The sequence below is a fragment of the Botrytis byssoidea genome (assembly GCF_014898295.1).
Source record: "Botrytis byssoidea strain MUCL 94 chromosome Unknown BBYS_014, whole genome shotgun sequence".
Classification (NCBI taxonomy): domain Eukaryota; kingdom Fungi; phylum Ascomycota; class Leotiomycetes; order Helotiales; family Sclerotiniaceae; genus Botrytis; species Botrytis byssoidea.
The window spans coordinates 1-1,107,253 of NW_024065855.1; the positions used below are offsets into that span (position 1 = coordinate 1).

Genomic DNA, 1,107,253 nt, shown 5'->3' on the forward strand with positions numbered 1-1,107,253 from the left:
GGGTGTGGGTGTGGGTGTGGGTGTGGTGTGTGAGAGGATGGTATGTGGGAAAGATGAAGTAGGTCCACGGGTACAAATAACAAGTAGAATTGAAGGAAAGAAGGAAAATAAGCGGCTAACGCGAGTACAGTAGAAGTAGAGTATAGGTAAAACACGAAACAGGCGGATTGGAAATTGGAAAAATTATCGAATGATCCCCTCCAAGTGAATCAGGATATTTGAATGATTATGAAATGAAATGAAATGAAATGAAATGAAATGAAGTGAAATGAAGTGAGATTCCAATAATCAATACGGTAGAGTAGGTAAGAAGGGCAGAAAAGAAAATCAATGTACAGTACATACCTTTTCCAATGATTCTATTGATCGATGCAATCTTGTCGAAAGGATGAAAGATGGATGGAGGGAGGGAGGAAGGGAGTTGAATGGTTTTGAAGTGGCAGTGATAGTAGTAGTAGTAGTAGTAGTAGTAGTAGTAGTAGTAGTAGTAGTAGTAGTCGTAGTAGTATTATTATTAGTGGTAGTAGTGGTGATGGCGGTGGTGAAAGGTTAAAAGAAAAAGAAAAAAAGGTGAAAGGGTCTCGATGTTTTAAGTTTTACTGACTGTAATAATGGTAATAATAGTCATAAAAGTAGCTGGAGTTATAGATACCCGTGGACGGACCTAGAGGTAGTAAGTAGTAGATACAAACAAACTACAAAGTGATAATAATAAAAATGGTAGGATGAATTCGTGGCCTTGTTTGGGTGGCTCGGAACGGAAGGGCGTATGATATGGATGAATTCTTACTTTCTTACTTTCTTACTTTCTTACCTTGTTGCTTTCTCGATTTCTTGATTTTCTTGATTTCTAATTTTCCTGTTTTGCGTTCATATTTACTTTCTCCTTGCCTTCCTACTCCTACTGCCTCCTACTGCCTCCTACCTAATCAACTCCCATCCAAACAATCAACCCAAACCCAAACCCAAACCCACTTACATAATCACCCATCCATCAATAATCACCATCTATCAACCACCAAACCTCCCCTCACCTCACCTCTACCTAACCCTCCACTCCCCCCCCCCCCCCCCCCAAAAAAACCTCATCACCTGATACCATAAATAGTTTAGCCCCAAGACATTTTCGAGTCAAAGAGATATTTCACATAACTACGTAACCCAATCCAGGAAAGATCCGTAACCGGTATTTCGAGCATCGAGTAACATCCTTGACCGTGCGTGGTGATAGGCTGGAAGATATTTCCCAGATGGATCGAGGGAGTCCACCCAAGTATCAGAAATGGAACAATGCTTGACTTTTGCACCGTCAATTTCAATGCAACGACAACGCAATTGAATCGCTTGGTGATGGTCGCATACGTGAAACTGGAAAGCTCTGCATGCGATGGGCTGATGGGAGGGTTGATGAAAAGGGTTAAATTGGAAGGGAATGAGGATTGTGTGTGATGGAGTACGAAGTATATGAGCAGAGAATTATATCGTGAATACATGAATACCAAACAATTCAGAGAAGTCACAATTACAATGGTACACATCCAGATCTAGATCAATGACGCTCCGCTGGGCCACTGCCGTGGAGGCTTTTTCGCTTCGCTCGACTGGTACGATAGGTTGTATATATTATATATATATATATATATATATATAACGTGGTTTATCATTGAGTAAATTATATCATTAAATAAACCACTTAATTTATATACAAAATTCATTTATGTGTAACTGTGTATTTTCTTTATTTATTGATAAAAAAGAAATTAAAAATTGAATATATAAAATTTAATTATAAATAAATTATAAAAATCTAATTTCTTTTTTAAAACCTCAAATTAATATAAGAATTATTATAGAGATAGTTTTTTGGTAATGAAAATCGTAACATTTTCAATCTTTTATTAAATATAATAGAAATATTTATATGAAAACTATATTTCCAAAAAACTGAATTTTTATTATTTTTTTATATTCTTTTATTTTTCAAAATTTATAATTATTTATTAAAATAAGAATATTTAAAAAAACCCCCAATTTTGGTGTATTTTCAAATGATCTATTCGATGATATGATTCATTTGATGATAAATCACGTTATATATAATATTAACATATGTATTCATGAATATGCTTTCAGTATTCAGTAAAAGTAATAGAAAGAAATCAAGTAAGCAAGTTATCTTTACCTTGTCTAGATCCGTATTCCTTTATTTACCAAGCTCATCAAGCAAATAAGCCTCAATCTTCAAACTCCAAGCTCAAGATCAAAGTCAACACAAAAGATCAAGATCAAGATCAAGATCACCTCAACTCAAGCCAACCCAAAGATCAAAGATCAAAGTCAATTAAACGACATAATACATGCAAACCATTCAAACCATCCAAACCATCCAAACAACAAAGCCATACCTGTATTTCCACCACACATATATATACATATATACCTTAACATCACATTCCCATCCATCCATCCATCCAGCACCTCCAATATCAAGCGTCCGTGTTGTCACTCACAAATTACAATTGATCTTCTCCCCACGGACAAAGCCTCACTCAGACAGACTCTCACACACAGATCAACAAAGTGTCTAGGTTATCTACCGTATCTATCTATCTATCTATCATGAAAAGAGTAGAGCATCGATATCATTACTCTGCAAATCTGGGATTACTAGATAATTAATTAATTCCCGAGAGTAAGTAAGTACCTACCTAGTAGGTTATGAATTGTAATCTTAATACGGTACTTGTGAGTGGTACTTGTACGTGGTACTCAATATATATATCCCCTAAGGTGCCAACAAATAGCGCCAATTGTGGCCTGTGCATTGAGGAAGAATATTAATAACTTTGTAAATAATATTAATAATACGGAAATCAATAAATACATTATATATAATAATTCCATTAATATATTTCTAAATAATATATAATTTGATTCTATTAATATAGAAATATTATATCCAAATATCCCTTTTATTTCAAAAACAGGAATTTATTTCAAATCTATAGATTATATGAATTTTAATTAAGAATTTATTTTATAAGCTAATACTTAAGATTGTAATATATTTATTTTATTTTATTTTCATTTTTCTATTAAAATAATAGAATCGATTATAGAATAAACAAATTCATATATACAAATACTAAAAGATAAAGAACTTTTGAATTTGTAAATATTTTTATAATATTTTATAATAATAAACAAGATTTATTTATATTTAGATATATATATATATATATTCATTCATTTTGAATATAAAATTAAAATTTATTGGGAATATAATAAAGATATTATTATATATTCTTTTATATATTTTATATCAAGGAATAGATTCTAAAAGCTTTATATATAATATTATATTATATCTTTTAGAATAAAAAATATTTATAAAAGAATAAAATATCAACTTTTCTATTTAAAATTAATATATTAATATGATTCTTTATAGGTAGATCCTTTATCAAATCATATTCAAAAGATTAATCTCTCAATTTAGCAATTTCAAAGTTGAATTACAATAAATGAATATATTATATATTATATTAATTAATTAATATATATTACAACTATTAAAAATAAATCTATATCTATTAGCTTTAAAATATAAATTATTATAAATCAAGGGTTTTTTATAGTATAAAATTAATATAAATCAAAGAAAAAAAATAATCTTATAGAAATCTCAATTTCCCTCTTTTTAGAATTAATAAATAAAGAGAAATCTTTAAATAAAATATAAATAATAATTATATATTTAATATAAAATCTATTTAAAACTTTATATTATATTTATTTTAATAATTTATTTATTTTTTGTAATTTATTAGAATATATATATTATTTAAAATATATTGTAATAAGAATATATAAAACAAATTCAGGAATTTATTAAAATCTAATTGATTTAAAAATTCGAGATACAAAAAAGAATAATATATTATAGGAAACAGTATTTTCTAAGGTTTCCCCTTCAAATAATATATATTAAATAATATAAAAAGATTATATACTAATTTTAATATAATCTATAATATATAATAATAAAGATTTTATTCGAAAACTATATAAACAATTACAATCTATTTCTTCAAAAACTAAAATAGTTAGAGTACTATTCAGAAATGAATAAGAAAAGATATTATTTATTCCAGAATTCTATAATAATTATAATTTCAATATAAATTCTATTGATATAAAAAATTAACTATATTTATTAATATCAGAATATTAATACTGTTAAAAGGAATAGAAGTTACCAGTGCTAAGCACATGTAGTGATTAGTAATATAATTATCTAAATAGGCTAGATTAAACGAACTATAGACAAGCATATTGATCCCCTTATATAATATTATGAGAGAATTAATATACTTATACATATAGTAATATAGTCAATACAGAAGCCTCTTCCACCCAATCTTTTAATAGGTTATAAGATCTGATTAATATAACCTCTAAATATTATTAATACAATCATTATTATAATCCAACTCATAGAATTGAAGAGTACACAGCATTATTCTATAAGTAATATATAATACTGTAATCACTATTATCATCAACTCATAAAGTTGAAAGAGTATGCGATGTTATTTATAAATAAATATATATATGGTATAATAAAAAGCATATAATATTAATTATATCTATATTTACAATTTATATAAATCTATTTATATAAAAAAAAGGGAAGAAAAACCTTATAAATTCTTTATATAAATATCAAAATGAACAAAATCAAAGAGTAAACAAAAAGCATTCTGAATCTTATTTAAGAAATCTATAATCAATAATTTTGACAAATGAAAATATAATTAAAAGAAAAGGATTAGTTCTATATAATTGAGTTTATATTATAAGAATATACTAAGATTAAAAGAATTGGAATGAAAGTTAATAATATCAAAGTTTTTCCAATTCTTAAAGAAAACAAAATCATAAATATTAAACTCAATTTAAATAAAAAGGCTAAATATTTAAAAGATAAAGCTAATATACTATCATATATATATAAATTATTTAATAATAATAATAAAGTGCTTATTAATAAGTATAATATAGTATAAATATTATAGAATTATTTGAAATCAAAATATTCAAAAACTAATAATATTATAGCTAATTTGTATTTAATAATAATCCAAATATTTATTTTTAAGCCTATTAGTTATTTAGAGATAATTATTATTAAAGCCTAGAATAAATTAAAAGAATACTAATGTAAGCTTAATGCTACTAACCCTGTATTTAAGGATTTGTATAAAGATAAAGTTTTATTTTTAGTTTTGATTAGAAATCTTTCAAGCAAATATCAAACAATAATCAATACTATAAGTATTCAAAGTATACTAATAATAAAAGACAAGATTAAATATCTTATTATTAAAAAGTTTAGTATTTAAAAAACAGAATAAGTTTATATTACTAATAAAAAGTATATAATCCTAAATCAATAAAGAAATAATAAAGAATTAAATTTATTAATATAATAAAACCAAAGGGAAATAACTAATGTTTATATTTGCTATTTTTATAAATAAGAGAATTACTTTTTATATAATTATAAAGATCTTATATTTATATAAATTTTAATTTATAAATACTATAGAGTTTAATAATAAAAAATAATATTTAAAAAGATAATCAAAATATTATTTTTTAAGAAAAAAAGTAATTAAGCTTATCTTATAAATAATAAAAGTTTTTTAATTAATCTTGATTTATTAGAAAGTAAAAAAGAATTTGATAACAAAGAATACTATGTTTTTAAAAAACTTATTTATAAGATTACCCCTTTTTATTAGTATATAAATATTAGTATTTCCTTATATATATCTGATTAATTTTTTCTTTTTAGAAATATTAAGAAAATAAAAAGAAAAATAATAAAAGTTGATGGGGAAGTTATGTATTATGATTGGATAGATATTATTATAATAAAATTAGAAAATAGTGATATAATTTTATTTTCAAAAATATTATATATACCAAAATTAGAAGTCAATCTTTTCTCTAATAAAAAGATTTGTGAGATTAGATTCAAGAGCAAATTCAATTTAAATCATATATACTTTTAAAAAAATGAAATAAATATTATTAAAATAAAAATGGATAAAGGAATTTATATAATCTCAAATATTGTGAAAGGATATAAAGATATTGCTCTATAAAGTATAAAGATTATTAATAATATTAAGTTAAATAAAATTACTCCAAATATTTCCTTAAATAAGATTAAAAAGGATCTAAAAACTTATCTATTATAACATAAACAATTTAATTATCTTAATCCAAAAAAAATATAAAATCTCTATAAAATTATAATATTAAAAAAGTTAATTAAAGTTCTATTTAAGATTCCTATATATAAAATATATATATTTATCAAAATAAAGAATTTAATTCCAAAATAATTTAGTTTCTATAAAATAAGAAGATTAAATCTTATTTATTTCAATATTATTAATTTATTCCCAAAATCCTTATAAAGAAATCACTACTTTCTATTGATTATAAATAGCTAAACAAAAGTGAATTGGATTTTAATCTTAAAAACAAAAAACAAAGTTATATTAAGATTAAAGAAATAGAAAACTGAATTAGAATTTAATATTAATAATAAAATAATAATCATTCGAACTAATAATATATTAAAGTTAATTTAAATTATTAAAAAATAAAACTCTAGAATCCAATTAGAACTAACTACTATAGCATTATCTTATTAGAATGAAACTACCAAGAGAAATATTGGCATTATTAAAACCAATATAAAAACTATGCTAAAAGAGACTAAATTACTATTGGAATTCTAGAACAAAGCTATTAAATATAATATATATTACAGAAATAGAATGAATATTAAACCAATTATTGATAATAGTATTATTAGTTCGATCAAAGTATTTACAAAATCAACCCTGAATATTAGTTATTATAGAATATAAAGAAATAAATGTTATATATATATTAATTCAAAAATAATTCTAAAGGATTAATGATATAATAAATTATAAGATATAATCCAAGTAAACATTTTTATAGAATATTCACATATAATCAATAAATATATCAGAATATACTCATTAAAACTAAACTATATTATATAAATAAACCAAATAATTATAAACAAATCCAAAAAAGGGAAAAACTTAGATTTGAGAATAAGAAATTCTATATCAGAATTTCAAGATATAGAGAATATTATTTCTAATAAAAGATCTAAAGATAAACCTCATAAAATATAAGAAATATAAGAATTCTTATTTGAGTTTTTATAAAATACTATTATTTCTAAATCCCCAAAAATTATAATCTCTAATATACTCAAAATCAATAATATTTAAAAATTTAATAAAAATAACAAAAAGAATATTATAAAAATCAATTTATCTATAAAATCAATTCTATTTCTAAAAACAAAAAAGATAAAGATACTAAATATAATATCTAAAATCAATAAATTTTTAATAAAAATCCCAATTATATTTATAAATATAAATCCCTTTGAAAAATATTTTTTTTGAAAATATAAGCGAAATAATAATAAATCAAATAAATATATTCAAAAATTAATAAAAGTAATAATAACAATATTCTTAATAGATTTAAATAAAAATACTATTGAATATATCATAATCTCTATATCCCTTATATTAAGGATTGATCTAAGTATTAAAATAAAAGTATTCAAAAGTTTTTAAATAATCTTAGGGAGCTTTACAAATAAGAATATAGCCTTCTCTATAGAATAAATTCTAGAAATTCCTATTTCTATTATATATAATTAGATAATCTCAAACCCTAAATATAATAAAAAATAAAAACAAATTATCCAAAAGAAGATTAGTTTATTAATTAAAAATGATATTTGGAAAGAGTATATTCTATTAAAAGAAAGGAATCTTGTTTTAACAAAATAGATATTTATAATAAAAACAAAAGATAATAAGATTGAGAAATTTAAAATATAATTAATAATAAAAGATTTTAGTTAAATTCTTGAAAAAGATTATAATAAAATCTTTACTTCTATAATACAATTTGATATACTTTACTTATTTTTAGTAATCATTATAAAGGAAAACTTGAAATACTAATATTTCGATATAAAGAATATTTTTATAAAATCCTATTTTAAGGAAAAGATATATCTTATATTACTTTAGGGAGTTAATATATTAGATAAATATGTCTTATATGTACTACAGAGTTTGTATAATCTCAAACAAACTAAATAAAATTGGAGTCAATTTTTAAAATCTGAATTGATTAATTGGGGCTTTATTCAAAATCTTGTCAATTTGTGTTTATATATATACACTATTTAATAATTCAATTTATTAGTTTATATTGATAATATAATTGCCTCCTCAATTTTAAAAGATTAATTCAATTGATTTTTTATAATATTCTCCTTATATTTTAATATCAAAAATCTGGGGGAAATTAATAAGATTTTAGATATTAGAGTTATAAGAGATTAATTAAATAAATTATTTATATTAAATCAAAAAGAATATTTGAAAATTATACTTACAAAATTCGGAATCTTATATACTTAGCATTATACTAAGAAGATACCTGTTATTGATTATTCATATCTATAATCAATTATAGAAGATAATAAACTAATCAATATTATTGAATATTAATAAGCTATAAATAGTTTTATTTATTTAATAATATATATAAGATCAGATATCTCCTTTATATTAAACTAATTATTATAATATATAACAAAACCAGCAAAATATTATAGAATAGAAATAAAGAACTTAATACAATACCTAAGGGCTATAATTACTCAGAAACTCAAATATAAACCTAAAAGAATATAATACTAAATCACAAAGGAGTATAATCTATTAGTAGATATTATAAAAGTCTTTATTAACACAGATTAGACAAATAATCAATATAATTAAAAAAATATTTCTAAAGGAATTACTATATTTTATAAAAAACTAATATTATAAACTAATAAAAAATAGAATTTAATAATAATATTGAATACTAAATCCAAATATATATTAATAGCAATATTCTCTAAATAAAAGAAATAATTAATCTAAATATTCAAAGATCTTAGAAAGATAGAATATATATTTATATACAAAAATATTATTTAATTATTAAATAATAATTAAGGAATAATAACTTTAATCAAGAATCTGTATTTATATGAATAATTAAAACATATTGATATATACTATTATTTTATTAGAGATCTTACTAAAAAGTAAAAGATAATAATTAATTACATTAATACATTGGATATAATAATAGATAGAATAATTAAATCTTTAATAAAAATAGTATTCAAAAGATTTAAGAATATATTAGAATTGAGATTATAGAAGTGTAAAAAATTAAGAAGATTAAAGATAATAACTTCTATAGGAGAATATTAAAAGAAATAGAAGTTATTAATACTAAATATGTATAGTAATTAATAATATAATTATCTAAATGGGCTAGATTAGATAAACTATAGATAGGTATATTAATCCTCTTATATAATACTATAAAAGGATTAATATGCTTATATGCGTAGTAATATAGTCAATACAGAGGCCTCTTCCACCCAATCTTTTAATAAATACTAATATTACAAAAGTTATTAAGTAATAGAATAATAACTATTAGTTATTGTTTTAATCAATTACTACTTGATTTATAAGGAAATTACTTTAAAGCATAATATAATAAAATCTTTTAAATATAATGATTTTCGAAAATTAATTTCTTAAGAATTAATTATTAAATTTGAATCTAAATATTAATATAGAAATCTAAAATGTAATCTAGAGATTCTAATTAAGAGTTTTAATTTATTAAAAGATTGTTATTTAATAAATTTGAAAAAGAAAAGAGATTGTTATATATATAAAAATTGATTTTTTGATATAAAAAGGATTATATTAAAAGAGATATTTAATAATTTTAGATTAAAAGGCAATAGGTATAAAAGTAAATAGGGATATCAAAAATATAATATTTATTTATATAATAATAATAAGTGTTTTAATAGTTATTATAAAATAAGATCCTAAAATATTGAGATTTCGAGAAATCTCAATGTTCTGATTGGTCAGTATTGACCAATTAAGCGATGGCGCCATTTGTTGGCACCTTAGGGGATACGAGTACACCTACCTGGATTCATATCAATTTCATCTTCATCATTCTTCTACTGGTACAAATAATACATTTTATCTTCATTTTCATCTTCATAGAATATATAATACTTCATACAATACCAATACACCGATCCTCTGATTACTAGGTATTAATCTCATTATCCCTTCGCATCATCATCAAATGATACCTAGCTCCCTCCATACTATCTATCTATATATATATATATATCTCCCATCTCCTCAATCTCCCAAGGAATACCCTCCTCCGCCTCCGCTCCGCCTAGATATGATATGATATGATATCAATCAACAGATACTACCCAGGCCCAGGTACCTACCTAAACACAACACAACACAACCCCCCAGATCCAAATCCAAATCCACCACCGCTACCTAATCAAATCTTGCAATCCATTATTGAATATCCATATATCCCATTTCCTCCATTCTAGATACCCATCTATTCGCGGTTTCTCTTCTCATCTCCTCATCTCTTCATCTCCTTATCTCCTCATCTCCTCATCTCCTCATCTCCTCATCTCCTCATCTCCTCATCTCCTCATCTCCTCATCTTCAGATCCCACCCCATCCCATCCCATCCCTCCACCAAAGATCTGATAGTCCAAAGCCCAACCAACCGACCACTTCCAAAGAAAGAATGCCTAAAAGAGGGGCATCAATATCTATTCACCTACCCACCTAGTATCTACCTTGTCTTTTCTCCGTAAAAAGCTGCGTACTCTGTAAAAGTGATTTCGGTAATACCTATAACTATACCTACCTACCTACCTATTTACGTATCTCGAGTCTATGTAGGTATGTAAAAGAGTTAAATATCTATTAATCATTATTCAATTATCCCCATAACCAAGAATTACGCAATCCATCAATCAACCAATCAATCAATCCATCAATCGAAAAAAGCCTCATCTTGAATCGAAAATCAGGACTAGAGATTTGAAAGGAGTCCTGGCGTTGATATCATCTGCTTCTGATTCTATTAGGTATTATAGAATACTAAATAGTATAATAGTATATACGTTAGATACAATATATCTCAATCTAAATTTATACCTTTTTAATAGATATAGTAACGTGGTTTATCATCGAGTAGGCTATATCATCGAGTGGGCTACTTTTCCCTTAATTCACATCTTCAAATCTATATTATTCAACAATTATTAAATCAATTAATTGAAACTATTAAGATTCTAATAATTTAGGATTTATTATATTATTTTAATAAATTCTTATATTATATTCAGTCTTTTCATATTTACTATAATATTAACTAGAAAATACTTTTTCATTAAAATTCCGTTTTTTTTGACATTTATTATATTAAATTTGAATATCAATCTCTTATTGAAATAATATATTAGAAACCTTTTATTCAATAAGTATTTTCTTTTAATATAATTGAGTTTTTTTTGTAACGTGGTTTATCATCGAGTAGGCCATATCATCGAGTGGGCCATCATTTTTATATACAAAATTCGTTTATGTATAATTATACACTTTCTTTATTTATAGATAGAATTCTCTAAAAATTGAAATTAGAAAATTTAATTATATAAATAATATGAAAATCTAATTATTTATTGAAAATTCAAATTATTATAATAGTTATTATAGAAATATTTTTTTTGTAATAAAAATCATAACAATTTCTACTTTTTTTTAGAAAATATAAGAAATTTTTATATCAAAACTAAATTTATAAAAAGCTAAATTCTCATTATTATTTTATAATAATTTTCTTTTAAAAAATAATAATTGATTATTAAAATACAAATATTAAAAAAGCATTAATTTTGATGTATTTTGAAGTGGCCCACTCGATGATATGGCCCACTCGATGATAAACCACGTTATATATACATACAAACAAACTAACTAATCAACCACTTAAAGAACCAACTAAGCCACCGATATCGACATACTCGAATATCAGATTTCCCAATCCATACACCGAGAGAGATCAAGAAAGTGTTCACTCATTCACTCACTTAGCCTTCTTCCTTTCGTCTGGCTGACTGACCGTTTAACTGATTTTCTTGGCATCAATAGGTACTTGCTAATGAAAAGAAGGCTTTCTTACCTACCTACCTGACCTGTATCTACTCTTTTGCCACAGATCACAGAGCACAGATTACAAATCACAAATCACAGAGTACAGCTGAAGATGGATGGATATTATATCTATGTTTGTATTTGTATTTAGGTGCGTTTTGTATACTAGGTATAGATGTCACAAGATCAATAACGTTATATCGGTCTAGAATGGGTGGGCTGAGGGAGGCTGAAGAGCCTGATATTGATATTGATATGTAGTAGGTATCTGTACCTACTAGGTAGTGATAGTAGGGCTAGATTGATTGATTGTTAGTTTGCCTCACTTGGGATGAATGAATAGTTTGCTGAATGGATGAATGAATGGCTTCTGGATATCTATATATATACACATACATATATCGTATGTATTATATCACATGTACCTACCTACCTACCTACCTACGCCCTTCCATCCATCCATCAATCAATCAAGTAATCAAACTACGAATCAAACCACGAATCAATCATCAATCATCAACAACCATTCATTCCACCCAAGTCTAAGTATTCAGCAAGCCAATGATTCATTTCTCATGCATCCATCACTTCTACATACCTAGCACCTACTTACCCACCTATCTATTTACAAAATCAACATCCCTCCTCCTCTTTTATCACCCCCCTCTCTATCAATCTCATTTCTCATCACAAAATATCAATTACCCTCAACACAATCACAAAAATACCAAGACAAAAAAACCAAGATCAAGAATAAAACTAGTTGTAGATAAGAAAGATTCGAACCCCTCATTTATAAATAACTTCTTGTTGATTGATTGATTAATATAGATATAAATATAGATGTAGATATAGATATATTCTTCATGAAATATACTGTATCATATTGTATTGTGTTACATTATACCTACATATCATCCCCCTCTATCTACTAGAACAGAATCTCGAATTGGAATTCCCTTTTCACGAAGCATACCGGTATATGTTTGGAATCAGATCATAGCTAGGATTGGTGTTCCGCTTTTTGATTTCATTTTAAGAAATGGAGATAGAGAGATAGGTGAAGAGATGAAGATGGAGAGATCTACCGGCAGATGTAATAGTTGACTAGACTGGCTGACTAGACTTGCTGACTAGATGGTTGGATGATCGTTTTGGTTCGGTGGGGCGGATTCGTTCCTAAGATATGTTGAATGCTAGATTGGTAGGTAGATATGAGATAGGTAACAAGTACTCGATAAAATGAGAACTTCTTCTCCAGCTCTTCTACAGTACATTTTGAGAGAAATTACTAGGACTAGGTACTAGGTAATAAACCAACAGATAGTTGTAGTATAGATGTATATAATACCGTTATTAATAAATCAATATATCTATAGTTAGCAATACTCCATCACCGATCTTGAATAATACAATATCTATGATAAATTGATCTCATAACGGTATTGATAGAAATCTCATACAAGGGCTAGCTAATTCAACAATCTATTTCGGATAATATACCACCTACCTAGTTCTAGATAGTACTCGAGGATCTAGTTAGTATACAAAGTAACCAACCAATTCAAGTCCGATTCAAACCCAAACCCAAATCCAACTTCCTCAATCACCCATTCATTCATCAAACATATCACATCACTCACCATCGCCCCCTCATCAACCCTCCCCCCGCCCCAAAAACCCAAGAAGGCGAGAGATAAAAAATCCTCCTCTTCAGCTAACCCCAATCCTGACCTCCAGAATCTAGCCTAGCCTCCAGAATCCATTCTACGCCATACATACTCCTCTTCCTCAAATTCATATCTAGGTACACAATACATTACACAAAAGTCCCTCTGTCCGCCACCCAAATCCTAGTCTGGGCTCTCTCTCTCTCTCTCCTTTTTCCAATTCCAGTTCCGTTGCATTAGTATCACCATCCAAGGGTCAAGGACTAACGCCTCATCCAACGCCTCATTCGTCACCTTTGTCTTCATTTCATCTCACCGACTGTGTAATAAACTAAAATAAAGAATAAAGAATAAAATTGGATGGAATTGAATTGAAGTAAAGCTGAGTTCGAGAGGCCTAGATAGATTCGGGGAGAAATTAACAATTTATTTAAGGATAAGATAAGATTGGAAGGAAGATCAGGAGAGGAGAAGTATTTGGTATTTGATACTTGGTAGATGTGTTATAAATAAATAGATAAATAAATAGATAAATGAATAGATAAATAGATAAACATCTATTCTACTCTACAATAATATTACCATCAAATATATATATGAATATAAATACATATAAATTACAAATAAATATATACATCCTCTAATTCTCTGACTATTTTATTATTTTATCATTTCTTCTTCTCTTCTCTTCGCCTCTTCTTTCTCATGTTACACAATGTATGAGAATTTCATCACCCGTACCTGATATATTCCTTCCTTTCTTTCCTTCCTCTCTTCCTCAATTATGATTGTGATTTTACCGAGAGCAAGAGGAACAGAGAGAAGTGACATATTCCTGCCTGTCCTGGGGAAATATCATAAGGTGAGAGGGAGTTTGGAGTCAGAACTTTGATGGAAATTCTATCTTGAGTAGAAGAGGGGGTGGTAGGAATGATTGTTTTGATGGAAATTCGGTATTCTTATAACATGGTTTATTAGCATATGAGCCATATCAGTATATAGGCCATTTTGAAAATATATTAAAATCAAGAATTTCTTAATATTTATATTTTAATAAGTAATTATTATTTTTAAAAGAAAAAATCATAAAAAATCATAATAAAAATGGAATATTTATAATATTGAGGTTTTTTTTTAATAATTTATTTTAGTCCAAAATCGTTACACTTTGTGTTACAAAATCTCTTTTTTTTTGATAATTTGAATACAAATTAGAATTTTGAAAAAGAAATTAGATTTTTGAAATATTTAAAAAATCAGGTTTTATATAATAGATTTTTAAAGAATTCTATTAATTAATAAAGAAAATGCACGATTATATACAAACGAATTTTATATGCAAAATAAAATAGCCCATATACTGATATAGCCCATATGCTGATAAACCATATTATCTATAAATATATATACGTATGTAGAGTAGATACTAAATAACAAACAGATCTTCAACTCCACCACACTAAACTACTAGTCTCGTTTCTCAATGTACCCAATCAGTATAGGTACATGTATCAGATATCACGATATAATGACATCTTCTCGAGGGGCACCAGATCCTCAACCGAATATATACAATTACAGCATTTATATGTTAAATATCACATATAACTCTCTATACATACATAACAAAGAGTACACGAATATGAGCTGTAAGTCTCGACCTCAGCTCTGATTTGCAGCGTGTGATGAGGGAGTGTAGATAGGAGATCTGGATGGATGGATGGATGGATGGATGGATGGAGATAATGTGACACGTTGATATAATAGCTGGATTATAAAGAAGAAGAAGAAGTAGAAGAAGAAGAAGACATGAGAGGAAGAGGTAACATATCTAATAGAATCAACAGATGAATATACATTCAACGACGAAATAAAATAAAATCCATCACATCACATTCAATTCAATCAGATTTATACAACTCGAGAAAAGAAACAGAGATATCCCCATCCACCCATCCATCTATCTAAACTTTAAAGTAAAAAACGTATAAATGAATAGATTTCAATCTCTTTATCATTCCTATCTTCTTCTTGAATCTTTACAATCAATACTTCAAACTCAGAGTATCTATCGGATTCCTCTATTCTTCTATTTCTATCCTTATAGAAAAGACGGAGCATTTTCTATAAATAATAAAAGTATACGAGATATATATTTTATATTTATATACACAAACAGTATAGACAATAGTATACTATAGTGAAACTGTAGCGCGTATTAGCATATTGATATTACAGCTAGTATGTTTAGAAAGGAGATTATACTACTCTCGTAAATATTCATATAACGTAATTTATCAGCATATGGGCTATATCAGCATATGGGCCACTTCGAAAATACGCCAAAATCGAGGTTTTTTTAATATTTATATTTTAATAATTACTTATTATTTTTAAAAGAAAAAATTATAAAAAATTATAATAAAAATAGAATATTTATAATATTTAGGTTTTTTTTTAACAATTTATTTTAGTTCAAAATTATTATACTTTGTATTATAAAATCTCTTTTTTTTTAATAACTTTAATACAAATTAGAATTTTAAAAAAGAAATTAGATTTTTAAAATATTTGAAAAATTAAGTTTTATATAATAGATTTTTAAAGAATTCTATTGATTAATAAAAAAAGTGTATAGTTATATATAAACAAATTTTATATATAAAATAAAGTAACTCATATACTAATATAACCCACATGCTGATAAATTACGTTATATAAGGAATATTAGTAATATACTGAAATACAGGAATTCATTATAATATTTTTATTCCTATTCAAATTGGGTTAGAAACAAGGGATTTCATTTCAATTTGAAATAAGAAATAGAGTTTCATTACCTAATTTAGATAGCAATAAAAATATTATAATAAATTCCTGTATTTCAGTATATTACTGATAGTATTGAATAAGTAAACGATATTGAACATCTTCAGTGGTATTGAATTCTATACTATATACATATGTATTTCGAAAAAAAATCGATACGCACCACTAAACTAACCCGTATACGGATTACGGGAGATACTATTGCCTACACTGTACACAAACCCTTATTCCACTACTCGCGAAACACTTCTAGCGAACCTCCTTTCTTTTCTTTTTCGATCTTCGGGATTCGAAGAGGATATCCGTGTATGCGAAGAAACTTTCATGTCTTCCTGCCTTTCCTTACTTGTCTTACTCTTATTCTCCTTTTTTGATATTTTTATTGAATATCTCTGCAGGTTGGTTCTTTATCCTTTTTTCTCTCTTCATGTCCTGCTAAATCATATTCCCATATCACATCCTCACATCCCTCTCCCATCTCCTCCCCTCCACTACAGTCCCTCACAACAGCCGTTCATCCATCCCTCTCCCACTCCACTAATACCAAAAGGCATAGCCATCTTCCCATCTTCCCATCGAATCCCCGCTTCCCATTCCCCTCCTCCCCACACAACATACCTCCCCTTACTCACACACTCCCATCTACCCCACCCCACACGTCCGAATACACACCTCCTCGGACAAAAAGTCCACATCCCCATAACCTCACGTACACGGTACACCTCCCTCCTCCCTCCCCCCCTTCCCCAATTTCCCACATTCTTCATTTCCCCAATCTTAAATCAAACACCTATCCACAACCACACTCCTTATTATCCATCCATCCATCACCTACTCATCCATTCAAAATCAACCACCCAAAACTGCCCATCAATCCGAAACCACCCTCCCCCTCCGCATCCCCTTCCCCTTCCCCTCCTCTACCCACATTCTCCATCAACTAAATTTATAGGACCCAGTTGATTCGAAAGATTGCCATACATACTATATGATCTAACTCCGATATTTCACACCAACATACCATTCATTATTTATAAATACATAGATACACACATATACACATACACATCCGAAAAATCACAAGACCTTCATCTCACAGTTCAAAGATAAAAACCTTCCTCTATCTAGACTTCGATTTGCACTCGAATGAGGAACGAGTTATTACTACATGCTACACACTACGCAGTACATATCACATCTCACACGCAATAAATGTATAATCACCAAGAAAACAAACAAACGAAATTTCAGTTAAGTCCACAATATCAAAGTTACAAAACAAAACACAGTGCACACAAGTAAAAATTCTTCATCAATTCTTCGATTCTCGCTAATATCTCATCTGCATCCCCTATCTTTACTCTCCCTTCCCACCCCCATCTCATTATCCACTCATCTACTCCCACTAATCCACCCACACTCTCCCTCGCAACTCTCGCACCCTCACCTCAAAAATAAAGTGTTATAGTACATTATCCTCATCATCATTGCTACCCACCTTTCAATCCCAATTCAATTCAGTTCAATTCCAATCCCAAATCCCAAATTCACAAACGATTAAAAAAAAAAACAATTTTCTTAATAACAACAACCAGCAGCAGTAATATGAGTTTAGTAATAGAATCACTAGTACTGTCCATAAACCACTCCTATTGCACCCCCACATTAACCGCACCAACCAACTCAATCCCAAACAATCGTTTTTTCTCAAAGACAATGCATCTCTCATCTCCCTACTCTCAACAAAACGCATGACTACCTCTCCACAACATTCCCATCACCCATCAGATCTTCTCTGATGAGATCTAAAGAATCCCACCAACTCGCTTAAGAAAAAATCATGCAGTGCAATGCCATATGCAATCCAACAAAGTCCCATCATATGATAAAGAATTTGACTCATGAGACAATGCCCCGCAACGCCATTAGAAAGAGAAGAAGCAGAAAACGAAGAAAAGTTACAAAACACATAGAAAGTCAGAAAGCAATGCGAATGTGATATTTTTCCTTCACTATTCCTCCATGTCCATCAAAACAACCCCACCAAGCAAGCAAATAAATTATATGCAAGAAGCAACAGTGTATAAATTGCCAAATAAACAGTAATAAAGAAGAACGAAGAAAGAAGGTAGCCGGACCACCAAAACACACAATTTGCTTTAATATCTTCCTCTCCATTCGGTATCTTTATCTTAATCCCTATCCTCATAAATTCATTAAAATGTGGTGGCCATCCCGAATTCTGTCCATGTATGTATATAATTCGATACCCAGCTCAAAATCCCTTCCCCAATGTAAGGAAGCAATCAATCTAAACCAATTAAACAAATATCTTTATCCGAAATCCCAATCCCCAATGTTATTACTACCAAATTAAAGTACGTTGACTTGGTTCGAAGTTCATGCACCAGCATTAGAATCCTTTCTACCGCCAGTAGGACTCAATATTCTCTCCGAACCAGTCAAGCTTCCCTTTCTTGATTTAGCTTCTTGCTCTTCGGCATCTAATCGTTTTCTCCAATCTGCAAGACTACCACTGAGTTGAGGACCAGTGTCGGCATCAGATTTGCTGGTAGTAGGCCGTTCCTCGAAATCACCGAAACCACTAAGTCTATAGTTCTTGTTTGTCGTTTCCCATTGCGTTCGTAGCGTTTCTAATTCCGAGGCAAGACTATCTAAGGCCATGCTATTGCGGTTGTCATTCGCACCACCATACATGGAAGAGTCAGAAACTGATTCGTGACCAATTGAGTTTCGCTGGTTTGTAGAAGGAGCTGTGGCTCCAACCATACTATCGAGATTACGTGATTGACGACGGTAATTATCAACTGACGACTCGACTTGATCAAGTAGCAATGAAACCTTTTCCTCAGCGTCTTGAGCACGCTTTTCCAACTGAGCATTTTCTTCTTGCAATTGATCAAGCTCATGACGTGCTTGTTCACTGCTAGAAGCCAATTGCTTTTCTAAGGCTTCATACTTCTGCTTCAGTTCAGAGTTACTAGTTTGGGTGTCTTGTAATTCCTTTCGAACATCCGTCAATTGCTTCTCCATCTGCGTAGTCGATGTATTAATCTCAGACTGGAGGGTCTCGATTTGACCAACTAAGCCTGCACGTTCACTTTCCCAGTTCGTAGGCGATTTCGTTGCTGTAGATCGTTCCTCGGCAGCCGTGAGCTGTTCCTTCAATCGTGTATTATCTTGCTTGTATCGCGACAATTCGTCCTTCATTCGTTTGAGCATTTTTTCGGTACCCTTCACGTAATGGACCGCAGATTGATAGTCATTCTCTAGTTGACTCAACTTCTCGCGATAAGCACTCTCGGCTTCTTGCTCTCGGCTCTCAAAGGCTTCCTTGGTTTCTTGGTGTGAATGCATACTAGCTGCAAGTTGTTGTTCAAGTTCACGGAGACGTGCCATGTCTGGTGTATTGGAACCTGATTGGGGACTAGACAATCCTCGAGTTCTTGATGCACTGACAGGACTGATACCGCGCTCACCAAGAATATCCTTCAAAGTATTGTGCTGTACGTTGACTGCATTTGTCTCCAACTGTTGATTAGCAAGCTGATGTTTCATATCCGAGTTAGCAGCTTGGAGTGATTGTGTTTCACGCATATAGGCTTGAAGTTGCTTTCGAATAGACATGCCTTCCCGACTTGCCTGCTCTTGATAAGCCTCCAACCCAGCAATGCGTTCTTCGGCACTTCGCAGCTTGTCTGAAGCGGTATTCGCTGCGGCTTGATATTTACGAACCAAGGCATTAGAAGCTTGAACTTGTGCCTCGAGGGCTGAAGCGCGGTCATCTCTGGCGGAATCCTTTGGCGCTAAATTTTTACTACTCGTGACTTTATCGAGGCCAGATAGTACTGCTTCTTTGTGAGTTCGAGCTTCAATTGCATGTTGCTCAGCAATTTCTTCGGCATCTCTCAGACGACGGGTGACAGATTCTAACTCAGAAGTACGATTTTCGTGCTCAGCTCGAAGCGCAGAGAGTTTTTCTTCGACTGTTTCGCGTAAAGCACGTTCCTCATCAAGTTTTCGTTGCAATAGGTTCTTCATATCGGCGGACGACGTTATGGCTTCCCGGAGCGACTCGAATGTCTCGCTATGATCCTGCGCAGTGCCCAATATTTCTTTGTGTCGTGCTTCTAACTCATCTTTTTCAGCTTGAATAAGTTGTGCGGCTGCGACGGCTTCTTGACAAACAATCGCCTCTTCCCTGGCTGCGACTTCTAATTCGTGCAACTCTGCTTTGAGAAGTTCAACCTCGGAAGAGTTCTGTTGTTTATATGTTTGTAATTCAGCCATTCGTGATTGTGTGATATTGGCAGTATCCTCAGCAAGTTGTCTTCCACGTTTTTCAGCTTCGAGCTCAGCGGTAAGACTATCCACCCTGTTCTTGAGATCTCGTTGTGATGCCAGAGCGGCAGCCAATTTCCTACTGATATCTGAAGATCGATCATTTGTCATGGCTTCAATGTCTCTGTTCTCACTGTCGGGCTGTGGCGTGCTACTTTGACTTCCAGCGTGAGCTGCAAGTTTTGCTTTATGATACACCGCTTCATTGATGGCTGCATCTCGTTGCTTTTCGACCTCGGCAATTTGTTTTGCTGCAAGAACCGCTTGTTTATCGATTGAGCCCTGGACATTCGCTAGTTCTGCTTTCATTGCCAAAAGTGCTTCAATGAGTGGCTTGTCATCGTCATCGAAAGACTCTGCTGCTTTTTGATCTAGCATAGGACTGGTCGAAGGGTTGGGTGTATATCCAGCTTTCCGTGCAAGTTCGAGTTCCGAAGCATACCAGGCATTTCTATTTCTAGCCGCATCTAACTCCTTTAGCAACGTCACAGTTTGAGAACCTCTGGCCGAAGTCCTTCGACTGAGAGGATTACTTGGTTGTCTTGTAGGTGGGGGAGGCGACACTTGACGACTCATCACATCTCTCAAAGAAATATCTGTATTACTATCCACTGAACTTTGACCATGAGGCTGTCTTTGTTTCGACGAGGCTCTCGAGTTCGTGCCACTCGGTTGCTGAGCGTGAGAATCTTGCCTACTTATGGACTTTGGCGTTTGCTGAGGTTGCCGGGCATCGGAATCTTGCCTTGCTATGGACTTGGCAATTTGTTGAGGTTGCGATTGTGGCGGTGGTTGTGAGGGTGGATGTGATGGTGGTTGTGATGGAGGCGGAACTCCAGCTTGCATCTGAGGAGGAATTTGGTTATGTGATGATTGGTGTTCCTGCTGTAAAACACTTTGAAGTGGAGGACGCGGGCCATTGGTGATTGGACTCTCTCGAGCCTGGGGACCTTCTTCCTGTGCAGGCGAGAGTGCTCGTTGAGCTAGAGGAACATTCTCCAGCTTGGGGTTTCGCATAGAGGTATCGATAGCAGGACCAAATTGATTGTTGGGTCTCCCTTGCCCTGGAGGAGGACTCTGAGAACTCTGGGGACCTTGAGGACCTTGTGGACCTTGAGAGCCTTGTGGGCCCTGTGAGCCTTGTGGACCTTGTGGACCTTGGGGACCTCTGGGGCCTCTACCATTAGGACCAGCATTGGGACCTCGAGGATTTGGTACTTGTTGTTGTGGTGGTGGGCCAGGCTGTCCCATTGATGCCCTAGGTAGTTTCGAACCAGGTTGTGGGCCCTGGGGTTGAGCTGAACCAGGAGCGACGCCGTTGGAATCGTTGCCGTTCACATTTGGTTGCCCTCCATTTCGGCTATTGGCGCCCTCTCTAGGTGGACCGTTATTTTTCTTTGGCTCTGGTAATGCGGAATTTTCCCTAGAGCCCATGTTTCGGGGCATCAATCCGCTCTTCTCACCTGCACTTGGCCGTCTACCTCCAGGCACACGTTCATTAACAGCACCTTGTTGAGACTGTTGGGATGATTGCTGATCGTTGGGATATCGAATTTTGCTTGTGTCGAGGACGTAAACGGTTGCGAGATCTTGAGCTTCACGAGTTGCTGTGCTTGGTTCCCCGGCAAGAACAATAATTTGTTTGCCATACGCCGTCATACTATGTCCAGAACGTGGGGAAGGTGACGGTCCCATGTTTTGAAAGGTATACCAACGCCTGGACGAGATTCTGAATGCTGCTAAATCGCCTAAATCTGCACCTTCTTCAGTTCGACCACCGAAAATATACATTACATCGTCGACAATTGCAGCGGCGTGGCCCTCTCGGGGAGCTGGAATATATCCAATACAATCCAGTTGAGTCCATGCATTAGTGATCGGATCGTAGCACCAAACATCATTAAACCATTGAAAGCCATTAGTTCCTCCAAATCTAAAAGAATCAGTAGTCGTTCGGGCTATCGGCTCTTTCGTTGTTATAGACTTACAAGAAAAGCTTCTCATTGAAAGTGACCACAGAGTGGTTTGTCCTGGCTGGGGGTATCTGTCCGACAGGAGGCCCACCTTCATCACTATTCTTTATAAGCATTTCCCATCTATTTGTCGGAATTTGCAATTGATTCAAGTCAAACGCAACCAAATCATTCATAAAATATCCCTCGACTTGACCACCAAAGACATAGATTTTTGAGCCCAGAATGTTCAGTGAGTGCCCATATCTCCCGGCCGGTCTCGGTCCTGCTGGAACAGCTCTCGACCATTGTCTCGTAGCTAATGATTCTTTAGCATGCTTCCCATATGTGGCCGGGCTGACTTACAAGTATTCAAGAGGTATAGAGTTTCATCTAGAACATCAGAATCCTCCATCTTGGTATCTCCTCCATATACAATAAAGGCATTTCCCACCAATAAACTTGCATGGCCGACTCTTGGACCTGGACCTTCAGATGTAGTACCCAATGGGTAGCATGCCATATTTGCACCCGCTTCCACCATCCATAGATCACCCTTTACTGTTGAGCTGTTGATGAGACCTCCCATGAGGTATATCTCACCCTCTTTCGAGGCCATGGAATTGACAGCGGCGCCATATCGAGGAAAAGGAGGAGGATGATTAGTTGTATATGTTATTCTTCGCTGCGACCATGGGTATAATGAGGAATTAGGATTTGAATTCATTGACTGTGTTGGCGGCGGCGCGCCGTTTCGTAACTATACGCAGACATCATCAATCAGTATTTGAATCCAATCTCAATATAGCAATTGCGATCTGCGAAATTCAGAAAAATGTTGCCAATCACTTACCGCGAGATCCTGCGCTTGCTCTGGGTTTGGTCCTCGTCGTCCGTTTAATTGTTCGGGACTTGGCGTCGCTGGATTGCCCCCTTGCAGCGACGTAATGGAATTATTGACACTACTCGAAGGGGTCGTCGTCCTCTCAGCTTGTTGCGGCATCCGACCTTTCTCGCTCTGGAGGGATGATTGTGAACCAGGAGCCCCATTGCCGCCATCTCTCAAGGCTTGAGCCTTATCTGCGTTCTTTTTACTCTTGAAGAGGAATGCCATCGTGCCATTCGAGGCCAACCACTTTCACTTCTTCCCAGTGCCGGCAGCGCAAGTGGATAAATGTTTTCTTTTCGACGAGATAGCGAATTCGTTTAATACAAACGATTGTTGTTTATGTTTGAGAAATTCGAGATTATTATTAAACTTGGTTTGGAAAGTCTCAGGAAAAGGGATTAAGTCTGAGCCAATGTCCAGGGTTCTTGCTGTTTAGAAATGGCTGGGATTTAGAAGTGTTGGTGGTTATTTTTATTTTATGGGAATTCATTCAAAGTTTCTATCAAGTAAACCATATGAATATGAATATAAATATGACTGTGAAGATGAATATGAGTATGAAGAGTAAACAATCGAATAATGTATTGGATGATTCGACGCGCAAAAACGGTATTAATGGAGAAGAAAAAGAAAAGACAGTAAAAAGCTCCGAATATTATTAAAGTATTGTGGTGGTGATGATGAAAATGGGGAAGATTGGGAGATTGATGATGGCATGGAATGGAATGAATGGGATGAGATGGGATGGGATGAGATGGATGGGACGAGATGGGACAGGATAGGATAGGACAGGATGGGATACGATGTGATGTGATAGTTTCTCTATTCCAAGACAAACTCTGTTGGAGGAGGGTCAATTGGGAGTATGTATGTATGAGTGAGTGAATGAGGGTGAGTTGGGTTGGGTTGAATTGAGTTGAGTTGAGTTGAGATGAATCTCCTGTTCGTATCTACTCCGTACAAGTAAATTTTATCGCTTGACCTGATCTTGGAAGGCCTGCCCTGCCTGCCTTGCCCTGCCTCGACGGAAGTACCTAGAAGAATATGTGCCAGTGTGCAGCGACCTAGGAGGATACAAGTTCAACCACCAACTCCAAAGTATAAAATATTACTACCTTGCAACTTATTGCCTCATCCGCCGTGCAGCATGGTAATACGCCTTGTTTTATCTTTCAGGTACCAAAGAACCACAATTTTGGAATGAGATATACCAGGGGTTGAGATCCAATCCTGACAATACCCTGACAATGAATACATTCGTCAAATGGTGTGCAAATAAAGGCTTCATATTGACGTGGAAGAAAGTGTATTGTGATAATGTCCCTACCCAGTCCCTACCTAGTACTTACCTACCTCCCTAGCTATTGTGGTAAGAACGATGGGAAAGGGAAAAGGAAAGGGAAAAGGAAAGGGGGAAACGGTTAACGTTGAGATTACCCTTGAGATTACCCTTTTCCCCCTTCCCTAGAGCCATATCAATTTGGCTTGTCTTATAGGAAAAGCATGAGAATCATATTGGTGGAAAAGAGACTGAGTCAAAAATTCCCAACTTCTGCAGCCTCCGCGTCTGTACATCCATATCGTATTCATATTCACACGCACACACACACACACACACATATATGTATATATATATATGTACGGAGTACGAAACTAACGCATCTAGTATGTGCCTTTCTGCGATATATACCCATTACCTAGAGCTAGTCCCTAGTAGAGTCTTTTTCTTCTTGTCCTGCTGAACGTTTCTCACAATTCCCTAAAGTTGATATGATATGATTTGTATGTACGATGTACGATGTAGGATTTCTAATAGTTCATCGTTCACGTCCAGCCATTGTCATGTACCCCTGACTCTGGACCATTTCCCCTTCATTTCTGTTCCACTCATCGTCTTCTCATTCATGCGCACTTTACTCAATTCGATCGACGGTTAGAAGTTTCATTTCATACCCAAGTAATTTATGGGTAGGGCTATCAAATTAAGTATCGACATTTGAGGCCCTTGCTTCTACTGCTATGCATTTGGACTACCGTGAAATTAGAGATAAATCTTTCATGTTTCCTTTTACTTGAATTACTAAGTAGCTAAATTTTACTCGTCATCTTTTCTCCAGATATCGTAGAATTCTGTTCAATCCTTCTCGAACGATTCATGGAATCTCTGAGGGGGTCCATGATGAAGGGGGTTGAATCGTAGCTACAAAATATGTCGGCACCCGCTTGATTAGTATGCAGCAATGCCTCCCTTTCGACTTATCCAGCCAACCAGATATCTCATACGAAGGCGATCATCTATTCATGATCCCGGATTAGCAGTGCGTCGGTTTCCATTGTTGCAGTAATTAGGTAGGCAGAAGATTTGTCGGTCAAATACATTTGCTTTCCTATAGGTCCAATCATGGCTGGGCGTTTGATCTTGAACTATCCAGCTGCATGCTGTCATATTTCTTACATCCTCATTCAACAAATGAGAAGAGATAAAGATCTGGGCGATGCAGTGGCGATGTATCCACGAGATCGATAAATAAACCCTTTGACCATCCTACGCTTCTGCTTCTCTATGCAGTGCAGTACCATTTTGAGATCTTTTCAAGCTGAGGAGGATCCGAGGCAACGGTGACACCATCCTCATGAAAACCAAATTCCTCTATGTTCGTCTAATACTTACTTTGGAGAAGAAACAGAACATGTAACATATGATTGGGAGGTGTGATGTTTGGGGGTTCAGACTTCTGGCGGCTAAAATCCTTTGCAATTGTTTGACAGATGACCTACCTACATATTGCGTACAATTGAAGCAATCCATGGTAGAGGGTGGTCCCCAAGGGCATCAAAGATTTTTTCTGGAACAAGGTAATGAATATATAGGTGTTGAATGGTACAACGATTCCTATGTTTCTTCCTTGGTAAACCGAAACACTGGGTGGTAGGTAACAATCAGATCTCCTTTGCGCACCGACAAGATTCCGGTCACAATAACTTGCATCGTGCATGAAATATGCGAAACCCACGACCAGAATCAATGTAGCGATTGGTAGTAGTTTGGTGGAATGGAAAGCTGGAGAATTGAGTAAATTGAGAATGCAGTACAACATTGTATCAGGTCAATCTTCCGATGGATTGAGAAGGGAAGAAATGGGGGGTCACGTAAAGTCGAGAGCTTTGCTTGATAAACTTTGGAAACCCTTATTAATAGTAAGTCATCATATATATGATATATGTGATTCAGCGATTCTTTCAGTCTGCTCAGGTATACCCCATCCCCATCTCTGTATAGGTAGGTAGTATCACCATCTCCTGCATCTTCGCATCTTATCAATTTTGAGCCACAACGACAAGGGCGCCATGCTTAGTCAGCCATCCATGCCGGCCAAAATAATCCACATCAGCCACGTTATATTGTGGCGTCGGTACATATAGCGGGATCTCGGTTCCAAGGTTGTGCTAAGTCCAATTTGTAAGGCGGTCATTCTATTGCATTCAAATATTTCCAGCTCGTGACATCTAATTTCAAGGTATGATAGTGATAAAGATCCTGCTACTTTCACAACTCACAGGTACATAGGTACTCCAGCGCTCTCCGCATATTCATAGATATTATTTCGATTCACCCAAATATATATACAATTTCTGCCTCCAGTCGAAATTGTTTTTTCAACCTCGTGGTAGTATATAATTCACCAATTGTACGTCATTTAGTAATCGTCGTGGAACTGTTGGTTCTCTTGATCCACGCGTCTGATTGTCTTTTGATGTAAATTCCCACCTAACAGTCATTGAGATTCAGATATAGATTATCTTTCTAGAGGACCTTCAACCAACTCATCGCGAAGCCTTGCCGAGACCTCGACCGCCCTCTCGACCGCCTCAGTTTATTCATTTCTCGACTTTCAAGTATCCAATGAGCAATTAGTGTTTGAAGAATGGTAATTTTTTCCATTTAAGATCATGACAGCAGTTGCCGTTCAGCATGGAGCTCCCCGCCAACAACACAATCTACACCGATCAAATCCCACTCCAAATTTAAATTCACCTTCAGGTCAACAACCTCAACCTCAAGACCATACATTTGCCACTGTGCCGACCTCACAACAACTGCCACATTCGAGTCCGGCAATAAATGGTATGAATGGCACGTTAGGAACCATGAATTCGAGGCATACTGTTAGCAATGATCCAATACAGCCTGTCAACGGCGTAGAAGCTGGATCTGCATATGCGCCGGCGAACTTGGATCGCATCAATGGTACATCGCAGAATGAATCAAGCACACGGCCAACAACTTCGACTGGAGCTACTGCAGAATCATCACAAGACGATTCGGAGCCAGATAAAATACGGCGCAGACCAGCTGCACTACTTCAAAGATCCAAGAGTGATTATGGACCGAGAGGTGAAGATGCAAATGTAGATATGGAAGAAGATATACAAGATTGGGGAGAAAGGCATGGATTTGGAACTAATTATGCGTCTGAAGAGTATGTTTCGCAACTAGCAAATGTAAGTTGTTCTTTCCTTTAATGATAGTATCTCGGCCCGGCATCAGTCTACCAAACCTTTGAATATGCCGCTGTTTCAACCCGTCAGCCCCTGGACCTAAGCAAACTATTATCTTATATATCTCATAACATCCTTTTCTTTCTGAAGCATGGATGATTATTTTGATGTTTGGAGTTTAAGTTACTCTTTTGTTGAAAGCTTCGATTTCTTCTCGCCCGTAGCGAACAAAGATTGGGAAGGCGCAGACTATTTCTGTGAGAAGCGCGAATGTGTGATTGCAGTTTCAGACAATGGCTCAGCGTTCCGTCGAGCGCAACATCACCGCCTTCAATCTCCATTGGACTGGGCGCTTGGAGTTGACCATGTGGACGTAGGCTTAGAAACAAGTACTGACATTGTACAACAGAACTGGTATATGTACTTTACGGATAAACGACACGAGACGACGGGCAACCCTAAATCACTAGGATACGAACTTCAGGATTGGCGGATGAAGGATCGTCTAAAGACCGTATCTGCCGCATTAGCAATATGTCTAAACATTGGAGTCGAGCCACCCGATCAATTGAAGACCACACCTGGTGCAAAGTTGGAGGCCTGGCAGGATCCTTCACATCCTCCTGTACAAAAGGCTCTGGAGACGATTGGAAAATCTTTACAAGCCCAGTACGAGACATTGGCTATTCGAACAAGATATAAGCAATATTTGGATCCATCCGTCGAAGAGACGAAGAAATTCTGCATATCACTCCGTCGGAATGCTAAAGAAGAACGAGTTCTCTTCCATTACAATGGTCATGGCGTTCCAAAGCCTACTTCATCTGGTGAAATTTGGGTCTTTAACAAGAACTACACACAGTATATTCCGGTATCATTGTATGATCTACAAACATGGCTACAAGCACCCACGTTCTTCGTTTGGGACTGTTCAGATTCGGGCAACATCTTGAATAACTTTCATCGCTTTGTTGACAAGCATGAACAAGAAGAGCTTGAAAACTCGAAAAAGGACCCAAATTATGTAGTTACAAACTATAAGCCTTACATTCACCTGGCAGCATGTGGAATTAAGGAAAACTTACCCACAAATCCTCTACTACCTGCTGATGTCTTTACAGCATGCCTGACTACCCCTATTGAAATGGCCTTGTGGTTTTTCGTTCTACAAAACCCTCTCCCATCACAAGTTTCACCAGAGCGAGCCAAGAAGCTTCCTGGTAGACTGCAAGAAAGGCGCACTCCTCTGGGAGAGCTGAACTGGATCTTTACAGCCATTACGGATACCATAGCTTGGACCACCCTCCCTAGACCCTTGTTTAGGAAGTTCTTCAGACAAGATTTGATGGTGGCAGCTTTATTCAGAAACTTTCTGTTAGCGCAGAGAATCATGTCAGCTTATGGATGCCACCCACAATCATACCCGCAGCTTCCAGACACCCATCAACATTCTCTTTGGGAAAGTTGGGATTTGGCTGTGGAAATGGCTTTGGCTCAATTGCCGTCGTTGGAGATGAAGGAGTCTGGACAACTTCCAGATTATGAATTCCAGAACTCCAGTTTCTTCACGGAACAACTCACAGCATTTGAGGTTTATCTGACACAGGGTGCTGTAACTCACAAAGCTCCCGATCAGCTTCCAGTTGTTCTTCAGGTTCTCCTCAGTCAGCAGCATCGAGTACGAGCTTTGATACTGTTAGGGAAGTTTCTTGATATGGGTCCTTGGGCCGTAAACCTTGCTCTGAGCATAGGTATCTTTCCATACGTTTTAAAATTGTTACAATCAGCCGCGGCAGAATTGAAGCCCGTGATGGTGTTTATCTGGACTCGTGTTCTGGCTGTTGATCTCACATGTCAGCAAGATTTGTTGAAAGATAGTGGTTACAACTACTTCTCAAGTATATTGAAACCCAATGAAGGTCTTCCAGTAGTGGATAGCCTTGAACACAAAGCTATGTGTGCGTTCATTCTAGCCATGCTCTGCAATGGATACAAGCAAGGTCAAAATGTCTGCAACCAAACAGATATCATGACTTACTGTTTGACACACTTGCAGAATGCAGACAACCCACTTTTACGACAATGGGCGTGTCTATGTATCAGTCAGCTTTGGAATGATCTCCCTGAAGCGAAATGGCGGGGTATCAGGGAGAATGCACCTGCAAAGTTATCCGGTCTGGTTCGTGATGTATGCTGCGAAGTCAGAGCTGCCATGTTATACGCCATGACAACTTTTCTGGGAATCCCGGACTTGACAGATGAGGTTGCTCGAAATGAGGAGTCAATATCGTGGACCGTCATAGAACTAGCAAATGATGGAAACGCCATGGTCCGCAAAGAACTGCTGGTATATTTCTCTAAGTTTATACATCGATATGAGAGTAAGTTTTGGGTAGTGGCATTCGAACAGCTACAGGAGGAACGGGAGTATAGACAATCTCCCCCTCTCGACGATGGGAATGACCACAAAATGGGATTGCACTATGCTCGTATGGATAACAGAAATAAGGATGGTACCATCAAAGCCACAGCTCAGGGCTTGTCTCACAACTCCATCTTTGCTGTGGTTTGGAAACACGTTCTAATAATGGCAATCGATCCACATCCGGAAGTTCAGCGTAATGCAACCATTATTGTGGATGCTCTCCATGTATCACTCCTTCGCTCACCAGTTGGGGCCGCAGCCCGTAAACTATTTGATGACATAAATCGAATTTCAGCAAAGCCAAAGGCATCGAAGTCGCATACGTCGGAGACAAGACCCAGTACACCAACGCGACAAGATACCTTGTCAAGCACACAGTCGAGCCAGCAGGGCTTACTCAAAAGAACAGCTAGTTACTTGTTTACCCTGCCTTTCGGTGGTTCTACTGGCGAAGTGACACCACCTGACTCAACCGGAAGATCTGGTTTGAAGTCACCTGGCCTAAATCGGAATTCTTTGCCAGCGCGATCACGTCTCCCGCCAGACTTTAATTCCCCACCAGAGCAGAATGATATCGCATCGACCCCAGGCACATATCATGCAGCAAATGAGCCAACATCAGGGGGATTTCAACCTCGAAACCTGTCGGAACCATGTACTATACCATTGGAGAGTACTTTCCTAGAATGGTCAATTGAATATTTCCGCGAACCCCAGATGAAACCGAACGAAGCTGAGGAGCCCGGAAGTACTGACTATAACGAACGACTTTGGAGACGATCGAGGAACGAAGCAATTCTTCGCGATACTCAACCCCAGAAAGAAATTGCCGGCAATGGCAAATGGACGCACGCTACTGGATTTTTCAACAATTCTAGTCAACCGACAAAAATGACACTCCATCAATTTGAAGATCATCTCGCTGTGTCTGATGATCGCGACACGATTTGTGTTTGGGATTGGAAGAAGCAAGATCGCCTTAGTAGATTTTCAAATGGTAATCCAGAAGGTTCCAGGATTAGTGATCTCCAGTTTATCAATGAGGACGATCAAGCCTTCTTGTTGACGGGGTCTTCAGATGGTGTTATTCGTATTTATAGGAATTATGACTCCGACAAAAAGATTGAGGTTGCTTCAGCATGGAGGGCTTTGACGCATCTTGTCCCAAGTAACGTCAATTCTGGTATGGTATTTGACTGGCAACAAGTTACTGGAAAACTCTTGGTAGCCGGTGATGTAAAGGTGATCAGAGTGTGGGCTGCGGCGCCAGAGCTTTGTGTCGTGGATATCAATGCTCGGTCCGGTTCTTGTGTCACGTCTTTGACTTCTGATCAAATGACAGGTAATGTTTTCGTGGCAGGTTTTGGTGATGGAGCCATACGAGTATTTGACGCTAGAAACAAGCCACAAGAAGCTATGGTTAAGAAATGGAAAGATGAATCTGACAGGGTATGGATCAAGAGTGTGCATATGCAACGAGGTGGTCAAAGAGAGCTTCTCTCCGCCAGTCGCAATGGTAAAGTTAAACTTTGGGACATTCGAATGGACAAACCATTACGAGTTATTCAGGCTACAAAGGATACTCTACGTACTGCAAGCACTCATGAACATCTTCCAGTATTTGCTGTGTAAGTCTGCTTCCTTTGTCTCACCTTGAAAATTACTAATTCTATCTGTAGTGGCACTGGAAATCATACAGTCAAGGTTTTCAATTTCGATGGCAGAGAACTCTCAAGAGTGGAGCCATACTCGAGCTTCCTACATCAAGCTCGTCAATCACCCATTTCAGCTACGGCTTTCCATCCGCATCGTATGATGTTAGCTTGTGCTGCGAGAGGCGATAATCATATAAATCTGTTCTCATGTGCGGAGCGAAAAGTGCCATCAACGGAGTATTGATCTGATGGTCGAGGTAGGGCATGTTCTTTCAAGATTCGCTTAATGAATTGCTTAGCTAGAGCGAGTCTTGATCAATTATCACATTGTACGGTGTATTGGGAGTTGGGGTATATAACTTATATGCATAATAGCGTTGCATAAATTCACTGGGCAAGTAGAATTTTGAGGGTGTCATACTTCCAACTGACGCTTTGAGGGCTAATTGATATTTTCCCGGGCGTTTGGAGTCACATCATGGATTGGTTTGAACTTAATTGGCATGCATGTCCCCGCATGATTTGGATTTTTGGCTTGGGTTTGGTATTCACTTGCATTTACCTAGCTAGATTCTGATACTGGCTAGATTGGAGATATGGAGAAAGTGCAATGAAAGAAGGCAAGGATAGAATTATTCTGGCCTTGACTTCTTTTTGATGATGCCTGTGGTAATGATTAATAGTGGACGTTTGCTGTTTGTATGTACGCATGTATGTATGTAGAACTTTGGGGCTTGTTTTCAATTTACATATTATGTCAACTTTCTTTTGGCTGAGACTTTGAGAGGGGTTGAACGGAAGGTGCGATGTGTGATTTGATGTAATCTGAGGAAATTTTTGGTGTGATGAGAGTATTGTGCTTCCTATCTGAGTTTATCTTGAGGTATTAAAATGATTGGAAATTGCATAGTTGGTGATTGATGCTAGAGACTGATGCTAGATGGAATCTTTGACTTTGTTTGTGAAGATGTTGAGATTGTGAGATATTGTATTTTGGTAAGGGATAGACCGTGGGAGGTAGGGAGGGGAGAGGAGGATGTCTTAGATATACGGTGGGGCTGGGAGAGGGGGTGGATGAAGCGGTACATGTGTATAGGGGCAGGAATTTGAAATTAAAAAAGTGAAAAAGTGAGTGGTTTGTTGTTAGTATGAGGGTTTGGTGTTGATTGTGGGGTGGGTGGGTGGAGTGAAATAAATGATGGGTGAAGTGAGGATGACATCAGATGAGTTAGACTGGGAATTGTGTTTGCAGAGAAGAGGAAAGGGAAGAAAGAGCTTGCAGATGAAGCGAATATGTTAGATTGGATGAGGGTCTGAATATTTTTGTAAATCCAATCCTAAATTCATTTTTTACCCTTTAGATACAGTTGTCTGATAAATAATTTGATTTTTGATGGACTATTTCACTAATTTCATAATATTTGATTCAGTATTCTTAAAGCCATTTATAGATAAAATTGTCTGGTTTATGTTCATGTCGTATAAATTTACTTCACAGTAGATGGGAAAGACTGGCTATAGGCTGAATACCATACAACCGTGTGATATTCTTGATTGTTAGATATCTACCCATTTGCTTGTTGTTTGAACGTTACCCAGGTAGTGAATGATCCTAGGTCACGGGTCATTTAGGTATTGTAGTGGTCTAGCGAGAGCGCTGGTCTCTTACTAAGATGCATTTAAGTATTGCTTGACTCCTTAGATAGAACACAGTATCGCGTTTGCAATGCACACGGAGCCTGAAACTTGGAGAGTCCGCTCCGCACTTCGCGCACTCCTCCTCGCAAGCATTTCTCCGATTTCATGACTTTCAATCATAAGACCCATGATTCTGCAATCAAAGCTTTACTCAATCATAATCACTATAGTGCATAATCAATTTGCTTAATCGTGGATCGTTTCACATGATTCTGGGCCCGATCAAATTAGCGATGGTTATAAACCGTGCCCTGAACCCTTTTCACTGCGACTTTTATGGTACTTCTTTCGTACTAACACAGCGTCAGATATATTGGTAATCGATAACCACAGAGGGGGGCTTACGTCGTCTTTCATCTACTTTGGTTATATAAACGGTTCTCATTTCTTGATGTTGTGGTCTGGTTAGACTTTCTCAGGATGCAGCTGGTATGCTTAGGTAGGTATCTAATGCCTCCTCTCTCGCTAAACTGGAGTGGGTTGGCCGAAGTACCTATCTATACACGGTGAATATTGGGATTAGAAATAGGTAGTTGCCTAGACTGCGGGAGATTCACTTTTCTAGCTTTGAGATTATATTTGGATTCTACTCGACCGTATCAATATAATAAGTCACTTCTAGGGGTGAATACGGTCTTCACCATAGATAATGCTTCTCGGTAGAGTATTGACTTGTTTATAAGCATGCTATCGTTCGCGATATTGAGCGAAATAAGAAACATCAAGTAGTTGATACGGTCCTGACCGTAGCAAAGATATCCTACTGAAATAACTGTGCTGATATAAGCATATGGATCGCGACTTTGAGAAACATCATAGCCAATACGGTCCTCACCGTAGCATAGATGCTCTACTGAGAACACTGATATAAGCCTGCTATCGCTCCCACCCTTGAGAGGAAGAAAAGGTCACAATTTGTTGATACAATCTTCACTGCAGCAAAGATATTGCACCGAAAATACTTTGCTAATAAACGCACCTTACCGTACCAACGCCGTAGGCACATACACACGCGGGGATTTGATAAGCAAATCATACGCTAGCACCTATTGTTCTTGGCCTCTTTTTACATATTAAGGCCTTGCCCCGCTGTCGAAAAGCTGCTATCTCATTCATTCGCTTCTTGTCAAAACTCACTCTCAAATCACAAAGCTTCTTCATCGGCCAAACTCTCGATATCAACATACACTTAAAAATTCTTCAAGAACAACTTCAAACAAACACTCAAACCTTCCATCGACGTTTTTGAACATGGCCAGCAACAACATGGATCTGCGCGGTTGGATAGCAAAATGGGGGCAAGCTGGTAGAACTAGCAATGTTGGACACGATATTGAACAGACTCTTGAACATAAAAAGAGCAGGGAGCAACATATTGCGCAACTCCTCGCTTCGAAGCAAATCGAAACTCCTCAAAAAGTCAAAGCATCAAGACGAGATGACATCCTACAACTCAAATCTCTATTACCACTTCATCGCAACCCAGCTCAACACTTCGAACGTCTTTTGGTGGTCTTCATGTTCCGCACTCCTTTCTCCAGGCTAACTCGCAGGCAACAAAGTGACTACGGCTGGGGATTGGAAAGTGTGCCCCTGCTTGAAATGTTCGGAAGAGAATTTCTGAAGAAAAGCTGTGAGCTGTATGGAGTCGAGCTTGGCAGATTACAACTAATCGTCAATGAATTGTGGTTGGAAAAGATGTTCTCGCCATCATTGAGCTTGATGAGTGAGCTTCGAAAATTCACAGACATGGATCTGGTGAGCGATTTGTTCAGAACGGCTATTGGGTTACCACCTCTCAACAAGGACGGTCTGGTCTCTGCAAGTCAAAGCAGCCCTTCGGATCTACTCAGTACTAAAGAGCGCATCCATGAGCCACGGGAAAACCCAAGACAATCTTTCAACGCCTTGGCTCAGAAGCCAAAGTCATCGAACATCGCGCAACCCACAGCTGGCAGTCGTACACCACGTCCCACGAAAAGTGTGTACATGACCATGATTTCTTCCACTCCCAAACATGGAGGAAAGAAAAATATTTACAACCCATCGGATCTCCGTCGACCAAAGGGCTCAACTGCTCCTGTTCAAAACTACAGGGCTGCGCAACCAACATACGTCGATTCGAAATATTATTCTATACCACCATCTAAGGATGTGAGTATCAGCAGAGACAGTGCCCCCAGCCGTTGTTTCTCCACATTCGAAGTATCTCGAAATGAAGAATGGGACAGCTCTTGCCGATCTCAATCCACACAGCTCAAGCCTCGGTCGAGATCATTTTCTGAGGGTCCTGATAATTCACGACATAGCGCCCCAGATACTTCCTTCTCTGTGCCTGTTATTCATCAATACGCACCATCTGGAAATCTCTCCACGCCTCAAGCCGAACAAAATAGCCCGGATATTTGGCTTGAAGCCAGAATTGAATCAGCTAGCATTCAAACCGCAAATCATATGCTTGGCAGTTCTTCAGCTATTAGTTCTGGCCCAGGTTACGATGAGGATCCCATGGAAATCGATGATGCAGTATTCCTAATCGTGGCAAACACTTCACTTGCCTCGAGTCAAACCCCAACAGGATATGCCAATACCACTCCTGATTACTATGACGATGGAGACGCAATGGATCTCGATGATGCCATGGATCTCGATATATCATTTCCCGAACGCCAACGAAGACCCTCTCTGACTCGCTATCAAACTTTGTTGAAATCAACACACGCTGCATCCGAGGCTGGGTCTGCAGCTGGAGCTACATCTCGTAGCAATAGCAGACGAAGCTCTATCTGTAATCCCTCGCCGACTGCTTCTACTATTATGAATGCAATGAAAATCAATCATTCAAGAGTAGTAAGGAGCTTACGCAAATTTCGTCGGTCGTCTCCATCTCTACGAGATATTGTGACTCGGTTGGAGGATTTGGATACTCGCCCATTTTAGGATGCTTGTATCTTGCTTGAAGCTTTCGGACCGAGATTCGATAGCTTTGAGGGGGCAGAATTGGAACTGGAGGAGAATTAATAGTCGGAGAGGGCAATGGGAAGAATGAGAAGGGCCGAGAAGAGGGATCAGGGAGAGTGTTCTCCAGGAAAAGGGCAAATATGCTCTGAGAATTCCTGCTGCTGAGATTGAATAAATATGGCTGGGAAATGGTGTAGGAATATTTTTCAATTTCTTTTTGTAAAAGAAAGTTGAGTTGGAAAAAGGAGGGTTGGATATGCGAGAGTATTGGGTCATGGAAACACGAAATGGTGTAGAGATTTTGAGAACGTCTGATTATGCAAAGACTAGTAGATAGCATTTTAAATTCATACTTACATAACTTGTTGCATAAAGATACATCATTGATGCCTCCGTGCCGTGTGCATGTACTTCTATCGGTACTTAATGAATGTAGTTCTTATTTGTAATGAATTGATTTTGATTCCAGAATTCGTGTAGTATTAGAACGTGTAGCGAATCTGCCCCATGTGACGTAGAAATCTCCAATTAATTGACAATGTTGCTCTGTGAACCATGCATTAAGTCGCTGCAACACGGGCCACAAACGGAAGCAGGTCCTCCTAAGAATAAGCATTGATCGGCATTGACAAAATGGAATTGTCTCAGATGGCCATCGATCTTTCCCAAGTAGCATGTATTTCCCCATGAATTGGCGTGATTGGAATGCCTAATAAGGACATGTTCTTCAACAACAGGCTGAAACACTATGCAGCATCGAAGTGTTCGTCATGTTTCCCTGTAATTTTTTGATTTTTTATAAGTGATGGAACATTCGATTTGGCAAAATCATCACTTACATGGTTCGAGGACACCGCTGCTATTGAAAAAAGGAGCCCCTGAAGTGAAATTGATCAAAGTATAAAGACGGCGTTTACATCAAATGCGTATGAATTTAGCATTCCCAGATCCTAAATTGGCTTCAATTGTCTTAAAAGATTGTTGCTGTTGCAAGGGCAACGCCCCTAGAGAAAGTAGTTTCGTTCTGGCGGTGTCTGTTAGGCGTTGATAACTCAGCTTTTCTGATGTATTCGCCATGCATCTAATGTCTTCAAATTGAATGAATGCAGTCCCAACAACTGAACGGTTTGAACAATCTGCGGCTGAGATGCCAGGAACATTGGCAGAACTTATGAAGTAGATCGAAAGAGGCGGCACTTTGATTTCTCAGAGAACTTGACTTACAATTGCTACTTTTTTTTCTTCAACTAGTCACAGTGGTTTTCTCATTGGCTATTGAAAAATCCGTTAGAATTGAGAAGAAGATTCATCTTTATGAATGTTAATGGCCATATCCAAAACTTTCAGGATTGAATGATGTGCAGAGTTCAAGGTACTATGCCACTAGTAAAATGTCCCGTGGTGAGACATGTGTGTTTTTCAGTACGAGCTGTATGATCTGAAACATACATCTCAGATTTTGCGTAGCCAATATCTAAGATTTAGTGTACCCAGTAGGTCTAAAGTCTAGTGCGGCACAAATACGTAAAGGGTCTCTCCCTTAGAATTGATTGCCATGAGATTTTACAAAACCCAACCCACGAAAATTCTGCGTGCTTCAGACTCAAATTCCTGGGGAAATCAACCGATTACTCTCAACTATGTCGGATTTAAGTACCAGCATTTGCAGAGAGCCACAAAAACCTGCAGAACAATTATTGAATAACACCATATACCAACATATTGCTCATATAGAACAATTTCCACATATACTTGGTTTTAACGACCCATTCTTCGTTGCAGATATAGAAGTGATTCGACGTCAACATGATCTTTGGGTATCTCATCTGCCTTTCGTCCGGCCATTTTACGGTAAGTGAAAGCTTAGCCGCGTTTTTATTTCATGGAACTGATGTGCAAAATAGCCGTTAAATGCAATACTGACAACGTCATGCTGAGAGTACTCATGCAACTCGGCGTTGGATTTGATTGTGCTTCCGTGGAGGAAATGCATACCGTTCTATCATTGGGTGCTCATCCTGGCAGTATTATCTTTGCAAATCCATGCAAGGCACCCGAAGCACTTGCTTTTGCCTATAATGCGGGCATCAGAAAAACGACCTTTGATAATATCGATGAGCTGGATAGCATAAACAAATACATGCCTAACGCACAACTGATGCTTAGAATTTTCGCGAATGATAACAGCGCTCTTGTTGCCCTAGGGGATAAATACGGTGCCCCACTGGAATCGGCTCAAGCACTTCTTGTACGCGCGAAAAAACTGGGTATGGACGTCGTTGGAACTAGTTTTCATATTGGTAGAGAGCCCTCTCATAATGATTATGTATTCCAGAGTTAACTTTATGTCAAGGGTCGGGCGCTTCAGATCCTGCAGTGATTCGAAAAGCCGTTCAACATTCAAGATTGGTCTGGGATATTGCAGAATCCTTAGGATTCTCCTTGAGAATTGTCGATATTGGCGGTGGGTTTCAGTCCACAGAATCTGCATTTGGAGATATGGCCGAAGCTGTATCTAATGCCATATCTGAAGCGGGATTTCCAGAGCAAACAACTTTCATTGCAGAGCCCGGACGTTTCTATGCGCGCAGTGCATTTACACTTGTTTGCAAAATTATAGCACGCCGGGTGTCAACAACGACAGGACCTTCCAAAACTCTGGAAATGTTGTATCAAAACGATGGTGTATACGGAAACTTTATGAATGGGCTCATCGAAAAGGAAGAGTTTATGCCAACGTTGATCAAAGGCAAATTAAATACGACGATGGCACGCAAGACTGGAAACCACACCTACAAGATTTGGGGGCCAACATGTGATAGTACAGATTGTGTGAGTCGGAGCACCACTTTCGGCTGCGAAGTTAAAATTGGTGATTTTTTGGTGTACAGAAACATGGGAGGTGAGAACTAAGACCGGACCACTCTTCCTGATGCTTGACTGATTATGATTACAGCTTATACTTCAGCTACAGCGACGCGTTTCAACGGATTCTCCAATCAAACGGGTACTATCTATATCTGTAGCAACCTCCAAGATTATACCCAGATCGAGGACTCTAGCAGTGAAGAGGGCAATTGCTCACCAATGAGCACGGCGATCAAAATTCCTACCAGTGAATTGTAATGTTCTGACACATTACTCAGATAGTGTTTTTCGTTTCGTCAAAAGTACCAATTGGTTTATAAAGTTGCTTGATGTTCTCTTTGGGATCGGGATTCGGGAAAAGTTAATGGTGAATGGGATGGTTATGTCAAAGATCTGGAAAACAGGGCATATCTAAATGCACAAAATCACAGGTGTCAGCCAAAACATTCCCAAATGGAATTGCTCGAGAACTATAGTCAAATTTAGGGAAGGAATTGTCGTTTCTTTATAAGATTGTACATGTTTGGCCGAAAAATGTTTGCTGAACTTTTCTCGTGAGCTCATAGCGTCTGACTTCAGATTGCAGTGATCAATCTGGGAGAAGTCCTTGACTTGAGAAGTGAACCACATGGTCCAGGAAGAGCTCCCATCTTAGAAGATGTTCTTAACACAGTGCAGGCAGTGCATTTGAGAGATATAATTGGTTGAAGAAAAATAAACGAATTAGCAGTGTATTGCATAAATCAGGGAAAGTGGTTGTCCTAGCAAACACACTTAGCCTACAACGAACGATAGACTCCTGAGAAGCAAACAATCTAGAAGCAGTATTAAACTCGAGAGACATACTACTCAAACAATTGAAGGTACTCAGCTCAGGAGAGGTGAGGATTCATCACAATAGGTCGGGCAAAGATGGCAGTTGAAGTGGTTGGTATGTGTGTATTGTGACGAAAACTTTTACCTATGGATTGGACGAATGGTTATATAGAATTGTCTCTGTAGCCAGATTACCTATGTTATATTCAAAAGAAGAATACAAATAAAAATCTCCACGATGACATCTGATTATATGACCCCTGTCCGAAAAAAAGCTTTGACCTTGGCGCTTAAATTCTTGCCGCATTACTCATAACATGACCATAACTTTATACAAAAGTACCCCTCCATTAATTTTTACTCTATTTGTAAACGTGAAAGTTATCATTCAACACCACCCAATCTTACAGCCGATTTCTTCACAATCGTAAAGATGGCGGAACCAAGTAAAGAAATTCCAACTGACCCCGCTATCGCAGCTGGAGGCGCCCCACCTACCGGTGAAGACCCCGCACAACCCTCTAAGAAAGGAGCCAAAAAAGCAGAAGCCAAAGCCAAGAAAGAAGCAGAAAAGGCACGTAAAGCCGCTGAGCAAGCTGCCAAACAAGCTGCCGCTGGATCTGCTGCTGCTGAGGATCTTGCGAAAGATAATTACGGACAAATCAAACACACCACTAAGATCGAAGCCGAAAGTGTACATCTGAGGGAGATTGGAGAACAACATATTGGCAAGACAATCAAGGTTCGTGCATGGATTCAAAATGCAAGAATGCAAGGAGCGAAGATGGCGTTTGTGGAGTTAAGAGAGGAGGGTAACTGGACAGTCCAAGGTGTTGTGAGTGCCAGCGCGGAGGGCAAGCCAGTCAGCAAACAAATGGTCAAATGGATTGGAGGATTAAAGTTGGAGAGTTTCGTTGCCGTTGAGGCTGTTGTGCAGAAGCCATTGGAGCCTGTTAAGAGCACAAAGGTTTCGAACTTCGAATTACATCTTGGAAAAGTTTACTTGGTAGCTACTGCGCCCGAGATGTTGGGGTTGGGATTGGGACCAGCGAGCAGAGCTGTAGGCAAGTTGGATGAGGAAGAAGATCTTAGTGAAGCTGCTGCCGGTAAATCAATATCTTACAATTATCTCTACCAATGAGCTAACACTTGCTTACATAGGTCTCAGTGTCACAGAAGGCACCCCAACAGCCAGTCTGGCTTCTCACCTTAACAACCCCGCCATGCACAAACGAGCACCTGTCAGCCAAGCTATCGCCGATATTCGAATCGCTGTCGAGGATTACTTTTGCGACTATCTGAGACGCCATCGATTTAAGAAATTCCATCCTCCTTGTCTGATCGGAGCTGCTTCCGAAGGCGGTGCAAACGTTTTCAGAATGCCATACTTCGACAAAGAAGCTTATCTCGCCCAGTCCCCACAATTCTACAAACAATTTGAAATCGCTGGAGGCCGAAAGAGAGTCTACTGTGTTGGACCTGTTTTCCGTGCAGAGAATTCAAATACTCCAAGGCACATGACTGAGGTAACAAAACCCGCTCTGCGAAGATGATGTAATACTAATTTATTCCTAGTTTATTGGTCTCGATTTGGAGATGGAAATTGATGAACATTATCACGAAGTCTTGCACATGCTCGAAGGTGTTCTTCTCTTCATTTTCCGCAACCTTGCCGAGAACTACCGTGAAGAAATTGAGCTTATCCGCTCCATTTACCCATCCGAAGAGTTCCTTCTTCCCGAACCTGGCAAGGAAGTCCGTCTTACTTTTGCCGAAGGTCAAAAGCTCCTTCGTGAAGAAGGGCCCGAAGAATTCAGAAACGTCACCGACACTGAAGATATGAGCACACCTCAAGAAAAGGCTCTCGGAGCTCTCGTTCGTAAGAAGTTTAATACTGATTTCTATGTCCTTGACAAATTCCCAGTCGATGCTCGTCCCTTCTACGCGATGCCAGATCCCGAAAACCCTGCCGTCACTAACGCATATGATTTCATGATGCGTGGACAAGAAATTTTGAGTGGTGGTCAACGATTACATTTACCAGAGCAATTGGAGGAGGTGATCAGATCGAAGGGTTTGGACCCCAACCAACCTGGCATCAAAGAATATGTAGATGTGTTTAAGAGTGTCGGTGTGCCTCCTCACGGTGGTGGAGGAATTGGTCTGGATAGAGTTGTGGCTTGGTATTTGAATTTGCCGAGTGTGCATTTGGTTTGCGATTACCCAAGAACACCAAAGAGATTAAGTCCTTAGACTTCTCCTTTCAAGAATATAAGATTCGAGAATGACATTTTTTTTGAAGACACAAGGAGTTCATCGAACTTAGAATAGGGTTATGTGCTTCCCGTTGCCAATGCGTGACGATAACTTTGAAACAGCAACTGAATAATTTTTGGCATGGAACCACATTAATAAACAGAACACAGCTAGAAACATCAAGATCGCAGTCATTCTAGAGTAAAGGAGAGATTAATGAACAGCCTAAAAAATTCCGCTAGACACATTGGGCCTTGAATGCAGACGATTTATCCTGAAAGGAATTTGGAAAGCGCCCTCGTGTTTATTCGAGATTTCAATGTCATAATGCACTCTGAAGACCCAAGGTGATATCAATATTATTGAAGAAATTCACGGATCGTGATTTTATATTGCATTCAACCTTCTGTTTTTACCGATGCAGTTGCAAATTGATGATCACACTATTTTTCAAAATTAAAGTGGAGAAAGCCCAATACACCTCGCTTAACGTCTACTTTGCAATCTTAAACAGATTTGAACCTGCAAAAATTATGAAGTAGCAAGGTGCCCTAAAATTTGGCTATAATTGACTGTTTAAATGATTGGGCAATCTGACTTTGTTGAATGATTGTTCAGCTTGAAAACAAGTCAGTGGGTAGGACTAATGATAATCCTTCCCCATTAAGAGCAAGTTGAGGTTTCGTAGTCTTTGCTTCGCAGAAACATTGTCTTTGCGACATTATTTTGGATATTTCTCTTCCTGTTCGATTAATACTGAGAGATTTTTCTCATTTCTGCTGCATTTAAGGTTGTGTAGCTATCGATGGCTGGTATCTTTTGCCCTTTCTGATTGCCCAGAGGTCCTGTCTGAAAGTAAAGTAAATTCTCATTCAATAGTGTAGATTTTGTTGAATGGAAAAAGAAAAGAATCACTGATATACCCGTCACTTGACAGTTGTTGATCAATCGTAATACTTAGATGCACCTGTGTATCTTCTCGTGAGTTTCCCATAGCGAAACTACTTGAAAGGGAAGACACCCTCAGATACACGGGAATAATAACACGCCTAAAATTGAGATTGCAAAGAAGTTTTATTATTTTGCTATACGTAGATTATACGCCACCTCATGTAAGCTCCCGCAGCTATTATTCTAATATACTTTGGGATAAAGACATTGAAGTTCTTCCTTAAAATTCACAAGAATGTGTTAGTTGATTCATTTGTTCTCCCCAAGAATGCCCATCTTTATCTCAACTCAAATTTCTGCTCTAGACTGAACATGATCTCATTTGATTATTCTAGAGTCACATCTGTCTACTCTCACTATCTGTAAATAATTGGAATGAGTCTTCAGATATCAATTCTTCCCAATCGTGCCTCAGCGACGCTTCAAATGACCTGTCAAAATCAAGGCTATATTCACAGTTGAGTATTGAACCATTCTTGGATCAATCCCTCACCCCATCGTCCTAGAATGTTCATATACGTGTGATTGATGTCTGACCGAAAGCATGACGAGTTCCCTAATATCGACCAGGGACTCACGTGAAGTTCCATCCTTTAAAACCCAACTATGTACTCTGTTCATCCAACTTCCTTTTCCTCCCTCCTTTGAGCTTGTCTAAAACCTGCGACTGAATGTCCCAAACATTATCCATGACTCTTTTCATCGTAGCCAGATATTTGTATCTCCTTGAGCCTCGCAGTACCAATTTTCTCTCCCGTCTCTCTTTCGTAAGTTTGCTTATTAGACTCTTTATAAAATTATCCTGAACATTTATTCTATGAAGCTCAGGTAGTTTCGCAGGAAAGTGAATGCTGCGACCCCCAATTTCCTCATCTGAACTCACATCTGATGATAGAGAAGGAATAGTTCGAAGTGAGTCTCGAGGTATATTCATATCTGTCTCCATGTTTGGAAGACAGGAAGAAGATGAAGTAGCTTTTGCACGTGAACTCCAACGGCTTTTGTGGTTTATCTCTGGCTTCGTTGCTGTGTTGGGTCCCATGAAAATCTCTAATTTTGGCAAATATTCTCTGATTTTGATAGACACTTCGGGAGCAGCACGATTTTGACCAGGATGATATCTTCTTCGAAGGACGGCTGCATCAATTGAATTTTGAGGTTTTATTCTTGAGCTTGATGATCTCGTTTTTCTAAATGTTGCGAGAGATGGAGTGATGGAGAAAAGTGACCTCCTAAGAATCGTGCTTCGGTCTTTCCTTTTTGACTTCTGTAATTTGTGTGGCTGGTGATAGCGCATGTTTGAATCTTAAAATGGATGAGTGAATAAAAATGATATGCTCATAGATTTGATGTGATTGTGATTTTTGAGTTGGGGAAGGCGTGAATATCAATTGATGAGGATCGAGAAAAAGATTGACCGTAATGAAATCTTGGGATGTCAGCACCGAACCACGAAAACACATTGCATACCAGGTTAAATTTTTGCATAAGTGATCGAATTAGAAAGTTTCCCATTTTTCAATTTGTTTTTGCAGCACATAGTAGACTGTGACGTGCTTAGAACCTTCAAAGAGTTCTCCGCTTCTCATCATCCCACATGATATTACCTCCTTCATCTTAATGGTCGTCACATACAACACTCCATCATACATCTACCGGCGCCGTGTAATGAGCCAAGAAGCTCTTCATCCTCGCACATAGCTGCTTCCCCACCTTCATTTTGACACATAAATGATTCTAACTCTTCAGCAGAATATCCCCAGTCATTATCACCGATATTCTGGTATTCATCCTCCTGTTCAACACGCTCAAATTCTCTCAAATCATTGTTGTGGTCATCATTCCCACAGTCGACACAGCTGCTACTCCCGAGACCACCTGGTGACATACAGGAAGGTGTCGAGGAAGAGGAAAGTACTTATTTATTGTCACTTAGAAGAAAGATTCATCCTTAAACCAATAATGAAGAAGCAAGCACGTGTAAAATATGTTTAAGGGCCTTTATATCAAACATCAAACGTCTCTTTAATTCAATTTCTGACAAATTTCATACTGGTATTGGATACCTATATAAAGCAATAAAAGATGCGATGCTTCCAGTCACCTAAAGAAACCTTATGGCATAATTACAGAAAGGAATATAAGGGCTTGTTAAGAATCTGCTGTGAATTCTACTTGACGATGATTTCGAGAACAAGAGACTGATACGGTATGAAGTGTAATGCTAAGGTAATCCGCCACGAAAGCAACTAGATGTTCAAAATTATCGTCTATGGAAGAAGATCTACGTATTGTAGAAGATCCTCTTTAGTAAAAATACATCCCTCAGAATCACAGCGTCTTTTGTTGCTCCTGTTATCTCACCCCTATCTCTTGAATTGCAGGAATCCCAACATTCGTAGTCCATTGCTTATTATTCCAAGTTATCATTTGCGGGAAGACATCATTTTTTATGTTGCGATATCTTCTGGAATGTTGAGCCAGGAGCGATTGAATCATGAGTAGTCCGAAATCCAGCATTCATAATGAGGTATACTAATGTAAATAAAACTCCATTGCATTTTTGCTAATCTATAGAACACTGCCTTCGAATGATTTTTCGCTCGATGGAAAGAGATCTTCAATAAATGAATTTCTGGATACATTAAGACAATGTTGATGTTCATTTACAGTGGTCCTCCATCATCCTACTCAAGCCAACCACAATCCTCGATCTGACACAAATGAAATTACCTGTAAAACATTGCTATTATTTCGTCAAGAACTTCCCTGAATTGAGAAAGCAACCAGTTTCTCTCACTATTATGCTGATGATTTGATGTTTCAGTATCCTCATCATCATCCGAAATCTGCTCGTTTTGTCCTTTAATAACAGGAGAAAGACCAGAGGGTAGACACCTCATGGTTTGATACATGCTCCAAACCCTCTCTATCGATCGATAAATGCTCTGTGTCTCAGTATCAATAACAGAAACGGGCAGGCGACGGGGGCCTACGTTTCTGTTAATTATAATATGCTAAGCCACGTAGCATATTTACGACTCATTTGGATAACTTCGAGTATAGTTCCATTGCTTCAGAATAAGACACCTCAATACGTGAAGCAGATTCGCCATTCTTTGAGATTTGAAGGCTGGATTTCATCATCAGATCGATTTCTAGTTCTTCGTCAAGCAAGGAAAAACGTTGAGGTAGCGTTTGGATCTGTAGCCTAGCGTGAAAAATCGAGTTAGTTCACAGCACTGGTAGATCCTTCTTCAAGGGGCGAGGAGGAATAAGCTAATGGTAAAAAGTCTGCGAAATAAACCATTATATGTTAAGGAATAACTTACAGTGTTTCTGAAATCATGAACAATTTTTCCTGTGCCGAGCGTAGTAAAACTGCTCGTGTGTCTCCTAAAGCTCTCGCCAAAATTATGCTATCTTTGCACATACTATTGATTGCTCCAATAGGAACGCCTGATTTCGTTAGCCACTGCTCTGTCATAATATCAAAAGTGCATCCGATCGACTCACCATCTTTCCGATGCACAACTAAGTCTCTCACTGTTTCCAAGCGACCCAGAAAGAAAAGCAGATATTCAAGAGCAAAGCTAGAGCCAAGTTTGAGCCGGATATCAGCAGCGTTCATGTGTATATGCGAGCTCCAGCTACTGAGCTTAATAGGCTTGGAGCAAGTTTTGAAGTTCAAAACTAGGTCGGCAGGAAAGTGTTCGGATGCGAAGCTGAATAGAGATTTCTCGAAGAGAATTTGGAGTGTCGTGAGGAGAGAATGTTGGAGAAGGAAGGGAAGCGCTGTGCTGCACTCATAATCATCTTCGTAGGGACCAAGGTCAGGTTTGGAAGGACCAGATACTGGAGGACATTCAATCATATTATCGCGATTAAAATTGAGTTGGTCAGGATCCATGCGTGGCAAAGGACATGGACGTGTTGAAAGCAACTTTCTAATCCTGAAAGATGGGGTGATACGCGGCTTATAATGTGACTGCTGGTTCGACAGCCAGATATTAGTTTCCAATACCTCGCCTAATATTGGGACATTGATAAGTCTTCGAAAAGCGGGATCTTGCTGTCGCTCACAGGAAGAGCCCTTGAAAAGCTTGTTCAAGTCAGATCCAGCAAGGAAGTGTTTCGCGGCCCATAGATCTTGGACTAAATCACACATGCATTTGAATGAAATTCCATGTAAATTCTGTTCAAGGTATTGAGGAGCGAACGAATTCAAGAATGCGTCTCTGGTATTCTTCTTGCCATAGCGAACGCGGTCGACGTCGGATAGCGTTAAGAAGCTTTGGCGAAAGGCAAGGAAAACAATAAGACTTTCGGTATAGATTCGAGGGATTGGGTGGAATCGGGGAACGCGAAACACAGAATGCTTCTTGTTGACGGAATCTAAAGGGGATTGACAGGTCAGAATTTCAATATACATGATGAGTTTAAATGATAACATACCACTTAGATGGGGTGAGCGATGAGATAAATCCATCGTTGCACGTAATACTGCAAGTCTGGGGAGAACGTGGAATAGAGAAGGAGAGGAAGGTAGATTGAGATGGAAAGTAGTTTTAAAGGGAGAAGAACTGAAGCTTCTAGATAAAAAGCGACTTGAAGATATCAAAGACTGAAAAGTCGCCCTGGAAATATTTTTCTGGATTTACCAGGAATTTCTCAGCCGTCGAAGAATTGGGCCAGCTACAGAAAACAGATAGCAAGGAAAATCACAAATCTTATCTAAAGATTGTTTTTCGTAAGTGAATCATTCACCAAATTCTCATCATCCACGCCAGCCACTAGCACGTGGTCATGTAGTAATTGGTAAAGTCGAGGTAGAACCACCTGAGTAGAAATGGCAATCTTCAGGTCAATCAATAGAACCAAAGATCTTTTTTATAGGATTAACTGATGAATTAGACTACCTGCGATTTCCACATTAATATCTAATTCTCCTTAGAGTAACTAGTTATGAACCTTCCTGACTCTAAATTTGCGAAAGAGCTCGTTTGACCTCGATCCCACAACCCTAATAGCGGCATATATTTCAGAACTTCGAATAAATAGAAACGAGTTGCTTTTTACCCATTATCTGTCATCCATGTATCCATTCGCAATATTCGTATCCATCATCAATCACCACCTGCTCAGAACAATTCGCCACTTAAATCATTGAATCCCAATCTCAATCTTGATCTCTCAGAATATCTTCTGTACTTAGCATTCATTGAGTTGTCTTGTCCGAAGCTGTGAATATCATGGTTAGCCTTGTAACTATAGACGCTGCTATAGGTAGCTTGAATAAAACGGTCTTGATCATATCCTGTAGCTGTGACGCCGTGATCGAAAACATTCAATTGATGACTTGCAGGAATGGGAGGAGAAGTACCAGTTGCAGACTTTGTAGCAGTCGAGATCTCTTTAGCTAACTTCTGAGCAGCAAGAAGACGAGTAGCTTCTTCAACCGAGATGACCTCCACATTCGACTCATCAAATGGAGCACCCTTAGCACGACGAAGATTGTCTTCCTTGATCGCGATACGAAGAGGACCTTCGTCGCAAGCGTTAGCACGATCCTGAGGGTAATTCTGCCAGACAGCCACGGGAATCTCACCGTGATTGATAAAGGCAATGTCACTTGGCACTGCGGTGGACATCTTGAACTCGTCCGCAAATTTCTTAAGTTCATTGAACTTAGTGGCCATATCTTGTTTAAGCTTTTCATGCTGACCGACTTTGAATTGCCGAGCTTCCTTCGATGCGCGACTGTAGAACTTTGATGGACTATTGCGGATAGATTTGTCATTTCCGAGAGAAACACGAGAAGATTCTACAGGCTTTGTTTGACCACCTTTCTCCCAGAAGGGATAAGTAGCTAACTTGGTATCCTGTTCTTGGCGTTTCAATTCAACTTGGTTCTTGCTTTCCTGTTCCGTTGTTAACAATTCCGGTTTATGTCCTGAAGCTTCAAGGTCATGATCATTTTTTGAACTAGTTTTTAAGACAGTCTCAGCTTGCATAGCAGCCTGTTCTTGCAACAGTTGGTTTCTCCTCTTTCTTTGCTGCTCCAGGTACATTTCTTTCGCGGCTAGCATGCAATATTCTTGAGGGGCACATCCAACGTTTGAAACGCCGCGTTGCACCGGAGCCCCGTCCGAAGTAGTGAACAAAGCCTCTTGAGCTTGGATACCTTGAGGCTTTTTGGTAGCCGTCTGATGCTTCTCATCCACAGAACTGAGAAGCTCGCTCAACTTTGGGAGTGAGGACAGTTGCGAATGCTGATTTTCCAAAGTATTGATCAAGGTATCAAAATACCCACCGCGTCGTTGAGCACGTGGTTGAGCTACTCGACTACCTCGAGTCATTGAACGCTTTCTGTTTCCTCTCTTCGAACTAGAGGTATGAGGTGGGATAACTGGGACATTATTGTCATTTTCATCACCCGAAGCCAGTACAACCTCCATCGCAGAAGTAGCATGAGCTGCAGAAGTTGCCCAAAGACGATCCTGACGATCGCGAATGTTTTCGGTCAATGGACCATTGTCTGCAGTGGTTGGTTCATCATTCTCTGACTCTGCAAAGGAGAGGGAATCAGATGGAACGATACTATTCTCCTGTCCGCGAAGATTTCCTGGTATGTCTGTCACCAATGCAGCGAAGGATACACGCTTCGTTAATCTCAATGGCGAACTCCAATTGTCAGATTGAGTGGGAGCCCAATCAGAATCATCGTCATCCCCCAGGTCTGAATTGCAATATCCGTCATCTGCCACAATGCTCGATGGCGGCTTACGTTCATACCCCATTCTTCTTTCATAATCTGCACCATGGTTCGATGGTGATTCGAATCCATGTCTACCTCGACTACTGTAAATATTATGGGTTCTAAGGTTTCGATGATTAACAAGACTTTCCTGGATGTAAGGGCTAACTTTTGAGATTGATGCAGTGGTATCAAGCTCCGGAGGCAAACTATCGTATGCACGTTCAGTAGAACGCTCGGAGGTTTTCGTGTGAACAGGGTACCAATCATTGCCTGATTTCGATAAAGTACGCTTTGCATCTTCCTCTAAAATGTGTTTACGAACAAACTCTGCACGTTGATCCGCCGTCATGCCTTGAAGCTTGTCGTCCGAAGGCAAGCTGAAGAAGAAAGCTTCTGGATCACGAGAATTCATGAAGTTTATTGTCCGACCAGCGAGGTAGTCCAAACACTGGCTGTATGTCCACGGTTGTTGCAAGGACAAAGCGGAATCGTTTGGCTCGATTTTCATACCTCCATACTTTGGAGGATCCGGGCAATGGAGAGGCGGGTCATGCGAGAAGTATGAAAAATCAGTACGCGAAGTGACCTTAGATGGAGGGTTATTGACATGGTGCTCAGAGGGGCGGATGTAGACGATTGTCTCAAGTTTCAAGATGTCCTCAGCGGTCCAGTGTTTTACACCACGGGTCAACTGGTACGAATATTAGTTTATTTCTTGGACAAATACGAAGAGAAAAATGCTCACAATATCTTCACAGCTCTTTCCTGAAATGGTTGCTATGTTTGGCGTATCGGTGTTCCTACTTGCTTCTAGTGCGGCCTTAAAAACGGCTCGCTGCAGAGCGAAAGAGGTAAGATTGAGGCAGCGACTGATCATTGAGGTGAGCATATATCCGTTTCGGCTGAAGTTTGCATAATGTTTGAGGCTGAGGAACGGTTGACCGGCCTGAATACTCTGCTGTGCTTCTACCAGCGCTTGAATCGATTGCGGGTGGCGCATACCTCGTCGAAGAAGCTCCACTTGCTGGAAGAGCTTTTTGCGTTCCGCTAGTTCCATGTGATAATATGATTTCTGGTACAGCTGGAGGAAGATCTCAAACTCAGCCATACTTGGAAATCCTGAATTTTCCATGATCAATAAATCCAAGTACGTCAATCGTGGAGGTGGTACGAAAACATCTTCTTGGCCTTGTCCATGGCTGCAGGACGCAGCATTAATAGATGGATAAACATGGCCCAAGGAGGGTGTTTGTTGATCAGCAGACTTTTGAGGAGGAGGAACAGACTGAGGAACAGACTGAGGAACAGATTGGGGAACAGATTGGGTAGTAGGAATCGGCAAAGGGTTGGTCGATTGGCCAGGAGCGTCGATACATTGATCGGAAGGTTGGCGCGTCATTTTGAAGTAAATAATGCAGTACGTCCTTATAGGTTCCTGCAAGTCAGATCGATCAGCTGGAGATTCAACTTTCCACGTCAAGGGCTCGAAGTTGGAGACTTGTGGAAACTTGCGAAAGGATGTGGATTTTGTACAATATCAAAGAAGGTTTAGTCCAAAAACTACAGTTATTGTGACAAGCACAACAACAATAGATTTGCAAACTTGTTGAGAAAAAAGTTGTTTGCTAGAAGTTTCAAGTAAGAGGTTTGCAGATCAAAGTTGAGAGTTGATGAGAAGGGGAGGGTTTATTATGATTCAAGACTGTTATGGGGTCCGTGCAGGTTCGAGTCATAGGCAACAGGAAGGTCAGTCAGGTGTCACAAGTGTCATAATTTGAATTCACTAGATCCTCGGGTTCTTCAGGGATTACAAGGTCCGAGATGACTTCTATGTGAATAATTCTGGGCAATAGAAAAACAGAGACATGAATGCTACTGATGATTAAACAGTTCACATAATTCGAGCTTGGTTTTTAGACAAACTGGTTGGACTGCATTGATATGAACAATACTTTGAGAGAGAAGGGAAGAGAGAGAGAGGTATATGACTACCTAGGTAAATGGAGGTCTTTGATATCCTTGAGCGCAAAATCGTTGATATTAGCACTTGCAACTTGAATACAGTCATACTATGTGATAGAGAAACATGAAGGACAGTGAAGACAAGCCAAACATGCTTTAACAGTTCACTAGACTTGAAATTGCAAGACTACCAATCTAGTATCAAAGCAACGTGTGAATCGTTGATTGCTACCAATCAGTACAAACTCAAAGCAATTCACAACTTTGAAAACAAACCTTTGGAGACAAAAGTTTCATACTACGCCCCTATACTCGGACAATAATGGGAAGGGAAAAATACAATACAACTAATTAGGCATGTAATATCCCCGCTCGAGGCTATTCACTCAACATCTCCCATACTCACTCATGCCATGAAAATTTGCTCGAAACGATTGGTTTGGAGGTCCAACCCAAGATATTGTCGGTAAACTCAAACCTGCATGATAGGTCACAGTGCAAAATCTTCCTTTATAGGACACCAGATGATTTCATTGTCTCCTAATTTACACATCGTCCTTCACGGGAACGAACGCCCCGTTCAACCGATCTATCATAGGTTCGATCTATGCAAGTTCTCAGTCATCATGCCCCCTATCACACGTTTCTCCCATTTAGTGTTTGTCGGCTGGCTTTGGGGTCTTTGCGTTTGGGTTTCTAGGATCGTTCTTGAACTCCTCGCCTGTAATAGCCAGTCTTGTCAGTATCCCCTCATAAGCATATATTTACAGTCCACATGCGAAGACAAACAATGGAATAGACGTACTGTTGGCCATTGCGGTAGCAGCAGAGTTGATTCCGTACATAATGACGGCACCTAATTTCCCAAGTAATATTAGCCATAGTTCAGGCTCTAGCCTTGCCATTCCTCCCCAGTTCCAAGTGCTTTTGACCTTCGCACTCCGTGATATACTTGCGATGAATGGCGCTCAAAGTAACATACCGGCAACGAAGAAAGGAGCCATTGGCTTTGCTAAATACACAATTTTATCAGTAAACATTACTTGGACGTCGGAAAAGTGCGGAACGAAAGCTTTTCACAGCTCGCAATTGAATGGCTTCACATACCGACAGGCACAGGGAACTTCTTTCCTAACCAAGACATTGTGAATTTGTGCTGTGGGATACGACTGAAAATGTACCGGCGGGTTGATTGGAGGTTAGACGGTGGTGATTCCGATAATAGTAGTGAGGTCAACTATGGGAAGGGCCGCAACAAAGTAAGGCTAGAATGTATTGAGCTTAGTGACATATCACGTTTTCCAGAAATGTGTAATGCCTTGTTCATGAGGCCAGAAAATCACACTTTCCTCTTTCAGTTTAGTCTACGATCATTGGCCTATCTTCACGTGCTTCCACATCTTCAGCTTCATTTCCCCATACAAATGTAACGGACACAAGATAGAATCTGAATTTTGATTGGTCTCCACAAGAAACTCCAAGCCCGTAAGCCCGCAAACCCTCACATTCATCCGAAATGGAGCCACCACATCCTTGCTTTACTCCTCACTTTCGTCACTGTCCAGCTGCAGCTTGGTTGTCCTCTTTTCCCCTTTCAGTTCATTCACCAATTCCTCTCTTTCTCTCACATTACACCTCCAAAGTATTGTAACCATACGAACCTTTGAACCAATCTATTTCTGCCCATACAATTTTGACCCTTTCCCGCTCGAGCTATTCACTACTTGATAGTGCTTTTTACAGTTTAAGACGGACAAAACAGTCAAAAAGTGCGGGGTATTTGACAAGCTTGCCATTGTTGGATTCCATTTTAGCCAATTATATGGTTTATTGTGCTACGAACTTATTAAACCTAAACCAAACCTACTTTGCAGCTTCCATCTTCCTTTGTTTCTGTTGATTGCATCTCCGAAAAAGAGAGGAGGAAACAACGACAACTCTCTAAAAGAATATTGAATTCTATTTCTGCTTTGCATTCGAAAAACCAGCGAGACGAGACGAGACGAGACGGGGTATATCAACCACGGCAACGACATCATACCGGCGCTTCGGAAAGTACGACGATACAACACAACCCATTATACGATAATCGGATGACAATTGGAGAATAAAACCTCAATTGTCCAATTAACCAAGCGAAAGTCTTTCCTTCACCTCTCTGAGATTGTGGAACTTTTAATTACGAAAACGGATTCATCCTTCAACCAATCTCCAACAATTCCAATAATCGTTACAACTCTTGACCACACCAATAATCAAGCAACAACTCCAAAATGTTTACACGACGAATCCCACGCAGCTCCATCACGAGTCATCCTCTTAGAGCCTTCACCACTACATCTACCTCTCTCTCTCGTACACCAGCCCTATCAAATATCACCCCTCAAGGTGTGGCCTCATTCGATGCAAAGCAGAAAGAATTCAGAGAAAGAATCGCAGAACAACATCGCAAGAAAGAAGCTGCAAGTGAGTCCAAACTATCCTCCCAAGCTCAAATATCTGCTTCGGCAGACCATACACTAAATGGAGTAGAGCACACAAACGGAAATGGTGAGAAGAAAGGAAAATTAAGTAGTTTAATATATGGGACTCCAGAAGGTCGTGAGATGGAAAAGGAGATTGAACAGAGTTTCAGTCAGGTTTTGGCTAGAGGCAAATATGTACACTCGATCGTGTTTCATGAGGTCAAGCCAGACAAGGTTGATGAGTATGTCCAATTGGTTGGGGAGTGGTATCCGAAGATGGCGGGAATGGAGCAGAATAAAGTACACTTAGTTGGAAGTTGGAGAACAGAGGTTGGAGATTGTGATACTTTTGGTACGTTCCAATTCTCGTCGACTTTCGAATTTAGTTTACCTACAAACGCTGACAGATGAATGATTACAGTCCATATTTGGGAATACCAAAGATATCACGGTTACCATGACTCCCTGCATAGTATCGCATCACATCCTGGCTTCCAAGAATTCGACAAGAAACTCAAGTCTCTCATTACAAAGAAGAACGTTTCTCTCATGCAAGAATTCTCCTTCTGGCCTACCACTGCACCCCGTCAACTTGGTGGTCTCTTTGAATTACGCTCGTACACATTGCACCCCGGAAACCTCTTAGAATGGGAGACTCATTGGCGCCGCGGTCTAAAGGCTCGTAGAGAAGTCATGGAAGGCGTTGGAGCATGGTTTGTACAAATCGGAGAACTGAACACCGTGCACCATTTGTGGCAATTTGCTGATTTAGAGGAGAGAAAAAAGAGAAGAGAGCAAAGCTGGGAGATTGAGGGCTGGGGAGATACAGTTCATAAGACTGTGCCATTGATTCAAAATATGAAGAGTCGAGTGTTGATTCCAATGCCGTGGAGCCCAGTTGCTTGATCTGATATCTGCGTGGATATAATACCAGAATCGGCGGGAGGATTGAAGTTATGCATTGAACGTAAGCGTTGCGGATACCAGGACAGATTTAGTCAATGAAGTGTGATATTGAAGCGAGGAAAGTTGAATGGGCGATACCCAGCTCTGAACTTAAGGGACAAGATCAGCACGCTGCTACATGTATTAAGAAATTGATAAAAACCAAAGGAAGCTTGTAAGGAATTCAAATGCAAACACTTTAACACAGTGGATGGGTGAAGTCAAGCTTGATTTCACCAGTTTATATTGTGAGATTGAATGGAAAAGTATCAAACAAGGTTTCTGCTAGCGTTCCCGCCGGTCTCGGCTCGTGCCGAGATGACAATATTATTGCACTCCGTTGCTCTGTATTCACATACACGACATTTCATAGGCCATATAACTAGGTAGCTTCGAAAGATCTCTTCAGCTCTACAAACGCGGCGGTGTTTGCTCAACGTAAGTTAAGGCGCAGCGCCGGTTCACAGCAAACATTCTTGTATTTGGGCCCCCACGGGGGGGGAGGGGAAGGGCCGATGTTGAGTTACTTGATAAAAGTCCCGGTACGCGATAAGTGTCTGTTACCAGAATTTTTGATTTGTTATACTATCTGTGCTCAATAGCTTGGTTGTCTTTGTACCTGCATCTCCAATTTGCTGCTTACCTATCCCAATAAGAATTGTGGCATAGTGGGTTGTTAAAACAAACATGAGGTTCGCTGTGCGACATTGTATTGCACGATTTATTTTCTCGCATGTATTATTATTTGAATCTTCCACAAATGTCAAAGTGAAGCTTGAACTACTCGCAGGCTTTGTCTTCGATACTGATAGTCTATTTTTCTGTCGACTCCTATTCATTGTCAATCTCAAAACCATACAATGAGCAGTAACTTTCCGTACAACGGCGTTCTCCCATTTACATACCAAGCATATGGGATTCTCTTTGCAGATTGGATAAATCTATTAACACTCTGTCTTGCACCCCTCATTGTTCATATCGTTGCCGGAGTTCCATCGCCCGTCTATCTCTCTAGCCCACGACCTCGTTGGCACGAGAGGCTCGGCCACTATAATCCTACTTCGATACTATGGCATTACTTCTCAATCATCGATCGACGAGCGCGATCCCGTGCATGGAATTCTGCGGACATGGCAGCTAGTAATGCACACTTTTGGACGTCAAGTGGTTGGGATGGCTCGGAAAATATGATGCGGAAAAGTCGACGCTTTTGCACTCGCATTCCTAGTTCTCCGCATGCTGTTTGGGTTTCGAAAACCTCAGCTGAAACAGTAGCCACTGTATTACAAGGGCTGCAAGCTGCTTGGCAATTGGTTGGAGGCTTGAACGGAGGTGGCTATTCTAATACTATCTCTTTGGGATCAGTTTTTGCGCCGCTGGCTATATGCGGATTGATAAGATTACCGGCGGCAGTCTGGATATCTGATGACTACTCTTACGTGGATGTAGATATTGATGGTGATAGTGACCCAGAACTCGAAATTTGTGACGGGTACAGCCTGACAGACACTTTAAAACCTCGCAAATCACCAACATGTCGTACCCTTCTCAGCTTAGGACTTCTCGAACCATTTGCAGTCCACTCACTTGACCTCCTCTCTCCTCGTAGCTGGCGCGGTATAATAGTACGGATCCTCTTTCTCCTTCCACTACTTTCTCTCCTGGTCCTAGCGCTCCTCTATCTAATACCTTATGAAACTTCATCCGATCCTTCAAATACCTTCTTCACACTTACGCAATTTCTCGTCGCCATATTTTTCACCATCTTCCTCGTCTGTTCAATCCCCATCTATACATTCTATTTCCTGACCAACAATTCCACCACCACCATCATCCCATGTATTACAAGTCTCTGGTACAAGATCTACACAGCCCTGTTATTTGCCTGCATTCTTGGCCTCGTCTGTATCGCGGGCCTTGAAACTCGCGCCACTCCTTGTGGTCTCTATACCACCACACCGCCTGGCTTTTTCGACATGGTGGTTTGTGGAGGTTTGAGTGTTGCTCGGGATGGGGCTGTGGAGGGGATAGCTTCTGATCTTCCGCTTGGAATTGCGTGGTGGAATGGGACGAGTGAGGAGATGGGGAGTGGAGTGTTTTATATGCGGGAATTTGATGGGTGGTGTAAGATTGGGATGGAGGGTGATGTGATTGAAGCTTTCTTGCCTGCTAATTTTTCGAGCTTTGATGCGTGAGATATCCAAGAGAAGGGCGTGGAGACGAAAGATATAATCTATATGCAGGATCGCTGGAAGTCATAGTACGTACTTCTAAGGTTTGAGTGGAGATAAGTTGTTCCTGGGAACGCATTAGGTGTTCCAGTCATTATTACAGATGATCTCATTGGGGGATATAGCTAAGGATTTCAAGAGTTCTAAAACGCATGACTGATGGTTTACTCTCACTGGCAAGCTATTCAAAGGAACGCTGGTGTGACTTTTCCAGACAGCAGCCAAGATGATACCATCTGTAAGCTGTTATCTCGAATAACTGAATAGTGAGGTAGAAATTTAATTGGTAAGCTCAGTCAATGTAAGGTTGCCTCTTCACCAAGACATGGAAAATTATGTCCTCGAATCCCTCTTATCAACGCCATATGCTGCATATAACCTATCTACTGAAACAAAATCGACGTGCCACATTGAATCTTCTCACGTTTATATCCCATTGTCCACATCTCTCAAATTTGGTAGAACTGATTGTGGCTCATAATTCTCCCGCCAGCAGAATCAGCGTCCGGTCGTTTCATTTACTTGGGCGAATCATCCGCAACCGCATCGTCAAGTTAATAATCACAAGCGCTACCACAAATAAACGAACCCTGAGCATCCGGAACCTCTGTTACATCCACTCTCTTTATTCCTTCCACCTCCCCCTCGTCAACCCTTTCACATAACCCCTTCAACTTCTCCCCTACCCACTCGAAATCTCTCAATTCAAGATATATCTGCGCGCTCAACCTGACCCAGAGTACATTCGCATGCCATCCAATTTGCAGATAGGTGTCGAATTCCTTGACTGCGGTTTTGTTGAGCCATACTTTGATCTTTTCTGCATCGGCAGGTTTGAATGCTGTTGTCTCGGATGTTGAATAGGACTTCTCATTGTTTTTACGCAAAAAGGGTATTGGTAGCTTGATGTTAGTGAAACAAGTTTCTCTTCCGGGTAAGATGGGAAGAGTATGTGTATTCAGGGTTGAAGCGCATAGGTTACCGCCTGTTTTAGCGAGGTCAAAACAATATTGACGAATTGACGCTTCGCCGCCGCAAACGGTATTCCGGAAGGATATTGCGGCGGGGATGCATAGGTAGGGCGTGTAGTCAATCGTTGCTACAAAGTTGAACATTGAGACGAAATAGTTATTGATATCTTCCAGAGTGTCATTCTCGGAACTTTTGCGGTAGCCGTGAGATGTAGGAAGGGAGGTGCGAATGAGATGTTGGTTGCGGAGGGGTACATAAAAGACAGCACACGAGCGAGGGGTATAGAGCCATCTGCCGTAGGTTAGAATAGAACTTCTATGAGAAAAAGATATCATACTTATGACAGTTACTGACGAAAAAGTCAGGACTGACTGAACCAAGGTGTGTAAGATCGATGTGTCCGATACCGTGAGCACCATCAATCAAACTCAAGACACCTAGTTCTTTACATATCCGTACCAGCTTCTCCCAAGGCATTCGCACACCGGGGAATGTCAGGACCTGTCATCAAAATTGTAAGAAAATTGAGATTATCAATCAAAGTCAATTGATATGCACTTAAAGCGATATATGAGAGACGATGTCAGAACTACTGACAATTTAAAGTGACTCAATTTGTAGGATCAAGATAACCTTACCGTATCAAATATGGCCAACTTAACTTTTGTGCCCATCGCTTTTACCAACTCTACAAACTCTCTGAATTCTCCTAACTCATTCTCCTCATTAATCGGAAACTCCAATACCTGACAATGTGTCGCTACTTCTACTCCTAACATCTCTCTTACACTTTCGACTGTCTTCTCACAGGCATCATAAATCGTGCTAAAATAAACAATCATATCTCCCTCCTCCCATTTCAGATTCCTCAACACAATATTCACCCCTGTCGTTGCATTCGGGATTAGAACCACTTCCTTAGGATTAGCACCTAGAAGAGGTGCAACGGCTTCTCGTGATTTATCAACGAGTTTTGGAAGATCATAGACGTAGAATGTGCTGGGTCTTTCATTACACTGCTTCTGAAATGCATCCTGAGCTTGTTGGATAGGACGTGGGTACGCGCCAAAGGAACCGTGGTTTAGAGGTGTGTAGCTGGAAGAGAATTGGAAATGGGTGTCACGCATGCGATGGCCGAATGGGGGCCGAATTGTCATTGTGATGAATGAGAGAGTTATGATATTGTTTGATTTCAATTGTTTCAGTTATAATATTTCCAGGAAGGTTACCGTTGATGATGGTTTGATCATTAACTCGTTGATCGTTGCCAAATCGGAATCCAGAGTGAAGTGTGGCTGGGGTCCCACGTGATACTCGTTTCATCTACTTTATCAGCTACCAGGCGAGCAGGCTACATATCGTTTGCAATTGCCTGTACTGTTCTCAAAATCTTTGTCTTTTTATAATCCTTCCTGTTGCGCAGATCAATCAATTGCTGGATGGGTGTATTTCTTTGATTGCGAATGATGTTGTAAAACATCTCGAGAGGTCAGATAGTACATGCTATATATGCTTACGTCGGATAGCGTTTGGTGATATGAAATTCCAACTGTTGGTTTGGCTCCAGTATTGCTGGTGCCGTCATTGCCGGCAGTCAGATAATTATCTACATCTGAAGACTACCTTGCTATATCATGGCAAACAAAATAGAAGCCAAGGAATCTCCTCAGAAGTTTATCCATCGCAATTTGACTGTCGAGCTTCAGAGACTGCAAACAGTTAAGTACAAGGAGTTGCTTGTTAATTACTACAAGCTCGCTAACCATGACTTCTCGAAAATGGAAAGTTGAGCTCGTTCCCAACATCGTTGACCATCTAGCTGAAATTGATTCAGAGGCTTTGTATGCAGAGTATCCAGTTTCTACTTCGACATACGATCATGGCTACCGCAAGATCACATATGGTGATTATGCAAGCGCCATTAACTGTCTGGCTTGGTGGATGCACGAAACCTTGGGTCCTACTAAAGACTTTGAGGTTCTAGCCTATATCGGACCCAATGATCTGAGATATCCAGCACTGATCTTGGGTGCCATAAAAGCTGGCTATTTGGTGACAATTCTCCCTATGTTGTTTCTCTGCATAGACCTCAGACCGCCCCCATTCGTTCAAATATCTCTCTGTATTTATCGAATTCAGATAATTATTTCGTCATGATCATACAGTGCTAAGGTCTAAAAGATATTTCTCACCTCCCCAAGAAACAGCGTTGCAGCTCAAACAAATTTGCTTGACCGCCTGGAATGCAGAACTGTTCTATCGCCGACTCCTTGCCCTCCTCAAATCACCGAGATCCTCGAAGCTAATTCCCATCTTCGCGTCGTTGAGGTTCCAAGCGTTGGAGATATTCTAAAAAATAAGGGGAGACGTTTTCCGTTTGATAAAACTTCTCTAAAGCGAATCAGGAGCCCTTCGTTGTTGTGTAAGTTGAGTGAACCCATAATCATGCTATATCAGAAGCTAATCTAACTACGAAAGGTATACTTCTGGTTCAACTGGATTTCCAAAGCCTATGATCTGGACTCTTGAAACTGCCTAAAGGAATATTGCATTGATGGCGCTGGACCCACCAGCTGGCTACGAGAGCCAACATCGAATGTATGAGGGAAAAAGAGGTTTTTTAACCTTCCCACCCTTCCACGTAAGTTCCAAATTGTTTTGATCACGCCATTGTTTCTGATGCAATATTGTTTAGGGTGCATACCTCTGCTGTCATTTATTCAATGCTGTACCATTTGGAACGGTGATAATTAGCCCTACTTCCGGAGCAATCCCTTCCGCGAAAGGACTTGTGGATGGATTGAAGAAAACACCAGCAGATATCGCATTCATAGTACCGTCTATTGTCAATGAGTTGAGCCAAAGCCCAATCTCCTCGATGATTGCGCGGAGCATCTGGAAATGATAATCTACTGTGGAGGAGACTTGCCACAAGCCATCGGTGATATAGTTGCATCTAAGATCAGACTGGTGAATCAATTTGGAGCTACGGAACTTGGCTTGTCAAACCTGATCCATAGAAACTGCGCATTCGATCGAGGAGACTGGAAATATGTCGAGTTTCATCCAGACACAGGCGCCGAACTCAGACCAGTAATAGACAATACCCACGAGCTGACTATGCTTTCCGATCCCGAATTGTCAAAGCAGCAACCTACCTTCACGATGTTCCCCCAAGCAACGGAATATGCCAGTCGCGATCTCTTTACCCCTCATCCTATCAAGCCAAACCTATGGAAATGGCTTGCAAGAGCTGACGATGTTATTGTATTCTTAAATGGCGAGAAGACTAATCCTATATCAATGGAGCAGCACATCGTAGCTCGCAATCGAGAAGTTCAAGCGGCTTTGGTGATGGGCGCACAACGTTTTCAAGCATCACTTTTGATAGACCCTATTAATGGAGATATCAATACCTCAACAACAGAGCGTGCAGCGCTGCTAGAAAAGATTTGGCCCTCGGTGGAAGAAGCCAACCAAAAATGCCCAGTGAGTAGACATTTCAATCTCTAAGAAGAATAGTTGAAAGACGACATGTCCTTTTGATCTATCCTCCATCTTTGAACGACGGCTAGGTACTAATTTAACCGATAGGCTCATGCGAAGGTTGCCAAGACACACATTTTCTTCACAAATCCGATCAAACGTATATTGATTGCGGGGAAAGGCACGGTTCAGCGAGCAGGGACTTTACAGCTTTACCGGGAAGAACTCGACGCTTTGTATGCTGATGCAGATAGCATGACAGCAGAGAAAGATGGCGAAATCTCTTCGAACATCGACATTGGTGATTTATCGGCGGTTTCCGAGTTCATGAGAGAAGCTGTGGTCAACATTACTTCTTGGTCTAATTTAGATGTGAATGAGGACTTCTTCGCTCGTGGAATGGACTCACTACAGGCTCTCACAGTTGTAAGAAAGCTTCGTCATGGCCTTAGAATTACATCAATTGCTTCAAGTACGCTTTATACCGATCCATCAATTACTCAATTAGCAAGCGCTGTCGTGAAATTTTCGAAAGACGAGGTTTCTATACATGGTCAAAAGACGGCAAGTCAGTTGAGAGACAGTATGCTCAAGGAGTTTCGAAGTCGTATTGATTTGCTTATTCTATCTCCGCCAACTTCGCATAGGAAAGTTGACACGAATCATGAAATCGTCGTCTTGACCGGGTCTACAGGTACGCTTGGTTCCCATATTCTGGGGAGTCTTCTCTTGAATCCACGAGTCGCTCATATATACTGCTTAAACCGCTCACCATCGGGTAAAAGTCTTCGAGAGTCTCGGAGTCAATTCGCAGACACTGCAGATACTCGAGTCACATTTCTCACGACAGATCTCTCGAAGCCACAGCTTGGGCTCCGTTCAAAAAACTATTCCAACTTACTGCGAGCAACTCGCATCATTCACAATGCCTGGCCTGTCAATTTTAATCTATCATTGTCTTCTTTCCGTCCGAGCATTGAAGGTCTGATCAATCTTATCACGCTCGCAGTATCGAGCGCAGGTGGAAGGTTGTTTTTCGTCTCCTCGATTAGTTCCGTCATGGGATACAGAAGTTCATCTGGTACTACACCCGAGGATATAATCCACCCATCGACCGATATAATTGAATCTATCGTAGCACCAAATGGCTACGCGGAAAGCAAATATATCTCGGAACTTCTTATCTCTTACGCATCAGAGCAATTATCATCTTATGGGTATGAATTCTCACTCGCAAGAGTCGACCAGATAGCGGGCCCGGTAAGAGCTAAAGGGATGTGGAACAAGACTGAATGGTTTCCAAGTCTCATTCTCAGTTCTATACATGTAGGTTGTATTCCCAGCTCTCTAGGTTCGAGCCTTGGAGGAATCGAATGGGTACCGGTAGATCTACTTGCAGATATGATCGCAGATTTGGCTTTGGCCGATAACGTCCAAAATGAGGGAAGACCGGTTCAGGTTTTCCGTCCTTTGAATCCCAATCCCAAGACCTGGGAAGATATCAGAGAGGAGCTGGTAATAGATTTAAGTTCTATTTCTGGCAAATCGATCAGAATCGTTCCACTCGATGTTTGGATCGCGAAAGTTAGGCATGATGTAGAGCTGAAAGCAGGACCCGGGGCTACATTGAAGGAAGGAGAACTAGATGAGATCTTGGAAAATAATTCCGCAGTCAAACTGTTAGAGTTCTACGAAGATGTGCTTGGATATGGAAGAGACCAGGAAGGCAAGTAAAGCTTTGAAAGATTTGGAGGGCGTTAAAAGGGAGTGGATTGCTAAGTGGATTTCTGAGTGGGTAGGTGTTTGAAAAGAATAGTGTTTGAACTTTTTTACGAACAACTTTGCTTATAATTTTCGCTTGCAATTCTTGAATAATTGAAGTATCTCCCTAGACTTCTCGGGTGAAATGGTTTTGGTCTAAGTATTTCGCAATGAATGTCATATTATTCGTCTTTTCAAAGTATCCAAGATGGCCAAAACGGCAGGAGTGAACTCGACTTTCGGCGGACGAATACTTGCTACTACTTCAAAGGCGAATGAGCAAGATGCGACGGCGAGCCTAGTAATGTTTAAAGCACAAGTTCTATAAGCAGGCTAAGTATACACGTCAAGATTGACGACTATAAGTGGAAAGGCATTCATGTGAGCAGGGGCGGCCCTGACGATAGCCATAATTTCTGTACCTTTTTCAACCGAGCTGCGGTATTGAGTTTGGAATTCAGAGGAAGGTTCACTGCAATGCCGCTGAAGATTCCGAGGGCTACCATTATACCACTATGATGATGCTCTATTTCCAATACAAATTTAAACATAAGATTACATTCCAAATAAATCCATACATACTCCGGAGAAGCATGTGCAAAGCCAGATGTTATTACTGATTGAAATACATTCCAATCGATAAGTTGGATAAAAACGAAAATATAAAACCTAGAACCGCAGAACAATATGGTATCATCGCAGGACCTAAATTTAACTCCTAATGTAGCTGCACTTCATCCAGCTGGAAGAACTTCCACAGTAATCTTGTCTACTTTCGACTCAGCTGGCAAGCGTGCCAATTGAACCCCTTGAGTGTTACATCCAAAAACGTTGGGCCAGACTTTGGCAATGCCATGAAGAATCATAATCTGCTATTGGGCAGATTGTGGTGGCTGATACTCTTTAAAAGTAGCTCCAACACACCACTAGTCTTCAGCCTCCAGGCTATCGCCGCCCATAACAATCTTTAAACCGGCTCTCGCCCCTTCAACTGTATGCTCTAGGGCCGCCACTTTAGCCAAAACACTCATTAATCTTGGATCCGCACTCTCGACCCTAACTTTTTCCTTAACCCTGACCTCTTCCCCTTTGAACATGAAGACCTCATCCATCTCATCATGCTCCAATCTTCTCTGAGCTCCTATCGCAAAAGCTATCCTGCTCCCAAAGTTGACTTGTTGTGCTACAGGTTCAAGAACTCGTATGGTGAGCAATAATGAGCCATCGGAGATTGCGAGATCGAGAGAGAGATTGGATGGTAAGGCTGGGGCGAAAGTATCAGGATCAACAGGGTTATGCGCCCAATTCAAAGATGCGGGGGTTTGTGTGGGAGATTCGAGGAGAGAGGGGCCTTTGAGGACGAGCTTGGCCTCGGTAAGGATACTATGGAGAAGATGCAATTGGGAGGATATAAAAGGCGCAGAATGGCGATCACCGGTCCAGCGAGTTATGTCTACACAATCAAGACTTTGATTTAGGAGTGTGCGGAGTTGAGTGAGCGGTTCGAGGAGAAGGGGCAACGTTGGTGACAGTGAAAACGAGGACGGTGGAAGAGATTTGAGGCGCAGGTGAAGAGTCTGGGAGGGACTGTTAGCGATCGCTGAAAGAGCTTGGATTTATAGTTTAGGGTTTGGATCGTGAAAGGAAAGTTAAAGATATGAAGACTCAGGAAAAGGGGGAAGACAAACTCCTTTGACAACCTGAGTACCAACACGTGTAATATGGCCCTTCAAATACTCGGAACGAGGCGATGACATAACAAGTGTAGACCCTGGTTCAACGGGCGCGAGAAGCGCATAACAATCTTCTAGGCCCGTTTTAAGTGAAGCCAATGTTTCCTGTAGTGATTCTAGAAGCCATGATAGTTCGCGTTCCTGGACTGACAATTAGTTTCCGCTTGTTACGTAGATGAGATTGTATAGGTAAAGCAAGTTGATATATACCGTAGAATCGTCCTCTTCTTTCCTCAACTCATGGATAGGTAAAGACGGCCAGACGGAAGTAGACATATCGATATATCGTTGATGAGAAATTAAGTGTTCTGCGGGATGATATAGATTGCTGCACTTTGGTGGAGCTATCTATCTATAGCCTATGACGTTAGTGTAGAATGGGTTCTGCCGGGCGGTGAGCGTCTCGATTTAGAACTTTGCTGTATCAATTTAATGTATCGAAATCGCAATTACAGGCCCTCTCTATACTGCTTCCTTACTCTACATCTAATTTTTGATACCTTGTTTATCAATTTATACATCGTAAACATTTCTCATACTTCTTCACATTCCTGCGCACAAATTGTGAATAAGCAATCGCAATCGCAACCAAAATCAAAACCAGAGCCGCATCGTGGCTGGCACAGAAATGGCTCGCACACTACCTTCACTTTCCTCTAAGGACGACAAGAAACCTAAACTGCCAAGGATAGGAAAAAGTAAGAATTTCTTGATTTCCTCCATTTTGATAGATGTTAATTTGTGTGCGCAGACCAAAGAATTCAAAAGCGACCCCTTCTGCACCCCGCAATCGCGTCACCCCGCTCTTCTTCTGAGAAAGTCGTCTACGTCTCTGACAAATCGCAATTCATCGCCATCGTGAAACGAGTCCGTAAATATCTAGATGGCGCAGAGTTTCGTGCCGGACCTACAGTTCTGCCTAGTACAGACAGGGAGTTAATGAGAGAAATCGAAGAAGGCATTAAAATAAGTAGGATGGAAAGGAAATCAGGGAGTGGTACTGGCGAAGAAGTCGTAATGAAAGGAACGGGGAAGGCAATTGAGAAAACCTTGATGTTGGCGCATTGGTGGCAGCAACAAGAAGGCGTGAGAGTGGTAGTCAGGACAAAGAGTGTAGCGACTGTTGATGATGTCGTGGGAATTGACAGCAAGGATGACGATATGGAGGAAAGTGAGAGTAGGGTCAGGAGGGTTAGTGTGCTGGAAGTTGCCGTTTCTTACATTTGAATGGTGGATTGGATTTGGATGAATGCACATATTCGGTCCAACAGGATGAATCCTGCAGCCGAACCGAATGCTGTTGGGTTATTTTGGGTTTGGAGTTTAAGTGTGGAGTTATGGCACATTACAAACAGGCGCAAAGATACGGAATACTCGAATGGACTGGCGCTAGATACCAAAAGAAATGTCCATGATTAAAGCTTGGAATGCAATGTACGAATGAGCATAAAACTGTAGACTCAAGGGGCTCTGTTCCTCCACTTCGATAGATTTGTGTCAAAGTTGTGATTTTGCAAAAAGGGTTGGATCATCCTACCCCGGCTCTGTTCCAGTTCTTGTTTGGCTTATAATCCTTCCTTACCGATCCGGGGCTTGCTAGTAGCATGTCTTCTTCTCGATGGATTGTAGCAATCAAGCGTGGTCTCGCCCCATTACTCCTTTTAAGGAGGAGAACTGAAATCACGCTGCTCAACATGTGCGAATAAAATGAAGCCAGCAGTAGCGTGCATCGTTTGAACAGCAATGTATAATTAAATTTCTGCAAGATTACTTTCAGTCAACTATGTGAAGGTCACATGGAAGAATATAATTTTTCTAATCATGGTAACGTGAGGGGATCAAGTACAAACGAGAGCAGAAATTTCGCTTCATTCACCATACTTGATACCATTTATTGATTTTATATTCCAAGGCGCTATTTCCCCATTTTCCTTGCACCCATGCAACGATTACGATAGCCTTTCTTCCTGCTTGTCAACAAACATCCTAAGGACAACCTTTAGTTTGCAAGCATGTCTAGCCTCTTGATTGCTCTCTAGTTTAGAGCCCAAAGACACCATGGCCATGATCAAAGCCAGTATTGTAAGCTGGCTGCATCCTCCAATGCTTCTCGAATGTTAGAATATTCTCCATCGCGAACAGCATCATATGCGTGGTGAATGCTCATAACCGTCTGCCTATCCTCCTCCCAAAGTTCAGAGATTGTTTTAAACCACTCCACTGTCAAAAGCACATTAGCTATCGCCGAAAGCTTAAACTGAGGGTTACGAGGGGCTCACATACCCATTTCGGCAGTAGTGATCTTTGTTCTTGGCTCTTCTTCCACTGAGGGATCTGAAGAACTATTATTGTTTTCCCTCAATTCTGCATCCTCCCCGTCTGCTAATTCTCTAGCATGCAAAGCAATCTCGAATTTTATGCCTCGCTCATCTCGTTCGCGTATCAAAGATTCGACTAGCTTGATCAAAGCATGTGTCTCATGCATAAGCCCCGGATTTTCGCGCAGGTTTGTTGTTTGCCAAACGTACTCATTGAGTCGTTGGTTGACTTTCTTCACCTGTTCCTGCCACTCGCGATGCTCTAGATACAGCTCGGCGAAGTCATACGAGTGACCTCCGATAGCTGCATCTCGATTTATTTGGTATCTTTCGAGACCTGGTCGATCTGTTTGAAGGCTGTCTGATTCGTCGAGAATTATGTGCCTCTCATCTCTGGCGTATATTGAGAAGTTTGTAGTTCCGGGTGCGAGTGTTTCGATCAGTAGTTGGTTTCCTACGTTTCCATGGTTAGTCCGACTTTCTCTTTCCATGGAGTTTGTAGTTGTAGAGCACTAACCAATGTCTCGAATTGGAGCTGCTTGTTTCATTCTACTACCAATTTAGTTTAAGGCCATGATATAAACCACCAGTCGTCTGCCGTATGATCTTTGGAGACTTACCTGGAGTGATATATTGATTACTCTGTGGGAAACCTTTGATTATATGGCTCAAGCAGCGTTCTTCACGAAATGAAATCTTACCATTAAGGAAATTCTGCTTGCTCTTGTAGTGTTAGGTAAGCTTTATTCTATGAGATGTATATATATCATTATAATACAGCTTGGTATGATAGAGGTTCTTCTAAGCGTATTTGTGCAGCTGTATTGTATCAAGACCGTACTATGGCGAGAGTGATTGTCCTCAAACATCATAGAGTTGCCGGGAACACTCTCTGGTTTTCATATGTACGGTACAAGTCAGGTGCAAGTCTGGAATACCATTACTAGATTGGATTATGATGGTTTATAGGCTAGATATAGAGCCACTTCAAAGTCAGTCTAATTGGATCTTTTTTATCTCTACGGCGAGTATTTGTCAAATTTAATTTTGTTCGGGAGATTTTCGTCTTCAGATAGATACTACTGGTTTCCACCCCTGAATCTACGCGAATGGCGCGTGCTTTATTTCGTTTTCAACGACAAGTTTTAGATGCAACAGTTTCAAAATTCTACCAAGTTCCATTTAAATTTTAAATACAACAAGCACAGTGGAAACCTACTCATTTTCTTTATAGATATGAAGCTTTGACCGGTACTCACGAGTCGTTGCCTAAGCTTACAAAATTTGTATTGAAACTCCTAATTTTGTGACGTTAATTTTCACCACCAAGATCATATCCAACCAGAGCATCTGAGGATAAGAATCAGGAAGTAAATAAGATAAGGAACTATGGTACCACTCAAGCTAAGACATTCAGAGAAGTTATGTGAATTGAAGTCAAACAATAAAGGTAGATTTACATTGGCTCAGATTTTGCCCATTTAAATCCAACCATATTGCTGCATGATTCACTAGAACTAAACCACTAACTATCATGAAAATAGTAGATACTACCTCCTCAAACTCCTACTTGTCCCTCTTGAACACGAATAATCTCATCATACTTCAACCTCAAGCCTTTGAACTTTTTTGCAAATCTTTCTACCAACTCTATGCTCTCAGTCGTAGCAGCAGATTTTTCGGATTGTGGTCTCTCAGCAATTGCCATGTCAATGTCTTTATGTATAAGATCGAAAGTTTCATGCAATTCCAGTTTGAATTTATTGAATTCATAGTCGATCAAGGTGACTGCTTCTTGACGCGTTTTGGCAGAAATGTTGGGGAAGATTGTGCCGCCATTGACTTGTTTCGCAATAATCGATATTTGTCGTGCCTTCATACCTTTGCCTGATTTTGAGTTACTACGGAAGGGATCAGTTGTTTAAATAGTGATGATGGCTTACCTCCTTCACCGCTGGCTTTACGATAAGCTGAAATCATTTCCGCAACAACAAAGGACGAAGCATTTGGTTCCTCAACGTGTTGTCGAATTGTTCTGTAAGAAAGTTATGAAAACTGATAAAGAAGTATGGGAACGATGCAATACCTCAATCTTCTCTCAAATTCCTGTTGAATGAGACCGAAATTGTATTCTAAGTCTTGTATACGAAAGTCAATCCCATACTGCATTGGGGCTGATCTGCCTTGCCCTATTTCAGCGCTGTTAGCTTTGTGTGACGTTCATGGCATTTGAAACCAATGGTATATTGAGGTATCCTACCCTCGATATGAGTCTCCAAATTTTGAAGTTGATATTTGACCTCTTGTAGGAGGCTCTCCACATCTATTGAGATCTTCTCTTCTAGAAAGTCCCATCTTGTTTCAAGCTCCACTCTCGTTCTTTCGAGAATTTCCGCGTTCCAATTTCTATAACCCCGTGCAACAGTGACATGCTCTCCACTGTTTCTACACCACGCATTGTATGATTCTATTGAACTCAAAACACATTAGTTTTCTTGTCGAGTGGGGTCCAAAATCTAAGAGATCATACGGTGATGCCACTATCCTTCGTTAGAATGTTTTCAAAAGAGCACTCAATCGCTTACTTCTGCCCATTCCTCCGCTCTCTCTTTTGCAGTAGCTTCCCACTGTACACTTTCCCTATCTTTTTTTGAATTCTCTTTAGTATAGCAATCAAACCAACAGGGAAACAATAACCCACTGAAGAAACGAATTACGTCATTTTGTAAGGCATTTCGGAATTCCCTATGATATTTCGTGATTGACGCAGTCGCCTACTGATAATTAGAGAAATGGCACATACAAGATTTTTTGTGCCATTTTTATCACTTACTTCTTTTCTGGAACGCTCATAACAGTCCAATACCAACGTCCCTGTATCATCATTCTGTCCTTGAGAGACAGCTTGAACGGAATCCAACCATAGCGTAATAGAATTCAATAGACTTGGTAGCTTTGATCGCATGAAATGCAGTGCCTGCAGAAGTTGGGCACTAGCAGTTATCTTCCGACAAAAGCGACGAAGTTCCGGAATACCGCTCTTTTGAATCATTTCATTGTCCCCTCTCTCTACATAGTCTTCATATGTTGTGTTTGAGATACAAAAAACATCTAGATGCCCGTTGATAGTCTTTTGTCGATACGCGGCTTGAAGTCCCTTGGTAACATGCCGGTTCCGAGCTTCGATAAAGAGCCACAACTTTCTATCGATTGTTAGAGATAAGTACCATCTTCGAAGGGGAAGATCAGGCCTTACTTTCGCTCCAGGCGTTCTTTCAGGCTTTTATCACCCCTGCGCTTCGCGTTCTCGATATCTTTGTCAATCGAGTTCATGTCAATCAAAGATATCTCTTTTCCATTACCCACGAAAGTCCTCTTTGCTGTTTTTGAATTGATATCCTATGGAGAATATGTTACAATAAGAATTTCCCAGCTCCACATAAGTACATACCTCTGATCTTGTGCATATGACAGCTAATTTGAAATTGATGTTGGTACCTCCCGATTCCTCCCATGCAAGCGGGACATGGCGTTTTAGCTCACTATATAATGCTGACTTTAGGGTTGTATCTGTAATTGCTCTGGAAATTTTGGTTGCGATGAAGACATGATCACAATTTTGCAAGTACTTCTGTGTTGCTCGAACACGCGCTAAATTTGTATCTTGTAAACCTATAGGGATGCGTCAGCCAGTAGCAGCAAACAGTAACACTAGTTATACCTGGCAGATCGGCGAGGACAACGCCTGTTTTCAGCACTTCAGCATCAAGATAGACGCGGATAATCTTGGTGAATGGCCAAAGCTTATCCTCCATGAAGACACTGGTTAGTTCTTGACATTCATCAGACGTATGCGCCCTAGCTGTCCATAAACCAGACTCATCATCTGCAGGAAACGCTATTTTCTGCATCCATTCTAACAATTGGCCCTTGATCCTTTCAAATGCACCTTTCGAATTATCGCTCACGAAATTGACATTGAACTCTTCTTGTTGGCTAAACAATACCTCAAGAGCCGACCATGCCACTGCAGATTCTCTTTCAATCCGTTCCTGTTCATCAGAGTCAAGCGCATTGCCTTCATTATCTGAATCTGGTAAAAGTAGCTGTCGATAACTCCACAACAATTCTTCTACCATCTCTTGACGCTCTGGCTTGGAAAGATACTCTACCTCGATTGAGAACGGCTCGAGGGTACTAACTTTCCTTTGCCTGTACTCTGTGACCACGGAAGTGCAAGCAGAACCTCCATCGCTCTGAAAAATACATCAATATTTACTTAACATAAGTGGTTCGAAGGAAACTCACAGTTCTAGCCAGCTCTGTCACATGTAGAAGCGAGTTTATTAGACTACTCTTTCCTGTAAGGAAATCAGCGCTTGATCCATCATGATACGGATCAGAAGAAATTTCTCGGCTTACCCTCTCCCGATGCACCTAATATAGCAATGTTTCTAGTACTCGATATATCGCCCTTGCTCAGTCCTTTTGAATCATTCAACAGTCTTCGAAAATTTACATCTTCTCCAAAAACTTTCTCTAGTTTTTCCAGTTCGTCGGCCACTTGAATCGCAATATCATAGCTTCTTCCAAGAATGGACTGAAATTCTTTGGTGAAATAGTGTTCGATTGGTGCCTCTTCGTCTTCAACCGCGTATTTTGCGTCTTCGTTTGATGATTCGCTTTCAGCAAATGAACCTTCGGACGATCTTCGGGAGTGGCTAATATGGGGGCTGGTACTATCCCGCACTTCAATGCCATCAGAGGAAAATGTATTGTGAGAATCTTCTACGACTTCAGGGAGATTCTCTGAGGGATCGCTGATTGTGATTTTTTCTTCTGTTTCGAGTGTGTGTAGAGGCTGAGGCAATTCATGGTCTGGTGTCACAAGCGGCTTTAACTCTGCGTTTTGAGTTGGTTTATCTTGGCTTTGTTTTCTCTCCAAAGTTTGGGGAGTTACGGCGTTATCTGCACGAACTCTTGATACAAATAGAGTAGTGACAGATACGGGATCAACTTGCGATTTTGGGCTGTCGCTCTTTTCAATCTGATGGTCTGCAGCTGTGGACTCGTTTTTTGAAAACTCTGGTGTTGCAGCATGTTCGTCCGCCTCACCACTAAGAGAAGATCTAGGGCCCGAACTTTGCCTGCTTTTTGACGTTTGTCTGTTTCGTGATCTACGGGGAAGAGGTAAAATTTTTCGTGGAGAGAGGGTATTCGGTGAATTTGAAGACGTCATTGTTGCTTCCAAACATAAGGATAATAATGAGAGAAAAAAGATGAAGAACACCAGGCGGAAGCAGCAACCTCATATGGTTAAAAATAATTGAAGATACACAGCATGCGCCCCGTTCTGCATTAGTTTTAAGAGTGCAGCTTTGGAATATTCTGGCGAATGAAAATCAATGAACTCTCGCCTATCCCTCCCATGAACGAGGCAGATCGTCGTTGAATGCTACAATACAGGGGCCTATAATTAGAACAAACTGTTGGTACTTGGGGCCACTTGTATTGTTGAGAAATCATTTGCCAGACCATAGTGTTCTGATACTTAAGATGAGGCAATATGAACCTTCACCATGCCGGAAATCCCCACAATCACTGAGGCCTTTTCAATTTATCTTCAATCTATCAGCAGAACATGAAACAAGGGTACCTATACATGATATTCGTTGAAAAGTTTCGCTTGAACTCGGAATTTCTCTGGAGCTCAATATTGAGCGGTCTTAGGCATAGGCCAAACATGACTATCCGCCTTTGTATGCAGCCTTACAAACGCTAGTTTGCTTAATGACACCTTCCAATCTGGTGCTGATCACCATTTTTAGTAATGGGCCATACGCATTGAAAATTGAAGTCAATTTCAGAGAATCGTTCAGCTGTTTTGGATCTACTAGATAACTTCATTGCCGCGCGCCTAAAGGACTAGGTAATCTTACATTTCAAAAGAGAATTTATTACACCGAAAGAAACAATTCCCAGTGATATTTCTTTTCCCTCCGCTTATATACAAAGAGTTTGACCATGAAGAGAAAATCATCCAAAACCTCACAATCTTTTCGCACATAATTATGAGCGCAATCTTGCGGCTTCTATATTTTCCGTGAAATGTTTTCCGATTCTGAAATTTGCTTTTCTTCTCCAGACTGCTCCTTCATTCAAAGCTTTGAAGTTGCGATTGATGTTTGATTCGTTTCATAGTATTTATTGGTATTTGGAATCCCTTCGCTGGAAATTCTTTTTTTGTGGAACGGGGGTGAAGAGAGAAAAGACTTGGAGTCGATACCAGAGGTTACAATTGACTGTTAGATCGCAGGCAGTAACAAATGTCAATCAATTCCGAGTCATCCCATGAAAGTTTTGAGCTTTATGGAGACCTTTCTCTTCAACTTAGGAATCAGACAAGGCAATCACACCAAGACGTAAATTATTAATCTTTCCTATTCTTAGTCGGTAGCTTCAGGGTCACCTCGGTTATCGGAAGAACCGTAGACTGGCCAAGGAACAGGTATATACGCTTGAGACCGGCTGGCACCTAATTCGTGCTTGTCACCAAGAATGCAGTAGCCCGGCTCGCCAAACTCAGTCCGTTCGAGTTTCTATGGTTCATCGATGAGCCTGAAGCACTAGAATGCCTATAGTTACACATTCGGAACCCAGAACAGCGTCCATGAAGCGAAAGGTATTGTGCTTCTTGACTTGCGTGTGATCTTGCGTGATAAGGGATCAGAACCTTGAGGCTCGCGTTCGCTTTCCATGCCATTTTCAAGAAGTGCGTATCTCTGTTTCAGATTTGCCATTTTGTTAACGCAAGAAAATTGTCGTCATGGTTGAAAATTACTGGTGGTATCTAGGGAGTAAGGGGTATTGACAGAAATCATAGTCAGCTCGCGGATGGATATCTCAAGCCGAAGATAATGTCTCCAGTCATGAACGAATCACTTGTCAGCCGCTGAGCAATCGGCCGGACAAAAGTATGAAGATTGGATTCTTAAACGAGACTCGCATACTGGATTTCGGCACCAATAGCGAGATAGCATTCGGAAAACTTCTTCGCCAAATTTAATGTTGGGTATAGAGGCCACTGGCGCTGAGAACTATTCAGAATTGTTCCGCCTTATCACACTTTCATCATGGGATATATGACGCATAATTATAGTATACTTTGATAAGGAACAAATATCCGGTAAAAATCTTTCCAGCTAGTTTATATTGACAGTATCGTACCTCATCACCTGCCATTTCTGTGCTCCTCCAATTTTACATTGCAGCAGGCAACTGTGCTGGGGGCTTTATCGCGCCGCACGACGGCAGGCAAGTTATTGAACCATGAGTATTGATCTTGAAAATGGTTTCCATGATTTCGTTTATGTTGGTAGATGTTAGTTTATATATACACTTTCCTGTTTGGAGGTACAATCAAGCATTAAGACTAACTCTAAGGAATGTCTGCATATACAACTACGTGAATGTTGCTCTGTGGCATTATCGCACCTATCAAAAGCTCTGAAGCATCCAAGATTGTTTCTCTCTTTGCTCCTTGGACTTTTCCTCTCCATGATTCGTTTCTTTCTCTCTTATAGTATTTGCCCACCCCTCAGATTTGGTAGCCCAAACATCACATTCCTGTTTAAAACTACCATGAACGATGTGGAGTCTCATCAATATAACATTATGGATGGTAGGGCTTGCAGCTTCGAGGTTAAGCATACGGGCAATATATCGTCGCTTTCCCTACAGTCACCGTGCACTTCTATTAACCGAAACTCCACAAAACGCGTTTTTTCACGCATTACACTCCTACAATCACATTTTATTATTTTAATTATACTTTCAATTTATAGTACACAATATATTAAAGATATGCAAAATGATTTTTATAAATATCTTATTTTATATATATGTGATAAAATAATTAGTAAGATAGAGAAAGGTTTCAGTTTTTATTAAATTGCGAAGAACCTTAGACTTTTTTGTGGAATTATATGATATATTCTTTTATAAGATTTAATATATAATAATAATATATATTTATTATATGCTAATTAGTCTAAATTATATATTGAACAAAATAAATAAATACTATTACAATATATATAATTATTTTTGAAAGCTATATATAAATAGATTATTCAAGAGGTTAGGTTTGATTATAATATTAAAACTATTAAGAGGATTTTGATTAAATATAATATAATTAATTGAAGGTGTAAGAAGAGATTAGAACTTATATTAGTATATATTATTAAATGGTTTAAATAATATCTAGTTTATAAGAAATTAATAAATAAAGAATAAAATCTAATTATATAATTAGATAAATATTCTATAAAATAGGGAAAAGGAAAAAGATCAGAATAATACTTTTATACTAACTTTTAGAAATAGAACTCAGAAATAGTTAAAAATATATAATATAAATAAGAATATAAAAATTATATGTTAAAAAAGTTTTTGAAATATTAGAAAAAGCAATCTATATATAATAAATAGGGATTTTGAGAATACAAAATATGAATATAATACTAAGTTTTATTTCAAGATTTTTAAAACTGAAATAAACTCTATTTTCGAAAAACTTAATTCAGAATATAAATTTATATAGAATAATACTTCTATTTATTGTATTTATAAAATATAAGATTAATTTTAAAAAAAGGAGATCCTTTTATTAAAAAATTAGTTTCCTTATTCCCCTGATTTTAATTCTATAGAGTATATATAATAAACCCTAAAGATAAAAATATATAAGATATTTCCTAATATCACTATTAATAAAAGCAAATCAGAATATACTTATTAAAAACTAAAGAATTATTTATAAATAGCTTGAGATATATTAAATAAAGAATTATTTAATAATTTGGAAGTTAATATATCTTCTAAAATTAAGGCTTATATTGTAGTGAATAATTAGTATACTAAATATTAATAGATTAAAAGTTAATAATAAAATAATTTTTATATATATCAATAATATAAGAATATATTATTCATTTGTTCAAATTTGATAATTTTATAATTCTTGATTGATTTAATATTTAATATTGAAAAAGGGTGGTGCAATATGTGACACCATAAAATAAGCGGGGGGGCGGATATAAGTGGCCTAGTACTGTATCGTAATGCAATGCTGGCGAATGGATGCTCTACTCCTAAGAAATATGCTCATGAAGATCCTTTTTTCGGCATCCACATGTTTGTAGCATGGGCGAAGGCCATGAAAAGTGGAAGCATGCTTGTGACAGTTGCAGGGCTCTTCACTGCAAATTTCAAGATATTTTAGTCGAACTCTTGGGGAACAACAGTTATTGACACCATGGATTCCTTGGTGACCCAAACAGTTCTAGCTAACAGCTCGGAGAAGTTTGGCGTCGCACCGTCCCGGATACTGGTAGTAGAACCTTTGATGCAAGACGGTAGGTATTTTCACTGCGGACGGACAATCGTAGGCCTATCAAAGAAGCATTGCTAAGCAACTATTTTCTGGGGTCAGATTTTCCGTCATCCCATCACTTGAGAAACAAGTGAATCGTTTGCTGGAATTGATACCCCGAGATGGTTCAACAATTGATCTACAACCACTTTTGAAAAGAGTGGTAAGCATTAATGTTTGTATGCGAAGGGTGACTTGTTGAAACAATGATTTATGATGCAGTTTTTAGACAGAACAACTGCCTTACTCTTCGGGGTATCACAAGACTCCCTTCTTGCTGGCACAAAGGATGATTCTACGGAAGATTTTATCTCGATATTTGATAAATTTCTGATAGGCCTACACACTCGTATGTTTCTTGGCAGATTGGTTTTCATTTATGGGCGTAATACATAATTGAGGAAAGACATATCTTATGTCCATACTTTAATTGACAGATACGTCGACATGGCTATCGGCAGGCAGCAGGTATCGGCGAAACCTGTTAAAAAAAGTCTCGCCAGCCAACTATGTGTATCTGGATCAGCTCATCAAGAAAACAAAGAATAAAACGGAACTTCAAAACCAAATGTTGAATTTATTTCTTCCAGCTCGTCACTCTACTTCTAGTGCAAATGGCTTCATATTCTTTCATTTAGTCCGTCACCCGGATGTCTATATAAATTTGCGCGAGGAAGTTATCAGTATAGGTGATGCAGCCATAAGATTCGACCTGCCAAAGTCGATAAAGTATCTTAAGTTCGTAGTCAATGAAAGTTAGTATAGTATACCCTTTACACTCATAACAATACACTGATAATCCAGGTCTTGCTCCAGCAGGTCTCAGTATACGAACATGTGTTGAAGATTTTGTACTTCCAAGAGGAGGTGGACCAGATGGTAAAAGCCCCATCCTGGTTCGTCCAGGTACGGAAATTGGAATAGTTTTTCATGCACTAATAAAGATCGAAACATCTAGAGAGAAGATGCGATGGAGTTTCGTCCTGAGAGGTGGGAAAACTTACGAACAACATGGGAATATTTACCTTTTCTCGGGGGTGGTGGAATTTGTCCAGCGCAGCAGATGGCCTTGACCGAAGTTTCTTATTTGGTGGTTTGACTCATGCAAGAATTCAAAGTCATATAGAACAGAGATCCGGAGAACGAGTTTGTTGCAGGTATCAAGTTATGTATGGAGATTTAAATTGGTGTGAAAGAAGGGTTTGAGGTAGCATGACATAACTGTTTTTAGAGATTATTGAACTTTTTGGCCTACAAATTGTTGTGGGATACTCAGAAGTGCCGCAGTTGCGGCTCAAATAAAAAGAGGCACTGACTTCTTTAATGTTGTGATACATTCATGACTTGGATTTGTGTCCGAAATCCCTTAGGGGGGAGGGTGAATTCAGTAGTTTATTGATGCTATACATCCAGATAATATAGTATACGTCAGTAGATAAAGAGTAAGAAATTTCCATTTGGCACTTGAGAGAGAGTTCAGCACTACTTTTAAGTTTCAAGAGCAGATCACTATTTAATTCCGGATGACTTAAATTAGGAAAACGTGAAAGAAGGCTGACATGCAGTGTAAGACTTTGGATTATGATTACTAGAAATACTAGTCGTAGTCTCTTCGATTCATTGGAAATGAGCTTGTTTCCACAAGTGAAAGACTATCCCTTCCTGCAGCCTTGCGAATGGTAGTATCTGAGTAAGATTGTACAGGCAGATGTTCCCGCAAATCCACGTTGCAATAGCTTCCAGCTGACCTCACTTTGATTCTCTTTGCACGATACCTCCCTTGACAACACTTCCCTTATAGCACGCCTTTCAAAAATCAGGAGCTACTTGCAGGAGGCTTGATGCCAAGTGCACGATACATATTCTCTTTCTTCTTGAGAGTATTCGTAGACTTCTGAGACGTAGCAGCATGTATGTTATCATCTGTCGGTTGTCCTGACTCTTCTCCAACGCCTTGGACGGCTTGCTCAATAGCATCCACCCTCGTCAAGATCCCTTCGATATTCTTGATTTTCTGCTCCATCTTGTCAAGGCGAAGATTGAGATCATTAATGTTGGCTTCTTGATTTTTGATGATAATAGAGAGATCTTCAGTTGGTATGGTGTTCTTTGCGGTAGCACGCTTGGAGACAGTAGGACGATTCGAAATGGAGAATCTGTTTGTGCCAGATTTTCTACTGTGATAGGTAAGTTAGCGCAAGCTTCCTTCGGAGAAAAAGATGAGAAACCAACCCGACCCCTCTGTCAGACATGATAAACTTTTGTGGTAGATTGATATGATTATCCAGGTTTATGGTAGTTTGTCAGTTGAGGACTTTTTGAAGAACTCTTTTCATGTGGAAAGAGACGATGGCCTGGTCAAAGGCAGGCTTCTTATTTTTATGTCAAATCTCGTAACAAACGATGTTGGTAGGAAGAAATTCGAATCAACATTCTTGGAAACATTGTGATTAAATACACCGTACCGTAGAAAGCTGAATCAATTCACCATCTTTGTTCCCGCACGTATGAAAATGATTTCTCGCAGAGACAGAGATTGTTGTGAATACATAATTTACGATACAGAAAAAGCGCTCTCGAGTACTTTATCTTCTAATCAGTAATATTTTAAATAGTTGGCATAGCTTTGCGTGTTTAGGTAGGTAGGGTAACACGCCAAATAGAGACATTCAATGTGTCGACGTCAACTTGTTCGAACCTTCACTTTTACCCGGCGTTGAAGACCGATGCGCCCTCTGCTTAAAATCTTCTCTTATAGAGCCAGAGTCAGTCTAATAATTTTTGGGTTGACATCATACGTAACAGATTTGCCCTCCTCTAGATTGTGATTTGATCCATAATTATTGTTTAAGACGTTTATACAGTGTTTCAATGTTCCGGGCTCATTTGACCTTAACAGCGGAATTCACTGACTTATGAGATGGAAAGCTTGCCAGCTTTGTCAGAATAGAAGTTTCAAAGCAAAGATCATTTAATCTAACCCGTCTGTTCTTTGGCCAGAGCATGATATGCGCTCGAAATGATTATCATCATCCATTCAGAACTCTTCGAGGTTCCAACCCAACAGAGGGAACCTGTCAAAATTATGGGTCTCATCAATTAAGCGAGTCAATACGGAAATAACGACTGAAAAAGTGAAAAATAGGTAGCCAAAAATATTGGTGAAGAAGAGCGTTCAACGAATGCTTAGAATAATGGGAAAGGATGAGAGGATCCATGGATGGCGATGTCGAGAGTCAATGCTCTTGTGTAACTTCGGGTATCCAGTCGATTGTGGAGAAATATTAGTGAAGAATGATTTTGAAAATATATTGAATAAGTAAACAAATGTAGAAGGAGTAGTTGGTGCTTGGTATAGTGAGGAAGAGGATGTCTTTCAAGAAAACCGAAGGCCTGAGGTATGGCTAACCCGTGAGCGGGCGACGGAAGGACAGCAAAGTAATTTCCTTAAGGTGTCTTTTTGACTCGATGATATGCGAACAACTTTCCAATTCGGCTAGGTGTCCGGTTTCGTTTTGGTGTGGGAACTAGCGGCTAATTTCAATACGTATACCTATTAAGCGACTATCTTATGGCAGATTTTCACATTTTTATAAAAGATTCAATCATCATTATCTAATACTTTTGATATTGATACATGTCTTCATTGCTCGAATCACTTAATCTCGCGGCTGACACGTACAGCAAAAAAGGGATAAGTTGGCTAACAAGAAGGAGCCAGAAGATCACCAGGTTATAAGACTATGAGCTTGTTGTCTATTATTTTAGTGTACTTATATTATGATCTAATCTCGTGCTTAACCTTTCTTGCAGATTGGACTGCTACGAAATCTCATGCTTGCGCAACGTACACCTTCGGACCATTCACCATAAAAGTTCGTGTATCAAATGACTATCTGGGGCATTATTTAATATACTTATTCCACTACTTGATGTCGATGTTCGTCAATAGTCCAGAATATATATAATCATAAAATAGAATATCATTCTAAAATCGAAAAAAAAAACATCCAGTACACACATGCAGTTACCAAGCCAGCATTAGAAAGTCGGAATGTTTCGCTTCAAGTTAGTAAGGTATACTATTGTGGCCTGGTAGTGTCGTGAAGGCATTTTAGTATTTCCATTTAATCTCATAAACGATGAGATAATAAGTCAGCTTTTTTTCATACATTCAAAATTCTTTGCGCTTTGCTGATGGGAACCATCGAAGGTAGTCTCCTATTATCTAAACTCCGTCTATACAGCGAAAGTATTATCTAACCTTATGACAGATTATATTAGGAGAACAGCTGAATCGACGGAACTCGTTACTCTCTCCTCTCTCCTTTCCCAGCGAATTTATCGTCTGAGATTGGAGGTTAAGTTTGCAGTAATTAGCAAAGATATACATTCGAACTACGGTCCCATATCTTGGGTACATGATGAGCATATTTTACCTGTCCGCTCCGTCAAATCATCATTAAAGTGATGTCTTCTAAATTTTGCGGTAAATGCCTGGATATTAACTGGTGCAAAGCCGCATTTGAAGGACTTGGAAAGGCTCGGGGATGGTTGTGCATATATTGATAACTGACATGCTAGGTGTATTCTTTGAGACACTTATTACATACTGATGAAGTTTTCAAGTGATTCATAAGTCTAGTGTATACATCGACCCACTTCTGAACCTTTCGCTCTTTTGATTAACTGATATACATAAGGTCCTCCCAAAGGATCTAGTCGGCTGTTTTCTAAATCGCATATAATAACCATCATTAAAATATTATACATATATCAACTTTATAATTACTAAAGCTATAAGTGATTTGATATGTGATTTCGAATCCATAGGTCGAAGTAATTCAGATCTATCTTTTGATTTATTCTTTAGTCCTCCTGTAGCACTAAATAGCAATAGTATCAATTTGAAATATGACTTTTGTAAATAAAATATATATATTATATAAACAACTCAAACTTTTTCAATTGCATTTGTATTAACAAAATTTGGAATTTCGAAATAGAAAAACTTGTATTAAATAGACAATCAATCAAAGTTTTATTTTATATCATTTGTAATTTATTATTATAAGATTGAATAATTGATTATTACAATAAACTATTAAAAAAGGGTTGATATTTACACCGACCAAGCGCGATTTAGAAAATGGCCATCCAAACCCTCCTAGCAGAGCTATTAAAAATCATGTGACCAAACGCCTCGAGGGTTAATGCACACGCTAGACTAGTGAATCATACGAGGCTATCGAAATTATCAATATCCCAAAAGAAGCTTTGTTTTTTGTGGCACTCTTATTCACTGTCGAACCTTCGAACGAACGCGTCGACACGTTTCAGTAGCGTTGATGTAGGAATCACGCAGATCAAAGTTCGTGATGTCAAATTTCATGATATTATTGAGATCGCTGTTTCATGTCCCAGGAATATTCTTTTTGGCCCATCACAAACCCTCATTGATAAAGACCTGACATTGAAATGTCCACAACAGATGAACGCCCAGAATGGCTAAAGTTAGATACCACTTTCCAGCGCGACCGTCTCAGAGTATTTATGGCATTTGGCGGCTTGATAATTGAGATAACAAACCATATAAGTCGATACGAAACATTAAGGTCAAGATTGTGACTGACTTTGAGGCGCGTGGACCTTTGCTAGCTGGATTAACCTCAAGCACAATCTTACAAAGTCTTATGGAAATGATAGAGGATGGATGGATGGTAGCGGATTCACAAGCCCGCAAAGACTTGGGAAAGCTTTTTCCCGTATCCTAGGCCTGAGGACGCAGAAGTTAGCGACATGGAGTTTGAAGCACCTGAGCTTCCAGATTCCACGGTCATGAACGCCTCATTTGTCGGTAGACAGAAGAAATGCCATGATTCGCTGTTTCCTGACCGTAGGGATTCGCTACATAATAGAGACTTGGGAATGTACGCAAAAGCGAACAGAAGAAGAAGAGATAGAAAAGGTAATTAGTTGTGATAGCTCTATTAGAGTCATCTGTCCTTTGGTTACCCTTTTGCTTACCATTACTCCGTTCAAAGTTAGGGAGTGCAGGCCTAGAATAAGAATTTCAGGAACAAGAAAATACGATCTTGGGCAATACGATGTCCCGATCTCCGATCGGACACATTTACCTGTGAAACTGCAGTTCTATGTACTGATGGACACCCAACTGCTCCTCGAAGCAGCATGTTTTAAATGGCTAAAGCAACATCATCCCGGTATTCTAGCATCCTGCCATTGGACGCACGAGCTTGATACAGAATTGCACCTCTTCCACAGACAATTGAACGGCCATAAGATTAAAGAAAACACGTTGAGACTTACTGCCAATCAACGAACGAATAATTTTCTCGGCTTACTAGACAAAGTAGACCAGATCCGCCACAGCGCCGTACACCGCACATGACGACTTGCCATCGAAATTCTTGATAAGATGTTGGAGGATTCTATCAAGCTCGCCAAAATGATGAAGGATGATGAAGCAGTGGTGAATCTGAGAGATATCCGTGAATTTGTGTCAACATGCGCGAAGAATATTCATGGAGGACTGAACATCAGAGAAGATGGTCGAAGCTTCCATCAACACATCGAGAGTCTCAAAAACAAAAATAATAGCATGATTGCTGTGTGAGATAACTCTCAGGAGACTGCAATGGTAGAGAATCAGGAGTGTACGAGAGAGCTTGATAGAAGATATTTTCCCAAAAGCACAGCTGTGAGATAGATAGCGTGTGAGCTCGAAATGGGATATTTCACTCACTGGGCTAGGTTGGAATGGCAAAGTAGAAGGGCTCATAGAATTTTGTAATGACTGATTGATGAAGGGACAAAATGACTAGCACTAGAGGCCTAACTTAGTAATTACACATGATAAACACTAAATGCTCTTCGCCACAGTGGTAAATGCTTTGGGTGAGGGGACTTGAGGCAGTTTTTCCTTTAATTTATCCTCACAGATACGACTGTACAATGTCGAATGTACTCTGAGGCTCTTGGAACACAATAACTTCTACTAACTTCTTGTTTATTGGTTGAATCAATCCAAAAAATGAGTTGCCGTCTGTTGGCTGAATTAAGATGGGATATAACCCAAACCATGCCTTCCAAGATAACGATGAATGTTCTAAAATTATTGACACATAAATAGTCAGGTGAGATTTTGGCTGCTCATCAAAGCCGGATTAAGCTAAACTCACAGTCTTAGTGTGATAGAAGGTCGGGTATCACTCATTCGATGGCATGATTTTCGATTGTTATTCTGTACAGACAATCATTTGAAAGAGCCGTTGGAGGATGGGAATGATTGATGCATTTATTTATGTAGTTTTACATGATATATTTTTATTCTTTTGGAGACATAAACTTTGGGTCAAGTATTACATGTAGCATCAGCAACGTCCCGTCCCATATCGAAAACTCCATTGACAATCCAAAGGTCTAATAAGGACCCTTTCAGATGCCTATCTACACCATCTAACCTCTGATTCAATATGAAAAGAGGGTTTGACTTTCAATTCTGTTCAAATCAACTCTTGCTATTTACCAACATTGATTTTTTTCATCTGGCCGCTTACAGCACATCGACGTCTCCCAAATAACACCACAAATTCGGTGGACATTCCTCAAGAATTCGAAGTCAAATATCGGCAAAACAAAAAATTACCATCATAGAGCGGAAGTATGAAGATGATGTAAAAATAATTGATAGAAAATGGCGCGAAAATGAAAGGACAAACACATGGTCAAAGAAGGACATAAGACTTGACATTTTCCAGAGCGAGAGAGTGATTATCAAAGAGTCTATTCGGGCTGTGGAATGAGAAGATAGATGGAGCGTTATGAGAGCCGGTTCGAGCGATAGGTACCGCCGGTTATCAATCGACAAGATTCTGGGTGCTTTTAAAATAAGTACTGGACGAATCATTGTCAGAGCAAGAAAAACTCACAGTTCATCTGAACAAATGGCATTGGGAGGAACTCTCTTGTTTAGATTCGAAGCTGTATATAAATCGCTTCATTGTGTTTTGATCTCAAGTTGTCTATTATCGCAAACCTACAAGACACGAATGTGAGAAGCTAAAAAAATTTCTCTTTACGATCGACCTACCAAGAGGAGTTTCAATCTTCAAAAACACCACCTTGATAGTCATGAAAGATAAATTCGTTTGCTTGTCGGGGTTGATGACGAGAATGGTTTACTTGATTCAATTTTGCTAAGCTATCAATATAAAGGGCTGCAATTCGCTCTTCAGAGAGAACAAATTATAATGTGACTAACATAATCCCAATGCTGGCTAAATCTGCGCACAAGCGTAGACTATGGGAAGGAATTGCTCTAGTGTATCATTTTTCTAGCTATCACCTTGGGTTATCAACATCTGATGACTATCTTCTTGGATGTAAAATGACCAGTCAAATGTGTCATCATTGTCACTGAACTTATCCCTATTAGGGTATGCTATAGCAAATAGGTTAGTTTATTATGAATATACGAAGACAGCAATTACATCATAGAATAGTTGTTACCGGGAGAGAGAGCCTGATGAAAATGCGACGCTTACCTCGTATTACTAGGCAATCATACGATACATCGAAATAGTCAGGTGGCAGTTTATATACTGAAACAAAAGTTGTTCATTCGTGCGCCATTACGGGTCTGTCACCGAGGCTTAACGGTCGTGCTGACATCGACAAATCCTCCGGTACCTCGTCGACGAGATCACCGTCGAAGGTCTCTTCTTCCCCTCTGAATTATATCTTACTCTTCTTCTTCACCACTCTTTTACCATTTTATTTTTGGTGCATTTTTCTATGCTCAAAAGATGCGTTATATACCTACCTATGGCTGAGAATTTTCCTCTTTTTTTCCCCCTGGGTTAGGTAATCAACAGGTGTAGTGAATTGGATGGACCTAGAAACGTTTCAATTTGAGAGAAATGTACGCAGAGAAATGGCTGACACTCATGATAGACCAGTGACTATAAAGTTACATTAACCCAGTACTAATTCTGATCAGCCTCGACCGAACAGGTCCAGAGGACGCGCAAGTCCTCTAAAACCTACGTTAGATGTCGTTGAAGAAACAATTATTAGTCAGAAACTCGCTATGTCGGCTAATACTCGAATTGGGGCTCTAATAGTGGGTCTTAGTGCCATAGCGATATTAGACGATTCGGTAAATTTGATTTCATTTGACTTCATTCAAATGATTCTTCAACATCTCGATGCAGCATAATCCAAAGGAGAAAAGATTTGGGGAAATGGTTTGAAGTCGCTGGCTCGTGGGACGGTACAGGCTAATACTTATCTGCGTCAGAAAACACGAAGATAATGGATGCAGGGTTACAATAAGTATAGTGCGTGTTCTAATTAAATGTATATACCGTATTGATTGGATTAGAATGAAATATTTGGTTATTAGTCATACTGAATTAATGGACTATGTTCTCATCTAACCAAGAATCTTTTTTTTGGATTATAACAGAATATTTAAATAGACTTTATACCCTATATTTATAAGCTAAAAAGTCTATAATATTTCAAATTATAAAACATTAATTGGTTTATAAGACGAGCTTCAACCTTATACTTAAACAGATTTTTTGCTTATAAGATAATATCACCTAATCCAATTAATACGGTTCAATGAGCTTGACTAGGTATATCAATTACTTTGATTACCTAACACACCTGATTCTCTTAAAATACTTTCTGAATCGAGTGCGTTATTCGGGTTGTTTCACCTCCAAAGAACCTTTTTTGCCATTACCCCATCCTTCCCTAGCTACCAAAGCAGGATGATGTTTTCGTAACCAAGAAATGCATGAACTTGTAAGGATATTTTCAGTCTCCGTAAGTATAAATTGTTCCAAGCTAAGATTATCCATGGGAGTTTTATCATTGACAGGTATGTTGTAGTCGCGGAGGTTGCAATTCTTAATCTGGGGGGGAGGGTATGGAGCATCGGAATCCCATTCGGAAGTGGAAATCCAGTCGGAATTAGATTCATCTTTGTCTAGTTAGCCAAATTTTATCAGTGCGGCATGAGAATCATGATCAAGGTGGATTGCATACTTGCTGCATCTTGCTCTGCGCCTTCGCGACCCGCAGGTTCCCAAAATCCAAACGTACGCTGGACTCCATACATTCTTCGATCGCGATTGTAAAATCCTTGACGATGCTTTCGTTCTATCTTTTTCTTGGCTGGTTTTACCTTCAGTCAGGGTTTTTTCCTTTGGTTCTTCACCCATCATTACTGACGGTCCAGACGATGCTTGGTCGGGTTTGGTGTCTTCGACTTGACTGCCATCAGGTTGTGGCTCCTTGTGTGAAGATGAGCCCCTACCGTTGAAAGACATCTTGAATGTTTGGTAGAGTGAAATGTGTGTAGGGTTAGGAGAGAAACAGTGTTTGTGGTGGGATTATCGAGGGTTATAAATAGGAGCTCATGACATGTACGCTACGGCAGCTGGAGCTCGGCCTTTTGCTTGAGTCTTCGGTTTTGTTGAACTCTGGTCAGTGAATACGAGAAGGCGGTATAGCTTCAGAAGGATCTTCTAAGAGACCATAGGGACTACCCCGCTCTAATGAATACCTTCCAATTAATACCTGAAATTTCCACTTTGTCGTTCCCCAGGCAAAAGCTTCAAAGTTGATCTACCGTTCTTTACTAAAGTTCTGCAACGACGACAAAATCATGACACTCCTCTATGTTCAACTAAATGTCTACGATGGCGGGACAGGTATAAATCCAGCTTTCCTTGATCACAATATCTCCACCCCTTCACTCGGCAATTACAACTCTTGAATACTATATGAAAAGCTATTAGTTCCCTAGCAAGAACGCACGAAACATCAAATCAGAAAGTTAAAGTAAGGGTATAATTTTCTTTTCATAACATCTATATTTTATCACCTGCTCGCTTCTCTCCCTCTTCCACCAATTTTCGCTTCACTAGCACTACCTACTACACCCTTAGAATGGGCCTAAAAAAGCCCGTCCTCTCTTCCCTTCTCTCCTTTCAGTCATCAACCTCAGCGTTACTCTCGCGCTACATATGGTCTTTCAGTCATCTCGTCTTCTCTCAGTATGCCATTGTGCCACCCGTTCGGCTCCACGACCTCACAACTTCTTCTGCATGGCGCCCTTGTTCCCTTGCACGTTCACTCTAAGACGCACAATCCCAATTCACGTGTACCCAAAGGCCGCCTGAAAGAAGAGAAAGTTCCGGGAGACTTTTCCGGAAGATCGTATTCGCTCAGAGAACACGACCACAAATCCTCCCCAAATCAAGCCCATCTCTCGAATCAGACCCACTTTGCATCGAAAAAGAAGTCTGAAAAAAGGAAGCAAAATAGAAGAGACATTATATTCATACAAGCCACAAATAAACCATAGTCAACGAAAGAGTTTTCGAAAAAGGATATTCGATTCTATGTACAAATTTCTCGTTGCCCATCCACACTATCTCCGCATTTTGGGTATCCATAAAAGCAGAGCATTTACTAATCGCTACAGTTGATATACAAAACTTCGTTACCTTCCTTCTAACCCCATACCCGGTCATCTCCCCGAGTCGGCTTTGTACTTTGAACTTGATCGAACGACCAGCTAAGCACAATTATTTTGAGACTGTGTTCTTTTGACCCACTGTTCCATTACCCAAATCTACTTTGAATTCCACCAAATTAACAGTATTACCGCCTCCCATCGAAACATTCATTGCAGATAAGTTCTCGGAGCTTTGTTGATTAAAGAACTTTTGTAATTCTCCTTGTGCGGATACTGCATTATCCAAGTTTTCTTGCTGCAAAACAAAAAGGACAGTGACTCTTGCAAAGTCTAGCACCTCCTCAGTAATAGTGAAGACGGCTGTTGGGTCAACAGTGGAGGTTGTCAAAGTTACAGATGCAGTTCCTGTTGTGGTTGGAGAGGAAGTTGTAGAAGGTGAGGCAACAGAGGTCGATGCTGCTGAGAAAGTTTGAGTGGCCTGAGACTGAGAGGAAGTAGGTGTTGCTTGATTAGTGGAAGAGTCTACTGAGATGATATTTGTTGAGATAAATGTTGAGTCTGGACTTGCAATTACTCGAATCTCAACATCTGTGGGGACCTGCTGCACGTCCTTCTTCACCTTCTTGTCCGTGGTAGACGTCACTTCAGCACTTGCATCTCCCATTCTTTCATCACTTCCATCAAAAGTGACTAGGGAATTTTCCGACGCACAACTCAAATTTCCTTTGTTAAATCTTGCTAGAATTGTGTTCTCAAACAAGGGGATCGAAAAGTTGGTTTGAGCGGCTGAAATGAGTCGGGGTATCGAGTCGCCAATGGTAGTGTTTGCAGCAGTGCTTGATGACGTTGTTGTGCAACCCGAAGATCCCGAGACTGCGCATGTGCTACCTGTAAATCCATTTATGCATAAACAAGTACAGATACTATTGTCGACGAAAGAGGTTCCGCCATTCTTACAGGCAGTCGAAGCGTTTGCAGTGCAGCTTTGTACAGTAGTTGCGGTTGCAGTGGTACTTGTGGAGGGTTTGTCAATTACGAGAAATTTAAGAGGTACGACGACGGCGGCCGCAATTATTATGAGTAGAATTATTAAAACGACAATGAAACCCCAGCAAGGTAGACCACAGCACTTTCTTTGCTTTTTTCCAGTTGCGACAGATTTTGGATCATTTGGATCGTATTCTGGCCACATTGATAAAGGTCGTGGAGCATCGCGGGCAGGCGTCTCACGACCGGGAGGTGGAAAAGCTGATAACATTCCGGAGAGAGTAGAACCTCGTCTGTCATAGTTGGGAGAAACTGAGACATGTTAGAGCTTGTATTATAATAGAGAAAAGACTACCACTTACGTTCAATTTCTTTCTCACTGGGAAAGTCTCTGTCACTTGGAAAATCATCAAGACCCATTCGGCTTCCTGGTCTTTTACCGCGATCCATCATTGAAGCTAGTCTTGTTGCTCTCCTAATTAGATCCGGTAAACTTGTCAAACTACCTCTTGCCTCTGCCTCCCTTACGGCATCAATATTGAGACGTGGTGGTCGACGGATTGCTGATAGCCTGCTAAAAGGTCCTCCTTCGTTTGCAAAGGGCGACTTGGTTCTAATCGAGTCACCAGGTAGTGCACTTGCTGCTTGATATGCTCCGAGCATAGCGCTTGCACCCGGGCTCTTCGTTCCATCTCGTGAGGGTGGATCGGTCGTTACGGCCATAGCGACGGTCGGAACTGATTCGTCAGAGCTTGATGGGGTAGGGTCAATGAGACCAGTACCACCAGCTAAAGGTGAATTTGGATTTCCTGGCATTGGCCATTGTGTTGATCTTTGAGCTTCTGCGGGACTGAGCGTTGATTTCTGTAATGGTGCTGGGCCCAGTCTCTTGTTGTCGGATGGCGGCATGGGCATTGCAGCAAGTCGTGCCGGGTCGATCTGACTTGAGGATCGGGTCACGATCATGGACGGTCTCGCTCGCTTGCCAATACTAGCACTTCTAATCAATCCTCGATCGTCATTGTCATCCGATCCTCGAGACTCCCGACCTTCTGATACTGCATCGAACCTTCTATCATCTTCATAATCATCATCATCCTCATCCGATCGATAATAACCAGGCGATTCTGGTCCCCAACTCGAGGGTATAGCTGCACTTGATGCATATGAACTATGTGAGCCTGGGAGTGTTCGTGGACTGAGGCCCATGCCCTCTGATACCTCTGGGATTGGGGAGACAAAGGAAGCTTGGGAATAATATGACGAGGCACCTCTTCGGGAGGTTGGCGGTGGTCCTAGATTAGCACTTCTCCTTGCCGATGGTGGGATGGCTGGTACGGGAACAGGAAAGTCGGGTATTGTACCAACTGATGAAACAGTCGAAGGACGTGATGATGACAAAGGCGATTGTAGTGATTGGTAGTTTTGATCAAATTCATCGTCTCGATTTCGTGGCGAGCCACGGGTTGGTGGTGGTGGTGGTGGGTATAAATCTTTTGGTTGTGGAGGTGGTTGTGGTTGATATTGAAAGGTTGGGGTGATATCTTGTATTCTGGACGAATCAAGGATTGAAGGTACATGACTAGGTCTTGGCGGTCTCTGAGGAGGGGGGCCGCGATTAGGAGGAGGTTGATACTGCTGAGAATCTGGACCAGGATTTGTTCCCTTTAATGGCCATTGTGGTACTTGAGTAGGTCGAGAAATCGCCAGACCAACTGCGCTTTGACCACCATTCTTGGACGTTCCTGGTGGATTTTGAAATTTTGCTCTTGGTGGACTTGGAATATTGCTCGGTGATGAAGGATCATAAGGTCTTGGTGCAGGTATCGATTCGGTAGGCCTACCTGCTGCCGCTCTTTCTCTTGCCCTCTTCACCGATCCACCCCTTGTCGGCGCATCCCATTGTTGTTGACTCATCTGATAGAGATATTAAACCGTTCGTACTACCAATAGTGAAATGATATCGAGGTATCCGCAAATTCGGACCAATATCCAATCGCTCGGATTCTTCCGTGTATTTATTTCGTTCGTATCTGCATGAAGCCGTTCCGTTGAGATTATTATTTTCGCACTTGAATAGGTTTCTTTTTCCACCACCTTGTAAATGACCAATAGCTTTTCCTAGGATATGCCGCGCCACAATGAAACTTTCAGCCGGTGATTGAACTTGCGTACCGAATTCTTTTCTTTCCTTTTTGAAAGATGTTGAGGGCGAACCTTGATGTTAGAAGAATATAGACTTGCTAAAGAGCGTAATTTCGGTTCACTGGGAACCGTTAATGAAGATAAAGAAGGATTGAATATCTATTGGACCGATGTATACTTTCGCATATCAAAGCTCAAAGGTGATTCGTATGTAGTGAATGAAAAAGCCAATCAAGTCAATCTGCAAAGATGAATGTGCACTGTGGCAATTTTAGAGAGTGTAAACTACTCAAGCACAATCAATTAGCAACTATCGCCAGCGACAAATGACCTGCGCGTAATGAAAGCAAGAAAACACAATAGAACCAGGGGCAAAAGATTGACTGGAGACGAAGAGGGGCCATAGGGCAAGATACAAGATGGTCTCGGTATCAACTCTCGAGGGCTTTTGGCTAAAAAGAAACTTCAAGTAGATAGTGTGCCTTAGTGATCAATTGTGAAAAGTCATAACAGTATGAGATATGAGAATGATCCCATGCAACGAGGTCGTCACAACTAAACCAAAAGCCCGAAAATTCCTCACCAGGCACACTACGGGTAATCATCGAGTATGTTGAAATCGTTCACATACATTTGGTGTTTCGCAAGCCTGCGTGGATCCTTGAATTGGTATGAAGCCTTCCCTGAACTATTCTTTCTTCTCTCCCAATATTCCCGATAGCTTCCTGAAGTCGAAGAGAGAATGTATAAATCCCTTCGTCGACCTCAAACGTTCTGATCTTCAAACTTTCTTATTGTGGGAGAAGCCAGTCTCTCTGGGTACAAGTTAAAAGATTGGGTGCCAGTATTTATTTTGACGAGGGAATCTGACTGTATGTAGAAGAAAGCTTTCAAAGCTTGTATGTAGGTAGGTATTCTTTGGTTGTTTCAGAATCGAGATCCTATCGCCAGCCTATTGTATCCAAAAAAAGAGCTTCGAGCCCGTCGGTCGATCAAGCAATGCTGCAGCGCAAGGCTTGTGTTATGAATTTAAAGAAAGTTATCGACAATGAAATGAAGCCACAGGAAATCGAATTGATTCGAGTTCGAGTTCGAGTTCGAAATCGAGAAAGGCGTTGAGAAAGGAAGTGGTGACTTGGGAACCGCTTCGACAAATAGGAAGGAAGGATCTACGATTCTTCTCGAATCACCCCAATTTGTTCGCACCGGTCAGCAAAGAGAATGAATGGTCTGATCAATATCTACTCCCCTGGTGAGAACCTGGCAATTAACAAATTTGGGGGGCTCTTCCTAAGGGTACATGCTCTATTTCTTCGTATAAATGAGGGGAATGGGGGCACGCAGTACATAGAAGAAGTACTTGGTGTGGACAGCAGCGCAGAGAAAACAGTGCCGTGCAGGGTAGACACTCAAAGTACTCTATTCGACCCTTCAATGTGATAATTTGACTGGCTGACGGGCATGAATCTTGCAGAAAGGCCTTCAATCTGGACAAAGTTTCTATACCTTGTTCCCCGAATTATCCATGACCCATACCATTTGACCCATGGATAAGGGCTATGTCTCTCGCCATACAAAATCTGTCCCCTGCTTATGCAAGGTGATGAAAAAGACATTGGAGAGGAAATAACAATACTCTGTACGATTGAAAAAGGAAAGGTTCCAGTTGCAAGGGACCGTGGTTATTGATTGATCAGACCTGAATTCTTGGAGAGGTTTTTTTTTGTTTACAGGTCGTCAAAGAGGTCTCGAGAGTTTTCTGCGGGTCACCACATTAGCAGGGACTAAAAGAAATGTCGTAGATTTAGTTTTTGTATCTCGATTTCATTGGTGGGTTGAAAGCTAAGTCGACGCCATGCCTCAGTACAATTTGAGGTCTAATTAGGTGATTTAGATGGGTTAAGTTGGTTTAGTTGATCAGTTGTTCTAGAAGAGTATGAAATATCAAAGCAGCAGGATTTCTTTTGATACATTAGGGTGCTCGCGTCGAACAAACGACCAATGGAATACCTGATAGAGCGTGATATTCATGGCCGCTTTTATCATTCTTATTACACAGTTACACCTTCCTTATCATGATGCATTATCTTAGTTACCAACCTATTTCGATACCAAACACCAAAGCACTCCAGCTCCTGCCATCTCCTTTTAGCCTGTGAGTAACGGCCGCACGGGAAACGGGCGAATCCAGGAACAAGCAAGGAGCGTGGAAATAGCATCACGACACAGCACAACACCACACAACAGAGACAAATGCAAACAGACTAATCAACTCTTGGGGACAGCTACTGACTACCTACTGGTACTCATATACACTCACACTATACATACTCAAAAAGCTTCAAGCAATTACCACGCATGCGAGTCACACGCTATAATCCTTCACTACTCTGTATCAGCGAAACTCCTGAAGCTTTTCAATAAATTCGGTAACTTCAAATTAGACATCTTCATTCCACTCTTCCACTTTCTACATAGTAACCTCGTAGGTAATGGTCCTTCCTATTCTATCTCACACAATCACAATCATAATCCCTGCTACCCTCGTGGTTTCCTATCCAAGACTCTAGTCCGAGCAATCTCATTCCATCGTTTCAGATTAAATAGATTCTCTATTCGCTTCGCTAGAGGATCAAGGATTACGTTACAAGGGCCAAAAACCTGTTGAAACCCATCTTTGATTATTTTCGCAGAGGTCAAGAACAAATCAAATGTGTTCATTTTGCTTCAAGAGACTCTGAATTCCGCCCCAGTCTAAAGAGGTATTTACTTTGTGCGAAAGAATCCTTCCTTCTTGTTGCTTCATGTTCGATCTTTTTCTCTTCGCACTTTTCGTATTCGCCGTATGCCCATTTTCATCTCATGTATCATCAGCTCAGGAGGTTGGGAATCTTATGTCAGCTCGAGTCTCGAGATCTTGCCTTGCATTGGCGAATTGCGTGCATCAAAGACAGTTAGATAAATCTGCAGGTACACACATCTTGCATCTTACTCAAACTCGAGGGGGGAAAAGAAAAGGTACAGTACACAGGAAGCATGTGCAAGCAAGATAATCGGATTTTCATCACACCGTCTTTCCGTAGGTGACAAGTAACAAACTACTGAGACGTGAGGTGAGGTAATACGAGAACGTGTTCCTTCCTCCTATTTCTCACAAAAAAAATCTCCGCGCTCGCCGCCCTCAGATTTTATCACAGTCGTATTTCAACGTTCTTTTTCAACTTGCGCAACGATCATCCTAATTATAACGCAAACGCAGATCCTCCATCTACTCACGCGCAATATACCAAGAGGTTTAATATGGCGTTAGTGTCGATGTCAAGCGCCCCTAAGAGTCTAAGACATTTCCTGGCGATAAGCGGAAATGAACTATGGGGTCTTTATACTATATTTACTTTGGCCTTCAATTTACGGACTATACATATTAAAGTTCAATATTGTTTACGCGGTTTTCAATTTATTGAATAAACGGCCCAGATTCAACTAATCGAGTCTGATATCGTCATGGTGGAGTTGTATGTACGCAAGGCGGGTGCGAACCGATGGAGGAGAGGAACGGAGAAAACTTCACTAGTTTTGTGGAACTTGTGAATTGCATATTTTTCATCTTTTATCCTGGGTTCGAGAGTGGATACGCATTCGGATTCGTTTTCTTCAATTTGCTGTTCAATGTTCATCCTTCTCAAGAATATTTCCACGAAAACCTCTGCCCATACTTTCCGAAATTGCATGCCAGCATGTCAGTCCTGAAAATTTGCAAAGTCGCACTTCTCCGCATTCGCTCCAGAGGTTCCCTTTCCTTCTAGCCCTCTCATCCTTTCAAGAAAGAGATTAACACTATGCCGGCTTGACGATCCCGGGTGTCGTGACTCCAAAGATTCGTATTTCTTTCTTACACAGTGGAACGTGGTTGCCAGCGCAGTGAACGAACGAGTGCTTCCCCAATTTCGGCAGTGGTTCAAAATTCATGCTGCAGAATATTACCGGTGTCCTACGAAGTACAGACCACGCTGTCGTGAAACTCAGGACATGATCCTTTGAGGCTTTCAACGCAGGTACCGTGTTCATCCTAACATTCCCGCCGGCATATATGTATGTCTTGTCTTAACTCGTATTTCTGTGACACTCGCATTTTGAGCCTCTCAATTGTCATTGCAGTGAGACTTCTGATGATACAAATCATGCTCGCCGTAGTATCTAAGTGTTACGATTGTCAAATTGTCAAATTGTCTTCTGTCACCCATCACACGTGGAATAACGGCTGCCCAGACATTGGAAATTGTACAGACCTTGTGGTTCTCGTGATATTCTCTGCTCTGCGATCTGGGGGCTGGATATAATATGATACTCAAATCGATGGTTGACTGTACAATGCTAACTCACAATTGCTGTATGAATATCGTATGACTGAAGACAAATATCATCTGATCTTTAAAGTTCGAATGAAATCTACCATGTGATTCAAGAACCTGTAGGTATACCTACCTAGTATCAAATCATATGTTAGTATTGATATAACGAAGTAATAATCGAAATCTACCACTCTATACTATCGTCATCATTTCCTACTCTATTTATACATCCAGAATCACGACGAGCTCAAGAAAATTTCAAGCACCGTTACTCGTTGTTCTACCGCAAACCCTCTTTTCTCGGCCTCAATAGCTTACAGATCACCATCAAATCACCTCTTAAGACACCAGCGGAAGAGGAACATCCCATCTTGACTTTCCACCTTAGTCACCCATCCAATCCCAATCTTTTATAACCAAAAAAGCTGAAAGTTATGGATGTCCAATTACGATAGCGAGGTCAACGGGGTTATCACCATCTACTGGTGAATACTTTGAGTATCTATTAAATAAACTTTCGAGCATTATGATCCTAGTCTAGATCAGAGAAATATTTTCAAAGAAGCTCATAAAGGCACTTAACTTTCAAAAGGATGTCGAAACCAGTATCTTTTCCTTGTCCTCGATTGAGAACACCTAATGCCCCAGAGAATTGTGTTGGTGAGGGTACAGGTCTTTCAAGGTTTGGAGATGAAGAATCGTGGGGTGAAATTGGTATATTTAGCTCCCCTTGAAGGGAAAGGGCATGGATGATCTGATGACAATATTCTTCAACAATATCTTATCAGTAAAGACATTGCAAATAAACTTCTTCCAAGGAAGAAAAATATCTCCCATCGCTCACAATCCCACAAACTGAAATCTCCTCTCCAGTCGCCAAATTGAGGCAACAAGCGGAGAGAATTTTACACACTCGAAGTCGTTTCACATATCGTTTTATCAAACCAAAATTGCCCAGGAGAATCGCTCTTATTCCTGAAAAAGTATCGCGTAATTCTTGCTTTATGGCGGCCAAATCAAAAGTAGTCCTGCATGAACAGGTGCACTGGACCGCCTCTTTCGTGTGCGAAATCTTAGTGGCTGTCAAAACTGTCATCAAAATGGCTTCGCAGTGACTTTCTCTTGTGTGGCAGCTTATGTGCTTGAAATGATTAGGTAGGTGTAATTTGACGCTGACTGCTTGACTTTCTGGCTCGCAAATATCTTATTTTATCTTCGTCAATTACTGTACTTTTCGCAGCACTTTGGTAGTACAAAGCAATAGATTCTTCATCGCCATAGGAGTGGACTTTTTAGATCTAACAAATTAACTTCACACATTAGTGCATTATGTTTTCTCTACACTCGAGATGTCAAGCCGGCGGGCATGGAGATGGGCACTGTACTTGACTGAACGCATAACTTTCAAATGAGAAATTGGAAGTTAAATAGAATGCTCAAGGATCGAGGTAGTGGTCAGAAATGAAAGCTTAGAGAAAATCACGCCCAAGGACTTACGATTAGGCAAAGTTTGTAAACTCAATCTGGAGAAATTTCCTTTTTGGCATTTAGAAGATGGGGAGACTTAGCAGAGACTGAAGGGCCAAGAAAAGCCACTCTTGCGCAGGATGAAGTGGTTATCTAGACGAAGGGACACCGAACGAATGATTGGTAACTCGAGAAACATGACAGCACAGGTTGAGAGCGAAATGCATAGATACAACGCTGGTCTAAATACATTCGCACGATGTATCGACGCGTAACTAATGGCTTTAGTCAGATAATCCGAAATATAGATACTACAGCCCGATCTATCAACAACAGTAATGGCTCGGTGAAAGGTGCTACCGAGATCGGTAAATCAAAATATTTACGCTTCCGTGTCTCGAAATCTACAAAACTTGCAAATAAAAAATCAATGCTGGTGTTTTTTGAGTTCACATCGATTCAAGCTTGAGGCTGATATATCTAGCTAAGGTTCAGCAAAGGAAACAAGATAGTGAAAGGAGGTGAAACCTAGATATGAAGAAGGTGGGAGTATTCAGGATTTAAACGTTACTTATGCAGACAAGGAAAGATAGAAATCGCATATTAGATGCGATTTACGGGATCAGAACTCTGACATTGAATAATAGCTTTCAGGAGAGACATCTTTAAATGGTTCAAGAATGGTCAATATTGTTTGCGCTACTCCAAGAAGATATCTACCTGACCTCACAATGTCAGGAATTAAGATTTCCTTTGGTCTTAATTGGGAAGAGATGCAGTTCTTGTGGAAGGGGGCGCTCCATGATTAAGAGGTCAGAACGAATGCCGGCCTAGCATTCATTACTAGAGGATCAGGTTTCCTTGAAACAAGAAGAATCTGAATATGGATATTCCGGAACAAGATTTTTTGATGGACAATCTTATCGGGTTCTTTGGGGGTATGGGGTTTGGGAACACGACTGAGAATAAGTCATCAACCGAAGAAGTCATCGGCAGTCAGAGTGACTGCGCTGATGAGCATAATAGCCTAGTGATTGCACTCGCAAGATTCCAACCTCATACACATGTTCCCGCTTGGTGTTGATGCTATGAATATGAGATTCAGAATGTCCTTTCCGGGTGCAAAGTGTCTAGGTAAATTAAGAGTCGGCCACGGTGGTCAAATGATTACGTGCGTCGTAGAGTGAAAGATGTGTGCACCAATTTTGAACATAAGAAATACTATTTGAAGGTAAGACCATTTTGGCATTAACCTCAAGTCTTTTTGTCGCAGCTTATGGAAAGCATACCTAGTACTTGGCCGCTTAGCGAGAATAGGCAACAACATCTTGTAGCGTCAAATCCAAGGACAAGAAAGTAGAATGGTGATAGAATTCTACTCATTGCTCAATTGCATTCCGCGGAAAATACCTCATGATCTCAAAATATTTCACTAAAATGCTTTTTCCAACAATTTTAGGTGTCGGGTGAGACTCATATTCTTTTCACTTGGCATACCACTGACATAAGCTTAGCGCAGGGATTTATGTACTCCTTTTCCTAGCAAACTTCTTCGGCATTACTCCCATGGTTGTCGAAAAAGTTAATAGCACCTTCCAATCTTCTTTTCCAGCTCGTGAATCTCGTCTAGTAGACTCAATACTTGAAGCGGCCTCCCGCATGGCAGCGGAACGTCGTCTACTAAATCCCGCCTTCAATTACACCATGCGATCTATATTCAGCACTATCAGTTGTACGGTTTATAGCTATCCCTCTACCGGTGGTATATTCATCAAAGACAATGCCAATATTGTGGATATGAATTTCCTATCTCTGACTCGTCTTTACCCAACTCAAAGATCACATGATCCTGTTGAAGAGGATGAATTTTGCGTCTTGATGCGAAAAGTTGGGGCAATCTGGTGGAGTAGCGAACGTCATCACGCGATCAAATGGACTTCTCTAGATGATGATTACCAAGAAGCAGGTGTGCCGCCCTCAATGCTTGCTAATGCACAGAAAAGAAACTTAATCTTTGGATGGCCAAAAAACGGAGGTGTTTGGGTATTGAGGTATGATACGCATGAAGGCATGAAGAATTATTTGCCGAGAGATCTCGGGAGAATTAATTTGGCAGTGGATATGGATGAGAGGGTGCAGATCATGCGGGAATATGATGCTACTTTCTATCAAAACGAGCGGGACGTAGAAGAACTTGGTGATGGATATTGGAGAGCAGAGGCCGATGAGTGCGAGTGATGATATGGTCAAATTTTTAACTGATTGTTCCATCCCCTTGAGTTACAGGCTGATGAGCTATTCGTTTTATTCGATAGTAAGGCGTCATAGTTGATATCCGGGAAGCTTGCTCGGAGCCTCGTATTGCATTGTTCGAATTTTGAGAAGGGATTCTTGGAAATTGGAGTCATAAGGCCCAAGGAAAAGTGAAAGCAGTCCGGTTTCAAACTCTCAGTGTCTATATTTCTTGAGTTGATTAGGAAATGCTCAGCCAGGAATCGAAGCAGTCGCAAATTGCATATATTATAACGATGGCCTTTGGAAGGCTCCGTTTGTGGAGTCGCGGATTGGTGTCATCTGAAACCGGAAACACCGCCTGGAAGTTGGAGCAAGAAGTTTAGGTATCCAGAAAGGCTTTTTTATGATACCCTTAAGATTCTGGTAGCCTGTTTGACCTGAAAGATCGAGATTTCACATCTTTCGAAACGAATAGGCTTCTTCTGCCGTTCTCACAAGCAGATTGTCGACCCACAATGCTATTTCTTACCCCGTAAATGGGTTGTTTTTTCACATGAATGCTGTGAGAAAGTTATAAACAGAAGATAGTAAGACGTTCAGGCTACGAGCGAATCGAGTTCCCCATCCGATAAAAGCCCATATGTCTCAAACCTTTTCACGTACTTCGGGACATGAAATTTCCTGCTCTCGGAAATTGATAGAAGCATGATGAAAGTCAATGGAATCGGAACTCTTTTTCAGAAGACATTGAAATTCATGATAACAAATGTCACAGCTGGATCAAGTTTGCAATATCAGATTGCATTTCTAGGTTCGTATATTAGTGAAGGGAGAGGGATGATGTTCGCTAAGGTTCACCAAGAAAGTGGAGCAAGGGGGCGGCGACGAGCCGGTACTTATATTTTCAGTACATTCTTATGCCAAAAATAAGTTTGCACGCTCTTAAGACATTGCAAATTAGAATGTGACTATTGTCCAGTACTCCATATTAGAGAAAGCTTTTGATGTCTTTATTTACCGAATTCAGTGCCTCGCGAACATCGTGATCGAGTTTTGCGCGACGACCAGTCTACGAAAGAAGGGGAGGATGACCACAAACGATGAATAGCAACATCACAACCCCACAACCTCGCCGGCCCAATAAGAGCCTAGCGCAAGGCTGACCCGAGTTTGTCATGTCCCCTCCTTATCTCCATCGATAGATATCCTCTCTCAAAAATGCACCATGTCTTTTCGATTCCCCTCTCTCGAACTCCGTCTCTCTTCCACACTCAAATTCTTTCCCTTTCCTCTAGGTCCATAGTTTTGCCACGTTTCCGTAGATTTTGCTCAGATACGCAAAGTATGTCTACAAATGGCACGACACCCGCGGAGGGGTCTGGACTAAGAAAACTTAAGATTTTGATGTTGCATGGTGTGTAGTTTTCTCCTCCTTTTATGTATTCGCCCTCTTCATTCGAATCGCTAATTTTATACAGGCTACACTCAATCCGGGCCGTCCTTCAATTCCAAGACCAAGGCCCTAACCAAACTCCTCGCTCGCCAATTCCATCTGTCTCATCCCGTTTACCCCGGCGGCATCCAGCTCCTATATCCCACCGCTCCAATTCCCCTTCTACCAGCCGATATCCCCGGATATACGCCCTCCTCCGACCCGTCCTTAGCACCAACCGACGCATACGGATGGTGGAAACGCGAGACCGGCGGAGCTAGATATGCTGGCATTGAAAAAGGCCTCGATACAATCGCAACGACAATCCGCGAAGCAGGAGGAATTGATGGAGTTATTGGATTTTCCCAAGGTGCATGCGCCGCATATTTTGTAGCCAGTTTATTGGAGGCGAATCGCGAAAGTGCTTTTGCGCTCCAATGCGTTAAAAACCCATCCGAAGCAATCCCCTACCCCTCCTCCTTTACTGTCCTGAAACAACAACTCCACCACCCTCCCCTCAAATTCTGCATTTCTTATTCCGGCTTCTACGCACCTTATGATGGATACGCCGCATTTTATACACCCCCTCTAAAAACACGTATTCTGCATGTCATTGGAAGTTTAGATACGGTCGTGGAAGAACATAGGAGTATGGCTTTGGTAGAGGCGAGCGAGGAGGGAAGCAGGGAGGTGTGCTATCATCCAGGGGGTCATTTTGTCCCAATGGGAAAGGAATTTGGTAATGTGGCTGTGGGTTTTATGGTTAAGTGTTTGGATGAAAAGAAGCCAGTGGCTGAAGAGAGCGTCGAGGATATGGATCTTCCTTTCTAAGCTGGAGAAGAGCTTTAATCAATGGATTGAGTATACATAGGATCAATGGAATCACAGAGCTAGAATTAGATAGATAGGCATGGGCAAGAGATTCATGTCATTTAGAATCTAGAATAATTGTACAAAGAGGTAGGTATCATTAATGGTAGATTAGGAAAGATCATTATGCCTTGACCTTTCCGGTTTTTGAGCCCTTTGATGACTTGTTTGGTTGGATTCTAGCCATCATTTCCTCCTTGGTGATCAAATGATCAATTCTCTCGAGCAATCCTAACAAACTCTTCATATTTCCGCTCCATTCATTAAGGACATCATCCGCATCTCTTGGCTTAGCAAAGTTGACGATACGAGCAGGTCTGTCAATCTTGGCAAAAACAGTTTTGGCAGTGACCAACTCGCTGATGTATTTCTCCGTCTCATCTTCCGTCAGATCGAGAAGTTGTGTTAATCGGGGCATTTGAATTCGAGTATAGTATTTGGCAACAACTCGAACGTTGTGTTCGATCACACGCTTGCGTAGATCCTCCCAACGCTTATTTGCTTTGGGGTCTGCAGATTGACCTTGTGAAACATCAAAAACATCGGTTCCACAGAGGTGTGGGCCAAATATCTTCGAGACCTCGGGCCATCTCATGAGTTCGGGGACTGTGAATAGCTTGAGGAGTTGGGCATCGAGAGATACTTGGCTGTTGCGAGTGTCTTTGTGGACGCGGTGGAGAAGATCGGATTGTTCGTTATCGTAAGGGGCTAAGATGACGTAGTAGATGATTCTTTGCAAAACCTGTGCTTATTAGTTCTATTCTCGAGAGAAGTGAAAGTTCAAAACTTACGGATTGAAGCTTCTGGGGATCCTCTTCAACAGCTTCTGTATCAAGAACTTGTCTGTAATGCTTGCAAGCATCAAGGTATTTGTCATCATGCTTCGCCAAAGTGATTTGGTGTTCGTAGTATTTCAACTTGAGATCAGTCACATCGTCCTCCTTTGGCTCTGGAACATCCTCTCCCTTCTTTCTTCTCTTCTCTCGATCCTCTGCCTCCTTCACTAACTGCTCTGGAGTCTTCTTTGGCTTTCTTGACAGATATTTGGTACTGATCTTCCGGCTCAAGATTCCAGCTTGTGTCCAATCGTTGTTCTCTATACATAATGCAACCTGTGCCAAGATAAATTCCGTCTTTTCTCTCCTCTCCATAGATCCAAATGTCTCTACTTGCAGCTCGCACAAAATGTCCGTTGCAGATTTGAGATCACCCTGTTCCTTCTTGATATCGGAGAGAATTCTAGTAACGCGGGCACGCTCAACTTCGACGAAAATCTTTCCCTCCGTAACTGTACGCAATGTTTCAATTACTGTAAGCTTCGTCTCGAGGTTTGGTGTCGAATCCAGGAACTCCATAACAACCTGTACCATCTTTGTTGTAGCTTGTTTAAGTTGCCCATGTTTCTTTGATAATAGCAGAACTTGTTCGTTCAATAAACTCCAATCGTTGGCGTTCTTGCAAATAGTGACAATTCCAACAAGAATTCGGGATGTTGATGCAAGATCTGATGCCTGTTGGAAATGTTAATGGCTTGCGCATATGTGTAAAGTCTCCCAGTCTGACCTGTCTTGTTTGTTTTTCCAACACTGTAAGCTTCTCGATGGCACCTTGCACGTTTGTCTAATGAAGTAAAATATGTCAGAAAATCTCGTAGACGATTTCAATCACAAAAGAGCTATACCTGTGCAAGCTGTTCAGCTTCTGGAAGCTGTGTGTCAACCTCTTTGGAGAAGTCCTTATCAGGCTTACGAATAGTTTCGTCAGACATTATGGCAAAAGATAAATTGATTTAGTTTTGGGGTATCGAATCAAAGAACAATTACAAGAAAGACGGTAAATCCGTTGTGGTGATATGTAGAAGGAGTTGTTTGAGAGTTCTAGGTTGTCAACCTTGACGCGGCAACTATTGAGCTTAGCTTCGCACTTGGTTCGTTCGGTCACCGGAGTTTGAGGGACCGCTCGACAGCCTCATCATGCTTACTCATCAATCAGGCGCCTCTGGATGCCAGAACTACATCGACAAAAGGCATCAATGCTTTATTCACTGAGCGTTCAGAAATTCTTGCATGATACAAAGAGTTTCCATCATTGCTTACAAATATTTGCATATATTGAGGCTTTCTCAGATACTGTAGGAAAATTGTCCACCCTTTTCACATTCAGCGTTGATCTCGGAGTCTCTCAGGTATACCAACAGTTTACGGCTTCCACTTGTCACTTGCCACTAAATGCCTCCATATTACATCGTCCAGTGACGATTATAGTCCCCTATCGAAATCGATTCGGGTCCTGATGGTTCGATCTTTCAACTTTCTCAGCAGAATGTCGAATTAAGGCGTCAGATCATTTACTGCCTGCCATCTTTTGACGTGGAACGCAATCGACATTGGATTTCACACTCAAGCCGTCCTGGCGTCGAAATTCGATGTATGCGATCATATGTTCATTTCAGAAAAGTTAATAATGCCAGGCTTTTATTGGTCCTTTCGAAAGATGCATGTCCGTTTGCTGCAACGATCTAAACCGATGATGTTAACACAGTCACAGCTGATGGAGGAATCTTGCGAACCACTTCTAGTCCTCGCCATGTAGTGTGTCTATTAGTACGCCGGGCCAAGCATAATAAGAAGACTATATGCCAGCGACATTAGTATTCTACCCATCAGCTGTAACAGGCATTTATCTCCTGGAATCTTGAGGGGGAAAACTCAATATGCAACAGACTTGGAGTTCTGAGATCGCATCTCGCTAATAACCCCCACCTTCCTAGGAGGAATCGTCATTCTACTAGGCAGAAATCATCGCTGTGTGAATATATCGCAGACGTTCAAATCCCAGTCCAAAAGTCAAACACTACTCCCATCCTCCCCCCGAAGAAAATCTACCCTAGTGTACTCAAGCGAATAAGCTGAACCCTACACTGGCTTTACGAAAACTTCCCTGCATCTCCGTACCTTCACTTGTTTTTAATCATGCTGACTCCAGGCATCTGACAGTTTGGTTTGACTGTCGCATCTAACGATCAATGAGACGAATTATACAGCTACAGAGAGACGCTGACCGCATCTCCTCAGGCAATGTTTCAAGACATAATATCAAGTCACACAGCTCCAAGATATCTACAGCACAAGTCAAAAGACGGTTCTAGACATTTGCCAGCCTAAATCCTAGATGTATAGGCTTGCGAATAATGTATCTTCTTGTACCTGAACACTACTATGGTTGCAGCTGGCTTGACTTTGTTTTATGGCAGAATCAAGTGAAGCCAAGATTGTAAAACAGGGGATCAGTGCCGAACTTTCCGGCAGTATGTATTTCACGAAAAATATTGTTCATAGCACTCAATCTTAGTCAAGTTCATAAAAACCTTGAGCACAGCATCGAAAAGAGGAGGCATTGTTCCGCTTTCGCCGTTCGCCCCTTTCTTGGAGAGCAGAATGTGAAAGGTTCGTTATTACCAAGAATTAGGCGGAGGGAAGAACGGCCCATCACTCTTGGCATATCATTGAAAAAGTAAATGTTCAGATTCAGATTGAGAGGATAAATGAATAGTAGGAGCTGGTATTTCAAGGGGGAAAGAAGTGATGATGTTATATTGCCCTTCTATTGTATAGTCATTTAAAGTATTTCCTCGACATGAATCAAGGCAGTCTAAATATTATGTGCTTTTTCATATGTTTTCTTTCTGGTTAAAGTAGTCCTCTGCCCCAAACCTTTGATATTCCTAGGCCAGGAAGGAAACGAATGATCTAGATACCACTATTAGATGGAGGAGAAAAGAGGTCCATTCTTCAACCACAAGGAGGAAGAAAGAGAAGAGGAATGATGGGAGAGAGCTCAGAAGGGGAAAATTGAAACATCGAGAAAGACTGCGGTTCTCTGACAACCAGCATTGAAACGATGCGTCAAGAGGCCGGAATTGGATTTGCAATTTTTGATCCTCGAGATCATCCAGCTTTTAGCGAGATCCCGGCCAGGATGTTTGCAAGAGAGACACGGAAAGGGAATACCAACTTTATCACTCACCAAGAGTATAACAAATCTTCACTACAAGTTAACACCCTTGAACATGATGTTATCGTTCACAGACATTTGTATGATATGACCGAAAGATTAATTGGGCGTAACCGGAATCTTACAACCAAGTTATACTGCAGCTTATCTGTGATGAAGTAAGACAAGAAGTGTGTGAATACCGCATGGAGCGGATTGGAATTTAATAGGATTATAACAGCCCATACACCATCAGCCATATTTTTGTTGAATAGGGGTAGGTGTAATATACTTCGGATTCCGGGTCATTGCCGGTTTTGTCTTCGGGTGGGGGCCCATGTAATCCCGAATTAAAATAGGCTATGATTCCACACTTCCACGTTGATCTGGCACAGCCCAAGCCAACATTGGCCAATACCAACACCAATGACGATTCCAGAAGAATGGATGGAATCATCCCCACTGACCCATCCTCCCAATACCATGGCTATGGGCGCGTTGCAAATTCCGTGCATCGATTAATAGTGGAAACATGCGGTGAGAGTTCAATCCTTGCCTTCTGCACATTTTGTTTTTCTGCAAAGCAAACATCTTGACTCCGAGTGGAAGGATGAAGATTTCTATCACTAAATTAAAGTTAAATTTCTTACGAGACTCGGGGCTTGAGTACCAGTCTGGTTACTTTGCATGTATGCCGAGATTATGGCGTTGGTCACTAGCAGTCACTACATCGGCCATGAGCGAGTCTAAGGGCCTCGGGATATAAATATTTAGATTTCCAAAATCATGATCATAAGACAATTGTGCCTTACTCAATAATTGCCAATTTAAGAGCAAAATGGCTGTTCAAGTGGTCTCGGAACCTTCAAAGTTCGATCAATCGCGCTTTCTCAACGATATTCAAATCCTCTCAGCTGCAATCAACGCGCCATATTCCGAGTCCACAACCAAAAAAATTCTCTCTGTCTTCTCTGACTCGTTTCATGACGGTGTTGTTCTATGGCGCGCAACAGACCGTCTGGGTGATGCTCTAAATTATCGCTTTTATTCTCGAAGACCTATAGATACTGTAAATATTGCCTTATCCGCCGGTCTTTTGTCTCCAGATATTGCCAGTACCCTGGGAAATTTGGTTACATCTTGGAGCTCGTTGTATGATGGCTTACCAGAAGAATCGTGTGATTTCGACGCAGAGAAGGGTTTGGTAAAGGCATGGGTATACATGAGAGGCATGAGACCACTCGGTGATATTTTGAGTGCCAAAGGCGTGCCAGAGAGCTTGACCAAACATGAGGAGAGATTCAAGGCGCTGGAGTTGGAGAAGGTTCGTCATGCGGCGGTCGACTACCAAAAGGGAACTGTGAATTTATATTTTCGGGCTCAGGGGCCTATTTCTCTACAACAAGCTACTTCTTTCAACGCATTAGCTGGTGCAGAACCACCGAGTCAAGCTCAATTCTCTGAAATGCAGGAATTCCTCAACGCAGTGGGGTATACATTCGCGGTCACAATCAAGGTTGATAGCGGAGAAATCGAGAGGGTGGGCTATTATGCATTGAAATTGCCAGATAGAGCGGCGAAGAATTGGCCGGTGATCAATGCGCAGTTGGAAAAGTTTGTGCAATTTGCACCTAGTTATGATAGGGAAGAAATGAATGCCGTGGCGTGGAGTTTTGGAGGGACAAAGAGGTATGTCAAGTTCGAGAGGAGCTATTGTGGGGAATTGGTGCCCCTTATTAGAGGATGGGGGACTACTTTGAGTTCATAATTAGTCTTTTTTATATAGGTGGAATAGTTCTATTTTAATCACTTTAGATGTCATATAAGATTTCGGTTCTGAATAGACAATCATTATTATGATCAACCATGTAACTGATTTCAAGTCACGCTAAGAGGTCAAATTGTAATCAACGCACAGACCACTGTGTCCTATTGTGCATCCTCGTATTGCAGGAATGAAATGGTGAACTTTCAATCCGAAACACTACGACCTCCCTTCCCGGCTTAGAGCTATTGATCACCCATTTCTTGTTGTCCCTTCTTTCATTTGTTTCAATGATTCTCTTGCATCTTCCCAGCGGCAGCCAATTCGTATCTCCTGGCCAAACCCATTTGCATTTGCGCAAATTTCTGGGCAGGCCCTGTTGCGTACTCGAAATTTTGTACGGAAGAGGCTATCATGAATATCGTCTTGCCTAACCTCGAATCCAGAATTCCATGGTCTGATCGACCTTGAATTGACGCACAAGCAATGATAGATACCCAATATAATATGCCTAACACGTCCCCCCAAGTTTCGTCAACGTCCGTTCTTTCTATGGCGCAAATCATTGCCGATGTGAGGTACTCGTCGCATGAAGGAAGAGGGGTGCAAGTTTTTATGGCTTGAAATATTATAAGGGTAGCAAGTCTACAGGATTCGAAAATCCAGTACTGGGATGTCAGATTGGAAGGACCCATTTTGACAGTACCCGGCTGTAGAAAGTACAAAGCTACAGATAAGCGGCTTTGGTGATTGGCATTATCGACCGTTTGCTCGTATCCCCCAGTAATGAGGTCGATCAAATCCTTGGCGATATATAGAACCTGGATCAGGGAGTCGTCGAATCCTTTCAACTGTCTGACAGATTCGAATGAACCCGATGGACAATATAACGGGGAAGTGAATCGCCAACATTGAGGTTCATTCTCTTTCAATCGAATCGATGAATTGCTGAAGCTCAGAGGAAGCTCTTCGGCACTAATAGCCTTCACAAAGATGTGACGCCTTACATCTGCATTAATCACAAAATTGGTATTCGCATTGGGGCAGGTTGCTTACATCACCAGGTACTTCCGTATTGTTTGTCCAAATGGATAAACTCCAAAGCTCTCCAATCCTCGTCTCTTTACCAACAATTCTACGCCAGTCATATGTGCTTCAACTTCCTCTGCATTGCGCTCAATTGCCTGAAATACAATCATTAGCCGTCCGATATTCCATCGCCAATACCCCTCACCCACCCAAATACCTGTTGAGAAATAGGCGATTGACGCTATTGTAGCATCGGACCATAATGTCCCTTCTTGAGCTAGTTTCTGACCAATTTGTGCAATGGCTGCATCTCTCAGTCCTGTAGCCAATTCATCGTTTATCATTCCTCGAACCGAGCATAAATAGGCATATATCATATAAACGATGCTTGTCGATAAGGCTTGTCCGGCAGCTTTTGGAAAATCAACTAATATCTCGGGCCCTGGCGAACAAAATATCAAAGCTAAATCAATCTTTAGCTCTCGGCACACATTTATGATCATAGGCATCACATCAACCTTGGGAATTCATGACGCGACGCACCAAGTTGTTTAGTTGTACTCACCTCTCGGGAGTATTTGAGAATTACATCAGGTGATGGATGGCGTCCAGAACTTGAAGGGTCAGGTTGAGCGGGCGCAAAAGCGAATAATGATGGCAGTCCCACTTGTGTGACTTCAAGTGAAGTGTCATGACCGGATCCGTATTGCTGGTTCTTGGTACAAGTGTCAGGAATTTGATCGAGTGAATTTCATGCGAATGATCTTACGTGCGATGAGCTTGATGAACCAAGACTAGACTTTGAAAACTCGCAGGAGCGTTCAACTGCCATAAGTTTACGCGCGGAAATTTTTCGTTTAGCTTTCTGCTGTCGCTGCTTACTTCGAAAAGCAGACATCGCATGTGATCGTATCAATCTTTGGGTTATTTCATCCTTTGCCCGACCAGAGACGAACTGTATAGCCATAGGTTCCTCTTCTGACGTTAAATCTTGCACAGACATACTGGACGATTCTGGTATATCTTTCATACTGTCAAGGTAGTTTCTGGCGTATGGGTCATGATTTATAAATTCTTTTGATTTGAAACTCCTGCTGCCAACAGCTCCGCTATTTCAGGTTCAACGCAAGTTGCGATGTGTTCTGAGAGATTTTGGCGGTATTTCAGCTCGAGATTGCCCCATCGACATCGGGCGAAAACGAAGATCAAGCATGGGATGATTATGGGGAAGTTTGGAAGATACATTCCCTTTCCATATGAATAGCTGAACGTTGTTTCTTGTTTACCCCTCTTTTCTTTGAGATTAGGCAATTTTAGTCTTATCTTAAATTCCAGTGCATGGATGGGGTATCATTCACTCTCGCTGAGAGCATGAGATTGGGGACTGTCGGACTTCAAGCTTTTACCTTCCATATTCAACAATTGACGGGTAGCTCGGATTACTACTAGCGAGTGACATTGTTACTCTTTGTACGCCGCTATCTCTGACATGATTATGTCAGTTGGCAGCTACTCTGCTGTCCTTTTTGGTGATTGTACACTGAATATTTCAACCTTGTTCAAATTTATGCTAAGAGTGATAGTCAATAACGTAGGATGCGCCAACATTTAGGTTTGTTATCCCCACATCGGTAATTGGTTCCGTCAATCGATGTTAATATCTCTTGAGCAATATTTGGAACCTGTCGAGCACATTCGTTGTATCTGTCTATAAAAATTGGCGTGCTTTGACGTCATGTGCGTTGCATTCGATTGCAAGATCCTTATGCTGCCAAAGATAGAGATTATACCGTCACAATTAATCGGCAGATGCGGAGGATTTAGCGGTTCCTAGCGAGAAGGATCGCGCCCCTGAAAATCCTACAGACGCTATATTTAGCAATATATTACCACCCGAACTATCGATTAGCAAGATGAATTGGGACTTTTGAATCCAGTGGACTATCGTTGTTAGTCAAGTTCACCCAGACGAGAACATTGAATGCTAGATATGAGCATGTCCTTGGTAGAAACCAAATTTTGCGGCATCCTATGATGTTGCTACTTTGTTTACGGATAGACCGACCTTCAGGATTGCGGATCGGACCGTTCGTATCAGGTAGTTTCTTCAATACTGTCTGGCAGGTTTCTTTCTGGTCGATGAGGAGATTGTAGCATTCAAACACTGCAGCCATCATTTCAACTCTCCCCACTGCGTGTTTTTTATTTCGCACTTGTTTAATAGTATAATCATACACAGTTTCAGATAACCATAGCGTGCCATATCATTACCTACTGATTGGATCGGGGCGATAGCTTTTCATTCAATAAAAATTTGGGTATACAGAATTCACGCAAAAACGTTTTGACACCATTGTATCATCAGATCCGATCTTAAATTGGATATCATCGAACCTGCCGCCATATCATAGCAATCTCTAAAAAAGCGAGAGCGATTATCCTTTCAGACCTCAATAATTAATCTATCTTCAATCCTCAATCCTCTCCATTTATTCGAAGCCTCGACGATTTCATGGCAGCCCTTTAATAAGAAGCCCCATTTCTTTGCAAACCCCTCTGTGATTTCCCATCCACTTGCATGCCACGGATCATTCCAGACCAGCATCCCCTTCTCATCTAAATCATTACAATCTTCAAATATACCTCCACACAGATCCCTGCACAAATCATCTTCATCTATTTCATGGAAAGTAAGCATGGCATTGTTTCGCATTTTCGGACACGGAAGTACATCTATCCATTGGGGGTGAGGAGTGCTGAGTTGCAATGGAGTCGGAGAGAGAGACGGTGGAATGGTGGAAGGGGCTGGGAACATGGGGGCGCTGAGCATACTGCGGCACTCAGTGGCAGTGGTGTGGGGTAGCTTTAGAATGGTCGAGTTCGTCATGCAAGCGCGGAGAACGTTGTATTGAATAAGTGTAAGAAGGTGATCCAGAGGCAGTGGGAATGTTAAACCTGATACCTCTAAACTTTGATTTATGTTTGCGAGCCGTTGCTCTAAAGGCTTTGCTTTGAATGCAGAGTTCTGAGCTGAAGTATCAGGCTGGGACTGTGGCTTCCATATAATAAATTGGTCTTTCGGAGAGGATTTTGCCTCAAGTGCCTTGCGTCTTCCTGTGACCAAGTCAGCTACGTTACTGCCGAGTCCAAATGTCCAGAATTCTAAGAGACTCTTGAAATAGAGTTCAGAAATAGCTCATCTGAGAACCGCCATGTATCTGCAGTGGTGAAGGCTAACCACACTTGTTCTCCAATAAAATTGGAAGATTTTTCGAAGTAGAAGATGGTCAGAGAGGAATGATCTGAAATTTTTGCAATTATGGAAATCTTTTGATGTTTCACGCGTGTAAGCCACAAAATTTTGCTAATAAGTTACATACTGAAAGCCCTGATATTTAAACGGTTTTGTCGCTTTCTCCTTTCCTTTGCATCTGTTGTACCCGTCCAATCATCCTCGTCTTTTTTAGCCTTCAAGTTGAAATCAGCATTCTCGAAATTCATGTGGAAATGAAAAGGGATAGTACCTACCTCGGCCAGATGATACATTGGCTCTACTCTAAAAGAAGGGTTCTGCGTGATATTCATGGTGTCTGGCTTATGTGATTTCCAAACAATTGAAGCATGCCAAGCAAAAGATAAGCAGTTGGGGTATTAAGAGTGAATTTCTGCAATCTGCTTACAGTTTTTGGATCGAAAGAGCGAACTTTTATATTAACAATTCCACCATCTTTGAAGAAGACTGAAAGACGTTTCGGATGAGGGAGGAAGCGTCGTCCCGAGGCGGGTTGGCGGGTGGATAATAAGCTCTTGATTGGTTGATGCACCTTGCTTACACAAATTCACCCAAATACAGCTTAGCCTTCATCCACACGAGCCACCAAACGAGCCACTGCATTTCATGGATTCTCATCCTTTCACAACCTTCGCTTCGGAAACGATATGTTTATCTAGATTCTGACATAAAACAGCTTTTCTTCTCAGCAAGGTGACCCAATGGCACCCATGTGTGAGCCAGAGTTGGCCACTTGATTATTGTCTACTAGTATTGCTTGGGAAATTACCTTGTAAGCTGATAGCAGTGGCAATGCCTTACTCAGGTCTTCATAGTTGAGGTTCACGTATATTAATATCGATCCTTTTCTCAAATACAGAATCAGTAATGCCTCACTTAGTTCAATTGCAGTCGTCTATCTGTACAACAATCTTTAACTTTTTCGTGCAAGTTGCCCCAAGAACCCACTTCAGCCAATTCCAAGTCTTCACCCCTTTTATTTTACATTTATTGTTACTACTATAACTTTTACCTGCTTTATCTTTTGCTCAAGTTGCCGGTATGGGCGGCATTAAAGATATTAATTTTAGGCCGGAGAGGGATATACCCACTTTGAAGGACAAAGTTATCTTGGTCACTGGAGGTGAAGACCCCAAAAGTCCCCCCTGGCGTGATTGTTCACAAATGCTAATGGTACCTAATCAAAGGAACAGCAGGACTTGGAAGCAATACAATCAGAGTTCTTGTGAAACACAATCCATCACACATTTACTTCACGGGACGTAATAATAACGCGGCGTCAGCTCTCATCGAATCTATCAAGAAGGATGTCCCATCAGCGGGCCTGACCTTCCTTCCCATTGATCTGTCTTCACTCTCATCAATCGCTACCGGTATCAAAATGTTCAAGCATGATCGTCTTGATATCTTCATGGGCAATGCAGGTATCATGGCTGTGCCTGCTGCTCTCAGCAAAGACGGATACGAAATACAGTTCGCAACAAATCATCTCGGCAATGCTGCCGTTCTCCATCATTTACTACCAATCATGCTGAAGACTGCTGAGATGCCCTCCTCCGATGTACGAATTGTCTTGAATACTTCCTTGGGGTGGAAGTTTCATCCGAGTCAAGGCATTGTCTTCGACAAATTGAAAACAACCCAAGAGGATCTGACCTTTGGGACGTGGAGCCGCTATGGACAAAGCAAGATAGCCAGCATACTCTATGCAGCAGAGCTTGCCCGTCGTTATCCGCAGATAACGTCTGTAGCGGTTCATCCAGGAGTTATCAACACGGGGCTGGTCTCGAACTTATCCTTTTGGCATAAATGGTTTGTCTATTTTACTAGTGTAAGCCAAACAATAACGGTTGAGCAAGGCATTATGAATCAGACGTGGGCCGCCGCGGGAGCAAAAAAAAAAGAGTTGGCCAATGGCGCATATTACATGCCGGTGGGTGTTGAGAGCAATTCAACGTTGGACACAACGGCTGAGGATTCAACTTTGGCAAAGCAATTGTGGGAATGGACCGCAAGGGCTTTGGGGAATTGACTGTAATTTCTTTGGCATAATTAAAGCTGCATTTCAGACATTTAGTAATCATGTTAAGTATTGATTTTACCGAGGATGGCGCATATACCATTTCTTCTATTCCTGAAGTCGAGAGGTCTTAATTCATCTATTCGCTATAGTAATATACAGTAAAGGTATCTTCTATGTACCCTTCTATTTCGTAAGGCCATCCCCCACTTAATCATTCAAATATCCATCCATTCGTCCAAAAAGGTGGTTCCTCCGTTCAAACCATGCACCCACTCATCTACTCATGGAAACTTTTATTTTGTACGCCCCTTATGTCCGTATATCCGTACATCGTATTCCATTCGCCGTGGAACTGTGTTGAAGGTTTTTGTGCCTCATTAAATTTTTGTGGCATCCATCTCGTCACTCATCATCACACTTTCGACACACTGCTAATTCCTTAAGACCTCCGAATCATCATCAGCTATCCACTTTACTTCTTGTGTCTATCAGCCTGTGCCTTTTCGTAGTTGGAAATGAGCTCTTTTCTAAAAGACGTATTAGCATGAGGTATATTAAAATGAGGGTGAGAATCCAAGAAACCACTTACTGTAACTGTCCTGGCGCAGGAGCGTAATGACTGAATTCCATACCAAACTCTCCCTTTCCTTGCGTAGCTGCTCTCAATTGCGAACTAAATCCGAACATAGCATTCAAACTACAATCCGCAATAAGAGTAAAATCTTCTGGTCCAATCTCCGTATCACTAATGATAGCGTTTCTCTTATTTAACAAACCAACAATGTTACCCTGGAACTCATTGGGTGCTGTAATGGTAGTTTTCATGAGAGGTTCAAGAACTTGTGGTTTGCCTTCTTTGAAAGCTTTTCTGAAAGCCTGTTGAGTGGCATTCTTGAAAGCCATTTCAGAAGAATCTGTCATGTGGGTTGCACCATCGTTGACAACCATGTGGGTACCGAGAACGGGGTGACCGAGAAGGGGTCCCTTTTCACAAGAGGCGAGGAATCCTTTTTCGCAAGCGAACAAGAATTTATCAGAAATAGAACCTCCAGTGACTTCTTCTTTGAAAGTTGATGGAGCATATCCATTTGGACCAGGCTCAATAGGTTCCAAGAAACCAACGACACGAGCGTAATCACCAGCACCTCCAGTTTGTTTCTTGAGAGTATGGTCGAATGCCACATGTTCAGTGATGGTCTCTCTGTAAGCGACTTGAGGTTTACCGGTTTCAACTTCGACCTTGTACTCTCTTCGCATTCTCTCGACGTAAATATCAAGATGCAATTCTCCCATACCAGAAATAATGGTTTCCTGACTTTCGGCATCGACATGTACACGGAATGTTGGATCCTCACGTTGGAATCTGTTCATAGCCTTACTGAAGTTGGATCCATCTTTGGTTGTCTTTGGTTTGATAGACAAGGAAATGACAGGATCCGGTACGAACATAGAAGACATAGAGTATGGTAAACCACCGTCGGTGAATGTGTCTCCAGAAGCACAATCAACTCCGAAAACAGCACAAATTTCTCCGGCTCCAATCTCAGGAACTTCCTCCATCTCATTGGAATGCATGCGCACAATTCTAGGGATTTTGACTCTCTTATCAGTTCTAGCATTGAACACGTTCATGCCCTTTCTCAAAGATCCTTGGTAAACTCGAATATAGGTCAATTGACCATAATTACTTTCCTCAAGCTTGAAGGCCAAGCCAACGAATGGTAGCTCATTATAAGAGACAAGCTTCACGGGGGCTTCAGCTCTTCGCTTGTCAAGCGCCAAATTCTCGACCTCTGCAGGATTTGGTAGGTAATCGCAGACTGCATCAAGCATAGGCTGCACTGACTTGTCAGCCAAAGCACTTCCCATCAAGACAGGGGTGAATTTCAAATTGATGGTTGCCCGTCGGATAGCAGCCTTCATTTGCTCGATAGATGGAGTTTTCTCATCCAAGAAAATCTCAGCAATTTCGTCGTCGACATCGGCCAATGTTTCGATCAACAGAGCTCTCTTCTCTTCGCACAACTTCTTGAGTTCTTCAGGGATCTCATCAGTCTCTCTAATGATTTCCCCCTTGGGCCCATCGTTGTAAATAGCCTTCATCCTAATCAAATCAACGACACCGTTGAAGCTGTCTTCCGAACCAATGGGGACTTGAAGTGCTGCTGCTGGGATTCGTAGTTTTTGATTGATTTGCTCGACAGCCTTGAAAGGATTGGCACCCATTCTGTCCATCTTGTTAATGAAACTGATACGAGGAACATTGTATCTCCGCATTTGTCTGTCCACAGTAATTGTCTGACTTTGAACGCCACTGACAGCGCAAAGAATCATGACAGCTCCATCTAGTACTCGCAAAGCTCTCTCGACCTCAATTGTGAAATCAATATGTCCAGGGGTATCGATCAAATTTATGTGATATTTCTCCTCCTTCCCATTCTCAACCTTCAACCAATCGCAGAAAGTAGCAGCAGACTGAATTGTAATACCTTTCTCTCTCTCTAATTCCATAGAATCCATCTTTGCGCCGACGGCATCCTTTCCTCGGACTTCGTGAATAGCATTAATTCGTCCAGTGTAAAAGAGAACTCGTTCTGTGGCGGTCGTTTTGCCACTGTCAATGTGTGCTGCGATACCAATGTTTCTGACCCTCCTCAATCGATCCCTCTCTGCGGCATTCAGGTTGTCGACAATAGCTTCTTGGGTGAGAGCTGATGGATCTGCGGCAGCCTTTTCTAAGACTGCCTGGGCAACACCAGCTCTGATAATTGGCGATTGAGAGAAATGTCTCTTTCCTCCCAACCTGGCACCGAGTATCGCATTTCTTGCTCCAAGCCCTTGAACAGGCGAATTCAAGCATAAAAATCTTGCTCTGGGGACACTCCCACGTAGCGCCCCAGCGCAAGCTTCCGTTGAAGCCACAGCGCGGACTACTCTATGCATACTCATGGTTGCTACTGGATTGTGGTATCATTCATCCATTCGATAACATGCGTAACTTTTTTTTATCGATTAAATATATCGGAGTAAGTTTAGCCGAGCCCGTTCACAATCATTTGACGATGAACTTGCTTTTTGAAAGCTGCTATAGACTTTAGAAACTTTAAAATTTCACAATGTTTAACGTATACAAAACTAGTACTCCTTAAAAGACGATCTAAAATCATGAACCTCTGCATATCATTTCATTGGAGGTTTTTCTTAAGGAAGTGATATTCTGAGTCGCTTACATAATAGCTATCTGTATTGAAAGCATGACAGCGCGTCAAACAATTATGCCTTTCGCGTTTCTTACAGTCGCCACGAGTCGAGCATGGACATCGAGACATGGCATCGGAAACAACTCCAGAAAGGGACGAGAATGTGCATAAGTCTCTCAAGTATTCTCTACTAGGCCCGTCTCTTACAAAATCTGGACAAGATTCTGTAGACCAGTCAAAGGTACGTGGCGACCGAAATGTGTTTGTGGTCTCTCTAACTTTATCACCAGGTTTCCGAGATCATCTACAATGCTTCGAAGGGATCTAAATATTTCAATCATGAGGAGGAAAGAGACAAGACCCTAACAGTAAAGATTGAACGAATCTTAGGGAAGAAGGCTGAATTGGAGAAGCTTGATTTAGCTCACGACCGTCGACGAGCAGACACTGCGATTGCAGAGCTCGAACTCACAAGAGATCTGACTCAAACAATCGTCCATATTGATTGCGACGCATTTTACGCTGCAGTAGAGGAGCTCGATCGTCCTGAATTGAAAGATGTTCCATTTTCTGTTGGGAAAGGAGTTGTCACAACATGCAATTATCACGCACGGCGATTTGGGGTCAGAAGTGCGATGGCGGGGTTCATAGCAAAGAAGTTGTGCCCGCAATTAATTCAGGTTCCTCTGAATTTCGATAAATATACCGCGAAGGCACAAGAAGTCCGGGAAATTTTGGTAGACTATGATCCACGGTTCGAGAGCGCTAGTATTGATGAGGCATATCTTAACATCACGGAGTACTGTCAAAGGAATGATATCGACCCGGAGGCTGCTGTTGAACAGCTGAGGAGAGAGGTTCATGAGAAAACGAAAGTAACCATATCTGCTGGAATTGCAGCCAATGCTAAGATAGTGAGTACATTCTGCAAGTTTAGAAGTCAGCGGTATGGCGGGCGAGGCGGGACGCTATTATCATCAACCCGTTGCTGTAGAATTTGATAATGAGTTTGGGTTTCAATATACTGACTGAATATGATTAGGCTAAAATTTGTTCGAATTACAATAAGCCTAATGGTCAATATCGTGTTGCGAATAATCGAATTGAGATTATGAAATTTATGCGAGACCTTCCAACTCGGAGAGTTAACGGAATCGGACGGGTATTCGAAAGGGAACTAGGCGCCATAGGCGTTAATACATGCGGAGATATCTACAATGTGCGACACTATCTACCCAAATTGTTTGGAGAAAAGGCGTTCATTTTTCTAATGCAATGCTATCTTGGACTCGGAAGAACAGACGTCAAACCGGCCGAGGAGTATACCCGCAAGAGTGTCGGCACAGAAAGTACATTCAATGAAATGAATGATGCTACAGAACTTCGAAGCAAACTTCGACGTACAGCTGAGGAGCTGGAAAAAGATATGCAACGAACCCAGTTCAAAGGGCGAACTCTAGTTCTTAAAGTGAAACTAAAAACCTACGAGGTGCTTACAAGACAGGCGGCCCCACCAAAGGCAGTATTCTCAGCTGACGATTTGTACAAATATTCTCTTCCCATGCTTGAGAAACTGGAGGCGGAGATGCCAGGTTTGACATTACGACTAATGGGGCTCCGGTGTACAAATTTAATCAGCATGAAAAAGCCCGATACCATGGCCTTTTTCGGATTCAGAAAACAAGACTCACGGGAGAATGATGTTGGCGAAAATGAACGCAAATCTTCCTCTGTAGCGAAACGAAAAGCATCTGATCTCCGAGAAGATGACTCTGAGGAGCGATGGGAAGTTTGGCCCGAAGAACTTCTCTTCGAAGATGCCGAGCGTCAAGAACGAGAAGAGGAATTCAAGGAAATGGAAAGTTTAAGTCAACTCGAAGAAAACGATCCACGGCGACATCACGGAAAAGAAATTGTGCCGAATCCCAAACCGAAGGACGGTGCTGTGGTAGAAGAGGAATGGTGGGACTGTCCCGTTTGTCAGCGGCCGCAAGCGACAAATGAAAAGGAATTCAACGAGCACATTGATATTTGTCTTTCGAGACAGACAATCAGAGACGTAGTTCAAGAGACGTCCGGGGTACCTCGATCACCGTCTGCATCCGGAAGTGGCTACAAATCTCAAATTGGTAGCTCAAGGAAAACCAAGGCAGGAGAGAAATCAAAGGATAAAGGAAATACTCCCAGTGATCCTAAACAGCGAAAATTGTGCTTCTGAAACGGGGTACCAGAATCAAGCAATGATGCGTTTGGATGGGATTTGGCATTCGGGGGAGTTCATTTGATGGGCTTTTTGGATGGGCAGTGCATATGTTCTTTTGCATAAATTTCAGATACCCAATAACATGTCGCGGTGCATCGGTGGCTTTTCAATAATAGTTCTATCTTCAGTAGTACAATCTACATACAACTAAATTCACGTATCAATGACATCATAACAGCTCACCCTCTTCTCGCTAGCTGATGATATGAAAGTCAAATCTGTGATAGAAGCTAGCGAAGGTGATGATATATCGCTATACTTTTAGCTCGACTAAAAATTCCAGACCGGCAAAGAAAAGTCAAGAGCATCAAGATGGGGGATCTCTATATTGTAATCTCAGACATGCATCAAAACTTAGTCCATGGTTTAGCTTTGGATCCTCAGACTAGCAACCAGCTCCCAAACAAGTGCTCTGTGGGATATGTAGAAGCGAATGTTATATCGTTGGAATTAGACCACAATGCAGACCAACTCACTAGTATAGAGTATAGGCCCTTCCATGAACAATGTAGAGCACTCGCCCGAAGATACAAAACAAGGCAATCATGTGTGAGAATTGTGGTATAATTCATTGTTTACTAGAAAATCGCAGCAACTAGTCGCGCGTTTCAACCCATCCCTATTCGCACTCCGATTCCGATTCCCATTTTCACATTCATTGTTTGTACTCCTTTTTTCTCGTCGTTGCAATCATATCGGACGCATACATGCTAAATGACAAGTCCCTCGCACTTGAAAATCAAAAACTCCCATCAGCCCAATCACAATAGATTGCCGTAAATCTAGGCACCTCCTTCTCTCTTAGCATATTCCTCCTCAATAGCTTCCTCGTATCTCTTCTCGGCACTCTCATTACTGCCTTCAATCGGACTCGTAGGATCCTCCTTCAAAACACCCTTACTGACCAATTCTTCCGGTTGCGGACGATGACTTAATTTTTCGTTCAAACTATCCGCACGCATGTGTTTCTCCAATTCTTTTTGTTGTGCTTGGATACCTGGAGCGGCGGTTGTGGAGGAGAGGATATTGCCTGATTTTCAGTATTAGCTTTTATTCCGATCGAAATGAAGTGTGAAAATTGTGATGGAAGGAAATACATACGTTCAACCAAATCCTCTTTGGTAGGACGGTGTTCCAAATTCTTCTTCAAACTATCCGAAATTCTTTGTTGTTCGAGTGCATGTTGAGCACTTTGAATGCCACTATTTTGTTTACCCCGCAATTAGTACTTTGACGAACAAACTGCCAGAACACGATAGCAGACTGGGAAACTATGGGGATGGGAATAGTATTGAGTCGGATCGTAGAGAAAGAGAAAAACGTACGGTGCAGCATCTGTATCTAATAAAATATGTCTCTCCTTCAATTCGTGAGCCGTAGGTCTATCGGCATACAACTTCTCTAAACTCTTTTGACGTTCGTGTTGTGCTGGTCTTACAACGGAACTTGTATCGACGAGGGGTTCTTGAGTTTGCTCCGACATTTTTTGCGAATATAGTAAATGAGCTTGTGAGTTTGTGGTAAGGAGACAGGAAGGATTCGAGTCTATTGTTTCTATAGAGGTGTGGATGTTTGGTAGAAGGATGTTTGGTAGAAGGATGTGTTTCGAGGTAGAATATAATGGTAAATTTCGTTTGTCAGACTGGTTGCTCCAGCAAAACGAAAAGAAGAAAAGAAAGAAACAAAAAGCTCGAAAGGCGTCTTAGTTTAAATACCTACCTACCTAGCTGAACCGCGTGATGGTGAATTGTCTAGAGTAGAGCCTTGTTTATTTGTAGGTAGCTTGGTACCTACCTACCTAGGCATTATACCTGTCGGATACCCCAGCAACCAATGACGAAATTTACGGTGGATGCGGGGCTCAGCCGCTAATGAAGAAGTGTGGCACTACTCAGTTGGTCCCTGATTAATCTTCTGCCCCTCCACGTGCCCTCCTGAGTCTTGAATCCTGAGAAAAGAGAAAATCTTATCAACTTTCGCATTCTCCAAGTCTCACATTTATTAACTTGTTATATTCGAGGACTATCATATTTCATTATATATGAATCAATCAAAGACCCCTTATATAAATATATACTACTTCGAGATTATATACAATTTATACAAACAAAGCGCTTACAGACCGAAATATAGCCAACCTTATGCCTTTATTAATTAGAGACGACTTGAAACGACGATGCTTTGTCGCCCTAGAAATCAAGACAAACGGTCTTAATACCACTTTCCAAAGTTCGATCAAGCTCATCGACATAGTCATATGCAGCGGACCCTTCAATAGCTAGCCTCTCATAGCAATCCGCATCACCCAACCGCCATTCTGGTAACGTCTCTGTACAATCTTTGTACTTGAAAACATACTCATATGCTGTCACTTTTCCTTGCTTATCGACTTTCTCCTGGCGTTTGTACTCGTCGCCTTTAAGGCCGATAGGTCTGTATTTCAAATCTTCCCAGTTCTTGTGATTCCTGTGATCTTTCTGTATCCTCGCTTCTTCTGCTTTCTTATTCAGCTGTTGAACTCTGAATCCCGTAGTTGGGTGAATATATTCATGTGTTTCGCCCAGTTTATTGCCTTTCTTATCAAGAGCATAGCGACCTGGTGTGCGTGGCTTCGATCCGTTGGCTTTATACATGGTGGTGAAACTATCATTCAGATCTCCAAGGCCCCACGCGTGTCGTCGGTTCTCATAGTGAATGTTCTTGGAAGCTGCCCATTTGCCATTTCGCCACATCCACTGACCCCAACCCTCCTTCTCGCGCTCCTTTTCTCTGTCTAGGTGGACTTGGCGCTCGTTGTTCAGTTGCGCGAATTTTCCCTGGCGATCATAACCGTCTTCCTTTATGACTTCCCGGTCAATCGACACATATTTTTCAATCTGGTCTAGCATCCATGCTAACGTAATGTTGGACATTTCTTCCATATTGTCCTTGTTCAATAGCGTATCACTTGATCCACCACCAATGTGTATGTGGTAACCAGGAAACCAGACTTGTTCCAGTACCTTCTCACCAGTGCCTAGTGCTTTCTTCATCTTATTGTTTTCTTCCATCTTAACGACCTTTTCGGTAGCTTCATCTCGGATTTTGGCCAGATCTCTCATTTTTTCGGAACTAGGGTGGGGAGTAAAACACATATCATACCACTCTGCATGTGCATTATCAGAAATAGTCCGTTGCGCCTCTATTTCAGCGTCTGTAAAATCCTCTGGCTTTTTGATGTAGCAAAGAGTAGGTGTGAATGCTTGACGGTGCTCATCAAGGGCCAGCGCTTGAAATGCATGCTTGATGTCTGGGATGTGAATTAGCTTTCTGGTTAATGCAGCTCTATCAGCACAAGGACTTACTGGCTGAAAGTTCAACATTGTGCCATTCAGGCTTATCACCAACAGTCGTCCATTTGGGCAATTCCATCCCAAAGACTTCTGGCAACCCTAAAGCTCCGACGGTATCAAAGACTCCCACCACCTCTACTTCCATTGATTCTTCGGGAGCCCATTCACCATGAGCCTTTATATCCCAAACTAAACCCCCATCAGGTCGATCCCCCGGATTTGGTTGCGGGTCAGCAACTCTCCCTTCTCGCCGATCATAGTACAGAGCACTGCCATAGAATCTTTTCTGGTCTCATCGTCCCCGGATCTTTTCTGCTTATACAACTTCCACAAATCAGGAAATTGCTGAAGTTGCCTCTTCGAACAAATCCCAATATCCGAAATCAAACCCGCAATCGTCCTCGCCGTGTATGCACCCCGAGAGAATCCAAAACACATTATCTTATCTCCCGGATTCCAATTCAGTACACAGAAACTGTACGCCTCAATAACATTCCCTTCCAATCCCTGACCAATGGCTCCCTCAAGTCCAGGTCCTAGACCCGTGGATGTGATTCCAACTCCAGAATCGTACCAAACGACCTGCTGCCAATTTTCGCCATCATCTGGATCTTGAGCGACGCTGTTGATGGCGCGACAGAGACGTGTTACGTTAGATGGTCAATTCTCTTTTCCAGAGACGGCGGATTGCCAGGTTCCATCGCAGCAGATTATGATGCGTTTTCGGGCGGGCTTGATTCGGCAATCTGGAATGATACTTTCACTTATGAACGACATGTTTGAACAGACAATCGATGCAGAACCATCATCAACATTGAAGAGGATGGCAATCTCCTATTTAACTCCATTCCCATCCATCGTGTCCTATTCCCACCCTCTACAGTAACCACAAAGCCACCTCATTTCCAACTCAGCCAGCTGCACGCCGCCACCAAAGTGACCAAACCACACAATTGAAATAAATCCCCGTATCTTCCCCTCTGCACAAATCTATAGCGTTCTAGCCCCATCCGTACTCCCAAACCGAAATTCTTGCACGCGCGCACGCTACCGTTCAGCTGCTCTTCTTTTAGCTGGACCCACTCTGCACTTCTCCATCCCGCGGTCTAGCCCTTTTCACCAGTCTCCGTACCGTAGCGAGCGTAGGTAGATTTTAGCACTAAGCGTCGCATCGCCGGTGTCGCCGGTAATTAGATGCAGACAGATACTGATATCTGATATCTGGAATCTACTAGGTAGGTATTATAATGCGGGGAAGCCGAAAGTGGAAATAAGCATATACAGAAAGGGAAGGGGAGGGTAGGGTAGGGTTCTAGATTCGATAGCGCTACGCTACTTATTTGCGGGTATAGTATTGGATGTTGGATACGAGTAGATAAGTATCATACGTCTGTTGTGCTATCATGATAAGGAGGTAGGTAGATATTTTGAGGTATAATTTTACGATTGTGCGAAATATATCTAGATATGTATGGTCTCGCATAAGAGAAAGTGGAGTGAGGTGTGATTCGAAAGATGTAAATTTCGTATACGATAGATCAAATAATCCAAATACCTTGAAGAATTCCATATGTAAGACATCAGACTACGTACGTACGCCTGTTGGCAGGCAAACGAGAGTTTTTTTTTTTTCGAGATTGTAACAGTAAGAGAAATCTGGATTGGGACTTTGAAATGGTTTGTTTAGCTTATATCAGTAGGGAGTTTTGAATCGTCCTATTCAATCTTGATGCGTGATTCACTCTGACATTGTGTGCCGCGTATGAATGAAGACGCATGCTTTTCAATACCATTCTTTCCTTGGTATAGATCTTAGGTATTCGACGAGGATTAAAGGTCTTTGTAGGTCTATAGGCGAATCACTCCATGTCTTTTTCTCCTCCCACTCCACCATAGTATACACCTGATCTGTCTAAGTCTTCGATATCTAATCGAATCTAATCTCCCCTCTTCTCTATTTTTCGAAACTCCCCAAATCGCAAACTATTTTTCTGCATCATCCTCGCAATATTTCCTCACAACATCAATGATTCTTCTCCTTGTAGCCTTCTTGTCAAAGACTTGCGCGTGATCCAATGTTCCAAACCACAAAACTTCTGTTCCTACTCCCTTCCACTCTCTATACTTCCACTCATCCTCATCTTCTATATCCACGCCATCTTGTTGTATACTATCTACCTCTACGGGTCTTTCTACTTCTCTAGCTCCCGGCTCATCAATATCTATCAAAGGCGCGACAGCCACATTCGAGATACTCTTGACTGTTCCATTCGGATTTCCATTCGTAACCTTCAAACTTGGAGTCGATTGGCCAGATAAATTTCCACAACTCAAGTACCTTCCCACAGCCTCTGTGTCCACAATTAAATCTCTTCCCGCCAAACTTGCCGTAACTTTCCTCCCCTCGAAATCCTCCTTCCATAGCACATTCTCATTCCAGAAGAATTTCCTTCCCAGTGTATGACTAACTCCCGGATCCATGCTTGCGAAATAGTACAATTGATATTCATTCGCATCTTTCGGGATTCGACGAGTGAAATTAAACGCGACAGAAGGTAAATGTAGGCAGATAGAGACAGGATCGATGAGAACAATTGGTCCGATGCGCGGGGATAAAATGGGAGATTGCAGAAGGTGCGTGGTCACCACCGTGCCGTACGAGTGAGAAATCAGGACGAATTTCTGATTTGGCCCGAAATGTTGACTGATTATTTGGGAAATTTCGAGAGCGGTTTCCTCGCGCGAGAGGGCAGAATGAGTGAGACGAAAACTGATGTTCATTATTTCGAGAGCAAGAATGCCAATATGATCATCGGGTGTGCCGGTGGAGGCATTGAGCTCGCTAAGGAATTGGGTATAGGGATAGAGACCAATGCCGATGCCATGAATGAAAACGACTGGGAGTTTGGTTTTCGAAGTGTGCGGTTGGTGCCAATACGATATGTGCTGAGCGGGCGAATGATACGTAGTCAATAGACTGTGCGGGCGAACAGGAATGATGCTGAGGGACTGTTTGAGATTCGTGCGGTAAAAGTTGAAGCCATGGTAACGCAAGGAACAGAATGTTAGAAAGTCAACAAAGCCGACACACTATGGTGATTAACATTAGCATCTTATATTATCAGCACATGGACAATACGAATACTTACACAATACCAAATCAAACTCCTATGCGACATAACAACCTCATCCAATGTCAACCTCAAACACTTCGCATTGCCTCTTCCCTCCGGAATCTCCCTTCCCAGCTGCCTCTCCAGAATTGCAATATAATCTTCCAACTCCTCATCATCATCCCCAGGCAGTCCACCACGATTAAAGAAAGCCCAAAGAAAGAACTCCTTTACATTCTCCTTCCTAATATCCCTAATATCCGCACCCAAAAACCATTTCTGCAAATACGCCTCCGGATCCGTGATATTGTCTGAACACCTCTGATACAAGATCGTTCTCTCTTCTCGCGACGGTGGTGGCGGATGTATAGCTTCTTGTTGAAGCCAAATGCGATACGGCAGGAAACAAAAGAGGAAGAAGAAAGATTCGGCCAGGAACACGACTTCCAAAGCGCGCGAGACTCTGTAAAATTCATAATCTGTAAAGAAAGTAGTAAATGCGAGACTGAAACAATATGCTAAACTAATAAGTGGTATACTCTGCAGGGCAAAAATACAAATGCGGATAAAGACATACTCAGCCCATGAATTGTTAATCATGGTGGATGTGGAGTATCAAACACTTGGTGGAATCCCAGTATCGAAAGAGAATATTGAAGGTTCGACTGGGAGGTCATGGAGGATTTCCTAAGGGCAACTCAACAAAATATGTCGAGGAGGATTGAACAGCTCAGAATTATGGATATTGTCCAAGCTGTGCCGTTGGATGGTCCTTGTGTTGGGACATTTGACGATTCCTGCCTAGGTATTTTTATTCTTTGGCTCACATGTCAATAGAACCTTGCAGCTGGAGGTGCAGGTGCCCAGAGCAACGATGAATGTGAAGTGTGGCGCTTGTGGCGCTTGTGGCGCATTACGCATTTGTGTACCCGTGGACCTACTGGACAGTTTTTTCACTATTCACATGCCAATAGTTCTTGCGAAAGAAGAATGGTAGAGAGATAGGTACATTCATCGATAATAGTCTCATAAGGTTGGAACCTTACACTTATTGACACACAACTCACAACTCCACATACGCAATCAGTAAGGAATGCAATCGAAGAGACCAAAGCCCAACAATACCATCCAAGTCTCAACAGTACGGATAATAAATCCCCGTCTCCAATAAACTTTCTTATTCCTCGTCTTGACAACACCAATTGAGAGGTCGAGTGAACGGAGCTTAATATACGAGCAAGCGGGATGAACGGGCAACGGCCATAAACTGTAACCGCTCGAGCCCTTCTCCGTCCCATTTCATTCTATTTCCGCTCGCGCCCTCGTAAAGCATATTACAAGTAGATGCTTTGATGTGGTGTCCTGGTTCTCCTTTTCGGTGCTAAGGGCTACTTTGCTGATACTTTGGAGCAGGCTATCTGGGTGCTTGATTTCTAATTATGTATATAGATAGCTTCATGGGAAGTTGGCTACTTTCAGAGTGTCAGATATCTGCCGTCTGCGATCATGATAACGAATGTCTAGGAACCATGAAGATATACCTAGTCAACAAGTGTGTCTGTTAGTAGGAAGGCTGGCAACCCTGTTTTGGGGAGGAGAGCGGGAAGATAGAATGATAGGCAGAGAAGGGTAAGACGAGTTAAGATGTCTTGATAAAGCGAAAAATGAGGAATAAAAGAGATGGGCATTTTAAGGTTGAAGTTTTCGATTGTAGATCAAAAGCCGAAGACTAAAAAATATGGTTGCTGTCTTCGTATGATGTCATTTCAAATGTAGAAAGAGGTTTCAAGTTGTCGAGGAACCATTTTGCATTATTATCTAGATGCTAATGTATTACGATATCTATCCGTGACATTCGTATGTATTTCTGATCATCATGTCGGTAGACTTGATATACAAGCGCAAATACACTACTGACATTAAAATCCTAACTTTTCACGTTCGTTATTTCATTATATCATTGCCTCAATGCAACCCCCTCATCTTCAACGGCGCACTAACCCCCGTGAAATTTCCCGTCTGCGTCGTGTAGTCACCGACCACACTCAAATTGGCAATTCTCCCCAACAAGAACTCCAAATGTCTATATCCTGCTCCAGGAGTATATTGAGGAACCTCGTGACCCGCCAAGTTGACCGTCGAGAACGTAAGTCCTCGTTCCGTGTGCCAAGTTCCCTGGTATCCCGCACCTGCAGTGTCATATTGTGGAGGTGCGTTGGGGATGGCATCATTCACAATGGAGAGAATGGTACCAAGGGATTCATGGTATGGAACGTAGAAGTTTTGCGTCGAAGAGGGAGCCTCTTGGAATCCTTGAAGACCGTGCCAAGTCATGTTTTGGATGGTGATTAGAGAACCATTGGCGAAAAGGAGGAAATCGAGAAGTCCGTGGCCGATGAGAACATTGTTTGTGCGTTCGATGACAGAGGGGAGAGGACCGAGAGCAGAATCAATGGATTTGTCTCCATGTGGGAATAAGTTGGGTCCACCAGAGCAGATGAAGTAATCAACATCGACTGGCGCATGGAGAGCTTCCTTGACATCTGTACGGTTGAAGTAGTTGTTGGGACCTCCACCGAGAGATGGGAATCCGAGTTCATCCCATAAGAATGGGCAGTAATCTGTGAGATGGTAGATATTGAAACATGGATTGACGTAGTAGACTGCGTTGTAAATGTCATCGTAAAGGTCACAACCATATTCACTTGAACTTGGAGCTGTTGGGATTGGTCCTGCGGGAGGGAATACTGATGCATATTCGAGGAAGTCAGTGTAACCACAAGACTTTGCTCGTGCAGTAATGTTTGCAATGTAAGTATCGTTGAGGTTGAGGACGTTTTGATAGTACAGAGCTGCAGCTGTAACAGGGGCCGAACTCATTGTATCGTAACCGTTGATCGATGGATCATTGATCTAGCATCTGGTTAGCACACAACATTGGCATTGATTCATTTGCATGGCTACACACCTGAATACCCTTCAAATTGTAGTATGTGGTATCGTTGCGGTCCAAGAAGTTACTAGCAATGTATGGAATATATTGCCCAGCATAACTCTCACCAGTGATGTAAATCTTGTAGCCTTGCATGCTAAAGGTATCAATGAAGTTCTTCCAGAATGCGGCAAATTGGTTTCCAACATCGATCTCATCGTCAACAAGGATATCTCCAGGCGAGTATCCAGTGCTGACGGGTTGATCGATCCAGATCATGTTGGTCAAGTTGGTCCATGAGTATGGATTTGGAATTGGTGCATATGTGCCAGATTGCCAACTGAAAGGTCCATTTTCTTGAAACAATCCGTCAAGAGATGAACACCCTGGCTACAAACATATTTAGCAATGTCTTTTGAGATAGGAGATGAAGATCTTGGGTATATAAACTTACACCGCCATTTAACCATATTGTGATCTCCTTCTCCGCCAAAGGGTTTTCGGATGGGAAAAACCAAAACCACAATCGATTTGTATCGCTAGCATTAGTGCTAATGGGTAAAGTTCCGGCGTATGATTCACCAAGATCAAAGTCGATTTCGGGTAGTCCAGTTCCATTGACGGCAAATGCTAGAATTAAAATCAATACATATTCTGGTCATGCACCCTTCTAGAGTAATGTGTGGCAGGGAATGGAAATTGGCTTACAAGCTGTTGAATTTGTCAAATACTTCGAGATCGATCTTGGCCTCACTGCAGGTTGCCTGGGGAGAACTTTCCTTGGCTGTGCTCTTTTTGCATATTTCGCATGTGCTTCGTGATGTGGCAAAATAGCTACCACTGAAGTAACAGAGGCAGCGAGCAAAACTGCTAGGGAATTCAGGCCACGCATCTTGTCGATATCAATGGAAAATGCACAAGAACTTGAGAGTCACACAACAGGAGATCATAAGAGAAATGGGAGATGACATATTTATATCTTTGACAATGCACAGTACAGGTGCCGAGGGTACCTTCAGCAGCAGAGATAGCTTGTTGATCAACACGAGAATTTTTCTTCGCCATTGGCAATTGTCATTCAGATCATGTATGTCATCATCCATTATACCTTGATAGTACACTGATACCCCAAAATGGCAGATAGCTACCCATAGAAGAAAAGAGTGATTGGCCTCCTCGTCCGATTAATGTCTCTACTATATCAATTTACCTAAAGAATTATCAATTCTCTGGCAATAGATTTTCACGCCTTCTTAACTAAGTAAGTGCTGATTCGAGGTACTGAGGGGTGAATCAGTGGGGGACCTGACTTAAGCTCGAAAAGGAAGCTAGAAAAAGGCTCGCGTGCCACTACGCTCAAACCTTCCAAGTTCCCGCAGAGATAAGCGAACCTTGGCTCTAGAACCAACCACTCGGCAAGGATATATCGCATGGACCTGTCATTAGGCATACCGGGAGAACCCAACCAAGCTTTTATCAATGGTCAGAGTACATCTGCTTCCTTGCTAGCTAGTGTCTAAATATGAATCGTCATTATTGAGTATGCCTTCTTGATCACAATCAACGATAAGATGTCTAAAACTAGACAGGAATGCAAAGCGATGAAAATCCTTGCTAGCCTCTAGAGGTATTGCAGAACTGGAACAAAAGACAAAAACCAAACTTCATGTATTATTCGTGACTGATCGCTAGAAAGCGATAAAAACCTAAAACCTATTTATATTTTACATCAACTCTACATTTTAACCGTCGTATTATATGATGGATATGAATAGTACGTATCGGAACCTTTCAAGACGGCTAGGCTCAGATTTGTATTATCGAACTCCGGGCCAGAATTCTTTCATGCATAACATCAAAAAAGACGACGAACAGCCTCTATGGCTGCACTAGTCGCCTCGCCTTCGGCAGCATGTTCTTCTGGTGGATTGGCTGAATGGCAAGTTAGCTCAACCGCAATATGTTTTTGTGACCGCGGAGATTTCCACGATTGAATATTTCACTTACGATAAAAGAAAGCGGCCACTGCGATAATGATGTAAACAATCACGCAGAGAGCCCCTTCTAGATAATTACTCTTTTGGTCCCGTAAGAAATTTCCTACGACCAAAATGGCTAGGATCAGGACAACGATATCAAACATCTCAAAGTTGAGATCCAATCCCTTATTCAAACCCCAGGAAATGATGACAACCAAAGGACCGTTAAACAATGCTGTTTGAATCGTTGCGCCAAGAACATGGGATAACGCGAAGTTCATCTGATTGTCGTAAGCCTCATCTACCGCAGAAAGATGCTCGGCAGCTTTTTCAACCAGAGGAACAAGGATAAGGCCCATAAATGCATCAGAGATATTATGTTCTTTTACAATTGTTGGTATCTGTTCGACCAAACTGATGGCAATGAGAGTCACTAGAGCGATTGAGATTGCAAGAGCAATAACACACTCAGTCAAGGTAAGCTTGTCTTTTTGCAAATCTCTATGGCGATCCTCGTCCTTTTGTTCATCTGCTTCCAGAATAGCATCGTATATGCTGTGATGAGTTCGCATCTGGAAAAAGACGTACGTAGCATAAGCAATTATGAGAAGTACAGATGTGATGCGAGATATGTTGAGGACTTTTTCTGTGATAACCTCAGGGGTGAGTTCCGCAGAGGTTTTCAATGACAGGGCCGTTGCGAATGCCGAGGGTATAATGAGGCCAAGTCCACTGTTGTAAAGTCAGCGATACGTAAGTTGTCTATAAGAAAGTCTCTTACGCCGTCAACAACAGTCCACTTCCAACTTCACTAACAGCTTCGTCGAATACCTGCTCTAAAATGTATTTTAGCAACAAACACCAAAGAATACGAGGAATTGAGCCTACCATCTCGTGTTAGACCACCAACAAAGAAGCACATCCCTAAACATAATAGTAAGGTAGCTAGCATTGAGCCTAAAATCGCAGCTTGAATGACCCCGTATTCATCTCTGTTTGAGCGGGTTAGTGATTGTAAACATAAAATAAGATGACACTCCCTGACCTTGTTAGAAGGACTATAAAAAGAATCATCTCCACAAGACTTCCAAGTGTGGTTTCCAACAATATGCCAAACACCTTTGGTAATTTTCTCGCCAGCTCCTGTCCGGCGAAGCCAATCAAATTCGCACAGGGCACCATCGCGATGTAATTGAGGATAAAAACCACCAGATGGAGGTCGCCCCTGGCATATCGAACAGCGAGTGCTGCAGGCACAACAGGCCAGAGAATGTTGACGAGTCGAGAAGCATCACTGGTCGAAGTCCAGCAAATCTTGAAGAAATGGAAAGGGTGTATACCGCGTCTACCACTTTCTCCGTCAGGCTGAATACCCTTTGTAACTTTGTAACCCTTATGATTGACTCTATGTGTAGGTAGCATGTGGTGCAGAGTTTCTGATAAGTTATGATGTGCGGTCGTCGAACGTCCAGTACTAGTTTCGACTGAAACCTCCGCAACGTGGCCGTGGCCACGGCCGTGAACTTGCGGTGGTGAAGACATTTCGATATCTTCCTTTGGCGCCGTCGAATGACTGGTTGTATGGTGTTTGCGTCTATGAGCTGGTCGCTCTGTTCGAGGCATGATGGGAGATTTGGATGTGGAGAGTGGAAGGTGGACGTAATGACTTCGAAATTGCAGGTCGTCGTTGCCGTTTTTCGTTCTCTGTAAGAAGAGGTTGTTATGATTGTCTTGATTGTTCGTTCGTTCCTGCGAAATTAATTGGGTCCAGACCTCAAAAGACACGATGTGCTATTCACTATTCAAGAAAAAAAACACGATTCTGGCGGTGAAATCGAAGTAAAATAAGATTGCAGCGTGAATAATCCCTCAAAAATTAGGAGAGACAATTCAAGGCATTTTTGACACCACAGCTGCCAAGCACCCAGCCGACAAGCTTGGCGACAGCAATTTGAACAAACCGGCTTTTGAGAAAAATTCTCAAAAGATGAGTTATTACTTCTGCTAAGATACAATCAGACCTTTTAACCGCTGAAACACGGCGCAGCCGAAATGGAGATGAGTGAGCCGGCAATGATTCTCTCAGCCATCGGGCTACTCGTCCAAGCAATTTGCTGTCATTCTCCAACACCAATTGAAGAAATGGCGATGTGCGCCGAGCTATACACTGTAACCATGACAGCCCAAAGCAGTGACCACGAGTATAAATACCTTAGAGCTGAGGTGATGAGAATAAATAACTCCAACCATTTATTACCAACCTTGAAAATGAAGGAAATACCTAGGTATAGACAGTGAGTATAGCATAAAATGGTCGAAATCGAGTGTGAAACGGTGGTGATTTTTTAAAAGAGGAATTGGGTGGAAAAGTGTAGATAGATGGAGGGGATGACATTTATTTATATGTTCTTGGGTGAAGTAAAGGGACCTTTCGCTTGGCTATGCTTAACTATCATGCTTGACATCTTTTTCGGACCCTTCTTTTCTTCATTTCTTGACATCCATCATTCCAAGAGACTTATACTTATTAGTAAATATCCGTAAATAGTCGAGTTAGATTCGAATTGTCCAACAGTCCAAGAGATAATGGTGTCTCCGCCCCTCGAGTAATTGCCAAATATTATCAATTGGTTTCAACTGAGTGGACTGATGACTTCCGGTTTATCCGATCTTACTATCTCTGTAGGGCTTAATTAGATGGCGAGGATAGGTACATACTAGGTATCCAGAAGGATCTATCGAATTTCCAAGCATTGACACAATAATTTGGGCATGTTGGTGAGCAAGGTGATGTCGATTCGATAGATTCGAGAAGATGTATGTAGATGGATTATTGTATGTACAGTATGATACAGTATTCTTATAATTATTATTGTGGTGTGTATGATTGTGGTGCGTATGATTGATCAATTCGAATAACTCCTGAATGGTATAAAAACAATATATTACTCCTTGGATATCCTCATCTCAGAATGAATCGTCGAAGAGATCCCCTTCACCCTATTCCCTTCAACCTTGAACGCCAAACCCTCCTAGATATATCCACTCCCAAGGTATCATCACCAATCATCACCGGCATTTCCCCCTATAATACCCCTTCTTATGGAGCATATTTCGCTGGGTCATGTTTTGAGATAACATACCAGGCATCTATGAAATTCATAAGTATATCGACAAATACACAGCACAAGACATGGACGTGAACGTGAACGTGAACGTGAACTTACGGATAACACCTGGAATCCAACCAAGGATGGTCAAGCAGATATTGATAAGAAAGTCAACTCCACATGCAGTCTTCAAGAAGACGGCCAAAGGGGGAATGAAGATTGCAACAATGTATGCAAATACGTCCGCCTATGAAAATCAAAATCGTTAGAAAGATGTCTACAATTCCAATGTGATATGAGAGAAAGTATACTTACAGAAGATGAAGCAGCCATTATGTCTTTAGTGTTGGAATTGAGTCGGATTAATTGATATTTGAGCGGGTATTGGAGATGATGTTTTGATTGATCAATGTACGAAAGTGTTCGATGTAGTTAATTCTTATAATTAAGAGTATTAATATCCATGAAGTCAATGAAAGTGGCTTCGTTATATACTTTTTCTCTCCCTCCCAACAAAGACAATACTTCAAATCTTGGCAAGACCAGTCGCATGGATGATGAACTAAACTCTATAAATTGGAGTCGAGATGACGTAGATTTGCTATGGCTGAGTGTGGCTAAGGTAATGCTGCTTTTTGTAAAACTCCAGGATAATTCTCATAACACTCCAATTAAGTTCCCAAACTCAACATCGAACTGTTATAACAGCAGCAATATACGCACAGTCACAGCCACAAATATGGAGAGAGCTTCGGCATTGACTTCCGAACTCTCTACTTTAGGAGAACTCATGATGTTCAAAAACACCAGGATTCTATTCATATCACATCACATCACATAACACCCTATCGTATGAAAAATCAAGGTTACAACAATGCCGGAAGACCAAGCCGTATATACGGATACGAATAGGGAAGATCCAGATTCAGTTCCTGAGAAGCATACTTCCAACATCAACACCCAAGACTCCACGATCTCATCTGCAAACTTAAGCTCGCCGTCTACTTCCCCGTCGCCACATAGCAAGCCCTGTACTATATGCCACACACCTCGCGATGTACTGATACGATGCCAAATTGACGATACGAAAAAATGGCATTTCGTATGTACAGGTAAATGTTGGAAGGATGTCAGTGGAGGGAAAGTAGATGGCGATGGCAAACATCCAGAGTATAGATATGGAGGGATGTGGAAGAACAAACATGAGGCGGTTAGTGCAAAGATTAAGGGCAAAGCAAAGGATAGAAATAGGAGGAAGAATGCTGGGAAGTCGGAGGGCAATGCGACGAATGGAGAAGCGGGAAATGAAGTTTGAACTTGGGAGGAACAGATGATTTTTGAAAGGAACCATCAATCATATCCGGGAGGATCCATTGTGCGAAGACTCCGCAAGTGCAAGATGTTTGAGACAACCTATTATGGCGAGAGAAATATGATCAATAAGGAAGAACTCGCCGTTCGCGCGATTTGAAGAGTCATTGCAATATGCAGCGAGAAACTCCACAACAAATAAACGTGTAAACTGATGTCTCCCAGGTAGACATTAATTTGCGGTACATCAGCCATCATCAACTTAGAGAAAAAATACAAGGCTAGGCTAAAGAAGCGCATACGGAAGTTCATGTAAAAGTCCTTGAGATCACCAGCGACAAAATCCAGCTATATCAACTTCCACAATTCTATAAAACATCACAAAGCCTTTCAGCTTAAGAAGTCCATCGCATAAACCTACACCTACAATACAAGCGAAACCACTTCCAGCTCGTCAATATATATCCCACTACGCGACCAACCAACAAGCACCCACACGTCTCGATGGCGCAGCGGTAGAATTCATCATTCTCGAGAATGTCGTCCGCCTTTCTACTTAGCATTGTCAGGGCTTTGATCGGACAGTGACATGATCGAATATATAAATTATCAAAAGGATAACATATTCGATTGTGGGTCATTGGGGTTAAAGAGCGTCGCGCTCTGAAGCTTTTGCTGTTTTGATGGGTGGAAAGAAGTATGGGTAGGTATTTCTTTGAGTGGCTTTTTTTTGCTTAGGGAGAATCTTTGGGGGGTATTGGGGTGTGTGATGTTTTTGGAGGAGGGGTTTTGAATTTTAAGTGGAGCTTTGTGGATGAAGTAATGAGTTGAGGTGAGAGTTGAGATGAGAGTTGAGGGAGCAAATGAATTGAGAGTGAAGTTTGAGTTGGCTGGTGGGTCGTTGCTTGGTGGTGATGGTTGTTATTCACCTCCTGTGCTATTGCATTCGTAACCAGATACTGAACCGAGAACTCTTACCTTTATACCTTCCCTTTTTTCCAATCACGTATTCAAATTTCTCATACAAGTTTTCCATACGTCTTTCAATTTCTCAGCCGGTTCTTCCCTTCAAAGATGGCCTGTTCAACTTTGTAGGTTCACACCTGTACTGTGTATCATATTTCTCTTCATCACAAGTCAGCGACTGCCCGCCTCGAAAATAGACTAGTCTCATGTTTTTGTTTCGATTGCATGCTTCTGCAGTGATCTTAACCGTAGTTAATTTGCCAAAGTCAACATGAACATGGTTATACAGTTCACTGGTTTCTCCCCTCCTTAGCTTGGAATCTTCATCTTTATCTTCATTACTATTCTTCCCCAAATGCCGTTAACTAATCACTACTTTCCCCACTACCTTATCACTTCAGCGCTCCCCTTTTTTCACTCACTCACGCATTATCCTCCTTTACCGCCTCGTCATTTCCCCCCCTCTCCCCACCTTTCACATTGTCTCCCTTTCCCTTTTCCTCTCACTCTCCTCCCCTATTTCCCTCTATTTCCCAATCTCCACACCCCCCTTACGAGCCTCCCTCGCCGCTTTCTCCCTCACCTTCTTCTCCCCCATCTTTTTCTTCTCCACCCTACACTAGTCTTCTCAGCTTTTCGCATACGAGAATTCAAAGGAGGATTTGTCTCAGATGGAGATGCTAATGGCGATATACAGTCTCCTTTGCGACCTATTCTCGTTGCGATCGGGAGTCTGAAGGTTGGTTTTTTCATTTTGCTTGGTGTGGTGTATATTTTATATATTTGTAATGGATGTGATAGAAGGAATGAAATAGAGGGATGGGTTTTAGAAAGCTGTGTATTGAGGGTGGAACTTGGAGATATATAAGCATGATATTACTTGGAGCTAGAAGCTCTGCGAATTCAATGTCTGCATTTGGTACAGACTACTGACTTCGATTCGAATCTACGTTTCTACCTCCTTTGTTATGTTTGTTACGGACAGAAACTTACAATCTTTATCCTAAGTTTCAAATTCCCAAGATATCCCAAACATGGCGTTGGGGAAAAACCACTGCCTCGCCCGTGTCACCATAGAGAATTGCTTGGTCTTTGATAGAAAATGTTTCATAAATTTTTGTGCGTCTTCCAAACTTCTATGTTCAAAATGATAAACATCTCACTAACTGAAAAACAACCAATCGCTAGTCAATCACTGCTCCATCCTCACAATTAGTAGATGGTATAGTTTAACGTCAATTCCGGACTTCAGTAGCAACCCCATGACTAATAACATCCAGCGCTATGTCAAGTGCACATTTTCAAGTTTTCCCATGGTAACTTATCCAACAACTTGGTATCTTCCGCTGAAGCAATGATTAAAAATGCTTTTGTCCCATGTCATAAATCCTCCTCAGACATCCATCAACAACCCAATGTCTCACCCTCTTTCATACTCTCCACTCCTATCATTCCCCCAATCTACCACTCAAACATAGCACTCTCCCACGCCTCAACCTCATTCCCTGGATACGGTTCTGGCTCAAAGTAGGTCGTTCTGTCAATTGGCTTCTCCGCCTGTCTTCTCAGATCATTCTCATATTCCCATCTCTTAGACGCGAAACTCCCTGGAGGACATCCTGGACAATCACAAAAAAATCCATAGTTTTGATATAAATTAGTGGGTACATTCGCATAGGAAATTGTGATTTCTTGACCCTTTGTTATATCACTGAGGGTTGTGAATACCATCTTGTTGATCTCTTTACGAAAACCATAAGTGCAATTGCAGAAACCAGGACAGGCGTGATTAAAACGAGAAGAATTCAGGAAAATCCCAGATTTGCCGCCTGGTACATGAAAACTATGGACAAGGTGGGTCAGTGATGCAATTATCTCACACGCTTTGAGCCGCCCTATAACAGTTCATCAGTTGAAGCGGATACACATACCGATTAGTCTGAAAAATTGCAAGAACCTTGTGAGCAGCAAGACCATGCCAATAATGCAACTTCAGATAAGCAGCTTGTTTTTCCGCTGTCAGTTGTTCAAAGTTGTAGTAGATTTGCACCATTGAAGATAAGAATAAAGGTTCCTCGGAATGAATCATAGTTCCAGACTCAATATCCACCTTTGCAAAACAGCCTAGACCGCCCTTTAGGGAAGTTCTGACTTCGTAGAACTCATTCTCGAATATTGGCGCTTTCTCTGGAGGAGGAGAGGGAGGGGTAAGTATACGTGGTGATGATTTGGAACAAGCAGGGAGATCGGCTGCCTTTGATGAAGTAGATTTTGAATCAATTCCTGATTTTGAATCGGGCAATGTAACTAACACTGGTGGCGTCAGGCACAGTGGGGCCAACAACGATGATTCAGGAACAGGAAAGACCAGAGAAGATGTGATCGAGCTTTTTCGGGTCGACACTGGAAATTCCAAGAAAGATGGGGACTTTGGCTTTGAGGGAGAAGCTGGCGGTGTTAAGATTCCTGCCAGCTCTCTCTTGCTCTCATCGAACTTTTTTTCTTTGGCTGGGGATACACATCTGTAACTCTGCAATAATAGCGCTGGTTAATGGAGGTTGTGGTACAAGGCAAGCTAAAGGTTCCTTACCTTTCCAGTTTTCCACATCATAGCTATTCTAAACCATTCTTCAAAATGACTGGCCTCTGCCAGTGGGAGTGTGTGAGGAGCCGTGGCATCCATTGATGAGCAACGTTAGATGAGTTGGATATGTGTGTTTCTATCCGTGGAGAAGAGCGGTTGAGTAGCTTTCAAATGTGAAATGGAAAGAAAGTAGACAGTATAGAGTTTTATAAGAAATAAATATTGATTAATGTGATGGCTGATCGAATGTCCAATTCAAGGTGGAGAAATGAGGGAGGAGAAACGGTGAATATTTGAAAATTTATTTCTGTTGTAATTTTGGAACAGGAGGGACTCCTGTGCTTAACCAAAAGTGAAATTAGGGGCGCTTTAAAAGTTCGAGCTAATAAGCATTTTTTTCTGTACTTGCGTTGGGAATTCAATATTCGGAAGTTACTCTTCTTGTCAACTTCATCAGTTGCTTCTCATGAAACTGCAGGAGAAATGAGCTTATATGCACGTCCACGGACAGCAGTAATTTCTCGTCGCTGAAAATTCTAGATACAAGAGCGTATCTGCCCTAGTTTGGGATAGGACACTTTCTCTCTTTATGAAGGAAAGTATAGCTGCAAAATCATGTCCTGTCGAAGATAATTATTATTAGGTAGACATGTTTGACAGCAAACACACGCAAGAAAAAGTAAAAGCAAAAACGAAACGGCAGCAAATAAGAAGCACCATTGACAACCGCATGGAAAGCACCTTTGAAGAGTACCTAGATAAAGTTAAAATACACCTGCAAAGCAGCAAGTGACACAAATAAATTACAGGAGTCTCCCATGCTGGAAATACGGGAAGTTTGCCGTTTGTTGTTGCAGGAGAAGAAAGTTTTCTGCCGGAAGCCGAACTTTATGTAGCTCGTTGAAACGCTAGTAAACAGGCAACTATATAGTCAATTGATTCATTTGCATCAAAATCACTCACGTCAAGAATTAAATTCTCAAATGTCTCAACTACTGAGATGAGTAGGCGATGAAAGAGTGTTTGTAAGCAGGCAGCGCATCCAGAAGTCATGTTCTCAGGTGTGACAGTTAGGTTGATCATACAGAATGAGAGCTTGAGTGCCGAAATTTCAAGGAGCACATTTTCAATAGAGCATCTCTTGATCGGGTCAGAGCCTAATTAAGATAGAAGATCACAGATACATCCACACTTTCAAAAGTTGAAGCAATAATAATTGGTTCTTCAGATCTCTTAATTCGCTCTAATAAGTGCATAGAACTACCTCTGCTATTGCAAGTACATGACAAATGTGAATGACCTAACCACTACTATATGGGCAACTGAATTCACTTATTTTGCCATTTTTTGGAGATTCCACTTTGAACGGCAGGTCGCTAATGTTGTTAGCAAGAGTCATCGTTCGAATGGGCATTACTAACCTCAGCAATTCTATCAATCCACTTCAATAGATGCGGGAATGCATTCATGTCTTCCTTGGTGAATGCACCAGAGAACTCCCATGCACTTAACCATGCTGAAATTCATTGTCAACGAAGGCACCATACAGATTGTCGAGACAACTTACGCCAAGTTCCAATATCTGCAACGGAATATTTTCCTTTTCCATTGCCAGCCAAGTAATCACGAGGCTCACCAGTATATTTGCCCGACAAGCGAATTTCGAGCACCCCAAATACGCGCAGGGTCTCGTTCTTGAATCTCTCTAAAGCTTCTATGTATCCACCGATCTTAGTTGAATGCTGTGCATGAAGTTAAATGGCTACTAACCTGGACTCTTCCCCTTCATAACCTTGGAAAAGTAGTTCGTTTGGCCTTGGTACTACAAATTGAGGTCATTAGCAATGCTAAAACATCATGAATTTAGATGGAATTTCTAGAGAATGCGGAGAGTTCAGAAACCCTCCATAAAACAACAATGGTATAGATAATATCTCCATGCGCGGACTTACCGGGGCACCCTATCAAACAGTTAGCCGGGAAGTATTTTCAGGGCGACGAACACCTTACACTACCATGCCAGAAGAACAGCCATTGAAGGCATTCGTTTCTCTCCAACTCGTCCTTGAATCCAAAAAGATCCTTGTTATCGAACTCTTTTAAGAGATAAAGCAATTCTGCACTGGTCTCCATAACAGGAAATGGAGGTGTCTTGGTGTTATCGATCAGAATAGGAATTCGACCTGCAAGATATATACTAAGCATCGACCTCCCACACAGCTTTCTATGATAACATACCATTCGGATTCAACTTCAAGAACCAGTCTTTCTTTTGCTCATTAGTTGAGATATTAATAAGAGTGTGGGTGTCTGATTTTTTTCTTAGCAAGGACTCTATACACTTCATTACAGATGGCCGCTCATTACATTCGGTTCCATATGCCGCCTTCAACTCCTCGAGCATAATCTGAACTTTTTTGCCATTGGGCGTTGACATTGTTACAAGATGAAGTCCCTTCATTATCTCAGTCAGCTGTATAGTTTGGTACGCAACTCGATAGCAACTAACCTTCGCATTTTTGACTTCATCTGGGGTGCCTTCGAGATAGAAATCGGAAGACATGATGGGTTTATCCTTGATAATGCTCGAAACAATTGAAATGGACTGGAGATCTTTGAAATTTGAGATTTGAAATGTTCACTTTGATAGAGAATGGAGAGGTGAAGTGAAGTGAAGAATACGAACAAAGCATGAGTAGTGGGGATGCGTCGATGCGGGGATATCTCACCAACGTCATTGACTTTTAGTCTACTGGTAGAACGACAAATGTTTATTACTTCATCATGGTTGCACAACTGGACTAAATGCGTGATTCTGACAAATGCTATGATTTACTCACCTACCTAGGTACCTACCTACTCAGCTACCTACCTACCTACCTACCTACCTATCTAGGGTAAAAGTCCATCGACAAGCGACTTGGTTTGACGGTCAGATGAACATAGGTAACCTGGGGAGGGAAATGAGCCGGCGAGGCGGCAAGAAAGGGAAAATTCGACTCGAGCGGAATGGCCCAAGAATATTAACGTGAACCTTTAGGCCAGTGTATCATTTCGTGTACATCTGTGAATATGGTGAAGATTCCGGATCGATACAGTGTAAAACAACGGTGAGCTCAAGATAAGGTTATTCATGGATCCTACAAACCCCCACTTTCTGTCATCCTTGATTAGCCGTTGCTATGGTTATAGTATGTTGGAGTTGTCGCGCATCGATCAAATAGCAATAAAATGAAGGCCCCGATATAAGTTTCCAGTTCCAGGTTGTAATAGAGGATCGATCAACTTGTTTGTGTGGCCCATCAATAGTATCATGAGACTTCCTCTTCGGCATTGACAGACTTTTTTCACCGATTTCCTTGGCTACACAATCAACCAAAAGAGATCATTCTCATCCTTATACAACAACATAGTATCATACAGATGAACCAACCAATTGACTCATTCCAATACAAGGAATTGAAACATGGCCTAGATGAGATCCGGTTACTGCGACTCCTTCCCTCAATTTCGAAAGACGACGTTATATGTTGTCGGCTTATCCACACAGCTTTGCACAGAGCTCCTAATTATCGAGCACTTTCGTATACTTGGGGTGCCAAAATTTCCCCAGAGTCAGTGATTGTTAATGGAAAACGCCTTTCCGCGTCCAATAATCTCATTGGAGCTTTGAGGAGATTACGGTCTCAAGGAGAAAATGACGAAAGCTTTCTGTGGGTTGATGCCATCTGTATTGACCAGAACAATATACCAGAGCGGAATAATCAAATAGCTAAGATGAGAACCATTTTTCAAAACGCACAATCTGTACCTGTTTGGATTGGTTCCGAGAAGGACAATAGCTCTCTAGCCATCCGATTGGCCAAAAAAATGAACAAGGCCACAAGGAATCAAGTGATAAAAATGCTCCATGACCCGCCAACACAGGATCAGTTGATGGCTTTAATAACACTTTTTCGTCGGCAGTATTGGTGGAGGATATGGGTCGTTCAAGAAGTTGCCTGTGCCAAAGAAGCAATTGTACTCTGCGGAGACGAGAGTATACCCATAATGGAGCTTTGTAACACCTGCGATATATTAAAAAGAGAAGAACACTTACTGTTGTCGATATACCTGAAATCACCATCATTTGTACGAACTCTCACCACTGGGGGGCCAAAGAGCTTGCAAGTATCAAGAGATCAGGCCCCTGATGCGGTCACCTCTCCTCTCTTTGAGCTTTTGCTTTCTCACAAGAGTAAGAAGTCGTCAGACCCAAAAGATAAAGTGTACGCATTGGTAGGGATATCAAAATCACGGGAGTCTTTTGGTAAAATTGATTGTTCATTGTCAATACGACGTGTATATACACACACTGCGAGACATATAATTCAGGATTCTCGAAGACTGGATGTTATATGTGTCAATCAAAGAAATCAAACGGCGCCCGACAATGACGGTCTTCCTTCATGGGTACCGAACTGGACAAGACCTCCCCAAAGCCGCCAGCCCACAATAATTGGACTTCAACATAGCAAACCTCAGTTTATGGCTTCCGGTGACAGTTATGCCAATGTGCAATTTCTTCAAGATGGATATGTCTTGAGAACTACTGGTGTCATCTTAGGGAGAGTCCAAAAGACAGGCTTGTCCTTCAGAAGAGAATTAAACTCTAGAGATAACAATGGTAGGGGTCTGAAGGTTCTACAAGAATGGTGGAGTATCGTTGTCTCTAAGAGAAGACCCTCCCTAGGAGAGCAAGGAGCATTCTGTAGAACGATCTCTTGTGGCAATTGGACCTTCAACGATCACACCGAATACGCCATTCGAATGAAGGCCCTTGCAACAATATTGTCGGAACAACTACCCAAGCTCAGTTTTCCATTATCTTCTGTCTCAACGAATGAGGAAACTCTCGATGAGAAGGAACGCTTAGCACTTCTTATCTCCGCTTGTTGGACAATGAACAGACGCCGCTTCATCATTTCCGACACAGGAATCATTGGACTTGGACCATGGAACTGCTCCAAAAATGATTTGATCTGCATTCTTCCAGGTTGTAGATTTCCTGTCATATTGAGCAAGACTGATAATCGCTACATTCTCGTGGGAGAGGCATATATCGATGGCTTCATGTATGGAGAAGGGATTCGAGCAGTTAAAAACGGACTATATGAGCTGGAAACATTCGAAATTCATTGATGGGAATTGGGTATTCCAAATCAATGTTAATGAGTCATGTGAATATCAATGAAAAGTCAATGGCAGGAGGTCGAATATCTTACGAAACACTCAGACCCGCCGATCTGAAGGGATGAATGCCCAACCGCCAAACATACGACGAACTACCCATCATATAATATTACTTCCATCAAACATGCACTCTATTATCCCCCATAATACATAGATGATGGCCAAGCATCTGAGTCGTGAACTCGATATATTGTGGTGGCTGGGTAACATTTGAAGTTTGAGGTCGTCAATGCCGTTCAACCCTTACTAACAAACTCTATTTTCCCCCTCCTACGATTTCATCTCTACCTCACGATCTCCTATCACCATGCCCTTCTTTCAGATGTTCCAGAAGGACTCCGCACTGACGTAGTGCACTCGGCGAGAAGATTAGACGACGTTGAAAAGTGCTTCATGCACTGAAAATTAAGCCCTATACTCGCGGCTCATATTATTGACATGAATGCATTTACCGTGGCTACCCCTGAAATAAGGCTGTGTCTTTTCCTCTCACGCGAGGGATGTGCTGGCACTTGGGCTCGCTTGAGGGGTTTCACTCCCTAAAAATTATGGGATGATTTGCTGGTTCTATGGGCATGAATGAAATTGCGAGCATGTTCCTTGCAAGGAGAAATTCATTAATCGTAGTAACTTCACGATGACTTCAGAATATGGGGTTGAGGGAGATCACAACAATCAATAAATAATGGCCCGGCAATGCTTTGAAAAAATTTAATCAAGAAAAAAATCTCTTTTCCTGGTACCGCGCGTTCTTCAAGAATCAAGAAGTATAGATATAAGTGATCTGCTCTTGCCTTTTCCGAAGCTCTACATATAACTCGACTCAACTCACTCAACATCAATCTTCCTTATCCAACTTACAATTTACAACTTCAACCTTACCAACTATTCACGAAAAGAAATACAATACCATCATCAATTACTATCAATTCACTTTGTCAAATCTCCTCATACAACTCCCTGGTCAACAAACATACACTTTCTTACTCCCATCATCAACCTCGACTTCGACTTCGAGTATCAACCATACTCTACAACAAAACACATATAAATCTACTACTCAAATCACAAACAGTACCCCTTAAAATACAAATCCTACATCAATAAAAATGTTCTCCAACCTCGCCTATCTCCTCAGCTCTAAATCCATCACCCTCTATATCCTCTACACCTTCCACGTCATGCTAGGAACTTCTCTTGTTTTCACCGCTCTCTATACCTATGGTGTGCAGACGAGCAAAGCCATGGCAAGGGCCGCTGCACTCGAAGCTTCCGTCAACAGCGGAAATGGCATTGCTGGATTTTCCGTAGGCAAGGCGTTGAATGGAAGTGCCGTTGAATTTGAAGACGATATGGAGATTGAAATGGACGGCATGGATATCGCGATGGGTGGCTTGAACCGAATCAAGGGAATGAGAAAGGTTAAAAGTATGATTGGATTGAGCAGTGCGAAAGCGGGACGGGAGAATGCAAGCACGGGATTTGAGTGTGCGGATGGGAATGGGGAGGAGGGAATTAAGTTTCGAGAGATTTGTTATTCTTCTGGGGGAAAGGAGGGGGTTGCAATGAATGGGCTTGGTGTGGCGGGAAAGGGAATGGCTCTTGAGATTTCTTGAGGGCGAGAAGGTATCAGAGTTGGAGGGTTATGTCTTTTGTGTTTGTCTTTGGGGAGAGATGCGAGCTAGGAAAGCGGGTATGTGGGCAATGATTGATGAACAAATAATGATGGGAGGCTTTGGTTTGACAGCAGGGAATCGACGAGGAAGATGAAGGAAAGAGAGACGATAATGACAATGAGGGATGGAGGAATTGCGATGTTTGTTTGCTTATGACTATGATTATGCTTTAGATATATGTTTATACCCAATGGAGAATACAAAGATTAGGAAAGAATTTCAATATTGATACGGATGCATGGTGTGTTCTCTTCTCTTGCTGATGAATGTATGACTCTGTGTACGTGAATAAACGATGTTGAGATGAGTTTATTAGTTATGAGTTGTTCATAGTTAGCGTTTTTGTTGACCTGTTCAGAGTGTAACCCGACAATTTAATGTAAAGCTTTCAAATACCTGAATCAATTAGGTGATCCGATCACTTTGGATGATGATTTCAATTTGAATGTTCTCATGATTTCAATCCTCCACTTGCTTTAGAAAATTTGCATCTTTGCATTTAATTTAAACATTGTTTTGCGCCCAAACATTGAGAGTTTACAATCAGTCTACTAGTCGGGATCATTGGGAACCATGTTTATTAGTGGTCTGGACTGCAGTCTAATGAGTAGCTCACCTCGCCATGAAATCAAAATGCGCTTTGAAACACTATAACGGTGCACTAAGTAAGAACAATGTTCTCATTCATTACAATATTGTGTTAATTTGAAACTTTTCTTGAATCATCATAATTTCTATTCATTACTGGGTATTTATCACTTAAGATATTCCCTAATGTATCCTCCCAGTTTTTGCAGACCTTCTTTCAAGACCTCCGTCTCGCACACAAATCCAATTCTTACATACCCTTTAAATTCCTCGCCAAAACATTTAGAACCTGGCAAGAACATAACCTTGGTCTTCTCGATAACATCCACACAGAATTGTACATCATCCACTGGCTCCCTTCTGTTTTCCACTTTGATAAAGGCTGTAGTGCCACCATTTGGCTTAACCCAAGACAGGTTTTCGCTATGTTCGTTGACAAAAGCATCTACAAGTGCCACATTGGTTTTGGCAAGTTTGATGTTCCTGCCAAGGAGTGCGTGGATGACAGATTGATTCATGGCATAAGAGGCAACTTGATCGTCCAGCTGCGAAACAGAAATAGTGGTGTAATCTCGAGCTTCTGCGAGAGCTTCGATGATAGCTTTGTCCTTGCATGCGACCCAACCAATGCGAATACCAGCCAGCGAGTAAGCTTTTGACATGGAGCCAGTGACTATGATTTTCTCGTAAGGCATGGATACCATCGATGGAGGGAATTCTGCATCAGCTACTGATATTCCGTGAAACAATGGTCGATAAACTTCGTCGCTCAAAATAATGATTCCTTTTTCTCTCGCAAGCTCCGTCAAGCCTTGTAAAACGGACTTTGGAATTGTAGCGCCTGTGGGGTTGTTTGGATTATTGATAATAATCATCTTGGTATTATCTTTGACTAATTGCTTCAGCTCCTCTAGATCAGGAATGAACTTCTTTCCCTTGCGTAACTTCCATAGCGAGACCTCCGCACCGAGACTTTGTGGAACAGAGTATAGTTGTTGATAAGTTGGATGCACACAAACTACATGATCTCCAGGGCCAATCAACGTATATAATGTGAGGAAATTCGCTTCAATGGCACCGCGCGTGAGAAGTATACTCTCTGTTGATAGAGGCGAGCTAGTTCTAGCGGAATAAAGAGACGCTAGACGTTCCCGAAGAGCGGGCGATCCACGGATATGTCCGTATGTGAGTTTGGTCGAGGTTGATATTGGATGAGGCAGATTTGGATCTTCGGATAGCTTTACGAGATCGTCAATGGAGATGGAAGCTGCACATGTCTCGGCAATATTGAGAACCCCAGGTGTGACCTCATATTTGTCCATCCACTGGAGTTAGAATGTTAGAGATATTTCAGTTTTGGTGGAGAATGGAGGGGTAATACTTGTTCTACGGCGAAAGGCTCAATCTTGACCATGTTTGAGATGGTATATTGTATATGGGTTGGAGAGTATTGTCTAGAAGAGAGGACTAAGAGATGTTGGCATTTGAATTGGACATCTTCGCTTTATATATATTCAACAAACCTACATTTTCAATATTGCAATAGTAATAAGTTGTCATATGGAGTATATCTGAAGGGCGTGGATGACATTGCATTGTGGAGATTGTTAAACCTCGGCCATCCCCAGGAAAGAGTGAGGAATCAGAACCAATAGGATGTTGGAGATTTTGTGAAGCTTAGACACAACGTTTGCCCTGACATACTCTACTTTACGTAGGTACTGTGCTGATTGAGTACATCCATTGTACATTGATATACCTAGGTAAGATAGAGAAACTTTGGAAAGTCTTGTTAACATGTATGTATACATGAGGATTGATAGAAGCTTTCGACTTGAAAGATGGTCGAATGGATCTTCATGAAGCTTTCCATGTCCATCCACCACTTTGAGATATGAACGGTACATGAACAAACATATACATCTAAATCTATGTAATCGTAATTTCTAATCCATTCTCAAACCACCCAGCTTATCTTTTTATCTTTTGGTTCCTGACAGCTGCCTCGCCTTTGCTCCAGGTTTTATCAATCCCCGCTTATTCTTGTTAGGGCGGACAGGACAGGAGACGGACAAGCTAAAACTCTCTCCGATGAACGCGAATATGAATGATATGACATCTACCTAAGCTGTTCAATCAACTCTTCTTCACTACTTGATGACAAGCTTCATTTTGTTTATTATTAATTTTGTTATTCTCTCATTCAGCATCTTATTGAGTTACCACGCAGGCATTTCTCTTTAGTTCCTCTCTTTGAAATTCACTACTATTTGTTCGTTCCAAGTATTATTCGGATCCTCTACGTAATCTACTTTACATGGCATCAAGAGTCGTCGCTTCACCGCAGCATTAAGCTGGTTCCATTAGCAAGCTCCCACTTTCAACAATCGCGATTTTCGCAAACATTCACGAACGATGAAACGACTTCAACTAGGGACTGTAGTCCTCGCCACTCTGTCTCTATCATGGAACGCGCACGCTTTCGCGAATTATTCGTCGATAGACTCGATGAAAGCCCAATTAGCTCTCATGGACGACCGACCTGACGATTGTCCTCCTTGGTATTGCGCCTCTTCTTCTAGGCCAGAATCTCTTGCTGACTGAATACAGTTTTAATTGTTTACTGCCCGCATTTACTTGCGGACAATATTCTGACTGCAATCAATATAATGGCAAATGCTCTTGTCCACCAGGATTCGGTGGCGATGACTGTCTCCAGCCAGGTTAGCCAAACTTGCTTCAAACACTGGAAAACATTTTACTGACTCTTAATAGTTTGTGGCTCTTTGGCAGATGGAAAGGATCGACCTATGCGAACGACAGATTCATGCGCTTGCGAAGATGGCTGGACAGGAATCAACTGCAATGTCTGCACGAACAACAAGGCATGCAATGCTCTAATGCCAGAAAAAGAAGGAGGCGTCTGTTATCAAAATGGCGAGGTTGTAAAGGAAAACTACCAGATGTGCGACGTCACAAACAGGAAGATTCTGGATATCTTGGATGGCAAGAAGCCCCAGGTTACTTTCACCTGCAACGCTGAAGTAGAGACCTGCGACTTCCAGTTCTGGGTCGACGAGAGAGAGTCGTTTTATTGTTCCTTGGATACTTGTACATCGGGCGCGCAAAACGATTATGACCGCAACTCGACCAGCGCAAAATGTGAAAACATTGCTTGCAAGTGTGTTCCGGACCGAATGCTTTGCGGTGAAAACGGATCGGTTGACATTTCGGACTTCCTCGACCAAGAAATTAGAGGCCCTGCAACCTTCAACTGTGAGCAGAAGGATGGTAGCAACGAATGTACTTTCAAGGAGCCTCAAATGGACTTGCTTATTCAACAAATGTTTGGAGATAGCAGCATTTTTATCAATTGTCAGGCGGGAGAATGTCTTTACGAAACTGAGATTCCAGGATACGAACGCCCTATCAAAAGAATCAACACGCCTTTGATCGCAGGTGTCATTGCTGTTGCATCTCTGTTTGTCGTTGGAGTTATTCTTTTAGTTTGGTACTTGTCTCGAAGGCAATTCAAATACGGCCCTATCCATCTAGACGATTCCGATGACGAGAGCATCAAGCTAATGACCGATCACAAGCCCGCCTCCCTATACTTCGAGAATGTTTCGTACAATATAAATGGAAAGCAGATCTTGACTGGTGTTCAAGGTGTAGCTCATCCTGGCGAGATTATGGCCATCATGGGTGCATCTGGAGCTGGTAAAACCACCTTTCTTGACATTCTTGCTCGTAAAAATAAGCGAGGTGTTGTTCAAGGAAATTTCTATGTCAATGGCGAAAAGGTCACAGATAACGAATACAGAAGCGTCATTGGGTTTGTTGATCAAGAAGATGCTATGTTACCTACTCTTACCGTTCACGAAACGATCATGACTAGCGCTCTTTTGAGATTGCCAAGAGACATGGGAAGATCAGCCAAGGAGCAGAGAGTCTTTGAAGTTGAGCGACAGCTTGGTATCTCTCATATCAAGGATTCCTTGATTGGTTCTGAGGATGGCAAAGGTCGCGGTATTTCTGGTGGTGAAAAACGTCGAGTTGGAATCGCTTGTGAATTGGTTACCAGTCCAAGCATACTGTTCCTCGATGAGCCAACTAGTGGTCTCGATGCATACAACGCATTCAACGTCATCGAATGTCTCGTCAACCTGGCTAAGGACTATAAAAGAACGGTTATATTTACCATTCATCAACCAAGATCCAACATTGTGGCTTTGTTCGATAGATTACTCCTTCTTGCAAAAGGGAGAACGGTCTATTCTGGTGAGTTCAATCTTTGTCAAGAATACTTCGATCATATTGGTTACGCCTGCCCACCTGGATTCAACATTGCCGACTACTTGGTTGATTTGACAATGCATGTTGGTACACCTCGTACCCCGATTGATGATACTACATCCGATTTCAGACACGGTGTTACACCAAGCGTTGGAGCAAGCAGCACTAGAGCGGTTAAGTCAATTGCAAGCATCTCTGGCGGTAGCATTGAGGAGCCTGTTGTTGGTAGCCCAAGCGAGTCCTTGTTAAGACCTAAGGGCAAACGTCGTGACTCTGTAAGGGCAAAGCAAGAACGTGAACTTTTCACTCGTAAGAAGAGTGGAGTCGAGACTCCTACTTCTCAACCTGATGAGGCACCTGTAGACCCAGAGGCGAATCAGCATTGGCTTAGGATGTCAAGACAACATTCATCGATTGCCGAAGATCCAGATAATTTACCACCTGATGCACCTGGATCTGGTTCAGATTTGGATGTTCTGGTATCTTCTTATGCACAATCTCCAATCGCCAGAGATCTTCAGGATGACCTCAAAAATGCTGTTTTCGCCGCTCAAAATGCCAATGGAACCACGAATGGACATGTACAGGATAACAGCGCAATGGCCACAACTACGATGGGCAGAGGATATGCAAGAGTTGGATACCTTCGACAATTTGTTATTCTTTCACAACGTACCTGGCGCAATCTTTACCGAAATCCGATGTTGATGTTGACACACTACGCAATCGCAATATTGTTGGCTGTACTCTCTGGATTCTTGTTTTATGGCCTGACAGACGACATTCCGGGATTCCAAAATCGCTTGGGACTTTTCTTCTTCATTCTGGCGCTTTTCGGTTTCAGTACCCTCTCCAGTCTGAACGTCTTTGCTACCGAGCGAATGGTTTTTGTCAGAGAAAGAGCAAATGGCTACTACTCTCCTGTCACGTATTTTTTCGCCAAAGTTCTCTTCGATATCGTACCACTCCGAATTATTCCTCCTCTCATTATGGGCTCTATTTTATACCCTATGACTGGACTTGTAGCTGAAGCTCCCAATTTCTTCAAATTTCTTCTCATCCTCGTCCTCTTCAATCTTGCAGCGGCCGCAATCTGTCTCTTCCTTGGTATTGTCTTCAAAGATAACGGCGTTGCAAGTCTCATCGGAAGTCTTGTCATGCTATTTAGTCTCCTCTTTGCCGGTCTTCTACTCAACCATGATGCTATCCCCAAATCCGCTCTTTGGCTACAATCCTTATCGATTTTCCACTACGGCTTCGAATCCTTGATTGTCAATGAAGTCACATATTTGACACTCGTGGATCAGAAATACAAACTCGACATCACCGTTCCCGGCGCTGTAATCTTGAGCAGTTTCGGATTCAACACACAGGCATTCTGGCCAGATGCAATCAATCTCGCTATTTTCGCTGGTGCCTTTATCTTCTTAGCATATGTGGCGATGCATTTCTTGTTGGTAGAGAGACGGTAAATGAGGTTGGTCGACCGATGGTTGATACACGGTGTGGATGGATTGATTGATGCTGAGTTCGGTCGAGAGGAATAGATACTGCATGTAGAATGTATGATTGGTATGATATGGATATGGTAAATGGGTTGTGGTACATATAATGAATTAGCGTAGTATACACTGTTGTCTTTCTTCATGTTGTCTTTTTGACACCTTAGCATTATCTAATTGGTTTAGGCATCAGGCGTAAGGAGTTTAGAAATGTATATTTGAAAACAACACAATGGATATCACCATTTGGAAGTGGAACTCTGAGCTTTTGGTGTATTTGATATCGATCTCATGTGTACGTAGGTACTTTATCCGTGTTTCGAAACTCTACCCATCTAGTTATATTGCTCTGTGGTGCTCAATTGAAGTTAAATGTGGAATGGCGGATACTTAAATCTTTACTTAGAGGTCATATGATATGAACCCCTCATCTTATACTCGTGAAATCACCACCTTCAAATAATAGGATCACAGCGGGGCAGATGGATGTTTTGATGCAATTGTATTGAGCACCGATGAGCTACTCTATCCGCTTAGAACATCCACATAGCTGCCGATTATTGAAACTGCACATGAATACTCATTCATCCCCAATTAGATTTACATACTTGAATTCATCACACCCGGACATGTATAGATAGGTCCGACGTGAGCTTTTCGCTTCTAATGGTTCCGCCAGATATTTTTCAGTAATCTCATTCCGCTCATCATTTAAAACAGTAAATGTTATTTGAATTATCTCTCTATCTATCCAATTCAAAGATTGAAGATTTCACATACCAAACACCTAGTTCATGCTCCGACGCCTGGATTTCACCTATGGCTTCAAGATTCGTTATACATTAGAACACGCTTCTCTCATCGTTGTGAAAGCTGGCTATATACTGTTGCACCGCCCAAAGCTAGTAATATGCCCATGGAATCTTTGATGGTGAGGACTCGACCTTCGCTCATGAAACCGTAGGTGAGGATTATGATTGTTTTGACACTAGACGAACGGGTTAGCACATGACGTTTGGATGTAAGATAATAGGAAAGGGGTTCATACTTGGAAGCAACATTGAATGTCAATGCTGACATCCTTCCAATAATCAAGAATTGACTCAAATTCAACAATGCAGCCGCCAATCCACTCAAACCCAATGCAATAAGTGTATCCCTCGGTATAACCGACACATCTGGTTTTGTATCGAAGAACGGTGCCAAAAACGCCAGAATCAAAACGGATATCGGGGCTTGATTAAGTAAAAGTTGTGGAGAAGAGACTTTGAAATCGGTGAGTTTCTTGCCAATCCAGACTTGATAGAATGCAGTTACTACAAATGCAGCAATAGCAATGGATGCGCCAAATGTGGTAGTTCCTGAGGCTCCAGTATTAGTTAGACCTACACCCACGCAGACGCTGGCGAGGGCGAGAATGGTTTGCGCGGAGACGGCTTTGGAGAGGAAGACGTATTGGAGAAGGGCCACGCAGGGTGTGGTCATTATTTTGGCGAGTCTGGTTTGAAGATGATAATTAGTGGAATGTTGGAAGAACGGAGAGAATAACTGACTGATAGAAGCCCACAGAGTTGAATGCTAAACTCAAATTTCCAAGTATGAGAAAGCCCGCGAAGAAGCAGCATAATGGAAGCATTTGAAGAAATGGCAGTCGTATAGGGACAAAAAGCTTGAAGGAAGAACGACTAGCTATCCATAACACAATGGTTGTGCATGTAAAATGCCACATCGCAAAGGATATTTGCATATTTCGCAGCTGAGGGTCTTTGAAGATCCTACGTTGTCATTAGATCTTTTGTTTTGGCATCAAGGATAGAGTTTACACAAACCATTTATTGAGAAAAACAAGAACTACTGTGCTGATGATATTCAACCCAATGCAAGCAATATCGATGATTTTACTCGCCAGACCCTTCTTTCTTTTCCCCTCATTGCCCTCATATCTATCGTTGTGTGCCTCTTCCCCAATCATCGGTTTCGACTCTGCCTGTTCCACATCTTTCTCCAAAGGTTCCATGTCGGCGGCCATTACTGAAATTCACGAGTTGCGATTGAGAGAATGATATATCCACAAGCCCTGTTTTGATAAGCTCAAATGAGGTAACGCTCGAGTGTATATATTGCAATTGTATGTCGATCGAATTGGATTGCAGTTGGCGATGGCTCAGCGTGCGGCAAGCTGGAATTCACAGACAGGCGCTATGTGATATGGTCATGGACAATGCGGTTAGGTTGGCGGTAAGAGTTAAAGATAAGAAGCCATGAAACCTAGAATGCGGAGGAAGATAGTGTTATCATGACAATCTTCGAGTGTTATGAGTCGTGGCATAACAATGTACTTATATTATAACCCATGAAATTGTCGTATACCGGGTGATGAGCGGGATATTTTAGCATTGCTCAGCCTCGTCCGTTTAACAGATTTCATCGCCTCCTTTTTGACATATTTCTTACCTTGATCTAATTGGTTGATCTGCAAGATGTGCATTGCACCGAACCAAAGAGAATCTGGGGTTGGTTGTCAATATTATCAAAAAGAGAGCCTCGAGAGCTCCGATGTAAGGGGTGGAAAAGATGTATATGTAGGTATGTAGGTATAAAGGTATAAAGGTATGTATATATGACCGGTTGGAGGCTAACAAGTTGTCCGAACTGCTTTCTTTCTGTTCTTCTCATCAACATCCTCGACAGCATGTAGGTACAGTACGGACTCTGTACCAGCCAGCACATTTGGTACATCACATTACCTTACGATGATGATCTTCGTACATGGAAGTTTTTCCTATTCCAAGATAAACTTTCAAATCCCCTTGAATGCATCAAAGTATGAAAGTCACTAGTCCTTAAACTCCAAAGCGTCCTTTTTACTGCACAGATTGGGCGGTGACAGTACAGATTACCCCATTCACGTCCCAATAAATAATACCCTGAAATTTGCTGGCAGATACATTTCACCAATTCACCCAGTTCACCCAATTTATCTATTATTTATTTTTTGAAATTGGATTGATACCTCCATCTTCTTATCTTGTGACTTTCTCAAGATACATTCATTCAATTCTAATTTCAATAGACGGACTCGGTTCAACAATTGACTACCGTGGCCGTTCATAATTCCCATATACAATCGAGCACATCAACTCGCAGAGAAACGAAAATCCACAACAACTTAGTTCAACTCTTACACATATTCCGCGTATTCAGAAACTTTGATAATCCATTTGTCAAGTCATCTTTACTTCATTCATCATGGGTCTCGTCAAAAATCTCCTTTACTTTTCTGTTCATCCAAATCAGTTGAGAGCAATCTTACAATGGTATATATTCTCAACTCGTACATCTCCTCAACTGCCATCACTAACACACGAACCAGGAAGCTATGGCACGACCCAGTCCATATCAGAGATCCATCCAAGGAACCTCAATCCCTCAAAGATTGCTTCAAATACCTCGAGATGACCAGTCGAAGTTTTAGTTCGGTCATCCAAGAATTGAACCCCGAATTGCTTGTGCCAGTCGCCCTTTTCTACTTGATTCTACGAGGCTTGGATACTGTTGAAGATGATATGACAATACCATTAGGGAAGAAGGAACCGCTGTTGAGAGCTTTTGACGACATCATTGAGAAGGATGGATGGACATTCAACGAGAACGGACCAAATGAAAAGGATCGAGAACTCTTGGTTCACTTTGACTGTGTCATCACTGAATTTAAGAAGTGCAAGCCAGCATACCAGAGCATTATCAAGGACATTACTAAACAGATGGGTAATGGAATGGCCGATTACGCGAACAATGCAGAGCACAACATCAATGGCGTCAACACTATCAAGGATTATGAATTATACTGTCATTATGTAGCCGGTCTCGTAGGAGATGGCTTGACAAGATTGTTTGTCGAGGCCAAGTTGGCAAACCCAGCTTTACTCGGCAAGCCAGAATTGTCTGAATCCATGGGTCAATTCCTCCAAAAGACAAATATCATTCGTGATATTCGGGAAGATTTTGATGACAAGCGACGCTTCTGGCCCAAGGAGATCTGGTCGAAGCACGTCGACAAGTTTGACGATCTTTTCGACCCCAAAAATAGGCAAATTGCTTTGAATTGTAGTTCAGAAATGGTTTTGAATTCTCTTCGCCATGCCGATGAATGTTTGTTTTACATGGCAGGCATTAAAGACCAGAGTGTCTTCAATTTTGTTGCTATTCCACAAGCCATGGCAATCGCAACCTTAGAGCTTGTTTTCCAGAATCCTAATATCTTTGAAAAGAATGTCAAGATCACAAAGGGTGATGCTTGCCAATTGATGATGGAATCATCACAGAATTTGCGTACGGTTTGTGATATCTTTAAGAGATATGCAAGACGGATAAATAAAAAGAATTCGCCCAAGGACCCCAACTTCCTCAAGATCAGCATTGCATGCGGAAAGGTTTGTGATTTGATTCTATTACACAAACATACAAAACTAACTCCCTTTAGATCGAACAATTCATTGAATCTATATTCCCATCTCAAAATCCTGAGGCGATTGCTTTACGACAAGCTGGTGAAACATCTGTCGCAGAGAAAAAATCGGCGGCTGAGGAAGCAGAAGCCAAGAAAGATGTCTTCTACCTCATGTTGGCAGTATTCGGAACCCTGATAGTCGTTTCTGGACTTATGGTATGTTTTTCCCCCTAGACCCATGAAAGCTCCACTAACACTTATCTAGATTGGAGCAGCATGGCTTGCAGGAGCTCGATTCGACGTCGCTTTGAACGAAATCAGACAAGGAAACTTCGCACCGAAAGATAAAGGTATCCCAGAAGTGCAAAATACTGCACCTGCATTTGATCATGCGGAACTCTAATTCTTTACTTTTTTGTGATACCTCTTTTTAACTCACGAGTTGGCTAAGCGCGGCGCGGCGCTAATGAACTCTTATACAAATTCTTCTTTTTCCTTGTACCTGAGATTTGTTAATTGATGTACCATAACTTAGGGGCACGATGTTGATGGAAATAATGGGATGTGTATTAATGACTATTTCATCTGAGCGTTTGATGTGTGATATGATGTGAAAGAATGGGGTTTCTACTCGAATAAGATGTTCAATAACTCTATTGATTGGATGCAGGTTTCCACGTATGTTTGAATGCATTGCAGTATCGCATCCTCAACAAGTGTGCCACTTCACAATTGGAAACAGGATATGGTTGCCAACTCGTTTACGAAATGGGGATATCGGGCTGCAGTTGTTGGCATTCATGTAAGCAATATAACATATAATAAGAATAAAATCCTATACACCCTCGGGGAAGGAATTTCACTGGGGTGTTTACAATCATTCCTTTCCTTTCTTTACACCTATTTTACGTAGCTTTGTTGAATAGCCAAATTTAAATCGACAATCTCAACAAGAACGAATATTGAAATCCCATATATAATTTGAAAGTCTAGCATTCTCATTCCTTTCCATTCCCTATGCAAAATAACCACAATGGCATACACATGGCATCTACTTACTACGCTCCCACGCTCAAATCCACAGATCGTGCTCTTGGCACACTGCAACCCTAATCAAGACGTTTGATCTTTGATTAACGCAATGATAGGAAGTCCCTTCGCTAGGTATAATATACTACCACTGAAAGTCCGCCCCTCTCCTACCTCCCATTTGACCCGATTTGTTTAATCTCTCCACCTAATCCTAGGCTTTAGGTACGTTAGGTAAGTCATCCGCGGCGGCTTGCGCATCCGAGTGTGAGTGATGATGATGATGACCATGTTCTTTCTTATCCTTTCCCTTTTTCTTGCTCTCTTTCTTTGCAGCTGCCTCGGCGACTAATTGTTCGAAAGCCATGTAATCGCCTTCTTCTTCTGGGTTACGTTGAGCCTAAAGTTTTGTTAGTTGTAGCTCGAATATTGTGGACACAGGGAATGGGAAAGATATACCTTGGAGTATATTTCACCGGAAATAACGAGAGCTTGAGCACGCTCAAGTCTTTTCGCCATGGGAACTTTCTTGTCATTGAGAATCTCATCACAGACATCCCTGAGAACACCTTGAATCTCAAATTTACTTCCACGCCATGCGGCTGTGAGGATCTTTCCTGTGACGCGACGCTCATATTCGACTTTCTTCTCGTCAGTCCAGTCCTCGCCACCCCTTTCTTCCATCTTGGCCATTTCCTCCATGGTCATTTGCGCATCGATAGCACTAGAGATCGTGTTCCAGGTCTCCTTTGCGATAGTTCCCTTGTCCTTTAATCTGGAGAAGAAACCGCCAATGCCTAAGAATTTCTGGGATTTGAGCAGTCCGGTAGCCTTTTGAAGATAAGTTTGACCAATCGCATGGAGAATATCCAGACCGAAAGATTCCATCTTGAGATTCTCTACTTCGAGGCGTGTCTTCTCTTGGAAAGCCTTGGTGACATCAGGTCCCTTATCTGTCTCTGTCCATATGCTGATACGATCGATCAGCTTCTTTGCCAATGTGTCGACTCGCTCTTTACGAGCTGCAGTACGTTCTCTCTCATACGCTGCAAGTTCGTCACGTTGGGCCTTGGAAAGACCACCCTTCTTCTTCTCTTTCTTCCTCAACTCTTTCTCCTCTTCTGTGATACCTGCGGCAGCCATTTGGGCCTCTTCTTCAGTTTGGTTCATGATAGCTGGTCGGAGAGGAATCTGTGTGGTACGCCTTGGAGTTGATGTTCCCGATGCGGCAGGGCTGGGGACAGCTGGTGGCTTCTCCGAGTATGCGGGCGAAGGGCTGTCTGGAGTCTCAGACACAGATGCGGAGGGTACATGGGTAGTTTTGCCATCTGTTTCTGTCGCCGGTGGTCCAGCCTTCTCACTTCCTGCAGCCATACTCTCCTGTTTCGCGGCCTCAGTTCCTGGGAATCTATCATCGCATTAGTCAAACCCTCCAAATAATTACATGGCATCGCGATGTCCCTCAGGTTCGCTAGCCATGCCCCGCAGTCTTGATAGAACCAAACTCACTCTTCTTCCTCTTCGGCGCCTTCTTGCATAGTAATATCCATAGTCTTCGTCAAGTCCTTCATCAAAGTAATCTCTCCAATAAGATCCACGAAAGCTTCCCCTCCAAAAATCGTTCCAAAGAACTCTGCCGGGTCCGCAAATCCCTCCCCAGGCTGCGCAGAATCCTTTCCGAATTTATCATATCGTTTGCGCAACTCTTCGTCGCTGAGGACTTGGTATGCTTCGCCAATAGCTTGGAATTTCTCGTGAGCGGTGTCATCGCCGGGGTTCTTATCTGCAGTTACATCAATATCGCACGTCTTGAGAGAATCGCTCAGAAGTACCTACCCGGATGAGTGATAATAGCTAGTTTTCTGTATGCTTTCTTGATTTCTAATTCTGAAGCGTCGGGTTTGACACCGAGGGCCTCATAATATGTGGTGTCAACAACCATCTTCGAGGTCGCTAAGGGGTACTCTAGGGAATGAGGTTATTTGAGCACAACGGTTAGTTGTAATAGGTAGATAGATAGAGTAAGAGAGAAAATAGGATATTCCGCGACCTTAATGATAAGAAAAGTCGGGATGGGATGAATATACAGTGGCTCGTTAGGTTTTTGGTGTAAGGCTGAAATTATTTTCTCGCAATTCAAGAATGGAATGCCGAGATTGTGATAGTATGACGCGAGGCTTTATTGACTGTCAACGAAGCGAAGGCGAGGGTGGCTTATGAGCTTGTGCTGGAGATATTTACAATCACGATTACGAACGATGTCGACGTCTGTCTCTTTTTTCTCTTCTTTTCTCTTCTTACTCTTTTTGAATAATTCTTTAAATAATAATTTGTGTGTTGAGGTACACATTAGCTAGATCTGATGAAGACTTTGTTATTGTTTTCTTTTTATATCAAATTTCCTTATTATCAGGTCATTTGCTGTCAAGTTTCAACCAAGTACCTACCTAAATACCATACCTAGTGTTGTCTCAGTTCCTTTGCATGAAATTTTCGTTCATGGAGGGGCAGCCAAGGATCCATAAAATACAGTATGAAAATACTTAAGATTAAGATTTCATCAATGCACCCACCGAATTAACTTGGGGAAGAAGGAAACGTCATAAAAGAAAGAGGAAATAGGAAATACCGGGTGAATATCATCGCAAAGCATGGATTGGTTGCTCAATATAAAGTTGTGAACATGTTCATCTGTTCCAATGGCATGTATGCGCAACAATTAAGCTGGAGAATCCATGCGGGCGTATGTAGAACCGTTGTGTGAACATGTTTATCTGTTCCAATGGCACGTATTCACAACACTCATGCTGGAGAACCCATACTGGCGTGTATAGCACCGTTGTGTATCATCTTAGCCCCTCTGACAATAATGTCAAAGTGGTTCGTCAGTGATTGTAGCCATATTTTCATATTCTCATCGCATCACAAGCATATATTCGAGGAATCCTAGAAGGTTTGGACAATAATAATAATAAGTATATTTATTTGAAATATAGCGTGGAGATATTGAACCACGTCTTAGAGTAAAGATATACTTCAGATGATGAGACACAGAATCACAATCTCTGCATGTGCCCGCCCACGTTACATGTTACATGTGAGCCCCATCTATTTGGTACCAGCAGCAGCCATTCTCTGGAAACACCCCTTGTACGCCTCGTGAATTTCTGGGACCTCATACCCATACTCGCCCAACTTCTTGACCAATTTAGTAGTATCCAACTTGCAATTACTTCGTCCCGCCTTGATGACCTTGGATTGTTCCTCCAATGTGAAGTTCTTCCATGTGAAATCTGGTCTCACATATTCCTTGAAGAGGGCCAAGACCTCGTTGTGAGAAATGGCTCCTGGGTTGGTAAAGTTGTAGATACCGGTATCTTTGTGCTCGGCCATGAGGATGGAAGCAGGGAGAAGATCGTGAAGAATGGTATTCGAGTTGGGGATATCGACTACACGGTCATATTTGGCAATTTTGGTAACGAAGTTTCGGGGGTGAAGGTCATCACTGACGGGCATTCGAAGTCGGAGGATAAGGGTGTTATTGTATGTCTTCATAACCTGCGCAGTGATTGTTAGCATCTTTTTCCGAAATCTTTGAAGGAATTGCACCAACCTCCTCGACGTGGGCTTTAGTTTCTGAGTAGAATGAGCCAGCAAAGTTGGCTGGATCAGTCTCCAAGAATCCAGGTCCGCCAATCGGATGCTCATCGTTATAGGTATAGATACATCCTGTAGCAAAGACGGTAATATGAATACCCTTCAAGTAGCAAACATCGGTCAAGTTCAACGTTCCGATAACATTGCTTCGAATCGTCTCCTCCTTGTTATCCTCGCACCAATCGACATTGGGGCGTCCAGTGCAGCCAGCACAGTTAAGGACATGTGTTGGCTTGATTTTTTCAATTTCTGCAATGACAGATTCGCGATTTTGCATGCGAACAGTGGTGGTGTAAACTTCCTTTCCCTGACTTTCGAGGAGAGTCTTGAGATGTCCTGGGGAAACTGGGTTAGCACGGTTCAGAAGCTCTTGAATTGGAGTGGGGTGTTAAACATACCAGCAACCCAACCTTCTCCTCCCCAGATCAAAAAGCGGTTTGATGATGACATGTTGAAATTGTTTGAGTTAATTCTAAACAATATTTGTTGAGCAATAATGAAGTAAAGGCGTGGGCAAAGAAGATATAAGGACGGTGAGTGAAAGTAATATGCTACATAAGCATCAAAGGATTAAGGAGGAGGCGTTGAGGCTGGATCTCATGCAAGGAGGGCTCAAAAAGCAACGTGATTGATTGATTGAAATGAATTGATACGAGGATATGAGCTGTAAGGGAGCTGCTTACGAAGTATGTGCCTCCTTATTATCCCTGAACGGTGAGAGTTAGTCTCTAATTGTATCAGATGTGGCAATGAGGGGTCCCTTAGGACAAGTTCGTATAATTAATATCGATGCCATTGTAACTCATGTGTCGTTGAAACGTCCTATTTCCCTAGGCGGAATCTTCCCAAATCCATCGCTTTACTTTCTAGAGTACATATATACATGTGTACATTCAGTTTCACACAATGCATGCAGCAGTAAATAGGGTTCGCTATTGGGCAACTAATTCAACGTTGTGCTGTATGAATTATTTCCAAGAGTTCGTTTTAGATACTATGCAGCCCCTGTGGGCCCCTAATCCATACTTCAATAGCATTAGCCTATCACGTAGACAGCTCCCCACTTACACACATCCCTAGCCTATATTTTATTTCATACCCTGAGTCTGGGCCATTAGGGCAGCGTTGTGTGTTTGGATGGCATAGCAGAGCAGCTATTACATTGTTGCTCACACACAATTTGTTAATATCTTTCGTATTGATCTTGGGTATTGATAACTTTATATGAGTTGGCATGCTTGTCTCCATAACTACTAAGTACAGATTCTTAAACACTGGGCTATCTTTGAGAAATGAATGACCCCCACCAACACGCTTTTAGATGTGCTAGCCTTTATTTTCACCACTAGATCTTGGCTTCATGCCGAAACTAGTCCTTGGTGTCGACCTTAAACGACGAACGCCGGTCTCCCTTCGCCTTTGCGCGAGATACTTCCCAAATTCCCATTTACCAATGAAGGTCGATGCGGTCGAGGGAAACTTGGTTGGTTTTTCAAGGCTCGTCTGCTGTTCTTGATTTTCAAGGCCGGTATCAACCTTTTCTGGTTTATTTGAGGCTGGCGTACATTTCCCAATCTCCCTTGGCGGCGGTGGAGATATTGATCTTTCACGCGAGGATTTTGATATACGTTCTTGCGGTCTGCGCTCTCTCGAGAAGCCCATTTCACGCACGGCACGTGGAGCCTCTCGTTGCACTGGGCTTGCCAACTCACGAGCGTTTATTTGTACTGATGATGGGCCATCCGAAGTCTTTCGCAAACTCCGTGGTGATGCCAGATTTCGGAGAGGCGAGGAACTATTATGAGGAGACGATCCCATATCTGATGAGAATAACAATTGACTTGGGGTTTCAAAAAACCTTCCTGGGGCTTTTCTAGGCTCTTTTGAAGCCCTTGATAGCGCCGCATATGTCACTGGCTGTTTAGATGAAGTTGATTGTGATTTTGACTCTTTAGATGGCAGTAAAAAGTCTTCTGGGGTTCTGTTCCTCAAAATTGTTGTTTCCGAATAAGTCCGCTTCTTCTTTTGCCTCGTTGGCGTGAGTTCTGTATTTCCTGATGATGGCGATCGATCCGAACTTCTCGAGGATTTTCGTGAGGCAAGGTTTTCAAGATGAGTGGAGGCTCTTGACGGTAAAGGGGTATCGGCATTTGCAAAACTAATGAACTCACTCGATTGTTGCCTAACAGAGTCTGCTCTGATGCTCCCGGGACTAATTAACGGCTGCGACGTAGTGCTTCCGTATTTTTCACGCAAGTCTTCAATAATACTATAATCTGGGGATTCGGGCGATAATGCAGCATTGAGGCTTTCTGTGGTGATTATTGGTCCTGTTGTTTTGTCGAAGTGAGTAAAATAGGGATCAGAAATCCCCAATTCATTGTAGAATCTAATTCCGCTCAATCTGTTCCTACTGTTGAGGACATGGTCCATGTACAGAGTATAGAACCAAACAAAATCATCCCATAGTGATTTCCGAGGTTGTCTTGTGGGGGTCCCAAGCCACTCCAGATATACAAGTGCACATATGAACTGTTTCTTATTGCCCTTATAGCGTGGGTAAGTATTAGAATACTTCTCAAAAAGCGAAGTAGGCCGCTGCTTCGACTGGTGGGCATGCCCCGAGCTCAGCCGAGTTCTTTCGGATACAATCGAAGCTCTGGTCATGTTACGACCGCCGAGAGGTGGAGATGATTGACCTAGGGGCAAGTTTTGGTAAGATGTGGAGGTCTGATCAGAGATTACTGTATCATGTAAATCTGTCTCAAATCCATGGTGACTCGTTTGGGAATCTTCTGGAAATGCCACAATTTTTGTTCCTTCGGTATTGTTGCCCATTAAACCAGGATCTACTGTTGGTGATCGCCTTTGTAGAACCTCTCGTATCTCACGCCTGTTCGCTCTTACCATTTCGTTTCTGTCTTTACAAGGGGTTTCCTCTTGACTGAAACCTAGAGCCTGCTGTAGAGCTAGAGGATCCGTAATTTTCTGCCGCTTGAAAGGACGTTCCCCATCGTGTCCTTGCTCTGGAGAACTTCGACTTAATGGTAGAAAGCTTATGGAAGGGCTCGCACTGGGAGAGTGCAAAGCTTCAGAAGTAGCCCCATCAAGATTGGGAATTGGCATAGATTGGCAATACAAAGTCCTTGGTATGGTCGGATAAACTATATGATCATTGGACTTTGATGATATTTGCTGTTCACGAGATTGTTGAACTTTAGAGCTCTTTGGCTCTTTTTTGTCTCGAGGCGTCTCACCGATTGTGTCAAACACCTGAGGAGTTACTTTCGGTAATTGGAGTAACTGAAATCGCCCGGATTCAGGGATAAGTAAACTATCTTCGACCGCTTCGTTTTGTGGGCTATCATAAGTCCCAGGAATCACAGAGTCTGATGTCAATTCTGCGTTCGCCCGTTTGTTGTGATTTGGAGTCTTTTCGACCTGTACTTCGGACTTACGCTGCGCGGTTTCGAGCTGACGCTGTGGAAATCGTGGGTGATCATCTTCAGGTGATTTACGACTCTGGATTCCGTTTACTGCGTCAGCAGAAACAGGTGAGTTTTCACCCTGAATTTCGTCGCCCAGGACATGCGGAATATCCAATTCCAACTCCTCGTCATCCGAAACGCTATTAGCTGGGTATTGGACCGATACTGTAGATGCTTTGTCCTTGATAACACAAGTCACCTTGCTTTCTGTGACATTTGGTGAAGATTGCGGGATGGCCTCTTGACAAGCCTCTGAGAGTGGCACATCAGAACTATCGGAACTATGCGTTCCATCACCACTCTCAAAAGTTGGAGAATTCTCTGGGCCTGCAACTTGCTCGACGTTATCGTCTTGCCCAACCACTTGTCTAGGCTTTGAGCTGTGTTCTGAACTAGGGCAACTAACTTCCATTGCATCACTCAACTTGCTTTCTGTGCTGTCTGGATCCTCGTCTTCGCCATATGTTATTGGTGAGTGTGTACGATCTCGATTTAAACTTTGATGGGAGGTGTGATTTTCCTCCATCGCCTGTCTGGGTCTTGAGTTTCGTTCTGGACTAGGACAACTAACTTCCGTCATATCACTTGAGTCGCTATCCGACTGATGACCCTCATCACTATCAAACACAGTTTTAGACTGCGGATCTTCAGGGCTATATTCAAGTTCTTCAGTTCCTTTCGAGCGGTGAAGGGCAGCGGGACTATCCTTACAATGGTCCCTATCTTCTGTCTCAATAGTGACCTGGCTCGAGTCTGCTTTGGAGGCCTGACTGCTCTGTACCACATTATTAGGAGTAGCTGAAACTCGTGCAGCGAGTAATTCCTCGTAAAAAGCTAGTTGAGATTTTAGGATAGCTGGGGGTAGGTTTGGTGCGGATCTATGATCATCCGGTATTGAGACAATCGAGTCCGGACGCTTGCACCAATCGTTCTGTTCTCTTGAAATACGACCATAAGGATGTGGGATACATGGCAGACTTTTCTGTAATTGTAAAGGCTCATTAATTAGAGAATTATTATGAAATTTCCCGCTGGAAGATTCCATAGCCTCAAGCGTCGCATTGTTTGCGTTGGGCCTCCCATCTCTTAGCATCATATTATTACCAGTTCTTTGTTCATCTATGGAAGGCGTGGAAGTCTGTTGAACCTGTAAATTGTTTATGTGTCTCGTTTCATCACCTCTTTCCAGATTGGTGGAAACAAGACTTGATTTAGGGGAAAGTGGTTGTGCTGACCCCGAAACATCAGCCGAGTCAAGTGGTTGTCCTGATTCACCGACATGAGGACTATCAGCTGTGATTTGGATGGCCGTAGGTTTCTGAAGAATTGCTAGGAGATCATTATTCGAAGCGCACAGCTTTGGTCGATGCAGATCAGAAAGAATACTCTTTTCTCTTCTGGATTCTGAAATGCTTGCGGGATCCTGTGTCGCAAGCATAGCAGACTGTGAAGGTGTTGAGGTATTTTGGGATTCGAGGTCGAAATTTTGTTGAACAGTGTACCCACGATTCTCAACATCCAGGAACTCTTTTATTGCATCCAATTTATTATCAATAATTTCCCCAATGTCTACAGCACGTGCTGAGCCAGAAACATCTTGTGGCCCTTTGGGCTTAAATCTTGGGATTTCCAGGTATAACCTGATTGGTGGCTCTACTGTAATATTAAAGTCACACACCCGAAGTTGAAGTTAGTACTCCTAGGAACTTGTCATAGACTGGCGAGGTCATCATACCAATTGCAACTTCTCCGCTGCTAAAGTTTCTCCAATAAACTCCTCCAGTGTCCATTTGTGCTTCTCCAAATAGCGATCCAGGAAGTCTTGTTGGAATATTGCTGTGATCTTGGTGGTACCATCAGATACGATCATAGACTGCGTTGAATCCTTCGCCTTGCTGTTCTATAGATGTGTCAATAGACAGAACTATTGAAAAAAGGTTCAAACGAATGACCCACACTAATCAAATGAATCAACCCGGGCTTTTCGAGCTTGATGAAGAGTCTTTCCTGCTCGTAAGAGAATTGTTCGTGAGACTTGCTCGCATTTTCATGTTCAACACGTGTTAATTTCAGCCAAATCAGTGCTTCTTTCAAAGATTGTTCGATATTTTGGGCAAGCCAGCTTCGTAGGAGAGTCATGACGAAGTTGATTGCTGTAGATTAGTTGAGATCTCCAGTGTTATAATATCCCATTCGCATATGAATTTGTGAGTCTTAATTTATAATCTTACAAACTCATAGACACAAAGACTCAGTAGTATCATAACATGTTGTTGAATTACCCAGGTAGACTTTCTGGAAATTGGAAATGAACGTTATGGTAGCGACGATAGTACAAGTGCGCAGTCAATGTTCATAGCATTGAGATTGTTTAATGTGGTAAATGGTCTGAGTAGGGTCGAGTTGAGTCGAGTTGACCTAATATAATAATCTGGAAGACGCGTTCGCGATATCAATTTACGATAGTGTGGAGTACTAGGCTAGCTCGAGGCTAGGCAAGAAGGAGCATAATGTGGCGTTGGAAGGGTGCGTGGAGTGTGTGGCTGATGATGATCGGAACGCCAATGTTCCGTCACAGAACCTTATCTAATAGCATGATGATGATGATGATATCTACCCTCCTGTACGACGTAGAGCAGAAAACCGGGACATTTGGAAATACACTTTTCTTAATAATATTCGATATCAATTCATGCAATCATTATTTTGGTTCAAAAATCAAATAAACACATCCATAACCCTCTTAATTACGATCATAATGTATATATTTGTATTGCTGTAAGATATCTACTCGGTATCAAGGTGAGAGTATCCATGTCCAATGCATGATTATGATTTTATTTGAGTGTTTGAGCGATTTTGTGGACCGCTTTTTCTCGATCATATGAAGCTGCCCGTGCTACCCTACCATCTATTAGGTGTGAGCTGCTTGTATGAGGGGAAATTCCAGTACTGGTATCCTCATAACGCTTTTCAAATAATGTACATTCGTTTCTATCGATCCTTCCCAAAATGCAGCTTACTCTTCGACTCATAAAGCGAAAACAAATCCTGCTGTAGATTATTCAATAATACAAGTAAATGGTTATTGTCATAAGAAATGCTGCCACCACTTTCCAGTTAGTGATTCTATCAAGGGCGTTCATCTCATCTGGCTGACCATTCATCCATCCAGCCAAAGAGCAATCTGCACATTTCGTTCCGCAAGACAACCTATCTAAATTTACAAATCAACTTCATGACATGATTACGCAAACTCAAAGCGGTCTAAGCTGTCGCACAACTTTGGTTTATCGAGCACAATATATGATCCGCTCTTGACAGGAGGGCATCGGTTTGCTAAGAACCAAGAGCTCTGAGTTCGCCCTCAAAGTTTCAACAGGCTAAAATAAGAGGTTACTAGCGTGTGTACGGAAAGAAGATGTCATCTCATGGATCCCCGAAACCTTCTGTGATGGCGCCGCTATTGATTCCACTAGGAGCGCGATCTCGTCGAGGATCGTTGGTATCACTTCCTGGGGCCACCACCGTCGATAAGGAACAGCTGGCACAAGCTCTTGATAAAATACATAGTACTGCCTGTCAGTCGGAGACTCTTACCACATTCAACGAGTTTGCTGCTCCGCCTCCATCCTCCTCGAACCCTGAAAGTAAAGGCCTAGCTGGGGATATTATGCAAAATGGTTTGAGTGGTCTATACAGTCGGTTCAAAGGCGCAGTTGGAGTAGGAAAGGATAGAGCAGGAAGTATCTCCGTGAAAGGTGACAATGAGAGCTTCGACACGATTTCAATCAAGAGTCAGAATGCTTCGAACATTACTCCGGGTTCAAAAGGGTCTGCCGGTCTTGCGCGTGAGGATTCGGGCATTACTGCTTCACCCATCCAACTTTCAACGACATCTTCACAACTTCAGTCCCCGTCTGTATCTTCCTTCATGGGGAATTCGTCTGAGATGCAGTCACATGCTATCAAACCGCCAAAGGCCTCGCTCTCGTCAGCACCCTTAACCTCAAAATCGTCAGCCAGGCCTCCTCTCAATCCAATGGTCAAGAACGCATCATCTTCAGCTATTGTCCCTACCGTTGCACCTGTCAACGCGGTTGCATTCAAAGAGGGGGAGAAGGATCGGCTGGGAAGTTCGGACGGAAATGTTACAGATAAAGTAAATAAAAAAGGTGCTGCAGACAGATCCGAACCAGCTTCAGCGTCAGATTACACTCACCCTAACACGTTTGGGTCAGCTAGCGCATCCGAAAGTAGACGTTTTCCAGGCCATCCTTCGGGCTTAGACGATTCAGAGTCTTTTGATTTTGAGCCCTCGAAAAGCGAATCCGCTGGACGAATGTCGCTAGGCAATTTAGATTCCAAAAAGGATTCCCAGGAGATAAACTTTCGTGCTAGTGATGGCAGCGCCACAGGAAGAGCCAAGTCTTTGAGTAACCCTAAAACAGCTTCGTCTGCACTTTCTTCCATAAAGACTTCAGATCCAAGACCGAATGTAACACCGCGTCTCTTCATCCCAGAAACTGCCAGGCGAAGTCCTGCTGTCGAACGTATAACTCAGTCACATCTTCCTGGCTATCAAGCATCACGTGCCTCTTCGACAGACCGCAGTACCGCGGAAGCTAGCCCTGTCCATACGTCTGCACATAACCATGTACGGCATGATTCTTTTGGTACAGATGAGCGTTCTTCGCGTACTTACTCTGGTAGAGCTCGCATACCCGGCACTACTACAAATGGAGGCAATGCAGAAGTAGTCAGCGCTCGCTTAGAACAAATGAGAAAGCAAGTTCTCAGTAAGGAATTTTGGATGGCTGATGACATCTGCAAAGAATGTTTCTTATGCGGCGATCCTTTCACTGCCTTTCGCAGAAAGCATCATTGCCGAACTTGCGGCTGTATCTTTGACTCAAAATGCACACAGACTATTTCAGGTCAAAGATTTGGTGTTCAGGGTTCACTTCGGATGTGTACAACTTGCCTCGATATCATAAACAGGCGCCACGATAGTAGCGGCTCTGACGACTCGGATGACGAATCAGGCTTGCCGACTTTCTTCCATTCTCAACAGGCCAAGTTTGACTCCTCTACATCAACTAAAATAGATCTGCCGGAGAGTTCAAGTGATTCAGTGAAGATAGGAGACGAATCTAGACCTCTTGCAACCCCAATGATGGCCATACCTGCCACACGACGAATTGGAGATTCTTCTAACAGGCGCTCCGCCATTCTAGAGATAGATGCACCGCAACTGAGTCGCCCAAGCTCATCCAGATCATTGAAAGCCTTGTCTACTGCTGCGAGACCTTCATCTTCTAGCCATAGGCGGCATCAGTCAAAACACAATTTTCTTGGTCGTTTCAAAACTCCTGCCGGAGATAGAGCACCATTTCATCGTGGACTAACCGATGATATTGGAAAAGGGACACGTCTACCAGCCTTCCATGACGATAATATTATTGATCCAGATTTGGCACCATATATGTCGGATGAAGGCTCAAGCGCCGATGAACAGATGAGTATTTTTGCTACTTTGAATAATGGTAACACTACAACTTCTCCTTTCGAAAATGACAGAGTGGGTTTTGGCTCTTTGCTGAACGCTACCAAAAGACATAGGGCTAGAACTGGCGATAAAAGTGTCAGTGGAATCAGTTTTACAAGTCGAGGCTTAGAAGATGCTAGTGCAACTGTGGGAGCTTTCACACGTCCGAATCGTCGTCGTAATCTAAGCGTTGCTAGTAATACTTTACACCATACTCGGCCCTCGCCAAGACAGATGAAACCGACAGGCTTAGCGAAGGGGTATGGGAATGTGAATGAAGATGTTGCTACACCGGAACACTTATCAGATGTGCCCACACCGGCAGGCATGTCTTCAAAAATGACTCGAAGTGCATCAATGCGAGATGCTAAAGCTCCTGCTATAGAGCTAAATAATGCTAGTTTACATCATGTCCGGCGGCTACTACATCAATTACTAGAAGACGCAGACGTTCCAAACGTTGCTTCTTGGGAGAAGGCCCTGATACCTATTCTTCTTCAGTGCACGGATGATGTAAATCCAGACGTTCGGCGCGGTGATGATATAGATATTCGTCATTATGTCAAATTAAAGAAGATTCCTGGTGGGAAACCAGGCGACACTTCATATGTATCCGGCGTCGTATTTACCAAGAACCTGGCCTTGAAAAGTATGCCTAGAAGTATTTCGAATCCCCGCATTGTTATTGTATCATTTCCAATTGAATATCAACGCCACCAATCGTCTTTCATGAGTCTGGAGCCTGTTATCGCGCAAGAGAAAGAATTTTTGAGAAACATGGTGAATCGAATCGCATCTCTGCGTCCCCAGCTTCTTCTGGTTCAGAAGCATATTTCCGGGCTTGCTTTGCAATATCTCGCCGAGGCAAACATCGCCGTTATCTACAATGTTAAACCCTCGGTAATAGAAGCGGTTTCAAGATGTGCTCAGACAGAGGTCATTTCGTCTATCGATATGGTAGCTCTGAAGCCAGTACACATAGGCAAGAGTTCTGGTTTTGATGTGAAAACTTACGTCCATGGAGATATTCCGGGAAGAAAGAAGACTTACATATACTTATCTGGGTGCCCAAAAGAGCTAGGATGTACCATCGCTCTCCGGGGTGCTAGCATGCCTGTACTTGCCAAAATGAAGCAGATCACTGAATTTATGGTATACGTGGTTTACAATTTGAAGCTTGAAACATGCCTAATGAGGGATGAATTTGTCTTGATCCCGTCGGTAGCAGAAACTGGCAATCTCTCCCCTGCAAGACAAAACGGACAAACTTCGAAATCCATAGGATTGGATGCTATGCCTCAACAAGACACAGTTGTGGCCGCGAGCAATGTATTGCAGGCTGCTACTGAGTCGAACAAAATCAAAGGCCCTTCTCAAGATGCGCTCGGCAACAATGAAGGCATACCCACTAATAAAGTTCTCATTAACCCTGAATCTACTACTGAGGCTCAGACGGCCACATTGGCTGAACAAAAGCCGGAAGTGTCGAGAATGATTTCTGCACATGAGTCACATGCTCACTCTTCCCATGACGATCACCTGCCAGAAGATGTACCTATGCCAACCTTTTATAGCGATATGGTAGCCAAGCACCAAACTAAAATTCTATCTGCCTCTCCGTTTGTGAAGTTTATGCAACCGTATCTATTGGTTAGAGCGAGAGAGCAGGAGCGAAGACTTGTTTATTTGAAAAGACTTCGTGACCAAGACATGTTTGAAGAGCAGACCGAAACAGAAAAATCGAAGCCGCAGAAGTTCCAGCTCATAAAGCCCGACATGGTTCACGAGAGTATTAAAAATGCACCTAGGCAAATCATGGAGGTCCTGCATGCTGTACATGATGCCGAGTATGATAAGGCTTTGCACAATTACCAGACACAGACTCGGCAATGGGAGAATTACATTCAAGGGAATCTCAACCTGTTTGATCCGTATGAACACCAAAATATCACTGTGCTATACACAGTCGTCTGCACGGAAACTTCAATCCCTTGTGCTGGACCCGATCTTCTTACACTCGCATTCTATACTGAGCACGAAATATCAGCAGAAATCGATCCCGATTGTACACTGGGCCAGTATGTAGAGGATCTGTGCTTGACGATCAACACCACCTGTACGTTTAATGGCTGCGATCGTAAGATGTCGGAGCACCATCGAACTTATGTTCATGGCGAAGCACGCATAACTGTGTTTGTTGAAAGATCGCCTTGTAAGATCAAAGGACTTCAGGATTCCATTTTGATGTGGAGCTATTGCAAAAAATGTCAGAAGGAAACTCAGGTTATGCCCATGTCTGAGAGTACATGGAAATACTCTTTCGGCAAGTATTTAGAACTGTCTTTTTGGAGCAGCGACTTGCATCTCAGGGCAGGGTTCTGTCCTCATGATTTGCATCGTGATCATTTGCGATATTTTGGCTTCCGCAACGTAGCCATTAGAATCCACTACGATCCCATCGACCTTCTTGAAATTGTTGTACCTCGAACAAGAATTACCTGGAAAGTAGACAATGATTTGAGGTTGAAAAACGAACTTTTTACAAAAATAGAAGAGCGGTGGAACAGGTTCATGACATCGGTAGTTTCGAGGATCAAAGGAATTAACATTGATAGCGTGGCACCCGAAAAGGCGGAAGCATGTAAAGCCGAAATAGAGCGCTTAACGAAACGTGCGCAAGAAGAACACACTGCGTTGCTACGTAAGTTACAGGATAAATACATGGAATCGAAATACTATGAAATCATCCCACTAAATAGAGCTGTAAGAGCTATGCAAGAGAAGGTTGCGGAGTGGGACGACGCCTTCCAGGATTTTGATGGAAACTTCTTTCCCTCAGAAAAGGACATTCGCCGCCTTGCTGCGATACAACTCAAGAGGATGTTTATGGATCGTGACGAATCTCAAACTTCATTAGCGTCTGTAGAGACGAATGAACCATTGTCTGATGTCGAAGAGAAATCCGTAATTCAAGCACCCACGGAAACCGCAACCGATCCAAGTCAGGATACAGAAGAATTGCCGGAGGATCAGCTAACAAGAGTCGAAGACACTTCAGTTCCAGATCTGGTAGCGGGTGATTCGCAACCTTTCGATGGAACCCAACTGTCTACATCAGAAGATCCAATTCAAACGCCTCGGGATGAGGGAGTCGAACATCTTGATCTCGCTATTCCAGAAACCGTAGATCAACAACTTGCTTCGGACATTTTGACACCGACAGATACATCTGACTTCCTCACATCTAGTCCATCTGAAATGGAGAGTTCCCCGGATGTAGAAATACCCACAACACCTTTAGAAGCGACTTTATCCGAGAAAATTGAGAGACTACGAAGGGCAAACCAATCACATTCTGGCGAGCAGGGGCAATTACAAACAGAGACTTCGGGAATCCCAAGACCAACGGAACGTACAACCTCGCGCCGCAGCGGTGCTTCGCCTCCTCTTAATCGTACTCAGTCCCAGCCTGCAAATACCTTACGTCGCATGCAGCCAATTTCTAGTAAGGCATATCATCGTCTAGGAGATGCGCGCAAGTCTAGTGATACTCAGATCCCATTGCTTGAACCTTTGAAGCCATCTACCACAGAGCCGGTAAGACCCACCGACAAAAGACTTTCGGAAAGATTGGGCTTGGGATCACTCAAACAGAATCGCAAGGCGGGACACTCCCTAATTCCAAGGTCTGTGCAAGGTAAACGAAAGGAATCCAAAGTTACAACGCTAGCAAAGCACTTTGAGCAGTTAAGTAGAGAGTTTGAGAAAGAACGTCTACGCGACAGGAGACGAATGGCAGCGAAAGTCACTCAATCAAGAGCTTTCCCCAAGGCATCTTCTAAGCCGATAGTCGAAATTTACAAGGATATCAACGAAGCTGTCGAGGAGCGCGGACCCCCCGACGAGATTTCTCTAGACGCCGAACCCTCGCGAGTCAGTACAGAATCTACTGGCATGACTGAAGGGCTCGCCGATCTTAATATGGAGCCTCCTAGTAGCGAGACTCAGCCAAATTCGCCGAATGACACTTCTGCCGCCACTGAAGGCGCTGTTGCCGATATTGAAGCGGATGACAGTCATCAAAACTTTAGTCAGACTGGTTCAGATGACGAAGGAGCTGTTAGCGATGCAGACCATTCCTTGATTGGTGACCTTTTGCAAGGTGCGGAGGAGTTAGCTGAATCGCTTCGTGGGGGCAAGCCAAATGTCGACCTTCCGCTGGAGATACCAAAGCATGAGAAGTCTAGTCTCATGAAAATGTTAACTAATTTCTGGGCGGAGAGATCTGCCAGTGGTTGGACCCAGCTTGAGTATCCCATTAATGCTGGCGAGCATATATTTGTCGATTCTGATGTTATCATTAGAGAGGATGAACCGAGCTCGTTGATAGCTTTTACGTTGTCATCGGAACATTATCTAGCTAAGTTAGATGATCTTCGACAACAAGGTCCAGTATGCGCAAAAGCCCAAGAACATGATTCTATACCTTTAGACGGTACGCCAGACATATGCGAAGATGGTATCAATCAAGCAGAAGTCGAAACTTCATTATTGCGTGCCACTGGTACTCATCTTGCGTACTCGTTCGTCGATTCCTCGGCAAGAATGCAATGCAAAATTTTCTTTGCGGAACAATTTGATGCTGTGCGAAGAAAGTGCGGAGTAGCAGATCGAATTGTAGAATCTTTATCTCGGTGCTTGAAATGGGATTCTAAAGGAGGAAAGACTAAATCCGTATTCTTGAAAACACTCGATGACAGGCTGGTCTTGAAACAGCTATCCCCCATTGAAACTCAGGCATTCCTCAAATTTGCGCCAGCTTATTTCAATATCATTTCCGAGGCGCTGTTTCATGAATTACCTACGGCCATTGCGAAAATGCTTGGTTTCTTTCAGATTGTTATCAAGAATCCAGCTACGGGCACGGAAATCAAGTGGGATGTGTTGGTAATGGAAAATCTTTTCTATGACCGTTCGCCTACACGTATTTTTGATTTGAAGGGATCCATGCGAAACAGAAAGATTCAGTCTACAGGGGAGCAGAATGAGGTGCTTCTGGATGAGAACATGGTTGAATTTATTTACGAGTCTCCTTTATTTGCACGTGAAGTAAGTAAAGTAAGAGCAATGCAAAGTCCATGTCACTGATTTGTGTAAAGCATTCTAAGAAGCTTCTTCGATCTGCCATCTTCAATGACACTCTCTTCCTTCAACGAAACGATGTAATGGATTACTCGCTGATGGTAGCTGTGGATGAGGTGAGTGTTACCAAGCAAATACGGATTTAACATACACTTACATGATAAAGGCACGAAAAGAACTTGTCGTCGGGATCATTGACGTGGTCCGTACTTACACCTGGGATAAGAAGTTAGAATCGTGGATCAAAGGTACTGTTTCATCCAAACATAAACCTTGTCATTTCATGCTAACGAATACGTCCAGACCGTGGTTTCGCGGGTGGTGGCCGTAATCGACCTACCGTCACGTCGCCTAAGGTCCGTTCAATTCTCCTTTCCAATTATAAGTTACGTAGTCTTAACAAGCAAGCAGGAATATAAAAGCCGTTTCAGAGAAGCAATGAACAGATACATCCTCCAAGGTACCAATATTTCCCTCCCCTGGCGATCTTATGTTTGCTAATGAGAAAAAATAGCCCCCAATAGTTGGCACCAGCCTCTGGATGGAAGACCGAGAAGAGACTCAAGGCAGATGGGGCAAGAAGCAAGAACACCAGTCCTGTGACATGCGATGGGGACGATGCAAGTGAAATAGATGCTTGGCATAACATAAAGCAGAGCTTGCGTTGGGAGATGTAACATACTGAACTGGGCATTGGGCAATTAAACGGGGGACTACGAAGAACCAGTCCCATTACATGTTAGATTGGGGAGGCGAAGACTTGAGATGTGGCTATGTATCTTATGCTAACTATAGATAAGAATATAATACAAGAAATCCCATTGAATCAAGATTCAAATTCGGTCTTCAATTATGCAACAGAAATCCAACGGGAATCCTTGTAAGAAGTGCTGAACGTTGGTAATTGATTTTGAAACGAGGAATAACTGTCTTGAGGTGATTGTCTAAGAAGGCCTTTGGCCGATAATATATGTTCAATTTCAGCGGTTTTTGTATTGAAAGGCATGCCAAGGCTATGTGTGATTGAGACATCAAAATAATCATGGGGGTATCATTGGCATTAACATTAATATATTTTTACTAAATAAGCTTCTTAAGTCTTTTGACCTTTCTTCCTAGATGGCTGTTTCCGCCTCGGGGGATTTGTATCTTTTGAAAGTTGTTTGCTAAGTTGCTCATTGACAGCTTCGGCGTCATCTTCTTCCCCGGCAGGTTCGTCAGCATCATCAGCTTCGCTTTCCTCGTCAGACTCTATGCCAAAAGCTTTATCGATTGTTTCAGCATCAGCGACATCATCCAGCGCGGCACCACCCTCTTCATTATCACTATCAAAGCCTTCGAATCTACAAGAAATGTTAGCGTAAAATATGATGTATTATGTTTCCTGAACTTACGAATCATCTTCATTGTCGGCTTCGGCTATTGAAGCGATATCTCCAATAGATGTGTCAGCTACTGATTCTCCAGCTTCATCACGCTTTCTCTTCCGTGGCATTTCGCCTAATCTACCTTCTCGTCCTTCTACTCCGGTTTCTTCTGGACCTTCGAGCTTTGGAGGTGGAGTAAACCATGGAATTTTGCCCCTCAAAAAGTCATTGAGAACCATCTTGGCTACTCCATTAACATCGGGTTCACCTCCATGTAATAATCTTCCTCCCTTTCGTGCAAGAAGCTCTAAGAATTCAATATGGTTTTTGTATCCCTTGAGAGCATATGTTCTTTCAATGTGTTGGGGTTTAGTTTTACTCAAAACTGCGGGAATATATTGTTCTGGATGTTCAACATTCTCAACTCTGACTACACCTCGCAGTAGAATATCTTGAGGTGTATCGGTAGTACTAGGAGGAACTACTCCAGGACAATCAATGAGATAAATGCGTTTCATGAGAGTAATGTACTGCCAAACTTTTGTTTCACCAGGTATTGGAGCAACTGTGCAAACCTTCTTCTTTCTCAACGTGTTAATGATTGATGATTTGCCAGTGTTTGGGTATCCAATGAATCCGACTGATATTTGTTTGCGGTCGGCATGTAGGGAAGAGAATTGACGGAGGAGTTGAATGAGGGATCCCTTTCCGAATGAATTTGTTATCGAGGCGTGGAATGCAAGAGTTGGATAATCTTTGGAGAGCGATCGCACCCAAGCGGCCTGCAGTATATTAGCATATGACATTAAATACATTGCATGTGAAATAATATTATTGTGTGCACTGGTGAAATGTATGAATCATTACTAAGAAAACCACCACAAGCCACTAGCTAAAGAGGAAGTGGACTTCAACTCAAACGAAACATTATCGAACTCTTTGCGACAGACTCCCCAAGACGGTGAGCTGCCTACTCAAGACCCGAGAGTCAAGAGCGGCGAGAATGAACTCGATCTACCAAAGTTGTAACAGACTGCCTTCCATTGTGAGGAGCACATAGTGCAGAAGATGCCTTGACTTAACGATGGAATACAAACGGGAGCAATAGATGGGTGGAAACGGTTAACATGTGGAAGGATTGTCAAACTTACAGCAACTCCAGTGGGTACAAGATCGCACTTGTTGAGTACGAATATCAAGTGCTTATGCGGTGCTTCATCCTTGATGTACTTTTCCACGGTCCGGCAGCGAGTTCCTAGAGGATCTCTAGCGTCTAAAACATGTATGACCACATCTGAGGAATCAATAACTTTGTAAAGCTCGTTCCATATGCGTTTGCTTTGACCCTTGCTAAAAATCGCCTCTCGAGCACTAGTAATGTGACCATCATCAATAGCAGCAGCTTCACCAACAGCTTCGGGATCGTTCGAAGTTCCACTCAGAAGCTTTGCTTGTTCGAGTCGATCCAGATATGTATCGTGGCTCTTAACACTATCGTCGGCAAGATCTTCCAATGAACTGACACCGAGCTTTACTCTCTTTCGTTGTGCTTTGGGACCGAAGGTATCACTGAATGGAGACGCCTCGACTGCCATCTTGGCTTGATGCTGCTTCAATCCATTTTTTCCTTGTCCGTCGCGAATCAGTGACATTGGCAATTTGTTAGTCTTTAGCAATACCGAGTAAGGATCACTCGCGCGTTCAGCCATGGCTTCTCGGAAAGAGGTCAACGCATCTTGGCCAATGACTCTTGAGTTTGTAAACCATTTTCTGTTGGGCTCAATTCGTGCGGGTTTTGTTTCCCTACTTTGGAAGGTAGCGGCTTGAGTAACTTTTCCTGCGGCATTGTGACGAGCTTTGCCTTCATTGAACATATTCAAGGTCTTGGCTTGCTTCGCTGTGCTGTGAATTGATTAGTTTTCAGTCCATCAACGTTTGTAATGGCGGGAACGTACCGATAGAAATTCTCGCCCTTGGTCTTAACATTTGCCATGCCATCTCCTACTTTCCCTTGCTTGACCTTTCTGGCCGCTTCTTTCTTACCGGTACCCATTTTGATGATTGATGCGCGATGCGCTGTGAAAATTTGAGGTTGTGAAAAAAAAAGTATGAAGAAAGGAAATCGAAGCTCAGGAAAAAAAGTTTTAGAGATTTTGGGGGGTTGTGGCTGATGTGCATCACGCTAAGGTGTGGCTGGGTTAGTTAGTTTCTAAAATATATCCACTAACCAAAGATATTTTATCAACTTCGATTGTAAGGTAAGGAAGGAGTGCCTTTATCAGAATGACCTCGGAATACTGAATCCTATACTCTGACAACCTACATCTCTCTTCCGTCTGACCCATAATATACTCCTTTTGCCTGATCATTCGAATACAATGTCATCAAGTATGTCGAAGAGTTCTTTGAGCATCATTGGGCGATGTAGGCCCAGTCAATCAACCGCGGTCTCATCTCGAACTTTCTCCACCACTACTTCATGTAGCGCTATTGGACCTGAAAATCCTCGATTCATTGAAATACCCACCACTCAACAGCCAGACGCTCGGGGGCATAGAGATATTAAAGGAACTCTACCTTCCCCACGAAATCTTTTCCCCAACCGCGGCCCCGACAAGATCTCGAAAAAATATCTAGATTCTGTGACTCGTGAGCCATCGAAACCTCCAAAGAACCCAAACGATTATGTTGCGTGGAAGCATCGGCTAGCAACTCAGCGACGTGAGAGCTTGAAAGAAGCGTTGGTACATCTTCATAAGAGGAAATTGACCCAGGAGCGCATAGTTGCACACAAGAGCTACTCGAAACGAATGGCCAATGAAAAGAGACTAAAGGCTCCCCAACGAGAGGATGAAAGGCTGATGAACCCCACAATTACGGAAGCCATGTCAAAACTGCAAGTAGGCTTTGTTCCAGATCCGAATAGAGAGAGTGAACTGGCACAGAAGGCATTGAGGGTACAAATTAGGGCGGCTGAAAGGGAGGAACAGAGGAAGAACGCATTGCATACGCTGTACATGAAGGCTCGGTCATTCATCACGACGGAGGAGCAATTGAACGCTAAGATTGATGAGATCTTCACGAATCCTTTCGACAAAAATGCACCTTACAAGAGAAATATCTGGGAGGTGCACGAGAAACCACCCACTGTCCAGGATATGCTTTCAGGCGTCAACAATTCCCACAAGACTGCTGTAGGAAAATATTCGCATCCTGCTGTAATTACTGGAACCAGAATGCAGCACATCGCAGAAGAATTAACAGGTGGGAAGATGGACTAGTAGGCTTGCATCATATCAGGTTTTTCGGATGCTTCAATAATGCTTGCTTGTACAGTATCTAGACATTCAATGATTTGTTACGCTTCTTACGCCAATTGTATGTCAATTCTTCATGTTTGAAGTGCATTCATGGATTGGTGCGTTGTTGTGATCTCAATGCCTATCAATTTGTCGTTCATTATGGTGTAGGGCTTTCTTGCGTATTGCGAAAGGCCTGACAGGGTGCTTTAAAGGAGATGCATTAGATAAAATCCAATAGGGACTTCTAGATTTTTCACGGCAATCTCAATGTGTTTGTGAACGAGGAATCGCCCAATTCTCTTTTGGGAATCAAACCTCGAAGCTTAAAATTGCAATGCTTAAGATTGCTCAACAGCTTCAACAATAGAGTTTATATCACTTTTCTAAACTGTTTATCACAGTTTCATTTTCAAATATCACACTCCCGCATCTCCCGTCCAATGCTCAGACGTTCATGGATGACGTCTCATCCCCACCCGTCTTTCTTGCCGCTTAGGTGAAACTGTTCCCCAGAATCTTTCACTCATTACCGTGGCCGCACATTGATGCGATTTCAGAATACCCCCAGTGTCATCACCGCACAACCTTCATGAAATGAAATGCGGTGCCTAGCCATAAAGCCGTTACCCCACAATTTCGGAACCATCTTCGACATCCCTGTACTCGTAACGCTATACCTAAACAAACCTCTCGGTGACGTGACCATTGACGTTCGTGGTTCACTCCCCCGCGGCCAATGATTGAAAGCGCAGTCGGTATGAAGTGCCAAAGCCATTTGCGCAGATGATAGTGTCTATTGGTGTGGAGGGTGAGGTAGAATTTGCTAGTTTGTCCATCTTTGGCCCCTTGCTTGCGGCTAAATGTGCATCGATATTGGGCTGCTGAATAGCTTTCATGAGATAGTTTGCGGGAGTGACACGGCGATAACCGAGACCGAAGGGGGCACAAATCAATTATCGCGATAATCAACTTTCGAATGCATGCCGTACCTATGTTGGCCGAGAAGTCGATAATGTATCTATTTGGATTGAGTCGACGTCAGGTGTACATTTATCCAGGTTATCTCTTAGGCATAATAAGTTTCCATCATAGCAGACATCAAATTTGCTCCTCGTCGAAGAAGCAATTGTTTGACGACTAGGAATGCAGTCAAGATAATGATTTCAAATAAATCATCTAGACCAAATTTGACACTCTCGATCTTGACTATGCTTGAGTAAAAGCGTAAGGCAACAGCAATATCTACCGATATAATGAAAGTCGCAAAGTTGTGTTCACTAGGTACGCTCTGAATGACTGCGCTCTTACCTAGGTCGGGAGACAGCCCTGACTGAATAAGTCGAGAATCCCCAACATCATGCTATGCAGCTTCAGAGACTTATGTGATTTCCCCAGAGCAACCAGTCTCTTGGTGCTGGCCCTATTCTGCTAGTTGCAGAATTAATACGATACGAATATGGTACTAATGCATATCAGATATGCTGTTGGAATGATGTTGGAGATAAAACGCGTAGTCCCTGTTAACACGGTGGATTGATATACATGTGGATGGAAACTGGTTGGTGGCGTCAACGAGATGTCGATTTTATTTGTCTTGTCCTTGAGTTTCCATATAAGAGGAACAAGGAACGTTGAATACTGGGTTTTCTCTATTGTTAGGGCATTGAGCCTTCCACTTTCCATTGCTTCTCGAAATACAGGCCATCCCCTGAGAACTTCTGTGCGGAACTTCTGTGCTGAAACTTCTTGGTATTTTTCTTTAGTATTACTCCTCACAAATGTAGCTAGCCATATGAGCTATAATTCCTCGTCTCACTCAAGTTTCAAATTTTAGACAACTCTGTACTCAAAATTACATTCAAAAGAGTTTGTTTACCCAGTGTTCGAGCATTATGGCCTCAATCATTTTCGAAGAAGGCACACTGGCCCCTCATCGCCAGAGAAAGCTTTTGACTCGTATTGTTGATGGAATGGCTAAGCACCGCCCAAATTCGTTGTATGCTGAGATTCCTAAATCTCTAACTAGCTATGAAGATGGCTTCCAAAAAGTCACCTATGCCAATCTTGCTAATGTCATCAACGGATTAGCACATTGGATTTATCATACACTAGGTCCTGGAGAAAACTTTCAGACATTGGCGTACATCGGCATGAACGATATACCACATTCCAAGTCTAGAAGACTTGCTTGAGAAGATATATGAGCACTTTCCTTATCAAAAAACGTTTGCTCAGACAAGGGCAGAACCATTGGCTGTCGTACATACATCTGGAACTACCGGCTTACCGAAACCAATTATCTGAACGCATGATTTTGCAGCCAGTTGGAACGAGTGGCTAGCTATGGAGGCTCCCGAGGGTTATGCTAACCAGAGCAATCTTTAGACATCGTACGTATCCTATCCGGATAAGATTCATTGAACAAAGCGCTTACAAATCGGAATTGGAACCAGGCTCTTTAACACGCTTCCCCCATTTCATGTGAGTTTTGTCATTTCATTGGGAGCTGGATTACTTCGATGTTGATGATTATTTTTTTCCCTTACCATGAATGTTCCTAGAACGCTGCAAAGTTGCAATTGCCACTTTTTTATCATATGATTTTTCCTTTACTTTATATGCAGTAACGTTCTGCAAAGAGAATGTCCCAGAGAAAATGCAGCTGATCAATGTGGACTGATTTTTCCCGTCAGTATGTGAGTACTTTGCTGACAGTCACAGGGGGGTGGTCTTTTCGCCTCATTATTAGGTGCACTTCACAACCAGAGCTTGGTAATATACCCTCTAGTTGGTGTTCCTCCATTCGCAAAGCTTGTGGTGGATGGATTGCGGTATACCAAAGCTGACTGTGTTCTTCTTGCACCGCCGTTCGTTGAAGAGGTCGGAAAGAATTACGAGCTACTCAATTTCCTTGCGAAAAGCGTGGATTATTTAATGTACGCAGGTGGTGATGTGTCGCAAGTTGCTGGAGATAAGATCTCAGAGCGCGTAAAGCTCTTCATGGTTATAGGCTCTACTGAGAGTGGAGTGATTCCGAATATACGACCTGCAAGGCAATGGCCAACGAAAGACTGGAAATATTTTTATTTCAACCCTCATGCAGGCATTGATTTTAGACACCAATCCGACAATCAATACGAAGCTGTGATTATTCGAGATCCAGTACTCGAGAAGAGGCAGCCAGTGTTTTCTGTGTTTCCTGAATTAGATGAATGGGGTACGCACGATTTATATAGTCCCCATCCGTCAATTCCTGATATTTGGGCTTACTCTGGCCGAAGTGATGATATCATAGTCCTCCTGACAGGAGAGAAGACCAATCCTACCACTATGGAACAGACCATCTCGCACCATCCTGAAGTCCAAGCAGCATTAGTTGCGGGTACAGCTCGTTTTCAGACAGCGTTGCTTATTGAATTAGTGCCTTCGCAAAATGCCAAAAAACTTTCCACGGTAGAAAGAGCCCATGCTATTGAGAGAATCTGGTCCAAGATTGAAGAGGCCAATCGGGATTGCCCGCAGCACGCCAAAGTTACGAAAACTCATATATTGTTTACGACCCCGGAAAAGCCAATGGAAAGACTGGCAAGGGGACCATCCAAAGAAAGCCAACTTTAGATTTTTATTCTGAGGAACTAGGTAAATTGTACGCAGATGCCGATAAAATGTCGACTTCGGCACCAGTAGACATCTCTCTTCCACAGGACGGGGTCGACCTGACCGATAGCAACTCGATTGCTCTGTTCATTCACAATATCATCGCACAGCTCACAGGCAACGAAAATTTCCAAGACGGTGATGATCTATTTGCCCATGGTATGATGGAGTCTTTGCAAGCACTCCGTTTGACGCGAGTATTGAAACAGACTTTCGGATTCCCGGATTTCGATATCAGTACTGTGTACTCCAGTCCATCAGTCAACTCGCTCACAGATGCAACCGTCTAACTATTCTCATCGCATAGAACAAAGAATTATCCAGCGAAAAATCGAGACAACATACAATAAGCCAGGTTCTTCATGAATACAAATTGTGTATTGATGAATTCAAAACTCGACGTGTTTCACCCCTCGAAAGATTCGACGCTCTGAACAGCGGGTTGTTGCCCTTACCGGTTCCACCGGTTCGATTGGGTGTTATATTCTGCAAACTCTTCTGCACTCAGAGTCTGTATCGCATGTGTTCTGTTTGAATAGAACTGATTTGCAGTTCCTTCAAGTTGGAAGGAGTAAGGGGCATGGTCTTGAAACAGAATTTCCCACAGATCGTGTTACATTCCTAGCAGTTGATCTCTCTAAGAAGAACTTGGGTCTTGACTTCAAGATCTACAAAGAGTCGCAAGAATCAGTGACTGACATAATTCATAACGCTTGGACTGTCAATTTCAATCTACCACTTACAGCCTTTCGGCCAAATATCGAAGGTGTCATCAACCCTGCATCTTTCGCTGTTTCTGCAGCTCAATTACCATCTTTGATGTTTCTTTCATCTGTGAGCTCTATCGCGCGGTTTCAAAGACTGCCGACCACTCCCGAATCCATCATTGACGATGTTTCGGCGTCGCTTGCCATGGGTTACGCTGAGAGTAAATATATCACAGAGCATTTGCTTGACTACACGGCCAAAAAATATCCAGCACTTTTGATACAGATAGCAAGGATCGGGCAAGTGGCGGGGCCCGTCAGCACACGTGGTTCGTGGAACAGGCAAGAGTGGCTCCCTCGTCTGGTCCTGACTTCAGTGCAATTGGGCATCATTCCCGAATCTCTTGATGCAACGAAAGAAGCTGAAGTCGATTGGATACCACTTGATATACTTGCCAGCGTGCTTGTAGAATCTTGTCTGTGTGACTCTGACTCTAGCTCTACCTCTGGCTCTGATTCTGGCTCTGGCTCTGGCTCTGGCTCTGTTGAAGATGCTGGTGCAAAAGTCTTTCATCCTACAAATCCAGTGCTCACATTTTGGAAATCATTGATCTCTGCAATTGAAAGAAGCCAGGACAAATCTATCAAGCCGATCCCATTCACTTTATGGATTGAGCAAGTCAAAAGAGAAGCGGAAAAACCAGCCGATGCGACTAAGCTTGAAGACCAATTGGTTGATATTCCAGCTTTGAAGGTGATGCCATTCTATGAAGGTTTGGCCAAAGGAAAGGGAGCGCCGCGTTTAGACAATGATAGAGCAATGAAATGAGTAGGCAGCTGAGAGAATTGGTAGGAATTAAGCCAGAATGGATGGAAGAATGGGTCAAAAGTTGGCTGGAAGCACGTGTAGGTAAGTAGTGAACCATCTGGGAAGAATTGGTGGCCCCTGAATGCGGAATACATGTATGTAAGGTTTATTGGCTAGGCTGTGAGTCTTTAGTGAGATTTCAAAAGTATACGATTGTGCAGAAAAAACATACTTTGGCGATCCGAATAAACGATGCTTGCATAATGTATTACTATAGATTGGCACCACCGTTGGGTACTTAGCGTACAAATATGCTCCCTATAGACTGCAATTGGTTGATTCTCTCATCGTAAGGTTTGAAGTGACTGCCCAGGTGCTTTTGGGTACCAATAAATGTGTGCACTGAAAATTGAGGTTGTCAACTCAGAGGCAAGAGTGGCTTATATCCCCGTAATCGCAACTATAAGGAGCAATAATTCCAAGTAACAGTTAAGAAAATAAGATTCAATGGAAGAGGCTTACCTAAGAAGCTCCCTCTTAGATATTGGGGACAACGTCTAATTGTCTTTTCCAAAGGTCGTACTGAAGTTGACCATTTGGGATCAGATTGAAGTTACTTAGGTAATGACATACTGCGTGCGAGTAGGTTGGAATTCATGAGTCAATTGTTAGCCAGAGGCACGTGAGAATTTAAGTGGCTTCATGGGTCTGATTGGTCTGATTGGTCTCGTGTATCAAAATGCTTATCTAAGTAGCATTAAATAAGTTGGCCGACGCTCGCTCCATTTGCATCTCCATTTGCATCTCTATATCCCTCCATCTCCATCGCCATCATCATCGCCGTCTCTACATCTCTTCATACGAACGCGGTTTCTCTGTCTTCATCGCTGTATCCTTCCATTGCACAGCATCGACTACGAATATACAAGCATTTTCTCAGAAAAAATCGCCACTATATCGTGTTGCGTACAAGAGTTGTATTCTAAAGTATTTACTGTTTAGAACAGCCCTGGCGGTGGTTATGTCCTTCGGCATCTACTGTTTAGAACAGCCCTGGCAGTGGTTACGTCCTTCAGCATCTGCTGTTTAGAACAACCCTGGCGGTGGTTACGTCCTTCGGTACCTGCTGTTTAGAACAACCCTGACGGTGGTTATGTCCTTCAGTATCTACTATTTAGAGCAATTCCAACACAATTTAAATTAATATAGTAGCCTTTATCGATCACTTTTGTGCCTCAATTGTTCGAAGAGTCAAGGCTGCTCTATAGCCTGGGTGGGTGGGAATCACACGTAGAGTGTGGGCTAGCATTCTTTTAATGTAATCAGTCTTCACTATGTCTTATTGCTAATTTAATCATAGAGGTCAACAATGTCGGTCCCGATTGAGAAGCTCCAGCTAGAAAAGCTCCTTGACGAGAGAGTATTTGTAAAATGGATCGATCAATCAGGCACAACTTTGACGCTAGGCTCTTGCTTGTATGGTAACAAGCAGAATCCCAAGTTTTTTATGGCTGCATACCTGGATATAGAAGGTCATGTTCATATTCACTTCAAGCTTCAAGTATCCATCAAGCTCGCTGGCAAGAAGCAACAAATGGATATGCTGTTGGTTGTTCCTCCAGACGCCGACTTTGCAAATGCCTCTACACCTCGTCCGATATCGAGTATTGATGATTTATCTCACGACGCTTCTGCCATTCACGAAGCTGGCTTAAGCGATTCACAACATGTCTTCCTCATAAAATTCAGACTGACTACGAAGGGATTTGTCATTGCGAAGAAGAAGACTGCTCCGATCATTAGGCCGAGCACTACAACTGCAGAAAAGCTGGTTCATAGCCTTGAATCTTTGTCCAATACATCCATCTTCAGCGTATACATCAGGCCAAGCACTTACGCGGAAGTGAATCTGCAAAAACTTCGCACGCATCTAGTCAACACTTGTGCTACTATTGATACATGGAAACCCAGCACAAAGGAGATGTACATTCAGCAGGGGGCTATGTTGGTGGAATGGAATAGATTCTTATCTGAGGATCGACAACACGTACTACCGCCACCATATACTCTAGAGTCCCCGGAAGTGCAGGTCCCTCGGTCACCAGTAATTTTCGAGAAGGAACCACCATCAATCAATATTATCGAAGAGGCAATTGCCGAAACACCGAATCGCACTCCAGTCAGCCCCAACCTTCCGCCGGTGCTGCATGGCATTTTCTCTCCTAGCGTCGAAGATTCTTTGAATGACAGAATGAGCTCTGATGATATCGAAAAGGACTTGAGATGTGCGGAAGAGGATTCGAGGTATATCGAAATGGACTTTGATGTGGATTCAGATGAGGAACGTCTCGCTAACTTGAAGTCTCGAGAACTAAGTCAGCAACTCAATCAAGATTTAGAAGTTTCAAAGGTACTTGAGTCAAAGTTTGTTGGGTGGATACAAGCAGCAATGCGAATAAATTCGAATGTGTACGCACACAAACGTTTAACCACCAAACTGTCAATTCTAGGTAACTGCGTTCGTACGTCTAATGCTGGTGTATTTGACGCTACTATACCCTGGTGCTCTGCGCTACTTTTCTATGACCCTTTCGATTCTGACAATTCTCCTGTGTTATGGGAGGAGAGGAATTCATGGATGATTTCAGATATGGCCAAACTGATTAGATGGGCTAATGAGTTTCACTATGGCGCCGAGATGAATCCCTTGTTGGTAACTGATTTTATGAAGCTAGGCAATATTGCTCGTACTGTTGCTCTACACTCCGGATATAATAAGGACGAGTACGGCCTCCAGAAAAGTGCTTGTGTTGCTCATGTTTTTATGGAATTTACCAAGCCGGCGACTGATATTAGTGGAGAGAACAGCAAGTCTCTTTCTCGAAAAAGCTCAGAAGCTGGTAGCAATACATCTAAGCGAGTAAAGATATAGATTTGTACAATATGAGCTTACCAAAAACATGTATAGTATTGGTCAATGATATGAATAGCGAGGAAGCAGCAAGACACATCCATCTTGAATATGTATATAATGTAGAATATGCAGGATACAACACTAGTATATCTTTTGAAATGCAAACGTAGTACCGTGGGGTTTGAGTGTATACTGATAAGTACCTACCTAGGTGTTCCATGTAAAAAAAATAAGAAAGGTTTGTTCTACTCGTACTAATTAATATCATTGATCGTACGAGTTAGCCAAAATCGGAGGCTGACAAAAAACCGTTGCTTACCTAGTAGGTATCTCGTATCTTACGACTTAGACCAAATACTAGTTGATTCCTCTAGCGAACCCTTTACGATGTTGTGAAGTATCTAAACAACAACAACGACAATAATGTCTATCTACAATGAACAAATCTATCTGAAACAAGGGAAGAAAGGGGAAGACAAGTCTCGAGATAATAGGTAATATTATACATGTAGGTATCATATAAACAGCGAAGGGTTCACAAATGAGCATGAGAATATGGAAGCGGAAAAAACAAACTACCTAGGTACCCAAGATACGATACTAGCAAAATTAATACCATATTCCTTTATAATTAGAAAAGGGATCTAGCTAATAACAATGTGAAAGGTTCCACTATTGTCACTTGTAACTAGGTAATCTATCATTATCATTATAAATATACGCAGTGGCGCTCAACAAGGGTATTGTGAACAGTTAGAAAGTAGTTCATCCAATGAAATCCGCATTCATGGAGCTTTCGGATGAAAGAAGAGACGAGACGCCCTCACTTCTAATAAACTTCTTACTTGCAACTTCTTTCCGACCACATTCACCAACCCATCAATCTTGTATATACCAACCGTTCAGTCATGTACTCAAAGTGATATTCTTGAGAGATTCACTCCCAATCCAGCATTCAATCTATCATACCCGTACCATCAAACAACTCAACAGCAATCTAATATCAAAGTATCGGAGAAATTGAGGCCCTCATTCTAATCAACCTTGTCAGCGCGATTAAAAACACGCAATTGCCGCCCGCATCCTCAGCCCAGCCTACCGATATCTACCTACAAGTAAAAAAAGGTCATCAAATGTCAGCTTAGACGTCGATGAGGTGACCAATCTTTCACAAGAGCTCTGGTATTGCGCCTGGAAGACACATTACGTTCCATTGCTTCTATTGTTCCACGATGCTCCCTGTCCGCAGACTGTCGAGGCGACAGGATGGCCCGCCTAGCAATGGTCTTTCATCCACCACAGAACCTAATAATTCCTCTACAGAGACAACGGCCACTTCATCCGGGCAGCCTCAATCTGATGCTAGTACTAGGCCAACTTATATTATTGTATGTGCCTCGCATATATAACTTATGAACCAATTAAATTTCTAAGATGTCTGCTAATAATGATCTTTACAGGCAATCACAATAACTATAGTTGGGCTTATAGTGTTGCTCCTTGCACTTTACATCATACGTCGAACCCGTATCAAGCACAAGAATCCAAAATACATACCGACGGTATTTTTGAAAAAGGCTTGGAAAGGTTGGGACCCAGAAGCTCATCGATATCGTCTGCCAGACCAGAATGATCCCCATGAATACACAGGAGCCGCCGGCGTATCTGGTGTCGGCAGAAGTTTATCGAGTCGTCCACCTCCATCGTTCAATGCTGCCGCTCGAACCACCGTCGAAAATGCCACAAACAACGACGCGACAGGAGTCGATAGGAATACTTCAGTCCGCTCGGTAATGACGCTACCAGCTTACAATATGACACCGGGACAGAATGAGCAGGTATTGGGAAGAGAGGGTGACCGAGGGGGCATTGACGTTGTGTTAGAATTCCCAGAAACTATCGACGAAGAAGAGTCACAGCGAGAGGCAGAGATGGAGGCTTTATACCAGGTTCGACTTGCGAGACGACGTGAGAACGAAGAACGAGAAGAGCGAAGACGATTAAGGAGAGAGGCTAGAGAACGAGGCGATCATGTTGCATTGAGAGAACTTCAATCTCGACCTGCAAATACCAGTACTGGACCAACCGTCGAAGAGCTCAGAGCAGAACATGACAGAATTAAGAAAGAACGTCAACGTGCTGTTTCATCAGTCGCATATGGTGATCTGGGGGTTGCGAGACATGACGGTACACGATTACGCGCAAATAGCGATGAGAGCGAACGACAAGGATTACTTGGCGATGCAGCAAGTATGGCCGCGAGTAGTCGTTATCATCGGAGAGATCGAAGCGCAAGTTCAGTGTTAAGTATTGACACAGTGAACTCGGACTTACCTTCTCCGGGATTTACCAGGTCTCGCGCTGATTCCCGACCGGATAGCCCGCTTCGTCGATCTATAGGCGCTGGGGACTCGAATGATAATCATGAAGATAGGGCTGGAAGCAGTCCCGAGATGATAGATCATGATGATGTCCCATTGAGCAGTCCTCCTGGATATGAAAATGTATCGTTAGACACACCACACGCGGAAGCTTCAGGTCTACCACATCACATGACGGAGCCCCCTCCTGATTATACCAGTCCAATATATGGGAGAGGAGAGGGGCCAAGTTTAGAAAGCACGGGGTCTCGAAGATCACAGAATCTAGACGGAGTAATGACGGAGAGAAGGACAAGCACCCACAGTACAAATTCGGGCCTTTACCCTCGGGACGAGAGACGTACATCTACAAGATCAAGTCGAGGTGTTGGTGGCATTCCGCAATTACCCAGTTTACGATTAGGATCTCTGCCCTCTATTCACGTCGATCCAGGCAGCCCGATGACAATGGGAACTACAGAGGAGGAAGGTCATAGCCCACATAGCCAACCCCACTTCGGTTAAGCTCTTTGAAAAAACAGTCAAGATCTTTGACACGATTAATGAATCTTGAATAATCAGGTTGAGCCTTCGAATTTTTGATACACGTATAATCTTTTTCCAACGCAAATTTTGCCTTTTCTGCATCAAGCAATCCCTACTTTTCTATACCCGTTTTCGTAATAATTGTTATATACTTCTGAATTTGAGCATGGCGCTTTTGGGGGGGTGTTTGGAGCTGGATACTTGCTTTATTGATCCATCTCCAGCTTGAGCCTTTGTTTGGTGTTGAATGCAATTTAATGCAAGACTTCTTGTATATAAAAGCAAGCAAGTGGCGAACAAGTGGAATGGTGTGAACGGAGTAATTTTAATTGGAGTGGGGGAGTTTATCAATGGGCTGGATTGGAAATTTTTCCAGATATTGGATAGGGTGGGATCGATGGGAAAGACGGAAGAGTAGGTATGACTTGGTCACAGATTACTATACTCGGCTGTTGAAGATTCACTCGATCGGTTGGTTCTAGTGTCAATATATATATGTTGTTGATTCTTTGATTGGGTTATCTTTCCTATCTCATCTCTGTATCGGTCATAATGTGACATGGATGTATTTCATGTTTTTAGAGAAGATTCTTCCTAGAACAGAACGTGGCCGACTCATGGGTAGAAATTTAGCCCAGCAATCTGTCTTAAAACGCGATCAGCTGCGTTTCTCTTTTCGATATCCCGCACCTCTTTCTCTCCCCTCCGCATCTCTCCATTCTCACTCCTGTCAATAACCATGAGTTCCATCTCCTTTGGATTAGATTGACGTCTTTGTGGAAGAGCGTCATCCCTTCAAACAACTTTCTTCATGTCTTCTTGAATCTCGGTTCCAATTCTTTCCCTCCCTCTTTCTCCCTTCCCTTCATTTCACATTCTCTTCTTTCTTCTTGAAGAAAATTCCTTCTTAATCTCTTCTCTTACTCATCTTCTACTCCGCCTACAACTCTTCTTCCATTCCTTTTCATCTCCCTCTTGCCCTTCCTCTTTCTCTCGAACTATTGTCCTCGATCCCAAAGACCCCACCGACGACCTCGCTTTCTTATTTGACGACGTTATAAATCTCAATCGTCAATCACGAGGAACTCACACTCTACCGACTAGCGAAGAAGGATGGCAACCATAATTTCGCACGAGCTGCTCACTGCTGGAGATATTTATTTATCCATTTACCCAAAAATATGTATTAGTACATTGAATACTGCGTAAGAGATATCAGGTCACCAAGAGATACACAGATAGAAATAGTCAAGATGGTCTCTATCTACACTACAAAACACCATCACAAAATATACATCTCAATTCTCTCATGCTCTGATTTTCTGGCTACCAAAATAATTCGTGAATGACATGCACTTAATACGAGTCATAGTGGGACACCCATCTAATTGCTTTAATAATACAGTGATTCAGAAGCGTAAATTTCCGAAACCATTAATTACCGAAACCAGTTTACATTTCATTTTGCCGGACGAGTATGGATAAATAATGCTGGACTTTCCTATCTCAACCAACACAGCACTGCACATTGTAGATATCTATCATTGCTATGCACATATCTTCACAAACATCAAGACCCATCGGGACTCGGGAGTATTACCTCTCAATTATCGCACGTATATGGAACAATAAGACTCCCTCAAAGACCCTGCAACGTTCTCACCTCGCCTCCTTGGCCACCAGCAGGCAACACTGCGAGAAACAAATTTACCGATTTTTGCATTTTTTTTTCATTTCCCAAATTGATATCTCTGTATTCAGCGCTGTGAAAAACCGACCATCCATTTCCCTAAACATCTGCATAATAAAGCCGAAGCTACTACATACATTGCAACGAATGCAAACACCTCCTGATGCATGAAATTCCCGTAACTAGGTATCAAGCAATGCATACAATTCTCCCAACACTCCTCCGTAACTGATCTACAAACCACTTACCATTGCTCGACCCAGCGTAAACACAACAGCACAGCCTATACATGACTTCAGCTCATTCTCGTCGGCTAAGTCCCTGTCATAAATTATATCCACATTGAACCTTCCTGATTCAAAGAATCAAAGAATCCCTTTACTCGGAATTGTTCAAAGCAGCCATCATCTCCGCGTTGATTCTGGCAATCTCTGCTCTAGCAGCGGCATCCTCGGGGTCCTCATCATCTTCTGGGTTGGCTGCAACTTGGACATCAACCTTGGACGGTTCATCAGATGAAGGCGCGCTTTGGATTTGTTCAGTTTCGGCTTCAATTTCATTAGATGGTGTGCTTGGCTGCTCGGCAACATTTATTTCCGAAGATGGGGCTGCTTCGTCAACTGCGGGCTCTGAGACCTCAACTTCCTCCTTTGGCTCAGGGACAATGGGGGCTTCAACTTCCTTCTTTGGTTCTTCAGCTTCAGCAACAGCAACCTCTGTTTGAGCGACAGGGGCTTCAATTTTCTCCTCCTCAACTACTGTAGTCTCAGCAGCCTTTTCTTCGACCACTGTCTCTTCAACTACAGGTTGAACAATGGTCTCCTCAACAGTTTCAGTTGTTTCATCTGCAGCTGATGATGGAACATCTGATCCCACAGGAGCAGCCTCTACTTTTGGTGACTTTGCTTCCTTAGTTTGTTGTTTGACTTCCTGCTTGGGTAGATCTGTCGACTTCTTCTTTGGCACTGTTTTGGCACCCGGTTTGGTGACGGGGGCCGTGGACTTTGAAACAGCCGCCTTAGTTGTGGTAGGCTTGATCGCCTTCTGAATTGCTTGAGAAGCAGTCTTAGTATCACGAACCTTGGAGTGACCGAGACTGCTGGATGGTCGCTTTACAGATAGCGACCGCTTCGGTGGAGGAGATTTATCAGTCGACTTGGACGCAGAAGAAGCGGTAGGCCTCATCATACGCGACAGAAATCCATCATCGGCCAATGGTGCTGAAGCAGGCGGTAAACTCCCTGCTGAACTCTTTCTTTGTAAGGTTGAAGATGGCCCTAGCGATGGTCTAGTAGTTCCTTTCTTCACTTGCGAAGCACTTCGTGAGACTGGTGGGTGCGATGACTTTGCTGTGGTAGCGGATGACCTGGGTGCACTTCCAGCACGGCTTTGAGAACGTGGTGCAGTTTCGTTCTTGATAGCCCCAGATGCACGGCTTTGGGTTTGTCTGGCAGGTGGCGCTGAGGTAGCACCTTTCGAGCCAGAAGAAGCTGTTGGGGCAAGAAGCGAAGCTGGGAGTTGCACTGGCCTTGTAGGTGACCTAGGCTTGGGTTTGCCTAATCCACTCTGTGGAGGCGATGGCGGGTTCCTGCTCTTGACAGCCGGTCGACTAGCCGATCTTGGCTTACTTGAAGCTCGCGCGCCGCTTGAGGTGGCCAACGAAGTGCTGCTGGTCTTCTTGGCCGGTTTCTTATCGGGAGTCTTTGATGAAACCACTGGTTTTTTCTCCGGTGTTTTGCTCTTCTGCAGCTTTCCATCCTTTCCAGAACCCGTAGGTGTTGTTGGTGTCCTTGGAGCTGTTCTGGAAGATTTTGGAGGGGATGATACTCTTGGAGAAATTTTTGGTGTTGTGGATGATTTAGCTGTAGATATAGGTGCAGGGCGCGTAGCAGACTTGGTTCTTGTAGCTTTGTCTGAGACTTTTGGAGTTGCATTGGTCTTCGAAGGGCCTGTTTTCGATGTCGGGCTTTTGGTTGCTCTTGTCGCAGGAGGGCTTGTATTCAGCGCTTTTGACTCCTCCTCGGATTTCTTTGGATTCTCCTTGATCTCTGCTGGCTTCGCTAATTCCCGACCACGTTCAGGTGTTGTTTGTTTGGTAGGTTCCGGGTCCCCGATTTGTTTGCTGACTTCGAAAGCAGGAGTTTCCGCCAAGGCAGATTCGGGAATGAGTTCATCAACCATGATACTGGCCTTTCTTGCCTCGAACTCTTCTGATATTGACTTCTTTCTCTCTGCAGTTTCCTTCGGATGAGATTGTTCATCTAGACTGAAACTCGTCCTCCTTCTTGCCATACTGCCACCGCTCGCCATGTTGGGTTCACTATTGCTATCTTGCCTCTTGAGACCAAGTTGTATTGCCTGACCGGCTTGTTGTGCGCCTCGTTCAACAGTTACAAAGCTCGTTCTGACTTTCGATAGCGGCCTCGGGGGTGTTGTGCTACTTCCTGGTGAGAATACTAAATAAATATCAGTACGTAAAGCTGCCCAATGTATGACGAAGCACTTACATGTATATTCTCCTGAAGAACGACCTCTGTCTGGTGGTGATGCTGAAGTCTCCTTGTTGTTTTGTTCGAACATGGCACGAAGGTTTTTTATGTTAGACATGTTGACGGGTTTTTATAGAGCCGATGGCTCTTGAAATTGTGCTTGAAAATTAAATCGATATAACCAAGGCGGAAGGAGCTACAACCCAAGCTCCAGTATGAAGTAATTGCCACAAACTAGTTGCAGTGATCTGCTAACTATGCGGAAGAAGGAAGGTGTATCCAATTGCGTCTCCCCAAGTATTTTAAATTAGGAAGAGGTACTAGTTTTTATGAGTATTGAATCTCAGCTGGTCAAGTGGTGAATCGAATAAGGCATTGAGGGCCAGCTGTTGCTATATTACATCTGCCGTGCACTGGGACTTGTCTTGTACTTATTCAAGGATTGGATTGAATCGAGTAAGTTAAAGAAGCCACCGTACCACACGCGATGTACGGTTTCGCAGTTTGGCCGTATCGTGGTACTTATGGGTGGGTGGTTGAAAGTAAACAGACGCAAAATGCAATATTATTAGAAAAGGGTTAGGAGGTAGAAGTTAGAAGTTAGATGAACCAGTCTGTTCCCAAAATATGGAGAGAAGCAAGAAGGGGTTTTGAATGAACGGTCGTACACTCTATGTCTCGAATAAATATCACCAGGTCTTGATATGGCAGGGGTGGATATGGGACTTCTTCTTCTTTTCAATATTTCAATGGCCTGCAAATTATAATTTCGACGATGGGGGGGGAGGAAATAGGGGTGTTCTTGATAGGACTAGGATATTATTTTGTGTACAAGGGACAAAAAAGGCACAAAAAGGCACAAAGTTCATATCAAGGCTGTCTTGTGTCTATCCATTCATTTATTTAATTTAACCTTCGGACAATCGGTCATAGTATCAGAACCAGTCGTGCGCCAGTAGGAGCCAGGACGTGAATGAGGATAGTTAACGGTACTCTTTTACTCAATTAGCTTGGACCTCTGTTTGATTGGGTTTTGAAGCGAAGTGAAACATTCCATGAATGATTCGAAATGGTTCGAGAAAAGAGAATTATTGCAATATACATGGGGGCTCGGTAGGTGATGGAGGTGATGATATGGGTTGTGCATTCGTGCATTCAGTATTTGAAACTTTGAATAGACACTAAAGAGTATGAGGGAAATATATAACGATATACACCACACCGTATATACATACATCATACATACCTGCAGGTGAGGAGTACTACGTATCTGGCTGCTAACCAGGACACATCTAGATTCGGAGAAATATCTATAGAGTAGGGAGGTAGATGTGTTGGCGGGTACTCACAAGTAGGTGTAGATGTGTACTATTGATGAAGATAGACTGGGTGAAGATAGACTTGACGATATAGTCCCACCTAGTCGGATAGAGACAAGAGAGTGTAGAGAATGTCTGAAAAGGTATCTATCTATCATCTACCATCTACCATCCATGGATCTACTAGATGTTCATCTATCTACCCTAGTGTGCATCTAGCTAGACACGAGGGGGAGGGGGTTTCGGGAAAAAAGGTGTGTGTGAATAATTGAAAGGGGAATGAATCTTTGTGTGTATTTTACAGCGACAGGTGTGACAATAGACAAGACATACTTAATTCAAGTGTGTGAATAGCCGAGAGGATGATCCGAGGGTCGGGTCAAAAGATTCACTGGAGACCGATCTCGCAAGTTAGTGTCAACTTTTGGGGAATCCCACCCACTACCCACCACCACCACAATCAATTCCAAAGTTTGGTCAAAGCAAACCAAGAAGTCAACAAAGTCAAAAATCATGGCTTCCAGAACTTTGAGGATAGGTAAGAAGGAATTCAAATATGTTTATTTTTTTTTACTTTTGCATCAATTGAGATTTTGAAACAAAAACTAACGTTTCACTGGTTCATTAAGGTCTCATTCCTGGTGATGGAATTGGCAAAGAAGTCATTCCAGCAGGGAGAAGAATTCTTGAAGCCTTACCAGCTTCCCTCAAATTAAAATTTGAGTTTGTTGACTTGAAAGCTGGATTTCAAACCTTCGAAGAAACCGGGGCTGCTCTGCCAGATAAGACCGTCGAAATTCTTAAAACTGAATGTGATGGAGCTTTGTTTGGTGCGGTCAGTTCTCCTTCAAAAGCTGTCAAGGGCTATTCCTCCCCAATCGTCGCACTCCGCAAGCGTCTCGACCTTTACGCAAATGTCAGACCCGTCAAAAGTGTTATGACAGCTGCCAACCCAATTGATATGGTCATTGTGAGAGAGAACACCGAGGATCTTTATGTCAAGGAAGAGAGAACATATGATGCTGTTGATGGGAGTGGAAAGGTCGCGGAAGCAATCAAGAGAATTTCCGAGAGAGCTTCGTCCAGAATTGCTACAATGGCGGGAGACATCGCATTACGCAGGCAGAAGCTTAGAGATAGTGGAGTTGCAAGCATTCATAAGTCACCATTGGTCACTATTACACACAAATCGAATGTTCTGAGTCAAACGGATGGTCTTTTCCGATCTACTGCTAGAGAGGCATTGGCCCTCTCGAAATTCTCGAGCGTTGGTGTAGAGGAGCAAATCGTCGATTCTATGGTTTACAAACTGTTCCGTCAACCCGAGACCTACGACGTTATCGTCGCACCAAATCTTTATGGAGATATCTTGTCCGATGGAGCTGCCGCTCTCGTTGGCTCCTTAGGTCTCGTTCCAAGTGCCAATGTTGGTGAAGGATTTGCTATTGGTGAGCCATGTCATGGTAGTGCTCCTGATATCATGGGACAAAACATCGCAAACCCAATTGCCACTTTGCGAAGTGTTGCTCTTATGTTGGAGTTCCTTGAGGAGGAGGCCGCTGCCGCTAAGATCTATGCTGCTGTTGACGGCAATCTGGAGGAAGGCAAGTTGCTAAGCCCTGACCTTGGTGGCAAAGCTACGACAACAGAGGTTGTTGAGGACATTCTTAGACGCTTGTAAAATGGTTTCCATTTTCCTTTAGAGTTGTTTCTCCTCGAACGGCCTAAGGCTGTCTACTGGAAATGAAGTCCCCCTCTGAGAAGGTATTTGAAATCCTCTTCTGAGGAGGTATCTGGTTAGACAAATCCTGAACTAGGAGCTATGAGCTAAAATGATATCCCCAATCGCCTACATGATCACCGTATTACAACCACCCCTTTACGTATTCTGCCTTCCACGATGAACATGCATTCTCTTCATTTCAGTCTTCTTGACGAAAGTCTTATGCTCCTCTCCCCCGTGTCCTTGCCCACTTGCTTCGGGGTTTCCTTCTTTCCTCCTACATGTTTGCTTGGCTTGCGTTGCTACAAACTCATGGGTTTTTGGGTGACTCTTTACGTGCTTCAATTTCTTCAACCCGATTCTCGGCCAAGTGCAGCTCCAAGTCTTCCGCGAAGTTCTGCAAGGATGACGACGTATTCCTCTTGATAGAACGACTCCCTCGATTTCTTCTCGCCCGAGTGGACGACTAATGATATGGAACAGGGGGCGACCCGTTCTTGCTTGATGCGAGTATTCCCATTTTGATGCTTCAATGCTGGAGGGCTCAACGGAGGTGTCAAGGGGACAGAGCGTGGAGTAGACCTCGAGATGTTATATAGGCGCTCGGGTCGTTTTCTGTTGCCCAAAAGAAGTCGATTCTTCATAATTTTTGTACTGTTTGAGAGTGGGATGAACATATTCCACTCAGCCAGCTTGGTCTTGTATGCCGATATTCTGTGATACTGTTAGCTTTTGTTCGCATACGTCAACGATAGTCCAACTCACGAGGCGTTGAAGTCGTATTTCTTCCTCATGATTTCTTGAATTGCAGACATAGTCAAATGTTCCGAGAAGAACAGATGCTTGATTTCAGTTTTATGATGTTCGAATGTGTTCTGCATGGTTGCGGATGATATTTGATGAAGCACAATTCCTGTATCTTTGATATTCTTAGAATTTTTGTATTTATTCGAAAGAGAAAATGGGGAGATATATATTTCTTCTGCTCACCCTGCGACGAAAAACTATTGGCTCATAGTGTATCTGATAATGATGTGATATTGTTTTATTGATAGGTACAATTGGCATAGTGGGGAAGCGCGCTCAATGGTTTCTACGAGTGTCATACATGACGTGCATGAAAGCATGGCAATTGAAGATTACTGGAGTTCGTTACTGGGAACCTAGAGGGGTAACCGCCTCCACTCAGCGGTTAACATTTCTACAATTAACACACTCCAGTAAACAATGGCAACGATAAAAAAGATTCGTCCAATTGTGCAAGATGCATACTGGATAACGAACACATTCCTATGCGCTGAATTGTAAATTGGCGCTCAATTTGGAAAAGTGGGAGTTTGGTGATAGTGAATAATGAATTTTTTATGGGGTTTGTGAACACGGAGTGCTGCCCCCACGAGATAAGAACGTTGCTTGCAATCTATTCACTTCACTGGCGAAGGAATCATGCATTCCTTCAGAAAAGATCGCATCACATGTTTATAAGGTTGAACTCACCGGCACTTGTGCGGCGTAGTGGTGCTCTAGTGCCAAAATCTTCAATATAACAGTGAACCGTCCCTTCGGCATCGCGCTCTTGGGTAAAATTCCAGAGATCAGCGCGTTGTAAGCCAATATTCAGTTCTAGCTATCTCAGACAATAAAGTCGCCGGCTACTACTTCAACCACCACTTTTGGCGCCTTCGAGGTTAAATCGTGTTTTTAGTTGTACAGCTCATCACCCCATCATTCGCCCTCTGTACCGCTTTGAGATCAAAGTCATTCATCGGTCGTTGATCCGTTCATTCAGCAATTGGCAGTGATTCTTCAAACCTAGAGGTCTGTCGCTTTTCTTCAGCGGCTTCCGGATCCATGAAAATGAAACTTCAAGAGGTCGAGGAAGTTTCTTCATGAGAAATGCTTCAAGCGTTGCGCTCTAGGAAAGACTGATTGATTTGTTATGAGGCGCTTGCTATGTTTTATTAATATTTTCTATTCGACAAATCATTTCAGAGAGGGGGTTTAATTCAAAACAGGGTAAGCGCTGAGAGAGCACTAAGTTCCAGCGCTAAGGATTAATAGAGTTACCCCGCCATGCCCACCTTCTGGCATTTGATCTGAATGAATGTATTGCAAATGGAATCATTTCTCCTTCTATGCGCTTGATAATATTAAATTTCGAAGCTGAATACACAAGCGGCCGAGAGGTTCGGCCTTCTATCCATCATCGTAATCGCTCCGGTGCTCCGTTGAATTTCGATTCATCCTGGTCACTCGGTCTCCTGGCACAGCAGCCAATTGACAAGGATTGAAAACAAGCCACACCGAACCCCGTTCGGTAAATTCTGTGTTGTGGCTGGCACGAATACGATCCCCAATCATGTCATTCATGTGCCTGTTCGCATTTCAAGTATGCATGCTAAGGTTGCATGAACAGTTCGGATTTCTGCCACTTTTCGACTGGCCCAGTGTATGGTGGGGGTTCAGCCACACCATTTAAACAAGGGTTTATGAGAGTTTGTCCGTCGCTGTACAGTCGAGGGATCAACTACTTGGTACAGTGCGATTTCAGTTGTTTTGTGTTCCAGGATAATAAATAATCTGACCAATTGATCAACATATGTTACAATACGACAAACGTGGCGCGGTTGTACCTGCGCTTTGAGAATTGGGCGCAGCGTAATTCAGTGAAGAAGAGATCTGAAGTTTTGTATGATCACAAAAAGCATGACAGTCCGGTTGATATCACATGATCTTGCCGCAAATTTGGATGTCAGGAGATGCGTTGTTGCTACCATTACTATGTCTGTCTATCATCACATCTACACTATCTATCATACTATGTTTCATAAGAACGTCCCAATCCTGAATCGTTGGACGTTCAAACTCTAAGAGAACTAGCCCGTCTGGTATCTCCCCTGTTGCCCGGATCCCAACTTTTGCCTCTTCAAGATTTAAACCAATTCTGCTCGATTGCAACACCCCGATCAAAAGTTCCATCTTTCATCAAGTGGTAGGCGGTAATGATCCTTGCATTGTGTCCGTCTCCAAATGAGAGACCGAAGCAAAGTATCGTGGAACATCGTACGAAGAGACTTGGAATTGAGCTCCGGTACCATACAGCTCATTGCTCGAACCCATCACATCTTGGTCCTTGTTATCGTACTCATGACTTATTTCGGACCATGTACAATCATCTTCTGTGGGCTGTATAGTGTGTGAGGCTGTGCTCGCGGGGGCGAGATATTGAGTCGAGTATCCGTGGAATAGCGAATGAGCTTGTGTGGAGATCGGATTCGGAGTGTATAATTGGCTTTGGGAGTTACATGAATTGTCGGCAGTGAAATACTGCTGAGGACTGCTCTCTATCCCATCACTTTCGGCGTGATATCCGCCAATTTCATTTCGATAAAGATCAAATGGGACGTCGACACCAAGGGAATTGAATCCATTCTGGAGGGTCCGGATCTTGTTTTGTAATATAACGTGCGTATGATATGGATTTCGGGATAGCTGGGCTTGTTGAATAGTGTGGTGATTGACGTTCTCATGGCTCAAAAGTTGTGGATGGACTTGAGTGTTTGGGGCAGTTGTGTGTACATTGTGTGATGTTTGACGAACATTGTCGATTGGGGAATGGTCGATTGATTGAAACGATGCGTGTTGTTGCTTGACCCCATGAGTGCTGCAGTTCTAGTTAGACTAAAAGTTGTGAAGTGTGCCGAGGTCATGTAACAAATATTTGATAAGATACATACCTTGCTTGGTATCGGCAAAGATCACTTCTGTTTCCCGAGTCCTTTGGGGCCATTTCTGAGAAAATGACAACTTCAATTTGTTTGAACAGAAATCGCTACTGAGATTCTCGATTGCGAGAAGCTTTCTTCGCATTGAAAGCGCAATGTTATTGAATACAGAATTAACATCTTGTGGATTTGAGCACTACTTAATGCCATTCAACATACGATTCCGTTTTGCACTTTGCAAATGTGAAATAGTTCGCATTTTTGAAAGTGCAATCCGCAAAAAGGGCAACGCTTCAATTTGCCTACTGAATCGTCACTCGCCACGACATTCGGATTCAATGTTTCTGTGATAAATAACTCGAAGGATCTCTTGGCTAATTCAGACGGAGAATAGTTATCTAACAAACCCGTGGAGAGCAGCAAAAACTCAACCTCACACTCCGAACTTCAGAGTAAAATCAATAAACATCATGAGATTATCTGGTGATTGGTGCTCACAATCAGAACTTGGGGAAAACGGATCGCGGATGACTGCGATAATTATGATCTTCAATCCTGACAGAGAGCAAGGAAGGTAAACGAACCAATAATACACTCTTTCTTGTACGATTCGCATGCACAAGCATACACAAAAAGCTTGTGTTCTCGAAAGTGCAATTGCACTTTCGTGGATATCTAGCACTTTCTAGAATCTTCCTTCTGTGAAGTAGCGGAAAACTGCCTAACATCAGCACTGTACTAGGACGTAATACAACAAATACTTCACACCGTGGTGGCGAGGTCAAAAGGTGTCCGCTTATATCATCATCGGAAACAGGGAGGCAGCGAGACGACTTGGCGGACTGCGCAACAAACGGAACGCGTCAACAGTAACAGACAGCGATGAATGAATGACACAGGAACGATTCGCCACGCCACTCACTCGAGACGAGGCTGCGGCTCCTTTTCCCTATCTGATGTTCCTCTCAATCATTATTATTATTATTATTATGAGCGGTTTGGCCCTTTCAATATCTGAAAAATCCAGCAAAATGGAAACTCGAATCGAATCGATTCTACAACATCAAAGGCCTATACGTATCAAATGAATAAACCGCGGCAATGCCAAAGGACTGGGCAAGCATAAAGGAAGAGCTGGAGCAGCTCTATGTGACAGAAGGACAAACGTTGGAGCAAGTTAGGGAAACTTTAATATCGACTCGCGGATTTGGTGCAAGGTGAGTTGAACAACAATTCTCTCCTCCGAAGTGTCTTTTCGAATGCTAAACATTTATTTCCAGTATTCGTATGTACCGAATGATGCTTCGCGAATGGGGAATAAAAAAGTACAAATCAAATAACAAATGTGGCACCCGATGTACCCGAGATTCACAATCGAATTCCTCTGTTGAACCGGAACTTACTGAAGACGATCTGAAAGATGCCGATTTCTTTCTATTGATGAATGATAACCAATCGAGCCAATTCCACCCGCATAGCTTTGCGGATATACTCATGAATGAATATCCTACTCAATCTTGTATATGGAACGATTCAGCACATAACACTAATCTGTTATCATCATCATCCGATCCTCAAAGCTCTTCCGAGAAACCTCAATATGGCTACTGTAACCCTTCAATGCCCTGCAGTCCCACGAGAGGACGGGCTCCAGAACTATCCATTCCTTCACGGCCCATGAGACTTTCGGAGCTACTTCCCTTGATAAATACTCTATACCCTGCCGAACATGCCTTCGAACCTTTGTTACAGAAATGGCAATCCGATGGGGAGTATATGGCCTGTGCCATTTCATGGTTGGATAATCCTAGCCATTGCAAAAACCTACTCGGCTCCTCTCTCACTGGCGGTAATTACTTCAAATCTATCGACGAAAACGTCCCTTTCCCAGAGCGCATCACTTTGACCAAAGCATTTCTTAAAGCTTCTATTCTACACAACGTATCGCCATCACAGAGTATCTGGAGTGTAATTTGGGGATCTACTAGATACGTGGATCAATGGCAAACGGTGAAAGACAATCTTCTGGACGCGTCATCTGGATTTATCGCGGAACCAGGCTCGGTTTTCCATCTCTGTGCTCTTGCGGTTATGGGCGAAGACCTACTTCAGGACTATAAGAATCGACTCGAATCATTGAAGCCACTCACTATCGACAGAATTGATGATGTAAAATGTTTACGTAAACAATACTTTGATATTCTGAAGGATTTTCGCAATCAAGAAGTCGATGTTGATATATCCTTCTACAAGTACTCGCTGGAAATACTTGAATGGAATGAGGTTCTAGCGGATCAGGAGAAAAGTAGGATTGATCGATTACTGGTGAAATATAGAAGGTTGGTGGGCTTCTGGACAGGGAATTCACCATCCTGGATCGATGGTAGCGTCGACAGAATGATAGAGAATGCTGAGCGCAGATGCTTTTCTGGAAATGCTATGTCATCGCCCGGGCCATCGTTCGCACCGGAAATTGTTTAGTGGATTCCATGAATTGGAAAAGTATCCAGTATGTTGTGAGGATCAATCAGTTATCATTATGCATCAATGGGCTGCAAGCAAATGGCAAGATAAATCAATATCAATTTACATATATTAGATGACAATTGATGGAATCTCCGTCGAGCATTGCATATTGTATTATTATTTTTTGAATAGAAGAAGCCAAAAGCTTCGAAAGAATTTTCGATTTCAAGGAGGGGCTTATAGTCGCGCTAGTGGGCATTCCTTCCTGTCTGGAAACAGAACAACAGAATAGACAGCATCGTTACTACTTCTCTTCTTGCCAGACAGAAATATCTGTGAATTAGATATTCCTACTATTATAATATGATGAGAATCGACGATATCTATTTTCAACTCGTTGATGGACAAACCTGATTAACTACACCATCCTCACCCAAGGAACGGTCTTTCGTTCCAGAAGCTAGGTTCACAGCATCTCCGTAGGTTCAATTCGCCGTCCGTATCCATGAACTTCCACTGCCTTTGGTGTTGTACTATCTGCTTCCACTATATCTACATGCCTCGGTTTCCTTCTGGGGTCGAAGGAACCTGGCTTGGTTTCTGTAGCTGAAAGTTCAGGCAATCTGCTCCTGGGGTGCTTTCGCTTCCACAATAATAATGCGAATAAGGTCATTAGCACAATGAAGGCCCCAGCACCTGCTCCTATCCCGGCCTTTGCGCCTGTTGATAAAGACTGGGCTGTATATGAGGAAGAGATCGTCGGAGTTGATGACGGTAAGGGTTGGTATACTGTTGAGATTAAGACTGATGCCTGGACGGTGCTTGTTTGGACTATAGCTGATAGCATCCCAGAAGTGGTGGACGACATAAGCTTCGAAGATTGTATGCTGATTGGCGTTGAAGATATAGCTGTAGTCTGGGAAGTTTGAGAGCTCAAAGAATCCCCCACTGCTGTATCCGAGACTTGGTTATTAACTATGAATTTTCCTTCGTTCGCGCTGCAACAATCGGCTGCATTCTTCCCGCAGCAAAAACTACCATTTGGACATGCCGTGACCTCAGTATCGTTTGCTACATACCAGACTCATCAGCTACAATTCCTTGTTACAGTGTATATTATGCATCAGAGAGTCCATACCTCCAACACACAATCGCAAACACTGCGGAGACTGCCATGTCTTATCCGTACACGATTCTCTCCAGAGCTGCGTCCCACTTATACCACAAAGACCGTACGTAGATCCAGAGCCACATTCATCTCCTCCGTTGTCGCTGTTTCCCAGATGACAGCACATACTGACGGGTGCTGAACCATTACATGGCCTATATGTCGGATCCCTCTCAACTCCCTCATAACTATAGCATTGTCCCGCCACCAATCCTACGAGCCAGCCAATTAAAACGAGAGTAATAATTCGAAGCATTAGTAACGATTGTGATGTGTCACGCAAAATCGGAAAAAGTTCACCAGCAATCAATTGATCGTATTCTTTGATTGTCGCTGCAAAATCAAAAATTTCGAAGGCAGAAAAGTCAAAGACAGTCAGGCTGTTTAACGCGGAAACACGAAATAGCTATTTGTATTCTAGATAACTGCTTGAAGTAAAGGATTGATGTCAAAAATACCTACCCGGCACGAACAGTACAAATAATTTCCTTATGGCGGTTACAGAACCGATGCATGGCTTATAATTAGTTGATTGATTTGCTACTACGAAGAAGGGGGTAGAGTACCGCTGTGAATTATATGGGTGGTTACCGCTGAAGGATCGTTTTGAAGTACTGGGGAAATTTTCTGATGTCAGATTTTCAGCCTCTGACAGCCCCCACCTTATTTGGGGTCCGAAGAGATACGATGAAAATATATCACTAGATGTTTACTTTTCCATAACTCAGGTAGGGACAACTTTTAAATTCTTGTATTATAGACTTTGACTTCATTCAACGCCATATATACTGATGGAGTATCACAAGTGTATCAAGCCCCAAAAGTTGCTAGTGCAGTTTTTTGTTTTTATAATACTCTCTACAATTTTATTACCACGTTCTTCAGATGGGCCTCAAGAAGTATTGCTTACAGCAATGAAAAAAACCCTTTGGAAATTTTATTACAATCTCATTGCCAAGTATTGATGCTAATGCAATGCTCATAATATGTGCTTCCAAAGTTAGAGGACAATTGACGAGTACCTGCACTCAATCTCCTATCTGTCTCAGAGAATTGTGTTTTCCTTGATAAGTACTCTCTTCAACACCGCTAACGACCTTTGTCCATATGTATCTCATATCCATGCTCGGCTCCGTAGTCTCCCTTAGGGTCCCAGCCCTCCCTGAGATCCAGCATTGCAAATGCGTTGCAGAGCCAGATCCAATCCTGCTTTTCTTGGCATAGGCCAGACGTTCAAATTCAAAGTTGAGTGCACCGATCTCGCGAGCACAAAAGACCAAACACTCACCACATAGCTGAAAGATTATAGGAGAGTTGGTTGAAGACCTAGAATTTGATTCCAGAAGGGTTGCTAGAGGCACCTTTGACATCTTGCTCATCGCTTATCTAAATAGTGGTTAGCGACAGCAAAAGACGTGAAAAGGAAAGAACCCTACTAAAGGCGTCGTTCCTTAAGTTCATCTGCTAATATAAAGATCAGAAAGCTAAGATATCAGAGATCGTCACTTCCATCCCTCCAACCAGAAAATCGAGCTAACATCGCCGCACCGTAAAAGTAGGGGGTATTAGCCGGTTGAAATGAAAGGAAAGTCGACATGGGGATCTGGCTGAGCGTTGACCATTTCTGCTATTCCTCCGAGCTTTCTTGAGCTCTCGGATGGGTAATGTGATGCCTAAGCCAAGATCTACGGGTATTGTGTAAAACATTGTTTTCGACTCAGTCTTCGGGTTTCTGTATGTTTCTTTGAGTTGTGGATGTAGTAGGAATGATTGTAGAAAGTCGAAAAGCAGGGAGATATTCTGACTTTATATGTTGGTATGTCAAGATTGTCTTTGTCCTGAAAGATTGTTTCAGAACCGTGCCATCAACCACATGCATACAGTATGCATGCGAAGTAGTTTCAATTTTTTTGAAAGAAAGCCACAGATACAACGAGAGGTGGAAGTTGACGGATCCAACAAGAAGGAAATTAACTTTCCATACTGTAGGGTCAATGTACTTAGCTCCGCATAGGGCAGTGAGCTACACGTATAATTTCTTTTGATATCTATTGGAGCGAATCTACTAGACTCTGGAATTGTGAATTGTTTCGAAATTGGAATTGCTGGCTGTGTGCCGTAAGGCTGCGTGCATGAATGCATGTGTGTTCTTTTGATTCGAATAGCTTGGATCATAATACTTCGCGAGATTGGAGATTACCCTTGGTAAAATACTCAACATGTTAGTTGTTGGACAAGTAACTACCGATGCTCACTTCTCGATAGCTTACAGACGAATAGATATGTGGAAATTATGTAAGATGTGAGGTGAGACGACGTGTGAGATGTGAGATTTGATTGTTTGGTATTCCATTGTTTGTTTGTTGGCATTTGTTTTGATAGTGGAGGGTTCAGCTTCCAAATTATTGATCGTTGGCAAAAATGTGTACTTGCGCTCTTGATGTAGACAACACAAGCATTGCAGACAATCTTATGCACCAACGGTTGGTAAAAGTCCCAGAAAGTTTACCTGCTGGTTCTAACTCTCATCCACCCCAACTAATTGAAATGTTTCATTACTATTAATCTCGAGAAATCAGATGAGATGTCAGATTTATCACCACTAGTCTCAAACGCTAAGAAGTTGTCAACTAGTAAGACTTAGAGTCAGTTGCCTGAAGACTGTTGACTTACACATTAATGTCCACTGATGGCAATACGGCTCGGAAGTATTGATCCATTCATGTCTCTGTCTGAGATAGAAGCGACATCGAACGAGGGAAATGAGAGGGAATGATTCAATCATTAGTACATCTAACCACTTTGATGGTGGCCTTCATACTATGAAATAGAAGAAAATATGGCCAGGTGATCCAGTAAGTGTGAGTTCGGGTAGTGAACTCATTAGTGACCTGTTGTCCAAAAGACCCTTGGCTAACATACCAACCACTTAAAGGCTTCAAGGTCTTGATATTAGTTGTCATTTCAGCCTTACGATTAGCATTTTCAAATGATGCCTAGCTCAAACACTAGTCTTCACACCAGTAAATTAGCGTGGAAACAAGAGCATGATGTCATCGTCGTTGGTCTAGTGGGAAGCGATACTAGGCTTTGTGATTAAAGACTTACAGGTATGCCCGTTGTAATAGTGATGTTGTTGAGAATTATGAGCCCAAACCTCTTCTCAAACTATTCTCAACCCGTGCTTGAGCGCTAATAATTCTTCTTGCAAAGAATGAGCTATCTTGGACATATTCAATTGCTCACTCCTTGTCTACCACCCTGAATGTTCAGAGAAATCTGAACGCCGATGTCCTGCTCTCAGTACTTTGCAAAAAAAGGAAAAAAAAGGATAATACTCTCATCCATCCTTCTCTTCAAACCAGAACAGAGGATGTCACTTACGCCAATTCAACTACATGCGTCTAATTACACTAGCGGACAACAATATGTTGGAAGGACCTGTAAGCCCACTACGATATCCAACTGTTGTGAATATTGTCGTTAATGAAGATCAGGAAATGGGCAGTTCTGTCGGGAAGTTTTGTCTATGTTATTTTCGAACTCTCGGAAGGGAGTCCATTAATAAAGGAATCTCCGTAGTTGAAGTTGCGGGTCTGGTATCGTTAGTCATGGTCATTTGGAGGTCGATTTATGATAATGAGAAGATGGGTTAGAGAGTATTGTTTGTTGGAGTTTTCTGCCTTATTTGGGAATATATAGTAGAGTATGCATGGCTTGCGTGCGGGTGATTGAAATAAAGAATTGCTTCCAGGATCATTGATTGCTTGTTCGGGATTTACAAACACCTTGACGCATGTTGAAATGGCCATGAGCACTTGAAGTGAGGATGTGCGAATATGGAACACATACATGGCAACGTACATAGTAGAAAAAGTGCTGCAAATCCAGGTGAATATGTATGATCAATATCTGCAACCCCCTTATTCAAATTTACTAGAAATGAATCTTCAGCTCATCAAATTCACGGGTTCTCCAACGGATACTTCATACTTAGGTATGTATTATTCCAGTTTTAGCAACGCAAATATAATGGGAATTATCCCACTTGCGAGAAAAGTACAACAAACTATGTCTCCATCTTGGACCCAATGCCTCATACGTCTATTGTATGGAAAGCGAAAGTCCCGCTCCCATTAAACTCCTGAAAATTGACTTCGTAGCTAAGGTAATTGCAACAAAGACTTTGAGTTCATCAACTAGATAAAGTTTGACGCACGTGAATACAGAAGTGCTACCGAAAATTAAGAGTGGTGGAGAGGATGGGTACGATCCAATGAATCATATATTCCGCCACTCACCCATGGAGAATAAACCCCATTGTGATGGGAAAGAACCAGGAATAAGAAGTAGGGGATGACACTCAGGTTTCATCACGCGCGGCTCTTGATCGGCTTCAGCAGCGAGAGTATTGGGTTTTGCGGTTGAATTCATCATCATACGATTTGAGAACTATCCAAACAAAACCAGACCGACCGTAGAACGGACACTCAAGCCAAGATACGTTAGTCCAACTCGTCCAGATTTGAATCTATTCGTCTCCTCAAATACCACCGTCAAGGCAGTAGAGAGAAAATAGAGGTCACTATACATTACGCCCATATATATTGCCATATATGATCAGTTTGGCCAGACATATGCTGATGCAACAAATCCTGCCAATTCAGAGCCAACACTTTCGCTCTCGACAACAAACGAAATATCGAGATAGGAATTTTGCAAATATGAAGAGAGTGCAGGAGCTGCATAGAAAGCGACCCAAAATACGCCTGTTACTCATAAGCAATATTGGCCACCCGCCCTTAAAAACCAAGGTAGAGTTCGACAGCGACCACGTATCATCTCTCCCTATCGAATTTGCAATCATCACTTCTCAACATCATCACTACTGACATATCGCCATTACACCCCACCCCAAATTCCAATTCGCCAGAACATACTGAAACATGAGAGACCACTGCCATCATTCATCTCAGGTCCTCTTTCGAGCCCAAACCAAATACATGCCTTGAAAATCTTGATATCGTTCTATTCCTACTCAATCGATCACCCGGAAAATATTTTCACCTCCCCATTCCCAATCCAAACATCAAGACCAAAAACACAGAAGAACGTATCATTCCAAACACCCCTACCTAACTATCCCCTCATCCTCCTCTCCACCTCCCTCCCAACAAAAAACAAAACCAAAAAAAAAAGCATCAATCCTCTCAACCAGAATTCTTTGCCCCCTCCCCCCTCAAGAATATATCGACACCTATCTATCACAACAGACTACCATCCATCTTCGAGATACCACCACCACCATATATATCCATCAAATTCCCGCTAGCAGCTATTCAAAATTTCGGACCGATGAAGAATCAATCCACTTAGATTGAACAACAGTGATAAAATAAAGAAAAAAGTTAGATATGTTTGAGGCTTGTGTAATGGTGTTGCAGTGGAGGGAAACGAAAAAGAAAAGGGGATGGTAAAAGAATGTCCCAGACGAGTGTATGTTTACTGGCTGCTCCTCGGGTAATACGTTTACTTTCATTGTGAGGAGTTGAGTGCGGGTTACAGGAAAGGACGTGATGAGTTGGAGATATCTATATTCCCACTCACTTGTGCTTTGGAACGAGTGCCTAGACTCTTGAGGTGAGATTGGAATTATGTAAAGATTATATTAGAAAGTTATCATTCACTCACTCAAGACATGAAGAGGGACAATGTTTTAGGTATAAGAAGGGTATCGTTCATTCATCTATCAATGTTGCAGAGTAATGCAAATAACTATCCTTTTCGAACCTTTCCGTTCTGCCTTTCCTATTCCTCCAGGATATCCACCCTTCGATCCATACCAAACCGAATTACACAAGACGTCATAAAAGTAACCTGAACGCCCGACGCTAAATGCAACAAGTATTTTGTCTCATTCATCTCTTCCTTAAATCCTCCTATTGGTCCAATGACCATTTTTCATCCGTAGACATCCACCACTTAGATAGCACCGTGAGAATAAGGCTCATAAGCACCAGTGCGCGTTGGTTGATGATGTTGTTGCTGATGGTAGATACCGTGTTGTTGACCACCATATGCAGTTTCTGGCCCATCAATCTTCTGATAAGCCATAGTTTGTGGGATCAACTTCTCTTGATCATTGACGCTGCGTCTGTTCTTCTTGCTGCTGTTGTGCTCAGATGCGCAACAACAGATAGTGAAGACCCAGAAGAAACTGCTTGCGATGCTGAAGGCAACAGCGAGCCATGTAACGGCGAGGAAATGGGTATCGATAGAAGCTTCGATTCCATATGCTTTGGCGGCTGTTTTGATGGAACCGACTGTGACGGAAGAGAGGACGGTAGCCAAGATAGATGCGGCAATGACAGCGGCGGTGCTGAAACCAGAGATCATGTATGTAACGCATGAGGCGGCTCTAGAACACATGGCGAAGATACCAAGGAAGAGTTCCAATGCTGTGGCGATCAAGGCGATGATGTATACTACTTGTGTCCATTTTGATATTGCGGTAAAGGTCTTCAAAGCATGTCTGACATCGCTTGGGAGAGTGGCATTGACACCTGTCGCAGAAGCAAGAGTGTCGATGGTACTAGTGTTGAGAGAAGTGGCGGCCCAGTTGAATTTCGCCTTGGTGCATGTGGTGTTCTTGCCAGTGATAGCGCAATAACCCCAAAGACTAACCTTGTAACTATCCGCCAAATCCAAGTCTGCGGCCGTGATGTTGGTTGCTGAATTAGTTCCGGTGATTGAAGCAATAGCAGATTCGACAGTGTTCTTCTCAGAGGTAGTAGAAGGAGTCAAGGCGGCGACGGTGAGATCTGCAAGACCACGTTTGCGGAAAGAGTTCTCGAGGCTGAGGAGTTTCGAGGAGGAAATAGAGAGGTTGGTTGTGTTGACGACGAAGATATCGAGAGACTTGTCTGTAACGCCAGCGAGGGATGCGATCAGAAGACAAACTAAACTGGCGAGGGTTAAGCCAAATGGCACACCGACGCAAAGAAATCGACCGAAACCCATGATTTTGAGATAGTGTAACGATTGTTGGTGTTGGTGTTGGTGTTGGTGTTGGTGTTGGTGTTGGTGTTGGTGTTGGTGGTGGTGTGATTATTCTCTCAACTTATTCTATCGTTGATGATGTGGATATCGTAAAATCAAATACCAAGAGAAAGAACGAATGTGATTCTTCTAAGATGGATAGATTGACAGATTGATCGATAGAAGAAATCAAATCAAATGAAGAAAAACAACGAAGGATCGATGTAACTTTGTAACTTGATGGTATGAGATGGCAAGAGAAATAATGTGGAAGGGCAGGATTGATATTTATGATTATGTAGTAGCTGTAAAGTAAGGGTAGTAAGGGTAAGTAAGGGTACCCGACTGGTACTGTGGTAGGCGGTGCAGGAGAGCAACGCAGTCTGTATGGGGCTGTGAACTGTGAACTGTGAACTGTGAACTGTGAACTGTGTGAATGACGAAAAAACACAGACTTTTCTATGGGGAAATCCTGGTTGATTGTCGAAAGATTTGAAACATTACGGGATCTTCGATGATGTTTAACATGAAGTTGAGGTTTTTTGATGTTTTCGTAGAAGGAAAGGAAGGAATGAATTCAATCGATTCAATCTGATATACAGTTCACAATCATTTACTATCATCCGATACCAACAACATAGGTACTGTGTATCTGATAACCCCTTCCAAGGGTCCTCTCTTCCTTCTTGCCTTCCTTACTCATCTCATTCCACCAGTGTTCCTGTATTCAGCCCTGACCTGGTCGAAGGAATCCCTATCTTATTTCGTATCAATAAGATATCAATATATCACAAACTCACATCTTAATTTCTCACAGGACTATCACTGTCGAACTTGTATCATCACCACCCGACACTCTTTGTTTGCTGCGTATTCGCACTCACCCACCACTTTAGGATTTATATCACCGTGTGGCTGGATCCTCTGATTACCTTGCTGCGCTAAGCCTCTATAGCAATAGTTTTGTCAAAGATTCGTACCTGATTCATCGCCCTACCGTGGGTCAACCAGTGAAAAAAGCTGGACTGACTGAAAAAGTCTATTTATATCTCCTCTTCTTCGCCATTGTCTTTTTTACTCGACCCTACCGATAACCACTTTAGGCTTAGTGGCGTGCTTGGTGGTCTCAAACACATCGCCAGCTAACTTGGGAAAACGAACTGTGGAACAAGAATTTTAGAACAGAGCAGTATTTAATGATGTATCAGTAATATCAAGTTTCCTACACGAGGCTTCATCTTGCGTCGGAGAAGAGTATCATTTTCAAAACATCACACGATAACTCGCAACCTTCATTTAGTACGTAAGAAGCACGGTAACTCTCCGAGAACCTCAATTAATTCTCATCAACAATCCATCCATAGATATGGATATCCATCCCTATCACTGTCAATCACTGTCAATCACTGTCAATCCATCAATCAAAAGTATGGAGAAACCTCGCAGTCATACTACGGTAGTCCGCGTGAACGGCTCGAGTGGTGGGTAGGTGGGTAGATAACAAAAAATCTTACATACATACTTGCTCAAGCCCACCAGTGGGTGTACGGACTCACGGGACAGTACAAAAATGAACTTGTAAATATCTTTTGATATATTGAACCATTTATTTTAAGATTTGTTATATTTCTTGAATAAAGATAAAATAATCAAAATACAAATTCTGATATCAAACAATTGAAGAATGGATTTATTGAAAATATTGAAAATTGGGAAGTGTCCCGTCAGTCCATGCACCCACTGGTGGCCCTCCCAGCCTGGCGTGTCAAAACAAAACTTCACACCAGAGATATGGATCCCGCCATATCATATCATATCAAGCCCATAAGTTCCTACGCGTCTTTTAGAGTTGCCAAGACCTTCAAAGTGTCAAGCCGTGCCGTGTCAACGTAATTCTGGACGTGGCTGAGAACTTTACAGAGAGAATCCATATTCCACCACATCTAATGATGGGGAAGAATAAGTACTTGCAGAGAGTAGATATGTATTTATATATTAACATAACTGGATTTGATCTGAAAAGTTCAGATCGTAGGTTCTCAATTACTTTCGAATCTGCAGAAGCCTTGGTGAGCAGAAAGGATCTAAATGGTTACATGAGTTCAGGCACCGCGCGCGGGGGTTAACATCGTTTCAGTGCCCTGTTACTGTGTGCTATGGCCCTGTGTTGGTTGGAAAGGGCATAGACCCCCCTGCTTGCCATTCAGTGTAAAATTTCGTGGTTTGGCAATACGATATATATTTCTTTCGTGCGGGGACACCGACATTTAAGTTTTGATGGGAAATTTGTTTCGCGTGGGGAACGCACTCATCGTCGGGTGTCACCTTATGTATCCCGGTATATGAGGAAGCTTATCTCGCACTATGCCTAGGTGTTAGTAGGGTGCTTTTTACGAGATATCATCTCAATGTGAGTATGTCTTGTCAGTGGGAGATTCAATGCAAAGGCTATTTAATTCTAGATTTTGAGATGCGGACTTGGAAAGTGTATCTTAAACTTGGAATAGGATATGAAAAGGAGTATTATGAGTTCTATTCGCTGATATGTATTGGGTGGCTATACTAATAATCGCTGGTCTAGATGAAGGCAAGGTACTGTGCTGTAGTCAGGTACAAGGGATGGGTCTGCTTTTAGATAATGTTACCATTCAAAATAGTATCAATTCTTTTCGTGCTGTCCATCACGATTGGAGAGGGAGGTTAAACTGAATGATTCAAAAAGCGAAACCAAGAAGGAAGCAATTGTTAGCGCTACTACTATTACCAAACAGTTCAATATCCTAAAGAACTCCTGAACTGGGTGGACACGTTGAAGCATGTTGCTTTCTCTTTCTACATAACTTTGAATTCCTCGAGCGTAGCGTACAAGTTCTCCCTCAGAGGTGGGACGCCGAGCATGTTCGGAGTTTGTCACGAAGACCATCAAAAGATCTAGGGCTGCCAGTCGATTCAGGCGCCGCATAGTCAACGGCGATAAACGGTTGCTACTGTCTTTGAGGATATTGCTGTCTTTGCGTACTACCAGGCAGAGCCTTCGTATCTTGTCCCGGGTTTCAGTAAAGTTTAGGAGCCTCAGTGAACTTTCGGAAACAATGAAAAAATCAATATCGAAATTCATGAGAGCCTCGACTGCAAAACATGGGAATTAGTGGGAACATTGTAGCAATATAAATTGTCCAAAGAGGGGCTAGACATTGGGGTGTACGACAAAGAAGAATGGACGTTACATACCCTTGGAGATTTCTCCTTGCATATATTCTATGGATTGTGACGAGCGAGCAAGACGTTCATCAAACTCTGGACCCGCCATGCAGACAAACGTAGCTGTACCATTCACAGGCCTCGAACCATGAAGAGCGAAGAAGCAAGGACCACCGGCTACTTCTCGAGTGTCCATGCTCCATGTATCAATTATGCCAGCCTTTTTGGGAATGCGAGTGCTTGTGCGAGAAAGAAAAAGCTCCTCGATGGGCAAATCGATAATAATTGCGGCGTCATCAATGGCAGCAACAATGGCAGTAACTATACGCCCTTGAAGAAAATTCCATATCCATTTGTGATGTCGAAAGTCAAAATCAAGCGCTCTAAAGTTCGAAGGCAAAGTGTACCCGCGATAGTGCCTAGTCGTACTCATCGCCTGAATTTTCATCACAATTGATTCATGACTGCCTTCGTTCCCACTGTTCTCCCGAGACCCAATTATATCGAGTGAATGAACCGACTTCCTCGTATTGTCCTGCTCTTGATTTGTCTGCTCTATCACCTCCTGACCAGCATGAACCGACTCACTTGTATTGTCCTGCTCTTGATTTGTCTGCTCTATCACCTCCTGACCAGTATGGGCCGACTCGCTCCTATTGTTCTGCTCTTGATTTATTTGCTCTATCACCTTTCGACCAGTATGAGCTGACTCGCTTCTATTGTTCTGTTTTTGATTTGTTTGTTCTATCACTTCCTGATTAGTATGGGCTGATTCGCTCTTATTGTCCTGCTCTTGATTTGCCTGCTGAATCACTTCCTTACTAGTATGAACCGACTCACTCCTATTGTTCTGCTTTTGATCTGTCTGCTGGACCACCTGATCAGATTTATAACCAAGCTTATATCTTCTACCCCCAGTCTTGTTCAATCGCTGGTAGACCTTTCGAATCACTTCTAGAATTTCCTGATCGCATTCATGATCGAGCTCACACTCAGTGCTCCGATGATGAATCCCTTGAGGATCCATTGTTTAACCGTAATGTGGTCCTATAAGAATGCCTTTGATAAAAATCCAGGTGGACATATTATTGCGATTCTCCAAAATTATGCATGAAGTTGGAAAAGGTCAAACAAACAAATCGGAAGAGGAGGAAATTAAAGGGAGTGGAACGAACGTAAGTGTAAGTAAGAATGGAAATTACACGTTTAAGTGATAATGACAACCGCAACTGGAATATACTTTCGCATGTACCAGATGATGGAAAGAGCACACAAGAGACTCAAGGTTGCTATAGCACCCTTCCCCATAAATACCTATGCTATTGAGAAACGAGGAAAATGATAGACAGAGAAATGAAGAAGACTGGAAGTCCATCCCCGAAATAACCACATGGATTCTCGAATACTTGCACGACACCAATTCTTGCTACTTAGCAACGCGGAAAGGTTGATGCCTTTGAGATCAATCGATTTGGACATGTACCAATTCCATGGTTCGCATTTTCTTACATGGAACAATATCAAGTCTATGCTGAAGTACCTTTCTCTGACCAAGGTGTTTGATTTGAGTCATTGAGCACTATCAGCAATGTGGATATCCACTCCAGTCTTCAGTCTTTTCTTCAGCTTAGCCTTCTCTTCGTATGAAGGTATCAGATGGTGAATCGGATGATGCATCTGCTCTTCTGCCTACACCTTTGAAGGCCGTTAAAGATATCAAGAAAATGATCTGTGGCTGTGTCTTGCCTCTTCAGACGTCTCTAATACTGTTCTTGCCACTTGTGACTATCACCTCAACGACAGCGTATTGAATATTCCAACTGCTCCCCTACCGCCGTCTCGGTATTCCCATGGTCACTCAAAATCAACATCTTGTACTCCGTACCCAGGGCGATATGGTTCTAGAATAATCTAGAATGTAGATGGCTCGGAATGGAATGGACATGGAACGGATATGGAGATCTAATAGGTTTACCTATCTGGACAATCAATACTGAGTACATATTGTTTAACCTCGGAGGATATAAGTAGGTGAGATATTTGATCAAAATCCATCATAATACGATAAAATATCGAGGGCTCCGAATCGGTGAATTTACCAAAAGTAGGTCAAACCAAGATAATACGATAGAATCAGTCAGTACCTAGTTGAAGTGATACTTTTTTAGTCGTCCTAAAAGATCTTTACTAATTTTGACTTCACTTGAACTTCACTCTCTTTCTTGACTTTTCTAAACCTTCCGAGCCTTCTTAACTTTCTTTCCTCTCTTCCCTCGTCATCAAAATATGTAGTGCGATCGCCAAGCATTTTTTCTTCACAGCAACCAATCATTGTATGGAAGAACGAAAGACCATCCATCATCTTTTTTGGCCTTTGGGTCTTTTTTTGGTCCCGGTTCCCGATAGCCCAAAATCAAAACTAATAAACCAACAACCCCATTCAAAGGAACGAATTGGAAGAAAACAAACAACCAACGAATCCCTTTACATAACGGAGCCTTTTTGATAAATTCAATTTATCTTTCATCATCAGTTATCGACTATTGATTAACTTTTCTAGTTCTCCGTTGAGTCCTAGATTCCGAAGGAATTTATTTGTAATTCGTCCACACCCTCTGGTACCATCTACCCACCTTACACACATCCATCGTCTTTGAGGCAAACCTACCGGTCTTTCAGGAAGCTAGAACGCATACGTTCTGGGACGAGCCGCTTCCGTCCCCCCACGGTTTCTGCTCGATATAACTTTTGTAATACATCGAAAGTCGCTTTCGCCAATATACCTAGGCACTTGGGGCGGTCTTCTCGATAATCGCAGTGCTAACGGAACGGATCTCCATCTCGACGAAGACTTTAGCTTCAGCAAGATCGACTCAGCCTCAACGCTAGGAATTGCTTAATCTTCAGTAAAGGTACGTACCAATCCTCATGCCCATGATATTCCTTAACCTCTCCCTTCACTGCTTGAATGTACAAAGGTGACTTGCTTCATCCCGCTCAAAACATCACACAGCTTTATGAAGGAGATAGTGCAGCCGAACTCATGCTTACAACCAGATAGACAGCATATCATAGTTTACTACTTCTCCGAGACAAAGTCTTCCTCAAAAGCCATACAAATTTGCTCGCACGATTGCACACAACTCGAACTGTCATTAGAACCATACAGCTCGTCTACTTCGGCAATATCACCTTACGGTTAGGCATTCGGATAAAGTACACGATATTTCCCCAAGACGATCTAGGCGGTGTTCGGTGATATATCACAATTCCTCCTCAACGCAAGAAGGCAATCTCTCACCTCTTTGGCTCATATTGACAGCTGAACGGTAGCGACATCTCTGAGTCATCCCGAATTACACGGAGTTAGTACTCGATAAAGATCTGCTGGGCTCACACATTTAAACTTGGAACGATGGGAAATCAACCCTCTAAAGGTTCGGGGTCTGCAACCCCGCGGAGAAGTGCATCTCAAACGTCTCTTGATAGAGGATCGGATAATTTATCATCTTATCCTTCATTCAGCAAAGCAGATACCAAGGAATCCAACAAATCGTTCAGAGGCGCCCTTCGATCAAAAATACCAGGCTCCAAGGACAGCCCCAGAAACTCGATTGCTGGAATAGGTAGCCTTATAGACTCAAACGACAAGTCCGATGCTGCTTCAATGAAATCCGGGAAAAGCGCTATATCAGGCAGGGCATCATCTGTGCCAGGCTCACCAACATCACCTCAAGATTCTTCGGAAGATATCCCCTCACCAACCGATGATCTCAAACCTCCTCCATCGCCCGTTCAATCCGCTTCGGTGAAGTCTGGACATCATGATGTCAGTGCTGCACAACGTAGTGGTGAGGTAGATCATGTCTCCGACCAACCCCCTTCCGGCACAGTCAATCCTTACGCAGTTGGCGGTCGCGCTGGGCAATCTATACTGGTCAGGAGAGCAAATGAGATTAATCCTGTTGACACAGCTACCTTGCTAGCTGCTCCAATGAATGGATCGAATGAAACCGCACTCTCAACCTCAAACTCCGCACAAATTTCTATGGGTAGCTTGAAAGATAAAGATCTTGACGACTACATTTCGCGACTCTTGGATGCAGGATACCAGGGCAAAAGCACAAAGGGAGTCTGTCTTAAAAGTGCGGAAATTAACTCAATTTGTCTTCGAGCGAGAGAGATTCTATTAGAGCAACCGCCGCTGATTGAATTGGAAGCCCCAGTTAAGGTTGTAGGTGATATACATGGGCAATACTCGGACCTCATACGCATGTTCGAAATGTGTGGATTCCCTCCCTCGTCAAACTTCTTATTCTTGGGTGACTATGTCGATCGAGGAAAGCAGTCCCTTGAGACAATTCTATTGCTCTTGTGCTACAAAATCAAATATCCCGAGAACTTCTTTTTGCTAAGAGGCAATCACGAATGCGCAAACGTTACTAGAGTCTATGGATTCTATGATGAGTGTAAACGAAGAGCTAATGTCAAAGTGTGGAAGACGTTTGTAGATGTCTTTAATTGTGTATGTAGCCACCTTTTGATCTAGTATATATGCTTTTTGGATTTTCGACTAACTTTGTGGCCAGCTACCTATCGCCGCAATTGTCGCAGGTAAAATCTTTTGTGTTCATGGCGGCTTATCTCCCGCTCTTAGCCATATGGATGATATCAGAAATATCGCTCGACCAACAGACGTCCCTGACTATGGATTACTTAATGATCTTTTGTGGTCTGATCCTGCAGACCAGGAAGCAGATTGGGAGCAGAGCGAGAGAGGCGTTAGTTACTCGTTTGGTAAGAAGGTCATCCAGGAGTTTCTGTTGAGACATGATTTCGATTTGGTCTGTCGGGCACATATGGTTGTTGAAGATGGTTACGAGTTTTTCGAAGGTCGAGTCCTTGTTACGGTGTTCTCTGCGCCCAATTATTGTGGCGAATTTGACAATTATGGCGCCGTTATGAGTGTTTCGACAGAATTACTTTGTAGCTTTGAACTATTGAAGCCATTGGACTCGAGCGCGTTGAAGAGCCAGATGAAAAAGAGCCGCAACAAACGAAACAGTATGGTCAACAGTCCTCCGCCGACCGGAACCTTTGCTCCGCAGAGCGTATAATGAACTGTCGGATAATTTTCAAACAAATATAGACGAAAAATTTGCTCTGGATGGAAGACCCTATACATTCGAAGAAGAAAACCCAAAACAAGATGCGATGTCAATGATAACGGAGCATGCCATGATTTACGCGCTTACAGAGGTCATGTAAGAGTGGCCAAGTACATACAAGACTAAAAGGTGGCCTAGAAGAGATTTCAGTCACTATAAAACGTCTAAAAGGTCAAGGCTCGTATTTCACGGCATCGAGAAGGTCAAGATAGATAGTGGAGGCTGGAGGCTGCCCGTAGATGTTATATGCACACATTTGATTTATTTTCCTTTCCTGCGGATAGTTTCTTGTCCGCGATATTAACAGGCTCTCCCCTTTCTCGAAAGTACGACACGGAAACGGATACATTTTATATTGGCGTTATTTGTTTTGGCACGTCTGGAATGGGGGTCAGAAGATCACAAACATAAACTCTACTTTTTCTTCGCCTCTGTAGAGTACTCAATCGCTGTTTATGAACATACAGACGGGTAGGTGGGTGATGGATGGTAGGTATGTATGCTAGGTTAATGGTGTATCTGGCATTCATAACATGTGGGGTAGAGGTCAGAGTAGAACCCAGCGGCATCGCTGGAGTGGGGGGTTGTTGGGAGGGGGCGACATGGCATAGAAACATGGTAGCTCTTGAGCATGGTGTTGATTGAGTCGATTTATCGACTGATGCAATCGATAGATGACGAAACGATATGAGATTATAAGCGTTCTTCCAATTCCCGATCTTTATACATGCGTGCCCATTGGAGTGATGTGAGTGAAAGTTTTGTCTCTTTCATTTCTATGTCTAAATTCGTATTTCTCTGGATGAAAATTAGAGACGACCAGGCAGGTCCTTCAATGCGAAAGTCCAAAAATCGACATCTCGTCTTGTAGTGATTGGGAAGTCTCAGACGAAATGCCTACTGTAAGCATCTATGTACTTAACCTTACAGAAGCTTCCAAACCTCTTTTGTTCTCGTCTCAACTTGCTTCAAATAGCAAATCTATAAGCTTTTAGTTACTATAGGAAGACTCCCCAAGGACTTTTGAAAAGTCCCCTACTTGAGGGAATTTTGTCTAGCCTCCATTTATATACTCGCAGGTGCGAATTTGTTTAACAGTTTGATTACGAAATTTGGATTTTGACAGTGGTTTTATGCTGCTGATGGTCATATCCTAGTGTTCATTTGAGATGTGACGAGATGTCCAGGGGGATGGGTGGATGTTTCGTGAATTCCGATTTATCCATTCTTTGGGAATGAGTTGTAGTCCCAAGGAGTACTCTAGATATCTATACTCTAGTTGTTAGAATAGGCTGTAAAGGTACTCGCTAAGCGAGATGTTGGATATGGGGAGCGAGCTTAGATTTTGGGGGATGAAGAGAGGTAAGTGAAGTAGTCTGTGGAAGGATTTGGGTAGTGCAGGTTGATGGGATAGAGATTTATGTGGAAGCGTGGGAATACTTGGAATTGTAAAGATGCATTTGGAAGATTGGATGGTAGAGAAATGAGGTCTAGGATTTTGTTGTCGATTTTGTCAACTAGCTACCTAAATGGAATAGAAGGAGAATGAATCAGAGTTTTATGATTCGTGTATTTCTGAGTATTAAAGTTTTCTATATAGTCTTAGGGATATTTGTTAGATATGCAGTTCCTAAGAATAAGATTCTGTGGATTGTGCGGCTGGAGACGAAGCGTGTAGAAATGGCTATCTGAGCAGTCATGGTTTATCTCGGGCTCTAAGAATATTTAGAACTGTAATGAAAATTAGGCGCACAGCAAAATAGGAATACCTATCTAATCTACGGCTAGATGATATCAAGAAGGCATGGCTTTGCAAACTTGTCCCGACTTTTTGAGGCTGGATCCACCGAGAAAAGATCATGACCAACAGTCGACCTCTTCAATCTTCAACCAACATATCAATGACTTAAGCTTCCAGAAAATCTCCAAGTCTCCCAATGCCCTTTTGATCAAGATCAGGCTCGTAAACAAACTTCCGGGGCTTGGGTTCAATCTTTACTGGCAGATGGCAATCTCTCTTCACTCTCAGCCTCCCGAGTTTCAACCAACCCGTACGAAATGGATTGGGATCTCTGATGAATAGAAGGAAACCATGAGAGCATCCGTTCCAGTGCCGATGGAGCAATTGATTTCTCGGATCTTGAGAGCTCGCCATCTTCAGTGTACTCATTGGAGATTCGAAGGAGCCGGCTAAACGAAGTGACGTTCTCTGGGGATGTATCCTTAAAATAATTATAACAGCCAGTCGAGATTATGACCACCAATCCACCCATTATCTTCCACGCCGTAAAACCCGATGATCGTAATGCTGGAAACATGACATATTGAGTTGCCGCAATCGTGAGCAGACTGATCGAAGTTCCAACCAATTTTGTAAGATTGTCTTTTTTCCGCAGCATAGCAGCAACGATTAAGCCGACACCAGATGTTAGACACGAAAAATAGATAGCAATCGTTGCAGTAGATGTTACCGAGAGATTCGAATTCGTCCCCCGATCAGTCGTCATCCAAGTAGCGATGGGGTATGAGACGATGGAAAAGAACACTCCCCAAAGGTAGAGCCATAGTTGAGATTCCCAAAACGATCCGGTCTTGGTAAGAGACTCACTAGCAATGCTCGCGATTGCAGAAAATACCGCTATCACCAATCCTGCCACAGGAGCCACGAGCCAACCCTTTGTATCATCGCCCGAGGGGATATTGAAGAGAAAGAGCCCGAAGCAGAGGAATCCAAGAGATATCCATGATCGAGCGTTTCCTTGCTTCCTAACCCAGAAATGATGCAGGATCGCCGTCGCGGGAATTTTCGCCAGCATACATACTTGGAGAAGACTCGGCGATGTGGATGGCAGAATCGTGAAATATATCAGGTTATTTATGAGGTAAAAGGCTGCTGGAACACCGTATTGTAGAACATCCTTGAAGCCGTTCCTATTGAACTTTTTTCTTATGGAAGAAAGACCTTCCTCAGAGTGATTGATAATTATGGCTGCGATAGCAAGCTTGAGAGTTTCAGAAAGAAGTGCAATTAACGATGGAGTTATCTGGGGAGCCGTATGAAAGGCAAAGTACGCGTAGTTTGCGCGTATGGTTTCTCCGACGATATAGATTGGGAGGAGGTTGTCGGTGAAAGAACTCATGATTCAATGATATGAGGAAAACTAATTCGGAAGGTCGAATACAGAAATGAAAGAACACATCTTACAGTAGAAAGCCTTGGCTATCCTTACTTATTTATCAGTGTTCTAGAAGCAAGTAAGGGGCACAAGAGAAACGGAGAATTTGTCTCATTATTTGTTGTTTTGATCTATTTTCATCAGCTGGCTTTTCCATACCAAATATGATCGTTCGTAATAGAAAGATGGAATTTGAACAGAATGCATACAGGTAATTGTTTTCTTCATAAATATTGACCTACATGTACATTTCACGAGAAGGAGATGGAGGAGATGGATAAATTATGTGTGAACGACTATGTGCATATGTGCAACGGGCAAATGAGGAACGAACAATACCACGAATAAAACCTTTTCATCTCTGATACTTACTTGAATAAGTGAGTGCTCAACGAGATCTCATGAGATCAATAGATGTTGAAAATTATCTACGGACTCGAGATCTACACAGCGATCGACGGACAAGTGAGTACAGAGGGGTTGTGCTTATGTAAGATATCACCTAACAACTGTATCTCAAAAATTGATTATGAGGGGTAGAAAAGGACACTAGCAATAATTACAAGCAATATTGATTGAGATCGCGTCTTCCAAAGGTGTATTTTTTATTTCCAAGAGCAGAACAAAAGAAGAACATGTCAAAAAATGCAAAAGAGTAACTTTGGGGCGTTGCCCGGGATTGAACCGGGGACCTCTTACATGGAGAATTAATCGCGAAGACTAATAAGTCCCTAAGCAAGAATTATACCACTAAACCACAACACCTGATTGATTGGTAGATGTGATTAAAAAAACGTTATATACTATGTTAATTACTACTCCCACCATTATATCTCGTAAATAACCTCACTTTATTACATTTTACTACATTTGAACTCCGAGCTTTCAATTACACAATTGAGTACTCGAATTGTTCATTTTGTTGGGTAAAGCATTCGTACTACTCGAGTACTCGTGTCTAAGCAAATGCATGGACTGGTGGACCCAACCACATTTCAACATCATCTATGTTCACCAGTGGGTGTATGGATTAACGGACACTTCCCAACTATTGATATTTTTAACAAATTTATGCTTCAATTGTTTGTTATCAAAAACTTTACTTTGGTTATTTAATTTCAAATAAATAGTTGCCACAATTGCTAAACTATGAAAGTTGATGCATCAAAATGAATGTGCAAGTCCATTTTTGCACTATCCCGTCAGTTCGTACACCCGCTAGTGGTCCTCTTCATACATCGGACATATTTTCTCAATTCAATTTGAGGTAAATATAAGGTTTCTAATGATTCTCTACACCTCCTACGATTGTACCAACCCCAGCGTATTCAGATTGAGCCATCCTGAGTTTCTTAAGTATCTTTACCGTTGCGCCGTCATCTAAGATCGATCCATCTTCTTGACCTCATTCCAAGATAGCATTTAATGAGAAGTCAAATAAAACACATACAAAATTGATTGATTTTTGATTCTCATCATTACTGATCAGTACAGCAGCTGTTAAGGTAAGTGATTTGCCACTCACTCACTGACATGTAGGTTTTATAGTAGAAGATCCATTGGCGTTGATTACAAAAAATTGGCATGGCATATATTCGACGAGACCGACGTTATGGAAAGCTACATCTGCTTCTGATTTTAACTAGATGAGCATTGTTATAGGTGCCGAATGGTGTCACCTTTACCCATCATGTCATACAAGGTTGTTTCAGCAGGATTGTAACCTTCTCAGCGGGCCAGTGTTTGCAGAAGATATAAGAAATTTGAATTGATAATGAAAGCTTGGAAACTATATTAAGTGCTGCATAACAAGATTATTAACCCTGAAACCAGCCTCTCATCACATCATAAACAGGAATTTTCCTCTCCATCCCCTCATCCACCTGACATAATCATACCTGGGACCGACCGTTACGGGTACTATGAAAGCGTTGAATCATAAGTGGAGACTCAATTGATACGTTGTGGCTTCTCAGTGGAGTTGCGCGACTGCAAATGTAAATTTATGTCTCTCGATTTCTCATCAGATTGATGTGCCGCATCTGGAGGATTTAATAGCGAAGTGATCGAAATTAGCTTCGTGTCAAGAGCCCTTGGCCCGCTGGACGGACCGGCAGTAACAGCTTGTGATACGATGGAGGAACCTGCTTCAACAACTTTCGACTCAGCGTATGGTTCAATGGAAACGATCTTTGCCTCGATTGATTGATTGGCAGCGAAAGTCCTTGAATCAACAACATCCCATTTGAAAGGGTCAAGCGCAGCATTGAGAATTCGGTTAGCTACGACGTCAGCCTCAAGCTGAACTGATAGCTCCATGATGCCCTGACTCCTCAGATGGGACATTGCATCACCGAATTCTGCACCTTTTAGATATTTGGTATTCTCCCATCTATACTGTTAGTATGCTGAACTTGAAAGCGGAATGGGTGTTGACTTACACAGCGTCTGATATATGAGGAAGCAAAAACAACGCGCCTTTGTCAAGAGCCATACAAATTTTGTTGTATCTCGACCCAGTAGCAGCCCAAAGTTGCAGGTTCGCTTTAATAACAGTTTCCTCGTCAGTGATCTTCTCGCACTGTGCGAGGGCCTTGACCAATCGTTGATAGCGATTGTTGTGTAAGTCAGCCAGTGCCAACCTTTTACCCTGCCCTAACAACAATGCCAGCTGGTAAAAGAAGCTAGCGTGGAGCCTCCAAAGGATGGTATCGTGCACTTGTCGCTGACGGAGCCTTCGGACTGCAAGGTATGCTTCGACTGCGATGAACTCGACTGATTGATTGGCATGCGAAATTCCAACGGGATGCCAGAATCGCGAAGGATTCTCCTTCCACAACCAATAGTGATCTTGTATAGTGGGCGGTAGAGCAATATTTTGGATCTCAATGACTGCTGATAATGCTGGGCTTTTCGTCTTCTTTTTCTCGCGTTGGTTGGTCTTGGTGAGCATCTCTCGGGCTGTGCTTTGGAATTCTGAAGGTAGAGATATGAAGATGCTACGAAGAAGGCTAGCGAACTGTGGACAGAGTTAGATTTATCTTCCTTGACTAGAAGCGGCAAACGACATTACGTACCTCTTCATCATGCAACAAAGATTCAATACTCTGGTTTGCATCGTAATTTTTCAGCTGTTGCAAAAAACTGCCAACGGTATGCTTGTTATACGACATGCTTAATTGAGGGAGGAGCCTTGTAAATGCCAAAGAATCAGGGAAAGCGACTGTCTACAGGGCATTAATAGACAATAGAGGATTGTGATTGAAAGAAACCAAAATGGAGTAAATGAAGATAGCTCTTTTGAGGTTTAAGCAAGAAAATTATATGAGGATATCGAAGCAGCGATTGAGATTTTATGGAAGAGATGAAATGCTGAGATTAGAAGAACTTCTAATCTACAGGAAAACAATCATGAGCTGACAACGGGATTGGCTAATCTTCCGAGCTTCTGCGCTTAGCTAAATTCACCCAGTATTCCAGTAGTTTGCAAAAAGGGTTTAGCGACAGTGACAACGCACTGTTCAGGGCCTTGCTGGTAGGTAAATTATTTTCGCTTAGAATCCCAGATGAGTTACAAAAGGAGGTTATCGCATGCATAATTTCTCTTTCAGCTCCTAGGTCACCAAATTATGTTCATTTCTAATCCTAGACGTCTATGAAAAGAATTCGTAGGGGACTGAAGACAGGCTCGAGACAGGACCACGGCAGTCGGTTCTTGCATATTTCCTGGTATGCAATATTCACGAATCAACCTGATTGGTTTCGGTAAAGCAAATTTAGCGCCCGAATTTTCTATCGCCTTTAAATCCTCTGGCTGCATTGGTTCATGTGCTCGCCCCAGGCATGAGAGATGTTTTTGTTCGTGGTGTATGGTAAGAATCAATCTTGGACCGATTTGCCGTTACGTACCAAATGTCATTGGTTATCTGTGATATTTAATGATTGATACCTGTCATCTTCAAATGACCGATATTTATTCCTTAATATATAGTGAGATAAATTGTCCTTAGCGAAAGAATGTGCTTGATAAACTTCGGTTGATGCACGGTAGCCTGAATTCTCAATTAACTTAAGAATCAAATGCCACGGTCCCTTTCTGTACTATTTACTCTAGCATAATACTTATATCTATTCTATATACTTTGAAATAATCATCGGAGTGACCACCATTTTCGACAACGACAAGTCAATAGAGATCTCGAGCAATAGCCCAAATTCAAACCTAGTTTCGTGTGGGTGAAGTCGAATAGCATTAAATGTTACTATGCATATATCTTGGTACGGGGAGCCAAATGATATCTGAAATTTGAGACCAGAGGTACGCAGAGAGAACAAACATACCTACCGCCAGCGAAGAGGGGCGAAAAGTTGTTGAAGCATCTCATCATCCAAGTTCAATCCCGTAGGAATTCTATCACCATCAGGTTTCAAACCTCGAGGGACTAAAACCTCGATTCGAAGTCTCTTTTCTTCGGAAACAGGCATTTGATCCGTAATTAAAAGGCTGATACCTCGTTGCATTCTTGTGTTGCGCAAGGATAAAGAATGGAAGAAGACATTGCTGTCTTCTTTTGAGAAGATCCCGCTTTGCGAACGTCGGCGGGTGTAGATGTGCATGTCGTTGTAAGCACGTCAACGACATTGACAATGTGGGGCTGGCAAATGAAAATCGAGATGGAAGGGGCAGATGAGATAACAGGTAGCGAGGACTGGCTGCAGGTCTGCGAGGAAACCATAATTGCTTATAGGCAAGTTTAAATCTTTTTTTAGATTACAAAGGTGAACAGCTAGGACATACAAACCAAAAACTTTTGGGGGTACCAGAACGCAATGAAATATAACTCTTTCATGAGGCAACACGCCCCTTTCAAGGTAAGATTCGCTTCCAATAAGTCATGATACGCCATCCATAACTTCCTCTCGCATGATGCAGACTGGTTTAAACGTATTCATGGCAACGCACTTGCGCGACTCATAATGCTCCAGGTGTGTTGGACTGAAGTGCACTTCTAACTAGAGCTATTATACTTGTAAAAGCAAAGGATCAGCTGCATCTCAATATTTTAATGGTATTAAGTAGGATTCCAAAAATATCATTGATCTTGATCTTGTTCGTCCACTTTGTAGACTAGTGCTGAGTGGATCAATGCACGATGAGAGACGCTCAGCGATCGACGAGATGTAACAATGGGGCGTCAACAAATTTGAAGGGTGCAGTGGGGAACGGACGAAGCTGTTTGAAATTGTAAGGCTTGGAAGGAAGAGGGAGGGCAAGCTTGTTCTTCTCGGAGCAAAAGGATTAAATAATGTCCGAAGCTATGTTTTTCGCTACGATCGTCCGCAAGTTTGCGTTTGTGATGGGCATCTAAGGCCTCATGCTTCAATTGCGCGCAAAACTCCGAGATAGCACTATATCAAACAACTGTAAAGGTGGTTGTTGAAATCCATAACGACCAGAAGGTCGTCGTGGGCGAATGAAGTCCATTTTGGAATTGAAACCAACGCGTGATGGAGATATTTCAAATGGTTGGTTGCATGCATCCCCCAAGCGGTTTCTGGTCAATAGATGAACTTTCAATAAATTGATTGGCGGTCGTCTTCATCTCGAATGACGAGGGAAGTACATAGTCGGCATCAAAATAAGTCACACAAACAAGAACACTGCGATGTTTTGTAGACATATCGTTCAAAACACAAAATACTTTCCCCGCCAAAGAAGGTCTAGTACGTTGAAGTGGTTTAGTGGGGCGACTTTGAAAGTGGGGCACAATAGTGGTGTAGCACGTGTAGGGAGCTATCATTTTTCTTCGACATGGGGACGGAATAATTATATCGTACTCTGTACCTGCACCTGCCTATTTGGGTAGGAGGTAATTTATCGCATATAATATAAATTATACCAATTATTCACGCGCCCTATTGTTCTATTCTTTCGATTCTATGACAAAAGTGTAATTATGACAAACGGACCGACCATTAGGATTTTGGCTTCTCCGGCTAAAATGAAATGGTTAGCGCCATTAAAATCTCTTTCCTCTGTCGTGATTTGTACCGTGGACTAATTGAACATCGTAGTGGCACCAGTGGGTATTCTCGGGAATATAAAGGCGGCACAGTACGGAGTACTAAATGTCTTGCTAGGTACGGTGTGACTAGTATCACTTCTATCTTCACTTGCTTCCTTCTTCCCAAACCCATTCGTAGGTAATATTTAGTCAAGCACTAAATAACCAGTGACAACATGGTTCACAATGGGGAAGACAATAAGAGTGTCATAATTGAAGCAAGAGACGATGCTCAATTGGTCAGTAATCGCTTTAATACCTCAATCAATCCCGATGATGGTTGACATTCAAACTAATCTTATCTATTCGATCAGGAAACTCTTGGCTACAAACCCGTACGTCAAACCTTTTATCCAAAATGCATCGAACGACTCAAAGACTCACAAAATTGATATAGGTGCTACACCGAACATACACTCTCTTTGAGAACTTCTCAACATCCTTCGCTGCCTTGTATTTCGTTGGAGGTGTAAGAGTTACTTACACCACTGGAATCGCCTCCGGAGGTCCTTTAGCTTATTGGTTAGTTGCGCACCTGAATCTAGAACTCCTCACATGACTTCTAACACGTTTGACTGTATAGGACGAGCTATCTTGTAACATGCTTTTTTACCTTCATTACTGCAGCTGTTATAGCAGAAGTCTGTTCTGCGTCACCCTCAGCTGGTTCCATCTATCTTTGGGCAGCTGAAGCTGGAGGAGCCAAATATGGTCGACTTTTAGGATTTGTTGTTGCCTGGTGGAGTACTACTGCCTGGATGACATTTTGTGCAAGTAAGCTCAACTCTCATTCATTATTCCCCGAAGTTTATTCTAATTACTTGCAGGCAATACCCAAGGAGCTGTCAATTACATGCTTTCGGTAAGTCAACGTTCACGTGATATTCCCACAGCTCGACGAGCGAGTTTTGAATGTTGTCTAACATCTATCAGGAAATCGTTGTCTTCAACGTTGATTTCCCAACGGATACCAGTGATATCAAATTCCGAGCAGTCCAATGGATTTGTACTGAGGTTCTCCTTGCACTAGCCGCAATCGTGAATTTTCTACCACGTGAGTTGTCATACTTAATTGGAACAAATATTGAATATTGACATATGAATCAGCTCGTCTTTTTAAGTATGTCTTCTGGGTATCGAGCTTTTTAGTCATGCTTGATTTCCTTCTTAACCTCATCTGGTTACCAATAGGAGCTGCCCGAACCATCGGTTTCCGAACTGCAGAGGAGGCGTTTATGACAACTTACAATGGAACTGGTGCACCTGCTGGATGGAATTGGTGTTTGTCTTATCTTGCTACTGCTGGTATCCTGATTGGATTTGACGCTTCTGGACACGTTGCCGAAGAAACCAAAAACGCTTCGATCACAGCCGCCAGAGGCATATTCTGGAGTGTGATTGTAAGTGGAGTAGGAGGGTTTGCCACCATCATTCTATTTCTGTTCTGCACACCTGATCCGGATACTTTATTCTCTTACGGCTCGCCTCAACCATTTGTACCTCTCTATGCCGTTGTCTTAGGACAAGGTGGACATGTCTTCATGAACATCATTGCAGTGGTTGCACTTTGGTTCAATACTGCAATTGCTATTGTCGCTGCATCTCGACTTGTCTTTGCAGTGGCTCGTGATGGCGTTCTTCCATTCTCAGGCTGGGTATCACGTGTTTCATCTGAAGGTCAACCCCGGAACGCTGTCCTTGTCATTTGGGGTTGTGCCTCGCTTGTGACTTGCACCATCTTACCTTCTGCAGTTGCATTCACGTCCCTCATATCCGCTGCTGGTGTTCCATCGGCAGCCGCGTATGGACTTATTGCTTTTGGAAGATTTTTCTTGACACCACATACATTTCCAAAGCCAAGATGGAGTTTAGGTAAATGGAGTAGGCCATTTCAATTCATCTCAATCTTTTGGAATGGTTGGGTTGTGGCAATCCTTTTCAGTCCTTACGAATTTCCTGTCACTGCATCTACATTGAATTGTAAGTACCCCTCCATTGTTTCTACAGCTGCTCGTCTCTCCGCCATATACTGATACAACACAGATGCGCCAATAATAATGGCAGGTGTAACAATCTTAGCACTGATTTCCTGGTGGTTCACACCAGTAGGAGCATGGCTTCCCCGAGAACGTATATCACATTTCGTGGAAAGTGAAGGAGCGCCTGCAGAAGGTCTCCGACAAGAACCGGATGAACAACTTCAGGCGCCTGAGGTAGAAGGGGATGCCGTCCCGGCTACCTATTCTGAGAAGTGAGATACTCGATGATCGCTTTGATTTTTTCTTTTTAAGAATTAAGATACTGATCTTCTTTCTGTGTTCTAAAGTGGAGGGCTTTTAGATGGGACCGCGCAGGAGCAAAGAAATCCTTGAAAACATTGATGGGAGAGTATATAGATTGAAAGAACGGCAATCGTTGCAGCATATATCCGAGAATGGTATGATACACATAGAATAATAATACCTAGATCTTTCGACGCCGAATAAGACATGGATTTACGAGATCACTGCCGCTTCACTGATCAAGATTGCAATTCACAATGTGTAATTATTAGCTTTTGAGTCGTTGATGAGATATGGTACACTGAACTGTTGTGAGGTGAAATCTCGCCTTACCGCAACGGGTTTTTAGTCTTTATGTTGCCTGTTGTAATCGGCAACCGCTACCTAGGTTGTAGCTGCACCGCAACGTTCTTTCACAACTTTGTCCAAACAACTCGACCCCGAAGAATGAACCAAGCCTTCCTCACAGCCCACCGCACTTTCCAAATGCACATCCAACCCTAGGGCTGTGTGGGAACAGCAGGACCTGTCCATCCCAACTCCCACGGCTTTACACCAACACGCACACCATTCTCATCAACATTGACGCATCGAGAGCACTTCTCATGTTCGCATTCGCTATTGACTATGAGAATTTTCTGCTCTTTTCCCTGAACGACGCCGATTTTCTGTTCTTCTCTGCCACAAGTTGGCGAGTGAGATGTATGCTGACACTATATGTATTCTTTAGTTTATGCAGATCGCAGGGAAATGCGGAATGTAACGAAAAAATGGGTAAAAAGGAGAAGAGGACACTAACCTGGCAACAGCGGAAGAAAGAAGCAGTAGTGGATTTTTCATCGACGGTTTCATTCTGGGCGCTTGAGTCTTCTGAGGATTTTTCGACAGACTGTTGACGGATGTCGGATGCGCCATCGGATGCGCCATCGAGGAGAATGGTTGTGTCGATGTGGGATTGTCTCTTCTCGGATGCGCGGGCAAATAATCTGGACTCGGAAGCTTCATCGTTGGGCTTTGATTACGTTAGCTATGATTTTGGAAAAAGTGAGAAGAGAAGGTATCGCGCGATGGGTTCTTCCTTCTTTCTTAGGTACTCAAAGTAGATCGACAGAAGTTCGGAGTGACAATGAGAGGACATCCTTAGAATTGTGGATACCAATGAGAGAACATACCATGGTATTGAGTAAATTCAAGATCGAAGGATTGAAAGCACTGGTGGGATTGTTGCTCTCGTAGAGAATCGCTCGATTGCGCATGATGATTGCCGTTACGCTATTCTCAGCAGAGACACCAGTAGCATTGCGAACAGCGGGGACAGAAAATGACGACATGTTGGCAGATTAATTATCGAGGAATACAGTAATGACAAAGATTAGCACCAAAAAACCCTTGTACAGAGATTAATTGATGGAAGAGTGATTGTTCAAAAACAACCTGTGATGGAAAAATGGTGGTTGTGTTTTGAAGAAAGGGGATTTTCGGCTCGAGGTCCTGCTCTTTTATTGGCTGGAATTTTGCTGAGGAAGCTTCAACCGTATTGTTTTATACAATGGTTTTTTTTTGATCTGCTCTTGACTATTTTATTGAACTGGTACAGTGGCAAAGATTAACTGATGATTTCAACAATTCACTATTTGAGCTGAAGGCCTGGTGATTAAAATCATTGAGGCTTTGCACAATCAAAACAGTGGCCATACAAAGGTGTAAATCTCTACTATTTGAATGGCTTGAAGAAAGGATCTGACCTGCAGCATGAAAATCTTCTAACACATTCAGAAACTAGATGCTACCATCTCATTTTTAATTGTTGAATCCTTGGTGAGCTGTCTCTTAGAAGCAGGAATAAGACAATGAAGTAGCCAGCATATTCGACAAGTTGTTTTGATTTTACCATATTTTCTCTTCAACTCGTTTCTATCTTCCAATGAGAGAACTTATAAGCACTGATGTATTTAACTAGATTTTAAACTTCATAGTACTTTGCCCCAAATTCTAATTTTTCCTCTTATCATGAGCTAATAGCTATCACACCCCTGTATTATGTTACAAGGTGAGAGGCTATTTTGCAGTTTGAACAGCATGCTCCTCAGAGAACCGTGAACTTCCATTTAAAAGCGAACTTGAAGATTCTACAGATATTTACTAATATTTCTCAAGATGTTGTAATGGCAAATGGATATCATAATTGCTTAAGATGAGGTCTCGAGGTAAATACTCATGTTATCACATCTGGATTTTAACGAACGCAATGAAGTATTTATAGTGATGATTATCTTGCTATGAATAGCAACAGTCTCTAATTTCACATGAGACTCATACAAAGTCTGAGTATTGTCAGAGGGATCAAGCTGATGTTCATAACGACACCAAGCTTTTCCAAGAAAAAAATACCTGATTGAAGACTTAAGGGATGGAAGAGCTCACTGGACAAGAGAGGTAGATAAATTAATGCACTACAAAGTCAAGAGCATGAAGACTAAAACGGTTTACTCACGGTTGTGGATACCGGATAGATACCTCTTGTATAATGGCACAAAGAGAAGCTTCATTCTAAATGGAACATGTTTTCCATTTACTACCGGTCCAAAACCCATCCAATACCCTTCCAACACCCCTTCCCATCCTCCTTAATGGTTTCATCATTGAGAAGATTCAATAGCGCCAATTTGATCTCTCAAGAGGCACTCTGAGTCAACTCCCATCTCCTGTATTTTCTTTATGTATCTGGATTGCTACCGTTGCTGGCTTCTTTAGCCTGTTTGTTGGAAATGGTGATGCTTTTTGTTTGTGCATCTAACCATTTTGCTTCTGCCTTTATCTTCCGGGTTTCTGCATTGATTTTTCTAATTGATGCTCTCTTCCTCTGAAGTTTAAGATCTAGAAGTTTATCGGCATGTTGTTTCTGTGGTGGCATCTTAGACATCGTGAAGAGTATGTGATGTGGTACTTGTGATTCGAAGTTAGGTTTCCAATGCTTGTTGCTGTCGTGGTGTAATGAAGAAACTGATCTGAATTCTGGTACTGATTTGAACCCATTTTTGACACTCACGTACAGGATAATATACAATAAGCTTCTGCCTTTGTGAGTTATGATATGAAACGCCCAAAGCAAAATAGGAATAATGCAGAACCAGGCAGTATCTCCTAGCAACAAGATATCAGACAATGAAAGAAAATTCTGGAACTGCAATAAGAAAACTTTTGGTTCAATAGGATACCTGCAAAACATCATGCGTGGACTGCTGTAGATGGATGTCAAAGAACTTGATGAAAAAAGATCAAATTTTGCAAGAATGCCCGATTTCTTGGAAGGTCTGGGAACATCCATAGAGCAGGTGCAAATAAGCTCTTGGGCTGTCAATTTACGAGCTGATGATACAGTTCTACTAAAATATGGAGGCTTCAAGATCTTTGGGGCAAGTCCCTGTGTCTAGTTAGATCTGGATATTTATGTCATGACATCCCACAAAGCCTCTGAAAAGCCACAGACCATTCTCACTAAGCATAGCTATTTCCATTGAAGGTAAATATGAAATACGGTCAGAAAAATAACCGCAAGTTGATCGGATTTTCAAACCTTATACATTTCGGGGAGAAACCCGAAGTCCTACTTCCCAACTCTCCGCTTTGAGCTCCAATTTATCTTCTCCGTAATCTATGTAATAATACTCTCATGATGATTGTGAGAGATGAAAAAACTTATGACATACGTGTACCGTAATAATTTAGCTTCATTCGATCTCTTAGTGAAGAAGTTCGCCTCGCACTAGAGTTCGCTTAGTCAAGCAGCTTAGGGAGTCCACCATACTTAGCTTCATTCACACTCACTTTTACCGTGTTCCATCATCGATATTAAGTACACTTTAAAATCTGCGTCATTCATATCTTACGGTACGGATATATATTCTCATATAACTCGCGTCAATTACATTCGATATATCACCATTTCTATTTTCTCATAACGACGCCATACTGAAGCAGAAAATCCGGTGCATCTCGAAATATCCTCTTCCAGAATCTTTAAGAACACATTTGTCCCGCATCATTATTGTACATTAATTTCGAAATCTCGAAACATCAAAACATTGAACACAAACAAAATATCTCCAATGTATCGTTCACAGAAAACTTCCAGGCTTGAGTCGAAGATGGCGCCTCGACCTAGTCCCCTATCTGCCTCATTCTCAGACTCGGAAGGTGACCCCCCACAACGTCAGAAACGCGAAGATATTTCTCCGGAGCTCATAAAAAGTCTCAAGCAAGCTTGTCAGAGCCTCGAGAGACACATGATTGAGGAAGAAGAGAAGAGAATGTGGGCAGCGGTCACAGCAGGAAATTCAATTAACGCGACGAAGCGATGGAGAGGAAGAAGTCCTGCAGGAAGCGAAAGCTCAGAGAAAAGAAGAAAACTTTGAGCCAGTAATTATTTTCACTCATTTTTGTGACATCGAGGATGCGGTTGGCTATATCATATTATCCTACTTCAGGTACCGATATTGTGAACTTTTAGACTACATCTAGGAGGGTGAACCGTTGGAAAAGTCATGAGGATGAGGGACATCTCGCTGTTCTAGTACTCCCAAGAAGTCCAGCATACCATGTCAATTTGCACCTGATTGATCCAATGTAAAAAATTTCCTATGATTTTCAAGGTGCCCAGTGATTTTCATGTACCGGACGACTAGTAAAAGCTTTTATTTAGTTTAGATTACTGGTCATACTATTTAGTAATGACATATGAGTCCGTCTATCACTAAATGTTAGGGTTAAGCTAGAAGGCCAGTAAATTTCTATCCAAACTAAAAATTCCCGTATAAATCTTTTAAATTTCCCCTCTCTCATAATTATCATCGAAAATATTAATTATCTATCCCTTCAATTTCATTATACGACCATATAGCTATCTTTCAATTATCTCACTATTTACAATATCTTATTATCTCATAATTACCTAGCTATATTAGCACCTATCACTGAATCGTTGGAAACAAACGCCTAAAAATGACTTCATATCTCAAAGATTTAAACATTCTTCAAACAGGAAGCTGCAAAAGCACAGAAGTTCATTGCCAGTCATGCCGGGAGGATAAAGTCATCCAAACACTTCAACAGTATTTTGGTTTTCCCTCCGAAGTGGCGTCACAACTACCAAAATGCAGTTGCGAACCCTTTCGAGCTGACAGCCTCAATGCTTTTAAACACTGCATAATTGTATCAATGGACCTCGAGATGAGCAAAGATCAAACTCAGCTCAATGGAATCGGTATCTGTACACTGGATACAAGAGACCTTCAAGATTTTAAGCAAAAGCCGACGTCTGACACGCGTAAACTCCTATCGACATACAGATTTGGATTTCACCGTTAAAAAGCAATCAGCAAAAGATTCCGATATAGCGAAGCCGAATACATGAAAGAAAATAAAGTCAATGATTTGCTTCAGCGGGTCTTACGAACTGGAAGCCCTTTCCCGCAGTCAACAGAAACCCGTCAAGTGATCCTGATAGCTAATGGAATTTTCCATGATTTGTTCAATTTGAAAAAGATGGGATTGCTGTCGGATCTAGGTGACTTCGCAAACATCATCGTAGTTGATACATGTGATATATTTAGGCGTCTTATCAAGGAAGAGACGAGAGCACATCTCTGGGTGATCCTAAAATACTTCCGTATCCCATATTGTTATGATTCTCTTCATCATGGTGGCAATGACGCAAATTTGACTCTAAAAGCTCTTATCATGCTCACTCTAGAGAGCTGCAAGAACTTTAATTGGAATCCGGAGCAAAACCAGAACAGGGCGTTGTTATTGCCTGTTGCTCGTGAGGCAGCTCCCTTTGCCGAATGGCAGTTGCGAAAAACGACGAAGGAAGCAACTATCGCTCAAAAGAAAGCGTTTCGTGAAACGAGATTCAAAATGTGGGCGGACAACGATGATAAAGACGATGACTGTTCCGGATTCCTACTTGAACTCTAGTACATAAATGATCTTGGAGCAATTGTTCGGCAATTTTTACAGTTCACCGCCTGAACTACAACTCATCACTTATGAATTGTGTAGATACATCAAATAATATAGACGATTTGAACCGTTTAAGCAAATATTATGCCCCGAACGTATTGGAAGTTTTTGCAGCTCCATTGTTCTAAACGTCCGTCGAAGAAGGAAGGAGCATACTGGACCCGCAAGCAGCCCCATGCAAGTCACTCTCTACGCGACCAAATATTGTTACGATGTGGATTAGCACTTTCGAATATAGCTTCTTATTCTGAAGTGTCAAGAATTTTGAAAAAAATTGATTGGATGGCACGTGAGGGATTCGAACCCACGAATCTTTTTACAGACCACTGCCCTTCGGTATTGGGAGGAGCTTTGACCGCTTGCTTAACGTGCCTGCTTGTGTTTGTCCTGTTTGATGAATGTATACAGTATATTACACCATATATCAAACAGGTTCCTGCGAAGATGTATACGGATGTCGGAGATTGCTTGTCTCTCAGCTTTGGATGATGGAGGAAGGTACGAGAAGTTCGCTTGCCACATGTGAAGATGATCTCAAAAGAAGGTAGACTTCGGTTGTTAAATCGGAGCTCTATCTCTTATGTCTTTCCCTGAAAGTTAGAAGCATGACTTCTTAGATGGCTCACGCATCAGAGAAAGATGCTGATCTAGTTCGCAATGATACGTTCATGGTGGCCAATGAAAGACAAAATGAAACATTACAATTAATGAAGGAAACTAGTCACTGAGCTCCTCGCCAATGCTCCGGTTTCAGCACAAGAACATGGGATCCGTGGAAGCCATCATATACTGGGCTGGCTTGTGACACAGATGATGTGTACAATATCAAATGTTTCCCAAATTTCGCTTGAAGACAATATATTATTCAGATTCTAAAAATGAGCTTCGGTCTCAACTTCCGGAAGAAATCTCACATGAATATGCCTGTTGGTTTACGTGATGCCTTATGAGATTACAAGCACGATGATTGACATGTATGTCCACTATAACCACAGATCAAAATTTCCCTTGAGTGCTAGTTCTATATGTGTTAGAGAAAATACTGTAGTGCAAATTGTAGGGATCATGTCGCCACGCGACTATGTAGATGACTTCTCCTCCGGCAGAGCGTGACAATTGAATTGTCCAAACAGCTTCAACACCACCGACAGTTACTATCTGGTGTTCAAAATCAATCCACCGAGTCGAAAACTTGGCTGAGATATATGATCATATGTATTCCACAATGATAATTGTAGAGGTGACAGCGATTCCGGAAGAATTAATGGCTTTTATCATGCGAGCATATGGCGAGCCATCCGAGTCTGCTGATATGCCGAAGCTGAACGCTTTCAAGTATATAGGGAAGCCCATGCCAATAGGGGCATCATGGGCATACCTAAAATGTCTATTCCCTATGAGCCATTCAAGTTACTGTTGTGATTCAGGGATAAAATATGTCCGCGATGTGAGATGGTATCGCTCAGAGTTTAACATGGATCTGTGCATACGCCCACAGAATAAATTATTCAAGAATGACGCAGGTTGAGTAAAATATGTACAGAGTATCCCATAAAAGTGAAAAGATCAAGTTTGAATTTGAAATACCTCTCATCTACTTTTTCAATGCCGTCGATGGAGCATATACGCTGCACGTGTACGGCATGAGTAAAAGTCTTTGACACGTCCGCTTCGAGAGAGTGAAGCATTACAATCTCTAGACTTTATATTCCTGGGCTGTGATGATATTCAAACTGGAGTAATACTAGACTCCGAGCACTTTGAAACTAATCAACCATTATGAAATTCGCTTGTTCGACGAGTTTATCACTGACAAGACTTGCACACCCTTACGCCAGAAATGATATCGGTGCAAACAACATTCCACTATGAAAGATAAAACATGAAACACAGGAATAAGCTTACCTGTTCACTGCAGTACGTGCTCGGGACTACACGAAGTGGCCTGTGGAGCCTTGTTCATCTCTCTATAACGCTGCCATGGGCTCGATAGTAATTCGATCTCAAAAGAGTAGAGAGGATTGTGAGAGTATCTGGACGTAAGCTCGTGTATTGAACTGATTAATGCTCTAGCCCGGAGATTTGGGTGACTCTCGCGATTGCGAAACCAAATTTCAGTGTATGAATGTTACTTATCACCGAGTAAAGGTTGCTTTGATACGTATATACGTATGGTTGCAAGACGTAAGAAAAGATAACTGACATGTGAGTATATGAAGCTGGGGAATTCCATCTCTGAGCTCCATAAGAGCTAGGGGATATGTATTCTAGCAGCCCTGTTGCAATATTGTCGTTTCTCGATATGTAGCAATTTATAGTTATGTTTATTGATCCTTCGCGTCTGATCTGTGAAGATACACGCTTGCCGATGATTGACAAAAGCCTAGTGATCGGCGGAACGGCAAGCAAGGGTCGTCACTGGAAGCACAAGGCAGGCTCACACACGTATGTAGTATGGCACCAAACATGCATATGCACATAAAGAGCGCTTGTAACTCGAACTAGTTCATCTACCGAACTCGGGACATGCGTATTATATGGCATCCGAATTGGGAGGATATAGAGCGACCTCTCTTGTGAACGACAGTAGTCCGGATTTTATCCCACTGTTACGTTCTATCCCGCTGCTGCTTACTTGGAGATAACCAGTGAGTTTTCGAGCATCTCGCCTTTGAATACTCTGTTCGATTTGCCAATGGGTGTCAGCAACAACAGCACAGCTCGTATATGGATTCAGGCTGTTTTGTCAGATGAAAATACATACGCTTGATTTTAATTGTTTTCTTAGTGACATTGTTGAATTTTCTCCGCCAGCTGTCTGTTGCAACGGTTGCGACCGAGTATATACACATAGGTACAACTAGTATATACTCAGTCACGGAGTATATAAGTGAAGAAGTCTCATGGTTGAGATTCCGAGTATTAAACGCACAAGTCTGCCAAGTTGTTGGAGTTGGATAAGTATGTAGTATCTGTGTAATGTGATCTTAATCCTGTTTTACCGAATTGTATTGAAGAGGCGAGGGGGGAAGATTTGTGATGCTCAGGCGTTTTTATCGCTACGAGCCTTACCACATTCCAGGGTTCCTAGCGTGTAACCTTATTCACAAATGCTCCAAGCATCTACCACCTCACAAGCCTTCCCAAGCCATCAAATTCATTTCAAAAGTTCATAAAACTGTAATCATTTGCGGATACATTAATACAATCGAAGAAATATTTCCTATTGAAGATAGTATAGCTCTTACTTGATAAAGCTCTTGGCGCATCGATCTCCTTTTAACATCCAAGATGGATTATTCATATTACACTCCGAATGCTCAGCCGTTCTTCCCTCTTCTTCCTCCTACTCCAACTCACACAAACGCATCAACTACCGATGAATTCAGCAACTCTCCGCCTGTATGTGGCCCATCTCCTGTGAGCAGAATGTTCCTGCTAACATCAAACAGCAGGATGTCTTCGATCAATTCCAACCCTATGATTATGCCAATCATTACGACTCACGCATTCCCAAAGTCACAACCCCGCTTTCACAGCACAAACCATCGATCTCCCATCCCATGTACACCGACATGCCTACCGATTCAATCGACGATGCGATGCGACGAGATAGCGATGAGGAGGAGAATTTGACACCGGCACAATCCCGGCGCAAAGCCCAAAATCGCCAAGCGTAAGATCATTTCTTTGAGCTCACTCGTTTTGAAGCTTTACTTTGTACCATAGTATACTAAGACCTGAGAAATCAGACAACGGGCCTTCCGCGAACGCAAAGAGCGACATGTAAAAGAGTTAGAAGCCAAACTTGCAGAGTTCGAAAAAAGTACCGGAGATCTGGCTCAAGAAAACGAGCGATTGAAGCTACAGCTTACAAAAGCTGCGACCGAAAATGAAATATTGAAAGCGACGTCCAGGCATTCGAACCATGGAGGTTCGCAACCTATATCGAATGTAGGGCCCATGAAATATACCCCTACGGACTTCTACAGTGAGGTTCTACATGCGCACGACAATAAATTTCCCAGCCATCGAATTGTAACGAGTGATAAAGGGGAAAGGTTGTTGGCGGCGGGTGCGACGTGGGACTATATCATCAAACATCCGCTGTACAAGCAAGGTCTGGTGGATGTAGGAATTGTTAGTGAAAGGCTGAAGAACGCTGCGAAGTGCGATGGGCAAGGACCAGTTTTCGAGGAGAGCGCAATACTGGATGCAATCGAGAACAGTGTCGCAAGTGGCAGTGATGAATTACTATGATTTATGAGATGGCTTGGAAGAATTTCAAAGGTGTTAAGGTTGATTGTTGGACATATGGGACGAGGTAGACTGCTCAAGACGAGTGAAGGACATCAAGGAGTTCTTATTTGCGTTCCTCTTTGGAGTTTTAGGTGGTAGTAAGTCTTTATGAAATAATTAGAGCGTTTAGTGAACGCTATACAATTTATCTCTCATTCTTAAAGTCGTTCCGCTTTTGGTATTTCTCGGATAGTCACATTTGAATCTTCGAAATGCTCTTCGAATGTTCAGTTTGCATGCCAGATTGACCGATGAAAGACTAGGTTTTTCGCTACTTTATTCTTGTCATATGAGAGTCTCCATATAAGCCAGATCCACGGAGTAATGGAACTAGTCGGCCGCTCACGAAAGCCGAATATTAATGACATGCCCTAAACCTGCATAGAGTTTCCATAATTTGCTTTCATTGTAATAGAAAACCTTCAAGATTCCATGACCCATCATTGAACTGATTCTTTGTTATTGATCAGCAATGGGATTCAATAAAAAGTGATTAAGCGAGTTTATGCAGGAAACTACTAAGTAGTATTCTGTATTAAAGTATTGCCCTCTACAGGGTATAATGAGAAGCATAGACTATAATGAGGGCATTCGGAGGTTGAAGATTGATTGCATTGAGGTGTAATAGCTACGAGGTGAAGAGCTCTGATGCAGGACAGGGCTCTTACTAGTACTAATTGAGGCTAGCTTTACATGAACCATACCTACGTACAATTTTAATTTGGCAAACAGTAAATTCATTAACTCCCAATTCCAAAAAGAACAAAAAATGCCCCGACTCCCTTCTCTTGTATACCCATTTCAACTAGGCTGGTACTCCCTGATATGCTTTATTTACCCCTTTGATTCCTCCGACCCCCCTTCGTACTCGGCCTCTCCCTTGGTGTTACTTGAGGAGCAGGTGCATTACGCTCTTGTTCGACATTTCCATGAATCTCGTTATATTTTTTCTCCTTCTTTTCAATGTCATGTTTCTTGAATTCAATAGGTCCTCTCTTACGCTTGATGTCCACCTTTACCTCTTCCAACTCCAGCACTATTTTTTCCATGTCCCTATAAGTGATACTTTCACGTCTATGTCCTTTAAATCTGTGATAATCTTCGCTCGAAGAGAAGAACATGTCACACTTAAACAGTAAATCGCGTGCCTTATTCTCTAACTTGCTTATACTATTTTCGTTTTGAATCTTTTCAATACGAGCTTTGAGAATATCAAGAGACTGTTCATAAGTGAAATCTCACAATTAATCCCTTGAGTCCACTTGGGTTCCAACGTGTAGCCAACGTTTTGATCGAATTTGACCCAGCAGAATCAACATATGTCCCGAAAATTCTCTTTCCTTGGTCAAATGATCTGGAATCAATCTCTGCCCTTCTACCTTCCTTGAAAGAAAATATCTCAGCAGTTGCATTTTGGCGGAGACTGACTTCCTTGTCACTTTCTCCTAGATACCAATAGATCGTGACTCGTTCCATGTTTGTCTGTCGCGATGATGATGACATTATGATAGAGATGAGTTTTTTATTGTAGACAGCGAGTTGGATTGATGATATGTGTGTACAATGTCGAAATTGTTTGTTGAATATTGAATCACAACAGAGATATAATGAGCTTTATATAGATTTCAAGCGAGATAGTATTCTGGCTATCTACAACTAATGGGTCTTACGTACATCGGAGCGCGAGTGGTCCCGAATTGTCAGTCCCCAGAGCCGACCAAGCAGCAGGCCATGGTCTAGAAAAGAGCTCAAAGAAGATATATTACACGATGCAGCGATAAAATAAGACATGCAGGATTTGTATGAAGGTCATTCATCCTCGGATTCTCATTGTGAACTCCTTAGGGGTCTCGAAAGAGTGACATCCCAGACACATCGTCGCTCAAGGAGAAGTTGTACGAACATTCGTCTAATTCGAGTTTCTCATCTCATCAAACCTTTGCAATTGATTAATTCATTTTATATCACTATTATTTGCATAAAGAGAAAAGTTTGAAGGTATTTTAAAACATATACTCAGTCACTTGTCTTCTTAGAAACTCATATCTGACTTATTTAACCAACCAGAAAATATCAATCAAAAATGCTTCACGGACCACTTGAGGTAACCTTTGACGGGCCTGGGGGAATAGGTTGGGGTTTGTGCTACGTTAAAGAGGCCAATAACCTCTGTTTTCCGACCGCTTCTATTCTGGGCCACTCCTCTACACTAATAACAGCCTTTTCGACTTATTAATAGATTCGCGAAATCAAACCAGACCAAGTTGTACTTCATCGCGTAAAATTCATCTATCTCTATAATAACATCATCTTCATTTTTGTGGGCTCACAACATCTCACTCGTACTGGCACGACTAGCTAGATTCTCAATCACATAAGATAATTATTCTTGAAAGACCATTCGAAATCTCATGGAGGCGATATCCATGGGTTCAACGGGAGCTCGACAATGTATATGCAGCTTTTTATTTTTTTCCATCTAAATGACTGTACACGATCACGAAGTGATGCAATTAATCAAAGGTACATTTTGTTCATTGGATGTACTTAAGCAGTATATATTTCTCATTTCATACAGTTCATCCGTCGTTCACCAAGCTCTTATCCCAAAATTCTCATCAATACATCTCCCCTGGGTCCATATAGAGAATCCACACAGGCTTCATCACTCTCGTAAATTTAAGCACGACCCGTACAAGTAAACCCTGACGTCCCAACCACATTTGTACATTTATACCCTACACCCGCCGTCTTATTCGCATCTACGACGTTGATATTTTCCATGGTGATGTCTGTGCAAGGGACGACAGCGCTACATTGGAAGCTGGTTATGGGATTCGTCATACTGCCGGATATGTTGTACATATTTAGATCGCTTATTTGAACTATAGGGCATTAGTCTGGGGGTATCTGGTAACACGTTTCATAGGAAAATGTGTTGAGAAACTTGAACTAATAGGATTGGGAAAGGAGAAGAGGGAAAGAATGAGGACTGAAGTGCTTACACGCTGACGAAGAGCAATTCCCCACAGTACCAGAGAATGTTGTACATTGTGAAATGGAAAACGGTGGTCCCCTCAATGAATGGAAAGAGAAATTTTCAAAAGTTATGTTTTTTGCAACTGTGCTCATGTTAGAAATATTCTCAAGATCTCCATCGAAAATAATCAAAAATACTTACATCCTAGCCCCCCACCTCCACCATTGGGTGGATATCCCACTTGTTCCCCAGTCCACGTTTTCACATATCCTCCATGCAACGTCTTATAGAATAAAATTCCTGTCGCAGTTACATTCTCAATATTTTCGTATACTCCTTTGTACTGTCCAATGCTGCCTATTGCCACTCCCAACCCGTTGTAGAATGTGGAGTTCGTGATTAATATGTTGGTACTGTTAGCTTTCATAGATATGCTATCGTCACCATTAACAACTGTCCAGCGATCAAAGTGGATATCGTCACTGTAGATCGTATCTGCACCGTCTGTATTGCGCGAGGGGCTACCAGAAGAGGAAGTACTGTTCACGTAGATATCCTGGAGGAGAATTGAGGATGATTTGAAGACTGTCATGGTCCTATTTGATTCGTTAAGTCTTTGAACCGTCATAAAAAAAACGACTGGAATACAACATACCACATCTGACTCTGCACGAATCGTAACCCTTTAAATACGGAATTTGTCGCACTCCATATCGTAAGCGCGTGAGGTCTGTTCGGATAGTTCGAAATTCCTTTCACGAAATCATACCAAGCTTGTCCATTGCCATCCAAAGTCCCGTATCCATATCCGTTGACATTGATGTTATCGCCCCCAAGCCACCATGCTGAAGTTTGGTTTTGATAGCCGAAGGCCATGGAGTGGTTAAGCCAGTAGGTTATATTTGTGGACCACTTCACATGGCAGTTTAGTTGACGTGATAGATATACGGGAAGCATTGAATACATACTAATAGTGTTCCATGGATATCTATATTGCAATTCGAGAGTCCCGTGGTATTCATGATACTGTTGATGGTATATGTGTGATTGAGAAAGACGACAGTTCCATCCTTGCCGCATGTTTTGAATGCAGATAGAATAGCGGGCGCATCGTCCGTACCGTTTAGACTGGGTTGGACAGTACAAGTAGCTCGAGGAATAAGAGCTGACGGATTTCCATTCGTACTACTGGAGAAGAACGAAACAGCCAAAATCGCAAGATGATGAAGCGACCTCATTTTGAGTGATAAATAGCTATCTCAAAGTACAGAAAAAATAATTCATATATGGATCTTGATACAGAGACAATATACCAACTTAAATAGACTAAAAAAATTGGTAAAACGTAATTGTGCATCTTCCCCATCTCCCCATCTCCATTGCATTGTGCGGAGTTGGGGCAACACCATGCAGATTTTGCAAAATAAACTGGGAAATGCAGGCTCAGATTGAACTTCGGATTAAGCTTAACCCAACTGACTTCCTTCGGAGATTTATATAACCTCCGAATTAAGAATGCAGAATAGATTGAATTTAACTATGGCGGATCGAAAGAAGATCGACCTGGGTATTCATCGTCACTACGACCCTAGAATACTGATCTCGCGGTTTCGGCTTCACATGGACCGAGATTTTTAATCCTTTTAGCAGTACTGAATAATTAGCTGTCTAGAAACGGTGACATATTGATATCGAGTCGCTGCTTCTGGTCCTCCGAACTGCGAAGATTAATTTGACAATGCCCGTTGAACGGCAAATTTTTTGGAAGGCGGCATAAGAAACAGTTCAACGGAAAAACTATTTCACGCGAGGGGGGAAACGAAATGCGAGAATGACATGGGTAATTAGGTAGATATTCTGAAGCGAGCCTCGCCTGGCATCTCAGATCGAATTTTAAAATTCGGCACAACTCTGCAGCCACTAGAAAACTTATCTTGGCTAGCCTTTTTCTCAATCTTGATATCAGGATCACGTTGAATTGAGTTTTAATTCTCGGCAGCACAACCGAGTTGGAGAATTGCAGAGGTAAATGGATTAGTTTGTTTAACTCGCTATAGATGGCATATATACAGACCGGATATCATACCCATACGAATACCAACTCAGCCATCCCAACCCTGAACCAGCTCCGACCTGCTAAAACCCCCTACCGTCATGTTCGCATTACATTCGTCGTAAATAGGTATTCTAATTGGCTTTCTTTGCCTCTTCTTCCTCGTTCCATGGATGTTTAATAGTCAGACACCAGATGTCTAAGTAATCGCAAATTGTAACAATCACATCAACCTTACGGTGTTAGCAGATGACAAGAGAGAATTGAGGAACTATTACTCACCACAAAGCTTCCATAAACTCCAATCGCAACACCAAGCATGCAGAAGAGATATGCGACCTGGTATACACCACCACCAAGAGCACTTGGCCATCCAAATCCAAAATTCTCCTTCAAAAATGGTCCTCCAGAGTCAAAGACGCCATAAGCAAGCGGTAGGTTCAATACATTCGTGTAAGGGAACGGCAGTTTGACCAAATGGGCAGTGATCATCTGGCCCACTGAGTAAGCATTGACAAGCCCGGCGAAGAAAACGAAAGGAACAAGATGATTGTAAAGAATTTCAGGGTTAAGATAAAGGTAGGCTGGAATGAGCGACCACGTGAAGAAAAAGGGAACGAGCCCCAAAAGTGCGCCTCGAGACCTGTCCCCACGAGCTCTGCGAGCTTTGATCACATTTATGGAGCTGGAGGGGTCGTTAGCTGTGAGACATTTTAACAAGGGTCAAGGAGGGGTATATTTACCTTTGTACAGTGTTGAGAACCAGCACAATTCCACCTTGAACCATGTACCACTCATTGAATGGCAATTCATAAATGTATTCAGGGATAAACGCGTAATGTGGAATGCCAACAGTCCTGAACATCGATTGAGTCCAGAAGCTCGCCCCACCTTTAATTGCAGTGAATGCGTAGACTGTGATGAGGATGACGATTCCTTCTACAGGTCCAGAGATCAAGCCCAATGTCAAAGTCTTTGTATGATATTCGTCCCAGGTTTGTACGTAGAATGTGAGGAGAGCTATCAATCGTTAGCATATATTGGCAAAAGGTCACAAATTGAGTTCGCACAAGCAAATAAGACCATGACTGTCTTCCAGCCCATTCCCAAGTTCTGCGAAGCCGCAAAAATCAAACATTCGAGGGAAGTATTGACCGCGTCAACACCATGATCGAAGAGCTCTCCAAGGGGTCCGCTCTGATGCGTTCGTCGTCTGTGTTTCCGACGCGCCAGGTCAGCATTTCTCCTTTCGTATCAATTGGAAAAGAATGCAAACATACGCCTGAGTCCCATCGACCGCGTCAAAGGTTTGATACAAGAATAATCCCACAGCCCAACTGGCATACACCCAAGGCGGGCAATCCACATCAAGCGTTGGATTATACCACAACAAAGTCAGGATATTGATAACGACGAAGCTGAAACCCGTAAGAGTAATCAGATTCGGTGCCATGCTCATCGGGAAACATTTTATCACGAAATTCGTGTAAAATGGCTTGAGAACATATCGCGATAAGAGGGAATGGTCGACACCGGAATATTTGTACTGCTTAAGGCCTGGAAGTTTTTCTTGTCGTACGTACACCATTGTGACGAGACCTTGGGTTATTTAGGAGAAGCTTTGAGTAAGGACAAAGTTCATGAGAGAGGTATGAAATACCAGAACGATGTTCTTTTGTTCTTTGTGGTATGTGAAGGAAAATTGAGGCACCTCAAATCAAGAATTCTAAATTCTAGAAAAACGTGCCAAGCCACAAGTTATGCAACGTCATATCAGTACCGAGCTTTTCAGGCACTCTGATAGGGGCAATCAGTAAAGGAACCCGGGGCCACAGAACTAACACGTTGTGCAATGAATTGCAGAATTTTCTTTCAAAATACTAATAATGCAAGGTGAATGTTTAAGTGAATCATGTTGATTCAAATTACAGATTTGATTGCAGATTAACTCAGATGAGAGCAATAATACCGCACAATTGAACATTAGACTAGGTACCTCTCCACCGGTTCATCTGGAGAACCACAAGAACTATGAAAACACGAACATGTCAAATTTTATTAATTGTGATACATTTCATATTTTTGACTCGATGATTCATGCTGTATCCTTCATCTTCCATGAGATGAAGCCAATCCATTTTTCCACAGCGTCTTATACCCATTATCTAAACAACAATCATCAAATGCACCCAACTTTCAACTCCATGAAATCGCTAACCCCTAAGCAACAGACCCAATAACCAAAGCTGCAATCCCCTCTTCCTCACCACGAACCACAATTTTACTTGTGACTCCTGACTTACTTGAATAAGCCATCCGGATATTAGCCACAACTCTTCCACCTGTAACTGTTTTACCAAATAGTTTGAGTGTGTGGGTAGTTGTATTGATTGGCACATCAGTGCCATCAAGGGGTTGTAGTGAAAGTGTTTTGGTAAGTTGTTCAGTAGCATCTGTAAAATCATTAGCTTTTCAGTCAAACTTATTCTCCGGAAAGAAAACACACCTGCTATGCTCTTGACACCACTCAATTGAAGCGTCTCTTCAGCTTCCTCGCCGGAAGCACCCACTTGCTCCCAAATATGATTGAAGTTACCGGCAAAAGCAGGGACAACATAGTCACTACCAGTAAGTTCCAGATCCTCGACTTGATACTCATCATCGTAACCAGTGTCTTCAGGCTCACCAGTTGTTGGGTCGATTTCTTTCGTGGTGAACTTCAGAACGTTTGTGAAGGTGCTTGAAGGGAAAGCAGCTTCGCCACTGATTTTCTTGAAAGATACATAAATAGTACCTGGCTCATCAGTTACAAGCTTGGTGGCAGGAATGATGAAATCTTCCTCGAGCTCTTCTTCATCAGATGGGCTAGCAACCACGGATACTTCTTCAAGAACCGTATCTGGCAGGGTATTCTTAACCTCATACTGAAGAACAATATGTTCCTTGAAAATATGCTTGACGACAGTAACAACGTATTCGGTTTCCGATTCTGTTAATTCAACAATAGCAGACGATTTCAATACAGCACCGTATGGCTTGAATTCTGGAATCTTGAGTAACTCCTGGGCATACTTCTGAGCAGCTGCAGAAGCGGAAGCAACAGCTTCGGCGCCAGATTGCGAAGTCTTGCTGGGACCAGATTTTGGAGCCTTGATGGTTGGTGTGACTGTTGTGAGCTTCTTGGTTCGCTCCTCTGCGTCTGCTTGCTCCTTGGTAACCACTGGAACCGAAGCAATATCGAAGGGGTTATCGAAGGTTGATTTGTCATCAGCTGTGACGTACATAACAAGTTGATGCTCGAGGTACGGCAAGGCGAAAGTGTTTTCTGTATATGGTTAGAGCGGTGCAGGGGAAGTAATAATTATCAAAACCTACCATTTTTGATGAAACGATCCGCTGTATCGTCAGACTCCGACATTAATCTCAAGTTCAATGCAGCACGGTCACGAACTTCATCGTCGACATCATCCAAGCATCTCGTCAGGAGGACGGTAACACTGCGCTTAACTTCTGGATCTTTCTGTGCCACACCGAATTTTGCCAGTGCTGTGACTGCGGCAGCTCGTACAATAGCATTTTCAAGAACCACTCGATTGTAGATATATCTGATGTACTTGGTAGGTTGAGATGTTTTTGGACCTTCCAATCCGAGAAGATGAAGGATGCGCACAGCCAACTTAGTGAACTCACAATCCTCAATGAACTCACATAGATGTGCCAACGCATCTTCCTTTGAATCAGGAACAAACTTGATTAAGTCAAACATGCTCTCAACTACAGCGCGCTTAAACTCATATCCTCCCTCATCGCGAAGTATACCACTGAGGAATGCTAACATGCCAGCCTGCTTGTTGGGAAACTTTAGACAGAGGGTACGGATGGCTTCCACAATGGTGATCTTGAACTCGTCTGTAATGTCAGCCATGAATCCTGAAATTTGCTTCATCAATCGATCAACACTGGCTTCGTTGCCGGTCTTCAAAAGGGTGGTGATAGCAAAGGTAGCAATTGATCTATTGGAGTTCGAGATGAGAAGTTCGATATCTGGGTTGCAAGGATGAACAGCTTGGGGCTTGAAGGAGGCGAAGTTGTGAAGTATGCGAATCGCAGCAAACTTAGTAACAGCTCTTGGCGAGGTAAGGAAAAGTTGCAAAACGTGAATGGCTTGAGTAACTTCAGCATCGGTGACGTCTCGCATGTCGCAAATGGCTTTGGCAGCCTCGAAGTTCACCATTTCACTCTTGTGTCGGAGCCAGCCATCCAAGAGCTGCATCATTGGTTTTCGGAGTTGTTGATCTTCTTCTGCCAGTTGTGCTGCTAGGCGGACGAGCATGACAGTTGCAGCCGGACTCTTAACAGCACCTGCGGCCCCAAATTGTTGAACCATCTTAACTAATGCCATTCTATCGTGCATCCTCATTTGATACAGAAGACCAATCGCATGGTATTGTGTCATTGTTGAGTTGTTGACTGGCATTTGGCTGCTGGATGTCGAGAAACCAAGGGAGAAGCCACCCGACGATTTTGTAGCTGTTGCAGCTTCTTGTGTTTCGCTTTGCCATCTTCGAACAACGTCGCGAGCTATAGGTAATAAGTGGTAAGAGGATATTAAAGCGGCAGATGATACGGAAGGGTTCTTGTCGACAATTGCGGTCTTCATTACTCGTTCAATACTCTGGACTGTGGAGGCCTGGCTGTGTCAATGATATCCCTTGAAATAATCCGGCGCACTCACATCAATGATACGGCACAACGCCCGAATGGCGTTTGGTCTGTAGATTGCATCTGTTCCACCACCAGTATCCTTCATTATTGTACTTGTGACCATAATAATATCCTCGGCGGAATGCGCCAATTCCTTAATGATAAGGTGAACCATCTGGCGCAGGCTGGCATCTTTGTTTTGGAACAGCTTCGAGATACCAAAGAAAAGGGTAGTGGCTTCGTTGGTAGGAAATTTCTCGCCGGTGTATAATAAAAGCGCAATCTTTGTAAGGAGAACACGACATCTTCGAGGTTGTATAGGGGAAGAGTTGAACAATCGAGCTTTGAATGTTAGCTTAGCTGGCCTGTTATTGGGAATGTTCACCGACCTTCTTGGAAAACAGAGGTTCTATCCACACGCATGATGGCCATTTCGCCATCTTCATCTTTCTTACTGTAACTCATGATGTGCAAGGTATGCTCCCCAGCGTCATGAATTGAGAATCAAAAGAAAGTCGAGTATTGCTGCAATTGTGGTCTTTGAGGTTGCGATACGTCGCCAAATCCACTATGTGTTGGCGTGAAGGAAATAATTTGATAGGGGTGAGTATAGACGTTTCATCGGTGTAAAAGGAACGGCGTTTGCCGAGAATGTCACTTTCTTGGATAATTCCGCCCCGCTCGCTACTCTACCGCGGGCTGGATTCTGTTACGCAGAGGAAGCTCAAGGGAATCTTGGTAGTAAATGTCATGAAGAGAAACCCAAAAACAGAATATCAAGAAACGAATTGCTTTCGAATAACGGGGAACCATCATCTCTGAAGTGTTTTTCTCATCATTCCTGGAAGAAGGTCTCAATCCTCGAACTTGGGAACTCTCAAGCACTGAATTGCAAAGCAAGATATCACTACACGTTCAACCAAGGCAACATCAACAGTACCAAAACAACGAAAATTAAAGAATATCCCAATCAGTGAATATCAATTAGTCTGTAAGGAATGAAACAGGCAGGAGAAAAAAGTGAAGCTCAATACGGGTAAGTTACCCTTCTCATATTCATGGGAGTTTGAAGGCTCGGCCTTGTGACATTATATGGGCGACTTCCCCAAAAGTGCTTCGCAAGTGAGAAGCATCGGTCAAACTCCTAATACTCAATCGAGTGAATGAAGCAAAGACTTGTCTTCCCCAGACTTATCAGATAAAAAAATCTGTGTTGGTGTGAGTCTCGATTGAAAGCCTGCAAAGCCACGGCATTTTGACCCTGATTTTCACCCTTTTTTTTGGTAGTTCTATGCCACAACATTGAACTTCCTCCGTCATGAGAGAAGATCACAAATGATAGTTTGACATTGTGAGTTCACTTGTGCATCATACATGTCACTTTTTAACTTTTTAATTGTTGAAATGTCAATTAATTCTGTCTTCAGACGAGTATCATTTTCCGGGTAGCTGAACAATGTCCCTGGTGAGCTACCAGTTGAATTTCCCTTGATTTCCCCAACTATATATCCACAAATATTTTAGCCTACGTTCAAGCACTCTAAGTCCTATTATTAAATCGATCTTTGTACATTACTTTACGGTATTGTTTCGGCTCATTTCTTTCACATATATGTCACTGCATTCCATTCATGACCCGCACATGGCGCAAGAGAGCTCAGCACTATGAATTCAATGGAGATTGCAAATTTCGATTATTTTGACTGGCGGCGAACTCACGCATTACACATTGAACACATCTAAAGGTTCTGCCTTGAATTTTGGGAGTAGAGTTGGAGAGTACATATAGATTCAGAAAGGAGTTGGCAAGAAGGGGAGCGAATACAATCGAGAGGTGGGGTCTGCTTCATGGACGCGGTATTACTCTGCAAGTTTCGCCTAGTTAGAGCGGTAGCTTGCACTTGCACAAAATACGAAGATATCCATAATGGTAACGAATTTTCTTGCTTTTGAATTCTTTATATATTCATCTATCTCATCTATGTAAAGTGAGGTGGCTGGCTATTGCCAGTCCTTATTGGTATCTCATCCATCGCCTTCAAATGATGGTTTTGCACATCATACAAAGCAAAATGCAACCGAAACTCCTCCCGCAATGCATGTTTGTTTTTGGAATGTTCGCTCGCTTTTCAATGCTAAAACAGAACCCATCCGTCCCCATGTCTCAAAGAAGATATGCCGAGCCCACAACAATGCAAAATGAGCAACTAGCAGAAACGAAATGATTACAAGGCTGAATGCCAACCTTCCTGCTCTAAAGCCCATTTAACAGCTTCATAGACATCCCCGACGATTGCCTTTGGCTTGTGGGCAGGAACTGTACCACTTCTATAGACACCGGTCTTGACCAGAACGGAGGTCCAGTCTGTGCCGTGAGAGGATTCAAATTCGTTGGCACCACGAATATCCGATTCTGGATTATCACCGACCATGAATACACGCTTCAGTTGTGGGACCTTTCGCTTGGATTCGCCACTGCCACCGAGCATGTGTGTAGGATATTTGTGGAGTACACGCTCAGCATACTTGTATGTCGCTGGATGTGGTTTACCAATGACAGTGCGTTCTAACTTCGCTCCACTGGTAGTAGCATTCCAAACGCCTTCGAGGGATGCCTGGAAACCACCTTGGCCAAGACGAGGCATGTGATGATTGGTTGCCCAGAAAAGATCTGGATTTGAGAAGAACAGTTTTGGTTGTTCATCTTGTTGCCAACCGCTGTTGGGTAGTGAAGCGTCGCCGTTCTTAGAAGAATAAGTACCAAGAATACCCTTTTCGGACAAGAGAAGATCAAGTACGACTTGAGTATCTAAGGCCCAGTCACGAGGATCGTTGAAGATCATAATAGCATCAAACTTGAGAGATTCGGAAAGGTTGTGTAGATCAACTGGTCTGGGAAGAGGGCGTGTAGCCTTGCTATAATACTCGCTAAAGATTTGGTTGAAGGGCCAGATAGTAGGATAAGCCATAAGGATGTCGCCAGGTGTGACGACCTTGGTAAAGCCATACCTGTGTATTCAGGGTTAGCTTCGTCTCCTGGAGATATTTGGTTTTACATCAGGTTCGATGTCTCAAACTCAGATGAATTACACATGTGAGATTATCTTGTGAAACAAAACAGCCTACTGAGGGGAAGGAAAAAAAAGAGGGACTAACATTTCTGCAACCTTGCGACATTTATCTCCATCTCCACCAGTGACAAGAACTGTCTTATCCCTAAGACTCTCAGTTGTACCCGACTCCTCAACAAGTTGTTTGAATGGTGTGTGTGATTGAACAAAGTTCTCTTCAGTAAGAGGAACATTGAGCTTTTTGCTCAACTCTGCGACACGAGCACTTTCATGTTTGCCTCCTCCATTGGTCAATAAGATGAAAGGGATGTTGTTTGAATGAAGTAAATTCAAAGCTTCGGATGCTCCAGGGATTGGCGAAGAAGATCGAAGCAAGACACCATCAATGCTAAAACCAGTTAGATTGAGAACTAATTGTATGATAATGGTTAAAATACATACTCAAAAGCAAAAGCAAATCCTGGTAAGAGGTTTGCAGTTACAGGAGTTGCAGTGCTGGACCGACGTTGGTGAGTAACAGGAGCCATTGCAGCTTTTGTCGATCGTTTGGGGGAGCAAGAAGTGGCAGAAAAAGAGAAAGAAGTCGATGGCAATCGAGAAAAATATATAGATCTTTGTTGGGTATAAGCTGGCTTAGCAGGGTTCGAGATAAAGCTGGTTATCCTATTCACAGACTTCCCTCTTTTCAACATTATCGGATTCAACAACTGGTAGCGCCGGGAGTTCACGGAAACCTTGTGGGATACCTGGGCGATAAGGGACATTTTTAGTATTTGTATGTGGGTGCTACAGTTCAACGAATCTTTGGATGAGAGTGAGGCACATGTGAAGGGTGTGAAGAGTAAAGGGTGAAGCGCGTACGAAGTGAATGAGTTGGAGTGTGGAGATATATTTTTTGGTGTTTATCTCTAAGTGGTCAAAGCTTCATTTTCAGGGGTCCCCGCCGAGCATCCTTACCAATTCTTGAAATTCTAGCTAGCCTGCTCTCGTCGAACAATTTGGTAGGTACGATTATTTACCTACCTGGTACTCTATGTAAAGTATTGATCATTCATTTCTGGAATGATATGCAATACTGAAAAGAAAGGGTTCCTAATTTTTGGAACATATGACACATGTGGAACTACTGGTTATATTCAGAAGATAGAACTATTCGAAATACTCGAAAGCTTCATGCAAAGAGGTCTCGACCAATCCTTGCGCCTACAAAAGCTGTACTATTTACCTGGTAATCTAGCTGTCCAGCATGGCCGGTTAGGCCAAAAATAAGACCAAGATTTCCAACGTTACCCTTCCCTCGGATCTACTAATTTACCCTATCTCTGGTAGGGTTGATACTACTGTGTGACGCACACACAAGTAGGGCAGGTAGCTTTCTCCCCAGTCACACATCGTCTGACGTGCTGGTGCCAACACATATCATTTCGAGATCTCCAGATCCATCACATTTCCGAGGACAGCCCTTGAAGAAGACTGTTTAGGGGATTAGACTGGGGAAGATATGTACCCCAGCTCAAGGTTGGGATCCATGGATGAGAGGACTATCGAGGCATCTGATGAAAGGTTAAAGGGATCGGAATGAGCCGTACCATATCTCTGAGTCTGATTCCATTATCTCACATATCTTTTGAGTTGGTTACTCGTTGGATACTCTATCTTCAGGATCCACTCCTTCATGGCTGTGTATGCCTATGCGTATCTACAACATGAGGCTGAATCCCGCTTAATTCGAATAATCTCTCCTTACCAAATATGATATTGGATACATTTCTAACACTTTACTACAGAGGATTTGAATTTTGTTTGACATACGTACTTAAGAAGGGAATCAATTATCGTTTCAACAAAAGCACTCGCCTGAGCTACTGTGAAGCGCGGACTACCTACATTCCCTCCTTCATCACTTCCATTGCTTATGTAATCACAAAACCACTAAACGCGATAATTCGCGGTCGATCGCACTTCCCAACCGGTTTCATGAATGGATTCAATTGAATAGAATACCAAATCCCTGAAAGTCATTTTGCATGAGCCCCTCTTTCATTTCACAAAACCGTTGCACAATTCTCAACCTCTCATTCCTGATCAAGATCAATTGTCGTCATCATCGTATCAGTTGCTCTTGTGTTTCTTTCATCAATATTCATCTCATTGTAGAACATTCATTTAACGACCGTCACTTCAAAAATTAAGTTCGGATACCTCTGTGCTTTGTCCTCAATTTTGATACCGTAACTCCTTTCGACTTATCACAACAAACTCAATACCATCTTACTGTTTACTGGACCTCAACCTCATTAAACGGGGAAACATCGACCTAATACTCAACTTCTCATACCATCTCATCCATCAATAATAATATCATCATGTCCACTCGCCAAGCCAAACGCCCCTACGCCGGCTCTCAATCTCAAATTACCTCCTATTTCACTCCCGGCACTACATCTCTTCCTGTGCCTCCTACTCCCTCTCAATATCAACCACCTACTCTCCCAAATCCAATCCAATCCTCCCTCTTATCCGTCGGCATGCGTATTCGCAAATCCGTTCCCGAAGGATACAAAACCGGTTCTTATTCCGCCTTCAACCTATTCTCAGACACCACACCTGCCACAAAATCAAACTTCGCATCAGTACCCCCCTCTTCAACACCCGCAGCACCGAAACACAAAGGAACAAGACCTCGTGCTGGAATTAGGGAATTGACGCCGTTCTGCGGTTTGATGAAGGTTGGGGGAATGAGCGTACAAGGATACAATGAATCCGGAGAAGCAATCGAAGATGAAGATGAGGAGGACTACGAAGGAAGAATTTGGGATAGCAGTCAAGAGAGCATGCTGAGTAATGACAGTGTCGGAAGCTACGGGGGTGGTAATGGCGCCAAGAGGCGATTTGTTGACGAAGAAGAGGGCGGAAATGTATTTGGACAGGGCGGAAATGGAGAAAGAGCTTTGATGGATGTTGGAGATAGAAGAATTGCGATGCCCAGGTCCAGGAAGAGTGAGAAGGGTAGAGGAAGTGACATGAGGAGGTTTGGTGGAGATGAGAATGCGGATGTGGATTTTGAAGAAGCGGACTTTTTGGATTATGATTTAGCCGACGAAGTTCAAATGGGCGGTGTTTAAGAGGTGCCAATAAATGATGTATGATCAGTGGCTTCGGGCAATCTTTGTATGTTATGGGAGGTGGGATCTGTATTATGGGTATCAATGGTTCGGAATGAGCTGTGTGTCGATTGCATACATTTGGACGGCGTTTTTGGAGAAATTATTTGAGCATGATTGCATAGCCTGGACGCCGCAATATCTGGAAAGGCTGCTAGCATTCCATGGGGTTTTGTATATCATACAAAACTTCCTGTATTCACATTTATTTCTACATAATTAATTAGTGATCACATGAATCATTGGTTGTATGGAACGCATGAATGTGAAAATAATAATGGAATTATATTGAGCTCATGAGAAGCAAGCTGATTCGCCTCATCTGCATCTAAAGAAATATTACTTGCCGCAAAACCTACTACAAAGATACTTACAGCCATGCATGACACTTCAGACTAAAGTGAGAGAATAATGCAATTATTAAGCTCTACTTGTCTGCAACACCTAGTGAAACGAGTTTGACGCATTTCTGCTAAATAGTTTTTTGACTCCCAAATGATTCAAATGTTGTTATCAGGCAGCTCGAGGGAGTCCTACTCACCCCATACTTCCCTAAACTCCAGCAGATCTCTCTGTCCGTACATCTCACCTGCAATCGTGATAATCATGTCAACTGTCGCTCTGGTATTCCAATCAGGTGGTTGCTCTGGTGTGAGCGCCGACGCTTCAGTTGTGGAATTGGAAGGTTCTTCTGCTTCGAGAGGCTGAGAATCTGCGATTGCTGTGGGACCAACATGCAGATTTGAAGCGATATTAGCGAGTAAGCGGGCTTTGAGCGCTTCTAGTTCATGGGCATCTGGCGTTGCTCCCAAAGTGTCTTCTTCCGGACTAGTAGGCTTTGTTGTTGTCGTTGATAGGATGGATTTGTCCGTCGAGTCTAATATCAGCGAGGCATTACTGCTGTTCTGTGTTACCTGAAGCTCCACTTCCGGCTGGTTTTCAATCCTCTCTGTGTTCCGATCTTTGGAGCTAGTGGCATTTTCATCATCCGCACTTTCGATCTCATTATCGGCCTCGAATACCTTCTCCACCTCATCCAAGCCCTCTTTCAAGTCACTACCCGCCTTTAATCCAACACCGAGCATCACAGCTTTTTTCCCTAGTTCCCTTACAACTCCTATCTCATCACTACTCAATTCGCCTCTTACCGGTAGCCTAGCTAGCAATGCCCAGATCCACATACTGACCTTCAAATTGATATCAGAGCCACTTTGCAACAACGTGCCAGTCAACAGGAGCCTCAGTAGTCTCAAAACTGTTTCCTTATCCATAATTGCTATCTGCACAGGCAGCGGGTCAACCGTCTTCATTTTCCATCTCCACCACCTGCAGAGCTTGGTGTTCAATACTTTTAAATATGTGGGATGATCTGCGTCTAGATTTTTCACTAGGTCTGTTGGAGGAACTTGGTGAAGTTTGTCTCGTAGAGTTTCGAATCGCGTCAAGATAGAGTTGAAATACGCCGATCGAGGATCTTGGCCTTTATGTTCCTCATCCTCTGTTTCGTCTTCAACTTCGGCCGTTGCATAATAAGCACCATCCGCATAATATCCTCTGAAATCGCCCACGCCACTCTCATATATCGATCGATCGTACTCGCCGTTGTTGTTAGAGCTCGCAGTCTCTGCGGGGGCGTAAAATATTGGTGGGAGGTCTTCTGCTTCGGCTCTGGACTTGCAATCAGCAATAATTCCAACTAAATATAATACATGATACAACACCATCGCATGTTCGTGCATGCAAAAGTTGAAATTGATAAGCAGTGTACTCACCTAACAGATCTCAAATAATTCAGAGCATCTATACCGTCCTCGTCTAAGCTGAGAGAATCATCATCTGCTGGAAGCGCACTTCGCTGTCCATAGATTGGATCTACGCGCGCTTCTATCACGGAATTTGATTTCTTGTTCGAGTAGAGGTAAGAACTTGGAGGTGAAGGTGAACGAGCGCGCTTCGTACTGGCCATGGTCTCCAGCAGTTGTCTCTCTCAATTCCGTCTCGCAAGTACGCGCCTGACCCAGATCTCTTCAATCGTCCTTCCAAAATCCGCGAGGAGGGACGCTTCAGTCTCCAGATCATGAAGTCTCCCTGTTTCCGAAATATGCACTTGAACGAATGGTGGTTCTCTTGCAGATTCGAAGCTCGATATGTTTCGTTCCTATATCAATATATAAAGGTAAGCAAATTATGGTTGGAGCAACACAGACAAATTATTGAGCCTCGGGGTCCAAGCTTCTTCGACGGCCAGGAGCCAGTAGGTGCATGGATTGACGGGACACGTCCTCGAGACTTCCCAACTTTCGATTTTTTTAATAAATTTATCATTCAATTGTTTGATATTAGAATTCACGTTTCGATTGTTCTATCTTTAGTCAACATTGTAAAAATTACTAGAATAAGCGATTTTTTTGATCTGTCAAGAGATATTTTCAAGTCCATTTTTGCAGTGCCCTGTCAATCTGTATATCTACTGGTGGATTTTGCCGTCTCGAGTATAGCATAACCCAAAGGGAAGATAGCACTTCTTGTCGCTAAACTGTTTCCTTTTCGTATTGCCGGATTCGTACAGCTGTACTCGAGTAGAGACTGGAGGATACGTGATATTTTTTCCATAATAAATCTCATAAGTCTACAATGGAACTTTGGTAACGTCTGCTATTACAGACATTAGTGCAGCTAGCTTCGCTTCTTGAAGATCTTTCCCGTGTCTTTTATCACTGGCATTCAAAAAGGAGACTTTCCCAAGTACAACTATGAGATTGAGATGTTCATCCATAGGGTTGGTGTTGGAAATTCGAGTTTGATATCAGATGACGTTATTGTCGTCAAATTACCCTCAAGCGATAAGGCTGACTAATCCTCCGAAATAAAGCCTTCCATCTTGTGGCGAGGCTATCTTCAAATCAGAACCTTGGAAGCATCAATATACCATCATGTACATTACGAATTCTTTTTCTTGCTTCCATTACAATGAGTCCTCTCTGGTTCATTGATAGATTGGCAAATTCTTTCTTCGAGCCGTGAATATTCTCAGAACAAAAATAGCACTGTATGATTAAAAGGCCGGACAACTGAGGAACCATTGAAGCATTTTCGACATCGAACACTACATAATGGCTCTCGACGCACAGAGTAATTGGAACGTGGAGATGTCACAGCCTCTTAAGTTGTCCATTAGGTCACAAAACCCAGAGCCTATGCCGGCTTCCAAATCAATGGCAGAGCTTTATCGTAAAGCTCCCGCGCAAGAGATCCTTCTCCCGATGGAGATCATTTCTCAGATCCTCTCGTATATTCCCAATCGCGTGGACACCCAATACACTTTCTACTCCTGCGCATTGGTGTCTAGGCTCTGGTATTCGGCATCCATCTCTATTCTGTATGAGCGACCATATCTTAGTGGCTCAAACTTCAATAGCTTTGTTGCCACTGTTTGCCCCTCTAAAAATGCACATATACGGCAATCCGCGCTTGCACCTCTGGTTCGCCGGCTTGATATGGGAGGACTGGTGCACAATAGTTCCAGGAGCTTGACTGCACGACTACTAGGCCGATTAAAGGGGAATCTTGTTGAATTTGTGGCACCACAAGCCTCTTTCGCTATCAATTCCTTCCCCGCTCTCAGCAAATGTACCCACCTACGATACCTGGATCTCTCCTTGATCTCCGCTTCGATATCGACCCGCTTACTTTTTCAGACTCTGAAGACACTGCAAGAACTCGAAACATTACTTTTCCCGCGGACTTCCAACAGTGACCAAGACAGAATTGACGAGGTACATGAGTGGCCACCGAAGCTACAAGGTCTCCATTTAGCAGGGGGAGTCGATGACCACTTTCTTCGGACTCATCTTCGCCATGTCCCACCGACACTTTCACGTTTCAGTATTCAACACTGCAGTATGGTATATGGACCTGCACTTCTTGAGACTCTGGAGCACCTGGGACCTCAACTGCAGCATCTGACAATCCGACACCCGATGAATCGCATGGGTGTTGGGGCCTTGGACTACGTCCTTTTGATGTGCTCCTCCTTAACTGCTTTCCGAATATCTGCCGATTTCATTACAGATGCATTGTTTGAGAATATATCCGTCGGCCACCCCTTGCGAATTTTGGATCTAGATTGTAGCGGCACAGCAGGCACAGAGGTTGACATTACTGCAGGGGCAGTTTATGATGCAGTGGAAGAGGCGAGATTGCCATTTTTGAGAAGCGTAAGGGTGAGCTCCAGGCTCGCTTGGAATGCAACGCAGAGTGGAAGGCAGGACATAATCGATTGTAAGTCCCCATTTACTTTTAATTTGTAACTTCGTATGGAGGCCAGCACTAATACGCCTTGCAGTGGTAGAAACAATGGAGGATCTCGAAAACGAGACTCCACTTGGAATAGAGCCAATAGGTGTTTGGTTCTCAACGGATTGATGGGCTAGGTGGTAATTTTCATCGGCCCATATTCGAACCTGGTACAGGCAGTCAAGCACCACAATAAGGTATTTCGTCGTACCTAGGACACGACTTCCAATATCTTAAACCAGTCTAGCAAGTTGCTTACAAAAGGTTTTGGATCGTAACATTTCATTGAATACTTTCTGTGTCTCCTGGATACCTTGTATCATAAGTGTGTCACAAAATGTTAAACCATGCTCGACTGAGTTATGTGGCTTACAATAGATGTGGTATATGATGCCCCTTAAAACTTCCATCGACTTACTCCTTATTTGGATGATACGATTGAAAGTATTGTTTTCCCGAGGAACAAATGGCCAATATTTCTACCCTCTGAATTTGGGGTGCATGCTACAATCAAGAAAATGTATGTATAGTATTTTGCACTTGGACGCCACTCTCAAGTGATGTTCAGATACTATAACAGCGAGCGATAGCAATCTTTGGGGCAACTTGGGGTATTGACAGAGTTTTCACAAGGTATAGTCTAGCGAGATGGCCGTTGAGACAAAACACGAGCTATATTCTGCAAAGCTATATTCTGGTCATATATCTTGTCATGTCAATTCATTTCCCTCGTATCCCTTTTCAGCCTGTCAAACTCACCCACATCAATATTCATTTACAAATAGAACATCCCGCATATTATTCCCAAATTTTCGTGTGATGACCTCCCGTCTCGTTGCAGGAGCCAAATAAAGTCATGGTGCATTCATATCATCACAGGACATTGAATGTTTCAGTATCCCACAAGTTTCTTCTTCGCGGCGCGCAATATAGCTACACTCTGATCCCAAACATTATCTGGTCCAGGAGCTTCTGTGTACTCTGTATCTGCAACACGTTCAAGTTCGACCTCCCACATTCGCTTTTGGTAGGCCTCGAGAATCCTGTTTCAGTATTAGCAAAATTGCGTTTAGTCAATTGAATGAATTTACAAACGTACTCCTTCTCGAGAGCTTCTTCTCTGACTCCTAGTACGAAATATGGATCCTCGACGTACACCTCTTCAGTGTCTTGTCCCTTTGAAGGCACGTTTGAAAGTGGTTGTTGAAGAGCGACAACACTATGGATAAAGCCACCCTTCTCGATCTCTTGCAGGGGTGCATCTGCCGACACTGCACCAAATGGGACTTGCGAAATCGAAAATGAGTTGAGGTTGGCTATATTGGAAGAATCCAAGACCCCGATGCTCTGCTGCATGTTCTGCTCCAGTGGTTGCTTTCGGCTGACAGACAAGCCTTGATTATGTAGATATGAAGACAGGGAATTATTGAGATCTGTGCCTGCATTGTTACATTGGGAGTTAGCAGCCTCAATTATACCGAAAACTGGAGATCGTCCTCGAGGTCTGATTGGTGTGCGTGGCGGCGATTGTCTTTGTTGTCGCAATGGGCTTCTAGATCGACCACGTACTTGACGAACTGGGGAGACCTGTCTCTGAGTCCTGAACCGTCTTTTCATTGATGACGGCGATTTTTGACGGATTGGTGAACGAGATCTACCACGCTTTGCTTGCTCTCGCCCAGGAGATCTGTTTGAATCAATGAGTCTGTCTTGGCGATTCACGACAACTACTCACCTGGATCTACGGCGAGTCATTCTCTCTGCCAAAGGTCTGCCTCTTGCTTCTTCGCGTCGGAAATGATGCTCTACGCAACCTTTGTAGATACAATAATCATCAATGTAAATATTGCAGCTTGGGGAAGCCTTCAATGCGTTAAGAACTTTTGTCCTAGAAGGGAGCAACGTCAAAGATATTCTTAGATGATGAATGTAATTGTCAATTGTGTACTCACCGAAGCGTAACATCAGTGCTCAAGCCATGATAATCACACCATTGACGAGTCCCTGGTAGTGCTTGATCGCGAGGCCATCTTGTGCGACGACGTGGACAATAGCGCTCTATGTGGTTGTAATCATTACAACGCCAGCATTGCCTCGGAGCATCACGGCAGTATCCGTAATGGAAACGGCGACAATTTTGACAGGGCGCCGGCACCTGAAATTGAAACTTGAACATCTTATCTTTTGGCTGATGATCTCCAGACAAATGTTCGATGTTGTGCAGAACGAAAAGTTGAAAGCTGCTCGCGGAAAGTAAGAAAGGAATTATACTCGCGTCTGACAGCAGTGATACTGATCATTTCTGGATGAGCAGATTGTCGTTTACAATAGTTAAATCCAATGACCTGAAGAAATATAGAGGTTATCGACTACTTATGTAGTTGCCAAAGTTAAAGAGTCTATTATACCCAGCAGGTAAACTGAAATTTCTCAATGACAGGGTAAAGTAGGGAAGGGGCAACAACAAGGGAAGGAGCAATCAATGGCAAGACACGTGATTTACCCCCTCGACGTCTGATCCTTAAGCAGTGGCAGTCTAGGAAGCCATTCTAGCACATCCCAATTTTACATTTCCCTACACACTCGTTTGAAGTCCTCTTTCGATGTTCCTAATGGCTAGAAATATCACACGGCATTTTCATTGAGATGAGATTGCGCAATACCCCTTCAGAGTCGTCCTTTGTAGCAGTGCAACTGCTATTATTCGAATCATTCAACGATAAAAGATAGCTCTACTATCTTTGGCCTACATGTTCGCATGTTTGTCGAAAGCTGAAACTTGTTTCTACTCTACAAACTCACTTTCGCTCAAATCGCTTGCTCAGCTGCTGCTGCTACCACGAACATTACAAGATTCACACTTCCTAGTACACCGCAATCGTTGAAACTCTCATATGATCTCAGACGAGTAACAATCTAAAATTCACAGTTTTTCGCCATATAATTACAATATCATATGCTTATCATTTGGGACCAAGTATCTTTATATCGTATCCTGGTTTAACACGGCTTCACTTGAAGTCCCAGACGGCTATTGGTATAGGGGATACATGATGACACCCCTCGATCGGGTTGCAGATTTTAGTTCTGAGTTCAAAATTACTGAAAACTACCAGATGTATTGCTCAAGAGACTTGAAGAAACAGGGCCAGATATTGGGAGATGTTCTACCGAGTGACCAGGGTCTATGTGACCGCAAGACTACACTTGCAGGGGATGATCGTATATTCATCGATCTCACTCGAATCTTTGAACATGATTCTGAGGTTCCAGGAGAGAAACTCCTCGAAGGTTCAATCTCTATAGTACACGGTGCTCAAGGATATCATCGTTCGCCTTTAGCAGACATTACTCATCACATAGTATCAATCAATTTAGTGGTTTTACCAACTTACGAAGATTTGATTGCGTCTTTTCCTCCAGTCTCCCCATTTAAAATCTTTGAAGACCTCTGTGAGGCACAGTTGTGGGAGGCAAGAGGCAAAGACTTGGGAACTACGCTGGACCTTAGCAGTTCTGCAGGTAAATCCATAAGTATTGATGCAATCGATTTGAGTCATGACCCAGAAGACGAAACGAGTAAGAAGTCATCCGTTTTGTCGAAAAGCGTTTGTTCAAGCCCATCGGGAAGCTTCCGAGATCGGTTATTCGCATCTCATAAAATCACCAGTTCTTGCAATGCTAGATCTGCCGCAGCCGTCGTGCATCTAGCTGATAAACCAGACCAAGATTCACCGGGCAACAAGCTGGAATGCCGAGAAAGAAAGCGCATTATTGTTTCTTCGACTCGCAGGCCTCCTCAAGTTAAAAAGTCCATGCAGGTATGGTTAGAATCAATCAATCGTCTGCTCGATCCATTCAGAGAAGACGACGAATGCTGGTTTCACCCCGCGCCACCGCCTCCCCGCATCACTCCCATCGGTACGTGGCGTGCTTGCGGCAATATACAGAAAGCTTTCAGCTGGCAAGATCACAATGGGAAACACAGTCTTGTCTTAAATTTTGGTATAGTCTCCAAAATTCTCTTTCACACAATGACAAAACGACAGAAAGATGGATTTGTCAACAGGAAGTGGCACCTCAGCCATCTTTGTGGGAATTGGACATGTTTGAATCCTAACCATACGACTGTTGAACCCGGCAATGTTAACATTAGCCGAAACAGTTGCTTTTCCCATAGAGGCGGCTGCTCACATGAGCCCAAATGTATGAAGGAAAAGAAAGCCAACTTGAGTGCCAAAGGCATCCCCATTTATCATAATGACGAGATCATGCAAGATGCTGATACCCGTCCTAGTAGTGTAGAAGTTCAGGACTGGGGCATGAAAAGTTTTGATCTTGACCACAATTTGTCTGAGCATGAAATGTTGCTCGTCAATTAATTTCGAAAGAGATTCATAATCTCGGGAATTTACAGGGCGTGGAACTGGCTGCAGGCAAAGAACAAAGACTTGCTTCCAACAAATATATGGTACATCATTCGATACTGCCATCGTATCTACTGTTATATCCGAAACATACATCTTAGCATCTAGGCACTTTCCTATTATTTAAGTTCATTCATTCTCTAGATTATCACAGATCACTATCTAGAATCTCAATCTTTAGTTCTTCATTTTTATTTTTATTACTATTATTTCAATCTATTGAATCAGATGGTGGTATGTAATTATGATTTTAGATTTCATGTTCTTATCTTGTATGTGAATAGCTGCTAGCATCGCCCGTCCTCTGGTCACATATATCGTACCACTTCTGTTTATACATATGACATCTAATTCCAGGGTCTAACTATTTGACAGGCAGTGCATCAATAGCAGAATAACAATCATCCAGAGAAGTTCTGTCTCAACTTGAAGAACCAAACCGTTAAATGTTTTTAGCGTGCCAAGTAAGGCAGATTCGCTAAGAATAAATTCGGCCTATTGAACTTTCTAGAAACCTATGAATCAGATACCTTAGATCAATTGAGTTGCATAACATATCAGACTATACACAAGGAAACTTCTGAATCTAGTAAAGAAGCTATTGAATCGTTTGTATTGTTTATAATCCTTGCTACATACCAACTAAAACATGCTTATAGTAACATGGCTCCTCGCCAAAATTGGATAGCATAATCCAGAAGTTATAAAAGGGCCTAGCATCATCCCTTCCACACTCTTATTTAGATCTTTTGCTCTTTTGTATTCATTCGTCCAGGTGTTCTTCATCTTCTCGGCAGTCTTGGATCATCAATATCACTAATGATGTCGTCAAATTTGCAAGCACAACATATCCTTTCTAAGAAGAGGAGCAGAAGCAAGACGGTATCAAAAGGCAAAGACAAAAGGATCCAGGATTTATACAGATCTTTAGGATTTTACCCTGTTGCTGACTCGGAGTTAAAGAAGAAGATCAATATCTTCGCGAAATCTCTTAACATTACACCATTAAAAGTGATGTCTAAAGAGAATCCGGAGGCGCAAGAATTGGCAAAATTATTTTGCGCAGACAAGGAAACAGTTCAGTTTCTATGGCCAGAGGTTGGAACGGGCAATCATCGCCGACTTAGTTGGGAGAATGATATGATAAAGTGAGCGTCTTGCGATTTCTTCAGTATGGCAACAACGACTAAACGATTTATGGCTAGAATTTTGAAGTTACTTGCCCACATTTTTGCATTGAAGATGCACTACTTTTTCAGGAATCATCGGCGAAAAGTTTGTGCAACCAGTGTAGAATTTCGTTGCTCATCTATTGTATGACTAACGCCTCGACAGGAAGCACCAAAAAATGCTCTGGGCGGTGGACAAGACCTAGATTCTGACGACGAACTCTTGGTCACTCTGGGACATCAAGATCTATCAATACGAGATCAACACCTAAAGGATGGCCAAGAATGTTCAAAAGCTGGAAAAATTTCTAATAATATCGCTGAATCTCCAGCAATGAGATCGAACAGGCGAAACATTGACGAGAGTAAATTGAGAGGACTAAAGTATGTCAAAGGGTGACTCTGCAATCTCCAAGTTGAATCTTGAAGTATCTTTGAGCTAATCGTTGTTGCAAACAAGGAATACCAGCCATCAGGAAAAATGCAGCACTCATATACGGTACATAAAGCCAATAGACGACAAGAAGATGATGGCTGAATTCATCTCGCCACAATGGTTGGAAGATGAGGAATTCACCTGGGTGGCCCAAGGAGGCCTTGAGCCTGATTCATATATTCTCAGGTTTATGCATGGATTCTTGTATTACAATGCAGATCAGAACATGAGTCTGATGAATTTTGTTCGCCTCTTCAAGGACGAGCCAGTAATTGCAAACAAGATACATTTCAAGACATTGAAAGGTCTTCTTCAAACCCGGGTAGGAGAGTTAGCTGATGCATTACTTGTTGAAAGATTATTATTCCGCAATCGCAGTAGCAACGAAATATCACGAACACGGGAATTGGACGCAGCATGGAATCAGAGATTGACCATTTGGAACCAGCCTTCCGAGGAAGTCAGGGACGAACTCGAGTCATCAAGCACACAATGTCGAGATGTTTACGACATGTCTGTGTCTCCAGATCGCGATGAGGTTACAGCCAAATCCCGACAACGCTCGTCAAACCCTAAAGGTCCAATGAATCTATCACGAAAACGAACTTTTCAATCAACATCACTAAGTGGTGATGTGGATGAAGAAATTACCACAACAAAGCGTCGAAGTCTTTCAATATTCAATCGAGATCAATCTCCCATCATGAAGGAAAAAGACAAAGCGGAAGATGGAGGTAAAAGTAACTCGAACGAGATATATCAACATGAAATAGACCTCGTGCAGCGCTATGGCTCATATCAGTTTGGGAGAACTTCCCAATTTCTTGAAGTAAGATATCGATTCATTAGCCTAGTGAACCATTCTAATCGATTTGAACTTCAGGACGATTTGGCACATGCGACGGCAACAAAAACTCCCACCACCATGTGCAATCCTGAGATTAGCAACTTCAAGTTGAATTTGACGGAACCAATCAGTACTACAGCTATAGTAAGTGGAGCTGCAATCAAACCAGATCCAAATCCAGCTTCCAATCCGCGCAGCGGATTCTTGTCATCCCACTCAGCATTTTTCAATTATTTTTTTGTGCAATCTCAACCAGGTTCCACAGAACCTAAGCCCTCTCCGCTATTCACCGCACCACTTCGACCCATAACTTATATGGCAGGCGAGCCAGCATCCGAGGATAATCTTCCACTTGCTACTTTCTCGAACGACATAAACTTCATTTTTCTGTCGAAGCAAAACTTTGATTACGAGAATCCCCTGAAAGTCAACATCAAGAATCTTGAGGATTTTTCGCTATCATCCTTTATTTCACTTTTTGCCCTGAGATCGGGTGTCAATATACATAAAGTTGACAGTTTGAAATTTACAATCTTACTAGGTGATGATCGGCTGGAGACAGTGATGAAGGGAGATGAGAGGAAGTGGGAGAACATAGTAGAGATCATGAGAGATCTGTGGAAGTATAGTAAGATACAATGGCTTAATGGTACGAAGTTGAAGAGCAGGGTCTGTAGGATATTGACTGAGAGGATACACACTCGAGCATTGTGATGCTGACTTGGATGGGAAACGTGTTTTCGTGCAGTCTTTATCAAGAAGAGATTTCTTCATGGAATGAATATGTTTAATAAACTTACATTCTACCATGAGAAGCTCCAGTTCATACGCCAAAATCTACATATAGTATTTTGAAAATCAATAGAGCGATCTGAAAACAGAATTGCAGGACCTCGGAGTCTCAGTTGTTCTTTTCCCCTCTTATTTGTCTGCCTTCCCGGCCATTCATCATGGATTATCGTCATATTGTCCTATCAAGGAAAGAGAAAGCCTAGCAGATTACTTAGGCGTAGAGGAGTATCTTCCAACTCAAACATGTGCGTACTAGCTGAAAGAGTAGAGGAAATCTGGAAGTAGAAGATTGCCATTCTATTCTGATTCGAGGATAGAATCAAAGAAAAAAAGAATCTTGAACACGTGTTAGTCCTGATTGAGGCAACTCATTCTTCCTCTGAGCACCTTGCCAGGCTATTAAGCGGCATTCTAGTGAAGTGATACGTTACATACCAAGCAGTTCACTAGAACTCAGGCCAATTCTGCAGTTTGAGAAAAGCGGCGGTAGTATCGTCTCATAACATTAAATATTCCCTCATTGTCGGTGGCGATTTCCACTGTGTGGGTTCGATCGATTATCTCTGGAATCGAATCTTTCTATTGTAGCTATCACATGTGAAATTTCCTGGGAGTGAACTCTACTCATCTAGGTATACTGCGTGAAGATTAACCATACTTTATCTCAACAGCAGCAGGTCTAACCCGCAACCGTAGAGTCAATGCATAGCCGAAAAAGTTCAAATTATCCTAAGCCAATCTGACCATTAATATCATTATCTTGACAATCCTCAACTGGAAGAATCTTAAAAAATAGGTATGCTCAAGTATTATATGACTGAGTCATGCATCTTGCCAAGTTAGAATGAGATGTTCTCCCCTGTAATCTTCATGAATACCGACATATTGTCAATTCGTATTCGCCTCTTTCCCCTGGCAGACATACGCACACACAATTTCATCCAAACAGATGTAACCTTGCACACACCTCAATCCAATCACTCAAGTTACCAATCTTGGTAGTTTCTTGGATTCGTCTGAAATGTGCATAAAAATCTCTTCCGCTCATAACTATCTGTTTTCTTCGCTCTGCATGTGAAATCCAACAGTTGGTTGGTAAAATGATTATGCGAACCAGGAATCGTGCATATACATATATTAGTCCTGTACGTGTTACACTCCATTTCCGGATGAGGTTGCCTTTACGCGTATTGTTGGTTAGGCAGACGATGGATTTGTCATATATTTCTACGCTGCTCGGCATCAACTGTCATTTTCATGTACGCTAAGATCTTGAAGAGGCGCAGAATATTAAATCACCAACATTTTAATTTATTTGCTAATCCTTCGATGTGACGGCATAACATAATACCGGAGTTCGGCTAGCGGCTATTGACCCCGTTACATCAACGTTTATCCGCTAAAATGCATTTCGGATGCAAGTCTTACCCTTCGGCGTTTTTTCAAAACATCGACCTCGGGATGGCTGCCGGAGGCGCAAAATTGCTGACTTTGGCTTGGATATGACGTACAGTGAGTGTGATTTAGAGGTGATGGGCAAAATTCAAAAAGTGGGAGATTTCATAGGTATGCTCATATCAAACTATCCACACTCAGATATGATTAAGATAACCTTGACAATATCATCATATATCTGACGGTATGCAATCAGTGAAACACTCGTGCTGGAATAGAGAATTCATCCTCACTAAATACTATCTCGTATAATTCATTCAATGAAAGACTTCAGAACAGAAAATTGAGACACTATCGGCATTGGAAGAATGTAGTTACAGGTTTTATAATCAGTATTTACATTTATCTAATAATGAGGCAATTAACCGAGTTTGAAAATCCGGCCAACTATCTATGCACACCTCCCAATCAAAATGTTGACCTCCCAAAATTCCTCATCTTCATCGTCTCCATTTTGTTTAGCAGATTTAACATCTCTGTCCCAATTCCTCCATATTCTCTTTCGCGCTCGCTTCCATTCTCCATCCCCCATGTTCTTTCCAATCACGAATTGTTGATACTCTCCAAACATGCATCGGAAGGTAAGATCGTCTAATCTCTCTAAAGGTATACCGGAGCGTTGAGAGAAAAAGGCGAACAAATTCGATAAGGAGAGTGATTCCATGTATTGATATGAGAAAGATATACTAGTGTCAATTAAGGAGCTGGAGCGTTGGAGATAGAAATCAAGTTTCGGTCCCGCGCCTTGCGGTGTGGTCGGTGTTTGTTGTGGCGTGGCTAGAGATTGAGCAGGATGCGAGTATTGAGAGGCAGTGTCGATTTTAGGTGTAGAGTTTGTAGCAGGTGGTTGCGGTCGTGGAGAATATGTCGCTGGATGATAATGATGAGAAGTGCCATTAATCTTGGGAGTGGGTACAATGGCCGAGGTTTGTTGTCGCAGAGGGTTTCCAGACATAGATTGGGTACTAGCTGGGAATTTCGACATGGAATCTGACCCAGTAGCAGGAACGATAGCTGGTGTTGGCGGCGTGGGTGGAAGCTTAGGGTTTAGTATAGCAGACATCGTAGTTGCTAATGAGGGTTGAGATACAGGGACCTGGATTGTTGGGGACTGCATTGGAGATGCACTGACTAAATCTATCACAGTTCGAGGACTCGCGCCATTCAATCTGCTTTGTGTATGATCATGAGGATTCTGCTCACTGTAAACTTGCTTCTGTGGGTGCGTCGTAGCAATTTGTGGCTCAGCTGGCTGTGGCCGCTTTGGATACTGGTATTGTGAAATCGCTCTCTGTTGCCCAGTATACTCTGTATTGTAAGAGCCTGGAGCTATAGAAGCTTGCTGTGTTGGAGGCGGGCCAGTATATTGATTCCGGGGAAACGACGCCTGTACAGGGGAGAATTGCGTAGAGGGGCGATTGACAAATTGATTTTGTGTCACTGGACTTTGAATGATAGCGGGCTGAGCGGGGTGCTGATTGAGAGGTTGACGGTGAAAGTTAGAAGTTTGTGTATTGGAAAGCTGACTGGCCGCGTTGTTATTGTATTGACTTTTCGAAGATGTGAGAGGCCGATTTAAAGGTTGAGTTACAGGCTGATGAGACTGATTGGTTGGTGACGGTGTGCTTTCGCTCGACAACTTACCCGGAGCTTGCTTTGAGAATTCGGTTTGAGAAGGCGAGGGTCGAACACCAAATTGCGATTGCGCACCTTGACCAGATGGAGTAAACTGCTGAAATTGTGACGACTGTGTCGAATGTTCATTGACAGAATGGCTTTGCGGCGGTGAATGTTCTGTATTAGGTGGCTTTGTTAAATGGTGCTTGGCGCGCTGGCTGTCTGGTATTTGGTGAAATACTTTGGAGGCTTGACTTCCTGTGGAATGCGGGCGTTCTGTTGCTTGGGGTACAACTTGTCTCATATCAGGTAGAGTTTCTCGACTTCCCATTTGGACCTGTGACGCACCTGATACTTTTGAGACTGGAGTGGTGTTGCTCATCGTGCGGTTGTGTAAAATATTAGTTTGCGGGACGTATCTTGATGGCTGTTTGGGAATGGTGGAGATATTATAATCAGTAGCTAACGAGTTCCACCATGGGTCCTGTGATCGATACAGTTCGGAAGAGGAAGAATTGGCTTGGATCTGGCTGTGAGTCTTTGGCTCTTGTGGCTGCTGGTTAGAATGCTGGTTGGTTTGTGCTGGGGTCGACTGTTGGACATTATTATAAACCCTATCTTGCGTCCCCGATAGGTCCTTGAGATATTGCGATGTCTTAGGACTTGACATTGAGGGGCTTTTGGAAATCTTACGGCCCGTTCCATTGTTAATAGGAGCCCCATGCATTGTTTCCGTCTCGCGCAAACGCACTGATTCAGACTGAACCATATTTAAAGACTCGGACCGCTGATTCTGAGTTTCAACGTCAGCTCTGGTTTGAACGTTCTCCTTAAACTGCACTTGATTCCGAGTCTTAATCGTCCCAGGATTGATTTTGATTTGTATGTCAAGTTTAGGAAGGTTGGACAATTCCTGCTTGCCATTCTGAGAATCAAGTTTATTTTCCCCAGCATTTGGAAATCTTCTATTTTGTTGCATACCGTGCTGAAACCTCTCTTGTTCCATGCGAGAGATTTGTATATTTTCGGGGATTGACGGTCGTTTTTGCGACATGCTGGAAGTTCGCTGAGATTGTGCTGGAGACCCGACAGGAGTTGCATGATGCATTCCCACAGGACTCTTTGTATTACCCCAATCCTCTGACGATCGCTTTCGCTCTGAATGGATCTGTTCTTGCAAGACCAAGGGATTCAAGACATTATGCTCTTGCCTGGCATCGTAGTTGGTTGTGGAATTTTGATCTAGATTCCGACCATGCTTATTCGGCTGCTGGTTTGGGATTATCGGAGAGCTAATTATCTTGATATGGTGTTGATAAGATGCTGCGGAATTCGTACCCATCTTTTCGTCCATGATTCTCAGATGACTGATGAGTTCTGGATGCGGAGGCTTGGGAGAGCGCGCTTGGTCAAATTCAGGCTGTCGCGAAGATTGTGTTTGCATCGCATAAGGTGTCATGTTTTGGGTTGCGGGAGCTGATGGCGCCAGCGGATATTGAACAGTACCAGAAACTGTAGTCGGCTTTTCGCATGGCATTGACTTCTTTCTTGACTTTGTTTTCCGAGGCTTGGTATCCGTTCGCTCCAACTGCCTTTTTCGGGAGGTTTCTTGCATCCACACGTCGTTCTTTGATGCTGTCGGTTTACTGACAAAAGCCATGGGATAGACACCATTCTGAGAGTTCACCGGATATGAGTTGAGATGGACGTTCCTGGTGCAGGATGGCTCTGATGATCTGCCAGGTTCCCGCACAGCATTTTGCGAGAACATGGTTTCACTCTGTTTTGGTACCTCTTTTGTCTGCTCGCTGTGTCGTTGATCTCGATGTTCTTGTGGTTCAATCGATGACTTGTATACACTGGGGGGACTATGAGATATGGGAGCGGAAGGAGATTGCGAAGAAAGACTAGATACCGGTCTATTTATAGGCTGGAAACCTGAAACAAATGAATCACGGAAGGCTGGTTGAGTTTCTTGGACAGGACTCTGAGGTGGTATTTGAGATGACACATTTGGCTTGGGGTGTTCAGATGTTGTCGTTGTAGCTTGTCCAATAATAGGCGATAGAGTTGATGTTTCCTGACTGATCTCAGACGTCAATGGACCTGACGGCAAGGGGGTTCGTATCAAACTAGAATCATTCTTCTCAAACGATTTCTGGCTTCTGTCTACAACATCTAACAGGGAAATAGGAACAGAATGACCTGGTTGAAGTTTGGCAGTCTTTGGACTTTGTGCCAAAGTACTCAATCCCTCCATGGGTGCTTTATTAGCTGTAGGTGACTCGCCCTGATTTGGGATTTTTTCAGGACCTTCTTTTGGAGCAAGTTCAACCGATGACGACGCTCGTGGCAACACATGCTTCGGGGTTGCGTTTGTCTGGAAGGAATTCTTCTCCATTTCATGTGTATGCGCATCAGCGATTGATGTTGGTGAAACGCTAGAATTACCACGCTGTCGGTGGGTATCTGTGGTTCGGGAGCCATTGGACGAGAAAAGCTGGTTCAAAATCTTGATGTCATTGAAAGGACCATATTTTCTTGGATTTTCTGATGGCTGAATCTCTGGTGGGGTCATAGAAATAGAGACATTGTGATTCCCATTGTCAGTTAAAATTTGATGGTTCGGTGCGACGGGTCGTCGAGGCTCAACAACGGAATCTTTTAACTGCTTTGAAGTCGACGCTTTTGTAAAGTCTTTCTCGTCAAGATCGATCGGCTGAGTGCTTACTTCGACACGAAATTTTAGATCTCCTTTGACTTTTGGAGATGAAGGTGCATTCGTATTCTGTAAAGGTTGACTCGAATGCTCGACCTGGGTTGATAATTGACGAGAGTCAATTACTTCTGCTTGAGCATCAAATGTTTCGTCAATCAGAGGACCATCTGCAATTATTTTCGACGATTGGTTTGGCATGACAATGGCTTCTAGCACTTCAAACTGTGGTGAGAGATTTCGACCTTCTGGCGTATTGCTTGATTGATGTGAAAGAATTGACTTGGCTTCGGGCCCTGTCATGCTGTCTTGCACGTGTTGAGGCGTTGTCTCAAGTGCCCTTGTGTCATCCGGATTTGGCGATGGGGATTTGATGACTGACCCTTGAGTAGGTACTGATAGTTTTGTTGCTTCGCTGGATCGCTCATCGTCCAATACTTCGATGACTGTCGTCCCTAGCTGTGATACCTCTACAGTGGATTCATCTTCCATCTTGATGAATACATCAGCTTTGTTAGATACAACTTTGTAGGGTGAAGGTATTTCGACGGAAACTTTTGTATTTCGTACCGTATGCTAAACATGATTAGTGATGGTAATGAAAACTGAAACGGAATTTGCGATGATGTAAATCATACCTCAGACCCTTCATGTACTTCACACTTTTGGAACCTTTCTTCATCACTGTCTTCTTCGTTGACCCTGGCCCGAGGTGTCACCATCACGGTCACGGGATCAACATTAGAGCTTTTTCTCGATATTAGATTCGGGAAAGTCATGTCCGCGGGAGGTGGAATTGTCTTGCGTCGCCATGCATTCTCGGTCCAAGGTTTTCTCTTTGATCTACTACTATCCAGCGTATTGTCTTCAGATTTCTTTGAAAGTTTTCGTCTCTTGCGATGGGTTTCTGGGGGCGTTTCTTCTTCAACACTCCGTCTTCGATTACTGACGCGGGGAGTAGGTGTGTCATACTTGAGGGTTGTCCATATTGCGCGAAACCTTGCAGTCATCTGAGGAACACCGTCGGCTTGTAATTCTACAAACTGATGATTGATGAATGTCTCTGTCCAATGTCTCACTCTATCGATAATTCGACTTCTGAATTCTCGAAGTTGTGCGCCGTCGAGCTCCGCACTTGTTCCCTCTTTCTTCCTCAAGAGAGTCACGAGACTTTGAATTCCATCATCTGTGCCATTCTCTAAATCATTTGTGTAATAAAACAACCATCTATGCATAAAGTACTGAATTTCCTTATCAACTGCACTGGGCCATTGTACACTCTTCTAAGCCCAAGTTAGCTTCCATGAAAATTTGGTATCTGAGAGAACAACCTGTGACAACCAATCCTTCCCCAATCGAACGGGTGGGTCTGGAAGGTTTTTGGGGTCAATACGCTCTGCCCACGGCATAGCCACGTTACGGTCAAATCTTTTTGGCGGATCTAACCATGGTGTAAGGCATAATTCTGGCTTGATGGTCATTAAAGACGAACTATAAGTAAATTGTGGCTCTTCGTCTTCCAAGTAAGTTTCCTGTACGCCCAATTAGTATCTGGAATTGAAGGCTAAATTGTTACAGAAAGAAATACTTCAGGTGCACTCAACGCCGAGGGTTTGTTGCTATTATGTTCATTGTTAACATTTGATGGTGGGGAGGTAGCATTGTGTTTTTGGCTCCTCCGTTTCGCATGCTGCATGATTGTGGCGTTAGCTCCCACACGGGAAATTAACATGCTCGCAAATCATCAGAAATGAAGCGAGACCATCCATCAGATGTGCCATATTTCATAAAACAAAATTAAACAAGAGTAGTACATACCAATTTGCTATAGTTGGATCTTGCGTGGATGAGAAATAGGTCGGCTACATGATCGATGATACTAGAAACCAAAATTCTCAGAATACAGCGGCATAGAAGAAGCAAAACGAATCTTCTCTCACATTTCTTTATCGCGAGCTTGTTCGTAAACCAAGCTTCCATCTGATGCTGGCGGCCAGAACCTCTCCCCTCTACCTTCTTCTTCCAGAAAATTTACAGCACACAGTCGACTTCCAATAGACTCGGCCTTTCTACCATAAACCTTGTTCCCACGAGCTTCGTAATCGGCCAAAAATGCAGAAGTAGATTTTAACAGATTCCGACGATCCTTCGTAGGGTTATCTTTTTCATATCCAAGAAAGGAACATATGTCGTCCCTTTTAACCATTGTCGTTGTCTTTGATAAAATCGTTCATCAAGTGGTGAAATGATGATCAAAATGAGAAACGATGTTCGGTGACATGCCATGAACTTTATTTAAAAGACTAGGAATAGAGTCCATTGTGCAGGTGCAGTGTGCGAGTATTTGTTAATTGCTCAAATTCTATGGTGTGGCTCCAGGGTGGGGCATAAACATAATATGTATGCAGCAAGGATTTCTGACAAGAATTCCGGACAACTGCAGGAGAGGAAACTGCGGAAAGGCGTAGAAGTAGAGAAGATATGAAAGTACATAACTGGTCCAGATAATTTGAGTGCAACGTGAGTATAGTCTGCATAATTGAGTTCGTAGCGCAGATGCGGCAGCATGATAAACGTCTACCCCCCGGCACAATGTTCCGGTGACCGAAATCTCAATTTGATCTTGTTCTTCATTTCCGCAGTTGGACAATTGTCCGATGGTGAATTCAGGAATATAATTGGTTGAAATTGTACGAGACACACAACTGTACAGTCGTAAGCTTTTGAGAAACAGACATGTGAAGCTTCTCTCCAGAAACATGTAGCCGCTATGTAGTAGTTTATTTTGCCAATTGTCCACTCGCTCTTTAGTTCACGAATTTCTTGCCATAAAAACGATTCCCACTTGTGAAATGCATATGACAATGGATAAAATAATAATTTGCAAGGCCACTTTTCTATCATTGGATGAAGATGTCATCGCCTAGAACTAGGAAGGTGTGATTTTCGTCTAGGGGTGGCTAGCTAGTCTTGGAGCCAGCCATGCTGGCATGCAGAATGTCTTTACAGCCGAGCTTCCTGGGGTATTTCTCCCGAAGACCAAACGTTCCGAGCGAGACTCGGAAGAGGGAATACACACAGGTAGTATATATGTAAACTGATCATATCCAAGATTATTTGCCTGATTATACGTGCACTTGCAGTAATAATTCATTCCTTGGAGAAATTTTCCCAGCACTGTATTCATCAGGACTGAATCACCCTTGAATAGTAAGTAAGCAGACTGCAGATTGATTGATCGGTTCTAGAATAGATACAAACCTATTTCGTTGGTAGTTTTGTTGGTATCGTGATATGTATTCACCAGCCCCCACAAAAAGGCACTCCACTAAAATCCGGATCTAATGGCGTGCATAATAGGCTAACCTTATAGATATCTACCCCAACGAATTTACCTAGGTAATGTAATGTCCAAATGTCTAAACTATGTTGGTAAGAACAAGCAAGTGTCTAAGATATCGTTCATATCTTTTGAATCCACTTTGAAAGTAAGTATTGACGCAAATGACAAGAAGCTAACGAGACATGATGGTGGAGACTGCAAGCTGCTTGCTGGTACGGTTTGAAAGTTTTGGTGTTCCGCTGATACCATCCATTAATGTTGGATTCTCGTTGGAATATCTCTTGGAAGTTGGAACATTGCATTGCGAGAAGAGAATATGCAAGGACTTGCTTGCCATATAGATAGATCTACCTAGATGATAATGTCAGTCAAAAACTGGACAGCCATAAGAACTCGGAAAATATACAAACAGAGTATACAACCAAGAAGGTGCTTCATACTCACAGGTATACTTACACATTCTATAGGTACATCAACGCCATGGAAGTCTGGGCTGGGAAGTCCATTAGGATCTCTTGCTCGGCCACCAATTATTCGCTATGTAATGCTGAAGCTCTCGCATATGTTTTTTGTACCAATGAAACGGCGGTAAGTTTGCTAATCGGCAGATGTGTAGACATCCTAGAGGCGTCGGCCAATATATATGGAACATAGCAAACGGCCAAAAGAAGAAAAATGCTGTGAGTTCTCATGAACGGGTACGTGCTGCCGTGCGGAGCATTTTGTCTTCATCTTGCATATGCCCTTATGTTCCTAACCATGTATCGTGTATACTAGGCACCTTTCTTCAAGTCCCTGCTGCAAATTGACAAGCGTTGAGCCAACCAACTAGAAACTAATAAGATTCATCGCCACTCCCCTACCTGAGCCTACATAGGTCGCTTTCTCTCAAATCACGTGGCAGATGAAACTAGGTTGGGGCTCGTTTATCTCATCCTCAGACCACACGGTGATTACATAATTTTTGGCCTTGATTTCGAGGCAGAGGCCTCCCGAAGGTTTATCACCGTAGGGATAAACGTTCCCCCCGATCCCTGATTGGCCGAAAAAAATTCGATCATTAATAAGCCACAACACCACCATGAAAAGGATCAAGATATTATTTAGAATTCTAATTAAAAACGTTTTATCGACGAAGAGATTCTGAATATTGAGATAAGGGCTCGTGCTCATCATGCACTTGATTTACTTTTCATCACCACTTGATATTATACATAAAACTTCTAAGAAGTCTTCAATCGGTCTTTTTTCCAAATGTCTTTTATCGTCCCAATCGAAAGTGGCGTGGAACCAAGATCTTCAATAGTTCTCTCATTAGTGGAGCACTCCTGCTTCCCTACATACTCAAATGGACTTTGGTTACATTGATTAGCAGAACTTCGACATCCGGAAGACGACGTGGATGCATTCTGCTACGTAGGTCTACAGAATTAATCAATAGCTTGTCTATCTAGCGGAATAGTTGCCACTAATTCCTTTAGATCGCTAGGGGTGGCAATGTTTTCGAGTAGCAAGATCAATATTTGTAACGATCAGTGCTGCGACAATACTAGGGGTGATTTTTAATTTAGCTTGATGTTTTTGGAGAATTCCATGACGAGAACAAGGAAATCATTGCTATTAATTGGTTCCTAGAGATGTTTTCTTTGTGAAGCTAGTGCTTTTACTACAGAATCCTATCCAGTATGAGCTGGTTGCGGCGGACCGCTGGGTCGTGAATGCGGGTTCCCGCAATGCATCATTTGCTCATATACGTATGCAATTAATCTTTACTTTTTGGGGGGATGTCTGTCGATTTTAGCTTGCAAACGAGTGCGCTGGTTCTAATCGGTCAATGTTAGTGCTGCTGCCGCTTTGAGTTATAATACGTAAAGTTTCTGAATCAAATTCTCCAATTATGGCGCCTGAGAAATTGAAGCTCAAAAGGCAAGCATCAGTCTGTATCAAATCCAAGCTCTAAGATACATTTTCGAAAGCCTTACCTCAATGTATCTCCTTGGAATTTTTCTTCAAGTGAAAAAACGCCAGGAATTAAAAAAAGATAGGCAACTTACACCCTGGTTGCGAATCTTCATCGAAAGAGATACCATTCTCAAACCATAGATGAAGACTTTACCCATAAAAATCAGCGGGGGTGTCGAAGCCGCGGAAATCACTTAGATTTGGAATACTGCAATCTTGAAGGACTAACATATGTAACGTGTCTAAATTCGAGTTACATTCTGTATCAACTCTTTTAATTGATTGTAGCAAGAAAATCAATTTTCAACATAACAAGAATCAAAGATAGGAGACAAAATCAAACATTCTAGCTTTATTAAGCATTGGATTCAATGTAATCATCAACAAGACATATACATACAGGCTATGAATGAAAATTCATTGTGTTTGACTGGTAGTTTGCCACTCGTCGATCTGTATAGTGTTATCCAAACCTTTTGGAGGTTCTAATGTATTTACTCAAAATTGAAATTGCTAATATCAAAGTTGGCATAATGCGTTTCAGGACTTTATCTCAACTTCTAGAGTATGTGCAAGTTGTGCATTTTAGGAAAGCGACAAATCATGATCATTTGAACCAAGAACAAAAGATAAAGTACGAGGTTTATATCTAGACGATAAAGAATCTCTTGACCGAATTTTTCCTCAGACATTCGGAATCCATCCATCAGTTTTCATCTCCCCAAATATCTTCTCCATCTCCTTAATAGTATCAACCTTCTTCGTCCACCCCGCCTTGCTTGCTTTATCCATATTAACCACACTTCCCCACTCCCCAGTGTCCATGGCACGAACGAACGCGTCCCATGTAACAATCCCCAATGCATCGTTCCTTACTCCATACTTTTTTGCAATTTCCGGCCATTCTTTCTCCATCTCTTTCACTTCACTCATCAAATCATATTTCCGTTCCATCTTCGTCTCAACTCCAAAATATCTTCCAATTCCCTCCCAAACATCTCGAAACGTAGTAATCGTATCATCGACAATATTGAACTTCTGATTCTTTACTGTCGGCTCTTCATTTACCGCCAACCATTCTGTGAATTCTGCAATCACCCAACTCGTACTGAAGTGTTGGCCCCTGTCCCATTTCCCATAGTACTCATCCTCTCCACCGGGGAAAATCGCGGGCTTGTTGAGAGCTTGACAGAGACTAAAGTAAATGGCTGCGGATGTAACCCAGCTGTTTCCGGATTTCCCTACATACCCTGATATCCAGAACGGCATTGTAATATTCCAACTCCAAGAACGTTCTTCGGAGAGTGACCATAGAAAATCCTCTTGATGGTAATAAAAGTTCGGGACTATGATGAGAAGTTAGTAACTCATTAGCGAGGTTATATCAAGACTTGAAATAAATATGAGAGTCGATGGGATGCAAGTGTATTCGGAATAAGTGCGCGCTTAGATTCGGGAAAGGGTAGAGATGGGGTGTCATAGCTTACGAGAACGAGGATCGGTCACCCGGTGAGCATCTTCGGTTAGGGGCTCTGAGGCGGGTGGAGAGGTAAGTAAGCCGTAGTTCTTTCCTCCGGTTTGGAGAATCACACGTTGCACTATAATGGGAAAGTCAGCCTTTGAGTGCCAGGATTGATGTGAAAGAGCTGTCGGATGAAATGGAAATAGTGTAAAAATCTCAAACAAATCCAATGTTTGGACGGGATAGCCAGATTAAACGGGGGTTCAACTTACAACTATCACGAGAAGTGACATCGATAGCAGTGAGAGTATCGGTGAAGAGAGGTACATTGTTCTTGGTCATCTCTTCTAGGTGATTGGGATGGTCATAGTCGGTATGAATGTAGGCGTAATGGAAGAAATGCGTAACATTTGTAAGTCCTTTAGCACGCAAAGCCTCGGCAATCTCACCAGCAGTAGCTGTGAGATCGAGAGAATGGAATTCGACGCGGGGATCGGAAGGGAGATTGGAGGGTGGGGAGCGTGAAAGAGCAATGATACGAGACCTAGTATCAAGAGAAGATTTTAGTTGGAAGTCCGATGTCAGGCCAGAGGAGAAGGAGAGTTTGAAGGTATTGTACTTGTTTCGAGGTTGAAAGATACCTCCTGATTGGATACTTACCAAATCGGATTCTTAGAAAGTTGCCTCAACAAAGCGGATCCTGAGATTCCATTTGTTCCTGTAATAAGTGCAACCTTAGGTGTTTCAAGCGAAGTCATGATGATGATCTCAGTTTGGTATATTTCTTCGTTTTCGTGACGCTTTCGGTGCTTAAATTTGAGCCGTAAGCGAAACTATGAAAAAGATCCCGAAGAAGAAAGTTACTAAATATCATAGTTTATTCCACGAAAAACAATTTATTTGCAATGTTGTTCGGAAATGGTTACAACCATTTTCTTGCTTTCATGTTATATAGTTTTAAAATCATTGTATGCAAGTTCTTGGCATCATCATTAACAATCATACATACAACCGAGGAGTATTCTCCCGCTAATTGTTCTAATTCAACTAAAACAATCAAAGGCTCAAATAGTATGATAGCTGAACACTATAAAATCGCATAAACTCATTTATCGCAGATTTGTCATGAAATTTCTCAGATGATCAATTCTGCCCTCTTTTTGCTTCTACGTATAGACTACTTATGAAGGACATTAGGCTCGGCTGCAGAAATATGAACCATATCTATTCAATCCTATGGGAAGCGAGGAATATGATATCATCTGCGCAGGTGGACAAAAAGAGATCTGTTATGCACAAAAAGCGGGGTGTGCATATGCAGGTAATCGGAATTGGAGGGGTATGGTGAGGGGCATGATAAAGTTTCTGTCGTGTTTGTGTCATGTTAGCACGAATTTCCTGAGAGGAATTCGTAGTATAGGGTAGCGCAAAGGTGGGATGATTCTGACTCTTGTGTTTCTATAAATAGGTAATGATGCTGATCGTGTCTTATATATCCTTTGATTACTCCTCGGTAAAAGATTCTTGCTTGCTGGTTACATTCCCCCTGCACAATCAGCAGTATGTAACTCAAAATGATCATGCGATGATCGCTCCATTCAAAATTAATCCTCCCAGCACGAAGATACTGAGAACTCTGAAATCCACATTCCTTAACATCGATACAGCGTTACTAGACTTGCCAGTCGCTGCAGCTTTTGCCGCGTCAGAAGGAGAACTCGAAGTCTTGCTAGCGGTACTCATAGGGTTAGGTTCCGCCGAGCTCGTTACACTAACGCCAGTTAAAGCCGGGATTGCTTTTCCCGCTTTCAACTCCACGATATACTCGTTTCTATCTCCATCGCTTGCCGCATCATTTTCCTTGAAGTTGGCCTGCGCGAGTCCAATCTGATTGTTATCCAAATCATAAACCACATATGCACTTCTCAAAAAGGTATCCCCAAGCAAATGATAGTCCGCATAAGTCGCTTGTATGCCAAACGCACATGCTTCGCCGGTAAATGGCAAATCTGGGAGAGTATCCTCGGGATACAATGCGTAAGTCGGATTTGTAAGTGGAAATACAAGTTTTGATATGGGAACCCTAATCATAGCAGAAGCAGAAGATGAGGAGAATAGATAGTCGATTGTTAAAGAGGATGAAATATTGAGAACTGAACAAGGGAGGTAGACATTTCCAGTGGAGTCTGTGTCATCGTAAGCGTTGAATCTCCTGAATATGACCTTTGTAACCTCAGTTGGTAATATGGTAAGCGTGGTTCCAGAGTCCAGAAGTAAAACTTGAGGAGAAGTTGTCACGTTTGCAGAATTGCCTTCTTGATCTGTGATGCCCACTGCAGCAAGCTCAATTGGCAATGATGAGTAGAGAACCGAGCCATTCCAGAACGGTTGCGGTACTATATCTAAGTTCACGAGTTCACCGACAAATTTGGTGGTATCGACTGCACCAAAAAGAAGGGATCCAGTAGCTGAGTCTTGCGAATCTAAATAGAGACTATAAGCTCTGGTACTGACGAGATTTTGGGAGACTAGCTCGTCAATGATACTTGGATATATGGTATCAGAGGCCTCGTTGATAGGATAACCAAGTCCCAGTATTCCAAGTTGGAAATTTGTGTCGTTGGCGAGACCCATCTGGAGAGACTTAATGGTGGCATTACCGAGAACAAAAGTGTCGGCTATATAAGGTCCTTTAGCTATATAAGGTCCTTTAGCTATATAAGGTCCTTTAGCTATATAAGGTCCTTTAGCTATACCTCCATCCAGATACTCAATATTAAATCTATCGGTAGTGATGTTCAATTCGACAGTCGCAGAAGCGTTTTGGTTGTCTATAATACATCAGCAAAACTTCAACATTTCCTTCCATGCTCTCAAGGACAGGTCTTGGCTATAAAAATTGACGGAGTTCCCTGAGCGGCTAAGAAACCATTTAGTGATGGAAATACTTACATGGTGTCTCGCACAGGACTGGAGCAGATCCATTCTTCTCTGGTAATCGAACACCAGTACATGAAGCAGTAGTATTGGCAACTATCCAAGTGTCGCTGCTTCCTGTATCGATAGTCAACTCAATATGCTGAGGCGGAGTTCCCACTTTGACTGAGATCACATAACTTGCTTGTGTCAAGTCGTTGACAAGAGATGCAGAAACGGAGTCGCGGGTAGAGAGACCGCGATTGAGAGCAGGATGTGGAGCATGAAGCTTTCTTGTGATAGGAATGCGAACTTGAGCGAGCGTAAACATGATCAAAAGTAGGAAGATTACCGCGTGGTAGACTAAGGTAGCCATTTTGAAGATTCGTGATATGTATGGTGTGAAATGTAGGTAGTGTATAAGTATTGACATAGCAAGTTATATAGAAATGAGCATGAAAAAGTAATGCGAATACAGCAAATACACTGCCGACTCGCTGCCCTAAATATAGCATGAGATACCAGCAGTGAGTCCCATCCCAGATCAAAGTTATCTGGATGTTCAAAAGAAATGGCAAACGTGCCATTCACGTCAACCACAAGATGACGCAGCCAACTTGACTTTTTAACTCTCATATTCGAATTATAAGGATAGTAAAAGCATAGCGAAGAAAGCAGTGAACAAGTTGAGGAACATATTCCCACTGCTTCCTTGAGATACAGCAAACAAAAAGACTGAATAATACACCTAGTATAGACAGTGTAGGCAATAGTATACTATAGTGAAACTATAACGCGTATTAGCATATTGATATTACAGCTAGTATATATAGAAAGAAGACTATACTATTCTTATATATATTTATATATTTAAAGAATATTAATAATATACTGAAATATTGGAATTTAATATAAAATATATATTCCTATTCAAATTAAATAATAAAATTCTATTCCTTATTTCAAATTGAATAGGAATCCCTTATTTCTAGTTTAATTTGAATAGGAATATATATTTTATATTGAATTCCAGTATTTCAGTATATTACTAATAATATTAAATAACTAAATGATATTGAATACTTTTAGTAATATTGAATTCTATACTATATATATATATATATTTCGAAAAAACTCGATATACACCATTAAACTAACCCGTATACGAAATACGGGAAATACTATTGCCTACACTGAGTATAGATACTAGGTGTACGACTGCAATTTGGCTCCTTACATTCGGTTTGCAATGGAGCTAAATCGCCACTGGCAGCAAGACTCTTATCCAATGACCACAGAATTCACCTTGCTATCCTATCCTGTCTTGCTCTGCCCTGCCCTGCCCCAAATTCCCCATCGAAAAGGCGCAGACGAAACTGCGTAGCTTAGCGAGTAATTATGCAAAAAGCCGAGTTCCCAATCTGACGCAGCGAGTCAATATTGATCTTCGGGAAAAAATGCAACTTTCGAGAAGAAAGATAGCTTTTAATCTTCTTCAATACTGTCATAAACTCGGAAGCTTACCCCGTCCGTCATGCTTGCCTTTCCTTCTCCCAAAGATACAAAGCGAGATAAGTAATATGATGAATCACCCAAGCATTAGTATCACATAGACAGATATTTGCAAACACAATGCCACATCCTCGAGAATGTATGATTGTAACTGTTGAATTGTGTTTGCATCGGAAACCCAAGCACCCCGCCAAAACTCACCTCCATTCATCTCACCCCCATCCCTATCCCCATCAACCTCATATCACAAACTTAAACACATCCACGCCTCACCTCATAATTCATCATCAATAGCTCTTTTCCTCCCATCCTCTCCTTCCCAATCACGCCCGCCTCCAAATACCACAACCAACTAGAAAACACCACACCACACCACACCACACCACATCATCTCCCCTCCTCCCCTCCTCTCCTCTCCCTCCATCTCTCTTCCATTAAGTTTCCACATCCTAAACACAAATCTCACTTCAAGTTAATATATACGAATCTAACCAATCCATGCACGCATATATACATACACACATAAACAAAAATATGCACACCAACGAAAATAAACACAAACCCCTGCTCCCCCTCTAATCCAGGAGTATCATAGCGACTAGCCATTAAAATATCCCAGAAGAAGATAAAGAGCAATATCCATTCATGACTTTCTAGTAGAGGTATCAGATCATGCAGATACATATACAGAGCTGCGTTCGCTTTTTCATTATTCCCTACACTCGTGGCTAAATATTCATACCTATACACGGCCTCTAAAGCCCAACCATCTAATAGTAACACAATTCTCCCCATCATTCCATTCCTACATAGAACCAACTTACTACCTCACCTCACCACGCCACACCTCACCTCTTCCAATCCCCCACATGTTCCTGAATAATCCTCGCCGCCTGCTCCGGACTATGCTGTCTGCCAATCGCCTCTACAAAATCCCCCTCTGGATCCATCAAGTAAAAATAAATACTATGATCGACCAAATAATCCTGGCCCTTCTGCACGCCCTCGGGCGTCGAAAAGTAAACCCGATATTTCTTACAGATATCCTTAATCTGTTCCCACGTGCCTGTGAGCCCGATGATGCTAGGATGGAACTCCGCAAGATACGTGGCGAGCACGGCGGGGGTATCGCGTGCGGGGTCGCAGGTGATGAAGATAGGGAGGAGAGCGGGGGTAGAGGAGGTGCGCGTGGGAGAATTGTTGATGAGATCGATCATTTGAGCCATTTTGTCGAGTTCCTCGGGACAGATATCTGGGCAGTGGGTAAAGCCGAAGTAGACCTATTCGAATTCATTATATCAGCATTGTTCTCCTTCTATCCCGTACTTCATTTGCGTGCCTCCAATTGCGCAGTACAAAGATTTAAACCTACCAAACTATATTTTCCCTTCATATCCTCGCTACTAAATTTGCCTCCCTTATGATCGAGCAATTCAAACGGTCCGCCAACCTTTGGTCTCCCTACACCCTTTGCAGCTTCCGCTATCCTCTTCCTCTCCATCCTCGCTTTTTCATATCGAAAATAGAAGATCAGCCCCGCGCCGGCTCCAAGAAAGAGGACTCCTGCTGTCCACGAAAAAGGCTGTTCCAGGTATAATACGTTAGCGATCATTCTTCCTCAAGAACACATTCTGAATAGGATTCAATAGAAGCATCATTGTTCTTATGCAGAAGCAGTCTCAGGCCTCTATTCACACCCTTTCTAAAATCCCATCCAGCCAGCCAGCCAGCCAGCCAGAAAAAACGAAACAAATTCCCTACCCCAGATTTATATCTCGACCTCTGTTCCTGCACCGTCTTATACCCCCTCCTCCCGGCACTCTCCTCACCCAATCCCATGCTCTTCATCCCCACACTCGCAGACCTATTGAATCCCTTCACTCCGCTCAAACAAGCTTTATTGTGTACGCCCCTCGGAAGTCTCGAAGCGCAAATTGTAGATAATCGTTGGCATTGAAGCCCGAAAGTTTGCGCATTCTTCGAACCCGTCCTCGAGATCGTAGAGAGCATGTTGCGACTCGTGGGTAATATAGCGTTTGACATGATTGCTGTAGTTACAATGTAGAAAGCTTCGGGGAGAAGGGAAGCGAATATGAACTGATGATGCTTGCTTGAAATTTGGAGCTTCAGATCAATTAGCCCACCTTTGGGACGCCGCTTTAGTCTGATCCCGATCTCCACCAAGATGAATTATTTTGGTCAAAGCGGCGTCATTTAGATTAAATTCCTCAGATCAACCCCCCTCGCTACAAGCATCAGATCACATTTCAACGGATTTTAGTCACATTATTAAGTTTTCTTTCAATATTAACTATCTCTACTGCTCTTGCAACTCCTAGTAAATACTATATGCAGCTTCTTCCTCTATCTTACAGAGGTACATTAAAAGGGCCCTCCCTTTCTCTTGCTTGATGCGTCGATTCGAATATGCTCCTTCTTCGCTCAAATTAATGTACCAAAACTCCTTTGCAACGCCAGTTCCATGCATATGCATTTCCCAGGGAACTAATCCATTCTGTTCTTTCCTGGGATATTCTATTAGATAGGAATGTGAACAGAAATAAATCAAAAATAGGACGCCATTCCCACGAAGTAAGTACCCCTACGGAGTACCCTTTCTAGGGATTTTATTATCTCAATGAACCGATTCATCTCGTGCAGATAAATCCAAAAACGAAAAATCCAGCAAATCGAACCAACGATGATGTGATGACAAATATTCGGTGGAGACCCACTGAAAAATCATAATGATATGGTCATTATACATCGTCTATTCGCGTCGGCTGACTTGGCTAGCACTAGTACGGCTTCTCTCATCTTCTTCCAAAACATCACTGAGACGAGTTGGATGATGATGACGAGGAAAGGACTCCCAGCCTGCACCTGAGCCACCTGCACCATATCCTGATCCTGTGTAATCGACTGAGGCAGCGGGGGCAGAAGTTGGATTACCGGCTGTGCTGCTTGTGGGACCTTGTCCGTACTCAACGCCAGCCATTGGGATTGGGGGTCCAGTAACTGGAGCACGACCTTGGCGGTGTTGGCGAGGACTGTGCTCATACTCAGCCGTATCATCATCAGAATCGTCATTTGAGTATGGAATTCTGTTCCCAGCAGCGTCAAGAACGTATCTTCCTTGCTCATCAACCTCATATTCCTCATCACTGTTCGATCCATCATACTGTCCTTCGGTCCTGCCGGCCTGAGTACTTGGACGACCTTCAGGTTGTTGGTAGTAAGCACTTGGGGAGGCAGGTTGTACGGCTGGTGCTTGAGATGACGATGGGGCGGATGTTGTAGCAGCTCCTCGACGTTGACGAACATTGTCAATGAATGGATCAGCTGGTTCTGCACGTTGAGAGCGCTGATATTGTTGGTAAGCTTCATTCGATCCAGCTGGGCTCTCAGGATCTGCGAATCGACCTCCTGTGCGCGCACTTCCGCTCCCGCTTCCAGAATCAGAAGGACCTCCTTGTCTTGTTGGAGGAAGATCTCGAGCAGCTGTGCTTCCATGACGACTTGGTACACCCTGGATCATTGGAACAACCTGGACTCCACCCAACAAGGTTGGCTGACCTTCTCGCAAAGAGATTGTTCGTTCGCGTTCCTCCGTCTCACGACGACCAAGTTCGTCCCATGCTCTACGAGCCTCACTTCTAGCAATCTCCAACTCTCTCTTCAACTCAGATATTACTTTATCAGAATGATCTTTGCGCCTGGATGCCTCAACGGCGTCCTGAATAGCTTGAGCTCTGGAATTACGCTCATCCTCCAATTGTTTTGCCATAACTGCCAAGTTCTCTGTCGCACGTTCCTCCTGTTCTCTTGTCTCAAAAAACCACCTCTGAAATTTGCGCTCAGAGGAAGCTCGTAAACGTTGTAATTCGACAACAGCATGGAAGAGATTTGCGCCAGCAGCTGATAAATCAGTGTTTTGTCGGGACAACTGCTGTGACAATGGATCGCGATTAATTTCCGAGGAATTTTCTTCAAGTCTGCGCAGCCAGAAACTTGTGAGTCCCTCCCAATGTGCAGAGAGAGTCTCCCAGCGCTCGAATGCATGCGGAAACGATGATCGAGTTGGGCCATCACGGCTTGGAACGGTCAAAGGCGGTGGTTGAGCTGGACCGGCTCCAGTAGCTAAATTTGGTTGACTTGCACCAGTCTCGGCGGGTTTTGGTTGCGCCATTGGTAATCTGAGTGGTGCAATTTCAGGACCTGTAGGAGTTCTTGATGTTGTTCCACGTCTTTGCATTGGTTGATCGACTGGTCTGATACTTTCTCCGCCACTTGTTGCTCGATCTGCGGCTCTTCGATCTATTCTTTGGGAATTACTCGAAATTCGTGGTTGTCCTTGCTCTTCGAGTCTTTGTGCTGCAGCGCCAGCAGCTGCTCTTCTCTCAGCTTGACGCATTAATTCTTCCTCATTTCTTTTTTGTTCGGCGACTCGGGCTTTTTGTTCCGACGCTTCAGATGCTTTTCGAGCTTCGCGAGCTTGTCTATCTCTCATAATATCTCTTGGACCACGAATGTGGGGCGAACCAGAGGCTACAGGTCTAGCGCCATTGCTAGCCGAGCTCGTGGCTCCTCCTAACATATCTGACATTGAAGCGTTTTCTTCAATATAATCTGGAGTGAATTGATTGGGTTGGCGTAACGCTTCTTCAAGGGTGTAAAGGATGGCACTCGCAGTGTGCTTATCGATACGTGGAGGATAGGCGGGACTTTTTTCCGCTTCCGGAGAGGGACTTAATGGGTGAGGTTCAGTATGGGGATCGTCTGCGATGTCATGAGTGAAGTCGCCTTCACTTGATTGTCGATGGGCGAATTTGATTCGAGGCAAGGGAGAGATTCCAGCTGAAGCTGCTTCAATGTGAGTTCTTCGCAGTGTTCTTCGCTGCTGGCGCTGTTCGGGGTTTGGTGTGTTAAGTTCGTGGGTATCGTGACGGTCGTTAGATATGGGGATGGGTGGGAGCGTCAGCTCTGCTGGATTTCTTGAATTTGGGTGAGAGGAAAACAAGGTGAACGCTGTTCAATAGAATGCCCGAAATGGGATAAAGTAGAGAAACGTTGCTTGTGTGTAAAAATAAAGAGAAGCTAATAAGATTAGAGAATAGAAGGAGAAAGTGTGAGGACTGATGCTAAATTTATTGATGATGTTGTTTTTGTTGTAAGTTGTTGGTTGTTGAGGTTGTCGTTTGGAAAGAAGCTCGAGTTGGGGATGGAGACAAAGTACCTCCCGGGATTTGAAGGCGACGACCAAAAGTGAAAGACAGAAAAGTGAATTTCAAGAGTCGAAAGACGATAGAAGGTGGTTTTTCGGTGTGAATAAGATATTAAGAGGTTGGACAAATGGTGGGCTATTTTTAAACGAGAGAGGTTAAAAAGAGGAAGGCTGGGCACGTTGAATCAAAGCACTTCAACAACCAAGCCAAAACAATAGAGCTAATAAGAATACAAGAAACCAGATCCTTTGGTTTGTTCTGAAATGCAAAGAATTGGTCTTCTTTACTTGTCGATGTTGATATCGAGAGTGAATTTGGAAAGCTGGACAGCTTATTACGTAGTAGGTAGGTAGGTAGGTATTCGCACACAGATCCCCAAGATTATAATAAGCTTGATTGCAAGGATATTTTCTCCCTCGGTATTTTGAGGATGAGAGCTCTTGAAGCGCAAAATGAATTATGAGTTCTGGACAATGAAGGAATTGATGGAAATTGGCGAGAAAAGAGAGGAGAAGTCAGAGAATGTATCGATGGACTTGAAGATATCATGCTCGCACAATGATTGACTCAATTGCAAATTTCGTTTCGAGGGCGGTTAAAGGAAGTACCGTTCCCGTAGGTGAGTGAGTAGTGAAGAATCGAGTACTTTGTACTGGTACACATGTATGGAGAAGATGTGGGTATCCGTCAATGCGCAACGCAACGCAACGCAACTCGATGATTTGGTGGAATACTGGTTTGGGTTGGGTTGGTTTGGTTTGGTTGAAAGGACTGAAAATGTGATGTGATATGTATATCAATCACATTTGAAGGAGACGGTGTATGTGATGTTGTTGCTGTGTGATTCAATTGATGTAGTCAATCTCAATTACCAATTAGGATATCGGATATCATTGATACAGTCGGATCTGATCTGAGGCACTAGATATCAATCATGACATAGAGCTCTGTAACTCGATTCGATACTTCAAAGTAATAAGCTCTGAATCATAACATCATTCTGTCAAACCAAGACATTCAGAAGCAAGACAGGATAGATTCTCCCTTGACGTCCAGAAGGGAAATCGTCGTTTTATTTTGAAACTAGACCTTTTTTTTCGGATAATGAAAGGTATCGGCAATTCCGGATGAAAATCTAGGCGTGATTCAAGGAGGTTGGAAAAGAAATATATATATATGATGGCGTTGAAGAACTTTAGAGGAAAAATTATGGAATTCTGTCGCAAAAAGAAAGGAAAAAGCTTACTTTACTCGACGTGAAAGGTCCTCCCATGAAACTTGGTTTTGGGACGGGAGCTTTTAGTGCTGTGCTGGCATTGTAGCATAGCATGAGCTGCATGGTTCAAGGGGTTTAGGGATTGGTTCCGCTGTCCCCACCCACTCTGATAAAAAGTGGGTCTTGGGGGTACGATGTAGATGTAGATGTAGATGTAGATGTAGATTTGATATTGATACTCATCTATGTCATATAATACTCAATATCATGTAAAGAACCTGTCTCTGCTTGAAGAGAAGGCTATATATACTACCAGATATGATATCAGCATCGCTACACGCATCCACTCTACGACAACCTTGCAGTAACTACCTATCAAGACAATATAGAAACAATAGAATAATGTTCCATACCACTGGAGCATCAGATACAAATCCAACCCAACATCCTAAACTACCTTCCTATTTCATCCAGAAATCCTATAATTCCCTCTTCCCTCCTCTCCATCTATAAACATAACACCTCTACCCAGATCAAACCCCGGATAACTACCTTAGATCCCATCAGATTACCAGATCAATTTCTCCCTCTTCCACACACTTTGTGAGACATATTCAGGTACCCGTTCTCCCACAGACTAGTCTAACCACATAAAAAACAATCATATCACATCTCATCACATCAAAGTGTACAACCAAATATTCCAATCAATTTTGACATCAAATTTGATATGTCCATGTATTTCCATATGTTTCCGTTTCCGCTCTCTACTGTCTGTATTTTCCTTTTCCCTCCTCCCGACCCCCTCCTAATCCTCCCCGTAACTAGCCTAGCTACCAACAACAACGATAAAAGATTTGATATCTAACAACGAACCGCTAAATCTTCACAATATGTTATTCCCGATCCCAAAAATGTAATAAAAAGTCACAAGAGATTAAAGAAACGCTATAGCAGATATGCCAGTCCTCTGATGCCCTTCTCCATATGCTCTCCTGGTACTTCTCCATATATGCCCAAACACCAATGATGTACAACCACCATGACTCAGCCTCCCAAACATATGAAAATGAACCCCAAAAAAGAAAATACACAACAGAGATATCTGTGTGAAGTGTTGTACTGAGTAGAGCTTTTACGCTGTAGATATGGTATAACACGCTATTTGGCATACACCATTTGCCTCCCTGTTCGTCTAGATCCTTGACCGTCCACCCATCTGCCAGAGCCCTAAGCCGCACTAGCTGAAGTCTCCTGCTCCTGAGGTTGTACCCTCTTCGACTTGTCCCTCTTCTTGCCCACCACATCTTTCAAAACCAATAACTTTTCCTCCGTAATCCTAATTGCATCTTCTACCTCTGTCTCATCCATCCTTTCGCTCCTCAACCTGTCCTCTATATCCAACCTCTCCATGGGCATTCTCCCAACTTCTCGTAATCTATCCATTCCCGCCCTTTCCTCTAACCACAACCAAAGTTCGCTTTCCTCTCTTCTCCAAATCTCTTCATATGCTGCGATTCTCTCCGGAGTACCTAGATAGCTCATTCCCACATCTCTATTCCCGCCACCCCCAATAGGCAATCCGAAACGGAACCAACTTGCTACTAGAAGTCCGACGAGAAGTCCATAGAGTATATTCCCTGTCATCAATGGTTTGACGATATCGAGAATAGGCTCGAATATACCACGAACGGGCTCAAGGAGACCCCAGTTAGTTGCTTCTGGTTTAGTCTCAGAAGCGCCATCGGTAACTTTGCTAAGATTGTTTGCCCTCGAGCCTTTGCGACCCTTCTTTTTGCCTTTACCAGGAGCGCCTGGTGCTCCAGAGCGTTTGGTACTGACAGCCGCTTTGAGTGCAGCTATGACATCTTTTGTGTATTGCACTTGACCATCATTCGCGCCCTTTTCAATTGGGGCTGTTTTCAAATCAGTATGACAATACAATATGTGGGAAGATAGCATTGTACTTACTTTTCAGCCAACTCTTACCCGTCCACTCAATTGCACAGTTGACTTGCAATCGAGTACCGTTGCCTTCTGACCATGAAAGACAATACCTAGTCTTGGTGCTGAAAACGTTTCCGCTAGGTACATCTGGAGTTACTGTCGATACCGTTACGGAAACTGCCTTCTCAAGATCCATAGCGTCCAGAGTCTCTGTAGAGACACATTTGGTTTGCTTCGGACCAATCGCGCCATTCAAAGGCTTGATATAGGTGTAATTTCGAATCTTGTTCTCCAGAGACAAGGGGATTTTAGCGTTCTCTTCGTAAGTGAGCTCGAGACATTTTTGTTCATTAGTGAGCCAATCTCGCATCCAAGTTATGGATGCGGGTCCAAACATGAGACTATAAACCTTCCCTAGAGGAGCAGGAATGACTTCATCTGCGAGTATCTTCGCATAATGTGTGTCACCATCGGAACAAGTTGTTGGGGCATGTGTAGTTGGACCAGGAAAGTCCACTGCGGCTGTTGGACTAGTTTGTTTACCTCCTTCGACCCCAGCCCCATTGGTCACAACAGCAGCGGACGCCTTTCTACTGACAACCTTCTCACCGGCTTCACTACCCACGACGCTACCATCTGCTTGCGTGAAGCTCATACCGTCTTCGTCGTCTTCATCTTCATCGTAAACTTCCCCGCTACCTTCGCTGTCATCCGAGGACTGTGAGATACTACCTGGACGAGAAATAGGAACAGTGCCATCATCCTTTACAGTCTTATCCCCGCCGGTGCCTTCAAGTGTAACTCCATTCAACGAGCTTCTTAAATTTGGGTGGCCGATCTTCCAAATGCCGACTATGAGATCATACGTCGAATCACGACTTGTAAAACTAGCGAAAACATTCTTCGCATGTAGTGTTGAAATCATCAAACCGTTTTTGAATAGCAGTGCTGTGCTTCTCTTTTCCACTGAAATGATCTCGTCGAAGCTCATAACCAATGTTGTTACCCAACCAAAGATATTGCTACTGAAACACAAGTGACCTTCGGAGACGTATAATCGACCATGGGCAAGAATCTCTCTTTGCAAAGCGCAGCTATAATCTTCGATAAGATAGTCATCATCGGGTACGCTTCTGAAAAGCGCGTGAAAATCCTTGTTTCTCTTCTTGCTTGCCACTGCAAAACCTGTGATTTTGGGGGCCGCGGAACCTGGGCTTCCGATGGATGAATTAGCTGCAGCAATTGCTGCTCCGATTGTTGTACCAGTTGCTGCGGAGCTGCCCCTTTTCCTGTGATTAATGCCGCTTCGGATACTGCCGCTACGTTGGATACCAGATTTCCCTTCAAAAACACTTCCATTTGGAGGAGTTCGATCTCCATTCGCGCTTGGTTCGTAGACAGAGCGTGGACGTGCAAGAGTATGTAAGTCGTCAAGTTGAGGTGCAGCGACCGTTTCGAGATTTTCTCCAGTCAACATGTTTGGGGCAGTGGCAGAACGATTCGCGAAAAAGTGATCATCCCTAGCGGGATCAGACCTTCCGCGAACCTCGTCTGGATACTTCGGCATTGTTGGAGTACTTCCTTCTTCTGAAATACCGAATTGGCTCAGACTAAGATCTCCCATGCCCAATGTCTTAACGGCTGGCTCCTTTTCTTCCATAAGATTTTCTGTATCTGTCTTCTCTCCCAATGCTTCGACTTCCGGACTCTCAATCTCCTGTATACCTGGTATTGCGTGCGCACCACTCTTACTTCTCGTCCCTCCTGGGACAGACGTGTTTGTGATACTGTTGCTCAATGTATTTGCAGCGTTCTGAGCAGCAGAAAAAACCGTGGAGAAAAATCCAGTTTGACTTTGTGCTGGTGTAATTGCTCCGTTCTCTGGTGTGGGTGTCAGCGGCGCAGATTGGATGTTCGATAATTTACTTGGGACTCCCGAAGCAGAACCTGATCGGATTCGTCGATGTGATATCATATTTCCCGAAGGAGAGACTAAAACATTTGCAGCGAACCTGGTAGGGGACTCTGGGCTAGTGACAGAAGTAAATTGCGGTGATCTTGTGTCTGTAGGTGTTGGAGGTGTATTAACAATAACAGGGGCCGGCCTGTTCGCAGATGGTGGAGTCTGAGGACGTGGGGTTGTATCGATGGTGGTGAGTTTGCCCTTTTCGATTTGTGGCCTTTCAGGAGATGATGTTGTAGATCGAGACTTACCGGGGGGGAACTGTTTATCAGAAAAGATTGAACCAACTTTCACATTTATGAGACTCCCCCGCCTGGAATCAGCCCCACCGTCCTTAGTATTCAGTGATTGATCAGCCCCGCCCCCTCCAGTCTTGCGTTCTGGACTTGTGTTTGTGCTTGACCCGCGTCTTGGTTTGAAAACGTCTTTGAGTCTGCCAACTGGTGATGATGACCGCCTTTGAGATCCGTCGGTGGGAGCCCGAAGGTTTTGGGTAAGGCTTTTGGAAGCTGACTCGGAGGTAGCCAGACTGTCTGTAGAATCTGCGAATGGTTCTCCTTCTGAGTGAGAAAGTAAGGGTCCGATTTGTGGAATTGTTGAAGTATGTATGAGTGGGGACGAAGAAGTGAGATACCCAGTGTGCGAAGGGTGCGTAGTCAATGGTGGAGGTGTTTCGGTGGCCCTATCAAAGCAGCAATTTGAATTAGAAACTTAATTTCTCAAAGCTAAGATCAGTTCTCCACATGTCAAAGCAAAGATGGATGCTATAAATAGGTGAATGTAGTGCGAGATGGGTCAAATTGGGATAGAAATCGCAAATCAAGCGACTCGGTGGCAATGCGATGTCGATGTTGTGATTTTAGAGTACAACTGTGCTGTATGCAAGATTGACGATGATAATGGGCAATAAGCCTGCAATGTTGTGGTTGTGACGCCTGAGATACCCCTAATGGGTCCCCCAAACTTTTTTCGCTTTTTAAACCATGTCTCATTGTAATCCCCAAACCTTGAAATAACCGCGCGGAATTGACAGACAATTGTCGGTGAGGGGAGAATAGGGAAATGAAATAATAAAAGAAAAAGGAGAGCAAGCAAGCAATCAATCAAATCCGAACACCTATGGAAGGAGTGGGCACTTACGATTCCGTTTCCGAATCATATGTTAACAAACTACTTCCACCAGAAGGGTTTCTGTTGATGGGATTTCTGATATCATTCTCCAGAGTCCCTCGCTCAGCAATATATTTCCCGCGAGCTACTTCTTCTGCCAAACGTTGTTCTGCCTCCTCTCGTTGCAATCGCTTCTTTCTCTTTTCGAATCCTTTTGGCACGAATTTCTTGAGGCTATTCGACGCATGGCTTTCCTCCTCGGAATCCGAATCTTTCTTGATTTTATCTATCACTTGCTCTAATGAGGCGCGGAAGCCATGCGACGCATCACTTGCGCCGCTCCTTACTGAATGTGACGTTGAATTTCTATGCCTCCTTCCATTTCGCGATTTCGAAAAGATGCCCGTCGATTTGGACGATTCGGAGGCAGTTGGCGATGTGGGAATGTCGTCCATGGCGGGGGTATCGTCCAGAAATCTGTAAGATGGAGTAATTGGGATCTCCCATGTACGAAGGAAGGGATCGCGGTCGAAAGACAACCTTCTCGAGACGGAGATATTGATATGCAATGTAAGGTCTATTGTGCGATATGCGAATATTAGGTACGGAGTAAGTGGTACGGTAGATTCGGAGGTTGGAATATGTGAGTAGATTCAAAGTTCTAGGTCCATGAAGCGGATCCAAGATAAGAAGGTATGATGAGGAGTGAAGTCACAACCGGCTCGACTGGAATGAGACTTGATTGTAGGATGAAGTAAAGATCGTTCATAAAAGTAGGTATTGGTATTGTACTTCTCAATTCGAAAAACCTGACGATATGACGCGTCTATAGGTATAATGCTTGATTTGAATTGAAGTTCATACGGTATGGAATAGTACAATTGTCTAAATGCACGCAAACCAAACAAAAGAGGTTAAATTCCAACAAACTTTCAAAGACTGTGTGATTCTCATCATCATTCCTTCCTACCTACCCACAGTACTTGATTGATGGAGTTACATCCAGAAAGTTCATTAATCTACCTAACTTGGTAACTACCTTGCTTGCCCCTGCCTACCCAGGTACTTACTTACTCAACACGAGCTTTCCTTGTGAATTCAGTCTCTTTCTCACGTCATTGGTAGCCGAGAATGCAAGTTATGCAAGAGAAAGAAAGTTACGGCCGCCCGGTTGGAGATTTGAGGCTAATTCGATTGACCATCAAGGCTATTTGGACCTCAAATTCACCATAAAGTATCTCCCAGGCTCGCCAGGTAGGTAAATCTCAGTCGCTGCAGACTTTGCATGAATAGGTGCAGGTGGTATCTAGCACGTACCGTTCTACAAGATGCTTTGAATCCCTCTGTCCTTTAGGTACCCAATAATAGGCATCGAACACCTGAAAATGGCCACTACGAGCTCATTACTTCTATCTAACTATCTGCATATCTACCTGCCTGACTACACGAGCTTCTTGAGTAGACGAATGTTTCGCCACATCTGTAAATGATCTAGAGTTTACATCTACATTTTCAATAGGGGAGAGTGTTCGAGGTCTGCAGTAGTATTTCCTGTCTACGGAGAACTAGCCGAGTCATGTTGAAAGATAAGCAATGCCGACTACCCCAGACAGCCTAATCTATCCCTATCCGACAATAGCATCCGGCCTTATCCCTTCTCATTCTCCAAACGTCCATATACACACAAACAATATTTGAATCTATCTTGACTTGATCACGATCTCTTGAATAGGAATTTCCTATATCACTTACACAAATTTGAATCCTTGATAACTATGGAGGCTTCCTCATTGGCGTTGGTATAGATATTTCCATCTTACGTCCACAACGTCATGATCACCTCTGACTGATAGCCAATATAGGCCCATGATCATGCTCGCGCTGCAGTACTCGCGACGCATAGTTCAGATACAACTGTCGCAATAAATGAACATGCTTTAGCTGCGGGAGAATTTGCAAAGGCTGCATCTGGGACAGGAAGCGCAGAAGCTTCGAGGACTTTGAGACTTTTAGAACAACATCATCAGCGACTCTCAGAACTCCTTCGATACCCCACTGAACACCCCGTAACTCCGATCCCGAACGCGAACGAAGCAGAAGTAAAAGCTGCCACGGAGAAACCAGTATCGACATCTGCGGCAGTAGCAGAATTACGCTCTTCTAAATCAGACCTTGACCCTCGCACACGAAATACCTCAGGCTCGCAAACTCCCAGGCGCCTCCCTCCGCGTGAATTATCTTCGTCAATCGCCAGTAATCTAGCTTCTGCAAGAGGCATACGCTCAAGTCATAGTCGTCAGCTACTCTCACCAAGTATATCAGCTTTACAGGCGCCAGGTACTCTTGACGGACGTCGAGAAGGCAGTAAAAAGCCAAATGTTGCATCCATTCCAGAGCATGCCACATTGAAGCCGAGTTGGGTACCCCCTCAACATACTCAAACGAAAGCAGATGCTCAAACTTCTACATCAAGAACATCTGCGGTCGCTGAGCCAAAATCATCTCCTGCAACTGCCCAAGATGACGGATTCTCGAAGTTCTACAGTGCCTTCAATAGTGTTGTTTATAAGTTATCAGCCCCATTAGCCTTTGCTGGCCTGCCTCTATTCTCAGAGCCTGAACCGTCTGCAAAGTCACCAGAAACATCACCTACAATCACTCGCAAAATCAGACCCCGAAGCAGAGAAAGATTACCCACGGAGGAGCCTGATCTCACCAAATACATATCCAAGGCCGCTCTTCGTGCATCTGCTCGTGATGGTCATCCGGGCAATGATTCCTTCTACGTAGTTCCCACCACAGGCGGCATGGTATCATACGCGCAAATTCTCTCCTTTGAAAAGAAAGAACAACGTCGTTTGGCAGCGTCCATGCATGGAATAGATCCGCAACTTTTCCCCGACCCAAACGATGAGGATGATTTTGTCGATGCTCGCGAAACGCCCATGCCTAATTCACCCAGCAAGTCGAAAACAAATCGTCGTATAGCGGGTAAGGAAACAGATATTCGAATCGAAGAACTAGATCTCGAAAACAAAAGTCTTAAAAAATGTATCGACAAACTCAGCCAACGACTTCATGCTTTCGAAATGTCAGCGCAGAATAATGGTATGGCATTGCAAGAAAGTATTCGACTAATGCGACCTGACGATAGGAGTCCTGGCGGCAAATCAAACGATGAAATGGCTAGGAAAGTAATGGAGCTTGAAGAGCAAGTGAAGGTCATCAATAAAGAAAATCAAAGACTATTCCGCGATAATCAGAGGTGTCGAGAGACGCTTTTGAGGTATAGGGAAAAGTTCGATGCATTGAAGGCTGGGGCAAGGGGTAGAAGGGATAAGGAATTGAGTGTGAAAGATGTAGAATCGAAGGATGGAAGTGTGAAAGCAGGAAATGGCGCAAATAAACCGGTAGGAAAGGATACGAGGGAAGCAGGCGGAGGAAGATTCATGGCGGGATAGGTGGCGAAACGCATTTTAACAACATGCTGCAATATACTCTGGACCTGCTTTGATTCAATATCAAGCGTTGAAGATCGTAAAGTGCCACCAGCTATCCCGACTTGAGAGGTAAACTGGTAAAAAGGTAGAAGGGAAACGGTGAAAGGTGTGTCTTTCAAGATCTCTAGCATCAATTCATCTCATCATCTATCATACACCATCTACGCAGACACAGACGAGTTTATCCTATTCAATCATATCTCAAACCATATCCTGTATCTGACACCTGTGTGCACTGGAGATCTCACCGTGATTCAGAATTTCAAATCTAATATTCACGTTCCATTCCACAATTTCTCTTGTGCGTGTCGTTGTATGAGTGGTGCGTGGTGGTACGTACGAGTACGATTGATGATTGATAAACGATGAAAGAGGAATGATGAGTGAGAAAATTAGATTGAGACTCGTGAGACGGAGACTGTGTGTAGAACTTGACTCGATCTCGGATAAATTGGTAATAATGCACATACTAACATACATACATTCACACAACACAACACAACACAACACATACCTGAAAAAACCTCTAATCCATTTTCTTCTTCTTCTGATTGACTTCGTTCAACGAGGTATCCAGCGGCGAGCGCATCAATTTATGTATGTATGCCAACCTATCGAAGATCGAGATCGTGTTGAAACATCCTCTTCCATCTCTCGCGCAAGAGTGTATGAGATTGATTCTGATTTGATTCCCGCGCCGCTGTATGTTCTTTGGACTCTGCTACCAATCTACAAAGATGCTATCTATCCCAAACCCCCGATGAATTTCCACAACCCAAGAATCCATCCACAATGACCTATTCGGTTCTACTGACTTCCCTCGTCAAAGCCTTCAGCTCATCCCCAATATCCTTTACTCCTGCCTCTCCGCCTTCATCAAAACTCATCCTTCTTCCCCAACCCTCTGGTTTCCTCTTCAAAAATGCACCCACACTCCCAAGATATCCTTCATGTCTCAGAAACATCGCCTTCTTCTCCCCGTTACTCCAGAATTTAATTGCATAACTCAATGTATTAATCGTTTGTCTATGCCCCCTAATAAAACTACCTCCGAAATATATCGTCGACAAAGAATGTTTTTCCGATTGCAGATATGCAATTTGTCCTATATTGTTGGAAATTGCATACAAGAGGGACCGGGATATATCCCCATGGGAAAATGACGGTTCCTCGGCGGAATGGGAAGAGCTAGATGGTTCTTCGCTGTTGTTTTGTCCTCCCGAGTCTTCGGCTAATCGTTCGGCTTCTCGTTTCATGCGGAAAACTTTCCCGAAGGAACTTGCGATGGCGCTACTCTTGAGCCCGATCTTGCCATAATCTGTGCCGTAGATATCGCCAACTAACATGTCGACTTTGGCATTGTCACCTCTTTCGGCCATTCCGAGCATGTCGTCGAATGTTCGAGCACCAGTCAAGAGAGATAGTAATCCCCAGAGTGTGCCACCGCCCAGAGAGGTTCCGCCAACTCTTTGATATTCTCGTGGTCCGGATACCTTTATCATGGACACACCGCTTCCGATGTTGACGAGTAGGTATGGATAAATATCTGGACTGGGCGAGGTGAAATGCATTGGTTCCCTTTCGCTGTATGTGAATACTTCCCGGGGAATCTCGGTAATGAAGAAATCGAGACCTGTTGTTTATTTCCCGTTAGTATTGCATAATATCAATAGAGTGCGTGCCATTAGGGAGGAGAAAGTACCAATGATCAAACATTCCATCTCATCCTCTCGTATAACATCAACACCCAAAGCTTCCTTGATCTTATCATAGTACTTATATGCCCCTCCACCAGTTGCCATTACGCATAAGTCCCCAGGTCTTGATCCATTGAGTTTCTGTTGCTTGATCTGCAGCTGTTTCATAAACTCCACACAATCATCTATGCGATCAGTCTCGAAATTCATAAAATTGAGACGACCGCCTGGCTCGCGCGAATGCGCCTCCCTCGAGAAATATACAAGCTTAGCTAAAGAACCTCCGATCTTAGGAACATGTCAGTACATCAATCACCAATCCACAGCCATGAATCGAGAAAATAAACTCATACATCTACAGCAATATGGCTGACCACCGCCGTATGGTTCGGCAGCCGAATATCCTGGGTATCATAATTCCTCTCATTTGTATTCAATTCCTTCGGTGAAGCAGAATCCTGATCGACTATGAATGCGCCTGTCACATTAATCTTCACGCTTCCTGGATGGATGATCGTACTATCAATTTCCGCCGTGTTTGTTCTCGCGCGCAAATGTCCACCGACCGAAGCTTGCGAGGAGGGGTTGGTGGGGTTTTCATTAATGGAGTTCGAGGTGGAGGGGATGAGATTCTCCTCAGTCCGCGGGATATCCGCAGACATGACGGATTATTGCTGGCCGGAATGCCAGGAAATTGAAGTGATTATAAAGACATAAATATAAGATGTTGGAAGAAGAATCTGACATTGATTGACCGGAGTTTGATTGATTGCTCTTTTGGAAGAGTCATTGCCGAGCCGAAATACGAAAAGGTCGTTAGTTCAGGGGTCTCTCTTATCGATAAGCAATCAAGTGCCGCCGTCAATTTATTCAGTTTTCGGCACTCAAGTGCTTGTCTTCCCCCTTTTATCTCTCTCGAATTGTTGTTGGCAGTAGGCGACGTTTGACTTGGCTTTGTACTCCTCACTTATCCAAAATGATCAAGGTGATCATGCAAACATATTCGCGTTGTCCGATTTCTGCATGAAAAATAGGAAAAAGACAAACTCCATTGTTTGATTTCAGTTTGCATAATCATCATCAAACAACCTACGCAGCAGTGATCTCGCATTCAATTTTGCCATTGGATTGCTTTTTGATCACGATGTACTCCGTAGCATATTGAGTACAAGCATTGAGAATATGTTATTTGTAATTCTTGTAGCATCTTCTGTATTATTTGTTCCTTATTTTCTTTATATCTAGCATACGTCTTCTTGCGAGTGCAATCATTGAATGTTATGCTCAAATTCAATGAATCATATAATGTTGATTTATCTTTGGACAATATCTCTGCGCGTGAAGCACATGTCGAGAATGTCGTAGATACCGATTCGTTTAAAATGTATCTCGGATATCGGTAGTGGGAATTAAGATAATTCCAAGGCTGACTAGTTTGTCTCTGCTTGTCCTTCGTATGAATCCGATCAGGAAACATTGTGCCAACTTCCTAGCAAAACGTATCATAGCAATCGAATAGGTAGATTTGACGATCAGCTTATGGCCCACATAGATGAGAGGGGAAAGGAGGTTAGCGGATATTACCATATCATCGGAGAGTCCTCCACCAACAAAATCCTTCATTCATTTTGATAGAGAAGCTTTTGAAGTGTCTCTCGTTGTGAAAGGAATGAATGAATGAACGTGGCGCAGACTGTTTCGAATGCCGGTGCACATATCATTTCTTTGCGAAACTCACGGTGAGATACAAATACTTAGGAGCTGGGATGCTTCATGCCGAACGGTGCGGGAATGTGGCAGCGGCATTACTGATTTCACTAGGAGCTCGTCAGATATCTGGCAAACCTACTGATGGCTAGAACTCTGGCCCGAGTCGATAGGAACTCGTTGTCAGATCACTATTCTGAATGTAAATTCACCTCGCTTTGTTTGGTCAGATAGTTCTCAATTTAACAAGAGAGATGCTTTTTTTCGGAAACACTCGGGAAAGAAGAAAGATGAGAAATGATCCAAGATTAACAGACGCAAAGAAACTCTACAAGAGCCCGAAATTCTTTTTAAATGGCGGAATTTGTATTTAGTCACTTTATTATTAAATTCGCATACTAGCTGTCAAATCATAACCCTAGCCTAACGAACTTCGCGATCTATACTACATCATTAAGCTTAAATAGCTCCGGAACACTTGATTAATTGTACCTCCCGTAGACTTCATTGCGATTCCAAAATATCCGACAAGCTATCTGGCCATTATTTTGCATGTAAATCAAGAACTTTGAAGAGCGTTTGAGCTTCAATCGATCGTCTTGTTATCCATCAATGCAATGCTCTCATGACATCTCACCAAAACCTCAAAGAGACAACGATCATTCATCGTTTCAAACGAAAATAGCTCAAATCGGTCGAAATATGAAAACCAGCTAGTAGCTTCGAAGAGAACCCAAAATCTCTCAAGTAAAAGTCTTGAAAGAAGAGCTCTCGGAGCTCTCAACACTACCCAATCGAAGCTTCTCAACTTTCCCCTGTCACTATCAAAAAATTATCAAGCCTCCTCATGAACCGCAATTATGTGTTCAGCTGCCTGTGACAAATCATCTATTTTTAAACATTCGTTTCTCGAAAAATGTCTCTCATTCTTCTAAACCCGGCCTCCGAAGAATGTCATCTGCATTCACCCCGTCAACTTTCCATCTCATTTCTATTTTCTACACAAAGGACCCCACTGTGAAAATTCTCCAGCCACACACATACACGCATCAGTATAAAACTAATATCCAATTGCGGCACTTTTGCAATTGCCATGTGGAATTCCCTGTTCCGGCGTCGCCAATCCTGATACCAGCATTCATACATACCCGCATGTCTGAAATCCCGCCATTGCGGGATTATGTGGGACAATTGTACATTCTTCTTTCCAACATACTTTTCTGGCAGGGCAACATTGATAGGCTTTTCATCCTCGAAAAGGAATGAATAGATGAAAATGATGGACGAAATTGAAAAGACAGAAAATAATGTGAATTATTGTTACAAGAACAATCAAATCGCACACCCTCCTCGAATGATCCCTCCATCCTAAGGAATGAAGCTCGTTGCCACACATCAACCCTCGCCATTGAAAGGAATGATGTATACCTTCGGAAGCAACTCTTTGTCTGCACGCTCCCTATATAAATCCAGCATTTACCCCTCTTCCATTTTCTTTTGTTCTCTATTGTTCTCATCTACAATTCACTTCCCATCAATTCGTTTCAACCTCAACTTCAATTCCTAAATCCCATCTGTATAATCTTCTTCTTTAAAGTTTCAACTACAAAACCAACCTCATTATGAAGTTCTCACTCGTTGTTTTGGCCATTACTGTCACTCTTGCCTCTGCGGCCGAGTTTCCAGGTCAGCCAGCTTGCGCTGTAGGTATTCCATAGTAGCTTTCTCAATCGCTTAACTAACAACCCATATAGAGCGCCTGTATCACACAAGCCGTTGCAGAAGGCACCAACTGCGACATTGAAGACACAGCTTGCCAATGTCAAGCCTCCAATCTCGCCGGCATCTCCAGCGCCATCGTTCCCTGTATCCTCGGCGCCTGTACCGCAGCGGGAGAAATCCAACAAGCCCAGAATGCCCCAAATAGATGCACCATAGCACCCGCGGAGACAACCGTCTCCGAAAACACCAGCACCGCAGAGACTACTTCGGAAAGCTCCACCTCATCCGCATCTCCAGGCTCATCTTCTTCTTCTTCGGGCCCAGCTTCAACTTCTGAGGTAGGATCTTTAACCACTGCGCCTGCTACGACTTCAAGACCTGGGAATGGAACGGTTACTACCGCAGGTCCTACTGCTACTTCTAGTGCAGCCGGAGAGGTCACCGCGAATGCAGGACACTCTGTTGGTCTTGCCGGTGTTGGCGGTATGGTTGGTCTTCTTGCGGCCGTGGTCGCTGCTTTGTAGATGGTCTTGTCTTCTAGACTTGGAATACCATAGCACAGTACAGCATGCGATGTTTTTGTATTACCGCAGTGTTTATTGGAAAGGAAAATGGAGGAGGATGTAATAATTATTGGATATTTGGATTCTTCTAATCGCGTTTTCAAAGAGAATTGAGGGAAAATCCGGATGGGAATGGCCAATTTCATGGGAACGATCCTAGGCACGGCGAGACTTGGTAAACTTACGACATTCCTTAATGGCAAAATTCTCATTTTTTCTATTATGTAGCTAGTAAAGTTCAATAAAATCAATTCACATCTACACGATCGTACCCAGTATCTCATCTGGTCATCTATGTCCCTCGGTAGGTTGGTGAGACAATGGTTTCTTGACGCCAATGCCCATACCGACTTTCTTTCCTAGCTCTCTTCAATTCGACTAGAAATAAAGAAATGTCATCCACTAGTAACCGGAGCTTGCTGCATATTCGTATAATCGCCACTTAGACCAAAGGTCGAAGGACAAAAAGCGTCTCATCGCCAGATAAAAAAGAAACAACGCGGATCCAGGGCGAAGGAGTTCACACCTAACATCTTGTTGCATCCCAGCCGGGCTATTCTTCAAACTTGAATCCTTTCCCCCTCTTCTATTCAATCTCCATACACCAGCTTTCAATCAGTCTTTTCAGTCTTTTCAGTCTTTCACATAGAGTCACAGATGAACGCCGAAGTAGTCACGTGAACGACGGCCCCGATAAAACATGCAAGGATAGTCATCCATCAAGTCTGTTCGGAAATAGGTCCGACTCTCCTAACCCTTTCCAGCGCGCTATGGCGAGCTGAATACATCAAAATCTAGCCGCATACTTGCGGGCGATGTCAGATCCAATGACTCGGTACAAGATATAACCATCATTGAACTTCTAGCGGGCAAATCAAACATAAGCAGCCACATCTATAGATGTGACTCTTCAATTGTCCCAGATCCAATCATTCGATACATCACCCTGTGAAGATATAAATGTGAAGTGAAATTTTTCCCGCGGCTTTTGCCATGCATAACCGATCGATCAAACTAATGCAGCCACATCTACAAACGTTATTGCGCTGGTAATTAGCGGGTACACAAAAGCCACATTGAATCTTTTGACTTCAAATTGAACCTATGAAAGCTTTTCAGGCATTTGTATTGCTAAGGAACATGCGGGGTGGTAGATGAGACAATCAAGGTTCCCAAAATGAGATACGCGAGCTCGAGGCGAGATACTCAATCTATAGATTATAGATGACAGTATTGGGCTAGAAGATTCTCCGCCAAATATCCAATAGAACGATCATGTTATCCTTTAAAATCCTAAATGAAGCGGCATACTAGCACTAGGTTACTTGCCTAGACTTGAATGCCAGGTGTCATGAGCATTGAGTAGAGAAGATACGTGGGAAAATGAAATCCGAGATAACAAATCACTTGATTCGGCTCGAGGACTTTCAGGGCAACATCCATCTGGACTGATTTCATTATAGCCACGGAGTCTAGATGCAGCGGCGAAATCTCAAGCAGAGACTCGTCTATAGTCTTTATTGGGTTGTTGAGGGAAGAAAAGATTACGTTTCACCTCCCTTCACCAGATACAATCAGATCTGCATCCCTACCATGTGGGCATCGCTGAAGTTTGCATGTATAGACTCCTCATGTCTTGAGAAAACTCCTCTTCCGTCTCTCTCTCCACCTTAATATGCTCACATGAAGCACTTCACTCTCGAATTCAAGGATTCTGTGCGTGAAATTATCGTCAGGCTACCAACATTGGCACCGCTACTATTGAAAGAGTCGCTAAGAATTTCCCATAGAGGTAATCCATGCAGATATTTTCTCCCGCGTCGCTCAGCTGCTCAATAATTACTTTCAGGGCCAATAGAGATTCAAACACAATTGTCCCCAGTCATTGAAACCTAGTCAAGCTAAACCTTAGAGATGCATACCAGAGGAGATAATGTGAAAAAAGCAGAGTCAGAGAAAGATATAAAGAGACGAGCACCTCTGCTCCAGAATCAACTCAGCACTTCCTTCTTCTGAAGATCATCAACGCCAAGGATAATATAAGTCTTAAGTCTCATCTTATCTCAAATCCAACAACATGTTCTTCACAAAGCCATCGGTTATTTTTCCACTCTTCTTGGGTGCATCTCTGGCTTCAGCGATTCCAACTTCTGAATTGGTAGCCAGAACTTCTGGAGAAGTTCTTAACGACGTGTGTCCAAACTACCATTTTCCTCAAAAATTATTTTCGCTAACAATATAAAAGTATGAAAGCATTCCTCTCGGTGGCATCCCAGGTGTCATGAGTGCTGCACCTATCACCACTCTCTACAATCAGCTCTCCTATTCTAATTTCTATGCGGTACGACAGACGGGTCTATCGACTCTCCTTATCAAGCCTAATGGCAATCAAGCTGCAGTTGGAAACAATGCTTCCACTCTGACATCAGTATATGCTGGGTCTCCAGTCGTTTCTTTCAAGCCTAACTCCGCATACTTCGGATGCGTTTTGAACAGCGATTCTGCCGTGTCTCCAGCTGTATCCTGTACCGTGGAAGTTACAGCTTATAGACCCGATGGTACACCATATGCTGATAAAGCGGGATGCTCTTTTGATGGCGGAAACACTCGTAAGTATACACGATTGCCAATGTGTTTCGGGACGTATTGTGGAAACACTTCCAAGTCCTAAGCACTAGCAAACGCTAACTATTTGGTTAATGATAGTTGATCAATGCACGTTCCCTACTGCCTGGACCACGGTTGGGAAGCTTTCATACCAAGTCATCGCATCTCAGATTTTGACAACCGTGGGCCCCACTCTTGGTAGTCTGCTTGGAAGCTTGTCCGCCGCGCTTGGCACCGTTCTTTTCTATTTCGACGACTTCAATGCAGTTTATACATGTATTCCTGGAAAGACTAATGCTGTGGTTGGTGGTCTTTGTGGCTGAAGGCACTAGAATTGGTATCTAGTGGACGGGGACTTGCCGGAGAGTTGTCAAAACGGACTTAGACAAGTGGATGATGCGTGTTTGGAAAAGGATGAATTGCTGCGTTTGTTGCTTTCGTTGATATTTTACTTTTTGCTTTTATCCTGTCGCTAGAATCTCTTGATATGCTACCTAGTCTGATATCAGGAATCTGTCTTTCTTTAGTTTAGCCCTTCTATCTGAATATTGATCTTTTGAGGCCATTCCAAGAACTCTCATATGATAAGTGTGTCAATCTTATATGATATAGCTCTGCCTATTGAAATAGGAGACAGTGGTATGCTGAAATACCAGAAGGTAGATAAGGCATGAATCTTCCTTCCCTCCATCAACTAGATGCTAGAAAGCTTTGCTGGAGGGGGTTGATTGAGAGAAATGACCACAGAGTACAAACTGGCGTCTCGGTCTGGATTATGTAGCGTGACGTTCATCAGATAAATACTATTCCGCGATTATGAAGCTTTAGGGAGAAGCTTCTTGAACGATATGGCAGGAGAAGGAAAAAAGACAGCCTTACTTAAAGACACAAGAACTTAGTTGGTAAGCCTACCTGGACTGAAAGTTGAATGGAGTTACGGCTCGTAAGATGAAATGCCTGTGGTCATTGACGTGACAATAGAAAAAGCGAGTGCCATGTTGGATTTCTAGGGTTTCGAAACTCGAAGAACTGTTGTTGCATTTGCAGAACATGGAAAAACCACTTATTGATTCGGAAATGTGATGGAGTCGACAGGTTTGTTCAGTAGTAACAGGATATCAAGAAAAGGAAAATCAATGGTGACAAGAGTGATAAGAGCTTATCGCCAAATTCTGCGACCCCGCACTAAGAACAAAAGCCAATCACAACTCGCATAGATTAGATAAGCATCCATCACCACTGAATTTTTGAATATTTACGGAAGGAATCATTACAATCCGAGTAATCGAAAATTATTTCACGATCGAGATGTTTCGCGACACCGAATTTCCACTATCTTCCGGTACCTTTATCATGCCACCGTCTGAACCTATCACTCATAACGATGACTTTGACGATGTCTTCGGATCTGAACCAGGTTCTCCCACATTTGACGGCAGAGATATGCGCGACGGAGATTTGTTTGGAGTTGGAAATACAGAGATTTCGGATATACCAAGATTAAAGGAGAAGCACGAAACAGAAGGTTATAGAGATGGTGTTACAAAGGGAAAATCTGAGAGTGTTCAAAAGGGATTTGACGAAGGTTATGGATTAGGTGCTGTTTTGGGACTACGAATAGGAAAGATTATTGGAATTCTTGAAGGGATTTTTGGGGCAGTTTCCGTGACCGCGAGCAAGTTCGAAGATGCAGAATGGAGAAAAGAGAAGAGTCGATTAGAGGAATTGTCCAACAATGCAAAGAGTGAACTAAAGACAGAGAAGGTTTTTGCTAGAGAGTGGTGGGGTGAGGATGGAATATGGAAATTCGAAGTTCCAGGGGAGAGGGAAGGAAAGGATGTCGTATTTCCCGATGTTGCTGCAGCACATCCTTTACTTAAGAAATGGGAAGGGATTGTGGAAGAGGAGATACAAAATTGGTCGTTGGACATGAATTTGATGGAGGGAAATGAAGAGGACGTTGTGCTTGTGGGACAGCACATGAAAGCTGATGCTGTGGAGCAGAGGATTGGTGCGGCAAAAACGGATCTGAACTGGTGAAAGAGCATTGACAACACAGAATTCAAATGATCATATCTGGAGGCGAATCCGACTTTCCACGGCATATACGAGATTTGGCCAGCAGATGCCACCTTGGGATTACCAACCTCTCTAACCAAAATAAATGATCAAGCACCGTATTCACACGTTGAAGGAAATTGACGGTTTGGAGGCGGACAGAAACCCAATGGGTAAATCTCCGTTTGCTCGGGGCAACCTATAACATGCATCCTTTGCTCATTCTGTTTACATCTTGATGCAAGCAGGTCTAAGGATCAGATTAATCGGTCCCAGCATCGACGCCTCGTGGACATAGCCAGCCCTCTATGGAGCGGATGTGACCTCGGGATCACAAGTTCAGAGCAAAGGCCACCCTTTTTTCGGAAGTTTGAAGAGACACATGCATTTTCAAGGACCCAAGCGTACGCCAACATCAACATTCATCGCTAAAATTAAGCTAGAAGTAACGAGAACCATTTTGGGGTCCCTCCAACCCACCGTGGGCGTCTGTCTCATTTGAAATGTTTATGCATATGCATCAATTCACATTTTAAGGTTGAAAAAGTGTGTGGAATCAATTAACCATTGGATGGAGATTCTGTAGCCAGCTGTTGCCATGGGGCATTCGAATTATAATAATAGACATACCCATTAATACAGTGTGCTATCTTGACATCTATGTGCCTATAGATCTTTGACCTATCCTGTACTCCATTTATTTAAATCAAGATACGAGAAACTAACCGGATATCCAACTTTGAGCGCTTAAGGAGACCGAATTGCTGGGGGAAGGGGTTTTCATATGCAGAGTACCACCCTGTGTGCTGCGGTCAATGCACACAGGTAGGCTGGTAGGTTCGTAGCCAGCCTTTCCAACTTCTGGTAGTATCTGTCATGAAACACACCATTGAAAGTACCTAGTAAAGAAAGAAGCTTAAAATCGCCGAACCAGTTAAATCTTACAACGGGAAAGATCGACAAGGGTAATTTAATGATCTACGATCACCCCCGCCAATGATATGTCATGGAAGCTAAGGTTGCCGGCGCTCATGTAAAAAGTACCTCACCAAGAGATGGATAAGCAACGACTAGAATATGTCACTCTCGCATCCGATAATAGCTTAATGAGTAAGGCAAATTCCTCCGAGTGGGTGATTTGCGAATGGACCGCGGGTTGTTGAGCACCATAAGGCCTAGTAGGAGTGGGAGGATCCAGTTGAAAGACTATTGTTAACTTCTGAGTAGTTAGTTGGGAGGTGAGGTAGGTCAAAGAGCCGGCAACAACGGCCCTGCTACATTGGACGAAAAGAAGCATTTTTTCCATTTTCCATTTTCCGACTCAAGCTCACAGACATTGGTCCCTGAGTATTTTCCTATTTCCCTTGAGGTATCTTTAGCTGAGGTACAAACCTGGTACTTACACAGACGCTTCTTTCCTCCCTGACTCTCCTCCGCGACTACCACCATATATGAAAGAAAATATAGCCGATGCCACAATTTTAGTCGGGACTGATATCCGTACCTATACAAATCAGATCAGATCAAATCAAGAAGGGAAAGAGGTACTGAGTACTTAGTACTTTGTTATGTAAGTGGGGACCTATTTAGTCCTATCATCTCATCTCATCTCATCTCATCTCATCTCTTTTCCTCTTTCTACCTTTCGACTTTCTTTTACCTTCTCCCCTCCTCTGCCTTATCCGTAATAATTACCTACCACCCCTCCATCTTCAACCTCAACCTCAACATTCACCTCTCTTCTCTCTCCTCTGACCTCTCGTCTTCACTCCTAGCAAGCCCTCACATTCTTTTTTTCCCTATTAATTCCCTATTTCAAAGATTCAATCTTTATGTGGGCTTGCTGTTCACTCCTTTCAAGATTGTCTATATCTCTATTATCGAATCCTAGATTTCTCATCGTTTTGAATTAATTCATCGGGTCGAAAAAACAACAACAAGCACCTTCAGACGAGCAATCGCATTTGCTTGCTTTTTTTGTGTCTAATTAATCACCCTATCATACGAGGTGAGTTGTCATATATGTCTCATTTCACACTTCATACTTCAGCCTTCCCACTTGATATACTTCAAATTCTATCACTTGCATCGCCAATCGGCGCAGGAAATTGCGGTCGCCTAGTGAATGGGTAAATGACTTTTGTTGATCTACACAGCCTTCACCTCCAATGCGACAAGGCAAGGCTGGGAGTTATATAATACTTCACACAATACTTCCAAAATCTTAAAACCCACATCTTCCTTTCTTTCTATTTTCCATTTTATTCAAGCTACACTTTACTCACTTGTCGTTACTTGTCAATACCTTCTCGCACTGAGTTTGACGCACCCAATACTGATCTTCTTCAAGTGATCCTTAGCAGCCATGAAGGCTACCTTCATTTCCTTGGGCCTTATTGCCTCTGCCTCCGCCAATATTGTCTTCAATCATGTCCCATTAAGCTGTGACATTCGAAGCACTAATTTATACTATGGTTGTCTTGAAGGTCAAAATTGTACAGATGATGGCACCAACGAGTAAGTTACCTTGGACAAGTACAACAGAAGCATATGACTGATTCCCCCAGATGTTATGTCCCAAACACTCCAATGCCATCTCGCTATTACCCGGTCCCAGTCGAAGATCGAAAAATTGAGCCAAGACAAGCTGTCTACTCAAAAGATGGTAGCTGTGGTCCTGCCAACGGCAACACTCTCTGCGATCCAAACAGTACAGTGTACAAAGGATCATGCTGCTCGGTAGGTTACTCCAACAATTCATGGAGGATCAATCACTGATTTTAATAATAGTCATACGGCTGGTGTGGAAATGATGAAGCGTGAGTACACTAGCAATCAGTATTATTCATAAATTGTTGCTAATATCTTATAGTCATTGCGGAGCCGGATGTTTATCAGGATGCACTAGCGGCACTACAACTCCAAGTGGTACCTCTCCTTGAACTGATGGTCGATGTGGAAGTGTGAGTATTCATGTGTTCAGTTGTGGTTGTGTTATACTGACTTTGTTAGGCTTTCGGTGGTGCTACCTGCGATGCAAACGGTGCATTTGGTGGTTGTTGCTCTGCGTATGGGTGAGTCATGCTTTGCTCACATTCAATTTGAGCTTTCATATCACCAAAATAATTCCCTGTCATGATCGGATGCTAATCTTACCATTTTCAGTTATTGTGGCTCTACAACTGATCACTGTTTGGCTTCGAATGGTTGCCAGAATGGATGCACAGGCTCACAGTCTACATCAGCCGCCAAGACTACTACTAAAGCTGCAGCAGGCAGCTCACCTTCTTCATCTACAACTCAAGAACCAGTTATTGCTCCGGTTACTTCTACACTTACACCTGCCGCAGCCAGCAATGCACCAGTAACTACTGATGGATCATGCGGTACTGCTAACGGAGGTACGGTTTGTGGCAATTGGGCAAATGGAAATTGTTGTTCCATGTACGGCTTTTGGTATGTGTAATCATTCACTCGTGAAACTATAACTAGTCTAATACAAGGTAGTGGTAGTACTAACGCACATTGTGGTGCTGGATGCCAATCGGGAGATTGTTTGAATGCGCCTGTGGTTGCAGCCCCTGGTGCGAGTCCTGCCCCAGCCGCCCCAGAGGGAGGTGCCTTTAACATTGTCGGGTCATCTGGAGTTCCAGCTATGCACGCCGCACTTATGCCAAACGGCCGAGTCATGTTCCTCGACAAATTGGAGAACTACACCCAGTTGAAATTGCCAAACGGATACTACGCAATGTCTTCGGAATACGACCCAGAAACCAACGCAGTTGCCACTCCGTTAGCTTACAAGACAAATGCATTTTGTTCCGGAGGTACTTTCCTTGCTGATGGACGTGTTGTTTCCCTCGGAGGTAACGCGCCCTTAGACTGGCTCGACCCAAATATTGGGGATGGATTCGACGCTATTAGATACCTTGAACGATCTTCTACCGATGCGAGCCTTACTGGAAAAGATTGGAGTGAACCAGGTAACAAGCTCGCAAGTGCTCGTTGGTATGCTACTGCTCAAACCATGGGCGATGGAACCATCTTTGTTGCTTCTGGAAGTTTGAACGGCCTCGATCCGACTGTCAAAACGAACAACAATCCTACATATGAGATCCTTAGTCCTGCCGCTGTGTCACAAGGTAAGAACATCGACATGGAAATTCTGGAGAAAAACCAGCCGTATTATATGTATCCTTTTGTCCATCTCCTTAATGATGGAAACTTGTTCGTCTTTGTTTCAAAGTCTTCCCAAGTATTCAATGTCGGTACCAACACTATCGTCAAGGAACTGCCAGAGCTCGCTGGAGATTATCGCACTTATCCCAACACTGGTGGAAGTGTTTTACTTCCTTTGTCAAGCGCAAACAACTGGAACCCTGATATTATCATCTGCGGTGGAGGTGCATACCAAGATATTACCAGTCCAACAGAGCCAAGTTGTGGAAGAATTCAGCCATTGAGTGCAAACCCCACATGGGAGCTGGATGCTATGCCGGAAGGTCGTGGTATGGTTGAAGGAACCTTACTTCCTGATGGAACAGTTGTTTGGCTTAATGGAGGTAATTTGGGTGCTCAAGGATTTGGACTTGCAAAAAACCCAACATTGGAAGCACTTCTTTACGATCCTACGAAAGCTAAAGGCCAAAGATTCTCAACTCTTGCCACCTCAACTATCCCACGTCTCTACCATTCTGTCTCTCTTCTTCTTCTCGACGGTACACTAATGGTCGCTGGCTCAAATCCTGTCGAGATGCCAAAGCTTAAACCAGATGCAGCCGATCCATATGTTACAGAGTTCCGAGTTGAGAATTACGTTCCTCCTTATCTCTCAGGCGATAATGCAAAGAAGCGTCCTACCAATGTAAAATTGGCATCGGGTAGCTTTAAAGCTGATGGAACCACACTCGATGTCACCTTTGATTGCCCAGCTGGCGCGAAAGCAGTCACTGTGACTTTGTACCACGGCGGATTCGTTACTCATTCGGTACACATGGGTCATCGCATGCTGCATTTAGATAACACGGGCTTCGTCGCTGGTGCTACACAACAGAAGTTGACTGTTACTCGACCACCAAACAACAATGTTGCACCTCCTGGTCCATATGTTGTTTACATTCTTGTAGACGGCATTCCTGCAATGGGACAATTTGTTACGGTTTGAGGGTTTGTATTTTAATGAAGTTCAACGCAATTTTGCTGCATAGCTTTGGTTTGGGAGGAAATATGGTGTGATATCCGGATGACCAAAATTGTACGCAGGGCTAGGAGTTAAGACTCAATAGCGAATAATGATAATAATTCTTCAATTTTGTATCAAGGTTCCTTTTGATTATGACGAGTGAAGTCGATCAAATTTAGAATGTTCATATGTGATCTACATCGTATTGAGAGGCTGAAATTCTCCATGCCAATGCCCCAAGCCTATATTTTTAGGGGGCCCACTTATCGTAATAATTCCGTGTCGAGCGTGCCTAGACTTTTGATGCATTTGCCGCGGAAGAAGCGATGTCCAAAACTTTTCATCATCGAATCAGTAAGTACTCATCATTTCCTCGTACAATTGGGGGCAGATACCAATGCAGCTAAGTGGTCATACATGCATACATCACAAAATGTAGCCTGTAATATGCTGACAACATGGAGCGAGACTAAAATTGTGTGAGGGGACGGGATTTCCCACTGATCCTATGAGCGCCCACAGTTTAAGAGTAGGATAATGGAGCCCTCAGAAGCATGATCCAGAAGGACCCAATAAAGAGGGGGAGCTGAAAAGATTGGTGGGAGTGTATGATTTTGTACACGGTGTTGTATTTGTGTTCTTGTTTTTTTTGTTTCGAACGCGAAGCTAATGGTAAGTTTAAAGAGAGGTAAAGGTCGTCATTCTTGAATGATTCAAAGGAAGGTTAATAGAGTTTTTGAGATCTAAGGAATTCAGTGTTGTGGTGAAAAAAACTTTTGATCACAAGAGCTTCGTTTCGAATAGATTAAACGGCAGAACTTTGTTTAGCACCTCGGGACTTCAGCTCAGGAACTGGGTGAATTTAAGGAGGGGTTAAGGCATATATATACTCAAAGCCGAGGAGATTGCGGAATAGTTACGACACACAGGACAACTACACAAATCACAGCTTCATATCTCATCTGGTCTTACTCGCTGATTTGCAAGCTCGCAAGCTTTCTACCTTTCGATAAGGCCGGCACGATAAACAAGCTCGAAATGTCACTCGATCCGCGAGATTCACAAAGGAGGGGTAGGTCTACGAGCCCCGGACGCGAAAGATCTCATTCAGGATCCGGATATGAAGTGGAAGGATACACTGGCAGATTCAGAAATGCAAGTGCGAACCCCGCAACAGGGTTTGGTGCTTCAAGATATGGAGAGGTAGATAGTGCTGGTATACCTGATACATTAAAGATCGATGAGGTGAAATATACAGAGAGGGATAGGGTTAATGAGAGACTGCATACTCCTGCTCAGTATGACGCTTTGGCATATGGAGAGGGATATGAACCTGGTACTCCGGCGAAGATCAATGTTTATGGATCCCGCGATCCATCACCAGCAGCTGTTCCTCGAAGTGCTGGATATGGGAAGGATCTCCATACTCCTACCTATAGTACCTTTAGTACTCACAGTGACCGGCTAGCTTCCCCCCGCGACCATGAATATGAGAGAGATTCAAACAAATATATTGAAGATAGTCATGGTCGTCACAGATCGGCGAGCTTCAAGGTCTCGGCCGGGGTGGGCAGTCATCATGGGGCTCTCTCCGCTGGCTTGAGCATGGGTCATGATCAACATCATGTCCAGTCTCCAGCTGGCTCGCAATTCTCAGGGTATAGCAAGAGAGATGAGGAACATAGATATGCAGAGTCCCCTCAGTACAAATATTCGCATACGGGTGAAAAAATTACTTTTTCAAGTACCACAAGGAAAACAGTTATCGGTGGGGAACACCCTGAAGAGAGAAGTCCTCCACTTCCAGCTCGACCCCACGGCCGTAGAGATTCTTCACCGCATAGACATCATAGACATGAGAGTTCATCAGCTCGAAGCAGTAGCTCTCGCTTGGTCTCCGAACAAGTCGTTACTGTTGACCCTGGTGCACGTCGTCGCGATGCCTCACCAAACCCCGCTAGACTGAGCGATCGACTCAACACACTGAGCATCAATACCGGTGGTCATCACTCGTCACACGGCTCTCTAAGCTTATCTCCTGGCGGCCATTCCCATTCAGGCTCTCTCAGCTTGGCAAATGCACCTAACTCTCCTCTCCTCGAAGCATACAAGGGAACATATCAATCTATATCCCCCATGCCTTCTCCAATGCTAGTCGTCACATCACATTCTGACATCTCTGAGAGTTTCTCTCCCTTGTCTCCCTCTGGTGGAGATTCTTTTCGTCGCACAGCCCGCTTCCATGATTCTCAAGATGAAGCTGAGATTCTTCGTGATGCACTCAAGGGTGAAAATCGTGCTCCGGATGTCCAGCCTCTTATCACCATTCTTCCGGGTCTGACACATGAACAAATCCTTGATCTTCGCGACGAGTATAAAAAGATTGTCAAGACGGGTCATGAAAGAAAGGGTGTTAATATCGCTAAACATATCAAGCTCCGTCTCAAGGATGAAGATCCAAGTTTGATGAAAGCTTGCTATGCAGTTGCTTTGGGACGATGGGAGAGTGAAGCCTACTGGGCCAACTTCTGGTATCAAGGAGAGAAATCTCGTAGAGAACTACTCATTGAAAGTTTAATGGGACGATCGAATCGCGAAATCGAGAAGATCAAAGATGGATTTAGTGATAAGAAGTATAGAGATTCGTTGAGACAATGCATGGAAAAGGAACTCAAGGAAGATAAGTTCAAGAAAGCAGTACTACTTGTTCTGGAAGAAAAGAAGATGGAAGAGAGTAGACGCATCGATGGAGATTTGCTCAGAGAGGATATCAGACAGTTAGAAAAATGCGTCACGAGTGAGCGGGGTGGTGAGACGAGAATGATTGAGATTATTTGTACGAGGAGTGATACGCACTTGAGAGAGGTATTGAGGGGGTATGAGGAGAGGTTCGGAAAGAATTTCGCAAGGGAGATGTTGGCGAAGAGTACGAATCTTGTGGTAAGTTTTTTTCTTTCTATATTTTTCTATAATCATGTTTTCTTGGTAATTAAACTAACACCTTCTCCCAGGGTGAACTCCTCGCCCATATCCTCAACGGAATCATCAATAAGCCAGTCCGTGATGCGCTATTGGTACATCATGCATTGACGCTCTCGACGAGAGATCCGCTCAAGACGGAATTGCTGATTAGTCGATTGGTGAGGTATCATTGGGATCGTAAACATTTGGAGGAGGTGAAGAGGGAGTATAGGGATCGCTATGGCATTGATATGCAAGATGCGGTTAGAGAGGGGGTCAGGGGGGATTTGGGGAGGTTTTTGGAGGGGTTGTGCATGTGGAGGGAGAGGGATAGGGTTAGGGAGGTTTAGGTGGTGGATGATTGATGGATTTATGGATATTTGATGAATACTTGATGGATATATGATGGATGAAAGAATGATATGATATGACATGGAATGATAAACGGCCGGTTAGGTTAAAGGAATGGAATTTATTTTTCGCATTAAGGTTCATTGTGTTGTATGTTTGTGATGTGGAATGAGAGGTGCCATGCTCCAAGATTATTTTTCCTTGACCTTGATTTCAAGTTCTTGAAGCAGCTGCGTATTAGTCTTTTTGTTCGAGTTCGATGCATCTGGAGTCAAGGAATCAAAGAATGGTTGTTCTTTATATCCTGAGTAGTTCTCTGCAAATCTTCATCATGAAACAATGGGAATCTCATAGTGTATGCGTTCAACGATATAAGGGGTTTCATGACTGACGGCTTGCTAAAAGACTGGAATCTTGAAGTGGGGTCGGGTGAGTGTGCAATGTATGTATGTATGCAGAAGTCTATGCAATCACAAAGAGAATATGTGGCAACTTATTAGATATATTCATGATTCTCATTTGAAATCATGACATTCTTTGCAAATAAAAGACCAGGCTATTTTATTGAAAGAAAATAGTTGATTAAGTGAGCAAAAAGTCAGGTGAGCACTAGATCGAACGATTATCCCTCTCTTTCTCCATCACTCCTTCCTCAGCAACAATCTCAACTCCATCCATCTGTAATGAATCACTCCACCCCCGAGAATTGAACTTCAGCTCAATATCCACTTACAAACAAACATGTTGCCCCATAGATAGTCAGTCAAGTGACTCAAACCCTTCCATCCTTCCCATACTTTTCCTCATTACATCAGCTAAGCTACCATCTCCCTCCTTCTCATCTCAACTTTACAAACTCACAGCAGCAAGCAAACAAACAAACAAGCAAACCAGTCATTCCCTCCTTCCTCCTTTCTTACTCATATATATCAGAACACCCATCAAATGTTCATAATATGCATCAAACCCCTCGCGGTGGTGCAGTGGTAGAAAGCTTGGTTGAGGTAGTGGTTAACCTGTCTGCCTCCCAGATGAACAATATTGTCCAAGTGCGCAGGAAACGGGGATTCGAATTCCCCACCAAGCATGATGTATTCTTTTTTTGTTCACTCGACTTCGAGTTGGAAGATTTTGATTGTGTTTTTCTGTTCTGTTCTCTTCTTTCCTTTTTCGTTTGTTTTGGTTTTGGTTTTCTGCTTTTTGATGGGCTTGGGGGGTTTGTTCGGATCGGGATAGGTTGGTGAAGGTATTCACTTATTCAGTTTCTTTGGAAGCTTCGAGCTCCTTTTTTTCTTGATGGATATCATACAGAAATTTGTTGAATATCAATACTCGTCAGTGGTCAGTGATTCACTCGAAGACCGTATCATTTTCTGAGTATCTACGAGTAAGTCTGTTTAATGATCATTCTTTCAAGCTTCGATAATCAAATGAACATCATACATCAATTCACATCACCCTTACAGCAAGCCTTTTCCCTCTTGAACGCAAGAATCGATCAACGATTGGTGAAAATACTATGACTTTGTTTCGATACGTTCCACGTTTGATCCACATATTCTAGGTAATGCATACAAGCGGCGTAGCACGTGAAATATAATATATTGCCTACTTCCTTTCACTTCGATCTTTTTTACCTTCTTATGATCGATTTTTTTTTGCTTTGCTTAATCACTTCTCTCGATATTATATACGATTGATGCGATCCTCTATACCTATGACTTGAGGGAGACTGCAGGTTTTCGAAACGTTCAATATTTTGGAGGAGTTTTCTCCTAACAATATGTGTGATATCTGTGATTATTTTTAGGGAGGTAACACTAACTCCTTTCTGTTTCAATTTACGTGATTCAGAACGACGGGAAATTACGGATGAAATGAACATTCAAGAAGTTGGGTAAAGAAGATGTTCAGTTTCCTCAAAGTGACGACTTTGAGACCGAGCCATAGACTTTTTCTCGGATATTGAAAGATCGAATTTACTTTGCAGAATGAAGTCTTTGTGGAGAAAAGAGGGGTTTCTCGGGATACTCGACGAACACGATGGTGTAGTTTGGTAACATCACTGTCGGATTAGAACTCTGTCGTTCTTGTTTACTCGAACTACCTGGGTGGTCAAGAATTAAAATATACTAGCTGGATAAGGACTCACGCTTTCGCCATTTTGGCAAATGAAACTGCAGATAGAACATCTGGGAATGTTGAACACTAAAGTGAATCTAAACGAACCAACAAGACTCTTCAATTCCAATCACCACTACTTTCCACATTTCATCTCTAAGAGTAGCGCACCAAGCCTGCCTGAGGATGAAATCAACCATCCATGAGTCAAATTTACACCAGTATGACTTGAATCCACGCATACTGGATTAGCATATATTGCTTTTGTGCTCATGTTAGTCACCAACGGATTTCTTGTAGGCTTGATCGCTCAAGCAAGGCACGAAAGTGGTCCTGAATTTTGGCAGTCGTCTCAAGTTGCTTCTCTATGGCACGGACTAGACTACTGAGAAACAAGGCAGCGAGCTTGTGACAGGTAGTGATATGCATAAAATAGCAAACGAGATTACTTTGCAGGTTGATGAGACAAGACACAATTGCTGATTTCTACAAGGTGGATCGATCAATAGATCATGAGTTTAAACTTTGCTTTAGAACTCGAATCGTTCTCTTACAAAGGACAGGCATTTAGCTGGCGATAGCTGGAGTATTGAAGTAAGAAAACCAAAATATAATGGCAAGTCATATTAATTATTGATTTCTATCTATTATATAATCATTATGATATTCCTATCGAGCCTCCACCTCTCGAGTTTACCAGGTCATTCGATCTAATCCCAAAAGCTCCAATTCCTTTCCTCTCATCTCTCCTCTCAAGAAATCTCGTCAATAACGCTGTCAAAGCAGTCGCCGCTCCAAAAGTCGCTGCAGCAATCCAACCCGGACGAAACTCAGGCGCTTCTTCCGTTCTCCATACCGCATCCGAGTACCATATCTGCATAATATATCCAAACATATTACTTGTTGCGATCAGAAATCCCCTCATCTCATGATCATGAGACATCAGATCTGGATACCAAGAAAACCAAATTCCCGGCACACCGGCTGAGAAATATGCAATATAAAATGCAACGAACTTCAGCTTGATGGGTACAGTCCAGATAGCTAGCACGACTGTGCTGAAGAATGTTCCAAGTTGCATTACTAGTATTGGTGGCCAACGTTTTCCGTGCAAGAGGTTAGAATCTGAGATCGTGGCGGCTACAACTTGAACAATTACACCGATGCCAGCTTGAGCTGTTGGGAGGACATCTCTATCATAGACTGAGTTGCCTTTAGCTTTCAACCATAAGGCAAATGCAGGTTGTTGGGACGGAAGACTCGCTTGGATGAAGAAATAACCGAATGGTAGGACCCAAAACTGCCATTGCTCCATCATTCGAAAAAGCTTTTTCTTGTCCCACGCTGATGATCCTAGTGTATTGTAACCATCGCGAACAAGTCTTTCTTTGGCTAATTTGATCTCAGCTTTCGTCAGATAGAAAGCTCGAGTGGTTTCAGGGAAATCGGGATTGAAAAAATATCCAATGACGCCGACCGGAAGACTGATGGTACCACATATGATGAATAGCCATTGCCATCCAGCATGGCCCAGATGCCCGCTTAAATTGTCATAAGCTGCTTCTTGAAGATAGCCACTGAACATCGTGGCTAGAGTTGCGGTACAGTAAAATAATGTTACACGCTTCGCTCGCTCTTGTTTCGTATACCACGAACCAATCACATAAATGATGCAAGGAAAGAAAGCCCCCTCACAAAGTCCGATGAGAAATCGCAGCGCGTACAATTGCGATACATTAGTAACGGCCGCACTACAGAATGTAAAGATAGACCAGAGAACCTCAAGTGTAGGAATCAAAATCGACGGTCGAACATGCGTAACTAGGATGACGGCAGGGATTTGACTTATGACATAGCCAGCAGTAAAGACATTTCCCATATATGTCAGTTGACTACCTTTCATATTGATCGCTTCTTGCATGCCCGAAACATAGGCATTGTTCAGATTGGCTTGATCGAGGTTCTTGCAGAAGTATCCAAGACAGCCGTAGGTAAGGAGGAAGAAATCGAGTTTGAGGAGGAACCGTTTTTCGATGGCTGGTTTGTCTGGATCGTCCCAGACGTAACCTTGAATACTCCTCAAGAAATGACGGAAAGAAACTTTGAGTCCGGGCTTCTCCCATGATCTGAGCGGAACTTCGACATTGGCGTTTCGATGTGAAGATGGGGATGTTATCGAGCCATCTGTTGAGGTGACATCTGTAGGTAAGATATCTGACCCGAGACCCTTCTCGTGGACTTCGGACATGATTATTCTCGATTGATCGGGAAATAATCTCTAGTCCTAGTTTAACGTGGATGGTATTGCTTAAAAGTCTCGATTGGTTTTTACATATATATGTGCCCCTAACACTTCGCCATCTCAAACCCATTCTCGACCATTTGGATTTGTAGATCTAGAAACTACGCTCGTTCAATATTCTTGATATTGCGACATCAATGAACATCATTCGTTTTTTGATATTTTCGCATTCGCTCCAATTAAAGAAGTCATTCTTATCTGATCCCAAAGTCTCGTAAGACTTGAAAGTAACCTTTCTATGGATACATTGCTATCTAAAACTCATGCATTGCGAGTGGATGAATAGTTATCCCACTTTTTAGATACATGTGGTATCTTAGTTTACTTGACGTGACATTTGGGAGAATTGTCGTTGTGTTACATTATGAACCCCTCGATTAGACGATCCCACAATTACCCCGGTTTTCTATCCGGACAGGAGAATTTTAGGATATCAACACGCCAATGATGCTCTTTAATACCATGGATTGATAAGCGTACGCAACAATGGTACAAATCAATCTACTACTTGCCGCAATCATGGGGGTTGAGCGCTCGATTTGGTGATGGTGTCATGCGGGGAGCAGATGACGAAATTTTGGAGATATCTCATAATCACAAACGAGAGATACAAGATGCTGTGCCGGATTGCCGGAAATAGAGAGATGGATGATACTTAAGAGCTCGATTAATTATAAGTCATTGTCGCGAATTGATCGAAATCATATTCATCATTCATTGAAAGATTTCATATATCATGTCTACTACCACAACCGAAACAGTCGTAACATCGGCTCCAGAGGTCACTCAAAATCTTCAAGATCCAGCACAATATGACTTTGATCACCTTCCAAAGTACACGCATCCACCTGAGACCAAAGAAGATCTTCCCTGGGCCGAACTCGTGACGCTAGACCTTTCAGATTTCAACGATGAAGGTGGAAAAGAACCTCTCGCCAAGCAACTTGAACACGCTGTCCACCATGTCGGTTTCTTCTATGTGAAGAACTTTGGTCTTTCTCAAGATCAAGTCGATCGTCAATTTACACTCGCCAAGAACTTCTTTACTCTCCCTGTGGACGAAAAAGCCAAGTACGAAGTTGATTATGCAAATGCTGATTATAATGGCTGGAGACGAAACAATCATCATCAAGTTGGAAAAGTTAAAGACAATATCGAGATCTATAACATTCCCAAATTCACCAAAGATTTTGAAGGCAAATATGCTCAGCCTCCTCTCATCCAAGCCCACCTTCCCGAAATCGAAGTCTTTTCCAAAGCTCTCCATTCCAATGTTGTTCTTCCCCTCCTCCGTCTCTTCGCCATCATTCTCCAACTCCCAGACGAAGAATATCTCGTCAACCAACACACCTACGACAAGAAGAGCGAAGACCATTTTCGCTACATGATCTACCACAAGCGCACCCCGGAAGAACACGAAGCCAGCGGCTACGGGCAAACAACCGGGCACACTGATCTCGGAACCGTCACCCTCCTCTTCCGTCAACCCGTCGCCGGACTGCAAATCCTCGGCGACGACGGAAAATGGACGTGGGTATCCGCACAACGCGGCACCATTACCGTCAACCTCGCAGACACCATCTCGCATCTCACCGGCGGCTGGCTCAAATCGTCGATTCATCGAGTCGTTGCGCCACCCAGGGATCAGTGGGAGTATGAACGTACCGGACTTTTGTATTTTGCGAGACCGCATAATGATACGGTTTTGAAGCCAATTTTGGATTCGCCGGTGTTGAAGGAGGCGGGTGTGAAGCCAAGATTTGAAAAGGAAATCACGATGGAGGAGTGGGTTAGAGCGAAGCAGAGATTGCAGTTGAATCCGGATCTTGCAAAGGGATTGTATGAGGATGCGGAGGATGGGACGAGGACGGTGGAGGTTATTGGGGGGTTTAAGGATAGGACTTATAAATGAAGGGATTGTTGGTTGATTTAACAAATATATGAATTATGATTATGAGCAAATTGGGATGTTTTTTACTGGAGTGAAATGGTGAAGTGATTGATTAGAACTCTGGTGTTTGACTCGATGAAAATTTGCGGGCTTTCATATCTGCATTAATGAAAGTGAAGTAAGCTTCAATACTCGGTAATATTTTGTATCAGCAATGTCTCAATCTCTATGGTATCTGCATGAGTATATAATTGCCTAATTCCCTCTTTTGAACTTGACAACGCCTTCTAGTAAAGATAGTTGATCATTCTGCACGTTCAATTGTTCTAGTCTGAAGACTGACGATCTTTGTCGCTAAGATCAAGTTAGATCTTGAGGTAGAGAAGCTTTCTATGTAAGCTGTAGACACCAAAGGATAGTGAAATCATCACCAAAAGTATTGATAGATTGATAGCTATGAACGACAACAATTATTAAACAACCACGATAACCTAACGATGCTTTCAAATTGATATGCCCGAGAAGATAGTGCCCTGTCTGTCCCTCTACAGTAAAAGCTCTGATCGATAAGTGAACTTTAATTCTTACTAAATTTCCATCCACGTCTTCTCAAAAGCGAGCCTGAAGGTAGGATTCTGCTATACCTATCTTAGAACTGGAGATTTAAAGCGAGGGACATCCTTGGCTTATTTATCCTTCTCTATCCACTGAACTTCGAAACATGATGAGGGACCTAACTGTGGCGTAGGACAGTTCAAAGGCATAACCAAGAACCTCCTACTTTGATATCTTGCACATAAACATCTAAGATGGAGCTGTTATGGACTTCTATTTCTAGCTGTACTAAGAAACTATCGACTATTTGGTCATTAGAATTACTATCTGAATGTAAATTTGGAAATCTGTGATTTCTTTCTTGGAGGCTGCATGAGCTCTATCACATACATTCAACTTCAAGAAAACGTCGGCTCCTTTTTAAAATTCATACCTTTGATAGTGATAAGCGAGAGTATTGTTGTTGTCAAACTCCCTCTTTATCATCATCATCGTCGTCATCATCGTCATGATACCCCGTTCCGAGGAGCCTCTCACTCACTTGACCGTATTGCAAAAACAACACCACTTCGAACTTATTGCAATATCAAAGCTCAAAAAACTCTAGATACGCTAATTCAAGCAGTTTATATGAATGGAGAGTGCCAGATCATAATCGTTGTATCTACGATTGAAGCTAAAAGAGAGACTAGGATTTTGCATTTTTGCTACCTACGACTTCGCCATGAGGCCTAGTATTCAATTTACAAAACTAGTTTTAGATCTAGCACTCATACATACATTAAAATATTGATTTAGTAGTAAGAAAGTTGTATATACACACGCGAATTTATTGAGGAAGTCACGCGTATATAAACTCATCGAAAATCGCTATCGTTACTCAAACAAGGTGTAAAACTCTATAACGAGTGTACTAAATCACTTAATAAGATCTTATTAATAGAGTATGTATCGATCACCAGGGGGTGCACAGACTCACGGGACAACGTGACAGGAAAGCACAATTTCACACTCAAATTTATCAACTTCAAAACTCAATCAAAATTCCAAATTCCATTTAATATCATTCAAATCAAGATATATGATTTATAAATATAAAATTCATATAATATATAGAGATTGAATCTTAAAAATTAATATTGGATTTAAAAATCAAATAATACATTTTCCCACTAAATTTTTTGTTAGAATATCATATAATCGATTGTATAAGCTTGAATATTTTTTTTTTTTGAAATAAAACTTTTCTTATATAAAATTCTTATACTTGAGAATGATAATTCTTAATTTCAAAGTCAAATATCAATTTTTTGAATTTTAATTGAATTATCAAAACAGCTCTTTTTGATGTGAAATTGTGCTTTTTCTCTTAAGTATCCCATAAGTCTGTACATCCACTAACGTGGTTTAACACCGAGTGCACTATATCACTGAATGCACCACTTCAAAATACACCAAAATTAGCCTTTTTTTAATATTCATATTTTAATAATTAATCAATATTTTTTTAAAAACAAAAAAGATTTATTAATAAGAAAATATTTTTTATAAAAATATTAAGTTTTTATATAAAAATTTCTATTATATTTTATAAAAAGTAGAGATTGTTACGATTTTCGTTATAAAAAAACTATTTCTATAATAATTATTATATTAATTCAAATTTTTAATAAATAATTAAATTTTTATAATATTTATATAATTAAATATTACAATTTCAAATTTTGAAAAATTATATTATTAAATAAAGAAAGTGTATGGTTATATACAGATGTATTTTGTATATAAAATTTGTGGTGCATTCGGTGATATAGTACACTCGGTGTTAAACCACGTTAGTGGATTGATCATATAACGTGGTTTATCACCGGGTCGCTAATATCACCGAGTCGTCATTTTTTTTTACATACAAAATTCGTCTGTGCGCAACCGTGCACTTTCTTTATTTATAGATATAATTTGAAAAACTTTTCCAAAAATTATTATTTTTTAAATAAATAATACAAATTTCTAATTGTTTATTAGAAAATCGATTTTATATAAGAATTATTATAAAAATAGTGTTTTTGTAATGCAAATCGTGACAATTTCGACTGTTTTTGGAATATAATATAATTTTTTATAATTTTTGAATATCTAAGTTTTTATTATTATTAAGTGTCTTTTTCTTTTTAAGAAATAATGATTAATTATTAAAATATGAATATCAAGAAAAGACTAATTTTGGTATATAATAGTAAATGACGACTCGGTGATATTAGCGACCCGGTGATAAACCACGTTACTTATAATGATATATTGTAAAATTATATTATAGTAACTCTTATATCAAATTGTTTTTAACAGAATAGAATAGAATAGAATTATATAATGTGGTTTATTATCGAGTAGCTCATATCATCAAATAGCCCACTTTCACCTCAATTTACACTTTTAAACTCATATTATTCAATAATAATTGAATCAATTAATTAAAACTATTAGTAATCTAATAATCTAGAATTTATTATATTATTTTAATAGATTCTTATATTATATTCTGTTTTTTTATATTTATTATAATATCAATTAAAAGATATTTTTTTATTAGAATTCCTCTTTTTTTGATATTTATTATATTAAATCTAAATATCAATTTTTTATTAAAATAATATATTAAAAGTCTTTTATTTAGTAAATATTTCTTCTTAATATAATTAAGTTTTTTTTATATATTAATATTTATTTAATATTTTATTTGCTATTTGAAATATATAAATCTCTATATTTAAAAATATATTTTTATAAGCTAATCTCTTTATATTTTTAATTAGAGTTAATATAATCTTGAATATAAATATAAGGGAGCTTATTTGATAATAAGTTATTTGAGATTTAATTAATATTAATTGAGAAAAAGCTTTAATTGAGTTATAAGGGATTTGAGAGATTTATTAATTTAAATCGAAAAAAGGAGGAGTAAATATACGAATTCGAATATTTAATTTTGAGAATATAATTTCAGAATTAAATAGAATTAAATCTGTTTTTTGAAATTCTGATTTTATATTCTGAGATATAATTGATTTTTTGTATATAACTTTAAAAGCTATAAAGAATTCAATTTTTGAAATATAATTAATATATATCTTAATAAATCCATTAATTTGATTATTATATAAATATTTTAGATTACTAAAATAACTAATATCAAATAATTAAATTAAATAATTTAAATATAATAATAAATATAAATATATAATATTGTTTTCTTTATAATATATTTAAAAAGCTATTGATTTATGATTTTTATATTTATTTAGTATTAATATTTAATATTTGCTTTTTCTTCGATTCTTAATATATTTATTGAAATATTTCAATTATTTTAAACTTGTTTTATTATTTATCTACCTATTAAATATAGATTTAATAATTTATTTTATAAAAAGATTTATTTTAATATATTAATTGAAGAAATGAATTTATTCTTGAATTATTAGAAATAAAAGAATAGTTTTATTCTTTTTATTTCCATATATTATTATTATAATTCATTCTTGATTATTTGATTATATTATTTTGCTTTTGCTATTTCATTTAATATTAGTTATTATTATTACTATATATATAATTCTTATTATAAAGCCTATTTTATCGAAATTATAGAAATCTTTATTCAAAATACTATATTTTATTCATATATTTGCAATTAATTGAAACTACTTTTCAAAAAGCTTAGAATCTTTATAAAAAGCTTTTTGAAAATTATAAATACAATTAAAACACATTTTTAATTTGATTCAACACTTTATAAATTAATATACTCAAAGCTTCTCAATACATTTTATACCCCTTAATTTAAGAATATTATTTATTATATCTTCTATATTCTTTAATTTAAATAGAAATCCTTTTAAATCTATATTAAATATATATTATGTTAGAAGGAATAGAAGTTACCAGTACTAAGCATGTGTAGTGATTAGTAATATGGTTACCTAAATGGGCTAGATTAAACGAATTATAGATAAGCATATTGATTCCTTTATATAATATTATGAGAAAATCAATATGCTTATATATGTAGTAATATAGTTAATATAGAGGTCTTTTCTACCTAATCTTTTAATAGATTATAAAACCCAGTTAACATGACCTCTGAATATTATTAATATAATTATTATTATAATCTAATTTGTGAAATTGAAAAGTGTATAGTATTATTTTATAAGCAATATATAATACTGTAATCACTACTATTATTAATTTGTAAAATTGAAAGAGTATATAATATTATTTACAAATAAATATATATATAATATAATAAAAAGTATATAATACTAATTATATTTATATTTATAATCTATATAAATTTATTTATATAGAAAAAGGGAAAAAAAAACCTTATAAATTTTTTATATAAATATCAAAATAAATAAAATCAAAGAGTAAATAAAAAATATCCTGAATTTTATTCAAGAGATTTATAATCAATAATTTCAATAAATAAAAATACAATTAAAAGAAAAGGATTGATTTTATATAATTGAGTTTATATTACAAGAGCATACTAAGATTAAAGGAGTTGGGATAAAAATCAATAATATCAAAGTTTTTTTAATCCTTAAAGAAAGTAAAGTTATGAATATTAAACTCAATTTAGATAAAAAGGCTAAATATTTAAAAAATAAAGCTAATATATTATTATATATATATAAATCATTTAATAATAATAATAAAACATTTATTAACAAGTATAATACAATATAAATATTATGGAACTATCTGAAATCAAAGTACTCAAAAATTAGTAATATCACAGCCAATTCGTATTTAATAATAATCTAAATATTCATTTTCAAGTCTATTAGCCATTCAGAGATAATTGTTATTAAAGTCTAAAATAAATTGAAAAAATACTAATACAAGTTTAATGCTGCCAACCCTGTATTCAAGGACTTATATAGAAATGAAGCTCTATTTTTAATTCTAATTAGAAATCTTTCAAGCGAATATCAAATGACAATCAATGCTATAAGTATTTAAAGTATATTAGTAATAGAAAATAAGATTAAGTATCTTATTACTAAAGAACTCAATATTCAAGAGATAAAACAAATCTATATTATTAATGAAAAGTATGTAATCCCAAATTGATAAAAAAATAATAAAGAATTAAATCTATTAATATAATAAGATTGAAGGGAAACAGCTAATATTTATACTTATTATTTTTATAAACAAGAGGATCACTTTCTATATAATTATAAAGATCTTGTATTTATATAAACTTTGATTCACAAATACTATAGAATCTAATAATAAAAAATAACATTTAAAAAGATAATCAAAATATTATTTTCTAAAAGAAAAAGTAATCAAGCTCATTTTATAGATAATAAGAATCTTTTAATTGATTTTAATTTATTAAAAAACAAAGAAGAGTTTAATAACAAAGAGTATTATATTTCTAAAGAATTTATTTATAAAATTATTCTTTTTTATTAATATATAGATATTAGTATTTCTTTATATATATCTAATTAACTTTCCTTTTTTAGAGATATTAAAAAAATAAAAAGAAAAATAATAAAAGTTGATAAAAGAGTTATGTATTATGATTGAATAGATATTATTATAATGAAATTAGAAAATAATGATATAATTTTATTTTCAAAAATATTATATATATTGGGATTAGGAGTCAATCTCCTTTTTAATAGAAAGATTTGTAAGGCCGAATTTAAGGGCAGATTCAATTCAGATTATATGTATTTTTGAAAGAATAAAATAAATATTATTAAAATAAAAATGAATAGAGGAATTTATATAATTTCAGATATTACAAAAGAATATGAAAATGTTGTTTTACAAAGTATAGAGATTATTAATAATATTAAGCTAAATAAGATTATTTCAGATATTTTTTTAAACAAGATTAAAAAGGATCTAGAAACTTATTTATTATAATATAAACAATTTAACTATCTTAGCCCAAAGAAAATATAGAATCTCTATAAAGTTATAATATTAGGAAAGTTAATTAAAGTTCTATTTAAGATTTTTGTATATAAAGTATGTATATTCATTAAGATAAAGAATCTAATCCTAAAATAATTCAGTTTTTATAAGATAAGAAGATTAGATTTCATTTATTTTGATATTATTGATTTATTTCCAAAATCCTTATAAAAAAACTATTACTTTCTATTAATTATAAATAGCTGAATAAGAATGAATTGAATTTTGATCTTAAAAATAAAAGATAAAGTTATATTAAAATTAAAAAAATGGAAAACTGAATTAGAATTTGGTATTGGTAATAAGATAATAGTTGCTTAAATTGATAATATATCAAAATTAATTTAAACTATTAAAGAATAAAACTCTAGGATCTAATTAAAACTGATTACTATAATATCATCTTATCAAAATGAAATTGCTGAGAGAAATATCAGCATTATTGAAGCTAATATAAAAACTATATTAAAAAAGACTGGATTATTATTGGAATTCTAAAATAAAGTTATTGAATATGATATATATTATAGGAATAGAATAAATATTAGACCAATTATTAATAATAGTATTATTAGTTTGATTAAAGTATTTATAAAATCAATCCCGGATATCAATTATTATAGAATATAGGGAAGCAAATGCTATATATATATTAATCTAAAGATAATCCCAAAAAATCAATAATATAATGAATTATAAGATATAGTCCAAATAGGTATTTTTATAGGATATTTATACATAATCAATAGGTATGTTAGAGTATATTTGCTAAAGTTAGGTTATATTGTATAAATAAACTAAATAATTATAAACAAATTCAAAAAAGGGGGAGACTTAGATTTGAGAATAAGAAATTTTGTATCAAAATCTTAAGGCATAAAGAACATTATTTCTAATAAAAGATCTAAAAATAGATTTTATAAAATACAAAAAGTATAAAAATCCCTATTTGAATTCTTATAAAATACTATTATTTCTGAATTCCTGAAAATTATAATTTTTAATATATTCAAAATTAATAATATTTAAAAATTCAATAAAGATAATAAAAGAAATATTATAGAAATTAATTTATCTATAGAATTAATTTTATTTCTAGAAATGAAAGAAATAGAGATATTAAATACAACATCTAAAATCAATAAATCTTTAATAAAAACCCTAATTATATCTATGAATATAAACTTTCTTAAAAGATATTCTTTTTAAAAATATAAGTGAGATAATAGTGAATTAAATAAGTATATTCAAAAACTAATAAGAATAATAATAATAATATTCTTAATAGATTTAGATAAAAATACTATTAAATATACTATAATCTTTATACCCCTTATACTAAGGATCAATTTGAATATTAAAATAAAAGTTTTTGAAAATCTTTAAATAATCTTAGGGAGCTTTATAGATAAGGATATAGTCTTTTTTATAAAATAGATTTTAGAAATCCCTATTTCTATTATAGATAATTAGATAGTCTCAAATCTTAAATATAATAAAAAATAAAAGCAAGTTGTTCAAAAGGAAATCAGTTTATTAATTGAAAATAATATTTGAAAAAAATATATTTTACTAAAAGAAGGGAATTTTGTTTCAATAAAATAAATATTTATAATAAAGATAAAAAACAATAAGATTAAGAAATTCAAAGTATAATTAATAGCAAGAGATTTTAATCAAGTTTTTGAAAAAGACTATAATAAAACCTTTGTTTCTATAATACAACTTAATATATTTTGCTTATTCTTAGCAATTATTACAAAGGAAAACTTGGAATACTAGCATTTTGATATAAAAAATATTTTTATAAAATTCTATTTTAAAAAGAAAATATATCTTGTATTATTTTAGGGAATTAATATATTAGATGAATATGTTTTATATATATTATAGAGTTTATATAACCTTAAATAAATTGAATAAGATTGGAATTAACTTTTAAAATCTAAATTAATTAATTAGGACTTTATTCAAAATCTTGTTAATTTATGTTTATATATATATGTTACTCGATAATTTAATTTATTAGTTTATATTAATAATATAATCGCTTTTTCGATCTTAAAAAATCAATTCAATTCGTTTTCTATAATATTTTTCTTATACTTTAATATCAAAAACCTAGGGGAGATTAATAAGATTCTAGATATTAGAATTATAAGAAATCAAGCAAATAAATTATTTATATTAAATTAAAAAGAATATCTGAAAGTTATATTTATAAAATTCGGAATTTTATATATTTAGTATTATATTAAAAAGATATTTATTACTAATTATTTATATTTATAATTAGCTATAAAAAACAATAAACTAATTAATATTATCAAATATTAATAAGTTATAGATAGCTTTATTTATCTAATAATATATACAAGATCAAATATCTTCTTTGTACTAGGCCGATTGTTATAGTATATAGCAAAGCTAATGAAATACCATGGAATAAAAATAAAGAACTTAATACAATACCTAAGGGCTATAATCACTTAAAAACTCAAATACAGGCTTAAGGGAGTATAATATTAAATTATAAAGAAATATAATTTATTAATAGATATTATAAAAGTTTTTATTAATATAGATTGGGCAAGTAATTGATATAATCGGAAAAGTATTTCTAGGGGAGTTACTATATTCTATAAAGAATCAATATTATAAACTAATAAAAAATAGAATTTAGTAGTAATATTAAATACTGAATTTAAATATATATTAATAGTGATGTTCTCCAAGCAAAAAAAATAATTAGCCCAAATATTTAAAGATTTTGGAAAGATAGAATATATATTTGTATATGGAGATATTATTCAATTATTAAATAACAATTAAGAAGCAATAGCTCTAATCAAGAATCTGTATTTACATAAACAATTAAAATATATTAATATATACTATTATTTTATTAAGAATCTTATTAAAAAACAAAAGGTAGTAATTAATTATATTAATATATTAAATATAATAATAAATAAAATAACTAAATTTTTGGTAAGAGTAATATTCAAAAGATTCAAGAATATACTAGAATTAAGATTATAGAAATATAAAAGATTAAGGAGATTAAAGATGATAACTCCTATAAAGAAATATTAAAAGAAATAGAAGTTATTAATACTAAATATGTATAGTAATTAATAATATGATTATTTAAATGGGCTAGATTAGATAAACTATAAACAGGCATATTAATCCCTTTATATAATATTATAAGAGAATTAATATGCTTATATATGTAGTAATATAGTCAATACAGAGGCCTCTTCCACCCAATCTTTTAATATATTAAATAATTACCTTTTCTTCTAATTCTATAATCTTATAACAATTCATTCGAATTTCTATACAAAAAGATAAATCTTCTATTTTATATCCAAGAATTATACAAAAAATATTATAAAGTATAACAACCTTTTGAATACTTAATTTTTTATCTTTATAAATAGTTTTGATAATAAGAAGTATATAAGCTTTTTGATTATTCGAATTTATTATAGATTATTAATAAAATATATATTGAAAAAGATAGATGTAAATTGAGGTAAAAATAGGCTACTCAATGATATGAGCTATTCGATAATAAACCACGTTAGAAGATTATTAGTAAATAAATTGAATTGATTCGTTGTATATACTTTCTATAACGTAGTTTAACACCGAGTAGGCCATATCACCAAGTGGGCCATTATAAATACATACAAAATTCGTTTGTGTATAACTGTGTACTTTCTTTATTTAATAATATAATTTTACAAATTTTAAAATTATAAAATCTAATTATATAAATATTATAAAAATCTAATTTATTTTTCAAAATTCTAATTAATATAGGAGTTATTATTAATATAATATTTTTGTAATGAAAATCGTAACAATTTCTGATTTTTATAGAATATAATTTAAATTTTTATATAAAAACTAAATATTTATATAAGAAATCTTTTCTTATTAATAAATCTTTTTTTTTCTAAAAAATATTAATTAATTATTAAAATGTAAATATTAGAAAAAGGCTAATTTTGGTGTATTTTGAAGTGGCCCACTCGATGATATAGCCCACTCGGTGTTAAACTACGTTAGTATAGAATGATTCTATAAGATTCGATTGAAATCGATTTTATTTACAATATAGAAACCACTAAAATTTTATTATAAACTATATAAACCTAGAATATTTTTGGAAAGAAATATGGAAAAAGCAAGCAAACTCAAACGAACTCGATTCATATTTATCATTTGACTTCAATTTAACTCTTATATCGTATATATTCTTCCTAAGCTTGTAGTGACTAAGTCTTCTACTAATATTATAATAATATAAAAGCTAATCTCTGAGAGATTATAAGTCTGGCTAGTCTGTACTAGCTTAAATGAGAATTAGCTTGATTTGAGACTGTATAGTATATGAATACACTTATTGAGCTATCGAATATCAAAACTTCGAATCAATTCAAACAAAGTTATATCGAAGCCGCCTACAAATAGACCCTGTGGCCTGCGTTCCTGAAAGTAAACCCAATCAGTCTTATTGAATTACGTCTCTAGACGATATATCTATACTATAAGCTACTTGAAGTGAGTAATATATCAATGTTCTTCATACCAAGATGTTCTAGCTTATTTAGTCTTTGTTTGTATAGAATCAAGTAAAGAGCTGATTTAAGAAGTAGCCGGTCTATTCGATTCTTGGACTTGAAAGTCGACTACATATCGATTATAGTATTATATCCATTCATATATTACTACTAGTATCGATATATACTAGTATCAATATATACAAGTCTGTAAAACCAATTAGTCTATCATAAAGAACCTAAAATGGATTCTGAAATCTCTTTTATACCTGAAGCTTTAAAAGGTAGATCTAATTATATGGAATGGAAATACAGATCGGAAATTTACCTCGGAATTAATGGTTTTATGACTTATATTGATGGTACAGAAGCACCACCAAATAAAGCTCTCTATACAAATTCAAAAGGTGAATTTCTTTCACGCGAATTGGCAATTACATATAATGATAACCTCTCTGAATATCACCGAGATGAGAGAAAGGCATTAGGAGCTGTTCAATCTATAACTAGCTCCGATTTAGTCGGAAGATTCATGGACAAAAAGACGGCTAAAGACCTTTGGGACTCCATTAACAAGGTTTATGGAGAGTCGTTTACAAAGTAAGGAAAAACGACGCATTCTGATCATAAGGAAAAGCACCTCGTTGTACTTCAGTCTGATTTTTAGTCATTTTCTGCTTTGAAAGATTTTCATCTAGATAGTCGAAACATGGGAATATAGAAGGGTTTTTTGTTGTTGTCACGGTCGTCTTATTCATACTTATTCGTGAAATATAGGAAGATATATAGAGATGTGACAAAAAATATTCAAATCATTATCACAACAGTACCAGTAAAAAACAACTCAGAGAATCAAATGCTTGTAAAGCCTTCAGCAATTATCAACAGCAACCCAGCCTCCCTGTCTCTCCCAACAAGATTCCATCTCTTAATCAAAATCCCTCAACAGCACTGAGGGCCCGTTTGGATCAAGTTCTTTTTGACATTAGACCCGATATGTTAGTCAAATATGTTGTTTACCGAACGCGTGATTGGACTCAATGAGAATGATTTCTCCAGTTTGTGACCATCTAGCTGGTATATCTGGTCAAGAAATCATATTTGAAATGTCATGTAATGTATCGGTACTCACTCATCATCCATATTGACGCTCATTACTCTACGTGACTTTGCACCTACCTGGTGGATATTTCGTTATACACACCAATACTTGTTACTTGTACCATTCATTCGCACAAGACACTTTTCTTCTCATCATATGATTTTTCAAGATACTTGCAAAAGTTGTATATAATTCCAGTAATCGTGAGCAGTGAAGAAGCAAAGAAAACAGAAGTCACGGCACTCAAACTCGCTTAAGAATCGCAAGGTGAGAAACGGACGAGATTTTTGGGGTGGGAAATTGGATGAGAAGTCTATAGATATATATACTACTTTACTCTAATCAGTTTAGTATCATCTCTTCAATTGTGAGAATTGTAAGAATTGTGAGAAAGCGAGATCAAGTACAAGTATAACTACGCTCAAATGTTATGCTTGATGAAATACGATATTCAAAATACAATGAAATATTCACACTGTCACTTTCCACTTCCATTATCGACGCCCGTCGATTTTCCCAACTTTTGCTACCAAGCCAAATTCCCTAATATCTCATCACACACCGATCCATTCATCTCCACTTCCCATCTCAATAAAACCAGATGCAAACGATATAAAGCCAAATCTCTAGTCACCTAAAGCCTCGCCTCAAGCTTTTGGTTGGGAACAGATATCAATGTTCTCCGATTTAGATAACTTGTAGGGGTTTTATAGGGAGGGAACTTCCACTTCGCCTAATTTTTGACCTTTATTTGTGTCAAAACTCTACCTCAAGTATATTGGATACTCTTCCTAATCCCAGCATTCACTTCTCATCCCTTCGTTTTCTCTATCCATTTCTTCAATTCAAGACTCGAGCGCCCCGGCTATTACAACGCCTGCATAAAGACAAATACTCAAATACTCAGATCATCAGTTTAACAAAACCACACACAAAGTCTTCAATTTCAAGATACCTAATATCTCGAGAATAACTTATTTACCTCCCACAAGCTGATAAACAAGCCGGAATCCCATTGAAAAGTAAACAAACTATTCCAACAGATTATCCATCTCCTACTGATTCATATGACTATCTACACACATATATACTCATAGAATCTACTAGACAATATATATTATATTTATAACAAGAACCATAATTTACAACAAGACTTACTTTCTCATCATCTCTATCTTGTATTATTATTATTATTATTATCATATCATAAATACACCTCTCTATCCCCTTAGGAACTCCCAAATAGCTAATCTCACCCATGTATAAATGGATACTCACCTCCATCTTCACCTCCATCCCTATCCCTAAGTTCATATTCATCCTCCCACAAACCATAAAAATCCTACAGCACATACAAGTAAATTCCCCTTCACTCCTCCTTACTCCGCATCACTCCCCCACCTTCCAATTCATCAAAAATCTTCTCATAGATCAAAGCCTTCGATATCTACCTACTTATACTCATCATATCCCTCTATCTACAAAGCAAACTCTCCATCCCCTCCAACTCACCCCCTCCAACTCATTCCCTCCAATCCAACTTCCCCACCCTCAACTCTCTAAAAATCACTAAAAATACTCAGATTCATCCCTATCCCCATCCCCATTTCTCCCTCCTCCCTCCTCCCTCCTCTCTCTCATCCCCTCCCAAAAAGAAAGCCAAAAAGAAAACGAGAAAACGAACCCCCGATTTCCCTCCCTTCCCTCCCTTCCCTCCCTATGCCATCTCTATGCCACCCATTTCCCTTTCTTTACCTTTCTTCCTTTCTTCCTCTCCCCTTCTCTTCCCATTTTCTTCCCCCTTTCTTCCCCTGCCTATCCATTCAAAAATCCCCAATCCCCATTAATTCGCCCAAGACTTATATTATAATTCAACAATTTGCAAGTCCTCCTATCAAATTAAGATGTATTATATCGTATCGTACCATGTCATATTTGTATTATATCTCCTACTTATATATTCTATCCCATCTCATATCCCATCTCATATCCCATCTCACATTTCCCACTGATTATCACGGTGCAAGGGATAGGTACTAGGTAAGATGCACGATATTCTACAAGGAGTGAAGAAGGAGGCCGAGAGGCGCCGACTATATGGAGGGTAGATGCCTAAGGCATCTACATAACTACGTATTGAACCCGTAACACTGATTCTCTAAACCTCTCTCCCTATCCCATACTTGCTATCTCATCTCATATTTGCCATACAATCTAATCTTACTATTCTATCATCTTTATTTTATTTTTTAGCTCATCTATTCATTCCATTTTATTCTATTCAATATCTCTATCCCATCTCATTCTATTCTATTTCATCTTCCTTCCTCCTCTATACATATCCCATCCCATTCTACTATCTTATCTTCTTTTTATCTCCTTACCTATTTATACTTTCTCTCACCCCTCTCCCTCTCCCTCTCCCTCTCCCTCTCCCTCTCCCTCTCCCTCTCCCTCTCCTCCCTCCCCTCCCTAATCCATCTCCATTCAAGTTTCAAATTTCAAGATCGATAACTTTGGAATACAGCTATTCATCTAAACTCGGCTAAACCAGAATCTATCTTTCCTCCAAACAAGAAATCTCTTGTCCCCTAGATGGTACTCATATATCTCACTTGATCGAATCCAATCACTCACTAAAAGAATCACAGCTTACACTTACACCTACCCATACACCTGCACTTCCTCACACACCATCAAATCCAAATACACAAGAATTTCTTCACATTTAATATTGTATGTCCATATACCTATGTTTCGCTGGATCATCCCAGGAACCGTATTCCTATTCATCTACACCCATACCAAGCAACTCATTAACAAGCCAGAAGCTTTCCGAGATGAATTAATTTTCAATCCCAAATGTATGTACAATCCACCGTTTGCTTTTTAACCTATTTCCTCTCACCTCCACTAAGCACATGTATGCATCTTAATAACAAGTTCAAAGAATAGAAGACATCTCTTTTGAGCATCTCATCCAACAATTGAACCAGGCGATCGCTTGTGCGTGTAAAATCTATGAATACAGTTTGAAATGAAAAATGAAAAGGTTTGCCGAAACAAGCCACACCAAGGATTGTTGTAGTCATATGACGAATTACCATTATTAATTTGGTAAGTGTTGAATATGATACGTATTCCAAGTGCTGTTTTTTTTTATGAATGAGCCCCAAATCTTTCAATTAAACTCTGGCTGTCTTCGGGAAGGGTATTATCCGAGATGATTCGCTGAAAACTCCAACGTTCACCTAAATTGCGGTGAAAACGTTCAAATCCTGTATGTTTCTGAAGGTGGAAAAAGAAGGTTCGTAATATCGTGTGGCGAAAAGAGAGAGGATATAATTATTGTTAATCGGGATCAGGGTTGACAGCTCGAAGTACTGGTCCTTGATGAACGCGCCTCGAGTAATCGTGATCATCTCGAATCGTATTGATACTCTCCCGACTCCTATTCTCTCCACGTTGATAAGGAGCCGCAAAAGGATCCAATCTTGGATCCACAGGCATCAATTGACTCCTCCTGGACCCAGGTGTATGTAATTCGGGTTCCCATGTTTCGACAACGCGTTTTCCATCGGTGCCGAGAACAAATCGTGAATTTTCGCTCATGGTTCTCGATGGTATGGGTCCACCCACACCGGCGACACCGGCTAGGCTTTCCCTTCGACTATTAACGGCTGCGTATCGTTCGGCTTTTTCTTGTCGTCTCTTCCGTATACAGAAGTATGCAATACCAGCGATAATTGCGATTAAAGCTACGAGACCAATCGTGAGACCCACAGCAGCTCCGGTTGTCAAACCTCCATCTCCTTTCGAACCCGACGAGTCGCTGCTTGAATTTGGTGGTGCAGTTGGAGTAACAGTAACCGTTCGAACTTGACCGGTGATAGTTTCGAGGGATATGACGGGAGTGGGTGTCCATGTAGAACTTGTCGAGCCAGATGTAGACGAAGACGACTTCTGGGCAGCGACTGTAGTGGGTGGTATTGTTGAAGTAGTGGATGCTTCCGTGGGGCTAGTTGATGAAGTTGTTTTCTGATGGGAAAAGTTAGCTTGGCGACTTGACAAATTGTTTATTTTAAATTAAATAGAAATTGAAATCAATTTGAAATCAAAAAAAAAAAAAAAAAAAAAAAAAAAAAAAGAAAGTCGCGTACGGGTTGAACGATAGTCGAAGAAGAAGTGGCTTCAACAGTTGAAGAAGAAGTTGTCACTGGTTCAGGACTCGAAGCCGAAGTAGTTACCTAACATTGAAAAGACGTCAAATGGGTTGCCAGTCAAGGCACACGAGAGAGCATGGAGATGGTGGCTCAGATTGAGAGAGGAAAGGAGAAGGGATTGTATCCAAGTACTAACCTTCTCAGATGAAGTCGAAGTCGGAGTCGAAGATGTAGTAGCCGCTCCTTTGGTTCCTGATGGAGCTAATGTCAAAGACATGTATCCGTATAAGCTATCTCCACCACACGTATCATCTGGATAACCTGGGCATGGGGTATCGCAATTGCTCGTCGAAGAGGTAGTCCCAGGCACATAATTTGAGCACCAACATTGTGATCCTTGTACCACCGCAAAAGCATATTCATCCAAGCAGAAGTCGTAACATAGACCATCGGATTGATAGATAGAGGAATCTACACACAGGTCAGGATCAGCCATTGTCAAACACCAATTGATTCATGAAGGTTGACTTACTGGCACTGCCAGAGCCCGTATTCAAGGTTGAGCAATACTCCATCGAAATTCCCTGAACATGTTTGAGAAAGGCGACGAGGCAAATCGCGACGACCCCAAGCCGATAAGAATCTTGCAGTGAATAAAACATGATCAATTACTTTTGAGGAGGAAGTATCTCCGTGCTGACTTTATTGAATTTGAATTTTTTCCAATCGCGAGGTTATCGATGAAGTTATCGATGATTATATATGTCTTAGCTGTTGCCGGAAAAAACAGTCAATGGAATGTCGGGGAAGGTGGAATGCGGGATTGCACACGAACGGGATTAGAAGATGAGATATCAATCAAGGTATCCCATTGAATGAAATCGATCAATCAACCAGTTAATTAATCAAATCAATCCGTCATAGAGTGATGACAATGATAGCCATTTCACCAAGGTTGAAAATTACCAAGAGATTTGGTATAATCCTTTCCCCTCTTCAAAAAGTGAAAGTAATAAGAACGAATGTAAAGTTGAGGTTTTGTGGTGATGTAAGAAAAACACCAGAGAGAGGACGAGAAGGGTTTGGCTGTAGGAGGAGGCGGAAGAGGAAGCAGACGAAAAAGGAAAATTGGGGAAGTAGTAGGAGATTAATTTAATGTGGAGTTTAAGGGTCGTAGTACAGATTGTAATTGGAGGAAGAGGTGAGGGAGGAGGAGGAGGAGGAGGAGGAGGAGGAGGAGGAGGAGGAGGAGGAGAGAAGTATGGATGGAAATGGAAAGAGAGGAAGAGGAGGAGAGAGGAAGAGAGAGAGAGAGAGAGAGAGAGAGCGAGGAGCGAGGAGAGAGGAGAGAGAAAGCGCGATGAATAGAGAGGTGGATGGATGGATGGATGGATGGATGGATGGATGGATAGATGGATGGATGGATGGATAGTGTAGATAGATAGCTAGGGAAAGGTAGTACTGTAGTAAAATAAAATCAAAGTAGAAAAATGGAACGATAATAGATCCAGAAAAATCCGTTCCAAGTATGATTTGATTGATTTGATTGATTGATTGAATGATTGAATGAGGACATAGGACATAAGGAAAGAACCTAGGAAGAAAGAAAAGAGCAAGTAAGTGTCCCTAGTATCTATCCAGTATCTACTACCTACTACCTACTATCTCCTCCCTAGTTCACTTCTTATTAGTCTATTTGTCAAGTACTGGGTTACGAAAAGTACTGGTGATTCGTAAAGGTCTTTATTTAGTGTTGCTCGTGAACCCAAAAAGCGTCGTGGATGCCCAAATGAAAATGGAAATTGAAAGCGGCAAGTAACCTTTTCTGGGTGGACCGATATACCCCATGTGAAGTTTAGGTTTTATTAATAAATATGTCTCATGTCGATACGTGATTGGTCAATGGTGAGGGTGATCTTACTTTTTTTTTTCTTTTTTTTTTCCCTTTCCTGCTTAGCGTTTCATAAAATGGTCTCGTCCCGTTGCGAAGCTATTAGTATTGGGAAGATGCTAGCTAGTATGGTTAGTAGTTGGTAGTTGGTAGTTAGTAGTTAGTATTGCTATGCTAGTCTTGCTATGCTAGTCTTGCTATGCTAGTCTTGCTATGCTAGTATACCTATGCTAGTATACCTATGCTAGTATACCTATGCTAGTATACCTATGCTAGTATACCTATGCTAGTATACCTATGCTAGTATACCTAGTGTGGCTATTGCTATTGCTATTGCTATTGCTATTGTGTATGAGGCTGAATTAGCTTTACAATAGTTTCAATTAGAGTACTTGACCCAGCTACCGAGGACCTCCAGGAGATGAATCGAGGGAAATGTCTTGAACCTCTTAAACTCAAAACCCGTCGTGGTGTCAGTGTCAGTCGAGAGTAGTCGGTCGGTATTAATGATGGGATGGTGCAGAGTGGAAGAGAAGGAAGATGAAGGAGGTAAGGGAATTGATGGTGGTCAAGAGGTGGAAGAACTTCTGTTATGCTATTGGTACGTACTCCATTCCCTCTCTTTTCCAATCCAATCATATCTATCAAACCATTCCCTCTCTTTTCCAGTCCAATCATATCTATCAAACCATCCCCATCCTCATCCTCACTCGCCCAGCCACCTCACAGTCTCCAATCTACATGCCATGGCGTGGTGGCACTCGTATCGGACAAGTGCCTTTTGAACCGTTGGAAAGTGTCTTGGAAAAACGCCTTCGTTTGCTTGATTGATGATTGACTAGTCACTAGTGATACCTACCGCATGAGATGGAAAAAGTAACTTTTGGCTTTCTTGGTCAGTCAACACTGACATTACATGATTTCTTATTATTTTTGGTGTTGTGTACCGTGTACCGTGTACCGTGTACTGTGTACTGTGTACCATGTGAACTCCTGATCAATTCGAAACCAAATTGCTATTTATTGTACGGGCTGGACTGGTTAGAGTTATACATGCTAGGTAGGTAGGTATATAAGTATATAAGAGTAGAAATGCTTTTTCTCGAGATGTCCTGTTTTGGGAATTCATGAGTAGAGTACCGCGAGTACCTAGGTAAGCAGACACTCCTTCTAGATCTAATCATGACTTGCTTTTGCCATGTACTCCATCCCAAGCCTAGTGGATATGTAAATCTACTAATACAGTCTACTATGTACTTCGTACAGAGGACTAGATATGCATCTAATAAATGCATCTAACAAATGCATCCAAGTTCCAACAGCATCGAACTATTCCAACCGTCTCCCACTGCATCTAAATATGCATCCAAATGTGCAACACAAAAGCAGCATGATATCTTTAACCCATAATCATCATAATCATCATCATCTTCCCCTCTTTCACACTAAACTACCTTGCCGTTCCCGTCTTGTCAATTCTCTTACGCCTACACGAGTCCTTCACAACCATTCATCGTTCACACTTCACCACCAGTTCCTCACGACTGTGCACATCCAGGTACCAAAGGTATCTCTGACCATTCGATCGTCAATTCTCAACGTCAATTAAGCAAAGGATATGCGAGATGCATTTTTCAGTTATACAACAGGCAAACTCAACCATTTCCCCCCTGGTACAGCTGAAATGGAAGTGGAAAACATCACACGCCCGAAACGCCCGAAATATCGATATCAATTGAAATTCTCGATTTGATTTGATTTGATTTGATTTGATTTGATTTCTATTTCCATCTTTATTTCACATTTTGCCTTTCCGTAGAGTACCTCCTTCTTCCATGATCCACCCAAAACTTTCCTTTCTCTTTTCTATCAATCCTGCCGTCCGTGTCTTTCATTTCTCTTCATCTCATTCGTCGATGGAGTGAAAATCACTGCTGTCAATAATCAACACTGCCGAGCACAACTAACCTCCAAGTATCAAAAGTCTCTTGATAGTCAGGGACTAGTTGCAGCCATTCCACCATCCACTCCGATCCCATCCAAGCGAGAAGATGCATCATGACAAGAGAGGATCATGGCATCTCAAAAGGGTTCGGCATGGCCGCATGTAAGTTTATCTTGCCGTTCGCTCGATCTAAACGATTCCGGAGTCCGTATTTCAATTCATATACATATAAAGCATATCTTCTCTACGATACATAGTTATATAACTCCTCTCCGATACATAATTATCTCGACACGAATTCCCCAGAACGGACCACGGAAATCATATCAATATCAACACGATCAATAAGAAAATGGATCCAAATGCCCATCTTTTCTTTCCTTCCCTGACTTCTTCCCTTATCCACTTCTATTTGAAACCTTTTCGTCGTCATTGACATGCTTTAGTGCTGCAAGTGTTGTCGATGGTAATTTTCCTAGACCCACTCCAATCAATTCTCATGTTAGGATTGTGTGATGCATGGATGATGAGAATTGAATTGACAATAGACTTTTCTTGTGAGGAGTTCATGAATTTATATGAAGTTATACATCAAATATTGGTCAAGAGAGTATCTAGAGAGTATCCAAAGTATCCAGAGAGTATAAACAAACAAACACAAACACAAACACAAATACAAACACAGAAATAAAAAGTAAGAAATCAAAAATCAATTGAACTTAATCCACCCATGGAACTTATTTGGGTCTTTTACTTGGGTATCGATCACCCTATAGCCTATCTAGTACCATCCATAGTATCATTAGCTTTCCCTTTCCTTCCTCATCAATCACACGCAGTCCACGGCTATTCTCACATCTTCCTTCCCGAAACCACCCATTATCATACCCGTGCTCGATCGACATCACACACTCATCCACAACATCCACACATACATCCATCCATCCACACATTTCGAAAGATAACTAAAATAACTCCCGAGAAAATGCGTATTACATACGAATCATATTAATATAATATGAACCCCTTCTTTTCTACTCTCCATTCCATTCTCCGCTCTACTCTGCTTTTCGATTGCTATTTCTGTGTCTGTGTCTATTTACGATGTGATATGATATAATACGATTTGATATTTATTATTTAGATATATAGTATGTAGTATGTAGTTTATTTTATATTTAATAGAAAAAAGTCTTTATTTTATATTTTTTCCATTTCAATTTAGCTTTCCGCTTTTATCAATCTTTTGTAGATCTCTTTCTGATCCGGTTATTCCTTTAGAATAAAGCTTCTTTTCATATTCTTTATTTATAATCTGTTTTCGAATTATTCGTATGATTGTTTTCGAAAGCTTATAAGCGGTAATCATATGATTTGGTTATGTAATTCGCTACTAGTAGATTACATGAATATAGAATTATAATATTTATATTCAAAAGGATGTATTTATTATATTATTTTTTAATCAAAAATAATAATTAATTTAATTATTGTTAAATAATATGAGTTTGAAAGTGTACAGTGGTTATATGGATAAGTCGTGTAAAACGCTAATTGACCCACATTTAGCTGGGATATCGAAATACATAGATTCAATTAGTTCATTCTATCTGTTTTGATATTGCTTTTAAAAACCTATTTTGAATCAATTCTAGAAAGTACTTTTAGAAATTGTTATAAGAAATATCGTTTTTAATATTTTCTTATAATGAATATGCTGAAAAAGAATAATATTCGAATTGATTAAAATAAAAGAAGTCAATCTATTATTATTTAATTTATTATTGATATTCTCAAATACTAAATCTTTATTATTGTTTATTATATCACTATTACCTTATATATCTGAATATCAAAAAATAACTAAAGATTAACAAATCGAAATATACATTTTATATTACACTAATATAAAATTTAAAAAAATTCAATCTTTTTTTTTTAAAGAAAAAATAAATCTAATATATAAATAGATTTATTATATTATTAAAATATAAGCAATTCCTTAGAAACATTCTGATTAACCCCTTATTTTGATTATTAATTAAATCAATTAATTTATTCAATTTATAAACAAATCAAAAACAAATAAGTATATACTATATTAGAAAATTACTTTTATACTATTTTGAAAAGAAATAAGGGAGTTTACTATTCGATTTGCTTTATATAAAACAGAATATAAATATTATATTACTCTTCGAAAATCTCTTATATTAAAAAATAATCAACAAATCCGATTACAATTTATACTAGATTATATTCATTAGACTAAAAAACAATAGAATATTATTTTATAATCAAATAAAATATAAATAATTATAGGATTATATAGAAAAACATATATTATATATCAAAAGAATAAAGCTCTTAATCCTATATACATATTAAAAAGAAAACATAGAAAAACTGAATAAATATTTTGGAACTGTTTTTCAGGCAAATCAGACAAAGGATTAGATATATTTTGGGAAAAGGATTAGAGTTCTATTAATACTAAATCTTATTAAATATATATAATACTCATTATATATAATTGAATAAGATTGAATCCGGATTATATATTTATATAAAATAATACACTAGGTTATTCTACAGAAACTACTATTCAAGCTCTTTTTGAAAGAGAAATTGAAAAGATGAATTAGCCTCCCTTTTTTTCTAATCTCAATCTTATTAAAAATATATAGAATTGAATAAAAGAATAGATATAGAATCATTATTCTATTAATAAAATAAATTATAATATATTTAAAAAGATTATAAAAGAAGTTTGGGAAACAATATTAGAAAATTATTTGATAAAATTATTTAAAATTATAAAAAAATATTGTGAAATAATAATTATAATAAATAAAATATATACAAGATTTTAATATAATTTAATATATTTAGATATTTCTTTACAATACTTCAATATATTAGAGTTTGTTATATTAATTTTTAAAGAATATAATATTTTGATTGATTAAAGTCTTTATATAGAGAGAAAAGTACGGCCGCTTTTTGGTGTGTTTTACAATACTTACCCTTACAACCATTGTAAATTGAGATGAAAGTGGGTTACTCAATGATATAAGCTATTTGATATTAAACTACGTTATTCATTATAAATAAATCCCTACTATGAATATTATATTATATCGACAATTCCCTATGTGAAAGAGAGAAAAAAAGAACAGGGTTGGAATCTAGAAGTGTCGTTTGATATACGATGGTTGAATGAATAAGTATTATAAAACACACCAAAAAGCGGCCGTGCTTTTCCTTATATATAAAAGCTCTAATAAATAAAAACATTATACTCTTTTAAAATTAATATAGTGAACTTTAGTATACTAAAGTATTGTAAAGAAATATCTGAGTACATTCAGTTATATTAAATCTTATATATATTCCATTTATTACAATTATTGTTTTATAATATTCTCTTATAGATCTTAATAATTCCTTTAAATAGTTTTCTAGAATTGTCTTCTATACTTCTTTTATAGCCTTTCTTAATATTTTATAACTCAATTTATCTATAGAATAGTAATTCCAAATCCATTTTTTTATTTAATTTCATATATTTTCAATAGGGTTGAGATTAGAAGAAAAGAGAGGTTAATATTATATTTTTTTAGTATATTCATTTTGAAGAAAATATAAAAAACGAGCTTTCTTATAATAATTCCTAAAGGTACTTTTTAGAACTAATTCGAAACAGGTTTTTAAAAGCAATATCAAAACAGACTAAATCAACCAATTAAATCTATTTATTTTGATATCCCAGCTATATATGAGGTCAATTAGCGTTTTACACGACTTACTCATTCAACCATCGTACATACTCTATATTTAGAGAATTCTCCCTCTACTAATTATATTATATAACTATATTGTATTACTTTATATGTATATATATATATATATACATATATGTATGCGTATCGTAAGTAGTAATGAATAGAGAAATTCCTCTGTATTTTATTCATTTTTTCTTCTCTTCTTTTTGGGGAGGGAGGGAGAGGTTTAATACAACTGCTTTGCTTTCTTTCTTGTAAGGGATTGAATGAATTAATAAGGTTTTTAATCTTTTTGTTTTTTGAGGGTTTGATGCGACTTTGGTTTTGATAGGTTTCTTTTTTGTATAACGTGGTTTATTAGTGAGCAGGTTATATTAGTAAACGAGTCATTTCGAAAATTATTTAAATCAAGCTTTTTAAAATATTAGTATTTTAATAATCAATCATTATTTTTTTAAATAAAAGATCTTAAAAAATAATTAAAATCTAGATTTTCTATTAATTTAATTTTTATAAAATAATTTATTATTTTTTTTTTAAAAAAAAGAAAATTATTATGATTTTTATTATAAAAAAACTATTTTTATAATAACAACTTTATAAATTCGAATTTCTTAAAACTAATTAGATTTTTAAATTTTCTATATATTTAATATTTTATATCAAATTTTCAGAAAATTATGTTTATAAATAAAGAGAACATATAATTATATATAAATGAATTTTTTATATAAAATAAGTGATCTATTTATTGATATAATTTACTTATTGATAAACCACGTTAGTTATATAGTTGTATGGGTTGTTTATCTATGGTTTTATGATTATCTGTACGATATAGTTGTCGCTTTTATTTTTTATTTTTTGAGGGAGACTAGGCTTTGACTACTGGTTGGTTGGATTGAATAGAGTAGATTGAATTGGTGAAGTTGATTCATCTTGGGCTCACTTGGGGTTACATTGAGTATATATTATATGTACAAGTATAAGTATAAGTATACTAATGCTCATATAAAATGCTATTTTTGGAGTGTTCGTGTTTGTCTTGGTGTGGTGTGGGTGTTCGTGTTCTAGGTGCTTGCTAGATGTGTGGTGTGTGATTTTCTGTATGTATGTATGGTGGGTGGGTGGTGTGCATGAGATGGAGTTTCATGACTGACTGATTGTACTGAAGTATGGCATGTGTCATGTACTTACAATGGGGGTTTGAGGTTATTATGGATCGGATTGGTGAGTGAGTGACTGACTAACCTCGTGTAAGTACTTATTCGGGTATATCAAATCGAATCACATCAGATTGATAAATTGATTGGTTGTTCATCCATCAGCTTTCTCTCTCCAGTGTCCTTGAGACTAGGTAGGTACTACGTACCTTACCTATACGGATACGATATGATGTGAAGATGGGATGTGATGAGAATTGGATACGAGGATTTTGATTTGAGAGTGGGTGTGTATGAGATTCGTATACTGTATATTGTATGAAATTAGTTTGTTATATATTTGCGAAATGGAATAATGATTGTGAGAATAAAGATAAAGATGAATAATCATTTCGACCAGTACATCGCATCACATCTCATTATATTGTAGTCCAATATATATTTTATTATAAACCTCGTAGTTTGTTTGTGTTTCTCTATCCTGCTGTTTGCTCTGTATTCTTGGTATTCTCAGGATTGTGAAACCTGAAATATGAAGACTAAGTACTCTGGAGTTTATATACTCTATGTGTTATATGCTATACTCGATTTGCTTTTATATTTTGTATCTTGTATGCTCTCTATATATGTCCTTTGATCTATCTATTCTATTCTGCTCTGCTCTGTATACTCTCGGTGCTTTTAGTGTTTTGAGTGTTCCTAGGATTCTCAAAATTATAAAATATGAAGGATGGAGTATGGAGAACGTATACTCTGTATACTCTATCTACTGCCTGCTCTACTCTACTCTGTTTTACTAAATCAATCTTATGTTTAATAAAGCCATCCAGCTAAAGATCATGATAATCGGTAAGTCAGTCTGTAGGATGGTGTTTTCTTCTTGCTTGCTTGTTTGTGTGGTGGGAAGAGATGATGATGTACTATGGAAGTGTGAAGTGATGAGTATGTCTCAACATATCTAGTTTGAATGGGGGGAGGAAGGGGTCTATAGGGAAGAGAGAGTAGAGTGGGTAAAATGAGAAGAGTGTGCTATTTATCTCTCTTTCTTATAGTTCAGAGTGAAAGAGTTACATTTGGACGTGTGGAGATGTTGAGAGGGAGAGGAAGAGGAAGGACTGATAGGGCTGGTACTATCATCGGTATTTGGTGTTAGTAATAGTGAGACCTGAGAATTCTAACAGGAATTGAATCGTGATAGCGATGATGATATCTGTTGATATATATAGCTATAATATTGATGTTTGGGACCTACAATAGTAAGTACTACACCATCTGTATCTTTCTCAGATTGATAGGAGTTGTATGGAGGTTAATGGTGATAGTATCAGTTGCGATTCTGAGAAGGAACTGCTATATCGAGTATACGGATTGATATCGCAACAGGAGAGGATAAAATTAAGGAATATAAAAGACTGTAGCTGTTTGAGAATACATCTGTTGAAAGGAGATGGTGATGATGGATAAGTATCTTTTATTTCGAAAGAGCGCGGTATTTAGATAATTAACTCGGTATTCTCTGTCTTGTTCGTGGTCTTCATTCGCTCATTTTTGTTATTTCTATACAAGAGAGTTCTTCGCATAAATCCTATTAGAATGTATCAAACAGGAAAGCAAGGAGTCCTCAAGAAGAAGAAAAAGGATTATAACCCCTATTCGCTTCGAATAAGCTATTTCGCCTCCGCACCCGAGACTTGAAGAAATGAACTTGTCATCAAACCATATATATATATACTAAACACTCTTCCAACTTTTTGAAAATTTAATTCTAGTGCCTTTGTTTCATAGTCTAGCTATATACGAGGCCCCGAGTTTAAAAGATATCGATGGAATGGCGTAACTAGAGTTTTTCAGACTGAATCATATCGAGATACTAGTCCGACTTGTTAGAATAGAAGATGGAGTTTTTCGGGCAGAAATATGTTGTTGGAAATGAACGGTTGTTGATGGATCCTTTTTATTTGCTAAAGGAGCGGGACTAAAGGAGGAGAGGTGAAGGGGGTTGTCGTCAAGTATTTGAATGTGGAGAGATGGTTTGGGGTTGCAGGAGAGGCAGCCACTATTGCTTGAGGATGAATGGATTTAGAATCTTTGGTCTGTGGAGTGGGCAATGATATATGGCCTCCGTATCTAAGGATAGGGATTCAGTCTGTGGATGATGTTATCTTCATAAAGCGATGAGATAGATGGCTTTTGCAGTGTCAAGATATGTGGATCTATCGCGAGTGAATCTTTTGCTGGTATGTCCTATATCAGTTGTATATGTTACAATCATCTCTCGAATAGCATTGAATATTTGGTCATTAGAGCTCTTTTGAAATATCTTCTTTCGTGAACTCATAACTCTTTAAGTCTCCGAGTGGAGCAGGCAATTAGCAATTTTGATTGAAAATATGTCGATGAATCGATTCTTCTATCATATGCATAACTTGTACTTATTGTTTTCAAAGAAGCATATGGTGCGTGCATTACCGAAACTCATAACCTTTTGAAACTTAATTGTATTGTTTAAAGTCAAGAAAGCCGAATCCATAAACTATTTATTCCCCCTCGAAGAAGTAAACCATGATATCTAAAAAATTTCGACCTCTAACTCTAGAGAGACGCTCTATTCAACTTGCTAATCATCACCCAGCTACACACTAACCCTTAATACTTTCCCGCAACCTCCAAAATAATCTTCACCAACTCATCCGTCATCGTCAACGTGGGCGAGTGTCCCGTCTCCAACTCCCAAACCCTGACTTCCTTTCCCTCTTTCTTAACTGCCTCCAGCATACTCACTTGAAAATCCAAAAACACAGTCATATCCATTTTTGTAATCACATAACTCGTCTCAATAACTCTCCACGCCGCTCTATCTTTCAAAGGCTGATACATCGCATTTCCATTCCATCGACTCAAATTCGAGATATATTCTTCGATTTCTGCTTCTGTGACTTTATCATCTGGATTTGATCCAATGAGAAGAGTGCGAGGGTCACTATGCACGTGGGTTCCATCTTCTGCGATGGTGAAGACGACGGGGATGAGTTCTTCGTGTCCGAATAAGCGAACTTTATCCATCATAGACTCGCCTTCTAACATCATGAATGCGCTGATGTAGAGGAGATGGACAACGCCGCCAGATAAACCTTGGGATTTTCGAGTGGAAACGGCAAATTCGGTAAGGGCGTTGGTGCCGACTTGGCCGCCGTAGGAATGCATCAGTACAATGATGTGTTTTCCTTGAGAAACGAGATCGGAGATGTAGGAACGGACGAAGTCTGTGTCGGTGTAGAGGTCGGCGGTGGGTGGTTGGGCGCCGTTCATGCTGGGGAGGGAGGGGATGAGGAGGTCGTAGGAGTAGGTGGAGAGTGCTGAAACGAGTTTTAGGTAGTTTTGGGGGTTGTGCCAACTTCCTGAGAGGAGGATGAGGGTGGGTTTAGTTTCAGAGGTAGACATTTTGGTTGTTGGATGTGTGTTGTGGTGTTCTTGACTATGAGAATGATCAGGAGAGTAGAGATTGGAAATTGGTACTCGAATTATCAAGACTTGACAATCGTAGAACTTTCTTTCTTCCCGGGGAGGTCAAGGAAGTGTTAATGTCAGGTATGAAGGACACTTCAATTAGATCTTATCTTAATAGAGTACTTGTGGAGACAACGAAGCAGCGATCTTGGATCCAACATTTGGAAATATCAATACTCATAAGAAACTGTTGCGATCTTACTAGCCAAGAAGCATGATCTTACATGTGATCGTTTGCATTTGGAGATGTCCCGAGATATATTTACGATTCAATGGAAGCTCTATTTAAAAAAGGAGAATGTCGAGGTATTTACGCAGTGAATAGGAAATTCGGTGGGAGATGGGATATCGAAGGGCTCTGATTATTGATTGCTTACTGTACTACAGTCTCTCCCGTGATTACTTTACATCTAAACCAATTTTCATGTAGATGCAAAGCCTTCTTTCTCAATTCAGAATATCTGGTTCTAGCTATCTTTGTATCTACTGCTATATAAGTCGCTTCCATAATTCAGAACGACGATCTCTTTTTGGCTTATAAGATTAAGAGTTGTATGACCTTCTTCTCCTTAAAATCTAGAAATGTCACAATCTTCTTTAGAAATCCAAGCTTGGAAAAGTAAGCGGGGGGCTCGGCGGGATGAATTTACCCCGCCGTTAGTAACGCGACTAACCACTGGCGGACACCCCTCAACAATTCAATCGTTTCCCACCACTTCATATTAATAAATCGTTTCTTGAATACTGATCTGAGCAAAGACAGACTGAGATTTGCATTCGTAAGTTTAAGTCGAATTGTTCTATTTGTGGTGAATTATTGCAATAACTATTGAAGTAGTCAAATCTGGTTTGAAAGGCCTATCAAGTACCTATCAACATTCCTAAAAGTATCCAATAAATACACCTGTAGACTTTGGGCAATAGAATCTATAGATTAGATGTCAGATTATCGATTGAAATGAATTTCTCCGTACGATGAGATATTCAGGAATTAATCACAAGGCAGAATTGCTGTCAACCTGTTAAATGCAGGATGTTCCTTCCACACGATACTGCGTAAATGTTCTAAGCCACTGGATCATTCGCTTCGCCACATTCTGAGAGGGATTTGATTATTGGGGGGCTCGGGGGTATATATGTAAGTACTTGAGAATGAATAAAATCCTAATTACATGTTTGATTTTTGCTACGCTACGCGCTTTGGAATTTTTGATATCGATATTCGGTTCTAGTGGCGTTTGGAGTTTATATATTTTTACTTCTCGTTCACTTGACGCTCCAAAGAAAAAGGAGAAAAATGACTTTTTCAATTTTCAAAAGGAGAGAAAGTCACGATCATGATCACGATCACGAACAATCGGCAAAACCAGACCCAAACCCAAGCACATCTTCACTCCCTCGTTACTCGACCAATAATTCGCTTTCTCAACCTCCTCCCCCGTATTCCCCCACTCCACACACAACCATACCATCCGAAACCCATTCATCTCCCGCCCATCTCTCCGAATTGACCATCGACTACATCCCTGGAACACTCTTCAATGCATTCAAAAACACTCTCCTGATTTACGATTCTCCTCGCTATCCAAATACCAAACCATTACCTATTTTCAAAATGACGATTGAAGGCATGAAGAGAATTACGAGCATGTATATATACAGCGGAAGTATCAAGAACGAGGATAGTAAAGAGGAAGTGATGTTAGGAGGTGCACAGTTTGATAAACTTAATCGTAAGATAGAGGTACAGCAACTGGGGATAGAAGGGGTGCAGAGAGAGTCGGAATCGGGGGTAGAGCATTTTGGGGGAGGGAGGGGGAGGGAAAATGAGGGGAGGTATGAGTGGAGGTTTCATGAAGGTCATGATGAGGGGAAGGGAAATGGAAAGGAAGAGGGCAAAGAGAGGGTTCTGGTTTGGCAACAAAAAATACCATCGGCGACGCAAAAACTCTCATTCTCGAATCCGAATGCGGAGTTGAGGGACAAGAAGTCGGGGGATTTGTATGCAGTGATGATGTATGATGTTTTTGCGGGGAAAGATATGATGGGAATACAGTACAGGGGGGGTATTAGTGGTGGGGAAAAGGAGAAACGGGGGTTTCAAATGGGAGTTCTAATCACGGGGTGTGTGGTTGTGGAGAGGGAAAGACAGAGGATTGGAAGAAGGGGAACGATTGGGATGGGTTTGGGAATTGGAATAGCTTCGGGGTGATGAGAAGAGGGTTACTCTAGGTCGTGTGTTGTTCAAGAAGCTTTAGAGATGGTCCATCTATTAATATATGTAAAGAGATGACGTTTTTGATAAATTTTTATAAGTCAACTACCCCACTTTCCGACCACCCCCTGTTTCCGATCACCTAAAAAAATCATATTATCTACACTTAAAACTTTAATAACTCAATAATTATTAAACTTCAATAAAATCGCTTGTAGAATCACTTTCTATAGTACTAGAGTTATTATCTCCCTTAATTTCATAATCTCCTGTTTCAATTTGTGTATATCTTATAGCTCTAATCCTTGTGAACTTCGAATTTGAAGATATTATAATCTTTCACTTTTTTCTAGATAATATTTTATTTAATTAATATTTTAGCTTTTTAATTTTATTCTTTATTTCTAAAAGTTTATAATCCTTAATATTAAATTCTTTTATAATCTTATAAAATAATAATCTTTGTATTAATAAATCAATTTTCTTTTCTTAAATTATTATATCTCTATATTTTTTAATATTAGCTTTTTTTTAAAGGGTTTTTTATTAAATAAATAATAAATATATATTTTATTGAAAAATAGGATTATTATTAGATTCAAAATTAAATAATAAAATCTTTTTATTACTATTTTCAAGCAAAAGTTAATTTATAAGAGATTTAGCTATATTTTTGGGCTAAAGATTACTAGTTTGCTATTTAGATTTAATATTTTGAATAATTAAATCTTCTATTTTAGTTTTTTAATAATAAAAAAGGAAATTATACTTTTCAATTAATAAGAAATTGGATAATAAACTTAATTTATTAAGTTTAATTCGATATATACTTTTTAGAAATAAGAATATAAATAAATCGAATAATTATAATATATATAATATATATAATAAAAGAAATAAAAGATATATATTATTATTAAAATATTCTAATATAAATATTATAATTTTTAATTTCTATATCTATTTAAAATAAGAAGTTTTGAATTTTCTAATTAAATAAAAATAATTTGAAGAATATAGATCTTTTTTAATTATTTTAAAACTATAATATTTATAATTCATTTTTTCTATAATAATAAAATTCCAATCCTTAAATAAAATCAAATTAATTAGAAATTATTATTAAACTAATTTTCTCTTATATATTACAAAAGGAATAATACTTTTTTTATTAATTAAAATATATCTATAAAAAAGATCCAAATTCGAGATCCAGATTGTTTTTTTTGAATAAATCTTTAATCAATGTTTCTTATTATTAGTCTATTAAAACCCTAATTCTCCATTATATCTACTTTATTTATATTCTATTTATTGATTAATTTAATAGTCTTGATTTCAGGGATTATAAGATTCCAGAATTATTTTTAATAATATTAGATATATACCTGAAACTTATATAGAATTGATTTAATATTACTTTTTAATTTCCAATATTAAAATATTTTCAAAAAAAACTATATATTCATTTCTTTTCAAATAAGGGATTCTCTTTTTATATAATAAGAAAATACTCTACTATCTCTTAATTTAATAATATATAAAACTAATATAAAAGCTTTCTATACTAATATTTATTCTATTAATCAATTCTTCTGAATTGAAAATAATTTTTAAAGTATTTAGATATTTTTTTGATATAAATTTACTATATATTTGATTATAAAATATGATATATAAAATACTATAATCCAAATTAAAACTTTTTATATATTATTTTATTTATAATTACTTTAAAAACCTTTATAATATCTTTTTAATATATTTATTCTTTATATTATAATTATAATAATATCAAATTTCAAATTAATTGATTAAAGTATTATTGAGTTATTCAAAATATAAATTTTATAATTACTCAAAGTAATATGATTTTGAGGTGGTTGAAAAGAGGGGGTGGTTGGAAAGTGGGGTAGTTGACTTATCAGTAGGTCAATCCTAAGTCCAAAATCTACTACCTCAATAGCTTAATGCCACAATTTTAACATGATGATAGACTCATTCAGCGACAGCAATTATCTTTTGCTTCTTGCAATACGGCATTCCATTCATGTGAATCGTGCCCTTAGCATCCAAAACCATATATTGTCGCTGGGTCGATTCTCAAATCAACACCATCCATACACATAAGACTCAAGATCAAGTAAATTCAAGACACCACAAAGTCAAAAGTCAAGCTCCAACTACAAAGTTATGATAAGAATGGTCTAATTCGACACCTGTTCTCGCTTCCTTCAGGGAGAGCCAGCAATCTTCAAATTTTTGTCGAATATATGAGCGTGACCATGCTTGGGAAGCTTGAAAATAAAAGCTTTAGGGATCGACTGTAAATGAAAGAAAACACACTGGCGGCAGAAGTCAACACTGAGAAAATGATGATCAATCAGAATTGCATGCTTTCGCCCGGCCTAGATTCTTTTGAACTCAGTTCAAAGCATGGTGTCCTCGCCTAATTTTCAATCTTCAGTCTTTGCTCTATCAAATTGTTTTCATTGGTAGTTTTCAAAACAAGTATTCTCCGGTATTGGATAATATAATTAATTCTCTAATCTATATAGTAAATGTGTGTCAACGGGTGAAAAGAAAAGAAAAGAAAAGACACAAGTTTATCTACTACTGTCCTCCTGCCATCTCAATTAGCAACGTGAAAGACGTATCACATCGTAATTGACTGAGAGATTTCTTTCTCTCGAAAGAAGTCGGTTCAAATTAAAATATCGTTATAATATCGAGGTCTATCCAAAGGGGGATTTTAGCTCCGGCCCATTCTATGATTGGGCGCAGCTGCTCATCATCTTTGTAGAAACATGTAGGCGTGAAACTCAGAACACTCACTCGCTCAAATTCCATGCTACCCGTAAAAATAGATCTTAGTATGAGGCACTCAACATACCTCCCCAAAACTTTCGATGCAATCGGAATTAAACATAATCTTGAATCCTCAGATTCCTGTATTTTGATATCAAGGAACGAGACAACGCCGATATTAGTGGTTCTGCCTGGGTAAAAGAGACCTCCATAATAATCATAATCTTTAGAACGCCATTCATAGATATCTTTGGATCCGACAGGATAGATTTTACCCTTTAACCGAATATGGCCAGCGAAGTATTCAGTGTGAGCGCGACCTGGTGGGCTGGAGACCTTGGCCTCAAGAACTTCCACAAGCGCTCAAACGTCGGTTTGCGGAAATTGAATCTCAGCAGAATAACAGAGGTCCAGTGACGCCCATGACCAAGTGGGGCCTGAAGATTGGTTAGAGTAACCGATTAGAACAGGTTCAGGCATGTAATGCACAACTCACAGCGATAAGTATTTGGTCTTGAACAAAATTGAGAGCTCCTATGTATCTTCCAAAGCAAATTCAGAGGTAGCTCTTTCTTCCATAGTCCCGCAAAATAGACATCATCTAGCTCTTTCCCGTATTCTCGGGCTATGGCACCAAGAGCTACCAGTTGATCGGATAGATATGTGAGAGAGGATTTCAGATATCGATATAGAGTATCTTCCCAAAAATTGTATCCATCTTCTTGTAAACTCGATTTCCAATCTTTCGAAAAATCAGCATCGCGGTAGCCATTCCGGCTTATTAAGGATAGACCCATAGGAAAGGATTCGGAGGCCCTTTTCTCTCTGCATTCCCAGATCAACTGTTTAGAAAAGTGTATTTTTCGAGGACTCAAAAGACGTTCTTGGAGAACCCAAGCTCTCCCATAGATTGCATATTCAGAATCATCGATAATGTGATTAGATTTGAGAGATATCCCATAGAGCCCTTGGTACTCCTTGTCCGTACTAAACTTATACATAACTGACATAGCGAATATATCATCTGGAGTGCGAGTGTAGAAGAGTCCTGTATTGAGACTACTCTCATTAGAAGCATAAGATGCAGCAATGTTACAGAGAGACTGGGCATATACTTTGTACATAAGTGCTGCCTCGGTTCTCCAATCTTCTGGAGAATCCTGCATAATACACAAGGAATCTATCCAAATGTATGAGATTTTCATTTCCTTAGTATATTGAATAGCGTCTTGAAAAGTGGCAGGCATTTGATCTATTGGGATACTTTTCATCCACGCTAGTTTGTTGGTGCTTGAGAGTCGACTTGAATGATCGGGGGTAGCGGCCCATCTATGACTCAACGCAAAATATGGTGCATACTGGTTTTTTGAGAGTTCCTTTGTCTCCATAAGTCTTGTTCCGCCACCATCAAGCCCAACGTTAACGAGCCGCGTTGGTAGCCATGAGCTCTTATCAATGCGGCATTTCTTGTGATTTTGCATGCAGTTACTGATCCATTGTGAGGCGAGTGTGCGACCTGAAGCGGATGAGGTCTTTTCAGACATATTGTGACGTGAGGCTTTTACATCTGTATCTCTTTATACATCAAAGGAGCTCTCCTGAAGTCGTAAAATTGGCTAGGGGCGAAGACATACCAGAGATATTCAATATTATGAAGGTAGAAGAATGTAGCTTTGCTGAAGGATCTTGAGGCCACACAGAAAAATCCAATTTACCAGCAAATTTTGAAACTGACTTGGAATCGCATCGCACTTTTGGGGTAATAAAATACTTATATTCCATCCCAAGTTGCCATAATGAAGATTCGTTCATTTCGCGAAATGGGCTTCGACGTGTCATCTCCCACCAAAGTCCTGCGCACCAGTCACAGTGACCTTGAGCCGATGCCTAAAGCTCACTACCTTGTAAATTGGCCCTGTTCATCATAATGTCATAACGACGCCAAAAATTGATTTTCCTACATGTGAGAAAAGGCTCAACATGAGAAGTTGTATCAGCAGGTGAATATTTCAACAGCAAGCTGCCAGGTTCGTCGATATTTCGTTGAGGCATCATAGATCAAGAACTTCTGCAAGAATATCTCGGATTTGATCCATTTGTGTGTTCTACAAGAGAATCAACTTATATGGAGATCGACGACATATGAGATGAGGGGTACCGAGGTAATGTAAGTTGTGGCTGAGTAAAATGACAAGGAGTTCCAAGCAACAGCCTTAGCTGGCTTATCTCCACGAATGACTTCCTTTTGCCAAATTGTATTATAACACACCACTCATCATGGAGAATGAGAGCGTGCAATGCGCAACCCCATCCAATACTATGTTCCCCGAATTCTTTAGAAAATCATTCAGCCAGGTGTTCAGGCTGCGTTGAGAAGCGACAAAGAAGTCCCTTGTATCGAGATCCGAGTTTTGGCATCGGTATATACCTCTTTGACTGTGGCATTATTGTTGAAATCTATTCCCAGAGCCTCAATATTTGTCGAAATACCAAACAGGGGATAGATATTGTCTCTTGGATCTATTGCGTTAAAGTCCAAGCCTTGAAACAAAGCAGACTCTAGAGTAACAGAACTACCCTTCTCTAAGTTCTCCTATTTGGTAAAGGATTGTAGATGTACCCAAGCGATCTGGAAATGATTCATCTTGAATAAGCAAAAGCAGTCTATCTAGGTCCATCCCTATTATCATACTTGCCACAAATCCAAGGGCTCACCGCAAACCTCGGTGAAGATCTATATATCAAAAAGACAATACCTATAATACAAACTAACCTATATAAAGCTTTACAATTCGACTTTGTAAAGAGACGAGGAAACCTCAAAGTGCTATATCTCAGTCGATCTTGTCCTTTCATCAACCACTTGCAATTTGCCGCCTTTCAAAAGATGATTGTGCGAAAACTTATCCGTATTTCACCATATATTCCAATACTCCTTTCTGCCAAGACAAGGCATACTCTCTTCCTAACATTACACATGTTTATCACGTGATCTTCTGAGCAAGGAGCACCACTCGACGCTTTCCCTCAATAATATTACATCCAAATACAGGGTCTTTGAAACACTATTTCCATTGTTTATTATCTGACAGAACTTCAGAGGTACCTTGCTCCTAGTATGAAATTGACCATTCAGAGTACTAAATTTCTGCATTCAAACTTCACACTCCAAAACATCCATCATTTAAATCTCAGTCTCTAAGATATCAACTCATCACCATTCCACCTGTTCGATCTCAAGACTTACTATCTCCAATTCTCTCCATCAACGGTCACCATGATCGTCGCACAAACATACCCTGACTCCTTAGAAACTCAAGATGTCAATTGTCTCGGGTATACTAATTCCTCACCTGAAACTCACTCGAGCCTTATCAAATATCAGTATTTGTAAAGTTTTAAGAGAGCAGTTGAAGAAACTACTACCGAAAAAATTGGAATCCATGTGCTAAGATTGAATCAATATTTTCGAAAATTATTAGATATACTAGTCTGTCTATGCACCACCACGAATGATTTTTTCCGGTTCCCTCGTAACACCCAGGTGAAACCAATCACCATAAATTTTCCGCATCCAGTTCAGTCAGCAGCGGAAATACGACAATCAAGCGTGAACACTCCTGCCCCGTCCCTCCTCAACCCCCAACCCCCAGAAATCTAAAAATCCTCCTCCTCCTCCGGCTGCCCCATCAAACTCCACTGCTCCACCGCATGAATCTCCGCCGGCCACCGATTCACCAACCTCCTCGCATTTTTTTCCTCCCTCGAAATGCAATGTTCATAAATACCCGTGACATCCTCACGATCCAGATTCGTTCTCTTCTTAATACACTTCTTGGAGCCCTTGAACTTTTTCATCCCCAACACCAGGATCTCCACCGCGGGGGGTTCCCACACCTCGTCATGCGCGGCGCGGTACTCCTGTAGGGATTTCTCTAGCATATCTTTCATTTCCGAGGGTTTGTGATTGAGCAGCTGCGAAACCGGTACGTCGAGCGGTTCGTGGTAGACGATGGAGGTATTGCGCAAACCGAGCCACTGATCAAACGGTTCGATGAGCAGCGTAACGGATTCTAGCGCGGGGAATTTATACAGCCAATCGAGAAGCCAGCGCTCGGGGAGAGGCTCGAGATAGAGACCTTGCGCCAGCCAGATGTTGAGGGGTAGAGCGATATGCTGCACGACGGGCACAATCCCGTCGTTGCGATACGAAGCAGGAACTTTTTCTTTGAAGAGATATTTTTCCATGGTGCCGCTGGTCCAGGATGCAGAGGGGGGAAAGTAGATAGTATCGGTGTTGGGATTCCAGTAGAAATCGGATTCTTCAGTGTTGGGACCGAGACCATTGCGAAGGATACTTAGAGCCACGCATCGAGATTCAGAATTGACATGACAGATGGAGGGAATAGCCGAGAAATTTCCCTGCAGGGAAGCTCGCGTATCGTCGTAGGCGTCGACTTTTACCTTGAGCGTTCGGCCGCTTGGAAGTGCATGTCTCCAGATGTGTAGACGGAGCTCTGGTGGAAGATTGCGAAATTGTGGGAAGAGCGGTCCCTCATCTGATTCCACAAACTTGGAGTGGTGGTCAAGTGACATAATTGCAAGTAAGTATCCCTTCGGAGAATTTTTAGAAATAATGTTGGGGTATCTCGGCAACGCAACAAAATGTAACTCTAAAATACGGTCCGAAAGTCACTTAATGCTAATTTAATATCAAACACGGCTTAATTATTAATCCACGATTCAATGGAAATACAGAGATTTATCAAGGATATGAATAGTGGCGGTGTAATAATCTACGCGCGCGATAGGATCTCGGTCTGTTGGAAGCGGTCGACAATCCCTCGACATCTGGACCAGCCGCGGTCACATGAACTTTGGACAGTTCAACTACAACGATAATATATGGAGAAAATAAGCGCACGCGCTTTGATAAACTTTCCGGGTCGTCTGGCCGGGTGGGAAGTTGACCACGGTAGAGAAACATTGAATTTTGAAGATTGTTGGTTGATGTTTCAGAATCGAAACCACAATTTTGGGAATTGAGCCACGGTCATGAGAAACTGGCCATGCAACCATGCTTTTGAAGTAGAAATAAATAGACCTTTTGATGGCCCAGAGGCAAAGAGAGATACTCTGTTGACCGACATGTTCTTTAGCTGTAGGCTTCAAACTCTGGCGCCTGTAAAAGAATGATCTGGACGATGGTGTACAGTATAAATGCTACGTATACTGGTTATTACCTTACGCCACCATTATTGTAATATTAAACAGATAATGCTGATTAAAATTGACGAGAGGATATGAATGGTGTCGTGATAGCTTGAGGCAACAGCAGGTTATTGACGGATTCATGCTTCCAAAAAGAGAAATCGCTGAACCACAAGTCCGCAATGTATCATGCAGTGAGGCACATATTAATCTTCTTGAATCATAAAAAACAGGACACTTGCCCGATTCCCAATTCCAATATGAACCTGAAAGCTCAACAAGGATGTGCAACAACCAACTTTGATAATAGAAATCTAATATACATTACTACATCTCTGTCAATTTCTAAATGAGACGCAGCTAAATGCCATTAAAACGTGAAATCTTCAATTCTTTCTCCCATGTCTCGCTGAAACTTCTCTTTCGACCATATAGTCTATATGTATATACATCCACCCAACCGTAATTCTTTATCCACATATCCCCATAGTCACTTCAATCATGTTCCCTTTCAAGTCCCCATCTACCACTTTTCCCAATCATCATCTTTCTTTGCCCCAACGCTACTTCCATTTCCACCTCCACCATTCCTCTTGACGGCCGCAGTTCCAATTGATGCACTTGGTGCATGTTGTCTCTTGGTTCCAGCATCAGCAAAACTATCCCAGAAATCCTTCTTGCTCTCATCAATGGGTACATTCCTAGAAGGACCACCTCCACTGCCTTCAACAAAACGGTTGAATCCATCTGCGGCGCTTTTGGCTCCAGTTTGCGCATTTCGGGCAACTTGAGCGGCGGTAATTTGTGCTTGTTTCGCTACCTCGGACTCGGCGATCTGAAAAGAACAGTTGTCAGTTGATGTTCATTATGCGGACATGAGAAAGCCACAATTGATATGTGGTGTCAGGGAAGCAAGATTACCTTCGCAGCAGTAGGTTGTATATATCCTTCATTAACAGTCTTTGCCGTCCTTCCCACAGTAGTTGTGAACCATCCAAAGCCCTTGGTAAGTGCCGCGACAGGATCTCTCTGTAAATCTTCGAGGCCTGGCAGTTTTGCGTTATTATCTTCTCTCTCAATTGGTTGACTTCCAAAACCTCCGTATTTGCCACCTTGTGAAGGTGGTAAATCCTCGGATCGATTTGCGTTCGCAGCTCCAAGTCCAGCAAAATATCTATCGTCAACCTTCACTTTGCCATTAGAAGGACTGGCGTTTCTTGTTCCAAGAGGAGTTTGTGATTGGGAGTTGCTAGAACTATGGTTGGAGAAAGATGTGGCAGCAGTTGTAGATTTTGAAGCCGAGGCTTTTGGTACAGGGACGTATTCGCGTTTCTCGACTTTGGCAGTGAGTCGTTCTTTGTATTCCTCTCCAACTTCGCCAGAGTATCGCTCAGCAATAGTTGCATCATCCCAACTGCGAATGTGTCAGTTATGTGTCACTGCCCACCGCCCTCCGCCCAGCGCAATAATTGTGTCGCAAATATAGTCCACTTACGTGATACCACTCATGACGTTTCTATCATCCTGATCGAAGAATTCCCTCCAAGTCTTATTTCCTCCTTCTCTCATTCGTTCGATTTCTTGCGCCTTGAAAGCATCCATTGTGATGCTTCTTACAAAACTAATGTGGACTCCTAATCCGCGGTGAACTCCAGCGCAAGATAGACAGATGAAAACGCCGAATTTTGGTGAAGCCCATTGGGGAGAAGGTGCGCCGCAGTCGATACATCGGTCATTTCCATTGGTTTTGGAAATATCAAGGAGCTGAGTTCAAGATGTGTTTAGTATGAGTTCTGTAGAAACGAGACAATGGATATCTGCGCTCATGGATGGGCGCCCCGTAAAGAGGAGATTACCTTTGACCTTGTCTCTGGATCAACCTCCCACATAGCCTTTGAAGTCATTTCTACTATTGGCGTTGGATCAATTGCTGACTGTGTGTTTTCTGTCCCTCTAATCTCTCCAGGTCCCGTTGTCGATAAAATTGCCTACTCAGGCTTCTTTGCGCTCCAAGTTTCAATTGCTCAGTGACGTATTCTCAGATGTTAAGTGTCTTGCGCGAGCGTCGAGAATTTAGTGAGAGTAATTGAATTATTGATTGGTATGTACGGGTATGAATGGCTATAGATGTTTATCGTCGTATGTACGAGTAGATCGCTTCTAGTATTGATGTGGTGGGGCTTTACAAAGGGGAATTGAGGTTCTAAATTTGGGAGTGTTCGCGCAATGGAGGTCAAACCACGCTAAATGAGATCTAGACCAATTAATATCCAAGGTTAAATTAAATGCCTACCTAGGTATCGTGATTGTAAGGATTTGGTTTGGGTCTTGAGAAAAAAGGGGCAACCGATTTAAGGGTAGGTGCTCAACGATTGAAATGGGGAAGCAGGTTTTATTAAGAAATTGAGAGACAGTGGGTTATCAAAGTTTTAGCTAGAAGCACATCTGGTCACGTCATCAATTTTCATGTCACTTGAGAAAAATATCATTCTGCTGGTAAAATCGTTCACGTTATTATCATTGATCTGATAATGATAGGGTTGTCATCAATCATTAATCAATAATTTTTCCATGCCCACCCATCCCATATGGAAGCACGTCAGAAAAAAATCTAGTGTACACCCACAGAATGCCAGCAAAATTGTAATAAGACATAGTTTTTGAAAAAGAGTCATGAAGAACTATGAATCCATACTCGGGAATGAAAAAGTCAAGTCTGTCGGAAAGAAAGAGCGTAGAAGCCCAAATATCTATTTAGACGCCATTAACAAATCCACCGAGTTAGTATTCATATGTCCACCTAAAAGAAAATCGTGAAAAAGATGATCGATCCATTGAATAAATCAAAGGAGCAAATCCATCCTTTCCTATGAGAGCTTCCACAACGCGTTGACAATGGTCCAAAAGCAACGCATAGCAATGCATTAGTCTATCATCTGCAGGTTTGTAGAAGACTCCTCTCATTCACATCATACAACGTTTCCTGCTTAAGCAGAAACGGTTTCAGCACCGGCTGGTGGGGCAGCGGCAGTCTCGGCGCTGGCATCAGCAGAGCCAGCGTTGACATCATCATCGGTCTTGTCTGGGCTGTCGATGGCGACCTTGACGGCGATCTCACGTCCTTCGATTTCCTTTCCGTTCATCTCAGCAACGGCCTTTTGTTGTTGTTCCTCGCTAGATAAAGTAACGAAGCCGAAGCCACGACCCTTGCGGGGTTCACCTCGGGCTTGGAGCTTCTTAACCATGAAACGGGGAATTGGGCGAAGGGCGATCTTGGCAGAAGTTGGCTCGTAGACGGCAAAAAGTTCCTTGAGCTACAATTTTGTTAGTATATCATACGAAAGAGGCTGTTTTGGAACATACCTTATCCTCGTGGAGATCATATGGAAGGTTAGCAACCATGACCTTGTTCTTGGATGGAATTCCATCAGCTGGTGGGCCACGCTCGCGACGCTCACGGGGTGGGCGAGTAGTTTGTGGCTTAGCCTCCTTGGACTCAGTAGTAGCTTGGTTGGTAGTTTCGGTCAAAGGAAGAACCTCAGTGGTAGCAGGTGTCTCGGTAGCACCCTCCTCAGTACGGGTCTGTAGTCATATCAGTAAATTGTTCTCCTGGGAAATGTAACCTTCAAAAAACTTACAGCGTTGTTGCGGCGTCCTCCACGTCCACGGGCACGTCCACGTCCACGGCCAGATTGTCTGCGGCGTCCACCTTCACCGCCAGATTGACCCTCTCCTCCGCTTGCAGCAGTCTCAGTCTTGTCGTTTGTCTCTGGCTTGCGAGCAAGTTGAACAGAGACCTTGCGATCCAAGATCTCCTTTCCAGAGAGCTCAGAAATAGCACGCTCGGCCTCAGTTGGGGTAGAGAGGTCGACGAAAGCATATCCGACTGGACGCTCAGTACGTGGGTTCTTTGGGATAGAGGTGGATTCACTGTATCAAAGTATTAGCTCGTGTAGTAAAAATGGTACAAATCAAACATATTCGGAAAGTGCAGAGATACTCGCAACTTCCCAAAATCTGCTGATTTTAGGTAGCATACGAATTTTGATAGAAAATTGAAGACGACGTTGAAGATGACGTGTGAAAGTGAGTAGAGGTAATCCTTACATTAAGTATCCCTTGAAAAAGGCTTGCAACTCCCCCTCGGTGGTCGCATATGCGAGGTTACCGATGTAAAGTCTTCTTCCCTCTGCAGCACTGGCCAAAACAGCTTCCTTGTCGGTAGTAGTGTTGGCAGCCTTCTCACCAGTGGTGGTCTCGGCGGGCTTGTCAGAGATGGATGTGTTGCTAAGAGCGGCAGTAACGTCGGTGACGGCGTCAGAAACTTTCTCCACGATGCTAGACATGATGATAATTGATTTGATGGTGTGTGGTAGTTAAGACTGAGTAGAAGCTTGAATTGAATTGAAAATTGATCGACGTTTGCTGGGAGTGTGTTTTAATACTCTCTGAACAAATTGGGGGAGTTGGAAAAGGGTAGCTAGGTGCCCTAGTGGTCTGGTTTTGGGGAAGTTGGTTGAGGTTTTGTTGTGATTGACACTTGATGGAATTCTTGAAGTTGAGGTGTTCAAAAGGAAAGGGAGAAAGAAGTCGGGATTGCGCAGTGGGCAGAATATATCAAATTCCAATGGAATCGCTGGGGCAGCCGCATCTTAGCGAGTGGCACTTACCGTAATTGGATTAAAGCCAGTGGCTGAACAGGGCTGGGAATGGGGATTCTATTCGATTAGAGAATTTTTAGATTAGACAGAAGGTTCGACGCAACGCAGAAATCCACTGTGAGAAGGAAGACGGTCGTGATTAATTGGCCAGCGAAGGGCAGAATCATTGATAAGGTGGCAGGCTATTGGCAGTTGGCAGGTGGCACAGGTGGTACGGTGAGAAGGAGGTTTGATATTGAATGAACATGGGGAAATGGATGATAAGATAGGAGGTAGAGAGGAATGAATGGATTTAGTCTATCTGTAGTTACTAGAATATATATGATCTATGTTCTGTATTCTGTATTCTGTATTCTTCATGCTACTCATCGTTGAGCCTATGGATGTAGCGAGACAGGAGATACCCAGGTAAGGAGGAATCATGGCGTAAAACGATTAGATATTGAAATGTATGGTATTATCTGCTGGCTAGGTATTCAACACCAAAGATACAACCCCCAGGGTAAGTGAATCTGCAGTAGGGTTATCCAGTTGAGAAAAGCCACCATACGGTGTGAGATTCGATGCTGTTCTCGAATGCCACATAACATGGGGAAATGGCGAAAGAGGCAAGGTCAGGTAAGGAGTCATATCATAAAAGGGGGAGGATGAATGACTTGGCGATTGGGCGATTGTTTACTTGCCTACCTAGATATGGTCAAGAGCATTATTTGTGAAAGACGTACCTTGTACCTACCTGGTACCTACTTCTACTTGCCTATGTATGGATCAATAGAATTTCCCGTCAATGAATGCTGTCACCGAATGCTTGATATGGTATCATGTGATATAAATACAGGACAATATATATCAATTGATGAAATGATACTGTACACAGTCTCGAGACAGTGCAAGAATATCAAGAAAATGTCAAGAAATTATTAGGGCATTTTTTGATAGATTTGATAGCTAGATGATTCACACCTAAATATGTCATTGTTTTTTTATGACATCAAATTAGGTTCTAGGACCACTTAAATACTCGAGTAATAAAGTATGTAGATCGATCCATTACTACGGAGTACAAGTATCAATATCTACTCTATGTGTCTATCAAAAATCAAGATGCATCACCAATATTCCCCAATATATAATCAAATATAAAATACCCCAATCAATTTTGATAATTCTGATTAATAAAACATCTTTTAGTATCATCTTATTTATATAGTCCTATATAGTCCTATATAGTCCTACCTATGTTATCTAGATATCTCAATCATATCTAACATCCACTCATTTGTACCAAAATCCTCATCCCCCATCTTCCCAACACTAAATTTCCATGTTCCCACTCTTTGTATGTGGTGTTGTCATTATGTACTTACTCATAATCATAAGTATGCCTGCATTGCAGCTTGCTTATTAGTTGGAAACAAACGTTTTCCTTCTATCGCTTTCTGTTGCTAACCGTTCTTTGTCTTGTCTTGTTCTGTATGCATGAAGCACAATACAATACAAAGACTTTGTATCCTTCTCGAAACTACAAGACAGGTTGTACGATAATCACATGATACACACACAACCACAAACCACAATACCGCACTCCATGGATTTACCTTGAAACTTACCTAGTCCTCTTGTTAATAATTGCTCATGCTGTAAGCAGTATTGGTGAATGAAATGGGAATTTGAACAGTCAACAAACCAATATCTCGTGACTTGCATGCAGCTCTTCTTTGATAATGGTGACCAGAAATTATTTTTCTTATCAACTGGGCGACTGTGAATTTAGTATTATCGAGTCATACATTGATAATTGCCATTGCCACAAACAATCATCAATCAGTTAATTGTCCCAAATGTCTGATATACTCAATGGCCAACGGCATGATAGGAGCGCACTTATCCTTTATGGAACGGAAACTGGTAACTCTCAAGATGTGGCCGAAGAATTGGGACGCATTACAGAAAGACTTCATTTCATGACAAGGGTGTGTGAGATGGATGAGGTTGACATTGTATGTAATTTCTTCCCCAAATTTAACCAGATTATACTTATTTGTATACAACAGGGAGAATTATCAACGTACACCTTTGTTATATTTACATTGTCAACTACAGGTCAAGGAGAATTTCCAAAGAATGCAAGGAAATTTTGGAATAGTCTTTTGAGAAAGCGTTTGCCTCCCAATTGCTTGAGTCACGTGAACTTTACCACTTTTGGTCTTGGTGATAGTTCCTATGCAAAGTAGGTACAAACTGGGATAAAAGTCAAGTAGAGTGCAAGGGGGGAAAGAAAGGTACTTGCCAAATAGAATGATATACTAACAACTTTTCAGATTCAATTTTGCCTCTCGTAAACTACATAAAAGACTGGAACAGCTTGGTGGGAATGAAATATATCCCAGAGGTGAAGCAGATGAACAACATGATGAAGGGTAAGTGAAATTTCTATCTCTCTGGGAAGCGTTTTTTTATTTATATTAGAGAGTGTTTGCGTATATAATCTATGGTAGAAGTTGCTCTATGTCTTTCATCCAATCTTTGTACCTGCCTGACTTACTAACATAAATAGTATTGATGGGACTTTCCTCTCTTGGTATATTGACCTTAGGAAGAAACTCCTCGAATCATATCCATTGTCAGATGGCTTAGGTCCAATTCCTGATGATGTCCTTCTACCCCCAAAATACTGGCTAGAGTTGGCAAACGATTCTTCTACAGGTATTGGGAAATCAAGTTTATCGCTCGAAAATCCAGATGACAATGGTCAAACTAAATTTGATACATTAAATAGCAAGCTTGCTCTTGCCAAAGATTTGGAAGCTTCCAGCTTATCTGAAGACTCTACTGATCCAGATACACTTGGAGACTCCGATATTCAAGCTCATCAATCTTCCGTCCCAAACACAGCGATAATGGCAGATAAATTTGGCTTGGAATCTGGGATAAGATTTGATAATGGTTTTGACGCACCAGGACCACCATCGAATCGATTGACCGATTTCGACAAAGAGCAACCAGAAGATGACAATGTATTACCCCCACCGGCGCTTTTGAAAGGGATTAAAAAGAATCGTTCACCACTTATTGTCACTATGGAAGCCAACAAGCGCGTCACTCCTTCAGGCCACTGGCAGGATGTTCGCGAGATCACATTCAAGCTTAGAGGCAAAGATTTCATGTTGAATCCTGGGGATACCATATCAATATATCCCAAAAACTTTCCTGAAGATGTCCAAACCCTCATTGATCTGATGGGATGGAACGATGTTGCGGATCTGAAGTTGCACTTTAAACCAAAATCACCGGATTGGTTTGGCGCGAAAAATTTGATAATGGCCCCAGATGGTCTCAATAAGATTGGAGACGAACAAACACTCAGAGAGTTACTGATTCATAGTCTTGATTTTCACGCCATTCCCAAACGCCATTTCTTCGAGCTTATGGCCGGTTATACAAATGATCCAACACACAAAGAACGCCTCCTTGAGTTTCGAGATCCTCTCTATACCGACGAACTTTACGATTACACCACTCGTCCTCGTCGCAGCATTCTTGAATGTCTTCAGGATTTCCCAAGCGTCAAGCTTCCTTGGAAACATGCCATCACCATTTTCCCTGTGATCAGAGGTCGTGAATTTAGTGTCTGTTCCGGCGGCGACTTTCACAAACCCAGCGTAGTCCCAGACGAATACTCCCAAAAGTCTAAAGAATTGAACAATTACGGAAACTTCGATGATGCTAGGCCCTTCCAAGATTATCAATTTCAAATTCTAGTCGCCATTGTCAAATACCGCACCGTTCTTCGAAAGGTTCGCAATGGTCTCTGTTCCCGTTACCTAGCCACTCTTCCCAAGGGAACAAATCTCACGATCCAGTACAATGCGAACCCTTCTTTCTATAAAGTACCCCCGCTTGTGCCAAAACTTCCCCTCATCTTAGTCGGTGCAGGTACGGGAATCGCACCTCTACGATCATTGATCTTACAACGCTTGAAAGAAATTAAACAATCAAGGGAGGGCATGATACAGTTCGGAAAAGTCCATCTTATATATGGTGGACGTAATCGCAACGCTGATTACTTCTTTGCTAATGAGTGGGAATCGACTCAAGTAAAAGATCATGTACATACAAGTCCGGTTTTCTCGCGAGATCAGAAACAGAAAATTTACGTACAAGATGAAATTAGAGCACAAGGAAAGGAACTTGCAGATTTTCTTACGAATCAAACAGCAATGATTTATGTTTGTGGTAGCTCGGGCGGTATGCCCAAGGCTGTGAGATGTGCTTTCTTGAGCGTCTTGCAAATTCATGCGGGCATGAGTATGGAGGAAGCGGAGGATTTCATCGCGAACCTGGAGAGGTTAAAGAGATATATACAAGAGACGTGGTAGAGTATCTTGTAGGTGGCAGATGGAGAGGGATTGGAGTTTCATTAATTGATGTGGGGTAATCATTGTGGAATACATCAAATTGCGTGGAGATTCTATCCCCACACTAGATGGATAAACTGACGGCTGCTAGAATGGCTTGGGCTTATGAGAAAACATGTATAAATTCTCCGGTTCTTTCATCGCAATTGTACTCGCAATTTTACTGGCGACGCTAAAAACTGTATCATACAATTGAACACATCACTACCCTGATACATGGAGCTTTATCATAAACCTCCTAGATTGCCGGATACTTAATAACCATCCATAATTTTATCCCTCCTCTTCTTCATCTAGATACATGTGCCAATGTCGTATCACCACCCAGTCCTTAAAGCCGTAAATCCCCACCCCACAAACACGAAAAGTCTACTGTACAGCAGTACTTCACACCAGAATCCCAATATCAACTACTACCCCCTCATCATCTCCATCCCCCTCCCCTTCATCGTCAAAGACGCCCATATCCCCACACTCCCCCCTCTCTTTCGCCCTCGTACTCCCAGAACTAGAACTAGAACTAGGACTGGAACGCATATTCAATATAGAAGGTAAATCAATCGAAACCATGTATCCGCGCGCGTGAGGTAGATAATCGACTTTTGTATGGTGGGGAAGGAGATGGGTGAGTGGGAGGTGGGAGATGGAGAGGGTGGAGAGTTTGGGGGAGGGGGTGGGGGAGGAGGGGGAAGATATGTATAGAGCGAGGATTCCGGTGCCTTTTAGGTGGATGTGGAGATTGAGGGTAGGGGCGGGGTCGGGGGTTTGGATGGGGGGTGTGGAGGAGATTGAGGAGGAGGGTGAGGAGGATGATGGGTCTGAGGCTGAAGTTGAAGCAGGGATAGATGAAGTAGATGTAGAAAATGAATATGAATATGAAAATGAATGCTTGAGAATTGCAGCCGCGCCGACGAATTTGTGGAGGAGACCGAGGATGGCGAGGGTGATTGGCGGGGTGGTGGTGGTGGGTTGGGGGGTTTGCTGTGCGGGATTGGAAAGAGAAGTTGGTGGAAGAGGGAGAGGAATAGTATATACCGGACACGCGGTGAGGATTTCCCATCCGGATTCGGTTAAGGTGATTAAGCATTTACTCGCGTTTGTTCCCCGGGCTGTGAGTGAAATAGGTGGAGAGAGAATACTGTTCGAGGAGCTGTGTAGGATGTATTGGTTTTTGTTTTCTTGGGCTCTTTGATTTTCTTCGGTGGTATCTTTTTTATTTTTGTGGAAAGATGAAGAATGCGAGAGGGGGAAAAATTCCTCAAGTCCGATGGTCTCGGTGATGGACCCGGAAGAAAGAGTGTTGAATAATCCGAGGACTTTTACGTTGGTTTTGAGGGTTGAGGTGTGCAGTTTTAGTATGCGGTGGGAGTGCGAGCTGGGGTATACGGATGTGGATTTTGCGGGGTGGGTGCGGAGAATGAGAGGGGGGGATGGAGTTGAAGAGGGAGATGCAGATGGAGATGATTGGAAGGGGGTGCAGGAAAGTCGGGAAAGGAGAGAAGGATCGTGGTGAGAGGGCGTATCGGTTATGGATAGGAGACCGCCAGAGAGAGCGCGCGCGGCGGCGTGGTAGGATGAGTAGCGGGGGACTTGGGAGGAGGTTTGAAACATGTCCCAATCTGGGATGATGTTTTCGAGATGCGTGGTTAGGTGTGCGGTGTGTGAGTTGGTGTGGATGTGCCTATAGTTCCGAGTTAGTAATTGTTTGAGATGATGAATACAAAGTATAATAAGGAGATGGAAATTTACCAAGCATGAGTAACAGGATCGTTGGGCCAAAAATCGTCGGAATTGCGCATGGCGATTTTACTTGTGGGATGGGTTGACGAAGAGAGTAATATTTGAGGAGAGAAAATATTAGCGGGATATTGGGACATGCATGATATTACTCTGTCTTCGAAATGAGAAAGTAGTGATGCGTGGATTGCGTTTTGATAAGCTGGTATTAATTCTCTTCTGTCTTTGGCGTTTTTCAGATCGTCTAATAATCCTTGAGTGTCCAGTTTGACCGCATCTATACCACAGCTGACGAGAAATCTGTGGAAGCGTTAGCAAGTTGGTAAGATGAAGAATGATATGTAGCTGGGGAAAATACATACGAATAAAAGTCGTCATAGAATCTTCTCACATCGCAAGCATCGACAACCCACATTCCACTGCGTCGCGAATTATTGATCTCTACCCGTCGCAACTTGTACTTCATCCCAATATCACTCTCAGGTTCAATACCTCCCCAATAGCCAAAAATACCGTGCCAAACCCCAATATTCTTGATCCATGGGTAAGATTTTCTAATCTGTAGCGAGAGATTGGTAAGACCCTCTGGGAAGGATGTTGATGAAGCTTCGAATCTTGACCAACGATTTTGATTTGGGAAAGTTTCGGAGCCGAAAGGAGTTATGAATTGCCATCCATCGTCTATTATTATCGTAGATGGGTAGATTGAGGATGCGTCCAGATCGTCAAGCGCGGCGAAAAGAGTAGTAGATGTTAAGGTGGGCCCGAGCGAATTCCATGTACAATATACCAGCTCGTCGTGGAAACTTTTCCTGACTTTAAGATCTAGAGATTTTTCGACCCTTCCACTCGTAATGGGCTCTTTGTTTAAGCTTGCCTGAACAACTCTTTTTGTATGGCCCATTGCAGCCGCGATACCCTCCTCTACAGTTCTGCCCACGGCACAGATAACAATCCCGTCTCTTGCCTCTTCATTCTCATTCTTTCCTATAGAGGCAATACTCCCATTCTTACCAGATGTCAGCGTCGTTACAACACCATTCATACTCAACGCAAGCATCACAAGATTCATCCCATCACTTCTTAGGAAGGATATCAGAATTGCTTTTGGCTCCGCATCCTCTGTATAGAATTGACAATCATCTTCACCCAAGTCAAATTTAGATCCGCCATGACGTGGCACTAGCCAGAAATTCATCCGTTTGACAAGTGCAAAATATTGAACTACATCTTTTGGGAATCCAATGGTAGTTCGTTGAACACTTGGCTCAGTGACGGAAGTGACAGAAGCAGGTATCGAACACGTCAAAGTCCATACGGGCGAATCGGATTCTTCATGCTGTCCATGATACGTGACGCGAAAATCACCTGACAAGTTGGAAATATATTTCTCAATTGAAGACAACTGTAAGGTAGTTGGTGATTTCTGGAAAATAATCTCTGCATCACCAACGGAATTGGGATCATCATTCACCCATTTCCAGGTTGAGTCTCCGCTTCTTCGATATTTGACGGTATAATAAATTTGTTGTCCGTTCAATGATTGCCGTTGCAGGGTGTTTGAAAACCCCAAAACTGAGGTTTCAGGGTCTGCAGAAAGCTTTGCCTTTTGTCAGTTGCATTCAAAATCACGAGGGTAGAGAATCAGATATCCTTACAATTGGTATATCATCATCACTCCGGGTGAGATCAAGCTGTTTCCAGCTTATATCCTTCGAGCCGTACCATACTGCTACTTCCCAGTTTGTTTGACCATCGTCATGCGGTAACAATGCAACTGTGACGTTAACCTACGCATATGTCAGTTGAATAATTTGCCTTTGACACAGGAACTACGTCATGTGATCTTACCTGGCTCTCAGCAATCACTGTGGTCTGACCCAGAAGCGGATTGCAAATAACTTGAGCAGTCATTTTGCTTGATGATATTACTATGGCAGTTACTTTCCGAACCCGAGTTTTGTGGAAGACCTGGGGAATTGGTGGTGTTCAACATTAAGTTACGCGCCACAGCAGCATAACCCCACAACCGTGCGCCCCCTGACAATCTATAAATTAGCGATGTGGGCCTTACCTCCTTATGTTTAACAGGGTTGCGGCGGACATCATCACCGTTTCAGGAGTGTAACCGCTCTGTTGCCTTTGAAGGAATCAGTTTCCAAGAAAAGTAAGGATCAATTCATTACCAGCCGGTGTGAAGATTGGGTTTGAAAATCTCTCCAATACCTCTGGCTCTAGGATTGCAAGTGTGAATGCCTTCGGAAGCACACTTCTAATTTTAAGGTTAATTTATTCGAGAATGAGGAATCCTTCTTGAGTCTGGGGAGGAAGATTGCGATATGGCTATAGCCATGTATGGGACAGATGAAGGACTGAGCAGTTCCACTCAATATCTCAATCTTTATCGATATTTAAAAGGTCACTCCAAAGGCCTCTTGATTTTTCCCTGAGCAGTATCTTCAGAAATCGCTTTCAACAATCACTATGGGTACCAATTCACTGAAAATATTAGTGGCTCTTTTGCTCACAGCAGCATCCATGGAATCAGCTCATGCTATACCAGCTGTAGATCCCAATGTTGATACGCCCACCAAAGCTCACGAGCTTGTCTCCCGTGCCGCTCCCTCAGAGCCCATTCTAACAAACACCGCTGTTGCTACCAGTGCTGAAGCTTACACGAATTGCTGTCAGTGGGATGAAATTGAAGATGGCCGTCTAAGGTTCACTTTGAATCTCGCCGGTGTAAGTACATGCATACATTCGTTCCCCTTCTCAATATTATATTTGCGCCAAAGATATCGAATAATATATGCGACCAACTTTACATATCTTAAAACTTACATTCGAATAGTGGGGAAACAAAAATCATCAAAAGAATCACACAATTTCCGACGACAAGAACTGCGCTCTTGAACTGTTTGATGAAATATCCTCCTTCAGTAAGAATCTTTCCCCATTTCTTCTCGTGACTGCCTTGCTGAATCAGCGGGTCATCTAGCCGACTATGTTCAAAAAATAGAGGATTGGATGTGTGTTCCCTCTTACGGTGCTCTCAGAGACACCTTTGTGACTTTCAATCTCAACATTTTGACACCTAGTCCTGTGCTTTGGGCTTTAAACACAGTAGATCCAATCCCTGAAGAATGGAAATGCATTATGCCGGTGAAGAAGGAAGAACATACCTGGTATTGTAAACCGCAACAGTTGAATATTTGATTATCTATTTTGATCAAGAGATCGGATGTCGCTACTACTTTGGTTGCGTTACGGAGCTAGATCTGAAGAAAAGGGCGTGTCGGAGAAGACGAGGATGTGTAAACTCAACGAGAACGCTTCAACTATCATTCTTTGGGGGCAGAAATAGGAGGGGACCATGTATTTCTGATCACTTTATATTCTAGTATTGTTGTAATTTAGGCGGGAAATAAAGATGACTTTGGTTTTTGTTATAATTTTGATATCGTTTCGGAATAGAGATTGTTAAATTTTGACATTTGTATTATGCAAATGGATAACTACACTGTCTGGATGGCCAAGTACTTTTCTGAACCAAAGCCTTTCTCCTATGAGTGGTCATCATATAAAGCATTTTACTCTAGATTAGGCAGTCTCTTTTTGTGGTCGTCAACCTTCCCTAGCACGACTCCTTCTTCCTATCTTTACAAGCCCATCATTTCCCTCCATTCAGAGAAGAAATCAAATAATTCCTGTTCGAGCCAATCTTCACAGCCTTTCCAAACAGTGTGGTCTCTCCAGTATAATGCCCATCCCCTCTGCTGCGCGTGATTGTATCTGTCCCTTAAGATTGTCTCTTTTGATTCAAGGAACCAAGCTCGAGGTTCCATTTGGCGAGGATTTGGCAGAGCAAGCCTTGTTAAACGTAGAGATTCTCGGTACGACCTTGTATGTAAATCATAGGAATCGCCATGCAGAGGTACATGGAGAAAGTGGTCTCTATATCTATGTTGAAGAGCCAGCTTTGCCTTACAATTCCCATTACTGGGATTGTAGGCAGATATCAAAAGATACCTTGGAAGAAAGAATGTATGAGGGCATCTCCCGATATCCAAGAAAGTCTTCCGATAATGACGGAGTCCCTGCCAGCTTTCGATCAAGTCGGCCAAGTGCTTTCCATGACCAGGATACCACTCCTTACAGATGGTTTGAATGGTTGATTCTCGATACCGATCTCTAACTTTGCTATACATGGGAGTGAAAGTGGCTTTGTCGGAAAACTGACGACAGGCCAATGAATAGCAAAAGTCTACGGATGGATCTTGATTGTAATTTTGATCAACATATGAAGCTAAGCTGAAGGGCTTCGGGTGATAAATCTTGCAAGAAGCATAGAAGCGGCGACAAGTAAGCCCTAAACAGACAACCATACATGAATTAAGTTCGTCGAATATGTTCATGAGAATATCGTGTGAAAGATCGTTGATGGTAACTTGGCGAGTCTTTGTCTCGATAGCGTCGCTTACACAATAGTCGGAGTTAGACACATCATGCTGGCGCTCAACTATGATTTGTATACCGAGAGTTTGAATGTCTGACTTTAGGATTTGTTCGCTGCCGTTAACTTGGTCTGAGTTTTCAGCTGACTCCATGATCTCGGAATTCAAATTTAGCTTTCGGTAACGAATCTTTCGCTTCGTTCAGTTTCGGTCGTCGTCAGTACTTCTCGGCCCTTTGGAGGCTGATATTTCATGTGGTGCAGGCTATGATGATTTTTAGTTTGTGCTTTTCGGGGTTCGATAGACTTTTAGAACTCCTCGTGTGATATATATAATGTTATCACCGATGAGGTAGATTGTTCTCTTACGTAACTAAGATCTGTACGGTACTGGTATCTAATCATCGGGAGCGTAGCAAGATGCTTTTTGGATTCGCGTTAGTTTGATTGGATTCAATCACTCAGCTTTCCAAGGTTCTTCGCGAGATACCTAGTACGGCTATTCCATTCACTTCGAAAGTTGTTTTATATTCACTAGAGTATGGATGGAAAGAATCGTAGACTTAAGACGGTCATACGGCAGTGATTAATCTGGTACTGGCGCGTCAGTTTACTGTACAGTACCAAAGTCAATATTCTGGTGTGGGGTTGTGGATTATATATCAACTTCGTCTCCTGGACTCTCTCACATACACAAACTCTCAATAAGTTATTTCGGCCAAATCGTCATCTTCCGAGAACAAATTCCAGTTATACTATCTTCGACAACATATTTTTTGATAAATCACGTCAAAACACCTCCTACATCGCCAACATGAACAGCTCTGACAAATACACTGTAAATTATCTGCAATATAAACTAGTCGATGAGGAGGATGAAACTCAAATCCTTGATATGGATTTCGATCTCAAAGAAAGGTCTTCTGAGCAGATAGCTAGTAAGTTTACTGTATCCTTATTTTTGATTGTACTTATCAGTTCTTCTAGGTCCTGCATCCATGCGAGATCAGGACGAACCATGCCTCATCAACAAGATGCCTGCGGAGATAATTGCAGCTATCGTGAGTGAACTCACACCCTGCAGGCGCACCTGTCTCGGAGTCACTTGTAAGGATATTTATCAGTACTTCAAATACTTAAGCCCAAAGCTAATCGATTTATCTGAAAGGGCAGGCTCGAAATTCCAAAATAAACCTCTCCATATGCTTCTCAAGACTTGGATCGGCCCCCAGTATCGCCGTGGAGTCTTGATACCCCACCATTATCTGCTTAAATCCATGTATGGAGAATCTCAAGGATTACCAGATAGTGGGAAGAAACTTGAATTGGCGCATAGATACATCGATTATCGTCGATCTAGTAAGCCTAGGGTCATGGAAGATAGAAAGATGCGCATCCATCCATTTTTACTGTCAAATCCATGCAACAAAGGGGACAGCTGGAACGAGGAAGCTCTTGAAGTTATGAGGGAAGACCTTAAATCACGCCTCGATGATCATACGCAATGGTTTCATTACTGGAATTTCTTTCATGTGTTTGGATTGGATGAATATCGGCATTATAAATATCTTCTTCTCCGGCGAAAGCAGCGGATGTCAGATATCGCTTGGTGCATTATGCTGAGTGGAGGGATGCAATAGGATTTTGATCATTCTTCTACTTCATAAGATGTGTTTGATAGTATGGTTTTGTATCTGTGATATCCAAGATGGAATTTTAGTACCACAATAAACCGGCTTTTCCATCCAGCAGATACAGGGAAAACCACTCACAAACTTGGAAATGCACCGAAGAGTGAGCATTAAATTTCAGAGGTCAAGATAATTTAGGAATCAATTCATAGCGGCTTGCTTTGATAGGAGGTCAATATAATACACCAGAAATCTGACAATTGTTGCTGTGAGTTGAGTGACTTGACTTGACTCGAATTGCACTATGCTTGATGGCAGTCACTAGGTGGCTTGTATAGACTTGTTGATGAAAAAGACACTCTACTTGCCGGTTGTTAGAAAAGTTCTGCTGGCCACCATAGGCGGTCATTAGCATCAACTCTGACTTGGTTGGCCATATCATGAATAGTTGATAAGTAGGACGTGATGTGTGCTTTGCACCAAATGGATATTGAAAAATCTAATAAAGTAGGCCATAAATTTTTGGAGGAAACTACACTCCGTGGCACAAGTTAACCGCCCAACCAGGGCACGTCTTGTTATGCAAAACTATTCATTCTGAACCTTTATGTAAGCGAATATTAAATCTTGACCCTCGTGCCAGTTACAAAGTGTTGCTCAAAGTTTCAGGCCACAACCTTCTTGAGTTCTGCGGTAGCATCATCCAAAAGACCGTTCAAGTACCCCTATCTTGATCTCCGAGCACGATTATCGAATCGGCCTGTACATTTAAATCATTGACCTGTGCTACATGAAGGAGATAATATACAGTCCATCGGCTGATGCATATATCGTTCATCATGCCTTGAACTTTGAAGGCATGTGTAAGGTCCGCTGGTCATATGTCACAGAAACTTCAAGTTTAGGCTTTGTATATGAGCTTAGTTAAGTATGAGGACTTCGACAGAGAATAGTTACTGAGGCGCTCCTTGTACTCCATATTGCAGTTCTAATGAATTCTTCCAGTACTTATCAAGTACGTCTTTTGATAATTTAGCTTCCTGAGACACCATTCATGCCGCAATGATTGGTGTCTGGCTTACTTGTGCAGCTTATCTCCTTCACTATTAAGTTTATGTGAACACAATGTGGACGAGCGGAGCTAGATTCTGGAGACCTGTTGAGATAGGCGATGAAGGAAGTGCTGTGAGTTGTGTAAGAGACACCTTTTGCCAGGAGAATGAAATTAATTTTAATCAAGATCCAGTACAGATGATCAAGTAAGGTTGATCATCTAAAGCGATTACAGTAAAAGACTCACATTGAGATGCACACACTGCAAGAATGAAGCCAATCAAGAAGCCAGCTTAGTTTTCATTTAATATTAATACTGCCTGGTATCTATGAACTCAGGGAATGCATGCGTTCAACATCGGGTAGGATCAGAATATTAAATCCAAAGATGTTGTACCGGTATGCAAAATGCCAAGCTCAAATTCAATAACCTCTCTTATTAAACTCCCATTCCAGTTTCCATGCCCTGATTCGAAGATCCCATACATAAACCATCATATAATTATCTCATCGTGAACTCAATTAAATGTTGCAATGCAACTAGAAGAAACCAAAGACAACAGCCATTCCACCAAGCATAAGACTTCCAAGACTCCAAGATGCTCCATTCATCGACAAAGCACCCGCAGCGGAGCCCGATGCAGAGGCGCTCGCGCTCGAACTTGCACTTGTCGCAGCTCCACTCTTGCTGGAACTTTTGGTGGCTCCAGGTACCTCAGTGACAGCGGTAGCGGTAGATGTGCCGGCACTGGAGACAGAGGCAGTTGCGGTAGAAATAATTGTGGAGTTAGAATAGACGCCTGGCTTTCCGGAGACAATGGAACTGGAAACGGAACCGGATGAGTATACTGATCCAGATAGTTTGTGGGAGGAGATGAAGTTTATGGAGTAGGAAGTGAAGGAGGATTCATACGCTGACAAAGTACTGCTTTCCGGAACGGAGGTAACAGAGGTTATTGGGACCAGGGCAGACAATGATGTGCTGGTAGCATCCACACTGGCAGTGGTCGAGCTGATGCTGATATCTTCGCTGTCTCCGGTTTGGAGAATGGTAGGAGAAGCATAGGTGATTGTAGCTGCAGAACCACCAGCAGCTAGAACTGATGCGGAGTTGGCCAGAGCCAAGGTAACGGCGAAAGCGACAGTTGAGGAACGCATAATGAAATTGAGATTATTTTTTAATAGGAAATCTAAACGCTGGAAAGATTGTATGTTTGAAGAATGAAGAATGAGGAGGGAACGACTGGTAATGGCATGATGGACTTATAAGTAACACTTTCTCACGGTAACCAACACACAGCCGCAATTTAATACCTAGCCACTTTTCGTGTTACATGTACGAATCCTATAACCAACGACTAACATTTAACCCCAGCCCTACTACGCCCACCCATGGTAGTGGCTAGCTTAAGGCTGTCAATATTCACTAGATTATTACTCCATATGTGGCATGATTGATCGAAAACGATTGTGATTGGGGAGATCAGTACGAAAGGAACTTTCCTCATTATTCGTATCATAGGAAGCAAAAATTTCAGTTGATGCAAGAAATCACGGGATGCTCTTTCTTGTTTGTTTGGGGATATCTATGGGCCTAGATGGAATCTCAACCCTGTAAGTCGTCATTTAGTGGAGTTCGTCCCCAGTCAGTGTAGGTTTTCACGGCCCCCTGAGCTTACGACCCTGAGAATAACTTGACAGGGGGGCTTGGCATCCGATCTATTTTAGCAAACAGAAGGCTTCGTATAACTGGTACGTACAAGTTGAACTCGTATTGTGAAAATTCTTTAAGTCTCAGAATCTCAGTGAATCCAATAATTCGTAGCTGAAGCGGGCCAACGATGATCTCAAGGATTCGACCGACTGGACAGTTACACAACATGTGGAGATTTACAAGTACCTCGTACAGCCCGCGCCCCCCTTTGATGATCTCTGCCTTCTAGACTGCTTCGACTACTCCATCCGCCCTGGAAGCGTTGTCTTATGGCATTCATCAACATTGTATTTCTATTTGTCTTGAACAAAAATAGGCTTAACTAGCCTCCCTCGTAAGATCATCATGAATAAGCAAACTCCTGAAAATTCTTATTAATCGAAAAGTTGTTTGGTTGGTGGGCTATGTGTAGGTACTTGGTAACTACACGAACTGATAGGTTATGTTACGGTCACCGTGTAAATTCATTCATGCAACTTTAGACCAATTTCCCGTTTGTTTTCTGCTCACCGACAAGAAGGTAGAGTAGAACTGAGATTACAGTCTTCATCTCCGACCTTGAATGTCAACACGGAACCCCTTGCATGACGGGAAGGTTAATTGATGCTTCACTTGTGTGCTATTACTTCAGTTCCGTTGTGTAGTTTTTCTTATTCTTATGGCAAATAAACACGCTCCAGAACAACAGGTAAGAAGATCTATCCCAAATTTCGAGTTGATATCTTCGATCAATTGCAAAGAAAAGTAATAATTGAATCCCGTTATACTAATTCAATCTGATTATTGGAAGTTCAATGAACTATACTGGATTGGTGATTGAAAGTTCGATATACTAATCAACATTCATAATTGAGATCGCTCGGAAAACAATTGTTCTGTGGAGTTGTCAGGACTCTCCCCAGGCTAGCTCGGTTAGATTAATATCATGATTTGGTGACACGACTTTTCAAATTCACTATGGCCAGAAAGGTTTGTTACAGCTCCCGAGTCAAATCTTCCTAATTCTCGTAGACAGCGATTTTCAAACTTGTGAGGATCACAGTCACAGTATAGCCAGCCAAGCTATTGACGGCGATAGCATACGTACCTCATTCATCCATTTGCACTGCTCCGTAATGAAATATGTACGTCGCATATTCCATATTCCTATTTTTCTTTGTTTGTGACTCAGTACCTTTCATACTCGCTCAAGCTGTATCGCAAATTAGCCCATCATTATCACCAGATTCTACTGCACCCGTGCTGGATCCTGCAGAAAGTACCACTACATTATCATTTGCGGAGATTACATCTCGAACTGGCGTTGCATCTTCTCCTTTTATTTTTGCTATCCCCACAGAGCTATCGGAACACATCAATATAACGGGAACGCCTGATCCAGGATTAAGTTCCTCAGATGTGTCTCAGGCTCTGCCCTCTGAGTCAAATCCCCGCGCTACCAGTACCACGATCGAATGGATTACCGCTTTACTACCACCTAGCACTACCACTACCACCATTACATTCCCTTTGAGCGGGTCTGAAAGTACTCTATCTGGATCTGGTTCTGGAACCTCGGCTTTTGCTTCTGCTCCATCATCCACCAACACGGTTACTTCTGAAGTCTTTCTGAGTACTTCACAATCCACTTCTTTGGTCTCTCCATCAATCTTGATTAATACTAGCACTTCTGTGCTCCCAGTTGCTCTATCCACATCTAACTCTACAGTACTGACTCCTTCTGAGACTGGAATATCTGTTATAACGACGGAATCGCCATCGTCTTCTGCTGAACTAAGTGGTGTTACACCTTCCGCCACTTCCAGTATTGTATCTAGTGGCATTGAGTCTTTAGTTTCTTCCACTCCTATCTTGACAACAGAATCTAGCATCATAACTATACTCATATCTGAAAGTTTTACGGGGAGTTCTATTACAACACCTTTACCTGGATCAGAAACCTTCTCCACAATTGTACCAACTCTGTCTACCGTTCCAACCAACCCCTCAATTTCAAGCTCATCTGTCGTTTCGTCAGTTCCTCCACCTGATCCAAGCAGTTTTGAGCCAATTACAACTGTTCCTTCACCTGCCTCTTCAGGAACTAGTGGAAGTGGTTCATTGCCAAGCGCTTCAGGATCAAACGGTTCATCCCCAAGTGCCTCGGGATCAGGAAATGGTTCACCTTCATCAGACTCTATAGCAACTATTACACTGCAGAGCTCTACAACAGATTCTAATACTACAACTTTATATCAATCTGAGACCCCGATAGCAGCTACTGATACTGTGCCATCCGCAAAATCGAGTGATGTGCCCAGTATTATCGAAACTGCGGCATCATCCACTGTTATCTCTCTTAGCACAAGCCTCAGTGGCATTGAACCCGCCAGCAGTGTAGAATTTTCAGTCGCATCCACTACCATTGAGAGTTCAAAGACTCTGTCTGGATATGACATCTTTACAACAAACTCTAGTACAGCTCAGGTTAACACAGAACCAAATCCCGGAGTGAGCCACACCTCCTGCTCGTCAACAATTGAGATACTTAATTCAACGTTGGAGATTTCTACCACTACAGCTTCCTCTTTGACTGATTTAGTATCCTCATCATCCCCACCAGATAAGATATTCAGCAGTGACATTCAATCGCCTGTCAGTACATCCAGTTTATCGAATTCCGGATTCTTCATCGAATTAGTCCCTACGGTAACTACACTGATCGTTTCTACGTACCCAATATCTATGAGTCCAGCTCCAGCATCTACACCTAGTGTCGAATCGAGCGTCCAGTCTTTCTCCGTATCTTCTGTTCTGATTACTGTCAGCTTTCTTCCAGGGGATATGGCAGAATCAAAAACAACAACATATCTGAGTTCGATTTATACGCTTATTCAGGTTTATACCAGATCTCCTACATCCAGTGTGGTAGAGGCAAGTAGCAGTCCCATCCTTCCGAATTAGTTGGACTGCACCTTGTTACTCGGGCCAGAAACTAGAACATCCAAATATTCCGTTAGCCCCCCGCATCAAATAGTAGGGGAATATTTAACTACTGATTTGCCACTAGTCAGCCTATGGACTGGAAGTATTCGCGTCACTGTTTCAAACCTCAGGGGACCAACAAGTGATCTTGAACCCGCAACCGGATTGATCGTCGAGAAACAATAAAATCTAGGACCCTCCTCCAAGATGAGAGCCGTAATCCTCTCCAGGTCCACAAACATGCAACTTTTGGAAACGACGATGATGGGAGAAAGGAGATGTTATCTGTAGGTTGATCGGGTAAAGAAGATCCAGACTGATTATAACTAGTGATAGAGAAGAAAGTTCGCATACTGGGCTGTGAACTTGGGCTGTGGTCTTCGACTTTGAACATGTTTTCTTTGCGTTCACCTTGCTTCCAAGGTGTATAAATGATTAGCTGAGACAATGATTTTCAAAAAGACATAAGTCTAGGAGGGGCGTTGAACTTTTGATTGGCTAGGAATTACATTGCGAAGCTTTTATCAGCTCTGTCTCCAGGGGACTGCTCAATTCCTCTGTCAATCTGCGATGCTTTCTACCTCACTTGCCCTGTACCCAAGCCCCATCCTTTTACCTCGTAATTATTTCCGCTTTTCTGTCATACAACTGATGAACTTTCGCTCACAATACACGAAGCTCTTTGCATTAGTTTTTCTCCTTCTTTTCATCCTCGGTTTCTTTCTTGCTATCCGCAAGGCTTTCCACCGGATCCATATAATTGCTTTCCCCATCTCCAAGTTCTTCGATCCTGTGATCATTTGATTTCTGTAAGTCTTTCGGCTGTTTTCCACCTTCAGCATCAATATCAACAGCTCTGTCCATCCTCTCCCCAAGTTCTTTTCTCTCTCTGTATCTTCTATTCATCTTCTGAAGTCTGTTGATTTGGTGCTCATAAAACTTGTTCATGATTTCGAGTTCTTCTAAACTTTCAGCACCGTCAGTCTCCATGATTTGATTCATCCTCTCCTCGAGTCCTTGATCTTCGTCCCGGATCCTTTGCAATTCAGCAGCATTCTCTTCGACTTCTTTCATTCTATCCGAGAGTTTTTTTTGTTTATGATCATCATTCTCTTTCAAAGTAGCCACATCCATACTTTTGTTGATTTCTTTCGAAGCCCTTTTTCTTTCATCTTTCAGTTCGCTGTCTTCACTAGCGGTAACTCGAACGTATTTCTTTATTTTAGCCTCACGTCTCTCTTTTGCATCTCCAAGCCCTTTACTTTCAGTTATGATGCTTTGCGCAAGTGCACTGATTGCGTCTATAGTTTCTCTCTTCTCATCCTCACGCTTGTGTTCAAACTCGCGTTTCTTCTCGTCGTCCAGTCTGGCCCACAAAATTTCAATCGCTCTAACTTCACTTCTTCTCTGTCCAGATTGTTGTCCGTCAACTGAGGCGATGGACCTTTCTGCAGTGTCGTTCATTCTGTGGGGAATGCGTCCTGATCCCTGCACATATCATATCAGCAGCAACAATACTATCCTTTATTTTCGTGCATCTCACAAGACATAAAGGACAATCGTAGGATTTATCTACATTATTTTCGTAAGCAACGATGGTAGAACGATGTTCCTCACTGCTTTCCGCATGAGTTTTTGAGGCCATCTTGATTTGGAGGTAATCAAATTTTCTGCGATGGAATTCGTAGTTGCTCGTTAACGTTTGATATGTTAAAGAGTACGATGCAATTGCTTGATGTTCACGAAAATTTATTCACGAATGAACGGTAATGTATTTGCATCTTTGCCTACATTCTAAATATTTTCAATAAATTTCAATGGAAGGGAGGAAGGTGCCATGAGAAGCCGCAGAACTAGACGATGTGGTCAATCGCAAGTGCCTAAACAGGACTTTTATATATGGTTCAATCCTCATCTTCATCGCTAAACTTATTAATAGGTACGATGAGAATTCGATTGGCAACCGGTATACACCAGTGGTTTCGAGTAGGTGTTTTCCACAACATCTTGGACAGATTGAAGAGGGCTTGTGGAAGAGATCTACAAATTTTTGCAGAAATCATCAGGATGGAAATACAGCTTGTCAACCATTGACATGGAGTTTCCACGGAGCATGCAGCTTCTGTATTTCTCGAGTATAAAGCCAACTTTGATCATCCATAGAAAACGCCTCTCGAAGTCTGAGATGTCATCTTCAAAAGGGTTCAAAAGCAAAAACTCATACAGAAGTCCTCGGCAAATGGACGTTGGTGTTGACCTTGGCATCATGTACGCCAAGGTATCGTGGTCAGCAACGAATCGGTGCCTCCGAAAGACTTTGTCCTAGATATTTGCAAAAAAGAATGGATCAAACACACCTTTTCAGCTATTTTGATTTCAATTACCAGCTAGGTAAATATACTAGAGATACCAGATTTACCCGACACATATCCCAATGCTGAAATACATTCTCACTCGAAGCATCCTTCATATCCTCATTCCCCCTGAACTTCTCTCGGAACTCGAACTATCTGTAAGTGGAGAAAACAAACCACTCGGTGATCAATCGATCTGGATAAAGGAATCTCAAATAAAATCTGATGACAAAGAATTCTGATCGACAAAGGTTACACAACGCACAGAAATGGAGAAAAGTCAGCGGCGACTCAGCCTTGTGGATATTATGCTGTCAGCAGAATAGAGTAAGAATTGAATGACTTTAGGCCACTAATTCCAGTGATTGGTCAATATGAGATAGTTCTTTCATTCAAACCAATTTCCAATTCATTTGGTAGCCATGCAACTCGGCTTTTGGGATATGTTGTAGTAAGATTCCCTAGAAAGATGTCTCAGCAAGAGATGTTTGGCGTAGCTGAGTTGACGATTCCTGATACAACATCTGATGTCCAAGGAGAAAAGGAAAAACTAAAGAGTAAGATATCGTACCTTATTTTATACCTACCAGATACGAAACGAACTAATTCTTGATTACATAGAGGCTTGTGTAAAGCCAAGCTTCAACAGTGGCAGAATCTTTGGAGAATATCCATCAACACGCTCCTACGCGGTGCGTATAGCATATTCAGATGCTATGATGTGTAGAGGAAATAATCTCTTGCAAGTATACTCACTACTTCGTAATTTCCTGAGGTCGCCGTCTTTCGGGCTTGCATTTGCTATTGTACAGATTGTATGGACGGAAGTATGTGCATGCTTTGGAGTTACCATCCTTCCATGTTCCTGGCTGTAAGATCCAAAGTCTGAGCAGCGTTCCATCGCATTTTTGAGCAACTGAGGACACCTATTTGGTTCTGATGCGGGTGGTATATAATGAGAGAGCTCCATTGCTTTTTTGTTCATCCACACAAGTTTCTTCGGCTTCAACTCTTTACACCTCAATCACTTTAGCCTATCTTTAAATTTCACTTATTAGCATCATATATCTTGCTGCCATAATGTATCTCTCAGGATTTGCAACATTTCTCCTAGCCGTCGCATCACTAATACTGGGCAGCCCACTTCTGCCACGAGAAGACGAACGCCTAGACGAAGCAGTCTTTCTCACAACCTGCTTCAAATACGTGAAAAGCAACGACGCCACGCCGAACGGTCGAGACGACAAACTCTGGTACTTCAAGAGCTACGGCGATTCTATCAAAGGCGATCAATTCGACGAAGCCTATGCCTCCAACCCCGGCGACCAAAACCATCCCGTAGACTGGACTTCGGGTACCGAAGGAAAACCCATAACCGGCACCCTCGACAAAAAGCCGTTTAAAGTTTGGGGACTCACGGAAAGGGGAGATGACAAGACGTTCGTTACTGGATATGCCGATTTGGGAGGCGCGACCATGCGCTGCTACAACAACTCTGCCTCGTTCTGGAAACAGGATTATGGAGAAAGGATGTATGTCAAATGTGGTGCGAAGTACTACTGCACGAGAAATTCGCGACAGATTCGTCGCACGATTGTAACAACTTCAAGTACGATGCAGAGTATTCCGTTTCTGGGGAAGCAGAATTACGATATCAAGAATGATCATGCAGTGCAGGAACAGGTTAAGAATGCTTTCTTGTGGTTGAAAGATCATTATAGGAGTAATGCTGCTGATGGGGAAGGATATAAAATTGGAAGCAAAGATTACAAGATGACATATGCGGTTCATCGGATGGAGAAAGAGGGAGATCCGTATTATGAAGCTGATCGGATCAATCAAGTTGCGGATTTGGTGGCGGAGAAAATGCTTCCTGAGTTATGGGCCAAGGATAAAATCAGTGGTAACTATGCCCTTGCAAGACTTTGATGGCGCGGAAAAAGAATAAAAGAATTAACAAATGGTTTAGATGAAAAAGCATGGCCGTCCGGAAACAAAATCCTCGCAGAAGCGACACATACGCTTCCCTTCCCCAAACAAATCAAAGTCCAAGTGCAAGTTACGCAACAGGCGATGCTAGATTGGGAAGATAGAGATACCGTTGTTATTACCGTGGAAAAGGGGAATGAATGTAAAGTGGACAGCGTGCTCACTCTCGCGATCAAAGGCGCGTTTAAAGCTGTTTCGGCTGCAACGACAGGTGGTGTGAGTGCAGTTGCTAATGGATTGGGATTTGTGGTTGGGGAATTGGCTGCGGGTGCTTGTTAGATGTTTGGTGAATTGTTGGGAGAGATTACGGTTTGATGAGATAGCTTTCTCTTCTGCTTAGATTTTGGGTTTTGAGTGTATTTTTATATTGTGTTTGTTCATCAAGGGCTTGCTTCTTATATTTTATAGAAAATACATGTATACTATTCAGTATCGTGTCTTGATTTTATTTGAGGGATCTTGTTCCAATGAATTTATCATATCTAGAGATTTCGTCGTTAACATGTGAGCTTCCCATGAATTGGCGGGAATATATATTAATAAAACTCGCCTTTCTTCATCAATAATAACATCCCTCGTGGCGCAATTGGCTAGCGCGTTCGACTGTTATTCATGACTAGTCTCTGATCACGTGATCGAGAGGTTGGTGGTTCGAGCCCACCCGAGGGAGAAACAAGTTGTCAGTTTCTTTTTTGAATTTTTCTGTTTCCGGTTCATGAAGGTGGTGGTTGTTGGTTGTAGAACACCGAAATGGTTTCTTTTTGAGGTTTAAAGGAAGGAGGAGGCTCTAGTGTGGGGTTTATTATTCGTAAGTTCAGTGGGTGGGTGGGCTCGAACCACCAAGCTGGCGCTCCGAAATCACCACAAATCGGCTTATCTTCCAACTTCTTCCTCTTGTTTATACCCTCCTTCTTCCATTCAACTATGTGGTGCTTTCGGATTTGGTTTTTTAAGCTCTCATAACTAGGTATTGACATGTATTTTGATGTATCGGCTAAGGATGGGGTCCCGTCGGCTTCACGCGTGCCGAAGACATTACATACATGAATTCAAAATAAGATAGCTAACTGGTAGCATTATTGATATTGAGAAGGGAACATCAATTTTTCATCTAATATTCCAGCTTCAACAGATTTGCTTGGCTTGTCTTGACAATATGTAATATTGATAGGATGCGTTGTAAATTTACGAGCTTGCCTACTACCTCTGGGCTAAGCTACATCAGTACAGGTCTTTATTCGAATGATGTCTATATATTGATTCGAGTAATAGAGCTTGATTGTGCACATTCAACTAACACAATGACGACTCAATGCTTCAAATCATCTGCACTCCTTGGTTGTCCTATATTATTTGTATCCATAGCGGATCTATTTATCGGAAGCAATTTGATCAGATAAAGAAAATACCAAGCTAATCCAAGAGCTGGTACGCTAACGGTACATAAAGGTACAAATCTACCGTTTCGTCCGACGTCAAATTCTCGAACTTTGGCAGGCCGAATGGGGAAGAGGTTTCTTCGAGTATAGAATTTTTAATTTTCCGTGCATCTTGCGGTTTCTGTGCTAAGCCAGCAGTTCCGATGAAGTTTAATTTATTTTTCGTTCTCCTTACGACTGCGGCCTTTTTAATCCCATCAATCTCACACAAGTAGTCGCCAACACAAGCTGATGACGGTCCAAGTCCCATGTTTGCAAGCGCATCATTCGCTATCAGAAAGTTTTCGACATACTTGTCCAAAAGGAATAAACGTGCTCCCTTTACTGGAGACGGGGGAAGAGGTTCAGACCTTTCTGGCGATGAGTGAAAAGAGGAGTTGCGCAACATAGACTCATCTCCTATGTCTTGATTAGTGGGTCTATCGATCGGACAGAAATTTCTTCCTGGGAAACGTTCACAAAGCCAGGAAACATCAGAAACACATGTCGACACGATTTTGAGGCCAGCCTCATCCAAATCTTCTAGGAGTTCTAAGAAGATATCACTTTCTTCCTGAACGCTGGGCTGAAGTCTTTCTGGCAAATAATTCTGGATGTTTAATCTCCAATCTGCAGTTTTCGAAAGTTCAGTCATGATTTGTACATACGAAGGTCCCAAATGTACAATTCGTCCCACTAAACGAGCTGGAACTTTCAACACTGTAGGGTTGCTAACTCCAAGATGTCGTTCAATGCTTGATTTTTGAGGTATTCTCAAAAAGACGTCATCCGCAATTTCCTTCATTGTCGTTATATTGGGACCACCAAGAGAGTCCCGAACTAATTTACCAAACCTCAAAATATCACTCTGGTCAACTCGAGTATCGGAATTTCTAAAAATCACTGTATCCTTCCAGACTTCGTAGAGGGTTTTTCGATAATCCATAGGGAATCCAGCATAGCAATCTGTAGCCAAGCCAATCAACCCATATACTTTATCTCTTGGCTCTTTACACAAGGCTTGTCGATGGTTTGTCATAAGGTTTTGCAGCTTATGAGCACCATCATATTTGCTTCGTAGTTGATAATAAAGGCTCCATGGAACTGTTTGAGATAATGCGTTTTCTTCCATTGTTTCCTGCGTGATCCATGCAGGGTATGGCCAGTCAAGAGTGACGGTTTCCACAAGTCGTTGCCAGTCTATCAGTTCGTGTCCAAAGAAGATGGTGAGTTTTCTGGCTTTTCCAATCTCTTGGATAATCCAAAGTCGCTTCCAATATTCATTTGAGCATACGGTCATCAAGTAGTTGAACAATGATCGTTGATCTTTATACTGCTGAGTATGCCCTGATATTTCAAACGGCGATATCTTCTCAGGGTCTGGCCAAGCTGGTGGAGGCGATGTAGCCCCATCGCTCCTTAACCAAATTATCACAAGTTTTGCACGCTCATAGATATAAGGCATGATAGTCAATTGACGATTTCGCTCCGCAACATCGTCTTGATTTATGCAAATAGCGTCCACCCAGAGAACGTATTCTTTAGCACTTTGGTGCTGCAAGCAGACAAGTGCCTTGTATAAATTGTCTGTTACAAGGAAATGCCGGTCATCAATGACAATAGGTCTTTGATCAGCTTCATTACCCCATGTATACGAAACAGCGATGTACTTTGGACGTTCCCCGAACTTTACATGCTTAAGAGAGCAACGAGGTTGCTGGGTAGAATCACCAGGTGATAAATGTAGAAGCTATGAACTACTTATTAGCAACCGTAATTCCCAAGGTATTGGTCAACCACTTACTCGAATTCCGTCTACAAGCGGGTCAAGAGGATTGTAACAAAATCGCTTCATCGTAAAGAAAAGCAGAGTAACGAAATACAAAGGATGCCGACGGAAGAAACGTAATGTAAAAGCAGTCGTCTGCCGTTCAAAAGAAGGCTGACACTTGTGTTGCGCAAATTAGGCACCGGGATCGATTCCGCCAAGCATGAGTGCATGAGAATATTGACCAATAAGTGATGCAGGCATGAATTTTAAATTGACCTTCCATAAAGTATCACCAGCAATCCAAAGTATTTTGACCATTTGGGATATCGTAATGGTTCGCCATGAACGCCATATTTCCTGTTTTTGCTTCCATTACTCTTCATCCCCTTCTTCGCCCTCTTCTCCCTCCTCCTCAACAGGGGCCCTTTTCCTTTGCGAGGAAGCACCACTTCTCCGCTTCTCTCTCAAATTATCTTCCGTTGATGTGACCGCTTTCTCTCCAACGTAATGCTTTCCATCCCACTCAGTTTCGCATTTTGGACAATTCTGATTAGGGCGTGATCTAAAATACGCAGGTTGACAGATCTTATGTAGTCGCACATTGCAATCCCTCCTCGAACACCTCATGCCAACCGTAACGATTCCTTTACATGCTTCACAATTTTTTATGCGCTGCCACTCATCCGGATCGTCCGAGTCGTTATATGTATCGACAAGCCAGCTTCGAAGCTCTAGAATTGCGCGGGGTGACAAAGAATAATACCCTCGTTCGCTCCGTTCGAACCACCCCTGCGCTACCAGACCTTCCAATACCTTCTCGGCTTCTACTTTCCTTACACCGTTATCTATTGTCTGCATGTCGGCATCACCTATGCTCTGTCGACCGGAGCCTCCAATGACTGATGAATGTATAGCCTGTGTACTGGTTATAGCCATGACCTCTTTTCCCTTGGTATTGTATGATTCAAACATAGCATCCAACAAACGCTTAATATAGAACATCTCCTCTGTTGTAAAAGTGGTCGCAATCTGTGTGAGGGGATCGCTGGTACTGTTGACAAGAGCCCAGATTTGTTCATTTGTTCGCTGATGTCTCATGCTTCTAATCTCGTAATCGAACGGCGAGAGGGCTTCAGCTGCTTTGGATATGTAGGAGTTTAAGTCATCCTTTGTGACATCATCTGCTGAAGTAACTCGCCCATCTATATGATGAATGTCAGTTTGAAAGGAGGAAAGATTAAAGAGGAGTTTCTAATCACCATCTTGAACCGTGAAAATATGGGCGAGCAAGTCTTTGCCTTCTTCTAGATTCAAAGTGCCACGCGCTAATAAAGCTTGAAGAAATGCGCGGTTAGTATCATCATACTGTTCCGGAGCGTTCTCCATGACTGTTCCTCCTTGTAGATTTGCTTGCAATATTTATGTCGTGGTATCAATTGTGATGTGATAGGGATAAAGATACCCTGTGCGGGGTGACGCGTTTGTGGTCGCGGAATAATTTTAGCGTGTTCAGCGTATTTTTCTTCGGGGTTTCGGGGCCCAAGCTCCTAACATACAATTGTGTTTGAATTCTGGTATCAACCACTCAATACTCCTCACCTACGTCTAATCCTCGTTCACTCAGTTCATTGCGCAGTGTTTTTCATGCAAATTTTAGGCTCATTCTCTACAAAACATCTGCCACATTGCCAATGAAAATAGTTCGGGTCTCAAGGATGCTTTTCTCCTGTACAATCATGGCCAATACATCTCCAACGCACGAGAAGGTTAAAGTATATCTCAAATGGCTTGTTCCTTCACTTCCAAGATCCCTATGAATTGGTCGTGCAATGTCACAATCCAGCATATCTAGTCTAGAGCTTGGTAGTATGGCTGATACCGGGCTGTCATTTGGTTCAGGAGTTCATACTCGATCTTCCAAGTTTGAGGTAGAGGTCCCTCAAGCCACACATGCTACCAAGAGGGCAAGTAGCCTTTTTGCGATCCTTGATAGAGTTATTGGGATGCCGTTGTGATCTGTTAAATACTGAGAGGCAAACTACGAATCCCGTTCCATGCCTTCTGACTGTGAAAATACGTTTCACGTGTGGATTTGCATTACATGAGACGAGCCAAAAAGCTTATTAAAACCTGTTCTAGACCGTCTTACACTGCTACCCGGTGTACTTATTGTTCGATCCCTGGCAAGAGATTCCTCCGTGAAGCCCCACCCCTTCAACAAGTTCTTGATGCTCAGATTCAGACCCAGGTCTCCTAATTCTCCTCCGCCTTCACATCAACCAAGTTCTTATCTGTTGCTTGTTAGTCGTGCAAATCCCATCTTCATACTCACAGAAGCCCTTACAGAAAGCAACATAATCTTTGATGTTCTGAGCCTTGTCGAACGGAGTTGGATAATACCAAGCTGCATTCTTCAATTCCGTTTCTGTACTTTGTCAATCCTTTTCTTGCTCATAAACACATAAGTTAGGTAGCTTACTGTCAAACGTGATGGTATAGTAGGATGCATCACCCTTCCAAGGACAATGTGTACTATGGTCTGTCTTAGAGAGCATAGCTTGTTTCACCGAGCTGAATTATCAGTATTCATTGTTTAGACTGGGTACAATGCCCAACTTACGATGGTGGAAACTGTATGGTTAGCGATGTGTCAAATCTTCAAAAGCTGGGTACGTACATAAACATTTCCTTCTACAACCTCCCAGTTATCTGTCTCGGCAATGGTACGGCCGTTGATTGTTGCGGTAGCTTTTCCTGATGGCATTGTTAATATTCCTGTGCAGTGATGTTCGCAAAAGTTTATGATGATATTTTGATTGATGTTGAGTCTATGATGATGGGATACCAGACAGTTATAAGTGAGCTGCAATTTGGTTTGTAATAATGAGGGGTAGCTTGAATGGGTATTCCCCGCGTTTTGGATTAAGTAATCAACCGAATGCGGGGTTTATGCTTCTCCGATCCGACTACATTCTTAGTTGTTTAAAGCTTAGTGCTTGAATGTTCAATCTGGCTCTGAATACTGAAGTGCCATTCGCCTAATAGGTTTGAGACGAGTGTCATAATATGCAGTTCAATTCCGAGCAACAGGGGCTTCTCGGCTCGATTCGCAAGATGAGAGCCCTTCATTGTGCAAGTTTCAGTCCCACATTAACATGCATACAGCTTCGCAGCCGGCCTTGTGAATTGCATTCACTTATTCGAGTCATTTTGTCGCGTCATGTGATGAGAAAATGACTGGCCCCGAAAATATGTTTTTTCAGTCATTATGAAGAAATCATTCTCGTTCCAGTCATTCTACGGCCATTCCACAGTCATTACAGATATTACTAGTCATTATGCGCCGCCGTACTCGCACTCGAGTCATTTCAGGACTACAGCTCTTGATACATCCCATTCTGCAGTCATTCCGGGACTATTCAGTCATCCTGGAGTCATTGTGGTTCTTTTGTACAGTTATTTGGCGTCCAGATAACCTATCAAAATGTGGTTAAATAGCTCGAATATCCCTCTTTGCTTCATGTTCTCTTTTCGAGCACAACACTTCTCAAGCACAGCACAAATCTACCAGATATCAAATAAAGGCAACGATTCTAGCATCAGAGTCCCGTTTAACCCTCTCCTTGCCTCAAATCTGCACAAATCAGTGTCTCTAAACCTCGTCATGTCTCAATATAACCTCCCAAAAAGCAACACAATTCCATACGTCAACAACCAAAACGTCCTTCCTCGACCAATCAACCCTAACTCGGCAAAAGCAAAGCGCCTGAGACAAGTCGAAAGAGATCGCAGAGATATCTACAGCATAGTTCCTCAATGTAGCCCGCCTCGAGAGTTTCTTTCTAAGGATGCATTCAGAATATTCCCTAAAGGATGGTGGAAATGTACATATGCCGGATGTCCCGTTGGGGCCCATGATCTCGGCGAAAGATTATGTCCAATCTTCGCCAGCGAGGGCAAATATTTGCCGGATGGGCGGAAAGAGGCAGAACGAGATCCAATAGAACTCCAGGATGGTTGGTGGTGTTGTCCCAATGGCAAATGCAAAATGAGATCCAGGCGTCCGTTGTATGAAAAGAGACGCATATGCGAATGTGAGGACAACTATGGAAGGGATGCATTGATTAAGAAACGTGAGGCACTGCGTCCTACATCCTCGTCAGCGGATAATGTCGCGAAATGGATTGCACAGTTGCCTGCACTGCCAACGGAGGAGGAAATTGACGTCATGGAGGGAGGGCTAGAACCGGGTTTGGAGTATGCGTATGAGGTTCAAGAATCGACGAGTTCCAGACCAGAGAAATTACTCACATTGAGGCTTCCTAGGACACTTGGCGGATGGGAATTGTTGCTAAGAGATAAGCCTTCTGGCTCTAAGTAAGAATGATTGGGTGTAGGGCGTAAGGATTTTTATTTTTTTTGACATATTTGGGTTTTGGGATCAATTTAGAGGGATTTAATTGGACACTTGTGCGAGATTTTGAGATAATAGATCTACCTTGAATTTTTAGATCACATCATGATATTTTCGAATATTTGGAAAATTTCAGGCGAGTAAAATGTTCAAGATCTGTTCAAACATTGGGATCTCTGCAGGTGTGAATGTAGCGTTTCATTTTGAACAATAGATTCTGCAAACTGCTCAATGTTTAGTTATTATAGTTGGGATAATCATGTAGACTTGAAATGTGATGTCTGATCGAGATTTGGACATTTTGTAACAATTGCTCGACTTGAATTCATACACGTTTGAATCCCAAGGCAGTTTTATGAAATGACAACCAAAGTTGTCTGCATTGTAGTTGGATACTGGAACTCCAATATCCAGTTTAATTTCGTGCAATGAGCCTTTAAACATTCATTCAGCTTGAGACATTGAAACTTCAATCAACAACTTGACTTGATACACTAGAATAATTTGCTTCACTTTTGATTAACTGAGATAGATTGCTATAGTTGTACAAATTGAAATCCGCCTCTCTCGAGTAACCCAGAAACAGTCAGATATATTAGACGGGAAAAGGAAAAGTGCATCCAGAATCGTACTCAACTGAACCTGAAAAATCAAGCGGAGTTATATTCCCCAAGCCTAGACGGACTAAAGTATATCCTCCTGGACTAAGAATCGGCCAGCCAAGTTTGCTCAGGCCCCTATGAGTATCTTTTGAAAAAGTCGCTCAAGACCTCATCATGTACCGGCCTAAATCAACCTCCCGGACCGTTTGTTTCGGAATCACTACTCCGCGAGGCGTGTTGCCGAATAAAGGATATATCTCCACTCCATGATAAGCGCCCGAGTTGATATTTTCTCGTAACAGCATGTCTGGAAAATCGCCAAGATATCTGTATCTCCAAATAGGTAGATGGCTGTATACAGAAACATTTGTACGAAAAGCTTAGTCAAGGAACTCACAGAGTCGACATATTAAAGTCGGAACATATGAAATTTGTTCCATTTATGGAATTATTGCATAGATATCTTTGAGGAGCTGTGAATCTGAGCTCTCCAATTGGAGGTTGTGCATAAGGAATGCCGAGATATTCAGTTACGAAGGTGTTCGAAGCTGCATATCTATGTACGAAGCCGCTACTTGTTTGGACTCTATTGCCTACTTCCCATGACCATACTTGCGGCATTATGGATGCAATTAAAAGGAAATTCAGGGGAGTAGAGGTCTTGATGTTTGACATAGACAGATGCAAAAGAACAGGTGAAGACGATGGGTTGAGAAGTTAACAAAGCACAAAGATATGAAGAAGGTGACAATAATGATACATCCAGAATGAGGTCTTATCACATTATATACCCCCTCAGACACTTTGCTCAAAACGGTGCTTAGATATAGATGGTCTATCTGGTTGGAGCAAGGCGCCCAAGAATGATCCAAGCCTCGCCCTTAGACAGCACTAGCACTCCCATTGTGGGATTTCGTAAGGTTGATAATGAAATCCAGCGAAGCAGACATTGATCACTCATCTCCGATCGAGTGTGGAGAGATGACGCAGCTGTATTAACAATTCTATATAGATTTGAATGTAATGAGTTTACGTTTTGCGAGGCCCCTGTGACGCTAGTTCCCGAGCGTATAGGACTAAATACGATTGGTTAAATGGAAGCAAAATTGGGATCGTAATCCTTTGAGGGCCACGGCAAGGTACAAACAATTTCCCTTTGAATATGTGTGAGATTCTCCACTTGAGAAAGCCGACGGCCGAGAAGGATTATTTCTGATCAATTCGATACAGCGAAAGGTGTGAGTTGCCTTCACACTGGAACTTTTTCGGCGTTCCTGCTCTGCATTTCGAAGCCTTTAAATCTCTCCTAGGTTGCTTCGTGAGCTTCTACGGAAACCAAAAGAATTATGAGCATCAATTGATCTTGATCGATAACCTTGGCAATCTCCAAGTGTCTACCCCGAGTAATTCTGAGTCTTGAATCATTAGAAGACCACCTTCATTCGGACGTTTAACTGTCATGTTTCGGTTCACGCGTAGAAACCGGTATTGTAGCTGGTGTGATTATTTTGAGTCACACTGTCCCTTTTTGTTTGATTTGGAAATGCCAACAGCGTCATATTCCGTCATCTAATAATACATCTTTATCAGCACCCCTGCATTCAGAGATAGGTATCGGGTCGGGTCCCCGGGTATCTCCAAAGTTGATCGGTTATGCGCTCCGGGTAGAATGCATACCCGGAAATGCAAAAAACGCCGGGTAGGGTTCGGTTGCCCCTCCCTATTTGCATTGCTACATGGTGAAAAGCCTTCTTTCAAGCAAGTCCTAAATTGTTTTGATTGCCAAGATGCATCTTCGGCGTTTTTACTGAGTTTGACATGAACAGATTCTCGATCTGTCCTTTGCAGATAGATATACCGTCCGACATGCTAGATGCCAATGGTAAACCCCTAAATATCCGGGTTTCTCAGAGACGAAGATATCAAAACATGCGTATATCCGGAGCGTAGATCCCTTGTTCCTTTACTTCCCTTCTATCATTCTATCTAGATCTTCCGAGGGGTAAAAGCTAGCTGCATTTATCAACAGCGTAACCTTTCATTCTCTTGAATACATAGACAGAGATCAATCATTGTCGTAAGTAAACTTTCGCGAATTATGACCAATTGATGACCAATTTGATGTTATTGGATTGAAATCATTTATATATATATGTAATTGATTTTGTGTAGTGTTTGATAAGTATTCAAGTGGTGAAATACAGTCGTGCTAGTTTCTCCGTCCATAGTGAGCCGAGCCCGGTTGAGAAATGCGGGGCAAATTCCGCTGCCCGGCTACCTGCAAAGTGGGTGGGATATTCTCCCACAGTTGCTTTTATGCGTTTTGACATGTCAAGACAAGGTCTGCTACGCCTTTTAAAGACATCGTGGCGACAGTATTATATTGAATAGAGAAAGATTTTTCCTTGGTGAATAAAAAAGTTTCGAAATTCTGCACTCTATATAAACGGTGGCATTTTTCCATTCTTCTCGTTCCACATACATACATACATACTTGCTATCAATAAAAATGGATTCGAAGCAATTTAAAGAGGCGGCGACGTCGGCCATCGATGAGAGTAGGTTGTTGCTTTCCCACCTGAAGTATCATATACTGACCAACGTAGTCATTCAATACTATGATAATATTCATGAGCGAAGAGTAGTTTCAAATGTTGAACCTGGGTACCTCAAGAAAATTCTTCCAGATGGTCCACCACAAGAGGGTGAATCATGGGCAGAGATCCAGAAAGACATTGAAACTAAAATCATGCCTGGCCTGACACATTGGTGAGTCTGATGTCTATATTTGAGCCTCAAGATGGACACTGATATATGAAGGCAATCACCTAATTTCATGGCTTTCTTCCCTGCATCATCCACATATCCTGGAATGCTCGGAGAGTTATACTCAGCAGCTTTTACTGCTCCTGCTTTCAACTGGATCTGTTCCCCTGCTGTGACGGAATTGGAGACTGTTGTAATGGACTGGCTGGCCAAGCTTCTCAATCTCCCAGACTGTTATCTATCCACAACTCACGGTGGTGGTGTTATCCAAGGATCAGCCTCGGAAGCTATTGTTACCGTTATGGTCGCTGCTCGCGATAAATACCTTCGCGAAACCACTGCAGGTTTATCGGGTGTTGAACTCGAGGATGCGATCGCATACAAGAGGAGTAAGCTAGTTGCACTAGGAAGCACACAGGCACACAGCTCCACGCAGAAAGCGGCGCAAATAGCTGGTGTTAGATTTCGGTCAATCCCAGTACTCGCATCCAACGATTTCGCCATGACGGGTGATGATCTAGAGAAAGTGTTGAAAGAATGCAAATCTCAAGGATTGGAACCCTTCTATCTAACTTCGACTTTGGGTACAACATCTACATGCGCAGTTGACGACTTCGCATCTATCGCGTCAGTACTTTCAAAATACGCACCTCCGGATGTTGCAGGCGAGATCTGGGTTCACGTTGATGCTGCTTATGCAGGCGCGGCTTTGGTTTGCCCTGAATACCATCATTTAACGTCGTCCTTCCAACATTTCCATTCGTTCGATATGAACATGCACAAATGGCTTCTGACAAATTTCGACGCATCATGTCTCTACGTCAAGAAACGCAAAGATTTGATCGACGCACTCTCCATAACACCAAGTTATCTCCGCAACGAATTTTCAGAGAGCGGACTCGTAACTGACTATCGGGACTGGCAAATTCCCCTTGGAAGACGCTTCCGAAGCTTGAAGATTTGGTTTGTCCTAAGAACCTACGGAGTCAAGGGCTTGCAAGAACATATTCGAAGACACGTGAAGCTCGGGGAATTACTCGTCAGTCTGCTCAAGACACGAGAAGATCTATTCAACATCGTTACAGGACCCAATTTCGCCCTCACGGTCCTGAATGTTGTTCCTAAATCCACGGACGCGGGTGCGGAGGCACAGAATAGTCTCACGAAAGAAGTATACGAGTTGATTAATAAGAGAGGCGAGATCTATCTCACAGCCGGCGTGGTGGGAGGTGCATATGTAATTCGAGTCGTGAGTGCGAATCCCAAGGCGGAGGAAAGTTTTATCCGCAAAGCTTTTGAGATTTTGGTTGATACGACTGAGGAGGTGCGGGATGGGAAAGCGAGCAAACGAGGAACTCTCAATGGGCTTGTTATAAATGGGAAGGCGGAGGATGTGGGTGAAGTGGCGGTTGTTAATGGGAATGGATTGCCAAATTAGAGTTAGACGGAAAAAATGGGCATTGTGAATGGCGGAAGCAAATACCCTACGCAAAGGAATTATGAATGACTTGCTCTGCGTGAGATCTTGTAGGTTTATGAGAGTGCAAATAGTAGATAGAAAGGATTATAGATCATTCCACTTCTCAAAGCTGTGTGTAGCGACTAGGAGGCGGTTTCCGGATTTAGTGACTGCGTATAATTCTTCTCAGGATCATGAAAATTCCTTTTTACAATTGTCTTATAACAACTTACCCAGGTTTGTTCTAGAATTGAGCAACAAACAAGCCGAGATAATCTCCAACGCATGAACATTATCTCAAAATTTCCAACCAGCACACTCACAAAAGCGATAATGATGAGAAGACATAGACAAATCATCATCGAGCGGATAATCGTTTTTTCAATGCATAATTATACATTTCCACTAACTTTTCGATCCATCCTCCTCATGGGAATCTTCCCATTTCGAACGCTCATCGAAATCTATTTTTCTGACCAATCGATCTTTATCAACCGAAACATCCGACTTCACCCTCTTGACCAATTTATCCAAATCAATCTTTTCCGACGAAAGTTGGTTTGTCTCTCTCAGATCAGCTTGAAGCAGCTGCATTCTTTCAAGACGTCGTGGCTCTCTATCTTGCCATCTTTGCTGTGATTTCTCATGCGACCTTTCTCTTCTCAGTCGTCTAATCTCTTCTCTATCTGATATATCTACTCCGGTGCTGAGGATATTTGGATTTTTCTCTTCCTCGATTATCTCGCCTTCTTCGTTCAGCTTTTTAGGCATCTTTTGTTTAATCCAATCTTCATTTCCAGGGAATGATAAACCTTCAGCAATGTATTCTTCATCTGGAACGATTTTGATGATTCGGATGTTAGATTTTCCACGGCGAAGAACAAGCATTGAACCGTCAATGATATAGTGATGAGTATCCGAGTTTTTCCATGTTTTAATCGGGGTGAAAACTAATGCATCATCCTTGCCTACGTATCCCAAAGGTCTGGATCCACCGACATAAAGTCCGGAAGCACCGCACAAACGATTGGCTTCGGAAGCTGTGGCACAAAGGCCTGCGGCGACGACGATTCTTGCAATACTTCGAGTCATGACAAATGAACGTGGTAGTTTAAGGTCTGCTTTTGGTCTATTAGATGCGTTGATATTGCCTGTGTTTGTTTCGCTAGACGTTAGTGTGCCTTCAACGCTCTCCAAATCACGCTGCAATTCGTCCACATTCGCCGAAGTACTAGATTTGCTGAAAAGAAGTCGATGTTTGAGCTCGGCCGCTTTGGCGTCAGGAACTCCATGAATCAGCTCCAGAAAATCTCGTGCTAATGCGTGTTGAGCTTTTCGAGTATGAGGCTCCTTCATGTGCTCTTCCATTATCTTTTTGATTTGCTCCATGGGCATGAATGTGAAAAGTTTAAGGTATCTTTCTACATCCTGATCTGAGGTGCGAAGAAAGTACGCATACAAATCGAACGAGCTCATCATATCCTTGTCCAACCAAAGAGCATTTCCAGCACTTTTTCCAAACTTGGCTCCTGAAGATGTGGTTAAGAGAGGAACTGTAAATCCGAGAGGCGGTACCGCTTTTCGGTGCTGTTCCTTTACCACAGGATCAGGATGGTTCGCTAAAATGTATTTAACAGCATCAATGCCAGCTGTAATGTTGCCGTACTGATCTGAGCCACCAATCTGCATTGTTATGCCTTTCGTATTGTACATGTGCCACCAATCCCACGATTGCAATAAAGGATATGAAAACTCAGAATAGGACATGCCATCGCCATTATTCATCTTATTCTTGACACTATAAATGTTAGCCAGGTTTTAGCAGACGCGCAAAGGGAATTTTACTTACGTGTCCTTGGCAATCATCGCACCTATTCTCATGCCTGGGCCAAGAATTTGAAGAAGCTCCATTACTGTCAATTTATTCATCCAGTGATGGTTATTCACCAGCCCTCTTCTCCATGCCCATTCCCACTGATATCCATACTTTCTTCCATATGCCTCGACGTTCAACCATATGCCTTTCAATTGATAATGCATCTTTAATATATTTTCATTCCTCGTTGTACTTTTCATTTTCTCTCGCGTGGTCAAACGATCGGTCGGGTCGCCGATCTTTGCAGTAGCTCCTCCAACCAACGACACCGTGTGATAACCATGTATATACATCCAGAACAGGGACATGAAAGGTAGTAAATGGCCAACATGAAGTGAAGGCGCCGTAGGATCTACACCCACATACGCACCAAGCCGGTTTTCTGTCATCGCACGATCAAGTTCGTCTCTCGAGCTAAAGCAAAAGTTAACGTCTCGCATCGAAGAAGCCAAGGAGGGGTACCTACCCAGTTATCTGATGTACATATCCTCGCTCCTCCAAAATTGAAAGCATGCTCTTCTTCTTCCCTGTCTTGATTTCCGCAGCATTCTTGGCCCACGCCACCTGTGCATCTGCCGCTTTCGCTAGATATTTCATTCCAATCCATCTTCTCGACGCTTTATTTGAATTTCGAGAGGCTCTGAAAGCGCATCTTGCGCAAACATAAGGGTCAGGTCGAGCCGAATATCGAAGGAGAGAAGTGGTTGCCATCTTGCGTGACTAAAGATAGGAGTATTTCACGAATACATGAAGAATCTCGGAGTAAACAGAAAGGTCTCGCGACCGAGGGCTTCTACGACAAATATCCTGCTTCAACACCCATTTGCAATTCTTGCGGGCCAAAATAATTTTACGGCGATCCGGTATACGTTTATCCGACCACCAAGAAATTGATCAACCCGCCGCTAGTCAGGGGTTCTCCATCCACACCTGTGTTTATCTCCACGTGCTCTCTAGTGTCCACATTCAGAGGCACGGAAGAACAACCTCCATAATCCATCAGCAGCTAGTAGATTCGTACACTGCAAGTTGGAATGACATATACTGAGACCATTCATCCATCCAACCACATTTTACAGAAGAAAAAGAACAGATTCACACAGATAGTCACGGGTTTGAGAAGGAACTTTGTACCACAAATTAAAATCGGTTCACTGACACTTCATACTTCACTCCTTCTCCATCTGTTTACAAGACTTTCCTAGTTTTCCTCCGTTCTCTTGAGACTCCTAAATCTTATACAACAATCATATATGCTACTTCCTTCAACCCAACTTTACTACAGGATACATCACACTGATTCCACCCTTTGAGTAAAGATGGCCGGAGATCAGACATTCATCAGTGGAGCAGATGGCAATGAAGTCTTTCAAGCAAAGTATATTCCAAAACAAAAAGGCCCTCCCACGTCGGACCATCCGAGTTTGAAGGCGTACATCTCAACTTATCCTCCTTTGGGCCAACTGACGACTGTTCCCGATCATATCAAAGTCGTTACAGCTTTACTAGAGGTTGATGAAGGTCGTGCCACAGAATCATGGGAAGTTTTACTTTTGTATAGCAGCAATGGAGACCAATGGGAGGAATCTGTTATGGAGTCTATAGAGAAGACAGATTCTCAACCAAAGATTTTGCAAACCGTGGCACCTTTAGGGCTCCATCAATTATACTTCAAAGCCTCTTTACCCTCTCGTCTCCCAACGAATTTCACAGTTAAGTTCCGAAGCAACTCAAGCGAATCTTGGAAGCTTGTAAAAGACCACCAGGGAACGCCAGATGGGAGAATTGTCTTAAAGACAATCACTTCCCAGGAGAATATTTCATGTAGCTTATCCGATTATGTTCAGAATTTGAATACATCACTAGAGGTCAAGAACTATCGAAGTCAATCCCCAGGTACTACTCTATGGTCAGTGCAGGTCCCAATTGAAGGCGCTGTTGGAAAAGAGTCTACTGTAAAGGATATTAAATTTGGGCTCCCTTGGGGCCAAGATAAATTGGCAAGGTTTGTCTGACTCTTCGTCATCACCTAAAGTTCAACCCTTTGCTAATACAGCTAGATGGTTTGCTTTGATTCGAATTTGGACACCCTGGCTGGCCCCCCGACAAGGGAAAACTCGTTTTGAGCTTGACAAAGAGGCCGTAACTTGTTCCTTTTTGAGCTCGGATGGCAAGCATATTGTGTTACTAGCTATAAGCGGTATAAACAACGTCATGAGTTTGTTCAAAAGTGACAATGATGGCAATGTTGTCTTGGAAGTATGTTAGAATTCTGGAAGACTTGATTATTACGATTCTAATTCAGACAGGTTCGAAATGATAATCCCAATGAGTCTGTTGCTCATGTCCTTGTCGGACTTGGAGACGACTTTGAGTCGGCCAACGCGGCAGTGATGTATCATGCTAGAGATATCGTTGCGGCTCTCGAGAGTGAGTCTGGACAAACTCAAAAGGAGATCGAAGCGCTCGAAGAAGGGGACGAGAAAACAAAGGTTTGGGTTGAAAACTGGTGTGATGGCTTGACTTATTGTATACTCAATAGCTCTCCCAGCATAATTTAGATGATTACTGACCAACTATACAGGCACATGGAATGCGCTTGGGCAACGACTAACCGAAGATAAGATACTCAAGGCAGTCGATATTCTAGCAGAAAACAAAATCAACGTCACAAACTTTATCATTGATGATAATTGGCAGGCCATTGACTATAAAGGACATGGTCAATTCCAACACGGTTGGATTGAGTTTGAGGCAGAAAGAGAATCATTTCCAAATGGCTTGAAACACACCATATCACTCATCCGACAGAAGCAGCCTAGTATTCAGCACGTTGCTGTATGGCACGCGATTTTGGGCTATTGGGGTGGTCTTGCCGCGGATGGCAAAATTGCTGAGACTTACAAGACAGTCGAAGTCATTCGCCGAGATTCCGAGAGACGAAACCTACCTTTGGGTGGTAAAATGACTGTGGTAGCCAAAGAAGATGTTCGGCAGTTCTATGACGACTTTTATTCGTTTCTTTCATCTTGTGGGGTTGATGCGGTCAAGACTGAGTAAGTAAGCCAAAGCTTATTGACTTCTTGCTAACATGAATCAGTGCTCAATTTATGCTTGATCTCTTCGAGTCTGCCGAAGATCGTAGTGATCTTATATCCGCGTACCAAGATGCGTGGACCCTTTCAACTCTTCGACACTTCAGTGTCAAAGCAATCTCTTGCATGTCACAAATTCCGCAAATTCTCTTTCATTCTCAATTGCCCCAGAACAGATCTCCAATTCTCGTACGAAACTCTGATGACTTTTTCCCCGAAATTCCAACCAGTCACCCATGGCATGTTTTCACCAATGCCCACAATGCTTTGTTCACCCAGCATCTCAACCTTATCCCAGATTGGGACATGTTTCAGACAGTTCATGACTATTCTGGCTTTCATGCAGCTGCTAGATGTGTGAGCGGTGGTCCAATATACATTACAGATGTGCCAGGTCAACACGATCTGGATCTTATCAACCAAATGACTGGCCCTACTCCTCGAGGCAAAACTATCATTTTTAGGCCTAGTGTCGTTGGTAAGAGTCTAGATCCATATAATGGGTACGACGATGATCACATACTCCCAATCGGAACATACCATGGCGCTGCGTATACAGGAACTGGTATAATCGGCTTCTTTAATGTATCTCAGAGACCACTTAGTGAATTGGTGCCATTGTCAAAGTTTCCTGGTGTTGAAGAGGCACAGTTTTATATCATCCGTGCCCATTCCAGTGGAGCTATCTCTCCGCCTATGCAAGTTGTAGACCCTCAGGCTTTAATATACATTTCTCTCGCCGTGAGAGGATACGATATCTTATCAGCTCATCCTTTGCGGGGTTTTGTTGATCAAAAAAATGGCAATACTACATGGATAGCCAACTTAGGTCTCCTTGGCAAAATGGCCGGAGCTGCAGCGATTGTTGGCACCAAAATGACGAAATCAGAGAATGGCAAGATTTCGATTGACACAAATATCAAGGCTCTAGGAACTCTTGGTAAGTCCAGGCCATTATCTTTTTTCTTTCCAGAAATGAAAAACCAGTTTCTAATTTGATCTTCAGGAATCTACATCTCGACTCTTCCTGATGTATCATACGAAGATACGCTAATGGTCACCATCCTTGGTAAAGTTGTACCACTGCATACAGTCAGCATCAGCAAGACTGATCCTCATGTTCTTGAAATCGATACATTGGCGGCATGGAAGGAACTTGAGCTTTCAGGTGGATGGAGTAATGAAGTAGAGGTAAAGATATACATCAACTCTGCAGCATAAATCTCAGTTCTTCTGTCACATGTTGATATTTGTTACAACGAACCTCTCGCCTTCGCTCAGATGAAACAACAATTCGTAACTGAGTCGCCTAGCTTGAGATTAAATAGCAAAGATAATTCATGGCTATGTAACCAATGATAGTTTCCGTGAATATTTTCAAGTTGCTTCTCTCAGTCGTGGTACACACTTCACAATACATCAAATCTAGATCAACTTTTAAAGTCAATCGACAATCTGGAGTCGTCAGACTTGCAACAGTAGATTCTAACTTGGTGGATCGACAGCTGACAAGGTATTTTATTTTGATATATTATTCTAATGAATTTTTGTTCATTTGTGGAAGATTGAATACCGATTTGAGCATATCAAGACTAACCGGAGCCGCGTGCTTGCGAGTATAATATGCACGTGAAGTGGTGTAACTAATCGAAGAAGGCGCAATGCCGGGCTGGGCGAAAGACCCCACCACAACCACAGTAGATATTCGCAACTTATCTATTATGGGTATGATAAAAGACAGATTCATACTTACATTACTGTTGGGCCTATCAATTATCTTGTTGTACTATCCGTATCAATTTGAACAGCAAGTGCTCAATTTGATAGTTGACGCACACAAAATGCCATCACCTTCCACTGTACCAACGGAAATTCGACCGGCACCATTCATTGTCGAATCCCCGAATCTGAATCAAAACAATCTTGTTCTACTTCATGGTACATCATCCTGGGGAGTCCCGTTTGCCCAAGAGCTCATGGCACTGGTTCACTTTGATGCATTACTTCCATACACTAAACTCACTTTTCCATCGGGAATCCTGCGAAAGACTACTGTTTTTGGTGGGAATTTGACCAACGCTTGGTTCGATATTGCCGATTTCTCAGACCGAACTATAGGAGAAGAACAGCAGAAGGAGGGGCTCCGAGATAGCTTGGAGTATTTGGGCAAGCTCATTAAGGATGTAGTGGACAATGAGTCTCATGAAGATCGCAAAATCTTTGTAGGAGGTCTTAGTCAGGGATGTGCCATGAGCGTGATTTTGTTACTGAGTGGGGAATTGGATCGGTTGGAGGTGTTGCAGAAGATTGGAGGGTTTGTAGGGTTTAGTGGATGGTTGCCATTTTCGAAGCAGATTGCTGAAGTTGCTGCTGCTGGAAAAGACTGGAGACAAAGGAGGATTCTTGTTCAGAGTTGGCTGAGACGCGAGTTAAGTCTCACATCTTTGCAATTCCGAGATGATATGACGATATCTACGGAAGGAGACATGAGGATCCTCTTAGCTCACGGTACAAATGACACGAAAGTGAAATTGGAGTGGGGTGAAGATATGAGAAGAGTATTGGAGAGTGTGGGGTATAGTGTTGAGTGGAAGCTCTATGAGGCTTTAGGGCATGTCATTATTCCGGAGGAACTGGCTTACATGGCGTCTTTCATAAGAAAAGAGTTACCTGGCTGAGATACTGTCGCTTGTCAGCCCTCGTTACCAGGTCTGTTGCCTTGATTCAAAATCCTTAGGGATAGGCACCAAACTTCTAGCCGGCCCGGCTAAGACTTTTTGGTCCGCTCTTTATCTGTTGTATAAGCTATCTTAAATCTATTGTTTCACTTAATTTCATCTTCATCGTCAACCAACCATTCACTACCGGCTAGCTACAAATCACGATAATTCTACAAAGACCTTTTCAATATAACAACCAATTCTATTCCACTAGAATAGTTTACCCCAGTCTCTGAAACCTCAAAAGCTATGAGTAAAGATCCAGAGAACAATGCTTCAGTTCCCATTCACTGAGCGTGGGTGCATATTATTAAACAAGAAGTCCACAGCCTTCTTAGACGCACCACGCAGAATACTTGAAATTTAGATGTAAAGTAGTCAGATTGTTTCAGATTGTTTCAGATTGATATAGAATTAGACCCGATTATAATCACTCCTCAAAAATTGATGAAATTTAGTTATGTCCTGTGCCTCTTTTGTTTTATATACCAGGTATGTTGGGTTCCAGCTGTTTCGGGTTTATAGGCCCTCGCCATAGGCGAAAGCGGGGTATATCACACCCCGCAGCGGGATGTCTATGTAAATTTTAAGATGGCTCTTTAAATGATTTAAAAATCACATATAAATGCAATTGAACTGATTACGTTTGTCGAAAATATTCGATTCTCAAGTGATTACGAAAGATAATAGATTTAGTATTATTTATTAGTTCTTCGATGTACTCGAATCGGTTAACTCGAATTCTGATGAAGTATCTCCTGCGAGGGCGGTTATTATACAAAACCAACCAACTCTTGATAGCTCAGGAGGGCTCACCATAAAATTCTAAGAAGACTTTTGTTCAAATCGTGTTTATTTTGTTTGAGTGGTGCCTATAGTGGACTACAGTGGCATACAACTTCCTCAGGCCTTTCTTTCGATCACTGCCTGTTGTTCGGTTGGTACGGGAAGGTGGAGCATTCAGGATTGTTGGTGGTATCTTGTTGCCTTCGGATTTTACTATTGGCTCGATATCTTATAAAGCCTACAAGGTTTCTAGTGTAGTGTAGTATTAAATATATCAATCAATATTCCTTATATTCATCATTGTTTCGAACTGCCCTTCACAATAATAACCTCATAGATATCATTGTCAAATAATCATCACAATATCAAGTCATTATGAAGAAAGATGAATTCATCAACAAAGCTTATTGGTGTAGTATGGAAGATGATCCTTTCGTTATCTTCGCACATGGAGGTGATGAAGCAATAGCTTTCCAGAAAGATAACACAATAAGCACAATTCCATACGACGATAGAGCCGAGTTGAATTGGAGAGAGTTAGGCATATTCCGGGACACTAAAAAAGAAAAGCGTTTCCAACAAAAGCTTGAAGAAATGAAGAGATTAGAGAGGTGGGAAGAGAGAGAGACAGGAGTTCAAAAGAAAAGAACTGTAAGATTTTACTTATACTACCCCCGTATTAGTTACACTTTACTAAGTACACACATATTTTAGGCAATGGAGATGACCAAAGCCTTCATAGAATTTATCATAACTGACAGAAGATTGAGATTTCAGGGAAACCGTTGCTCTCTTGATATCCTAGATGCTTATGTTGTTAGGTCCTCAGATGAAGAACAATTAAATAAATGCGAAAAAAGTCAACAACGGCTAAACAGAAGGCTTAAGCGGGCAAATGAAGCGAAAAAAGATGTCTCAGCTGCTTCTAAAGCCGTAGAAGATATGAAAGTCTCCATTGACTCCCTTATCGAAAAAATACATAAAGACGATGCCGAAATTGAGAAACACAAGGAAAAGTATAGAAAAGATAAAAGGGAACGAGAAAAGGCCAGGAAGGAACAAGAAAAACAAATGATGGCAAATGAACAAAACAAAGCCAGGGAGAGAAAGGAAGCAGAAGAAATAAGCAAAGCCGAAGATAAGGAGGCAAGACTTTTATGGAACAGCCTCTTGACGCCGGCCGCCCTGAGGTACAAAGGAAACCCGAAGCCAAGTTATGACAAATAGGCAAACACTAAGCGCTATGATTTACAGCTATTCCTCTGTCTCTCAGAAGGAATGACGCGGAGCTCATGGAAGGTGGAGTCAGGCGTTCATGTTATCTTGGAATTTGTAATTATGAGGCAATGTGATTACTTGGTGGTAAAATCTCTTAATTCAGAAGGATCTCCTCTCGTGATATATTAACATTGGTATTGGAAATCGTTGGAATAAAAATACACTCACCGAAAAATCGGTATTCGCCCCTTCAATGAATTCGCTTAATCGCCCTTGATCGAATCCCGTTGCGGATGATAAGTATTCAGTTTTTTTAAGAAGAACATAATCTTGAGAGTCCTATATTAGTACAAGTTAATAGCAGACTGTTGATCCACTCTGTGACTCAGTATCCTCTGATTGCGACTTCCTAATTCTGTATCGTGGTAGTTGCTTCTTTTTTAGAATTTTTGGAGACGTGAGAGTTTAAACATTGATTCGACTGAAACAGCAGTGACGAGTCTGCTCTATTTAGCACTGCAATCATTAGTACAGTTCGTGAATAGTAATTCTTATAATTCTGACCTCTGATGATACACTCTTTGTGGTTCTCTTTGGCAGTCATAATTATTTCGATCCGTCAACAGAAATCTTGTACCGCTTAAGACAAGCATTCAATAAACAATAGAAAGTTTACCAAACATCAGTACCCTCGCAGACGTTACCATGGTAGAATCAGAATCAGATGATTCTCATCCACTTTACAATAGAAATCATGAAGATTATTTCTTTTACGGTCGAGAATTAATTCCACATTTCCCATACCGGGCCTATCATCTAAATATCCTAGGATATCCTTTACCAAATGGAAGATTCGAGCAGGAAAAGCACCTACCTGAATTGTGAGCTCCTCTGAACCGGACCGAGATCTAGCTGACAGTGAAAAGCTTCCTCTATAGACTCAAAAAGATGTATCCAGAGATTCTTACAATGGTCTTTTCGCATATCATCGAGGAACCGTCGATTGATCCAGCCGCAGAAAACGATGTCGAAGGAAGTAGCTTTATTCCAGATCCGGTTCTATTATCCAGACGAATCCATGGTCATCCCCATAGCGATGATGAAGGAGGAGGTGGACCAATAACTTCATATCCATTGCCAATCACTGCTCTTATGTTCCGTGAAGAGACACAAGCGGTCTATGCACCCACTACAGGAGTAGATACACAAGCCTGGAAAATTCAGAATACGAAAGGCTGGAGAGATCATAGAAGCACACAACGAATTCTGGAGAGAAGTGTTTCTGGGAATCTATCGGAGAGTACTTACAGCCAATTGGTGCAATTCGCCTACTCTTTGGCGCTCCACGAAGATTTTCAAATCGGTTACGATAGTTGCATTTGGTGGTCTCCTATTGGGAGAAAATGTAGTCTTCTAAAGGAATTTCTGTGGTGGTTTTGGAACCACTTTGGTGTTTACATAAATACGTGTAATTGGAATGTGTATCCAAAGGTAATCATCCCAAAAGTTCGAAAGTGGCATTAGTACAAAGGATTTGAGGTATCCAATGAGATTCAAGAAATGAAAGCTTACAATCATTGGGTCACATTCTGGGCGATTGAAAGCCCTTTAATGATGAGATAGGGCTGGAATTCGCTAATAACAGGTATAGTACTTTTCAATCAACAATCTTCTGCAATACCATAGATTAGAGCACCTTATTCTTCGATTTTCCACCAAGGCGATTAATCTCAAAAGCGGAGATATGCACATGAATATGCGTCAATTCATTGCGAGTTTGTCAGAAAAGCGTTGCGGCGTAAAAAGCTGCAAAGGAGATGTCTGCGGGAAAAAAGAATGTGGAGACCACTCATGGTTTCCCAATCTTCGGAATATCACATATCTCAATAGAAATCACCACACAGAAGGTACTGCAGAGCCTCGCTGTGATCCAATGAGAACTGGCTGGTCAAGACGCCTGATCAAACATTTTCAAGACGTTGAACTCTCGAAGTCTATTGAGGTGATCTTTGATGTCTATGGCGATGCTGATGAAAATAGCAGTGATAGTGATGGAGAGTCGGATAGCGATTGGGATGAGGATCTCTACAAGAATTATGATCCTAAAGATTATCATTATGAGGGTAATGATACAGATACTCCATCTCTTTTGCATAATCGTCAGTTGGCAGTACAAGATTGTATTCGTCGTCTCCTAATGCCAACTTCATTGCTGAAGGGAAATACGAATGACTTGCCAGAAGATTTGGGGCTCCGGGAATTGTTTCAAGATGCTGATATTTGAAAATGGGATTGTTAATTGTTTGAACAAAATAGAACACTCGAGTTTTAAGACACGAACCAATTAAGAATGCATTGTTAGAAGTACATTCACCTTCTAAAAATGAGAAAGATAAGGTAGTGGAATGACAAAAGAGGAATCAGAGGACGCTAAAAAGGAAAAACATAAGAATACTTAGTACTCTCCATTATTTCATAACAACAACATGCCCACAAAGCCGAAGTATGTGCAATTGGTGAATGAAAGAGAGTCGAATATCACATCAACGAGACATGTGCTGGATGCCATCTGAGGTACATATCCTCATACCTTTCATCCGATATTTGTACTATGTCTGGCAATCAAGAATTCACTTAGACTTGACCTTTCCCAAAAGAGAATAGAGTATCTGCTCTCTCTCGACGTTCGATTCTGTGAATATACATAATTCCTTAACTTATTACCCATATCACCGGTGTCGTGAAATGCATAGAGACTATGAGCTTGTGCAGTGCGGTTCATTGTAGGTGATAACCTACCTATATCTTTGGAAAAGATCATTCAATAATTGATATATCCCAATATCTTAACTTATTCTGCTCAAACGCGAGAAGCGCTCTTGACTAAACCCCGAAATTCCGCATACTAGCCACTGTTCCTCCATAGCGAACATCTCGCGAATTCCCAGATGATCCGGCACATCATCCGTAGTTCCATAGCATAAGCATTCCGGCATCAACAACTGTCTCAATCTCTTCTGATACACAGCATGAAAATTCGGTCCTTTTGGCAACATCCCATCCAAGATCTGAAACTGCACGTCAAAGTATTTCGCGAAAGTGATTTCTCTAAGCGCATTTGCCCACCTATAGGCACCGGGACTGTGGATCAAATTCGCCAAGTCTTGTTCTTCTATCTGTAGGAACACGGTGAGCGACTCGATGTTAGGGTAATTGTGTAGTTCTTCGAGGAAAAGCTTTACGCGACGGCCGTTGACATATTTTCGGGTGTTATTCAACGGCTCCATAACGAGAATGTCGAGAGAGATGTTTTGGAGGTAACGAAATTTCGTATGGTTGACTTTTGACCAGGCGAAACTAGCCTAGATTTGTGTGATTATTAGCATGAGGTTCTTTGTTATGGGATAATCATGTGGGTATACCTCGAGTTCATTAGTGAAGTTTACACCAAACTTTTTCCAAAACCACGCTAAGAATTCCCTCAACAGACTTGATTCTCTGATCTCGCTCTTCCAGATGCCTGAATTGCTGTCTGTTGGATCTTTCTCGAAGTAGAAGCCTTCCAAATGCGCGAGAGAGGCAGCAAATTTGATGTAATCGACATAAGACCGAGCAAAGCAATTTGGATAGTCATTCTCGATATAAACGATGCCCATTATGTTTTCCTTGTCTTTACTGGAAGTTATGTCCGTGTGCACCGCGAAACCTCTCTCGAAACACTTGTTATTTGGCGGAATGTTTACCTGCGCATCTCGGATTTCAAGATAATCATCCTCGTTGATAGTTTGTTTGCTGTTGACCTGAATGGAGTACTTGACGGGGGCGAATTGGAGATAATCGTAGAGAATAGAGTAATCTTGCATAAGGTAGGAACTTTTTTTGACACACGCAAATGAGTCTAAATCATCGTCTTCCGCAACTCTCTTGGTTGGTATTTGAGCAAAAATATGTGCCCGGATCTCCGGTGGTGCACGCTTTATGAAATCGAGAAACCTACCAAAAGTCAGTGGGTGGAAATTCAGTCTAAACGTGATGTTCAACGTACCTCTTGGTCACATTGTGATACAATGCATTAGGAGTATCTGCATGGTCTTTGAATGCGGAAGCACCTTGAAACTCCTGGAAGGGAAAGCCAGGCATCAACTCGAGATTTCGGAAATAACAATCCTGATCTTTTGTGTCCCGAGGAAGAGCCCTTTGCTTGTCTGACATGATAGCATCCTCATCTATAAAATCTGGCTTGTATTCCACAGTAAGAAGAAGATCATACATATCTAGCTCAAAGTAGCATGCAGTCTTGTGAGTCACAGGGTCCCAAATATCATAAGTGAGTCCACCTAATGCAGTCATTTCGAAGACGGGGACTATATCTCAAGCTTTGGAAGTGATTCGTTGTTGTTCTTGTCGTTGTTTTCCTTGAAATGAAAGTTTCTGTTTTTAAGTATGTGTGATAATACGCGCGATATATATTCACTTTCGCTTGTCATGTTAAATTTGATTGACTAGGTATGTATTGAGTGGCGATAAGAGAAGGTGAATATTCGTTCTGATTCGGTTAGCAACATCAAACACATGGAGCATATTACAATGGCTCACAATCAGTATTGAGGACTCGGCGTGGTCCCAGGTAGCGTCAATGTTAAAAAATGTGGTATCATTGCTATTTTCCTATTCCAAGTTGCTTTGATTCTCTAATTTTGCAAAGGCTTGCCCATGCCACCGTATGTGACCACTTTAATGGTTTGATATTCTGCGATTCCATATTTGCTTCCTTCACGTCCAAATCCTGACTCCTTAACACCACCAAATGGTGATGCTACATCACTGATCAATCCAGTGTTGACACCGACCATTCCGAGTTCTAACTCTTCTGAGATCCTAGTAGCTCTCTCAACGTCTTTAGTGAAGAAATATCCTGCCAAGCCGACATCAGCAGAATTTGCAATTCGTACGACTTCCTCTTCAGTATCGAATTTAAGAAGACCTGCGACAGGGCCGAAAGTTTCCTCGTTTGCGAGGTCCATATCTGTAGTAACGCCAGTGATGACAGTAGGTTGGAAAAAGTTTGCTCCAAGCTCAGGGATCTTCTGTCCACCTTGAATGACCTTTCCTCCTTTCTTCTCTGCATCTCGAACATGAGCTTCAACCTTGTCAACCGCACGGCCGTGAATAACTGGTCCATGTGTAATTCCATCAGAGAAACCACCTCCGACCTTAAAGTCCTTGACTTTTGCGGCAAACTTCTGAGCGAAGGCGTCGTAGATTCCAGATTGCACAAAGATTCTGTTAGCACAAACGCAAGTTTGTCCAGAGGAACGAAATTTGCATGCAATAGCACCAGTTACTGCAAGATCGAGGTCTGCATCATCAAACACAATGAATGGAGCATTTCCACCGAGCTCAAAAGACAGCTTCTTCAACGTCGAAGATGACTGCTTCATCAAAATCTTACCCACACCAGTAGATCCGGTGAAAGAGACTTTTTTGATGATTGGGGAAGTAGTGAGAAGCTCGCCAACAGCAGGTGTATTATCGAGAGAGCTGACAAAGTTTACAACACCCTTGGGAATTCCAGCCCGGTGTGCAAGTTCGGCAAGAGCGAGAGAGGTGAAGGGTGTTTCTCCGGGAGACTTTGCAACAACCGTGCAACCAGCTGCCAATGCAGGTGCGATCTTTCTCGTTATCATAGCAGCTGGAAAATTCCAACTAGACAAAATTAGCATTTTGCAATCATTTTGGTGCAGGATCAACCTACGGGGTGATAAGTCCAACAACACCAACAGGCTCCTTCAAGGTAATAACTCTGTTCCCAGGCGTCGATGATGGAATAACATCTCCGTAGTTTCTGGGAGCCTCTTCGCTAAACCATTCCAAGAAGTTGGCTGCGTATGTCGTCTCTCCTCTTGCATCTGCCAATGGCTTTCCATTTTCCCATGTTATGAGCCTAGCGAGATCCTCACTGTTTTCAATCTGTATGAAATTAATCAACAATCATCCTGTATGTTGTTTTGCATATTTATTCTTCTAGCATACCATCAAATCGTACCACTTTCGTAATAGCTTTGCTCGTTCTCTTCCAGTTGTAGTCTTAAATGAGGGGAATGCTGCAGCTGCGGCATCGATTGCCTTCTTCGTATCAGCTACATCGAACTCTGGGGCATTTCCGATGAGTTTTCCGGTTGATGGATCTGCAGAGTGAATAGATTAGCATCTTTGGTCAGTATCGAATCTTAATGAATCTGCAAAACATACCATGAACATCAAATGTCTTTCCGGAAGCTGCCTTGACCCATTCCCCGTTAACGTACGCAACTCCGGTCTTGAAGAGCGATGGATCATTAAGTTTTGGGACTGTGTGCGACATATTGGAAGCCTTTCGTAAGTTTATTATTGGTAAAGTAGATGGTTGAAAACGTGAACGAGGTAGTATTCTTGCTGTTGATCTTATTATGTTGTTCATGTTGAGAGAGGGGGTGCCAAGCTGGGGGCTTTTATTCTAACAATTCCAGATTCGAGCATTAACGTCACCATGGAATAACAGTTGGCTGTTGCTGACAATTGAGGCGTAGGAGAGACAAATATTGGTTTAGGGAAATAAAAAGAAGATCTTTATTAGACCCGATTGAAGATGCACCGGAATTGAAGCAATTTGAGTAACTGGAGTTACGGAGAGCTTAATGGAATCATGGAGCTCACGATAGGGCGTTTGTTTATCGGATTTATCGTGAGGTGAGTGAAACTTTGATAAGCTTCGCCGCGGGGCTGTCACTAGACCTGATTTAGGTGATAGCACGTTCGATATTTGTAATTGGGAAAGTTGTACACAGTCATCAAAAACAACTTGGAAGTCAAAACAGGCGAGAGACAAAGGTATGAAAAGGGCAGAGTACATGTTTACATAATTGTATCATTCAGTAACGTAGTTTAACACCGAGTGGCCCATATCACCAAGTGGCCCACTTTCACCTCAATTTACATTTTTCTCTTTCAATATATATTTTATTAATAATTTATAATGAATTCAAATAATCAAAAAGCTTATATACTCCTTATTATCAAAACTATTTATAAAAATAAAAAATTAAATATTCAAAAAACTATTATATTTTATAATATCTTTTGTATAACTTTTTGATATAAAATAAAAGGTTTATTTCTTTATATAAAAATTCAAATTAATAATTATAAGATTATAAAATTAAAAAAAAAAGTGATTATTTAATATATATTTAATATAAATTCAAAAGGATTTCTATTTAAATTAAAGAATATAAAAGATATAATAAATTATATTCTTAAATTAAGAGATATAAAATATATTAGAAAGCTTTGAATATATTAATTTGTAAAGTATTGAATTGAATTAAAAATATATTTTAATTATATTTATAATTTTCAAAAAACTTTTTATAAAGATTTTAAGCTTATTGAAAAGTAATTTCAATTGATTATAAATATATAAGCAAAATATAGTATTTTGAATAGCGATTTTTATAATTTCAATAAAATAGATTTTATAATAGGGATTATATATATAATAATAATTATTATTAATATTAAGAGATATAATAAAAATAAATTAGTATAATTAGATAATTGAGAATAGATTATAATAATAATATATGGAAATATAAAGAATGAAATTATTTCTTTATTTCTAATAATTTAAGAATAGGTTTATCTTTTTAATTAATATATTAAAATTAGTTTTCTTATAAAATAAATTATTAAATCTATATTTAATAAATAAACAAATAATGAAATAGATTTAAAATAATTGAAATATTTTGATAAATATATTAAAAATCGAAGAAAAAGTAAATATTGAATATTAATATTAAATAAATATAAAAACTATAAATCAATAGCTTTTCAAATATATTATAAAAGAATAATATTATATATCTAAATTTACTATTATATTCAAATTATTTAATTTAATTATTTAATATTAATTGTTTTAATAATCTGAAATATTTATATAATATTTAAATTAATAAATTTATTAAGGTATATATTAATTATATTTTGAAAATTGAATTCTTTATAACTTTCAAAGTTATATATCAAGAATCAATTATTTTTTAGAATATAAAAGTAGGATTTCAAGAAACAAATTTAATTCTATTTAATTCTAAAACTATACTCTCAAAATTAAATATTCGAATTTATATATCTATCCCCTCTTTTTTTAATCTAAATTAATAGATTTTTCAAATCTTTTATAATTCAATTGAAATTCTTTTTCAATTAATATTAATTAAATCTCAAATAATTTATTATTAATCAAGCTTTTTTATATTTATATTCGAAATTATATTAATTTTAATTAAAAATATAAAGAGATTAATTTATAAAAATATACTTTTAAATATAGAGAATTGTATATTTCGAGTAGTAAATAAAGTATTAAATAAATATTGATATATAAAAAAAACTTAATTATATTAAAAAAAAATATTTATTAAATAAAAAACTCTTAATATATTATTTTAATAAGAAATTGATATTCAAATTCAATATAATAAATATCAAAAAAAGAAGAATTTTAATAAAAAAATATTTTTTAATTAATATTATAATAAATATAAAAAAATAGAATATAATATAAGAATCTATTAAAATAATATAATAAATCCTAGATTATTAGATTCTTAATAGTTTCAATTAATTGATTTAATTATTATTGAATAATATGAGTTTGAAAGTGTAAATTGAGATGAAAATAGGCTACTCAGTGATATGGGCCACTCGGTGTTAAACTACGTTACATGTATGATTATATTCTGAATTATATAATGATACCCGTGGACGCACAAAGATATTATCAGATATCAGTGCTTTTTTTTTCAAGATCTAAAGGAGGGCTAGGGCTAGATATAACTAGGTATTCATCCATCTAACTGCTAATCGCAGATCTACGATTCCCTTCTTATTATTAGTATTGGTGGAAAGAGAGGGAGGGAGTAACTATGGATGACATGGACTCTACGCCGAGAATACTACCTCGGTACCTTTACTACGTATATACGTAGTATGCATCGTGCTATGTATATAGCACATCAGCCAGCACCCCTAGACCTTTTGGCGTATACTCGTTCCCCGACTTCCCCGCGTCGGCAATTCTTTGGCAATCAAGGACAACGTCAACGTCAAACTCAATTCAATTGATATGCAAGTAGCAATTTATCCAGCTCGTTCTTCAAGAGATACTTCGGTTTCCGGTATGATATACTGCGAGTACAACGTCGGATATGCACTTGCTATCCGTAGCAATGAGATATTGGGAAAGAACCATAAATCTGCATTGTACAGACTGTGAATTGATTACTTAAACTTCGTTGACGTTCTCTCTTGTCATTCCTCTCTTCATCGAATGTACTTTTGTTTGTTCTCTTTGACAAATTGATGTTTCGGAGATAGAATATCACTAGATCCTTAGTACTTACAAAATGGCCCACATCACTGGAGTCATCCTTCTAAGCTTTGTGCAAGCAATTCATGCTCAGAGCAGCTTCACAGTTGCAAGGACCGCTCCAGCAAACGCCGGTACCCCACTTCCGGCCTTCATAAGCTACTCTATCGAGTTTTGTTTCTTTCCGGATTACGCTGGTATGTTGGAAGCTCAGGGACACATTGCTTGGCTCATGCGCTTACATATTCAGGAAATAACTCGAGTCCCGGTACCTTTTCAGAAAATTTGCTCAACAATCTTGGAAATTTTTAAGGTACTAAACCGCACATTCGAGTTGGTGGAAACACTCAGGATTATGCTCTTTACAATGCAAGTCTTCCATATGCTGTGAACGGTACTATCAATCCAGCAAAGGCTACAGACTATCCAACAACGGTTTATTTTGGTCCGTCCTTCTTTGAGTCTTACAGTACTTGGTCGGATGTCAAATTTAGTCATGGATTCAATCTGGGTCTAGGTGCGAATAATTCTGCTGGATGGCAGACTCTGTTAGACACAATCCCCTTGGCATGCAAAGCTTTAGAGGGCGGGAAGCTTCTCATGTGGGAATATGGGAATGAACCAGATTTATTTTCCACCTCTGCACAAGGGCCAGTTCGACCTCCTACTTGGAATGAATCAACATACGTAAGCCAATGGTTGAATGGCAGTCGAGAGATCAAGAAAGGCGTGGCAGCAGCTTGTCCTGACTTGGCCTCCTATGGATTCTTAGCACCCTCTTTTGCTGGGGTTGAAAATCATCTCGATCCTGTCACCACATGGAACGATGGATTAGACGTGGATAAAGACATTGAATTGATATCGTCACACAAGTATGGTCCCATTCACGATATTATATTTCGACTGCTAACAGAACTTTCAAAGTTATATTGGTGGTGCGACGCAACCAGGTGTAACACTTCAAGGAACCCTGATGAATCACACGTCAACAGTAGTGTCTGTGACTCGACAACTGAACGTATCTAATATTCTTGCTTCATCTGACGTACCCTTCATCCTCGGAGAAACCAATTCTCTTTATAACGAAGGCGCGCCAGGGTTGTCAAATGCATATGGTGCTGCTCTAGTACGTCTTGTCTGTAGTCGATTTCCATCTCATCATATTAACTTCTACTTAGTGGAATTTGGACTTCGCTCTATACGGTGCAAGTAAGAGCATTCGTCGCATTCAGTATGTATTTCTTACTTCCTAGCAATCAATTTTCACGAATCTCATATTAACCTTTTATCCAGTTTCCACACGGGACTCTCATTCCGCTACCAGGCTTGGCAACCCCAGGATACAGATGTTGTCCCGAAGGGCACCAAGCCACCATACTACGGTAACATCGCCGCCGCTGCTTTCCTATCCAATCTTACCGCTGCCACCACAACCATAACCGAAATCCCACTCTCAAATGCGTTGGAATCGGCTTACGCTGCATATGTCAATGGTGCCCTCAAGCGCATCATAATTATCAACATGCATCAATACAACTATACCGTAAACGGAACCTCTACAGTTTTAAATCCAGTCCCGCGTCCAACCAGAAATTACACAATCACAATCCCAACCAATACCACAGCCGGATCCTCGGGTCACTATGCACCAGCTGCGCTGCCGAAGTTAGCAACATTGAGAGCCCTTCGTGCAAATGGTAGTGATGCAATAACCGGGATCACGTACGATGGATATTCATACAATTACGAACTTGATAACGGAAAACCTGTAAGATTGCACAATGTGACGGTTGGACACACGGTTAAGGTTGCGGACGGGAAATTTACCGTACCGGTTGAAGATTCGGGGGCGGTAATGGTTGATTTTGGAGCATAGTGGTGCATTATGGTTATTGAAAATGTATACGAGGCAATTTTTGAATTAAGCCACCTAGCTGGTATCTTCCTATTTCGCAGTTGAGATGTACGAGATTGAAGCCTTTACAAACCTCGTCTCCTGTATATACTCGTTGAGGCCAGATGAGACGTTTCCAGATGCTCAAAATGTAGTTGTTTATCTCCGATTGCCATTTGCTCCCTGTAAAGAAACAAGCAGTTTATCTGCTAAGTCTCCCTATAGGAAAATGCTATGCTCAATATCTCATTCCTTGTGATCAGTCGCGTTCTGTTGTCAATCGTTGTTGCTAATGGATCTGTAAAGCTTCATGGTCATGATCTGAAAACCATCCATGTTCGTGTGCTTTGGTTTGAATAACTGTGATTTGACCACACTTGCCGATACATCTCTCCCCTTCTTCACGTCTAGAACATTCGAGCAATGCGACTCAGAGCTGTATGCGAGAGAAGATCGAATGAATTATAAAGGCATTTGATTATCATGCAAGAAAGTATCTAACTTCAAAAGACCAAAAATAGAGCTAAATGAATCTTTGTTTCGACCGATTGGAAGCGTTGAGATGGCTCTATATATAGTCGACCTATTGACAAGTACACCGTACCATTTCATACGATATAGTCGGAGACCACATCTAAACCGTTTGACTTGAATCTCAACAATCGTTATGAGAAATCGTCTCTGCTTCGCAAGACTAGGAATTACAGCCAACAAGCTACAGCGCAGAGATACGGCAGCGTTGACGGGTTATCAGAATTCGTACGGTCGTCGCTCCATAAACTAGCCCCCGCTTAAACCCAGCCAGCTCTAGGAATAAAATCATCGCTCATCATCGCTTGTCATCGACATGCTCAATCTTATAAGAACCCATCGATCATCTCGCAGAAGTCTATGTAAAATTTTTCCCTTTTCCACACATGAAAGATCTTCAATACCACCAAGTATTGAGAAAGAATCATCATCGGTACAACCAAATATGTCTTCAGACTCGTCCAGAAAGAGCTCTGAGTCATTAGTCGAATATAGAACGTCGAAGGCAACGCCAATTATCTTTTCAAGAAGAAAGAACACCCTACATGACAGCCTCCATTTCAAACCCGGCAAACTTCTCAGGACCAGCTACCCAGGTGCAAGCCAATCGAGTACGAACCCAAGCACACATCACCCCCTCAATGGACTTTGGCCCCTACGAAGATAGTAACGTTAAAGACCGTAGAAAGCTTCCTTTCGAAGTTCAGTGGAGCATATCTTTCCGAATGTTTAGAACACTTGAGAATGCCATATTCGATTTCACAAAGAAGTGGGCACCTAACGCTCTGGCGATGAACGACTTTATTTCGGGGAAGAAGGTAGAGCTCAATTTCTGGGAGCGATTCCTAGCAACACCTATCGTTAACCCGATCGCATTCGAGAACCAGGGCAGTGTCCCGCGATTTCATCAACTGCTGGATAGATTGAAAGAGGTTCGACACACTTTTGTTCACAGAAAGGAGCCACCAGTCCTTTACCTTGAGCGTATGCTTGCAGATAGTATAGAATTAACCACGATGATTGGAGATGAGACCCGTGCACACAAACTGGATCAGATATATCAAATGGTTCACTATATGGCTAGTCTTCTGAGGGATCAGATATCGAATGAGACAAAGACAATACTCGAGGACCGACTTCAGGCCGGTAGACGGGCGCAGGACATGTCTATTGACTGGCTAGAGTCCAATAGGCTCAAGAAACAGGAAATCGAAATCAAAAGAGATTTAAGTCATGACACGGCGAGCTTTGAAGCCTTGTATTCCAATACATTACAAGCTTTGGAGATGATGCAACCTCTGACAGACACTCTTACTGACGACTAATTTCATGATCCGACGTTGTTGTGCTAAGACGAGTGATATTACTAGTATCTGTAGCTAAGTCTGACGCTTGTCTTCGTCTTTTTCAGTGTTCTATCGCGTGTCCAATGGTACGGAGCTGATTGGTATTTGTCAGTTTTCTGAAGCAGTAGAACCTCAATTCGGACTCCAATTTTATGAGTCTTTCTGTTCGTTAGCGTGATGGATTGGTTTATTTCATTTCGACGGGTGTTTCAAGGAATACCTCCTTTCACTTTCTTTGAAGGGAATGTGGGAGTGATGCATGACAAATGAGGGCTTTCCAGCGCTCAGAAGATGACAGAGTGATGAAGCCCACAATACACGCAATACTCCTGTTTTCTTTAACGTTGCTTTATGATGCATACGAATTGACTCGTGAACTCGTGGACATGTGAATGCACTTCTCCGCAATCTATAACATATTAATGCTTGACAACTATTGACCAGCTGTCATCGGCTTTGGATATGTATCTAAAAGTATGACTTCTGAGTAATTAATACTGAAAAAGTATGTATGAGCAAGAAAAGTGTAGAATTGTGAGATCAAGATGAGCCTACAACCATCTAAGTTGTCCACGTTGTTGGTACTAGTAAGGTAGTTGGGTCAGGTGCAAGATCCATGGCTTCCTTAGTGGATATATTATTAATTTCTCATTTGAGCCGGTGGTAAACGGAGAACAAGGTTTCAGGGTCGGTGAGGGAAGCACGGTTTCGTTGTTGATGCAAGGTACGTACCTACATGATACATGCTAACTCGGCCCCAGCTTTTGGACTTGAGGGCTGATATAATGTCATCTAATGGGAATTCAAGAGCAATGGTTAGAGCACCATTATATCACCTAGCTATTCTCCTATCGTTATGTAGTGGAATCGAGGGATGATTGGAAGATGTTGTCCGTGAGCACTGTAGAGTAAATAACTCATGACAATTCTCGCTATGATATCAATGTGTACGGAGTGACGAAATACATATAAAAATAACTCAATGCGGGATTTGAAAATTCTGTAAAGGAAAAAAGGGGCAAGGAAGACGATCAACAACAAGGAAAGGAAACGTTCCGTCTGGGGGTGTGATGTTATCCAAGCCATCCAGGTAGCTTTAGTCTCATCTCAAATAGTACGGGATTTGGTAATAAAAAAGGTGTATTTTTGGTATCAATTTATAATGCCGAGCGAGCCCAGGTAGTTTAAAAGGCGAGAAAAGGCTCAAGGGGTCTCGAAAGTCTTTGTCAATAGAATAAAATCACGTGAATTGGAAACATTCATCATTCTAGTTGCGGGATGCCAAGACGCTAACCCCGCCTTTTTATAAATCGTGCTTTCTCTTTTTGACCTTTTCTGGGGAAATCACCAATCGCTTTAACTCGTGATTTCTTTGGCTTCCAAGGAAAAAGGAAGCAATTATTAATTTCATATTGCCTCATGATGTCGTCTTAATACGTTTTTCCTCTTTGTTGATATACATTTACGTAACAATGAAACGAATACGTGTTGGCGGTGAAAAGTATTGGATAACTTCTTGAGCTGTGCTTTGAGCTCTGACGATGGAAAGAGAGTCATGGGAGGTGATTTCGCAATTTCCCCAGTGTTTGGTATGCAAATTCTTCATGCATTGAGTAAGATGTTGTCTGACTTGGCCGGGCTAGATGTTTTCTTGCAAACAATTGAGAAGGTATAAGAGTCTCACGATAGCCTCACATCAAAAAGATGGATTTCAGAGTGGCGAGCAACTCAAAGAAATACTTTTACAAGCCGTATAAAATCGTCATTGAATTCTCTGGACCTCGGCGTATTGTTGATGATACGAAATTTGAGATATAAAAAACTTCAACATTCCAACACTTCAGAACTTCACTACAACACAATGTCTCGCTTTTCACTACAAAACAACTCAAACAGGAGGAAAGCATATGAAGCTGGACAGTCTCCATTAGAGTTACTTCCACCTGAGCTTCTACAAAAGATTCTTGGAAATCTAGAATTGAAATATGATCACAGAGAAGGAGGTTCAAGCAATGGTAAGACTTCACTCAATACCTGCAGTGAAATTCAATTGACATAATATTGATATTTTATAGATTCCGGTGACATCAATTGCCCCCACCTGGAGAGACCTACTTTATTTTCATGTCTTCGTGTGTCAAGAGCTATTTATATGAATGCACTTTTCATCACATATCGAAGTGTTACAGTTACTCACATGTCCGCCTTTAACCATATACTTGCTCAACTTACCGAAAATCCCATCTTGGGTAGAACCATCCGACGTCTTGATTTCTCAGAACTGAAAACTGCGCGCGCAATGAGAGAGTTTTCCAATTACCTATACGGAATAGTTTCACTCGCTCCACACCTTCGAGAATTCCGGATCCCGAAGGATACCAACCTGAACGGTTTCTTAAGCGAGTCCTTACTTCGACTACTTTTTGTTGGGTTGGCTCATTTGAAGACGTTAGACTTAGGTAATTGCACGTCATCAACACTAGATTGCATACCTAGCATACTTGATAGTATGCCAGCATCTGTTTCGCTTCCAATCAAATCATTATCCTTGGAGAATTGTAAAGCTCTACCAGCTTCATCCTTCGACTCCCTATTTTCACGACTCGGCTCGATACAGTCGATGACGTTATCACATACTCATATCACGACAGAAGCTTTACAACTTCTTCCTCCCACGGCCAAAATATCACATTTAGCTCTCAACCATTGCCCCTTCCTTGAGGATGTCTCTCTGATTGACTTTATCACCTCACATCCGTCGGTGAAGAATACATTGGAATACCTCGATGCTTCTGCTGACCTTACGGTTGGTGAAGAGATAAACGAAAAGGATACAGAACGTCTATTGAGATATGCACCAAGGACAATCAAAACTCTCAAGTTAAGAGGATGGAAGATGGACTCAGCATGTGTCGCCCAGTTAAAGACATTGAATCAAACAGTAGAAGAGTTAAGCATAGGTACCGGCCTCCGTATGCGCGATCTCGAATCTATATTTCTGGATACTGAAGACAATGACTCGCGAAACGATGAAGAGGGAATCGATTCATCAGAGATCGACTCAAAGTATACCACTGTCCTAGAGCCAATGGAACGTGCGATAGCCATCACCAAGTTACGACGAAGAATTTCCAACACCCCATTACCTGCCTTCACCGATGCCAAGCACAACTTGCGGTATCTTGATATTAGAGGAATGACATTGGCAGAACAGAGCAAGATCCGATCTTCAATATTGCTAGGCAAGCAATCAGTGGCACTGAATGTGATTGCTGTGAATGATAGATTAATGGATAGAGAGGGGACCTTGAAGGAAATTTGCGCGAGTGTGGGATGGACGGTAAAGAGAGATGGGAGAAGATGTCTCTTGGTTAGACGAAAAGTTTAATATGCTTTCAGGAAAGTTTTGCAGAAGGTCTAGCCTTCAAGATCAGCATGAAATTGGTGTTATGGAAGCATGGTATGCGGCGTTTAAAAGCTCAAAAGTATTTGACCTTGGATTGATACCATAGCAATTTATGTTTTAATTTTTAATCAACATCAATCGCTATCAATATCATTTCTATATGATGCCATATATCAAGGCTAAGCAAAACTTGACCTTTCTTTGATTCTTTCTTTTCGATGGAAATTCGCTCAGATCGTTAACTAAGCCGCCATCCTATCCTGCAAGAGTGAAATCTTAAATCCGCCAGTATTTTATCTTCCATCTTGGCATAAACCACACAGGATCTAAATTTGGAGATTCAAGGCTGAGTACCCAGTGTGTCTGCACAAACTCTCGAGAAATTCCAATCTCGTCCTGCCATCACGTGAATATCTCGTGCTTCCTTCTCTCCACGCGAAATGATATTTACGTCAAAACCCCTTCATTCTCATCTCTAGCCGAAATCATTGTACCACAATTCGCCGTCCAAAAAATAAATTGTAAAGTATTGATTTCCTGCCACTCTTCTCAATTGGCAATTGTAATCTCACAATTCGACCTCGAATTTCCCTTGATGCCTTGCACTCCCCAATATACCTATCTGCCAAAATGATATCCGCGTATCAAACAGATTAAGCATCCGGGTCATCGGCAAGAGGCAGTGCTAGCTGCGGCTGCCCCCGAGTGTTCTAACCATAAGTCCAAGACCCAATATTATTTTTCGCCCCCATATCTTATCTCTCAATCTTCTCATGTACTGCATCCATCATACCGCGTATTCCATTTAGAAAGAGGATTGAAACGCGCCTTACAAGCTTCTTGGTCCGTTTCATGTTCATGCCAATTGCACACGTAGCAAATATCGAAATATAACAGTCGTTGTGGTGATGTTTCTCGTATCTGGGGGGTTTGTACAGCGTGTTTAGTGTTAGGTAACCTTATAAGGTGTTGCTATTTTTAGAAATACACGAGCTGATGGGGTGGTAGTGGGGATGATGACCAGGAATTGATACGAGATGAAGTGCAATGTTAACCTAATCGAAGGATGGGATTTGGACATTCGCACGATCGATAATGTTACGCGAGGAATGATTGATGTGTGATGTATGTACGTAGGTAAGCTCAGGGATATATACATATATATAGAGGATAGCTCGCGAAGAATGAGGTGTAATGAGGTATATATCGTTCGCATCATGCACCCGGAGTATCTATCCCTCTTGTCGACGAACCGTATCTAGGTATCAGATGAAGTTGCACCAGTAATCGAATTCGAAGACCGCAAATATGAGTATCAGCAACGAGGAAGAAATCCTAGTCACTAGTCGCAATAAAGCGCCGTCGATTATCAATGTTACTTCGCACAACGAGCGAGTATTCGCTCAATTACCCGATATGATACAGGAAGCTCTAGTTTCCACTGAATGTAAGTTATATTCCTCATTTTTCGAGGTTCGAGAAATCACTAATAGCGAAATGTATAGTCTCAGCACCCAATTTAAAAATCAGTCGTGTACACAATGCGCGCACCATAGATTCGGGCTTCATGACACAACCAATGTTCTACATCACACCTAGCAATGAATCGAGTATCAGCATGCCAGATCTGACCCTCACAGACGAGAGCATCCTTTCGAAATTCGGCACCGAACTTACCGCGAATTTTGCGGATATAAAGGCTCATGGCTCTGCTGCTTTTTTCCAGAAAGAAAATTTGAGTGACGGCGCGACGTATTCCCTCTGTGCCTGTGCGACGGGTTATATATGGGTATATGTATCACCTAGCAGCATTGCTGACGCTCTCGAGGCTGCGGATGAGGGATGGGACGAATTTTCGCGATTGGAGATACAGATTGGAACGTTTGCGCTGCGGAAGAAGGCGATTACTACGATTGAGATACCGTGTCATTATCGCACTGGAAAAGTAGTTGCACATATGAATGGAGATTTATCATTACTATGCGCGACGGTACTGGCAAAGTATTTAAGGTTTAGAATGATGGGATGTCAGTATGAATATGCGACTGAGAGTGCGATCAAGGAAACGAGGAAACAATTGGCGCATCTGAGGGTTGTGGATCCCGGGATCTTTAGGGGCTTGGAGAGAATGTTGAGGGAGATTTGTACGAATGCTCCGATGCCACCAACGAGTGTGGTGAGCCTTATTTCGAGGAGTATGATTAGGGGACGATGGGAGGTTTGGGGGGACAGAAAGGTCTTGAGGAGGAAATATTCACTGCCTGGACGGGTCATGCAGAGTTTTAAGAAAAGGGAGGCTGATCCTATTGATTTATTGAGTGAGAGCTACACGTTTCTGAGACTGGAGAAGAAGAAAAGTAGTATTGGTGGTGTAAGGTATTCATAATCGCCTCCACAGACGAAAAGAGAGTTTGCGATTTTTAAGAGACGGGAACCATTATGCGATCAATGTTTGGTGCTACATGGGGTGTTAGTACCGGATATATTGGCGTATTATCAACGAATAACGAATAATGAATAATGAATTTCATAAACTTACCCCATCCAGAATTGTACGCCTGAAATTGAATGACGTTTGTAGTTCCACTTTTCAACGCCGTAGTCAGGACACTTGTGCCCGGTGTATTGCCATCCGTTGTGGGCAAGAATGCAAGAATATGGCTGACTCCATTGACCACAACATTCGCATAGCGTTGCGTCGAATCGCCATTTGTATGATGAATTCGAATCGTGGTGGTAGTTGCTACAGAACTACTCACTCCATTCATAGTCAGAGTGCCTCCAGGACTGGGCCCGCCAATATATCCTACTTGGACGCCACCTGAGCATCCGGAACATGTGAGGGTTATAGCGCCGTTAGCGAGAGTGTTTGTGCTAGCCTCAGCCTCGGGAGTTGTTTCAGTAGGACCGGCAGTCCATGTTCCTGCTGTTGGGTTGATGCTCCAATTCACTTGGTTACTCTGTTTACGTTAGCTTCTGAAATTCTTGTCGGTACCTTATTTCATACCATAGTTGCCTTCGTTCCGGATATTGTTATGGGTAGCCAGACATAAGTGGAAGTCATGAGGTTGGATGAATGCCATCGATCTCCCATATACCTGTATTTGATTAGCACCGAGTTTTCTAGTAGTGAAGGACCATTTTTCAAGGTCGAGGATAAATAAAAGATATATTTACATAACAACTCCATTAACACTGACCACAGCAGCCGTCTGACTGCTATAGGTGTTCGATCCGACTGTTGCAAAGTTGGCCCAGGCAGACCAAGGACCCGATAGATTTGTAGCTGTGGCGTAAACATTGTCGTTTGGATCTATTGGGCACGAGCTCAGTTATTGATCATTTGGAGAGAGTATAACTTGTATCGAGATTGGAACGATCGTGCTCAGGGAAACGGTGATAAGAAGATAGGCATACATACCCCAACCAGATAAGTGACTGGCAAACATAAAATAAGTGCTACCACTTTTATATATGGCAGGAGCTTCGTAATCGGCAAATGTATAGACAGCCGAGACGACTGATGTATAATCGGCTGAGAGCTTGTCAATTCTTAGACCGTTTACTCGCTATAAGATAGTCAGAGCTGGCTCTCAATGGAAGATAGCAGGTGGGAAAGGATGTTACATCTTCAGTCAATAGGTACCCTGTTCCGTCGGTATCTAGCTTCTCGTTAATCATAGAAAGGGCGCGGAATATCATATCCACATACCTTTAAACACATTGAGATCTCTGCTTTGGTAGCCCAATGGTTGACTTGCTCCTCTGTTGCATTCCTTGTCAGTCTCGTCTTCAATTCAGTCCACCTTGAAGACCCCTCATTTTCCGCCACTGTCAAATTCAGCAACTTACAAGTATGTATAAGTCCCACAAACACTGCTGCTAGTTGCAACGCCAGCCCTTGCTTCGCCATAACTCGAATCATCAATATGCATCCACATTACATATTTAGCAGTTGCAGCATTGTACATTATGTGTGGACGCTCCACAACCCGATTGGGCCCCAGATCTCCAGATGATTGCACTGTAAGAAGATAAGAATTGAATTTCCAATTCACAAGATCTGTGCTTGAGTAGCAGTTGATTGATTGGAAAGCACTTCCATTTATTTTGTTCTCTCCGGCCCAATAGCTACGATTGATACTAATTAGTTTGGAATGAATACTGGAAGCCTAGTTACTGACTAGGTCGATCCGACTTGGATTATTCCACCTCCATGAGCTTGGATATGCTGATTAAGACCAGAAGCTGTCCATGTTGCACCTGATATCTGAACATTTGTAAGCTATTGCGTTGAAACCACCCGGGGGCGATACTTACAATTTGAAGGGAAGCGAGTACGTAACTGCTCCAAAAGGGAAGTAGCAAAAAGACACCGAACAACATTTTAACTATTCACGGCCAGATTATGTAGTGTATTGGTGACTAGATACTGACATTCGGACACGGATTGAGAGCACCTCATATATATACACCATTCTATTCTCCAAAATCGGAGAACTTGCCGAATCCAAGATTGGATCTTGAGACTATCTGCTGGTTCCCCAATTGAACAAAGCTTATACTCCGGCATGATCACCGGCAGCAGTATCTGCATTGAGAATCCTTTTGCTCTAGTGATCCAAAAACTCTTTTGGCGCCCCAATGATATGAATTGTGATTATTTGGTTTCCGCTGTGGGTATGCCACCAGTGCACCACATTCGTTGCCCAAAAGCAACCCCACCAGGTATGTACAAACATGGGTGAATCCACTTGTACGAGATGCAAACCCCAATTTCGAAGTAACATTCTTTTATCCGCAAAGTTGGAAGATCTCATGATGAGAATATAGGCATTTCGATATTACATGAATTAATACGATGACCGGGGAGCTCGGGGAGTGATAGAGGCAGCTGTGCAGAGAGCTGTGGAAACAATTCCCAAAATAATACTCCGTTACTCCGCACTTGATCTGAAGACACACAAAATGAAAACTATCTCAATGCTTGATGGATCTTTATGCGCTATTGCATCTATTTCAGAATCGAAGTAATCTTTCCTCTCACATTTCGAATAAGTGTAATAAGATTGAAGGGCACATTGGTACCTGATAAAATGCACGGCCACGGTGATACAGAGTCATCATTTCCCCGCATTCCAGATTGTTTTGTGGCTGCTATTATGCCGCTGCATCGATGATCTTGTCATGTCGGTATTCAATTTCCCGGAAAACGCGTCGAAGGTCAAAAGTTAATTATAACACGCTTGAGATTGGGTTAAACCAACATGGAAAATTAGGATCTAGACATCTGGAGATGTCTTCGAGGCCTTTCAAACATGATTGACCGGGCAGATATTGACCCGAGAGAGAAGAGATCTTTGGGAGGCTCAGATGGTATAGAACTTGTATCACGTGATAGCATCGCAAATGGCCTTGAGAGAAAACATTCTATAAATATAGTTAGCTAGCAAGACCAGTGTCGAAATCAATGCGAGCAAAGGTTGAAACGAAACGAAACTGAGGAAAGGCTTGAGATTGTGTGGAAGATTGATGAATCACGTGTTAGTGCTAATCTATCTATATTAAGCTTAGCGCATCCCTCAAAATTGCACGACTCAAACCAATGTGCGATTCAAAACATCAAAACACCAAAACACCCCCCAAAAAAACATCAAACCACCATTTATTCCTTTTTGAGGTTTTATTCCATCTATTCGTTTTTCATTGGGATTGAAATATCTTCCATGCTAAATCTTTAGCATCTTATAGTTATTCCACTTGTTCCATGATCGCCTTGATACCATTCGTGGCTGTGCTACGATATCACACGTTGATAGATTGATCGTCGAAGATCATATTGAATTGAAATGACGGCCAAGACAGCAACTCTTCATCTTGATAGCCTGACAAGGCGCACTTATGTTGGAGCTTCGTCATCAATTTCATCAATTTCATCAATCTCACCTTCTTTGGTCTCAATTTCTTGATTGCAGTTTACCAAGGGTCCATATCATCTTGGCCCAATGTTCATAGGGGCTACTCATGTCCAATTAGACACAGTCACGGTAGTTTGTTAGCGCGAACTATCGCGGCATGCTAAATCACTACCGGGATATAGGCACAGTACTATTTTTACTCGAACTTCTTTCATTCTGTGCGAAGATCTCTTGGCAATCTAACTGCTGTTAACAACATGAATCTCTGGCTTCTAGATTCATGAAATGAGATCGAGGTCTTCATAGGTCATTGAAAGGGGGCTTCCCTGACCGGATGTCCCTGCCAAGTCTCCGTCAACGCGTTTACTGTTCTTCGTCTCGATCTTTCATGGGATATTTATACTTCTTTTACAAAGTTAAACAGGTTTAGAACAGCTGGCAGTGGCATTGGCGTGGTCGGAACATTACGGAACATCGAGTTCCTGATAATACCGCGTATGCAGCTGGTCCAGGGTGCTTGCCTAGCCTGAAGCCACCCGCGACGTCCCTTGAAGCCAAGGCTCAGTAGTTAAACTTTACTTGGCTCCGACGATTTTAAAGTACCGGGAGTTTAAAGATCGTCTTCTTGGGTGAAGAGTGTCGCCTGAGATACTCATTGAGGCTCTTCATCTGAAGTTCTTATCTCTTGGGCATCCACTTTTTTTCAGTTTCGGGCATATTTTCGTTGTTTCCTTTGTGTTACGGCAAACTTGGCCATCAAATGCTCCATATGGTGTCGTTTTAGTTATATCTTCGACAGCTTGGATTCTTGGTAGTAATTACGAGACAAAGGGGGCTCCACTACATGGAGATTGTCGCCTCCTGTATCCGTGAACTCGAGATTCTTCAAAATGAGCCCGTCATCCCACATCTGTCAAATGCTTCCCCAGAGTCGATTTCCCTAACTTCATTAGAACACTAATATAATACGAGCTGCTTTTCTCGACAACGGAAGTAGTTGGATGTATCTGTGTTTACCTAACGGTCTCTCATTCTCTCCTCGTTTGCTCATCCCAATACTCTTTTTCATATCCTCTGTAGAAACCACAAATTTAGACTGCTGGCTCAGTTCAATATAGCCAAAATGGTTTCTCCCAATGCTCCAAATGAAAATATTCTTGGAAGAGATTTTGAAGAAGTCGATGTCGAAATTGGCCTTAAGGAACTTCCAGAGAAGGAAGAACCTATTCAGAACCTCACTTTCTCTGAGCGCTTAAGACATTTCACTTATGGTACTTGAAGCTCCAGGACTATCCCTACGTATTCTCTCTTGCTAACTTCTGAAAAGCCTGGTTCGCATCGACAATGTCTACAGGAGGAGTAGCTTTTACTCTTTCTGTCCTTCCTATCGAATCGGACGCAATCCTCACACTAGGAAAAGCTTTGTTTGTTATCAACATCATGGTCTTTTTAACCATCGTCGGACTCCTGATCGCTCGTTTTACAATGTACCCCGGCACATTTACACATTCACTTACCAACCCACACGAAGGATTCTTTTTCGCTACAGGGTTTCTCACCATGGCGACAATGATGACGAACGCTACTGCATATGGTATTCCAAATACTGGCCCTTGGCTCATCGGTGCCCTACGATTAGCGTTTTGGTTGTATACAATCGGAGCTACACTCCTCGCCATCGTTTACTACCATATCCTTTTTACTGTCAAGAAACTTGTCATCACCAATGTTCTACCAGGTTGGGTCCTTCCAATCTTCCCTGCCATGTTGGTTGGTACTCTCGCATCCGCCATCGCCAAGACGCAGCCTGTAGAATCTGCAGCACAAATGTTGGTGGCTGGCCTCACATTCCAAGGCCTTGGAATGATGTTGGCTATTATGATGTATGGAATTTATTTCGGTCGACTTCTCACTTCTGGACTTCCTGCCGATGCATCTCGACCTGCTATGTTTATTGCAGTTGGACCTCCATCCTTCACGGCCCTTGCACTCATTGGTATGGCCCAAGATGCGACAACCACAAAGGTCTTCACCGAATACTACAACCTTCCAGGTATTACCAATCCAGCTGCAATTCCTGATATGTTACAACTCGGTGCACTTTTGTCAGCAATCTTCCTCTGGGCTCTCGCATTTTGGTTCTTCGCCATCGCGACCTTCGCAGCAATTGAAGCATTTTCAAGAAACGACTTCCATCTGAACTGGTATGCCTATGTTTTTCCAAACGTGGGATTTACTATTGCAACTATAAAGATCGGAGAAAGATTAAACAGCCCTCCAATACTGGGTGTCGGAACCGCAATGGGAATTGTGCTATTCCTGTTATGGATGCTGATTGTGTTTGCTCACATCAAAGCTTTCTCAAAGAAGATGATAATGTGGCCTGGGAAGGATGAAGATGCCCACTGAATAAACTCGATTCAACTTTTAGACACAATGATGGGTTAGCGATAAGGTGTACATTCATTCTTTTAAAAAAGCCAACCACGGGACATTAATGGACCCAAGGTTTAATGAGCATAGCATAGCGGGCATAGGATCAATAATTAGATATACAGGTCATAGACCAAAAGTAGATTGGACCGGTATAAAACTGGACGGGTGGAGTTTACATGTAAATATTACAGATTTCTTTCATTCAATACACACATACCACAGGGTCCCTCACCACAAAATGCTTCGGGAATATCAATCATGTGACAAATAAGTAATTTATAGATTTTGGCTGGATCACTGGTAAGTGGGTATGATTCTGAAACGATATTGCCTCCTTCCGGTTTGGAGGGGATGTGGGGAGAGGGGAGGGGGCGGTGGAAGCTCTCCAAGTTTCACCACAAGAAAGAACAAACAGCACTAAGCTGAAGCACATTTCTTGAGTGCAGGTTTGAGAACAACCTCCAAGATTCCCAAATATAGATTTAGCTATGATTTGAAGTAACTAAACTCTTCAGTCGTCTCACAAAATTTGCGAAGTTTGTTCGCTGGTCAAGTGATAGAAATTGAGATTGCGATGCTAACATGTACTGTAGATGTGGGCAATACCAACACACAACGTAAACCCGAGCACGGCCCGGCTTTCTGTTAGGACTTTTATATCGTTATTTTCAACCATCTTCTATATATGAGGGGTTCGATTACTCTATTCGAGGATTAATTGCGGGAAGAGCCTAAAATATGCAATCAGTTTATCACTTGTCCGGATAAATACAAGGCATCTGAACTAATCTCCGAACACCCCGCACTTTGATATCTGAAGGAAAGTTGATGATCTACATCATTCGGTACTCACCGTCAACTTTATTTGCACGGTTGGAGTATTCGTCATACGTGAGGATCTTGATACCCTGCTGAAAGACGACCCAAGGAAATCCGGGGTAATTGAAGCCGACATCTTCGAGATGCTCACTGCCCTGCTCCAATACTGGGGTCAAAGGTAAGAATGCAGGTACATCGTGAGATGGTGGTGGCGGATGAGAGGGTAACATAAGTATGTGCTTAAAACCCTGATTTCCGGCGCCGAAATATCAGATGAAATCGAGTTGGGAATACCTTCAATAGATCTCGCTAGTTGCTGAAGATGACATTATTGAAGGAAGTTTCCTGGTTATTGCTACCTGCCTTTGCACAAGCTGCCACAGTAAACTATACTATACCATCGACAGCAGCAGCCAGTGCAGCAAAACTTGCTCCTGCTCCTGTTGGTTTATCGTAAGTTTTTATCTCAAGATTTCTCAAATCCTACTGTTGTCACCATAATCATTTCACTCACTTCTTATCAGATTCGAGTTCTTCGCATACCCATCATACTTTACAAATGTTACAGCTACAAACCAATGTTTAGCCAATTTCAAAGATTTGAGTGGAACATGGCCTCCTATTCGAATTGGTGGCACTACACAGTAGGTTATTTTCATGAGTCCAAGAGTCTTCAGAACTAATGCAAATGAACAGAGATCGCGCAACATATGATGCAAATACAAGCGCATATGTCGTTTACCGTGTTAATTCATCCGTCGATGCACCAGCTTCATTGACATTTGGTCCTAATTTTATGAAACTTGCCTCTACATATCCTGGGACTGTGGTGTTAGGTAAACTTCATTTTTCTTCTTAACTCTAACTTTTCGATGAATCTCCATCTGACTTGAGATAACCAAAGGACTGAATCGTGGTCATAATGATATTACAAATACAATTGCAGCAGCAAAATCTGCAAAGGGTAGTATGGGAAATCTCAAAGCCATTGAACTTGGCAATGAACCAGAATGTATGTCTCTTTCTATCATTCTATCCAATTTCCAATCGACATCGCATTGAACACAAATCTGATTTACCTCATCCAGATTATACTAGTGATGGTCAACCCATTGCATCTCCCTCATGGACCCCCGCTATTGATGCCGCTTCTCAAAATAACTGGGACATCCAAGTAGGAACAGCTCTTCAATCCACGAATATAATTCAAGCTGGAAACTCTAATGCTTCACCACCTACATGGGGAGCTGCTGAACTTATCGCTAGTGGGAATGCCACTGTGAGGACTTATGTGAAAGATTATGCCCATCATAATTATCCAGGTGGTACTCTTCAGAATTTGATGAGCCACAGTGGAATTGTCAGTAATTTGGCACCAATTGGAACAGATGGTAAGGCAGCAAACGCCGTTGGAAAGGAGTATGTTTTGGGAGAGACAAATTCCGGTATGTATTTCTTTTCGTATAACTCAATGAGATTGCGGGTAAACGTTTAAGCAAAGACTAACAATATTTACGCTAAGTCTCCGGCGGAGGTGCTGCAACTGTTTCTCCAACTTTTGGAGCTGCCCTTTGGACCCTCGATTACACACTTCAGGCCACAGTTTTGAATATCACTACTGTATATTATCATCACGGAACCATTGGCGCTTGTTACTACTGTTGGTGGGGCCGATATGACGCTGGCGCCCCTTACTATGGTGCTTGGCTTGCAGCTGCAGCTTTTGCCGGATCTTCTTATATCCAACAGATCGATTCCGGTAGTTCTAATTACGGTATTTACGTACTATACAACAGTGATAAGGCCCCAATCAAAGCAGTATTGATCAACAGTGATTATTACGCCGGAACTGGGACAAGAGGAAGTGAGACATTTGTTCTTGGGGGACTGATGGTAGGAAAAGGAACAAAGGCGAAGAGATTAACTGCAGGAAGTGCATTGAGTAGGGTGGACCAGGGGTCCAATCCATCATTTGGAGGTCAGATTGTCGCTAACGGTACTTGTGTTATTGGTGGAAAGGAGACTTTTGAGACGGGAACAGTGGGAAGTACTGGCACAGCGAGCTTTACGGTTGCAGCGAGTGAGGCTTTGTTGGTTTATCTCTAAGGGGAGATCTGGGGTGATAGTTGAGGTTTGAGGACTGAGCGAAATAAATGATGAAAGTCGAATGTAAATAAATCAAATTGCATTTGAAATAATTTCTTTGGATCTGCAATTTTCATATCGTGTTTGAGCACCTGTAGAGGTATAATATCTACAGCTCCGTAACCTTTATAATCTTTAGAACTTTTGACATCTTTAAACCCTTTAAACCTTTAAAACTTTTAGAACTTTCTCCCTCTTCTCACTCCAGTCCATATTTCTGATACATATGACCACGCAGCCGAAGGCTTCCATCAATAAATGACTAATCATCAAAGAATTCTTGCTTTGGGTTGTCCAATTTCGATTTATCGCTCCCATTAATCTATTTCTCCCCTTGGGAATTCACCCCTCTCCCTCGTCATGGTTAGAGGTCTCCGGTTCGAGACCGGATTAGGCCCATAGTTACTACACTTTTGCCTTTTTCGATACTATAAGATGCGGGAGAACAATGATAAAATATTGTCTTGGAAAGTTGATAAGAACGTGGTTGTGATTGAGAATGATATGAATACGAGACATAAATGTGGCTTGGATATGATGCCAATTTTTCGCATTGGTCTAAATTGGGTCGCATATCGCAAGGGTAGAGATAGTGTTTCATTTCCTATTGATCGCATCAAAAACATAGGTGATTGCGAGTCCGCGACCCGTGTGAGGAACTTGATATTTTGAGTCTTGACCTCCTCTCAAGCTCCTTTCATTAATTTAGTTTTTGAAGCCAGTCAAGCCAGTCAGTCTACTGCACAGAGGTTCTGTCTGTCTGCCGATTTCACAGACAATTACATGAATCATACGACTTCTGTGGTATTCGCAAATGTGAAGAAAGTTACATCATTCAACTCAAGTCCCGAAAATTCACTAATTCACTTCTTAGTAGTGTCTGTGGTCCGTTCGTGCATCAATTCTCCACTTAGTGAAAAAGTTTTCGACGGCATGGTGGAACCCATTCATCAAGGTTGTGTCCATCCTTCAAACCCACCACAAGGTCCACATCCAAATTGAAAAGATACAACAGCAAAGCCAAGGGTTTCACAAAGATCATGATTTCTTAAGGAAATCTGCGAGAATTAAATTTGTACATGTGAAGAAACACAATGTCAATGTTCTGGCCCCACCATCGCAAAATTCACTGCTCTCCCTCGAATTTTGCTTCAACCTTCAACGTCAATCCATCACGATTCACAACACGATTCACAACTTCTTCAATATTCAACTAATTGCAACCAATTCTACACCAAAATGAAGCTCTTCAACAGAGCAAAAAGAATTGATCACTGGCGGTTTCGAACCGCCGACCTTGGCGTGCCAAACCCATCTGATAGAACAGAGTAGATATTAGCACCACGCTCTAACCAACTGAGCTAAGCGACCTGATTGGTTACTGTTTGTTGAAGCATGGTACCAAAATCTATATTATATTTCTATCTCAATAGCAATCAAAAGGGAGAGTGTCTTGAGTGTGTGAAAAGTTTCACTTGGGTGGGGGTCAGTGGAGGTGGTAGCAATTCAAAGTTTCTTCGGGACCTTTACACTTGACTCGCATGACCGAGACAGGGGTAAGGACTTCAATACTTCATCATTTTAAGTTTTTTGTTCGATTGGCTTCATATCGATAAATATGTTTAAGTATAAATTTCAATGTGAAAGAAAATGCCTCATTGTTCTTACTTTCATCTGCTTGTTTCAGATCTCAAGGTTCTAATCAAAATAGATTCGTGATTAAAGTCAGGAAATAATATCCAAGGTAATTAGTATCGCGCAGGGTTTTTCGACCTTTTAAAGTGAGTGTACTGTGTATATCTTCAACCGTAGTGATGGTTTGGATGGGAGGAACACTTCGTACATACGAGCACAAGAAGTGTGTAGATTCTATGATAAGCATCCAGGAAGACTTAATTTTCTTGTCCTTCCGCTTCGTATTGCGTCTTGACAGTGAATTATAGACCATGCGACTTTGTAGTTCATTTCCGCATTCATACATTCCTTGCTTGAATTTGGCTTAGGACGCGATGCTTGATATTCTGTATCGCAGCATGCATAGACTACCTACCGTCTTATCAAGATTCAAAACTGCCGGGTCGATGCTAATACCTATTTAGTTACGGTTTAGAACAGCTGTGGACATGGCTCGCTCTTCAAATCAACATTCACGGCTCCAATTTTACTACCGGTAATTAACATTTCTAAATCTTTTCCAAGAGTCAAGTGGCCTGATATTGATATTGATATTGATGTTATTGAGTCATGGTATGCAGGAAGAATTGTTGAAATATGGAGATCATGAATTGTAAGAATAGTTTACAGTTCAAATTGATAAGCCTAGTCATGACGAGAACAGTACGTCGTTGCAGTGGTGATAAGTGTAGCTCATCTCGAGGCTTTTTAATACAATTATCAGCCAGAGCGTTATAGACTATACTTCTCATATCCCTCAATACGGTAGCTTGTGCAGATGTTGTGGTAGGTTATCAGTCTTTACTAGGGAAGTAGACTTATTCATCGATCATGAAATTCAGAGAGTGTAAATGTCGTATCCTGAGCAATGAGCATGTTTAATGTCAGTCAAAAGCTGAATCTAAAGTGAGATTTCCAACAGAGTATACGTATACCTCTTGGGCAACTATATATATTGGTCTGTTTATAGCAACTGCCATGCCCATCCAGAAACAGTAACTTGGAAAATTGAAAAGCTGTACAACAATTCAGCGCGATTGAGCCTCTGTCCCTTTACAATATGCGAGATGATATGCTAGATAACATGCGGAAGGGTTCTTGAAGCCACATCTAGTGAGCGTATGATGGGAACGAACTATTTTGATTATCGATTCGAAAAGGAGGAAGTTGGCAGAACTTATCATCAAGTCAATCGACCTACTTCTCATCACTCCATACAATGTTGAACAGCTTACAATAATAAAGCCAGTCGAGGATTCTGGAAATGGAACAAAACTTTCTCCTCTTTAGCTACAAATTCTGCTTTAAATACCGCCACTGGCTGTCATGATTTGGATCGGCTGCTCGAGGGGACGATGTGTATTCCCATGAGTGAGGATCTTCAGGAGCCTTGAATGTTTATGGAATTTGCGACAACGGGATAGAGTGATTGAGGGCCAGCCCATCGACAATTAGGAAGCATGTGAAGCAATTAGTCGTAACCCCGTCAAGAATCTTGTGGCCCTCTTCCAGGCTCTTCAATCGTTTCCGTAGAGTTAATACATCTACCCAATCAAGGGATGGTTCAGAGATCCAGCTTGCCAGATGCTTTGAAGATAGTTTGAGTCTTCTTTTCTGAATTTTGGCAAGACGATCTATCTCAGCATGATCATAAAGCTGCATGAATTTCTCCCATCCTGGTTCAGTTCTTGCTCTATGTGAAATCCGGAATATGGTAAACCCGCAAACCAAGAGTTGCCCAAACTGTTTTGCGTGATAAGATTCTTCTACACAGTTTGGCATTCATGGCATATTGCACCGTCCTGCTTGATCATCTTCAGAATGAGATGGCGTTCATTGGTGTCCTTGAGGTCTAAAATCCGAAATATATTGTGATATTCATCGATGCTTGATAGAACAAAGTCTACCTCAATATCGGTGATAATACCTACCGTGTTCACCTCTTCCCCTAAACACTCGCATGATAAAATTCCAATGTACTTTTAGTGCCATCATTTTAGTGTAATGATAATCATTCCTTCAATCTCACTCATATTCATAGTTCTTTTTCCCTCCATTCAAAATATTAGTGCGTGGAATCTACAACAACTTTCTGCGGCGGAAGTATCAAACATATATAAGAAGTGTTCAATCTTCTTTTGATATTCATAACGACCTTTGAAAAAAGCACTGTACAAGTTCAATGTTGGATAGACATAAAAGCTCTAGTATCCTCATCGCAAAAATCGAATTCAACAATCAACATCAGAATTTCATGTTCTCACACCGTCGAATTCAGTCATGGAACTGCTCAGTCTAAATGTTGGTACGAGAAGGATACGGAAAATGTAGCACCCACGGATTGCATAGATTCTATATATCTAATTGTATTCTGTCTAAAGAGTTAGTTATATATTGTAAGTAATAAGTCTTATATAGATTTATCGAAAGAGCTAATCTCTTTTGCATTCGCTTAGGGCTTTACTACAGTAGCTGTATTACAGTGGTAATTGAATTGAAGTCATTCACTTCGTTCACACACTAAATGACTAGATTCAATTCACCTCTTGCCAATGCGTCTTGGAAGTTTCGGATGGAATATCAATCAATAATTCAAGCAATATGATTGATATCAATTAAGAGAGACTCTCCAGTCAAATGTCTAGCCTCAGAAGCAAGCGATTTATGGTATCCTGAACATATTGCATTATAGACCAGGGCGAATCAGTTTGTATTTTCTGAGCGCAACAAGCAAGCGAGCTTAATGGAAGATATGACATTTGTACTCATTATGCTGAAATTTGTTTGAGACACGATACGAAGAATGCGAGGCATCCATTCGAATTCGTGGATGTGATTGTAAGAAATCTGGCAACGTGAGCAATTGTCGCAGTCCGATCTATTGAGTACGTTGTCATTCCTTGACAAAATCTAATCTTGGATAATATAGTGTAGATCTTTGCAACCAGCGACGGTGGTATGTGTCCTTGGCTTTACTCCAATCTGCAGAGCAGAATTATGGATTCCCCAGGTTAAAGCATAGAATTCTGATATGCTTCGAAGTGTTTGACGAAAGTTGTTCTTATTAGAATTCGGCATTAGCAAATGAAGTGCTCATACAGACTGGAAAAGTTACGACTCGGGGACTCGTTTGCAGGATCCCCGTACCTACATCCATGTATAACATTGAGATCGATGAAGAATGATTAAAGCTGATCTTGCCCAGATTTAGGTGGTGATCTAGTCTCACATTTGATCTCGATAGGGTTATAACGGAGGCTTTCTGAGCATATTAATCCGTTCCCGCGCATGAATAAAACAATCTTGAAGTCCGAACGAACCTCAGGAGACGTGGGACACTCAAGCTTTTCTTCTAAACGTTTGGATCTCGAATTGTGCGAAAAGACGCAGAAGATTTTGCTATTGAATGTATTGTTTATGCTCAGTAATGAGTCAGATATCGAAAAAGTAATTCGACAAACGGTGAACAATGCCTCTGAAGTAGCCTATCAAAGACTTGGCGATGTTATTACCTACAACGTAGATGATCGAAAGTATCCTGCCAGTAAAATTCAAGCGTCAAATCGAAAGAGGCCAGGCACTGCAAATATCACTTGCTGATGTCAGTGGGTTGAAGTGAAGGGAAATGAATAATGGTGCTCTCAGAAGTCTTAGCTAGTTTATAAACAGCATTCCTCGAAACAATAAAATTAAAACCAGTTTCTGGGAAACACTGTTCTTTGTCGCTCTCCTTATAACGACGTTCTTGAACAAGACTGATGCGCCCCTTTCGACAAGTATCGCTTAATCAGGATGACTTGGTATTATCCCAACGACGGCGAAACTAGGAGACTCTATGTCCAGACTCTGGGAGACAGCATATAATGATATTCTATTGCGACTTTACATAATTTGTGGATGATAGCAGGTCAAACGGGTAATTATTTTAATCGAATATCATTCGCAAAGTATATTGAGTATAGCACTTCATATGGATTTTTCATCCCAAAATAATTTTATAATTTTTTATGTACTATTCAATTCTTTCAATTCTCTTGATTCTGTTGTTTTGAGAAGGACACGGAAGACGTAGCACCCACGTATTGGTAGGTCCTAAATGTCTATATTGTATTCTGTCTAAAGAGCTAGCTATATATAGAAAATAGTAGGACTTATATAGGCACTACTGAAAGAGCTAGTCTCTTTCACATTCGCCTAAAGCTCAACACAGTGGCCATTGAATTGAAGTTATTCACCTACGTTCATACACAAATAAACCACAAAAGATTGTTTTGAGAAACCATAATACTCTTCGCCCCACCCATTCCATTTTCAGTGGCAACTCCTCCATCTCCACCCCACTCCACCACTCTAACGAGCCCTGAATCCCCACTCCACCGCTTCCCAAACCAGCAAAATTCCTCTGCTCTCCAAAAAAAAATGCAAAAAACATAGACGGAACCCTTGAATCCCAGCTTCAAACTGGGTATGGAAGAAAGAATGTCCTTGAGAGAACCTTCTAATAGGAATCGAACCAATATCTCCGGAATCAAAATCCGACGTGCTAACCATTACACCATAGAAGGGTTTTGGCGTCTATTGTTGTAATGGCGATGATGTCGGATTTTAAAACTATATTTGTAATTTGAAGGCGTGAATATTGAAGCTTTTTGATTCTGAAATTGTGTCACTGTAGGACACTATTAGTCACCCGGGATCAGTTCGGGGCTGCCAAGGATATGGGCCGTGCATACATCAAGAAATAGGAAATAGTAAACCTTAAGTCCAAGGACTACAGGCTTGGTTTATAAATCATAATAAATCTATAATATATAATTTATAATAAAGAGAAAGATTATAGATCTATAATATCAAGATTATAGAAAAGAAAAATATAAGAAATTGGGTATACTCTAAATTAATCAAGATATAAGATTAGTTTTCATTAGAATTCTAATATAATATTATATAACTTTTTACTTATTCCCTAGTATCTTCTCGGTATATTCCCGATTATTAAACCCTAACAAATAGAAACGATGTTGACTTTGAGAATATTCTAAATATAGTTGTTGGTATCACCATGGGGATGGTGAAGACAATATAGTACTATGGTTCACACTGTTGTAATATTGCTTGAGGTTCTAAAAGCTAGGACTACGATACGTCTATACTATAGTGCCAAGGCACTAGCGCAAGTGCTAATGCGGTCACATGATCCCTGTCCCGACAATAGTAATAAGATTATTATTATATTAATGTTCTTATGGAATGTTTATATATAGCTAGGTATCTAGGTAGCGTTTCTTGTACTATGCTGAATTATATATATGATATGAATGAGAACATTCATATGAGGTAGAATATTGATATCAGTTGGAATAATGATATTAATTGGGATAACCATATGAAGTAAAATATTGATATGAATTGAGATAATGATAACATGATATCAATTAGGTCAATCATAGGGATCAGAAAGAGGGGGGCTTAAGGGGTTTCTCCTTTGTGCCTGTACTCTCATTCCTACTCCCAGGCACAAGAGCTCTAAAATGACGCCGGCGCCAGCTCGCACACAATGTATATTAATATAACCATTGATATAACTATTGATATAGATGTTCAATTCTTAGCCTCATTGAATGTGACCTCGGGACTGAGAACAACCTCGTTACTCGACAGTCCTTGTCAACATTACTGTGGCTAGAGACTTGAGTTGCCACGTTGAACACTCTAATGTTTGACAGCGACACGATATTCAAAGTGGAATCAAACTTTCAAATTGCTTAGACCACCTATCTTGACTCAGAACTTAAAAGCTTCTAATTGTCGGATTACGGTCCGGACTATTGGAACGTTGTCTTCAAGAGACTCGAGAAAGTGCTGTCAAACTCCAAATAATAGAAACTTGGCATTGTCGTGGGCTCTCAAAATGCCCAATCGCAAACGATATTCTCCTTAAACAACCTTAAGTTCCATATAAAAATCATACGGGTGCCATTATGCCTGTGGCATCGGTTGTGATATGGCAAACAGCAATCCTTTCATAAAACAAACGAGTAAAGTAAAAGACAGAACGAGAAGAGAGAATTCAATATCTACATCGTAGAGACCAGCCACGATATGATATCACCACACTGGAAGAAATATCTATCGAAGCTTAGAACCAAACATATGCTCCTATGATAATGATGCTTCATCGAATGTTGCTCGTCTCATCGGCCACAAACCTGTTTTCCCCTAGCTTTAGCATCATCAATGTCAATTCCGCAGTCATCATCATTATTTCAGCCTCATTAACATCATCGTTCCCACCAAAAAACATGGAAATCGCATTAGATATGCAACAAAAGTATCAAATAACTCCACGATCGTTATGGCGCTTCACTCTGTGCCACAAGCAGTTTTTTGGGTCATAATTAAAATTGAATGGACTGACATTCTCCTGAACAATCACGTGGGATTGCATATTCACCGCCATTTTCATTCTGCCCATACCCTCACAAACACGACGCGCCATGGTTTTGGAGTTGTCCCTACCAAAATATCATTGCAATATTAAGTCGATGAGCTTGCCATGCGACGAGACACATGTAAGTTTTCCTACTATAGCTTATACGGAAAACAAAACGAACGTGTTGAGATACACTACATTTACTGCCTTTGATTCCGTTGAAGTTAAGCAACGATGATTTCTGGGTCTAAAAATATCCGTTCAGTAAGGGCATTGTGAGGCCTTCTAAATGATGTTCTGCTTTGTTCCAATTTGTGTTTCATATGATACGGAATCACTCGAGAGCCAGTGCAATAAGGAGGTATAGGGAACTTCTTTCGATAATTTGAGGTTGCACTCGCATCTTTGTCTTTTAAGCAAACTCAACCACAACAACAGTTGAGGAAACAATGAATGGTTGTTCTCATGGCAGATTTGGGCTTTTGTTAAACAGTTCTCGCGATGGATTAACTTGTAATCGTTCTTTCGCGACAAGTATTTGCAAAATCCTGCCATACACGCTTGCCTTGTTGCTTGGATATATATTACACCTTTCCTTTTGCTTACCTACTTTAATACTACCGGCACAAATATTACAGCATCGATGCCCCACCAGCAATACTGAGTCGACTAATTTTGGTGACCTTTATCAGCGTTCATTACTGTCACGAGTTGCGAGTCAAGTGACTAGACGAACAACTTAGAGTTGATGGGATCAACCAAACTTTGTCAGAGTACGATACCATGCATTTTCGGCGACAGGAGACCTGGCTCTCGGCGTCATCCTTGGAACGCAGCTCTTCAATTGACCTAGGCGAGCTCACGCCATATATTACACCATCCCTCCCACGCGGCTCTACCAATCCCGCTTTAATAGAAACGCAGACGCGCAAAGTTCTCTTTGATATCCATGTACCAGAATGCGGCTCGTTCGTCTGACGGTTTGGCTCGACAGGCTATGTTTACCACAGCAAGTATCATCAGGTATTATGCGCGGTGATTTGCTTTCGATATTTTCATTCGTACGTGTGTATGAGTGCCGGAACCAATTTCCATCAATCTGCCACTACTCGAAATTTTCAGGGATACCTACGTTCCAACGTTAGATGGATATCTGCGTCCAGGCTCACTAATTGGTTTCCTGTTCTTTAGCCAATGCTGATTGTTCACAGTGACCCTCAAAACTATCATCATGCCCTTTCTCTCTCGGACCACATTAACTTTGCTTGGGGAAAGATGGCACACGGCTGCCCAGCTGAATTCGGAACATACGCGAGAGACATTAGCCGAGTCGCAGTTGATGACTGATAGGAGGTTGAGAAATATTTGAAGGAGCGAGGTCTCGGACAAGGGAGGTTGAATTGTGGTCGGAAAGAGGGACATGAACCGAAGGTTGTTAAAGCATCATGATGTGATACATGGATCATCAGGTTCCCCCTTCATACTGATATAGGGGATTTATGCTGTATTGGTGCAGATATATACAAAGTGAAAATCCATCGCCGTAACCCATGTCTCGAATGCCGATACAGTAATTTCGCGTGTTTGACGGGAGATAAATTCTGTTGACAACTAAAGAAGCGTTGCAAGATATTTGCATTGGATTATACTGAGACAAAGAACAACATCTTGATGAGATTGAAGACGTCGAATCCAGCTTCATATCGACCCAATATTGAGGAACTTCCTAATCCTTCACTGAGTATCAAGTATATCCTATCAAACTCCAGTTCTCAATGTTTTGTTGCTCATCTGATTTTCAAACCTGATTTTCAAAATCTATCCGATATCATCATAATCATCATCATCGTCGTCGTCATTATGATCTTCGCCATCAGCACCATCATCATCGCCAGCTTGAAAATCAAGGAACCGGAACCAGATATGCAACAAAACAAACGTCGAGTCAAGGCCACGATTTTCAGAAACCAAAAGAGTAGTCTTGGAAGAATATCAATATATCAACGCAGCACGTCCACTGCCGATCATTGAATTCATCCATTTTGTTGCTTATCTTATTTTAAACCTGCTTTTTGTTGTTCAGATATGCTGTTCAATATAACATCATCACCATCATACCATCATCATCAATGGAGGAATTAAAACCAAGGAACTATCATCAGATAGCAACAGAAAGTGAAATCAAATAAAAAATCAAGAATGCACCATTAGATATGCAACAAAATGTAGACATAGACGTTGTGTTGAAGACAACTTCAAGCTATGAAGCTTCAATGGATGGAGCAGACCTTCCTGTCCGCAGGTATAGACTCTAAAAATATCTGCCAAAGCCAATTATATTCAAATCTTGAGGAGTTCTAGAACTATGTCAAAGTTCAACAGTGTAAATTTTCGAATTCAAACGGTTTTGTTGCTTGTCTCATTGACCGCAAACCTGTTTTTGTTGCATGCAGAATTGGTATCCAGGTACTCGGCCCTCCACATCCGCCGTCATCACCATCATAGATAACCGTCGATGATGATAATAGATCGTCGCCAGCCACAAAAGCAAGCCATGGCTTTTTTGAAGCAAGGAATTTTCACAACAGACATGCAACTAAAGTGCCTCCTGGACGATATGTACCTACTTTCTTTTCTCTCCTGTCTAGAGCAAGGAAATAGATACGATTATAGACGAGCAACAAAACACAGAAACATAACTAAGACATACAAAATCAAGAAAATTTCGCTTCAGATGAGCAACAGAACTATCTACCTTTCAAATATGACTTCTTCACATCAAAAACCAAGGAAATAAATCTACAGACGAGCAACAAAATCTGCCCTCCTTCGAATTCATGGGACATTCACCTCGAAAAGCAGGGAATGAAATACGAACTATAGATGAGCAACAAACCGTTCCTTCGTTCGAAATACAACATCTTCACGTCAAAAAAGCAAGGAAATTTTACCTTAGAGCAGCAACAAAACCATTCTTTTTCCAAATTTACATGAGATGAACCTCAAAAATCAAGGAAACAACTTTACAGACAAGCAACAAAAAGCGCTTGATGCAGTGTTACCAAGGAAAGGAGGCTCAAACGATTCTACGTTGTGAAGACCTATAAAGCCTGGAACATTGCGGTAGTGGTGGCGGAGCGGGAATGGCTACCGGTGTGGTATGTTGTGCATTACATCAACCTTAATACCTTGATTTGCGAATTTACATCATCATTCTTCAAGAACTTGGTAGCTAGTTAATTGGTCGTTGTAGAATCTGTACGATGGTGACTTGGGTATAAGAAGGAGTATAATATCCCAATGATTTAAGGAATATCAATGATACATTGATTCATGTTCAATCACCAGGTTAGGTTACCTAACCTACCGATTCTTTTACTTTTCGAAACCCAATCACGTCATTCATTCAACGCGATGTTACCCCTGGGGAATCTGGAACATAAACGACCGTATCATGAATCCAGGAACCAGATCTACCCAAGTACGAATTCTTGGTGGGAGGCTAGCCCATGGGTGAGCTCTGATGTTGAGCAAAATCAAGGCACGAGATGACTCGGTAGTCAGCAATCGAGGACGCTTTATCCGACCGACATTTATCCGTTCGGAGGTATAAGTCCTATCGACGAGAGAGAGCATTTGTTTTTGCCTTGAAATAAATTGATCACGATTTACTAAACGCTGAGCTCGATTAGTGATCAAATCTGCGCATGCGACATACCTACCTACATACATGGATGACTAGAAACTTTAGGTAGGAAGGTGGGTAGACTTTTAATTCGAATCGAATCAATATGGAGCCGAATCGGTGGTAACTTATAAGCCCTGAAAGCATTCTGTCTACTCGGATACCGAATGCACCAACCGACCTTTGATATGATAGTACGAAATGGGTTGTATGTCTAAATGGATACAGCGCAGAACAAAAGTTAAGGTTGCAAAATTATTTGATGTATTGGCAGCGGATTTTTTGTCTACCTAGGGTTAGTGAAGGTGGAAGTTCATTATTGACCATCGATGACATGAGTAAAGTTGTATGAATTCCACTACTTAGGTAGGTTCATACTCACTATACTAGTTTACTGAGTGCTGTGTGCAGAATTGCTTTTAACCTTCAATTAATATTCGAGCACATGATCAACTAAACAACCATCTAATTATTAGTCGGCTCGGGTTACTGAAGCATCTTTGATTATCTCTCTCATCAACCGATGCTATTCTGTTACCACTACGGCTAGTACTCGGCCAATTTGTGGAAGTAGTTCATGATGATCTGAATAACCTGGATCAATATACCACCTGGCACCTCCGGATTTCCCCCGCCTCCACCTCTCCACTATATTGCTTTTGCTGATACCGGAACACAACGGGCATTTTCAACGTCTTGAACCTGTTTCTGCACGATGATGAAAACTATAATAGACGGGCTTGGCCCCGGTCTCCAGATAAGCGCCTGAATCCTCTTTGTTTTGTGATGCATAATCGAGAGCATGGTACATTGTAGCGACGGTGAGTAGTTAATTAATTGGCATGTATCTTTTTCTGAGACATAAAATAACATTCCGTATCGATTGAAAAAGACTGGTTGCGTTGTGCCGAAATCTCAAAGTCAATCCGAGCATTAGACTGCTCTTTGGCAAATCGGCCTCAGTTGCCAAGTGTTGCGCTTATCTGAGCCACAGTGATAGTGGCAACCCAGTCCCATAAGCATTGGTATATACACTCTCAGGAAAGCTTCTTCATTTATTGGCAAAGATGCTTGATTGAATGAATGTCGAACATGAGGCTCATCTAATGTCAGAGAAGTTTTGAAAGATTTACTGGAAGTCACATCCAATCTACATTTTAATATCAATATCTTATAATATCTAGAGATTCAAAAGACGACAACATCACAAATCCATATCGCCTCACAGATGTACCCGGAAATATACTTTTCCCGCACGGTGAAAACTGGGGCGACGTCATTCAAAGATGCAGGTGCAGATCAACGTCGGTGTTGAGGGGGAAACTTAAACACAAAGCGCAATACTTGAAGGATTGCATGAGGTGCTTAGCGGTCCGGAGCGATTCTTGCGATTACTCAACGTCTCACTCAAAACACAAATCCCATGCTTGAGTAATCATGCCGTTATTTCCATATTCTCAAGTCAGACAGTCCATCAGAAATTCGTCTGACTCGTAAGATCATTCTGGGGCGATAATCCTAAATCTAAGTATGTTTCAGTGGTGTAGGTCCTCAAAGTAGATCAAATTGTTTTCCCACTTTGAATGTAACGTCTATTTTGTTTCTACGGATGTCTGTAACATATTCTAGCACAACCTCGCTTTACTCGCTCTGCTCGCTCTGTTATTCGTGCGAGTAAGTAGAGCAGTCACTCCATTCACACTCTCTATCAATCTTGGTTGCTTCTAGTTCTAACTCTAGGTAGGTCTGACACGAACTATTGTCCAAAACCCAAACTACGATGCACTCGTATGATAAAGTATACTCGTATTAAACTTTAAGCCCCATTAAATTTTGGCAGGAGAAGTTCCATAACTTGATTGGTTGTCAGTTGCAAAACAAGATGATGGGGCCGATCCTACCCCCGGGGGGACTCCAACAAAAAAATGGGAAGTCACATTGAAGGGGTCCTGCATATAAGATCCAAAAATGACGTACCAAGCGGGAAACCATGAATTGATATTCAAACAAATTCACCACTTACTTCATCTTCTGCATCTCCTTTAGTGAGCTTCAAGTTCTTCCAATTTTCTTAATATGATAATTTGATATCCTTTTGAACTATTATTGAGAAAGGTCAACTAAGTTTTGCTTTTCTTCTCGGACATTTCTATACGAGCAATTCTCATTAGGGTTTTTGATACAAGGTCTAGAGTGCGGGGAAAACGAAAAGTCCTAGAAGCTCTTAGATTCACTGCTTTGACTACTAGTTCTAGCCCTGTTTTTTAGTCTTCATCTTATCGATCGATCATTTTTTGAATCAAGAAAGTATGTATTTCGCCTGACCATATATATTTCTCATACAAGAACCAGAATTCCTTTAAGAAGTTTCTTTCCAATATCCTTCGCACTTCTTACGCAATCTTACATTCCCAGCCTTCAATATCACAAGAGAAAACCACACTAGGAGACTAATGATCAATCGAATAGTATCAGATAATACAAATTAAATGGCGGGTGGTATTCATACGCCCACCTCCAGTGACGGAAAGGCCATATTCCAGGAGTCCGATTTATCTTCACAATCATCCAAACATGGCGCATCGACCGGTGCAGGATCTCACCTCGAAAATCCTGGTACTCAACCACCCCGCGCAAATCGAGTAGCACGATTTCCATCTGGCGACAATGAAAATGCAGTAACGAATATTAGAGAGTCCGACAAGATCGAGATTAGCGAAGAAGATTGTTGGGGTCAATTGGGATACTCTTTCCCTACCTGGAAAAAATGGATGATTTTGTCGGTTATTTTCATGGTTCAGGTTTCCATGAACTTCAATACCAGTTTATACTCAAACGCCATTGGTGGTATCGTTGATGAATTTGGTGTCAGCGCACAAGGTGCAAGAGCTGGTGCTATGATTTTCTTGGTGCTATATGCATTCGGTTGTGAATTATGGGCTCCATGGTCTGAAGAATTGGGTCGCAAACCTATTTTGCAAGCTTCTCTGTTCTTGGTCAACATCTGGCAAATTCCAGTTGGAATTGCTCCCAACTTTGCCACTATTATGGTTGGCCGTGCGCTTGGTGGTCTTTCATCAGCAGGTGGTTCCGTTACTCTAGGTATGATTGCCGACATGTGGGAATCAGATGATCAACAATACGCCGTCGCATTTGTAGTATTCTCATCTGTTGGTGGAAGTGTTTTGGGTCCGGTTGTTGGTGGTTTCGTCGAGGCTAATCTGGCTTGGAGATGGAACATCTGGATTCAACTTATCTTTGGCGGTGCCGTACAACTCCTTCATTTGGCTCTTGTACCTGAGACTAGATCGACAATCATGATGGATAAAATCGCCAAGAAGATGCGAAAGAGTGGCGAAAACCCAAACATTTACGGTCCAAACGAGATCACGCCATTCAAGGAACGATTCTCCATTAAAGAGACCTTGGTTACTTTCGTCAGACCTTTCAAGATGTTCTTGACAGAGCCAATTGTCTTAACCTTGAGTTTGTTGTCTGGATTCTCTGATGCACTCATCTTCATGTTCATTCAATCCTTCTCACTCGTGTACAAACAATGGGGCTTTGGAACTGTCGAACTTGGTCTCTCTTTCCTTCCCATTCTTGTGGGGTACTTCATCGCTTGGTTCGCATTCATTCCCGCCATCAAACGCAACGTCAAACAACGCGCCAATAAGCCAGATGACGAGCACGCTCAATTCGAATCTAGACTTTGGTTCTTGCTCTACACGGCACCATGCTTGCCAATTGGTCTTATTGGTTTTGCCTGGACTTCTACAGGCCCACCAATTCATTGGATCGGTTCCTCAATTTTCGCAGCGATTGTCGGTATTGCCAACTATAGTATTTACATGGCGACAATTGATTATATGATTTGTGCCTATGGACCATATTCGGCTTCTGCTACAGGTGGAAACGGATGGTCGAGAGATTTCTTAGCCGGTGTTTTGACAATCCCTGCTACTCCTTTCTTCCAGAGTATGTATTCCTCTTCTAATAACTTTTGTCTGAGAATACTGACACGAAACCATAGACATGTCATCTGACCCATCTCGCTCACTTGCTTACGCCTCTACCATTCTTGCATGTATCTCCTTCGTCCTCGTGATCGCTGTCTACGTCATCTACTGGAAAGGACCTGTTCTCCGCAAACGCTCACCTTTCGCTCAACAACTATCTGATGCCAAAGCTGCCCATAACGAAATCGTTCATGAAAAAGGAACCCATATCGGTGAAGGATCAACTGCGGTAGATGGGACTCATCTATCAAGAATGCCAACCGGAGCAAGAGCAAGAAGTTTCGCTCGTAGTCAACAAGATCTTAGAGTAAGACAAAATACGGGAAGCAGACCGCACAGTACACATGAGAAGAGCAATCCAAATAGCAGGGCAAACTCCAGAGCAAATTCTAGGGCGAACAGTCCAGTTAGGAGGGACATGGCGGAAGCAAATCATGCAGCGGCGATTCAGGAAGCGATGCATCATGAACGTAATGACTTGAATGAGAAGAGTATGGTCTAAGAGTGGATGGTAATAAGGAGGAAGCAATGAGCTGTTAATGATGGGTAATGTCAAAATGGCATTGGATCAGGTGTTCGGTATTGATATCCTAACTTAATTGTATTTATAAGCAGAGGAGTTTCAAAGGAGCCAAAGATGGGAGAGGAGGAAAACGGGATTGCATAGAAATGATAGGTACCAGTGATGGTAGATAAATACACGAATGAATGAACTTATACTGCTTGTCCTAGTAATATGTGAGCCATGTGGAACTTCTGTACTATTTCCAACCTCTAACGTATGCAAAGATGGTACGAACAACTTCAAGGAAACATAGCAGAACCATGGCAATTTCCTTGGCCTCAACAAAGTTCCCCAAGATCTTCAAGTTGTGGGTTTCACAGAGATCTATGGTGAATATAACCATCCGCTCACTATACACTCTACATCAAATGCCTTTAAATGTTCACTTGAATATTCAGACAATAATCAAAATCCATCGTTGAGCATCGTGTTGAACACAAACCGAAGGAAAAACAAAGAATAGTATAAAGATTGAACAAAAAAGCAAAGAAAATAAACTCAAAATCAAAATCACAAAAAGCGCGTTTGCGTTTATCGACGTGAATCTTCACAACCCCGCCCCGCCCGTATCAATCAATTATGGCGGCTAATAACACTGACACTATCACCCAAAACAGAGCGAGGCCTAAGAAAATCATTCTTGATATATCAGCATCATTTTCGCTATCTGAAATTTCGACTTCGAAAACCGAGAACTCTGAAGGCTTGAAATTTGGAATTAATAGTATCTGGGCGATACGAAGAGTGAATGAGAGGAAAGCATCTCCATCGACGAAATCGAAAATCGGAATACCTGCTATTGTAGCCGCGATTGCGTCTGCGCCTACTACGACTGAGGAACCAAAAAATACTGCCATACCTGCGACATCTACTGCGATTGTCGCTATATCAGCTAGCACCGATAGAGAAAGCGACGTGAGATTGGACGAAGTGATAGATTCATTGAATTCGAATATGCCGGGAACACCAACCGCGAGAAATCGATCTTCTCTGATCGCAAACGCAAACGCAAACACGATGATAGCTTCTCCAATTCTCGCACAGGTACAGCGTGTTCAAAGTATACGTTCTGCATCTACTCACGAATCTTCTTCCCCTCCGCCTTCTCAATCGCCCAAATCAAAGCCCTCCCAATCGCAACCCAAACCCGCTCGAACAGCGACGAAAACTGCGAAATCTGAGCTCCCTCTCAAAGCTCTGAATCAATCTATAACCTCGCGGCTGACCACGCCCTCTGGCGCGCGCTCTATGGGTAGAGGAAAACCCCTGCCGGGAAATTATCAGAGTGTTGCGAGGAGAGTTACGATGACGATTGTGGCATTGCCTATACTGTTTGTTACGAGTTGGGTGCTTTGGGATAGACGTGAGTTATTTCTGTTTGGTTTCGTTTGGTACTTGCGGGATTTGGAAGAGAGAAGGAAGAGGGGTAATGAATGAATGAATGAATGAATGAATATATGCTAATGAATATGCGACAATAGTAGTTCTAGGTCAAGAAAAGAAATCACTTCTCCACGATCCGCCTATGGTACCTGGACCACCAATGGCTGCGGAGATGGAAGCTCGGAATAATAGAGAATAATAGAGTGTGGATTTAATTGTGAGTAGAGGATTTTATGGCATGGTTGGACGATTTATGAGGGGTGAATGTGTTGAATACATATATTGTGGTGAGGGAAGCTCCATCTTCCAATGAAAAGTCTGGTTATTTATGGATGAATGGATGATGGGATAGGAGTTATTCTGGATGTAATGGCATGAAAATGGCATGAAACGATATTTGGTACCCCCTTCATCAGAGAATAAAATCGTCGCTCGAAGCTGTTGTTTTGTATCCTAGTGGATGCGCATTGAGATTACTGAAAACTTGGAGGTTGGATGTATCGGCCTGATCAATTGATGAGGTCTGATCTTTAGTTTGAATGTTTGCAGTATGCTCATTATGCATATAGCACAGTACTCTCAGTTGGAGCATCTGCTTTCTATTATAATCCACAGCCGCCCCGCTCTCAAAGACCCCTAGAGAGTTGTGATAGAAATCCAAAATATGCCCCTTTCTAGAGTGTGGAAATTTCACTCTTCTTCTTTTCCCTTCTTCATCTCATTTACCAAATCCTCAAACATAGGGAATCTTGCGCTCTGGTTCCAAACTCCAAGAAATGTAACCAATCATCTATCCAAAACCCAAACTCCTGACGTAAGTGCTAGTGCAAATATCCTCATAAAATATACATATTATAACATTAAAGACTTCGTAAAGTTCTCAAATTAAATCCTTTTCCTTCTTTTCTTGCGCAATAACTTCGTCGTAATCGACAAATCCGGCGCCTTCACCATCGCGATCAACCATGTATCCAAATTTGGATCGGTGATCTTTGATATAGCTGGGGATGTCGTTGTTGTTGTCTATTCTTTTGTACCACTGTTGATGATTGAAGGTCAGTGTAGTTCTACTTTGGTGGTAGGAGATGAATAACGTGAAATTTTAAAGGGTGCGTGAATTTGATGAGGCTCACTTGAGACCTCTTGGATTCGTGAAGATGAATCGAATCTTCGACCATGGTTCCAAAATTTCACCTAGCAATCCATTTCTCCATCTCAAATGCCGGAGAGAAAAATATTGTTCACATACCTGACCAAATCTATCCCACAAATCCTTCCCTCTTCCCACTCTATCCACGATCCGATCCGTCATTCTGAACTCCTGCTTGTTCAAATTTGTGTGACTGAAGCTCTCCATTTTCCTTCTCATTTCCTTGAGTGTACTAAAACAACTACTACAATGCCAAGCCGCGTTCCACAAGTTTCCGATACTTTTACTATCTCTTTCATCTACCTGGACGTGTCCTCCATGGCGACTGCGTAAACTATGCGGTTTGATAGTATTTTCCAGACCCCGATAGAACGTCGCTTGAGGATGCGCCCACTGTTCTCCTCGGTGTCGAAATTGAAAGGAATAGTAGTAGAATTGCGAGCGCAGTGTAAGAATCACGGGGAAAACGCAGTTGCGCAGGACTTGAAGAGAAGCAGGTCGAATTACCTCGTCGATATCGGAGACGAGTATTACATCTCCTTCGTTGGGTTTCTGTTCGCCCACCAGCTTGGGGAATACCTGGGTAAACATAGCGTCCCGTTGGAATTTCTCTTGAATCCATGCGTTCGCTTCGTATTCTTTGGAGCCGGGTAACGTGGTGTTGGAGACTGGGGGAGGAGCATCGGTCAAAACGTGATAGATAATTTTATCCTCGAAAGCAGAGAATTTGGCTCGGTGTTCTTGAAAAGTCATGTTTTTCGCGAGACCGGTAAAGGTAGTTGGCGCTTCGAGGATGACGAAATAATCTACCTCGGTGTTCATTTCATTGAGACGAATTTCGAGCCAATCCAGCTCGGAATTGACCATGAAGAGATCGTATATCTTACGTTTTTGTGAACGATCGGGATAGGATGTAAGGGAGTGAGAAGCGCATAGTTGGTCGGAGCTGGAGGCGGGAAGGAAGTTGTTGTAGATGTGAGCGGTGCGTTGTTCGAAGGCTATATCTTCCTCGGTGATGGTGAGAGGAGTGGATTGGATTCGTGGTAGAAGGAAATACGTGCAGATGTAGAAGAAGACAATTACAGAGAATATTTTAATGATACGAGTAGTTTGGCTTTGAAGGGAATATCTTGCTTTGGATAGTTGTAACGCCATCTTGGATAGCAAAATGTTATGATATCCTCAGAAGGTGAATCAAAAGAAGGAAAGAAAGTAAAAGAGAACGACAAAAGAGAAGGATCAAAGCTAAATTTGACAGCCCTTGTCATATCTGAGTGAGATTCCTTGTACAGCAAATGTAATGCCATACCTGAACCTATTTCAGTAAACCCCTAAGAAACTTACTTCACCGAGGAGCTTGCACACTGCACAGTCCTTCGTGGCACGGTGTTTGCATTTGCTTCATTTCATCCCACTATTATTTGCTGAGGTTTTTTTTACCCCTAAACTCGCTGGGCTGCTACATTAAAAAACCATCGAAGCGCTCTGTTTTTGGCTGAAGGAGTGGCCTGCGCTTCGAGGAAATTAGCTCGGTGACCACCAACCCGATAAAACATCGCTATTATTCTATTAAGCCTCTGTCCAATAAAAAGAATACCGCTACAGATTGTGGCACCAGTGAGCAAAGCCTTAAATCGTAGAAGATTTACTAATTACTCGAAGAGTACAAGTGTGAACTTCCTTGAGATGAAATTGCATCTACCTCGTATAACCAGCATCATGTAAGCATCAGCCTCCCACAACTCGCTTAGTGCGATTCTGTACAAACTTTATTTTGAGGTATCCTACTCGTGCCTTTCACCTATCATGGAGATCGTGGGTCGATTTTTGGGTAATATCCGTAAAAGTGCATGAACGAGGATGAGATTGACATTGACGGGCCACATGTAATTTTGAAATAGTAATAAAAGGAGGTTGCTGCCGAGGCTGCCCCTTGGCTCGCATTGTGTAAGCCTAGTGGCTTTTCCGCTCAGCTAGGGTTGGGCGATTTGATGATATGTAATATCGCATATTCATCAATCAAATATATATATGAGCTCACAGAGATCACGGATATTTGGAACAAAGAGACGTTCACTGAATACGTCAAAGTCCTATAAAACTCTATAAAATCTCTACCAAAAGCTATTTTGAAGCTATTTGGAAAGAAAACAATTAATACAAATATCACATAATAAGCACCTGACTTTTAGATCTAATTATACACTAAATTGAAAATTAGAACCCGTCAAAAACTTTTTCCAAATACGACCCACTTTCATTCATCCTGATGGATTCATTGGTTGAAAAAAACACATGTATAATCTTGGCATCATATTCCATCACGCCTCAAAAAGCGTTATAATATAGATTTATATAATCAACCCCAAGATGATATAATTCGCCCATCCCTACGCTCAGTCCCATATCTTAGACGATATAAATCTACTCAGGGAGCTACTTTGACAACGTTTGGGCATTCGAAACGCGCTTGAATCCTTGGTAGTATAGATAACCCTGCTAAAAATATCAAAGCTTTGTTGGAGAAATTGTCTTCCTTATCCGAAAAGCAACAAGAAAATTTGCCTCTAAATGACATGAAGTGAAATTGCCATCAGATTCATTATATATTACGATGTAGGGCAGGTCTAGCAAGTTCAAACCCAAGATTTTGACTCTATCCGTATTCCGAACGTGGTGTACGAGTCCGATGTACAACACCAAACTCGCAAGATTAAACGAAAGTCTTGAAATGAGTCTTTTCCAAAATTGAGTGTTAATTTGGTTCTATATCTCGAATTCTCTTGATTTATATAACTATTAAGAATTGTTCTTCAGTAGATCATGATCTTTAGGAATTTTAGGAAGTCATTGATTTATCTTTTTTGATATCATTTCGATCGAAGTGTAGATTCTTGTTAAAGTTCAAATGAACCTTAATTAGTGACATCCACCGTCCGCATGGGCAGTAGGCAACGGTGAAGACTACCACTTTACCATGGGTTAAGTCGGTAGAATTACTCATGTCGACTCCACGGCATCATTCAAAGGGGACTTGATCATGTAAACCAACAACGGGTAAAGACATTCCAGAAGCAAGTAATATTGGGGCTCAGAGCTCCCGAATAGATTAATGGCCCAATGAGATAATCGCCAGTGCCCACGGCCAATTTATTCGGTATCCGTATAGAATGAATGGCAACCCCTCATCTACACTAGTGAACTATATTTTTATGCTTATTGAATTAAGTTTGATTATTTGAAAAAGTCGGTGGAGGCGTCAAGGCAGTAGCGTGAATCCAAAATGATCAAGATTAAACAATAAATATACGGTGTATCTCTGTGGAGGCAAAGGGATTTGCATGTTCGGGAAAACGTGAAGGGAAAACATCGGTTGCGATGGAAAAGAGTTTGGGAATCATCTCTCGCATATCTTTCACAGATGTCTGCTGATTCTGCTCTGATCAATAGAAAAGATATGAGAAACGGGAGAGCCAAGTAAATATGATAGCTCCAACGAACGATTTCAAAGGGGTTTCGTGGGCTGTTCGTCCACTTTCTCTTCATTCTTCCAACCCTTCCTCTCCAACCACCCACCAGCCATTACGTTGGACTGCTTGGAAAGCATGGAACTTGTTAATAATCACTTCTTGAGCTAAGGAAGGACTATGCAATAGTACATCGAAATGAGAGCAATCTCAATCACCCGTAAAAGCACAAAAACTCTGCAAAGTTACCTCTTAATAACTAGCTTAAATGGCAAAATTAGTCTTTTCAGCCGTACACAAACCAATCAAGGAATTGAGTGATCATAAATATGGATTCCAGTATCTGCCTATATCGTTTCGCTCCTTCCAAATTCGCTCTCATTTGCATAGCGATGTAGAGAATTGAGCAGGTGAATAATTGAGAAGCGTCTGCTTTTGGTAGTTCGAGAATGATAGGAGAGGACTAGACTCATCCTTTGTGCACGCCGAAAACTTCGTGAGAATCTTGGCTTAGTGTTGAAGAGAGTATCATCGTCGCTCATCATTGATGTGATGATATAGTGAGGTTACTGAGGTGTCGATTCTTTACCCTGGTGAAATTTGAAGAAAGGCAGTGAACGAGATGGCACGGAAAAGACTCAAGCTTGATTGAACATCCTCAACTCGTGGGGAGAATGGATAAAACATGAACAGCAACCAGTGTAGGCAATAGTATTTCCCGTATTTCGTATACGGGCTAGTTTAGTGGTACGTATCGATTTTTTTTCGAAATATGTATATACAGTGGTTATATAGATAAGTCGTGTAAAACGCTAATTGACTCATATTTAGCTGGGATATCGAAATACATAGATTCAATTGGTTTATTCTGTTTGTTTTAATATTGCTTTTAAAAATCTATTTTGAATTAGTTTTAAAAAGTATTTTTAGGAATTATTATAAGAAATATTATTTTTAATATTTTTTTATAATAAATATATTAAAAAAGAATAATATTTGAATTAATCAAAATAAAAAAAGCTAATCTATTATTATTTAATTTATTATTAATATTCTTAAATATTAGATTTATATTATTATTTATTATATCACTATTATCTTATATATTTAAATATCAAGAAATAACTAGAGATTAATAAATCGAAATATATATTTTATATTATATTAATATAAAATTTGAAGAGATTTGATCTTTTTTTTTTAAAGAAAAAATAAATCTGATATATAAATAGATTTATTATATTATTAAAATACAAGTAATTCCTTAGAAATATTCTGATTAATTTTTTATTTTGATTATTAATTAAATCGATTAATTTATTTAATTTATAAGTAAATCAAAAACAAACAAGTATATATTATATTGAAAAGTTGCTTTTATATTATCTTAAAAAGAAATAAAGGAATTTGCTATTCGATTTATTTTATATAAAACAGAATATAAATATTATATTACTTTTTGAAAATCTTTTATATTAAAAAATAATTAATAAATCCAATTATAATTCATATTAAATTATATTTATTAAATTAAAAAATAATAGAATACTATTTTATAATCAAATAAAATATAAATAATTATAGAATCACATAAAAAGATATATATTATATATCAAAAAGATAAAGCTTTTGATTTTATATATATATTAGAAAAAAAGAGTAAAAAAGCTGGATAAATATTTTGGAATTGTTTTTCAAATAAATTAAGTAAAAAACTAAATATATTTTGGAAAAAGGATTAGGGTTTTATTAATGTTGAATCTTATTAAGTATATATAATATCTATTATATATAATTAGATAAAATTGAATCTGGGTTATATATTTATATAAAATAATATATCAGATTATTTTGTAGAAACTATTATTCAAGCTTTTTTTGAAAAAAGAATTGAAAAAATAAATTGACTTCCTTTTTCTTTTGATCTCAATCTTATTAAGAATATATAGAATTGAATAAAAGAATAAATATAGAATTATTATTTTATTAATAAAATAAATTATAATATATTTAGAAAGATTATAAAAAAGGTTTGGAAAATAATATTAGAAAATTATTTAATAGAATTACTTAAAATTATAAAAAAATATTGCGAGATAATAATTATAATAAATAAGATATATACAAGATTTTAGTATAATTTAATATACTCAGATATTTCTTTATAATATTTTGGTATACTAGAGTTTGTTATATTAATTTTCAAAGAGTATAATATTTTGATTAGTTAAAGTCTTTATATATAGGGAAAAGCATGGCCGCTTTTTGGTGTGTTTTACAATACTTACCCTTACAACCATCGTACATGATATTGAATTCGATACCACTGAAGATATTTAATATTATTTAAACTTTCAATATTATTATTAATATACTGAAATATTGGAATTCAATGTAAAATATGCATTCCTATTTATATTAGGTAATAAAATTCTACCCCTTATTCCAAATCGAGCTAGTACCCCTTATTTCTAGCCTAATTTGGTATGGGATGAATAGTTTATATTGGATCCCAGTATTTCAGTATATTGCTAGTATTCTTTAGGTATATAAATATATACAAGAGTGGTATAACCTCCTTTCTAAACATACTAGCTGCAATATCAATATGTGTTGGTATCAACTTGGTTGATATAAGTGTAAGTACTTATTAGTTCTATGTGGTTGTATGCGTTCTTGATCATTATTATCTATGGGAAGCTAGTACTTAATATAGGGTAGCGCTAGCGCGACGCTAGCTAATACAGTGCCCTCTTTGATCACATGATCGATATCCCGACAATATGCTAATACGCGCCACAGTTTTACTGTAGTATACTATTGCCTACACTGACAGCAACTAATAGGAATTGAAAAGAAAGACAAACAATTTGCTCTCAGCTAGGGGATGGCGTTAGCTTCAGAGAGAACACTTATAAACCCAGGCGTTTCCTGGTTGTATCTGCACCAATCGGCTCCGAAACCTGGAGACGGAAAGTTTTACGCTATTGCAGTACTTTCGTAGCCGATTCTCCGAGGACTGTGTATGACTACCGAGGTAGCAGGACGGCGTTTTCTTTCCAGTAAACGGATCGTCTTCATAAACCGAGGAGTGAAGACTGACTATCATAACTGCGGCACCAGCCGGCTATAGTTATTGCTTCGATCTTTCCGGACAGGTCATTACAAGCTCCAGGAATGTCACATCGATTCCAATTGTGATCAATTGCTTCTTCCATAGCTGACTTTTCGTCTGAATTTACCTGGAGGCGTGCACACTCTTTTGCCTGTCTCCAAAATACCCCCAGGTTGCAGATTCTTCCATGGAACATCCAGTTTTCAATATTCTGCAATCACTCAATATGGGGAGCCAAGTACACATATCTCCTTGACTTTCAGAAATTTGCATGATCTTAAACAAGATGCGGTCTAACCAGATAGACAACAGCATGGTGGGTAGGCTTAAGGAAAGTCAAGATGACAATTCTCCAGCTTGCCATAAAACTACGAACTCTTCAGGTTCAAAGCTGTGTCACAGCATATTTACCTAGTCAGCAAGACTAGTTGTCTTTGTCTGATTAAGTATGAAGCAATGAATCTTTGGCATACATTCGAAGTGAATGTAGAGTTTTTTTTAATGTCTTCGATTTCGAGCTAGATAAATCTGAAGCCCGTCATGCGGCTGAGCCGCACTTCAATACAACGTCCAGAATCCTGAACTTGAACAACAATCCTTTCCATTTTGCAAAGGATCAAGTGCAATTTGGTGGATTATTGTAAACCATACTAGTATCCTCAATCGTCGCTATCAGCACCGTGAGCTTTGAATTATTTGCGACCATCGAAAACAGTCCATCATGGCTGTACCCACAAAAGATCTCGTCGAACTACCCGACGACGTTTTAGCAGTCATGTTTGATCAGATACTGGTAACTATTGGAGTATGGAAGATCATGAACTTACGAGTTCTTTGCAGTATGTCTTGTTCTTGTCGTACCTATGATGTTTCCACAATATTAATCTACTGTCAGGACTCTTCAATACAATAATCACGAAGACTTCATGCCTCAACTACATGGCAGACTCAAAAGGCCCAGTTGACGACGCTCTTGAAATATGTCTCATATATCCTGACAGCAAATTGCCCGGCATCGCACATCTCTTCATTCATCTAGAAATGAAATACAACCCTCACCACATAATACTCTCTCCTGTCTCTTATGCTATCCAATCTGTGAAGACACGTAGTAGCAACATCCAGACAAGAGACAAACAAACAGCTCTCGAGATCCAAGTCTGCCATGCGATAGAAGAACGTTTGAAGTGGGGCTCGAACGATGACCGACATCCAGGTGCATGTGGCCGAAGGAGATTACAATTTCGTAACGCTGCTATCGGTGAAGATGACGAAGCAAGGCTAAACATCCAAACTACTCTCAGTGTAGCTATTATTGCTGGAGATGCTTTCGTTGTACGAGAGCTGCTTGGAAATTGTAACGTCGATGCCGATTTAGACAACAGATACTTTGGACGACCTTTACATGTTGCCGCGAGTTATGAAAGAACCGAAATCATCGAGATTCTGCTTGAGTATGGTGCAGATTTGAGTTCAGCTCGGCCATATCTAATCCACGAGTCAAAGAGGTTCACAATGCACCTGCAGAAGTTTATTTGCACTTTAGGGAGCCCTTTACGAATAGCAGCATTAAATGGCCATCTCGAAGCTGTAAAACTTCTCACCAAGCCACGTTACAATGCCGTGTTACCATATCCAGAAGAGGAAATCCAGGAAATTTTTCGCGCAGCAGCTAGAAGTGGGAGTATAGCTTTGATTTCTATTCTCGCCGAGTCATTTTTAAGAATCACTACCTTCGGACCTACCATCGAATATTCGAGAAGAAATGCTTATTCAAAGTATATATTGGGGGAAAGAAGAAATGATACAGTTGATGATTTCAAGCGGAGTAGACATCAATTTTCAGGTATCTGCTAATTGGAAAACTATGCCCAATTGGTCGCCCATTCACTGTGCCGCTTATAAGGGCCGCTCGAAAGTTGTTCAGCTACTACTTGAAAATAGCACAAATCGAGATGACTATGCCACCGGCATACGTGTACGTTACAACAATATGGATGCGATAGGGTTTGCCGTTTCCAAGGGCCATGAGGATGTCGTTCATGTTCTTTTGAATCACGGTGTTTCGTTAGCAAGACACAGAGGATACAACGCTGCACTAATTGATATAGCCTCAATTTGGAGCCAGCATCATATGATGAGCCTACTATTGAAGAATGCGGCGAATTCCGATACACCCATCAAAAGAACGGCTTTATTCAATGCTATTGAAAATGGAGATCTCCTATCTCTGCGTCTCCTGGTAGAAGCCGGCTACCCTGTCGAGACCACCAAAGACGTTGACCCTATTAATCACGGCTCTTCTCCAGTCTTTCTAGCAAAGAAATGGGGGTGGCCACATATTCTAGAGTACATTTTCAGTGTCATCAATGAAAAGATCGATCCATTGGGCGAAGAGCAATCTCCCCTTGATCGACTGCCAGAAATGGTTTCATGAGTGGTCAGTATACTCGCAGATATGCAAAAAAGCCCCATCAACTTTGGTATACACAGGGCAGATATTAAATTACCATAGCTATTAAATCCTTTTGGCTTACACTCCCTAGCGAGTCGTTACACGAGCGTAGGTTTGTGACTTTTAAGCTAGTTGAATGGGGGGGGAGGGAGAGAAAGACTCAGCCAATTCTTCAAGATTTTGCTTGCAATCGGAAGTTGCAGAGTAATGAAAAGATTAATATATTGAGATCACGCTGCAGAAACCATGGTCGTTATACCCTAGAAGAACATAGTTCTTGCTTTAAAAAGTATGCATACAACTGCGTGTACGATACAATATGGTGCCGCCTACACAGATTGACAAAATCAAGTAGAAACAATGGAACCCTAAAGAATGAACAAATATAGGAAAAAGGCCTGAGGGAAGAGAGAAGAGGGAAACAATATGGACTTCAAATAACAAACCCTTCAAGTGCAATCTTGACGGTGTTCTATGATACGAATGACACAGTTACCATATGCGCGGAAACTCACTTGAATTGTTCAGAAGTTGTAAAGACGGAAGATTGAGAAATAACGGATGCTCCTCAGGCCTATACCGATGCTTCTGGAATTACGAGCAAATCTTGGAGTTTGGGATTCATGCTCATTGTTCTACCACGTATGCTTGGTCCAGCTTGATAGATGAGTGGGATGCCAGCATCAAATTGGGTTGCACAATGTTTCATGCTATTGGTGATGTTTTTTGATTCTATTCAAACCTATATGGTTCATAATGTTTGAGAAACGCAGTTTATCCGTTATGAACCGATTTACTGAAACACATCTCTGTATTGAGATCCAGAGCTACTTGGCTGACAACAACTTAAAGTTCGCATTCAAGACTGTCATCTACCCACCTCACCAACCTGGCTAAGTAACGTGCACATAGATGTTGACCGATTTTCATGATCCACTTGGGGACAAAAAAGTTGCGAGAAAGAAGTCGAGGATGAACTAGGATATTAATATGTGGTATTGACGATTGAAGCTTCCTGAGTTTGAGGGCCTGTTTATCAGGAGTGAAGTTGCATGTATACGCGATGTCAGTCCAGTTGACGATTGGCAATATGAGCAGTATACCCAAAAAAATTTTCGGGGGGAAGACTCAATGTCCGAGTTATGCTTCGTATATTACGGCGACTTCTTTTCTCGAATCTTGAGTAAATATTTTCCAGTGCTAGAAGCGTACTCAAGTTTCCTATACATATTATTCAACGATGAAAATTTTGTGTGTGAATGTGAGCATTTGATTGGAACCCGGAATTGAAGAAATATCTTTTGGCTCTCGAAAGATGTCCATTTTTTCATGACTGTAATTTTGTTTGGTCGCAAGGGACTTCGTGTAGACTTCCTAGAAAACGCCGTAGACCGTCGTGTTATCCCTTCCCATATACTGTTGTACATTTCGTTCCACCAAGAGTCATTATGGTTTTTGACCAGATGTCCCCGCGCCTATAACTCCTGGCATCGCTTGCGCTCCTTCAGCCTTTAATTTTTGCAATGTTTTTTCGCGCTGGTATTCCATCACTCTACGTTTCTTGAAGTATTGAACCTGATGAGGGGGGCAAAAATCAGTAACGACCCATCCATACCATAACAGCAGTTCGAATATCTTTGTGCGGCAAAAAGGAAACTTACCCAACTAGTTGCACAATTTTGTTCGAATACTCTTGCCTCTGTTCCGCAAGACTTTTCCGCTTTGGCGTTCTCCGTGAGACTATCAATGATTTCATTTTTATCCAGACACTTGAAGTATGCATCTCTTGCTTCCCAACATTGTGATCTTTGACTTCGGTCTGGTGCTATGGGGGCACCATCTGGTCCAATCTTTGGAGGGGGTAGAGAAGCTTGCGAAGAGCTGAAAAGTCCCATGATAAATTGATTGAAAGACTTGACAATTATTTGACTTTAGAGAAATGGAGTCTACCATGCTATGTTTCTATGCAGGGCGGCAGAATAATTTGAGCTAGGCCTCATTGACTTCTCCGCCTTTACCTCCTCCCGGTGAGCTTGATAACTTTATCATCTCCAAATAGCATTTTTGAATTCTCTCTCCGTGAGCTCATTGCATGCTCGAGCAAATCCGATGTCTCAATGTACCAGCCGATGACAAGACCTACATCGAATTGAATTCTAAGACAGTGATATTATCTTGCTTGGAACTCCTCCCACTTATTAAAGGATAAGCTTCGGAAAAGGGATTGTTTATCTGAATCCGGATAGCTTTATCTACCCAAAATAGAATATGCCCAGCGCCTTCAAAGCCACTGCTCTACCCAATCGCTCTATATAGGAAATAGAAGCATCGAGAAGAGTCAAGTATTCATCCTCAATACAGCGGGAACACAAACGTTACTGGGTGTACGAGTATTAATAGTAAAGAACCAGATGATGTCCTATTCAAAGATCTAATACACTTCCCACCCTCATTGGCGCCATACGTTGCAGATGTTGATCTTTACCTTGTATATTCACTCACATTATGCAGATCTAAGAGCAATGCGCTATAGCATTCTCTCAAACTACTGTCGCGTCTTCTACAAGCTTTAGTACAAACTGCGCAGCTATTTTTCTGTCGAGCAAAAGCATCGTGGTTACCTTGACGAGTGCGATACTGTTAAACAACACATCCTAAAATAACATCACCACGGAGTACAAAGTACTCATTGGAGCTCACCAGCGACAACTCCCCACTATCCAGTTGCCTTAGGCGGATAATCTCATAGCCTTGGCCTCACGCCCACGCATAACATTTCCATATGAGGAACATTTCTCCCTCTCACCACTTTTCAACGACACAAGGAAGATCTCTCCCACGTCATGCTTGCACCACATTTGCTATTTGACTGATGAGTCCACTAACCTTAAAAGTTTCACTAACATTTCTATTCCTAGATCAAAGCAACGCTCGACTACAGAAACCATGCCTTTCCCGATACTTTTGTACTTCAAAACACCTTGATTGTTTTGGATGTGCATTCTACACAGATTAATATTTCGCAGACTCATATGGTCTTGATCCCCTCTATACAATTTGACAGCCGATTGCGGCTATTCCCCAACAAATATTTTGATCTGATGTCGTGGGCATGGTCATGGTTATGAATGGTTTGATCCCGGCCCCAAAAGGTCGAGTTCGAACAAAGGTTGGGCATAGATATCTGGAGGCTTTACAATCGAAAGCAAATGGAGGTTACCAGAGCTCAAGCTCGTCATCTTCAGATGATGGCGTACCAAATTCTGTGGGATTGAATCTATTGGTTCTTGGTATCACGTCTGGAACTGCTATGGATGACATTGACTTTGCACTCTGCCGTTATACACAAGAGTCTCCAGAAGCACCACTTCACCTGGATCTTATTCAGGTATACAACAATGATCGTTGCTGACAAAAAATAAGCTAATATTCCCTAGTATGATTCTGTCATCATGCCTTCGAAAATCCGATCCGAGATATTGTCCATGTTGCGAGAAGACGCCGCTCCGCCAAGTATGTTATCGCAAATGGATGCAGAAATGGGACATACTTTTGCGAACGCTATTCATATATTCGCACATAAGCATAGAATTTCAGTGGACGAAATTGATTTAATTGGATCTGGTGGACAGCTCGTTACCTTAACAGGTGCCCCACCACGGGGACAGCATCGATCGAACATGTGCCTAGGAGAAGGGGCTGTGATATCTGCAAAAACAGGTGTCACAACTGTTTCCGACTATCGAACGGCAGAGCAAGCAGTCGGCAGGCAAGGTGCTCCTTTATTTGCGTACTTGGTCGGACTTCTGCTGCACCACCCGACCAGATTACAGATTTGCATAACAATTGGAGGCATCACGACTATATGTTTCATCCCATCGGATAAAAAGGGCGGGATTGACGCCATGTACGATTGGGATACAGGCCCGGGCACTTGTATGATTGATGCAGCCTATCGTCACTTTGGCCTTGACCCTCAAAAAGACCAATCCTCATTCCTACACGGTAAAATCTGTCATGAAGTAGTCGAGCAACTTCTTACCAACGATGAATATCTCAGTACACGACCACCGAAAACCACAGCTAGAGAAATTTATGGTGACGCCATGGCTTTCAAAATCATAGGCATGTGCGCTTATCGAGGTTGTTCCCCTGCAGATACAATATCTACTATTACACGCTTCACCTCCGCCAGTATTGCTCAGCAAATCCTTCTTTTTGGTCCCGGTCGTGACGCCGTTAACGCAGCTGATATAACTGTCGATGGTCGCGGCATGTCTCACACTCCTCTTATCTCGGACCTTCAAGCAGAATTCCCAGGAGCCCATTTCGACAGCTTCGATAAGACCGGTATCCCGTTGAATGCAAGAAAAGCAGTAGGCTTTGCGATGCAAGCAATGGAAGCATTATTGGGAAGAGCTTTGCCAGTCCCGACAAATGCGGACGTGAGAAGACCGAATACTATCACTGGAAAGCTGGCCCCTGGGCTTAGGTGGAGAGAGGTCATGGAGAAGAGTGTTAGATTCGGAGGGAACGGAAGAGGATGGGAGGGGCTTCCGGAGGTCAAGGAATTGATTGTTAGGCAGAGGGATAGGAGTAATGTCTCGGGTATGGAAAACGAGAAGGAGGGGTTTGTTTGTTAGGTTGGTAAAGATCCCGCGGAGAGTTCATTTTACTTACTTTCTTAGTAGATAGTTTTAGTGAGCAAATATACATTTAATTTATAATTCCATATCACCTGCACTTCGGAAATAATATGCGATACTGGCACAGCCCACATCATACTACATTCTACAACGTTGAACTTTCGTCATAGGTCTTGACTTCGATCAGTCTAAGAACAGGCCAACAAGAACTATCTCTAATACAACTTATACCCACAGCTCACAGTAACTATAGATCCTGCGGCAAATCACACGAATCATAAGTTATGCACTGCCGGAATACACGTATGATCTTACCTTCGGCATTGATCTCACGTAATCCGGCATGACACTGCCGGAAGCACTAAGATGATCTGGACATACTTTTAGAAATGGGGATTCTTGTCAAGGTCCGCAAAATGGAAGGTGTCAACAGATCCAGACATTCTTAAGGTTTGATATCTTGGGTTTCGGGTATCGAAACTTGTGGTTTACCTTAGGTGGCTACATCGAGACGTCTCTTCTATGCTGATACAGGCACGATATTCTCTGCACGATTCCTCGGATTTTTGGTTGGACGTCTGCATATTTCATTGTTTGGAGTAGGACAAGACCTTAGGTTCTTTTGCGCTGGTGTTCATCTAAGCTCTGCTATTACCTGGACAGATTCTGTTCTGTCTAGAGATGACTTAAGCCAGAATCTTGAAAATAGAGTTTCATGAGTTCATTAAATGCTTCCAGTTCATAAGCCTTGTTTATCTCCCTGCAGTTGTTCATGTTGGACGCTTATCAAGGCTCGACGAAAAGGCAGACTGAAGGGCAGAACGCAGAGAGGCTTACGATGACATGGTAGAAAAGCCATATGAAGCACTATCATATTGTTGAGGTGATGCCGGTATCAAGATTCCAATCACAATCGATGAAAAGAAATTGATGTCACCTCCAACCTTTTTGCTGCCATGCAAAGTTGAGGAAGATGGACGTCAACCGAAAAATGTGGATCGACGCGATATGTATCAATCAGCACGACAACGAGGAGAAAAATACGCAGGTTCGACTCATGCGTGAAATCTGTAGAAGACTGAAAGTTGTTTGGTGTGGCTTGGGGAGTTTAGGAATGCCAAACCAGTAACCACTATGTTTGATCTATACGGAAGGGCAAAGAATTAAAGAGCGCACCCCATTGACTCAATCCGACTGCCTGGTAATGGCACTCGCTTGGCTCCACATGAAAGTCCCAATGAAGGGTAAAGCCTGCTCGCTGACTATAACATGGATATCGTGAGAGTCTACATCATGACGATGCAGAGATTACTGTATGATGTAACTGATCTGGATTTAGTTATAGAGATTGACCATTCTCTAGCAAACACCCATGGACTTCCTTCCTGGGTAATTGATTGAACCGTATCCGATCTATTGATCGGGAGATACGACATACGTAATCGAACACTCTGCAACATGCGACTCACAACTTAGTGGACCTCCTGAAATCAGTGGTACGGAAATCCGGCTTGAGGGATATCAAGTCGAAACCATCCGCTATATCTCTCAATCTCTGCTAATACATGGGTATGAGGAAGATATGCCTTCCTGTTCCAAGTGGAAGCAATTCATCACCGAAATCCTTGGAGATATTGTTACTGCAGAGGAGCTCGGAACGATTTTTTTACGAAACGATTTTAGGGCGTACCCAGCTGAGCTCAGATCGAATAAACAGAATTGAAAAAGTTGTACAGATCATAATGGAAGCAGGGAGCAGAGAACTACGAAAATTTATGTCGGGATGATTGCTGGAAGAACACAAATCGACGACACAAGATCTAGCGATCCCCGCCACAAATTGTATGAACAGGGAGATAATTGTGACAGATAGGGGAGATATCGGACTTGTATCGGCGACTGCAGCTATCGGAGATCGTATTTTCCTGCTTCGAGGCGGATACATGTCATCTGTGCTCAGGGGAAAAGAGTGGAAAGGGGAAGAACGCGAGGTGGAAGAGCAGCTGGAAGAGGGGCCACCAAAGCAAGTAACAGAATAAGATTTGATGTTGGAAGTTATGAGAACTATTCTTGAGATTAAAAAGATGGAAATGACATCTCCAGAGGAGGGCATGGATGTTATGCAGAACGAGCAAGGTAAAGCATCGAAATGGGAATTGATAGGGAATTGCTACGTAAATGGAATGATGGATGGTGAGGAATAGGTTGAAAGTAGATGCGCTGATGTCACTTTAGTTTAGAGATCAGACGGAGTAGCCAGCTGTTATGAGAGGTATAACACAGTATCAAATCTTGGAATGACATTCAAGATAGCTAGGTAGCCAACGGTGTTTTGTTATTATCGATGGCCATCTCCTTAATAACCGCCAACTATCTACAGAAGGATCGCGCACATTTATGCTTCAATCAAGCAATAAAAAATCAATACAACTATCTCAAAATCACTGCGAAGACGCCAAATCACCATTCAGGTAATACCAAAACCCAGATAGCAAGCATAGCAACTCTCGAAACATGCGCGAAGCATTGGTAACGAAAGTTACCAGAATAATCAGTGTCGTCAAACACGAAGCAATCAGTCCAGAGACCGCAGTTTATACCAAGATTTACTAGTAGCGATTGAAACACAGAAATAGATTAGAAGTTCATCTGAAAGGCGGCGCACATGGAATTGTATTGGAATCATATACAGTATACCTTATATCGTGCCGGTGAATGTACTGAGACTTGACTGCCGAAACCGTCCAAATAGAAATCTGCACTTCAAAATAAGTTCCATCCTATGCTTCTAAACAAATTGTTTCCCTTGCCAATTAATGGATCAAAGAAAATCTCTCCCATGTAACCTCTAACACGATAGCTTTCTCCTCGACAAAAAAAGCCAAATCGAGAAGTGAAGGATACCGGCGCAATGGCGTAGCAATTGGGAGTACCACACCGGGTTCTCTTCGACCCCCTTATCTCTGGGAGTCTCCCTCCCGCGTCTCGTGATGGGAGGCACGGTTTTACCATTTCTCTCAATTCTGATTTCTGAGATTTTTGTGATTACGACGAGAGTTGTGACCAGAGATTGTGTCTGAAGCGAAGAAGACATTCACATTTTAACAATCTAGGAGGATGGAAAGGGGAACGAGAAGATGCAAGACCACACGTAAGCTTACCAGGTTGCCGCGCATTTGATAGACATTTATGGCCTTGTTGGAGGAATTGACTACAGTTCCGGTAGCTAATATTCGTATGGGTACGATGCCACAGAATGTACTCATCTGGTATAATTGCAATGACAGCCATCCCACACGGTACTGTCGGAGGTACTCTGTCAACAAGAACGTGGTACAGATAGGTACTAAAGCCTGTTGTCATGATGTTCCTCGATTGAAGAACAAGTCAAAAAATTGGTGAAACGGAAAGCCATGCCTCGTGGGGCTCCACCGAACCATGATTCACAAGGCTCGGAGCTTTTCATTGATCTTGTGAGCGCACATGAATCGATGCAGATACCCATCTCCTGTTCCTGCAGCCCTTCCGCAAGGTACAGGCCACAGCATGTGACAGACTAAGTCTCCATGTATGTATATTTCCTATACATGTGCTGTGTAGCAGTACACATGTCATATCAATGTGCTCTCTAACGAGAATTCAAGTCTTTAACTTCATGGAAAGATGTGTCGTGAACCAGCGGATACAATTACTCCTGCGCCGGACTTCAGTGCTAAGATTGGGATAATTTGAATTTCTAATAGTCGAATGTAAATTAAACTGAAACTTAGGAGGTTGCCCCTCGCCGTCTTCCTCAGGGGCAGGAAATCAAGATACAAGTTTGGATTCTTCGGGTGCTACCGGTTGTGAAGAATTCCAACCGAGATCTTGCAACTCGCGAGGCATGCTACCCACATGTGGATTTCTGATCTAGATCACATCCATGAAAGAATAATTCATTCGGTCCGCCCACCAAAATGTGGAACATTGGCTCGTTGTGGAACTGTGGCTCGTCCCCAGAAAAGCCTGAGGCGATCTACGTACAAGGTGATCATGTTTATCAATGATTTTTAAAGAGACCCTGATGTGATCAATGCCTTGTGGGCCTTTGAAATATCAAAATTGAAACATGAGCGAGTTCTTGCTCCCAGACAAAGGTGTAAACTTCTCTGCAATTTTGCCAAGATATGCAATGTTGATTTATTTCCTTCCCGGCAGACAAACATTCAAAGGGCTACCTGCCGCTTTCAGAGAAGTAAAACGTTGTAAGCTGTGGGGATTGCCTTATCACGGGAAGACTGGAGGGTACTGCCATAAAGGGAAGTGATATCGCTCACAACTGACGCACTTACATGGTAAGCTGGGCCCGCTAAGAAGAAATTGGAGGTCTTAAGCGTATAGCGGCGGGGCAAAACGACTCTTTTTGGGTGAATGGCTTGATAATAAGCTGGCAGATGAACGCATTGGGAAACTCATGCTGTATAACGTTGAATTGAGATTCAATTCCTTGATTTTCCAATGCGAACAATTGATGATGGGATGAGCTGAGACTTGAGAAATGGAAGGTTAGATGAGTGAATGCCTGAATATGTGTAACGGATAACGAGTGTACATTGTGTTGACCATGCATGGTGGATACGAATGCTGACAGTGCAGTACCTCGTACAAATGTAACAAGTCCCTCATACCGTACGATGATGATAGAAAGGGGAATGAGGCTCCGAGAGTGTTTGCTTTCAAACATTTGACAATTGACGGGCTTGACCCTGTCATCCATGATATTCTCCTAGATCCGGGTCTGGATACCGAGATAACAGGCAACATTAAACGAATCCGGACAGCCGTCGGATGTGAACACTTTGCTGGGTTTTGTCCGAAGACAAAAGATGTTAGCAATGTAAGCCAAGTATATGGAAATTTCGGTAACAAATGTTAAATAAATGAAAGTTGAAACACAGTGAGTTGAATTAATTAGCCTATCTTATTGATAATAACAGTTGGGAGGAAACTTTCCGGCATGAACTTCTTATCATCGACGATAAAGAGAGACCTGATTGGATTAGATCGATCTTGCCATGAGATCCAGGTAGGTATGTAGGTAGAGAAGGCATTCTCCTCGATCATTCGTTGGAGACCGGGTTGCTAAATGCAGGAGGTACTGTTGCTACTACTTCGCTACCTCAGTGGAACGCTGCACAATGGTTCAGAGAAGACAGTCAATGAAGCCCTAAAGCTATAGAGACACGAAGTCATGCCCAATCTAGTCGTGTCAATTAAGAAGCTGTCCTTGCGAAAACTGTAGGCACATGAGATAAGATGAACCATATAGAAGATACCTTCCGTTCATTATCCCCAGGCCTTCCGGATTCCCTTCGAATGTTTCATGCAATAGAAGCCCTAAAAGGTTCTAAACCCATAAACAATCCAGGGCAGACAGTGGGGCCGGATGTAGCGTGCATACCCTGTTGCCATAGTGGAGATAGTAAATGCAAACATCATGGATAAATCGAGACAAACCTACTGAAATTGACATAGATAACGGATAAGTGTTACGAGGTGCGGCCTGGGAAGTGATTTGAAATTGCATTGAGTAAGAAAAGTAATGATGCTCGCCAACTTCAAGATTTCGAAATTATAGACAAACAATGAAAAAAGGCAATTGCAATAAGTGATAGTAAAGGAAAAGTCTAGTATAAAAATGTCCGTAAGGAAAGCTCACTCAAGTAGACAGAACTGTGCCATCGGCCGGCACCTCTCGCCTTCTGCTTACTTTATGCATACCTTCACGGAGTAGTTGTCTGGCTTCCTTCACATGCCTATTTCTTGGGCCCCTTACCTCCCCAGCCCAGACAGAACTGACGAATCGTTCCTTCAATATCGGAATGTATGTACGTGCTTCACTGTATCTCACTGTATCCTTGAATACACACCTCGTACATGAACTGCCTATTGGATATAAACGAACGCGTCTGGGAAAAAAAAGCAGCTAAACGCCAAGCCCCTTATCGATCTTGATAATTCCGTTAAACCATTTTCGGTAACAACATCATAGTGGTGTGTATAATCAAATCAATTCTGTTGAACAAGATAGCATCATCCCTTTCCACTAATTACACTCAAGATTAATAATTACTTAAGCTTCATGTATTATAGTTAAGCTTCAAATGCTATACCTAAGCTCCAAGTGTTATACCTAAGCTTCAAATGTTATACTTGAAGACTGTAGAATAGCTTCGATTGATTCAAATCCAAATGATTCTTGTAATTAATAAGTGACTGAGTTTATCGATAATCCAGAAGCCCTAAAAACCCTATAGTCTTTTTAGGTGCTGATCTGAAAGAAAATCTACAGAGTATTATTAGTGTTAAGAAAAGAAAAGCAAAAAGCTTCTGAGTTTCCATTTCAGACATTTCCATATAAACCAATAAAGGTTACAAGGTCTCATATTCTAGCCCTTAAGTCGACCGTTAGCTTCCCAGAATGCGTGGTATCCCGTCTTCCGTTTCAAACCAGTCTAACCTATCCAGGCTCTTCCGTCAGATAAAGGATACCCAAGGGGACGGAAAGCAGAGAGGGGTGCCATACCAAAGTTGCGGGGGACTGCCAATATCGAGAAACTCCACCAGAGGATCCAGTTATAAAGTTTCCTTCTTCGTGTTACTAGCTCGACTACGAGTGCAACAGATGTATCTTGACACCCAGTTCATATGCAAGAGCATATCATTCATGTCAAATCTCACACATTGCATGGGGAAAAGAAAGCCCTTTCCTGGTAGTACATTGTCAGCCTTGAAAGGAAAAAGCAATAGACTAAGAGCAATCATCATCCTAATCCTTGTGTCATTCCCCAGTACAACTTACCTCCCTTCCCCACCAGCTTCCAGTTGAAAAAGTTTCAACATTGACTTCACTTGTTTCGTTTCTTCTCGTTCTGTATCATTATCTTTTAGTCCTTTGAGCATGACAACATCTTCAGAGTGTTGAAAAGCCGTCTAACCCTAATTATACCGGCCGTTCTTCAGCACATATATATTTAGATCTTGGTATGGTAGCTGAGTGTCTTCACTTGGGAAGTTCCTTGGAAGTGTGTTTCGGTCGCCTTTTTTCTAGAGTGAATGGCGACAGTGAAGTCTAAAACTCATCCGAATAACCTCTTATTTCGGAACAACCATATGTCCGGGCCGCACAACACCCACGCAACAATAATTCGTCGAAAAACAATATCAACTTGCTCTTCTGACTGAATAACTCCTTTCCGCTTCGATCTTGCGCAAGTACTTCTTATCTACAAATTTTGTGGGCCGACAAAATATCGCTCTATCCTCTCTTTGTGAATAGCAATCCGACTTCATCTGACAATCCCTTTACCTCTTATTCACTGCATTGAATTCCTTCCTGCAGAGCTCATTCCTTTTGCAGTCTCCGCTTCAAATCTGCTGGATGATTCACATACCAATACCAACCACTTCAGTTCCTCTCGAAACTCTTACATTTTTCAAATTCCAAACCCAACTCTCACTATCCACCTGTTGAATAATACACAGCTCTTTCTACAAACCAACAGTCACCATGTCGGGAAGGTCAGCATATGTTAGGAAGGTAAAGGTGGACAAGAACAACAAAGCAGGATATGACTACCTGAATAAAGATGACACACTTAAAGGAAAAGAGCGTACCCCTTCCTTCAAGTCCGATCCATCAATTTCGGATTTTCATGGAATGGATAATGGTGCTTCAATAAATTTCTCAGATCATCATGATTTTATGAGATCAGATGATCCCTCAGCGAGATCACTCAACAGCGGTCAATATGAGCTCGAATATAATCCTGGATATGCTCGAATCAGAAGACCTGAAATGCCGATCATTGAAACCTCTGGAATCGAAAAATCAGCTTTTCGTTCAAAGATGGAGAAGAGCAGCGAGAGTTTTCGTCACAATTTCGCAAACGTCTTCAAAAAGAAGAAGGGCAAAGAAGTACCAAATGAAACCCCTCCTACAACACCAAATGGGGAAGAAAAGCATGAGTTGGCAGCAGAAGGAATACACTATCAGAGTCAACGACCTATCAGCCCCCTACGACGAGCCCCCAGCCATGAAAGTCAGCCATCCTACAAACGAGGCAGAGCTCTCAAGGGAGACATTCCGCCATTACCTCAAAAAATGAAGTTGTGGAGACGAAAAGGACAACCAGTTGTATTATGGGATAAACTTGATGTCAGAGATCCAGATCTTTGGGACCCCAAAGGAGACGCTCTGGTATTTTACGCCAATGAGGCAGAAGACAATGAGATGCTGCAACCGGCTTTCAGGCTGGGATCTCACTTGATTGAAACAATAGGATCACCGTTAGTAGATTCACTACTTCGCGACGGTTTGACAGACGATATGGACAATATGAGCATCTCTGAACCTTACCGAAATGGTCCCCCACGACCTCGACAACCGACTCCTCCTGGATCCGAATCTAGCAAAAGTTTCGACTCCTCCCAAATCTCGTATAGATTTGTATTACCATCAGCTGGGAATGTCTCAAAACAGGATTTACTAAAATATAAGCTTTCCTGGAGAAACGTCTTTGCGGTATGTTCCAACAAAGGAATTGTTGGATACACCTTACATCAAGCAATCACCGATGTATACGAGCGCTTTTTGGCAATCATGCCTCGAAACCAGAATCTGTCACATATTCCTGTCAATTACACCAAAGCAATGGGATGGCACGATCTTCGCAATGATCCGGAGTTGGCTTGCAGCACGTTGATCTGGAGTGAACACAAGAAAATACACTGGCAACAAGGATGGCACGAGGCATTTGTACACTGTGCAGGGATGTACAACCAAGTCGCCTCGTTACCTAGCTGGAAGAACGTTTCACCAGCTACAAAGTTGATGCTTGACAAGGCCAGCGTCGAAACTCTAAGTCAGGTAGCTTACTGTGAAGATTTGTTGGCCAGGTTTGACTACGGATCTTACTGGCCAGAAGCTTTAGGTCATCATGGCGTAAGCTCTCGTGAAGCTTTTGTCAGACTTCAGGGATTCTTTCGCGATCATTACTCGGATATGTTTGGGACATGGCCTCCTATGCCACCGGATTCTAGGAACGTTGATGGGTGGCTTACAAGACTCATCGTCAGAACACTCGCCGCCGATTTCTATGCACTTTATGATTACTTGGTTGATCGAAAAGTCGTCTGGAATGGTTCATCCAAAATGAACAGTCGCAGGTCCAATATCGTCCGTCTCGGTTCTCCAGAATTTCGTCCTAACAGCCATGACTGTGATTTCGTCGGTCTGATCGAACAATTTGACAGTCATCACAATATTCCTTCCATTCCACATCCTTATGCTCAGCTGCCACAATCGTGTCCACCTACTCTAGGGAGAATTACACAATTGGAAGCTAGAAAATCCGCTCTAGCTTACACCGAGGCAACAAATATTTTTCTCCTTGGAGACGAATACGAGGGTAACGAAATGGTGGAAGCGTATATGCAATGGGAGAAAACAGACAGAATCGGTGAATATGATCCAAGAAGCGCTCGCAGAGCTCGCTGGGTCCTTGTTTATTTCATCTTGCAAACTTTATCAACACTTGTTGTTGACACGCCAGGATTAGATTATTCTGACGGAGTGGAATACTTCTTGTCCGGTAGAATAGAGCAACAGCCTGCATGGATTGAAGATCAATCACTCAGACAGCAAGCTGAGCACAGTCGAAGCCATTGCTGGACCGTATCTTCGGCATGGCGAAAACAATCAAATTTCGAAAACAATGGACTTGATTCTGTACCAGAGAGACTCGAACCGACTGCCACAGGCAGATCTCTATCTTCCGTCTCTAGCTATGAGAGTATGGCTAGAACAACCACATTTTCTGAAGCAGAAACCGCCAATGATATGGATACTGCTCGTACCTCAACCGCTGTGTCTGTCGCCGAAAGCAAAGCAAGTTATCAGACCCTTCAACGAGCAGAAAACTTGAGCATCCGCACACGAGATATATCTCCCAAGTCTAGACAATCACCAACACCGAAGACCGTTTCACTCTTCCCCGCTCCTCCAAAACAAGTCATCGATCCACAATATTCCTCAAGATCGTCTGACAAATACTATTCCACACCCAACAACTACCCGCCATCTCTCCCTCCCAAATCACCTCTTCCGCAAACCCCCTCTTCCTCATATGGATCTACACGCAACTATCCAGGTTCAAGCCGCAATGGTTCGTCAAATCAACAATCCCGTGCCAAAACACCCACCCACCAAAACCCCTCTTATTTCGCACCCTCAGGCAATGAGGGAGAAATCATGGGATTAAGAATCCATAAAAGTGCTTCTTCTACTCCCGTTGCCTCTCCCGTCATTTCTTCTCATCCAACTGGTCTTCCACAACGAAGCAATACCGGCTACGCGCCTGGAATCGAGAAGTTAGAAGACCCGATTTGGGGTAGCAGTGGAAATAGTAGTCCTGTTGAGAACTACAAGAGCCACCAGAAAGGACGAAATGCGCAGCTTTCTGGTCAGCAAGGGATGCACGCTAAGCATATTAGAGATTTCGACGAGCAGGCTTGAGGAACGCAGCGCACTAAAACATCAATTTTCCTTCTCCTTACATTATTTCTTCTTGTTTTTTTACTCTTTTTTTTCTAATCCGATCTGATACATTGCGTTCTGATCAGATTCGGTAGATCATTCTATGGATACCCAAAATTCAATGGTTGGTTGCTTTGGTGGTGTCATGGTGGATTTTCTCTTCTTTCTTCTTTATTGTTCTTCTGTTTTCCCGGACTTTCTTTCTTTTCCTGGGAAACTTTCCTGTTTATATTCATCAACTTCATTTTTTTATGACCGGAAAAAATGATAGATATATCTGGAACTTTTGATATTTGGAACTTGTAGATGGAAAGATTTGGCGTCTGTTTCTTTGATCTTGGCTAGGGTTGGGAGGGTATGTTGCTTGTGAATGCCTGATGATTGAATATTCTAGGAAGGGGAGGGGGGAGGAAAGGTCATGGATGATGACGAATAGATGCGAAATGTATTTCTATGAATGCAATCTACAAACAAAGAATCTTGAATGTGGTGTGATTGATGTGATGTGCAAGATTGTCATGAAATGCATTGGTTTCCCGGGTTTCAGAAGTGCGTAAGATGTATGATTGATGTTTCGCCATTGATGCAGTCTACAAATAATAGCAAGAGATTCTTATTTCTTGGGGGTGATATCAGGGAACTGTAATTATTCCATTCAAGTCTCACATTCATACAGAGTATTGAATTCTCTTTGTAACATTGTAATTATTTCGATGACCCAATCAAAGTCCGAAAGCGGAAAAGATATTTCTAGTTCTCTTTACACTGTATACTATTCAAAAGATCCCCCTTCAGAGCTCAGATGCACAAAGTCTACTCATATCGAAACACTCCCTATTATTAATTGTAATTTTTAAACATTTCGTAAGAAGTTTTGACGTCAGCCAACTACCCAGGTGGTTAGAAATCGGGCGTTTTGACTAGGCATTTATACAGAAGTCAATAGGTGAACCGGCTGTTACGCCAATGCACCTGGGGCGGGAAAGATCAAACACTCTTTCTATATTCTAGACTGTCTGTACCTCAGATGCCGAATTGTTATTCAAGTAATACCCAAGATAAGTTATTCTATTGTAAATCGGGAAATGACATGTGTATTGGTGGGCGACTATCTAATTTGAATTTACTGATGAGAACTTCTAGCTGCTAGGATATCAGAGTGGAAGCCCATTCAAGCCCTCTGATCTTTTTTTAAATTTCAATAAGAAATCCTCATCAAGTTCCAGCCCCTCGAGACCTATGTCCTTAGAGGTATCCCGTTCTGCATTGAATATATCATCCAGACTCAGTTCACGACCCTCATATTGAGCCTCATTGCCGCCCTCTGCCTCATGTTTATCGTCTCCATGACTAATCTCGTCAACCTCCTTGGTCTGTCCTCTAATCTCGTAAGCACTATCTTCAATATCCCAGATCCATCTCTTGATCGATGATTCCTTCTACACAAGTATTCTCCAATTTCCTAGAAACTTCTCATAAAACCCAGGATTTCACGATATCTCGAAAGTCGTTCATAACACTCTACAATTTTCTTGAAACTCTCATACAAAATTGGACTGTCCCATCCATGTAGTTCAACTGCCAACTTGACAGATTCTTTGAAGCGAACTATAGCATCCTCAGAATCACCCTATTCCAGAAGAGCCCAACCTAAGAAGATTTAAAACTCCAAAAAATTCTCTGTCCTTTATATGCATGAGAATAATTCTGAACCTCTCTGAGCATACCAACTGCCTTTGATGCTTCATTTTGTTTCAAGAGGGTTGTGACCATTGCCATGTGACGAACAAAGTGTGCATGCTCACTACAACCAAATACTTTGATCAAAAACTTAGATATGTAGTGAGAGAGATCGATGCTCTCTTTGTAAAGATCCTGGGCTTCAAACACAGACATGAGTGCTCTTGCGCTTTCGAACAAAGTGGCGCCCAAGTCTAATTGACTGGACACTTGGAGACTATACCTAGCGAGCCTATCGGCCTCCAGCAGACAAAGCTTTCTTCGCAAGATCAAAGACAATAGATTCATTAGTTTAATAGTTAATAAGTGGTTATGCCCCAATGTGACCAGAGCTACCTGCATCACAGGGTGGATTATATCTTCAGCTTCGCGATTCCGGTAAAGTTGATAGAGGAATTTGGTCATCAAATAAGATGAATGAATACGTAATGGATGATGGAAATCCACAGAATTTTCTATCCTCGGGTGTAAAATGTTATGCAGATTCATCCCAGTCTTCAAATGCCCCGAAGCAATGCAGGAATCGACAATCCAAAGATGTGATTGTACAATTTTATGCTTACTGGGGGATCTTTCCTTTTGCCTTGCATGCAAGAGCTTTCCACATGTGATCGCGACCTCTCCGCTCTTGTTGAGTTCGTGGTAGACAAATGCCAAAGACTCCAAGGTCAAAACGATCGCTGGAGAATTTGCTGGTAGGACTCTTTCCAATTTCGACAATTTTGCCTCCATATCTATTGACATCCTTTCGAACGATGAAAATGGATGGATCAAATTATTCTGTGTACGATTGTTGGAGTTTCTAGATGACGGGGAGAAGTCAATCTCAAATAGAGGACTCCGATGATGTTGATGCATTCCTAAATTGTGGGTTTGTAGCGAGCTACTCCTAGCGGAAAGGTGATGTGGGTAGTGGTTGTACCTTTGAGCCTGGGAGGACCCGCCACATATCAAATTGTTGTCATATGGATCGAGGAGCTCCTTCAGCGCTGTTCCGGATATAAATCGTGCTTCTTCGACATCCCACTGCTTCTCAGTCTCAAGACTTGTGGATGCAATGGTTTCTGCAATCTCAAGTTGCACAAACAATTCAGCCAACCATGAAAGTCTGGAATCGCTTTCGGCAAACTGACTGAAAGGCCATTGTTCCTCGGTGTTGGGTGCGACTATGTCATGACGAAGCTTTGATCTAGGAATCTCTTCAATAATCATATCGCGGTCGTCCAGTGCCGCGTTTTGGTGCCCGATATTGGTATAGCAAAGCTCAAGATCCAATGCAGCTTCTTTGATTGCGTTCATTTTTGGAGAAAAGTCCTGGTCCAGTACGAGAGATTCCTCATTATCTTCGCATTCGACTCCAAGACCGATGCGTGCGGCGTTTCTTTTCTGCAAGCGCTCAACCCTTTTTTGGTTAATTCGTGAGTCGTGTATAAACCTTTGAGGAATTCTTCCGCTCTTCACAATCTCATCTCTTTCATTTCTCCTAAAATTCTTTTTAAAGCCCCAGCTTTCGACTTTTCGAGTGAATTGTCGTTTTCTGTTTTCGTCAGATCGCAGTTCTCAAGTTTAATCAACGGGAACCAAGTCAACTTCCGATCAAACTTACGTGATATTGTATCCGAACTCCAAGTTGAGCACCTCCTTGACTTTGAGAAATGTGAAATTATCAATGACGTACAGACGACGAATAATTGATTTTAGATCTGGCCAATCTGCATCGGTAATAACTTTTCCACCATGGTGTGGATGATGGGTTGGGCGTTCTGGTGTGAAGCAATGAGATTCAAGAATCTTAGATTCATCAATAGTATACGCAGATGTTGATGGTGTTTTAAGATCTCCGATCGAGAACGCTTTTGAATAATCCATGAGCGCGAAGATGCCAAAACTAAGTAATTATGACCGAATAATTGGAAGGATGAATTGTTTCGCCAACAGAAAGATTGATCAATTAACTCACTGGGGATGGGGACAAGATCGAGAATAAATATTTGAATTGTTTTCATATATCCCCAACTGTTCGCGCGTGAACGCAGCCTGAACAGAATTACCTTGCATGAGAAGGGCTTTTTACTGCCCTCAAGTGTGGGATTACCCAAATTCCCCTGCATGAATCACCAATAAGGCTTACAGGCGCCTTCACTACAAATCATCCGGATAACACTCATCGACAGCCTTGCCACGCAGTCGACTAATTGGGTGATGCCAGCACTGGCTCGCAGACAGTCTCTTTTGAGGATGCGTGGTACATCTGAAATGTTCGATCGCCATAGTAGCAGGCCAAAAGCAGTATCAAAACCGCTCAAAAGACTCGAATCTCAATTCTACATCTTTTTAAGTATTGATGTTTCAAGAATATGGTTGGGTATTGATATTTTATTGTCAGCACTTGCAAGACTGGGTAGCTTTGCCGTCAATAAAGCTTCTTTAGATCGCATTTATTGACTTTGAGTTTTAGATCAATGGCACTTGACATTGTAAATAGATGAGACATCTAGGTCTACCGAGAGAATGGAGATAGAAAATGGAAAATTGTAGAAAAGAGATGAGATTTATCGGGGTTGATAGCAAAGAACAGACGGGATGAGAAAGAGAGAGTAGTGGATTCTCCAGTAAGATATATTGCCATACTCACCGCCCTTCCCCGCAGCGAAAACGGCAATATAATTTCAACCCCGCCATATGAATTTTCTTTGACAAACGAAATAAAATGATGGAACAACTTACCACCGCCCCAGTTCTATCGACTCCAGAAGTACATATATTCGAAGATCCCACACCTTCGATCAAAAAGGATGAACTCCCTAAACTTTCAGACGAGGAACTATACGATGTTTACGAGATTTCGCGGACGGTGAATGAGATTCAAGAAGGAGGATGGAAGAAAATAGCTTTACAGTTTTCGGATGGAATGTTGTCAGATGCACCTCGAGTATTTCAGGAATTGGAGAGTAGACTTCGGAAATTACCTACGGAACCAAGTTCGAGCAAAGCCGCAAAGGACGAAGGCTCGAGCCTAGAAACAAACTTCAGCAATCCACCCGGGAACATTGCGACATCGAATATACGACATAAATTGTACATATTGGCAGATACATCTTATGGATCTTGTTGTGTTGATGAAATCGCCGCTGAGCATGTCGATGCGCAAGTAGTCGTTCATTATGGCCGCGCTTGTCTATCTCCTACCGCAAGACTACCTGTGATTTACGTCTTCACATCTCGCCCACTGAACCTCGAATCGGTCATTCAAGCTTTCGAGAACACGTACAAGGAGAAGTCCGACAAAATTGTCATTATGGCTGATATTACATACCACTCGCATGTTTCACCTATAGTCGCCCAATTACGAGAAAGAGGCTTTGAAAATATACTTGCGCCAGAAATCACACACAACCCTAGTGCCACAATACCGAACCGAAAGTTAGATGAAGGGGTAGATATGAAGGATTACAGTTTATTTCACATTAGCGAGCCCCCATCTGCGTTACTACTCACGTTGTCGAGTAGAGTTAAGGAGATGCATATTTATTCTACGGATTCTACGACCGGAAATGAAACGACGAAGACGAACACAGCAAGGGCACTCATGCGGAGATATGCCTTACTGACATCACAGTCTTCCTCTTCAGTATTTGGTATCCTGATAAACACCCTAAGTGTAACGAATTATTTACCTACTGTCAATTCGCTGGCATCACTTATACGATCAAAAGGAAAAAAATCCTACACGTTTGTGGTCGGGAAGGTCAATGCTGCGAAGTTAGCGAATTTCAGTGAAATTGATGGATGGGTTGTAGTAGGATGTTGGGAGAGTAGTTTGGTAGAAGGGGAAGCGTTATTCAAACCAGTCATCACACCCTTCGAATTGGCATTAGCCTTACAGAGTGATGATGAGCGAGTTTGGGGTGGTGATTGGGTTGCAGACTTCAATGCCTTGAACTTGCAAGCTACTACTGTTTCTACTTCGTCTGCGGAACTTGTTGAATCAAATGTTCAGGATTCGGAGGCCGGTGATCCAACTGAAGATGTAGAAGACTCCGAAGAAGAATCGATGCCTCCCGAATTTGATCTTCGAAGTGGCCGATATGTCTCGCATTCTCGGCCTATGCGCTCCTCTCAGACGACTTCTTCAGAGCCTAAGAAAGCGTTGGAGAATGGATTACAGCCTAATGCATCAAATAAACTGGTCAAGAGAGCAAAAATGGAAATGGCGACCGTCAATGGAGAGGTTAGCCCTGGTGCAGAATATTTGAGAGAGAAGAGAACCTGGACAGGTTTGGGTAGTGACTACGATAAAGAGGCTATTGATGAAGGCAAAGAAAGAGAAGTTGCTGCAGTCGTTGAAGAAGGGAGAAGTGGTGTAGCAAGAGGATATACGGTTGGTGAAGACGCTTCGCGGAGTTGAACAATTGCTTTCTAGATGCAATTTCAAAACGGCCAAAATTGGACAGAAATTGTCAGAAAGACTGGTCTAAAATGTAGATACCCTTTTTTTCTCAATTCAAACATGACTCGTGCGAAAAACTGGAGCTGTCGTCACAAATTTGACTAGTTCTGGACCTAAAAATTGATCTAGCGGTACGGGCCTGACATGCAGCATGTACTAAACCCTCAAAATGTACTTTTCGTGTAATTGAAACATCAGGAGAAGAAACTCGGCGAAAAATGGAGTCAACGACAAGTTATGGAAGCTCTTGACGATTCACCGCCGATGAAGTAATAAGTTTCATCAACTCGGCGAACAGGTACAACGAATAGGTACATACGATATTCCCCACCACTGTACCTGTCGGTACATCTGTACCTGGAAAAGTCGAGAGTAATCGAATCATCTTGTTGAGTTGGCAAAAAAATCTAATGAAACTTTAGACTCTACGTCCAATTGATCCTGGATCAAAATGTAATACCAGATTATCCCAACTACTACCCAACTTACCAATTGCCAAGATCTCCTTCCAATATGATAATCCCGGTGCCTTTTTCCTTCTTTTTTTTCTCTCTCCCTCTCTCTCTCTCTCTTCATTGACATCTGGATTTTGTTTCGAGTTCATCGGATATTAAAAACAGATGTTGTCACCCTGCATTGACCTAGTAGGTGTCTAGGTAGTGATTAGTCCAGGATCTTTGGGCGCCAATAACCTGCCACTTCTTTTATTTTGATACACTAAACCCAACCCCGCCATTTTTTTGATAGCAACGAAATTGAAATTTTGGGGGGGTAAGACTGTCAGTTGAGAGGAAATATGTGATATAAAACGGGATGCAGCTTGTAAATGTAGGTAGCAGGTATACTCCGTAGGGACTAGGTAATCTAATTATATAAAATACTGTTTACCTAGTATCGTATCTAGGATTATATTCCCATTAGAATCCAGCCATCTCTTTATTTGATGTTTGGACCTGTAGATTTTGTGCATTGTAGACTGTCTGTAGATACCGTACAATATATCAAAGTGTGTATGTAAGATTGCATTGTATGAAAAGGAGACGAGGCCAGACGAGACCAGACGAGACGAGATAATCTCAATCACTACGCAATTCGAGCAAACAAGCAAGATTTTACTAATTATCGATAAGAAATCTAAATCAAATCAACCAGATCTTCACCGACGTCATATAAAACCTCACAACTACTCCCTAGCTATTTCACACACCGTTACCCTTACCGTTACACCCGACCCATTCATCCATCCATCCATCCATCCACCCACAGGAAAAGAAGAAAAGCAAAGCAAAGAAACTTTTCCCAAAGCGAGCCTTGTCACTTTTGTCGTCAGCATTTACCCAGCGCATCGCATATCCATCCTGCTCTCCACATTCTTGTTTTCCACCCTTGTCACTCATTCACCTCGAAGGAATCAGACAAGCCAGTTCGAGGCAAGCAAGCAAGCAAGCAATCAAAGCAAGCAAGCAAAAACCCACCATCCATCCACATCCGATCCCCAATCCCAGATCCCACATCCACCAACCATACCCCCATTCCCATCCCAAACGACTAGCGAGGTAGGTCAAGAAACAAGGCTGCATCATACCCAAAAGCAGGGCAAATCCATCCCAACCTGAATTCAATCCATCAGTGTCTGTGGGTGGGATTGAGATTCGATAAGAGGACCTAGCTTCGCATCTTGTCGACGAACTTTTCTTCTTCTTTTTCTTTCTTTTTATTTATCACGTATCTAGATATTCACTGCTTTGATTCATTGCGCTTTTTTTTCCCTCGTGCCTTGCGAATTGAAGCAAGCACATCATCGTGTGGAAGCGAATTTGATTCGTTCGTTTGGGACTCGGCTTTAGCAGCATCATCATCATCGTCGTCGTCGTCGCATCAGATAAGCCGACTTCAGCTCCAAGTTATATTCCACCATAACTATATCACCATTACAATCACAAAATAATTGCAAAGATTTGCTCCTCGCTATCACATCGATAATAACATATTTCTCTCACCACCCCAAACACAATCTGAAAACATCATAAACTCCTCACGATGCTGTTTGGAATGTTCTTCGCCTTTTGGCGATTTTGCGAGATCATAACTCTGGTATGCGATCACCTACTTAATACACTCCGTATCCTCACATTTCACTCATGCTAACACTTTTCTTCCGCACCATAGATCCCCACACTCGGCATGCTCGCCTTCTTCGTCAACATCTACGCATCCAACAATGCGCTGACGCCCAACTACATCCTGGTGCTATTCATCGTCTCGGTGCTCGCGTGCGCGTGGGCCATCGCGACGCTCTTCACGTACCACCGCACGCGCTCCAACGCGCTTTTCGTCTCGTTCATCGATCTCTGTTTCGTGGGCGCCTTTATCGCGGGCGTGTACGAGCTGCGCTTCATCACCAATTCCGACTGTTCGCATCTGACGACGACCCCGGGTTACTACATCAATTTCGGGGCGTTTGGAAATGCCAATATTAATGGGGTCAGTGTCAAAGTGGATAAAACGTGTGCCATGCTCAAAGCCTGTTTTGCGTTTGGTATCATGAATTGCATCTTCTTCTTCATCACGAGTTTGCTGGCTTGTATGGTGGGCAAGGGCCATGAGAGAACGGCAAGGAGAGATGAGAAGGTTTATGTGAGGGAGACTCATGTGACTAGACATGGCCATCGTCGAAGTGGAAGTCATAGGAGTAGACGAAGTGGAAGCCATAGGCGAACGTATGTTTAGAGTGGCTGTGGTGGATATGTTATGATTGGATGGAATGGGATGGGATGGATAGGTTGGAGAGGGAGTTACGGCCGATTTAATGTTTTACTTTTTAGGGAATGGATGGATGATTGAATGAATGGTTGGATGGATGGAATGGGAAGAGGGGTGGGATTGAAAGGAATGATAAAGATAGGTTTGGTCTGGATAAAGAAGTAAGATATATTATTATGCATCTTTGATATGAGGATGAAATGAAATGGAATGAAATAGGATAGGATAGGATAGGATAGGATAATGAATCAATGCGATAATCCACAAACAAACACACCTGCACTGCATTTCCTCTTATACATCTCATATGAATGTGAAAAATATCATCTAATCGACACTCACAATTTTCGATGTACTCAAGGCAAGCGCCCACCCATCTCCCATCCCGAATCTTTCTTCCCTCTTTCTCATTCCGTATTTATATCCACATCCACATCTATATAATACCTATATCGCACCCTACAATATCTCTCTCCTCCTTAGTACTCTTCTCCTCTCCTTGAGAGTCGAATTCGAATTCGAACTCTGATGACCTCATCAATCATATTAAGTATATCATTCTTCACGAACAGACGAGTGAATGTGAATGAATATGTTACTGTCATTTGCTGGCGGAGTGCATACAGTAATACAAGGAGGTTGATGAGTTGGGTGGTGGTTTGTTTGTTTGATTGGTGGTTTGAGTCTATTTTTTTAAAAAAAATTGTGATGGTGGGATTGGTAGGCTTGTTTGTGGATTTTGATGGGGGGATAGAAGGGGAGGATGGGAAGGGAGGAGAGGGAGGAGAGGGAGGAGAGGGAAGGAAGGGAAGGAAGGGAAGGAAGGGAAAGGGGTGTGAGAGCGGATTGTATTGTTGGGTTCTGGGGGTTGGTTCTCGAGGGGCAATTCTGTGTTTGTTGGTCTGGATGGGGAGTTGAGGACGTGAATGAGGATGGGGATTGATGCGCATTATGTTTTGTGAGAGGATAATAGTTGTACTGAGTGTGGATGGTGGAGATGATGGGGATGATGTGAGGAGTTTGTAGCATTTTGGTATTTTGTGAATTGTGAATTGGCCATATAGTTCGGAAAAGAGATATTGCGAGTCTTTAAATTTCGGAATATTGAATTTGGAAACGGGAAAGTGAGAATTGATGGGTTACTAAATGAGTATGGTGTTGTGACTGACTACACGGGTAGGGCTATGGATTCTAGAAATATGAATTGGAGTGAGGGGTTTTTGTTGTCTGTGAGGAGCTGTTGTGACTTGACGTGTGTGGTATTTCACTTCAATCACGCAACTCAGTATGTAGAGATTGGAAAACTCTTGAATACATGTATGGATTGTTCGACAAAAGATTAAGCGATCGAACTTCGATGATTTTTCTATACAGAGATTTTATAGGTTATGATTCATGTATGTTCTACATTGATTCGCCCATTAAACAAATGTGACATCAAACCTCGTCTCCTCCTCCTCAAGAACATGGTCTCTCTCCTCGCTCTTCCCCGGCCCAATGAAAACAATCTTCTTAAGCCGATGTCCCTTCTACACCAACAACGCAATACAGAATAGATCCGTCACCTTCAAAAACACCATCGTCCCTTACGTCCACCCTACATTCACACCCGCTACCCAGGCAGGGCTTACCATGAAACGCAACACTAAGACCGGACTCCACCCTGTGGAAGTGAACAGCAATAGATACTTCTACCGGATTACCAACAAGACACTCATAAACATAATTTACTCTGATGGGTGTAATACACAAAGAGTCGAGAGTGACGAGGACGGTAGCGAGAGCAAGAACAATCCAGTGAAGATTTAAGAGAAGACTCGTGTCGAAAAGACCGAGTCCGATGGGGTTGACGATACCTGGGAATCAGAGAGCGTGGAGACGGGACTCCGGAACCGGACATTGTTGTTGTGTTTTTTGGCGATGGAGAGGGGTGTCGATCGGAGAGGTGTTGGTTGTAGATGAGGGCGAGGAAAATACCGATTCAGTGAGTGGAGGAGATTGGTGTATGTGGTAATTATTTATATATGGAAATTTGGAGGGAAGAGCTGCTTATATTGTGTATTTTGCCAGCTTGAGAAACTATACAGTATTCGTCTACTGTAACTGGCTTTTGAAGGAATGTTGGAGAAAGCGAATTCATGGCGACGTAGAAGCTGAAGTTTGTCAATCGATGTAAAGATACTGAGCATTAGACAAACTGGGGAAATTGCAATAGGAAATGGGGTTTTTGCGATTTTGAGCGATTTGGAGTTGTCCTGGTATCATATTCCAGAAGATCGATCCTATCTCATACAGGGAAGAGACATGGTCTTGGGAATCTCGCTACATTTTCTCTATTTCATGAATTGCTCATTTCTACCAATCGCTAGGAAGATTGTGGGCATCAGGATGCAAAGACCAGTCTCTACTAGATCTAGTGTGTGTTGTGTGAAGAGCTTAATCTTTTCTTCTGATAGGCACCAATGACTTCGCTCTCGAGATTCAGATGAAGGGAAATAAACCAAAGGAGTAACAGTTCCGTTACTTTATATTCAAGCTCTAGGATATCGCACACTTAAAAGCTGCTCATCTCGGCTAGATTAATGTTCATTGTATCGAATCAGGAAAGACATGCATTCCCGTTTGTTCCCCTGTATATATCTCTTGTGATGTAGCAGACCATTCTACAAAATTGTACAGGTAGATCATGGAAAAGCATGGTCTACATTCTGATAAATAGATACTTTACAGTATGCAAGATCTTCAGCGTCGAATTAACCATCAAATCATTATCTTTAGCTGATATTTTGTTCCCATTGGCAAAACTACGTCAGCTTATGTCTCCGAGACAATTTTCGAACATCTATCTAGCCCATATCCTAATTTCGTATGGTCTACTGACTGCACTGCATCAAACGCGCTCTACACTCTTCAAATCATACACTGAGCTTTTACACAATGAATACGCCGCATCTCGACGACCCTGAGATGCAAGATAAGAGGTCACTCGTACCGAATTCAACAATTTTTCATCTCGTCTTATCTATCCGTTGCCTCTTTTATGTTGACAATCTTTGCAGAACTTTCCACCATCGCCAGAATACAATACGAAGATTAGTTATGGGTGTTGCGTTACTGTGTAGTCTGGGTACTCCTTTTTGCGAATCATATGATACGTAGTATTCTATCTCATTTAAAGTTGAGGAACATCCATCTTCTACTATCATGATATCATCATCATGTACTAAATGATCGATAGGATTAAATTTAGGGCTGGAAGAGCGTCAAGCGAAAGTTTCTGTAGACGATCAGAAACGTCTAAGTTTTGTGTTTTGTTCGTAGCGCAGTTTCCGAGAATTGTGAGAGTAGTTGATTCTTTATAAAGTCAATATGGATGATTCAAAGACTTCAGCTATTCTGTCTTTTTGTCTCAAGACATCTTTGATCTTTCTCTACATCCGCTTATTTCCTACAACAAATTTGAGAAAATTTGTTTGGGCTATCTGGATCTATACACTACTCTGAGCCATTGCGACTTGGGTGCATCGAGTTTTGAATGTAATCCTGTGTCTTGCTTCTCAAACAAAGACCAAAAAGGTCATTACATCCCAAACGCATTAAGGACTATATCTTTCATTTAGTGGTATCATAACTAGCATGATTCATGATTCGTCTAGTTGCCTCTTTGATATTGATACCGAGGAATTCACTTGTAAGCTCCATCTTCTGTATAGAATCTTCCAACGACGTGATCAACGATCTTGAGATGAATCTTTCACCTCGTCTAGTGAAGCTGTTCCACACATTGAACCACTTCAAACAAATTACTAAAACGTACCCAGTCTCCAAAGTCGAAGAAGGAGTCTGGACCTACGTGAAAAAAGCAATCGGCAATCTCGCTCTTCTCTAACCTCTCTTCCGATGTTTCTTCTCCAACAAAGATTCTCGCTTCCCAGGTAGACGCTCCCCCTCTTCATACAGCTTCACCGAGACGATCAGATCCGGCTCCAACAACGTCACATCCGCAGAACTCATCCTTCCCTATTCTCGGCTCGCTTCCAAAAATGGTCGCATATCATGATTGTACAAGCGCATGAGCGAAGACTTCGGATCTGCAGATCGGTCCCGTATGAGAAATATTGTGGGAAGCGATGTAGAAGTGGGGAGTGGGAATATAGAAATGCAGGATTAGGGAGCTTCGACGAGAGACTTGGAAAATGATAAGATGAGAGAGGGAAATGTAATACTAGTGCAAATGTATGTGACGGTGAAGAAAGAGAGGAGTATAGTTAATGAGACATATAGGTTGAAGAGAGATTTTATAGATCCGTTGAGAACCGCCCACAAAGTCTACATAGGTAGTTGTAAGACAAATTATGTGTGGTGTAAAGAAGAAGTTCAGAATTTGCGGGCGGATTTTAGGGTAGTGAGGGAGAGGGCGGATAATTATAGTTGGGGGAGATGGGGTGAGGAAGTTGGGAAATGTATGTTAAGTGTGAGATATGGTATAGGAATAGGATACAACGACGGTGAGAAAGAAGCCACTGGGTCAGAAGAGGCGTTGATAATTAACATGGTGTTAGGTACCAAAATACTAATTTCGAATCAATCATATGCTTGCTCATAGAATTCCCTTTAATATCATGATTTTTGATCACTTTTAACAGGACATCGAAAAAGCTCGTACATCTGAGAAATGAATGAATGAATGAATGAATGAATGAATAGTTTATTTATTTAAAGATATCCCTAAAATGTACCCCCGATAAACGAGTGTCAGGTACTGGTATAAAATGAAATATGTCTATGCATATTCAACGAATGTTAGATAGATATATGTGGTAAAAGAATGATAGACCCGGGTATAAACGAATGATAGCGCCCCAATGCCTGTATCTTATCCCATTCCCGATATAGTATGTACCACCAATTTAACCGAACCAAGAATGAAAGATTCAGGTCTCTATCCGGAAACTCTAGACTCGTGTATCTTGATGGACTTTCTAGAAAAGAAAATCGCTGTTCAAGTATTCAGCTTTCCTTGAATCGAATGAGCCTGTCGCGCCATCGTCTCCTTATCGTATCATTTCCAATACTCCTTGATACTCCATGTGAAATTTTCATAAGATAACATCCCATAAATCTTCAACTCATTCATCGTCATCCTCTTCATCCCCATCCATCCCTCCGATAAAAACCACCTTTGACCTTGGCTCACCCGGCGCTTTAGGCGCCGATCTCTTCGGGATGAAAAACCCCGGTCTCTCATAGAAGTAATGAGGTTTAGGACTATCCGGCATTCGTCTATAGATGAGTTCACTCGGATGTCTCGATTCATATCGTGAAGGCGGTTCGAGGAATGGTGATGAGGGCTGAGAAGTTCGGGATTGCGTCGAGGATGTGGAGGATGCAGAGAAGGAACGCATGAGGACGAGTGGTTTAGGTGTGAACTGGAAGTTGTGAGATGAGGGTGATGACGAGGAGGTTGTCGATGAAGTTGAGGAGGAACGAACTGGTATTCTGTTTTTTGGTATGAAAGGAGGGTTTGAGGTGAGATCGTAGGAGGAAGTTGAAGAAGACATTTCGGGTGATGTTTATGACGTAGTGTAGTGTAGTGAAATCGAATTCGATGATTCGGAATAAGTTTAAATGATAGTTTATCCGAGACGCGGAGTGTGTGATATAAGTAAAGAATGTGTATCAGAATGCACTCTCACAATCCAATGAAGTTCCAACAGCAAAAAAGAACAACAAACACGCACGTCATTCAAGAATGCCAAGTACGTAAAGTGACAAAAAGTAAAACGAATGAGACGGATTAAAGAAAGACGAGAAAGAAAGAGTGGCCGTAAACTTATCGGTACCAAGAGTGAAAAATGTGAATGAAAACTGGGAGATATGTCCAATACATAAAGACCTGGAATGAGGCTCATCGACCTTCTTACATCAATCTTCCCTGATTCTTCTTCCTCAAGTTCCTTCTCCATCACACATTAAAGTGTAGGAAGAGATTACTCCATCATCTTATTCCTACAGACCACATGGCATCCATGCACTCCATATTTCGTGCGCATATGATGGTGTTGATAAGGAAATCCCGTGGAAAATGCATGAATTTTTTGTGGGGAGATGCATTCTTTTCATCCATAGCTTATGCATGGGAACTCTTGAGACCTTTGACGCCGGGAGAAGGATGGCATTGACCAATCAGAATCGCGGGAGAGTTCAGATGGATGTTTTGCCTAGTGCGGGGTGAGATATGGCGCAGTCATCTATGAGTGGTGGGATAGATGTGATGATGTTGGCCAGATGAAGATTGTTTCTTGTAAGTTAATTTACATTGATAGAAGGCGAAAGGTGGATGGAAAGTGGGAGGAGTAATTTTAGTCGTCAACTCTTGGCACTTATCACGGTGTAATTCACATTTCATTGACTTCGAATATGGAATTCTAAGATGAAAGAACGTTTCTAATAGAGAAAATGTAAGATGCACCTCAAGGCTTTCGCATCTCATGTCACTGTCTCTTTTCACCCAAGTTCATGATCAATCCGCCTATTGCGACGCGCTTCCAAAGTTTAGTTGGCGGTCCCACCATCAAAGACCAGACCCACATCTGAAAATAGAAACAAAACCAGCACGGAACATCGCCAGGCACTTGCTCAGTCCTTTTAACATTGAGCCTCCCAACACTATATTATTTCTGCAAATCAAGCGTATCGACAATCCTCAGTTAATCATTACCAAAACCACGGAGTAATACCGGACCGAATGTGATCTCAGTATCTCGGTGGGATATTTCCCGGGCGTTGTAGGCAATCCAGTAAGGTATTATGGGAGTGCCAAGCTGCTAAAGTGCTACGTCAGGCTTCCGAATTCCAATGCGGATCATACATAGTTTGTAAGAGTCGAGAACTAGGATAAAGAACGATGGGAGTGGAGAAACTGATGAAGTATTATGGGACAAACTGGATTCGCACGACTAGAAGCTAGTACGTGACATTGTAAATCATGTGTGATGAGATGAACTAGTCCGAATTTAAGGACTGGCGCCAGTCAAAAACATTACAGAGAATGTTTGGGTTGTGAAGAAGTACATGGTAGGTTCGTGGACATCATTTCAAGTTCCCCTTGTAAATCAGTATTTCTGGGTGTCAAAGATTCTCATCTTCTGGATCCGCAATAGTCTTTCGGCTCCCTGCCGCATAGACCCTCATATTGGCCGCTGGCGTGTTTTGAGGCAGCTCGATGAGGAATATAAAATTGTATCACGAGTCGCATCAGGATCACATCTTTAGAAATGAACAAGTCCAAGCTGTGGTACAACTGGCCATTGCCGTGGTACCCCCGAATTGAAGAGCCAACCCAACATTAATAAGCGAGCCCCTTCATCTTGAATGACATTACAATATAGTTCACTTGGCATGTTGACTAGGTTGAACAGATGAACTTTAAAATTGTAAAGCTAATATAACACGTAGGGTGATGATTTTCAGAATAATCTCAATTCAATTGAGATCACTCAGATGTATTCAACAAATGGTAATCCAGTTTGCTCTTGAATGATCTCCAAAGCCTGAATGACCTTCTCATCTTCAAATCTATAATTTAAAATGTATTAGCCAGAAATCTTTACAAATGGGATAGCTACTAACCGTCTTCCTATCAACTGTAAGCTTATAGGTGCGTCTTTATAACCTTCAGCCCCATGTTGTTCCCATAGATCCCAATTGTATTTGTCCTTGTCGTTTCTTGGAGTGTACGTCTCTTGGGTACTATCCTTTTCCACATCAACCTTGTCAACTGGAAAGACTAAAGCAGGATAATCTAACAGATTCCACTGCGAAGTGTAGCCCCACCATTTACTGGTGTCTAGTTTTGGTGCACTCCCTGGTCCAACTGGAGACAGTATGACGTCCACCATTCCTTCCAGCTCACCATTTGCACCTTTTGAAGTCGCTGTTTCGTTCCAAATATTTGCATACTCGGTGCGATACATATCCCGTTGAACTTGAGAATTCCACATCGATGCGATACTATGAGATTGTAGATGCTTGTTTTGAGTAATGATGTGCTCAGTGAGGGGTCGAAGGGGCTCTCCAGATTCCTTTAGCGCATCGAGTTCCTGTGATCCACCATCGGAAAAATATAAATTGGCCTAAATCAAATTAGTGGCGATGGCATTTCGGATGACATTACTCTTACAATTATCTCCCAAGCTAGATCATGCTTATACGGCTTCCACTCAACCACTTCTATACTTGTATTCGTCTTAAGCTTGCCCACGACTTGCTTTAAGGCTCTTGTAACCGGGGGATGTGGTTTAACAACCCCATCATCCCATAAAATCGCAACTTTTATTTTTTTGCCCGGAAAGAAATTCTCTTCTCGCCAAGGAAAGGGTAAAAGAGATGGTTCTTTGTACCATGGTTTTGCATCAATGAGTGCTTTCATGAAGACTTTACAGCCATCTAAGCTTGTTGATAATGGTCCGATCGTGGGAACGATGTGCTCGGCACCAGCCATAGTTGCAGTCCATCCATCTACTGGTAAGCGACGAGCTGTTGGCTTCATGCCATATACACCTACGCACAGGTGAGCATATTTCGTTTCAATTTACTCGCTCTCATTTACCATTATTGGCTGCCGGTGAACGGATCGAGCCACCAATATCAGTACCGATACCAAGACACGAACCCCTAAATCCAACCAACGCCCCCTCACCACCCGAAGAGCCACCACAAGTCAAAGTAGTATTGAATGGGTTTACAGTCACTCTAAGAAACAAATTAGCAGTGTCTATGTAAGTTGCTTGCCAAATTTACCCATATATATTATTACTTGTCTCTAAATGCATCAAAGTTTGAGGTTGTGTAGTCCTAGCGTATAATATAGCACCTGCATTCAACAGAATTTCTAAAATATGGGAATCAACTGGACTTGTTTTGCCAACCCAAGCAACGAAGCCCGCATTATGGTCCAGGTCTTTGATGCCAATATGTTCTTTTACGCTTATCGGTATACCGTGAAGAGGGCCGATAGTCTTCCCATTGGTTTTCAAATATTCGTCGAGGTATTTTGCACGAGAAAGTGCTCGCTCGGGAAGTAATTCGGTGATACAATTAGTCTCACTTTTGATTAGTCTAGAGTAAAAGTGTCTGCTAAGATGAACATACCACTTTTTGGGCCAACCCAGCTCTTCTCAAGAATGCTTTCGCAACCTCGGTTGAACTTAATTCTCCTTTTGCAAGTTTAGCCACTAGACTTTCGACGGTAGCTTCTGTGATTTTAATCTCCTCGGATGTAAGTACTCTTCTCGCAACTGATAATGTATTCAATGGAATATCCGAGACATCTGGGATAGGTGGCTCGATAGCTGCGATAGTCTCATCTCGATATCTCTGTCTATCTTTGGCGACCTCTTGCCAAGATGCACCAGATGCTGTTGTTATTGTCGCAGGTGCCATGCTAACGATCGGTTTGAAAATAACGAAGAAGTAGAGTAAATCTAGGGAGGTTGAACTTTGCAGACTATTTAAACGGAAATTGGTACACAAACCTAGCCTATGTCGTACATACTTTCAATAAGATTTTACCTTGACATTATCAGTGGATATGATAAGGAAAGAGAAGCTTCAAATAATAGATATGTTATCACACATCCTCGGACAACGGCGGGGTAGATACTAGATAGTAAGGAGCTCGTAGGTGGGTAGTTGAAAGTGCCATCCCCAAATTGGAAAGTCCTCGCGATGTGTTGGAGGTGGAAATTGGCAAAACATGCTGAAGGTTTGAGATTGTAAATAATTGTATTCTAATCTATTAGAAACAATCTTTCGGGAGCCGCTTCTTTCAAACCGTTATCCTACTTCCAAATCTTATTCATACTGTAGATTTCAAACTCCAAACTCCAAGCTCCCATTTCCGTTTCCATAAGCCGGGTATAATTCCACTATTGTCCTCCCTTACTTCTGAACTGTACGATCGTCGGCATTCGATTGGGCCGTCTTAGAATGGGTGACCCCAATTGAATGCAAAACCAACAGCAATAATTGTTAAAGTAATCAAAATCATGCTAACCAGCCATTTGCAGACATCCTCAGCATGGCTTATATCTGGATCTATCTCTTCGTTCAATATCTCTAATTCTCTCTGTGTTTGTATATATAAAGCCTCGTAAGATGGTGGAGGAGGTTGGTTTGGATCTATCGTAATAATGAAGGGGTCATCTCGGTAAGGTTCTTGATGCTGAAGTGGTATGTTGTGTGTATGGTCCGGCGACGATAATTCATATTCGGGAGGCCTCATTTGAGCTAATCGACGTACTCTATTGACCAAATAATCGTGCATTGGCTCATATCCAGGAGGTTCGTTCATCTCGATATGGTTTCCTCCCATCCCCTCCATGACCTCCGCACCTTGATCATCTGCTGGATCATCATGGTAAGGTTCGATAAGTACTGCATCTTCTTCGGGTAATGGTGGTAACGACTGTGTAAGTCGTGCTCGAGAAATCGAAGTTGATGGGTGATGGTTGGACATGTCGAATATCGCAATATCTTGGTATAAGTCGTGCCCGATTCGCAGATCCTCAGATCCTTTCACGACTGTCACCCGAATTCCCTGTCGAATAACCAAACACAGCAGTGGGTTAAAGAAAAGGTAACCACATGAAAAGTTAGATGGGCATGGCAGCCTGTTATGATTTTACTACGCCGCTACGTTCACGATGATTTTAGTGGCTATGAGTTATCCCCTGCACTGTAAGACCCGCCAAGCTTCCCTATAGCCTTGGGACCCCTGATGCTCTAACACAAGGCATATTTGCAACCACAACTCTGAAAATTGGTGTTTCATAATGTTCTACAAACGAACAACATCAATGCCAATGGCGTCGCAAGTGTTGCACCTATTGTGTTCGGATAAATTGGGTTGATTCGAATTTGAGTCAATTCTTTTAAGCTCAAAATCCCGTCGAGTTTTCACTTCACAATATCCTCCCATTTAGTTCCAGAAGCATGCATAATTATCTTTACCATTCATTCGTTCTTCACCCTGGCTTCTAAAATCCTACCGTACCCCTATGACAGCAAGTGCTTCTCCACCCAAATATGAGCTGTAAATGCATGGCATGATGCTTTGAAGCGGAACTCACATTGTTCAAAGCCTTGCTTATGACAAAAGTATCTTTACCAATCATCCAACCAGTAATTGGAAGGTTATTGTTGTTGTTCGCCAGATGATGACCTGTGGTAGTTCCGGCGAGTCACGACAAAACAATGTTTCAAGAACAAAGAAGATTGCCCAATCAATTCTAATGTTCTTTGTATTTTCATTCATTGATCTAGTTGTTACTGGATTATTATATAACTATGATAGAAATCAAGAACAATCCCAATTTTCCGAGTACATATGCCTCGATGACTCTCCATCTCTCTTATCATCACCAACCACACTCCTGATACCAACCAACCTCAATCTCAAGATGCTTCCTGAACATATTGCCATCGTTACCTTCTGCATGATCGTTCTTGCCGCCATGCTCGCATGGGCTTTCTTCTGGCCTCACAAACATCACAGATACGGCATGAATGACTCTAGACAAGCAGCAAAGAAACGCTCGCGTACCGCTGGCCGGTCACATCGCGACGTCGAGATGCATCCGAGAAATTGGAATCAGTTTGAGCATCATTCCAGGAATGGAAAGACAAGAAAAATGCCTGTGCATGATGAATCCGAGAAGTACGAGACATGGGTGTGATTGTGCTACGGCATAGCTGGAGAAAGTTGAGACGACGTCATGCATTCTTCAAGCGAACTCTCGGTCGAATATGAAAAGTCTATATTTGTCTCTGTCAGAGGAAATAACAATCAATCTAGACGTTACTATGAAATTTACCTTTACTTATTATCTACACCTATTTATCCTTATTGAATTGTGACTCAAAACCTGACGACTCCGAACTTTCCCCTTGAATTATTCACTGAAACACGTACTTGTCGAGGAATTGCAAGCGCCATCACCACTCGATCAAAATGCGTCGCCTTGCCAAAAAAAGCTTGTTTTGGCAATTTATACATGATGTGACATGCGCATGTGGTATAAGTATACGTGTATAATGAACTAATTCAGTCGTATAATAAATCTCAAATGGGGGTTCATTCGTTGTAGGTCTATCCCAGATTAATTCGTAAGATATAGGACGGATTCGGGATATGGTGAAACACTGTCATCGTGATAGCTGTCAAAGGGACCATATGTAAGTAAGAGTCGAACTGAGCATAGATTCGATTTTGACATAAGACATGTTATGAGACATTTTCTGTAGATCGAGGCTTACGATCTTGCCATTCTTTTAGAGGCTGTCTAGACCACGGAAGAACAAAAAAGACGTTATATGCATGGTTTCGTTCAAAGTCGTTACCAGAAACATGGAAAGCAAGATGCCTATAAAATGATGGTATTGGTGGGACATGTCTTATTAACTACACTCAAACGACTGAGATCACTGACTAATCTTTCTTTTCATTTTTTGAAGGGCTACATTATCATGCTGTTACTATCACTCAATTGTCATCATATAAATTTACTTAAATTTGCAAAAGGAAAAGCTTTATTTTTTCTGTCCTCATCCGAGGAATACCACCACCATATCGAAAAACACTCTCTTAAGGAAAAAGCGGATCAAGGAAGGCTCATGTCATAATCATGGATATCAAACTCCTCTTCCGAACTAGAATCATCAACGACTCCAGGAGGCGCAATGACTCGGCCATTGTTAGCCGCACGATTCGCAGCGCGCTCGTGTAACTCATGAAGAAAGCCGCGATACTGAGCAATCTGAAATTCTCTCCCCATCATGATCTCATGACGCGAAACGACCCAGTCCCGTCTAGCTTCTGGTAACTCGTCATCCGGAGTATCTCTTGCCCGGGGAAGTCTCTCAGCAAGTAGTGCTCGGAGAGCCCCAAAAAGCTCACCCGGGTGGATTGGAAGTCCGTTGAAGACAAGAAATATGGGCAGGAGGACTATGGAGATGAAGCATGCATAGATGAGAGCGACTAATAGGCAGATGGCCTGAGTTAGTATTCTCGACATGATGTTTTCGGACTTGATTTGTGGAGTTTGTGGGTTTTGTGTTAGTAGATCTGTTTGTAATATTTCACTTGGTTCTTTGAGGAATCTAGGAATGTTACAGGCAGAAGTGGTTTGAGGAAGGAATATTAATCTGGAACGGAGGATGGGATGATTTATATACATGTTTAGGAGTTGATAACAGACTTATATGTTCGGGAGTACTTCAGGAACAAATTCGAGTGTCAAACATGCAGCTTGGGCAATACCTGCATGCATATTAGGGGAGAACAGCAAAGAAACAATGATCAATTGACCTCACCGTAATTATCGCTAACACAGATTACACTTCTACCAGTTGTGTGCACGTAACCACTCATTGTATTGTATGATTGGATAAGAGCATGGTTTCTCTCTAGATATATATCTGAAGCAACAGTTCTACTAGTAATCATAGATTTAGGTTATCATCTTCATCACCATCACCAGCTTCACAAAGCAAGAGTCATGCACTTGATTATCCTTTACGCTGAAGCTATATAACCATGAAATGCGTTCGCTCTTTGTGTTACCCACTTTCCATACAATTTTGAAATGAGGATTCGAGACAGAATACATCTAGAACGGAATTCTCAGCTAACTATTTCATTCCTAGATCTCGATTCTTCTTTTTGCACAAGACCTCGCATTTTGTTTCAATCCAATCATCTTATCGTTTTCGAAAATATATATTATTCCTTTCTGTTTTTCCTCGTCAACACAAGTATCACTAGGCACTTCGTAACTTTACTACAACAGCAAATCAGCAATATCCTGGGGAGCAACATCGTTCAAATTACTGGTCTCGAGCCTTGTTAAACCCGAGAACTTCATAGTAATATTTTTGAATCTACCAAAAAATCACATTCATGATCTATCGCGCGGTCCTACGAGTGAGTCTGGAGAACTTATTTTGAATTCATTCGGAAAGTCTTATTTGCTTCCTCACAGTAATCTACATTCCAATCCTCAATCACTATAGTCAACTTTCAAGTGAAAAAAGTGTGGGTCCTGGGGTGATCTGATGGCACGTATGTTCTTCACTTTTTTATTCAGAAATTTGTGTACCATTTCAACGCTTAATATTATCATGTCTCGAATCTGAAAAGGTGTATTAGGGTGGTATCGCGATAGTGACTTTTTCAACCTCCAATAATCCAGCACAAAGTTTCCCTTCTCCCTTACTCCAACCAATACAAGGCTTCTCAAATCACATCATCTTTCCCTCAACGTTCAAACCTCACCATCCCATCCGACCCAAAATTTACTCACTTCACAAATCCCGTGGCTGTCTTGTAGTCTTCTCATCGAATCTTGCAACAATTGGTAACCCACGATTACAGAGACATATAATGAGAATCGTGATACTGTTAATATCGAGACTACAATAACCTAGGAGTCAAAAATGTGTGATTGTAGAGAAGCATCTACTCACCGAACTCCATTTCCACGAGATGAGGGTCTTTTGGTATAATTTAATATGAATCGTCATAATCTCTTCAGAGGTCGTGGAGAGGGGAAGGAAAGATGGGAAGACAATCGCTTGTGTGTAGGACTTGAATTATATTATATCTGTTCAAGGGTTGTTTCAAAGCGTTTTGATTGATGGATAAGAGGGTTGAGTCGCTAGGGCTCGCTTAGTGTTTCTTTGTACTTTCATTGAGGTGTTGTATGCATTGTCACATTGTCTTGATTAATCGAATACTTCTCGACCACCACAACATTCATTCTTCAAAAAGGCAGGTAATGAGCATCAATTCAAGCCTGATTTATATCAAGGCCATTTGGTATGATACTAACTTACTATCACTGCGATACGCCCTAGAAAATAACAGGTATTCTCATGCTACCCTCTGTGCTAAATTTCACATTTCATCTCAAGGACACAATAAAAATGGCTCTGCAAGATCCTACGGGTGAATCTATGAGCTTGAAACACGCATAGCTGCTTCGCTTACAATTACGAAGAAAGACAAAAAATGTCACCATGGTCAGAATCTTCATACAGATTGACGTTGTTCCAGATCTATGTATCAAAGACTCAAGTCAAGTGACTCACTGGATCAACTGCTACAACTCACATCTAAATTTCCGTCCTTTAAATTCTGTTCACAATATCACAACAATGCACGCTCAGTTTTATTTATAAATTTTCAAATAGTTTAAATTATTCCAGTACGACTACCAACGCGCCAAGACCGAATCGATATCAAAAAAGTAAGAAACCCCTACAACCTCTGGAATCTCAACGCCTCAATCCGTCTCTCCAACCGTCCCGCCAGCATATCCAACACGCCTCCCCAAATTCCCGCATAGAAAACGATCCGAGTATAAACGAGTGTGATTCTAGCATAGAGACCCCAAAAGACCGCAAGAGCGAGCATGACGCCAAAACTAAGCACGAAGCCGTCGGCGAAACCGCCGATCAACGATTCCATGAGGACGGCCGGATCGAAAGGATGGAGGAGAAGATAGTAAAAGAAATACAAAATCGCAAGGATGGAGCCGATGTTGATGCTGATGAGGAACACCCGTAGGTAGTACTTCAGGAGACAACGGACGGGATGATGAACGTGATGATGTTGATCGTGCTCTTGATCCATGATGGAAGTGAGTGATTTGTGTCTTTGGGGTTTGTCTTGTGAAGTTCTTTGAGTTTTTTGAGTGGATCTCAGAGAGTGTTCAGGTACTGGAGAAAAGAAGAAGAAAAAAGAAAAAAAGAGGTATCGGGGAGTCATTATATATAGGCAATATCTGGGATTATTTTGATGCTGTCGCAAGATTGTTCTCATATTGTTCCAATATTGTTATATCACCAATGTACTCTCATAGTCTGTTTGACTTCTGTTCTGATGGCGATTCATCGAACATTTGAAGAGCATATCGATTAGGCATGAACGTTCTTAAAGAAACAGCATAGCAAGCGCTCAAAACCAAACGAAACAAGGTGATTCTAGAGAAAATGCCACCATCCAAGGTTCGTTGTATAATCAAGATGAACCCTTTCTCAACTTTAGGATTACGTCGCACACTGGGTTGCTGACCCAAAACAAGCAGGCATTTGAATGTATTAATGGAAGCAAGGCATTAGGTTAGATAATGATATCGTTATGAATCCAAACAGCAGACTCGATTCAATATTGAGCGAATCACAAAAGCGAAATCAGTTCTTAGTGCTGATAATATTCTTCTTCTACTCATACATCGTTAGGTACCTATGGGATATATCCACATTTCTAACTGAAAACCAGCGCTTAGCACTCACAACAATCGTACTTCTCTGTATCTACACTAGCTATAAGCCTACTAAGGTGGTTGAGGTAGTAAATGATAAGGCTACTTTATGCAAAAAGCTATCGAAAAATGATTCTATTTGGCTGAGTAACAATGGGGATTTAGATAATAAGGATTTAAAAGAACGGACTAAGCTTCAAGAGATCTTATGTGATTTTTTTGGAGAACCACAATGCAGCTGCCATCGTTACCCGTCGGATCAGTACCATCAACTCAATAGTAGCACTTTCCCATCCTCGAGAAGTACAAAATCGAAAGCTTCATTGATGAAAATTCTCGACTTCTATTCTATATACCTTTCCAAACCTCAAATTACTTTTTCTTATTTATAAAAAAGCCTTAATGTGATTTATCATCGAGTGGATCATATTATCGAGTGGGCCACTTCAAAATACATCAAAATTAAGGCTTTTTGAATATTTGTATTTTAATAACTAATTATTATTTTAGAAAAAGAAAAAAAGATTAAATAACAATAAAAGATTAGTTTTCTAAAAATCTAGTTTTTATATAAATATTTTCATTTTATATTAAAAAAAGTGAAAATTGTTATGATTTTTGTTACAAAAAAATATTCCTAATAATAATTTTTATATTAATTTGAATTTCTAATAAATGATGAGATTTTTGTAATATTTATATAGTTAAATTTCATAATTTTAATTTTTAAAAAATTCTATTAATAAATAAAGAAAGTGCATAATTATATATAAACGAATTTTGTATATAAAAATGATGGCCCACTCAATGATATAGTCCACTCGATGATAAATCACGTTATATATAATTTATATTAGAATAACCGAATTTCTTATAAAAATCGTATTAGAAAATATTAATATTTATTAAAAATAAAAAAGATTTCGAAAAATATATAAAAGGAGTATCAAAAAATAATAAGATAAATTGTAATTATTTAGATTATAAATCAGATAATCTGATTCTGGAAATTTGATATATTTCAAAAATCATATGCAAAAGATTTATAGAATTTGTTTTCGGTTTTATTATCTTATAAATTATCTTATTTTATACTTTAAAAAGTAGGTATATATTTATAAAATATTCAATATAAATAAATAAAAAGCTTTTAATTAGTATCTCCATTTTTATATATATTATTTCGAGTATGAGAATTGTAATCACTTAATTAAAAATTAATAGGCTCTTAATCAGCATTTTATGTTCTCCACAAAAATTCTTGATTTTGTAAAAAATCACATATCCATTTCTTCCTAGGCCCTCATACATAATACAATATTAATACTTGACAAGAACTCGCTAATACAATTTATAAGACTGCGACGAGATCTTATATAGAGATGCATTGGCAATCGCTAAGATCAGTTTGATTGCAATAATTGACTGATTTTATATCGAGCATACATATACTCCAAATGATGTAGAATCCTACACTGATTCACATGAGCTTTTGGTTTCCGTTACAGATGTAGTGAGACGAGTTTCTAGCTTGTAGAACGCTGGGCATTAGTAATTGAATAATAATCATATAATGGTTTCATATCGAAAACAAAGAGATCACTATAGATTTTGAAAAGCTCATCAATCAGCCCCTATCACAGATATCCAAACTCATTGCTTCTACTAAACCAAAACCTTTACCAAAAAAAGTATTACAAGCTATCTCATGATTATAGTATTTACCTTTTATAATTTGTTTTCAAGATTTGAAGATATAGAGGCATTTCCTTTTTTATTCAATAATAATTTCACTTTTAATATTGTAATTAATTTCTTTGGGTTAATCTTTCCAGAATTGTTATTGTTATATATTGAATTCTGAATAATATTATTTTCTATTAGTTTTTATTAGTTGTTCAATTTCGATCTATTCTTTATTATTATTAACAGAATCATTTTTGAAGGAAAATTCATTTCGAGTGTAAAGATTTAAAATCTTGTAATTTATATGTTAAAATTAAGCTAATATTGTAAATAAAAACTCAGATAACAGGATTTCATTAATATAATTTATTATCGATGCTATATCGTTTTCAAGAAATTGGTATAATATTTCAAAAGTCTTTCAAAATAATATGAGTATATATAATATCAATTTAGAATTGTAAACCCTGAGAGTTACAAATTGAATAATAAAATTAGCGAGATTTTTATATTTAATTATAAATATTTTTATTATAAATATAGTTTATATATTCTGTAGATTTATTATTAAAAAAGAGAGATCGATTTATATTCGAGTTGAGATATTGATAATTACAAATTCAATTTGAATATTTTGTTACTTTTTGAATTGATTTTTATTATTTTCTTTTATTAACAATATAATGATTTGAGATATTTTTTCTAATTTATATATATATAATTTGATTGACAAATCGATTAACTTTCGTTTCATTAATAAGCGTAATTTTAACCATTTCAATAAAAAAATACTATAAATTATAAAAATCAATTTCGAAAATATCAATAAAATAAATTAAGTTTATTGAATTTATATAATATTGAATAATACTTCTAATAAATATACGAGCTCTATTTTAGAGCTTAAAATTATATTTACAAACAAATTCATCAACAAAGGAGCGAAATCGTTTGATATTAAAAACTATTTGTCGCTTGACAGTACTTATGAGTTCATCAGCTGATTCTATTTTCTGCTTTCTCTTTTTCTTTCTTTCTTTCTATTTTGCAATTATATCTACTTATCAAACAAACCGCACAGATGTGATTATATATTAGATAATAAATTAACTTTGAAATAATAATAAACAAAATGAAATAAGGGAATAGCAAATAGCAAATAGCAAATAATAAAAGAAGCAAAATAAAAAGAGCGAATTATATATTGTTTTTTGTTTTTATTTTTATTGTTTTACAAATTATAATAATATTAATATTTTTCTCTTTACATTTTATTATAAGTAAGTATAGTCAGAATTCCGAGTTGGAGCTAAGCAATCGCTATCTCAACCTATTGATTTATTATGCTCATAAATGGCCCAAAAGTCGGGTCGTGCAGAGAGGCAGGAATTTAACTTGCCACAGACCTCATCCCACATATCACCATGTACCCCGGTAGGTATCGTGAGAACTTATATTGTTAATTAGCCAGTAAAAGCTGCCCTACTAAACTATATCATTATTTTCATTTTCTCGTACCTCATACACATCGATTAATTTATTCGATCCTTAAATGCAAACGCCTTGTTTCGCAGGTATATCAGAACCCACACCACAAAATGCAAAAAGATGTCCTGCTCGCTTATAAATTACCCTTTTCAAAGGGAGATAATGCCCCTTCAGAAACCAGTCTGATGCCAATGTTCATGCGCCCCAAGTCTTCCATTGCACATGCCAGGTCCAAACCAATCAAACAATTCTACCACCATGAAATGAAATGCTAAAAGACCGCCAGATATGCCCCAACTTAATTTTGTTCCGAGCCCCAGTTCAACGGCGGCTATTACGACGAGAGGATACCAGATCCATCGTCTAGCGAGAGAGGAAAGACATGGCTTTGTTATCATGAAAACTTTGAAAAGAAATATTGACACTCTAGCTAATAAGGTAAGAGATTGCTTATTGTGATGAGCCCACGTTTCACCATAGTGACGGTAGAGAGATATGCGATTCTTGAAAGAGGCAACAAGCGTGGTGGGTGGTGGCATTAGTAGTGGAGTGGTGATGTAAGGTTTTGTAACAGGAACAGCAGTGCGAGTTCGACTGATTTCCAATGCGAGCTGGGAGGTTGGTGTGGGTGAGGATGAACGAGATGAGGTCTCAGATGAAGCATCTTCGATATATGCTCTCGAGCGCACTCGCTTCGGTTCTCGTTCGTTAACTGGTGTTGCGGGTGGCATGGGTGAGTCAATTGCTTGGATTCTTCCACGGATTCCCGATGAACTACCATGCCGCGCACGGGTTGGATTTTGTAAGCCTCTTTCTGTTCTGATTGCTTCTAAGATCTCATTTGCACTTGGTCGATCGTTGGGATTGACAGCAAGTAATTTCTTGAGAAAGTTGTAGAGCTGATTTGGTAATTCTGGTCGCTCTCGTCGTTCGTCTTGAAATCCAGACCATGTACTAATTTCAGCCCTAAGTAGATCCATGTCTTCAAAGTCTTCCTCGAAGCTGTCTGCACTCTTGTAAGGAAGTCGTCGGAAACACATGAAATACAGTATCATTCCCAAGCTGAAAATGTCAGATTTCGTAGTGAAATTCCCATATCGACCAAACTGATCTTGCTTCAAAACTTCAGGAGCACAGTACGATATCGTGCCTGTAGACCCCGTCGATTTCCTTACAACGTTTTCCGCTTGCACTTCTCCGAAGTCGCTTATGAGGCATCTCATATCACTTCCATCCTGATGTAGCAAGCAGTTACTTGGTTTCAAGTCTCGATGAATGTAATTCGAAGCGTGTAGATGTGCAAGGCCCGACGTAATATCCTTGAAGAACGAATAAATTTCCTCAAACTGCAATTTTCGCTGTGATGATCTCAGATCAGGTCGTTCGGCGCCCCCTCTTGATCTTCTTCGCATTTGCTCCTTCAATTGTTCATTTGTCGTCTGCACATTTGGCGTAGGTCCAGCGATATAACGTAATAAGTCTCCGGAGTTGCAATACTGCTGAAGAATGTAGGCGCATGGTACTGAGGGACTGAACCGATTCACTTGAACGTCTTCGAGCCAGACATGTCGATACGATACGAGGTTTGGGTGAGAAAGCCCCTGTAAGAGCTGAACCTCAATGAGAACTGTAGAAGTTAGTACAGGAATTGCGAGTAAAGAGAATCATAATACCTTTCTCTAACCATGCATGATCATCTCCAACTGGTACTCTCTTGCACGCAAATTGACCTACAGCCCGTCAGCACATCGTTTTGTATATTATTGGATCTTCATACCTAGAGACACCCCATCGAGCTCATGGCGGACTAAAAGAACTACTCCCTTCCCTCCACGGCCTAATTCCTTTTCCTCAATGAAGAATCTCTTGAAATAGTTTGGGCTGAAAGCTTCCTTCTTTATAGTATGCCCCGTTTCCACTGCTGGAGTACTTGCCACAAATTCTACATGGTCTTCTGTATCATGTACATAGTTCGCAGATGGAGAGGCAGGTTGCACGAGTCTGCGAATCGGACTGGAGGGTGCTTGCTCATTCGGACCACTGTTTGCAGCATGAAGCATGCGAAAGTATTCTGGAGCTATGAAAGCATTTGCACGAGCGGAAGGAGTAGGCTGCTGTCGCTCGGGAGAGGGTGCGCGCAATGGTCGATGACATGTTGGGCAATCATTTAAGACGAGACCGGGAGGGGCACTTCGTAGAACTAATTGTTGAGTATTGGGATCCCTTATAACGATCGCATCATCATGACGACTGTGAGACTAAATATTAGCATGCATGTGCTAGCTAGCTTCCAGCTTCCAATTCAATCAAATGCTGTGAGCAGACAAAAAAAAAGAGGTTTAACCTACAGTACAATTTCTCGACTGTCTCGAGATGAATATGGGACTAAAGACATGGTAGAGAGTCGGTGCTTGTGAAGTTAACCTTGGAAGCAATTGATTGATGTTATAAAACAAGATCTTCTCAATCTTTTATGTCACATTGTTTATTATTTGAGTAATGCTTTGATAACATAAGTCGAGTGTGTATACAAGAGGTGTACATGCAGCAATTGCAGTAATGTGAGGATACACAATATTCAATACAATCGTTATCCAATTCCCAATAAACTTTTTATGTCGCCATGACATGTTCATGTTCATGTTCATGTTCATGTTATCGGGACGGGACGATCATTCTAGTGACTGCCATTGTTGTCCAGGCGTTTCCCTTTCCCCACATTGTTTACATCAGCCTCCTCAGCCTCCTCAGCCTCCTCAGCCTCACTAAAATGTCGATTTTATAGGTCTCCGTCACTGAGGTGATACTACCGACAAGGGCCGATCCCATCTTTCAACTCTCTGTACCCATTTTCATACCCAATCTGCAATCTGCAATCTTCAATCTTCAATATCGACAACTGCATCCAACCATGCCTTTGAAGTTACAAGGCCTTCAAGTTACAAGGCCTTCAAGTTACAGAATCTTCATCAATTACCATAAGCTACGTGCGTTGCCACTGAGCACTGGGGCATACAATGAACTTTGGATATTCAATCAACTATCGATGACTTGATGGATGAGTTCGTGACTGACTCTGTTTACGAAGTCAAAACCTCAAAGTAGCAGTGACGAACGGCTGACACGAGGCGGGTACCTACATCTATCCATCTTGCTGAAATCAAACATTCCGGATCATTACATTATGATTTACATGTGGGCAGATAGTATGGAAGTTGTCTCGAAGAATGAGCTCCATTATCTCAACCTCTCAATGTTAAACATCATTAAAGTTATTTGATATTGATGCTCGGGGTTTGATGCCACTACGACTCAACTACTGTTTACACTGGATCTTCAAACACTGACAACGGATGTGACATTGTATTGCTTTCGGGGGAGGTCACCAAGAAAGCCATGCCGAAGACAATCGGCGAGGATTGTTTCAATGTCTTACTGTACCACATGATCACCTCGACAACATCCACAAAGATTCTCCCCCGCCCCATATGGAGTTGGTCATTCTACTTCGACATATGCTGGGCCCAATAATACATCTTGCGCACATGGTAACGCGATTATGTACAGGTCTCGCATGCTTTGTACTGAATTCGGAGGTTAATATGCAGCCTACCGCATTAAGCAAGCATGGGATATTCCTTCTCGAAGGCGGAAGCTTGCAGAGAAGGTTTTTGAGGTGCGGCTAATCATCTCGATGATCGGAGTAACAACAAAGAGGATCAATAGATCTCATCTTATGACCATCGAGCAATTTTGCATCGGACCGCTTGTAAAGATTGGGTGATACAAGACGTATTTGACCTTCGAGGAATCATTAACCGTTCAAAGTCATGAAGCCCATTTTGAAACGACGAAGTTCTTTGTTTTCAAAATTAGATTTGGGTCCTTCTTTACATATTACGGCTTGTACCTCAACTAGTTTGAAGCCACAAACGAGTACATCTATTGGATGGTATACAGAAGCTCTAATTTTGCCAAGGTCCAAAATCTTCGATAGAACAAAGGGTGAAGTTCACGTTGTTCCATTGTGGCTTCTAGAAAATTATCTTTATTGAGAAGAATTATTTTGGTGCTTCCATCTTTTCGATGAAGTGTTACATATAAATTTAAAAGCCAGAGATGATTCAATGGATCGTCAATTACAGGCGGTATGGGTGATGCAAGTTTGATAATCGGCGTGATAATCATTGTTGTTACGGTCATTGGAGGTGCAATTGGCTTTTTCGTATGGTACCAATTATGAAGGTCAAGACAGTGCAATGGAGAAATACCGATGAACCCTCTACAGGAACGTCGTCCAGATGGTCAACGTGGACGAGTCCATGAAGAAGGTCGCCACACACAAAATCGGCGTCAAGGCACCCCCGGTTTGGCTGACATTATTGGCAATTCTCTTGACCGTCCTAGGGATAGAACAGAGAATAATGATGGTCGAAGCCTAGCAGATATTGTAATTCCACCACCCAAACGACGAAGAAAGGCATCAGCAGCTCGTTTGATGAAAGTACAGAAACGAGACATCGCCGAAGAACCAGAAGATGGGCCAAGTACAGCTAATGCTGAAAATCGGTCATCGGATGGCTTGCGTACATCTACTACACATGATGATCAATCTACAGTAGGATCTGGAGAAAAAAGCAAAGGCAAACCAGCCCCCGAAAAGTTTCAAAGACCAGTCGTCTCTCCTCAGAATATCGATACTCCTCTCATTACAGTCGAGTCCTCTGCGAGCTGTTCTCAAGAAGAGGGCAGCCTTGAATCAGAATCTTGACCGATCAAACTAGCAAAGATGGGGGACAGCCAATATGCTGATAAATCATGTCAATTTGTAATCTCGGGAAATAACGACTGCGATTTTACCGAACCCCGCGATACCAACTGACGTAAACGAGGCAAGGGAAATTGCTTGCGGATCAAAATGTAAGATCCTCCCCAAATATATCAAGCTGCGACTTACATATGGGAAAACATTCGGAGTATGGAAAATGATCAAGTCCGAACCTAGTAGATACCAGCAGTGCAGACAGGAATTATGATATGATATAAAAAGACAGAGAGGGCTGTTCATATAAAATACATAATATCTTGAGGTGGCAGACTTAAGTTTTTTATATATACTATTTTCCATTTCAATCGCCACATAATATCGAGAGATTACAAGACAAATTGCCTTGCTAAAATATGTCGAAACTTATTGTTATAACCAGTGTCACCGGTGCCCAAGTGCGAATTCCCATAAACTCAGGTGTACGGATGCTAAGCAAAGATAGGGATCATCAATTGCCGAAACATTTCTCCGCTTCCCAGAATGGCGAGTTCGAGGCACAACACGCAATCCAACAAGTGTGACTGCTCAAGCATTAGCAGAAAACGGAGTCGAAATTGTCCAAGCAGACTTTGATGACAAACCATCATTATCTTCAGCTTTCCAAGGGGCAACTGTAATTTACTCTAATACCGATTTCTTCGTGCATCTCTTCACAGGTATATCCGCAGGCTCGCCTCCTGGCCGCACAGTCCTCGAACATGCCTATGATCGGGAAGTCGCCCAAGGGATCAACATCGCAGAAGCAGCTGCTTCACCGAGTGTTCTCGAAACGTTGGAGTATTTCATCTATTCCTCTCTGAGCGATGCAATGAAATGGAGCAAAGGTAAATATACCTCGGTATATCATTTTGATTCGAAAGCCGAAACAATCCGGCAGATTGAATCTCGATTTCCGGATTTGGCAACGAGAATGAGTACCCTCCAAATGGGATATTATGTCACGAATTGGAAAGCTTTTCTACCGATGGCACCACAAAAACAGGATGATGGGAGTTTTTTGTTTGAAAGACCTTTGAGTCCGGATAGTGTGGTAGACTTTGTCGTGACGCAGAAAGATACGGGAGGGTTTGTTAAAGCGTTGATTGAGATGCCGCCGGGAAAGAATCTTATAGGTGTTTCGGAAAGAATGACATGGAAAGAGTGGACGAAGATTTGGGGGGATGTTTTAGGAGTCAAGGCGGGGTTTAGACAGGTTTCGGCAGAGACGTTTTGGAAAGGGACACCGGATGCTTTGAGGGAGATGCAGCTTGCTTGGGAGTATGTGGATGAATTCGGTCATACGGGTGGGGATCCGGACGTTTTGAGACCGGTTGAGGTGAGTTTTTTTTACTTTCTTTTTATGTTGGGTGGTGAAAGATACAGTGCTGATGTTTAGTGTAGCTCAAGGTCAAGATCCCGGTGACGTCGATGGAGGAATATATGAAGAGTGAAGATTGGACAGCTGTCTTGAGTTCTTGAAGAGGAAACTCTATTTTGCAGGAGCAGGTACATCTCTATAAAATTTTTATCTATGGTATTCAAGAGATCAAGAGATATAAAATCATCCATAACAGTAATTTTATAACATAATCGATGGGGAATTATCTTCTCTCCCGCTTTCAAAGCCCCCCTCTCTCACACACACATTGACCTTCTTGTCTTTCAACACGAATCCACATTTCTGTGGATTCAAATAATGATGATCTGGGTTGGGATGGTATTCTTGCTTCAGTTTTTAATATTTTTCTTGCTATATGTTTTTAGATAAAAAATACCAAGGACTGATGTTAATGACCAGTCGAAGTGTAATTATTTTCTGCTTAACGTGGTTTATCACCAGGTCGCTAATATCACCAGATCGCCATTTTATATATAATATTTAATTACTTTAAATTTATATTATTCAATAACAATTAAATCAATTAATTGAAATTATTAAGAATCTAATAATCTAAAATCTATTTTATTATTTTGATAAATTCTTATATTATATTCTGTTTTTCTGTATTTACTATAATATTAAATAAAAAATGTTTTTTTATTAAAATCCTTTTCTTTTTAATACTTATTATATTGAATCTAAATATTAATCTTTTACTAAAATAATATATCAAAAGCCTCTTATTTAATAAATATATCTTCTTAATATGATTAAGTTTTTTTCGTATATCAATATTTATTTAATATTTTATTTATTATTTGAAGTATATAATTCTTTATATTCAAAAGTATATTCTTATTATAACGGAGGGATAGCTATGTCGATTGGTCACTCTGATTATATAATAGGTATGTATAGTGATAATAAACTAGATTAACTTGAGGTATGATTATAAGGATTATACCTATCTTATATATTCTAATCAAACAATGAAGTTGTTTAATTAGATATTAGGGTTTATATATAAAATGAATAGAAGACTATATAGTGATTATAGGAATAAGCACTTCGGAGGAGTACTATGCTCAATTATATATTGTTGCACAAGACAGTGAATTCCGTGACACTTATAAATTAATTTTTTTATACTTTTAGTTAGAGTTAATATAGCTTCAAATATAAATATAAAAAAACTTGATTAATAATAAGTTATTCGAGATTTAATTAATATTAATTGAGAAAGAGCTTCAATTAAATTATAAGGGATTTAAAAGATTTATTGATTTAAATTGAAAAAGAGAGGAATAGATATACAAATTCGAATATCTAATTTTGAGAAAATAGTTTTAGAATTAAATGATATTAAACCTACTCCTCAAAATTCTGATTTTATATTCTGAGAAATAATTGATTCTTAATATATAATTTTGAAAATTATAAAGAATTTAATTTTCGAAATATAATTAATATATATTTTAATAAATCTATTAATTTGAATATCATATAAATATTTTAAATTATTAAAACAATCAATATCAAATAATTGAATTAAATGATTTAAATATAATAATAAATATATATATATAATATTATTCTCTTTATAATATAACTAAAAAACTATAGATTTATAGCTTTATATATTCATTTAATACTAATATTCAATATTTGCCCTCTTTTTAATTTAAAATATACTTATTAAAATATTTCAATTATTTTAAATTTATCTCATTATTTATTTATTTATTAGAAATGGGTTTAATAATTCAATTCATAGAAAAATCAATTTTGATATATGAATTAGAAAAATAAATCTATTCTTGAATTATTAGAAATAGAGATATAATTTTATTTTCCCTGTTATTATATATAATTACTATAGTTCATCTTTTATTATCTAATTATATTACTTTGTTTCTATTATTTCATTTAATATTAATAATAATTATATTAGTATATTGTCAGAGTACGGGTAAAGACTTATATTGTATCATAAGAGTAGAAGAGCTATGGAAGAGTAAAGCCCTATTTATAAAAGATAGGGCATACTAATAATCTATACCTGAGATACAAAAATAATTATAGAATATATAGTTAATACCATAATAATATTTCTTGCTTAAGGCAATCGATTTACGATTATAATCAAAATACTCTAATTTCTATTATTGAATTAAAATAAACTTTTTTAAAAATAATAATTAATTAATAAAGTTTTTTAGATTTGCCTCAATCTCATTTCAGAAATATATTTGATATATCTAATATAAGTATTAATAAAGAATTAATAAAATTAAAAATAATAGATTTTTTGAAATCTATTTAAATCAATAAATCTAGCTTATTTGAATTCGTTAAATAAAAGATAATGATTATATTTTCCTAATCATAAAGATTTTTAATAAGTTGCCAAAATATTAGATGATATTTCTATTTGATTTAATAATGAAATCTGTTTTTATTATAATAATCAAGAATTTCTTTAAATTTTTATTATTTAGTTTTTTTGTATATTTTATTATTTCTTTTGAGGATTTAGCCTTAATTTCTATATAATTTGATAATATTAATAATATCCTAATCTAATAATTCTAATAAATAATAAAACAATCAGAATAATAAAGTATAAAATCTTAAAAAGATTTTTGAAATTAATTAGAATTGAAACAAAAGATACATTATAACCGTGAAAATCGTATAAAAACTAAATCTAGTTATATTAAAGCCTTTTTTATAATAATTAGTTTTTATATCTTTATATGTAACTTATATTTTTTATTTCTTTTTTTATTATAAAAGAGTATTGGTATAGATTTTATTATTAATCTTTGTATTTTTGATTAAGTAAACGATAATGTAACTTTTAATTTAATTAAAATAAATCAAATTGAATTTATAATCTTATTAGCTTTAGAAACTCTTGTTTTCATTTAATATATAGATTTAATAAAATAAATATAATAACTTAATATTGAATAATATAAATAAAAACTATAATTAGTAAAGAAGAAGAAGATATTAATAATTTTTAATATAGTATTATTTAATACAAATTCTATAAATACAAAATTCATTAAATTAATTATTCAATAAAAGGTTTATAAAAATATAAAGATATTATTCAACTATAATATTGATTCTTTTTATTTAATTATTGGATTTGGAATAGAATAAGAAAAATTGTTTTAAAGCGATTAATAAGTATTCAAATAAATATTTTCAAAACTTAGAAATAAATTGTAAACCTCTATTGGATATAATATTATTAAATATATTATACAAATAATAAATCTTTTTGACAAATCAATTTACAAGCCTTTTTATAAATAATCCTATAATTAATATAAAATATTATATTTTGATCAAATAATAAACAATTATAATAATATATTAATACTTTTTTCCATAATATTCACTAATTAATAATAATATAATATAATCAATGGAAATATCAAACCAAAAACAAAATAATATTAATAATAATTCAAAGAATCCAAATATAATAAAGCAAAAAGCTTTTATTCGAAAATAGAATTAACAAGCTTATATAAATATCTCAATCTCCCTTGATATATTAAACTATTAATATATACAAAAAATAAGATCAATAGTTTTAATATAACCAAGATATCCAGTTAATCCAATTGAATACATTTAATATATAATCTATATATAAAACTCAGCAAAAAAAAAACGAAAAGATAATTATAATAAAAAATCTTATTATTTATTAATCTATAATCTTATAAGATTATTCGAAAATCTTTTTGGATTTCTAGTAATTAATAATAAGTAAAGAGATTTCTAAATATTATATATATAGTAATAATTAGTTCAAATAATTTATATATTTTATTAATAAAATTATTAATTAGCTTATTAATATCAGGAATGATTATACCCATTAGAACTATAATTAAGTTTAAATTATTATTTGCTTATTGAATAATATCTTTGAATATAATAATATCGAATACTCTTTTTAAAAGGATTATCTATAAGCAGTTTTTAATTCAATTATTATTAGAATTAATATATATTAAATGATTTTCTGTTTTATAATTTAAAGTATTAGGATGAATAACTTTATAGCCAGATTGATATATAATATAAAAATTAAATTCAAATAAGAATTTAGTTTATTTAATTTATTATTAATTTAAAATTTTTGTTAATATAAAGTATTTAAGATTTTTATGATTAATAATAATTTTGAATAACTTCTAAATCCTATATAATTCTGGTTTCCATTTTTCTAATAATTTTATAATAGTTAGGAGTTTTTTATTATAAATCTTATAATTATATTCAATAATATTATATTTTAATAAAAAATATATTATTGGATATAGATATTCTTTATTATTGTATTATAAAAGAATATCTTTTATGATTTAATTAAAAATATTAGTTTTTATGATTGTATAATAATAATAATTAAATATAATAAGAATTAGGATAAAAAAGAAAATAGTTTTTAATATCTTAAAGGTATTTTTTTGGTTAGAGGTTTAGTTTTATATCTTTTCCTTTTTTAAAAAGCAATTGAAGAATTCTATAATTTTGAAAAAGTTATAAATAAAATATTAATAAAAATTAACAAAATCAAAAAAATATTAAAGATTTTTAAATTTAATTAATAATTTTTAATTAAATATAATATTGACTTTTTCCAAATTTATTTCTATATTTCCTGGAATAATAATCAAATTGAAATACTTAATTCTTTTTATTTCGAATTCATATTTATTAATATCAATTTATAATTTAATATTGATTAATTATTAAATTATTTTATAAATATATTTTCTATAATTTATAATATTCTCAGAATAAATAAGAATATTATTCAAATATATTATACAAATTCTATTTAAAAGATCAAAAAGAATATAGTTAATATAATTCTAAAATAAGATAAATATATTACAAAATCCAAAAAATATTACTAATAATTCAAATAAATTAAAACAAATAATAAAAACAGTTTTTTATTTATGGTTTTTTATAATCTATAACTTATTAAAAATAATAATAATATTAAACTTAATATAGATTTTGATATAATAAAAAATATTAAAAGTTTTTTTAATCAATAATAAAAAATATCAATTTTAATAATAATATTATTTAATCTTAATTTAATAGATGTAAATATTTCCTAGATTAATAATAAAAAAATAAATAAGATAAAAAGAAGTTTCTAAAAAATCCTTATCAAATTAGTACAAATTATGAAAATAATTTAAACTTAACTAAGGATATTAAACAATCTTTATTTATAATAATCTTTATTAATATATCTCAATTTTACAATCCTAGAAATATTAGATAAAAGTTTATTAATAAAAAAAATAGAATCCAAATAAAATTATAAAACCAAAAAGATAATTTATCTTGATTTTGTTATAAAAGGAATAAATCAATTGTTTTCTATAACGTATTAATATCACTATTACAAATTATAACACAATTGAATAATACTTCTATAACTATATAATATAGCTTATAAACTTATTTAATTTGTTTAAAATACTTTTGTAATATAAATATCTTAGTTCTTATAAAATTATATAAAATTATTGGTTATAAAGAACTTTATATCCTATATTTCAAATCAAATACTTTATAAAATATCGAATAATTTATTTAAAAGATTTAATAATATTGATATATATAATAAAAATAGAATATTTTAATTTTATAATAGTTTTTTATATATTCTAAAATTAGTAATTATTTAAACTAAAATTGATTTTAAAATTAATCAATTTAAAATCATTTTAACCCAAATATTCATTTTATTACTAATATAATAAATATAATATAGATTTGATCCAAATAATACTTTGAGATTAGTAATATCAGAATTTCTTTGAATATTTAGAATTTTAATAAATTCAAGGATTACAAATTAATTTTAAAATAATAATAAAATATTTTTAAAACTTTTATTAATAATTTTCTTTATAAAAACTGATTTCAGAATAAACTTTTATAAAAATAATTTAGAATTGATTAATACAATTTTACTACTTTTTAATAAAATTATTTTTTGATTATTAGCTATATCGAGAATAATAATTATTATAAAATTAATAGGATAATAATATTTTAAATAATATGTAAATATAAATTTGAATATTATTATTAATTAATTAATAATAGAATTATAATATTGAAGCTATAAAAAATCAAGGATTATAAAATCTATAATTAATAAAATAATAATATAAAATAAATCAATCTTTTTATAATTATTAATTTATATATCTAGAAATATATATTAAAAAAAGATATTAAAAGGCTTTTTATTAGTTAAAAGTAAGTAATAAATATAAAAAAAAGAATATATAAATATATAAAGTTTAAAAACAACTTTTTTATTAATAAAGCTATAATTTATAACTTTATTATTTATAAAATTAATAAATAGAATAATTATATTAAATATAAAGAAGATTTTTATTGAGATTTTAAAAAATTTGTTATTCATTAATTTAAAATATAAAGAATTCTTAAATATAATTAATTTTTTAATTTACAAAAATAAATTTTCTATAAAAAATCTTGATTTATAATTATTGTTGGTATCACCATGGGGATGGTGAAGATAATATAGTATTATGGTTCACATTATTATAATATTGCTTTCGGTTCTAAAAGCTAGAACTACAATACATTTATATTATAGTGCCGAGGTATTAGTACAAGTGCTAATATAATTATATAATCCCTATCCCAATATTGATAATTCTTTAAAATTATCGAATCATATCCTTTTAGTTAATGTCTTTTTGTTCATATAATTATCTATTCTCCTAATTTCTCTCAATCTATTTTATAATCTTAATCTTTATAATATTATTATTAATCAAGTTCTTTAAAACTTAATACAATTTAGATTTAATTATTGTATTAATTAGGTTAGATTTTTTATTAATTTATTTGATCTTTATAATTTCTTATTTCTTATATACCTTCCGGATAATTATTATATTAATTATTAATCTCTTTTCAATAATTATACCAAGCTTTATAAGATAATTATAAAATGATTTTGAATTGATATATATAATTAATGATATGTTATGATTTGGGAAGATCTTATTAAACATATCTTTAATTATTGTACTAATATCAAAGCCCAAAATCATATTATAGAGCTCTAATGCTAATATACTTTTAATAATTCTTTTGCATTTGATTAATAATTAATAAATAATATTAGCTCTATTGAATCTATTCTGTAAAACAATAATATATCTAATCTGGGAGAATAAATCTTTATTGTTTGTAAAGGATATATTTATAAATATAATCAATTTGAGAGAATTTATATTAAATAGAACAAATTGTAATTCTCTTTCTAAATTATCGATTTGCTATTGAATATATTTATTAAAAGAATTAGTATCTTTTTCCTTTGAATTGACTATTTGTATAGTATATAATAAGTCAAAAAATACTTCTAATTAATATATAATTGCTATATATGCTCTTTGAGCATGTTATATAACATATTAGTCTTTTGCTATTGCTGACTTTTTGAGCTTGTCATACGTACCTTGTATATTAGATAATTCTGATTTAACCAAATGAAGGTTTTCGTATTATTTCTTTTGATTAAAATAAATCATACCATTGTATCATTAAGTAATCAGATTATCATTAAATTTAAGTAATATATCTAATATAAATATTTTATGCTTTTTTGCTATAAAATTTGCGTTTTTGAGCTCAATTTGCTTACAATCTGCAAATGCTTTATTAACTATAATAAATATATTATTTATTTATAGTCTAACAATACCAAACACTATATTATCTTTAATTATATATAATAAATATGAATTGTAGATTGATTATATCATTTTGAGAGTATTAGTGTAATGCTTGTGATAGATGCTAAATCAGTGATTGCCTGCTTCTGGGATGCTATATAATAGTTATACTACTTATAGAATAAAACCTTCTGGAATATTCATTTTTACTAAAGATTATATATAGAATTTTCGAATTAGATTTGATATTGACTGTGTGTATGCTTATATAATGTTGCGAATACTTATAGTAACCTTATTCTTAGATAGTATAGCCATTACTACTAATATAATATATTGATTAATACGTTATATAATAAGTGATTATATCAAAATAGCATTTTTTTCTTAATCTTTCCATATTTGTACAATCAATTAGGATTTGGGAAATACTTTATTGATTTCTTCATTCTTGATTTTATTAATAAAATATAAATTGAATATTCTAGTATCTATAGGTATATCTATAAGTTTTATGAATTGGAATATACTGTTTTTTATAAGTCTATTAACTTCTTTTTATCTTGATTCGATAAAGATTGTTGATACTTATGTATCAATAGATGCTATATAGCATTTAATATATTCATTATCGTTTGAAAAATACATTACTAGATTAGATGATACTATAGATTTTGTAAAATGTACATTCATATTATTATTTGAAAAATAAATTTGAAATATAGAAATCACAATTTAAGGAAACAAATATTATTGATATTATAGATTCCTAAATATATCTAAAAATATCTCCTTAAGATTCCTATTACAAATAATTCGGATATTAGTAAATAAAAGAGAAAATATAATTTTGCTAGATTTTAGTAAAGTTATTTTAGTTATATTTCTAAATATATTTTGTATTATTTGGTTTATTACTTATATAGATGTAATAATCTATTCTTAATGTATTAAATATATTGCTCGTATAGATTGTATAGATGGTAATGATTGTATCAATTCAATAGATTATTTGTCTTAAAGTTGATTTTAATATTAATTTTGATTCTCTTCTATACATAATTTAATTTAAATAATGCGAAATTCTGTTGGATTATTTATTAGTTATATAATATATATCTTATTCTTTATGCCTAATAAATAATATAGATCTATCCATCTTTTATATTCTTTTTATACCCAAATCTTTAAATTGACAAGTAAGTTATATAGAGCCATTATGAATAGTCCATTATATTAATTCAAAGTATTAAATATTTGCCTTATAGCTTATAATTTGTGGATTTCAAATATTACTTTCTTAATTACTACTTAACATTATAGAACTATAAATATAAATAGATTGGATTCGGATATATATGAATATACTCTAAAGACTAAAAGTATTAGAATTAGTTTATTTAATCCTATAATATTATTTATTGCTTTTATAGTTATTTATAGTATTATTTCCTTTAAAATAGAATTATTTAATTCGTTTGCAATAATAGCATATACTCTTTTAATAATTATATAATATTATTTAACCATACTAATTGATTAATAAGCTTTAACTGATATATTCTTTGTTTTTGTCGATATAATTACTGTATATTATATGAATTCCTTATTAATAAAGTTCTTTTTGGCATTATATATAATATAATCTGGAAGGTCAGTGTAGATATCTATTTAGTATTTTCAAAGAGTATCAAAAATATGTTTTATAATAATATTATTCAACCACTATACGGCTTGGAATTATATGTTTTCATTAATAATGTATAGAATGGGGTTAGTATTGATATATATTACATCAATTATAATTAAATAATTGAAATCAATATTATCTTACAGATTGAATTTAAATTGATCTAGTAATTTACCATACTTTTGGTAGTATTAACAGAACTTAATAAGTTTATTAATCTCGACTTATGAAATATCATTATAACTAGTTTATTACAATACTCATAGGAATTTGTGGGCTAAAGGGTAACCAAAATAATAATATAAGCAACATAATTCTATAATAATAAGATAGTACTTATTATTATTAATAATTTGCTATATAAATTATTATATATTTATATACTAAAAAAATACCACATACTTATTGCAATAAATATATGGGTAGCTTATTTCTATATATTGTTTAATGATTGAGTTAATAATATTATTATAATATACACTAAGTTTGTCCATATTATCTAATAATAATAGAAATAATATTTCTACATTTATAATATAAAATTCAATAGTTTCTAATAATAGTTTAAGCTTGATTGATTTGATTAACTCAGCTTTTCCGATTCTGAATATTATATTTATAATTTCTATTTAGCTTTTATTTAGTAATATATCTTCAATAATTATCTTATATATTATATATTGCTTATAGTCTATTATCAACCATTATACTATAATTGTATTAATAATGATTCCTTGAAATTCTCTTATATTATATTTGTTAATATATATTATATTATAGATTTAATATACTAAAGTATATATAAAGAACTTATTAATTAAATAAAATATAATCTTTTTGTTATTAATAGGTTTACTTTGGGTAAGAAAATTCGAATATAATTCTTATATGGATAAATTCTGAAGTTTGAATTATATGAAATAAACTGTAATTTCGCTATCTGTATTGGAATCAAAGTTTTTGGTAGATCCTTTGTATTCGATAAGAAACTACTCAAAACCTTTATCAAAGCTGTTACTAGTACCCTTAAATTACTTCTTATATTTACATTGCGATTTGTTACACTTCTCCTTACTATATCGGGTTGATCAATAGTTATCCTTTTTGTAGACAAAATACTTCTTTTTATCTTATAATTTAAATAAACATTGGTTGCTTTATTTAAAGCCTTTGTTCTGATTATATTCTCTTTTACATTAATATTTTCGATTGATGTAGAATATTGTATTTCTGTTTGAATAAACTAGTTTTTATGTTATAATAGCTGATCTAAGTTCTTTAAAAAGACTTAATATATTATTAGTTGGGCGAAAACAAGCTAGAGAGTATATTTGAATTAATACATATATATTAATAATCTTTTAATAAAGTAATTTATTTATTTGAATAATAATACTAAATCCTTTATATAAGTAATATAATCTTATTATTATCTATTATAAGCAGTAGGTAATTAATTTCCTATTATTCTTTGATTTTATTATAATACTTTTTAATATAATAGTTTTCTATTATCATATAATATTCCTTTTATACTTAGAGTTTTCAAATATAATTTCAAATAAATCACGAATATTCTATATTATATTCAGTATAAATCCTAAATTCATATAATAAAAATCAAGTGCTATATTAATAAATATAGTTGAAAATGCTTTTAGAAATAGATTTTCAGATATATTAATACATTAGTAATTATTAAGAAATATGTTATATTTGTGGGTGAAATTATTATTTTGCTTATTATACTTATTATCTTTGTTATAGAGTTTTGCAAGATTTCCAAAAAGTTGACCAATATTTATAACTCTTGATAATGAATTTGAAAAGATTTCTGGAATATCTTAATTATATTCTGAATTGTTTTTATTATCTTTTTTCATATTATCTCTTTTTTTATTACTATTATTTCCATTATATTTTTATAAGATATTATTTCCTTTGTTTTTTTGTGAAATACTGTTTCCTTTATTTCCTTTGTTTTTATTTAAATCATTACTACTTTTATATAGAATACTATATAATTAATTACTTTTTTCCTTTAATGGTAATGGTAATTGTGGTGGTGAAGGATTGATTTATTGAGAGTGTAATTCTAATTGAAATTGTTTTAAATAATGCTGAACAGTTTTTGAAGATAGTGAATTATTCTATTAATAGAATTAGTGTGTAATATATTTATTGGATTTACTATATTTTTGTAAAGAATTGATATTAATTTGATAAATGAGTTTAGGATATAAAAATACTTGTAATAATGCTTTTTATTCAACCTCAATACTTTTTCCTTTATTATTCAAAGATTGAAATCCGGAAACAATTGTAATCTAGGATAGAGCACTTAGTATTTGTGATAGTTTGTATTAATTAAAACCTAATAATCCAGGCTGACTGCTTACTTAAAATACCTTGGGTTCCTTTAATAATATATATATAAATACTCGAATATCTTTTACAGTTATTCTATACTATATACTCTTTAATTGAAATGTAAATTCCTTATCTATAAATATATTCATAATCTCTTTATTGGATTATTCTCTATATAATAATTGAATTATATTAACTAAAGCATTATAAACAGCTTGTATTATACAAATCTTATACTTTGTAATAAACAAGTTGTATAAACGTAGTTTGTGCCTGAGTTTATATAAAAAACGCATGCTGATTGCCTGAAAATGTTCTGGAGTAAAGTGTTTGAATGCGCTAAAGTAATCCAATCAAAGCTCATTGTTATAATAGATTGATTATTAATATTCATATAGTTTATACTTACAGAAATCCCTAATCTCTCTTATGTTTATTTCTTTTATAAGATCAATAGAGTATTTCTGCCATTTTATAATTAATATATTAAAATTATTAAACAGGATAACTAATAGTATAGCTGATTCGGCTATGTTTCCAGTAGTATCGCTATACTTAAGCTTGTGTTTCGTGGAGTTGTTTTTATATAATTCTGTCATATTAATGAATAATAGATAAATAATAGAATAAAATAATTTAAATATAACTTTGTCAAAATCTAATAGAATTATATTTATTTGAAAAAGGTAATACTTAGCTTAAACTAATAGCTATTAGTTTGTATTTTTCAATATATATTGTTTTAAAGAATAAAATATAGATTAAGATTAAATATAAAAATCGTTGCTATATTATTAACTAATTTTGGATTTTGTTAATATCAAATTATATTGAATTAATATTTAATATAAGAACTGTTGTCATATTGCTAATAGTTCTTATTCACATAAGGGCAGGTATTAAATTATATTGAATTGATATAAGAGTTTATACCTCTTCAGAGAAATACCAACCTTAGTCACAAATCCACATTACATTTGAAATTAAGATGCCAGGCTTCTGATCTGTGATATCACTGATTAGTGTTGATATCACTATAGGGATAGTGAAAACAATATAATACTATGGTTCACACTATTGTAATATTGCTTTCGGTTCTAAAAGCTAGGGCTATGATACGTTTATACTATAGTGCCGAGGCACTAGCGCAAGCGCTAGTGCGGTCACATGATCCCTGTCCCGACAATTATAAATCGAAATTAATTTTTTAATATATTTAATTAAAGAATTAAACTTTTATTCTTTTTTAAATAAATAAATCTCTTGATATATCCTCCTAAATTAATTTTTAAATAAAATTAAAGGAAATTAAAAAAGTATAGTATAATAATATAATTGAAAAGCAATTAATAGATAGAAATAAATTCTAATATAAAGAAATAGTAATATTATAATAGGATTTAGAGTTTTGATATTAATTAATTATTAGAAAATAATTAATATAAAAAATATATCTTATATTAATATTAATATTAATATTATACTTTATATTATTAACTTTTTTTTTTTATAATTACTTTTAATATAATTAGACTTTTTGTAATAAAGATAGAGATTAAGGTTAATACATTATTTTTAAGTATAATAAGATAGAGAATATTAATTTTATCAAATAATATTTAATTATATAAAATTACTAAAAAGATTAAATATAGAAGAAAATATAATAACAGTTTGTTTTTTATTATAAGGTTTTAATTGTTTATAATTAAAATTGATACCTTGGTTTTTTTATTGATTATCAAAATAAGTTTTTCTTTTAAGTTATTATAAATATCTTATCACCAAATTATTTATAAATTAATAATTGATAGTTAAAGGGTTTATTAAAATAATTAACTAAAATATTGATTAATTTTTATAAAATCTTAAGCTTGAGATTAATAATTTATTATTTAATGATTTTTTCTATATTTAATAATAAAATTATTAATGAAATCTTTTTTATTTTATATTTATTATAATTTATAAAGATTTTATATAAAAGATTAAGGGTTTAATATTATTATTCAATTTAATTAAATCTTTATTATAATATATTATTTAGAAGAATTAGAGATTAGAATTCTATAAATTATTAATAATATATTAAAATATATCTAATTATTATATCAATAAAGTTAGAAAATAAATTAATAAGCCGAAATATAATCTTTTAGAATTTCGATTTATTTTTTTATAATTTATAATTAAATAATAATTAATTATATTATAAAATATTATATATTAATTCTAATACTTTATAATATCTTATTTATTATTATTAAACTCTTTAAGAATAATAAAATACTTTTAATAAGATAAGGTTGTAGATTATTATAAATAATAATTTTCAATATTTCAATTGTATTCTTCAATTTAATAATCTTTAAATAAATATTAGCAATTTGGATTTGTATTATAATAGTTTAGACTTATAATAAACTTATAATCGATTTGATTGATTCAAATATGATTTAGATAGTTGTAAAATGTATAACGTGTTTTATCAGTGAGTGGGTTATATCAATGAGTGAATCACTTTCACCTCAATTTATTCTCTCCTTTTTCAATATATATTTATTAACAACTTATAATAAATCCGAATAATCAAAAAGCCCATATATTCCTTATTATTAAAACTATTCAAAAAAACAAAAAAATAAGTATTCGAAAAGCTGTAAAGATATATAATATCCTGAATATAATATTATAATATAAAATCAATAATTCTATTTCTTATTCCAAATATCAATCTAAATCTAATAATCTTTTAGAATTAGAGGAGAATATTATTTCTAAATATATAATTAATATAAATATAAAAGGATTTTTATTTAAATTAAGAAATGTAGAAGATATGGTGAATTATATTCTTGAATTAAGGAATATAAATTGTATTAAAAAGCTTTGAGTATATTGATTTATAAAGCATCGAATTAAATTAAAGATGTATTTTAGTTATATTTATAATTTTCAAAGGGCTTTTTGTAAAAATCCTAAGTTTATTAAAGAGTGGTTTCGATTAATTATAAATATACAAGCGAAATACAGTATTTTGAATAGTGATTTCTATAATTTCAATAAAACAGACTTTATAATAAGTATAATATACCCTGGAATAATAATAACTAATACTGAATGAAATAGTAGAAGCAAAGTAATACAACCAGGTAATAGAAAATGAGCTACAGTAATTATATATAATAATAAAAAGAATGAAACTATACCCCTATTTCTAATAATTTAAGAATAAATTCATTTTTCTAATTAATATACCGAAACCGATTTTTTTGTGGATTAAGCTATTAAATCTATATCTAATGGATAGATAAATAATGAAATAGATTTAGAATGATTAAAATACTTCGATAAATATACTAAGAACCGAAGAAAGGATAGATATCAAATATTGATATTAGATAAGCATAAAAGCCATAAATCAAGAGCTTTTTAAGTATATTGCAAAGAGAATAATATTATATACTTAAGTCTACCACTGTATTCAAGTTATTTAATTTAATCACTTAATATAAACTGTTTTAATAATCTGAAATATTTATATAGTAATCAAATTGATGGATTTATTAAGATATATATTAATCATATTTTGAAGGTTGAATTCTTTATAGCTTTTAAAATTGTATATAAAGAATCGATTATTTTTCAGAATATAAAATTAGAATTTCGAGGAATAGATTTAATTCTATTTAATTCTGAAACTATACTCTCGAAATTAAATATTCGAATTCGTATATCTACCCCCCCCTTTTTCAATCTAAATCAATGGATCTCTCAAATTCCTTATAATCTAATTGAAGTTTTTTTTTAATCAATATTAATCAAATCTTGAATAACTTGTTATCAATCAAGTTCCCCTATACCTATATTTGAGATTATATTAGCTTTAATTAGAAATACAGAGAGATTAGCTTATAAGAATATACTTTTAAATACAGAAATTTGTATACTTCGAAAGACAAATAAGATATTAAATAAGCATTAATATGTGAAAAAAACCTAATTATATTAAAAAGGAATATTTATTAAACAAAAGGCTTTTAATATATTATTTTAGCAAAAGATTGATATTTAGATTTAATACAACAAGTATTAAAAAGAAATAAATTCTAATAAAGAAATGTCTTTTAATTAATACTATAATAAATATGGAAAGACAGATTATAATATAAGAATCTATCAAAATGATATAATAGATCCTAGATTATTAGAATCTTTATAGTTTTAATTAATTGATATTGTTGTTATTGAATAATATGATTTTGAATAAGTGAATTGAGGTGAAAGTGATCCACTCACTGATATGACCCACTCACTGATAAAACACGTTAATATTTAAATTATTAAATAAATCTATAAACAAAAAGATATTAGTTTTAATAGAATTGAAAATGTGGTTTAAGAAAAGAAATTATAGAAATAGATTAGGTGTAGATACTTGGTTAGTTATTTTTGAGATATTTTTGTAATTGTAAAACAATTTTATAGAATTCCTGAATAATAGTAATTAGAATATGCAATAAATTAGTAATAAATATAATCAATATGATCGGGTTATAACTTCGATGGGAATTTAATTAAAATAAAGCTATAACGTTAATAGTTTTTATAAAAATAGTACAAACTGTTAGGGTATGGGTAAAAACTTATATTATACCATAAGAGTAAAAGAACTATAAAAGAGTAAGGCCCTATTTATAAGAGGTAGGGCACACTAGTGGTCTATGCCTGAGGCACGAAGGCAACTATAGAACATGTAGTTGGCGCCGTGACATATATATAATTCTTATTATAAAATCTATTTTATTGAAATTATAGAAATTGTTATTAAGAATACTATATTTCATTCATGTATTTAAAATCAATTGAAATCATTCTTTAATAAACTTAGAATCTTTATAAAAAACTTTTTGAAAATTATAAATATAATTAAAATATATTTTTAATTCTAAATAATACTTTATAAATCAATATATTTAAAACTTTCTAATATACTTTATATTTTTTGATTCAAGAATATAATTTGTTATATCTTTTATATCTTTAAATTTAAATAGAAATTTTTTTATATTTATATTAAATATATATTCAATAATTATTTCCTTTTCTATTTTTATAAAATTATAATAATTTACTTGAATCTCTATTTGATTATTTCAATTGTTGATTTTATTATATAATATAGATTAAAATATTACATAGATTTTCATAGTTTTAATAATTAATAGATTTTTAGATTTATAAATAACTTTAATAATTAAAATAATTCAAGCTTTTTTTGATAATATTTTTATAATAATTTATTGGAATATTGTATATTGAAATTGAAATAGTTGAATAGTATAAAAAGTGGCAACCTGGTGATATTGGTGATCTGGTGATAAACCATGTTATTGGAATATCTATGGTTCTTTGTAACTTACTTCGATTATGCATTCCTGATAAGCAGGGGGAGTCACCATTTCGAGCAGTGCTCGCAATAAATGGGACACATGATACAGCTTAATCGAATAAACCATAGATCAACTTAGACTAGATACTATAAATTGATAACTCGTGAGATATTCTAAACAGATTTTAGCCTAAGAGTTTTGGGGGTTGGATGAATCAGTAGTAAACTCTTGATCGATTCAATCTATCTATCTGTCCATGCCTAGCTAATGCTACACTGGATATGCAATCCACCTATACATCTTACCGAATAGAAAATAAATAAGAAGATCCTCCCATCCCCCTGAACACCCTCCGAGTCTGTTGTGATAAGATCCTGTCCATCACTTACAGCCCGTGATACCCATACGTTCGAAAACGATTGTTACTACATTGCTTCGAATCCATCTTACAAGTTGGTAATATGTGATCTGCCGCACACCCGCTGAAAGGGTATTTATTATAAATCCTTAAATTCTGAATTCCGGCCTCGCTTTCAGATCTAATTTGATTTTGTAAGCTTACTTCAGATCTAAAGCTAACTAGTCATATTTTATTGTGAATACCTACTATAGGTAAGTTCCACTCACTCAATGAATAGGATACCGGGTAATCCCATAGTCTTTATCGAACTAATAGTTTGGATTGGCTTTGGTATCGATTCGCATCATCTCGAGCTGATCATCTCGTTTTCGTAGTAAAGGGGTTGTAATGATTCTGCAAAATCACCACTTATTCCAGGTTTATAATTTCAGGGTACAGAAACTATAACGACCTACCTAGGTACTCATGAAATACATAGGAATTGTATACTAACGCTATATTGTGTATGGATATACACTCGTATTGCACCCATATCAGGCATAGATGCCAAGTTCGGTAGAGGCTTTCTGGAGAGGTAATCATTGTGCCCGGAAGAATGAATCTGGTTGATTGAATGTTGGAATTACTTTGCTTTTACACTGAAATATATGTTTTGTTAATACCTACGGTTCATTGTATACCCAGTTCCGCTTCGTTTGTAATATAGCCACAGTAGCGAATTTGGTACAGCGGACATGTTCTTTCTATTTAAGTTAGAAGTATGATCGACCAAGTACAAACTCATCTTCCGTCACCATTCTCAACACTATCAGAATCGTGATACTCGATACTCAACAGTCTACCTGATCGATTCATCTGCAACAACAACATGTCTACTAATAACGCTTAGTTACTGTTGGGTTGACTTAGTAAAGGGGTGTATTGAGTTCAGTAGTATTATAATTCATGTCTGCCCCCTTCGTACGAAGGGGGCATTGCTAAGCTATATACGCGAAGTGCGTGAGTGGGGTAGAACGTGACATGTTCTCAGTCACGTGTTCCAACAGTTACTAGATTTACACGGATCAAGTCCGATTTCATACATCCCGCAAGATAGCGGCAGCGACGATACAAGCAATACCGACGCGCAGAGTCCCGCCGTTCTCGACACAATTTCTCAGCTCCATGCTCAGAATACCCAACTCCAAGACAAAAATACTGAGCTGCGCATTCAGAATGCGCAGCTGCAAACTGAAGCCGAGAATCACGTCGCCATTTCGGAAATGCAAGGTCGATTTGCGCAGCAACTGAAACAGGAGCACCCGGAGTGCGGATGGTATTTTTGCATGGTTTGCGTCTTGATTTGGTTTTGCCGTTGAGGATACCTAGCTACCTAGGTATTGGGCATTTGGGATGGAGGAAGGGAGATGGGGTGTGTGGATTTGGAGACTGTGGAGAGGGTTGGGAGGACTGCTGATAATCTTCGGGTTGAGAAGATTGGTGTTAATCTTTTTGTTGGGTTGTTAGGATTTATTGGCTTATTCAACTTCTGGTTGGAGGGTTGATACTTGATAGGAGCATTTATAAATTGGTACGGGGTGGGCACTCGGTGTTGACGGCAGGTTGGAAGGATTCAATCTGGCTATCAAGGTCCGGTTGAATTAATAAACTATGATACAGAGAAATGTCTTCTTCACTTGGCATATACTCGTAGCTTGTCAATCGCAAGAAAAATGAAAGTCTAGGCATCTTGAATAACCAAATATCATTCGCCCTTTCTCAATATACTCTTGATGTTTAAAGAATATCAATTTCAGTTGTATGGCTATTGATCTCAATTTGTGTGATACATTACAAATTTACATGATGATGATGATGATGATGGTGATGCCATATCCACACAAAGATGGAAATTTAAGTGAGACTTAATGATATTATGTATCTAGTATCTGAGGAATAGGATGTTGAGAGCGGAAAGGGAGGTGGAGGTCGTTAGGCTGAGATATTTTTGGTTTTGATCAGAAATCATGACTGGGCTAGACGTCCGTTACATATTTTTGATCATCGTTGGATTCTCATGCTTTACAATTGAGGTTCTCGGTCTTCTGTACCACTTTAGGTCGATCAATAGTGCGATACAATATCGTTGATATATCCTCCTCAAATTTCCCCTTGAGGGACTACAGCCTGTTATCTTCACTTGATTCCACGCCAGACTACCTCTCAGGTTACTTAATACTATTTTCTCTTGTCAGAACAATGACCCGTTCGCGAGCCGCACCAGTGAGATTGATGGAAGAGTATGTCGAGAGTGAGGATCGATAGTCTATGTTAAATGCTTCAAAATGAAAGGCAAGAGCGGGTCTACATTTAAAAGGGATCCTTTTTTTATTATGTATCTTCTTCACAAAAAGTGTTTGCTATATCGAGATACTATGAGAAACGGAATCAATTGGTGGCAGTTAAATACCTTTTATACCACAGAATTGAGAACTTGTAAGGCATATTTATACTTGCGTACAAGCGGCTCGTTTCTTGAGGGGATAAATAAAGACTCAAAGTTATAAGAGACTTCCCCAACAGAAGCTTCTACTTGTAGGGTCTTTGATGTATTACTCACTGCTCGAAGGAAGATCGACTATTCAGGAAAGATGTACCTTGTCCTGCGAATCCTTCCCATAACTTGCAGGACAAGAGTAAAAATTGATTTAAGATGATAGTCGGCATTTTGAATTTCCTGTCTGTCTTATCAAAAACGAAATGTTTAATCTAAACAGAAAACATGCTGTCATCCTGTCATTTGAACTAGGAATAGCCTCCGCTATTGCTTCAAAGTTGTATCTCACCCGCGGATCTACTCGAGACTTGTCTGAAAGTGCCCATGAGAGGAGAAGAAACCCCCAAGAATAACACAGGTGACAAGCATCAAAGGGACCCTTCAGGAAGCCACAGCAGTGGATCGAGGATCCATGAAGGCCTGGATATATCTTGTACATGTCTGCCAGTCGCTTCTGAAATAGTCAACTTTCAAGAAGTCAAGAAGATCATGTCAGCCTTTGAAGAGGCGGGAGAAAACGATTGTGAGGGATCTAACCGATATGTATATCGGGACAAGATAATCGAAAGGTTCCGTTTGGGTATCGAGAAATTGTCATGTGAGACACTCAAAGAAATTTACGAGAGCATCATGGGGAAAAGTTTTCAGAAGAACGGAGCACGAATAACCAAAAAGAAGTGAGGAGATAGATGGGAGAGCAGCTGAGAGACTTCATATGCAGCCGAGGATTATGTACATCGTGGAACGTCCTACACTAGCTAGTCTAATCTACTTTTAGTGAGTAGTGAAGAAGCGGAGAGAAGTTGCAGAATAATGGCAAATTTCTAGAGCAGATTAATTTGAAGAAAAGGAAATGAATTCATATTAATTAGACAGACATATCGAGCAAGTAGAAGGTGTTCATTTGAGAATTCCCCCAGTAGCCCATGGAAGCGTGAACCAAGCATGAATTTTGGAGTTTCATTTCAGAAGCTCACCAAGAACCCATTGTATTGATCTCAGACAACAACCACTTGATCTATCGAATGTTAAATCCATAAGGTGTTCTTATTTTCAATTGATGAAGATTCATGTTTGTTCGTTGACAAAATTTGGATGGAGGAAAGAAACTCGCACACCTTTTAATAAGTACCTAGGAAGGATTCACCGCCATTGTGGCAGAATGTTGGAGAAATTTCGCAAAACTCCCATTCTATCTAGAGAGTGGTCAACTGAAATATATTCACGTTGGCCATGGTATTTTGTCTTGTGTGTTTCTGATTTCACAATACTTACATAAATATGCAGATATCGATCAAAATCTGTCAATACCAATGTCTTATTTCAAGGTTAGCACCAGCTTCAACAATGCCAAAACTCAACATGGACACCAGCTCACCCGCTTCAATATAGCATAACCACTCATTGAGCCCAATTTTGGCAGTCGAATTTTACCATACTTCTACTGGTAAATTGTTAATTCTTGCGGCCGAGGGTTCTTTTTTAAAGATATATGATGCCAGAACTTCCAACCAGGTTGGTCAATGTAGAGTCTTTGACTCACAGGCGATTCACGGTATCATTATTAGGGAATTGAATAATTGTTCCATAGAGAATTTGCAGGTAGTTATTTGGGGTGGCCAATGTTTGACCTTAATCCGCAAATCGCAAATTGAGGAAATCATATCTCAACATGTGACCAGTATTACGGAAACTGCGACATCAGCCAGTGACTGGGTTCTCAGTGTTGCCTTTTGTCCTTGGGAAAATGATGGCTGTGTCATGGTTACTGCCCATAATGCAATGGTTCAAGCAACGCTATCAACAGAAGACAGAATCATAAGGTTGCGTCAACTACAACCTTCCTCGCGATCTATGTTGTACTCTGCAAGTCTCGTTTGCGAGAACCAAGATACTGTCATAGTTGCAGCAGGAACTATCTTTGGTGAGGTCATTGTTTGGAAATGTGTTGCTGCTGAAGATAACTCTATATTCCACAATGAAGCCCTTTTTGTTTTCACTGGTCACGAGGGTTCCATTTTTGGAGTGGATATATCTCCACCGATCATGGCCCATGATGGAAAGACGACACGATTACTAGCAAGCTGTAGCGACGATCGTACAATACGGATATGGAATCTTGCGGAGGGCTCACAAAATGATGCAGACGCTATGAAGTTAGCTGCCGACTTACTGCCAAGAGAGACAGGCTTTGGAGAGACAGCAAAACCCCAGCAAGACTCCAATGGCTTCAACCGATGTATTGCGGTAACAATGGGTCATGCGTCTCGTATATGGGGTGTCAAATTTCACTGTCCTGATATTTCAACATTTGGTACCTCGCCAATTACTATTCTTTCTTTTGGAGAAGATTCAACAGCTCAGCAATGGACACTGGAACTTGGGAGCGAGCTTCAAAATGGAACCAAAACCTCTGATTTTTCCAAAACTAGCTCAAATAATCTTGCTAAGTTGACACATATCAAAACTTTTGCATTTCATACTGGAAAGCACATTTGGTCAGCAGCTATCACTCAAATAGAAAACAATCAAAATTTGCTTGTCACTGGTGGAGCAGATGGAAAAATTTCAACATATTGTTTTGAAGAGGAGAGAAAAACAAACCCAACTCCGATTGATGCGTCGAGCAACAATGCCGTGGAAAACTCTGTAATGGATAATTCTGTCGAAGGCTCATATTACTCGGTAGCTTTCGAGCTCGAAGATATGTTGAAGTCTCTTACTACCATTGAAACTTGTTCCAATGAGGAACATGAGCAAGAGTCCGTCGTATCGAAGAAGAACAAGAAGGCGCCTAAAGATGCCTTCAATCGCTATGCATTTGTATCCGAAAGTGATTTCCTGATTACGACAACATTTGGAAGAATCCTCAAGGCCACTATTGGAAATCAGGTCAAGTTCGAGGAAATTTTTCTACCCGAATCCAGCACTCCAGATCTTAAATCATATTCTATCTTGAAAGGAAACTCAAAACTGGGATTATGCGTTTTGGCGGGCACCAATGGGAAGATATTCTTGTATCAACCAGGACTGCCCATCGTTCAAATAGGACAAGTTGAGCGAAAACCATCGGATGTTTTCATCGTCCCAGGGAATGGCAATAAATCAATTGAATTATTGGTTACATTGTTGGGAACACAAGAACTGACAATATTGTCTTTTACCCTGGAATCTCCTGGCTCACAACCTATTATCGACAGAAGAACTCTCTCACTACCCTCGAAATTTATAGTCACAGGTGCTGGTACATGTAACGGCCATCTCATCATTGGCTCTAGAGAAGGCCAAATCGCGGTCCAAGACACTAACACAAACACGATGAGCACATGGAACTCACCTGGTAAGAAGGATGCAATTACTTCCATTGTTGCTGTACCTAAGAGTGGTTCTCAGCAAACAACAAGTTATTTCGCAATCACAAGTCGAGATGGGTTATATGCCATGTTTTCATACGTCAATGAAGCTACACCAAAAATTTCATGCGTACATTCTGCTACACCACCATTCGGACCCATGATTGAAGCTTGTTGGTTTCAAGGGTCTGATTTAATTTTATATGGCTTTAAAAGCAAGAGTCTCATCATATGGAACGAGACCAAACAGTCTGAGATTATGCGTATTGACTGCGGAGGTGCACATCGAGCTCATGCATATTCTCCATTCGGAGGAGCGCAGGGAGGTGGTAGTGGTCACTTGATATATACAAAAGCATCACAACTATTCCTTCATTCCCAGAAAGTTCCTTCTCATCGCAACATCAAACCCGGCGGACATGGGCGAGAAATAAAAACTTGTGCCATAGGAGGCTCTCCACAAATGATAGCCACTGGTGCCGAAGACACCAATATCAGAATCTGGCGTTACGAGAACACCCATCCCCAAACACCGAATCAAAACCCCAATCCACAAACTCTCACCTGCCTTTCCACAATCCAAAAACACACAGCAGGTCTCCAACATCTACACTGGCACAATTCGCACTATCTCTTCAGCAGCGGCGGCGTGGAAGAATTCTACATCTGGCGCATCCAAGCTATCCCTGGCTTCGGTCTCGGAGTCATATGCGAAGCTTCTTGTCCCGATCCCACTGCTGAACAAGATTTACGCATCATGTCTTTTGACGTATCGGATATCCCTGGAAGTAACCACGAAGAAATGATCATCACGCTTGCGTATTCGGATTCGACTTTGCGCACATATCTTTATTCGAGGATTAGTGGATGGAAGTTACTGGTCAGGGGTCAATATACATCTGCATGTTTGATGCAAATAGGCCATCTGCAAGTTTCTCTCTCGGAACTCACTTTCCTAACTGCGGCTACGGATGGAAGTCTCTGTATCTGGAGTGCTCCTCTCGATCTCTCCCATCAACTTCGAACCCCCGCAGAAATTCCAACCTCTCCCCCACAGACCTCCGAACCCATCCTCATCTCCCACACCAAAATCCATCAAAACGCTATCAAAACCCTCGCCTTCAAATATGTCTCCATGTCTAACACCACCCCTCCACATCTCGTAGCCATCACCGGCGGCGACGATAACGCAATCGGTGTAACACTCTATCCCATCTCCTCTTCTGTCCCCAATACAAATCCCAATACTTTCCAGAAACCCATCACCATACTTCTCCCCAATGCACACGCGGCCGCTGTTACAGGACTGGTGTTCATTTCTCGTCCTCATCTTCGTTCTGTAGATACTACAGATAGTGCAGATAAGAAGAAAGAGGAAACGTACATCGTGTCTTCTAGTACCGATCAGCGGGTAAAGACGTGGCGGGTTGGGATTTCTTCTTCTTTTGCAGCTACATCTACAGCTACAACCGCAAGAGAAGAGACATGTCCAGTAGATATCGAGATAATTGGAGATGAATTTACGGCGGTGAGTGATATCGGGGATGTGGGTTTAATTCCTGGGGTTGATGGGAATGAGAATGAGGCGAAAGTGATTATTGTAGGGAATGGAATGGAGATATGGGGATTGGGAGAGACGAAGTAGAAGTTTGAGATTGGAATTGATGGGCGGGGAAGATAGTATAGCATAGCATGATACGATACGATAAAAAATAGGTATAAAAAGGGAAAAGATTCTTTACGAATTCATTACATCATTATTCTAAATGGCGACTAGGCAACTATGATAAATGCCAATGAGCTAGCTAGCCTTTCTACTCCTCTTTCTCCATGCTTTAATTTCCTTCAGCACATTCATGACCAGTGGTACACCCACGGGTCCCAACAATGGCATATAAACCGCGACTTTGTGTTCATCCGGGAAATACACTTGGCCCACCATACTCTTTTCGAAAAATGCTTTTTCTGCCGCCTCTTCCGCGATACGCGCATGAACCAATCCGTCATTGCCTCCTAATCCATCACATGCTTTCCTCAAATGTTCGATAGTTGTGTAGACGCCATCTTGCACGGATTCCGGTATGCTGATTGAAGGAAGCGCGTTAGTCAATCGCGCTAGACTTCCCAGTGTCCCGCTTGCTTTCAGAAGAAGGCCTGCGCTGCGCACGCGTACTAGTGTCATTAGGCGTAGAGGAAGAGACCCGGTTTCGGGGGCACCCATTAAGGACATTAGTTGAGTTGAGAAAGTAAGCATTGCGGGGCGTAAATCTGAGATGTCGGATTGAATCACTACGCCACCCCACTGAGGGATCAACCAACTCTTTCCACCACCTTCGACCTCCATATCGCCTGCATAGAGAATGAAATTGATGGTTGGTGCGCCGCCGATACTAGGACTTAAAGGCCATTCTGCGGCATTGATGAAGCCGCTTAGATCCTCTTTTCGTAGGACATTTCCGCTAACACCGGGGGTAGCATATAGTTGGACTTGAGTATCGATCGTAAAATTGCTGATTGAGGTAAAGCTATCAAGTAATGGTTTCATATGTTCCTCTAGTGCAGCTTCAATATCCCAAGATGAGGGGGTCGCAGTTGGAGTAAAGAGGGAAAAGGTCAAATGATAAGTCCCAGAGTATTTCAATGAACGCGTTGTCCATTTGGCTAGAGTATCTGCCACTTCTGGCGCCAACGCTTTTGGACTCCTCTCTGGTGGGGCAGAACTGGTAGAAAGAAGATATGCAATCATGGCTTGTTCTTCGGCAAACACACCCCTCAACGTATTCGCAATATACGTCGCTAAAGAAGATGATGATGACGAACTCGAAGGGATCTGATTTGGAGGATAGTATATATCTAAGATGGGCGCATATGCTTGTAAATTCGCCGATGATGCTGTTCCGGGTAAAAGTTTAATAGTCAAAGCAACATCCTCTCCCATGCCCCCATATGAGAACCCATTTGTAGTCGCGGAAGCATTGTTCGGCGGGGAAAGCTGCAATCGTAGATGATGGGCGGAGAAATCATTTAAATCATCAAGAGCATGTTGTGTAGTTCGTAGAAGATTTTGAGCTTCATTTTCTTGTAATGATTCGGCTTCTATCGAGATTGTGAGTGGAAATACTGGTCGACATGCCTACGTTCTTCAATTAGTTTTAGCTTTCTCTGTATATGATATTAACATACTCTTCCTTCGGCCCAATCTGTCATCTGATCCAAAGGTAATGGCGCTCTGTAGATTGTAGTCGTCCTCCACCATATTGGCACACCAAGTAACAATATAATAGCCCAGAAAGAAATTAGAACTTGGATTCGCATGCGAGCATTTTCGGGCTTCTCAGGAGGGGGCTCCTTTCTTTTCTTTACTGCTGTCACAGCATTTTCGGGTGATTTATCATCATAAAAGATTTTCACATCTTCATCTACAGTTTCTGTCAGACCTGAGGATGCAGGCTCATTTGTTGATATTGTCATTATGAAGTTTGGATGTCCATTTGTTGATAAGTAGGTACCCAGGTAGGTATGTATGTATGTTTTGATATCGTGGAAAGATGCGCCGCTATCTGCGACAAGCAAGTTTTAGCGACAAGAAGGCTGCTATGAATTGAAATGGATGGACGAGGCTGAATGAGAATTACAAGGCTGAGCCGATGCTTCCGTTGTGGCTCGAGCCCGATAAGGTTAAAGTTGCGTTCTAAGCCTCTGATAGCGGGGACCAGTAGACACTTCACGTGATATTCTCACCAAGTACCTGGTACCTACCCTTACTCTAGTATTTCAAGGGAGTTTCCGTCATATGTCAAACTTCATTGGGAAAAAGATCCGAAGATCCCAGAAAACCGTTAATTGATCAGGTTTTAATTCATCCAACCAAATACATGAAATCAATCAGTGAATCCACCGTCGAGTGTCTTCATCCCATCAGTCGTCGTATGAGGCCAATTGTCATCCGTCCCTATCCACACATACCTAGGCACCTATCCATACATATCCATACACGCAGAGCGCGGCCATACAAACGAATTCAGAGAACGGAGAAGATATTTGTCTGTGAACTCCACATGAATCGCATAAATTGCCAATTTGTGCTATGATTCGTGAGTAAGAGGAAAAGACTGTGCAATGACCCTTAAATCCTGACTCTGCACTGAACATTCTCGTCGGATATGGAACCGCTTTCGCATCATCTGCAGCTTATTCGTTATTATATTCCGAGTATAATGCCTCAGAATCAGCCATACTGTGCGAGGAAGCCGTCCTCCGTGCCGAGGCATACATACCATGTGAGGAATGAAACTCCCCAAAAGGGTCCAACGGCGAGATGTACACATGCATACCCAGACTTCACCCATATTAATATATGTACGGTAAGTTTTTAAGGTACAGTCTTTCTCTCATATCTTCCTTGCCGTCGTCGTCTCTTTCTCCATTCAAATCCTCTTTTCGCACTGAATTCATTCTTTAGATCTAAAGAATCTGGAATTTTATAACTACATGAACATCAAATCTCTCATCTAGGCAATCAATTCTAACAGCATTGCTGCGCTATCCTGACTGGAAAGCTGGACTGGTTCTTGAATGCAGCATTCAAAAGTGAATTGACTACCAGATACCGTATTTTTACGAAGCTTTATCAGTGTTCGTCTGACAACTAGAAATACTTTTACTACATTGTTATCACAATGCCAAGTCAGCTCACATCGCTCCATCCACAGAATGAGTTCGAAATACTAACAATTCAATAGTCCCATTGGCTTTAGCAGCTCCGGCAGCTTTGGCTGGTTTGGCATACGCCAATGCGAAGCTTTCTTTGAGCTACGATTATCAATTATTGGGTGCTGCATTAAAAGCATATTCCTTTACCAGTAAAAGAGAAAAAGATGATCGTCTCAACATGTTTTATATACTCGAAGAGCATGCGAAAGGAAAATTCGCAAACGACACATTCATTATCTTCGAAGGCAAGAAATGGACATTCAAGGAAACGTACGATATAGTCTTGAAATATGGAACATGGCTGAAAACCACCCACAATGTTAAGCCGGAGGAGATTGTTGCTATGGATTTCACCAATTCAGATAATTACTTCTTCTTGTGGTTTGGATTATGGAGTATAGGTGCCAAACCAGCCTTCATTAACTACAACTTGACGGGCAAAGCATTATCCCATTGTGTCAAAGTCTCCACTGCAAGGTTATGTATCGTGGATCCAATGGTTGAAGAGAAACTGACGCAGGAAGTTCGGGATGAGCTTCCGGATATCTCTTTTCAGATTCTCACTCCTGATGTAGAGGCTACGATTATTTCCACTGAAGGTATTCGAGAGCCGGATTCTACTAGATCCAAGCAAACAAAGTCAATGATCGGAATGTTGATATACACCAGTGGTACAACAGGTTTACCAAAACCCGCAGTCCTGGCTTGGGGGAAGGCAAACTTTGGATCGACTATCATGCCAAAATGGAGTGGATACAAACGACCCGATGTCTTATATACTGTGCGTCTACCTCTTCATTTTGTATTTCGAAATACTAATTTCTGTAGTGTATGCCTATGTACCATTCTGCTGCTAGTGTTCTTGCTGTCTTGGCAGCTCTGAACATGGGGGCAACAATATGTATCGGCAGAAAATTTTCTACAAAAACATTTTGGAAGGAAGTTCGAGAATCAAACGCGAATGTTATTCAATATGTCGGCGAAGTCTGTCGCTACCTTCTATCCGCACCTCCCCAACACGATCCCGTGACAGGCGAAAATCTAGATAAGAAAAACAATGTTAGAATGGCGTTTGGAAATGGCCTAAGACCCGATGTATGGAACAAATTCAAGGAACGATTCGATATCAAAACTATTGCTGAATTTTACTCCGCTACTGAAGGTGCAGGAGCTGGCTGGAACTATTCCAATAACGAATTTAGCAGAGGCGCAGTGGGTCGTAACGGATTTATTTACTGGCTTGTATTGAGGAAAGGATGGGCTGTGGTTGAATTGGATGTTGAAACGGAACAACCCCATCGATCGAAAAGTACCGGATTTTGCACCAAAGTACCTTATGGAACTCCAGGAGAAATGCTGTACAAGCTCGATCCCGCCGATATAAGTGCCGGGTATCAAGGGTATTTTAATAATGAAAGCGCCTCCGATAGTAAAGTATTACGAAACGTTTTCGAAAAGGGTGATGCATGGTTTCGAACAGGCGATATCATGACGTGGGAAAATGGTGAAAATGTCTTCTTCAATGATCGAATCGGCGATACATTCCGTTGGAAATCGGAAAATGTATCAACAAACGAAGTCGCAGAAGCATTATCTAGCCATCCGGCTATTCAGGAGGCAAATGTCTATGGAGTTTCCCTGCCCCATCATGATGGACGAGTGGGTTGCGCAGCTGTTACTCTAAAAGATCACAGTCCGAGTATCATGAAGGATTTGGCAGTCCATGCGAAAAAATCACTGCCGAGTTATGCAGTACCGGTGTTTTTGAGAGTTAAGAAAGAGGGAGAGGAAATGGAGATTACGGGCACGGTGAAAATGGTTAAACATGTGATCCGGAAACAGGGAGTGGATCCGAAGGCGATCGAAGAGAGTGGGGATCAGATGTGGTGGTTGACAGGGGATGAATATGTGAAATTTGGTGAGAAGGAGTGGAATGAATTGAATGGGGGCAAGGTCAAACTTTAGGTGAGCTTGTTTTGGGCTTTGAATTTTGAACCGATGAATGCGGATAGGCGTCTAAGCGGTGGAATGGAATTGGAGCAATGGGAATGTGCTTGGTGTTTGGTATTGCATAGGCTCTGGTCGACTGGTTGGTTTTGTTGTACTATTTAAATCAGAAGAGATAGGAAGATTCATGAAAATTTGTTCCTATAACATACATTGTGCAAGTTGCAATTGGTTCCGACCCATCATATCACAAGACATTATGTTCAGATCTCATAATTGAAGATTGTGTTTAATGATATCTATATATATCAACTCGAGATTGCCAATACGTTCCCTATTCATATTATCACCCATAGTGTTAAGCAGTATCGGAGAGTGCATAGGAAAGAGAAAGAGACGGAGAAGAAAAGGAAAAGAAGAACAAAAAGAAAAACGAAAGAGATCATTTTTGCCATTATTTGCACACGGATCAGAGTAACAGTTTCTTCGCCAAACCCCCTTAGCTATCATCATTCTGTTGCGCGCGCAACTACATTCCCAAATCCAAACATCAAGATTCATTACTAACGCTACCCCAATTCAATCCGATCCAATCCATCACTTGCGCACCCTCTCAATCTCACCCCCTCAATCTCAACCACCCCCCTTTTCTCCACTTCACCCCCTCTCTCCCATACAGCAACCCTTCTCTTCTCCCCTCATCCTCCACACTCGCCAGCAGCTCCTCCAACATCCGAAAATCAATCGGTTTGAGGATCCAGCCGTCAAAACCACGGTCGATATACTCATCTCTTTTTGATTCTTCGAGAGAAGCCGAGACGGCGATGATGGGGAGTCGGCCGTAGAGTGATGCGCGGGGGGAGGTGGGGGGGAGGGGGAGAGTGCTGGTTAGGAAGGAGCGGATCAGGGTTGTGGAGGAGAAACCGTTGAGGATGGGCATCTGTGGGGTGGGGAGGAGGTTAGTGTGGTTTAAGTGTGGGAGAGTGGAAGTGGAGGGGAAATTCCGAACCTGTATATCCATCAAAACAATATCAAAACCATCCGGTGTAGCCATCACGGCTTCCGCACATGCTTGCCCATTAATCTTCACCGTAACCACATGTCCTCTTTTCCTGAGCCGTTCTTCCAACAGTCGACTATTCAGCGGATTATCTTCTGCGACGAGGACATTGAGATTGCGGATCTCGGGTTGGGAAGGCAAATCCATGATGGGGAAGGGATATTGCAGTTGGTAATTGGGATTGGTGGTTACGGATTTGGCGGAGAGGGATTGAGAGGGAGATGGAGAGGGAGAGGAGTGCGGACAGGTGCTGGGTGTAGGTATTGATGTGGGGGATTCGATGATTTTGGTTGTGGAGGTGAGGAAGGGGTCTTTGAGGGGGGTGGAAGGAGGGACTTGGAATCTTTCGGGGGTGTTGTATTGGAGGTCATTTTCGGAATCTGGAGTCTTGGTACTGGTGGAGGGAGCGGGAGCATCTTCTTGTGGTGTTCTGGCAGTGAAGTGATGTCCACTCTGGGATTTGCGGAACGGGATTGAAACTGTGACGGTGGTTCCATGCCCAGGCTCGGTGTTGATTACTATTTTGCCGTCGTTAAGTCGGACGAATCGTGCTGCGACGGCGAGACCGAGACCGATGGAGGATTTTTCTCCGTTGAGACATGGCGGTTCGTCTACATCGTCATCGTCGTCGAGGACTTTCTCGAAGTCTTGGAATATGCCGTCGAGTTCTGGCCTAGGAAGATACGGGATTAGTCTCTTGTCATGAGAAAAGTTAGGACTATGTATTCCATGAGTGGAAACTTACTCAGTAAATCCAGAACCATTGTCAGTAAAGAACATCTCGACTCGAGTCTTATCATCATCAGATTCAACATTTTTCAGTCCAACAACCACATCGCCAGCAGTTGAATGCTTCACAGTGTTTGACAGTAAATTAGTAATCATCTGTCTCAAACGCACGCCATCACATTTTACCACGGGAGGAATGTCAGTACTTTCGGCGAACCTGACATTGAGACTCTTCTTTTGACACTCATCACCAAAATCATGGATGACATCGTTCATCATTTCTGCTAAAACAACATTATCATGCGACATTTCAGGATCTTCTCCTTCCGCCTCTGTCAAGCTGAGAAGATCATTCACAACAAGGATAAGAGATCTTGATGCACCTAAAGACTTCTCTAGGTGTAGACGGGCTTGGTCGTCGAGAACTTCCTCGAGTGCTATTTCGAGATACCCAATTATAGCATTCAAAGGGTTTCGAACTTGTGAAAATTAGTAATACACGACGGCTTCCATATTTTGAATGCGTACCTTCAGCTCCAGCTTGTCGAATCAACAATCGTGTCATTCGGTTTTGTTGCACAATAGCTTCTTTTTGCCTCCAGACCTCAATGAATCTTCCATATAATGCACTTAGAACACCTGCAGACTCGACTGAGAGACTCCATATTAGACACCATAAATAAAGCTTGGGGACAAACCAACCTTGTTCTCGTGTCCATTCCCGACTAGTGCCTATAACACGCTGACTCCATCTCTTGAAACTTGCCCTTGGCTCAAGATACTCTGTACCAGGCTTATATATTTTCTCATTTGGATTTCCAGCCCACTTGACCTCTTTTAGCTGACCCTTACGAAAAAATACCAAAAAGTCTGATCCTGACAGAGACAATGGAATCACCAGGAATCCTGAGATCAAAACAAAATGCGCAGGAAACATGATATCTGTACAGTCCGCAGAGATATTCTGAGTGTAGAAGACAGACGTATGCGACTTCTTGCGGATATACTGAAGTAGAGAAATACTTTCATTGTAGGCGTACAAACGCCCAATTGTTCTTGCCTCGTCTTTAATGGCCAAGAACCCAAAATCTGCTTCAAACATTTGCAATAAATCTCTGGATGAAGCAGCGACATATTGTGATGGCGAAGTTTTAGGAGGCGCTTTTCCGAGATGTCGTCGTGCTTGTATCCGAGAGAGATAGGTTAATTTCTCAATGTTGTTGCTTGTACAGTCTCCTAAACTTCGGCAGAGCTCCCTCATTGGGAACGAAACCCTCTTTCCTTCTAGGCCATAATCATGACATGAGATCAAACCCCATAATCGACCTTCTACTATCAAAGAGATGGAGAATGAAGCCCGTACACCCATGTTTGTCAGATATTTGATGTGAACGGGTGACATGGCCCTTAAATATGCTGATGAAAGATTGAGGTTTTTGGGATTATATTTTCCAGTTGAAGACATAAGTCTGGCTGTCTTTTCCGTTCGATCATAGAGTAATCTTATCTTGTTAAGTGCATAAAGCTGCCGAGCCTGAATTGGTATGTCGGTATTCGGAAACTTGAGGCCACGGTAGAGATCCAATGATGCTCTCTCATCAATGTACTCTGCTCTAACCAACCCTGCATTATCTTCATCAAACTGATAAGCCATGACCCTGTGAAATCCGGTCAGATCAAAGACAAGACCAACAACTATGTCGAGTAGAGATGCTATAGAGGTAGCTGAATTCAGCTGCTCCTGAACCTCACAGCCGAGATGAAACATTTCCATCTCGCCGAGCCTGTTCTTGGTCCTCTGTATCGTGCGAAACGGCTCACTATATTTTGTGGTTGATACAACTCGCTCCTCCTCTGTAGCTTGGTTATCGATAATATTGACCTGTTCTCCAGGCAGGTTCCAGTTCTCCGGAGGGACGTCAGTCATCAAATTATTCTTCGCCTCAAACTCGCATATGAACAAGCCCGCATCCTCACGGAAGTGTAAAGCACAATACATAGGGATATAAGGAATTGACTCCAGCATCGTGGTAAAAATATCTGGATGTGCTTTAAGATGTTCTTTTTGATGCCAGAGCTTTCTGGATTCAATTCTGGCTCTAAAGTCCAATTCGTACACTGGAGTTAGCAATTGAGTGAAGCATGGTAGTGCGAAAAGATCTTCAGGCTTGCGGCCAATAATACTTTCTGCATTCTCACTTGCAATCCGGACCAAGAAACGGCCATCGTCCTTTTCCTCAATAGCTAATAATGCCCCAAAGCTTTGAATGGATCCAGGAATTTGAATGGGTTCGTCTTCACAACGACGAACAATCTCATTAATAGCATAGTTGGGAGTGGGTTTACTGTCAGAGATCAAATGATGGGTTGACGTTGTAATGAAAGTGTGTTGAGACTGCGATGATGGCTGGCAGGATTCTGCCAAAACTACTTTTGGGTGCCTTTGATTAATTCCACCTTCAGTCTCAGGTACTTCAACCGGAACATTTGCCGAACCTGTATCATCTGGCACTTCATGAGATTTCGCAACACCATAGTCATTGGGCTTCGTATCAAGAACTATATTCGTCGTTAGTCAATATTCCAACAAAGACTCAGAGGGCCAATCTCTACCTGACTCTGTTTCGATACGGATTGGAAACACCCTCTCAATTCGAAGTGATCCATCCGCATGCTTCTGCCCATTTGTGATGATGTCAATTCTTCCTGAGCCATTGACTATGATAGGCGAAGGTTGGTGCGTCATGTCGAATTAATCTAGTGCCTGGCCCAAAAATAGATACTTTTGAGACTATCGCGGACATATGTATTGTTCAAGACTATTCAAGTATTCAGCAAATGGTCATGAGATGTGATTTGTCATGATCGTGATGATGCTTTCTTTATATTTACCATAGTTGCACATGCGTGATTGGGGTAGACAAGAACCAACCACCTTGGTGCCCGAACCAAACGGCGTTCTTTTATTTTCAACATCACAAATTCAAGACCATACTAATGGACAATAAAGCAATTTTCAAGACTCGAATGTTCAAGCAGTCCTCGATTCTCACAGGGATGAATCATTCTCGTGAAAATCAATTCGAGGAGACGAAAAAAGAACGGCAATGAAAGATCCATAGAGACGACTTCGGCGTGCAAGTGAATCAAGACATATTGCTAAACTTCTACGAAGGGAATATTTGAGGGCCGCGTCCAGTCACCAAAGATGACACTCATGTCCTGCAAAGAATCGATAGGCAGCCACTTTACCCCGATGTGCAAGCTGTAAACACACCAATCAGCTTCAGGATGTAACTTGATGACATCCGGTAAAGCAAATTTAAAACACATCTGTGTATCATGTCCTTCACTGTACCAAACGGTCTTGTAAGCGCGAAAGCTTGGGTGATTTCGAACTTCCTTTTGATTACATGCTCACCTCCCATGAATAGATAATTCGAAGTTTAAGAATATGTATTGACAACACAACAGCCACTGACTTGGCAGGTTGTTGATTTCTAAGGGTTTCCACATACTGGCGTGAGCTGAATGAATATTTAACCGTGCTACCTGTGGACAGGAAAATCAAATCCGTCGAATCGAATATTGGGAGTGAGAAAGAGGGTGAGAAGCAGGGAGATACAAAAGGTCAGATAAAATACAATAAGTGTGACTTCGACTGGTAAGGGTTACAGCTCGCCGATCCGAGCGGCTTGACTGATTTGGACGGCTGCAGCTACCCAAGGGAGCCAGGCTCGGTATGATCCAATTAGCCGTAATGCCTAAGGCATCAAAAGATTCTCGTCGCTTGAGACGGACCGGGTAGGAACTTCAGGCCGTTTGTGTGATTTGCTTGTACTAAGTCTCTAAAATTGAGGCTATCCCCATATTTTGATCGACCTTCGTATCGTTTAGACGTGCCAGCACATTTTACACTCCAGCTGAGGACTTCTGCAGCATTTTAGTACCTACCTCCATGTACGATAATACGCCTTTCGCAATTTTCTATATATCACCGCCATGCAAGTCTATCAATGGAGTATATAATTTCTTATTCCCCGCATCCAAATAGGTGACCGACTTTTGAAGGCGTCACTGAACCACACGCCATGACTTTATTAATATGAGGGGGATGAGGGGGGAATCTTCTCTTATCTTTCTCTCCTCTTCCTATTCATAAACTCTCAGTTATCTTCCAACAATCGAAATAATTCAATACTCATCAACTAATTTATAATACTGTCTTGCTGAAAATGGAGCGACTTATTAGTGCTATTCGTACCACTCCATTAATTGACAGCCGCGCACGCCCATTGCTCATCCCTTCATCTAAGACCAAACGCTCCTTACTAGGCATTACTACTGAGGCTGATGGAGATGCCCTAAAAGCTGCTCGTTCAACTTTGGCACACATTCGAGCTACAAACCAACTTGCAGAAATTCTTGGTTGTCCCCCAACATGGAATGATGTCTTGAAAGCCATTGCGAAAGAGAACGAAAAGCCAGGCTATGTGTGGATAAAACAATGTCTGAAAGGAATCGAGACAATCATTCTTGATGATTCCTTAAGCACGGAAAATGGAGTTTTCGACTATTCATGGCATGACAACTTAACAAGAAGTTAGTATCTTCAGGTTTCCCCGCTCTCGTATAGATGTTGTGTTACCTCGATATGGTACGTACCTGCTTGTCTAACGCTCCGCTAATCTTGGCTATCGTAGGTAAGTGCAGGAGGATAGTAAGAATCGAAAATTTTGCAGCAGTCATAGTTGATCGGAACATCAAATTGTTCGCGATCTCTGAAGATAAATTCTTTGATTCAGTGGTCGAGGATCTTCAAAAGGGTATAAATGATGCACTTTCTGATACCAATGTTGTCGGCTTTATATCAGCTATCTGTTATAAAACAAGGCTTGATATACCTTGGGTTTGTTCTCTCGAAATGGTAAAATTGACCTTGATACAATGTATTTGGAAACAACAAGCCGAGGGTCATAGTCGCTTTAAAGGGTTCGATCGCCAAATTTTGAACTCCTGGATCCTTCACATGACAGCTGGACTTATCCAACGTTCCGAGAGTTTCCACAAGAAACCAATCCAGTTCCATACTGGTTTGGGCGACGATGACGTATCTCTTACTCGCTCTTCACCATCATATCTACAAGACTTTATTCGCGAGTATTCGGACGTTCCAATCATTTTGGTTCATTCTGGTTATCCATGGACAAAGGAAACGGGATACTTAGCTACGGTACATTCGAATGTGTATGTTGATATTGGTGAAGTGTTTTCTTGTGTCAGCCAGGATGGCCAAGAAGGTGTTATTCGCGATCTTCTAGAGTTTTGTCCCACAGAAAAGATTGTGTGGAGCACAAACGGGCATGATCTTCCAGAAACTTATTTACTCGCACAAATTCGATCTCGCGAAGCCTTTGAAAAAGTAAGATTTTCCCATCATCGATTAGGAATGTGACATATATTCAATCATACTGATGATCTCCAGGTCCTCGCAGAGTATGTGACTAAGAAAGCATTGACTATTGAGCAAGCTGTTAAAGTTGTTGAAGATATATTCTTCAACACATCTAATCAGCTTTATGCTCTCCAGTTGAAATTGAGGCCGACGGAAACACAGGCCGTTGAACAAGTTGTTAACGGGTTGGACAGAACCAGAACAGTTAATGGGGTTGACGGTACCAAGGATGTCTACCACAAAAACGGCGTCGGAGCCATTGACAAAGTTAATGGGACCAATAGAATTGACGGGATCGATGGGAGTAACGGGATCAAGAGAACCAGTCATGCAGATGCTTCAAAATCTCCATCAGACCTTGAGATATTTGAATCATTCATGGTACAACACCCGGGAATCAAATTTCTGCGTGTACAATTTGTCGACTACTGCTCCATTACTCGATTACGGATTTTACCGATCAAAAGTGTTCGCAATCTTCTTTGCGACGAAAAGGCTAATGTTTCTATCGGTATCACTAATAGTTGTTTGACTCTCACGCCAGACGACCATCGGATTGATTCGGTTTCTCCCAGAGACGAATCTAGGTCTCTAACCGCAGTCCTATCTTCTATGCGACCTGGTCCATTTCGTGGGTACGCTTCGGCACAGGGAGAGCTTCGCAATCCTGACAATTCGCCACTTGATGTATGCCCGCGAACTACTCTTCGAAGTATAGTGAGCAGAGCGAAGAATCACGGTCTTGAATTTCTTGTCGGCTTTGAGATTGAAGTCATATTCATGAAAGGCACACTTAAAGAGGACAATACCCACGTGTATGCTCCCCTTCCAGGTTCGGACTCTCATTGCTGGGGATCCAACAACGCACTTTCTCCCGCTGTCATAGATGTTATGGATGAGATAAACGAGAAACTTTCCAATGCCGGTATTGATCTCGAGCAGTGGCATCCAGAATCAGCCACTGGTCAATTTGAGTTTGTCCTACCTGCATGTGCACCCATTGAGGCTGTAGATATACTTTTACAGACCCGAGAAATCATCGCCACGGTTGCACGAACTCATGGATGGCGTGCTACATTGCACCCAAAACCTCTTCCCAACAAATTGGGCACGGGAGCACATGTTCACCTGTCCATATCGACCCCGGAAGGAGAGAAGGAACAAACGTATACTCATTTTTATGCAGGAATACTGAAACATCTTCGTGCAATTACGGCTTTCACCTACGGTAATCCTGCCAGCTATGATCGCATGCTTGCAGTTGGTGGCTGGGCCGGCAGTACATGGGTGGCTTGGGGTTACCAAAATCGAGAAACAGCCCTACGTAAGATTGACGGGTCGCACTGGGAGTTCAGATGTATGGATGGCCTTGCCAATGTTTACTTGGCTTTAGCAGCTGTAATTGGTGCAGGTGTAGAAGGCGTGATTTCAAAAGACAAGATGACATGGCTTGACTGCCACATGAACCCTGCTGAAGTTAGTCAAGCAGCCAGAGATGATTACAACATCGAAGAAATGTTGCCAAGTACTTTGGATGAGGCACTTGCCGCTCTCAAAATTGACCAAGGTATGTACAAGATACTCGGTGAAGCTGTGGTGGCCACATATATTGCGATGAAACAAGGTGAGCTGGAGCTCATGAATAGCATGAAGGATGAGCAGAGAAGAAACTGGTTGATTGAGAGATATTGAAGTGGCAGCCCCACAGCCTATTGGGCCACCTGCAAGAGATTCGGCTGTCATTTTCTAGCGCTTTGGAGGCTCGTCTGGATTTCAATGCGATGAATGAGGGGTTGAACCCTGCTTTAATGATAATATGGCGATGTATGTTGAGGCGTTGTACTTTTTCGTTGAAGGATCGCAGAGGAGCATATATTTTGTAAGCCAACGCAATAATTTATCCTTTTTGAAGAATGGAATCGAAATTTATCTTCTGAGCCGTGAATGTTCTAGCACTTTGAGCAAACCCAGTATCTTTTTTTGTACACTTGTTGAACTCCCGCAAATGATCATGCCCTGTAATTTTACACATTTTCCTGATCATCATCACCTATACGACTCTGCATAAAAGCATACCGCCCACCCTCCTTTCTACACATTCTCTTGCTTCCAAGATTCCACTCGATGTGCTGATATAGATACACTCTCCTGGTCTTCTCAAACCCCGCACAAAGTTCGCGTCCTTGCCCCTCACAATCTTCGAGAGCCCTTCCACATCCATCCAAATTCTCTTTGTAGGTTTACTGATCATCGACATTTCACTCAATACCGGCTCATTGTTCCAGTACTTCATTCCTAACCATAACCTCCTTGTTGAGATATTTCGCTGCGTAACAGGTTCTGGTACATATGTAGATAATTCATCCATAGGAGGAGGGGTGAGTCCACCGCGGGTGACAGAAGAAAGAAATCCAGAGGATTGGAGACCGAGCATGAGAGTGAGGATCATGTTCGAGGAAGGAACGGAAGTGAGCCCAAGTCGGGCTTTAGAGGCATTTTGAAGATGTGATGATACGTGAGAGAGTGTGACGAGAGACATGATGAGGATTGGGAGTCTCTAGCACGAATTCGCAAGCCCGCGCGGGCACAATTGGTGCGATTTATCGGGGATATATTCTTCAAAGTGGAGAGTAGATGAGGTGCTGAGAGGAATATCAGATAGTTTTCTTGAAAATATGAATCAATTGCTACGGAAAGATTTTCGCAAGACTTACATTCGCAGATTCAATAATTGCACGCTCGAAATAGTTTCATGTAACCTTGGAAGACCTTGAAATTGTTCGACTCGTTCTATTTCCTAATGAAGCCAAAAACCAAAATAATTTATTTTTGCCTTATCTAATCGCGACAAGGTTCTGAGGCATGAACTTTCTATCACATCAATTCCACCCCTCATTGGTTCTCACTTCATGCAGCTTGCCGCCGACATGGCACTCAAACCCCCATGCCGCAGGTAGCTTGATATGAAATATTGTGATAATAATAAGTCTAATCTCTTTCTGTTTCTCTTTCCTTTCTCTTCTGCTAAGTGTAATTTTTCTCTCTTTCTTTTTTGTATTGTTCTCTCGTCGCGCAAGAAAGCGTTCGACTTCACTTCTTTACTATCTCTTGAGCTATCAATAATCGCAGGTCGATAAAATGGCAGCAAGACCAGGGGAAGATCTCGCAGCTACTTTGTAAGTAAGAGCTCTCAAATATCTATAGACAAATTGTTGATCCAACCCTCGACAGGTTCGCAGATATACATTATTACTATGGTCCACCAACAGTCAAACCTCCTCATCACAGATTTGATAAAGGTTCATATGTCTATCTTTTCGAAAATGCAGGACAGAGAAGAGCTCGACTTGAAATAGCTAATAATGCCGGTACTCCGGATCAAGATGCTTTCACTGGTCGTAAGTCATACACATGCGAAATAGATGCGAAAGTTACGTTTACTAATATCACAATCACAATTACCAGATCTTGATTCTGCTCATGTCAAATATTCTTATAAGCATACCACATTAGTCACTTTGACTATTGATGGACCAAATGGACAGCAGAGAAATAGTCCAATTGGTACCCAAGAATGGCATTTACCAACTTTTGATCCTCGAAACGAGACTAAGTACATGTACAGACTTCACACTATTGATCTGTACTTTTGGAATAAAGAAGATGCACTTAATTTTGTGAATGGAGTGCGGAGAGTTCTACCTCAGCACCAAATTACGATTGAGGATGAGCCAGCACCACCACCATCTCACGCAGACGATATGAGTCCAATAGTTCAGCAATTGGAAAACGTAGCTATCTTGGACCCTTCATATCATCATGGTAGAACCAAGACATCTCGAACTTCTCCTCCGGCTGCTATTAACGTTTCATTTCCTGGACCGCCAAATCTCCCCAGTCAACCATCACAAGCTCCTGCTACTTTTGCACCGATGGCATATAATCCAGCTGCACCAGCTGCTCCCGAAGCTATTCAGCATCGAGAAAAGACCCCTCCGCCAGAGGATGGAGCGGGAAATCCACTTGTTCACGCTGCAACTTCTGATCAAGGACAATTCTCTGCACCTTCACAATTTCAGCAACACCCAAGCTTTTCGGCACCCGCTCCACCACCACAATTCCAAAGACAGCAAACTTTCCCTATGATGTCTCCGCCTCAACAGCCAACGCACGGACACGGAAGCTTTTCTGGAGCAACCCCACCACAACATGCTAATACCCCTCCGAATTCCAACTATCTTCCCAGCTCCGTTCAATCTACGTCTGGACTTCGCTCTCCATTTTCTCAACAGTTCGCAACCCAAACCCCTTCATTCGCACCTCCACCCACCGCGAACTCGCCAAACACATTCGCACCACCCCCTACCGACAGCACTCCGCCCCTTCCAACTCCTACTGGCCCCTCTCCTCCCGCATACTCCTCTCCCCCTATCTCCCCCAATCAACTCACAACCCAATACGCAACCTTCCCCTCCACTCCCTCCTACGCAACACATAATCTACCCACCCCCGGTCTCTTCTCTCCGGGTTTCGCCCCCCAACACCAAAACCCTCCCCTTTCCTCTCCAGCTCCCGGTCTCCAACCTCTCTCCCCTCCAGGAGGCTTCGCAAATTACACCTATACTGGTGCGCAAACTAGTGCCGGCCAACCATTGATGTCACCCAATGATTATAGTATCCACCAACAAGTCTACAGACCCACAGAAATCGAAGCGAAGTTTAAAAGAAAGGGAAGCGGAAAGGGGAAAAAGGGCGACGACAAGAAAGATGGAAAGGATAAAGGACCAAGAGGTCGATTGGAAGATAATGCTGGGAGGTTGGAGAAGGGAGTTACGGGAATTTTGAAAAAGTTCGAGAAGAAGTATGGTTAGAGGGTGGAGTTACGATGGGACGGGATGGGATAAGAAAAGAGGGATGGGAAATTAAGGAAGTTGAAAACAGTCTGGATCTTGGTGAATTGCGATCTGAGAGGATTCGTTTAAACTGAAGATGCTGTCAATGGAAAGGATTTATGGGAAATTGATATCGGGTCATGAGATCTAAATGGAGATTTACGGCTTCAGACGAATATGGAGGCCTTTGCAATCAATCATCCAATCATTTAGGCAATCGTCGAATAAAGGAAGACAAATACAATGATCGAAAAGGGGGGAGAGAAGCGAGGGAAAGAAACTGTGGAGAGTAATACTGTATGTAATATCATAATATCGTAGGAAGGTAAAATAAAATTGTTATTTTTTATATGACGTGTTGATATTCTTTCTTATCGATATATCTCGTCGTATACTCTTGGGATTCGTTGATTCTGAGGATGTAATGGGATGGAATGGTAGGATGATAGAATAGTAAAATAAAATAAAAAGAGATCGAAAGGGCAATAGCAAAAATCACAATAACATTTCATCTATCTGCGTTGGAATATATCATTTGATTTCATTTGATTCTATTTCATCTGATTCCATTCATTTGATTTTGTCTGATTTCGTCTCATTCTATTCAATTCGACTTAATCAACTCTCCTCTCCCCTCCTCGCGTCGGGTATATGATATATCGTACTCTATATGAGTCTGGACTCGTACGTAACCTTATATATATATATATCAATTAACGTCTCGAGTTGAAGTCTCGAGTTGAAAACCGGAATTGAAACCTCGAAGTCTTGAATATTATGTACCTGTTAAGAATTACAAGTACATATACATATACATATGTATGATCAGTAGGTGGATACTTACTTGATTACTTGGATATATATATATATATATCCTCCTCTCCTCTCTTCTCCTCTTTTCTCCTCTCTTCCCCTCTCTTCTCCTCTCTTCCCCTCTCTTCTCCTTTTCTACCCAATACCCAATACCCAATACCCAGTAATAAATACCCAATAATAAATATAGGATTCAATCCATCTCTCTATCCGTTCATTCGTCCATCTCTCCATCCATTGTATCTCCCTTTTTATCTTTACATCGTCATCTCCATCTCCATCTCCCTCTCTCTCTCTCTCTACTTTTTCTCCCTCTACTCTCTCTCCCTCTACTCTCTCTCCCTTCCCTCTCTCTGTCTACCTATCTAACTCGGATATCTAATTCTCATCACATCTAGGTAGTATTCACAAACAAGCAAGCATCAAGTCAGTCAAAATCAAAATCAAAGTCCTTCCACCACACCATTAAACGAGTTCAAAAGACACACACGCACGCACATAGACAGCAAGATGCATGCAAGGCACACTCAAAACACACACACAAAACACAAAATATAATCCGAATAGAATAGAATTCCCTTCCCTTTCCCTTCTTTCCCTTCCTTCTTTCGTTCTTTCCCTTCCCTTCCCTTTCTTTCCAACCCAATTCAACCTAACCCAAATCAACCTCACCAGCCCAAGCAATCCCATTCCATCCCATCCCAAATCCCATCCCAAATATAAAATCGCGAAGAAAGCGCCCTTCGCAATGCCAAGCCCAGTCCATATATGTATGTATGTACGTACATCCAAACTCCTAACCCCTTGAAAAGATCCGTTCCGTAAGAGCCCCCAACGTCCAAGTCCAGACCATGATTGTGGAAAAAAATAAAGCAAAAAAGCATTACTGATTGCAAATTTATGAGTGGTGATATGCTTGCTATGCTATGCATGTCTTTCTTTCCTTCGTACAAAATAACTTCTTCTTTCCCATTCCCCTTCATTTCCCTCCTCTATTCCCTCCTCCTACGAACGAGTTTGCAACCTCGATGTAAAAGTCGAAACCCAAGGACTAGTAGGTGGAGCAATCGGCACCAATTCTGGTCTTTCCTCACTCTTCTCATTCACCGGCATCTCACTTGATTCCCCCGATGCAAAAAGCGCGAATTGAATGTCCTGAGTTAAATCCTCTAATTGTTCATCTGTTTCCGTTGGCACCGTAAGATTATTTGCCTTATCCTTCTGTTCGGCTGCTGCTTTCCTCGCTTCTCTCAAAAGACTTGCACCAATTGCTGACATGCCTTCATTATCCATCTCAACTTCATTATCGTCGAACTCATCTGGTGCTAAGACGCGAGGTGCGAGAGGTTCTATATCGCTTGTTTTGACTTTATATTCTAAAGCTCTTTTTCCTTCATTTATAAGTTCTTCAGTCCAGCCTAAACATTTCTTGAGACTTTGATTCATTTTTTGACTGTCGATTAGTAGCTGTTGATGTTTTGATAAGTCGAGGCGTAATCTCTTTTCGTCTTTCTTTCGATGTTTGAGATCATGTTCAGCTACTGCGCCTGGACTTAATGTTCCGGCATCAATGAGATCTTCTTCAGAAGATGGGTCCTCTTCTTCTTCGTCGTCTTCCTCATCTTCAAGATCAGAGTTCTCTTGACTAATATCCGATAGACCATTACCCTCTCTCTCATCCACAACAGACAAAGTCCCACTTGTTGCACGTGATGAGGCTCCCGTGGCCATAGATAATCGACCCGAACGACTGAGTCGTTTGTATCTTCGCAATTCCGCAGTCTGCCTCCTCATTTCTCGTTCCAGAGTTCGGTTTATAGCGGCAAGTGATGAGTTCGTAATCTCCAGATCTAAAACCTTCCTTTCATTTCGTGCAATAGCTGCTAATTCGTTCATACGTTCTATCGAACCTCCAGCTTTGAGTACTTCTTCTATTACTTCATCCTCAGAGGACAGTGATTCCCCATCATCGTCGTCCTCCTCTTCCTCGTCTTCACTTTCCTCATCCTCATCCTCTTCCTCCTCCTCTCCCTCAGGTATCTCATCCGTATGTGATATTGAGGCGGGACTCGATGGTTCTGTGATTGTTATTGGATTTGGTATATCCGTCGAATGACCCCCTGATGAAACCTTCCTGGTCAATACCAATCTCTCCATAGATGATCCTGTGCTTGTGTTTCGTTGATGTCCATACCCCCCATCTCCACTTGTTCTTCTTGACTGTGTGATATTATTCGCCGATTGTCCACGAACCACAGCTTTCGGTCGAGGTAAAACCGGAGAAGCCAGTGGCGTGGGGGATCTTGCTGTTGATATTGAGGCATACTGAGTATTTAATTTTTGTGGTGACGTGGGTCGTTGTGAAGGGGATGTCGTCGTAGCATTTGCCAATCGTGGCGAGGTGACTCGAGAATGAGTTGAGAGAACCGAACTCGGGCGAGGAGGCGCAAATTGTGGTGAAGGTGATAGTCCTAGTTCCGGTGTGCCATTGGCATGGAAAAACTTTGCATGACCTCTCTCCTCTCCCAGAGTTGATCCTACGGTCGATGCTCCAGAACGAGGTGGTTGTTTCTTAGGTACTTTATCTCCATTGGCATGAAAGAAGGCGGAAGGTTTTTTAGAAAACGCAGGCTTTGTTTGTTGTGTACTGTGACTTTGTGGTTTTACTTCACTCGCAAAGAAGAATTTGGAGTCGGCAGAGGATTGTGACGATTGTGAACAATTTAACTCTGAATTTGAAGGACTGAATGCTACCGTTGATCGTTTCATTGTATCCCTCTCCATCCCTGAATTACCCAATCCAGACGCATTCTGTGTAGGATCATATAATCGAGGACCTTCAGAAGGTATGGGAGTTCCTGATGGTGAATGACTTATACTATCAAATCGAGTCTTTCGTGTGCCTGATCTTGCGGTTATATTATGACCATTCATGGATGTAGGACCGAGAGTCGATGAATCGTCTCTTATATTATTTGGCGTAGTATTTTCTGGACGTGATTGTCTTGAGGCAGGTCTTGCAGTCGAAACTTTGGGAGTTAATGGCGTCTTGGGTTTGTTTCCTCGATTCGCCGAAGCACTTAAAGTTGGTGCCAATGGTCGATTGGGAGTTGTCTTATCGTATGAAGGCATATTTGGATTACCACTTTTGGCAGTCAACGGCGCAGAATCTTTCTGCGAAACCACTCGCATTATGACATTATTGTACTATATGATAGATGGAGAAATTCGATAAGAAGGACGATTTATGGCGTATAATCCGTGATCTTTTGAGGGGTTGATTGTGAAGAAGGAATGGATTTTGTTTTTTTGGGGAGACGGGATGGATGCGGTGGTAAGTGAGTGGTAAGTCAGTAGTTGATGGACCACTGATAATAAGGCGGCCGATTTGCATTAGTATCAAGCGAATGAATGGGATGAATGAGAATGATGACGGGATGAATAGAGAGGTGGATGGATGGATGGATGGATGGGTGGATGGATGGATAGATAGAAATATAAGAATATTATTAATTTTCAAGTAGAAATACTAATAAACCATGATAAAAAAGGAGATCTCTATGATGAATGAGTACGAGTATTGATTTAGATCCTCGAGTAGCATAGGAATAAGAAGAAGGATTGCAGGAGCTTTGAATATCCACCTCGTGAATACCCATCTAAATTGAATTTTATGAGAAGAGATGCATTTTTATATTGATACCTATATACGGTCAAGGTAAGGTAAAAGTGTAAAAGTTCAACGTTTGTGTAGTTAAATGTAAATCATGAGATACACGGACGGGGTAATAGGAGAAAAAGAGCAACGTTTTTGTCAAGCTAATAACGACCTGGGTTGTGAGTAAGACATTTGGTACTTTATAATTTAAGAGAATCATAAAAGTTGACCTCCTTGATCTTGTTTTTATTCATAGATATTTACATACTTCTACAGCAAATTGTATGGATGGTAGATGGTAGATGGTAGATGGTAGAGGATATATCATGGTCTTTCCAAAGTCATGTTCTATGGTATGGATATCTACGATGTCTATCTACGATGTCTATCTATGCAGGTACTAGACGTTCGTGGTCGTGGAATGGATATACGAGATGAGTATAATTTCATTCTCTGACCCAGTTACATTGATTCTCTCATTATTCCGTATATCTTCATTTCATCTATCCTACCTAGATTGCAAATTCATGCAATGAATCGAGTCATCACCTGGGTATATAGCTACTGGGCATATAGCTAACAACCGACTGACCTATTCTTCCTTGATAACTTCACTCACTCCAATATACGAAGACAGTGCCAACAAAAAACAAGATATAACCCCTCATCTCAGCACTCTCCTCCAAGTAATCACCAACTAACCATCAAAAGCAACATCCCAATCCCCATCCCCCCTTCTCGAAACACATTTGTGACGATCATGGGGAACGGCAAAAAGTGCATGAAGAGTCAGACGCAGACAGATCCAGGCATGTGTAAAGATCATCTTCCTTGTGTGATATTCCTCTCCCAGTATGTCTATACTTGATCCGTGAGGGATGCCCCTGTGATGTGTATGCATAGTAGTGTTGTACATACGTTTAAGGCTTAGTTGGGAAGCTTGTCTAGGTGATGGGTGACGGAACGGAGTACAACACTGCGGTGACTCGATTGTCTCGTGAAAACGATAGTTATCAGTGAGATAGATGGGTAGGGAGCACCTTTGTATGATTCGAGTAAAGGAGTTAACGTTAGATGTATTTGAATGTAACATTACAAGCGATATAATTTATATACACACATAGATACCCTACGAATGTACATAAATGTAAACAAAGACACTAAGTTACATAAATATAGTAAACATCAAAGATAATAATAACAAAGCATCAATCCCAATCCCAATCCCAATCCCAATCCCAAATAACCAACACAAAGCATAAACCACAAAGCATAAACCAATCCCTACCTATATCCCATCCATCCATCCAATCACAGATCCTCAATCCACTCGATCGCAAATCCGATAGCGTTACCGAAAGGGTCCTCATACCTCCTTCACTAACGACTACCGAAAGGCTACACTACACCACAAACGAATGACCCAGATTCAAAGTAAGGCTGAGATATTGACATGAATTACAAATCCATTTAGGTATTTTCATCATCACATTTCCAAGTCCTCAGACGTACAAGAAAGAAAAGGGGGTTGATATTGGACACTCACTCACTCGCTCACTTAACATACATTCACTGGTTAATCCATTCATCCATCCGTTCATTCATTCTTTATTCCACACCTCCCCCATATTACCATGGTCCTTCTAGGACTCGGTCTCCTGATCGCCTCAGTTTCGTTTTTATGTTACAAACATGCGCCAGCGGGATGGTGGACGTTTCTCGAGCGACTAACTTTACGAGCGGGGAATAGTATTCAGAATGGAGATAGCAATCGAGATAGCGATGCAGATGGGAAAGGGAACGAAGGAAAAAGAGAAGATTCGACACGAAGAATTATAGGAGTAGAAGAACGGGAAAAGGCAGAGGCAGATAGAGGAGAGAAATCTTCGACTTCGCCATCATCATCATCATCATCATCATCAAACTACAAAATAAATGCGCCCACACAAAAATCTACAACCACACCAACAACCAATGCGCCAGCCTTCCAAATCTCCGAACCTTCTCAATTCCCATCAATACAACCACCCTCCCCTCCCCCCAACAAAGCAGCTCTCGACCGCGCCGCCATGCCCCCACCACCGCCTCTCTTCAAAAAACCCTCATCCACCCCAAAACCCAAACCCCAAACCCCCACATCACCAACTACACCCCGCGCGCACGCTTCGCAACCTTCTCCAACCCCTCAGATCCCCATCTTTTCCCTCGACGCTACCAATTCCACATCATCACCCTCCGATCTCGAATCCGAATCCGAACCCGAAATCCCCTCTTTCCCCGCTGCAAACTCCGCACAGCGCGCTTCGAATACCGGGTCTCGAGCTCCTCCCCGATTAAATCCTCTCCCCGCCTTTAAATCCACATCCACACCCACACCATCAACTCTCAGCGCCCCCGCCCGCGGGCCCCTCCCTAATCGCTCACCCCTCCCAAACCGCAATCCCTCCTCTTCACTCGCCGCCCCCTCCCTCGCCCCCCCACCAACCCACACCTCCATCCCCTCCAAACCGCGCAAAAAGGTTCTCCTCACCCCCAACCACTCTCCCCTCGACTGGGCGCGACTCACCTCCTCCCCCACCTCCAATCTCCGCAATCTCCCCCCTTCCACCCCTCTCCTGCGCGTGCCCCCTTCCCTTCTTAAACAATTCACAGGCAGGAAAGGGAAGGATGCGTGGACGGTGCTGGGGGGTAAGGTATACAATATTACTCCCTATCTCCCGTATCATCCCGGGGGCGAACCAGAGTTGCTGAAGTGTGCGGGACGCGATGGCACGAGATTGTTTGGCGAGGTGCATCCGTGGGTTAATTGGGAGGGCATGTTGGAGGCGTGTTTGGTGGGGATTAGTGTTGGGGAGGAGGAGTTTGAGGGGGTGGGTGGGTTGGAAGATATGGATTAGTGAGGATGGGAAAGGAAAGAAAGAGAAAGATTTATATTTGAGGGAGAGAAGGGGTTGTGGTGTATATATATGGAGTGTTGGGAGTATAGGAAATTAGATGGATAGAGTAGATTTGCCTTGATTATTACATAAATGAGCATAGCTATATAGCTAACAGGTAGGTGCTTCATGAAGAGACATGTATTATATAGACAAACAAATATACAGAGATGAATATGGCTCTTAGGAATAGATTAGAATATAGAGAGTAGAATCAACCGCTGTAGAATCTGCCAATGTGGATAACTCAGATCATTAAGCAAACCACCTGCACCGTTAAACCACCCCCCCCCCCCATAAATTCACTACCCTCTTCTCTATCTCCACCAACCTTCATAATGACCCCCCTCCCCTCTTACCTAAACACAAACCTATCCTCATCCTCCTCCTCCTCCTCCACTATCCTTCTCCTCCCACTTCCACTTCCACTCCCAACCCCCGCCCTCACCCTCTTAACCGCTGCCGTCTTCGCTAACGAATTCGCCGCCGCCCTCTTATTCCCATTCGCTCCAACCCCAAGACCAATACTACCCTCTCGTCCAATTCCACTCACCCCACTACTCCTCATACTCTCCCTCTGCGTCGTCGAAGCGCGTGAACTTCGTCCTGTGGATGCTGGGGTGAGAGAGCGGAATACGCTTGGGTCGTCTTCATTTCCATTTCCATTTCCAAGTTGATTTTGATTTTCATCGTCCGACTCCGGTATAATCTCCGCTTCTGCGCTTAACGCACGCGCATTCATAGGATTTTCAGGTAATTCCTCATCTTCATTTTCCGAGGTGATTTCTCGGAGTTGTGGTTTTGATTTCGGGTTTGCTTTTGCTTTGGAGCGGGTTGAGGAGATGGGTGTTTGTGTTTCTGGGGTTTCTATTCCGGCTTGGGCTTGTGTCTCTTTTCCTTTGCCTTTGACTCTGTTTCTTCGGAGTTGCGTGTCGTTGTCGTTTCCTTCTAGACCCCAATATTCGTCACCGTTTCCATCGCCCCTTTTCTTGACTTCTTCAAGAGGTACGATAACCCTAGCGTGAGCTCTTACTGGTCCATCTTCTGCACCTCTTCTTCTGAATTTCTTGAAATTCTTCCGTCCGTTCCATTTATCGTCCCATCTGTCACCTTCGTCCATATGCCTAGTCGTTTTAGGTGCCGGTTTGGATCGCTTAACTTCCATATCCTCGACTATCGTTAGCTTGCGCATTTCTTCGATATCGATTGTTGAGACAGCTTGTTTCAAAGATTTTTCTTCGGCTTGTGCGGCAGCTTCAGCACGTTCAAGTTGCTGGGCTACCAAGGCTTCGATATCAACTTCTTCCTTTTCTTTCTTTTTCACCAATTCGGGGGCCACCACTTCTTTTTTAATGATAGGAGGTGGAGGAGTTGGCTCGCCTCTCTCTCGACGTTGACGCTTGAAGGAGGCGGTAGTTGGTGCAAAGCTATCCATGAATGACTTTTCTTCGGCGATGGGGGGTGCAGACCTTTTTCTTGTTGATCGCCGTGTCGGTTGAGATGATTCTTCAGGTTCCACAGACTGGGACATTGCGCGGCAAGTATCAATCTCGCGACTAGGATCTTGAGAAACAAAAAGACCCTGGGATTCTGCGGGAAGATCTTGTTCTACTACCATAGCCTCGGGTATAGAAGCTAGAGAGACTGGTGCTGGTGGGGGATCATCGTCGTCATCATCATCAAAACCACTGAAACGACTAGTCACAGCTCTCCTTGATCTACCTCTTCGAAATTGAGCCTCTTGCGAGATAGCATCCTTAGAAGCAAAAGCTGTGGAGGAAGCACCAGCTGGATTAGACTTAAAAGTCTCAGCTGCATTAGTCTTGGGGGGTAAAATTGGATGAGACTCAGCAGGCGCCTCTGTTAGCCTACCAGCGTTTGGATATGTAGCTTATCATTGTCAGTATATCTAGTCACCATTGGGTTCAAAAGAAAACTTACCTGGTGTCGAGGCTGGAGCCACGACTCCAGACATCTCTATTTCAAGAGATCTTCTCAACAATCTTGCATCTGTCTTGAGTACTGCATCCAAGAATTCACTTTGTAATATAAGTCGTTGATCCAAAGCCAGAGCAACTTGACTAGCAAAGTCTTGGAACCATTCAACACCTTCTCCTTTTGTGGGATAGAAGCCCACAACCACAACACCCTTCCCTTCGCTTCCATCCTCGAACTCACCAACCCCTTTTTCTCCTGCCACATTCTTTACATATCTTACAAAGTCATTCACCGGAGTTTGTGTAGGTGTAACTTCACGATATAATGCTTTACCACGTCCATCAGTAATAGGCGCTAGAAGTGTCTCAAATTGAGCTTTATCGTAGAAAACAAAGGTATAACCATCAAACATAGTCTGCCTCGAGAGGTCGGGAGCATAAGATGTTGCGGGTTCATCTGTAGGTTCCGTGCCGCGTTCAGGAAGATATTGGACAGCATCTGGGAAATTATTTTTGAAATCTTTCTCCAAGCTACAAGTACCATCTGGTTCTGGCGTAGTGGCATCAATAATTGCTTTGATGAATGGATCATTATCCACTATATACTTTCCATTAATCAAAGCTCGAAGTCCTTTGGCTGTGTTGCGTTTCTTGACAACAACATGAGACGTTACATCACGTTCATATTCGGTAAGAACTTTTACGTCGAGTGGACCAAATATTGCATAAAGCGCTTCGAGAGGGTTGGCCTTCAATTCTTTTGGAGAGAATGAGAATGATAAAGCAATAGGGCACCAAGTAATTCTACATAATTCAGCATCACTCACACATGTCAAAGGATCAAGGATAGCTCTTACCGGAATATATGCTTAGATCTTCCAATCATTATTTCATTGAGTTCACTCTTAAGCTCATAGTTCTCAATACCCTTGATTTGCTTTCCATTTACCGTGGTACCAGCTTTAGTCTTTTGGTCATTTAAAATGACTTTTGACCGGCTTTTGGGGTTTCTCTTCATGAGGTTATCAGTATAGATCCTAGGTCTGACTTGGCTGGTACTTACACAATCATCTGGACCAGGAACTCCAACCTCTATCGTTAAATGCTGTCTTGATACTGACTTGTCGGCGATCGCGAAATGACCATCTTTACTTTCATCAGCTGAGTTGGAAGCCAAAAAATCGGGCAAACAAACCTTCCGAAACCGTCCTACCGAAGAGATATTTCTTGCCGGGAACGAGCCACCGCGTTTTACCTGCACAATCTTAGTATAGTTTTTGGTAGAACTGTTTATCAATATGAATATTTACCGTCAAAGAATCCTCCGTCATTTTCTATAGTCCACATTGTAAATAGAGTGAGATTGATCGTTGTAAATTGAGGACACTTCCTTATTCACCCATATCATTTACAGAGCTATTCAAGAGGATCATCGATGATAACGTTTTTGATTTTGCGGTAATAGTGGTAGATGGTAATTGTACCAGTCCGTGATGTTAGGAAATCTATTTCGATTTATAGGCAGCACAGAGTAGAAGAGATGAGATGGAAGCTTGACACGCGAATCTTTGTCTCGCAAAACGCCTGGTCACATGTAGATTGCGATAAGGAACAGTACAAAAAGATATTGTGATTAGGTAAGCACAATTTCCCAGGAGCCCCATTTCGTCACTGTACCTCACCGGGAGTTCACCATCATACAAAGACACTTCACCCCAAGTAATCGATTCCAGTATCCGGTATTCTCGTGTCGGTTTTCAATTTTTTGCTGCGACTCTTGTTACTATTTCCTTGAATACCAAGATTAGTTGCAGCATGCGAACTTCACGTCTGGCTCCACCATCATCTCCCCCTATGCTTCGTTTCCATATATGTTGGAATTCAAAATCTTTATGTAGAATACCAGGTCGTTCGAGCGAGCTTCATATCCATTTATGGAGATCTCATTCTCAAAAATAATAATGCTCAATGATAGCAAGAATTAAGGTAAGACGATTTGCAAATTCCCTTTTTTCTGCTACATTTCTACGGCATCGAAAGACGTTTCTGTGTACATGAACTAAGCAGAAAACAGTTGAAACACATCTCATCTCCCCACATATTTCAACCTTGGTAACATATCCAACTTAACCAAAATACATACTTCATAGGACCGCCCCGATTTTATTGATTACTTGAACTGATACCACCATGGCCATGATCACCCAATCAATCGAGTCGCTTCGCCAATTGTACCAAGCGTTCCTGATAGAAGATGCTGAGGTGTGATTCTCACATCGGTTCCATTTCAGAGGCTTCATCGCTGTCTTGAAAATAAACCTAAGATCAAGCAAAACCGCACCTCCCCCGTTGACTCCATTCCGTTCAAATTCAGCCTCACATAGAAAACCGAAGTGCACATTGATTTATCTTCTGACCCTGGGCCGCCACCAGCCGGCGAAGGCCAATAAACGGAACAGTATCTTGAGACTTGACATATGAACAGCGCCACCCATGAAGGCATTTGTCCGATATGCTATCATCGTGGCTAGTCTTATGTTCGAAAAGCCCCTTATAGTATGTTGATACTGAACAAGTTGAATAGAATTGATTGAAGCTCGAGATATTTCCATTTCAAATGCGGGGGGGCAGCCGTCGTGAGTTTGGCTCGCAATGGAGTTATATGTTACGAGAAGTCTCGGTAGCGAGTCATTTTACATCTCGGATTCCCATGCAGTCTTATGAAAAGAAAAGATGACGATGAACAAGTAAAGCTTCACACAAAACCTTAATCTGCTTGAACGACATATATCAAAAAGATGCAATTGTATTCAAAGTCAGGAGGATATATCATCCTCCAAGACACGGAGCTGGAGAAAAAAAATTATTCAGAATTAAAAGAACGAAAGAGCGAAGGAACGACAGAACGGCGGAAAGAAATCTTCCATTATGACTTGAGACGGAACTAAATCATCAACGACGCTTCATGAATCAGCATCATACAATAGTGATAAGATACCGATGATCAGGAGGTTCAGCATTTGATAGAATCTCAGAACACGCTGCTTCAGCTGTCGTCAGACCTTGTTCTTCTAGAACTTGAAAGAATGGCTCATACAGTGCATCAAGACTTTCCCTCGCTATAGAATTTCAAATTTTATTGAAAAATCCGAAACTTCCAATCCTTGTGTATTTTCTCGTTACGGAATCCGTATTTTGGAGTACGATACCGACAACGACCAAGTCTGGTATCCATTTATTCTCACTGCTTATGCGACCAGTGGCGCCTGGGCCTCCAATCAGTGGTACCAAATATGTAAGTTGAGCATAGTCTTGGTTGATGTCATTTATACAGTCTAAACGGATTCGGAACTCCTTCTTTTGGCCGCGACCGTCCAAAGAAATTGCAGCGTCACCTCTAGATCCTGCTCCATCTAAAGTCTCTGTGAAAACGATGTGGCCAGCTGCCATGGTAGAACAAGCGAGTCGGATGAATCCATCAATGACCTGTCCGAAAGGATCGTAGCTGTAAAGAGTCGTGTTGGCATCCACAACGTGCGCGTGCCTAGCATCGAGAAACATGGGGGATGATGTAGGCCATGTTACTTGCCCATCGATAGAAGCCCAAGACCAAGAAGGAGCTCGCCAGAGCGGTCGCTTTGAGGCCTTGGATCTCGCCAGACCCCAGCAAAGCTGTTCTTCGATCTTTCTCCTCCATATTCCGGCCAAATATTGATCGCCATTCTCGTCGTTTAATGATTTCGCAATGCCAGAGAAGGCTGGTAACTTGTCTTTCCCATATGTCAGATTAGCTGCCGAATAAAGTTCAACAATTTGACGCCACTGCGACTTGTAATTCCTTGTTCGGCAGACAAGTGGATGAACAAATATATCTAGAAATTCATCGGGAAAAACTTCAGAAGCAATTAAAGACCTGCATTCCCAAAAAGCGCCACGATCACCAAAATGAATGGTTCGTGGTGACAACAATTTCTCTTGCAGAGCCCATGCTCTTGTTCCAAGATGAGCTCTTGAAGTCGAACTTTCGTATTCTGTTCGGTTTCGAAACTCTTGTACTCTTTGCCGTCCACCATCAGTGATTCGTGCTCGAAGGCCGCCGCTAAAGTTTGGTGGTCTGAAAAAACAACCTTCGGTACTGTCGCGAGCTGATGAGGCAGCTATTGTGATGAAAGAACCACCATAGACTGAGCTCATTAGCGCAGCTTCTTTTTGCCAATCATCGCCGTCATTCTGTATAATGCACAAAGAGTCAATCCACAAGAAATCAATGCCGAGTTTTTGTGTAATGTTTATTGCATCTTCGAAAGTCTTTGGAAGAATATCCAGTGGTATCTCCTTCATTAGCTGGCCGATGTTTTTGGTTGTAAGCCTGATAACCTCATGAGATCCCCAGCTATGGGACAGTGTTGCATATCGCAATCTTTCTTGATAGTCCGCCGTGAAAACAAGTCGTGGCGATTCTTCAGCGACAAATATAAGCCGCGTGGGCAAAGTTGCATGGCCATTGCTATTGCAGGCTTCGTGCTTTTGGATACAATTCGATAGCCAGTTGCGCGCTGTGCTGAATACATCTGGCGGTCTTTCATAGCAATTGGCTTCATTTGGTCAGTAGGTAAAGCAACGACATATGGTAGTATTACGAACCAGATGCTGGGAGAAAAGAGGACACAAACTTCAGCTCAGACGCTATTCCGGCATTGCAACTAGTGCAGATTTTTCCCGGTAGATTTGACCACAGCAGCTGTGTTGGGTTTGCAGCCCAGTTCTGAATGGATAAAAACGACATTGAGCTTTCACCCAAGAGTAATAACCGATCCTCAACTTTGCGAAAGAGTCCGAGTAGCTCCTCATCTTTGAGGCGTTGGATCATTAACGCGCAGAATTTGCACCCAGCCCGTGTTGATGCTTCTAATTTGAACAAGCTACATGGCCTTACAGCAGTGTGCTCCCAGCCATCTTCTGAACCAGGCTTTGAATCGTGTTCCCTAGTTGAAGAATTGCCCAATGTCGGCCAATTATCAAAGAGTTCTTGACATTCGAGGCAGAATCTTCCGAGGATAGGAGTTGCTGCCGAATCCAATATACGTTTCTCAGATGAATCCTCGTCTAGCTCATCAGAGTCTAAAGCCTCAAATATGTGATGACTTGAACGAAGTTCGTCGGCGTCTATTGACATATATTCTTCAAACCATTCTCTCATGTCCTTATTTTGAGCGTTTAATTCTTTTGAGATGAAGTCTCCATCATCGGAGATTTGGTCGTTGTTGGCCATTGTTGCTTGCTTTCTGAGAGACAGATGGACCATTAAACGTAGTCAAGAGGAAGGTGTTACACTTTGCTGGTATAGGTTTGAAACAGAGGAGCAACTCAAGTCAATTGGAGGACAAAATTATTCCTAACTCCTATATTTCATCCACAGGAGTGTAGGTAATCTCAGTGTGACCTCAATGCGCTATCTCTGTTCCAAAAAATAAACTCGCATCAGATATGGTAAACAGTCATGTAGCAGTATCTCAAGTAATGAGAATTATTGTAAAAAGGTTGTAAAATATGAAAAGAAGAAGGTCTCTGATTATAGCGTGACATTAGATGTAAGCATGAGACGAGAAATTAGTGTCGCGGCACGGACCATGTAACATTGGGTTCCCCTCCTCGAGCCCTCCTGCCCCTTTCGCCGCCAACGAATCAGTGTCTTGGAGGTTAATGGGTGGGATTTGTAATATTACTATCTGGTGTACTCATCAGGTAATAAGCTTTGCATTGAATGACTCCGTGCACGTAAGAATTCATATGGGTGACTATTCTTTCAAACTTGATGTATTCATTAACTTTTGAATTTATAACTTTTGAAGATCTATTTATACTAAAAGAACAGGAAACATTACAATCAATACACGCTTCAAGACCATGATCATAGGATACAAACTCCGTCACTGTAGTAAACTAAGACCAGATCATAATTCAACGTGAAGAGAACTATGAGAACCATAAGAACATTTCGCCAACCTACCCACTTCGTCGCATCCAACCTAAGAATCTCAATTTCCTGGAATCCGACTCAGCAGACTCCCTTCTTTGTGGCTGCGGTCCTGTGCTTGTAAAGCTTCTCTGAGGAGCTCCTGCAGAAATCATAGGTATACCTGACCAAGTCGTCGGTTGTACTAGGGAAACTGGCCTATGAACTTTTGCTGGAGATCTAATGACACTTTCGGTCGATGTAGAGGCCGATCGAAGAGCTCGGATACTCAAGAGATATTTGGGGTCTTTTTCATTCATACTATTCAACGCGTTGGGAGAGGTGACCGTTGCTGGTCTTGCGGGTGGTGAAGGTGTGCGGAGTAGACTTCGGTCGATTGGTGTTTCAAGAACCGACTCCTGGATATTATCATTGGCAGTTTGTGGAGAAGGTTGAGGCGAACTAAAATTAGTGCAATCATTCAAGGCCTCTGATCGAGATTTCCCTGCGGAGTTTTGAACAAGACAATTATCATCAGACTCTGTTAAGGTTTCTGCTTTAGTAATCTTGACGTGGGATGGTGGGGATGGGGGCTTGCTGTATCCTTCATCGCTTCCCAACGTAGACTTTTCTATGTGAGCTCGGATGCGTTTCAAGTGAAGGTCACTTGATGCTTTCAGTGTTCCTGATCTAATTTCCGCAGTGGGAGTATGGGGGCCAATCGGGGTTGTGTTCACAGGACCCTCTGGAATATCAGGCATTTGTCTTTCACTAAATTGTGATCTTCTTTTGCTTGAGAAATTGTGAGCTTTAGGCAATGTTTTTTCTCTCTCGTTGTAGATTGATCGATGACTCTCTTCTCCAGAAGGAGGGAATTCTCTTTGATTTGTTATTTGGCTGTCACAAGCATTGTCTGATGCTTGTTGGACTAGGTTAATCACAGCAGTATTCGATGTTCGTTCTTCTTGACTATTCAAATCAGGTTCAGGATCTTCCTTTATCTGACGATAGAAGTGACCGGGACTAAAATCTCTGGAGTTTCGTGGATTCAGCTTTTTTGTATGTTGTTTCGAGTTGTTACGATCCTCCGCCTCCATGACTTGATAAGTCAACGCAGATTTCTCGGTCGAATCTAATAAATGTTTCCCGGAGCTAAGAGATGAATCAGTCGAAGGGATTGGTGGTGAAAGTTCCTGATACAGTTTGACATGTTCACCAACTGTCGTAACGGATAGCGAAGTATCTGGTCTCACTGGAAGATCATCATTGTTCCCAGGGCGTTCGAGAGAGTAGACTGACGCCTCGTACAACCATGGACTATGGAGACTTTCCTGATAATCGGGAAATTGTGGTGACATCGGAGCAATAGAAGCACTATATAGATCTGGTGTCTGCTTTATGCCTGAATACCTTTGCGGAAGTGGTGGCCAAGCAGATCGATCAGGCACAAAGAATTGGCGCGAGTTTTCTTCATGTCCGAAAATAGCTTTCAGTAAAGTTCTGGTATAATCTAGAGGGAATCCTGCGATTCTGACCGATCTAATAGTGCCACGAAGGTTTATAATTGCATCGCAAAACTGCATAGCTTCCTTAGGAAAGTATTCTGCTAGAATGATTAGTTGGGAACGGAAAGACTCTTGAAACATGAAGGAAAGAGCAAACTTACCAAACAAATCATCTGCCTTCCAATCGGGATCATCCTCATCAACTGGACGATAACCATTGAAACGTCTACACAATAGAGTAAACTCAGCCATTCTACCACGTCGCTGTATCAGACCACTGACAAGATTAAGTAGAAGGCTTTCCATTTTTTCCATGTTGTACTCAAATCGCCTAGCAAACTTCAGCGCATTGCCACCAAACCGAGTCAGATCGAGTTCAATTGTGAGGTGTTGAATTCTATTTAAGAAATTGGGCAACCAAATACTCGAGAGCGGGGTGAAAATTGAACTGCAAAATGGGGTCAAGGTAACATGGAAGTGATATTCGGTCCAAAAATAGGTCAAAATATCATTTCTCATGAGGCTGAAGGATGCAATTGCACCAGAAACCATTTCAAGGACGCTCCACGGTGAAGTGAAGTAGTCATCATGATAGCAATTCTTCCAAGTAAATTCTGGGGATAGAGATACCGTAGTTTCTGTGCTATTAGGCAAGCAGTAAGAATATATCTTGCGGCGAATATTTGTAGGCATATCGAAAAATGGAGAAAAATTGTCGTTCTGTCGGGGTGGAAGGCAATACTCGAAAGTCTCGTTGGAATCCATAGGGACGCCATCGTTACCGCAAAGGTCCCAATTCCTGTCGAAGGGAGGATCCCAGGGAAGGGTAGTCTCTTTGGCAGATGTCGAGATGTAATTTTGTTGAGATCTTGAGGTTCCTCTACTGGACACTAATGCTAAACGCTGGAGTCGTGTAGGTTGAGAAGTCTTTTTGCTTCTCGTAGATGAGTGGCGAGAGAGAGATAGCCAACTCGAGCGATTAGACTTGCTCGAATTTGATGGAGGTTGAAGTGTCAATAGCATATCATTTTGCAGGGGGCTGACTTGGACACCTTCTGGGATTTGAAATGAGACTACTGACGTTCGCTTTGCACTTGGAGGCGGAAAGGGTTGTTCGGAATTCAGTTTTGTCTGATTCATTATCGGTGGAACCCGCACTCCTGCAGAATATCTGCTAGATGTAGATGAAGCTCGGGTTGGAAGCGAGACATCTTTCTCCTGGACTTGAAGTTCCCTTATAGATTGAATGGAGGATCGAATATTAGGAGTTGTCGAGGAAGAATGAAATTTCCTAGGAAGGCGCGATTCAGCCGAAGATGACGTTTGAGTTGGAAGGAACTGATTGTTTTCTTGTGAAGGAACATCTTTGAGTGATTGTACAGAATGTTTCTTATCGTTAAAGAAGGTAATGGAAAGGGATCTCGTAAGTTTGCTTGTAGTGGATGCTGCACGAGTTGGGATTTCTTTCTTGGACGAAAAAATCTCTTGCATAGATTGCACAGATATTCTGTTGCTGAAAGAAAAGGGCCTCGACGTGGGCACTTTGTTGACTTCTGATGATGAACTATTTGGAGGCAATTGACCTTGCGGTGAAGACAATATCTCAGTGGATTTAGTGACAACATGACTGTTGGGAGATAAAGAGGTAGACTTTTTGAATCTGCTAGATTTCGATGAGACACTAGCTGGCAGTGATTGACCTTTGAGTGAGGACAAAGAATTGTGAGTTGATTGAACAGAGCAACCACTGGTCTGGGAAGTTGTTGGAGATTCAGATTTTCGAGAGAGGGGAGACAAAGATCGTTTGATTGACCCAACAATAGACCGTCGCAATGACACTGATATCGTTAGTAGGATTTGAATACATCATTGATTTGAGTGCTTACATCTCTTATTGCCAGAGCTTATCTTCTCCGTATAGTCCATGGGTTTTGAAATTTAAAGCAACAGGTTTTTAAGAAGTAGTGGGATGCGCTGAAGATCGGTTAAGATAATTGATTATTTTGATCACAGTGAACTGAAACTTTATTAGCGAGCAATATCAGCAAGGCTGTGCAAACCCTGTGAATAGGTAGGTAATTAAGTGAGGGATGAAGTTTGTTTTGACTTTTCTTTAGTGAATTTCACATTCTATATTTGATAGCAGATTGTAGATACCTAGGGACTAATTCATATTGATCCCCTCCTGCAATAATCTCTGCACAAACCTACCTACCTAGTCTACATTCCATGATTTACCAATTCACCAATTGATTAGTATATCTAATGGATATAATAGCATGGCAAGAAGAAAGAATGTTCCGAAATACTTATAGCGCGTCTCAGTAGATGATAGAAACGACGATCTGGACCTATTTATCACAGGAACTCTGCCGCTCTGAAAGGAAACTTTCATCCTAGGATATTTCATGACTCAATTTATGAATCGGGGACATTCTTAATCTTGCGAAAATGACTTCAGATTGAAGAGACCCAACTGGCTCATCTCACTTGAGAAGCCTAAATATAGTAAAAATGCACCACGGTTGTGCATTTGTAACCTTGGAACTCTGAGATGTGCCCGCTACCTTAGCTACTGCCAGTGTGAAATACACCAGGTGGGTAGCCAGTATATCTGCTCATACCTGGTGAGTAGATGCTGGCATAAGGCAAGTATCATTCCTCTGTTACCAGTGACAGTATTCATTAATCTTTCATTAGAGACCGCGTGACCTGAAGATCATCACATCCTGTGACCCTGAGCCAACAGATCTAAGTATCATCCAGGAGCGACATGTTGATGTATTGAATTAAGTACTCTCAGTTCCACACAGAGACTTCCGATATCAGACAATATACCTATGCTTGGATATTGATATGGCAGATTCTATTGAGAATCTCTGGAGTCCGTCAATTGTGAAGGTTGTGATGTCACTTGAGGTTGTCACAATGTGATATCGGAATAACAGATGTTCCGGACCCCGCCATCGTCATAATTGATTTTTGAAAACCATTTCTTTCCTTTCACACAAACGAACGACGTAGAATTTCATCGCACATAACAGGCATATTCTTAGGACGTTCACTATTTGATACATTCTATACACAAAAATACTACAACTGCACTCTCAATAACTTATCATAATCGCGAGCATGAGTGCGCCACCTGCTAAGTTCGATGCCGAAAAGGCAGACAATTTTGAAGATGTAAGTTATCCGCCATTATATGCGCGCAAAATGCTTTTATATACAAGTTACTGTTCACGGAACTAACAAATTTGTAGATTGAGAAACAATTCGCAGTCAAAGGTTCGCACAGCTCCAAGATCTTTCTCTAAACACCCCGCCATTAACACCGAGATTAGCTGTTCAACATATGTCCACATATTGGGCAATCCTCGAAAAAGTCCGCGGATCCTCTCTCAGACTCACAAAAATCGACAACGAGATCTATGAACATCTGATGAAGGATTTTCCAGAACTTGATCCAGCAGCCACAATCAATGAGGATGAAATGAAGAGCAAGACAGGAAAAGAGAGATGGAGAAATTTCATGATGAAGTACGAGAAGACCGTGGAGGATTATAATTTCGGAACGATGTTGAGAACGAGTCCAAAGTCTGAATATGAACAAGACGCGACCATTTTTGGTATGTTGATTTTAATGTGGACATTCGGATGATGAAGCTAACGATGGCCTTGTATAGTCCCAAGAATGCAATTCTATGCTTACGAGATTGCAAGGTTAGTCGATTTTACCTATATGAAGCAAGTATTACCTAACAACGCAATAGGAACCGCAAAGGTCTGAATGATTGGATCTACGAAAAAGAGCACCCAGAGGCCGAAAAGAAGGCTGCTTAGGAGCATGATTCAAATAATAAATTTCGTTTAAAAACATTATACCCTCGATCACCAGAAAATATATTTAGCCTTGTAGTCTATAGCTATGGTGGAATTCAACACGCGAGAACTCGAAGTCGACTCTTTCTCATAGACCAACGTCGCAAGTACCATTCGTTTGAGATTTAAGTTTCTTGTCTTTGATCTGCTTTCCAAATTATATACAGGTCAATGTACTTGGGCATTTGTAGCCAGTGCTTTCGTGAATCTAACAGATATTCGATCTGAGCAAAGAAAACCTGTAACTCTGCAATCCCCAGTTTTATTTTATTAAATCCACAACTCTTTATCCTGCATCTCTACGACCCGTATTTCAACAGCCTGTATCTCAACAACCGGTATCTCAACAACCGGTATCTCAACGCCCTGCATTTATACACCTTCTAATTATATAACCTGCCATTTTGCAAACACTTGACTCTCGGCTCTCAAATAATCTTAAAAGGTTGAGCCAAGTGGCCGAACAACCTACAGCTTCGACGGTGCTATAAATACATTGAGATTCACTCATTTTTATCAGCAACAATTTCATTCAATCCTCTACACAATTGACTACTTCTGATACCTCTACACTCCATTACCAATTCTAAAATAAATATCTATATACACGATGCTCAGCGGAACCCAAAAATCTTCAAAGCAGAAAGGAGATGCAAACCAGCCAACTGGCCAGAAGACCCACGTAAGCAAGGGGTCCACGGTCGAGAAAGCATCAGGCAGCGCAGATCAAAATAAAATCTCAAGATCATCGCAGGGAAACTGGAAGGATGGTTTGAAAACCATGAATCGAGTTCGAGAGCAGGTCGAGGCGAAGGATAGAAAGGATAATGGGCTGGAGCCAGGCGTGTTAGCTTATGCAGCTCAAAAGCCGGCGGACAAGAAACGGGAATTAAAAAAAGAGCTGTTGAGATGAGAAACCATGGGTAGAGAAACACACGATGCGAGCAAATAGAAAGAAGCGACTATGCTAGACCTACTCTGCAGTCTGAGACGGAGGGTAAATGCTATGGGAATGTGCACGGAAATTTGCAAAGTCAATTATTGGGCTCAAGGTTGCTCTTTAGGCTTATGGGTACTGCATTTTGTTTTCTAGATTGGAGTTGTCAGAACACTCCATATTTCACACTCGTTAGCATATAGAATGGAGTTTACGTCACAGAATTTCATCAGCAAGATTGAAAAATGCTTGATTTATGAATTGTATAACCCGTACCTAGCAGTTGAACTACTTGGCAGGTTTCGTTGCTCTTATTGATCTCGCTCCTCTCAAACGAACTTTCCCACCAAATCTTCAAATTTGCTTCTCTTCTTCTCATTGAAACCCAGTACCCAGAAATTTCCATTCATACATCAGTCTCGCTATAAGATTATGTCTCTTTATATTTGGGACATATCTCATTCCATGCATGTTGATGATAGTCACAGAGTTTGACTCTCATAGGATTCCGGGGATCCGTTTCTACCTTCCACGGAATCCCCGCTGGCTCCCAAATAGCCTTCATTGTATCAGATTGAAGTCCATCTGCCCATAAAAGAGTAACTTCAATGCTGGCATCCGAGTCTCTACATCTCGAGCCAAAGAAACATCCTAATGATTGTGATAGGTAACATCTGGCTAAAAATCGTCGTGCCGTTGAATGTTTCTGAGTGGAGGACACAGGCTTAGTATGTTTGTACCCATGCATAATAGTTTCCATTGTTGGAAAAGTATTGGATTCGAAATAATACAACACAATGCGATTCATCATCACATCTTGCAATAAGGGGATCTCCTTCTTCTCGGCAAAGATATAGAGATCCCACAACACTTCGATGTTCTTGATAGTTTCGGGAAGCCAAAATCTCCCCCGATACGCGAATTGCAATAGTCCTGTGAAAACTCTGGGATCGACGTCTATTTTGAAGTATTTAGTGTTTCCAATGTGACCGAGGATGCTAGTGAAGAGTCTGAATTGGTAGCGAGTGAGTAGCTCGTGATGCACGATGAACTCTATCTCTTCGCTGTAATGTGCGGCGGCTATCTTTACCATGACGTGGTTTGCACTGCAGATTCAATTAGTATATCTTGCATGCGGTGAAATCTTGTACTCACCGGTTCTTGCCAGGGAGTGGGGCAAAACGAGGGTCTGTTTCTTGCCATTTGTAGGTCGCAAGAGTCTGAGATATGGACGGCATTTTGTATGCTAGATTGTTCTTGGGATATGAAAAAAGGTGTCTAGTCTCTAGTAGGATATTTTTGAGGTATGTCATACGGAGAAATGGCTGTCGTTGAAGAAAGTTTTCGAGTTTCTAACTCTTATGGTATATGGACGAACTTGTGGCATCTGATGGTATCTGGTTTCGAGCTTTTTCGAAGACTAGTCTACGAAAATACTATGTTCGGAAGATGTAGTCGAAAGTTCACATATACAGAAAGTTCAATATCTACGGTTGTAACTATACAGTTCTCAGTCCGGCTCAGTATGGCCAAGTCTGCAAGATCTACTGATTATAGCAAAGCATTTTTGCAGTACGGCTCTACCGTACCAGTGAGGTCTAGAGTGTCCATATGCTATTTGATTGCATAGATCGAGGTAGTTTATGGACTACTTGATGGATGACTTCGAGAGCTCAAAATCTAGCAGACTGAATTGAAAACGGTAAGCCAGGTGATCTCAAGTGCAGCGTATATCTTCGAAATGAAGTTCACTCATCCCTAGAAAATACTCTTCTCATTGCAATGTTCTTACAGTAGCTTTAAAATCTGACCAACAACATCTTGTAATGTTCCAGTCGTAGGATATCGACAGTCTATACTGACCGTACGCCAAACAGGACCCACTCTTCACAATGAAAGCTGGTGTTTCCACAACTATCTTGATGGAGCTGCCTTTTTCATTCTTTAGATTTACCACCGCCTATGTTCAGCCCCGCTGCAATACGTGTGCTAGAACTAACCGCATCTTAGGTGAAACATCACTGATAATATCAGTTTATTGTTGAAGCCAGTAAGGGCTTTGGACCTTGCTTTATGGTGTCATTTACTGGTATTTGAGAATCTAACTGGTAGCAATACTTACGCAAGTAAAGTTACTCCCCACAAAGACCCCCCAGAGACCGAAATAGTGATCATATTTCCTTGTTAAATCGAGGTTCTTGGATGACTGCTTGTTGAACATTAGAAAAATATACCACATTACTCAGAGTTACATTCAATGGGAGCCGATAGATGAAGATTCAATGTAGAATTGTAGGAAAATCCAGTGCGCAAAATCGCGATCTACTTTGCTCGGTTTTCTGGTCCTTGTCCCTATAGACAACGGGATACATAGTTCTATCATTCTAGAGGTATCCGGATTTACATTTTAAAATTCAACAAGCCTGCATCATCATTTTCTTCATCACTTGAGTTTCAGGTAATACAGCTACGGTGGGATTTAGTAAATGGCGGGGTATCCCAAAGGCTTGTCCTGTCGGAGAGATGGCACACTTGGAGTTGGCCATACATAGTACGAATATCTCACAAGAGCGGTTATTGGACGGGATAGACTTGGAGCCGATTATGGAATTCTGAACATGAAAATCTCCATTTAGATTGTTAGCAACTGATTTTAATGAGCCAACACCTTATTCAAATCCTCAGAGCTGTTGAGTATGGTATTTCAATCTTGGTACAGGTGTACAAATACGTTATGACGGCTCTCCCTATATCTTATTAATGAAAGACTGGAAAGTGCAAGAAGCAGCTGCTACCCCTTCCCGCTGGCCATCATAACCGCGAAGTGATTTCTTCCGCCTTTCCATGACACCAGCTTTAAAGCTTTCACTTACAATAACAAATTTCTCGAATGCATGTATTGTAATCTTTGCTTATTCTCATCCTTGAGAATGCTGGAAAGGCTCAGTAAGCCTTACCTCGCCACAACCTCTTCCTATCAGAATAGTAACATGGAAAAAGTTCAAGTCCAGTTCAGAGATATCTCATATTACACTACAAGAACAATCACAAGACAATCTAGTTTTGACAACATCCTCGCATCAACGAATAGTTATAGAGATCATCGCATAATGACGTAGAAGCCGTATCCTAAATCTATCAAGGGATCACGGGCTCAGTAAGTAAGCATGATTCATTGGAGCTCAGCTTTGCCAAGCACATCTCACAATCATTCTCAGAGAGAACCGTCTTATTCACAGTTGATTTGAAATCAGACCAGTCATCATTCCAAAACCTGTAGACTCTGCCTCCCTTGTTTGATGACCTCGGGTAGTTAGTAGTCAGGTGCAAAGCAATCCCAGCTTGTCCCTCAGCCCCTTTCTCGTGCATCCTAAAGCGATCATGAAGCGAAAGGAATGAGATCTAATCAATGACCCCCCTCGATTCAATGTTGTTTCTAGATAAGGAATAGAAATGACCCTCCAATAAACAAGGTACCTGCGTAACTTAATCAGTAAGGCTGAATATAACGTTCAATGCCAGTTTTGGTTGCACTCAACAATAAAAAATACATTACGCGTATTTGGGGGTCTCATCTATACGTTGTATCAAGTATCATAGATGAAATTGAGGCTGTCCCTCAGCGCGGCACGATAGATAATCGAGAAATTCGAAAACTAATCATAGTGAGATTTCAGGCACCTGCGTAACCAATCCTAACAGGCTGGTTTCTAATCATTCAATACGTGAGCTCCAATACAACCGTTTAGGGACACATATAGGAAGTTTACGATGATCAGCTAAGCCGTATGACGAGATCCTGCCGTGAAAAGCGTATTCTCGGTAAGTTGTGCCGCTTCATCATGCCCCATGAATGTAAGCTTACCGTTTCAAAGAGAAGTAATATCGGTAATGCTATTAGGATCACAACAATATTGAAAAAGATACGAAGTCACAGGTCAGCTCAACGGTAAGCTTATAGAAATCTATACTATCCCACCCCGTAATATCGGTGGCGGTGTATTGTGCCCTGAAAATTGGAAGAGTCACGCCCATGTTCTGAGGTATTGTTTTCAGCTTCTGCGCACGTCTCTTACGCGGTGTGATTTTCAACATGGATGGCACTATATCGGTGTGTTGAGTTTTGAAGTCTAGCAGTGCATTCTTGCAATCTATAAATTAACGTTGTCCCGCGAATCTCTGCAATTATAACAAAATTACTCAAAATTACTCTCTTATTATTCTTTGCCAAGTAACGAATTCTATCTATCACATACAAACCTGTCCTAATTAAATCCAAAAATCATGGCTCAAGTACGTAGCGCAAGTCTTCAATTCGAATGAGCCGAACTAACAAAACCATTAGAGCAATGGCGTAACGTCAGAACCGGCCATCACAACGATGAACGGTGCTCCCGTTCTAAAACCAGCATCTACTCAAAGAATTGGCAATCAGCTCAGGGCCACTCTTCTGCTTCAAGATATCAATCTCTTGGAATTGATCCAACATATCACCCATGAGCGAATTCCCGAGCGGTAAGTCGAAGATATCACTCCTCATTTCCAACCTTTGTCATGACTTGAACTGACCTGATCATCTGCAGTGTCGTCCATGCAAGAGGTACCAGCGCCCACGGATACTTCGAGGTCACAGACGACATCTCAGATGTCACATCCGCAGCTTTTCTAAACCGGGTTGGAAAGCAGACCGATTTGTTCTGTCGCTTCTCTACCGTAGCTGGTCGAGCAGAATCTGCAGAAACTGTCAGGGATACTCGTGGTTTCGCTTTCAAGATGTTCACTGAGGAAGGTAACTTAGATTGGTTGTTCCTTAGCACTGTAAGTCAATTCGGGCTAGCATTCGAGATTTGCTCAAAAAGCTTATATTCTAATTAGCCTGTCTTCCCAATTCGGGATGGAGCAAAATTCCCTTCTTTCACTCATGCAACCAAGAAGAATCCACGAAGTGGTTTACCAGATCATAAGGCATTCTGGGAGTAGGTTTTGATCCTTTACTATCCTATCTTGACAGACTTTTAACTCCTTCTAGCTACTTCACTCACAACCAAGAGGGGATTCACTTCCTTATGTTCCTCTTCAGTGACCGTGCTACGCCGGTCGATTTCCAGCACGCCGACATCTTCAGTATCAACACCTACAAGTTCACCAAATCAGACGGTTCATTCACATATGTGAAGATACATCTCAAGACCAACCAAGGAGTGAAAAACTTCACACAAGATGAGGCCAATCAGAAGGCCGGTGTCGACCCCGACTTCCAAACTCGTAGTCTTTATGAAGACATTGAAAATCAAAAGTATCCAACGTGGGATGTCTTTGCTCAGATCATTGATCCTGTCAAAGCCGAAAATTATCATATCAATATCTTCGACGCAACCAAAACATTCCCATTTTCGGAATTTCCTCTTCGCAAGTTCGGTAAAATTACACTCAACAGGAACGTGGATAATTTCTTCGCCGAACAAGAGCAAAGTGCTTTTAGTCCAACGAATCTCGTTCCTGGTTGGGCTCTCACTCCAGATCCTAGTAAGCTCTTTCTTCTAGTCATCAAGGACTGCGATTTTCTGTTCATAAAAATTCTAACAAGTATACTAGTCATTCAAACCCGTGCTCTTGCCTACGCAGACACTCAAAGATATCGCCTTGGAGCCAACTTTGTTCAACTCCCTGTCAACGCTCCATACAAGAAGCCCTTTACTCCTCTCATTAGAGACGGAGCAGCTACTATCAACGGTAACTTCGGCGGTACTCAGAATTACTTCCCATCATCTTTCTACAATGTTGGAGTGGCGACACAATATGCACAACCTGATGAGGAACAGTTCCAAGGAACAGTCGTCAACTTCGAGAGTCAAGTCGTCGATGCAGATTACGCGCAGCCAAGAATATTCTGGGAGAAGACATTGGCTGAAGAGCCAGGTCAACAAGATAACCTTATCAGCAATGTTGCGGGTCATTTGAGCTCCGTTACTGGAGACATGGGACTTGAAGTTCGGCAAGCGGTCTACGGTATGACATGCATCCACTTCTTCATTTGTATTATTTACTAATTTCTTGGCCAGCAATGTTCGGCAAAGTCAACTCAGATCTTGGCAAGCGCATTGAAACTTCAACAGAGGCTTTGATAAAGCAAAACGAGACTGTAACAGTGACCAAAGATCTGAACAATATCAAGATCAGCAAGCAAAATGGAGTGAAGAATGGAATAGTAAATGGTAACAGCCATAACAGTGGTATGTTCGCTCATAAGAATTGGAACTAGGAGATGTCAGCTTTGTTGTACTTGTAATGTATTGTGGGCAGTTGGAGTGAGTAAAGTCTGTTTTCTGAATAAAACGGTTTGTGTAGTGATAAGTGCGGAAATGCATCTTCCCCAATCGTGTGAAGGAGAAGGGTTAGAAGATATAGAAGAAAAAGCGGATAATTTTAATTTATTTTGGATGTATTTGACGCCTTGCATTTGAGTATCGAGAAAATTGCTAGCCCTTATTGGAAATTTTTCAAAAGTCAAGCAAAACGAAGAGGCGAAAACGTACCCCCAATCCCAGATGTCCTACGCTTCTCTTCCAAGTACCTCAAAGCCTCGAATCAATCAACGAGATAGGGAAGTATATATACCACAAAAACTTACGGCAAACGAATGCGGAATCCCATATGCGGGTTGTTTTGCCGCCTGAAATAGGAGCTACCAAAGAGAAAATCAGCAGACACAAATCTCTGGTAATCTGGGGAGTTCAACATGGCTGAATTGACACCGTTGACTTGGGAAACAGAATTTTCACAGCTACCATAGATTCGTAATGGGACGATAATATAGTGAGACGAGGATAATCAGATTGCGTATCGGACGAGAATACAAAGACTGAACCAAACACGCTTGGGAGGCAGTACATCATATTCCCGTCTCGCGAATATAGATTAATCGTAACCGGGCATTGATCACTATTTGAAAGATAGCACGTGAGACAATAATTGGGATTGGTTGGAGAACTCATCAAAGAGTAAAGAAGAAATGAAACAACAATTTCTGACCCAAAAAAGTTCCAAGATTATTTACAAAGCTTCGATGAAACAATTCTCTTGTCTTGACAATTCACGACTGTTTGCGCCTTTCCTCATCGCTGGTGTATGCCTCCCAAAATTCCAAACGCCATGGGTATTATTTCGAAACAAAACTCTCTGTACCAAGGGTGAGCAACACTCATATTATGACGAATACCATATGGGAACTGGCATCGATAATTCAGTTTGAAAATGGCTTGAATCTGAATTCTGAAAGCCATAAGTCCCTGCTGGTGGGATACGGTATGGCTCTGGTTCATTGGGCTGTTCTTGGTAGCCTCCTCCAAATAACGAATGATGTATATGTTGCTGACTGTCCCATTGCAATGGAGGAGTTTGCTCCCGAGAATTATTGTGTTCTGCTTGAACATTGTTTTGTGGTTGCTGAGAACTTTCCGGGATTTGGCCACTCGCAACGACCTTCTCGAATAAAGCCGCTCTCTCATCTTGTAACTCCTTCCTTTTCACTTCCAGATTTTTCTTCTTTTCTTTGACTTCCTCACGAAAGTTGACCAGACGTTCATTGCTATTCTTTATTTCTTGAGACAATCGTGACCGTGCTGCGACCACCTGTCGCTTGCACTTCTCGATATTCTCCTGAATCTTGAGGTCAGAGAAAGTCTTATCGAAAATTACATCGGACATTAAACTTCCTTGTGCAATATTCATCGGACCCAAAGGTTGAACGGCTGGTTGCATTTGTCGTGCATGAGAAACCAACGCTTCTACTTGAGAAGAAAAATGATGAGCTTTTGCAAATGAAGATCGTTCCATCATACAATTGAATCCTCCATCGACTCCCCATGCATCGATATATGATGATTGTGACGCATAATCCATAGTCACGATGCACTGGTTGATGACGGCGGAAGCTTTCTGCAAAATCAATAAGACGTTGGATTCGGTACTTAACAGTAATTGTCCCTCGTTGAACGAATTTTTGGCACGAGAAAGAATATGTTCCTTCGCATCTTCTGTTGGGAAATCATGCGATGGGCCAGAAAATATAGAATTATAAAGAGCATCTAATTCCGCTTGTGCTGCATTATGTTCTTCTACCAAAGGTTTCAACGACGAAGCTTTGGATTTGGCATCTTGAAGTGTATCGTTCAGATGACTCAAATGACGCTTGGCCTCCAGTTCTTTCTGAATTGCATTCAACCATTCTCGGTGTTCTTGCTCTCCTGCCTCGATAAATTTGTCTTTTCTCCCACGTAATTTGTACGCCAGACGTTTGACAGTGGAGCCTTGATATTCGTCGTAGTCTTGGTGTTCCTTTGCACTTGCTGCGACCAAAGTTTTTACTCGTTGCTCTTGCTGGGAGATGATACTCTCGATAGATGATTGGTATTGTGTGATTTGAATGTATTCAGACGGTGCATGATCCGTTCGCGAAAGGATGGAGAGTAGATGCGCGTTTTGAGCAGCTGAGGCTAAAATATGTTGTGTTGCCATGGATAGACCTTTATTTTTCAAGTGTTTGAACCAGAAGAAATTATCCGGAAGGAGAGGTGGAAGCTTTCAAATACATGAAAGCTACAAAGCAATCGGGAGGATGACGCAAAGTTGGTGATCTTCAGACCCATTTGAGCGGTTCGCTGAATATTATGTCAGGGCATATCCACTCACCGACCTGGTCGTTTTCCTTAGGTAGCTGCAGAGTCAGCACAGCCTCAACTTATCTGCGCCTTGCGTTTGTGAATCATTCAGCAAATCAAAATCAAGAACAAGGTACGAGAATAGTGGTGACAAGAACTTTGAACAAGACTTGTGATTCTAAGAAAGCTTCTGTGAGTCTGAATGTTTTGAAGGTGGCCATTTATCTCCTGGAATATCAATTGCTTGAATGGCGCTACAGGTAGCATGATCGAGCCTGGGTACTTTAGATGGATATTCTTTCGATTATTTGTCAAAGATTCTGGGGAAACGCATTCTTTTGATATCAAACTGCAATTCGGGCAAATAACAAGATGGGCATTGTAGTAGGCGGGTATAGCCACATAGCCACAAGTCAAATAATAGCTACTAGCTACTATAAAATAACCAGCTCCAGAGTATTTTTGAGAAAGTTAGTAGATAACCACCAGTTCGCATTTTGTTTTCTTCTGCGAATTCGAGGCGACACAATCGATGAAATGTTGGATGCTTGTTTCAAATATTATGTCATCCAAGTTGTGTAAGGCTAAGCGAGGACTAAGGTTATGTGTAGCCTTGCATGTTCTCAATCGTCAGCCTTATCTACATCTCGACACAAACGGGGTCATACCCTTTCTCTTAAGCATCATATCTATGTATCAATACCCTTCCGATAATGATAATCTGTCTGCAAAATCCCAGAGAGATAGGTGCCTCGATCGTTTATCTAAGGTTTAATGCTTCGAAAGGGAATAATGTCCGGCATCGTCAATAAGACCACCGAGTCGAAGCGTGAATCTGCCAGTGAAATACCAGAGTCAACCCCAATAAATAATACCCGATTCCGCCGACTCCTGACACTTGCCTCAATAGCAGTCGTCAAACGATTTCGTCGGCGTGGTCCTGGCGTTCTCAATATATCCAAGGGGATTTGCGTTAAATTTGGCACCTTCAGAACTTTGGCAGAAGCGTCAGCCATGAAATTCATTGGAGAGCACACGTCTATTCCAGTGCCTAAAATCTACTGTTCTTTTGTACACAAGGGAATAACTTATATTGTGATGGAAAGAATACGTGGAAAACAAATAGCGCGTGGATGGGCACTTCGGACGCCCGAATCTCAAGCTAAAATACTTTCACAAATTCGAGAAATGGTTGCGGAGATGCGCAAGTTGACTCCGAAAACTTCACAAATTGCTAACGTTGACGGAGGAATACTATATGATGGAAGGCTTGATGGACCGGAACAATTTGGGCCTTTCGCAAACACCAATGAGTTTCATAGATACCTGCGGTCGGATGTTCCAGCTCGTCCAAACAACCCCGAGGGTGTGAATGAGCTTATAGAATGGCAGGATAGACCTTGGCTCGATCCACCTGTCTTCACACATGGCGATTTGAGTAGTTTCAATATTCTGGCAGTCGGCGACAAAGTGGTCGGAGTCATTGATTGGGAGACTGCTGGGTGGTATCCCTTCTATTGGGAGTATACAACAGCCATGTACGTTAACCCGCAGAACATGTTCTGGAAAAAGGAAATTGATAAATTTTTGGATCCATTCCCTACCGCACAAGTTATGGAAGAAATTCGGCAAAAATACTTCGGAGATTACTGAGTCGAGATCACATCACTGTTATTCTACAGGAGGCTGCACTTTGTATTATGGCGTTAAATTAGGTGAAGGTATTAGCAGGATTCAAGGGCAGCATGATCTCATTCTTACTTTTGCTGCAATGCTAGGCAAATAATGCTGCTAAGTTGGCATGCGAAGACTATAATTTTCTAGGGGGCTATGTTTAATATTTCAACACTCAGATGCGAGGAGTTCTGGCTTTTCTTTTAATCGCCCTTTAGGCGACGACTTGGCGTTATAAGAAGCTAAGGTTAATAAAATATAGGGAATGTTATGAATTCACAATTATCAGTTTGATTTACATTCGCATTCTTTATCTGGGACAGTTTTGTTGGCTCAATTTCAATTATTAGCGTATTTCAAAACCATGATACACGTGAAATTACTTCGTCAACAAAAAATTCGCACTACACATTGAGATACATCGAGATGCATTGGATGAAGATGCATTCATTCACAAAAGTAGAACGTGTTTCTGTAGTAGGAGGCTAAATTGCCAACACAATCCACCAAAGCTCACCTGCAATGCTTGATCTTTCGGCTCCTCCTAGCTACCCTTATCTTAAGCCCTAAAGCTTTTATCAATAGTTGATTTGGTATGATAGTGATTGAAAAGATACCAACAGTCTAAACTACTGCCACGTCAACTCACGACGGCGATTAGATTGTAGGCTGGTTCCAGATCAGACAACGAGGCAATCAATTAACGAACCACATACGACTTATCTGACTCTGAATACCAACCGTTTAGCGCGAACTAGTATGCGACCGCAGTTCGGCTATCACATCTATATCTAGCCGCGATAGAACCGCACTCCATATGATTGCTACACGTTAACTCATACAATAGGCTATTTTCATGAAACAGAAAACTGCAGGAGCATCGTTGGTGCCAAGGTCCTTGTGTTAGTTTATGCACTTGGGAAGTTACTGTGCTCTGTCGAGCGATCGGGCTATTAGGAAGACTATTTAATTATCCAGAATTGTTCACTCCACTTTCACCACCGAAGAGTAAAATCGCTTTGAAGCAACCATGCCTTCTGGCAAGCATCGTCTTTATATCGCACTGTATGCACGTGGTGGCAAGCCCACCATGCCAGAGAAAGAAGATACGTAAGAACACCGCGTCCACACTCTCTACCAAACGTCAACTAACCATCTCGAACTGAAGATATCATTGGGGTTTAGTCGTCGGGCCTAAAAAAGAAGTTGAAGATTCACGAGGAACCCGTTTTCATGCTAAGGAGTTTTTGTCCCCCTCGACTGGAAAATTCGAGTTCAAGTACGAAGAGGTGTCTATACCTCTTCTAGCAACGCAGATGCTTTTGGTGCGAGTGATGATTGCGAAAATAGAAAATTATGATCGCATGCTGCAGATACTGCGGGCCGTTCCTGTTAGGAGTAAGGATGAAGGGTGGAATTGTGTAGGATGGGTAAGAGAAGCATTGGTAGATTTGCAAAATGATGGGAAGACTTTGGGCACCGCTGTGATTGAATGGGCTATGGTCCGAGACGCGGCCATGAACTATTGCCAGAGGAAGAAGGACGAGCATCGATTTGACGGGGTGGTTGAATGGAAAACGGATAAAGCGGCAACATTTGACCTGATCAATGGGAAGGAGGTAATACCTTAGAGTCTTACGAATAACCTTTACAGAAGTGAGGTACAGAAGTTAGGACAAGTATTTACCAAGCCATGTCTTTGTTCCTGCGTGTTGAGATCAGTAAGAGACGCTCGAATATTGAAAGTATTTTGAATATTCAAATCATTTTGGACTTTCAATGTACTATAAACATCCAAACCATGTGAAATACTAATTTAGTTGTCTTCAAATGAAACTCTAGATAGCGGCCGAACTCATTCTGCCCTCTCGACAGCGAATCCCACGATCTTCCCCTTCTGTATTTACAGGCATATCCTTCTGTTCCCATCCCAACTTCTCGATAGTCTTGAATTCAGCTCTCATTTTCCACTTTGATCCCCTTTCTACTCCCAAGTTCATGTATCATTCCCTAAAATTGCTCTGCATCATTCAGCCAGCGACCTCCTTTCATCAACTTTGTTTTTTTCTGGAAAAAACGCTGGGCTCGTTCCGAAACGGTGTCCCGCCACCAATATTGCAACTTGTAAAAGATTTACCAAGCTCTTAGCCGCTATTGCTTGTCCCTCCTAAGTCCATTGATGTAAAACCTAAGTTATCCAAATGATATGCATTTCCCGTTTCACTCTCTCGGACTCAAATTGAGATGCATAATATCACTTTCGATGTAATCAGCATGAAACTTCTCATGATCATGTAACATGTCGAATCCTAGATCCCAACGATTGACGATATCTATTCCATACATATTGATGGAAAGCGCAAAATCCAGCACAAATCTACGCAATTATTGACCGATAAAAGTTCCCACATCTACCAAAGTCGCTCCGTTTTTTACGACTTTTTAGAGTTTTGTCGCACATAAAATGGCGGGAGATGGTAGGGTTAAGAAGAATTTCTTGTCGGGTGTACATGTGAGAAGGATTGCAGATGTCTTTTTGTGCTGAAGATGAGGATGAAGGTCAAGGTGAAGTTTGAATACAAAAAGCAACAATGTTTTGCAAGTGACTTACAGTTGCATTGAAATGTTTAGAAGCTCGGTGGATAGGACGTTGCTGTACCTAGGTTTAGAGATAGTTTCTGGTCTATGGCTTTAACTTGTGCTCGGTAGTGGGAAGGTATCAGGGGACGCCGATGGTATTGAAATTCTTTGACACATAATGGCTCAAGATATGTGGTGGAGTCCATAAGCGTGCTTGTTCATAATGGATAAGAATCGGGACAATGTAGTATTCGATTGGTAGAGGTCCAACTATGATTTCTGCTTGGCGAAGTATTTATACGCGGAGTACAACATGAAGTTGTCCAAAAACGGTAGCGGCTGTAATAGTATGTAAGATTTCGCGTATTATGTCGTAGAACATAAATATTATGGGTTGATGTTACACAACTAAGAATGGATATATAATAGCATCGAGTGAGAACTGTCTCTTTACCAATGTCTTCCAGCTACCTTCCACCTGGTAAGGTTAAGATATGAGATGCCTTTTGCACACTTGCGCGCGGCATATTTGTATATCGCTGTTGCAGATATCTTTCTTGCTTTTTCCGGCACCCTGCTGCCTCAGGATGTATACACATTCGGGGTTGTTCGAGGAGGAAAAGCAAACCCTTCAAATGTCCTGATCAGACCAGAATAGCTGTCAATCAATGGTGGTTGGGACCTTCCCCATATCACTAGAATTGATCAGCCTATCGAGAAATCAATCGGTAAAGTGCTTCTTTGGACCGCTCTTCGTGTCCACTGCCGCTAGAGTACCAGTTGTCGCGATATCAATGGTGAGTTGAGCTTGAGCTTGAGTTCTTTTGTTCAAAAATGCTGTCAGCTGTTCCCCACTTCTGCTACGTCGGGTTGTCCCCTAGCCCCTCTCAGCCTCCTACATCAAGCTCGCATGCTAACTTACTCGAATTCTGACCCCTCAAATGTTTCGTTATGATTCATGAAATATTGAAAATCAATGTTCTAATAAGTATAAGGCCTAGTGTTTTCTTGAATATGTAATAAATAATGGTTCTTATCTTCTCGTCTTATTTCCTGCTGGACTCCCTTACCGCTACTCATGCAATCACTTCTCAGCTGTGCTCTCCTTACATGAACTAATACACGCATTCAATACGTGGACGGCTGCAGATCAATTCGAACATATAAATTCACTGGGAGGTGCAACATTGCGTCCTTTATCAGTCCTCCATCTTTGAGACCATTCATATCGCGAAATGGCTACATCAAACCCATCTCAAGATGTTGCTGATATCATTCATCAATCACATCCAGTAGATACCACAAGTCCATACGATGCAGGCTGGGTAGCAGGAAAAACGATCATTATAACCGGTGGAGCATCTGGTTTCGGCGAAGGTTTCTTCAGAACATGGGCACAGCATGGAGCAAATGTAATAATTGGAGATGTCAATAGTGCAAGGGGGAAAGCATTGGTCGATGAAGTGCGCAAGGAGACTGGCAGTCAAAACCATCATTTTCTATATTGTGATGTAACAAATTGGCAATCACAAGTCGACTTCTTTCGCACAGCTACGGAACTAAGTCCCACCAAAGGCATTGATACCGTGGTTGCAAATGCGGGAATCGTAGAAGATCCCTTGTCATTTCAGAGACCTGTGGGTCTGGATTTGCCAGAACCACCCAAGCCGAACTTTAAAGCCTTTGACGTTGACATGGTCGGAGTTATGTATACCGCACACTTGGCCATGTGGCATCTGCCTCGAAACCCCAGATCACAAACAGCCAAAGCATCGGCAATCCCCGGCCCAAATACACCGGATAGACATTTACTTTTGATTGGATCGGTAGCCTCACTTGCTCCTCTTGCTGGATCGGTAGAATATTCAGTCGCAAAACATGGGGTCTTGGGGATGTTCCGTTCATTGAGATCTACAGCCTTTGCCAATGGCATTCGAGTCAACATGTTATGCCCATACTTTATTGATACGGCTATCATCCCTGCAAGCGGTAGGTTGATATTGGCAGGCGGAGCAATGGGAAAACCGGAGGACGTCGTGGATGCTGGGACAAGACTCGTGGCCGACACAAGAATAGTTGGTAGAGCTTTGGTCATCGGTCCAAAGGTTCGAGTTGATGGAGATTTTGACTTATTACCAGAGACCTCAAAAGAAGGAAATGAGAAAGCTGTGTGGGAGGCTTATGCTGATGATTTTGTCGAACTTGAGGTTTTCACTCTAAGATTTATCAAGTTGCTCAATACAGTTCAAAGAATCAGAGGCTGGGGAGGCTGGATGCTTGATATTGCTAAAGCATTTATGTATCCCTTAAGCTTTCTTAGACGTCGATAGAAAGAATCTAGTTATATTCTAGATTAGCTTAGGCATATTTGATTGTCACTCTGAAATGGGTCATTCAGCGGTGCCATGAGCCTATCAGATAGGTATGTTTGAAATTGGTATGTGATTATTCTCGTCTGCGTCGCGTTAGGGGGTGCATCATGTTAGTTTCATAATACAAGAATTACATCTTGTAAAGAGAGGCGATACTTATTTTCCCGGATCTTGATCTTGTAGTTAAAGTCAAAAGGCCAGATACTTTGTTCAATCGTGTATGTATAAGCTAGCTGTCTATAAACATATTTAATGGGGTTCAGGATACACTCGAGTGCGGAGCGTGTCATCCACTTTGTACTTGGTATTTGGCCTACAAATTTAATTAAAGCTTCTGATTGTCCAAGAGCCCCTTTTACAAATTGAACTATAGATTGCCGATTGATTATTTTTTGACAGTGCCTATGTCTCTTTCCTTCATTCTTTCCTCCCTCCGCAACTTCAACAGACAATCGATGTTTCTTTCCTGCAAAACATGAGGAGAAAGAATTCAGATGCGACTTCCCTATTCGTCTCGCCCACGACTTCTGAAAATGGTCTAGTGCAATTTCCATATTTTAAATCTCTTCTTATAACGCATATATATCGAGGTCGACCATTTCTCTTGAACTCTTGTTTACGACTTCACCAGTATGAACACATTCGAATCCATATAACCGTGCCATACAATCTGCCATTCTCTGTCGTTCATCATCTCCTGATCTTGTTTCCTATCATCAAAATGTGGCAAAAAGAAGATCCATTTACAACTCCTGTAACTTCACCGAATCTCCTATACAAGTGGGCTAGAGCAAGCCGTCATTCACGCTTCTCAGGCTTTCGTATAACCCCAACAAGAATTGGGATTGCTATGATTTTCTGTGCTGGTCTATTTTGGTTCCATGGAACCTTACGTAAAGTCGAGGCTGCAGATGTTTGTCCGCCCTACAAATGTCCAGACAGTGCTGACATGAAATAGCCTCCTTCAAAGTCCATTGTTGATTTGAAAAATAGCACTGTTCTCAGTGTCCCGTTTCAACCGATAGAATCAACAGCTTATAGAGCTCCAGACTCCATTGATGCATTCGCAAGCTATAAATTTCGAAACACTTGCAATATTTCTTCGCTGGATCTTCACGCTTCTTTTGGCCCATTATGTACAGATCGACGTTCTATGCTTACGGCTATGGCGTCGGGTGGTCGAATTGGATTTGATGCTCCATACATGCCTAGGGCTTGTGATTTTCGCTGGTTCACATCGGAGGAGATATGTGAGATCCTCGGAAGGTTTGAGAAGGTCTTGATCATTGGGGATAGTATGTTAAGACATGTGGCGGGATGCTTCAATATCTTTTTGAGAAAGGATATTGGGTATGGGGCTGTGACGGATTGGAACTTTAGTGTACAAGAGAGGTAAGCATCATCATGTCGCACCCCAAAATATATCCAGCATTTGAATGATCGGGATCCTTTTGGATATTCCCATGCCTAGTCTATTGCCTCCTACTTACTTGGTGCCTCTCACCAGGGTTTGAAAATTAGAGACTAACATACCGATAAAAACTAGGAAGGAGTGTTTTTGCAATGAACAGTTTGATGTCAAAGCTTGTTCAGTACAGGGTATATATAAGACCTCAGATGTAGAGGCTCATGATCCAGGAAGCATATCTTGTTCAAATTCAGTCAACGTCATGAGTGAGTTTTTTATCCTCTTGAAGAGGTTTCCACGGCTAACATTCACAAAAATAGTGGAAGAGATTGTCTACTTCAACGTACCGGAAGAAGAAATATCTCGCCTCCGCGCTGATCTTCTTGCCCGTCCTAGTTCTAAGCCTATAGCTATAATTTTTGGTCATGGTCTTTGGTCTGATCTCGATCTTCCAAAGACAATCCAATGGCTTGACACTTTGGTTACACTCATAGAATCTACAATTAGTCGAGAGAAATGGAAAGGTCTTTTTGTCACTCCAAACGCAGCAGGTAAAGAAAAGACGGATGAGTGGATTGTAAGTCAAGGGAATAAAGCATTAATGTTATATGAAGAGGCAGTGGGAATCGAAGCAGAAAAAAGAGGGTTAGAGCATTTAGGCACTTGGAATATGAGTATTCAAGCGAGGAAATATGATGGAGTTCATTTGGATCTGAGGGGGAATTTGGTAAAGAGCATGATGATTATCAATTGGTTGGCGATGTTGTGAGCAAGATGGAATGTGGGATCTTATATGAGAGGAATCACGTCAATATTGTCGCCATTGAAGAGTCTTTGCAAGAGACATCAAGACACAGAAATAGAATCCTAACCTTTCGATTAAGATTTGACAAACCAAATGTCTTTTCGAGGTGAATGTGCTCTCGGGAGGCCAGGTAATTGAGATTGAATTAGCGACCCTCGATCTGAAGTAAGGGATGAATATCTAGGTAGACTTGAGTAGGTGAGATGTGATAGAAATTCAAATATCTACTACATCAAGTACAAACGAGGTTGTCCGTGCGTTACACGTCTTCCCCCGCAACTCAAACGCGTTTGTCGAATTGAGTCAAGGGATGAGGGGCAGTAATGGAATTCGATTTTCTATCGAAACATTACATTTCCGTATGGATTTCTCAACATTATTCGCTTTTTTTATTTCATTGCTCTTTAATCTTCTGGATGTTCTCATCACACACTAAGTATTCCATAACATCACAACATAACCTGACTTTAAAATGGTAATCCAAAATTTCAAAGATGATTGGCCTCTGGACGAGAAGTATGTGCTCTCACATTGATTTGCTATCAATTTCTAACTTTCTGCTCTTCATCAGAGCTCTAGGGACAGAGTTTGTTACTGTTCAAGTTGGCAAACAAAAGAAAGAAGTCGCTTTCCATAAGAAACTCCTCTCCAGTCGTTCCACAGCCTTCGAAAATCATATGAAAGTACTCAGAGAGAAGGGGAAATATCAATTCCATTGTGAACCACGATTCGAAAACGCATTTTCTATCCTCGTCACATATTTGTACAAAGGGTATGTCCCAGCGTGCCCAAACGAAGATGGACCCGGATCTAGCTCTTATGGTCGACAAATGAGAGAATTATACTATTTGGCCGAACGATTCGAAATCGTTGATTTAATGGACAAGACTATGGATGCGATTCAGGCTCATGATTGTCGATTTGATCGAGATATATACAAGCACATGCCAGAAGTCTACAAAAATACCACCAGGAAAAGCGCTTTACGGTATTACTGTGCTCTAAGTGCGGCATGGTATTTTGGTCGCCCAGGTTCTCCCAATAGTCAAAAACTAAAACGACTTGAAGCTATCAAAGATAAGGCGGACATTCTTTACGACGTTATGAAGTTGCAATTGAGATTCGAATCTAGCATTTCAAATGTAAAAAGCGATTATCGAGTTCCTTCCGATGAAAGTGGACTTGGCCATTGCACTTTTCATACGCATGGGGTAGGGGAGATATGCCAACGCCTAGTCTTACTTACGTCTCCCAAGACTTCTCATGATAGCAAAATCCACTGGCAAACACATCCGATTAATATCAGGGACGGCGGTAATCGTAGAATAGAGGGCAATATGAAAAACTGTCCGCAGAGATGTGTGAGCGAAAGTGAAAGTTCCGAAGTAGTAGAAGGGGAAAACGATGACGACATTCCCATCTTCACACAAGAGAAGCCTCGGCAGGTCACTGCAACGACTGGCACGAAGATCAAGAAAGAAGATGGTGAAGAGGAAAACTATTTAAATCAATCTGCGAGTGCAATTGTCTTAGGGAAGAGACCGAGGAGTGAAAGTCCAATACTAGGAAGCAACGAGAATGTTATTTCGAATTCAGGAAAACAACCACTCGAAACCAACGGCGAGGAAAGCTCAAGTAGGAAGCGACCATTCGTCATAATCAGCGGGAATACTTCACGAGATAGAAAATCTGAGCCTACAGGGCTTCCTCGAGGGACACAGCAACAACAGCAGCGAATATGTGACGCTCTTGGTTTGCGCAAAGGCCATGATGAAGATAGTTCAACAAGTATCAAGCCAAGAGCCCCAGTACTTTTCAATCAATCAAACGGTCAAATTACTACTATGAGAAACGATGCGAGTCGTCTCACATCTGGCTCTGTAATGTCGAATTATGGTCGTGGCGTTGATACATCCAGGGTTAGTGCTTTCATATCTAACAATCTCAATTCTACTCCTACTTCTCCCAGATCCTCATTCTTCCACAAGAAACTTGTATTAACTTCAACAGATTTTACCAGGGGTGCGATAATAACAGATGCAAGAGATTGCATGCATGTAGTGATTGTAAGGTGGACATTCAGCTTTATACCATTTTTATCTAGTATTGATCAATACAAATCCGAATCTAAACATAATGAATGCATGTCTCAGCAATCGAAGTGACCACGTTAGATTTGTAACATTTCTGGGTGAGACAAAATGTGATAGTGGCTTTTAGGATATTCGATATTGAGAAAGAAATTCATCACATGCTTTCGAGACATCGGCCCGCGCTAAGTCGCGTCTCCCTCCCTCGAAAATTGAACCATCCTCCCCTCAGTTTTACCCTTGGCCTTTCAGCCTTGCGTGGTTGAATCGAATCCACTTGACTTTGGATCTTAGCTCACTTCTGTTGACAGTTTGGATTGAATTCTCGCAATACTTACAATATCTCTTTAATATCTGTATATCTTCAGATAAAGTCAAGCTCCGTTGATTCTTCCACCATGGCTTCTGATGAGGCAAACAATAGGAATGATTGGCCTATCACTCCAGAGTAAGGGATTCGATATCCTTTCGTATCAATTGAATGCTAATACTTCATAGTATTCTAGGAATTGAAACCGCAACAATTTGCAACGGTGGAGTCAAAGAACAAGAAATCACTTTTCATACCCGGCCATTGACTCGACTTTCTCCCAAATTTGCTCAATTTTGTCGTCGGAAGAAGCAAGTTGATGGTCGATTTACCCTCACATGCGCTCAGAATAAATATGATGCTTTCACATGTATCGCTCTCTATGCATACCATGGAAAAGTACCAAATCCCCCAAAGGACATCGATCCAATCTATACCCAGCGTTTGAGATGGATTTATTATGTGGCTGAGGAGTTCGGACTCAATGATTTAATGAACAAGACGATTGATGCTTTACGAGTCTATGATTTCAAATACAAGCAGGAAATCCATGCTCACACAGAAGAGATATATCACAATACTTCAAAAGGAAGCTTGCTGAGATGGTATTCTGCGGCATCAGCAGCTTGGTCTTGGGGACGAGAAACGGGACCTGCAACTGCATCACAGAGGGATAATCGTAAGAAATTCATTTCTTCTGGGAGGGGTAATCCGGACATCTTTGCGGACTTTCATCTGGTGGATCTTTTCCATCGGGATTATATCAGAGGTTTTGATACGGACTGGAGAGATGTTCATGATTCTGGTCTGCCAGTTTGCGCATTTCATTGCCATTCACCGGGAGAAACTTGTCATCGTACAGGAATTACGGAGCCGGCAGAAGTACCAGAGCATATTTCGAAGATTTTTGATGGGGTTGAAGATACTGTGCTTTTGAATCGTTCGCAGATTATTGATACCCCTTCAGATCGAGATGCGCGTTCGAGTGCACGGCAAAGCACTCCGCCAAGGTCTTCAGAGTCAGAAGTTGTCCAGCCAGAAGATGAGAATCTTAAGTCTGGAGATGGAAGAAATAAGACTCCGGGGTTTAGTCATGAAACCGTTCATCCAGTTGTGGGTCAAGTAATCAACGAAGACCAAGAAATGAGTGTGCTTCAAGAGATCACAATGAAGAAGTCCATTACAGAGGAAGTCACAAAGCAATCTTCAACAACTCGACTAGCTCCTATCAGAAATCCACCCTCAACAAGAGTTGTTCCTCCAGAAAGCAAAAAGACTGATCGATCGCAGAAGCATAGTTCAGAAAATGTCAAAACCGAAGCACCAAGTGAGGATCTTTACGGAGCATCTGATATCGATATGGATCGTGAAGCTTCCGAAAATTCCGTCGAACCAGGAAAGAAAGTTACAGAGTCCAGGACTTATGATGAGCAGCTGGCAAATGCATGGAGAGTACCATTGTCGTCATTTTCTCCACAAAATACTCGAATTGTACCTGGTACCGTTGTTACGAGCAAGCTTGGAAATACAAAACGTTCTCAGGCTATACGTGATGTCCTCAATATTCGTGATAGTCCCACTGTCATTGAAGATGAAGTTTCGAAGGGGTCTTCAAGAAAAAGTATTAAAAAAAGAAAAGCCGTTGTTACTGAAGATGATACTAATCATGACGGCGACTCTATCATCACTAAGAAACCAAAGACATCCAATTCAAGTCTCAAGTCTAGCATCAGAACTTCTGTATCGCAAAAGGCAAATGGAAAGAAGCCATCCAAAATTCAAAATTCCGAGTCTGAGTCTTCGGAAGAGGATAGTTCAGAGCGAAGTTCAGGAACTAGTTCTGAAATTAGTTCAAGTGATGAGGATGATGAGGTGATGAATGGTTGGTCGACTGATGAAGATACAGACTCCTATGACGATCAATCTATCTCCCAAGCTATTTCCCAAGTTGAGATAAATCAGGAGTCTGATTCAAGCGATAGTGATAGTGATAGTGAATCCGAGGAACAAGATCCAGAGCCATGCTTTATCGATTCCGGAGTCCATCTCCATATACCTTCAAAAGCCACCTCTTCATCAATTCTCGTTCAATCCCAACCTTCATTTAGTCAACCAGGTACTTCAAATTCACGAAATATACCTGGTGTAGCACCATTACGACCTGGGTATTGCCTAATCTACAACTATAAAGGACGTTGCAATAAAGCCTGTGGACTTCAACACTTGTGTCTGAAATGCGATCTTCAGCATTCCTCTCTCCATCATCATCAATACCAGCCAAACTTTCGAGCAGCGAATAAAGATCCTTCTATTGAAACCTGCCGAGACTGGAACGCCGGTAGATGCGCCGTGCGAGTCACAAATTGTACTCTACGACATATCTGCTCTATATGTAATGGAGGTCATCGAAGCATTTATCATGAGCACGAAGATCCATTTCTCAAGAGTGATAAGCAACGTCCTGATCGTACAGGAGGAGAGTCCAGTCACTTCCGTCGAGAAGGACGTCTTGATCATGGTCACTCACAAGCAAATTCTCCTCACATCTCAGCAAATTGGCCTGAAGATTCTCATTCCTCGTCTCGTCGCCAACAACATTATATTGAAGAGGTAGGACAACAAGATTCTACAATCGAATTAAAATTTGCCTCGTGTCAAATGTGGCAACGGGGTACGTGTATTAGGAAGAGAACGAAATGTCAATTATCGCATATCTGTGAAAGGTGTGGACAGTTGACTCATAGGACTGCGAAGCATGATACTTATATGAGTAAAACTGCTCCGCGGGCTTGATTTTTTTTATACTTAACGATTAATGGATTTGTTTTGCTGGTTGGCGTATCTGGGTAGTTTAGCATGGTGAGTTTTGCTTAAGAGGGGCTTTATCGGGAAACTTTACTTACTGCGTCGGTTTCTGCTGTTGATTTTTCTGCAATAAGGAGTCAGTCTGGGACATGCATTTATTTATATTTCTGACCGAGAGGATTGAATTGGTGGATTGATATGAGAAGGCTATCTACCTGTCCATGCATTGCGCGCGATATTCAAAATTCAATATTTAGCATCTGTTCTATTTTTGATTTCATTTTATCTCCTCTTCTCATCTCGTCTCTTAGGTATATCTCAAAGTCCGAGAATTCTCGAAATATATATACTTCAGATACCCAGCAAGCAAATAAAATATATGATCAAAACCCCTCCTCAGTATACATAGTAATTGCAGTCAGAGATTTGGATGAGTGTTGTATATCTACCTGGTACCCAAGCTAATAAATAAAATACATTTCCCGAGATCTCTCCTCCAAGCCCTCCTCTTCCTGCAAATCGAAACCCCAAACTCCACAATTTCCCATCTCCCACCGAGCCACCCCACCATTCCCACTTACACCCAAACCCCCTGGGGTGTCCATTCATTTTCTATCTCCCCACCTTAAAACCTGTACAATATATTCCTAAATTACTCCATTTTCGTCACAACAGAATACAAATCAGGGGCTGTAACTCAGTGGTAGAGTGCCTCGTTTGCAATATCAAATCTCTTACCAGAATCTGATAATTGAAAAATCGATGAAGTCCAGGGTTCGACTCCCTGCCGCTCCAGATTCCTTTTGTGCTTTTATTTTTGATTTGGTTTTGTTGACGGAGATGTTTAGGGGTTTTTGGTTTGAGGGGGATGTTTGGGAGGGATGGATGATGGATGGGGCGAGGAGATAGGTGGGTGGGTGCTGTTTTTGTGGAGGGTGCGATGGGGGAATGAATGGATGGGTTGGTTTGCTGTTTCTTGATTGCTCATATATTTATTGTGCATGTGTATGTATGTACATGGTAGGTATGTATATATATATATGTATTTGGAAATGGTAGTTATTCCTTTATTTTACTTTTATATGTAAACAAGTAAATAATTGTTTTTGGATTTTTACATACACAATAGGTAGCTATCTATCTATGTAGGTAGATAGGACTGGTAGGTAGGTACTTTATATACTTAAATATCGATCATTTATTTGAGTCTCTATCACTCCACTTCCTTGCTTCTTGTTCTTTTAATTTGTGTAGAGTTTCGATTAACGTTGCTGTATAATAAGTAGTACTGATGCTGATTTGGTTTGCATTTTATTTTATTGAGTAGTATGGTTTTGTTTTGTATCAGAACGGATATGTAAGAGATGTATCTACCAAGTGTTTATTCTTATGTGCTTAATCTACCTAGGTAGGTGTTCATTAGAAAAGAATAAATAAAGCGAGGAGATATGTATTTTTGATGATACCGTGTATGTGTGTATGATTTACTATATAATCGTTAATTGATTCTCAAATAAAGAATTTATTGTCTCTCTCATGGTGAGTTAATAGTCAAAAGATATAACTATGACGATTGATTGACTGTCCGGATTGGAATATGTATCCTGAGACGGATGGCATTTTTCGAGTCAGTTGGTGGGGGATTTGATCGTGTATTTCACTGATCGAACATTGAGAGGTTTTGTTGGATTTGGATTATAAAGCGTGGGATTGTTGGACAAAATTCTGAATTGATAGTTGATTCCGAGGTGGTGGTTCATTGGTATATGTGAACGTTGTGTCAGTCAGTCAGTTATGTTGGGTATCATATTCAATGCTATCATTTTTGGTGATCTAGCTCTGACTTGTCTCCCTCCTTCGTTATGATGATGATGTTTACAGCCTCTTCTCTCTTCTTCTGCATTCTTCTATAGTGTTGGTAAGCTATGTAATCCAATCATCCTCATATCCAATGCGAAGCCACTATCCTCTTCTGACAAAGCTCACATTCTGTTGAAACGATATTACTTCAAATACAATCGTTTTCGTCATCTTGTTACTGATGTAGGCGACTTAGACTTTGTATCTACCATTGAAGAGCTGATTCTATGTCCCCTCTTACTACGGTGTGTTGGGCTCGTCTTTTATAATGACCGCTTCGACCTTTCTTCTAACTGATCTGTCGATGCTACCCTCGGCGCCATTTCGATCACGTCGTCTTTTCCTTATGATCCTTCCATTTGAGCGATCTCTCAAAGTTCCATCCAAATTTCGTGCTTTGGCAAAACCACCAGGCAATCTGGGCGATCCGTCAAAATTGATGTGGAGGCATAGCTTATCAGCTTCATGGCAATGAAATTCGCAGGCATGAAAATCATGCATGTAGGTTCTGGGCCAATTGCAGGTATTGTATATTAGCTGGACCCGGAAAACATCAAATGCAAACTTGGGACATTCTTCTGCTGCTCTTAATAACTTATACTCAATTGAATCTTGTGAAGCAGGTATCTCTTTCGCAGAGGAACGAAGAATACAAGTGGTATCACAAGCGCAAAGCCAACGTAGCTTCGATGTAGTATTCGTATTGTCGTACAAACGTTTAATGTTCCATTCTTGTAGAGAGCGCTTCATAATTAGTAGGTGGTCTATGATCCTATCCTGCAAGAAGCTGACTTGGTATTTGGCTGCGACGAAATATAGCTCTAACAGTGCTGGCACCACCCCTATGGGAGTGGGAATATTCAAATCCTGATTTTCAAGGCAATAGATAAAGATTCCAAATTGTTCACATTCCTCCTCTACCCGAAAGCTGAAGTCCAGGACTGAAACGGCACGATTGTCGCAAAGTTTCCGAAAATATGGAGAAGCGTCGTATAGCACGTCGTGCGATATTTGATATCGTTTCCTGGCTTTGCCAACGACTATTACGGTCATTCTCGGCCCTTGCTGCCTGATCAAGTTTATTAGACTGTGAAGTTAGAACAGTGAGAGGAGCATGTCACTGACTGTGCCGTCTTTGCAGTAGGCTTAAGTTCTTTGGTAGCCTCCACTTTGGCCAGATGTTGTTTCCCGAGATTGTGCTGCTCCAAATGGTGTATTCTCTTGCACTGTATGCCACAAAATTCGCAGGTATAGTACCCATCTTTCTTGCGCGACGTTCCCCGCAAAAAGACGGAGAACATTTGATTGGGCTCTGGGAACAAGAATTCCCGGGCTCTGGATTGACGCGGTTGAGGGTCGATTAAAGAAGTCCGTCCGAGATGGGCTTCGTACTGAATAGAAAGGCAGCACAGCAAGGCAATATTATGACTTTTGATAGAAGATACTTCAGAGCTGCAAGTGTTCTAATGTCATAGCAATAAACTAGAATCTATTAATGACAGCTAAGTATGACTTGATGACTGGATACCAAGGACTGAAGATGGAAGTATTGTATGCGGTAATTTTGCGATACGATAGAATAGAAAACTGCACTTTTTGTATACACAATTGGAAGGAGCTATGAGAAGGTAGATTGGGTTATGACAATCCCAGTCATCCAATCGTTCAAACAGGCAGACTAGCTGAAAGCTTTCAATCTTTTAAATTATTGGAAGAAGCACTTTGCGGTGACTCTAGACCGAATGTCTCAATTGGAGTTGGGAATTTGGAGTCTCTCTTTATTGAACTACAATCCAGACTCCTGCAAATCCCATGATTATTGTCAAATTTTCATGACGCCACTTAGCTCTTAAGCCTTAAGATCTAAAGAAAAACAGTAAGGTAATGCTGCAACTGGTGATATATTACAGGAAGTGGTTCAATGTTCTCAACAATGAAGGTACTCGATCCGCAAAACTTATCACCTCCAAGAAGAGACACCAAATATTATGACCTCAAGGTTTTTGCCGCTCCAAAAGTTATGGTTGTATTGGACTCAAGGTAATAGGGAGGCCACTAGTCTTCAATGACCATATCTATCAAGCTATATGCAAAGGAGAATTGCGTGTAGGCAGACTGCTGTCTGCGATGGATGGATGTCTTGATGTAACAGTGTCGTCGCTGGCGACATATAAGTGATATATATACTTGTCACACAGACATCACCGGATTGAACAATCTGATTTATTCATCATCAATGCTTAAAAATGCATTTGAATGTCAATATTCAATATTCAGCAGTCATATGCTTGCCATAAGTAATTTCTAGCATCAACATATATGGATTACCTAAACTTAAAGCCCCAACCATAAGGCATGAACAATTTTCACAATCCTCCCAAATCATGCAGTTCCGCAACCTCAATCTCAGCGACTGCCTTACGTTCAACTCCCACAGTTCTCAAGATGTCTATGTTTCGAGCCAAAAAGCTTGATCTAGGATGTTTTATAAACATCAAAGTCATCCGTGACCATACTAAGCGACAAGTGTTCGCTGAGCATGAGACTGAAAGGTATGTTTTCTTCTTCCCAATTATAGCTTGTTCAAGTCCCGCCCTCCTTTGAGTTTCAGTTCATTATCTCATTCACCGTACCGCATCTCGCACATTAATACTTGGCTCATCCCATTCTATGTTGCAAGTCCAATGGCTGACAGACAAACTTCCGTGCGAATAGACAAGCTCTTCGCTACATAATCCGCAATCTTTCACTACCTCCTAGAGTTCGTTTCCAAGCACAACTGGAATTGACTCAAATGCATTGTTATACAAGACCAACGCAAATTAGGAATAGATGCATCTTGGGAGGTAAAGGAAGAGGTATCTTGAGGGATTTCAAAATGTCCAGGGTATGTGCTTCTTTTATTATGGTTCCGGAATACGAGGGATATTAGAGAGAATGTAGGTTTGCGGATTTTGCTGATCATATACCTGCGACTACAGTACAACTTCAGAATGAATGCGCTGTCGGGAGATTTACCGGGTGTTAAGAAAGCAAGTTGGTAAAGAATGTACACTTTGATCGAATGAATGGAGGGTGAGGCACAAAAGATATACGGACCTGCGAGTAAGCGTCCAGAAACCTGAAAGCTACGAGCCCAATTACGAATGTACGATTGCAGAAGTACTCCGGCGGTTGACATGTAACATATATGGACATGGAAATGAGATTTACACTGGTACCGCAGGCAAATCCAAAGATGATGAAGTGGATAAAATGAAGGAAGAACAGAAGTATTCGACTTACTCTGTTTGGATGTCATAATATGGCAATAGGTATTCTACGCATCTCTGAATGGAATCTGGTTGCCAAATATTAGAGTCGTGCAAAGGTCATTCATTCCTTGGTCAGGTTGTAGCAACATGAATCCGAACCTACATTCACATAAGATGTAAAATATCTACACACGCAGAGGGCGAAGGTCGATATTTCTAATGGGTAGTTGCCGTGAGAAAATTCATCGCTGCTGGTTTCGACACTCAACCTGCAATTTCCCGAGTTAAGCATTTATTCTCATCTATACTTGGTAGCCTTGCAGAAAACTTTCACTTCTTCTTCCGTCCTGAATGCAACCCTCTTCCATCACAAACACAAACAAAGCACCACCCAAACACACAAACTTCGTATCCTCACCAAACTTCAAAGTTGAACACTTAACTATATTCCTCAAATACTTTGCGATATAGATATTCACTTCCTTTTATTTTGATTTTCACTATTAAGTTTCGGTCCACCCATTCACTAGGTTAATTAGATTGGGTTTCTTTCACAACCCCTCTTCTCGTGATTTTCACCATCTTCTCAACTTCTTCTGAAAATCATCTCCATAAGTCAACACAACTCGAATTGTCTACTAAAACTTCCAACGAAACCCAATCTAACTACACTGCAAGATACACCAACATGTTTCGTCGGCTACCCTCAGGTCTTCCAAAAGACCCTAAATTTGAACCTACCCTTGATGGACTTGGGTATATATACATCTCTCATATTTATACCTATTTTTTTTAACGGTTCGAAGACCTCTAACCTGTACCCAGATACTTCATCAACGAGAAAGATGAAATCAGATCTATCGAAAATCCAAAGGCTTACTTCAAGTATTTCCTTACCAAAAATGATCGATATAATCAACTGCAACGTGAAGCCATGAATCGTCAGTTCAATTTACCTGCAGTATCTCACTGAGGCTAATATGAAATCTAGATGCCATCCGTGATATAGTAATGACACGTCTTCTCAGCCTTGGCCTCCAGAAGATCCTTCTTCCTCTCAATGTTCCCGAAACTTCTCCACATATCCACATTCTAACATCTCCCAATCTCTCCACTGCCACTCGAGTCATCGTTCTATTTTACGAACCTAAGGATGATATTGGAGTTTTGGCTCATCGTGTCTTGGGTGGAGCAGGCGGAATCGACACTGGTTCTGCCGTGAACATGGTCAAGTATATTCAAGAGAAGGGCGCAGCTTCAGGTGAACCCGAGCCACCAGCCATCATTCTTGCTAACATGGGTCAACTTTATTGGTATCGTCGCGGCCGAAAGCCTGTCACCTTGATGACTTGGTCTGCATTACCTCAATCTAGCTGTGTCGAGAAAACCACCCGCCTTGATGCCATCAAAAACACAGTTCCTGGGAATCGTAATACAGATGAACATATCGATTACATCTTCAACCATGTCATCGAAGAACTTATGCCGAAGGTGGCCAAGATCGATGTAATTGGGGTTTCTGAAGGCGCCATGGGCGTAACCCGTTTCTTGGACGAACTGGAAAATTGGAAGAAGTGGGGATCCCGTATGCAAGCTTTTGCAGCTCTAGCTACATGGTGGCAATCCATTGATTACAGGAATCCTCTTCTTCTAGAATGGATGCAAGCCCGTGGTCGTGTCTACTTGAACTCTCCTGAGCCGGCAGGTACCTATCTCGCAGGTCCTGATGGCACTCGGCGTATCATAGCACTTGGATCACCAGTGTTTAGCCTGAGTGAACCTTACTATACCGAATGTCTCTTGCCCAAAGGTTATCGTACGGTTATTGACTTCTTTCAAGAAGTTGCGGATTGGGATAGTCAAGGTGGAGAATATGTAAATCCAACCTTTGTGAGAATGGATGATGGAGAAGAAGATTGTGAAGACATGGGCTTTGGAGATGAGGGATTCGGTGATGAAGAAAGACAGGATGGAGTTGAGCTGAAGATTGAGAGGGGGGAAGTTGACAAGCGGGTTGATTTATAAGGTCTTTTTCATGCATTGGTACAGGAGCTAGTAAGTAGACCAATGGTTTCCTACTCCTCTTGACGTACCCGACCGGATGCTGGGAGACAACGGAACGGCATGCTATAGAGGGCCTGTTGGATCAACTGCAAACGAAAACAGTGGAATGATTCGAAAGGATGGTGATGACTTGTTTCGAGACGATTAGTTCGACGGTATGGTTTGAAGCCACTGAAGTTAAGGGGATAATTACAGCAAAAAGGAATCAGATGTAGTAGGAAAAGCAACGACTTGCACATATAAATGATAAAGGGTTACAATATGATCATCTCGTGACTACATAATATACCAAATCTTTGGCATAATTGAAAGAATCCTCCCTACGGACTTCGTGTGATAAAGCAGCATTGTGGAGAGTGCTTTGCTATGGAACATTAGAATTGAGTATGAACCATTATTGGTATGTCGAGTTTGTTAGATGAATGATTACTACTAAAAAACAAGTGAAAACACGCAAATTAAATTATAGTTGTATATCATTATAATTTCTCGATTTCTTCATCTTTTGGCAGCTTATTGCATTGCCGTTTGGAGTCGATAGCGATGCAGTAAGGCCTCGAACCGGCTGGAAAAACTTGCGACCGAAGCCTGAAATCCAATATTTCCAAATATTCAACAGCTTCATAATTCAAGTGATACATTTTGGTTCAAAATGCGTCCACGTTTTCCGATACGCAGAATACCACTTCTTCGACCTTTCCGCCCACCTAATACTTCATCGCCAAGATTCTTCACTCAAAGTCTTAAACCAGGCTTCTCACAATCTCTCACTCATACAACCTTTCGCCGTCCAACTCCTCGTCCTCAATTTCCTTACCTCTCTTCTACTCATCGCAAACCTGCTGTCGTTCGATATATTTCTACGGAAACGAAAAATTGGCTCAAATCTGAGTTCATTAAAGCTGGAAAATATATAATATTCATTTATGTTGGTGTGAATTTGTTCTTATTTGTGGCATGGGGAATCCATCAAGAATGGCTCAATCACCAATTCCCAAGTCCCGGAGAATGGAGGTGGAGGACGAGGGTTATTTACAGGATGACTATGGATAATGAGGAAGGAGAGGAAGGGCTCGAAAGATTGATTCCAGTCAACTGGCAGAATTTGGGAATTGGATATAGAGAGCTTTTAGAGAGACTAGAGGATCCGAAACTTGATGGAAAGGATATAGAGGAACAAGATGAGGGAGGGATCTTGGTTGCTGGGGTCGGTAAAGCTGGGTACGATATCACCAAAAAATCAGAGGAATGGAGAAGAGGTTATTATGGCGTATTGATGGGAGCGGCGAACACAGCAGAGCATCTGGATGATTGGGTCAATGACACGACGAGAGATATATGGTTCCCGAAAAACCAAATGCGCGGTCCATCGAATCCTAAACCGAAACCAATCAAAGTCGGTTCTCCTCCTCCTCCGAAGGAAGAAAACTGCGAAAAGGCCTACGATCCACCGGAAAAGTTCTACATGCGCATTCTTACCACCAAAGGATTTACAGAGAAACAGAGGGTAGATGCAGCCTTGGCATATGCTGCTTGGTTAGATTTCAAGAAAACCCCAGAAGCGGCTATGGAGATGTACAAATGGGCAATGGACATCTCGACATCTTCCGACCCATCGTCTTCGTCGATCGATCCCAACACGCATACATTGAATATTGATGCAGGCCCGCCATCTGAAAATCTATTGAATACATGCACAGCACTTGCAATTCATCATGCGACACACTCTAACATCTCGAAATCACTTCCGATCTTTCTTTCCATCCTCAGGGCGAGGAAAAGCCTTCCAGCTCCGCAGCAACATATGATTGACACTCTCACCGTAGATGATGAAGAACCACCAATGTGGAAGACTGTATGGAAATTTCTCTCAGAAACCCTTTCACCACCCGCCTACCCACCTGCTCCATCTGATGGTACATCCTCGCCTGTGCGCAATCCTAAGGAACTATGCGAAGAAGCAATTCTTATGACGTATATCGGAGAAATTCTCTACACCTCTAATTCCGGCATTAAAAGCAAAGAAGATGGCCTAGCTTGGACAAGGGAAGCGGTTGATATATCGGAACTAGAATTGAGGAAGAGAAGGGCTTTAGATAAGGAGTCGAAGAAAGTTTGCAAGTCTTGTCTAGAAGTTGGATTGGGCAACTGGCAAAAGATGGTCAGAAACCTAGCAGAAGATGAGAAGTTGAAAAAAGGTAACGGAGAGAATGCCAAGGGAGGATGGTTAGGATTTGGAGGAAAGCTAGAGACAACCGGCCGATGGGAGGCCGAAGAAAACGTAGTGAGCGATAGGATAAGGAGAGCAAAGGATGTACTACCTGAAAGGAGAATTGGAGAGGTGGAAGACCGAAGACCACCGCCACCTAGTACAGGAGGCAGAACATGGTAATTCTGTAGACTGAATTTGCCACCTGATGCGTTGAATCCAGTTTTTGTACTGCTTAATTGTGTCTATTCTATTCAGAAAAATTATGTTCCTTGTGGGAACGCGAGTGTTTCTCTTGTTCAAAAATCGCAGCTAGTGCTTTCGTTCTGCATCACTGATCAGGCTCTCACCTCGATCTCATTTAATTGGTGGGTTTAAAGCATGTAAATGTTCTTTGTCTTTCAACTTGACGCCAACTCCTTTCAGCCTTTTGCAGTCCCTCGATCCAGAACCCCAAATAGTTTCTATGAACAAAGAGGATGTACCTCGCTGGACAGCACTCACCTAAAAATATCCCACAGACAGAAGAAATATTTATGGAAAAGAATGCGTCAACTACACACATGTTAAACTTTGAACTAAAGGAGGTTCCATGGGACGAACGTGTTGGGTTTGGAATCGAATTTGAATTCGCCCTTGCAACGGTCCCATTAGGAACTAAAGATCCGGAGCCGAACGAAGGTCGTGAGATACACTCAATCGACGTTCCTATTGATTCTTCTGGAACGGATCCCAACACACTTTCAGATATCGATCGTCAACTCAATGTTCAATTGCACATCGCGAATACGCTAAAAGCCAACGGGTTTCGAGCTGCGTCTCAAATCCAGCTAGAACGAGATTGGAAAGCTTGGGAGAACGGCAATTTAGATAAGGAACCATACCCGAGTGATATATTGTGGATAGTCAAGCAAGATGACACCATTCAATTTCCAACCACTCTTGTCGATACTTACAAATGGTATAAAATCGAAATATGTACACCGGCACTCATGTTCAGCCCATGGAATATTCGTCACATCTGGGATATTCTCTCCATCTTGACACGCAAATACCGGCTGAACTGCAATCAATCATGTGGCTTGCACGTTCATGTCAGCACTGCGAAGAAAGACTTCAGCCTTGATGTTTTGAAGAATCTGATGGCTCTAATCTTCACTTTCGAACGACAGCTCGAGCTGTGCCATCCTACGCATCGAATTCGAAATAAACATACATTTCCACTTCGTGATCATGCGAATATCAACCAGAATTTTGCACCAGGGACAAACTTCAGCTGCAGTGATAAGAATTGGAAAAATAACAGGGTACTCCTCAAAAGACGAGCAAGATTACCCTTGATTCTACCGCCCGTCTGTCCAGAGAAGGACTCGTTAGCAGCGATATTCAATGCCAAGTCTAAGGCCGATATCGTCAAAATGTTCAAGTCGGACGAAGATGTTCGGTTGGGTTATAATATTCAATTTCTTAATGAACCATATCCAGACCCCTTTAAACACACGATTGAGTTTCGACAGCACGAAGCGACTACGGTTCCGCAAAAAATAGAACGATGGCTTAATATCTGTTGTCGTTTGGTCGAAATTGCGCGCCAAACAGCTAGTGCATCGGACGAGGAAAAAAACATCTTCCATGCATTTTTGCTTAACCATGTAAACGACGATGTGGACGACTTCGGACTGGTTATCTTGTTGGTTAATTTGGGGTTGACGGAAGAGGCGGGATACTATGGTGTGGAGATAGCTCTTAATCCTGAACTGAGGCCAAGGAGGAAAAGCATGTTTAGTTCGACTCCTTCCGTATGATGAGGCTACGACTGGGGAACTCCGGTTTTTGAGAGGTGATTTTTGTACGAGGTATTTTTGATTACCATTCTCGAGAAGTTCATGGTCGTTCCCCGGGTGGACGAAGAAGCTTTATAATCGACCTCGTTGTGTGCTTTTTTAGGTAACTTACCCGAATCTATGGAGACGGAGATAGGTCACTGACATTTATCTCCTGGTGGATTAATTGTGTTCTATATTGTTCGAGATTGGGTCTATTTTTGTTCTATGTATACATACTACTGGTGCCCAAACTGGATTTCAAACCCAACTTTCGGATTTCACTAGCAAGTACCCGTTATAAATTTTCATGCGAGCTTTTGGCGTGAAGTTTTTTTCTACCGTCTAAACTCGGAATGAGTACCATATCCGAATTGAAATTTCAAGAAGAAATATAAGAGAGTTTAAGACATGCTCGCGTAATTATGTATCCGGAATGAAAATATACATGCGTACCTTCATTCGCGCGAACGTTTGATTACTATTCTGGCCTCGTATTGGTTGGTGGTGGGAACGTGCATGGAAATTGAAAAAATAAAGTTTTTTGAGCTCCATTTTAATGGTAGAGATCAGCACTGCTGCGAAAATTACATCCCCAAAGTGCTTTGAGTAGGTGAGGCATGACCAAGTGATTCCCAGTTGAAGGGATTACATGCGTCATGAAAAAGTATATGCAGTGTGGACGGGAACAGTATTGGGATCATGCTGGAGTGGTCCCAAGAGGAGATCCAGAAATTCCATCGAGTTTTGGTTGCAACTAGTATAAGGATACGCCACTACAAAAACAGAGACTGACAAAAGGCAGATTGATCGAGGACAAATGAGCTAAAGTGATGCTAAAAGTCTCATTCTCCTGACTGCGTCGGCTATCAAAATTGGTTTCGACTAGATATCCACTCTTCAAACGACATGAATGAAGCCGTTCAAAACCGTCAATGGATCCTTCAGAAGCTACGGCAACTACCCGATAATTAGGCATTTCTTCGTATCTGTTATGATACCGATGAGATTAAGAGACCCTGGAATCAGATCTGATCCAAACTTAATGCCATCTGGGGATTCGCTCATATTCCGTCTGGATAACCTTTCTTCCCACTTGCTGCCATTGAAGAAGCTACTCGGGCAACATAAATATTTTTCTTGGTCCCATGAAGAATCCATTCCGATATCATGCTCGACAACTTCGAATTAGAAATATGGATAGAATATGCCATCGGAATGAGCGCATTTCTGCTCCGATTCTTCGCAAGATGGAAGCATGTTGGCTTCGAGAAGTTTGCTCTTGATGACCTCTTCTGTTTTATTGGGATGGTAAAGTCGCCATATTCACGTCGCTTTTGTTGTATTCACTCGCTAATCAATTGCAGATAATATTTTCGCTTGATGCTGCCTTCCTTTATACAATTGGTGAGGCCCGAGAATTCTTACCATGTATGTGTATTGCTTAACCTAACTTTCGCTACAGGCAGACTTGGCAGTACCGCCGGCCTTACAGTGGACACTGCGCCATTGGTTACCGCGCAGCAGGCTCATGATTTCAGCATCGGATCCAAGTGCTTATTCCTTGCTTGGATATGCTTCATCACTCTTACTTGGACATTGAAGGCAATACTTCTTTCACTGTATCACCGACTCACGTACGTGCATCTTGGGAATCAATCGAGGTCCAGTTATTCTAACTCAATGGACTTCCAGACTCGGTTTACAGCAACATAAGATGATAAAATTCGTGGGCGGATTTTGTATCGTCTCATGGACTGCCTGTATAATTGCTCATTTTGCGGTATGCGTCCCAATTGAAAGAAATTGGCAAGTCAATCCGTATCCTGGCGGTAGATACTCCATATATCCTCTTAGGAAATGTATTGTTACTGATGACCGTTTAGACCATTGCGTTCTTCGCAGACCTAATCAAGCACTCGTCGGAGTTCTCAATATCTTGTAAGTGATTCCGAGTCTATCAAAAAGATTCGTAACTACTAAGATCCGACTTCAGATCATATATAGGAGTCATGGCAATTCCTCTCCCGTTATTGTTTGCGGCACGAATACCTCTCTACCGAAAGCTGATTCTCGGAGTTCTTTTCTGCTCTGGTATCCTTGTTACAGCCATAGTCATCTTACGGGTATATTATGCTCTCAGTGGTGTTGGAGATCTGGGAAGTGTTGTCCCTTGGGCATTTCGCGAGTCTTTCATATCGATCGTTACAGCAACAGCCCCTGGAATCAAACCATTATTCAATCGATCGAACTGGATCGATACATCCTCACTCATTGAAAGCGGCACGAACGGTAAAGCAGGCGGAGCTAGTCGCGTACATCATTCCAACCACCAGTTCGACGGGGGAAATATTACATCTGCGATTGGTAATAAAGATGGACAGAGAGGGGTTAGTGGCCGTCAGTATATTGAACTCGGACATGCTGAGAATTGGCCCATGACGGGCAAAAGAAATAACGTCGATGTTAAAACTAAGGAACTAATGACAGATTCGTCGAGTCAGGAACATATCATTACTGGCAGTGATGACATTCATGCCATTCAAGTAACCCCTGATTATACATCGCAGCGGGACTTTGGTTCAGCTGACCTGAGCGATTGTAATGATATTGAATTTGAGAAGAACAAAGCTAGTACGGATTCACGGTAAAATGTCACAGTGAACTACCAACACGAATTTGGCAAATAGCTTTCACTCATCACCCGACACGAATGACAAGGATTGTCATCGAAGAAGGATGTGTAGAACTTGCGATTCGCTACTAGAACCATCTACTCAATACTTCTCCTCTCCGTCGGAATCTTCCCTACGTCAAAGCACGTAGCACTCGGTTCATTTCATTAGCGAATCCTCAATCTGATAGTTGGCTTTTTACTTCAAGCGGATACCCATTTGATTTACTTGGATACATGTTTTGTATTATAGCTTGGAACGACTGTACACCCGAGAACCAGATAGATAGTATACAGAATAGAGCGTCTCATAGATGAGCTTTGAATCTCTGAGAGTCCGAACACTTCCTTTCACCTTGTTGAAAAATAATCCCATCTTGTGCTTAATTCCGCGGTGGTCTCGTCTCTTATCACGGCTGATACGCACGACGCGCATAACGCGCATTGGACACATTCGTAGCGTATTTCCCTCTACTTAGCTCTTCCGTGAACAAGCTTTCCTTACCATTAGCTTCAAAGGCGTCCTATTAGAGAACATACATCGAGCCTAGTAACGACACGACGGTTTTTCCATCAGAACCATCAACTTGTGCTAGAAATTACCGAGACTAATGCGGTATAGCCCCTGAAGAATGGTTATAATCAGGAATGAATCTGACGTGGGGCGAAGTGACAAAGCTTGAGCTGAAACGGGAATTCTGTGCATGCCGACCAAGCCGTTGATAATGTATTTATATACCTATAACTTAGATGTATATATAAATATAACATAATTGCCACGAGTTTTTGGAGATATTGTAAACCTTGGATCATAAAACCATATACTTTTGGATCAATCTGTTTGAACAAAAATAGATAAAAATCAGCCAATGGATTAATGATTGAATTTTCAAAAAGGTGTTTGGTTTTGGTGCGCACAGAATTCTATTCAGCTCGAGCAAGCCTATCTTTTGACTTGCGGTCACTAAACCGGCAAATGTCAATAACATCCCTACTAGCCATATCTCCATCTGCGATTGAATCAAGGTGTCGTTGCATTGTTGCCCCAAATTTTTCTTCGGATGTCACTCGATTCATTCGATTCATTGCACCATCCATAATAATCCATAATCCATAAACTAAAGGCTTGCAGGTGTTGAATGCAGCCGACCTCCTGTACTCCATTCCATGTTAGAGACTCGGATACCCCACGGTATACGATCCATACATACTATTGCAGTTAATTTATGGAATTCCCATTCCAATTCAAGCCTTATTATTCTGTACACCCGATATCATGGTTGAACATTGTGCACCTGCAGTTTCATCGAAGAAGGCTCGGGTAGAACCTGTAAATAATGCGGCATCGGAAAATAGGTAAGGTCCGCCCTGGCAGCAAGCCCCTTCATCAACTTTCCCAATTTCAACCTCCCCCCATCCTCTATTTCCAACCATCAACCTTCAGTCTCCTCGGACTACCATGGACATTGCTATCATAACTTACCCTCAAGTGACTAACAACTAATTGGATTCAGAAAATTACGAAACCGTCTCTCGCAGAAGGCCTTTCGAGCTCGACAATCATTATATATCAAAGATCTCGAGAAAAAGCTTGAATGGGCCTCAAAACCCGAATCAGATCAGAATGCCAAGCTGGAAGAGACTAACAGTATCCTGCGTGGTCAATTACTCGATTGCCATAAGAAACTAGAGAGTTTTCAAGTGACATTAAAAGCTCTCGCGGATTCTGTGGCATATGCTTTGGGAATCGAGGTAGGTTTCACCGGGTTGAGTCCAACACACTCCTCAACGCGTCCACATGTGCATTTCCTGTGGAAACTTCCTGATTATGATACCCAAAGTAACTAACACGTATTTGAACAGAAAACCCCCCTGGACCTTGAACCTACAACTCACGCCAACGATGATAGTGATGATGCGGAACCCGAAGGACCACCTGCGCAAGATGAAGGCAAGAATAAACAAAATAGACAAAGTGAATGGACTCCTAATAATGAACCATCATTGAGCTCGAACTTCTACGATTTCTCCGATATACCTGCCACGAGTGTCCCATCACAAAATGTACAAACTCTCCGTCTCTCCCCGAAACCGCGAGCACCCCAATCAAACCTTCACGACAAAGGCAACGTCGAAAATGGGACACTCGTCACTAGCAATTTGCCACGATTGGCTTCAAACGATTTGCCGCAATTTTCTGCACGTGAAATTTATAACCCAATACATTTGACCATCTCCAGCTCATATGAACAAATGATGGGAACAGTTCAATATAATAGTTATCTGGGAAATGATTCTTTGATTACTCAAGACCAACCTTTACAGATCAACCATACAAATTCTGCCTTTTCAGATCACATTACCGTTCTCGAAAATGTCTTGAGGCAGAAATTGAGCAAATCAACAGCACTGATTCGAAGTAATGAAAGGTGCGCTCCTCTCCCATTTGAATATTATTCTTCGGAAGATCACGATTTAATACGACCTGAGCTTATTATTACTAGCATTTTGAATTCAGCATATATCATGCTATCTACTTTCATTTGTGCATCATGGCCTGCTATGACAACCTGGCATTGTGCTACCAAAGCTCACGTACCTATTACTAAGGTCATCACGTACCATGTCAATCCAACCGCTGCTACATATGCTGACCTTGTCACAAATGGAGCATGGCTACCGACGAAAATACAAATGTCCATTCCCCATCCAGCAATAATAGATTGGGTACCATTCCCATTGTTACGAGACAAACTTATCCTTTGCCACTCAGCTAATCCGTGTCTGGATCAAATTGTTTGTGAAATTGGAAATAGTTATGTAGTGGAAGCCGACGTGTCTAAACTTGTTATGGGAACTGGTGCTGCAACGGGTAACATAGGCGTCTGGGATTTGGTTCGATCAATGTCAGGAGGAACAAAAGAATCAGCATTCTCAAGCGAAGAGAATACTTCATGGGACGAGATTTGTAGAGCTAGCTTTGAACTCAACAAGCAAATGCGGGAGGGAAACGTCTTGCATGGTATCACTATGGAACCGCTTGCAACGTTGCCAGCGCCGAGCGTTGCGGCTCTGTTCAACTCCAAGCAATTGGCACTCTCAACTTTTGTAGCCCTGGGAATGAATCAAGGCGTGGCTCAGTACAAATTAGACTCGGCGTTTTTTGAAAGGCATCCAGAACTTTATGATGGCAGTGCAGGAATAGTAGCAAATGGTACACGATTGCGACCATCTGATCACTTTCCAATGCCAGCGCCGAGATTATTGAATGAGGGAATTTTGAATTGCTATAAGAACTTGGCTGCATGGGCATTGGATACGGGAATCTGAGCTGGCTTGAGGGTTAGGCGAAACGGTTAAAGGAGATAAGTTTCGTGGTGGTACGTTACAATCCATCAGAGATCTTTCATATAGGTTTTGGGATGAGCATTTTAGGATGATTGGGGACTGGATGATTTAAATTTGCTGGAACATTTACATGGTTTAGGTAGGATATACCAGGCGAAAGGGGTGATTTTTTTTTTTGGATTTTATAAAATAAGCTGGAGATTCCATAAATGGATTTCATGGCATTGTATGTTGTTCTTTTGAATTAGATGAATAGATTCTTGATCATGTGTTTGGTGTCATGTGCGTTCTTTGAGCTTTGAAATCGATATTGATATATTGATAATTGGATTTAGATTTTAGAGCACTACTTTTTATAAATGCTGGAATACATTCATGGGGCTTTTGTTAGTTGGGAGAGGGAGAGGAGAGTATCTTGAGTCGATTTTGTGTCGTTTACAGGTAGGGTGATGTTTTTCCTTGTTGTGTTTTGGTATCTTTTGTTTTGTTCTGTTATGGTATGGTGTGGTATTTGCTTTGAGGTTTTGTGGTGTTGGGTTTGGAGGTGAGGGGTTTGGGAGAGGGGGATGAACAACCTGTGAATTGAGTTTTGCTAGTTTTAAGGTTTTTACAAGAGGTTTTTGAATGAGAACGGGAGGGTAGATTGAGAGATCAATTTTCAGAGGGAGGCGAGTGTTAATACATGCTGGGAAGAAGTCTGAGGCAAGTCAAGTGCTTGTTTTGTGGTTTGGGAGAATGGAAAAGGAGAGGTGATTGAGGTGAGATTGTATGATGAAGGGGATGTCTTGTTTTTGTTGCTTTTGTTTTTGCTTAGTGAGTTGAGAGGTACGAGAGTGTGTTGTGGGGATGATTCTGGATGGGAGTTTGGAGAGGAGTATTCTTTTCTTTAGAATACGAATAGATGGATATTATTTCGAGTTTTGTAGGTGTGAGGGAGTAATTGTTTTTCTAATCAGTTTGTTTATTCATTTATATACGAATAAAGGAGGGGATTTAATTTTTGATCGAAATATATTTGTTTCTCTTGCTTTCTTATTATCGTTACATAATATATGTACATAGGAGTTTATATGATATAGATAATCTCTCCAGTACTGCATCAGGTCACTCTATGCTAATCCAAATTATTAGGAAAGGGGAGAGGAAGATGTAGAATTAGAAGTGAACTCCCTTCTCAAAAGTCAAAGAGATTTACTTACTGACTATGAATAGGATATATATATCCTTTGTGAGTAGATACTTAAACGAAGTTCCATTACCTAGCAGGTACTATCTAGACGATTCCTAGATTTGATGTAGGTTCATGAATGGGTTATCTAATTCTGGGAAGGAAGACTGTAAACATTTCTTAGAAGTCTGATACACTCGAGTTATATTGGAGGATTCGAACTTTAAAGTAGATTCCTGTTATTATCTATGGAGCGCAGGGGAGGGGGCTACCTACCTACCGGATGCTCATTCGTTCTAGTGTAGTTCTCTTTCTACTTCGTACACTCACTTGGAATATTCATTCAATGTAAAGACGATTATTTTTTGAATACCTGGGTAGGATGTTTATATAAGATGTTGACGTGTAAGAAATTGTACGGTTCAATATTCATGTTTGTATTCATATGCACGTCTGAATTGTTTTTATATTTATCTTTATATTGTTTTGTGTCTTGTGTCTTGTTTGATTTATATTTGTATTTGTATTTCTTTTATCTTGGAAATTTCAAATCTTTAGTCTCTACTCTACTCTACTCTACTCTACTCTACTCTACTCTACTCTACTCTACTCTACTCTACTCTACTCTACTCTACTCTACTCTACTCTACTCTAATCTACTCCCCTTAAATGTAATATACAACTTCATACTCATATCTTTCTTTTCATTATTTCCCACACTATTTTCCACACAAAACACATCTACACACTCATCGACACACCTATCTATACACAATTACATCAATCACATCATATCATCTCCAAAATCCCGAAGTTATATACATACCAAATACTCTCTCAATTCCTCTCTCAATTCCCCTCTATTCTTCCTCTCTATTCTTCCTCTCTATTCTTCCTCTCTATTCTTTCATTCTTTCCTTCCAATAAAAAAATAAAAAATCAACCACCCAATCTCAATCTCAATCTCAAACCCAGAATCTCAAATTCCAAATCCCAAATCCAAAGCCCTCTAGATAAAACGACACCCAACCAAACTAGTCACAATCTATATGATCCATTTCCATATCTTGTGATTTCATAATGTAGTGATTTTGTATATAGTAGTGATAGTGATAATGATAGTGATACTGGTATTCATTCTATTTTACAGCTAGTAGGTGAATGAATGGACAGATGGATGAATAGAACAATAGATAAATAGAATGGTAGAAAGAAAGGTAGGTGATAGATAGACAGATAAATCAAACATCTCACACCCCCTCCCATCCCCTCCTCTCCCCCCCACTAAGGCAACGCCATAAAAACCTTAACCAACTTCCCATAATCGGGTGTCCCCAACCCCGTCACCGGATCCCACCCCTCCACCGCCTCAAACCCATCCGTTCCACACCCCGGATTTCTCCCACTCGTAATATCATTCATCGCCGCGCGATTTGAATACAACACCGGATTGACAAACCCCACCGTACTCTTCCCCCCCGCAATACGCTCCTCATTCACCAGATTCAGCATCGCCGCAAACGCCGGACAACTCGCGCTCGTGCCGAACGCGAGCGAAAATTGTCCATTGACTGCCGTCACGTAATTCACCCCGTTGGCACTCACGTCCGGATACCCGCGCACCAATTTCGAATTATTGTATCGGTCGGCCCCGTACCCAGGGGCCGACTGCGCATAATACGCTGCCATGACCTCTTTCTGATACTCGGGGATGGGGAAAACATTGGAGAAGCCGCCGCCGCTGAAAATGACCTTCGACGCCGCGCTCTCGGGACTGTGCACCGTGCTCCCGTTGAGAATCTGTGTTGCGCCCACACTCGTAACGTACGGACAGGTGCCTGGAAAACTGGGGTTGAACATCCCCGACGATCCGTTATTATACGCGCCCGTCTTCGAATCAATACACTGCCCCCCGTTTCCCGCGACGCCGAAATCGCCCGAGGAGTACAGCACCGAGACGCCCTGGAGCCCGAGTTTCATATACTCGTTGCACTGACGCATTTCGTATTTTGCGCCGAGATCCGCTTCGTTGGCTGAATACGACGTCGAAATCACTTTGGTGCTTTGATAGCGTCCGCATTGGAGTTCGCCGGGGAAACCCCCGGGTTTGGTATCCGGATATTGACCATCGACGTTGGGATCTTTGGAGTCACCGCCTTCGGCTGTGCAGTAGGAAGCATCGATTGCTTCGAGGAAATTATTGAAACTTCCTCCCTCGACTAAATCGCCGACTTGGAAGACGGTCACTTGTTGCGGATTTATGAGCGCCATGGCAAATTCGAGATCGAGTGCACTTTCGCCGTTGAAGGCAAAAGATTGGTTCGTTTGTTGCACGACAGCTCCGTCAATCAAATCGACAATTGGTACTTTATTCGCTTGATTGGGTGAGAACTGGTCAAACCACATATTTAGATCTGTTTGGAGAAAGGCCTGCGGTGTATATTCGACTACACCCAGCGTATTATTCGTCGCGGATTTTGAGCCCGGAGGGAAATTGTAGAGGGCTTGGAGACAGGCGGTTGTAATCATAGTATCGCAATTTGCGAGCGTCATGAGAGCATTCTTGACATCGGCTCCTTGTTTGGGATTCGATGCATCCTCGGGACTTCCCATTTTTCCAACAGGTGCTGTATCCCCAACACCCATTCCGATTCCAGCACCCATCCCATCCCTCCTCCTCCTCTTCACCTCCTCTGCCCTTCTATTCAACGCTTTCAACGGCTCCGGCAAATCCCTCTCCTGCCTCACCTGCTTCCTTCCCCCTCCGCCCCCAACCTTCCCATCAAACGCCACCCCAGGCGTCACAAAATCTACATGCGCGCTCACCCCACTCGGCACACTATACTCCCCACACGCGACATGCCTCCCCCCCTCCTCATGTTCCCAAACAAAATATCTCGTCCTCAACAACCCCTCGGCCTCCTCCGTCGTCGCATTAAAACTAATCCACGCTCCCCCCTTACTAACCCTCACCCTCTCCGGTGCAATTCCCGCCTCATGTAACCAAGCCCGCACAACATCCACTGTTTCCTGAGACGGAGCAAACATATCTGCGATTTTGGATGCGCTCCAATGTTGACCGTAGAGCGGCGATTCGGGATGCGAGACTTGATTTAAGAACTCCTCGGCGCGGTGAAGGTTTTGTTGCGTGAGGCCTATGCGGACGGGGAAAATGGCTTGCGGATGGAGACGTGCGGATCTTTTCCATTTGGGAGGCGGGGAGGATCTCTTTTCATGTACAACATGCAGTTTCTCCTCTTTTTTTTTAATTTTTTCTTTCTCCTCCTTGCTTTTCGCTGTCTCTATCTCTGTCTCTCTCCTCCCACCATCAACCTCATTCACAGCTCTACCTTTAATCCCACCCTCACTCCTTCCACTCGAACCATAAAAAGTCATACCCTCCTCTTTCCCTTTCCCATTCCCTTTCCCATCCTCACTCCCAACCAACATCATCGTTCCCTTCGACAAAACTGGCGATGCACAAATCGCTACCACCAGGGTAGCGAACACACCCATCCCAATCCCAAAGTGAAACCTCATTATTTCCCTTGGATGCTAAACCCAGAGCATCTGCCTACCAAAAAGAAAAAGGAAAAAAAGAGACGAAAGGAAGTTTATTCATAAGTATCACCACAGCACATTCATTGATTGGGAAAAATAGTGTTACGCTAGTGTTTGCATTGGCTAAAAACCCCGGGTACTGAAACTATAGATGAATTCGATAACCATATCGAAAGTGCATTGTTCTGATTATAGATACAAACCAAGTGATTAAGCTCTTGCGCACTATATGCCATACCCACATCATATAAGGCTTTCACGGATATGAAGCGACCCTTTTGACGATGTAATATGGATTTGAAGTTTTGAACAGAAAGCTCAAGACCAATAAAAAGACAAGCAAAAGCTCAGACTTTCAACATGGACGAATAGTTGGTAAAATTCCATACGAAAATGGTTTCCGACTTTCTCGTAGTAACCATGTCTTACACGTGCAATGCACCAAATTTCTTGAGATCCAAGAGATCCAAGGTCTTGGATGAGGCTGATGTGAGGATATCTTCGTGGTCAAGATCAAACCATTGACTTGCACGGATCTAATAATGATCAGAGGTAGAGCTTGCGAAATGATTGTTACCAGAGATGGAATGAATTGATGAGATAGTGGATTCTCTTCTTGTATCAACAATTCATTGTACCAATAAGCTGACGTGGTGAGTTCGAGATCAGTGGATACTAAAAGCTTGTAACAACAACACGGACTTCAAACCACTAAAAGTAATGAATTTTGAAACAATCAAGATTCATAGTTCAAACACCACCAGTTTTTAATTCGGAATACTTCTCAAAGGTTTTCTTCTGAAGAGCACGTTGCTCATTGATAACCTTCCATAATTCCGCGTTTTCTTGTCGCATCTTTTCTTCCTCGCTGGAGGACGAAGATGAAGACGAAGATGTAGCTGTAATTTGAGGTTGAGCAAAATCAAGCAGTGCTTTCTCTAGCATACCCTTAGGAAATCCTTGATACTTCATGGCTTGATCAAACGTCGTTGACTTCTTGGTACCATTCAATTGAGCTGTGAATGCATAATTACCCTCGGCCAATTTAGGCTTAACTACGTTTATTGATTTTGTCTTTGGTGTCTTGGGGAAAGGAGATTGCATAACAAGGTTTGTTACGGGAGCATTCAAATCCGAAAGTTCTACTAAGAAAGCACGTCTTCCAGTATCCCAGTGGGCAATCTTTCCAGAAGAATGTCCCGAAAACAAACTTGTTCCATCATAACTCAGCCCTAAACAATGTACCGCACCGAGATTATCTGATGGCGGGGACCAAACCGGCGAGTTAACTTGGACTGGGCTATTTTGTAGACGGGTATCATATAATGGATTGATTGCTGAATTTGGTTGAATGAGCTCAATCATTTGTAATGAACCGTCTTCGAAACCCGTATAAACAGCTCGATCGCATGGGTCCAGAGCCATGCATAATGGAGTTGATGGGAGGAGGAATGTTCTTAGAAGATCACCCGTGTGATAATTCCAAACAATTATTGAATTGTCCTGACTCGCAGATATGCATATATTTGATGTGCTGGAACTATGACCCATGACGACGGAAGTTATGGCGGCTCGATGGTTGGACAAGGTTCGAATTGGCTCATGCGGTTCATTCGTATTTGTATGTAATGATAAAAGTTGTGGAATTGACCAAACGTGGAGATTTGAATCTTCTGAACCCGTAATGATGTGTGTTGAAGTTGAGGCCATACATGAAACCGGTTGTAAATGTGCAGCTGATGTTGAGACTTGTCTACCTGTACAGACCTAGACCCAGAAAGAATTAACACAAATGACTCCATGCATTCGCCATCGTGTCACCATCAATGTAGCCATGTGGTAGCAATATCAAACGGCACAACACGACACGACGTAAGCTGCAGATAATAGAACGGGCGAAAGACTCACCTCCCATAGTATGACCCGCCCTTCGGCTGTACCCAGTACTAGAAGATCATCGCCGACCAAAGTTAAAGTGTGTAACCTTTCCGGAAAAGAAATTAAAGCTTCTTGATTTCCGCGTTCCCTTGAATAAACATGAACAACCGCCTTATCAGCTTGTGCCGCGAAAACATGAGTTGAATTTGCCGCGAGGGCATTAACTGCAGTTGAACTTTTCTTGAAATTTGATTCGATTTTCGGGGAAGGATGTAGTGTATGAATGTAAATCCCGATATCTTTTGCAATGGCAGTATTCGCAGTTCTTGGCTGAGCTCGAATGGATGAGATGAATCGTTCGGATAACATGATTGCCGATGGAAGTATTCTTCTCCTTTGGTCGATTGATTGACAAGATATTTGGTTAATCGTGATTGAGATTGAGATTGAGTACTTGAGATTATGAAATGGATATTTTATTTTGTGTTTCGATTCTTATCGGAGACACCGGCAATTGTGGGTATGAAGCTCTTGCCCTCGTAGACTCGTCGTGTTTTAAGATGACCTGGGGAGATTCAAAGGTATGAACCTGTCGGATTCTCTTCAACGACGCCCTTTTTGGTGAAGTGCAGGAACCAGTAATCAGTGGATAGTAGCCAGTATTCAGTCGTCAGTGGGTGACCAGATGCCAATTGCCAATCGCCAGTTGCCAGCCAACCAGTATAGTTCAACGGAACGGGCGCCAAAATGTGTAAATTTTTGTTTTTCCTGTTACTGGCGGGCTTGTGGTGGATTGACAAATCAACTAGGGAAGAGATGGGACGGATTGAACCGTGTTTGATCTGTAGTGGTGTCGTTGATGTTTTACAATTTGCTTGAGAAGGGCATGAGAATGAAAATTTGCATAATGAAGATTAAATTTGATGTTCCTGGGGTAGATGTGGATTGAACCAATCACAGGCGAGAAAAGCACGAGAAGTATGAGAAGGCTGCAGGAGGCTGCAGGAGGCTGCAGAAAACTGCTAAAGGGTAAAAGAGGCTGCAGAACATGATGAATCCTAAAATAGAATCGGGGACAAGATATTCGTTCAAGGGCTAGGGGAGGGGGAGGGGGAGGGGCAGGGGAAGGTTTCCTCAATTTTTTTGTCGGAATTTAATTCTAACGCAAATGACAACGCCCATGAAAATGCCAATGTCGATACCTGATCAACAATACCAATATCAATATCTATATCGACGTCAGTTCCGATCCCGAATTCCCAGTCGCTTGGTTAACATGGGGATGAAGGAAGATCATGAATCAATCTGTGTATGGGGTCAAGTATTGGGCATAGTATTGGTCATGGTATAGGTGTGCGGATGAAGTGATACCCATCGAGGCTGACGGTGAAGGAAGAAGAGAAAAGAAAGTAGATCTGAGGCAACAGAACCAGAACCATGGGATCAATAGGATGAAGGATGGAATGGATCTACTCGCCATTTTCTTCGCGTATCGTGACTTTATCTGGTAGAATGATAATCTTAATGAACTCCATCGGACTCCATCGACTCCATTGACTTGCCCCCGAAACTACTCCATTGGATGCGTTACCCAGTTATTGCCCTGGTCGCCCTGGATATTCCAATGCAACCTTGGAGACGCCAGCATTCTCAGCCAGACTTCGAAGTTCAACCAGATTCTGGGAAAACGATCAACATCATCCATGCTCGGTGAATGGTAATTGCGGATATCATCATTTGAGTCAAAAGTAACGCGACGAATACGGAAGAAGGGCATTTCCGAATAATTGGATAAGGCATGAGCACCTCTTCACATCCTAGATGTCTCACTTCTTAGTATGGATCTGTCAAACGATCTGTCAATTATTCCTCCCAGAGAAACCTATGGATCTCATGGGTATCATGGACCTTGTTACTCAACTCGATTAGACTACTCTCCTAGTAGTCTAGCAAGTGGTAAGTCGATGATGGCACGATGGGACAGGTCATCGCCGTCGACTAAAACAAGCAAGCAAGCAAACAAACAAGCAAGCAAATCAGTATGATGTAAAGCGATTCAAAAAGCTGAGATCAAGATATCATCTGTACTTTGATCATACTAAACACCAAACATGGAGGAACTCATCAGTATCTAGGTATCGAATCGAGACATTTCTCGTTTCTTGATCTCGGAAACGCCCTTTTCTTTTTTTGTCTTTCCCCTTTTTTTCCAATCATTCGCGCCAATTATCGCCCGTTTAGGACATTTTAGGACATTTAGGACACTTTTCGATTTTAGGTACCAAAAGCTTAGCTGTTTGGCTGTTTTAGCTGGTTGGTCCATTTTTTTCAACATGGTCGAATCTATCTTTATATCTAATTGCTGATTGATTCGAGTTTGAGGAGAGTTAAGGGTTATACTCTCAATATCATTAATTCTATTGCCCTTTTCTTCTTTCAGAATAAGAATAAAATGACATTAAGATCCTCTCGTTAATTCCATTTATACATTCATTAATTTATTCATTCCCTTGTCACGATTCGTTCATGACTGACGAAAGCATACTAAGTACTTTCTTCTTTCTCCAGATCCTTTTCGCTTTCGTACATCGGTCAACTTTAATTACCCAATATAGCCAAGGACAGGAAAGTAAGTTGACGGTTGGACCCAGTCACCCAGCTCCACCGCAACAAGAGGGCGCAGCTATCGTGAATCGGGCAACAGAAGCGAATTGAGTTTGAATACCTTGTTCTTACCTACCAAAAGGTTGCAGCTGGGGTACAAAATTAGAGGATTGAGGACTAATTGAGGATCCCTAGGTTGTCTAGTTCTTGATTCTTCGCGTCACTGACCAGTAGAATCATGATCGGGGACCCATTACACTTTCGGCTTCGGGCTTTACCTTTTTCCACAGGGCTATTGCAGTATAGCAGGGCTTAAGGATTAAATGAGCTATAAAAGTCAAACGAACGGAGCTTTTGTTGATCAATGTAATGTCTAGTAGCTGGTAGCTCGTCGCTCGTAGCTGGTATCTACGGAGTCGTAGCTAGCTAGCATCTAGCAGCTAGTTGCTAGTACATGATGAATATGATGAATCTGTGATTAAAAACCCACTATGTATGTGATTGAATGTAATCATTAGATTGAACAGAGGAACAAACGAACAAACTAATGAGGCTGAACTTTTTTTGAAGGGTGGCCGGCGTCCTATAATGGCCCAAGTGGTGGTAACTTGTGAATCCGTTTGTTACACATGACCAGCTGGGAAAGTGTAATGAATCTAGCTACTAGGTGGGTATCTACTCGAATAAATTACCTGGGCAGGGGCAGTGGCAGTGGCAGTGGCAGTGGGAGGGGACATTGGACAATGAGTACCACCTCCCTAGGTACGATTCTCCACTTATTTCTTCCAAAATACTTCTTCTTCTTTTCATTATTATCACCCATGGCCAGTCATGCATCTCTTACATATTATGCATGAAACATCATCAGTAATCGTACCACAACCCAATCTCATCGAACTCATCTTGATTCCCCAGACCGAGAAGAGCGCCAAAGCATCTGACCCGATCAAATATAGACCACAAACGGGATCATGGGTAGGGGAAGGGAGAGGTTCATAGAATGAATGTTCTGTGCGTATGTAGAAAGAACAAACAACGTTCATTAACCAAAGTTAGTTTCTACTAAGCAAAAGCTTATTCGAACAATTTATATTCACCAGCACGATTACATATACATTGTATACCATTACATACCATTACATACCATTACATACTACCACTGGTGTACTAAGGACAGGGCGAATCCCCGAATCCCCGAACCCCCATAGTTCGTTGCGCTCGAGCTCGTCTCATCGATCTTGTTAAACTTTCCGATATTATATTCTCGAGCGCAGCGAGGACGGGGGTTTGGGGGCTTGCCCCCATCATCATCATCATCATCTTCTTCTTCTTCTTCTTCTTCTTCATTCAACGTGTACGCAGTAGATGAAAAAAGGAAGTATGATCTCCCCTTTCAATTTCATTCGCATCTCATCGCTTAACCAATCGCAATGCTGTCCTATCCTCACATTCGCCTTATACCCAGGCACATATCCATGCACTTCTACCCTTATGCACGCGCACATGAATTGATCTACAAAGTCCCGAGTAAAGGTGCGCAAGAGGCAAAAAGTAAAGAAAAGATATACTTCTGACGAATGTTGGATGGATCTCTCTCGTTATCTTCTGCCTAATTCGCTCTAAGTTATTTGTGTCTCAACTACCGGGTCTTTCCTTAGCTCTTGTAAGATTATCACCAGCATTCGAACACGATCAATTCGTTCCCAGAGCTTTACCCTAGGAGCTTATCCTAGGAGCTTACCCTCGAGATTTAACCCTTGAGATTTAACCCTTGAGCTTGATTAACCTTGTATGTATGTATGTATGTATACCTACCTAGCCACCCCTTCTCCTTCCGTGCCCCCTGGTCTATAAAAAAACAATGACGCCTAGAGAGTGGAAAGTCATCGCCGGGTCATTTATAAGTAGATGATTCCACTTTTACCCCAGTACATAACACAGACCACAAATTTGAATGTTGTGGTTCTGAAGGCTCGACGGGTGGGTGGGTAGATGGGTAGATGGGTAGATGGGTAGATGGGTAGATGGCGAGATGGGTAGATGGCGAGATGGGTAGATGGCTAGATGGGTAGGTAGGTACAAATTTAGTAGTAAATGCTAATAAGTCTATTTATTATTTATTATTTATTATTCGTTATTTATGGTTTAAAATTTATGATTTATGATTCATGATTTATTATTTATTATTATTATTTTCCATTTGCTATTTATTGTTTATTGTTTATTATTTACCATCTATTGTCTATTATCTATTATTCATTAACTATCTATTAACCATCATTTGTCACTTACCTACCTAGCTAACAATACTCCTCCTATATGGATCAAAAAAGAAAAAAAAGAAATCAACACAAATCTGGTCTGTTTTTACTTTTGCCATGCTTTACCTCATTCTCGGGCTCCAAGTGGTTACTGGGTACACAAATGCACGGCATGTCAAAAAAATCATCGACAGGGAAATCCAAAGATCCATGAATCCATCCATGATCTTCAATCCCTGGTACAAATCATCCCAAGGGGGAGGTCATAAGGTTCCACACAATTTACCTTGCTTTGTTTTTCGATGATTTCTACCCCGGAGAAAGGAAGATCATATAAACACTTCCATCATCTCATCACATTACCATCAGACTATAATATGATATCGTTTTTCATCATCATCTTTGAATCTACACTTTTGTATACAATACACACTCCTTAGACCTTTTTCATTGATTGAGTGATACATACACCAATCATAGTCACTCCTTTTAAAACATCACCATGGGTTCATCAACCACTCAAAACATCAGTCAAAGACAAACCCATACTTATCAAAATTCTACCTCGTCCATTTTGCCAAAGGTACATGTGCTGCGCAAAACATATCAAGCACCCTCCAACCCACCTTTTGCTCACCATGACAATGAATATACGGAATCACGAACACTTTCTACGAGAGCTTCTCTGCCGAGTTTGCACACCACCATGTTTAAGCAAGCAAATGCCACTTCGGCTTTGTTGAGACCTTCATCTGCACATACATCTAAGAGAGCCGTGTCTGGTATGAAACGACTCTTACCCCTCAGATTGGCCACTCCACCACTTTCAGAAGATTCGGAAGATTCAGATTCACACTCCGTCTCAACACCATCTAAGAGGTCAACCTTTGGACAACTAGAACGTTTGGGAGACTTATCGGATCTGGGAAACATATCGCAACGGAGATTACACGGTACATCACTTTTGGCCATCCGACCAGAGAAATATCGAGACACTCCCATTATCTCAACAGATGGATCGCCATTAATCGGAAGTCCTCTCTATCAAGAGAGTGGTACCAAGTGGGATGAGATCGAATGTACTACATCTAGCATCATCGATGCGTATGAAGGATTAAGTGATTCGAGTTCAAGCAAGGGATACGGTTGGGATGATTTAAATCATGACACACATGAAACACAAAGTGCGATATTATCACCTATGTCCCCAAGAAGACGTCATCGAGAAGATTCAGAATTGTCTTTCAAATGTTTGGGCGAAGAAAATGAAGATGCTGAAGGTGATGACGAAGGTGAACAATCTGAATCCTCGTGGTTTGCTGGTTCAAAAACCATACGCCGGGTCGCTCCTAGACTGTCAACTCTGGATATTGAAGAATGGCTCGACGATAGTGAAAGTAGCATGTGTGAGAGTTCAGATGATGATGAATCTGATGACTTTTTTGTAAGTTTTTCGTTCCCGTCAACTTATTGAATACTAACATTCTCCAGGCATGTGCAACAGCTCTCGCACCAGCTAAAGCACAAGTTATTCACGTTAACCATAAGAAAACTCAAAGCTTGTCCATCACTATTCCAGAAAGAACAACACCAGCTGGAATCTTGAAACATTCCGATTCATCTGCTCTTCGAAGACTGACCTCTCGTTCTCCGATTGAGACATGCCCAATGGATGACCTAGCCATGTCCAGTCCTCCAACTTCACCCGATGAGCCAGAATCCAACAAATTTTCTAACTTTAGTCAACGAAAAATCTCTCGTTCACCAGCCGATCTTTCTCCAACACCTGCCTCTCCAGATACGATACTTGATATCGTAGCCGCAATCGAAGAATGCACTTCGAACTTTCCTACCAAAATGTTATTAGCTGATACTCCATGTATATCATCCATTCGTTCACACCTTAAAGCTACATCAACTGTGTCTTTCAAATCATTTCAGCGATCAAAGCAACCACCGCCAGCGCCATCAACCACAACACTTACCCCACCCCACCAAAAAGGTCTCAACCGTCGCAATCGTCCACAAACAATCTGTCTCTCCCCAACCGAGACCAAATCCTTCAACTTTTCCATCCCTACCACCCCACCTGTCACTCCCCCCTTCAGTCCTGATTTCTCCTTCTCCTCTCTCGCACCTTCAAACACACCTAGCACCACCAGCGCAGGCCCCTCCCCCATCCTCCCCACCTTCGCCTACCAACTCGCAGCCGCCAATCTTCAACCGCTTCACGCTATCTTCCCCGTCTCTTCCGATTTCCTCCGTTCCGCTCTCTACGCCCATATCCTCGCCTACATCTTCCTGCAATCACTTCCCTCCTCTTCTACCCCTCCATCCAGTACCCCTCTCGCCCGTACCACCACTATCAAACATTCTCACTCCGCTTCGCACGGCCTCCGCAAATCCTCTTTCCACAATACTACCTTCTCATCATACACATACAACAACACATCTCTCGTTGGTATCCCTGCCAAAGCAGCCTCCACCCTCGGTCTCTCAGAATCAACATCCATTCGTCGTAATGGAAATCTCGGAGGAGCAGTTGCGCAAAACAAGAAGATCGAATTCAATCTCAAGAATTGCATCGGCAAATTGCTAAAGGGTATGCAGGGAAGTGTGGACGTGGATGGAAATGCAAAGGAAGTGGAAGGATGGGTTTTGAGAAGTTTGGTCGAGGTTGTGAGAGGATGTGAGGGGATTTAGTGGCATGGTTCTTCATTCTTTGATGATATACTTCTATTTCTTTTGTATAGCTTACTCTTGTTTGTTTTTTTATCGTTTCGGGGGATGGGAGGGATGGGAGGGAAGGAAGGGAAGGGTAGGAGGGTAGGGATTGATATCCAGCGGTTAGGAAAGGGTAGGATTTATGGTATATTATGATATATACCTTTGAAATACCACGGTAGTAAGGGAAGGAACAGGATAGGATAGGATATCTAGGCCAGGTCATTCATTTATCGTCATCGTCATCGTTACTGTCATTGTTCTTTTTCTTTTGTGTTTATCTTTCCCTTTTTGTTTTCATTTTTGTTTATTTATATCCATCATCGTCTTTATCAGTCAGTATCTTAGCAAGCAAGGTGTTTTGGGAGCGGGAATGGGAATGGGAATTGGAATTGGACTCTTTATCTGATCGGTGGTATGAGTATGTATATATGACTTTTGATTGATGGGATGGGATGGGATGGGATGGGGGATGCTTTGGATTGCATTGCTTTAGATACCTAGATACTTACTTACACACTTTTTAATCATGGATTCTTGTATATAATTCCTTTTAAAATATTTGATGGTTGTTTATTTGTTTATCTATTGATATATTTATCTGTCTATCTGTCTGTCTATCTATTTTCCCTCAACCGATCTATTTGTTTATTGAGTTATCTACTTTCCTATTTTTATATATCTCATATTGTGCTATGTCAAATCATATCATATCATATATCTAATCAATCAATCAGTTCGTACTGATATCCAATAGAATACAACGAAACGAAACGGAATGAAACGAAATAAAGTATTCCGAGCGATTGATCGGTCGGAAGATGGGTAGGTAGGTACTGATTAGGTACCTAATATAAGTATATTCCATCTCTGGATTGTAGATTCTTTTGACTTTATTATTGATTGATTAGATCAATCGATTGTGTTAGGATTTTTTATTTCAGAGGAGGAGTAATGAGGATGAATGGATAATTGGATTATGTAGTATCTTGTAATAATGTATTGTATTATAATGTAATATGATATCCATGAGTAGGTAGGTTTGTGTAAAGATCACTAGTGGATGTGTAAGGTTATCCGTACATGGGTAATAAGTATACAATTTGGGGTGAGTGAACTCGCTAGTGTTTCGCTGTGTACGATGTAGCTTCAATATTATTTATTATATTAACAAGTATTTAATATGCCTTTAATATTGAGATGCTGGAGATGAAACTCGCTCTGCTTTTTCCTTTTTCTCTTCTTCTTCTTCTCTTTTTAACATGATGGAGCTTGGAAAAGGTTATATGATTTTATCATCCTATATCACTAGTTATATATAAATCAGATTTCTGAGTCTTGAAAAGATTAAATACATACTTACTATTATACACCATACAAAAATTACGTAAAATCCGACGCATTAGTTTCTTCCGCTACCTACCTACGCTCTGAAACATAAGATTGCATAATCTTATGTAATAATATTTATGGTTTAAGGTTATATATAAGGTTATAAGATGAGGTTAGGTTATATTAGGTTAGCTTGCTAGCTGTAGCTTTAGCTTGGATTGGATTGGGTTGGGTTTAGTTGCGTTATGCTAAGTGCAACTTGTTGGGTGGAAGGGTGTTGGTGGGATAGTATGGATGAAAAAGTATGGAAGTATGTGTATGTGTGTGTATGTGTGTGCGGAGACGGGGTGATTTGGTGGGTGTGAGAGGGAGGAGATTTGGTGGGAATGGGGGGGGGGGGAGGTGGGAGGGAGGAGGTAGGTGGGAGGTATTGAGTAGGCGGGTACGCGGGTAGACGGGGATATGAGAGGAAATTGGGGAGATTAGAGTTGGATAGGTGGATGGGAGTGGGTGGATGGGAATGGGTGGATGGGAATGGGTAGATGGGAGACAGAGATGGGGGATGGGGGATTGTCTTGATTCGTGACGGGAATGGATAAATGGACGGGATGGAGAGTGGGCGAGTGAGTGAGTGAGTAGATATGCATTCATTCATAAATTCAGTATCTTAATCTGGCGGATCGAATCACCCAGCGTATAAATAAGTCCATATCATATACCTCCAGCTAGGTATGCAAAAAGAATGAAACTAGAAGTCTGATGAATTCAAAAACAGATAGAGTTTTGTTATTCCCGTAGGGAGGGATGAAAATTGGAGAATCTTCTGGCTCGGAAGCGGGGTGGGGATTTAGTGGTAGGTGGATGGGTAGGTGGGTGGATAGGTATGGATTTGTGTCTAGTCGAGTTTATATGTATATCTAGATACGTGTATATCTACATGTATATCATAGATAGAGTACAGATTTATCGAATTAGAAAAGATGACATAGCTTTACAATTTCTTGTTAGTCAACGAGAGAATATTTCCGGTCTGGGAGATGTGCTTTATGTTCGAGTATGAATGAATAGGCAGGTACCCCTATGTATGGATGTTTGATCGAGTTCTTACTTAGGGTTGGCTTCCTTCTAGATGACTTCACTGCACTTACTTCACTTAACTATTCCGAGCCACTCTATCATTTCTCTGATTCATCAGTCATTAAACATCAAATAATACCTTCCTAGGTATCCACACACTCCTCATACCTACTCCACGTAACCAACTTCAGATCCGAGATATCAAGAAAGTGAATGAAACAATATATCCCACTAGAACTACCAATCTAATATCATACCATGCCGTACCTAGGTACGATCAAATTTGTCTTGGGAGGAAATGAATGAGAACTTAGAAGATGATGATTGGATACATAGTGAATCAATATTACTTACCCAGGTAGGTATTCATGGTGGTGGTGAAGAAGATTAGTAGATATGTGACTGGACTATCTTTGATTGATTTTCATGACTTGTGATTTCTGGTTTACTTCTTCGAGTACATATGTTCACCAGTCAATACATTACATTACAGCTATCTAAATAGATACTTGGATTTCCATACTTTAGGAAACCTCTATCAGTATCTCCCAATAAACACCACTTCCTAAACATCACTCACCACCCTACAGATGCTCCTCCCCGTCTCCGTCCTCCTTCCCCTCTACATCTACCCCAACCCCCTTGCCTGGAACTGGCTATTGTCTACAATCCCCCTCTACCCCTCCATAACCTACAATCTCATCATCAACCCATCCTCCGGACCCGGCGCCCTCAATTCCTTTCCCGATCCCAGCTACACCGATGCCATCGCCTCCCTGAATATATTTGGCAATGTAAAGTTATTGGGATATGTAGATACAGCATATATGCATCGATCTGTTGAGGATATAGTTGCCGAGGTGGATACTTGTACGTATTATTCTTCTCGTCTCATCTCTTCCCTTTCTTAATTTCAGATCTCGAGTCTCGAGTCTCGAATCTCAAGTCTTCTCTCCATCCCCTCCATCGTTTACAACCACAGAATCGAACATACACACACACTTACATCTTTCTCTCCATACTAGACAATCACTGGCTAGCCAACCCCTCAAAAGATATCCACATGCATGGCATCTTCTTCGACGACTGCGTCTCCAATTGGAATACCAGCACCTCTCAATTCATGAGCACCATCGCTACCTCCGCCCACCAAGCCAATCTCACTGTAACATTCAATCCGGGCGTTATTGCCGATCCCGCCTTTTTTGCTCTCGCAGATAATATATTAATGATTGAAGATACATACGATGCTTCTAAGGCATTACCAAGTATTGAATCTAGTGCGTTTTTATCCTCTTTTAGTGTCGATATTATCCTTCCCGAACTTTAAAGTTGTGAGTTACCACTCGGTAACTAATGTACTAATAAGATTATGATTAGTTCCCTCAAACCAACGTTCTAAATCTTCAGTTATCTTTCATCATTTCCCCGGATCGGCAACCGATCAATCGACTTTCGTCAGGAAAATCTTGAAAGAGGGGATTAATTCGCTGTACATCACCACCAAAGATTATGTTAGCCAAAGTGATCTCTGGACACAATTCAACGCTGCCATATCTGCAGGGACAAGTCTTACTTAAGATTTTTGTTTGGGAGGGAGGCGGTGAGGTGGGAGAAAATTATAATCATTAATGACTGTTTATAAGAAAAGCATCGTCAATAAGATAAGACTCACATAGCTAGTTTGGAAATCTGGAATTTCCATCAAGTTATTGATCATCTCATCTCATCTCATAGATAGATAGATAGGTAGATAAGTGAGCAATCACCTCTCACGCTAGCTAGTCATTCAAATCTCGATCGCCATATCTATGAATAATATGTTTCACAGCATGCCCAGTCATCACCGGTTTCCCATCTGACAAATCATGTGATTAATACAAAATGTTTCACCAGCACCCGAGAGATAATATAAAAACGAATAATAATATTAATAAAATCAGTACCGAGCACAACTCTAACAGTCGGTCAACTAGTTCCTCGTGGGGAAATGTAAGTCTTATCTTTCCCGCTAATATTCCGAAGAGAAATGTATATCGTGCGCTATGCGAAACCGTTAGGTTACGTGCATCTGGTTAGCACATATATACAATACATACCTATCTAGTTCATCAAGCACCGAGCGTGTCGAAGTTTAAAATTGTTATATAACGCAAAGGAAAATATCAAGCTTTATTAATTCAGCCCTTTATCGTAATGGCGTCATGAGAAACATATTGAAATCATAGTATATAATGTATGAAACCTTTCCATCTAGTGGAAAATATGTATTTGTGAAACATGATTACTATCTGACTTTTATCGATAGTCATGAACTTTGGGGGAAAGTATGTCATATTTTTGGATTCATTAAGATTGGAGTAACGAGATTGTATTGTGGGTGGTTGAGATTGCGATTCTGGGGAGTATGTGAAATGAAATTTGTGTAAAGATGAAGATATTCGGACTATTTCAGAACTAGATGCTGATGGAAGAGAAGAATCAGGGTATTCGAAACTGAGAGCTTTATATTGTTGAGTTTTTATGTGCTTATAGTATCAAAGTTCAAGATGACTTTTTTGTAGTATGGATGTAAAAGCATTTTCCAGGAAGAGAGGGGGTCAATTTTGAGGAGCGATTAGGTTGGAGATGATGATGATGGGACGCTTTGAAAAGGTGGCATGGAAGTTCGGGACTATGTATATATTCTACCATTCCGACCTAGGTATATGCGGATGTTTTATGGTATGAGTGCTATATGGAAGCAATATAACTCCAGCGTTTTACCTCTTGATATATCGAGTGCGTGGGCTAGATTCTGTTTATATATGAATGAGTATTTTGTCAACTCGAGATGGAGATTGGAATTGAACTTGGTTCCTGTATTTCTTTCTATGGAGAAATTCACGGCATTGATTTGATAGAGACTTGATAGTATAAGCCGGAAATTCGTTGTCGAGTTTTGTCACTGGTCGAAGTTCCAAACTTTTGGTATTATGCTATTTTCTTGTGATTCAATCTTGGAGATAGTGGCAGGAACGAATACAGATCAGTTTTAGTGATCTAAACAATAAAGATTTAACGGACATAGAAAGTTGTGGTTTTCTTGTGGAGAAGTTATTGGAATATCGACTTATCTCATTCATTGAGCCTGTGGAGATCTTGATATTGCACTTTGCAATATCAAAGACTTTTATATGACAGAGAATTTGTAATGTACCTAGAATCTGGAGAAGATATCCTTTATTGAAAGACTTGAGACACATTCATGAAACCGGAGAACTGCAAGTAGTTTCAATGAAAACAATGGCATACGGGAAAAAAGTCGTCATTTCCGCATTTAACTCTGCTATTTTCTTTTGCTATCACATAAATATGTATGTGAATTTTCATAACACCTGCTTCCAAGAACCTACACTCCCACCAAAAAGTACAAACAAGAATAGAAGGATTTCCACAGCATCCGAATACAACTTTCCGTCAATTCACCAGCTCGACGTTGTCTTCCCCCTTCCTCTGGTCCTCGACCGCTCCACTCAACCCCACAGCCGACCTCTCAAACTGATACTCTAATTCCCCACTGCACTATTGACCGCGGCCACAAATTCAGCCCACATCTTACTCTGACTTGTATATTCCACCGTCGTAATATACACCTCCGCAACCCCGGAAGCAACAATCGAGTTAACGGCATTAGTCTGTTGAGATTGGGAACCGCTGAAATCGTAAATAATGACCGAACTTTGCTCCTGTTGGGTACTTGCAATCTTTTTCAACGAGTCGCCTTTCTTGGAGGAATAGGCGGAATAGTCATCTTCAATCATAACAACTTTGTCGGCGATGGTGAAGAATTTGGAGTCGGCGATGGTACCGGGGTTGAGGGTGACGGTGAGGTTTAAAGCGTGGGCGTTTTCTGCAATGGTGGTCATGTAGCTGGAAGAGTCGGATGTCCATTCGTTGACTGCATCGTCGAAGAATATTCCATCGACTGCGATGTTTCCTTTGGTGTATGTAGACCAGTATTTGTCTATTTCTTGATTAGCATTTTCTCAGCTTATCTGTCGGGAATTTTTACTCACAAGTCTCTACTTCTTTGTTAACCTCAGCAGTACTCTTGGCCATGTATTGAGTATCCACATATCCCAAAAGTTTGACATTGTCATACTTTGTCAAATTGGTGATTCCAGAGATGTATCCATCTTCTGGGTAGTCATTGAGAACTCCCGGTCCAGATTCCGGGTTGACAATGACGGTGAACGCAAGAGAGGGGTAAGCTGCGATTTCATTGGTGGCCCAAGTCCAGGCACCTTTGGTAGGATAAAGGTAAAGAGGAAGAAGAATGGAAGTGGCGAGGACCATTTTTGCGAGTTTGGCAGGAAGAAGTAAATATGTGAATGAATGTATGAATGAGTTTATCTGCAATCAAAGAGTGTCCAGACTCTGGTAAGGATTGACAAAAGATCGTAAAGATCGAAAAGATTGAAAGGAATGAATGTAGAAGTAGAGAGCGACTAGAGAATGAAAGGAGACTATATCGTCAGAGAAGATGATGTGGTACAAACTTTTAAGGAAAGTAGTCTCAATATATATATGAAATGAAATGTAATCTAGATACTCGCTGTGGGCCATGTCGATCTCCTTAATTTACATCACCCGCATTTTTTGGACGCGGGGAGAGTGGAGGGCCAGGGCTGATTTGAGATTGATTAAATTGAACCTCTAGGCAGGCAAACCCAAGAAGAAAAAACTCCTTACACACGCGCGGAAACCATTCATTCGTAGGGGATACTGATGTTTAGCCGCCTCCACTAGGGCTCTACTCATATCACATCCTTGGCTGTGGGTCGAAAGGATCCGAGTCTAAGCTTCGAATTCGCCGATTCAAGAACTTTAAAATTGAGGAACAAATAGAAATCTGATAGGATTTTGGAGTGTAAATGTTTCAAGGGGATATTTCCCATATTTCACTGGTTGTGTAGCCCAATTTAGTAATTCAGGAACTCCAATCACATTATGATCCGGCTAAAAGCTTCTTGGCAAACAAAAGTGTCCCTTGTGCCACTGGATAACATAGTACGAATGACTAAGAAGTATTAAGCAGAAGCCATCGATTGGTTATTGGCAAAGGATTTTGTTCGCGATGAAACAAACCATTCTATGCATGGCGCTTTCTAGATGGGATGATGGAATTTTTTCAACCATCTAGATCGTATAATCCTGTGGTACTACTGAAAGAATAAGTAACTGATGCAGGGGCAATTGAAAGGAATTCTAATGGTACCTTAAAAGCAAACATACACTGAACGAAAGCCTAGAAGATTGATTGACATCAAACGAATTTCGGTGACCCCTTGAAATTCGAAGAATGATGCAACAATTAATTTGAATTTGTGTTCAAGCTTAAATTATATGTTCTTATCCATATATTGTACTGCGTAATTCGTGCGACTTGTTGGGAAATATCAAAAAGATTAGATATCTTAATGATCTCTCAGGTACTATCGTCGCGAACTTATTATTCGGGAAGATCAATTCTAGGACAATAGAAGATTCTAGGGATAGAATGTGTCATGAGAAAAGCGTATGAACTAAGCACGATAAACACGTGGGGTGGGATTGCAACCCTGTAGCCATCCATCCCTCAGCTTCCTTTTTTCCCATGTAAAGAGCAGGGAGAGGGATCTCGCGGAGCGCCCGTTAGCTTCAGGAGAAATGAGCCGGGCTCCGGGAACCAATTTTTCGATTAAAGCCGAGCTATACGACGACGAGATAAATTTACATGAGTAAGAAAGGCACGGAGTCTGTTAGGGTTGGTGGGCGGACAGGCGAATCCATCATGAGTGGTATGAAATATCAATTTCGCGAGCAGCGCCCAAACCGATTCGAATAATATGTAAAAGAAGAAAATTGCAAATTATGCATAATACTGAATTATTATGATTTTGATGTCTTAAGACAGTGGCGAAGACTACCACATGAAGATACAAGATACCTCAAAAGATCCACGCGCAGGCAATGGAAGCGGTTAAAAGTTACACACGCCGTCAAACTACTGATTCCGATGTCAATCTCTGATACTGATTGGGGAGATCATGAGCCTTATTGCAGATATCCAGGAGACATATTAAAATAAGACATATATTTGACAAGCGCTTACCTTACCTCGCGACGGGACGGCACGACTGTACAAATCGTGTTTATCAGTAGACATGCCCAACGTAAGCATGGTAGATATATATTACCGATATCACGCCCATAACATTGGCATGCGAACTATAGAAGGATTGATAAGCAGTCGATGTTGTAAATCAACGACGGTGTCAAGAATCACACTCACTGAGAGTAATCGATTAAATGCTGGCTGTTTGATTCGTATAACATTGGAAGCATTGAGAAGGTTCGGTATCTCCGAATAGCCCTGGAAAGATGTATCGGCCGAGGATGAACAAAGTGGCTAAAGTCGGCGTTCTTGAATTGTTATACAATGGATGATATGAGCAATTGGGTTTTTAGAATCCGAAAGTACAGATCTACTAGTCACACTTGTATAGAGTACTTGAGAAACAATATTGATGGTAGGGTAGAGGAATCGTCGCGCTCAAAGCACTTTAGTAGCCATGGGACTTGAGATCAATTTCGGACGAAGGAAAGAAGTTGGTGATATCCGATGACGCGGAGTGGATTCCATCTCCCTTGGCAAGGCTTCTCATGGAAACATGGAGGATCATTTCAAAAAATGCCAACGGGACCAGTCGACTATGACTATCATTCACCGACAGATTTCGGTGTGTCTTCATTTCATGATAATCCATATCAAAACGACTGCTTTCCCAAGCATGGATTGTAGAGACCCAATGACACTACTTCAGTCCTATGGGACATGGAAGTTGATCAACACATCATTCAACGATATCGCAGAAGTTGTAGGTAACAGTGCCCTCTTAGCTGCCGGCGAACATCTTGTATCAAGATTCCGAGAGCTCAGATTAGAGGTTGTTCGGTCGAGCGAGGCACGAGTAGAAAGATGGGTGGTGGAGATGAGTCGGCAAGGTGTCCAAGTCTTGGTTCGAGGTGCATCCGAGAAAGGAAGTAATCTTGTATGATCATATGAGAGATTCTCTTGTATTGTTAAGACGCACGAGATTGAGCACTTTTAGCAAGAAATAAACAGAACGGAGCAAAAGGAACGAGTGAAGCTTAACGCGTAGTGAGAATGATGGATAGAATACCCGAAACAACAACAAACATGCCTCTTTTGTGAACAAAAAAATCTCGATCGATAGACTCAGACGATTGGCAGCAATGAATTGGGAAGTCTTCAGAGATCTTGAAAAATTGACGCGATTTACACAGATCCCTCGAAGGCTCAATATCTATTGCACCAACGCAACTCAATTGGGGTTTGTCAATACGTAGACAAAGGCAATTGTGTATAGAAGTGTTAGAATCACTACTAGCTACGAGACAATAATGAATGGGTGGTCGTGAGTCGCGACCTTTTGATGTGTAGTAAAGAGGAAGGGCTAAATTTATGGGAACAAGTACCGCGCGACGCGATCAGACCTGGGTCTAACTATTTTGGGAAAGAGGGGGTAATCAACTACGCTAGGCTCATTTGACCTGATCACCACTGCCGAGCCCATCTAGTTGTACTTAGGAATGCTAGCCATCTTGGTTTCTATGGGAGGTTCCTCTGCAAAAACCGAATCTAAGCAACCTTTAAGCATAAAGAGTGCTCGAGAAGTGGCATTCTGGCTTGTCTTTTGCACCACGCTAGTACCTTTCGAGGTAAGCCAAATCGCATCATTTGATGAAGTGCCTCTGACGAGTCTTCAGATAATTTATCCTGAGGAAGAAAATAAATAAGCATGATATTCAATCCCTCACAAGCAGGGCAGAGACGCTGGGAGCAATTTTAATGTGACAGAACTTCCTTCGAAACGATTCATTGCTAACGCGGTTACCACTTCATATTCAGATTTGCAATAACTCCTACCATCTGATTCCATATCCACGAACGTGTTGATTCAACACAAAATTTCTAATCACACCTCGCCCGCAAGTTGCCAATGTTGGGCACCAATGTGATTACAACAACAAAACAACAGTCGAAAATAGTAATTAAAAATTAAGCTGCCTGCAAGCAAAGCAAATCCTTCATCATCTTCTTCATATCTCGTGCAGCGAATGTACAACTTTCAGATACTCCATTCATACCGCTGCAATCCAATTCTGAAAAACGTAAGAATAATGCACCATCTTGAAAACGCCATGACCATGCGAAAATCATTGATATCAAGTGAGCGAACCATGAGCGCTATTCTAGTGCCTCGAGGCATCATGTTAAAATATATTAGGCATTTTAAGAATTTGTATTCTGTATCGAGCTCGTGTCAGGAAATCCGGAATCCACTCGTGGCTATTGTCCCCGTAGAATTCATGGGTATGCGAACTCCTGAATTCGCTTTGAAGAAACACTTCGAGTTCATCTCTGGGTGATTTGGAGAAAACTGTATCCAAGTAGCTGCCAAGCATTGGCCATTATTATATTGTGCGCACGATTGCAAACAATTATTCAGAGTCGGAGTTGTGACGTTGGTTAATTCGATATCTTCTTCTGGTGAAGAAGTCAAGTCGATAGCACAGGCTATACGAAACTCTATACTCGGTACAGGTGTTGTGTAGGTAGTATTGTTGACGTTGGGGCAGCCGGCCGAGTCTACAAATTCCGTGACTGTTGGAGCACATCCTGAAAGTGTTCCCGTTGAATCGGATTTGGAAGTCTTGCTGGAAACAGTTATAATCAGTTGTGTCCCTCTTTATTGTCGCGTGCAGAAATACCTCGATGAATTGCTATGTCTCCCAACCCATCCTCCAATACCACCTCCAATACCCCCTCCGATTAAGAAAGACACCACAGCTATGAAAACAATTGGAACCAGCCCGAGATTTTTCTTTTGTTTTGGCGGAGGTAAATAACGCGCAAGATCGTATGCTCGTTTTGGTGGTGGAAATGAGACTTCTTGGAGAGGAATATCATCACATTGTTTACTTAGTGGCGATATTAGATGATTTGATGCTCTTCTCACAGAGTATGAACGAACGAAATATTTATCGGGCGAGGTTAATAAGTACGGAGACTGTTCCTCGGGAACCACTTCTGGGGCCTCACTTGATATGTGCAGGGGTCTGATTTGGTACACCATTTTGGCGATTTGATGATGACATTCAAATTGTGTTAACGAAGGACTGACAGGAATTGCATGATCAAAAATCAGGAATAGAGGAATAAAGGTAGATTACTTCGGAATGCTTCACTTGTACTTGTATCCAGTTCTAGCTTCTTTCTAGAACCGATTTTCGAAATAGCAAACTTCCATCTATCGGTTCCGAGGCGCAGTTGCGCAAGAATCAATATATATCCTGCAGATACTCTGCAGCGTGGTTGTTTTTATACGCAACGTGATTGGCGTCAGCCGTTTGAAGGTTGCGCCACATTGACAGAATGCAAATCAGGAACCAGATCATTGCAAGGATTTGCTGGAGGAGGTGCCTATTTAGTAAGAGCTTGCCAAATATGGTAGACGCAAAGCAACCCTACCACATAGAGGGGAAGAATAATCTTCACTTGGAGATCTTTGGCAGCTATGAGCCTCCATAGAATGAAACTACCATTCATGAACCCACGAGGCTAAATAGATGTGTTGCCTTCCACATGGCAAATGTATCTTCTCATCTCTCACAAGAGAAAGTAGAGCTTGAATTCACACCGAGTTCGTTCGCACCGATCGTGAATGAAACCAAAAAATCTCTACTGCGTAGTGAGGTGATCAGGTAAACAAATCATCAAGTACAAAAGATTTCGGAGTGAGCAATCTTCACCGCTTTCTAGGGCTGTATAGGCAGAAAACGTTTGGCAGGCGCCGAAAGAAAGCGCCAACTCTACTATTTCTCGTGGCGCCCTCATTGTTTGATTAGACACATACTCTTAACCATAAGATTCTCTATTATTGAAGAAAGACCTTCTTTTTTTTGACAACGAAATGTGAGCGCAAGAAGTCAAGCTGCCTCATAAAAAGGGCACTCAGCGTTTAACCTCACTACAGTGCATCGCAAGGCGACTGCCCCAGTTCTCCGTTGAAGAACACTGGGCCCGTAGCATTATCCAGCATAGGTATAACTTGACTGCCAGATGTTTTCTTTCGAAAATACACAAAAGACTCAAGAATGTGCAAAATCGGATGAATTTCAACCTTTCGGTCTATTTTGCTGCATAAGCAGCCCGGAGTTCCGAGCTAATTGGGAAATGGGACCACCGCATGCATTTCATCCATATTCTCCTTCTTCACATCAATCGGCTGTTCACAAGTAACAACTCAATCTCCGCTGCGAAGAGATGGAACTAGATACAATGGAAGGGAAACCAGGCTGCCTGTCTTGTGGAGCCAAGTTCAACCACCGTAAGTCACGAGACTTTCCCATCCCGTTTTCGTTGACGTTGAAATCTTACAACATTGCAGAATCATCGCTTAGTCGCCATTTGAAAAATCAATGTAACAAGAATCAATCAAGACGGCGTAAGGCTTGTCTTCAATGTGTCGTACATAAAACAAGGTGTAGCTTAAAACGGCCTACTTGCTCACGATGTCATGTGCGCGAAGTTCCCTGTGAATACGCTATTCCTGAAAACCCGAACACTCCTGCGAATGTGGAACACGAGCTTTCAGAAATCGAGAAGGATCCGACAAGCACCACGACTTCAGATGTTTCAGCTGCATTTCGACCACAATTTTTACAGTCATCTTTTGACCCTAATCTATTCGACACCTTTTTCTCGGATGTAGGAACCTGGTCATCAATGCCACAATTAGACCTTGATTTATATCCGCAACATACGGACCATTTAGGGCTGTCATCTTTTGGTCGTGAGGATGAAGGTGTTTCTGAGCTTGGCCGACTTAACGACGTTCCGTCCATCGAGTTGCAACCTTCTCCAAAATCAAACTCGACTGCTTTAGCAAATCACAGCATGGAACTGATCTTCCGTGTCTTTCGTACATGGCCTCAGATGCTGGCTGAGGGATTTCAACTACCTCCAATATTTCACTCCACACACTTTGCTCAGCATGATGCTCTGCCCCGGCCACTGGCCACTTGCACAACTTTAGTCAAAATGTGGCATGGCCAAAGTGTAGGAGCTGAAGAGATTGTGAGGAAGACAATAGTTTCAGAGTTGAATCTTATTGTCGATGAAGTAAGTCTTGATACACATCTTTCTACGGGACCGACTAATTGGTAGCCCAAATTAGCCCGAAGAACTTGACGAAGCCATGCTCCTAGCAGTTCTACAAGCTGTAGTAATCTATTCCATTATCCTCCTCTCCCCATCAAGAGCCCCACAAAACTCCCCTGATGATAATGAAATTGTCTTTCAAAAAGTCGAGTCACTTGTATGGCACATTGTGCGTGATGGTCTTTTTCTCGATGAAGAGAGAGCACAGACACGACCACGTTGGAAAGCTTGGATATATGTCACATCCAAACGTAGAGCAGTGCTCACTTTATATCTTCTTCACTGGGGACACTCAGTGTTGCACAAAGTTCAATGTTTCGACTGTAAAGACCTTGGACTTATGCCTGCACCGGCTCCAAAGGTACTTTGGCAAGCAAGCACTGAACAAGAGTGGAACACGAAATACATACATTGGCTTTCGAGATGGAGTGGTCGAATTTACCTTCAAGCCGAGATTGGAGATATTCTACCCGGTACTACTTTGGACAGCAGAGCAGAGAAGTGGTTTGGGGAGATTGACGAGTTTGGATTTATTATGGCTTCAATTGGTTAGTTTTCAATTTCGATGGTTCGAAATTTACTATGCTAACAGTCTTGAAGTTAATGCTACGGAATTCACTCCACCGTCACTTAAAGTATTGATTCAGTAATCGCATAAATACTTGGGACAACAAATCATCTTTTCATTATTCTATAGGGGGAAATCTAACACGCAAATGAGATTTCTGTACATTTGATTTCAGGACCTCGTTGCTCAATCTAATTTCCCAACATGCCCACCATTCAATAGTTAGAACCAACGACTGACTTCACGATCCTCTTTCTATGCCAGCCAAGTTCAACCAACTGTGATACAGTGGGATTTACTTAGGCGGATAACTACTCTGCTCATAGATTTGAATTGCTTTCACGCCTTTAGGGTGTCTACCCACCCCTCCAAATCCATGTTGAATATAGAGATATCACCCCTCGGAACACCCATCATGGTGGTCAATCGATAATCAATCAACCACTTCACCGTTCCCCCCTCGGTAACCTTCGTAAGTTTATCGAGATATCTGGCTTCGGCAAAGAACGACTTGTCGTCGGCAAAGTGGCTTGCTGAAACATATGTGGTAGCTTGAGCCGTGTTGTTTCCAGTGAGTTGAATGACTTGTGTGCTCAAGCTATGGAAAGTGCTGACGTGCCCAATGGTCTTCTGTAACTGCTGGATGACAGTGTCAATGCCATTCATGAGACCAAGAGAACCTGTATAGTCCGCTACACAGTCTTCTGTGAATGAATTGCGAAGCTCCTCAAAGGTGTTCATATCAAAAGAAATTGCAACATTTGCGATTGCATTTCTGATAAGTTCGTGATCTAATGTAATAGACTCCATTACTATGGTGTTGTTACTTGATGGAAGGATGTCTGTGTGAATTGTGTCGGCTCTTGTGATACGGTGTGAATTGGAGCTTGAGGTGATGCAGAGGAGAGTATTGATATTTGTCTGATTGTGATTTAAACACAGGAAGTCTTGCCTTATTTATATCTGTTCATGAGCGTTCGTTTCCTTGATTACAATATACAGTCATAAATTCTAATGTATTGATTATCAATGCTTGTAAGCAATTGGACTGGACGATGACGTCTCCAGAATGATAGATCAGCAATCTGAAATCTGGAGTTCTCTGTTTTACAAAAAAGTCCGGAATTGAACGATATACTGACAAATTACGAATCCTTACCCCCAGATCGGCGGAGTAGTAGTGAGGAGAAGGAATCTGGCAAATTATGGGAATTCACAGTTGAACCAGCATGCTTATTTGGAGGTAAAGCTTTAGTTATTCATCCACGGTATAAGGTTTATGAGATATATTTTATTGTTTTTCATTCTCTACTGATGATATAATCTGCTCATATTTCCCAGATTGTACCATGGAAAACCATTCCACCCATTACAAAATTAAGTCAAGTATCTTGATCATATTCAAAACTATTCGTTGGGATTTTGGAGATCTACGATATTGGAGCCTGGTATAGTGAGAACAAACTCCTTCCCAAATACTTCAACAGGCGTCTGAAAGCCTGGTATAGCCTGATGATTCATCACTCGCTTGGCAGCTTGCACTGATGCCATTGAAGTGAAGGTATAGCCATTCATTGTGTGGAGAGCGGCTCTCCGGGTAACTCCTTGTTCAGATGTGACACTGACTGTTGCATGATATGGTGTAGTCTTCCTTTCCGCGGCCGTTGGACCTTCCGGCAGCAAAGCAAGATCTCCAGTCGGAAAGTTCGCATCGGAGATATCCACATATGTTGCGATGTTGAGCACATTTGTAGATTTCTGTATGGTGAGGAGATCGGGAAATGTCACCGGAAAGGATGTGACATGTCCATTGCCATCATCAAAATCGAATTCAGCAGTATTGCTGACATCTTGTCCAACCAATAATCCGTTAACAAGCTGAAGACACTGGCTTGTTACACTTTCTGCAGCACTTTTTGCCGACCCTCGTGATATCGACCCAGCGATGCGCAAGGCAATTTCAATTTTGATCGGGGTTTTGACTTTCTCGACAACATGAGCAGAAAGGCAGCCCAACATGACGACGCTTCCTCCACACCCGGGCATAAGCATAACGTTGGCATCTCGTGCCTCTTTGTCAAGTTTCTGCGCATGCTGATAACTGTCTAATTCTGCTGCGATATCAAGGTAATGTACTTTGTTTCGGATGCATGCTTCGATAAGCGGCTTGGATGTGTGCACGAAAGGACCGGCACAGTTGAGGAAGACGGAAGCTTCTTTTAATACCGAATCGGTCAAACCAACTTGATTAATATCAAAGACCGAATAAGAGACGTCGAGTAGAGATGCTAGGCTCTTGAGCTTATGCTCTGTCCTGCCAGCAATTGAGAAGTCGAGGTTGAGATTCTTTGCATACTCACTTGCCAATCGGCCAGAGTACCCTGTTGCGCCGTATATGATGAATGATGCCATGCTGTTTATTTTCTTCTTCTTCTTCTTCTTCTTCTTCTTCTTGGACCGCTGTGTGGAAAGTTTGATAGATACGGTCTCATGATGATATATTTCAATCATTTTATACAACTTGTAGATCCCCCTTTTTCTTTTTTACATTACTAAGTTGGAATATCACACTTACCAAGCTCCGGACATTGAGTTCGCACTGAAAATGGCGTTGCGAAGTAGAAAGCGCGATATCCAGGAACGACGTTTGGTGTAACCAATATACTCGGACCTCCGAGCTGCTTATTCAAAGGATTCGTCAAGGGACCCCTCACTTCCATCACGCAACGCAGATATATAAATCACCACTATCTACCCTCATTTACTAAAAAACTTATCATTCATGAACTTACCACTCGCAAAATGACAATCAACCATATCTTCTTCAACGCTTCCGCAGCCAAATTCCAAGCTCTGCGTTCATTCTATGAGGTAGTATTAAAACCCTTAAGCTATACCGAGATGATCTGCGCAAATAACGATGCTCTTATTGGATATGGTAGTGATTATCCTTATTTTTGGCTGCAGAAATTGTCTGAAGGTCAAACGCCGTTGCCAACGCATGTTGCGTTTGATGCTCCGAGTAAGAATACCTACCAGGTATGGAAATAATTGCAGCTAGCTGATGAAATATAAATAGATCGAGAGGCCGTAGATCAGTTTTATGAAATCGCTTTGTAAGTTGGATGTAAAGATAATTAATCAGTTTTCTTGGAACATCTTCTTCTTTCTCTTGTTAATTGTTGAAAAGTTTATACCCTGGATAACTGACAGCGTTCTAGACAAAATGGCGGACATGATAATGGACCGCCGGGAATTCGAAAGGAGATGAGTCGGCAGCCATACTATGCGGCTTTTGTCTCGGATATATATGGGAATAATGTAGAAGCAGTCTGCGTTTTGAAGTAGTTGTATTCAGGAGCTACATACTCGATGGCTTTGATCAATTGTCTCCTTGGAAATTTAATGCTAAAGCACCTCGTGTTCTTTCTATCAAGAGTTATTGTGCATACGATAAATTCAAGCTCCCCTCTGGCAGATATTATGCTCGTAGCCATACTTTTGGACTACATAAAGTTAAAGATGACTTGGCCATCGATCTCTTTGATGCTATCAATGAAGTTTTATCTCTTCAATTGGTACCATTCCTCTCCCCACCAAGTCTGCTGTTTCCCCATTCATCAACCCATAAACAAAGCACTCTCCTATCAGTCTCCAAACTTTTCTATCCCTTCTCACAATTAGAGGGACACTACATTCAGGTAGCACCACAATTGAGTCACCTATCATAGCAGCCGCGACTGTAAGGCCAATCCTACCATTTTGAGTTCCAAATAATCTCCGCCACGCAAGAACATTGGCAGCCCACGTCAAAGAATCCCGCAAGTCATCATTACTCGTGCTTCTTTCCTCATTTCTAAATACTTTTCTTTCCTCGATGATATTAGCATCGGCTACAAGATCTTTGAAACGTGTTCCACAAATGAGCAGTTCTCAGTTCCGTTGCGCAAAGCCATGCAGACTAAAATCCAGACCTGAACTGCCGCCTTCTGTTGTACCAAAAACTGACCATAATTTTGGTAAACGAAGGACTGCCCACGAAGGAGGAGGTTTCTCGCCGTTAGGCGTGGTATCCGCTACAATGGTTCTCCAGAATGCTTCTTTGAGACCATCGATGGTGCCATATTCATTTTGGATAGAGATTGCACTGATGTGGTTCTTCGGGAACTTTTCATCATTTTCGTGAGCGTTGAATGTTGAAAGGCTAGCTATCGAATCAATAAATACGGCATGTAGTGATATAAAGTTATCATGAAGAAATACTGGAGGTGAAGGGTGTGTGAAGCCAAGACCTGCTTTGTAAATGCCAGGAAGAAACATGATCGGTGCGGCCGTGCATGACCAACAAACCACCCAAGAGGGTAACTTATGTATACAAGGTGTTGCAACCTCTACGAAACGACCTGCTATCATTTGACGCATCCAACGAGGATTACTTGCAAGTGTTGATGATAGCATGATTTTATCAACAGGAGAATGAACCAATCTGAGAATGTCCAAACCGTGTTCATTATTCGAGATTATTTCACGTGTGAAATTGGTAAATATCTCGGGAAGCTCGATTCGGTAATTGGGTGACATGTTTGTCAGTCCTTTGACGCAAGGTATAGCAAGAATCCCATAGACCTTATCCCGTGCATCGGTAGCTTGCGCTTGTCTTGCCAATTCAAGAGCCGGTAGAGCAGTCCTAACCCCCCCTCCCTGATTCAACTCACGCATATTTTGAATACGGATAAGATATTTCCACTGTTGTCCAGGAGTTCCCTCGCGGTCTTCTATTCGTCGATCTATTGTAGCTACGGTTGTATGCCGATCAGCATCATTTGTATGTGTCGTGATATACCGCAAAATAGTATCCTCTTGCCTTTCTATCATATGACAAGCTTTCCATATATCACGTAGGCACATAGAATGATCCCCCCAGATAATAGGTGCATCCATTCTATCCATGGCCAATTCTTGCAAAATCCAAAGACGATGCCAATACTGGCATGCAAAAAATGAACGGAGGGATTCATACGCAAATTCATGCCATGGCAAAGTGTGAGGCGCTGACTCAACTGCATTGGCGGTATTATGATGCAGGTTTCCATATTTTACTGCGAATTCTCTCAGCTTTTCATCCGACCCTATCTCATGAACTAACCACTGTAATGCTGTATATGCCATGGTCGTATTTGAAGTGCTCGAACCAAGTGAGACTACCACTTGCCATGCCATAGCATATATATCTCGCATGAGCTTTACTTGCTGCTCGCGCTCATCTAAATCATCTTGATTAATACACAACGCATCAATCCACAAGTTAACACGCCTTCTGACCCAATTTGACCTTCGCAATTCAATCAACGCAGTGTGTAGATTCTGGGTGACTTGCATCTCAATCCCATTGACTAAGATTGTCTTTTTTTCCGCGGGAGATCCCCAGACATATGATAGTGCAACATATCTATCTGAGAGATGGGATGAACTTTCCGTGGGCGCAATAGCTTCGTCGGATCTGCTTTGAATCGCTTTCAAGGTCCTGATATATGCTTTCAAAGGGCGGTCAAAAAGTCCCCTTCTAGGTTTAAACAATGTCGTATAATCATATGGCTTTTGATGAAGACCTCTCCACTCCCTCTAGGATGTCGCTTCACTGTCGATAAATTCATAAGATACACCTAGTTTTCGAGTTTAATCGGACGCATTTAACATGAAATCATATCAAAATCATCAGGATCTGAACGGGAACTTGGCTCGAGACATAAAACCCGAATCTCATCGGCACCCAAAGGTCGGTAGAGCAAAGGACTCCAGGTTGGAGAGTCTGTCAAGGCGATTTGAGAATCGGCCATTTCATCTATGGAAGGATAATTACTTGATGATATGGCTCCAAGAAATACAGCAAGTACAACGCATTTCGCGATGATTCCTTTCTCGTCACATATTGATGATTACTTGAACCCCCACCTATGAAGATGAGAATGCGGCAATCGATATCAGCATTGCTTATTGGGCCAACTTCAGGCATAGAACGGGTTACGCCATCAAATGAACTTTTTTTGTTTTCTCGAAATATACTGGGCGATGGATTCCCTTCGTCTTTGAATCATTGTCGCGAGACAGACAGAATTGTTTTTGCGAAGCACTCACGTGCTAACCTTAGTCATGATCGTTCTTCTAAGATTAGGGCACGTAAATTACCCTTGTACTCCTTCACACTTGATTGGGACTAGCGCATTAGTAATCATCATCCTATCTCTTGATCTCGTCTCATCCCTCGTTTTCATTCTTTTCAATATTCACAATCAAAACTGATTCCCGGCTAATCAAACATCGTTGCAACAAATATGATTAATTGGTATGGATGCCCAAGTGATGCTTACAGGTAGACAATTAAGTGGCTGTGAGTCTTCTCTTGATATTTGGTAATCGCATATGAGTCTATTAGATGAATTTCTCATCTTGAAATTTCATTGGCTTTCAGATGGTTACACCTTGATCCTTGTGTAGTTACATCGCTCTTGCCCCCATGGCTTACATTTCCTTCAATTCCTTCATTTGTCTCGCGTTGTCCGTGTTGGATGCGGCTTCAAATCCTGTGCCTCACCCATACATATTGCGGTGAAGCTTCCAACATTCACAGTTTACAATCTTACAATCATCACATCACTTGGAAACAAAGTTGGAGACATAGACATGTAATCGAAAGAAGTAAATTCGATTTTAGAATGTATAGTCATGAAACCCAGAGTTAAACACGCTATGCACCACCATTATGCTCCTATAATGCGCCAATTGTATTTCGAAAATGCAGTCCGTCAAATTCAATAATCCACGTAGTTAATTTGTCCCCAAATCCACAACATATTATTCTATCCCACCACGAGAATCAATCATTCTTTTTGGTCTGCAATCTCCTTCATAATCCTTCACACTTAAACCAAAAGGCGGGCGAAAGCAAGTGCGATAACGACCATAGCACCCTTGGAGAATTGCTTGACGGTTGGACCAGCGTTGGCAGTGGTGGAAGCAGTAGCAGCGGAAGAGGAAGCCGAACCTGAAGTCTTGCTGGTTGTCGAAGGCTTTTCGGTGCCGGAGGCAGAGGCAGAAGGAGAGGCCGAGGTTGAGTTGGCAGCGACTGTTGCGGTGGCTTGACCAGAAGTTGCGGTGGCTCGACCAGAAGTTGCGGTAGTGGTAGTAGAACCGGAGGATGTAGTAACGGTGATAGGAACAAGAGTGGCAATTGCAGCTGATGTTCCAGTGGAGCTTGGGGTGATGGTACCGCTGCCAGGAATCTCATGTCCTGAAGTGTCATCCAAGGTGCAGCCGTAATCGACATCTATTGTAATACCAGCACTTGAGCCGAAGCATTGTTCGAAAGCTTGTTGATCAGCACTGCTAGTAACATTGCAGTAACTGTAGCAACCGTCCATGATAACATTGACGGGGGCGCTACCGCAACACTTTTTCATGGCGCTCACAGCGGCAGAGTTGGAGGTGATGTTACCTGCAGTGCAAGCATTGACGTATTCGTCGCTGCCGGCGAGCACGAGAACAGGGAAGAGATTGTCGTTAGGATCAGTGCAACTCATCTTGGCGGTTGATAATTGAAGAGTTGAAGTTGTTCGAAGGTTTGATGCTTGTGTTGGTCGAAGTTTTGTGTTCGTAAGGTTGATGGTTTGAGTTTGTAAAAATTGAAAGGTTGTTGACCTTAAATGGAGAAGGATTTGAAAAGCAATGAGATAACCGAAGCAGGCGCAGCAGCTGAGTCGCTAGTGCCGTATTTTGAATAATTTAAATTGGAAAGAAAAAAAGCAGATGATATTTTCCGTTTGCTTAAAGGAAATTGGCAAAAAAGTGAATGTTGATAAGAGAAAAATCTTTGTGAGGCGGAAATTGTAAGGATTCTTAAGACCTTTTAAAGCTCTTTATTCACTTCGTACTCAGTACTACATTGCAAAATCCTGAAGGCTTATTTGAAAGGATTCTATAAATACCGGATAGTCAGACGCAATTACCGGGGCAGAGCAATTTGTGTAATACAACAGTTGGAATAAGCAATCAAGGCTGTGCCGGGTACCTGCAGCAATTACAAGCCACAGAATAGCATATTATTTGTTTCCAGTGAATTGGCATCCAATGGCATTTCTCGAAAGAGGCCGGTGTTATTGAAAATTTTCTCAACAATTATGGCTGTAGCTATATTGCATTGCATTGCATTGATGTGGTTGTATCTCACAGGCGCAGTAATTTTAAGTCAGCACAAAAATAGCTTCCTGGTCTTACAAACCAACAGCCCCCAACACGAGCAACTTCCATTCTCTGTCTTCTGCTTCTTTCCCTGAATCGTCTTCGAGACGAGTAGGATCGATTTGTCTCCCCTCTTGAATCGTAGTAAATGATTTCTCCACATTATTGTCATGGGCCACTTATCAGTAGACCTCTGGATTTATTACTCAGCTAGTTTTGATAAGCACATATCGTCATTCCCATCATCCTACAAAAACTTCACACACATTATGAGCAGAAGTGATTGTCGTATTTCAGATTCCGCATTATTCACAATTCGAACACAGAATTAGGCGTCCACATTCTTTTGATCGTAAAGTTTCAGCCAATTACAGTTACCATCTGTGGCTGATAATTCTCCCTGTTGATTGGCAGGCGCTGATCAGGCCAGTGCTTAAAACTATGATAGGAACCGTGGGTGCGGGGGAGTTCTCAAACCTACAGGGGAATATAGGCATAAGCACTAGCGAGTTGTTATGGGCTAGTCATCATCGTCTGCCCTATGTTCTTATTCGTACCTATCAACATTTTCCACCTCCTGTACATATCGCCATACATTTGTTTATTGGTCACTTTACGTATAGCCTCAATTAAGATTAGCACGTTATGTCCCTTGTCTCCCACATTCTTCCTTCAACATCCTTCTGTAACCTCATCTCTAGTTGAGGCTTACGTACTCACATGGAGAACATCTATTCTTGATACTTTCCTACCGGTTTATGGGAGTACCTGATCATCAAGTTGTTCCTTCAAAACCGTTCGAGAGTTGAGGTTGACATGCCGTTCAAGCCGATGTGTTTGATCATCCCGAGAAATTAGCTTCTCACGTGGATACCACCATGTTCTCCTAGGTAATGCTGTTGAAGGAGCACCCAAAATTTCCTCACAGTCAGCATCCTGCGAAGAATATACTGCTTTTCTATTGTTATAATAAGTTTTTGGAGGAAGTCCTCTAAAAATGAATCTTCATGACTCGCTTGGCTGGGTCGAAAACACATACACAAGAATCCAGGCAGTTCTTGGCACCTCTCACCACCAGGTTCACAGAAATCCTTCTATGATCATGTAAATTGCGTGATGATTGATCTGATTATTCCATCTTGTGAGTCTCGAGGGAGAGAGGATGGTCGATATATAAGACAGAGGAGTGTTACTGACTCCTACCTTCCTCTCTACATCTCATTTCACATTCTCTTTACAGCACCTCTCTAGTCATTCTTTTTTCCTTTCCTAGGGTCTATCGATCCGTTTCATTCATTCATTGAGTGCTGTTTTTGATTCGAATAACCAATTTTCACATTTCCTTCATTTTTCTTCGAAATTGCAATCATAATTTCTATATCATGCGTCAATCAGTCTTTGCCCTTGCGGCTCTTTCTTTATGGCAGATTTGCACTGCTCAAGCTATCAAAGAAACTCTAGTCCCATATCATCCAAGGGATCTTGGTCTTCAGAGAAGAGATGCACCACCTAGCGTCACTCTTCAAAGTGAACTCAGTCTTATTTGGGGATCATCAAATGGTATGTTGCCTTTTCCCTATCAATTCCACAACGATGATTTAACGAAAAATAGGATCGACTTTTGTCAACGTAACCCTTAACACAGGCGAAACCGAACTTGTTATCTCCACCGAACATTTTGCCGACAGTCTCACAGACGTGCAATGCAACGGTGATCTTGTGCTCACCTTCAAAGACAATGCTACTTTCCAAGCTGCCATTTCCGATTGGTCCTGGGTCAACTTTCATGAGAATCGTACATTTTTCATGATCAATAACTGGGGTGCGTGCGCTGCTGCATCGGAATCTGGTAGACAGCCATGGGTTGTTCACGGAGTCGATGTCTATGATGAGCAAAACTTCATCGTCAACTTCAATGCTACTCTTTCAGACTGGGATGATGTCATGTCTGGTGCCGTTATTGAATTTGGTGCCATGTCAACATCCTCTTCATCAAAGAGAACCGATACTGTTAGCAAGACTCTATCTCTTAACATGGCCCACAGTCTTCCTCAGACATTCTTCAGTAAATCTACCAACAATGGACTCGACTTTTCCATTGACTGTCCTGGCTGTGCTACCACCGGTAGTATCGATGTTCAAGGAAAGATTGTTATGAACACCATCATTGGCATTCCAACCAGTGTCAAGTCTATCTCTATCACTGCCACTCCAAAAGGTTTAGGTGCTAACTTGGCTCTTGGATTTTCCGTTTCCGGTACATTAGGTAGTGGATGGTCCAAAGACTGGAACTTGGTTACTGTTGGTCTTCCAGGTTGGTCTATCCCCAAGATCATTGACTTGGGTCCTCAATTCAGCGTCGATGCCGGTTTCGCTCTTAGCGGTATCGAAGGAAGTGCTTCGATCAGCGCTGGTGTCAACGTTGCCATCCCAGACTCTTCCTCCGCTGTTCTTGGTATTAGCGGTGTTGATTCTAGCTTCAAAGGCTGGGTTCCAACCGCAACTCCTCAAACTCCTAAGGTCAGCGTTGAGGTCGATGGAAGCTTGCAATTGTACACCGAACTTGGTCTTGATGTCGGACTTACCGTTCTCAGCAAGTGGGGCTTCGGAGGTGGACTCTTTCTCAGAATACCAGATGTCAAAATTGATCTTGGAGCCGAATTCAACACTCAAGGTGTATGCCCTGGATCAGCCGATGTTTTCGGTGTCACTCTAGGTGCAACTGTTGGTGTTGACCTCAACCTTGGTGTTTACACTGAATCTGGCGGAGACAAGAGCTGGAAGGCAAAAACCTCCATCTACGCCAACAACAACTTGATCACTCCTATTGACAAATGTTTCCCTCTGGGCCCAACTCTTCCAGCCGGTGGCAAGGGTGTCTCGATCAAGACTGTCGGTACCGTTCCAGTCTCTTCTGCTAACGCAGTTTCCACCACCAAAGCCGCTGCTACCACCTCCGCCAAGGTGACTAGTGCTGGTTCTTCATCCAAAGCATCAGCCGTATCTGCCAGTACAACTCATAAAACTTCAGGATCAGCATCAGCTACTAGTATCAAGGTTTCTGGAACCGGCGCATCTTCATCTATCAAGGTCTCTGGAACCATCGTACCTTCTTCTATCAAGGTCTCTGGTACCGGACCCTCTTCAAGCAAGATAACCGGCACTGGTATTTCCGGATACGGTACCAGCAAGATTGTTGGAACTGCCGTTTCATCATCTGCTCACGGATATGGATCTGCTCCAGCTTCCTCTTCTGCACTTGGCTACGGAACTGCCCCAGTTTATTCTACTTCTACAAAGCTCTCCGGAACTGGAGTATCCTCATCTAGCAAAGTCACTGGTACCGGTGTTTCCTCGGCTGCCTCTTACGGTACTCACCCTGATACTACCGCTTCATCCATCAAAGGTGCCAGTACTTCCATTGTCAAGACTTCTGGTACTGTTGTGATTAGCAGCTCAGTTTACATCTCTGCTTCAGGAGTTAGCTCGGTCAAGACTGCTATCGGTTCATCCGCCACATCGGCTCTCGGTCTCGAGACTAGCAAAGCTTCCTCTTCTTCAGCTAAGGTAACCACTACAGCTGGTGCTCCAGTTTACGGAGGATCTTCCACTTCTTCTGCTCTTGGTCTTGAGACAAGCAAAGTTTCTTCCATTGCTGCCTCTTCCACTTCTTCCGCTCTCAGTCTCGAGACTAGCAAAGCTTCCTCTTCTTCAGCTAAGGTAACCACTACAGCTGGTGCTTCAGTTTATGGAGGATCTTCTACATCTTCCGCTCTTGGTCTTGAGACCAGCAAAGTTTCTTCCATTGCTGCCTCTTCCACCAAAGTTTCCAGCACCGTCGTAGCAAGCTCCACCACCACCAAAGCCTCCGCAACCGTCATTCCAACCAAGACTGCCACTGGAACCGTTGCCCCAGCTCCAACTGCCACAGGTACAATCTCCACCTGTGACAAATGGGTCACTATTGAAGATAACAGCTGCTCTTGCACCAACATTGAGAACTACTACGGTGTCAGCGCCGCTAACCTTAATCTCTGGAACCCTGCTCTCGGAAGCGAGTGTAAGTTGACTGTCGGACAAGCCGTCTGTATCGGAGTCAAGGGTGCCTACAAGCGATCTGTCAATGGTCGTCTTGCCAGATTCGTTGATGTTTAAATGAAATGCTCTGGATGGGGGTAATGAAAGGCCAGGTTAGATGTGCTATGAACGATATTTGCATTTTGGAAGGACCGATGGATGGATTATTGGATTTCTTTATATTTCTTTTTTATTTTCTCAGGGATGGGATCGGATCGGATCGGCCGGTTTGCATGGCTGGATTTGGTGGGGACTTATTACCTATTGCATTGTTGTATCTTGTATGAATAGAATTAAGAGATTGGGGGTGAAATAAAATGAAATTTAAGCTGATGATTTTAAGATATGGCCTTTCTTTTGACTATCGTGGTATGTGAAGTGAAATTCAAAATTAGCTGAGACCCTTTGAGTACTTCCCATCTACAAGATGTTGATAGCTAAATATACAATCTAACTGACTGGTCTTGAACAGAGTGATAGGTCAAAGTGAATTGAGCCGTCAAGTTAACCGTGAAGTCAACGTCTTTTCACCCTTTCTCCCATGGTTGGTTCACCAGTGGGTGCATGGATTGACGGGACACTTCCCAATTTTCAATATTTTTCATAAATTCATTCTTCAATTGTTGGATATCGAAATTTGTATTTTGATTATTTTATCTTTAATCAAGAATTATAAACAATTTTTAAAATAAATGATTCGATATGTCAAAAGGTACTTATAAGTTTATTTTTGTACTGTCCCGTGAGTCCGTACACCCACTGGTGGTTATATGATTATGCACAAGTACTGGTTGAAAAGGGTGGAGCTGGGTGTAAAAAACTCGGGAATATGATTTCTAAACCCAGATCTAAAAGTTTTGCAGGTTTGTTCATTGAACATTGATCAATAATAGGATGAAAACGAAATGTAAATTTCATATATGAATTTGGTGTTTTGGTAGTGAATGTCATGCAAGTAGCCTCGACGCGTCGCTAGCTCCTTTCTCGCAACTATACCCCGTAACACATAATAAAAATTACTTTCTTTTTCCAACCTCAACCTTGATTTCACACCTAAAAACTCGATCTCTCAAGCCAGGCTTGAAAATCAAATAATCCCTTAGTGCACACTGCATTCTTTATCTTCGCCGATCTTTCTACAACTTTCCCATCAGCGAAGTCGAAGTTGATCGTGGTAGTCTCACCTATTTTGCTACGTGCTCAAACGACATATTACGAACGGAATTTTCAGAAATCACGGGTATTGAAGTACTGCACGAAGCCATATCTCTAGAGCGCAGTCGCTCTAGTTCACCTTCTGAGCAACAGCTCGATATTCAAGAACAGAAAGACCCTTTCGAGGAGCTCAAAACCACTTTTTCAGAGTACGTATCATCATCGTGGACTGAAAACGTAAACTAACAGAACTAGTACATTAGGAACAGAGGTAATCCAGATTGCTGTAGGCGAAAATGGTGACCAGAAGACTTTTCATATACATAAGAAACTCCTTTGCGACAGAATACCTCATTTTGCGCAACTCCTCGAAGACAGCCACAAATCGATTATCGAATTTCCAGAAGCGCACCCAAACACTTTCGACGTGCTTATGGAGTGGGTGCACACAGATAGTTTGCGTGCGATCTTTGTGCTTGATGACGAGAATGACGAGAATGCTACGACAGATCTCCATAGATCATGGAGTACCGAATCTCTCTACCCACTTGCGGATGATTTGTCTCTTTCAGAGCTTATGGATCGATTCATGGACATTGAACGGAGGTTTGATTGTTCGCAATCATGCTTTTACATGCCTAATGAGATCAAGTTTATTTATGACACAGTTTCCAAAAATTCGAAATTGAGAAAGTATATTGCCGAATTGACTGCATATACCATGCGCAATGAAGGCAAAGATCTCAGGCTTTCAACTGCCCAGCTATTGTCTGCTATGGAAAATGAAGATTTCGCTCTCGATTATCTAGAAATAAGTAGGAGATTCAACATCAAAGACCCACGCACAGGCCCTGGCTGTCGATTCCATGTACATGGGAAAAATGAGAAGTGCACGGCAAAAGATTATTGCAGTGAAGGAAAGGTTACGGCTCTTTCTATTGAGGAGTTGAAAAAGAAGATAGCTTCACCGTTGAAGAAACAAAGGCTTTCTTAAAGCTATCAAAAGTTTTTGTTGCAGTCTGTCAACGCGATGGTTTGACTTCTAAGTTTTTACCGTTCTTCAGGTTAATTGACAGGTTCAATTCATTTGGGCTATCAAGGTTCTTTCACTCATTTTCTCGAATGCGGGTATTCATAGGCTTCAGGCGTCATGAATTTCCAGAGCTGGATTGTACTCTAGACTTTCGGCAGCTCAGATCTTCTTCTATTCTTCTTCCCAGATACCTCGAGAGCTCATGCGAGGGATCAACTATATTTCGTTGCAGATACTACGACGATTTAGTTTCCAGGTTCTAAACACGGATGCAGTTCTTTTTTGAGTATGGAATGTATTGCAGGAGTCTCGAAAGTTCATGAATATAGACACACGAAAATAGGATCAATGCAGCTACTTTAGCTTCTTCTGGAGTTATCAATGCATTTTAAACTTCTCTCAGTTTTCTCAAACCAGCAGTATCCAGTGATTGATCCTCAAATGATGATACTTACTTACATGCTCTCTTTCCATCTGTAATCCTGATATGCTCATATGAAACGTTTCCTTGAAACTGAGTCAGCGATATGCATAGCTTGAAGTTTCTTGTGACGTTACTACATCGAGCAACCACATCTCTAGCCTCGAGAGAACTTTATAACCTATGATTTGCCAGCGTTTTTTGAAAACTGTTACTCAGCTTACAGCTGTGGCATTCATGGCGCAAATATTGCTCGTGGAAGAATGAACCAGTATCACGGCATTTCAAGAGAGAAACCCTAGCATTGATATGGGTAAGCTTGTGACCATTAACCTTAGTGCCAGTCTTATGAATGTTGAAGACTTGCCTTTAAATCAAGTGTCTAGTCAAAATATCATACTTGAAAATTCATAATAGTCTGATATTCATCACATGATAGCCGCCCAAGATTGCGGACTCCAGGTAAAGTGAAATTTACAATTCAATATTCGTTGGGATGATTCCGCAATCTTCAGGCTCCTCAAGCTTACGAATTAAGTTGAGAAACTTCCGCCATAATTCTCTTTGAGAAACATCTTCTCCATTGCCAAACAACTGACGAATCACTTTCAGAACTTGATTAAGAGACCGCAATTACTCACAAGCCAGCAAAACCAATCACTTCATAGACGGAAAGCTTTCTTCTTATCTTTGAAAGTGCATTTCAGAAGTTTCAAATCGAGTTAAGCTGTGGGATACCATTCAAAGGCTTCACCATGACCCGAAAGCGCAGTCACTCTGAAGCCTTGTCGGGCTCTTCTACAAATTCACAAGATGAAGATATCACTACCAATAAAGCTCCAATTGCCGCGTTCTTTGTTGAGTAAGCCAGTCACACACTCATGAACAGGATTCTAAGCTAACCATGTTATGTAGCTCGGTCGGAACAGACATGGTCGATATCCACGTCGGTCGAGATGAAGAGGAGAAGCTATTTCGTGTTTAAAAAAATATCATCTGTGCACACTCTTCATACTTCAAGAGATGTTTTGAGAAGGGTAAGAGGGTCACGAGACTCTCAGATGAATCTCCCAAGCTCTTCGACATAATCATGGAGTGGATCTATACCGACGAGCTGCATTTGTCCAAGAAATCAATATCGGATAGCGAAGCCTTTTACTTGTATCAACTTGCAGAGTTACTAGTTCTACCTGTTGTAATGGACAGAATAATGACCTTTATTCGTAGCAGACATTACAAGGAAGACTCCTATTTCGAAGCAAGCATCATTAAGGACATTTATCACAACACCTTCCGGAACTCAAAACTCCAAGCTTATGCTATCCAATTGTTCTTTTACACTCTTCGAGGGGATACAGCAGAATACAAGAAGATGATTCCAAATTGGGATGTAGAATCACTTTTGAAAGTCGAGGGTTTCACCAGAGACTTCATCAAATTCAGCCGGCAAATCACTATTGAGGATCCCCGTCTCAGCGGATGCCGGTTTCATGTTCATGAAGAAGACGATGTCTGTGGAGAGGCTGACGGTGACTATGAGGTTGAGGAAGATGGAGACACCGACAGTAATGAGGAAAGTGATGAGGAAGAAGAGGAAGATGAAGACGAAGAAGAAGAAGAAGAAGAAGAAGAGGAAGAGGAAGAAATCAAGGATGAGTAGATCGAAAAAGACCCTGGGTAAGAGACTATTGAAGAAGAATTGCCCTTTATCCCACCTTATTCTTACGCTAGATGCTATCTAAATCAAAAGTTTCATGAATTCAGTTTTTCTAGCTCTGCAGAGCTCAATCGTCCACAGCTCATTTCTTAATCTTCAAATATAGGAATCAAGTTCAAGTGAAAGATTTAGGTGCTCTATAGGACTGAGTTGAAATCTGACTGAAGAGGCATGCGTGAAATTATGATGGCGGAATGGTGTGACTTTGGGACTTTGCAATCATTTGGGGCTTCATTCAAAATCGATCATCTAACATTCATTGTTCGATTTTATATTTTGTGATTATGGATTCAGCATATGAATGCCAGGCATCGAATGAAGACCCAGCCTAGTGGTTCATGCAACATTCTAAACACGGATCCCAACCATTGTCGGTCTAATCCTTAGATACAGAAGAATCAGGTGCAATAAGAAATGAATGAAACGACGTGTTTAGGCAATAGTAAAAGATAAGCAAGTCTATCGCAGAGCGAAGCAAGATATGTATCAAGCTCATATACCTAGATTACATGCGATGTATCTAGCTGGCGATATGGAACCATGCTATAAACGATAGTTAAAAGCAGATCTCTTCAGTATAGCTATTTTATCAAAATTGGTAAATCTAGATCATGGATCCCGTTCCCCGGGTGCATACCGTACAACATCATACGTTTCGCTATCAGTCAGATGAGAAGAAATGATGTGCATCGTGGCGCAAAACGCCTTGGCAAGGACCGCCCTAATGAAGTTGGATATACTCGCCGGAAAGTGATTACATATCCCTCTCTGCCATTTGGCTTTGAAACTTAGAACATAATCCAAGTTACGTTTCAAGTTAGAGATTTAGAGTTCAGCTATTCCAAACCTGAATCTGCAGATCACTCCTCCTAGGTCTCTCGCGCTACTCAGTATCATTACCGTCATCGATGGTTTAATGACTGTGATCTATTCAATTTATATTCCATGACGTCAAACCATTTTTTCTGAGTCAGTATATATTTTGAATCCAGCGGAAATATTGTGATAGGAGATGTCAAAAATAAGGTTTGAAGCCCTATCACGCTTTCTCTCATACTAAGATCTGATCTGACTAGTTGAGTTATCTGTCAATTTTACGTCAGATCGGTTCATTTTTCAGCACAAAATGCACTAGTCATTAGCTAGACAAAGAAAATTTGAGGAAGCTTCACCCGGTTTTAGCAAGTATAAGAATTTCGAACACATACAAACCTTATTATAGGTATTATTATCGCTCTTAGAAGTGCTAAGTCACGAGATGATCCAATGATTCTAGGACCGTTCAATGACTTTGAGATTTACACTGGACTATCGAATACGCCGCGTCCTCTTGAATCGAATCGACATTACAGTCAGCATAAGATGTACTAGAAATTCACTAGAACTTCAACTTCTAAAAACTCCAGATATAGGAAGTATACAGTCTACCTATTGCGAAACATGAGCCAGTCAAGATCGCTCTTCACACATGAGTACTAAATCAAAATAAAATATCATCTCAACGGCGAACTGTAGCTGTAAATGTACAACATTGTGGGCTCATTAATTGCTCGTGGTATCTGGTTAACTTTTCTATGCATGAAGTTGGGGCAAGTGCATATGTCCTTAAATTCTGACACACCGACAGTAATTTCTAAATTATTTTGCTTCCTGACTTGAACAAGCCTTAAGACTATGACTGTTTCCTATGGTAAAGTTCACTAAATGTGATAAAGGGGGGCACGAGTAATTTTTTGCATCTAGGGAGATTGATATCACGCACCTAGAGGATACTCTTCGTTAAGACCACATATCTAGTGTAAACAGATGGATACAGTTTGTAACGACGACTACCAGATTTACGACCAAGTCAAACTAAACCTTTCTATAACGAGTGATGATAAGTAACTCAGCTGAATAAAAGGTAGTGTACGATAAGATGAGTCACCCATTTGAGCTAAGTTGAGGTCGGGGAGACTTGACTGAAAGCTTCTGGACCGATCGAAAGATTTAATTCCATCGTGGGGACAAGCATCAGTTTTAGCTTGAAAAGTTCGAATTCTGAAACTACTCAAGCTGTCTATAGATCATGACTAGTATAAGTCTATCTCATCGCTAGTTCATGGGGCCAGAAAAACGATCCAATCTAGCGTTGCCCACACAATCTTTCAAAATCTATATATAGATGGTAGACATCCTCCTTCTTCTGAAGACTCATATCATTCTACTTCTTCATTACATCTTACACAATTCAATCACATTCGTTCCCGTTGGGCAACATAATCCTTAATCTTTAGTATAATTCATTCGCTTCGATAAACATTACCGGTTCACTCATATTCTACCTTCGCTATTACGATCTATCTGCTCCGGAATACTCGAATTCGAACTATCACATAAAGGATCTCTCGGCTCCACTTCACTACCATCTACATTATCTTGAACAATTGGATACCATCTTTTATCCTTTATATCCGCTTCATATACAAACATTTAAGCGAGAAAGCTCCACAACACGCAACAATGTCGGGTAACATGCAAGGGGTACAGATGGAAGGCTTGGCTTTACAAGAGTATGTCATAATTTCTTTCTACACACTTGATATATTTTACACACTTGAGTACATATGATCGTATAGTTCTTCGTCAAAACAGTTAAAATTCAAGCTAGTCGATTGAAGACCTTGCACATAATTTAATCATGAGCATCAATTGGTATAAGCTGGAACAATTACTAACAAGAGTCTAATGACTACAGGGCCCAAGAAACCGTCACTTTTTTCGTAGAAAATCTAGAGGTCAAGATTAATAAAGGCCTTCTATTTCGTAAAGTTCCTGCTTTAAGCAGAGAAACTTTTCCTCTCAAAATGCTAATAGACCTTGGATCGTTCACAGCATTTTCAAAATGGCTACACGAGGATAAGTTGCCAATGTTGCTCGCCATTTACCACGAGAGCAATGGAACATTCAGATACTCAGGATACATTCCGGGACCATTGTACAGAATGGCCGTATGCTTCGAGCTAGCTACTCTTGCCGACAATATCATGGATTGTGTCAGAAAAGCCCACAATTCTTTGGGCGTTGGGTACACCAAGAACGAAATTGCGAATATATACAGAAACCAGCTTGCGCATTTGGGACTGACTCTTTTTGCATCTTTGTGGATCCATCTCGAGGAGACACGACCAAACAATTTCATGAAACTCACGACCAAGGCTGAGCGTAACGAACTTATGAAAAACAATTTTATCGCCACGGATGTGGCTATCCATCGTCGACCAGAGTATATGGGAAATCAAACCAGATGCTTTTATCATCTTCATCGTTATATGATCGGTTGGCCCTGTATGCGAACCCACAGTACCGATATCCGCTTGTGGGTTTTGGACAAACATGGCGTGTTGCACGACTTGCAAGCTTGGAGAGCCAAGACGTATCTACAACCAGTAAAGACTGAAAATGATTCAATCCCGTAAGCTTCAGAAATTTTGATTGATACTAGCGCTTATACTAACGCTGATACCAGCTCTAAATAAGTAATTATAGGAAATCAAGGTCTTCAGATCGGATTCGAGAGTCTTCATTTTCTTGAGCATGCATAGAATTTCATGTTCAGAACAGCGTAGCGGTGGCATAGCTAGGTTTTCTGGCTGTTCCCAATTAAATTTTGTTTCGATGTTTTTGGGAATCTTAAGCACATTTGATATTCTATACATGACTTTAACGGCGGCGAAATCCGTCAATTTGAGGCATATCTATACTTCAACTAACTCCCCAGCGATCAGATATTCTGATATAACAAGCAATTTTTAGACTAGAATGTACATAGATGTTTGATTCGAAGCACTTAGGAGACATATTCTTTAGATTAATTATGAAAGTTTCTTCTTTTCAAAAAGTTTCCTATACATAGAAAAAGCAGCAGAAGAAGAAATTTCTTGGGAGCTGGTCGTCGTAATAACAAGTGCAAATGTCTATGGATGGTGAAGAAACTTTGTGGTTCTATGAATGTTATCTTGGAGATCAATGATTGTTAGATAATAGGTTTAATTCTACATACAATGCAAACTGAGTGGTCTTGGGTCTTGACCCACGCACCCGTGTTAGTATGTCATTCTGGACGATCGATTTTTAGTTCATCATTTATGAGAATCATTCCATAACATCAAGTCTTCACTTTGATTCTTTGCTCTGTGTTCCTTCATTACCATGAATATCACTGTGTTGAAAGGTGATCACTGCTTTCATAACGCTTTGTAATATGAAAACTACACTTGGAGTTCCTGGCCTGTATTCGTAAGGATAAAGTGAAGGGCATCGAACTTGAGATCTGATCTTTCCCTATGTCCAGCCCTCCAACAATAAGCACACTCAAATGTAAACAGCCAGGTTGCAGCCTCAAAATCTTCAGTCTGCGATCCTCAATCGAGAAAGCGCAGCTAGCTCCTCATCGTACCATTCATTTCGCGCCTAACAAAAGCACCGGACCACCATTGAGGAAGGAACATGCGTAAACCCAGAAAAAAAATAACCTCCACCAACTCTTCTTCCAAGATGCGTTTATGAACAACAACGATCTAATACATCTCCTTCCACTTCGCAACCTTCTCATCACCACCACCACAAACCTCTCTATAAACCTTCCCCAAAACCTCAAACATCTCATCCGTATTCTTAAACTCAAATTTTTCATGCGTACTCATTCTCAGCTCCAAATACGCTCTCGGTTTTTCCCCCAATCTGGATAGTACATATGCCATACGAATCGAAAAACGCGCGTCGCTATACGCTTTTAATTTTTCCTTCATCGCCTGCTCCCATTCTGTATAAGTGATTCCGATATATGGGGTTGGGTAGCGGGAATATCTGGGATTGGGGTTGAAGATGGGGGGGTCGGCGATTTGGATGATGTTTGCGTCGTAGCAGAGGTGATTGGCGGGATTCGGAGGGCTGCCTGGGTGTGGATTTGCTGCTGCGGACCAGGCGTCGATGGCGTCGGTTCGGAGATCGTAGGATGGGGTTCTGGTGGGTTTGAGATGTTAGTAAAGAATTTGGGGATTGTGTTGTTGGTGGATGTACGAACGTCATTGTGGGATACTCTTTTTGTGAATTTCGGTGCTATGGGAAATGTTTCGTTGTTTAAATTTGTAATTATTTGCTCTTGAAAGTTCATTGACAGAGGTCAAGTTTTCTACAGTGAACGTTGCAGTTGTGAATTTCAAACGACAAATCCACTTGCGACCAAGCTCTCATGTATTTCCAGGTTCCAGAGTGGGCTCTGCTTGATTTCTAGGTGACGTTCCCACCATGGACACAAGATCTGTTTTCGAAAGTGAATTCAAGTCATTATTTAGCCATGCTCGGGATGAATTCGGGTTCTATCATCAAATGTTCGACAAAAGTTCAAACTCTGGAGATATTGGGAATACCTACATTCAAAGGAGTATCTTTGGCTGAGACTGATTTATCAAAGGGTTCGTTGAGAATATTTAGGTTTAGTTTGAATTAGAGAAGATATCACTTTCCTTCAATATGTTTGATTCAACATACTATCAGCCCAGCATCTACTTTAACATAGTATCTCAATTTATAAATGCAATTTCAGCTCTAGAATACCTGATATACAGAGTATCAAATAAGAAAAAAAACACGATACTACCACTAACGCGATTGTGGTCTAATAATCACATCTACAACATCATGGATGCAAACGAATCAATGCAAGGTCTAAAGTAAAATAACATCTCGAATATAATTGAAAAGACTGATTCAATGTCAAGAGAGATGTTTATCCTGGAGACCTATGAGAGCAATGCAGTAACAATACCATTTGAGCTGTAACTATAAGACTTGAATTATGGATACCACTGCCTGAATAAGAAATCTTGATTCATAGAAATCAGAAGATCTCGCAAAAATTAAGAAAAGGACATTTCCGAAAGTAAAAACAAAAACGCGCAATGGCCTTAATTCCTCCAAGATACTAAAGCATCTTTCCATCTTTAACTCATCTACTTCTCTTCCGCTCATAACTCTCGAATAATCCTCCCGCAGCACCCTTACAACACAAAAAATCAAAGATCGCGCGAAGTAGGAATAACTCGACGAAATAAACACAAACTAGCATCACATGGTTTCACAGGGAATTCCGCCGGTGTAGAAGTAGACATGCTATTAGTCGATTCTACTCCATTCAATGCCGAGGATTGAGTTGTAACTGGCCCGATGAAGGTTGAAGGTATGGAGTTGCTTATACTGGAAGAAATTTGCGAAGAGGAGGAGGTAGAATCAACGCTTGAAGATTGGGATTGGGATTGAGATTGCGGTTGAGATTGTGAAATATCTAATGAGTTTATGGAGGACAAGGAAGATGCTGTTGAAGTAGTAGATTTTGAGACAGAAGAGGAAGTTTGGTCGACAATGGATGCGGAAGTTGGAGTTGCAGGAGAAGTTAATGAGCTGGAAGACGGCTCGTTAGAAACCGAAATCGAAGTCGAAATCACACTCGACGAAATACTGGATGAAGAAATCGATAAGGAAGTGGTTGCCAATGGAATTATTTGCGTCGTCGACGTCGGATTCGATATCGAAGCGCTAGAGGACACGGATGATATCGGCGAGGTAAACGATTGAGTTATCGGACTGGAGCTAGGAGACTCGAGTACTGAAAGAGAGGTAGAAGTAGATTTGGATCTGGTGAAAGTTATTGGAGAGTCTGGTACCAGAGTTGAACTAGATCCAGAAGATGTCGGTATTGAGGCTGAGGTAGAAGTTGCTGTCGTCGTAGATCTCATCGTAGTTATTGGCGTGTCTCCTACAAGACTCGATGTTTGCGAACTGGAGGAACTCGATCTTGTACTGGTACTTGAAGAGAGAGTAATCGAGAGAACAGTACTGGAGGTGCTATAAGAACAGCTTCCAGATGAGATGGCACTGATAGTGGTGTGAAATGCAGGTCGAGCCGTTGCACAGATCCCGACACTATTTTGACCCGAGCTTTGGTACACACCAATTGTTCCGTTTCCGCAGCAAAAATTGCTAGTACTAGCACCAATTGTGACCCTGTATTGTTGCCATGAGGTATCTGCGCATTTTCCAAGCGAATTGTAGCAATCCGTACCTTCAAAATGTTAGCTTTAAGATGTGAGTAGTAATCATAAATAACAAACTATCGTTGCAACAATAAGGTGCAGATCCGGTCCTTGTCATACAAGTTTGGCCCGTGGGACAATAATATCCAGTGGTTCCTGGACACACCGATTCTCCTGCAAGCTTTGCTACGCCTCCAAGAATGCTCGATAATGGGGTGTAGAGTGCGTATCCTGGACCAATTCCGCGTGAATCTGTACATCCAGAACTGCAAGCCCCCGGAGCATTAGCGGCAGTGAGGCAGTTGCAAGCATTTGCGACGGCACCAGAGCCTCCAAGTAGAGCGCAAACACCGCTGGAAAGCCCGTCAAGTAAAGGAGAGCCGACAGTTTTGAGTAGTGGGCACTGCACAGCTGACAAGACTGCCACAGCAAGATAACAAGCGTTTAAGGGACAGCACGACATTGTAGATAGCTTGGTATTCGTCAATGATGGGCGTTTGAGAATTTCTCAGAAAGAAAGAGCAGACAGTAAACTATTTCATAAAATTCCATAGCCGTGGAATGTTACCTCGATTCGGTGGTGTTTGTGCTGATCAGTCATAACTGAGGAGATGTTTAATTTGAAGTGCATGCTGTTTGACAACATACCTGCTCAGCTAGTTGGTAAATTCAGGTAGGTTGGGATGAGGATCAATTGCTCAACGAGAAAACAAGGGGAGCAGCAAGAAATGTACTGGTAGCGCCGTATAGGCAACACTATTTGTGATGCACAAACGCAAATGATGAGGCAGAATGGTCTAAGCTTACAGACATTGTGCGTCGGCACGCGGTTCCATTGAAGACAAGATGAAGAAGATAAATATCTCGTCCATGTCAGGTACTCTATCAAAGCCATTTGCTCTATCCAAATGCTTGATATTATGATAACCTGTCTGCTCCATCGGTTAACCACTAGTGTGGTCGAACATTAATGTATTATCAAACTATATTGCTTCTTAACACAAGACATTGGCTTTCCTTTATGAACAAGGGGTTAGTTTGGCCATCAGTTTGAAAGGGGCCAGCTAGAACCTAGACTTCGTATGCCTCAATAACTTGTATAAATTTATGAAAACGAAGATCGGTTAGCCGACTTTTCAGAGAGAGCAAGCAACTCAGCCTGGTTCAGTACTAAGCTCGAAGTATCAACATAGTCTTCCATATAGACTTACATTGTGCTAACGACAGAGCAATCCGACAATGGACTGCCAAGTATTGCATTAAGCCCCTCAACTCTATCCATGCGAATGGCGTTCTTGAGTCTACGATGAATCTCCTCTCAGTGTTCAGCTGGTGTTTTGGACCACCGTGGCTCAATAGAAATGCAATTGCTCGCCAATAATGTGAGGGCTGAGACATCTGCCACAAATTCTTTACGCGTGTAGACTTCGACATGAAAAATTCAAGAGCACTCGAGACGAGTAGTAGAACTATCTACTCTCCGTCTTCCAACAATGTTAGTGGGTAATGCAAATCGAGGTGGTTTACACATTTCCGGATATCCGCGGGGTAGTAAGGTATGTTCAATTGAAGGGCAATGATTGGACATTATGATAGTGGATCGTGAGAATGGGTTACTAATCCATAGAACGGGGGCGCGACGTCGGAGACTGCTGCTTTAAATATATTTGACTGTCATCCATTTTTGTGAGGGGTGTCATATTTCGATTGCATGAATATGATATAAGATTAACTAAGAGAGTGCATGAGTAAAAGGAGGGATCTCTTCGCCTTAGATCTGTCTTTCACTCGTATCAAAATGATAAAAGACTAATTTATCAGCTTATAATATCCTCAAACATTATACCCATCTAGGTATATAAATTTCATGAATCCTATCATCATCACGAAAGCGGCATCAGAAACATCCATTTCCGGATTAGTGTCCCCCATCATCCCGCGTGGAGGGGCAATGTGAAATTTCTTATCGATGGCGTTATCTCACGATAACAGCTATTGAGCAAAAAATCCCCAAGATACCATCAAACACCGAGAAGACGACGGAATTGGTAAGGAGATAGTTCGTTCTTTGCTTTTAGTCCTCTCTCTCTCTCTCTTCCTATCTCTATTGTTACAATTGAATGTTACCTAGTTATACTTAACATTTACTTCATACGTCTATGTATTTCTTCTTTCTTTGTATCTCATGCATCTTCATTCCTTGATCATATCTCTATGATAAGATTATTCCCTTTTACATCTTGTCACGATCATCATATTCCACACTGTAACATCAGTTGGGAGTTCACAGTGTCATCATGACTCCAATATCTCTTCTTACAGGTGTTGATGCAACATCTCATGTCCATCTGATAATTGGATGCAATCCATTAGCAGGAGCCAGATGTACGAAATCCGTTGAAGTAGGGGCAAAACCAATTCTCATTGCGTCTGAATCCTCCGAGTTACATTACACGTTACAAAAACGAATTGAAACTGGGGAAGTACAATGGCTGAAGAAGTCATTTGAAGATAACGACCTTATGGCCCTAGGTAGAGAAGAAATTGGAAGAGTAGTCGATGCAGTTTTTGTTACCTCTGGACCTCGAGATCCATTGAGTAAGTATAGTTATTTATTTATTTTTGAGACTACTCAGCTAATTGGTCTAGGTGCACATATCTCACAACTCTGCAAACGTAATCGCATACCTGTAAATGTCGCAGATGCATCAAATCTATGCACATTCTCCCTCCTTTCCACATACACCGATGGGCCACTTCAAATCGGTGTAACAACCAATGGTAGAGGTTGCAAACTTTCCTCTCGAATTCGTCGCGAAATAGCCTCCTCGCTTCCTAAGAATCTAGGAGAATCATGTTTACGACTCGGTACAATTCGCAGACGTATACAAGAAGAAGATCATTTAGCACATCTCACTGCAGCCGGAGATTTGGATAATGAAGAAGAAACAGATCAAAGTTCTACTTTCAACAAGCTTATTACGGAAGCAGATCTAGATGCTGCAAAGAGTAGACGCATGAGATGGCTTTCTCAAATATGTGAATATTGGCCCCTGCGTCGACTTGCATCAATAACCGATTCCGACGTCGACAGTGTCTTAAGATCTTACGCCACCAATCCATCAACTTCGGCTCCTCTTGACACATCAAACCTCGATTCCCGCGTCTCAAAACTCCCACAAATAATTCTGGCCGGTTCTGGACCCGGGCATCCTGATCTTCTTACTCGCGCAACCCACAAAGCCATTCTTTCTGCCGACATAATTCTCGCCGATAAACTTGTTCCGTCAGGCGTTCTCGACCTAATACCCCGTCGAACACCTATCCACATTGCGCGCAAATTTCCTGGTAACGCCGAACTAGCACAACAGGAATTATTGTCTCTCGGATTAGCTGGCCTTCAGGCTGGCAAAACTGTTTTACGATTGAAACAAGGCGACCCCTATATATATGGAAGAGGAGGAGAAGAGTTTGAGTTTTTCCGAAAGCAGGGATATGGAGATCGAGTTGTTGTTTTGCCTGGAATCACAAGCGCACTGAGTGCGCCACTGTTTGCTGGAATACCGGCGACACAGAGAAGCGTTAGTGATCAGGTACTCATATGTACTGGGACCGGCAGGAAGGGAAAACCTACCGTGCCGCCGCAATATGTTCCGACTCAAACTGTGGTATTCTTGATGGCGCTTCATAGAATCAAGGGATTAGTGGCTGATCTTACCACTCACGACTCCGAAGACGCGAAAGTGGTTGATGAGAATGGGGATGTTGATCAAAGTAGGAAGTTATGGCCACTGAGCACACCATGTGCAGTAATAGAAAGAGCATCATGTCCAGATCAAAGGGTCGTAAGAACTTCTTTACAATGGGTCGTAGATGCTATTGAAGAAGTGGGCAGTAGACCGCCTGGGTTATTGGTACTTGGAGCTGCATGCGAGGTTTTGTTTAATCAAAATTCTAGTAAGGAGGGGAGAAAGTGGGTTGTTGAGGAAGGATTTAAGGGGTTGGATGATTTAGGGCTAGGAGAAGTAGGGCTTGTAAGTTGCAGTGTCGAGGGTGAGAGGCCGGATGTTGTGAGGGGGGACAGTTTTGGGAGAGAATTGAAAGTTTAGGGGAAGAAACATGATACCATAGTTTTTGTGATACAAATTCATTCATACATTCAAAAACGTCTTCAGTGAAGCTAAACTTGAGAAGTTGATTTCACTACCTAAATATGTACCGCCACTAATTTTCAATAGAAGGATTTATACAGGACTCGAGCACAATCGAAGAGTGACGTGATGACTTCTCGCTAAAAATATGTATCTCCATTGCTATACACATCATTCTGGGTATATCCGCATTCCATCATCATCATCATCATCATCATCATCATCATACATCATGTACAAAACGCCGGGTTGGACATCTCCCTTTGGCGCTTGGGGCCATTCTTTTGAAAAGTACCGGACCCCTCCATAGTCTACACTCTCGTATCTTGTCCCTATAATGGCTCGAATTGAATCGACGACCTTGGCTTGGATCTGATTATGAAGTTTCCACAGAAACTATGGCAAGGGATAACGATTAGACATATCGATAAAATCCAACAGGACCAGCTCCTCAACCCCGATTCATATCCAATTCTCGATCTGTGCCATCGAAGCGTGCTAGAAAGCTTGCGATCAACTGTGCACTCTTCCTGCCCTTATCTGTATCTACCCATTCAAAATGTCTGTAAATCACTCATCATCAAAAGACGGCGGCGCAACACTCATCCTCAACTGCCTCTGTCGCTGCTGACTCTGCAGCCCCAATCTCTCCACCGCATACCCCAATCTCTCCTTCTTCTGTCTCAAAACCTTCAACCTCATCGCTTTCTCTTCATCTCCCCCTCCATTCCCAAAGGGACTTTTGTTCCCTTTATTCAACCCTATTTCCCAGCTTTTCTTGCGACTTAGTTTGCTGGCTTTGGAGGTGGGATTGGACATCGAATCGGAAGATTCGAGACGCCCGGAGAGAAGCTGGGAGCGCGCGATGAGCTGTTCTTCTTTGCGCTGGAGACGGGATATCAGGGATTCGGAGCGGGAGAGAAGCGTTTCGATAGCGGGCTCGAGTTCTTCGGCGAGGGAACGTTGGGCGGCGTGGAGGGTGGTGGAGGGGGTGAGTTCGAAGTGCTGGGGTGGGAGTGTTAGTTGGGGGTTGGAGATCTGAGTATGGTTGGAGAAGATAATAGATGGGAAGCTTACTCTTGTGGTACTCAGAACAGATTTCAGACGGGGAAAATCAGAAATACCGGAATCGAGGATGGAGATGCTGTTGTCTAGGGTACTTAAAGAGGCTCGTAGAGAAGCTACGGAAGAGGAAAGAAGAACGGATGGGTTTTGCGAATTCATTTTTGTAAATACTGCGAGAAGGCAAAACTGGGGTTGTGGGGTTGAGAGGGTTTATGGGCTTGATCTGGAGTAAATTGAGGATGTTGATGTTTGCGCTGGAAGACGCGATGGTTGCTGTGACAGGGATATTTACTCCTTGTGATTTTTTGGTGGGGTGAATGAAGGGTCACTGGGAGATATTTGTTACTACCAAGTAATTTATCAGCCTCACGATTTCTACAATTGAACGCTCCGATGGGTACTTGTACAGTGAGATAAAATTGATTAAACCTTCTCAAATGCAGATACCAAGATAAAATGCCGTTCAACTGATTCAATTTTTTATATCAATATTGCACTGCTGTGATTCATGAAATCGGATAGCAGCGGTCTTGTATATTACATAAGCAACATCGATTTGCAAGCATCCTTATCAGAAAATAATCTCAACATTTCAACAGTGAACATTTCTATTATCAGCATATCAAGTCGGGATATTCAAGATGGCATCGATGGTACCAAGATTCAGATGTCTAAATGCACCTCCATTGAGACAGGCATCAAGAAATATCCTTGCAATTCCCACCGCAGCTACACGTTCCTTCGCCACTGAGACAGATGCATCCAAGCCAGAACCTATCACGAAAAGACGTCCTACATACTTCAAAGACAAGATCAATGCCGTCCCATCGTTTTCCGAGTTTGTGGGCTTGCCAGATAAGCCCTTAACCCCCGATGATGCACTCGAATTGCGAACTGCGATGGTTGGGCCACCAGGAAAGAAGAGACAAATCACCAGATTACCTGAATGGTTGAAGACACCCATCCCCGACAATTCGAATTACAAAAAGATCAAGAAGGACTTGCGAGGTTTGAACTTACATACCGTGTGCGAGGAAGCAAGATGTCCGAATATTTCGGATTGTTGGGGCGGTGGTGATAAGAGTGCTGCGACTGCGACGATTATGTTGATGGGAGATACTTGCACAAGAGGATGTCGATTCTGTAGTGTTAAGACTGCAAAAACGCCAGCGCCATTGGATCCTCACGAACCGGAACACACTGCCGAAGCATTGTCGAGATGGGGTTTGGGATATGTCGTTTTGACATCTGTGGATAGAGATGATCTTGCAGATGGAGGCGCAAGACATTTCGCAGAGACGATCATGAAGATTAAGCAGAAGAAGTCGTCGATATTGGTTGAGGCTTTGACTGGTGATTATGCGGGAGATTTGGAAATGGTGAAATTGGTTGCGGAAAGTGGTTTGGATGTTTATGCGCATAACATGGAGACTACTGAAGAACTCACACCGTTTGTTCGAGATCGAAGGGCAAAATATAGACAAAGTTTGAAGGTTTTGGATGCAGCAAAGAAGGCTAAGCCTTCGTTGATTACGAAGACGAGTATTATGCTTGGGTTGGGAGAGACTGAAGAAGCATTGTGGCAAACATTGCGAGGCATGACATGCACGCCCGTCTTTAACAAACACAGTTCATTGCTAATAACTTATCATTAGATCTTCGAGAAGTCAATGTTGATGTCGTTACCTTCGGTCAATACATGCGCCCAACCAAGCGACACATGAAAGTAGAGGAATATATTACGCCCGAAGCTTTCGAGATGTGGCGTCAACGCGCGTTAGATCTTGGTTTCTTATATTGTGCCAGTGGACCTCTAGTGAGAAGTTCATACAAAGCTGGTGAGGCATTCATAGAGAATGTTCTCAAGAAGAGAAAGGGTGTAACGATATTGACTGATGAAGCGACCGGTATGGCTAAAGCGATTGTATAATATTATCACAGTCTTACAATTAATACTTCAACGTATGATAAGATGGGAACGGCGTTTGGGAGCTGTCTTTGGTGGCGGGAAGGTATAGATGACAATTGCATCTGGATACAGAATTAGATATTTGTTATAAACTGTAAAACTTTTTTCAACCAATTCATTCTGCTTTTTTCAATTCCCCGTTTCTTGTGTAGTGTTTTCTATATGTTTTCGGGTTTGGGAAGTTCTTTCGTTGAGTGAGGCTGGAAATCTTCGTTTCGGGTAATTTTGCCTCGAAGAATTGCCGGATTAGGCCTCTGAATTTGCGCAAACGAAAGTTTACCACCGCTAGGAATGAAGTCGCAGCAATTATACAAAAATAATGCGACTATAGAATGAGCATTCCCCTCCTAGTACCGATGCTCCTTTCCCAGCCTATCGATTTTACAACAAGAATCACCTCGGAAAATAATCGCCAATCAAAATGTATCTTCGACTTCCCTTTACCTCGCTTATCCTCAGCACATTTACCCGCAGCTCTCTCTCCCAAACTCCACCCTCCGATCCCGAATCGCACGCTTCTCATATCCTGCAAGAATGTCTTCAGGCGCGCTCCGTTCCCTATTCGAATGCTACTTCTCTGAACTGGGCCAGTTTGACTACTCCTTTCAATTTACGTCTGCAGTATACACCTACGGCGGTAACGTTACCGAAGACGCAGGAACAAGTGGGCAATAGTGTCATTTGTGCGGCGAAGGCGGGGTTGAAGGTTCAGCCGAGGGGTGGAGGTCATAGCTATGCGAGTTTTAGTATTGGCGGGCAGAATGGGAGTGTAGTGGTGGATATGAGTGGGTTTGATGAGATTTTGGTGGATCAGGGTGAGTTCTTGTTTATTGTTTTATGAGAAAGAGATGGGGTTTTGACGTGTTGCGATATAGAAACGTACATTGCGAAGATAGGCGCGGGTCAGAGATTGGGTAATGTGGCGTTAGGCATTCATGCGCAGGGTGGTAGAGCTTTACCGCATGGGACGTGTGCTGGTGTTGGGATAGGTAAGAAAGATACTCATGCTGAATTTGAACGATTATCATAAACCCATCCTGATCTATTAACCAGGCGGACATGCAACTCATGGTGGATATGGCTACGACTCCCGTCTCTGGGGACTAGCACTCGACACAATCGTTGGACTCGACGTTGTCCTCGCCAACGGCACATTTATTCACACAAGCGAAACCGAGAATACCGATCTCTGGTACGCATTACGAGGCGCCGCCGATGCTTTTGGCATCGTTACACATTTCTATATGCAAACACTTGCTGCACCAGCTGAAGTTACATATTTCACTGCCAATCTCTCATCTACGCTTTCCAGCGCCGAAAAAGTCTCTGCCGCGTTTTTGCAAACGCAAGATTTTGTTCTCAAGAGCCCTTTACTTACACCGAATATATCATTTGGATTTAACGTCAATAGCGCAGGCGGTCTTGCAATCACAGGAATGTGTACTTTTTGCGATCTTGCCCATTTCCGAGATATCGTTTTCCCGCAACTGGTATCCGGTTTCGATATCGATTCCCGGAATATCACAAATTTATCCTGGATCGATACACTCGCTACCCTCGCCGCACCTGATCCGCTGGCACAGCCTCTATTAAACTACGATTTACACGACACATTCTATGTCAAATCCCTCGTGACCAAGAACGAAAAGCCTCTCACCCTCAAAGCGGTCTTTGCATTTTTCTCCTACATCCTCTCTCATCAATCCCCCGAAATCCCCTACTTCTCCATCATCAATCTCTACGGTGCTCCCGGCTCCGCAATCGATAGCGGAGAGCTATCTTCCTCCAGTCATGCCGATATGGATGCGCTCTGGGTATTCCAGAACTACGGATACACGCCCTCTCATCTCCCACCGTGGGATAACCGTATCACAGAAGTCATTGAAGGGATGACCAATGCGGTTTTGGATGCGCAACCCATGGGGAATTTCTCGGGTTATGTAAATTATGTGGATCCGAATTTGTCGGCGGAAGAGGCAGCGGAGTCGTATTATGGGAATGCGACGTATGATCGATTGTTGGGGATTAAGACGGAGGTGGATAGTGGGTTTATTTTTTGGAGTAAGTTTCTTTCTTTTTTCTTTCTTTATCCTTGGGCTGGATCACGTGGTGATGTGGATGTGCGTGAAGATGTGTTTAGTGTGAGGAGAAATGTCTAACGAGAGTGTGTTTTAGATCCGCAAGCGATTGGGAATGTGGGCGTTTTGCCTGTGGGAGTTGGAGAAGAGTAATTGGGGGTGATTTGGATGAGTTTTGACTTTGCATTTTATGGTGTTTGGGGTTTGAGTTTTGCGTTACGGGTTGCGGACGTTTAGATGAAGTTGAATATAGATGGGTTTGAGACTGTAATTTGATGGCGGAGTAACAGCTTGTTGTAACTTTGTCAAAGTGCTATTCTTTTCTTTCGTGGCAATTTCTGGGGAAACTTTTCATGTGTAATTCCCTTTGATATTCCCTAAGCTCTAATTCTCATTTTAGTCATTTTCTGCTCCGTGTTATTTCATTGACTATGGTGCTCCCATTTATGATGAAAACTAGGGTCATGTAGTCATCGAGTGGCGTAATTGGCCGGTTGCTGAAGTAACTCCTCTTTATAGCCAGCTGTTGTATGCTATGATTCGAAGACATTCGAATTGAAACGCTTGTATTGTGACACGTCTCTGTCCTGGTGATTTAGAGCAGATATTCATCAATCTGGAGAACTATGAGAACCTCACGTGTTTACATCGGGTTCACAACCAAGAAGCTACAATTCACTTCCTCGAATCGAGTCAATCTACTTGACTCAATTAGTCATCTCGTTGATCTCAAAATGTTTCTTGGGACTGAGTAATCTCCATATTCAGATCTTACGTGCACATAAAGGTCCTCCTTTCCTTCGAAGAAATTCAAGGCTAAAATCTTCACAACCTTTCAGCTTCGTACAACCACTTCTGAAAGCTTTTGCATAATATTCTTACAGGCTAGCTCTAATGATCTGTGCTTGAAACATATTAAGAGTTCATTACATATTTCTCCAAGACAGTTCACAGGTTACACCTTAAGCACCTTGAAATGATGATCTTTAACAACAATGGAGCAAGTGACCCTCTTCAACAATGTAGGTTTTTTACACAATTTTATAGGACATTGAGCTGATGTTGATACCAAGTCAATCCCTCTACTCTCTCAGTAGACAACAAACAAAAAATAAACACAGAGCGGAAAGGCTACATCGAGCTCGCCCGATTTATCTTCGGGGATAACTGGCAGTTCACAAAGTATATCCTCACCTTTGTCTGTGGATATCTCTCCGATTCAGACCCATTGACATTGAAAGTCGTGGGTTTGTTAGGTGTTGGTACAGATCTGGCTTTTGCATACAGATCTGTCATATCTGGAAAGCACATGATGGGCGAATCTAGATATACATCCATGGAACAACAAATAAGTGAGAGCGATATATACGCGACGTTAGAGACTCTACGGTTCATGGCAAGAGTTATCAATTTTGAATATTGTAATCAAGATTCTTCACTTTCCATTCTGCCATAAACAGCGCTGATACCAATATCTTGCAGATCCACTTGATGATTCTATTCATACATTCATTGCAGAGTTTCAACACTCTGACTTTGTGGACGCAGTCTGGAGCGATTACCTTCTGGTACCACGGATATTAACCGGTCTGCAACAAACCCTCCCAGAGTGATCAAATTAATGAAGTCATTTTACGACGATGCTCAGTGGGAATTCATAAAACTCGCTATTGAGTGGGGCTTTGATCGATCATATTACACATGGGCAAAAGTCACTCGGCTCCACAAAGAGGGAATCAAAGTAGCCGAAGAATGCAGACGTCTACTTGCCTCTAAAAATATTGAGGAAGAAGAAGTAAATAGAACATTGCGTAATTATCTCGACGAGAATTGTTTCGATATCAACGAGGCTGATGTGGGAGCTACGTTGGATATTGTGCAGGCTTGGGATTACTATATGTCTCGTTAGTCCAACCCTTCCTTCATTTTATATTCATATCAACTTATTTGCTAATCTATCGCTTAGGTGATGGAGACAAGATTTCCAAATTCTTAGATGATGTCAGGAATGTTGACAAATATTAGAAAGCATGGTGAGAGATATGGTAATGCTTGGTGAGAGCACTGGTCTGCATTTGGTTTTCAACGCGAGACTTTATCGTATCAGAAATTCGTATTCTTTTATCATCAATGTCTCTCGATTAATTGTGAATATATCAATGGTTGGGATCTTACTTTGAATTATCTGCCACTTGTCCATGTTGACCAAACTCTCCTGGAAATGGTCCATGACAGACACACGAAATGACGCTCGCTAGTACTTTGCTGCCACTTTTTCTTCAATCTTTTACTTCTTTGTGATCCATATCCCATATCTGCGATCGGATTATATCCTCCCTACCCGCATTTGGTACAAGATACATATTATCGGGCAGTTCTTTGACCGATGAACATGTTGAATCATCTAGACTGATATCACTACGCCTTCAATATAATTTGTATATTCTCTATCATACATATACTCGGTCCGTGTCGATGCATGCACGTTATATCAAAAAATAGAATATTCAAGAGCTTTTAGCAGCCACCGAGATGACAGAATAGCAACTCAAGACACTTTATTAAAACTTGGCACTCATAAGTTCAAAGTTTCAAAAGTGGCAGGAAAGAAACGCTCAGGACTAAGGAACATATCATACAAGTTTGAAAATATTGTAGAATGATTGAATTCTCGCCGATGTTGATTAGCTTGACAGATCACCGAGCGAGCGCAGTCAACTCTCGCATACTTTCACCTGTAATCTAGTCTTCGAGACGTCATATAGTCTATCTTTCATGAGGGCATACTATATTGATAATGTTAATACCAATTCAGATTAGAAAACAATTCAAAGTTTTTGATTGCATCTACCTGGAGCTATACCATGATTTCAATGCAATCTGGTGCTGATAGACCCCATATTTTGTTCCAAAAATGTAAGGTTTATTGACATATCACTCGTGTATACGACAAGCTAATCAGCTCCATAATAGTGGTGGCATGTTAAGAAAGGACCAAAATATTTGTGAACTGATAGCCAAACATTTTGTCGATAGGTAAATGCGCGGGTAGCACTATTATCCAAATTGCACAAGTATTTTCGCAAGTGCTTTCACGAGTAGTTTCTTAGAACTCATGGGCACGCACTTCAAAAGATTCCATAAATCATGAGATAGCATATATCATCATTTCCGCCTTGCAATTTCTCCTCAATTAGGCATAAATCTTCATATATCACATGATAGCCAAGAAGCAGTAGACATCTAGTCTTTCATTTGTCTAAGTTCGCTTAAGGAATTAACGTACATGTATTGAATTAAACGACAACTTGAACATACGCCAATACGAAAACCAGTCACCGTGGCTCGACGGAGTCGTCGTTGACTGCACATCTACGGATCGAATAAAAAGTGATACCTAGAGGGAGTGCGCATCTGCTGTCCTTCTTGGCCTCGGCCAAGTTTCCTTGAAAAGTCTATAATTATTTTTTCCCCCTTTTGTTTTGGAGTTTTGTTTTAGCCCCACTGTTTTTGGTCTTGACAAGCGAGTTCTCGTCTCGAGTGTACTTAGTCCTGTCAAAGTATAGAATATCGTATATAATGGTTATTGGCTGATAGTATGAAGACTTGAGTCCACTCGAGTGATCTATATTTTAGAGTAATAATAAGGTATCAAACATTATGTCATTGAGTCTTGAAATTATTTCGTGGATGAATTGCTAACTTCAATGTCAGAGTTTGGTGTTCTTACTCCAGCTAGAGATTTTGAGATCTGGAGGATATTTATTTATCCTGACCTACAGAATTCCATGGAATGTTTAACCGTGAGACCAGATGAGTGTAAATGTTACTCCAGGTCTTGATTAGATGATCGTTGAATAGAATGTTTGAGATTGAAATTATTTCTTGTTTAAAAAGAGTAATGATGAAGAATGAATGTTACTCTAGGGATTAAATGATTCTTTTAATCCAAGAGTACAAGATACATTCTATGAAATTATTCTCGAAACTCAATAATACTAAATACCCTCTCAAGTACTGAAACTCATGAACTCGTTCGTATCTAGCTATATTTAGTCATGATTTTTCAGAGAGTTTATCCTATTCCATATAGTAATATCCAACCCATAGAGGGCAATTTGAATGACCGCAAGTCTTCCTTACCCTTTTTCTACCTTGAAATCCATCAAAGCTCTCATCTTGTCATGTAATATCGAATTTCGTTGATTGGCAGGACTTTGCAAACATGACCACCCAAAGAAGAAATCGGGATTCAATCAACTCAGGTCCAATGTTACGGTGAGACTAGCGAAATGAACATGGAAACAAAAACAGACCATTAATTTACAGAACTCTAAAGTATGAGAACGCGCTAACAGCTCTTTAGACAAAAACTCTCAGAAATAGATTCTACTCCGTTGGATAAAAAGTTAGGCGTATGAAATTCATCACATCAAGCATTTGATCGGGCGGTTTGACGATAGATTCAAAAACAAGAAAGACCAATCACTCATGATATGTTTTAATAGGGACCATTCGTCAAAAAATCAGTCAAGGAGGCAGACGAAACGTAGTTTCGAAAACGGGGAGAGTTGCGACGTAGATGTATGCGCCATGCTTTACGAGTGATGCGTATCTTATGTGTACAAGCTATGCCGGTTTTAAACTCTAGAAAAGTGTCAGTAAATCATATCTGTCATCCAGAATGACTGACAGAAAAGATAGACGAGTTTTAACAATCCTCATGCGCTTAAAACAGCGAGAGCTTGATTCATCTTACCTGGGCTAATGACTGCATTCAAGTTGCTAATATCTCCTCATCAAACAGACGTGTAAGTCAAGTATTATTTTCAGATCAACCCTATTAGGTCTTAAAATCGAGGATTTTGCGGGCAGAGGCCCTACGCGGAAAATGGGTAGAATTCAGGGAAGCAATACTGCCAAACAGGTATTCCGGAATAATCCGATCTTTAGTAGTAGTGAGTTCAACAAGGACGTTCATAAGTTCCGTGGGAACGGTTATTTAGATATGGTCGATTATCTCAAATCCACTAAGTTCCACAATTATCATCGAAAGTCACCCATACATTCGCAGAGTGAATAATCTACACAGTCACTTGGAGCAATATATGTATCGCAATTGAGGAGATATCTCTACACCAAGTCGAGAACCCTGCACCCTGACCGAGTTAGTTAACAGGTTGCTTGCACATCAACGAATAAAAATCAAAACACCTTAAGAACCTTAGGGTGACTATGCTGTTGGCCCCCCAGGGGGGGGGGGTTTGATTCAAATGTTCGTCCTCAATCTCAGCACCCATCTGGATTCCTTATATCTTTGTTTCGTTCTCAAATCTTTGTTCAATAAGAATTCTATCACTGCTCTTTGCAATTAATCGACCGCCTCTCACCATTCATCTATCACTACCTTTCTTCAAACATTTACTATCATTATTTAACCCCGTATTCTTCCATTCACCACCTTCCCTTCACCATTCTTTTGCTTTTTGGTTCCATTTTTGGTTCCCCGTCATGCATGCATATGCAACCAGCTTGCCTCAGTGATGACACATGTATACCCTTATTTTGGGTTTCGCACTCAACCTCAGAACGGAAATTTGTAACAAGTGGAAAATTGTAGGGAAAGTTATGATTGCATTTGAACATCATGGGAAGAATAATAAGATAAGTTTCACAGCTTTGATGCTGACTCTGTTTCTGTCAAAAGGCGCTCCAAAATCTTTCGAACGTAAGGCCAAACAGGTTCCACCAAGGAATGACGCAAATCATCAAGAACCAACCACTCAAGAGTAGTGAATCCTTGGCCACGGGCACGATAACGCTCAAGCACAGCCGCGAGAGCTTCAGATCTCGATAGGGGGACAAAGATGTCTTCCTTCCCGTGCAGCATATACAACCGTGTATTTTTCGCCCAACTCTCGGGTAGTCCATTTTTTTCTTGCATCTGTGCTATTGTTTCCAGCGGCGTCGCGGAAAACCCCGCCCATGTAATAATGGCTGCAAGGTTCGCGGCCTTTCTTCGAGTGAGCAAGAAAAGATACAAAATTGAAGCGCCCTGACTGTCTCCCATGAATACTATTCTGTTCGCAGGCGTACCCATTGCAACCTCCGTATCAATGAGATGCTCAAAATAATCAAGCGAAACCTCAATATCACGCACATCAGAATGATGCTGTCCAAACTCATCGGTCTTCAGAGGATCCCCTGCCGAAGGAACAGGCTGATCAATATTATACCAGGTATACTTTCCAGGGGAAGGCCAGATATTTGCCAGACCTTCCGGGATAACGATCTTGACATTTTGAAGTATGGGCGATTTATGGACATGATATGCGACAGATAATCTGTTGGGAGGATGTTGATTGAACTGGTCTGCTGACCAACCATAACCATGCAGAAAGATGATTGTAGCAGGTTGAGTCGGTTCCATAGCACTTTTGGGGGGAAATATGGTGATTGGAAACCTGCGCTGATTTTCCGAGGACATCTTGCTAATCTCGAGCTCAGAAATGCCTCTGATTATCGAGGCAGTTCGTTGTACTGTCAATCACTTTCTCTGTGAAATAATAGTGGTGATAACTTTGAATATTACTACAGGATTTGAGAACGAAGCTTAAGCCACCTCACACACTAGATACTACGTCTACGTCTACTACGACGCTTAACGTGAAGTAAGCTTACATAAGCGAGCGAGCCAATCTGCCAATCTAAATCACAGACCGAAAACCACAGTTTGCCTTAGACATAACTACCTAGGTTTGTTTACTTTGGACCATTTTACCAAAAAACGGGCGTAAAAGAAGCAATACACATGCTTTCACATTCAATCGAGTTGATGATCACACTCTGTGATACAATCGCCTGATCGGAGCTCAAAATTCATGACTTATGGCCTCACTTGGACCGAGTATTCTCACGTCTCACGTCTCACGAAGGATTTGTAATCTTTTACATAGGTGAATTCGCAGCTACATATATTTTCGACAACAACCCAAATCCATAGCTGTCAGCTGAAGCGTCGTTCGCCAACAGCGATGACCATGCACCAGAACAAGTGCACACTGACTCAAGATATAGTAACTAATAAGGCAGTTCATCCACATGCGCAATCATGTGGGAAAGCACAAGTTCGTTATGCAACTGTTATCGTGAGTGTCGACCGTTGAGTTCCCAATAAATATCTTCCTTCTTACGGTTCAAGGCATGGTACGTTGCAGTCAATTTGTCGATTTTCTTATTCGTCCTCCTAAGTTCGTCAACCAGGTCTTCGTGATGATTGCGATTATTCGAGTTGTAGAATATCTCCTCTACCGTATCCTCCCAGATTGTCTCCATCAATTCCGTTGCCTTTAGATCTCTAAGCATGATTGTAAGCTCGATGCAATCATAGACCATTTCCTTTATAATCAAAACAGGAGCATCGACTTTGTGATGCACGGCACAATGTCTTTTCTGCGCGATCCTACAGAGCATATCCTTGAACTCTCGGACACTACAACGAAAAAGGTATAAATGAGCTTCATTTATCTGAACATTTCGCAATACTTTATGGAATTCCTGGAGTTCAGCGTGGCCCGCTTTGTACCACAATAAAGCGCAGAACAGCTTCCCATAACCGTATCTTTGAGCCCAATGATACAACGTTCTTACCATACAATGATGGGTATCATCCAAAATTCTTTGCTGTATGTCGAGGTTGAAAAAAAAGCACCATTTCGTGTCGTGGTACGCGATAAGAACCAATGAATATGTATTCCGAAGTGGGCGATATCATTTTTGAAGCCTTGACTTTACACACAGATAATATCAGAAGAAGACTAAACAAATGCTCAAACCACGCAACGTACCATAATCGCCACCAGTATTGATGCCGAATCTGTTATGAGCTTCGTAAGATCCACCGAGATCGTGGGTCCTTCTTCTCTGGTTGGCCCTCTCAGGACTGGGGGTGTTGCGGCGACGCTTACGAGACTGATCCGGTCTGGTCGCGCGACCTCTCTCTCTTTGATCTGGTAACCGATATGAATTGGCAGGACCATGAGGCAGTTTTTGATTGCGATAAAGTCGTGCCAGGTCTTTGTTTTGTGCCACTAGTTCTTGCGAGCTAGTTGAACGCTTGTCATTTTTTCCAGGGTTTTTTGTTGCCTCGTCTGTATCTACCTGTCCCTCTTCATATTCAGGATCTTTTATGGCTAGTAATGCCGTTGAATTTCTTCCACTTATAGGCTTGATTTCTCTGCAAGTACGATCCAAATCCAGCGCAGGTTCGTCTTTTGACTAGGGATGATTAGTCAATTTCGCATTTTCATGATCTGCCGACATACGTTCTTCTTCTCAGTCAGCCCGAAAGAATCATGTAGCAGAGAGGATTCATCCTCGTTCTTTTCAATAGCATTCACAACTTCTTCAGTCTTGCCTGTGTCCTTGAGCGTGGCTGGCACAAACCAGTCTGGTTGAAGATCTTTGAGCACCTCGACTTTCTTCTCATACCACCCTTCTTGTATTACGCCTTTGAGCAAGTCCACAATCTCTTCGACCGTGAGATGGCCTAACCAACATGATGTTCTTATTTGATTAGCTTGAACAATTATTCTGAGTTGGTCTATTTCAAGGGTAGGTCCATCACCGCTGTCAACAAGTTTCTCAAACATCAAGAATGCCATCCTCTTATGAAGTTCCACCACCGTATCATTTCGAAGCCATGGGGATAGGTTTGCAGGCCCCGTCATCATCGTTCCGGCTGACATGTTCACAACAATCGTACACAATGATATCTTCGAAGGTAATAGAAACATAATTGCTAATTGACAGTCGAAAAAAATTCTATCGTTAAGTCGCGGTTTGAGTTACTTGCGCCTTTGCTTTTGCAATTTCTTTCAATTTGATTTGTGTGCGTTTATTAGCCACTGGGCATTCGCTCAAAATGAGTGATTCAAAATTGATAGTTAAATGATGGCGAGTGGAAATGCCTAAAAGAGAATGAAAGCTTTACTGCCATTAATCTATCCCCATTTATTCATCATACCTCAGAATCAAACTAGACCACTGAGCATGTTGAAGTCGCAGATGAAAACTTATTCTTCAATCTATTGACTATTTCATAACGTTGAGAGTAGAGCATTGTTGGTGAGGCTTCAATTGAAGATGACTTCTAGCTAGATGAGTTTCGGGCCATGTTCAGGAGCTTGGTTCCATCTACTAAGTCTCCGAGGCTCTCACATAGCACTCTGTCAAATTCACTCAGAAGGCAAGCAAAGCATCCATCGACATTCCCATGCATAGCAACCATATCTAACTCGTATCTTGTGAGAAAAGTATTGGGATTGGATAACGAGTTACATGCCATCGGTGAAGCCGAAAAGAAAGAGTTCTGATACATGATCCGATCTGAGGTTGTATCTTTTATCTGATCAGGCGCAAGGCTTTCGAATCTATAGAGAATTGTATCTCATCTGAAGTCTTTGATATCGCAGAGGTCGGTAGAAGATTAGCGCACGTGATTAAGGAAGTCAATGATCAAATTCAACTCCCTACAAACGATACTAGAGAAGATTGATCAAGTTCATGTATCGAAGCGGAAGTGAAAGCGATGGAGAAAGGCTTCTATGCGAAGATATCACTCGCAAATTTGAAGCTTCCTTTGCCTTCTTGACTCTTTTTGTGAACTAAGTTGCCGTTCATCATCGTCAAAACGCCAGATAATTATGATAGCTAGCCGGTCCGTTTAGCCAGAAATACCAAGAAGCGTGGTCATGGCTTTTCGAGATAGTTCAAAGCGAAGACTCGAAGAAGGCATATCGACGCTGTTGGTACTCATGGTGGACTGGAAGACATGGTTCTCGTGTCTTATAACCATTATAATGCTTCCCATACATACCTATCAAACTAGCATATGTCGTTAGTACGCAGATCTGAAATGCCTTATCTCCCCTTCAGATCACTTTGAACCACGAAACCTCTACCATTTGGAGGAGAAGATATCGTAGCTGTGAATTTCAAGGTCAGGTCCTTCGTGATCCACCTAGTCTCACGAAAGAAGCACATGTCATATTTGACACTGACAGCCCAAATATTAGCTAGCGATGTGCTCCGAAGGCAATTTAATCTGGTCTATCTTTCGCCTAGGCTTGAAATAAAACCAGATCATTAAAGGTTACGCGATATCAATGTATCAATACAGCACCTAATGAGGTTACAGAGTTTTGTTCAGAGCATCAGCCATTCACCATTAACAGCGCTATCTATGAGCATACTTAGAGTTGACAATGACCTGATGCCGCCGTGGAACGCAGGAGCCTTCTATTTGTGCCGAGGGAATATCTCAATAACAGTAAAATGGGCTTGATGCTGTACTTCCTAATAAGAGTGAACTATGGGACTTCTATGACAGAAGGAGTTGGCGGAAGGATAGAATCAGTACTGATTTAGCCATGGAAACATGATTTTATGGAATATTGTAATGCAACATCCATGATAATACTTACCTCGAAGTAAGGATGTGGTATTATGCAAAGCGAAAGGGCAGACTCGATATATCATGGAGCAAGAGGGGTATCTGTATTTGGTACGAGTCTTGTGTAGTAAAGAAATTTAAAGTTTGAGATTGCTGTATCAGACAAAAACTGCCGAAACAAGATACATGAATTGCCACATTTTAATGTCTTCCCTTTCACGTTGTCAAGGCCGGGGATGGCTATGATATGGTATATTTGTGACACAAGTCCCTAGATATGATTTGAGTATTTAATTATGCTTGCTACTTCTCTTCACGATATTAAGACCCTCAATCTCAACCATCTCCCCACTCTTCATTGCCACTCTCACTGCCTCACACACTACCATCGCACTCAAACCCTCTTCCCCACTACATACTGGTTTCTTACCTTCCTTTACTACCTGGACCAAGTGTTTGATCTGCTCATCAAAAGGTTCAATCTCCGTGTTAACCTGAATTTCTTCTTTCTTCAACTCATCGTTCCACGCCTTCTCCCCTTCTCCAACTTCATAACTCCACCTTGTCAAATCAGGCACACTTATACCTCCTCTTGTCCCCAATATTCGATAGAACCCACCAGCACCATTCTCCTTACCTACCTGAGGGACTGTAGGATTTTCCCCAGTACAAGCTTCGAAATTCCATGGAGAAGGAACAGTATCGCTTAGCAGGAATGTTCCTACTACTCCACTCTCAAATCGCAATATCATCGCCCCACCTTCTTCAGCATCAAAGCCTCTAGTCTTCTTACTCCCAATAGCAGACACCATAGTAATCTTGCCTAGTAAGTATTGTAACAGATCAAGTTCATGTATCAAATTAATGAGCACCACGCCACCGCTCTCACCATTTCTTCTCCATTCTCCAATGCCGTCAAAATATGACGAGGACTTTTTCAACGCCCATATACCTTGCACACCAATTATCTGACCAAGTACTCCAGAATCAATCTCATTTTTGGCAGATATAAGATAGGGTTGAAGCGTTGGTGATGGCCGACTAGCATGGTAGCATCATGTTCTTTTACAATGGACAATAATTTAGTGCCCTCTTGTATGGATGTCGAGACGGGCTTTTCCACCAGAACATACTTTATGCCAGCTTCGATTCAAGAAATGGCTATATGAACGTGGGTATGGTTTGGGGTGCAGATTAGGACTGTCGTTGGTAGCGGAGAGGATGAGAGCAGGGAGGGAAGCGAGGAGTAGTAGGTAGTCGACAGGGAAGTCGCAATCTGGACGGCATGTGGAGCAGGATCTGTGAGGGAATGCAAAGTTGCCTGTGGGTTTCGAAGAATCGATTGTGCATGCCGAGGACCGATTAGACCGGAACCTATGATAGCAATGGAGATTGGTTGTTCTGTAGATGCTGAAGCTATTGTTTATGAGTATGAGATAGTGTTATTGAGCAGAGCAATGATGTGATGCGACTCAACTAGCAAGTGCAAACCTACCTATTTACCTACCTATCCGACTCCTTGTTTGCTTGTTTACCACCCCGCCAGACTCTCTCTATCCTCATGCAATTGAACATGTGCCGAGGGTGCGTCCTTCGCGCAGGTAAATGCGGCGGAGAAATCCGATGCGCCGCCAAGCTGACTAATATGAACGTCAACATCGGCTAGCATCGCACATTAATCCCAGCTCCCCGCAAATCTTGGAACCATGAGGCTTTTGCGGCAATGTCTTTAGCCGTATTTGACGGACAATTCTTTTAACGCATGAATTAGCCATGAAACAGTCAAATGTTTTTGATCGTACGCCTGTTTTTCTAAAATTCTTATCCATTCGGGAAGGGAATAAAAGATAGTAGTTCTATCTCAATGGGAAAAGATATGAGATGTGGACCTTATCAGGGAGGTGGAATGCACTGGCCCTATACTTGACTGTGTCAATCTCAATCTCTGCTTGATTATTGATGTAACTTTGTGACTTGCTGCATATATTGCTATCACTTCCATATCTCTCCGAGGTTGATTGTTCTCTTAGTTGATTGAACTCAAACTCTCTATATCTCGTCATATTGCTCTTCACTATTGTCGCCTTTCAGTTGTATCGTGTTGCGTTGCATATAACTAGTAATTTATATTCATATTATTATCGCATCTACGTAAAACAAACATCAAAATGTCTTTCAAACCAGCAATTGCAAGCATGTCCCTCGGGCGCTGTTTTGCTCATCATAGTCTCGAACAAAAATTCAAAGCCGCCAGAGATGCAGGTCTCTCTGGTATTGAAATGTGTAAGAACGTCACCCCTTTCACCACCACAAAAACTAAACTCTTCCATAGTTTACGAAGATCTAGCCGACCTCGCCTCCACTCTACCTTCTCACCCATCACCCTCATCTCATATTCACGCCGCGCAATATATTCGCTCCCTCTCCTCATATTATGGTCTTCCCATCATAGCTTGCGGGCCCTTCTTTTGTCAAGAGGGATCCCTTTCCTCTTCCGCTAAAAAGTCTAAACTTCAAGAACTAAATCTCTGGTTCCAAGTTTGCCGTATACTAGGCACAGATATCATTCAAATTCCCTCCACATTTACTTCCTCATCCGGCATCACCCCTTCCATATCACAAACGGTCTCCGATCTTCGCGAAATTGCCGATTTGGGAGCTGCCCAAAAACCACCTTTCAGATTCGCGTTTGAAAATCTGTGTTTTGGTGCACACATTGATACGTGGAGTGGAGCGTGGGAAATCGTAAAGGGTGTTGATAGGGAAAATTTTGGATTGTGTCTAGACACATTTAATATCGCCGGGCGCGAATTTGCTGACCCCGCCTCTCCTTCGGGTACTGTACCCGATGCTCAAGCGACATTCAAGAAAAGTTTGGAGAAGATGGTACAGACTATTGATCCCAAGAAAGTTTTCTACATCCAGATCGTTGATGCAGAACGCCTGGCTAAGCCGCTGGTTGAAGGCCACGAGTTTTATACCGAGGGAATGAAAGCACGAATGTCGTGGAGCAGGAATTGTAGGTTATTCCTGGGAGAGCAGGATAGAGGGGGTTATCTTCCCGTAATGGATGTTTTGACAGCTATTTGTGATGGTTTAGGATATAAGGGTTGGGTGAGTTTCGAGTTATTCAATCGAAGCTTGGTGGAGAAGGGCGATCATGTTCCAAGAGAACATGCTGAGAGAGCTGTCAAAAGTTGGGAATTCGTTTGTGAGGAGATGAGGTGGGAAAATGTGTGTGCTAATGTTAACGAAAGAAGGGCAGAGAGGGAGAGAAGAGGGGAAATTGGAACTGGCGTTATGGCTCGCTTGTAATTTTTGGATATATGGTGTAGATGTACGATTTGCATTAGACGGCGCTTGGCGGGATGGCAACATTTTACATCACGGCGGTAAATATACATAGTACATAATTTGTACATATCCAATGTGATTGTCGGTTAGCAATTATTATATCTTCCGCTATTAACATTGAATTCTGCATGAATCCATACAAAACCATTTGTCCCTTCAAAGCTTTTTTTTATTTTTAAGAAGAGGCACGTCAACCATTCCGCCAGGATTTGTTCTTTGCTCCTCGGCAGCACTCAGTGCCTGGAGTATCTGCCCTGCCTCAATTCCCTCATCGCCGTGTCCAAAATCTATTCCTCCTCCAAACACTGCATCGCCAGGCATGCCCATTCCTATATTTCCAAAACCATGATTATCCATCCCCGATGAATCTGCCGCAGAGCTCGCTAGCAGTTGCTGAAATATACTATTATTCGAATATAGCGGGTCAGGTTCCCGGCAGAAAGTGTAAAAATCCTTATTTCGGTTATCGGGATCCTCAAATCCAAGATTTACTAAACTCTGATCCATACTGTTCGTCCTACATGCTGTTAATACTAGATTTTCCTAACCATGTGTGGTTTCGGAAGAATAACGTACCACTCCATTGCATCCATGACAGCAAAATCGTTAAATATCGAATCACCATCGGTTTCCAGGCTGTTTGGGAGTACTGTTTGTTGCAAGTTGGGAGATTGCTGGAGTAACCCAAACGGCATTTGATTACCGGCCCGGCTTTGGTTCTGATTCTGTTGAGGAACGCCCCATAAGTTTAAAGCTGTGGTATTACCGTTGTTGTAAACCGATTGCGGGCTCTCCGAAATTCTTGTAGGAAAATTCTTTGTAAGAGAGCCATTAAAAGAGTGATTAGACTGCGTCACCGGCTGGTCAGCAATTATATCTGAAGGAAGTCTTAGGTAAAATAAGGAACAAATTTTTATGGAAGTGAGAACGGCAGGGTTGCACGCTAACCCTAATCCTCGAATTTTCGAACAAGCTTTAAAAATAAAATGTTCACACAAGTTTGCAAGATGGAGGATTCATAACCAATAACATAAATGGACTTACATGTGATGTTGGCGGAACTAAATTCTTCGCATATTGGAGATTACTCCTTGTAGGTCGTGATTTATCCATGCTATTCATTGATTGTGATCGGAAGACTTGAGGACTATAGGGCTGACTGATTTCGTAGCTGGCTGTACTATTAGGCGTTTTGGCGGATTGAGGTGTTTCCGCGGCTACTGGCACCATGATATCAAACGCAGCTTGGCTTTCACGTCGGTTTTTCAGCAAGGCGATTTCGGCAGCATCTTTGAAGGATTCAAAAACTGGCCATGCTGGCTCCATGGTAGAAACGCACATATCTAATTTGTACTTCCAATCGTCAAGAACTGCGACGTCACGTTGTCAGCAATTGCTCATCACAGAAGACGAAAGAAACCAAAAAATTTTAGGCATTGGGGAAGAATCAGGATCCGAGAAGTAGGACATTGGGAAGGGAAAAATAAAACTAAGCTCACCAATATGCGTATTATCAATACTTCGCAGGACCGCATGAACAACATCGTATGCTTTCTTGGTGTAGTACTCAAATGTCGGTGGAACTATTAGAAGTCCAAATGTATAAGAATGTCGTTTCAAAAGGTGAACTATCTGCCGTGCCGATCTTGTGCAAGGTTCTAAATCAGGACTTCCCTTTCTTTGACCATGTGATAAGAGCTGACATTCCGCAAGTGTGGTGAAATATGCAATATGAAGATGATAATGATGCGGTAGCAGCAAAGAAGCTTGTTCGCTGTTCATTGCAGTAGAATCGAAATATAAAGGCTGCGATTGGGATCGACTCCAAGTATGTAACCTTTCCAGTAATCCAGTGCTGAATTGGACAGTTTTTGCACTATCGGATGCGCAACTTGCATCATTCAAAATTTGGAGAACTTGGACGAGACGATTGAAAGTGCTCAGGATAGAGGCTGGAACTCTAGAGTTTCCAACAGCGCTCCTTCGCACAGTGAGACAGTCCGTCCAAGGATCCCATTCTTCCAAACCATCTTCGACTAGCATCCCAATACAATCCAGATCATCTGATCTTAAATGTGGGCGTCTTCGTAGACGTGCTGCGACCAAGGTGTCCAAAGCAAAACAACCTAGGAACACGTGCTTAGATCTCGAGTTGTGCCTCGATGATTTTGGTTCCTCAACCAACGGTTTCTCAAGACCAAGCTCAATAGCAATCCTGACGGCCTGTCCAATAAGTATCCAGGCCCTGTTTAAATGCCCAAGTCCAAAATTTGTGAGAGTCAAGATTAAGAGAGCTTGCACATGGCCAAGGTCTAGATTTCCTTCTTCATTTGGAATAAGAGCTCTCGCGTGTGTATACATTCTTTCGGCCGTCCACACATCTTGTGATACTAATCCCTGAGCATGAGGTATATTATTGATAGCTCGATGTTGGAATTTGGCATAGGCTATTGCAGCCCATAAAAGTGCGTGATCTCCACTGACGACCTCTGCTCCACTGGTCCTTGTTTGAGAATATTGATACGATATTCTAAATAAATCATGTTTTTCTATAACAGGGAGCCAACAATGAGTGTAAGAAAAATATACATCAAGGAGATGCCAGGTCTCCGATGGAAGCTCGGGCAGATTTGATCTACCAACCGCAGTAGCTGGATGAGCAGGACTCAAAATCGATCCGCGGTGCGTGATGGGCTCTGGAAGACTGTTGGAAAACTTTCCGACAGAGCCTCCAGCTATTGGAGACGTAGGCGGCTCCTCTTGAATCCGAAAATCGACTTTCTGATCGGACCAGCCGCTGATTGAAGTCCGTGGTGGAGGCTCATTATCTTGAACAGATATTGGAGAATCGGATTGGGCGCCTAGACTACAAGTCGAGAGTCAGCAAAAGTTAAGCTCCCATCTAAATGGATCAATTTAAGCAAATTCCATATCTTCAAATTTCTTTGGACATTTAGCTAAGACTGAACTGGCGATCGAATGTGAACAATAAATCAGGTTAAAATTTCAACTGCTTTGGAAGTTCGGAGCTGGAGATATCAAACTCGTTATAAAATTTCAGGCAGGGTTGAACATTGAGAGATGTAGAATGCGAATAAAACCAATTATGCTCACCCTAGCACAGGTCGTTTCCCTGTTTGGACATCTGAGTCGAGACGTTTTCTCTTAATAATGTCCCCAGTACTAGACCCAGGCCCCGGTTCCAATATTGGTAGTAACCTTTCCAGTTCTCTTGATAATTGGGACTTCCTCCATACCTCAGCCAGACTGTCCGATTGCTGTCCATCTTCATTTCTCCAAATGCTGATAAGTGCCTCGTTTGTCTCGTCCCCATTGAATACTGCCAAAATTTCATCCTCAACCCCCTCCACTTCTCTTATTGTAAGACCCCATAGCTTCTCAATCCCACGAACATATCCTTCTGGTAGCCCGCGTTTCTTTACATTCGCGTCGTACGAGCAAGTTCTACCGTGGGTCAAACAAGTCGAGCATGATGGCCGGTTGCCATCGCATTTATCTTTGCGGCTCCGGCACTTGTCGCAAGCCTGAGAAACTCGTTTTCGTGTGCCCTGTAATTGCTTCTTCGAGCCGCCCTGCAGAGCCTTGGCCTCCTTTTTATTGTTCGATGGCGCCCATTCAGGCTTCGAGCTCCGGGTGGAGTTTCCATGTTCCATTTCTACAATGGATAATATACATCAAGGGACGATGCCCGCTTCAACCCGAGATATCTTCGCATGCGAACCATATGTATGCCATTGATCGATTCGTTTCTCACTTCGACCAGAAGGATTGTCTTTGGAACTGTACCATATCAAACTGATTGTCGTTCTGAGTCGCGCGCGAAGGTCACTAGCAGCTCTGTGGGTGTCGTTATTCCTGTCAATGGTATCGCGATGATTCACTGCATTGATTTTCACCCAGGTAACAGCAATTGAATATCTTAAAGTTGTCCTTCATTCTCCATACAAAATTTGACATTGAACTCAAATTCATCTCGTCGTTTCCCCATACCCCACAGACGGCCAAGAGTCCGAGCTAATTCAACTGGAGGTGGAAGAATTCTCACCCGACAGCCGCTTATTAATTAGTACCTGACCATGGCCATTGGCTAGTCTACTAGGTCTAGGTTGTGGATTGAAGGGACCTACATTCGGCATTTGCGATTGTGTGTCTCGGTGCTTTTTCGAAAGAGCGATCAAGAATGTAGTTCGATAAGTAACCATTTCTGTACAATTTCCCTTAGTTTTGCTCTTGTTATATTATACTTATTCATGAGAAAAAATTGTCGACTGTAATCAACTCTTCCCACTTACCTTACCATTTTTGAGTTTGTCGCTTCGTTGGACTGTACTGCAACGGAGCCCCTTCATCCTTGATTTTAGTCAATCACGTGCTACGGGACGAAATCCAGAATGCGAGCAAAACGATGTCTATAACAACTCAAGTCATCTCCAACGATGGAACCATGGATATAGAAAAGGCAATACAGTTGAAACCAGGAGTACAAACGAAAGGTCGAATTTTCCCCTCCAATGCGTCAATCATTCTCATAGGTTCCCGAGGGTCGGGAAAACGAAGTTTGGGTTTTATTGGAGCAACACATCTTGGTCGACGATTGATAACTGAAGACCACTATTTTCAGGAAGTCACAGGCCTTTCTCGTGCCGCTTACGTTCAGAAGAATGGAGCTCAAAACTTTCACAAAAGAAATATCGACGTTGCGAGGCAAATGTTATACGAAAACAGAACAGGATGCATTATAGAATGTGGAATGGCAAGTCTCGCAACAGAGGTACAGAAGACACTGTAAGCACAATCCTTTTCTCTATCTTCGCCGTTCAAATTCTTCTATTCGTTTCAAAGTTTGGGATTGTCTCAATACTTACAGCCAGGGTTAATGTTCAAATATATTTACATACCTGTATTTGAGTACCATTCTTGGAATTTTCCACTAACTTGGCTGATCTGCTAGTCGAGAATATACAAAAACAAATCCCGTGATCTATATTCTTCGAAATAGTCAAAGGATTCGAGAAATGCTGAACATAGGAGATTTCGAAGCTGCACGTTACGAAAACGCCGATGCTGCTCATCGATTTTGTTCAAATTATGAATATTATAATTTGCATGATAGAAGTTGTGATGGAATGGCGAGTCCGAAAGATCAAGGACTTCCCAATGTTTCATCAAAATTAAAACATGCAAAGGAAGACTTCTCGGCATTTCTAGACTTCATCACGGGCCAAGGTGTCCTTCGTAATAGTTTAGAAAGTCCGTTCTCTATCGCGGCTTTGCCACCCGAGTGCAGACTGTACACCTATGCATTATCTATTCGTATGTCGACAATTCCTGACCTGGATCTTCAACAATTGGAATCTGGAGCCGACGCAGTTCAGATCAAGGTTGATGCCCTGAGGTCTCCCGATATCCAAAGGGATTTGGCTAAACAAGTTTCAACGGTAAGAAGGGAACTTGGGGTACCAGTTATCCTCCATGCCGAAGAATATGCATTTGAAGGTCTCTCATTGTCCTTATCTCAAAAAGAAGATGTCTATTTTGCATTACTTGAGCACGGGCTTCGGCTGGGGGTTGAGTATATCGTCATCGATCTTAAGCATTCATTTGATCGGGTCATGCAGCTTGTTCGGTCTTCTGGAAGGACGAAAACTATTGGACACTATCTTCATCGTGTCGAGAATTCATGGGGATGGGATGACGAGTCTAGGATGATACAATACCGGAGAGCCGAGTCGATAGGCTGTGATATTGTTAGGTTTGCTCGTGCAACCTCGAAAGAAAGTGACAATGAGACTGTTCGCGGATTTCTGAGGAAAATTGAAGCTATACCAGGCCATCTTCCAGTGATCGCCTATAATCTTGGAGACCATGGAAGGAGTTCGCTAATTGAGAATCGAATTTTTACACCAGTAACGCATCCTGTCATGAATTCCACTGTTAGTAAAAGTCAACTCCGACAATTTCTGCCAACAGCGGCAGAGGCTCGGCAGGAACTATACCGAAAGTCTATACTCGATCCACTCCATTTTGTACATCTTGGAGCCAGTGTAGCCTACAGTTTGTCTCCAGCGATGCACAATACAGCTTATGAAGTGTGTGGTATGAGCAACGATTTTCAATCGCTACAAGTCAAATCCGTTGATGATATTCATGCTATCTGTCAGCGACCTGATTTTGGTGGAGCAGCCATCACACAGCCATTCAAAGTCCAAATCATGTCGCAAATTGGCCCAAAAAGTTACCATGCAAAAGCTATTGGGGCTGTGAACACTCTCCTACCACTTCGGCCGTCCTCGGGAGGCAATTCTCTTGACGGTACTACGCAATCCTTACTTCAACACGCAAATCGTCGAAGTAAAACTGGACCCGTCACTGCTTATTATGGCGACAACACTGATTTCATTGGGATAATGACATGCCTCCGCCGTAACATATCTCCAAGAAATGTCGTTCAGCCATCCAAAACAACGGGACTAGTGATCGGTGCAGGTGGTATGGCACGAGCAGCTGTGTATGCCATGATTCAACTCGGCTGCCGCAAAATATTCTTATTCAACCGAACACTTGAGAATGCTCAGAGAGTTGCTGATCACTTCAATTCGTGGGCTACTAGTTTGAGTAATCATGGCAAAATTGTACATGTGTTGCAATCATCGCAGGAGCAGTGGCCACAGGGTTTTAGCCCGCCTACTATGATTGTCTCCTGTGTCCCGGCACGAAGTGTGGGCGATCAACCGCCAGCGAATTTCACGATGCCTGTACAATGGCTGGGTAGTCCTACCGGTGGAGTTGTTGTAGAGGTACGTATTTTAATCTTGTCTTTCTACCTCAGTACTCGTATCCAGAACCCTCTCCAGGTGATTCTCATACTCCGTATCGAAGATGTTCTTTCCATATTTATATGCATTTTAATTCGCTTAAATGAATCTCATCCTTTGTTTGAGATCATTGTTGAAGCACGATACGCTCCTTGTATTGGATGCAATTTATGAACTACTCATCATTTCTACGCTTTCGTCTTATATCCCGCAAACTAACTAACATTCCACAACAGCTCTCCTATAAACCTCCACTTACAACTCCTCTCCTCTCTCAAATCCGCCAATTTCGCTCCGAAACTAAAATCGCCTGGGTAGTAGTCGACGGCCTTGAAGTCCTTCCCGAGCAGGCTATCGCTCAATTTGAGCTGATGACTGGTGTCAAAGCGCCCAAGAGACGCATGAGAATGGAGGTATATTCAAATTATCAAAAATATGGGGAAGCAGAGGGAGATAGACAGGCATGGATGGGATGATAATGGGTATGAAATTGTATATAAAATTGTGCATGATTTAGCGTGTTGTTGTAACGTAGTTTAACACCGAGTAGGCCATATCACCGAATGGGCCACTTCAAAATATATCAAAATTAATACTTTTTTAATATTTGTATTTTAATAATCAATTATTATTTTTTAAAAGAAAATTAATATAAAATAATAATGAAAATTTGGTTTTTTATAAATCTATTTTTGATATAAAAATTTCTTATATTTTCTAAAAAAAAAATAGAAATTGTTACGATTTTTGTTATAAAAGAAATATTTCTATAATAACTATTATAATAATTTGAATTTTCAATAAATAATTAGATTTTCATATTATTTATATAATTAAATTTTCTAATTTCAATTTTTAGAGAATTCTGTTTATAAATAAAAAAAGTGCATAGTTATACACAAACGAATTTTGTATATAAAAATAATGGCCCACTTGGTGATATGGCCCACTCGGTGTTAAACTACATTACTGGATTCTTGTTTATATTAGCTATGTGGAGTTTTCATGGGTGGAGAAAGGAAAGCGGAGACACCAAGAAGCAACAAAATTGGATGGGGAATGGGGTTATGGGTCAGGGATAGGGGTAGGGGCTAGTTGATGAACTTAAATTTGACACACTTATATACACCGTTCCATGTAGAATGCACCGAGTGAAGCTGGCATGTGGCTGGATGTTCAAAGTGACGTCCGCAAATTTCTTGGAGATCCCAAAGCCAAGGACACCGGGGTAAATGAAGTAAGGAAATGCAGGATGTCCAACGTTTACTTTTTGTTTCCGGTCTATTGCAAAATTCGCTGTTACAATCACCACACATCCTATGCAAATACCTCTCGCAACGGTTCCAGCTTGTTGATCCAGAAAGAATAATCGGCGGTTCTATCGCCTAGCACATCGATTGATCCAAGTATACTCCTGTAAATCTATTGATATCTGTTCAAGAAGAAAACGTGAACATGAACGATTTTATGGTAAAAACATGACTCTAATGCGATTCATTGATCAATCACAATATCTATGCTCTGTCCAATAATTGAAGTTAAAAACGCACAACCACCATAATTAAACATAGCCGGCCATTATTCTCGATCCATCTCTTCTGCCGAATGGTCTATCATCAGAAATCGGATAGGATGGTGGTGAATAGTTTGTTGAAGATACTAAAGGGCGGAAAAGAGTTGAAATTCTTCATGATGGTGCCAAATCCTTCTTGCCTTTTACTCACTGTCATCAAGTGTCCACACCTCTTCGGACATGGAGAACCTTCACATTGAGTTGTTCACTAAGATTTGTGTGCCTCATGATCTGGATTCCTGGTGTTCCGTACCTGTCAACATCAATGGTAAGGTATGACATGGCACCAAAATATGCGATCACAGTGCATATCAAGGGGATCATCTTCAAGTCATCAATGCTCTTCTCGATGAAAATTAAATTCTTGATATTATCATACTCGTAAACTCATTAATATCAAGGCACACATATATGCGTGTAGTAATGCTAAGCGGCAATCATAGATGCAGTTCCTCAGAAATGTGCATCTGGTGATCCCTAAAACAAAAAGCCAGCCTCCAAAACATTATAAACACCAAAAACCAAACACAAGTCGACTCCATCCCTTGAGTTGCCCAGTTTCCTACTTTAAAGCAGGCCAGATACTGTTCTACTTTAGACAACTTCGACATAAGCACTCTTCTCGTTTCCTTCTTTGTCCAATCCAATTCCACTTCCTTCTACGTTTCTTCTGAAGGCCTCTTCGTCTTCCTTCAATTCTCTTAATACGATACCATGGGCATGTCTGGCCTTCAATTCGGAGCTGAAGAGTCTATCCATACTCTCCAATGGAATACCCTTAGTTTCAGGAACCAAGAAGAAGACGAATACGATACTGCACATCATCAAAGAAGCAAAGAAGATGAAAACACCCCATCCCATAGCTTTGAACATTTGTGCTGTGAAACGAGCAACCAAGAAGTTGAAGAACCAGTTACTGGCGGCTGCGAATGCTTGACCAAGTGTACGGACGTGCTGGGGGAACATCTCGGAGTTGATGACCCATGGAGTACCGTTCCACGAGGGAGTGTAGGAAGCGGTCCAGAGGTAAAAGAATGCCATGGCGGATTTACCGCCTGCGGAAAGAGTAGTGGAAGGGTTGGCAGAAGGGTTTGCAACGGCGATATAACCACCGACGTAGTATAAACAGATGGCTCCTGCAAAGGCACCATACATGAGGAGATTTCTGCGTCCAAAGTTGTCGATAAGGAAGAAAAGCCAAATGAGTGTAACAACTGCCTTGATGACACCAAAGATACCTGTAGTGAGAAGCGAGGCATTTGTACCGATGATACCGATCTCCTTGAAGACGGTAGGAGAGTAGTAGTTGATGGCGTTGATACCAGATGTGTTTTGCCAGAAGAAGAGAGAGCAGCCGAGAGCGAAACGGTACATGACTTTGCGATCATTGCCGAGAGCCCTGAAAGGTTGCCAGAAGCCGAGTCCAACAGTGGCCTGTTGTTGTTCGAGAGCAGCTTCAATACTGGATACTTCCTCGAGCATGTAGATATCATCTTGAGGAAGTTTTCTGATCCAGCAGAGGTTCTTGAGGGCGGTTGCTCGATCACCACGGCTCATGAGCCATCTTGGGGATTCTTTGATCAAGAATAGTCCGGCAAACATGAGACCAGCAGGGATCAATTGAACAGCGAATGGAATGATCCACTGTCTGTGGTTTGCGGGCATAGTAGTTGAGACTCCATACTGTTCACATGTCAATAAATGAAATCGCGTAAATGTACAGAGGTAAAACCTTACGTTGATCCAGAAGCCAACAACGCCACCAACTTGCCATCCCATCTCATACAGTCCGACCAAGCGTCCTCTAATAGCAGGAGGAGAAAGCTCAGAAATGTAGATAGGAGTCAAATTGGAAGCGCCACCAACACCAATACCAGCCAAAACTCTGCCACCGTAAATTAATCCAAGACCTCTATCGCCATTGGCGCCCAACATCATTCCAGCGCCGACAACGAAGACGCCGGAGAACACTTGGAGACCCATTTTACGACCCAAGTAGTGACCAGCTGCATAAGCGAAGAGAGCTCCGAAGAAAGCACCAGCTTGATAGAGTGAGACGATATTTTCGGAGATAAGGAGAGCTTCATCGGCTGAATATTGCGACCAATTGAATTCGCTCTTGAATGATGGGAGAGCGATTGTTCCGCCGATAAATGCGGAGTCATATCCAATCATCACTGCACAAAACGCGGCTCTGTATGATAGATTAGATCGATGAACTCATGCATATTGGACGGAATCACTTACACAGTCGCGCAGAAATATACGCGGGCGTTGTAGACACATGCTGGCGTAGGCCGATCTGATGAATGTCAATGGCTACTCTTTCGAAGGACCCTCAAGATATCATACCTTCTACCAAAGTCAAAAGACCCATCTTGAATGATTTTCTATTTCAATACTGCCAAAATTTCGAAGTTGCTGATCTCGCAAGAATCCTTGGCGTTGTGAAGAAAAAATTCTTCGAAGTAACGTGAGTCACAAGCTTGAACCCTTGGACCTGCCCAATTGCAATGTAGTATTGTGATATCGCAACTTTAATAGAATTGCCAAAGATCACTAGATATTCTTGACAATCAAGTCGTTTATATGAAAAGAGATAGAAGAGAGTAAAGATGATGAGACGAAAAAGACAACTCGTAACGGAACACCCATTTTATAAGAAGAAAATCCAGATAACACTTGGTATGGTGAATCTTCAAAATTTGATGGCAATCCAGAACTTACTCTTGGCCACGCTTACGGCTCCGTCTTCCTGGGACTGGACAGGGAAGTCTGGGTTGTATTCTGGGGTAGAATGAAAGATTCATGTTCATTTTGGTATGTGTCTTGGCGAGTTTTTATCTTCCGTGCGAGGCGAATTCTATGCCAATGCTATTGACAAAAGTCAAAATGACCTTGCTTTTTGGTTGTTGGTGGGGAAGCTTAGATAGCACACGAGGGAGGACCTAGCTTAGGTTCCGCGTCCAGAATGCCATGGGGTGGAAAGGGGAAGAAGATTTGGCGCGCGAAGGCGCGGATTTGAAGGTCATCATGCACTCAAGATTGGGATTTGGCTGGCTTATTGAGATCTTACTAGGTTACTTCAGGTGTGGACTACTTCCTTAGATGGAGAACTTGATGGGGAGCGAGATCTTGTGTGGGAGAGTGTGGGAGACCCGGAAAAGAATATCAAAATTGAGGGGAAAGACCTTTTCCATATTTTTTTCTGGGTGCGACAGACGAACATGATTGGCGATCGACCTGGCTAGCACGTGGAAAGGGTTACCATGGTAGCTCTCCCCATGGGGAATCAGCGGGGGAATTCGCCCCTTTAAATTAATGTTCTATTTGATTTAAATATGAAGAAAGGAAGGAATGTTGAGGCTGGTAATCTTTATAAAACACTAATCAATCTGGCTGCTCCAAAATATTGATTATGTGCTGCAACTTGTAACCTAAAGATCAATTTCTTCGTTGTTTACTCCAATCTGGCAGTATCTTGAGATGTTAACCTCCCAAAACATTTACCCGACATATCTTAATGCCATGGCTTTCTGAATCACTTGTTCTTTCACGAATTCACTCCTCTGTAGCCAACACCGCCACCCCAAGACATTTAAGCAAGCCTTTGGTTCTTAGCTATAGCTCTACTTAAACCTTGAGACGTTGATGGCGTAGACAAGAAACTGGAAGCTCCGACCAAACTGCAATGAAAGAGCAGCTAAGAAACAATTATTTCGGGAACACTAACCTCAAATAGTAACCCATCGCTGAAATGTACAGTGCCGTCGCTTAAAAATTCACGGCAAGGGGCTTCTAGCTAATCATTGGTTCAATTGAGTCAAACCCTACCCCACGTCGTGTGGGATCATTCATGGTGTTCACGGACGGCTAAAGAAATTTGCGGGTTGATCGAAGAGTAGGGTTCTGATTTCACAAATCAGATCTCATCCAAACAAATCTATGAGAAGCATGAAACTGTGCATTGTGTGTACAAAATTTTGGTGGGGTTCTGCTTCAACCTTCCAGATTATGAATTTGCGACGCTTATATGTATTTCCGCGCATTGCAAAGCTTCTTACAGGTCAAGACGTATGGAATTGACATCAAACCAATTAGCTGGACAAAGTATAAACTTGATTAAATTGCTCACGGGCTAATGCCATTAGACCCTGAGACTTGGCTCATAGAGAATACAATTCTTTTCCCGTTGACTTGTTTGTTTCATCTCTGCTCTTCCATCGATAACAAGATATCTCCACGATTTCAGAAGCTCCATTTCCTCGGTTATCTCTCGAAATAACTTTTCCGCTCTCATTCGTCTCCTCATCATTCCCAACTCCAATCCATCATAACCTTATTCATATTAGATTCATATCTTTTTGGATACGCGATTTGAGTTGCAACAATTTATTGAATATTAAGTTTTATCTGCAGCTATGTCACAAACAATCACCAGCACCGTTGACGCCACCATTCCCTCCGGAATGATGGAGACCCCGCCCCCGGATATCTCCCACCTGGGTCGAGTTGCATACCTGTTTGGGTATCCAATTGCGCATTCTCTCTCCCCTCTATGTGAGTTCAAATCCTTGAATCTTCCATCACACCATCTGCTTTAAAGCTGTTCATCACCCAGCATCACTCCTATGGGGACATGCCCCAAATCCCCAGAGCTTGCTGCATTCGAGAGAGCGATCATTCATACCTTGAAAATTCAATGCTCTATGCATAGCTACAAGAACTTTCACAATGCACCTCCTTCTTTTCCCTTCTAGGTCTCCAGCTAACCAATAATCCCACCACCAGTCCATGGCACAATCTTCCGCTCATTAAACCTCAACTACCTCCAATATCTATATGAGACACAAAACCTGAAAGATTGTATCGAACTCACTAAAGACCCCAAATTTCTCGGCGCTTCCGTAACCATGCCCTTCAAAGTAGCCATCATCCCATTCCTCGACCAGCTTACACCAGAGGGCGCTGCCATTGGTGCCATTAATACTATCTACCACCGCACATCACCCTCTGGTGAGAAGATTCTTTGTGGAACCAACACCGATTGTATTGGTGTCCGCGAAGCTATTCTTCAGAACGCATCAGCAGCAACAATATCAAGTATAAAACGTTCGGCAGGTATGGTTATCGGAGGTGGAGGAACCTGTCGAGCAGCCGTCTACGCATTGAAGAAATTCCTCGGTTGCGAGACCGTATACATGGTCAATCGGGATAAATCTGAATGCGACGCTGTGATTGCGGAATGCAGCAGTAACGGATTCGGAGACAATTTATTGTATATCGAGTCGGTAGAACAAGCGAAACACTTAGCAGCACCCACAGTAATCATCTCTGCAATTCCAGATTTTACACCAATATCCGACGATGAGCATAGAGCGCGAGGAATCATTACAGAATTCTTAGGGAAAGAGGGAGAGAAGGGAGTAATTTTAGAAATGTGTTATCATCCAAGTCCCGATACACAGATTGCAGCACTAGCTACAAAAGCTGGATGGCAGGTAGTAGGAGGTGTAGAAGCGATGATTAACCAGGGGTTGGAGCAAGATAAGGTTTGGCTGGGAGTTGAGCTTGAGCAGTTACCGGTAAAGGAGGTAAGGACTGTTGTTTTGGATAAATTAGCGAATGATAGGGCGAAGCACGCGAGTTCGTGATTTCCAGGTTAAATGTATGCGTAGGACACAAGTCCGAGAGACGTCACGATCAAGTGTAACGATTTTGGCTATTTAGAAATGTGATAAGACTTTGTGGTTAAAATATAAATGGTTGCATGGGCTGTATGTAAGATTAAGATAGATTATACTCAAGCAATGAACTCAATTTGGAACATCCATATTTCTTTCTCACCAAGATTCCTAAGTGAAAATCATACCTCCTTGTGGAATAAAACTTCCTATTCGGATCCGAATTGTATTTGTAAATCTCTACACCAACAAACACCACTGATCGACGGGCTTCTCGATATCTAGGTCTTTAATCAGCATAAAACCCCCACCACACAATCCCACTACGACGCTTCACCACGCCTATCATCGGCCTCCAATCCTTCCTGATACAACCCCACTATCAGACCTATCAAGTCTTACTCATCCGCGTGCCTGCCTACCTACTCATACCTAAGCCTCTTTATTGTGAGCCATCCAAGACAAGTCTCCTTCCTCCGGTGCAGTTTAGACACCAATTAATATCTAGAGGTTAGCAAATAACAAAATGGCCGATGAGATATCAGATGCAGAACTCCAAGAGATCTACGCGTTTGCGTTAGACTTGGGGAGGAGAGCGGGCAAAATGTTGATGGACGGGGTAGAGAAGAGATGTGAAGGCGATGAGGGTGGGAAGGAAGAAGAAAAAATGAATGCGGTGGACATCGTTACACAAACTGATTTGGGTATGTCTTCGAGTCATTCACGCTGGGTATTGAGGGGGGAAGATACGTCTATTTGATGCGTCAGGATGGCGGGATTGAAAAGAGATATACTGATCACGTGAAATGGATAGATGTTGAAGCATTTGTTAAGCATGAGATATTAAGTCGATATCCTTCACATAAGTAAACACTGTCCCCTTCATTCATAAAAGCTAGCTCACAATGCCCAGATTCATCGGAGAAGAAACCTATTCCTCCGGCTCCTCCAAACAATACCTCGTTGATGACTCCCCAACTTGGATCGTCGACCCTCTCGACGGAACAGTGAATTACACACATTTATTCCCTATGTTCTGTATCTCCATCGCCTTTTGTATCAACGGTATCCCCATCATTGGAGTCATTTACGCTCCAATTCTCGATGTCTCATATTCTGCTTTAGCCGGACACGGCGCTTGGGAAAACGATCATGTGGGAGCTAGTGATGGGACTCCATCGGGCGGCTCTAGTTTCGCGTCCGGCAGTTTGAAGAGAAAGAGGAAGTTACCATATGTAAAAGGAAAGCCTCTAGGACCAGAAGCGCCGAAAGGTTGTACGTTTAGTTGTGAGTGGGGGAAGGATAGGAGGGATATCGAGGGAGGAAATTTGAGAAAGAAGATTAATAGTTTTGTAAACCTGGCTACTGAGATCGGAGGTAGAGGTGGAAAAGGAGGAATGGTTCATGGGGTCAGGAGTTTGGGGAGGTGAGTCATTCCTTCGCATCTCCATCTTCTATGATGGAGAGGACGAGAAATCAAAAGACTAACCCTTCTGTGACATTTAGTGCAACGATGGATCTAGCATACACAGCAACTGGAGCTTTCGATATTTGGTGGGAAGGCGGTTGTTGGGAATGGTTCGTCAACTCATTCGATTCGTAATTCTACTTTCTACATCAACTTAACACACACCCCAGGGACGTAGCAGCAGGAATTTGCATTCTCCGCGAAGCCGGCGGTTTAATAACCACCGCGAATCCTCCCGCCAACCTCGAGACTGATCCTATCCAAGAAGTCAGATTGGGTAGTCGATTGTACCTAGCTATTAGGTATGTTCATTCTCTCATTGCCCTCGAGAAATTGAACTCCATACACCCTGTATTTTACCAATCCGGTCAGAAGAATTTAATAACTAACCACTTTCCTCTCTAGACCAGCAGGCGATACGCCCACCGAAACAGGAAGACAACAACAAGAGCGTGTAGTTAGAGAAGTATGGAAGAGGGTGGAGGCATTAGACTATTCCCGTCCTGGAGCATAGTGGAAGGGTAGTATTGCATGTACAGAACTCAGATGAGGTACGGCGCTGCACAATGTTGTAAATAAGCAACTATATACTGTAGAACGTAGTTGGATTTACATGCATGTACACTGATCATTTAATTTCGATGCTCTCTTAACAATGATGTGTATGTTGCAATCAGATTTGTATCGATGTTTTTATTTTGTGAGGTTTCTCATAAATCCTCACATATATCTATCTATTTACTAAATCCTTACTACCCCTCTAGTTCCATCCGATCGCCGACGCAATATTCATTGCACACAAATAGCCATATGTTCGAAAGAAATCCAGCCCTTTATCGATCATATTTCAATAAAGCACCTTCAAGCATCGTCTCTCCATATCAGTCACAAGAGCAACTATAGATATATCAAGGTTGTGTTTAATCTACCAACGCTCCGTTAAGGACATCTTTCTAAAGGAAAGATATGCCCCTGCAACCACTATAGATCGCATCGCTGGGTGTCTATCAAAAGATAGAAGGAATGAGGAAAACAATAATACAAGAGATATAGGGAAACTTGAATGAAAGGCCGGAAACATTCCTGTGTAGATTGGGTATCAACTCTTCAGAATGAACGCGAGAGAAGGGAATTGGGACGAATGAAGAGGAAAAAAGAGATATACTTAGGATGATAATATCAAAATGTATCACTGCACCTGAAGGACTCAAGGACGAGACGTGGAGAACACCTGGTTCTATGAATTTGCGCCGCCGTTAATTCTCTTTCCAAGAAAATACAATCCCGTCCCGTTTGCTAATAAGCAATTTATTCAGTCATGATCCTTTCCGTCTTTCCGCTACCGTACGCCACGCTATGGGTATAAATCTTCGAATATAGCAAATTGCAGATTGATTTTGATATTAATCATACGATCGTAAACCAGAAATCTAATCGCTAGAATGTGTAAAAAGAGCAGAAATAGATTCTCCATAATGATTCCTTCTAATGGCTTCGGAGAGTAGCTTTGATAAGTCTAAGATTTGCAACTTCTTTGCATCTTTTGCCTTCTCTGGAGGGATAGGGAATGAGTTTGTAACGACAATGGTGTCGATACAGTCACAGTTTTGGAGTTCTTCAAGAGCATCTCCTCCAAAGAGGCCGTGCGTAGCAATACAATAGACCTTCTTGGCACCACCGCGTTTGACGACTGTTTCAGCTGCGGCGATCCAGCTGCCAGCTTTATCAATCATATCGTCAACGATGAAGACGGTACGATTTCGAACATCTCCTACTAATGTAATCATCTGTTCGAGACCTGGGTCTTTAAAGCCTTCTTCTTCCTCATCCGATACATCACCAGCAGCGTCTGCTGTTCCACCTAATGCGTGTGGCTCAGGATTAAAGATTGAAGATGCCATAGAAATCGACATAGGATCATCTTCGGGACGTTCGAGAATTAATGAAGATGACATTGCGGATTGTGTAGGCGAAGGATAGTCATCTGAGACGATATGACCTTGAACCAATCGGCCATGGGTGACCTCTCGAGCACGCTCATCAGTATACTGCGCTTCAATCGCTTCATCAACTGGTGTAGATCTTGGTGCGGGGGTAGTGTGTGCTCGTATCAAAGGCGAGGATGCTCCAACGGAATTCCGATGCCCAGATCTGATGGCAGATGGCGCGTTGTGCAAACGTTGTGGTGGAGAGGGGTGACTGTCTTGACGGGCTCTTGTCTGATGTGAGACTGAATCACCGTCCAGTAACATTGATGAGGTAGGGTCTGCTTCTCCGTCATGTTTTGGCTCTTCTGCCGTCTCTTCTTCCGCTGCAGGAGATGCGCCAATATGTAGCTTGTTGATGTCTCCATGCAAATCTTCGCCTGTAGAGTTTTCGATTTGATTCATGATCATACTCATTGACATGTTTGCGGGGGTTCGTCTTCTGTCTGTTGTGACCATTCCGAAATTGAGTTTCAGAGCATCTGCCAGAGATGTTACTCTTTTGGTGCCACCAGCATTCTTCGAAACGCAAACAGCCTCAGTCCACTCCTGCACATTGCGCCGAATCCAACGTGCAATCAATGGTTCCGCGTGAAGATTGTCGACGGGACATTTGAAGAAGCCTTGCATTTGTGAAGCATGGAGATCGACAGTAATGACATGATTAATTCCGGCAACGTGTAGAAGATTTGCGAGCATACGAGCAGTGATAGCTCCTCGATGTGACTTCTTTTTTGACTGTCTACTGTATGGGAAGTATGGCAGAACAGCTGTAGAAGTTAGCAATTAAGTCTTGCGATAGTAAGAAATAGAATTCGGCGCACGAACCTGTAATTTTGTTCGCGGATCCTCCTTTGCAAGCAGATATCATGATCAAAAGCTCCATGATACTATCGTTTATCTTAGAGCTACCCGATTGAACGACGAATACATCCTTCTCTCGAATGCTCGTCATGATCTTGACGCTTGTCTCCCCCTGGAATTTATTAGCTGAATAGCTTGCTTCTCTGGGAGTTGAGAAACAGTACATTTGCGAACTGAGTAAGCTCGACTGGGGCCGAAGCCATTCCCAAGTTCGTACATATTTGATCTGTGAGCTTTGGGCATGAGCTGCCGGCGAAGATGAGTGTATTGCGCATCTTGGGTAATGTTGTTTTTTTGCTTGAAGATGCTTTTTCAATGTCAAGAGGAAAAGAAAAAGTTTTGGCGAGAGATCCAGGATATGTAGTGGGGTTGATTGCACTAGCGGGGGTTTGGGCTGAAATTTGGGAAATCAATCAATGACAATGAAATCAAATGTTCATCCATCCCTTCACCAAAATTTATCATTTCTTCACGCAAACCTCACTCTGAACAGGGCTCACTTCATTCAATTCAAACATTTCGAGCCAGTCTATCAATCAATTAATACAACCAAATATCACAAATGTACAAACGTTCTTGCCGCCACTAAAGCAATGGGAATTCCACATCTAATAACATTCTTACGTCCTTATGCAACTCTTGATTCGTTAAAGGGCAATGATATTGTGATTGACGGTCCCGGTTTGGCATATCATATCTATCATATATGTTTAGGTACCAAAAAGTCCGCGGGAAACTACTTTGAAGCAAATCCATCATATAAAGAGCTCGGAGATACTGTACTGGCATGGCTGGATGGCCTAGAACGGAATGATGCTGTTGTGTGAGTTCTACGGGACTATAAGCTTCTCTGCATTATACTAACTTGTAGCAGGAAAAGGATATACTTTGACGGGTACCTACCCCCAGCCAAATTAGATGTTCGTTACCAAAGGCTTAATCGAAATACGCAGCAACTGGAGAAATATCACAAAGAATACGCGTCTGGTTTGAGGTACCGACTTTCATCGACAAGCCGAACTATACCTACATCGTTTCCTTTCGCATTTTCCCCCCAGCGTCCCAACTTCACAAAGCTTCCAGCATCATCCTTTCTCGTACCTGCAATAATTGAAGCTTTACAAAACTCTAACAAATACAAACATCTCGTCACGATTGTTCCTGGGGAAGCAGATACATATTGTGCCAGCTACGTTAGCCGATATGGTGGAATCATTCTCACTGGCGATTCCGACCTTCTTGTTCATGAAATTGGCTCCGACAGTTCTGTGAGCTTCTTTCAAGATGTTGAAGTTTCATCCAAGGCCGATTCATGGATGCTACAGTCCCAAATATTTCATGCTGGATCCATCATCAAGCGATTAGGCCTTCCCCCTTCATATGGTATTCGTGCTCTTGCCTTTGAGATCTTCATGGATTGTCATGGTAGCTTTTCCAAGTTACTGAAACAGGCAATTGCGTTAACCGCCATCAATCAGCACAAAAAAATGTATGAAGATTTTGTCAAGGAGTATTTGCCAGTGGAAATTAATGTAGCCACTCTCAGTGCGGAGCTGGTCAAACCTTCTGAAGTGAAGACTGCTCTGCAAGTTCTTGATCCTCGTATTTGTGAGTATGTTCTTCAGTTTCCTTATTTTATGAAATGTCTTGACCTTTCCCAATCTTCAAGCGGCTCCCAGGATGGCGCAAATAACATCAACATTTTTCTTCCATTTCTCATTGATTCCCCATCTCGAACCAATGCTTGGGAGATGTCCACATCCATCCGACAATTGGCATATGGTTGCATCAATCTAGTACTTCCAGTCGAAGAGAGGAGGACCTCCGTTTTTGAGAATAAACGACAAGCCAATGCTTCGCGCGGGAGGGAGTGGGAAATTCCAGGTGCTTCAGACATTCCAGAGGCTTGCACTGAAATTCTAAACTTTCTTCGCGAGTCACGGTCCAAGTCCAAAGGACAAAGCATTACTGACCATTGGACTTTAATCTCATTTACACAAGATGCCCAGTGGTCGGAGTCGATAGACAAAGTAAGCCTGGGCAGGAAGATTTTGGCTGGACTCCAAATCTCAGAACCATATAACACTATCCGTAAGACAAGTGAGTGGGATTGGGATACGATACATGTCATAGCCCAAATCCAAGGATCTCATTACTCTTTCAGAATCTTGAAGCAGATGATAACCTTTTTGATCCTGATTGGTGGCCGTAACTCAGTCCCTTTACCATTGTTGCAATTATATGATACGCTTCAAGACCTGCCATGTCTTAGTGATCTCATTGGATTCGAGCAAATGGACTCCATCTTAAGGACGATGAAAGAAACAATTCTTGGAGATTCGAGTCAAACGATTGAATTATCTACTGCCACTTCTGCGAAAACATCTAAGCAAAAGAAGAAAAGGAAGCGGGACAACTCGAATCGAACTGGTACAGCAAACAAAAAGCCAACAAATCCATTTGATGTATTGGGTACTGATTGGTAATATAATCGTCTTGACAGCCTTCACTCTAAGGATGATACTTGGTATTGAATTGAATCAGCTGCATTGATGATCTTATGATTTTCCGCAAGATCTTGTTCGTGTCATGTAGAAAGACACTTTATCCTGCGTTTCATGGCAGACATGATAATAACCATATAGACTCTATACTTTGTTCAAGAACAAAAAGATACAAACCACTCCATGGATCAAAACAATTGGACAGAAGCGTTTTGTGTCGCTTAATGGTCCTCCAACCTTTCATCTCTTCCTAGTAGACTTTATAGCAGCCTCAGTAGTCTCACTACCATGGCTGCAGATGAAAACATTTTGGACTGGTGTGGAATTTTGAGCCATGAGAGAGATGAAAGAGGAAAGGGGCAAGAGGTTAGATGGAGGGGCTGTATAGATTCGGGGCACATGACCCGAATCTTCGTGAGTGAATTGTAAGTGAATTGTGACTCTTTGTATATCCAGCGGATTCTGTGTAATGCAATAGTAGCAGATAAAGACAGAGTCTATTCTATCACGTGTTTGTTGCTCATAGCAAATTCATCATTCAGAAGTCAGGCCTGTGATGGGTAGAACGATTTACAGCAATGAAGAGTTGTTCTTGCTGATGGAAGTGAGTACAGTAAATCTGTCTTTCGGAAGCATTATATATAGTTGTATATATATAATCAAAGTGTATACCAATTTGAAGCAAAGTAGTTTGCACGCTTTCTACATCTTATTCATATAATAAGTATTTTCTAGCTAATGAATATTGATCTCATTTTATTCCTTTGCCCATTCACTCTTTCCTTTATAGGCCGCAGTATCAGATTTAGTTCATCACGGGGTAGGAAGGAGAAACTCAATGAGAAAGTGAATATTATGTCTATTTCGGACCACACTGGCCTCATTACTTCCGAGTCCCGACCTCCGACTTCCCACAACAACCAATTTACCAATATAGTTTATTGTTTATCTATTCTCTTCCACAACTAAACCCTTCTTTCAACCTCGACTTCCAATCTCGACTTTTGGTAACAACTGAAATCATGGATACAATCATGAAAGATGCAAACGATGCTGCTAAACAACGTTCTTGTCACACAAGCATTTTGAATGAAGCTGCAGCTGCTCCAAAGACTGCTGTCAATTTTACAGAAATCGTTGAAATTTCTTCAGATGATGGATCTTCTGAAGAATCTAGTAATGGTGATGATGATCAGGAGAGTGTTGACAGGCAACTGATCAATAATGCAAAGGTTGGTGTTGTTTGATCAGTGTTTATTGAGTTGCAAAGTGCTTTTTGTTAATCATAAATGTTACAGCAATCTGACGAAAAGCAATCTGGTAAAGCACAGAACCTGACGCCCGTTGAAGAGGTTGTGGATAGAGATAGACGGGCAATAAGATCAAACCCAAGAGTTCAAGGGGGAAAGATCTCAAAGACAACCAAGGATAAAACGACTGTCCAAAAGGTCGTTCTCTGTCGCCCAGATTCGTCTATTGTACCAACTAGACCAGATCAACTTCATCTTCCAAAACCTCAATGCAAGGACGCTAAATCAGGTCGAGGCCAAATACCTGAATATTATGGATCAAGAGGATTGAAAAGAGCGCGATATTCTGACAGGAGCTTACGTTCGGAGGGTAGGAATTTACTTGACCCCTGATTCAAAACCTCTTTGTATAAAGCTAATCTGAACGACTCCATTCTAGTCCGTCCAAAATTCAAAGACAAACCTCATGGTCACTATTCCCAGCGGAAACCGAATCTCCCTCAATTGCCCTTCATACTTCAAATAACTATACTTCGATCTTTGCAAACTGCATTAGAGTCGATGTGTTACCGATTCGTACAAAAGTGGCTTCCTGAGGTGCTGAATGCGAACACATGGGAATGTCCCGAAAATGTAGAGTTGAACTTATGGTGGGGCGCATTGAACGAGTGTCACATACCAGTTGAAGCTATTGGTCGTCAAGCACGCACTTCTCTTAATTCCCTCTTCGCGCGGGTGACTGGGATACGCCATCTTGCGGTACATAGACTTACACAGGTCGCAATCGATAGTATCAAGGCAATGATTGAAGATGCTCTGGAAATCGCACACATATTTCGAGACGATATTTTCGTTCCAGAGTTCGAACTCTGGAAAGAGAAGCTCGCATATTGTTTGGAGGTTGATCGGAAGGCATCTGGTAAGCCAATCATGGTCCGTAGACTCAATGCTATTAGCACTATGAAAGAGTACAATGCGAGTAGTCAGGATAAGCTCAATAAAGAGATTTTTGCGCTAAGGGCCGAACTTCTGGAAAAAGAAAAAAAGGCTGAGCGACTACACCAAGAGTACAACTCTCTTTTGAGAAGCGAAACCGATACCATTGACCTTGCTAGCAATGGCGGTAAGCTCAGCGATGAGGAAACTAAACATCTTGGAGATTTCAAAGCACTTGAAGAATGCTTTACGCTGAACTTCGACAGGAAAGCACCTAATCCTGAGCCAGCAGAAAACTTCTCAGGTCACCTTATTATGCTGTCAGAAGTCGGTATGTGTGGACCCAGTAGGGCAGATACAAACAGGCCCATAAACGGTCAGTCTAGTATCCAGAATCCCACGGTCTCTCACGGAACTGGTATCAATGGTCTGCCGTCGAGACTTGAACCTATTGCTAGGAATGCTTATGGTACCCCGGTGGACATAAGTGATAACTCTGGTTTAGGCCAAAGAACTGCCAGTGGTCCAGTCTCCACATCGCATGCCGGCCAACCAATTCCTGCTACAGCGGTCGTTGTTGATCTTACGGAAGATGGTGATGCAATTATGGTTGGGTAGTCTTGATTTTGGTGTACATTTTGTTGTGGAGTTTTAATAATGGAGCATATGATAAGGTGGTTGGAGAGAGCGCTGTGACTTTAGGTTATTAATGTCAAGTCGAGATTATGTTACGTAGCGATGCTGGACTCGGAATACAAACACATACATTGCAATTTTGCTCTACATTGGGCGAGCGTCTAAGCTTAAGAATGGAAAAGAGTTTCCGCCATGTGAGATAGCTCTTGGGATGGGTGCTTAGAATGATTTGATTGAGATTTCTTGTAGCTATATATTCTAGTCTATGTCTGTGGACTCCAGGACCTTGCTGACTAATGTGGAAAGGCTTCTTCATTGTCACATGATTCCATCCACAAAGTTTTTCTTTGTGAGATCCTTTCATTCAGATTTCACAGTGAATACTGCTAATTTCACACAAGGCTAAATCATATAGACTACTCATCTCAGATGATCGAATTCTAGAATCTTAAATAGCTTCCACTCTAGTAGGAATAAGAGACACGTCTATCACTTCTTGAAACCCGCTTTTATACCATTTTCGCTTTCCTTTTGCGTTCCAGACAGAGGTTCTTAAACGTTCTTAAACTCGGCAACACAATCATGCCCGATTCATTAAACTGGAGGGTTCGCGCCGCAGCAGATATAAACTCTGAATCTAGACCAACAAACTGGTCCAACCAAGCGCCTAGAGATGATCGCCGTCAAAGGCAACCTATCGTGCCTCTCGCAGAACGAAGCCGGGCCGAGGACGTGAAAGTCCACAGACCGGAACGGCAAAATGAAGAGTCGCCTGGAACTCTTCAGGCTATTGCAGAAGGTCGTCGTGTCTACTTGGGGAACTTGCTCTATACCACCACGCCAAATGCCATTAATGCATTTCTTGCCAGGAACGGCATAGCTTCTGTCAATAATTTACATATATCTATTGATCCTTTCACGGGCCGTTGTCCAGGGTATTGCTTCATCGAGTTTGCAGAGAAGGAGGTAGCAGATAAGGCTATGCAAACTTTGGAGGGTCTTACAATATCGGGTCGACCGGTTAGATGTCGTCCTTGTCGCCCCAAGGGGGACATCAGACGTGGTGGTCCAGATCATGGGACAGGTAGTGAAAATACCACTTCTAGCTACAATCGCTGGGGTAATTGGGATTCGAGGGCTAGGGACTCGCAACACGATACACTCGCGGGACACAGCGGACCGAATGATGCATTGAGACATTTCCAGGTTTCAAAGGCCAAAGAAGAAGGTAGACAGTTGTATGTTGGCGGGTTGCCTAGAATGCTGGATCAAACGGAGAATGAATTGGAGCTTCGATCTATCTTCGACGGCTTCAAAATGTAAGTTTTTCTTCACTATCTTGGATCTGACTGCCCATGTTAATCTTTTCTAGCGATGGAGTGAGTAAGAGGGTGAGCCCTCGTGAAAACAATCTGGATGATAGACGAAACTTTTGTTTCGTTGATTTTGCCAGCCGCGAAGAGGCTGAAGAGGCTATGCGAGCTATCGATGGTACATCCTATAGAGATGCTCCGTTGAAGGTCTCGATGTCAATTACGAAGTCCCAAAGAGATAGAACTAGTGATAGGGGAATAGGAATGGAGAGAAACTCGCGATGGGATTAGGTAAACTGTAATAATGGTCATTTGGATACGTAAGTGATCGTCGCGAGTCGATTAATCACCAAGTCGCCTTGCATGACTAAATATCACCTAAATATACTCTTATCAAAATACTGGATCATTCAATGTAACTAGAATTGATAACTCGAATAATGATACCCAAGTTGTACCAAGTCATGTCTTGAATCATTCAACATTCATTTAGCGGGTTCTGAAAGGCCATAGATTTACATAATTACAATTACGGGGGCTGATTGAACACTATCGCTGGTGAACTTTGACTGGCATATATATTGATTGTACTCTTGAGTGTGTAGAGGAGGGTGCTTTTGCAAGGTTGTATCAAGGACTGGGGACTTTGAACATCTTGTGCGAGTTTCATTCACTTGAGACTTAGAATTTCGATACTTGACATGCAAGAATTCGTGTTAAACAACTCAAGTCTTCGACTCTGCGAATTCTTAATGCTTGATATGGAATCGAAATAGATGAGAGTGAGATTATATGGTTGATGCCAGGCTCGTCGACTGGATTGATGGATGAGAAGAGCGGGCAGGTATAGATATGATGGAAGGGCATTGATTGGCATTGGAGAAGATTTTGAAGGGATTGGGGGTTGAAGAGCAGAGGATTGACGCGAAATTTTGATTGGGAATGGAGAGGAGGTAATATGAAATAGGAGGCTGTAAGGAGATATATAACTTATGAATCAATATTGAAAGGAAATGAGAGAAGAGGGTGTTCTCGATATGAGCCCTTGGTATAAATTATATGAATCAAAATCAATGTACATATACCTCACTCTTCTCCAGTAAATACTAAATATTACCGAGCAATCAGTAAAGACTGACATAGCACTCAGGATTCTAGACACCGCGTAGACTCCCGTAATACTACTCACTCCTACCTTGACCGCAAGTATCCCTCCATTTCTAGACCTCCACTCACCGTGGCAACATGGAGAGTTCCGTGCAAAGACTTACCTTTTTCCAGATCAAACTTTATGCTAGTTTCTGTTTATTGTCACAACATCTCTTAGCCATCTAAATGAGTACGAAGTGACGAGACAATCGTTTTTCCTCTTAATATTCAGAGAACTCGGGCGGAGAGTTTAATATCGCAGTTAGAGGAGAACATACTCGATTCTTTCTGGATGTCTGAGTATGGAAAAGATGACAAGTATAGGGAGTATGATGAAGTAGCAGTTAACGAGAATTTTGAAACCACTTCCTGATCTAGTCCCTAGTCTGCTAAAATATGCCTATGTGAAATGGAAAAAGCAATACTGAAGATACTGCAAGTACTCATTTACATCACACAACTTCCACAACGCCCACCCAATTTCAATGGATCGTTTAGTCCTTGGGTAAAAATGAATCTTTTTGTGAAGAGTTTAAAAAACAAAGCATCACTCAAGCCTTCCATGTTTAATTTACTCAGAACCATCATCTCTGAACTATATGCGTACATGGCCAGAGGAATTTATTCGACATATAAAAAATTATCAGTTCTAGATGTCGACAACGCGAACGCATCAATGAAACCCACATCCAAGTAAATTCACGACCCTATAACATCCACACGATGCACTTACCAAGATCTCCCTAATGATTTCCCAATCATTACACAAAGTATAATATACAACACACACCATAAAGTTTCCCCATCCCGTGATCTGGGCATCGCTGCACTCCGATTAATAACCACCCTCTTCATTTCATCAATCTGCTTACCGTACCTGAGTAACCCATTTGAAGGTTCTTACCAAATCTCGCCAAGCCATAAGGTTATTGCACATGGGGAATTAGCATCGATCAACTGTTGTCAATTGCTGACATCTCTCTTAACGATCGTTACTCATCAAGAATTATGGAGCACCAGCACCAAGCTATTCACTATTCTATCCAATCAGCTCATACTTTGCATGATCAAAAATTTGACTATTCCCGAAACAGAAAATTTTCCGTGCTAGTGCATTTGTAAAAGAATGGTAATTAATCGCGTTTTACTCTACACTCGGTTGTAGATAGAAAACATCTGCTTACTCATTTAGAAGCTGTTGCATTAAGCTTGATGGTTTCTGCGCTGAGTAAAGTCTTTGCATGAATGCTCTCCACACGATTAATGCCCGCGGACCAGGTGCCCGGAGGGGAAATATCTCGTTTTGAAGCGAGCCTCTTGATGCTATCGGAGGAGATTCAAAGGTAAGTCGAGGTAGTACTTTGTTTTGGGCGTTGATGGTGGTGATTTTGGTGTGACGGTGAATCTGCCATCGGTTATCGGGCTGATCGTTGGGTAAAGTTATGGAAATCGTGGAGACTACTAGAAAATTGTAAATTGTGACGGAGATTGAATCATCTAGATGCACAACTAGGGGCCCGGTATTCTGATTACTTCCTTGTGAGTGATGAGGTAGGTGGATCTAGGTCGGTAAGACATATCGAGATATTGAAGTACTGTTGTCGCCTCGAGGACTTTTGGTATTCAAGAGTTTGTGTATAAGAGGAAGAGAGTTTCCAACGATTTCATTCATCATCCTTATCACTCATCTCATCATCAGACTCACTTCAATACTTCAAAGCTCAATCTATATATTTCCATCAACAACATGAAGTTCTCTACCTCCATGATCTTGGCCTCTGCCATTGCCGTTGAAGGTACAGTATAGACTGCTACTTTCAAACTTTGCAACCAGAACTCGAATGCTAACAACTCATCAGGTTTTACCTTTGATCGTCTCAACAAGAGTGATGCCGCTCTTCTTGTCATTGATCACCAAATTGGACTTTCCGAACTCGTGAGAGATTATGATCCAACTGTCTTCAGACAATCACTCCTCGGTCATGCAGCTCTTGGAAATCTTTTCGATCTTCCAACCATCTTGACCACTTCCGCTGAGCAAGGACCAAACAGCAATCTCCCAGAGGAAATCATTTCCGTGAGTAACCATGAGGTGACACATCATTCCGAATCAGTGCTGATTATGATAGATGCACCCAACTGCTCCTTATATCAAGCGCCAAGGAGAAGTTAATGCATGGGACAATGCTGAATTCCGTGCCGCTGTTGAAGCCACTGGCAAGAAACAATTGATCATTGGTGGAATCGTCACCGAAGTTTGTGAGTCAAACCTTTACCCATATTACATTTCGAAGTCCCATTTTAATGCAAATCAACAGGTACTTCTTTCCTCGCCCTCTCACTTATTGAGGCAGGCTATGATGTCTGGGCCAATACCGAAGCAAGTGGTACTTTCAGTGACAAATTGGCTTCGGATGCCAACCGACGTATGGAACAAGCCGGTGTTCATCTCATGGGATTGTTTGGAATTACCATGGATTTGATGAGAGATTGGAGAAACACTCCTGGTGCCGCAGAAGTCCTCCCATACCTTGACAAGTAAGTCAACAAATCACCATTTCCAAGGAATAAAGAGATATTAATATATGTCCAGATACTTAGTTCCATACTCCTTGGTTGCCCGTGCTCATGGATATGCTATCGGAAACGGTACCATCCAGCCAGGAGAAGCCCAAATCCTCCTTTAGATGATTTTCCGAAGAAGCCAAAAGTCAGAGCTGGATCATTCTTACTGTTCAGACAAACGAGTTCTCCCAATGTGTATTTTCTTTTTCGCGCAAAGGAAATTACAATCGGGCACTTGAACTGCATCAGCTCTGCGATATATTGTTAGATCTCCTAGTTTTAGTCCTAGTCATTAATAAAAAGCGTACTTTCAAGTCATATCAAATCCTTCAGCTCTCGTTTGGGAACAAACTTCTTATGTACACTTCTCTTTTGATCACGATCCCATGCCCATCGCTTGAGAAGATTAATATCCAATTTATTGTCAAGCATCTGAACAACGTAATCTCCAATGATTGGTAGAAATTTCCACCCATGAAAAGAACCTCCCGTGGCAATGTGCAAATTCTGACATCGTGGATGTGCCGAGATTATAAAATCTTGGTCCGGGGTAATCCCATCCCTAATTACCGCATTAGATTTTAAGAGAAGCAAATGCCTTGATCCAACATACCAACACATGCGAAAAGAATCGAATTTCAGATCTTCAGCTAGTTCACCGTAAATCCCTTTCATTACTCGATAACATTCCTTCTGGAGCTTTTTGGGAACGTTATGTTGCGCTTGGTCGGCTTCATCAGGCGGAGCTGATATCATATGACCTGAGCGTTCATGTAGTGATGTATTTTTGAGAGTGGCATCCAGATAGAATTTGAGAATTCCATCAGTGGGAGGGAGTACTGCACCTATTTGAGATTTAATATCGTTGTTTGACCTTCAATTTAGCTACCACTTACCTAAGACATCCCCGACTGCATGATCGAACACAGGGGTGTCTTTGATCCTATCGTAATCAGTCTCACTCAAATTTATATGGCCAGAAACAATTGCAGCTGCTGTAATCCGATCCTCAGCCAGGAGGTGATGCATCTGCGGCGCGGAATTTGCGAGCAACTTCGCTGTACCTGCTCCAGTTGATAATATGATCTTGTCTGCGCGAAAAGTCCTACCATCCTTCGTCATTACGCCAATACAATCCCCGTCCACTGTCAAAACAAGATTCTCCACGTCTCCCTTGACAAACTTTACACCATTCGCCATTGCCATCTCGGTCACCTTGCGAACTGCTTTTTTAGCCTCAGCCCATCCACTACCTTCATTGATGAAAACTTCTTTCACACCTCTCCAGTCCGTTCCTTTGAAAAATTCACCATACAAACTTTTCATTTCATCCGGTCTAATAATCCTAGCTTGATGATCGGAGACGCCCAAATTTTCATAATTATCAATGATTCTTCGTCAAGACCGGTATCATCAACGATAACAAAGCCAGACTCATGATAGTATGGCTTATATAATGGATCATTCTTCCACATCTCACGGGCTTTGAGCGCTAACTCGCAGTAAAATATATCTTCATAATCGGCACGAACAGTCTTGTTGTAATCATGAGAAGCAGCAAGCGAACATGGAAAGGAGGATGAACGATCCAAGAGGGTTATGGATGACGTGGGGTGTGCAAGTGAGAGATGGTAAGCAGTTGATGTACCAAGGACTCCTGAGCCCACTATGAGATAAGAAGTATCGATAGCGGTTTGAGACGTCATCATGAGCGTTGTCATGTGAAGTATGTGCAAGTAGTCAACCGAAGCATTAAGCAGCGATAGTCATTCAACATGAGAAGACTATAACGTCTTTGCATGAATATTTGTTACCTAGTGTGAGCTGTTTGTCTCTCAATATATCACAAACGGTTCGTTGTGGACAGTAGGACGAACTGAAGTACGATTGATTCCCCTCACTTGTGTTGATCAGCTGACCAAAACAGATGGGATGACGCTGATTAATTGATCAATGATATCAGGCATGAACTATTTATTGTAAGGCACTTAGCACTGAAGATTTCGGCGGGGAAAATCCTTATCTTAGCTCCGGCAACCTCCGCTAATATTTTTGAACATTTTCAATTTTATCAATTGATTTCGCAGAAAGAAATTCCATCCGTCACCAAAATTTCACAAAATTTCCCCAAAACACAAAATGCCCAAAGCAATGAGTCCAAAAGAACTCGCCAGAAACGGAAGAAGGCATAATCCTCTTGAAGCAGATTTGACAGCCAGTGGTCCACTCAAAACTAAATCCGGGAAGAGAAAGTCTAGAAATGAGGATGAGGAAGAAAAGTTCGTGGATTCAAAATCTTCGCGGAGGATTTTAAAGATAGGTCAAGAACTTGCCGATGAAGACGAAGCCGAAACTCAAGCAGCAAAACCGAATGCAGCCTTTAATTTTGATTCAAGATTTGAGAATGAAGATGAGGAGGATGAGCCAGAATTTGGAGATGAGGATGGTGAAGAATGGGGAGATGATGATGAAGTTCCAGAATTAGTCGAATTGGCGCCAGAAGACCGCGATACGTTTGGAAAGTTTTTCCCGGAGAAAGGCGAGGATGATCTAGACCAAAAATTAAAGGAAGTTGGTTGGGGAGGAGACAATGACGAAAGTCAAGGGGGACAAGGCACAGATCTGACTGCATTAATTCTGGAGAGAATCGCTCAGTTTGAAGCAAAACAATCGGGACAACCTGGAGTTGGACGTGCTGCACCCGAAGATGATGGATTCTTCGTCCATCCTAAGGTTTTGGAAGTTTATACAAAGTGAGGACTACCTTCGCCTTTATCACGCCCAAATACTAACGAGAATATAGAATTGGTTTGATATTATCGCGATACAAGTCAGGAAAATTACCGAAACCATTCAAGATTCTACCTACAGTACCAAATTGGGAACAAATTCTCGAAATCACCAGGCCGGACAAGTGGACACCAAATGCTTGTTACGAAGCAACAAGAATATTCGTCTCAAGGACACCAATTATCGCACAAAGATTCGTGGAAATGGTCCTACTCGAGAAGGTCCGGGAGGATATTTTCGAAACCAATCACTTGAATGTTCATCTTTTCAAAGCCTTGAAGAAGGCACTTTACAAGCCAGCCGCCTTTTTCAAGGGATTCCTTTTCCCATTGATCGGAAGTGGTACCTGCACACTACGTGAAGCCAGAATTATATCAGGCGTACTTGTGCGAGTTTCGATCCCAGTCCTACATTCCGCTGCTGCGATTAAAGGACTTTGCGATATTGCAGCTCAAGAATCATCAGCCGGGACCGAAGGTGGTGGAGCTACAAACATTTTTATCAAGGCCTTGCTTGACAAGAAATACGCACTTCCATACCAAGTCATCGATGCGTTGGTTTTCCATTTCCTGCGATTTAGAAGTGTCGACCCAGCCAGTGTTCGACCCGAAGACCTTGGATCCGGAATGGAAGGTGTTACCAGTTCTAAAGATGCGAAACTACCAGTTATTTGGCATCAATGTCTTTTGGCATTTGCACAAAGATATAGAAATGATATTACAGAAGATCAGAGAGAGTCGCTATTAGATTTGATTAATGTCAAGGGACATTCACAGATCGGTCCTGAGGTTAGAAGGGAATTGCTAGCAGGACGTGGTCGTGGTGTAGTTATTGAAGAAGCAGGACCAGCTGTTGATGGTGATGATACTATGATGATAGACTAATTTGCTAAGGAATTAAAAAGGAATAAAAAGGACAATACCAATGACCCATGACCTATTGAGCTATGACCCATTTTCATTTTTAGGACAACAGACTTGCGCTTTATTTTATTTCCAAATACTGAATTGTGCAAGGAAAGTCGCTTCGTATGACAGACAATCTATGGATAGGTACCTAGGTAGCTTTAAGCAGGCAACCAAAAAAATGCACAGCCACAAATTTTCAGCTGGTCGTCTTCAAAATCACGTACAACCGCAAGATACTACTCAAAACATTCTTTGGGTGCTTTATATGTTCAACCATCCTATCAGCGAACGCATAGCAAGTGCAATTATAATTGCTTGATAGTGTGTTCCTATCTTGTTTTGAAGCATTACTGGACACTACTAAACATAAACCCCACAATGTCTCACGAAAAATCATCTCCATCAACCTTCCACCACACTCCCGGATCATTCGAACCCATCAATCCTGCATCCGAAGCCGGTCCCTCATCCTCCCGCCAAAACCACCTCGATACATTGTCCGACGCCAATTCCCCCCATCACAACCACGATGACGACTCCACTCCTCCCGCCTATTCCGCCGCCCTCTCTCCTCCCATCCTCCTCCGCTCTAACCCCCAGCTCCGCTCCCCCGGCATCCCAAATCTCCCCTATAACCTGTATCTCCCTCCTTCATTCACGCTCTCGAGCGATAAAACAACTATCACTTCTTCCTCGGCGCATTTATCTAATCCCGGGACTCTCCTTCCCTTGATCACTTCTCTGTGTACTATCCCCCCAAAACCTATGTTGAGAATTGTGGGCCAGCGAATGCATGCTCCGGCCCCGGATTTCGATATTAGGATTAATCTAATGTGTTTGATTGTTGGGGAAGGAGAGCGAAAAATGAACTACATGAAAATTCTTGGGAGAGGTGAAATGGGATGGAGGGGGGGTGTGAGAGAGGCGACGGAGCCTGATTTTGGGGGGCAAGGGGGTAAGGGGCTAGAGGGATGGGTTAGAGCATTTTGTGGAGATGAAGCGGGCGTGAAGGAGTATGTTTTCCCGTCGCTATGATTATTGTGCTTCTCTTTTGCGAGTTACTCATTAACTGAATCTATGTAGATTCATACTAACACGTCAAATCCCCAATCTCTCGACTACACATCTCCAGGGTCTTATACTTGCCCTCATAGCTCAGACAGGATATCCAGGACACACCACCATCAGCTTCCCAATTACGCATTCGAAAGTTGTGGTAAGACCTCCAGACCGAGTAAACTCGTTTTTTAGTAGCATGGCGAAGGTTTTTATGGGGACGAAGAGATATGAGGTTGTTAGTAGTGTGTGGCCGTTTGCAGATGTGGGGAGAGGGATCGAGGGAAGGAGGTGTGTAGTTATGGGGGAGGAAGAGTGGTTTGATGAGTAAGTTAAGTTTTCATTTCATTTGCAGTGCTCGATTTTAGAAATGCTAATTTAAGGGGTTTGCTAGGTGGAAAAATGTTATTGGAAGGGCGGTTGTAAAAGGGAAGAAAGGATGGGTAACAGTTGAGGATCGATTGGAGTGGTTAATGGAGGGACAGGGGAATGTTGAGCAATGGCAATGGAATGGGCAAGGGTATTGACGATAGGTAGTTCTTGGAGTTTGAATAAAGACTTCGCTTGTGCCTGTAGAATTTCAGGTTAGAAAATAAATGAAATTGTGTTTGGGCAGGATCCAGCATCGAGACTTCTAAGCTAATAATGATGGCAACTTCAACCATGTCGAAGATTCGAAATACTAGTGTAAATGTATTTCGCTCGCAAATAAACTAGTATCCATCAGCTTTTTTCATCCCGGTTCCAAACAAATTCTAGTTTCTCCCCCTTCACACTCGAATTAAACCACTCAAAAATTTCAACCTTCTCCTGACAAACCCTCGCACCCTTCAAAACATCACTTTCTACCACTTTCTCCACCGCCATGTAAAGCTCCACCGTAGCAAGATTTCTCGCAATACACGCTCTACTACCTGCACCAAAAGCAAACCAATACTTATTTGCTTCCGGCGTGATATTCCCTTCCAGCCATCTTTCAGGCTGAAATTCATGGGGATTTGGAAAGACGTCTGGATTAAAATGGAGCTCATAGGCGGAACAGCCTACGATAGATCCAGCGGGGAAATAGACAGATTTGAACGTCCATCCACCGCTAGGGACAACGTGAGGTAGACGAGTGAGATTTGCCATGCTGATGCGTAACCCTTCTTTTACTACAGCGGAGAGGTAGGGAAGAGCTTGGATTTCTTGTTTGATGGAAGAATTTGCATTTTCCATGATTTCAGCCCGGAGGATTTCATATCTTCAAGCTTGTAAATACTTCTTCCGCTAAGATCATCAAGAGGATGTTGACTTACTTTTCCGGACACAACACTAAATATCGAAAGATAGTTGCCATGTTCATACCTGTAGAGTCCGTTCCCGCAAACATCAAATCCTTGCATGAAGACTTCACTTCAGACTTGCTGAAACCCATATTGAGCAATCGGCCAGGATAATTCTTACTTTCCTTGGGTGTAGATTCCACAAGATTATTCACAAACTGGTCCACCAACTGTATGGAATTTTCAGTAAGTGAATCTATCACGAATTTTTCCATAAACCATGATAACCAAATAAAGACTGTATTGGGCAAATAGAAAAATCTCCCCACAGCTACAAATGCATCGACAAATGCCGAAGCCGAGAGTCTTTCTCCTTTCTCAGAGGTTCCATTATAATTTTCCGAAAACAGATGTGTAGAAATAGCATCTAGCGCCAAGCTCCTCGCCAGATTCAAGTAATTGACTGGTTCACCTCCTTCAGCATCTTCCTTCATTCTTCTCACCATATTTTCCACACATCCATACAACGCAGCCTCATTATCCCTGATACTTTTGGTCGAAAACAAGGGCATAACTGCCTTTGCCCTCGGAGCCCTAAACTCCGCATCTGTAGTCGAGAATATCGTCTTATGACCATCGACATCAAAATTGGCATAACACGGAGCTTTCGGAAAGCCGCCTTTAGATATATAGATAGGGGTTATGGCATCCGCATCTGCGATGTCGATTTCCGATGGAGAGACGCGGACGATGGGACCATATTGGTTGTGGAGTTTGTGGATGCAGCTTGCTTCGTCTCCGACATAAGCGTGGTAGTGGAGCCAGAGAGATGTGAGTTTGGGGAGGAGTGGACCGGGAATATGAGAGAGAGGGTGCAGGGTGCAGCGGTAGGTGCAGCGGAGGAGAAGGGATAGGGTTGTAATTGTTATTAGAGCTATGAATGGGTCTGTGGTTAATTGACCTAAAATCCGCTCGAGAAGAGCCATGGCGAGTATGGATTGATTGAAGAAAGGTCAATCGAGGAAGGTAGGGCCTGCGAGGGTTTAAGTAGGGAGGACGAGAGTTGTGTGACTGATATCGATAACAATCGAGGTGAGTTCATGGATACTTCGATGACTCAATAATTGATATGACTGAAGATGCCCACCAATGAAACAATAGCCATTTGTGCCGCGATAGATAATACTATCTAGGAAGTTCAACCCATCTTTCTGCATTTAATGCATGAAGTTATCAGTACATACCTACACATGTAGTATCTTAGGTACTCTGTGCCCAGTGAAGTGAGGGGTAATTAGGTCCAGAATGGATAACAATATGTTATCGCAACTCTCATGGTAATACTCAGCTTGGAATGGACATCATAATTCTCTAGAATTTGTCAATCTGCCTCCAAGGATGTAGTTTCCCTTTGTATATTGTCATGGCATCAATCATATAATTGTTACATCGCTTTGTGTTGAACGAGAACGCATATTGGAGTCTCTTTAAGCTTTTTGGCGCTGTAGTTCCAAGACGCGTATGCTGACAAATACCCTGGAGCTTCGTTCTTCATGACAATCAGAAAGATTTCAACGTAAATCCTTCTTATTTTGTTATGAACAACTCGGTCGTGGTAAAATCAACACAGGTGCTATTACTGGAAAATCTGAGTTGAATTTATCCCAATCGAGCTCATTATCTCTGCAAAGTGACGATAAGTCCAGCATCAAAACAGTTATTGTTTACATGAAGGCTTCATCAACTAAGCGGTAAAAAAAATCTGTGAAACCGCCTCCTAGATGATTTCTTTGTGCTTGAGTTTCCGGATATAATGCTTTCTAACAGAGACGATCATCATATGGTCATCAATCGAAAGTTACATCCCCAATATTCACAAATGGAAGTTGTTTACATCACTTTCCTCCCTCACGAACCATAATATTTACCACTGAAAATTCATGGCCCATCCTTTCCCTTGAGAACCTCCCTCTACCCCTTCATTGCTCGCTTACTTGCTTCGAACATTTGAAGCTGTACCTGCAAAAGACTACCCAAAGCTTCAGACGAACATGTGAGAAAAATCACAAATTTTTAGCTTCGTTTATGTACTCTTGAAGCTCGTCCCATTTATCCAATGCCGACTGCTTTTCTTCATCTGACGCTGTCGGATCCCTTGTTAGCCAGAGAAGTGCTTTCCTCGCTCCCCGCGCATATTCAGTCAATTTCCCTGTATGGAAACTCGTACATTTCGTTAGCAGTGTAAAGAGCTCTGCTCTCAATGCTGGTTTCAGAGCAGCTCCAAGATCATCATGGAGCAACTGATTACACAATGGCTCGAATGAAGCGATGTCCATATATGCTAGGGGCGCTCGAGCTCTTTGTAATTTTGCTTCAAAGACAGCTTTGTTCTTTTGTGCACTCGACGCATTGTCCGCAATGACAGTCGCGTAATTGCATTCAGGGGAGAGCCTTCTGCGACTGGCCCAGTAGGTATCGACGCTATCATTATAGTACCTTTGTAAATTCCTATCATTTTCTCCTTCTATGAATTTAAGTGATTCGATAAGCTCCAATAGATTTACTCCGAAATTTTTGAGATTGATACATTGATTGATTTCCTCTTCATGGTACCTGTCGCTATATAAGCTGGATTTAATGGCTGTTTCCCAGACAGTGAGTCTGTGAATGCTAATATCGAAATTCTGTAGGCAGGCATCCAAGGCTTCAGTGAGTTTGTTCAAAGATTCAGTCCATTTATCAAGCCATTTCTCAAAACCATTCTCATACTCTGCTTCCTCATACTCTGGCTCTGGTGGCTCTTCAAAGTATGCATATAACCACGCGTAATCCATGAGTGTTTTGGATTGTTGATGCATAGTTGCATTGATTTCATGAAACAAATCGCGAAATCTTTCAAGACGACTTCGAAGAGTTTTGGCTTTGTCCATTCTCCCATCTCGATTCAACAAGAGGTATTCTGCATAAGTACATTCACTCGGTTTCGAAACCCCATGTAGGGTGGGGGTGATGACTGACACTGGCGATAAATATCCGTTGAAATCAGACGGAAGAACAACATTGTATTGATAGTCAATTTCTTTAGCATAGTCATCTTCGATGGTGATTGCATGTGCATAGCCTATCGAATTCACAGGGTGGAATAACTCATATTTTCTGGCATATAACGACCAGAAGTCCTCTGATCGAAATTGAGTATGCATATATATAGGCAGAGGAGATGCCCATCTTGAGCCCAAGGGTAGTAAAAGCTGAGGTGTATCACCATGCTTTGCTGCGTCGTATTCTGGCCATGGATCTAGAGTGCTTCCCAAGCCAGGTCCATTCGTTATTTTATTGTACAGTATTTTGGAATGTGTGCCTCCAAACATCTAGAGTAGATCTGATTAGAATGAATACTTTGGATTGCATGGGATTTCTTACGGAAGCCTCGCCTGCCCATCCAAGTTCAGACTTTTGTTCTCGACGCCACATTGGCTCGTAAAGTGCACCATGAGAAACCGCTTCCTTTATTTCCTCTTTGAGAGAGTCTCCATCGGATGTGGATTCCTTAGCATAGCCAAGCACATGCTGATCTACTGTTATGAAATGATAAGACAATGAAGAGTGGAACAACAAACCATAAATTCATGATACATTGATGTTGCCACATACCATTCCTCAGAAAGCCTTTCTGCGTTAGACAAGTTGGGATTCGTTAGCACTCTAAAGCTGTATACGTTATACTTAGTGACTATTGTCATATTTTGACGGTTGTATGTGGAAACTGCAACGAAGCTTTGTTTCAGAGGAGCAGATGATTCCATTCCTTCATCACCTTGGCTTTTGGCAGGCTCATCAACACCAAATCCCAGCGTATAATGGCGCATCAGGATTTTCTTTCCGATGCGATTTAATTCTTGTCTTGTTCGAAAAGCATTTTTCGAATCGTATGCCAGGGGATCAAAGCGTTTGAAAAGCTTTTGGATTCCAGGACCGAAACGAAATACATCTTGAGACTTGAATTCTTCAATCGGAATTGTCTCGGTATTTCCGAGTAGTAAAGCTTGAACCTATCCTCATTAGCTCTCGATTAGAAACCATGGAGGACTGAGATACATACAAAAGGGTCTAAATGCATTCTCGTCAACAATCTCGAAGCGAGTTTTAGATACAGTTGAAGATGCTTCCAAATGAGAGGATTTTGCGCCGTCCATGAAATTCCTTCTGCCTCTGAACTACTTATTGGAAGAACTAGATCACTTGTTTCAAACCATCTGCTTCTTTGCATTGTTGGATTGATAGGATTTGAATCTTCTGGGATAGTTAATGACCTCAATGAGACAACATCAAGATCAACTAGAAGTTGGGATGTGTATCCACATAATCTGGATTGTCGGTAGGCTGTTCGTTCTTCACGGGAGGCGTTGGCAGACGGATTGGTAAGGTCGTATGCAGATATTGGGGTGAGTCCGCTGCGATGTGAGCCGATAATAATGGCTATAGGGGTCGGAGGGACGCCATATTTCTTCTGATAAAGGGTCGGTGAGAGCAGCATATTTGGTATATTCCAGAATCTTGTGGAAGTTTCGCGTTTGGGTGATATCAGCAAAGATACTGCCTCTAAGCACACAGTTCATTTGAAATTTATAGACATAGAGAACAAAGCAACAAAGACGCTATGTTAATTCGAAGAAAATCGCATTTTGCATGAATGTCTTTGACTTTGAACAAAGAATTTATGCGAAAATCACAAGCAGATTATTCCATTCCACAAAAATCTTTATTCAAAGTAATTCATGAAATCAGTTGTGCTGATTTGATCATCTAGATGATGATTATGCTTAAGGCTTAGTACATGATAGGTTCCACGTTGGTGTTGACTCAATTATGAAAGCATTTCAAACATTGGCATATTCTGGAACCCTTTAAAAGTTATTTATCAAGAGATGGCAGTTCATTAATACATCATCATCGATGCCGCGAGCTCATGTTGATTTTGCCAGCCCTTGCTCGCTCTACTTAGCTATAAGCCATAAGCTTGTATGTTCACCTGATACACTGCATTGCTTGCATCTATTGGTATATATGATCGGTCATTCAGCTGAGAATGGAAGTAACATCTTTCAAAAACCAGTTGAAATCAGACTCTCAGTTTGAATCGAATTTCTAGTTGGAATCAAACTTCCAATAAGAGCAGGGCTCTGTTCTATATACACAGAGTAAGGATGGAAATTTGCTAATATGTTATCTTCTACAGATACTTCCTCCCTTAATAGTGGTTCCTTCTCATTTATCATCACTGAGAGGTGATCAAGATATCAGTACTACCATTTCACTTCTCGCTTCAAGTGCAATTACTGATTTGGCTTCAGTTGAATATACTTGAATGCATTATGGAACATAAGGATCGTGCCCACATATAATGGAGTGACAACTTTGAAAGAGATATCAAGGTGACGGTACTTTCAATGTTCAGGTTCCCTGGAATTCGGTGGCTTTTTGTTCTCGAAAAATTTTCCTCGCTCTGGATACTACCTTTTGCAGCGACTAGAAATCGATGATATAACCTATTGATATCTATGATATTCCTATGTACCGAGAATATAGGAAGGGAATTTGCGAAATCCGCAACCCAGAAGAGAACAATGAGATTTGGTGCGGTTTTAAGGGAAATATCTCCCCGGTAGCCTTTTATATTCTAGCACTTCGAGTCTAGACGATGATTTTGTGTTCAACAAGAAGTCGATCTCTCATCTGCTCTTTATAGGAGAGATCTCAATGGCTCAGCCGCTGTAACGCCTCTCGTGAAGCAATAGAATACAGAATATGTTGCTAATGATCAAAATCTCGAGGAAATCAATAGAGAAGATGGAATAACAGGCCCCAGACCATCTATTGTGCATAGTATGCGGGCAGGTTTACGTGAGGGTGCTTGCAATAAGACGAGGATAGATTGGATTGGTAGAACTGATTTGACCGGATAAAAGAGGTATCAATTGATAATTTTACTCCAAAGCTTGGCCTTGATGTGAGGCAGGGAGTTGGCACTTTCCTCAGTTTCTCGTAACTCACTTGAGGTATACTATACACGTGTAATAAAGATGCGATTTAAATGGTACTTTGATGAAAAGCTTTCGATCAATAACTGCTGATCTGGTTTTGTTTGGAAACAATTGCTCATGATATCATTGTCCAACGATTACATGCGTCCGATTAGCTAGACGACAGCGACGATGGTAAAATGTAGAGAAGGGTTATGGTATTAATTTCTAGTATAGGTATATCAAATGCTTCGTAACCCATTGGTTTAGAACTCACCCCACGTGGGGTAGGGGTGTGAATATAGTAATTTATCTCGGAATGCAATATCTCAAAAAAGTTCGCAGGTAAATATTTATGCGATCAAGGTTAGCAACAATCTTTTTGAAGAGTATTTTGGTAATCTCACCATTCAAGCACCGATTAATTATGCTCACCGCACGTAAAGTTCCGAGAGCATGTCAGTCATGTAGATCTCAACTTCTTTCTCTTTTCGAATATGGATTCACAAGACCCACTGCTTCGACAGCCTCTACACATTCAAGACTTCGCGATATTCGACATCGATCAATTCAGCCGCGCCCTAATACTTTACGATTATTCTCAACGACTCTGAATCGATCAGATGAAGCTCGGACGACCACAAATCTACCAAATTCCGAAGTGAAAGCCACAGAAGCAAGAGCAACAGGAATTGAATCGTTCGTGAGGCAGGCTAGGCAAACATTTGGAGAAACTTTGCCAAAGGATTATCTATCTGCTGAGGAATATCAATTATATGAGAGATTGTACGGTGCGCCACTGCGCGAAACTAGGCCGGAGGATTTAGAATATCTGCAGGTTGAGGAAGAGGATATTGGAGAGGATGGGCCATCTAGGAATGTTCTTTTGAGAGAGAACGCTGATGGTGAATTTGAAGAGATTGAATTCGATCCAGAGCTGGGCTTTAAGGTTGTGGAAGATGGCACTGACGGGTTTGCTCCTGCCAGTGAGGGTGATGAATTGGGGATTGAGGAAGAAAGCGAACCTGATATGGAATTGGGAGGCGAGGAAATATCAATGGCAACAGAGACTTCTGCGGGAACGGATTCTACTAATATAACATTTCAAGCTCAAAATCAAAGAGAGGTGGATGCTATTGCACGGCTACAACGCGATATGGACGAAGCAATGGCACGAGCAGCAGACCAAGAAGATACTGTTTTCGACGAGGACTACGAGGAGGAGGAAGAATCGTCGGAAGAATCCGAAGAAGAATTATTTGAGGACCCTGAAGAATATGAGGAAGATGAGTACGATTCATATATTAGCTCGGACGAGGTTCGTACACATCCGCATACTAGGACCGCTAGGTTTGGCACATCCCCAAGTACCATATCACTGCCGAAAGAACAATTTGTTACACCAATTACCGAACTGCTAGAGAGAACAAGCATGAAACACGTTACAGAGGCTGCACAGAAAGCATTTGGTGGAAAGTGGTTACCATATTCTTCTTCTACTCCAAACGTAGGAAAGCTTAAGCTTTTACCACAAAAACACGTTGGACTTGATGCTTCACAACACAGGATGAGTGAAATTGAAGCAGATGCATATTTGGCTGGTGTAATGTCAGGTACTTATACTTCTGTTATGAGTACGCTGGTTGAGGTACGCAAACGATTAGGGTCCGAATGGATTCGAGAGATGTTGTTTAGGGAGGGTGGCCAAGGTCCACGAATTCTTGATGCAGGAGCTGGTGGAGCTGGTATTGTAGCATGGCAGGAAATCTTAAGAGCCGAATGGGATGTATTGAAAGACGATGGCATCGTCGAAGGAGACGTACCCCCATCTGGGAAACACACGGTCCTTACTGGAGCAGATACATTACGACACCGAATTTCACGATTTCTCGACAATACTACCTTTCTTCCCAGACTTCCTGATTACGTCCATTCATCCAGTGGCGAGGCCCAACTTGATGGTGGACCCGCACAACCCAGGAAAATGTATGATTTGATCATCGCCCCGCATACCTTGTTCCCACTAAAGGAAGATTTTCGCCGGAAACACATGGTACAGAACCTCTGGTCAATGCTTGATCCCAAAGGAGGTGTACTTATCCTGATAGAAAAGGGCTTACCACGTGGATTTGAGGCTATAGCAGGCGCTCGTTCTCTTTTGCTCGACTCACATATTTCTTCACCTGGTGACGAAAACCTCGAAAAAGAACTTCAGTCTCTTTCAGACAACGAATCACGGTTCGCAGCGAAAGAGGAGGGTATGATTATTGCACCATGTACTAATCATACTAAGTGTCCAATGTATCCAGTCCCAGGCCTTACACCTGGTAGAAAGGACTTTTGTCATTTCGAACAGCGATATCTTCGCCCACCTTATCTACAGAAGATTTTAGGTGCTTCTTCTCGCAATCACGAAGATGTTAGATATTCATACCTGGCAGTACGAAGAGGTATTGATGCGAGGAAAGAAGAAGCTATTCTACAAGGAGATGCTGCAACTGACCAATCTTTTGCCGGATATGAAAACCATGATTTACCGGATGGCCCAGAAATGCCTGAAGAGGGTGATGTACCATTTCATCCATTATCACTCCCACGTTCTATGCTCCCACCTCTCAAACGCCGCGGACATGTCACCTTGGATGTTTGTACACCATCGGGTAAGTTAGAACGATGGACAATCCCTAAAAGTTTTAGTAAAGTAGCGTACCGCGATGCTAGGAAGTCCAAATGGGGAGATCTTTGGGCCCTTGGTGCTAAGACGAGAGTTCCCAGGCAACCTAGATTAGGAAGGGGAGGAGAAGGTACAGTCAACAGTAAGGGATCCAAACCCGGAAAAGTCCTCAGTAAATCAGCGGCAAAGAAGAAGAAGAATAAGTTTAATATTATCATGGGTCGTGATGGTATGGAAGGTCTTGAGGAAAGCAGAGATTCGAAGAGAATTTTTAAGCCTGAGAAGAGAACAAAGGGGGGGCGATTTTTCAAACCGAAGAAGCCGATTACCGAGGATGATATATAAATGTTTTCGCTTTTCGTACTATTTTTTACGATATTATACGATGTTATACGATGCATGCAATCATACCATGTATGCATAGTATGGACAATTTCTGGGACATGTAACTATGGTTCTCTGCTCCACAATTTGATTATAACTTTACACCCTAATGAAAAGCTGCTTCCATGACTTCTAGAAAAGAAAATAGTCTCCATTTGTATTTCACGCACTTTGAGTTGTTATACGAGCGTCCGCCTCGCATGACGGGAAAACTTCCAAGATATTTATCAACCTCAACCCCTGAAATACGGATTATTTTGGCATTCAATTTCCATTTCCAATTCGATGTTCCACCATGGATGAATGAGTGGGCCAATCGATCAACACCGCCGCTTGGTCTGTGATTTTCGCGACGCTCGAATTGAACCATAATCTAATATTAACGAATGCAAAAGGCATTTCTGTAGAATTTCCGAACACAGGTGTCTCAGTATCTATTTTGAATTGTAAACAAAGAGGATCTATGAAGGATCCTGTCACACGGCGTAGTAGAGCGTTTAAGCATGGATCTCGATATGCATATAATTATTTATCCAGTATCTATACCCCTTTTCCTCACGGCCAAGCTTTTGTTCAGGTACAGTCTTGATCCACCAAACCAGGTACCTGATAAGCGAACGAATCAAATCAAATCTCTTCCACTTCACTTGCCTCATAGCCACAATTCTTATCTTATTTGCGGCTAGATAACCAATAGATCCCCTTCATTCTTGACATGGAGATCGACTGTTTAGAAAAAAAGTGCCGCTGCATAGATCCTCAATTTTAACCTCATTTACTACAGTAGCACTATTGTACACATCAATTTCTAATTCTCGTTTCCATATTTTCTATCAATCCAATGATCGAAAGGTAGGTTGCCTTTTAAGAACGGTAAGGTAGGCATACTTGGGGTCCGAATATTAATAATGTCTTACCTGCTGCTGTCAATGCTTGTGATGTTTTTTCTTGGTACCAATGAACATCTGGTATTTTGATTACTGTCTGTCTTTCAATGTCTAGTCACCCTTCTGTATGATATTGATTGATATATTGGTAGATTAGCAATTCACCGCCATCATCATCTATCTTTGTCATTCATTTATCAACGCCGAATTGTTCGGTATTCACTCTCATTAATACCATTTCTTTCCTTGATCTTACTCCAGTTTCATTCTTTTTGACCAATTCTTGCAGGTGCTCTTCGATTGTTTATAGATTGAACTACTTTTTTTTGGTTTATTTGTTTCCGTGGAAAAGCTGTTGCGTGCGCACGAAAAGTGCAGATATACCTAATTAACATGGAATACCATCTCTCCTTTCTTTTGTTGCCGGCGGTGAGCTGGGCAGCTGTAATTTCAACGCCAGCTTCTGCTGACAGAAATGCTGATATCAATGAGTATGTGCCAATTTCCCAGATTCGACAACATACGTAGCTCAAGCTACCTCAATAATAAAATGCTAATTGTGCATCTCGCAGAATTAAATCGAACTCCCAATCCTCATCAATCTGCACATCAAACTGCAATGGTCCCTCGTCATCCTCCCCTCAAAGCCTCGAACTCCGCGACTATGAATACCATAGCAACACGCATTCGTTTCACCACGCTAAATACGACTCTAATCCCCCATCCGGTCCTCACATTCCCACATCATGGAAAGTAGCTATTGGCGTTAATGCCTTCGTACTCCTCATCACGGCATCGATATTAGGAATGCTAGTCTGGATACTCAGGAAAGAATACAGGAAGAGGAAATTACTACAAGGAGATCCGGGATTTGTGGGCGCAAAAGATGGATTTGGGAGGAGAATGAAGAGCGCGCGGAATGCGAGGGGGATGGGAAATGCGAGGAGCGGGAGAGCGAGAGCTTGGAGTTATGATCCGATTAGGGAGGAAGAGGAAGAGGGCGAGAATATCGGGGAGGGGGTTAGATTGGGGGGTTTGGCTTTGGGAGTGAACGGTCAGGGGCAAATGACTATGCCGCTAGGTGTGAATAACACATTAACTCTTCCCGGGACTGGTATCGAGAAGGAAACTCCAGGAGACGCAAAAGGAAAAGGGAAAGAAGGCACGAAAGCAAAAAGAGCATGGAGGGGAAAACATGTACGATTTTCAAGCTGGGGAGGAGAGATCGATGCGAGGGATACGCTTGGGGCTGTGGCTGGTAGCAGTGGGAAGGAAAACGGCATTGCGGCTTTGAGGGCGGAAACGCATGAATACGTGCAGACGCCTTAGGTCTTTGGGATTTGTGTCGAGAGTTGTGTTTATGAGGGGTACCCCACCTCACATATTTTTGTTTATATGGCCGGGAGATTGTACAGATGTGTGTGGAGCGGAGTATGTATATTGGGATGCGCAGCTAGACAGAGGGGGGATATCTGTGCAATAGTGGCGTTCAGCATTCATCTATTCATTCAAGTCGTTCAAAAATTAGCGGGATCGGGCGGGAGTTTTCACAGTAGTTTATTTTATTTTCGTCCGAAAAAATCAGTTTGCATATCCCACTTGTCCACTCCGCTCCTCGCGTCTCCTCTCCTATCTAATTCCAGACCAAGTCCCCCCTTTGATCAAACTATCTCTCGAAACAGATTCGCCACCCCCCTCTCTGATATCCGAAAATACCCAACTGTTGCACATCTACAAATCGGTCCGGAACGCCGGGGACAATTGCCGGCAAACTACTTTTTCTTTGTTCACATAATTTTCGAAATACAAGATGCGAGCCCAGGAAGTCGATGCGCCGAACAAAGAACAAAATCCGGCTTTTGCGATTGTAGGCTAACGTGCAGAGGATGTCACGACCTTTCGGATATTTCTTTGTTAGTGTGGGGATAGGGGATAGGGGGGAGGCGAACTGTTCTCAGTCAAGGAGTAAGGCTTTGTGGTGATGTTTACTAGTATCCTAGATGTCGGAGCTAGGGAATAAGAAATCGATGTCGAGGAGGAAGGGAAATTAGGACCAAGATGAGTTTTAGAGCTTTGTTCGTTGAGAGGAGGGGGAATTTTTTGTTTTTTCGATGGATGGATGGATGGATGGATTAAGTGGATTGATGTGAGAGGAGGTTGATTGGCAGTTTGTTTCACACTATCTTTTAGAGAACACGATTGAAAAAGTAGGTTTGGTGAGATATGCAACAAAACGATCTGATCATTTGTTTCTTTGTTTCTTTTTTTTTTGGGTGTTTAACTAAAATAAGCTACTGAGTCTTGATCTGGAACACTAGCTTTATTTCGGAGTTTTCTCCATGTATGATCATCTTGAGTATGCCCCTGAGAATAGCGTGTGATATATAGAAATCGTCCAGCATAGGGGTACGGAACATACTTCATTGGAAAGGAAATGTGATTTCTATTCTTTATTTCACGCTATTAATCCTTGAAGTGAAAGAATTGATGGCAACGCTACCCCTATATATTCTCACTACTACGCTACTGTCTAAATATTACTCCTCGCTTTTGAATAATGCAATATGATCCACGAACCCCGCAATATTATCAGAATAATTCGCGGTATCTATCCCATCAATAGTGATCATACTCGTGACGCCTACTGTATTCAGGTTGTAAATACCGATCTTCGAGCTATCCCCCTCAAGACTGAAGATTCTAGCTTGACAAGCCTCGCCATTTCCTTGGGCAGAACACGCTGGTCCAGATATATTAGTAAAGGAGTCAATCGAGATAGATTGGCGAAGACTTACAAGTACTATAATTATCAAAGAAACTGTACATTCCAGCGCCATATACGTAAACATGTTCGCTGTCAATAATACGGAGACCCCATCCTTCTGCACAGTTCTCTCCCGTTGTATCTCCACATGAGCTGATAAAATCGGGATCACTCCATTCATCCAATGCTGGGAAGGGGTAAACCGCAATGGGATTCGGTTGATAATAGGCAGTTTCCGTCTGGATTTGGCCTGCAAAAATATCCCTCGTACTATCAAACTGATATTGATATAAAGTATGATGCTCAACAGCAGTTCCAATGAGCCATATAGCTCCTTTTCTAGATTCGCAATAAAGTCCACGGCCTGCATAAATTGTGATTTGAGATAGATTAGGATCGTCGATATCGTGATCGGCAACCCAAAACCAGTTATTTTCTAGGTAAAGACCGGATGCATACTTGGTGATGTGCATTGACATGAAAGCAGCTATGCACTCAAGAACAATCCCAGTACTGTTAGCGGTAGCGGGACAGCGATCTAACCGGAGATCAGAACCCACGAATCCACCAATACGCGTGTGGACATCCCAAAGTCCAGAAGGAGACCACGCTGGACTGGCTAGATTCCATTGAATCAAAATGGCACCTCCCATATATCCTTGTGTCGAGACAATCGTATCTGACCATTCAACAACACCCCTCTCCAGGGGAAGGCCAACTTGGACAACAGGTTGAGGATGATCAATATCTGTGAAAAACGATCCCGATCCCATGATGACTGGATATGATTCACCGACAATCCTCGAACGGGAGGGAATATGAATAGTCGACGTAACCACGTAAACTCCACTATCGATATAAACAATCTTATTGGCGATGGCCGCAAGTGCAAACACATGGTTCAATGCCTCCGTGTCATCAGTGACCCCATCTCCAGTAGCACCAGCTGTACGAACTGAAACGAACTCAGAAAGCGAATAGTCTTCATACTGAGGTTTTGAACGGGCGTAGAACTTCCCACGGGGGGAAAGAGACTCGGAGCGAGGAAAAGGAACAATATATCCCTGAAAGCGGGTAGAGTTATTTGGTGTATATTCGTTTCCTTCTCCCCATCCATTGATGATCATTGATTGGTTGCTAGTTCCAGCCAAAACCGTATTTTGCGTTTCCTGTATGGCAATGGGAACATTCGTCAAATGGATATTATCAAGAATAAGATTTCCAGCAGCCGCTGGCAAAGATGAATTATTGTAAGCTGTGATGATGGCGACGTCAGTATCTCTGAAGCTACTGTCGATTAGTGTGACAGACACTACAGCTTGGTCTGATGATCCGCCTGAGGACATGTTTAAGCCAGTGGTACAATTGTTTATATTGATTCCCATATATGTCCATCCCCAGTCCCAGATTTGGTCAATGGCTGTTACAACATTATTGAAGGTTAAATTTCGAACTGTGAATTGCTGGTTGCCAAATACGGCCCCCGTTTTGCCGCCGTTAAAGATCAAATCATTCATGAAGCCACCGGAGCCTGTTTTGTATAAGCGTCAAGTATTAGAGTTATGACTTAAATGAAGTGGGTAGCTATGAGAGAGAGAATCGTCAGGTGGTCAACGTACCTCCCTCGATGAACAATCCTTGCTGCTGAGTTCCAATGGCATCGCTCATTTGAAATACAATGTTCTGTAGACTGGTGGCTTGTGCAGTGGGCCAGTGGATTCCATAGGCTGAAGAATTAGACGGGATTTCCGTCAGATCCAACACTAGATTACGAATTTGACGATAGAAGACATTTGTAGCTCCAAAGTTGAGTCCATTGGCCCCATATGTATCTCCGTCAATCAAACCGAATCCAGTGAAGTTGGCAGTAGCCTTAATTACTGGGAGTTGGTTTGGATTACCTATAATCTGAGTGATATAGTAATCAACGATGGAAGATGAGATTATATATGTCCCAGCTGGAAAGTAGACCGTGGCAGGAGTTGTCGTTGTAGATTGACAGTCGCCAGGCTTGCATCTTCCGCCAGAACTGATGGCTTTGTTGATAGCAGCAGTATCATCTGTTATGCCATCCCCTTCACGATGTTAGAAAGCACTAATAAATGGGTATTAAAGTATGATAATATCAACCTTTGGCTCCAAAATCTTTCACATTGCGAAATACTTGATACGAGGTGTCGTTAAAATTAAAAGGGGCAAGTCCCTGATGAGCGATGTCCTCGAGCCAATATGATGGTGCAGAATTCCCTGTCGTGGTGACATTATTAAATTTTCCAAGCGAACTGGATATATCCAATGAGCCTTTGACTGACGCAAGCTGAATAGTGGTAGTAGAGGTAAGGATGGAAGTCACGCTCTTAAATAATAGGTTTAAAGAAAGAAATAGAAAGAAATGATAGACGCCCATATTTGTAATGTGTTTCGAATGTTTTGGAATTCAATGAAAGTTCATTCTGTGAGCGAATCGGGTATGAATTTGAAAAGAGATATAAACAAACAAATGAATGTCGACGTTGTGTTTCGTCAGTTGAACAGAAAAGCAAAAACAAAAAAATATCGAAGACACGGCAATAGAAATGTTGATATAAAGCAAATACAAAATGAACTAGGTCAATGCGGTACCATTGTCACTTCCTAATAGGAAATCTGGATCACCTAGTCATCCTATCCAATATTTGTGAAAGTGACACAACTGTATTCGTACTACTCATGTCCACCTATCTTCGTGCATTTTATCGCCCGTCTTACCTTGATGCTTTCGACTGCGACAGGAACATCGATAACGATGTCAATCCTGTCGAGTGGCCAATGTCCAAATTAAGATTTACCTCCGGTCCATAAGAATCAAGTCTATCAGGGGCAGATGATATCAATAACATGTGCAGCTGAGGGAGACCTATTTTGGGAGATTCTGATCATCGAATGATCGTCGAATATTGAGACTAGATCAATACCAATTCTTCAACGAACTATTCGGAGTTTGGAGCACGTGTGTCATTACACAACATCGTGCGAGGCTTTCACTATCGGGAAATACGGCATGACGCTCCAAATTGTTCGATCGACGTTTTTGATCTCAGTTCGAGGACATTTTGTACTGTGAAGTGTAGGGAATGTCGTGGAACGTGTTGAGTCGTTGACGCGTCAGGCTTGGTCATGTGATCAGGACTTTCTCAACAACGAATAAAATCACTAAATCCAAAACATACTTGCCTTAACATTGAATTTGAATATAGGTACAATTAGGTGTATTGTGAGATTGATTAAAGTATCTGCTCGTTCTACTCTTCTTTCATCTGTAAATGTAAAACAAGGGTTAGTCTTGACTTAAAAGGGTCCGATATGTTTTGGATTCGATGGGTTTAACCTCATACGGTTTCAGAATCGTTTTTGTAAGATTTAAAAACGTCGCAAGTTTTTCCGGTGTATTTACCATATTGCAGTACTACGAGCTCTAGTTGTGATTGACCGAAGAAAATGGAATATAATTTTGATTTGTGCGCATTTATTACCCGTTCATTGAAGCTCTAATTTCTATACTGATTCTATATATCCTTTCCCATCACAATTCTATCCTCTATACCTTTTAGCTATTTACTTCATGTTTTCATTACTCGTTAATCTGGTGCACTGCACCATGGCAATTGACCATGGAGACCATCCATAAAATCCTCTGCCCAATTCTTGAAATGTCATTCCATACCAAATCACGATAGTGACACAGTAGAACTCGATGCCGGAGTATCTACCACAACCACTGAAGTAATTTTCGTATCATGCTTGCCATCCTTTTCGCATCTCTCCTCATCTTGTGTTCCCAGATTCTCCACGGGCCCCATTTCCACAACTCCACCACTCGTGACTGCACCCTTCTTCCTATCTCCTTTCCTAAAACTAGCATCGATTTCCTCCAAACTCTTCCCTCTCGTCTCTGGCATCCAAAACACTGCCACAACGACTGTTATTAAAGCCGCACTTCCCCACAACCAATAGCATCCACTCGTACTCTTTGACAGAAAGATAGGCGTCGTAAAGGCTATGATCCAGTTCACCGCCCAATTAGCACTCAATCCCAAACTCGTTGCTCCGGCTCTCGTTTTTGCACTTTGGATCTCGGCCACGTATACTCTAAAAGTTACGGCCCATGTGGCGGAAAATATAATGGCGAAGAGGTAGATGCAAATGATAACGACCCAGCGACCGGCGCCATGGGAGGAATGCACAGAGTCGGAGGCATAGAGAGAGGCGATGATGAACATAACGATAAATTGACCAGCACCGCCAACGATTGTGCTGGTTCTGCGTCCCCATTTATCGGCGAGCATAAAGGTTGGGATGGTTGTAAGGAAGATCAGGAGAGCGGAAATGCCCGAAGCGAGAAATGAGGCCGTCGAGGAAGTTAAGCCGGCGGATTGAAAGAGAAGGGGTGCGTACTGATTTTGTCAGTTTTGAGATGTGAGAGTATAGGAGTAGACTGGAGAGACATACATATAAAACACCATCAATGCCAGCCGCCTGCTGGATTCCCATCAAGAACAGCCCAAGAACTGTCCTCTTCCAAGCATCTGGTGCGAAAATTGCGAACATGTCTTTCGCTTTTACTTCTTGATCCGCCTTTTCATTATCATCTACATCATCGTCCACCTTTTCTCTCTCTTTTTCTGGGAGGTTCAAATCTGACCATACGCGCTCCGCTTCCTCAAACTTTCCTCTTGCCGCCAACCATCTTGGACTTTGCGGTAGAAATAGCATGGTGCTAGCCGTGAACAAGAATGCGATAATTGCTTGTACCGCAAATGGTAATCTCCAACTCAAACTTGATTCTATTCCTACAGAACCATAACACATAAAATACCCTACTAGAACCCCCATAGTGGTGACGAGCTGAGGAAGACTAGCCAAAGTACCTCTTTGGGAAGGTGGTGATATCTCGGTAATGTAGACGACTAATGTGCTTAGGAAAAAGCCCTCGCCAATACCCTTAACAGCGCGCCCGATGAAAAGCTGAGAAAGGTGGAAAGAACTACATTCAATAGCAGCACCAATACCAAAGATAAAGGAGCCGATCGCAGTAGCTAATAAGCGACCAAGAGTATTGGCCAAATGACCAGTGAATATTGAGGAGAGAGCTGCGGGTATGAGGATTGTGGAGACAAGGAGGCCATGCTGGAGAGGGCGGATTGCGTTAGTTTTAGTTGGGCAGGACAAGCGAAGGCGAATAACGAGAAAGAGGGGGGGTACACACAACTGTTGATGAGAGTTTGCCGAAAGTTTCGTCGAATTGAGGCATCACTGTCAGGGGACCAATAGTCCCCGTATCAAGGCCAAATAAAATACCACCAATTGATATAATGATGGATGCCTGTATATATCTTGGGGGCATCGTTGAGCATTTGAGAAGCCATGGCTTGCAGGAGGAAGAAATGGTCATTTCTTCGAGATCAAGAGAATTATGAGGTTATGAAGGTATATTGAAAAATGGTAGACTAATGGAGGGGTTTAATATTAGAGTATAAGTGAAAGGACCCAAGACACAACTATGTGAGAAGGAAATAGAGGTTAATATAGCAATGTACTTATCTTCAGCTGTTACACCATCACCTACTGTTTCCACAAAATATTAGAAAATCTAGATAAAAACGCAACATTGATAATTTGATATTGCGGACAACCTGCCTGCTCGCATTTCTTTTTCGAACGATAAGGAACTACTGTGGATATTTTTGAGGATAAGAAAAATATCTTCTGTGTTTGATATAAGCTTAACTTACCTTATCGACATAGTAGCTAGTCAGGAACTCTTCAAAGGAATCCGAAAATAGTGGAGAGGTGAAGCTGGGAAACTTTGCCGATAGGGTAGAACGAACTGTTCGTGCCTAAGCGGTCAGGTTTCGTGGGCATGACCATATCATGCGATTTCGACTGACACTAGAAATATTCACAGTGTAGAGAGCTCGAGTCAATCTTGATCCTTCATTCGACTGGCGTAGTATGCTTCAAGATGAGTGATGTACTGCAAGACTAGAAATTCGGAGTTGAACTTTGATGAGATACTGGCACGTGACCCAGTGGACAAACACGAACTCCATCTCGGAAGACTTTCCTTTCATTCATTGGTTCGCCACCAGCCAGAGCATCTTCAACTAATGCCCATAACAACGCTCAGAACTTCAGACTCAATGTTAAATCATCATTCTAAGTGAATTTGAATGCTGTCATTAACTCACACTCACGTACGAAACAGGAATTGACGAGCGAGCCCTTCACTGTCTGGCGAGGAAGTGAAGATTACCGCAGCTATTTCTAGAGACACACCACGAATGAAGGAAGTCATGGCTTAACATCGGAATAAAATTAAAACTTACATGGAAAAATACTTTACCGAAACTAAACGAAGCTTCCAAGTTAAGAAGACTAGGTAGCTATTTGCAGCTATCTCGACTCTTTTCAAAGTAAATGTTTTGATGCACCTTGCGAGCTTACCTCAATACATCTCGCCTCGTCGCAATATACATTTACAGGGCACAGGTTATCACGACTCTGTCAATGAAGTGTCTGCAGATGGCTTTTATCGCGGCTACTTAACTTTTCTATTCCAGTGTTTTTCAATAGTCCGGACTGCAAGTCCATTTCACGATTTGAGTTTTGAGATTCTGGAGACACCATCATCAATTTTGTATATTTATTCTTTCACATTCATCTAAAAATTGGGAATATTTCATCATATGAAATTATTTCATTTTTTAAAGGGGATTGAATACTCCAAAGTTCTTGATTATAGGCCTGCAGCCCGGACTATTGGATACCCTGTCGTATCCTGTCTCTTCCCTAAGGATTTGAGATAAATTTTCTTAGATGTTCTTCGAATGAAAAAGTAGCTGGGGTAACATCCGTGATAGTTTTCAAAGATCCAAAGACCAACGGGGCATGCGTGGACTGAGAATGATCGAACTGTGAGAATTGGACACATTCTTTTTAAGAGTGAGCACAGATTGGTCAAACATGACAAAGGTATTTAGATCCATCGAAGGACGCAACAATACCATTGTCGCATTGAGGGTCGAAGGTTCTACGAATCATATAAGATTAAGAAATTCTGTTCTAATGAAAGGGCATTTGATGATCAACATAAACTTCTATCAGTTTTTCAGGAATGCGAAGATGTACGGCTACTTAACGACGGATTAGGTTCAATATGAGTTATTCACAAGAGGCTTTTTCGAGGGTTTAAAGTAAGTTTAGATCAAAGAGAAGTTAGCTCCTTTCAGATGACCGCGGTACTTTCCCGCACTACCTCAGCCTATCTGATGGTTGTGACTAAATTTTGATCTGATAACTCCATATCTTTACGTGCCCTTCAATGATCGTCGCCGCCGCACAGTTATCCTTTGCTTTCAAGCAAGCATCAACACTGTGCTGCCCAGCACTTCTGTCATGATTGTACTCGATTTATAGTCCACCAAGAGTTTCGGGACCGAAGAACACCTTGATTGCCATACTATACGTTTTACGTTTGGAGAATCATTCGTATGGTATCTGCTCCAGTTTTTAGACTACGCATAGACTTCTTGCTCCAGCCATTCAGATGGTTGTCTTCATTATTTGAGTTGTAGTGGAGAATGGGTCTGACAGGGCTTGCAAACAACCTTCAATTATGCTTCCAGTAGCTTCGGGACCGGGTGAGTATGAAGCATTAAAACATACCATGGACCGGTACTTAATACTAGGGATGAAAATTGAATCAAGTAACACCATTCAAAACTTATCAAAACTACGGTCATAACTCCAGTTGACATTGATGTTCCTTCCGAGGTCTTCGGTGTAAGCCCTCTGTTGGGATGAACACGCCTCCTACAACCCTTGAATTACCTTGATGAAGAAACTTTCTCATATTGGAAGGGCTTGGGGTTATGTACCTGTGGTTAGATCCTTCTAGTATCCATGTAGCCCCACGTCACCGAGAAGTACCGGATTAGTTTGATTGTGGGGGCTATACATAGCCTACCATACTGAGAGTTCCTCTGCAGTGTTTGCTCACGTTAGCTGGTCTCACATGTTCTTCATGGAAGGTCGTAGACTTTTACAGGAAACTCATTAACAGAAAAATATGAAGGCTGATCTGATATTGACAGTCACTTCTCAATTTGGAATGTAATTATGAAATTGGCACTTCCTATTCAAGGAGAAGAAATGATCCATCAACACAGCTTATGATCAAGATTATGCACCGGGACCGAGAACACGTACCTAGACCCCCAGAAAGCGCACAGCTCCGAAGGGTTGAATGCCAAGGAACAAGGGTAATCTCTTTGTAGTTTGCAACCATATGGCATTTGTTGGCACATTGAGGGTTATCGCGCAAGTTCTAGCGCCACGAGGATCAGATATACCTGCTAAATAAAAGATTTTAGCTCCGAGCAATCTAGAAGTTCCCCTGCATATAGAAACAAAAACTGGACCGGGCACTGAGATGACGTTTGCGGCTTACCGATCCACCATGGAGCATATTCTCACAGTATCATTGTGAAGTCAAGTATATATTGTAGCTACTCCAATACATCCAGAGTCTCGATAGCTCAACATCAGTTCCATCAATTTCGCCATGTTGTCTACTATTGCTCTTTCCCTTCTCTCAGCAGTGCCGATGGCTGCAGCTCTTGCACCAGGCCTCACCCTTCAGTACTCGCTCGAGTTACCTACTCAAGGTATCTTCATCTCCGCCGATGGACGCAAGTTCCTTTCCCAGCGTTACTCTACTACTCTGCCACCAATTACTGTAGAGCTCCTCGCCGACAACACAACGGTTATGTATCCAGACGTCTACTGGAACTCTTACAACGCAAGCGATCCAAGCTCCGACCCTAGTCTCCAGTTCGTCAGCATCGACGGTGCTAGAATCGGACCCGATGGTCGTTACTGGTTGGTCGATGGTGGTTCAAGTGGTGTCAACAGATCCACCAAATTGGTTGGATGTAACCTTACCACCGATGCCGTAGACAAGATCTACTACCTCGACAGCATCATCGCTTCCAATAGCGGTATTGACGATGTTCGTTTCAGTGCCAGCGGTGAGGTCGCCTATCTCAGTGACACTTCCGGTGCTCTTGTCGTTTTGAACATGACGACTGGAGACGGAGTCCGCGTTCTCGTTGACGACCCATCCGCCGTTGCCTACTTCCCTATGATGTATAACCACACCCTTGTTCCGGGCAACGGAGCCGCAGGTAGCACACTCGCTGTTGGACTCGACCAAATTGAGGTCTCCCCTGACGGAGTTTACTTCTACTACCAACCATGTAATGGAGGACTTTACCGTATCGAGACCGCCTACGTCGATGCCGCATTGACCAACGCCACCATGGCTGCCAGCCTCGGTGATCTCACCGAGCCCTTCGCCTTGACCCCAAGTACCGGTGGATCTACCATTGATGGAGATGGAAACGTTTATGTTAGCGACACCAACTTACTCGCTATCTGGAAGGTCACCCCTGAAGGATACGCATCCATTCTTGTTCAAGATGATGCTTTGATCTGGACTGATCTTATGTGGGTTACCTTTGAGAAGAAGTTGTTGCTTCCAGCATCCCAAATGAGACCTGGTGGAAACGGATTGATGGCCGAGGGACCAAACAACATCTTCTCCTATCCAATTGACGCTGGTCCATCCCCAATTGACCACGCGTAAGTTTTAGTCCTTGGCAATCACTTAGCTGAGATGTGAGGAAATTGATTCAAGCATCAAAGATCTGTATACATTAGTTAATTTCTCCCGAAATGTTTGACTCCTGAGCTTCGGCCTGTGGGTTCGTCTCAAACCATGTATATAGTTGATTAAAGGTTGTTCCTCTGAACTTGATTAAAAAAAGTTCGATATTCTCAATACACTGGACTTTGCTTATTAATTGTTTGACTGACGGACAAATGCTTGACATGAACCTCACATTTCGTAAACATTCTCATAATTGCATTAAACCATCCAGAGTTATTCCTTAAAACTTCAAAATTTCAAAACATAAGAATGATCGCCATATCTCGAACCAGTGTTCAGGCCATTCAATCTCCCCTGATTTGTAATTCTAACAACCCAGCTTCTCAGCTGGGCGGCCTTCCGTAGCTCGTACATCCTTGCCCTTGTCATTCTATACGAATACCGAATAGGTCACAAGATCTCGCAGTTTCATTTAAGCTACATTTCCTTTCATACGTTACTTCATCTAGCTGTCTACAGCCGTACCAATGTGCTCCAATTTATCTGACCAAAGTCGATCTCCAGTCTACCTTATAAATATATCAGTAATAATCATATCATTTCTATCAATCGGCATCGGTATAGTCAGTATTGGTGGTCCCCACGATGGTGCTTCGAACTTCGGAGTTCGTATAATTTGGACTTCAGTCAAACTTTTCATCAGCACTCTGAACAAATCCTGCCAGCCGGGCCCACCCTTATTAGTGATGAATCTCTCCACAGTAGCTTCATCCATAATAAGATACTTCAGATCTCCAATATTCAGCTCTTTACAATTCTTCTTCCCATCGTCCCACTCAGGAGGTGGCGGAGGTAACAGCTCAAGTGCCGATAAAATTGCGTCAGAATGTGAAGCATCAAACATAAAGAGGGTTTCCCGATCACAATCGAACCAAACACCATTTCTTAACCAAGTAAAAAATTTGTAACATCGCTGTCGAGCTTCGCGGCAGACGTGGAAACAAGGAGGAAGACGTCTGATATCAAGATCCCGGGGAATCATAGTGTATCTATGTTGATCCATTGCATCCTCATTCTGCCAAGGCAAACGCTCTCTGCCGTGATAAGGCAGAAGTGTGACTTGAAGTGAAGATCCCCATATCTTACGAGCGTCATAGTGGATCGTTCGAGGTGTGCAGTGAAAGCGGGTCAAGTCGAAGACATGCTGGCGGAGCTCGGGGCATAGATGGGAGAACACCCTGTCAAAGGAGGTAAGAGGGGTGCAGTTGACATCATGATTGGTTGCTATCGATGCCATGATGAAGAATGAAAGGTCTTTGGTTGGGTTTGTGTGCTAGTAGAAGATATTGCCAATACAAAACGAGGCTGTTTTTTGTGAGCTGAGGTTGTAGTGGTTGAGGTGTTAAGATGAGGTTCACCAAGTGATTTTATCATAAACCAGTGGGTGGTTCTTTCTTTGTTTACGAGTAGGGAACATGTTCAATGAAAAGATTATCTAACGAGGTTGCCTTGGATTCCCCTATCGTTCTGAATTTACTTATCCATCAGTAGTTTCTTCCCTAACCTTATCTTTGGACAGCAAAGCAAGGTGGTCAAACTTTTGACGATGAATAACTCTGAACCTTTCTACCTTCCTTCACCCATTCCCTCCGTATTCCTTTCGCATTCCTTTCCTATTTAAAAACACTGTATTGGCTAGTCAAACTTTTGACCCAACTTCCTTATCGTTTTGATCCATCTTCTCCATAATCCGTTTATGTTCTCAGGATATCACATGCGCAGGTCGACGTGGTAAGCATGGACAATCTACAACTCCGAACTGCCTTGACGCAGTTATACACTCGTATAACAATCAAGGATACAGCGAGATGGATGAGATCCGTTGTCCACCTCAAATCTCATTGATCCAGGACGGTGACATTGCCCTCGGCGGAAGAATCACCATGACTTTCGAGATCCTGAATCACGTGTTTGGTATCCAAATCTACGAGATACATTTTGATGCATGGCTCGAGAACAAGGCCCAATTATGTAATCACCTAAGGGCTTGTGTACTAAAATCGTATTCCGTTTGTTTCTATTCGTTGCAAACCTCTCGGTTACGGAACTATTTCGCCCCTTCATCTTCATTCATGTTTAATTCACCTCTTCCCATCTTCTTATTTTCACCTGGTCTTCAGCAGTCCCCATACGTCACCATTTATCGCATCGTCATTCGAACATCAAACATGAAGATGAAGACCAATAACAATTACCCAAGGAATATGGAAATCTCTGAGTCGTTCCGTATGCCGATCATACCACCATACTCACCCAATAGCTCCAACTAAGCCTGCTTCTGTTTAGCTTTGCGAGAGACATATGCTCTAAAAATGGGCCTCGGTATCATTTGTTGAGATTGAGAGCATGTCTTAACAGTAAATGCAAATATCACATCATTTTCCTCTTTCCTTTCAAATGTTTCATGCATTCTAAATAGTGAGCCTCGGTGTCTATATATCTTTGATCTATTTCCTGCATTCACTTCAAATAGTTTCTCGTCTTCCGATTTTATATCTTCCAGTTTCTTCATCTCAATTTCGTGTTTTTCTGATACCGCCACTGTATCTTTTACCGAGCTTTACTTTCAAAATAGTATCAACATCTATTGTGTATACCTCCCTACTGTAAATCTTTACAACAAAATAAATAAGCATAATGGGTTCTGTCCAAAGATCCGGGAATTGTGATTACGACATTGTTATCGTTGGTGCTGGCTTATCAGGAATTAATGCTGCATAGTAAGGCCTAATTCTTGGACATTAATTTCTTATCCATATTACTCTATTTAGCGATTCAGGAGGTACATGGGTACAAAATTCTCAAATCAGATAACTAACATTCTGCAGTCGTATCCAAACAGAACTTCCAGGCCTGACCTACACTATACTCGAGAATCGCGGAGCAATTGGTGGAACGTGGGATCTATTTCGATATCCTGGCATCAGATCCGATTCAGATTTACATACATTTGGATTCCCATGGCGACCATGGATGAGCTCCCAGTCAATCGCTGACGGTGAATCAATCCGCAATTATTTCAGGGAATCTGCCGAGGAATATGGCATTGATAAGAAGATACAATTTCACCATAATGTTACGTCGGCAGACTGGTCAACGGAACAACAGCAATGGTCATTAGCAGTCAATGCCGGTGGAAGAAAGAGTACTATAAAAGGACGATGGATCATTTGGAGTACAGGTTACTATGACTACAGCGAGCCATTGAAAGTCGAAATAGCTGGACTAGACAACTTTAAGGGCAAGAGGATACATCCTCAATTCTGGCCCCAAGATCTCGATTACACCGACAAGAAAATAGTCGTCATTGGAAGTGGTGCTACAGCAATTACACTGATACCAAATCTGGCAGACAAGGCATCCCAAATAACAATGTTACAACGAAGCCCTTCATGGATACTAGGAGTTCCCGCAACAGATGGCACTGGAAGTTCCATGCGCAAATATCTTCCAAGTTGGATGGCTAGCCAATTGATACGTTGGAAATTTCTCGTACTCCCACTACTATTCTTTCACTTCTGTCGCCAGTTTCCCAGCACCGCTTGCAAAATCCTTCGAGCAAGGACCAAGAAGGAAATTCCATCAGCCATGCCCATCGATCCTAATTTCAGCCCCAAATACAATCCTTGGGAACAACGTCTATGCATCTGTCCAGACAGCGATTTTTTCAAATGTCTTCACTCGGGAAAAGCCTCTGTCGTAACTGATACCATTAAAACCGTCACATCATCTGGTATTGAACTCGAATCAGGGAAAAGCCTCGATGCCGATATAATCATCACAGCCACCGGACTTAAGATGCAACTCGCTGGTGGCGCAAAAGTGAGCATCGACGGCGTCCCTTACGACTATTCTACCAAGTACATGTGGAAAGGCATGATGCTTCAAGACATGCCTAACGCAGTAACTGTGATCGGGTATACAAATGCCTCATGGACATTAGGAGCTGATACTACCGCGGGAGTATTGGTTCGATTGCTTAAACACATGCGAGACAACAATATTGTATCAGCCGTACCGAAAGTTCATGGCGATAAAATGGTCTCTCAACCCATGGTGAATTTGAGTAGTACGTACGTGGAGAAAGCAAAGGGATATTTACCCATGGCGGGCGATAGGGGTCCGTGGAAACAGAGACAGAATTATCTTGTTGATTATTGGGTTGCGCAGTATGGAAATCTGACGGAGGAACTGGAGTTTACTAACGCTGGGGGTGCAGGGTTTGATAAGAACCAATGATTGTAATGTTTGTGCGAATTACATGGGAGATGCGACTGTTAAATGAGAGTTTGGATGTAGATTTGCTTTTGATTTTGTTACAATATGTGTGGTTCATGTAAGCATTACTTCAAGAACAACGTTCTTCATCACGTTAAAGTATGAGTATCCAATACAGTTTTATGCAGCTTTACATGTTTCTGATGAAAAATTGTTCCTGCGAATATCAATTTCTGTATTTTCAAATTTCTACATCCCCATAGTTTCAACAATTGTTCATAAAATTCAAAGATTTGAATCATAGTCAGTAGTTACTGAATATGAACTAAAAATGCTTCCTAAAGCTATCTCAAAGGACATATCCAATTTGTAAGATATTTGGTATCCCTATCATCGAAAATCGTACCGCAGTAGCGTTTTCTCTTTCTCCCTATCTCAAATTCGTATGTGGTCTTACATATAACTTTTCTGGGTTCAATCTAACATGCTCCGTAGAGCTCAAGTAAGTACACGAAGCCGTATCTGCATACATTAACCAAGAGTAGTCCAGCCCGAAGCCTACAAGTTCAACAGCGATGAACGATTCTCCCACCCCTACAATCCCCATCATGATTGTATGAAATGAAATGAAGACGCGAGCTGCTCAAGACAGGTCGAGAGGCTTATGGAATATGATGGGTTTGCTGATATTAGATGTAAGATTTGAGATTTGTTGCATAGCAGCGATGTGGTTTTCTATCGGAAGAGTGGCTGGGTGATTGATATGAGATGGAGGGGTTCGGGAATGGGGGGGAAGCTTGCTTGCTTGCCGGTAGAGTAGAGGAGGATTGATTGATTGGTTTGGGGATGTACTGTATAGTGGAATGGGTAGTTGGAAAGGAGGAGGAGGAGAGGGGAGGGTGGTTTTGCGATGGCGTATCTTCCTCCCGCTGGATTGGGTTGTATGGTGTATGGTGTATCTGTATCTGTATCTGTATCTGTATCTGTATCTGTATCTCTATTCTGTATTCTGTGGGTAGACAACGAAGGCGTGGACTATGTACACACTGCACTGTACGGTGGGAAGGGGAAATTACTCGCACAAGCGCTGCGATTGATTGTGTTGGATGAAAGCATTCCGTGTTAGAGTGCAAATGTGGGATTGCGAGAGCGCAGTGGAGGGGATGGAGAATGTATGGAGCAGGGAGATATGGGGGAGGGGGGAGGTGGAAGTGAGGCTTTGGGGATGGATGGGAGGTGGAAGAGGAAAATGGGGAGAGTAAAAATTAGCAGGATGTATAATCATGAGATGGGAAAAGATACAGATACAGATACAGATATCGTATGAGGCATGTTGATGTTGATGTTGATATATATTATTGAGCTACTTGTTTATTCATATATCTCTTTAATTACTCATTCATTCAATTATTCATCTATTCATTGCTATAATCGATCATCGAAACATACCTAGATACGAAGCCGGTTGATGAGTGAAATGGAATCTTCACTCTCCACTCTTCACTCTTCGTCTTAATAGAGCAATATAAGACTTTAGTTAATTAGATATTAGAAGAAGGGAAAATTTACCTACCTTCATTATGCATCATCAATTATCAATTATCTATCAGCTCAGTTTTTGAAGTTTGGAGATTGGAGATTGAAATACCACGACCCGCATGGCTAAGTCACTACTTCCTTCACAGGACAGCGAATTGACTACTTTCCAACAAATATATATATATATATATCATCAGTTTGAATTACATCTAACTAGGTACCTATTAATATCTCACCCTTTAAAAAATGAACAAACCACTATCAAAAGATTCCACATTCGCCACTCATTCCTCATCAACATAATATAAATTCATCAATCCCCCAGTCTTCACATCTACCAGTCCAGTCTCAAGTTCTTACGTGCCAATCAATTGAAAAAATCTATCTACAATTCATCAATCCTCCCCAAAACCCACTGCAAATGTCTATAACTACTCCTGGGCTGAAATTGCGGCTGCATATGCCCACTGAGAAAAGTCTCCGCCCACATCAACCCGCGTTCAAAATGCTGCACTCCCATCGTTCCCTGCGGTTCATCCACCGGTCCAAACCCCTCATCAATAAACGAATTCCCATACTGCAAATCCGGCAACGTAATTACAATCGGCTTCTCCGGTTTCTCTTGAAACCCCAGTTTTCCTCCCCACGTCATATTTTGAATTGCGAGAAGTGTGCCATAGGTGAGGATTTCGTAATCAAGATTTCCATTAGCAATGAGAACACGATTGGTGGCTTCGATGACGCGGGGGAGAACGGATTGAATAGGATCTGCACTGAGATCACCTTCTTGCTCGGGTCCTCCTTCGCCATCGTCTCCTCCGATGAATACGGGGCCGGAACATTCGCTCCAGTCGATTTCCATGGGTGCATGCATGGCTTTTTTCACATCTGTGCGGTTGAAATAGATTTGATCGAATCCTGGATATAGATACTGTAAGTCCGTTGGATAACCTAGTGGATCGGATGGAAGAGGACATTGAGTAACGATTTCGTAAACATTGAAACAGGGGTTTGGTCCGTATGCTGCATTGTAGATCGATCCCCAGAGATCACATGCTAGATCAGTCTCATTGTTGTAGTCGAAGTATTTAGGGGGTTGAACACCTGATGGTGGAAAAGTTAAATATTGCGATATGAAATCCGAATAGCCACATGATTCATGAAGCGCTTCTAAATGAGCTACAAAACTTGCGTTGAGACCGAATATGTTATTATTCTGGAGAAGGAATGGAACGGCTGGTGCTTCTTGTTGGGCATATACATAGGAGCCAATGACGGGGTCATAGGCTAAAGCTCCTATTTGATGTTAGTGATAGAATCACTTGCAATTCGATGACTGGAAAATTCTTACCAGACACATCAAAATACTTCGTATCATTTCTCTCCAACATAGCCAATGATATATACGGGACATATCTCCCTGCATAACTTTCTCCTGTAACATATATCTTGAAATTCTTAATCCCAAACGTCTTTTGGAAATTCAAGAAAAAGTTGACAAAATCCTCTGCGATATCTTCTTCAGTTGTAGCAGTCACTTCACCAATCGAGAATCCTGTCCCAACTGGTTGTTCAACCCTTTTCACTGTTAGTCATAGGTTCCTCTCAGATGGATACAGTAAGAGCAGTATTTGTACACACCAAAGAACATTCGTAAGGTTAACCCAAGAATATGGATTAATCTGCGGAGTATACATTCCCCAACTCCAAATAAACCGTCCATTTTCTTGGAAGAAGGCTTCTAAAGAACTGCAGCCTATTTTGAAAATCAGCTTCTTCCTTACACTTTTCCATCCCAAATATCAAAGTAAGCTACAAGTACAACTCACCAGGTCCTCCATTCAACCAAATGGTAACTTCGTCAACCGGTTCTCCAACCGTTGGTTCAAAGACAAAATAAAGCCCTCTTGATTTGTTCTTCATATCAATTGGCATTAAACCCGCATACATTTCTCCGATATCAAAAGGAATATCGGGAAGAGATTTAACTCTATATTCTAAGCAATGTCATTCGTTAGCTCTGAATCTCACCACACAGCACCATGTAACATTCCCTCCTCCCCTCTCCCAATTCCTCCATCCCTCTCCAAATATCTCAAAACTCCCCAGCTAAACTTACCCTCCGTATGTTTATTCAGGAATCTAAACCCCTCCGTCCCATTACCATACCCATGCCCATTCCCAGGATGATTCCTCTTCCTATTCCCCTCCACTCTATCTTTCAAATCCGGATGATACCCCTTCGCATGCGAGAAATCCGAAAAGCGACCTGCTAGAATTGTCGTTGCGAAAAACCAAAGGAAAACGACTATTTGTCTAATATTCAACAACATCTTGCTCGTTTCCTAAACAGAAATTCTTCGCGGTGTTGCCGTCTCGATTCGGGGCAGTGAGTGATTTGAGAGTTGCACTTCGGGGAGATCAATTTCTTTCCTTAATTACCACCTAGGTAATCAGAGTATGAAACTCTAGAATAAAAGAGAATCACACAATCGCAATTTCAATTGCAAAAACAAGAGACAGCAATCGTGAATAGTACCAAGTAAAAGCAACGAAGAAAGAAAGGGCAGAAAGGAAAGAAGAAGTAACACAGCTCTTTCTTCCCTCACATGACATAACAAGACGATTTGTCCAACAGACAACCCCGACTCCGGATGTATCTGGATAGATAGATAAGTACCTAGTAGTTCATGCATTGCATTGCATATAACCCCAGTACATCCCTATCGAATATGCAATCTATCGTCATCGTCATCAGTTCCCTTCCTTCCTCTCAGCTCAGCTCCAGTAGGAAACCTCCTTCTCCTTTCTTCCATAACATACTAGGTGCGTAAATCAAACCTTCAAAATGATTCTCAATTCCAGAGCTCCAAATCTCAAAGTTCAGATCTCTAACCTTATTGAATTTATTTATTTTTTCTGCCTTATCATGAACACCAATTACAAACCCCAGGCATCCCAAAGTATCTCAACTCCGACTCAATCTTCACAATTAGACATAGTGACAAAGTTATCAGCTAGATTGGTTACCTGCGAGTCTACGATTACAACTAGATAGCTGTATATAAATTTTCCTCCGGGGTAATGCTACCCCGTCTCACAGCATGATACCATGACATCACGATATAAAACATAAGATATAATGTAAGATACTCGTAAGATACCTACCTACCTACCTACCCACATATCTATCATACGTAAGCATATCATAGGTGGATGTATTATTTTCTAATGATACGATATCTAAGGTTATCTAAGGTTATCCGGTATCTATGCAACCACGTACGTACCGACCACGTACCTACCTACCCAGTGCCCAATACCCATTAGGGAAGAGGATGGTATCTTTACCCGATCGGATCTGGTCTGGTCCGTTCGGGTTCGGTTCGGTTAGATATCTAATTACATGTTATGTTATACTTTGTGTACCGATACCTATACTCGTATATTAGGTGTCTGATCATGAAAAAGCAACATGATGAATTATAATGGGAAGAGACCATGCTTTTTAACAATTATCATTTACGTTACTATTGCAATTATTCGTTTCTGCGTAAGTTATATACAAATCCTCCAAAGGCTTTTGAACCTTTTCATCTCTAGCTCCTCAACCCATCATCAACTGATCCACTTTGTCGGGAACGAGTTCAATAGCTCAAGACGAGTTTCTTCAATTTCTCAAAGTTTGGTGTTCCCAATCCTGTAACTGGATCCCATCCCTTTGTCGCATTCCAACTCGCGTATGGAATAACTGCTCCTCCAGGTACTGGCGTGCCAGTCTGTCCATTGACACCATTGCATCCAATAGCAGCTCCTCCGGTGATATCGTTAAGAGCTCCTTTGCCGAGAAGATAAAGGAGAGGATTAACAAATCCTAAAGCTGGTTTTCCTGCTTTGAATCGTGCGTCGTTAAGAAGACCGAGAATACCAGCAACGACAGGAGCAGCGGCGGAGGTTCCACCTGAAGGAGAAAGTTTGCCATCGTAAACAACTTGGTAACTAGTTTCAGGTTAGTGAGTGTTTATTAATCTTTAATAGGGCGTGAGAACATACTCAGGAGTCAAACTATGAGCCGAAATATCAGGGAAACCTCTTCCTGAGAAATTAGTGTAGCTCTCATAGTATTCCTTGGTGCTTGGACTAATGTGTTTGCTCAAGTATTCATCAACAGCAGCTACTTGGTACCAAGCAGTAGGGAAGTAGTTTGAGAAACCTCCTGAACCATCATCCCAAGCAACTTCGGGAGCTACAGCTTGAGTACCTCCTACAGATGTAATGTATGGGCATGTACCAGGGAATTGAGGTTGGAAGTATGGAGTGTTGAGACCATCGTTTGCAACGCAACCGGCTCCTACTCCTGTGTCTCCTGAGGATTCAAGGACGGAGATACCACGGAGACCCATGATACCGATCAAGTTGCAAACTCGTACAGCGTAGGCATATGGAACTGTCTGAATGATGGGTTAGCAAATGAAGCATCTGATGAAGGACAAAGAGAATCGGAGAAAACGTACATCTTCAATATCACCATAAGAGTTTGAGATGACTTGTGGTAAAGCAGAGTTTGGTTGAGACAACAAGTACTCATAGTATGGCAAATATGGCTCATTGGAATTGTTGGCCGGAAGTGGAAAGTCAATGTTAGGGATGAATGGTGGGGAGCCACCAGTGATGAATTCTTGAACAGGCAAAGGATGAGCAACACCAATGATGTTTTGAACATCAAGGTTTGCTTCACCACTTGAAGCAGTAGCTTCATTTTGATCGTTGGTAGCTCCATTGATGAGAGTAACTGTGAAGTTTTGTTCTGGGATACCAAAGTAACTCTCATATTGGAAGAGATCGGCATAGAGAGCTGATTCGTTGAGGAAACTACCGAATCCGATTCTGCTACCGGATGAAACTGAGGGGGTATAATTTCCAATGTTGTATAATTCCTTGATGCACTTAGGAGTAATGGATGTTGAGCAAGAAGCATCAACTGTTACTTTCGAAGGTGAAGTAGTTCTCTTTGTGACCTTAGTTGGCGCATTCGCGACTGTCTTTCCGAAGTAAGTTGTTGGAGAGATGAGCTCGATGTGTTCGGCAACGTCATCCGGGACGGAGTATTGAGTAGTTCGAACTTTCGTTACGCCATTACTTGTATAGCTTTTGAATGACGCATTAAGCATTGAATTGGCCTTTTCAATTGTGGTGGCGAAGGAAATGGTCGATCCATCGCTCACTATATTTCGAGCACCAGCGCTTGTCAACCATGAAGTAACCGCGCTGCTTGCATCCGCAGAAGGGGCAAACAAAGCATTGGCCTCATCGATATCGAGATGATTTCCATACTCTGCGTTTCCTGGTGTGGAAACGGCAAGAAGTTTGGCTTCCAATTGATCGAGATTCTGCATAGCGAGACCAACTGTGAGGGTGATGGCTGCAGTTGAATCTGTTTCCGAAGCAGCAGTCCACCCGCTAGGTGCTGCAGCCAATTTCTCCATGACGGCACCATATGCTGGGAGAGCTTGGGAAAGCAAACCCGCACAAATGGCGGTTTTGGGATACATCATGATTGAAGGAGCTTGATGATATCAATTGACGGGCAATCGATTGAATCCTCAAAAATGAATAGGGAGAAACGGTGAGGAAAGGAAGGAGGAAAGAAGCGGTGGCTAGAGAAGGAGGTGAACAGTCAGCAGAACAACCAACATGACGGTAAGGAAATGTAGCTCTTTATTAACACTTTCCCCAACCTCTGTCAATTTTATTTTGCCATCAACACCTCGGATCACACAACATCGAATTTCCCCTTGTACCTGGCAACCCTCATGTATGTCGCCCGCACAATTATGGTACTTGCAGATGAAGATCTTGTCTGAGCGAATGATCGTTCACAATGATATTGACATGCCCCGCCATGGCAAGCCGATGTGATACGAAAGAGTATCATCCGAGCCATGTAATAAGGTACACCAGGGTAGCTTTGAAGCTTTATAACATATGCGGCAGGTGCATCTGCCAAGGACCACCAAAAGCTTAATCATCGGTACTCCATTGCGGTGAGCACCTTCCCATTCAGGATTAGATCCAATGTAGTCAACCTCTCAACGACTTTTGATGATTTGCAATTGACCTATCAACTTCCTCAATGAGTAAGACAATTTCCGTAACTCCGCAATAGCTCTTCCCCGCTTTTTGGATGGTTACCTCGTTACGATGATGGTTATGGTCATGATCCATGGTCAATGGCCGTTTATCTGCAGGATTCCGGATTCAAGCTTTTGGTCAATAACGACGATGAGCAGGTACACCGTAAACGAGGTAGAGTACCTCGTAGCTGAATAATAAGATGAGATGAGAGTACCTGGAATAATGTGCCTTTTCATCGTACCAGGGCCGCTTGATTATGATTCTTCAATAACCTTATCTGGACAAATCTTGTTATTTTTTTGATTGTGCGAGCACACTCGAGTATGTAATTCAATCGTGCTGATGGAATAGAAGGAACTCAATTCAATTCGATTCAATTCAGTCCCATCTTCTTATCTCGGAGTCTCTGCGTTGTAGATCACGATTAATTGATTCTGTTATCTTTCGCTCGTATCGTCGATTACGGTATCCATGCCATGCTTGCTGTCGCACGGTCTTAAATTCTCGTTATGACTAGAGAGCTTGGAGAAGGGAGGTGAACTTAGTTAAGTGAAGTAAAGTGAAGGGAAGGGATGTCGAAAGAGCTTTTCTGTACATTGTAATGGGAAGACATGGATGGAAATGAGATATGCTAACACCAATAGTAATGAGAGGAAATGATTAAGAAGGATCTAGCAAAGTTTTCACTCAGATCATAATGTTGCTTGCGATACTGAGGATATTTGATATGTATCTTACGATGTGATATGATATGAGCAAAATGATCACGTGTCGTCTCAAAATCGTAGAGGAGATCTGCATAAAAATGGAGTAATAGGAAGACTGATAGATGTTCATCTCATTAAAAGGGATGGGATGATATTATGCCATATAGTCATGTAAAATGTAGGTTAAGTAAAAGGTAAGGTTATATATGACAGATAGGTAGGTATCATGATCCAAAAGCCTCGAGACACGATATAATAGCACAATTGAAAATTCAAGATTCAAGATTCAAAGTGGAAAAACAAATATTGATATTAATTCAAGATAATAAGAAACCTCCATCAACTCCAGGAACAAGAACAAAAAGACCTAATCTTTTTTTTTTTTTTTTCTTTTTTTCTTTTCTTTTTTCTCTTATTAACCGATATCCCTACTACGTGCACGACCCTACTATATGCACACTTTTTTTATATCAAAACAAAAATCAATTTAAAATTTAAAAATCATTATAATAATATAAAATTTAATTCAATAATTAACTAATATTATCAATTTAGATTTATAAGGATTTCGAATTATTAAATAAAGAATTGATTGAATAATTAAATAAAGAGAATATAAAATCTTGATATATAATTTCTTAATAAATAATATATTAGAATCTATTTATAAAATTATAATAAATTTTTATAGATTTTTTGATATCAATAATATTATACAAAAATCAAAAAAATCAAAAAAATCAAAAGAATTAAATTTAATATAGATTATTAGATTTTTTTTTTTTAATTATTTATAATATTTTTAAAAAAGTTAAAAAATTTTTTAAAATTGAATTTAAATTTTATATTTTAATATTAAAGATTTAAAAAAATAGTTTTTTAAAAAAGGAATTATATTAAATATTAAAAGATATAAAGTTTTGATTAATAAAAGAAAATTATTAAAAAATATCTTTTATTTTTGAAATTTTATTTTTAAAATTATTTTAATCTTAACTCTATTATATATAATAAGATTCTAATTATAGAAAAATCCTTTTAAATAAATTCTTTAAAAAGAAGTTTTCTTTAATTCAAAAAGAGTATTAATTCATTTTTAAAAAAATTATTTTAAATAAAAATTGATTAATATTAATTAATATTTAATTTTCAAAATTTAAATTCTTTATTAAATCAAAATCTAATTAATATAGTTTCATTCTTTAATAATTGATTAAAAACCATATAACAAAAAAGTTTAAAATTGAAATTTCTTAAAAAAATTAATGAATACTTATATTATATTTATTATTAAATTAAATCAAATTCTTAATAAGTTTTTATAAATCTTTATTTAAATATAATATTAATAAATTATAGATTTTAATATATTTATATTTTTTTAAAGATTATTGTTATTATATAACTTAAAAATAGAATAAAATATTATAAATTCATTATTCTATTAATAATCAATTATTAAAATATTTTTTATAAAATATATTAGAATTTAATATTAATATAATTTCAAATTTTCGATAAAAAACTTTAGTTTTTTTCAAATATCTTATATTATAATATATAGAATTTCATAATTTCATTAAAAAAAACTTATATTTTTAATTATATTATAAAATATATTAATAAATAAATAATTTTTTTTATAAAAGTTGATATCTTATTTATTATTATTATTATAATAATTTTTGAGATTTTTATTTTTTTTATTTCAAAATATTATATAAGTTTATTTCAATTATCTCAATTTTGAATTTCAAATTATAATATCACTTTTTCAATTTTTAATTCAATTTTCTATATAAATAATAATAGTGTGCACATAGTAGGGTCGTGCACGTAGCAGGGATATCGGTTACTTACCATTCATATACATCTCGCCCTCGATCTTCGAAGCATTCTCAATCTGTAGTTTGAGTGGCGGTTGGCATCGTCGTCTGCACAAAGACACCACCGGGTAATGTGATCAGCGTTGTTGGTATGGGTTGATAAGTCGACACTCTAGTATGATTACTGTGCGATGGATGGGTGCGGTTGGAACAGTGTGGTTCTGGGTTTGGTAGTTGGATTGCGGTGGTGAGTGTGATGAGAGTTGAGAGACTGGCTAGAGTTATGAATTTCATCTTGGATGGGTTTTGGGGGTTGGTTGCTACTTTCTCTTCGTGTCTTTATCTGTTCCAAGAAAGTAGGTTTGCGGTTGCGATGGACTCGGGGGATGAATGGATTTGGGGAAGAAGTTGGTGTTTATATATGGGATTTGAGGGGGTTGTTCTGTATGTCTGCGTAGTTACAGACAGGAAGTCAAAATTGGTATTTTCTTTGTGGTGATGGTTCTATGAATTATCAATTCCTTTTGTATTCCTTTGTATTCAGCAGTCAATAACCAACAAAGAAATGTTACTCTTGCTTATCGGTTTGAGGGAATTCGATTGTCCTTGAGGATTCATGAGATTTCACGAACATCAAGTTCATGTTTAGTCGAGTAAGTCAAAGAACTACCTAGTACTTCTGAAAATTACAAGGTCAATTTTCCATCTCTTTCACCAATCCGGATATCGAAGATTTTGGGAGACTTCCAGCCTTAAGATTAAACTGTTTTGCTCGAGCCCAAGAAGTCTGACTTCATTTACTACCTACCTAGCATATAACATCATTCGTCGAGAGCATTCGGTTCAAAGGTTGCTAGGTACTATATACAATATAGATAATTACTTAGTATTCCCACTGATCATGACTACTCTCCTTGTATATCGACAGACCAGAAGTCCCCAAGGGATGAATTCTGGGAAACTTGTATAATTGGTGAAACGATAGACAATCAAAGCAATGTGATTGTTCGAGAAAGACAAAGACTGGAAGATTCAACGAAAGAACATCTAGTAAGTAGGAAGGGAACACAGAAGCAAAGGGAAGATAAATTATACAAATACATGCGACACGTGACCCTCAGTCACAATCACGCGTATTGGGTTTGACGAGACCAAGCACCCAACGATCTGCCAAGGCATAGATAAACTCAAATCCGTTTGCCAAACACAGCCCCGTTCCTTGGTTTGAATGAGAAAAAAAGGGGGGAACTGAGGTAATAGTCAAGATCGATAGCTGCCGGCGCTAGACCAGAATCTCTTGAAGAAGCACGGGATCGGGACTGGATGTTGACGAAACGGATATAGATAGCGTTTCCGAAAAGGTCCCGTCTTGGATTGATTGTCAAAAGTAGGATGAAGAAAAGAATGACGTGGGTATTGAAGTTGAAGTTGGAGTTGACGTTGACGTTGATGTTGATGTTGACAATTGATGATTTGAATTTCGCTTTGAATTTGCCATGAAGTCTAGTCGTGCTTTGATTTTGCAGTTCATGAACCTTATTATTTGAAGTCATGTTGATCAACGTTTTGACATGTTCCATGCATATGCGAACGAATGCTCAATTGAAACAATGTATGGTGGTGGAGCATCTTATAATATAAGTTAATATCAATCAAGAACTCGCAGTGTACATTGAAGATTTAATATATAACCATGATGAAGATCAAGCTATCTACTAGGTACTTGTATATAAAGAATCATACATAGGTAAGTACCTAGCACATAGCCAATACCGGTATGTGATATGATATGTGATATGGATCATACTCCATACGCATAATGTTGGAGTTCGTTCGTCCTTGCATATCAAAATCCTGTTGATGTTTCCGGCTAGTCAAATAGAACGATTTGATTGGTCAACCGATGAAACTCACCCTTTTTTCCCCATTGAGTAAGCAATCGACGTCATTTCCTTGTTACAACCATTCTCAACTATGACCCAGGATTCGTATGATCGTCATGGACTAAAAGTCTATCCGTCCCACTTAACTCTCCAGATCCGCAAGAAGGCAATATCAACCATCTATCACCCCCGAAGCTTCCTGCTGGTTTCAATCAATTTATTCATTTGTTAATCTATCCATTTAAGGATTGTATTGACTATACACCTAATCCAAAGCTTCAAATCGACAGAAGCCCTTTGCCCGCAACACAACAAAGATACCCTTCGAGTAAATCAATCCAACAGCCTTCACAATGCATCGCACATATTCTATGAGACAATCGCGGGCTCCCACTGTAAGTTATACACACAAACTCGATTGGCGATGGCATATCTTTTCGCAAAATTATTGTTTACTCTTTACTGACGAGTCTTCTTTCTTCTTCACAGGCCTCACAACTTCAAAACCCCCCTCCACCACCTTCGAGTACCAAATCTGGAAAGTTCTTCGGCAGAAGCGGTCTCGGTCAGTACATTTCTTCTATGACGTTTGCGATATGTTTTACATGTTGGATGTGGGGTACTCGGAAGTTTCTGTACATAGGAAAAGGGACAGGCAAGGGAAAGGCAGAACATCGAGTTGTTCTGTACAGCCCTTCCAGACACGATTACATAATGGACATACTCTCCTAGATATATCAAAATAGGGCGTGTCTGTGTCGGGCATCATGATATCTGTCGCTATCGTGAAACTTTATTTGAATCCTCATTGCGATAGCTATGACGAACGATATCGCTGTTCTATTCAAGAGATAATTTACTGACAACTATCAATTCAGGCCATGCTATGCGACTCAAGACGCACTCTGCCCTCAACACTAGAGGGCCAGAGCTTTCCAAAAAGCTTGGTCAACTCGTGAAGATGGAGAAAAATGTCATGCGCAGTATGGAACTTGTCGGAAGAGAGAGAATGGAGGTAGCAGTAAGTCATCCTGTTCATTACATTCAAGTGCATCAATTTAACATAGCATAGCAACAACTCTCCATTTGGGGTGAGGCTTGCGATGAAGACGTATCAGATGTTACCGACAAGCTCGGTGTATTGCTCTATGAAATTGGTGAACTTGAGGACCAATACGTTGATCGTTATGACCAATATCGTGTTACCATCAAGAGCATCAGAAACATTGAGGCTTCCGTTCAACCAAGCAGAGATCGCAAGCAAAAGATCACTGATCAAATCGCTCAACTCAAATACAAGGAGCCAGAATCTCCACGAATCGTCGTCCTTGAGCAAGAACTGGTTCGTGCTGAGGCCGAATCTTTGGTCGCTGAAGCTCAACTTTCCAACATCACTCGTGAGAAGCTTAAGGCTGCTTACACCTACCAATTTGATGCTCTCCGTGAACATTGCGAAAAGGTCGCTATTATTGCTGGTTACGGAAAACATCTTTTGGAACTTGTTGATGACACCCCTGTCACGCCAGGTGAGACCCGACAAGCATATGATGGATATGAAGCTAGCAAGGCCATCATCCAAGATTGTGAGGATTCTTTGACCAACTGGGTCAACTCCAATGCGGCCGTCTCTTCCAACCTTTCTACTCGCGCTCGTACTTTGTCTCAACGTAGACGAAACAACATCCAACGTAACGCTCAAGGTCATGATCTTACAGGCCAAGATCAACCTTTGAATGATAATGAGAGTGGTCTGTGGATACCAGCTGAAGCTCACAAGGGTGGTGATGAATACGAAGATGAGGAGGAGGAAGAGGAGATTGCTCATTCTCATCAAGGTAGCATCACCAATGGTGAACTAAGAGGTCGTCAAGAAGAGCTTGCATAATGGTCGAACAGCGCTTTAATTCAGGAAAAGAATGATGCTAAATGAGAAGATTGTCTAGGTATAATCAGCTTGTGACGGTGTTAAAGGAACGGACTGAATTAGTGGCGGGTATTCCCCAGATTTCTTTAACTTTGCTTCGAAAGCTACTATTACCGCTCTGCTTGGAATGGATCGATGATTTTTTCTTTTCTCTAATGACGATAATGTTGGAATCGGAACGGGGTGGTAATTGATCATATACGATCTGAGAATACGAGTGTTGAAACCGGGCAGAGGAGGGTTTGGTGAACTGGGGAGCTAAAAAGGGTTCGAGGGGTGGGGTGGGAATACGATTTGGGCTTGGAGGCTTTTGTATCTGTAGTTTTTAATTAATGCTTCTATCATTTAAGTTGGTATTTTTGCTTTTGAGAAACTCCTAGCTATCGTATTCAAATTTGTCCTCCATGGGTATCTTGATTCATCCACAATGCTCATCTCATGATCTTCAGATCGCCACTAATTCTACCAACCAACTTTATAACCATTACCGACGGTAATTTGCAGTCCCTACCATCCATATCATCACAAAATTATTCCAATCCTTCAACGATGATGTCCCTCGGTGGTAGATTATCCCCAAATATTACCGATTTTGAGCTAGCATTCATCTCAACCTTTAAAACACCACATCTTCTCTCCTCACCGTATGGATATTAAGCTTCATATCACTCAAGTAGTTGAATTCTGGCTATGCTTGGTTGTTTGATCGTCGTCTGCTCCATATTGATACCTCTGCATCCACCTTCACCGAGCTGTAGCGATGCGATATCACATGATATGCAATGGTACTTCTGTCTTAGCCAGAAACCATTTCTGTCTCGACGGGAGCATTGCGGGAGGTGGGTGCCTTTGACCAGCGCATCTCGTTTTCGTCTAGTAGATTGGAAGAGGTAAGGTTTTGGAGTTTTAGGATTTGCGACCGCGGACTTGGCTTTCGAATTCTTCCAGTTCGATGCGTAGGATGTGGGCGCCGGGGACGACGACGAGACCGAGCCAGCGGGGGGTTATGTTCAGGAGGGGTTGGGATTGGGACTGGGATTTCGGGGCGGAGGAGGTGGGATCTTGGGGTTGTGTGGATGAGGAGGATGTGGGTGTGGGTGCGGGGGGGATGCGATATTCGTAGGTTTCGGAGAGGATTACGTTGAGGTCCTGGGGTTGTGTGGGATGGGTTAGCTTTCTCTTCTTGTTTTTCTTCTTTGATTTTTGGATATGCGTATGCGCGAGATTGAGAGGAATATTTATGCTACTGTTAAGTGTAACAAAAGAGCCGCCCGGGTAGAGAGATCTTAAAGAAAGGCAAACAAACAGAATCGGTACACTTGAATTCCCCGCGAAACATACGATGATCTGTTGTATGAACTAGTAGGGTTTTGCAGAGGAGATTGTGTAAATATGCGCGTGCTTCTTTTCTAGCTGGAGATTCGGAAATCTCTGTGGAAGGAGAGGGGGCGAGAGATGTCATGGCTGTGGGTTCGGTGGTCGATGTGGAGTGAGAAGAGAGGGAGAGGGGTGTTTAGGAGGGGAATTAACAATGGATACTAGAGAATGAGTTTGGTGGGTTTTGCGATAAGATAAGCTGGAACGATAGTCACGTGAGAGCGTGGACTATGTGCGTCATTACGCGGTTAGCGTTTGGTGAGATGAGGTGGGAAGTGAAGGCAGAAGTCGGATGTGGGATTTAAGATTTTTGAAGTTTATTATTTGAATTCGCATTGTGAGATGAGAATTGTGGAATCTTGAAACCCTCTTTATTTGATATGGGATGAATATACTACCATCACATAAGGGTGTAGCAGAGGATTCAGAGTTATTCATTCCACTTGACTTCAATTACTGTTTATTCTCACCTTTACATTAAGGTTGCCGACACGATTTTTGTGATCCGCGAAAACCACAATCCTGATATGCAATTCATCTACAGTCGTAAAGACTCAACACCTTCATCATGGGTGTCACCGGCCTCTGGACCATCGTGCAACCCTGCGCGCGTCCAACTCCTCTCCCAGCTCTCAACCGCAAACGACTCGCCGTCGACGCCTCAATCTGGATCTACCAATTTCTCAAAGCCGTGCGCGATAAAGAAGGAAATGCGCTTCGCAATTCGCATATCGTGGGTTTCTTCCGTAGGATCTGCAAACTTTTGTTTCATGGCATTAAACCAGTTTTTGTGTTTGATGGTGGCGCGCCCATATTGAAACGTCAAACGGTATTGGGGAGGAAGAGGAGGAGAGAAGGAAGGAGGGAAGATGCTGTTAGGACTGCAGGGAGGCTGTTGGGTGTACAAATGAAGAGGAGAGCGGAGGAGGAAGATAGTGAGAGAAAGAGGAGGGAAAGGGAGGGACGAAGCAGACCGGTTGAAGAAGAAGAGGTGGTGCCGGAAGAACAATTAGCATATGTGGATGAGATAGGGATGTCAGAGCAACAAGTCCAAACGACTCGAAAATTCTACAAGAAGGACGCATATCATTTACCCGAACTGACAAATGGTATAGAAGGAATGGGTAAACCGGAAGATCCGAGAATTATGTCGGCAGAGGAATTGGAAGAATATGCGAGACAGTTTCATAATGGAGAAGATGTGAATTTATATGATTTCAGCAAGATCGATTTTAATGGAGAGTTTTTCATGAGTTTACCGGCGGGGGATCGATATAATATCTTGAATGCAGCGAGGTTGAGGAGTAGATTGAGGATGGGGTTGAGTAAGGAACAATTGGAAGAGATGTTTCCGGATAGGATGGCTTTCTCGAAATTTCAGATTGAGAGGGTTAGGGAGAGAAATGAGTTGACACAAAGATTGATGAATTTGAACGGAATGAATTCGGAGGAGCAGATGTTTGGGGTTAATGGGACAAGTAGAATTGCAGGAGAGAGGGGAAGGGAGTACGTTTTGGTCAAGAATGATGGTGTTGAAGGTGGTTGGGCTTTGGGTGTGGTCTCCTTGGAGAAAGGAGTGGGGGATAGGAATAAACCGATTGATGTTGATGATTATGATCGGAAAAATAATAAGGTGGACATGGTATCTGAATCCGAGGAAGACGATTTCGAGGATGTTCCTGTCGAAGGATTGAATCGGCTACCGAAAGCCAAAGATGATGGGAGGAATATGACTTACAGTGACTTTCAAGCCAGAGAAGTTGCTGAAAGAAGGAAAGAGTACTCCAACTCGAGGAGAAAATCGAATTCAAAACCTACAAGAATGCCATCTGAAGATCCGGATTCTCTGTTCGTGGATGATGTAGTTGGACAACCCGGACCCAGCTCCTTGAATGCAACTTACGATGACGAGGATGAAAATATCAATCGCGCGATTGCTATGTCGTTACAGCAAGATCAGGATGAAGATGTAGAACTTGACGAAGAGGATCATATAAATCGAGCCATTGAACTATCACTCCAGAAAGGCTATGGTCAGGAAGAGGCAGAAGAAGTGGAAGAAGCTACATTTGAGGATGTCCCAATGCCAGAATATGAGCAAAGAGCAGTAGCAGATGCTAGACCTCTCACTAAGTCGAGTGGGAAAATGATTGCTCATATGGTTAATAATAGAGCTAACGCTGCGGTGCCGAAACGGAAAGAAGAGACTGATGAGGTGGGTAGTGATAGTGATAGCGATATGGATTTTCAATCCGCATTGAGGAAAGCAAGGTCACAAAAGGCACCGGAAAAAGTCCGTCAAGCAGCACCAATTGTTGTGAACAAAAAGAACCCTTTTGATGGACCATTGCCGTTCGAGAGTATCCAGTTCAAATCATCTTTATTCGGCAAAAAGAAACCAGAAGAATTAGCTGGAGAACCACTAGAGGAAGATGAAGAAGAACTGGCCGGTGGTTTCGAGAAAGAAGATGAAGAAGAAAAAGCGAAGCCACTACCTCCTTGGTTAATTGGCAATGACGATATCAGATCGCAAGTCCAGCAGCAGCGCAAGAAAGATCAAGAATTGAACGCGAAGGATCGCGAAAGAGCGGAAGAAGACGAGAGGATTTTTCAACGCGATCATGGAGTCATTCATGTAGACTCTGATAATGATAATGATAGTGATGTGGAAGTTTTGGATAAAGCACCCACGCCTAATATTGCCGAGAATAGTATGGATGCTTTGGCAGAAGCTGTTAAAGCTCAACCGCCGCTGTTCGATGTTCCTCAGGATAGGCAGCCACCGGCAGAATTTCGTGTAGATGATACGGCTGATTTGTTAGAGGACTCGGATGAACCGGTAGAGTGGTCGGAGAGTGATTATGGGGATGTTGCTCCTAAGTCTAATAAGGCTTCAGAATCCGTACCTCACGTTGAGGAGAGCCTAGAAGTGTCTTCTTCGAAATCAAAATCCCCGTCTCCTGTTTTCGAAGATGTGGATCTTCCTGATTTCCAAGCAACTGAACCTACACAACTATCAAATTCTGCAAAAAAAAGTCCGACTCCAGTGTTTGAAGATGTTCAAATGGCAAATGCTATATCTACTTTGCCATCCGGGCCAACTATATCCGACAAGCCACCCTTTGATGATGCATATGATCGTCAAGAAGCTGAAGCGATTCCAGATGAATTCGATTTTAGTGATCCGGAAGAAGAAGAACTAATGACTCAACTCGCTATCGAAGCAGAGGAACATGCTCGCTTTGCCAGTACCCTGAACAACAAATCCGAAAAAGAAAACCACGATTCATACGAGCAAGAACTCAAAGCATTGCGAAGTCAACAAAAGAAAGATCGTAGAGATGCAGATGAGGTGTCCCATATCATGATCACAGAATGTCAAACTCTGCTTCGTCTCTTCGGTATTCCTTACATCACCGCACCAATGGAAGCAGAAGCTCAATGTGCCGAGCTTGTCCGTCTGGGCCTTGTAGATGGCATTGTGACTGATGATTCGGATATTTTCCTTTTTGGCGGAACGAGAGTTTATAAGAATTTATTCAACTCGAATAAGCTCGTTGAGTGTTACCTCTCATCCGATCTGGAAAAAGAACTTTCTCTTTCGAGGGATCAACTCATTTCTATAGCACATTTATTAGGCTCCGATTACACGGAAGGAATTCCCGGCATTGGACCCGTCACCGCTGTTGAGATACTCTCGGAATTTCCATCTCATACCGGTCTTGAAGAATTCAAAGAATGGTGGTCCCTCGTTCAAAATCCTCTTACAACTCCTCCACTTGCAAGCGAACCAACACTCTTCCGCAAAAAGTTCCGTCGCTCACAAGCGACGAAACTCTTTCTACCCCCGGCATTCCCGAGTCAGGCGGTCACAGAAGCATATCTCAAACCGGATGTTGATAGTACGGCCGAGGCTTTCCAATGGGGAGTCCCAGATCTAGGACAATTGAGAGAATTCTTGATGACGACCGTGGGCTGGAGTCAAGAACGGGTGGATGAAATTTTAGTGCCGGTGATTAGGGATATGAATCGACGGGAAACGGAGGGCACGCAGAGCAATATTACGAGATACTTTGAGGGTGGTGTTGGGGTGGGGGGAGTGGGAGGTGGTGCGGGTGAGGGCAGGGAAAAGGGGAGCAAGAGGATGAGAGAGGCGGTCGGGAAATTAAGGGCGAAGAAGAGGGGTGGTGCTGCGAATTCGTTGAAGGATAGAGGTACCTTTGCGGATAATGCGAGGGAGTGGGCGAAGAAGAATGAATTGAGTGTTGAGGCGCAAGCGAAAAGAGACGCGAGTAAAAAGGGGACAGGGAAGGGAAAGGGGAGGAAAAGAGCGGTGGAGGAGGTGGATGGGGATGAGGGAGAGGGGGATGAAGATGCGGATGTGGATGCTGAGATGGAAGACAATGGAGCAGATGATGATCGTGATGATGACGATGAGGAGGAAGAGAAGGGAGAGGGCTTCATAGGATCTATACTCAAAGCAGTAGATTCGGAGAAGGGAACGGGAAAAGGACAAAGCAGGGGAAAGGGAAGAGGAAGGGGCAATGGGAAATCGACGGCGCAAGGGGTCAAAAGACCGAAGATCACGGAATGAATTTATATTTGTATGTATAACATTTGATTAGATGATATAGAAAGGAAGTTTGACAACCTTTCGAAAACATAAAATTTCGGACCTATAAAAACTTTGATGAAAAAGATGGATTTGAGATGGATTAATTAGCATTGTTTGCTATATCTCTTTGACATTTTCTGTCCAGTTCAAAACAATCACTAGCCAAACAGCAGAAAGCTAGCAACTAGTGTATTTCAACCCCAGATTTAATACACGCATGATCATTCATATTACTAACAACATCCCGCCTCTTGTTTCCCTCCCTCACCTATTATTAGTATCCAGCCTCCTCATCCACGCCTACCACTCCATCGTCGACGCACTGGGCGGTAAATCCTCATCCCTCGTTCCCCACGCACTTTCATTTCTCCCCAGCGTTAATTCCAAGACGCCACCCTCCAGCCAAAAATCATGCGTCACCCAATTCTTGGTCCACGGCTCGCCATTAAGCGTCGCGCTCTGGATATAGATATTCTCGTACGCGCTATCGAAATTGAAATTTTTGATCGTGGCTGTCTTGCCCGTTTGTCCGTTCTTGACGCTAACTTCGGGAAAATAGGAAGGGGTGATTAGGTAGACGTTTTGGCCTGAGACGGGCCAGAGACCCATCATGGAGAGCGTGGTGAAGGAGCCCATGGCGCCGGAATCGTCGTTTCCGGCGATGCCGGCGACCGTGGTGTTGAATTGGGAGGGGATGTAGAAGTGGGAGAAGTAGGCGGAGAGGCCGGGGCGTCCGGCATAGTGGAATTGGAAGACCGGGAGGAAGGCTTGTTCGTCGCCGATGTAGAGGAGCCCTGAGGTGTGTAGATAGGAGAGGCGGGAGGTGAAGAGGGAGGGACCGCCGAGAGTGGTGATTAAGGAGGCCATGTCTTGGGGTACGAAAAAGGTGTACATCCAGGAACTGCCTTCGTAGGTTTCGTGGCCGTTGGGGTTGAGGTAGCAGGATGTGAAGTTGTAGAGGGGAGAGCAGAGGGTGGGGTCTTGGTAACCGAATGTTCCGTTTAAATAGCGGGGTTGGAGAAATCCGGTGAAGCCAGTGTCGACGATGGAGTCGGGTGCGTCGGTGGATCCGTTGACGAAGGAGGTTTGGTCGGCTTTGTAAATGTTTTTCCAATTCTCAGCGCGTCCGAGATATTTTTCTACGTCGCCGGTGTGGCCGAGCCCCTGGGCTATTTCGGCAATGCAGAAATCGTTATAAGCGTACTCTACTGTTCGGGAGATGGAGCGGGTCATAGGTCCTACTCCGTAAGGATCGAAGTCATCGGTGGGGATGTAACCGAGATTTTTCCAGCTGGTAAGGCCACCTCGACCTTCTATGGACCAGTCTGCTGGCTCATCTATATTTTATTAATGATGTGTTGATGAAATTTAATTTGGTAAACGCACCTTCAGCATCAGATACCACTGCTTCATAACCGGTTGCCCAGTCCACATCTTGAGTGATATTCTTGATATAAGAATCTGCTAAAACAGTATCTGCATTTGAACCTCCTTGAGTAAATCCTTTACAAAGCGACATTCGACAGTCCGGAAGTTTTCCTAGTAAAGCATCAGCAAACGATTTAGTCTCAGGAGAATTTCGAGAACGTACCTTCATGACGATAAACATCAATCAAACTTCTCACCATCTGTGTCTGACTATAGGGATCCAACAAAGTCAACAACGGATGAATACTTCTGAAAGAATCCCAAATACAATAATAAGAGTCATAATAAGGTTCCTCGCTGTCCCACAATGGATTCTCCCCCGTATAATCTTGTGGTGAAATCATAGCCCTATAAGTGCCGGACCAAAAAACAGTTTGGAGCTCATCACTGACACCTGTAGCATCAACACTAATAACGGAAAGTTTTTCTCTCCACGCATCTTCAGCAGCAGTCAACACTTTCTCAAAATCAAAATCTGGTATTTCGTTCTCGGCGTTCTGGCAAGCTTTTGAGATACTGATAAACGAAACGCCTACCCGAGCAAGGATTTGGTTGTTGGCTGGTGCTTTAAATTGTGTCCAGGCTCCTGCTGGAAGAGGAGGTGAATTTATACCATCGGGGGTAACACTGAGATTCTTGGGTTCACTTCCGGCACGATTGTTTATGAAAACTCCCGTGTCTCGAATTTCTGCACCTTTGAAATCGGCACAGAAATGTAAATCATAGCTTCCAATTCCAAATGAAGGATTGAATGTTCCGGTTCCGGAAAGTCTTCCGGTATCTGGATCGACTTGGACGGAACCGTTTGAACGAGACTCCGGCAAATCTGTTAGATCTACTAAGATAAGTGGACTATAAGGTAGAGGGGCCTGCTGGGTAGAATACAAATCATTGGACGACGAATTCGAAGGAAAAGTAAATCGATACAATGCGGTATGATTTGTGACAGTTGCTTCTGTATGGATAGAAGTGTTTAATGACACGGCAAAGTATCCTGGGTGGGCCTCGGCAGTCCCATTAATTCTTCTCGATGCTCGATCGGTCTTGGTGAAGAAACAGTTATTCAAGATATCTCCAGAACAGCCTGTTTGTGGAAATAGCGGGAAATTTCCAAGTGATGGTGACTTGCGTTTTGGGTCAGCAAAGAGAAGTAATTTTCTCATGAAATTGTGTTACTCACACCACCCGTGCCGGAATCATGCATATGAGAGAATCCTGTGATATCGGAATTATCCGAGGCAAAACCTCCTTGCTTTTCATCGGGATTGTTCACATCTGCAACTGCTTTTGCCATACCTTGAAACGAATGAGCTCAAATCATCAAGGGAGGAGTCAACAAAGCTCACCGAAGGGTAAAGTCGCTCCAGGAAACACATGACCTGCCTATATGTCAGTAACAAATCTCAATACATTTCAGGAAATGAGCAGAACACACCTCCTTTCGCCGTTCCAATGAATGGATCGACATATTTAAAAACATCAAATTCATCCTCTAATTGACTTCCAACCCCGATATCTGCCACCATTACCAGACTCACGAGTAAAGCCTTCCATTGTGATAAAACCCCCATGATTAACGTTTCGATATGAAGAAAACCTCAAACCGAGAGACTCAATTCCGAACCGAAGATAGAAGTCCCCAAGTTCCTGGGGTATAGACATCTGTTTATGCAAACCCGAAGTATCCACTTATCTTGATTGTCCACGATGCCATACGACGTTACAATGCCCCCTCTTCCGTGCATCTCTTCGTGTTCACTTGGATTTACTTTGTTCTAAATGATCATCATAGTCCGCACCTGTCATAGGAATTGCCAATGTAGAATGCGGGGTAAGGTTAGCGGACAGAGGAGATGCAGACATGTACGCCATTGCCGGTGTGGAACTTGGCGTGAGGAGGCTTGCGGTGAAAGCATACTTGGATACTTTATGCAGATCATACCTAGATATGTTTGGATACTTGGATTTGCCTGTAAAACGGTTATGATGTGTTGTGGATGTTCGGTTGGAAATTGATTCCTTTTGAGTTTGTGAAAATCGGGATAATGACTTCCGAGGGAATGGATCGAGAGTGGGATCCGTAGTGTTGTTGGAAAGCAGTATGTATAAGGAAAAGATCACGGATTAAGATGCTCAAGATGTTCAAGATGATCAAATCATATGTTGCTGGATTCCTGCTTGGAGGAGCTTCCGAGCTTCGATGAAGATACCGATCGAAGCACCATAACACGTGACTATCATGTGACTGTAAACGTTTCCGAGTTTCTCATAAAGTTTATCGTGTTAAAACTCTAATCAACAGTATTTCTTCTCACAAACCAACAACAAAGCGTAATGATCACTTTTAACACATACCAGATCGAAATCGAAATACGAGATAATTTATCTTAATAGCAATAATTGAACTTGTTGACCTTGAGGCAAACTTCTTTGAAAGCAACCAGAACACGGGAACACAAGAAACGTGAAGGTAAATCATATTTCATTTCTCATTGAATCTTAAAAACTACAAGTGTTGCATCAATAAAGATACTCCCTAATAAGCTTCAAGACAATTTCGGAGTGAAGCTGTGGCAGCAGTTATCCTACTGCCACATTCACAAACTTCCCATACACAAATTTTAATCTCTTCCAGCCTCATCCTCATTTCCATTGACTCCATTTACATCAAAGTTCTTTAGAACCTCCTTGTTCAGTACTCCTTTTCCCCATAATATTTCAAAGTCGTCACACACGTCCTTCCACCAATAAACAAAAGAGTGCATTTCTTTCATCCATTGAATCTGTTGATCAAGGGGATGTCCCTCAACGATTTCAATGCACTTTCTGTGGGTGCACGTGTCCAAGTAGTACTGTATAAAGACTACTAACGCATCGTACATACATTCAGGGGTATCTTCAAGGATAGCATGGTTGTGTGGAGTAGACCTTGTGAGTGAGATAAGGATATCGATGGCTCGCATCAATTCAAAGGAACGCATTGGAATGGTCTCTGGATAGGCGATAGCCCATTTCTTAGAGATATTTTGTTCGGTAGAGGCTGTGGATCCAGATGAAGTGACACAACGACGCTCTTTTTCTTTTCCGTCTGCCAATACTTCTTCCGTTGCTTGTTTCAATGCCTCGCCAAACGCGTCCAACTTCAAGAATTCGAATGATCCTCTGACCACGGCTGCAGTAGTCGCGAGAAACATTTCGTCCATAGAATTGTCGGACTCGTTTCCAGTTGATTCACAACACTTCTTCTGAGAAATACTTGTAAAATCTTGTTTCAATTGCTCTGCAGTAGTAATGAGAAGGTCCTTTATTACACCCTTAATCGATGCAACTGAAACATCCTTTATTTCAGTCAAATTTTCTATTTCGCTTGTCTTGTTTGTGTCTAGTTCACTTTTTCCATCGCCGCTATCGGCACTGTAGTGGGTAGATTCAGACTCGGATGTATCAGAAGTCTCATCATCAGCGTCCTGTTGGTCGTCAAGGCTAATTTCCTCAATGTTTTCTTCGTTCAACTTCTCAAGACTTTTTATAGTGGTAGTATTAGGGTTTTTGCTGATGATGTTGTTTCCAGAGGCGGCTGAGCACGAGGTACCATGGTAGGCCTTTAATCTCATAAACTCGTCGTAGTTCGATTGAATAAAAGCTTGTTGCAACATAGCAGCTTCATCGTCGAAATCTGCAGGCAATGGGAAATCTTCTTCCCATCGAGACTTCGTGGCCTCCCAAACTGGCTCTTTCAAGATCTTCTCCGAAGAATTTCCTATTGATTCGACCCCTCCGACGTCCTTGTCTTGTATTTCATTCGTTATGATACCTTCATATTCGTTTGCTAAAGGTACAACACCTTGGCATTCATTTTCAGAAGAACCAGGAACCTTGAATGAAGTGGGCGAAGTAGGCTGTTCTTCTTGTGTCTTTCTCACATAAGCCGCTTCTGCCTCTCTAATCAACCAGTCCAAGCCTTTCCAACACGTATCGATGGTTTCTCGTAGTGCTTGTAAGTCCTTCGCCATTTGTCCGCTTCGAACAGATTTGAAGATCTCGATCATCAGCTTCAAGTCCTCGGTTCTATTGTTAGACTCTGTTCCTGTCTCTTCGTCCAAAGACTCCAAGGCCTTGAGATACATTCCATCCCGCGTCTTTATGTCATCAATCTTCTGCAATTTTCTTTCCAGGTTTCCGATCATAAACATACGCTTCAGACTCTCAATGATGAGGGCTAATTTTTTCATCTTCTTCTTAGTTCCTGTTTCTTTCTGGCTACACAATAGCCCAAGAAACTTCAAATAGGTTTCCGAATTCTCTTTTTCGTGTGCAATGGGCCTATTTTTTTCTCGGCCTCGGGAAACAAATTTGATGCCTTGAACTAGGTTTTTATTTCCACCAAACAAGTCTATTTCGAAAGTAGTCGAATGGTTACCAATTCCACTGCCTGCTTTCATTTGTTCAACATCTGGAGATATTTGAGTAACTTCCAAGCTCTCGCAAAGTTTGACAAGGGCCGCAAGGCGATCCTTTGTTTCCTCCTCCTCCCTTTTTTCTTCGGTCAAACTAGACAGCAATTTCTTTTCCACCTTCCCAGTGTCCTCACTAATGCTTATGTTCTCCAGAACGGACACATTTTCACAACAAGATTCGCCTGCAAGGTTTGTCAATGGAGCGGTAGCAGTGATATCTAATTCCTCTTTTTTCCTTATGGCTAGCTTTAGCCTGTGTCTTTTCTCCAAGAGTCGTCTCTCTCTTCTTGATAGAGGATTCTCGCGAGCTTTGAATTTTTCCGCGATGGTGTTAAGCTTGGTATCTGCCTTTCTTTCTACCGCATTCCATCTCATTCGTTGTCTTTTGGGCGGAGATGGAATGTTTCGGGCTTCCTCTTCTTCTTGTGCCCGGAAAAATGAGCCGTCTAAGCATCTGAAAGATTCCGCGTTTAGCTTGGAAATTGGGGAAGGTGATGGAGACTTTTCAAAGCGCCGCTTGGGGGATCTGCACTTTTTCTCGGGGGTTTGAGGTGACGACGGCGGAGCTATAAGCATTTTGGAAAAGCATTTGGTACTTTTTGAAATATCGCTACTTTCTGAACAAAGGAAATCAGCGTCATTTTGTGGCATTGTTCCGGAGCTTTTCTTCTCGATATCCTTGTGAAATAATTGATGTGGATCGATGAAGAGGTTGTTATCGCAATCTAGCAAAATGGTATGGGCACTGTTTGTGCGTTGTTGATGCGAGTGATGTTTGATTTGAGTCTTGATAATCACTGTTGAATTGTAAGCAATGATAAATCAATCGTAGTAACCAAGAATGAGAAGTGTTCTATTTTTCGGGGGTGGAATGTTTGTTTGTGCAGTCGAGGGAAGGAAAAGTCGATGTTTGGTGCTCTCATTTATTGGTTGTCGTTTGGTACTTTCCAATTCAGGAATTGGAGGACAGCAATACAGTATTGAGGAAGGAACAATAGTTTCCAGTCAGGCAAATCATATGACATATGACTCACAAGTGCAGCCGAGTATAACAGTGTTGTGTTAGGCAAGTGCGACTGAGGGAAGAAGCTTCACATTTAACGATTTGAGGACAGCAATGAGAGTTCTATCTCGTATTTTCTATTGAAACTCATAGCTCTTATTCTCGCCACTTACTTAAAGTCGTCGCAGAGCCATCAAGGATATGTATTTTATTGAGACAATTAATGTCTGATCACACCCAGTGAACTACACCGCCGAAGGCTTCATCTGCAGGTTTGTCAGCTCTACAAAGAAATATGGTACGAAATATCTCGACTTCAAGCCTTTTTCTAAGGGTCGAGGTGTGTATCTTTCTTTTTCCTAAACGACTTCTACCTCTATGTCATTCCGGTGGGGTATCACCTGGATCTCTCGTCGAACGCTTCATTTTCTTGTATGCTCTCATTCTCTGCATTGAATCCCATTCTTTGGGTTCCGGGGAGACCACATCTTCCATCACTTCGTCAACCAACTCTTTTACATCTTCCCTCGTCCTCTTTTGACTGGTCGCTCTTGTAGGCTGTCTCCCACTACGACTACTTGCTGTCTGTGAACTCTCTCCTGTCTCTTCCATCCCAGGGGGCAAAACATCTTGTTGGTTAATCCGCAACTTCGCTTCCGTTCTCTTACCCCAGTCAATATAATCCCGGAATAGCTCCTTCCATCCTTCTGAAATTGGGACAACCTCTGGTTCTAGCCAAACCAGTCTTTCCAAGCCTTGAGTGAGTAACCTCCAACATTTATGTCGAATGGGTATTGTCAACTTCTCAACGCCCCCTACCTTCTCTGCTTCACAATTGGCAACCATCATTGACGCGGCACTCTTCGCAAAAGATCCAACGTATTTATTTGAAGATATTTGAGAACACAACTGTCGCGCTTTGTCGTAATCTTTTGAATTATGCATCGCCTCGGTCGCCTCGAGCAGCATCTCGAACTCCTTCTGTTCTGTGGGATAATTACTCGCGACTCCCCTTCTACTTGGTGTAAAAAATAATGCTTGGCATTTCTCTAGACGGTTATAGGAGTGATTCAATTGCATTGACAGTTCTCCAGTTCTAGACCTTTTGCCGATTTTTTCCATGACTTCTCGATTAAATCCCCTCGCACCCCTATTCCAAACCAACAGCGCCCGCTTAGAAGTGATATCTTCCAAACCTCCACGTTGTCTCTCTCTCTCCAAGGTACTTCCCACCATTCTTTCGTGATTTGTTGAAGCCACAACCAACAACTCCACTACATTCTTCACTGCCGTATTCATCAATTTCAATTCTCCCCCACCACTGCCAATATTGTTATTCTTATTCGCGACCAACACCTCTATGATCCCCCCCACGACTTTAACTTGTGATTCCATACTTTCCCAAAATTCTTTCCCAATTTTCGCACTTTCAGCCATTCTTGCAGCGAATTCTAAAACTTGCCTTTCCATCGGCGTAGTCTCCATCTGCGATTGTATGTTCAATATACCCTGTAACATCATCGCATCCTCGTTGACATAAGGATCATGGACAACAGGATCCAACCTATCTCTGTACGTATAGAGGAAAGGGCCGGATACACCACAATCCGGATGGTAGAAAGTCCTAGTTCCTTCCTTGATCGCGCGATATTTCAGAATGCCTCCGCCAAAACCACGAACCATTAGATCCCAAAAGCCTTGGGTGTGAACGTCTTCCAAATATTGGACACTGATGGGATAGAAATCAACATGTGGTTCTATAGCAGGCTCTATGAGAACAGGTTGACTTTTAGAGCCGTGAGCTTTACTGGTAAAAGAGGGATACATCGTTTCGGCAAATTGACACAGAAGACGACGGGAACGCCAATTGATAGGCTTCTTGAGATCAATTCCGGCGAAAATCTATAGTTTCAGAAGGTTCATCTTAGCAACTCGAATAATCATCCGGAGGAGAGAAAGGGTACGAAATATGAAGCACTAAATTGACTTACTGCCCATTGCCAGCTCCAGCCAAGCTCCGCGCTCTGCTCCGTTCCATAATACCCTTCTCTATTATTGGTGAATACACGAACACCAAGACGATGCAGAGACTGATAATAGCCTATTGCATGCATAAGTTCGTGCGCAATCTAGAAATACATTAGTTCATGAGGAGTGGACAAACTTTTGCGCTAAGACAGACTCACGGTACTTGCACAGCGATATCTGATACCTGCCAGCTCTGAGTCTGATAAATCGTTATACTGGAAGAAGATAGGCTCCAGAGATTCGACGTTTAGAAACATTTGAACTCGCCACTAATTCAATTATAATTAGCTAATTCCGTCGATGAGCACCCGGGGTACTGTCGACATGTCAACAAATTTCGGAAATCACGTACCTTAGCACCGGGTTTCTTCTTGATGAGCATTTCCCAAGTATTGATTGTTGAAACTCCCAGAGCATCTCCGAATTTCTTAACCGGGTATGTTGGATCATTGTTGGGTGGATCATTATCCCTCACGTTCTGATGGCTATAGAAATATGAACACATAAAATCCATTTCATTCATCAGTCCGCGAAAGACCCGATCTCTTTCGGCTGCGACTTCGTTTTCGCGTTCAACAGTCCATGGACCTTCTCGAGGGCTAAAGGTGTGGTATTCTTTGAGAATCTTTGTGCCTGGTGGGTATCTATCTGGATGGACAGGAGCGCGGGGTCCAAGGAGAAGGGCATCTAGCTATCAAGCGGTCAATCAGCCATAAGCAAGTCATGAGGTGAAAGAATGAATCATACCCATGGTAAACTTTTAGATGACGTTATAAATTGTGAAGCAAGTATGACTATTGGTTTGAGGACCTCCCAAACTTTGTCATTACTCGATTGCCATTTTCCACCATCGGGGTCATGCCTCTATCGCTCGAAAGAATCAGTAACAGTGAAAATTTACGACACTATGCAAGAAGAATTATACCCCGCGAACTTTTGGGAGAACGAAAATAAGAAGAACTCACAATCGGTACACTATCTGTCCTCAACCACGCATCACTTGGCTTATCCTCCCACCTATTTCTCTGCAATATTGGTAGAATCCCTCCAGACATTGTACTATCCCTCAAAGGTCTATCACAAATCGCATCTAAATCCTTCAATTCTCTCGTAGTAAAGAGAAGCAATTCCTGTTTCTGATACCCTCCGATTATATTGTGCCGATCATCCTGCCTTTCATTTTCCCAATTGATTGGAAACAGAGGATCTAACGGCGTTAACCAACTCTTTCCCTGAGCTCTGTCTGGAGATTTAGGTCCGAACTTCCGAGCATATTCGGTGTAAGGACGTCTCTGGGCATCTCTCTCGTATTTCAGCTGGTGCTCATAGGTGGCTATTGGTGCTGGCGGCATGTTTCGAGATTGATATCTATCTCGGACTTCGAAGAAGCTGAAGATGCACATTTATCAATTAATTTTAATGTAATTTTTCATTTTTGTTGTGTTGCAACAAAGAGTTGAAAATGTAGCATTGGTGAAAGGGCTAGCTTTTCAATCTTTTGTTTCCGGATATGTTTTGACTGTCCTTGGACAACAATCAAAGGAGGCGTTGCCGAGATACTTCTTTGAACATAGTTTGGATCAATGAATAGAAGCAACAGCATGTTGTAGGCAATGAGTGCTGGACGCAGCCCTTTTTATGACCGATCCATAATGTAAATTGACTTGAAACAATACAAAAAATCATCATACCTAATAATAATTATTCTGCCCATTCATATTTGACAATAAGATAGCACTTCAAGCTCAGATGCCTGGGATCTCAATCGTGATGCGCGATGTTTTCCATTCTTCATGCGTTGGCACAAAATCATCCCACGGAGTATTTGACGGGCAGCATAACAAAAGGAATTTCACAAAGCAATAGAATAGAAAGCTTGCACAAAGCTGAATCCTGAGATCATCTTGACCTCGGACGAATACATAGGCAACGATGAATACTAAAAGAGAGAACAAAAGCCAGAACTACAAAGCTTAGAGCAGATCATCACAATCACCGACAAGAACTCTCGATTTACGGAGACATCATTTTGTTTGAAAAAGATTGCATCTTTCATTAGTCATTACTACTCCTGTATTTATTGCTGCTTCCCGTGATCAATTTGCATCATTTCATCATTTCCTTCGTCGTTCAAATTATAGGTGACCGCCCACACAACCATCCCACAGACTCAAAATCGATCCACTGGAGTCCCATCTACCAACTATTCATAACTCTTGGCCTCGGTGAAAACTCTTTGAACATCAACTTTCACGCAGGTTGGGTTTTGTGGATCAGCCTCGCCCACTACCCAGGCCAAAGTGGTGTAGTGGTAACCCCAGTACGTCTCACAGATGTACCACCTGTAATAAGCTTCAGTACCAAAGCTAATTGGTGATACTGTATCATCTTGATAACCCTGGATATTCAACAAATTGTCCTCGTCAAACGCTACATTCGTTGTGGAAGTCGTGCTAGGAGTGAACAATGGTACCGCAACGTTGCTAGTGGCGCTATATGAAAGTCCGAAAGGCGAAGAAAGATTGAAATTTGCACCTTGAAGCAGCCACGTCAGAACACCAGTTTCGCCGATGGTCGCGTTGAAACTGCTGTCGAAGGAGGAAGTGTTGAAATTGAAGGTGGAAAAGGTAGCGTTTGGGCTAGAGATTGAAGGACCAAGGCAAAGTCCTTCGATAGCTGCACCCTCATGACAAGGCGAAAGAGTGGCGCCATTCAGGCTATCGTCTGAGGATACAAGTGCGAGGTAAAATGGGGCGGATTGATTTGTGTATTGTGCTGTAACTTGAGTAGCTGCAGCCAGGAGGCCAGCGAGGACAAATGAGGTACGCATCCTGAATCTTGATATTCGAATATGTAAACAGATTTTTTTTTAAGAATGCAATCTAGTATCGATCGAATGAATCAATAGTGTCAAATCCTAGATGTAGGGATCGATTCTGCTGTAGTGAACGGAATGGTAAAGATGGGTGTTGATGAAGATAGTTTTTTTGATGGGAAGAGCACTTCTTTTATGTAGTCAGGTAGTATGTCTCTTGACTGAGGCAAAATCAATAGGGAAGGCGTAGAGGTGAGATGATGACGCCAAGGAAGGATCTCGTATTCACCGCATATCCAAAAGATCTACATGATTCGCATGCACACAATGGAGTAATAAGTGGGAAGGAACAATGATGTGGGAAAAATACCTTAAGTGCATGATTGAATATGATTGAATATGACAGTGGTACGAGGTATGATCGGATGTCACCAACTGCGAGTTAGACACCAAAATTCCTAAAGCAGGAACGTTTTGGAGTACATAGTCATGACAGTCTGATAGTGTACAACACGGGGGGCGGGTACAGGCGAACAAGCCTGGACCCCCTGTTGATTACCCCGCATACAATACCACCTCGTATTCTTCAGTGACGAGACTATAAGACGAGACGATTAAAACATTACACAGTATTGTATACTCATCCGTCAATAAACGAATGCTTTCTAAAACATCACGAGATGAAGTAACACCACAATCTATTCTGGTATCAAACAATACGATATCTGGGTAAGTAAGAGTGTTACACGATAAATTTTATAATCAAAACATGTGAGCGATCAAATTCCCATAGGTCCTTCTGTCTGTGCCCTACTTGACAACCAACATCAGGTTAGTTGCTGAACAAGCTTTCCAATATACATATACGACATATAACAAAATAGCATCCGCCAATATGCAAACATTTAATCCAAAACGCTAACGCAGATAACTACTTTCAGCGCGTATAATAATAGAAGAATCATATCACCAGACTCGACCACTTTTCTTCAGTCCAAGTCTGCCGATATCCGTGAAGGAAATGTTCAAAGATACAGAAAATACAACCCGGAGTAACAAAGTAACACATAAACCGAACAATCCACCATAAAACTATTGATTCAAAACCAACAAAGAGTAGGTAAAGAGTAATTGTGGGACGTAGCCTGTGATGTTCCAAAAGTTGTGGCAGAATTCCAAGACATCTACAAATTCTCAAAGTAAATACCAAGATATTATGGAGAAAGTCGACAACGGACGTACAACACACGGATCTGTACAGTAAATGCCTCCATAGATAGTGGATAAAACCCACTGGGAAGTAAATTATCTAGGCCAGTTGAGTAAATACTTGCATGTATGTGATTTGGCACCTTTGACCCTTTGCAAAACCCCACTCTTAACAGCTAGCACCGCTTGATTTAGTCGCGGCAGTCTTCAGAAGTATCATACCTGAGTGGACTCCCCCGGTTAAATTCCACTTTTGGCCTTCAACCTGATCCATGTATACGGTAGATCAGATTATAAGGTTAAATTGTAGGCTTGGCGACAAAAGATCTAATCTAATCTTTGCTCCACGTCTCTTCCTCTCCGCATTGAATGATAGGATACCTCCCATCCAGGTTACGTAAAAAATCCAACCTCATCCGTCTCAATGAAAAAATACAGGCACGGCTTATCTGCCGGAAAGTTGATTGACTGTTTCTTGTAAATTAAAAACAACCTCATTCCCATGGCACTCGGCTCCGAGATGTAATCTTCAAGGGCCTACTGAATGGAGTATGAGAGCCGAGATTTGTGTATTAGTTGTCTTAATTGACCATATGGAAAGATGCCATTTTCATGCCATCTTGTAAATCACTATGAACTGCTTAAGAAGATATCGTTGTAGTCCCATAAGATAAATAGGGTCGATTTTCTGTTGTTGAACACTTCTTCTCGTGCACTCAGCGTTACCACTGCATCAACTGTCGTCGTCCAAGAACATGCCAGTACTCTTTTCACCATTACAAACTTTAAAAGGTGCAAGTATCTGCAGCACATCTTGCTCGTAAGCGTCTTTGCCTCATCTTGGGCAATGAGAAGTTAGCCTATCATCATGCCAGTCTTCAAAGAGAAACACAAACATCTGCAAAGTAGAATTGACAAGGGTAACTTCATTACTGAACCGAGTTGTTCAATTTTGTGTCTATGATCATCTATCCTAGCTTCGAGCTTTTGGCATGCCGATACTGTGTTCTCTTCTCTGGCCTGAATTGCAGAGAACCCTCCTCGCGGGGGATCGTCCTTGTGAGTGAATATTCCTTGGAATTCAACACCTCTATCTGTGAATCATCCATTGTTCCGTTCATTCCATGTGCGGTCAAAGTTAGTCAGAGATCTATGGGCTACAAGAGTCATGTGTTAGCAGTCGAAAAGGATAATTGGCGTCAACAAAATACCAATTGGAACACAATCTAAAGCTTTGATTGTGGTACTCTCAGGTTGCGCAAGCATGAAAGATACAGAATTCGCAATATCCTCCGCAACAAGTGGCGGATATCCAGATGTGAACTCATCCATGGCATCCTGATCAAATTTGACCCTTTGAAGATGGAAATGTGTATTCACAACCCCAGGTCGGATTACCATGACGCGAATGTTAGTTTCAGCTGTTTCCATTCTTAAACTATTGCTGAAAGCCTCAATGCATGCCTTGTTAGCATGATAGACTGTTTCTCCTTGGAAAGGAGGTGTTTCAAGACCGGTTACTGATGAAACGCTGAGGATTGTTCCTTTGCTGTTAGGAATCATACTTCTGTTGAGGACAGAGTGCGTGGTATACATCGTGCCGGAAATATTGGTTGTGTTCATTTGGTCGATGAGCTCAAGAGATAGTTCCCAGAACGCAGCGGGAGCTCCTAATACTAGGCCGGCCTGGCCAGGGGGTAAACATTAATTCAACTTTTCTAGCAACCTGCTGATCTTTTGTGAGTAGCACCTACGTTATTAATGAGAATATCGATTGATCCAAATTCGGTCACAGCAGTCTCAACCGCTTTATCAACATCTTTGTAATTTTGAATGTCTATTGCAAAAACAGAAATTCTTGTGGAAGGAGTTTTTAACAGAATGCTCTCTTTAATCTTGTCCAACTTGTCCTGGTGAAATCGTTAATTTTTTTCTACCAGAATATCGGCAAAAGATTACTTACTTTACTACGAGAAAGTAATACTAGGTTAGCTCCGTCATTTGCAAGTCGTGTTGCGATCGCTTCTCCAATTCCCATGGATGCACCTGTCTGAGAGAATGGAGGTCAGTAAGTAACACAAGTATAACGAGATCCATATGTTCATACCACCAAAGCTGTCTTATCTTTCAAAGGAGACGACATTATTATTATTGTTATATTTTTGAGTACTTCTCTCTGCAGTCAATCAAAGTGAATTAACGTTGTCGTTTATCACGTTTATCAAAGTAGCGAAATATATATGGCATCAACATATTGACATACAGTATCCACGTTGCTCATTTGGGATCTTGATGATAAATCAATGTTACCGAATGACTCATAAACATAGATTGATCAAAAATGATTGACACGCATAGAGCTCTCTCCTGGCTTTCAATGAAAATTAGATGCTATCGCCGTCAGCCCACCCAAATTATCTGGATCTGAGGACGCTTAATAATCAGCTTGATGATATTGAGCATTCGCTATTGGCTCATTGAAGGTTTCTCTTGGTGGGGTAGAAGTCTAAAATGACGCCTTCCCAGACACCTCGAGTCGAATTGTGAACTCTGTTTTGATCGGGGTTGGTTCATATCAGAGTAGTAACTATGATTGATACTTGGAGACCAGCAGTCAGCATATGGTTATCTGGTACTCTAAATAGTGCCTACGAAGTATTAATTTACTGTTCACAACCACTTATGTTGGATTTTCCACACAAGACATCGTTATATGTTTGCCGAATTATGCATGATTCGAAATATGAGGCACAAGTGCGATCGAAGACTAATGAATCTCTATCACAAAAGAAACAAGCTGACGCCATGTGAGTATATCCTGCAAGGCATCCCGATATTGAAGAAAATAAAGTATGCGGGTATCTTTTAGATATCGATACATAATCTTTCATACGTTATTTGAATGGCTCAGTCACAGACGAGTTAGATTTTGGGCAGAGGGAAGTTGGATTACAATATCGCCAAGATGAGCTGTTATCGATAACTTCCAGATTCGATGACCGTGGCAAAAATCATGGAAAGGCACCAAAGGATCGCACTCAGAAAGGGAATCTGAATTGATTCTGTTGATTAAATTGGAAGCGGTACCTCCCTTGAAGATAAAGGGAGCGAGCTTGGTTGGTAAATGGTGTGCAATTGGACTCGGGATGGATCAAGTTGATCGAGGCATTTGGGGGAAGATTCCACAAGCAAAAGTAGTGAAAATTTGTCAGATATCGTGGCTTTCTGGCGCAATTGATCTAGAATGTGATAGAAAAGATTTTGAGGAAGTTAGCGCCGAAGATCTGGTGACAGTGTATTGCTTACCCCTCTTGAACACTCCACTAAATTGACCGAGATTAGTGTGAACATACCCTGTTCCCTCTTTGTTGGAACTCTCTCTACTGCTTATCTCAATACAGAATCCTTTTCAACGCCTACCACGAATCATTTCTTCTGAGAGTTCACAGCTGCCAGGGAACCACCAACTGTGGATTTATCGCCGACGAAACCAATTTTTGGGCCTCCATCAGACTCATGCCTTATGTTCAACTCAACACCAATAGCCTCCGAGCATCTCAACATCAGATTCGTGACTGGCAAGTTGTTGAACGCCCATATTCTCGACAAGCCACCCGAGACTGAAACCCTTTTATAGTCTAGACCCAGATCAGACGTCATTGCTATCACTAGCCACAATGGCAATCAAGGACAGCTTTCTCAAATGCTTCTGGTCTAATCACAATCGACGCATCTACGCCAAAATTAGCTCGACCTGTAAATAGTGTATTTGGAACGTTTGTCCATCAACTTTTGGGTAGCGACTTGCTCGGCTGTGTATTCTGATATCAACTTGGTTGTTATCATGGCTACCGGATGGGTCAAAGCAAGAGAGTTGATGTAAGAAGTGTATGGCGCAGTCATGAATACGTTCGAAGCTGTGTGATGTTCTCTGTTTTGATACTGTTATGATGTTTGCACTTGATAGCTGTAACGCTCTTTGATGCTCTTTCATTTCTCCAATTGTGTTTCTCCCAACTGATCAATTTAGTAATATAGCTGTAAAGTTCTTTTGCTTTTGAGGCCCAAGAGAAAGTCAAAATGATAAGATTCAGCATAAAGCTTGTCGTACACACAGCGGACTGTGTGACGAGGAAGACTGTGATGCCGGCAGTACGTCCATACTACACACTGTTTTCGATTCGGCGATCGTATCTAGCTAGGATATCCAAAAATCAGAAAAAAACCACGACCTTGGGCTATCTTGCAATTGGCAAACGGAAAGGTGTGTGAAAGAAGTCGAGAGAGTGAAGGTATGATGTGGAAATAATCACGTGTTTATTCTGCCACACGATGCCGCCTTTTTAACCTAGCACGCGTTTTCTCCTTTGATATGATCGACGTGTACACAATCATTCATACTTTTTACAACGTATAACAGATTGTTTGATCTCGAGACATTATTTCTCTCGATTCATAATTCATCTTCAACCAGCTATCCGATCGCATTTTTTAATGCATTAAACTTGTGTCGTCTTCTTACGCCGCACAGGCTTGCCAAAAGGAAAGATTGATTGTGCATTTCAAGAAAACGCCACAAGATACAACACTATGTCTGGTATGCGCCGCCAGATTCGTCTAGCTGATAGTTCTAGAATAACGGACACGTATGCTGTCGATCATGACAGTAGCATAACAGGAAATAGATGGCCTCAATATTCTATATTTGATCTCTCAGAATTGATCGCCACGAACTAACGAATGTTTTGGCTAAGCTTCAAATTCGTCGGACAAGTCGGCAGAAATGTTGCGATCCAATGAAAGTTGACATTCTGATACACTATTTGATCGGAAATGTTGCATTGGACTTCTCCAGGTCGTTTCAAACGCGTTCTGTTTTCTACGACGGTAATACCATGCGCACTGACATTGCCGAGGGAGAGTGACGGCGGAGAACGAACGGGAGTCAAAGCACTAGAAGCTTGTTTGTTGAAACGATATTCTGTAAGGTACTCGATCCATGGAGGTTTGCATGAATTCAGATCGGTCTGGATGAAGAGCTTCCGGTGTAAGTGTTTTTGAATATTCGCAAAGTTGCGATTGGAACACAAGTTTGTTCTTGCTGTGTATATAAACTCGACGATAGCACAGATTCCTCCCTTCTTTCCTCAGCGGTGCTCATACAATAATTTCGTGTTCTCTCATCAATTCATCTGCAGGTACTTTATTATTTCAGTCTTCATTCTATCTACATACTACCTAAATTACATTCAATATGCGTAATCAATCTATTCTTTCCTTCGCGCTGGTCGCATTTGCCTCTACCTCCCTTGCTACTTCATCTGTGGTTGAGAGAGGCATGCCAATCGAGGACCTTCATGCTGCAATTGTTTCCGCTGGTGCAGAATTCGACCAGCTAACAGCGCGTGGCCAAGCTGAATTTGCCTCCCTCGCTGCCTCTGCAGTTGAAAGAGATGTAGAAGAGCGAGCAAACGATGCCGCCTCACTACTTGCCCTCCTACCAGCAGGCCATGGTTCCTCGAAACGTGAGCCAGAAGAGGAATCCAAAAGAGCCGACAGTGCCGCTGGCCTTCTTGCTCTCCTTCCAGCAGGACATGGCTCTGACAAGAGAGCCGATAGTGCAGCTGGTCTTCTTGCTCTCCTTCCAGCAGGACATGGCTCTGACAAGAGGGCTGATAGTGCAGCAGGCCTTCTCGCTCTTCTTCCAGCTGGCCATGAAAAGCGTGAACCATCTGAAGAGGAGGTTAAGAGGGCTGAGAACGCCGCTAGTCTTTTAGCTCTTCTCCCAGCAGGCCATGGCGCTGACAAGAGAGCCGAAACTGCCGCTGGCCTTCTTGCTCTCCTTCCAGCAGGTCATGGCTCTGATAAGAGAGATAACGCAGCTTCTCTCCTCGCATTGCTTCCTGCTGGTCATGGTTCCGACAAACGCGAGCCATCCGAAGAGGAGGTCAAGAGGGCTGAGAGCGCCGCTGGCCTTCTTGCTCTTCTCCCAGCAGGACATGGTTCTGGTTAGATTCGATGGATTGAATGTGGAGCACAAGAGACGGTATCAAACGACTATAGTATAAGTCAACACAATTTGGATGATTTCTGTTGAGCTCAGGGATTAGAATACTGCTGGATACGGTTTTTATAGATAATACGCTCCTTTGCAACTCGAATATTTAATCATTATTTTACAACAAAACACTTCTTCATCCGTAAATTCGCTAGCAATCAATAACATCCCATAGAATTACCTGGGATCTTATGAACATACCGGATGGCTGGCTCCATGTGAAAATGTGATGAGAAAAATCCTGCGATATGCTTTGAGGAACTTTTTGATTCCTAGTTGTCACTTCTTCCTTTGCGTGATTTGACTCGTCTTCCCTTTCGCGGAAGGAGACACACAGTGCGCAAACTATCCTATCACCTTTTGTATTCTTTTGACATTTTTGCAAGAGGCAGCAGCTTCAGACAAAATCCACACAAATTCCAAACCCCTCATTTTGTTTATTCATTTAACCCGCCAAGTGATGTCATGATGAGGGACTTCTCTGCGCTTTCTTCCCTTCCACACAACTATCCTTTCCCTTCATAAGTCTGAATGTTTAACGATACGTTGTACACGCTGTTCATCTACGCCTTCTAAGCATTAAAAGCCTGTCAAAGCCTCCCAAGCTCAGAACCTCCCCGGAATTCGCTAGGTGATTATTTGATTCATTCTCAGCCCATCATAATGACATCACAATTGGATTGAACTTTCCAGTTCAAGGTCCCTCGTAGTCAAAATTGGCTTTGGCTTTATTTACTTCTGCGATAACATGTTTTGATAAGTCGTGATAGTCTATGCTAGCTGACCAGCTTACTGCTCCTTACTTGCTCCTAATGTTATATCAACATTTCCAAATCTATGGACCGTATCTTATGTTTATTTCTGCTGAACTTCTAATTATTCAAATCATATTAACTTAGCATGGATTATCGAAAGCACCCTTACAAATGCCTACCAACTCTAGTGTCTTCTACCGAGGTTATATAGCGAGCTTAGATTGTGTATATCAATTCATGTCTCAAGCCTAGGAATTTAGCGATGTTTTACCCTACTCAGCCGCAATCTCTCTCGACAATCAGGACTTTCATCGTTCTTCAAACGTAGTTCGCTTTTCTTGGTGGCGTGGAAAATAGTCATGTCTCTCATTCGAAATCTTGTACTTCTTGTTGAAAATATCATAGTAGCCGCCAATGACTCGGACTGTCATGGTAATCACATTGGCGTAATCTTCATTCTAAGGTAATTCCATGAACCTATCACGCTGAAGGAATGAGTTTGTACACACATATTTTATCGTGATATCTTTTCATTGCCTCCAACTAGTCACTGCTTGCGTAGATGTTGATGGAAAGTTGTTGATAATCATGATTAATTACGGCAATTCAATTTCATCCATTTTACAACAACAAGAAACAAAATAGTACGAAATCAATGTATTTGAACCCGGATAAAAAAATTGAGTTCCCTCGAACTTTCCTAAATACTTCGTCCAAGATATCATTTATCCAAGATCTAAAGAACAAGAAGCAGAATTACTAAATTTTCATTCAAACCATTGGAGTTGTCAGGGAATATGTATGAAACATTTTGATCTATACAACAAGTGACAAAAGAGTCTAAAGATAAATTACAATGTAATAAGATTCCCTCCATCCTTCAAAATGGCATCAAAAATCAGAGAAAATACGCGTCCGTCCTCAATAATCATACAGTACACCAATCCGTACTCCAACTAAAATTTTCGTATCAATTCCAACGCCCGTCCAAATGTCCACATATTCAGACCTCAATCACAATCAACTTCCCATCTAAGGAGGAGTACAGATAACTCCATCGCCGACGAGAGGAGTTTTGCAACATGAAGAGTCTTGTCCTTGAGCGGCGCAGTATGCTCGGAATTCTTGCTTGGTACGAGGAGTAATGGCAGCTTTGAATTTAGTCAGCACTTGCATACAGAAATCATGTGTAGGGTCAAAGTTAGAATAGAACATACGAGTTGAACAGGTCTGGTTTATAACACCGGCAAGAGTGGTTTGGCAGCACATGGCAGTGTCAATAGCGGAAGTGCAGAGGCGTTCTCGCTCTGGCTGCGACGTTCCATTTTGACGGGGTTCAATAGGAGATGCAGCTGCGATAGCGCTGAGGATGGCGATGAGTGTGGTGGTGGTGAATTGCATTTTGAGTTTTTTGTTTGGGTTGTAATGAACGTGGGATATTGGTAAAGGAATGTAATGGATGTAATGAATGTAGAGAAGATGAGATGATCGATGATGGACAGGAATAGGACATATACTTATAGGTTTTTGCCATTGTCAACAATGGCCATCTATAAGTCACTTACATGATTTCAATTGACCTTAGAGATCTCCTGTCTCTGAAATTGATACCATACCCAAGAAAATCTCGATTCTCGGAAACCTCAATTTTCTGCATCAACTCATCGAATTCAAAATATGCTAAGCTGTTTTCAATTAAGGTTAATATTAACATTTGAATTAAGGTCAATCTGTTTGAATTAAGCTTATCTCTTGTTTCCTAGTTCAAGACGGAAGAATCAGGAGAAAGTTCCAATACTCTATCCACTTTCACAATCCATTCAATCACATATCCAGACCTAGTTCCACGATAGTAAAAGTGTGATTTGGATTTGCTAAGTTCGATATGGTACGCAGATAGACCCGTTGATAAATCGCAGTTTGGAGGATCTTCAGGAACTATCAAAGCTTATTAGTAGATCGTGAGCGGGAAGAGAAATTATTCAGCCCACAGGATCGGCTATTTACCTAAGGCTGATTGGCAACGATTCAAATAATCACAGGTGCCCAGCCTTGGTCAAAGCTATTAGCAGCTAATGCGGCTGTTGACACCACTTTAAAGTATTGCCCCTGAACTTAAGGAACTTATAGATTGATTCTCCGTGAAGAAACATGAGACACTAATTTAGGCCCATAAATGAATGCGATGATGCAAGTAGAGATACCACGTTGACTTGCCAGCATTTAACGGGGCGTGCAGCGACAACAGTAACAGAGGTGCACGGATAACGAGCATTGTATCCCTCAAAAATTGATATATTAAAACACCTAGGAACAAGCGCAGCTTCAACATGCGACAAGCCATACCTAAAATCAGGGTCCAATGATTCAAGGATCTAGATTCCACCAGTACTTGACTATTTCAATATAATTGCGAGAGACGACGTGCACAAGGAGGGGCAGGTAGGCGCAAAGTCAGACAGGGCGAATAGTGTATATGAAGTAACAAGATCATTGATCGGATGCATTTAACCTGCGCTTCAATCAATCCCCAATCCGATAAATGCCGGTGAAGTAAGACCACGGATTCTCGGCCGACAGAAAGCTCGGGTACCGACTAGGTGCAGGACTAGCGATTTTAAAGTCAGCGGCAGTTGGTACCATCGGAACCGAGCCACAGGGCTCCTCAGGATGCGGAAAATACTTCATTGGTCTGGTCGGTCATCGGATGTTATACTTCTGAAAATAACTGATAAATAGACTCTCGAAAATCAGCTCCGTGAAATATACATAATTAAGAGGTCCTACTAGCAATAAGAACTGCGTTAGAGGAATGGTTGTGGGCCAGTCGCTAGAAATATCCTTTCGGGAACGAGTACTCGGGAGTCAAAGGAAAGAACTTTCCTACTATAAATGCACTAACGCGTAGGTTTCCAGACTACAGAGGATTCTTAACTGGTCTATGGGAGCCACCCTTGTTGGTTCTATACCTCGAGTTTCTCATCCCACACGGCATCTTTTGATCGAGGGTATGTAGCACCCAATGTTGGGAAGAATTCGGCAACTTGTACTCTGAAAAGTACTATGACACACGGCGGCAGGAGACATCAATCACCTTTGGCAAAGACAAGAAGACGAAGTTGGATGAAACAGTGATCTTTCAAAATGGTTCCTTTGAAGACGAGTGTATAGGGAGATGAGTTCTGAATGGTGGCGTTGAAATGTCTCTGAGAAATCCCGAGTCTAGACGACAGCCCCCAATATAAATCGTCATAGATTTCATCTGAACTATAAATAGTGATGCGAATCCGTGAAATCAGGTAAGATAATGTTCGAATTTATTATGGCTCATCCATATCGCATTGAGTGTTGGTCGTGAAGTCGTGAAACGTGGGCTATCATTTAGAACGGCGTGTAGTAAATACCACTCCTCCGAATTGCAAATGTGCCATGTTTAAAATACCCATCCGTTAACCCTAATTGAACATTCGGACGTCTCGCGTTTGACGTCGAAGCGGAAATGGCGAATCGGACACTGAGGCTTGCCCTCCAGGCTCGCGGTCGCTGAACATCAGATAAAATAGGGGAATCTCATCTGGTCGCCGAAACTATCTTATAGTGGAAAAGTGAAGAACTCTCCGTTCAGTCTCCAGCTCAACATGATCATTGAAAGTGCAAAATACAGGATTCATGTGTACATTATTGAATGGAAAGAAAGAGTTCAAAGTTACAAGTTTGTGGATTGTTTGTGGTTGCAGAGTGGGACATGGAGCCACAGCCCAAAGCTTACTTTCCTTCAGCCTTGCCAAGCCTAATCTGGAAAAGCCTAAAGACATCTTTTGCACAAGACGTAACAACCAAAATTTCCGCGCATCTTCGCATCTATTCTACGAATACAGGCTCACGGTCTTGATGTAAAAATATTGCAATATGTCTACATTGATCAAGATTCTACGATCATAGCCATGTGGAACGGCACGCTGGCTTTTTCGTATGCCTCCAGAACATTTGCTATTCATTGATCTCCAAGCTGTTGCTATTCGACCGCCACTCTCTTATTATCTATACACTCCCCATGATCTCACATCCCATAGTCAGTCGGCAGTTCCAGTGTTCGAGTATGGGTAATGCAATCTTTCTGTGGGCAGCATGTATTCTACCGACTTTGCCGGCCATTCGTATTCTCTATCCTGGAGGGATAGCAAATATGGTTGCTCAGTGGGCAGACCTGTGGATACAGTACATTTCAGGTCTGGTATGCGCAAACACCGATCCTGTCCTGCGTTCTACAACTTTTGTCATGGATTTGTCATGGATTTTCATACTCATCGGTATGAAGTCTGAAGAATATGCAGAGGCAAGATCAGCGAAGTAGATTGGCGGCTGCGTCTCCGTAGTACTATATTGGTTGCATCGTACAAGACAGGAACATTGCTCTTATTGTGATTATCTCAATCCGAAGATGCCATGAGCATGGTTCTCTTCGTCGCCCAGATACGATATAGACACGACTACTATCACTATTGTGATTCAGACCATGTGTTTGACAAGGCTCATAAAATATTGTTCCCAATGATTTGGCTAGTTGGCTATATCGGAAAAGCTCCTGTAATATTGGGATATTTGTTTATGAGAAACCTTAGTACGATCTTGGAACAGAGGGTTGCCTGTCCTTCATTTTCCTTGGATAACCTGCTCCACTTCCATTTCCACAATGTCATTGGCCATTAGTTGTGACCATTTGTCAATCATATAACTATTCATGTTGGTGGTGTAGCGCAAGCTTTTCGAGCAGAATAATCTTTCCTTCACAAACCGATTTGGTGGACCACAGGAAAATCAATGTCTTGGGTTTTTATTCCTCAGCCTTAGTTAACAATGTAATGCTATCCTATGGTCACCACTATGGGTTTCTTTATAAATATTTTCAACGCTACAGTTTACGCCCAGTATATTATTTCGTTAATGCTGAACGCAAATAATGAGATCAGTCAAGCTGGTTTGACGGCATCCCTTATCTGGCTGGAACATACATCGCATACCTGATTGAAATCAGTATGGGATAGACTGCAACAATGGTACATACGTTTTTTGGTAATTATGATGATTTCAAAGCAAGATGGTATTTCCTTTCGTCTTATAACCTTAAGAAAGCCTCCCAATCATCAATTTCCAAGCAATATCCACAGCCCAAATTCCCGGCGCGGCCATCGGTGCAATCTTCGACTATGTCATGGCGGAAACTATTTTTATAAATCAATTCCACATCTTCATTTATGTTGAAGGATCTAATATTCGGTCGGGACGAATCGACCAGCAATACAGTACCCCAGCCATAGCATGATCCATCGCTGGCGACATGTTTACCGTAGGGGCTCGCTACCAATGGGGAACAATCGTTTCCTTCTCGAACTCATAGCATCAATTTCTCTCTGTATCTTCTACGAGAAAACTCGAATTGACTTTCTCAATTCCACAGACCTTTTTACCATTCTCCAGTATTTGGGTTGGTTTTTGTCGATGTGAATTAGTCCATCACTTCCTATTTCGCTCTTGAGTCTTTCGCACAGTATTTTCTGCCTAATTGCAGCCCCCGTGATTTTATCAAGTGGATATATCTGCTTAGTGATGCGTTCGATGAAGGAACGCAGGTGATGGTTTTCACATTGAGTTTACGGTTTTAAGGAGGTGTGGAAAGGCGCATTATTCCCCGCTCTAAAGAGGGAATAACGGAGGATTGCGGAGGATAAGAATGTTATTTATTGTATTTATCGTTCTGCGAATGGATGAGGAGCATTGGAGTTGTCTATTCGCGTGGTACTGTCGTATCACATATTCACTGATTCGAATCTACAGCAAATACTTCTGATCTGTGATCTCTAGGTGGTACCGTTTCTTTTTTGCTCATTCGAGTATCAATCATCATATCTAGCAGAAATTAAAACGTCATTTTGTTTAGATGTTGATCGTTCAATCCTTCGATTCAAGCTTCTTGATGTTTTAGGGTTTTTATTGACGTATGTTTCACCTTTGTGTAACCTCATTGCTTGGCGATCATCACTTGACAGCGACACGCGAACTTTAGTTCATCATCACCTCAGATACAAGTTACATTAGTACATCAATATACTAAACTTTATTGAGAGAGTGTCATATGCCTTTGATATGCATCTGATGTACAGGGAGGAATGGAAAACGGCATATATATTCGTCAATGCCCATTTCTCCTTCTTTCTATATCCCGTACCTGATATTCTAACAAGTCCTTTGCCAAAGATTTAGCCTCTAGTCTAGTCAACAATGCATCGCCCTCAGCTTTTCGTCGCCTCTTTTCTGGCCCTCCTCACTCTTCCCCTCTCAGTCTCTTCCCAGACAGTCTACCTGATTCGTCATGGAGAGAAGCCTGCAGATGGTGGCAACGGCCTCAGTGCCCTCGGTCTCCAAAGAGCACAATGTCTTCGCAATGTCTTTGGCAATGAAAGTATTTATGATATCAAGTATATAATGGCTATGACACCCAAGAGCGGTATGTTTTCCCTTTTCATTTCAATTTCTCCGTTATGATGCATTTGCTTTCTTTGAGATACTCCTGGTAGCATTTTACATCGATGGGAATGTCATCTGTATAACTACCTTTCTCACAATTATTTCCTCGCAATCCGATCTCTCATCTCAAAACTCTCAGAAATCTAACACGTGTACATCAGATGGAGAACGCACGCGTCCACTCGATACAGTGCAACCCCTGGCCACAGATCTAAATATCACAGTTGATATTTCGTGTGACAGAGATGACGCAGATTGTGTAGCCGATATCGTGAATCAATATGAAGGCGAAGGAAACATATTGATTAGCTGGCAACACGGTGCGCTGACCGACATTGTTAAGGCTTTGGGTGATGAAAATGCGCCCAAATGGAAGAAACATGCGTGAGTTTCTCTTTTTTCTTTTTTTTCTGAGTCAGATGATTTGGTTAAGGGAGGGATGAGACATTTTCTTTTTCACGGGAATCATAACTGATCTCATGTAGATACGATATCATCTGGACAGATCCAAAACCATATACCGGCCTTACTGAGATAACATCTGAGAATTGTCCTGGGTTAGATGATAATTAGAAGAGGATTTGCAAGAGTGCAGATTCGTATCAGACCGAAAAATAGATGAGAATACAGATTGCTTCTTGGGAGGTTGGTTATGAGAAATGGCTTTTTATGGAGGAGAAGAAGGTTGCATAGAGGGACGAATTAGATTCTATAATTAGGGGTGTGATTGAATTAGAGTTGTGAAATGACCGTCAAGATTGTAAGAAGCACGCACGTGCTGAGTCTGACGTATTCGTATTACAGTCTCTTTTGTATGTTAGTATAGTTTCACATAGGATTCAAAATAATTTTGAATGATTCTATAACTGATTTTTCAAATACATTCATTTCTAGAATCCCCTTCATTTTTACGGGGTTGATGTGCGGATTTCTTCATCCGCCGCGAGTCGGCAGAGTGAGAGTGGAACAACGGGCGGGATCTCCTGATCGCCAATTAAACATCAATATAGAATTTCTCAAGGCGGAGCAAAGTGGAGTCGGCGGGAGATTTCGAGCATTCACGTGATCATCATGCTCCATTTATTTAAATTCGTCTAGTTAGTGTGTTTCATATATACAATGCTGATTTACGTAGAATTGTTCAATCTCTTAATCTTAAGAAAGCCGCACTTCATCATTCGAGAACAAGATGAAAGGTGGGATAAGCGATGCTTTAGATATATGATTTGATCTTATCGAATGGTCTGGTCTTTAAATTGTTCGTGTGGACAGGCCATTCTGAAGATCTCGCCGATGGATAGGTAAGGCTTGCATGGATGGATCATGGCCGCGAAGGATTGCTGGTGAGTTGAAGTAGGGTTGACTACAAGGAAGTATAGTATAAGGAGGTTTGGACGGTACTTTAGCTCCTTGACTGAGTGGACAAGAGCTTCTCTACCATTTCTTGATCGCTTTAAAGACCTCGGAAATCTTTAATTTGTCGTTCACTCGTTTTGCTCACTCACTCTGGAAGTTCTTTTTCCTGACATTCTTTTGATCGAACTTTGAAAGTTCAAATTCACTCACTTACCATCCACGCTCATTTATTTCCATTCTTCGATCTCTTCCCTACCCATTTAGGCCATCAGATCCACCATAAAATTACAAAATGATTGCACAAATTCGCAACACCGCAGCTCTGGTAGCTCTCACGTCTGCCTCTGGCGTTCTGGCTCGCCCTCATTTCAGTACCAGAGCCACTCAAGCATCTACCGATCTTTGCGGCGATTATGATTATCTCATTTTGAACAATTCGCCATGAATTGTGTATAACATGTGGTATAACGCAAATCAGATCGTGGGCAGTCAGTGTACATATTATGATAGTATGATCACAGGGAGTGATGGGACTGCTGAGGTGAAGTGGAACAGTGAGACCGATATTACCTATGTCGAAAGCACGTATGTAACTAAAAGAACACTTCAATTGAGAATTTCAAGTTAACGTGAAAATCTAGAAACAATGTTCCCAAAGGATACTCTTTCGTCGGCCTGACCCAAAATTTGGAAACCCCTCTCACAGGCATCGCTTCCATTCCTACAACCTACACCTGGACACGCTCCAACACAACCGCCTTCAAAGGAAACGTCTGCTACGATTTCATGACCAACGATGTTAAAGGTGACTCTACATCGAGCTCTTCCCAGGAACTCATGCTCTGGTTACAATACCAAGGTGGTCAATTACCCATTGGATGGGCTGATGGAAGCGTAGCTACCATTGACAATTTATTTGGTACAAGCTGGGATCTGTATCAGGGTGTTAACGAAGATACGGGTATCACCGTCAGCAGTATGTTGCCGAAAACACAATTTGAGGGAAAATTTGAGGGTTATTTGAGAGATTGGTTCGTTGCGCTTGTGGGACAAGGTCTCTTTACTGAGAAAACTTATGTTAACGTTGGAAATGCCGGGTAAGTTTTCCCTTTTATCTTTCTTCAGATACCTATTTCACCGCTATTTTTTTGATCGGATTTAGAGATGAATGATATCATACTGACAAAAAAAATAAAGTACCGAATTTTTCTACGGAAACGCAATCATGAACGCTACCCTCGGTCTCCAAATCGATCTCGGTACAGCTACCTCTGCAGCAGTTAAAGTAGCAGCTGTTTCTTCAGCACCTTCAAGTGCAAGCCAAATCGCTTCTACTTCTGCGGCAATCGTTCCATCAACTAGCTCATCCGCTGTTGCTATTACTACCTCCGCTTCATCTGCACAAGCACCAACCGGCACCTCTTTCATTGCGGCTGTATCTACATCGGCAAAATCAAGCACAAAGCCTCACCATGTAGCTACTCCTTCAGCGCCCGTTATTGAGGGATCTACTATCGCTTCCGCCTCTGTAGCAACATCAACCAGTGTAGCTGCTAGCTCGGCTGCTGGTATTGAAACCTCTGTTTCCAGTGCTGCTGTTGCTGCTCCAACTTCGTCTGATGACGGAGATGATGAGTGTGAAATCTAAATGTGTATATAGTTTAGACGATTTCACTGTATGGAGTAAGTGAAACGGAAAGAAAATTTAGAAGGAAAAAGATGGGAAGGCAGGGGGAGAGAAACTTGTTTCTTGCACATACTACACTCTACATATTTTAGACGCTCATGTTGGCCAGCACTTATTATTGCAAGAGAATACACGTCTCATTTTATATGCATCGAGCTATACACATGAAGCACTTGAGAAATAAGTTGAATCTATATTGTATCTCGTCTGAGATACGTGATTTTCTTCTCGGTCAAAACAATGAGATTTTAATCTCTGCTGTTGAGGTTCTACCCCACTTTCCTAATTCGGTTGAATGTGTAATGGTCGCTTCCACTCCGTGGGTGGGGTTTGGAGGGGAGGAAGTTGGGGGAGGGAACAGACGACTGGGATAGGGAGAGCCTAGTGAGTGGACGGCATGAGATTGGTGGTAAGTCTCTACTTGAAGCCATCTTTTCTCTGGGATGGAGGAGTCGTTGCATGTAGAAAGGAAATAGAAGAATAGGAGGATTGGTGGCAACAGGAATTGATAACTAGTCAAACGACAATCTAGGATTCCAGATTCCCTCCCTACCTATATTCATACAGTTGAGAAAAATGTTTTCTGTGAATTTTTTCTCCTCAACTTCTCCATATCCCGTCTACAAATCACATTTTTCATACCGTGCCTCTTCTTCTCCTTTCCCATTTTATATGATTCAACTCTGATCGAGTACTCAAGAGGGCAATATCAGCAAACGCTACCACCCATCCCAGTAAAAGAAAAGGAACAAAGTAGAAGCGTCTACCACACGACCCTATACATACAAAGCAGAAAACAAACCCACCCTCACAAACAATCCTCTAAATTAAACGAGCAACAACAGAATTAATATATGACAATTGTAAAACTAGTATAAACACGCAACTACAAGAAACCGAAAGCGAACGACATAGTAAACATCCTTACGGACTCCCAGCCCGATACTCCAAATTAGAGTAAGCATTCATAGGAATGCCAAGCATGCCAAGAGTATGGGGTGCTACACATGATGAAGAAGTACCGGAATGCGGGGGATTTTGCTGGTGGGTGGGGATTATGATATTTGCAAAGTTGGGTGTTGGTTTTTATCTATGGAATGGAGGGGTATAGGTGATGGGTTTTGTGATTGAGGATGTGAAATGGGTGAAAAATTCAAGTGATTAGGTGGTTTTCTGATATGTCAAAGTCGTAATTACTGTATTTCGGATACGAGGGTGGATCATTAATCGAAAGAACAAGTATAGTGCAAGTGATTGGTTCGATTTCTATTCTTCCATCACAAGATGCAACATCTATCTCCTCCTACTATCCCACAACAAACCAATATCTCCGTCACTAACACATGCAACGACATATTCTCCGTATTCTCCATCACGAAGGCAAACATTGACCTAACAGAAAATTAGTCATCTCATCCCTAACCCAGCTCTCCAATCCCCACCACAAAAAAAAAAGGAAAAGAAAAACTTACTATAATAAACACTACTAACAACACACTTACTCCCGCTCGCACAAGCCGTCGCACCCGTCCACCCCTGGCCCCCACACTGCGCATAAACCGCCGCGGTCCCCGTCCCCGTCGCCACCGCACCACTACTCGTTTTCGTAACCGTGCTCGTACTCAGCGTCGACGACGACGTTGGTTTCGCAGTGGAAGCAGCAGCAGAAGTAGACGAACTCTTCGCCGTGCTCTGCGCGGCACCACAGACAAATGGCGTAGGACCGGGAATTGTATACGTGGTGAGCGTTTGATAGATGTTGATCAGGATTCCGGGATCGCTCTGTCCGTACGCGCCGGGGAAGGATACGGTGCTTGGAGTTGCGGTTCCGGTGCCGCCAGATACGTTGATTTGTGCGCATTCCATGTATAATTGTGCGCCTAGACTGCCTCCTGCTGAGTGGAGCGCGATCAATTCTGCTCGTAGGAGATATTGGCCGTTGGCTATGCAACTTGGTATAGCGATAGGCTGTACGCCTGCATTGTTTATGAGATCTGTTGTTGCCCATTTTTGTGTGGCTACGTTGAGTCCTTGCTCGGATATTTTGAACCAGCCAGGTCCGTAGCCAACGTCGGTGGTTGCGTCGTCTACTTTTTTCATATAGGCTATGACGGGGCCGAGATGAGATGGGTCGAGAACATATGTTGCGTCGTTTGCAGGAGTACTATCGAGGGTGTGGCGCCAGATGGCGTTTACGGTGCTACCGGCAACAACATTTATGATATTTGAGGAAGGAGTGGTGGGATTGGGTCCACCATTGCAGGCGACGTATTCAGTTGTTACGTCGTTTATGGGCTGGAGATATTAGGAATGCTTGTCTGGTGTGGAATGAAGACTTACTCCGTCGTATGTTGGGGTTCGGATGGCATAGCTGGTATCTATTTGCTGTGAGTGAGGTATTTGCCAAAGAAAAAATAGGAGACAAACTGTAAAGTGTGCCCCCTGATTGCAGTTTCATGAATATCGTATGTGCAGAAACATACGATAGAAGAAATGAAAATGGTATGATAAGTTGTAACTTCATGATTAAATCGATTTGTTGAAAGATTCCCGTATGTAGACTGAATTGGAAACAACTTTCTGCAGAATGAGAAATGCAGATACTTGATATATGTATTAGAATATGGCTCTGAACCATGTGGTTTTGTATACGAGCTTCATCACTGCCCGAAACCCCCGGATAGACCTGGCCATCTCCATGTGTACCAAATTGCTGCCCGCAAAATTCTCATGGAATTTCTTGGCGCTCCAAGTTTCTGGCCATATGAATGCAGATACCAAACGACTTTCTGCAATCGGAACAGCATCGCCAACTCTAGATCCCTTGACCATACCAATGAAAACGCCCTGTAGTCGAGAACCGACGAAACACCTCGATGCTTCGCACATAATCTAGGGTAAAAAATTAATCACACTAATATAATTTCATTTATTTTCCGCCATGTGAACAAAGATTCGGCTGAGATGACAATAATTCCGTCTTGTTATACAATGTTACTACGCTGACCGTAGACGAAATCGCCTGGTTGACCAGTAATTGGTTGATTGTCTGAACAAAGCTTGATGGGGGTATATGTCAAAATCTTAGCGGGAGGTGATTATATTATAGATCTATGAGCTAGAGAATCTTGACACGACACTCGTCGGAAGAATAGATGGGAAAATAGAAGGATAAATAGCCTGACACGGGAGCTAAGCGATGGCATACACGTGATAGGCCGCCTGTTCTGCACTTGCACAGTGATTGACAAAATCGAGATCGTAAGTGAATAATATTCTCAATGGTAGATGGATCTTGCGCTTGAACAGAAAGTAGGTATGGTATAGCGTTGATCAGAATAAATAATATATTTCTATCCTCCTAAAGTTCCATAGGGTATCCCTATGCTGCATATGTACAATTGTTGAACCACCGATAACTCCAACAAAAATGAGCTAAGCTGATTGCTCTTCCAGTACTGTATCCGACAAAAGAAACTCTAGCGCGCCCTCCCCCCATCCTTGGGTTATACCTGCCATGAAGAAGAGATATTCCAGCCCCTAATTCGACCTGACTAACAAATGAAATCCTTTATCCATCCTAAATTTTCATATAACATTTTCCTTCCCTAAACCTCGCTCAATCCAATGTAGCTATCACCCATCAACGCCGCTTTCTTTGGATCCACCCCATCTTGAAAAACATCTCCTGCATGTATAAAGTGAAACGTACATTGCACAATCAACATCAGTGCTGTATCCATGATATACATATAATACTCATGACTCATAAGTGTCCCTGTCGAACCTTGTGAGAACTCAATGACTCTGTATACACATCTGACAATGATCAAGACGGCAGCTGCGAATAAAAGCATAAGCAATTTATGCCAATGTTTTTTTCCGTTAGCTGGGATATCGAAAAAACTTGGATGTGAGCGCATGCGACGTTCGAAAGTAATGGCGATGACGAGGAAGATACTGAAGAAAAGAAGTTGTACGAGAAGACCGCCAATCATCACTTTTTCGCCCGTTGAACTCATGCTGGCCATTGCCATCATACCACCCCCACCAGATTGCATGAGAAAAGATACGACATCTCCACCAACGAATACTTTAGTGACGTTTTTAGGAGAGATTACGGATGCAGATGGTGCATTGACGAATAAGACGATCCGGCCGTATATCATGTAAATGGTTGCTGCGTAGAGAGAAGGTGGAAGGATAATGAAGAGAGATTGGCAAGAATAGAGCATTATGGAAGAAGTATCTTTTGCCGACAGATATCGAAAGACATAACCGGCAGTCATCACTGAGTTCATTGGTTAGAATCCGTCCATTAATAAGTAGCAGAAGCTTGATTAGAGACTTACTGAAACCTCCGACTACCATGGCTGTGTAAAAGTAGGTTTTCTTTCGGAACATAGTAATGAGATGATATGTGGCACTCGCTCCAAATAATGCAGCGACAACCAGTGCAATGGTTGTGCCAGGCTTATAGGCGTAAAGTTCGTACGCCATTTTGAAGATTCAACGAGGCTGATTGATCGAAAAAACTGAACAAGTAAAGCACTAATGAGTGTATCACGAATAGAAATAAGAAGACAATGACAGAACAAACACTCGCTCAGGATCGCAAGATCGTAAGATTGCAAATGAAAAGGCAAAAGAAGTAATGAATGTTTTTGCAGATAAAGATAGTATTGAAGAAGATAAAGATTGGTGTTTGTAGAGGGTGCACAATCATATTATGTACTCAAATGGTAAATGCTCAGAAAAAGCACTAGAACTTTTCAATGACTATTGCTACAGCAATTTGAAAGTGCATTGCATAATGCGGCCATCGTAAATCGTATTCGCGTCGTCCATTGAGGCGCATGCAAATAATATTCTCCATATCACCCTCCTTCCTACTTAAATCGATACTAGTAGGGACCCTTGAGAAGATCCAGGAACACAGCCGTTGAATCCCAAAATAGAGCACCACTGGGCACATCTAGGCTAAATCAAGTATCAAAAGTCCAGCCAGCATCAAAAAGATGAAAATTATTGGTAGATAATCTTTGAGAATGGAGAGGGCTGAATTACGATAGACGAATCAGCATCGTGAAAATATCATGAATACACGGAGTAATAGGACAAGATTGAAACTTGGAACGTGCTTCAAGTAAAGTTAAGGAGCTTTCCTAAAGGGATCGTATTGAAAGAAAAAAAGCGAAGAAGAGATGAAGAATCCACTTTTCATTGCCCCGATGTAACGGTAAATACCGCTTCGTTCATAGTGCGAGATACGAGGATACGAGATGCGAGATGAAATGCGACAGAATCCGAGGAGAGGTTGAAAGTAGGAGTAGAAGAATTGTATATAAGGTACAGTGTGAATATGTTGATTTATATCATATCCTCTACGGAATTGGAATCTACATTCTCTGATGCTCCAGGTAAGATCCTACCAAGAATCAACTGGACAGCTGATGCCCGATGCGGCTTTTTCAATGGTGATGGTCTTAGTTATGCATCAGACCCCCACTGTGGCATCTGAAATGTTCACCGTCGTTCGTGGGTGTTTGGTTCGAAAAGCCTGGAAGATGTCTGTCTATACCTGTAGGGCTGAAGTTGACAAGAGCTATAGTAGTTGACCATGTCTTCCAGAAACCGTCTTGCGGAAGTCTAACCGATGTTCTAGACCTTGGGTTCAGCTATATATAATGAGAGGTTCCATTATATGGCATCTCTCTCTCTTTCTTCCATATCAGAATCCTATGAGAAGACTCGGCCAATGTGAAGTCGTGATCGGCACATGACTCTGCAACATTTCTGCTGGACTTTTCAGTCACGTGAGGGGATGCGCATGATTCCGAGTCCGATGTCCGATATCTGAATGCGAGTGCGAAATACGCGTATAGAAAAAGCTTAAACCAGTTTCACCCCAACGTCCAATCTAGAACGTTAAATACACAGCACACAGCATATTCAAGCATGAAGAAAAAGGTCAGAGATGCATTGGCATCCTTCGCTGGGAGCAAATACGCTCAATACGGCATTGATGCACTGCCTCTATATCCTTAGGTAGGTACTCTTTCGATAGTCATGGTCTAGTCAAGTATAGTTTGCCTAGATCAGTGGAAAGGTTTACAAATCTCCCTCATAACGTTCTCCTTCCAATTCATTCTTTTCCTTTATACCACATCTTACTTGTACGTGAAACTTTCTTGCCATTCTCTATCTTGATTCCCGGATATCATGGGCATTCCTGAACCACAGCCAAGGAGGAGTGGGAGTATCAATTGGGATGCTCCTCCTCCCTACGAGGAATTGTACGCGTTCGGTAACGAAGAGTCTGGTGTCTCTACTTCAGTCCAAGGTAATGAACCCTATTGACAGTCCGATCAAGGAATTTTATTGATACCACTAGACAATGGACGAATTAGTATGGCATTTGTGGGTAATACCTCACCATTACCACCAATCTATTTACCCAAGAATGTACCGCAAGTAAAATCAGAGCCCGTGAAATCGTATCCAAGGCTTAATATAGTCATTCAGGTGGTTGGAAGTCGAGGTATATATATTCCCAATCTCTCAATATCGACGTAAATCTCTTGAACTTCATCACTGATCAGTTGTTCCAGGTGATGTTCAACCTTTCATAGCCTTAGGCAATGAACTTCAACTCGCAGGTCATAGGGTGCGTATTGCTACTCATGATGTATTTGAAAAATTCGTACGAGATGCCGGAATAGAATTCTATGCAATTGGTGGCGATCCAACGGAATTAATGGCAGTAAGTGTATACTTTGTTCGCATTCCCTAACATACATACTTATGACCATCCCATTTAGTACATGGTCAAAAACCCAGGAATCTTTCCAAAAATAAGCACCTTAGCCAGTGGAGAAATATCCAAGAAAAGAAAAATGATATCCGCCATGCTCGAGGGATGTTGGCGATCCTGTATCGAACCTGATTCTAAGACTGGAGTACCATTTATTGCCGAAGCAATTATTGCTAATCCACCTAGTTTTGCTCACATACATTGTGCTCAGGCATTGGGTATTCCAGTTCATCTTATGTTTACTATGCCATGGACAGCCACAAGATCATTTCGTCATCCGCTTGCAAATATCCAATCTACCGAAACAGATCCTAAAACAACGAATTTTCTTTCTTATGGATTGGTTGACACGATGACTTGGCAAGGGTATGTTTCCAATTGATATTCTTCATCTGACAATCTCTAATCACTTAGTTGTAGACTTGGAGACGTTATTAATCACTGGAGAAAGAAGTCCCTTGATCTTGAACCGGTCCCTGTGATGGCTGGTCCTCATCTAGCAGCTTCTCTCGATATCCCATTCACGTACTGTTGGTCGCCAGCACTTGTACCGAAACCACAAGATTGGCCCCCACATATAGGTTCGTAGATTCCGTTTTTTCCAAATTCTAGTACTGATAAAGCTCTTAGATGTTTGTGGATTTTTCTTTCGCCCGCCCCCATCATATGATCCCGACGCGAGGATTTTGGGCTTTCTGGAAGCAGGCCCAAGACCCATTTACATAGGATTTGGAAGCATCGTAATGGAAGATTCTAAAGTCATGACCGCGACGATTATGGCTGCAGTTCAAAATTGTGGTGTCAGAGCAATTGTATCGAAAGGTTGGAGTAAACTTGGACAGGAGGTCGAGAATGAGAATGTTTTGTTTATTGATGATTGTCCTCATGGTAAGAGATGCATTAATATGATGATCTTACTATTGACTAATGTCGATAGAATGGCTATTTAAACACGTTTCAGCCGTCATCCATCATGGTGGAGCGGGAACAACAGCATGTGGATTACTGAATGGTCGTCCTACGGCAATCGTACCATTCTTCGGCGAGTATGTCAAGAAATCTCATTCGTAAAATTCCTCCACTAACTTTCAACAGCCAACCATTCTGGGGAAACATGGTCGCAGCAGCCGGTGCCGGTCCTGCACCTATAGAACACAAATCTCTTAACACCACCACTCTTTCCAATGCCATCAAATTTCTACTCTCCCCCAATGTAGTAACCGCAGCACAAACCCTCGCTACAAGAATCCAACACGAAGATGGTGTAAAAGAAGCTGTTAATTCGTTTCATCGTAATCTCCCCATCAAACCACTTAGTTGTGCGCTCTTGACTCAACAACCCGCAACATGGTATTGGAAAAAGGGTAAAAAGCATCTCAACTTATCTCACCAAGCAGCTGCCGTTCTCGTCGAGAAGAAAAAAATTAACGCCTCTGATCTTTCCTTGTAAGTTCACCTCCTCTAGACATGTGTTCATCTGCCTATTCATTTATTCGTTCATGCAATCTTCATACTTACTCAATGCCCCACGACAAAGACACAAACCCCACCCCATAACCATCACCAACCGCCGCTGGGACCCCTGGACTGCCACCACCTCTGCCGCCTTTGACAGCGCCCTCGACATCACCCGCGCCATGGCCAACATCGGACTCGACTACCGCACCGAATACACGCGCGCTCTAACCCGATCACCCCGCAAAAATCAAAATGAAACCGGCAAAGGCATCGACACCAACACCAACACCGATCCCGCCTCACCGCGCAGTGCTCTGCAAGCAAGCTCCATCGCGGTCGGAAAAGGGTTCGGGAAGTTAGGCATGGCGATGAGTAAATCGGCGATCGATTTACCCCTCGCGTTTGCGGATGGCTTTCATGAGTTGCCAGCGCTGTATGGGGATAAACCGAGGGATTATGGACAGGTGAGAGATTGGAAGAGTGGGTCAATCAAAGGGGCTAAGGTTTGTTGCTTTCCTTTTCTTTTTATTCCTTTTCATTCCTTCTTTGGATGAGATATGCAAATTCATGACGAAGATACAACAAGCTAACCATGTATACAAATAATAAAGAGTATGGGCTTTGGAATCGTAGACGGCTTCACAGGATTCTTCACACAACCCATCCAAGGAGCCATACAAGAAGGCGGAAAGGGATTCCTGAAGGGTATTGGGAAAGGAACGGCGGGATTTCTCACCAAACCTGCTAGTGGTATGCTTGATCATTTTAATTCATTCTACTTCATGTATACTCTAGACATTATCTCCCTCTCTCTCTCTTCCCACATTCAAAAACAAAAAAACTCGTCATATCTCCAACCCTAATCCGCTAACCCCCACCCCACCAGGCATCTTCGGACTCGTCTCCTACCCCGCCCTCGGCCTCTACAAAACCCTTAGCACATCCACGCACCAAGGAACACAGGGCAGAATTCTCCTAGCCCAGCGCGAACACGGTATGCATCTTGCGATGACGCAGCAGATATCCGAGGAGATGAGCGAAAAGATTGTAGAAGATTTTGAATGGGTGGTTGAGGGGAATTAGGGGATTGTTGGGGAATAAAGTGGAGTGGTGCGAGGGTGTTGTTTGTTTACCTACCTAGGTATGCGTAGGTACACACTTATGCCCCTTTTCTAGATTCTAAGGTTCTGAAAGAGAATACCTGGGATGTAGACTCGAAATTTTTATGACTATTTTTTATTTAATCAAGTAGAGAGTCATTATATTTGGGGAAAAAAATATAAATTATGATATCAAAGAAAAGGAGTAGAAATAATTTACTTTTCAATATAAAATTTATAAGAAGTTTCATAAAGTAATCAATTTCCCATTCACAAAGCACACATACACAACCCCAAGATATAAAAGAAGTTTAAAGTAAAAGGAACATTAGAAACCTATCATTCTACGAAAAGTCATTATTCTAGCTAGATACCTATTTACCACCTAATCTCTATTCATAGATATCTTAATTTACAATCTTCATATCAATCATCAAAAGAGATCCATCACTTAGGAGCCTCCTCTCCCATCTCATCCCATCCCATCCCATCCCACATAAACCCCAAGATATCTCACCCATTCAAGAGTCGAGTCTCGATATTGTATAATACTAATACTAATACTACCCACATCCTCAATCCTTTCTTTCTTTCTTTCTTTCTTTCTTTCCTCATCAAGATTTTAGAAACTCGCAATTCCCTTCCGGCTCGCTTCTTTTCCACTGTCAAATCTCAGTTATCTTTGATCATCTACTTTCATCTTTCTTTCTATTTAATCCCCTTTCAATCGTACCCTCATCCCTCGCTTTCCTAGCCTCATCAACCTTAGTGTTCAATGTATAGTCTCTTATTTCGCAACCTCCAATCAATACTACATGAATTTTTTTTGATCTTTAGTTGAGAGAAGTTTGATTGAAGTTTTCAATCACAACGCTCGCCTACTTAGTCTTTATACTCGTCTGGTAACAGAATATCTGCATTCCCATAGTCAATCCGCATCCGCTGAATAAATCTTCCAATTTCAATCTATAATCTCTCATCTCCAAACCTCCAAACCTCCAATAAACACCATTTCCAACCCTTCCTTCCAATCTCTAACTGAGAGAAACGTTTTCCTGAAATCGTTTAATTGCAGATTTTAACGGCAATGCCCAGTCTTTATAATCTTCTAATAGTAAACAAAGCATTTACATTCTCCTAGTCCATCTCCATCCACCAAACAACTTTCATTCATCCAATTTCCTCGCTTAAGGTTCACCATAATCGCTATCTATATTCATGTGATAAAGCCTATTCCTCTATTCCTCTCAGAATATACCGATATCCATATCCATCCCATAGAAGACGTATCAGCCAGCGGTCCTTTCAAATCCAAAGCGACCTCCGGCCTTGCGAGATGATTCAGTATTGGCGTTGATAGCAGTGCTTATAGATAATACCTAGTGATCTTGCGTCCACTTTGTTACCCTCTTTCTCCAACTCGATAATCTCATGGATCTCTTACCAGTATTTTGCTGAATACTGTCTGTCCCATTACCTGGACTGCTTCAAGTCAAGTATCTATTCGCCCTATGGTCACTGTAATTAAGCAGTATTCTTTGTATGGCTTACTTTCTGATTTCTTCTGTCTGGATAGGTACCCTCCATTATTTTTAGCTCCTTTTCAGTCTCCTGCTCTCCTTTTTCCGTTTGGTCATTGATATATTCTATTTTTTCTGAGAAAGGCATATGTAGCCTGTAGGTGTGCGAACTGACAGGATACTTTTCAACTTTCAGGTTTCGTAACGAATTCAACCTTCGATGAATCCTCATAACAACTCTCTAACAAATATTGAATTAAGGGGTCGAAAGATATTGTCAAGCCGATTTTGTCTCATGACTCAGTACACCGACTGGTGGAGGCAATAGACGCAAGAGTTGAGATGAAGCCAATGAGGTAAGCCATTGGGAGAATCATCTTTTAAGTTGAATTGAAACCTTTTTCATTTGATAATCTATCATAAACAGATCGTAGCAAGTCTTCAGCAATTAATCTAGTGCCCTTCCACAATACAAGCCCCATAAGGTGTTTTTGTCTGAGTATCCGAAGCAAAAGTAGCAAAACCCATAGCAATATGCCCACCTGCAAATCATTTGCTCAAGCAATTGTTCATCAAAATTCTTCTCCGACTTTTCCGTCTCATGTCACCTCACCACATTCTATCAATCGATCCCGTTTCATTCACATTACTTATATCATTCATTCGGCTTCCATTCCCACACCAAGATGAATTCAACAAATCAGAGTTTCCCGGCACTATGACACCACATTGCCAAACTAACAAGTGGTAAAACCATCCACAAATTATAATCATCAGTATTCTCATCTCTCATCTCAACAAACCCACAACATAAATCCGTCAATCCAGTAGCAGATTTAATAGGGGAGGAAAATTCAAATCAAAACAAAAACATACCAAATCCGTAACTTGACAACAAAGTCTATGTTCCAGCACCGGACAAAACGCCCCATCATCTAGATTCCTACCTGAAATTCCCATATTAGCACACACACACACTCTCTCTCTCACTCCCCAAAAATCAATAAACTCACACCCAATCCCATTAACACTATTCTCATTCAACACAAACCCAAACATCCTGGCCGCCGTCACTACAAGCGGTTGATCCCCATCCAGAATACTCGGACAGCATACCAGCGCTCCCTGATTCACATCTGCACATTCTGCAGAATGTGTGGTTGTTGTGAAAGCAGTCGGAGGAGCGGAATTGAGTGTTGAGGCGGTGAGGGTGATGTTTATGAGGGTGTCGAGGAGGGGAAGCAGAGAGAGAGAGGTTGGGGGAGGGGGTGTGGGAGATGCGAGGGTGAGAGGTTGGGAGGAGAGGAGGAGGAGAGAGAGGATGGTGGAGAGGGGGTGCATGGTTGTGGGTTTGGGTGTTGGTGTTGGTATGGTGGAACGGTATTCCTATGTTTGGTGGCTTTTTCGTTCTACACGAGAACCGAGAAGCCAGAAAACACAGGCAGGCAGGTAGGCAGGCAGGTAGGCAGGCAGGTAGGCAGGCAGGTAGGTAGGACGTAGGTACAAACACCAAGCAAACAAGTTCCAAACAACCAACTTCCAAAGTAAAGTCTCCAGCAAGCACCAAACCAACAAACAAACCAGCAAGCAAAGCAACTAATTCATTGATCTCAGCACACACACACACACACAAATAACTCGTGAAAAGACCAAAGGAAACAAAAAAATTACAAAATTGACTCCCTTTCCCTCTCGAGAATCGAGTCGTGGTAGAAAGTAAATGACGAGAAGAAGAAAAAGAAGAAGAAGAAGAAACCAACTCCTAAAATTCCCCAAATTAGTCTACATCGATCCCCAAAAAGGCAGGTAGGATTCGATACCTCCTTGCCTACCCCCTTCCCTAAGTACCTACCTACCTATCAGTCACTTTTTCCTCGCCCAAAACACGATGCGCATTCTCCGAATTGATGGATCGGATAAGTACACTCTCACTCCCCCATCCCCCCTTTCCTTCCTTGATTCGTCCAAATAATCTTCATTCCATTAACATTACAAATCATTCACATCTTTCTCATAAATAAAATCAGATGAACCCTCAAACAGATTCCAGCCAAAGAATGACAAAAATATTACATAAAAGTCAACATAGAAATAAAAATCATTATATTCATTCATGCCCACTAAAGACACCATCCTAATTCATCCCATGTAAAAGGTACAAGGGCATCATATATTTCCTTTCCTTTCCTTTCCTTCCATTGTAACTCCTCCCTAGGTCATTAAACACCAAACCACACACCCCTGAGCCTTTGAACACCGAAAAACATCAAATCCCACAAGACCAAATCAAGTCTCGAATCAATCGAAAAAGAACATTTCCCTGAACAACATCCAGATCACTATTTGCCAGTTGCAGGATTTGTCGACAAAACTTGAGTAGGAGCAATTCTTCTCTTCTTCTTTTCAGGTCCAGCTCCTGTGTCTTCTTTCTCACTCTCACTTACATCTCCCGGACGTTTGACACCCACTACCGAGCCTGTAGTGCTTCTTGGGGTTTGAGGGGGTGTTGTCATAGGGACTCCTGAAGTGGTATTTGCCGCAGCAATACCTGGAACGCTACTCGACAATGGAGTTGGGTTACTGATAATTGTCCCCATAGCTGATGTTACATGAGATGACTGTGTTGCAACTGAAGATGTAGAATTCGACCGAGTAGGCGAAGAAGGTCTGAAAGTTGTGATAGGAGCTGGGGGAGGTGATGGCGCAACCATAGGATTTGAGGATGTCCGATGATGATTATTGGAAATTGGAAATGGTGATGGAGGTGCGATCCCAGCCGTTGGTGTTGCCATGGGAGTATTTTGAGTTGACGAAACTGCTGAACCACTAATATATGAACGCTTTGCAGTGGGTATTTCTTCATCATAAATTTGTCCGAGTTCACCCGGGGCAAAAGTTAATGTTGAACAGAAACCATCCGAAGATGTCATCAATAACGTAGTTCCATCAGTTGACCTAAAATAATCAGTATAGACCAAAATCTATCGATTCGAATTAACATACCATGATAAATCTGTAAAGGTTGCACAGTGTAAATTGCTCACTATGCAAAGCGGGGTTTGTTGTTGTGTGTCATACAATAAAACTGAATCCTCTGTGGCAACAGCATAAACCATACGATAGGGTAAAGAAAATGCCATTGTTGGACCTTGAGATGTTACGTTCGTTTCAACCTCTAAAGATTTTGGTTTAGATGAAGAACTAGGTCTCGAGGAATCACTATTTTGTGATACAAGTGGAGGTGGTTCCATTGAAGCATTCGATGGCGATTTGGGAACCATTGCAGGTTCTGGCAATGCTGCCATTGTGTCATCAGCGCACGATGTATCGATTGTGATATATTTTGTAATTGGTGGGGGAGCTTTTCTAGTTGTATAGTAAACTGGAGAGCATTTGACAGCCACAGAAGGTTTCTTGTGTCCCGGTAAATGTGCAACGGGAGGTTTGTTGATTCCACCTCTTGTATAGATGTAGACTGTATTAATCACTTCATACAACATCTTTGCACCCTCTTCTGATCCCTTGTGTTGTGTTTGATATTGACCGGCTGGTGTAAAAAGAAGACTACCATCAGGTGTGAATGCAAGTCTTCGGAAAAATGACTTGAGGGTTTCATTGGCGTAGATATGAGCATTCTTGACTCCCAGTCCAATCATCGAATATGGTTTTGGTGATGCTTCCATAGGCATAACAGCGGGTAATGGCATTGAAGGAGCAGGAGAGGCCGATCTTCGCATAGACATTGCTGGAGAAGAAGCACCGAATGAAGATCTTCTACTATGACTAATAACACTGGGAGGATTCATTGGCAAAGCCATCGAAGTTGGTGTACCTGGACATGATGGTCCTGGTGAACCTATTGTATTTGGGGTTTCTGGTGGAAATTGTGAACGAAATCCAAGCTCGGGTGGTGCGGGACTATTGGAGGAAATTCGTCTCCCGGGTAAATCCATCTTCAAATTATGTCCAATCCTTTTTGGTTCTTCCCTATTGTCGAGACTAAATTGTCCGTCTTTCGTTCTCAGGGTATAGATGTGTACGGATCGATCGGATGATTGTGTCGCGATATATTCATTCAATGGATCCCAAGCAACACCTTGAACATAATGTTGATGTTCAGCGATTTGTCTAATTAATTGACCTGAACAAAATTGATTAGTCTCCGTGGAAGGACAAAAGTATGAATCACATACCAGTTTGAGCATTGTATATCCTCGCAACATTATCCATACTCCCAATTATGAAGTACACGGAATCTGGGGACCAAGCCAAATCGTATATCTCAGCACCCGACGATCGACACATATGTTTTGTCCGCCAGGTTTCCTTTTCTTCGAATCCATCTCCTCCGAATGCAGGTGTAATATTTGAAGCTTCGCTAGGGACCCAAAGTAGTACATTTCCGTCGTCTCCAGCAGATGCTAGTAATTCCCCTACAAGATTGATTAGCCTCATTATATTCCACGTTGATGTGTAAAAATTATGCCTTCATACCTTTCGGGGCCCATCTTACTACATTGACTGCTTGTGTATGCTTTTGTAGAGTAGCTAGATAGTCAATCTTGCGATCTTCCCCTTCGGACTCTATCTTCCATAACTGTTTTCCCATCAGTACTTTCTTCACATTTCCCATACGGATAGATCGAACGTACCCTAACATTTCCATCTCCTCCTGCAGTCGCCAATCTTCCCTTCCCCGCCTTTTCCCAATCGCAACTATATATGGGAGAATTCTGATCATGCCAGTTGATGATCAAAGGTGTAGCTTTCATTGTGCCGGTGGTTCTCGAGGTCGATAATTAGGGTCTTGGGATGAGTGTTTGTCCGAGGGATGAACAGGACTCTTTCGTAGTTCAATTCGCAATCCTCCTGCTTGCAGAGTATGGGAAAGAGGTGAAATTAGATCGATATAGAAGAATGATGTGATGGAAGCGTTTGAAAGATCCGGAAAAGGGTGTCAAGTAGGATTGCTGGTGCTGGTACTGGTACTGGGGTCGTGGTTTTGAATTGCAGCACGATAGAAACTTTAATCATCCTCTGGAGTTGCAGATAAGAAAGGGACCCAAAGATTAGCTATGTCCGTCTTCAAAGAGGACGGAAGATATTGTTGTTGAAATGGCCTTGTAATTGAGAGTAAAATCAACATCAAATCCAGTGAATTCAGTACAAAGACCAAGACAGAGAATGATCAATTGAATGTTTGAGGAGGAGAAGAAGAAGAATAATAATAGCAGCCGTGGTAGAGGTAGATGTCTCATAAGGTTGTACAGTACCTGGTAGTACTCAAAGTCTCACAGCCAAGATAGCAAAGTTATGGATGGTATTGGACTGGGCTGGGCTGGGCTGGGCTGGGCAACCTTGTTTTCCTTCACGTTTTTGTGCGTCCAATAAGTTTTACGCGTTTCATGGGGTTTTTGGATGTTAATTCAATACCCAATGATGACTCTCTCTGTGTGTGTATTTATGAGAGAAGATGGAAGAAGTAGGTAAGAGAGGAAGTAAATAAATAAATAAGTAAATAAAAGAGACATGAATTTACCAATATATATTTAGAAATCACATTTCATTGAATATATATCAATAATTCCCTACTCAGGAATCTATCTACCCAGTACCTACCTACTTCATTCATATATATACATATATGGATTAAAACATCCTCCTTGAATTCTGACTATTTCTCCCTCCCTCCCTTCTTAGTCAATTCTTCCTCTCCATCGACCGATACAATATATAATGAAGCATTCGTTGTTTAGAGCTTGTCCAGACCTTGGAGGTCCCCAAGTTACCTTACCCACGCCAGCCCAAACAAACCCCTTCATTCTCCATATTGTTGATCTTGATCGGTTACACGATCAACGGCCGCCAAACGAGAGTCTTGAGCCAGCCGAGCCAGTGTTCTGAGAATGTCCATGTCACATCTGATAATAAATCTATGTACGATATAATACGATGTATACATCATATATTTCCTCCCAGCCGTCTATTCAAGGGGTGCTTGGGATTTACATTCAATACATGAGAACCTTATTAGGAAATACATCACGAGTACGTATTGATGGATAATCAGATGGATGGATTTACTGGTGGATGGATGGATGGATGGATGGATGGATGAATGCATAGATGAATGCATAGATGAATAGATCATCATGTGATAGAATTCTCACCACGTGAATCGGTCTTCCTACCCTCCCTATTACACTCGGGTACAGATACCTAGTAGTTTGTGCCTTTCTTCGTACCTGTACCTGTACCTGATCCAGGTCACATACGGACTATACTTCGCAATTCAACTTTCTTCATCGGTCCCAAGACGTCATGGAGAATCAGTCTGAAACTTCAACAAGTGAGCCTTACATATTCCAACTGGCAGTACAACAACTGCAGTCAAACTAATGTACTTGAGTGAAGGTCGATGGAGATAACTCGAGCGAGTCGGCACGATCAATCGGTTCCGGTTTTGACACCCGCCCTGAGTCCGGTGATGAATTAAGCATTGTTCCCGATGCATCTCCCAAAGCTTCTTTTTCAGAGTGGATGGGTGACGGGTACCATGTATATCTATCGTATATCGTGGGGAATATTTTACTTGTCGGTCTGGCCTGGGACCAGATTTTGTTTCGTCGTGTTTTATCGATCATCGGTGTAGGAGGTGTGGAGGTCTCATGTCCCGTACAGGGAGCGCATTGGAATTTCTGAAGATTAAGCGATGATAGAGAGAGAGAAAGAGGAACAAAAAGAGAAACAGAAACAGAGACCGTGGGTTACACTATAGTAACAAGGTCTAGTATTCTCCGTACATCTCTTATATATCTATGTCGATGAAAACCCGACGATCAACCAAGAGAAAAACGATAGCAAGGTAAGAATCAGGTAAAGCCCATCTAAATCATCATTCTCCTCGATCATCATTGGAGAATTAAATGCTTACCAACCTTCTCTACCTCATCAGTCTTTTCTTGCTGACAACCCAACCCCATCCCCATCCCAGGACCATGCATTGCAAGTCTTGAAAATCTGTACACGGCCTGATCATTCACACCGCTCTCGGTCAGCTTGAAAAGGAAGGACGAACAGCCGTTTCGCATTTGGATGTGGTTCCTCGTATTATTACTGTAGCGCATGGCTAGCTTGACGGATTCTATGTACTCTTCAAACAGAGTCAGTCAACCTTGGTGATAGGTAAGATATCGGGGTTTCCTCGATATGAACTTGTGAAGGGTTGGAGACACTCATTACCGGTACCGTGCAGAACCACCAGTCGCACTCAACAGTAATTTTGTTTCATGGCATGCTATGGCGTATGATGTGATACACAGACACATTCATCAAACGAGGCATCCCGAAAACCACGACTCACAACCTTCCATCTTGAGGGCTAAATTTCGTGCATATATATATATTGGCCACATGGTGGACCCAACGATCCGGATGCATGGTGGGGGCGAGTGATAACCCTTGATTTGATGTTGATATGACTGACCTAGCGACCGACCGACCTTTAGTCCATACATTAGATAGATGGATGAATGATGGATGGGATAGATGAGGAGTATGATTCGCCACCACTTTTGGGATTTGTAACTTTAAGATCTTACAGCGGGAATGTGGCTCAGAATCATGGGAGGGAGAAGAAATAGATGAGTATGAGGGAAGTACCAAACCATCTATTTTCAAGACATTGACGAGAGTCAGGTAAAGAAGGGGAGTTTGTGGGGAATTTATATACGATATGTTCCGCTGTATTTGTACTCTACTCGGCAATATATGACATCTTATCTCGTTTACCTTTCGTCATATCATTCATTATAGTAGGTATCGTAGGTAGGTGGGTGGTAGGTAGTACGTAGCAGGTAGTACGTAGGAACTAGGTAGGTATCATTGAATGTCTATAATCCTCATGTACTTCTTGTTAACGTTAATATGGGGGAGAATGCATAGTTATTAGCACTTTATCACTTCTTTTGTTCTTGCTTCTCACCTCACATCACCTTCACTCAATTCAAAAACACTCATCGTCGTCGATATCAACCGCGCGCATATAAACTCTATCTCATCTCTCATCAATTCACTTGCTAGGTAACTGACCACTCACATTGCCCAATTGATTAATCTTCCCTTCTCTTCCCTTTCAACGGTTTTGTAAGACTTATTACAAGGATATACTTGAGCATGATTATATTATTATTATTAGTTAATCATCATCTTCCAAATGGATTTGACTCCTTCTTCTTATCCACCCACTCACGTACCTTCAAATCCACCCAAACCCCACCACCTACCAACATTGATGATTGATCCCTCGATAGAAAGAGAAGAAGAAGAGGAAAAAAATGTTTAATAAACCTCGACCCTGTTCTTGTCCCCGCCATTTTCTGTAGTTTGTAGTTTCCTGGGAATTTATTAATAACTAGTTATCTGAATATAAAAGTCTTCTTTTCTATCTTTTCTACTTGGGTATCTACCTACCTACCTACCTATCTAGATAGATATTCATCAATCAATCAACCAGCCAATCAAATCCGCCCATCTCCCATTTTACACACATCCTACCTTGCCCACTCCATCTTTACTTATTAATAATCATTCTCTCCCTGATTCACTAGTATACCTACCATCCATCACATATCGTATATCTTTTTCCTTTTTTTTCTTCTCTCTTTCTAAATTGGTACTACACTTAACTACACTACTACCAATTCATCTTGCCGAATGAGTCAACAATCCTACCTCCCTAGTCACCTCCTGAGTTTTTGCTGAGCCTGCCGTTGCTTTCCACTTGCAATTGGACCTTGCTCAATATATATCTTCATCCACACGCAAAGAAGAGAAAAAGTGTGAATCTTTTGGGGGAAACCTTTTCCTTTTGCTTCCATTCGTCCATTACAGTCAAGTAGAGATATCTTCCCAAAAAGAATGATCTGCAACTTGATCTCTCTCTTCTCCTTAAACTAGACTCTTCAAGATGCTCGAGTATAATTCGGGTTCCCTTGCCGCTGCAATTTGCGCTCTTCTCTTGGTCGTCACTCTGACTTTCCCATCCGTCTTTTCTATCATTTCTCATTTTCAAGAAAAGGGAAAGCAAATCCCCAATGCATATTCAGACAAAGATGGAGTTGCCACCGAAGAAACAATCGCGGCCTTCTCAACAAAAATTCCAAAGACATTACTCATCATCTCTACACTTCTCGGTTTTGCAACTTCTATAATTCTGGCCATTTTGGATCTCTTTCATTACGATGGATTGAAGCTTGAAGATTGGCTCAATGTCGCATTCTGGGCAAGTCGCATCTTTCACGCCCTTGGGCAACATATACGTGTTTCATTCTGCTAACTTGGCCATAGTCATTCATTCTGATCCAGGCGGTTAGCACTATCTTAATCAGAAGCCCTACCAAAGCATATACCAATGGTGCTCGCACAGGTGTCTCCGCTGTCTGCCTCTTTTCCATTTGTCTCTATCAAGATGGTCTTATCGTGGAGGATCAGTCCGCCCAGGTTGACTTCCGTTCAAGTGCGACTTTCTGGCTCCGCATCACTCAATTAGCACTCGCACTGTTTGCCGCCATCTCCGCCATCTCATTTCCACGTCGTCCACATGTGACTAGAGATAAGCAACCCGTCGACGCCATGTATTCCGTGTCTGCTCTTGATAGATATACTTTCTCCTGGGTTGGAGATCTATTAGCTTTGGCCTATAGTAGAAAGCGCCTAGAATTACAAGATCTACCTAAAATGGACCATCATACTAGGTCGCAGGATCTCAGCGAAGCATGGGAGGAGAGGAAGCACACTCGGGCACTTTGGATCGAAATTTTCTTGGCGCACAAATCACCTTTCATCATTCAATGGATCCTCACCGTCTTCCAGGCCTTTGGAAATTTCGCACCTCAATTCGTGACGTTTCAGATTTTGAAACTGTTAGAACGTCGTCAACCTGGAGACGAAGTCCCTTTTGGAGCTTGGATTTGGGTAGCAACATTATTCTTGGTCACTCTCGCCGCAGCCTGGATTGAATCCTGGATGTTCTGGATTTCTTGGGCCGAACTTGCCATTCCAATTAGGTCCCAGTTATCAGCTCAAATCTTCCAAAAGGCCATGAGGCGTAAGGATGTGAAAGGTGCAGCTAGATCTGAGAAGAAGTCTACGGTAACATCTGAAGAAACTCAAGAGCCGATTGCACAAGACAAATCAGAGGAAGAGGAAGAAGAGGACAGTGATCCAAAGGGAAAACAATCTACAGTCAATTTGATCGGTGTGGATGCCAAGAGAGTTTCAGACTTTTGCTCATTCAACAACTACTTCCCTGGTTCGGTTTTCAAGCTTGTTGTCTCCTTTTCTTTCTTGATCAGTATAATTGGATGGAAGAGTTTGTTGGCGGGCATACTGGCTATGTCTTTGACTGTTCCTATTAACATTTACTTTAGTAAACGTTATTCAGCAGCGCAAGACAGACTAATGAAAGTCAGAGATGTTAAAATGGCAGTTGTCACTGAAGCACTTCAAGGAATCCGACAAATCAAGTTCTCCGCATTAGAATCGAATTGGGGCAACAAAATTGGACTAGTCCGAAAGAAGGAGTTGGACGAGCAATGGAGTGTTTATCTCAATGATACGATGTTGCTCTTTTGCTGGATCACAAGTCCTATCGCTCTTGCCGCAGTAGCATTGGCAGTATATGCTTACCTCAATGGAGTTCTTCTACCTTCGGTCGCATTCACGGCTATAGGTGTCTTCGTCAATCTGGAGGTTACCCTCAGCGTCATTCCAGAACTTACCACGGACTTGATCGATTGCTACATTTCTATTAATCGTATCCAAAGATATCTAAATGGGGCTGAAATATCCGAAGGTACCAATGATGCACCCAACGTTTCATTTGAGAAAGCTTCAATCGCATGGCCATGTGCTGAGGGTGAAGATGAGATGGATTCAAACGAACGATATGTTTTAAGAAACGTAGATGTCTCCTTCCCTGAAGGAGAATTGAGTGTCATCAGCGGTAAAACTGGTACCGGAAAGAGTTTGATGTTAGCGTCGATTCTTGGAGAAGTTGATATACTTGCGGGTAAGGTTAATGTTCCTCGAGGACCAAAAGCCAAAGATCGACATGATCATCTTGCCAACAAGGATAATTGGATCATTCCATCGTCAGTTGCTTTCGTTGCTCAAATTCCGTGGATCGAAAACGCTAGTATCAAGGACAACATTCTTTTCGGATTGCCGCTTGATGAAGATCGCTATCAAAAGGTTGTCGAATATTGTGCTCTCCGCAAAGATTTGGAAATGCTTGGAGATGGTGAAAATACTGAAATTGGCGCAAATGGTATCAACTTGAGTGGTGGACAGAGATGGAGAGTTACATTTGCTCGAGCCCTCTATTCCCGTGCAGGTATATTGGTTCTTGACGATATCTTCAGTGCTGTTGATGCTCATGTTGGTCGTTTCATCTACGAAAAAGGTCTTACTGGTGAGCTTGGTGTCGGACGTACTCGTATTCTCGTCACTCATCATGTCGCTCTCTGCAAGGCCAAAGCTAAATATCTCGTTGAACTCGGTGATGGGACGGTTGAAAGTGCGGGTCTTCTTTCGGACTTGGAAGAAGCGGGTACACTTGAACGTATCATCAGTCACGAAGAAACACCGGAACAAATCGCTGAGGATCAAGCTCCCATTACGATATCGGGATCATCTACAGTCATTAATCCATCTGTGTCTTCTAACGATGAAAGCACTGATGGAAGTACGTTAGCAAAGGTTGTATCACGAAAGGGTGATCCAAAGAAATTCGTTCAAGAAGAGACAAGAGAGCGTGGTAGTATTAAGGTAAAGGTCTATGGACATTATCTTAATGCTTCTGGTGGATGGTCTTTCTGGATTCTTGTTTTGGTTGCTTTCGTTGGTCAACAATTCTTGATCACTGGTAAGATATCAATACTCATTGATTTTCACTTGGCATAATTACTAACGCTTATTCAGGTCGCTCTTGGTGGTTGAAACTTTGGACAGCGAGCTATCAAGAATCTAGCATTATTAACTCTATGTTCACAACTCAGGCCAATCACTTACCTTCATATGGAAATGCACAGAATTCCTCTTTCCAAACGGAAACTATCAAGCATGACACTACATTCTATTTGAGCATATACGTTGCTCTCTCGGCAGTTTCTGCTGTTGTAGGAACTCTCCGATATTTCTACGTTTACACTGGGTCTATTCGTGCATCTAAGATTCTTTTTGAAAGACTTTGCTTCACAGTTTTAAGAACACCTTTAAGATGGATGGACACAGTACCACTTGGTAGAATTTTGAATCGATTCACTGCCGATTTCAACGTGGTTGATGGAAGATTGGCCAATGATTTTGCGTTTGGGGCGAATAACTTTTTTGGATTAATTGGAATTATTTGCACAGGGTATGTGTATCGAATTCCTCTCTTCTCCTTGCATCCAAACTAATAATGACAGTATAATCGTCTCTCCATGGGTTCTCCTCATGTCTGCAGTTCTTTTGGCAATCTGCGTCTACGTGGCACTTCTCTATCTCCCTGGTGCTCGTGAAGTTAAACGTCTCGAATCGACCGCCAAATCCCCCATCTTTGAACAGTTCGGTTCTGCTCTTACAGGTGTAGGCACAATTCGCGCATTTGACAAGACAGATATCTATATCAAAAGCATGTGGGCCAAGATCGATGATCATTCAACTACATTCTGGCATCTCTGGGTCTTCAATCGATGGATGGGATGGAGAATGGCTTTTGTGGGTGGATTGTTCTCAACTATTGTGGCGATAGTCATTATACTGCTTCCGGAAATTGATGCTGCACTGGCTGGGTTTGCGTTGAGTTTCGCGCTGGCTTATGGCCAAACGGTCATGTGGACAATCAGACATTATACTAATTTGGAACTTAATATGAATGTAAGTCTTCACAATTGTTCTTTATTCCAGGAAGCGCGGGTGGGTAAAGGGCTAGGTAAGCGTTGTGGAAAGCTTTTCGGGTAAAGATGCGATAACTTTCGGCAAATGACAATGATACCCACTGTGGGAGGGGATGAATAAAATGGAAAGCTTTCAGGGGACAAGCCCCCAAACCCCCTTTGCTCGCTGCGCTCGATGATTTTTATATGCTCTTATTCGGCCTCCATTGCAATGGCCCCCGGAGGGCCAGCGGGGCGTCATTTTTATTCATTGGCAATTATTGACTTTTCGATATTATAGGCGGCAGAACGTATCGTCGAATACTCAAATCTAAAAACCGAATCTCTAGAAGGATCAGATCCGCCAGCAGCATGGCCAACTGAAGGTCGTCTCGAAGTTAATGATTTAGTTGTCTCATACGCAGATGATCTTCCACCCGTCCTCAAAGGTCTTACATTCCGAGTTGAACGTAGTGAAAGAATCGGAGTAGTAGGACGTACTGGAGCCGGTAAATCCTCATTGACACTCGCACTTTACAGATTCCTCGAAGCACGTGAAGGCACAATTCATATTGACGGTCTCGATATTTCTAAAATTAATTTGCATTCGCTTCGTTCGAGATTAGCGATTATCCCACAAGATCCAGTACTTTTCTCCGGAACAGTCAGATCTAACCTCGATGCTTTCGATGAACATACAGATTCGGAACTTCGAGATGCTCTAGAACGGGTACAGCTTATTCCACCAACTGGACAAAACACCCCCTCAACATCCGGAACATCGACTCCTTCGCTCCAGAAAAACAAGAATCTCTTCACATCCCTGCAATCACCAATAACCGAGGGTGGACTCAATCTCTCGCAAGGTCAACGACAACTCCTCTGTCTCGCGCGCGCCATCGTTTCACATCCAAAAATCATGGTATTAGATGAAGCAACCTCGGCAGTGGACATGAATACCGATGCATTGATTCAAAGATCTATCAGACAAGAATTCACAGATAGCACATTGATTGTTATTGCGCATCGACTTAGCACGATTGCTGATTTTGATAAGATTTTGGTGTTGGGCGAGGGGAAAGTGGTGGAGTTTGGAAAGCCGAGAGATTTGATGGAGTTGGATGGGGGAGTGTTTAGGGGGATGGTGAAGGAGAGTGGGGAGAGGCAAAGATTGGAAGAGTTGATTCTGGGGGAATAGGATTGGGGAGGGGGTACTAGATGGGGATAGAAATGCGTACTCTGTAGTTATTTCGACGACGGGTGGATGCTGCCGTGTGTATTTAAAGGTTAAAGATCCAAATTCGATTTTAAACTTTACCGATAATGCACCACGAATTTAACGACATATAATCGACACATCGATTTTTACCGCCTGTAACTTCGAGTACTTCCGTCGATAAAGGAAGAAAATAGTGCCAACTCAAGTGTTTGCTATGTCTATCGCTAGCCAAATTATCAAAATCTCAACGCGTAGTAAACCATCAGGAATGGTATTTCTCTCATCGACACATCTCCCACTTATCAAAAAGCTTCGAACTTCTAATCAGGGTGCTCCAGATGGTAAATTTGATGGGGTCTTCGAAGACAAGGAGATACCATCCATTAGCATATACGTTTATCATAACCCCTGTACCAATTTTTTTCACATGGTCGTGCGTGCAGCCAGAAGTTTGCGGCTCCGATGCTACATGCATGTACCACATGCTAGTGAGCCAAAAGCGGAATAAACTAGATTTTTAGCGGCGGTGATGCTTATTTTCTGACAGCCCGAGTGATAGTTTATGCTTCAAACATAGTGTGTAATTGGTCAGATCGAGGAGTGCAAGCATGAAACTAAGAGGCAACGTCCACTTGACAGCTTAGCTTGGTCGGAAATGGTAGGAGCTCCAGTTTCTCCACCATCTGGTAGTACGTATATGCAACTAAAACACTTTGTGGTTTCGCAGAATAAGACTAGACTGAAGAGAACAACTTTAATCGTCGTTGAGTTGAGAATGGGGTGGGTAATTTGGATTGATATTCACAAACCGCATATTCTCGTAAAAGCGAGTTTCGATGTCAGAAATTCACACATTTGTCGTTGGTCCATTGATTGCTCAATAACGCACATTTCAGGGAGCTTGGAGCTTAAAAGTCCTGGTCCTCAATCATCAAAGATCTATGAATGGATGAATAGATCGACAATGTCAAAAAGTTTATAACAAGCTTATCGCAACTTGCCTAAACTTGCGGTTTCGAAACCACATTCTGGAAGCCTACTACAGTACCTTCGATATCGCTGGTACTCAGTAGGTATGCACTTGTCTACCATTCCAGATCCGATCGGGATAATAGCCGACCCGTCAAGGTCAGGGTCGTACCGGGACTGGCGGCTCGACCCACATACCCACATACCCGCACGTTCAAGTGGATCTGTGGAATGTGATTAGCGTACGTTTCTTGGCAATCTTCGGTCCCGAGAGCAACTACCGTGGGCGGTACTCATTTTTTAAGTTTGAGGGCGTCAAATCGAGGACTCGATACTAGTGAGTTTAACTTTTGACAACCGATTTGGCGAGGTGCATGTGCCACGATTCTATGCAGGATCTTGTACGGGAATTCGGAAACTCATTACAGTAGTCCCATCTTCTCAAGATCGATTTCTCTACACCATTGCCAGCCAGATTAAGATGGGAAAAATTCGTAGTAGGGACTACGTATGCTTTCTCTTGGCAAGTCAGTAAGTCGTCGCTGTCAATCTAATTTCCGATATGTACATCGCGGAGGTTAATCACATTGATGGCACTGTAGCCGCATTCTTAGCTAAGACACTTTCCTTATAGAATCACAGCCTTATGCATGAAATGACTCGGTGGCTGGTCTACGTTGGTACTCATGACCCCTACTCGATCAAAACGGGAAAACTGGGACGAGGAACTCGCTAAAATATTCAACTCCCTTCTACTTGTACAAACATGGTATTTTTTATGTATGTATCGTATCGTAGAGATAATCACATGAGATGATCTTATCAATATCATGAGAATTGGGAAATGGGAAATGGGAATTTATGAATGAATAACATGCTTGCAAATATTCTTGTATACTTAATCAATGATTCGGAACCCTCGTAGAGCACACAATTGAATCTGCTTTTCGAGAAGAGAGTAAGTAGCACCAACATCCCGCTTTTTCTTGCGCATGGAATCTTACACTTAGACAGTGGGTTCGTCCTAGTGACTAACAACGAAGTCGACGTCGCAAAAATTTCTTCAAAAAATGTATAAGATCAACCTTATGAATGAAACGTTATAATGTAAACACATGCGGAAGAAGTACAGGAATCCTTGGGTAGTGTTGACTTGTAAGTTGTGATGGTGTATTAATAGACCAAATGATATTTTAGACACTATTTGTATGTAGGATAGATAATTTTCTGCATTCGGATTTTAAAATCAATGTTATTTTCAAACAGATGTCAGGGATTATGCTTGATTGAATATGTACCGTAAGGCAGAACAGATGAATAGATCGGATCGAGTAGACTCCCGCGCTAATTATAATCTGTACTGCATAGGTACCTAACTCTATCTCATTTTATATGTTTGGGAAGGGTAACGGTGACGACGAGGTTTCTCCACTATATAGTATATACAGCTTGAAGAAATCGGAAAAATCTTAGTAAGTACGTAGGCGACGAGGGGCGTGGTTAATTGAACATCTTGACGGAAGGGAAGGGAATGGGGCTCCTCCCAAACTATATATCTCCGAGATAGTCGTGCTGTCAGAAGAAAGTATGCGACTCCGGTGCTATGGGAACTAGGTTTGTCCTTTTGTAGTTTGACATCTTGGGGTATGTGTATGCATCTAGCGCCGGAGTTGTATACTTTCTGACAGCATGAGTATCTTCTTCTTCTTCTTCTTCTTCTTCTTCTCAAGAAAACTGTTCACAGAAAGCACCCACCCGAAAGTCGCTACCAAAACCATGTTTCTCGGGACCGTGAAAATTTCTTCTGGGATGCTGTAGATAGATAGATGTCTAGCTAGATGGATAGTTTGTTCTGTTTGTGATATACCGGGGTCTGGATATGGATATCTTATCAATAATGGATCGCGCTCCTACAAGTGGATACCTAGATATACTGAACCATATACGGCCTAAAGATTTTTTAGAAAATTGGCGTAGATGTTGGGAATGGTGAATACAGGCATTGTTCTTAACCTTGAAACCCTTGGAAGTCTATGTTTCCGTGCAGACGCTAGATTGTGGCGCCGTTGCTGAGGAAGCTTGACGGATACATATGTGAGATGTTTGTTTGTGAAGTCGGACTGTCCGCTTGATGTGGATATGAGAAGGTGTGTTGAACATGGATTTGTCGGTTCTTTATAAAGCAAAGTCTCATGTAGGATGCGGATATCGAAAATGAATGAACTGCAATCGTGAATAAGTTTTAAAACTCGAAGTGGAGGATCGATCTGTAGAGGTGGACCATATATATTTGGGACACAGATGCCGTTATCTCACTTGTAAAATATTCAACGCACCCGTTGATTATATAGCAGCTTTTTCCTGAGCATTGAGATTTATTGAGCCACTGCATCCTCACTATCGTCTGCTAATACTATGTTGATTTCATGCTCGGGAACAGTTTGTTGATTACCACCATACTGCAGGATACGATTTGACTTAAAAGGATTGCCCTCTCCAAAATGTGGAAAGGAGCCCGAGACCTTTTCAGAGCGACATTGGAACATGATGGGTCGAATGAGAAGGATGTTGACGAGGTAAATGCTATCTTTCTGGATATTGATGCAGATCATATAGCAAATGTCAAGCTAAAGCATGACGGCATCAGAGCTAGAATAGAGTTAGATCTGCAAGCGAAGAACAAAAGTAAATAACATTACCGTGGATGCTCAAACGGTTTAGGGCATTGGAGATTCAAATATGTTTCAAGCCCCGCACAATAAAGAGAAGACGAAGACACAAACGGTAGCTCCAACGCAAGCGGGTAATACGGTACAAGCAGTACCAGTTGTCTCAGCGGTCGAAAAGTTGACGCAAAGAGGACCGAGCTGCGAATCAAAGTCGATATAAAGACACTGATCGTTTTCACCTCTATGTACTCTGATCCAGATGGTGACCAAGACCTCGGCACTGTCAGCTGGAAGGATTTCAGACGCGCGATGCGTAAAGCTGGTTTTGAATCGTGGGAAGGTAGAGGTTCTGCGGTTGAGTTTCAACCCCCCGCACATCTTGACTGGGGTAATGGCAAAAAGGTTGGTTAACGTAGACTCATTCAGGTCCGTATTTTGACCTCATCCAACTTCGTGGTTTGGGAAAACGACTCAATAAACATTTTGGCTTTAATCGCGATACTTTCATTTTGAAAGAATAACTGCGAGTATTCCAACCCTCGAGTACAGCCGAAGCATATCGATTCTTGAGGTTCCGTGAGCTACTTGCACTTTTCCGCTACGCGTCTATGAATTGCACAAGAAAGCAATAGCGAATGCTCTGCACACATGTACGGAACCGATATTGGGTTGCCATGCGGAATGCCAGCTGCATTTGTAACTTCCCGCTCCACTCTCCCTATATTTTGGATTGATCAGCGTCCTCTTTCGCAACTTCTCTCGGCCAAAGATCGCTCTCTGAGAACGTGTCTGCCTGAGTGTTCTGCATCAACGGTAAATCATTCCAACAATAGACACTATCCCGGTCCACCCAACCTTTCGGTATCTGGTATGTTCGATAAACAGGACATGGTGGAGATGCATCTTCATTTCCATATACATATCTTTCCTTATCTCCTTCCGTTTTTTGCGTTTTGCTTGGTCTTCAACCACCACCATGTACTCGTATTTCGATAACTTCCCACAATCATATAAACTCTTCCCCACGCCCATGCATGCAACCGTGAATGATGTATTGATTCCCTCATGCACCTGCATTGCAGCCCTCAGCGCCCTTCGACTCCTATATCCATTTCACTATTGTGTGCGAACCTGGTATATTGTTTCGCGTCTCGAATATCGCTCGCTCGCAGCCCACGGTAGATTCGCAAGGTACCTATGAACACTCGATCCAAGTAGTAGTTAGCAGCCCACATCATCACCACCACTCATTCATGATCTTTCCGCGCCCTGGTCGCTCCGTTATCGTATCGACTCGAGACGCGTAAACTATGCAGAATCATGCAAACTATCCCTCCAGCAACAGCAGTACAATCCTACCTGTCTACCAGCCTACCCTACCCTACCATCCCTCACTACACAACACAATATTCGACATCAGTATCCGTATCAGTATCACTCCAGCAAGAATACACAATTCATAAGCCTCAATCAATCAATCAATCAATCAATCAACCGACCAACCAAGCAGTACTTGCATACCAGCTCGCGGTAGAGATTTCGAGATGCGGCGATCGCGTTCGAAGTAACCTACTTCCCAATTGAAGGCTGAGGTTTGATATTCGCGATAGCAAAACCGATCACATACTCAATCAAAGTGCTCAAAGTAATCAAGTAATCAATCAAAGTACTCAATCAATCAATCACCCAACACTCGCTCTGTCTCGCTCGCTCGCTCTCAAACCTACACCGAACAATTCAAAGTACGAGGTACGATGCCCAACGCCCAACACCTAACATCCGCGTCCCCGGGACCAAGTCCAAGATGTTTCTCAATCTCAATCGAGGTTTGAATTCAAGCTTGCAGGTGAAGTTCGATATTCGATGTTCGATGTTCAAAATGTGGCGGGGCGGGTGTGATGTGTGATGTGATGTAAGGATCGGAAAATGCGCCGTGCGTACCCAGTTACGTGCGTGTGTTTATTTATTCAATTTTTCAACATCTCGTTACCTCATAGCATCTCCTTCGAATTTCTGGTGATTTGTTCTGCTCTTTCGGTAGTATGGTATGGTATGGTATGGTATGGTATAGTATGTCTTGAAATGGATGGGGTTTATCGTAGAGCAGAATAGAACAGGACAGAACAGAACAGAATAGGATGGGGTGGGGTTTGTAGAAATTATGCATCTTATCGCGGCTTGTGTTTGCGTTTGCAGTGGTGACGGAAAAAGAAGATCTGGTGGGACGAGAGGAAAAAGTTAGTGTTCGGTAGGAAATGGAAGGAATATGTATGCAAATCAACCAAAGAGAGGCGGTATGGTATATGTGATGGTGTGATGCTGTGATGTTGTGCAATGTGGTGTGGTTTTTGCTACCTTCATGAAAGGTCAATGATGATGGGTAAGGGTATATCAGAATTCGATGCACCACCTCATTAAGCATTCCCACTTCAGCGTTCTGGGATTTTCAAAGTTGGGAATATGATTGGAATAGATTTCTCAAGTGATAAATTAGTAAATACAAGAAGAGAGAAATGGGTCAGAGGAAAGTGTTGGTGGAGATCACAAGACATGTCATGTTCATCAAATGCATTCATTCACAAGGGAAATCAAAGGTACTTGTACAAAATTGTTATTACAATATTCAAGCCAAGCTGTTCCTCCACAAGAAACCCTCCTCAGCCGTCACCAAAGTGGACTTTTGGTGAAAGTCAAGCCTGACTTTTTCCTGTTTTTGGTGTTTTGTCGTTTTTCGAGTTTTTTGGTCTTTGTTGTTTTCCGTATTTTTTTGAGGTTTTCGTTTTTCGAGTTTTTTGGGGGTTTTATCGTCTACTCCAACACCACCATAGTCCAACACCACCATAGTCCAACACTGCCATACTCCTACACCACCAAGCTTCAATTGCACGAGTGCAAATTGAAATTCAGCCATGTTTCCTTTGACCGAAGTCAACACCAGCCCACCAGGCCTGAAAACACAGCTGACCCCAAATACAAGAAGGGCCGCAGCCTCGAAACTTCAACCACCACCACACCACCAACTACGCCACCAATCCCCGCCTCAGAATCCCCAGCAAAACCGTCCCACCACAACGACAGTCACCAACCAACTCACTCTTACCAGTCAATGTCGATCCCATACCCGCTAGTAATACCCCACTCGGTTGTAATATTTGCTTTGAAAGACAACGGGGGACGTCCCGCGTCTTCCTGAGTCCCAGTAGGCTAAGTCGATCACGTACCCTCTCGGGTGTGCCTGCCATCCTGATGTTTTCCTCAGGCAATCGATGGTCAGTGAGAAGGAAGTCAGGGGGCTCTCAAGCTTCCTGCCGACGCAGCCTGCTATATTTACACCGTCCTGACTATTACTCGACCTGATCTCCCGTCAGAAGTTGCATCCTGTCGTGCCATCGGCGACCGGGACGTACAACTCTGCGAACGAAGAACCTCCGCACTGGACGTATGGTTCATCGAGGGAGATCGTATAAGGATCAACAACAAAGTTTGGTAAAACCAACAGAGGGAGACGAAGACATGGTAAGTGGAGAGGTGGATCATGAAGACGTGGGTTCCCGCCCAACCAGTTCATCACACCTTCAACCACACCATTCCGAACTGCGAACACCTATTGTTTGAGGTTAGAATTGGTCAAGGTGAGAAGTGAAGGGAGGAGTGAGAATGAGGAAAATACGTACTTCTTGCGATAAAATAAAGATGTTTGTCAAACCGGATAAAAATGATAAAAATATTGTCGAGAAAGGAAAGACCGAAGGAAAAACCGAAAGGAAAGGAGGAAGAAGATAACAATTCTGCAAGATGTGTTAGTATTCTGGTGGTGGTGCGACGACGTTGTGAACTTACCGAACTCGAACGGAGACAGAGTCGATCGTAACCAAAGAAAGCACGCAAAAGGAAAGGAGAGGTCCATTCTGCAATGGGTGTTAGCAATTTGGTGGTGCGACGACATGTTCAAGTGAGGAACTTACCAAAACTCAAACCGGTCAGAGTTGACCGTAATCAAACAAGCACACGAAAAGACACACCTGTTGGTAGTTAGTATCATGTTCAAGTGATGGAGCATGTGAGGAAAACTTACATAAGAAAGGTCGGAAAAGGGTGAGAAGACCAGACGCAGACGAGAATAGTGCGAATGGGTCGCCGATGAAAGGACCAGCGTGGTGTGTACAAAGGGTAGGTGGCTTTGTATTGTCGATATACCGAACAAGTAATGTCGAGACGAAAAAATGTGTCAATTCTTTGCAACGGCCGCTACAAAGAAAAGAGACTCCTAAAGTCCGCGTCGCAAGTAAGGTTAGAGGTGACCAGTGGTCCACAAGATGAGCTTGTCGAAAGAAATGGAGGTTGAGAATTCTATGCAGTTGGCGCTACACAGAACTTTCAAGGTCGAAATCTGACGAGGGCTCGATCGAGTGGTTTGGTCGATTGAAGGGGAGGAGACAACGATTGTCCAAGAGACGAAGTAAATCATTTTCAGTTGCAGTTGGCGCTACACCAGAAAGGTTGATAAAGTCCTTCTAGAGGATGGTCGTTGTCGAAGAAGTCGAAGATACCGGGAACAAATGAATGATTGAGATCGATGGATAGAGGTACTCAATGATTGAAATGTTGGATCGGGTCGAGATTGTCAATCGCTTGCAGCAGGCACTACAAGCAAAAGGCAAATCGAGGCGAAGGCGATGGTATCGACGAACAAGAAGGTGTTGAAGGATAATGAAGAACAAAAGAATGATTGAGATCGGTAGGCGGAGGCACTCAATGATTAAAATGTTAGACCAATACCAAAGAGGTCAATCTCATGCAGCAGGCACTACACAAAAAAGACCAAAATGAAAGGGTGAAGGTTGATATCCGACAAGAGAAGGTAAGAAGAAGGGAACGGAGGAGGGACTGCGAAGAACAAATCAATGGAAGAATAACAAAGATCCAAGGCGGCACTTTGATGATTGAGATGTTGATCCAAGACATGGAGTAAGTTCAATTCAATGTGGATGGCGAGTCCGCAAAGAAAAGAACAAACTCCAGTCTGGAAAAGGTTCGTGTCGAGAAAAAAAGAAATTGGAAGGAGGACGGGGGGATGTGGAAGTATTTAAGTTAATTTGAAATCCATCTCGGTGCGCGAGATCACTTCGCTTGAGAGGAAAATTCTTTGCTGCGGCTTAAAAGTGAATATGGGGAAATGAGGGATAAGTGAGGGGGATTGGGTGAAAGTGAGGCAGAATACCTTGTCGGCGTCTGTTGGGAAATGAGATTTGAGCAAGTTTTCTTTCTTCCGACCTTGATTCTCTGCCGTCTTTCCCATAAACGCGGCGCGTGTGAGATATAAAGTGAATTTGTCTTTGTGTCTGAGAAATGAGCTGTAGCAGAAAAATGGCGCAATCGCTCGTGGTGAATTATACGGCAGATATCACCAATAGAAAAATTCGTTGAGGGCGGTAAGGTGGGAAGGCGGTGCAGAGGATGAAATTTTCATTCAAATTTTCACATTTGTAAAGTATCTGGAGTGAACATGAGGAGTCATTGATGAGAAATTTTGAGGGAATTCTTAGACCACCAAGATACCTCGGCAGCGAGGTGAATTGATTGTAGAGAATGAAGAGTGGGAAAGTGAGATTGAGGTTGAGGTTGAGGTTGAGGTTGATAATTGGATGATGAGGTTGGATGTTGATGTTTTAGAGTGAAGTTGGTAGGTAATCCAAAGTTGATATCAGAGTTCTAGTTACGTTGGCTATTGGTGGTGGTGGTAGTGGTGACGGTACTGGTACTGGCGCCGACGTCGACGTCGACGTCGACGTCAAGATTCCTCCAACTTATATCTGCAAATGTGAACTACAATCAAAGTTCCAAAGATGGTCATGACACAGTCAATCTATCAATCCTTTCATCCTTCTATGACCATCCTCCCCCTGACCATACACTCTTTTAATTTTCATCCAATCCCTCACCAACTTCAGTATAATATAGATTATGATTCAAACCTCAATATCAAGTCGGTAGGTAGACCCAAACAAACAGTCCCATGAACACCGTCCTCCCTAAAGTATACGATCACCAGCATAGCATAACATAAAACAAAGCCGACATGATCTCCAAACAACCTCATCTGAATACCTACTAGGTACTCCATTCAAGAACTCTCCATGTAATTAATCTATCTACCTATCTACCTATCTACCTATCTACCTATCTACCTATCTACCTATCTACCTATCTACCTATCTATCCATCCATCCATCTATCCATCCATCTATCCATCCATCCATCTATCCATCCATCTATCCATCCATCCATCTATCCATCCATCTATCCATCCATCCCCAGTAGCAAACACAAACTACCATCTCCGCGCAACCCATTCTCCACCTCCCAATCATCCTAAATAGACTAATGCAGGTGACATGAATCCAAAGAGAAGTAGATATGATATGATGCGCGCAATTCCAAGAGCTAAGAGCATCCATAGTATTAGTATTATATACGTAAATACGGCCAGTATATACATTACATATGAATCCCCAGCCCGGATATCTACCTAGTAGGTATCTTCTGCTCCATTCCCATCATCTAATACCTGGATTTATTACATTACTCATATACGAATATCAATCACTCAAGCAATACACCCACCCACCTATCCCATTACTCACTACTCACTCACTCACTAACTACCCAAATCCTCTCCAACCGAAAAGCCAGCTACTTACCTACCTACTCCCCAGATAATCAACCCCATCACATAACCTCCCTCTTATCGATTCCCCTCCCCTAAGAAATCTCCTATTGCACATCTCAAAAACTCTTCACCATTACACACCCGTTCACCAGCATACCTGCATTCCACACACTTTTTAATCAAAATTACTAGGTACATTGTCTGGGAATAGGTAAGAGCACTTTTTGACGCTATTCCCGGGTGATGTGTTGTTGGGTTTGGAGTTTCGGATGGATACTAGATATATGGGGGTGCTTCGGGCTGAGTTTCGGGCTGGGTGGGGGAGGGTGAGGAAGAGTGATGGGTGATGGGTGATGGGTGATGGGTGATGGGTGATGGGTGATGGGTGATGGGTGATGGGTGATGGGTGATGGGTATTGTTACTTGGAATGAAGGGGAGAGGAGGATAGAAGAGGAGATTGGGAGGGATACTTGGTAGGTAGGCAGGTAAGTAGTGACTGGATTATGGTATATGAAGCAGATATGAGTGAGTGAGAATATTCAGGGAAATGTAGAAAGGAAACAAATTATCTCGATGGCTAAGTGAAGCCCAGATGATTATGTGCCAAAGGAAAGAGGAAAGAGGAATTCATCGAGATGTCCATTTGCTTCTGAGATGCAGGTAAGTGTAAGTCAAGACTTTTATATTGTACATCTAAAGTATATATATATATGTGTGTATCTAAAGAAATAACAGCAAATGGTGACAGGATAAAGTACAGTAGAGTTCAATACATCGAATCGAAAGGCTTCTTTTTTCCAAAATTCAACATCCAGCATCCAATAACCCACAGCCCACAGCCCACATCAATCATCACCAAATATCTCAACTCCCCAGCTCAACTCCCCAGCTCAACTCCCCAGCTCAACTCCCCAGCTCAACTCCCCAGCTCAACTCCCCAGCTCAACTCCCCAGCTCAACTCTACAATTCAACTCTACACCCTCATTAAACCTCCGAACTACACACAAATGAGCTCGCCACATTAGAATCCCCACCAACATACTTCTGCACCAACGGATACGGACACAAATTCCTCTCAATCACCGTTGTATTTCCCGTCGGCGTCGTTCTTGCCGCCAGCACATCAGGTGCCACACCCTGCTCAACCCATTGAACCAAAGCCCCCATCAAGTCCACCGGATAAGGACTATTACCACCCGAGCAATGCTGCACTCCCGGCGCTTCAAAAAGTCGATAAAAATCTCTCACATTCTCATCCCTCTGTTCGACTTCCCCATAATACTTTTCGGTTCCGAGCGAAGGAATGAGTTGATCGGATAAGCCATGCCACGGAAGAATTTTCCCTCCCGTCTCTTTGAATGCCGAGAGATCGGGATCCGCAGTTCCGATGATCGATGCATATTGTTGGACAGATGAATGTATGAGACGTGCGAATTCTTGCTGGGTGACATTATCAAGAGAAAACGATGCATTGTTCACAACAAAGCGATTAATCCATTCAGACGGTAATGGGATGGGGACACCGGTACAATTCGCATTTCCATCCGTACACAGAGTTGTGGCGGTTCCGGTGCTGAGAGGACACGAAGGATTTAATCCGTACCACACAAAGCTTCCGTCTTCGGCTCTAGGACCTTCCCACGCTGCTTGAGCAACCATGGCTACTTCCGAGGTGATAATCGCCGCACTTCCATCTGAACAACTCACATTCCTTCCGACCGTTGAATTGGCTTGAAGTTTGCAGAGTTTAGGGGCACTCAGCAGACCATCCATCACACCATCAAGTCCATCACACCATCAAGTCCATCACAAGCTTGGATTCCAGCCGCGGTGATGCGTCAAGTTCGCACGAACTGGGATAACCCCCCAGCTGATTCATGATAAATTGAGGCCAATACAAAGCGGGGATAAACTCTGCCCAATTGATTGCCGGCGCACCAGCTAGAATGCCATCATATCCTTCTGGATACCGTTGTGCCATCATCATAGCTTGTCGTCCACCTGTCGAACAGCCATTCCAGTATGAATAACCCGGATTCTTTCCATAATAAGAAGATGCAACTGATTTTCCAATAATCGTCATATCATTCAAGGCAGCCGAAGCAAAATCTTGAAGTAAATAAAGATTGACATTTCCAGGTGATACCTGAGCCCAATTTGAGGTGTAGAATGCAGTGGTGTCGACATCGTCGTTGTCAACAAAGTGGCCACCATCTGTCCCAGCTGTCACATAACCATCAGCCACAGGGGGGATCATATATGTTTCGTAATAGCCGGTATCAAATCCACTACCGCCTGTGGCCATAAATCGACCATTCCAGGATGATGATGAAGAAGAAGGTAAATAGATCTTCACATTGATCGTGTCGTTTTGACCCGGATGCGTATATGTAAGTGTTACGTTGCAGAAGTCTAGTGAAGTGATATTGGCAAGGATTGCTTGGTTAAGTGGTGTAATCGACCCGGTGTAGTTGAGCACTGGTACAGCTGTGCCTGAGAGAAATGAAGCACCAGGTAAGTCTGGGTAAGGGATGGTAGAGATATTACACGGAGATGCCATTGTCTCTTTAGCACTCTTCGGGAGAGTATGTACTTCGGAGGGGAGGGAGAAAATGAAGGGATGATGAGGAGGGATTCTTCATGATGACGGATGGATTGTATGTTTATATAATGAAGGAGTACGAATCCAAATTGGAAGCTGACTCCCATTTCAAATTCAAAGCAACAAGTCATTATTCTTCCCCTATTCATGATGCAAAGATTCCCAAGACTTCAAGCTTGGAAAAACGCCAATATCTTTAAATTACAGTACTGAGTACCTAGGTGCAAACAAGTGCCCAAGTCCCAGCACAAACAATTCAACACCCCCTCCAAAATCTCACGAGATCAAAGAAACGCCAATCATCAATATAATACCATATAAATCAAAACCAGCACTAGCTCCCGAATACTTGGAATACCATACGTACATAATCTTTCACCTGCCAAGATCGAGCTAGTATACTTTCCCCATCTCAAAGCCGACTAAGCTTGCTTCCATGGGTGTGGCTCTCGGCATCTAGGCAGGCAGTTGTGAAGATCTTCTCAATGAGAGTAAATCTCCTAGTCGGAGAATTAAAAAAATCACATGATGAATTTTCTACAGAGGACGTGCCGGATTTTCAGATCGAGGGAGCGAAGGTGCGAGGAAGTCCTCAGAATAAATATCAATATATCATTCTTTCAAATCATATTACATCAAATCACTCCTCGCTAGGAAGGATTCTCCCCGGACTCTAGCTCGGGTACGCGAGTACACGAGATGATGTTTATATACATGTGAACTCTTTTGCCTCTCCCTCTCCCTAATAGAAAGACAAATAGTCAATGGTAAGTCTACTATCCTGATTCCTCACGAAGCCTCGAGCCTCCAGAGTGTTCGGAAACCCTCCGGTTAATTGAGAAACAAGGTAAAATTGAATCCACATACGATACCTATTGAAAAGGGCTGTGCAGGAGAATTTTACTATGGTATGATATGATATGTTTCCATGCGATTGTCCTTGTCCTTACTAGATCGTCATATAGCGATACCAGACATCGGGAGAGAAGTGCGGACTGGAAATAGTCCGTCTGTCCGTTAAGCAAAATGATCTAGTAGAAGTGTGGGAATATAACATAGATGCCAAGGTGCAGGTAAAATCCGCACTAATAATACAAACGGAGTCTGCAGGTACCCGAGTTTTTAGCTTGTCTCCTGTATGAATTCTCGTTTACCATAGTGAAAAGCTTCGCCGCGGATCAAACTCCTCACATGTGCTATTGAGTATATACCCATATCTTTCCTCTTTATTCTCGAACATAAAAACAAACGCGGACGACTTTTTGGAAATTATGCGAAAGACTCTTAACCGGAATCAAACCCATCGTTCAAATTGGAGAGATCAATCGCAAAGAATCTAGTTCACCATGAAGAGACAACACATCCAGATATTTCATTTCAGATTTCTCAGACTCTTTATTCAAATCCATTCGTAATACATAAATAAGCACAAGTCAAATTCCAGTACTTTTCGAATCAAGTCCCAAATAATGTACTCCCCTCCCTTCCACCCTCTCCTCCACAACTCCCAATCCCTAGACCCCATCCAGCCCCTCAAAAAGCGTAACTCCCCATTCCTCCCCGGGATTATTAAATCTACTCAACCATTTCCTCCCCACAAACCTTAATTTTGTCAAATCCGCATGCGTCAATTCACACTCCTCCGCGTGCAGATTCTCCTTGATCCATTCCTCATGACTACTTTTCGGAATCACGCTAATACCCCTCCCCATATTCCATTTCAATGCTACTTGCGCTGGAGTACAATTTCTCTGTTCGGCTATGTCGAGAAGAATGGGGTTTTGGAGGAGAGGTGGGGCTTTTGGTTTTGAGGAGGGGCGGAAGAGGGATATCCATGATGTCCATGAAGAAGAAGATGATGATAGTGCTGGTGAAGGAGATGATTGATAAGTCGGATTAGTATTTCCCAATGGAGAATAAGCCGTCACTTTAATACCAAGAGCTTTATGCGTCGCTACCCACGCTGATTGTTGCAGATAGGGGTGGAGTTCCATTTGATGGGTATGCGGCATCGTACCAGTCGAAACGACATTTTTGAGTTGGAGCGGAGAGAAATTAGATACCCCGATATTGAGAACACGAGATTTGGGAAGGGAAATCATAGATTTGTAGGTCTATTTCGTGTTAGTTGGAATTTGAAAACGTGATGAAAATGAAGACGGACCTGGACGTGATCGGGATTCTTGGTTCCATTAGATAAGAAACCAATAGGCCAGTGTATGAGATATAGATCCAGATACTCGAGATCTAGATCTTGAAGAGTTTGGTTTAACCCCTTTTCCACATTTTCATAACTTCCATGACTATTCCATCAGACAATTAGCTAATCTTCGACCAAGATAACTCTCAATCAATCATTCGAACTCATACAAGCACGTGAAAAACAAAACAATCATAACATACTGATCATTCCAAAGTTTACTCGTCACCCAAAGATCCTCTCTCTTCAACCCAGCTCTCTTCAACCCCTCTTTAATTCCTTGTCCTACCGCCACTTCATTCCCATACGCAGCCGCGCAATCAATTTGTCGATACCCAATTTCAATTGCGTACGCGACGGCTCCAGTTGTATTCTCAGGAGAAAGATTTAGATTCCATGTTCCGAAACCGATAAGAGGTTGAGGAATCGATTGTTTTCGGGATGGTGGGAGTAAGGGGGAAGATGGTGGTGTGATCGGATGTTGTTCAGCTGAGAGATATAAAGCGTTGACGTTAGACAGGAGGAATGCGAGAGAAAGAATATCGATGATTTGCATGATGGCAAATTTAATGAAGACAAATGGAAGATTGAATTGAGAATATATTCAGCTGTAGAAATGAAACCATATATATTGTAGAGGTTTGAGTTCAGCTGTTTGTTTTATGCTAGGGTTGAACATTGCTAGGTATATAAATTATGACGTTAGGTTGAACAAGGGTTCATGTCGCTGTGGCGCCAGCGGGAGTTCATGTATTGACATCCCATTCGGTAGCTATAGACTGAAATATATGTAGTAGAACACAAACAACCACACATAATCCAGAATCTTGAATCTAAAAGCTGCGCAGTATATTGTAAGTCGTACTCAATCACCATTTCTTCCAGGTGTGTACCAATGTTCATCAGACCATTTTAATCCGCAAGCACAAAGGCGGTGAATCTCCATTTGCTGAGTAAACTTGGGTATATGATAAGAAGCCGAATTTCACGAGAGAAGAATGAAAGTCAATCATCAGAATGGTACAAAAACTATGTTCATGTAGTAGAATTATTATAACATTCAAACAAACAAGTAAACAAAAATTCATCGTAAACAAAGACTAAACATCAAACTTCCATTCTCAAAATCCTATCAAATATCCCACGCTGCCAGGTAAACATTAACCCCTTACTCCATGGATATCAAATCCCCATTTCATAATCATCATTAAACTCATCAAGACTAAATAACCATCGCCGAATCAAAACTCAGAATATAAAATCTCAATCCTATACATCTTACTTCCTTCCCCTCGCCAATAATTTATCACCCAACTCAGCTACCGCTGAGCCCCAAGAAACATTAGTTCCATCTCCCTTCTCCTTAGCATAATTGCCTAGTCTACTAAGAAGAAACTCCCTCATCTTCGGTTCATTAAACCTTTCTCCATAGATTACTTTTGCAACTGGGGAAATCTCCACGTCAAATCCTTCGTCTGTGCTGTGGCTAATGAGACTGAAAGCTAATTCGACCTTTGTGTTAAGAGCCGCAATCAACAACTTTGACTTGACGAGGATAGAGTTATCTGATGTTTTGGTGACAACAGTTGGGCAAACAATATTTAGTAGATGTATATCATCCACAACTCTTGCTGCTTTGTTCCAAGCGACGCTAACAGAATTGAGCAGAGTCTTGATTTCGGTTTCTGATTGTGGTAATCCTCGAACGTGATCACGGATGCATTGGAGGAGAAATTCCTTTTCGGGGGTGAGAGTTAATGGATTATATTCTCGATTGGCGGCGATGTACCAAAGATCAATTCTTGAATTTGCTGGCTTGGTAGTCTTGCTCGAAGCATGTGACTTGAAAGCAGCTGCGTCGAATACAAGTTCAATCTCCTTTCGATAAGTCATTGAAGTCGTTGTTCCAGAGACACCAGTGATAGTCCAACCATGCTTCTTTTCGAGAGCATCCACTTTTGCTAGAAAATTGTTAGCGACGTTAATAGATTATGGTCAGAGACTGATATATACCTTTAAGGTTACTAAGCTCGTTCGAACTCCAACCTCGGCACTCCTCTCGAATCTTTTCCGCTTCACGAATTTCTTCCAAATATGTTTCCTTTTTGGCAGTCCCAGCTTCAATTTCGATTTCTTTTGCTTGAAGCTGTTTCTTCAATTCCTCAATCATGTGCCTTTTCGCATCAACATCAGCTTCTACAGTGATCAGCTGCTGTCGAGCTTCACTGAGCTCTTCAGGATCACAGCTAGCAATTTCTTCGGCAGCAGTCTTCAGGTTGGTCTCTTCATGTTGGAGTTGCTGAGCTCGTTTGATCATCTTTGGAAGCACAGCGTCTAGGAGTGCTTGTTGCTTGTCAAGGATTCCTTCATCGTTGATCATGCCTTCAGCACTTCTAACGAGTTCATCCTTAACAGTCTCAAGTAAAGTTGATCGCCAATCATACCACATGCCTTTACTGAGAAGACGAGAATGTGTCTTGACGTTCTTGAGTTGATTATCCATGACAACCTTCATATCCGCCGGCGCAGAAATGTATTCACGGAAGAGTGGGGGATTCTCCTCGAAGGTTTCACTCTCGATCTCGCGAACTGTTTTTCGGCCATCTGATATATACTTTTTGAGTTCATGGCAAGCCTAAGTGTGTCAGTATGACCATGCCCTGTCATAAGGGATATGTGTGGATAACTTACATGCTGAAATAACTCAAGCATTGGAATGGTAGCAGCACCCGCAGCAACGCAATCTTCAAGAGATACCTTGGTCTGATCTGATAGTCGGCTTCTTATCGGTCCATCACTAGATCGTTTTGGTGCGATTGTATGCCTTCGTTTGGTAGTTGTCAATTCCATGAATCGAATACTTGTCATATTTAAGAAATCCTGCAACTGTATGCGTTCATTATCCAGGGATTCCTCGGGCAATTTTGGATATTCAACTGGTTCTGTCTCATTGAACGGAATTGCCACAGGCTCAGTCAAATTAGCTTCTGCATCTTTGAAACGTCCTTGATCACGTGGTGTAGTGATTGTGTCCTTGATGGGCGAAGTAGTGAGAGTAGGAGTAATTGAAGGAACAGTCGAATCTTCCATACTCTTTCGGCTCAACCGAGTCAGGCGACCAGTCGTTGTTTGTTCCTTGGTGGGTGGCCCTTGGAGGTGGACGTTCTTTACAGGACTGCCCTGATGATTTCTCAGTCGCTTCATACCACTATCATCTGAATCAGAATCATCCTCATCCAACTCAGCGGGTCGTTTGCCCAAAATTCCAATTGCGGCACCGGCATGCAAACTCTTGCGACCTTTCATTGACTTCTTCTTAGGGGTTAGACTGCTGATCATTTCCTTGAGGTTCAAAGTGGCGTCTTTTTCTTCTCCTTCACCTTGATCCGCTTCACGCTCCATTATCCTACGGCCATTTTCTCTATCTTCTTCTAATTCCCTCTCCCGGTCAACTTCCGCTTCCATGATTCGAGGATCTTGGAATCGTACACCACGATTCAAATCCGCTGGCTGGGTAGGTGTGAATGATCGTGCTTGTTCTCCAATCGATCCGCGTCGGTCTAACAATGCAGCAACTTTTGGTGACCCTAGTCCAACTCTATCAAGGCCAATGCCAGTAGACAATCGTTTTTGCGGTGTTAAAATAAAATTAGGTGTTGCAAGGCCCGTATTGCTGTCTTGCTTGAATAATTTATTGGGAGTTTGTTTTTTACTTGAAGCTGTACGGGGAGTAGAAGATGATTCTTTAAGATCAGGCTTGAAAAGTCTCTTTGGTGATCCTGTACGCATGAGAATGTTCTTGGATGGTGGAGTTTTGCCAGGGTGAGATGGTTGAGCAGGTTGTGGAGTGAGCTGTTTTTGTGGAGTAGTAGGTTTCTTAACTGGCGTTGACATCTTAGACTTTGGTGTAGACTTGGGCGTTGTAGAGATTCGTTCCATGCTTCTACGAAGACCCTTTCCTTTGAATCCGGCTGTGAAGCTTGGGCTGCCAGTTTCTGGTGCCACAGTCAAAGCATTGTGGTTAATGGGCTTTGGTGGGGAATTGGCGGGGACATCTACTCGGAATGGTGAACTACCGAGATCTGTTTCCATTTCCATAATCTTCTTGGCCTGATTTCGATCTCCAGCATTCAATCGTGGTAGAATTCCACCTAAAGCCTTGGTCATTTCCATACCAACTGTCACATCCATATCCATTTCCATTTCCTCGGTCTCGTCCGTAGTCGGAGGTATGATACGTCCCACTGCAGTAGTCATGTCCATATCCATATCCATTCCCATCGTTTCATCACCGGCTGCAGAATCCAAGCTTTCGCGGTTTTGGTTTGACTTTGCCTTTGAAGCCGTAGATGCTCGTCTCTTGTTCTTGACCGCAGCTGGCTGTGATAGTACACCACCGATGGCCGACGTAAAGTCCATGCTCATATCCTCATCTTCGGAAACCTCATCATCATCTTGAGCTGCATGAATTCCACCTATAGCAGTAGTCAAGTCCATGGTCTGTTCTCCGAATGCCGATTCTTCACCTGCTGATATTCTACGAGTACTTTGGCGACGACTTGCTGGATTGAGTTTTGCTCCAGATTGGCTGTTGGGAATAATACCACCGAAAGCGCGGGTGACATCCATAGAAAGCTCATCATCTTCTCGTTGTTGGCCTGGTAAGATTCTACCAACTGCACTTGTCATATCCATATCCATTGTCATCTCTTCTCCATCTGATTGTTCAGCATCTAGCTGAATATCAGATTTGGCTGCTGATGAGAAAGGATTTACATTCTCTTGGTCTTTTTGTGATTCTAGAGGAGCCTTCTTTGCCCAGGGAGCAAAGGATGCAACGATCTCATTGTCTTCACTCATTTTGGTATCTCCTTGTTCATCGAAACTCATTGCTGGTGTACCAGCTTGGTTTGCAGCTCGCCTTAAAGATTGTTCCAGCATCGTATCTGAACCAACGCTAAAGCCCGATTGAACTGATGCCATTGACATGTTTGTTGTTTCTCCACCATCCATAGTCATTCGGGTCCCATCGTCATCATCATCCGAATCACTAGAAGCAAATTCATCCTCTTCGATATCTTCAGCGCCTACGGAACTCCCACTCAAGGGACTGGAAGAGAAAGCATCGTTGGGGTCATTGAAATTCATAGGAGGTATGACAGAACTTCTGCGGCGCTTCTTTTGATGTAGATCACGTTGATGTTCCGGTGATCCATTTTCTGTGTCATCTTCGATTTGTTCGGGTGGTGTTGATGGAGGCTCCGGAGGGTCTGAGCTGAGTGGTCCAGAATTCTGCTGGTGCGGGGTAGTGACAGAGTCTCCAGTAACATTTGAGGCCCGGCGGGTGGAATTTGTGGAGTTGGACGATGTGGTGGAATCCTGATATTCCACAACAACATCCCAAGTATGAAGTGTTGCTTCAGGCGCAAATGAAACACGTCGATTAGCAAGAGACTTCCGACGAGCATCTCTTCTAGCATTAACTTCCTTCTGCATATCAGCTCTTTCCTTCTCCTCCCTCTCTCTAGCAGCAGCTTGTTGCTGTTCCTCCGTTCGCAATGCGACTCGATTATCATTGTTGGTCTTTGGCATTTCGATATGGAATGGATCATCAAGTGTTTCGGCGCCTGAAGCCTTTGAGCCGGCGTCAACGCCAAAATCGATTAACAATTCAGAGCCTGGGAGTGGTGGTGAGGGGGTTTTGGCCTTTTTCGGACTCGACTTTTTGTTGGGATTATGCGCCGGAATCTCACGAAGAGGTGGCATAGTAGGTTTCAGGATGGATCTTGGAGGTGGTTGAGGTATCGTAGCCAAAGACTATACATTTATTTAGCCAGATTCTTGACTTTCACATTGTGAAGTGTTTACCTTGCGACGATTCCCAGTAGTATCTTTCAGTGCATCTAGCCCGCCAGGACCTATACTCTTACTTCTCTTCTTCTTTGCAGGCTTCTCGATTGGTGCTCTTTTCCCAGTAAGAGCCCCAAGTTCTGCCGTCATATTTTCTTTATCTGCAGGTATTGCGGATAACGATTTTCTTGATTTTGGGCGACGAGTCGCGGGAAGTGTGGCTTCCTCTAAGGAAGACATTTCGAATGTCGTCGAATGTGAATTATTTCAAAGTTTCATAAAGTATTCCCTATATGCTAGTTATGAAGTTTGGGGGAGTAATGGTAGAACTCTTGTCTTAATGTTGCTATGCCGAAAATGAAACAAACCCCAAATTATTCAAAGTAAACAAACAAGTCGCGTTCTGATCCAAACGAGAAACTCGGTTCAACTTCGGGATGTAATTCACAACTTGAAAATTCATAATAATTTTAATCCAATCACATGACCTTCATAAGAGCATCCTCGCTTAGCCGATTACCTTAGCGGCACACACATTTCGAGAAAAATTGGAAATTTACAGAAGCCTTCAATCGACATTCCTATCGACGACCACCACGAATTTGCGACCTATCGACCAAATTTCGCAGCCATGGCCACCGAACTTACCGTACAATCGGAGCGCGCTTTCCAAAAGCAACCTCACATCTTCCTTAACTCTAAGTCGAAGACCAAGTCCAGCAAGGTTGGAAAGGGTGGCCGCAGATGGTACAAGGACGTTGGATTGGGATTCAGAACCCCAAAGACCGCCATTGAGGGAAGCTACATTGGTATGTGGAATTTTCTACGGGTTACTGGAATCGAGGTGGAATTAAACAACGCGACACGGGAAATGGAAGGCTGGGCCATGTCTTTTCGAGATGGGAGATAGAGGATTTCGAGTGATAAAATGATATCTGGAGGAGATGGCGAAATTTGAATCGAAATCGATCGCGATGCTAACAAGAAATTCTCAACAGACAAGAAGTGCCCATTCACCGGTCTCGTTTCTATCCGTGGTCGTATCTTGACCGGAACGGTTGTTTCCACTAAGATGCACCGTACCCTCATCATCCGCAGAGAATACCTCCACTTCATCCCAAAATACGCCAGATACGAGAAGAGACACAAGAACCTCGCTGCCCACGTTTCCCCAGCTTTCCGTGTTGAGGAGGGTGATCAAGTCACAGTTGGACAATGCAGACCATTGAGCAAGACCGTACGTAATCAATTGCGCAAACACCAAGATTTCTCTTGATGGATTATATTTTATTTCCACAAGGGAGAAAAGATAAGTTTAACTAACACAAATACAATAGGTCCGTTTCAATGTTCTCCGTGTCCTTCCCCGAACTGGCAAGGCTGTCAAGTCTTTCAGCAAATTCTAAATGGGTTCTTTATCGTACAAGGGGTGCATGTGGTTTTCGGGATGTTGATCAGGAGGGTTGTGATCATATGAATACTGGAAAAGCAGCATGAAAATCATGTGCAATAGCTACGGAAAAGTAAATCAATGCCACGACGTTCCCGACACAAGACTTTGCGCGATATGCAACTTGGTGATGTGGATTGATATGATCAATGATATAATTTCAAAAAAAAAAAACAAGCTTACCCCAGCTTTCACAGTTCCAAAAATCTTGTTGCTTTTGATATTTTCGGTGTATTTATATATCCACATACGTTCGCACATTCTAGGTACGAAGAAGAAATGGATTTGGAGTCAAAACAGCATCAGGAATAATGATGGCCATACATCATCCAAGAGAATGCGTTTCGAAACGGTGATCCCCATGATTGCGGCTGGATGTTAGCTCTACATGCAGCGTCCTTGTACTTGCATGCCGTGAGTCGTTCAAATGACCATGAATTCCATGATTAATGTATTGCAATGGGAATCGAGGAATGTTTGCGACGGCACAAGTGACTATACGCATCTTCATACCGTTTCCATCGACTCGCAGTGGTTCAAATCTCAAAGTTCCCATTGCGCCTAATAAATATATCGAGACGGGTCGTGAGGCTTCAGTATCCAATATTGTATGCAATATTGATTAGAAATTTATTGACAAAGCATTAACAATACGTCGACTCCGTGGGCGCCGAATGAATAATTATAGTAGGAGCTAGATCTGCGGACTTGACTAAATATTTAGATAATTTCCGGTCTCAACCCCATCCTTGGAGATCTTTTGAATTTTGTAGAACGAGAACGGATGCTCGGTACATCTTTCTCTCACTCTCACTCTCACTCTCATCTCATCTCATCTAGCGCCAATCTTTCCCCCTTTATTCTATGCTTGGGTTAAAACATTGATATGCGAGGTGAAGCTTTCATCAATAGTGCAGGCGTAATAATAAAATAAGCTTCTATCTTAGCTAACCTTCCAGGTAGGGAGTATAGGTTATAGGTAGGTAGTATCTTATATTTACGATATCAGCCACAGCTATCAGCCACTTCTTCATACACCGGACCCGACCTCCAGCTCCAGCTACAGTTTAACTTTCGGTTTCATTCATTTCCCTCGATTTTACTATGAAGTATACTACGGGACAAGAGCATTTATTCATACCTACGAAGTACTACCGGTACTATCCATCCGTACATTTATATAAATACATATCAATCAATCTTCATCTAGACGACTTGGACCTACCTCGTCCTAGTAGATTCTTCCACCCCATTCTCCATTCTTTATCACAGACATCACTCTCTCGAGTTCTCCATCAAAACCATCATATATCACATAAATTGGCCGCCGTTCTCCACTTGTTCGCATTAACATTCCTTTTCACCTCACAGAATTTCCATTATCCATTAAAAAAAAAGTCCAGTGCACACACTCGAGACACCGCACAAAGCAGCAACAGATCTCTCACTGCCCTGACCATTTACCGAATGCGATGAAATCCAAGAATATTCGAAACAACAAAGAATGCACCCGCCAGTAATAGAGACTTGTCCTGGGAAAGCATTGTTTAAGAATTAATATTGTATGTGCACAAATTTAACTTCAAGTCAGCAATCTCTTACCAATCAATCATTTAACACTCATCTAGGTATTTATCCAGGTAGATCGTAGCAAGCAAGTATTGAAAAACAAAAAAAGATCCCGTCCCAGAGGATTGGATTGAGTGATACAGATTACCAGTACACAGGTACTCATTTATATATATGTATATATATTCTCCGTATATGTATCTACCTAGCTGGAGGTATATAATATACTTTCAGCCCTGTCCTATCTGGCTGTATTGGGAATCTTTCTAGAACTTCCAAGAGTCCAAGAGATGCAGGTAGATGTTTGAATGGACGGATGAATGAATTGCATGTATTCACTCATTCCCTCACTCACTCTATATGTATTTGTAACCTTGGATTTTCTTTGGGATAAATGCTAAATAACTTACCACCAACGGAGTTTTGTTTCAATTTGTATATCTTTCTCGCCAATTTACCTATAAGTCGTTAAATATCGATTTATTCATTCATTGGGGTGAATACCCTCATTTCTTTCAATATCCGAATCACCTGGACTTATCATATCATATCGATTGAATCGCCTTCTTTTTTACATCCATATTTTACACAAGTTTATATCATTTATACCCTCTCAACCTTTTCTCTCACCACATATACCACATATACCACATATACCCAATCATCAGGTGTCTCTCATCTCATGGCTATCATAAACACCAAAGAAATCATGATGAAAGATCCTCTTTCCCCTCATTCCTCACATTTCGATTTTGGTACTCCTCCTCCTTCACCACCGCCTTCAACAACTGCCTCGAAATCTCCATGTCTTCCTTTATTCACATCAAAATCAAAGATAAATTCAAATTCAAATTCAACGATAACGCCTATATCCGATAAATATTCGACGTCGAAACCATGGTATCATACCACCATTGGAAAACGTCTAGGTCCGGAAGCACGTGAGTTGTTGGAGAATTATAGTCACATACCTCCCGAGGAAGTAGATGCGCATGTTTATAAAATGGTATGTAAGATTTCTAGGATTATATTCCTATCGTTTTATCACATTCCTTTCTTATTTTTTTCCCTCTTATATCTTTCAATCCATTCTGTTTTGAGTGAGAGAATGAGACATTTCTCCAAAGAAAGGGAAAAAATAATCATGAAGAAATAAGGATTAGAATTTTGAACAAATACCTACCTACCTAACCTTACCATCCTACCTACTTTACCCGTAGAGACAAAACAAATGTCTGAATCACTGACACCCGATCTCTATACATAGCGCGATCTCCTTTGGAATCAAACCCCCTACCCTTCCATCGGCAATTTTTCCTTCCTAACCCTGCGTCTATTGACCCACCCACTCTATCCCCGCATCGTTGAGATTCTCTCCACACCACCTACGCCTTCTAATCCACCGGCTCTTTTTCTTGATCTCGGTTGTTGTGTTGCTCAGGAGTATGTTCATCTATCATTATTTCGTTTTCAACCATCATCTCTCACCTCATCTCTTCTTCTCTAATCATTACTTTTCACCCCCAAATTATATTCATATCGATACTGAAATATACCTCCACCACAACAGCTAAGCTAACATAATCTAGACTGCGTTCCCTTGCCCATCATGCCCGTATTCCTCCCTCCCAACTCTACGGCACAGATTACAATGCCTCCTTCCTAAAATCCTCCTACAAAATCTTTCTCGATGCCTCTCCACCCCAATCTCAATCTCCATCTCAATCCTTCACTCTCCTCCCAGCTAACATCCTCGATCCCAATTTCTTCACTCTCACTTTCAGAAACCACATCCATTCCTTCTCCATCATCCACGCTTCTCTCTTCATGCACCTCTTCACCTGGGATCAACAACTCCTCGTTTGCGCTAATATAGTCAAACTCCTCAAAAACGCCGAAGGTGCCCTGTTCGTCGGGTGTATGGTGGGGAAACAGGGAGGCGGAACGGGGGAACAGGGGAGATGGCTCCATGATGCGGATTCGTGGGTTAGATTATGGGGGGAAGTTTGGGAGCAAGTAGGCATGACGGGGAGTTGGAAGGTCCAAGGTGAGTTGAGAGAGTTACCAGGGGATCTAGGGAAGGAGGGAGAGGGCGAGGAGGAGTGGGAGGAACGTATGGTGGGGAAGGAGGGCGCGGGGGTGGGTCTTTTTGAATTCTCGGTTGAGAGGACGGGGATGGGAAGTGGAGAGTCGAGGTTGAGGAGTACGTGATGGATATAGGTATATATATATATATTATGTTTGTATGGAAATTTTTATACGGGTAGGGTGTGCAGGAATAGGATAATCCAATTTTCGTATTGATTTCTATATACAGGTGTATAGGGATATTGGATGTGGATATGGATGGATACATGAAATACTAGGTCCATGGGTAGTATAGATGGGATACTTAATTTCTTTACGAATACATACTAAAAGGAACTATTTAAATATATACATGCACATATATATATATATATATGCATGCTCAATCTCACCTAATCTAACCTCACTCAATCCAATCTGAATCGAATCGGATCTCAATACATCTAAATAAATAGATAGATAGATCGCCTTAAGTACATAGTGGGTATCAAAATGGACGTTGGGATGATATCGGAGCTGAGGTTAGGGAAGGGAAGGGAAGGGAAGGGAAGGGAAGGGAAGGGAAGAGAAGGGAAGGAGAAGGGGAAATGAAAACTGGGAAGAGAGTGGAGGAGAGGAGAGGAGGAGAGGAGAGCAGGAGAGCAGAGAGCGGAATGTGAAGTGAAGAGTACAAAGTAGATAGTGGAGAGTAGATAGTGGAGATACATAAAGATACAGAGTAAAGGTGCAGGTCAAGAATGAGAACGAGAGAGTAAAGAGAAAGAGACCAAGGCGTGGAAAAATTGAGCTCTTGAATTTGAACATAGTATAAAATCTTCTGCCCCGTCTTCGTCTTCGTCTTCATTTTTGTGTACTTCTTTGTACCTGGATAAATAAATAAATAAATAAATGGATAAATTATCAAGAAAAACAAAAACAAAAAGAAAATTAAAAATTGAATGTGTATGTATTTGGGAGGTGGGATTTGAGAGGGTTTTTTGATCTCTTTTTTTTTGTATGTGCAATACATGGGTAGATAGGTAGGTAAGTAAGTAAGTAAGTAAGTAAGTAAGTAAGTAAGTAAGTAATATAATAATTGATACCACGATTTAATATATATATATACATTACAACCTACCTAGTACACTCCCCATCCCATCCCATTCTCTCCTCCCCGCCAAGAGAATAGAATAGAATAGAATAAGATGGCCCCCAAATAGATTTCGTCGAAAGATTATACTAAACATTTGGCTTGGCTAGCTGGCTGCTTACTACTTGCTTGCTTGCGTGTTTGCTTGCTTACTTATGTCCGATTTTGCTATGTGGTTTTTGGCTCTGATTGTTGAGGTACCTGGGGAGTGGGAGTGGGAGTGCGGAGGTAGGGATGTATGTATACGGAGAGTAGAGTAGAGTAGAGCCGCATGAGATGGGATTGGGCTATATGCGTATGTGATTATATGATTATATGAATTTAATACGATATCATGAGAGTGTGTATGTATGTATGAGTGATCTGTGGAGAGCTGATTATATCGTATAGATCGGAATCGAATACAGTGGGTAGGAGGTCAAGTTCACCTTATGTCAGCCGTGTAAGTTTCATCTGACATTATGGTTTCCGCCAAGCTTTAGAAATAAAATATCGCGAGCGGATTCTGGGGATCGGGATGAATAAAACAAACAAATAGATGAGGAAGTGAGGATGTGAGGGCATGGTATGTGAGATGTGAGATGTGATGTGATTGTGTGCATATACTGTACTGTACTGTGTGTGTTGTTTGCTTTGCTTTGCGTATTACATAAGATATAAGATAGGGTGGGGAGGATGAGATGAGATGAGATGAGATTTTTGGTCTGGGAAAAAATAATGAGGATGGTGATTTTGGATGGAATGATGAGGTTGGTTTTGATTGATGATTGTTGAGTGTTGATTGGTAGGTGCTGAGTTGAAGATATCCATCATGATCCTTAACGGTGTATGGTTTGCGAATAGATATCCTGCAGAAGTGACTAGAGAGAGGTGAGGGGAGTTACGCGGATGAGAGTTTGTGTAATATGATCTCATGGTCAATCTTATTCTCACCGACACTTCGGTTTAGTTCACTCCCCATGACAAACTCTAATATTTCATCTTCCAAATCGCCAATTGGTCGGGGAACATCAAAAACTCAATCAAGTCACAACATCAAACTTCCGGAATGTTAAAATCCTCATGCATACATTTCATGATACAATCGCACCGAAAATCATGCAACAAAAAATCGAAGCGAATAAATGTATGCATGCATACTGCTTACATTTCCCCTCCCAACAGAAAATGCATTGCGGCAAGGAAGAAAATATTTCTTGCCTCGACGGTGAGACGATAACTTGGTCATATCACTGCAGGCTTACGGCTTGGATATGTGGATATCGATTTTGCCAAATTCCAATACCTAGTATGTAAGGAAAGTGGAGCGAGCTCCATCTCTGACGAGAGAAACTTCTTTCAGAAGAATGATAAGAGTGTTGCGTGTGAGAATACGAGGTCGGGTTCGGCCCTTTGATGTATGTTTTCTTTAGAGCGATACATATAAAGAAACTATAACCATTGTTTCAAACTTTTGATTCGTGAGTATAGATCATTTTGATATATCATCTATTCTCACTTGTGTCGAATTCAAAAATTCATACACGATGCCCGCTCGTTCAAGTATATATATTGAATTATATACTCCGGCGGCGGAGAAGCAGGAGGCTACCAGAATGTCTCTACATACTGGAGGACATCGACATGGGGATGATACAGGATCGGTTTATGGATCAACTATGAGCTCGAGTAGTGGTTCTTGTGTTAAAGATGGAATGGAGAATCCGATAGAGAGAGTTGGAGCGGGACATTCTTCAACTCTGGATCAGGCAAAATCGGTAGAGATCAAGGTTAGCGGGAGTGCGTAAAGCTCGAGTTGAGTATTTGTTCGTCGATCTAGGGTAAAATGGCGTCTGGGATTTGGAACCGCTGATGGAATGACTGGAGCTTGGGAAAACGAAGCTCAATTAGAAGCTCAGGGAAATGGATATGGAATGGAGAGAATGGAGAGAATGGAAATCGACAAGTGGTATGCATGAGAGATCTTAAGGATGGCAAGTTATGAACATGCCTGAAGAATGGGTATGAAACTCCACGTAAGTCACCAGACAAATTCCCAGACCGAACCATGCTCATCTCTGTGAAGGGCAATATCATAAACACGAACATGGAACTTTCCACGATCTTGCCAGCTTTGAGATTGCTGGATAGTTAGGGATCTTTTGCGATGCGACCGCGCATGGGTTGGAGATGTGCATTCCATTGTCTGGTAACATAGAGCAAAAGATTAACTCAAACATATTGAAATGCAATCCAAATCAATCCATTTGATGACGGTAAAACGTATGAAGCTTCTCCCAATTGTCGATTGTCAACTGCAAACTTCGTACTTATGGAACAATATCCATCTTATTTCCTTGATCTGTAAAACTCCGAACCATGATGTACAAATTGATGTTCGCGTCAAATGCAATACAGCGGACGCGTAAAATTCCCAAAAGAGAACTCCCAAAAGCGAATTGTCATGTGACATGTCCTGATTCAAAGTCTGAACCCCTCAACATCATCCTACCTCCAAAACACCTTCTATTTCTACATTGGGAACAGAATCTTTTTCACTCAATCAAGAGAGTACAAGAGTATGTACAAATGCTCAAATCTCTCTGATGAGGAGTGTTGCCTATCTGAATCATGTGACGAGCTGAAGAATGGAAAATTTCTATCTCCGAAATTGTTCCGTTGCTCAAATTTTTGCACGGGAGTGGTGGTGTTTTTGCCTCAAGAGTTCGAATTCGACGACACTTTTAAGCAAGATTCGATGATTTTGCGGTCCGAGATATATATTTATCTCATTGATATAATTGATAGGATGAACAGTCATACGCATGATTGCAATTCTTTTATCATACTGGTTTTTATGTATGAAATGGTTCTATAACTCACTATCCTATTCCTCATATCTAGAATTATTGATCTAGATGTATCTGAATGCAGGTCTAACAAAGCATATCCTTCCAACTTTCCACCGCAGTTGCGTGATATCCTCCCCGAGAAATCGATAACTCACTTCGCTGTGTCTCATACGCAAGCTGAGCTATCTTCAGAAGATAGAACGCATACATAAGTGGAGAGCCAACGCCTTTTTGTTTCCAACGCACCATTTTGAACATTCCAACGCAATCCTGATATGTTCAATCGACCCGGATTCTCCAACTGAGATTTGCAAACATCTATTCTTCTCCACTCCTATCCTCAGAGGGAGTATCAATCTGCTCCTCATTCATCTTACCAACTTTACCGGCCTCGCCAAATTCTTTCACTCCACCCTTCTCAAGCACCACACACCAATCTACTCCCCTGACCGCTTCAACCCGATGCGCAATAGTAATCACCGTACTTTGCTTCAACTCTTCTCTAATAAGCTCCTGAATCTTTCCAGCCGTTTCCTTGTCAATACTAGCTGTCGCTTCATCCATGATAATGATCGAACTTCTCCTCAACAACGCTCTCGCAAGCCCTACTAACTGTCTTTGACCCTGGCTTAAATTTTTCCCTTTAGAATCAATATTTGTATCGAGTGTCCAATTATGTCGTACAGCGATTTTGGAAAGAACGGCTGAACATTCAAAATCGGTGAATTCATCCATCGGATCAAGATTCGTACGCATAGTGCCTGGAAATAAAACAGGTTCTTGGGCGAGAAAGGTAATGCGCTTACGTAAAGCTTGAGTTTTGACTTGAGAGATGTCAATACCGTCGATGAGAATGCGACCTGTATTTGGTAGTGTTGTTGCGAGGAGAGAGAGAGCTAGTGTGGATTTTCCACTGCCAGTGCGACCGATTAGCGCAGTAGTTGAGCCGCCTTTGATGGTCAAGGAGATGTTCTTTAGTGAAGGTTCAAGATGAGGGGCGTATTTGATGCTGACATCCTCGAAAATTATGTCGCCACCTAGACGGGGCCAGTAGGCCGGTGGATCTATGTCGCCAGGAGATTCTTGATCGAGATGTAGAAGTTCTACTACACGTTCTACTGAAACGAACTCCATTTGTAGTTGGCCGTAAGATTGGCATAATCCCTTTGTTGATGCTACGAATCGACCTGCGGCTGAAAGAACAAAGGCTGTAAGACCAGGTGATAAATCTTGGTATACGGCTATGACTGTCATAAGAAATGTTGATACGGCAGAAAGTATATTGAATCGGAACGCGAGCCATGCTTGTAATGACCAATAGAAGTGATCCATCTTTTGGAAAATATCTGTCACTTCAATAACCCGATCCTGGAAACGACGTTCTGCGCAAAATGCACGTATAGTACCGAGCCCCTCAGTGAGAAGACCAAAGTTTGATATTAACGGAGTCAGTGAGACCATTTCTAGACGGCGCAAACTTTGAGATGTAGGTAAAAATCGCATGTATATCAATACAATTGTGATGACGAGAATTATTGCAAACGCTAAGAAGGTTGGCGTAAGAGATCCAATAACCAGAATAGATGTAAACCACATGATCATCAAGAATGCAAATGATGTAAAGTGAGAACTTAGATTTCCATCAATGACGCTGATATCTGATGTCATTCGATTCATCAAACGCCCTACTGGTGTCACATCGTAGAAACGGAATGTAGCATGGACTACTCTGGTCATGACCCTTTCGAAGATGCTTTTACCAGCGGTATAGACCATCAGTTGTGCAGAAGCCTGAAAAAATACCCAGGTAACAGACTGAGCCAAAGCAAGGAGAAAGAATCCAAGTAGCCATGGTTGAATGTTGGCCTCTGGGGAAGGAAGTCGACTTAAAGGATCTCTGGATGGTTTTCGTGGTCCTTCGTATGCTTCTCCCCAAGATTTGAGAAACCACGTTTCGGCAATATCAATTAGACGAAAAGCAGTCATTACCACTAGGATTAAAGCCCAATATCTCAGCTTTCCTGCTTTGATATATTCCCAATAGACCGAAGGTCTAATACCACCTTGCTCTCGATGTTCATCTTCCATGAATTTTTCGGGCATTGCTGCATCTATTTGATCTTCATCTTCCTTTTGCTCTTCCACTATAGAATTCGATGAATTTACTGTATGCAGTAATTCAGATGGAATGGAATTGGGATCGAACACCTCTGCTGTCCCTTCTGTCAATCTGATAATTTGTTGTGCGATTCCCTGACATAACTCCGTGCGATGAGTCACCAGTATAATAGTTCTTCCCTCTGCCAACGAACCCGTCAGACATTTCTTTACAACTGACTCCGCTGTATGGTGGTCAAGTGCAGAAAGAGGGTCATCAAGGAACAAGATTTTTGCATTGGAATATATCGCCCGTGCCAATGCGACACGGGCCCTTTGTCCACCAGATAGTCCAATTCCGTTTTCTCCAATCAAGGATAAATCGCCATTCTTAAAGTTGACCATATCCGGCACCAAAGCACAAGCATCTAATACTTGTTTGTATCGGACTTCTTGATATGGAGCAGAGAACAAGATGTTATCTCTTATACTCATGCTCTGTAGCCACGGTGTTTGTGCACAATAACCTACCACCTCATTGACAGGGCTGTATACACCACTAAGATGATCGAGCTCACCAAGCAGAGCCTGTAATAAAGCCGTCTTCCCGGAAGCCACTTCTCCATATATAAGCGATAATCCACTTGTAAATGAAAGAGTCATGTTCCTCAATACAGGAGCCGTAGCTCCAGGCCAAGCGAATGAGGCATCATTCATTTCAAGTCGACCATTCGTCTGTTGATTTGCCTCTACCTCTGGTTTATCAGGTTCTTTCATGAAGTCTTCTATACGTCCCATTGCAATTCGAGCGTTGAGCAGAGTGGTTACAAGATCTGGAACAGTCTGCAATCCCATCTGAAGCATCTGAAAAAGTTGAAGAGCAGGAAAGGCTACATCAACACGTAATGGCTGACCTGCCCAGACGCAATAGGCCCAGAAAGCCACCACAGGAAACATTCCACTGGAAAACATGTAAATAAATGACAAGAGAATACCCCAAGCCCTTGTTATGACACGCAGCCATAGTTCGTCTTGTCTTGCTTCCATAATGCGGCCTAACCAAATATCTTGCCATCCATACCAACGCAAGTGCCTATCAAAAATTTAGTTCATATAAGCAGAATTTAGGTGAAATTAGTAGTTTTGACCGAAACTAATCAAGTCACATACCTTATTGATTCAACTAGCTGTGTTATTTTATGAAGTTTGGTATCAGAGGCAGTTCTTCGTTGTCTTTCATAATACAAAAGAGCTTTCAAAACTAAAACATTAAGAGCTTGACCTATGAACACGGCTATCACCCCAATAAAACAGGGCCATCCGAGAAGCTTCCAGACAGCAATAATGGAAAGAACCAAACCAAGTGGTTGAGTAATGAAATTAGCAAAGTCCCAAAATCTGTATTATATATTAGCATGGAAAGATGGTGATTTTGAGATTTTTTCCTCACCGTTGCGCAACTTCATAAGCATCTCCCCTATAGGAATTGTTAGTGAGCATTTAAGATATCAGGAGAGAAATCTAACCTCATCAAATTCAGGATCTTTCCCATCGTGGCTGGTTCTTTTGGCTTCTTGGGTTCCTTGGATCGCAAACCAAAACATGATGTAAAGGGGTGTACAATAATTTTCAAGCCCTTCTTCCACCATGGAAGTATGGTATCTCTTGCTGAATTATGAAGGGAAATATCATTGGTTCCAGCGGTTCCATTGTCTCCATTGGTTTGACCGTTGGCCAGCTTGTCTTCCATGGGCTTTGTGCTGACGCTGATCGTTTTTCTTGACAACGATTTCTCGAAGAGCATTGTAATGAGTACTCCTCGAGACCTCTCATAAGAACGTCTACCATACCAGGTTGAAAAAACGTCGCATTGAGCAGACATTAGGCGGATGACAAGGGCAATCAGAGAGTAAGTCAATGTGGCTTGCTTTGGAGCTAGTTGATTTTCCATACTTGCAAGTATTTTTTGCAGTAGCAAAGGTGCAGCAATATCTTGAAGAACGTCAGCTATCAGGTTCTTATTTTCATGGCACCAAGAATGTATAAAATGCTTACCGGCAACCGATTTGTAAATCCCCAAACAACCAAGTATAACAAGATCAATCCCTGTGACATCTATAAGTCTTTTCAACACTGAGCCATTTGTATCTCTAAATTTCTCATGTAGTACTCTATGTTGGAATTCGTAACCGAGGCTCCAGACGTTGTCTTCGTTCAACTGTTGAGCTTTCCCTATCGACATGAGAGGCGACATCCAAGAAACACTCATAAATTGCCATAGAGTCAGATTGTCCTCTGGACTTCGAAGCGAGTCGCTTGGTGAACTAAATGCTGGACTGATTCGATCATTACCGAGGAATGGATCACGCATGGGCATTTGCAGAATGATAATGATCGCTGCAATTGAAGCCAACCAAGAAAGAACCACGGATCCGTCCTGCATATTCATATTCGAGTATCTATCAAGCAAAACGAAGTACTGTGAAACAAAAATGCTGATGTACAGAAAAAGCAAAGATTTTGGTGTTTTCGCAGGCTGAGTGATAGCAATGAGGAGACAAGCAACTGTCCATGCTATTGTGGGAAATATCATCACCATCATATGAAGGTTTTGATTTTGGTACAAGTTATGATAGAATATTGATGATAACTGTAATAATGTACCGAAAATTGAGACAGCCAATAAATATTTTGTCATGGGCGTGAACACGTGCCGTTGACGCCTGCTTTCAAGCTCTCCAGATTTCTCCTCTGGCTCCTTTATGAATGGATGAAGCCATGATGGTAATAAACGCGGGATTGGTATTAATTGTGTGAGAAATCCAAAGATGATTAAGGCACTGATGGCTGCTGGAATACCGGCTATAAATGGTATGAAGCAAGCTTCGAATCTTGCATTTACAGGGTCCTTGAATTTGCGTCAGTAATATTCATTTAAATTGGAGGGGAGACAAGGTGAAGAAGACTGAAGGGAAAACATACCCAAATTCGACTACATGAGGAGCTCTCGTTGTTAAAGTCGATTTCAGAGCTGTGGCTGCGGCCTCCTTGACCGTAAAGTGCAGCCATCTGGTCAGGCAGCAATACGAATTGACCCGCCATCTCCAAACACTGCTCTAATTAAGAGCTTTGCCCCTTCTCACAAGGAAAGGAAAAGAAGAAAAGGTAAAAGCTTTACGGTGATATCATTTGAGAGATGAAGATATACTTTTGATTAAAGCTGGGTAAAATATGAGAAATGATGTTGGTGTGTTTTGTCGACGGTCTGTAGGAATCATTATGTGTTGCTGTGCATGGAAGAAAGCGGCCATCAGATATGTGGAGAATAGAGGGCTGGCTGGGCTTACAAACGTCTAACGGTTCCTGACTAGACTTATTTATGCAAGTTTCCGCCAAAATTGACCAATCACTTCGGAAGGCAGAGAGCGATGATTACTTTAATGAGTTTAGCTCTAATTGATGGAAACAAAACAATGTCATGATTCGCTAAAGTCCTATCGAAATCGCCAAAAGTGGAGATTTTATAAATCGGTGAAGAGTGGCAAATAGAGAGTGGTAAACAAACTTTTTAGACGACATGCGGTCTACAGATGTAAAGTGCCTAACTGTATATTCACCGACCACACAGAGTGATCAAGATACTCTCGAGGTCAAATATTGAATAGAACATTCGGAACAAAAACATCCTTGGTGGTTCTAACGAAATGCTTACCATTAGATAGGTATATCTACATTGCTACGCGCCGTGAATCAAAGAGGTGTCGGCAATGCTCGGGAAGCTGTAGGCTTTTCTGTCGTCACCCGTCCTAAAGTCGTCTTACTACCACACATTCTGTGCCTCTTGCTTGATTTACTGTGAAGTACTTATCTTGTGACACAGAGCAAGCTTGTTTGCCAATATACGAATCATTACTCCAGCTCACACTGGACAAAAAGATTACAGCCCATCAAGGTTGCTAATCTATCAGAATGGCTCGTCAAGGTGCATCTCGAAAGAGTTGATACCCACTTTTGGTGTATCGTGATTTTGTGGAGTGGCAAAGTTCGCGATGCAATTTCACTTCCTTGCCTTGTCGAAATCTACTTCGTATATTCACTGCGTCTGTGGTTTTCTGGATAGCATTGACTTGAGAGCTACTCACGTGCTACTCAAGAGTTTCAAAGTTCTGTGTAAGCTTACTTATCTCATCCTCAGACCACACGGTGATTACATAATTTTTGGCCTTGATTTCGAGACAGGACATTTCGAAGCTTTATCTCGAGGAGATAAACGTTCCCCCGATCCCTGATTGGCCGAAAAAAATTCGATCATTAGTAAGCCGCAACACGACCATGAACAGGATCAAGATATTATTTAGAATTCTAATTAAAAACGTTTTATCGACGAAGAGATTCTGAATATTGAGATAAAAGCTTACGGTCGTTTCCGAAGCATTTTACAATTTTCTTTGGGTCCTGTTGACCCATAAATTTCTCCACAAAAACCCTTGAATATTTTCCCAATCAGGTAAGGATTAATTTCTGCTTCAAGGCCTAGACGCGCAAGCCCAAAGTATCTTCCAACGGCAAAGGAAAATTCAACGTTTTGATGCTGTAGTGTCTATGTTGACATTTTCGACTTCAGAGGTTTTCAGAACTTCCGAATCATGATTCGTACAATCGTTTAATTTGTTTGATACGGCGCTCTCAGGCTATTAGTGTTACGTTGTTCGCAGAGCCAGTGCTAGCTGATACATTGCTTTCCTATCACCACCACTTTCCGCCGCAAACACGCATTGTTTTGATTAAAACACGTAAGTTGTTGAAAGAAGGCTTGATTTAGTGATTCAGGCCAAGTTTCTCAGGGATTCATAGCTTGTACCACTTATTAGAATGTGTATTCGTATCTAGGTGAAAGGTGCACCAGAACGACGGAGGGCAGAATGCTATCAAGTATGTCCTTACCTAGAACGATAATCAGACTTCGAATACCACGTCAAGCCCGATATAAAGACTTCAATATCAAGTCTCTAATTTTACTTTGCATACTTGGTATCTTGTGGACATGTAAATTGACTTCATTTCTCCACCATGTGGGTTCTGCATCGACTCTGAAACCTATCACGGAATATGAGATCAAGGAGATTTCTCTTGTCGCTCGCCATTTTATCAAAGTACCTGTCTCTGAAGATGACTTTGGTGAGATGGGGAGAAGAATCCAAATTATCACAAAATGGTTAATGCAAATCGGTGTGGAGGGTAATCCAATCACTACCAATGCATTTTTGGAGTACGACGCACTAGTAGAGAAGACCATCACCTCTATTTTCCCTTTCATACAGAGAGGAACTGAATCGCCAAGCCAGAATCCCACCCCCTTCGCCAACCTCAGAAAATCATTTGTGCCCGGCTCCCGCGGGATCGTTATACCTACAGGCATAAAAGCATTCCGGTATACATGCCATCTTACCCTCAATCTCCGTTCCATTCTCAAATCAACATTACCTATACAAATAATCTATGCCGGTAATTCGGATCTTCCACCTCAATATCGCTCCGCCCTTCAATCTCTCTTTTCCATTTACAATATCGAGGCAATCGATTTCTTGGATTTAACAAAGATTTTGGATGATACAACACTGCAATTATCAGATGGATCGAGTAAATGGGCTGTCAAACCGTTTGCACTCTTAGCATCAACCTTCGAACAGGTGATTTTAGCCGACTCTGATGCTATTTTTCTACAGCCCCCGGAAATCATTCTGGATACGCATGCTGCGTATGCGGAAACGGGGACTTTATTCTTCCATGATAGACTGATTGGCAAAAAACTATATAGATATCGTCATGAATTCTGGCGTTGGCAAATGAAAGATCACACCCCTAGTCGCACATTTCGCAAATCTCAAGTGATGAATGAGAACTTTGGACAAGAACAGGATTCTGGAGTGGTGGTTTTGGACAAGAGCAGATTGGGAGTTCTTATGGGATTATTGCATGCGTGTTGGCAGAATACATATGTAGTGAGAGAAATAATCACGTATCGCAATACGCATGGGGATAAGGAAACTTACTGGTTGGGCATGGAGTTGAGTGGGGTGGAATATAGTTTTGCTGAGAAGTATGGGGGGATTATTGGGGGGCATGTATGGAATGTGACGGATGGGATAAGGAGGGAGGATGTTTGTGGGAGTGTTATTGCGCATGTGGATGAGAAGGGGGAGTTGCTGTGGTTTAATGGTGGGTTGGTGAGGAAGAAGAGTGATAGTGAGGGGATGAGAACTTTTATGGATGTGAAGGAGGATATGAGGTGGGCGTTGGATGGTATTGGAGGTGGAATCGATGGGGGAATGAATGTGATGCGGCGTGTATGGAGGGTGGAGCGATTAGGAATATGAGTGTAGAAGTGAAGGAGACTATCGCAGGAAGTGTAGAGGTAGCCAAGGGAGTGGATAACAGATTTGCGGAGTTGATGGGGTTGCTGGAACCGAAAGTGATACACATAGAGGGACAACATGAGTCTTCCGTTGGAGAAGTCGAAGTGGGATTGGAGGAAGCAGATCACCGGAGTCTTTAAGAAACTAAAGTCTTTGTAATACTGAAGTTGTCATGATACGAGCAGCGATTCATTAAATATACGAATTCTTCTAACCTCATATATCGCAGTACTTTGGTTAATTTCATCTGTTTGACTTTGAATATCGAGATACACGATGTATGGTGGTATTGAGATTATACACAACGACTTTGTGTGAGGCAATCTCATGGATACTTTTGATCGAAGATAAAGATTAGGTATAGATTGACCCGGCTGAGCCAGGCTAGGAAAGTAGGATTGGTAGATGGAGCTTTGATATATTGAAAAACAACGCCCATGAAAGAAGGATATTGAGGAGGTTTGGAATGGGAAGGGCATGTAGGAGGATGTATGTGTGTATAATAAGTATGACATGTATGGGAAAGCAAGATAATGGAAAGAATTCCTATGTTCTCTTCAGATTTCTCGTGTATGAATTTGAACTCCGCAAAGAAAGAGTAATTACTGGTGGATTATGTACAGCTTTTCAAGTAGGCCTGTGTCGGATATTCCCAAATTGAGGAAACTAACAGGTGCTGGAATGTTGAAAGAGAACTCTAAGACTACCTCGACTGCGTATTCGATCCAGTTCATTCACGCTAGTACAGTTGTGATTTTTCGAATTAATCGTAGATGATATGCGTCTAGCAGAAGAGGTATTTCTCGCCACCACTCATCATTTTCCAGCTGGTGAGATATGTCCCGGAAAGCAGGGTATGTGAACATGCAAGACACTGAAGAAGTTCGTATCAATAGTAAGCAATTCCTTACTACATTTCATGACCATGCAGGTAGGTACTCGCAGCCACTCAATACCCATACCTTTCGCTACTACACCTAGATTAAGCATCTCAACAACACTGGTGCAGATAAGAAGAATATAGCTAGCAAGCCTCAAGCGTCAATGAAGCAATGCAATTCAGCCTTTCCATTTACCCTTGCGATGTTCCTCTGGAAATTTCGTACCAAACAAATCACTCCATGTGTTCTCTATCCCACCATATATATGAAGATCTAATCGCAAACTCTTCCGATTTTGATTGTAGAGTTGCAATTGAGTCATGTTATTGCAGGAAATCAAGAATGTTGATTAGGCCACCCTGCTACTCAGTGATGTTGGGAGGGTAGTATTGCAGAAAGATGGCGAATGAGAATTTGCTATGTATATTGCGGCTGAGCAGGCTCGAGGTAGAGTGAGACTAATTGCACACCCGGGTGTCATGTAGCTCTCAGATTGCTTCCTGCTAAAAGCTAGAGCCACCAGGGAAAATGATAAAGGGTGCCGTCACGTGAGAGCTCGGGCTTCGAGCGAGCGAGTGTGGCTATCCATACGTGGGAGAAAAAAGAGGCCGCGATTGACCATTTAAATCTTAATTGAGTTATGAATCAACCACAATCATCAATAAATCTAAGAGATCATAATTATTGTTATCTTTTAATGATTAATGATATTTGTTTTTATCGAAGGATATATTTTATTTCAAATTCAAAGGAAAATATCGAATTATTGCAAGTGCTAAGATGTGGTGAGTGCGGCTAGGGAAACTTTTGATGATTTACCATGTCGTGCAATGGCTGGATATTGTAAAGTACAGCTCAGCAGCATGAAACGATTGTATTCGACACCCATCAAATGTGGCAACCTGCAAATAATCCTGCGTGGGATGGGTTCTTCTAACACTTTGATTATATTTCCGTAACGGAACAGTCCGGGAATATTGATCTGTGGTCAATGGAGAACTTGCCATCGTGATGGATAAATACAAACCTGGCAGGCTGTGTTGCCGCACTTACACGAACCGCACACCATCTAATGGCTCGGTGCGCGGGGATCGGTAGGTCAGCCTCATTGTGATCCTAGTGATTGTACTGGTGGGAGCAGGGCTCATGAATGGAAACTGTTGAGATACCTAACACTCATGCTATCCATCAGTCTCGAGGCTTCTTCGTTCCTTGATTCTCATTTACTTTTTCCAATAGCAAACGTTTCTCTTGCGCTTTTTGACTTTACACATTCTCTGTCGTGGAGTAATCTTTTTTCCATCGCGAATTAGTTGATCGAACGCAGTCTTACCAACTCCAGTCAAGAGCTATTGGATCAATGCAGCGCAAGATCTTTTTGCTGCTGTTTCTAGCCTCGCGGGCCGGTGCAGATGGTACAGATGTCACGAACAATATTTTCTCGGACCTAGGGCCCTAAGTATTGGAAGGAAGTTCGAGCATAAAGTTTCATCGCTGATACAATCTCAGGCTTCTGGCTTTGTTTGGCGAAACTTTTGCCCAACAATTCCTGAGAGAATCTTTCACATGGCTTGACCACGTAATCTTCGCCATGGCTCCATTGGGCATCATTACTGCTATTATAGGCGCCATTCGAGTTGGCGGTCCACCGCATCTGAAAGCTTTGATCGGTCGTGCACGAGAGAATCGAGCCTCTGCAGAGCTTGATTTCATGTCCTCGACTTCACATGAGGTATCTGAGCTATGGAATGGACGCAGCATAGTCCGGACTATGGGGAAAGGCAAGGTTAAGCAAATACTCTTTCTGGAGGGATGTGGTCCTCCGAAGAAATTTGGTCTCTTGACTTTGTCTGATCCCGAAATAGAAATATATATGACAAGAAAAGGTACGTCTGGGTCCTGTGTCTTCGTTTACATTGGAAATGACACGTTCGATGCTTTCAAAAGCATATAGTGATCCACTCATTGATGAACTAAAGGAACTGCGGCCAAAAAAGACACAAAAGCCTTGGAAAAGAACAAGTGTATCAAAAAGCCCTGACAACAACTCACACAACAACATGTCTGGAGGAACCAATTCCGAAGAGGGCCGTTTTGAAATCGATGGCTTTGATCGAGCTCCGAACATTTCTTTAAATATACATCCCAAGCAAAACAGAGGAGAATTGTTTGTCGCTGCCGTCTTAGGTATAATTCTTCAGGCGGGAGTCATCGTTTTTTCTGCCGTTGTTGCCTACGACAATCGATTCGGAGCCGCGGTAGGCGGACGCCCAAGCGCTTATGCGTTCCCGACTTTGGCCAGTGGAACAGCTGTACTGGTTATCGGAATGGGTATCTGCGCTTCAGTCATTGGAGAGAGCACCGATGAGTGTGTTTGGGAATTGAAGGCAGATCTCAATGCTACAACGCAACAAGCTGAAGGGAATCATCAATCAATCTAGTGAAGATGTCGAAACAGGAGGTGCAAATCATTCTCATAATTACCATAAGCATTTATGGAGAAGAACTTTTGGAGTATTCACCCAAATGCTAATGAAAGGTGGCGAAAGAAAGACTAAATTCTCGTTTGAAGCACTTAAGCCCAATGCAAAGAAGGGTGATTCACAGTCACGAAAATTCCTTGTTTTCTGGCTTGGCTTCAAAAGCGCTTTGTTGTCAGCGACCAGACCTTCGATTCATATATGCTTATGGCAAGAATGGAAAAGGAACTAATCATGACCTCTTGTCGCAGCGACAGACATTCTTTGGGTGCTGAATCTCCACATCCTATCATCGAAGATAGTTCCAACAAAACAGAGGCTTCTCAAACGCCCAGCCTCCGAATTCAGCTTTCAAATACTGTATCTAATAGAAGCGCTAGATCTTCCCACTCTCGTCTGATGACGTGCAAGGCTCAGAAACCTCCTATCCCGTCAAAACAGATCCCGCCATATGAGTCAACTTCCAAGTGGATCAACACGCTCTGTATCATAGGGACATCTACAGGAATCATTGGATTTATATTGCAGTTTGAAGGCTTTCGCGGCACCAGCTGGGTTAGTTCAATTGCACAGCTTGTTGCCATTCTAATAATGACTGTTGTTCGAGCCATTATCCGTCGGGGTATGCTGGATAGACCTATTGACCAGAAGATTCCGGACAAATATGAAATTGACTGGCTTGCACTCAGGATTGGCAATAATGACAATTACTTGAGCGATTTTAGCAGATCCAAAATTCATCCCTCAGATATTCCTCCCTACGATCCTTCATGGACGGTTTGCAGTCAAATGAATCCAACCGTTCAAGTGACTTTCGGATTGACGCCCATCACCAATGAGTCGATAGTTCAGGAAATTGTTAAAATACGGAAACGTATATACGGGTTGACTGCTGGGCTAGAAGCACGCCTAAGTGAATTGCCAACACCTCGAGTTACCAACATATGCGCTGGTCACTGAGAAATCCCTGTCCGGTTGGAACCAGATACTTCTGACTCAACAATACCTGAGTTCCACGAACATATCAAAGGGCCCAGAGCAGCGCCTGAAGCTCTCATAAGAGAATGTCTCCAAATGCTCACCACTTGGGAGAAGCCCACTGCGTCTTGGGACCCTGCTAAGAATGGTTCGACGATGCAGAAATACGTGAGCATTAGGAAACGTCTACAGGAGCTCATTGACTGGTGGGAAACAATAAAGATGGCTTCGAGGCTCAGAAGGTTCTCAACGCACGGACCCGTCTTCGAGAGCTCACTGACTAGTCTGATCCGGCGATAAAAGCCAGCGCTGCCTCTGCGGCTTCAGCAATCGAAACAATCATGAATATTTTCAAAGTCTGGCCGGATTCTTCTTTTCATTGGCTCATAGATGTTAAGATTGGGACAGGTAAAGACACCACCACGCAAAAAGTTAAACTTCACGCGACAAGAAAGACTATTACACAAAACTCATGGAGTGTCTCCGCCAAAGGCACTGAGTCGATTCTTTCTTTGTGGATATATCATTTTACTTATAACCATCAGAGGGGTAACCGGGCTCGAAATAGCACCGAAAATATTTCTCGTGATATACACTCCTTTCAACGAGTCATCGGCCCCTCGAGATCTACACTCAAAAGAGATATGACGTGGTGGGCCGGTATTGAGAGTGCTGAAGCACTTGGTGAGTTCTCATGGGATGATGAACACGATTCAGAAAGTCTTAGCATGGGTTTTTGTCTACCAGGTAAATTATAGTCTCTCTATTTTCTCACCCATAGCCCACTAGAGATTGAGCACTAGTCATATATATCAAGAGAGCTCTAATGGTTATTCTGGGATAGCACGAATACTCGGCAATTTTCTAACGTTTCAAATAGCAGATTTCGACCACAACGAGACTAGTAAGGGAGCACTTTCCCAAAAATCCTCATACTATGCGATGATCACCAACGTTTCGAAGGAGAAATTTCTCGCTCAACATATTTTTTCCACCTTTTTGTGGGCGGTTGTAAATTCCTTGCCACTATCTGAGATGGAAAATATACACCCAACAGAAGTTGTGTTACCAAGGGACGATAAGCTCAGACTAAACGAGGAACACCCGAACTGGAATTCTTTACGATTAACCAACAAAACGATCAAGCAAATGACCAAAGCCGTCGAGAGTTCTGGCCTGGGAACGTTGGAAGACGCCAATTTACTGATAATACCCCCACTTAGCTATGCTGACAAACTCCCTAACGAAGGCATAGTGGACATAGTACGAAAAAAGGTCAAAGATAATGAACTGGGCCACCGAGATTTTGCTTGCAAACTTTATGGGGGATTACTGAAACTTTGCGACGATCTACCAGCAGAGGGGACATTTGCATATAAAGTAGTCAGCACAACGGTTGACTTCCTTGTGACTGCCACATCTGCCTCAGAAACTAAAAAATACATGGAATCATACGATGGAGATTTGGAGAAGAGTAAAAGAATGTTAGTGAATATCTTGAGGTCTAATCATAAAACATGTGTAGATATGCTGCAGTCACTTTACGCAAAGCAAGGTCGGCTCAAGAACTTTGGCAAGACAGGCTTGCTAGACGATAGACCCAAATACAAAATCAAAACATGGGCAAGAAACGAGCAAACAATTGTACAGAAAGAAGTTATCGATGATATTACTTTATATCTGGATGAAGGACACACGAGGCAATTCCTCGGTGCTACTGATATACTCGGTTGGACACCTCTACACTACGCAGTGATCTATTCTTTGGAAGCAGTGCAGAAATTAGTGAAGAAGAAGAAAGAGCTAGTTAATGATGTGACCTTGCGGGCCGTACTCCCCTGCATTACGCCATTATGAAACAAAAGAACAACTTGAGACAAGATAATGCAGAAAAAATTATCAAAAAACTCTTGGACGCCGGAGCAGAACCTTTGAAAGGGCGAGATGACCTGGTTCCACTTCATTGCGCCGTGAAAACGGGAAATATCGAAGCTACTATATTACTTCTGCAATGGGAGCTCCATGAAAAGACACTAAATTTCAAAGATTATTCGGGCATGACTCCTTTACACTTTGCAGCTCTCGGTGGAAATCCAGAAATTATGGAAATCCTTCTCAAAAAAGTCGTCAGCGCCCAGGATCTCAATGCGCAGAATCGGCTTGGGCGGACTGCACTACATGTCGCAGTGAAGGGCATAAACACCGATGGCTCTTCTAAGAGAGCCAAGACCATCGAAAAACTTACCAACAACGAGGCAAGTGTTGCGATCAAAGACAAAGATAACAAAAAGGCTTTAGATATGGCTGTTGAGATGGAGTATGAGATAAATTACTGCCGTTTGCGGGGAAGAATAGTCTCCGAAGAGCCCAGTCACTTTGCAGATAATTTAGAAAGTGAACACCAGGACAACCCGGACAATTCAAACGACGATAAAAATCAGGAGATCAAGATTGGTGTCAAAAGAAAATATAAGAACCCGAATTTTCTGGCGAAGGCTGGAATACCCTCGAAAGAAGAACAGCTAACTTTGGCCATCAAATCACTATTGAAGAAAGAAAATTTGACTGCTGACGGCGAAGATCTTTTGCTCTGGGCCGTTGAAAACAACTTCAAGACTCCTTTCGAATTTCTCATTGACTCGAAGGAAATCGCGATAGACATCAGCCAACTTACTACAAATAATGGACGATCAATTCTCCATTTAGCAGTGGATGCTGAGTCCGACACGATGGTAGATAGGATACTGGAGCGGTGGAGGCATAGCAATAGTTCTTCTCGGTCGAAGCCATCACCACATATTAATCTAGCCGATCACCAAGGTGTTACCGCACTCATGATAGCAGCATCTAAAGGATATGAGCCTGGAGTCAAGAAGCTTCTTGCAGCTGACGTTGACATACATCTCAAAGACATGAATGGACGCACGGCTCTTTCTTGGGGAGCAGAGATTGGTCAGCTGGGAATCCTAACTCAGCTCATAGAAAGTGGGCTTACCCTAAGCAATTCCTGCATGACCAAATATTCACCCATGTTTGTTGCCGTTGAAAATGGTAGACACGAGGCAATAAGACTTTTTCTTGCCAACGGTGCGGACTCCAATGAGGTTGACAATGACGGGAATAGTGTTCTCTGCCATGCAGTGATATGTGGACGCACAGAATGTGTCAAGGTTTTAATTGAGCATGGTGCCGAACTTGAGAAGATGAGTGGCATGTACAAGCAGACGGCGCTCTCTTTCGCTGCAAAAAAGGGTAACCTCGAGAAAGTCAAACTTCTTTTGACTTCAGGTGCTAGAGTGGACGCCCAAGATACGGATGGCTGGACTCCACTGATCTGGGCATTGAAATGCGAGCACCCAAAAGTCGTGAAGCTTCTACTCGGCGAAGAAGTTGAGAGCGTCTCGAGTAAAAATCGATACATGGAGCAGCTCGATTCTGCAATGACTTTGGCGTGCAACACTGGTGATGAGGATCTTGTGGAGCAATTGTTACATCTAGGTGTAAGTTCTAATGTACAAGACGCTGACAGTGGATCGACAGTTTTGATCGAAGCATGTAGAGGAGGCTTTTTAGGGACTGTAAAGATACTATTAAGGGATCAAGGGGATGTAAATGCGAAGAATAATTCTAAGGAGACGCCTCTTTTGCTGGCGGCTCGCCATGGATTTAATGAAATCACGGGATACCTTTTGGACGCAGAAGCAAGCATCGAAATAACAAATGAAGTAAATGAAACGCCACTTCTGTTAGCAGTTCGTTACAACAACGAAATCATCACCGGGTTGCTTTTAGATAGGAGGGCGAATACAAATATCGCATCCAACACAGGTGAGACACCACTGTTATGGGCTACTCGCAATGGAAATGAAGATATCACAACGTTACTTTTGCAGAAGGGAGCGCATGTCAATACCGCAAACAACTCAAATGAAACACCCTTATCACTGGCGGTTCTCAAAAGGAATATGGATAGCATCAAATTACTTCTGAGTAAAGGAGCCGATATAAAACAGGAATGGGGCAATTATCGACGAACGTGCTTGTTACACGCGATTTATGCAGAAGACGAGGAACTTGTACTGTTGTTATTACAGTCAGGTGCAGAACCTGAAAGAGAACGGAAGCACACTCGAAACGCACTATAAGAAGCTATTCGGTGGAGAGCCGAGAACATTGCAGACCACCTTTTATCTCACGGTGCTAGTGCGGAGTCGAAAGACTTGCAAGGAAGAACTGCATTTCAGTTTGCAGCACAAATCGGCGCTTTGTCAATGTTTAAAAAGCTAATCAAGGAAAATTCTGAAGGATTGCATCTGATCGGAGGAACTTTCCATGACTTGCAGGATCGGGACCTCACACACCACGCTTCTGTCAGCGGACCGACGGATCTGATATCGTACCTAATAGATCGCTTCTCTTCCAACGAACACAACTACCACCGGAGAGACATCAATGGTTGGACTCCCCTTCACTGGGCTGCGCAGGCTGGCGACTGGAAAGTTGTACAAATGCTTCTTGAAGTAGACGCTCGCTCAGATGCCAAAGTACTCGAATCGACTAAAAAATGGACTCCACGGCAAATCGCAAGCTATAATGAGCACACAAATATTGTGGAGTTACTCGAGTCATCATCTATTCCCGATGAAATTCTGCCCCCAGCAGGTATGTCACACGGATCACTCGTCTGCGATGGGTGCAACTGTAGGGTGAGTAAACGAAAGAAGTGTATTTATCTAGATATTTACTAACTCACACAACAAAGATACGTGGCATCCGTTTCCATTGTCAAGATTGCGAAGACTTTGATTTTTGTGAAAAATGCAAGGCCACAAGTGATACGACACACCCAAACCACGAATTTGATAAGATCGGCGCACAACGAGAAACCGAACCGGAACAAGAGGTTAGCCCACAGCAGGAGAATGGTTTGATGCAAGATGACTCTTCCAGTGAAAACCAGTCTTTATATGAGGATTCTGTCAAAGATGATGTTGCGTTTTAAATGGTTCCTTGATTGCTTTCTTTGACGGCTTTGAATTCGATTTCGAAGCTACCGTTGCTGCTTATTCAGATCAAAAAACTACTCGTGAGGCCAGAAGGTATGACACACTCTACACACAGACAAGACCCATAAGGTGGTAAAATACAAGATGATTGATGACCCATACTTCGGTGGAGTGTTGCATATTTTCTGGTCGCACGAGTAAGGAGTCGGTCGTCGCAACAGTAAGAGCTAATTTTTGGATATAAGTTAAGGTGTGATATTATCTATGTGTTAATCCAAATTTACATAAAGACGATAGCGATGTGTTCGGTTTTATATAAAAATCTAGTCATTTTGCACTCAAAATTCGTCGAATTTGATCATGAGGTTCAAGGCACGACTAATAGAAACCAAATTTGAGCGTCATCATTATATCATTAGAATTATCTATTCATTATGCTTCATGCAATCATTTTACCGATCACCTAGCCACCATTCCCTCTATAATACCAGCCAATCCAATTGAGTTTAATCTAGTTGGCCCCAGCAAGTTTCAACAACTCTGGGAAGTTAGGAGTACCGAATCCAGTAGCGGGATCCCATCCTTCAGTGACAGGGAATCCAGTAGTATCGCATCCAACTGCGCTTCCGCTTAGGATATCAGTGAATCCCTTGTGTCCCTTGCTGTACAGCCATGGGTTCAAGAAACCAAGGACTGGTTTACCCTTCGATAGAAGCGCATCGTTGATGAGAGCAATGATACCGGACATGAGAGGTGTAGAGGCAGAGGTACCGGAGATGGAGCCGTAAGTTTGATTCCAGACGTATGCAAAGTAGAAACCCTGGGCAGAGATATCAGGGTATGCGCGACCAGCTGGAAACTGTTAGTGATATTCTATACGCAAGGTGAGAAGAGAAGGTACTTACTTTTGTTGTAGAGACCATCGAAAGTACCATTGAGTTTCTTGACGTAAGCAGAAACAACTTTTTCTTGGTATGAAGGTCTAGCAAAGTAGTTACTGAACCCAGCACCAGTAGACCAACCACCGTGATAAACACCGTTGATGGGATCAACACCGGTAGCACGATAAGCAGCGACTTCTGGCTCGAAGAATTTGGTAGCTCCAACAGAGGTAATGTATGGACAACTTGTTGGGAAATCTGGAAGGAACATTGTGGTGTTCTTTCCATCATTGGAAAAACAAGTGCCATTGTCACCAACTCCATAATCACCGGAAGAGAAAAGAACGGATACACCTCTAGCACCCAATTGAGCGAGTTGTTCGCAGACACGCTTGGCATAGAACTCGGGAACAGTTTGTTCTTCGTCACCGTAGGATGTACTAATAACTTGAGGAATTTCGGAGGTAGGTTGTGCGAGAATGTAGTTCAACCAATCAGCATATGGCTCGTTGGTGTTTTTAGATGAACCAATTGAAGCATTGAAGGGTGGTTGTCCACCGGTTGAATAGGCGGTAATTGGGGTTGGGTAACTGATTCCAGTAATAGCTGTGAGATCGAGATTGGCTTCTTTGCCTAGTCCATCTGCCAATTGCTCAGCAGTGAGAGTGGTGTTTTGAACTGGCCCACCGTTGATAGAGACGTATTTGAATTGATATGCAGAGGCTACTGCATCTGGACGATACTTGAGTAAGAACAAGGCATCATCTGCTCTGATTGGAACTTCCCCAAGGAAATTGTTGAATCCAATCTTGTTCTTTCCAGCTGCCTTTGGCTTGTATTTTCCGGTTCCATAGAGAGCTTGGAAGCATTCAGGAGATACTGCAGCAACGTCACATAGTGCCGAAAGTGTGGTGTTTGATGGAGGAGTATATCCAGATGGAGTGTGTCCTGCACTAAGTTGACCTTCAACAACGTTGGTGTGTCTTGAGTTAACCTTTGCCTCTCTTGGATTGTAGCTAGATCTTGGTGCGGCACGCATGAACGATGTTGTTGGTTGAATGGCATCAATATGCTGATGAAGATGCATAGGAAGTGACCAATTTGGAGTACGAATAAGCTGACCACCAGCTTCATGCTCATAAACATGGTATTCAGTATCGAGCAAGCGCTCAGCATCCTTGACTGGTATGGAGAGATGAATCCAATCCTTTGCGCTACTGTATCTTAAGCTTGAAGCGTCAATTCCGTTCTCAAGAAGCCACTCGTGAGTGGAATCAAGAGTTTGAGATGATGGTCGAACCAATTCATCGACTTCCTCAGAAGTCAAATGATTGCCGTACTTTTGGTGGGATGGATCGGAAACTAATGAGGAATATGTTAGTTCTGTCGATTCGAATGCAAGAAGTTGGAACTTTAACTAACCCTGATACAATTGTCTCTCAAGTTCTTCGAATTGACTCTGCTTCAATGCGATATTCAAATTAATGATACCTTCAGCAGGAGCACGAGCAACTCTCTTCCATTGTCTAGGAACATAATGTCTTTCCTTGACCGCATAGTTTGTTCTCGAGCGAATGACTGAACCTGCGAGAGCTGATTGAGCAGCCAAAGCTGTAGAAATGAGAATCGAGAATCCAACCATGATCACAGCTTCAAAGAACAGTATGAATTGATGATGAATAGGATGGGAGAGATGGAGATCAACAAAATATGAGAGCTTGGGGAATATGTAGTAAAAGTAGACCTTGTAAACTTTCCATTTTCTGGTACCTCAAACCCCGCACGTTAAACCTAGTTGCAGCTGTCATGTAACTTTACATTTAGTGAATCCCAATTAGGAAGGTGTATATATGTTATACGACTTCACGATAAGACGTAAATTGATTCATTTAGTAATGAATGTCTTGGAAATGTTGAAAATCAAGTAAATTACGGAAGAAGGTACTAAAACTGGAGAAGATTAATACCTCTTTCATAATTTCCATACTCGTGGTGAAATATCGTCCCTGGCAATATAAATTAGTTGTTGAATGTTGTGATGGGCTGGGAAAATGATGGTTGCTTATCCGAGCTGACGGACCTTTACCGAAAAGGAAGGTGGGGTCAGGGATATTTGCTGTCATTAATGAATAATCCATGATAATCCATGATACAAGCTGTTATACGATAACATTATATATCCTCAGTTGATAAAAGTAGATAACATGATTGGTCAATGGTCGGAAATCCCCGAATCTTGGTACTGCTGGTACCTTAAGCTACTTTCGTACCTGGCAAATTTAGTCAGGACAATGCAACCTCTAGATTTCCAAAGAAGGTGGCGTTACCATGTGGCGAGGAAGTTTATGTGCGGGTCAAATTCGGAAAGAGATCCGGTGGATAAAGGGAGTAAGATATGATAATGTGATGGTGTGATGATATCGTGTACATTTGTACAACCGAGCTCGAGACGAGGTACTTCCTGTCGGTGAACCACGTAGAGCATTCCCTATATGGGGATGCTATTCCTATCATTCAGCTGTTCTCGAATGGACCCTCGATGTTTTCAAGTTGTTGTAAGATGTGATAACAATGGCCCACTTGATGACTCTATCGATGAAGAGAGAGACCCTTCGAGTAGGTAGTTCTATCTCTTCGTAGATATTGATAGGATTAAATCCATATCTGGAGTACAGTCAACAGATTCACCTACCTCCCCAACCTCCGTAATATGAACATGCAAAGGGTGAGAATACTACCAAATTGCACCATTCAGACCATCTCTGCCATTAAGCGTTATCATGAAGGAGCGGGTCCCAACTGATTGATCTTCGAAGGTTATCCAAGGGTACTCCAGGCACTGCCAGTCGAGTCCTGATAATATGTTTGATATGTTTTCCTCCATTGTACAAGTTCTGAGATGAAGATGAACCATTAATTAATGCACCAGATTGAAACTGTTAGTGTAGAGAGAAGAAGAGTTATTACCATCGGTTTTCTATTCGATTTGTTTACATAATCCAGCAAATCACCGCTTTATTCTGCCAGCATCTATCACGTGAACATAACAAACCATTTTGTTTTGTTGCATATCTGAAAAAAAAAAATCAGTTTCTTCGACCACTCCGCCGTCACCTCCAGATTTAGACAAGAAATTAAGAAAATTTACATCGACTGGGAATAAGAACAATCCCGAAAAGTTATTTCCGGAGATGTTCAAAGTCCAAAAAATATCGACTCACCGCCCGGAAACTGAAAGCGGCAGAATGGCGATGAGTTCTCTCTCTCACATGTAAACGTGCGTGTCTCTGGCTTTGTGCACAACTATTTTATAGCATAAAAATTGTCTCTCCTATTCATGTCTATTTGAGCTCGATGATTAACATTGTTCGACGTACTCTACAATGAAATACAGGCTATCCATAACACGGATACTGTGTCTCTTTCTCAGAACCCACACAGCGCCATAGGTCATTACCCTCAAGCGCCCTGCAGGTACAAATTTGGAAGAAGTGCCTGCACCTAATCATCCACACAAGTTCCCAGCCGATATGTCAAAGCATATGGAGGAGCTCGGAAACTGGAGGATGAGCCCGACATTCTAAGTTATGGGGATCAGATATACTTCGCGGGGTCAGGTACCCGTGTGCCTCGGCCAGGTACCGTGCAGGGACAACAAACAGGTGATTGCGCGATGGAAAATATTCTGCTCTCTCGATCTCCTCCAAACTATACAAAATGTATGGAGTGAGGATCATTGTTCCTCTAATGTTGCTCGAACCCTCCTGCAGAACGATTGATCACTATCGCATTCTCGACACGTGCCTCGCGTGCCAGCCACATGTGCCGAATGGCTTAGGCGGTTCGGTTAATCCCACGTTAATGGCTTGTGAATAGTTTCGGTGTCTATCAAATAGCGCTGCACATCACAACGCTATTTAATGCAGTGCATGGTAGATCGTTTGGTACCTTGTTGTCAGCTTTTTCAAAAGTTTGTCAATCATCCGCAGGCTCTATTTACAGTCTTTGATAATATTATTATGTCTTCAGTCGAGCAGCTGCCTAGAACTCGACGGTTCGCATGGGGTTATCTAAAGTCGAGAGTAATTCTATGATTTAATTCAAGATTTTCTCGCTCTCACAGGCTGTTGTTTTGTAGTACTCAATCTTCTTCATTCTATAGCTGAATCGATCCACCATTAACGAGCACCAAGGCTTGGTTGCAGGTTACTGTGTCTGGAAATATGTTAATACTAGATCGGGAACAATTGACGATTGATGAAGGATCCCTCCCTAGTGGGCGATCTATCAATAAGCACTTCCCATAAAAGTTTATCATCGCCGTGCCTTCTTTACCCACCCAGACTTTGTACTTCTTGCAATCTTTTTCCTTTGGGGTTTCGAGTCATCCATGTCAAAGCTTGATATACTTTCACGATTAATCATACATCGCTCCTTATAACTTAAAATGGTATCTATCAAAGCCCTCCTCTTATGGCCCTCGACCGTATTAGCCCTCACAACTGTCACCCAAGTAAAAAACGACATCACAACCCTCGACAACAATGTCCGAGCTCTCACTTCCCAAACTGCCCTATACAGCGGTGGCCTTCTCCCCGCCGCTCCCCTTCTGGGCTCTCTCACAGCCGTCTACCTTTCTCTTCTACAAGGTGTCACAGACTCTGCTCTCTTACCCCCTTCAATATCTGAATCAGACGCACAATCACTCATTGAACATGTGAATGTTACTCTCGCAATCGACAATCCGATTGCCATAGACACCCTAAAGGGAAAAAAGCAACTGTTCAAGGAGCAAGGATTGGATGGTGCTATTGTGGCTGGTCTAGGCTTGTTGTTGGCGGGACATGAGGCCTTTACGAATAATGTGCTACAAAGACTTCCAGAGGATCAGAGTGCAGATGGGCAGGAGGTTACGCAGATTATCACTGTAGCGTTGACTGATGGGATTCATTATTTCGAGAGTCCATGAAGAGGAGGAATCTGGAGAGCAGTTGGAAGCTGAATAGGTTGTACGAGGGGAGGGATGTGAGAATAATAATCTTCTATTCACGACACCAAGCTATATGTGAAAGTAACCATCACTTACTATTCCGGATACCGCAAAGGATTATGCATGACAATAATATAAGGGACAAAGGAAATCAGGATCCAGCTTGTATAAGCCGTAGAAGATTGGAATCTTCTGAATACTCATTCATTCACTTCAATTCTTCTTTTTCCCTTGTTCCAATTTATTAGCTAGTGTTGATTTGAGAATGTAGCTTCTACGATGCTAGGTCCTAAATGAAAATATTGTATTCTATCCAAAGAGCTAGCTATTTTACACAGATAGTACGCCTTAAATAAAGATCACTGAAAGAGGCCAGCCTCTTTCGCATTCGCTTAGGCCTAGTACAGTGGCCATTGAATTGAAGTCATTCACCACCGTTCACACACATAGCAAGAAAGACCTAAGTAGAACAACATGGAATCTCCTACCCCGCCATTCTTCCCTTCTATTCAAATGCCTTTATCAGTGCCGTTCCTTCCCTGTAACATAAGTAGATATTTCACAACTACAACTACAACTACAACCACAATTACAACCACAATACCAATATCAATCAAAATCAACGTACTTTCCGATCCAAGGTCCTGACACACCAAGAAATAATACATCAAACAATTACACATCTTAAATCAAAAGCCTGCGCCAGAATGAGCACCTCTACCAAAATTCAACCCTCTTCCTCTCCTCAACTTATCGAAAATGCCGATCAACCAAGCTATTCAGCAAGCCCCGAGCCCCGCAAATCAACATACAGAATCCTCAGAGATGCCGGATTTCGCAGCATGAACGATTTCATGTTCTCACATGGATTGAAATTACATAACGATGAAGATCTAAAAATGGGAAAAGAAATGATCGAGAGGATGAAGGAGGAGGATTTGAGGGGGGAGGATCTGAGAAGATTGGAGTTTAGGGCGGCTAAAGATGAGGAAGATGTCAGGGATGAACGAGATACGGAGAGCTCGGGAGAAGAAGATGATATCGTTGAATTGATCGGGGGTTTGGAGGTGGTTAGTGATGAGGAAGAAGAACGTGGTGTAATGGAATCAATCGGATTCGCGGACGTGGTTAGTAGTAACGAAGTGAATGATGGGATCCAGGTTTCTGGGGTTGAGATTGTGGAGGAACTGGATAGGGTTTCATCTCGGGAAGAATCGGATGAAAGCGTTGATGTTGATGTTGATGTTGATGTTGATGTTGATGTTGATGTTGATGGAGGTATGGTCGATGATGATAATGTAGGCGAGGATTTTGGCTATGAATATTTCAGTGGTGGAGATGATGGTTATGAGGATTTTGAGGATGATTTTGATGAAGATTTTTTCTACGATGCTTAATTTCACACCCAAGATGGCGAGGACTATTAAATGGACGTTTTCAATGTACGGTAGAATAGTAGAGAAATAAGACTTTATTTTCTTGATCACGGTTTCGACCTTGGTTCTCATGTCTGTACGGAATTTCTCGATCGTAGTTGAAAGCTTGAGGTATCATGTTCTTAGGATCATATCTCTCCCCCATTTACAGCTCAACCCCCATTAAAGCGACTAGATATGGAGAGAATTTCAAATTCGCGCGGCGTATTTATGTATAAGAACTTGAGAAGATGAATCATGCTTTGATATGCTATATACCGAACATTGAAACCTGGGGAATCACACTAACCTGATAGCGCAAGAGTCTCCGGAAGAACTTAAGAGGGCTAGCAAAGTCGAAGTACAACTGTGCACTTTCTCGCAAATCACACAACAGTTCTAGGAAAAATAAAGTTTGGTAGATCGACATTTCAATTCAGCGGGTGACATTCGCTTGATGATTAATTTCCCAACGCTAGCCATACATGAACTAACCAAGACCATACCACGTGCATACCATGTGCTCAACTAATGACCCCACTTCTGAGTAATCAGTGATCGATCTCATCGGACGAAGCAACGATCTCATAATTCATTAACTCGTCGCTATTACCGTTCCTCCTTGCAATGGAGCCGCTCGAAAGCGTAAATACACTCATTGCAATTTTTGTGTCTTCCATACAGGCACGGGGTATTGTATCTGCATAGCATCGCTGTGGCCTGCTTTGAACTCTCTAGTATCCGGTATTATATTATGTTTTTGTCAACCTCCCTTGACAAGATATCATTCCGTGCGGCGGTAATAGAATCTCCTAGCCGGTCTGCTGTACCGCTCCATCTCTGATTGTTATTCCAGTGAATATTCATCCCCGCTAGTAATTAGAGAAATAAGATTCATCGGAGCTGTAATTCATCTCATCACTTGTTTTTTGGGGTATTGGTGCCTGATGAGTGATGAAATTTCTCTTCTCGCCCAACACTTTTGATTTCACAGTGTTGGCCTTTTTCTTCATGCTAGCGAATGGGGTGAATACCTCATTTTCCTTCTCTCTCCCACCATTAATCTCGTTCTCTCTCTGCATTAAAATCTCCTCTTTCGCATTCTGAACCAAGCAGTCTTCTATTATCCCCTCATTGAACTCCCAGGCCCTTAACATGCGATTCTTCTCATCATCTCTCAAATCATGCGAATCCAAGAATTGCTCTATATTGACAAATCCAGTCTCTTTGAGGACTCGACATATCGATCGTGTCTCTTCAAGATCTTGGGGAAGGTTTTGTGGATGGTAGGGAGTTGGGTTGGAGGGACGAAAGAAAGGAGATAAGATTGATGGAAGGTTTTCCGGATGGTAAGGAGTAGGATTGGCGGGCCGGAGAGAGTCGAGAGGACAGTGGGCTGGAGCAAGAGAAGCGAAGCTGATACACATTATTGAATAAAGTGTTTGAGTATTTCGTGTTGGATGAGGCTTTATAAGAAAACTCAATGCAAGATGAGTTTGCTGATAAACTTCGGAGCCTATGAAATAGTATCGGACTGTGGTAGTTTCATGAAAAGTTTGTCGCTTGATAGTGTGGCAGTTGTGAGTTTTAATACTTTGTATAGGGTGAATGTAGTTGTTTGAGTAGCTTTTGCCGATACTCATGTGCTTGAAAAACTGTTTGTAGAAAGAAAGGGGGCCAGGCCGTAGAAAGAGATATATATAAGGAGGACAAAGTTCTATACGGCAACATCATTGATGTACGTATATAAAGTCGTGTGATGAGAACTCGTTACCGCATGAATGCGATCAAAGCGACCAAAGAACAGATCCTATGTAATCCGAGTAACGAATAAGCGACAGAGCCTGAGGGAATTTCATAGCCACCCCTATTCCTGCTCTACACTACAGATGCTCGATTGCAAGTTCGTACTTATCAGCCCTCTTTTGTTCTATGTCCCCTCTTACTTAGAGTTTTCCCCCCCTTTTACAGTTTTCATCCGTGCTGTAGTTCTTCATTGGACGCATCTCTCTTCACTAAAATAAAAAGTACTGTAAAAAATGACTTGGAGTATGGGCGCGAATGCAATAGCCTTATTCACAGTTCTTCGACATTTTAAAGCAACTTTTTATGAATAAATTTTACTGTAATGGCAATGTATAAAAGCGAATCAATGTAGGTTGTTCAACGTCAAGCAAAATAATGATCTCATCAATTATTAATGATTCTAAATAAAGTTTGAATTAAGGTTGAGGTGAGAGCAATCCACAAGTGGGAATAGTCTCACTTTTTTAGAACCTTAACCTTATCGCTTCTTTCATTTTCCTGCATCTTTATCACTGTTTTTCAATGTTGTGAAACAGTGGTCATGATAGATTATAGATGTACCTCGATCGATAACAAAGTGTATTCGTTTTTGTGCAATTACCCATACGTTCCCGCGCCCAATCATTTCTCAGCCCAGATAAGATTTTCTTTTCTTTTTCAAAAGTCTTAGATGGCGACATGCAACATCTCAAATGACGATTTCTGACCATTTCAGGTGTTGGATGATTACCTTGTGAAGTTTGATGGGATATCAATTCGATAATCAACAATATCGATAGCATGTCACTCCATTCTAACTTTAACACCCAATATCACTCAATTGTCAGGGAACGGCGATATAAAAGCTGCAGAATTGTTTAATTGCTTCAATTGATCTCGACTACAATTATGGCCACTGTATTGATGATAGGATATTGGTGGAATTTTCCACTGACATTGAAAGTGGTATTAACTGTAGGGTTGAGCGGCAATACCATGGGCATCCTGATGAAATTATCACGTTATTTGACTTGATGAATTGAAATCCCCGCTTGTGAACAATCCCAGGAACACTTTTGTCAGCCTTGTTGTCGAGATTTGAGCTCTATGATATCAGTTATCTCATGAGTTGAAGTCTACTCAAGAAGTATCTTGTGGCTGGAGTCTTTATACTACATCTCTGAGGATAAACACGAACTATTTTTTGTGCAACACCAGGACCTTGAGGAAAGCACTGGAAAGAAATGGGGCCCAAAATTTTGAGAATGAACCCTTTTGTGTACATTTGCCATCGGAATCAACATGCTAGAGAGATACTAAATCTTGAGCAAGAGAGTTCAATTGATTGAAATCTGAGGGAGAGCATCTGAAGGAAATCCGCAAAAGAATACGTTCCTTCGGATAGATCGTACCTTTCCCTTTCATGTCCCAACTTCCAATATTGATAGTTCCGTTCAACAATTTTGAAGCTTTTTATCAAAAAGCATCATCTAAATAGATTACACGGTCATGATCCTAATATCGAATAATGTCTATAAAGCTCTCATGCAAAAGGTAACAAAGTGATAGCACGACGACCTCATTGTTAGACAGCGGCTGAGCAGAATACATGCTATCACAGCCACGGCCCGATTTCGATCACTTCACTCGAATATCATAGATGAAAACAAAAGTTCTAGTTAGGGAGAAAGTCTCCGAGGCTCCTCAATGACTCTGGAATATCAAAGAAACAATGGCACCACGATCTTATGTCAAAGACTGCTTCGAGTACGATTCTGAAAGTTGCACCTGAGAGATTTCGAGCAGAACAAGGCGTGAAGTTCCTCTTACTTGAAAAGCTCAAATTCAAAGTTTATATACTTACAATCGGCTGGTCAAGCATGGCCAATGGTCGGAAATCAAAACCAGTCCTCAGAATTAGTTGGCCCACTTGAAAACAACACACAATCATCTTCTGGTTCTCCCACGAAGGGAAGAGCACATTTGAAAACTCTCTGAGATGCTGTTGGGTTAAAACATGTAAGGGTCATCACAGTAAATTCACAAGCAAAATCTTCGAAACTAGTTCAGAATTCAAACAAGGTAAAGGGAAAGAGACGGTTGAGAAATCATGACAAACAGAAACATTATTATTTGCTAAACAGTAAATCATTAAGAATAAGCTAGGCAATCTACTGATTCATTATAAGCGGCAGTACTAACTTCGATTCACTCCTACAGAAAACATTAGTTTAGGCGGTGCTACTGTGAATGAGAAAAGGGACTGCGCCGCACTAAGCTGCTTGTCGGGATTTCTCGCTGTAATTCGTATTCATAAGATCACTAGCCTGAATGCTTTCTTTCTGGAAATACGATCCACCTTCAACACAAAACTCCACAAATAGATAATCCTTAGTTGTTTGCAGGATCTCTCAAGACTTCTACTGAACGATACCAGTTCTGCGATTATGCTTTCTTCAGTTAAGACACTCGACTGACTGATTCCGCTTGGCTCAAGAAGAACGGCTGGGAGTCGATGAATCATTTCATGCTTTCTTACCAACTGAGAATGGAAGATGACAAGGATTACGAACAGGGCAAGATGATTCTGGCCGCAATCAGAGCGGCCAACGAGGAGGATGAAGCAATTTCTAACGCTGAAAGAACCACTGGTTCTTCAAACACTTCCGAACAGACGCAGACCAATAGTGCCGCGACTTATGATACTGGAAACCGTGCGAACGCACCCGGTAATCAAGATGTAAGGCAACTTTCTGCAAGCGGTAGCACTAGTCCAAGTGAGGACATCCTCGACAAGAAACCAGCTCAATTTATGGGAACTTTGATAGTAAGTTGCACTGATAGTAATTGAGAAATAATGGTAACTAAATAATGGTGTAGTCATATCCGTCTTATGGTAGTGGAGGATCAGCAAAAGACTAGAATCATATCTTTTTGACTTGTGAAAGGTGCGTGGAGATAGCTGTTTGGGAAGTCATGCTTTAGGAGATACTTAATCATTGTACTGGTACAAAGTCGACCAGAAGACTGGTGTTGACACCGAAGGGATACAATTTCTAGACTTTGATCATCACCCAATTAAGAAAATTTAGCTAAATTATCAAGTCCTTTGTGGCAGGTCATCTGTGGTCGCAAACAGTTGAATCAAAATAACAACTTGATCTAATCACCACACTAAGCTATTCACAAGAGCCCAAGATATTGATCTGGGTCTGCTTCCTTCCTTCCCAGCCTTCCGATAATCTGATCAGGGCATCAATAATACCTTTTGAATTTGAGTCCAACAATTGCACTGTGCAGAGATCAGTGATGAATGTGTTAAAATATTTCTTAATGTTAACACTCAGAAAGTTTGACGTGAAAGATGCCTGCAGATAATTTGATGGGATGCAGAAGAAAAAAGAGATTTGAGATAGTGAATGGAGTGAGAGGCTATCGAGCAAATGAAGAGGCGCGCATCTGGCTGATCATTTGCTTGTAGGGGCTTTCAGAGAAGTTCATTGTTCCTCCTGTGGTATTTTATGTTGTTTGCAAATATGTTGGATTCACCTCCATAAATTGTAATTTGGAAGCCACAATCCCGAGTAGTTGTGTCATCGAGTGAATCTTGGTCGGCCATGTCGTGATGGAAGCCATGCGAGGAAAGACTTCGTACAACAGTAATGAATTCCTTGTCTGACGCCAAATTGGTGCTAGAGTGCCGAAAGACAAACCTTTTCACAAGTGAAAAAGTTGGTCATATCTTCGTACCTAATCAGCCTCAGCATCAAGTCATATGAATACGGTTAGCAGATATGACAATTACGTTTGATTTACTTAAATACTAACATTATCGATAGGTTCCAAAGATCTTACAGAAGCTTCCTCATAATCCATTTCGATAAACGAAAGGCTTCATCCAACAAGCGACCCAATATCGAACTTCACCAAGATACACATATTCAGCAACTCAATACTGAATTGACCAAAAATCTAGATGGCGGTCTTTGGCAACCATTTGCCTTTCCCACGCCGGCAATATACTATTAACGGCCGGCCGGTCAAATTTAAAGAGTGGTTAGACAGGTGGCAGCAAGCCTACTCTTTCGAAGGATTCAATATACTCGTCGACGAACAACGAAAAAGATTCCTCGATCTCGGCCTAATCAGGTTCAAATTGATTACGACTTCCAAAAGATTTGCTTTATTCTTCCAATTTCACATGGGAATGGTCAAGTTGATCTTATTTCCCGTCATGATGTGGATAATATTACGCATGGCCTTGTTTATTGTTTGCAGCTGTGGTATATCCGAGGAGGCTTGTCTTAAAGTTGGCATCCTAGTTGGGGGTAGAATGTGGCTTCACTTAAGTATTCATTGGTGTTTGAATTTTGTGTGGTCGGAGGCATTCAGTAGAAGGGCCAAGTTGCTTCTTGCTTTGACAACCACATTTATGGGTGCGGGTTTTGCATACTTAGCAATAGAGCTTGAGACTCCGATGCTATGATCAATAAGAAAAATATAGGGGTGGTTTGGGAAGTGAAGATATTGGGTTATGGACAAGGTGAGATGAAGAGGAAATGAAGATGGAAAGGACTTCTCTTTGGCAGATCATACCTATTGATAATCACATAGTACTAAGGAAATCAATCTTCATGTCTACATACCAAACTATTTTCAAGAATCGGATCGGAAGTTCAAATCTTAAATTGCCATGTCATGTTAGAATATTTCAATGCATGATTTGACCGATGTTATAATCTTTCACCGCCTTCGACATAAGACTACTGCGAATTGTAATTAGCAAGTCTAGCACAACTTGCTGCCCTGCGATATAAGACTCAGAATTGGAAATAAAAATCGATACGGCATTGCGTGTTATATGATACGGCGACGAGAATTGATACCGCAGACCGTTTCTCAGCTCGTGCTTGTATGTGAGCTCTACGTACGGTCGAGATGTAACTCAATCAGCTGTACCAGATCAAGTGTGCTAATTTCTACTTGAGAGCTCCTAGCATATATATGTACCATAACAGCCCAGCAAGAATAAATATCTATTCTATCTATTCCATAGACTCAAGCAATTGAAAGATTCTCATCAATCAAACCTCTTTACAAAAAAATTCCCAAGAAGAGCAAAAAGCAACTACCAAGATGCCTAACTTGCAACAGCAACAGCGAAATAGACGAGCTCGACTTCACGCAATTCAAGAGGAACAAAACTGGCTCCACACGATGCAGCGAACATATCTCGGCCTAGCTATGACTCGATACGCACGAGAACTCATTCTCGAGCGTCGCAATCGCAACTATCATCGTGAAGTCCACGACAGTCAAACTCCCCGCTTAAACATCACCCTGGCTTCTCGCTCTCTGATTCTAACGATAGCCGAGCCACATCTCCAAAAAGTTCTTGCGTACATTCTCCTATTCGTCTTTGGATGCATATTAGGCAGTTGTGTCCAAATGACCTGCGTCTACTTTATGATCTCCAGGGAAAGAGTGAACGCGACAGTATTCCTGTTCTTGGGCAGAGTTTATTTGCTATGGGTTTGCAATTTGTTGAGGATGTGGCATGTGGAGATGGGAGACCTGAGATTCAGATTGGCAATGACGGGCTATATGAGTGCGATAGGATTGGTTCTCTGGATTTTGGCAACGTGGCAGAGTGTGAAGATATTTTAAGTGATGCAGAAAATGATCTCGATAATATTATATCATCCTGAGAAATGCTTCATTAAACACGAGGGCTTTTTGATTGGACATGATTAAACGTAAATATTCAATCAGAATTTTGTGAGCACCTGCATATTTTGAGCGGAACCATTCGTTAGCTTAAGGCTGAAGACTCGCAGCACAGCACAATTGGATGAGATTGTCAAGTGTATTGAAGGAAAGCAGAGAATAGAGGTGTAGGAGGAATGTTGGATGGTTAGTTCTTCATGGAGAGACAGAAAAAAGATATGCCTAGCTGGATGTACTTGCTGGCTATGAGATAGCTAGATGAACACATGGATATCTATTCAATTCCTTGTAAGATTCATGAATTGCGATTGATTGAATTGGTTCTGTGCCTTGCTTTGTTCAACTTAAAAGTGTTTGACCGATATGCAATAGAAAATAGAATAGAAAGATTCACAGAAAGACAAATGATGAATATCAATTCCTCTTCTGTGCCTATTTCCTAGTTCATCTTGTTTCACATAGACAGATTTCCTTCAATATATCTTGTGCTTGAACATGGTATAGGATCCGGCTATTTAAATCATATTCCATAAAATAGTTTGTACTGTAAACACAAGATGAAAAAAAAGGATTTGAACAAGTTGGTTCATTCCCCATAATTTAGAAAACTTGTAAGCGACCACCTATACACGTGGACCACATTGCATCATGCTCTCACAAGATACCCGTTCGTTACTTGACCTCTTGAAATTAGAATCACTTTATAGATTAGAAGGAAAGTGAATCTTAGCGATTCAAATCAAATTTACAAGATCCAAGTAGTAATTAGTCACTAGAATAGCTGTTTCACCTTGAGAGCTTCATGATCTTGAGATTGATTGCCAGTCCATTTGTGGTCAATAGCCTGACGGCAGTACCCGAAGCCGATGGGCAGAATTTCACCTTGAAAAGTTCTTCAAGTTAGATCGCTAGTTCTCTTCTATATTGCCAGAACATCTGGAGTCATGTTTTGATCATCTGGAGTCATTGTACAGTCTATCAACATTCAAAGTCTTTACTACTTTCGTAAACTCAATTCAGAGATAACAACATCTCAGCATAACTTAAGACATCTAAATTTCTTCCACGTTCTCTAGCAACAATGAACAGACCAAGCTACACCTGCAGGCTCTCTCGGCTTGAATGGCTCAACATGAGAGGTTGGCCGACCTTCAAAGACTTCATGGTTACACACAAATATGATCCAACAAGTGCGGCAGATTACATGAAAGCCGAAGAGGTCTTGTGCAACTACAGAAGCAGCGATCCGTTTGCAAATAAGGAGCTGCAAGACTGGGGAGCCGAGGAGGATGAGGGGTTGGAGGAATTGGAGGACAATGATATGGATGAGAAACTGGACGTGGAATTCGAGAAGCTTCTTTGCGATGCGTTAGCAAGTGAGGAGTATACGGATGACGAGGATATAGATGAGGGCACGAAGGAAAAGAATTGTGATGAAGGCGGTGTCGAAGAGCATGTCCAGGATAATAATCAAGAGAGAGACGAAATTCTCGATCTAATGACCGACGACAGCGACTGGGAGGACTACGATGAAGACGAAGACCCAGACGCACCGAGGACCAGCAATCTAAAACGCAATATCGAAGTTCGCGAGCAAGAAAAACTCGAAAACATTTACAGAATTCGAAACGAAGACGAAGGGATCTATAAATGGCTCATGAAGCGCGGATGGTCTTGCCTTGAAGAATATATGGACTATCAAACTTTGGATTTCACGAACAGTGACGATGTGGAAAAGGTCGGGCATATAATCAAGAAGTCCATTAGGCTTGAAGCGGAACAGAATCGTGATGAGGCTGAGGGGGGTATCGAAGAGGTAGCTGCGGAAGATGATGCAGAATACGAAAACGAGCAAAGAGCCACACGAGAGTCACTCATTAGTGAAGGACTTGGAGATGAGGTGGAATTTCCACGAAATGCCAATCCCGAAAAATTTGATGAAGAACAAGCCACAGCGAGCCCTTCCGCGTCAAAGATTGCAAATGGTATTAAAAACAATCTGGAAATCGACCGCTGGTGTATGGAACAAGGATATATAAATCTATTTAACTATATCATAGGCCATGGGGGAGATTATTATGACGACGAGCTCGTTTGTATGATAGGTCATCAATTAAAAAAGATTATCGAGGAGGGGAATCAGAATAGACGCGAAGTGATGGAAGAGATTTTCGAGGGATTGACGATGTGTGATACCCAAGATCAAGGCCTCAAAGAAAATTTCCAGAACTGGTCGGTGGCAGATAACGAAGAAATGAATCGACTCGATGGTGATGATGAGATGACGCATGGATGGTTATGATGGGCTAGGTTAGAATCAAGTCGATGCCGTAAGCTGAGCTTGAGTATTGTCAAAGGTAGAATTCTGCATAAAATTGGGCTTGGTATGTTGATCGAGTACGGTCACTAAGTGAGGAATGAACGAGAGAGGGCAGGGGAGTGGAGTAATGTTTAATGAACAATTACAAACAACTTTGCCACACATGTAGCACTGAAGTTTGTGTATGAAGGACTACACATAGAGGTTCTTCGAAGATTCAGATTTACCGAATAGTGTTGAATAAAAAAAAACCCTTTGATGACAGGAACTACTATGACAAACATTTGTGAAGCAAACTTGCAAGGAATAGCTAATTCATTTTTATTGACACCACGACGGCTCCTGGCCGGCACCAATGGCTTTTGTATAATAACGATCGTCTATCTAGAGTTTTTGACCGCAGCCACCAGGCGCGACAAATACCATGCACAATAGGGGAAGTAGCAATGGCAAACACTTGGCGTACATTAGACAGGGTAGCCAGGATGTAAAGCCCATGTAGTGATTATCCGTCAGTTCACCAGTCCTTGTTTCAAGATCCACGACCAACCACGGGAGGATACGAACTCTCAGCCGATGGATGCCACCTAGTTGTTCTCTTCCAAGCTTTATTTGGTGCTCCACGTTCAACCACAGGGGGATATAAAGTCTCCGCGGGGGGATGCCAAGTAGCCCTCCTTATCGATGAGCTTCCAGAGGCCTTTGTTACCAAGGTAGTCTTTTCTTCTGATGAAGACTTATTAAATGGTAATATTGAAAGTTTCGCTTCCGGAGGTGAGATCCAGGCGGATATTGGTTTAACTGTCCGCAAGTCGACTGACAATGACATTGTCATTGCTTCCAGTCTCTTGATCGGGGTCTGAGCTGTTAAAGGATAAGGATGGGCAGATGTATATTGTATGGCCTTGGAAGTTTTCGTTAGCCGGTGATGAGTATGTTTTATCTTGGGTGGATTCGTCGAGGTAGGAATAGGTTCTATGAATATGGTAGGTGGGGGATTGGCCGCCAATGGGCGATGATGCGTGTGGAGTCGTCTTGAGTCGATCTTGATAGAGGTAGATGTGGTGACGATTGAAAATTTAGGAATCAACGAATCTCTTGCAATTACAGGACCGATGAATTCTGAAATGCTAATTGATGTTGACGCTGAGGTACTGGGCAAGCTTCGGATAGAAGAATTGATGGCATTTACACGTCCAGTAGAACTTGGCAAAGTTGCCAACTCCACGGACTTACTTTCCGTATTTCTGCCTATCAATGGCAACGTCACACCCGTTGTTGAAATCGATTTCTGGGTGTTGGTACAAGGAATCAGGGGCAGGTGCATGGAATTGAGGTTCACATCCACAATTTTATCACCACAACCAACATTCAGTCCTATGTCTAGTCCCGGTATGAGTTGAATATTGATGTCAACTAGTAAAACATTAGTTTCTGATCACTAGATAGATAGGACGAGATCTTACTGAGTTCTCCTTTCTCATTTCTAGGGACAGGTCTCGAAAGTGATAGCTTGGCGAGGCAGAGAATAGCCAATGTGATTGTAGTAGTAAAGCGCAACATGATGAATATTCTGAGTGGATAAGGGAAAAAAATTGCATGGTGTATATCATCATTATATAGACTTCCTAGTTTGCCTCCCAGTTTCATCATGTCACTGCATGCTGATCAATCGTAAACTTGGTGAGTAAGTTGGGGCAACTGGAATGCATTGCGCCTGGTTATCAACATGGCTTGCATATTGTTACAGAGAATACACGCTTGGAAGCATCTGTAGACTCCATGCGTACTGCTATAGAGAAGCCCAGCCGAAGCTTGTAAAGGATTATTGTAGTATGAGTGGCGGGAGTGAGGGAGTGAGTGAAGGAAAGGATTGCGATCGTGTATCATATCCTGTAAGGGCTGATACGGGAGGAATGTTGGTACAGCGTCGTCTCTTTTGCTTCAGCCTCTTGCAAAGCTTCTCCAATGGCGTAATTATTCTATTCTAGGGTATCGTATTTCAAGCCTCGCGTCCCAGCTTTTTAGCTAGTTTCTTTTGATCTTCCGGTGACAGACCTTTTTCGTCCGTTTCTTTCAAGGCCTTTCCTATCGCCAATGTAGTCTTTACTGTCTTGCTATCCACCCAAACTTTTCCATTCCTTCCCACGGCAATCTCAAACGAAACACCAGCCTCTCCCAATTCCTCAAGTATCGTCAAACCACCTTGTTCAGCTGGGCGAGCCATCATCATTCGTCTTGCCATTCCGAGAGATATATCGAAAAGCATCCCTCCCTCCAATGGTCCCAAACCTTCCGATTTACCCGTCGATGCTGATACACACTCCAATTCAGGATCCATATGTTTGTTTGCAAGAGTAACTCGTGCATATACTAGCGCGCCCTTTTCAAGCTGCGGTCTGGTTTTCTTCGTAGCTCCTTCGAAGGAGAGAACTGGTAAACTGGCATCCGATGTAAAGTCGCTAAGATTTGCATAAAAGACGTCTCCTGCTGATTTCTTAATGGAAGCAATTACCAGATCCCCTACTGTTGGAATGTACTAAGGGAATGGTTAGCTGTGCCGAAGCATAAGAAGCTTGTGATTTTATCTCTTACTCGACCAGCATTAAATTCAACCCACACTGCATTTTTCCTTGAATCTGTTCGTAGCTGACCTGCTACAGTTGAAGTAATTGTATTTGGAGGAATATGTCTTAACCCAGGGCCGAGCTTCAATGGTAGACTTGGGTGAGAAGGTAATAATTCTGAAGCAATATGATCGCCGGGAAGGACGAATGTTTCTGTCGACATTATAGTATGGTGAACAAACAATTAGCTGGATGCAAATTTCTTTGGCAGAAGGATATCTCAAAATGTAGTTATCGTCGTGAATATTCTTGAGTTTGTTTGTGTATTGGTTATATTATTTGAGTATGTTCAACGTTCGCTCCAATAGACAAAAAGTTCAGATTTCTCAGCCTTGCGTTTGCGCCTACAAAATGTGGGGGGCTAAGATGTGGCGCTAGTGAAATTCTCGATGCGATTTTGAAAAAGTAAAAAAGTTCTGGATGGTTTTGATTACATTGTTTATTTACACAGAACTATAACAAACCTTTGATTTTGAGTCAAAGTCTTTTTCTACTTCATTCATCAAGTTTTTGTCTTCTCCTTAAATCCTTTATAAATCTAAAAATGGCAGCTGAAGCCCCCGCATCAAACGGCACTACTGGTGAGAGAAATGCCATTGGTATCTCTTTCGGAAACTCCAACAGCTCAATCGCCTACACAACTGTTGAAGATAAAGCTGAACTTATTGCCAACGAGGATGGAGGTAAGTGACTGAAATGCCCTCAAAAACAGATCCGAGCAGGGTGGGGAGGCAGACTGATTGATTTCGACCACAGATCGTCAAATTCCTACCATTTTGTCGTATATCCATGGAGACGAATATTATGGTCAACAGGCCAAGCAACAACTTATTAGAAACAGTACAAACACTGTTGCTTACTTCAGAGATTTCCTTGGACAAGAGTATGTCTACATTATAAATGCCCCTTTGGACCCCAGGAGTATTCCAAGAGAAAGTCGACTAACATTTTGCCCCGCACCCCGCATAGCTTCAAGTCGATAGACCCTACACACAGCCATGCTTCTGCACACCCTTTGGACCACGAAGGCACAATCGCATTCAAAATTCAAGATAAAGAGGAGGGTGAACCATCAACCGTCTCTGTCTCTGAGGTAGCAACTCGAGTTATCCGTCGTCTCGCACAATCCGCATCAGATTACACCGGCAAACAAATTAACTCGGCTGTCATCACAATTCCAACAAATTTCTCCGACAACCAAAAGGCAGCTTTGACAAAGGCAGCAAATGATGCAGGTGTTGAGGTTTTACAACTCATTAATGAGCCTGTTGCTGCTTTGTTGGCATATGACGCAAGGCCAGAGGCTAAGGTTGCGGATAAGAATGTTATTGTTGCAGACCTCGGAGGAACTCGCTCAGATGTCGCAGTTATCGCATCAAGAGGTGGCATGTATACCATCTTGGCTACTGCACACGATTACGAATTCGCTGGTGTTCACTTGGACCAGGTCCTCATGGATCACTTTTCCAAAGAGTTTATCAAGTGGAACTCTATCGACCCCCGTGAAAACCAACGCAGTTTCGCAAAACTCAAGGCAGAAGCCGAAGCTACCAAGAAAGCACTTAGTATCGGACAAAACTCCAACTTCAGTGTAGAGAGTTTGGCTGAGGGTATTGATTTCTCTTCCACCATTAACAGACTTAGATATGAGACTATCGGACGCAAGGTTTTTGAAGGATTCAACAGATTGATTGAGGGTGTTGTAAAGAAGGCTGGATTGGATGCTTTGGAAATCGATGAGGTCATCCTTTCTGGTGGTACATCGCACACACCAAAAATCGCATCTAACGTCCAATACATCTACCCAAATGCCACAGTTCTTGCTCCATCCACCAGCCCTACCGCAATCAACCCATCCGAATTGCAAGCCCGTGGAGCTGCTCTTCAAGCATCTCTCATTCAAGAATTTGATGCTCAAGATATTGAGCAATCTACTCACGCTGCCGTCACTACCGTTCAGCACCTCACAAACGCCATTGGAGTTCTTTCCATCTCAGGAGAGACTGACAAGGGTGTTTTCACACCAATTGTTGCTGCCGAAACTGCCGTCCCAGCTCGCCGAACTGTCGAAATCGCTGCTCCTAAAGAAGGTGGTGATGTTTTAGTCAAGATTGTCGAGGGTGGATCTCACATCAAGGTCACTAAGCCAGAGCCAAAACCTAAATCCACTGGCGCTAAGGTTGAGGACGCAAACTCTGATGATTCTGAGGATGATGACAGCGAAGAGGAAGAAGAGGAGCAACGCGAGAAAATCTGGAAGGTCGGAAATGTTCTCGCAGAGGCCGCAGTCAGAGGTGTCAAGAAGGGTAGCAAGGTCGAAGTCATGATCAACATTAGCAAGGATTTGTCAGTCACTGTCACTGCACGCGAAGTCGGAGAGAAGGGAGGTATTAGAGGAAACCTTGCAGCTCCTTCAAGCTAATTCTCCTAAAAGTTCTTATGATGTCAAGATATTAGATCCTTTATAAAACTATAGAAGTATGCGTTATTCTGGTTCTTGAAGATTATAGACAAATTCAATGACAAAAGTTTTAAATCTTGGGCTCTCGCCTTTTCGGGAATGCTGTTCACAATATTTTTTGACCATTGCGAAAAAAATAAGTGTATGTTTCTAACGCATGCACTCCACGTATTACTTGCTCTCAGGCCTCATGACGACTCTGGTAGTCATATGGAACAAGAATAGCACGAATGATGCCAAGACCGAAAAGCGGTTCGAAGCAAACATATATGGATATATCGAGCTTAGCCTACAAGACACGTGTCCAAAATAACGATCAGTGATAGGATATCGAAGGTGCCACAGGAAGACTTCTGACCTCCATACTGTCCCCTAAAGCATGTAGGTCGCACGCAGTGCTAGTCATGTTCATGATTATCATTTCTTACAAAATTTGGCCATGTTGGGGAGTATAAAAGATTGACCTTCCATTCTCATTGTCATCAGAGAAGATATCTCTATAAAATTTGATCTTGCTCTCTCAGAGATGTAATGACATCCCTTCGTACTCGTAGAGAAGACACGCTTTTGAGGTTACTGAGGAAATGAATTCGAGTAGTTCTCAAAATTAGCCACATCTTCACTCAATGTTTTTTTCAGAGTTTTGAAGTCCACTTATCAATTGACTTTCTTTGATTTTCATGCCTTTCTATCGAATTTTAGTTTACTCTACGGTCAATCCCAGCTTGGAATATAGCTAAGTATACAGCTTCGTATTTCATGGGAGCATATGATGTTGTTCTTCCTGTGGATTCCTATATTCAAGTAGTGTTGAAGTCATGAGATGCTGTACCTCCTGTGCCTTCGTCAACTACGGCTGGGATGGAGAATTGCGGCACCTTGAATTAGTTTATTCCTACGGCTAATACAGTTGCTAATGTTTAACACGGTCATTACCAGTGGTGTCATTTACTATATCTATCAACACACGTACTGGTTGGAGACGATTTCCTCAAGTCCATGACATTAGAAAATCTCACATAACTTTTCAAACATCGACATTCCTCCAGACTTAATCGGAAAAACTCTCGCGATGGGTCAAACACCTTCGAAGATATCAAATGGAATCGGTAGACCAACACATGTCACAGGATGTGACGCCGAATTACTTCGTCAAAGTCGATCTGCAATAGAGAAATTCGCCCAAGACAGAGATGAGGATTATTTCCCACATTCTTTGATCTTTCGAAAAGCAAACCCTCGGCTTGGTTATCTCTCGAGAAGACTATTTTTTCGTCGACCTTTGACTTTAGATCGCCTAAACGTGTTTAAGCATCGACCTGCAAGTCTTGTAGGCGCCGTCTGGAAACATATCAATCCAGATCCAAAATTAAGCGCTCTTCAGGAACAGGCAATTGAGAAGGGGAAGGTGATAGATATTCTCAATACCCCAAATCAGCTTCACCTCGTATCAACGAAAATCATCCTGCAAAAGTACTTTCACATATTCGATGATTTGTTTTTCAGAGGCACACTAAACGAATACGTCACTCTAGTCACTGCTTTACCCGGCAATAACCCACTTGGTTGTCAAGGCCACACGTCCCAAGAATCGAAGGCCATTTACAGAAGAGGTAAAAAGATGTCATCGAATGTCGCTTCCGGCCAAGGAGCACGATCACCATCTTTATTGGACCAGGAATGGAGCCGCTCAATGGAGAAAAATTGCGAAAGTTATTTGGCATCCTAGTTCACGAGATGTGTCATGCTTTTTTCCACATATACAGTTGTGTTGGACGCTGTTGCAATCATGGATCTTTGGAGCAACTGGGAACCCGTGGACATGGAGTTATGTTCCAGGAACTAGCATTTAACATACAATTCATGGCAGAACATAAGGACGTCTTAGGATTCAACTTGAATATGGGTAGATATCACAGTCTTCTTCATGAGCTATGCGACAAGCCGGAATGGAAGGGGCAGATTGACGTAACTAGATGGAGATTTGATGAGGAAAACTTGACGAGGGACTTGATTGCCTTCAACACCTAGTATTGTGGTTCGATTTTGTGTAAGAGCCAAACCTCTTTTTGAAAAGTGGTTAATACACTTTGGCGGCATGGATCTGACATTTCATTGATCTGAAAATAGTTTCAGGGTGATCATCATTCACAATGAGATTAAAAACTTACCCAATTTAACATATATTATTAAAAACATCGTGAAATCTGGAATCCTATTAGAATTCTTTGGCTCTATCTACCTTGTGATTCTCTTTTGCGTCTGATTATTCTAATATTATGCATTTGCCGATCAGCGCGACCACAGACAAGTGTTTTCCATGGATTTATGATACTTCAAACACGCCACGACTTGTACTACTCAGTTCCGTGCCTTAAGATAAAGCATAATTTCAAATTCAATACCACAATTAAGAGGGAAATCTTTGCAGAAATAGAAAGTTCCAATTTTTTTTTGAATTTATTTACTCGACATCGCATAGTAGTATACAGTCACCGTGCACTTCTATTAGCCGAAACTCCACAAAACGCGTTTTTTCACGCATTACACTCCCATAATCACATTTTATTATTTTAATTATACTTTTAATTTATAATACATAATATATTAAAGGTATACAAAATGATTCTTATAAATATTTTATTTTATATATATATAGCAAAATAGTTAGTAAAGCAAAAAAAGACTTTAATTTCTATTAAATTATAAAGAATCTTAAACTTTTTTATAAAATTATATAATATATTCTCTTATAAAATGTAGTATATAATAATAATATATATTTATTATATATTAATTAATCTAAATTATATATTGAATAAAATAAATGAATATTATTATAATATATATGATTATTTCCAAAAACTATATATAAATAGATTATTTAAAAGATTAGATTTGATTATAATATTAAAATCATTAAAAAGATTTTAATCAAATATAGCATAATCAATTAAAGGTGTAAGAAAAGACTAGAGCTTATATTAGTATATATTACTAAATAATTTAAGTAATATCTAATTTATAAAGGATTAATAATTAAAGAATGAGATTTAATTATATAATTAAATAAATACTTTATAAAATAGGGAAAAGAAAAAAGATTAGAATAATATTTTTATATTAATTTTTAGAAATAGGATTTAAAATAATCGAAATATATAATATAAATAAGAATATAAAGATTATATATTAAAAAGCTTTTAGAATATTAAAAAAAAAATCTATATATAATAAATAGGGATTTTAAAAATATAAAATATAATATAATATTAAATCTTATTTTGAGATTTTTAAAGCTAAAATAAATTCTATTTTCGAAAAGCTTGATTTAAAATATAAATTTTATAAATAATACTTCTATTTATTATATTTATAAAATATAAGATTAATTTTAAGAAAAAAAGATTCTTTTATTAAAGAATTAATCTTTTTATTTCTTTAATCTCAATTCTATAAAGTATATATAATAAGTTTTAAAAATAAGAATATAAAATGTTTCTTAATATTATTATTAATAAAAATAAATTAGAATATATTTATTAAAGATTAAAAAATTGTTTATAAATAATTTAGAATTATTAAATAAAGAATTATTTAATAATTTGGGGAGTTAATATATTTTTAGAATTAAAACTTATATTATAATGAATAATTAATATATTAAATATTAATAGATTAAAAATCAATAATAAAATAAATTTTATACATATTAATAATATAAAAATATATTATTTATTTATTCAAATTTTATAATTTTATAATTCTTAATTAATTTAATATTTATATTGAAAAGAGTGGTGTAATATGTGATATTATAAAATAAGCGGGGGGGCGGATATAAGTGGCCTAGTACTATATACCCTCATGAACGACTTCTTACCAAATGATTATCAGGAGGCTTCTTTGTGAGCAAAACCGACTTTCTTCAAATGCCCCTTTTCTTATTTTTTTATCAACATCTTAAAGAAACTATTATTACATGACTCTATGATAATAATTGATCGTGATACAGAATTCGACCACAGACCAAATGTTATTCTTTCATTGAGCCTTTCACGATCAGAGACTGATAATTCTAGAAGTCACATCTCTTTCACACAGTTGCCAAAAGGTATAAAATTTCTTTGTCTTACTCTTGTCTCTTTGTCACATAAATTATCTCGAGCGCACCACACAACAGTAGCAGCTTTTCGGAGTTTCTTGGACTCTCCTCAATGTTGACAAAGGATATTCTAACATCCAAATTGGTATCGCTCAAAGAAAGCTTTGCGCACAAAAGAAAAGCTTGTAAAGTACCACGACCACGACCACAATCAACATTTCGACTCCAACGGATTGCCATCACATACACAAAATTCTCCTAGCTCATTATCAACGTTTCGATCAAGACTATTATCAACTCGCCGATATTAGCAAACTCTACTGCAGAATACTCGAAACGCCATAAGCTTCTACACTTCTTCAATGCCAACCAGAGTTCCTCGAGGTTCCTCGATCAAGCGCAAGGAACGTACCCCGAGCACAGGTGCAAGTGACTCTGATTCTGATCCTTACTCAGATGACGACGTATACACAGCTCCTCTTGAAGACCATGGCTCATGGCTTGCAGACTACCAATTAACTCAAAAAATGTGGCTGGGAATCTCTCTGTTGATTTTGTTCTTGGGCTGGAAATACATGATACCTAATATGGGCCAACGACAACATAACAGAAGACCAACTAGAAGTGCTTATAATGCCAAACTCATCACCCCAAGCAATGTATCTGCGATTCCATTGTTATATAAGGATATTACCTACAATGCTACCAGAAAGGAAGGAGACATATTTCGAGGACGATTTGACACATTTCCAGGCAACACGCTTTTAACTTTCAACAGATTTATTAACGAGATGCCAAACTACCCGCAAGGGCGCCAATTCCCAAAATTGTTTGAGGAACGTACAGGCTGACGCTGACAAGATATATCATGAATATATGGCATATTATGATCTGGTTCGTCGACACGCGGAGGACGCAATGATACTCACAAATGCATTAATAGAGGATTTGACCGAACTCATTTCTGATGTTACACCCGTTAGAACTTCCAATTTCAGAATATGGATAAGCAATCCTTCCTATTGGGGATCTTTGTCCAAGGAGCCAATCAGATCAAAAGTGATCAGAAAACTATTCATTGAATATCTGAAAGGATTAAGAGAAGGATACATGTTGCCCCGGTCAAACTTGTATCTTGGAAAATCCGTGGGACTACGTAAAGTTATCGAGATAGGCCAATATTTTTTGCCTGAGCTTGAGGCGGCCAACGATGCCAGTCGAGCGCTACGATTTACAGTCGAGTTTGGCATTTACAAAGTCTTGACAGACCGAAATCTAACAAATCCTGACTTTGTACCTCGCTCAGAGATTCAAAGAATACTTTCATTTATACAACGCTCAAGCGACAAATCGGAGAAGGGTCATAGTAATAATACAATCGGTTATATGACCTATTGGCTCGACAATGAATTTGCGGCCGGTGAAAACGTGCGTGAGGTGGAGATACCCAACTCAGTTCACCAATTCCAGCAAGCGCTAGTCGACATTTCGGAAAAGGTTTCAGAACTCATCGACGATACTGTGGATGAGAGGAGTGGAATTCAAGAACTTTCATCAACGATATGTTACATTGATGCGATAGAGAAGGGACTCAAAGAGCTTGCCTTTCATCATAACTTCGAGTCAATATATCCAGGTCATCCAAATCGTCCTATGGCAATTTGGGAGATTCATAAATGTATTTTGAAACGAGATATTAGGGGACCCTTGAAAGGGTTGAATCACTGTGGAAAACTCGAGAGGCTGATAAAGGAAAAAGTATATTAAGTCTTCTGTAGATTTTTTTGGAGTTCAAAGTGGATTTCTAGACAAGGTCATGGATTCGAACGGGTCTGAGGGTTGAAGCCTTTTACACGCGTGGTCATTTAATCTTACCAATCTCTTGCCTCAATTCTGAGCAAAACAACGTCTCAAATGTTTGTTTAATTCAATTCAGGGTTTGCATCAGATTAATTCATCATATCTCGATGTCTAGTCAAATTTCTCCGTAATTTAAGACTCGTGATATTGCCCCCAACTCTGCCGAAAAGTACACCTGCACTAGATTAGCAATCACACCCTAGTGAAATAGTTGTAAAGTACTAGCTTTGCTCTCTCAATACTTGATGGATGAATTGGTAAGATTTTGGCAGCTAGAACATCGTTGTTTCCAGATATTTGGTTTCGGATGACTATGTCGACTTAATTCGCGGATGTATGTGATATATAAATTGATTATGAAATAAGTTTAAAAATTTCGTGTTAGCCATTATTGGAACTCTACTTGTTCAATGGATGTAGTAGAGTCCGACATGATGACCGGAAATATCTTCAAGCCTGAAATAGATTATGAAATATGGCTAGCCCAGATGTGCGAAGTTCCAGAATCGCAAACCTACAGACTTTCTTCGGCTCGAGCTTCCCTGATCATCCAACTTCGTCGATAGATCTCGCTTCTCCCATATGCTTCTAGATTAATCTCCAGGTTCTCCTTTACGAGCCATCCACTTTTCTCATAGAAATTTCGAGCTTGCGGGGTGCTAACCAAACATATTTTGCTGCCTTTGTTATCTGCTATACTCAGTCCCCATTTTAACAACAGATTTCCTATTCCTTGTTTGTGGTATGCTGGATCGACAAAACAGAGATAAAGAACTAGATAATAATCAGTGTACGTTAAAACCTGGAAAGGTGTAAAGGTGCAAAGAAATCAAGGTTTCACTTACGCATATCTTTTTCTGCATTATAATCACGTTTCTTACACTCAACTGTACTCTTCACCTTTTGCATGAATAGATCGAAGTTCATACCAGCAGGTGTCTTCCATCCCTCTTCTACCTTCTTCTTGTGTTGCGCTGCGGCGTTTTCATCATATTCTGCACTTTGCTCACCCATATCTACTCCTTTGATTTCAAAAGTTTTAGGCAACGACCATCGAGCATAACCCACGATCCTTCCATCAATCTCTACTTTCCAGGTAGCTATAGTTTCACTCTGCATTGGGTTGAACAACAGCATCACAGCGGTATCATGGGCCCCAGGCTCGGTGTCTCCCCATATAATCGGATATATAGTATCGCTTACTTCAAAGGCCCTTGTGGTGATGGCAGCAAGCTCACGGGCATCTTGAGTTTTTGCGAGTGAAAGAATTGGCCTGGAGTTTGGTGATGACATTTTGGGCTTAAGTCTGAGGTAACGATAATATTCAATGCGATTCAGGTATTTAAGGATCTGGTATGATATGAAAACTGTTGTTGAAATTCATTGCAGGAATTGAAAAATAAGCTGATGCCTACCCCCATCCTTCTGGACTGATCCACCAATCACATTGCAGGATACATTACAACCTTGGTCTGCAGCAATTCAGACCTTGAGTGACAATTTTTATCAGAAGCCTTCCAATTCATATGAAATCTTCTCTCTAATCCGTCCTTAAATCCTGTTGTCCCGTGTCATATTCTTCAAAGGCGAGGATCATGCTGGCGAATCACAGTACATCCTAGAGGCGACCAATTACACTTGAGTAAATCCTTAGCGAAATGTGGGGTCATCTAAATAAGTTCGTCAGTTATTGCTGTGGGGCTCTAAGTTTCTCATATGAAGCATTTGTAAAACTATTTACTAGAATCGTGATCGGATCTTTTGATCGACGTATTTAGCTTTAATTTACATTATGTCTGATCCTTGCTAAGATCCCGAAGCTCGTGATCTAGAAACGAGTGCTCCGGAATGACTCACGATACAGTCCAAAGATCCGTACTAAAATAATATGGGCTTCTATATGCTGAATTATAAATGTTTCAGAGGCTCCGGGTTGGGTTGAGATTATGATTTTTGAGTTACAAACTAAAAGCATTCAATCTCGCCTTCCACGCCATCAGCGTATTTTTGTGAAGCAAAAACAATAATCACTTCGATGAGAAGTCTATAAATTCGTGTCAATTTCCCAATCAGAATCCGTACTCCAACTCACTCTTCACATAAATGGGTATTATCAAGGGAAATTGACTATCCGAAAACTCGCTAAAACGCATACTGAACCAATCGGATGAACACATAGAGAATTGCTTACCGAATACAAGACTCCTAGTATATCTTTTACACTAATAAAAGCCGAAAAGAGCTGGCTTTATCCAACGACACTTTTCCGATCGAGGCTTCGTGTCTCGTAAGGTGGCTGACGTACTTCACAGGTTTCATTTGTGAAATCAACAAGCGAGTTCGAGATTTACTCCATGACATGATGAACCTCGACTCGCCAAAGCAGGTACATGAAAATAATAATACGTGCCTTTACAGCTCGATTCTTGTTATATCTCTTTTCCTTCGGAGGGAGAGACTATCAACTATCTTCAAGCTATGGCTTGCTCTATGAACTTATTAAAAATCAAGTATAGGCCTTATAGGAACTAGAGCAGTTTGCTAAGTACTGAGCCCTAGAAAAAAAGAGACATCTGGAAAAACATATTGAAAGCATCTCAAACAGTCAAGAAACCAGCTGAGTGACAGGAACATGAAATCATGCATGGAAAGGAGGTAAGTTCATCTCAAGATTAATCGTAAGTAATCGTGAATTGAGCATCCATTCGATATCTGTGACATTCCAATTGGCTGGGAGACTTGAACAACATAGTTCTATGCAACTGTAGCTGTTTATAATACCTTGAGCTCGTACTATAGAGTCGTACATATCTCTCTAGATCTAAAACTATTCTTCTAACTCGCCCACCGATTATGCTACGGTGCTGTACTGTATCGTTGTTGCCATAGATACATAGGTTACATAATTCATGGATATCTGCCGTAGTTTGAATGTATCTAGTAGCGTAAGCCGTAAAGGTGTTATCTACATAGACATATAAGACTTTGTTCAGACATAGATTGATTTTACTATCTTTCAACATTCGAAAACAACTTTCTTCATCAATTACAAGGTCTGATACTCTCAATTTAATCATTGCAAAACATCATACATTTCACCTTATCCTACTTCGAAACATTTTCCTCCGCCCTCAATTCCAAAATAGGAAAAATGAAGTACACAAACTATGGACAACGAATGGATGGATCAGAGCAACAAATCCAGGACAATCAAAAACTTCTGGAGCAAATATATCTTCATCCATTGACACAATTTCAGCCCAGCAATTATGTTAATCCGAGTCATGTGGTATATGACAGCCAGCATTCAAGGTGGATCGATCCTCCACCGGAAATTCTTAACCAGAATAGACAGCTGAATGAGGACTATAACTTTCCATTGTCTAATGGAAGAATTCTGACAGAATCGTATCCAGAAGTACCAAAATCAAATGGTAAGTGTAAATTCTGCTCCGAGAAACTAGATGTTTGAACTAACAGCAAAGTAGCATCCATAGAGCCTTATTATGTCGACAATAACTCCATTAGAATGGATAATCAGCATTTAGTCCAACAGACAAATCTCGAAGCATCAATTGCTACATCTAGTTCAGCAGCTGGTCAATCTATTCCGGTCAATAACTACCTTAACAACCACATCACAATGACGGGAGATCAAAGCCACGGGAGCCAGAACTTGGTCAACAGAAACATGCAAAACACCCAAATTGAAAACCAGAATTTGGATGATCAATCGGATAGTTCAGGAAGCGATGCTTCAGAGACTAGAAAGTTGAAGGATACGGGAACAACTCGGAGAAAGCGCAAACCTTGGACAGCACGTCCTGAATCCTCTTATCCACGCGTTTGGACGACTGAACAAGAAATGAAGCACATAGATCCTGATTATGAGAAGAATCCTCGATTGGCCTTTCAAGATATGACGAAAGCCAAGAATGGAATGAAGTCTTTTCAGATAGACTGGGATCAGGTAGAGCTATTGAATGTGTGAGTACCCTTAATGATACCTTTACCTCTGTGTGTCATTGCCCTTTGCTAGAAATCCGTCACTAACCAATCTCTAGACACCGTCGAAATGCCGCAAATGAGGAAAATGAGCGTATGAAGTGCCGCGCTCCCGGAACATACGTTCCAAAGTTTGTACCTAAGCCTTACTTTCCAAATGCTAGACTTCAGGAATGCCGCGACGAATGGTTCAGAAGAAAGCAGATGGGAGATGCTTCTGATTCATGGACAAATAGGATGAGACGAAAGGCCGATCGTTCCAACTATAACCCTGAACTAGAGGGTGATTCTGTGCAGTGATCACATTATAGTACCTGAGAAGTTCGAAGACGATGACTGGTAGAATCTCAAATCCAGTCTTGAATATTTTGCAAAAACAACTCTGGCTGTACATCCAGAATGCCAATGTACAGAACACAAATTATGCCAAATTTCTGAAGGAAGTCGAGAAGCCACACATCAAAATATGCGATCCCGAAAGAAACATGGAGGAATAAATAGTGTCTGTAAAGGCAATTCTTATACAGCTTTAACGACAGCTGGATGAAAATGAGCGAAGACAGGAAGATTGCCTGCTCAAATACTTCGAAGACACCTCACACAATAGTTTCTACTTCATATCTTAATACAAACTTCCATGTATTTTCTGTCTTTTAAATGATATAGATGAATTGAAAAAATAGAATTTGAGCTAGTGATCTCGCGATATAACCCAATTAATTCAAAAACATGTATTCTGAGCTTTGCTACCCCTTTTAGTTCTTTTGTTCATAACACCTTGACTGTGACGGCCTTCCTTTGAAACCCATACTTTAAGAAATTAATATCCTTTACTAACTTGATTTATATTCTAGAACCCCTTTTTTTCCTGAGTCATGTTTACCTCAACATTGGCGGACAACAAAAGCAAGAACTGACATTTAGAGCAGACAAAGGCCATAACTGTGAGGTCATGGTAGGGATATCATTTAGTGTATACTCGCAAGATATCATACCAGTTCCCTACAAAAATAAAATCAGTGATCAAGAAAACTTCCAAGCTTCTTTTCACCTGACACGCGTATAGATTGAAGATTCTGTCTAAATTCAAGTGAATGAATGTACGAGTAGAGAATACGCGTCTCAGAAGTAAGTGACGTATTCGCACAAAAGTAATTTTTTCCATTGGTCTTGCAATGCTTATCATCTCTTTCTAGCCCTTGTTTCCCAATCCTATGGCTTTCTTGACTTTCACCAGTGTCTTTTATGTCAGTTGGTAATGGGATGGTAGCAGTTATGTATGGAATACATTCACGATAGAGTATAAAGGCTTCGCGAGGAAGTAAAGCAGAGAGGCTGGACAGATAAACTAGTCACAAATTACAGATAAGATACTTCAAATGCCAATATCATTCAATAACTCGGATCAGAACAGCCTGGCTCGCAAGGAAATTTCAAATTGAAAAGCAATAATTCACTAGAATTATTCAATCTGACCAAGCAAATAGCCAACAGTTCGGACCACATTATTTTCTATTTGACATAGGTACATGGATATGTTAGAAGCATGTACAAGGTGCTGTACCAGGTATTAGTATCTCGCTCAAGTAGCGCAGGCGATCGCGTGTCTAGACGGCTGCTCTATTCATTCACATATTTCATTCACAGTACCAAAAGATTTAAATGCACTTCATATTTCTTCTAGAGTACAACTTACACTTATTCAGGGCGTGTATAATAAATATCAATAAAAGACCTGAGAAGTGCTTCAAAACTTCTCCAGGAAACCACCAGTCAAACAAGATGAACACCAACATTAACACGACGAGCCGAAATGGGTTCTATGAATCCGGCATAAATTCGCCAATCGATCAATATACTGTTAACAGCCACATTATGGTAAGAAGTCGAGATGACCCAGCATCTCATATCGATGGTGCTCAAAGAAGGCTACCAATCCGAAACTCCCTTGACACTACCTTTAAAAATGATGGTAAGCAAATTTTAAACATAGTATTAAAAATCCTACAACTAACTACCAAACTCTACAGGCCTATCAAAATATAGATCTATGTCATTTGAAATTGATAAGATGCAAAATTCTCGAATCAAAGAGCATCAAGTCGAAGGGCACCACACCCATGAAACTGCTCTCCATGGATTTAACGACATATACCCCAATGAAGAGGGGGGACGTCTTGAGAACCTAGATGGTAAACATTTTGCTCTGTTGTTTCAGTCAGGGACTCCAGCTGATTGTCAAAATATAGAGTTAGCCACTTCTTTTGATAGTTCAAGACTGGGTGGTCAACCGCCAACACCAGCATGCAGATGACCAAAACCAAGGCTTCAAAAATGGAAGTGATCGTCTAAGTGTGCAAGGTATGCCAGCTTTCGAGCTTACAGAGAATGATGACTGCGAGTATGAGATTGTAAGTCCAGAAGAGACGAAGCGTCTCTGGGGTATCATTCCTGAAACAGGAGGTGGTAATGATGTGTCATCACAAGTTCAAACAACTTTGCCCCTCAGTAATGAAGGGCAACAACTTATCTTGGGTGATAATAATAGCTCATATCACCATAAAAGCAATAACGACCTTGGAAAAAGCTTTTATGACACCTGGGATAGAAACGTTATCAGTGATCGGATGGCAGGTTTATCAGGAAGCAATCAAGAGAAAGTTATCGGAAATGGGCTATTAGCTACAGAAACCCAAACTGGACTTGAGCAATTGTGCAGTCAATATGGAATGCCCGATCTGACTGATCAAATTCCAGAGTCCATCGAGCCTTCACAGTTTCCCCAAATTCACACTCAAATCCCAAGTTATCCACACTCAGACGAGAATTACAGCTACATTCCTCGAAAGCGCACCCGAACCCATGGCGCAAATACTGGGACGATACAAGCCGGTGGTATGGATGTTGCTGAGGACCTATCGGATCCGGATGGCAGATTTGAAATGAATGAGATCGATCAGGGTTCTCACACCACCACCAAGAGAAAAAAACTCGCCAAAACCAAGAACATTTCTCAGCCACGAGTCGAGCAACCTTCGTATTGTATGTCCAGAGTAAATGTGTCATTGGAAGAGATGAAGGCCATAGATCCTGACTATGATAAACATCCCCATAAAGCATTTTTCCCCGAAAGAATGAAATTCGCGCAGCAGGCTGGGCTGAAATCAATCTTGTTGCCCACAAGAATGATTAATTTACTTAATGCGTAAGTTTCCCATAGAATTTATTAGATGTTATTACTAACTGAGACTAGACATCGTCAGAAAGCCAGAGAGGAAGAGAGGAAGAACTCTACTGGTCGAAAAATTCCTCGAGACTTCAAGCTTCGACCCGTCAGACACAAGGATTTTGCAGCCTTTCAAGAGGCACGAAGAAAGGAAGAGGAAACCAGGTCCTATGAAAATAGGCAGAGAAGATTTGCGAAGTCTGAATATTAAAATCTTGTACGGATTTATATTCCAAAAATTATTTATATTTATTTCAAAATTGAATTGAGCATTCTCAAACCTCATAAGCTCACAAAAAATATCTTAAATACTACTTAACCATCTGAAAATATGAGCCGAATATGTAGAGAGCGGATAATTGAGAGCGGGTCTTGAAAGAGACGCGTCTAGTAATCCCTAACATGCGAATTACCTCAGCGAATAGTGTATACTACTAATTCTTTCGTTGAATTTTCGAGATTCTTCAAATGCTGTTTAGTCTTTGATTCCTTTATTTTTTTTGCTGCAACGACAATATTCAAAAGTTCGATCTATAATCACTTGAGTAGCTTCGTAGCTATCACATATGTTTGTATCAAATTGTAAGAGTTGTGGCCCCGGCTTATCACACACTTAGCGAAAACACACCAAAAACTCTTATTTTTTCAACTTTTTAATTCTATATTATTTCGGTATATAAATAAATTGAATTATTGAAATTGATATAAATAAAAGAAAATCAATAAAATAATTTAAAAAAAAAAAATTTCTAATCATTTTTTGTGAAAAGTTGTAGATTTTCAAAATTAGAATTTCTAAAAAATTAAAAAAGTGATTTTTTTGTATAAAATAAGTATTATATATTAAAGATTTTGAAAATTTGAAAATTTCAAAATTTATAACTTTATTCCAAAAATTATTAAAAATAATTTATTTATTTTCTAAAAAATTAATTATAACTAATATTTATATAATCAATTTTCAAATTATATTTTTGATTTATTAAAGAATTAAAAAAATAATTAGTTTGTATAAGAAAACAATATTTTTATAGGGATTTTATTATAAAATAAAATAATGTGCGATAAGCCGGAGCCACAACTCTTAAGTTATTAGACGTGTTGACAAGGCTTGACTGGTGTCAGAGATCTCTATTGAAATTATAAAAGCCCTACAATCTATCTATATAATAGTTAGAAGTTTTAAGATAATTTTTCTGCCTTACCGATAGACTATCCGTAGATTATCTGTCAAGGCCGTTGTTTGCCCCGCTGGTAACCATTTCGCAGCTTGATTACCTGTATATATTCCCATCGATATCTGTCATCTAAGTGAACCTGAAAATTGTGAGAATCGTGAAAATCCATCCCAAAATATCTTTCATATGACTATTGACTTGGAATGGGGTTCCCATTTCTTGAGAAGTGAAGAGTTGTGAACTTTCGTAGGTTCGCCACAAAGTTCTTCGTGTCGAAAGGAAACACGACACGGAGAACTATGGAGGTCTTTGATATATATATGGGCAAAGCATAACTTTTCAAAGAGGAATTCTCATTGCATTGCATGCAAAATCCAAAGAGATATTTTAAGGAAATAATGAATAGATTGTCAGACAACCAGAAACTTCAGAAAAAGTTCAATTACCGCAACTACTAGTTCTATAGCCTAGGGCTAAACCTTGCCAACCATTTCATTCGGTAGCATCAACACATTCACTGAATGTTTCCGTAAACAATCATTTTGATGGCGTAAAAATATGCCAATGATTATCAAGTATCGACCGTACGAGTGGTTGCAATACAGCCAAAAGCATATACGGTAACTTTCCGACGCGTTACATGCAGCAAACATAGATAATGAACCGACGCGTGACAGAAGTAACACCGCGAACCAATTTATTGCTGTATCGAACAATGCAGACAATGTGTGCAAGCCCCTTTGGGCCGTCTTTTTTTATGTCCCGGTTATATGGTGACAGTACCAGGACTTCTAGGAACGGTTATTGATGAGCATAGAAATAATACAAAAGCATCGCGTTCATGCCGAGTTCGACTTCCTAAAAAACTTCATCATATCTCCAGTTGGTAAAGACATAACATACTTTGAAGAACAGATTAACATCATACTTGACGTCACATAACCATTAACTCTAACAACCTTTTCAACTATTCTTTGACAGCTTTATCCATGTCCCAATTTACAGCCAAAGAAGCAATGGCTCGTCCAGAACAGTTTTCCGAGGCTATGAATGAGGTTGACGGAAAAGGTCTCGATGAATCAAAGAGAAGCCCAGGATCCATCCCTGAGACTGCACCTGCACCAGCCCTTACCGATGCAGAGCTAGAACAATACCGACCTTTGTTTGATTTCGATGCCGCGACATTGTTCGATGGTGATTGGACGGGGCAATTACCCGAGGACATTGATCAATTCAGCGCGATTGATCCATATTTAGATCTGAACGCTTTTCCTGTCACTATCGACGAGTAGCATCCGATTTCAACATTGTCCGCTTCTGCGAATGAGCCAAGCAGTGAGCCAATTAACACTAATACACGACCAGCCGATAATCCAAGTCATGAAAACTCTGGATCGAATCAAGAACAACAAGTTGATTTCTTAAATTCCTCAAATGAAACTATTCAAGAGGAGACAAATTCATGGTATGCCAATGCAGTGGCGACTCAAATAAATTCTGATGGACTTCTGGAACAAAATGTAGAAGCAAGAGTCCCTGAATTCACCCAAGAAGATCAAGCGGTATTAGATGCTTTTGGACCAGCTATCGCTGATGAGATTTCCACGAAGTATCCAACCCAGGGTGGATTAATTATGGCCGATTCACAAAGTTTGCAGGCTCCTACTGCCCAGAATGCCGTGCTTCAAGATTTGGAGCAATCAAGCGGTACAAGTAAAACGAATATCATCGAATACCCAGCTTCCAGTCGCGTTCAACATGAAGATGACGACACAACACAAGATCAATTGGACTCGTTGGTCGAATGGACTGGAAAGAAGTACCCATCGAATAGTCTGAGTTTCGATCAATACGAGGAAACCTTTCTGTCAGCGCAAATGATATCATCATCACCGATGAATCACGATAAATATGCCGCAAGCAATCATCAGGGATCTCAATCATCAACTAAGATTGAGGAATCAGCACCTGTAATGACAGTACAGCATCCGGGTTTTCGTCAGAATCAAGTTGGAGCTGCTCAAAATAGAATTGAGCACAATTTATCGCGTGGCCAAGGAGAATATAATGGGTACGATCGGGCCGCAAAGATGCAGGGTGAAGATGATTGGACATATGCATCACCGCTGCAACAGTATCCTGATCCATCGTGTGGAGATTTTGATGTGACTCGAGCCCCAATGCCCTACCCTTGTCTTCAGGCATTTGACAGCAATAACCGCAGAGGAGGAATTGAGACGCAACGAGCAGGCAACGACCCTATCCGTATAGAAAACAGAGTCGATAACACCAACAGTGTGGCTCAACGTAGTGGAAATGGCCAACATGGTAAAGCTAGCCAAGGTTCAAAGAAACGAGCCGACTGGGAGACGCGAGCTGATGCGGCAAGGCCTAGAGTTCGAATGACTGAGGAAGAATATCAGTGGCTGCGACCAAACGAGGGACCACGTGACGTTTTCGAGACTCAGAGAAGAAAGGTCGCGGAGGAGAGATTGAAGGAAGAGGCAGATGCCGAGGCACTTGAGAAGGCGGGGATGCCTAGGCCTCAACCCAAAGTACAAAAGCCATTCAAGGGGTGCATTCACATCGAGGTGTGGGAGAAGGATCGACTAAATAAGTAAGTCCTTACCGTGATATTATGTACTTCATTAATAACATATGCTAACTTTTTTGTTCTAGTCGCCGTCTTGCACAGGGTAAATCAGGCCGTGAAATTTTCTCGGAAAAACCCAAGCTCCGCGGAAAGAGAAAAGGTCGCGAAATTTCGGAATCAGGACCACAACCAGAGTCAAAGAAGCAAAGACTTGAGCAAAGTGGCCGCTTCCAACCACAACCGACGAATAGAGAAATGAGCGAGGGCATGATCAACGGCGAATATGGCAGCTCGATGGTTAGAGACGATGAATTCAATTATGGAATCAGTAGCGGCCCACATTACGCTGCAAATCCCATGACCGGCCAGATGAACCAGGGGATTACCAGCGGCGGCCGTATCCATAATAATTATATCAGCAATAATTATGGCAACAATTATGGCAACTTTTATAGCAATAATCATGCCAACAATAAATATATCGGCAATCATTGTACAGACACCTCATTTGGAAATGGTGTGAGAAGCTCGGGAATGACACGAACTGAAGCCTTAGGCTCATTTCCTGCTTCCGGCGCTGATTTTCCTTCCATCGGCCAAAGTGGTCGCCCGGAATCTGGCGAAGCACACCAACATCGTGCTGTATACAGTCATAGCCTGCACCCTGAAATGTTCCAAAGTCAATCCGAACAAAAGGCTGGAGTCAGCTACGGTAGAAATAGTGTTCCACCTCCGCCGTACGTCGAATCAGTCCAACGATTTACAAACATTCCGTCTCAGCCTCCACAACGTCCAACTGCGCCAAGGTATGGAGTCAGCACATCGGGAACTAAGGCTGTTATGAATCCTGCAAATCAATCAACGACAAATGGTGGTAATGGCATACCACCGTATCTAGCTGGACAAAATGCGCAGGTCCTGAGATCAATTGATCATGTATACCACCCGGCTCAAATCGGAGGATCGCGATCGATTCCTGATAGCTTGATTGATCCAATGCAGCACTCTCAAGCTCAGTTTCCAGTACCTAGTGTTATGGGTGCGCAAACGGGAGAGCAAATCCTCGAAAGCTACAAGTCCGACGATTTCGACACTCAGGAAAGAAGAGAGTAGTGAGTAAAGCAAGGTGGGGATGATCGTGATGCACGACAGACTCTGAGATACGGAAAGACAAAGTTTTGATCAGATACTTCTAAGGTGATTCTTTGATCTTTTTGTTCATGGGTTTTCAGCTTTTCCACCTGATAATACCCAAGACACTGTATGGTTTCCTGACAGTTTTGTGGCCGATATCGAGAACTTGCTGATGTGAACAAGATACCCATGGAAGTTTCGTGTTTATAGCGCCCTTCCGTAATAACGTTGTGGTGGTGTACTTTTAGCAAGACAATAAAAATCATAAAATGATAGGAAAAGATGCCTGCTGACATGTGAGATAATATCGTGAGCCGACGTTAGCTTGAAGTCCCACCAGGGTACAGTGGTCTTGAAAACAATGTTTGATGAATCATGGCTTCTTAAGCTTATGAAAACGAAGTGTATGGAAATGTATGGCAAGTACCTTCAAAGTTTTCTTTAATACATGTATTCAGTCAAGAGCTTTTAGCATACACAGATCTGAAACAGAAAGAACGATTTTCATTTAGTCTTTTCTTACATCTATATATACCATTAAAGACCTTGGGAGTCATTGAACTTCATCCAAAGGATTCAATTTCCTTGGAGGAACTGTTCTACTGAGCTTCGATAAGAACTACTCCGTGGCGTGTTGTCAACTTCGCCGAGCATGCAAGAACATTCTCTCTCCATAGATCTTAAGCTTCAAAGTATACAACTGCTAGAGCTATCTAGACCGCACTTCGGACATCAGCTCGACTTCCAGTGTCGGTGGTAAGATTTCAGGTGAACTCTTAATTTCAATAACGCAAAAACTTCTTAACACACATACTTGCACCCCGAACCCACATCTTGGTGACATTCAACAAATGAGCACCATCAAATCCAACGCGATTACGATCGACAGCTTTATCAAGATGTAAGTCCGCATCTAGATCTGCCATCATGAAGTAGACATGGCGCATACAAAGCCAAAGGAAATAGAAACACAGCAAACCAAGTTGAAGGAAATAAGCCATTTTGGAATACCGACGTAAGACAAAAATTCGCAGTGGTCGGACTTCCACGAAACCAAAAAAAAAAAAAAATTTAATTTGATGAAAAGTATCTCGAAGAAATTCATCATTCGGAGAGCCACCACTTACCTTGCTGCTTTCTGTTAACCGACGACCGAAGATCACAGGCGACAACATCCCTGGTTTCTCCGATTCATTACCATGGTTGTCTTTTTCTTGCCCATGGTCCCCATAAAGCGATGACGGGGATCGTGCATCTTTAGCAGGATCATGGTGGAAGGGAGGAGTAAGATTTCACGTCCTGCAATTTCCGAGGGCCATGAATAAGATTAGAACGTAATCCTACAAGTCAACGACAAGTGCTCGATTCCAAAAGATAACACCTTACTGCCCTGGAAGCCTACAAGTTCCGCAATCACTAGGCACACATTCTCTTCCTCATGAATTGTCTGGCATGCCCCTCCGCCCTCCAGCTCACATGTTCTCTTGCCTGTTTGCCCAAACGACACTTGATCCAGATTTTGATTTCGATGCCTCCAAATTGGGGATATACGGCATACCACTGCCTATTCCTCCCCTCCACCTTATTGTTCTTCTGAATTAGGCGAGTACCCTATCCAGCGACATTACGTATCTCTTAAACGGGATCCAAAGGCTGTGAGTGGTGTGTCTGGGCGGCTGAGAATTGGTAGTTCGCGGTGAATTCTTCGAGGGACCTTCAGCACAGGCATTGTTCGTCAAATATCACACGATGAGATCGTGTTATTCTATGAAATACTCATAGAATACAAGGCAGATTGGGTCAATGAGTCGTCAGTCCCGTCGTCACAGTTGTTGATAGCAGTGCCTGAAGTTTGTTAGCATTCAGAGATCGAACGCGGACTGCTAATAAGATAAGCCCACCAGTGACCACCAGTGGGTGCACAGACTCACGGGACATTTGGGAAAAAAGCACAATTTCACACCAAAAAAAGCGATTTTAATAATTCTATTAAAATTCAAATAATTGATAATTTTGTTTGAAATTAAAAGAGATAGCTTTGAAGTATAATAATTATATATATTTAAAATAATTTATTAAAAGAAATTGAAATTGAAGTTTATATAATCAATATTATATAATTTCCCATCAAAATTTCTGATGGGAAAATATATTATTGAATTTTGAAGCTTAATATTTATTTTTGAAATTCTATTCTTTATTATTATATAACTCTTATACTAAAAAATCATATAACATAGTTTATCAGTACATACACCATATCAGTACGTGCACCACTTTTACCTCAATTTACATTCTTCAATCTCAATATACAATTTATTAATCATTTATTATACAATCAAATAATAAAAAAGGAAGAATATTTTTAACTATTAAAACTATTAAAAAAAATAAAAAACTTTCAATTTGAAAGATTATTAAATTATATAATATTATATATATAATATTTATTTGAAGAATAAATAAAATAATTCTTGTAACTAAATTTTGATTACAAAATCTGAAATTTATTAAAATAGAAGAGCAAATGATTATTTTATATATTCTTAATATAAATTTAAAAGATTTTCCTCCTAAATTTAAAGAAATAAAAAATATAGTGAATTATATTCTCAAATCAAAAGAAAAAAAAGCTATTAAAAAGCTTTAAATATATCAATTTGTAAAATGATATAAAAAATTAAAGATACATTTTAATTATATTTATAATTTTCAAAAAGCTTTTTATAAAGATTCTAAGCTTTTTGAAGAATGATTTCAATTAATTGCGAATATATAAGTGAAATATAGTATTTTGGATAGAGATTTCTATAATTTCAATAAAATAAACTTTATAATAGAAATTATATGTATAGTAATGGTTATTACTAATACTAAAAAATGTAATAGAAACAAATTAGTATAGTTAGGTAATCGAGAATAAACTATAGTAATAATATATGAAAATAAAAAGAATAAAATTATTTCTTTATTTCTAATAATTCAAGAACAAATTTATCTCTTCAATTGGTATACCGAAATCAATCTTTTTGTAAATTAGGCTATTAAATCTATATTTAATAAATAAATAAATAATAAGACGGGTTTAGAATAGTTAAAATATTTCAATAAGCATATTAAGAATCGAAGAAAAAATAAATATCGAATATTAATACTGGATAAATATAAAAGTTATAAATTAATACTATTTTAAAACTATTGTAAAAAAAATAACATTAAATGTATATATTTACCACCATATTTAAATTATTTAATGTAAATTATTTAATGTAAATTATTTAATGTAAATTATTTAATGTAAATTATTTTAATAATCTAAAATATTTATATAATAATCAAATTGATGGATTTATCAAAACACATATTAATCATATTTCAAAAATTGAATTCTTTATAACTTTTAAAACTGTATATAAGAAATTAATTACTTTTCAAAATATAAAATCAAGATTTCAAGGAATAGGTTTAATTCTATTTAATTCTGAAGCTGTATTTTCGAAATTAGATATTTGAATTCATACACCTACCCCCCCCTCTTTCAATCTAGATTAATAGATCTCTCAAACTCCTTACAATCCAATTAAAACTTTTTTTTAATCAATATTAATTAAATCTCAAATAACTTATTATTAATCAAGCTCACTTATACCTAAATTTAAAATTATATTAGCTCTAACTAAAAATACAAAATAATTAACTTATAAAAACATATTTTTGAATATAAAGATTTGTATACTTCAAATAACAAATGAGATATTAAACAAATATTGACACACAAAAAAAACCCAATTATATTAAAAAGGAATACTCATTGGATAAAAAGCTCTTAATATATTATCTCAATAAAAAATTAATATTTAGATTTAATATAATGAGTATCAAAAAGAAAATAAATTCAATAAGAAAGTATCTTTTATTTGATATTATAATAAATACAGAAAAACAAATTATAATACAAAAATCTATTAAAATAATATAATAGATTTTAGATTATTAGATTCTAAATAGTTTTAATCAATTGATTTAATTATTATTGAATAATATGGGGTTGAAAGTGTAAATTGAGATAAAAGTGATGCATGCACTGATATGATACACGCACTGATAAACCACGTTATCTCAGTTTAATTGATATCAAATTAGATTTCGAATTTTGATTGAGTTTTGAAGTTGATAAATTTAAGTGTGAAATTGTGCTTTCCTGTCACGTTGTCCCGTGAGTCTGTGCACCCCCTGGTGGACCTTAGCTTATGCTGAGTCATCAATACTGTTTCTCATCCTTCCGGGTCCTCAACTCCTCTTCGACATACAGAAATCCCAAGGAAGTGACAGCTGAAAGCCATAGCTATGATGTTTGGTTGTAGCAACAAGTTACTTTTGGTTCTGTTTCCAGTCACATGTCAGCCTAGTTTGTCTAGATGTGTTCAGTCAAGATGGATTACTTGACATCTGCAGACTTGCCACAAGTTTTAACACTTACAACTTCACAAGCTTTTTCCTATAAGAAATGATTGAATGATGGATTCGCCTATGACCTTCGAAGTTGAGGAGTATATTAAAATCAAGTGTATCTTGTGCGTTGATTTCTTTTTTCTTTCGATAGTCAGCGAGAATTTGTATATCGAAAGTACGAATTGCTAGAATCCAGAAAAAATGATCATGAGTATGATAGTTTTCAAATTGCTGAAGCAGTCTAGAACAGATTTTTAGCTGCAGCGAAAGATTTTCATAATGATACTTACTTGCATCGTAGACATGAAATACTTTGGGAAATGAAATCACTCTTTCAATTCAATATCTTGATGGAAAAATCACAGAGGTCTGCATATTGATGTAAAAGCACTATTTGTATTAATCATAAAAATGCTGTATACGGCTTTCTTCACTGAACGAAATATGCAGCATTCACACTGAAAGTGGGTACAGTGCGTTCCGTGAAATAGTACGCTCTTTAAAATCCTATGAAATTTTTTAAAGCAAGTGATACAGCTAACTCAAGAACATTGGGTAGAATATCACTGGGTCAACTATTGTAGTTGAAATTTATAGAGACTTTTCACACGGTCTTTGGTTAGTTTGTCGAGACAATGTACTGCAGTTCTGTAAATTCTTTGCAGAGTTGGCATTTTACATGGATAAACTTGGACTTACTGAAATAAAGTGCCGATCTGTCAGCTAATATTGAGAATTCACTCGGATCTCACCAAGTCACACAATTTCATTCCGGTCTCTTTACCTGCTACGATTATCCTTCTTCTTCCTACTCTGATGAAACTTACTTTTACGACCGCTTTCGATGTGATTCTATCACTATCCAAACTCGTAATATAGGCATTTATATATCGCCGGTTATGCTACATATCATTCGCCCCTTTCATTCCTGGCCGACTTCCCATCCTTTCAAACTGTGCCATCATTCAATCCTGGAAGATACGGCTTGTGGTTTGGTCTATGGGTGACACTGTATGAGATTAATATCATGATATAATCTTTTCGAATAAAGAGTCACAAGAAGACTATATGACTGCAAACCCGTGAGAGCGCAGGGACAATATTTGAACAATCCAGTCATTATACGCACAGTGATTCCAAATAATCCCCAGCGAGGTATGATTTCAAATCATTAAGAAGTTGAGTCATAAATGCCTAAGTCTCATTACACTCAAAATTTTCCATTAGTAGCTTCAGATCCCCCGCCTTCTTTTCATTCTCACATAAATTCTACTCTACTTTACAGAAAACCAAAATCGAAAAAGAGATCAATTTAGCTACGAATCTTCCTACATTAAATAGCGAATTCAGAAACTTAAACCTCCACAGATATCAACATTATTGTTTTTGGTTCAATCATATCAGGAGCTTTGTCGGCAACTCCTCCGATTAAATTTCAATATGTATTTCTCACATCCCAATACCATGCTTTCTTTTATCTGCCTCCTGCCCCTCTCGTTGGCCCTCGCAACATATCGCTCCGAAAGCTCTCCAAACACGATTGTAAAGATTTACTTGTCTACCACATCTACGAATCTCACTCCCAGGCAAGAGGGCTACAAGTGGTGCCACCCAGAACATCCCGGAACATGTACTATTGCATACATCATCGATTTAACGAAGCCCCATCCAATCAGCATTCAAGTTACCGATAACAACTGCGATGATGCACTCGGTGGTGCAAGAAATCTAGACATAGGCTCCACTCTTGCGGATTTCGAGACAGATTTCAGACGAACAGATCCAGTCACAAAGTTTACGATTAAAAGTGTTGTAAATGGTAAGCCTGAGATGAAGGTAGATGGAAAGGAATTATCCTGGCATCCTCCTGCGCGTGCTGATTCAAGGACAATTCATACTGCACCTTTTGATTGTCACATGAGATAATCTGTCTGATCTTGATGTTGATGGTATTCATAACGATGCGGAACTTATGTTGTACTCCAAGAATCTAGGGTAGATCAAGATGATCTAGGATTAGGTAGCTAATGGTCATCCATCATAAGAATCAAACTCGTTGCTTTCCAAAATTCTGATTTTTAGTAAATTTTTCTTCAACTGTATCATAGTATCCAGAACCATCAGCAAGGGGAAGCGCAGTACTATTCAGTTTCTCGAGCTCTTCTTTGCTAACCCGGAGAATTTTATTTTTGACTAAATTATGCCATGCAAGATCGAGGGCCTATGAAGCCATTTAACATGTGCTAATGAGACGCTGATTGAACGATTGAGTAAAGTTACTAAGTAGTATTATTACCGCATAGAGTAAATATCAGCAATACGAGCCCTCAGTGAATCTCCCCCTCGTTGTGAAATGCTTGCGGTAGTAGTGATATGAGCTGCAGAAAATTGCCAAAACGATGTTCTACGAGTCGCACTTGCTGACACCAGTCAAATTTTAATCTGGGTTTTGGATCGCTGACGGGTGGCGAAATTGCCTGTTTTGTAAAGTGGTGAAAACTCTGATTGTGTGAAAAATCCCTGCTTCGGCCGCATCATCCTGCCTCCCGAGTCTTCAAATCTTTTTGCGACTCTCATTGGCTATCCCATAGATAAGACTCGAAATCCATCATGAAATCCATGGCGTTTATAGCTTGCACCACTTAAAGGTGACTTTGCAAGCCTGTAAAGCCAATTACTACGCTGACTTATTGGCCTGCAGCAGAATCCCTTCTGAGAAATCACTCAACCACTCAAGAACCTTATTCGATCTTTCAAACATTTAAAATTCACCTCTTCGCTACTTGGAAATGCCAGTGCCAAGTGGAGAAGACGGGTATGTAAGGATAGTAATTTGATACTCCCTTGGCCTGCAGAGGTTTGTTGCTCATCGTCAGTTCGGCTATTTCGACACACATCGGAGTTCTTCAGGCACCGTCTGTGTCAATTGTATCCACCCAAGCAATACCTCCGTATTGTATGTCAATTGGGCATCAATATCTTCGTTCCAAGTGTTTCCCTGCGTTGGCATGCGGCACAGTTCTATTTCAAGATTTCGTCCTTTCCCCCAGCAAGCATATCATCTTCTCATTCCTCCACTCTTTGCTTGTTGACTACAAAATCGGCAATTCTTCTCATACAAATAATACCGAGAGATGGAACGACTAACAATCAATGGTTCTCAGTCAGGGGATAAATCTGACAGCGCTGAAGATTCCTCTCTCGACCGACTAAAGAACGTCAACAGCCTTGAAAGTTGCGAAGTCTGCACCAAGATCTTCTCAATATTCAAGCTACCATTCGAACACGAGAATACCACCGTAGAATTGGGTCAAGTCTCAGATATACTCAACAGTAGCTGCGTTCACACGACCTTCGTCGAAAAACACAGACCACTATGGCCATTTCCCGCTCAATATGAGAACCAGCCACTAACGCTCGGAAAGAATCGGAACGAAACTTCTGCGAATCTGAGAATCTATTGGAACACGGAAAATGCACAAGGTGTTCAGTTAGGTTGGCCATTCGGTCTGATTAGGAAAGAGACTGAGGCCGAACATCCGGGTCGGGTTCGTATGCTTGATCCGAAATGGGTTGATGTTGAGGTCCTTCGAAACTGGCGAACTCGATGTATTGAAGACCATGGTGACGCCTGTCATCAGCATAAAATATCGAACTTGGAGTCAACTCGTCCTCTGCGGTTGATTGATGTTGAAAAGGGGTGCATTGTGATTACTGAAGAGGAAGAACCAGTAGACAAATACGTGACTCTTTCCTATACCTGGGGACAAACAAAGAACTTCGTAGCTTTGAAAAGCAACTTCGAGCACCTTCGGCAGCCAGGCGTGTTTTTGAACGGTGATATTGCTGCGCAGATTCCTCAAACAATTCGCGATGCCATTGCCATTGTTAGGGTTTTGGGAGAGAAATATCTCTGGGTAGATAGTCTTTGTATTGTTCAAGATGACGATGAGCCAAAATGGCAAGAGTAATAAACGCAAAAAATGATTGGATCAAAAGTACTAGTGCTGACATGGATCTAGACTTCAAAGAATGCACTTGATATACGCCAACTCATTTCTTTGTCTGATTGCTGAAGAAGGGAACTCAAGTCATGGGCTTCGCGGCATAAAAGGGGTATCGTTCGAAAGAAAAATCGAACAAGAAATCTATGATCTTGCCGGAGGGGAGAAACTCACACACCAGAACGAGTCTTGGGAAGCTTCTCCTCATGCTAAAGAAGGCTATCGTAGTCGAGCCTGGACCTTCCAAGAGTATATATTTGCAAAACGTCGACTGGTTTTCGGTACAGGACCCTTGACATGGCAGTGCAACTCAGAAGCCTGGTATGAAAACTTGATGCCATTTCCAGAGGCAGGTGCGCATTTTGCTAGAGAAGACAATTCGGGGCAGTTTGGTTGGATGAAATTACAGTTGCCAACTTTACAAGCGCTGTCAGGTCTTGTTGATAGTTTCAATGCCAAACTCTTGACGTATCCTGAAGACGTGTCGCGGGCTTTTGCTGGTATTCAGTCATATTTGCGCCGTTCATATCAGGTGAGATGATCGGAGAAGAACTACCTCCCTTCCACACTTAGCCCCTGAATATCTTCTGAGTAGACTACTGGGCTTTGTCCAGCAGTATAAAATTAATCCACTGGCAGGATGAAAAGAGCAACGCTGACTTCGTGACCATCTCTCTAGGGTGGACTAATTTTCGGCTTACCAGAATTCTTCTTCGACATTGCCCTGTTCTGGTATGGCGAATTTGACTCCAGCAGAAGAAAAGTTTCCTCGAATTTCCCTGGCAATGCAACCCACAATGGCCTACCAAGCTGGTCATGGATGGGATGGAATGGTCATATACGTTTCCCAGAAGACTGCGAATTTGAATCGATCAAATCCATTGATCTCGTTGGATTTACTGAACCTGTGACTGAATGGTACATCATGGAAACTCCTGAATCAAAAACAAGACGTAAAATTTCTTCCCAGTGGCATCAATACAGAACCGGTGTGATCGAAAATGATGTCGGATGGGTGAAGAAGGAATACGAACTAGGTCCACCGCTCGCAAATGGATTTTACCGGTCAAAAGATCTCCGCTCTCATACTTATAGCCACGAATCACAGTCGGGACCCACGTTATACTGGTATACACTCCCATCCGTGGAGCCTCAAAATTCTCCACGTATCCATCCTCAGACCCAATATTTGTACTGCGAGACCACCCGAGCATTCTTATACGGCACAACCGACAAACTCTGCGACTTCCGCAGCAAATATCGTCTCCAGCTCATCGTCGATGACGCAGGAGTCTTCGCCGGTGGCATCACCCTCGGAACCAATTATCTCCGCGACAGTAACCGTCTACGAGACGGTGTCCCTACCACAGTAGGCTCCAACCGTATGGAATTCGTCGCTATTGCGAAAGGATGGACGTCGATGTTCACCGAATGCAAGGTTAATGAGAAGATTGGTCTTGGGGAATATCTCTCGAGGTATGAGGTGCCGGATGGGGAGGAGGGGGAGGAGGGGGATGAGGAGAATGTGAGGAAGTGGAAGGTGGAGAGGGCTGCGAAGGAAGATTGTGTTTTTGTGCTTTGGGTTGAGTGGATGCATGGGGTGGCGTTTAGATTGGGGACAGGGATTGTTTTAGAAAAGGCTTGGGAGAGGGTAAGGGAGAGGGTAAGGGAGAGGGAGAAGGTAAAGTTGGTGTTAGGATGAATGTCTTTGAGATGTTGGAAAGGCAAGGAACCAAGTCACCGGATATTTTTAGCCAGAATATTGAAGTGGCCGACTCGAGGAATCGACATGCAGGCTGCTTCCATCGACAATACTTAGTTTTCGGGTTTACAAACGACATCTAAACAGTGGCGAGAATCTATCTCAGGTCTACAAAAGAGCCGAGGACGAGGACCTTTCCCAGATTTACCCACGCGCTGAGGCAAGCACTGACGAGGATGTTTCCCAAGTCTATCGCAGAGCTGAAAATGAACATTTATCGCAGGTGTACAAGAGAGCGGGAGACGAGGAGATCTCTCAGGTATACGAGCGTGCTGAAGATGAGGATCTTTTCCAATTCTACTAGACGCTATACTTGACAACCAGCATCGTTTTCCTCTCAAAATCCTAAGCGCGACTCGATAAATGTCGAAGCTGGATTTGGGATCCTATGCCATGTAGATTGTGGCTCTTAACTGAAACCTGTGAAGTAATTCAGCCTCGTGAAAGATGATAAGTTGTTTGTGTCTTGGGATATTTTAGTGATGAGAGGTTCAGTGTCGATTTTGCTTGAGTGGAGCATTCTTAGTGTCCAGACCCATGCCATTGTTTGCTCCAGAGGCTGTTTAGTTCAATCAACACACGCCGCAGTGCACTGTCCTGTAAATTGTTTGTGATCTTTCGTCCTACTTGTGGTGAATTTCCGCAATGAGGTGACTTTTTGATATGAGTCACCAGTGAGTAGTATTAGCATGCCTCATATGACTGTAATGACTCGACTGCTGATATTCTTCACTAAGTTCTTATACTTTGAGAATTCCCGCACTTTCTTTCCGTATTAATATACTTCAAGAATATCCACACCACAATACTGATCTCGTATCGAATCCGCTCACGACACAATATTTCACAGGCCAAAAGTCGAATTCCACAAGTCGAAATACACATTGCCCTTCTACTACCAACTAGTATCACAATGCTTTTCCAAGCGTTCATTCTATTCATTTGCCTCTTTACCTCCAAAAGTAGCTCTGTTCCACATTCTTACAACTCTGGCGCACTCACTCCATTTACCGGTGATGCCAAGTCGGCCGAGATCGCCGTTCGTGATCTTTCCACGAAAGATGTACTTTGTTGGTATGGTACTGTACCACCGCCTGTGAACTCGTGTACCTACGTATACGAGATACTTCAAGATCGCGAAGGTTTCAACTTTTACGTCTGCGATAGAAGTCTTGATGCCAATGCAAAGTTGTTGGTCCAACTTAATTTAGGATACAACATTGACACCAAAATTGATACTCGACAAACGCCTTTACTACACAACATCTCAGTACGAATAACCAATGATGCTATGAGTAACTACCCTTCCTCCGTTTGGTACAAGACCTGGTTTGTACTTCCAACTATAACCTCGAAAGCTCCGGATGGTCGATTGATTGGTTGGCAATCATTTAATACTTGCGAAAGAACTCTGGTAAGTAAATTATATTTCAACCATGGCATTGCTTCTGAATTGTATCTTCGTTAGCCTCCTAACCTGCACAAACATTTCCCTTTTATTTCAAGAGACGGACTAACATTTCTGGCTTCTAGGGAAACAGATACGCAGGAATACCATTCTATTAAAGTGGTTTTTGGTGTTATTTGAGCTCAAGGGTGCCCCGCGGTTGCGCAGGTCGTGACCACTTTGCAATGCTTTTATGCAAGGCGTTTTGCGAAGAGATTACATGAATTTTCGTAGAAAAGTAGTATTTAATGAATGACGCAACAATTCTACTTGACGTCAATCGTGAAAATATACTTGGAAATACCAAGAAAGGATCGTGATGCTACAAACATGTCTCTCCGCACGTATGCAACCCCTCGAGTTTCTAGACTAATCTAGAATCAGAGCATGGAAATTTTCGATCCATAGAATTGCATCTTTCTCAAATGTTTATCAATCCCATCTCTGCAATATCGATAACAACCCCTCTCCATGCATACAAAACCAACATAATGGAAACGTCAGCTCTTCAGCTCGTAAAAATGTTTTACTTCTCATTGGCACGTGCCACAAATCACCCCTGAGTTATCCCCACCTACAAACCATCTCCTCGGTATATATCCACTAATAAAAACCAAACACATATCATATTCGTCCTTCTAGGCAGCGAATCTGCATCTATCTAGATCCTCTGCACTCGACTAATTTATTATCCAAGATTTCATGACTGCATATAGATGAAATACGCCTCGTGCCAAAACATATTTCTAAAAACAATACGTATTTCAATATCCAACCTGACTTGGAATGGTGAAAGTACAGTATTTAGTTGTTATTAGATTCAGATTGAACCGCCGAAGCATCTGATGAACGAAAATACAGTAGGAAATTAACTGTAGAGTATCCTATGTGTGAATCTTATTTCGTTCGTCCCGTGCATGTTCACATCCCGCATATCGTTGAATATGGTAAGGTGTCTTATGTCTCCATCCGGAAGTCGAATCCACATTCCGATTAGTGGGTCAAGTGGAAATACTAGTGGATTTGAAAAGTGCCGATTTATTACACAATTGATCTATCATTGTTTTCGGAAATTTCAAAATCTTCGATTGGTCTTCACCGAAAAGTAATTCGTTCAAAATCATATCATGGAGGTAGATAATGAGCCAAAGGTTCCTTCCCCTAATTCATATCTAGTTGAGGAGTTGGGTTCATATGTAGATGCAGGAGAACCAGAACTAGATGTGAGTTATCTTCCCGCTAATGCTCGGGTATGAGAACTGATCAATTTCAGTCAGAAAATGATGCTGACTCTGCTCTTGGTGGAATGAGTTTGAGGTGATTAATTCTGATAACGAAGGTTTAAACTTGATTTAACGATACATAAGGAGCTCTAACTTCACAGTCGAATCGGAATTTTATCGTCATATCGAAGAGAATGGAAGAACGTATCATCGTTATAAACATGGCCGTAAGTGATGATCGATGAAAGTATATTTCTGTCAGCTGCAACTAATGATCCATGGGACAGAATATCCGCTACCGAATGATGCAGTAAGTTCTAATGCTATTCTGTGGAAATAGCATTGGCTGATAGAATCTGCGACACTCAGCTAGAACAAAATAGACTTGGTATGTGTTCACGCATCACTCATGGCTAAGATAGCTGGTTCTGATGATTTTGTAGAATTTCAACACAGATTTCTACGTATGACCATCGACGGAAAGTTATTTGTCTCGCCAATCGACACGGATCGACCAATAAATGTGTTGGATATTGCTACTGGAACTGGTATCTGGGCAGTTGAATTTGGTAATTTCTTGAATCTTGAGATGGGATATCTCTGACAACACCTCTGACAATGCGTAGCAGATGAATATCCCAAGTCAACGGTAATTGGGACTGATCTTAGCCCCATACAGCCGCATTAGTAGGTATCAGAGCTCTTCAGATTTTAATTCTCCGAAATATTTACCCGGAACTAGTATCCCCACGAACTGCTCATTCCGAATCGAAGACGCTGAAGATCCATGGAAATTTGACGATTTAAAATTTGACTTGATTCACGGCCGCGCTTTGTTATCCTGCTTTCGTTGTCCGAAAACTGTCATTGCATCGGCATTTCAGGCTCTGGCACCTGGCGGATACCTTGAACTTCGAGATCCTATCTTTCCTTTCAAATATGCAACGCCGCCACCGGAGAATTGCGCATTGGTAAAATGGAATGATATGATAGTAGAAGCCTCTACAAAAGCTGGACGTCCTTGGACAAATGGAGCACATTATAAGAAGTGGATGGAAGAAATTGGGCTTGTTGATATTGTGGAGAGAAAGGAATATGCACCAATGAGTTCATGGGCAAAAGGTCAAAGAAATAAGGTCTTGAGCGTATGGGTACAGAGGAATATTTTGATGGGCCTGGAAGGTTTGAGTATGGCACTTTTCACGAGGGTCTTGGGAATGGAAAAAGAAGAGGTTAATGAGCTTTTGGTAGGCGTGAGAGCAGATATTGAAAACACTAAGATACATTGCTATTCCGAAGGGTATGTGATAGTCCATTGCTATGATTTTCCCTTTTACTTGATGAGGATGATAAGCTGACATGTCGTATTAGGGTTCTGGTGTATGGGAGGAAACCTTGAAGGAGCCCTCTTGTGAAAATTCAACGAGCTCTTTGAGAATTTGCAATATAGGAGACACATCGTCTTCAGTTGATTTTCGACGGATCTTTCGCAGTTTGCAGTCTGAAAAACGACTAGTTAACTAACTGCTTTTAGTTCAAGGATATATACCTTGTAATATAGAGTAATTCTTAATCGTGTTTACTTTTGAGCTGCATGGTCTAGTATCAATATCTAGGTTTTCGTCTGTATCCACGAGGTTGATAGAATGGTTACTTATTGTAGAGATGTGAAGGACTGGTCTGAACGTTCCGAGAGGGTGAGGTTCGCACTGATATACCGGCCTTTTTTCACGTTCAAGAACACAATTATTTTCATTTCTTTCTACCCAAACTCATTCTCATCATTTAACACATCACTTCCTCTACTAAACTCTTCCATCTACCCTCTCAACATGTACGCTCATTCCATTATCGTCCCCTTTCCCCAAATCATCATCCTCTCCGTCCCTCCTCATCTCCCTCAACATATTAGATCTTCTCAATCGAGGTATGGTATCTTTGCATGCCCCTTTTATAATTTCTCCTTCGAATAGCGTATGTATTCTCTCCAGTGGGACATTCTTCGTCTCCGGGACACATATAACCGCATAAATCGTCATCAATATGCAACAGCCGCCAAAAAGCAAGAAAGTTCCATACGTAATTCCGCTTAGCATAAATGGGGTAATTTTCGAGATGACAAAGTTGAATAACCATTGAACTGCAATGGCAAGTGCCATACTAAAACTTCGTAGATGGTTGGGAGAACATTCAGAACTGAGAACAAATGGAATAGGTCCCCAGCCGAAGGAATAAAATACCACAAAGAGATAGACGCAGATGATTGCAAAGATGGAGTTTCCATCCAAGGGTGCTCCATCAATTGGAGGATTGACTGCTTGATTTATACCAATATAAAACATAGCAAATGCTTGTCCTAGTCCTCCTACAATCAAACACCATTTTCGTCCTACTTGCTCTGTCGCAAACATGAGTCCTAGTGCAGTAATGCAAACTTTTACCACGCCGTAGATTCCAGTTGCAAAAAGTCCCGCAGATGTGCCTTTCAGACCAACCGTTTCGAAGATTTGTGGAGAATAATAATTGATACTGTTTGTTCCGGTCCATTGTTGCCAAAACATGAGGATTGCACTTAAGGAAACGGCATAGAACGAAGATTTGTTGGATATCGTAAGTTTCATTTGTCGAAGGAGAGTTAATTTTTCTTTTCCGTGAAAGTCTGCGATGATTCCATTAAATTCGCGTTGAATCAATGGATCGATAGGAGAACGACGACGGACGCGAGAAAGTGCATGAAGAGCCTTCTCATGTTGATCTTTTTCGACGAGCCATCGAGGACTTTCATTTTGGAAGAAGAGTCCGAGACCAAGAAAGATACCAGGAAGCATTTGTAAAGCAAAAGGAATCCGCCATTTAAGTGGATTATTGCCGGCTACATTTTTGTTCATGCCAAAATTTATAAAGTAGGCGAGCATGATACCAGTTCTATAATCTATTAGTATAATCTCTCCAAAATGATCAGGTTAAGATACATACACATTGAATAATTGCATACACCCCACGCACCTCCCTCTAATCTCTTTACTAGCATTCTCTCCAATGTAAGTCGGTACAACCGCACTCACCAATCCAACTCCAAATCCTCCAATAAATCTTCCAGCGTAAAGTTGTCCTAAACTCGTTGTTCCAATCCCACTGGTAGTTTGAATGATTGAACCAACCAAAAAGATGAAATCCGCTACAAACAATGCTTTTTTTCTCCCGAACACATCACTAATATAGAAACTCGACATGGCACCAAAAAAACACCCACCCTGTAAGACAGAAACGATATTTCCCGAAACATTGGCGTAATTTGAGGACCCGTCGTTTAGTCCAAAGGAATCTTTGAACGAGGACATTGTAAGTATTCCACCGATAAGTCCGGTATCCCAACCGAAAAACATGCCGCCAAATGAGGCGACTACTGTGAGAAAATATGCATTGCGGTTTATGGATAGATCATCGATAAATTGACGATAGCGGGAGGGTTTTAGTAAAGTTGATGTTTCAATGATATTGTGAGAGTTGACGCTTGATGATCCAGGAGTGTGAGATGTGGACATCGTGGCAATTGTTTCTGATTCTCATGGAATATTCCAAAAACAATTCGTCCTAAATGTCTTTTTGGAGTAGAGAGCAACACAAAAAACGATTGCGAATTGGGAGAGACACAGAGATCAAAAGCAATCAACCGAAGAGGGGGAAAATAAACTCTATTTCATTCTTCCACATCTACTTGTATTAACAGCAAGTGGAGCGAGTTTTTATCATGCAATGTAACCAGTCATTGCCGTCACCCAATCCCGCTTTTCAATCCACCCCCACGTCATTACTCGTACCACGAAGATCTGGGGCGTAACATATCGAGTCCGCTAATCACTGATTAGAGCGTATACGTCCACTGTTCGCGGGGTATTGCAGTAGAAAAGTATTCATAAAATAAGACCATCGTGGAAAAAGCCCGGGATTCCAAGCATGTTTGGACTAGGATTTTGGAGCGGATTGCCTGAATAGTCTTGTCCGCATGATATACTTCCGGGGAAATTTTCGTTTGGTGGAAAGAAATCGACGAATGAGGCAGGAGTGGAGTTTCTTTCACGTCATACTACGTGTAAGCCGAAAACGTGGGGGTTGGGTCGTACCCCACGGGGAAGACGGGTTACCCGTGACTTTCCCGGTACTTGAAAACAATAAGTGGGATGACTCAATCCATTCATCAATAGAGCAATCATGAAGATATACATCAGTCATGTTTACGACTCTCCCAAATACTCGTTTAATTAGGCCTGACAATAGCCTAATCGTCGTAAGGTTTGTGACCTGTGACTAGAACGATTCTTGCTGGGTATGTGAAAACTCTTCAAACATTGTAGTCTTGTTCATAAGGAAAATATTATAATTATTCAGTTCTGAGACGATGACTTGAGGAAGCAAAGGCTTGAGAAATTCCAATACCTCTAGTCGATTATTTGGACGTACTTTTCGAGGTGCACGCAGGTAGACCAGCCTTAAATTTTCAATTCATTCTATTGGCTCATATTTAAGATTACATTTATCAATTTGGCAAAATCTTGTTCCGATGATGATGAGCCTCAAAGCCGAGCTTTAACGTTATTATCACTCATCTCCTCCTTCGCTTTCTCTCTCAATAATTTCCTTAGGATTTTCCCGCTCTGACTGTCATTAGTTTGTGTAGTTTATGAGATCCCTTTGCGCGATCGTCCGAGAGTGGGGATTAAAACTCACTGGATTCTTAGGAATCGTCTCTACGAACTCCACACCGCCCTTCAACCACTTGAACCTACTAGTCCTCTTTTCCACCCATTCCATTACTTCTTCCGCATTTAGTTTGTTTCCACTCCCGCCACTCTTCACAATATAAGCCCTTGGTACTTCACCCTCTTCGATCATTACTCCAATCACGGCTGCATCCGCAATCTCTGGATGTTCTAGTAATAGTGCTTCCAATTCCGCAGGAGCTACTTGATTACCCTTTACCTTAATAAGTTCTTTCATTCGATCAACGATGAAAAAATTGTTTTGAGAATCGACGTAAGCAATATCTCCCGTACGAAGCCAGACGCCGGATGGAGAGTCAATGAGAGTTTCTTTGGTAGCAGAAGGTTTCTTCCAATAGCCTTTCATTACGCTTTGTTTTGTTAGATGATTTATGTCATGCATTATGAGTGATATGAAATATTAATCCAAGAACAGATAGGTACCGGTTCAGGGCGTGCAAATTGACTTACTTAGGTGCTTGAACCCAAATTTCACCCCGTTCACCCTGTTTAAGTTCCTTGAATGTCTCCGGATCCACAATCTTCGCATGACAATTGGCATTAAGTTCACCTACTGAGTTCGGAATAGGGTTATGTCGAGTATCGCAACCTAGAAGAGAGCAAGTTGCTTCAGTCATTCCCCATCCTTGCTGTTAGATTGAGAATTAGTTTTCGTTGAATGATTGAGAAGAGCAAATTTGGGGAAGAAATTACAGTAAGTTTGACATTCCCGTTTGGCCACAGCTTCTCTGCTGCATCTATCACTTCACCACTGAGTGGTGCAGCACCAGATGTCATATCAATCACGCTACTAAGATCGTATTGTTTTGTGAGCGGTGATTTGACGAGCATCTACACATATGTTCGTTAACATTTCGTGCCCATCATTCCATGTGATTAGATGATGAATACTAACAACAACGATTGGAGGAACCATATTCAATGAAGTAATTTTATGCTTTTGTACTGCTTCCAACATATTTCTGAAATCAAATTTCTTCATGATATAAACCGGAATGCCTCGTTTAGGCGCCACAGCTCCGAAAATTGTTTGACCCATTGCATGGTATAAAGGAAGGAAACAAAACCATTTTCTATTTGTAAAAAATATTAGCAGACAATATTTGCTTTTGACTTGGAAGCTTACGCTTTCTTATTTCTTTCTGGCGTTTCAGGATGAAGTTCATGTAAATGTCGATATTGCATCGAGTTTGCAACATAATCTAGATAATATTGTTGTCAATTCCCGATCAAAACTCGCCAGATTTTCCTTGGAATGGAGATTTGAGGAATGTGAGAGCTTACTGTAATGTGTAATCATCACCCCCTTAGGTACACCAGTTGTTCCAGAACTATAATTTAAACAACAAACCGTTTCCTTGGGATCAAAATCCTCCTTCCATTGGAATTTTCTCCCTACCTCCTCACTCTCTAAAAGTTCCCACCAACTCTTTATCCCTTCCATTCCATCTTTTCCCTCATAACTCTCCTTACCGACATCACCAAATATAAATACATTCTCCCTCTCCAAGCCCGCTTTCCCCGCTGCTTTGATTCCGACTTCCAAATTTTCTTCACCGCAAAGTAGGAACTTCGCCTCACAATCACTTAGTTGATAGGCCAATTCCCTTTCCACAAATCCTGGATTTGCACCTGTAAAGATTCCTCCTGCTATAATGATTCCCATGATAATTACTGGAAAGAACAGATTATTACTTGAAAAGAGTAATACTCGATCACCTGGCTGTAATCCATTTTTGATTAATCCAGCTGCTAAACGTTGGGAATAGAGTCGGAAATCTGAATGAGTGAGTAAATTAGAAGGATTCGCAGCATCAATGAACGCCGGTTTATCTGGGAGCGGATGAGTGGAGGAAGTGAAAAGGTAGGATGGGAGAGAGATGGGAGGGATGGGGAGATGCCAGCGAGAGGAAATGGGCATTTTGTGTGCGTATTGTTGTTTAGCACAGATATGACCACAATTCAATTGATCCGTGAATATAAAAATAGAAAAGGATAGAAACAATCATCACACTCTAAGATGATACCTTGTACACGTATAATATACCACGTGAGACATCCGAGTTAACCACGGAAGGTTCCCGTCTCCGCGTTTGTCTACCCCGCAAATCATGGGAATGTGGATGAAAAAAGCGGTGCCACCAACCATTCATTAACATCATTTTACATTGAGATGGTAATAATTAAATCTATTGTAAATATTATGTATTATACGAGTGATTACAAACTCTTTTTATCAGTGGCATTTGGTATCAGAAAAAAGATTGTCTCAATCCTAATTAAATGTCGAGAAGTCCATTTTAGGTGTCCCAGTCCTTCATTTCTTTAGCCCTGCTGATGCTCTGAGATCATTTTCGGTTGTTTTAGCTAGTTTCATGACTCGTATATAGACCCTTTATCACCGGATATATCCGAACATCGGCAAGTGAGTCACTCGGTATGCTTACCCCTAGGCATCCAGGTATTTTCGCGAAGATATAAAACATGAAACTTATAGATATCACTTCACTTGTATCGTAACTCACAAAATGAAAAAATAAAAAAGAAGTCACCAAAAGTATAGAGAATATCCTCATCATGATTGTATTAAGAGGAGATCTATCTCATGCTACCCATTGGACATCTATCGAAATCCACGCGTACGGGATGTGAAAGATCACACAAGAACCTCCCATGACATTGAACGAAGTCTTCCAGAAGTCAACGCCCACAATCCTCCATATCCTCTCTCAAAATTTGACCCTATCTACTCCGCAATCGGACAGTGATCATAATTACCATTAATATTATTTCCCCACCATGATGGGAATGGTGCTGCAAATCCACCAGCTCCGAAAACTGCAAAACTCAGGATGAAAAGCACAGTATAACTTGCGCCATCCCAAGCTCCAGTAATCAAATACGAATAGTTTTTGAAGATATTTGGTCGATAATTACGGAGATAGAATTGGGTGAAGAAACCTGCTAGCACTTGGCTGAGAATTACGCAGGTTTGAGATTGGTTATAGGGAATATACCCAGCGTATTGAATGAATTGAGGCATGTTGATTTCTGTTAGGGCAAATCCACGGATCTTGGGAATGAACTGTATTGAAGTTCTGATTAGTACGTGATCTCCGGAGGATGGGAAGAAAAAGGACGGAGCACTTACAAATACGACGATACGATGAGCAAGAACAATTCCAGCACCAACCACCAAGCCCAGTGGAACAATGGAGTATTTTGCTCCCGACTTATAAAGTTGTTTTGCCAATGCCCAAGAAGCTGCGTTGGTGTTGAAAGCTTGAATAGTGGCACCGCTCCATGAACTGTTACCATTTCCTGTGGACAGAAGTTCTCGATTACCATTTACAATGGATATCATCACGACATAATTGACGAAACCACCCAAGATAGTACCATATACTTGAGTAAGAAACATGACACGAGGAGGAATTTTGACTGATTTAAAAGTTAGTTTGTGGTCGGTGAATAGAAAGTTGTGGTTGCTTACGGTATTCGCCTAATTTGAGGTCATTGGAAAGATTGACTGTATTGGCAATAACATTATGTGACCAAGCCGCAAAATACATATTTCCAACTGGTCGTCCAGGAAGCATGAGACCTGCCAACATCTTTGACAAGTTGTTTGTGGCAATACCGTTTCCGTATCGTGCATAAAGAAGATTACTCTATGAGTAAGTTAGAATATCATACGGATGAGAACTGGCCGGGATATACGTACCAGAGGAGCAATAAAACATCCCAACAATAAGGCAACAATATACGCCCAAACTGGTAGAGTAATGTTCTCCTTGATAACAACAACAAGCCCAAGAACAAAGCTGATGACGAGGACAGCAACATACCACCACCATGGGGCTTCTTTATAAGTTCTAGCCATGTGAGCATGATGTGGGTCTTCATAAGTTCCTGCCTTTGCGCTTTTGAATGCTCGGACAACATCCCCACCCCAGAAAACAAAACAATGAGTGATAAGAGCACCGATCTAAAGGGATAAAGTCAGCATTTTGAAAAGAAAAACGACTCTTCTGGAGAAAAATACTTACTGCAGCATTTGCCATGAACATAGCATACGCAAAACTTCCTGTTAGACTTGGAGTACCGAATTCCTCCAAAGCAGTCTCGTTAAGAACACCATTGCTAAAGACTTGTCCAGTTGGATATCTTGAACCATTTTCTGAACGAAGTTGTGTTGACATGAATGGTTGTGATTTGGAATCCCAAGCATTGGTATAGTAAATACCAAGCATGGCAGCAAAGCAGACAATATATCCGGTTAAACTATGAGCTTGGGTCTTGAGAGGAAGAGAGGTGTTGAAAGATGTGATCTAAATTTTGATTTTGATTAGTTTTTCTTTACATCAATGGCAAATAAAATTCACGAGAGTCTCTGACTTACATATTGCCAATCGAATGATAGGGTAAGAAGTCCCAGGCCTTCATTGTTTGTCGCACCTCCAAAGATATTGGTGAGTGTTGCCGCCTTACTTCCCGTAGCATTCATAGCTGCCAAACATGGAATTGAAACAGAATTCAACCAAGGGAAGACATATGCCGGAAGGAACTCATAAGCAAACATACTTCCAAATGCATACCAGAAGTATCTGAGAGGCTTGGAATGTTTCAAATCTTGCCAGTGAAGTCCTTGGAGAGTCTTTACTGTGGGTAGTGTACTCCAGTATACAGACTCTGGATGCCAAACCATAATTGGGCGAAGCATTCCGCAAAGTCCGTATCCAAATAGACCAATGGATATAACTGCCAAGATGACCGTGGTGGCACTGAGAGGTAATCCATAGAAGAGATTCTGAGCGGCAAAGACTGTGATGGTTTCTGCTGCATTGGATGCTGATGTTGCAGTGATGGCGCAGATAGCATGTTCTTTGAGGTTCCACGGTCCATAATTGAAAAAGGAGATGATTCGGATGTATAATGGTATAGTGCCTTGTCCACTTCTTTCTCTCCAACGAGCCTCAAATTTGTCACCGCGAGGAAGTACCTTTGCCCATGTTTTTCCCAAGAAGTAGGCAATCAGTACAATAAAGGTCCCTTGAATGACACCCAAAGAAGTTGGTTTGAACTAAATGTAAAGATCAGCTTTTGTTAATGTTTAGGATAGTACAAGTTACTACTTACCGAGTAGATTTGGTACATAACCGCCTGGAATCCCGATAGAACGGTGGCCAAGAAAATACTTCTGAAACTCAACGCTGGCTGACCATCATCTCTTAGCGGCAATAAGTGAGCAGCTGCGTCGGCACCAGTAACGATGATTACGTCGTCACTATTGTCATCTCTAGAATTATCAGACAGTTCCTTAGTGTCAATGTCCAACGTATCCTTGAAGATTTCTCGATTGTCAGCCGAGATACGTAGCTTCTCGTCGATCTCATGATGTGTTGGAACAGAAATTATATGACCCTCGACAGGATTGAAAGCCCCAACGACCGATATGTCAGTATTAGCAACTGGCATTTTGTCGGATTGACTATGATTGACTTTGGATTGGAAAGTCACAACCTGTTGGCGGCTGAAAAAGAATTATTTGAGACACAGGAAGAAAATTCAAGGAGCGTCGCACATTCTCTCATATATGGTGTCTTTCCAGCTCTCTGGTGATACCCATGTTTACCAGTAGAAGATAAAATTCTTGGTGTTGCGGACTACAGAAGCGATATCTTGTACGAGCACGATAAGGCAATTAAGATCCTTGTGTGATTGTGGCCATATCGCACGCCTTTACTAGAATCCCAACTGACTGCGTGGATACCAAGTACTTTGCCACATGAAAACGGTTCTTTTGGAAAAGAATGAACATGGAATATTGTTCCATCGGACGATACTAACAGGATTGATTATAAGTTGCATGAATTGCTACCATTTAGATGGCGCCAAACCCTACACTACCGCTGGGTATGAATATTCGCTGGGGCTATTTTTTGGGTAGGTTTTGGCTGGATCACATTGGTATGGAGAAAAGTTAAGGTTATCTCGGATGCTTCCGGGGACAATACTAAAGTCAGAGGCGATCTAGAATGGAAAACGAGTATCGATGTAAAAGATTTAGATGAAGTGATAGGTGGGACAGCCATTGAGATCATGATCTTTGGATGTTTTTATTGGAGATGTTTATCAGGGGGCAGGACCGGCGTTTAAAAATCCATGTTATCTCACGGCATGTCCGTCCAGATCCAGAATGCTAGTCGATGTGTCGGTATGCGCATGGATAAGTGGACCTAGTGCAAAACGAAAAGCTTCTCGTTTCCAAGACCCTTTGATAAACCTAAAAGATACCTTACCCAGCACTAGATGCTTGTTTTCTCACCACGGACCAAACTACGACCACACGACTTTCTTCCGATAAATATGTTGGTCAAAAATATGGCTGTCAATTGAAGAAGTTCGCCCAATATCACTCTTGATTCAGAAAGTATGTAATCACAGTTCGCTTGTAGGCAAAACAAGGGCCCTTGGCATGCCTCTCTAATAGGAACCGATCAGTTCATCAATCGTCTAACTGATCACGAATCTAATATCACGCTATCAATACTTTATATCATACCTCTCAAAACGGGATACCAGCTGTTCAAACACACTAGTCAAACGTTTTGGCTTGGCTAGGTTACATTCTGCCGAAGAGCCAAGCCGGATGATAAGTTACTCTCCACAATAAGAAGGTCGAATTGTTATCAACATCTGCTGCATTGATAAGGACTTTCCACATCTGGAAATAGAATAATCGTTGATGTATTGTTAAGATAACCTGGGAATTTCCCAATTATCGATGGGTGATATTCCAACAGTTATTTTGACTTTACTTATCTTGTCTAATCATTCATCTAATCTATCCGAGCTGAAATTTATATCTTGGCATATGAGTTAGCTCAAAAAAATGAGATTGATTGGTTGTTTTAAGAATCCAGTACCACAGACGAAACTTTGAAGAGACATGATATTCTAGCTCGACAGTGAACGGCTGAAATCACATCGTAACAAGATGTTCGTGATGTCCCGAGGTAGCGGATCGGGCAGATGGAAAAGATAAGTGGTGTTGCCCATGCAAAGTAGAGGCACAGATGTGAATGATAAAAAGAGGCAGGTAGGTAAAAAATTTTTGGTCAAGAGTTAGTTCAGTCTTTTCCCTTAACTCAGGTTTATGATGTGACCAAATCCGATAAATTTGCCTCATGGATCTGTATAATTTAGCTTCTAGAAGGAAATATAACACAGACCATATCTCGGACCCGACCTCTTTTGAGTGATCGCGTGCGAACTTCTGTAGCTTTCGTTAATTTCATAGAAAATGATGCAATTAGCAACTAATCCCAAGTCAAAGATTTCCAACAAACCAACAAAGATATAACATTGGCCCCTTTCATCTGTTGGATACATTATTGAATATCTTTAAATTTATCGGAGAAGGCACCAACCACAGAGCCCTGGCAACTAGCCAAACTTCCGTGCGCAACCCCTCATACCCACGCTGAAATCTCCACTCCCCCACTTGTGGCAAACATAACTCTTGCGATAGGATTAAATTACAGAATAGATGCCAAGATTTAGCTAAGAGAACTTTTTTAGGAGGTTTAATGCTCTCAAAAGTTTTGCGTCTCGGGCTTGAGTCGGGTAGGATATACTTTCTACACTAATGTGATATATTGTGGAGATCACCCCCATGTTGAAAGAAGATGCTTGTTTACATGGGTTAGAGTAAGCGCCAGAATATTTTGATTGGCAATTGATTACGAGGCGCTTACTCTAATCAGCAACGTCCGTGAGGAGTATAAACCTTGAGTTGGGATTTCGCAGCTCTGAAAGGATGAAGATCAATCATTCTATACGGATAATCGACTAATCACTTCCTACGGCGTCTGTACCTTGTTCCAGGTTTTAAATTTCTAATCCATTCTCTCTCAGCTAAAGAGCCCTTGCATCTAGCCTCATCCCACGGCATTGACTGGAATATTTTCTGGTGCAAAACATCTATCAATAGCCATTGCATTATTTCCCCACCAATTTGGAAATGCCGCATTAGGAAGATTAAGACGAAATACCATAACTGTTTGCATCAGTTGTGTGCCACAGTCTAGACCAACTCCTAGAAGGTAATTGTACTTTCTGAACCAGACGGGATGGTAGCGATAGACGTAGCCCATACTTCTCGATAGTTAGTATGCGGATCACTTTGAGGGAGGAACGGATGTGAGGAATTGTACATACAAGAAAGTTGAAACAGCGGCGCTAGTCATCAGATTTGTAGTTTGATAAACTGGGAACCAGGTAGCTCCAAAACAAATCAATGTCGGGTTAAATCTCTCTTCAACCTTCCATTGAGGTTTCCATCTATGGGCTAGGTACGTGAGAATGACGAGTATATGATTTGAAGTAGTAAAATGAAGAGATTCCACATCCAATTACAACCCAAAATGTAGAGCAAAACCAGAATCGAAATGTGACAATGGGTTCTCTGTAACGAGTTACGGGTATCAGTATAAATCTTTTGGTCTTTTGTTCCGGCAAGAACTTACCTAGGATCACTATGCAAGTCAACTGTCTTGGCCACCAATGGAATAGGATAATCTTTGAGACGAGAATCTATAAAGACATCATTTTCCCCTGGTACAATGATTTTCTCGTCAGAGATATCTTGGAAATCATTTGAATCGATGGCTTCAATTTCAACATCTGCAGCCTTCTTGTCGGAGATGGGGGACTCTGTGGAAATTTGAGATGCGGAGTCCCCTCCTACTGGATGTACATTGATAGTATCCATAATGCAGACAAGGCTGCGAGTAAAGAAGAATACACAATCTCAACAATAGTTTGAATAAAAGATTCCTTGGGAATTGTTTCTACGGTATACCTTTATATACCCCGCCTTTGTGTTATCTCAAAAGCCTTATCTAACTGACTGAGGGGCTTGCGTCACAGCGGCAATTTGAAATGGTTGCAACCATCAGATTACACGCTTTTCTAATGCAGGCGAGATATCGAGAACTTCAAAGACTCGTGGATATTATCATTCAAGAGTGGATGTAGTGGTCCAAATAGGTAGCACACCCGAAGATCTACAATTATCGATAGATTCGGTAAACCATGCCCTCTGGATTTGAAAATTCATAAAATTAATCCTGCTGCGAGATAAGAACCCGAGGGGCAAAGAATTATGCCTTAGAGCTTGCAATACCCTTGACGAATCTCGGAATGAGCATTTGCTCTTGCACCTTCATAGAAAAGACATACCATCCGTTTACCCGATACCAATCACTTTTGTCACTCATCTTGAAAGTGTACAGACAGTTTTGTTACCATCTTCCACAAAGCTGTCACAAGATGCCCTGCAACCACATTCCTATGCGGAACTCGAATGCTAATAAACTTACATCTATGCATGCAGGTGGGCAAGAGCAAGATAGGAAGACAGTGATATGGTTCGCAACAGTGGGGTGAACGAGCAGAAAGCCGTAAATCAACCGAGCTCCGCACCAACGGAGCGGTACCATCAAGAAAGTCATCGGATAAATTCTCATGAATTGACTTGAGATCGTCAGTTTTAGAGCCATTTTCGAAGAATATATTATACAAAATAGGCAGGAGTCGAGTGCGCCGAGGAATCGATGATGGAAAGTAGATATTTTCTTGACGCAATTGGTTGTTACACGGTAAAAGATACTGTAGAAGATAACGAATTATCATGGGCCAAAGCTCGAGGCCAAAACCCCGATTGAAGCCGCGTTTCTCGTGATAACAGATCTACTCATCGAAATATTAGCGAGGACTACACGGCTCAAAGTCTGATGGGAAAGATACCTGGCTGGATCATTCTTTGAAAGATGCCATTCTCGATATAGAACAGAGAGCGAGGAGTACTTGATGGGATGAATCAGCTATAAGTAGTCATCACTTCATCAATTGTAACAGGGGATACATGTGAACATCGGCATGACTCACTTACTACGCGATGTCTTGGAAAGGGGCGGACATGTTATGTATGGCTAGATATATTCCCAAGTGAGGATTCAGTCTGATTAAATGTATGTGATATTGGCTATGACTATGTAGCTTGATTAGATTGAACCAAGATCTAAAGCTCTGCGAGTGGGAAGTGGCAGTGATGGGGATATACCGCGCCAGTGCACGTACCCCGATCTTCCAACGACATGTAATGTTTCCACTACATTCAGACCACGGTGACAGTCTTTTGTAGTGGCGAAGTGCTTCTCATAGCTGGGCAAGTAGAATATGCCTCAGATTTGACAATATGTTGTAACATGCAACTACACGTCTAGTGGTGTTTGTGAGCGCCCAAGTCACAATCTTATGTGCTATCACCAAAGATAAGATCGATATCGCTCGCTGCTTCACTCCCTTGTAAGCGCAAAGACATACAAACATAACGATTGCTTTATTGATGAAGGCTGGTAACTTCTCAAGGTTTGAAAGTAATCGTTGTTTGATCTTAGAATTATCCAACAAGAAATGTAATGGAATTTTGGCAAACTACAAAATGATTTTCAACTGGCAGCGATTACATCTAGATTGAGTGACATTGCTAAATCACATGGCTTTTGGTGACTTAAAGGAAGGTAGATGTAAGTTCGTAGCAAGAAATTTAGAAGAACGTGCCAAAGAAAAATTAGGAGCAGAAGCACTCAATCTCCTAGTCAACAGAGATCGGCTCTGTAGGTTGGAATCGGTTTGTTGAGGTCGGAGAAGATCAGAAAAGGACGACTATTTACATCCGAAGTGAGACAGAATCAGTTATCCTATTGTTTTTCATGAACCCGGCTGGATACTGTATTGCCCGAGAATATTTCAAAGTCAGAATCCAGCGCCGATGTTAATATGGAATGAAGAAAGCAGATATATGCCGTCTTTCGTTCGTGAATTATATGATGAGAATCATATTACTTTACAGCATCCTTCCAAAATGTTCACAGTTCACAATTAGGCATGTCTTTGTCCTGTTGACTGACCTCATGGAAGTCTACTTTGCAGATAACCACAGTCCTTTCAAATGACCACAACCATATTACAAAAGTTTCCTAGCATCTTGAATTATAAAGGGGATTGGGAATTCATCTTTTTGTTCGACCCTGGCGTGTAGATACCATATATAATGTGAAATTCTATTTACCAAGTGACAAACTACAATCTCCAACCCTTCAGGGATTTGTTCTCTTCATAAACAACCATCTTCTGGAAAGAAATGTATATCTCACTTAGCATCTGGCATTCACTGAGTGTCCTTATCATCATGTCTCCAACAATCGTGAAAAGACATCGCTAGGGCAACGTAGGCAAAAGGAAACACATTAAAATGTTGTATATACATGAGACTGAGTAGTTGAAAGTGAGAGATCGGAACAACCTTTCCCCCTTTCATCAACAATCGGGCATCACGTGGAAGCGGGACAGATAAAAAATTATCAACCTTTGTAGTTCGAACCTGTCCCGTGTTTTGGAAAAGATTTTTTCTCTGTTTATATTCGACCTCTGATTGAACTTCTCACTCTTTAAATTTCTTTCTCCTACAAGTTTCTGCGCTCTCCAATCTTCTTCTCAATACTTGCTTCTTTTACACAATAATTTGAGCACTTGCTCTGCTTTTTTGCAGTCTGTCTTTTAGAGCTTCTTGCTTTCAATTGCTTTTAATACCTTTGAGCTTTTCGTCTTCTTTGATACCTTTTAATCTGATACTTTATCAAATACGCTTCTTTCAAAATGGAGTCCGCTTATGTTGTTACTCGCGAACAACATCTCTTCTTTGAGGAGAATGGTTACTTAATCATTACTGATGCTCTCAATCAGAAAGAGATTGAGAATCACAAACTCTGGGCACAAGCTGCACATGATCTCCCACGAGTCAAGGAGTCCTGCGAGTATCTCCAATACGATGAGATCAACAAGAAAGGAGAACGTGTGCTGTGCAGAGTCGAAAATTTTACGACTGCCGTCCCGGGCTTTGACTCACTTCTTCGTGGTATGAAGCTTGTCAGCATCGTTAGCCAGCTGGCCAATGGTCACATGGTTTTGTTCAAGGATAAGTGTAAGTTCAGCTCTTCTATCCCTTCAATACTTTGCTAACTTTTCAAGTGAACTACAAGTTTGCTGGTTCTGGTGGATTTGCTGCACATGTTGATCGTGCTGGCTATGGTGCCTTCAGTAACCTTAAGCACTTGTCTATTGCCATCGCAATTGATCCAGCCAACCAAAAGAACGGCGGCATGGAGGTGGTCTCTGGTAGCCACAAAGTGGACATCCCAATCAGCTCTGACAAGACTCTTGAGAAGAGTTGGGTTGAGTCTCAAGAATGGATTCCAGTTAACCTTGAACCTGGTAAGACACTTCCCCTCATTCAAATGGCCAAAATCAAGACTAACAGAATCTGTACAGGTGACATCCTCATCTTCGGAACCTCTTTCGCTCATAGGAGTGGACCCAACAACAGCACCGATGATCGTCGAGTTCTCTATGCTACCTACAACCGTGCAGTCGATGGCGACAACCACGATGCGTATTATCTTGAGCGTTCCAAGAGATACCCATCCACCCACAATCGACTTCCCGGCGTTGACTACATCAGTGGATCGAAGAATTATGCGTATGGTACACCAATGCTCACAATCGAGGGATTGGTTGAGCCAGCAGTTACAAAGGAGCAAGACGGTGAAAAGGAATCTTCTGACTGATGTAACAATTGGTAAAGATGAAACTTGAATTGTGATAATGAAGAATTGTAATGACATTAGAAGGCGTTCTTTGAGGGGACGGACTTGTCTTCATTCTCCATAGTTACTAGCATAGATCCGAAGGTTATTCTAGCCAGCGTTCGTTCGTGTTCCCACTTGGGTATGCTGGTTCTTTAAACCTGGCCTGAATGATAATAATACAAGGTCAATTAACAAAACTGTCTCAATTCCCAACCTGATTGATATAAAATGAATTGATACGTGTTTACATAAGGGAGATGGCATCTAAGCTGAGTACCCAGGAACTCATTGAGAGATTCGCTGTGTAAAATTATACATCAAACCGTAGTAAGACAGGACAAGATAATCAACGTTACTTGATATGAAAAGGTGAAGATATTATTGATAGAGAGAATAAAGTGTACACGATCTTAATTATTCCAGTTTATGTATATGAAAATGTTGGAAGAAAGATGAAAGTTGTATGTAGTGAAGTTTCAGTAGATGTTGCCTAGAGCCACACATTCTGACTAATTAGCTTGTTCAGCCACAGGGATGAGCTTGCCTAACTAGCCCTGGAGGTACCTAGTTAGGTAACCTCTGCGAGAACAAATAGTTTATTTCAACCAACCATCATTAATTTCACTCATTGATATTGGGGAAGAATAATTTGAGAATTATTTGAGATCTCTACCTTTATACTCGAAGCTTCTACCCAGCAAAATCACGTATTGATCCTGGGACTTTCTTCGAATGACAAACCAAATCTTAAGGACTCTCTTCTTACAGGAATCTTGAGAGACGATGATGAGAGATTCGCGGATCAATATCTTTCTACCTAAGTCATATTATCTATACTCCACACACAAATGAACTGTGCAGACGTACCAGTCTTGAATATGGAATGAATGGAATAGCACGTACACTTCATTGTGGCATTGCGGTAAATTCGATGGATCATCCAGTGGAATGTTGATATTACAGCTATGAACAATGATTCAAACGACGAGTGCTAGAAGCAATGTTTTCTGCAAGAATTCAATTTAGATACTGTGGGACCTACGGGTAGCGGCGAGACTGACAGTGACTATAGAGCTGAGTGCTTATATGAAAACTCATAATGTAGTTTAACACCGAATGGCCTATATCACCGAATGGCTCATTTCAAATACATATAAAATTCGTCTGTGTGTAATTGTACACTTTCTTTATTTATTGATAGAATTTTTTGAAAATTGAATATATAAAATTTAATTATAAGAATGTTATAAAAATCTAATCTTTTTTTGAAAATTTGAATTAATATAAGAATTATTATTAAAATAAATTTTTTGTAATGAAAATCGTAACATTTTCAATTTTTTATTGAAAATAATAGAAATATTTATAAAAAAAATAGATTTTTAAAAAATTGAATCTTTATTATTATTTATATTCTTTTATTTTTCAAAAATAATAATTAGTTATTAAAATAGGAATATTTAAAAACGATCAATTTTGGGTTATTTTGAAATGGGCTATTCGGTGATATAGGCCACTCGGTGTTAAACTACGTTAATAAGTCCACTAAATCACTTATTAATATCTTACTAATTAAGAGATATCTTGATGACTAATGTATGTATAATATAAAATTATATTAACGTGGTTTATTAGTGAGCGGGTTATATTAGTGAATAGATTACTTATTTTATATATAAAATTCGTTTATATAACGTAGTTTATCAGTGCGTGTATTATATTAGTATGTATATCACTTTTACCTCAATTTACACTCTTCAATTTCAACACGTGATTTATCAATCATTTATTATATAATCAAATAATAAAGAAGGGAGAATATTTTTAATTATTAAAGCTATTAAAAAAAACAAAAAACTCTCAATTTAGAAGATTATTAAGTTATATAATATTATATATATAATATTTATTTGAAGAATAAATAGAATAATTCCTATAATTAAATTTCAATTATAAAATCTGAAATTTATTAAAATAAAAGAATAAGTGATTATTTTATATATTCTTAATATAGATTCAAAAGATTTTTCTTTTAAATTTAAAGGGATAAAAGATATAATAAATTATATTCTCAAATCGAAAAAAGAAAAAATTATTAAAAAGCTTTAAATATATCGATTTATAAAACAATATAAAGAATTAAAAATGTGTTTTAATTATATTTATAATTTTCAAAAAGTTTTTTATAAAAATTCTAAATTTTTTAAAAAATGATTTCAATTAATTACAAATATATAAATGAAATATAATATTTTAAATAAAAATTTTTATAATTTCAATAAAATAGGCTTTATAATGAGAATTATATATATAATAATAATTATTATTAATATTGAAAAATGTAATAGAAGTAAATTAATATAATTAGATAATTGAGAATAGGCTATAGTAATAATATATAAGAATAAAAAGAGTAAAACTATTCCTTTATTTCTAATAATTTAAGAATAGGTTTATTTCTTTAATTAATATATTGAAATTGATTTTTCTATGGATTGGATTATTAAATCTATATTTAATAAATAAATAAATAATAAGATAGATTTAGAATAATTAAAATACTTTAATAAATATATTAAAAATTAAAGAAAGAGTAAATATCAAATATTAATATTAAATAAATATAAAAACTATAAATTAATATTATTTCAGAATTATTATAAGAAAAATAATATTAAATATATATATTTATTATTATATTCAAGTTATTTAATTTAATTATTTAATATAAATTGTTTTAATAATTTAAATATTTATATAATAATCAAATTAATAGATTTATTAAAATATATATTAATTATATTTCAAAAATTAAATTCTTTATAGTTTTTAAAATTATATACAAGGAATCAATTATTTTTTAAAATATAAAATCAGGATTTCAAAAATAGATTTAATTCTATTTAATTTTGAAATTATATTTTCAAAATTAGATATTTGAATTTATATATTTATTCCTTTTTCTTTTAATTTAAATTAATAAATCTCTTAAATTCCTTATAATTCAATTAAAACTCTTTTTCAATCAATATTAATTAAATCTTAAATAATTTATTATTAATTAAGCCTATTTATATTTATATTTGAGATTATATTAATTCTAATTAAAAATATAAAATAATTAGTTTATAAAAATATATTTTTGAATATAAAGATTTATATATTTTAAATAATAAATAAGATATTAAATAAATATTAATATATAAAAAAAACCTAATTATATTAAGAAAAAGTATTTATTAAATAAAAAGTTTTTAATATATTATTTCAATAAAAGATTGATATTTAAATTCAATATAATAAATATTAAAAAAAGAATAAATTCAATAAAAAAGTATTTTCTATTTAATATTATAATAAATACAAAAAGATAGATTATAATATAAGAATCTATCAAAATAATATAATAGATTCTAGATTATTAGATTCTGAATAGTTTTAATTAATTAATTCAATTGTTGTTAAATAATATGGGTTTGAAAGTATAAATTGAGGTAAAAGTGGTGCACGCACTAATATGATGCACGCACTGATAAACTATGTTATAACTATATACTTTTTTTATTTATAAATATAATTTTCTGAAAATTTAATACAAAATATTTGAATATGAAATAATTTTAAAAATTCAATTAGTTTTAAGAAATTCGAATTTATAAAATTGTTATTATAAAAATAGTTTTTTTGTAACAAAAATCATAACAATTTCCTTTCTTTTTTAAAAAATAATGAAATTATTTTATAAAAATTAGATTAATAAAAAATCTACATTTTTGTTATTTTTTAAGATCTTTTATTTAAGAAAATAATAATTGATTATTAAAATATTAATAACATGTTTTATTACTAAGTAGATTATATTACTGAATGAATCACTTTTACCTCAATTTACTATTTTAAACTTATATTATTCAATAACAATTGAATTAATTAATTAAAACTATTAAGAATCTAATAATCTAGAATCTATTATATTGTTTTAATAAATTCTTGAATTATAATCTGATTTTCTATATTTATTATAATATTTATTAGAAAATATTTTCTAATAGAATTTCCTTTATTTTAATATTTGTTATATTAAATTTGAATATTAATTTTTTATTAAAATAATATATTAAAAGCTTTTTGTTTAATAAATATTCTTTTTTAATATAATTAAGTTTTTTTTATATATTGATATTTATTTAATATTTTATTTATTATTTAAAATATATAAATCTCTATATTTAAAAATATATTCTTATAAATTAATTTCTTTATATTTTTAATTAAAACTAATATAGTTTTAAATATAAATATAAGAGAATTTGATTAATAATAAATTATTTGAGATTTAATTAATATTGATTAAAAAAGAATTTTAATTAAATTATAATAGATTTGAGAGATTTATTAATTTATATTAAAAGAGAGAGGGATAGATATATAAATTCAAATATTTAATTTTGAAAGTATAATTTCAGAGTTAAATAATATTAAATTTGTTTTTTGAAATTCTAATTTTATATTTTGAGAAATAATTAATTCTTTGTATATAACTTTAAAAGCTATAAAGAATTTAATTTTTGAGATATAATTAATATATTTTTTAATAAATCTATTAATTTGATTATTATATAAATATTTCAGATTATCAAAATAATTTATATTAAATAATTAAATTAAATAATTTGAATATAATAATAAATATAAATATATAATATTATTCTTTTTATAATATATTTAAAAAGCTTTTGATTTATGGTTTTTATATTCATTTAATATCAATATTCGATATTTGCTTTTTCTTCAATTTTTAATATACTTATTAAAGTATTTTAATTATTTTAAATTTGTTTTATTATTTGTTTATTTATTAAATATAGATTTAATAGTTCAATTTATAGGAAAATCGATTTCGATATATTAATTGAAAAGATAAATTTGTTTTTGAATTATTAAAAATGAGAGTATAATTTCATTTTTATTATTATTATATATAATTATTGTAGCTTATTTTTTATTATTTAATTATATTATCTTACTTTTGTTATTTTGTTTAATATTAGTTATTATTATTTTGGGATATATTATACTTATTATAAAACCTATTTTATTAAAATTATAGAAATTGTAATTAAGAATATTATATTTCACTTATATATTTAAAACTAATTAAAATTATTTTTTAATAAACTTAGGATTTTTATAGAAAATTCTTTAAAAATTATAAATATAATTAAAATGTATTTTTAATTCGATTCGATATTTTACAAATTAATATATCTAAAGTTTTCTAATATATTTTATATTTTTTGATTTAAAAATATAATTTGCTATATTTTTTATTATTTTAAATTTAAATAAAAACTCTTTTGAATTTATATCAAGTATATATTGAATAATTATTTCCTCTTCTAATTCTATAAGATTATAATAATTCACTCGAATTTCAATATAGAGAGTAAAATTATTTATTCTATAATTGAATATTATATATAATAAATTATATAATTTAATAGCTTTTCGAATATTAAGTTTTTTGTCTTTTTGAATAGTTTTAATAGTTAAAAATATTCAAGCTTTTTTATTATTCGATTACATTTCAATTGATTAATAAAACACATATTAAAATAAGAGATCAATAATTAAAATAAAAGTGATTCATTTGGTGATATGATCCACTCGGTGATAAAACACGTTATTTTAAAAAACTTAATTTAGATAGTTTTCGAAATAATCTGTTTACTAATATAACCCGCTCACTAATAAACCACATTATTATATAATTATATAATAGTATCTCTTATCAAATTGATTTATAATAAAAGAAAATTATTATTAAATTAATTAAATTTGATTAGTTATACTTTCTTTTTATTATATAAAATGATTCCATAGGATTCGATTTAAATCGATCTTATTTATAAGCATAGAATATACTAGAATTTTATTATAAACTATATAAACCTAGAATATTCTTCTAAGAAAACCTAAAAAAAACAAGCAATTCTATCTCAGCTAAGCCTAGTTCTTATAAATTGACTTCAATTCAATTCTTATTATATATATTCGATTCGTTCCTAAGTTTAAACTGACTAGATCTTCCACTATTATTATAATAATAATTATTCTTATTATTATAATATATAACCTCCAACAGCTTGTATCGATCCATTGACTGAAGATGCTAACAGAGCCGTGTTGACAATGGGAGGAGCGTGGATATAAACCAAGCAAAATATACAATGATACTTGGTATGTTCCTTCGGCTTCAGTGTTTGTAGTTCTCATTGTTATGGTTACCAGAAGCCAAGGCTACGGGATTATACTGACTACTTGCTATGCTTCAGATGCATGACTCGTTCGGATGTCGTATCGAACTTCGGGCTTCGAGAACCACATCAGTATCGGAATGCTGTTCTCAATGGCGAAGTATCATTAGGTCTATCGATGTAATGAGTGTAACTGCCTATCGAGAGCGAAGATAACAAACATGTCCTGGAGTAAAGATGGGTAGGCGATGCTTCCGAGGACCGCACAAAGAAAACGCATACTTCAAACACCGTTGTCTTGTAGACATTGATACCAGAAGAACCGAAAGATACGGTATCTACCTCGGCTACTCCATTGGGTATCGGTGCTTTCTTTCGGGAATGAGGTTATAACCAGAGAAGTTATAACGCACCCGCTACTGGAGTCCCAGACTTGAGTTCCTCAGAATGAAAGTGGTTCCATATATAGGTACCATTAGACTGTCACATCTGAGCTCCCTCGAAATTGATTTAAATATGAACCTTAATTGGTAAGTACCTCTTCGAGCCACGTTCCACATTGATGTTGTGTCATTTCGGCCATCCAACAAAAATTAGGGCCAACTACTACAAGCAATCAGTATTATACCAGCGTACGAGGTCGGTTCTGGATATTCAAAGCTTGTGCCACTACCCCTCTACACTCTTTTGATCAGCTGGCGAAGGATCTACAATCATTGATGACCACATAAATGAGTCGGCTAAGTAGGGTCGGCCAAGTAGTTTCTCTATTAGTTGGTGTATCTACATACATGCCATAGCGCGAAGTACTCAATATATTGCATCATAGTCTAATGATGGGGATTCAGCTATCTATGGGGTCACTTCAAAGTCTGAGGTCATCCAAGGTAATTGACCTACTCTCACATGTCATAATATCTGGCACATAGGACCTCCGCACATCTGAATACTCATAAAATTGTCGGACATTCAAAAGTAATATGAATCTCGACCCTAGAGCCGAGATCTTGCCTGCTCTGTTCGAACTCTACCATCAAAGTTGTTCATCTGGATGAACTCATCTCGTGCCATCAATCTCCTTGTTCTGAGATAATGTGGTCCCCGTTTGATAAAGCTCCCTTTAAGAGCACTATTTCTTTTCTGCATTGTCAATTATCACAAAAGCATTTCCGGAAACGATAAAAAGTTCCTGAGCCTTTATCTTTCACAAAGATTTGACTTGTGCTTGTTTTCTTTGTGAATTTTTTGCCAACACAACAAAGACATCAAGTCCGAGTACAGCTTTTCATGAAGTCACTTGTATTGAAAATTAAAATACGTTAATATCGAACAATTACTCTCGTTCTTACAATTCTTTGAAACTTTACTATCCTATGCCTCATCATTAAGTCAAGATGACGGAACAAGTGATAGATCCAGCTAAAATTATTTTGTCATTTAAAGATGAAGTATTAATCGTTCAGGGTCATAGACAAACATATGAACAACCAGACGACACAGCTCTTGAAATCCTCGAAAAGGCCCTTCATGATGATGCAAGAGGGCCACCAAGAGCTCCTAGTGGAGATCTCAAAGACACCAATCTCCTTCCATTTCAACAATTGTCCTTACTCGATATTCAAAGGTTCTTGTCGTTTTGCGGTCCAGTGAATGGTCCAGATGAATCTGTTGTCTACAATGAAAGAATAGGCGCCAGCATTCTCAAAGTAACAGATGCTTACCTCCGCCAAATATGTCTATTCGTAAATAGCCATTCGCCAACTCGAAATAATCGCGATGATTACCCAACAGTGGCTTACCTACCTCATGATTTCTGGGCTCCACCGACTGATCCGCCTACAGAAGAATACATAGAAGATAGGGCGAAATTTATAAGGACGAAGGCACATCTCCCACCTCAAAGACTTAGAGCTCTTACCCACTTGTTCATTCATATCACACCTTTTCCAACGAAACTCTCTGTGAAACCAGACAGTGCCTTGATAGTGGTAACGCCCAGAGCCGCTACAATAGAGTATTTCGACTATTTAGATCATCCCGATAAACATTACATAATAGGTGATATTATGAATGTGATCTCTCGTGTGGATCCAGATCGAGATACCACGTGGCTTGAACTCGCAGATTGGAAATGTAGAACTGGAGAGAATTGGGGAGCGTGTGATGTTTCGGATCGACCCTCTATAAGATTGAGAGGAAGTCAAATTCATCTCTGTACAGATGCACTTGGTCAAGCTTTTGGACACAATGTTCGTCTCGATTACCCAATGGCTCCCGGGGAATTGATGGGTTTCTATGGCACAGAATACGATTTTGTGAATTGGAGAAAAGCAATGATTATTGCGATCGATCTTTATCTTGGTTATTTCTCAAATGTCATTACGGACCGTCAATTTAAACCTAGAGTGAAGAGAATCTTTGGTCATCGTCCATATAAGGAGGGGGAAAATCAACCTTGGATAGACGATGCGAGACAGAGAAGAGGGGGTGCTCGATGGTTACATTTCAATAACAAAGTGTTTAGAAGATTTCTACCAAGAGAGCTGGCGCAGTGGAATGCATCGAATATTTGGAGAGGACTTGATGAATTGGAATTGATCAAGAAAGCTAAGACAAGAGAGGGATATGCTAATAGGTTGGGTAGATATGATGATATACCCACGGGTGCAGAATTGGGAGAATTTGGGAAAGAGATGAAGGGAAAAAGGACAAGAAGATTGAGAAGATGGTTAGAAGATCGAGATGTTGATGAAGGTAAAAGAGTCACTCGTTATCATCAAGACATAGAGACGATCGGATGGACAATTGGTGGAGGAATCTAGTAACTTGGTGGATGAAAAGAGGGGTGTAAGGGCTAGTTTGGATATACAAATCCGCACTGAATCCACTGAATATTCTATACTTTTTGAAAGCAGATTTTGAATTTATATTTGGATATCAAATCGCGGATTTTATTGAATAATCTATATTTCAATAAATTTAATATATTTTGAAATAGAAAAGGGATAGATTATTTTAAAATGATATTAAATAATTCATATTTTCTAATAAATTTATATAAAAAAATGAAAATACAAATTAAAAACAAGAATTAGAAAAAACTAGTTTTGTTTTCAATCTAATAAATAATCTATATTTTTTTAGATTTTTATAAATCTTTTATTTTATATTTATATAATATTATAATAATATTAATATTTCAAATATCTAAATTTATAAAGTATCTTTATTTTTCTTTAAATTATTTCTAATTTTGATTTAGATTATTTTATATTTCTATTCTTTATATATTAGAATATATATAATTTAATTTAAAAGCAAATTCTTTAATATTTTTTTTATTATATTATTAGATTGTATTATTAATTTAGATTATAATAAATCGTTTTTTTCTTAGTTATAATAAATAATAATAAAATTAATAAAACTGATCAATTTATTTCTATTTTGATATATAATTTAGTTTTTATTATTAATTCTTTCTATTTTATTCTAATTTTAAAAAAAAGAATTAATATTTCTAGTGAATTTAAAATATAATCTCTTTTTGATTCTAAATACTCTCAATATTATCAAAAACAATTATATATATTTCTATATATTTTTCAATTTTCAATCGATTTTTATTATAAAAAGATAAAATTATAAAATTTTTAATATACTTTAATTAATTAAAAACTATATATATTTTTATATATTATAAATTAGTATAGAATTATATATAATATAATTAAAGCTTTTTCTTATTCTGAAAAAACAATTTATAAATACAAAAAATATTTTATATAGATTTATTTATTAATTTATTCTAATATATTTTAAAACTATTTTATTAAGTTTTAGATATTATAATAATATTATATTTATTAATAATAAAACTATTAGATCTAATTATATAAATCGTTTTTTCTCGAATAACAAAAAATAAAAAATATTATAAATATTTTACAAATTGTTTAAATATTTTCAATAATATTTTTATTTTAATAATAATATTTTTTAAAGATTAATCTATTTATTTCAATTATAAGGAATATATTATACAGAATATTCTTATAATAATTACTTTCAATTTATAATTTTGTTATATATTAATTGACTAAAAAGATTCTATAAATAATCAAAAAATGCTTTTAAATACTTTGATTTCAAAAGATTTATAAATTCCAGAAGATTATTATTATCTAAATAATATAGGATATATAAATACTAAATAGATTCTTATTTTATTTAAAAAAATAAAATATTATTTATAAAAACAATTAGAATCTAATAAAATATCTAAAATATTAAAAAAACTTTTTAATTTGTAATATTCTTTTTTATAAAATAAAATTGAAAGAATCTTTAAAGTATTCAAAATGCGTTTTTTATTTTTAATATAATAATAAAAATATTTATACATAATTCAAATATATATTGTCACGGTCATGGACTAAAGAGCTCCATTAGGCACGTGATAGTAAGCCCTCGGGCCTACCGTGTGCCGAAAGGAGCCTGCACACACATATAAATTGTATAGTTTTCATAAGTTTAGAAGAATTAATGAAAAGTCTTTGTGCTACATTTCACCTAATTGATTCATTACTAGTATCTACTTTAACATATATAATTTATGTTTTATATATTTTATATAACTTTATTTAATAAAATAGTTTTGAAGAAAATTTATTCAAAGTTCAATTTGATTATATTATCAATTATCTTCTAAATACTATAAATAATATAATAATAAATTCAAGTAATAATAAATTAGATTCTATTTCATTTCAATCTATAAACTATTTTCAATAAAAAATTATAGAAATTATATAAAAAGATTATTATAAAATAAAAAGAATTTAAAAAATATAAAATAAAGAAAAATAATATTGTTTTGAAATAAAATTTAATAAATATATATAATTAAAATAAAAAGTAATTATTAAGATTTCTCTATTTACCATTATTTTCTACCAAAATTTCTAATATTTTTTCGAATTCTTTTAAAAATTGAAATAGATTTTCTTTTTATTTTATATAATAAAATAGATTCCAAACTCATTTATATTTTATTTTATTTTTAGGAATTCAAAATCCATGTTTTTTTAGATTATAATTTTTATTAAAAGTTTATTATTTTTTAGATTTAAAAAACTTAATATTATATTTTCCTTTTAATTTCAAAATATTAGAGTTCCAAAAAACAAGATTTCTTTAAATAATATATTATTAATAATTAAATATTTTATAAAAAAGTTTATTAAAATATAAATATACTTTATTAATATATTAATAATTTAAAAAAATAATAAATAAAAAATAGAAAATAAAAAATAATTAGGGAGAAATAATTAGAAAAAAAAAAAAAAAATCTATCTAAAAATTTTTTTTATTTATATAAAATTCAAAGATTCTTTATTAGTTTTACTATTTAGATTTTTCAAATTAATTATAAACTACTCTGTATTAGCTTTTCAAACTTTAATTTAGATCAAGATTCTAGAAAATTCAATTATTTAGATTTATTTATTAGTATTTTAAAAAATCAATAAATATTAAATTATTTTTATACTTATTTTAATTCGCAATTAATATTCAAATCTTTCAAATCAATCTTTTCAAGTTTTCTAATTTCATTATTATCTTTTTTATTTTCAGATTTCTTCTTTTTCTTTTTCTCTTTTTTTTCTATATTAATATCAATTTTCTAACTCTCAAAATCTATTTCAGAATTATTTGATTTAGATTTTAATATAGGGTTATTATTATTTTGAATAAGATTTTTTATTTTCAAAACTTTTCTAAATAAAATTAATTAAAATCAGATTTTTTTTTAAATCTATATATTAGAATTATTATATTTCAATATTCAATTGAATTTATATAATTATTTTATTTTATTTATTCTTTAATACTTTTAAATAATTAGAAATTTTACAAAATATTTTTAAAATATAAGAAATCTAATAATTTTTTTTATCTTTCTCTTTTTCGATTTTTAGCTTTTTAAAAGTTATTCTTACCTTTTAATCACATATATTTTTGACTTTTTGTTTTTATGAATACTCTTTTTGTTTTTCTTATATTTTTTTTTATTAGATTTAATAACTCTCAATATTTTTTTAATTCTTTAAAATTTAAAAGAATTTCAATATTTTCAATATAAAATTTATTATAATTAAAAGCATATTGTTTATATTTGTAATATTTTTGGATTTGAAATAATTATATTTCATAAAAACAAATATTATAATTAATTGAAATATATAATATATAATATATAAATCCATAAATATATATTTCTAATCTTTTAATTTTTAATATTTATTCCTTTCGAATTTTATTTTTGAAGCTTTTTAGATATAGATTCCTTAAATAATTAAAATCTTTTTTATAATAAATTGAAATAATTCAAATATAAATCTTAAAAATTTTATATTCCAGATAATCCTATATTTATAGTATAAACTACAAATATATTATATAAAAGAACTATATTATATATTAATTTCGAAAAGGGATTAATAAATAAATAAAAACTAAATATAAATAGAAAATTACCTTTTTTTAAAAATAAAAATATAAAAAAAGTTTTAAAAATAAAGGTTTAAAGTATAAGAAAATAATCTAAAAAAGGAGAAATAAAAATTATTAAAAAAGTTTATTAATAAAAAGCAAAAAGTAAATAAATATATTTTTGTTTTAAGCTTCTTTTTTATTAATTAAATATAGCTATTATATTATAAGAGATTAAAAAGTATTAAAAATCAATTGAATTGCTTTTGAAAAAAGCCTTTTTTTAATACTTAATTAAGGAGATTTTGAATCAATTTATACATACAAAAAAGTATTAGAAATAGAATACTATTACTCTTATAATAATTCAAAAGATAATTGAATCCTTTATAATTATTTATTTCAAAAGTATATTTTCTATTCTTTTTATTTATTAATTAAATAGATTATTGATTTAATTTATAATACTATAATATTATATATTTCATATAAAGAGATAAACTATTAAAGATATTAATAATATTTTTCTTTAAAGAATAATAAAGTTAGCAATCTTTGTTATTAGTGAATATTACATTTTAAAAGATTAAACTTTACTATTTTCTTACTAGCTATTTCTTATTAGCTGTTTCTCACTAGCCATTTCTCACTTGCTTAGCTCTACATACTTATTTTATTCATTTTATACATCCTTAATTAATAAACAAATATTAAAAATATTTATATATTATTAATATTAAATAAAATAATAATATCAAGAAATATAATATTAATATTTAATTAAATAAATATAAAGATTATATTAACAAAAATATATAATAAAGAAAACAGAATTATCAAATCAAAAGTTATTAAAGCTTAAAAATCATTCTTTATTTATAGTTTGTTATAAAGAAGCAAATAATGTATGAATTTCCTTCCCTTTCTTTTTATATTACTTTTTAAGCTTTCTACAAATCTTATCCACAAACTCTATTTGAAATAGGCCTATATATATAAATATTAGCAATTCATTATAAGATTGATATATAACAAACACTAGATATTATAAGAAATTAATAAATTTAAAAACTATATTAATTTTTAGAACCTTATATTTATTAAAATAATTTTATATAATTATATAGTACATTTGATATTAGAAAGATAATAAATTATCAATTTGAGTATACAAAATATTAAAATAATTTTTTGATTTATTAAAATCTTTTAAAGATTTATTTATATAAAATAAACTATCTACAATTTTAGAAAAAATAGTTTTTCAAAATCTTTTTAATAATATATAGTTTATAATAAACTATTTATATTACTTTATTTCTAATTTTAAATTAATTAATAATGAAATATATTTCAAAAATATAAATCTTTTATTTTATATATTTCAAAATTATATTTATTTCATCTTTTAGTATTAGAGTAGATACTAGCAATGAATCAACTAGATGAAATATAGCACAAAGACTTTTCATTAATTCTTCTAAACTTATAAAAACTCTACAATTTATATATATATATAGACTTTCTTTAATATATAATAAACCTGAGGGCTTATTATTATATATTTAATAAAGCTTTTTAATTTATAATCATAATAGAACTCCCCTTTTTTATATTTTATATCCCAAGAAATAATTGTTTATTTCCCAAGGCTATCTAGATAATGTATAGTTGTATTACAATGTGCTTGTATCTTTATTATATTCCCAAAAGAAAATTCCAATGTTTTTGTATACTATAAATAATTCAATATATAAACAAATAATCTTTATATATTTTATTATTTTATTAATAAATTATTATATTCCTTTACAAAAAAAGCCTTTTTTTTTCAAAAAATATATTTATTTGAATAGTATAATTCTTTTTAGTTTTTATTTATTTTATAATAATTACTTTTTAATCTAATGATATTATATCTATCATATTATATTCAATTACTGATTCAATAGGATTAATTATTTCTATTTGCCTTTATTATTTCAAATATATTATTAATATTTTTTCTAATAACTTTTATTATTTCGATAATAGTTCTTATATTCTCTATAATTATTATTATTACTAAAAGAAAGTCTACATTCTAATACTTTTTCAATATATCCCTGATATTAATCTTATATATCAAATATATATCTATTATAATAACACTTTAACCCATAGTACAAAAGAAACTGCGGGCAATATAGTTGTGATCTAATAAAAGAAATAATATATAAAGAGTGTAAAGGCTTTCTTATAAAAAAAGACTAAGCATAGAGGTATTTATAAGTTTCAATTAGTAGAGGAGTTGTATTTCTTAATAATAAATAGATTAGATCGATTTAGTGATTTAATAAAATATTTTATGAATTCTTATTAATCTATAATCAATTTTCCTTTATTTAAATATTGGATTTACAAAGCTAATTTATTAAATATATAGAATACTCTATTTCTCTTAAATACTATTATACCGGATTTTATTATAAAGCTTATTTCCATAGCTGATTCTAATTATAAAAGTGAATTTATAGTTTTTATTATTTATAACCATATAATCCTTATAGATATATTATTATTACTACTAAATCTAGTTTTTGAATTAATATCTTTTATTATATCTATATAATCAATTACTTTATTTATAACTTTTTAACCTAATATATTATATATAATAATCAATTTAAAAGATTACACTTATTATCAATTTACTATCAAAATATTAGATATATCTATTTTTAAGAATTATATAAAATATAAATAATATAAAATCTAATTTTCCAAAAAATCTCTTTTCTTTTTCAAATCTAATAAAAATGAGTTTTATATTAATAAAAATAATAAAAAGGATAATAAGAATATTTAGATTTTTTATTAAATTTTAGAGGTTTTATAACATATTATTATCTTTTTCAAAATTCTAAATAATATTTATAATACTTTGTATTTAATATATCATAATATTATTAGAATTTATTATTTATATTTTATTATTCTATTTTTTTTTATTCCTTCTTTTTTTATTTATAAAATTTCTTAGAAGTTTTTTAAGCAAAAAGTCTTATTATCTATTCTCAAAGCTTTACTTATATTTAATTATTAAAGTTTAGATATTATAAAAGATTCTCTATTTATTTCAAAAATATTAGATTTGAATTAAAAGATTTATATAGAAGAATTTAATAATTAAATAGATTTTTCTAAAAAACTTTAATAAAAAAATAAAGATATTAATCAATTTTATAAAAAATAGTAAGATATTATTATTAAGTTATTAGAAAATCAATCTATTAATAATATTTTTGAAAAAAGGAAAGAATAGATTAATAAAAATAAAATTGATATATTAATAAATATAGAAAAATAATATAATAATAATATAGATAATATTTACTTTAGAATTCTTTTCTCTCTAATTAATATTTTAGAAGTATAATATTAAAGATTTAATTTTTGTTATAAAATTCTATCATCAAATTATTATAATAATGATTTTATAATATTATATTTATATTAATTATAAATAAATTTTTATATAAAATAAAGTATTATAAAAAGTTTAATATCAATTTTATCAATCTAATTCTAATAAGAATTCAGCTAATATTAATTCCAAGATTTATAAATTGAACCAAAGACTGTTAAAAAATATCAAAAGAAAATGATTTGTTTAATAATTATATATAATATATTAGTAGATAAAAAATTATATTTTTATTTTTATTAGAATAGAAAATAATAAAGAAAGAAAAGACTTTAGTAGTTGTATAATAATAGTAATCCTTAGTTGAATATATAGCATAATCCTATTATTTTGTAATATTCTTCTTTTTTTTCTTTGAAATTTGTATTAATAATTCTTTCTTTTTATTATATTCTTCTAATATTTGTTTTATATTTTCGAGATTATAAAAAATCTCTTATATATTTTTTATTAATTGATAACCTTTTTATTAAATTAAATATTAAATATCCCTTTTTCTTTTTTTATATATTATAATTTTCTTTATCTTGTACTCTAAATATCCATCTATTTCTTTTAATAGTAATAAATTTATAATATTTAATTATTTATATTATAATTCTAGTAGAAAAATATAAAAGATATTATAAATTTTATAGATAAGTGGTAATTTGAATTTATATACTTAATTATTATTCTTTATATTTATTATTATAAAAAAGCTTATAAATCAATTTGAAAATTTCTTCTTTAATTAAAATTGCTTAATGTTTTATATATTTAATATTATCTTATTTCTGATATTATATTAATACAAAATTATATTTTTTGCTTTTACTACTTTTTACTTAATAGCAATTTATTAAAATTCTTTTAGTTTTTCTTTTTTTTTGTTAAAAAAGGCAATTTGCTTATATATTATTAGTATTCTTCTTATAATATTAATATTCTTATTAATATAATAAAAAATAAATTAATATCTATATATTATTTAAAAAAAAAAAATTTATTATATTATATTATATAATATTATATATAAATTCTATAAAGAATAATAATAATATCTAATTATTTTACTAATAATTTATATAATAAATAATATAATAAATTAGATTTTGATTTTGTTTTTTAATCTGTTTATTAATTTATAAATAAAAATATTATCAAAAGTTTTTAATGAATTTATAAATAGAATAGAAAGTTATTCTAAAACTTACTTACGAATTACAGCTCTCTATTTGAAATAATATTCTTTAATACTTCGAAATCCTTGAATATATTTTATATTAATTTCTATACAAATTTAGGCAATATAATTATTTTATTTATAGGAATATATTAGATAAGCTTTATAAATTTATTAATAATTATTAAAATTGTATTATAAATATATTTATTTAGTTTTAAAAAAAGCAAATTTATAATAAAATCCATAATTTTTTTTCTATAATTTATAAGATATAAAAAGGATCTATAATTTACTATAAGATTTATATCTTTTTATAATAATTTATTAATATATTATATAAATTTTAATATAATTCTTAATATCTTTTTTTATTAAAGATTAGAAATACTTTGATTTCAGAATCTCAAGGGTTTTCATAATACCTTAATATTTACCTATAGAATCATTATAATAGGTTTTCAGGATTTCTACTTTTAGAATAGAATTTGACAATATATAGGTATTCTTATTGTGTTTAAGAAGTCTATTAATATTTATTTGCTATAATAAGACAATTCCAATGGAATATAGTCTTTAATTCAGATACTCTTTATTCTTTATAAATTTATTATTTTATTAAAAATATAATAAAGCACTTTTTATTATTTTCAATATTAATTCATATACTGTTTTGTTTTTTATTAAAACACAAGCTATTCAATAAGATATCAATTATTTATAACTAATTTCAATTAATAAAACTAATTATTTATGGAATAGTAAGCTATACCCTTTTTATTATAAAAGACCTATGACATTACATAGGAGCTTCGCCTTTTTAATAAATATATTATGGAATAACTTTATAATTATTAATCTATTCTTTAATTTATTCTATAAGATTAGGAATATATTATTGATACTCTTTATTTCTATTATATAATTAGGATAGTGTGATAATCTATTGATAGAATTTAGCTTTCCTAATCTATATACTATTTCGAAATTATATGCAATTAGAACCTCTATCCATCTAGCTTATTTATTATTTAAGCTTTTTTTTATTATAAAATATTAAAGATTATTATAATCAGATATAACTACAATTATATATCAATTATCTATTACATAATAATATTATTATATAAAAATATTAACCGATTTCCTCACTATGTACACATCCCTATTATGTGTACAACTTTGGAAATATCAATATTATGACTTCAAATATCGATGATATACTTTTAGAGGCTTGTATAGAGCTTGTATTAAATTATTTGAAAGGGGTTTAAGCTTCTAAATATATTTAAACAGCTAATTTCTTCAAAATTGATCAATTCACATTCTTTTAGTAATATAGAGGTAAAATTATTTTAAGAAAATAGTTTCTTTTTGATATAAAATAAACACTTTCTAATAATTAAAAGAAGATTTTAATTAATCAAATTAATAAGCTAATATAGAGATTTATCCCTTCTATAAGCTATATAATTAGAAATCTTATAAAAAAGATTCTAGGTAAAAAGGTAGAAAAAAACTAGATTAGCAATTTTGTTAAAAAGTATTCAATATATCTTAAAAATTGATATTTTTGTTATATTAATAATTTATATATAAAAGCTAATAATATTATTATATTTGATTATTTTTATAATTTGATTTAAACTATTTTCTATTATTATTAATCTTTATTATCTAAAACATTTTTGTTAATATTCTTCTTTTTTTTTAATTTAATTAATAAAAGTAATTATAAAATACAATATATAGCTGAGAGATATATATAATTAGGATAAGAAGAGCTTTATGATTAATATGAAAAGGACTATAAAGAGGATAATGAATATTAGTATCTATAATAGAGGTAGAGTAATAAAAATTAGATAAGATAAATTAAAAGAGTTTATTACTCTATTAGTAGCTATATGTATTAATAGGATAGCTTTCCCTCCCATTTTTATTTATAAAAAAGACTTAGGGGATTTACAAAATATATGGGTTCAGGATATAAGGGAGAAGAATAAAGCCTATTTTGGAGCCTCAAGTAATGGGTGGTTATTAAATACTTTTGACCTATATTAACTTATAAATATATTCGATCTTGCTATATATCGAAAAGCAGATGGAAGATATCATCTATTTATTATTGATAATCACTTTAATTATATTAATATGAAATTCCTTTCAAAATATAATAAATTAAAGATTATTATCTTAATTCTTCTTTTTTATTCTATATATCGATTATAATCTCTTAATATTAGAATCTTTAGTGTTTTTTTAATAAATTATAATATATTATTGAATAATTTGATATACAATAGCAGAGGAATTGTTAGTATAATAAAGCATATATTTTGGAATATATTTAAAAAGGTTTGGGAGTTTATTTATATAAGGCATAATATCTTATAATCCTTTAAAAAAACGGGCATATATTCTATAAATAGGAATCTTATAATCAATTATATTACTTCAAAAGCTCCTTCTATACCACCTATATTATTTAAAACTTGCAGGGATACTTTTGCTATATTGTATATATCAAAAGCAATATATAGAATAAAATTAGAATTTTGTTATACTTCTATTCATAAAATCACTTTAAAGTTTTTTAAGATTATAATTATATTAGAAACTAAAGTTTTTATACAGGAGCATAGATCTAAAGGTTTAGAAAAGGCTTTAAAGTTTAAAAAAAGGAAAAAAGCTTATTTAAAGTATTTAAATCTTATTAAAAAGAAAAGGAATAATGTGTTTTTATAATCACCTTTTGTTATTATTAAAGCTAGAGTGTATCAAAAAGATAAAGTATTTAAAAAAGAGTAAAAGAAGAAAGCTAAACTTCAAATAAAAGCTGAAAAAAAAGTTGAAAAGGAATAGAAAGAGATTGAAATAAAAAAAGAGTATTGTAAAGAGAGGTTGATTATCAAATTGTATGTGATACAAAAGAGAAAATTAAAAAAACTCTAAAATCAATGAAATCTTTAATTAAAAGAGATAAAAAGTTCCTTAAAGCTTTTTTTATTATAAATCTAATATTAATAAAGATTATAGAACTTTTTAATACTATAAAGGTTAATAATTTGAAGGAAAAGAAGGAGGAGGTTATATTGTGATTTAATAAAAGGCGAGCACTATAAGTTCTATCAAAATTCAAAATCTGAAGATTTTATTATATTTTTAGATAATATTATATTTTGTCATTTATTAATTAAATTATTAGCTCTTTATTTTATAAATTGGAATTATTATTAATTTTTAAAGTAATTCAAAATGGGTGATCAAGATTGTGCATATAGCAGGGATGTGCATGTAGTAGGGAAATCGGTTATATATTACAAATAACTCTTGATTATAGATAAAATACTATTATTCCATAAAATTCAGTTTTTTTGAATAGAATGTAATAAAGTATTATTATTATATAGATAATATCTTTATATTTATAGGAAATAATTATAATAATATACAATTTAATATAAATATTAATATATCAATTTTGATTATTATATAAAATAAGGGGTTAAAATATCGAAGAATTAATATTAAAATGAAAGCCTTTTTTAAAGCTTTAAAAACCTTTTGAACTTTATTAATTTATTTGAACTTGATTATATTCTTTTTCTTTTTCGCTTTTTTTATTAATATAATTATATTATGAACTATAATTGAATAGATTTTAATAAAATATTAATAAAAGTTTATAAAACTAAGGAATATCTGCATATTTCAGAAATTATTAGATATAAGCCATTTCATTATAATCTAAATATATCCTGATTTAATTATAACCTTTACAATCGAAATAATAAAGTTTAAAAACTTAATTTTATTTATATAAAAGATATATTTCTTTAGTTTTATATAGGGTTTATATTCAATAAAAGATTCAAAAACCCTTTAAATATTTATATATATAGAACCTTATTCTTTAAATAAATTAGAATATTATTTAAATATATTATATAAATATTATTTACTAAACTCACTAATACTTAATTAATATATATCTGAAATATTATTAAAATATTAATAAGATTAAATAATATTACTTTATATTCATACTAATTATATTATATATAAAATATTATTTTCCATTTATTTCCTATTTATATATAAATATAATAATATATATTTTTTAAATCTAATTTTATAAAGATAATACCTTATTATAATTAATTTAAGAATTTATTAATAAAAGATAATAGGATTCTATCTTCTTTATAATTTGATTTAATTTATAATAATTGATATATAATCAATAGCCTCCCCCCTTTTTAAATATAAATATAATTAAAATATTTATTAAATTAATCAATCTCCTAATTCACCCTTTTTTCTAATATTCTTCAAATTATTCCCATAATATTAAGAGATTTCTTTCTAATAAGAAATAAATAAGCCTAAAAAAGGATTGAATTAAATTGAAATTAATATAATACTTTATTACATAATATTAAATAAAAAACTATTTTTATTCTTTAAGAAATATTATTTCATATTTTTGGAATTTCTTTAATATAATAAATAATTTCAATACAAATATTATACAAATTCTATATCTGTAATTAATAAAATAGATTATTATCTAAAACTATATAAAAAATTCAATATCTTATTTTATTTTTTAATAAACTTCCTTTACCGGAATTATCTTAAGATTATTAAAATTAAAATAATATTAAAAAGATATTGATTTCAATTGAGTATTTAGATTTACTGCTTATAATCAAAATAGATTTAAAATAATATCTATTTTTAGTAAATCTAATATAATAAAGATAAAATTATAAATATAAATTTTTTTCTCCTTTTTATTATTCTTTATTTTTATAGTAAATTTATAATCCCTATATAAAATAATAATAATATTATTCATAAATATAAATAAAATACTCTTTTTATTTAATACCCAATCCCATTTTATATATTTACTTTATTAAATAATATTAACTTATACTCCCAAATTAATAAAATATCAAAGAGCTATTAGCTTTTTATTTATATTGAAAAATATAATAATTATGCAAATTACTTTCCCTTTTTTTTATAAATCTAATATTAAAAGAATACTTATTATAATAATTAAATCTAAACATTTTTTAAACAAAAAATATTAGATATATTATTTAAATAAATAAAATTTCTATACTTTTCTTTATAATACCTATATATAATAAGATTTTGATATATAATAATATAATACCCTTTTTTACTAATATTTATAGTAAATAATATTTTAAATATAATTTATATATAATATTTTAATAGAAGGCTTTTCCAATTTGATTATTAAATTTTTTATTAATTAATCTAATTCTTGATCCTAAGAAATAATATTTGTAAATATATTATTCTATATATAAAAATACTTTAAAGAGAAATATAATTATAAAAGAAAATAAATATATTTATACACTTATTACAATTCCCTAATATTTCTATTTGAATATAATTTATTAATATTTTTTAATTTACAAATATATTTAATAAATTCAAAATAAGATTTAAATTATTAAAATAACTTAAATATTCCTTAAGTTAAATTAAATAGAAAATTTGCTAATAGTTTTTTTCTCCAAATATTATTTAGTTTTTATTTAATATTTTCTTTAAAATCTTTTAAATATAGTACAAAAATATTAATAGTTTCATTCTTTCTTTATCTTATATATATAATTTTTTGAATTATTTATTACTATCGATTTCCCTTATTTATAATTATATTATATATATATTCTTTAAAGTTTTTTTATTTTATTATTTTATTAAATAATTTGTTCTTATATTAATACTAAATTGCTAGTAATTGTTTTTTAAAGTATTAAATAATATAATTTTATTTTATTTTATTAAGAAATAATATTTATTATTATTTTGAAATATAATCTCTATTAAAAAAAAAAGTCTTTAGTTCTATTAATATTCTTTTTTTAATATTACTTTAATCTTTATAGTTTAAAAGGCTTTCTTTAATTTAAAATAATAATTCTAAGAATTATATATATTATAATTATAGAGTTATTATAATTGATTAGAATAGTTATATATAATAAATAATTTATTATTATTTTATAAACTTTCTTTATAACAACCATTTTTCTTTTCATTTTTTAGAATTATTAAATTAATAATAGATTCTTATTATTAGAAGATTATTATAATTAGATTATTTATATATTAATATTGATTTTTTCAAAAAGTTAATTAATATTCCTATTTAATTAATTTGAGATTATATTATATAAATTATAATCTCTAAATATTCTTTTTATAAAAACTATATTGATATTAATAATTTTTTAATAAATATTAATTAACAAATTATTTTATTAAAAAATAAAAAGAATTATTAAAATAAATACCAATAATAAATTAATTAGATAGAATATAATATAAAAACTTTTTATTAATTCTTTTAAATTTATAAAAATTATATAATTTATATATATATATGGACTTTTTTTGACACACAGTAGGTCCGAGGGCTTACTATTATATGCTTAATGGAGTCCTTTATTTTATGACCGTGATAAATAATAATAAATTCTTTAATATTATAATTAATATAAATATAGCTTAAAGATTGATTATTAGATATAATTAGTATTTAATTTAAAAATAAATTAAGGATATTGAATGTAATAAAACTATTATTAATTAAATAATAGTTTAATATAATATTGCAACAATTATTTCAATCGATTTATTCTATATAAAACTTTTATTCAAAAATATAAAATAGAATATAATAAAGACTAACATTCCATTTTTACTCTATTTGATAGATATAAATAAACTCAAGTTTAAATATAACAATCTTAATAATATTACTATTATATTTAAAGATATTTATTTTATATATTAATAATTCAATTATATATTTTTATTATAGAATATTAATATTCAAGACTTAATTAATTATTTTATTAATAATAAAGAATACTATTTTATCGAAATTGAGCTATAATAAATTCACTATTAATTCAATTACCTATTTATTTATAAGTTTTATAAAGTATTTAAATACTTTAAATATAATAAAGACTTTAAAGCAATCAAATAATTTATTAAGTCTTATTATTATTATCAAGTTTATAATAAATCATATAATAGATTCAAATTGTTTCTATTCAATAAGAATTTTGAATTCAATTATATAATATTTATTGATATATTTTATATTAAAAATAATCTGATTTTATATATTATTAATAAAGTAATATATTTTCAAATTACTTAATAATTAAATAATATATTTACAAAGTATATATAAAATAAGCTTTTTAAATATTGAATCAATATATATATCGAATTATTAGAATATATCATGTATAATACTAAAATTAATTTTATTAGAAAAGAATTCTAATAATATACTATATCAATATCTATTCAAATAAAGATAGTTCCTATAGAAATATATTATTTTATTAATGTTATTAAAAGATTTCATATATTATTATAAAGATCTTATAAAATTATCTATAATGAGATTTATAGTTTAAATATTAGTATAGTAATTATACTTTAAATAATTATAAAAGCTATTAATAATATTATTGAATCTAATAATTTAATATTTATATTACTTGTTTTTAATATATTCCCTTATATTATTAAGAATAACCCTTTCATATTTATTATATAATAATAAATTATTATAATTTCTAAAGTTATAATAAAAGTCTATAAATTTTATAGCTTTATATATAACGTAGTTTAACACCGAGTGGGCCATATCACCGAGTAGGCCACTTTCACCTCAATTTATACTCTTTATATTCAATACGCGTTTTATCAACTATTTATTATAGAATTTATAAATAAAAAAATATATTTACTTTTAGTTATTGAAATTTTTCAAAAAAACAAAAAACTAAGTATTTAACAGATTACTCGATTATATAATATATTTTATATAATGATTAGTTATAGAATAAATAATTTACTTTTGTATATAGAGATTCAAGCGAATTATTATAAGATTATAGATTTAAAAAAGAAAGTGATTATTTAATATATTTTTAATATAGATTTAAGAGATTTTCTATTTAAATTTAAGAATATAAAAGATATAGTAAATTATATTCTTGAATCTAAAAGTACAAAATATATTAAAAAGCTTCAGATATATTGATTTATAAAGTATTGAATTGAATTAAAAATATATTTTAATTGTATTTATAACTTTCAAAGAGTTTTCTACAAAAATCCCAATTTATTGAAAACTAATTTTAATTAATTATAAATATATGAGTGAAATATAGTATTTTGAATAAAGATTTTTATAATTTTAATGAAATAGATTTATAATAGGAATTATATATATAATAATAATTATTATTAATATTGAGAAATATAGTAAAAACAAATCAGTATAATTAAACAATCGAGAATGAATTATAATGATAATATATGGGAATAAAAAGGATGAAATTATTCTTTATTTCTAATAATTTAAGAATAGATTATTTCTTTAATCGATATATTGAAATCGATTTTTTTGTGAATTAGATTATTAAATTTATATTTAATAAATAAATAAATAATAAAATAGATTTAGAATAATTGAAATATTTTGATAAATATATTAAAAATTAAAGAAAGAATAAATATCGAATATTAATACTAAATAGATATAAAAGCCATAAATTAATATTATTTCAGAATTATTATAAAGAGAATAATATTAAATATATATATTTAGTATTATATATCAAGTTATTTAACTCAATTATTTAATATAATTATTTTAGTAAGTTAAAATATTTATATAATAATTAAATTAATAGATTTATTAAAATATATATTAATTATATTTTGAAAATTGAATTCTTTATAACTTTTAAAACTATATACAAGAAATCAATTATCTCTTAGAATATAAAATCAAAATTCCAAGAAATAGATTTGATATTATTTAATTCTGAAATTATATTTTCGAAATTAGATACTCGAATTTATACATTTACCCCCCCCCCCTCTTCCAATCTAAATTAATAGATTTTTTAAAACCCCTTACAATCCAATTAAAAACTTTTCTTAATCAATATTAATCAAATCTCAAATAAATCATTATCAATCAAGCTTCTCTATACCTTTATTTAAAATTATATTAATTTTAATTAAAAATATAAAAAAATTAATTCATAAAAATATACTTTTGAATATAAAGATTTGTATATTTCGAAAAGCAAATAAAATATTAAATAAATATTAATATACAAAAAAAAACTCAATTATATCAAAAAGGAATATTTACTAAATAAAAAACTCTTAATATATTATTTCAATAAAAGATTAATATTCAGATTCAATATAATAAATATCAAAATAAAAGAAATTCTAATAGAGAAGTATTTTTTAATAGATATTGTAGTAAGTATAGAAAGTTAAATCATAATATAAGAATCTATTAAAATAATATAATAAATTCTGGATTATTAGATTTTTAATAATTTAAATTAATTGATTTAATAATTATTGAATAATCTGTATTTGAAGGTGTAAATTGAGGTGAAAGTAGCCCACTTGGTGATATAGCCCACTCAGTGTTAAACTACGTTATATAAAAAGCTTTAAATATATATAATAATTTCTTTATAATTATATTTTATAATTTATTATTAAATAATATTATTTTAATTTGAAAAAAGAATAATGAAGTAGTTTTTAATAAATAAAAAGAATCATTTTTATTATATAATATGAATAATGAAATATATATATTTAATCTATTTTATAAATTTATAAAATTCAAATTCGTATTAATAAATCTTATTATTAAATTAATCAAATTCATTAAATTAATTAAATTAATTATGTTTCAGATTATCTTAATAAATATAAAATAACTTTATTAAAATTTAGTAAAATTAGATTATCTATTTTCAATATATTTGTTATATATATTATAAACTTTAAGAAGCCCTTTTTGAATTTATTCAAAAATAACTAGATATTTATATTAATATCTTTTCTATAAATAATTATATCTTGAATTCAAATTTATATACAAAATCAATATTCTAATTACTTTATTATTAATCTTAAGAATCCAATTTTATATAAAGAATCTAAAAAAAAGAAATTAATAAATTAATAGTTAAAGGTATATTTGAGGTTGTATTATTATTAAACATTCCTTTAGGAATATACATTTTTAAATTATAATTTGTTAATGAAATCAAAAACAAAAGTATAAATACTAAATTCTATAAATTAAAACTAGTTATTCAAGTATACAATAATATTAATAAAATAATCGTTTTAATACAATCATTAATAATTCAATAATTATATTAATACATTTTAGTTTTATTAATGTGTGAACAAGGGTATTCACTCCAAGGGAATAACTTCAATACAATAGCTACTATATCAAAGGGAAATAAGCGAATACGAAAGAAACTAGCTCTTTCAATAATATCTATATAAAGCCTACTACTTTCCTATATAATTAGTTTTTTACATAGAATATAATTAGATATATAGAACCTATGAATATATAGATGCTATATTTTCTATATTCTTCTCGAATTAATACTAATTAGTAATATTACAAATTACTTAATTATTCGAAAAACCTTTTTATTCTTATTATTTCCATTATATTTGGTATTAGTTTCAATCAAGTTGGTAAGTAATCTAATAAATCTATATCTAAAATCATAAGAGCCTACAATGATATTAGAAATACTGATCTATTATATAATAATAATTATACTTTTTATAAAAATACAATTAATACTTCCTATTACCCCCTTGCTAATAAGAGTATATTTATAAAAACTTTTTAAAATAAGGAAAAGAAGAATTAAAGAGATATAAAGAAAAGTTTATTTAATATAAAATATAAAGAGAAACCTTAGGATTATTTCTTTTTAAAAGATTTCTTTATAATCAAATAATTCTATAAAGAATTCATATTCCAATATATAATTAAGTATTATATTAATAATTACTTTTAATTCAAAAGTACTATATATTCAAAGATCAAAATCATTAATATATCCCTTTAGAATATAATTACATATAATTTCAAAAATGTTTGATGTTCTTTTATAAGAAATACTAATAAATTAATACTTTATAACTTTTATAGAATTCTATAATATTATAGGATATATATTAATATTAATAAAAATATTAAGAATACTTTTATAAATATATTTTTATACAAAAATATTATAATTGAATTATAAAATAATTTATAGAATATTAGATTAATAAAATAGAATCATTTATATTTACTAAATAAACTAATTTCTTTATCAAATTTAATAGAAATCCATAAGTCAAATTATCTACTAATCCTTTTATTAAATCCCTAAATAATAAATTAGCTAATTATTCAATTTTGTCAAAATCCGGCAAAGTTATAAGCAAATCAATTATTCCTTTTAATATATATAGAGAATTATTTTTATTATATAATTCTAGGGATATATGATTTTCATCTATTTCTCTAATAAATATTTCTATAGAATTATTTAATAATAATAATAATAATTCAGATAACTCTAATAATAATTATGGAAATAATTGAGGTAGTAGTAGAGGTAATAGAGATGATAGGAATTATAACCATTTTGATTAATATAATAATTAATATAATTAGAGCTATTATTTTATTAATTTTTTAAAGATCTATAGAGATAACAATAGATATATAAATATTAATAATTCTTTTAATTTGAAAATCTCTATATTCAAGAAATACTATTATTAGATATTTGTATTGTTTAAGATAATTATAATAATTTTTCTAATAATACTTTTAAATATAATTAGAAATTATTATCAAATCAATTTAAATAATCTTTTTGATACATATTAAGAATTATATAAAATAATAATTAATAATTTTAAAGAATCTAAATATTAATAGAATATATTTCTTAAATAGAATAATATTTTTTTTAAAGTTTATATTAAGAATAATTCTAGTATAAATTTTTAAAAGATATTTAATATAATAATTAAGGATTTATACTTCTTTTAATATATTATTTTTTTAATTATATATAATTCTTAATTATATTATATTAAGATTTTATTTATATATAATAATATTTTGGAATACTATTTTATAATATATAATTCTTATATAATTATTTTAAATCTTATTAATTAGATTAAGCAAACTATCAATTTTTATTAAAAAGTATTTCCAAAACAAAACATATTTACTAAGATATTTCTTATAAATTAATATTTCTATAATAATGGATTTTCAAACTTATCTTTTCGAAAACCTTATAATAAGAATATTAATAGATAATCTTTCTTTGCATTATCTAATAAAAATAAGAATAACTATTATTTCCCTAATTATTAAAAAAAGGGTTATAGATATTATAAATATATTCAAAAAAAAAAGATTTATTTAAAATAAATTATCATATCAAATATAATAATTTTGATAATAAAAGCTTTACAAAATAATATAATTAGTTTTTAATTGATATTAGATAAAAAGATAATTAAGAAGATAATAGTAATAATAACAATTATTTTATTAATTAATATTTTATTAATATAAATAATTCTGAAAAGGTTTTCAGAATGTTTTTTATATTAATGGATACTTGTAATAAATTATCAATAGTAACTAATCTTAATAATATTATAAATACTTATATATTAATAGCTGAAATATATATTACAAATAATAAGCAATATAATAATAATAAATTCTTCGGTATTATAATCAATATAGGTATAGTTTAAAGATTAATTATTGAATATAACCAATATTTAGCATAAAAGAAGATTAAGAATATTGAATATAACAAAACTATTACTAATTAAGTAATAGTTTAGTTTAATATTAGAACAATTATCTTAATTAATTCGTTTTATATAAAACTTTTATTTAGAAATATAAAATGAAATATAATAAAAGTCAATATTCCATTTTTATTTTATTTAGTAAATATGGATTAAATTTAAATTCAAGTATAATAATTTTAATGATATTATTATTATTTCTAAAGTATTTATCTAATATATTAATAATTCAGCTATATATTTTTATTATAGAATATTAATATTTAGAATTTGATTAATTATTCTATTAATAATAGGGAATGCTATTTTATTAAAATTGAACTATAATAAATTCATTATTATTTCAATTATTTATCTATTTACAAATTTTATAAAATATTTAAATACTTTAAATACAATAAGGATTTTAAAGTAATTAAATAACTTATCAAGTTTTATTATCATTATTAAGTATATAATAAATCATTCAATAGATTCAAATTTTTTTTACTCAATAAAAACTTTGAGTTTAATTATATAATACTTGTTAATATATTTTATATTAATAATAATTCTATTCTATATATTATTGATAAAACTATATATTTTTAAGCTATTCAATAACTAAATAATATATTCGTGAAGTATATATAAAATAAATTTTAGAAATACTGAATTGATATATATATTAGTTTATTAGAGTATATTATTTATAATACTAATACTAATTTTGTTAAAAAAGAATTCTAATAGTATATTATATCAATATCAATTCAAACAAAAATAGTTCCTATAAAAGTATATTATTCTATAGATATTATTAAGAGATTTTATATATTATTATATGGATCTTATAAAATTATTTATAATAAGATTTATAAACTAAGTATTAACAAGGTAGTTATATTCTAAATAATTATAAAAACTATTAATGATATTATTGAACCTAATGGTTTAATACTCACTTTACTTATTTTTAATATATTCCCCTATATCATTAAGAATAGCCCTTTAATATTTATTATTTAATAATAAATTACTATAATCTTTAAAGCTATAATAAAAGTCTATAAACTTTATATCTCTATATAAATATAAGAAGCTCTAAATATATATAATGGCCCCTCTACAAACTCTTTACAATTATACTTTATAATTTACTACTGAATAATACTATTCTAATTTAGAAAGAGGGTAATAAAATAATTTCTAATAAATGAAAAAAATCATTCCCATTATTTGATATAAATGATAAGATATATATATTCAACTTATCTTATGGATTTATAAGATTCAAATTTATATCAATAAAGTTCTATTACCAAATTAATTAAATTAATCAAATTGATCAAATTAATCAAATCAGTTAAATCCCAGGATATTCTAATGAATATAAGATAATTTTATTAAAATCTAATAGAATTAGATTATTTGTTTTTAATATATTTGTTATATATATTATAAACCCTAAAAAACCTTTTTTGAATTTATTTAAAGATGATTAAATATCTATATCAATATTTTTTCTATAAATAATTATATCTTAGATTTAAGTTTATATATAAAATTAATATCTCAATTACTTTATTATTAATCTCAAGAATTTAATTATATATAAAGAATTTAGAAAAAAGGAGATTAATGAATTAATAATTAAAAATATATTCGAGGTTGTTTTATTATTAAATATTTCTTTAGGAATATATATTTTTAAATTATAATTCATTAATAAAATTAAGAATAAAGGTATAAACACTAAATTCCACAAATCAAAATTAGTTATTTAAATATATAATAATATTAATAAAATAATTATTTTAATATAATCATCAATAATTTAATGATTGTATTAATGCATTTTGGTTTTATTAGTTATAAATACTTGGAAGAATGGTATAAATATATATATTCAAGATATTACTTAAGTATATACTTAATTCACCTTGAATTTATATTACACTTTTTATATATATATTTTAGAAAAATGAATTTATTAATTAATATGGTATTACTTATTATTAAATCATTATGTAATATTCCAAAAACTGGAAATTATTGGTTTAAAATATATTATATTTATTATTATAAAAAGCTTAAAATATAATAATTTATATATAACCCTTATTTTTTGTATATTAAAAATAAGGAAACTAAACTTGATATTATAAAGCTTTAAATAAATGATATATTTATTATTGGGAATAGTGTATTTATATAGACTAAGAATAAGCAATTTAAGTAGACTGACTTTATAATTAAGAATCAAAAAAAATTAACTTTTAATTATCCATTGAAATTTAATAATATTATCCTTATATTTAAAGAAAATAATATTTATCTTGATTAATAGAAGTAATATAATAATCTATAGCTTATTTCAATAGAATCCATAGATATATATAGTATATATAATAAGATTTGGAAATATACTTCTATATATGAGCAATATATTATATAATAAGCCCATAAAGCATATATTATAATTATATATCAATCTAAGATATTTTTCAATTTATCCATAATAATATAAAAAATTTAATCTGATAAAAACAATATTATAATATTAAATAAGCATATCAAATAGCAAAAAGAAAACTTTATTAAAGAATTCAATTATATACCATTTGATCTAAATTCACTTAAAATCATTATTTTTATTAATACCTTCTTTATAAACAATAAAGATTATTTCTTCCAAATAGGCTATATAATTATTATAATGAATAAATATAATAATGCTAATATCGTTTATTGATTATTTATTAACTATAAGAAAATTATACATAATATTCTAGCCTTAGAGCTATACGAATTAGTTCAAGAATTCAACATTAATACAATAATTACTTCTATAATTAATACTATTCTCAATAAGAAGATTTTATTAGTTTTGTATACTAATTCTAAATTATTATATAATCTATTTATAAAATTGGGAATAATTAGTAAGAAGAGATTAATAATCAATATTATAATATTATATTAATTCTATAAGTAGAAAGAGATTATTAAAATAATCTGAATTAATGGATCAATTAATTTAGCTAATGTAATAACAAAGGGAAAGTTATGCTAAGTTTTTATTGATTTAATTAATATGAACAAGATTGATATCAAGATAATAAAATAAATAGAAAGGGATTAAAAAAGGATTGATTTTATTAGTAAAAGGTTACAGACTTTAAATTAAAAGACGGAGAATTTTAATAATTTGATGGATTTCTTTTAAATCATTACATTCAAAGCTATAAAAAAGAGTTCCAAATATATAAATTAAGATATTTACTCCAAGGGAATAATTTCAATATAATAATTACTATATCAAAGGGAAATAAGCAAATACGAAAGAAACTAGCTCTTTTAGTAGTGCCTATATAAGGCCTATTACTTTCCTATATAGCTAGCTCTTTAGATAGAATATAATTAGATATACAGAACTTATGAATACGTAGATGCTACGTCTTCCGTATTCTTCTCGAACCAACAATTAACTATAAATATTTGAAAGAATAATATAGATATATATATTCAAGATATTATTTAGATATACTTAATTCATATTGAATCTATATTATATTTTTTATATTCATATTCTAAAAGAAATGAATTTGTTAATTAATATAATTTTATTTATTATTAAACTATTATATAATATTTCAAAAGCAGAAAATTATTGGTCCAGAATATATTATATTTATCATTATAAAAAGCTTAAAATATAATAATTTATATATAACCCTTATCTTTTGCATACTAATAATAAGAGGATTGAATTTAGTATTATAGAATTTCAAACAAATGATATATTTATTATTAGGGATAGTGTATTTATATAGACTGAGAATAAGCAATTTAAGTAGATTAGCTTTATAATCAAGGATCAAGAGAAATAAATTTCTGATTATCTATTAAAATTTAATAATATTATTTTTATATTTAGAGAGAATAATATTTATTTTGATTAATAGAAGTAATATAAAAATCTATAACTTGTTTTCATAAAATCTTTAAATATTTATGGAATATATAATAAAATCCGAAAATATATTTTTACATATAATTAATGTATTATATAATAAGCTTATAAAGTATATATTATAATTATATATTAATCTAAAGTATCTTTTGATTTTTTTATAGCAATATAAATAATGTAATTTAATAAGAATAATATTATAATATTGAATAAATATATTAAATAATAAAAAGAAAATTCTACTAAAGGATTTAACTATATATCATTAGATTTGAATTCATTTAAGATTATTGTTTTTACTAATATTTCTTTTATAAATAATAAAGATTATTTATTCCAAATGAACTATATAATGATTATAATAAATAAGTATAATAATACTAATATTATTTATTGATTATTTATTAAATATAAAGGAGTTATACATAATATTCTAGCTTCAGAATTATATAAATTAATTTAAAGATTCGATATTAGAATAATAATTATTTCTATAATTAATATTATTCTCAATAAGAAGATTTTATTAATCTTATAACGTAATTTATCAGCATATAGGCCATATCAGTATGTGAGCCACTTTCACCTTAATTTACACTTTCAAATACAGATTATTCAATAACTATTATACTAATTAATCAAAATTATTAAAAATCCAATAATTTAGGATCTATTATATTATTTTAATAAATTCTTAAATTATAACCTGATTTTCTATATTTATTATAATATTTATTAAAAAATACTTTTCCATTAGGATTCCTTTTAATTTGATATTTATTATATTGAATCTGAATATTGATTTTTTATTAAAATAATACATTAAAAGCCTTTTGTTTAATACATACTTCTTTTTAATATAATTGAGTTTTTTTCGTATATCAATATTTACTTAATATCTTATTTACTTTTCAAAATATATAAATCTCTATATTCAAAAATATATTCTTATAAGCTAATTTCTTTATACTTTTAATTAGAATTAATATAATTTCAAATAAAAATATAAAGAAGTTTAATTAATAATAATTTATTCGAGATTTAATTAATATTAATTAAAAAAAAGCTTTAATTGGGTTACAAGGGATTTAAGAGATTTATTGATTTAAATCAAAAAAGGGAAAAATAAATATACAAATTTGAATATCTAATTTCAAGAATACAGCTTTAAGATTAAATAGAATTAAATTTATTCCTTGAAATCCTGTTTTTATATTTTAAGAAATAATTAATTCTTTATATATAATTTTAAAAACTATAAAGAATTCAATCTTTGAAATATAATTAATATATATTTTAATAAATTTATTAATTTGAATATTATATAAATATTTTAGAGTATTAAAATAATTTATATTAAATAATTAAATTAAATAACTTGAATATATTAGTAAATATAAATATAACGTGGTTTATCATCGAATAGACTATATTATTGAGTGAACTACTTCAAAATACATTAAAATTAAGACTTTTTGAATATTCGTATTTTAATAATTAATTATTATTTTAGAAAAAGAAAAAAAGATTAAATAATAATAAAAGATTAGTTTTCTAAAAATCTAGTTTTTATATAAATATTTTCATTTTATATTAAAAAAAGTAAAAATTGTTATGATTTTTATTACAAAAAAATATTCCTAATAATAATTTTTATATTAATTCGAATTTCTAATAAATAATAAGATTTTTATAATATTTATATAATTAAATTTTATAATTTTAATTTTTAAAAAATTTTATTAATAAATAAAAAAAGTGTATAGTTATATATAAATGAATTTTATATGTAAAAATGATGGCCCACTCAATGATATGGTTTATTCGATGATAAATCACGTTATAATATTGTTTTCTTTATAATATATTTGAAAAGCTTTTGATTTGTGGTTTTTATATCTATTTAATATTAATATTTAATATTTACTCTTTCTTTGATTTTTGATATATTTATTGAAATGTTTTAATTATTTTAAATCTGTTTGATTATTTGTTCATCTATTAAACATAGATTTAATAGCTTAATCTATAGGAAAATCAATTTCAATATATTAATTAGAAAAATAAATCTATTCTTAAATTATTAAAAATGAAAATATAATTTTATTCTTTTTATTACTATATATAATCACTATAATTTATTTTTTATTATTTAATTATATTATTTTACTTTTATTATTTTATTTAGTATTAGTTATTACTATTCCAGAATATATTATATCTATTATAAAGTCTGTTTTATTGAAATTATAGAAATCATAATCAAGAATATTATATTTTGCTTATATATTTAAAATTAATTGAAATCATTTTTTAATAAACTTAGGATTTTTATAAAGAATTTTTTGAAAATTATAAATACAATTAAAATATATCTTTAATTTAATTTAATATTTTATAAATTAATATATTTAAAACTTTCTAATATACTTTACATTTTTCGATTTAAGAATATAATTTGCTATATTTCCTATATTTTTAAATTTAGATAAAAATCCTTTATTATTTATATTAATCATATATTAAATAATTACTTTCTCTTTCAATTCTATAATTTAATAGGTTTTATATTAATATTCTATATAAGGAATAAGATTATCTATTTTATATTGAATTATTATATATAGAATATTATATAACCTAGTAGCTTTTTGAATACTTAATTTTTTGTTTTTTTGAATAGCTTTAATAATTAGAATAATTTGTACTTTTTTATTAATCGTTTCTATAATAGATTATTAATAAATCGCATATTAAAGTAAAGAGATAATAATTGAGGTGAAAGTGGTCCACATAATGATATAGCCCATATGATGATAAAACACGTTACTTTGAATAGCAAATAAGATATTAAGCAAATATCGATATACAAAAAAACCTTAATTATATTAAAAAAGAGTGTTTATTAAAAAAAAAAAACTTTTAATATATTGTTTTAATAAAAGATTAATATTCAGATTCAATATAATAAATATTAAAAAGAAAGGAATTCTAATAAAAAGTATTTTTTAATTAATGTTATAATAAATATAGAAAAATAGGATATAATATAAGAATTTATTAAAATAATATAATAAATCCTAGATTATTAGATTTTTAATAATTTTAATTAATTGATTCAATTATAATCGAATAATATAAGTTTGAAAGTATAAATTGAGGTGAAAGTTAGCTATTCGGTGAATATGAGCCACTCGGTGTTAAACTATGTTATATAATTAATTTTCTATATTATATTATATAATAGAGGATATAAGACTAAAGAAAATATTATAAGTAATAATAATTTACTTATTATAAATAAATAAGAAATGTACAAGAAATTCAAATAATTCCTCAAAATTAATACAAATTAAATATAAAAAACATAAAAATATTAGAATTTATTTCAAAAAATAATTAAAAAATGAAAGAGTAATAATAATAAATTGTTTATAAATAATTGTTATTAATATATGAAATTAGTTTTTATAAAATATATATTAAATTGAATAAATCAAATTTATAAATAATATTCTATTATAAAAATGTATTTTTATATTGAAAGTGAAATTTGAGAAATATTAAAAATAAATCTTTTATTTGATTGATAAGTCTTTAATAAACTTAAAGACATAATAATAGACCACAAATACTCTTAATATATTATCATTTATAAGCTTTAGATATAATATTATTATAGATAATTAAGATTATAATATTTCGAATTAAGAAATCTTATCTATAAATAAAATATACTTTGTAATAAAAGTTTAATTAGATATATTATAAATATTCATTCTTTATAAATATTAAATTCAATTATACTTACTTAATGAATTTGAAAATTATTCTAATTCAAATAAAATTTGAATTTAAAGATAAACTTTTATTCGGATTGTTCTAATTATCCCAATTAACTTCTTTTTAATAAAATAGATAACAGAAAATAATATTAATAAGTATATTCTATTCCTTAATAATATAATTCTTAAAATAAAAAAACCAGATTATACTATATACAACAAAAAATTTAAAAAGAATAAAAATTCAAATACAAAACTAAAATAAAATTATTTTTATTATAAAAGACCAAAATTTAGGATTGATTATATATATAAATAAGTGGAATATTGATTTAAAATTGTAAATATAGGGGAATTGGAAATTAATTAGATTATTTTATATTATTACAAGATTGAATTAGATTTATTAAAATCTTAAATGATTTTCGTTTTATTTTATTTTGTTCTTATTATTGAGAGTTACAAAAAATGAGATTAATTCAGCAAAAATGAATCTATTCAATATTACAATTTCCTATTATATAATCTATGCTATGAGATGCTTGCTTCTACTAACTAACTAAAAGAATAAAATACATTTTCTTATCTAAATAACCTCGTCAACTATGATCGAAATATACAAAGAGCATTTATTGTATTTTTTGCTGAAGATATAATAATCATATGAATTATTCTACTTTTAAAAATTGAAGAGAATAATATTAAATAAAGAAATATATCTCATTATAATAAAATCTTTAATTCTTTTATAAGAATTAATTATAAATTATAATTTCAATTATTATTATTATTTTTAACAAATAATAAATATATTTTGAACTAATAGTATATATATTCTATTGAGATAATTATAAATTTATAATAATATTTCTAATGTTTTAGAAAACAGAAAACTTTATAAATATATTAAAAATACATTAAAATATAATCTTTTTATAATCAATAAGAATTATTATATTCAAAACAATATTTTCAATAGTATTTATTTTTTAAGAAAATATTTTGATTTTCTATTAATATTTATATTATATTTATTCAATATAACTCTTTCTAGAATATTATATTAGATCTTTATAAGAAAATAAAGTATTTTTTTATATTATAACTAATGATTAATATATCATTTCTTATCTTTTCTTTTTTAATATTATATACAATTTTATATATTTAATAAATAATATTAATCTCTGTAGCTTCTTCGATTTAATATTATTCATTACTAATAATATATTACTTAAATATTTTATTTTATTTTATATATTTTAAAATATTAAAAAAGCTTTATTAATCTGATTATTCGCCTTATTCATTAAAGTTCTTATATTATTAATTTCATATTCTTATTGTATATTAGTTTATAAGATTAATATTGAAACACGTGACTGAGAACATATCATGTTCTCCCCTACTTACACACTTCGTGCGTATATGAGGTAGAATGTATATATAGCTTAGTAATGCTCCTTTGTACGAAGAAATAGATATGAATTATAATACTATTGAACTCAAACCACCCCTTTACTAAGTCAATTCAATATAAATATTTATATACATCTTTAAAGTTTATTTAATGTAGTTTAACACCGAGTGGCCTATATCACCAAGTGGCTCACTTTTATTTCAATTTACATCTTTCTCTTTCAATATGTGTTTTATTAATAATCTATAATAAATTCGAATAATCAAGAAGCTTATATACTCCTTGCTATTAAATCTATTTATAAAAATAAAAAACTATATATTCAAAAAATTATTATACTTTATAATATCCTTTATACAATTCTTTGATATAAAATAAAGAGTTTATTTTTTTATATAGAAATTCAAATTAATAATTATAAGATTATAAAATTAAAAGAAGAAATAATTATTTAATATATATTTAATATAGATTCAAAAGGATTTTTATTAAAATTAAAGAATATAGAAGATATAATAAATTATATTTTTGAATTAAGAAATACGAAATATATTAAAAAGCTTTAAGTATATTGATTTGTAAAATATTAAATCGAATTAAAGATATATTTTAATTATATTTATAATTTTCAAAGAGTTTTTTATAAAAATCCTAAGTTTATTAAAAAATAATTTCAATTAGTTTTGAATATATAAGCGAAATATGATATTCTCAATTGTAATTTTTATAACTTTAATAAAATAGATTTTATAATAAATATAATATATTCTAGGAATAATAATAATTAGTATTAAATGAAATAGTAAAAGTAAGATAATATAATTAGGTAATAGAGAATAGGCTATAATGATTATATATTCGGTAATAAATGAAAATTAAAATTATATTTTCTATTCTAATAATTCAAGGAATAGATTTATTTTTTTAATTAATATATCAAAACCGATTTTTCTTGTGGATTACATTATTAAATCTATATTTAATAAATGAATAATAATGAAATAGATTTTAAAATAATTAAAATATTTGAATAATATATTAAAATCGGAAAAAAGAGTAAATATCAATATTAATATTAAATAAATATAAAACTATAAATTAAGAGTTTTTAAATATATTATAAAAAAAATGATATTAAATATATATATTTACTATTATATTTAAATTATTTAATTTAATTATTTGATATAAATTATTTACTAATCTAAAATTTTATATAATATTTAATTGATAGATGTATTAAATATAGTATTAATTATATTTCGAAAATTAAATTCTTTATAGTTTTCAAAACTATATATAAAAAATCAATTATCTTTTAAAATATAAAATTAGAATTCCAAAAACAAATTTAATTCTATTTAATTCTGAAATTATATTCTCAAAATTAGATATTCGAATTTATACACCTATTCCTTTTTTTTTCAATCTAAATTAATAATTCTCTTAAATCCTTTATAATTTAATTAAAGCTTTTTTTCAATTAATATTAATTAAATCTCAAATACTTATTATCAATTAAGCTTTTCTATATTTATATTTGAAATTATATTAATTCTAATTAAAAATATAAAAAAATTAGTTTATAAAAATACACTTTTAGATATAGAGATTTATATATTTCAAATAGCAAATGAAGTATTAAACAAATATTAATATATAAAAAAAGCTCAATTACATTAAAAAGAAATACTCACTAAATAAGAAACTCTTAATATATTATTTTAATAAAAGATTGATATTTAGATTTAATACAATAAATATTAAAAAAATGAGAATTCTAATAAAGAAATATCTTTTAATCAATATTATAATAAATATGGAAAAACAAAATATAATATAAGAATCTATTAAAATAATATAATAGATCCTAGATTATTAGATTTTTAATAATTTCAATCAATTGATTCAATTGTTATTGAATAATATGAGTTTGAAAGTGTGAATTGAAGTGAAAGTGGGCCACTCGGTGATATGGGCCACTCGGTGTTAAACTACGTTAAATATAAATAATATAATATAATATAAGCAAATAATATATGGATATAACAAAAAAGTTATAGAAAAATCTTTATTTATTTTAAATAGACAATTATTATTTATATTGAATAAAACTTCTTAATTATATTTGAATAATCTTTGAGTAGAAAAATATTAGGAAAATCCATTATTAATAAATCCCTAGTGATAAAATTTGGAAAAAAAAAGTTCTGAAAGTTTAGTATTATTAACAAGGTTTTAATTATATTAAATATAGAATTATATATTACAATTAACTTTTGATATCTCTTCTCATTATAACAAAAAAGAGTTTGTTAATATTCAAATAAAATAGAAGAGTATTTATAACTTGAATTCTAATAGTGATAATTTGATATTTTTTTTTCTTATATTTCAATATAATTTTTATAAATTTTTTATCAAATTTAATTTAAAGAATAAATCGTTTTTTTTGTTATAAAATATATTAATTATATTTATCCTTAATATTAGCATAAATCTTATTTTTGTTATTTATTCAAAATATATTTCTAATAACGTGGTTTAACACCGAGTGCACCATATCACTGAATACACCACTTTTACCTCAATTTGCACTTTCTAATTTATATTATTCAATAATAATTAAATCAATTAATTAAAACTATTAAGAATTTAATAATCTAGGATCTATTATATTATTTTAACAAATTCTTGAATTATGATCTAATTTTCCATACTTATTATAGTATTAATTAGAAGATGCTTTTTTATTAGGATTTCTTTTATTTTGATGTTTATTATGTTGAATTTGAATATCAATTTTTTGTTGAGATAATATATCAAGAGTCTTTTATTTAATAAATATTTTTTTTTAATGTAATTGAGTTTTTTTTATGTGTTGATGTTTGTTTAATGTTTTATTTGTTTTCCGAAGTATATAAATCTTTATATTCAAAAATGTATTCTTATAAGTTAATCTCTTTGTATTTTTAGTTAGAGTTAGTATAGTTTCGAATATAGGTGTAGGAGAGCTTGATTGATAATAAATTATTCGAAATTTAATTAGTATTGATTGAGAAAAAGTTTTTATAGGATTTTGAGGTATTTGAGAGATCTAGAGATCTAAATCAAAAGGAGGGGGAGTAGGTGTATAAATTCGAATATCCAATTTAGAAAATACAGTTTCAGGATTAAATAGAACTAATTCTACTCCTTGAAATCCAGTTCTTATATTTTGATTTGTAATTAATTGTTGATATGCAGTTTTAAAAGTTATAAAAAATTCGATTTTTGAGATATGATGGATATGTGTTTTTATAAATCCTTCAATTTGAATATTATATTCTTATTTTAAAATATTAAAATATCTAATATTAAAAGGTTGAGTTAAATGACTTGAATATAATGGTAAATATATATATTTAATATCATTTTTCTTACAATAATTTTAAAATGGTATTAATTTGTGATTCTTATGCTTATTCAGTACTAGTATTCTATATTTGCTTTTAGTTCAATTTCTTATATATTTATCAAAGTATTTCAATTATTCTAATTCTATCTCATTATTTATTTATTCATTAGATATAGGTTTAATAACTCAATCCACAAAAAAATCGATTTCAATATATTAATTGAAAAAATACATTTATTTTTGAATTATTAGAAATGGAGGTATAGTATTCCTTTTATTATTATCATATATAATTGTTATTGTCTATTCTCGATTACCTGATTATATTACTTTTCTTCTGCTATTTTGTTTAGTATTAATTATAATTATTTCAGGGTATATTATGCTTATTATAAAGCTGGTTTTATCAAAGTTATAGAAATTGCAATCAAGAATACTATATTTCACCTGTATATTTGAAATTATATGAAACCAATCTTCAATAAACTTGAAATCTTTGTAAAAAGCTTTTTAAAAGTTATAAATACAATTAAAATATATCTTTAATTTTATATAATACTTTACGAATTAATAAACCCAGAGCTTTCTAACCTTTTTTATTTTTCACAATTAAAGAATATAATTCGCTATATCTTTTATATTACTTAATTTAGGTGAAAATCCTTTATTATTTATATCAATTATATATTGAATAAATATCTTCTCTTCTAAATCAATTATTTTATAATTATTTATTTGAATTTTCATATGAGGGGGTAAACTATTTATTCTGCAGAAAAATATTGTATACATTATATTATATAGCTTAATAACCTTTTGAATACTGAGTTTTTTATCTTTTTGAATAGTTTCAATAGTTAAAAGTATTTGAGCTTTTTTTCTATTTGATTGTATAATAAATGATTGATAAATCGTGTATTGAAATTGGAGAGTGTAAATTGAGGTAAAAGTGGTGCATTCGGTGATATGGTGCACTCGGTGTTAAACCACGTTATATGTTTTCCAATTATTTTCTTTTTTATATTATATAATCTTTTGATTTCGCTTTTTATTTTTAAATTATAATCCTCTAATTATATATCTTTAATTCGCTTTTTTAGAATAATTACCTTAAGGTTCTTAATAATAATTTTAATAAATTCCTTAGTTATTAGATATAATAATATATTACGATTTGAGTTTAAATTATAAGTAAAATTAATTTATTATATATATTGCTTTTATTTAATAATTAGACTTTGTAAATTGATATCAGAATAAAATGTAAAATAATTATTTTAAGAAACTTGATTATTTGAATATTCAAATATTTCTTTTTTTAATTAAAGTAATATATTTTATTTAAATTAAAATAAAAATAACAAATTAAAAGACAATAAAAAATATTTATAATTCAAAATATTAATTAAAATATATTTTATTATATAAAATGTAAAGTTATTCTTGAATTCTATATATTATATGATTTTCCTTAATAAATAATTTAATACTTGAATAATGAATATTTTAGTGTTATGAGATATATTTATTAATTAATTGTTTTAGAATAAAGATTTATTTAAAATGCTCTTCTTGAATTATATATTGATATACTTTATAGAATAAATACTTAAATTATATAGTTTCTCAATATTATTTATTATTATTAAAATATTATTGATAAAAGCTAGAATAAGAAATAATATAATTGAATATATACATTTAGATATTAAATTTTTAAATAATTATTGTTTATAATTAAAGAATATATTAGAAAATATACTTTAAAAAAATCTTATTTTTATCTTTTTTTATTATTCTACCTATTTTTTCTAAGATTAAATATAAATAAAATATTTATTAATAAATAATTATTATTCAGATTTTACAATAAAATAAGTTTTATATTCTTCAAATAAAATTAGTTAGTAATATTCTTTTCAAAATTATATTTTATTATATTTTATATTATATAACTTAATTAGTTAACGTGGTTTATCATCGAGTGGATCATATCATCAAATAAATCACTTTTATCTCAATTTATCACTTTAAACTTATATTATTCAATAATAATTAAATCAATTGATTAAAATTATTAAGATTCTAATCATCTAGAATTTATTATATTATTTTAATAGATTCTTATATTATAATCTGTCTTTTTGTATTTATTATAATATCAATTAGAAAATACTTCTCTATTAGAATTCCCTTCTTTTTGATACTCAATATATTAAATTTAAATATCAATTTTTTATTAAAATAATATATTTATAGCTTTTTATTTAATAAATATTTTTTCTTACTATAATTAAAATTTTTTTGTGCATTAATGTTTACTTAACATTTTATTTGTTTTTTAAAATATATAGATTTTTATATTTAAAAGTATATTCTTATAAGCTAATCGTTTTATATTTTTAATTAAAATTAATATAATTTCAAATATAAATATAAAAAAGCTTAATTAATAATAATTTATTTAAAATTTAATTAATATTAATTAAGAAAAAGTTTTTATAGAATTATAAGAAATTTGAAAAATCTAAAGATTTAAATTAATAAAAGGAGGAAAAATAGATATATATATTTAAATATCTAATTTTGAGATTACTATCTTAGAATCAAAAGATATTAATTTTATTTCTTGAAACCCTGATTTTATATTTTGATTTGTAATTGATTATTAATATATAATTTTGAAAGTTATAAAGAATTCAATCTTTAAAATATAATTAATATATACCCTTATAAATCCTTTAATTTGAGTATTATATTCTTATTTTAATTTATTAAAATATTTGATATTAAATAGTTGAATTAAATGATTTGAATATAATAATAGATATATATATATAATATTATTCTCCTTATAATATAACTAAAAAGCTATGGATTTGTGATTTTTATATTCATTTAATATTAACATTCAATATTTGCTTACTTTATAATCCCTTATATATTTATTAAAATATTTTAATTATTCCAATTCTATCTTATTATTTATTCATTTATTATTGATAGATTTAATAATCTAATCTATAGGAAAATTGGTTTCTATATATTAATTGAAGAAATGCATTTATTCTTAAACCACCAGAAATAAAGATATAATTTCCTCTACATTATTATTATATATAATCGCTATTGCCTATTTCTTATTATTTAATTATATTACTTTATTTCTATTATTTCTTTTAATATTAATAACTATTATATTAATGATTATAACTTTTATTATAAAGTTTGTTTTATTGAAATTCTATATATTGTAATTTAGTATATTATATTTCACTTATATATTTGATATAAAATAAAATCATTTTTGAAAAAACTTAGAATCCTTGTATAAAGCTCTTTGAAAATTATAAATATAATTAAAATATATTTTTAATTCTTTATAATACTTTACAAATTAATATGCTTAAAGCTTTCTAATTGCTTTTCTATTTTTCAATTTAAGAATATAATTCACTATATCTTTTATCCTTTTGAATTTAAATAGAAAATCTTTTAAATTTATATTAAAAATATATTAAATAATAATATTCTTTTTTAATTCTATAAGTTTATATTAATTCATTTAAATTCCAGTATATAAAATTAAATTATTTATTTTATAATATAATATTGTAAATAGTATATTATATATTTTAGCAGATTGTTATATATTAAGTTTTTTATTTTTTTGAATAATTTTAATAATTAGAAGTATTCAAGCTTTTTTGATAATTGATTTCACAATAATTGATTAATAAAATATGTATTAAATTGATATATAAAAAATTGAGGTGAAAGTAATTTATTTAATGATATAATTTACTCGATAATAAACTACGTTATATAATAAGTATGTAACTTAATAACTATATTTAAACATAATATTATGTATATAAGTATTTGTTGGTATCACCATGGGGATGATGAAGATAATATAGTACTATGGTTCACACTATTATAATATTGATTGAGGTTCTAAAAGCTAGGGCTACGATACGTCTATACTTAAGTGCCGAGGCACTAGCGCAAGCGCTAGTGCGGTCACATGATCCCTGTCCCGACAGTATTAAAATCAATAAAATAATCTAAGCTCTAATTCATTTATATAGAAAATTAAAAGAGTTATTTATTTAAAGATAGTTAATTATATTCTTCAAATCATTAAGATTAGTAATAGGCTTCAAATGGGTTTTAATATTTAAATTCAGGTTTTTTATTAAATTAATCTTTATAAATTAGTAAATATTAATAAAATAATAATCTGAAATATAATTTAATTTAATTTATAGTATAAAGCTTTTATATTAAATTTAACTTTGTATTATATTTTTATTTATATATTGATTTGAAGTGGATTATATATTGAATTAATATTTTTATTAAAAAGTATTTATTTAATAAATTTATTTGTTTTTTTTTAAATATAGTAAAAAATTCTTTAAGAATTCTGATGATTAGTTTTATATTTATATTATTAAATTATATAAAATAACTTGATATAAAATATTAATAAATAACTTTAAAAAGGATTAATATGTATAATCTATTTTTTTAAAAGTTTTTAGATTATATTATAATTATATAATATTAAAGAAATAAATAATAATAATACTTTTTTAAAGTTTTTAATTTTAATATTTATAAATATATTCTTAAATGAAAAAGCATATATTATTTTTATAATATTATTTGAAAAAGAGAATAAGAATAATTAAAGAAAATTTTATTAAGAAGAATTGATATAATATTATAGTATAATGAAAATTATAAATTCAAAAACGAAAAAAAGAAAAAAAGAAAAGAGAAATATTTAAATAAATATAATATATAGGATACTATATTAAAAATTCCAATCTTTAATATAATTAGAATAGAAAGTAGTTGATTATTATTTTATTTAAAAAAACTGAATTCTATTTTCAGATCCTAAATTATATCAAAAAAAAATGTTTTTACAAAGTTTGTAATACAAAAATAAAAATATAATATATTTGTTTACAGAAAATGATTTATAAAAAAGGATTTTAAAAATAATGATTATTAGAAATACATCTACTTTTTTATTGATATTCAGATGTCAAAAAACAAGCTTATGGTTTAATAGTATAATATTCCCTTACTATGAGAGAGGTCCGGTGTTCGAGTCGCCGCTAATCCATTCAAATTTGTCATGCGTGATATCCTCTATGTTTTTTTTGTTCTTCTTGTTAATTGGAAGTCTTGAGTTCGAGGAGGTTGACTTTTTTTTTCGATAACCCAAAGAGAAACCGTGCTCAGAAATCACGTGTGAGTGACCTCACAATCGACCATTGCCGCCACAAGGTCATTTCGAATTGAAGAGAGTTTCGAATGTATTCAGGTATTTGAAGAGCTTAGAAAAGAGACCATCATATTTTCATGGTTTATTATAGCATTTATGATATACCGGATTGAATACCGGTTTCGGCTTGTTAATTTACCAAAAAGGAGGATGGCAACGTGTGAAAATGCACATTATCGGCATCAGAATCATCGTTTGAGGAAGGCAAGACCCAAGAGACCGGACAAGTGATCGATCGAAGAGCAAGTGCTTCAATCTATGAGTGTCTAATGTGAACATCTGTACATTAAAGTCTTTCTTCAAACAATTGACTGTTAGAGTCTCATCTTAATGCCCTGACCTTTCACAAGGTTTCCTGAAAAAGGGCGTAGCTCCTCATCATATCTGAGTAGTCTCTGAATATATAACACTGCTCTCATTCCCATATCTATCTACTCCTTCTTTCGCACTTTTCCAGTCAAATTTGACATTATCAATTTACAGCCTTGCATTCTAAAGATCGCATTCGTCGCCCTTTTCCACACACACTTCAAAGTTGTCAATTGCTTATTGGCCAGAATCTCAAGCCACATCGCCCTCTTTACTGTCAAAAAAAGATGCCTTATCATTCTCAACAAGATTCTTTCGTATACGAGGTGCCTATCTCCGACCAAACGTGGCAACTGTCCCCTGGCGAAGAGTTCTACATTGGTGAAATCGAGAGCAACATGATCATCAACCCTGTCTTTGATGCAGAGCTTATAACGAACCGGCAAATGCCTCATCCTGATCAAGTCCACTTGGGCGAAGAACCTGTCATGGAACACACCGAATTTACATTCCATGCAGAGCTTACGGCACGTCGCTGGCCGGTACCTACAGCCAACGATTCTATGCAAGCCCCTTTGAATGAAGGATTCCTCAGCGAAGCTCCCTCGACCCACCACTTCTTACAACGCCCTTTCAGTATGGCGAGCCAAGCCAATCAAGCCATATATCCAGCTCTCGACCAATCTCCGTACTACCCTACATGGGAACAGAGAGGGGCCGGAGATGTTGGGTGAGTTTTTTTAAAAAAAAATCTTTTTACTAATGCACGGACCCCAAGTTCACTGGCTCCTGCCTATGATCTACAGAGCACTGCGGCTCTCCCATCGGCTGTCTCAGATCCTCTGCCTTCAAGTGACGCAACGCGATGGTTACTACCACCACCGTGCCGCCTTCCATCACCGCGCCAGCTCATCCACTCACCGGTCGTTATCCCTGTTCCAATGCCAATTGCGCTAAGGACTTCGGGCGCACATCCGATCGTCTTCGACACATCTCATCAGTTCATCAACGGGGTCAGACATATCAAGGGAAGAACCTCTGCCCTATTGTTGGATGCCGTCGAAGCTATGGGAGAGGACTTTGTCGTCCAGAAAAAGTTAATGATCATTTGAGAAAGGTTCACGGTCTTGCTGGAGTTGCTTCAAATGGTGCTTCTGCTTCTGCCGGCCCTTCTGCATATGGTACTGGTGACGGCTCCAATGTCGCTGGCGGTGCTGCTGCTTTGACCGGAAATGGGAATTGATAACAGGAGGGCTCACTAAGGAGTGACTTTTGATTTGAAACAGATAACCGCAGTGTTGTTATTTCATTGGACTCGAAGAGTTGGATAAGACATATGAGGTTTTTTTCCTTGGCGATGCTTCACTTGGATTTACGGCATCTAGTAACGGTAGATAGCTTTTCATACTAAATACGAATCATTCCGGTGCTCTACAATTTTTCCCAACACTCCTTTTCTCAGTCCTATCCCTTTAAAGCTCTCAATAGCTCAGATTGCAGCCTCGAAACGATTCTATCCACTTGACTCTTTGCATATGGCTTTAACCGATTTCCCCACTATGTGCATGTCCCTACTACGTGCACGACTTTGAAAATATCAATATTATAGCTTCAAACATTGATGATATGCCTTTAGAAACTTGTATAAAGCTTGTATTAGATCATTTGAAAGAGGTTCAAGCTCCTAAATACACTCAGACAGCTAATTTCTTCCAAATTGATCGATTCACACTTTCCTAATAATATAAAGATAAAACTATTTCAAGAAAACAATTCCTTTTTAATATAAAACAAGTATTTTCTAATAATTAAAAAAAGATTTTAATTAATTAAATCAATAAACTAACATAAAAATCTATCCCTCCTACAAACTATATAATCAGAAATCTTATAAAAAAGATTCTAAACAAAGAGATAAAAAAGAATTGAATTAATAATTTTGTTAAAAGGTATTCAATATATCTTAAAAGTCGATATCTTTATTGTATTAATAATTTGTATATGAAAACCAATAATATTGTTATATTTAATTATTTTTATAATTTGGTTTGAGCTATTTTTTATTATTATTGATTTTTATTATCTAAAATGCTCTTACTAATATCTTTCTTTTTTTAATTTAGTTAATAAAAGTGATTATAAAATACAATATACAACTAAGAGATATATATAATTAGAATAAGAAAGGCTTTATGATTGGTATAAGGAGAACTATAAAAAGGATAATAAATACTAGCACTTATAATAAAGGTAAAATAATAAAAGCTAGACAAAATGAATTAAGAGAGTTTATTATTCTACTAGCAGCTATATATACTAATAGAATAACTCTCCTTCCTATTCTTATTTATAAAGGAGATTCAGGAGATCTATAAAATATATAGATTTAGAATATAGGGGAAAAGAATAAAGCCTATTTTGGAGTTTTAAGTAATAGATAGTCATCAAATGCTTTTAGCCTATATTAGCTTATAAACATATTCGATTCTACTATACATCGAAAAACAAATAGAAGATATCATTTACTTATTATTAATAATCACTTTAGTTATATTAATATAGAATTCCTTTCAAAATATAATAAATTAAAGATTATTATCTTAATTCTTCTCTCTTATTCTATATATCAATTACAACCTCTCAATATTAAAACCTTCAATACTTTTTTAATAAATTACAATATATTATTAAATAATTTAATATATAATAATAAGGGAATTGTTAGTATAACAAAATATATATTTTGGAGTATATTTAAAAAGATTTGGAAGTTTATTTATATAAGATATAATATCTTATAATCCTTTGAAAAAACGAGCATATATCCTATAAATAAAAATCTTATAATTAATTATATTACTCCAGAAGCTCCTTTTATATTATCTATATTATTTAAAACTCACAGGGGTATTCTTATTATATTGTATATATCAAAAGCAATATATAAAATGAAATTAGAATTTTATTATACTTCTATCTATAAGATTATTTTAAAGCTTTTTAAAACTATAATTATATTAGGAATTGAAGCTTTTATATAGGGATATAGATCTAAAGATTTAGAAGAAATTCTAAAACTTAAAAAAAGGAAAAGAGTTTATTTAAAGTGTTTAAATCTTATTAGAGAGAAAGGGAATAATACATTTTTATAGTTACCCTCTACTATTATTAAAACTAAAATATATCAAGAAAATAAAATATTTAAAGAGAAACAAGAAAAGAAAGCTAAACTTTAAATAAAAGCTGAAAAGAAAGCTGAAAAGGAATAAAAGGAGATTGAAATGAAAAAAAAAGTATTACAAAGGAAGATTGATTATTAGATTATATATAATACAAAAGAGGAGGTTAAAAAGTCTCTAAAATCAATGAAATCTTTAATCAAAAGAGATAAAAAGTTCCCCAAAGCTTTTTCTATTATAAATCTAATATCAATAAAGATTATAGAGCTTTCTGATACTATAGAGACTAATAATTTGAAGGAGAAGGAGATTATATTGCAATCTAGTAAAGGGTAAGCACTATGAGTTTCATCGAAATTCAAAATCTGAAGATTTTATTATATTTTTAGATAGTATTATATCTTGTTATTTATTAGTTAAATTGCTAGCTCTTTATCTTATAAATTAGAATTGTTATTAATTTTTAAAATGATTCAAAATGGGTGATCAAGATTGTGCATATAGCAGGGATGTGCACATAGTAGGGAAATCGGTTATTTCTTATTCCCTTTCAATATTGAGAGATAATTAAGAAATTGCCGCTGCTTCAGGTGTCAACTCCAGTTAGGGCCTTTCAATCAACTGAAGTCTAGTACGATATGAACTATTGAAACTTGATAGTATGCTTGAGATGCACCGATAATAGTCCGAAAGATCAGATCCGTTTGGGCTATACATGGAAACACGCGTGATCTCGGATTCTCTTTTGTTGCACACCTACTAGAACATTTCCGAGTATATAACACCCTCTTTCTTCATATCTCAATCTCTTGTCTTGAGTCCTTGGCACGTGACCAGTCAGCAAAATTTCCTAGCTGTTGTACCCCCGCTCACTCACTTGCATTTAGGGTGGTAACCACGCTGCCGTGTAACAATCCTCCACCAATACGGCGTCGCCATGTTTTACTCTCGCTTGTATTCCGTGGCGATTGCTACAAATTTGATGAACTTGTTCCCTTTGTTTTCTTTACCAGGGCAGAATATGGGTATTGAAACCAAGCATTCATTCATGATTCTGTTTACCTCGAAATTTTTTAGTCCAAAAATACTTTATATTTTGCAACTGCCGAACATAGTAAGTTGAGAGAACAAGGGTGAGTTGCTCAAACCCTTATCTGAAGATTACAGTGTAGTATTCGTTCAAGTCTCCACCCCCCCAAAATAGTATAACTGGTGTCAATCACTGCGAATTACTTTACATTTTGCTTGGGTATCTCTCAACAAAACAACCCTTTCTTATACACGTTCTAGTATCGTGACTCTATCACCGCCTGGGTCGAGCTCATATTGCCGAGCGATTCTGGACTTACAAATTCCAAGACATATCGGGCACCACTGATTAACAGCAGATTTCCATCCTTCAAAGCACTATCTCGGGAAGATGGCTTCCAAGTATGCAGTTGCGGGTGAGCGGTACACCGGGGGGAATAGTGAACCTACAGATAGTGACGACGATGACGCAATGGCTCGCACAGCCGCCAATATTGAAGATGAACTTGGGGATGAGGACGAGGACCCAAATCCTGGGGATGAAGTATTGTGGTTGGGGAAGTACAAAGGGCACAAATATGATGAACTATCTTTTTCATACATAGAATGGATGATAAAAAAGTATCTGGAGAACCCAGACACTGCTTGGCCCAATGTGTGTTTTCACCTCAGAATCTATAAATCAGGACTAACGATCAACCATTTAGATCAAGGACTTCAAGTCGTTATACGATCGGAAGCAGGTCTGGATTGAAAAAAATTCGTCTGAACTCCCACCTCCCGGCAAGACAATCATGTGGTTTGGCCAGCATAAAGGCATTGCTTTCGACAAATTGGAAGATGGATATCTGATGAGCCTCGTCAACTTTTATTACAGAGACGGAGACAAAGCAATCCCAAACGTAAGATACATCCCGTTGCTGAAAACAATGAATTGTCAGCCAACATTACAATTAGATACGAAAATTCAAGGAATTAAAAGATACGTACGATTCACGGCTCATTTTAAAAAAGATGCGCACAAGTAAAAGTCCAGGATCAATTCCGATTTGGTTTGGGGAGGACAAGGGTAGAGAGTTTCGAAAAATATATGACTCTCAGCCTCGCCAGTGGAGAAAGCGCCTCAAAATTTGCCGATGGGCCCCAATACTCAAAGCCATTGCTCGTGAATATGAGGAATGTAAGTTGAGTAGACCGCCACGAAAACAAGCTGCTTCGCGGAATAAACCGGTGATTGTCAATCCAGTTGGCGAGAGACTAGGGCCGGCTGACGATGGAGTCGCTTCAGATGATGAGTCTTATATATCCGACGGTGGCTTCGTAGTTCAAGATGAAGATGAAAGCTCCGACGCGGATGAAAGCTCCGATGAGGATGAAACAAGGGAGTTGGACTATGACGAGGAATTCGAGGAAACCGAGGAAGTCGACGAATCAACCACAACTGTAGATTGCGAGGTCAATAAAAACACATCCCCAGATCTCGATAGCAGCGAAAGCGATACGTCGGAAGAAGTGCTACCAGGAACACCGAGTGTTTCAAGGTCTTCCAAGCGAAAACCGTTAGAAATTTCTGATGACTTTGCTTCTTTATCCGACAGCGGTGAAGAGTCGGAAGCAATCGTCTCTCCTACTAAGCGTAGAATGACACGTAGCCTTTTCAGTCCCCGAAAGAGGGTAGTTCTTCTGCTTGAGAGCGATAGCGACGACTAACCAGCCTCACTCTCCGAAACAGACAAAGGCTACGATTGAAGGTTCGGAAAATGGTATCCTTAACGGCTGGTAACCCAAGAGACGAATTTTGATTACAAACCGAGATATGTCACTCACCCATCTTCAAATGCAACAAGAAATCAGAAGGGTGATTCAAGTATTTCAGATCCAGATGACCCATTACTGCTTCCCAGTGTGAGAGACTACCAAGGATAAATCTAATCTTGGTTTTTAAGCGTATTAAAGTTCCAAAGCGAACCAGAGATGCAGAGACCATTCTGCTAGCACAATCAAAGGAAAAGTTGCAAACAAGCAAGCTAAGAGAAAAGGGCAGAAGGCATGATTGAAAGGCATGTAGAATGCTATCTCATCTTGACTTTAAGAATTGGGACATTACATGGTGCACTGCAATGAAATATTAGAACAATCGCGTTTAGGATATAAATCGTGACGGGATCAAACTGTAGCAGGGGTTTTCTGTTTTGCGTGTGTGATAATTGCAGTCATAATGGTGAGAGACCAGCCGTTTCCACATATAGAAGGATATTCGGAAATGGACTTAACAATTAAGCAATTCGCAATGTAACAGAATATAAGCCTTTTCTCTCTTCTTGGCAAATAAATCAAATCCGCCATCATCATGGCCGTACCTAGGTTTACTGACAGGTGTAGCTCAACTCCCTTTTGCCAGTTCAAAAAGTAAAAGTTCATACAAAGTCTGAACATACATCATCAATCAACAGATTATTTTCTGCCCAAAGCGGTGAAATACTACAATCCCTATGGATCAAGACGGTGTGTGCGACAATTTGTAGATAACGAACAAACACAATGATCAATTAACAACATAAAGGAGCGAAAAACCATAGTATGGATCGAAATAAATCACCAACCAGATGCCCAGAAAACAAAATCGCTCATGTTTCTCCGTGCATTTCGGAATGTAGCAGCTGAACCTTGCCTACGCACTCGCAGTCTCCAACTTCACATTCGATTCTCAAGCAGTATGGCTTCCAAAGGTCGTAGCTACCAGGATGCGATCGTACTACTGGATACCTTACAATCCAATCGAACGATTGTATCCTCCATATCGAGTACCTCAAAAGATATGAACCTGTATGCTATACCAGAAATGCTCGAATGGACGCGCAAAGCGGGGTACGACACGCAGGATTTCTCGAGACGTGGACTGAAATGTATACACGTAGCTGGAACAAAAGGGAAGGGAAGTGTGTGCGCTATGGTAGATAACATTCTGCGACAGTACCGCAGCGAAGAAAGTGAGATTGGAGTCGTGCCAGGGAGTACTAAAAGAAAGGCTTTGGGGAAGATTGGGCTATACACCTCACCACACCTGATGTCAGTACGTGAAAGAATACGAATAGATGGCCTTCCCATATCCGAACCCCTGTTTGCGCGGTATTTCTTCGAGCTTTGGGATCGATTCTCTGACGCCGCTTCCACATCTGCTACCCCGCATCCGAACCCTACGTCCCCTGAGACCAAGCCAGGGTATTTTCGATATCTGACAATCATGGCGCTACATACATTTATGGAGGAAGGAGTGGAAACCGCTATCATGGAATGCGGTATTGGGGGCGAATACGATAGCACCAATATACTGCCTGCTGAAGCAGTTACTACCACCACGATCACGAAACTCGGCATCGATCACGTCGGAATGCTAGGAAACACAATTGATAAGATTGCTTGGCACAAAGCTGGCATCATGAAAAGAGGTATCCCATCATTCACAGTTCCCCAGCTTCAGGAAGCACAATCTGTTCTAGAGAGCCGCGCCAAGGAGAAAGGTGTCAAATTAGAGGTTGTGAATCGATGTGCGAGATTCGACGATGGAACTATTTTATTAGGCGCCGAAGGAGAGTTTCAGAAGGACAATGCGAGTCTAGCAATGGCTGTTTCGGCATCACATTTGCGAGATCTATGTATTCAAGACGTACCTACTCCTTCTGCATTACTATCCCTCCAAGAGCCGATTCCAGATAAATTTCTCGAAGGATTGAAGACAATCAAATGGGCCGGTAGGTGTGAAGTTGTAGTCACTGGCAAAATCACATGGCTCATCGATGGTGCCCACACAGTCGACAGTATCAAGGAGACTGGCCTTTGGTACGCTTCAAAACTTATCCAAGCTAGCGCGGAGGGAACTCTCCCATCAAAAACTATGTTGATATTTAATCAACAAGAACGCGATCCAGACCCTCTTATGCGAACATTACTTGCGAGTATTACCATTTATTTCAAAGCGTTTACATTTGCTGCCTTTTGTACCAATACCCCCTTTAAGAGCGAAGCAAGTGAAAAAGAGATCAATGATCTCACCCAACAGAAATTGGCGTCCAAACTTTATTCGAGTTTGGATCGTAATCCAATGTGTGTGGAATACGCAAGTATTGAAGAAGCTGTAGAGCTTGCGCATAGAGCATCTGAAGATGAAGAAAGATTTTTCGTCCTGGTCACTGGAAGTTTGCATCTCGTCGGTGGTCTTATGAAGGTTCTTGAACAACAAAGTAAGAAAGAGCGAAAAATCTAGAAGCTCTCTCAATGCTGAATAGAATATTACTGGAGTTTGTTTTGATACCCGTTCTTGATATAGAAATTCAAGAAATGCGCTTACAGTAGGAAATCTATGGTTTCAATATGTTCATGGAATTAGTTGGGTATACTGTTTGATCTGGATTTGAATGCTAGACCTTGGGTTCACGACGAGAAACCGAACTATATGTAGGTAGTTCTAGAGACATTATGCCCTGATGATTAAAACATTTTTAAATTAATATATTGGTTGAACAATATCGTACACATCATACAAATTTGTGAATCATGTTATCCCTTTCTCCTTTCCCTTTTAGATTTTAACGTTGAGGTACAGCTCGGTTCTTCGTTTTAACCGTTTTATTTTACCACCTTCGATTCTTTACAGGGCATCCACCGATTCCAAACTTCCCAGCGCTCTTCCAACCAAATGCACACTCCCCGTAATTAGAGCTTGAGCATGTACTTCATCCGTAGCCAAACCTCGGACGTATTCAAACGCATCTTCCACGCTTGGAAGAACTTGTACATCGGTTTCAAGGTTAAAATTAAGCGAGCGCCATTTTTCAGCAAAGGCTTTTTGCATCGTGAGTTCGGATATCGATTTAGGGTCGTAGGAAAGGTTGACAAAATCTAATGACGTCAGTATGTACCTGGGTAGTGCTGGTGATGAATGATTACCTTTCTTGGATGCATTTTCTTTTTGAATGGATGTTGTGCAGAATAATACATGGTCGAATTTTACGGATCCTTGAATTGCGCTATGAAGTCCTTCAAGTAATCCAATTGCTTCACGATGACCTTGCTGATTGAAAATCAGAACTCGTGGGCCGTGCCTGGACAAGGTCAATTCCATGAACTCAATATCAAGTGATGAAACTTACTCCTTTGCGACCTCGTCACCAAACCATTTTGCTGCGACAATGATACTATCTGCAGTATGTGCGCCATCCAAATACCAGGTCACATTTCCGTCAACCTTTGTTTCGCATCTTCCACGCCAGACTACTTGCTCCAAAGCGTCTACGAATTCTTGGGGTAGAGAATCCGAGGATGCACTGAATTTGGGGTCCAGTTTGTTTAAAACTGTTTCAGCCAGACAAATGGCAAGACTTGCGTTCCCCCTCTGAAAATCTGCAGCGGGTTTTATTTTCACCGTCGTCAGTCTTGGATCTAACTCGACTACTTTGAAAGACTTTACTCCCTTTTCCACAGCCCTCTTCTCTACTACTTCCATCGCTTCTGTCTTTTGATTCACTGTAAATGATGGCACTCCTGGCTTCTGAATTCCAGCTTTGTGCCATGCAATTTTATCAATCGTGTCTCCTAATGTAAACACATGATCAATCCCTAACGATGATATACCCGTCACCGCAGGTCGATCTACAATATTTGTCGAATCATATTCGCCTCCAACTCCAACTTCATAGATGGCAGCATCGACACCTTCTTGGAGGAAAACGTGATAAGACATTAAATTCAGGTATCTGAAATAGACAGGCTTCTCAAACGGTTCGCTCGAGGATGCCGCAGCTGCTTCCAGACGATCCCATACCTCAAAGAAGTATTTTGCAAACATAGGAGCTGATATAGGTGCTGAATTGATTCGGATTCTTTCCCGGACAGCAATGAGATGAGGTGATGTGAAAAGTCCAACCTTTTGAGGAAGATCATGTGACTTTCTGTACCGATTCAATATAGAGTCAACATAGGCGCACGTAGACCCTTTTCCTTTGGTGCCGGCAACATGGACAATATTCAATCGTTCGAGATCATCTTGCTGGACATGAGTCAGCAACGGAAAAATAGAAAGGGAGGTAAAAGAATACGGTATATCCAATTCGAGTCAGATGCTGTTTCATTTCCCGATTAGCTCCTTCATCGAGTTTGATCCCAGCTTCCCATCGTTTCTTGAGAACTTCGTATGGTGTCTGAAGTGTATTCAAGGCATTGATAGCATCCTAATTGGTGGTGAGAAAAGAAGTCATGTATGTTGCAATTTTTTGACAAAACGAACGTCATAGGTCCTTTCTCCCATTGTAGCAATAAATCTTCGGGAATCTGAAGCGCATTTATCGAAGCGGAGGTTTATAAAAGTATGTCTTAAAGATCGGAGAGATGATCCAGAGAAAGAAGACCACATCACATGTCATATATAAATCTTTGTTGAGAGTTTGAAGATACAAATTTCGAGAAATATGCAACACTGTTTTGCTTTGTCATCCAGCGGTGATCGCTAATATGTTAAAGCGGCGCATAATCATCAACAATCTCTCCCATTTTTCCATTGCTGTTATTGTAGAATTCTTATCTAAACGTCGCATTTCATGACAAACGCATGGCTTTATCGTGAACAACGACCAGAGATGACAGTTCCAGGTGAAGAAATAATGCCATCATAGTTTTTACCGCTTCCGCTTCAGCTCCTACTGGTCACAGTAATTTTCATGTTGGGAAACAAGCGCTCTGACAGACCAATATTTAGGCAATTTTAAGGTTTTGCCGTCAATTGATGGGATACGACGCAGCGCAGAAGTGGGGTGAAAGTAGTGGCCGGGCTGGTGGTGTGCTTGCAAGGGAGATAGGTAGAAGTGTATTTACAATGTAGCTTATCACCGCCACTTCTGCTCAATATACCTACTAATTGTTCATGAGATATGGCGCCAAGTATATCTCAAAGTGATAATACATCACAGATCAATGGCGATGGACCTCAGAGATTCTCCATTGACGATGTTGTACTTGAGAAGGGTATGCTGGAGGAGGCGGCAAATGAGCAGGTAGTTGTGAAGGTCGAAACTCGATTTTCGGAAAAGGAGGTGACGATACGACAAGTAGCCCCTATGGTTATCGTCTTAACAGGGGCAACGTTTCTTGTTGTAAGTACCAAATTTATGGATTTTTGAAAGTAAATCTAATGTTTGCCAGACAATTGCTGCTCAGGCTGTCATCATTATTTTACCCGAAATCTCTCGAGATCTTGATATTCCTCAAATTCGGCAACAATGGGTGCTATCTTCTTATGCATTGACTTCTGGCTCATTCTTACTCCTATGGGGCAAGCTGGGAGACGTGTATGGCAGGAAATTGCTATTTATCATAGGTGCACTTTTCACGTCTGCAACTTGTATAGCGACGGCCTTTTCGCCCGTTGAGATTTGTTTGTATGTGATGCGGGCTTTGCACGGACTCGCATCCGCTATCACGATCCCTACAGCGATTGGCATTATAGGGCATACCATCCCACCTGGTCGAGTGAAAAACTATAGCTTCGCATTTTACTCTGGCGGAGCACCAATGGGCCAAGTGCTTGGCAATCTCATGGTGTGTATTTTCTAATGTTGAAAATAAACTGGCAGATCTAATTCATCATTTAGGGTGGGATCATCTCCCAATGGGCGAGTTGGAAAGTTGTCTTCTTTGTGATAGCTGGTGCTTCTCTTACTATTGCTGTGAGTGCGATTTTTGTGGTTCCAAAGGAGCCACCTAAAGGTAATGAAGAAGATACAGCGCGCGCTTCGGGAGTAGACTGGATTGGGGCTTTCCTATTCACTGCTGGTCTACTGCTACTACTCGTAGGCTTATCTCAGGGAGGCTCGTCTGGATGGCAGGAAGCTTCAGTCATTGCAATCATAGTCGTATCCGGCTGTTTACTAATAGGATTTGTTCTATGGGAACACTATCGGGAGACCAAAACCACAAAGGAACCATTGATGAAAATATCGACGTTTCGTCACAAGCAATTCTCGATTGCTATGATCATCATCACCTTATTCTCATCCGGTTTCACGAACTTTTGTCTCTACACAACTTACTAGTATGTCCTAATCCATCCCCAGTTGCGCAATTTCAGGAGCTAATTTGGATTCAGCTACCAAGACTTTAAACTTCTTGATCCTTTACAAACTGCACTTCGGTACATCCCACTGGGAGTAGTTGGTAGTAAGCTCTGCAGATCTTCTTTTTCAAGAGATAATTCTAACTTTTGATTACTTTACAGTTCTTACCACCTTCGGATCCGGGTATTTACTCGCTCGAATCAATGGCAATTACATTCTCAGTTTTGGCCTTGGCTCGGCTATGATTGCAAATCTTCTGTTTGCCGTACCGATACCTCCCAGCACATCATACTTCGCCTTTGGATTGCCGGCAATGTCACTTGCAGCATTCGGTGCTGATACAGTCTATCCATGCCTCGGTCTATTCACAACCCAGTCACTTCCTCGAAAGGACCAATCAGTCGCAGGAGCCATGTTTCAGACTATGGCAGCCATTGGGCGATCTATGCCACTACCTATTACATCAGCAATTCAGCAATCTGTACAGTCAAAAGAATTGAACAAAGGGGCGACCGAGATGCTAGCATTCTTGGCGGGATTGAGGGCTGTGGAATGGTTCTGCGTAGGTTGTATGGCAGCATCATTGGCTATGACTATAATTGGGCTCAGAAGTATTGGGAAGATTGGAATGTTAAAGAAACTAGGAGTTGCTAGGGATGCGAAGGAAGACGTGTAAAACTCGTGCAACCATGGGCTATAGATCATATAATAGTATATATAAACATTGATGATAATTAGATATAAATCCAATCATCAGATTTGACAGAGTATCGCCTAATCTCGAAGTCTTGCTACTTGCTAACACCGACTTGTGCGATTCAATCGTCGGATGCCTTGAAGTATCCATGCCGCAATTCTCATCCTAAATCCAACCTGAACTTTTCAATTAGACGATGGAATACTACTGGAATCATAAAAAACTAATTTCGGTACAGTCATACGCCGGGATAGGACTGTACTGCTGTAGCCACAAGCGAGGCATTAGCCCTTTAGCTCGGGCCCTAATTTTAGTGGTAGCGCTGTACAAGATTTGATTGACTGTAGATTGACAGCTGACGTGCTCACAATCTCAAATCTAAATCTAACAATAGGTTTTCAAGAAAAATACTCTATCTTGGTGAAAAGCTCTAAACATTGAGAAAATTTTGTCAAGAAGTCGTGTAATGAAAGAATAAAACTTAACACAACTCTCAGCTAATATCAACAGTCGCCTCTTCAAGCTGCCGTAGTGTCTAAAACGCTGGAAAGACTTCTCTCGTACTAGATCTCGTTCGCATTCTCTACTTTAGCTAGACGGCCTAAACTCCCTATTGAAATTCGTTACTTGCGTTAGACCTCGTTAACCCCGATTAAAATCCTTCACTATTCTGTGTTTAAAATAGTACAACTCTATTGAAGTAATAGTTCGATGAATATTGTTAGAAATTCTTTGTCTAAATTTCTTTTTATGTAGGCGAATTATATTCTATAAAATCAAATCACTATGAGTCAAAAGATCAATATAGTAATAATTAATAAGCTTCAACTCGAAATTTTATGTATACGTACTAAGAGTTAATAACTACTATGTGTAAGAGATAAGACCTCGTACTAGTATTCGGATAATCTATAATTATATTTATATCTTATTGATAAGACGTTTTTAAACGAGTTCGATTATAAAACTCGGGATTTTGATGTCGGAATTCTGACTCTCTAGTTCCGATTATACAACGAGTCAAATTAACTATTTTGGAGACATTTCAACCAACTTATAGCGTTGTGATACTCGGTCAACTAAATCAAACCACTTTTATAAAATGTTTTTATTTGAATTTATATGACCTTTGTGTTTGCGTCCTTTGTTACTATGTCCATTTCTATATGGCTATTGTACAAGCTCCAGACCGTCGTTTTTACTACAAAGGAGAAAACAAGGGCTTTGTCCGACACAGCCAACTCTCAATCCGGGGACCTTGTTGGTCTATTTGCGCTGAAATTTTCATTTTCAACCTAAATTCAGCCAAAAAGATGACCCAAAACACGACATACACAAAAACTAACGAGCAACCTGTGTGAATTTTACCACCATACACAATCCACCAAAACGGCCGTCACGCTGTCACGCTGTCACCAACAATATACTTGGAATTACGGCATATGAATTATAGCATAATATGAGGGGGTACACAATGAAGCTATGGGACACACAAGAACATCTTGGATATTCTGCGGGAAACCCACAGGACATCTGTCACGGTCTCAGACCATTGTGGACGATGGCTAAAAGAGACGTCTTTTCGCCCACGGCCAGCGAGAGCAGGACAAGCCATAAGCCAGATTCCCAAAGCATTAATTGGCAGTCCTAAAGTCCGGAACTCGACACGTTTAAGGAGATTGACATTGCCTTTTAAAACAATCGTTTGACACCTTACTCAATAGGGTCAAAGATGCCCGCGCCCTCGAAATTCAATGACGTTTCTCCAATTCCTCAAAGACGGGGTTTTGCGAGTGGAGAAAAAGACGAATGTGCGGTTTTGATGGCGGAGACAAGAAATGCGGAAGTTTTGTCCAAATGAGTGCTGCTCCCAGATTCTTGATTAAAGTAGAGAATCTCCGACTGAGCTCTCAAGACAGGGTTCGTAGTTCTTGTAGCCATACAAGAGGAGAAAAATGAGAAATATGGATCGATTTTGTGGGTCATTAGGTTTTGGGTTTATGGTTTTGGCGGAGAGTCCGGTCGTATTTCAGTCGTCGTCAGAAAGCTAGACGGAGTACTAGGTACAGTGATGTGGTCTTTTATTGAGCGTATCACCCTTTTTAGCTATCATATTCGTGTCAAAGAAGATTGTATCAATTAGAGAATTTAAATACTTTTTCAACTGGCTATGTATGTATCGAAACGAAGGATATTGTTGGAATTGGCTTCGCTAAATCGATGCGGATGCCTAAGACCTTCTTCGTGTTGGTCGCATAGAAATAGCAGTTGGAATGCCATCGAAATGGTGGGAAGCCTGCCAAGGACTTTCACTTGGCTTCTCACATGTTTGAACCCTACCCTGGGAATACCAAATGTTGGCATAACCTTTAGGACTCGAGGCACTCTCGAGATAGCCAGGCTTGTCGTCCATCTTGACAGGCTGTCTCGCGTCAACACTGATTTGATGACCTGTGCCTTGGCTTGGCTCGACAGTTTCGACCTCTTCGCAATTCTCTGGGATGACGATTGCATTTTCGGGCTTATCGCCAGACCGACGACCCAAAAGAACACTTTCTCGACCCTGTCTACTGAAAGCCTGTTCAGTCCGAAGTCCACTCTCGGGGTGCGCTACGATGCCCCAGAAGTCGACCTCTCTTCCCTGATCGACATCTTCATGATTGCTAGGTCTCACAGCAGATGCAGCGAGTAGATGCATATCACGCTCGTGCAATTCTTTGGGCTCTTCAATGATAATGCTATCGACGACCCTATTTTGGTTGGCTCCAACGTCCGAACTTGGCTCAAGACTTTCTTCGACATCACTCTCTTCGAAGTCGAGTCCATTTTGCGGATATTTGAATGGGAAACGCTGCTCAGGCTCGGGTTGTCTTTCTGGTACGAAAAATTCTCCAGGTTGGCATTGTCTCTTCAATGGTCTGACGTCAAGTACTCCCTGATCAAATAGAGGTTGTTTTCTCTTATTTAGCTGGGAAGTAGACAACATTTGAGGCGCGTCCTGATATCTGTGTTGGTTGTCATGGACTTGATAGCTTACACGACTAGCTCTCATATCTTGTTCCTCACGAGGGCCGACATAAGATCTCTCATTTTGTCTTTGTCTCATAGGCTCACCGGTACATCTGCTTGGTTGAACCTGAGGACTTGGTGCGAGGCTCATGTGCATGTGTCTCGAAGGGGTATTGTCTCTGTATGGTTGCATGGTTGCCGTCATATGACCCTTGTCTTGCATCATCGCCCGGGTGTTGGAGGCCGCATACTCGAAAAAGTTTGTTCTCGGATTAGGTACGCCGATTTCTGCATTATCGAATACTGAATTTCTATTCGTATTGCAGTGATGTTGTTTGAAATGCATCTGCGACCCAGAGTTCTTAGCATTGCCTTCAGCCAGGTTCAATTTTTTATTGTTGATACCAGTTTCAACCTGCGTCGGGAATGGGGGGAGATCATCCATATGGTCAGGGTACTCTGGTGAATCAGCCACGGAGTCGTATCCAGTCTGAGATCCAGATTCGCTTTCCATGTCATTATCAACCGAATAGTCGTCGTCTACGATAGCCTCGCTGGCATCTGCATCGATAGCTTCGTCGTCACCTCCACCATCACTTGTGCTTAGTTTGTATCCATTTGCTGGATTCAAAGATGATTCTGGGTGGTTTATCGAGTTTCCTTTGATAGCGTCACCTGTCTTGAGACTGATCAGGCCATTTTCTAGCTTTTGCAGATACTCGTCCTTCTTTCCAGGTTTGTTATACTCTGCCCACATCTTGTTAGCATATTTGTTTGACACTACCATCGAGCGTCTTCGGGCCTCCCAATCTTGGAGTACTTGTCCACCAGCTTGTTTCGCCCTCTTAGCTTCTTTTCTGGCCTTTTCTTCAACATAATTTTTAATATTTTCCGGATTAGTTTGGTTCAACTTCGCCAGAAGCATTCTATCGCCTGTCAATAGACGTCCATCATCTCTCTTCGCAAGGATACTTTCGATCCTATTAATCGCGCTTTGAGTGCGACGTGTGGCTCGCGGCTTTCCGAATTTCTTCTTTTTGAGCTCCTGCATATGTCTACATTTCTAAATTAGCTACCACCATCGATATCTAGAACACAGTAAAAAGCAAGGCAAGTCTCACCGTCCTACTGTCTGTGCGTCAACGCCATTGGTCATTATTCGCCGATTTTTTGGCGATGGTCCCTTAGTCCAGGCCTCCGTCTTAAGTTCTTTATTGCATAATTCTGCAATTTTTCCACTTCTCAACTTTAGGTCTCCATTGACATTGTTGACCTTGAAATAATTGTTGAGCCAATCCACATGTCTGTCGGGTTTAGGCATTTTAACTACAAGTTGAGCACTCGATAGCTACTTAAGGTCTTGATGTGGTCGAGAGATATTCTGAAAATCGATCTAAATAATCGACAGAGATGCAGTGGGTTGTTGTTGATAAAGCCTAGTCCTTCGTCCAAAGTCAGATCTGATGATCTCCGCATTAATTCTTTGAAGGATGAAAACTTACTTGCTTGCCTTCTACCGTTCTTGTGGGTGTGGTTACTTGAGATTCCGCGCAGCTGATACTTTGTGAAAGATTGTTGAGCGCGTGAACAAATCTCTTGATTGCGATGGAGCTTCTTAGTACTGACTATTTCAAGTTATCCTGATTGAATTCAAGTTGAGCTGGTGAATTTATTCGTCTAATCCCGATGACTTTCTTCTACCTCGAATTTGTTCTAAAAAGGTTCGTGTGGGGTTGTGATTAAAGTTAATCAAGATACAGGAAACAAATGATTGAAGTTGTGTATATTTTGATTTAGAAGTAGGTGGTAAAATAGATGGGTGCATTGAGGCGGTATAAATATTTGATATGATGAAATCGTTAACCTCTATCGCTTAGATTTTGTTGTCTAACGCTTCGTTCTTATCAAAATTTGTTGCCTAGGCCGACCCAGATAGGACCCCTGCTCCTATCGGAGTGCGATCTCGAAATTTCGATCACTCAAAAAACAGGCACAAAGCCGCGGGCCACAACCATTGCAGCAATTTCAAGTTTGCGAGTCTATGTTGGCGCATCAAGACGGAGATTCAAAGGTTTGCAAATCTGGTCAATACGAAAGAATGCGCTCCTCCTTATTTCTGAGTATCGGGCTAACTACCTTTGTCCTCTATGAGACACGACTGACTGAGAGCTTCGCATCGACAGTTTTCCCTTCACAGATGACTCTACAATTGCTAGGTGTCTTCCGCAGACTTGTCTCGATTCTTACGATTATCCTTACCATTCTCGACCACCGAATACAGTCAGGCTAGCCTTCGAGGAATTCGGAAGTTATTATACATCTGGTGATTTTATCTTGAGGTTCAGGTACATAGAGGTCCAATATATATATATATATATATATATATACACAGTTGAAAGTCAGGGTTAAATCGATATCACAGTTGATGGTATTTCTTATAATTCTAAACAAAATGCTTTTATGATTTGTGATTTGTGATTTGTGTAAATTTTGCAGGTAAATTGCAGACAGATCATGGTAGATTCTACAAGATCCGTGGTATTACCCATACTTTAATAGCCCAATTCGAACAGACAATAAGCGCCGGGTATCTTCCAATTTGTCCCAAGTCTTGAAACAGTGCAGTCCTTTACTAGCTTGCCAGTCCTTCCTCCATGTATCATATTTTCCGTCTTATAGAATCACGGTGTTCCCATCTTTCACCAGTGATTGTTCCCAGGTCCACCTTGCTGAGGTCAATTGTTGACATCGAGATTGGGTGAATTCCAATCCTCGAAAAGGCCGTCATTGCCCAGGAAAGCCGAGTAATCGAACTCTCCGTTGTGCAGAAATGTCTGCTCTAGTGCATGCATCTCTGGCGCAGCAAGCAAATCCTCGAAATTCTCATTGTCTTGTACATCTAGAGTGTTCTCTGGAGATACTTGACCGGATGGCTCAAGATCGTGAGCCTCTTCCTGTGAGAAAGCAGAATACTCTTGTGGATGGAGTCCCTGAACTCCCACATTGGCTTCCCAGCTCCCATTTAAGCCCCCAGTTGTATTATAAATTGCGGGACTTGGCACTCTTGCGCGAGCTGCATCGTAATGTTGTGCCACAGGATCCGGAATGTTGGTGGCAGCATGCTGTTGTGTATGCGCTACGCCCTGTGTCATTTTGCTCACACTTTCTGGGATAGGTGGTTCGGAGGCGACAAACCGTTGTCCAGAACCAGCTTCGATATCATTACTAGGACCACTTTGTTCAGGCCCGAAAAGTAGAGGGCTGTCTCGTCCTTCGGAATCCGCATCTCGGACTTCAGGAGTTCGGATATTGGGAGCTCGGATATTAGGAGACTGCAACGTTCAAATGTCAGTAAACTGTCTATCAGGAAACACTTACAAAAAATTTGAGGAACGAAGAGTTTTGTAAAGAAGTGGGAGGGCACAGGAGGATGAAAGGAGTGTGGTGATGTCAAATGAAAGAACTGATCAAACTTACTGTCTCTCCTTCTTCAGCTGTCTCTCGCTCATAAGGACTGCTATGACAGATATTCAGCCTCGAGTGTGGATGAGGAGTCCATCTCTCACCAATGCCACTGCCGTCGAAGGATGAATTTATGGAGTCATCAGTCCCACTCCCGGAAGTTCTTCGAATTCCAGACTCGCCAGCCGTTGGTCGCTGATGAGTTTTTGGAGCTAGTCTCGAAGCCCCCAGTCTCTTGACTGGCTCTTTGGTGACTCTCATTCTAGCATCAGCTCCAGCAAACATTGGACTTTCAGACAAGGCAGAAAGTCGAGAATTGGACGCTTGACGAGGTCGCTTTCTCAAATGCGTGGAATGCGGGCCCTGGTTTATTTCGTCGTCCTCAGGGATCAACTTTCTCTTTCGTGCAGGATTTTGAGACTGGGTGAAAGTCTCACCAAGCAATTGTCCAGCCGGACTCTCTGGGACTTGCGGATATGCTGGCATATATTGCACAGCATAATTTCGAGGAACTGAAGGATAGATGGGCTCATATCTATTCTGCCCCTGATAATCAAGTTCACCATCATTCTGAACGGCAAACGGATCGTATGGAATGCCAGACTGGGAATTTGCAGGCATGCCATAGCCGTATTGGCCAGGCACAGCTTGGTTATCGTCGACAGCATATACCCCTGTATAAGCTGTCTGTTGAGATGCAGGCTGAACTCTGCTCACTTCGTAGCTTCGCCCGCCTGCGTAACTACCAATACCCGAGTTCATTGGTTGGGGTGGCGGCATGGAGTATATTTCATCTTGGTCCCGAGTGTATACGGGCATTGAATGGAGCCCATATTGTCCTTGTTTAGGAATTGGACTTTGAGGAGGTGCCTGCATATTCGAGTAATCATACTGCCCCAGCTGGATCATCTGGTCGTAGGGCTGTGACTGCATACCAGGAAGATCACCTTGACCATGTTGATGCTTAGGTTGATAATAAGGCGCCGAATCGATATTCGCGCTAGGTCCCAACGCTGCTAGACCAGTATCTTCGCTTGTATTGTTGATGGGGCCACTTGCCGGTGCATTAGACAAGTTAATTGCCGCTTGACCAATAGCGGCACCAGTGACCAAATCGATCTCGCCGTTCCTCAACTTCCGAACGTAACCCACCGGATCTTCATAGTATGCCTTCCACATCTTGGTGGAGTATTTGTTGCTGCCGGGATTTGGACCGGCAGGACCTCCGCCTGCTTTCTTCAGCATCTTCGCCTTTTGTTCGAACCAATTCTTTATCTTCCTGTAGCTTTGTCTAGTGTCGTCCATCAGTATCATTCTTTCTCCTGCGGATGGATAATGATTATTGAGGTAGGCTGCTTCGAGGATAGCTACTTGCCACGGCAAGAGGCGTTCTGCTCGAGGTTGATGACGAGCGCGTCTTCGACATTCGCTGATATGTCTGTGTGTATGTTAGCTTCATGACTAATCCTGAGAATAAGAGTTAACTCATACCTTCCGACAATTTGCGAATCGACACCATCAACACCTGGAGTTGTTGGTGGAATGTGTGCTGCGTTGCATCTAATCGCAGTCTGTTTAGTCGGTTCCATTAAGATGTCGGGATTGGGGAGACTGCGGTAGTAGTTGTCGAGAAAGACAATGTGCTGAGCGTCTTTAGGCATCTTGTCTATTTTTCTTTTGATAGTCAGCCCAGATTCGAAGGATTAATCGGACCAGAATGCTGTATGTGGATCTTACCGGAGTTTATAAAGTTGATTATTATTATTCAGGATGTGGGAAATACTGTATCAGTATCTCACTGCATCAAAATGTTAGCTCTTCATTCATGGAGCAGATCCGATGATTTCTCGAGAGTGCATGGAAAAAGTATGAGGATGTTCTAACCTTCTAAAGTCTTTTGACTTCGGTTGCGGTTCTTCACGAAAAATGCGAGTAATGTGGCTGGTAAACAGCGTCTAGTATTCACCTGATTTCCTGATGAGAATACTAGGTTTATCGGAGTTATTCGCAAGTTAGGCGGTTGTTTCCGAGGCCAAGACTTGTAGGTCGTAGGGCTGAGATGATTTAAGAAGAATGATAACTTGTGTTGAAGGTAGTAGTAGTTTTGTAGATTGAGTTGAAGAGACTGGAATTAGTCAAAGTAAAAAGTTACTATCTTGTTGGAAAGTCCTTTAGATATCCAAAAGTATGTGTTAATGGCTTTCTCAAAGCCCGCGCGTTGAGAAGCTTATATTTAAGGAGAGTCCTGAACTTATTAATGCTTCAATCACTAGCGCAGTGTTTTGTTGCTAGTGCGACCGCTGGAACATTTGAAGCCAGAGGCGATGTATGGCAGAGATGTTTGTTACGGTTTTTTTTGGCCCGCGCGCCTTGAGACTTACGGTTTTGTTGACAGTACAAGTTTATTCTATATAGGGCACATGATTTCTCATACATGGACTCGAGACAGTCCCCGAGGAGTAGTTGGGTGAAATCTCTCCATTTAGCTAACGTGGCGTTGTTGATTGTCTACTCGCGAATTACCAATGTGGTTGTTCGTTGCGATTTTTACGATTCTCCAATTCACGCGACTTGCCTTGTCTACCCCGGCACAGGCATTCCTCTGCTTCCATACGTGACCTCCTTCTACTTTCCTTCTATTTACCGACTCCCTTGTGCGAATCCTGAATATTTTTCTGCGCCTTTCTGCCATCGATCATAGCCAAAGGTCATCCCTTCATTCAACACGCGAAATCTTGATGCAGATTGACATTCTATTGACAGACATTCAGTCCATTGACGACCTCGATCATACGCTTTTTACAAGCATACAAAGACAGCATCTATGTATCAGCGGGAACATACAAAGCGAAGGAGAGACAAATCGATAGAAGATGATGGAGAGATAGAGGGCATATGCGATAGACCTAGATTAGACAGCAGAGAAATGTATATCCAACCATATGAAGACAAAGAGAGAGGCCACACGAGCTCAAGTTGAATAGACAGTATGTCAACTAATTTCTGAAGAGAGACCATACTTATCAAGCTGCACACTCCCTCTCATGAACTTAGTTTATCTCCCAACTCATCTAATGCTGCCAGGTTCCCCTTTTATCTCAGTTATCCAGGACCATCCTCTCAGAGCAAATTCCGACTTTCCCAAGACACAAGAGCTTCAGGAACATAAAGAACGTGATGAAAGATATCGAAAGAACACATGATGGGGCACAAAGTAAGGTAGAACTACGAATAAATGCGGAATGAGACGGATAATGCCTGCGCATGCATGAGAGATGGAACCTCGATTGATCGCCCTACCTCATATCCTCGTATAAGCGTGACGTTCTACCTTAATCCTACCCAGCTTCTCATCAGCAGTTTCCAGGTATCTCACGGACTATCGATATTCTGCCGTTATGAAAATGTTCGAAGTCAATTTTCTCGAGCCTTCGTACCTATCTCGATGAGTCTGCGATTTAGACGGTGTATTTGAATAATCAGTTCTTTGCCCTCCCCCCTTTCAACGGCAATTCTCTTGGTCATACTATTCGCTTCAGTATGCTATAGTTTTTGTATCAGTGCGAAGCGAATCCTTTCTTATATCCTCTGTTGTACAGTCAGATTCAGGTTAACTAAACTACTAAGTCTGAAATTTAGAGCAGAGATCCAAGACATATCGTCAAATTACGGCCGCATATATCATAGTACGAGAACAGGGATCGGTATAACAGAGATGGTCTACAATCTATCACGCGAGATTGGTGGATGAGATGAACAGGGTCGAAAAGCGACGACCAGGATCTGGAATCTCTAAAACGATAAGAACGAATGGATATAAGAAAAATACCATATAGTACAGCCAGAAGTATGAAGTTTTTTGCAGTTTCATCATGTACGAGGTAGATCCTACGTCCAAGTGCTAAGGTGTTGAAGTGATAGGTTCACAGATGCGAAGTGATGCAGAAATACACTGCAGCACGATCTACAACACCAAAAAAGCTCGAGAATGGAGACTGCAGATGAATGATGGATGAGAACATATATATACGCTGTAGTGGCATCATCAACATGGCATCTAGTCCATGCTACTTGAGAGGGAAAACATCGCAGGCCTACGAAGAACGCGAAAGCATCACGTTAGCATAAAGATAGCCAATTTACGAGGAATAAAAGGCGTGGACGAAATGGTACATTATGCAGACAACAAATCATATATACGACGACTTTATCCAGTATGCTCGATTGTCATTCCAGAATGTAGAAGTCGATTTCCTTGTTTTGATTGGAGCGCTAGATAAGGGGGTTAGCGACTCAGCACGGGCCTTTGTTGGCCTTCAAGTGTCTGGTTCTTTTCAGAATCAGCAATAACCGTTATAGAGTTGTGACTGGAGTCATAGTTCGTAGCGGATTTACTAACTGGAAAATTTCTGTAGTTATCTAGTGAGGTCGAGAAGAGGAGAGCATAAATTGGACGAAAATTTACATACAATCATTGAAAAGAGCTTGACTACTTTATCATGTCTTTGATGGTGTAACCTTGAATTAAATAAGCCTAAAATAATACTACTCCATATAATTGAACCCAATTACAGCTTTAAATCGTATTCTGAAATCGTCTAAATTCCCACTTATCATTAGTATGATAGATTTGCTGGCCTCTCATTTAGACGCCGATCCGTAAGTTGTCGTCGGACCATGTCGAACCAAGATATCGTCCTCTTTCAAAGTCGTTGCTCGTCCGTAATCATTATGTGCTATCTCTTCTAGACTCAGTCCTTGAGTCTCACGCAAGAAAAAGAATGATACAACTGCAATTATGCCATCGAACAGACCCCAGAGGAGGAATGTACCCCTAGGTTTGTGTCAGCTTTCTCCGCAAAATATGGATTCGAGTGTTTGTGTATGTGTGTTACTTACCATCCAAGATTCTCGATTATATACGGAGTCGTCAAGGAAAATACGAAGTTGAAAAGCCATTGGGATGAAACTCCAATTGCAATACCCGGTTCTCTGATTCTCGTCAGAAAGATTCTGCATCAGAAATTAGCAAAATGCAAGGACATGAATGTACGGGAAGAAAGTTCTTACTCAGATACATATGGCCATGGTAGTGGTCCCCATGAAAGATTGTACGCAATAACAAACATGTATATCAGAGCCACCGTCGCAATTCCACTACTTGTGACACCTGCAGTCTTTGTAGCTGGAAGCTCTTTGACCACGACTGCAGTTGTAATTTGACAAGCACTCATAAATACAGCTCCACCAATCAAAGCTGCTCTTCTACCAATGCGATTCGAAAGGAAGAGAACAAAGACTCCGCACGCTACAATTTTGATTGCACCAAAGATGGCAGTCAGCAGTAAGTCCCGATTTCCACCGCCAACGAGCAATTTGAAATATTGCGGCCCATAGTAGGCAAAGGCTGTTGCGCCTGTAGCTTGTTGGGCTGTGAAGATGGCGAACGCTGTGAAAATGCGATTAAAATTACCCCTTTCAACAAGTTCTATGAGAGATTAGTGTCTACTTCACTTTGTCAAGAAAGCGACGAAACATACCCTTCACGTGAAATCCTTCAGTAGCTCTCTGTTCCATTTCGACGCCTACACGAATTTCTTCCATCTCTTCAATCGTAGCTTGCGATTCACCTGCTCGAATCCACTTCAAACTTTCCCAAGCCTCGTCATGTCTTCCTTTCTTGGTAAGCCAACGAGTACTTTCCTTCAGAGTAAACATTCCCAAACCAAGAAGACCAGCTGGAACAATCTGGAGACCGATGGGAATCTGCCATTGTCTGGACACAGAAGGCCCCACTTCAGCCATGGCATAGTCAACCCAATACGAAGTAAATATTCCTGAATTAATGTTAGATCCCATTCTGGTGCTTGTTCACGACTCCACTTAGACTAACCAAAAGTGTAAAACCATTGGAAAAAGCTCCCAATCTGTCCTCGCAATTCCTTTGGTGCCATCTCCGCATTAAACATTGGAACAACCACACTTGCAGCTCCAAGGCCCACGCCAGCGATAACTCTCCCAGCATAAAATATTGCCATACTATGAGAATTGACAGTTTCCATTATGGCACCAATAATGAAAACAAAAGAAGCGATTTGCAAAGACAATTTGCGCCCGATCCGATCTGCAATGGGCCATATGAAAAAACATGCTACAAAAGCACCCGCTTGCTGCAGGCCGACAGCAAGAGAACTCACGCGAGTTGCATGAGCGGTCGAATACTTGAAATCATTAACGAAAGATTTGAGAGTCAAGACTCCACCTATTCATCATTAAAATTCCGTACTTATACTACTGTGCTGGCTTTATCACGATGTACTTACCAACACTATATGACTGTTAGTAAATCAAACAACCGAGCAAACACACAAGCAGGTGAGTAAGAAATGTAGGGGTACACACATACCACTATCATAACCAAATAGAAATCCACCCATACAAACTACTCTTGCTAGCCAGTACGCTCTTACTTTGCCAAGCGTTGAGTTCTTCATCATGACTACCTTGGTCAAAAATTAGACAAGATCTAGATATTCCACATTGCAATGCTAGATCTTCGGGACTTTCATCTAGTTGTATATAATTGAAGCTGATATCAATCTTTTCTAGCATTCTGCTTATCGTACGCATATCTCATGTGGTCATCACAAGCATTAATCACGTCTTGACAGGCATATCCAATTCGATGACGAGGTTGTATAGTATGGGGAAGAGCAACAAGGGGAGCGATCTATTTTACTGGACCGCGCAATCCATTTCGTGCGGGGTACATTGGTGTTGTCTAATATGTACATGATTGGATGAAAATAGATTATGCCCCACTTTTGTGGTCAGTGATCATAGAATTATACTTCCGAAGACTGCAACATCATTTGAGATTGAAACTACTGCGTATGTATCGGTGATCAATCTATCTGTGAATATATTGAGTTTTCTGCTCCAATCATGAAGCATTCATGGAGGTCCTCAGTCCACTCTCTTACGAATACTTGTGGAGTGCAACGTCACGAGCATGCCGCTAATGCTTCAACACTTGGTCAAGATAGGGAAAATCATCTGATCTTCTCTGAGTACAACTATGTGAGTGTATTCGAGGTAAGATTTCCTTGGTTAAAAAGCAGACGGGCTTAAGATTGAACTCGTATCATATTTTATTTGTCTCTCATGTCTTTTGCAATTCTCTGGAATCGAGCTACAAACAGCACACCTGACTTGAGCCTCACTCCATCCTCAATCCATGATGTCCTCCTCAAAACGTCCCAATTTTCTTGTCATCGTCGCCGATGACTTAGGATTCTCGGATCTCTCGTGTTTTGGAGGGGAAATCAACACTCCAAACATCGACAAAATAGCACAGGCCGGAATCCGCTTCACGGATTTCCATGCTGCTGCCGCATGTTCCCCGTCTCGAGCAATGATAATGACAGGTACCGATCATCATATTGCCGGCCTTGGAAATTTAATCGAGTGGACCAATATATCCGGGCAAAATGATCCGGGTGGGAAGATGTCAACGGCGCCTCAGAGAGGCATGCCAGGGTATGAAGGATACTTGAATGAGAAGGTTGCTACATTACCAGAAATTTTGAGAGATGATGGATATTTGACATTGGTATACTTGATTTCCCTTCTTTTCTCTCCTCGTGATAATCAACATCATGATAATATGCTACCTAACATTAAGCTAATCCACTCAGATAGCTGGAAAATGGCACCTCGGTTTAACCCCCGAGCGGTCCCCAAAAGCTCGTGGGTTCGAGCGAAGCTTTGCTCATCTGCCAGCATGCAGCAATCATTATGGCTATGAACCTCAACTCCACGCTCCCGATCAAATCCCTGAGTTCATGACTATGAGTTTCATAGCACTCCATAGTGAAGATGGAGAATATGTCAAGAAATTACCCGAGGATTGGTACTCAAGTAATGGGTATGAAGATAAGATGCTCGAATATTTAAGAGAGAAAAATGAAAAGAAAGACGAGAAGCCTTTCTTTGGTTACTTCCCTTTCACGGCTCCTCATTGGCCATTACAAGCTCCCCCAGAATTCGTGGCAAAGTATAAAGGAGTATATGATACTGGGCCCGATGCGCTTCGTTTGCAACGTCTTCAACGACTCAAAGATTTCGGGTTGATATCTCCAGATGCGGAGCCCCATCCCGTTGTTGCAGATGAAGTGAAAGCATGGAACGATCTCACTGCCGAAGAAAAAGCAAAGTCGTGTAAAGCAATGGAAGTATTCGCTGCGATGGTTGAATGTATCGACTACAACGTTGGACGTGTGGTCAAGTATCTAGAGGAAATTGGAGAGCTCGATAACACTTTCATATGTTTCATGTCAGACAATGGTGCTGAAGGTGCTGCTTACGAAGCTTATCCTGTTGTCCAAGGAAGCATGATCCAACACCTACAAAAATACTATAACAATAGTTTAGAGAATCTCGGGAACGGAGATAGTTTCATCTGGTACGGACCGCGCTGGGCACAAGCTGCTACAGCACCCAGTCGCCTTTACAAAGCCTATACCACCGAAGGAGGCGTTCGAATTCCCTTCGTTGCTCAATCCCCCTCAAATTTCAATACCCAGAATTCCAATAGTATAACGCATAACTTCGCCACCGTAATGGACCTCGCGCCCACTATCCTCGAAATGGCCGGAACTAAGCACCCGGCACCCACATATCAAGGACGAGAGATCGTACCAATGCGCGGTAAATCCATGCTTCCCTTCATATCCGGAACATCCTCCCGTATCGACGCCGAAGACTTTATCTCCGGCTGGGAAACCTGCGGTCGGGCTGCTTTGCGCAAAGGATCTTGGAAAATTGTATTTATACCCAAGCCCAAGGGAACCGAAAAATGGCCATTATACAATCTTTCTGTTGATCCTGGAGAGATACACGATCTAGCTGATGAGCAGCCGGAGAAATTGAAAGAGTTGATCAAACTTTGGGATGAACATGTATTGGAGACAGGAGTGGTACCGCTTGCGCCTGAGCTTGGGTATTGGTTGAAGGCTACCGAGGAACAGATGCCAGAGAATGTGTGGATGGAGTATGAGTATTGGAAAGATGGAGCGAGGGATGAGCCGGATAAGTTTAGAAGGGATGTGCCGAGGTTTGAGAGGGTTATCACAGGATTTTGAGGGGAGGTTTCGAGGGGTAAATCTAGGAGGTGTATGGACCTAATTGATTTCGAAATTTTATTCACAAAGTCAATACAAACCCCTCATAATTAGCCACTAACTGCTCATACTATGATAGCTACGTATCGCATAGCCAATTGCAAATGCTTTGTATACCTGTATGCTGTAAGAACCATAAAAAAGTAAGATATTAGAGCTAGTGCTTCAAACAAGCCCAGATATTTTTTCACATCAAAATTTCAGATTTATTTCGCATTTTCTCATGCAAATTCGTGATTCTTTTCTTGATCCTATGCTAGAATTCTCCAACATCAAAGAATCCTCCAGCTGCATCTCTTTAATCTCATTAGGGAGTAGTAATACCTATTCCCCTCTTCCTCCCAAACAGGAAGCGGAATCTCCTTTTAAATTCCTCGGCTGTGAATGAAAGATAGCAAAATTGAGTGTTCTTGTGAATCTAGCAACAAGTACAAAAATATAGATATATTGCATACATACATAAAGGTGGAACGTGAAAGTGTACACGAAACGCAAAGAAGCGGGAAGAATAACCCTACTGCACGTATTTACATTCTCAAGATATATTTTCATGCTATTGCCGTCTTCGACAGCGATGAAATACAGAGATTTTCGAATATCTGAAGATTCGTTCAGTAAAATTGAGACCCAGCACATACTCGTTCACTTGTCAAGAGTATTACTGAGGATATGGAAGTCTATATCATTATTTCGTAGATTAGTGTTGGTTTATATGTATCCACTCCCTAAACCTCTAGTCCTAAATTGACGGATAGCGCGCGGATCCTTTTACTAGTCAGGTCGCCGTCGTATGTATGATAGCTATGTGGTTGTATGTCTGAAATGAGTCTATGCAGCTATAATTCTAATGATCATGGAAGCTTCAATCGCTCATTCCCTCTAGGGTAGTTTCTAATTGATTCTAAAGATTCGAGAATATGAGTATTTATAGATTTATAGATTGTTGGTTCTACATACTAACAACATACTATAATACACATACATACATACAATACCAAATCTAAAAATTAACAAGTAACCACCAACTGTCATTTCAGTTCAACGACCCCCCTTCCATATTGCTCACATTCGTTGACCAAACAACTTTTTGTCAAACAAATCCAGTAATAGTTTTTACCCTTCTATTTCGGGCACGACGATTACACAAAAGGTTATAAGCTCGGTACTCAACACCTGATATCTTCTCTCATTAACTAACCTAATCACACATACCACCCATCTTATTCACAGCCCAGAATTCCTAACGAGAATTCGCATTGTATATGATGACATCCTATCGATGATCAAAACATCCTCGTTATGATTTCCAGATACTATTATCACCATCATTCCCTCACCATCACCAAATTCTCAATAGCAATTCCGAAATCCCGAATATTGAGACGAGAGGCCCATTGAACACCCCGCAAATTCACCAGCAAGTGCATCTATAGAGTAACCAGAACAGATTTGAACACCTGGAATCCTAAGACCTTGAATTCAGGAAACGATTGGCAAGGGGTTTGCTTCGGAAACAAGATGAAGAGGTTTCGAGAGGGAATCGTACATAAAAAACGAGGAGTCCTTTACCATTAAAAACTCGAGAATGATTCTCGATATCGCATTAAACGGGGGAGAATTGATGAGGTGCATACTCAGCATCATCATATCATGCACGCATTCACGAACGAAATGAGGGGAGGAGAGTTATCGCATGACTACTAATACTATACCGATTCGTTCCTCATTCTTTAGCAAAACAACACTTGGATAAGAATTATCGAGGAGAAAAATCCATTTATTCTTCTTTCCTCTCCCACTCCTCTCTCAAAATGTTTAAGAGCAAATGTTCAATAGTGGATATAGTTCCGTGGTCATCATCTATCATCCGACTGCTCCGCCCGCTGACATCTATCAATCTGTACCAGTACCCGACCTCACAATCTGATATTTCAATGACAGAGCGGATTACATTTCTAAATCCCTCTCGGTCGTCGGATGATGGTCGGATATATGTACGGATATCTGGGTATATGGAGAGGCATGTTTTATAGCATGAATATTCAATGTTGATTTACACCGAGAAGGTTCAAGGTTGATGTCGCTGCGATATAGGGAGCGAAGTAGATTTCACGGAAAGATATTGTAAGGTGTGGAAATAGAATAGCTTAGCTTTACCACGGAGGGTTTATAACTGGATGCGGATTTGGATGTCAACAGTCGCATCAACTATCCACTGAGTGCTATTGTGAAATGTATTCTCCGGAGTCCGTAGATATTCTTCACAATCATTGATATGCCCCGAATCCCAAGTTTATACTAAGCCCTGGATATGCTCTCCTGGTGGTCCGTACTGAGCGACATTACTGAGACTTCGCTAGCCTCATTTCTCTCCTGGCTAAAGAATCATCCACTAGAACGAAAACGGGCGACCAGTCTACGAGCCTCACCGTTCACCGGACACGACAGAAATTCCGCACCCGCCCAAACGATTCACGCATCAAATGCCCACGTATGGAACTCAAGATTTGTAGAAGAATGACACCCATCAATCAAAATAAAAGACTCTACCAGTACTCCATAGAAAAGATAAGAACTTCAAACTCGTAAGCATCTGAGAACTTCCAATTACCAACCAAACACATTCATCTACCCGCCCTGCGAAACTTCGCCTCCTCCATCTGCATCAAAGATCCAAACTCCACCCAAAAAATCATTTGTAAGCAGTGAAGTTGTCATATCACGTGAAATGTCGTGCTTTTTGTTAACAATGACACAAGTGAAAGCAATCGGCAGGGGTTATCAAAGCTATCCGATTACCGAGAAGATGATTTGAGGATCGACTTTTCGATATGAGGGAAAATTGATCTTGGTCAATTTTAGCATGAGACGCTTTCTGTTAGTGAAGAATCAATCAATGAGTGAACATCGAGAGATCGATACAATGAAGGAAATAGGTTTATCTTAAATCGAAATAAAAACCCCGAATGAGTTAAAATCTGTAAAAATAAGTATAAAATTGCCACCATAAAATCTGCCTCCAAAAATCTTCAATTAACAAATTTGATATACAAAGGACCCGAGATTCAGGAACCAAAGAGGAATAAAGAACCTTCTCTTGCATCACAGCCTCTCAAAACTCTACCCCATTCAGTAAAGTCAAGAAAGTGGTTCACCAAATAAAACAAGCATAAAAAATTGATAAGACCTCAATCCTTACTAGCGTCTATCACGCCATATCAAATTCTCAGAATAAGGCAAGATAAGGCAAAATAAGGCAGCCAGGTCTTGCTCAAGCCTCGATGACAGCACTTATACTGCCCACGGAGTTATGGCACGGTAATGCGGTAATGAAAGAATGATTACTTGTCTTTGCCTGAAGAAGTGTAAGTCCGTCTTTGTAAGGACAATGAAATGTCGTGCTTTTCAGTGATGATCCACTTTTCTTTTGTAATTGTCGATGGAAGAGATATACCAAGAGAGTATATACCAGCACTCGAATCATCCTTCCTGCTTCACTTCCACTTCAACTTCTTTGGCATTGTGTGATCATACTCTCTACCTCTTTATAATACCTATCTATACACAGCATACTATCATCTCAAATCATATCATATCTCTTTATCATATTCTCTTGCAACTTGTGAAACTAGATTGGATCACACCATCGAGGAGATAATTGTGCCATTTATTATTGCTGGGCTTTTGACATCACTTTCCTCTTTCAACTTGCAACTTGTCATCAACCTTATATAACTTTTATTCTTTTCTCTAAAACAAAAGCGATATCTTAAGAAAACGTTTGTTTACTTGTATTCGACTTGCTATTTCAAATCAATAAAAAAGTTTTCTTCTTTCGCTCAACCGAAAAATATATCAACATGGGACTCCACCGCGAATCATCTGCCTCGAATCTCGAGTCGGGATATGCTTCTGGAGCATCATCTCAAAGCTCTCTTCCTCAAATTGTCCTCACAAAGCCTCACCTCAAGTTTATCAATGCATCACTCAACAATCTCCAACCTATGGATATTCTTCGATGGGCTAAAATTACCTTCCCAAACCTCTACCAAACCACTGCTTTCGGAGTAACAGGTCTCGTCACACTTGATATGTTAAGTAAGCTCCAAAAGGAAACCCCCGAGCTACCAAGCATCGATGCTATCTTCCTTGACACCTTGTATCACTTCAACGAAACACTCGAATTGGTTGAGAAGACCAAGAGCAGATATCCAAATGTAAACTTGCATGTTTATAAGCCAGAAGGCTGCCAGACTGTTGGAGATTTCGAGGGAAAGCATGGCAAGGAACTATGGAAGACCAACGCCGACTTGTATGATTGGGTTGCCAAGGTCGAACCCGCTCAACGAGCATACAACGAGCTGGATGTTGCTGCAGTCTTGACTGGCAGAAGAAGAAGTCAAGGTGCCAAGAGAGAGAGCTTGGACATCGTCGAGGTCGATGAAGCTGGCTTGATCAAGATCAACCCTTTGGCAGGATGGAGCTTCAAGGAGGTACAAAACTATATCAAGGAGAATGATGTTCCATACAACGACTTGTTGGACCGTGGATACAAGAGTGTTGGAGATTGGCATTCAACTGAGCCAGTAAAGGAAGGAGAAGACGAACGTGCTGGAAGATGGAAGGGCACTGAGAAGACCGAGTGCGGAATTCACAACAAACGATCAAAGTATGCACAATACTTGTACGAAATGGAACAAAAGAAACAACAAGAAGAACTGTCCGCAGCGTTGGAAAAGGTTCAGATCAGGGAAGAGAAGATTGAAGATATTACTGTCGGAGTTTAAAGTTATCAGCACTCGCTGTCTTGCCTGACGCAGTTTTTTTCTTTCCAATCTTCTCGTTCCAATATAGCACACCTTCCATGGTCGGAGTTTTGGGGGAACATCAGTGGGATAAACACATGAGTTATAAGCATTGGAGTTGTAGGCGTTCAAACAAAGGGAAATCATACGATACCTTACCCTGGTTGTTGTTTTGTTTAGATCTTGGCGGCTCGTTCTTTTGATGCTCATCATCTAAAGTTTCAGTCTCGCTATTATATATAGCGAAAACGACTTAATGAAAGTTACATTAATGCAATTCAGACCCTTATTGTGATATCTTTTTGATGTGTTTGAAGTGAAAGATTGAAGTCGCCGATAATATATCGCCAACAAAATCTGGTGCTAGTGTGACACATGGTATTGTCACAGTAATCCTCGTTGGATGACACTAGATAATCTCGACCACGAAATATATTAAGAAGTCATCATGTTGTGTCCCGACGACGTCTAGATAACAGCCAGAGGCAGGTTTGAGGACAATCTTCTTCAACGCACATTCCAAGATGTCGAACGTATGAGCTGAGAGGAATTCCGATTACCAAATGAGACAAATCTTGACTTGTGTGTGCAATCCAGTTCGTATCTCACCATCACAATAGATCTAGAAGCTTATGAAACAAAGCCACTATCTGTGCTGATATTAGCGGTGAGGGGAATGTGGAGGAGCTGATGGTTAAAATCCTAGCGGGCGACTATGGTGCTCCAAGTATTGACATCGTCTAGGTAATGACGCCAGGGCTGCAAATGGGGACGAGGTGAGGCTTGTTATCGCCCGAAGTGGTAGACTGGAGTAGCGTTCGGCATTTTGGTACGAATGATAAAAATTGAGTTTGCGGTATTCGGCTCGGGCCACTGCGGGGAAAGCGGCCGCTGTCGCCACTTACGCGGGGATCACAATGCCAAGGATAATGACGACACTGCTTTTGATGCTTTTGCTACTGGAATTCTAGAACATATGGAAAAGAAAACATGGCATTTAGCTTCTTCGTACATACCTACCTCGTAACTACGTAGTAGACAGTAATCCCTCCTTTCAACAGTTCTTTCGTCCATTCTTCTTCTGTCACAACTTCGTATTCCTGTGATTGTACCTAAGAATCCCACACAATCAAATCGAGAATACAACCAAAATGTCAAGCTCAATGGAGAAAGCAGGCGCGAAAGCCAAGGAGGTCGCGTAGGTTCATTTTGAAGCATTACCCCTCTGTTCGCAGAACTAATAGATTTCAAACAACAGAAAGGAAGACTTTGATAAAGCAAAGGAGTTGGCACGTTCAGCAGCAATCAGTGGAGCTTACCTTTACCCCATTAAAGTGTGTTGAGTTCTAAATGACATCTTTCTCTATGTTCTATCGTATCACAAGCTAATCATTTCCATAAACAGGGCATCTTCTACTTCCTCTCGCATCGCACATTATGGAAACCTCTCTTGTCGAAACTCGTACCCACTCTGTCTCTATCCGTCATCGTCGTGGTTGTGATGTTCATGTTTACCTATCTACCACAACTTGCCGTTCTCATTTTCACCGATGGACCCCTCGCTGCAGTCTCTGCAGTCCTCTTGACTCTCTCTGAATCTAGCACAATTGTCACTATGCTTTCCAAGAATTTCCTGATTGCAGATGCTCTTGTTGATACATTTGATGGAGTGATGGTAGCAAAAGGTCAAGCAGAAGTTGTACAAGGGGGCCGAGAGATCAAATCAGGAAAGTTTGGTGATCCAATGAGAAAGTTGGGTAAAGTTGTCAAAGGATACGGTCAAAAGTATAGCTTTGGAGGCTTGGTGAGATACTTGATGTATCTTCCATTGAATCTTATCCCAGTTGTTGGTACGGTAGTCTTTGTTGGTCTGCAGGGACGACAGAGAGGTGAAGGGGTTCACTCAAGAGTATGTTTCAATATCATTCTTTGACAAATACATTCAAACTGACAGAATTATTAGTATTTCCAATTGAAGGGATGGTCTAATGCACAAAAAGAAGCATGGCTTAAGGAGCACTCTGGGGCATACACATCGTGAGTTTTTCTTCCAATGTTGCCTCTCTTATTTTTTTTTACCATGCTCCTCGTTTTTGCAGAGGTCAAACGCACGGCTTTTGGGATCTGCATTGCATTTGTACCTGGCCAGTGCAGTGCTCCTATCAGTTTCTGTCCTGTTTCTTGCACACATTAGCTCTGTAAATGCGTCTTTGACAGGTATCACGAAGCTAGATGACACCACTTCCTTTTCAAGATCTACCAGTACAGATTTTATCTAACCAACTTTTGTGTAGATTCGGAACCGTCGCAACTCTTCTTGAACTTGTCCCTGTTGCATCCATTCTCTTCTCATTCACCAACACTGGTAATTACCACCTCTTTTAGCTCTACTCCTGGACCCATGCTAATTATCTCTCAGTTGGTGCAGCATTGTGGGCTGCCGACATCGAAGGTAATGGCACGACTATGACTGAAATCTCTTCGCCCCAGGCGCAAAAAGAAGCTCTAAGATCCGAGTAAAGCCCTTTCTGCAGCCTCCCGAAATTGGCTACAAACGGTGAGACTTTCGGCCAGTCTTCGTACTCCTTCGTTAATTCGCTTGGAAGATCCCCTGTAGCACAACTGTTCATCTGTGCATAAATATCCTTGCGATTTATGGTTTTTGGTAACCATTCGTTTGTCTTCCTGTCGATCTTTGACGGTGATTATGGTGTTGGTAAATTGGTAGCGATGGAGTGGAAATCAGGTATGGCTTGGCGAAAACCAAAGGATGTTTAATTATTAATGATTTATGTTGTTCTTTTCAAACGTTGTTCCTTCCAAGTATTTGAAATAAAAAGATGATTTCACAACGTGCGGTATTTGCAATATGAAGCCACATTATTATGTACATCAATGCTATCTACACTGAGAAGGACTTGTGAGTCAATTTTTCCGTTAGCGGATTCCTTCCCCGGACATGATGCACAGCTAGAGATTGCATCCTGGAGTCCCTAGATCCTCGTCTATTGCATAAAGATATTTTATAATCTTGCAAAATTCGAGTCACTTGAATTCGGAGAATAGCCAATTAATCAGTATCATAGAGTTGCTGGTAGATTGCATTGCATCTGCGATCAGCGATGCGTCCGTTGATTCTGTTGATGGGTGTCTGTCTTGACCAAGATATGCAACAAGGCTGGTTGTTAGTTATACAAGCTGTCTCTTGGAAACGGGTTTCAGAAGCTTGATTCAACTTGACTTCTTTGGGTATTAATAGCTGGAGATTCAAATTAATGACATTCGAATTGGATGAAAGGGACATTTTCACATGCAGGAACAAGCTTATCAAGTCACGGAAAGGTGCATCCTCGCTCGTTGTGTTGTCCAACTTAATGGACGGGAATGCAGTGCAGCCTGCCGATGTGTAACTTCAATCTAATGGTCTGTTCCTGGTCGTTTGAATTTGAGAGACAATTTTATATTGCAATCTTTGAGAAGTGGAAGAGTTTCCGCCCCGACTCTCTCAAGGTAATTGATAACCCGGGAACTCGCCATATGGTATGGTCACAACATTTGATGAAACATAAGGGAGGAGATAAGTGGGTAACAAGTCTGGTTTTGAGGTGTATAGTGGGTGAGCTGAGCATCTCCGAATGTCTTTGATGATGGGAGAATACATGGCAATGATGGGGTCTCCATGCAGACTTCCTGCTGCCTCTTGTCGCTTGCCTGCTTGCCCAGGTATGGTACTGTACTGTGTGCTTACCTCACCTGGTCGCCTCGTACCGTTGACCTTGGCTCTTCCTTTTCCTGGAGACGGGAAGTGGATCGAGTCGAATCGGAATCAAGGAGTTGCCGAGAATAGTTCACTGGGTATTTACTGTCTTCAGAGCGATCTAGGCAGGTACGAGGGAGGTAAATATCATGTTTATTGCATCATTGCGTTCAGAATGAAACCTTGCTACTATTAGGTACCTTGATCGATAAGGCATTCTGATCTTTTCACCTTTCACCTTAGTGCGCTTATCCTTTTTCTCTTCTTCTCTCATCCCATCTTTTCATATATTTCAACCTTTCACTTCCTATGCCACACTTCTTTTTCGTCTCATCTCATCCTGTCTTCTTTCCTCCCATAAATTCCCCTACCATCACATTTCCCTTGAGATCCAGCTGTTTTGAATTGACGTTCCGGTCTTCAATACTTCAATTTACTTGAGAGACATCCTATAATACGGAATAAGTTGTCCTACTCATCTCATTACAATCTTCTTTTAATATCCGCTTTTGCCAAATCACACTCGTTTGTCCTCCTCATCAAAAAAATCAAGTGATAGATCGACCTCAGGTATGAATTATCTTCCCATGTCTTTTCCTACTTCACAGAAGTCTTCCTACTCTTTTGGAATCGATTGATTCTTCTTAGGTTGTCACTAATTATATCTTATGCATATAGATCAAGATGAAAATCAAGATTTCCGCTAGACTTTCGTCCAGCGCGTTTCTTCTCGTATTGCTCCCTGCAGCTCAAGCTCTGCCACAATGGCTTCAACCACACCTTCGTAATGCCAATGCGGATGTGTTTGCTCCTCGGGACTATACAATCTACGAGAGAGCAGAGGAAATTCACGATCGCTACACGCCATATGGATATGGACCTCAGCCTACCTTCACCATAAACCCAATCACAACCGTTGATCCCGAGGAGACTTCATCATCCAGCACTAAAATTGGTCAGTTCATTGATCTTCCTTTTCAATCTTGATCAATCACATGCTAATTGAACTAGGATCTGCTACAGCTTCTGTTTCTGGCTCTTCCGTCAGCGGCATACTTTCCACTGGTACTTCTCCTGTTAGTTTGTATACTGGTCCAGGATCGATTGAACCTTCCGTAGTTACTTCTTCCACTGTTTCATACTCTACAATCACAGTTTCTGTTTCTGCTACAGAAGGTTCTCCCACGGCTTCGGCTTCGGCTTCGGCTTCAAGCTATGATCCAGGAACTTCTGCGTCAGCGACAGGGGGCATATCATCGGAATCTAATGGAATATCGCCAACAACACCTGGAGCACCAGATACTATTCCTACCGAGTCTAGTGGTAGTTCGCCAATAACATCGGCAGGAACATATGAACCTTCTCGTATCACTTCATTGGAATATTCTTCTACCACTCCAAGTGCAACTACTACTGATCACTGCAATCATGACAATTGTCTCCGCGAATTTATTCGATCTTCTTTCATTGTTCGTCCATTTTGTGCTACCTACACTTTGTCGGAAAATACTGCCACTGCATATCTTCCAACATATGTTTCACAATGCCATGATTCACCTTCAAGGATCTCATCTGCATGTTCATGTTTAAATACTGGTGCCGCCACTACTCCAGGAAGTATCGGTAGCAGCGCATCTTCGACACAAGCAGGAACAGAAAGCACATCCCAAATAAGTGGTGCACCAACTTCTTCTGGAACTCAAAGTTCTTCATATTCATCACCTGCCGGCTCAGAATCTTCTGCTAGCCAAAGTTCTTCTAACACTAGTCCTGAAAGCTTAGGCTCTACGGTGACGAACACTCAAACCTACACCATTACACCTACCATCACTGTAACTTCCGGAAGCCAGACGACCCAGCCATCAGGAAGTGCGCCAGGTGGCGCGTCAACAAACACTTCACCGGGAAGTGAGGCGACAACCACTCCGAGTACGATAGGAAGTGAGGCGACAGCTCCCTCGTCTGGCGGTGAGACGACATTGACTCCACAAGGAGGCGAGACGACTCCTAACCCATCAGGTAGTGAGACAGCAACTGCTCCTTCTGCTGGTACCACTATTTCTGGAGATATAACTCCAAGTGAAAGCTCAAGTAATCCCAGCTACACTTCAGGAGTATTGAGTACAGACTCTGGAATATCTGCACCTGCGACCTCTACCGGCCCACCTTCCACGCCTGAAAATTCATCCACTCCTGCCGGTACAATTAGCTCATCAACATATGTCTCTGCTAGTTCGTCATCTGCAGGACCTTACACGAATACTTCAGCTTCAGCAACCGGGTCCCTAACTTCTGCAATTTCATCAATCACTCCATCTGGCGGTATCTCAGTATCGGCACCTGGAAGCTCAAATGGTGGTAGTGCCCCCTATACAAATTCGACATCGGGATCATCACCAGCAACTACAATCGCTTCTTCAAGGACTGCACCATTTACCAATCCTTATCAAACTGGAACTGGTCTTTCTAGTGGAAGTGTCTCTGGCGGCATTTCAAGTTCGAGTGCGTCGGCACCTTTGTACACAAAGTCGACCAGTTTAGCCAGCTCAACTTACCTCGGTACTGCGCCATTATCTTCCGGCTCATCTGGAAGCAGTATTTTGTCAACAGGAACTCCATCATCCACTCCTCTATACCCACTCAACTCGACATCCACCTCAAGTGGAGTTGCTGGGCCTACGGGATCAGGTATATCGGGTGGTATCAGCTCCAGCTCGTCTGCCAGTGCTCCTTACCCAACGGGTAACAATGCTTCAACGACTACTGGTCCAACTGATACAGGATCTGCACCGACATCTTCTTTATTAGGAACTGGTACCTCTGGGTCTTCTGTCTCTGGAATTATCAGCTCTTCTGCTGAATCTGTTCCATACTATCCTTATGGAAATAGTACTTTGTATACAAATCTTCCAACTGGATCTGGAACAGGAACAGGAATTCCAAGCTCTGTATCAGGAGGTATCCAATCAAGTACCGGTGTTTCAAGCTCAGGGAGCTACTCATCTTCTTCCAGTGTTTCCGGTGGAATCACTTCGTCGCTGCCATCCTCTGCTCCATATCCAATCTCCAACAGTACAAAAACAGCAGGACCCACCAATCCAGGTACCTCAGTATCTGGTGGTCTCACTCCTGTTACTTCTGCACCACTTGGCACTGGAAGCCCACCATCATCAAGCGTCTCAGGTGTCATTAGCACTTCGCGGGCATCTTCCCAACCATACCAACCTTATCCGTATGGAAACTATACCCTTCCGCCACTAGGCACAGGTACAGGAGGTGCAGCTACATCAACACCTTTCGGGTCCGGAAGTTCACCATCAAGCATCGGCACAGCGCCTCAAGGAACAGGAAGTTCAAGCGCTGATTCAGGCTTGTCATCGTCAGTTCCATACCCAACACCTTCCAATGGGACCTTGACTAGTGGACCAACCGCACCGACAGGAACCGCGCCAATATCCAGCAGTGATTCTGGCCAATCGTCATCGGCTCCATATCCAGCTTCAGGAAACAGTACTTTGACTAATGGACCAACTGGAACTACATCTATCTTCAGCACTGGCACAGCACCTTTAGGAACAGGAAGTTCAAGTACTGATTCTGGTTTATCATCGTCAGTCCCATATCCAACCTCTTCAAACGGAACCTTAACTACGGGACCAACTGGAACTTCAGGAACTTCACCAATCTCAAGCTCATACCAATCATCTGTCTCTGGTACTCCTACCAGTATCGGTAATGCAACTTCGGTGCATCCGACCTCATCTGTCAGTACTTACGATCCTAATGGATCTACTTCCAGTCAAGTATCCGTAGGAACCTCGTTATCTTCGTATTCAGCAACAGGCCCATTTAATACCAGCACTGGAGCTTCTCCTACTGCGTCTTCGTCCTCAGGTGAGCTAAAATAGATGAAAAATCAAATGTTTTGAAATTTTGCTAATATCATCTTGAAGGTGACTCTGGTACGTCGATCACGTTGGTAACGTCGCCACCATCCACATTTGCAACATCGGTTTCGACTGGTACATATGCTGGCACTAATTCTTCTTCCATCATCTCATCAGCTTTAACTTCTGACTCTGGTTCTTCAATCTCATCCACAGATTCTTCAAGTGCTGCCCCTTCTACAAATGCACCCACTCCAACCACTACCTATTCTCCACCACTAACTTATGCTCCGCCACCTCCACCATACTACGCACCACCTCCACCAAATTATTATGGCTGGGGATCATGGGGCAGAAAGCATCAGAATAGAGATGCTGGTAGTGTTCGCCGTTGGTTCTAGTAAGAATTGAGTACAACACATCGAGCGTTGAGCTCAAGCACAAATTTTCGCTTTTAGACTTGCTTTCTTTTTGACATTTTGATTGTATTTTCAATCGAAACACATGTTCTCTTTCACTATCTTAATTTTCTTTTTTATTACGAACTTTTTCTTCTATGTATGGATGAGGAAAACAAGATTCAAAATGACTATCATCATGTCAATTAATGCATATCAGCTTCATTTACTGTATGGTGCTTTTATGACCCAAACAAAAATGAGCTCTGAAAGAAGTTAGTTATTTGGCAAGGTTGTATGAAATAGCTACATAAAGATAAAGAAAACAACATATCAGATCAATGTTCTCATTTTATTCGATGTTTGATATGTGAGATATAGGTTCTGATACAGTGAAGTATCGCTTCAACAGATGATGAAATATGTTTTACTTTTTGAGTGCTACTGGCAGTGCTACTGGCAGTGCTTGATTGCTCTTCAAAATCTTAGGGGATCCGTTTCCCTCATTTTAACTTTTTGCAAATTGAATACTGGTAAATAAAAGTACATGTACATAAGTGAACCATAATATTGCTTCCTTCCATTTTCTACCGAAGCGCCGTGACCGCTGTATTCTGATAAGGCATTGAGAAGAATCAAGACTTGGAAATTTGTGATGATCACATATCGTATATGTTTGGTAGTCTCGAGATAGTCAGAAGGATAGTCAGGTACATTGGGCTCATTGGGATGCATTTCATCGGAATGACCTCGGATCAGATAAAAGTTAGTGCTCGAAATACAAAAACACTAAATACCCCTCCGCGCACAAATGAAAGGCTGCTTTCACCCCCACTTCTCTAATCAATCCCTCGCAGAACGAACTAAATTGATTCTTAATTACAACTTACTTCTCAACTAAGGGTCAAATACTTACCTAAGTAGAGGGAGTATATTCAAGACCTCTAAAATTTAAGCAAGATGGCTGAAAATGAAGCATCAGCAAGAACTGGACGTCCCAGCTTAGGCAATAATGCGCGCAGTCGTTCCTATTTTCAAGAACATCAACAATATCGTCCTCCACAGCAAGATGGTCATCATGGTATAGATAGCATAGTTGAAGGTATTCAAGGTAGCGCGCTTTCATCTCCTACCAAATCTTTCACTCAATTCAATGGAGTTCCTTCACCACAACATCCCCCAAAGATTGTCGACAGCGGGCTCAATCATACCTTGTCACACGCAAACTGTCAACCCGCGCCAAATACGATCTCCGACCGAATGATCGCAACCCTTATTTACAAAACCAAATCTCCTCGTGTTTCAGTCACCGACTATCCACCCGATCGCTCTCCTTCGCCAGCTTCCTCTCCTTCCAGATCCTCGGTGACATCTACTTCCCGCGCCATCCCGCCAAATCTTGCTCCTGTCCGCACACTGTCCAACTTCCCACTCGAGCCTCCACCACCCGATCCAGAACCGCTCGATCATCTCTACGGAAGCTATATCTCGCAGCTTTGTCTTACATCCTTCCTTCACCTCATTCAATCCCTGCCGAGCCGATCCGGTTCCGATTTCCTCTCTTCATCCCATCGCTGTCTCGACAACCCCGAACATCCATCCATAGTCGAACTCACATTCTCCCCCATTCCCGATCCCACATATCTTGACCTCCAGGACTTGCGCAAACATGAGCTTCTCTATCGTTTTGAGCGCGAGTGGAATGTGGATGTCATTCTTCAACATGATACCGTCCTCCGACGCTATCCACGCCTGGTGGTTTTCGATATGGATTCTACACTTATCGAACAAGAAGTTATTGATTTAATCGCTGCTTCGATTGGAGTCGAAGATGCTGTCTCTGCCATTACTGCGCGCGCGATGAATGGCGAGTTGGATTTCTCGGCCTCACTTCGTGAACGCGCAAAGTTGTTGAAAGGAGTCGATGCAGATATCTTTACGAAATTGAGAAGTGTCATCACACCCACCAAAGGTGCTGCGGAACTCATTCGCGCACTAAAGAGAATGGGTGTGAAAACTGCAGTGTTGTCTGGAGGCTTCATCCCATTGACACAATGGCTCGCCGATCACTTGGGAATCGATTACGCATTTGCAAATACGCTCGAATCGGATCCTAGCACCAATCAGTTAACGGGAGAGGTTCTCGGTTCGATTGTCAATGCGGAAAAGAAACGCGATTTGCTACTGGAGATTGCGAAGAAGGAAAATGTGGCTCTGGATCAAGTGGTCGCGATGGGCGATGGCGCAAATGATTTGTTGATGATGGGAGTTGCGGGTTTGAGCGTGGCGTGGAATGCGAAACCCGTGGTGCAGATGGAGGCGCAGGCTAGGTTGAATGGTGAAAGTATGTTGGATCTTTTGCATATCTTTGGGTTGACGGCGGAGGAGATTAAGATCTTGATTTCGTAGAGGAGAGGAGGAGAGGTATAGATAGGAAGGAAGGAAGGAAGGAAGGAAGGAAGAAAATGCTTACTCGTTGAACACGGAAGAGGCGGATTGGATCCAGTAGATGATGATTTGATGAAGCTTGCGGGATGAGCAGCATGGGAAAGGAGAAGTAGCGGATTTGCATATCCTTTTTCATTTCTTTCTCAATCAATCTACGAGCTGGGTATCGTTTTAGCATAAGGGTGCACGAAATACAGATATCATATGAGTGACGAATACTAGATTACATTTACAAGTAACTTTGTCTTTGTCTTTTTACTCTCTTTGGGTTTTTCTACCAAGGTGCAATTGCGACAGTACAACACAATTATTGCTATAGTGATGATGATGATGATGATGATGATGATGTCGATGAATGATATATATGTATGTATTAAACTAACTAGACTATAACCAACACAATCCCAAATTATGTAAATTCAAATCCAAATCCAAATTTCAACCCAAACCCAAACCCAAATCAAATTCCAAATATACTCACTCACTCACTTACTTACTCGACTAACTTTATTTATCCTCTGTAATCTGGATACCTATGTGTACCTATGTATGTGTGTATATATACCAAACAAGCCAGCCGGCCATACATTGATACATTGATACATTGATGCATTGATGCATTGATACACAGATACATAGATACATAACCCACCCAGCCACCAAAAGCGATCGCGCGATTAAAAACTATTAAATAGTAATGATGAAAGGATATTTACAATTACTCTCTCTCTCTCTCTCTCTCTCTCTCTCTCTCTCTCTTTCCCGTTCGTCTCTTTCCTATTCCTCTCCCTCTCACTCCTGTTACGCTATTTATTTCCTTTCTGTTATCCATATCCAAACTATGACAATTTTCCCTTTACGTAATTAATAATTCTATCATTCAATTTCATTCTTCCTTTTCTTCTCTTCTCTCTTCTCTCTTCCCTTCCCTTTTCTCCCCTCACAGAATCCCAAATTCCCTCTCCCACTCTCTTCTACTCCTTTCCTCCTCCTCTCTTCTCGCCCTCTCGCCCTTCTCCAACGTCTCCAGCTCGGGGAGTATCAATTTCTTCAACAGGGTTTCCGTTTCCGAGGGCGAGGGCGAGGGCAACGGCTGGGTGAGATACGCTGCTTGAGGGATTTGGGTGGAGAGTCTACCTCTCTCGCCTCTTTCCCACTCTTGTAGATGTCGCGGGGGTTGGGGGTTGGAATTTGAGTTTGAGCGGGAGAGGGGGAGGGAGTGGGGGAAGGCGGGGAGTTCGGCGGGGTAGAAAGGAGGGGATTGGTGGGTGGAGGAGTGGGGGGCGGTGGTGAAGGTGAAGGAGTGTTTGGGGTTGGAGGTGGGGTCGACAGCGGAGAGGGGCGCGTGTTGGTGTTGGTGTTGGTTGTAGGTTGAGGGGCCGAAGACGGGTGCGAGAGAGGGGATAGGGTGGCTGGTGAGTGGATGGCTAGTGAGTGGATGGCTGTTCAGAGGATGGCTCGTGATGGGGACATTGTGGATGCTGCGAGCAGCAGATGTGGTCATGGGGACGTTGTGGATACTCCGCGCTGTGTCGTCTAGAGAGTGGTAAGATGAGCCAGTATTGATTCTTTGGAGAGTGGGTGTTGAAAGGGATTGTTCGAATTGCGCAAATTGGGAGTAAGGGTTGTTAGGATTGTGGTTTCCGTTGAAGCGAGAATGCTGGTAAGGTGGTGAAGGGGCTCTAGCAAGAGGAGTTGGAATTGTGGGAGTAGATAAAGGACGTTCGCGATCTTCTGGCAGTGGTGGGAATTGACTGTAGACATTGTGATTACTGGTTGAGGAGCCTGAGGGTAGACTGTGGGGTGACTCGCCGCGTGAAAAGTCTAATGACATGCGTGGATCGCGCGAGTAATCTAGTGAGGTACGAGGTGGGAAGATAGTGCCAAAGGAACCTTCAGAGTGAGACCATGGGTTGTTAGGGCTGGATGGGAGCGTACTATTATTGAGGCTCGATCGAGGTATAGCAGTTGGTAGGGAAGACATTGAGGGTGTCACATCTCGATTGGCAAACTTAAATCCTTTCCAAGTCTGATTATCAATTTCATGAGGTAAGATTCTCATCTCATGTTTGTCCTCTGCTTCTGGTGATAAATCAAGAGGTGGGGTGGGAACAGGGTCTAAAGGAATATCCTGGGCTTTGCCTTTGTTCTTCTGCGAATAGGATGACGATGGTAACTGTTCCCGGGGCATTTCCTCTCGTTGATGGCTGGGTGGCTTTCTTTCCATCCACCAAAGACCTCTATCACTCTTCTGTTTTGCAAGAGGTGCATTTGAGTTTATCTCACCTTCCTTCTGCTGATCAACGTGTGATGACTTCTGTGTCTTGCCATTGGTTTCCTTTACCTCTTTCGCCGGAGCGTCATCAGTTTTTGGAACAGAGTGTTGTCTGTGATGTCCTTTTTCCAATTTTTCCTTCACTGGAGATTCATCACGACTTGGAAGTAGCTCTTGATTTGTACTCTCATTCATCTTCGATTTCTCGTGCCTTTGACCCTTGGTGCTTTTATGGCTCTTATGACTTTTATGAGACTCCGTTCGCTTAAGTCCCTCGAGCTCTGGAGCTATCAGTTTTCTGATTGCATCATCGACTGCCGAAAGTGCTCTTTCGCTATCCACCAATACTTCTTTGCCATCATGCTTCTGTTCCAAGAGAATGGGAGCATTGGGTTCCATATCACGACCGGAAGATACTTTTGCGGCATCTTTATCGTCTCCATCTCGTTTCGGCTTGTCCTTTTCTTCGTCTTTACGTTTCTTTTCTTTTTGGCCTTTCCTCAATTTCCTCAAAGCTTCCATCTCCTCTTCTTCCTCCTCCTTCTTCTTCAATGCCTCGGCTTCCTTCTTGATAGCATCCTCAACCGCTTCGAATGCTTTCTTTGTGCTGCTTTTCCCTTTGCCATGTTTGACCGATTCAGTCCTCCCTACACTCTTTTCATCACTGTCCCAAGGAACTCTGCCAGAACCGTCCGAATTCTTTCTTGTCATCTCCGGCTCCTTCTTCAACTCTTCCATTTCGGGTATAATTAATTTCTTGATAGCCTCTTCTACTGCAGCCAGTGCCTTTTTATCCCCAACCTTTTCGTCTCTGCGCTTTGATTGTGGACTTCCTACCGAGCTTATCTTTCCAGGAGTCTTTGGTTCCCAATCGCCATCCCGTTCAGTTATATGAGAGAGTCTGTTGGGAATATGTTCCACTGGTCGCTCTGGCCGGTCCGGGCGTCTTGTGGCTTGATGAGTTTCCATCTCCTCTTGTAATTTTTCATATGTTTTAAGTGCTTGTAATGTCAATGGACCGACATCATCCGTTCGTGAAGCGAGATCAAGACTTTTACGAGGTGGAGTAACTTGTTCTGGTAGAACACGCTCAACGACTTCTTGCGGTATACCCTTCTCTAAAACCTGTAAAGTGAAGGGGTCCACATCTTTGACCTTTGTAGGTTCAGGGCTAGTAGGCTCTAATGTGGTTTCGGCGTTAGGTCTTGGCAGAGCATGCTCTGCCAACTTTTGCTGCATTCCGCGTCTCTCCCAATCAAGCAGAGCCGTAGGCTCCGGCTCTTTCGACTTTATGGGCTCGTGTTTACCCTGAGATCTGTACGATTTGGGTTCAAGCGTGATTTGATCCGGATCAAGAACTTTTTCGGGTAGCCTGCTTTCCTTATCTCTGTTGTCCCGAGGTAATGCAACGTCTCCATCAATCATACTTTGCCGTGGAAGATTCCAAGGAGCATCATCTCCTGCATCAAGAAATTCTTGAAGAAAATCTACCGACCCACGATCTCCCCTACCGAATCCATCTTCATCACCGCCACTCAAGGCACTTTCGTATTCCTCGTGGGTCGACTCGTCTATTTCATCACTGGCAACAACGCTCTCTGGCGGCGATAGTACTCCGCTAGCGATCGATTTGAATGAAGCAATGCTCTTCTCATCTTTGAATTTTGAATGAGAAGCATTGGATTTCGGCTTCACTAATCCTGGCGGTGGACGAGGTATGGAAACATCAAAAGGTAACTCACCATTTTCGTGGTAGATGGGCGATTTTGGGTCAACAGAGTGGTTAGCGTGAGTTTCGTAAGGGCGTTTCGTTGGATTTTCCGGTCTCGCGATGTGAGGAGCCTCAAGCTCTTGATATTGTCGCTCATGTAGTAGATCTGGAGGTCCTCTCGCTCTCGAACCTTCTCGTCCTCTAGGCGTTTGTGACGTCTCAGATTTGACGCCTCCCACCCAAGCAGCTACATCCCCAACAATACGTCCTCTATCATCCCTCTCATCTGTCTCGCCCATGGGAATGACTTGAATTCCACCTATAGTGATTGGTTGACCATCTCTAAGCAATCTCGTCCTTTCTCTTTCTTCGTGCTCATACCGACCCAGCTCCTCCCAGGCTCTTCTCGCTTCCTCCTTTATAACCTGACTTTCCTTCTTGACTTCCTTCATATCCCTTTCCATAAGCTCTCTATACGTGTTTCTCTCTTGCAAAAACTCAAGTTCTTTCTTTTGAGCGTCATCACGTGCATCTTGAACTTTTGCTTCAAGGCGAACTTTCTCTTTTTGAAAATGGGTTTCCCAATCTTTCATTGTTTGTTGTTTTTGTTTGTGGAGAGCTTGTTCAATTTGTTGAATGAGAGGCAGCGGGGGTGGGATTTGAAGCGTATCGGAATCTGGTCTACCTCGAAATTCCTTCGGTTGTTGCTGTTTCGAAACTTCCACGCCCAGCTTTTCAGATATTTGGGATAGAAGATTTCTGGATTCAACAAATGCCACGAAAGATACTGCTAAATTTTCTGGGAGCATGTCCCAGATTAACACTGGCAAAGAGAGAAGGATGATGGTGGAATGGCTCGCAAATACTCCTTCCACAAGGGCAAACTGTGCCAACGCTGGGAATTGCTTAATCCATTTGTGCCAAGCCTCCACATCCACTAATTGATTTTCTTCTAATGCAATGGATATGAGCACGTGTGGTACCGCTAACTTTCCCTCCGGTGTTAGTCCATGCAAATTCTCTGGAGAGTAAATATCTTCCGCAATTCCCGGAGACAAAGTACCCGCCCAGCTATTGCCTGGAGTTGTGCGTCGGCATATCTCAATACTTAGGGATTTCGGATCCTCGGAAGCGAGTATATAAATGGGAGTCTTCTTATTTTCTTGTTTGTGTGGATCGCTATGTTGACTTTCTTTGAGCTTCTCGTGTTTAAGGACAGAAAGGATCTCGCTATGAAGCATAGCCGCTGAAAACGACGGCCGGTGCATCCAGTCATCCAAGACGTGAAGAAGGGCATTAGTAAATGAATGGCGGCCTGGACCTGGTGCCCACGTTTCAAAATCGCTTGCAGCAATCGTTTCGATGACACCAGGTCCTTCTGACGGCGCTGCACCTGGAGCAGAACAACAATCCAATAGGTAAAGCACATCCGACTTTGACTCTTCGAAAACACTTTGGATGGCGGACCAGCGCACAGAAGCATGGGAAATGTCTTGAGTACAAGACCAGGTAGTTTGTCGAGAATTGTTAATGACCGCATGACCTCCATAGTAAATGATGATAAGATTATCTTCCGTGCCATGCTTTTCTATATAGTTTACTGCCTATGGTATGTCAGGGTGATGTTAAGGAGTAGTGGAAGAAGGTAGCTTGCCTGCAACATAAGTTTGTTATGTGAATGTGTCGACGGGATCGTCCAAGTATCGGTAGTGAAGCCATAACATATCTCGAACATAGAACGCAAGGCATTGAACTCTGGTTGAGCATCTATATCACTCTCCTCCCACTTTATCAAGACAACCAAAACTTCGGCATAACGTGACCGGCCACGATTGGGAAAAGCCCTCGCAGCAGCCTTTATTGAAATTTAGCATTTTGCGTATAGAGTAGATGAGATATGAAAAGGTATTGGTGTACGAGTACAGAAATGACAATACATGAAAGGAAAGGACCCGCGTAACAAACAAAAAGGAAACATGATGGTCCGTGATACGAATTCTTATAGATGGGGATTTTTTTTACCTCTTCGACCCTCACTGCAAAAGTCTCGAGCTCTTTCATGTGATACCTTGCGCGCGAGATATCATGCGTGTTTGTGGAGATTGATGATGGCGGTGAACTAATGTAATGATATTTAATCTGTACAGTAACAATTAGATCAAGTCGGAATGTATTAAAAAAAAAACTCTCGATGATATAAGAGTGAAGCCTCACCTCGTCACTCAATAACTCTGGAGTGTTGGGTGTTTGTGTATCCTGGGCTGAATCTGACATCTGGTCCATAATGTTTCGAGGACGTGACTGAGGTGCATCAAGCACATGTACCCCTGTGAAGATATTTGTATGATCACTTTGTATGGTTTCTGTAACAAAAGACAGTGAGTGGATTTAAAGACTGGATGAATTCTAAATTGCGAACTCTAGAGCTGCATTCATTAGGTAGGCAGTGCAGTTACACGTACGAAGTATGATTGATTACGAAAATGCATGCCGTGAAAGGCGAAAGAAAAGAAAGAATCTGAATGATAGGTTGAATTAAGAAAAAGGCAAGCTAAAAGGCAGAGACAAGAACATTTGGGGACAAATCGCATACAACACATGCAGAAAAAACATTCCCCTGTCAGAAGTTGACATGTCAACAGGGTTCATCATGAGCATCAACCAACAAAGCAAATTGAATTGGAACAAGTCGAGCAAGTTGAGCAAGTCCATGACTGGCATATGACTGGGGAATACGGTTCGTGCTTGGAACGCCATCGCCTCTTTTGATCAGATTGTTATACCAAATGAACATAAGTTCGAATGGAGTGGATATGGATGAATCTTTCATAAGTGGGTTCGATGTCATTTTTTTGTGTGAAGGTCGAGGGGGAAGAGGAGTGCTCGGAAGGGGGGTGGTGGTATGAGAGGACCAGAATGCGGCCACCAGTTCCTTTCATTTTGATAAGATCTGGTCTAGTGATGAATTGTATGTATGTATGTATGTATGTATGGAATGCTTTCCAAGGTGGTTGGTTACTTTGTAGGTATCTTTTGACTCAAAGTTGGGCGAAAGGGTTCTTCACCGTTCCTTTCGAGAAACCCGATGAACCAATTATGAAAAAGTGGTATTAAGGCGGTGAAGGTTGGTGTGCACTTATTAATATAGTATGGATATGGATATGGATGTGTATGTGTATGTGTATGTGTGTGTGTATTCGGTATATATGTATATGTGTGCGTTTGTGTATATATATAGAGGTATGTATGTACCGGTACATGTATGCGTATGCCTAGGTAATAATAAGTATGGAATATTATAATAATAAGGTAGGTGATATCTCTTATTTCATAAATGATGGATGATAGATTATAGATTCCTGATTAGAAGCCAGTGGAACCTCTTTTGAGTCTTCTGAAATTCTGAGTCTTCTCTTTCCCCACTGATGCTGATAAGAGTGGAAAAGATTTCAATGAGATTTCATTAAGATTTCATTCCGATTTCCATAAGAAGGGCCAAACTCCCCACAGAGGAACGTCTATCATCATGGATTATTGCTGCTGCTGCGTCCCAAGTACCAATATAGGACTCCATATAATTAAGCTTCCCGTCGGTATAAGAGGTGATCTTATACACTGTATATGGTAGATAGATCATAGATGGAACAATGGTGAATAAGAATTAATCTTGTGCATGCTGTCCATTGCCATACCGAGCAATGGTACAGCATACTTCCTCTGGATTGTATGGAGTGAGCAAGGTTGCATAGGCCATGGACGGAGTACAGAGCCAAAATCTAAATTGTTTCTATGGATCCGAGATGATAATCGGAAATTATTGAGGAATGGATGCCCCAGCCATTTATTTTCTTTCCTTTCTCTTTCCATCCATCCATCCATCCATCTTTTCTTTTGCTCTGCGGTCTATGGTCTGCTGTCGGGGCTCTGCTGTCTAGACTCCTCCGCTGTCTGTCAGCTCGGGCTAGAAGTTGGGTTCATAGGTTGAGAATGGAAACGGTGCGAGACATGATACTTGATGCCAGTCAAATGGTAGGGCTATATCTGAACTGGTGTTTTTGGTGAATTTGAACCTTAGGTATGAATGTTAGTTGTAAGGCTCAACTACTTGGGGAACTATTTTCAACAGTCGAGTAGAAAATATGATAATTGGGTTTAATTGTACGGAAATGTCAAGTCAAAGAAACTGGCCGTGTAAAGTGTTTGGATGCTCCTGTGCAAGTGTCTACCTAGGGGAAAATTGCATAATACAGAGAGAGTATCATATATATTCCGTAGACAAGCATACCTTATCATAATCACAGTCACAGTCGCAGTCACATTTACTACCTCATTTCCTGTATATCAATATCTAGTATAGAAACTGGTGAAACTGCATTCATAGATCCCAGGCGTGCTGCATTGCCGTCTAATTATAATGATAGATGACATTGGGCTGCTATTATCCTTTCTTTGCCTTCTTGCCGCCAGTTATTGGTACGGACAGTTCAAACACACATACACATACATACACACACATACACACACATACACACACATACAAAGTACACACACACACACACACACACACATAAACAATCCTCGGTAAACTGGGGAGTTCCTTACATTCCATCAAAGTCGCATGACATGACGAGACGATGACCCTACAAAACTTATCACCATATACACACATACCTAGGTATTATTACATTCGGCATTGAATAGAGAACATTTATCAATTCAATTAATCAATCAATCGACCATATATGGCATGATAATTAAATGATTCAATCATTCAATCACTTTTTCGTCCAATCTCTTGCTCATTCACTCAATTCAAATCAATCTTTTATTCCCATTTCCTTTCCCAAAACAACATTCCCCACGACGTCGGCAAAATTCATAACTTCAATCTCACCTATCAACTATCACCATTCATCACTCTGACTATCTGCCAACGTACGAACGTGTGATCGATCCCAGTTATCGATCCACTACCTTCCTCCCCCTCAAACCCATTTCGACATAGCTTCTGAAAGTCTCATGCCTTACACGCTCTTTTGATTCCGTCTGCACTTGATCTCCTCCACTCACTTGCTTAATCCTTATTCTTGCCTGGTTTGATGTCATAGCAACCGTTTACCAAATATTACCTTCATTCATAAATTCTGTGGCAGCCTTAGTACTCACCGCCGTTCATTCGCCCAATTTGTTCCATTTCGCCTTTTGCTCCACATGCGCCGCCAACAAATCAAGTTTTAAGCGCCGTCTGCTAGATCTCAATAATAAAGATCGTGTTAGCAATGCCTCACAAAGACCGCGATAACGATCCTGAGGTCGAAAACGAACAAACCTCGTCGGAGAAGCTGCGTCACCGATCATCCAAAAGTGATAAAGACCCAAATCGAAAGCACAAATCAAGACCAAAGGCCATAGACCCTGACACGGGAGAGCCTGTTAAGTCATCTCATCGTCGAAAACGGGATAAAATAAAAGACGAGAAAAGTGAAGGCATGTCGGAGGTGACAACTACTACCATGGCGGATGTTGTTCCTGAGCTCTCGAGGACGTCCTCTACGCCAGGCACATCATCCTACCCAAGTTTCAATAAAAATTACAGTAAAGAGGCTGTAAATAGCTATGTGTCAGAGCGGCCTGCAAAATCGAAGACTGGTCCTTACACGCCAGAGGCAACAGATATCGATTCTGAGAAGAATAAATCCAGATCTGCAGAGAGCCTAAGGCGAGCAGCTTCTGCAAAAGGCAGACCACCCAGTCCACCAGATACTGAATTTACACACCGACAGAAATCTACATCTTCAAGAATGAGCAAGGTCAGGGAGGAGGGTTCTGAAATGTCCTCAAGACCCAGTTCTCGAAGCTCGGAACATCGGAAGTCGTCAAGAAAGGAGAAAGAAGACCGGTCCTCCACGTCTTCAAAATCTAGGCCATCAAAGACTGGTACACCCCCCATACGGACTTCAAGTTCCAGGACCTCAAAGTCTGAAAGGTATGACGAGGACGATGACTCCAATGTTACATCTGTGGCAGGTAAAAGACAGTCACAACCTACATCTCGCCGAAGGCCTACCAATATTGATACGGATTCCTCCCCGGCTTCGGCACAGGATTCTTCGCCAAAAACTCCCACTCAGACTCCTCAATTTCCTCCTCCCGGAGCGGCTGATATAAAATCTACTCCATCTCCTTATATGCATTTTGATGCAGCCTCTGTTAAATCTAGTGTGTATGGCTCTCCACGTCCTCCTCCACCACCCCCTCCCCCGAATTTACCATTAAACATCCCTAGCGTTGATTATCTCCTCCAAAATGGCGGATTGGTCCGTCCGGTTCCCAAGACCCTACTTTCTACCTCCTCTCAATCGCTCAATTCATCACGGTCCTCTCCTCCCGCGGAAATCCAAAAGATATTCGGACCATACTTCAACATCCTGGATCAATACGAAACAGTCATCAATAAGAGTGGATCACTCGCAGTTGCTACTGGATATCGCTCCGTTGCAAGAAGATTGCTCGACCGCTTGGAAAATGTTTTTGCTAGAGATTTATCATCTGATGGTTGCTTGTGTGTTATGTGCCAGGATTTAGATCTTGATTCTCACGAGGGAAGTAGGGGTCTCTCATGGGGAGAGGTTTTGGAATGGGTCAGTGGCCGACGTGAACTTCCTGAATGGCCTGCCTTTGATTTCTCAGCACTTGGTGCGAAATCAGTCGATGATTTAGCTGGTCTTGGTATATCAGGTCATCACAGACCTGGATCACCTATTAAGATCGATCCTGATGTAGCTGACGAATTTCGGGAACATTATCTACGACAATCCATAAAAACAAAAGCATCGGTGGACAAATGGCTATCAAGTTGTCCTGAAACAACATCTGCACCTCCTCAAGAGGTTGACGATGAAACTCTTTCATTTGCTATACTAACTCATCTCAACCACCATGACCGACCTCTCTTCAACGCTTTGCTTAGTGGCTCCACTACATTACAACCCGTTTCACGAGCACCTACTCCATTACGAAAACCACGCTCAGATTTCATGATTAAAACAGTACAATCTATGCAACGACTGTATCGATTGCCACTCCCTCCACGAGATCCAGAAGTCGCCATATATTTACTCAAGAACCCTCACATTCACAATCTTCTCGCAACAATTTCTGGCATTGCACCATCAGAATGGGAGATTTTAATATCCGGCCGATTTGATGGATTCTTATGGTCTGGAGCTGATAACGAAGTCATTGATGAATTCCCTTCTCGCGGACCCACACCAAATGGTTACCGGGGACCATCACCTGTCATGAGAGGCCCTTCTCGTAACAACACCCCATTTTCACCTCGGTCAGCTAGTTATGGTTCTCGTGGTCCTACTCCATCTCAACAATACAGGCATCCAGTCTCTAACGATGAGGAAGCTGAAATTGCTGTCTTGGCTGAAATAGAGCGTGAAATATATGTAGGCATGGAGGCACTTGAGGACGCATTCGAAGGTTTACATCGAAAGGCTGAGGCTGTTCGTAAAGCTCTTCGTGAACGTGGTGTCGGATTGACTATGGCAGCAGAGTCAAGACGAACCAGTCGTCCAGAAATCATTGTTGGTACTCCTGGCCCTTACTCGGCAGGTTTGGGACCAGGATACGAGAGACCAAGTTGGGCCGAGGGTGGCAGCGAGTTTATGAGTGAAGCTGATTGGGATGAAGATGAAATGCAAAGTGAATTAGCACCAGATGATTCTGCAAGTAACATCAGCAGTTCACGACACAGAAGACCAAAACGAAGAAATGAAAGAAGAACACCGGCATTGGTTGAAGAAGATGAAGATGAGGGTTGAAACCCTAGGATGTCTTTTCAATCATGAACACAATATTATGGAAGATATGAAAATGATATGACAATATGAGATTATGAGGAAACGCCTCCTACGGAGATGGATGAAATGAGATTACGATTTGTTTACGAAATGATATCCTACTTACTGCGAAAGTATAGTGCCAGCATGAAAAAGTACGACATAGGAATACGAGGGAGATTTTTTGGCGAGCTGTGGAAGCAAGAGCAGTTCTATATCTGGAAAGGATATGAACTTTTTTGTTGGTATATTTTGTGGTTTATATAAGCAGGAGGCTGTTTGCAATGTGCAGGTTCCATTTGCATACAATATGGGACTTGAGATTAAGTTATGGTGATGTGAGGAGGTATAGAATAGCATAGCAATGATATCGTAACATTCCCTCGCAATATTAGCACGAAATGAATGTTTCGTTTTTCGTTTGAGAAGAAAAAGAAAACAGTATGGCGATTCCATTCGCTGGGCTTAGCTCCCCCATATCATATCTTGTTGGCAGAATCCTCCCGCGCGTAATAATGCGACTAGGAGAATTCCCACGGGCCCTGCTTTTGAATTGTTGAAGAAAAGCATAGACCTGATGTGAGGTTAATTTTATTCTTATGTCTACGATACGGAGCTTCGGAGTATTCGCATTGTTTGTGGAGGATTTGGATCACCCACTCACTCACTCACCCACTCTTTGAAACACGCTCCTGGATTTTACGTTCATACGTGATTCTTTGACGTATGTTGAGGGTCGCTTGGCGCTGTCTATCTATGGGAGCGGGTGGGCGATGACACGTGATGGAGGGCGTGGGTGTGGGCGTGGGAGTGGTTGATGAGAGACGGGTGGGCGAGGCGCTGAGGCGGTTTGGTGGTTTGGTTGTTTGGTTGTGGAGGGTAGAGGGAAGAGGGAGGGAAGAGGTTTGGTGTACGTAAAGATTGGGTGTCTATCAGTCTATCTACATGTCTGTCTGTCTACATTGGAGGTCTGTATTCTGGGTCTTGGGTTTGAGATGGGTTGACGGATGATGGATGAATGGAGGGGTGGATAGATGATGGATGATGCATGGATAGATGAATAGAGAGGTTACGAGGCGGATTTTCTGGATGGATGCGTGGGTGAGTGTGTAGGTTGATGGATGGATGAATGAATGAATGAACGAAGAGCGTGTGTGTGTACAGAAAGAAGATCATCTATCAAAATTGAGAAAATCGATAGGAAAGGAACGGAAGTGGGATGATGTGATGTGAAGATTATGTGGGAAGTTTTTCCTTATAATTTACGAGGTTCGGAGGTTTCTTTTCTTGTCCTTTTTTTAACGTTTGATTATTCGTATCTCTTGTTTTTTCTATTTCCTGCGTCTTCTGCTTCTTCTTCTTGTTATTTCGGACTCGGAAGTTCGAGATTTGGATTTCTTTGTGTATGTATGTGTGTATATGCTGTGTTGGGTTTACATATCTGCATGTAGAAATTTGAGTTGAGCTCTCCTCCTTATTACGCACGCGGATACATCATCACATCATACGAAATCTCTTCTTATGCGTGCGGCTTATCATTCCTGCTCATAAGCTTTTCAATCCATTCCTCGGGTATTCATCAATTTCCGGAGCGTTTTCAAAGACGTCGAGTAGAAGGCTTTCTTATCAATTGGAATGCGGATATAGTGGTGAAGGGGAATCGCGGTTCTGCTTGATTTCATACCTCATACCTCATACCTTGTTCATTCATTTAGATCTCTTCTCTTCGCATACGCTGTATCTCTATTTCGATTTTAGACAGTCAGAGAAAGATAGATGAATAGTGCAGTTGAAAGGTTTTGGAGATATATACTCGTTACTCAAGTTGCTGTTTGATACTTCGCCTACGTCTTTATCTCACATTCTCAGTCTCGTTTTCGAGATATTTTCCAATATGGCTTTACGAGTTGCTCAAGGTATGTACTCAATCTCGAATCTCCACACCCCCAAATAAAATTCCAACCCCCCAAACCCTCTTCACAAAATAATCCATCTAATTGCCGTCCTCCACAGTCTGCGGCATCTGGTTCTGGCTCGCCTTCGCCTTCTTCCTCTTCGTCATCTTCCACCAATCCAACCTCGTGCTCCCCACCCCCAACCTAGATGCACCCTCCCAATTCCACCCCTCCATCTCCTCCCCCTCCCCCTCCAAACCCCTCACCATCCAACAACGCATCTCGCGCTCCGAATCCGCCTGGCGCACCTCCGTCTCGCTCCGCCACGAAATGGCCTCGCACCACCCCAAATACCCCCACATCCCTCTCTTCCCTGCCCAAAAACTCTCCGACTTCTCCAAAACCCCCTACACCCTCTGGGATTTCTTTCCCGCCACCTGGACCTGTCCGCACGATATCCAGCGCGTGGGCCGTCTCGGCGACGGCGGAAAATGGGTCTGCGGCATGAGTCTCTACGAAAAATATCGCCCTTCTTCTCCATCTCCCACCATCTCCTCCTCCTCCTCCCCCCAAACCGCAAACCCAGACGGAAGCGGCATAACCATCTACAGCTTCGGCGTGAACGACGAATCCACCTTCGAAGCCGAGATGCTCGCGCGCATCCCCAACGCCCAAATCCAGGCCTACGATTTCTCCGTTTCGAAATTCGGACCGCAGCTCTCCTCGTCCCACGCCGCGCGCGCACACTTCCACAAGTACGGATTGGGAGCGAAAGATATGCCATCGCGCACGCCGCCCTTCTACACGCTACAGACGCTCATGAAGCAGAATAATCATTCGTACATCGATATTCTGAAGATTGATATCGAAGGTTCCGAGTACACGGCGCTAGATGCGTTTATGGATTTTCATGATGAGGAGGGGAGGTTGCCCATCGGTCAGGTCATGATCGAGTTGCATTTGGTGGATGATGAACATGTGCATTTTGAACGCTTTACAAAGTGGTGGGAGCGGCTGGAGAAATTCGGTATGAGACCTACGTGGTTCGAGACGAATTTGTTGGCGGTGACGTTGGGAGAGGGGAAGACGGATCCCAGGTGTGTGGAGTATGTGTGGGTTAATGTGAAAGATGAGAGGAGTATTTTGTTGGGGGAGTAAAAGCTTGGATCTGGGGAGGGGGTGTAAAAATGTCCCAGAGATCTATATTTTCTTTTTTTCTTGCGTGGGTATCTGGCCCTGGTTTGGGATTTGGTTGAGGTGATTGGATTGGGACTTTTGGTACATAAGGGTATGGAAATAAGTCTGGCTGACTGATCAAGACAGCAAGAGGTATGTTTGTAAAGGAGATGTATATTATGATATAGAATCTATCTAGCTGAAACAGGTCTGCTAAAATGCGTGCCTTGACAACACTAAAGATTTTCCAAGTCATAATATGTCATCCAAAAATAGAAATGGTATATGGAAACCTACATCCAAGCATCTTATATGTGTGACGCAATCGCAATGGAAGCAACTCCAAAAATGTTAGGCTAGTACGATATATATCTCACAATCAACAAAGCACTTACCTCACACTCTACAACGATTTCTTCCCCTCCTCACCCCTCTCCCTCCTTCTAATCAGCCCCTCCAACCTCCTCAACCCAAACATTCCCGGAAGCACCAAATCAAAAAACCAACTGCCAATCCAATTTCTCGCAAACCAAACAATCCACGTCTTATTACCCCTCCAAAGCGTTCTCTGCCCCCCTTTCACAACCGCATCTACCACTCCCTTTGCATACTCCATATTGGGCATCGCGTTTCCACTCTGACTATGTTTTACTCGGGTCTGGAATTCATCTTCGATTTCGAGGTAGAGGGATGAGGGGGGAAGTGTGCGGGGTGTGCGCGCGATATTGGATTGTACGCCACCTGTTACAACGACCATTACGCGCACGGAATAGGGAGCGAGTTCGAGACGGAGAGTGCGGGAATAAGCGTGCAAGGCGGCTTTGGAGGCGTTGTAGACGCTGCCGAAGACGTAGGGGAGGATCTGGTGGTGGGGTGTTAGGATATTGTTTGAAGCAAAGTGATGGTTCAGACGGGAGATGGGACGAGAATATGAGATGGACTTACAGCTGCTAAGCTTCCAATATTGACAATGAGTCCCTTGCGTTTAATCAATAGAGGTACAAAAGCCTGGCACATAGCCATGACCCCAAAAACATTCGTCTCAAAACAATGGCGCGCATCGTCCAAATCTACATCCAAAGCAGGGAGCGTGCAATTTCTCCCCCTAAGCTCCATACATTAGCAGCGCATTCCCAATCGCATCTCTCATCATGAACCCTTCCACAATCTCTCCCAGAAAAATGTTCCTCACTCACGCATTATTAACCAGCACATCCAATCCCCCAATCTCCCCATTCTCAATCCATCCCTCGATTTCCCTCTTGGCTTCCTCAATACTCTTCCCATCCGTAACATCTAGACTCAATGTTCTCATACCATATTCCGCCAAATCTGTTATCTTAGTCGCCGAGCGAGCGCTGGCAATAACGAGATAGCCGCGAGCATGAAAATCGAGGGCGAGGGAGTGTCCGATTCCGCCTGCAGTGCAACTGCAGGTTTGTTAGTTTAGATGTATGGTATGAGGAGAGAAGGGGAAGAGGTACCCTGTGATTAGGACTGTTTTTTGGGTGGCCATGATGAGGTAAGTTGTGTTAGTATAGCGGGTATATTGAAGAAGCAATCGCAGTTACAAGTGCACACTGACGGTTAAATGCTAAATACGAAAATGGGAAGGAAGGAATGTAAAGCTAGAGACTGCTCTAGGAAAGGAAAAGCGGGAAGGGTCTCGGGACGCAAGGAAAGATGTCTTCCGCAACGGAAGAGGAACGAAAACATTATACCACCTTGAGCCAAGATGAAATCATACTGTGAAGCTTGGACTTATAAATTCCGTTGGAGTTTATTTATCTTGAAGCTTGAAAGTTGTGGTTTGTGGATAAGAAAGATGGGGGATTCACGCTTGGCTTATAGCTTGATAGTCGTGCAAGGTTAGGTACCACCATCTGTAGATTACATAGAAAAACCAAGACACCCAAATAGAAGTTTATATTGAAAACACGCATTTTCAAATACTTCTCGAATGATATCAATATCCAATGAAATATTCATGACGTGGATGAATGATGTATAAAAAAGCTTTATGTGTATATATTTGGCTTTCAATTCAAGATAGTGATCCATTTCATTTGATATCAAATATTGAAAAGACAGAGTCTTTCGTGTGTCCCAGAGTTTCCAACTTGCCGCAAAATATTTCTTGTCCTTCCTATAACACATGATCATTTTGATTCTGATATCTCAACATGTCAATGGAATATGTGATCATTATAAATGTCCATTATATGGCTTCTAAATACATAAATTGTAATGCCAATATGTCGCTCATAAACCAAGGCCCAAAACGCTCTCGATATGCAGTTGCTATGATATCTATTCAACGCCAATAACCATGCAATTCAAACCCCAGACCTGAACGCATCCACCATAACCAAACTAAAAAAGGGTGTTTTTCTTCCTAGGACTTTCATCCTCCTTGAGCAAACATTTGCTTTCGAGCCATCTCGCAAATTTCGTAGACGGGACATCGACTGCCCTCCAAAACACATCTGCTGTCCATAATATAATTGGTCCATAAACTAGTAATCCGGCTGCCCAAAAAGCATGTCTACCTATGAAAGAATCTTTTCCAATCGTATTTTCGAACAGGGGTCCAAAACGAGGTTCGAGGATTGTGAGGCAAAGATTGTGCGTCAAATAGAGGGCATATGATATATTGCCTAGATATTGAGGAATTGGTAGATTGAAAAGAGATTGTAAGCTAGTAAGTTGTGTGCATGCAAGTACGATTTGAAAGGCTGCCAGACAGAACCAAACTCTCTGCCCACTATATGGTTCCGGAGTATGCGCATTGAGGGTTGAGAGGAATGGAATTTCGTCAACATGCTCGTTTGTCCAAGAGGAAATATAAAGACCACATATAACGTTGAAAATCCAGAATACCTTCATACAAATGTTTTTATTGGATGCCGTACTGATACTCGAAGTCTCGGATGCTGTATCAATGGATAATTTTCTGGTTTCATCGCCAAATTCGGTAGTAGGAAGGATGGGGGAGGATTCGGCAGAGATGGATGGCGTCGAGTTATATGATTGGAGGAGTGTAACTTCGGCAATGAACATTCCGCCTAGAAATTCAACGGCGTGTAATTGCGCGCTCCAGAAACAGAAAGACATGATGCATGCTAGAATGAGGAGCCGCATATTTATACGAGCATGAGAAAGCCCAAGTATAACAATAAATAGAAGCATCGATTGCGCGAATTCCACAGGGATTGTCCAAAGTGCTGGATTATAACGTGGCAGAGGCAATGAAGGGTCGTCCCACCTCCAGGATGATTGTAAAAGCTGCCAACAAGTTTCGTACCAATTCCCAATCTGGGCGCTGAGTGACCATAGGGGAAATCCGTATCGAGCTTCAGAGAGCTCATAGTATACGGCCATAGACATTATAAGGAGTGTTATGAAGGATGGCAAGAAGAGACGGACTGCGCGGCGGAAGACGGACGACGATAATGTAGATGCAAGTGCCGAGTATTGTTGAGAGTGTATTTGCTTAAGAGGTTTGTAGGTGAGGACGAATCCAGAAATTATGAAGAATATATGTACCATTGGCCTGGCAGAATATAGTACTCGAACAAATGGGAGTTGTATAGGTGATGACGGGGCACCATCCTCATAAAGTCCATATGGCTCAGTCCACCATCCAATATTCTCCTCAGTATAATGCCCCATGAACACGATGAAGGAAGCCACCCCGCGGAGGCCATCGAGATATGAAGTGGGATGTAACTTTTGCGTCTTTGGCGAACTAGGTCGTATCGTTCTTCTCTGTAAGAAACTGGGTATACATCCGTATGCGAGCTTTTGAAGTAGGCGTTTCCCTGAACTCAAGACGACCGTGTAGTCAGAATTCTTCTGCGAATCTGGTTCCATTATTGCCCATAGCATTTGGGGTTTATACCCCTTGGCTACCATCATGAGGAACAGAGTTAAGTACCGACAATACCTGATTGTGCCGTACTGTTAAGAGTCGTGATAGTTTCTATGAAAAGAAAGATGTTCGATTCTCTCACAAAGATCGAACGGTTCTGTGTGCAGTCTAGTATTTCTGCAATGCCATGTAAATATGTTGAAGAAACTTAGCTGGGATATCTAATCAAAATCAAAGATCTCGCAATGAAAGTAAGAGAGATTGGGGTAAGGGAAAGACATGAAGGAAATATTCACTCGGTAAGAGCATCTACTCATTCCTCAAACCATACAGCCCTCAAGCATTTGACTCAGTCCACAGTCATAAACAGAGAACAAGCCTCTTTCGGATGGATCGACTAATTTGCGGGGGCGTCGCTGGTGAATTTAAAGTTATATTTTTACTCTCAAGCTCCGATTTGTCTTGAATTGAAGCACCGAACTTTACCCCTTTAGCTTTAGTTCAATGGCACAGCATTTCCTACTCGTTGCCATCCACTGTTTGCAACAAGAGTAATGCTTGAATAATTTGCTTGTTGATACTGAATGGGATGATATTTCCGTACCGGACATAGCACGTCGATCAGTCACGCTTGTGGTTTGTCGATGAAACGATCATTTTGTTTCGACTTTGTTTCCCAGGAAATATCCATAAGTAAATGCTTGATCGATCAAATCCTTGTGTTGCATTTTCATCTCTAACAAGTCTGCAGAGCCACTGCTACAGTTTCTGCTTGAGGTGCATCATGCAACTTCGAAATCCTGCTCCTGTTGCGTGGAAGGGTGCGGTTCGAGTAAATGCTGCAATTAACCAGTACCTACAACTTGAGGTAAAAAGTGGCAAGATACAGTGGGATATCTCCGCCGATAGAACCACCAGGGACATCTGTAAACTGAGCTGCTACTGGTGATTAGACTGTTCAGCTGAGCGGGTGGTGGAAGCGGGAATGTTCTCTGACCAAAAAAGTATCTCTAAGTCAGGAGAACCTTGTTTGATGGATCCCGGCCCATGGGAATTCCATGATGGAATGTATTGGTGGAGCACGGGAAAGACCCTGACTAAAGTTGGAGGTTTCAGACCACCATCTGGGATTCTTGAGTTCTAGAACCATTGGAATTGATAAAAGATTGCATAGTTATACGATATAATCTAAATCAATTCCAAGGTTGGATTCTTCTAATAGCAAACTGTAGAGGTAGAGGATAGGATCCAAGAAGAACTTCCATGGAAGGATGGGGAGACATCATGTGTCCCATCGTCAGTGTCGCAGACTCGCCGTGTCATTTCTGAAATCTATGATGTGGTTGAACATTGAAGAAAGTGATCTAGGGTTTATTTGTTTAACATGGACATGGCGGCGTGAGTTGTGATTTGTCAAGTATTATATCAATCCTTTTTTTTTCTTCAGATCATATAAGTTACCACCAAAGCTTCACTACCGGCTTGGCATCTTTTATCCAGTGGTGTCTACGATAGATATCGTTATCGAGAACTCAACTCTGTACAAGGGAAAGAACTCGCGCAGGACCTTCAATTTTCATACTTGATGTAGGATAATTGTATTCACATTGCTCAACTTACTTACTCAACGTCTTGTGTGTACAAATGCTGATATCCACCATAACCAGATCACTCTTTAACCAAATCTACTAATGTTTACAACAAAGTATAAATGATGTTTATCATTATCAGCCTCGTAAACAGATGACGAACCCCCTAATATATTTCCATCCACAATCCACAAATCCCTGGCAAGGTGTAGTAATACTTCGACAATTCAATTAATTTGATAATGAATATCGTCATTACCTCGAAATTTCTTGCGGCGGGGTGGATTTGAGATATACACAATTCGGCTGGCTCAACGTGCTTTTGCTTGCAAGTCTTCAGTCAATCTGACACGAAACATCAAAGGCGCACCCTACATACCGTGCCGTCGACTCTGCGGACCACGCCGAACATATGGCGTATAATTGATTCGGCTTGAGTGTTCCACGTTTGCGCCACGGAATTTGATATCTCTTTCTTGTCAAATGTCAAGCTATCGCTGAGCGAGCTGAGGTAGGTTGGCAATGACCAGTCTCATATTGAGATTTTCGCTAGGGGCTTTGATGCCAATTGTGCCATCATCGTGCCAACTAGAGTCTGCGTTGCATTAATGAAGGATCAAAGCTGAGGAAGCCTGCACGTGGTGTGTACAATGTATCGGATGAGGGTCGGTGCTAGAGTGATATTGGGTACATTTCCAATGCTTCATGTGTAGTATGCCCAAGTTAATGGGAGGAGCGAACAGATACTGCCTCGATTCACCGCTTGGTTTGTATATATCAACATCTTCAGTGCTACTTACATGGGTAAGAATACTTACACAGACAACATAAATAAAAGACAAAAGAACGGTACACTAGACAAGCTTACACCACTGGAAGGGAATGTGAGGAAATGAGATATAGTGCAGATGGATCATTGCAGATACTAATCGAGAGGGGACTTCTTCCTCCCTTTCCCTCTATTTTATGAGAAAATCGGCAAGGAGCCAACGACACGCATAATCAGACTCTTCCGCAGAACGGCATCTATATATAGTATCATGGTAAAAAGGCGTGGAGGGATCATCATCCTTCATCGCCATTTATAATATTCAATCGATCTACGTACAAAGTGCATTTAATAAAAATGCTGTCTACCTTCAAGCGTAGATCTCTTTTTATGTTTACATCTTGCAATCTTGCCCTCATAGGAAGAGAAATAAATCAACATGTATACTTCAAGTGGATGAGACATTGTCGAGTGGCGCACAAATTCACAATTGGAGTGTAAACTCTGGCTATTGAAGGCATGGCCTTTTCAACCATAGTCAGTCCGATAACATATCTTTCCGATTTCCCCTCTCTTCCATTTTATGACAATTCTCTCTATTCTGTTCATCCCCTATCTCCTTCTACCAAGGCACTTCCGCTCCACCGAAGCCCGCAAAGGCTCCTGAAGTCATCTCCTTGGTTGCTGTATCGATCTCTTTCAAAGTTTTCATCGTTGGTGAGCAAGTCCCCCTAAAACTCAGACATCTTACCTTTGTGAGAACCCCTTCTGCACTCTGTTCCACGGTCATCGGTGGCGCAGGAACACCAATACTATCTGCAAAAGTTTGTCAATTTTTTGTCTGGACCCATCTTCGTATGATTAGTTTTCTCTCTCTACAATAGTTCAATTTTGAGGACCCCCCGGGGTGAATAGTCAAAACTATCATCTCCTCCTCATCATGTATCCTTTTGGCAGAATAGTGCACTGCGTCTTTGCTAGCTCCACACGAAAGTGTTGACGCTCTGGGCATCACAGCCCCAATACTTCCCAAGATGCTCCCAATAATCACAAACTTTGCGATAGTGGAAGCTCTGAGAAAGGGAAGGCCGGTTTGATAGAGGGCAATCGGCCCAAGTGTATTGGCACAAAAGTCATTTGCGATAGATGAAAGCGGTGTATCAACTGTTGACCTGAAACAGGTTCAACTCCCAGCATTTGCGACGAGGACGTCGATCATTTCAATATCCCTAGCCTTCAAATATCCAGCAAATGCTCTATGAGAAGTTTCAATCTCTCTCGTGGAAGTGGTGGAAATCGAGAGGTAAGTGATGATTAAGTCACTGTTGTCGGCTTTTGAAAGTGCTTTGAAAGGGGCAACATCGGTCGTTTCATTGCGGACTGTCACTACCACTGTAGTGTTGGCGTGTTGAAGTGATATGGAGACGATTCCAAAACCGATTCCTGAAAGAATTTAGAACGAAGTGCCTGTATACATATTATGGTTACTTGCCCCGATTTGCGCCTGTGGTAAGATATACAGTATTTGGTGCCATTGTCTGACAATTCGCTTTTGAAACTCTTTTTCCTACGATTGTAATGGATGAAAGACCAGAACGACTGAATCAAAACTTCTGGATCCAATTTCGACTCTGACGCAAACAGGACACTTTTATGCTACACCCCAACTTCCAACAGTGGAGTTGGGCATGGTACATATTGAGCGCATGACATGGCCGTACAATATCAGTACCAACAGTTAGTCGCTATAGTAGGTAGCTATGCTGATGAGATCACTAGATGGTGCATGGATTGACGGGACACTACTCAATTTTTATTTTTTTATTTTTAAAAAACGAATTCATTCTCCAATTGTTTGATATCAAAGTTCACTTCTTTCCTATTCTATTTCCAATAACTGATTATAACAATTTCTAAGATATTTAAATTGATATATTGAATAGTACTCACATGTCAATTTTTTGTAATGTCCCGTCAGACTGTACACCCATTAGTGGACCTACAAACTCTGTCTCCCCTTCCGGATCGTCGAGTGATCATATCAACTCTCTTTATGCGCAATATTGGTTTCTTCGATGTGACTAAAATTTCTCGTTGTCCTATCGAAGAATGCAAAAAATTCAACAGGAAAACGGTCACGAAGTCATCAAGTCGTCTAATTGTCTATTCGTCTATCGACATTGCATCATACTCTGTAAGCGTTAGTGTCAATAAGTCCACTGCATATGATATAACATCTCTCCTCTGTTAATCTGATCCTTGCCATACCATTAACAGCTGCAAGACCGACCAAATATAATTCTCGATACCGCAATGAGCCAGCTCAAAAAATATCACTCGTACATAGATCCAATCAACCAACAAGTATATACCAACTGTTGGAATCTTACAATCTATGCTATCTTACCTGCATTTATCCTATATACACACGCCGCCCACATACAGTCATTCTAGTCGCCGGTTGTAATCCCATAGTGTGCAAAAACCCCTACAAATTCTAGCTCGAAGTCGGTCTATATATTCTCAGTTTTCAAAAAGCTGTTCCTACACGAAAGAAAAGACATCTCAAATTCACAAAACACATAAATCCTACCATACATATCACCTCACATCACATCATATCAAACGACTCACCCACTCCCTCAAAGAAAAACTCCACAGTCCCCTCCCCACCCAAAAATGTCCGAAGGAATCCAAGTCGTCGCAATCTTCCACCCCACTCCAGGAAAAGAAAATCGAGTTCGTCTCCCCAACTCCTCCTCTCAAATCTCTCTCTACCTAAACTTAACCTTCCCATCTTACAATACACTCTTTTAAATCATTCCGATCTTCACTATCCAATTCATCTGCCCACACACAGATACACTAACAAATCCACTTTCACCAGCTCAAACAGATCCTCCTCGGTCTCGCGAGTAACGTCCACGAGAACGAGAACGGCGTTGTGAGTTATCTTATCTGTTTTTTGCTCTCTCTTCCTGAGTGTTAAATACATCACATTCTTTATCTCAGCATGCCCAGGTTTAGGAATTGCGTATTCGTGATACATACACAAGTATCTTGAATGAATATTCCGCCCGTCTTTCGAAAATTGTGTTGTTGAAGAGTTCTTTGGAAACGGACACTACTGAGCAGGGTGCGGTGTTGAGTATAGAGATGAGAATGTGAAGGTAGATGCTGGGCTTGTAGTTTGGGGGTGATTGAAAGGATAGTTTCGAATGCTACTATATTTTTTTACTTTATGGATCATTCATCACAAGGTTGTATTGACCTATACTATTAGACTTACATCAAAGTTGGCACAACGTTCAGTGCCCAGGTGGGATCAGCAATAGTATGAATAATCAATACAAGTAAAAGTAAAAGAATGACATGATGTTCAATGTGAAGCTAATTGTGTATAGTATTTGATCTCAATAATAAGAACAGATATAGATTCGCCTGTTGCCAATATATCCATCCGCTGCCTACATAACTCATGTGCATGCGACTCTAAGAACTTTTGCTCTCATCTATCTAAACCTTTTTAGAAAAAACGCCCCGAAATGCTGTCATTCTGAATTGTATTCCAAAAGGCATTATCAAACCCCATCAAACCAATGTACCAATATTCCATCTATCTATAGACGATCCAACAAACCCGCGCTCTCCAACATCAAGATAATCGAGTGAACAGCATTTCTGACACTAGTCTTCTCGATATCAACGGTGAAGTCGGCCTTGGAAGGAACCTCATAAGGATCATCAACACCAGTAAAACCCTTAATTTCACCGTTACGAGCCTTAGCGTAGACACCCTTCTTGTCGATCTTCTCGGAGTGCTCAAGACTGGTAGCAACGTGAACGAGATAGAAGTCACCATACTTCTCAACCATTTCACGAGCGTGCTTACGAGCATCCTCATATGGTGCAATTGGTGCAGCAATGACGGCAGCACCGGAACGGGTCAACTCGGAAGCAACGAATGCAATACGGCCGATGTTGCGGGTTCGATCAGCACGGCTGAAGCCAAGCTCCGAGGAAAGCTCGGCGCGAACAGTCTCGCCCAATAAAAGCGAGACAGAACGCCCACCTTGTTGGTTGAGGGTAGTTTGCAAAGCACGTGCAATTGCGTCTTTACCAGAGCTGTGGTAACCAGTAAGGAATACAGTGAAACCTTGAGCAGAACGGGGTGGGTGAGATTCTCTAAGAACACGGACAACTTCTGGGTAGGAGAACCATTCTGGAATCTCACGACCAGAGCGAAGTCTAGAACGAAGCTCAGTTCCGGAGATGTCGAGAGTACGGGTACCTTGTGGGACCTCGTCCTTTGGTCTATATTCGTCGCTATCTGGGAGGTAAGTCATCATTTGGAAAGGAACGACCTCAATTCCGAGCTCATCCTTGAACTTCTCAACAGCGTATTGAGCATCGTATGGACCATAGAACTCCTCTCCCTTGCTGTTCTTTCCTGGTCCGGCGTGATCACGTCCGACGATGAAGTGTGTAGCACCATAGTTCTTTCTGATAATGGCGTGCCAAACAGCCTCACGAGGTCCACCCATACGCATAGCGAGAGGAAGAAGACCAAGAACGGCCATTCCGTTGGGGTATCTAGGAAGGAGTGCCTGGTAAACACGGACACGAGTGAAATGGTCAATGTCACCTGGCTTGGTAAGACCAACGACTGGGTGGATAAGAACGTTGGCTTGACGGGCTCTAGCGGCACGAACAGTCAACTCTCTGTGGGCTCTGTGCATAGGGTTTCTGGTTTGGAATGCGACAACCTTGGACCAGCCGAGCTTGTCGAAGTGGAGTCTCATTTCTGCGGGGGTATCTTTTCTTATATTAGTAGCTTTCTAGAGTTTCTAGGAACCGAATCACTCACATCTTAAAGCAACGTAATCGTAATGTTCTAAACGGTTGATGGCGTCAATCTTTCCTCCAACATAAAATTCAGCTGCAGTGTTATATAGATATTTGACTGCAGGGTGATCGGCATCACCACCGAAAACCTCCTTGGCTTCCTTCTCCCTATCAATTTGTTAGATCTTTCTCATAAATCTAGGTCGGAGTTACACACTTGTTGGGTCTGTAAACATCCTCGACGTTGATAATTGCAAGGTTTTTGTCGTCACGGAAATCGCGAAGAGTAACTCTAGCTCCTGCTTTAATTCCTAGCTCCTCGATTTGTTCTTGCGATACATCGAGTGTAATTGGCATACTGAAGACGTTGCCATCTGCCAATCGATTGTTCTCAACGACACTGTAAGATGTTAGGCTGGTAAAAGTATTTCCGAAAGCGCAGTCTCGTACCCATTGTAATCCTTCTCGGTCATGAAACCTGGTAGTGAGGAATTAGCAATTGTCGTCGAATTATAGATAGATTTCTGTTATCGTATCTTGGCAGATTTTATTCAGAATGGCGGGGTCATGATGCCCCTCCATTAAGCGGAAATGACATACCTTCAAGGGGAGAGAAACCACCACTTAAAATCAATTCGAGATCGCAAAGTTGTCTCTCAGTGAGAACAACAGCGGGAAGGGTTTCGGCCTCTGTTGCAAGTTCATTGTGTCTTGACAAATCTCTTGCGAGAAGATCTCTGTTGCGATCGTTAGTCAATTCGCATCCTGAACCCCCAAGACTTCACACGGTCTTATTAGTTTCGCATTCTTACTTGAGGACACCACCATGAGGAGAGTTTGCCATATCTGCGTTTAAAGGTAGTAAAAAGTATGAGTTGATTCAAGCAATACGTGAGAAGAATTGAGGATATTAGAGAGTCCTCTGAAATGTGCTATGTATGTATGTGTGAAAAAGTTGAAGAGGGAGAGAGAGAGAGAGAGGTGGGATGGATAGACAGAAAGCAAAAGTCCAAGTAAGTTAAGAAGGAGTGGGTATAAATAAGTTACAGAGAACGAACAAGGACGATACTACTTTTATAATGTCCGTATCAAATTATGTGCCTACCAAGAGAATTAATATTTTTTTTCTTTACTAAAAGCTTCAATATCCTCTCACCCGCCTTGTATGGAACCCGGTTTGGGAAAGGCATGACCTAGAGGAAATGACGTGCTCGGTAGCTCTTCACTTACAAAGACGCGTATGTGAATGATAATGACACGTAAGGCTATCAAAGTATTAAACCAAAATAGATCTTTAATATGGAGAAGATGTTTGATAGCCCGAGATAACCTTTGAATGATGTGGGAAAGAAATGGGATATGGGGGGTGAAAGTATAAATGTGGATTAGTACACCTGTATATGTAACGAAGGGGGGAAATCATTTGTCAGAATGACCAAAGAAAGTTTTACGGAGATGGAGATGGCAATGGAGATGGAGATGGAGATGGAGATGGTAACGATAATATACCGAATATATAGTTAATAATAATACTTAGATATATCTAATTGTCAAGTGGAAGGCTGGAAAGCTGGAAGGGTTTAGTCTTGGTATGTTCTACTATCTATCTGATTGATTGACATTTCACTGTTACCTTCTAGACAGCAATAGATATGATAGGTAACGCTCAAATCAAGATTGCTTTGCATGTATGTAATAAATTGAATGTCCACAGTTTGACAGAGTTGTTTTCAAGCAATGCTTGTTTGAACCCCATATCATTTTCCATTTTGATTGAATAAACGTCCCCCTCCCCCTTTCCGCGCGGCACCTGAACCATAGATTGCTACTTTTCTCAATAGGGGGGGGGGGGTTAGATGATGTAGGCCGAGTCGTTAATTATTCTATTAAGACCGGATGTTTCAAATTCATGTGGATCTTTTCTCGATGATAATGATATGCAATCGTCCGATATGAAATAACCAAGGTGTATCTCAACTTTTTATAAGGATCTTCTGGAATCTTTTTAACTTACGTGTAATAGAGTTATATATACACATGCCACTTCAGTTATTACGATCCAGACAATTCATGAAACAGTCTGCATATTCATATGAAGCAAAAGGCAAGGTACTTTCAACGTTCGCTTCAGGAAGGATATGTTCCTGCAGAAGAATGTTCGAAAAGAAGAAAGGAAAGGAACCTTGGAATGGGTGAGAAAGGATTAACCTCACGTGAATGACGATAGAATGCCTTTGAACCATAAAATGTTATCTTATCGTTATCTCCGTACATACGTCCACGGAATTCGGGCTCGGTATTTGCCGTTCTTTATTTTGATGCTTAGGGAAGTTTGAAGAAGTGACAAACTTTTGAATTTGGAAACCTCAAGCCTTTTTCTGCCAAACAATTTACTACAACAAGATGTCTGTAGTAGCAGGTTTGAAAGGCGAAGCTTCGCAACAAGCTCGATCGCTGGTAAGTAATTATAAATGTTACCCTGCAAGTGGTTGCCACTTCGATGTCACAAAAGTTGTGATGCCAAGCAAGGAGAGGGAATGTCCGATTGATATATCCATACTTACTTCTAACTCATAGTATCGTCAACTACTGAGACAAGGTGGTCAATTTGCAGCATACAATTTCCGAGAATATGCGAAACGTAGGACAAGGGACTCATTCAGAGAGCACAAGGACGTTCAAGATGAGAGGAAGGTCCAGGAACTGATGCAAAAAGGATTGAAGGAGTTACAAAGCTTGAAGGTACGAACAAACGTGTAGCGGCAGAGAACTCCTTATGATACTGGGAGGTCTTTTGGCATTGGGATCTGAACTGCATGGCGACTTTTGGAGGAGCATGCATATACGAAGTTGGGTAGGAAATGAAGGTATACTGACGGTCTCCGCAACAGAGACAAACTGTCGTTAGTCAGTTTTTCCAACTGGATCGATTAGTAGTTGAAGGTGGAAAATCGGTACGTACTCATCAGACACCATCGCATAGAAGATATGTTGCTGATTTCCGATGTAGGGAAAGCAATCCGGGGAAAGAAATGACATAATGAGACAAAAAGACACAGGGTAAGAAGTCCTCCTAGTGCAGGGTCTAACGTACAACTCACATTATGTAGATTGGACTGATGTTTCCGGACGGTTGTGGATTGTGGACTCAAGGAAATGCTATGAAGTTAAGACGTTTGGGCCTGGTTGAATGTATCACTATACATGGAGTTCAATTGCACTTTGGTGTTTGTCCGGCGAGACATTCTTATACCAAGTAATTCGGGAAACTCGCCCCTCAGCCAACAAGGTGGCATGAAAAGGTGCTTAAGTCGGTACATAACTTATACAATTGTTCCATAAATGCACAATGGTGTCCTGAACGCTTCAGGATTATGGGAGACAGTTTGAAGCAGCAAAAGGTACCTCTCTTGGTCTATGAACGTCAACTTGCCGGCTTACTAGAATGGTCGTCAAGAGCACGTTGCATGGCAAGACTCCCTTGCGTCTAACTTTCAATTTGAGCTTGAGTGGAAATTTTGAACAGTATCATTAACTATAGATAAATCAAACTTGTGTGCCTTCCAATAATTCTTCTTCTTACCTGGCAAGAGATGTTAAAATTACCTACGAAGTAGTACTGTGAGCTGTGATACACAATCACGTGATGTCATAAATGTCTCTCTCGATTTGCTTTGGGCGTCACTTCTCCATTTCATTTGATCCCTCCGCGCTTTGTACTTATCCATTAATATACTAGGTATTTAACGGTCGCAAGTGGGTATGTAGTCTTGGGTGAAGCAATTCAACCCTCGTTCAATTCATTATCGCGATTGCGCGCTCAATTGCTAACATGCATTTTACTAGAAAGTCTGCGTGTAGCTCAGTGTATCCATATCGAACGCGCAGCCCCAGCGTCGCAAAATCCGTTCCAACAGCCTCTCTGAATGCGATCACAACGGCACAAAGTCTTATACGTTCAAAGCGGACCAGAGTACGACACAATCAAAACAAACCTCTAAAGATCAATGCGTATCAAATAACTCAAGCCTTACTTCAAACAAAGTATCATTATTTGCATCAAATACCCGGGATCCCAACTCATTGATATCGTCGGTCGAGCTTAACACCTCGTTCTCCCCGAATAATTTTTCTACACAACGCGCCGATATGCCCGCTGTAAGTTTCTACAAATTGGATCCTCATACCTAATTGGCAGGTTGTCATACTTTTGTCTCTTCTTGTGAGGCTCTTCGTCAATCCGCACACGTTCCCGGTGGTGCTTGGTTAGAAGCTCGAAGCTAACAATTCGTTCGCAGTACCGAACAGGTGGAAGACGGCAGAATCGCACGGGCTATGTCGACCATGATATACTCGAGGGAATTCCAGTAAGACAATGGCGCCGCGAATTTGTGACAGTGGCACCTCCACCTCCTCAGGAAAGCAGTGCCTCTCAGAACGATATTTGGGCAAAAGAGTTGCCTTGGGGAATGCCAAAAGACTCCCACTTATTACCGCAACATAGTCAAGATTTGCTACGCGCTGCGCGATCTGGAAAGATATACAAGCGACCTACTCCTATGGATGAAGAAGAACAAGATCTTGAAGCTATTCTAGGAGACAAGCCGGACAAAAAAGAGGAGGAAACTAGAGATAGCGGTTTTACAGCCCGTGCCTGGAAGCAGATTCCTGGTCACCAAAATGCGTCGGATATGGACTTTCTGGCCAAAAGAAGGAAGGGATTAGGCTCTACAATTCCTAAACCTGCTCCAGTTCCCACAGTTGTACAAACCACAGTTCGCAGGACGGATGCTGCAGGCAATGAGTACCTGGAAAAAGTCATCGTGCCCCATGGCCAAACTGTTGTAGGGGATGTTGTTTCTCAAACAACCATTCCTGATCCAAACGCGATCGAGGGTACGCCATTCCGACGCAAGGGCCCAGTTGGTAAGAAAGGGAAACGAGGCCCCGGAAGGGGACGAAAGAAGATATTGCCTACTTCTACCCCCAATGTAACTAGCGAACCATTGGGTCAGAATGGCGATGCGGCAAACTCCCACTTAGGAGCTGATGTAAGTCAATGATTTCTTAAGAAATTTGTAGTGGATTTTCTAACATTGGCACAGGGAATCAAAATCGAAGGTGAAGGTGGTGTGACTCCAGCGAAGAACCTCGATACCGAGATGATAGATGACTCAAATCCGGCTTCGGATGACGATGACGGGGATGAAGGCGACCAAGGTGATGATGATGATGATTCCGTTGATATCCATAATTCTCCATCGAGACCACATAGAGACTCTTCCCAAGACCATAACATTTCGACTACGCAAGAAATTCCAAAATCGAGTAGCGTTGATGTCATGATGGGTGGCACTGATATTCCCGGGCCTACGAAATTGGAACTAGAAAGAGTAAAGGATGAAGGGAAATTCGGTAGTCCCTTGAAGCAAATAGCATTGACTACATCCACAGTCAACACTCCTACGGTGTCCCCTACCGAAACTACTTCGCGGGAGCCCATATCATTTTCAACCGAGAATACTCATGTTCCATTGGCTCCCGTTGAAAAAATCAACCAGGAAATGCTATCAATAGCGGAAGTCTCCGCCCCAACCGAGCTACCCCCCATTCCGCCCCATCCCACCAAAGAGCATGAGGAGGTATCCGTGGAACTCCGTGCTGAAGAGGAGGAGGAGGAAGAGATGCTGCTTGATATCCTCGAAAATACAGGAAATCCCCAGGTCGGTGCAGCAAACCTAATAGAGGCCGAGATTCCAAGTCTTAGTCCCGCTGTTCAAGCTTCAATTCAGTCTCCCGTCAAACTTTCACCTGTAGCGGAAGAGAAAACCCCTCAGAATTTTGCAGAGCCTTCCCCAACACCTGTCGTTGAAGAACTACCTACGGTATCTAGCCAAGCCACGGCTCCAATCGAAGAAGCAGAACAGCCAATAGCAACAGTTTCATCCACTTCTCCTGTCAGGGAAATAGAGCAGCCAGTAGCAACAACTTCTACCGCTCCTCTGGTCAAAGAAGAGGCTCAGCCAGCTGTCTCAACTTCACCGCCCCTTGTAGCACCAGAAGCTACTGACCTTGCCGAGGTCGTCGTGGAACCAACTGAGATTTCCCCGCCAACTGAGGAAACCAAACAAGCTGAACCGACTGAACAAAACGAGCCGGTCGAACCAAGTGCATCAACTGAGCCAAAAGAGTCAGTTGAGCCGGAGGTGGTACATGAGTCGAATGATATAGACATGATAGACGAGTCAAATAAGCCAGACGTGGTACATGATTCAAAGGATATAGAGATGACAAACGATTCAAATGAATCCCATGAGCCTAATGAGCCACACGTGGCAGAAGAGCCAATTATACCAGCAGAACCAGTCAAGCCCACAGGCGAAGAAGAAGATGAAGATGACTTTCCGGATTTATTAGGTGGTCTAGAGAGGAATCTCTACGGTAGCTCGCAGCCGCCTGCCACCTCTCTAACATCAGCGGTACCATCAGCATCAATCGCATCAGAGCCTACAGAGCCCATAGAGCCTAAAGAACCTGCAAAGCCCACAGAGCCTATAGAGGAGAACATCCCATTACCTAAGGAGGTAGAGAGTGATACCAAAACAGAAGAGAAGGAGAAGGATGTAGAGGTCGAAGAAGAAACCTCAACATCTTGAAAAGACTATATTTATGTATACACACGCGCATTATGGATATGTCTATCATTCACGTACTTGTTTGGACTACAATACACACCCAGATAATATAACTACATTGCGTTTTTTAATATCTTGGAGAGTATACATTGGTGTCAGAGGTGCAGGTGCAGGTGCTTTTGTTATTCAGAGCTTTCGCTTTGAGGATTGATTCACAATATGGTTTTCGGCCTTGGGGGATTGTATATATAGATCACTAAAATGTTATCAACTACTTTCTTCTTCCAACGCGCAATTGTGAGGTGTGTCGATGTGAATTTATCAATTTGTCGCGTCGTCTTGTCTTTGTTGAATGGAGTGGATTGGATTGGATTGGAATGTATTGAAATTCGGCGTTCTTGTCATTTTTCTGAGTAGGTATCTAGACGATGTTAGTAGGAGAAGGAGAAGGAGAAGGAGAAGTATCATTTATATCGTGGAGAAATTTCCTTTGGTAGTAGTAAAAAATCGGGTGCGGATAAGATATTAAAGATAAAATGGGATGGAATGGAAATGTTATGAAAATGAAATGTAACATGAGATTTATTTATCAATCGATCTATCTATCTATCGATCAATCAATCATAAAACAAGAATTGCATGTTGGAATTGGAATTGGATTTTGTCTTTGGATTTGCACTTGTGCATGTATTTATTTTTATTTGCATTTTTATGATTTACAAGTCTCTCTCTTTCGCTTGTGTCTTGCTTGATGTGATTTGGTACTATGGTACTATGTTAATAAAAGGGGGGAGAGAGGGGGGGGGGGGGCGGATGGGGTAATATATAGATTTTGATATGGTATGGTCTGATATAATATAGCATCCCCCCCCCTCCCTCTCTCTCTCTCTCTCTCTCCCCATTCTAGGTTATCCAGAAAGGTGTATATATATATATAGATATATTCTGCTACTTTCTCATCTTTTCTCTCCTGTTCTATATATACTACATACAGTATTAGCCAGTAGTTAATACTCGTAAATGTATACCACCATAACATAGAATGTGGAATCCGGATCCCGAGGACAAATTGCATCTCACTCCCCTCTCCCTCTCCCTCTCCGCTCCCCCTTTATTCATACGCAGACATACATTCACACCTCACACCTCCACAAAAACATCCAAAGCACAATCTTCAAAACAACACAAAAATACCACAAAAAATCATCTCAAAATGCCAAATTCTCTTGTCACTAGTGTCTTATCTGTCTAAACTATTTCTTTTGAGAGAAGAAGGAAAATACAAAGAAGAAACCCCTTAAGAGCACAAAAAACAAAACCATCCGCCCAAAATTCATAGGTATCAATCATCAATTTCATTCTTAATCTTTTCTCTGCTCTCTTCTCTCTCATGCTTTCACACTGTCATCTCATCTCATCAATCTTGCTTTTCTTTTCTTCCCCTTTCCCCTCAAATATCTCAAATATCTCCCCATTTTCTCCTCTCAAACCACCATACGAATCTCCGTCAATCTATCATTCCCCCTTAAAAACCCCTCAAAAACATATCCCCTTTCCCTTTCCCTTTCCCTCCAAAACCCAAACAAAACCCACAAATCCCGCTGCGTAAAAACAAACACCTCATAAACTGCAGTTCACAACCACCATATCATCACAAATGCAATGAAAAGTAGTAGCTGTGAACCCATGCGTAAAAGAGGAATCAAAAAAATGTAAGGAATCAAAGTGTAAAAAAAGGGGGGTATGCATTCCATTCCATTCCATTCCATCCATTGCCTGCCAATCCGACAATAGAGCAAGTACTTGAACATCAAAGAAAAAAATAAAATAAACCCCGATTCGTGAAAACTTGTTGTAAAAGGTGTAAAGAAATAAAGCTATGTCTGAAACATGCAACACAATGATTGATTGTGTTCGAAGCCGAAAATCGAAACTTGTAAAGTGGTGGAAGAAGATCAAATAATCAGTTTTGTTGTGTCCTTTCTGGCTGGAGATTGTAAATTGGTGCTGCTTCCCATACTCCGCAAACACAAGGCGATTGTGAAGTTATTGTATCAAAATATGTTCACCACCAAAGGTAAGACATATGTCTCAAACAACCCCTCCAGAAAATCATCGTCTGGCCAGACCCTCCCTTTCCTTGAGGCGACTAGTTCTCCATCCCTCATACCAAAGTTCCCTACTTGCCTCCCTCAGTTCACCTCTCCATTCTGCAAAGATTGCTTCCTTCAAACGTACAAAATCACAATGTTCAACATTCATCGGATCCGCAAAACCCCATGGGAATTTACGACCAATAACATCGGGTTCATACAAATCAGGGCTGATGATTGAGAGAGGCAAATAAGGAATCTCGCTAATTTCCGATTCACGTTTATGGCGACGAATGGAGCCCGAGGAAAGACGCTTGGAATTGGGAGAACCACCCGAAGAAGCTGAACCATTCTCAGAAGTAGCATATTCATCTCTTTCATCGAGGCGGCTTTGACTGTGGCCGATAATTGGGCTTTCGGGTTCATCATCTAGTCCGAGTGCTTCAAGTGGGTCGAGATTAGCCTTGCGCAGACTATCCCAAACCGTCTTCTTCAAATACGTCATGTGGGCCGTTGTAATAGTGTCGGCTTTTGAGATGACCGGAATCACAGTAGTTTTTCCTTGCAATGTACGAAGGACTTGTAAATCAAGATCTTCATCGAGACTGCCAAACAAACGAGGGCCTGTACCAAATACTCCAAAATGTCCATTTCCATTTGCGATCACATTCTTTGAATCTTCAATATTTTGGTCCAGGCGTGTGGGGTCGAGAATGAGGAATACAGCATGGATGTGTGTGTCTTGAACACCTGGAGCTCTCATAACCTTCATTTCTTCCGTGAAAGTTTCTTCGAATTTGCTTTCGAGAAATGAAGACATATCTCGAAGTTGAAGATCCACGACATTTTTATCCAAGCCTTCTGAATCCCACAAGGTTACACCGATCCGCTCACCTTCGATTTCCGATTCGATATAATGCGAGATGAAATTTCCAGACTTGGGGGTACGTGGAGCAAATATATCTTCGGCCAATGGTTCGGGCTTCGATCTCTTCTTGGGAGGGATAGCGAGGGAGGTTTTGAGGAAATTAAGGAAAGATGTCTTGCCTGCACCGCGTGCGCCAACGATGAGAACACTGCAGAGCCATTAATAAAAGTCAAGAAAGAAGAGCATGTTAAAAACTTACTTAAAAGGAGTAGGATCTTTACGTCTTCGCACTCTGCGAGGACTATTAATTGTGCTCACGGCACTGCTTGCATAGCTGTATCTTCCACGATGTGTCATGCTCTCTGATCTAGCATAAGGATCAACCCAACCACCATTCCTCGCGCCTGAAGGAACTGGAGGAACTGGCACACTGAGTGTGCTACTCATTGTGTAAGATCTGGATTGCGGATCCATTGAAGCACTTCTCGCACCTTGACCACTATTTCCAGACGTTGCCGAACTCGGTCTGTCTTCACCACCAAACGAGGGAAAATGTGTCGGGACAGCAAGGTCGGGAAGACGAGGTGGAGATCTAGGGATCGCAGCTGCTTCGCGAAGGAGTCTTTCACGCTCTTGCTCTTGCAATTGAGCAAGATCCTTCTTATGCTTGGAGTTTAAATTTCCGGACTTGGATCGACGAAGTAATAAACCACCCAGACTGGAACGACGAGGGGGATTGGCGTTATTATTATGCTTTCCGTTCTCTGGAATTCCTGCTAATCTCTCGGCACCATGTGATGGTGACGTTCCAGGAGTTCGTGGGCGGATTGAAGAAACCATCGTGTAGGTTCGATTTAATGGGAACAATAGTGTTTGTCGCAGAATTGACAGGGAAGGCTTGGTTTGATCAAATCGTATTGTATTGTATGGTGAATTGACTTTTAATTGAAGTGAAATTTGAAGAAAAGGGCGAATGAATGGATATCTCCTTTGGAATTAAATTTCCCTGTAGGCCTTGCTAATCATTAATAAAATGGATTATGGAGAAATACAAGGTTTGGAAGAAGATGGGATGGGAAAAAGCTGAGGAAGACGGAAGAGAGTGAGTGAGCGTCGGGCTGGAAAATAAAATATAGAAAATGAAGAGTTCGGCAGTGAGATTGATGAATTGAGATTGCGAATTACTTTTTGAATGAATTATGATGTGAATTATTTCGCTACTCTCTCTCTCTCTCGCGCGCGCGCTATCTCTCTTTCTCTCTCTCTCTTTCTCTGTCTTCTTTTTGGTTGCAAATGAATGAAATGGATCAAATTGTTTTGTTTCTCGAGTAGTGTAGGAGACCAGAGGTTCTTCTTAACTTATAACTTATAACTTATAAGACGAACTACGACGGCTTTTTTTCCTTTTGTATTTCCATCTAATAAAATGGGAACTTAAAGCAAACGACCGTATTGCATGAATTCTGGTGATATCGAGAGATGAAGAAAGGTATACGGCTTGAATCAATTGATTTGCAAATAAAAGAAAAAAGAATTGATATCAACATACCCGTCCGGCAATGATATCAAATGGATCCAATGTGCTCCAATTTTGATTTGGGAGATCCTTGATAAGGCTGTAACGGTCCAAACTTTTCCATGTAATGCTAGTCGCTAGCTTCGTCTTTGGCGGTTTAGTTTCTCTCTGCCCTCTGCCCTTTGAGCTGAAATGAATGAAGGGGTAGGCAGTGCTGTACGGGGAGATGCTTGAGTCAAGAACTAATGTATGAGAATGATGTTTGGATCCAAAATTGGGAGAAAATGAATATGGAGATTGATGCGTAGGATATTGAAGACGTCCACTGGTGTGGTAGATGGATGTCGATGTAATTAGATGAACTGCGTCGACGCAATCATGTAGACGAGTGACGAACGGATGTTAGATTTAATTGATAGAAGTAGGTATTAATACAGAACCGTATACGAGTAGGTTTAGGTTGGTAGGTAGATGGGTAGTCGTCGATATTCAAGATAGAAGTCATCCAATCATATGTAGTATAATAGTACTTTTGAAGATATTCAGACAAAAGCTACTATTCGAGTACGTAGATTCAAAAGTACAATAAAGAGAAGAAGAAGCTAACATACATTCATTAGCTACTAAGTAGTCAGTTATCATCTATTATTATCGTTCTTCCATCAATCTAGACATCTAGTATTCTGCATGTATCACCATTTCTCATTCATTGTACTTACTCCCTCTTCCCTCTCGTGCGATCCAAGCCAATTGATCGTATAGAAGCGAAAGAATCTCAAGCAAGTATCCAAGTATTCATTCCCAGTATCTATTATTCAACGATTCAATTGTTCATCCAATTCATGCCATCAATCAATCACTCAACACTCATCCATCCATCCATCCCCCCATTCATATATTTAAACACCCTTCTTCCCTTCCAAGTTCCCACCCACAATTCCACAGCGATCATTTCTCAAAATCCCCTCTATCCTCCGACCCATCACAAAACCCGTCCGTCCATGTCTAGACCCGTACCACAATACACAATAGGTAGGTACACCACATTATCATTCGCCATTCGCCATTCACCATTCACCACCCATTCTCCCTCCTCTCTCCTCTCTGTAACGAATTTCAGGGGCTCCAAAACCATTGCAAGTCAGTAAAAGCCACAGACAAACCAATCATATACTATTCCTCCCTCGTACATTCGATACAACGATACCAATGATACAACGATACCAATGATACAACGATACCAATGATACAACGATACCAATAATACAACGATACCAATAATACATACATACATACAAATCTACATACAAATCTACAAACCTACCCAAGTCCACCCATCCACACACATAACACACTAAGAAAACAATCCCCCGTCCCTAGGTAACTAACAAGGAAACCCCCTCAGTGACCCCTCGGAAAGTTTTCAGAACCCTTACGTACCTAGCGAGGATTGGACAGGCAGACAGGAACGCGAGATTTTGGCCTTTCACGCAGGGGTACCGACGGGGTTAGGGTCAGGAACCAAAACATGGGTTGCATGAATCTCCCTATATTTTTTAATTCTTTTTCCCGACGTGGAGATGTTTCATGTTGAATGTTCTGTTCTGTTTTGTTCTGTACTTTGTACCACCACCAATAAATAGTTCTTTTTCTTCTTCACTTCGATTCTCGCAAGACTATTCAATATATACGTATATTATACCCAGACATTTACCTACTAAATCTAAAGGATATCACATCCATCAATCAATCCGTAACATCTCATCTCTCCTTTAGTTAATTTGCAGATAGACTATAGATGCAATAAGAGTATCTCTTAATACTTATTATGCTCATGGATATCATACTCATACTTCAGAGATCTACTCAATACCTACCTACCTCGATACCCTACTATACCACAACATCAACACTATATCATAACCCCCCTATCTCCCCCCCCATCTATCCATCCATCGTCAACCAAATTCCTCTAATTCAAATTCAAATTCAAATTCAAATTCAAATTCAAATTCAAATTCAAATTCAAATTCAAATTCAAATTCAAATTCAAATTCAAATTCAAATTCAAATTCAAATTCAACATCTTCCTTTCTTGAAGACCATTTATTTGATTTTCCATTTCTCTATCTATCTTCTTCGCCCTCACTCACACCTCTCACACCTCTCACACCTCTCACACCTCTCACACCTCTCACACCTCTCACACCCAATCCATCAACCACAGAACCCTAAACTCACCCACCAAAACCCTTCAACCACAGAACCCTAAACTCACCCACCAAAACCCCGAAAACCCAATTAATCACCCACCACATTTGATCAAAACCCACCCAACTTCCAGTCCAGTCCAGCCCAATCCAATCCAATCCAATCCACTCCAATCCACTCCACTCCAATCATTAATCAACCCACCAATCCACCCCCTCAAATCCACACCCTATCTATAATGCCATAAAAAAACAGCCCTCCTCCACTCCACAACATACACCACTCACTGCATCCAACGAATCTCTCTTATGACTGACTGACTTTATAAGCCCTTCACTAACCAACTACCTTATCATCAATTCGTCCATACCTGCCTGGTAATTTCTTCATACATATTACAGATATCACACATATCACAGATATTACGGATACCACACATATCTCACATGCCGCTAATGACGCGCTTTGTTCCGAGCCCCCTATCATGTTATCTATCAATCACTTATTAGTGCCTACTCTGTACCCATTTGTACTACGGTGTGCTCATTGAAATTGGAATCATTCATTCACGTGAGAGCACTAGGTAGATAATTTAGAATCAAGAACACATTTCCATTATACATATTCCTATCAATACTCATATTTGTAATAACATCATTTCTGAAATATCCGAAACGTCCACTTGATTGTTCTCTACTAGCTAAAGTATTCATGTGTCTGTAGAACATGTAGCCATCTCACCCACGATAATGTGTGACGCCCTTTCAACCCCCCCCTCAACCTCAAGCTTTGCGCTCCCTAGTCAAATTAACTGCTGTGCACCAGAGTTCCATTTCATTTGATCACCATTTTTTACCAATCGCCCAAAGCCCAACGACCAGCTAGCCATACGCGGCCCAAAGTTCCCTGCCCAAATTCGCTTGAATGCAAAAGACCAACTCCCAAAGCAGAGGCCAAAATGTAAGGCTTGCTACACAAAATTCTTGTTACACAATCGTCGAAAATGTATCACCAAGTTCGGAGCCATTCTATGAACAAAAGAACAAAGCGGTGATACTGGTTAGCCCAAATGACTGTGCATCTCATAAAATGTATGCTTTAGAAGTTTGAAAGAACCAAAACGCCTTGGGTCGTACGACTCTATATCAACAAAGTAAAAATAACAGTGGCATTATTTACGAGCCGATTTGGTGAGGTCATAAGGTAAGTGAAACTGTAAAACAAGATGTGGGAGTAACGGCCAAAAGATTTTGAAAATAAATAATACCGAATTCAAAGAGCGCTGGCACCTGGATAGGCGGAATTCGGTATCATGCCACCACGCATGACACGAGGCGGTCCTCGACCACCACGACCTGTAGGCAAGGCGAAGTCTGGATTGTCGTTCAAGAGAACATCCTCTCGTCGAGGAGCAAGCCTTCTATTCGGCATTGGAGGTCCCGCGTAGCCACTAGCGCCTCCGTTCCAGTTGGGATTGATCCCTCGTTGTGAAACTGACGTAAAGGTAGACCTCTCGGATTCAGCTGGAGAGCGTTGCCCCGACTGAAGCTCCTCTAAAGAATTGTAAGAATTGTTGCCATCTAAGTTGCCCAACGGATTTGGATGAAGGTGAGTGTTAGGATCATAGCGGTTATTTGAGGACTGTGCAGCAATATTGAGGGCGGCGGGAATTGTTAGAGATGATTTTGTCGCTGGAGCTGGAGCTAGAGCTGGAGCTGGATCGGCAAAACGTGGGTCAACGTCTTCGTAATAAGTATCATTCGAGTTATCTCGTTTGTGAGAAGACTCGCTAGGAGGGAGTTCGACGACAGGTTGTGAGGCAGGGTTCAGAGGTGATGATCTACCTGCTTGCTGTCCCCATACTTGTCTTGGTGCTACGTATCTGACCGCATTAGAAACTTGGCGATTCAATGATAGAACATCACTTACTCATCTTGGCTATACTGACTCGTCTCACTAATCAAAGTCTCATGCCTTTGCTGTATTTTTTGCTGCTGTAGCCCCACCATTCCAGCGACGTCGTCATCACTGTCTCTAAGATCGCCAAATTGCCCGACGAATCCCGGAGGTGGATGTGATGGACTTCCTGTTGTCGCATCCTACATGCCAAATTAGCATCATCAATGTTTCAAGGTGGTTTACTACTAACCATTTCAATCGCCTGTCCAACCATGCCAACATTTTCCAAATCATCCAAAGGCGGAGGTGACTCGGCACGAGGTAAGCTACTGGGTCTTATCTCATCTGGCCTGTATGCAACATATCCACCGGGAGGCGCCGGAGAAGCACCCCTGAATCCACCAATAGGCGCCGAGGGATCAGAAGGTCCTCGGCTGTCATAGCCGGGTGGGGGCGCTCTTCCACCGTTACCCATCGCCATCATTCCGTTGTTCATCCCTCCTCTATACGGGCCTGGGTAACCGCCACCTCTTGGACCATACCCACCTCTCGGACCATAACCCCCTCTTGGCTGACCATAGCCATACCCTCCGCGATTTGGGCCTGGTGGAGGGCCCCCATAACCTCCTCTATATACGCCCCTCGGTGGTCCATAACCACCTCTTCCTGGTGGTCCTGGTGGCATTCCACCTCGCCCTCTCGAATTCATGGAAGTGTTAGAATACTGGTGGCTCAATGCCTGTCCTGGTGGCCCAGCAGATTGGTCACGGTTTCGCATACCGTATGCATTTCCTACTTGCGGCATCATCGGCATCATCGGAATTGGGTTTCCGTATTGATCTATAGATGGGGTACCTGATTGTGGTCCATTGTAACCGTCCATTCCCTGACTCCTAATAGATCCACCAGGGACATTAGTAGGAGAATTTTCAGTGGTCGGGGTTCTTGTAGTCAAAGGTATCCGTTCGTCACTTGTACGTTCATTGTTATTCGCATCAAATGTGGCAAATGTTGGTAGTTTCTCGTTGGCCGGATTTTTCGAAATGCTGGTGTCAGTGACGACCGGAGTGATTGTTTCATTTCCTTGACGGTTGTAGAAATTCTCCCCGTTCATCTCTGCGTTCTCCTCAATACGACGCTTCCTTGCTTTTCGACTAACCAATGTTCGGCGCATAGCGCATGACACAACACCACTCGCGGCGATAATGACTGTGGCGGCGAGCACAACATACGAACCCCATGCCATGTGAGGTACGAAGAGTAGAACATCGATGAGGAATGCGAGTAGGGTGAGAATCAAAGTCAAGATGCTCAGGATGAATATTCCCAATAGGTATCGAGGGGAATGTGAAGGTGCATGGAAGTGAGCGGCGATGGCTAGGATTAGCATGATAAGTGTGAATAGCGCAGCTACCGGGTGGATAATGAGAATAGCAGATAATGTTGATCTGGTACTCGTAGAGAGATCGAATGTAGCTGATTGAGTTTCATCGTAAAGACTTTCTAAATATTTATTTAATATCAGTGCTGTGCTTGGTATGCTAAAGTACGCATTGCGCGGAAGCATGTGTAGAAAGAGTGTGCATTCAAGAATTGAAACTTACCAGTACTATACCCAATTTCAATATTGCTACAAGTGCTCCCTTTACAAAAACCAAAGACCCCAAACTGAACTCCATCGAAAGAGGCCAAGGGTATCGACTTGATTATAGGAGTTGATAGAATTGACACGAGCAAGCATGCAAATGCAGCGAGCAGCAAAAGCGATAACGGAGTCGCCGGTCTTAACATTTTGTTGTCCTATGCTATGCTGATGCGTGAAAAATTGGAAATGCCAGCGTCTTTAAGACGCGGCAAATATCGAGGTTCTTTCGATCAAAGGGTGTCCAGGTGATGTTGTCGCGGAATGTACCTCAAGTCTCAAGTTTTCAATTTGTTGATTGTAATTATTATTGTTGTCGTCCTTAATTCCCCACTCCTGACTAGACATCGATAAATGGAATGTAATTTCAGTGGATTAAGTCATAAATTGAACGATAAAGACTGGATCAAGGGACGTTGTCGTTGCCGTTGTAGTTTCCTCCTGACAATGGCCTTTTCTGAGATACTAGGAGCAGGCGGGGACCAGGGAAAGAGATGGACAGCAGTCAAAGTACATGTGTTTTTGTAGATTGTGATTAGAATTGACTTTGGCTTTTTGAGAAAAGCAAGGTTAAAAGCGTTGATAGCCCACGCCTTCCAAGAACGGTTCCTCGTACTATGTCGTTGTAGGTTTAAAGCGTAGGTTAAAGGCAAACAGTGCAGTAGAACCTGGAAGGGATATCGTGTGGAGTGGGATTCAATTGGTCTCGACTTCAGCCAAGATTGAATTCTTCCGAGATTTCAAAGGCTGTGTAAGATAAAAATCGTAATCTTTGGATAAGAGTCGGAGTATGAGAGAGACAAGTGTGTAGGAATTGGTGACTGTCTAAAAAAAAAATCCTCGAATATTTGTTTGTACAAGAAAGGATGATAGTCTTTCAATCTGTCATGTCAGTCTCTTTCAATATGGTGGTAATTTTCTGTCTCAATCTTATGGGCGTTTCAGATTATTATTATCCGTCCTTTGAGGCGTGAGGCTTGAGGCTTGAGGCTTGAGGCTTGAGGGGGGAAGGGTTCGCGCCGTTCAAAAGTGTCTCGTCTTAAACTACTGTACAGTACAAGTACAGTCTGCACAGGATTCTGTCTGTACTCCGTAGAGTTGATGACTTATGAGAGATGGATGGGGTTCTTCGTGCTGTACTAGGTAGGTACTAGGTAGGTATTCTCGTGATAAATTGTGAATTGCTCAGCCCCGCTGATTAAAGTTGATCTTGATTATGTACCAGGTGTGTATGGATGGGTGGGATGCGAGGGATAGTACTTTATTCTAAAGAAGAAGGAGAACAAAAAAACGACACGACATCTTCTGCTTCTCGGAGATTTATTCAAGCAGTATCATTGAGGTCGATTATGCAGATGGTAATGAGCCGATGGCGATAAAATGGAGACAAGACGGTATGAATAGGTAGATATGGTCGGGGTAGGTAATTGATTCATCCAAGTCGCAACTACTTATCATTGGCTGTATAATACACATATGAACTTGCTTGAAAATCATCCACTGCACTTTGCTCGGTCTGGAGTCTGGAGTCTGGAGCATAGAAAGGGTTGCGGTTTATTACACGCTTTGGAATGCGCGCTGTTCGTTTTTCACTGCTATCACCTGTAACAAACTAACAACAGTGCACATTTGTTTCCGAAGATATTAGGATCTTCAAACACTTCATGCGACATCTAAAGTTATAGATCATAAGATGGAGCTATTGCTTCCGTACTATGGATATGCAAATCATATAAGTTTATATTTAGTTCTGCTTTACTACGCCTAGCTGTGTTTTCTTTTCTTTTCTTTTCTTTTTTCTATGGTACTTGGAGTCTATCAATCACATATCGAGAATGCTAACCACCTGCCAGGTATCTCCTTCCTAAAGTCTATCATAATCTTGGCGAATGAGTGCGTAGGGAAGTATTCGTCGATAACTACCTATCTGGTATATTATATGTATGGTAAGTAGGTATGAGCAAAGTTGTCCGAGAGATCTTACTCTACAAGTCGGAAGGGGGAATAAAATACGCATCCACCTAGAATACCTACCGACTAAGGACCTCATAATGCATAATCATGCATCTTTGAACCTAATGTGTGACGGCTTCCAATTCGGTGGAGGCATGCATTTGCTCTGATAGTGCTCAAGTCTGATGAGGGAACACCTAATGCTACTAAATGAATGCCGATAATCACAATCTATCAAGGTTGCGAATGAACATTTCCCACAGGTGAAAAGTTCCGGGCCACTTCAAACATGGTCCTTGTAAAGTTCCCCCTTCTGCATAAAACACCGGGACGATCACACAGAGTACAATATGGATGTGCTCCATTGCTGGTGGACTTTGCCTGGCTCTGATGCTTTGTTTGATGAGTTGACATACAAATCGGTCGTACAAATACGAACATAATACGAGATAATGATAACGTGTTTTATCAGTGTGCGGGTCATATCAGTATGCGGGTCATTTCGAAAACCACCTAAATCAAGCTTTTTAAAATATTAATATTTTAATAATTAATTATTATTTTCTTGAATAAAAGATCTTAAAAAAAATTTAAAATCTAGGTTTTTTATTAATCTAATTTTTATAAAATAATTTTATTGTTTTCTAAAAGAAAAAGGAAATTGTTATAATTTTCATTACAAAAAAACTATTTTTATAATAACAACTTTATAAATTCGAATTTCTTAAAATTAATTAGATTTTTATAATTTTTATATATTCAAATATTTTATATCAAATTTTCAGAAAATTATATTCATAAATAAAGAAAGTATATAGTTACGCATAGACGAATTTTGTATGTAAAATAAGTGACCCGCATACTGATATAACCCGCACACTGATAAAACACGTTATGAGAAGGATTTGGTATAACATACCTAGGTAGCGAGTTGGTATTGACGTTCCTTCCTTTGTCCTTTCAATTTTATATTGATTTCTTAATCGGAAGCTAGCAACAACTTCCATTCTTCAACCACTTATTATTGGAAACATCTCTATCTCCATCTTCGTTGCCAATAATGCTAAGAAAATCCAAGGAGAATCCGTGGAACTTCTATACTTTGATTTATTGGTCGGATATGTCAACTCGACCGAGCGGCTTAGTAAAGCAGGGAAATCGGACGGGGCGGGGTTAACACAAACTGTTTTCTTATCAACGATAACGGTGGAAACTAGCTTGATAGTTTTCCTTATATTATCGTCATCGAATATTGAACTTTTTACTTCCTCTATGTATCCCATTGACGCCGGCTTTTTTACGTAGCCATGTACCTGCGAAATGCAGGCAGGAGGTCGGGGTTTATTGTACCACCATGTAACAAGTTATTAACCAACACATTCTTTTCTACACACAAAATATCCCACCAGGCACGAAAACAATCAAGTCAATTTTTAATTCGACCAAAGAAGGAGACGATTGGAAATCATGTATATACAAAGGTTCCCCAACGTTTAGCCCATGCGCAAAGATATCAACCTTTTGTTCCCCCTTCGCCAGCATCTTTGGGAAAAGCTGCCCCTCCAAAGCTCTATCCTCGATCTATAAAATGGGGACGAAGATTACTATATGTCTCGGCGGCGACAGGCATAGCCTATCTCATAGACACCCAATTGTACGCATCCTCCATTACCAGATCACTGCGAACATTCGGCCTGGGTATATTGGTGGCGATCGATTATAAGCTTAATTTTAGACCCAATCCGATTCTTGGGGGTGACATTACGGACTTGCATAGAAGAAACGCTGAGAGGATGTTCAATCTTTTACACCAAAATGGTGGATTATACCTGAAAATCGGACAAGCAATTGCTATGCAAAGTGCAGTCTTGCCTCCCGAATTCCAGAAAATGTTTGCGAGAATGTTCGATGACGCTCCGCAGAATGAGTGGCACGATGTAGAGAGGGTTATCAGGGAAGACTTTGGAGGGAAAAGTCTAGAGGAAGTGTTTGGTGTTAGTTATACGAATAAGCCTGGTAGTGGAATAATCGAAACAAAAGCCAGAGCTTCAGCGTCTGTTGCGCAAGTTCACTGGGCGAGGTTGGCTGATGGGAGAGAAGTGGCAATCAAGGTTCAGAAACGAGAGATTGCCAGCCAAGTGGGCTGGGATCTGTGGGCTTTCAAGTGAGTTTCCTCCACTCGAAAAGCATTCGAAATCTTAGATCTTGCTAACAATATGTTCAGGGTAGTGATGAAAGTATACACATACTGGTTCGACCTTCCCTTGTACAGTCTAGTGCCTTATATTACTGAGCGCTTGATGCTAGAAACGGACTTTGTAAATGAAGCGAACAACTCAGAACAGATGGCCGGACTAGTAGCAGGTGAACCACGACTGAACGGTCGTGTTTATATTCCCAAGGTATATCGTAATCTGTCCTCAAAACGAGTCATGACGACAGAATGGATCGAGGGTGTACGTCTTTGGGATAAAGAAGCTTTGACAGCTCCTTGGCGGGGTGGATATGGCAAAGGTTCTCCTGGAGCAAAAGGGGCTCCACTTTCAAACCCCTCGCCAAACATCCTCTCGAGTAACAATCCCAAACCCGATCGCAGTGCGGAATGGAGAGGTCATAATGGCAAAGGTGGTCTAGGCCTCAGTTTGAAACAAGTCATGACTACCATGGTCGATCTCTTTTCCGCACAAATGTTCCTTTGGGGAGTTGTACATTGCGATCCTCATCCAGGGAATATTTTTATCCGAAGACAGCCCAACGGTCAACCAGAACTTGTTCTAATCGATCATGGTCTATACGTTTCCATGACTCCAACTTTCCGACATCAATACTGTCAATTCTGGAAAGCCATCATGACCTTCGATAACACCTCGCTTAACGAAATCACTTCTGCATGGGGTGTCAAGGCCCCCGATCTGTTCGCATCAGCAACTCTCATGCGTCCATATGACGGTGGCGACAACAGTACCAAAGATCGCATCACCAAGGATCTCAAAGGCAAAACAGCCGCAGAGCGTCACTACGAAGTCCAAGAGAGACTCCGTCAAGGTATCCGAGATGTCCTTTCTGAAGAAGAAAATTTCCCACGTGAACTCCTCTTCATCGGTCGCAATATGCGCATTGTGCAAGGCAATAATCAATTTCTCGGCTCCCCTGTCAACCGCATCAAGATGACGGGTTCATGGGCATCTCGCAGTCTGGTCGACAGCAAGGACTTGAGTTGGAGAGAGCGATGGGTTAACGGGTGGAAACATCTTTTGTTCAGATTTGTATTATTGAGCACCGATATGGCTTTTTGGGGAAGTAAAATTAGACAATTGCTTGGATGGGGCGGAGGCATGGAGGATGAAATTGAGAAACAGATGAGGTTTTTGGCGAAAGATCAATTTGGAGTGGAATTGCAACATGGTGTGTTTGATGGATAGATTTATGTATGTGCTGCGGCGCGGGAGTAGGAGCGGGTGTAACATCACCGTGCAATTAGTTAGTCATGTATTATAGATGAAAAGGCCATTTGTTCTTAGCGGGATGATATATGATAGAGTAGAGTAGAGTAGATATCCACTCCATCGTGCTAGATAGAAATAGCTGTATAATCACAAGTTGAATTTACCACTCATAAGATCTTTATCATAAGAGTCTTTTGCAAAGCCCCCGTTCTTCCCCACTATGGAATAATCTACTTGAAGAGAAGGAATATCAAAGTATGTGAGTAACGAGCTCCTTTGGAGAATTGGGGAGACGGAGAGGGAGAAGGTGAAGGGGAAGGAGGTTGTGGATTTGCTTGTATGGTTGGGTGATATGGTTGGATGATGGCTGAAAGTTGGAGTGGGCATTGGGGAGGAGTTGAGGAGGATTTGGCGATGTGTATATTTATCTAGGTAGAGCTTTGTTTGTTGGGTGAGGGATGGGATCTGGAAGATGGGGAAGATTTGGGAGGAGAGACAGAAGTTTATAGAAAGAGATGCTGAAAGAGGAAGGAGAGGGAGGGAGACAGGTAGAAAACCCCTGGTAAAATCAACTTTATGACTAGGCGTGCAACTCACCCTAAGATTGTGACTGCACTTCTAATAATCTTTCAAAGTTGTATATATCGTTTCCTACTCTAGACAAGTGTATACAATCTCCCATAAGCAAATTCAAATCTATATAGCGGTGTTTTGGAAATTGGAAGAAAAGAAAGTGAAAAAAAGGATCAAGTCAAAGGTCCCTAAACACGCCCTTGAAGCAATGAATGTGATTTCAAAAATGAAGACGAAGAGGGGTATAAACATACAAGAATCATCATTTCTCATTCAATATATGAACAATTGAAGTCGAATTCACCCCATAAATCAACTTTAACCAAGCCATCGGAACAACCTCGGGCCGAAATCTGAAAGTCAGACTTTGTTACCCACTTTGATTTTTAGAGTTCTAGGCTCGATACAACAACTTTTAATTTGATTGAAAGACCTTTTTTTTAAAAGAAAGAAATCGAAATCAAATGGATAGATGTTTATGGCATTATTTGCTGTATTTGTGCATGTATTCGTACCTGCAACTTATATTTTGCAGGTAGGTATGATTGATAGCAATCCAGAGCTTCAAGCTTTTTCATGGGCGCAAAATCAATCAGAACAACGAGCCATTGCATTGCGGTGGTCTGGTTTTGACTCACCAAAATCTTCCATTTCTCTCAACTAACGCGACGCTATACGAAAATCCTCATTCGAAGATCCTTGGATTGGTATACACCTCGCTATTCGAACATACAAGACGAGGATTCGAAGGGAACATGGGAGGGGATTATATCATACTCACCAAGTCGCAAACTTCACATGTAATCTTCTTGCAGCGAGGAGCGCAAGTATCAGACTTCTTCTGTCGCAAGCGGGTGCTATGGGAGAAGACGTACTTACACGGATTAAACGGCGTTGGCATCAACGTATTGATGCTGTTTCCGCTATTGATGTGCTCAAGTTCGACGGGGACCTCCCACCTGATATGGTGTCAACCATGGAAATTTGGGGTTTGGTAAAAGCACATCGAAAATCCGTAGCGAGAGAAACTACTACGTGCAGGATTCAGCGACGCCACCACTGGTTTTAGAACCTGTCATTACTGGCATGGACTCGAGTTTTGTTGAGCAGGCGACGCTCGCGAGCTCTAACGATGGCAAAATATCAAGTGATATGAGGTTTTGGAAAATAGTATGCTGCGATTGGGATGCTGAACTAACAGCATCCGCAGAGTTTTCTGAAAAAGTAATGTAAAGAGATCCTCCGTACTGTGGAAATAGCACTAGGGAGGTTATGAAACTTACCGAGGTGTCATCATGTGTTGATATTTTGGGAGGTACAGTAAGTACTGGCACCTATGGAGTAGGGATACGAATAGTTCTGCCAAGTGCTTGCCTAACAGTACTAGGTACATATAGGTCCTGGCTCACCTAATCTGAACATCACCGAGGGACGAAGAAAGTGAACGATTATTGAAGGAGAGTTTGTATTATTGCTGTCGTACAAGAAGAAGTACTGTCTTCGTTTGGAACGACGTCCCTCCTTCCATACCTAAGTATCTCCCATTACGTTGTTTCCTTTGTCGATTCCCTCATGAGGACTGCCTGGGCAATCTACCGCGATGCGGTTTATCTTCTCTTCCACAAGCTCATTCTATTTCCTGCTCGCGATTGCCATGACTCCTCCTAGAGAATGTTAGTTATAGATGGTATAGTGTATGCCTGATTCTCTGAACTTACGGCATCTCTTGTATTCTTCGCTTTGACAGCGACAATAGTACGTGTCCATTCTGCCCTTTCCGGATCCTCTTCCTTGTCCTAGTAAAATCATCAGCAAAGTTGCTATATTCCTCCTAAGTCATAAACCTCAATTTATGAAGCGAGTATACACACTTCATTCTGTTTTTGGGCTTGAATTTCTCTGTTGTGTGCTACAGCACGCTCATTATGAATGCCGATCAACTGAATCATTGCCTTTCGGCAACGTTGCGCGGCATTTTGAAGGCTCATGCTAGTCGTGAATTTGTGCGTATTAGGAAGAGGAATATAATCGGATACATTGAGCTTGTTCCAATCCTGCGATCCGCGGTAGTGTTGAATATGTAAGTACACTGTTAAAGATTCAAGTTAGTCTAGCGATCTTCTATACAATAGGAGCAAGGAAGAATGACAGTCATGTCAAGTCATGTCATGTCTTGTCTTGTATGAATACAAGTATCATTTGTGAGAAATCCATGGCTTACGAATTTTTTTCTGGTCATATTTAGCAATCTCATTCTGTCCCAGCAAGCTCAAGGCAGAAGTTCGTGGCCAATTAAGGCTTCTGGCTTTGGGAATAGGAATGATGTTGATGGAGTTCATCATGGTTGAGCCTATCTTCACGTTAGCGACGAAGACCGATATAAATCTGCGATCAATATGCATATACCCCCTCAAAAATTGAGGTGCAGAGAAATCCCAATACTTCCTCGAAAATACAAGGTATTGATACCACACAAGGAATGGATATGGTATGCTTACCAGTGGTTGCCATTTTGATTTTTTATGTCTTGGAGATATCAAAATCAGTTTTTCCTGTGATGAATTGATGAAACACAGAGAAAAGTATTGTGAAAGTGCAGAATGAAAAACAAGGAAAAAGAGGGGAAGAAAATCAACTACTCAGCCTCAAGTATTCACTGTTGCAATCCGAGTTCAATTCACTATCAGGGTCTGAATCTGGTTTGAAGTTTGTATGGATATGAATACCTACCTATATTCTTTGAGACTTCTCTTTTTATGGCTATCAAAGGGACAAGTGAATCGAGCATATTGATTGAAAAAGAGAACTATCTATGGGTACTCGACATTACTCTGTGGAAATGGAATTGATATCCTCATGGGATTGTGAAGCTGCCGCTTTGCTAATCTAATCTACTATTGCTTCCCTCTATTCTAATACTATTGCAGATATACACTTCCATTGTATTTGATTCGTAAGAAATGACTCTAAAATATACCACACGTTCTCAAGATCTCAATCGCTCTAGCGAGAGGCGGTATATTCAAGCTCATTTGTTCTCCCAGCTAGAATGAATGGATTCACTTTCGAAAAAAAGAGGGGATAATGGAAGAACGGGGTATTGTTAGGGGTCAGTAGTTTCTCAGTGCCTGTGTAGACGGGGGTTTCTGCAATATAATACACCCCTACCTATTTGAAAATGCATCCAAATATATACAAAGTCTTCCGCTACCTACTGTACCGATACTTCTCATACCTGCCTAGTATCTCAAGCTCCTATGGCATGTCTGCCGGAAGAGGCCAAGCTGCGAAATGTACGTGCTAGTTGGTAGCCGCCGACGAAGATCTCTGGACCGGAACATTTGCGCTCTTCCTTTTTGGTGAACTCTAAGCTCCTGGTGGGATAATTGTATAGGTCATGGCCAAAATGACCCGCCTGTCATATTCGACTCGCTCGACGAGCGAAGACACCTTTTTTCGGGTTCGTGAATGATTTAGATGGTAGGCAAGTTTAGGTAGGCGTAGAGGTCTGGATGTCATTGTAGACAATGGCAACATAGGTGTTTTCTTTCTCTCTCTCTCTCTCTCTCTATATATATATTAGCACAATATCTCTCCTACAGAAACCATTCCGTGCATAGAGGTGGAGCTTCTTAGACCCGTAACTTAACTATGCCAAGGGGGCTAGCGTAGAGCCAAAGTATATTATGGGTCGAAGGCAAATAGGATTTATCTGCGTTGTAGATTCCTATTATGCTGTACAAGATACGAACAGGTAGTCTAGACAAGAGAAGGTTCAAAACTCGTGAGTATAAGAACGTCTTCAATGAACTGACTCTGGTGTTGTGCAGCGAGTCATTGTAGGTGAGATTACACTCTGTGGGCCGCGAGCGAGGACCTTCCAAACAAGGACCAAAATTTGTACGATAGAATTCGTTCTTCTTGTATCTCGGGCTCGGCATGCGAGACTTTAAAGCTTTTCGTATATGTCGAAAGTCTTCGAAGAATATGCGCGACGTCTCGATTGAAGTGCCTGCTGGTGAGCCGAAAAGTCGGCCTGCACCGCATGGATAGCCAGCACATCTTTCATTTGTAGGTGGTGGTTACACGGGGCTTCTCTTGATGTCTAAAAGGCACAGAAATCGTCAGCAAATATCCATTTGTATCGATGGGGTTCGTTGACTTCAACCCACTTGACCTACCTTGTTTTGTGACCCACGAGGATTAGTATTGCACAATAAGAGGGAGTTATGCAGGTGTGTTTCATATAGTATGAATAATATTCAGAGAGTGTCTGGATACAATCTTCATTACCGCTGATACTGGTGGCAAGGGGAGAAATTATTAATGTTGATGTACTTAGATTTTTCGAAATTTTTTGGTCAAAGAAGGAGGTGCGAGCTTCACCTTCCGAATAGGAATATCACGAAGACAGGCAATATCGCGTGGATTATTAAGTCACGATCATAAAAAGACACAGTAGAGATGCAGAGAATGGTACCTTGCCAATATTGAGGTTATTGAAAATTACATCTATGGGCACTTGCTAGTTCTAGTCAAATTTGACTTTTCCCCCTCACATTATTGTTTTTGGCAGGAACGATTTCTCCAGAATCTCGTCGCCCAACAAAGCTCGAATTCGTCAATTTAGCCAATCATAATTTCAAAGAGGGCGGAACACTAGCTTCATTTTCTTCGTTTCTTCAATCTCTCAATTGTCTATAAAGTTTTCCATTTACTCCTGCCAATTCTGTTACTCTTCCTACTCTTTTACAACCACCTTCGAAATATCCTCCATCAATTCTGATCGATCTCCTCGATCTTAATTGATTCTTTTCTCTTCTCATATCTTCTCCAGTACCTTGATTGAAGTATCCGATACTTTCAATCAAATACCAAGTCTTCTCGATTCTTGATTGTAAGTCAAGTCCCCTTGTTTTGATTTCTTCTCCATCCTTCTGTTTACTTCACGCTGTCACCAGAACAAACTCTCCTTCATCTCATCTTCCATCTGCTTTTGATACATGTCGAGGTCTTTCTAACCTTTCACAACAGCGTCGAAGATTACATTTCTTCCTTCTTCGGTTCTCTTTCTAAGGTTGCCCTTGGGTTCAAGTTTGTCGCATTCACTTTGTCAATCAAGTAAGTTCTTCGATCTGTCTATCAGTTTGTGCATCTGGCATGTACATGGCATTCACTTCACCTTTCTACTTCCCCGCTGCTATCGCTGGCATTGCGTTGCGCGGCTATATGCGCACATCTACTACCCCCCTTCCATTTCGCTTTATCAAGTCGCATTTGGTATCGGACAAGATTATTTACTACCCTCAACTCTCCCTACCTTACTCTTCTTCCTTTCTCTCACCCCACTTTATCTCTTTACCTTGTTTATTCTTACATTTCTTTTGATTGTTCTTGTGGTTTTATTGCATCTTCATCGATCTACGGTTAACTGATCTCACAGGCTTCACACGATCATTCACTTTCTTGATTATTTAAGGTGCGTCAAAGACACGTCAAATCTATCCCTTCTCCCACTTTATACTTCTTAGACTCAACTAAATAGTTGTTTCATTGCAGATCACCTCAAGTCAATATGTCTGCCTTTGAAACTGGAGATATGGTTGCTGCGTTGCCCGACACAACAAAAACACTTGATGTTGTCGCGGTAGAGCGCAAGAATCCTCAAGAAGCTGGCTGGGTTGTTGCCAAGAAGTATGACTACGAAACTTACAACAAGTCCACCAAGGAACAAGCAGAAACCCGTGCTGCAGTTGCAGATGGTGCCGAAGGTGATGCTGACCCAGCAGCTGATGCAGCTGAAGATGCAGAGCCAGAGACACTTGCCGTTGGCGGTCTTCGTGATGGAGAATGGGCTTCGAGTGGTGCCGTTTATGAATGGAACGAAGAATATGGTGATGTTGGTCCTAGATTCCCCGATCTGGAGGAGCAACTGTTCGGCAAGAACAACAACCATGTTCGCCAGGGTCTCAACTTTGAGAAGTATTTATCTTCATTCCTTACTATACTATGTGATATCGTACTAACATCATTCTCTAGCATTACTACCCTTAAGGTCACCCAAGAGGGAGCCGTTAAGATTGATCCCATCCGCAGATTTGAGGATGCAGGTCTTCACCCAGTTATGTTGGAAAACATCAAATGTAAGTTCCCCCAGAAACCTTCTTTTGATAGAAAGTATTGACTCTCTGCTCTTTTAGTGGCCGGTTATCATGTTCCAACCCCGATCCAACAGTACTGCCTCCCAGCAGTCAAGAAAGATCATGATGTAGTTGCTTGCGCTCAAACTGGTGAGTAATTATCACTCTCCAAATAATTGAGCTATTTACTGACTTTCCATGCTCACAGGCTCCGGCAAGACTGCGGCTTTCCTGATTCCAATCTTGTCAAAGTTGATGGGTAAGGCCAAGAAGCTCGCTGCCCCTCGTCCAAACCCAGCCACCTATATACCAGATCGTGACAACTTTATCAAAGCTGAGCCATTGGTCGTCGTTGTCTGTCCAAGTCGTGAGCTAGCAACTCAGATCTTTGATGAGGCTCGTCGCTTCTGCTACCGCAGTATGCTTCGACCTTGCGTCGTCTATGGTGGTGGTCCTCTTGTAGAGCAACTTGGTCAACTAGCCAAGGGCTGTGACCTTCTCATCGGTACCCCTGGTCGTCTTTGCGATATGATCCGCCGTCCTCATGCTCTCACTCTCAAGCGCCTTAAGTACATGGTTATTGATGAGGCAGATGAGATGTTGGACTCCAGCTGGGAGGAGGAATTGAAGCAAATTATGACCGGTGGTGGTAAGTACCTCGATCATTCCGGTTTCATCTGAATATTACTAATTCTGAAATAGACCAAGAAGAGGGCAATATCAATTATATGATGTTCTCTGCCACTTTCCCAAAGATGGCTCGCGCCATTGCCAAGGAACATCTGGCTCATGACCATGTTCGCATTCGTGTTGGTCGTGCTGGTAGTTCTCACACTAATATCAAGCAAGACATCATCTATATCGATGCTGCCAGCAAGCGTCAAGCTCTCTACGACTTACTTCTATCAACCCCACCTGCTCGTACCATCATCTTCGTCAACACCAAGCGTGCTGCTGATGAAATCGATGATTACTTGTTCAACAACGATCTTCCTTGCACATCTATTCACAGCGATCGTACTCAACGTGAGCGTGAAGACTCTATTCGTGCTTTCCGCAATGGAAAGATGCCTATCTTGATCGCTACTGGCGTTTCTGCGCGTGGGTATGTATAACGCACCGTTGCTATGATGTGAATGTCCTTTGAGTTTATCCGCTAACACAGACTCTAGTCTCGACGTACATAATGTGATGCATGTCATTAACTTTGATCTACCATCCAATGATCATGGCGGCATTGAGGAGTATACTCATCGAATTGGTAAGCATATTCTGCTTCAACTTAATCTTGCAGCTGGCTAATCATTGAATGATCAGGTCGTACCGGTCGTATTGGCAACATGGGTCTTGCAAGCTCGTTCTACAACGATCGTAATGATGATATTGCTGAAGCTTTGGTCAAGACATTGTTGGAAACTCGCCAACCTGTTCCTGACTTCCTTGAGGCTTATCTTCCTGAAGGTTTTACCATGGATGGCCAGACCGGTGATGTTGCAACTCTCAATTTTGATGATGATTCAGATGATGAAGAGGAAGGTGGCGAGAATGCTGAGGGTGGCGCTGAGGCTGGTGGTGCCTGGGGAACAGACGATGCTGCTACTGGTGGTGGTTGGGGTGCCGCTGAAACCACTGAAGCTGCTTCAGCTGATGATGCTTGGGGTGCTCCAGCTTCTGGCGGTGACGCATGGAATTAAACCATTTTCACAAGTCGTGATAGGTTTTGATTTCGATATCTATCCTACACGTTTATGTTATTGACATTTCAAATGTCTCTAGCAATCTGCTTCTATTTGTCCTCTATCTGATGACGTATATGGGCGGGGACGGCCTTGCTTTGCACAAGGGCTCCCTGCCTGTTATGTTAAATTTGTATGCCTATACTTAGGCCGGAGTTGCCTTGGGGGCGGGAATGGCCTTGCATTGGAACAAGGATTTCCTGCCTGGTATGGATGCATAAAATATTGGGTTTCAATTTTCAACTTTAAGCAAATTCAAAAAATAGGACAGCTAATAAAATGATATTTTGTTCTACATTAATTTGAATTCTGACTCGTGCTTTCATGCTGTAGCATCAATACCCCCACCTCTAGACTGAATTTTGAGAACTTCTTTGACATAGCTTGTAATAGTAAGTAAGGGTATGGAGGCTGTTCGAGAGAGTAGTGCCGATAGAAATGTATTCCTTCCGGGAGAAGACTCCAATCGAGAAATTCAGATATAGGCCTTGCACCGTATTTCAAGTTGTCAACAGTCCGTTTCGAGTTTGGCTTAAAAATTCATTTGCGTCTATCAGATACCTCGATTTTGCTGTTGTGTATGAGGGATCTACCAGAATCCTTCTTTGTTCATGACACAAGATACTCCTCGATAGCGAAAACATGCATTCAACCAATGCGTGGAAATCTTTCACACAATCTTTTTTCCTCTGTGATCTTCAGAAATACCGAAACCCAAATACTCAAGCCAGAAAATTGAATCATCTATTCTTTCCTTCTTACGAAAAGACCTACGTACTTCACTTCACTTGTGCTGGCTGATGATGTATTTTCGCATTGGGGATGAATTCATATCAGGTTTTCTTCTGTGCTCTACTTACATGAAAAGCGTGTTGATTTCTAGTCATCCAAACTTGCTAATCTGTTGACCCCCCCTGAGCGTGGGAAGTGATAGCTGAGTCTCGGTGTCTCATATGCATGTCTTTCTAATATCTCTTCACTGGGTAATGCATTTATCTTTGCGATCACAGAACTCTAAATTCGGGAAGATTCACTGGAGAAGGGTTGTGTTACGATTGAAGGGTTCCACTCATTCATCTGATGGTATCCGAAGAAATGTAGATTCGATACATGTATATATGTAGCTGAATAGATCTAAGTAAATCTTGGCGTTGGACGATGACAGCATACAGATATATGACTGCAACTACCTAGATAAGTACAGGTAGACTATCTCGCAACGATATTGACATAGAATTTATTGATTGCCATTGAAATTCACTACCCCAGTTTTAACCGTAGCCACAATCATATTGATGAATCACCATTCCTCTCACATTATAATGAAAACCATCTGGAGATTTTAAACACGCCTGGCTCTTGATAATAAGCTCCTTAAGAAACTTTGACATCAAAAGTAGAGACACAACATTGATCAGCAAGTCCTAAAATTCTGCTCCTTTTTATCTACCTCTCACCTGTATGACATTGCTCGACCATTCCACCCTTGTCAACAATGGGAATTCTCAATTCGAATCCGCAGCTCGCGTTCACGACGTCAACTTTCATTCTTTTGCTTCTCTCTATTCTTGCTGTTATCCTCCATACATCGGTCTTGATCTCTACTGCTTGGGGCTCATTAGCTGTAACTGAAACCCTCCATTTCGGCCACAAAGATTTCGGCATCTATGTTCTTCCAGAGCACCTCGACGCATCTAGTTCTAAGTTGGCACTAGTATCTAGCATTATTTCTCTCGTTACATCTACAGATTGTCTTGCATTTTCCACGGGATACTGGACCAAGAATAAACAAGTAAGCTCCGCAATGATCTATATTTTTTGCAAAATAAATGCTAATCATTCATAGACTTACCAATTCTCTCCT

The 1,107,253-nt window shown here is 40.4% G+C and overlaps 326 protein-coding genes across 327 annotated transcripts in view; 169 read left to right on the forward strand and 157 right to left on the reverse strand.

Moving 5' to 3' along the window:
• Window positions 1-19,117: 19,117 nt before the first annotated feature.
• EAE97_007156 (uncharacterized protein) lies at window positions 19,118-24,145 on the reverse strand (the record flags this gene model as incomplete). Its single annotated transcript, XM_038877670.1, has 4 exons — window positions 19,118-23,012; window positions 23,068-23,350; window positions 23,398-23,791; window positions 23,885-24,145. The coding sequence occupies 4 exons, from the start codon at window positions 24,143-24,145 to the stop codon at window positions 19,118-19,120; spliced, it is 4,833 nt and encodes a 1,610-aa protein (XP_038731155.1).
• Window positions 24,146-27,871: 3,726 nt separating this feature from the next.
• EAE97_007157 (uncharacterized protein) lies at window positions 27,872-32,744 on the forward strand (the record flags this gene model as incomplete). The annotated part of the gene is made up of 3 exons (XM_038877671.1): window positions 27,872-28,423; window positions 28,830-32,473; window positions 32,525-32,744. The coding sequence occupies 3 exons, from the start codon at window positions 27,872-27,874 to the stop codon at window positions 32,742-32,744; spliced, it is 4,416 nt and encodes a 1,471-aa protein (XP_038731156.1).
• Window positions 32,745-35,449: 2,705 nt separating this feature from the next.
• EAE97_007158 (uncharacterized protein) lies at window positions 35,450-37,138 on the forward strand (the record flags this gene model as incomplete). The annotated part of the gene is made up of 1 exon (XM_038877672.1): window positions 35,450-37,138. The coding sequence occupies one exon, from the start codon at window positions 35,450-35,452 to the stop codon at window positions 37,136-37,138; it is 1,689 nt and encodes a 562-aa protein (XP_038731157.1).
• A 1,661-nt stretch (window positions 37,139-38,799) lies between these two features.
• On the forward strand, window positions 38,800-40,285 carry EAE97_007159 (uncharacterized protein; the record flags this gene model as incomplete). The annotated part of the gene is made up of 4 exons (XM_038877673.1): window positions 38,800-39,010; window positions 39,064-39,459; window positions 39,513-40,061; window positions 40,116-40,285. 4 exons carry the CDS (start codon window positions 38,800-38,802, stop codon window positions 40,283-40,285), a joined length of 1,326 nt encoding a protein of 441 aa, XP_038731158.1.
• Window positions 40,286-41,276: 991 nt separating this feature from the next.
• Window positions 41,277-43,438, forward strand: EAE97_007160 (uncharacterized protein; the record flags this gene model as incomplete). Its single annotated transcript, XM_038877674.1, has 3 exons — window positions 41,277-41,949; window positions 42,005-42,369; window positions 42,419-43,438. 3 exons carry the CDS (start codon window positions 41,277-41,279, stop codon window positions 43,094-43,096), a joined length of 1,716 nt encoding a protein of 571 aa, XP_038731159.1. The 3' UTR covers window positions 43,097-43,438.
• A 1,216-nt stretch (window positions 43,439-44,654) lies between these two features.
• EAE97_007161 (uncharacterized protein) lies at window positions 44,655-45,347 on the reverse strand (the record flags this gene model as incomplete). The annotated part of the gene is made up of 1 exon (XM_038877675.1): window positions 44,655-45,347. The coding sequence occupies one exon, from the start codon at window positions 45,345-45,347 to the stop codon at window positions 44,655-44,657; it is 693 nt and encodes a 230-aa protein (XP_038731160.1).
• Window positions 45,348-45,677: 330 nt separating this feature from the next.
• EAE97_007162 (uncharacterized protein) lies at window positions 45,678-45,938 on the reverse strand (the record flags this gene model as incomplete). Its single annotated transcript, XM_038877676.1, has 1 exon — window positions 45,678-45,938. One exon carries the CDS (start codon window positions 45,936-45,938, stop codon window positions 45,678-45,680), a length of 261 nt encoding a protein of 86 aa, XP_038731161.1.
• A 1,154-nt stretch (window positions 45,939-47,092) lies between these two features.
• Window positions 47,093-48,482, reverse strand: EAE97_007163 (uncharacterized protein; the record flags this gene model as incomplete). Its single annotated transcript, XM_038877677.1, has 2 exons — window positions 47,093-47,261; window positions 47,383-48,482. 2 exons carry the CDS (start codon window positions 48,480-48,482, stop codon window positions 47,093-47,095), a joined length of 1,269 nt encoding a protein of 422 aa, XP_038731162.1.
• A 786-nt stretch (window positions 48,483-49,268) lies between these two features.
• Window positions 49,269-52,209, reverse strand: EAE97_007164 (uncharacterized protein; the record flags this gene model as incomplete). The annotated part of the gene is made up of 4 exons (XM_038877678.1): window positions 49,269-49,291; window positions 49,434-49,595; window positions 49,659-51,501; window positions 51,556-52,209. The coding sequence occupies 4 exons, from the start codon at window positions 52,207-52,209 to the stop codon at window positions 49,269-49,271; spliced, it is 2,682 nt and encodes an 893-aa protein (XP_038731163.1).
• Window positions 52,210-53,086: 877 nt separating this feature from the next.
• EAE97_007165 (uncharacterized protein) lies at window positions 53,087-54,016 on the reverse strand. The gene is made up of 4 exons (XM_038877679.1): window positions 53,880-54,016; window positions 53,755-53,784; window positions 53,578-53,628; window positions 53,087-53,493 (listed from the first exon to the last, which is right to left on the reverse strand). Exons 1-4 carry the CDS (start codon window positions 53,914-53,916, stop codon window positions 53,426-53,428), a joined length of 186 nt encoding a protein of 61 aa, XP_038731164.1. The 5' UTR covers window positions 53,917-54,016; the 3' UTR covers window positions 53,087-53,425.
• A 1,029-nt stretch (window positions 54,017-55,045) lies between these two features.
• EAE97_007166 (uncharacterized protein) lies at window positions 55,046-56,143 on the forward strand (the record flags this gene model as incomplete). Its single annotated transcript, XM_038877680.1, has 2 exons — window positions 55,046-55,589; window positions 55,659-56,143. 2 exons carry the CDS (start codon window positions 55,046-55,048, stop codon window positions 56,141-56,143), a joined length of 1,029 nt encoding a protein of 342 aa, XP_038731165.1.
• Window positions 56,144-57,042: 899 nt separating this feature from the next.
• EAE97_007167 (uncharacterized protein) lies at window positions 57,043-58,377 on the forward strand (the record flags this gene model as incomplete). Its single annotated transcript, XM_038877681.1, has 1 exon — window positions 57,043-58,377. One exon carries the CDS (start codon window positions 57,043-57,045, stop codon window positions 58,375-58,377), a length of 1,335 nt encoding a protein of 444 aa, XP_038731166.1.
• A 305-nt stretch (window positions 58,378-58,682) lies between these two features.
• Window positions 58,683-60,827, reverse strand: EAE97_007168 (uncharacterized protein). Its single transcript, XM_038877682.1, has 3 exons — window positions 60,024-60,827; window positions 59,723-59,886; window positions 58,683-59,676 (listed from the first exon to the last, which is right to left on the reverse strand). Exons 1-3 carry the CDS (start codon window positions 60,540-60,542, stop codon window positions 58,968-58,970), a joined length of 1,392 nt encoding a protein of 463 aa, XP_038731167.1. The 5' UTR covers window positions 60,543-60,827; the 3' UTR covers window positions 58,683-58,967.
• Window positions 60,828-61,149: 322 nt separating this feature from the next.
• EAE97_007169 (uncharacterized protein) lies at window positions 61,150-61,901 on the forward strand (the record flags this gene model as incomplete). Its single annotated transcript, XM_038877683.1, has 3 exons — window positions 61,150-61,437; window positions 61,567-61,807; window positions 61,864-61,901. The coding sequence occupies 3 exons, from the start codon at window positions 61,150-61,152 to the stop codon at window positions 61,899-61,901; spliced, it is 567 nt and encodes a 188-aa protein (XP_038731168.1).
• A 38-nt stretch (window positions 61,902-61,939) lies between these two features.
• On the forward strand, window positions 61,940-64,605 carry EAE97_007170 (uncharacterized protein; the record flags this gene model as incomplete). The annotated part of the gene is made up of 4 exons (XM_038877684.1): window positions 61,940-62,026; window positions 62,081-62,223; window positions 62,406-62,874; window positions 62,980-64,605. The coding sequence occupies 4 exons, from the start codon at window positions 61,940-61,942 to the stop codon at window positions 64,603-64,605; spliced, it is 2,325 nt and encodes a 774-aa protein (XP_038731169.1).
• Window positions 64,606-64,809: 204 nt separating this feature from the next.
• Window positions 64,810-65,043, reverse strand: EAE97_007171 (uncharacterized protein; the record flags this gene model as incomplete). The annotated part of the gene is made up of 2 exons (XM_038877685.1): window positions 64,810-64,930; window positions 64,976-65,043. 2 exons carry the CDS (start codon window positions 65,041-65,043, stop codon window positions 64,810-64,812), a joined length of 189 nt encoding a protein of 62 aa, XP_038731170.1.
• A 515-nt stretch (window positions 65,044-65,558) lies between these two features.
• EAE97_007172 (uncharacterized protein) lies at window positions 65,559-66,641 on the reverse strand (the record flags this gene model as incomplete). The annotated part of the gene is made up of 3 exons (XM_038877686.1): window positions 65,559-66,209; window positions 66,321-66,506; window positions 66,576-66,641. The coding sequence occupies 3 exons, from the start codon at window positions 66,639-66,641 to the stop codon at window positions 65,559-65,561; spliced, it is 903 nt and encodes a 300-aa protein (XP_038731171.1).
• A 352-nt stretch (window positions 66,642-66,993) lies between these two features.
• EAE97_007173 (uncharacterized protein) lies at window positions 66,994-67,592 on the forward strand (the record flags this gene model as incomplete). The annotated part of the gene is made up of 2 exons (XM_038877687.1): window positions 66,994-67,063; window positions 67,117-67,592. 2 exons carry the CDS (start codon window positions 66,994-66,996, stop codon window positions 67,590-67,592), a joined length of 546 nt encoding a protein of 181 aa, XP_038731172.1.
• Window positions 67,593-68,433: 841 nt separating this feature from the next.
• Window positions 68,434-69,231, reverse strand: EAE97_007174 (uncharacterized protein; the record flags this gene model as incomplete). Its single annotated transcript, XM_038877688.1, has 3 exons — window positions 68,434-68,585; window positions 68,649-69,137; window positions 69,201-69,231. 3 exons carry the CDS (start codon window positions 69,229-69,231, stop codon window positions 68,434-68,436), a joined length of 672 nt encoding a protein of 223 aa, XP_038731173.1.
• Window positions 69,232-70,241: 1,010 nt separating this feature from the next.
• EAE97_007175 (uncharacterized protein) lies at window positions 70,242-73,922 on the reverse strand (the record flags this gene model as incomplete). Its single annotated transcript, XM_038877689.1, has 13 exons — window positions 70,242-70,570; window positions 70,627-70,718; window positions 70,770-70,872; window positions 70,944-71,150; window positions 71,214-71,223; window positions 71,269-71,327; window positions 71,385-71,457; window positions 71,517-71,886; window positions 71,940-72,082; window positions 72,135-72,355; window positions 72,405-72,939; window positions 72,992-73,044; window positions 73,106-73,922. The coding sequence occupies 13 exons, from the start codon at window positions 73,920-73,922 to the stop codon at window positions 70,242-70,244; spliced, it is 3,012 nt and encodes a 1,003-aa protein (XP_038731174.1).
• Window positions 73,923-79,935: 6,013 nt separating this feature from the next.
• EAE97_007176 (uncharacterized protein) lies at window positions 79,936-80,371 on the reverse strand (the record flags this gene model as incomplete). The annotated part of the gene is made up of 2 exons (XM_038877690.1): window positions 79,936-80,296; window positions 80,352-80,371. The coding sequence occupies 2 exons, from the start codon at window positions 80,369-80,371 to the stop codon at window positions 79,936-79,938; spliced, it is 381 nt and encodes a 126-aa protein (XP_038731175.1).
• Window positions 80,372-83,918: 3,547 nt separating this feature from the next.
• Window positions 83,919-84,531, forward strand: EAE97_007177 (uncharacterized protein; the record flags this gene model as incomplete). The annotated part of the gene is made up of 2 exons (XM_038877691.1): window positions 83,919-84,087; window positions 84,164-84,531. 2 exons carry the CDS (start codon window positions 83,919-83,921, stop codon window positions 84,529-84,531), a joined length of 537 nt encoding a protein of 178 aa, XP_038731176.1.
• Window positions 84,532-87,850: 3,319 nt separating this feature from the next.
• On the reverse strand, window positions 87,851-88,483 carry EAE97_007178 (uncharacterized protein; the record flags this gene model as incomplete). Its single annotated transcript, XM_038877692.1, has 3 exons — window positions 87,851-88,140; window positions 88,200-88,313; window positions 88,339-88,483. The coding sequence occupies 3 exons, from the start codon at window positions 88,481-88,483 to the stop codon at window positions 87,851-87,853; spliced, it is 549 nt and encodes a 182-aa protein (XP_038731177.1).
• A 557-nt stretch (window positions 88,484-89,040) lies between these two features.
• EAE97_007179 (uncharacterized protein) lies at window positions 89,041-94,474 on the reverse strand. Its single transcript, XM_038877693.1, has 4 exons — window positions 93,641-94,474; window positions 93,401-93,584; window positions 90,987-93,054; window positions 89,041-90,936 (listed from the first exon to the last, which is right to left on the reverse strand). The coding sequence occupies exons 3-4, from the start codon at window positions 92,539-92,541 to the stop codon at window positions 89,747-89,749; spliced, it is 2,745 nt and encodes a 914-aa protein (XP_038731178.1). The 5' UTR covers window positions 92,542-93,054; window positions 93,401-93,584; window positions 93,641-94,474; the 3' UTR covers window positions 89,041-89,746.
• A 5,551-nt stretch (window positions 94,475-100,025) lies between these two features.
• Window positions 100,026-100,826, forward strand: EAE97_007180 (uncharacterized protein; the record flags this gene model as incomplete). Its single annotated transcript, XM_038877694.1, has 2 exons — window positions 100,026-100,054; window positions 100,103-100,826. The coding sequence occupies 2 exons, from the start codon at window positions 100,026-100,028 to the stop codon at window positions 100,824-100,826; spliced, it is 753 nt and encodes a 250-aa protein (XP_038731179.1).
• Window positions 100,827-102,167: 1,341 nt separating this feature from the next.
• Window positions 102,168-103,086, forward strand: EAE97_007181 (uncharacterized protein; the record flags this gene model as incomplete). Its single annotated transcript, XM_038877695.1, has 2 exons — window positions 102,168-102,237; window positions 102,302-103,086. 2 exons carry the CDS (start codon window positions 102,168-102,170, stop codon window positions 103,084-103,086), a joined length of 855 nt encoding a protein of 284 aa, XP_038731180.1.
• A 73-nt stretch (window positions 103,087-103,159) lies between these two features.
• EAE97_007182 (uncharacterized protein) lies at window positions 103,160-105,073 on the reverse strand. The gene is made up of 4 exons (XM_038877696.1): window positions 104,807-105,073; window positions 104,689-104,745; window positions 103,917-104,636; window positions 103,160-103,867 (listed from the first exon to the last, which is right to left on the reverse strand). The coding sequence occupies exons 1-4, from the start codon at window positions 104,891-104,893 to the stop codon at window positions 103,250-103,252; spliced, it is 1,482 nt and encodes a 493-aa protein (XP_038731181.1). The 5' UTR covers window positions 104,894-105,073; the 3' UTR covers window positions 103,160-103,249.
• A 1,298-nt stretch (window positions 105,074-106,371) lies between these two features.
• On the forward strand, window positions 106,372-106,642 carry EAE97_007183 (uncharacterized protein; the record flags this gene model as incomplete). Its single annotated transcript, XM_038877697.1, has 2 exons — window positions 106,372-106,432; window positions 106,464-106,642. 2 exons carry the CDS (start codon window positions 106,372-106,374, stop codon window positions 106,640-106,642), a joined length of 240 nt encoding a protein of 79 aa, XP_038731182.1.
• A 1,314-nt stretch (window positions 106,643-107,956) lies between these two features.
• EAE97_007184 (uncharacterized protein) lies at window positions 107,957-108,886 on the forward strand (the record flags this gene model as incomplete). Its single annotated transcript, XM_038877698.1, has 1 exon — window positions 107,957-108,886. One exon carries the CDS (start codon window positions 107,957-107,959, stop codon window positions 108,884-108,886), a length of 930 nt encoding a protein of 309 aa, XP_038731183.1.
• Window positions 108,887-109,170: 284 nt separating this feature from the next.
• EAE97_007185 (uncharacterized protein) lies at window positions 109,171-110,942 on the reverse strand (the record flags this gene model as incomplete). The annotated part of the gene is made up of 5 exons (XM_038877699.1): window positions 109,171-109,885; window positions 109,940-110,067; window positions 110,122-110,354; window positions 110,456-110,627; window positions 110,682-110,942. The coding sequence occupies 5 exons, from the start codon at window positions 110,940-110,942 to the stop codon at window positions 109,171-109,173; spliced, it is 1,509 nt and encodes a 502-aa protein (XP_038731184.1).
• A 1,238-nt stretch (window positions 110,943-112,180) lies between these two features.
• Window positions 112,181-113,705, reverse strand: EAE97_007186 (uncharacterized protein). Its single transcript, XM_038877700.1, has 3 exons — window positions 113,441-113,705; window positions 113,293-113,380; window positions 112,181-113,026 (listed from the first exon to the last, which is right to left on the reverse strand). The coding sequence occupies exons 1-3, from the start codon at window positions 113,495-113,497 to the stop codon at window positions 112,356-112,358; spliced, it is 816 nt and encodes a 271-aa protein (XP_038731185.1). The 5' UTR covers window positions 113,498-113,705; the 3' UTR covers window positions 112,181-112,355.
• Window positions 113,706-114,245: 540 nt separating this feature from the next.
• Window positions 114,246-115,236, forward strand: EAE97_007187 (uncharacterized protein; the record flags this gene model as incomplete). The annotated part of the gene is made up of 2 exons (XM_038877701.1): window positions 114,246-114,327; window positions 114,392-115,236. 2 exons carry the CDS (start codon window positions 114,246-114,248, stop codon window positions 115,234-115,236), a joined length of 927 nt encoding a protein of 308 aa, XP_038731186.1.
• Window positions 115,237-115,699: 463 nt separating this feature from the next.
• EAE97_007188 (uncharacterized protein) lies at window positions 115,700-118,176 on the reverse strand (the record flags this gene model as incomplete). Its single annotated transcript, XM_038877702.1, has 2 exons — window positions 115,700-115,754; window positions 115,817-118,176. 2 exons carry the CDS (start codon window positions 118,174-118,176, stop codon window positions 115,700-115,702), a joined length of 2,415 nt encoding a protein of 804 aa, XP_038731187.1.
• A 378-nt stretch (window positions 118,177-118,554) lies between these two features.
• On the forward strand, window positions 118,555-120,645 carry EAE97_007189 (uncharacterized protein; the record flags this gene model as incomplete). The annotated part of the gene is made up of 3 exons (XM_038877703.1): window positions 118,555-118,668; window positions 118,718-119,341; window positions 119,470-120,645. 3 exons carry the CDS (start codon window positions 118,555-118,557, stop codon window positions 120,643-120,645), a joined length of 1,914 nt encoding a protein of 637 aa, XP_038731188.1.
• An 827-nt stretch (window positions 120,646-121,472) lies between these two features.
• EAE97_007190 (uncharacterized protein) lies at window positions 121,473-122,173 on the reverse strand (the record flags this gene model as incomplete). The annotated part of the gene is made up of 3 exons (XM_038877704.1): window positions 121,473-121,720; window positions 121,792-121,892; window positions 122,016-122,173. 3 exons carry the CDS (start codon window positions 122,171-122,173, stop codon window positions 121,473-121,475), a joined length of 507 nt encoding a protein of 168 aa, XP_038731189.1.
• Window positions 122,174-122,879: 706 nt separating this feature from the next.
• EAE97_007191 (uncharacterized protein) lies at window positions 122,880-125,120 on the reverse strand (the record flags this gene model as incomplete). Its single annotated transcript, XM_038877705.1, has 4 exons — window positions 122,880-123,979; window positions 124,035-124,291; window positions 124,345-124,644; window positions 125,074-125,120. 4 exons carry the CDS (start codon window positions 125,118-125,120, stop codon window positions 122,880-122,882), a joined length of 1,704 nt encoding a protein of 567 aa, XP_038731190.1.
• Window positions 125,121-126,005: 885 nt separating this feature from the next.
• EAE97_007192 (uncharacterized protein) lies at window positions 126,006-127,735 on the reverse strand (the record flags this gene model as incomplete). Its single annotated transcript, XM_038877706.1, has 2 exons — window positions 126,006-127,112; window positions 127,172-127,735. The coding sequence occupies 2 exons, from the start codon at window positions 127,733-127,735 to the stop codon at window positions 126,006-126,008; spliced, it is 1,671 nt and encodes a 556-aa protein (XP_038731191.1).
• A 1,365-nt stretch (window positions 127,736-129,100) lies between these two features.
• Window positions 129,101-130,959, reverse strand: EAE97_007193 (uncharacterized protein; the record flags this gene model as incomplete). Its single annotated transcript, XM_038877707.1, has 4 exons — window positions 129,101-130,048; window positions 130,104-130,457; window positions 130,522-130,697; window positions 130,776-130,959. 4 exons carry the CDS (start codon window positions 130,957-130,959, stop codon window positions 129,101-129,103), a joined length of 1,662 nt encoding a protein of 553 aa, XP_038731192.1.
• Window positions 130,960-131,922: 963 nt separating this feature from the next.
• EAE97_007194 (uncharacterized protein) lies at window positions 131,923-133,669 on the reverse strand (the record flags this gene model as incomplete). The annotated part of the gene is made up of 5 exons (XM_038877708.1): window positions 131,923-131,999; window positions 132,075-132,778; window positions 132,828-132,882; window positions 132,935-133,038; window positions 133,092-133,669. 5 exons carry the CDS (start codon window positions 133,667-133,669, stop codon window positions 131,923-131,925), a joined length of 1,518 nt encoding a protein of 505 aa, XP_038731193.1.
• A 1,477-nt stretch (window positions 133,670-135,146) lies between these two features.
• Window positions 135,147-135,635, reverse strand: EAE97_007195 (uncharacterized protein; the record flags this gene model as incomplete). The annotated part of the gene is made up of 3 exons (XM_038877709.1): window positions 135,472-135,635; window positions 135,274-135,403; window positions 135,147-135,196 (listed from the first exon to the last, which is right to left on the reverse strand). The coding sequence occupies exons 1-3, from the start codon at window positions 135,487-135,489 to the stop codon at window positions 135,147-135,149; spliced, it is 198 nt and encodes a 65-aa protein (XP_038731194.1). The 5' UTR covers window positions 135,490-135,635.
• A 395-nt stretch (window positions 135,636-136,030) lies between these two features.
• EAE97_007196 (uncharacterized protein) lies at window positions 136,031-136,471 on the forward strand (the record flags this gene model as incomplete). Its single annotated transcript, XM_038877710.1, has 1 exon — window positions 136,031-136,471. The coding sequence occupies one exon, from the start codon at window positions 136,031-136,033 to the stop codon at window positions 136,469-136,471; it is 441 nt and encodes a 146-aa protein (XP_038731195.1).
• A 2,423-nt stretch (window positions 136,472-138,894) lies between these two features.
• EAE97_007197 (uncharacterized protein) lies at window positions 138,895-140,116 on the reverse strand (the record flags this gene model as incomplete). Its single annotated transcript, XM_038877711.1, has 3 exons — window positions 138,895-139,276; window positions 139,365-139,963; window positions 140,024-140,116. The coding sequence occupies 3 exons, from the start codon at window positions 140,114-140,116 to the stop codon at window positions 138,895-138,897; spliced, it is 1,074 nt and encodes a 357-aa protein (XP_038731196.1).
• Window positions 140,117-141,345: 1,229 nt separating this feature from the next.
• Window positions 141,346-142,580, reverse strand: EAE97_007198 (uncharacterized protein; the record flags this gene model as incomplete). The annotated part of the gene is made up of 9 exons (XM_038877712.1): window positions 141,346-141,393; window positions 141,439-141,533; window positions 141,585-141,731; window positions 141,788-141,839; window positions 141,970-141,978; window positions 142,028-142,200; window positions 142,256-142,327; window positions 142,385-142,472; window positions 142,527-142,580. The coding sequence occupies 9 exons, from the start codon at window positions 142,578-142,580 to the stop codon at window positions 141,346-141,348; spliced, it is 738 nt and encodes a 245-aa protein (XP_038731197.1).
• An 860-nt stretch (window positions 142,581-143,440) lies between these two features.
• On the forward strand, window positions 143,441-145,198 carry EAE97_007199 (uncharacterized protein; the record flags this gene model as incomplete). The annotated part of the gene is made up of 1 exon (XM_038877713.1): window positions 143,441-145,198. The coding sequence occupies one exon, from the start codon at window positions 143,441-143,443 to the stop codon at window positions 145,196-145,198; it is 1,758 nt and encodes a 585-aa protein (XP_038731198.1).
• Window positions 145,199-146,358: 1,160 nt separating this feature from the next.
• EAE97_007200 (uncharacterized protein) lies at window positions 146,359-146,865 on the forward strand (the record flags this gene model as incomplete). Its single annotated transcript, XM_038877714.1, has 1 exon — window positions 146,359-146,865. One exon carries the CDS (start codon window positions 146,359-146,361, stop codon window positions 146,863-146,865), a length of 507 nt encoding a protein of 168 aa, XP_038731199.1.
• An 815-nt stretch (window positions 146,866-147,680) lies between these two features.
• EAE97_007201 (uncharacterized protein) lies at window positions 147,681-148,927 on the reverse strand (the record flags this gene model as incomplete). Its single annotated transcript, XM_038877715.1, has 2 exons — window positions 147,681-148,838; window positions 148,895-148,927. The coding sequence occupies 2 exons, from the start codon at window positions 148,925-148,927 to the stop codon at window positions 147,681-147,683; spliced, it is 1,191 nt and encodes a 396-aa protein (XP_038731200.1).
• A 1,001-nt stretch (window positions 148,928-149,928) lies between these two features.
• EAE97_007202 (uncharacterized protein) lies at window positions 149,929-153,281 on the forward strand (the record flags this gene model as incomplete). The annotated part of the gene is made up of 3 exons (XM_038877716.1): window positions 149,929-150,074; window positions 150,124-150,236; window positions 150,289-153,281. 3 exons carry the CDS (start codon window positions 149,929-149,931, stop codon window positions 153,279-153,281), a joined length of 3,252 nt encoding a protein of 1,083 aa, XP_038731201.1.
• Window positions 153,282-154,169: 888 nt separating this feature from the next.
• EAE97_007203 (uncharacterized protein) lies at window positions 154,170-155,340 on the reverse strand (the record flags this gene model as incomplete). The annotated part of the gene is made up of 4 exons (XM_038877717.1): window positions 154,170-154,299; window positions 154,360-154,809; window positions 154,865-155,086; window positions 155,141-155,340. 4 exons carry the CDS (start codon window positions 155,338-155,340, stop codon window positions 154,170-154,172), a joined length of 1,002 nt encoding a protein of 333 aa, XP_038731202.1.
• A 1,220-nt stretch (window positions 155,341-156,560) lies between these two features.
• Window positions 156,561-158,164, forward strand: EAE97_007204 (uncharacterized protein; the record flags this gene model as incomplete). Its single annotated transcript, XM_038877718.1, has 4 exons — window positions 156,561-156,628; window positions 156,685-157,744; window positions 157,795-157,977; window positions 158,027-158,164. 4 exons carry the CDS (start codon window positions 156,561-156,563, stop codon window positions 158,162-158,164), a joined length of 1,449 nt encoding a protein of 482 aa, XP_038731203.1.
• An 840-nt stretch (window positions 158,165-159,004) lies between these two features.
• EAE97_007205 (uncharacterized protein) lies at window positions 159,005-160,732 on the reverse strand (the record flags this gene model as incomplete). Its single annotated transcript, XM_038877719.1, has 4 exons — window positions 159,005-159,190; window positions 159,250-160,198; window positions 160,300-160,573; window positions 160,627-160,732. The coding sequence occupies 4 exons, from the start codon at window positions 160,730-160,732 to the stop codon at window positions 159,005-159,007; spliced, it is 1,515 nt and encodes a 504-aa protein (XP_038731204.1).
• A 1,166-nt stretch (window positions 160,733-161,898) lies between these two features.
• On the reverse strand, window positions 161,899-162,897 carry EAE97_007206 (uncharacterized protein; the record flags this gene model as incomplete). The annotated part of the gene is made up of 3 exons (XM_038877720.1): window positions 161,899-162,348; window positions 162,404-162,783; window positions 162,846-162,897. The coding sequence occupies 3 exons, from the start codon at window positions 162,895-162,897 to the stop codon at window positions 161,899-161,901; spliced, it is 882 nt and encodes a 293-aa protein (XP_038731205.1).
• Window positions 162,898-163,773: 876 nt separating this feature from the next.
• EAE97_007207 (uncharacterized protein) lies at window positions 163,774-168,420 on the reverse strand (the record flags this gene model as incomplete). The annotated part of the gene is made up of 3 exons (XM_038877721.1): window positions 167,892-168,420; window positions 167,671-167,835; window positions 163,774-167,586 (listed from the first exon to the last, which is right to left on the reverse strand). Exons 1-3 carry the CDS (start codon window positions 168,072-168,074, stop codon window positions 163,774-163,776), a joined length of 4,161 nt encoding a protein of 1,386 aa, XP_038731206.1. The 5' UTR covers window positions 168,075-168,420.
• A 936-nt stretch (window positions 168,421-169,356) lies between these two features.
• EAE97_007208 (uncharacterized protein) lies at window positions 169,357-177,485 on the forward strand (the record flags this gene model as incomplete). Its single annotated transcript, XM_038877722.1, has 6 exons — window positions 169,357-176,592; window positions 176,643-176,741; window positions 176,792-176,873; window positions 176,929-176,981; window positions 177,037-177,085; window positions 177,140-177,485. The coding sequence occupies 6 exons, from the start codon at window positions 169,357-169,359 to the stop codon at window positions 177,226-177,228; spliced, it is 7,608 nt and encodes a 2,535-aa protein (XP_038731207.1). The 3' UTR covers window positions 177,229-177,485.
• Window positions 177,486-177,718: 233 nt separating this feature from the next.
• On the reverse strand, window positions 177,719-180,045 carry EAE97_007209 (uncharacterized protein; the record flags this gene model as incomplete). Its single annotated transcript, XM_038877723.1, has 4 exons — window positions 177,719-177,968; window positions 178,020-178,774; window positions 179,144-179,894; window positions 179,948-180,045. The coding sequence occupies 4 exons, from the start codon at window positions 180,043-180,045 to the stop codon at window positions 177,719-177,721; spliced, it is 1,854 nt and encodes a 617-aa protein (XP_038731208.1).
• A 325-nt stretch (window positions 180,046-180,370) lies between these two features.
• EAE97_007210 (uncharacterized protein) lies at window positions 180,371-181,273 on the forward strand (the record flags this gene model as incomplete). The annotated part of the gene is made up of 1 exon (XM_038877724.1): window positions 180,371-181,273. One exon carries the CDS (start codon window positions 180,371-180,373, stop codon window positions 181,271-181,273), a length of 903 nt encoding a protein of 300 aa, XP_038731209.1.
• A 1,913-nt stretch (window positions 181,274-183,186) lies between these two features.
• Window positions 183,187-186,487, forward strand: EAE97_007211 (uncharacterized protein; the record flags this gene model as incomplete). The annotated part of the gene is made up of 6 exons (XM_038877725.1): window positions 183,187-183,434; window positions 183,748-183,775; window positions 184,016-184,779; window positions 184,827-185,211; window positions 185,259-185,460; window positions 185,514-186,487. The coding sequence occupies 6 exons, from the start codon at window positions 183,187-183,189 to the stop codon at window positions 186,485-186,487; spliced, it is 2,601 nt and encodes an 866-aa protein (XP_038731210.1).
• A 1,348-nt stretch (window positions 186,488-187,835) lies between these two features.
• EAE97_007212 (uncharacterized protein) lies at window positions 187,836-189,398 on the forward strand (the record flags this gene model as incomplete). The annotated part of the gene is made up of 1 exon (XM_038877726.1): window positions 187,836-189,398. The coding sequence occupies one exon, from the start codon at window positions 187,836-187,838 to the stop codon at window positions 189,396-189,398; it is 1,563 nt and encodes a 520-aa protein (XP_038731211.1).
• Window positions 189,399-190,227: 829 nt separating this feature from the next.
• On the forward strand, window positions 190,228-193,554 carry EAE97_007213 (uncharacterized protein). Its single transcript, XM_038877727.1, has 2 exons — window positions 190,228-190,768; window positions 190,841-193,554. Exons 1-2 carry the CDS (start codon window positions 190,613-190,615, stop codon window positions 192,263-192,265), a joined length of 1,581 nt encoding a protein of 526 aa, XP_038731212.1. The 5' UTR covers window positions 190,228-190,612; the 3' UTR covers window positions 192,266-193,554.
• Window positions 193,555-194,354: 800 nt separating this feature from the next.
• EAE97_007214 (uncharacterized protein) lies at window positions 194,355-196,583 on the reverse strand (the record flags this gene model as incomplete). The annotated part of the gene is made up of 2 exons (XM_038877728.1): window positions 194,355-196,432; window positions 196,484-196,583. The coding sequence occupies 2 exons, from the start codon at window positions 196,581-196,583 to the stop codon at window positions 194,355-194,357; spliced, it is 2,178 nt and encodes a 725-aa protein (XP_038731213.1).
• Window positions 196,584-198,297: 1,714 nt separating this feature from the next.
• EAE97_007215 (uncharacterized protein) lies at window positions 198,298-199,594 on the forward strand (the record flags this gene model as incomplete). Its single annotated transcript, XM_038877729.1, has 2 exons — window positions 198,298-198,322; window positions 198,414-199,594. The coding sequence occupies 2 exons, from the start codon at window positions 198,298-198,300 to the stop codon at window positions 199,463-199,465; spliced, it is 1,077 nt and encodes a 358-aa protein (XP_038731214.1). The 3' UTR covers window positions 199,466-199,594.
• A 263-nt stretch (window positions 199,595-199,857) lies between these two features.
• EAE97_007216 (uncharacterized protein) lies at window positions 199,858-200,388 on the reverse strand (the record flags this gene model as incomplete). The annotated part of the gene is made up of 2 exons (XM_038877730.1): window positions 199,858-200,221; window positions 200,273-200,388. 2 exons carry the CDS (start codon window positions 200,386-200,388, stop codon window positions 199,858-199,860), a joined length of 480 nt encoding a protein of 159 aa, XP_038731215.1.
• Window positions 200,389-201,602: 1,214 nt separating this feature from the next.
• EAE97_007217 (uncharacterized protein) lies at window positions 201,603-203,954 on the reverse strand. Its single transcript, XM_038877731.1, has 2 exons — window positions 203,245-203,954; window positions 201,603-203,171 (listed from the first exon to the last, which is right to left on the reverse strand). The coding sequence occupies exons 1-2, from the start codon at window positions 203,295-203,297 to the stop codon at window positions 202,493-202,495; spliced, it is 732 nt and encodes a 243-aa protein (XP_038731216.1). The 5' UTR covers window positions 203,298-203,954; the 3' UTR covers window positions 201,603-202,492.
• A 379-nt stretch (window positions 203,955-204,333) lies between these two features.
• On the forward strand, window positions 204,334-205,713 carry EAE97_007218 (uncharacterized protein; the record flags this gene model as incomplete). The annotated part of the gene is made up of 2 exons (XM_038877732.1): window positions 204,334-204,449; window positions 204,513-205,713. 2 exons carry the CDS (start codon window positions 204,334-204,336, stop codon window positions 205,711-205,713), a joined length of 1,317 nt encoding a protein of 438 aa, XP_038731217.1.
• A 281-nt stretch (window positions 205,714-205,994) lies between these two features.
• On the reverse strand, window positions 205,995-207,584 carry EAE97_007219 (uncharacterized protein). The gene is made up of 2 exons (XM_038877733.1): window positions 206,837-207,584; window positions 205,995-206,769 (listed from the first exon to the last, which is right to left on the reverse strand). The coding sequence occupies exons 1-2, from the start codon at window positions 207,120-207,122 to the stop codon at window positions 206,165-206,167; spliced, it is 891 nt and encodes a 296-aa protein (XP_038731218.1). The 5' UTR covers window positions 207,123-207,584; the 3' UTR covers window positions 205,995-206,164.
• Window positions 207,585-207,894: 310 nt separating this feature from the next.
• EAE97_007220 (uncharacterized protein) lies at window positions 207,895-208,236 on the reverse strand (the record flags this gene model as incomplete). Its single annotated transcript, XM_038877734.1, has 1 exon — window positions 207,895-208,236. One exon carries the CDS (start codon window positions 208,234-208,236, stop codon window positions 207,895-207,897), a length of 342 nt encoding a protein of 113 aa, XP_038731219.1.
• A 4,612-nt stretch (window positions 208,237-212,848) lies between these two features.
• On the reverse strand, window positions 212,849-213,886 carry EAE97_007221 (uncharacterized protein; the record flags this gene model as incomplete). Its single annotated transcript, XM_038877735.1, has 1 exon — window positions 212,849-213,886. The coding sequence occupies one exon, from the start codon at window positions 213,884-213,886 to the stop codon at window positions 212,849-212,851; it is 1,038 nt and encodes a 345-aa protein (XP_038731220.1).
• Window positions 213,887-215,846: 1,960 nt separating this feature from the next.
• Window positions 215,847-218,132, reverse strand: EAE97_007222 (uncharacterized protein; the record flags this gene model as incomplete). The annotated part of the gene is made up of 2 exons (XM_038877736.1): window positions 215,847-217,033; window positions 217,136-218,132. The coding sequence occupies 2 exons, from the start codon at window positions 218,130-218,132 to the stop codon at window positions 216,564-216,566; spliced, it is 1,467 nt and encodes a 488-aa protein (XP_038731221.1). The 3' UTR covers window positions 215,847-216,563.
• A 2,388-nt stretch (window positions 218,133-220,520) lies between these two features.
• On the forward strand, window positions 220,521-222,222 carry EAE97_007223 (uncharacterized protein; the record flags this gene model as incomplete). Its single annotated transcript, XM_038877737.1, has 2 exons — window positions 220,521-221,630; window positions 221,695-222,222. 2 exons carry the CDS (start codon window positions 220,521-220,523, stop codon window positions 222,220-222,222), a joined length of 1,638 nt encoding a protein of 545 aa, XP_038731222.1.
• Window positions 222,223-224,261: 2,039 nt separating this feature from the next.
• Window positions 224,262-225,413, reverse strand: EAE97_007224 (uncharacterized protein; the record flags this gene model as incomplete). Its single annotated transcript, XM_038877738.1, has 1 exon — window positions 224,262-225,413. The coding sequence occupies one exon, from the start codon at window positions 225,411-225,413 to the stop codon at window positions 224,262-224,264; it is 1,152 nt and encodes a 383-aa protein (XP_038731223.1).
• Window positions 225,414-227,302: 1,889 nt separating this feature from the next.
• On the reverse strand, window positions 227,303-228,622 carry EAE97_007225 (uncharacterized protein; the record flags this gene model as incomplete). The annotated part of the gene is made up of 3 exons (XM_038877739.1): window positions 227,303-227,841; window positions 227,891-228,468; window positions 228,527-228,622. 3 exons carry the CDS (start codon window positions 228,620-228,622, stop codon window positions 227,400-227,402), a joined length of 1,116 nt encoding a protein of 371 aa, XP_038731224.1. The 3' UTR covers window positions 227,303-227,399.
• A 3,068-nt stretch (window positions 228,623-231,690) lies between these two features.
• Window positions 231,691-233,886, forward strand: EAE97_007226 (uncharacterized protein; the record flags this gene model as incomplete). The annotated part of the gene is made up of 9 exons (XM_038877740.1): window positions 231,691-231,753; window positions 231,829-231,849; window positions 231,912-232,036; window positions 232,098-232,288; window positions 232,342-232,376; window positions 232,448-232,568; window positions 232,622-233,494; window positions 233,558-233,765; window positions 233,841-233,886. 9 exons carry the CDS (start codon window positions 231,691-231,693, stop codon window positions 233,884-233,886), a joined length of 1,683 nt encoding a protein of 560 aa, XP_038731225.1.
• Window positions 233,887-234,296: 410 nt separating this feature from the next.
• EAE97_007227 (uncharacterized protein) lies at window positions 234,297-235,127 on the reverse strand (the record flags this gene model as incomplete). Its single annotated transcript, XM_038877741.1, has 3 exons — window positions 234,297-234,509; window positions 234,596-234,808; window positions 234,969-235,127. The coding sequence occupies 3 exons, from the start codon at window positions 235,125-235,127 to the stop codon at window positions 234,297-234,299; spliced, it is 585 nt and encodes a 194-aa protein (XP_038731226.1).
• A 2,778-nt stretch (window positions 235,128-237,905) lies between these two features.
• EAE97_007228 (uncharacterized protein) lies at window positions 237,906-238,211 on the forward strand (the record flags this gene model as incomplete). The annotated part of the gene is made up of 1 exon (XM_038877742.1): window positions 237,906-238,211. The coding sequence occupies one exon, from the start codon at window positions 237,906-237,908 to the stop codon at window positions 238,209-238,211; it is 306 nt and encodes a 101-aa protein (XP_038731227.1).
• A 4,897-nt stretch (window positions 238,212-243,108) lies between these two features.
• Window positions 243,109-244,077, forward strand: EAE97_007229 (uncharacterized protein; the record flags this gene model as incomplete). The annotated part of the gene is made up of 3 exons (XM_038877743.1): window positions 243,109-243,219; window positions 243,270-243,493; window positions 243,570-244,077. 3 exons carry the CDS (start codon window positions 243,109-243,111, stop codon window positions 244,075-244,077), a joined length of 843 nt encoding a protein of 280 aa, XP_038731228.1.
• Window positions 244,078-244,946: 869 nt separating this feature from the next.
• EAE97_007230 (uncharacterized protein) lies at window positions 244,947-245,619 on the reverse strand (the record flags this gene model as incomplete). The annotated part of the gene is made up of 2 exons (XM_038877744.1): window positions 244,947-245,336; window positions 245,359-245,619. The coding sequence occupies 2 exons, from the start codon at window positions 245,617-245,619 to the stop codon at window positions 244,947-244,949; spliced, it is 651 nt and encodes a 216-aa protein (XP_038731229.1).
• A 1,176-nt stretch (window positions 245,620-246,795) lies between these two features.
• EAE97_007231 (uncharacterized protein) lies at window positions 246,796-248,334 on the reverse strand (the record flags this gene model as incomplete). The annotated part of the gene is made up of 5 exons (XM_038877745.1): window positions 246,796-247,001; window positions 247,122-247,238; window positions 247,298-247,692; window positions 247,752-248,008; window positions 248,065-248,334. The coding sequence occupies 5 exons, from the start codon at window positions 248,332-248,334 to the stop codon at window positions 246,796-246,798; spliced, it is 1,245 nt and encodes a 414-aa protein (XP_038731230.1).
• Window positions 248,335-249,283: 949 nt separating this feature from the next.
• Window positions 249,284-250,737, reverse strand: EAE97_007232 (uncharacterized protein; the record flags this gene model as incomplete). Its single annotated transcript, XM_038877746.1, has 5 exons — window positions 249,284-249,382; window positions 249,432-249,834; window positions 249,893-250,169; window positions 250,220-250,362; window positions 250,430-250,737. 5 exons carry the CDS (start codon window positions 250,735-250,737, stop codon window positions 249,284-249,286), a joined length of 1,230 nt encoding a protein of 409 aa, XP_038731231.1.
• A 632-nt stretch (window positions 250,738-251,369) lies between these two features.
• EAE97_007233 (uncharacterized protein) lies at window positions 251,370-254,318 on the reverse strand (the record flags this gene model as incomplete). The annotated part of the gene is made up of 5 exons (XM_038877747.1): window positions 251,370-251,602; window positions 251,656-252,474; window positions 252,525-253,839; window positions 253,885-254,195; window positions 254,243-254,318. The coding sequence occupies 5 exons, from the start codon at window positions 254,316-254,318 to the stop codon at window positions 251,370-251,372; spliced, it is 2,754 nt and encodes a 917-aa protein (XP_038731232.1).
• Window positions 254,319-255,567: 1,249 nt separating this feature from the next.
• Window positions 255,568-257,688, reverse strand: EAE97_007234 (uncharacterized protein; the record flags this gene model as incomplete). The annotated part of the gene is made up of 3 exons (XM_038877748.1): window positions 255,568-256,862; window positions 257,010-257,312; window positions 257,366-257,688. 3 exons carry the CDS (start codon window positions 257,686-257,688, stop codon window positions 256,079-256,081), a joined length of 1,410 nt encoding a protein of 469 aa, XP_038731233.1. The 3' UTR covers window positions 255,568-256,078.
• A 1,602-nt stretch (window positions 257,689-259,290) lies between these two features.
• On the forward strand, window positions 259,291-260,049 carry EAE97_007235 (uncharacterized protein; the record flags this gene model as incomplete). Its single annotated transcript, XM_038877749.1, has 1 exon — window positions 259,291-260,049. The coding sequence occupies one exon, from the start codon at window positions 259,291-259,293 to the stop codon at window positions 260,047-260,049; it is 759 nt and encodes a 252-aa protein (XP_038731234.1).
• A 572-nt stretch (window positions 260,050-260,621) lies between these two features.
• On the reverse strand, window positions 260,622-262,054 carry EAE97_007236 (uncharacterized protein; the record flags this gene model as incomplete). The annotated part of the gene is made up of 2 exons (XM_038877750.1): window positions 260,622-261,756; window positions 261,861-262,054. The coding sequence occupies 2 exons, from the start codon at window positions 262,052-262,054 to the stop codon at window positions 260,622-260,624; spliced, it is 1,329 nt and encodes a 442-aa protein (XP_038731235.1).
• A 1,147-nt stretch (window positions 262,055-263,201) lies between these two features.
• Window positions 263,202-264,513, forward strand: EAE97_007237 (uncharacterized protein; the record flags this gene model as incomplete). Its single annotated transcript, XM_038877751.1, has 2 exons — window positions 263,202-264,369; window positions 264,434-264,513. The coding sequence occupies 2 exons, from the start codon at window positions 263,202-263,204 to the stop codon at window positions 264,511-264,513; spliced, it is 1,248 nt and encodes a 415-aa protein (XP_038731236.1).
• Window positions 264,514-265,276: 763 nt separating this feature from the next.
• Window positions 265,277-266,560, reverse strand: EAE97_007238 (uncharacterized protein; the record flags this gene model as incomplete). Its single annotated transcript, XM_038877752.1, has 4 exons — window positions 265,277-265,427; window positions 265,484-266,071; window positions 266,120-266,272; window positions 266,337-266,560. The coding sequence occupies 4 exons, from the start codon at window positions 266,558-266,560 to the stop codon at window positions 265,277-265,279; spliced, it is 1,116 nt and encodes a 371-aa protein (XP_038731237.1).
• Window positions 266,561-267,437: 877 nt separating this feature from the next.
• Window positions 267,438-268,766, forward strand: EAE97_007239 (uncharacterized protein; the record flags this gene model as incomplete). Its single annotated transcript, XM_038877753.1, has 1 exon — window positions 267,438-268,766. The coding sequence occupies one exon, from the start codon at window positions 267,438-267,440 to the stop codon at window positions 268,764-268,766; it is 1,329 nt and encodes a 442-aa protein (XP_038731238.1).
• Window positions 268,767-269,633: 867 nt separating this feature from the next.
• EAE97_007240 (uncharacterized protein) lies at window positions 269,634-271,977 on the forward strand (the record flags this gene model as incomplete). The annotated part of the gene is made up of 5 exons (XM_038877754.1): window positions 269,634-269,959; window positions 270,017-270,086; window positions 270,147-270,364; window positions 270,441-271,245; window positions 271,300-271,977. 5 exons carry the CDS (start codon window positions 269,634-269,636, stop codon window positions 271,975-271,977), a joined length of 2,097 nt encoding a protein of 698 aa, XP_038731239.1.
• Window positions 271,978-273,173: 1,196 nt separating this feature from the next.
• EAE97_007241 (uncharacterized protein) lies at window positions 273,174-280,496 on the reverse strand. The gene is made up of 7 exons (XM_038877755.1): window positions 279,784-280,496; window positions 279,662-279,722; window positions 279,432-279,533; window positions 279,175-279,375; window positions 278,482-279,126; window positions 273,707-278,419; window positions 273,174-273,621 (listed from the first exon to the last, which is right to left on the reverse strand). Exons 1-6 carry the CDS (start codon window positions 280,047-280,049, stop codon window positions 273,902-273,904), a joined length of 5,793 nt encoding a protein of 1,930 aa, XP_038731240.1. The 5' UTR covers window positions 280,050-280,496; the 3' UTR covers window positions 273,174-273,621; window positions 273,707-273,901.
• Window positions 280,497-283,788: 3,292 nt separating this feature from the next.
• EAE97_007242 (uncharacterized protein) lies at window positions 283,789-285,368 on the reverse strand (the record flags this gene model as incomplete). Its single annotated transcript, XM_038877756.1, has 4 exons — window positions 283,789-284,494; window positions 284,636-284,746; window positions 284,883-285,154; window positions 285,271-285,368. The coding sequence occupies 4 exons, from the start codon at window positions 285,366-285,368 to the stop codon at window positions 283,833-283,835; spliced, it is 1,143 nt and encodes a 380-aa protein (XP_038731241.1). The 3' UTR covers window positions 283,789-283,832.
• An 820-nt stretch (window positions 285,369-286,188) lies between these two features.
• Window positions 286,189-287,902, reverse strand: EAE97_007243 (uncharacterized protein; the record flags this gene model as incomplete). Its single annotated transcript, XM_038877757.1, has 2 exons — window positions 286,189-287,441; window positions 287,563-287,902. The coding sequence occupies 2 exons, from the start codon at window positions 287,900-287,902 to the stop codon at window positions 286,189-286,191; spliced, it is 1,593 nt and encodes a 530-aa protein (XP_038731242.1).
• A 1,984-nt stretch (window positions 287,903-289,886) lies between these two features.
• On the reverse strand, window positions 289,887-291,081 carry EAE97_007244 (uncharacterized protein; the record flags this gene model as incomplete). The annotated part of the gene is made up of 3 exons (XM_038877758.1): window positions 289,887-290,318; window positions 290,411-290,620; window positions 290,800-291,081. The coding sequence occupies 3 exons, from the start codon at window positions 291,079-291,081 to the stop codon at window positions 289,887-289,889; spliced, it is 924 nt and encodes a 307-aa protein (XP_038731243.1).
• A 727-nt stretch (window positions 291,082-291,808) lies between these two features.
• EAE97_007245 (uncharacterized protein) lies at window positions 291,809-293,635 on the reverse strand (the record flags this gene model as incomplete). The annotated part of the gene is made up of 1 exon (XM_038877759.1): window positions 291,809-293,635. One exon carries the CDS (start codon window positions 293,633-293,635, stop codon window positions 291,809-291,811), a length of 1,827 nt encoding a protein of 608 aa, XP_038731244.1.
• A 3,074-nt stretch (window positions 293,636-296,709) lies between these two features.
• EAE97_007246 (uncharacterized protein) lies at window positions 296,710-300,954 on the reverse strand (the record flags this gene model as incomplete). The annotated part of the gene is made up of 3 exons (XM_038877760.1): window positions 296,710-297,395; window positions 297,451-300,071; window positions 300,530-300,954. 3 exons carry the CDS (start codon window positions 300,952-300,954, stop codon window positions 296,710-296,712), a joined length of 3,732 nt encoding a protein of 1,243 aa, XP_038731245.1.
• A 1,320-nt stretch (window positions 300,955-302,274) lies between these two features.
• On the forward strand, window positions 302,275-303,960 carry EAE97_007247 (uncharacterized protein; the record flags this gene model as incomplete). Its single annotated transcript, XM_038877761.1, has 2 exons — window positions 302,275-302,298; window positions 302,362-303,960. 2 exons carry the CDS (start codon window positions 302,275-302,277, stop codon window positions 303,958-303,960), a joined length of 1,623 nt encoding a protein of 540 aa, XP_038731246.1.
• Window positions 303,961-304,796: 836 nt separating this feature from the next.
• Window positions 304,797-306,358, reverse strand: EAE97_007248 (uncharacterized protein; the record flags this gene model as incomplete). The annotated part of the gene is made up of 3 exons (XM_038877762.1): window positions 304,797-305,632; window positions 305,702-305,984; window positions 306,050-306,358. The coding sequence occupies 3 exons, from the start codon at window positions 306,356-306,358 to the stop codon at window positions 304,797-304,799; spliced, it is 1,428 nt and encodes a 475-aa protein (XP_038731247.1).
• Window positions 306,359-309,025: 2,667 nt separating this feature from the next.
• Window positions 309,026-309,649, forward strand: EAE97_007249 (uncharacterized protein; the record flags this gene model as incomplete). Its single annotated transcript, XM_038877763.1, has 2 exons — window positions 309,026-309,106; window positions 309,158-309,649. The coding sequence occupies 2 exons, from the start codon at window positions 309,026-309,028 to the stop codon at window positions 309,647-309,649; spliced, it is 573 nt and encodes a 190-aa protein (XP_038731248.1).
• Window positions 309,650-311,765: 2,116 nt separating this feature from the next.
• Window positions 311,766-312,618, forward strand: EAE97_007250 (uncharacterized protein; the record flags this gene model as incomplete). Its single annotated transcript, XM_038877764.1, has 3 exons — window positions 311,766-311,879; window positions 311,934-312,297; window positions 312,395-312,618. 3 exons carry the CDS (start codon window positions 311,766-311,768, stop codon window positions 312,616-312,618), a joined length of 702 nt encoding a protein of 233 aa, XP_038731249.1.
• Window positions 312,619-313,603: 985 nt separating this feature from the next.
• On the forward strand, window positions 313,604-314,335 carry EAE97_007251 (uncharacterized protein; the record flags this gene model as incomplete). The annotated part of the gene is made up of 1 exon (XM_038877765.1): window positions 313,604-314,335. The coding sequence occupies one exon, from the start codon at window positions 313,604-313,606 to the stop codon at window positions 314,333-314,335; it is 732 nt and encodes a 243-aa protein (XP_038731250.1).
• A 2,383-nt stretch (window positions 314,336-316,718) lies between these two features.
• Window positions 316,719-319,517, forward strand: EAE97_007252 (uncharacterized protein; the record flags this gene model as incomplete). The annotated part of the gene is made up of 7 exons (XM_038877766.1): window positions 316,719-316,870; window positions 316,921-317,092; window positions 317,144-317,172; window positions 317,226-317,316; window positions 317,366-317,427; window positions 317,519-317,809; window positions 317,861-319,517. Exons 6-7 carry the CDS (start codon window positions 317,796-317,798, stop codon window positions 319,515-319,517), a joined length of 1,671 nt encoding a protein of 556 aa, XP_038731251.1. The 5' UTR covers window positions 316,719-316,870; window positions 316,921-317,092; window positions 317,144-317,172; window positions 317,226-317,316; window positions 317,366-317,427; window positions 317,519-317,795.
• Window positions 319,518-320,573: 1,056 nt separating this feature from the next.
• EAE97_007253 (uncharacterized protein) lies at window positions 320,574-322,846 on the forward strand (the record flags this gene model as incomplete). The annotated part of the gene is made up of 2 exons (XM_038877767.1): window positions 320,574-322,475; window positions 322,547-322,846. The coding sequence occupies 2 exons, from the start codon at window positions 320,574-320,576 to the stop codon at window positions 322,844-322,846; spliced, it is 2,202 nt and encodes a 733-aa protein (XP_038731252.1).
• A 2,780-nt stretch (window positions 322,847-325,626) lies between these two features.
• On the reverse strand, window positions 325,627-327,216 carry EAE97_007254 (uncharacterized protein; the record flags this gene model as incomplete). Its single annotated transcript, XM_038877768.1, has 1 exon — window positions 325,627-327,216. One exon carries the CDS (start codon window positions 327,214-327,216, stop codon window positions 325,627-325,629), a length of 1,590 nt encoding a protein of 529 aa, XP_038731253.1.
• A 790-nt stretch (window positions 327,217-328,006) lies between these two features.
• Window positions 328,007-329,182, forward strand: EAE97_007255 (uncharacterized protein; the record flags this gene model as incomplete). The annotated part of the gene is made up of 1 exon (XM_038877769.1): window positions 328,007-329,182. One exon carries the CDS (start codon window positions 328,007-328,009, stop codon window positions 329,180-329,182), a length of 1,176 nt encoding a protein of 391 aa, XP_038731254.1.
• An 11,355-nt stretch (window positions 329,183-340,537) lies between these two features.
• On the forward strand, window positions 340,538-340,897 carry EAE97_007256 (uncharacterized protein; the record flags this gene model as incomplete). The annotated part of the gene is made up of 1 exon (XM_038877770.1): window positions 340,538-340,897. The coding sequence occupies one exon, from the start codon at window positions 340,538-340,540 to the stop codon at window positions 340,895-340,897; it is 360 nt and encodes a 119-aa protein (XP_038731255.1).
• Window positions 340,898-344,746: 3,849 nt separating this feature from the next.
• Window positions 344,747-346,220, reverse strand: EAE97_007257 (uncharacterized protein; the record flags this gene model as incomplete). The annotated part of the gene is made up of 4 exons (XM_038877771.1): window positions 344,747-345,433; window positions 345,556-345,642; window positions 345,755-346,029; window positions 346,091-346,220. 4 exons carry the CDS (start codon window positions 346,218-346,220, stop codon window positions 344,747-344,749), a joined length of 1,179 nt encoding a protein of 392 aa, XP_038731256.1.
• A 493-nt stretch (window positions 346,221-346,713) lies between these two features.
• EAE97_007258 (uncharacterized protein) lies at window positions 346,714-346,926 on the forward strand (the record flags this gene model as incomplete). The annotated part of the gene is made up of 1 exon (XM_038877772.1): window positions 346,714-346,926. One exon carries the CDS (start codon window positions 346,714-346,716, stop codon window positions 346,924-346,926), a length of 213 nt encoding a protein of 70 aa, XP_038731257.1.
• A 10,062-nt stretch (window positions 346,927-356,988) lies between these two features.
• On the reverse strand, window positions 356,989-357,783 carry EAE97_007259 (uncharacterized protein; the record flags this gene model as incomplete). The annotated part of the gene is made up of 1 exon (XM_038877773.1): window positions 356,989-357,783. The coding sequence occupies one exon, from the start codon at window positions 357,781-357,783 to the stop codon at window positions 356,989-356,991; it is 795 nt and encodes a 264-aa protein (XP_038731258.1).
• A 1,363-nt stretch (window positions 357,784-359,146) lies between these two features.
• EAE97_007260 (uncharacterized protein) lies at window positions 359,147-360,061 on the forward strand (the record flags this gene model as incomplete). Its single annotated transcript, XM_038877774.1, has 1 exon — window positions 359,147-360,061. The coding sequence occupies one exon, from the start codon at window positions 359,147-359,149 to the stop codon at window positions 360,059-360,061; it is 915 nt and encodes a 304-aa protein (XP_038731259.1).
• Window positions 360,062-362,497: 2,436 nt separating this feature from the next.
• Window positions 362,498-364,954, reverse strand: EAE97_007261 (uncharacterized protein). Its single transcript, XM_038877775.1, has 3 exons — window positions 364,507-364,954; window positions 363,369-364,439; window positions 362,498-363,309 (listed from the first exon to the last, which is right to left on the reverse strand). The coding sequence occupies exons 1-3, from the start codon at window positions 364,709-364,711 to the stop codon at window positions 363,236-363,238; spliced, it is 1,350 nt and encodes a 449-aa protein (XP_038731260.1). The 5' UTR covers window positions 364,712-364,954; the 3' UTR covers window positions 362,498-363,235.
• A 1,575-nt stretch (window positions 364,955-366,529) lies between these two features.
• On the reverse strand, window positions 366,530-367,468 carry EAE97_007262 (uncharacterized protein; the record flags this gene model as incomplete). Its single annotated transcript, XM_038877776.1, has 1 exon — window positions 366,530-367,468. The coding sequence occupies one exon, from the start codon at window positions 367,466-367,468 to the stop codon at window positions 366,530-366,532; it is 939 nt and encodes a 312-aa protein (XP_038731261.1).
• A 1,138-nt stretch (window positions 367,469-368,606) lies between these two features.
• Window positions 368,607-369,987, reverse strand: EAE97_007263 (uncharacterized protein; the record flags this gene model as incomplete). Its single annotated transcript, XM_038877777.1, has 4 exons — window positions 368,607-368,918; window positions 369,005-369,497; window positions 369,579-369,847; window positions 369,940-369,987. The coding sequence occupies 4 exons, from the start codon at window positions 369,985-369,987 to the stop codon at window positions 368,607-368,609; spliced, it is 1,122 nt and encodes a 373-aa protein (XP_038731262.1).
• A 584-nt stretch (window positions 369,988-370,571) lies between these two features.
• Window positions 370,572-372,710, reverse strand: EAE97_007264 (uncharacterized protein). Its single transcript, XM_038877778.1, has 4 exons — window positions 372,191-372,710; window positions 371,722-372,013; window positions 371,447-371,665; window positions 370,572-371,397 (listed from the first exon to the last, which is right to left on the reverse strand). The coding sequence occupies exons 1-4, from the start codon at window positions 372,427-372,429 to the stop codon at window positions 371,071-371,073; spliced, it is 1,077 nt and encodes a 358-aa protein (XP_038731263.1). The 5' UTR covers window positions 372,430-372,710; the 3' UTR covers window positions 370,572-371,070.
• A 1,451-nt stretch (window positions 372,711-374,161) lies between these two features.
• EAE97_007265 (uncharacterized protein) lies at window positions 374,162-377,409 on the forward strand. The gene is made up of 4 exons (XM_038877779.1): window positions 374,162-374,744; window positions 374,799-374,974; window positions 375,066-375,164; window positions 375,302-377,409. Exons 1-4 carry the CDS (start codon window positions 374,586-374,588, stop codon window positions 377,121-377,123), a joined length of 2,256 nt encoding a protein of 751 aa, XP_038731264.1. The 5' UTR covers window positions 374,162-374,585; the 3' UTR covers window positions 377,124-377,409.
• Window positions 377,410-377,549: 140 nt separating this feature from the next.
• On the reverse strand, window positions 377,550-380,813 carry EAE97_007266 (uncharacterized protein; the record flags this gene model as incomplete). Its single annotated transcript, XM_038877780.1, has 5 exons — window positions 377,550-378,843; window positions 378,912-379,199; window positions 379,262-380,499; window positions 380,558-380,689; window positions 380,751-380,813. 5 exons carry the CDS (start codon window positions 380,811-380,813, stop codon window positions 377,550-377,552), a joined length of 3,015 nt encoding a protein of 1,004 aa, XP_038731265.1.
• Window positions 380,814-381,383: 570 nt separating this feature from the next.
• On the forward strand, window positions 381,384-382,115 carry EAE97_007267 (uncharacterized protein; the record flags this gene model as incomplete). Its single annotated transcript, XM_038877781.1, has 3 exons — window positions 381,384-381,641; window positions 381,751-381,838; window positions 381,898-382,115. 3 exons carry the CDS (start codon window positions 381,384-381,386, stop codon window positions 382,113-382,115), a joined length of 564 nt encoding a protein of 187 aa, XP_038731266.1.
• A 2,051-nt stretch (window positions 382,116-384,166) lies between these two features.
• Window positions 384,167-384,992, forward strand: EAE97_007268 (uncharacterized protein; the record flags this gene model as incomplete). The annotated part of the gene is made up of 2 exons (XM_038877782.1): window positions 384,167-384,290; window positions 384,340-384,992. 2 exons carry the CDS (start codon window positions 384,167-384,169, stop codon window positions 384,990-384,992), a joined length of 777 nt encoding a protein of 258 aa, XP_038731267.1.
• A 1,584-nt stretch (window positions 384,993-386,576) lies between these two features.
• On the reverse strand, window positions 386,577-387,194 carry EAE97_007269 (uncharacterized protein; the record flags this gene model as incomplete). 2 transcript variants are annotated; one of them, XM_038877783.1, is made up of 2 exons in its annotated part: window positions 386,577-386,859; window positions 386,950-387,194. In XM_038877783.1, 2 exons carry the CDS (start codon window positions 387,192-387,194, stop codon window positions 386,577-386,579), a joined length of 528 nt encoding a protein of 175 aa, XP_038731268.1. The 2 variants fall into 2 exon arrangements, with proteins under 2 accessions (XP_038731268.1, XP_038731269.1); XM_038877784.1 differs by having other exon boundaries at window positions 386,577-387,194.
• A 1,678-nt stretch (window positions 387,195-388,872) lies between these two features.
• On the forward strand, window positions 388,873-390,693 carry EAE97_007270 (uncharacterized protein; the record flags this gene model as incomplete). Its single annotated transcript, XM_038877785.1, has 1 exon — window positions 388,873-390,693. The coding sequence occupies one exon, from the start codon at window positions 388,873-388,875 to the stop codon at window positions 390,691-390,693; it is 1,821 nt and encodes a 606-aa protein (XP_038731270.1).
• Window positions 390,694-391,401: 708 nt separating this feature from the next.
• EAE97_007271 (uncharacterized protein) lies at window positions 391,402-392,359 on the reverse strand (the record flags this gene model as incomplete). The annotated part of the gene is made up of 2 exons (XM_038877786.1): window positions 391,402-392,202; window positions 392,258-392,359. The coding sequence occupies 2 exons, from the start codon at window positions 392,357-392,359 to the stop codon at window positions 391,402-391,404; spliced, it is 903 nt and encodes a 300-aa protein (XP_038731271.1).
• Window positions 392,360-393,110: 751 nt separating this feature from the next.
• Window positions 393,111-395,468, forward strand: EAE97_007272 (uncharacterized protein). Its single transcript, XM_038877787.1, has 3 exons — window positions 393,111-393,625; window positions 393,690-394,971; window positions 395,038-395,468. The coding sequence occupies exons 2-3, from the start codon at window positions 394,149-394,151 to the stop codon at window positions 395,334-395,336; spliced, it is 1,122 nt and encodes a 373-aa protein (XP_038731272.1). The 5' UTR covers window positions 393,111-393,625; window positions 393,690-394,148; the 3' UTR covers window positions 395,337-395,468.
• Window positions 395,469-396,197: 729 nt separating this feature from the next.
• EAE97_007273 (uncharacterized protein) lies at window positions 396,198-398,330 on the reverse strand (the record flags this gene model as incomplete). Its single annotated transcript, XM_038877788.1, has 2 exons — window positions 396,198-398,225; window positions 398,280-398,330. 2 exons carry the CDS (start codon window positions 398,328-398,330, stop codon window positions 396,471-396,473), a joined length of 1,806 nt encoding a protein of 601 aa, XP_038731273.1. The 3' UTR covers window positions 396,198-396,470.
• A 288-nt stretch (window positions 398,331-398,618) lies between these two features.
• Window positions 398,619-399,632, reverse strand: EAE97_007274 (uncharacterized protein; the record flags this gene model as incomplete). The annotated part of the gene is made up of 2 exons (XM_038877789.1): window positions 398,619-399,448; window positions 399,506-399,632. The coding sequence occupies 2 exons, from the start codon at window positions 399,630-399,632 to the stop codon at window positions 398,619-398,621; spliced, it is 957 nt and encodes a 318-aa protein (XP_038731274.1).
• An 867-nt stretch (window positions 399,633-400,499) lies between these two features.
• Window positions 400,500-401,010, reverse strand: EAE97_007275 (uncharacterized protein; the record flags this gene model as incomplete). The annotated part of the gene is made up of 5 exons (XM_038877790.1): window positions 400,500-400,537; window positions 400,591-400,671; window positions 400,726-400,817; window positions 400,867-400,877; window positions 400,924-401,010. The coding sequence occupies 5 exons, from the start codon at window positions 401,008-401,010 to the stop codon at window positions 400,500-400,502; spliced, it is 309 nt and encodes a 102-aa protein (XP_038731275.1).
• A 900-nt stretch (window positions 401,011-401,910) lies between these two features.
• EAE97_007276 (uncharacterized protein) lies at window positions 401,911-402,627 on the forward strand (the record flags this gene model as incomplete). Its single annotated transcript, XM_038877791.1, has 1 exon — window positions 401,911-402,627. The coding sequence occupies one exon, from the start codon at window positions 401,911-401,913 to the stop codon at window positions 402,625-402,627; it is 717 nt and encodes a 238-aa protein (XP_038731276.1).
• Window positions 402,628-405,771: 3,144 nt separating this feature from the next.
• EAE97_007277 (uncharacterized protein) lies at window positions 405,772-407,466 on the forward strand (the record flags this gene model as incomplete). Its single annotated transcript, XM_038877792.1, has 3 exons — window positions 405,772-405,820; window positions 405,869-406,031; window positions 406,083-407,466. 3 exons carry the CDS (start codon window positions 405,772-405,774, stop codon window positions 407,464-407,466), a joined length of 1,596 nt encoding a protein of 531 aa, XP_038731277.1.
• A 426-nt stretch (window positions 407,467-407,892) lies between these two features.
• EAE97_007278 (uncharacterized protein) lies at window positions 407,893-410,074 on the reverse strand (the record flags this gene model as incomplete). The annotated part of the gene is made up of 3 exons (XM_038877793.1): window positions 407,893-409,285; window positions 409,337-409,777; window positions 409,830-410,074. 3 exons carry the CDS (start codon window positions 410,072-410,074, stop codon window positions 407,893-407,895), a joined length of 2,079 nt encoding a protein of 692 aa, XP_038731278.1.
• A 608-nt stretch (window positions 410,075-410,682) lies between these two features.
• Window positions 410,683-413,679, forward strand: EAE97_007279 (uncharacterized protein; the record flags this gene model as incomplete). The annotated part of the gene is made up of 6 exons (XM_038877794.1): window positions 410,683-411,368; window positions 411,424-411,622; window positions 411,673-411,892; window positions 411,948-412,419; window positions 412,464-413,398; window positions 413,465-413,679. 6 exons carry the CDS (start codon window positions 410,683-410,685, stop codon window positions 413,677-413,679), a joined length of 2,727 nt encoding a protein of 908 aa, XP_038731279.1.
• A 620-nt stretch (window positions 413,680-414,299) lies between these two features.
• On the forward strand, window positions 414,300-415,136 carry EAE97_007280 (uncharacterized protein; the record flags this gene model as incomplete). Its single annotated transcript, XM_038877795.1, has 1 exon — window positions 414,300-415,136. The coding sequence occupies one exon, from the start codon at window positions 414,300-414,302 to the stop codon at window positions 415,134-415,136; it is 837 nt and encodes a 278-aa protein (XP_038731280.1).
• Window positions 415,137-416,339: 1,203 nt separating this feature from the next.
• EAE97_007281 (uncharacterized protein) lies at window positions 416,340-417,191 on the forward strand (the record flags this gene model as incomplete). The annotated part of the gene is made up of 2 exons (XM_038877796.1): window positions 416,340-416,615; window positions 416,679-417,191. 2 exons carry the CDS (start codon window positions 416,340-416,342, stop codon window positions 417,189-417,191), a joined length of 789 nt encoding a protein of 262 aa, XP_038731281.1.
• Window positions 417,192-417,887: 696 nt separating this feature from the next.
• Window positions 417,888-419,466, forward strand: EAE97_007282 (uncharacterized protein; the record flags this gene model as incomplete). The annotated part of the gene is made up of 3 exons (XM_038877797.1): window positions 417,888-418,063; window positions 418,121-418,673; window positions 418,834-419,466. The coding sequence occupies 3 exons, from the start codon at window positions 417,888-417,890 to the stop codon at window positions 419,464-419,466; spliced, it is 1,362 nt and encodes a 453-aa protein (XP_038731282.1).
• Window positions 419,467-420,028: 562 nt separating this feature from the next.
• EAE97_007283 (uncharacterized protein) lies at window positions 420,029-421,532 on the reverse strand (the record flags this gene model as incomplete). The annotated part of the gene is made up of 3 exons (XM_038877798.1): window positions 420,029-420,544; window positions 420,605-421,175; window positions 421,228-421,532. The coding sequence occupies 3 exons, from the start codon at window positions 421,530-421,532 to the stop codon at window positions 420,029-420,031; spliced, it is 1,392 nt and encodes a 463-aa protein (XP_038731283.1).
• A 269-nt stretch (window positions 421,533-421,801) lies between these two features.
• Window positions 421,802-423,984, reverse strand: EAE97_007284 (uncharacterized protein). The gene is made up of 4 exons (XM_038877799.1): window positions 423,435-423,984; window positions 423,216-423,370; window positions 422,938-423,152; window positions 421,802-422,888 (listed from the first exon to the last, which is right to left on the reverse strand). The coding sequence occupies exons 1-4, from the start codon at window positions 423,640-423,642 to the stop codon at window positions 421,874-421,876; spliced, it is 1,593 nt and encodes a 530-aa protein (XP_038731284.1). The 5' UTR covers window positions 423,643-423,984; the 3' UTR covers window positions 421,802-421,873.
• Window positions 423,985-426,634: 2,650 nt separating this feature from the next.
• Window positions 426,635-428,473, forward strand: EAE97_007285 (uncharacterized protein; the record flags this gene model as incomplete). Its single annotated transcript, XM_038877800.1, has 5 exons — window positions 426,635-426,794; window positions 426,848-427,469; window positions 427,522-427,723; window positions 427,776-427,828; window positions 427,891-428,473. The coding sequence occupies exons 2-5, from the start codon at window positions 427,198-427,200 to the stop codon at window positions 428,471-428,473; spliced, it is 1,110 nt and encodes a 369-aa protein (XP_038731285.1). The 5' UTR covers window positions 426,635-426,794; window positions 426,848-427,197.
• A 1,094-nt stretch (window positions 428,474-429,567) lies between these two features.
• Window positions 429,568-430,347, forward strand: EAE97_007286 (uncharacterized protein; the record flags this gene model as incomplete). Its single annotated transcript, XM_038877801.1, has 1 exon — window positions 429,568-430,347. The coding sequence occupies one exon, from the start codon at window positions 429,568-429,570 to the stop codon at window positions 430,345-430,347; it is 780 nt and encodes a 259-aa protein (XP_038731286.1).
• Window positions 430,348-432,229: 1,882 nt separating this feature from the next.
• On the forward strand, window positions 432,230-433,756 carry EAE97_007287 (uncharacterized protein; the record flags this gene model as incomplete). The annotated part of the gene is made up of 2 exons (XM_038877802.1): window positions 432,230-432,383; window positions 432,444-433,756. 2 exons carry the CDS (start codon window positions 432,230-432,232, stop codon window positions 433,754-433,756), a joined length of 1,467 nt encoding a protein of 488 aa, XP_038731287.1.
• Window positions 433,757-435,082: 1,326 nt separating this feature from the next.
• On the forward strand, window positions 435,083-436,160 carry EAE97_007288 (uncharacterized protein; the record flags this gene model as incomplete). The annotated part of the gene is made up of 2 exons (XM_038877803.1): window positions 435,083-435,221; window positions 435,280-436,160. The coding sequence occupies 2 exons, from the start codon at window positions 435,083-435,085 to the stop codon at window positions 436,158-436,160; spliced, it is 1,020 nt and encodes a 339-aa protein (XP_038731288.1).
• Window positions 436,161-436,194: 34 nt separating this feature from the next.
• On the reverse strand, window positions 436,195-438,160 carry EAE97_007289 (uncharacterized protein; the record flags this gene model as incomplete). Its single annotated transcript, XM_038877804.1, has 10 exons — window positions 436,195-436,232; window positions 436,314-436,734; window positions 436,782-436,872; window positions 436,952-437,087; window positions 437,196-437,343; window positions 437,402-437,436; window positions 437,487-437,539; window positions 437,627-437,905; window positions 437,959-438,044; window positions 438,095-438,160. 10 exons carry the CDS (start codon window positions 438,158-438,160, stop codon window positions 436,195-436,197), a joined length of 1,353 nt encoding a protein of 450 aa, XP_038731289.1.
• Window positions 438,161-439,850: 1,690 nt separating this feature from the next.
• EAE97_007290 (uncharacterized protein) lies at window positions 439,851-442,350 on the forward strand. Its single transcript, XM_038877805.1, has 2 exons — window positions 439,851-440,963; window positions 441,020-442,350. Exons 1-2 carry the CDS (start codon window positions 440,816-440,818, stop codon window positions 442,099-442,101), a joined length of 1,230 nt encoding a protein of 409 aa, XP_038731290.1. The 5' UTR covers window positions 439,851-440,815; the 3' UTR covers window positions 442,102-442,350.
• A 919-nt stretch (window positions 442,351-443,269) lies between these two features.
• On the forward strand, window positions 443,270-445,053 carry EAE97_007291 (uncharacterized protein; the record flags this gene model as incomplete). Its single annotated transcript, XM_038877806.1, has 6 exons — window positions 443,270-443,400; window positions 443,472-443,591; window positions 443,644-443,783; window positions 443,852-443,959; window positions 444,036-444,392; window positions 444,470-445,053. 6 exons carry the CDS (start codon window positions 443,270-443,272, stop codon window positions 445,051-445,053), a joined length of 1,440 nt encoding a protein of 479 aa, XP_038731291.1.
• A 9,817-nt stretch (window positions 445,054-454,870) lies between these two features.
• On the forward strand, window positions 454,871-455,230 carry EAE97_007292 (uncharacterized protein; the record flags this gene model as incomplete). The annotated part of the gene is made up of 1 exon (XM_038877807.1): window positions 454,871-455,230. The coding sequence occupies one exon, from the start codon at window positions 454,871-454,873 to the stop codon at window positions 455,228-455,230; it is 360 nt and encodes a 119-aa protein (XP_038731292.1).
• Window positions 455,231-459,373: 4,143 nt separating this feature from the next.
• On the forward strand, window positions 459,374-461,405 carry EAE97_007293 (uncharacterized protein; the record flags this gene model as incomplete). The annotated part of the gene is made up of 2 exons (XM_038877808.1): window positions 459,374-460,862; window positions 460,918-461,405. 2 exons carry the CDS (start codon window positions 459,374-459,376, stop codon window positions 461,403-461,405), a joined length of 1,977 nt encoding a protein of 658 aa, XP_038731293.1.
• A 642-nt stretch (window positions 461,406-462,047) lies between these two features.
• EAE97_007294 (uncharacterized protein) lies at window positions 462,048-463,050 on the forward strand (the record flags this gene model as incomplete). Its single annotated transcript, XM_038877809.1, has 2 exons — window positions 462,048-462,831; window positions 462,950-463,050. The coding sequence occupies 2 exons, from the start codon at window positions 462,048-462,050 to the stop codon at window positions 463,048-463,050; spliced, it is 885 nt and encodes a 294-aa protein (XP_038731294.1).
• Window positions 463,051-463,731: 681 nt separating this feature from the next.
• On the reverse strand, window positions 463,732-465,156 carry EAE97_007295 (uncharacterized protein; the record flags this gene model as incomplete). Its single annotated transcript, XM_038877810.1, has 2 exons — window positions 463,732-463,890; window positions 464,101-465,156. 2 exons carry the CDS (start codon window positions 465,154-465,156, stop codon window positions 463,732-463,734), a joined length of 1,215 nt encoding a protein of 404 aa, XP_038731295.1.
• Window positions 465,157-471,304: 6,148 nt separating this feature from the next.
• On the forward strand, window positions 471,305-473,020 carry EAE97_007296 (uncharacterized protein; the record flags this gene model as incomplete). Its single annotated transcript, XM_038877811.1, has 3 exons — window positions 471,305-471,422; window positions 471,479-472,361; window positions 472,408-473,020. 3 exons carry the CDS (start codon window positions 471,305-471,307, stop codon window positions 473,018-473,020), a joined length of 1,614 nt encoding a protein of 537 aa, XP_038731296.1.
• Window positions 473,021-473,749: 729 nt separating this feature from the next.
• EAE97_007297 (uncharacterized protein) lies at window positions 473,750-475,179 on the reverse strand. The gene is made up of 2 exons (XM_038877812.1): window positions 474,700-475,179; window positions 473,750-474,613 (listed from the first exon to the last, which is right to left on the reverse strand). Exons 1-2 carry the CDS (start codon window positions 474,931-474,933, stop codon window positions 474,485-474,487), a joined length of 363 nt encoding a protein of 120 aa, XP_038731297.1. The 5' UTR covers window positions 474,934-475,179; the 3' UTR covers window positions 473,750-474,484.
• On the forward strand, window positions 475,180-477,775 carry EAE97_007298 (uncharacterized protein). The gene is made up of 3 exons (XM_038877813.1): window positions 475,180-476,426; window positions 476,476-477,681; window positions 477,730-477,775. Exons 1-2 carry the CDS (start codon window positions 476,151-476,153, stop codon window positions 477,679-477,681), a joined length of 1,482 nt encoding a protein of 493 aa, XP_038731298.1. The 5' UTR covers window positions 475,180-476,150; the 3' UTR covers window positions 477,730-477,775.
• Window positions 477,776-479,467: 1,692 nt separating this feature from the next.
• On the forward strand, window positions 479,468-479,723 carry EAE97_007299 (uncharacterized protein; the record flags this gene model as incomplete). The annotated part of the gene is given in 2 exon segments (XM_038877814.1): window positions 479,468-479,526; window positions 479,537-479,723. 2 exon segments carry the CDS (start codon window positions 479,468-479,470, stop codon window positions 479,721-479,723), a joined length of 246 nt encoding a protein of 81 aa, XP_038731299.1.
• Window positions 479,724-485,233: 5,510 nt separating this feature from the next.
• EAE97_007300 (uncharacterized protein) lies at window positions 485,234-488,239 on the forward strand (the record flags this gene model as incomplete). The annotated part of the gene is made up of 1 exon (XM_038877815.1): window positions 485,234-488,239. One exon carries the CDS (start codon window positions 485,234-485,236, stop codon window positions 488,237-488,239), a length of 3,006 nt encoding a protein of 1,001 aa, XP_038731300.1.
• A 1,175-nt stretch (window positions 488,240-489,414) lies between these two features.
• EAE97_007301 (uncharacterized protein) lies at window positions 489,415-491,869 on the reverse strand (the record flags this gene model as incomplete). Its single annotated transcript, XM_038877816.1, has 4 exons — window positions 489,415-489,699; window positions 489,786-489,868; window positions 489,988-491,537; window positions 491,607-491,869. 4 exons carry the CDS (start codon window positions 491,867-491,869, stop codon window positions 489,415-489,417), a joined length of 2,181 nt encoding a protein of 726 aa, XP_038731301.1.
• An 841-nt stretch (window positions 491,870-492,710) lies between these two features.
• EAE97_007302 (uncharacterized protein) lies at window positions 492,711-494,408 on the forward strand (the record flags this gene model as incomplete). The annotated part of the gene is made up of 1 exon (XM_038877817.1): window positions 492,711-494,408. The coding sequence occupies one exon, from the start codon at window positions 492,711-492,713 to the stop codon at window positions 494,406-494,408; it is 1,698 nt and encodes a 565-aa protein (XP_038731302.1).
• Window positions 494,409-495,526: 1,118 nt separating this feature from the next.
• Window positions 495,527-497,479, forward strand: EAE97_007303 (uncharacterized protein). The gene is made up of 2 exons (XM_038877818.1): window positions 495,527-496,544; window positions 496,620-497,479. Exons 1-2 carry the CDS (start codon window positions 496,491-496,493, stop codon window positions 497,178-497,180), a joined length of 615 nt encoding a protein of 204 aa, XP_038731303.1. The 5' UTR covers window positions 495,527-496,490; the 3' UTR covers window positions 497,181-497,479.
• Window positions 497,480-502,342: 4,863 nt separating this feature from the next.
• Window positions 502,343-502,774, reverse strand: EAE97_007304 (uncharacterized protein; the record flags this gene model as incomplete). The annotated part of the gene is made up of 1 exon (XM_038877819.1): window positions 502,343-502,774. The coding sequence occupies one exon, from the start codon at window positions 502,772-502,774 to the stop codon at window positions 502,343-502,345; it is 432 nt and encodes a 143-aa protein (XP_038731304.1).
• Window positions 502,775-504,712: 1,938 nt separating this feature from the next.
• EAE97_007305 (uncharacterized protein) lies at window positions 504,713-506,657 on the reverse strand (the record flags this gene model as incomplete). The annotated part of the gene is made up of 6 exons (XM_038877820.1): window positions 504,713-504,791; window positions 504,846-505,348; window positions 505,396-505,775; window positions 505,825-505,967; window positions 506,016-506,317; window positions 506,367-506,657. The coding sequence occupies 6 exons, from the start codon at window positions 506,655-506,657 to the stop codon at window positions 504,713-504,715; spliced, it is 1,698 nt and encodes a 565-aa protein (XP_038731305.1).
• A 541-nt stretch (window positions 506,658-507,198) lies between these two features.
• EAE97_007306 (uncharacterized protein) lies at window positions 507,199-507,732 on the reverse strand (the record flags this gene model as incomplete). The annotated part of the gene is made up of 1 exon (XM_038877821.1): window positions 507,199-507,732. The coding sequence occupies one exon, from the start codon at window positions 507,730-507,732 to the stop codon at window positions 507,199-507,201; it is 534 nt and encodes a 177-aa protein (XP_038731306.1).
• Window positions 507,733-508,675: 943 nt separating this feature from the next.
• Window positions 508,676-508,951, forward strand: EAE97_007307 (uncharacterized protein; the record flags this gene model as incomplete). Its single annotated transcript, XM_038877822.1, has 1 exon — window positions 508,676-508,951. One exon carries the CDS (start codon window positions 508,676-508,678, stop codon window positions 508,949-508,951), a length of 276 nt encoding a protein of 91 aa, XP_038731307.1.
• Window positions 508,952-509,875: 924 nt separating this feature from the next.
• EAE97_007308 (uncharacterized protein) lies at window positions 509,876-510,289 on the reverse strand (the record flags this gene model as incomplete). Its single annotated transcript, XM_038877823.1, has 1 exon — window positions 509,876-510,289. The coding sequence occupies one exon, from the start codon at window positions 510,287-510,289 to the stop codon at window positions 509,876-509,878; it is 414 nt and encodes a 137-aa protein (XP_038731308.1).
• Window positions 510,290-516,882: 6,593 nt separating this feature from the next.
• EAE97_007309 (uncharacterized protein) lies at window positions 516,883-519,107 on the reverse strand (the record flags this gene model as incomplete). Its single annotated transcript, XM_038877824.1, has 4 exons — window positions 516,883-518,339; window positions 518,386-518,442; window positions 518,490-518,962; window positions 519,061-519,107. The coding sequence occupies 4 exons, from the start codon at window positions 519,105-519,107 to the stop codon at window positions 516,883-516,885; spliced, it is 2,034 nt and encodes a 677-aa protein (XP_038731309.1).
• Window positions 519,108-520,985: 1,878 nt separating this feature from the next.
• On the forward strand, window positions 520,986-521,483 carry EAE97_007310 (uncharacterized protein; the record flags this gene model as incomplete). The annotated part of the gene is made up of 1 exon (XM_038877825.1): window positions 520,986-521,483. One exon carries the CDS (start codon window positions 520,986-520,988, stop codon window positions 521,481-521,483), a length of 498 nt encoding a protein of 165 aa, XP_038731310.1.
• Window positions 521,484-521,893: 410 nt separating this feature from the next.
• On the forward strand, window positions 521,894-522,998 carry EAE97_007311 (uncharacterized protein; the record flags this gene model as incomplete). Its single annotated transcript, XM_038877826.1, has 3 exons — window positions 521,894-521,935; window positions 521,983-522,855; window positions 522,921-522,998. The coding sequence occupies 3 exons, from the start codon at window positions 521,894-521,896 to the stop codon at window positions 522,996-522,998; spliced, it is 993 nt and encodes a 330-aa protein (XP_038731311.1).
• An 18,442-nt stretch (window positions 522,999-541,440) lies between these two features.
• On the forward strand, window positions 541,441-541,853 carry EAE97_007312 (uncharacterized protein; the record flags this gene model as incomplete). Its single annotated transcript, XM_038877827.1, has 2 exons — window positions 541,441-541,455; window positions 541,542-541,853. 2 exons carry the CDS (start codon window positions 541,441-541,443, stop codon window positions 541,851-541,853), a joined length of 327 nt encoding a protein of 108 aa, XP_038731312.1.
• A 1,502-nt stretch (window positions 541,854-543,355) lies between these two features.
• Window positions 543,356-543,712, forward strand: EAE97_007313 (uncharacterized protein; the record flags this gene model as incomplete). The annotated part of the gene is made up of 1 exon (XM_038877828.1): window positions 543,356-543,712. The coding sequence occupies one exon, from the start codon at window positions 543,356-543,358 to the stop codon at window positions 543,710-543,712; it is 357 nt and encodes a 118-aa protein (XP_038731313.1).
• A 560-nt stretch (window positions 543,713-544,272) lies between these two features.
• On the forward strand, window positions 544,273-548,106 carry EAE97_007314 (uncharacterized protein; the record flags this gene model as incomplete). The annotated part of the gene is made up of 2 exons (XM_038877829.1): window positions 544,273-544,359; window positions 544,424-548,106. 2 exons carry the CDS (start codon window positions 544,273-544,275, stop codon window positions 548,027-548,029), a joined length of 3,693 nt encoding a protein of 1,230 aa, XP_038731314.1. The 3' UTR covers window positions 548,030-548,106.
• On the reverse strand, window positions 548,107-549,855 carry EAE97_007315 (uncharacterized protein; the record flags this gene model as incomplete). Its single annotated transcript, XM_038877830.1, has 2 exons — window positions 548,107-549,517; window positions 549,568-549,855. The coding sequence occupies 2 exons, from the start codon at window positions 549,853-549,855 to the stop codon at window positions 548,186-548,188; spliced, it is 1,620 nt and encodes a 539-aa protein (XP_038731315.1). The 3' UTR covers window positions 548,107-548,185.
• A 514-nt stretch (window positions 549,856-550,369) lies between these two features.
• Window positions 550,370-553,251, forward strand: EAE97_007316 (uncharacterized protein). The gene is made up of 3 exons (XM_038877831.1): window positions 550,370-551,070; window positions 551,127-551,878; window positions 551,926-553,251. Exons 1-3 carry the CDS (start codon window positions 551,064-551,066, stop codon window positions 553,060-553,062), a joined length of 1,896 nt encoding a protein of 631 aa, XP_038731316.1. The 5' UTR covers window positions 550,370-551,063; the 3' UTR covers window positions 553,063-553,251.
• Window positions 553,252-553,663: 412 nt separating this feature from the next.
• On the reverse strand, window positions 553,664-557,579 carry EAE97_007317 (uncharacterized protein; the record flags this gene model as incomplete). The annotated part of the gene is made up of 6 exons (XM_038877832.1): window positions 553,664-553,984; window positions 554,054-554,777; window positions 554,850-555,312; window positions 555,362-555,484; window positions 555,536-557,392; window positions 557,447-557,579. 6 exons carry the CDS (start codon window positions 557,577-557,579, stop codon window positions 553,664-553,666), a joined length of 3,621 nt encoding a protein of 1,206 aa, XP_038731317.1.
• A 1,489-nt stretch (window positions 557,580-559,068) lies between these two features.
• Window positions 559,069-561,980, forward strand: EAE97_007318 (uncharacterized protein; the record flags this gene model as incomplete). Its single annotated transcript, XM_038877833.1, has 3 exons — window positions 559,069-559,435; window positions 559,537-560,255; window positions 560,319-561,980. The coding sequence occupies 3 exons, from the start codon at window positions 559,069-559,071 to the stop codon at window positions 561,978-561,980; spliced, it is 2,748 nt and encodes a 915-aa protein (XP_038731318.1).
• Window positions 561,981-562,338: 358 nt separating this feature from the next.
• EAE97_007319 (uncharacterized protein) lies at window positions 562,339-562,827 on the reverse strand (the record flags this gene model as incomplete). Its single annotated transcript, XM_038877834.1, has 1 exon — window positions 562,339-562,827. The coding sequence occupies one exon, from the start codon at window positions 562,825-562,827 to the stop codon at window positions 562,339-562,341; it is 489 nt and encodes a 162-aa protein (XP_038731319.1).
• A 599-nt stretch (window positions 562,828-563,426) lies between these two features.
• Window positions 563,427-565,159, forward strand: EAE97_007320 (uncharacterized protein; the record flags this gene model as incomplete). Its single annotated transcript, XM_038877835.1, has 3 exons — window positions 563,427-563,464; window positions 563,520-563,686; window positions 563,754-565,159. 3 exons carry the CDS (start codon window positions 563,427-563,429, stop codon window positions 565,157-565,159), a joined length of 1,611 nt encoding a protein of 536 aa, XP_038731320.1.
• Window positions 565,160-566,998: 1,839 nt separating this feature from the next.
• EAE97_007321 (uncharacterized protein) lies at window positions 566,999-569,185 on the reverse strand (the record flags this gene model as incomplete). The annotated part of the gene is made up of 1 exon (XM_038877836.1): window positions 566,999-569,185. One exon carries the CDS (start codon window positions 569,183-569,185, stop codon window positions 566,999-567,001), a length of 2,187 nt encoding a protein of 728 aa, XP_038731321.1.
• Window positions 569,186-571,285: 2,100 nt separating this feature from the next.
• On the forward strand, window positions 571,286-572,548 carry EAE97_007322 (uncharacterized protein; the record flags this gene model as incomplete). Its single annotated transcript, XM_038877837.1, has 1 exon — window positions 571,286-572,548. The coding sequence occupies one exon, from the start codon at window positions 571,286-571,288 to the stop codon at window positions 572,546-572,548; it is 1,263 nt and encodes a 420-aa protein (XP_038731322.1).
• Window positions 572,549-572,942: 394 nt separating this feature from the next.
• EAE97_007323 (uncharacterized protein) lies at window positions 572,943-575,871 on the reverse strand (the record flags this gene model as incomplete). Its single annotated transcript, XM_038877838.1, has 6 exons — window positions 572,943-574,477; window positions 574,529-575,328; window positions 575,382-575,536; window positions 575,588-575,670; window positions 575,720-575,779; window positions 575,835-575,871. The coding sequence occupies 6 exons, from the start codon at window positions 575,869-575,871 to the stop codon at window positions 572,943-572,945; spliced, it is 2,670 nt and encodes an 889-aa protein (XP_038731323.1).
• A 1,629-nt stretch (window positions 575,872-577,500) lies between these two features.
• On the reverse strand, window positions 577,501-579,796 carry EAE97_007324 (uncharacterized protein; the record flags this gene model as incomplete). Its single annotated transcript, XM_038877839.1, has 3 exons — window positions 577,501-577,643; window positions 577,680-579,119; window positions 579,169-579,796. 3 exons carry the CDS (start codon window positions 579,794-579,796, stop codon window positions 577,501-577,503), a joined length of 2,211 nt encoding a protein of 736 aa, XP_038731324.1.
• Window positions 579,797-580,530: 734 nt separating this feature from the next.
• On the reverse strand, window positions 580,531-583,911 carry EAE97_007325 (uncharacterized protein; the record flags this gene model as incomplete). The annotated part of the gene is made up of 3 exons (XM_038877840.1): window positions 580,531-582,083; window positions 582,147-583,823; window positions 583,872-583,911. 3 exons carry the CDS (start codon window positions 583,909-583,911, stop codon window positions 580,531-580,533), a joined length of 3,270 nt encoding a protein of 1,089 aa, XP_038731325.1.
• Window positions 583,912-584,965: 1,054 nt separating this feature from the next.
• Window positions 584,966-586,150, forward strand: EAE97_007326 (uncharacterized protein). The gene is made up of 5 exons (XM_038877841.1): window positions 584,966-585,171; window positions 585,249-585,273; window positions 585,330-585,614; window positions 585,672-585,708; window positions 585,759-586,150. Exons 1-5 carry the CDS (start codon window positions 585,118-585,120, stop codon window positions 585,826-585,828), a joined length of 471 nt encoding a protein of 156 aa, XP_038731326.1. The 5' UTR covers window positions 584,966-585,117; the 3' UTR covers window positions 585,829-586,150.
• A 327-nt stretch (window positions 586,151-586,477) lies between these two features.
• EAE97_007327 (uncharacterized protein) lies at window positions 586,478-586,780 on the forward strand (the record flags this gene model as incomplete). The annotated part of the gene is made up of 1 exon (XM_038877842.1): window positions 586,478-586,780. The coding sequence occupies one exon, from the start codon at window positions 586,478-586,480 to the stop codon at window positions 586,778-586,780; it is 303 nt and encodes a 100-aa protein (XP_038731327.1).
• A 454-nt stretch (window positions 586,781-587,234) lies between these two features.
• Window positions 587,235-588,042, reverse strand: EAE97_007328 (uncharacterized protein; the record flags this gene model as incomplete). The annotated part of the gene is made up of 2 exons (XM_038877843.1): window positions 587,235-587,910; window positions 587,960-588,042. 2 exons carry the CDS (start codon window positions 588,040-588,042, stop codon window positions 587,235-587,237), a joined length of 759 nt encoding a protein of 252 aa, XP_038731328.1.
• A 3,046-nt stretch (window positions 588,043-591,088) lies between these two features.
• On the forward strand, window positions 591,089-593,066 carry EAE97_007329 (uncharacterized protein; the record flags this gene model as incomplete). The annotated part of the gene is made up of 7 exons (XM_038877844.1): window positions 591,089-591,097; window positions 591,150-591,319; window positions 591,388-591,622; window positions 591,680-591,780; window positions 591,834-592,330; window positions 592,400-592,813; window positions 592,867-593,066. The coding sequence occupies 7 exons, from the start codon at window positions 591,089-591,091 to the stop codon at window positions 593,064-593,066; spliced, it is 1,626 nt and encodes a 541-aa protein (XP_038731329.1).
• A 944-nt stretch (window positions 593,067-594,010) lies between these two features.
• Window positions 594,011-595,321, reverse strand: EAE97_007330 (uncharacterized protein; the record flags this gene model as incomplete). Its single annotated transcript, XM_038877845.1, has 1 exon — window positions 594,011-595,321. The coding sequence occupies one exon, from the start codon at window positions 595,319-595,321 to the stop codon at window positions 594,011-594,013; it is 1,311 nt and encodes a 436-aa protein (XP_038731330.1).
• Window positions 595,322-596,256: 935 nt separating this feature from the next.
• Window positions 596,257-597,117, forward strand: EAE97_007331 (uncharacterized protein; the record flags this gene model as incomplete). The annotated part of the gene is made up of 1 exon (XM_038877846.1): window positions 596,257-597,117. The coding sequence occupies one exon, from the start codon at window positions 596,257-596,259 to the stop codon at window positions 597,115-597,117; it is 861 nt and encodes a 286-aa protein (XP_038731331.1).
• A 1,051-nt stretch (window positions 597,118-598,168) lies between these two features.
• Window positions 598,169-598,769, forward strand: EAE97_007332 (uncharacterized protein; the record flags this gene model as incomplete). The annotated part of the gene is made up of 2 exons (XM_038877847.1): window positions 598,169-598,248; window positions 598,307-598,769. 2 exons carry the CDS (start codon window positions 598,169-598,171, stop codon window positions 598,767-598,769), a joined length of 543 nt encoding a protein of 180 aa, XP_038731332.1.
• A 2,184-nt stretch (window positions 598,770-600,953) lies between these two features.
• Window positions 600,954-602,048, forward strand: EAE97_007333 (uncharacterized protein; the record flags this gene model as incomplete). The annotated part of the gene is made up of 1 exon (XM_038877848.1): window positions 600,954-602,048. One exon carries the CDS (start codon window positions 600,954-600,956, stop codon window positions 602,046-602,048), a length of 1,095 nt encoding a protein of 364 aa, XP_038731333.1.
• A 763-nt stretch (window positions 602,049-602,811) lies between these two features.
• Window positions 602,812-604,267, forward strand: EAE97_007334 (uncharacterized protein; the record flags this gene model as incomplete). The annotated part of the gene is made up of 4 exons (XM_038877849.1): window positions 602,812-603,003; window positions 603,049-603,482; window positions 603,637-603,764; window positions 603,819-604,267. 4 exons carry the CDS (start codon window positions 602,812-602,814, stop codon window positions 604,265-604,267), a joined length of 1,203 nt encoding a protein of 400 aa, XP_038731334.1.
• Window positions 604,268-604,775: 508 nt separating this feature from the next.
• EAE97_007335 (uncharacterized protein) lies at window positions 604,776-606,334 on the forward strand (the record flags this gene model as incomplete). The annotated part of the gene is made up of 3 exons (XM_038877850.1): window positions 604,776-604,819; window positions 604,875-606,222; window positions 606,314-606,334. The coding sequence occupies 3 exons, from the start codon at window positions 604,776-604,778 to the stop codon at window positions 606,332-606,334; spliced, it is 1,413 nt and encodes a 470-aa protein (XP_038731335.1).
• Window positions 606,335-606,791: 457 nt separating this feature from the next.
• On the forward strand, window positions 606,792-609,496 carry EAE97_007336 (uncharacterized protein; the record flags this gene model as incomplete). The annotated part of the gene is made up of 2 exons (XM_038877851.1): window positions 606,792-606,841; window positions 606,892-609,496. The coding sequence occupies 2 exons, from the start codon at window positions 606,792-606,794 to the stop codon at window positions 609,494-609,496; spliced, it is 2,655 nt and encodes an 884-aa protein (XP_038731336.1).
• A 1,811-nt stretch (window positions 609,497-611,307) lies between these two features.
• EAE97_007337 (uncharacterized protein) lies at window positions 611,308-612,898 on the reverse strand. The gene is made up of 2 exons (XM_038877852.1): window positions 612,494-612,898; window positions 611,308-612,437 (listed from the first exon to the last, which is right to left on the reverse strand). The coding sequence occupies exons 1-2, from the start codon at window positions 612,667-612,669 to the stop codon at window positions 611,609-611,611; spliced, it is 1,005 nt and encodes a 334-aa protein (XP_038731337.1). The 5' UTR covers window positions 612,670-612,898; the 3' UTR covers window positions 611,308-611,608.
• A 915-nt stretch (window positions 612,899-613,813) lies between these two features.
• On the forward strand, window positions 613,814-614,412 carry EAE97_007338 (uncharacterized protein; the record flags this gene model as incomplete). The annotated part of the gene is made up of 3 exons (XM_038877853.1): window positions 613,814-613,920; window positions 614,084-614,255; window positions 614,350-614,412. The coding sequence occupies 3 exons, from the start codon at window positions 613,814-613,816 to the stop codon at window positions 614,410-614,412; spliced, it is 342 nt and encodes a 113-aa protein (XP_038731338.1).
• Window positions 614,413-615,310: 898 nt separating this feature from the next.
• EAE97_007339 (uncharacterized protein) lies at window positions 615,311-616,975 on the forward strand (the record flags this gene model as incomplete). The annotated part of the gene is made up of 3 exons (XM_038877854.1): window positions 615,311-615,378; window positions 615,448-615,563; window positions 615,614-616,975. The coding sequence occupies 3 exons, from the start codon at window positions 615,311-615,313 to the stop codon at window positions 616,645-616,647; spliced, it is 1,218 nt and encodes a 405-aa protein (XP_038731339.1). The 3' UTR covers window positions 616,648-616,975.
• A 363-nt stretch (window positions 616,976-617,338) lies between these two features.
• EAE97_007340 (uncharacterized protein) lies at window positions 617,339-619,078 on the forward strand (the record flags this gene model as incomplete). Its single annotated transcript, XM_038877855.1, has 1 exon — window positions 617,339-619,078. The coding sequence occupies one exon, from the start codon at window positions 617,339-617,341 to the stop codon at window positions 619,076-619,078; it is 1,740 nt and encodes a 579-aa protein (XP_038731340.1).
• Window positions 619,079-619,458: 380 nt separating this feature from the next.
• Window positions 619,459-620,700, forward strand: EAE97_007341 (uncharacterized protein; the record flags this gene model as incomplete). The annotated part of the gene is made up of 1 exon (XM_038877856.1): window positions 619,459-620,700. One exon carries the CDS (start codon window positions 619,459-619,461, stop codon window positions 620,698-620,700), a length of 1,242 nt encoding a protein of 413 aa, XP_038731341.1.
• Window positions 620,701-621,888: 1,188 nt separating this feature from the next.
• EAE97_007342 (uncharacterized protein) lies at window positions 621,889-623,369 on the forward strand (the record flags this gene model as incomplete). The annotated part of the gene is made up of 6 exons (XM_038877857.1): window positions 621,889-622,029; window positions 622,086-622,125; window positions 622,184-622,355; window positions 622,414-622,550; window positions 622,605-622,659; window positions 622,715-623,369. The coding sequence occupies 6 exons, from the start codon at window positions 621,889-621,891 to the stop codon at window positions 623,367-623,369; spliced, it is 1,200 nt and encodes a 399-aa protein (XP_038731342.1).
• Window positions 623,370-624,668: 1,299 nt separating this feature from the next.
• Window positions 624,669-626,722, forward strand: EAE97_007343 (uncharacterized protein; the record flags this gene model as incomplete). Its single annotated transcript, XM_038877858.1, has 4 exons — window positions 624,669-624,748; window positions 624,907-625,144; window positions 625,256-625,821; window positions 625,897-626,722. 4 exons carry the CDS (start codon window positions 624,669-624,671, stop codon window positions 626,720-626,722), a joined length of 1,710 nt encoding a protein of 569 aa, XP_038731343.1.
• A 2,470-nt stretch (window positions 626,723-629,192) lies between these two features.
• Window positions 629,193-631,448, reverse strand: EAE97_007344 (uncharacterized protein; the record flags this gene model as incomplete). The annotated part of the gene is made up of 1 exon (XM_038877859.1): window positions 629,193-631,448. One exon carries the CDS (start codon window positions 631,446-631,448, stop codon window positions 629,193-629,195), a length of 2,256 nt encoding a protein of 751 aa, XP_038731344.1.
• Window positions 631,449-631,573: 125 nt separating this feature from the next.
• Window positions 631,574-634,203, reverse strand: EAE97_007345 (uncharacterized protein). The gene is made up of 2 exons (XM_038877860.1): window positions 633,378-634,203; window positions 631,574-633,236 (listed from the first exon to the last, which is right to left on the reverse strand). Exons 1-2 carry the CDS (start codon window positions 633,714-633,716, stop codon window positions 632,220-632,222), a joined length of 1,356 nt encoding a protein of 451 aa, XP_038731345.1. The 5' UTR covers window positions 633,717-634,203; the 3' UTR covers window positions 631,574-632,219.
• Window positions 634,204-638,714: 4,511 nt separating this feature from the next.
• On the forward strand, window positions 638,715-640,915 carry EAE97_007346 (uncharacterized protein; the record flags this gene model as incomplete). The annotated part of the gene is made up of 2 exons (XM_038877861.1): window positions 638,715-639,656; window positions 639,704-640,915. The coding sequence occupies 2 exons, from the start codon at window positions 638,715-638,717 to the stop codon at window positions 640,913-640,915; spliced, it is 2,154 nt and encodes a 717-aa protein (XP_038731346.1).
• Window positions 640,916-643,935: 3,020 nt separating this feature from the next.
• On the forward strand, window positions 643,936-644,925 carry EAE97_007347 (uncharacterized protein; the record flags this gene model as incomplete). The annotated part of the gene is made up of 3 exons (XM_038877862.1): window positions 643,936-644,215; window positions 644,371-644,625; window positions 644,726-644,925. 3 exons carry the CDS (start codon window positions 643,936-643,938, stop codon window positions 644,923-644,925), a joined length of 735 nt encoding a protein of 244 aa, XP_038731347.1.
• Window positions 644,926-646,893: 1,968 nt separating this feature from the next.
• On the reverse strand, window positions 646,894-647,683 carry EAE97_007348 (uncharacterized protein; the record flags this gene model as incomplete). The annotated part of the gene is made up of 2 exons (XM_038877863.1): window positions 646,894-647,351; window positions 647,404-647,683. 2 exons carry the CDS (start codon window positions 647,681-647,683, stop codon window positions 646,894-646,896), a joined length of 738 nt encoding a protein of 245 aa, XP_038731348.1.
• Window positions 647,684-651,717: 4,034 nt separating this feature from the next.
• On the reverse strand, window positions 651,718-652,530 carry EAE97_007349 (uncharacterized protein; the record flags this gene model as incomplete). Its single annotated transcript, XM_038877864.1, has 2 exons — window positions 651,718-652,111; window positions 652,166-652,530. 2 exons carry the CDS (start codon window positions 652,528-652,530, stop codon window positions 651,718-651,720), a joined length of 759 nt encoding a protein of 252 aa, XP_038731349.1.
• A 772-nt stretch (window positions 652,531-653,302) lies between these two features.
• On the forward strand, window positions 653,303-655,386 carry EAE97_007350 (uncharacterized protein). Its single transcript, XM_038877865.1, has 4 exons — window positions 653,303-653,784; window positions 653,845-654,578; window positions 654,634-655,165; window positions 655,218-655,386. Exons 1-4 carry the CDS (start codon window positions 653,721-653,723, stop codon window positions 655,265-655,267), a joined length of 1,380 nt encoding a protein of 459 aa, XP_038731350.1. The 5' UTR covers window positions 653,303-653,720; the 3' UTR covers window positions 655,268-655,386.
• Window positions 655,387-655,524: 138 nt separating this feature from the next.
• On the reverse strand, window positions 655,525-655,995 carry EAE97_007351 (uncharacterized protein; the record flags this gene model as incomplete). Its single annotated transcript, XM_038877866.1, has 1 exon — window positions 655,525-655,995. One exon carries the CDS (start codon window positions 655,993-655,995, stop codon window positions 655,525-655,527), a length of 471 nt encoding a protein of 156 aa, XP_038731351.1.
• Window positions 655,996-656,592: 597 nt separating this feature from the next.
• Window positions 656,593-657,696, reverse strand: EAE97_007352 (uncharacterized protein; the record flags this gene model as incomplete). The annotated part of the gene is made up of 1 exon (XM_038877867.1): window positions 656,593-657,696. The coding sequence occupies one exon, from the start codon at window positions 657,694-657,696 to the stop codon at window positions 656,593-656,595; it is 1,104 nt and encodes a 367-aa protein (XP_038731352.1).
• Window positions 657,697-657,987: 291 nt separating this feature from the next.
• On the forward strand, window positions 657,988-658,533 carry EAE97_007353 (uncharacterized protein; the record flags this gene model as incomplete). The annotated part of the gene is made up of 3 exons (XM_038877868.1): window positions 657,988-658,207; window positions 658,265-658,301; window positions 658,407-658,533. The coding sequence occupies 3 exons, from the start codon at window positions 657,988-657,990 to the stop codon at window positions 658,531-658,533; spliced, it is 384 nt and encodes a 127-aa protein (XP_038731353.1).
• A 585-nt stretch (window positions 658,534-659,118) lies between these two features.
• EAE97_007354 (uncharacterized protein) lies at window positions 659,119-661,022 on the reverse strand (the record flags this gene model as incomplete). The annotated part of the gene is made up of 2 exons (XM_038877869.1): window positions 659,119-660,807; window positions 660,939-661,022. 2 exons carry the CDS (start codon window positions 661,020-661,022, stop codon window positions 659,119-659,121), a joined length of 1,773 nt encoding a protein of 590 aa, XP_038731354.1.
• A 1,083-nt stretch (window positions 661,023-662,105) lies between these two features.
• EAE97_007355 (uncharacterized protein) lies at window positions 662,106-662,762 on the reverse strand (the record flags this gene model as incomplete). Its single annotated transcript, XM_038877870.1, has 1 exon — window positions 662,106-662,762. The coding sequence occupies one exon, from the start codon at window positions 662,760-662,762 to the stop codon at window positions 662,106-662,108; it is 657 nt and encodes a 218-aa protein (XP_038731355.1).
• Window positions 662,763-664,802: 2,040 nt separating this feature from the next.
• Window positions 664,803-667,575, forward strand: EAE97_007356 (uncharacterized protein; the record flags this gene model as incomplete). Its single annotated transcript, XM_038877871.1, has 2 exons — window positions 664,803-664,980; window positions 665,033-667,575. 2 exons carry the CDS (start codon window positions 664,803-664,805, stop codon window positions 667,573-667,575), a joined length of 2,721 nt encoding a protein of 906 aa, XP_038731356.1.
• A 751-nt stretch (window positions 667,576-668,326) lies between these two features.
• EAE97_007357 (uncharacterized protein) lies at window positions 668,327-669,646 on the forward strand (the record flags this gene model as incomplete). Its single annotated transcript, XM_038877872.1, has 3 exons — window positions 668,327-668,360; window positions 668,729-668,861; window positions 668,908-669,646. The coding sequence occupies 3 exons, from the start codon at window positions 668,327-668,329 to the stop codon at window positions 669,644-669,646; spliced, it is 906 nt and encodes a 301-aa protein (XP_038731357.1).
• A 1,215-nt stretch (window positions 669,647-670,861) lies between these two features.
• On the forward strand, window positions 670,862-671,766 carry EAE97_007358 (uncharacterized protein; the record flags this gene model as incomplete). The annotated part of the gene is made up of 3 exons (XM_038877873.1): window positions 670,862-670,968; window positions 671,022-671,085; window positions 671,128-671,766. 3 exons carry the CDS (start codon window positions 670,862-670,864, stop codon window positions 671,764-671,766), a joined length of 810 nt encoding a protein of 269 aa, XP_038731358.1.
• Window positions 671,767-674,325: 2,559 nt separating this feature from the next.
• Window positions 674,326-675,341, forward strand: EAE97_007359 (uncharacterized protein; the record flags this gene model as incomplete). The annotated part of the gene is made up of 3 exons (XM_038877874.1): window positions 674,326-674,375; window positions 674,561-675,277; window positions 675,332-675,341. 3 exons carry the CDS (start codon window positions 674,326-674,328, stop codon window positions 675,339-675,341), a joined length of 777 nt encoding a protein of 258 aa, XP_038731359.1.
• A 1,041-nt stretch (window positions 675,342-676,382) lies between these two features.
• On the reverse strand, window positions 676,383-676,893 carry EAE97_007360 (uncharacterized protein; the record flags this gene model as incomplete). Its single annotated transcript, XM_038877875.1, has 2 exons — window positions 676,383-676,827; window positions 676,889-676,893. The coding sequence occupies 2 exons, from the start codon at window positions 676,891-676,893 to the stop codon at window positions 676,383-676,385; spliced, it is 450 nt and encodes a 149-aa protein (XP_038731360.1).
• Window positions 676,894-677,879: 986 nt separating this feature from the next.
• Window positions 677,880-679,359, reverse strand: EAE97_007361 (uncharacterized protein; the record flags this gene model as incomplete). The annotated part of the gene is made up of 2 exons (XM_038877876.1): window positions 677,880-678,925; window positions 678,975-679,359. The coding sequence occupies 2 exons, from the start codon at window positions 679,357-679,359 to the stop codon at window positions 677,880-677,882; spliced, it is 1,431 nt and encodes a 476-aa protein (XP_038731361.1).
• Window positions 679,360-679,967: 608 nt separating this feature from the next.
• On the reverse strand, window positions 679,968-680,330 carry EAE97_007362 (uncharacterized protein; the record flags this gene model as incomplete). Its single annotated transcript, XM_038877877.1, has 2 exons — window positions 679,968-679,990; window positions 680,108-680,330. 2 exons carry the CDS (start codon window positions 680,328-680,330, stop codon window positions 679,968-679,970), a joined length of 246 nt encoding a protein of 81 aa, XP_038731362.1.
• A 595-nt stretch (window positions 680,331-680,925) lies between these two features.
• On the forward strand, window positions 680,926-683,055 carry EAE97_007363 (uncharacterized protein). Its single transcript, XM_038877878.1, has 2 exons — window positions 680,926-681,494; window positions 681,546-683,055. Exons 1-2 carry the CDS (start codon window positions 681,194-681,196, stop codon window positions 683,003-683,005), a joined length of 1,761 nt encoding a protein of 586 aa, XP_038731363.1. The 5' UTR covers window positions 680,926-681,193; the 3' UTR covers window positions 683,006-683,055.
• Window positions 683,056-683,070: 15 nt separating this feature from the next.
• On the reverse strand, window positions 683,071-684,499 carry EAE97_007364 (uncharacterized protein). The gene is made up of 2 exons (XM_038877879.1): window positions 684,125-684,499; window positions 683,071-684,052 (listed from the first exon to the last, which is right to left on the reverse strand). The coding sequence occupies exons 1-2, from the start codon at window positions 684,269-684,271 to the stop codon at window positions 683,618-683,620; spliced, it is 582 nt and encodes a 193-aa protein (XP_038731364.1). The 5' UTR covers window positions 684,272-684,499; the 3' UTR covers window positions 683,071-683,617.
• A 254-nt stretch (window positions 684,500-684,753) lies between these two features.
• On the forward strand, window positions 684,754-686,042 carry EAE97_007365 (uncharacterized protein; the record flags this gene model as incomplete). The annotated part of the gene is made up of 2 exons (XM_038877880.1): window positions 684,754-685,708; window positions 685,768-686,042. The coding sequence occupies 2 exons, from the start codon at window positions 684,754-684,756 to the stop codon at window positions 686,040-686,042; spliced, it is 1,230 nt and encodes a 409-aa protein (XP_038731365.1).
• A 460-nt stretch (window positions 686,043-686,502) lies between these two features.
• EAE97_007366 (uncharacterized protein) lies at window positions 686,503-688,312 on the forward strand (the record flags this gene model as incomplete). The annotated part of the gene is made up of 4 exons (XM_038877881.1): window positions 686,503-686,896; window positions 686,957-687,070; window positions 687,135-688,142; window positions 688,257-688,312. The coding sequence occupies 4 exons, from the start codon at window positions 686,503-686,505 to the stop codon at window positions 688,310-688,312; spliced, it is 1,572 nt and encodes a 523-aa protein (XP_038731366.1).
• An 826-nt stretch (window positions 688,313-689,138) lies between these two features.
• EAE97_007367 (uncharacterized protein) lies at window positions 689,139-690,184 on the forward strand (the record flags this gene model as incomplete). Its single annotated transcript, XM_038877882.1, has 4 exons — window positions 689,139-689,181; window positions 689,233-689,548; window positions 689,708-690,063; window positions 690,126-690,184. The coding sequence occupies 4 exons, from the start codon at window positions 689,139-689,141 to the stop codon at window positions 690,182-690,184; spliced, it is 774 nt and encodes a 257-aa protein (XP_038731367.1).
• Window positions 690,185-693,830: 3,646 nt separating this feature from the next.
• On the reverse strand, window positions 693,831-694,646 carry EAE97_007368 (uncharacterized protein; the record flags this gene model as incomplete). The annotated part of the gene is made up of 1 exon (XM_038877883.1): window positions 693,831-694,646. The coding sequence occupies one exon, from the start codon at window positions 694,644-694,646 to the stop codon at window positions 693,831-693,833; it is 816 nt and encodes a 271-aa protein (XP_038731368.1).
• Window positions 694,647-695,965: 1,319 nt separating this feature from the next.
• EAE97_007369 (uncharacterized protein) lies at window positions 695,966-696,906 on the reverse strand (the record flags this gene model as incomplete). Its single annotated transcript, XM_038877884.1, has 2 exons — window positions 695,966-696,436; window positions 696,484-696,906. The coding sequence occupies 2 exons, from the start codon at window positions 696,904-696,906 to the stop codon at window positions 695,966-695,968; spliced, it is 894 nt and encodes a 297-aa protein (XP_038731369.1).
• Window positions 696,907-698,902: 1,996 nt separating this feature from the next.
• Window positions 698,903-700,187, reverse strand: EAE97_007370 (uncharacterized protein; the record flags this gene model as incomplete). Its single annotated transcript, XM_038877885.1, has 2 exons — window positions 698,903-699,653; window positions 700,120-700,187. 2 exons carry the CDS (start codon window positions 700,185-700,187, stop codon window positions 698,903-698,905), a joined length of 819 nt encoding a protein of 272 aa, XP_038731370.1.
• A 593-nt stretch (window positions 700,188-700,780) lies between these two features.
• EAE97_007371 (uncharacterized protein) lies at window positions 700,781-701,927 on the forward strand (the record flags this gene model as incomplete). Its single annotated transcript, XM_038877886.1, has 2 exons — window positions 700,781-700,895; window positions 700,945-701,927. The coding sequence occupies 2 exons, from the start codon at window positions 700,781-700,783 to the stop codon at window positions 701,925-701,927; spliced, it is 1,098 nt and encodes a 365-aa protein (XP_038731371.1).
• A 195-nt stretch (window positions 701,928-702,122) lies between these two features.
• Window positions 702,123-705,640, reverse strand: EAE97_007372 (uncharacterized protein; the record flags this gene model as incomplete). Its single annotated transcript, XM_038877887.1, has 5 exons — window positions 702,123-702,483; window positions 702,543-702,814; window positions 703,011-703,336; window positions 703,466-704,832; window positions 705,081-705,640. 5 exons carry the CDS (start codon window positions 705,638-705,640, stop codon window positions 702,123-702,125), a joined length of 2,886 nt encoding a protein of 961 aa, XP_038731372.1.
• A 752-nt stretch (window positions 705,641-706,392) lies between these two features.
• Window positions 706,393-709,278, forward strand: EAE97_007373 (uncharacterized protein; the record flags this gene model as incomplete). Its single annotated transcript, XM_038877888.1, has 3 exons — window positions 706,393-706,772; window positions 706,939-708,784; window positions 709,039-709,278. The coding sequence occupies 3 exons, from the start codon at window positions 706,393-706,395 to the stop codon at window positions 709,276-709,278; spliced, it is 2,466 nt and encodes an 821-aa protein (XP_038731373.1).
• A 1,691-nt stretch (window positions 709,279-710,969) lies between these two features.
• On the reverse strand, window positions 710,970-712,752 carry EAE97_007374 (uncharacterized protein; the record flags this gene model as incomplete). Its single annotated transcript, XM_038877889.1, has 4 exons — window positions 710,970-712,058; window positions 712,113-712,569; window positions 712,623-712,677; window positions 712,728-712,752. The coding sequence occupies 4 exons, from the start codon at window positions 712,750-712,752 to the stop codon at window positions 710,970-710,972; spliced, it is 1,626 nt and encodes a 541-aa protein (XP_038731374.1).
• Window positions 712,753-714,796: 2,044 nt separating this feature from the next.
• Window positions 714,797-716,029, forward strand: EAE97_007375 (uncharacterized protein; the record flags this gene model as incomplete). Its single annotated transcript, XM_038877890.1, has 2 exons — window positions 714,797-714,935; window positions 715,167-716,029. 2 exons carry the CDS (start codon window positions 714,797-714,799, stop codon window positions 716,027-716,029), a joined length of 1,002 nt encoding a protein of 333 aa, XP_038731375.1.
• Window positions 716,030-716,585: 556 nt separating this feature from the next.
• EAE97_007376 (uncharacterized protein) lies at window positions 716,586-718,041 on the forward strand (the record flags this gene model as incomplete). The annotated part of the gene is made up of 6 exons (XM_038877891.1): window positions 716,586-716,763; window positions 716,874-716,925; window positions 716,973-717,485; window positions 717,566-717,637; window positions 717,698-717,829; window positions 717,933-718,041. 6 exons carry the CDS (start codon window positions 716,586-716,588, stop codon window positions 718,039-718,041), a joined length of 1,056 nt encoding a protein of 351 aa, XP_038731376.1.
• A 916-nt stretch (window positions 718,042-718,957) lies between these two features.
• EAE97_007377 (uncharacterized protein) lies at window positions 718,958-720,651 on the reverse strand (the record flags this gene model as incomplete). Its single annotated transcript, XM_038877892.1, has 3 exons — window positions 718,958-720,282; window positions 720,341-720,488; window positions 720,541-720,651. 3 exons carry the CDS (start codon window positions 720,649-720,651, stop codon window positions 718,958-718,960), a joined length of 1,584 nt encoding a protein of 527 aa, XP_038731377.1.
• Window positions 720,652-720,969: 318 nt separating this feature from the next.
• On the forward strand, window positions 720,970-722,862 carry EAE97_007378 (uncharacterized protein; the record flags this gene model as incomplete). Its single annotated transcript, XM_038877893.1, has 2 exons — window positions 720,970-721,199; window positions 721,251-722,862. 2 exons carry the CDS (start codon window positions 720,970-720,972, stop codon window positions 722,860-722,862), a joined length of 1,842 nt encoding a protein of 613 aa, XP_038731378.1.
• A 1,040-nt stretch (window positions 722,863-723,902) lies between these two features.
• EAE97_007379 (uncharacterized protein) lies at window positions 723,903-725,684 on the forward strand (the record flags this gene model as incomplete). Its single annotated transcript, XM_038877894.1, has 3 exons — window positions 723,903-724,112; window positions 724,179-724,500; window positions 724,570-725,684. 3 exons carry the CDS (start codon window positions 723,903-723,905, stop codon window positions 725,682-725,684), a joined length of 1,647 nt encoding a protein of 548 aa, XP_038731379.1.
• Window positions 725,685-726,284: 600 nt separating this feature from the next.
• On the forward strand, window positions 726,285-727,306 carry EAE97_007380 (uncharacterized protein; the record flags this gene model as incomplete). Its single annotated transcript, XM_038877895.1, has 2 exons — window positions 726,285-727,021; window positions 727,075-727,306. 2 exons carry the CDS (start codon window positions 726,285-726,287, stop codon window positions 727,304-727,306), a joined length of 969 nt encoding a protein of 322 aa, XP_038731380.1.
• Window positions 727,307-729,911: 2,605 nt separating this feature from the next.
• Window positions 729,912-730,851, forward strand: EAE97_007381 (uncharacterized protein; the record flags this gene model as incomplete). Its single annotated transcript, XM_038877896.1, has 5 exons — window positions 729,912-729,960; window positions 730,024-730,241; window positions 730,294-730,423; window positions 730,483-730,702; window positions 730,758-730,851. The coding sequence occupies 5 exons, from the start codon at window positions 729,912-729,914 to the stop codon at window positions 730,849-730,851; spliced, it is 711 nt and encodes a 236-aa protein (XP_038731381.1).
• Window positions 730,852-731,044: 193 nt separating this feature from the next.
• EAE97_007382 (uncharacterized protein) lies at window positions 731,045-732,450 on the reverse strand (the record flags this gene model as incomplete). The annotated part of the gene is made up of 4 exons (XM_038877897.1): window positions 731,045-731,291; window positions 731,343-731,574; window positions 731,626-732,078; window positions 732,210-732,450. 4 exons carry the CDS (start codon window positions 732,448-732,450, stop codon window positions 731,045-731,047), a joined length of 1,173 nt encoding a protein of 390 aa, XP_038731382.1.
• A 347-nt stretch (window positions 732,451-732,797) lies between these two features.
• Window positions 732,798-734,450, forward strand: EAE97_007383 (uncharacterized protein). The gene is made up of 2 exons (XM_038877898.1): window positions 732,798-733,482; window positions 733,533-734,450. Exons 1-2 carry the CDS (start codon window positions 732,869-732,871, stop codon window positions 734,401-734,403), a joined length of 1,485 nt encoding a protein of 494 aa, XP_038731383.1. The 5' UTR covers window positions 732,798-732,868; the 3' UTR covers window positions 734,404-734,450.
• A 355-nt stretch (window positions 734,451-734,805) lies between these two features.
• On the forward strand, window positions 734,806-736,010 carry EAE97_007384 (uncharacterized protein; the record flags this gene model as incomplete). The annotated part of the gene is made up of 3 exons (XM_038877899.1): window positions 734,806-735,440; window positions 735,511-735,810; window positions 735,878-736,010. 3 exons carry the CDS (start codon window positions 734,806-734,808, stop codon window positions 736,008-736,010), a joined length of 1,068 nt encoding a protein of 355 aa, XP_038731384.1.
• Window positions 736,011-736,206: 196 nt separating this feature from the next.
• Window positions 736,207-737,734, reverse strand: EAE97_007385 (uncharacterized protein; the record flags this gene model as incomplete). Its single annotated transcript, XM_038877900.1, has 2 exons — window positions 736,207-736,726; window positions 736,782-737,734. The coding sequence occupies 2 exons, from the start codon at window positions 737,732-737,734 to the stop codon at window positions 736,207-736,209; spliced, it is 1,473 nt and encodes a 490-aa protein (XP_038731385.1).
• A 1,077-nt stretch (window positions 737,735-738,811) lies between these two features.
• Window positions 738,812-741,285, reverse strand: EAE97_007386 (uncharacterized protein; the record flags this gene model as incomplete). Its single annotated transcript, XM_038877901.1, has 4 exons — window positions 738,812-740,119; window positions 740,172-740,318; window positions 740,369-740,800; window positions 740,851-741,285. The coding sequence occupies 4 exons, from the start codon at window positions 741,283-741,285 to the stop codon at window positions 738,812-738,814; spliced, it is 2,322 nt and encodes a 773-aa protein (XP_038731386.1).
• Window positions 741,286-743,198: 1,913 nt separating this feature from the next.
• On the forward strand, window positions 743,199-745,790 carry EAE97_007387 (uncharacterized protein; the record flags this gene model as incomplete). Its single annotated transcript, XM_038877902.1, has 1 exon — window positions 743,199-745,790. The coding sequence occupies one exon, from the start codon at window positions 743,199-743,201 to the stop codon at window positions 745,788-745,790; it is 2,592 nt and encodes an 863-aa protein (XP_038731387.1).
• An 803-nt stretch (window positions 745,791-746,593) lies between these two features.
• EAE97_007388 (uncharacterized protein) lies at window positions 746,594-748,045 on the forward strand (the record flags this gene model as incomplete). The annotated part of the gene is made up of 3 exons (XM_038877903.1): window positions 746,594-746,811; window positions 746,869-747,207; window positions 747,289-748,045. The coding sequence occupies exons 2-3, from the start codon at window positions 747,110-747,112 to the stop codon at window positions 748,043-748,045; spliced, it is 855 nt and encodes a 284-aa protein (XP_038731388.1). The 5' UTR covers window positions 746,594-746,811; window positions 746,869-747,109.
• A 1,208-nt stretch (window positions 748,046-749,253) lies between these two features.
• EAE97_007389 (uncharacterized protein) lies at window positions 749,254-751,887 on the reverse strand (the record flags this gene model as incomplete). The annotated part of the gene is made up of 4 exons (XM_038877904.1): window positions 749,254-749,456; window positions 749,512-751,011; window positions 751,100-751,555; window positions 751,611-751,887. 4 exons carry the CDS (start codon window positions 751,885-751,887, stop codon window positions 749,254-749,256), a joined length of 2,436 nt encoding a protein of 811 aa, XP_038731389.1.
• A 1,300-nt stretch (window positions 751,888-753,187) lies between these two features.
• EAE97_007390 (uncharacterized protein) lies at window positions 753,188-755,262 on the reverse strand (the record flags this gene model as incomplete). Its single annotated transcript, XM_038877905.1, has 5 exons — window positions 753,188-753,913; window positions 753,969-754,646; window positions 754,726-754,842; window positions 755,122-755,191; window positions 755,252-755,262. The coding sequence occupies 5 exons, from the start codon at window positions 755,260-755,262 to the stop codon at window positions 753,188-753,190; spliced, it is 1,602 nt and encodes a 533-aa protein (XP_038731390.1).
• A 2,820-nt stretch (window positions 755,263-758,082) lies between these two features.
• Window positions 758,083-759,165, forward strand: EAE97_007391 (uncharacterized protein; the record flags this gene model as incomplete). Its single annotated transcript, XM_038877906.1, has 1 exon — window positions 758,083-759,165. One exon carries the CDS (start codon window positions 758,083-758,085, stop codon window positions 759,163-759,165), a length of 1,083 nt encoding a protein of 360 aa, XP_038731391.1.
• A 589-nt stretch (window positions 759,166-759,754) lies between these two features.
• Window positions 759,755-760,486, reverse strand: EAE97_007392 (uncharacterized protein; the record flags this gene model as incomplete). The annotated part of the gene is made up of 1 exon (XM_038877907.1): window positions 759,755-760,486. The coding sequence occupies one exon, from the start codon at window positions 760,484-760,486 to the stop codon at window positions 759,755-759,757; it is 732 nt and encodes a 243-aa protein (XP_038731392.1).
• A 1,400-nt stretch (window positions 760,487-761,886) lies between these two features.
• Window positions 761,887-763,488, forward strand: EAE97_007393 (uncharacterized protein; the record flags this gene model as incomplete). The annotated part of the gene is made up of 2 exons (XM_038877908.1): window positions 761,887-761,969; window positions 762,078-763,488. 2 exons carry the CDS (start codon window positions 761,887-761,889, stop codon window positions 763,486-763,488), a joined length of 1,494 nt encoding a protein of 497 aa, XP_038731393.1.
• Window positions 763,489-765,231: 1,743 nt separating this feature from the next.
• On the reverse strand, window positions 765,232-767,600 carry EAE97_007394 (uncharacterized protein). The gene is made up of 5 exons (XM_038877909.1): window positions 767,126-767,600; window positions 766,836-767,003; window positions 766,648-766,762; window positions 766,358-766,584; window positions 765,232-766,302 (listed from the first exon to the last, which is right to left on the reverse strand). Exons 1-5 carry the CDS (start codon window positions 767,337-767,339, stop codon window positions 765,392-765,394), a joined length of 1,635 nt encoding a protein of 544 aa, XP_038731394.1. The 5' UTR covers window positions 767,340-767,600; the 3' UTR covers window positions 765,232-765,391.
• Window positions 767,601-768,498: 898 nt separating this feature from the next.
• Window positions 768,499-771,773, reverse strand: EAE97_007395 (uncharacterized protein). Its single transcript, XM_038877910.1, has 4 exons — window positions 771,356-771,773; window positions 769,521-771,269; window positions 769,060-769,457; window positions 768,499-769,005 (listed from the first exon to the last, which is right to left on the reverse strand). Exons 2-4 carry the CDS (start codon window positions 770,559-770,561, stop codon window positions 768,654-768,656), a joined length of 1,791 nt encoding a protein of 596 aa, XP_038731395.1. The 5' UTR covers window positions 770,562-771,269; window positions 771,356-771,773; the 3' UTR covers window positions 768,499-768,653.
• A 3,088-nt stretch (window positions 771,774-774,861) lies between these two features.
• EAE97_007396 (uncharacterized protein) lies at window positions 774,862-775,227 on the reverse strand (the record flags this gene model as incomplete). Its single annotated transcript, XM_038877911.1, has 1 exon — window positions 774,862-775,227. One exon carries the CDS (start codon window positions 775,225-775,227, stop codon window positions 774,862-774,864), a length of 366 nt encoding a protein of 121 aa, XP_038731396.1.
• A 419-nt stretch (window positions 775,228-775,646) lies between these two features.
• EAE97_007397 (uncharacterized protein) lies at window positions 775,647-777,703 on the forward strand. Its single transcript, XM_038877912.1, has 4 exons — window positions 775,647-775,952; window positions 776,047-776,122; window positions 776,436-776,578; window positions 776,630-777,703. Exons 1-4 carry the CDS (start codon window positions 775,911-775,913, stop codon window positions 777,440-777,442), a joined length of 1,074 nt encoding a protein of 357 aa, XP_038731397.1. The 5' UTR covers window positions 775,647-775,910; the 3' UTR covers window positions 777,443-777,703.
• Window positions 777,704-778,387: 684 nt separating this feature from the next.
• EAE97_007398 (uncharacterized protein) lies at window positions 778,388-778,943 on the reverse strand (the record flags this gene model as incomplete). Its single annotated transcript, XM_038877913.1, has 2 exons — window positions 778,388-778,630; window positions 778,788-778,943. 2 exons carry the CDS (start codon window positions 778,941-778,943, stop codon window positions 778,388-778,390), a joined length of 399 nt encoding a protein of 132 aa, XP_038731398.1.
• A 483-nt stretch (window positions 778,944-779,426) lies between these two features.
• EAE97_007399 (uncharacterized protein) lies at window positions 779,427-783,452 on the forward strand (the record flags this gene model as incomplete). The annotated part of the gene is made up of 1 exon (XM_038877914.1): window positions 779,427-783,452. The coding sequence occupies one exon, from the start codon at window positions 779,427-779,429 to the stop codon at window positions 783,450-783,452; it is 4,026 nt and encodes a 1,341-aa protein (XP_038731399.1).
• A 321-nt stretch (window positions 783,453-783,773) lies between these two features.
• Window positions 783,774-786,472, reverse strand: EAE97_007400 (uncharacterized protein; the record flags this gene model as incomplete). Its single annotated transcript, XM_038877915.1, has 6 exons — window positions 783,774-784,810; window positions 784,860-785,012; window positions 785,065-786,025; window positions 786,082-786,197; window positions 786,248-786,280; window positions 786,337-786,472. The coding sequence occupies 6 exons, from the start codon at window positions 786,470-786,472 to the stop codon at window positions 783,774-783,776; spliced, it is 2,436 nt and encodes an 811-aa protein (XP_038731400.1).
• A 1,050-nt stretch (window positions 786,473-787,522) lies between these two features.
• Window positions 787,523-789,934, reverse strand: EAE97_007401 (uncharacterized protein; the record flags this gene model as incomplete). The annotated part of the gene is made up of 1 exon (XM_038877916.1): window positions 787,523-789,934. One exon carries the CDS (start codon window positions 789,932-789,934, stop codon window positions 787,523-787,525), a length of 2,412 nt encoding a protein of 803 aa, XP_038731401.1.
• An 808-nt stretch (window positions 789,935-790,742) lies between these two features.
• On the reverse strand, window positions 790,743-793,741 carry EAE97_007402 (uncharacterized protein; the record flags this gene model as incomplete). The annotated part of the gene is made up of 6 exons (XM_038877917.1): window positions 790,743-792,263; window positions 792,353-792,490; window positions 792,548-792,658; window positions 792,742-793,080; window positions 793,137-793,253; window positions 793,355-793,741. The coding sequence occupies 6 exons, from the start codon at window positions 793,739-793,741 to the stop codon at window positions 790,743-790,745; spliced, it is 2,613 nt and encodes an 870-aa protein (XP_038731402.1).
• An 851-nt stretch (window positions 793,742-794,592) lies between these two features.
• Window positions 794,593-795,219, reverse strand: EAE97_007403 (uncharacterized protein; the record flags this gene model as incomplete). The annotated part of the gene is made up of 1 exon (XM_038877918.1): window positions 794,593-795,219. One exon carries the CDS (start codon window positions 795,217-795,219, stop codon window positions 794,593-794,595), a length of 627 nt encoding a protein of 208 aa, XP_038731403.1.
• Window positions 795,220-797,514: 2,295 nt separating this feature from the next.
• On the reverse strand, window positions 797,515-798,556 carry EAE97_007404 (uncharacterized protein; the record flags this gene model as incomplete). The annotated part of the gene is made up of 5 exons (XM_038877919.1): window positions 797,515-797,570; window positions 797,625-798,099; window positions 798,168-798,323; window positions 798,377-798,463; window positions 798,521-798,556. The coding sequence occupies 5 exons, from the start codon at window positions 798,554-798,556 to the stop codon at window positions 797,515-797,517; spliced, it is 810 nt and encodes a 269-aa protein (XP_038731404.1).
• Window positions 798,557-801,667: 3,111 nt separating this feature from the next.
• EAE97_007405 (uncharacterized protein) lies at window positions 801,668-802,426 on the forward strand (the record flags this gene model as incomplete). The annotated part of the gene is made up of 1 exon (XM_038877920.1): window positions 801,668-802,426. One exon carries the CDS (start codon window positions 801,668-801,670, stop codon window positions 802,424-802,426), a length of 759 nt encoding a protein of 252 aa, XP_038731405.1.
• A 1,590-nt stretch (window positions 802,427-804,016) lies between these two features.
• EAE97_007406 (uncharacterized protein) lies at window positions 804,017-804,870 on the reverse strand. The gene is made up of 2 exons (XM_038877921.1): window positions 804,444-804,870; window positions 804,017-804,377 (listed from the first exon to the last, which is right to left on the reverse strand). Exons 1-2 carry the CDS (start codon window positions 804,625-804,627, stop codon window positions 804,259-804,261), a joined length of 303 nt encoding a protein of 100 aa, XP_038731406.1. The 5' UTR covers window positions 804,628-804,870; the 3' UTR covers window positions 804,017-804,258.
• Window positions 804,871-809,505: 4,635 nt separating this feature from the next.
• Window positions 809,506-810,324, forward strand: EAE97_007407 (uncharacterized protein; the record flags this gene model as incomplete). Its single annotated transcript, XM_038877922.1, has 3 exons — window positions 809,506-809,731; window positions 809,913-810,135; window positions 810,237-810,324. 3 exons carry the CDS (start codon window positions 809,506-809,508, stop codon window positions 810,322-810,324), a joined length of 537 nt encoding a protein of 178 aa, XP_038731407.1.
• A 636-nt stretch (window positions 810,325-810,960) lies between these two features.
• On the forward strand, window positions 810,961-813,113 carry EAE97_007408 (uncharacterized protein). The gene is made up of 3 exons (XM_038877923.1): window positions 810,961-811,692; window positions 811,749-812,204; window positions 812,305-813,113. The coding sequence occupies exons 1-3, from the start codon at window positions 811,565-811,567 to the stop codon at window positions 812,753-812,755; spliced, it is 1,035 nt and encodes a 344-aa protein (XP_038731408.1). The 5' UTR covers window positions 810,961-811,564; the 3' UTR covers window positions 812,756-813,113.
• A 974-nt stretch (window positions 813,114-814,087) lies between these two features.
• On the reverse strand, window positions 814,088-815,683 carry EAE97_007409 (uncharacterized protein; the record flags this gene model as incomplete). Its single annotated transcript, XM_038877924.1, has 4 exons — window positions 814,088-814,186; window positions 814,286-815,089; window positions 815,135-815,179; window positions 815,501-815,683. The coding sequence occupies 4 exons, from the start codon at window positions 815,681-815,683 to the stop codon at window positions 814,088-814,090; spliced, it is 1,131 nt and encodes a 376-aa protein (XP_038731409.1).
• A 719-nt stretch (window positions 815,684-816,402) lies between these two features.
• EAE97_007410 (uncharacterized protein) lies at window positions 816,403-817,294 on the reverse strand (the record flags this gene model as incomplete). The annotated part of the gene is made up of 2 exons (XM_038877925.1): window positions 816,403-817,085; window positions 817,147-817,294. 2 exons carry the CDS (start codon window positions 817,292-817,294, stop codon window positions 816,403-816,405), a joined length of 831 nt encoding a protein of 276 aa, XP_038731410.1.
• A 1,722-nt stretch (window positions 817,295-819,016) lies between these two features.
• EAE97_007411 (uncharacterized protein) lies at window positions 819,017-822,149 on the forward strand (the record flags this gene model as incomplete). The annotated part of the gene is made up of 11 exons (XM_038877926.1): window positions 819,017-819,137; window positions 819,189-819,335; window positions 819,406-819,557; window positions 819,616-819,974; window positions 820,029-820,189; window positions 820,239-820,496; window positions 820,546-820,654; window positions 820,704-821,054; window positions 821,146-821,569; window positions 821,678-821,816; window positions 821,953-822,149. The coding sequence occupies 11 exons, from the start codon at window positions 819,017-819,019 to the stop codon at window positions 822,147-822,149; spliced, it is 2,418 nt and encodes an 805-aa protein (XP_038731411.1).
• Window positions 822,150-824,366: 2,217 nt separating this feature from the next.
• On the reverse strand, window positions 824,367-825,027 carry EAE97_007412 (uncharacterized protein; the record flags this gene model as incomplete). Its single annotated transcript, XM_038877927.1, has 3 exons — window positions 824,367-824,423; window positions 824,563-824,633; window positions 824,700-825,027. 3 exons carry the CDS (start codon window positions 825,025-825,027, stop codon window positions 824,403-824,405), a joined length of 420 nt encoding a protein of 139 aa, XP_038731412.1. The 3' UTR covers window positions 824,367-824,402.
• Window positions 825,028-826,025: 998 nt separating this feature from the next.
• Window positions 826,026-828,458, reverse strand: EAE97_007413 (uncharacterized protein; the record flags this gene model as incomplete). Its single annotated transcript, XM_038877928.1, has 5 exons — window positions 826,026-826,641; window positions 826,690-827,827; window positions 827,880-828,119; window positions 828,181-828,283; window positions 828,339-828,458. The coding sequence occupies 5 exons, from the start codon at window positions 828,456-828,458 to the stop codon at window positions 826,026-826,028; spliced, it is 2,217 nt and encodes a 738-aa protein (XP_038731413.1).
• A 4,196-nt stretch (window positions 828,459-832,654) lies between these two features.
• Window positions 832,655-837,804, forward strand: EAE97_007414 (uncharacterized protein; the record flags this gene model as incomplete). The annotated part of the gene is made up of 5 exons (XM_038877929.1): window positions 832,655-832,969; window positions 833,035-835,612; window positions 835,669-836,104; window positions 836,157-836,607; window positions 836,908-837,804. The coding sequence occupies 5 exons, from the start codon at window positions 832,655-832,657 to the stop codon at window positions 837,802-837,804; spliced, it is 4,677 nt and encodes a 1,558-aa protein (XP_038731414.1).
• A 3,734-nt stretch (window positions 837,805-841,538) lies between these two features.
• EAE97_007415 (uncharacterized protein) lies at window positions 841,539-841,841 on the reverse strand (the record flags this gene model as incomplete). Its single annotated transcript, XM_038877930.1, has 1 exon — window positions 841,539-841,841. One exon carries the CDS (start codon window positions 841,839-841,841, stop codon window positions 841,539-841,541), a length of 303 nt encoding a protein of 100 aa, XP_038731415.1.
• A 2,986-nt stretch (window positions 841,842-844,827) lies between these two features.
• Window positions 844,828-845,931, reverse strand: EAE97_007416 (uncharacterized protein; the record flags this gene model as incomplete). Its single annotated transcript, XM_038877931.1, has 3 exons — window positions 844,828-845,067; window positions 845,304-845,371; window positions 845,766-845,931. 3 exons carry the CDS (start codon window positions 845,929-845,931, stop codon window positions 844,828-844,830), a joined length of 474 nt encoding a protein of 157 aa, XP_038731416.1.
• A 3,188-nt stretch (window positions 845,932-849,119) lies between these two features.
• Window positions 849,120-850,695, reverse strand: EAE97_007417 (uncharacterized protein; the record flags this gene model as incomplete). Its single annotated transcript, XM_038877932.1, has 2 exons — window positions 849,120-849,829; window positions 849,990-850,695. 2 exons carry the CDS (start codon window positions 850,693-850,695, stop codon window positions 849,120-849,122), a joined length of 1,416 nt encoding a protein of 471 aa, XP_038731417.1.
• A 1,435-nt stretch (window positions 850,696-852,130) lies between these two features.
• Window positions 852,131-853,778, reverse strand: EAE97_007418 (uncharacterized protein). The gene is made up of 3 exons (XM_038877933.1): window positions 853,141-853,778; window positions 852,902-853,040; window positions 852,131-852,851 (listed from the first exon to the last, which is right to left on the reverse strand). The coding sequence occupies exons 1-3, from the start codon at window positions 853,491-853,493 to the stop codon at window positions 852,252-852,254; spliced, it is 1,092 nt and encodes a 363-aa protein (XP_038731418.1). The 5' UTR covers window positions 853,494-853,778; the 3' UTR covers window positions 852,131-852,251.
• A 437-nt stretch (window positions 853,779-854,215) lies between these two features.
• Window positions 854,216-859,027, reverse strand: EAE97_007419 (uncharacterized protein; the record flags this gene model as incomplete). Its single annotated transcript, XM_038877934.1, has 4 exons — window positions 854,216-854,898; window positions 854,951-855,572; window positions 855,629-858,754; window positions 858,806-859,027. 4 exons carry the CDS (start codon window positions 859,025-859,027, stop codon window positions 854,216-854,218), a joined length of 4,653 nt encoding a protein of 1,550 aa, XP_038731419.1.
• Window positions 859,028-859,418: 391 nt separating this feature from the next.
• EAE97_007420 (uncharacterized protein) lies at window positions 859,419-860,887 on the forward strand (the record flags this gene model as incomplete). Its single annotated transcript, XM_038877935.1, has 3 exons — window positions 859,419-859,596; window positions 859,786-860,024; window positions 860,125-860,887. The coding sequence occupies 3 exons, from the start codon at window positions 859,419-859,421 to the stop codon at window positions 860,191-860,193; spliced, it is 486 nt and encodes a 161-aa protein (XP_038731420.1). The 3' UTR covers window positions 860,194-860,887.
• Window positions 860,888-861,365: 478 nt separating this feature from the next.
• On the forward strand, window positions 861,366-864,017 carry EAE97_007421 (uncharacterized protein; the record flags this gene model as incomplete). Its single annotated transcript, XM_038877936.1, has 4 exons — window positions 861,366-861,799; window positions 861,866-862,812; window positions 863,074-863,249; window positions 863,396-864,017. Exons 2-4 carry the CDS (start codon window positions 862,489-862,491, stop codon window positions 864,015-864,017), a joined length of 1,122 nt encoding a protein of 373 aa, XP_038731421.1. The 5' UTR covers window positions 861,366-861,799; window positions 861,866-862,488.
• A 2,532-nt stretch (window positions 864,018-866,549) lies between these two features.
• On the forward strand, window positions 866,550-866,810 carry EAE97_007422 (uncharacterized protein; the record flags this gene model as incomplete). Its single annotated transcript, XM_038877937.1, has 1 exon — window positions 866,550-866,810. One exon carries the CDS (start codon window positions 866,550-866,552, stop codon window positions 866,808-866,810), a length of 261 nt encoding a protein of 86 aa, XP_038731422.1.
• Window positions 866,811-867,841: 1,031 nt separating this feature from the next.
• EAE97_007423 (uncharacterized protein) lies at window positions 867,842-873,171 on the reverse strand. Its single transcript, XM_038877938.1, has 6 exons — window positions 872,934-873,171; window positions 872,007-872,859; window positions 871,478-871,943; window positions 871,402-871,428; window positions 871,122-871,349; window positions 867,842-871,044 (listed from the first exon to the last, which is right to left on the reverse strand). The coding sequence occupies exons 1-6, from the start codon at window positions 873,051-873,053 to the stop codon at window positions 868,173-868,175; spliced, it is 4,566 nt and encodes a 1,521-aa protein (XP_038731423.1). The 5' UTR covers window positions 873,054-873,171; the 3' UTR covers window positions 867,842-868,172.
• A 1,702-nt stretch (window positions 873,172-874,873) lies between these two features.
• Window positions 874,874-876,328, forward strand: EAE97_007424 (uncharacterized protein; the record flags this gene model as incomplete). The annotated part of the gene is made up of 1 exon (XM_038877939.1): window positions 874,874-876,328. One exon carries the CDS (start codon window positions 874,874-874,876, stop codon window positions 876,326-876,328), a length of 1,455 nt encoding a protein of 484 aa, XP_038731424.1.
• Window positions 876,329-878,743: 2,415 nt separating this feature from the next.
• Window positions 878,744-886,094, forward strand: EAE97_007425 (uncharacterized protein). The gene is made up of 9 exons (XM_038877940.1): window positions 878,744-879,134; window positions 879,196-879,688; window positions 879,980-880,641; window positions 880,690-880,874; window positions 880,991-881,453; window positions 881,590-882,521; window positions 882,572-884,787; window positions 884,911-885,412; window positions 885,469-886,094. The coding sequence occupies exons 1-9, from the start codon at window positions 878,840-878,842 to the stop codon at window positions 885,706-885,708; spliced, it is 5,988 nt and encodes a 1,995-aa protein (XP_038731425.1). The 5' UTR covers window positions 878,744-878,839; the 3' UTR covers window positions 885,709-886,094.
• A 129-nt stretch (window positions 886,095-886,223) lies between these two features.
• On the reverse strand, window positions 886,224-888,235 carry EAE97_007426 (uncharacterized protein; the record flags this gene model as incomplete). Its single annotated transcript, XM_038877941.1, has 3 exons — window positions 886,224-886,564; window positions 886,618-887,955; window positions 888,016-888,235. 3 exons carry the CDS (start codon window positions 888,233-888,235, stop codon window positions 886,224-886,226), a joined length of 1,899 nt encoding a protein of 632 aa, XP_038731426.1.
• Window positions 888,236-888,805: 570 nt separating this feature from the next.
• Window positions 888,806-889,078, reverse strand: EAE97_007427 (uncharacterized protein; the record flags this gene model as incomplete). The annotated part of the gene is made up of 2 exons (XM_038877942.1): window positions 888,806-888,863; window positions 888,921-889,078. 2 exons carry the CDS (start codon window positions 889,076-889,078, stop codon window positions 888,806-888,808), a joined length of 216 nt encoding a protein of 71 aa, XP_038731427.1.
• A 1,962-nt stretch (window positions 889,079-891,040) lies between these two features.
• EAE97_007428 (uncharacterized protein) lies at window positions 891,041-891,562 on the forward strand (the record flags this gene model as incomplete). The annotated part of the gene is made up of 1 exon (XM_038877943.1): window positions 891,041-891,562. The coding sequence occupies one exon, from the start codon at window positions 891,041-891,043 to the stop codon at window positions 891,560-891,562; it is 522 nt and encodes a 173-aa protein (XP_038731428.1).
• Window positions 891,563-892,290: 728 nt separating this feature from the next.
• Window positions 892,291-892,980, forward strand: EAE97_007429 (uncharacterized protein; the record flags this gene model as incomplete). Its single annotated transcript, XM_038877944.1, has 1 exon — window positions 892,291-892,980. The coding sequence occupies one exon, from the start codon at window positions 892,291-892,293 to the stop codon at window positions 892,978-892,980; it is 690 nt and encodes a 229-aa protein (XP_038731429.1).
• Window positions 892,981-893,870: 890 nt separating this feature from the next.
• Window positions 893,871-894,425, reverse strand: EAE97_007430 (uncharacterized protein; the record flags this gene model as incomplete). Its single annotated transcript, XM_038877945.1, has 1 exon — window positions 893,871-894,425. One exon carries the CDS (start codon window positions 894,423-894,425, stop codon window positions 893,871-893,873), a length of 555 nt encoding a protein of 184 aa, XP_038731430.1.
• Window positions 894,426-897,331: 2,906 nt separating this feature from the next.
• On the forward strand, window positions 897,332-897,705 carry EAE97_007431 (uncharacterized protein; the record flags this gene model as incomplete). Its single annotated transcript, XM_038877946.1, has 2 exons — window positions 897,332-897,610; window positions 897,664-897,705. 2 exons carry the CDS (start codon window positions 897,332-897,334, stop codon window positions 897,703-897,705), a joined length of 321 nt encoding a protein of 106 aa, XP_038731431.1.
• A 2,214-nt stretch (window positions 897,706-899,919) lies between these two features.
• Window positions 899,920-900,450, forward strand: EAE97_007432 (uncharacterized protein; the record flags this gene model as incomplete). Its single annotated transcript, XM_038877947.1, has 1 exon — window positions 899,920-900,450. The coding sequence occupies one exon, from the start codon at window positions 899,920-899,922 to the stop codon at window positions 900,448-900,450; it is 531 nt and encodes a 176-aa protein (XP_038731432.1).
• A 1,141-nt stretch (window positions 900,451-901,591) lies between these two features.
• EAE97_007433 (uncharacterized protein) lies at window positions 901,592-902,812 on the forward strand (the record flags this gene model as incomplete). The annotated part of the gene is made up of 1 exon (XM_038877948.1): window positions 901,592-902,812. The coding sequence occupies one exon, from the start codon at window positions 901,592-901,594 to the stop codon at window positions 902,810-902,812; it is 1,221 nt and encodes a 406-aa protein (XP_038731433.1).
• A 550-nt stretch (window positions 902,813-903,362) lies between these two features.
• Window positions 903,363-904,393, reverse strand: EAE97_007434 (uncharacterized protein; the record flags this gene model as incomplete). The annotated part of the gene is made up of 2 exons (XM_038877949.1): window positions 903,363-904,246; window positions 904,297-904,393. 2 exons carry the CDS (start codon window positions 904,391-904,393, stop codon window positions 903,363-903,365), a joined length of 981 nt encoding a protein of 326 aa, XP_038731434.1.
• A 439-nt stretch (window positions 904,394-904,832) lies between these two features.
• Window positions 904,833-905,620, reverse strand: EAE97_007435 (uncharacterized protein; the record flags this gene model as incomplete). The annotated part of the gene is made up of 2 exons (XM_038877950.1): window positions 904,833-905,369; window positions 905,426-905,620. 2 exons carry the CDS (start codon window positions 905,618-905,620, stop codon window positions 904,833-904,835), a joined length of 732 nt encoding a protein of 243 aa, XP_038731435.1.
• A 381-nt stretch (window positions 905,621-906,001) lies between these two features.
• EAE97_007436 (uncharacterized protein) lies at window positions 906,002-907,879 on the forward strand (the record flags this gene model as incomplete). The annotated part of the gene is made up of 3 exons (XM_038877951.1): window positions 906,002-906,140; window positions 906,214-906,340; window positions 906,427-907,879. The coding sequence occupies 3 exons, from the start codon at window positions 906,002-906,004 to the stop codon at window positions 907,877-907,879; spliced, it is 1,719 nt and encodes a 572-aa protein (XP_038731436.1).
• A 1,111-nt stretch (window positions 907,880-908,990) lies between these two features.
• On the forward strand, window positions 908,991-909,647 carry EAE97_007437 (uncharacterized protein; the record flags this gene model as incomplete). Its single annotated transcript, XM_038877952.1, has 1 exon — window positions 908,991-909,647. One exon carries the CDS (start codon window positions 908,991-908,993, stop codon window positions 909,645-909,647), a length of 657 nt encoding a protein of 218 aa, XP_038731437.1.
• A 2,738-nt stretch (window positions 909,648-912,385) lies between these two features.
• EAE97_007438 (uncharacterized protein) lies at window positions 912,386-913,790 on the forward strand (the record flags this gene model as incomplete). Its single annotated transcript, XM_038877953.1, has 2 exons — window positions 912,386-912,863; window positions 912,967-913,790. 2 exons carry the CDS (start codon window positions 912,386-912,388, stop codon window positions 913,788-913,790), a joined length of 1,302 nt encoding a protein of 433 aa, XP_038731438.1.
• Window positions 913,791-914,397: 607 nt separating this feature from the next.
• EAE97_007439 (uncharacterized protein) lies at window positions 914,398-915,176 on the reverse strand (the record flags this gene model as incomplete). The annotated part of the gene is made up of 2 exons (XM_038877954.1): window positions 914,398-914,657; window positions 914,729-915,176. 2 exons carry the CDS (start codon window positions 915,174-915,176, stop codon window positions 914,398-914,400), a joined length of 708 nt encoding a protein of 235 aa, XP_038731439.1.
• A 1,858-nt stretch (window positions 915,177-917,034) lies between these two features.
• Window positions 917,035-918,188, forward strand: EAE97_007440 (uncharacterized protein; the record flags this gene model as incomplete). The annotated part of the gene is made up of 3 exons (XM_038877955.1): window positions 917,035-917,317; window positions 917,372-917,870; window positions 917,948-918,188. 3 exons carry the CDS (start codon window positions 917,035-917,037, stop codon window positions 918,186-918,188), a joined length of 1,023 nt encoding a protein of 340 aa, XP_038731440.1.
• Window positions 918,189-919,670: 1,482 nt separating this feature from the next.
• EAE97_007441 (uncharacterized protein) lies at window positions 919,671-921,325 on the forward strand (the record flags this gene model as incomplete). Its single annotated transcript, XM_038877956.1, has 4 exons — window positions 919,671-919,860; window positions 919,919-920,080; window positions 920,160-921,093; window positions 921,142-921,325. 4 exons carry the CDS (start codon window positions 919,671-919,673, stop codon window positions 921,323-921,325), a joined length of 1,470 nt encoding a protein of 489 aa, XP_038731441.1.
• A 1,983-nt stretch (window positions 921,326-923,308) lies between these two features.
• On the forward strand, window positions 923,309-925,998 carry EAE97_007442 (uncharacterized protein; the record flags this gene model as incomplete). The annotated part of the gene is made up of 3 exons (XM_038877957.1): window positions 923,309-923,486; window positions 923,658-924,909; window positions 924,972-925,998. 3 exons carry the CDS (start codon window positions 923,309-923,311, stop codon window positions 925,996-925,998), a joined length of 2,457 nt encoding a protein of 818 aa, XP_038731442.1.
• Window positions 925,999-931,935: 5,937 nt separating this feature from the next.
• Window positions 931,936-932,397, forward strand: EAE97_007443 (uncharacterized protein; the record flags this gene model as incomplete). The annotated part of the gene is made up of 1 exon (XM_038877958.1): window positions 931,936-932,397. One exon carries the CDS (start codon window positions 931,936-931,938, stop codon window positions 932,395-932,397), a length of 462 nt encoding a protein of 153 aa, XP_038731443.1.
• A 1,208-nt stretch (window positions 932,398-933,605) lies between these two features.
• EAE97_007444 (uncharacterized protein) lies at window positions 933,606-936,541 on the forward strand (the record flags this gene model as incomplete). The annotated part of the gene is made up of 4 exons (XM_038877959.1): window positions 933,606-934,438; window positions 934,494-935,007; window positions 935,155-936,126; window positions 936,344-936,541. 4 exons carry the CDS (start codon window positions 933,606-933,608, stop codon window positions 936,539-936,541), a joined length of 2,517 nt encoding a protein of 838 aa, XP_038731444.1.
• Window positions 936,542-937,150: 609 nt separating this feature from the next.
• On the forward strand, window positions 937,151-937,705 carry EAE97_007445 (uncharacterized protein; the record flags this gene model as incomplete). Its single annotated transcript, XM_038877960.1, has 1 exon — window positions 937,151-937,705. The coding sequence occupies one exon, from the start codon at window positions 937,151-937,153 to the stop codon at window positions 937,703-937,705; it is 555 nt and encodes a 184-aa protein (XP_038731445.1).
• Window positions 937,706-938,811: 1,106 nt separating this feature from the next.
• EAE97_007446 (uncharacterized protein) lies at window positions 938,812-940,306 on the forward strand (the record flags this gene model as incomplete). The annotated part of the gene is made up of 9 exons (XM_038877961.1): window positions 938,812-938,907; window positions 938,958-939,001; window positions 939,052-939,134; window positions 939,195-939,217; window positions 939,277-939,295; window positions 939,351-939,476; window positions 939,534-939,594; window positions 939,650-940,207; window positions 940,279-940,306. 9 exons carry the CDS (start codon window positions 938,812-938,814, stop codon window positions 940,304-940,306), a joined length of 1,038 nt encoding a protein of 345 aa, XP_038731446.1.
• Window positions 940,307-940,712: 406 nt separating this feature from the next.
• On the reverse strand, window positions 940,713-942,452 carry EAE97_007447 (uncharacterized protein; the record flags this gene model as incomplete). The annotated part of the gene is made up of 2 exons (XM_038877962.1): window positions 940,713-941,832; window positions 941,884-942,452. The coding sequence occupies 2 exons, from the start codon at window positions 942,450-942,452 to the stop codon at window positions 940,713-940,715; spliced, it is 1,689 nt and encodes a 562-aa protein (XP_038731447.1).
• A 941-nt stretch (window positions 942,453-943,393) lies between these two features.
• Window positions 943,394-945,609, reverse strand: EAE97_007448 (uncharacterized protein; the record flags this gene model as incomplete). Its single annotated transcript, XM_038877963.1, has 7 exons — window positions 943,394-943,562; window positions 943,636-944,038; window positions 944,139-944,317; window positions 944,382-944,519; window positions 944,584-944,761; window positions 944,815-944,890; window positions 944,973-945,609. 7 exons carry the CDS (start codon window positions 945,607-945,609, stop codon window positions 943,482-943,484), a joined length of 1,692 nt encoding a protein of 563 aa, XP_038731448.1. The 3' UTR covers window positions 943,394-943,481.
• An 825-nt stretch (window positions 945,610-946,434) lies between these two features.
• Window positions 946,435-949,166, reverse strand: EAE97_007449 (uncharacterized protein; the record flags this gene model as incomplete). The annotated part of the gene is made up of 7 exons (XM_038877964.1): window positions 946,435-946,773; window positions 946,840-947,129; window positions 947,182-947,359; window positions 947,413-947,676; window positions 947,738-948,019; window positions 948,091-948,771; window positions 948,828-949,166. 7 exons carry the CDS (start codon window positions 949,164-949,166, stop codon window positions 946,435-946,437), a joined length of 2,373 nt encoding a protein of 790 aa, XP_038731449.1.
• Window positions 949,167-951,631: 2,465 nt separating this feature from the next.
• On the reverse strand, window positions 951,632-952,464 carry EAE97_007450 (uncharacterized protein; the record flags this gene model as incomplete). The annotated part of the gene is made up of 3 exons (XM_038877965.1): window positions 951,632-951,848; window positions 951,912-952,034; window positions 952,220-952,464. 3 exons carry the CDS (start codon window positions 952,462-952,464, stop codon window positions 951,632-951,634), a joined length of 585 nt encoding a protein of 194 aa, XP_038731450.1.
• A 2,951-nt stretch (window positions 952,465-955,415) lies between these two features.
• Window positions 955,416-956,383, forward strand: EAE97_007451 (uncharacterized protein; the record flags this gene model as incomplete). Its single annotated transcript, XM_038877966.1, has 3 exons — window positions 955,416-955,740; window positions 955,788-956,030; window positions 956,088-956,383. 3 exons carry the CDS (start codon window positions 955,416-955,418, stop codon window positions 956,381-956,383), a joined length of 864 nt encoding a protein of 287 aa, XP_038731451.1.
• Window positions 956,384-964,055: 7,672 nt separating this feature from the next.
• On the forward strand, window positions 964,056-965,483 carry EAE97_007452 (uncharacterized protein; the record flags this gene model as incomplete). The annotated part of the gene is made up of 1 exon (XM_038877967.1): window positions 964,056-965,483. One exon carries the CDS (start codon window positions 964,056-964,058, stop codon window positions 965,481-965,483), a length of 1,428 nt encoding a protein of 475 aa, XP_038731452.1.
• A 39,542-nt stretch (window positions 965,484-1,005,025) lies between these two features.
• On the forward strand, window positions 1,005,026-1,005,472 carry EAE97_007453 (uncharacterized protein; the record flags this gene model as incomplete). Its single annotated transcript, XM_038877968.1, has 1 exon — window positions 1,005,026-1,005,472. One exon carries the CDS (start codon window positions 1,005,026-1,005,028, stop codon window positions 1,005,470-1,005,472), a length of 447 nt encoding a protein of 148 aa, XP_038731453.1.
• Window positions 1,005,473-1,005,603: 131 nt separating this feature from the next.
• EAE97_007454 (uncharacterized protein) lies at window positions 1,005,604-1,005,981 on the forward strand (the record flags this gene model as incomplete). Its single annotated transcript, XM_038877969.1, has 1 exon — window positions 1,005,604-1,005,981. One exon carries the CDS (start codon window positions 1,005,604-1,005,606, stop codon window positions 1,005,979-1,005,981), a length of 378 nt encoding a protein of 125 aa, XP_038731454.1.
• A 3,356-nt stretch (window positions 1,005,982-1,009,337) lies between these two features.
• On the forward strand, window positions 1,009,338-1,010,656 carry EAE97_007455 (uncharacterized protein; the record flags this gene model as incomplete). The annotated part of the gene is made up of 3 exons (XM_038877970.1): window positions 1,009,338-1,009,601; window positions 1,009,654-1,009,848; window positions 1,009,904-1,010,656. The coding sequence occupies 3 exons, from the start codon at window positions 1,009,338-1,009,340 to the stop codon at window positions 1,010,654-1,010,656; spliced, it is 1,212 nt and encodes a 403-aa protein (XP_038731455.1).
• Window positions 1,010,657-1,011,575: 919 nt separating this feature from the next.
• Window positions 1,011,576-1,013,210, forward strand: EAE97_007456 (uncharacterized protein; the record flags this gene model as incomplete). Its single annotated transcript, XM_038877971.1, has 1 exon — window positions 1,011,576-1,013,210. One exon carries the CDS (start codon window positions 1,011,576-1,011,578, stop codon window positions 1,013,208-1,013,210), a length of 1,635 nt encoding a protein of 544 aa, XP_038731456.1.
• A 253-nt stretch (window positions 1,013,211-1,013,463) lies between these two features.
• Window positions 1,013,464-1,015,443, reverse strand: EAE97_007457 (uncharacterized protein). Its single transcript, XM_038877972.1, has 5 exons — window positions 1,015,230-1,015,443; window positions 1,015,042-1,015,173; window positions 1,014,097-1,014,992; window positions 1,013,894-1,014,048; window positions 1,013,464-1,013,845 (listed from the first exon to the last, which is right to left on the reverse strand). The coding sequence occupies exons 1-5, from the start codon at window positions 1,015,353-1,015,355 to the stop codon at window positions 1,013,595-1,013,597; spliced, it is 1,560 nt and encodes a 519-aa protein (XP_038731457.1). The 5' UTR covers window positions 1,015,356-1,015,443; the 3' UTR covers window positions 1,013,464-1,013,594.
• A 99-nt stretch (window positions 1,015,444-1,015,542) lies between these two features.
• EAE97_007458 (uncharacterized protein) lies at window positions 1,015,543-1,017,809 on the forward strand. Its single transcript, XM_038877973.1, has 6 exons — window positions 1,015,543-1,015,816; window positions 1,015,868-1,016,091; window positions 1,016,141-1,016,536; window positions 1,016,590-1,017,029; window positions 1,017,084-1,017,154; window positions 1,017,213-1,017,809. The coding sequence occupies exons 2-6, from the start codon at window positions 1,015,870-1,015,872 to the stop codon at window positions 1,017,725-1,017,727; spliced, it is 1,644 nt and encodes a 547-aa protein (XP_038731458.1). The 5' UTR covers window positions 1,015,543-1,015,816; window positions 1,015,868-1,015,869; the 3' UTR covers window positions 1,017,728-1,017,809.
• Window positions 1,017,810-1,019,978: 2,169 nt separating this feature from the next.
• Window positions 1,019,979-1,022,078, reverse strand: EAE97_007459 (uncharacterized protein; the record flags this gene model as incomplete). The annotated part of the gene is made up of 2 exons (XM_038877974.1): window positions 1,019,979-1,021,812; window positions 1,021,879-1,022,078. The coding sequence occupies 2 exons, from the start codon at window positions 1,022,076-1,022,078 to the stop codon at window positions 1,019,979-1,019,981; spliced, it is 2,034 nt and encodes a 677-aa protein (XP_038731459.1).
• Window positions 1,022,079-1,023,492: 1,414 nt separating this feature from the next.
• On the reverse strand, window positions 1,023,493-1,025,880 carry EAE97_007460 (uncharacterized protein; the record flags this gene model as incomplete). Its single annotated transcript, XM_038877975.1, has 3 exons — window positions 1,023,493-1,024,089; window positions 1,024,235-1,025,657; window positions 1,025,711-1,025,880. The coding sequence occupies 3 exons, from the start codon at window positions 1,025,878-1,025,880 to the stop codon at window positions 1,023,493-1,023,495; spliced, it is 2,190 nt and encodes a 729-aa protein (XP_038731460.1).
• Window positions 1,025,881-1,028,860: 2,980 nt separating this feature from the next.
• On the reverse strand, window positions 1,028,861-1,030,281 carry EAE97_007461 (uncharacterized protein; the record flags this gene model as incomplete). Its single annotated transcript, XM_038877976.1, has 5 exons — window positions 1,028,861-1,029,053; window positions 1,029,119-1,029,232; window positions 1,029,290-1,029,707; window positions 1,029,760-1,030,056; window positions 1,030,113-1,030,281. The coding sequence occupies 5 exons, from the start codon at window positions 1,030,279-1,030,281 to the stop codon at window positions 1,028,861-1,028,863; spliced, it is 1,191 nt and encodes a 396-aa protein (XP_038731461.1).
• Window positions 1,030,282-1,031,459: 1,178 nt separating this feature from the next.
• Window positions 1,031,460-1,033,362, forward strand: EAE97_007462 (uncharacterized protein; the record flags this gene model as incomplete). The annotated part of the gene is made up of 2 exons (XM_038877977.1): window positions 1,031,460-1,031,831; window positions 1,031,917-1,033,362. 2 exons carry the CDS (start codon window positions 1,031,460-1,031,462, stop codon window positions 1,033,360-1,033,362), a joined length of 1,818 nt encoding a protein of 605 aa, XP_038731462.1.
• Window positions 1,033,363-1,037,261: 3,899 nt separating this feature from the next.
• Window positions 1,037,262-1,038,188, forward strand: EAE97_007463 (uncharacterized protein; the record flags this gene model as incomplete). Its single annotated transcript, XM_038877978.1, has 1 exon — window positions 1,037,262-1,038,188. One exon carries the CDS (start codon window positions 1,037,262-1,037,264, stop codon window positions 1,038,186-1,038,188), a length of 927 nt encoding a protein of 308 aa, XP_038731463.1.
• A 1,169-nt stretch (window positions 1,038,189-1,039,357) lies between these two features.
• On the forward strand, window positions 1,039,358-1,040,726 carry EAE97_007464 (uncharacterized protein; the record flags this gene model as incomplete). Its single annotated transcript, XM_038877979.1, has 6 exons — window positions 1,039,358-1,039,404; window positions 1,039,465-1,039,540; window positions 1,039,612-1,040,115; window positions 1,040,170-1,040,243; window positions 1,040,501-1,040,571; window positions 1,040,626-1,040,726. 6 exons carry the CDS (start codon window positions 1,039,358-1,039,360, stop codon window positions 1,040,724-1,040,726), a joined length of 873 nt encoding a protein of 290 aa, XP_038731464.1.
• Window positions 1,040,727-1,042,647: 1,921 nt separating this feature from the next.
• EAE97_007465 (uncharacterized protein) lies at window positions 1,042,648-1,046,251 on the forward strand (the record flags this gene model as incomplete). The annotated part of the gene is made up of 3 exons (XM_038877980.1): window positions 1,042,648-1,042,918; window positions 1,042,975-1,045,857; window positions 1,045,917-1,046,251. The coding sequence occupies 3 exons, from the start codon at window positions 1,042,648-1,042,650 to the stop codon at window positions 1,046,249-1,046,251; spliced, it is 3,489 nt and encodes a 1,162-aa protein (XP_038731465.1).
• A 957-nt stretch (window positions 1,046,252-1,047,208) lies between these two features.
• On the forward strand, window positions 1,047,209-1,048,657 carry EAE97_007466 (uncharacterized protein; the record flags this gene model as incomplete). Its single annotated transcript, XM_038877981.1, has 1 exon — window positions 1,047,209-1,048,657. The coding sequence occupies one exon, from the start codon at window positions 1,047,209-1,047,211 to the stop codon at window positions 1,048,655-1,048,657; it is 1,449 nt and encodes a 482-aa protein (XP_038731466.1).
• A 979-nt stretch (window positions 1,048,658-1,049,636) lies between these two features.
• Window positions 1,049,637-1,054,965, reverse strand: EAE97_007467 (uncharacterized protein; the record flags this gene model as incomplete). The annotated part of the gene is made up of 4 exons (XM_038877982.1): window positions 1,049,637-1,054,286; window positions 1,054,337-1,054,537; window positions 1,054,705-1,054,821; window positions 1,054,897-1,054,965. The coding sequence occupies 4 exons, from the start codon at window positions 1,054,963-1,054,965 to the stop codon at window positions 1,049,637-1,049,639; spliced, it is 5,037 nt and encodes a 1,678-aa protein (XP_038731467.1).
• A 2,996-nt stretch (window positions 1,054,966-1,057,961) lies between these two features.
• On the forward strand, window positions 1,057,962-1,060,514 carry EAE97_007468 (uncharacterized protein; the record flags this gene model as incomplete). The annotated part of the gene is made up of 1 exon (XM_038877983.1): window positions 1,057,962-1,060,514. One exon carries the CDS (start codon window positions 1,057,962-1,057,964, stop codon window positions 1,060,512-1,060,514), a length of 2,553 nt encoding a protein of 850 aa, XP_038731468.1.
• Window positions 1,060,515-1,062,426: 1,912 nt separating this feature from the next.
• EAE97_007469 (uncharacterized protein) lies at window positions 1,062,427-1,063,585 on the forward strand (the record flags this gene model as incomplete). The annotated part of the gene is made up of 2 exons (XM_038877984.1): window positions 1,062,427-1,062,448; window positions 1,062,546-1,063,585. The coding sequence occupies 2 exons, from the start codon at window positions 1,062,427-1,062,429 to the stop codon at window positions 1,063,583-1,063,585; spliced, it is 1,062 nt and encodes a 353-aa protein (XP_038731469.1).
• Window positions 1,063,586-1,064,006: 421 nt separating this feature from the next.
• EAE97_007470 (uncharacterized protein) lies at window positions 1,064,007-1,065,119 on the reverse strand (the record flags this gene model as incomplete). The annotated part of the gene is made up of 4 exons (XM_038877985.1): window positions 1,064,007-1,064,465; window positions 1,064,549-1,064,708; window positions 1,064,800-1,065,033; window positions 1,065,088-1,065,119. The coding sequence occupies 4 exons, from the start codon at window positions 1,065,117-1,065,119 to the stop codon at window positions 1,064,007-1,064,009; spliced, it is 885 nt and encodes a 294-aa protein (XP_038731470.1).
• Window positions 1,065,120-1,065,976: 857 nt separating this feature from the next.
• EAE97_007471 (uncharacterized protein) lies at window positions 1,065,977-1,067,518 on the reverse strand (the record flags this gene model as incomplete). The annotated part of the gene is made up of 1 exon (XM_038877986.1): window positions 1,065,977-1,067,518. The coding sequence occupies one exon, from the start codon at window positions 1,067,516-1,067,518 to the stop codon at window positions 1,065,977-1,065,979; it is 1,542 nt and encodes a 513-aa protein (XP_038731471.1).
• Window positions 1,067,519-1,070,454: 2,936 nt separating this feature from the next.
• EAE97_007472 (uncharacterized protein) lies at window positions 1,070,455-1,071,367 on the reverse strand (the record flags this gene model as incomplete). The annotated part of the gene is made up of 4 exons (XM_038877987.1): window positions 1,070,455-1,070,648; window positions 1,070,712-1,070,996; window positions 1,071,021-1,071,275; window positions 1,071,325-1,071,367. The coding sequence occupies 4 exons, from the start codon at window positions 1,071,365-1,071,367 to the stop codon at window positions 1,070,455-1,070,457; spliced, it is 777 nt and encodes a 258-aa protein (XP_038731472.1).
• Window positions 1,071,368-1,073,195: 1,828 nt separating this feature from the next.
• On the reverse strand, window positions 1,073,196-1,075,883 carry EAE97_007473 (uncharacterized protein). The gene is made up of 7 exons (XM_038877988.1): window positions 1,075,834-1,075,883; window positions 1,075,490-1,075,778; window positions 1,075,278-1,075,414; window positions 1,075,128-1,075,155; window positions 1,074,895-1,075,077; window positions 1,074,700-1,074,845; window positions 1,073,196-1,074,648 (listed from the first exon to the last, which is right to left on the reverse strand). Exons 2-7 carry the CDS (start codon window positions 1,075,519-1,075,521, stop codon window positions 1,073,453-1,073,455), a joined length of 1,722 nt encoding a protein of 573 aa, XP_038731473.1. The 5' UTR covers window positions 1,075,522-1,075,778; window positions 1,075,834-1,075,883; the 3' UTR covers window positions 1,073,196-1,073,452.
• Window positions 1,075,884-1,077,080: 1,197 nt separating this feature from the next.
• Window positions 1,077,081-1,077,797, forward strand: EAE97_007474 (uncharacterized protein; the record flags this gene model as incomplete). Its single annotated transcript, XM_038877989.1, has 5 exons — window positions 1,077,081-1,077,134; window positions 1,077,255-1,077,419; window positions 1,077,569-1,077,631; window positions 1,077,688-1,077,737; window positions 1,077,788-1,077,797. The coding sequence occupies 5 exons, from the start codon at window positions 1,077,081-1,077,083 to the stop codon at window positions 1,077,795-1,077,797; spliced, it is 342 nt and encodes a 113-aa protein (XP_038731474.1).
• Window positions 1,077,798-1,078,826: 1,029 nt separating this feature from the next.
• EAE97_007475 (uncharacterized protein) lies at window positions 1,078,827-1,081,333 on the forward strand (the record flags this gene model as incomplete). Its single annotated transcript, XM_038877990.1, has 3 exons — window positions 1,078,827-1,078,835; window positions 1,078,976-1,079,728; window positions 1,079,783-1,081,333. 3 exons carry the CDS (start codon window positions 1,078,827-1,078,829, stop codon window positions 1,081,331-1,081,333), a joined length of 2,313 nt encoding a protein of 770 aa, XP_038731475.1.
• Window positions 1,081,334-1,083,424: 2,091 nt separating this feature from the next.
• EAE97_007476 (uncharacterized protein) lies at window positions 1,083,425-1,085,113 on the reverse strand (the record flags this gene model as incomplete). Its single annotated transcript, XM_038877991.1, has 2 exons — window positions 1,083,425-1,084,481; window positions 1,084,533-1,085,113. 2 exons carry the CDS (start codon window positions 1,085,111-1,085,113, stop codon window positions 1,083,425-1,083,427), a joined length of 1,638 nt encoding a protein of 545 aa, XP_038731476.1.
• Window positions 1,085,114-1,088,591: 3,478 nt separating this feature from the next.
• EAE97_007477 (uncharacterized protein) lies at window positions 1,088,592-1,092,052 on the reverse strand. Its single transcript, XM_038877992.1, has 4 exons — window positions 1,091,504-1,092,052; window positions 1,090,150-1,091,402; window positions 1,089,930-1,090,099; window positions 1,088,592-1,089,882 (listed from the first exon to the last, which is right to left on the reverse strand). The coding sequence occupies exons 1-4, from the start codon at window positions 1,091,688-1,091,690 to the stop codon at window positions 1,089,273-1,089,275; spliced, it is 2,220 nt and encodes a 739-aa protein (XP_038731477.1). The 5' UTR covers window positions 1,091,691-1,092,052; the 3' UTR covers window positions 1,088,592-1,089,272.
• Window positions 1,092,053-1,094,801: 2,749 nt separating this feature from the next.
• Window positions 1,094,802-1,096,916, forward strand: EAE97_007478 (uncharacterized protein; the record flags this gene model as incomplete). Its single annotated transcript, XM_038877993.1, has 2 exons — window positions 1,094,802-1,095,658; window positions 1,095,719-1,096,916. 2 exons carry the CDS (start codon window positions 1,094,802-1,094,804, stop codon window positions 1,096,914-1,096,916), a joined length of 2,055 nt encoding a protein of 684 aa, XP_038731478.1.
• A 2,204-nt stretch (window positions 1,096,917-1,099,120) lies between these two features.
• On the reverse strand, window positions 1,099,121-1,100,024 carry EAE97_007479 (uncharacterized protein; the record flags this gene model as incomplete). The annotated part of the gene is made up of 5 exons (XM_038877994.1): window positions 1,099,121-1,099,177; window positions 1,099,232-1,099,309; window positions 1,099,385-1,099,602; window positions 1,099,735-1,099,863; window positions 1,100,012-1,100,024. 5 exons carry the CDS (start codon window positions 1,100,022-1,100,024, stop codon window positions 1,099,121-1,099,123), a joined length of 495 nt encoding a protein of 164 aa, XP_038731479.1.
• Window positions 1,100,025-1,103,088: 3,064 nt separating this feature from the next.
• On the forward strand, window positions 1,103,089-1,105,347 carry EAE97_007480 (uncharacterized protein; the record flags this gene model as incomplete). The annotated part of the gene is made up of 7 exons (XM_038877995.1): window positions 1,103,089-1,103,495; window positions 1,103,553-1,103,656; window positions 1,103,714-1,103,803; window positions 1,103,862-1,104,302; window positions 1,104,356-1,104,758; window positions 1,104,826-1,104,914; window positions 1,104,971-1,105,347. The coding sequence occupies 7 exons, from the start codon at window positions 1,103,089-1,103,091 to the stop codon at window positions 1,105,345-1,105,347; spliced, it is 1,911 nt and encodes a 636-aa protein (XP_038731480.1).
• Window positions 1,105,348-1,106,884: 1,537 nt separating this feature from the next.
• EAE97_007481 (uncharacterized protein) overlaps window positions 1,106,885-1,107,253 on the forward strand; it is a gene marked incomplete at both ends in the record, with an annotated part of 702 nt that continues 333 nt past the window's right edge. Inside the window, 2 exons of the mRNA XM_038877996.1 lie at window positions 1,106,885-1,107,181; window positions 1,107,236-1,107,253. The exon at window positions 1,107,236-1,107,253 is cut by the window's right edge and continues 333 nt beyond it. Coding sequence (XP_038731481.1) covers window positions 1,106,885-1,107,181; window positions 1,107,236-1,107,253 — 315 coding nt within the window. The remainder of the gene's footprint in view (window positions 1,107,182-1,107,235) is intronic.

Excerpts from the sequence above, each read along its gene's own strand:
- EAE97_007165 (XM_038877679.1), bottom strand. The coding sequence starts at position 53,916 with ATGTCTTGGTTAGGAAAGAAGTTCCCTGTGCCTGTCG. Across the intron at positions 53,785-53,879 it reads GAAGTTCCCTGTGCCTGTCG|CAAAGCCAATGGCTCCTTTC; the intron begins GTATGTGAAGCC and ends TTGTGTATTTAG. Across the intron at positions 53,494-53,577 it reads TGCTACCGCAATGGCCAACA|GCGAGGAGTTCAAGAACGAT; the intron begins GTACGTCTATTC and ends TGGCTATTACAG.
- EAE97_007168 (XM_038877682.1), bottom strand. The coding sequence starts at position 60,542 with ATGACAATTCGGCCCCCATTCGGCCATCGCATGCGTGACACCCATTTC. Across the intron at positions 59,887-60,023 it reads AGTTGGCCATATTTGATACG|GTCCTGACATTCCCCGGTGT; the intron begins GTAAGGTTATCT and ends TTTTGATGACAG. Across the intron at positions 59,677-59,722 it reads TTCGTCAGTAACTGTCATAA|ATGGCTCTATACCCCTCGCT; the intron begins GTATGATATCTT and ends AACCTACGGCAG.
- EAE97_007179 (XM_038877693.1), bottom strand. The coding sequence starts at position 92,541 with ATGAGTCAACAACAATGGGATGCGCCGACAAGGGGTGGATCGGTGAAG. Across the intron at positions 90,937-90,986 it reads CAGTGAGAAAGAAATTGAAC|TTTCTCCCAACTATGACAGA; the intron begins GTAAGTGGTAGT and ends AACATGTCTCAG.
- EAE97_007182 (XM_038877696.1), bottom strand. The coding sequence starts at position 104,893 with ATGTCTGACGAAACTATTCGTAAGCCTGATAAGGACTTCTCCAAAGAG. Across the intron at positions 104,746-104,806 it reads AAGCTGAACAGCTTGCACAG|ACAAACGTGCAAGGTGCCAT; the intron begins GTATAGCTCTTT and ends TTACTTCATTAG. Across the intron at positions 103,868-103,916 it reads ATCCCCAGAAGCTTCAATCC|GTTTTGCAAAGAATCATCTA; the intron begins GTAAGTTTTGAA and ends TAATAAGCACAG.
- EAE97_007186 (XM_038877700.1), bottom strand. The coding sequence starts at position 113,497 with ATGAATATCACGCAGAACCCTTCTTTTAGAGTAGAGCCAATGTATCAT. Across the intron at positions 113,381-113,440 it reads CAATGTATCATCTGGCCGAG|GCTAAAAAAGACGAGGATGA; the intron begins GTAGGTACTATC and ends TTCAACTTGAAG. Across the intron at positions 113,027-113,292 it reads TTTAAATATCAGGGCTTTCA|GAAGACGCAAGGCACTTGAG; the intron begins GTATGTAACTTA and ends ACTTGGTCACAG.
- EAE97_007213 (XM_038877727.1), top strand. The coding sequence starts at position 190,613 with ATGCTCCCTGTCCGCAGACTGTCGAGGCGACAGGATGGCCCGCCTAGC. Across the intron at positions 190,769-190,840 it reads CTAGGCCAACTTATATTATT|GCAATCACAATAACTATAGT; the intron begins GTATGTGCCTCG and ends TGATCTTTACAG.
- EAE97_007217 (XM_038877731.1), bottom strand. The coding sequence starts at position 203,297 with ATGGCCCCAAAGGACTCGGGAAACAGAAGTGATCTTTGCCGATACCAA. Across the intron at positions 203,172-203,244 it reads CTTTGCCGATACCAAGCAAG|CACTCATGGGGTCAAGCAAC; the intron begins GTATGTATCTTA and ends CTAGAACTGCAG.
- EAE97_007219 (XM_038877733.1), bottom strand. The coding sequence starts at position 207,122 with ATGCTTCGAATTATTACTCTCGTTTTAATTGGCTGGCTCGTAGGATTG. Across the intron at positions 206,770-206,836 it reads TTTGCGATTGTGTGTTGGAG|CAAACGATACTGAGGTCACG; the intron begins GTATGGACTCTC and ends TCTGGTATGTAG.
- EAE97_007241 (XM_038877755.1), bottom strand. The coding sequence starts at position 280,049 with ATGGTTAAAAGGGACGACATATGTTCCTTTCTTGGATATGAAAAAGAT. Across the intron at positions 279,723-279,783 it reads CAAGCTCGCGATAAAGAAAT|TATCATCGATCATGTAGCCG; the intron begins GTGAGAGAAGAT and ends TTTGGTTTCTAG. Across the intron at positions 279,127-279,174 it reads GGAAGGATTGGTTGTCACAG|AAGAGTGTACAATGGCCCAG; the intron begins GTTGTTCTCTCA and ends ACTTGGGCTTAG.
- EAE97_007261 (XM_038877775.1), bottom strand. The coding sequence starts at position 364,711 with ATGACACGTCGAAGCCCATTTCGCGAAATGAACGAATCTTCATTATGG. Across the intron at positions 364,440-364,506 it reads CATAATATTGAATATCTCTG|ATGTAAAAGCCTCACGTCAC; the intron begins GTATGTCTTCGC and ends AAAGAGATACAG. Across the intron at positions 363,310-363,368 it reads AAGACCAAATACTTATCGCT|GCCCCACTTGGTCATGGGCG; the intron begins GTGAGTTGTGCA and ends ACCAATCTTCAG.
- EAE97_007264 (XM_038877778.1), bottom strand. The coding sequence starts at position 372,429 with ATGTCTAGCATCGTGGAGAAAGTTTCTGACGCCGTCACCGACGTTACT. Across the intron at positions 372,014-372,190 it reads TTTTTCAAGGGATACTTAAT|TGAATCCACCTCTATCCCAA; the intron begins GTAAGGATTACC and ends ACTTTGATACAG. Across the intron at positions 371,398-371,446 it reads ATGATCTCCACGAGGATAAG|CTCAAGGAACTTTTTGCCGT; the intron begins GTATGTTCCAAA and ends ACAAAATTGTAG.
- EAE97_007265 (XM_038877779.1), top strand. The coding sequence starts at position 374,586 with ATGTCTGATATACTCAATGGCCAACGGCATGATAGGAGCGCACTTATC. Across the intron at positions 374,745-374,798 it reads AGATGGATGAGGTTGACATT|GGAGAATTATCAACGTACAC; the intron begins GTATGTAATTTC and ends TGTATACAACAG. Across the intron at positions 375,165-375,301 it reads GATGAACAACATGATGAAGG|TATTGATGGGACTTTCCTCT; the intron begins GTAAGTGAAATT and ends TAACATAAATAG.
- EAE97_007272 (XM_038877787.1), top strand. The coding sequence starts at position 394,149 with ATGTATCTCTCAGGATTTGCAACATTTCTCCTAGCCGTCGCATCACTA. Across the intron at positions 394,972-395,037 it reads GGCCAAGGATAAAATCAGTG|ATGAAAAAGCATGGCCGTCC; the intron begins GTAACTATGCCC and ends CAAATGGTTTAG.
- EAE97_007284 (XM_038877799.1), bottom strand. The coding sequence starts at position 423,642 with ATGAACAACATAATAAGATCAACAGCAAGAATACTACCTCGTTCACGT. Across the intron at positions 423,371-423,434 it reads AAAGACATTTGATGTTCATG|ATCCATCAACCGGAAAACTC; the intron begins GTATGTTTTGCA and ends TTCACTCTGCAG. Across the intron at positions 422,889-422,937 it reads GTTGTTGGACTTATCACCCC|TTGGAATTTTCCAGCTGCTA; the intron begins GTAGGTTGATCC and ends AATTTTGTCTAG.
- EAE97_007290 (XM_038877805.1), top strand. The coding sequence starts at position 440,816 with ATGGTTTCTCCCAATGCTCCAAATGAAAATATTCTTGGAAGAGATTTT. Across the intron at positions 440,964-441,019 it reads CTTAAGACATTTCACTTATG|CCTGGTTCGCATCGACAATG; the intron begins GTACTTGAAGCT and ends ACTTCTGAAAAG.
- EAE97_007297 (XM_038877812.1), bottom strand. The coding sequence starts at position 474,933 with ATGGGACTTTTCAGCTCTTCGCAAGCTTCTCTACCCCCTCCAAAGATT. Across the intron at positions 474,614-474,699 it reads AAAATTGTGCAACTAGTTGG|GTTCAATACTTCAAGAAACG; the intron begins GTAAGTTTCCTT and ends CCCCCTCATCAG.
- EAE97_007298 (XM_038877813.1), top strand. The coding sequence starts at position 476,151 with ATGGTCATGGTTATGAATGGTTTGATCCCGGCCCCAAAAGGTCGAGTT. Across the intron at positions 476,427-476,475 it reads TTCACCTGGATCTTATTCAG|TATGATTCTGTCATCATGCC; the intron begins GTATACAACAAT and ends AATATTCCCTAG.
- EAE97_007303 (XM_038877818.1), top strand. The coding sequence starts at position 496,491 with ATGCTGTTTGGAATGTTCTTCGCCTTTTGGCGATTTTGCGAGATCATA. Across the intron at positions 496,545-496,619 it reads TTTGCGAGATCATAACTCTG|ATCCCCACACTCGGCATGCT; the intron begins GTATGCGATCAC and ends TCCGCACCATAG.
- EAE97_007316 (XM_038877831.1), top strand. Across the intron at positions 551,879-551,925 it reads GACCCGATGTCTTATATACT|TGTATGCCTATGTACCATTC; the intron begins GTGCGTCTACCT and ends TAATTTCTGTAG.
- EAE97_007326 (XM_038877841.1), top strand. The coding sequence starts at position 585,118 with ATGAGTGCGCCACCTGCTAAGTTCGATGCCGAAAAGGCAGACAATTTT. Across the intron at positions 585,172-585,248 it reads AGGCAGACAATTTTGAAGAT|ATTGAGAAACAATTCGCAGT; the intron begins GTAAGTTATCCG and ends ACAAATTTGTAG. Across the intron at positions 585,709-585,758 it reads TATGCTTACGAGATTGCAAG|GAACCGCAAAGGTCTGAATG; the intron begins GTTAGTCGATTT and ends ACAACGCAATAG.
- EAE97_007337 (XM_038877852.1), bottom strand. The coding sequence starts at position 612,669 with ATGTTCTCCGTCTTTTTGCGGGGAACGTCGCGCAAGAAAGATGGGTAC. Across the intron at positions 612,438-612,493 it reads CCTACTGCAAAGACGGCACA|GCAGCAAGGGCCGAGAATGA; the intron begins GTCAGTGACATG and ends AAACTTGATCAG.
- EAE97_007345 (XM_038877860.1), bottom strand. The coding sequence starts at position 633,716 with ATGTTATCCGAACGATTCATCTCATCCATTCGAGCTCAGCCAAGAACT. Across the intron at positions 633,237-633,377 it reads GGCGGGTCATACTATGGGAG|GTCTGTACAGGTAGACAAGT; the intron begins GTGAGTCTTTCG and ends TTCTGGGTCTAG.
- EAE97_007350 (XM_038877865.1), top strand. The coding sequence starts at position 653,721 with ATGGAACTAGATACAATGGAAGGGAAACCAGGCTGCCTGTCTTGTGGA. Across the intron at positions 654,579-654,633 it reads TGAATCTTATTGTCGATGAA|CCCGAAGAACTTGACGAAGC; the intron begins GTAAGTCTTGAT and ends AGCCCAAATTAG. Across the intron at positions 655,166-655,217 it reads ATTTATTATGGCTTCAATTG|TTAATGCTACGGAATTCACT; the intron begins GTTAGTTTTCAA and ends ACAGTCTTGAAG.
- EAE97_007363 (XM_038877878.1), top strand. The coding sequence starts at position 681,194 with ATGACTCCAATATCTCTTCTTACAGGTGTTGATGCAACATCTCATGTC. Across the intron at positions 681,495-681,545 it reads TGGACCTCGAGATCCATTGA|GTGCACATATCTCACAACTC; the intron begins GTAAGTATAGTT and ends TAATTGGTCTAG.
- EAE97_007364 (XM_038877879.1), bottom strand. The coding sequence starts at position 684,271 with ATGAATTCGCAAAACCCATCCGTTCTTCTTTCCTCTTCCGTAGCTTCT. Across the intron at positions 684,053-684,124 it reads CTGTTCTGAGTACCACAAGA|CACTTCGAACTCACCCCCTC; the intron begins GTAAGCTTCCCA and ends CTCCCACCCCAG.
- EAE97_007383 (XM_038877898.1), top strand. The coding sequence starts at position 732,869 with ATGCCCAAAGCAATGAGTCCAAAAGAACTCGCCAGAAACGGAAGAAGG. Across the intron at positions 733,483-733,532 it reads GTTTTGGAAGTTTATACAAA|AATTGGTTTGATATTATCGC; the intron begins GTGAGGACTACC and ends ACGAGAATATAG.
- EAE97_007394 (XM_038877909.1), bottom strand. The coding sequence starts at position 767,339 with ATGTTGTTGAATATTAGACAAATAGTCGTTTTCCTTTGGTTTTTCGCA. Across the intron at positions 767,004-767,125 it reads CCTGAATAAACATACGGAGG|AATATAGAGTTAAATCTCTT; the intron begins GTAAGTTTAGCT and ends GACATTGCTTAG. Across the intron at positions 766,585-766,647 it reads AACCTTACGAATGTTCTTTG|GGTTGAACAACCAGTTGGGA; the intron begins GTGTGTACAAAT and ends AACAGTGAAAAG.
- EAE97_007395 (XM_038877910.1), bottom strand. The coding sequence starts at position 770,561 with ATGATGTATCCCAAAACCGCCATTTGTGCGGGTTTGCTTTCCCAAGCT. Across the intron at positions 769,458-769,520 it reads CTTATGGTGATATTGAAGAT|ACAGTTCCATATGCCTACGC; the intron begins GTACGTTTTCTC and ends CCCATCATTCAG. Across the intron at positions 769,006-769,059 it reads GCTCATAGTTTGACTCCTGA|TTACCAAGTTGTTTACGATG; the intron begins GTATGTTCTCAC and ends ACCTGAAACTAG.
- EAE97_007397 (XM_038877912.1), top strand. The coding sequence starts at position 775,911 with ATGCATCGCACATATTCTATGAGACAATCGCGGGCTCCCACT. Across the intron at positions 775,953-776,046 it reads GACAATCGCGGGCTCCCACT|GCCTCACAACTTCAAAACCC; the intron begins GTAAGTTATACA and ends TCTTCTTCACAG. Across the intron at positions 776,123-776,435 it reads CTTCGGCAGAAGCGGTCTCG|GCCATGCTATGCGACTCAAG; the intron begins GTCAGTACATTT and ends CTATCAATTCAG.
- EAE97_007406 (XM_038877921.1), bottom strand. The coding sequence starts at position 804,627 with ATGCAATTCACCACCACCACACTCATCGCCATCCTCAGCGCTATCGCA. Across the intron at positions 804,378-804,443 it reads AAACCAGACCTGTTCAACTC|CTGCCATTACTCCTCGTACC; the intron begins GTATGTTCTATT and ends CTAAATTCAAAG.
- EAE97_007408 (XM_038877923.1), top strand. The coding sequence starts at position 811,565 with ATGTGGTATAACGCAAATCAGATCGTGGGCAGTCAGTGTACATATTAT. Across the intron at positions 811,693-811,748 it reads ATTACCTATGTCGAAAGCAC|AAACAATGTTCCCAAAGGAT; the intron begins GTATGTAACTAA and ends GTGAAAATCTAG. Across the intron at positions 812,205-812,304 it reads GTTAACGTTGGAAATGCCGG|TACCGAATTTTTCTACGGAA; the intron begins GTAAGTTTTCCC and ends AAAAAAATAAAG.
- EAE97_007418 (XM_038877933.1), bottom strand. The coding sequence starts at position 853,493 with ATGCAAATCATCGATATTCTTTCTCTCGCATTCCTCCTGTCTAACGTC. Across the intron at positions 853,041-853,140 it reads AGTAAACTTTGGAATGATCA|TCATGGAAGTTATGAAAATG; the intron begins GTATGTTATGAT and ends CTGATGGAATAG. Across the intron at positions 852,852-852,901 it reads AGAATCCCGATCACGTCCAG|ACCTACAAATCTATGATTTC; the intron begins GTCCGTCTTCAT and ends AACACGAAATAG.
- EAE97_007423 (XM_038877938.1), bottom strand. The coding sequence starts at position 873,053 with ATGGCGGGTCAATTCGTATTGCTGCCTGACCAGATGGCTGCACTTTAC. Across the intron at positions 871,429-871,477 it reads AAGATCCTGAATTTGATGAG|GGGAGATGCTTATGAAGTTG; the intron begins GTTAGATTTCTC and ends CAATTCCTATAG. Across the intron at positions 871,045-871,121 it reads CAGCTAGTTGAATCAATAAG|GCACTTGCGTTGGTATGGAT; the intron begins GTATGTGACTTG and ends AATTTTTGATAG.
- EAE97_007425 (XM_038877940.1), top strand. The coding sequence starts at position 878,840 with ATGGCTCCATTGGGCATCATTACTGCTATTATAGGCGCCATTCGAGTT. Across the intron at positions 879,689-879,979 it reads GGGAATCATCAATCAATCTA|CGACAGACATTCTTTGGGTG; the intron begins GTGAAGATGTCG and ends CTCTTGTCGCAG. Across the intron at positions 880,642-880,689 it reads TGGGCTAGAAGCACGCCTAA|AAATCCCTGTCCGGTTGGAA; the intron begins GTGAATTGCCAA and ends CTGGTCACTGAG.
- EAE97_007457 (XM_038877972.1), bottom strand. The coding sequence starts at position 1,015,355 with ATGTGGTCTTCTTTCTCTGGATCATCTCTCCGATCTTTAAGACATACT. Across the intron at positions 1,014,993-1,015,041 it reads TGACTCGAATTGGATATACC|CAAGATGATCTCGAACGATT; the intron begins GTATTCTTTTAC and ends ACTCATGTCCAG. Across the intron at positions 1,013,846-1,013,893 it reads AGAAAATGCATCCAAGAAAG|ATTTTGTCAACCTTTCCTAC; the intron begins GTAATCATTCAT and ends TGACGTCATTAG.
- EAE97_007458 (XM_038877973.1), top strand. The coding sequence starts at position 1,015,870 with ATGGCGCCAAGTATATCTCAAAGTGATAATACATCACAGATCAATGGC. Across the intron at positions 1,016,537-1,016,589 it reads AAGTGCTTGGCAATCTCATG|GGTGGGATCATCTCCCAATG; the intron begins GTGTGTATTTTC and ends TTCATCATTTAG. Across the intron at positions 1,017,030-1,017,083 it reads TGTCTCTACACAACTTACTA|CTACCAAGACTTTAAACTTC; the intron begins GTATGTCCTAAT and ends ATTTGGATTCAG.
- EAE97_007473 (XM_038877988.1), bottom strand. The coding sequence starts at position 1,075,521 with ATGGCAAACTCTCCTCATGGTGGTGTCCTCAA. Across the intron at positions 1,075,415-1,075,489 it reads CCTCATGGTGGTGTCCTCAA|AGATCTTCTCGCAAGAGATT; the intron begins GTAAGAATGCGA and ends CGATCGCAACAG. Across the intron at positions 1,074,846-1,074,894 it reads GATGTTTACAGACCCAACAA|GGAGAAGGAAGCCAAGGAGG; the intron begins GTGTGTAACTCC and ends ACAAATTGATAG.
- EAE97_007477 (XM_038877992.1), bottom strand. The coding sequence starts at position 1,091,690 with ATGTTAAGACCGGCGACTCCGTTATCGCTTTTGCTGCTCGCTGCATTT. Across the intron at positions 1,091,403-1,091,503 it reads TGAAATTGGGTATAGTACTG|AAAGTCTTTACGATGAAACT; the intron begins GTAAGTTTCAAT and ends ATAAATATTTAG. Across the intron at positions 1,089,883-1,089,929 it reads AGTCAGTATAGCCAAGATGA|ATACGTAGCACCAAGACAAG; the intron begins GTAAGTGATGTT and ends TAATGCGGTCAG.